Source organism: Nymphalis io, chromosome 26, assembly GCF_905147045.1.
Source record: "Nymphalis io chromosome 26, ilAglIoxx1.1, whole genome shotgun sequence".
Taxonomy (NCBI): domain Eukaryota; kingdom Metazoa; phylum Arthropoda; class Insecta; order Lepidoptera; family Nymphalidae; genus Nymphalis; species Nymphalis io.
The window spans coordinates 3569506-4722938 of NC_065913.1; the positions used below are offsets into that span (position 1 = coordinate 3569506).

The 1153433-nt window shown below is 33.3% G+C and overlaps 35 protein-coding genes and 5 long non-coding RNA genes across 100 annotated transcripts; 21 read left to right on the forward strand and 19 right to left on the reverse strand.

The window, feature by feature from the left end:
* Window positions 1-347: 347 nt before the first annotated feature.
* On the reverse strand, window positions 348-10172 carry LOC126778514 (uncharacterized). Its single transcript, XM_050502147.1, has 10 exons — window positions 9997-10172; window positions 9706-9915; window positions 8632-8715; window positions 7314-7436; window positions 4712-4922; window positions 3814-3884; window positions 3223-3342; window positions 2626-2688; window positions 2080-2245; window positions 348-536 (listed from the first exon to the last, which is right to left on the reverse strand). Exons 1-10 carry the CDS (start codon window positions 10030-10032, stop codon window positions 388-390), a joined length of 1233 nt encoding a protein of 410 aa, XP_050358104.1. The 5' UTR covers window positions 10033-10172; the 3' UTR covers window positions 348-387.
* Window positions 10173-14350: 4178 nt separating this feature from the next.
* Window positions 14351-19219, forward strand: LOC126778486 (uncharacterized). Of its 19 annotated transcripts, none has more exons than XM_050502083.1 (7): window positions 14351-14686; window positions 15735-16085; window positions 16162-16251; window positions 17123-17570; window positions 18208-18380; window positions 18417-18761; window positions 19075-19219. In XM_050502083.1, exons 1-7 carry the CDS (start codon window positions 14651-14653, stop codon window positions 19111-19113), a joined length of 1482 nt encoding a protein of 493 aa, XP_050358040.1. In that variant the 5' UTR covers window positions 14351-14650; the 3' UTR covers window positions 19114-19219. The 19 variants fall into 19 exon arrangements, with proteins under 19 accessions (XP_050358040.1, XP_050358042.1, XP_050358038.1 ...); XM_050502085.1 differs by having other exon boundaries at window positions 18435-18761; XM_050502081.1 differs by having other exon boundaries at window positions 18208-18362; window positions 18399-18761.
* Window positions 19094-30089, reverse strand: LOC126778431 (uncharacterized). The gene is made up of 11 exons (XM_050501951.1): window positions 29937-30089; window positions 29653-29859; window positions 29156-29335; window positions 26255-27659; window positions 24119-24253; window positions 22954-23052; window positions 22085-22102; window positions 21770-21876; window positions 21149-21241; window positions 20087-20312; window positions 19094-19917 (listed from the first exon to the last, which is right to left on the reverse strand). The coding sequence occupies exons 1-11, from the start codon at window positions 29967-29969 to the stop codon at window positions 19361-19363; spliced, it is 3060 nt and encodes a 1019-aa protein (XP_050357908.1). The 5' UTR covers window positions 29970-30089; the 3' UTR covers window positions 19094-19360.
* A 110-nt stretch (window positions 30090-30199) lies between these two features.
* On the forward strand, window positions 30200-61487 carry LOC126778418 (uncharacterized). 4 transcript variants are annotated; one of them, XM_050501921.1, is made up of 18 exons: window positions 30200-30421; window positions 30490-30699; window positions 31007-31240; window positions 31496-31612; window positions 32356-32475; window positions 46174-46290; window positions 46368-47100; window positions 47678-47774; window positions 47890-47995; window positions 51511-52951; window positions 53183-53242; window positions 53345-53386; window positions 57704-57841; window positions 58153-58280; window positions 59397-59489; window positions 59583-59642; window positions 59832-59997; window positions 60077-61487. In XM_050501921.1, the coding sequence occupies exons 1-18, from the start codon at window positions 30389-30391 to the stop codon at window positions 60793-60795; spliced, it is 4614 nt and encodes a 1537-aa protein (XP_050357878.1). In that variant the 5' UTR covers window positions 30200-30388; the 3' UTR covers window positions 60796-61487. The 4 variants fall into 4 exon arrangements, with proteins under 4 accessions (XP_050357878.1, XP_050357879.1, XP_050357877.1 ...); XM_050501922.1 differs by lacking the exon at window positions 53345-53386; XM_050501920.1 differs by lacking the exons at window positions 57704-57841; window positions 58153-58280; window positions 59397-59489; ... (1 more) ...; window positions 59832-59997; window positions 60077-61487 and adding an exon at window positions 53485-55015.
* On the reverse strand, window positions 61465-72189 carry LOC126778587 (dynein regulatory complex protein 8). 2 transcript variants are annotated; one of them, XM_050502265.1, is made up of 7 exons: window positions 72120-72189; window positions 71925-72038; window positions 71680-71803; window positions 71245-71371; window positions 70957-71040; window positions 61963-62098; window positions 61465-61590 (listed from the first exon to the last, which is right to left on the reverse strand). In XM_050502265.1, exons 1-6 carry the CDS (start codon window positions 72142-72144, stop codon window positions 61979-61981), a joined length of 594 nt encoding a protein of 197 aa, XP_050358222.1. In that variant the 5' UTR covers window positions 72145-72189; the 3' UTR covers window positions 61465-61590; window positions 61963-61978. The 2 variants fall into 2 exon arrangements, with proteins under 2 accessions (XP_050358222.1, XP_050358221.1); XM_050502264.1 differs by having other exon boundaries at window positions 61955-62098.
* On the forward strand, window positions 62184-68847 carry LOC126778453 (uncharacterized). Of its 2 annotated transcripts, XM_050502004.1 has the most exons (9): window positions 62184-62452; window positions 63907-63993; window positions 64847-65693; window positions 66179-66252; window positions 66645-66923; window positions 67004-67375; window positions 67588-67756; window positions 67897-68205; window positions 68245-68847. In XM_050502004.1, the coding sequence occupies exons 1-9, from the start codon at window positions 62375-62377 to the stop codon at window positions 68622-68624; spliced, it is 2595 nt and encodes an 864-aa protein (XP_050357961.1). In that variant the 5' UTR covers window positions 62184-62374; the 3' UTR covers window positions 68625-68847. The 2 variants fall into 2 exon arrangements, with proteins under 2 accessions (XP_050357961.1, XP_050357960.1); XM_050502003.1 differs by having other exon boundaries at window positions 67897-68846.
* Window positions 72190-72387: 198 nt separating the features above from the next.
* Window positions 72388-96639, forward strand: LOC126778427 (heterogeneous nuclear ribonucleoprotein U-like protein 2). Of its 3 annotated transcripts, none has more exons than XM_050501939.1 (28): window positions 72388-72648; window positions 73865-73995; window positions 74118-74422; window positions 74997-75052; window positions 75426-75562; window positions 77913-78047; window positions 78870-78977; window positions 79763-79844; window positions 80553-80689; window positions 81302-81407; window positions 82825-82937; window positions 85255-85412; window positions 86305-86494; window positions 87087-87278; window positions 87897-88014; window positions 88382-88460; window positions 88978-89098; window positions 89187-89309; window positions 90172-90300; window positions 90747-90915; window positions 90981-91220; window positions 91610-91778; window positions 92155-92405; window positions 93011-93099; window positions 93965-94076; window positions 94816-95018; window positions 95270-95347; window positions 95775-96639. In XM_050501939.1, exons 1-28 carry the CDS (start codon window positions 72519-72521, stop codon window positions 95835-95837), a joined length of 3924 nt encoding a protein of 1307 aa, XP_050357896.1. In that variant the 5' UTR covers window positions 72388-72518; the 3' UTR covers window positions 95838-96639. The 3 variants fall into 3 exon arrangements, with proteins under 3 accessions (XP_050357896.1, XP_050357897.1, XP_050357898.1); XM_050501940.1 differs by having other exon boundaries at window positions 94819-95018; XM_050501941.1 differs by lacking the exon at window positions 78870-78977.
* Window positions 96640-113167: 16528 nt separating this feature from the next.
* On the reverse strand, window positions 113168-132292 carry LOC126778564 (deubiquitinase DESI2). 4 transcript variants are annotated; one of them, XM_050502233.1, is made up of 9 exons: window positions 132088-132292; window positions 131248-131402; window positions 120678-120805; window positions 119283-119435; window positions 118900-118989; window positions 118427-118478; window positions 117722-117810; window positions 117233-117330; window positions 113168-115183 (listed from the first exon to the last, which is right to left on the reverse strand). In XM_050502233.1, the coding sequence occupies exons 2-8, from the start codon at window positions 131374-131376 to the stop codon at window positions 117237-117239; spliced, it is 735 nt and encodes a 244-aa protein (XP_050358190.1). In that variant the 5' UTR covers window positions 131377-131402; window positions 132088-132292; the 3' UTR covers window positions 113168-115183; window positions 117233-117236. The 4 variants fall into 4 exon arrangements, with proteins under 4 accessions (XP_050358190.1, XP_050358192.1, XP_050358191.1 ...); XM_050502235.1 differs by lacking the exon at window positions 131248-131402; XM_050502234.1 differs by lacking the exons at window positions 131248-131402; window positions 132088-132292 and adding an exon at window positions 130651-131208.
* Window positions 132293-132777: 485 nt separating this feature from the next.
* Window positions 132778-149496, forward strand: LOC126778484 (coatomer subunit delta). The gene is made up of 15 exons (XM_050502077.1): window positions 132778-132862; window positions 133015-133054; window positions 133135-133255; window positions 133396-133498; window positions 133889-134008; window positions 134976-135035; window positions 136166-136277; window positions 136742-136829; window positions 137464-137616; window positions 138445-138521; window positions 139134-139222; window positions 143721-143871; window positions 144442-144553; window positions 145701-145823; window positions 148685-149496. The coding sequence occupies exons 1-15, from the start codon at window positions 132860-132862 to the stop codon at window positions 148851-148853; spliced, it is 1521 nt and encodes a 506-aa protein (XP_050358034.1). The 5' UTR covers window positions 132778-132859; the 3' UTR covers window positions 148854-149496.
* Window positions 149497-149533: 37 nt separating this feature from the next.
* LOC126778382 (uncharacterized) lies at window positions 149534-152221 on the forward strand. Its single transcript, XM_050501871.1, has 4 exons — window positions 149534-149648; window positions 150110-150278; window positions 151197-151449; window positions 151811-152221. The coding sequence occupies exons 1-4, from the start codon at window positions 149534-149536 to the stop codon at window positions 152219-152221; spliced, it is 948 nt and encodes a 315-aa protein (XP_050357828.1).
* Window positions 151129-153455, reverse strand: LOC126778578 (UPF0488 protein CG14286). The gene is made up of 3 exons (XM_050502254.1): window positions 153094-153455; window positions 152873-153007; window positions 151129-152639 (listed from the first exon to the last, which is right to left on the reverse strand). Exons 1-3 carry the CDS (start codon window positions 153281-153283, stop codon window positions 152335-152337), a joined length of 630 nt encoding a protein of 209 aa, XP_050358211.1. The 5' UTR covers window positions 153284-153455; the 3' UTR covers window positions 151129-152334.
* A 353-nt stretch (window positions 153456-153808) lies between these two features.
* On the forward strand, window positions 153809-155883 carry LOC126778612 (mitochondrial import inner membrane translocase subunit Tim10). 2 transcript variants are annotated; one of them, XM_050502304.1, is made up of 4 exons: window positions 153809-154020; window positions 154229-154375; window positions 154797-154984; window positions 155340-155883. In XM_050502304.1, exons 3-4 carry the CDS (start codon window positions 154843-154845, stop codon window positions 155477-155479), a joined length of 282 nt encoding a protein of 93 aa, XP_050358261.1. In that variant the 5' UTR covers window positions 153809-154020; window positions 154229-154375; window positions 154797-154842; the 3' UTR covers window positions 155480-155883. The 2 variants fall into 2 exon arrangements, with proteins under 2 accessions (XP_050358261.1, XP_050358260.1); XM_050502303.1 differs by having other exon boundaries at window positions 153847-153963.
* LOC126778506 (GPI mannosyltransferase 1) lies at window positions 155874-157244 on the reverse strand. The gene has a single exon (XM_050502126.1). It carries the CDS (start codon window positions 157242-157244, stop codon window positions 155961-155963), a length of 1284 nt encoding a protein of 427 aa, XP_050358083.1. The 3' UTR covers window positions 155874-155960.
* Window position 157245: 1 nt separating this feature from the next.
* Window positions 157246-157446, reverse strand: LOC126778613 (uncharacterized). Its single transcript, XM_050502305.1, has one exon. The coding sequence runs from the start codon at window positions 157444-157446 to the stop codon at window positions 157246-157248; it is 201 nt and encodes a 66-aa protein (XP_050358262.1).
* A 7198-nt stretch (window positions 157447-164644) lies between these two features.
* LOC126778491 (vacuolar protein sorting-associated protein 26B) lies at window positions 164645-168612 on the reverse strand. The gene has a single exon (XM_050502104.1). It carries the CDS (start codon window positions 168454-168456, stop codon window positions 166975-166977), a length of 1482 nt encoding a protein of 493 aa, XP_050358061.1. The 5' UTR covers window positions 168457-168612; the 3' UTR covers window positions 164645-166974.
* A 706-nt stretch (window positions 168613-169318) lies between these two features.
* On the forward strand, window positions 169319-172143 carry LOC126778598 (mitochondrial import receptor subunit TOM20 homolog). Its single transcript, XM_050502282.1, has 4 exons — window positions 169319-169575; window positions 169864-169967; window positions 170799-170903; window positions 171343-172143. The coding sequence occupies exons 1-4, from the start codon at window positions 169449-169451 to the stop codon at window positions 171472-171474; spliced, it is 468 nt and encodes a 155-aa protein (XP_050358239.1). The 5' UTR covers window positions 169319-169448; the 3' UTR covers window positions 171475-172143.
* Window positions 172144-172422: 279 nt separating this feature from the next.
* LOC126778513 (porphobilinogen deaminase) lies at window positions 172423-182814 on the reverse strand. Its single transcript, XM_050502146.1, has 7 exons — window positions 182596-182814; window positions 181869-181941; window positions 180110-180296; window positions 177517-177599; window positions 176331-176515; window positions 174616-174775; window positions 172423-173068 (listed from the first exon to the last, which is right to left on the reverse strand). The coding sequence occupies exons 1-7, from the start codon at window positions 182644-182646 to the stop codon at window positions 172572-172574; spliced, it is 1236 nt and encodes a 411-aa protein (XP_050358103.1). The 5' UTR covers window positions 182647-182814; the 3' UTR covers window positions 172423-172571.
* Window positions 182815-183498: 684 nt separating this feature from the next.
* LOC126778445 (uncharacterized) lies at window positions 183499-188511 on the reverse strand. The gene is made up of 5 exons (XM_050501987.1): window positions 188313-188511; window positions 187949-188198; window positions 187334-187492; window positions 184618-186897; window positions 183499-183924 (listed from the first exon to the last, which is right to left on the reverse strand). The coding sequence occupies exons 2-5, from the start codon at window positions 188115-188117 to the stop codon at window positions 183854-183856; spliced, it is 2679 nt and encodes an 892-aa protein (XP_050357944.1). The 5' UTR covers window positions 188118-188198; window positions 188313-188511; the 3' UTR covers window positions 183499-183853.
* A 594-nt stretch (window positions 188512-189105) lies between these two features.
* On the forward strand, window positions 189106-293424 carry LOC126778413 (uncharacterized). The gene is made up of 12 exons (XM_050501912.1): window positions 189106-189211; window positions 189285-189618; window positions 260984-262267; window positions 262689-262798; window positions 280893-280987; window positions 284952-285219; window positions 285662-285778; window positions 286269-286348; window positions 286649-286754; window positions 287316-287459; window positions 287577-287658; window positions 288230-293424. The coding sequence occupies exons 2-12, from the start codon at window positions 189564-189566 to the stop codon at window positions 292858-292860; spliced, it is 6972 nt and encodes a 2323-aa protein (XP_050357869.1). The 5' UTR covers window positions 189106-189211; window positions 189285-189563; the 3' UTR covers window positions 292861-293424.
* Window positions 293425-303363: 9939 nt separating this feature from the next.
* On the reverse strand, window positions 303364-315903 carry LOC126778462 (serologically defined colon cancer antigen 8 homolog). The gene is made up of 17 exons (XM_050502033.1): window positions 315683-315903; window positions 314135-314252; window positions 313637-313832; window positions 313114-313226; window positions 312712-312888; window positions 311374-311508; window positions 311192-311286; window positions 310462-310618; window positions 309606-309767; window positions 309040-309145; window positions 308326-308459; window positions 307813-307917; window positions 307159-307252; window positions 306594-306711; window positions 304420-304744; window positions 304056-304138; window positions 303364-303623 (listed from the first exon to the last, which is right to left on the reverse strand). Exons 1-16 carry the CDS (start codon window positions 315793-315795, stop codon window positions 304064-304066), a joined length of 2223 nt encoding a protein of 740 aa, XP_050357990.1. The 5' UTR covers window positions 315796-315903; the 3' UTR covers window positions 303364-303623; window positions 304056-304063.
* Window positions 315904-318730: 2827 nt separating this feature from the next.
* Window positions 318731-322890, forward strand: LOC126778572 (uncharacterized). Its single transcript, XM_050502247.1, has 9 exons — window positions 318731-318857; window positions 320045-320071; window positions 320395-320418; window positions 321122-321541; window positions 322021-322038; window positions 322197-322217; window positions 322338-322361; window positions 322727-322744; window positions 322819-322890. The coding sequence occupies exons 1-9, from the start codon at window positions 318780-318782 to the stop codon at window positions 322858-322860; spliced, it is 672 nt and encodes a 223-aa protein (XP_050358204.1). The 5' UTR covers window positions 318731-318779; the 3' UTR covers window positions 322861-322890.
* A 546-nt stretch (window positions 322891-323436) lies between these two features.
* Window positions 323437-324644, forward strand: LOC126778611 (cysteine-rich PDZ-binding protein). Its single transcript, XM_050502301.1, has 2 exons — window positions 323437-323719; window positions 324085-324644. Exons 1-2 carry the CDS (start codon window positions 323547-323549, stop codon window positions 324212-324214), a joined length of 303 nt encoding a protein of 100 aa, XP_050358258.1. The 5' UTR covers window positions 323437-323546; the 3' UTR covers window positions 324215-324644.
* Window positions 324645-325047: 403 nt separating this feature from the next.
* On the forward strand, window positions 325048-327454 carry LOC126778623 (uncharacterized). Of its 3 annotated transcripts, none has more exons than XR_007670171.1 (3): window positions 325048-325166; window positions 325698-325877; window positions 326960-327454. It is a non-coding gene; the product is annotated as an uncharacterized LOC126778623 (long non-coding RNA). The 3 variants fall into 3 exon arrangements; XR_007670170.1 differs by having other exon boundaries at window positions 325116-325166; window positions 325728-325877; XR_007670169.1 differs by lacking the exon at window positions 325048-325166 and having other exon boundaries at window positions 325563-325877.
* Window positions 327455-328285: 831 nt separating this feature from the next.
* Window positions 328286-330887, forward strand: LOC126778575 (uncharacterized). Of its 4 annotated transcripts, none has more exons than XM_050502249.1 (3): window positions 328286-328380; window positions 328764-329015; window positions 330114-330886. In XM_050502249.1, the coding sequence occupies exons 1-3, from the start codon at window positions 328324-328326 to the stop codon at window positions 330453-330455; spliced, it is 651 nt and encodes a 216-aa protein (XP_050358206.1). In that variant the 5' UTR covers window positions 328286-328323; the 3' UTR covers window positions 330456-330886. The 4 variants fall into 4 exon arrangements, 2 of the variants coding, with proteins under 2 accessions (XP_050358206.1, XP_050358207.1); XR_007670153.1 differs by lacking the exon at window positions 328286-328380 and adding an exon at window positions 328387-328484 and having other exon boundaries at window positions 330114-330887; XR_007670152.1 differs by lacking the exon at window positions 328286-328380 and adding an exon at window positions 328491-328695 and having other exon boundaries at window positions 330114-330887.
* A 390-nt stretch (window positions 330888-331277) lies between these two features.
* On the forward strand, window positions 331278-332977 carry LOC126778621 (uncharacterized). The gene is made up of 3 exons (XR_007670167.1): window positions 331278-331510; window positions 331606-332162; window positions 332449-332977. It is a non-coding gene; the product is annotated as an uncharacterized LOC126778621 (long non-coding RNA).
* Window positions 332978-337084: 4107 nt separating this feature from the next.
* On the reverse strand, window positions 337085-406796 carry LOC126778420 (serine-rich adhesin for platelets-like). The gene is made up of 5 exons (XM_050501924.1): window positions 406407-406796; window positions 358722-358912; window positions 349115-349256; window positions 343905-344095; window positions 337085-341959 (listed from the first exon to the last, which is right to left on the reverse strand). The coding sequence occupies exons 1-5, from the start codon at window positions 406588-406590 to the stop codon at window positions 338087-338089; spliced, it is 4581 nt and encodes a 1526-aa protein (XP_050357881.1). The 5' UTR covers window positions 406591-406796; the 3' UTR covers window positions 337085-338086.
* A 4395-nt stretch (window positions 406797-411191) lies between these two features.
* On the forward strand, window positions 411192-427784 carry LOC126778489 (protein FAM98A). Of its 2 annotated transcripts, none has more exons than XM_050502101.1 (10): window positions 411192-411424; window positions 412950-413182; window positions 413568-413707; window positions 414121-414256; window positions 414476-414630; window positions 415194-415394; window positions 415872-415958; window positions 416297-416475; window positions 426498-426721; window positions 426959-427784. In XM_050502101.1, exons 1-10 carry the CDS (start codon window positions 411387-411389, stop codon window positions 427057-427059), a joined length of 1494 nt encoding a protein of 497 aa, XP_050358058.1. In that variant the 5' UTR covers window positions 411192-411386; the 3' UTR covers window positions 427060-427784. The 2 variants fall into 2 exon arrangements, with proteins under 2 accessions (XP_050358058.1, XP_050358059.1); XM_050502102.1 differs by having other exon boundaries at window positions 411194-411424; window positions 426962-427784.
* Window positions 427785-429929: 2145 nt separating this feature from the next.
* LOC126778472 (BUD13 homolog) lies at window positions 429930-435657 on the reverse strand. Its single transcript, XM_050502055.1, has 6 exons — window positions 435485-435657; window positions 434416-434599; window positions 432732-433875; window positions 432165-432258; window positions 430572-430756; window positions 429930-430164 (listed from the first exon to the last, which is right to left on the reverse strand). Exons 1-6 carry the CDS (start codon window positions 435583-435585, stop codon window positions 429992-429994), a joined length of 1881 nt encoding a protein of 626 aa, XP_050358012.1. The 5' UTR covers window positions 435586-435657; the 3' UTR covers window positions 429930-429991.
* Window positions 435658-437347: 1690 nt separating this feature from the next.
* Window positions 437348-444272, reverse strand: LOC126778600 (uncharacterized). 4 transcript variants are annotated; one of them, XM_050502284.1, is made up of 16 exons: window positions 444159-444272; window positions 443072-443089; window positions 442918-442935; window positions 442815-442841; window positions 442008-442034; window positions 441915-441932; window positions 441787-441810; window positions 441168-441203; window positions 440820-440843; window positions 440520-440540; window positions 440334-440354; window positions 439761-439781; window positions 439382-439402; window positions 438995-439012; window positions 438441-438488; window positions 437348-437471 (listed from the first exon to the last, which is right to left on the reverse strand). In XM_050502284.1, exons 1-16 carry the CDS (start codon window positions 444213-444215, stop codon window positions 437436-437438), a joined length of 435 nt encoding a protein of 144 aa, XP_050358241.1. In that variant the 5' UTR covers window positions 444216-444272; the 3' UTR covers window positions 437348-437435. The 4 variants fall into 4 exon arrangements, with proteins under 4 accessions (XP_050358241.1, XP_050358243.1, XP_050358244.1 ...); XM_050502286.1 differs by lacking the exon at window positions 442918-442935; XM_050502287.1 differs by lacking the exon at window positions 440334-440354.
* A 3337-nt stretch (window positions 444273-447609) lies between these two features.
* Window positions 447610-454043, reverse strand: LOC126778595 (probable peroxisomal membrane protein PEX13). Of its 5 annotated transcripts, XM_050502275.1 has the most exons (16): window positions 453894-454043; window positions 453606-453638; window positions 453496-453531; window positions 453391-453408; window positions 452581-452607; window positions 452372-452395; window positions 451872-451898; window positions 451779-451796; window positions 451654-451686; window positions 451375-451407; window positions 450824-450850; window positions 450277-450303; window positions 449482-449493; window positions 448848-448886; window positions 448113-448169; window positions 447610-447735 (listed from the first exon to the last, which is right to left on the reverse strand). In XM_050502275.1, exons 1-16 carry the CDS (start codon window positions 453948-453950, stop codon window positions 447700-447702), a joined length of 504 nt encoding a protein of 167 aa, XP_050358232.1. In that variant the 5' UTR covers window positions 453951-454043; the 3' UTR covers window positions 447610-447699. The 5 variants fall into 5 exon arrangements, with proteins under 5 accessions (XP_050358232.1, XP_050358234.1, XP_050358233.1 ...); XM_050502277.1 differs by lacking the exon at window positions 453391-453408; XM_050502276.1 differs by lacking the exon at window positions 449482-449493.
* An 18065-nt stretch (window positions 454044-472108) lies between these two features.
* On the forward strand, window positions 472109-651425 carry LOC126778596 (sperm surface protein Sp17). Of its 3 annotated transcripts, XR_007670159.1 has the most exons (6): window positions 472109-472201; window positions 512861-513054; window positions 583399-583590; window positions 643631-643746; window positions 650294-650805; window positions 651390-651425. XR_007670159.1 is itself a non-coding variant. In XM_050502280.1 (5 exons), the coding sequence occupies exons 2-5, from the start codon at window positions 512973-512975 to the stop codon at window positions 650399-650401; spliced, it is 498 nt and encodes a 165-aa protein (XP_050358237.1). In that variant the 5' UTR covers window positions 472109-472201; window positions 512861-512972; the 3' UTR covers window positions 650402-651148. The 3 variants fall into 3 exon arrangements, 2 of the variants coding, with proteins under 2 accessions (XP_050358237.1, XP_050358238.1); XM_050502280.1 differs by lacking the exon at window positions 651390-651425 and having other exon boundaries at window positions 650294-651148; XM_050502281.1 differs by lacking the exon at window positions 651390-651425 and having other exon boundaries at window positions 650309-651148.
* A 12660-nt stretch (window positions 651426-664085) lies between these two features.
* Window positions 664086-678974, reverse strand: LOC126778589 (uncharacterized). 4 transcript variants are annotated; one of them, XM_050502267.1, is made up of 5 exons: window positions 667978-668123; window positions 666253-666360; window positions 665422-665484; window positions 664815-664928; window positions 664086-664305 (listed from the first exon to the last, which is right to left on the reverse strand). In XM_050502267.1, the coding sequence occupies exons 1-5, from the start codon at window positions 668041-668043 to the stop codon at window positions 664102-664104; spliced, it is 555 nt and encodes a 184-aa protein (XP_050358224.1). In that variant the 5' UTR covers window positions 668044-668123; the 3' UTR covers window positions 664086-664101. The 4 variants fall into 4 exon arrangements, 3 of the variants coding, with proteins under 3 accessions (XP_050358224.1, XP_050358225.1, XP_050358226.1); XM_050502268.1 differs by lacking the exon at window positions 665422-665484 and having other exon boundaries at window positions 667978-668122; XM_050502269.1 differs by lacking the exon at window positions 664815-664928 and having other exon boundaries at window positions 667978-668121.
* A 1634-nt stretch (window positions 678975-680608) lies between these two features.
* LOC126778614 (uncharacterized) lies at window positions 680609-681689 on the forward strand. The gene is made up of 2 exons (XR_007670160.1): window positions 680609-680756; window positions 681331-681689. It is a non-coding gene; the product is annotated as an uncharacterized LOC126778614 (long non-coding RNA).
* Window positions 681690-690393: 8704 nt separating this feature from the next.
* On the forward strand, window positions 690394-690946 carry LOC126778616 (uncharacterized). Its single transcript, XR_007670162.1, has 2 exons — window positions 690394-690549; window positions 690744-690946. It is a non-coding gene; the product is annotated as an uncharacterized LOC126778616 (long non-coding RNA).
* A 9502-nt stretch (window positions 690947-700448) lies between these two features.
* Window positions 700449-703407, forward strand: LOC126778615 (uncharacterized). The gene is made up of 3 exons (XR_007670161.1): window positions 700449-700604; window positions 701045-702188; window positions 703116-703407. It is a non-coding gene; the product is annotated as an uncharacterized LOC126778615 (long non-coding RNA).
* A 1146-nt stretch (window positions 703408-704553) lies between these two features.
* Window positions 704554-711371, reverse strand: LOC126778585 (uncharacterized). Of its 6 annotated transcripts, none has more exons than XM_050502261.1 (4): window positions 711218-711371; window positions 708223-710111; window positions 706477-706594; window positions 704554-704718 (listed from the first exon to the last, which is right to left on the reverse strand). In XM_050502261.1, exons 1-2 carry the CDS (start codon window positions 711290-711292, stop codon window positions 709575-709577), a joined length of 612 nt encoding a protein of 203 aa, XP_050358218.1. In that variant the 5' UTR covers window positions 711293-711371; the 3' UTR covers window positions 704554-704718; window positions 706477-706594; window positions 708223-709574. The 6 variants fall into 6 exon arrangements, 2 of the variants coding, with proteins under 2 accessions (XP_050358218.1, XP_050358217.1); XM_050502260.1 differs by having other exon boundaries at window positions 706477-707109; XR_007670157.1 differs by lacking the exons at window positions 708223-710111; window positions 711218-711371 and adding an exon at window positions 707542-707579.
* LOC126778577 (uncharacterized) lies at window positions 707093-709380 on the forward strand. The gene is made up of 2 exons (XM_050502253.1): window positions 707093-707662; window positions 708786-709380. The coding sequence occupies exons 1-2, from the start codon at window positions 707600-707602 to the stop codon at window positions 709359-709361; spliced, it is 639 nt and encodes a 212-aa protein (XP_050358210.1). The 5' UTR covers window positions 707093-707599; the 3' UTR covers window positions 709362-709380.
* Window positions 711372-716098: 4727 nt separating the features above from the next.
* LOC126778451 (E3 ubiquitin-protein ligase CBL) lies at window positions 716099-792512 on the reverse strand. 2 transcript variants are annotated; one of them, XM_050502001.1, is made up of 13 exons: window positions 791725-792512; window positions 733279-733425; window positions 731271-731414; window positions 729758-729883; window positions 728546-728661; window positions 727856-727962; window positions 726935-727047; window positions 726077-726159; window positions 724427-724518; window positions 719324-719570; window positions 718594-718709; window positions 717586-718177; window positions 716099-716442 (listed from the first exon to the last, which is right to left on the reverse strand). In XM_050502001.1, the coding sequence occupies exons 1-13, from the start codon at window positions 792264-792266 to the stop codon at window positions 716225-716227; spliced, it is 2643 nt and encodes an 880-aa protein (XP_050357958.1). In that variant the 5' UTR covers window positions 792267-792512; the 3' UTR covers window positions 716099-716224. The 2 variants fall into 2 exon arrangements, with proteins under 2 accessions (XP_050357958.1, XP_050357959.1); XM_050502002.1 differs by lacking the exons at window positions 716099-716442; window positions 717586-718177; window positions 718594-718709; window positions 719324-719570 and adding an exon at window positions 722213-722463 and having other exon boundaries at window positions 791725-792501.
* A 622-nt stretch (window positions 792513-793134) lies between these two features.
* LOC126778534 (uncharacterized) lies at window positions 793135-798723 on the reverse strand. The gene is made up of 3 exons (XM_050502175.1): window positions 798574-798723; window positions 796566-797458; window positions 793135-793294 (listed from the first exon to the last, which is right to left on the reverse strand). Exons 1-3 carry the CDS (start codon window positions 798583-798585, stop codon window positions 793204-793206), a joined length of 996 nt encoding a protein of 331 aa, XP_050358132.1. The 5' UTR covers window positions 798586-798723; the 3' UTR covers window positions 793135-793203.
* Window positions 798724-895679: 96956 nt separating this feature from the next.
* On the forward strand, window positions 895680-977141 carry LOC126778455 (irregular chiasm C-roughest protein-like). Of its 8 annotated transcripts, none has more exons than XM_050502016.1 (21): window positions 895680-895790; window positions 936316-936583; window positions 943371-943521; window positions 953412-953492; window positions 954118-954269; window positions 957434-957525; window positions 957894-958002; window positions 960216-960389; window positions 965232-965334; window positions 966312-966445; window positions 966875-967001; window positions 967445-967590; window positions 968813-968966; window positions 969326-969558; window positions 971183-971341; window positions 971678-971772; window positions 972007-972158; window positions 972424-972531; window positions 973079-973168; window positions 973458-973508; window positions 975812-977141. In XM_050502016.1, exons 2-21 carry the CDS (start codon window positions 936389-936391, stop codon window positions 975844-975846), a joined length of 2541 nt encoding a protein of 846 aa, XP_050357973.1. In that variant the 5' UTR covers window positions 895680-895790; window positions 936316-936388; the 3' UTR covers window positions 975847-977141. The 8 variants fall into 8 exon arrangements, with proteins under 8 accessions (XP_050357973.1, XP_050357972.1, XP_050357974.1 ...); XM_050502015.1 differs by lacking the exon at window positions 895680-895790 and adding an exon at window positions 928449-928548; XM_050502017.1 differs by lacking the exon at window positions 895680-895790 and adding an exon at window positions 928449-928548 and having other exon boundaries at window positions 966878-967001.
* The last annotated feature ends 176292 nt before the right edge of the window (window positions 977142-1153433 follow it).

A 1153433-nucleotide genomic window follows, 5' to 3' on the forward strand; every position in this document is an offset into this window, starting at 1 on the left:
ACTAACCAAATCAGACCTTAGGCTGACCAGGGCTTCAATATATTATCCTAAGTTATAAGAAGAAATGATATTTTAAGTTGTTATAAAATGTTTAAGGTTGTTATAAATAAATTTCAGGACGGACCATTGAACTTGGCACCCATTTGGATCTCACTTATTTTGTCGTTGAAGTCAACAACCAAGGCATATATCATTTTTATTTATTTTTTGATAGGATTATAGTTACAAAAGGTACCATCCCATTACAATCGCGTGCGGATTACATCACAAGCGTTTTTTGTTATATATAATGCTTGTTGTTCTTCGTTAAACAAAATAGATTACTAAATAATTACAATATTTTTTTTTATAAATCATTTATTGACACTTATACAATTGTCATAAGCATTACCACTGATCGTTCCAGTCTTCCGAGTAGTCGGGCTCCAATTCCATCGCTTTCGGTTCCTTCGGCTCGCTCGCTTGTACGCTGAACGAATCCAATGCTACTTTATATTGAGGCGCATCAGCAGGTCTTATCACCAACTTAGAACCACCTGGAGTAGTAAATTAATTATAGGCTATCTAAAAGTAGTAAGTTACAGCCTGTAAATGTCCCACTGCTGGGCTAAGGCCTCCTCTCCCTTTTAGAGGAGATTTGGAGCTTATTCCACCACGCTGCTCCAATACGGGTTTGTGGAATACACATGTGGCAGAATTTCGATGAAATTATACACATGCAGGTTTCCTCACGATGTTTTCCTTCACCGAAAAGCACGAGATGAGTTATAAACAGAAATTAAGCACATGAAAATTCAGCGGTGCTTGCCCGGGTTTGAACCCACGTTCATCGGTTAAGATTCACGCGTTCTTACCACTGGGCCATCTCGGCTTTTTTTTCTATTTATCTATTTTATTAAAACATATTTGAATCCGAATGGAGACGGGTGATTTACGATCGTTTTAGTAAATTTAAACCGAGCGAAGGCACGCGCAGTTGGAGCAGGTTGTACTGCGTGCGAGTAGCGAGTGGTGCGTGCGAGTAGCGAGTGGTGCGTGCGAGTAGCGAGTGGTGCGTGCGAGTAGCGAGTGGTGCGTGCGAGTAGCGAGTGGTGCGTGCGAGTAGCGAGTGGTGCGTGCGAGTAGCGAGTGGTGCGTGCGAGTAGCGAGTGGTGCGTGCGAGTAGCGAGTGGTGCGTGCGAGTAGCGAGTGGTGCGTGCGAGTAGCGCGTAGTGCGTGCGAGTAGCGAGTGGTGCGTGCGAGTAGCGAGTGGTGCGTGCGAGTAGCGAGTGGTGCGTGCGAGTAGCGCGTAGTGCGTGCGAGTAGCGAGTGGTGCGTGCGAGTAGCGAGTGGTGCGTGCGAGTAGCGAGTGGTGCGTGCGAGTAGCGAGTGGTGCGTGCGAGTAGCGAGTGGTGCGTGCGAGTAGCGAGTGGTGCGTGCGAGTAGCGAGTGGTGCGTGCGAGTAGCGAGTGGTGCGTGCGAGTAGCGAGTGGTGCGTGCGAGTAGCGAGTGGTGCGTGCGAGTAGCGAGTGGTGCGTGCGAGTAGCGAGTGGTGCGTGCGAGTAGCGAGTGGTGCGTGCGAGTAGCGAGTGGTGCGTGCGAGTAGCGAGTGGTGCGTGCGAGTAGCGAGTGGTGCGTGCGAGTAGCGAGTGGTGCGTGCGAGTAGCGAGTGGTGCGTGCGAGTAGCGAGTGGTGCGTGCGAGTAGCGAGTGGTGCGTGCGAGTAGCGAGTGGTGCGTGCGAGTAGCGAGTGGTGCGTGCGAGTAGCGAGTGGTGCGTGCGAGTAGCGAGTGGTGCGTGCGAGTAGCGAGTGGTGCGTGCGAGTAGCGAGTGGTGCGTGCGAGTAGCGAGTGGTGCGTGCGAGTAGCGAGTGGTGCGTGCGAGTAGCGAGTGGTGCGTGCGAGTAGCGAGTGGTGCGTGCGAGTAGCGAGTGGTGCGTGCGAGTAGCGAGTGGTGCGTGCGAGTAGCGAGTGGTGCGTGCGAGTAGCGAGTGGTGCGTGCGAGTAGCGAGTGGTGCGTGCGAGTAGCGAGTGGTGCGTGCGAGTAGCGAGTGGTGCGTGCGAGTAGCGAGTGGTGCGTGCGAGTAGCGAGTGGTGCGTACCGACGAGCGTGCCGTCTGCGGCGAGCAGCGCGGCCCGCGCGTCCCGCGGCACGCGCAGGGCGAGCAGGTTGTACATGTTCTGGTCGCGAACGGACGTGACGGCGCAGTGCCGGCGCGCCCACGGGGCCATCACGTCCTTGTTCGGCAAATACGGCTCGCCGTATACCTGTCGACGAATGTTACTGTTAAGGGGGAAAAAACACAATTGTGTTTTGTTTATTATAAACTGGCATAAAGTAACAGCCTGTATAAGTCTGCTGAGCTAAAACCTGCCCTTTTGAGGAAAAATTTGGAGGTTATTCTACCACATGCAGGTTTCGTCACTGTTTTCGTTCAACGCCGGCTTTTGAAATATAAACACAAATTAAGCGAATGAATTTCAGTGGTGCTTGCATAGGTACCTGTAATCATCGATTAAGATTCACATCAGCTCAACATGTTATGCTATAAGCAAAGAAATTAAGCCCAATTGTGTCAAAAGTATTTATATTAATTGTAACATTTTTTTTTTTTTTTCAAAAACTGATATTATTTTTAAAAACTCACTCGCACTAAATGGCACTTCGGCTGATGCGGAATGAAGTACTTAGAGACAACATGTTTGATTATCTGAAATGGGGAAATTAATTAAATTAATAAATATTTCATTTATTTTAAAAATATTTCGTTTACTGTGAAAACTACATATATGGCAACATTTTAGAAATCTTTAACCATTTAAGAGACCCTGGGTTCATAAGCTTGGATTTATCCTGCAAGTAATTTTTAATATTTATTACAAAAGCGCTTCTATTAACACTTGTTAGGTTAAGGGTGTGAATTATTTTATATATATAATGTGTTCACAGTGTACCATTGGCATCCTAATCGAATAAAAATAAAAATAAAAACAGAAATAAAAAAATGTTTTATTAAAAAATAATATTTGTCAAATTAATTTAAGAACATCAAGTTATGCAAAATGGTCACGAAAACTTTCTCAAAAATAACTTGAGAAATAACAAGACTTGATATTATTTGCAGATTCTAAAATTTATGTGTGAATATATATGACAATAGCTCAGATGTTTTTTTTTTTTTTTAAAATTACCATTACTCATGAATAGGATTACCATTTTAAAAAGAAATGATTCATATACTTACATTTGGTAAATAAGGCGTCATTTTCTTAAGCTGCTCCCTGACCTTGATCCTGGCCGCTTCCTCCATGCAATCATTGTCCGGATTCACTTTTGTTTCCAGATTAGTCACGTGATCCAAAATCTTGTAGACAAATATAAGTTTAAAATTAAAACAATTAAAACTTAGTAGGACAAATGGCATTAACAGTTGAAATTTATGAAAAATTGAATAATAACAATTGTTTTTTTCTATCATTATCAATACTAAGTAATTGTTAGGTTTACATTTTATAATAATATCATAGGACATTTTTCACACACGGCCATCTGCTCCCAAATTAAGCTTGTACAGAGCTTGTACTATGGAAACCAGACAACTGATATACTACATATACTACTTTTCTTTTGTAAATACATACTTATATAGATAATTACACCCAGACTCAGGACAAACAGACATGTTCATGCACACAAATGTCTGTCCTGGGTGGGAATCGAACCCACAACCTTCGGCGTGAAAGGCAAGCATCCACCAACCACGCCAACCGGCTCGTCAAACATTACATTCGTCGTACATTACTTATAAATAAATACTAATAAAGGCCGTACATACCTTACTGGTTATTTTATCAGTATATTTATTGCAGAGCTCTTGCACTTTATCAAAGGGCATGTTGTCTACCACTGTAACAAGGATATTTATTTGTAAGAACTTAGCATAGTTGTATATGTGTCAGATGATGGTAGGTGGTCACCGCCACCACCAATATTAACTATCAATTACACCGTCAATATATCGACAAACACAGATGTTGTGTCCATTAGAACAGTAAACACACAGCAATAGTTTGCGTTGCTGGTTAGCGGTATTACTAGGTAGCTCCTATACAGACCGTAACCTGAAATCAGTACCGCCATTCAATTTTTTTTTTTTTTTTTATAGAATAGGAAGGTGGACGAGCATATGGGCCACCTGATGGTAAGTGGTCACCAAACGTCCTTAGACATTGGCATTGTAAGAAATGTCAACCATCGCTTATAGCCAATGCGCCACCAACCTTGGGAACTAAGAATAATTGATTGATTTGTATATATATATATATATATATATATATATATATATATATATATATATACAAAAAACATATATATATATATAACTAATTGATTTCGAGAATGCGTTTCTGACATCTGACAGTTGGTCACGTTGATATATCGTAAGTTATACGTTGTAACAATATCATATCAGCATAGCATCAATAAAAAAAAATATGTTTTTTGTATTATTTATTCAAATTTTATTAAGTGCAGAATCTAAAATATATTGAACTTGACATAATTTTATCGTTTTTAATGATATTATTCGTTTCTTGGGCGTATAAGCGATAATAATAATTTTGTCCTGTTAAGACAAGGAAACCTTCTCGCAACGGCGGGACATTAACAGATTTTCTATAACACTACAAGGAATAAAAACGATAAATCTTAATAGTGAAAAACATGGCACTAACTGTAAGGTGTAACCCGAATAGACGTCAGTTCGCTCTCCTGTATCTGTTCCCGGGGCTTCCCCTCAGCATTTTGCAGCTGATGCAGTGAGGACAGGATGAATTGGAAATCACCGAAGTGCGGATGTTTCTTGCGATAAAACTTGCTCAATAGGAAACATGTATCTATTGAGGGATCCGACATCATTATTTGATTGAGGCGATCATACACCACCTGAAATATAACAAATAAATTGTTCACTTCACACACAATTAGTTTTGACTTTTTTCATTCATTATCTCCAATTAAATGCACGGGCTCACAGTTGCCCAGTGCATTTTTTAATTGGCATTTCTTAACAATATTAATTATTGCTTAAAGAAGACCCAACATCGTTTTTCTTTGCCTCCGGAGCTCTCCATCCTCGATGGATTTGGTCGGATACATACATTTTTTTAAATTGAAAACTTCTTTAGGCGCGTTGCGCTGGTTCATCGTAGGGTATAGACTCGTGGCTTCGCGTCACCGACATGCTAATGATAATATATATATTTATATATATTAACTGCTTCTCCGGTACTAGACTGGCGCACGCGCAGCGGTCCGTGTATATGTTTTGTCTTGTGAGTTCACATCAACTACATGCTGTCGTGTATATTTGTAGCTATAAATGTGGCGTGATGAGAATCATCAATACTGTTGTGTTTATACACAAAGTGTCGTTTATTCATTTACTTATATAAAGATTATAAGCGTGTACTGTGTATTGTTTTTGAAATTATATTTTTGTATCATTATTATTTCAATCGTGTGTATTTAAACTATTATTTATTTAAATTAAGCTGTATTAATATTTTGTAGCGAGTTTGCGTTATACTGTGTATTTTGATGAATAAAATGCTATATATTAAAAAGGGATAGAATTATTACTTGGAGTGCCAACAGATGTAGAAATTATATAAATATATTTAACAGTTTCAAGTTTCTACTTCACTTTATATTGATTTGTATTAAATTTGAGACACATAAACTTCTACACAGCGAATCGATCAAATATACAGTTTTTTTTTTTTTTTTTTATATATTCGCCGGGAGGGCAAATGACTCTACTCCACCTGATGGTAAGTGGTAGTAGAGTCCAAACGCGACGACGGCCAGTACAGACGGGAAAAACGTTCTGCACTAGCCGCCTTCGCCTTGCCGGCCCGCAAGATGCCTCTTCACGCCTCGTTTGAAGGAACCCGGGTTGTAAGAGGAGGGGAACACGTGAGCTGGTAAGGAATTCCATTTTTTGGAAGTGCGACAAAGAAAGGAGTTGCCAAATTTCTTTGTTCGCGATGGAATTGATGTCACAGTTAGGCGGTGACAACGAGAACCAGCTCGCGTGGACTTAAGAAGGAAGGGGGAAGCAGGAATTAGAGAAAATAATTCCTCAGAGCACTCGCCGTGATACAGTCGATAGAAAGCGCTCAGTGCTGCTATCTCACGACGCAATTGTAAAGGTTCAAGGGTGTTTGTGACCTTTACGTCGCCAATAATGCGTACGGCACGTCGCTGCAACCGGTTCAAGGCCTCAAATAGGTACTCAGCGGAGCCATCCGAAAGGTGCGAGCAATTTCCACGCAAGACCGTACCTGTGTTTTGTACAGCAGGCACAGTTGTTGTGGCGTGAAAAAGCGCCGCACCTTGTTCAGAACTCCGAGTTTCCGTGAAGCTGTTTTTATAACAGCCTCGATGTAATCCCTTGGACTAAGGTCGCAGCGAACGTCAATCCCCAGCATGGCGATTTTGCTTTGCATCACCAGCGGAGTACCACAGAGGGAGGGAAGAGGGGAAAATGTTGACTTTTTCGCCGTGAGAGCGCATACCTGTGTTTTCTTGGCATAAAACTCAACAAGATTATCAGAGCCCCATTTGGCGATGAGCTCTAACGTCCTATCGAGTTCAATGACAAGATTCTCCCGCCTCTCCTCAGTTTCCGCCCGCCCATCCACTGCGCGTCCGTGGTATCCACCATGCACTGTACTATCATCTGCATAGCAATGTATGTTCCCAAGGGAGAGCATATCATTGATATGCAAAAGAAAGAGTGTGGGAGATAGCACAGATCCCTGGGGGACCCCAGCATTCACTACATAGAATTGTGAAGCGCAACCATCTACTAAAACACGAAGGCTACGCTTGTGTAGGAAGCTGGCAATCCAGGTGCATAGCTGAGCAGGCAGACCATATGCCGGTAGCTTGGAGAGAAGACTTCTGTGCCAGACCCTGTCGAAAGCCTTGGAGATATCGAGGCTGACAGCCAACGATTCTCCATGCTTGTCGATAGCTTCACCCCAGAGGTGTGTTACGTACGCTAGAAGATCACCTGTGGACCGTTTTGGTCGAAACCCGAACTGACGATCATTAATTAGACAGTGATCTTCTAGGTAATGGATCAGTTGGTTGTTTAAAATCCATTCCATCACCTTACAAAGTACTGAGGTGATAGCTATTGGCCGATAATTTGCCGGGTCAGACCGATCCCCTTTTTTGGGAACCGCTTGCACATTAGCTCTTCTCCAAGCCTCCAGTACACAAAGACAGAATGTCTGGATTGCCGTTGACAATATAAGCTGACATTACCTGGCCGATTGTATTAAGCAGTTCGTGTTCCCGTTTCGTTGATGTTTTCATGCTGAGTTCATACAGTCCCGTGTACTTTGATTGCATCTCTTGCATGATAAGACCATGGGTCAGAGATATTAACTGGAAACATATACAAATAAAAACAAAAATATTATAATGTATCGTACAGACGCTTTTAATAATATCATAACGCTTCTATTTATTTACATTGTACACAATTATTAATTATAATACATTCCAATGGCAAATTAATTAACGATAAACAAACCATAGACTTTTTTATTCTAGGGGATTTTCTAATTGTTCATATAGATTATGCACTACAAAAAGCTCTTCTTGATTAATATATTAATTCGGTTTGTCATTTGAAATTTGCATCTTAGAATTGGGGTTGATAAGGATTGTTTTTATAGAGGTTGATTGCCCCTTTAGAATGACCCCCTCACGCCACGGAGACGCGTAGTTTTTTTTATGTGGGTTTGAAGTTACATACTACGGACCATTGTTTTGCGTTCACGTGTGCCTTTTTAAAGTTCTAGAATACGAATATTTTGTTTTATTAAGATTTATTATTATTTTATAATAATTTGTTATTTCATAATAATTCATTATTATTTTATAAAATATATTTTCAATCAACCCCAAATTCTAGATTTGAATACTTATATAGTGGATATGATATTAACTTTTACTTTCAAAGTTCCGATAATAACTCCTTCGACATTCAAAACGCAAGAAATTCGTAATAAATACCACAGATTATATTCAATCTCAACCAATGACATCAATTCAAGCTCACAGTTCACAGTAGTCAGTAGTGGCGGCGACATGTAGGTTTATAACAATAAACATAACAGAATCTTTTCATTTAGATATATGGATTTATTTGTATAATTTGAAATTTTTCATATTAAGAACCTATGTCAATACAATTCGAATTTCGAATGAAAAAGTAACTACGCCCATTTGTTACTTCATCATGACATTGAGTGTCCAGTGTTGGGGATATCAAACATAAGACCTTTATTTGTATATCTATAGTGCATAACAAATTAAAATATTATATACAGTTCGCCAATTGACCTATTTGTACACGTCACTTAATAATAAAAAATTATGCGAGATGTTTATCTTTAATTTTTATAACAGACAAATTTAACTTGATAATTTCTAACTTTGTGTCCAACTAACTTATCCAATGCAGAATATCTTGGTATAAAGAGTTACGATTATGCTTCCATGTTTTTATAAAATAAATTTTGAATTATAAATAGGGTATTTGTGCAAAGTGCAGGCAGTTAAAAAATAATAATACCTGTTTTGGTGTAAATTCTGGTGGAATTCTTAATGACTTCCTCAATTTGGACGGGATTTGTTTCAATTTAGAGGCGAGCGGCAACTGTAATAACAATAAATTTATTAGTGTAACAATGCACATAGAAACGAAATGTGACAGTTAAAATTTACTACTTATATTATAACTAAACATAAGGTTGTATTTAGTTATGCAAAATGGATCCGGCCACAAAAGTTTTCTATTGAGAGAATAGGAATATGTATAAAAATACATGACAAAAGATTATTAGGTTGGATATTTATGGAGTTAAAGTGTAAATATTATTTATACAATATCTCAAAAACAGGTTTTTGAAGAGTTAATCCATTTTGTATAACATTATATAAATAGAATAAAGTGATATACTATTTATTTTTCTACTGGTGGCTTTAAGGCTTTGTGTAAATTTGTCTGGGTAGGTACCACCCGTTCATCAGATATTCTACTGTAAAACAGCAGTACTTGGTATTGTTGTGTTCCAGTTTGAAGGGTGAGTGAGCCAGTGTAACTATAGACACAAGGGACATAAAATCTTAGTTACCAAGGTTGGTGGCGCAATGGCGATATAAGAGATGATTATAATATATATATATATATATACACTATATTCATTTATATAGACACAGACAAATATGTAGGCACCTAAAGCAAAGTTTAGAATATGTCAATCTTTTAAATTTTCTTGTGCTTAATGGGTGTTTATAATTCATCTCATGTTTGACAATGATAGAAAACATTACCAGGAAAAATGCATGTGCTGGATGAGATGTGTTTTCCAATAAGCTCTCAACTTTCTCCACAGAAGCAGAGGAAAACACAGCCCAGCAAAGCCTTTGCAAAATATTGTATTAAATAAAAATGACTTACTATATTTACAAATGTATTCTAAATAAGCCAAATATATATTCTTACACAAATGACTGTTTTAGTCAAGACTTTCGATAATAAATTACGTTTATTGCATACTGTCCTGTAACTTCGCTATTTTGATTAGACAATCAATAATTAGAATCGGTTTCGTAATTATATAAAAAAATCAAATAGGTTACGCACATCTGGAACCTGGTCTGGGATGAATGCCTTTATTTTTGTGGTTCCAAGTGGTTTTGAATTTATTTTCTCGACGACTTGAAGAGGATCAAGTTTTTCAGAGAGACGTAAGTAGCAAATCTTCGTATTTTTGTTTCCCGGAGCGAAATTTAAGGCTTCGAAGTGACCCTTTATCACCGGTGCCAATAATTTCATCACTCTCACTAAATTATACTAAAAAAAACATCATATTATATTTATTCAACTATTAATTAAATCCTAAAGTTTTTGATAACCAAAAAATATATAAATTACTTTCATCGGAACTGCACCAACTGCTATTACAGACATTTTAAAAATATACTATTTAAAATGAAGCAAAATTTTATCAACTTAAATAGCTACTTAATTCAGCTTTTCTTTTAATGTAAATATTTTTAACTACAATGTTACTCGTAGACAGAGCAACTAAGTAACTTACGTAGACAGAGTGTTTCTCTGTCTACGGTAACTTAGTTTCTCTGTCTACGGCTATTACTACAAACAACAAACACTATTTATCTATGGTTCCCATATATAAAATGTAAGGGATGCTTTACATTTTATAAACAGGTTTGAGATCGAAATAACTTCAGTTTTTTCTCAAGTTGAAGACGTGCAGAAAATTTTGTGTCCAGTTGTGTCAGGTCAAAGTTAATACACTACTATTCCGTGCGAATAAAATACTTTCAAAATATTTCGAAAAATATTACAATACGCCGAAAATCCTTTAATATCAAAACAAACGTTTGTGCTCAGTTACAGCTACAAAATTCGGTTGTCACCTTTCAGAAACAATTTTTTTCGATCAGTTATTTTTCGACGAATTATTATACGATCAATTGCCTTTCCACGAATTGTCATTCAAAGAATTGTTTTCAATTAATTTTCCGGAGTACACTATAAAATAAGACTAGGAAATCAAGTCTTTCTAAACTTCCAATAATTCAAATAAAAAAAGGGATAATCACAATGTCATTCTAATTAATCAGCGTTTTACCAACAACAAGTAACAATCATCCCTTTTCTTATAACTTGGATTTGAGAGGACTATTCTATTACATTTCAACCGCCATTTTTCATTAAACGGTTAAATTTGCTATTCTTATTCTGAGAAACTAAAAGACTTCGAAATTTCGAAGTTATTGAAAAATGAAGTCAACAGTTATTAGTATAGATCATAGCGGCCTCAATTTTCTCAACTTTGGTTTAGCTATTTATACAAAGTCAAAATTCCAAAGCAAGTTTTACGTTAAATGTGCGAATGCATTTTTTTGAGTTCGTAGATTGAGTTACAGTGCTGACCAATTTGAATGGTAAAAAATACAATACTATATTTTAAACAGTGACTTAGTCCATTGCGGCCTCAAAAAAATCACATTGAAAAGCATAAAACTACTAAAAACGCTCTGAAATAGTCTTGAATTTCTCCTGAATAAATAATAATTATTAAGAAAGATTATTAAATTATTATAAAAAATTATTTAAAAAAGATTTAACTAAAAATACTTAAAAAACATAATATAACGTACTAAAATGCTACAAAATGCGATGCGTTGGGCGTTCGAATTCAGTACTGTGCGAGCGCTTCTAGAGATAGGACCAATACCTAATTTTTGATCGCAGAACCACGCCAAACGATAGAATTGTATAGTGCGTCTATTTATTGTAGATACTAGATCATTATCTTCTTTTTATCAACAGCCAATCGTTGTCCACTGCTGAACATAGGCCTCTCCCAAGGTGCGCCAAAGCTCCCTGTCCTCCGCCTTCCGCATCCAGTTGGTGCCCGCCACCTTCTTAAGGTCGTCGGTCCACCTGGCTGGAGGGCGCCCTACGCTGCGCTTGCCGATTCGCGGTCTCCACTCTAGGACTCGTCTGCTCCAACGGCCATCGGTCCTACGACATACGTGACCAGCCCACTGCCACTTCAGCCTGCTAATTTTGCAAGCTATGTCGGTGACTCTGGTTCTTTTCCGGATAATCTCATTTCTGATCTTATCCTTCAAAGATACTCCGAGCATAGCTCGCTCCATAGCACGCTGAGCGACTTTGAATTTGTGGACTAGTCCCGCAGTTAGTGTCCACGTTTCGGCACCGTATGTCATGGCAGGTAAGACGCATTGGTTGAAGACTTTCGTCTTCAAACATTGCGGTATAGACGACTTGAGGACTTGACGAAGGTTGCCAAATGCTGCCCATCCCAAGCGAATTCTTCGATCGGCTTCCTTCTCGAAGTTGTTCCTACCGACTTGTATTATCTGTCCTAGGTAGGTATATTCACTAACAACTTCGAGAGGTTTCCCCTCGACGTATATCGGTCCCGGCACGACATGCCTATTGAACATGACCTTGGTCTTGTCCAAGTTCATACCGAGACCGACACGCCGGGAAGACTCGCCTAGGCTACGCAGCATTTCGGTGAGTTGTTCCAGCGACTCTGCTATGATGACGATATCGTCGGCAAATCGAAGGTGTGAGATGTACTCACCGTTTACATTGACTCCATACCTAGTCCAATCCAGCGTTTTGAAAACGTCTTCCAACGCGTTGGTGAACAGTTTCGGGGATATTACATCCCCCTGTCTCACCCCTCTGCGCAGTTGGATCGCCTTCGTCTTACAGTCCTGGATGTGGACAGTCATTGTAGCGGCGTTGTACAGACATCTCAGTACCTCGATATATCTCCAATCGATATGACATCTCTGCAATGAGTCGAGCACTGCCCAGGTTTCGATGGAGTCGAAGGCTTTCTCGTAGTCCACAAATGCCATACACAGCGGCTGATTGTACTCTTCGGTCTTCTGCACAATCTGCCGAACAGTATGGATGTGGTCCACGGTGCTGTAGCCTGATCGAAAGCCGGCTTGCTCTGGGGGCTGGAACTCGTCAAGTCGTCTGGCGAGACGGTTCGTGACGACTCTTGAGAACAGCTTATACACGTGACTCAGGAGGGAGATTGGTCTGTAGTTTTTCAAGAGGGTTTTATCACCTTTCTTGAAAAACAGTACCACCTCACTCCCGCTCCACGTTTCCGGGGTCTTGCCATGTTGGATGACGGAATTAAAGAGGCTTGCTAGCTCTTTCAGGACCGGAGTCCCGCCTGCCTTAAGCAACTCTGTTGTGATTCCGTCATCTCCCGGAGCTTTGTTATTTTTAAGCTGTTCTAGAGCCGCCCTAATCTCTCCTTGGTCAACGACCGGGAGCTCCTCGGAGTAATGGCGCATAAGAGGGGCGCGCTGGTCATCAATACTGATTCCCACGGGTTTATCCGATCTTGAAGAGAACAACTGCCCATAAAACCTCTCTACTTCTCCGATAATCTCAGGCCTAGAGGTAACGACCCCACCATTTTCAGTTTTAAGTTTTGTCAGACGCGGCCTCCCAAACTTGCGAGCGAACACTTTCGATCCCCGATTTTGCTCAATCGCAGCCTTGATGGCACGGGTATTGGAGCGTCGGAGATCGCGTCGCATCAGCGTTTTTATTGTTCGGTTTAAGGCCTTATCTGACAAAAACGATGGTAGTTCTCGTCGTTTTCTCATGAGCTCGAGTGTCTCAGCAGAGAGTTTTGGTGCGTTGTCTCTTCTCTGTGGCGGAAAACACTTGCGGGATGTGTTTTGCAGTATTTTGACCAGCGTGTCGGTTCTCTCATCAATGCTGCTTATGGTTTCCAACGCGGTGAATTGATTTTGAAGTTCCATTTGGAACTTTTCGGAGCCTTGAAAAGCTTGGAGCATGGTAGGTCGGAGAGTAGAGACCTCATCATTCTCGATCTTTCGGCTTTTAAGTTGATATTTAGAGTGCCTCGAACCAAGCGGTGATCTTCTTTTTAATTAAGGTAAATAACTAAATATAAGCAAGCTCAATCATATGAATTAATTTTATTTAAAACACTTATCTAACAATCTTAAAAATACAAAAATATAAAATACAAAACCATATAATGGACCAATAGGCTTTCAAACCGCACACAAGTCCCAGGTTCAAACCTTGGGCTATTGTGATAATTCCCAGCACAAGGTTTATGTTTAATTGGAGAAGTAAATTACTAAAATTCCCCATATTAGTAAATTCCTTAAAATGGGGAATACTATTAGTCTAAAGAAATAATGTACACGAGGAAAGCCGCTAGTGAATAGCTACTGGCAGCAACTCGAATGCACTCAAACTCAATCACTGAACACACTCACATCACACAATGAAAAACACTGAAATTTCACCAAAAAAAGTTTTAATAGATTTTGAGATACTAATATTAGTTAATCACAGCGACAGCGCTGTGTCGTAAACTCAAGAAGCCGATCGAGCCGTCCTCGTGCGTAAATACCTAATTTTGTAAAATATTATTTTGTGATAAGCCTCTTAAACGAGACGTAAAGATGGATCTTGGGGCGGCAAGTCGGAGGCGGCTAGTGCAGATCATTCTTCCCGAATATACTGGCCGTTATCGTGCTTGGACTCTATTACCACTTACCATCAGGTGGAGTGAAGTCATTTGCCTTCTCGGAAAATATAAAAAAAAAATTAACTTATCATTACTGTACACTTTTACCTCAACGTGTACTGGAAACTTTACATTAGCTATGGTTAGAAATTTGACATAGGATGATGGTAGCTATGGCCACATAATATAGAGTGGAGTACTTGTTATAAATTAACAAAAGGAGACATCTTAGACATATGAGTAGTTAATAGTTATACTAATTTGTAAACTGTTAGTTTATTAATATCGATTAAAGTTGCGGGCGGCTAAAAATTATTAGTAAATAATAAAATTAGTTTAATTTAATATATAACTACCCCTGTTACAAATACTTAATATATGCCCGTAAATAAGGCTAGTACATAAATCTAATATCCCAAGTGGAGACAAAATATTTATAAGCGTGTAGCGAGTACTATTATTACTAATAGGAATTAATATACAATGGTCAACATAGTAATTGCTGGACTGCCTAAAAATGTAAGTAAACTAAATTCAAATAATGCATTTCGTACATAGCAGCACAGAACTAATTCGGGTTGACCTGATAATATATACACAGTTTTGGTAATTATGATAAAAACTATAATATCATTTTGTGTACTTACTAAATTTTATCTAAAGAATAAAATATTGTAATAATTCTTTCGAGTTTCGAGTTCTAACTGGAGGATAAAAAAAATTAATATGTTCTGGCTAAGTTTTTACACCTGTGTTGAATTTAATTTATACTTTATTAACAAAACTTAATTATGTATTTAGTTAGTTTTTGTAAATAATTAGAAATTACATATTTTTTACTATACAACTTGACCTTGAGATTAGGAAATTAAAAAGAACTAATAACATAATTTATTTATTTTAAAGATACACTTACAATATACATATTAAACATACACAATACTAGATAAATTTCATTAAGAGTAACCCACTCACCCTATAATAATATGTTTATCAATGACAAGCATTAACATAGCAATAATGAAAAATACATGTAAACTATATGAACAAAACAACATAAAAAATGTGTAACTTTTAATTTGAGAAATGGCTCACCCCACCTAACTCCGTGAACACTTATTGGGAAGTAAATATAAACAATCCATACTTACATGTTTCATTAGATTGCTTTCATAATATGCATTACAAACTTTAATATATCTTCTCTAAATATAAACAATCCATACTTACATGTTTCATTAGATTGCTTTCATAATATGCATTACAAACTTTAATATATCTTCTCGATCAATATGTCTTTAATTATAATACGTGTAAGAAACTACTTATATTAACTTCGATTTTTTTTTTTCCAAAGTTCAAACAATTTCTGATCAGCAAAACATAGTGTTGTAGTGTTCTGGTTGAGTGAGTGAGCTAGTGTAATTACAAGCATGAGGGACAAAACTGTCTATATTAAAAAAAAATATGTATAAAATATATGTTATAAAATTATTTTATATTTTAAAATATAATTCAACAAAATTCAAATAACTATTGCATTTATTCACTATATTTTGATTTCCAGGTAAAAGTACCTAAATTCATATCATTTCTGGAAAAAGCAATATTTGAGGATGGCGTTAAAGCAAGATTAATAAATACAACACTTATTGGATCTTTAAAGTCTATAACATTGAATATGAGATCGAACGATGCACGCAAAGCTCGCAGATATTTAGATGGCTTAGCATATCCATACGCTGGGAAAGAGTATCATCTTGAATGTTGGAGTGAAGATGTTAAAACCTATGCAAATCCGAGAGACAGAGCGCAAGGTGACAACAACAAAGCATTACCATCCAATGGAACGTACTCCCATAGCCCTGAACATGCAAAAAGTTCTTATGGGATTAAGGAAGAATTGGAAAGGATTGATGTAAGACGCATAATACTAAATGTCATTAAAAAATTAATTTTATTACTAAAATAACTTTATGTTTTTATCATTATAGCTCAGAATCGATTTACTTAAGAAACAGAGGCTATTGATGGCAGAGGAAAATAAACTGCTTCTTGAGAAAAAGAAATTAGAAATTTTGCAGGTAAGATTTATAAAATTTACCTAATAAAAATTACAAATTGTTAGTGTATAAAAAAATACATAATTATTTTCTCATATAATAGTGAGTAGCTGCCCTTCCAGACTTCAATGGGTAAATTAATTATTTTATCTTGTGCATTTTTCTTAATCAATGATATATAAACATTCACTAATCAATTTTTTCACTCATATTTTATTTTATTTATTTTAATTTTTTATTTAAATATCTCATAATATTTATAAAATTACTGGTGCAAATTGCAATTAATAACTTTAATTATATTGACACGGATTTATACTTTGTGACAGTTTAACTAAAGTACAGAATAAATATTTTATTCCTCTCTTATAACAATAGAATGATTATCTATAAAAGATAGGCATATCTTAGATTCTTTGCACACATTTAGTACATAAGAGCCTAGACCAACAATATTCTGTCGTCATATTAAAATATTAACATACTATATAGAATATTTCTAACTGTACTGCCGTGTATTTATGTCTACTTTGCTGGTGATCTAATTAAACAAATAAATATGTCCGATCGAAAACTATAGATTAAATAAATTTGTGATTAAATAAATAAGTGGCATTAGTCAATTCCTGTTTTAAAAAAATTACTAATATTTCCATTTATACCTCCAGTTTGGCATAAAGCTTGTGATAGAAGTGGGGACGACAGCAGCCCAAGGGATCGAACCTGTGACTTTTACATCGTTAGGCGACCGTAGACCTGTACTTTTGGACGTTTTACAGATATCACCCATATCATCTAGTTAACAAATTCATCAAAAACAATTAAAATAAATACAACCATTATGAAGGATTATTATTAAAAAAAAACTTTGTATTTTCATTTTGTGTTGCAGAATATTGGCCCAAAGGATTTTGAACGTTTGGCTAATTATGAAAAAGCCTGTTGCCGTAACGATCCGGCCGAAATCACTCAACTTATGGTGCATTCAATACCAAAAACAAGGAAAAAGAATACGAACAAGCTACCGAATTTTAATACACCCTGCAAGGTAATTTTGTCTGAGATGAAAGATGTGCTTAGTGAATATGTCAACGAGGAGAACCATGACATGTTGATGTCGCTAATATATTCAGCAATCAGGAAGCGAATAGTGATCGTCCTAGGAGGCAAAACATTCATGCCAGCAGCGGATATTGTACATTTGTATAGAATATGGTATCCATGCCACACGGATACAGATCTGCTCCATGAATTGACAAACACGATTAGCCAGAGCTGTTGGCCTAAACAACAATCTGAGAATGCAGAAAACAATGATGAAAGCGTTGAAGAATATGCAGGTACAGTTAATTTATGTCTATCATAATTAAGTATATAGTCTCTTTAAGTTTTAATATATTTTAGTTCCGATGGGAGAAATATGCAAAAAGAAAATTGTCTATTTCATAAATGTCTTTCTATATCTTTTAATGGTATAGTTCAGTTTCTATAAGAAAGATTGCGTGTAAGAAATTGCGGACTTTGCATTAAACTACTAAATATCCTGTGCTATGATAATGTGCTGTTGTGTTTGTGTGCAAGAAAATGTATAAATAAATATAAAGCACGAAATCGATAGTACTTTGTCTTACCAAGTAATAGTCTAAAACAGCATGTACATCTCGCGACTTCCCGGTCCCCTAGGTCCTTTACCGTTGAGACAATAAACATACAAGCACATAAAACTCAATGATATTCGTCCAGATTTCAACTTGCTATGTTGGTGGTATGTGTAAATAAAAGAAAATTAAAGTAGTAGTCGACAAAAATATTTATTTTTATAATTTTAAAATCTAATCCCCATAGAGAATAGAATCGTGTCCAGTATTTATTTTTATTTAATGTTTAGATTTCACCCAATCTAACCCAAAAAATATATTTAAAATTTAATGTAAAAAAAATTAATTTAATTATTCAACTGACCTCTTATGTGATTAGAGTATGCTGTTGAATCAGATAATGTGACAAATGAAACAAATAAAAAGATGGAAACAAATGAAGAGATGAAAGCAAATGAAGAGGTGAAAACAAATGAAGAGGTGAAAACAAATGAAGAGGTGAAAACAAATGAAGAGGTGAAAACAAATGAAGAGGTGAAAACAAATGAAGAGGTGAAAACAGATGAAGAGGTGAAAACAGATGAAGAGGTGAAAACAGATGAAGAGGTGAAAACAGATGAAGAGGTGAAAACAGATGAAGGGGTGAAAACAGATGAAGGGGTGAAAACAGATGAAGGGGTGAAAAAAAATGAAGGGGTAAAAACAAATGAAGAGGTAGAAACAAATGAAGAGGTGGAAACAAATGAAGACGTAGAAATGACTAAAGAGTCCGAAACAAAGGATGAGACAGATATAAGCAAAGGGCCGACAATAAATGAAAGTGGAGTAAACACTTCGGTCAATGAAATTCCATTAAATAAATTGACAAATATTGATGATTTTGTTGATATGGAAAATGATTTGGACGAATGGGGGGAGGAAGATAATTCGAAGGTATTTGTTTTAGATCAATTAAAATTTAGTTATAAGAAGGTTCAGGACGGAAGGACAGCAGAGATTCAATAATTATGAGCTGATGGTATGTCACCACACTATCGTAGTTACCAAGTATTAGACTCACATGGCTAAGACCTTTTTTATTATTATATTTTCATATGTTATATAAGTTATTTTTAACTTATCATCATTCATTATGTTTTGAAATAATTATGTATCAACTAGCAAAAAATTAATTATTTTTTTTTAAATATATAAAGTTCTACTTGTACTGACATTGCAATAAATTTTAACTAAATTTTAATTTCAGAAGGAAGTGGAAGAAAAAGATTTATCAGAAGTAAAATAAAAATATATTCAAATTAAACACACAACACAAAAGTGAGCTGCATACTTCAATAATATTTTGTCAAGGCAAGGTGACGTATTTGAATTAGAACAATACAAAGATTAATAATAATAGCATGTATTTTATTTTACTCCTCTTAATAATAACCTGCATTATTATATACGAGTCGCAATAAATCGTTTTGCTAAAATCTTAGTGCAATAATAAAGAAAAATCTCAAAAACAAATTATTCAAATTTGGAAATGTTTAAAAGTCTTCCAAGTCATCTTCTGCTACATCAACAGATTCCAAAATGTCTTCGTCAAATTTATTTTTAACTGATGGATTTGCATTAATTTCCTCAACATTTTTGCATTGCTGTTCATTATTAGCTTCAACGATACTCGTTGCTTGACATTCGTTATCTAAAGATGTCTTTACTTTAGTTTTATCATCGAGATTTAAATGCTCATCATTTGGACCGTTATCATTAACTTTTGATTCGACATTTGCATTTTCAGTATGTATATCTGTGTCGTCATTATTTTTATTTTCTTCATTATTATCATTAATAACTACAATATCATTTTTACTCTCCAGTACTACTACGTCTTGATCACCAATGCAAGTTTCATCATAATTGACAGCGGTATCTTCATCGCTGGCAGTATCTTCTGCTATGTCTAAAACTTCCGGTACTAATGATTCATCATTGCCATTATCTTTTGAGATAGATCGATTAGGGACCGTTTGTTGAGCTCTGTAATTTTTCTTATCCGGAGGTCCAATAAGATGCAGAGGTTTGATCGTCAGAACAGCGTTATCTGTTAAATAAGTACATGTTTAATTTACTTCCACATAGAAAAAATGAATTAATTAAGATTTAATAAACATTTAATTTTGATTTCAATTTGTTTAAAATACACACAATGATTATCCTTCGAGCCGGTTATACCACAGACTATACATAGTTTTTTTTTTCAATAAACTTACCAATCTTAGTCGATCCTAACGCCACTAATTTATCGTAGCTTTCATAACTGTCGCAAGTAGCCAGGTACATTTTATTTTTCTCCGATTTCTTCAAGGTGATAACTCCTTCACTTTTGAGGAAAGTCTCGAAGACGGCACGCTTTGTTGATTTCGGTGAAACGAATATACGCACGATCAGATTAGTTGTTATATTCAAAACGCGCCGTGTTGCATGGACTTTTATAACCTAAAAGAATTTAAATTAATTTTAGTATAAAAATTATGTACGGCCGAATAATTTTAATAAACGGCCTTAATTAAAAACGTTGTTAAGTGTATGTTTAACATATATTTAACATTCGAAAGAAGAAGAAAACATATAACTAATCAATTTATGAAATTAAATTGTACTATTATTGAGATTCAAGCGCAGGACCAATGACTACGTGTTTTTTTTTTTATAGAATAGGAAGGTGGACGAGCATGTGGGCCACCTGATGGTAAGTGGTCACCAAACGCCCTTAGACATTGGCATTGTAAGAAATGTCAACCATCGCTTATAGCCAATGCGCCACCAACCTTGGGAACTAAGATTTTATGTCCCTTGTGCCTATAATTACACTGGCTCACTCACCCTTCAAACCGGAACACAACAATATCAAGTATTGCTGTTTTGCGGTAGAATATCTGATGAGTGGGTGGTACCTACCCAGACGGGCTTGCACAAAGCCCTACCACCAGTAGACCACTACCACAGTTTTCCGAGGCATGGGAGTATAAACACTGCCAATTTCCAGAATCATTGCTGCTACTGAGAATTTCTAGACAGAAAACCACCGTCCAACGAAGCAACCAAGATTATAAAAAGATGAACTAGAGAATAATAAAAATAGAGAGTACATATGTGTTTGCATGCATACTTGTGCACTATTAGCAAGAAGTGCGCAGTTAATTAGTCGCTCTTAAGAACGTGCGTTACGACCGATAACGTTACTTTCAGCACATGCAGCGATAGAAACAGCAGCGAACGGTCGGCTGGTCGATGAGTTCGAAAAAACAAAGTCTATAGATACAAAATATTACCTTCTTAAAGTCCTTAACAATCTTCTTTTTGAGTTTTTCACGCATCGCCTCTTCATTTTTATCTGTTGACTCATCATCGCAGGCACTCACAAACTGAAACAAAAAACATAACCGACTCAAAATATATGATGAAACATTTTGAATATGTGTGCGTGTGTACACACACTGTAATAATTATAATAATATCCTGGGACATTATTCACACGCGGCCATCTGATTCTCAACTCAGCGGAGCTCGTGCTATGGAAACCAGACAACTGATATACTACATATACTACTTTTCTTTTGTAAATACATACGTATATAGATGATTACACTTAGACTCAGGACAAACAAAAACGTTCGGAATCGAACCCACAACTTGCGGCATGAAAGGCAAGTATCTACCAACCACGCCAACCGGCCCGTCCTTACATTACCCCATAATAAAACTGATAATTTCATATTGCTACTTAAACTAGAAAAAAAAACCATCTAACTTTTATAGTGTGCTGTAAAATTTTCTGCGTATTATATACTAACATTCATTATCACGTCGTTCCTGCTTTATATATTTAATGTATATAGAGGTACATAAGACATCTATCATATAGTAACAAGATATCTAGCGACATTGCTTACCGCATTACACAGTTCCTCCATTTCATGGTCGAGAGCGTTTTGCAAAACCGAGTCCATAGTGTACATATTTTCTGTTTGAAATTCCAATTTTTGAGTTTTCTTTTGATCTGGGGACATTAATATTAATAAATATAAAATATATAAAATAATACAAATGGTCGATTCTTAACAATTCTCACAAATGAACTCTTGTCTTGGAAATCCGAAATAAAATAGCCAAACAACAGCTATTTGTCATGGTATCAATATAATGAATATAAGCAAAATGCCATTATTGTGCCAATAACTTTTTTTAACACGATGAGTCCAACTTACCTTTATACTCCTGTTTATCTGAAAGAGACATAAATGAAAATTATTACAATGATACATACCATTATTTTTTAACATAAGTGTTTAAGGTTAAAAAGTGTTCGAGAAATATATTCCTGATTAAAAATAACTCTATCGAATTCAGTGACAGAATAATTAGATTGAATGGAGTAGAGATCGGGGGATTAAAGCCTTTTTATAACATAATCTGTTTATTTTTTCCAATATAGATTAATTAAACCTCAAAAATGACGTCATAACACTTCAAGTTGTTGATTAATCTTTACTCCTGCTATAGATAAATCGAATACTTCCTCAAAAATCCATAGACAACCGCTATTCTAAAAACAGGATTGGAACGTACTAATTTGTCAGAAATGTTGACTCGCAAAAAGGACTCGACCATTAATACTTTACTATAATTAACATATCATTCAAATATAGCCGAGATGGCCCAGTGGTAAGAACGCGTGAATCTTAACCGATGATCGTGGGTTCAAACCCGGGCAAGCACCACTCAATTTTCATGTGTTTAATTTGTGATTATAATTCATCTCGTGCTTCACGGTGAAGGTAAACATTGTGAGAAAACCCGCATGTGTCTAATTTCACTGAAATTCTGCCACATGTGTATTCCATCAACCCGCATTGGAGCAGCGTTGTGGAATAAGCTCCGAACATTCTCCTCAAAAAGAGGAGAGGTGGCCTTAGCCCAGCAGTGGGACATTCACAGGCTGTTACAGATTACCATTCAAATAACATATTGACGAGAAGACTGACTGAATATAGAAAACTTGATAGTTCTCGAGCAGTTGGCAAGAGGGTGAGAAATGTCTAGCTGTCTAAGAACTTTTAGCGTATATCGTACTTACTTGCATTGGGGTACTTCGGTAATTTCCCGGATGTTATCTCTTTGGGTTCATTTTCTGGTTCATAATCTACACCGATTTCTGCTTCGTAGAGATCTGGTACTGAGAATGCATCAAATTCATATTATATAAACATTAATTTAATCATTTTTTTAATAGAATAGGAAGGCGGACGAGCATATGGGCCACCTGATGGTAAGTGGTCACCAACACCCATAAACATTGGCATTGTAAGAAATGTTAACCATCGCTTACATCACCAATGCGCCACCAACTTTGGGACTAGGATGTTATGTCTCTTGTGCCTGTAATTTCACTGGCTCACTCGCCCTTCAAACTAGAACACAACAATGCCAAGTACTGCTGTTTTGCGGTAGAATATCTGATGAGTGGGTGATAACTACCCAGACGAGCTTGCACAAAGCTCTACCACCAGTAAAATTATATTATGTTAAATTCTCTTGAATCAACGTTGCTATCTCTTTCTTATTACTTCAAAATAATACATAAGTATTTTATTATCATATAATCATTTTTATTCTATTATATAAAAGAAGTTAGATGCAAATATGTTCTATTTAATAATGTGCGTAAGTACATATATTTAATAGTTTAAATCAAATAACAATAAAATTTATTTATTATATATATATATATATATATAAATATATATTATTTAAGCTTTACGCTTTCGAATTATCATTATTTTAACTCTACCATCGTTTCGGATAGTAGAAATGGTAAGAAATCTTCGTAGTTGATATTTTTAAAATAAATTAAAATTACAATTTGGTTAGTTCACAATTATTGTTCCGATCAGTCCTTAGTTGGCATTTTATTGATTAATTGTAAATAAATTAGCCGAGATGGCCCAGTGGTAAGAACGCGTGAATCTTAACCGATGATCGTGGGTTCAAACCATAGGAAAACATCGTGTGGAAACCTCCATGTGTCTAATTTCACTGAAATTCTGCCTCATGTGTATTCCACCAATCCGCATTGAAGCAGTGTGATGGAATAAGCTCCATACCTTCTCCTCAAAAAGGGACAGGAGGCCTTAGCCCAGCAGTGGGAAATTCACAGACTGTTACTGTACTGTTAAATTAAAAGTTGTAACCGGTTAAAACTACTTTTGACCAAAGACTGCTTGGTTAAGCTAATGACTTACCTTGATTCGGTTCATTAGATATAATGTTTGTACTTTTACGAAGTCTTTTTCTACTTCTTCCATTTTTACTAACAACTTTTCGTTTGACGGCTGGAGATAAATACTTTTGTGTCGAAGAACCTGGTATGGGTTCGTCTGAAAAGGAATTTATATATATATATTTTAATATAATGTCATTTAGTTTAAGTCAAACGCCAGTCAGCTGTTATGATCGAACGAACGCCGAATTTATGACGAAAAAAAAATCCGAAAGATTAAAATTAATTTATTCAAATTGGAAGCTGCATTTGTTTATGAATGGTGGTCGAATTATAGTTACTAATTAACAGTAAACAAAAACTACCAATGGTTCGGAATATGAAATAGCCTGACCTAAGAAAAATCGGCGTAAGACACTCAAAGCGTTTTGTTTTGTTTACATGTTTCAATCAGGAGGCGACCCCATTCCCAGGGTGTACCATAAGTCATGAACTCACTAATTGTGTAATAGCATTTTGCACACAAACGGTCCTTTGTAAGGAAAATATATTTCGCAGACAGAGGCTGAACGCTTTCTGGGATCGTGTTACACCGCATAACCCACAAGGGTTACCGATTTCATGCAGTCTGGTTACAGGAGTATTCAGTCGATATCCTTGACGTATCCTCGTCATTATTCTGAACGATGTATCGTCGTTCAGAATAATTGATATAATTTCTAATTATCTTGCTAACTTCGCATATGGGTATGCGAAGTTAGCAAGATATAGATATTTTGATGTACATTAAAACAACAATATTCGTTTCTCTTGATGCGTCAGAGATGGAAACACAAGCTAAGTGAACTACAACGGTAGTAGTATCTATGTTTTCATACTACAAATCGTGTATTGGACTGATAAATTTATTGTCAATAAATAAATATTTACGTTAAGTTATATTATTAATTTATTAACCCTAAAATGTCTTGTATTAATTTTGATTTGGATCGTTTTGTTTTAGGCCTATGATTTCTATGTTAACCAAATTATTTATAGCATTTATGTTTTGTCCATAATCAAACAATAATGGTTAAAATCTATCTATTTCCGACGACAACATAAATAAATCATTTTAAGTTCTCTCTTTTCATAAAAGTTCTTCATTACATAAAAGTTTTTCTAGTGAGTTCGTTTGTGACGTAGTTTTTGAGGGGTGTTTTACGTCATACGCAATATTTTCACCCTTGTATTGTATGCAAATATATAACTATAATAAAATATATAACTAAACTTTGACTTGTATTTCATCAATTGGTAAACTATTCTATAAATTTTAGGGACTAAGGTCATGAATTGCAAGAATTATATTATTATTGCTCTGATATCATAAAGGAAAATGCCGCAGGACTTAAAACATTGCCGTAATCATCAAGCGAATAAAATAATATCACCGCACATGCTGTGAGACCATAGTCAGACAATGTAAAAGCCATTGAGAGCTTTATTGCAGTACATTTGATAACAATAATTTAATTGAGCACTTATAAGATATAATGCGTTCCCATTCGAAAGTACAACTTAATCTGCAGTAGTCAAGCTTCTTTTTTTATATAAAATAGATAGGCGGACGAGCATAAGGGCCACCCGATGGTAATTGGTCACCAACGCCCATATACATTAGCCTTGTAAGAAATGTTAACCATCGCTTACATCGCCAATGCGCCACCAATCTTAGGAACTGAGATGTTATGTCCCTTGTGCCTGTAATTACACTAGTTCATTCATCCTTCAAACCGGAACACAACAATACCAAGTACTGCGGTTATGCGGTATCTGATGAGTGGGTGGTACCTACCCAGACGAGCTTGCACAAAGCCCTACCACCAGTAAAATTTCTATTACCTAAAGTTTGGATTACTCATTTTTGTAAAATAAGCAACGCTGTTATCCCCTTTCCCCAACCCTGAACTTATATAAGCATTGTTATAAATATACTATACATTATCTAAGCATTTATGTTCATAAATGCTTTGTCTGTAAAAAAAAACCTTTGTCAAATTTACCTTCGATACTCGACAGATAAATGTTATCTGATGAAGTATGAAGTTTCAACTTTAACCAAAAGGGACGAAAGCGTCCCTTTTCTGTTGATTAATATCTGAATTTAAAACGTTACCTGGTATCTGGCCTGGCCCAGCAGACTCGTCCTTATCACGTTTTATTTTCTCCAAAACAGCCTTGTAAAATCCGACATCATCGTCCACGTTGAATTTCATACGATAGCGATCAACCATTTCATTCAACGAGTTCACAACTTGGTCACCAATAATGACATCAATTCTCGACGCTATACATTTCTTTAAATTACGTACTAATTCGTTAAAGTTTTTCATTTTGCCAACATTGGCATTAGAGACAACTTCACAGGCCAGAAACTTGGCAGCGTCTCTACGCCAACTGCCATATTTCATTAGCTTTTCTTTAATCGTCAGTGGAGCGTCCACGGGAGAAGTGAACGAGTTCGTGCCAGAAAATCCGGCACCAGGGAATTCGACATTTCTTCGGTCTTTATTAAATCTCGCAAGTTTTGCAGGTGGGCCGTGAAAATTCGCATCACGTTTTTTGCCTTTCATAGCAAAACCTGCTTTAGTTGCTTTTTGACCAAAGGTATTCGATTTGCTAAAAGTAGAATTGTTTGGGTTGTTGCTGTATGTCTCGAAGCGATTAGGCTTTGATCTTTTAGAGCCAAAATTTCTTTGCCTGTTCACACCTTGTCCATTATTTCCTTCAAATTCGTCGAAATTATTATATTGTTGGTCGAAATTCTGGATTGTTCCACGATTATCAAAACTTTCATGATGCTGTTGTTCATAAAAATTATGAGGTTTGTGCGGACGATTAATCGGTTGTTCACGGCTCACACGTCTACGAAACCGATTACGTGGTGGCGATCGATTACGTGGTGGCGATCGACCACGTGGCGGTGATCGACCACGTTGTGGTGACCGACGACGTGGTGGTGACCGATTACGTGGTGGCGAACGATTACGTGGTGGCGGTGATCGATCGCGTGGCATTGGACGGTCGAAACGAGAATGTTTTGAATTATCAAAATCATTGATGCGTCGTACGTTAGGTATAGATCTATTTTCAAATCTATCATAAGTCCCAGCAAGAGATTCCTGATGTCTGTATTCGTCTTCTTGCTCCTTAAATCTCATCGAACGAAAATTTTTACCCTCCAATTTCTCATGATCTTGACCTCGGAAATCCCTGTTTTCTGTAGGTGTTCCGAATGTTTTATCAGAACGCCTGAAAACTTTTTGGGATATACCGATATTGAAGGCATCTCCTCCCACAACCCCTTTTCGATCTAGATTTTGATTATCAGTCATATTCAATGCATTATTAGCTGAGAGACCTGATTTGTCCGGATATGACGTGTTTACTTGTCCGCTCAATTGATTTTGCGCATCAGTTTGTTGATATGAATAATTCGAAATACTTTGTTGATAAAATGGAACCTGTTGAAGTGGATTCGTTGGTGGCGGTGCCTGCTTGTCGTAATTAACATGGGCAGTCTGTGGACAAATATTGTAACAGGCTACATTTATCAAAGAAGGTATTTAAGGTTGCACTAGTAATTGGTAAATGTTATCATAGTACTATGATAGAGTACTATCCTTTCATTTACCATATAACGGAAAGTTTTTTATTTTAAGAATAATGCAATGTACAGAAAATAAATCAATTAAAACAAATAAACAGTTTTTAAAAACAAAAAAATAAAATATTCGAACACTTTTCAATCGTTATATTACAACATTGAATTAAATATATAAAAAAGCCATAGCCAGCTTTTTCATAGATTAATATCATCATAATCATAGACGAATAGTATGATATATTATAAAATTTCAAGATTTTACATCTTTCATGCCTGTAAACATAAGGCCACTTACCTATTGCATCAAATAGGAGCAAAATATTGTCCTTAGATACAGGCAATTTGATGACCCAGTCGTGTCCACAAGAGCCAAACGTGCACATAAGTCGAGTCAGCACAGAAGCAATTCATTGATACCAGTTTTAAAAATCACATTTAAAACCAGGCATCATTGATGCTCTTATCATCTTGTATATTTTAAGAGATCATTTGTTTTTTTGTAATTTGAACACTCTTACATGACCAAACAAAATTATAATCAACACCAACAGAATCATCTATTAGTCACATAGTAAAAATATGACTGTTCCTTAACAGGACAACTACAACGGCCAGCACATTGCGAAAACTACCATTGTAACATGTTTATTGAAAAGACTGTGATCACTTAAAAAGATTATTCCCACGTAACTTCTTACTCAAGTTTGATCTTATACTAAAGCTGATGCAGCTTCATTACATAGATCTTGAACTTTGTAACATATTGTTAGCAGAGGATAATCAATGTTAAGCATTCAGTCATTTTCGGATAAAGCCATCTGCAAGTTCTCCACAAAGTCTGCATGGTTCCATCTCTTTGTCGAAAAATATTTATAGATTACACAACAACACATAATTTGTGTTATTTAAATCCTAAGGGCCATTATTAATTATTGGTCTTGTTTATCCCACACATATATATTATATTCTATGAGACAATGTTGTAACCCTAACTTTTATAATATAGCAAAGAAAAGAATAACAGTAGTGTTTTGTTCTACAAAGCCGGGACAATAGAAAGAAGATGGTGGCAAAACGGTCACCTGTTTATTAAATAACAGTTTTGCATAATGAATGCAAATATAGCAACACAATAATTTAAAAATATGTAGTTTCTCTACAAGTCACACTTATTTTTTTTATTGTTATCCAATGATAGATACCACCTAAGATAGTGTCAGTTGGTATGGTTATTATCATAAAGATCGTCAACTGACTTTGAGTAGAAGTAAACATACAAGTATGAAATGTCACATCTGAACATCGAAAAAGTCAGTTTCAGAAATTCCTGTAATAGTTGTAAACTATTTATCAATATTTTATACATTTATCCTGAAATTTCTAACAATAGTCTGTAATGCTGATATGTACCTGTACTGGTGACATGTAAAATGGCATACTGCTATAGGTTGGTTGCATAGGCATTATTGGTGGTGGTTGCTGTGGCACCGAGACCATTTCTCTTTGCTTCACAAATTTTGATTTCTGCTGCATGTCATTTGACTGATTTTCTTGTAATGTATTACTTTGTCTATATGGCTGATCTGCCAGCTAAGAAAAAAACCAACAATAATATTTTAGTATTAACTATATTTATATGATCTTAACCATAAATGTACTGTTCTGGTAAGATAATCATACAAAAATTATGCAATTTTACCTTTGAGTGTTTTTTGTGGTGATAAGTTAAACAACAAATAAAATCAATGATGACAGATAGAAAAATCAGTGCTTATCTAAATACGCGCAAAACATTTTTAAAAAATAATGGAAATAGCTTTTAAAAACACCTTTAATGGTTGTAATGTACCTACATAATATACCTAACTATAATCATTTTGTTAATAGAATATATGTAAATAATTTACCTTCTTTTGGCGAAGGTCTTCAACGTAGAGTTGTAGACCATTTAAAAAAAAGCCATTTAATTTTCTAACTAATAAAACGGCGTCCCCTTCATCAGCTAATCCGACTGTTACGCGCTTGGTTTTGCCTTCGTTGATGAGGTTATCCAAAATAAGCTCCTTTAAGCCGCATTTTTCTTTGATTAAACTCTTAATGTCTGAATAACCGACCTGAAAATTGTAACTCGTATAAAACAGGAGTAAACGAGATAGTTGACTGCATCAAATATCGAAAAATGTATACTTACATGAGAAGGTAAATTATGTATGGTCAAAAGCATCGTGACTCGTGGTTTTGTGCCTTTTAATTCAAACAGAACGACACACGAAGAATATTATTATTTAACATCAGAGTTCAGACTTCAGAAATGATTAAATTAAAAGAATCGAAGAATGACCACAGAGAACATAAACACTACGTTATTCACTTACGTCAAAGAATAATAGAGTATAAAACTATACGTTAAATATATAGGTACTAGTTTACTTTAAATCACCCGTGCGAGCTCGGGGTTAGATTCATAGTGGTTAAATAGTCTGTGGTAATTTTTGTTTTTCTTTTTAGCCTGCTTTGTGAATTGTGATAGTATTCCATTATTATCTTGATTGAATTAATTATTTAGATTGTAAAGTAAATAAGAAAAAAAGTTCAATATATATGACAGCCTTTTGAGATGATATTTAAATAAATATCTTTAAGATGATGATCACAATACACGGATTGCCTGTTACTGTAAGTACTCGAATAAAATCGATCATAACATTACTGAAAATTTTGGTTATAAAATTGTATTGTTTCAGACGAAGTATCAGGATTTAAAAGTACTAATAAAGCAAGAATGTAATATACATGACTTTATCCTTGATTGCTTGGTACATGTAAACGATGGGACAAAGAAAGTTCGGGTCGGGCTTGCAAATGACTCTGAAGGGAATCACATAATAAAATGCCTAAACGGCTATCGGATGTCAGGAAATACATTAAGACTTTTTCCTGTAGGGAAATCTGCTGTAAGTTGTTTCAAAACCTTATCATGTTTGTTTTTTAACCAGCTTGAAATAGTACTATTTTTATTCAATGTAGTTTTTTTTGCCAATTTGACTTAGTTATAATAATAGCCAAATGCTTGCTCTAATTTTGTAGTCGAAATAAGAGTGGAATGTTTTTTTTTTAATAAACATTAAATTATAATCACAATTTTAATACTCTTATTATAATATAAATAACTGTTTATTTTAATTAATTGATTTGAGTAAAACAATTGAAATAGATCTTATAATATTTGCTAACATTATAACATTTTGTAACTTACACCAGCCTACAACTGTTCCACAACATAACTCGTTTGAAACAAGAGATAATTACCAAGCCAGAAACGAGTATCCAAGTCAAGGGTTTAATGAGAGGAACAATAGTAAACTTGCTGAAGTTGTTCGGCCAACACCATGGGCGGCTAATAACCAATGGTCATCTAATCAGCCAGTTCAAACCCAATTACCCAGTAGTTTTAGTTATCAACAACAACCAATTCATTCTTCTTACGGACCGCAAGTAAGGGTTATGATTATAGAAAAAAAAAATACATATTGATATACTCAACTTTTTGTTAACTGGTTTGGTTGAGTAAAAATAATTTTCTTATAATTTCAGATAGTTTTAATATTTACTTATCAACATATTAAAAATTGTAATACATATTTTAGTAGTGCATAAAAGTCTTGTTATCCCTAATTCCTAACTAAATTAGTAAATTGACTTGGTTTATGACATGTTTCATTGTTTTAATTATATATTTATATTTTTCAGGTCAACCCACCATTAAAACCTCAATTTGAATCAAGAGACACAGTTCCAATCAGCCGTGGGTCCCAAGAGACTCCACCTTATGGATATAATCCTAAAAGTAACTTAATTAACCTAGGGGTAAGATAAACATTTGTTTATTGTTTAATGTGGAAATTATTTTCTATGGTTATTTACTATGGTTTTGATGTTTTTGCTTAACTTAATTTATAGTAATTTACTTATACTTTAGAGCATCATATATTTGTATCAACAATTAATATGCTTTTCCCAGGTTGCTATGGTAATATTTATTTACTTGTTATATAAAGCGTTAATGAATTTATTTGTAAACGCGCTAATAGTCCCGACATCGCATGAGTATTCAATAAGAAAAATGTATTTTGGATAGGATTTGTGCAAAATCTGTTCTTAGTAAGCATCTATGTTGGAGAAGTAACTGACACAAATTTCAAGTCAATCGAGCGGATAGCTTAGGAGATCTTGTAATGAGTTTTAATTCGGTTTTATATATATATATATATATATATATATATATATATATATATATATATATAAATATATATATATATATATATATATAAAACTTATATATATATATATATAAAACTTACTAATCTACTATATATATATATGTGAAGATTGAAAAAAAACAATTTAGTGTAATATTAACATGACTATATCTGGTTTTCAGCAATGTTTTATTACTCATTAAATGGTGGTAACAATGTCTTGTCAGTTGGACCTAGCAATTATTAAATAGTATGAATCCGATATAAATAGAATAACATCCTCATATGATGAAATCAAAAATGATATTAAAAGTTTAATTGAAATTAAAAATATATATATTTACATTACAGCCCAAGGAAACATACCAAAGGAACATTCCATCTACTTTGAAAGAAATCCCGGTGGCTAGTCGACCATTCCAGTCCAGCAGATATTCGACTCAGAACTACGAAATGCAGACGGAGAAACCGGTTAGAAAATTGATTATTACTATCAATTATTCATTTGTGGTTTGTTGAAAAAATCACGAATATTGGTTGTATTATTGAAAATCTATATAATCGAGGGATACTCAACCTTTTCTTTATAGGGGCCACAAACATGTGTTTCAAAAAATATGTAGATAATGATTTCTTAGGTTTCGGGATGTTACACATTAAACTAAACAATTATCGCGTATATTTTAACATTTTTTTTATCGTTTCAAACACTGCAGTGTCCTTGGTCATAGGCAGTAAATTCAAATTATTTAAGAATTGAAAAAAGCTCAATCAACAAATCTGATTAAAACCTAAGGGGTCGATTGCAGATGATAAAAAAATATTTAGGAGTAAACAAAAACCTTTGAAATTTAAAATAGTTGATAATAAAGTACCACTGTGTGAGCCAATCCCAAGAGTCCGGCGGGCTGTAGGTTGAGTACCGCTGATCAAATCTACGTATCACGATGTAAACTTTATAAATGTATTTACTGGTGGTAGAGCTTTGTGCAAGCTCGTCTGGGTAGGTACCACCCGCTCATCAGATATTCCACCGCAAAACAGCAGTACTTGGTATTGTTGTGTTCCGGTTTGAAGGGTGAGTGATGCAGTGTAATTACAGGTACAAGGTACATAACATCTTGGTTCCCAAGGTTGGTGGCGCATTGATGATGTAAGCGATGGTTAACATTTCTTACAATGCCAATGTCTATGGGTGTTGGTGACCACTTACCATCAGGTGGCCCATATGCTCGTCCGCCTTCCTATTCTATAAAAAAAATACATTTTTTATAGTATTTATTCCGCGGGTTACTACCATAGTCAATAGTATTACCATAAATAACTCGAAACTTTTATACTTTTCTTTATACTAATTATACAGTACAGTAACTGCCTGTGAATGTCCCATTGCTGGACTGTGGCCTCTTCTCCATTTTTGAGGAGAAGGTAAGGAGATTATTCCACCACGCTGCTCCAATGCGGGTTGGTGGAATACACATGTGACAGAATTCCAGTGAAATTAGACACATGCAGGTTACCTCACCAATGTTTTCCTTCACCGTATAGCACGAGATGAATTATTATCACAATTTAAGCACATGAAAATTCAGTGTTGCTTGCTGGGGTTTGAACTCACGATCATCGCTTAAGATTCCAGATAATAAACCAAAGTATTCTTTTGCAATAAACGACGTTAGTTCTAGCATATTCTTGTATCTAACATCAAACGTGGAAGTAGTGAATATATATAATAGGTAAACTAAAAAACTCTAAATCTGTAGGCAATGACAATATATGTACGAGCGTCCTGAAAAATGTATATATATTATAGCACCTATTCTATCGCATTTAATAAATCTCTCTTTTTCAAAAGGAACTTTTCCAGATAAATTAAAAATATCTATCATAAATCCAATATATAAAAAAGGTGATCGCAATGATATAAATTTTTGAAAATGTCATAGTACAATAGATTAACGGATTTTTTAGAACAAAATGGATTTCAAAAAAACAAATCAACGACTTTAGCAGCTTTTGCCCTTGTAAAAACTATAACAGAAAATATTAACAAAAAAGTGCCAATAGTAATAATAAATAATAATAATGTCCTCCAGACCGATTTCGACCACGGCGGCCAATCTCAAGAGAGATTAGCCAACTACGCAGGAGATATTATAGTGCACAAGTGTGCGCGCAAACACAGGTGCACTCTATATTCCCTAACTCTCATAATCCGATGGGACGGCAATCCGACACGACCGGAAAGAGTTCAGGCGCAGGACAAACGGCTTTACGTGTTTTCCGAGGCACGGGAGTGTTCACACTTGCAACTTCCAGACTCCGGCTCGTACTGAGAATTTTTCTGACAGAAAAACCCAATAACTTTTTATTGGCCCGACCTGGGAATTGAACCCAGGACCTCCGGGTCTGCGGCCTTATATCAAGCCACTAGACCAACGAGGCAGTCCAATAGTAGTCCAATAGTAGTACCAACGTATACATATTAACGATTTACCCAATGTTATAAAATATCAATGTGTTCTATTTGCCGAAGACATAGTGTTAGCTGTACCTCATACTAAAACAAAGGTCGCCTTTGAGGATGATGTAAATAAAGCTGTAGAATCAGTGTTGTCTTGGCTAGAATCTTATATATAAAATATATATAATAAAACCCGATTTGTCCATTTTTCAAATAAAACTAAAACTAAAAAAATAAAACTAAAAATTGGTTATCGTGGAATGGAACTTGAAGAAAAAAATGATGTAAAATTTCTTGATGTAATTTATTTTAATTAAATTTTCATCATTATGATTGGAAACTGCATATAAGTAATTTTACTTCTAGAATAAATAAGTTTGTATATGCTCTTCGCAAACTACAATGTACTGTTGACAAAGATGCTGCTCTCACTGCATATTATGTGTAATATTAAATTTTTATATGGGTGTACGGTTTTAAAATTGTTAAGTTAAATTTAAGATTCTAGAGGCAAATAAAATAAAAATCGGTAGAGATGGAAAAATAGAAATTAAACAAACCTCTAAAGAATAGGGCTCCGGAAGTCAGAAAAAGTACCCATATGATTACAAGATGTACCAAATGGATAGTAAATCTATTTTCTAAATTATTAATTCCAAAATGCAAAATGCTCGGGCGCCAGGATGATTATATCCGTTTAAAGTTAATATAATTAAGTTACAAAAAAAACCTTTTTTTTTTATTCTTAACAAGTGCCATAGTGAAATTTTACAAAATAAGTTTAACGAAACAATAAGTTCTTATTTAAATGAATGCAAAATTAATGTTATAAATATAAATAATATCAAAGTATAATTTTCTAAACTAAATACAAAGTTACAATATGTAATTTTTTTTTTAATCCTTTGAATGCCAACTTTTTTTTTAAATAAAACATTAAATTACAGTTTATATAAATCACACGCGGTTCCAATACAGCGGCGAAAATAATATGTAGAAATTACATACCATAGTCCAATTCTTTAAGTTACTTAATTAAAGTTTAAACCTCCTTAAAGTCTTTCCAAAGAATATCATGAAGACATCTTGAAATAAATCTTCCATGGGTAGCTTTCTTAAGAATCCAATACGAATTTTATTCCCACGAGGTGTACCAGAATAATATCAAATCCACGATTATTTAAAAAATCCAATATGAATTATAATTAATTTAACCAAAATGTGGAATATTGTTCATGAAAACAGTACTTTTAAACAATATTATAAGTTTACAAAAAATAAAAGTTACAAAAACTGCAAAAACTAATTTAGGTCACCATTACGACCTAATGACTGGAAGGAAAGTGAAGTCTTAGACAAATGTCAAAGAGCATCTCAAAGATAATAAATTAAAATTAGTTCGAAAATGCATAATGCATAAAAATTTGCATTATGACGAGACGACGGTATTTTTCAAATATTGTATAAACATAATTATAGTTGCACCTGTCAAAGTCAATTGACACATGACAACTAATGTTTTAGGTTATAAATTTTAATAAATTTGTCGTATTTATTTTAAAGCAAAGCAACCATGTAACGTACGCCAAAACTACGTTACATTACCCCCCAACCAAAAAATAAAAGAGGAGCTCGCTCTGAGAGACTCTTTTATCAGACTCTACAAAAAGAGTAGAGATCGACTCTATCGAACAAAACAATAAAGTGACATAAGCAATATGAAACTCTATTAAAGAAGATGGAAAATTGTAAACTAACTTAGCTACAAAACTATAACAAATGTTATTTCTAAGAAAAAGTAAATATATAATAAAATAGATATATATATATATATATGCTATACCAACATTCTACCTTGGAGATGAGATTTCAATATAGTTTCTCTCGAGAGAGAGCAAAAGTTGTTCAATAAAACTATTTTTAACAAGGAATTAAGTAAAAGTATTCATTAAACACCTTAACCTTGGAGATAAGGAATCAATATAGCATCACTCGAAAGTAATGAGTAGTCCAATAAAACTTGTCTTAATTTAGAGTAAATATGTCTAAAGTTTTACTTTACTCGAAAGATGGAAAATTTGATAAAATATTGGGTCTAAGGAATATATTCAAAAGTTACAGTATACCATACCACCAGATCAAAATTTGTTTTTGTTAATAAAACAAAGAAATATGACTAACGTGGCCGACGCAACACTATACGACTTTCCGAACACAGAACTGTTTTGTACTGTGACCGACTCTACACCATCAGCTTTCCGAACACAGTTAAACAAAACTACTAAAAAAAAAAATTGAGTCTGTGACCGGCCCAACATTAACAGTTTTCCGAGCACAGAACAAAATAAAACAAAATGTTTCAATAAAGATCAATAATCCAATTCTAAGTATTATTTCTAACAAAACTTTAACTAAAAATTACTTATTACTAAAATATGTAATAATGCAATTTTATTTATATAACATGGCTTCTCTTGAACTTTTGTTTTTCTTTTTTTTTACTTGTGTTTGTCTTTTCTTTTTTCGTTGTGAGTGTGCAATAATGTTATTTAATAATAATAATAATAATGTTCAACAAAACTACAAAAATGTTATTTACAATAACAAATAAACAATATGTTTACAAAAGTTTAAACAAACACAAAAATATATTGTAAAAAAAATATAACAAACAAAATATATAAGATCTTTTGAGTCAAAGAAATAAATGGAATCATTTTATTTTGAAAACCAAAATGTCCTAAGCTGAACTTTAAAAAAATATATTTGTAGAAAGATATTCAAATTGGAATCCTATCACTCAATCAACTCACAAGTTTATGGCGAACTTTCAATCATACCTCTCGCTCATTCTTCTCTAACAAAGCCATATTTATTCCAAACTTAAATATAACTACAAAATATTTTAGTTATACCAAAATTGTATTTTAATAATATCTTTAACATGATAACGACCAATAGTACATTTCTCTTAATCTTTCAAAATATAAAAAATATTAGAAATCTTCTCTATTATTTGAGATTTAATAAACTTAGGAGCAAGTTTCGCCGAAAAATATTGTGAACCATTAGACAAGACAAAATTTCTTCTCCAAACTATATCACCTGACCCATAAGAAATGACTTTGCTTCCTTTATTATATAAGAAAGCATTCTTTTTATAAGCTTTAAATAAAGATTTGGTTACTAAATCAAAAATTGAACTTACGGAATCCAAAGTTACTGCATAAGTATGTTGGTTACCAACTTCAAGCTCATTCAAATCTGTGATTGAATTACTGAAACGATGTAATGAAGCATCAATTACAACTTCACGACCAAACATTAGAAGATTAGGAGTAAATTCAGTAGCTAAATTTATACTACTGAATAAAAAATCACGTCGGGGTCACCAGTGAAGAGGATCGCAGCTTAACCACCAATTAAAAACTCCGGCAGACTTTAAGAGTTATTTATTGTGACAAGTCAACAATGTTTACATTAGAGCGTACAGTAAAAATAGTTGAAATAATTAATTTATTAAAAATAAACAACAACAACAGCGCTTATATAGGCATTCCCCTCTCACGATGACCACCACGCGTGCTTGCCACTTTTGGGACCTCCTCCTAGGCGAAAACAAAAGCGATGCATGCGGCCATCTTGCTGGGGGTGTGGTCAAGCGTGTGACGTCGCTGCGAGGACAATAGATGCGCATGCGACCATATTGCCGAAGGGGCGTATCCATACGTGTGACGACATACATCAGACCACTGCAACATCACCTGATCAATGACGTAGTTGATCAGGTGATGTTTGTGCTGCGTTTAGACGCATTGTGCACTCGCCACACTACTATTCAAAGCTAATTAAATGTCATTTAAATATTTTGACCAAGTTCAGTGGTCATCATGAACAAAACAAGCTATGCAAGTTTCTAGAGTTTTATGATAACGTTCCACAGGATTATTCTGAGGCGTATACAAAGTGTTATAAAATATTTTGGTTACATTAAAACTTTTCAAAAATTCTACAAAATGTTTTGATGTGAATTGAGTTCCATTATCACAAATTATAATATATGTACAACCAAATGTGCAAAATGTACAAAAAATCGCTGCCACCGCTCAGAAATCCGGACGGATCGCTAGCTAACAGTCCGCAGGAGAAAGCCGACCTCCCGGCTAAACTCTTTGCTGCCAACTCTGTGATCGATAATTGTAATGCGCAGCCACCAACAATACCTTCATGTGGCCACACGATGCCTGACATCAAAATCAAGCAACGTGATGTGCGTGCGGAGCTGCAATCACTTGATATACGGAAAGCTAGCGGTCCTGATGGAATACCAGCCATTGTGCTGAAGAAGTGCGCGGCGGAGCTGTCTCCTGTGTTAACGCGCCTGTTCCAACTTTTTCTCTCTTCGGGATGTGTGCCGGAGGCTTGGAGAAGAGCTAATGTGCAAGCGGTTCCCAAAAAAGGGGATCGGTCTGACCCGGCAAATTATCGACCAATAGCTATCACCTCAGTACTTTGTAAGGTGATGGAACGGATTCTAAACAACCAACTGATCCATCACCTAGAAGATCACTGTCTAATTAATGATCGTCAGTACGGGTTTTGACCAAAACGGTCCACAGGTGATCGACAAGCATGGAGAATCGTTGGCTGTCAGCCTCGATATCTCCAAGGCTTTCGACAGGGTCTGGCACAGGAGTCTTCTCTCCAAGCTACCGGCATATGGTCTGCCTGCTCAGCTATGCACCTGGATTGCCAGCTTCCTACACAAGCGTAGCCTTCATGTTTTAGTAGATGGTTGCGCTTCACAATTCTATGTAGTGAATGCTGGGGTCCTCCAGGGATCTGTGCTATCTCCCACACTCTTTCTTTTGCATATCAATGATATGCTCTCCCTTGGGAACATACATTGCTATGCAGATGATAGTACAGTGCATGGTGGATACCACGGACGCGCAGTGGCTGGGCGGGCGGAAACTTAGGAGAGGCGGGAGAATCTTGTCATTGAACTCGATAGGACGTTACAGCTCATTGCCAAATGGGGTCCTGATAATCTTGTTGAGTTTAATGCCAAGAAAACACAGGTATGCGCTCTCACAGCGAAAAAGTCACCATTTTACCCTCATACCTCCCTCTGTGGCACACCGCTGATGATACAAAGCAAAATCGCCATGCTGGGGATGGACGTTCGCTGCGACCTTAGTCCAAGGGATTACATCGAGGCTATTATAAAAACAGCTTCACGGAAACTCGGAGTTCTGAACAAGGTGCGGCGTTTTTTGACGCCACAACAACTGTGCCTGCTGTACAAAACACAGGTACGGTCTTGCGTTGAATATTGCTCGCACCTTTGGGATGGCTCCGCTAAGTACCTACTGGAGGCCTTGGACCGGTTGCAGCGACGTGCAGTACGCATTATTGGCGACGTAAAGGTCACAAACACCCTTGAACCTTTTATTGGCGACGTAAAGGTCACAAACCCCCTTGAACCTTTACAATTGCGTCGCGAGATAGCAGCACTGAGCGCTTTCTATCGACTGTATCACGGCGAGTGCTCTGAGGAATTATTCTCTCTAATTCCTGCTTCCCCCTTCCTTCTTAAGTCCACGCGAGCTGGTTCTCGATGTCACCGCCTAACTGTGACGTCAATTCCATCGCGCACAAAGAAATTTGGCAACTCCTTTCTTTGTCGCACTACCAAAAAATGGAATTCCTTACCAGCTCACGTGTTCCCCTCCTCTTACAACCCGGGTTCCTTCAAACGAGGCGTGAAGAGGCATCTTGCGGGCCGGCAAGGCGCTGACGGCTAGTACAGAACATTCTTCCCGACTGTACTGGCCGTCGTCGCGTTTGGACTCTACTATCACTTACCATCAGGTGGAGTAGAGTCATTTGCCATCCCGGACATATAAAAAAAAAAAACCAAATTTAAGAAAGATATTTTTTTCTAAGAATCTACAAATGGATTTAACCAACAATATTTAGTAAATACATCCAATACCGTAAAAATGTATCGTTGACCAGAATAAGTTTTAGGCAATGGACCAACTATATCAATAGATAGCATAAGCATAGAAACAATCTCTGGATTAGTCATTATACCAAAAGGTGGAGCATTAGAATACTCATCAATTTGAAATGTATTCTTTTACATCTTTAAACATATTAGGCCAATAATAGTGAAGTTTTAACTTATTTAAAGTTTTATAAATACCTAAATGACTTGAATCTAAGGAATCATGATTATTATGAATAGTTTCAATAACATTTTCTTTTGGAATAACTATTTTCCAAGCTAAATTATTATGTAATTGAAATTTAGGCTTACAAAATCTATAAAGAAGATTGTTTTCAACTCTAATTTTTATATCTTAAAGGATATTTTTGACAACCTACAAATATTTATGATACCAAGGATCATCAATTTCTTCATCGGGTTAAGTTATTTCCAATGGAATATCAATAGCATTAATTTGAATACGAGATAATGTATCAGGCACAACATGTAAGCTGCCTTTTTTATGAATTATATTGAAAGTAAATTGAAATATACGAGCTGCCCAACGCGCTAAGCGTCCGTTTGGATTATTTAAATGTAGTAACCATCTAAACTAGCATGATCTGTAATCACAGTAAATTCCATACCTTCAATATAGGGTCTAAAATGTTCACAGTAACAGTAACAGCCTGTAAATGTCCCACTGCTGGGCTAAGGCCTCCCTTTTTTGAGGAGAAGGTTTGGAGCTTATTCCACCACGCTGCTCCAGTGCGGGTTGGTAGAATACACATGTGGCAGAATTTTCGATGAAATTAGACACATGCAGGTTTCCTCACGATGTTTTCCTTCACCGAAAAGCAAACAACACCTTCTAAAATGTTCGATTGAATCTAATATAGCAAGAAGTTCTTTTTCAGTAGTACTGTACTTAATTTTACATTTATTAAATGTTCTAGAATAAAATGCAACCGGATGTTGGTTATCATTATCATCTTTTTGACACAATACACTACCAATAGCATAAGAGCTAAGCATCACAATGCAGAAAAAATGTTTTATTAAAATCTGGACAAGTTAATACAGGAACAGTTAGTAAAGCTTGTTTAAGTTTTATAAATGAGTTTTCACAATATGAATTCCATTCAACGGCACGTTTACTATTTCTACTACCACGAGTAAGATTAGTTAAAGGATTAGCAATATCAGCAAATTTTTCTATAAATCTACGATAACGCATACCAAGAAAACTACGTACTTGTTTTACAGTTGTAGGACGAAGAAAATTTTTTTATTACAGTCAACTTAGAAGGATCTGTATGTAAACCATTACTATCAAAAACATAGCCTAAGTAACTTAACCGTTCTTTACAAAATTCTCATTTTTTCAAATTAATAGTTAAACCAGTATCTTTTAATTTATGATAAATTATACATAAAAGACTTAAATGAGTTTGAAAATCACTAGAAATTGCTATTAAATCATCTTAATACACAAATACATTAGAATCGAATTCTACACCAAAAAGTTTATCTACCAATCTTTGTAGTTCTGCAGGAGCATTAGATAAACCGAAGGGCATACGAACAAAATCGAGCAATCCCTTTCCAGGAATTACGAAGGCAGTCTTCTCTCTGGAAGTTTCTTCTAAAGGATTTTGTAGAAAAGCTTTAGACAAATCTATTGCTGTGATAAACTGAGCACCACGCAAATTATCCAAAATTCGCGATGTGTAAGGTAAAGGATATGAATCTTTAATAGTAATAGAATTTAATTTTCTTGAATCTAAACAGTCTTATACCACCATCTTTTTTAGTGACAGCTAAAACTGGAGGATACCAAGGAGATTTAGAAGATTGAATAATACCATCTCTAAGCAAAACTTGAACTTCATCATAAAGTTCTTTTTGTTTAGCAGGACTAATAGGCCAATAGCGTTGTTTAATAGGATCACCAACAGTTGATAATTTTATGTTTTGTTAAATGTGTTGTCTTGTCCTTTCTTTTCATAAGAAATTTCTTCAAAAAGTTTTATAATATTATTAAATTGTTCTTTCTCAGAAGAAGAAAGTTGAACAGCAGAAGTTACAGAATTTATAATTATAGAATTATTGTTTATAAGTTTATTTTCAAATGTTATATTTTTAAATAATTCATAAGCTAAATTAAATGCAAGCCAAAAATCAAATCCTAGAATAATATAATTAACTTAGAAGGAACCACCATGAATTCTACAATTCGAGTTACATTGTCACAAGTAATTGGAATATCTATAGTACTCAAAACATCGTGTGAACTACCATCAGCAGTACAAGCTTTATGACAACTAGTCTCAAGTTTGAGTCCTAAATTGAGAAATAGGAAATGACTATTAGAATCTTGTACGTTCTTATTAGCACCACTATCTACTAAACCAGTAAATGATTTACCATAAACTTGAAATTTTAAAAATGGACGTGTGTCGCTATTTTTTGTAAATAAAATTGGAGCAAATTTATTCATTGAAAGAAATAGTTTTAAGTAATTACACCAATTAAATTACCTTCTCCTCAAAAAAAAAAGGGAGAGGAGGCCTTAGCCCAGCAGTGGGACATTTACAGGCTGTTACTGTGTTACACCAATTAGAAAGCATCTTTACGAATTTCAGAAGCATTAGGTTTAGAGAATTTAATTTTTGTCAAATCAACTGATTCTTCAACCTTCTCCTCAAAATGAGGAGAGGAGGCCTTTAGCCCATCAGTGGGACATTCACAGGCTGTTTCGGTTTTCGGTTCAACTGATTCTTTATTAAGAACTTGTGTTTGACAAAACTTTACTCGTTTTTTGAAAGATTACAATTTTTATAAGATTTAGTGATAACATTTAATTTACCACATTTAAAACACATACTACTTGGTATATTTTTATAGTTTTTATAAGTATGGCCAACTTCTTTACATTTTAAACATGTAAATGTTTAAACTGAATTAATATATTTCTGATTTTTTATTACATTTATTATTATTAGAAAATTCATCAATCTGCTTTGAAAGTTTAACTAAACTATCGATAGAATCCAATGAATGAGTAGTTAACTCAATTTATTTGGTAGTTCATTTGTAGGCAATATATTATGTTTCAAAATCTCTAAAATAGTATTTTCAGATAAAGGACAAGTTAATCTATTTGACATATCAACTATTTCAATAATGAAATCTGATAAGGTTTCATTTTGTTTTTGTTTTCTAATTCTTAAATTATATTCCAACTGGTAATCAAAATCATTTGATTTATCAAAACGGTTCAACAATTCTAATTTAAGATGTTTCCAAGAATTAAGTGAACTCGTAGTTCACTTCATTCATTCACAGATCTAAACCACTTAAGTGCAATGTCAGTAAGAACTTCAGTAAATGATGGCAATATTTGATCAATATAAATATCTCGACTCCAACAAATAAAATGTTAACAAAAATTCACGTATACACGTTTTACCGTTAAACTTATGTTTAAACTTAGACAAATCTGGTCTCTTATAATATTGAGGTTGTTTATGATTGCTCATAGATAAAGTGTTGTTAAAGAATTGTCTCTCGGCTTAGTCTGAGAAGTGTTTGTTTCTAAAATCTGAGAATGGTCAACGTTCATTATGATAAGGGAATTCTTATCACAAGTATCAAAAGTAGAAGGTTTTAAAGTCATGTTATCGTCTCCATCCGCCATGGTTATGTCCAAAATATTAATTATTTGTGATAATACAATTAAAACTTCAAATCAAAACTGTACAAAATATAAACTTGGCATTCAAATGACATAAATACTTAACATTAGTATTTAGTACAAAAGTGTTATATCAAAACAATTATACATAGTACAATATCAAAATCCAGGGCAAGTAATGTTTCAAGTCCCTGCTGACAGGCGACAAATTGTAATATTTTTTTTATAATTTTTAATGTGGGTGAAGGGTTTTAAAATTGTTTAGTTAAATTGAAGATTCTAAAGAGGCAAATAAAAATAAAAATCTGTAGAGATGGAAAAATAGAAATAAAAGAAACCTCTAAAGAATAGGGCTCCGGAAGTCAGAAAAAGTACCCATATTATTAAAATATAGTCGTACAAAATGGATAGTAAATCTATTTTCTAAATTATTAATTCTAAAATGCAAAATGCTCGGGCGCCATGATGATTGTATCCGTTTAAAGTTAATATAATTAAGTTACGTTACATATGGATATGTTGTTTCTTTATTAAATTATGGCTTAATTTCCATAAAATTCTACTAATTTTAATAATGCTTTTATCTGTCAGAAAAAGTGTATACGGGCTATTTTTGAAATTCAACCTTTAGATTCATGTAGACCGATTTTTAAAGTTAACAAAATCTTGACACTAGCTGGATTGTATATAATGGATGTAGTCATGTTTGTAAAAAAATATCCACATTTATTCGAAAAAGCAGGTGATAGAAGCAGGATTGGATTAAGAGATCCTACTAGGTTATTGATACCACCTTGTCATTGTGCTCTGTTCCAAATAAATTCCTACGTAATGTGCATCAAAATATTTAATAATATACCAAAAAGCTTAAATGAGTTACCATTAAGGTAACTAAGGTCTAAGCTTAAAAAATAGTTATTAAATAAAAATATTTACTATATAAATGAATATTTAAAAATTCAAGTATGTATTGAATGAATGAATAATTAATGAATTTGATGATTCATTCAACTTTAGTAAGTGGATAATTTTGGATAATATTATTTTTTTATGTTAGAAATACCAACGCTTACAAAAACTTTATCCTCAAAGTATGGTTAACAAGGGATGCTTTTAATATAAGTGAATTAATTTCCTTGTCGGTTCTCGGTAGAATCTACATTTCGAGCCGGTTTTGAACCATGACGATTTGACGGTTAAGGGTCCGTTCACACAGACCGGCTCGGAGAGCATCGGCCTGCTTTTTTCTTTTCACACAGACCGGGTCGTATACGCTTGGAATTGGCCGGAGCGGAGCCGCCAACTATTTCACATCGACCGGCTGGAAGAGATCTGAAAGCGGGTGCGAGCGAGAAAGAGCACGCAAGCGGAGCCGGTCGGCTCCTTTTATTACTTCACACGAAGCGCGTTCAGGCATTTTTAATGACAAAAAAGGTGCAAATGCAAAAATAAACTTTACTACAATCACTCAAAACACTGTTTCCAACGTGATAAAAATCTGCTCTCCTCTCCGAGCCGGTCTGTGTGAACGGACCCTAAGGGTGTCTGCCTATTTTAAATAAAGTAAATGTATATTTTATGATTTAACTATGCACTTAAATGTATAAACTTAAGTAAATCATTGAATTTAATTAATTATTGTTTATTTTAATGTACAATTAGTGTGATCTGTATTTAATATTAATTACTTGTTAACAAATATATTTGCGTGCCTATCGTGGGCGAAATGTATTAGATACTTATTTAGAAATCATAACATCTGTAAAACTATGTTTCATGCAAATAAATGATAATTATTATTATTATTATTATTCACGCGTTTTAACCACTGGGCCATCTCGGCTCTTACTAATTATAAATTACAAAATAATTTTAATTTTATAAAGTAAGGCTGTAAATGTCCTGTTGCTGGTCTAAGGCATCGGTGGTGCTTTGCCGTGTTTTAGATTCACGAGTTCCAACAACTGGACCATCTCGGCACTACTTTTTTTTAAGTAATTCTCTATTTGTCAGGTAACAATAATGAAAGACAACTTTCAAGGCCCCAGTCAGTACGATGTAGCTTCTATTCACAGCCAAGGATCTGGAAACTATCCCGTGCAGATTCAACCATCGCACTGGGGCTCACAGGTGCCTTAATGAAATAATTAATTCTCTTTATTGTAAACAATGCCTTTTAAATATTAATTATAAATTTGTATTTTCAGCAACAACAAAAGCAATTTGAAAAACCCTCAATGGTAGTTTATGATAAGAAGTTATATGATGATAGGAAGTATCCTCAAGTGAATCTAATAAAGTCAATGCCAGAAGTTCCTTCCAAATCAGAAGACCCCTACAAGGCATATGATAAGAGTAGGCAATTTTCGCCGCCACGGAGAGCTTACGGTAGAGATATGGCACATGAAAGACGAATTTCGCCTTCAGATAGAGATGTTTCGCACGCAGGCAGGAGTATATTGCCCGGTCGCAGATCTCCAGGTAGAAGGATTTCGCCTCCTGGCAGACAATCTGTTTACCCTGACAGGCGTTCGCCTGGACGAAGGGTTTCACCGGGAAGGCATAGCTCGCCACCGAATAGGACAGCGATGCTTTCTACCAGAGACATTTCGCCAAGTGAAAGGCGAATTTCACCATCCGCTAGACATATTCCTCCAAGTGGGAGGCACGTGTCACCAGGTAGGAGATTGTCACCGTCTGTGAGACGGCTTTCCCCGTCTGGTAGACCTATTATGCCCACAGAAAGACTCATCTCACCGCATGGTAGGCGATTCTCACCACCCGGCAGACAACCTGCCCAAGTCAGACAAGTGTCTCCTCCAGGCAGTAAAATGTCGCCTTTAAGGAAGCCTTCGCCATCTCATAGGAGAATCTCTCCGCAAGTTAAGCAAGAAGAGTATACGCGTGGTAGAAGAGTCTCACCCCCTACGCATTCACCGAGTAAGACATACATATAGAAATTTTGAGAATATTTAAAATATTATATATTAATATTTATGTCTAAATTTTCTTAATAGTAAATTTATATTATTCGAATTAAAATATATATTATCTTTCTAATTATATTTCTTAAGTAATTATCTTAAAAGCTAATCGTCCCGGTTTCGCACAGGTAGATAAGAAAAATGTATTTTACATAGGATTTGCTTATATATAGATAATATATAATTAAATATGCGGAAATATCTGCATATTTCTTTTTAATATTTAATAGCTGACGTATTGGTATTTTTTAACGGTTGAAATCCCTTAACTGCTCGCAAATAGCTTCATAATGCGCACAGCCATGTCGCAAACTCCTTAAAAGCAGGATTAAATCGGCATTTGATAAGTTTCCTCGCGCCATCATCGAGTACATATTGACATTACAGTCTAAATTACGGTCAAGAAAACCATAAAAAACAGTTGTATTGTTTAAGTACAAAATATTGAAAATTTCGATTAAAATATGAAAAATTATAAACTTTATTTTCTAAATAAGTACTATCACCTAATATATACGTTATCGATTAAATAGTGGACAGGCGAGTCGCAAGCTGTTCGTCTCCAAGCAGAGTCGTTCCGAGAGGGATGCCGCCTCATGGCAGACAAGATTCTCCCCGGAGACAAGGAAGGTGGGAACAACATGGCAATAATTTTGGTTAATAGGTTATTTCATACAGTATCAAAGGTCAACGATACGCCATTTCATAGAAATAAAAACTGACTCATGAATTATAATCCATGCAGGTACTCGCCACCACGCCACCACCCCGAAAACAGTCAAGAATACCAAGACGAACGTCGAGTTGCTAACATCAAGAGCGTCAGACCAGCCTACGAGCCACAATCACAAGTAAGACCGGCTAAGTTATCTCAGTTCAACTTATAACCATATGAGATTATTTATTTATAAAGCTCGATTGGGTGACGAATGTATATACGTATATATGTACGTATACATTCGGATAGATTTCCTGTAATTTATTCATTGTCATTTAGAATATTTGCGGATGAAGAATTAAACGATTAGCGTTAGTTAAATAGTTTAACCGTGATTGCAATTAATGGAGCATTTAATGCCGATATTATAATATGATTTAAATATTGTGAAAATATTCCAACTATATGTCAAGAAAAATGCTAATTTTAAAAATTTGTACAAAAAAAATTTAAGCCTTCGAAGAATACAGGGATTCTAGGTCTCTAGCGTTCTAACATGGAGTCGATAATAACATCGTTCAAGCATTTTTTATTGGTTTAAGTTTAAGGATTTTAAAAAACTCTTGATTTTTTTTTAACGCTGGAAAATCTCGTTACGCGTTGGGAACAGTAGGGAGGTATGTGGGGCTCGCCGGTGTCCAAGGCGCCGAGTGCGTCCCGAACAACGGAATACTCACTAAAAAACCTACGGCTGGTTTTTTCCCTTCCGTCATAACGAGGAGCGCCACATGATGGCTTTCGCATGCTACCGTGACGCTCTGACGGCCGGCCGGCCTATGCGGCCTCCAGGTATAAAAGACCAAGAGTAACTTATAATCGATGGAGAATCAATGTGGATTTATATAGCTTACGAATATTGTAATTATTTTAAAGGTAATATGTGATGAAGGACATGATATAAACAAAATCTTTACAAAATATATAAAGCTCAGTGAGAAAGCGCTGGTTCCGGCCTTAAAAATACATTTGATACAGATATTAAGTTGCGAATGTATGGAATACTAGAATCCATTATAATTTTTATGTAAATGAAAACCTGCAATAATGTAAATTTATTATAATATAATATCCTAATAAATACAGTTTATTCAATTAAAGGCTGTTCAAGTCTATAATTTACTTAATGAAATTTGACTTGAATGTGCAATCTCAAAAAATATCACTATATGATAAGTTTAGAGTTTAATGTACTGTAAAATGTAATTAATTGTTGTCATATACAAAATATGTTTTTTTTTTATATATATAAGTGGAGTATGAATGAAAGAATAGCACGAATTTATTAGTAAAGCAGATATTTCGGAAGATTTTAAATAATATCAAGATAATGTATTCAAAGCAAATATTGCAAGCTGAGTTCTTTATGAAAATAAAGAGACCACAAATTTTACAACAGATAAGATAAAGTAAATAAATAATCATAAAAAGTGACATGTTTAATGAAATTTCACAATTTGGGATGAGACTAAGAAATTTTTCAATTAACTATTGGCATTTCAAGACTTCGTCATAGATCGTAGTAATAGTTATAAACACATCGATTATGTCGTCACTGTTGTTACGGTGTGTCAATAATAGTGATGACGTAAATATAAAGAGAACGATCTGGAACATTCTACAGATTATCGCGCAAAAAGACGAACACCGATGGATCCACTTGTAGAAGACTCGCTGGTTGCAACTTTTTCGCTTGGACCTGAATAACTTGATCAGATTTTTCGTATATCTCGTGTATAGAAAGAAGCGAAGCCTTGACTATGATAGGCTTAAAGATAAATTGACCTAAGCGAATGACAATGGCTTTGTGAATTTATAGCTATCGTTACGTTCGGTGTTTTTGCGGCAATTTGCATCATGATACAGCTACAATATCTTCGATAAGTATGGTTATATAATGATTGTTAATGATGGCAACATTTCATAAAAATACCTTTACGTTAAAAGTTAAATGATACAATCATTAAATTTTCGTAAATGACGAGGCTTTAAGTAAATTTAATTTTAAGTAAAACTGTACTTTTGAAAATCGAATATAAAATTAATGAATTATTATAGTCAAGAGACGGACTGGATCTTTCATAAGCAATAATCAAAAAGTAAAAGGTATAATCATTCTGTTGATGAATTATAATATGTATAGCAGTTAGATGAGATGTGATCATACATGCGCCAAGGTTTCAACTACAATCAGGTTAAAACCGACTAAACAGCAAACAAACATCTAATTGAACTCCAAACACCTTAAACAAGAGTTGCGGCAAATATAGCAGGTCTTTTCGCGAGATGACCTAAATTATAAATCAAAATTAGCTGATACTATACTATAGATCGGAAGTACAGATTGCAATCCGAAAAACCGGATCCGGTATTCAGATGGCTCCGGCTGCACTAAACGTTTGCCAGATCTGGTACCAATATGCTGATTGATGCCAATTTTCGACAAAACATGAGCGCATATAGTGAAACTGTTCAAAGATCTACTAAATACGATATCTTTCTGCAAAAATATGAAATAAAGGCAAAGAGTTAAGTCTTGTTCTGGATTGTCTTACGTGTATACTGGCTAATATATAATGATGTAAGATTTCATAAGATGAAAGCGTGTGTCGATACATCTTTAATTGATATAACTTAAATGGTCGATATACTATAGTTTTGAACCATTTCAATTGACTGTAGAAGCTCTGTGAAGAAGAGATTCGACTGTTAACCGCTGAACCCACTTTTGTTTTTATTTTAGAATTGCTTACTCATGACACAGCGCTATGTACTAAATTATCTCAAGCACTGCACTCGAAAATTAAAGAACACCGCACTGTAGTAACAGGAATATTGATATAATTACAGAATCCAAAGGTATAAGAAGATACAAACCGAGCTAATAACTATGGCAAAAAAAATGTTATATTAGTAGAAATTAAAGAAATCTTAAAAAAGCTTGAGATGATAACTCAAATGAACAACGTAGATGAAATTAATAACACCGTCAAAATATTTTGATAAAGTACTTAAAATTATCAAAATTAAAGTAGATTTCATATATAATTATTATATATTACAAATTACCTACATAACACTCACTTGATAATCTCATAAACAGTCCATTTTGAATAAAAAGGTAATATTATTCCTAATCGGAAGACGGTGACCTACGCCAGACAATAGAGTTAATATTTATATTACTGATATGCCCTTGACATCATTGTCTTGAAATAGGTTTTATTCGAAACAAAAGCGTAGTATGTTAAAAGGAACGACATAGAGGAAAAGATGATTGAAAATAAATAAATGGATTAAATTTAAAGTTGGTGTTCTAGACAACAATACCCTTTGGGCTATGTCTTTTGATTGCAGTATTGTGCTGCAGAAATGAATTGAAACTTAGATACTGAATTGAAAATAAGACAACAGAACTGACCTTATAAATCAATTAGTATATAGTTTGCTTGATTTTGAGGGTTCACTGTTTTTGATAAGAATATTATTTGTAATTGATATTTTTTAAACTGAATATACGTTGTATCGTATTTATATATTTTTTTATGTCGTTGAAAGGATAAAAATAATATAATAATAATGGTATACGTATTATAAAATGTAAATTTGGACTATCTTTTTAGTGTTTGCATATTAAATTTCAATTTACAGGCGTCAGACGAAGCTATATACTCAGGTGGTTATCGTCACAACGTCCGCGAGGACGTAAAATATCCTGTATCAAGACAAGATTGGCAAGATAGGGAAAAGCCGTTTCCCCCTAACAATATCATTGAAGATAGAAGAGATGTATCGAGACTACAAAAGTTTGATGTACAACGACCTTCGGATCATCAAAGACCACTAGAACAGGAACCGAAGAGATCTAGATCCCGTACTTCTAGATCACCTAGGCGCGAAAGGTCGCCATTGCGGGATCGCTACAAACGTCATTCACCATCTCCCCGTTCTCCTCGGCGATCTTGGGCCCTTGAGAAACGACGAAGCCCTGAATCCCGGGATCCACCACCACCACCAGCTTGGCCAGCACAAGATGGAAGAGAAGACTACTCACATATAACTAGGTCGAAAAATCATGAACGTCAAATCGAAAAACATGTCCCCGTCTGGGAACCTAGAGAAAAAAAACGCGATGACTACTCAGCCGCTGACAACCGTAGGGACTTTGAAGAAGAAATAAGAATTCGAAAAGAGGCTGGAAAATGGAAACCTCTTCCTCTGTCGAGTCCTCAAGAGTCATCCTCTCGTTTAGAGGATAACGATCGCATACAAAAAGAATACACAAGAAAAGACTTTGAGGGTCACCGTGGTTTTATCTGTGAAGATGTAGTCCGTAAACCTCATTCCGACAGTGTTGATAAAGGATATCAACGGCAGGATCATGAAGATACGCGTTATAAATCCGATCATGAACGAAAACATGACATACCTCGCAAAAGGGAAGAATACTCTGGTCGTATCGAAGAGAAAAAAAAGGAAATATTAGAAAAGCAAGAGCAACTGCAAAAAGAGATCGACGAAGTTTACAAAAGAGCCGCGGATTTCAAAAAGAAAGCTGTGATGTACAAAAAAGGTGAACACAAAAAAGAAGGTTACAGTACCGACAGACATCGCGACGACGATCAGGTTCATAACGACTATGAACAACGTTATAAACAAGATTCTAACGATGAAAGACACAAAGGTAAAGAATATTCTAAGGAAGTATTTTCAAGGTCTGATGACGCGAAGAACTCAAGCGAAATTATTGCACTAAAACCGCGTTTCGAACTCGACGCCGCACAAAAAAGACACGCGCTGAGCGCAACAATCAAAGCAAAAAGAACTAGAGCAATTGATGAAATCTCTGAAAAGATTTTGTGTAAATATGCCAGCTCTTTGCCCAACGAAGTCAAGAAACGAGTTGAAAGTGAACTTAAATGGACACTTGGGCGGAAACTTTATGATCTATTTGGGGATAGGGATGTTTCGTTCATAGAAATGATAGTTAAGTTTAACGGAAAATACAATCAGAGAGAAGAACAAAACATTTTCGATGAAGTTGTATCTAGCTTGCCTAGTCAATATAGAAGTATCAAACGAGTTGCTCAAGGTAAGAAAAATAATGGTTCTGTATGTCAGATTTTATTTGTTTATTTTCTAGGTTATTGATAAATAATTCTTACATCAAAGTATTTTAAAACGTAATATAATAATATATACATTTTTAAAAGTATAATGTTAATATGATTAAGGTATCCTATCCTAAATGATTAACGTAGAAATGTAAGTCACGACTAATATAATATAATTAAAAATAATAATAAATAAAATTATTTTACAGATGACTCTGATGTTCCTGCGAAAAACTCAAGGCGATCCACGGAACCAAACTTCAATAAAGGTATGATTCTCTCTTTTATTATTATTTATCTGTATTTGCTTTGACGCGACATTAACAAAGAATATTTATGATTAAAAAAGCGTGATTCTTTGACTTTCACAGATCAACATGAGCTTAGTCCGCTTAGATTACATGGGCAACAAAGTAAGTATAATTGTTTTAATTGTATAACATTTCATTGACATCTTAAGCTTGACCCTGTCCTAAATATTGATACGTCTAGTCAAAATTTCCATTATTAGTTCCAGATTGGAATGTTGGTATGATGTCGCTTAATGTTGCAACTAATCCAGGGATTTTTATGAACTCTCCTTTTATGATGCCCGTGCCTGCGCAGTTTCAATTCGTACCAACTTACCAGGAAGTGCCTCAACCGATTTTCGAAGAGAATAAAAAGGACGGCTACAGTTTGTATTTGTGTAAAGACAATTTTCAGCCAATAGAAGAGTTCGAGACGGATAAATTAAAGGAGTTTTTAATCCAACAACTAATAAAGGTCACGGAAACTTGTGAAGGTTGGGCTCCCGACTTCACACTTAATAAACAAAACAGCACTTATCGACACGAAGTAATCACTCGCGATGAACGGTCAAGGGACTGGCTTTTAGGCTTAGATTTTAGTGATTTTAAAAAATTTAACGTTCTCGTCTATACAACTGAAGAGTTATGGTACGAGCGAGCAGCTATCTGGTTGCCAGGTCATTCCAGGTGTAGGAACATAGATCCTCTATCAAAACTTAAGCTACAAAATAAAAAGTTGGAGGGCGTCAATATAGGTAAGTGGAAGTTTGTCAAAAAGATTGTCACCGATAAAGGTACACGGGTGTACGTTGACATGCCGCCATCTTCTGCCCGTGCTTTAGAAAAACACAAGATGATGTTGAGCTACGAACTCCAGAAAGTAAACGTGTTTCTCAAAGCGGTCGCAATTGATAAAGACGCTTTTGATGCGGGTCTGAATGAAGCTTCATTAAAAGTGGTTCCTTTGTCGTCTAACTGCCCTATGCCATCGCTCGGTTATGATCCAAATATTGTTAAAATTGCGGCTAAAGGTAATAAGCCATTGTCCGTAGTAACAGCGCGAAAAATTAAAGATATCATCATATTTAAATTATTTAAGTACCATCAGTTGAATGGTAAGAGTAGGACAGATTTTGTTAAGTATGGTTTTTGTCAACCAGGATATCTTGGTATTTTACCAGAAAATGAAGAATCGAGAAAGTGGATCACTTCCATTGATTTAGGAAAGATGAACCGTCAGCTTTTAGTAATCGTAGGAGCAGACGATAATAAGACCGTATATTTTAAAATGAATGTTTTTATACCTAGAGATTATGCTGTTAACACAGCTCTTGTATACGAACGTTTGCGACACAGCAATCGAGGTGTTAAGGGCGTTAACTTCAGCATGTGGAAGAATCAAAAAATCGTTAGGAATAACGGAAAAGCTTTGTTTCAAGTTGAAATGGACTTGGAATCAGTTGAAACCATTTCTAAAATGAATTATCAATTAGACTACGTAGCCGATGGACATGACATTAAGAGTGTTACTGTTGATGCTGAATATTCTCGATCTAGAGTAGAAGAAATGATTACTAAATACAGAGCTGAAATGTCCGATACATATGACGTAGCAAATATGGAATTAGAGTCTTCCGATTCAGACGATAAAGTTATTTGTCTTGATTGATTTTTCGAATTTATAATACGTTACAGATCGAGTTTATTTCTCTGTACACAGTCCATTCCTAATTAATATTATATAATAAAGGATTTAAGTGTGAATCGTTTTGTTTTATTTTGTTTTAAAACTTCTTAATAAAAAATATGTACGTATTTATTATAATTTCAAAAAGCTGTTATCGTAGCCATTCTGCAAAAGGTATGTAAAATACAATTATTAAATTTTTAATAGATATATTTTTTTATAGAATAAGATTTGCACAATTCTAAATTTTTCAGTGCTTCGGTTGTTGGTGAGGCGAAAAGAGTTTCAGGACAAACATAATTGGACCGAAAATTTAAAATTTTCGTGTGCCCAGATGTATGAATATATACGGAGTTTTAAAGAGTTCAGTTTGGTCCTTGTATCCTCTTCAATGGTAAGAATTTTTGTAGTAACCATTTATCTTCGTTATCTTATATTGTATTCCAATACTGGAGAAAGCAGGTTTAATTCAGCGTTACGTCAATAAATTCGGTCCATCTCCTGTCAACAGATTATCTTTTTTAGTTCGAAGACAACGATATAACCTGCAGTATCCACATTATTTTCTTTGTTGTAAGTATTTGGGGGTCTTTGCAGTGTTTGATTGTTATTGTTGACTGACGTACGCTTTGTTTTATTACACAGCTTATTGAGAACGACTATCTTTCTAAAATTAGTAGTAGGTCCTGGCTCCTTCATGCTACATGCCTTTGGCTTGTTAATGATTATCTTTGCTATTTACGGGCATGGTTTATACTTATTTAAATAGAATTACACTACCCAGCAGATAATAATGCACATCGGGAAAAAAAAAAAGACAATCATCTAGTGTCGGCTTCGTAGAGCGTCGCCTCTGTCGCACGGCGCACAAACAGTCCCGTATTCAATAGGTACTGTTATAGCGTTTAAGATAAACTTCAATAAAATAATTTATTCCTTTTTGTCCAAATAAATTCTCAATTATTTACATTTTCCGTACTTAACGAGGTATTCGATTCTTTCGGTTTCTTTTACGAAATATTTAATTCTTCTGTACGTGTGACACTGAACTCATCCTAAGCGGCTGGACCGATTTTGATGAATGTTTTTGTGCGAGTTTGAGTCGGTCCCTGGATGGTTTAGATGGGACAAGGTAGGTGGCGCTACAATTGGAAAGTATTTTTTTTATTTTTATCTTACGAAGTCGTTTCGGCCAGCTGCCCGTATATTTATGTATTTATATTAACTAATATAAATATAATTTAAGAATTGTAAACAATTTAACTTGACTGACTGTTTGTGATGATATTGTACAATTTTATGTTGGGGTTTTAATAACTAAGTTGAGTGGACGTGACTGCACTCTATCGAATTTGTACAACGACTGACAAGCAAAAGCGTTTCATAATGTACTGAATGACAGAGACAGAGAAATCGATCATCTCCCTCTTTAGCTCGAAATGCATTAATTACCGTATCTGTATTCTATTGCGCTGCGAATATCTTTTATAGTCAATCATCCACAGTTTTCATTCGTTTTAAATTTAATCAGAACATTGTTTGGGCTTTGCAGTATTAACGTAATTACTGGATATGAATTTGTTCTCAATGGAGTTTCTCTCTCATCTCGTTTGCATGATTGCAGATCAATATTATTTACACGTGTCAAGTTTGTTTACGACGACGGTGGCTTCAAGCTTTTGAAATTTTCGTACAAATTATTCGACATAAGTACCAAAACTGTCTCGCGTTGTCTATTTTGAAACATTGCACTTTCGATTTTTGGATCATAAATGATTCTTATAAATGTTGTCATCGTTATCCTAACTTCTTCTCTGGATCTGAAGATAATTTTCATTATCTCGTAACTATTTATTTCTTTCGTTTCCAGGAATAAAATAATCTCATATAGGGTACGAATTCTGTGAATGTAAAAAATATCCTGCAGTTTCCGTGTGATGTACATACACATAAATTATATTTTAGGTCTTGTGTTTATTAATCAATTTCATTTCAGACATTATTTTTATTTTAAAAAAAGCATTTTTTCGTTTCAATATACGTTACTTAAGTTGTTAGTTATGGATAAGTTTTATACATGTGTTGATCAATGTTAGACAAAAAAAAGGTTTACTCTTGACTTGAGAAGGCTTAGAGCCTTATTCGACACGTTACTCCAACACTTACAATTAATATAAACGTCGCAGAATTTCATTCAACACATGCAGGTTTCCTTACTATGTTTTTTTTTTACCGGCGAGCAGTAGTAAAGACAGGAGGACTTAGTAGTGCGTACCCTGGTTGAACTCGCAATGTTCCATCAAAATTCACTCACATAAGCCTTCTCGGTTCAATTTACAGGATCACTCCGATATAGCGCTGCTTGAAAAATGCCACCTTTCGTTTTAAAGGAGTTTAATTATGTCAAAAAAAAAAACCTCTATAATTATTTTCAAATACTATAATGAAATTGTATTTCATAATACAGTTATTATCTGAGCTTTCATCCCAAATGTAATGGAATATGAATTGATGTGGTTATTTTAAATAATTACAGGCACAATGGGACGTAATATCTTAGCTCCCAAGGTTGGTGCATTGATGTTGATAGTTAACATTTCTTACAATGCCAATGTCTATGGGCGTTGGTGACCACTTACCATCAGGTGGCCCATATGCTCGTCCGCTTTCATATTCTATAAAAAGAAATTCACTTGAGTATTTACGTACGTTACATGATTAATTAAAAAATGACAATTTTTTTTTTGTTCCAGAACGTCCTGCCGGCTACCGTGAAACATTGAAAACGAAGTTGAATACAATTACTGAGAGAAAACCTTCAGTAGAAGCCACTCAAAAATCGTCTGAAACGAAACCTTTGAAACAGAAAACAACGGAAAAGGAAACGAAAGGTATGCATAATTAAAGAAAACCGACAAATAAGGTCCTGTAATATATAAATTATATATTTATTTTTAGATAATAACAATTGTTTCTTTTTGTTTTAGTACATTTATTTGTTAGATTATTGTACGTTAATGTTGGTTTGGAATTTTACTATTTATTTCTAGAAGCGAATGAAGTAATTTTAAATAAAGAACTTCTATTTTATATTAATATTTTTATAACTACCTGCAGTAGAGTATCACACTGCACCTGTCTGTGTATTTTTCGATTACTTTGTTAATATGCCGATTGTTTCAAATAAATATATTATATTTAGTATCAGAGAAGAAATCAGAATTCAACCTTGAAAACGAAATACCAGACGGACAAGATGGCGGTCAATTTGAATTGAATGGGCTGATGACAAGAGTGTTGGAAGACGAGTTGCAGACAATTATGATTGCGGTATGTGTTAAGTTACTGTGTTTACTTAGTTTACTGGTGGTAGGGCTTTGTGCAAGCTCGTCTGGGTAGGTACCACCCACTCATCAGATATTCTACCGCAAAACAGCAATACTTGATATTTTTGTGTTCCGGTTTGAAGGGTGAGTGAGCCAGTGTAATTACAGGCACAAGGGACATAAAATCTTAGTTCCCAAGGTTGGTGGCGCATTGGCTATAAGCGATGGTTGACATTTCTTACAATGCCAATGTCTAAGGGCGTTTGGTGACCACTTACCATCAGGTGGCCCATATGCTCGTCCACCTTCCTATTCTATAAAAAAAAAAAAGTTAAAAGTAAAGAACACCGATCATATAAAAGTTAATCATTAAATTGGAAGCTTCCAGAAATTTCTATCTCAGTGATGGATAATAACTATAAAATTATATGTTTCAATAATATGTTCACAATTGTGAATCGAATATACAATTTTGGTGTTTCTAAAACTAACTACAATCGTTATTTTATATAAGATATCAGTGACTTGAAATAATAATAGAATATTTGTAATACATCTAAAAATTCTGTAATATAATATAACTGTAAATATTAATTTAAATATAATTAGTTGAAGTGATATAACGATAATGCGGAAAAAGTAAATGAGATGTATTTAATATTCAATTATAATTGAATTTCATTGATAATATCATAAGTACCAAATATTTAAACAATGATAATAAATAGGTACTAAATGCTGGTAGTAGTTAGCTGATCTGTCACTTTGTACAGTCGAATGCACGCCCATTCCTGGTCCAAGGCCCCTCTCCTTTTGAGAAGAAGATTTGCAGTTTACTCCACCACGCTGCTCTAATGCAGGCTGGTGGTTACACGTGGCAGATTTTCATCCGCCACTCCCAGATTGACTCACAATGTTACTTATATACTTAATGTTACTTAATGTTACTTATATACTATACTTCATCACAAATTGACAATTATGGCAATTATTAAAATAAATTAAATATTTATATAAGTACCTAAAATAAATAAATTGCTTCAGCCTTAGAAATAAGGAAACGAAAAGACGAGTTAATTAATTTCTGGTTCTTAGTTATTTTATGTTTATTTGTTGTCAGGTCTGGCAAGCGCTGCCAGATGACCCACCAACGGAGGCAGAACGATTTGTTGCGGAAATACTCCGTCACGAAGCCAGCGACGAACTGAAAAATGTACGAGTTCTGCATTAAAAACTAATTAAAATATTTTTCATATGAATAGGTTTCTCTTATACTGTGAATTATTTAAATTTTTGTCTTTAACAGGTTCTTGGACTCAACGTCACCAAAAGGTTACTTAACGTCTATAACCCACTCCTTGTTAAGGTACGAGACATTCTGCCAACTACAAATACTTCTGAAAATATACTAGTTTATTTAATAAATATTCATATTGCTTAAATGTTATTTTCCGATTATAAAAAAAGCTTCCTCATTATGAGGTCTTATGTTTAAAAACTTGTTTTGTTTTATTATTTTTAATAGTGCAGTAATAAAAAAGAATTGTTCACACAGATTACATTTTCGTGTCGACCGGAGAGCGGTTGCTTAACGAAATTTCTGGACGCATACAACGTTAAAGGCTTCAAACGCATACATAAAGAGACCAACACATTTGCTGCGCGACTTACCACAATAACAGACTTTGATAACATCTGTTCTGCTAAAGACATCCGCTGTGGTAAGAATACGAGGATATAAGCTTATTTTTAGGTTAAATAAAAACAAAACGATTAAAAATATATTTTATATTGTTGCAGGAAGCGCTAAAATAACTGTATCGCCGTGTTATAAATTTTCACAATGCCCTGAAAAACTCAATACGATATATTCATACAAAGATGAGGAAATCGGAAAAACTGAAAAAGATATAAATGAAATAGAGGATGAGAAAGAAACGGTCACACCTAAAGAAAAAGAAAAGACACTAACTGTATCGAACACCAGCGAAGAAAAACTGTCTAATGTAGCTAAAGAGAATGAGCAACAAAATAAAACGGAAGCAAGTGAAACAAAGAAAATAACAAATACACAAAAAAATAATTTTTCAGAAAAAGTTATACAGAAAGAAAATATTATAAAAAAAAAAGCAGATGCCACAAAATCTAATATTTTCGAAAAGAGAACGAAAATAGAAGAACTCAAACCGATCAAAAGTCCTACAACAAAACCTAATACTTCTGAAAAGAAACCTAAAATCGAAGAACCAAAACAGAACAGTAATAATATCAAAAAGCCTATCGCTAAGCCTACACAAAAAAGGACTTCAAAAGAAGGTCCAAGAAACAAAATATTGAGCAAACCCAAGAAATTAATCGAATTAAAACAGAATATTATTATAAACGATGATGAAATGACTGATTCTGAAATAAATAATGATTTCGATGAATTTGGTGAAGAAATGAATGATGAAGAAATATTAGCTTTGATATCTGGTGGAGTTATTGTTGATGAATGCATTGGTTCCGATGATGAGTAACTTTCATAACATTTTAAATTCAAGTTAATGAGTTGTAAATTTGGGTTGAGGAGTATTTAAATATATTGTTCTGGGCAACAATTAATCATTACAAGATACACTTAACCTAAGAAAACTGACAAATAAGAATTAGAGTACATTTGTTTTTAAACTACATGTTGATAAATAAAATGCTATAGTAATATGTATGACTTTAGTTGTTTTGCTTTGCAAGCTTTTCTATAGTCACAAAATTATTATATCAACATACTCATTACCAATTATTCCAACATCAATCACTATTGGCTCTGGCTGACAATATCTAGTATGGTAAAGTGACCCGGGTTTCATTAAGTCTAGTCCCATAATGTTCAGTGTCTTAAAATGTCTATTTTTACACTGTCCAGTTCGTCCTTCTTCAAAAGCGGTCATTAAGTTCGAGTTAAAAAAATATTATTCACGTCACGTCATTTCGAATTTCGAATTCTCTGTCGAAAAGAAGAAGAAGAGAATTCTCTGTTGGTGTCTATTTTTTTACCAGTTAACTTAGATTTTTTATTGTTATTAGTGTGGGTAACTAGTCTTTTAGAATACTTACATTAGAATCCGAAAATGTTAACCACAATGTCATGGATAAAACCTGGTTTTATTAAATAAAATCAATATTAAAGCAGCAACAGATTTATTTTAGCCAATTGTTTAAGAGAATTAAAGGATTTATGGATAGTTCAATATTTGAGTATTTTTTACCAACTTCATATCACCATTGATTTCTTATTTTGAAGGTTCTTCAGATTCGATAACTTCGTCCTCAACCTGTAAAAAAAACTTATATATATTTTGTTTAAAATTTACTTACGATTAAATAACGCTACTAAATAAAAATAATTTAAATAATACCACAATATCATTTCGTTTATACTTATTATTAAAAGCTTTCTATTCTTACGTAATTGAACTACGTAACTTTAAAGGAGCTATTGTTATTTCAAGTTCTATTGAGATAGAATCTATTTACACATGCTTTTAACAAGCTTTACTAAAACCTTGCTTTACGTACATAATGTTGTTCAAAAATGTTAATTTGAACCAAAAATAGTAATCAAACGTAATTAAATGCTTTGATACAATTCTGAATTTCTGTATTATTCTACATACTCAAGATTCATTTCAAAGTTACATTATTACGAAAAAGGTAAGCAGTTTATATTTGTGTTGCCCTCAAAAGAGAGGATGCTCGTCTTTTCTTTGGAGCGGCGGCTTCTATTTTTTTTCTCTCAAGCTCCACTTCATCCGCTGTATTATAAACATCTCTGGGAGCAACCTAAGTATAATTTCAAGCATTAAAAATTTTTGTCTATGGCTTTGAAAACATTATCTATATCTATGAACAAATACAAATATGGCTGTCTGTCAATTAACAAGTCACTGACCGTGACGCGGCGTCATTAAATTTCCATCGATTGCAATTTGCATAGGTTGACTGTTGACAGTAACGGCTTAATTGTAGAAATAGGCCAATTCATTTTGTGGTAATAAATTTTTAAGCAAGGTCAGCTGTGACATTAAGAAAGAAATATATTCTATAATATTAAACAATATGAGACGCCACAGAGAGTTTGATAATGATCCCCGTCAACCTTCTCCCGGTGGACCTCTAATGACTAATCATCTCCGTGTAAGTATAAATTTATATTGTACAACAAAAAACGGTATGACACTTTTTGTAATGAAAACCCTGAAGCTTATACATATTTCGCGATAACATATAACCTAATATGTATAACGATAAGAGTGCTCAAATGGTCTGTTAATTTACTTAAAAAATACAATAATGTATTTCGTTAGGTAGTAAACTTATAGTCTGCAACGTATATAGTCTGATTTGATTATGATTATTAAGCTGAATGTATTCAAATAACCATCAATAGCTTCTATAAATATTAATACTTTTACATTTTTTAATTATATTACTGACTAAAGGGAATTTAACAAAGGTTTTTAATACAAAATCTGTTAGTGTTGTTGGAGAGCCAGTTTTTTAATTACCAGTAGAATTTTTTAGAAAGAATTTGTTTTATATTTTGATAGTACTTTGAATAGAAAATTTGCCAAAATATAAATTCTACATTTGTGATAAAAGCTATCTGATAATTTAATAATTGGGTCTGAAAACAATAAATATTAATAGATATGTCAAAACAAATTTAAATATAACTTAAACATAATATAAAATGACTGCTTTAAATAACTAATAGTAATATTTGAAGCTCAATTTGTGTCTAAATTCCTTAATATAAGTAAAAGCCTTGAAAATATATTTCATATACGCATGTTCATTTATATTTAAAGGAAATAGATTTGTCACCTTAAATGACTTCTTAAAAGAACATTTTTGATTATTATCATAGTTCATGCAATTAAAGTAAATTTCCTATGTATATATTTATATATATTCTGTAAAATAGTATTGTATATTCTACTAAGTATATACTTATTTATAGTATTTGTATACCGGCTTATTATTTACATATAATGAAGCTATATGCCTGATCTTAACTGTATTTTGTAATTTAGATTTTGTAACATTGCATGTGTGTAGCCCCCATTTATGTGTTAAAATAATTTTTTATTCATAAAGATAAGCATGTCTTTTAGTTAGCTTCCATAGTTTTTCTATTTTCTTTCTGGTATGAATTTTGACTTGTCAGGTTACAAAGATTAAATAAAGCTACTAAGTAAAGTAAAGTCGCTAAATTCTCTATAGCATATGACTTTGGTGAAATAATCTGTATAAATAAAAGCCACAAAAAAACTAGTATCGGTAACTATTATGACAGTCTCAAGTGTTTCAGAAATCGATTAATATATATTAACTATTACTAATAAAACTTAAATATCCTTCCTGGCAAACAATCAATAAAAAATCCATGTTTTTTTGTAATATTATAATTTAACAGACATTATTTACCTTGGCCTTAAAATGTAATGTGTAATTTTAATCAAATTATTATAGTATAAAAATATATATATTTGAAATGGAGTTAAATTCTTGCATCAAGCAGAAACTAACCCATCACTAGAAGTGTATTTATTTAATTCTTTTCATAAAATGTTGATAAAATTTCAAAGGACTTGGACATTGAATTGGAGCTATTAAAACGTAAAAGAGAGATAATTCAACAAGAACAAGATATGCTAAGCAGATTCTCAACAAAGGTAGGTTTTTGAAATATTTGTAATCCATCTTTAAAAAAAAAAAAATATTAATAAAGGAAATGATATCCTGATAATACTTAAGTCTAATCACATTATTGGCTTTCCTCCATCTAAGATAATTTAAGTGCAAAAAGTTACTGACTGTTTTAATAACACAGATGAATTATATAATTAACAAGCATATTATATAAAATAACTAAGAACTATTACTACATACCATTTGTCATTGTGTCAGATGTTAACTTATTGAGAGATGAATCTGTGTTATTTACACTAATTGCTATTTTTTGCAATTAATAAGTTCTTGGAAAATGTATAATATATCAGCTATGTGAAAATTTTATAATTTATCTGTTACGTTCGCTCTTCACAATGCTTTGAGCTTAATAGAAACTGTTCTTACTAAATTAATTTATCGTTTAAAAAAATCTAATGAATGCACATTTTATATATACTTTAGGTGCCGACCAAATTTACAACTTTTTTTTATCACAGCATGTTATAATCGTCTGTACTGTTCCTATAAACAAATTGTTGTCCGATGATAAAAAAATATTTTAGCCAACCTATCGAAGTTATGTAATTTAATTTTATCTTTTTATATTCTATAGATTAACGTAAATATAACCTTATGTTATATTTCTGTGATTTGTAATGTCACCATCACAAAGCACTGCCAAGAATATGATGTTTTATGATGCTTATTTTACTTTCACGTAGTAAGTCCATCAAAAAAATATCATAAGTTCCATGGCAGTGGCATGATGGAGGCATAAAATAGTTAATTATTTATACTTACATTAAAGTATCTCAACCATCTGTAATATAATTTGAATTTCTAATTAAATTTCAGAGGCAGTATGATTACGAGCATCGCTCTAACACATACGATCGACAAGAACCCAATAATCGTCAGTTCAATACTAATAACTTTCCCCATAGATTTGATGGTCCTAGCAATTCTGGTAATTTCACCAGAGCCCAAGGAGCTAAACGCCAAACACCCAATCAGTATTGGCAACCCCCATCTGTGCCCAAACGTTTCACAGCTCCTCAAAAAATTAATCCTTGGCAGACTTCGAACCCCCGTCAAGAATTAGGATTTCCTAATCGAAAAAACTTTCCTCCTCAACAAGGGAACATCGGGGGAGCAATCAGACCCCTTATGAGTATTCGGCCAAGCATTAGCCAAAGAATTCAAAAAAAAAATCAGATTCCACGCAAAGATTTCAAACCTAATAAGGTAACTAAACCTAAACCTCAACAAGCTCCAAATAAACTTTCCACATATTCCGTTGCGGCAACTAAGAAATTAGTTTCCCAAGTTGTAGATACAATGGATAAGAAAGTTGAATCTGATCAAATTTTGCGTGTTGATAAAACACCTACGGTCCAGATGAAGGGTCGGCTGGAGTTAGCCTTAGGTACAATCATGAAAGAGATTAAGAACGAACATTGCACCGATCCAAAGGATATTGAGTACTTTCAATCCCCATTCATACAGCGTCTGTTAAAACATGCTATTCGAACACGTATAAGGAGTGTTATGATAGATCAGGTCGTTGGCAACTTTAGTGACATTGTCTCTAAATACCGCGAGAAATTCCCGAAGGATACTGACCTTGAGTTAGTACAAATAGCCAAAGATGCCCAAACTTTAAGCTCTAAGTCAGTTGGTGTTGCACAGCTTATAGAATCAGGTGATATTATTAAATCTCTTCCAGTTTTAATTCATTATGATTTATTCAAAAGTTTAAAAGAAATGTTTAAACTTTTGCCAATAAATTATTTGTTGATTGATTAATCTCAGTCACAAACATGCTGTCTGCTAAGATAATATGTTATGTAAATCGTTATATCTTTGTGAAGTATTAAAACTAAACGATTTGTTTAGAATGCATTGCATTATAGCACAGAAAATAAACTTTATATAATTGAGTCATATTTTCAATTTGTGTGAAAAAGTTATTTTGTCAAACAAATAAGATTATTTATATTGGCAAATAAAACTATTTCACACAATTTAAAATAAACCACATTATTTTTACAAATTATTATCATTATATAATTTAACATATAAACAAAACCTTTAATATGATCATATAAACACAGCTTATGATAATTCTTTAAAAATACTGCTTAGAAATTCAACTTGATAGTTTAATTTAATATATGATTCTTTCAGATGATCCACAAGAGTTTTATAATAGAAATATGTTGAAAGCACTCTACATCAAGTTCGATGAAATTTTTGATAATGTAAGTCAAAAAGTTTTATCCCACTAATACTAATAGAATTGTTTTTTTTTTTTTTAAATCAATTTCTTCAAACAAAAAGTAAAAGTACAATAACATCCTGTGCATGACCCACTGTTGGGGTAAGGCCTTCTCTCCCTTTTAGAAGCTTTGGAGCTTATTCTATCATGCTGCTCAAAGGTTTTCACCGCCGAGTACGAGATAATTTATAAGCACATGAGCATTCAATGATCCTTGCCTAGATCAGAACCCACAATCATTGGTTAAGATTTACACATTTTAACCACAGAATCTCGGTTCATGGGTTCCTATACTAAGCGAGTATAGTTACTGCATAAAAATAATTAATGGATTGGGTTGAGTAATTTAAATACTGATTATTTACTTTATTTCAGCTGGAAAAGTTATATCAAAGTAAAGCAAAAAATTTAGATGAATATATTAAATATATGCCTGAACCAAAAAAGTTGGACAAAGATAAAACACCAAATCAAAGTAATGAAAATATTAATTCTGGTGCTGGAAAAGAAAAAATTAATTTGGAAAACCTCATTGGAGAAGGAGACACAGTCCAAGTGATTAACGAGAGGTTAACTAAAGTGAAGATTTATAGAGAGTTCATGGATGAACTCATTGAACAAAGACTGCCTAAAGTCTTACCGAAATTCAAAGATGTTCGTATTATTTGTTTATAACTAAATTATATATATGTGAATGTCATAACAATAAATATATAAATCATTTATGTTTTCAGGCAATTTTATCCATTATACTCACCGACAAAGAGTTTTTGGTCACAAAATCGGTCATAATGTCTCAATTAAAGAAAAAGATTAACAGAACCTTTGATAAAGATATAGATATAGAATTTCCTAACTCATCAACCACCAATACATCACCGAAAACAATGAGTGAAACTTCTGCAGGCTCATCCGCAGAAAAATTATCTAACACATCTACACCGAGAGATAAATCCTGTGACACAGAGAAACCTTCACAGGCATCACCTGTTGAACCATCAACAAACGCAACACCTAAAACCGTTGCAAATACTGCTCCTGCAACTTCAAACAATACGTCTTCTGAACAAAATACACCAAAGTCTGATGATTTGTTTTATGTCAAGGTAATGCAAATGCTTTCCATATTATTTAAAACGATAACTAAATTTAAATAACGATTGACAAAAAGCTATTTTTAACAACAAGTAATTTTTTTATTACGGGTTGATTTTATAAGAAAATAAGATTTTGTGTCACTTTAATTTTAATGTTATTGTTTAGATTTCATTTTTATAGTAAAAGTACTTTATTACGAATTCATTATAATTGTCTACAGCTGATCAGTCGCCCAAATCTGCCGGCCAGAGCGGTCATATATGATTTCTTGAAGCAGTTTAAACCAGCATCAATCAAGAAACACAAAAGTATCAACAATCTCTTAGTTATTGGGTTCGCTAATAAGGAAGACTATGATAAAATAATTGCAGTGAATGAAACTGTTGTTGGTAAGACTAATAAATATTTTTTCTAATTTTTATCTTTAATACTGATAAATATTTTTTCAAGTTACTTAAATAAATAATTTAATTATGATATTGTGAAACTCTTATAACATAATAAATGCATGTCAATCACTTTTTTCCAGGCAATTCTACAATCGTAATAAAAGCCAGTGAGCAGGTAACCAAAATAAAACAGTCTACACCACAAGAGGAAAATGACGAAAGTGCGAAATCTGCAAACAGTTCTTTGTTAGATGACAGTCTGCTTGGTTCAGATCTTGACAGTCAGATAACAGATTTATTGACATCTATCAGGTCAGCTAATGAATCAGATGAAGGTTCGGACGTGAATAATATCAATGATAAAATGGATAAATCAGGAACAACAGACAAAACTCAAGCCGATGCAAAGTCTACTACTGATAAGATCAATACTGATGAATCTGACAAATGTGTTGATTCAATTAAAACTGAAAAAAAGCTTGATACAGCTAACACTGATACAAATAACAAAGCTTCTGATAATGTTGAAGATGAAAAAACAACTATTGACATAATAAAAACTGAACTATCTACAGAAAACAAGGAGTTACAAGCAACAACAAAGATATCCAATATTGAAAGTGGTGTTACAAAGTCAGAGGAAGAGAAAAATGTACAAGAACTAGAAATGATTATGGAACTCGGTGAGGAGCAAAAAAATAATAATGATAAAAGCAAATTATTAGAGAAGCCAGATGGTGATAAATTAAAAGATAATTTAAAGGAATCTGGAAGGGCCACGCCCACTAGGAGCTCTTCACGCTTAGCAAGCTCTACTCCAAGCACCATAAGAACCAGGAGAGCTAGCCGACTTGCACAAAACAACTAAAATACATACCTTGTATTTATAGTGGTTTTTGACACATATATTTGTTTAATATTTGATTTAAATTAATTAATTTAAATCAGTGATAATTATGTTAATACCTTTGACACTAAATGAAATTATTGGAATATCTTAGCGATATATCCTTTTTCAAATGAAGTGATTGATAAATAATTTAGTAGAAATACTTATTTTTCAAACTTACATTATGTAAAATTTAAGACGAATAAAATTTTCCCTTTTAAATGATGTTTTAATTTTAGACCTTATTTTAACAAATATAATTAACATCGCATAATAAATGCGTAAAACATTATTAAAATGTGCAAGTCTATCAGGGAAGGTTCATCATATAAACATTTTTTATGTTGTAGTTTAGTTATCCTAGTCGATGTTTCTTTTGATTTTTTTCTAAAATCACGGTGCAAAATATGTTTTTATCAAAATCTTCCTGACGCCTTTGAGTATTTTCCTTCGTACGTATTTCGCTGGTTTTCGTAACCGTTTAGGGGGCCGAGTACTGTGACTTATCGTTCGCTAAGAAAAAGAGAAGTGGAACCCACTTGATGGTTCAGAGTGAGTAACGTCCTGAGGATGCCTCGTGCAAGAGCACACCTCTGCTTAGCCCGCCTGCATATGTCATCGGAATATAAAATGTGCTTTGCGAAGCGTTTGCGGACGTTTCGTCCGTCAACGAGATAGGAACGATGTGGTGCGGTGTCTCAGTTCTATATTGGTCTGATCTATGCTCGTAGACTCCTGTGCTATATCATATGGACTATATCATATGGACTATATCATATGGACTATATCATATGGACTATATCATATGGACTATATCATATGGACTATATCATATGGACTATATCATATGGACTATATCATATGGACTATATCATATGGACTATATCATATGGACTATATCATATGGACTATATCATATGGACTATATCATATGGACTATATCATATGGACTATATCATATGGACTATATCATATGGACTATATCATATGGACTATATCATATGGACTATATCATATGGACTATATCATATGGACTATATCATATGGACTATATCATATGGACTATATCATATGGACTATATCATATGGACTATATCATACAGGACGTACATAAGTTTACTGGACGTACATGAGTTTATTGATCTTCCATCTTTGAGAAATAACTATGTATAGGTGGTCTGAATACCACCAGAAACAGTGGTTTCGGGTGAGTAAAGCTATATCTTTGTGGTAAAATTAAAATTATAAAATGGCGATTCAAAAGTTCTTGTGATGGCTTATTTGAATAAAGTATATGTTGTTTTAGACTTTGAATGGCATCTTCATTTGTTTAGAGACCTATTCTAATCGAAAATCTTAAGAACGAACTCTTGTTTTTTTGTTGATATGTTGGCCTCAAGTGAATATGACACAAAAATATTCTTCTCCCATTGAGTGTAAGCCAAGATGGCCTAGTGGTTAGAACGCGTGATTGTTAACCGATGATCGTGGGTTCAAACCCGGCAAGCACTACTGAATTTTCATGTGCTTAATTTGTGTTATAAATTCATCTCATGCTTGACGTTGAAGGAAAACATCGTGAGGAAACCTGCATGTGTCTAATTTCACTGAAATTCTGCCACATGTGTATTCCACCAACCCGCATTGGAGTAAGGTGAACCTCGTGGATCGCTTTTTTTTTCTATCGAACTCGCTTAGTTTATATGGTCTACATTATATAGTGCGATGTCTCATGCGATCATCAGTCAGTCTATCTGTGTATGTCATTTAGTGATTATAATAAGCGTATAAATTTCATATAACTTATCGTATATTTTTTGTTTTTTAAAAATATTTTTTAGAAGGTGAAGACTTCTATGTATTTACTTATCTACCTATTGTTAAATATTTGCTATACGTATACATATAGTTCTATAATTTATATTGTAAATAAATATTTTCTGATGTGAGAAGAAAATAATATTAAATTACAGGATAACCGCAGCTAACTTAAAAAAATAGTAAAACCATTTAATAAATTATCATGAACGCACCTTTGACTTTGATTACCTTCACACAATATACATAATTTATTAAATTGTGTCATATTCAAAGTCAACGCTGTGAAATGTTTGCAAACGATTTAAATTACTTAGTTTAAAAAACATTTTTTATTTTAAAAACAACGTTTTTATATGTTCACTTTATCTGCCTTGCAGAACTTGACAAATTAATATTAGTTATAAAATACGGACATAAGTTTTTTTTATGCATAAAGAGATAAATGTTCTCTTAACCAAATAAGAGAATCACAAAAATAATGTTAACTTACCATAAGCTGATTGATATAATATTCGTAAGTAATAGTATTTGTTACTGGATCTAACGCAGTTTGCATCATTTCATCGAATTCGTCCTGTATTAAATTCTCAAATTGGTAAAAATATTAATTCTTAAAGAGGTAAAATCAAATATTATATACCAAAACAATATGGCAACCATACCATTTAATTGGAAAATAACATATTTTTTTAAATTATTGATTTGTTTTTTTTTTTTACAATGACACCTGAAATTTTATTGTAAATAGCTATTCCTATTAGAAGTAATTAATGCTAACCTGTGTAAAAGGTTCTCCTTCTTCAAGCATGAGCTGTGTAAATCTCTCCTTAGTTAGGAAACCACGTTGTTCTTTATCAAAATATCGGAATGCTGCGAGCAACATTTCGGCACTAGCTGGATAAAATCTAAAAATTGACTTAATGTAATCATTTAATGATATCCGAATAAGCTGTGTCTGGCGATAAACATATAATATAGTTACTAGAATTACATTCAAATTCGAAAAAAAGGGGAGAAATTTTATATTTTACTTATAGCATTACAAATTAACTAAAATGTTAAATGATAATTAAAAATATTTTTATATAATTAATGATTATAGGTTTCAGTAATTTCATGAATTATGAAGAAACATTTCAATTAATATAAAATTTATTTTAACTTCACTTATTTTTTACGATCATATTAGTGATGTAAATAACGTGAATCTAACCTATGTTCTATCATGGCTTTACACATGTAGGGAAGAAAGTTCACAAGTGGAATATTTCCAGTAGCTTCCTTATTTTCCGTAGCAAGAATAACTTCTTGTATTTCAGCCTCCGTAGGACAACAACCTGCAATCATATAGAAAATCGCAAATATACACATTTAATATCAATTATATAGGCATCAAATAAATTTTGGATAATTAAATGATTTTTGTTGTTAATTCAAATTTATTACCGCAAAGCCTACCTAAAGAGCGCAAGATAGTTCCAATTTCTCGCACATCGACGACTTGTTTGCCAGAATGGTCAAATACTTCAAAAGCTTCTATTATCTTTTTTTCTAAGTCATTATTCGGTTGAACTGAAAGTAAAATAAAGCTCACAAGTATTACTAAATTTTTGTTTACTTGTAAATGTAATACTTATCGTAATTTTCTTATACTTTTCGGTTCTTCTTTTCGAGCCATTATAAATATAAAATGAGATTCAAAATAATATCTAATGTAAAAAGTAATAATCTAAAACTTAATGATATTTGGCATTGTTTCTTAGCAACTTCTAATTTATTTATCCTAATGATGCATCCACACAAGTGAAAACATTTTATTTATATTATTATACTTGCTGTGGTATGAACTGGCTGAATGATGGTTTTTCTTTGCCATAAATTTAGGACTGACGTAATCTGTAGTTATTACACCGCCGCCATATTGGTTTGCTTGGCGCTCACTCCGTGATTGTTAATTTTTACGAGTAATGACTGTTTTTAAAGAATATATATGATTATATTGTGATTTATAATTAGTAGACTGTAGTGCAGTGACTATTTGTTTGAATTAAAATGGATCCAGCTAAGATGAAAGTGGTGGATCTAAGATCCGAGCTTGGCGCTCTAGGCTTGGATACTAAGGGTAACAAACCGGCTTTAGTGGAAAGGTTAAAGAAGGCTTTAGAAGCTAAAACAGGCAAAAGTAAGTACTATATATTCTTAATATCATAAAATGTTAGAAATTAGATCAGCTATAAATGGTTGTTTGGGTTTGACAATAGCACGTGTAAAGCGCCGCTTCCACCATGTTTTATTTGGCCATGTTTATACGCATGACGTATTGCATGATTTTTTTTAAATAAAAAAAAATAATTTAACGGTTTAATAGATAATTTTACGGTTAATTTGAAACGCGGCATAAATTACTACACGATTTTTTCTGTTAACATGCTCGAAGTATTTTGGTAATAACTATTTAGTTATGTCTTCGTAGAAGTTTCCAGTTTGATAAACACAAACATTTATCGAGTGCCGCATCATCGACATAAATTTAAAGAAACCTTGTATACATCGTAATGTTTCGCTTACTGTAGTTATTTTTTAAAAAAAAATATTTTAAACTTTTTTTTATCCATTTGCAATAACTGGTTAATATTTACTAATTTGCTGCATTTTTGATATTGTTAGTTTAAACTAATCTAAGACCACTTTGTAAATACACATTCTTTTGGTTTCCTGTGTTCAGTGTTCATTATTAGATTATATTTTATAAATAAATTTTAAAATAATATAAATACAATGTATTTATCTTATTTTTAGATAATTTCTATGTAATATTAAAACGCCCCATTTACCTGGACTAGATGGTTTCTGAATCATCAAAAGTCCAAATTAAATGTACTTACTATATATATAGCTAAAAAATATTTTATGTACTTTACTATAAAATATACATAATATAAAGTTTTGCTATTTTATTTTTCATAAATACTTATTTCCTTCTGCTCTGCCTTATCTAGTTTTAATAACTTTTGAAATTATGTTTAATAAGGACATAATGTATGTTTATATAAGTTTTAGTTATGCAAACTAAGAAAGGGTTTAAATAGAAAGATGTTTGTATTAACTATTTTGAATAATGTAATTAATAGGTACGTCTATGAAATCTTTTAACTTTTCAGTTAATTAGATAAATATTCTATCTTGAAATAGTTGTATAAGTTTACACTCGATAAATACTTTATATAAAGTTTCTATGGAGAAATAAAAGTTTGACACAAGTTAGGTGTTCCTTTATTAAATTATTTTATATTGAATTCTTATACATAAATTTACATACATACTTACATAATTTGCACATGTAAAAATTGTTCTATTAATAAATATACCTTAATAATTTACCTTTTGTTTATTTTCAGCATTTACTGACACATCAATTTTAGACACATCATCTGAAGAAGTAGAGGAACCGGCAACGCCGAGACGATCTGCGGCCGCTAGAACGAGCCGTAGGTCATCTTCATCTAGACTGGCTAACCCACCCGCCAAGGTGAAGTGTAATATACTATTCCCATTGTTATATTTGTTTATGGTTAAAATAAATCTTGAGTAAAAAATTAATATTACTTTTTTTTTTTATTTACTAATCCTACTTCTTAATAATCCTAACAGTTACCACGAGAAGAAATTCCTCAAATAATAGAAAAAGAACCTATAGAGGATGAAACAAAAGAGGAAGAACCAAAAGAGGAAGAACCAAAAGAAGAAGAACCAAAAAAGGAGGTACCACAAGTACCGTTAAAAGAGGAGGTACCACCACCAGAACCAGAGCCAGAGCCAGTACGAGAACCGGAGCCTTTACCTGTTCCAGAACCTGTCAAAGAACCTGAAGTACCTGAAAAAATTAAACAAACTGAACCAGAAGTGGAATCAAAGGCAGAATTAACAAAAGACGATATATACTGCATAGATGAGCCGTAAGTGTTTAACTAAAGAACATGTATTATATATGTAGTCGTATATGTAGATGATGCCTAATGACTTAATTTTAAAATCATTATGTATTGACTGTCTCTCATTGGTCATTATTTGTTCTGGAAATTTTCAGTGCTTACTCTCTCGTTGGTGCTGATATCTTTCCAGTAATATCTGAGTGAGGCAACACAGAATCCAATTGTGTTTGCTCACACACTAGTGTTCTATTATATGTCCTGCGCAGTAAACTCACTTGAGAATGGCCATTGAAGCCTAAATTAGAAAATTTACATTATTTAATTATTTAGGAAAGTTTTTGTTAACCAGTATTATCAAAATTTTACAGGACAGAGTTATTATAATAATAATACTTAAAATTTAGAATTTAAAAACTATATTAGGGTTAACCACAATAAAAATTAAAAAGTATAAGGATCCAATTTTCTTGCTAAGAATAATGAGAAAGTTATTAGTTTTACAAGAGCGTAACAGAAAATATATATTTTTCAAAGTTATGAAGATATTTAATTTAATGATGTTTTGGATTTTTTTTTTACATGTGACAATTTATTCTAGGAGTGATTCCCCTGATGAAGTCAAGCAAGATACAGCAGAAGAAGAAGAAGAGAAAGGTAAAGGATGTTTTAAAAATGTATATTTCTTTGCAACATCCATATAAAGAATAGACGTTCCTAAAAAAAGTATTTTAAGTGAATAAAATGACAAAGTTAATTGAAAATTTAAAAAAAAAACAGTAAACATTTATATTTTTGTCTTATTAAACCTCATCTCATAAATTACATTTTGTAGGTCGAAAACTAAGACAGATTATATACTAAGTATTTAAAACAAACATTAAATATCTCTCACTAAAGCCGAGGGGCTGATTACAGACATAAAAAAAAACATTTTTTTTGATGATCATTTATGAAAACATTCTGGATAAGATATTTTTTACATGTTTAAAAGATATAGAATAATAAATAAGTAATCTTATATTTATAGAACCGAATCCTCAAGAAGAATCAAATAATGAGGAAATGGATCAACAAAACGATAAGAATGATGGTGAGAAAATGGACCAAAGCGAAGAAGACCATGATGTAAAAGATAAAAGTGACAGCGGAGAAAGAGAGAGAAGTGTAAGAGATCCTTTTATTATTAATATTATTAAGTTAACACATAATGTAAAAAATATGTTCATAAGTAAGTATGTTGGGCATAAACTCTTTTCTTTTTGAGTTGAAGGTTTAAGCTGTACACATGTGCCTTGGATACATATGGCAGATTTTCATTCGGAATAGGTTTACTCGTGTTTTATTTCAAGAGTAAACTTCAGTGCTTGCCTAGTCTGAACCAATCAGTATTGGATTACGATTTAAGTGATCTAACCACTAGGGCATATAACTAAGATTATTATGCAAGAAACTACATTGGAGTAGGCTATCACACGCCAAATGAGACCGACGCTAGTCTCAGTTGCTACGAACCGATTACATCTTATGTTCAATCGCACAGCTTTCAAATAAAAAACACACGACACTTAAAACATAAAAATACCAAACACGACATTAGCAATTTTAAAATTTTTAAGTCTGGTTTTCAGATGTTCCAATCGAAAAGAAGTTGAGATAAACAAATCTTAGATTATCATATTTCATGTGATCTGCTAATTAGCTCTGTTGTATTATGAATTCCAAAAAGTTATTCATTATTAAAACCGTGACAGACTTTTGAGGAGAAGATTTGGAGCTTATTCCACCGAGCTGCTCCAATGCGGGCTGGTGGAATACACATGTGGCAGAATTTAAGTGAAATTAGACACATACATGAGATGAATTATAATCACAACTTAAGCACACGAAAATTCAGTGGTGCTTGCCCCGGTTTGAACCCACGATCATCGGTTAAGATTCACGCTTTCTTACCACTGGGCCATCTCGGCTGTTAATATATCTTTATTTTATTACACAACACTAATAACACTTTAATTTAATTTAACTACTAATATACACTTTAATTTTACTTCCAAAGTTCGGATAGCTATTTCGTCGACATTCAAAACGTCATTTTTACATTAATACATAATGAATACCATAGACTTATTTAAGATATTCAATGAAGTCATTTTCAAGGTAAATGTTGATTATTACTCTTTTTACTCATCCTGTGATTGTAATAGGCTATAAATCTTTATATGTTATTAACATGCTCATGTCGATTATTTGTTGAATAATAATAACTACAGAGTATCTTGTCGGTTATTCTTGTTAGAATCTACATTCCAAACCGTTGAAATTTGATTTGAATTTCAATTAAAATTCAAAAGTCTACTTGAATAAAGTATATACTGATTTTACATTGCCGCTTCTGCTAGAGTGACTATCATCAGGCATTCTGTCCGTACGCAATGACATACAACATGAATGATGTAAGTTTCTTGTTAGAAGTCTTACTCTATTATTGTTTGCCTGTCTTAGTGATTACTTTAAAATTGATTTGATCTATCCATATTAGATAATGTTAGATTTGGAACAGAGGAGTGGTAAAAATTGTTTGTTTTCTAATGTTTTGTTTTGTAAATTTTATTTTTGCCATAAATATAAAGATACACATCTGTCCGAATGAATTATCAGTTAAGATTACTACTACAAGATGTTTACAGGCACAAGGGACATTACATCTTAGTTCCCCCGGATGGCGGCGCATTGGTGATGTAAGTGATGGTTAACATTTCTTACAATGCCTATGTCTATGGGTGTTGGTGACCACTTACCATCAGGTGGCCCATATGCTCGTCCGCCTTAATACTCTATAAAAAATAATAATTAATGCACAGTTCAAAATAAATTAATTGCTTTGAGATGAAGATGTTATATTTGTTTTGCCTTTTTTTACTGTTTCAGGTAAATATGATATATTTTATTTTTTTCTTTTAATATATATTTTAATATTTTAGTAATGCTTCATCTAGAATGAATGTTGTAACTGTCTTTAGAATGGTATTGTATGTGTCTAGTGCATAAGCATAACATCATAATGCATGTATCTGTCAGTCCTATTAAAAAAAAAGTTCAATTACAAGAGATAAAAGTGGACAATATTTGGATTTACATATTCCATGCTATTTATGCTTATGGTAACACTACAAAACGTAGACTTGTTATAAAATTTAAATAGAAAATAATATATTAATGATGACTAAATGGCTTATGCGAGTTCATCGTAGGTCAGAAAAAATTACACGCCCATTTTGCATACAATACCAATAAGCATGCGTTATATATCCCATTTCAAATATGTGAAATAAATGCTTGAAAGTGTAGTGGCCCTTACACGATAATATGAAGCATTAAGTTTTACGGCGCGACATACAAGATATAACTTACATAGACAGTATCATAAACAAAGGTACCGATCGTAACATCCGGACGTACGCGGTAAAATAATTAAATAGAAATAAAACTATATGATAATTTTATTATATTACAGCGGAGATGGGAAATGACGGAAGAGGAAGAATGGGAGCAGCTCAACGAGAGGCTTATACAGAAAGAGCAGGAGAGACTCGAGAGGGAGAAGCAACAGGCCGAGGAAGATGCAAAGCGCTTAGAAGAAATTAGCAAAGTAAGTCAGGCATGTGGTTCACAAAGGGTCACATTCTCCTATTCTAATTAAAGAAGGAGAAAAAAAACCATAGATGCATATATTCCATGCAATTTGCTAATAGCTCTGCAATATTATCCATTTGTAGTGCACAATAATTGATTAATATATCTTTAATTATAATACAACACTAATACACTAAACTACTTAAATTCACTTTAATTATTATTATTTTTAATTCCAATAACAAAAACAACCTTGTCGACATTCAAAACATTTTTTTTTTCTGTACACAATGAATATAATAGATAAAATAAAATTTCGACCAATCCCATTGTAACAGGCTACAGGTACAATATGATTATATAACCAAACGAAAATTCATAGTACAGTTTATTACATTGGTAAATATCAATTTGTCCCATTACATAGTATTGTAGTGTGATATTATATAACATCCTTTCAATCAATCATAGGCAATGATACTTTTAAATTGATTGACTAATCAAAAGGCTAAATATTATAAAGGTTATTACTATAAATATTATAAAGGTTTAAGTTATTAATATTATAAAGGTTTATATAAAATAGTGTTTGATCTTAAAAACGGATACAGAATCAGTAAAATTATTTTGTGTTTATTTAAATAAGTTTTCGAAAGTATTTAATGGATTATGATAAATATGTAAAAAAAAAAATATTTTTTTTAAACAAGTTTTGAGAAGCCACTATATAATATAAAAGGATCAATCATATAAATATTTAAATTTAGACAATGTTCTAAAAACAGTGACATCAACTATAATAATTTGAAATTAGTATAGCTGTAATAACTTGTTTCAGGATCCAATTAAATTGCAGCGGTTGAAACGGAAACAAGAGAAAAAAGCTCGATGGAGTAACTTCTATAAGACTATAGAAGTCACCAATGAAGTGCTAGCTCCTGTTGAAGTGAATATTGCTTTTAATATATATTTAGTGACGTTTAAAGTAAATACAGATTAAATAGAATAACAAAACAAATTATAGTAATATAACGGAAGTGAGGAAAATTATGTTAAATTAAGTCGGCTGTCAAAAAATATACCTAACAAATATTAACTCATTTATATTTATCCTTATAGTCTATAGTACATTACGGTGGCAGAAGGAGTAAAAAAAAAAACCAATTCCTAGATTTACACATTCCTTGTGTGTTCGCTAAAAGCTTGCTATGTTATGCACTATAAACGGTTTATTAATATATTTTCATTATATATAATGTAATACTTTTCCACTTTAATTATATTCAATTTTAATTTTAATTTAATTATTCAAGATTCGCCCCCAATGGTTTCATGTCAATTTAAGGTCATCGTTGTTTAATTATCTTTATTCTATTATCGTTATACAATAAATATATATATGACTGCCTCGTTGATCTAGTGGCTTGATGTAAGGCCGCAGACCGGAGGTCCTGGGTTCAATTCCCAGGTCGGGCCAATAAAAAAGTTATTGGGTTTTTCTGTCAGAAAATTCTCGGTAGCAGCCCGGAGTCTGGATGCTGGAAGTGTGTACCGTGCCTCGGAAAGCACGTAAAGCCGTTGGTCCTGCGCCTGAACTCTTTCCGGTCGTGTCGGATTGCCGTCCCATCTAATCTCTCTTGAGATTGGCCGCCGTAGCCGAAATCGGTCTGGAGGACATTATTATTATTATTATATATACATATTTAAGTTAATGTTTTTTATTGTTCATAGGAGTCGAGTAAAGATAGAAAGGAGCTGACGGAGCCGAAAGCGGAGCCTGAAATAGATGATGACAAAGTCACACTTTCTTGGTGTAAGTTAAATTTAGTTGTTTTAATACTGGAGGTAGAACTTTGTTCAAGCTCGTCTGAGCCTCGTCGACCACACACTCATTAGATATTCTACCGCAAAACAGCAGTACTTGGTAGTGTTGTGTTCCGGTTTGAGGGGTGAGTGAGCCAGTGTAATTACAGGCACAAGAAACATAACATCTTAATTCCAAAGGTTGGTGGTGCATTGGTGATGTAAGCGATGGTTAACATTTCTTACAATGCCAATGTCTAGAGCGTTGGTGACCACTTACCATCAGCCCATATGCTTGTTCGCCTTCATACTTAATATTTTCAATTGGACAAAAAAAAATATAAATTAACTGACAAATATGTTGGTTTTCTAATACAATACAACGTTAGAAATACATAATAATATAAATAAATTGAATAGCTTAAAACAATCTAAATAAATTTGACGATATTACAGTTATTGAATGTTAATACATAGGCTTAGTATGTTAGAGACGTGATATCGAAAATTTTCAATATATCTGATTTAATAATGGCAATTGTATTTTTGCATTCTCGGTATTCGAAATAATATCAAATAACTATTTACTTCTTCACATAATCATTTTATTTGTTCGCCTAACGAAGAGTTCGAAGGTTTTACCTATACCAAAATAACCGCGAATAACTCATGTATGTTGATAATTGCCGATTAAAAATGTTTCTCGTTTGTGTCGCAGACGACAGTGACCTGAACCAGTACCTGGAGCAGCCGCACCTCAACTCCGTGGTGCCGCTCAGCGACGGCGCCTTCGCCCACGCGTGGGCCGGCGCGCGAGCCTCGCACGGCGCCGCCGAGGGGCGAGTCGTGTACGAGGTACTTTCGGAGCCCACACCACCACACCTTTTTTTTATTGCTGGAAAAACGCGTTACGCGTTTCCCCCACGGGTACAGTGGAGGGGTATGTGGAGTACGCCTCTCCCAACTTCCTCCAACACTGCAGTGGGACGGGACGCTTCGGAACATACTGTTAATATAGTTGCCCTGGGATGACACGGGACAGCACTCGGCCATCCCCAAATAGGAGAAGGAAGGAGATACACATGTCCGCAATCCACAAAACACATAAAACAATATTTTTCAAATATGGAATTAATGGAACATTATTTGAACATAAATTACTTTCTACAAAAATAATTTATCTTCAATTTTAGCTAGAATTATATGATTTAAAAAAAAAAAGTGTTTATGCAAATCAATATGATTTCTATATAGATCACGAGGTTTTTTTTTTAAAAAAAAACACTTTTTGCCTTTAAGATTAGGTTTACACTATTTATTAATTATACATGAATATCGAAAGTTGTCGTAATTTTATATATTTACTCTATAATAATAAAAGATAATTAAAACATACATCAGTACGGTACTGATGTATTGTGTTGGTGTCACGATCGGTATATTATATCGTATGCATTCAATCGACAGGTTCGCGTCGGCGCTGTGGTGACGACGACTGAGACCACAGAAAAAGAATCAATAGTGTCCGGCTTGAGAGTCGGCTGGTCGACGGATGATTCAACTTTGCATCTCGGTATATATACCATACCCAAACAATACACATATATTAATAATAAAACACTATTCCGTAATCCGTAACAGCCTGTGAATGTCCCCCTGCTGGCCTAAAGGCCTCTCTATTTTTTGAGGAGAAGGCGTGTTGGTGGAATACACATGTGGCAGAATTTCAGTGAAATTAGACATATGCAGGTTTCCTCGCGATGTTTTCCTTTACCGTAAAGCACGAAATGGATTATAATCACAAATTAAGCACATGAAAATTCAGTGGTGCTTGCCCGGGTTTGAACCCACGATCATCGGTTAAGATTCACACGTTCTTACCACTAGACCATCTCGGCTTAAACATTATTCGAAGGAGCTTAAAAATAATATGTTCATATGATATTTACCTTCTTGGTCTAAACTCCTACTATAATTTCGTAAAAATAATAAATAAATTATTTTCATTGCTATAAAAGGAAGAATATTTATAAACTCAAAATAAGTTTTTCTTAAGTCACCAGAATCCTGTAAAGTATTATATATGTTATTTATTATATAAATAACGGAACCTGAGCAGGTATATTAATATTTCGTATTTACTCTCGTGCGAGCAACGTTTTGTATGAGATCGCAAGCGGAATTACAATATTCTTTTAAATATAATATATTTGTAATATATTGAAATAGTTGGTAATAGGACTTTATCTGTCTGAGTAGGTACCACCCGCTAAACGCTCCAAACTTGGCTGTTACGATAATTTTTCAATTTTTTCTGTTGAAAAATTATTTATTTATTTATTTGGGAAAATTGATGCTGTATAGCATGATATAGCAAAAACTATTGATAACAAAACAAGTCTCACATAAGTCAACAAAGTTTCCACTTTAACATTGAAACATGGAGTGAACCTAACCAGAACAAGTTATTTAGCAAGTATTAAAGTATATAAAATAAAGTATTAACAAGTAATTTAAAAAGCAGAATAAGAAAAAAAAAACGATAAGAATATTAATGACAAATACAGTTTTTAAGGCTTCTAAGAACTTAAATAAATTAGTTAAAGTTTAAAATATCTACATTATCAATAACTTTACCGACCTGAGAATAGTTTGTTGGGTACACATGTGGCGGATTGGCCTCCGACACGTGCAGGTTTCCTCACGATGTCTTCCTACACGGCCTGGCCGAGATGAATTATAAATAAAAATTAAGCATGAAAATTCAGCGGTGCTCTGGATTTGAACCATCATCGGTTTGGATATAATAATATGAATAAGCTCCAAACCTTCTCCTCAAAAGGGAGAAACCTTCTCCTCAGAAGGGCTAAGGCCTCCTAGCCCAGCAGTGGGACGTTAACAGGCTGTTACTGTACGGTTTAGATTAACGTGTTCTAACCTGTTTTGGTTTTTGGTGTATATAACTTGTAATATACAATTTGATCGAATAGGTGACGGTGAACTAAGTTGGGGGTACGAGAGCACGGGTCGCATCGTTCACAATTGCGAGTTCAAGGAATACGGGAAGCAGTTTACTGAAAAGGACGTACTTGGAGTGTACTTGGTGAGTGATCTACGGCTCTATTTAATGTCCGACCGCTGAGAGAATAGTTTTTCCGACAGCTCCGTCGAATGGAAGGATGTAACATTGATTTCACGAAAAATATATAAAAATATTACTATCGTTTATTTGCCCTACTATATATAAATTGACGACTTTATCGTGGACAAATGAGGTTTATCTAATTTGTACTTTTAAAATTTATAATTTTCGATTGATTTTTATAAAAACATGGAAAAACAAATATGCCATTGACGTCCTGCTCAAAACAAAAGGGATAGCAAATATCCTTGAATGCAATCTCCTTGGTTTTATTATAACGTTTCATTTCTGCTGTCAGAAATATTTCAGTATGTCACAAATACGTAATTGTGTGAAATTTACCTAAAATGTATTGTGATAAGATTTGTTTTCATAGTGTGTTCCATATTTTTGGATACTTTGGATGCTAAAAACCACTGGCGCTTTAATTGTTACCATTTTAATGACGTTTTGATTCGATTCATATTCATATATTGGCAAAATGTATGGTTTAAATAATTCGACTGAAATGAATTTTGGTTGTATGGATATTATTGATAACTTTAGATGTTTCTATGTATTTGATATATTTTCTCATTACTGTTTCCCCTCGCTTAGTTTGAGATTAACTTTGAATAAGTTTCATATGTATGATTGTCAAGTTAGAGCAGCTTGACAACAACTTGCTTCCCTCAAGGAGGATGACCCCAACTTCTTGACTGCCTCGTTGGTCTAGTGGCTTGATGTAAGACCGCAGACCCGGAGGTCCTGGGTTCAATTCCCAGGTCGGGCCAATAAAAAGTTTTTGGGTTCTTCTGTCAAAAAATTCTTAGTAGCAGCCCGGAGTCTGAAAGTTGGAAGTGTGTTCACTCCCGTGCCTCGGAAAGCACGTAAAGCCGATTGCCGTCCCATGGGAGTTAGGCAATAGAGAGTGCACCTGTGTTTGCGCACACACTCGTGCACTATAATATCTCCTGCGTAGTTGGCTAATCCCTCTTGAGATTGGCCGCCGTGTTCGAAATCGGTCTGGAAGACATTTTTTTTTTTTTGATGTCAAATTTACTGTCACTTTAATGATTAATCTTACCTTATCGTGTGTTGAAGTTCTGTAAAAAGGTCGTTCTCAAAAATTCAAATGATGTTATGGAATATTCTTTCGTAAGTGTAATTCTTAGAATTATTTGACATTAATTTTAAATTTTCATTTATTACTGGCAACTTATAACATTAAACCGCAATGAATATTGCTTGGTGTTGTCAGGTACATTGAAATGTTTTCCTCGGTTTTAAGTTAATTTAAATGTCAAATATCAGAGTTTACTTTAAACTCTAAAGAAAAGGACTAATTCCACTAATACAGACTAAGTCAATTATGTGGATTTAATAGTTTGTTAATGAGAATCCGAATATAATGTTTTATCTGATTGAATAACAGTGCTGTGTTTCATTTCATTCACATTATTTATGAAATGGCGATGCCTTTTGTTTTGTTTTAATGTCGGCCTTATTGTTAGTAGGTGTCGTTTGAAGTGCGTAATGTAACAGAATAAAACTATTTTTGTGCTATGTAAACACAGAAAGGTTTTCTAATTTTTATATTTTCATTAATCATCGTGTCTGGTTGACCACAATAACTCAATGTCACATTTTATTATTATATAAATATATGTATATATTTTTACAAGAAACATCCTACAAAATATTATTATTGCTACTTAGTAATTTGGTATCAAGATAATTTTGTAGGTAAATAGATATTTCGTATTTACTCTTGTACATTACTTTAATGTATAGGATCGCAAGCAAAATGACAAATACTATTTTTTTTTAATCTATCTATTATATTTATCATTGTTATCAACATTATTTGTTTAGCATTATCCTATTTAAATATATATATAAATACCTTCCTACTTAATAATATATATATATATATATATATATATATATTATTATAAGTAGGAAGGCGAACGAGCATATGGGCCAACTGATGGTAAGTGGTCACCAACGCTCTAGACATTGGCATTGTAAGAAATGTTAACCATCGCTTACATCACCAATGCATATAAGGTATGCAATGCAATATATATAATTTATTTTTTCGCATATTTCCGTTCGTCTTTATATACCTAGATAATTATGTATTGATGAACTAAAAAGAATGACACCATGAGTGTCAATGTCGATTGGATGAGGTTGCACGTTGAGTGGGATCACTGCCCCCCCCCTCCCCCTTTTAAATATCAAAACGTCGTCAAATCCTTTCGAATTTACAAATTAAATAACGATGTTGTTACAGGACTTAGAATCAACGCCTTGCAAGATATCCTACACATTGAACGGAATTGAACTCGGTACAGCGTTCGAGTTTGATAAGGGAATACTTCAAGGCAAAGCGCTGTTCCCGCACGTACTCACCAAGAATGTTTGCTACAAAGTCAACTTTGGATATGACAGGTAAATGTTTTGACAAATGTATAAGTTATGAGCCGAGATGGCTATGTGGTATGAACGCGTGCATCTTAACCGATGATCGTGGGTTCAAACCCGGGCAAGCACCACTGAATTTTCATGTGCTTAATTTGTGATTATAATTGATCTCGTGCTTTACGGTGAAGGAAAACATCGTGAGGAAACCTGCATGTGTCCAATTTCACTGAAATTCTGATACATGTGTATTCCATCAACCCGCATTGGAGAAGCGTGGTGCTCCAAACCTTCTCCTCAAAAAGGGAGAGGAGGCCTTAGCCCAGCAGTGGGACATTCGTAGGGGTGTTACTTTCTTATGTATAGAGTTTAAATGGAAAGTTTTTGGGTTCTCTTAAATCAGATTAACTCTTTAAAACTGTTACCAATAATTTGACATTTGACTACTAATGGTGTACTACCATAGTAACTGAATTAATATACCGCGGGTATACCAGTGGGCAAAGGGATCTTCTCGTACAAAGCCTAATGCAGCTACTGTATATTTATATATTTTTTAATGATATGTTGACCTTGTTGAAATCCTGTAAAGTATTTAAAATGTTATTTATTGTATAAATAACAAAAACTAAGCAGGTATATTAATATTTCGTATTTACTCTCGTGCGAACAACGTTTTGTATGAGATCGCAAGCGGAATTACAACTGAAAATTAAACGAAACTATTGATAATATACAAATTTTAACTTTAAAGAATATATTTAAGTTAAAGGAAGAAAATAGAATAATTAGCTTGATTATTAATGATTATTGCAAATTATACATATTACAAGATATTATTGAAGATATATTATGTCTCCGTTTACAATATCAACTAATTTATTATTTATTCACTAATAAATACACTTCTTTTTTCCTACAGATATACAATGTTAACAAAAACAAAAATAGTACGGAAACGGTTAGAGATACCGGTTGAACAAGTTCTAGAAGAGAAACGAAAACGGGAGGAAGAAATAAAGAAACAGAAAGAGGAGGCGGCGAGAAAAGAACGCGAAAGGAGAGAAAAGGAGAAAAAAGAAAGAGAAGAGAGACAGAAAAAGAAACGAGAGGTGAGATGAGATATTTGTAATAAAAATTGACATATAAAATTTAGTTAATTTTGTAAAAAACACTTTATACGAGCTACCCGGTCCGGCTCCGCACAGCTATAATAAGGGTCTGCATAAAACATTTACATAGTACTTATGACTCTATTTTACGGGCTATTTTTTCCTGTCATTTTTTACAATCGTAATATTTCAGCTCATTTTTAACAAACAAAATAATGAATGGTTAAGCTGTATAATACTTCATTGCCTTCCTCACTCCTTTTTCCCTGCTGGAAAAACGCATTTACGCGTTTCCCCTAGAATGTGGGGCTGAAGGAGCCGCAATACCTTCTTAAAAACCGTACCGTCTTTTTGACGGGACGTCACGGGATCTCTTGCGCATCCTGCCGTATTAATCACTCCTTTGGTGACAACCGTCCGAAAATCCGTTCTGTAGTTTTGGAGTTTATCTCGTTCAGAGAGACAGATTGAAATTAATAATACGTAGTGATTGCTTATACTTAATTCAATAATTAAGAACATTCATTATTTAGGTCCTAAACTTGTATTGAATGATGTCAAAAAAATATACAATATTCTTTTTATCTTAAAGGAAAGAGAAAGACTAGAGAAAGAGCGGAAAGAGAAATCAGCTCAAGATAAGAGAGACAAAGAAAATAGTATGGAGGTTGATGAAGATAAGGAAGAAAAAGATAAACAAGAAAAAGAGAAAGACAAAGAAGAGGAATTGGATAATGATGTACAAGAAGTACCAAAAGAAGAAGAGACTACTGAAGAGCCTAAGGTGAGATCTTTTAAAAAAACTTTTTTTTTTTTCTACGATAAATATAACTGTATTTAATTGTAGCCACTTTAAATGTATACCACCAAAACGTAAGCAAGCATATAATAGCTGTAATAAACTGTTAGTCAAAAACCCCAAATTTTCCCTAAGCATACTTGAAGCTTAAGAGTGAAGACATTTTTTTTTATATATAGAATAGGAAGGCGGACGAGCATTTGGGCCAACCTGATGGTAAGTTGTCACCAACGCCCATAGACATTGGCATTGTAAGGAATGTTAACCATCGCTTACATCACCAATGCGCCACCAACCTTGGGAACTAATTGTGATGTTCCTTGTGCCTGTAATTACACTGGCTCACTCGCCCTTCAAACCGGAACATAACAATACCAAGTACTGCTGTTTTGCGGTAGAATATCTGATGAGTAGATGGTACATACCCAGACGAGCTTGCACAAAGCCCTACCACCAGTTAGACATAAACAAACTTGCGCGATAAAATGGCGTTTCAAATTTCGGCAAAGTTGTTATCAGAAGTTTTAAAGAAATATTAAAGTGAATAAAAGTGTAAGTAAATTATAATAGAACTAATTTTTTTTTATTTTATTTATTTAAAAGGAAAATGGTGAAAATCCCGACACGAAGACAGATTCTCAAGAAGTAAAAGAAGAACCGATGGAGACCGAAGAGAAACCGTCCATCGATAAGGACAGCGGTGAAGTTAAAGAGGAACCATGTAAGTATATAATAGTTTGTGATACACGTCACACCAGGAACAAACATATACTAAGCGCTCCTGTTACTCGATTGCATAGTTATAAGTAATTTGTAGGGCAATGTATACGTTTTTACAATGGTATCGCAGAAAGGGCGAATGAAAATTTAAATAATTGACAATGAACTTTTGTGTACAAAATTATCATCCAATTAGTGAGTTTATGAATGATAGCTTAAATAGGATAGGATATTGTGGAATGAAACAATCGCCCGCTGGTTATATAAAAAAAATTTGGTCTTTTAATTTGATAATTTATTTTAGGTTTAAAATAGTGCCTTTCGAAGAAAATATTTAAATTAATATTTTTAAATTTTTTTTTTTACAGCGGAGGAAGTTAAAGAAATAACAGAGGAGCAAGTCCTCACTGGACACGTATTAGACAAGAGAATAAAATTTGTTATCAGGTGAGCCCCTGTGATCGAATAATTAAATGTTGGGATTATCCGGAGATTTCAACGTGTACTCTATTAATTAGATGATTGGATAGAAAATAGGATGCTAAGTTGCTTGGATACGGGGAATCTTTATGATATACAATTCTGAGTAATATGAAATGAAATGTCTATAAAATTATATTGTTCACATAATAATAACGTTCTCCGGATAGATATCGACTACGGCGGGTAACCTTACTACTATAATAACACCAGCGAACTGCGCAGAAAATTTTTAAACACTGGTGCACTCTCTACTCCCTTACTCTCATAATCCGACGGGACGGCGATCCGACCCGACCTCGGACGAGAAAGAGCTCGGACGCAGGACCGACGGCTCCTCGTGCTCGCCGAGGCGCGGGAGTGGTAACGCAACGTAGCAGCGGAGTCACAATACCAGCGGCGGAGGAGCGCGCTGCGACTCCGATGCGATGAGTCGTGATAATAGCGGGTGGAGGAGCGCACCTGAGCGAGCGAGTGGTTGCAGGCACTGCGTGGAGGAGGAGCTGGACGGCGCGGAGGCGTGCCTGTCGCCCGGGTACGCGCTGCTGGCGGCCGCCGCGCGCGCGCCCGGCCCGCGCCGCCCGCCGCGCCTCGCCGACTGCGAGGTGAGCGCCGCCCCGCCCCCGCGCCGCCCCCGCGCCGCCCCCGCGCCGCCCCCCGCGCCGCGAGTAACCCGCACTCGCTGTGTCGCAGGTCATCCTGATGGTCGGCCTGCCCGGCTCCGGCAAGACCTTCTGGGCCAAGAAGCACTGCGCCGAGCACCCCGAGCGCCGGTACAACATCCTCTCCACCGGGGCGCTGTTCGAGCGGATGAAGGTGAGCGCGCCCCCGCACACGCGTCCTGCGTGTACGCCTCGGATACCGTACACGAACATTCTACATTATGTACTGATTTGGAGATTCAAAACTTACAATTCCGTTTCTGTCGATTTGAATGGAGCTTTAAATTATTTCGACATCATTATATTTCTTTCAAAGACTTAGTAAAAATGATGACGATGATGAACTCGTTAATTATAATTAACTGATGTATTTATTCTAAAAATGATGGACTCGGCAACTGTACAGCTTCTTAAAATCTTAAATTATTTCTTTTATTTTTAGTTACCGTAAGTATATTTTCGTTACGTTTGCGAGTTATGATTGCAGCGAATGTTATGAATGCGTCTTTTTTTTTTTAGTGTATTCCATCGAAATATTTTAAAGAAAATTTCCTATTAAAACTATCGGTATTGAGCTGTATAACTTTTGAATTCCAATAAGTACCCAGCCACACACAGTCATACATACATACATATACACGCAAAGAAAACACAAAATAATATATTTTTCTTTCAGCTATGAGGTTTGAGAACAAAAAAATATATCGAAAAGTAAAGTGTCTCAGCTCCCATCTATACAATGAATACTAATGTTAGTCTGTATTTTCAACAGGGTGAATATGAGCAACATTTGTTATCAAAGAGTTATTAAAAAAAAAAAATATCCGACCCTCGTGGTCCGTGTAATAAAAAGATACCAGTGGCTCGACGCAAGAAGAGGACGTAGATTCAAATCCTTACATCACGGATTGTCCCTGGTATCGATACGTCTGCATTATTATTAATATTAGGATAAGTTTAGAGTAAGTTAAGCTCGAAATTAGGGCACCTGTGACTGTATGCTGTGTAAATCTTAGGTGGACTGTAAGCCCTTCCGCTCCAGCTACGAGGGCAAGTGGGACGCCATGGTCTCTAAGTGCGCCAAGTGCGTCATTAAAATGTTGGAAATCGCCAAGGGAAGGCGCAGGAATTTTATACTCGATCAGGTGAGATGAAACTACTTACTTATTTATTTTTCGCTGTTTTTCTCCCCGGGCAGCGCACTTCACTCAGGACCAATCGAGATCGCTAACGATATTCGCAACTAATTTTGAACCGTAAATCATCATTTACGACGAATCACGAGGCAACGTTTGGACTCCGGAAGTTTGGCGAAGAGTGCCCGTACGTCCGCGCCACGGGGACGCACCTCGCGCCGACGTAACCGTGTCTCCATATTTTATTATTTTGTGTACACCAATCTAGGTGTCCCCGGCTCGTCCGTTCCACCGCACGTAAGTAACCCGGCCGAACCGGCCCGCGATCGCGCCACAGGCGACCGAGGCTTCGCCAAACGTAACCGCGTACGGATCTCTATTGAGCTTGTCGGAGGTGTCGGCTGCCCGGCGCGTCAGTGTATAACCGCCCGTTTTGTGCGCACGCGCACGCGCAGACCAACGTGTACCCGTCGGCGCAGCGACGCAAGCTCAGGGAGTTCGAGGGCTACCGCCGAGTGGCCGTCGTGCTGGTCGTCGACGAGAAAACGCAGCGCACCCGCGCCGCCACGCGCGAGGCCGCCGACGGCAAGGAGGTGCCCGACCCCGCCGCGCTGGACATGAAAGGTTCGCGCCCGCCTCCGCGACGGCCACCCCCCCCCGCGCGCTCTCACCCGCCGCTCTGTCCGCAGCCAACTTCAGCCTGCCCGAGCGCGGCGCGTGGCTGGACGACGTGCTGTACGCCGAGCTGGGCGAGGCCGAGGCGCGCGAGGTGGTGGAGGGCTACCACCGCGAGGCGGCCGCCGCCGGCGCCGTGCGCGACAAGGACAAGCGCTCGCGGTCCGCCTCGCGCGACGCGCCGCCCGCCAAGCGCGCGCGCTCGCCCGACCGCGAGCGCCGCGAGCGCCGCCGCGACCACACGCGCGACCGCGGTCAGTACCCGCTCACATTGCCCCGTCTGCCTACCTGCTTGAAATAAAAAAAAATAGCATGTAAACATCCCGTTGCTGCTCTAAGACCTCCCCCACCTTTTGAGGAGAAAATTTAGAAGCTTATGCCACCACGCTGCTCGAATGCAGTTTGGTGGATCCTCATTTGTGAGATTTCCATCCGATACGATGAGTTTCCTCAGGACGTTTTCCTTCACTGCCGAGCATGACGTAAATTAAAAAACATATTAAGGACATGTAAATTTAGTGGTACTCGCCCGAGCTTCAACCGCCCGTAATCATCGGTTAAGATTTCTCGTTTTCTAGTCTTTGGGCCATCTTGTCTTGCTTATGAGTTTAATTAATGTTGATTTCATTACTTTGTCCTATAGAAGACAGATGGGGCGGTGGCGGCAGTCGATGGGGTCCAGCCAGCAACCAGGGAGGAGGCCACGGGGGTTCCGGTGGACGTGGAGGTCGCCGCGGTGGTCGCGACCGAGGAGGTGGCATGGGGCAAGGTCCTACGCGCTTCGACAGGGGGTGGGCGCCGCCCCCGCCACGGTGAGCCACACTAATAATTCAAAAGTGTTCCCTTGCCGAAGGCCTCCTCTTCATAATCAAATTGATGTTGTCATTTGCAGCAGCTTAATAAATACAACACGGTAAAATAGTAGTAGATGTTCTTAGGCAATAAAATCCCATGTTGTGGAATGAAAGAAACATCCAACAATCATTTAAATATTCCAATCATCAAGGTAAAAATGATAAAGGAATTAGTTAATAATGAAGATACATGTTCTGCAAGACAACAAACATTGAAAATGATTTAAAGGGATCCCTATAGATAAACAAAATGAATATTTACCTAACATTAGGAAAGTTGGAGACTGAATTTCTTCAGAAATAACAATAAAATAACTAATTACAATTCTTTCAGAAACGAATTTGGTCGTGACAGAGACAGTTTCCGTGGAGGCCGTGGTGGTCCGGGTGGACCTCGCCAGGACCGTGGTCCCGGAGGCCCTGGAGGTCCCGGGGGCCCAGGAGGTCCAGCAGGCCCCGGTGGTCCCGGTCTAGGTGGACCTGGAGCGAGAGGCCCACCAGGAGGCGAGCGGTTTCAACGTGACAATAGAAATCAAAATAGAGGCCCACCTCATCAGAATGACAAAAGACAAGGACCTCCCCAAGGTCATTATTTATAATATATATACTTTGATTTGGTGTTCAGGCTTTCGTAATTATCAAAGCCATGAAAGGATATTTCATATAACGATAGTGCTTCAAAAACGGTGCATTGTATTTTGACGCGACCATTTTTATGGTCAATATATAGTTTGTTTTAGCAGTATTAAATTTTTGCATACCAATAACATGTACTCCGCAGGATCTCGTCGAACACCAGTTTCCACGGACACTAGAGTTTTAAGTACTTAATAGATAGGTATTTTATATCTTGTAGCTCTGATCCTGATTTCAATGCTGGGTCGGGATTATAAAAGTCATTGCGTTTTCTAGTAAAACATTAAGTAGCCTAACAGGGTAAGGAACTTGGCAATATTATACTCTCATGTCTTATGAGAGTTCATAAAGCGTTGTTCGATCGGGTCGGATTTTGAAAGAGAGGTAAGATAGCAGTGCATCTCTGTTTGCGCACACACTTGAATACAATAATATATATTCTACACAGTTAATTAGTCCTTTATATTTATCACAGTGGCCTAAATACATTGTATATTGTAATATTTAATGTGCAATCAATAAAGTAATATATGAAAATAAATTGTCATCATCAGGCGGCAACCAAGGAGGTTCCGGTTCATGGCAGCGCGGCTCGCAACAGCAGCCCCGCGGGCCGCGACCCACGCAACAAGTTAGCAGACAGGTACTGATATACCGCACAAGTACACGACATAGCTAAAATGATATATTCGTAAGGTAACAAAGAAAACTTGAAATATATAAATGTATAAAATGTATAATACATTGTTTCTGATCATTATAATTGTTAAAAATTTGATATCCGCTTTAATTACTGTAATCTCAAATCAAATATTATTAATCTTGGTAGTTTATAGGCTACAAAATTATATTATGTATTTATAGTACTGATATAATTAAGATTGTCTTGTTGGTCTAATGGCTATGTCCTAAGTTCTAGCCCCGGTTTGGATCAATAAAATTGTTGTTAGGTTTTTCTGTCGAGATATTCCTAGACTGCGGTAGATGCAAATGTGCGGTAAATCCTTGGACGACATTTAAAAGTATTGGTCCTGTGCTTGAACAGGAAGGGTTCCTGCCCCTCGGAGCGTCACGGCAGCATGCGAAAGCGATCCCGTGGCGCTCCTCGTCAAGACGGAAAGGGTACCGCTAGTTTTTTAGTGGGTATTCTGATGTTGAGGGCCCTCTCGGCGCCTAGGACACCAGCGAGCGCCACATACCCACCCCTCCACTTTCCGTGGGGGAAACGCGTAACGCGTTCTTCCAGCAAAAAAAAGAGAGAGTTCCTGCTGGTGTCGTGATTAGACAGTGTATTTGTGTACTATAGTACGTCCTGTGCAGATAGCTAGTCTCCTATAAGAATGCTTGCCGTGGCAAAAATTGGGTACAAGGACATTGAGATTACTTGACATATATAAGGCGCATTTAAAATCATGTTTTGCCAAATGTCAAAACTGAAGCTGACATATAAATTAATATATAGCTTATTATAGATGTTAACTTACATTTATTTGTATTTATATTTTTAGGATAATCAAAATCAACCTCAGAATCAAAACCAGAACCAGAATCAACAGCAAGGCTGGAACCAATGGGCTGGTGGCTGGGGAGGCTGGGGCAACTGGAACAATCAGAATCAAGGTATATTTGTGTGTTGATGCATATCATTGTTGTTGCATTGTATATCATTATTATTGTGCTAGTCCTGAAAAATTTAATTCTGTTTTTTGAAGTACTGTGGAAGTAAAAGGCATATTGATCCGTGACCATTATGTGAGTAACAGCCTACAAATATCCCACTACTGGGCTACGGCCTCCTTTGCCTTTTTAAGGAAAAGCCTTATGTCAAACCTTTATGTCGAAAAGGCATGAAAAGAATAATCTTTAATTTAAAGAATCGAACTCAACTTATTATTATTTTTGTTCTTCATTCTAAAGTAAATAAATTTAAAAGCAAAAGTTATAGCAACTATATCTGTTTGGGTTTAATTATTGAGTTCTAAAACAATAAATAGATTTTTCCATCCTCTATCTTTAAACTACATTAACAGTTTCCCAAGGAACATAAAGTTACCAAGTTATAAATAATTTACAGAGCTGTAAAAAATTTCAACCACAGTAAAAAAAAAAAAATAACAACTTGTAAGTGTTCCAATGCAGGACAAAAACCTCTTTTTAAGCAAGTGTCCACTGTTCTCTAGAGGTTTTCCTACACCGCTAAGCACAAGATGAATTATAAATATAATATATCAAGCACATAAAAATTCGCTGGATGGAAAACCCATGAACATCGATCAAACTGAATGCAGTATCCCCTGGACCATCTCCTCTGCTATTATATCATTATTATTCAAAGTAAATCACATGTAATTGTTCATAGCAGGCTGGGGCAATTGGAATAACTGGAACAACTGGGGCAACCAGCAACAGGGTGCTCAGGGCGCTGGTGGCAAGCAGCCACAGCAGCAGCAGCAACAGCAGCAAGGACAGCAGGGGCAGCAGGGACAGTGGGGTGGCTACTCGGCGCAGCAGTGGTACCAGTGGCAGCAGTGGCAGCAGCAACAACAGCAAGGCTGGCAAGGGGTTAGTGCCTATACTAATATTAACTGGTTTAGTGGAAATTACTCATATCTTTAAAAAAACTTTTGCATAATAAATTGTTCTTTTACACATTTGTTAACAGTGTGATAATGAAATGAAAAAAAAAAAACTAAAATAGTTATCTACGCGGTCACTAGGTTAGTGACTGACTTCAGTCCGTCCATCTTATATTGCGCCTACTATAGAAAATATTAGTTAATCGCATGTAAAAATGTTTGTTTACGTTGTTACAGTATCAGCAGCAGCAAGGTAATCCGCAGAGCAACACCAACGCCGCGGACGCGGCGCAAGCCTGGGCACAATTCTATCAGGTCATTACACTTTATACCATCTTTGCGTTTTGCAGTTACTACTTCTTTCGCCTTTGAAGGTCGAGTTCGCGAGCAAATTGTCCTTTCGACATGTAATAAGCTGCACGTTATTTTACAAAAGAAATATCTAGGCCGTTAATTCAAATAGTTAGCTTCATTTTGTTTGGGATTGTCCCCCGTGTAATAAATAAGAGTGCGTCTACAACAAAAGTCCAAGGGATAGGTATAGCGGTCGTATCAAACCAAACTACGACAGCACCAAATGGCTTACTGATCTTAAAAGCACCACAAATGAGAAATGTTGAGTTTGAATTGAAAGTTTGAATTGAAGAATTGAATTGAAAGTATTGTCAATATTATATATATATATATATATATATATATATATATATATATATATATATTCTGAGTATGTGTTTTGTTACAGAATTACGGCGGTGCGAATACTGGCAATACAAACGCAACAAACACGGCTATCGAAAAGAAGTGACTCGATTCAAAAGAACGGGCACACCGGTTACAGCGGACTTTACTGCGTATTCAATTGTGAAGTTCACGACGTCTGTATTACGTGAAATAGTTATGAAAGTGACTGAATTTAAAATACCCACTGTTTTTGTTGTTACAAATTATAATTTGGAATTATTTTAATTAGTTTAATATAGTGAATATTTACCCGGAGGAGGAGTACCGTTCGGTTGACGAACGTTCACTTATTGACTCGTAGGCTAAGGCGACGATATTATTCTAAATAGAATATTGTTTATAAAATAAAATGTAATAGATAATATAATATATAACGGCGACACTTGCAAAGAAATTATTTCGGTGTATATTTGTTAATACCGTGTGCCCTCGTCTCTGTAACCTCGGGTCAGGAATGTATCGTTAAGTAGCTTAGTTAGTTTGAACACGTCGTGAAAATGATAAAATCAAATTGATGAAGTATTTTTATATTGAATCTTGCACTCGCCACGATTGTACGTTTCATTGTTGAACTACAATTATAAACAAAGTTTGGTATGAAAATACAATACACTGTAAATATCACATTCTGTATCTTTTAAATATATGGAACTGTTATACAAGTTTTGTAAACTAGGTAACCTGAAGCATTTTGATCCCTAGTTAGTCGTAGTAAGGTTTAATTGTTTGCGACTGTGTTACAGCAGTAACCGCGCGAGTGAATGAAGCGAACGCTTCGAGTATGTGTGTACAAACTTTTAGTTTACTTTGGATTAGGTTGAATGTCTTAAAATGATTTAATTTTCATAAATAAATAGTAATAAGTATATAGTTATTTTATTTGAACCTAGACTAGTCTGAACGTTTTACTGCATTAACTGATCTGCTCTGGCTGTAATTCAAAGTTCTAGACATAAATCAATTGCGACAAATATCTAATTATCTACAATCATCATTATCATATAATATAAAAGTAACTTATATACATTATCCTGACATGCTTGCGTCTTTTGAGTCCCGTAATATTCACGCCATTTTAGTATCGGAATCATGGCTCAATCCCTGTTTGCCGTCAACATCGTATTCTTTGCCAGGGTTCCATCTCATTCGTAATGATCGTAACAACAGGACTGGTGGTGGTGTGGCGATCTATCTTAGATCCTACATTCCTTTTAAAATTGTAAGTTCGTCGTGTCAGCCACCTCCTGATGATTCTGCTGAACACTTACCGGTTGAAGTTTCTCTAAACCAGACAAAAATTTTGCTTGGCGTGTTTTATTGACCCTCTCTACTAACGAATTTCTTTTTCTCTTTTGAAGATCTTGTAGAAACGTTTGTCCCAAATTATAGTTACACCATATTAATGGGCGACTTCAATACATGTCTACTGAAGGATGACAATAGGGCTAATAGGCTTGTATTTATATGTGAAGCGTGTAATATGCATATTCTACCCCTTACGGCGACCCACAGATTTCCAAATTCCACCCCTTCTCTTCTTGACCTTATACTTGTGTCTTCTCCTGATCTCGTTTCCAAGCACGGTCAGTGTCCTGCCGATGCTTTTTCCTACCATGATTTAATTTTTCTTTCGTATAAATTGCGCCCTCCCAAAGTTAAACCTAAAATACTTGTGCGGCATAATTTTGCTGGAATGGATGGCGAACGACTTTGTGCTGATGCCCGCAATATTGATTGGTCAGCAGTGGAATCGGCGTCTTGTATTGAACATAAGGATGATGTTTTTTGTTCGTTGCTCACTCAGCTTTATGACGTTCATGCTCCGATTCACCCAGTCAAGTTGGAACACCTTCCTGCTCCGTGGCTAACTAAAGACATCAAAAATAGTACACACAGGAAAAACGTTGCTAAAACAAAATATAAATTAAATAACTCTGAAGAAAATCGAAGGAAGTATCATTGAGCTAGGAATCGCTGCAATACATTTTGTAGGGATGCACAACGACGCTATATTCATACATCAGTCGAGAACGGCGACTCTCACAGTTTGGAAATTTCTTGAGACTGTTGGAGTTGGTAAATCATCTGAGAACTCATCTGTTCTTAATGTAGATACAGACCTCTTAAATCAGTATTTTTCTGCTCCACCGAACTCATTTGATAGTTCAACTAAATCACGTACTCTTCACTCACTTTCTACGACTTCGACTCCTCTTTATCCTCCGTTCGCGTTAAGTCAGTTTACTGTGTGTGATGTTAAGAAGAACATTCTGTCCGTCTCATCCAATGCCATCGGCAGCGATAATGTGAGTCGTACTATGATCATTTCTTCTTTTTGATATTATCGCTCCCGTGATCACACATATTCTAAATGAATGTGTCTCTTGCTGTATATTTCCTGAAGCTTGGAAGAGCGCTAATGTTATACCTCTTCCAAAGAAAGCCAATCCTGTTTCCTTTTCTGATTTTCGTCTTATCTCTTTTTTACCTTTCCTTTCGAAAGTTCTTGAAAAACTAATTCACTTTCAATTAAATCTCTTCCTAAACAAGAACAATTTGCTCAATCCCTACCAATCTGGCTTTCGCTCTGGACATAGTACGGTTACTGCCCTTATAAAAGTTACTGATGACATTCGTTGGGGTATGGACAATAAGCAACTCACCATTATGACTTTGTTGGATTTCAGCAATGCTTTTAATAGTGTTGATCTTGATGTCCTACTAGTCTGCTGCGTTCTCTTAACGTATCTCCTGCAGTCATTGAAATTGTTTAACAGTTACCTTCGTGGTCGTCGGCAGCGTATTCGCACTGATGATACTTACTCCTCATGGCGCGATATTTCTGCTGGCGTACCGCAGGGCGGCGTGTTGTCTCCGTTACTTTTCTCTATTTTCATCAATTCGATTACTCATAACCTATCCTCTCTCTACCACATGTATGCAGACGATGTCCAGATTTACACCCAGTCGACTTTAGAGAATCTTCCGTTGGCTATCGCAAGGATGAATAACGCCCTCAATACCATTCTTGAGTGGAGTAAATCTTTTGGTCTTAATGTTAATTCTAGCAAATCTCAAGCCATAATAATTGGCAGCCGGAAACAATTATCAAAAGTTGACTGGTCTTCCTTGCCATCAATAATGTTTGACAATATTGTCATCCCTTATTGCGATTGAGTTAAAAACTTGGGAGTTTTCCTTGATAATACTCTCAGCTGGACTCGCCATGTAAATAAGATGAGCAGGAAGGTGTTTGTTGCGCTGAGGTCTTTGCGTCATCTTCTCAACTCCCTCCTATCCTTGATTATGCTGACGCAAGCTTTGTTGACTTAACCGAAGACCAATTAACTAAGCTTGAGAGACTTCAAAATACATTTATTCGGTTTATATTTCGATTACGAAAATATGACCACATTTCACAATTTCGTTCTCGTCTTAATTGGTTACCCATTCGACTTCGCCGGAATATGCACATCTTGTCTATTCTGTACTGCGTGTTGTTTTACCCTTATACTCCCCCTTACTTGAAGGAGAAATTTTTATTTTTAGGAAATCCTGGAGAAGTAGTTCGTTCTGTGAAGAGATGGATTTTAAAGGTGCCCGAACATAAATCACTATTTTATAATAATTCTTTTACAATTCAGGCTATTAAACTCTGGAACGATCTTCCTATGAATATTCGGGAGGCCAAATCTATAAATATTTTTAAAAAACTTGTGAAAGATCACTTTTTGTCTCAAATGCCTTATCATCAATAATTTCTTTTATTTCAGCATTTCTTGTATTAGTCATCTGCTTTTCTTTTTTCTTTTTTGTTATGTTTGAGGACTTATCGTTTTATTCGTTGTTGCTGTATATAGTATGTATTTATATCATATACTTATAAATTTGTATGTACTGATAATTTATTTATGGATATATGTATAGTATGTGTATTTTATATTATATATGTATGTATAATATGTGTATTTTATATTTACATTTAATAATTGGTTTTGTTTTAATTAAATGTTAATATTATTTTATTCATACGACCACCTACCCCATATCCTATCTGTAATTACTTACACTCGGTTACCTGGAAGAGATCGCTGTGTAGCGATAAGGTCGCCATAATTGTACATTTAATTAGGCAATATACATGTTTTGTATTTTTCTCTTTGTGGTGTGATGTACAATAAAGTATTAAAGTAAAGTAAGTAAGCTATCATGACAGCTCAACTTGAATTTTGATGGTCGATGTTTATTAAAATAAACGCATCGTTGTCATATTTTGTTAATTTATTTATGTTTAACAATTAATACGTATGAACAAAAAAATAAGTTTTTTTTTCTATTTTTTATGGGCTATTTATCCTTGCGGCATGTCAAACCCTAAGCTATCTATCAAATTTTATCTTATAGGTTTTATAATTACGTTACATATTGAGAAACAGACACCACACTGCATATTGCTTTGGCTACAGTAAACGTGAGATCTGATAAAGCACTTTGCATAACTCCGACATTTAACCGACATAGCTGAAATCTATTTATCAATGCTTCCCTAGGGTCTCTATATTTATTACATTCTAATAAAACATGATATACAGAGGCGGCCTTACCTATTGCGAGACTCCGGGCGGCAGGTCTTTGCGAGGCCCTTTGTCCTTCGTGAAAAGTATGTGATGCAAAAGTAGGTCTGGTTGTTTGGTTTAGGTATTTATACAAATAAATATAATTAGATTTTTATAATATTTTATATTGAAACATTTACAAAATTAACAAATACAGAGATGGTAAATTTTAAAATTGATGCAAGGCTTTTCCAAAGACAAATCTTTAATTAAAGCACAATAATCTAACGAATGAGCTACGTCATTTTCGATTGAAAGAATAGCAAGGGCTGAAAGCCGATCTTGTGTTATATAATTCCTCAAATATGTTTTAACAATTTTAAGCCTCGAAAAACTCCTTTCAGCAGACGCAACTGTAACAGGTGTGGTAGCAATAATTCTCAGGACAATTTCGATAGTGGGGTAAACTTCAGTTATTTTTTTTTCTATTATGTGTTTCAGCACCGAGATAATGTCGTCGTTTTCCTCATACACACGGATGAACATATTCAATTCTTCGTACAATTCATGTCCATCAATATCACACGATTCTCTTACTGTCATATTTGCAAGTCGCTGCATTGCTTCAAAAGTTCACTATCACTAATTTCCTTTAATCTTTTTATATTATACATGAAACCAAATATGCTTTCATGATGTTTAAGCTTGCGCGCACATTGTCTGTCGACAATAAAAATAGTTTATTTTAAAATTTTCTTCCGCATTCAATTCATGAGCTTCATTTTTTCCTTCATAATCAAAATGCCTTAATTTACGGCGTCTTCTGACTTCTTTGAACTGTCTGTCAATATTATTTTCCTCGGCAATTTCTCTCGCAAGGGATGACCGAAAACCATTCTCTCGATAATTATCGAGCCAATTTGTGAATGCATCTAGGTGTTGTATAGCCACATCTAAGTGCATGTTTTCGCATTGCCACATTTTACTTATAACATTTATCTTTGTAAGAATGTCATACCATATGACAACTACAAATTCGTAGGTAGTTATTTCCTTTTCTATAGAATGGCATGCACTGACCAACTGTCAATCTGTTGTTTTTTCTGCTAAAGCATCACATATATCGCTTAGTTGGTATTTAACGGCCTTCACCGATGCTACCCTGCAATTCCAACTATTTTACATGAGCATTTAAAATAGTCCACCTCTGACTTGAGCCGGCGAACAGAGTGTACAACCTTTGTAGCAAACCAAAAAAAGCTTTTGCTTAGACACAAGACGATGCTGCATCTTGTAGGATGAGATTCCAGCTATGACACCTAATACCTAACCTGACACCTAACCTGATAATTTCAAGAATACGTTTTTGGACACCACTTTTTTCACCACGCATATTGGCACCATTATCATATACTTGGCCTCTGCAGTTTTTCTGTCTTTTAAATTTCCTTTTTCTCACTAAAAGGCTGATTCCCGTAATTGTAATGTTTGTGATAAGATATCATATAGATATATATCATCTATCTTATCACAAACATTACAATTAAGGGAATCAGCCTTTTAGTGAGAAAAAGGAAATTGTTACAAGGATAATGACCGGAGCGAAATTTACATAATATTTTAGTATGCGACCTCTCATTTTAATATTTTCGAATCATGGAATTTGAGAAGGCTGATTTACGATTGTTTTATACCATATGGCTTTGTCTTTTGATCTTCGCTCAAAATATTCTCGCCATAAAAGCAAACTTGCATCCTTAAATGTAGGTAAAACTTCTGTAAAGCTAGGTTTAATGTGGAAAATCCTTTAACACATGCCGTATTAGCTCGTATATCAGCCTCCTCGTTACCTCGTATACCGATATGAGACGGAACCCATTGCAATCTCTTACTATCTGATAAAATTACAATTTTATTAGTATTAACTTGTGTAGAAGCGTATGTCAAAGCTTCTGAGATTGCAATGTGTTCCAATGTCATTATGGAGACATTCTCATTTATTTTAAAACAACCCTCACAATTTAAATTTGGATCATAAAATGCAGCACCTAAAAGATTATCAGTTTTGGAACAAAAAAAAAAATAAAAATTTTATACCAATCTCTATATTCCTGTTCTAAATATGAAGTAGTTATTTCTTTCAAAAAATGTCACAGTTGTTTTTTGAACCTTTAACATCATCGAGATTCATTTTATTAAGATATTTAATACTAATCTGTGAAACCCAATATTGCAAGGAGAACATTTCCAATAGATCTGACGAGTGAATATTATGACATCATTTTATTAATAAAAGTTTCTTTTTGTTTAACCAAAAATTTTTAGTTTGAAGATTACGCATGGTTTGTAAAATTTCTATTTAAATATACTTTGAGAGAGCACTTAAGGACAAATTTACGTGCTAAAAAAGCTCGTCTAACATATAAAGGTGGTAAACTTATCTCGCTTTCCATAACATGGATTGTCGTGCTTCTTAAAAATCCACCTATAATAATATAATACTAAGAGCTTGATTTTGTATTTTATCGAGTTTAGAAAGGTGTGTATTAGAAGAATTTCCTATCAAAAAACCAGTGTAATCCATTCTGCTTCTGATAATAGACAAATAAAGGCGTCGCAGATGCTTAGTGTGAATTCCCCATGAAGGACCAGCTAGAACTTTCATTATGTACAAGAAATTAGAGCACTTTTTAACAACTTCCTCTGTCTTTTCCAACGCAAACTTCTGCACAATTAGACTCCTAAATAATAAACGTTAATTGCTGAAGGTAAGGAAACATCAGTTATTTTAAGACAATGTAAAATTCTACTTACACTACCGCTCAAAAGTATAAAGGATAAGTATTTTGCGGTGTTATATAAACAATTAAAACCTAATAAATAAATTCTTTAAAATGTATCGTTTGTAACTTAAAGAAAATGCAGGTGGCTCTACTAAAGTAACAAAAGTTACTTTTATTTAATTATTTATTTATTTGGGAAACATACAGCATAATATAACACATAAACATTTGATAACTAAGTAAGTCTCACATAAGCCAACAAAGTTTCCACTTTAACATTGAAACGTGGAGTGAACCTAACCAGAACAAGTTATTTAGCAAATATTAAAGTATATAAAATAAAGTATTAACAAGTAATTTAAAAAGCAGAATAAGAAAAAATAAATACGATAAGGATATTAATGACAAATACAGTTTTTTAAGGCTTCTAAGAACTTAAATAAATTTACGTTAAACATATCTATATTAGTGTAACGTTTATTGTAATTGTCAGTTTCTCTTACAAAAAAGCGATTTTAAGCGTAGTTCATTCTACACATAGGAACATAAAAGGTATGTTTTGAACGGGCAATGGAATATGGACACTTGATATTAATATTGTTGACTAAGTACATTGAATCGACAAAATTATTTACAATTTTGTAAAGAAAAACTTGATCTTTGCATTCCCTACGTTTCTCAAGCGACAAAATATTAAGCTTATTAATAGAATTAGACCCAAACTTACGCGTTAATCTTCTAATAAATTTATTCTGTACGTTTTCAATAGCCATAATATACTTTGAGTATTGTGGATTCCAAACGGTTGAAGCGAATTCCAAATTAGATCTTACGTACGAGTTATATAGGACATTATATGTGTTGATATTTTTAAAGTCTCTTCCCTGGCGAAATATGAAACCCAACATACTCTAAGCTTTTGCGATAATTTTATTTACATGCCTGTCAAATATTAAATTAGAATGTAGGAGCTTTCTTAGGTCCCTAACCTCGGTTACCCTCTTAATTAAATGATTGGAAATTGTGTAATCAAATAAAATTGGATTTTTTTACTAGAAAATTTTATAATATAGCACTTATCAAAATTAAGATGTAGCCCGTTAGATGAACAATATTCCACTAAAATATCTAAATCATTTTGCAAATTTGAGTAGTCATCAGTTTTTTTAATGATTTTAAATAGTTTAGTATCATGAGCATATAGAAGTATGTTAGGATTTTGAAAATTTTTCAGTATATCATTAATGAAAATGTTAAACAATAGGGGACCGAGTTGAGAGCCCTGAGGAAGTCCGGATGTTATGGGGCCAAACTAGAGATGTGTCCTTTAACAGCAACCGCTTGAGTTCTGTCACGGAGATATGATGTTATCCATCTTAGCAAATCGTCATATATACCAATATATTCGAGTTTTTTAAGTAATAACGAGTGTGGAATTTTATCAAATGCTTTTGAATAATCAGTATACACAGCGTCAACCTGATGTCCTCTCTCCATAGCTAAAAGAAGAACATCGAGAAACTCAAAGAGATTAGACTCAACTGATCTTTTATTCACAAATCATGTTATTGGGTAATGAGCAGAGCTTTTATTAAAGGCAACAAAGTAACGTAAATAATCTTCTCCAATAATTTAGGTATGATTGATAATAATTGAGATTCCAGGATAATTTTATAGTCAAGTTCTTATTTGATGTATACAAAACAAAATCATCCGCATACTGTGAAATAAAAACATTTTTAATAGACTGGCATATGTGAGCTGTCGCAATATAGTAAAGGCGATAAAGAATCTCCTTGAGCTAAACCCTGCAACATCTTGTAATCGATAGATTACAAGATGTTGTAGCCGTATCTAAATTAATATTTAGAGATCCATAATTAAGAAAATTCCATAAATAATAACAAATTTTTGATCCGACCCCATAATTGTCCTTTAAAGTCAAAAGTTTAGATATCTATGTTATTATATGCTCCATCAATGTCAATGAAACAACAAGAGGTAGAATTGCCCAATCCAAATCCGTTTTGTATACATAACATAGTTTGCATAAATTGTCTAAACAAGAATTAGCTTTTCTGAAACCCGTCGTGTCCTCAGGGAAGATACTTAATCTTTCAAAATACCATTCAAGTCTTTCATTTAGGATTGAATGATTAACTTTACATCTACAGGACATTAAAGATATTCGTCTCAAAGTTGAGTGTGGATCACGTCCAGGTTTCAGAAAAGGAATAATATCAATTTCTCGCCACTGATTTTGAACTATTCCATATTTGAGAAATATGTTGAAAAGTGTCCTAAGCCAATCTTTACCACATTCATGTAAGTTTTTTATCATTGAAAATGAAATCATATCTATTCCCGGAGCGGTATCTTTAGATTTGATGGATACTTCTAATTATTTACTAGAAATTACACAACTATATAACAAATTACCATCTTATATAAAAAATGTAAGCTCAGTTAATGGGTTCAAGTCTCAACTCTCAAAATATATTTTAGAGAATACCCACTTTTGTACCGATTAAAATACACACATCTATTTTACTATATTACATTCCGTTAACTAAGTATCTATAAGGCGAATATATTTTTTGTCATCTTTACATTTATCATACTGTTCTCATGTAAGTGAATCTGTCTTTTTTGAAAATAAATTCTTAAACCTTAATTGATGATTCTAAGAGGTAGTTACTCGATCTAAAGGGAGGACAATTGACAACATAATCCGGAGCAAGAGTTTGAAGGAGAACCCTAGCGCTATCACCACCTATATAAGGTTGTTTGGAATACATTTCATTCGAAACCACATTTCATTTATTGAAGACACTTCACATATACCATTACAGAATTTTTGCCAAAATTTTGATTTTGACTGACGTAATATTTTATGAACTTCACTTACTTTTTGTAAAATACCAAGGTCATTTGGCGTTGGGTTATCTCTAAATACTACAAGTGCTAATCGGCGTTCAGCTATGGATTTCGAAACAATCATATTCCAAAATGGTTTAGGTTTAAAGGCATTGCTAGGATTTAAGCTGAATTTAATAAAAGGAATATACTTGTCTGCAATACGGTTTATAAAATCATATCGTAACCTAACTGCGCAGTAACGTGAAAGGTCATAACACGCAGTGACAAATCAATTTCAGAACGATATGATTCCCATTTGACAAATTTGAAGTTCCTCTTTTTTATGAAGTGATTAGGAGATACGTTATAATTTAGAGTTATTTTAATTATTAGACGATCACTTCCTAGGGACTCGTTTGTTACCGACCATTCACAATTTAAGACAATGTCCGATGAAAGAATGTCAGATGAAAAGATAGATCATGAGAGGATTTTTGCAAACTATTATTAACCAATTTAACACGGGTTGGTACAGTACTATTATTGAGGGTTACGTGACTACTATCTAAAACCGAATTAAAAATTTGGATTTCCCTTCTGTCTGTTTTATTAGACCAGCTATGATGTGTCCATTAAAATCACCTAATATTACAGATCTTTGCGTGCTACTTGAAAAAATTTCATCCCAATTATTTTGCGAGGTTCATGCGGATGGTGAACAATATACAGCATAAATACTTTCTAGATTATTGCAACTATGAATTTTGACATGTAAAACTTCAATATCTGAATTTGCTATATTAATTTGGCAAACCTCCGTTCTAACAGAATAATGAGTAATAATAGCGACACCTCCATAACCATCAGATCTATCCTGGCATATATCATGTTATATCCAGAGATCCTTACCTCACTAATCACTGCGATGTGAATTTTTTCACGATTTAATAAAACCTCATAGTTTCTTAGTTTGCGCTTAAAACTTTGTGCATTTCACTGCAGAATATTAAGTTTAATATAGCTTTGTATAAATTATTCATATAAAGATTCAAATATATTTTTAAATATTGGTAACTCTAAAACTTTGCTCTTGCATAAAGAAATTAGCCACTCATGGGAGTGGCTTATTTCTTAATAATTGTTAAACTTTCGCAATTACTATGGTTCTTTGTGCACTTGGGGCATATAATATTTTTTGAAGGACAATGTTTATGGGTGTGGTCAAATCTCCAACATTTGGAACATTGGGTCACCGGAAATATGTATGGTTTAACCTTTACCTTTAAGCCAAATTTAGAAATATGTGATGTGATGGCAAGGAGGAGCCTTTAAAGCAAAGGCGAATTGTCTCACTTTCAGTCCAAATAACCTTTTAACCGATATTATCTCTCTCTATATCCGACGAAATGCTCACTTGTATATCTTTTTCGGGCAGATCAAAGTCAATATTTCTAATAATGCCAAAGGAAAATCTAACTTCACTTGTTTTGTAACATTTCCAGCCTTTTTCCTGACACGCTGTAGAAGTAAACAATTTATCTACATCGCCTTCTTCTTCAAATAAAACAAAAAATTTATAAGGTGTTGCATATTGAACTCTTGTTATATTTGATATATTATGTTCTTTCAAAAACCTCGCTAGTTCTATCTGCTTAGGAATTTTTTCTTTACTAGTAATACAAACTTCTATTTTAACATCTATTTCTTCTATACTTTTTTCTGATTCATTTCTACGATACCTTCTTTTGTTATTTCTAGACACAAGTCCACATCTCTCCATCATCCTCATCACGATACCTTTTTTTTGTATATAGATTGGTATTTTCTTCGGCCTCGTCCATTCGACATAATTCTTCATTTTTATAATATTGTTCTACTTCGCTCCTATTCTCCATGCTATCTTGCACGGGCGACGTGCTATTTGCGATATTATTCATAATAAGTATAAAGCATAATATTGTTTACGCGATCGGTCCACAAGAATGCCCGATAGTGCAGAATGCACACGGCTTGCGATCAAACCGGTTTCTTATCTCAACGCTTAGTACAATAACTTATTTATTGTAAAAAACACGACCGTGCCGCAACAGGTCTTCCACGCAACTAGAATCACTTTTATCGCTCAAATTAACGAAATTGTCATCTTCACATATATTCTCTTCCATATTTTACATATGAGGGTAGATGTGAAATAAATAATATTAACCGATCGGTTGCAACAGACGAAACACGCGCGCATCGTAAACAAGCTCGCGCTGAACTGAACATAACAAGTAATTACAATACAACTAACACGTTACCACACACGCTTGTATGGGAAAAGCGTTCCGAAACACGCTATATAATGTCCATACGTGTTTATATATTTTTTGGTCATTATTCGATGTCCACTTATCCACGGATGCATAAAAATAACGAAATATAGGTCGCTGACCCCAGTTACGTCCGTGTACACGGATTTTATAAAATTACCGTGTACGCTTAACGTGACTCGTAAGTCTGCCAGTAGACATGTACGTTTAGTTTTATTGGCCAAAGACAATGAATTAGGCAAAATAATGCATACTGTGGCAGAAATATTTCGCTCTACCCTCAACCTATTGATACAATAATTATATATTATACTTGACTCATAATATGACAATCTTTACGATCACCATTTTTATCTCACGTAAGTGTTTTCTTTTTTTCTGGATATTTGTAAAATATCGGAATGTCAAAACCAATAACAGACGAAGATATAAGGTTCTGATGGTGAAGACCAGATACAGGTACAGCCTGAACTTGCACACTGATTGAATTAAGTGAAATACGCTCTTTCAGTTTTCTGAAAGAAGACCGCTAACATATGCAGAGTCATCAAGGTCATTAGGATTAGCAGAACCATCAGGATTAGCAGGACAAACATCAGGAAGACTGCCTTTTTTAAGTTCAAGTACGCCTCTAAGAAACGTACATTATTTGAAGTCTTTGGAAAAGAAAGGATTTCGTTCCATCCGAAGATGATGCGTGGGACGCTATCAAAACCTCTTTGATGAAGGTCGACTTTCTCCACGCACGGGCCAAAGTGAAAAGTGTATCAACGCAATGTAAAATTAGCAGAAAATAAAATAAATAGCAACAAATAAAAAAAGAATATGACATGTTCTTTTCATCCTTGATAACAAGTTCACAAAGAAAACACTAACTATTTTGATAAATCCATGGACTGAGGGCCCGTGGAGACACAGGGCTCGTGTGCCTCATAGGGTACACGAACTCTGCGGAACCGCAGCCTGTGTACCACATACGGTACACCGGACTGTTAACGTGTTAAACTCTGTCAATTAATATTGCTAACTACAAGATGTTCATTCTCGTCGGCATTCTTGAAGAATCCAAGTCCATACTGATGGCTAAAAATCCAGGCAATGCCGTTGGTCGTTACGTGATTATTAGTTTCTTTCATAGCGTATCGGAGTCATTCGCGATTTTTTTGACTTGTCAAAGCCAAATTCAACATTAATATACTACGGTAGAATACTCGAGCAGGAGACGGGTCAGTGGTTTTCTAGTCGCTTACAAGATAGTAGTTAAAAAAAAAAACAAATAAAATTTGCATTTTTTTATTTTTCCAAAAATTCTATTGTCAATATATATTCTTATTTGACAATATTGTGAAAAACCCTTTAAATATTCACAATTCAATGAAAGGATAACTAAACTAGTTATCCTAAATCACTAAACAGAATATTGATAATAGTAGGTAACAGTGTTTAACCTAATTTTTTTTTCTATATTATGTATTTCGTTACAACATTCTTTCAATAGTAGATATATTATTAAAAATAGAGATTTTTACCCCACACTTAGTAACATCAAAATTGAAAAATCAACACTTTCACAACATATTAAAATGTACAATTCCGTTAAGCCCTTCTTAACTGTCTTCATTTTCAAACATTTCATAGAATAAAACCAATTTGAAAAATATTTCCAACACTCATACAATGACAAATTACTTAATTTTCAATTCGAACATAATATAAAAATGCGGAATTATTCGCTAACGGTAAATAAGTACAGTGAGTGAATTCAAATAAATTTCATCAAGTATAGAAATTTTGTTTGTCTTAAATATAAATGCTTTTCATTTTCATAGACTTTTCAAAGAAGATCACAAACATAAAACCTTTTTATGTTATGGCATTACATTATTTTACATTAACAAACACATATGTCATGTTAATAAAACAATATATAAAGTGAAAAAATAAGCAATTAAATACAATTTTATTGGTCCTTAGGTACATCGCAATGAAAAGTTGAAAGAAGGTATAAGGTTTTTTTAATTTTAATATGTAATGTTTGTGAATGTTGAATTATAAACAGATAAAATAGTCAAAACCTTCTTTAAAGATTACTCGACTATAAAAAACTGATCGTGACTTACAAAATAATGCCAATATGGCGGCTATGGCGGCAAAGTCGACAGTTGTTAAACAATTTAATCACATAATTTATGCCACAGATTGCAATAAACATTAAATTAAGACACGGTGCGGATAATCTTTGGTTTACAACTGACCTACTTATGTTATCTTTATTTCATAAACATAATATAATAATTGTATTGTTTCTGTATAATTCAATATCTAAATGTACCAAACGAAGGTTATACTTTTACTGTGCTATTATAAACTAAAATTTGTATTATATTTTATCTAAAATGTACGAAACGTGGACACGGTCTAAATTATTCAGCAATTGCTATTTTATATCTTTACCGAAATATTTCCCTGATATATGCCTAGTTTGTGAGTCAATACCCTTATCTGTCGAAGGGGTCGTTTTCGCCCACATTCGAAAAAAACACCGTTTCAGAACTGGAAACTAGAAATTATTAATATAGACAATTTAAGATATATAAAAATTATTAAAATCGGTGCCATAAAAAGTGTTGGGCATATATGGCATAAACCGATATAAATAGATCAATTTACGATGACACGCCCCACTCTTATTTTCCAAAGGCTACAGTCCAAGTGTAAATGTAATATGCGCTCCGTAATAAGAGGGCGCGTCTTCGGGCAGTGAACTTAATATATTCGACCATACTATACTATAGAACGGTGGACGAATTCGAATGATTTATATTTTCAAGCAGATGAATTAATGAAATTTTAAACATTTTAAATTGATTTGTTTACACTCGTGCGTTTAACGTTAACATATTTTTGAATATTATTTTAAATTCATATTAATTAATATATCATTCCCAATCGCCCAACGATTTCATACTGTATTGCAGTTTTTATAATGAATAATTAATAAAAAAAAACCGATTATTCGATTGAAATGATCAGTAAATTACCTAAATAAACATGCACCAAGTACAGCACTACTAAGAATATATTTATCTACACTAAACAGTAAACAGTATTATTATAAAATACTATTACATTGTAACAGTGGCGAAAAGTGGCACATTATGGTTTAATTTAAAAATAAAATGGCGGGTGAAAATATTCTACATTCATTTAATATTTGATAGAAATATTAACGAAATTATTGTTAAATTACATAACACGATTCTTATTTTAAATTTAAGAAAAAAATGTCATTCGCTATTTTATTTTACAGACTATAAAATTACAATATCCGATACTTGAAACTGACGTTTTTCATCAAGAAAACACGGAAAACAATTAGTGAGGCCCTTATTTATTATATATTTATGATTTATTTTATACATTGAGTGCAATTTTATTGCTTTTTTTTTCATTTTATCTGTATACGCGATCACCTTTAGACTTGGATATATATGATAATATGTTTCTATATGTTTCTATTTGAAAAACGTCTTACAATTTTTGGCGCATTGTCAAGTTTAATAACAATACCTAATTAATCTATATACTAGTTGAACCGTTATTTTATTAAATCGGACATTAAATTGCGTATGATTTTAATATATATTATTATCTTAATAACTTTCTATTTAAAACTAAATTATACATAGATTTTATGAAAAAAGATTGTATTGAAACTAAAAAATATATAAAGGAGTATATATATAACATTATTGATGAAATATGAACTATTATAAAAAGGCGCTCATAGAGATACAAAGCTATAAAATTAGGTAAAAGGCAACTTGATAGTACAGTTGTATTGTATGCAAGGATAGACATAGATAAGTTAGATTTCTAGTTATATATGTAATATATTCGTCAATTTGTGCATCACCGACATTACAAATCTGATATAATTTTGTACTTATTTGTTTCGTTGTAATACATCAATTATCACAAATTATTTGAAACGGTCTCATGGACCGGTGAACATCGGAGTAGCCATTTTATTTTGGGGAGATATTATATTGACCTTATATGACCGTATATTTATTATATAACTCGATTGCTTAAAGTGGCGTCGTTTATTTTTTATCATAACAAAAAAAAAAAATTATTGTAACATTTTTTTTATATTCATGGTCAGCCAGAAGAGTTTTATATCACGAAACTTCACTCTTAAATTAATCCTTCAATGCTTTCTTTGGTAATTATTTTTTTCTAGATAGAGAACCCTATTTCCTGAATGGCAGTACCCCTCTGCCTGGCTAAGCATATGCTAGTGCTAATAGTCTATTGACCGTTTCATTTCTCGGACTATAAATCTTACATCAATTTGTAATGTTTTCATTTGATAATTATCTTAAATAGTAACGCATCTTTAAAACTCAAACAGATTGAATGTTACAAGGATTATGTCTACATACAGTTATACCATAGCTTCCACTACGCGAGCGCATTGTAAGGTTTGTTGAACGGCTAGATGATTACGACTGTAATAGATTATCAGTTACAGCATTTGCGCAAAGTGGCAACGCCATTCTGTACCAAATTGACTTATGAAGATGATGAAAGTTACACAAACATTAACAAAAGCTTTTCTTTTTACATTCCGGTATAATCTCCATCGATGAACTAATCCTATTTATTATTTTATGTCTATAATATAATTAATTTATAATATAAATCAACCACTACTGTCATGGCACTTCTATTTTACACAATTATACATAAGATAAAAACGTAGGTAATTATTATTTTTTATCGTCATTAAAAAGTATCATACAAGAAAATAAAATTATAAAAAACGAAAGTACAGTAGTGTGCTCTTGAATCTATGACGTCATATTTTTTTTTTAATAATTATTTTTAATTAGGAAAGGCAAAGGTATTGCGTACATAAAACTTCTAAATCAATCCTAAAAGCAGTTCCATTACGAAAAACAACTTCACGTAAAAAATTCAATAAATTTGTGGAGAATGATAGATTAAAGATTCTTACATTTTATTATTCTTTCTAGCCTCGTAAATATCGCCCACAGATAATTAAAAAAGTCCGTATATCTATTAATATTTGCACGAATACGACAATCTTATTAAGTCTAATAAAATATCGACGGACGGAACCCTAAATCTACATTTTATTTAGCCTAGATGAATGAATATGAAATGTACATATAGGATTATTGAACTGGCAAGTATGAAAAAAACGTTTTGTTTGTACCTTTGTCCACGTTTTTGATAAAAAAGTTAAGAGGCAGCCTTAGTGCAATAATAGGGAAAAAAAGATAAGAATTAAATATATATATATTTCATTAAAAATTTTTTGAAAGTTTATTAAATTGAAATAGATTATATAATTTGTTTTGAGATTTTATGTTTTATTTGAAGAAGCGAAATGCATGGATGTCGTAAAAAACTGCAAAATACTATTTAAGTCTTAGGAACTTCAAAAATCACTTTTTTGAGCAGTCATTTTTATGCCTTATAAAAACATATTTTTTTTTATATATATGGAACGATGATATGATGTTATAAATAAAAAAAATATTACCTTTTTGAAATTGCTTTTATAGCTCTATAAATTACGTTTAATGAAAGTGCTTTAAATTGATTAATTGTTTACGATTTTTTTTTTATAATTGCATCGAATGCGATGATCGATGTTTCTACGTATCAAGTTTTACTGGTGGTAGGACTTTGTGCAAGCTCGTCTGGGTAGGTACCACCCACTCATCAAATATTCTACCGCAAAACAGCAATACTTGATATTGTTGTGTTCCGGTTTGAAGGGTGAGTGAGCCAGTGTAATCACAGGCACAAGGGACATAAAATCTTAGTTCCCAAGGTAGGTGGCGCATTGGCTATAAGCGATGGTTGACATTTCTTACAATGCCAATGTCTAAGGGCGTTTGGTGACCACTTACCATAAGGTGGCCCATATGCTCGTTTTCCTATTCTATAAAAAATAATAATAATAATAATATTGTGTTGCCATATACTTTTCTGTTACACGGCGATCTTTTCAAAACTTCTTGGGATCTTTGAATTTTATATAACCGACAGTGTATTGATTTATATTGTGACAAAATTTCGACGCGAATACGTTTTGAAATTCAATCATTCATTACTCCTTTATTATTCCTCCTCCCCTCGCCTTGATGCAATAATTAATCGATTAAAAAGTTGGTACTTTTTAATCTGTTTAAATCTATGTTTTTTCTTATAATTTAAAAATGATGTTTTATAAATTACTGATATAAACCAATACATCATTCCGACGCACTTGTCACCGAGCCCTCACGTGGCCCCCACTTCTCACGTCAGTCTCGATGCAGTTGTTTGCCAGTAGACCAAAAAACAATACACAATTAAGAAAACGATCCTTTGGCGATTTAAATTTGGAACGTATTCACTTCGACTCCTTGAAACTTTGCAGTGTTGCCTTTATACAATCAGACCGGTTTTTTTTACGTGTAACTTTAGTTATGACGAAATTTTTAAAATAATTTCAACATCTCTGTAAAAGAAAAAGTAATTACATTATTTAAAATTTTAATTATTAAAGATTTTTAATATTATTTATTGCGTTATAATTTAATATAATTATATGGCATCGTGATATAACAGGCTTATTATATAAAAATGACTTATTTTTTATCATTCGAATAACTGTTCATTTTTCGCTTTAATTTTGGAAGATCAATTTATTGTTTAATTGGTGTTCGTTGTTACATATTACATTATATTCAATCTGGCAACACTTCTTACTTAAGAACTACTTTCGACAATGCGCCAAATGGAGTGTCAACTAGTATTAAATCTAAATATTACGCACAACACGTTATGTCTTGCATCTGCATCGCCGCAGATTCTCGTCTGAAGAAAAAAAAAAGAAAATATTTATTGTAATTTATCATATTATATATTAATGTATGTAAATGTGTATGTGTGTAACTTTGTAATGGAAACGGTGATAGCTACTGAGTTTCTTGCCGGTTCTTCGCGATAGAATCTACATTCCGTTTTACTGGTGGTAGGGCTTTGTGCAAGCTCGTCTGGGTAGGTATCACCCACTCATCAGATATTCTACCGCAAAACAGCAGTACTTGATATTGTTGTGTTCCGGTTTGAAGGGTGAGTGAGCCAGTGTAATTACAGGCACAAGGGACATAAAATCTTAGTTCCCAAGGTTGGTGGCGCATTGGCTATGTAAGCGATGGTTGACATTTCTTACAATGACAATGTCTAAGGGCGTTGGTAACCACTTACCATCAGGTGGCCCACATCCTCGTCCGCCTTCCTATTTTATATAAAAAAAAAATACGAACCGGTGTTCTAAAATCTTAATTGATATGCAAAATATTATAACTGGGATAAATCAGCATAAAGACGTTTTTGCGTTTGTAGTAGTGTAATACACACAGATTAAAAACTGAAATAAACCAGTTTGCGCTAGCAACCACTTGCCTCGAATTCGCATAAGTAGCGTTAGAAGTGTCATTTTGTTTCTTATTATTCTCTTATTAGTTCATAATAAATATATGCAAGAAATGAATACTTTAATGATATTAGCTGAGGAAAAATTTAAGGCGCTCTAGAATAGAGAAATGTTTGTCTACAAGTTATTTAAGAGGAAATGTATTTTCGGAGTAGAGACGACACCTTAGATACAATATAAATAAATAAATAACTACCATATATCCGTAGTTGCAAGAAATTAATTATTAAAAATTAATATCTACAATTAAGTATAAAAATGAAAAAAATATATAAAAAGTGTTCATTCATTTATCTGCTAACGGTGCTCTACTACAAACGCATATACTTACGACCTAAATTTGGTTCTTCAAGTGTAGCGTATGAGATATACATGAATATGTTAACATAGTTACCCGATTATAGAAGTTGAATGTAAGCACTAACTTGATAACGGACCATAACATTAAGATTATTAACGTTTTTAATACAAAGACGCAAAATAATTACAATATACTATGTAAGAATAACTTCAGTTGTAGTTATGTATATATAATGTATTAGTTATTCCAAATTCAAAAAGGCACGGTTTTTTTTTATAGAATCGGAAGGCGGACAAGCATATGGGCCACCTGATGGTAAGTGCTCACCAACGCCCATAGACATTGGCATTGTAAGAAATGTTAACCATCGCTTACATCACCAATGCACCACCAACGTTGAGAACTAAGATGTTATGTCCCTTGTGCCTGTAATTACACTGGCTCACTCGCCCTTCAAACCGGAACACAACAATACCAAGTACTGCTGTTTTGCGATTGAATTGCTGATGAGTGGGTGGTACCTACCCAGACGAGCTTGCACAAAGCTCAACCACCAGTGATGGCGATATAATTAAAAAAAAATAAAAACGAACTTCTATACTTCGGGCTACTAAGAATAGCTCAATGGAAAACTGCAACCAATTAAGTTTTGACGACGCGTGATTCGTGATTCTACAGCAATATGAATAAGCCACTAGACCGAGGCAGGTGTACACTCAGGCTTATACAGCATTATAAATAGCGTACGTGTGTGTGCGCTCTGCTATTTGTATGATGTAAGGCGAAAATTGCGTTTGATGTTTGCGTGTACAGGGTAAGGTGACGTTTAATGAACGTAATGTTATTGCCAAAGTCAAAATGAGTCACGAGAGCAGTTACCTACGGTGTACAGATTGTAGTGCAGTTGTAGCGTAGTGTAGTGTAATACAGTGCAGCGTGAATAGTCAAGGCTTTGTAGTATAACGCTATTGCGACTGCCGGAGGGCAACGAACGAGTATGGCGCGTAGTTTTATGTAAAGTAGTACATTTTAGCGTCATGTAGTTAACTAGTGTAGTTTTTTATTAGTGTGATGTAGTGTAGTGTAGTGTGGTGTACGGTGGTGTACAGTGGTGCGGTGTACTCACAGCGCTATTGCGGCGTGGTGGGGGAGGGCGTGGTGGGCGAGGAGGAGCGCGAGTGCGCCGCCAGCGAGTGCTGCAGCGCGGTCGGCGTCAGCCACTCCCTGGTGGCCATTACACACTCATAGTAGCACCAGCTTACTCATTTGTACACAGCCACTAAGCGGGCGGGCAATAATGCGCAGATGCGGATTTTGCTCTCTTTTATTCATTACAAACAAAAATAAAATATATACAAAATATTGACAAAGGCAATTGGAAGCAATATTTTTTTCATGAGCTTAATTTATGTTTAATAACTTGTGCTCGGTTAGTGAAAACATCGTGAGGCAACCTGCATGTGTCAGATAAAAATCTGCCACACGTGTATCCATCAACCCGCATTGAAGCGGGTTTTGGAATTAACTCCTAATCTTCTCCAAAAGTGAAGGCATCCTTTTCCCAGCAGTGGACAGCAATTGACTGGTATTTTAAGCATCTATAAATACAACTTACTTTGGCAAGCAGCGCTGAAGGAAGGGGACACAGGAGCTGACGTACGCGAGACGGTTCACCCACGCCGGGATGTCTCGGTCGCATAACGCCTGGACATATTTCAATATATAAATTACATTTAAAATTTAAAGTTAATATTTAAAAAACAATACGAAATGCAAATATCAAAACTACAAAAGTATAACCAAATTATCTAAATAATTTAATTGACAAAGAAGTTAAAACGCGGACATATTTATAATATATACATAAATAATAATGTCCTCCAGACCGATTTCGGCCACGGCGGCCAATCTCAAAAGAGATTAGCCAACTGCGCAGGAGATATTATAGTGCACAAGTGTGTGCGCAAACACAGATGTACTCTCTATTCCCTAACTCTCATAATCCGATGGGACGGCAATCCGACACGACCGGAAAGAGTTCAGGCGCAGGACCAACGGCTTTACGTGCTTTCCGAGGCACGGGAGTGAACACACTTCCAACTTTCAGACTCCGGGCTGCTACTGAGAATTTTCTGACAGAAGAACCCAATAACTTTTTATTGGCCCGACCTGGGAATTGAAAGGACGCAAAGACCGTTCCTGCGCATGATCTCTCTCTCCCGTTGTGGGATCGCTGTCCCATCGGATTTTAAAACGATATAGTCAAATTTCATCAAGGAATTACACAGCTATATGAAGAGAAAAAACACTTGCCACTCACCAAACAGAAAGCGGACGTGAAGTGGTTACAATTGTTATTCATTAAATGGTATCTGAAAAGAAATATTAAAATTTATAATTTATTAATAATTCATTCAATAAATAAATCACGGATTCCATTGTACACAATTACCGAACTAGTCTTCATTCTTTTATCAAAATTTTCAAAAATGTCTAGTATCGATAAATATTGTTAAGAGTTCGATTAATTGAACAATGCTGTCATTTTCGTTCGTATGTGAAATCACTGATGACAGAAAGAGAGAAAAAATAATGTTCAGTAACAGTTTAACATCGTTTATAAGTAAGGCCGCACGTTATGTGAAAATAATCGAACGTGCATCGAAACAGTACGAATTCGAGTAAATTAAATCGCTCAAGCGTTTTCATCGCTTCAACGGTAAAACGATATATTCTACTAGTTCAGTATGTGTTCTAATGAATCGCTACAAATACGCCAACACACACACATACCTGTCACCGCGGAATTGTTTGCCTAATTCTGTGACAAGACGTCTGACTTCCTCTTCGCTGAAATCCGTGTATCCTATGTGTACACTTTGCCTTTAATAAAATAAACAATATTTAAAATCAAAATAATTAAAAAATTACAAAATGAATTCTGATACTAATGACAGGATTTCAAAAGAAAAAAATAAGTTCCATATTGAATATAATAAACAGTATTTTATTTCAAATAAATATTGACGTTTATATATAATCTGTGACAAAAAAACAACGTTCCATATTTAAAAAGCAAAGAATATAATTTAAAAAACAATAATGGAGGACCTTACTCTAGCGTCATAGGCATCCCCATAAATCCACCAATGGTTTTGCTGCCTCAATATAAATACCTGAACCGAAATTGTTCCCCGAGCTCTCTCTCGTCCCTCGGCGTGATCTCGAACACGCCCGTGAAAGCGTACGGATGTCCTCCGTACGCCCACTCCGAGCTGTGCACTTGTACACCGCTGTGGAAGACGCCCACTCCCGCGCCCGCGGTGTACCTACACGAAAACGCGTATGTTACACGAAGGCGTACAAACAAACGTAAGATTTTACATTTTGATATTACGATCGAGTAAAATTATACTATAACAGCCCGTGAATGAGCCACTGCTGGGCTCTTCTCCCTTTGTTGAAGAGAAGGTTTGGAGTTTATTCCACCACGCTGCTCCAGTGCGGGTTGGTGGAATACACATGTGGCAGAATTTCAGTGAAATTAGACACATGCAGGTTTCCTCACGATGTTTTCCTTCACCGTTAAGCACGAGATGAATTATAATCACAAATTAAGCACATGAAAATTCAGTGGTGCTTGCCCGGGTTGAACCCACGATCATCGGTTAAGATTCACGCGTTCTTACCACTGGGCCATCTCGGCAAAATTATACATAGATATATAACGAAGTGAAACGAGTGACAAAACGAGTGACAACGAGTGAAATGAAGCAATCTTAGTAGGTATCTATGTCTTAAGTAACTGAAATGAAACTCTATCATATAATAATATTCTAGCCCTTATTCTACCCCGATTTCCGACGGATAGTATAACAATCTTCATAAAACTTTAATACCGTAAAACATATAACTCTGCTTCGACTGTTTAACGACTTTAATCGGTATTACTTTTATCAACATCTTAAAAAATCACCGTCATATTTCAGCCAATTTACTCAAAACTTTATTTAATTATATGAATAAACCTTCCTCAAGAATCTCTTTAATGCTGAACTCAGTCCACACTCCAAAACCAAAACCGTATGAAAATCCGTACAATACGGTTTTGAATAAATCTCGTTCAGACAGACAAACAGAACAACGCGATGCCTTCGTGTTGTTAATAAATAAATTTATCTCTACAAAGTCCTTTGGTCATGGTTCATTCGATTCATCATGACACCCGGAGAACGATTGCCTTTGGAATATCAGAGCCCTGGTTGTCTGTCTATCATCGATTTAAGTCATTTTTAAAAGTCAATGACCCTTAGTCCTAAATTATAGTATCCCTTTTTAACAAATTCAAAGCCATGATGGCAGACACGGACCTTAATGTTTCTTATCGTACAATTATCATTATTAAAAATGTCTGCCTCATGAGCAAATCTTATAAAAAATTTGTTTGCAAGTTCCAGTTAGATATTTCATTCATTTATTCATATTCTTTGGTTTCTCGATTGTGTGACATTGGTGACATAGTACGTCAAAAGTATCAACAATATAAAAATAATGGATGGAAAACTTCTCACCAATTCGTCCAATACATATCGTATACATTGAGAACGACCGGCGCCTGCCCCGGCCTCGGCGGCCTCGGCTCGTTCCTCCTCGGCAACAGCGACATACACGACGGAAACATCGTGCAGATGCCGCACGACTGTCGAAAACAATTATATACTTTATTACTAACATTTTAGAGTACAATTTAGATTACAAATGTTTCGTAAATTGCCACCCTTACGTCATTTCAATACGTCCTAATACACTTATCACATCTAAAATAAAACAAAGCGGTAACAAGAACAGTAGACACATGGCGTTTATAATAATCACTTCTTGCCCAGATACCATACAATAAGGAGCTAGTAGATGATTTGTCTTTCTTAAATATTCAACGGCTGGCACTATTACAACAGTCGTAAGTATAAAGGCGAAAATATGAAGCCCTATTTTATATCAATCAGTACCTTCGAAGGTCGTAAAAGACACCACTATTTTTTTTCGATATTGGACGCTTTTTGAGGAATTAAGATAAAATTTCAAAGCAAAAATTATATTATTGGTATAACATGTAATTAATTTATACAGACAGCTACCACCGTTTTCGATGGTAAAATTTACCGAAAAGAACCGACAAGAAATTAAGTATTTTTTTTAATCATTAAATTACTTAGATTAAATATATTAACTATACACTTTTAAATATTTATTTTTTATATATATAAGGCTTTAAATGTATTACTAAATGTAAAAAGAAAGTGAAACATTTTTATAATAGAGGTTCAACATCATACATTTATAATGGCAACACATACCAAACACATAAAAAAGCGTCAGTTGGTTACGACTTGAGATACACTACAAATATAAAACGATTTACTTTTGAAAGTTTGGATTTAAAAAAATATTATTTCTTATTGATTTTAAATTAAATTAAGCACAGTAGAAAATTTGTACATAACAAGTATAATTTATTATAAGTAAAGCCGAGAGCGAAAGCCAGTTATAAAGAAAGTAAAACCGAATAAGGCAATTAGCAAAAGAATAATTACAGAAATTTTACTAACGCCTATCACAAACTAAGCTTATCTACAACTTTCGCCCTTCGAAACGAAAAAAAAAGTACAATACTAAATCATAAAGAAAATTTACCTAACAATGGCTGCGATGTTTTCCTGAAAGAAACTCGTACTATAAAAAATCTTATTAACAAAAAAATAGAGTTTAAAATTGCATACCGAACGAACATGGCTTATAACACTAATGCCTAATTTACAATTAAAATATATTCCTTCATTTACATGTTCTACGCCGCGATTGTTTCTTTATTTAGTGTGATAACTTTGTTGGTAATATTTTTAGTGAAATACAAAATTGGCAAACATTTACACGATGCTAATTGCATTAACTTTTTATTGAAACTAATATCGGTCAGATGTCGAAATTAAACCATAATATTATGTAGGTACATTATGATGAGAAAGAGAATAAATATGAATTAATCCTCATACTATATATAATATGGATACTGTTATTTGTACTGCAACTGGTGGTAGGGCTTTGTGCAAGCTCGTCTGGGTAGGTACCACCCACTCATCAGATATTCTACCGCAAAACAGGAGTACTTGGTATTGTTGTGTTCCAGTTTGAAGGGAGAGTGAGCCAGCGTAATTAACGGCACAAGGGACATAACATCTTAGTTCCCAAAGTTGGTGGCGCATTGGCGATGTAAGCGATGGTTAACATTTCTTACAATGCCAATGTCTATGGGCGTTGGTGACCACTTACCATCAGGTGACCCATACGCTCGTCCGCCTTCCTAATCTATAAAAAAAAATACTTTAATAAAATTACCAATTTTTAAAAATACAATTTTGCTATCGATGCATACATTGTATGTATCCCAATTCCCAATGTACAAAAGGTTAAGAGTAAGGAATTCTATAAATACTACGTTGCAGATAGCGCAGTCATTTTAGATCAAAATTGTATGCATCGATTCAACAATGTATCCCTATATTAAGGAAAACGTGACTTAAATTATAGCCCTTATTACTATATATATTATATTTATTATCAAGATATGTGATTATATAGTTTTTGTTTTGATTTTGTAGTTTAATTGGTATTAGAAAATACTTCGGAAACATAAATCATACGTATCATCCAACGTGAAATTGATGAAATAAAATTGTAGCCTTGTTGGTTCAATTAAATGTTTTTGAACAATGAATTCAATTAACAAGCCTATACATGATAGTTACAGTAAAAACTAATACATATTCGGAGAAGAAAATACACGGATAAGCGGGCAAAGAAACGCAAGTTTTCAATTTTCCATAAAATGAAGAAATACTCAATAATTTCCTTTTATACAATTTTTGCACAATCCTGTACACAAAACCGACCTTCTAGATATGACTAAAGAAATTCAAAAGAAAATAAGGGGGAAGAGTCAGGTAGGAACGGCAACTTATTAACATAAATAGGCGTATCAATAGATAGCCAAGTTGCCATTACTTTCAAGGAAGTAACCGTGTTAATAATTTATGAAGAAAATCATGATTAATAGCTGATAACGGTATTAAAGTGTCTTGAAAGTAGGTAATTTATTCGAGTGCTGGATTATTAATATTACGTGGCCTAGTTGCTATTTCATAAACCTGCAGTTCCCTGTGTTCAAATCCCAAATTAGGCTAGTAAAAGTTAATGGATTTTATGTCGGCATTTAGAAGTTGGTATTCTCAGTAATTTATTCTTTGCTTGAGCTCTTTCAGATGAACCAAGAAAGAGTTCTAATTGTGCCAGATTTCCATCCCATACGGTTGTGAGAAACAGATTGCCCTCCTATAGAGCTATGAGAGAGAGAGAATAGAAAATATACCTACAAATATAATTGTGAACTATATATGTATGTTCTGCGCAGTTGGCTAATCTCCGTTCAGAACGAACGCCAATCCTGAAATCTGCTAATCATTAATAGTATATTATTTTGGTCAAAAAAGACATAGTTTAATTTCATTCGTTTGGTCTTCCAACTGTACATTTCATTTATCAAAATTGACATATTTATTATTCCTTATCATAATAAACGTGAAGCTGTCGAAATAAATATTCGTTCACAAAATTATTTCTCACAAAACAAAAAATCCCTCTAGGAAATTGCAGCAATTTATAAATATCTTTTTAATCAATAGTAACATTTCCGCGCGAAGCAATTACCTGTTGTGTCAATAGGAATTGATCCAATAACGATGTTATTTTATACAGTACAAGTTCTTTCCAAAGAAAAGAAATTCCTAGAATTGTACTCTTGAAATCCATTTATTTAACAACACAAGAAATTATCTAAGCATAAGTAATTACAGGCATAAGAAACATAACATCTTAATGCCCGAGATTGGTGGCGCGTTGGCAATTGGCGACGGTTAACAGTTTTTACAATGCCATAGTCTATGGGTGTTAGTTCCCACTTACCATCAGATGGCACATATGGTCGTTCGCCTACTTACACTATAAAAAAAAGCGTACATTTTGTTTTATTTAAGATATAACCTATTCTTCGATACAATCAAGTTTAATACCTAATTTCATTAATCAATGTCAATCGTTCGAACGTTATTGAATATTTAACGACCAAACACACACTAACGTTCGCATTTACAACATTAGTAAGAATACTATATGTACATAATAATATATACACCCTATTCCAATCGGAGTAGCAGTAAAGGTAAACAAATCAAAAGGTATACATATCGTCGATTTACAAATTTCATACGATTTTCCAATTGTTTTGCTGTATAACGCACTATAAACTGAATATCATAGATTATTCAAGATCTCGACCAATGATATGATATGATATAATATAATATAATAATATTATCCTGGGACATTTTTCACACACGGCCATCTGATCCCAAATTAAGCTTGTACAAAGTTTGTGCTATGGAAACCAGACAACTGATATACTACACATACTACTTTTCTTTTGTAACTACATACTTATATAGATAAGTATGTATTTACACGTCAGTTGATATCGTTGACCAATTATATCGGTGTCAACGTTATTTATTTGGGTTTACCCCTCTTGTGGTTGATCTATACATATTTTCATCATGCCCAGACCGATTTCAGTCACGAGGGCCATTATCACGGGAGACTAGCCAACTCTACAAGAAATATTACAATACACAAGTGTGTGAGCAAACAAGTTCTCTCACTTTCTTAACCCAATGGGACAGTAAGTCGACACGATCGGCAGTTCCAGCGGATTTCCGCACTGTTTCAGATACAACAGTATAAGCTTTGTCTGCTTCTAAACTGAGCTGTTACGGAATGATGATATCGATTCACAAAACCAATATTTTTTATTGGCCCGACCCTAGGTTTGAACTTCACAATTAGAAACAGAATAACATATGGAATGGAAGATGGAATAATACGAATTATCAATGCGTTATTTGTATGTTTACATTATCATCTATATAGTTTATAGTAAAAAAAAGCCGAGATGGCCCTGTGGTAAGAACGCGTGAATCTTAACCGATGATCGTGGGTTCAAACCCGGGCAAGCACCACTGAATTTTCATGTGCTTAATTTGTGATTATAATTCATCTCGTGCTTTACGGTGAAGGAAAACATCGTGAGGAAACCTGCATGTGTCTAATTTCACTGAAATTCTGCCACATGTGAATTCTACCAACCCGCATTGGAGCAGCGTGGTGGAATAAGCTCCAAACCTTCTCATCAAAAAGAGGAGAGGAGGCCTTTAGCCCAGCAGTGGGACATTCACAGGCTGTTACGGTTGCTATATAGTTTAGTAACGAAACCTAAAAGACCCGAGAGCACACGTCTACTATCAAAAACCGTTGACATCAATATCTAAATTCATCATCATCATGTTCAGATATACAGAGTATCTCTAATACCTAAAGAGTCTAAAACATGTTGGAACACATAATATAATGCCCTTCTGACCGATTTGGGTAATGGCAGCCATTTTAAAGAAGCTGCGCTGGATATAATGCACAAAGACAGGTGTACTCTCAGATCTGTCTATTTTCTCAATCTCATTATCCTTGACACGACAGGGAAGTGTTCGATGTAGAACCAAGGGCTTTTTACTCCTCTCCGACTCTCATGAGTGAATTGTTCACGAAAAAGGATTTGAACCCATGACTTTAGGATCTGCGGTCCTACAATCCAGCCAATAGGCTGAGACATTCAAAGAAATACCTAAAACCTCTCATTAGCCGAAGATATATTTCGATTAGTATATAATTCCACGGTGACATCCTAATAAAGAGACTAAGCCTTTCCCTACGATATTACAGACATTTGTCTGAACCCAAACACTATAAGCGAGTAAAACTAATGTTAGGTATAATGATAAAATTTGGTGTATCCTAAAACGCAATAATTTTTTATGGTTCATAACGAAGCACATTAACGTAATGAAATCTGCCAAGTTATAAATCTAATTACCTCTAGCTAATAAAAATTTACTTAAGCATTATCGGGTTTATTTATTGCACTTCCTAGTTAGAAATATAATAATGATTGTTTTGTAATAGCTGAAACGTCCTTTTCGGTCGACGTTAATTAGGTTTTAGTGTTGATTTTATTTATAATTTAAAAAAAATTAATAATTTAAAAATATATGATCGCTCCGCAATATAATCAAGTTATTCATAAGCTAACACGCAGAGGCACACGCACACGATCACACAGACAAACACCCACACATATATATATTTATTAATTTCAATTAATTGTCTTTCATCTTCTAGTTTTTTTTTAAAGTTGCGTAATATTTGTTTTCATTCAAAGGGTATATTAAACATACATAATAAAAATCGAGAACTAGCGGTCTTTTTCTATAATTTTTTCTAAGTTATTGTTTATATTATAAACATAAGAATCATAAGATCCGTCCAGCAGTTCAAGCGTATTTTTGTAACAAATATTCAAACAGACAAACCGCCGCATAAAAAATATATGTTATTCAAAGGCGACGAACAACCCGATTTTTAAAATTAATATGAAAAAGTGTTAATTAAATGGCAGATAAAGAAAATTCTCACACAACTGAGATGAACCTTTACAAAAGCATATTCACTCTTCGATATCATTGTTTGATGTCAACAACTTACTTTTACGTTTTACTGGTGGTAGGGCTTTGTGCAAGCTCGTCTGGGTAGGTAACACCCACTCATCAGATATTCTACCGCAAAACAACAATACTTGATATTGTTGTGTTCCGGTTTGAAGGGTGAGTGAGCCAGTGTAATTACAGGCACAAGGGACATAAAATCTTAGTTCCCAAGGTTGGCGGCGCATTGGCTATGTAAGCGATGGTTGACATTTTTACAATGCCAATGTCTAAGGGTGTTTGGTGACCACTTACCATCAGGTGGCCCATATGCTCGTCCGCCTTCCTATTCTATAAAAAAAAGTCAAAAAAAAAAAAATCGAAAAAGAAAAAAATCAAACTGTTATGGTACTTCCCTATCTTTATTCCATAGAAAAAACCACAATTGACAACTTGATGAAGAACTGAATTTAAAAAAAAAAACTTCTTACAACGGCCGTGCGAAATGGCACGTGTTTAAATCGTAGTTCGTGCTACAGTACTTGAAGGTAAATCCTTGACCTGAAGGATATTGTAATTTCTATAGAGGCGAAACATTGAATTTAATAATAGACTAATTTATGAATAATTTAGTATAAGATGTAATTATATAGATCCATTTTTCCAATACGTCGATACAATAGAGATACACTAATTAATTCAGACATAAAAAACTGATGCAGAAGAGGCGGGCTCATCCTTATTTCCCTATATCCCATCAAGTATATCAGTATATGAAGAAACAATTACATGGAGATACATACTTAACTCCTGTACCGTCTTATACGCAGGCGGAAACTAATTTCATATAATCCTGTGAAATGACGATACAAAAATACTTGTTTAAAGACTATTCCAATAAAGTATAATTATTATTTTGGTATTAATTGTAATTATTAACAAACCATGCTTGTTTCATTAAAGTGTAAGATTGTGTATCATATACCATTAATAGTAATAACATTAAATACAGATAATAAATTATTTTTATTCCTTAAGGAAGTTTAAAAAAAATCATAGTTTAGATGAATTTAAAATATTTGAGCGATATTTTCGTACTAATATATACAAAAAAAAAACGTTTCTAATCTGACAGAAAGTAAAATCTTAAATATGTTTTACCGGATATAATATTATTACTGTGAAGTGATTAGTGACCGAAAACGTGAAAAAACATATATAATCTGAGCAAATAGTATATTTTAGACACTGATTGGCCAGCCGGACGTAGTCTACACGCACGCATATTGTCGTTAATATTTATTTGTATTAACCAATACAAATAGCCTAAGCTAACCGGGAAACAGTACTTTTTATTTATTATAATACTAGTTATCACTTTTTTACTTTATCGTACACCACAAAGAGAAAAATAAAATAAAAAACATGAATACAGCCTGAATAAAAGTTGCATACATACATAATGACGAGCCGTTTGGCGTGGTTGGTAGATACTTGCCTTTTCACGCCGAAGGTTGTGGGTTCGATTCCCACCCAGGACAGACATTTGTGTGCATGAACATGTCTGTTTGTCCTGAGTCTGGGTGTAATTTTCTATATAAGTATGTATTTACAAAAGAAAAGTAGTATATGTAGTATATATTCCATAGCACAAGCTTTGTACAAGCTTAATTTGGGACGGCCGTGTGTAAAAAATGTCCCAGGATATATAAAAAAAAAAATACAATTTTCGCGACCTTATATCGCGATCGCTTCCAGACAACCAAATCACTCGTGGTTTTGTCCACGTTTTAGGTAAAAAACAGTCGCATGTCCTTTCATATTTCATCAAAATCGTTTCAGTGGTATAGCAGTGAAAGCGTAACAGACAGACAGAGTTACTATCACATTTATAATATTAATATAGATTTTGATGAGACTAATAAATACTTTCCAAAGAAACACGAACGAATAAATTAAATTAAATTATTCTACACTTTTTGTGTCAAAAATTGGTTAACTCTTTTACTAACTTAGCTTCCATTATATATTATATCCATATATATGACTGCCTCGTTGGTCTAGTGGTTTGATGTAAGGCCGCAGACCCGGAGGTCCGGGGTTCAATTCCCAGGTCGCGCCAATAAAAATTTATTGAGTTTTTCTGTCAGAAAATTTTCAGTAGCAGCCCGTAGTTTGGAAGTGTGTTCACTCCCGTGCCTCGGAAAGCAAGCAAATCCGTCAGTCCTGCGCCTGAACTCTTTCCGGTCGTGTCGGGTTGCCGTCCCATCGGGTTATGAGAGTTAGGGAATAGAGAGTACATCTGTGTTTGCGCACACACTTGTGCACTATAATATCTCCTGCCTAGTTGGCTAATCTCTCTTGAGATTGGCCGCCGTGGTCGAAATCGATCTGGAAGACATTATTATTATCATATATATTATACATTCAACCAGTTCCAGATGTAGATTCCAACTGGACGAACCTGTATGAAGCTCAGCAGTTACTCACTTTACTAATGCACGTATCGCATGACATAAATGCAATTACATATTTACATTAAAAAAATAAACGGATTATAAGGATGTCGGCTTTGCCTGAGGAACCCTAAAGAACCAATTATGAATAGGTCAGTTGTATGTCAAGTTTTCCTTATCGATTTCATATCATGCATATGTCATGACTAGGATTTTAAAGCCAATTTATGATATCGAAGGTATTTATCGAGCTAAATGTCTCCCAAAGTTCTTAACCTATCCGTAACAGCCTGTGAATGTCCCATTGCTGGGCTAAAGGCCTCCTCTCTCTTTTTGAGGAGAAGATTTGGAGCTTATTCCACCACGCTGCTCCAGTACGGGTTGGTGGAAAACACATGTGGCAGAATTTCAGTGAAATTATACACATGCAGGTTTCCTCACTATGTTTTCCCTCACCGTAAAGCACAAGATGAATTATAATCACAATTCAGTGGTGCTTGCCCGGGTTTGAACCCACGATCATCGATGAAGATTTACGCGTTCTTTCCACTGGGCCATTTAACCTATGGAACACTTTTATTTCACTAATTCCCAAAGGTCATGATCTAACCAGCTCTTCATACTTATATATATATATATATAATATAATATAATGTTATGTTATGTTTGTTAATACAAATTCGAAACCCTTAATCTAGAGATTAGATTCAAGGACTTTACCTATCTTATTCTTGTGTTATTTTGAAAATCACTATCATACATAAATAATTAAGGTAAAGAAAAAAAAAGTAAAAATATTTTAATTTATTTGAAATTAGTTCAAAAATTCTCATGAAAAACGAATAACCGATAAGCTTTCAAGATAAGAACAGGCAACCACGTTGCAATTAAAAAAGAACTATTCTATTTTTAAACATTCAATTCACTTTTAGTTCTGTAAAGACGGTAGCCAGCCTTCACATTCGAATAAAGCAATGTTTATTTATTAAAAGGAATAATAAATTTAAACGCACGCGATCGCCGTTTGCCGATTACAGGAATACAGAAATAATTGCAAAATCTTTTTTTTTTATATTAGCTAGGAGCCGTAAAAGAATTAAGACGTATTATATATGAAATTCGCAAACTGTACAACTTATAAGTCCACATTTCTGACAACAAAACAGACGTGTGTCGTTTTAACGATTTTTTTTCTGTTATTTTTTTTAACGTAGAATATTAACTATTAAAAGTTTATTATATGAAATATAATTATTTATTATAATTATAACTTTTTTTTAAAGTAAAATGTAATGTGAGTTTTGTTTCCTAGTTTATCAAACTACAGATAGAATAATAATAATAATAAAACAAAAAACTAGTTGTCAAAGTCCTGAGCTCAATCAGCCAATTGATTAATTTCAATATATTTTTACATAAATAACTATATTTTACACATGTGATACCTGTTTCGGAAGTCTGGTTATATATATTTTCTTTTTCATTGTATAACACTTAACTATGCTACTGCTAACACAGATTAAATAAGCTTTTTAAAAAAAACAACTGCACCAAAATAGACTGACACAAAACTTTATAAATAAAGGATGTTGTTAAACAAACGGAAATGTCGGACAAGAACTGAACTATCCTCTTCACACTAATGGACATAGATAAGATTGTATATTTATGGTGGTGTCAATCATTAAGCATTGTATTATCTGGATTTTTAATCTTTTTTAATCTACAAAAAGGCTCTTTTTATCAAACATGTTAATAATCTGTCCAGTCACCCATTTGTTTACTCAATCCAATATAGAGATTATATTCATTGTTTGCTTTGTGATACTGGTTGAAGGATATCAGCTTTCATTGCTTTGTATTATATGTATCAATTGTATTAAATACTGTATCTACGAATTACTTGTGCACAAAAAAGTATTATCTACACAATAAAAAAAAAACGAATAAAAATGTTGTAATAAAGAGACATGTGTAAAAAAAATTGCCGTGCACATGAAATAAAAAATGTGCTATCTACGGTAAAATGTTACAAGTCTTACTAAGTTCGGAAAATCGTGGGAATCCTCCTGCAAGATAGTAGGGGAGCTTAGAAGGGGGTCCCGGTCATCGCCAGGCCGGTCCGGAGGCCCCCGGTCTGAACGATTACGGCAGGCCTCGCATCTCTTCATTTCTATACATACTTCTCAACTTCGGACTGTGAATAAGTCCACCAGCTTTATAAACTAAATGTGGTATAATTTTGTTTATCCATAATTTTATAATCATTTTCTTGTTTCAAATAATTATAATATATTATATTATATATTCATCCAATTTGGTTAGTATATGTATAACAAGTTTAAAGTTTTCTATATACATCATTGTCGAAATTTAAATACAAAACAATATTAAAATTAAATCAACTTTATAGATAAGTTCCACTTTACCCTCAGTGATATAAAGTTGATTAATAACATAATTTAATGGAAAAAAAAAACATTTGTTCTAATAACCATGGCTCATAAAACTATTTTTATTATTAATACTTCAATAAAGTACTATAGAATTACTTAATTATCACTATCTATTGAGAATGCTTCTTCTAGAAGTGTCTTAGGTTACAACTGATATAAACTTAAAATTATATAAGGAAATATATAGATATTAAACTAACACTACTGTAGAAGTGAAATGAGTAATTATCTACGTCTATTATATTATGATGTGGTTACTAAAACGATTAAGATTTTAACTATTTTCTAAAATATCAGGCATGAAGAAACTTCGATTGTATGCAAATTAAATAACTGACCTGTAGCCGAATTAACATCGGTCTATCAATAACAATGCTACGAGCTTTAGCTGTTATAGCTAAACCGATAAAAAATTATGTTACTTACGAAAATACGTAGCACTCTGCGTAGTGTAGCTGTTTTCCATAGAATTTATACTGATTCAAATAAAGAGCTCCATCATTGGAATTACAATGGACAATTCTCTAATTATTTACTCAATTTATGTTTAACGAAATACGTGAAATATGTAATTTTTAAAATGAACACAATGTGCTTACTTTCTTACTGACAAAACTGACATTTTTTATTGCAACGCCACAGAGTGTAATCCGTCATTTTAAACAAAATGACATTTGAAAATAAATAGAAATAACCGTAATATACTAACTGTTCCTATTTTTTTTTCAAGGCATCAATGATAAATATTACTAAAATTAAAAAATGTGAGTTACATTTTACAAAATTTACAATTATTAATACAGCGGAATTAACAAAGGATACAGCAATAGATTATAATGTTACAAGCACTAGCTTACGTTATACTTTTAAAAATTTTTTTGAATAATAATGTTAACATCATCATCATCATCAACCCTTCGTCGTCCACTGCTGGACATAAGCCTTTCCAATGGCACGTCACTGAGGTCGATCCTCAGCTCTCAATTCCCATCCGCTGCGAATATCGTCACTTGTTAACATATTTCAGTATATTTTTAACGAACAATGCTTTCGGACATGTAACATTCCGAATTGTCAGTGTCAACTGTCAATTTAAATACTGTCATACATCTACACGTCACCCTGTTTGTCGTGGGTTGTCAAATGTTTAAAAGTTGAGGTGTTTTAGAAATATTAAAGCGTTTTTATAATAATTAAAATGGTAAATATATATTTTGTCGTGTTTTATGCATTTACATACATATATAAACAAATAAGTGGTTTGGAATTTTATATCCATCTTAAAATATCTAAAATATAAGCGTTATCTCCGGCTTATAGCGTTTCGCTAAATTAAAGTTTGTCATGTTTTAGGTGCTCATAGCAGCTACGGTCTGTACAAAATCAGGGAAAGGTGAATAAAATTCTTAATTGACCTTAACTTAATTGTTTATTTAATTGATATAGGAACTAACGATCCTTTGATCATTTCAGCCCTTGTTTCACGTCAATTCGTCGAAATGACGAAGGCACGTATCGAAGGACTTTTGGCAGCATTTCCGAAACTAATGACTGGCGGTCGACAACATACATTTGTGGAAACCGAATCAGTCAGGTTTGTTATATATCCATAAAAACGACTTATAAAAACAAAATACTACAACTACTAAATATGATATATAAATCTACATTTGTTTTTGTTTTTTTAATATTATTAATAAAAATGATATTAATATTCTTAATTTATTTTTCTAGATATGTATACCAACCTTTGGACAAGCTCTACATGTTGCTTATAACAACTAAAGCCAGTAACATTTTGGAGGATTTAGAGACCCTGCGACTATTTAGCAGAGTGGTAAGGTTACATTTTGCTCTATTCTACAATGTAAAGCTGAGAAGGTTGAATATTTGACTACATATGTTATATTGGCAACCGTTGTGGCCGATAAGCCGAATATTAGACCTGATAAATGCATGAATTGCTAAAAATGGCAATAATGCAAAAATGTTGATTTTTTTGCACCATTACCTGCAACATATGAACATCTGTTATTAATATTAAAACAAAACCAAATTCAATTCAATTAAAAAAATTGGCCAAATATAGAATACTAACTGAATATTTGTTGCAAAACTACAGATAATAAACGGAAAAGATTATATATAGAGCAATAACACTTAATAGGGTTTAAATATACAACAAAAGTATATGATTAAGATATATATGTATTTATTATTTTTCAAGGTGCCAGAATACTGCGCTCAACTTACAGAGGCAGATGTCTTAAATCAAGCATTCAATCTGCTGTTTGCGTTTGATGAAATTGTAGCTCTTGGATACAGGGAGAGTGTTAATCTAGCTCAGGTGAAATTTTATTACTTTTGTTGTGACTTGTTACATTTCTAGATTTATACTAAAAAATGTAAAGAACAAAATAAAATTTGTTCAAAATATAATCATTAAATTCCTGTATTTTATCTGATACATTTAAATGTCGGGGATTATGTATGTCCCGTCAAAGTACTTATTAGCAAAATATTACTGGATTTTGTATGAGAGACAGATAAAATGAAAAAATTCACAGTATTGTTGAATCTATAGTATTATATAAAGCGAAAGAGTTTGTTTGTTTGAACACACTAATCTCAGCATTTAGAAGCCGCTAAAACTTTATGGTTGAGTTTGGACAATCTAATCTAATTATTGAAAAAGGTTATATTTTTGTGTGCAATTTTATGTGACTACTAGCTAATTCTTCCCGCTTTGCATGGATAGACAAAAACCAAAAATGTATTTTGAATATTATTTGCATAAAATCCATTCTTAATGACCTACAATACTAATGGTCTTTGTTGGGAAAGGAGTAACTGTGACAAATTTCAAGTCAGTAGGCGCATAGTTTAAAAGATCTCGTAATGAGTGGTATTTTGCTTATATATATATAATAAAGATTACATAAAGTTGCAAACAAAAACTCATCATTCATTAGAATGAGTTGTATATTATTATATTTCGATCATATATTTTGTTCATTATATAATTTATGTCTCTTATATTAACATACTTCACTATGTATTTTGAACCTTTTCACGCCGAAGGTTGTGGGTTCGATTCCCACCCAGGACAGACATTTGTGTGCATGAACATGTCTGTTTGTCCTGAGTCTGGGTGTAATTATCTATATAAGTATGTATTTACAAAAGAAATGTAGTATATCAGTTGTCTGGTTTCCATAGCACAAGCTTTGTACAAGCTTAATTTGGGATCAGATGGCAGTGTGTGAAAAATGTCCCGGGATATTATTATTATATTATTATTGTAATTTCTCAAGGTACGATCATTCGTGGAGATGGATTCACATGAGGAGAAGATCTACCAAGCTGTAAGACAGGTATGACTTCTTGGTTGTTTCTTCATATCAGTAAGTTTAATATAACTTTTATATTAATGTTGCCATTTGTATCTTCTAAAAAAATAGTAAAGTTTATAAAATCATATTATTTTATTGCTTAATGTATATTTATTTTAAAAAAGTGCTTATAAGATTATAAATAATATTTGACTGAATACAGATTCATATATATATGCATAAGGAATTATAACACTACGGTACTATGTTTGAAAACCTTAGCACTTCAGACATGATACACGAAACCTAAGGGAAAGCTTGCCTCAATTTAAAGGTGTTGCCAGTTCTAATTAATCATTTCGTCTTGCCGATAGAAAATAGGAATAAGTCAAAAGTACAGACCATAATAAGAATGTAGATGACAGTTCATACTTTAGTACACTGGATTCTTTCCATTTTTATTGTTATCTGTAGCCTATTCCAACTGAAAAAAGAGTAAAGATAAACAAAACTTAGATTTATATACTCTATGCAATTTGCTAATAGCTCTGCTATATTATGCACTACACAGTTCTTGATTAATATATTTTTATATATTAAACAACACTATTCCACCTAATTACTTATATACTTTAATTTTACTTCCGAAGATCGGATAACACTTACTAGTGGTAGAGCTTTGTGCAAGCTCGTCTGGTTAGGTATCACCCACTCATCAGATATTCTACCGTAAAACAGCAGTACTTGGTATTGTTGTGTTCCGGTTTGGAGGGTGAGTGAGCCAGTGTAATTACAGGCACAAAGGACTTAAAATCTTAGTTCCCAAGGTTGGTGGCGCATTGGCTATGTAAGCGATGATTCACATTTCTTACAATGTCAATGTCTATGGGCGTTGGTGACCACTTACCATCAGGTGGCCCATATGCTCGTCCGCCTTCCTATTCTATAAAAAAAATAAAAAATCGCCGATATTCGAAATGCCATTTTTCCGCGGATCCTCAGTGAACATTATAGATTATTCAAGATCTTGACCAATGATATCGCGTCAATTCAATGTAAACGTTGTTTATTTATTTTTCCTCCTTCTGTGGTCGGAATAGGCTATAAAAACATAAGTTATTCGAAATTCAATTTTGTATTATATTTAATATGTCAGTGCTTATGTCAAACAGACACAAGAGCGTGAAGCGGCCAACCGTATGCGGGAACGCGCGAAGGAACTGCAAAGGGAGAGGTTGGAAGCTGCCAAGCGCGGTCAACCACCCCGTTCGTCGTCTGGATTCGGTAAGCGCATTCAACATTTCGAAATCATTTCTAACTTTTGACAGTTCTTTTTTTACCGGTTTTTCATGGCTTGTACAATACAACCTTTTATTTTTTTATTTTTTTTTTTTAACTCTGGAAAAACGCATTACGCATTTCACTTACCCCCAGTAAGTGGGGTTCGCTGTTGTCCAAGGCGCCGAGTGCGCCCCGAACATTGGAATACCCAATAAGAAACCAGCGGTACCCTTTCCGTCTTAACGCGGAGCGCCACGGGATCGCTTTCGCATGCTAACGTGTTGTACAATACTACCTTATTCAAGTGTTTTCCTATTTTTTTTATACTGTGAATTTGAATACATTTATTTATATTTTTATTTTATTGGTGAATGACAAAAAATACATAAAAACATTTTTTTGTCAAAAATAATTTAATTAGTCGTACGAGATTGAACAGCCAAGCTTAAAACCTCATGTTATTGTAGGAAGCGGATTTGGCAGTTCTTCCATGTCATCATCAGGTGCCTCTGAGCCCATCACTGAGAAAATTCCGACCACCCCTGTCCGGGATACGTAAGCATTAATTATACTTAGAATCTTTAAGCTGGTCTGAAATAAGATACAGGCACAGTTTCACTGGTGGTGGAACTTTGTGCAAGTTCGTCTGGGTAGGTACCACCCACTCATCAGATGTTCTACCGCAAAACAGCAGTACTTGGTATTGTTGTGTTCCGGTTTGAAGGGTGAGTCAGCCAGTGAAATTACAGGCACAAGAGACAAAACATCCTAGTCCCAAGGTTGGTGGCGCATTGGTGATGTAAGCGATGGTTAACATTTCTTACAATGCCAATGTCTATGGGCGTTCGTGACCACTTACCATCAGGTGGCCCATATGCTCGTCCGCCTTCCTATTCTATAAAAAAAAAGTTGTATAATATATAATATTGTTATATATAATGTAATGTTAATATACAATATAATGTTATTTATTCTCCGATATAATCTTAATACCAAATTAATTAATTTCTTAGTTCCTCCATTTTTTTTTAAAATCGCTACCATGACAGTTGTCCTCTTCCATAATGACAGTTAATGGCCAGATGTAATTTTATTATAAGTCATATCCGTTATAGGCAGTCAATAAAGTGCTAACAAGGTTATAAGGTCTAGATGAAGTTTATATATAATTTTGTGAATCTGTGTACAGTCGTAGTACAACACGATCGGCTATGAAGCTCGGTTCCCGCGGTACGGACGCGGAGACATTCGTGTCTCGGCTGAGGAGCGAAGGTGATGCCGCAGCATCTGTGACTGTACCAACTAAGATTGATAAGGCGCCCTCGACTACCAATAATAAGGAGTAAGTCTAGAAACAATGAATTAATTAAACTAACAATAAATTATCGGTTTCAAATGCTTTTAAAATATTATATTTTGGAATTAATCACTGTGTGACCGTACCGTCAGCAGCGCCATCGTGATTTCATTATTTGAAAATTAATTTATCGTAGACAAATTAGATGCTTATCTTTGTTTTAATTATTCTTATTGTGTGACTTAAATAGCTAATTACTATAAATCTTATATATTTATTATTATTGGTAATTGTTTATTTATTTCAACTTAGAAATGTTAATTTTCATATCGAATGTATTTAATTTTAAGCATTATCAATGAAAGTTACTATTCTATTTATAATAAAATAATTATAAAATTAATTCAACTATTTTTCTGACACTACACGTTTGCCGTTTAACGCAGTTTGAGCATGTTAGCATTCGAAACATATAATATATATAAATATGACAGCACATATTTAATCAAACCTTTGATAGTTGATATTATATAAATAATAATATATACATCTATTAATATATATATACGAGCCGGTTGGCGTGGTTGGTGGTTGCTTGCCTTTCACCCCGAGGGTTGTGGGTTCGATTCCCACCCAGGATAGATATATGTGTGCATGAACATGTCCGTTTGTTCTGAGTCTGGGTGTAATTATCTATATAAGTATGTGTTTACAAAAAGAAATGTAGTATATCAGATGTCTAGTTTCCATAGTACAATCTCTGTACAAGCTTAATTTGGGATCAGATGGTCGTGTGTGAAAAATGTCCCCGGATATTATTATTATTATATATATGTATACATTATGTACATTAACCGTGTATAATTTTTCTAGCGTTCATCTGCGATTTGAAGAAAGATTGAGTCTAACGGCGGGTCGGGATGGAGACATTCAGAGCTTCGAACTGTCTGGTAATCATTTATTATCTGTAATCTCTTACAAGTTCTATTGGCCAGATGTTCTATTGATAAATATAGTTCTTTGTTTGTTTATATAAAACAAATTTGTTAAAGTATTATTTAAATAATGATATTGTAATACAATCTACTCATAAATACAATTGTAGTGTCTGTACGTAATTTCAAAATAACTGCTTTTTTTTTTACTTAATATAGTTATTTGGAATTTTTAGTAAATAACCCCCAAACAGTCATTATTTCTATTTCTGTTTTAATCTTCAAAACGAATAATTGTATAATGATGAGCAGTATTCACTGACCGAGATGGTCCAGTGGTAAGAACGCGTGAATCTTAATCGATGATCGTGGGTTCGAACCCGGGCAAACACCACTGAATTTTCATGTGCCTTAGCCCAGCAGTGGGACATTCACAGTCTGTTACTATAGGGAGTATTCCAAGGTACCGTGTAGTGTTTATTTAAACGAAAAAGTAAAGTCTAAAAAGGTATGACATCTTAAAATTTCTGTACATATCTATTTCATATTAAGCGCGGGTAAAACCGCGGGCAATATGACCCGCTTGTATATCATTAACCTTTCATTTAAATTTTAACCTTGTTTCAGGTTTATTGACGCTGCGTATAAGTAACGAACAATTCGGTCGGATTCGTGTCCACGTAGACAACAAAGATACGAGACCATTACAGTTGCAGGTATCGTATAATAATAATTATCATTTATTTCAGACCACGGGGATCCAAATAGATCGTTATTTGATTATTTTTTACAATACTGTATTTTACTTTATATGAGAAAAAATCTAAAAATATAATTATTGAGATTGCTTAGCCAAAAAGCTTAGTTAACGTTCATAAAATAACAAAATAAATTTTAAAATTCAATTACAAAGATGAAGAAATTTTTAAAATCATATTTTTTTATATGGTGTCAAAAAATAATATTTAAAATATAAAAAATATTGGCGAAAGAATTTTTACGATATCTGCAAAAGTGAATTTTTTGCAAATTTTTAAAGTTACGAGATCTTAAATTATTTTCTGGAGCGACCGATCGACTCGTGACCTCACATCGTCCAACGCCGCTCGCTCGCCCATACAATTTCGCCTGTATTTTTGTGTTATTCTTGATTTTATTTATATTTCGATTAGTATAAAAAAACTTTTATATATTTATTATACAGTATCATAGCATACTAATTTAACAAATAGAACTCGAAAAAATATTTTTTTCCATATATATTATCAACAAAAAAAAGTAGGTATTTTCGTGACGAGCATTTTAATATGAGTACGTTAGTAATGAAATTTGTCGTATTTTTAAGTTTTTAATTTTAGGATCAAACATTTAATTTTTACGGGCTAGTTATAGGCATTCGTTTAATATAAACATAATTCAGAATGTTCGTAATACGGCCTTGATACGTTGATTGCCGATAGTGCTGTCATAAGGTTTTGTATCGAAGACAAATGCATTTCAACGTTAGACTTAAGTTTATTGCTAATCTTGGAGATTATTTGTTCATAAATATTTATTTATTTTTACTGGTGGTAGGGCTTTGTGCAAGCTCGTCTGGGTAGGTACCACCCACTCATCAGATATTCTACCGCAAAACAGCAATACTTGATATTGTTGTGTTCCGGTTTGAAGGGTGAGTGAATCAGTGTAATTACAGGCACAAGGGACATAAAATCTTAGTTCCCAAGGTTGGTGGCGCATTGGCTATAAGCGATGGTTGACATTTCTTACAATGCCAATGTCTAAGGGCGTTTGGTGACCACTTACCATCAGGTGGCCCATATGTTCGTCCACCTTCCTATTCTATAAAAAAAAAAGAACAACCCCGTATCGCCAAAGTGTAAGCTGAAAAAAACTATAATGACTGTGACCCATTGAAATTGATTTTTACCATATTATGTTTCTTTGAAAGTCAAATACGTAAATATAGTAAATATCATACAAACGAAATCAAATAATTCTTCATTCAAATAGACTATTAAGGGCACGTTTGAATCGCCATGTTACAGTTTAGAATTAAATGTAAAGCTACCACTGGTGATCTTCTAGTTTACCTGACCGGTGGGCTAAAGTAGTTGAGTCCAAGAGGCCACTTCTTGGACTCTACTACAACAAAACTAGCAGTTAGTCTGGACATAGAAATAGCCTTTGATTGGGTATGGCATAAAGCGCTTGTTTCGAAGCTTTCTTTCTATGGGCTTCCCAGGAAATAATGCAACTGGATCACCAGTTTTACCAGACCAGACATCAAGGTCGTTGTCGACGGTGCATACTTTGACTTAAAATTCGTTAATTCTAGTGTTCCACAAAGATGGATGTGATCACCCACTCTTATTCTTCAGCATTTTAATGACATGTGCAAATTAGCATCATTCAATGTTGGCAAACGAGAGCACTGTAGACGCCTTATATACCGGCCGCGCTTATATTTTTCGGGAACACGTCGATCAGTATAAACTCGTGTCTGTAATAACAAGTGTTTTTTAACCAAAGCCTGAGATTGGGGCCAACCAACTTGGTACAACTCAACCCCAATACGACACAAGTTAGCGCGATGACTTCTAAAATTCACTATGACATAACATTATGACACCTTTCGTCATAATATGGGAATCATTTTGAGAATACCGCATCGCTACCAAATCCAGTATCAGGATGATAGGTTCCGTGGTCTATTGGAAGGTAAAGGCAATTTAGCCTTGTGTGCTAAACAAGATAAGTCAGTTCTTCACGTCAGCTCTTCGCCTAAAATTCTACAAGGCGAAAATTCAGCACCTCATGGAGTACTGCTCTCATCTCTGAGCGGGAGAAATGTTATCACTCTGCATCTTTTACGGGGAAGGCTCTGAGGAACTGTTTAGATTAATCCCACGCACTGAATTTCACCACCGGACATGCTGTCTAAATTTTAAATTCATCCATACCACTTCGATGTCTGAAAATCCACTATTACAGCACTATTTTTAAAGCATTTCCTGCCTCGCACAGCCACTCTGCGGAACCATATTACCCGGCGACTTTTCCGAACCGTTATGACATAGAAACCTTCAAGAGAAGCCTAAGCCTAAGCATTCCCTTAAGACCGACAACGCACCTGCAAGCACTTCGGTGATGGTCTTTGGACGGTGGTAATCACTTTCTATCAGGACAGCCTCCTGCATGTTTGCTTGTTTTACTTAAAAAGGTTTCTTCCAGTAAGAGTTTATTTCATTAAAAGTAGGTTCCTCACTTCGCTATGTGACCAATGCCATGGTATTTGCATCCTTCACATTCGAGATTGTTAATTTTATTTACACTCTCATTAGAAACATTTACAATTTACAATAATATGCAGTGGCTTATATCGTAACCATCGCGCCCCGAACTGTGTACGTAAAATTAAAATGTAGAAAACGTATATTATATTCTTTATCGATATTATCATCTATCGAAAGCGGAAAGCTCTATTATCGACATGAAAAATACGGACTTATTGCCGATCACAGTTATGATCAATCTGCATTAACAAAAGATTAAAATAAACAATAATAATAAGCTCACTAATATATTTTGCATGATTTGTGAAGGAATCCGCAATCGACTTTCAGTAGATTATATGTTAGTAGTTGGAAAATACTGCTCTTATTTTAGTATAAAATAATGTATTAATAATCGTTCTAATATTGTTATAAGTAAAAGAACGTATTTGAGGCGTCAAATCACAAAGACGGATAAAATAAATAGGAAATTATCAACGCGAGTATCGCAAAAGAGTCGCCCGCGATAACGAATGGGCGAAGTGACGTCACAGTCAAAACCCGGACGGAACAGAAATTATACGAGAGCGCACAAATTGATTTGCTTATAAAAAAAGTTTACATGATATAATCATAATTTTTTCACACATGTATTATTATAATAATTTAAAGATTATTTAAGTATAAAAAAATATATATTTTTTAAATTTACATCTTCCTAATTAAAGGTGTTCGGTTTCGGCCATGTTATTACGTCATACGGCTGTGTAAACTAAAAAGCTTCAACTGTCAATTGATCAGAATATAGGCTACGTACTTTTATTATTGTCGTAACCAACTTAACATTTGTTAACACAGCACAATGACGTCATGACTACAGAGCAATATGGCGTCGACTGCGTCCAGCGTTTGCGTTAAATTACGCGCGAAATTTGAAAATGTAAAATTTTAATGCCACTTAACGATGTTTTTCCGTGGCTTATTACCATTATAGAATCTAATTGATATACTTTTTAAAAAAAGCGTGTAAAAAATACCCTATTACAAATAGTTTAACCCGGGGTTGAAAAAAATCACTTTAAAAAATTATAAATCAATTAGTTACTAACTTTTGTTGACTTTGTGACATTAGGGAAACTGCATCAAAAAAACTGATTTAAAACGTTATATGTAAAAACGTTCGACTTTGAAACTTCACTCTACGTACAAAGAAGTCATCAAAACGGAATCTTATTTGTAAGCATTTAATATTTGCATATTCCATACAACTACCTGTAAATGTTGTTTGGTTTGATTAGTTAAACAATACTGTGTTTTCTTATTTCGAATCAATTATGAAAGAAAGAGAGAAATCTTTGTTTAATTAACCATTCCCTTATTTAATATAATATATAATGTTTGAATTTCTTTATTTTATACTTTTGTTGTACACCACAAAAAGAAAAATACAAAACATGTATACTGCCTAAATAAACGTACAATTATGGCGACCTTATCGCTACATAGCGATCTCTTCCAGGCAACCAACAACCAAATTTCTTTTATGATTGGATTATCTAGAAGAGAGGTTTTTTAGTCATAAGGGTCTGATTTCGACACGGGTGTGTGTGACACACGAAGGGTGTGATTTCATGTTTGTTTGGTGCACTATTTTATACCGTACACTGTAGATATGTCATATTTAGCGAGGTATATTACAGCTTGTACAAAACTAAAGGCTAATCAAAGATAAAAAAATTGAGTAAGTACTATTGAATTCACGTGATTCATTTGTCTTTTTGTTCATCTCCTGCTCGGTGGTGAAGGAAAATATCATGAGCAAACTGTTAAATGTATATCGACCACACCCCAGTGGAGGGTAATAAGCCGCTAGGCTCCTCGATGGAAGAGGTGTCTGCCAGGATAGCCAACGACTAAAACGATGCTAAACTGTGTCCAGACGCACCCGAACGTGGACAAGGAAGCGTTCCGCGCGGAAGGCGTGATCCGCCTGAAGCAGGCGCAGCGGCCCTTCCCGCTGCACAGCGACGTGGGCGTGCTCAAGTGGCGCCTCGCGCACGCGCACGACGAGCGCGCCGCGCCGCTCTCCGGTAGGTTCACACAGGTTTTACTGGTGGTAGAGCTTTGTGCAAGCTCGTCTGGGTAGGTACCACCCACTCATCAGATATTCTACCGCAAAACAGCAGTACTTGGTATTGTTGTGTTCCGGTTTGAAGGGTGAGTTAGCCAGTGTAATTACAGGCACAAGGGACATAACATCTTAGTTCCCAAGGTACCGGCACACTGGTGATGTAAGCGATGGTTAACATTTCTTACATGCCAATGTCTATGGGCGTTGGTGACCACTTACCATCAGGTGGCCCATATGCTCGTCCGCCTTCTTATTCTATATATATAATATAAAAACACTGGACTGGACGCAAGCGCGGCGCCCGCATTCGACAGCGACTTGCGTTTTTGCAATTAATTCTGAAATGGTGCCTTGTCTGGTACAATAAATTAGAATATTTTATGCTGGATATGCCATATTCTATAATTTCTCTTTGATATTTTGTCTTTAGAGTTAATTTTATTCGATATGTTTTCTATTAAATAAATTGTTTTTGTATATTTTTCATTTATACGGTATTTAATATATTGAATATCATCCCTTATCACAGTGAACTGCTGGCCGTCAGAGAGTGCGAACGGCGGATGTGACGTCAACATTGAATATGAACTGGAACAAGACCATCTAGTGCTCTCCGATGTCAACATCATAATACCGCTGCCGTAAGTTTAATATTATTTAGCTGAACACGTGGGCCTTATCTAAAGGGCAAGATTGAGAATTGCCATTAAATAAACAACAGTGGCGTCGATTCAAGTCAAGTCGAGATGGCCCAGTGGTAAGAACGCGTACATCTTAACCGATGAACGTGAGTTCAAACCCGGGCAAGCACCTCTGAATATTCATGTGCTTAATTTCTGTTTATAATTCATCTCGTGCTTTTCGGTGACGGAAAACATCGTGAGGAAACCTGCATGTGTCTAATTTCATCGAAATTCTGCCACATGTGTATTCCACCAACCCGCACTGGAGCAGCGTGGCGGAATAAGCTCCAAACCTTCTCAAAAAGGGAGAGGAGGCCTTACCCCAGCCGTGGGTCATTTACAGACTGTTACTGTAAACAATAGTGGCAGATACAGGGCCGACGTAAAATAGTTTACTGAAGGTATTTCGAGTATTTGAACAGTGAAACTCCCCATCTAACGGTATTGCTTATCAATCTATTGTTTCTTTTTTTTCACAATGAAAATAAAATACATTTAGGTTAAGAAAGAGCACGGGTGCTTAGTCTTTGGAGATTAAATGAATATATAAATAATAATAACAATAATACTTCATTGTTATCCAATACATACATATTATGAAAAGTAGTCCTGACTCCTGAACTGGTGTTAACCGTGCGTCAGAAGTCAGTTCCTTCCCATACAATCATTAAAAAGTATTACAAGGGTTCTTATTACTAATTATTGTAAGTTAATCCAAACCGTGTGCGCGTGAGTGTGTAAATGCCCTAATTGTTAACGACCGTTTTAGACAGTATCGTTCAACTAATTATATAGAGGAGAATTACTTCATGAGAAAACTCAAAACAGTAGTTTATTGTATATCCGCCTACCTGCAATAAAGTAGCGACGTGGTTTCCAAATGCTTCTAACAGGAGAAGTTACCTTTCAGCAGTAGTGAAGGATTGATCAAAGTACATTACATTAAATTAGATGAGCTCGTATTTTCAAACGGATCGATAAAAAAACTTATGAATATACACAAGTGACGTCATAAACACGTCTTAAAACGTTGACAAATAACTCGTACTAACGGAGTTTGACAAAAAATACTATAACACTTTTTTTTTTGTTTTTTTTTTTTTAGTACTGGCAACCCATCAGTGGTGGTTCACCAATGGGAAGGAAGTTACACACAGAAGGGACGTAGTATCATTTGGAATATTCCAGTGATTAATAGACAACAGAAAACTGGAACTTTGGAATTTACGTGAGTAATTATTTTTATTATAGTTACGCTAATTACAAAAAAAATATATATATTAACAAAGTAGGACTAATGATCGCTGGTTGGTTTTTAATCATTAATGTTTGAGATTGTGTATTATTTTACGATTATTTGACGGGCCGGTTGGCGTGGTTGGTAGATACTTGCATTTTCACGCCGAAGGTTGTGGGTTTGATTCCCACCCAGGACAGACATTTGTGTGCATGAACATGTCTGTTTGCCCTGAGTCTGGGTGTAATTATCTATATAAGTATGTATTTACAAAAGAAAAGTAGTAGATGTAGTATATCAGTTGTCTGGTTTCCATAGCACAAGCTCTGTACAAGCTTAATTTGGGATCAGATGGCCGTGTGTGTAAAATGTCCCAGGATAATATTATTATATTATAAATAACATACCTTATATAACTATATAATAATAATAATGAAAAAAAATGTGAGCGCCAAGGTTGAATACCGAGAATTGATTTGTAAATAACAAATCTTACGCTGACGTCGTTTGACGCTCGAAAGTTACGCTCACTCGTCAGAAGCTCGAAGTATTAGTTAGTACCGTGTTTCGAGCGCTAAGATGTCTACACATCAAAAATGATAAATTAACAATTAAGTTCAAAATATAAATCGGGAAAAGTTAGGTTGACATGCATAAAATAAATAATAATACGAAATGTTTTTAGTAATTGTACAGTCAGTTTATAGTAATTATCGATAAACCATTATTTAGATATTTTGAAGTAGTAATAATAATATTATCCTTGTGTTGCATGTGCAAAACTGCATGTGTCTAATTTCATTGAAATTATGCCACATGTGTATTCTACAACCCGCATTGGAGCAGCGTGGTGGAATAAGCTCCAAACCTCAAAACCCTCAAAAGGGAGAGGAGGCTTTAGCCCAGTAGTGAGACATTAACAGGCTGTTACTGATATACTACATATGCTACTTGTCTTTTGTAAATACATACTTATATAGATAATAACACGCAGACTCGGAACAAACAGAGATGATCATACACACAAATGTCTGCCCTGAGTGGGTATCGAACCCACAACCTTCGTCGTGAAAGGCAAGTATCTACCAACCACGCCAACCGACTCGTCAAAGTCAAGCCGTCGTCAAGTAGAACATAATCATATATCATGATAAAAGTTAAATGTTAGTGTGCTCGTAATAACAAATGTAATAATAATAATGTCCTCCTGACCGATTTCGGCCACGGCGGCCAATCTCAAGAGAGAATAGCCAACTACGCAGGAGATATTATAGTGCACGAGTGTGTGCGCAAACACATGTGCACTCTCTATTCCCTAACTCTCATAATCCGATGGGACGGCAATCCGACACGACCGGAAAGAGTTCAGTCGCAGGACTAACGGCTTTACGTGCTTTCCGAGGCACGGGAGTGTACACACTTCCAACTTCCACACTCCGGGCTGCTACTGAGAATTTTCTGACAGAAAAACCCAATAACTTTTTATTGGCCCGACCTGGGAATTGAACCCAGGACCTCTGGGTCTGCGGCCTTATATCAAGCCACTAGACCAACGAGGCAGTCATAGCAAATGTATGATTATAAACTACAAAATGTATTAGGAGAGAATGAATTATATAATTTTACCGTGTCATTTTATATATATATATACATGTGGCAGAACTTCAGTGAAATAACTAATAATATTATATATTCCACCAACCCGCATTGGAGCAGCGTGGTGGAATAAGCCATACCTTCTCCTCAAAAAGGGAGGGGAGGCCTTAGCCCAGCAGTGGGACATTCAAAGGCTGTTACTAAAAAAAGAATCGAGTTATTTAATTTTTTTTGCAATATAACTTATCTAAACCTGACGGGTACTAAATAATGCCCGTTTAAATCGAGAACGCCGTCGTCGACCGTTAGAAAATAATGTCATAGGCATTCCTACTAATACGGTTGACAAAAAAAAAAAAAACATAATTGTATATTTTTTTATTGTAACCATTTTGTAATTGTATAAAATGTATTTAAATTATTTTGTGTTATATTTTAAGTTTTTAAGTTCAATTACGTAGTTTATTGTAACTCTGAACACACGAACGCTACACTTTACTGTAATAGTAAATAAACTAAATTATTAAAGCTCGTCTAGGTAGGTACCACCCACTCATCAGATATTCTAGCGCAAAACAGTAGTACTTTGTATTATTGTGTTCCGGTTTGAGTAAATGAGCCAGTGTAATTACAGGTACAAGAGACATAATATCTTAGTTCCGAAGGCTTGTGACGCATTGCCGATGTGGGGGATTGTTTATATATCTTACAATGTCTATGTCTATGGGTTTTGGTGACCACTTACTATCAGGTGGCCCATATGCTCGTCCGCCTATACCATAAAAAAACTAATGGGCTACTTGAAAAGTTCTGTTCAGTGGAACATCAATTACCACTACAGAAAAGTGGGATTTCACATACATCGGTGTCCCATTGTATTTTTTTTTTTAATTTGTGGTAATATAATTTTTTTTCAGCCGATTAGAATATAATGTTAATAAGCCGAGATGGCCCTGTGGTAAGAACGCGTGAATCTTAACCGATGATCGTGGGTTCAAACCCGGGCAAGCACCACTGAATTTTCATGTGCTTAATTTGTGATTATAATTCATCTCGTGCTTTACGGTGAAGGAAAACATCGTGAGGAAACCTGCATGTGTCTAATTTCACTGAAATTCTGCCACATGTGAATTCTACCAACCCGCATTGGAGCAGCGTGGTGGAATAAGCTCCAAACCTTCTCCTCAAAAAGAGGAGAGGAGGCCTTTAGCCCAGCAGTGGGATATTCACAGGCTGTTACGGCAATTTTTTTTCAGCGTAACTCCGGCCATCCCTAACGATTTCTTCCCTCTTAACGTATCATGGACGTCAGATACATCCTTGGCCTTGCTCGCTGCCACGAAAGTAACCCAAGCGGAGGATGGCTCAGCCGTTGATTATTCGCAAGAAATAAGTTTCCATGCAGATAAATATGAAATCGTTTGAATTTCACATTCAATTATATGTATAATTAATTATTTCAATAATTATAGTTTTATTTTTTCAAATAGCAACTTTATTTAAGGCCTTCGACAAATTTTGGTTACTCTTGTTAATTTTTTAATACAAATATAGGCCAGATATACATACATATAAAGCACGTTCTAAGGTTGCGTTTACATTATTGTATATTTATCTTGAGCATAAGGTCATAATAAATCTGATAATGGTGTAAGAGCCGTAATCGTCGAAAACTATAACAATTAACATAGGTAAAGTATTTTATAATATAATGATTAAAATAAATTATACTATGGCAACATTTTGTTTCAATTACTTTTCAAATACATACATAATAGTTTAGTTTATACAAAGTTAATACTACACTGGAGCTACAACGTGCAAAATGCGACTTGTTATATAGAACTAACATTACATAAAAGCAGTATGCCGCGGTCTATGTTATGCCGAGACAACATTTTGCTATAGATTTGAATTAATGAAATCTAAATATTTGTTTAATTTTAGCAAAATCGCAAATGAATTTTATTACTACCATTCTTCATGCCGCATTGTCGCATCTTGTTGCACCAGCGTGAACGAGGCTTAAGTATTCTGTAAAGTGGCAATAAAAAATATAAAGAAAATCGTGTTTTATTGTATAAAATACTATTGTATTCATAAATATGAGAATATTCCTAACAGTTCTCTTCAGTTTTTTTTCAGTCAATCATTGTTTCAACTCGAAATGGTATTTGCAAAGAAGAGCTGAAGAAAATGAATTATATTTGAATGAAACTTGTGAGATTTTTAATTTTTTTTTTATTTAAGTGAAGTAGTTTTATATTTTTATTACAAAATATAATTACACAATTATTATTATAATAAAGATAACTATGTCAATTTTTTTAATCAAATTTAAATTAGCCCATCCCGATTCCAACCCGACGCAAAGCTGCCCATAATGCAGGCCGCATTTCGACACTGTACGGCAATGGACAACCTCTGTGCCAAGTAGGGCCCGGAGCGACTGTCAAATCCCCTCTCTATAAGGCGACAGCCAATCTCCCTGATTAAAGTAAAGGCATCCGATGTCTCGGACGCTAGTGGCAAAAATAAAAAAAAATTACACAAGGGGCATATTTCTCCCGCTTTCTCGCTGCTGCACTCTCAGCAGCCGCCCCGGCCGTCCCTGTTGTGTGAATTTTAATTGTATTTATCAATGCAAGTTTCTAAATTTAAATAAAATATATATTTTTTAGATTTCCCAACATTGAAAAACTATCAAGTTCGTGGTCATAAGGTATCAGAATCAGAATATCCTTGGATAGCCCGCGTCGTTCACTCGCCGATTAACTTTGCTCCCCACCTCTGTACAGCAATATGCATTGACGAAAATATATTTATAACGGCAGCCAGATGTGTCTATATGTATGTTCATGTATTTTTCATAAGTAGACGTAACAACGTAATACCTAATTGTATGAAAGTTTTTTTTCCAATTGTCAAATGACCTTACCTGACTAATCACAAACTCATAATACTATGAATAAGCAAGCAGACAGAGGAATGTTGAGGTCAATATCTCTCAGAGACTTGACGTGTTTTCAGAGGCACATGAGTTCAGTAGTGACAACAGTAGTTACTGGTGGTAGGGCTTTGTGCAAGCTCGTCTGTATAGGTACCACCCACTCATCAGATATTCTACCGCAAAACAGCAGTTCTTGGTATTGTTGTGTTCCGGTTTGATGGGTGAGTGAGCTAGTGTAATTACAGGCACAAGGGACATAACATCTTAGTTCCCAAGGTCGGTGGCGCATTGACGATCTTACAATATCAATGTCTATGGGCGGTGGTGACCACTTACCATCAGGTGGTCCATATGCTCGTCCGCCTACTTCTACATATATAAATAAAAAAACATCTTAACATTTTTTTATTAAATCGATCCAAGATTTTTACCTTTTAGGACGTCGGGAATTAATTTTATAAGGCAGCAACTGCTTTATGCGCTAACGCTTATGCTTTAAGTACCTTTATGATAAATGTCCTATCATATTGATATTGTTAATAAAATAAATAATTGAGGGGGAACTAAATTGTGTTCTTCAAACCATACATACACACCAACAGTTTTTTTTTAAATGTTTTATATCTATTTTGTCATATTTCATTTCTTCAACATAGTTAACTTTTCTTACATGATATTGTGTTAAGAATTAAGCAATAATAAAAAAATACAATATTTATAGGAGAAAAGACATAATTGAAACAAGTTAAATATCAAGTTCACACTTTATTTTCAAAAGTAAAATTCTACATTAAAACTAGTATACTTATTTTATACAGCCTCAAAGTAGTTTATACATCGGTCATATACCAGAATCGAAGATTATCAGTCAAAGCATTTGTACTGCCTTCCAAGGAATCTAAGCAGTTATATGATGATATCGGTTTCATTATAGTCAACAGAGGTTTTACTGGAGATTGGAAAAGTGTTGAAACTTTTAATCAAAGACGACCAGATAAATTATTCAAGTGGTTTGAAAACATGAAATTTGATGAGTTCGATCATATAGTTGTGGGATATGCTATGGATAAGGTTTGTTTAACTTATATCTGACACAATCTTGCACTATCCAATATGTACATTAAAACATATTTGTACATTTCAAATGACCCTGTATTTGAGCTTTTTGCAAGTCCACCAGGGTAGGTATCACCCTAATATTTATTTTACCGCTAAACAGCACTATTTAATATTGTTGTTTTGGTTTGGAATGAGTAAATTACAGGCACAAAGGACATAACTTCTTAGTTCTCAGAAATGGTGGTGCATTGGTGACCACTTACCATCAGGTAGCCCATATTTACCTAGTACAAATATAAAAAAACAGACATTGTCGTGACTTTGTGAACAATCATAATCAACAACAAGAACCATTCTTTAATATTTTTAACAGGAAGCAATTTCAAACCGAGAATTCCAGTTAACGGAACTAGAAGTAGTTGTCGACATACAATTATGCCGTGAAATTTTAGCATACAATCATATTATTGTTGGTTTCAATGTACCATGTTACCATTCATGTTCTTATAACAGCTACGTGAATGAAGACGAACGATGTAATCGTTACCATGGAGTCTTAGGAGGAGCATTGATTAATGTTAAAAACAAAAAATTGTTTGGTGTTGTTACTTGGGCAGCTTATTATAGAGATTTTGAATTACCAGTGGGATTTGCTGTACCAAACTCTGATTCTTATTTCGAAGATTATGCCTGCAGCTTAAAAATACGGGATAGTCAAGAAACTAATGTGAGCGAAGGCTACTATCAAAAGCTTTGTGATAATAAAAGGAAGTATGATGATTAATGTAAAGAAAAGGATTATTTTGGTGCTGAAAAAAATTTGCAAAGTTTTTGTATTGAATTTATTACACTTAAAAAATTAACTTACACATTATACAAGTAATAAGTAATGTAGTTTTATTTGGGGCTATCTACATTAAAGTTAAATCTAAATTCAGCACCAGAGCTTGTAAACTTTAAGCTTTCTAAGTTCTGGGTTTGTTTATTTGAAGTTTTATTATCTGTGGACTCATTATCAGTTTTTGACTCAGTGTTGCCACAACTGTCATCAACAACTGGTGTATTTGTTTCTTTGATAGCATCCTGTGGTATGTTAAAATTAAATTTAAATGAGCTATCTCCGGTTGTCAAGAAAGCTGATTTTCGTAAAAATGTAGCTTTTGGCTGAGTTGGACTTTCAGAAATCTTTATTTTGCTTGCCACTGAAAAAACATCATTTTTAGTAGATAAAAACTATGCTAATTATGAGATTTTTTTTTAATCTTCATTAGTTCCTTCATAAGTATTGTTAAATTTATTTGTTTCAATGATTTATTGCTAAACACACTCAACAAAATGTGATTTAATCTTTATTTATAATAATGAACATTTCATCTTAAACTAACCTTAATGTTACTCTATTAGTTTAGTTAGCTAGGTATTATTAAACACCTACTTTTTGCTAGTTTTTTCTCTTCAGCTGCCATTTTAGCTCTATAGTCACCAAAGTGTGTTCTCATAAGTTGTCTCTTACGAATCATTGGCTGATTATTGTTCTTCAATACTGTTAAAACTTTCCAAGCTTCTTGTACTGTAAAATAAAAAATTTAATCAGAAAAAAGAGCATTTAATTATATTGCATAAATAAAGTAAGCTGTGAGTAATTGGCATCCTTACATTGTTTTTCGTTTCCTTTTTTCTCAGCTAAAGTTCTTTCCAATTGTTGAATACACCAGCATAGTTGCAATTGAAATTCTCTGATGGACTCTTCAGGGTTGGCATTGTCTGTTATATCTTTATCAGGTTTACAAGATTTCTGAATGGAATTGCTCTTACCCTTGTTGTGAAGTTTGGTTGCTTTAGGCATATTGTTATTATATTTGTACACAAGTATCGTTTACAAAAGAAAATGATTTACTTTACTAGTTTATACTATTTTATGTAATAATATAATCTTTCAGTTTGTATTTACTTTATCATTGAAATAAATCCCCACGTTATATATTTGGCTTCAGTTGTTGTCACTTCGCAAGACTCAATTGACTCAAGCTTGACTCTTGCTTACACAGATAAAAAGTAAGTTATGTATTTTAATTCTTAATACGCAAAGACCTTACACATTCAGCTTAGTTTTTCATGCCTTAATTGCAAAATATTGCTTGCTATGGGCACTGCTAGCTTTTATTTTATTTATTTCAAAACTGTAGAACTTAAAGTCAATTCAATATTGTGTATCTTATTAATTACTTTAAAAAAATGTTAAAAAAAAAACAAATTTTTATTTACACTGAATTCTTGAATTCTTGAAGGTCTTGTATATTATATTAGTGCTTTATTTTTAATGCACTCTTCATTTCAACAGTTACAACACACTTTAGTCACACACAAGTTAGTCTTTTTTCTGGCAAAAAACTCTTTCGTTTCTCATTCGTATTATTGATAAAATGGGATAACCTCAAAACGTAAGTGTCAATTGTCATCTGATTTTTAATTTTTCACAGAAAATAGTATGCCGCTTGGAAAATTTGGAAAAATTACTCTTTCTTGGTAAATACCTGCTTAATAATACCATTAAAGTCCCTGAATTGTAAAGTGCTTATGGTGGTGAGCTCTGCATGTTTTATCTTATAATTATCTAAGTTAAATTCTAGGTTAATTCAATAATGTCTGCTTTTTAATTATTGTTTTTCATTACCCTAATATTAAAAATGATAAGCCATTGTACAACGAACACCTAATAAATATATTTTTGGTTTAATAGTGTTGTTTAATAGGTATTAAAATAAAATTTAGATTTTGCTATTTTCTTCAGGTTAGCAGTTACAGTGACGAGTTTATCGCTATTTGGAGTCGCAAAGAACGCTATAAATGCCCGTCGTCTGGAGAATATGAAATCGCGTGAACGTATGCGCAGGTCTAACGAGGGTGAATATCCTGATTTATACAGGAAATTGTGAAGGTATGAAATTTTTTTTTACTCAGTGGCTTTCGCTATTTTGGAGACCGATTGTGCAGATTCTAACAGGTTAAAAAACATTAGTTAATCAATAATTCCTTTTTAAATCATTTTGCTTTATAAATTCCATTTTTGTTAGAAACTATTATCAATGCATTATGTATTGAAGCACTTAATATTTCTTTGCTCCTTTACTTCTTGTAAACTATATAAAAGATTTTGATTAAACAATATCTTTATTCTAATGTATTTGTAACACATTTCTTCTTCTGACTATGGACAGGAATTTGACAGGAATTTGATATGAATGCATAAAAAATATTTGTGAGGGCACTCCCTTAAGATGTAGGGTAAAGTAGCTTGGTAGTTTACCAGAGTTTAAGTAACATAATATGTTATATACTTACGTTTTTCTCTATTTAAGGTATATATAACAAATCTATTACAACATTAAGTGAGAAAACATTACAATGGCTGTTCCTCAATTGGATCCGGCTAAACTCCAGCTGGTGCAGGATTTGGAAATAGAGATGATGTCAGATATGTATAATCGTCTTGTCGGCGCATGCCATCGCAAATGTATTCCTGTCAAATACCACGAACCTGAGCTAGGTAAGATTACTTTTAAAATTATCATAACTGCCCTTAAATGTCCATGGCAGATATAAAAATAGTCATATATCAATATAGTCATTTAACGGGCATGGCGGCAAGAATGAGCATTTTAATGTTTAATTTTTCTATTGACTCAATTCTGAATCTTTAGGTGTGAAATGAACTAGCCCTCCTGTCACCAGTGGACGCAAATAGATCAGGTGTTGTAACCTGTATATGACGTTTTTGTATTATTCTTCCAAAGAAACGCTTGAGTTTTGTATAATATTTCCCATCTCAAAATGTATCTTGTCAAGTGATAGCCTGATTGAAATGAATGAATTAAATCATTAATTTTTAAACTGTTCTGCAGGGAAAGGTGAATCGGTTTGTCTTGATCGGTGTGTAGCCAAATACCTAGACGTCCACGAGCGCATCGGCAAGAAGCTCTCGAACATGTCACAAGGGGAAGCTGAAGACCTAACTAAAATGAACCTTCCGGACAAGAAGTAGTAATATTATTAATAGACATGCCACGAATCTTTTTTTTTTAAATTATATTTAGTTAAAAGGTAGAATTTTACCAAAAATAAAGTTATATTTTGATTTGACATTCTGATACATTTCTACACAAGTTTAAGTTACACAAATGCTTGCATTTTTTCAAAATAATACAAATGTCTACCTCAGTATATAAAAATCAATTCATAGCAAGTTTGGCTAATCAAATCTTGTGTGTATTAATGAATGCCTAATTATTTTCATATACAAATTAAGAATAATACAATAAAACTGTTCCAATTGTCTATTCACGTATCAATAACTTGGTGTATGTACGAAACTGCATTTTGTTTCAAATATATTATTATAGTGTTGAAAATTAGTATTTAGAAATAAAATAGCGAAAAATGATTTAATATTTATTTAATTTCATTAAAACCTACACACTAAATTTTTAACTATTTATTATCTACAAGAAAAAAATGTCTATGAATTAATCGTTTTTGACATCGCTCTTTTCATTTATTTGGCCAAAACCATAGTAGGGTGTGTAACTTTTTATTAGTTGCGCCAGAATAAATATATTTGCACAGAAAAATACAATGCTTTTTAGCCAAATAAATATAAAAACTTCTCTACCCTTAAACTCAAGTAAATACGCATAAAACAACCAAGCCCCTTGGGCAGACACCCACAGTATGAACAATAGAAAAGCCTTGGCGGGTTTCATTTTAAAATTATGTACAACCAACGGCAAAAGTGACAAAAACCATATAAAATACTGTGACGTCATTACACTATTGTACGTCACGAGTATAAACGGCTGGCAGAAAAGGGCGAAAGGTAGAGTCTCGGATTTAGTTCCAAACGCCAAGCTTATAACAAACAGGATAATAGCCTCGAATATTTGCAAAATTGTCTTAACCACGTCAAACGATAGATGATCCATTGTTAAGTATGAATAGTAAAAGAGAACCGAGAAATTGTGCTTAGTGTCCTTTCGGAACAAGTGGTAGATGTACGTTTCGAATAAGAACTCGTAACCGTACGAAGCATACATCGCGAGTGTTAATAGGGATAACGTGGCAACACAGGAGAGCGTCAAAATTATTTGCTTCATGTTGGGCATCAGTGAAACAATACCGGGTAACATCGGTGTGCTGCGATTTATCTTATATTCACCCAAGGACAGATACATCGGGAAGCTCAGCGCTAATGGATACAGGCGTAAATGTATCGAAACGCCGAGAAAAATACCGGACAGTACACATTTCCTCAGACCTCTAACGACATCCGTTTGTAGGAATAGTATTGACAGTATTACGAATAGGCATGGCACGGAATCAGCGTTTCCTCTGGTGGAGATGGCGATGCTCATTGGATTATATATCCAAAACAAGGCAGAATAATTTGCGATCTTCGCAGCATTTTTTTTACCTCGCAACTGACGTTCTACCAACAATTTTAAAGCGACGGCTATAAGTATATCGAAAATACAAAATAGTTTTTTACCAGCGCATCGACTAATGAATGTAGTTGGCAATAAAATGTAAGCGATGAGCGGACTGTAGCGGTACGTGTGCCTTTTGTAAGGCGAGTTACCATCGTAAACGTGTTTCGCGGCGTCAATAAATACTTTGTAATCTACATCTGTGTAAGGAACGGCAAAGTTTCGGTCGTGATAAATACCGTATATTATAAATATTAAGCGAATGAAAGCACCCAATCTTAGATGAGCTTCGAAATTCCAGTTGATAAATTTATTTAGTCTATCCATATTAAATCCTAGTTTTTAAATCTTTGGCCGCTGATGTCAAACACGCTTGAAATTCTTTGAATTCTTTCGCGCAATCGTCTTTTTTAACAGAATCTTCTCTGAGAAGAACACAACGAGCGTAGACTGACGCTTGTTTCGAGCACTTCGAAAATATTATGGGATACTTCGCAAATCTTTCTTTAGCCTTCTTTACGGCTTCCATAATCTATTCAACCGTTTTGGCTCTTGTGAGGGCGAACGTTGTCGGCGGTTCAGATATATCTGTCGGCTGTGATGTCCTAAAGAATATGTCGTATATGGGCTTTGAGAAGAAAATTCCGATACCAACGAACGTGAATGTAATTTGAAATGTTTTTGGGTAGCGGTAGATCCAACTTCTTTGTCCAAGTGGCTTGCTACGTTGGCGACGATTGTCCATAGTTAACTGAAAGAATAAAAAATAGTTTTTAAACGTCGCAAATAATTCATACTTTCATATTAACATTTACATACTAATACAGGTCTTTAGAAATTATTTTAAAGAAATCATAATTACTTTTGACAAACTATCTATAATGGACTCTACAAATAAAGTATCATACAATAATTCACATAATATTTTATTATATTATATGAAAAAGCATTTACAATGGAAGTATATAATAAATACGCCTTATTTGGACATACACTGTCGACAATAAAATCAACCACAAAACAATAAACTTATAGATAACAAAGAAATTGGTTAAATTTAAAATACACAGCAGTGTGACGTCAAAAATAGAATATCCACTTAGTTTAAATTACCAACCTAAAAGCCACATCGGGCCTTTGAGTTTAAATCCTATCACGATCGAAGGTCTAGAAGACAATTCTATGAATTTATAACGGCTGAGATACGTTCGCGATTCAATTGCAATCCAACTTTGTCTATATCTATTCGGATCAGAAACGACATTTAATCGTTGCCGTTTCTTCTTCGATTCGATTGCGATAAAGTGTCTATTTGTATGACGGGCCGGTTGGCGTGGTTGGTAGATACTTGCCTTTCACGCCGAAAATTGTGGGTTCGATTCCCACCCAGGACAGACATTTGTGTGCATGAACACGTCTGTTTGTCCTGTGTTTGGATGTAATTATCTATATAAGTATGTATTTACAAAAGAAAAGTAGTATACGTAATATATCAGTTGTCTGATTTCCATAGTACAAGCTCTGCTTAGTTTGGGATCAGATGGCCGTGTGTGAATAATGTCCCAGGATATTATTAATATTTGTTAGTAGAATTTGTCTTCAATGCCTCGAGACGATCTACGAGGCTTTATCAGGAATAATTCCTTCAATACTATTAAATACATCATTATCAGAGTAAACTCTAATATTTAAGTAAATATAATGTAGTGCATCTTTTCAAAACATTAAAAACTTTATTAAAAATATTATCGGAGAATAAATTCGAATTAAAAGACTTTTAATATATTTAGGTACCTAAGTTCATAAGAGGGCAAATAATATATCTAGATTGTTCGCGTAAATAAAATACCACGGGCAAATTTAAAAAGCGGCACTTGAAACGCAATACTATTTAGATGTATCTGTAAAATGTTTTCAGTGTAAAAAATAAAAATGTATCTATGCACAAATAGTGGTTTTTTATACATAGAATAGGTAGGTGGACGAGAATATAGGACACCTGATGGTAAATGGTCACTAACGCCCATAGACATTGGCATTGTAAGAAATGTTAATCATCGATTACATCACCAATGCGCCACCAACCTTAAACTAAAATATTATGTCCCTTGTGCCTGTAATTATACTGGCTCACTCACCCTTCAATCATGAACCCAACAATACTAAGTACTTCTGCTTTGCGGTATAATAATAATAGTGTCTGAGCAAATGTGATAAAAATTTTCATGAAAATTTTAAAACAGTTCTTCATTACAAACACAAAATTTTGCAGAGCTTTTAAATAAGAATTATACATAGGAACAATTTTAGAACAAATTTCTCCTATGTATAATTTGTGTCTTGCAAAAATAGGTCATTACATCTTAGATCTGGGTAGGTACCACCCACTCATCAGATATTCTACCGCAAAACAAAACTAGTACTTGGTGTTGTTGAGTTCCGGTTTTAAGGGTGAGTGAGCCAGTGTAATTACAGGCACAGAGACATAACATCTTAGTTCCCTAGGTTGCGGTGGCGCATTGGCGATGGTTTACATTTCTTACAATGTCAATGGGCGTTGGTGAGCACTTACTATCAGGTGGCCCATATGTGCGTCCGTTACCTATTCTAAAGAAAAAAAAGTTCGAAGTGATCGTCGATATTACCTCAACCATAGACCTAGCGAAGCAGGGCACATAAAGTGACGTAACTGTGAGTCAAGTATTAATAAATATTTTTTGTATAATTAAACCGAAGAGTTAAATATTACAATCTACATTATTAAATCATGATCGAGTACAACGTTTTTCTTTTTTATCAAATGAACATATCAGAATACAAGCGGTACGGTGCGACTATAATAATTTACGTGGAAATCAGATAGCAAAACGCAATATAATAATTACAGACACTTTTCATCATAATACAGGAAATTCTATTGTATTTCATAATAATATAAAGAAGTTATGAAAAAAACTAAAAAGAATAAATTCAAACATACATAATATAAATATAATACGAGTTTTATAAATTTCCAAATTGGTAACATAAGTATAATTGTTTAATAATTTTAGAATAATGTCGTTGAAATTAAAATTAAACTAGATGGAGTATTATGAATATCGTTATATATTTCGTAGGTTTTCATACAGGACTAGCTGACCCTTGCCCACTTCGTTGTGCGATAAACATTTTTACTTGTGGTCGATTGGCCGAATATTGTCTCGTGTATTTGATATTTTAAATTATCTCTTAAACTATGAAACCAAAAAATCTCTTTATAATATTAGTATAAATATATAAATTTTATCATATATCTATATGTACAAATAAATATAATTGAGAAATTAATTATAATTAAGAAGTATATATCTGTGATACCAAAATAATTGACACTTTTTAAGATAATATGGCTATTAAAAATATATATATATAATAATAAATAATAACTTTATTTATTCCTCCCACAGACAATAATGTTTACATTTTTTTTTATAATATATATAAATACGTGGGAGACAGGAGCCCAAACTAGGTAGCCCTGTGCTAAGGGTCTCCTGGTATATAAATATAAAACAAATATATAATTTTTATTTACTTTACGGCTGCTACGTTAAAATTGTAGATTTTGAAGCATTTTCATCACAAACTGAATACCAACCTGGCGAAGCCGCGGCTTTTGCTAGTAATTAATAGAATGATCGGTCTTATTCTTTTTTTTTTTACAATTAATAGGCCAGCGTTTGACCGTTGACTTGCCTGATGTTAAGCATCGACACGGTCTAGGATGTAGCACGCTTGCCTATAAGAAACCTGTTTACTCTGGATTTGAAGACACCAACATTTCTTAAACGTTGTTCAGTTAAGCACTGCTTTCTCTCTATCCGTTATCATTGATTTGTCATTTGATAGAAAAAGACACAGGTTTGTTTAACTAATCACCCCCTAAACTTTATTAAGTAGGTCATGTATGTAGCCGTATGCTAATTTTTAGTAATGATTAATTAATTTAAAAAAATATTTTTTTTGCTAGAATCAAATATGTACATTTTGTAAAATTTAACAGTAATTGAAGGAGGATATTCGTTTTGGATAATAGAAGACTTTTTGCCCTAGAAAATAAAAGATGACACTATCGTAAAGGGCGTTATTTTGATGTAAAACATTTATTCGCGCGCTTTGGGGGTGAGACCGACTCGTATGCTACCGCAACAGTCATTCCGCTCGCTTATGCGGTCATGGCCTCTCTCTGCTCCCTCATCTGTGTAGCTATATAAGTATTATTAAGTTAACTATTAACAAAACTTTATTAAAATATTTATTGGTTTTCTTTAATTCTTTCAACAGCTGCCGTAAGAACACAGAGCGACGGCCACATCTTTCTTATTAATTCGAGTTGGTGTTTTACTTCGATAGTTGGTATGGTGACGCTCGCACTCACCTTAAAATCTCCTTGCTCGGCCTGTCAGTTGCCGGCGAAAATACTCTCGGTTCCAAGCGATACCCCTCGCAGACTAAAGACACGGGCTTGTGCTTCAGACAGCACTGTCGCATCGTTTCAAAGGCTTGTGTGCAGCGAATTTCTTGGAAGTTATTTTCTACGAATTATAATTTTTTTTTTTATGAATAAATTTATAGTTCAATGCGTCCCATAGCCCGTCAAGCATAAGTTGCTAATAAGCAAAGGAAACACTTTAATCGGCAGAAGTAAAGATCGTAGCGCCTTACTGATTAAAAGAAAATCTTTGAATAACAAAAGAAATGTAGCATACCCAATTTTTTGGCAATGTCTTTGATGGTAATTCGAGACTTCAAATAGATTAAAATACGAGCTGAACCTTGAACACTTTTGTTATTAACTGGTTTTAGTTATCACGTATTCAACCGCCCAACGGCAATTATTCTTTGTATTTTGTAATCCGGATTGAAAGGTGAGTGCCAGAGCCAGTATAATTAGACACAAGGGATGTAATATATTCCCATTATTATTTCAGCAAGGAATAATTTATATATCTTAGAGTTTACTTGTGGTAGAGATTTGTGCAAGCTCGTCTGGGTAGGTACCACCCACTCATCAGATATTCTACCGCAAAACAGCAGTACTTGGTATTGTTGTATTCCGGTTTGAAGGGTGAGTGAGCCAGTGTAATTACAGGCACAAGGGACAAAACATCTTAGTTCCCAAGGTTGGTGTAGCATTGGTGACGTAAGCGATGGTTAACATTTCTTACAATGCCAATGTCTATGGGCATTGGTGACCACTTACCATCAGGTGGCCCATATGCTCGTCCGACTTCCTATTCTATAAAAAAAAGAGTGGAACAAATAATATTCTCTATGTATACCTTAATATTTATTTATTTTTAATTTATATATTATATTCCCATTTTAACGGTTTTATCCGCTTCAGATCTGGCAGTTAGATTATTATAAATAAGAACTGTACGCGTTATGTACATATAATAAAATGTGCAGTGGTTAAGTATTGTTTTTTTAAACCAAACCTTTATTATTATTTTTTAGATAAAAGAAAATAATTTGTTACCTATTTTTAAAGTTTTGATAAAACTAAAACATATGACCTTCGCTATTAGCAGTATTAGCATTAGCGGTTACATCACTAATACACGTAGCCGATGCCGTTTTACTTAGGGTATGATTTTAGATAAGATTTTTTTCTTTTATAAATAATATGAACATTTATATTTATATGTAATTATTTAATTTATACTCTCATTGTTACTAATTATGTTCTTATTCATTTCAATTATTTTAAACGAAAAATAAAACATTTAAATCACGAGTATATTATATTTCATCACGAGATCTCCTAAGCCATCCGCTCGATTGACTTGAAATTTGTCACAGTTAATACTTCTCTTCAGTTACTCGTTCCTACTCCTTTAGATTGGATAGGATTTTACGCAAGTCCTATCCAAAATTCCATTTTTCTTCTTATCTACCCGTGCGAAGGTGGTACTATTACGTAGTTGAAAATAAATCTGTTCTTGTTTTGCACAGTACGTGTCACATGGCCATAAGCCATAAGTGATGTGCTTCGCAAGCAACTGAGTTCAATTAAGCCGCATTAATATGTTTAGTCGTGTCCCGCAAATAGTCAACAGCCATTGCAAGATAAAAAGATTCGTTTGAACAAGATATTATTTGAATTTAAAAAGAACTAAATTAACTTAAGAACTGAGCGAAGTAAGCGGAATATCATTCCTCTTATATAGAATGGTTCGGAGCTTATTCCACTACTCTGTTCAAATGCGGTTTGGTGTGATACACGCGGCAGAATTTCAATCGACACATGCAGTTTTTCTCACGTTTTCCTATAACGCCGTGCTCGGGGTGAGTTACAAACTCAAATTATTCACATACACGGTTTTGAACCTACGTTGATCTTTTTAGATCTATGTTCTCTACACTGCAATAACAAAGTTTATATAAGATACTAAAATTTAATAACGAAACGTAATTAAGCAAAACGTAAAGTAAACTCAACGGCTTATTTTTAAAACGCTAACGAATTTTTTAAAACGTAATCTTATATATCATTACATAACTTATACTAAATGTCTACCTACGTATGTAACAATTAAATTACACTAGACCAGACCAGAACCTTATATAAGCTATAAGTAAAATAAGTTAGACAAACTTAGCCAATAATGTTGTCTTGAGAGATTTTAATTTTTAAACTTTTTAATTTTAAATATATTTAAACGACTTCTAAAACAGAGAAGGCTCTTGTTTACGAATCGATTATGCATTCAGTTCAGTATGTATTTCCGATCGTCCCAATTTGAATCGATTTCGTGATTCAAACGCTTTGGTATATGTCAGTACAAATTAAATCATATTGACGTATTGGCGAATGATTCGTTATCGTTCGATTAATATTTTTAAACGTAATAATAATGACGTAAGCCTGTTGTATGTTTCTCATCCATCCTGTTATATATACTCGAGTTAAGTCAAATAAAAACTTGATTCCGAAATTAATTATTCGTAGTTATTTTATGACTATGTGGAATGTGAAGGCTATGAATACCACATAAAATAATATTGTAATTAAATGCTAGCTTTAACGTAACCTAATAAGTTCTTAAAAACTAGTTTAAGAGTGTTATAAGAGGTTACTGCCTCGTTGATCTAGTGCAGTTGTACTGAACCTGCGGCCAGCTGCCCTTTTGTGGTTGACCCATTTGATATTTGACTTTATTTTGAACCATTTTAAATTAAAAAGGTTTCACACCTAAATAATTTAAATTAAGCAACTGCTTGTGACCACAAAAATGTTAAAATATACGCGAAAAATCCGTTCATAGTTTTTGAATTCAATCCCGAAATCTAAGCATTCATTACCTAAATATTTTTTGGTTTCCGGTGCGTGACACTATAACTAACACGTTTTTGTGGCCCCTATAAAGAAAAGGTATCGCAGATCTTAGTGGCTTAATATAATGCCGCAGACCGCAAAGTCAGGCCAGCCAAAAGTTTTCAGTAGTAGCCCGGGGTCTGGAAGTTTGTACCTCCCAAGGCACGTATTGATATTGGTCCTGCGCCTGAACTCTTTCATGTTGGATTGCCGTCCCAACGGATTATGAGAGTTCGGAAATAGAGAGTGCAATATAATATGTCCTACGCAGTTGGCTAATCTCTCTTGAGATTGGCTGCAGTGGCCGAAATCGGTCCGAAGGACATTATTATTATAAGAGGTTAAGAATAAATAAGAATCTTGGTCAGCTGTTTATACATATATTTTATTAACAATATGATATAATCGACATGCGCTTAATATCTTAGAAAAAAAAAAGTTTATACAATATGATGCTAAAAATCAATTCGAAGATATAACAAAATTTAATAACACGGATTTCTTTCTTCTAATTTAAATTAAAATAATGAATAATCATATTAATAACATAGAGCCGACTGTGGTTTCATTTATTTAATAATTCTATTTTTTAGTTTGACTTTTCCACTTCACTTTATATTTATAATTGCTTATATTTATTACCCAACTATACATAAAATCCACAGTTAACAATTTTTAAACCTAAGTAACTATTATAATTATTTAGTTACACATTTTAGTACACTTTTTACAGACAAATTGTCTTTAAGATTCATTTTATCTGAAGCCACATAATTATTTATGTATTAAATAAACTCATTTATACTGTAAATTGATATCACTATTATTGAAAATTATTTTGTTATGTATATAAAAACAATATAATTTCAAATTTAAATAAAAGTGGTCCAATATATAAAAGAAAAAAGTGCTTTCATGTTACTTTTCTAGGTTTTAAAAGCATTTATTTACATTTTTAAACATTACTATAATTGATGATCACATTTTTGCATTTAAAAATCTTATTTAAAAAAAACTGTTATTAAGTTACCAGTTATAAGATACGAATATTTTATTTCCAATAACATAGATAAAAAAGTTTTTACAATATTTGTTTCAATTTATGGTCATACTAAAAAAAAAACTGTTTATTTCATCGTATTTCCTGATAAACTCAATATGTGAATTGTCAATTGATAGTGAACAGTGAACACGTTCAATTGAAATAAATTGATCTAGCAATAGCTGTGTATATTGTAAATTCACAATAAATGAACATATTATGCAATAATATTTATATAAATAGAACGAAATAAATTAAAATACTTTGCTTAAAAGCATGTGCAATTAAACGGATACATAACATATTTAATGAAACTGAATGTTTCAATTTCGTTTAAACTTATTTTTTGTTGAACGATATGTTTAATTTTTTAGCACATCAGTAGTGCTAATAATGTTATACTTGTGGATATAATAATTATCTATACAAAGTTAAATACTATTCATTTTGTATTTTATAAAAGCAAATGGCACAAAATATTCCTTTTTTAAATATTATAGAAAATTTTGAAGTTCATACATCATAGAGAAATCAAGATTATTAAAAAAAAAATTATATAAGTTTGTATACCTAGAATAGGTCAACATGTCAACAATTTTGTAACGTAATAGTGCAACACATTGGGGCTTTAGTATGGAAATATATCAATTTTCAAATATCTCCTCCATTTATATTAAAGAAAAGTATTGTACCGGTTTTAGAAATATTGTTGTTCCATAAATACAATCATAGTAGCATGTGCTAGATTTATTAAAACAGTCAATGTATATAAAAAATGTATTCAATTCAACAGTGATATTAGATAACCTTGAATTCATGATGCACAGTTTTATAACTTTTTTTTAATATAAATTTAGTTATATTCATAAAATAATATAAAGTAACCCAGCATTAATCCCAGAAAAATAAAACATTGGCTTTAAAATTTAGTTTTTAGATTTCAATTCAGTCACTTAGTTTTACTCATAATTGTTGTTTAGGGGATGATAAATTAAATAATATAAATATAAATTCATTGTCAAATCATTGATTACAGAGAGAAATCAGTGTTTAACTAAACACGCACTGACTATTTTTATGAGTAAGGACCAAAAGGAAATTTAAGTTTTAAAAACCATTTAGGTGGAGGAAGCAATAGCTAAATGGCTTATAACACAAGGCACTATTCAGACTATCTAACTATAGTTGATAGTAGTCCATCCACACTTAGCATTCGAACATAATCGGTGTATGAGTGTATCATTTAGTGTAGCAATTAATAACCTTGAATTCTCTAATCATTAAATAAATATCATGAAGAATTTCTTTATACTAAAAGTATTATGTTATAATTGAAATTATATAAAAGCAACAAAAAATTATCTGCCTAGATACTCTTCGTAAAAAACTTGTAAACAGCATATCTATGAAACATTGTCGGCACATTTGTTCGGTTTATAGCTATAGCAACACTATACACTTACCCATAACAGTCTATGTAAGACGATTTTATTGCAATTTGCATATAAAATAATATTAAGCAAATTGCTGCAACAACTGTATTAATAGTTTCTTAATTTAAAATAGACATTTTAAACAATTGTTTTCATGTATGAAAACATACAGTTCATTTTGTCGGCTAGTGAGATATCAACCAAACCGTTACATATAGGCTATTGACTCGGAGCTGCTTCTACACTTTCAGGTCGTGACAAGACAGGCTTTTCAGCAATTATAGGCTTCTCTGCCAATTGGGGTTTTTCTGCAAGTACTGGTTTTTCCATAACAGCTATTTTTTCTGCAACAGGTTTTTCAACAACTTTTGGTTTGTTATTTATTTGTGTTTTTTCTGCTACTTGAGGTTTTTCAGCAACAGGTGGCTGATCTTGTTGCTTTACTGACTGTGGGTTATCATCCAGTGGTGGCTTATCTAGTGGTTTTTCTGAAACCTTCGGCCTTTCTACTGCTTTTTCTGCATTAGTCACATCCGGTGATTGAGGTTCACTGATATCAATGTGTGCCTTAGATAATTTATCTGGTAAAACATCAGGTTCCTCTTGTTCCATCTGTGAGGGTCCATTATGATTATCATTGGTTGGCATTGATGGAGACACAGACCTCTGCATCATATTATCTGGCATTGATGGTGAAACAGCTCTTGCAGAGTTCTCCTCACTTGATGCACTAAGCTGTCTTTGAGGAGCAATGGATGGGTGTGCTAGAGTCTGAGGGTGATGTGGATTATGTAATGGCAACCTTGATTTATCACTTTTCCTCCACAGTGTAACTTCTTGCTGCTTGAAGTAACGTCTGTCTTCTGTGTCCATAAGGACCAAGTTGAGATAATACCTCACTGAGAATTTATTATTTATATCTCTCATCGTCGGTGTTAAATCGTATCCCGCTAAAAACACTCTTATAGGAATACTCTCACCTCTGACAGGAGCCCCATCCATTATTTCATACTTAGCAACTGTTTCATTTTCTGTGAATGTATTTGGACCTGAACCAGTTGTTTCCCTTTTAATTATAGATATTTCCATGTGTTTAATCTTAATACGAACAAGAAGGAAATAAATTTTACCTACTATCACGTCTTTGAGATGATATTTCGATTTATTGTATTCAAATTCTATGTGGAGACAATCTTCGATTCCTACTTCCATTTTTATCGAATTTAGAACATCCGGATAGCTGCATAGCGTGTGAACAGCGATATCGACTTCCTTGACAACGTCGGTGAGGCGACGAATTATAGTCGCACGTAAGAAATATCTTAGCCTGACGTTAGCTCCTGTATAAACTTCGTACGGTTTCTCTACGTTAGCGAATTCGAATGGATACGATGTGTGCTGCAATAAGTCGCCAGGACGGGCTAATTCTTTAACCAACGATATAAACTCATGATGATTACCTCTATCGTAAAATAATTCGATCTGACCGATAAGCTCAACCTTGATTCCTTGATGTTCTAATTTTGATCCAGGTTTTCGAAGCGTCACATTGACTCTTCCTGACACAGTTTCACCATCGTAATAGAGTAACAATTTTTCCTTTTTTCCATCGTCAGTTTTAACTTCGGCAACCTTTCGTTTGTCAGCATCATCGAACACAATTTCGATATCCGCAGTTTGTCCAAACCCGAAAAAGCTCATTTTCACATTTAACTGTTACGCAAGCTAACATTAACTTTTTACGTTGCTTTCAAAAGAAAAAATAGTGACTTTATTGAGCAAAACATTGAAAATCGGCGATGAAACGCCCGCAAATCTGGAGGCGACTGAAAGATTGAAGCAAAGATGGCGACTACAATTATGTCGGTTGTCGGGAGTTAGGATTATAAATAAAAATAATAGCGTAAAAACTTACCGGAAAGACATTTCTGAATAGCACAGGCGAATTTCTTGCAGGGGTCGACCGGCATATATAAAATTTTAATTTATTTTTTATGGAAAAAGTAAATCTCGAATTTCAATCATGTATACATGTAACTTTTTAGGTTATGGCAATAACGTCATAAAACTGACCATTCAATTTTATAAAATATTGATGATTTCATATGAATTGTCTTAAACTTTTTTGTCTTTTTACTGGATGGTTATACACCGATTTTTATTTCTGGAATATTAAAAAGATCAAGGTATATCCTTGATTTTTTAAAATATGTCTACGATTTTTGCTATGATCCGATTATCTAATAAAACGCTTATTTCAAAATTATTATACTTATCATATATCAAATTTATAAAATGTTAACCCTAATTTTAAATTAAATTCATAAATATACATCATTCATAATATAAAAAATTATTTTAAAGTCCACTCTGTATAATTTATTTAGTATTTCTCATAAACGAATTATTTTAATATATAAAATATAAATATTATTTTCATTGTTATTATTTTTATACGCACATGTGATTATATTTATTACTAATAAGTAATACTCATTATTAGAAATTGAATTACGTGTATTTTAAGATGTAAGATTTTTAAGAAGTGGCAGCTCTAACGTTCGATGATTGAAGATAGCCAACTTTCAAGTTCGATTTTACTAATAAATGGCGGACCGCAAAATTTCCTAACAAAAGCGAGTATATATATATCTGGATATTTTATGAAAAAATAATTAAAAACTTAATTTATCATGGAGCTTAGTCGTACTACGCTTGGTATAGCTGCTGGTCTTGCAGGAACCTTATTTCTAGGGTATTGTGTTTATTTTGACCAACAACGTCGTAAGGATCCTCTATTTAAAAAGAAGTTAAGAGAACGTACGTATATATGCATATAATATTAAATTATTTACCAATTATTAAAATTAAATCGTTTACGTAGAGAAGCTTAAATAACTAATATTTAATAGACAATATTGTATAATTTTACAACCTAAAAACTTTCATGTCGTCAATTACGATTGCACATTTTAGTAATAATTTTCATTGATTAAATAATCAAGTGTATTTTAGAAAGCTACGCATTCAATTAGAAATCTTTGTATTAATAATAACTCATCATTTAAAAATTAAAACACATAATAGGAAATGTTTAAATGGTTACAGGTCGTGAAAAAGCCCAACACAATGCTACCAGATCTCGGACCCTTGGTGGTCCTTTGCCTGATATGAATGATCATGAGGCTATGCAGAGATTCTTTTTGCAACAGGTCTGTTAATTACATACTGTTAACTGCTTAAACTTCTCACTGCTACGACTTCTCTGTCGGAATAGACTTAGTGCTTATATTGCGAATAGAACAGCATGATAGGCTGTTCAGCTGGGGGTGTGTATACACATTTGTCAATTTCATATCAAGCAGGTTTTCTTAACTTCTCCATTAAGCACAATCTAAATATTACAGACAAACAATGGACTCTGGACAGTTCAATGGCACTTGCCTGAATTCATTAAAAATATTCTATTGGAACAATAATAATATTTGTTATTAATAATATTACATTAATATTTTCTAGTATCTAAATTGCAAGTGCAGCGTCTTTCTTACGTTAGTGTTGCACTATTCTTATTTAAGGTTTTAATTATACACTTAATACACATGCGGCCAAGCTTTGGTTATTTTTATTTAGTTTTTTTTTCCCAAAGTTTATTTTATTTTAAAATTAGGTACTTGTTGTTCGTGTAATTGATTGTACTTCCACATGGCTTAAACTTGTGGTAAGTTAAACACGGTTCATTATAAAGTAAAGATAAACTCTATAAAGTCATCATATAATTTTCCTTGGGTACATTATTTGATCCTTTAATAAATCCCTACAGAGATTTGTTTTAAAAAAAAAAAACAGATTATGTTAAAAATACCTTACTGATGGGCACAAGCCTCCTATTGTTAATAAGAAAAAAAATAAAAAAATTTTTAAAGCGACAGTATAAAGTGTGTATTCTATGCAAATATCTTGGAGGTCTTCAACTGCTAAGTTATTTAAGCTCTTTTGAATATATATTTATTTTGTGAGTATTAGAAGTATTTATTTTGTAGATCCAACTTGGTGAGGAGCTATTGGCTGCTGGAGACCTAGAAGCTGGTGTGGAGCACCTTGGGCAGGCTGTTACAGTTTGTGGACAAACACAACAGCTACTCAGTGTATGTATCATTTTTATATTATAAATGTGAAACTGTGTATCTACGTTACCTCATAATAATTAAACCACTGAACCGATTGTAATGAAACTTGATATAGAAGTTGAGCCTGGGATTTAGTTAATGAAATAAGAATAACAGGATTTACGGAATAATCAATGTTGACCACGACAGAGTCCAAGGAAACAGCTAGTACAATATACATATAATAACTTATCTGTATTTGTCAATGTTTTGGGTGTACTAAGCTGATAGTTAATGAAATTGAGTCACTTTTCAATGGTGAGAAAATGAGATGTTATTATTGCACAAGAAGCATAAGCATTTTTAATACTTTTGGTCATACCAAATTATAATGTGACAAAAGCAAACAAAACGAACAGCCTTGTTTTTTTACATAAAATAATTTCTATCTCTAATCAAATAAATTATCATGTTACAGGTGCTGCAACAAACAATGCCGGCATCAATCTTCCACCTTCTTTTGAAGAAGCTTCCGGAAGTCTCAGAACGTCTCCGTGCCTCCATGATAGCCAACGGTGGTACAACATTACAGGAAGAAGATGTTGAATAAGATATTTATGTGCCTCGGCCTAACAATAATTAGGTATTATTGACTTATATTTAAATGTTGAGAAGTTTGTGTGACATAAAATTGTTATATGGATAAACAGCAATATGTTTTTTTTCCAAAACTATAATAAATTTAGAAATAAGACCTAAATCTTGTTTACAAAGTACAATAAAAATATTAATAAATTTCCTTTAATACCTAATTATTTAAAGTTAGACATGACAGCATGCCCTTTTAGATAATTAGAAAACAAATGGTATAATATTTTGCTACAGTAAACAACACAATTCCTTCAGTTTTCTTCCTTAATTCTCGTTTCTGTTAAATTATAATAATTATGTTATTAAATGCTTAACTTAATATAGGTGTAGAAATATAGATAAAAAATCTTAACTCGATCTAATTATTATAAAATAAAATGATGTTTGGAGCTCAAAAGTTTTGAATCATGTTGTTTTTTTTTTCCAATGGGCTGTGAAAGTTGTAAACCCGCCAAATATTCTTCAACTTAATGGTAAAAAATTTTAACAATGTTTGTTAGTAAAATAACACTAACAAACATTGTTAAAATTTTCTCCCTAGATTCTAGTTCTAGGTTTTGTTCACATCTGATTGAGAATGCTTGAGTTTTGATTGATTTTATTATGAAATAAAAATATTGTAAAAGTTTTTTTTGTTTTTCTTGCCATCATTAATAATTATATTTAGAGTTCTATAAAGAATGATTTAAGATTAAAATTATGACATATATTACTGGAGTGACTTTTGACAATCGTAAAAACGTAAAGTATAAATATTATGACATTATGTTGCATATAAAAAGTTGTCATAAGCGGGGTTTCAAAAAGTGCTTTACATTTTACTCAAAAATATACTCTGGTTACAGCACCAGGTTATAGAATTTTAATAATAAAAAAAATCAATTCCCATGTCATATTGTATTTATTAAAAATAATAATAAGATTAACAGAATTCAACAAATACACCGCAATAAGTACAACCTACGATTTTATATGTCCCAAATAAGTACCTAACAAGAAATAACTAATCAACAATGATAATATATTTACATTTAACATAAACCATACTCGGTGTCATCAAGATGAGTTTGCAACTGAACTCCTAATGAGGTCTTGTGTAACTTTCATTACATCTAAAGCACCTTTCGATATTAAATTATTCGCTAAATCTTTACCCAATTCATCACATTTTAGTATAACGTCCAAGGGGACGTTTGTGTTCTCCGTCAATCCACAATAAACGCTTTGAGTCTTCAATTCTCCTGGCTGACTTAAATCGTCACAGTTCAAATCATGGCTGGCTTCTGATATTTTTTTATCTAGTTTCTGTAAGGGATTGCTCTTATCATCAATACTTTGTTCGTCTATTTTAAATTTCTTACTGTTGCTTTCCTCGGACGGACTAAGGTTATGTTTTTTTGTCTTTTTAATTTGTGTGAAAGTTTGCTCCATAGTTTCGTTAACTTTAGTAGTACCGTCTAAGCTCCATACTCCGCCTGTTATAGTTAATTTGAAGTTCGATTCCATCGGTTTCAGTTTTGTTGATATACCAACTGGGGCGCTGCAACCCCCACCTAAATGAGAAAAAATTACTTGATTATCTTAAGAGAAAATTTAAATATAAAATTAAGCGTTATGGCTGTTCTTGTTATCATTGCTTAGTTAACAGAGGAGCTTAAAAGATTAAGAGTGCTCACAAATGATAAGAGAAATAATGGCAAAGTTTATTTTAAGCTAGTTTCCGCCGAATGTTTCCAAAATTTTATGATGAATAGTTGAGTAGTTAAAAAGAGAAAGAGAAACAAACTCACTTCGCATTTATAATATTAGTGAGACAAGGACAGCAAACGAATACAAATTTACCTTATAGTATACTGTTATCGACCTTTAGACATTTATTTTTATTCATTCACATGTGGTGTGTTGATAATGTGAGAAATGGCCAAGTTCTTTTATAGATAAATAATTTGCTGGTAGTATTTAGCCTTTAAACTTTGTTAGTGTTAGACTTTGTAATTGTTCTAGAGTTAGTGTTTTATTGACAATGTCAGCCAATTTAAAAACGAAAACTTGGCCAAGTTTTTTACACAAAGGACGCCGAGAAACATTGTATGTTATGACAGCTCTTTATTATTAAAGTCATTAGCAATGCGTTGATAATTTCAAGATACAAATGACGTTTGTTTTCGATTGAATGAATGTGAAAAGCCGAGATGGCCCAGTGGTAAGAACGCGTGAATCTTAACTGATGATCGTGGGTTCAAACTCGGGCCAGCACCACTGAATTTTCATGTGCTTAATTTGTGATTATAATTCATCTCGAGCTTGACGGTGAAAGAAAACATCGTGAGGAAACCTGCATTTGTCTAATTTAACTGAAATTCTGCCACATGTATATTCCACCAACCCGCATTGAAGCAGCACGGTGGAATAAGCTCCAAAACTTTTCCTCAAAAAGAGAGAGAAGGATTAGTCCAGCAGTGGGACATTCACAGGCTGTTACAGAATGTGAGTCATAATTGGTATATTACAAATCGAATTTTAATTTTATATTAATTTTAAGACGCATTTTTTTAACAATAAAAATATTTATATGTTTAGTTAATATTTTCAAAAAATAGGCATTTTAAATATTCACGAAGTTTTAATTGGAACATTGGAAGACAAATTAAAATGAAGTGGAATATTGTATTATAAGTAAAAGTAAATGAATTACAAACCATTTGTCGTGCATAATACAGTAGCGCTATTAGCAAATCGTCTGGATTATGTAGATCAAAGGTTTGTTTATCTTTTTTTTATATATTTGCCGGGATGGCAAACGACTCAACTCCACCTGATGGCGAGTGGTAGTAGCCAGCAGTACACGCCTTATTTGAAGAAACCTGGGTTGTAAAGACGAGGGGAACACGTGAGCTAGTAAAGAATTCCATTTTTTGGAAGTGCGACAAAGAAATGAGTTGCCAAATTTCTTTGTGCGCGATGGAATTGATGTCACAGTTAGGCGGTGACATCGAGAACCAGCACGCGTAGACTTGTGAAGGAAGGGGGAAGATGATAAGGGAAGATACTCCTTCGATTGGTATACAGTACAGGTAGTGCTGATTTACAAGTACCTCACCTAATGTCTTAAGAAAGCTCCTTTCAGCTAACACTCTACAGTACGTCTCCGGATGGTTGAAGGGCGCCAACATGGCTAATACCTCCGCGTTATCGCTCCGACACTCCACCGCGAGCGCGCCTTGGCCAACGGCGTACATCATTTCGGAACACGGCAATATCTGAAACGAATATAGAAATGTACAGTAACAGCCTGTTAAAGTCCCACTGTTGGGCTAAGGCCCGGTTGACGAGCCGGTTGGCGTGGTTGGTAGATTTTGCCTTTTCACGCCGAAGGTTGTGGGTTCGATTCCCATCCAGGACAGACATTTGTGTGTATGAACATGTCTGTTTGTCCTGAGTCTGGGTGTAATTTTCTAAATAAGTATGTATTTACAAAAGAAAAGTAGTATATGTAGTATATCAGTTGTCTGGTTTCCATAGCACAAGCTCTGCTTAATTTGGGATCAGATGGCCGTGTGTGAAAAATGTCCCAGGATATTATTATTATTATCATTATTATTAAGGCCTCCTCTTCCTTTTGAGGAGAAGGTTTGGAGCTTATTCCATCACGCTGCTCCAATGCGGGTTGGAAGAATACACATGTGACATAATTTCAATGAAATAAGACACCTGCAGGTTTCCTCACGATGTTTTCTTTCACCGTCAAGCACGAGATGAATTAAGCACATGAAAATTCATTGGTGCTTGCCCGGGTTTGAACCCACGATCGTCGGTTAAGATTCACACGTTCTAACCACTAAACCATCATAGAGGTCCGTAGCTACTAAGTGAGTTGGTCTGCATGCCCGCCATCAGATATATTGAAGCGTAATAGAAATGTACATTCAATATAAATTCTTAATCTTTTTACATCTAATAAGGACATTTTTATGCCACTTTTTTATTTTATATAATATATTATATAACCGCCTTTTTTAAAAATTGTATTTATTTAATTGTGTATATATATATATATATATATATATACACATATATATACACATATATATATAAATATATATATATATACATATATATATTTATATACACAATTTAAAAAAAATAAAAAGTCTGTTATTTCTTTATTTTAGAAGCAAATAAAATTTATTTCTTAAACACCGATGTAAATTGTTGTGTCTAAGCTTAGAACACCCCTTTATGTATAGTGTAGTATATTCGTATCGTGTATCTGTGTGTCTCTCTGGGGCTTCGTATCTCCCAAACGAATAGACCGATTTTGATGCGGTTTTTCCTGTTCGAAACCCGATATGATCGAGATGGTTCTTAGGTGTCAATTATGAAGATCTGTTCAGGTATTTGAAGATAAAAGGGTCTTAACAGCTTTCATAGATACGACTGATTTGAAATTGCTGTACCCGACGCGACGATACTTACATTAAAATAATAATAATATCCTGGGACGTTTTTCACACACGGCCATCTAATTCCAAATTAAGCTTGTACAGACCTTGTACTATGGAAACCAGACAACGGATATACTACATGTACTATTTTTCTTTTTTAAATACATACTTATATATATAATAAGACCCTAAACATAAATATAAATAGTATTACTAGATACTTATTATAAAGTTAAAGTGCTAATAAGCCTTTGATTTTTCAATGTTTGTGCGGTTTTTATTTGGGGCGGGGGGTTATTTAATTATTTTATTATATATATATGAAAGATTTACATAGAAAGAGCCAGATATTCTTGTTAATACTAATTACCTTGGACACTCTGTCGCCCCAGCCCATTCTCTGCAGGCCGGCGTTCGCGAGCAGCAACGCCGAGTACTCCTTGGTGGGCGAGTCGAGTTTACGTAACCTCGTATTGAGATTTCCTCGCACATCCACTATCGATAGATGTGGGAACGAACCTCTTAATTGAGCCGTACGACGCAACGACGACGTACCTGTACAAATATTCGAACTTACGAAATATAAATTTCACTTCTTTTTTTTTTATAGAATAATAGGAAGGAACGCCCATAGACATTGGCATTGTAAGAAATGTCAACCATCGCTTACATCACCAATGCGCCACCAACCTTGGGAACTAAGATGTTATGTCCCTCGTGCCTGTATTACACTGGCTCACTCACCTGTTCACTGTCACTGGCTGTTTTGCGGTAGAATATCTGATGAGTTGGTGGTACCTACCCAGACGAGCTGGCACAAAGCCCTACCACCAGTAAACCTAAAAATGAAGGGTTCATTTCACTTCACCCACTCACCAGATATTCTACAGCCAAATAACAATTGTATTGTTGTGTTGTGTTTAAAGGGTGAGTGAGCCAATGTAACTACAGACACAAGGGACATAAAGTCTTAGTTTCCAAGGTGGTGCATTGGCAATGTAAAGAACGGTTAAAATTACAACGTCAATGTCTCTGGCTGGTGGTGACTTACCATCAGGTGGCCCATTTTACATAGCCCACTTATGTTATTAGACCACTGAGAATAAACACTACGAATTGCTGCTTGAAGGGTGAGTGACGCAATATCATTTCAAAGACTATATATCTTACTGCCGCGTTTGTCTAGTGGCTTGATATAAGGCCGCATTAAATCCTCATTATAATACTCTGTTTCTGAATTTATATCTGACAAAAATGCATGGAAAATGAAAAGGCATCGAATGATTGATGGATCTCGGTTTTACTAACTTTGTGTAATTTATACAAAAATTGTATTATTATAAAAAAAAAATACCGGTAACTTTACCGGTTCTTCTCGATAGAATCCACATTCCGAACCGGTGGTATCGTTTGAAGCTTTATAAGTACTTGTAACAGTCGTGTTTGAATAAAAATATTACGATTTGGTTTGATTGGTGCGTTGATAGTACGAACGTTTTTAGTGAAGTGAAAAGTAACGATTATGCAATTAAATAAACAATTACGTAAGTACTTGCCAATAACTGATCCAGCAGGTAAAGTCGCCAGAGTGCAGTCCTTGACATCCTCTCGCAGAACTAAAGCGTCCCTTGGATCCTCTCTACAAAAAGAATCGGTGGAATAAGCTGCTCCGAAACCGAACCGAAACAGCCTGTGAATGTCCCACTGCTGGGCTAAAGGCCTCCTCTCCTCATTTTAAGGAGAAGGTTTGGAACTTATTCCACCACGCTGCTCCAATGCGGGTTGGTGCGGTAAGTTGCTCACCTCAATAAAATCCCAGCAGTATCATATTTATACTCTAATAAATTATTACTCCGAACTAAAGGATACCACAATTATAAAATATCCACTGAATACTATAAAGTAAAGCCGAGATGGCCTGTACAGGTACGAACGCGTGAATCTTAACCGATGATCGTGGGTTCAAACCCGGGCAAGCACCACTGAATTTTCATGCGCTTAATTTGTGATTATAATTCATTTCGTGCTTGACGGTGAAGTAAAACCTCGTGAGGAAACCTGCATGTGTCTAATTTCACTGAAATTCTGCTACATGTGTTTTCCACCAACCCACATTGGAGCAGCGTGGTGGTATAAGCTCCAAACCTTTTTAAAAAAAGGGAGGGGAGGCCTTAGCCCAGCAGTGGGACACTCACGGGCTGTTACTGTACTATAGAGTGTAGAGGGTATAGACCAGCGATACTCAATCTTTTCTTTATAAGGGCCATGGACACGTGTTAGACATGGTGTCGCGGGCCGCAAACAAAAAATATTTAGGTAATGATTTCTTAGGTTTCGTGATTGTTACGAATTAAATTAAACAACTATGAACGGATTTATCGCGTATGTTTTTAACATTTTTTTATCATATCCTGATGTTTCAAACACTTTGCAGTCTTCGGGTGTTGTTTAATTTAAATTACTTAGATTTTAATAAAAAAACCTTTCGAATTTAAAATAGTTAAAAATAAAATAACATCAGGTGGGCCAACCACAAAAGCCCGGCTGGCAGGTTGAGTACTGCTGGTATAGACCCTATTCCAGTCGAAGGAGTAAAGGTGGAGTCGTTTGCTTTCCCGGCAAATATAAAAAAAAATCCATGCGAATTGCTAATAGCTCTGCTGTATTATGCAATTTATGCTCTACAAACAGGCCTTGATTAATTTACCTTTACTTGTAATATAACACTATCCCACTTAACTAGTAATAAAATCTTTTTTTTATATAGAATAGGAAGGCGGACGAGCATGTGAGCCACCTGATGGTAAATGGTCACCAACGCTCATAGACTTTGGCATTGTAAGAAATGTTAACTTATATCACCAATGCGCCACCGAACTTGGGAACTAAGATGTTATGTCCCTTGTGCCTGTAATTACACTGGCTTACTCGCCCTTCAAACCGAAACACAACAATACCAAGTACTGCTGTTTCGAGGTAGAATATCTAATGAGGGGCTGGTACCTACCCAGACGAGCTTGCACAAAGCTCTACTACCAGTAATAAACTCAAGTTTTACTTCCAAAGTTCTGATTATAACTTCACGGACATTCAAAACGCTATTTTTAAGGAAGCCATAATGAATATAACGGAAATTCTACCACATGAGTATCAACGCAGCGTGATCGAATAAGTTCTAAACCTTCTCCTCAAACGGAGATGCATTAGCCCTGCAGTGGGTTGTCCCATTTGGGTTAAAAACGTATCCTACGTCGTCTACTAATAACTTTAACTACGTACTCATGTACATTCGAAAATATTAACAAACAACCAGACATCTCGTTTATAATATTAGTAGGAGGAAAGATAACCTATTGTATTAAGTTTTACTACACTTTACAATATTCTAATAACGTACATTTTTTTCTTACGATAAGGGATTACGTTATGAGTGATAAGGTCGCTTCGCTTTTAAGTATATATTTTAAATTAAACGAAATTCTTTTATTATACACATTATATACTAATACGATTTATTATAATAAATCACAGTGTATACTTGTCGGTAAGGCAGCTTGTCTGGGGTATCCCGTCATCACATATTCTACTGCCAAACAATTAGTATTTTTGTATTCTGGTTTAAGAGTTAGAACCAGTGAAACTGCAGACACTATAGAAACGATATCTCGGTGCTGGACGTGGGTGGTGTTGCATTGGTGATGTAAGAGATGGTAAATATTTCTTACACTGCCAATGTATATGTGCAGTGGTGGCCAGTTACCATCATGTGGCCCATTTGCCGGGCTGTCTATTTCAAATATATATAACTGGTGGTAGGGCTTTGTGCAAGCCCGTCTGGGTAGGTACCACCCACTCATCAGATATTCTACCGCAAAACAGCAATACTTGATATTGTTGTGTTCCGGTTTGAAGGGTGAGTGAGCCAGTGTAATTACAGGCACAAGGGACATAAAATCTTAGTTCCCAAGGTTGGTGGCGCATTGGCTATAAGCGATGGTTGACATTTCTTACAATGCCAATGTCTAAGGGCGTTTGGTGACCACTTACCATCAGGTGGCCCATATGCTCGTCCACCTTCCTATTCTATAAAAAAAAAAATATATATATATTGAGGAGCTTTAAAAATAACAAACAAAAAAAAAATGTTACCTTTCAAAAACCGCACCAATAGCGAGACCGTCCGGCAGCGAAGTGGGCAGGTCCTTAAGGGAGTGTACCACAAAGTCAACGGTTTTGTTCTTCAAAGCATCTTCCAAGTCTTTAGTGAAAAGCGACTTCTCACCAATTTTCGGCAACGACACGTTTAAAATACGGTCACCCAGTGTTGTCATTGTAACTAAAAATAATTTAAAATCTTATTTTTTTTATTTATTTAATAGTAAACAAGGAACAGGCAAGCTACTCTTGATGGTTAGAAAGTACCTTTGTCTATAAATATTGGCACTGTAAGAACCAAATTGATAGTTTAAATATTATATTTGTTTTTAGAGCATTGTGCAAACCCCAGTAAGTAGGTACCATCCACTTATAAGTTATTCTATCTCTAAAAACCCATGGATTGTGGTGACCCCTTACCGTCAGCTGGCATTTCTGCTTATCTATTATATAAAAAAAATACTTATTCACTGCACTTAAAAAATAAGAACAGGTAACATATTTATATGCAATCTTATTTTTGTCTTGATAAACTTTACACTTTTATACTTTATTGTACACCACAAAGAGAAAAATACAAAAAATGTATACTGCCTAAATAAAAGTACAATTATGGCGACCAACGGTGTAAGTAATAACTGATAGGATATGAGGTAGGTGGAGGTTTATAAATAAAATAATATTAATATTTAATTAAAACAAACCATAAATAAATGTAAATATAAAATGCACATATTATATATCAATACATAAAATATACTAATTTTTTGCTGTTTATATATAACCTTATATTATAAATATATATAAAATACATGGATGCTGTAAATTTTAGTTATTTCATATTTAACTTAACAATAAAATTAGTTAGCTTTGTCAATGTGAGTTTGATAACTATATGCATAAACTTTAATATAACTTTAAAGAAGCCGAACCGATTTTGATGAAATAAAGACTAAATAGTACCATGGAATACTTCCTAAAATAATCAAAATGTTTACCTATTTTGAACATTACCATTGTTTTGCTTTTGGGAACTAGCAAATAGCCATATTAAGTTATGGAAAGCAGCTATTTTCAAATCACAGACACAATATCACTTTTATTTATGTATATATGTGTTAAACATAATAAAATTAAACTCTGAATAGTTTATGTAATTGTGTATATGTTTTAGATATATAATACAACAAATAATATTTATTTTTTATTCTAAATATATATCCATTTGTTGGTTAAGGATTAATCATCATAAGAAAACCTGCATGTATCTAATTTTATGGAAATTCTGACATGTGTATTCCATCCATGTGGTGGAATAAGCTCCATACCTTCTCCTCAATAAGGGAGAGGAGGCCGTAGCCCAGATGTGGGACATTCTTAGGCTGTTACTACTAATGAATAAACTGCTCGTGTTGTTCATCTTCGAAATTTAATTGACTTAATAATTTCGACAGCATGTACCAGTCTCTTTTATGTCATCTGTATGGTACGTGACATTGGGTATAAAATATGTACCCTATTGACGCTACTAAAAGCCATTTAACAAAGAATTTAATTAAATATTGTATGTGTAGTAATAAATTTAATAGCTACATGACTGATAAGTATATTTATTGCAACTGATACCTGTGGCCTTGATTTTTGTTACTTAGTTTAGTTTTTTGAAGTAACACAGTGATTTCTGATTTTACTGCCATTTTTATATACTCATGTGTGTAATTATTCATCAGTAATAAAGCATTTTCTAGCATACCTATTGAAAACTCTCTGTCTGGGTAGACTTTCTTTAGGCTGTCAATGACGAAATTGGTTTGAATGAGAGCCAGCTGCAAATAAATAAGAATTTGTTAAACGCACATAAATAAAAACATTCCGAGAACACCCAGTGGTTAAATTATCAATCTTAACCAAAGATCACAGGTTCAAATTCAACAGGGTAACCAATGCTGTTTCCTTGTGTTTATTTATAATTAATCTTATGTTAATGGAAAACAAAATTTCTGATCAGATCAGAGGAAACTATGTGATGCTGATGAAATAATGTGATAGACATTGTATGTCTATCACAATGTAGCAGAATAGAGAGATAAGCTCCAAACCTTTTCTTTAAGAGAGGTCTTTGCATTGTGGTGTATCGTTATAAAAATAAGCATTTTTAATTACTCAAAACATGTAATGAAGAATATCAAATAATAAATTATATAGAAAGTACTAAAATTGAAGAAGAAAACCAGTTTGTACATAACAAATATTTAGAATTCCAATTATATAAACAAGTTAAATGCTAATTGGAGCTGCAAACTCTTACATACATAACTAACTACCTGTTATTGTTATTTACATAACGTGAACATTTTTCAACAATTATGCTAAGGAAAGGAAATTTGTTAAAAAATATTTATTCGAATATAATTACAAGCTTGCAATAGTATTTATGTATTCATACATTCTTATAATGTTAATATAAAATTTATACATACCTCACTCTTCCTTGAACCAACACGAATAATATTATTTTTTTCACTATCCATTGTAAATATTTAATAAATTCAAACCCAATTTATGAAATGTAGGTTATGTTACAATAACATTATTAAACTAACCATTGAAAACTGAGTATCACTCAATCTTGTCACTAAGTTATATACAAAAGTTAATTATTTAAATCAAATATTTAATTACGACGTTATTAAAAATATAATGTCATAACCACATTGTATAGTGTGCCAAATGCCAACTACTTAATTAAACTTTGTAAAAGTTTAAACTTATCGCACTCGAGGTGAATGACATAGCTAAAATGTTGCCATCTGCACTCTACTAATAAAATAATTATTTTTACAAAAAAAATCCATATGTCTTCCTCACTGGCTGTAGACACGACCGGAACAAGTTATTTAAAAAATAACAAATACATTAGTAAGCAGTTTAATAAGTTCTTAAACCAAATGTTTAATGTTAATAAACATTTATTGGTAAGAAGTATAAATTATTTAATTTTTCACTGTCACGAGTTACCTTAATTTTGTTATAAGTTCCTACACCAAAGTTAGTAACTTACTTTAAATTAAGGAAATTTCAGTGATCATGACAACACTGGTTTGTCGGAATTTATTATTAGATTGTAACATATTTGACTATATAAACTATTTTCCAAGGTATAGAAAAATTGTTAAATTGTAATGGCAATATTTTGTATCGACTTGGAGCTAATTCTAATGCTGATTTTTTTTTGTTATCAGATACCTTTGCGCCTAAGAAGTTATTGATGGAGATATTTGGTTGAACGTAGGTAGTAAAGATAGTCTTACCCGAACAAAATTATTCTATGCAATTTGTTTACTATATTATTATAGAAGATATAGACGATAATAAAAGACAGATTGAAAACAGATGATTTATTGATCTTAAGTATTATAGGAAATCACAAAAATATATAAAAATAATGGCATTTCACAACTTCTAATAATAAATCTTGAAGGTAGAATGTATAACTTAAACAAAAAAATGGGATGAGTTGAGTGTACTTAAAACAGTCTTAAATCTGTAAAGAATAATAATTACACAATAATCATTTAAATTCCCCAAATGATTTATCTAATGTTACCAACAAAAAATATATTTCACAGATCATTTTTTAAATTTAAAAATGCAAGTTTTTTTTTAAAGCTTATTCTATTAATATTTAATCAAATTTTGAACTCTGAATAACAAGTATTATGTTCACTTCGACTTATACTACTGTTTTTTACGTATGCTGCTCCTTAATCTTCTCCTATTGTTCGGTACTAGGGTCTTTCTTGCTGTTTCTAAAATGTAAACAGACAGATTAATTTAAATAACAGATTAATCGTGTTAAAAATTGAAAAGATACATCATACATTTTTTTACATTGGAAGAAACAAAGAGTTATAGATTTTGTATTGAAGATTAGATGTACTTATGACCCATAAAATTGAACTCAAGTCCTGGGCGGTATGCTCTGTATTTCAGACACCAGTGTTGTTACCGCTTTTGGCAACTCTGTTAGCTTTAGCACCCGTGTGTCATCCAAGCAAAGTCTCAAATTAACTCTTGCAGGATGTATATAAGAGAATTTGTATGTTTGAAGTTAGGATTAGTGCATTCAACCATAATGAGCTATTCTCTTTATAATTACATTTCTTACTGACTTTATTTTGGTACACATAAGATTAAAGCAGTTTTTATATGCGGGTTTAAATTTAAATTGTAGTAGTTAGTTATACAGTGCAAAAGTGTGTTTGCATATTTGTTTGTTACATTTTCACATCTTAACTTCTCAGCCAACCATCATGAAATTTTGCTTAAACATAGGGTAATACACAATTGTCCCTACACCAGGGCATGCGGACACTCGTCTTACATAAATATAAAGTTTACAATGTTTGTTTATAAAAGAAATAGTATATCAAATTATAGCTAAAGTAAATAATAAGGTTAAAATATTATATTTATTTATTAATGAAATTAAAATGACTTACTTTTTACGACTTTAGTTGTAATTTTTGGAGTTTCTACTTGTTTTACTTCACTCGTAGAATTTCTTGTACTCTTTTTGTTTTTTTTAGTAATTTTTGGGGACTTTTGTGTTTTATTTTCAATAACATCACTTATTATTTCTTGATTGACATTTGATGTTTTTTCTTTTGATTTATTTTGTTTAGGTTTGGTTTGTTTAGCCTTATTAGCCATTGATCTAGTACATCTAATAGTAGGAATTTCTTTCTCTACATTTTGTTTTTTAACTGCCTCAAGTTTTTCTTTTGATTCTCTTTTTTCTTTCATTTTATATACTTTTATCATCGCTGGTGTGTAACCTTCAAAGGCTGGATTGGATTCTTCTAATTCTTTTGTAAATTTGCCATTTATTCTTTTCTTTAAGTTTGCTACAACTTCTTTCATAGCATACGTAGGAATTGTGTTTTGAAAATAATCTTTTTGTAATAAGAGTGACTGTGAATTAGATTCAGAGACCTCTGATGAGGCATTAGAGATTTTCCTTATTCTATATTTGCAAGTAGAATCGTCGTCGTCTTCATTGTTATCAATAGTGGTAGGATTCCGTTCCTTGCGTATTATGTGTTCTGGATTACCCGCTAATATTTCCGCCCAAGTAAATTGTCGGTCTGAGCCCATAAATTTACCAAATTTTCCGATACTGTTTCTATGTCGTCTAACGCCTTTGCGTTTTGTTATGTTCTTTTTCTTTGACCGTAAATTCTTCGGCGAAAGTTTCTTGCCGAAAATGTCATGTGGCATGAGAGATTTCTTTAAACGAGCGACTAAGTCTGCATCAGATATAAAGAAGTTTCTAGAAGAGCAAGGTTTCCGAAGTCCCTCACTAGACGTATTTAGGGTTTGTTTTAACAGTTCCAATTTTAGGTCATTTTCAAAAGAGCAAATGTTTTCCCTTTCATAAGCCTTTTTGATACCATTTCTGGCTAAAAAGTCTGTTGGAGTATTTTTCTTGGCAAATCTCTTGGCATAACACAATTTTCGACTCAACGGCGACATAGGTGGTTCAGCAAAGTTAACTGATAAATCTTTATCAAAAGGACAACCATTTTTCAACAATTCACTTCTGAATAAGCTTCTACAGTAGTCATAATCTGGTTTGTCCGTGAAATCAAGACTAGTAACATATTGCAAATATTTCTCCATAAACTGAGGATAAAATTCAGTTTTAAAGCAAGTTTTCAATAACAATTTAATGTTGCTCATGAAATTTTTCTTGAGAACATGAACTAAGTCAGGTTCTGCCAAAACTTCTGTTGTTTTCCAAGGCAGAGTACCTGTGAGCCAGTCTAATAAATTATATCCCAAAGTTTCTAAGTCAGAACGTCTAGAATGTGCACCAATGTGAGAATCTCTTGAGCTGTATTCTAAAGTACCATCATGCGCTTTCCTTGCATCCATTCCAAAGTCTTTATGGTTACCATTTGAATCAAGAAATTTTGATGCAAGACCATAGTCCAACAAATACACTTGTCCATTAGATTGAGCAAGAACTGCCTCTTTGTGAATTTCATCTAGATCTACATCATTTATTTCCTTAATATTCATTCCATTTAGCTCATGTATTTTTCTTGAGGCATAAATAATATTTTTATTACCAAAATCATCTAGAAGTTTCTGATAAGATTGGTCGGAACATACAGAGCTATTTAAATCTTCGTAGTTTACATAATTAGACAATTGTCTGAGGTTAAATGCATGATGACGATGCAAAGTCCTACTGTCTTTATCTGACAGTATTTTCCTCAATTTCTTTTTAACATTGGCCAGTCTTTTATCATTATCCTCTTGCTCTTCCCAAGATGATCTATAGTCTCGGACAATAAAGTCTTCATCGTCATAATAATTTGACGTTCTAGATTTGTTTGTTTTAGTTTTCTTATGTTTCCTTGATAATAACACAAGTTGTTTATTATCTTTCTGATAGGATGGTGGAGGTTTTGGCATTTTATTATATTTATTACCATCAAAACCAAGCATAAGATTTGAACTCTTGATGTCTGAATGTGTGTAACCTTGATTATGCAAATACTCCAAAACATCAAGTATTTGTAAAGCTATTATGAGAACATTTCTTTTATCTAAAATCTTCGTTCTTGAAATTATTTTCTGCAAATCAACTTCATAGCGAGGCAGCACTAAGAATCTGTATTTTACATTAGTATTTTCATCTGTGAATGATCCGCTCGCAATATAGAGTGGCATACCTAACCGTTTTTGTTTGTTTTGCTGACACCAGGCCTTAACTAAAAATCAAAACAATATTTCAATTTACTTATGATATAAGCATATTATACTTAACTATAATATATAATAGCTGAGATGGCATAGTGGTTAGAACGCGTGAATCTTAACTGATGATTGTGGGTTCAAGCCCAGGCAAGCACCACTGAATTTTCATGTGCTTAATTTGTGAATATAATTCATCTCGTGCTTGACGGTGAAGGAAAACATTGTGTGTCTAATCATGTCATATATGATAAAAAATACTTGGTCTTTAGCAACTTTAATAAGAAATATAATGAAAATTAAAATGAATTGTCTTTATTAAAATAAACATTCATTTTATATTTAGTCCAACTTTATAGATAGAATATATTGTAAAAGAATTATATATTTTTTATTGGATTGCTATCAAAATATCATGAATCTGTTTAGGATTCATGACAATATGAGAATTACCTTTTGAAACCTGTGCAGTTCTAATCAGACAATGTATTTCAACAAATAAAGGTCCATTGCTGTGTGGTTCTATTTTTACTACATATCGGGCATTCAATTTTGTTACTTCTTTGTCCGTCTCATCCGAAGCTAAGTATATCCTACCAAAGCTGCCTCTTCCTGAAAATAAAAGTTTCAAAATCTTACTTAATATTTATATTCTGTGTTTACTATATATGTGTGTGTGTACTAGATGTGTTGCGAATATACTAAAATACTGTAGGCATTTAAATAGTATATGAATATAAATTTTGACTTTTGTTACATCAATTGTTTCTAATACAATTAAGTTTTTACTTATTATGTTTAAAGTAAGAATGTCTTGTACTTGAAAATCTGGCATGGTATTTTAAGAATTATTTACATGTTCTAAAATTTATTTTGAATGATAATTAATTTAAATAGGCTTAAGTTAATATTCTTGTTCAACTTTATTTCAAACGTTTTATTATTCAATATGTTCAAAACACTTGTTAGGGATGCCATTTTCTTATTGTTATAATCAGCCTTGTTTCATAGAATTGAAAAACATCTAGAAATTTTACTTCTTTTTCCTTGTTATATATTATTATTTACCTATGGGCTTCCCAATACGCCACTTCTTTTGCAAGACATCCGTGAAAACAATACCCGGTGGTAAGGCTTCGTCGTCACAGAAACTGACATCCAAACTAGGTGGTTCTTCGATCACCTTCAACTTTTTTGGAGGTAATCTTACTTCAGCTTCATGAACCCGACGGGGCATTGTAAATTATCCAAAAATCCACTTAATAGTTCATTGATCTTCCTGACGTGGGTTATCGGTTATTTCTTTGCTTATTTTTTTCTAGAACAAAATAAAAATATGAAATATAACAAAACTTATTTAAGGATAACAAAATTCCACAATCTAATATATCAATTTTAGGTTTAAAATTTAATTATAGGTTCAAAAAGTTACCAAACGAGTTTTTCTTTATGGCTGCGAAGACACGTATATTTAGAAGCTACAAAATCTTTGTTTCGGGTGAAAATCAGGTCTAGATCATTCAAATTGCCTTTACAATTCACTCAACAACTTTACTTTCAGTAACAAACAAAATTCCACGACTCATAACAAATTGTGATGGTTTTAACGAATGTTCGCCATGTTGTTAGAAATCAACCGATCAATTTGATTAATTGTTGCCAAATACAAAAAATAAATAAAAGACAACTTGAAGTACCTAGTTGTAAAAATTAGAACATTATTTTAAATATTTATACAATATTCTTATTTTGTTACTAATTTTTATAATTGATTAGTGTACTTAGTTTTTCTAAATATATTTAATCCGCAATGATATATACAAAAAATTTTTTGACATCATTTCATTTGTTATAGGTACCGTGTGAATGTAAAGGATACATATACACATAAAAAAATAATAATTGAACAAATCAAGAATTCTCATGTCATAAAAAAATTTAACTTATGTATAAAATAAAAATAAAATATATTGATATCTGTCTTAGTTACAATTTAAAGATTTTTCGAAGTTTATGGTACGATTAACAATCTAAATTCATAGGATAATAGGTAAATCTTGAGAGCTGGCAATAAAAAAATTAACTAGCTTTTGTTTTTTACAAACATTTAAAGTGACTACGCGCCAAATACTAAATACTTATCAAAAATGGCAGAGGAAGAGGAGCTGAGGAATTTCAGAGTTTACAATCACTACTTCACGCTAAGCGTAAGCAATAAAATAATATTACAGTAATAAGCTTTTTTAATAACTAATTGTATAATAATTCTATTTTATGTTATAAATTGTATGCAATGTATTAGCAACCGGTATGAAATTATAATTTATTCAGGTAAGTTTTTAAAAGTGTTATTAATAATTAAATTACAATTTATCATGTAGACAGTTTAATGCAAATATTCTAGTTGGATTTTGAGGAGAGGAACGAGGAGCTCGGAATCACGACTAGCGAGTAACGAGACTTCAAAATCTAAAGTCCGTATTCACAATTTTGTTCTGTAACTTTTTCATTCAATAGTCGTCAGCCGGCGGTGCGGTCGCGTGTGTCGCTCCACGCGTACGTGTCCGATGTTCTTTTGTTTGTCAACAAATAAAATGAAGTGTAGAGTGTTAGTAATGTGATATTTTGTTTTACGTTTTATCAATTATAAAATGTTAATTAAGCGTTGCATTGTGCCTTGAAGATGGACGGTGCGAACGCTGACTCGGATCACTCTATGACTTGGGAAGACTTTTTTGGTTAGTAAAGTTTCTTGTTTGATATATTTAGTTAATTTATTTTTACAGAAAGAGTATTTTTGTTTTTTTTTTTATACTATTATAAGTAATTCGAGTTTTGTATAATATCGCTTAATGCGAAATAGGATATTTCTAAGGCTAACGCGGGAAGATACTGGTTTGAGCAATAATTCTTCGTATGGTTAGTATACAGTATGTTCAATCGGTCCATCGCTTGCTTTTCTCGGTTGCTATTTCCACCTTAAAAAAGGATTTATCAAATCCAAACCTCTGTACTAAATATTGTTAATAAAAATAATTTATGCGCCAAAATTATAGTAATTCCAATTCTTATCTATAAAAAATTGTAAATAATATATTTTTTAAAGTTCCTAATCGAAATACGACATAGCTCTGTCAAAAAAAAAAACCTTAAGCTTATGAACATAATATATAGCTATTAAAATTACAAGAACTTTAAATCCGTCAAAAAACATTTTGTATAATTAATTATATTTTAAATTGAATTAAAACGAGTTTTATTTAATTACCAGTGATAGAACGATGCATAAATAAAGAAGTATTTTCTCAATATATTAATAATTAGGTAATTTATATCGTAATCGTTTCGAAGATTTTATTAAAATATGAAAATTTTATTAAAACAAATAAGTATCCGTTTTTTAAATTAATGGTGGCATACAAAGTAATAAACATCGATTCCTTATAGTATGCATATTTAAGTTTTGAATTTGGTTACTTGATAAGGCCAAAATGTCTCAAATTCAGGATTCCAAATTTAAACTGTTCTCGGAAAAAAAGATCTACATAGTTCTGTAAAGGTTTCCAGAAAAACATAACAAAATACAGATGGTTTATCTTAGAAATGCTTAGGTACAGATAGTAAGAAGGCAATTGCGTGTTTATAAAGAAATTGTTTATCAAAAAATTATTTAAATTATACGTCTTATTTCACGTTCAGAATTTTTTTATCTGTACTTAGTGTTTTTTTCTCTTTTGCGTCACGGTATTTTTAACAAGCATTTTTTATAAATTAATTTAAACTGGGTATTATTTTATAAATAATATTTTTAAAAGATTTTCACTTATTAAAATACATTTTGATTATTAAATAATATAAATATTAAGTTCTTTGTTTATATTTAATCGTTAGTTAATAAATATTTTAATAATAAGCTATGATTTCATCATTGGTCTTTATATGGCAGGTATCATCTTCGCTACCGTGGAAAGGCTCAATAATCGTGTTTTCAATTTTAGTCCTATTGACTTTTCAAATAAAGATTATATTTCAATGAATGTATATAAATATGCTTATTAGTATTTAATACTGAACAATAGAATTAATGATGTGCGCTTCCGTAGCATAAATCTGGATGATGGTCATTTTACACTACTGTTTGTCTATCGATTGATTGACTAAGCTCACATGTCGTGGAAAATCTATATATGTTTAAATGTCAATCAAAATTTAACTATCTATCTAATTTATCTAAGTAAAGAAATTCAGCTTGCAAAATTAGCAGGCTGAAGTGGCAGTGGGCTGGTCACGTATGTCGTAGGACCGATGGCCGTTGGAGCAGACGAGTCCTAGAGTGGAGACCGCGAATCGGCAAGCGCAGCGTAGGGCGCCCTCCAGCCAGGTGGACCGACGACCTTAAGTAGGTGGCGGGCACCAACTGGATGCGGAAGGCGGAGGACAGGGAGCTTTGGCGCACCTTGGGAGAGGCCTATGTTCAGCAGTGGACAACGATTGGCTGTTGATTGATTGAAAGAAATTCAGTCAAGATTTAATAGATAAGCATTTTTCAATATAATTGAACACTGTATTCGAGATTTAAACCCAATCATAGTGTTCAATAATTGAAAAAACATTTGATTGCTTTTAAAATTATAATATAAGGTAACAAAAAAAAACAATGTATGTCGCGAAAGCTTTGAATAATATACGTGGAGTATACAAAGACCTGGAGAGTTGTGAAAAATTATTAAAAGATTAAAAAGTTTAGACTTTTTTTAGGACGTTTCTATATCGAATATAATATCTACATTAAGGTACTATAATATCCTTCACGATTTCCAGGACTAGATTTTCAAATGTTCTCTGAGATCATTAGTATGCTTTTCTAAAAAAATTGCCTTTAGAAAATTATTGGCAATTTTTATTTAAAAGATATATAATATATATACTACATATACATATGGTAGAATAGAAGGAGATAGTAGTCACCTAAGGGGCTAGGGCTGTTATTGTGAAAATGATAAAAATATCAAGTGACATAAAACGTTTGTTTTAAAAGTTCCAAAATGATTTAGTCTAGATCAAAATACGATGTCTAAACCATGTCGCATACTAATTCATCGACTTTCACCGCTTTCTTCTTATCCTTAAGACGCTTAATTGATCGTTCGTGGTTCTTGCCTGGTTTCCGTGTAAGTAGAATTTATAGATAAAATAAAAAATAATTCTCTCCCATTGTTTCGCCAGACCAATAAAAGGTTTAATTAATGTTTTGTAGGCACGTTTTTTTTTTATAATAAGAAAGTTTTGCCTTTTGCCTCTATGTTAACTAACTTTTGTGAGTCATATGATTTTTTTTTTTTTTTAAATTAATGGCCATGGAACGAATATATCATGACTTAGACTCTTTTAATTTTGCTCCACTTTTATTATTAAAGAAGTCAAAGATTATGCGGAATTCAAAGTTTAGAATTTAGAAGGGTTTACGAAATGACAATATACAATCACTTTTTCACTTGAAATTATTTCAATAAAGAAGCAATTTAAAATAATTCCTAAGAAATAACAAAGGTTACTCCAAGAGACTCTTAGTCTGAAGTGCAAGGCTTGAAAACTTTCTTACATTCGATTAATCTGCAATGAGTTTTGTTAGGCATTTCGAGAAACAAAAATTTTTCAAGGCGAACTGTTATTTTGACGGGGAACACTTTAAAAAATTTAAAAATCTTTACGTGAAATAGTTATCAATTGCAATTTAAAATTTTCAATGTTCACTTATAATAGAAAATCCGTGTATGATGTGTTTGCAACTGTGTATTTGAAATTTTAATAGTACACTTCAGATGTATATAGTCCAGCTATTAATATATTAAAAAATGTATTTGAATTAAGAAGGTTAATTTTTAGATATTATTAAAAGAGCTTAAAAAACTTAGCCCCCGATAGGATCAAAAAATCAACCTTCTCGGATCAGATACAGTTAAATACCATTATCCCCGACGAGATTACTGGATTCATTACAATTAATAAAGCATAATAATTGTAATTTTTTTCTATAATTCTGAAATATTATTACATTTTGTATGAAATATAATGGTAAAAATATTTTATCGATTTTTCAACGATATGATCTCGCGTGACTACAAGTTTTTAGTTCAAGGTGCAATACATTTTTATGTTTGAAAAGTTAACGACCTAAATAAAAAGGCAAAAAACTAAAAAAAAATTGAATATGGCAACAAATTTCGGTAACTATTCAAGTTAATTAAGATTTTCACTAATACTATTGAAGTTTATGCCTTTTATCTAAGGTTTTTGAAATGATTAAATTTGGCTAAATCAAAGTACAAAGCATAATATAAAATCGAAAAATATAAATAATCGAAAAAAAAAATATACTAGGCTTGAAAAATAGTTTTTTTTTTTTTTTTTTATAGAAAAGGAAGGCGGACGAGCATATGGGCCACCTGATGGTAAGTGGTCACCAACGCTCTTAGACATTGGCATTGTAAGAAATGTCAACCATCGCTTACATATCCAATGCGCCACCAACCTTGGGAACTAAGATTTTATGTCCCTTGTGCCTGTAATTACACTGGCTCACTCACCCTTCAAACCGGAACACAACAATATCAAGTATTGCTGTTTTGCGGTAGAATATCTGATGAGTGGGTGGTACCTACCCAGACGAGCTTGCACAAAGCCCTACCACCAGTAGTATCACTTCAGTCCCGATCCGAGTTTACTTTTGTCAATTATTTATTATTCGAGCATCTGAAACGGCCAGGACCTCTCTGGTGGTGAAGAACCATCCTACCAGTAAAATCGTCCTTCAAGAGTTACCAACCGTATTAGCTGTAACAGTCTGCGAAAGCCTTTACCATGCAGTTCACACACCGCACTGAATTTATGTATACGCTGAGTGTTGATGTTATTTTTATTATTTAATTACCTAATAGATTATTATCCCGTATGTTACATATTGACATAACCAATTTCTTATCCAATCGTATTTCGGGTTCCAAATCTAGTCAAAAATGTTTGTCTATATCCGAAGTTATTATTATATATTTTAATAAAATCTACTCCAATATGAAATCCACGGAGTTACCACAATTCTACTATTTCAATTTGATCTCTATAATCCTTTTTTCTTTTAAAAACGTCGTTCATCGTCAACTGTGATAATGTTACAAGTTAAAACAAGTTGAACGTATGTAAGGAGTTTGTTTTATTTGAACAATGCGTCTATCTTATTTTTTTTTCAAGCCTAGAATAAGAAGCTCCGCATAAGGTAAAGATTTCTGGCGCCAGTGGTTTCCTGTCAATTACGTATTGCGTTATGACTTCGCTTATGTACAAATGTAATTTAATTTTAAAAATAATAAACTTACGTAACGATTCAAATTACAGATGTAGAAAAGTATTAAAACTTTTTTAGTTATTTTGCTCTTAAAATTGATTAAAAGTAAGTCAAGGCCACTTACAATTGCTTAAAAGCGTTAAGAAATAGCGTCTTTTTTTAAGTCGATCAAGTAATACGTAACAAAACAATGTTTTATTGCGATTCAATATATAATAAACAGTTATGGTGTCGGTATGTGAAAGAGACGTAAGCAAGTGCCGTCTACCGCATGTCGCAACTCGTATCAAATTAATCGCAATGCGCACGGGTTGCCTTCTCGTGTTGCATTTGAAAAAGGAACGCTTGTGCATCATGTTTCTAAACATTTTTTTAGTCTATTAAATAATTTATAAACGTATTAATGTTTATTTAATAAATATTTATTGCTGTTATTATCTATCTAGAAATAGGCAAAAATAGATTAGTTCAGACATTTCTTAAATGCTTACTAGTTATGGTTGTGGTTGAATTTTAACCACTGGACGAACAAAAGTAATATAAAAACCACTTTATTAAAAAAATAATAATAATAAGTATTATAGTAATCATAGATATTTAATCGTCGCTATGTTGGAGACTTGTATTTTTTTAAGCTGTACTGTTACTTCAAACTTAGAGAATGGCGGTATGCTACTTTCATTAAAACTCAGCAAACTTCTAACAATGTTCAGTAACGATTTGTAAATGTAAAAGACTTACGACCTAGCTTACTCAAACCATAGTGTACAATAAAATTCAACCAGAAAGTTGCAAATTATGCACAAATTTTCCTTACACGATATTCACTCTTGAATTCTTTACAATAGAGTATATAATAGGTTGAACAATTCTATATACTTTTCAAGGTTGACTGCACTATGAACCAAAAGTCATTTACCTTCTAAACCGAATCTTATTATTTTGGTATAAAGTTCACTTTTGTTCATATAATTGTACTCGTTCAATATGGCACTTATTATCTATGCTTTAAGAACTTCATTTTGTCCTATCGATCGTGTGCAGCTGGCTTTACATTATGCAAATGAAAACTATAAAGGTAGGGTCACATTCATCAGACTGCTGAAAGAAACATTTAATTTATTAGCAAGGTAGCAAACATTAGTCTTTTAAGTTGAAAAGAACTAGCCTCTTTATAAAATATGAAGCTATTTCTCTAATTGCAATGGGTTACTGTAAATAACCGAGTCTATTTTTTCCGCGAATAAGGTATTATACAAAATATGTATGAGTTAAAATGCTTAGAAATTATCCTTGAATAAATCGATTATATATGGTACTAACGCGTGTATAATTATTTATACACTTGTCTTTCTCACAAGAGATGACACTATTCCGCTGTTTGCATTTGAACTCAGACTGGTTAGCTGATATACCTATTAAGGAAATGTATTTCTTTCAATATATTAATTATATAAAATGCGGTTATGTACCCTATAGTTATTATATATAGTTTTCTTGTGAAGCAATTACTTTGCGCACATTCCTTTTAAAAGCGAAATTTTCCTTTAGTATCCGTGCGTCTAATTGTTATATTAAATAGTAAATAGTAAGCTGAGTGTGTTATTTGAAATAGTTCATGACGTGAAAGTTAGAACTTCAAAGATTAAAAACTAAGACAACACAGCTCAGTATTTTTTCTTATTTGTTTGTCAACAGATTTCCAGCAGGAGAAATATTCATAACATGCAATTTCATGTGTTTTACCCTCAAATTTTCAATGATAATTAGATTTTTCGAGTCAATAATTTCGAGCACTTTGCGATGTATTCATATAAAGCATTATAAAGGTATATAAAACCGCCTAGCGTAGTTGTGGCGAAAGCTTTTTTTACTTCATACAAAAGTATGCGTTAAGTAAATGACTATAAAGACTTTTTTCGTACTGCTTTTAGTCTTTTTATTCGTCCTTTGTTTACCCCTTTTTAATCCCTTCGTTCAATTAATAACATAGATGGCATTTACAGTGCTCAACTCTAAAGTACAAAAAATATTTTAAATTTTATTAGTGAGGTTGTTTTGTAGGTCAACTTACCCCTAAGATTTATTTTAGGAGAAAAAGCAAAACTTAGTTCGGTAATTAATAGTGGCATTGTAATTGTCGACATGAATTAAAAAAAAAGTTTTAATCTTTTTTTATTAAGGTATGAAACAACAGAAAATAAGATAAATTCTTAACTTCAATCAATCAAGTTATTGATTGCCTTAAATGTCGGGGTAATGTATACTTTACAACCAGTTTAATTAAAAGCAAACACAAAAGCAATAAAAATAACACAACAATTGTACCATTTAGCTTACTAGCTCCTCAGGATTATAAAGTATAATAAAATACGATGGTAACATACGCTCGAGAGATATTATCTATGCCTTACTAGTTTACACATCCGACCGACTGTGTAATCCGGGTTTTATATGCTCTGTTGAACTGTCTGTGATAGTCTTTGTATACATGCTCTTATGAATAAGGCTGAATAATTAACTATCATTGCTCAATTTTGCATTTTTTAAAGTATTATATAGAAAAATAATTGTATTTATAAATCCGTTATCCTTAGGCTGATAAGTTGCAAAAATATTCTCACTCATTTAAACAAGTGGTTTATTTTATTAAAAATTGGTATTCAGGGCACCAATTTCTATTAATTGTTTTTATGTATCAATTATAAAAGTTGCCATTTTTTTTTATAATGATGTATCAGTATGTCGGATGCATGCATGCATTCAGTTCGCACGCCATGACGCCGTAATGTTCGATTAATTATGACTTAACGAGGACCACAATGCATTGCTTGTTTCTTTATTTGTTGTTTTGTTCCGAGGAGCGTGAATGGAGATGAATGGCCTGTTAGATAAATAAACTTTGATAACAACTTAAATATTTGCTCTAATAAAGCGAAATAGTTTTTCATTCAGTGATCTTGTATCATATTCAAAGGACTATAATAAATTCTCTGGTAAGTAATATTCATATAAAAATCCGTATTTGCTATACGTGTCTGTTATTATCTCCGAAATACCAAATCATTTAGAAGGGGAAAATTGCGATGTTTAGTCGACTCAACTCAATTACTTGTATGTCTTTACCGTTGAATAGATTATGATATATAATGACAAGTCCAGTATAACTAACCAGAACATATGGTCTTTACTGCTAGTCGGAAATTCGATTTCGACTCGTCTGCGCCCATCATAAAGGAAATCGTAGGCTTTTCGAAACATGTCGAGTATTCTTTAAGAGATAAGGTAAGTTGAAGTGTATTTGTTTAAATTAAATACAAATTTGATGTTAGAACTACTGAATAGTTATAAATAATAGTTACTAAATATAAAAAAAAAAAATCACACCAAATGTAAAAATATAAAGCCTATGTATTAATTAATCGAGAAGGCGATATATCTAGTAGAATCAACTGTTTTTTTTAAATTTCGGATTGAGATTTGATTAATAGATAAAAAAAAAAGACTATTTACCGATTTTGTTACGACTCGCCTGTTAAATTTTAGTTACTTTAACAGTAACTTCTTACGGAATCATACTTTAGGATAACGAAGTTGATATTCATACGATATTTTTTCTGCAGAAATCTGGTCGCGCATATAACTATACAAATAAATTTACTGTACCTTCTTAAAACATGATTTAATACTATCTACGTTCGGAAATTAATATGAGAAATTGTAATACCCGTAACATTAGTGCAGGAACTGAAACATACTTATAAGTTCAATATGACATAAAGTAATTTGTATATTAAATTTTTTAAAGTTTATTTCGTTCGTAAAACTTTAACATTAATATGAAGACGAAGAAAGCATATATCACAAGTTTAACGTCATTTAATTTAATTTGTGCCATCTAAAAATTGACGTTCGTGATTTAGGTAAAGTATAACGAAGATGGGAACGCCGGACGCTCCTTAAAGTTAAAGTTAGAATAAAAGAAGTTTGAGTGTATTCTAAAAATAACTCTGTCGATTTTTGGCAACGGCGAGGGTCAGATATTCTACGCATGCGCGGCACTGCAGACGTCTAGACGTGGTCTGGACTTTTCATTTCATGGTTTTATGTACGGTAGGCGACATAAAATAGCCTTTATTGTTATGACCATTGAGGTTAAAGCATAGACGTTGAATAGTTTTCCATATTATGATCGTAAAACGTATTCTATTGTCTATTACTACGATTAGCTGAACGTGTAAATATAGTCAAGCATTTAGCTTTATATTTATATGCTTATAATGTATATGAAACGTTTTTTTTAGTAATTATATAAGTAATTAAAATAATAAAATTATAAAATTATTTAAAAAATACCATATGAATGTTTGAATACGCGTGAGAAATTAAAATTGTACTGTATTAAATTCATAAAATAACAAGAGTACAGAGTAGTAATAACTTATAAACAGCTATCGACAGATACGAACACAGTAACATAATGACCTAGTTTTTTTTACGTTCACAGAGAATTCACAACACGAGTGCCCGTCACTCAGTGTTGCTAATTGACATTTGTTTGACATTTCCAAGCGCGGTTTTTGTGTTACCATAGACTTAACATGGATTGCGCGAGTAGTATATTATTGTAAAAAGTAGGCCTTAATAATAAAAGATAACATCTAAAATAGATTAAAAATATTTTTTTTAATTTATCTTCGAATAAAAAAAATACTGAATTAGATTTTATTTTTGGTTCTTAATATACAAAATATCGACGAAAAATATTTAATATCAGCAAACAATGACGTGCGTTACAGTGATAAATAACGTAACGTAATACACGCCATATTTATTCGTAATATATTTCGGATTATACTAAGCATTTTATTAATATTAAAGGAACATTCTCGTTGAACATAAACTCTACTGTTAAACATGGTTTTATTATTATAATGTGTTTAATTTTATAATAGGAATATATAAATCCTTTAAAAAACATACGAAGGCAGTGTTATATTATATCGATGTAATTCTTTCTTACAAGCTACAGTTCGCGATAACATTCAATCCCTTGTTGTTTCCAGGGGTTCGTTTATTATCTGGGGTGTGGAGTGATAACCAACAGGGTTGGCTGTGGTTGCTTGACAGCTTGATATAATGTTTTTTATGTATTTGAGTCGAGTGTAAGCTAAGCTTGTTTATTATAAGGATATACAAAACAATTCAAATACTGTTTCAAATAAAGAATAAATCTTGCAATTAGAATAATAATTTCAAAAATTTTGAGTACCTTGATGAATTTTGTTACCTTGGCCTTTTGATAATTAAAAAATATTTTAAATAAATATGTTTTGCCATAAGAATAATTTTAATTTCAATAGCTATCTAAATCAATGAATAATCATTTTTATCATTTTCGTTTGGCGATGTCACAGTATGGTTTAATTGGCTATGTTATTAGGTTCCTTGTCCTTTTGAGTCTTCGCACAAATTGTATGTAAATTCAGATTGATATAGCATGAATGTCGCCATTACTATTTTATAATTAATTATTATTTTATTAAATACGCTACACATATATAACATTCATCTAGCTAATCGTAGAAAAGCCGAGATGGCCTAGTGGTTAGAACACGTGAATCTTAACTGATGATCGTGGGTTCAAACCAGGCAAGCACTACTGAATTTTCATGTGCTTAATTTGGGTTTATAATAATTCATCTCGTGCTTGACGGTGAAGAAAAACATCGTGAGAAAACCTGCATGTGTCTAATTACATTGGTATTCTGCCACATGTGTATTCTACCAACCCGCATTGGAGCAGCGTGGTAGAATAAGCTCCAAACCTTTTCCTCAAAATGGAGAGGAGGTTAAGACCTCCTCCCTTAGCCCAGCTTAGCCCAGCAGTGGGACATTAGCAGGCTGTTACTGTATATAACATTAGATTCGTAATTTAGAAAAGTGCTAAAAAAATTATAATATATACTATCAAATGTATTGAGAATAAATCTCCTATCGAAGTAAAATCGAAACACAGCAGGAATAAAAATCAATTTGTAAAACTTTTTATTCTTCCTTCGTTTAAAAATGTTAATCAAAAAAATAAATACTCACTTTCGACTTCTTATTTAGAAGAACACAATGACTCAATGGATAAAAATGCAAGTTTTTTCATCAAAAAAAAAAGTTTGCACGATTTGGCGGCAAATTACAATAGAGTTTCAATTTAATCTCAGAATGGTTATATATTTAAACCTTACAATCTTACATAGGTGGTAGTACTATACTGGTGGTAGGGCTTTGTGCAAGCTCGTCTGGGTAGGTACCACCCACTCATCAGATATTCTACCGCAAAACAGCAATACTTGATATTGTTGTGTTCCGGTTTGAAGGGTGAGTGAGTCAGTGTAATTACAGGCACAAGGGACATAAAATCTTAGTTCCCAAGGTTGGTGGCGCATTGGCTATAAGCGATGGTTGACATTTCTTACAATGCCAATGTCTAAGGGCGTTTGGTGACCACTTACCATCAGGTGGCCCATATGCTCGTCCACCTTCCTATTCTATAAAAAAAAAAAAAAAAAGGTATTACGTGCAGAATACGATGTTAATACAACTTTTATTACAAATCACAAGGAAAGACTTCAAAGAATATATGTATTATGTAATCCAAAATGTACAATGACCTTAAGCCCAAGCTTATTTTTAAGGATTCTTCATAAGTATTTAGGATATTCAAAACCTATCATGTGACGTTCTGGAACATTCTTTACTATAAAATATCAGCGAAATCCATTTAATCTTGTCTGGATTAATTAATAAACCTTGTCTTTGAAATAAATGATAATTTGTAGTAAATATTTATACATTTATATAAAGAAATGTAATTTGTTTTTACCCTTTAAACTGAAAAGTCACGTCTGAACCAAACTTAATATGAAAAAGTGCACGTATAAAAATAAGGCATGTAATACTACAAACAAAAGGACATTGTGTTTTTTGGCGCCAGATCCACATTTTGATGTCATCAGACGGGTCTGTAGAGGTCCTAAACGATAAAAATGCAATAAAAATTCGCACACTCAACCTTTGGCGGTTGAATGATATTCTCAGAATTGCAGTCCGTCACGCATGGCTTCAATCTCATTTTTTATTTTAGTTAACCCATCTCGCCGCCCTTTAAATTTAAATTGTGTGTCCAGACGAATTGATGATTCTATATTTTTAAAATCATTCGTTAAATATAAGTTGACAATGATGTACGATTGAGTATAATTGATTTCGCATCTTTTTTGGGACATTATAAAATATTCAGTGCAATATTTTTGAAAATTCATAAACATATAAACTTAATAAGTTTTATGAATTTTTTCGGAACCGTAATTTTCTTTTATTTGACATTGTTGTAAAAAGGATCTAAACAAACCAGCTTCGATCAATTTTGATACATATATTTCTTTCTATATATGTTGTATCAAAATGTTTTATTGGTTAACCAAAAGATACGGTTGTGATATTTTATAATGTAATATAAGTACTACTTTGTTATCCATTTTATTGAAAAAAAAAACATTTATTTTTTAGTTCATTACATAACAATTACAAATAACTGGTAATTGTTGTGTAACGAACCACAAAATATAAATTGTCTGTAAAACATCATAATAAGATAAACTTGTAGCTATTTATAAACGTTAATTCAATAACATCGAGGCATTCGGCCAAGTGTTTTCAGAGACGACTCAACTGCAACACCGGTCTTTAATCAATACCTACCTTCTCACATTCATCTGCAACGGGACAACTGTCAAAGTGTCGAAATTCCAACTAGTACGTTTAATTGATATCTACATACTTACCTATGGTTTATTTCGATATTTGTTTTTGTTTTAGTATTAAACTAGCTTCGTCTCTTCGCATAGGTAAAATAAAGGTTTACTTAAATCGTTTTTATTGAAAGACAAGGATATAATGAAAAAACAACTTTTTTTTGGGCTACGGCCTTCGCTGATGTACGTTGAACACTTCACCATAGTTTTATCGTAATTGGATGAATAGTTCAGGAACGCATAGAAAAAATGCAAATATTAATTTTTATTTATTTAGAACAATAATAGATAATAGTACCTACATGTTTTAAATTAACTGTGCCGATCAGATTAAAATCAGTAGTAATGGCAGTCTAGCTACGCTGTTGTCCCATAATGTTTTGTTATTCATATGATGTCTATAATTTGTGGGTCGATACGAACCCTTACAGGTAACATTGATTTCAGTGTGCCCAGTGCGAGTTTTTTTTTTTACTTATTCGATAGCGTTAACGTTGATTGCGATTTGTATGGAATTCCGATTAATGTCACTAGACGGCTATTTTCATTCCATAAAAATAATAACGCAGATAACTTGAATGCTATCGATTTTTTTTTTATTATATGTACAATTTTTTAATATATGTACAGAATTATATAACAAGTAGAAACTCTTATGTTTTAATAGGCTATAGCCTAATTTTATTAATTGATAACATTTTCATAATGCACCTAGTAAAAGAGTGTCCAAATTGATAGAGTGATATAAACATAATTAAAGTCATTTTCAAAGCAAAAATATACTTGAAATTTCTTTTTATTAGTCCCTTTAACAGATCGTATAAATATATAACAAACTGCCCTCTGATGAAAGCATTCGTAGAGAATATTATGAGGAGAATGGATTAGTTTAGCGCCAAGGATTGATTTATTACTAACCACCCCTCGGAGGGTTTCCATGTTTTCTAATCACGTTTGGAATCAAGTTTTTGCTGTTCGATACTAAGTCCAAAGAATGTAATGTGTGTCACTCATAAAATTAAATTTTATTATTCAATCATAACGATGATAGATTGGAATGGCGGGTTAATCTTGTATGTAAATGTACGAAATTTAAAACATTTAAAATTCTTCAATGAAAAAAGATAAAACAAATAATTTATAACGGAAATTATAGGTCAGATGTATTTTTGTAAATAAAAACAATACTTACCCGCAATGTGGTTACTATACTCTCACCCTACGTAAACGAAATGGTTCCCGTTGTCATAGGAAACCTAAAGAGATTTGTTGTTTAAAAGGAATATTTCGATTTAACTATGAGTAGCGAAACGCGATCGTATTTTCTTCTGTGTAAAGTGCATATTTATAAGATTTTTTACGTTTGCAATTTAAAAAAAAACGTTGACCGATGCCGATTTTGTTTCAACTTTTAAAGCCCATACAAATCTTACCTGATTTCGCAATTTATTGATTCAGCATTGGAGGACCGTAGTGTTATGTACCATACCTTCTTCTCAAAAGCAGATTAGCCCAGCAGTGGGACAATTAGATGCTGTTACTATACTACTGTCCACTGTCTATTAGCATTTATTTTATTATGAAGGTTGGCCCTAAATAAATAAGCAGCTACAAATGCGGTTAGACGTAATAATGATAAGCGTATTGGAACAGCCATTGCTAGTCATAAATCGGTATTTTTGTGTGTCCCTCCCTTACTTCGTACGTCCCTGCTGTGTTAATGTAGTAAGCCAAGTCTAATGTTATAGAACGAAACGGCAATTTGGCAGTAAACTACCAAGTAACAACTTAGAACTAGACAATAACAGCAATAATAGTTAAGGTTATTATACCGTTGATTTTTTTTAAAATTCAAATGAAGAAAATACAGCGATCTATAGCTTTACAGCCGCACCTGTACAATAAAGCGATTGTGAAGCTTTTTACAGCTCATGGTGATGATGTTCTCTTGGCTATTTTTCCTACGGCCGCCATTCTCAAGGGAGGCTAGTCAGCTGCTTAGGAAAAATAGTGCACAAGCGTGTGCGTAAATATAAGTAAAATCTCCATTCTTTCACTCTCATAATCCTGACCTTAGGATTTAATACTAATTTGAGCCTAGCTAAGCTGAGATGCGTAACTATATGATAATAAAATTTTTTTTTTTATAGAATAGGAAGGTGGACGAGCATATGGGCCACCTGATGGTAAGTGGTCACCAAACGCTCTTAGACATTGGCATTGTAAGAAATGTCAACCATCGCTTATAGCCAATGCGCCACCAACCCTGGGAACTAAGATTTTATGTCCCTTGTGCCTGTAATTACACTGGCTCACTCACCCTTCAAACCGGAACACAACAATATCAAGTATTGCTGTTTTGCGGTAGAATATCTGATGAGTGGGTGGTACCTACCCAGACGAGCTTGCACAAAGCCCTACCACCAGTAGATATCTACTGATTTAGATCAAAGGAAGTATCTAAACGCCTATTAATTAATCTAATTGAATTCAAACGACTACTTAAATTGTTTTTTTTACCCGCTAGTTTATTAATGCTTTTAGCATGTCGTAAACACAACAGTATAATGTAAAGGTATAAATCGCAATTCACTTACTTATAATGAAAATACTTACGGAATACTAAAAACAGAATGGAGAATAGAAATATAGGAGGATTTTTAGGTGTCTTGCTATAATATTTCTTTTGCACATGATTCCGAACACATCAATCACAAAGTGCCAAAAATGATTTCTTAATTGATGCTTACATTAAAAAATAAACATATGATCTATCACTTTCAAAAGAATCATTCATTTTAGCTGTGCGCTAAAATCGTCAGGGCAAATGATTTTATAAGTATAAACTTGGGATTGAAATATCGTACACCCGGTCTATCGGTATCAATAACTGTTTCCCCTGCAATAATATAGGTTTTTTTAAACGTAAATTATTCATAGTAAAAGCATACAAAGTACTTGGTAAAGATTTTAAGTAGGTATATGGCCTTTCATTTAACTCTAGAACTCTCGCTAAAACACTATAAAGATCCCAATGTGTGAAAGCTCCTTCAATAAAGTGTTGCACTCATACCGTATAGTATTATAATGGCGGTCTAAAGCAAACATAAAATTTCAAACCTTATTGCCTTGACATAAAATGGAATTGGACTGCAAAATTAATTTCTTTCGATTGCGTGGGAATTATGGTCGACCCCACACGCGCTGAGGAATTATGTTTAGCAAGTTCGACATATTTTATAGTTTTTGGAATTAGTTACGTGGGGTAGGGGTCTTAATGTTTTCTGTTATTAATGTATGAACTATATGAAAGCGCTGAACAATGTTTACTTTGTTTTACTCGAATGATTTAATTATAAACAAAATTGTGTATTTTAATCTTTTTTCTATATTGTCGTAGTAGTTTTATATTAGAAAACATTATCTTTTTTGATTTCTCTATACGCGTACTAGCGCAAATAGACTGGCCACTTAAATAGTAATTAATCCACGCGTTAACCAGATAAATAACAAAAAAAAAAACTCGTCGAATCACTTTCGCCGGTAAATTTAAGGTACATTTTCGATAGTCATTAAGCGCGTGTAACGTTTTTTTTTCTTCATATTATAATTAATTATGTTTACATTTTATCGTTACTATATACTTTGGTATAATTGAAAGCCGAATTGAAAAATATGTACGAAGTAGAAGTTTTCGAGTTATCTTAATTGGTTTTGTATGTTGCGTGTCAGAATCTGGTAACGCTTGTGGTATGGTGTATAATTTGAAATGAACTTTTTTGGCATGTTAACCCGCGGCTTGACCTGAACAGCAACGGCTGCTTGTTTTATCTGTGGTAGTTTTTAGTGAAATTTTAATAAAAAAAACCTTTATTTAATACTTACTGTATGTATGATAAAATTGTTAAATGTCTATATGGACATTAAAATTTAATTTATTTAAAATTGTTTTGTCCACATTGTTATCAATAAAGAATTACAAATAGTGAACAACAATTGGTTATTTTAGAAGGAGTTTTGAGTTTATGGTATTTCATGTCTACAATTATTCGTTAAGACCGTTTCTATTTCAAAAATAAATTATTTTCCAATAAAAGATAAACTGATTAAGACTAAATTGGAATTTGAATTATAATTTAAATAATGTACGCGCTAAATAGGCTGCGTAAAAAGAAAATTAAAGGATGAAATTAACTAGCAAATAATCCGAGCTATTATCAAGGCCCACTTCAATCATGGGATAAATTGAATGTACTTATAGCAAACCTGTTTTTAATTGAAGTAAACAAAAATGTATCTTATTACGGCAATCGATTTATGGCAATTTACGTGATTGAATAATAAACATACAAACAATTTTATTATATTAGTAACATAATAGATTTATATTTATATATATGAGTAATTGATTAAATAAAATTTCTTACATTTGTTAACAAAATAAACTGTATTCAAGTAGTCATTTTAGTGGATTATATTTGATATAAACCAACTGTTCTGAATGTAGATTCTTCTAGAAGAATCGGTAAGAAACAAGTTACACTTTCCAGTATATCAATTGAAAAGTTATCTTAATCGAATACAATTAAATTTATATATATCCTGTTATACATAGGTTTAAGGCTTGTTCGTTTTTTATAATATAAAATAGGTAGGCGGACGAGCAAATGGGCTACCTGATGGTAAGTGGTCATCAACGCATGTCTATGACATTGGCACTGTAAGAAGTGTTAACAATCGCTTACATCACCAATGCGTCACCAATCTTGGGAACTAAGATGTTATGTCCCTTGTGCCTGTAATTACACTGGCTCACTCACCCTTCAAACCGGAACACAACAATACCAAATACTACTTTTTTGCGGTGGAATATCTGATGAGTGGGTGGTACCTACCCAGACGAGCTTGCACAAAGCCCTACAAGCCCCTGCCAGTAAATGTTAATATTTCGAATTCACGTAAACCGCAGTATATTTTACTACTGCAAATAATGGATCTATCTATGCTAATATTATAAATGCGAAAGTAACTGCCTATCTGTTACTCTTTCACGACTAAACCACTGAACTGAATTAGATGAAATTTAGTATGAAGCATGTTGAAACCTAAGGATATATAACACACTTGACCCCCCCCCCCCCCCCCTTCAAAACGCGAGCAAAGCCGCGGGTAGAAACTTGTAAATTATAAGTATTTGTAGTGTGTTTCCTCTCAATACTTTCGAAACGTTACATCCGCTATTATCCTCTCGCGAGATGTAAATGAATTAACATCTTATGTTTTTGTTTAGACTAGTTCGTAACTGGGAATCGACTGTCTAATATATTTTATCGAATATTCGTTGGTCGTTGAACTTCCGCGATGTATATATGTTGAAGGCATTTGTTTCTATAATATAAATCGACATATATTTTTAAATTCAGTAGAAAAAGTCCAATGACCAAAAAGTTTAACCTGCCTGTTGTTATTATATAAAATAATATTCTAAACAAATTTTATCTATGGATGAATGAATAAGAATTGAAAATATGTTTATAATCTATGGTACTAGGCGTGGCGTAATTATGATGGTAGTTCAAGTTCAATGACATATTGATTGCCGCGCCTTCGCTCCTGCGATTAGTTCTGGAATCGGGTTCCGTAGATAATATATTACTATAATATAGTATGTTATGACATTATATTAAGAGGTAAATAACAAAGAGTTAATACTTGTACACTTATTAAATTCGAATACCATGCAAAAAAAATTGTAAGATTTTTAAAATGTTTCTAATGAAAAAAAAAACATTAATGTTTACAAAAACACATCACACATCTTGATTATAAAGATAAATGTATTGTATTGTATTTTATTTATTTATGTAACCTTAAGAAGTCACAGCTATGACATATACAACAATATTTATCACATATATAAAAAAAATCATATACAAATCAAATCTTCACAAATAATTAAATCAAAAATACATAGCTGAATAATAACAAATAAAAATTAAATATTATTTAAAATACGTCAATAATAAATCACATTTTCAGAAATATTTTAGGCCGTAGCCCGTATGATCCAGTCTCCACCTACATAATCTGCACATATATTGTGTTTCTACGTTAAAGTGTGTTGCTCGAGTATACCGAGCAAAGCTGTGCGTTACTTAAAAGGCAAATTTATCACTCTTTTCATTCATTTCATTCGTTATTGTTAAGTTAGAACAAATTGCTATTGAACGAGACGAGGGGAATTAATTTCAATTCAATTAAACCGAGTTAATTATTACGCTATCAGTTATCTGTTGGAACAATAAAGCCTATTCAATTGATAAACTATTGATTTCTGAACGAAACTTAAAAGGTTTCTGATAAGCGTAATTCCTTTGCTAATTACAAAAAAATATTTAGAATGTTCTCGCCGTAGCTAAAACGCGGCTCAAAGTATTTGCGGATTACAGTGAATGTATCTTTCAATTTTTTTAATTTTTTTTATAATATAGTAAATAATACGTAAATATTATAACATAATGTAAATAAGTGGTGTAGATTAAATTAACATCAAAAAAGGCTAAGAGTAAAATAAAAAAGAAGACAAAGCTACGACGAAAATATTTACATTGTTTGTGTTTTCTTTTATTAATCATAATTAATAAACTTAAAAGTGATACCTTTCTAATACAAAATTAGTAATTGATTTTAAAGCTACGTTGTTATCAAATAACGAAATCAAAAGTTATTAATAATGATTATTATAATGGTTGAAATATTAGTTTTTTTTCATTATTACAAAAAGTATATTCTTGTTAGAATTCAAATTGTATTGATTGAAGTGATTCGGTTTTTAAAGGATAATTGGTCTTATATCTTATAGGAGTTTTTAGCTGTATGGATAAATACTGAGTTCCCTCTTTCTCTCATCATTGATATGAAATCGGAAAGACGAAGACGGCATTGTTTTGCTAATTACAGCCTAAAAACAATTATAATATAAGGAAATAAATTACAAATTTTATATAAAACCTTCATCGTATGCAAATCCAATAGAACAGAATAGAACTCGCCTTGAGAATTAAACCAATAAAACTGAAATTTACTTTCCTTTATAAATGGAAACGTAGAATATCGTGCAAGTACCATGCATTATGCAACGTACGTTTGTTATTCCACGATCTTCGCTTCCTGGTGTAAACACGAAGTGGTTTTAGTGATTGAACGACGATTTTATTGTTTTGTGACCTAAGAAAATGTTAGCCTTATAAGTATTATGCGTCGAGACCTTTTCTCAAGATATTATTAGTCTTATTAAATATTTTAAGTTAAATTGTGATTTTTTCAACTAGGTAAGACCACTTCAAAAATCACTTCCGGTAGAAATAAAAATTAAACCAAATAAAAATGTATAAATCTTGTTGGAGTTACTAAACAAAGCAGTCAGATTATGTACATAAAAAAGTACATTCAGATATTTTAGCGGTTAAACTGAATTATTGTATAAAATTGTGTATAAAATGAATAGGAGAATTTGAATATAATAAATATTGGCTGAAATTTTAATTTTATATAGTCGTCTTAAGAATTTATGTTCATTTTATTGTTTCTATAAAATTGTTTGTTGTTAAAAGTCAAGTTTTATATAAAGTGTTATATAAACCTAAAAAATAATATTTACATATATATATATAATATATTTTAATGAATTATGTTTATAATTAATACACCGTAGACATAAAGTAAGATGTACGATTAATGTAAGATATTTTTATACGTATACGTATCGCCACAAAGTCTGTCGTCTGTTAGGTAAAGATATACATATTGGTTTTTCCTTAAAAACGATCGAACGACGAACTCTAAATCATGTTCCTATAAAGGTTACCTTGTAATACGTGATAAATGTAACAAATTTATAAAATTACCGGTCTCGTTAATGTACTTAATCACGCCATGTACTACTAATAATAATTTATTTGATGTCACATACATTCCCAACCATGTCAAAGGTTTTATAATGTCTATAGATCATAGCACAGCGTGATTTTATATTACGAACTGATCAAAACATTCTCGTTTATAAAATATGATTCCTTTTATGTAATACACGTGTGATAGGCATAATCGACACGACAGATACGAAGTTAAGGTGATATCAGACACATCCACAGTGAAGAACGTTTGTTCGAGAGAATATTCGTTTCTTTGTCAATTGCCAGTAACCAACATTGTTGGATCAATTCGCTAATTAATTAACTCGTCGTTTTTATTTCTTTTTTTTTTTTTTAGACCTGTCACTTGAGTGAACGAGAAAATAGATCCGTCTGATATTAAGTCTTTAGTTATATTAAGTTGACATATATTGGAACGATCTGATACACGTTTAATGTGTCACCGTACAGCTGTCTTTGCACAAATATTGACATGATTAATAACTGACGTCTGGTTTATATTATGAATTATTTGAATTGTGATAGATGTAAAGTAATTGCTTTATTACATTCTTCCTACTATATTTGATGACGGGCCGGTTGACGTGGTTGGTAGATACTTGCCTGTCACGCCTAAGGTTGTGGGTTCGATTTCCACCCAGGACAGACATTTGTTTGCATGAACATGTCTGCTTGTCCTGGGTCTGGGTATAATTATCAATATAAGTATGTATTTACAAAATAAAAAGCAGTATATGTAGTACATCACTTGTCTGGTTTCCATAGTAGCTCTGCTAAGTTTGGGATCGGATGGCCGTGTGTGAAAAATGTCCCAGGATATTATTATTATTATTATATTTAGTGGTGCTATATGACTGAGTTTAAGTGACTTCAGAGAATTCATACGTTTACTTAAATATATTTGGTATATAAAACGAAAATCTTTATTTTATTAGTTGCGGTGTTTGATAGTCCAGTAGTGTGATTCTTTAAGAACACACTTTAAAATCCACCCGTAAAATGTTAATCGTATAACGATATACTATTTATTGCGTGTATTCTTGAAATGTTATTATTATGGTCAATGTCGCATATCACGTGCTGACATTTCACGACCGTTTTCTGCGGTGAGTTTCGAAAACTTACAGAATAGACCTTACAGAGGCTAAAGCAGCAAAGAAAATCATCTACATATAATATATTCGTAAATGACATTTTTAAATATGATATTGGATTGATATTAATGGAATCCTGAACGACAATATTCCATTACAGCTCAGGTTAAAGATTAAGACTATGTACTTATTACGCAAGCCCTTTTTACCCTTACAATAACTAACTCAATTAGAAAATTCTACCTACTGACCCATTTGAATTAGTCTGTAGGTTAGAAAACTTGAATCTTGACAAAGATTGCGATTACAATAAATGTTTTATGTGCTTAATTTGTGTTTATAATTCATCTCTTGTTCTGCGGTATAGGAAAATATTGTTATGAAAATACATATGTCGGATGAAATTCTGACACATGTGTGTCCCTCTTCATGTGAGGGGAACATGAATAGAAATATAAAAAGGAAGCACACACATACACAGTATTTACAGATTACTTCAATTTCGACAAACACTATCGAAAAATATTACTGGGCTTAATCTTGCCATCGAAAAAAATTCGCAAACAAAAACTATTCAATCATTTTATTATATGCAAAATTATTAATCAATTCCATATTAAAAACAAGACGTGAATGTGTAATTCGACACAAATATAAATAGTGTCTTACATAATGAAAGTTCATTATGTAAGGTACATAAACAATTTATACAAGGGGGTCAGTAGGCCATTAAGGGGTTAAGTTCGGTCATGCCAGTGAATCAATAAAAATTGACAAGCGACTGATGGTATTTGCAATATCAGATGTTATTAACGGAACAGAGAAAGCTAAAAAATCATTGATATATTCGATGAAGAAATATTTATATGAATAAGAAATATTCAAAAATATATTTTAAATCTTTACTTATATGCGAAGCCGAAGAGACCGCGCTAATCTCGGGATCTAGAATAGAATTTGCTTTAATGTAAACTAAAAGATTTACGGAAATATACAGTTATAAACACAAAAAATATATTAAAAAGGGTTTATACAAATGGCGGTCTAATCGCCAAGAGAGCGATCTCCTCCAGACAACCTTTGAGTAATGGACATGATAATTAATAAAGCGTACAAAAGGTGTACAGATCAAATTATTATAAAAATAAATATTTATTTTCCAAACTTATTTAATGTAAATATTCATACTGTTTTGAATCTACCAGACTGTATAATGGCAATATAAAGGGAAACTGCGGATACTAAAACGGTATAAAGCTTTTAGCAAAAGGTTTTATCACTAGCGTCAAATTCAGATACTTTATAAATCGAGAAGAAACAAAATCACGGTACTTTATTTGAATAATCTCACAAGCACTTTTCAATCGTCATAATATGACAATTAAAGTGCCTTTTCCATTCCTGTGTTGGAATGTGAATTATACCAATCAACACAGTCATAATTGCTGTGTTTTTACCGGTAGGGCTCTTTATTGTTTTAATTATTTAAAAAGTAATTAGTATTTATTTAAATAATTATATCCTATATAACCAATGTGGAAGATACTTTCATTAATTGTTAAATATTTGCTTATAAGTTCAGTAATCATATTGTAATAGTTTAATTTATTATATTATAGTTACGTACTATTCCACATCAGGTAGCCATTGCGTAAACCGTCAGTTAACGGTTAGCTCAAACTTGGGCAATGTTGACATAACTGTGCTTAATGCGCTAAAAAGATTTAATACTCTGCTACTGAATGTCAGGGGCCGTTAGACAAAGATTTGTGGATAGCGCAACTCTACTCGCGTCTTGTGGACAAACTTTCATCTTGACGAAATTTTGTGAATAGGTTTTATATCTTTTTTTTTTAAATTTCATTTTGTAACACTTTCACTTTAAATTATTTTGAATACTTTCTAAATAAGTAATTTACATTATAATTTTTTTTTGTACCATAATAATTGTTTAATTTCAAGGTAATGTCATGATTTAATTGAGTTTTTACCGGTTAATACTTCTGTTAGGATTAATTGATTTATTTTTAGAAAAGAAATATCCAGGTAGTTCTAATAATGTTGAAGATGTAAAGTTACTCATAATTCTGTATTTATATAGTATATATATTTGCAGTTTTAGAACTGTGTGTGTACCTATATTATACAGTTTTACTGATATAATTAATGTTATATCTAGAATAATAAATATATGTCAAAAGCTATTTATAAAAAAAAGACCAAAATATTACAGAACATGCACTAAAAAGTAAAAAATAACTCATTTGGGATATTAATTATAAAGGTTTTATATGTACAACTAAGCCGTCCGTAGGCGGCGCCAAGCCCATAATAATATGTACTACTATTTTTTACTTGGCAACATTAACAACTTATTTTTTAATAACGGTGTAAAAAATTATAATTAATTACATTATTAAATAATTACATTTGTAATGATGGCGACGAGTCCAGTATTAAGATTGAAATGTATAAAAAATATAAATTATATTATATAAATTTTTTTAAGATAGGGAAAAACACAAGCACCATTAATTTTTTGACGTTGATTTTTAAATATACATAAATAAAAAAATCGTTTACATTATAATAATAAGATTTGACAGATAGCTATTTAATCTTTGTTTTTCTTTAGTAACTAATGCCTGGGAACAATCTGTCTTGGATCTCTGTCACATTTGAAATTATAATTCCAACATGGCGCTAGTGGAGTGTGAGATGAGTTTTAAATTTAATTTAATGCGATTGACATACATGGTGTAATAAATTACAATATATTCATCGTTATTTATTCAATATGACATAGGTAAGTATTTTCTGTCTCTTTAAATATTAAGAAGTATAAACCGTTAAGATGGCCAAGACATGTCATTTGGAGCTTAATTCGGATAAGTTTTCAATTGAATTAAATACATCGTAAAATCTGTAAATTTTCTAATGATTTTTTGAATAGTTATTTTAATAAGAGGTATAATATTATTTAGTTAGGATAGGACACACGTCCTTGTACGTAATTGTAGATTATTAGTAAAATATGGTTTTGTAGTCTTTGTATTTTTTTTGCATTGTTTTTGCTTTTATTTTCAGAACACACGCACTTTTCAATTACAAGCGTTGATCGGTTTATTTACAAGCTAAGTTATCGTTAATTTCAAATTTTGTATTGAAAAAAAAAACACTTAAGTAATAAATGTCTGTGATACTCAGATAAAAGGAAATAAATAAGTGAAAATATAAATATTCTGATATCTTCATATGACAATATTAAAAAAAAAGAGCTTAAAGAATTTTTCACTTCAAGGATTCGGTTTTTTATTGTACTGTTGCAAATTAACAAGTATTCATGTCACGATATTTCCTCCAAAACATATAGGTTTACGATCTTTTATTTTACCGCTGAGCACGAGATGAATTGCAAATTGAAATATTGTACTTTAATTTGACTTGCTTGTTTGAATTTTATCTTTAACCCATTTTATATGCATAATAAAATTGCTCATGCAATTTTGAATAGATTAAAAATATTTTTAGACTAAAGTCTGTAAGTACATTACTAGTCTATCAGAATAAAATAACCACAAATTAATTTACATGATAAAAAAACAAGCTGAAGATCGCTCTGAGCGAATGTATTTAGTAAATGGCGCTACCAATTTTATTTCATAAAATATCGTTAATTTGCATCAAGGCTAGTTTTATAATTAGTATTATAAAGTAAATCAATTTACATGATAATTTATTCAATTAAATTCAATCTGCATAGCAAATTATATGCATGAATATTTGTTTTTTTTATTTAAATGATTAGTCATAGAATTTGTAAAAAGTGAAAATAAAATAAAAAATATACGGTAGAACAGTCTACAGAACTGTTTAAAAGTTGTTTTACATTTGTAATTGAAATTCAGCGTGTGCTGTCTCTTGAAAGAAACATTAAATTCAACTAAAACGTTTGCCAAAACGTTAAGTGCAGAATGGTTTCTTGGTTAGAAATTACAAGATTAACTTAAAAGCTGTAAATGGCGCCAAATCTTTCGAATTTCGAATACATATTCAGATGATGATATTCTTATAAACAGAAGTGATAGTCTGGATAGTACTGGATTTATTTCGTTAGATTGGAAGTTTTGCGGTTTATCTATGGTATACAGAAATGTGGTTTATATTGTAAATGTTTTTAACTTAACTATGTAAAATTGTAACGCAATTTTTCTATTAGTCTACATAAATTAATTAAAATGTTCTTTGGACCGGATTCTAAACAAAAAATAACGATATTGTACAAATATATTGTTATACTTATCAGATTATTTGACAATAAAACTGTCAAACTTTGACAGATCCAATACGTTGACATACAATGAATAATAAGCTTCTTTATCTATCGTATAACCTTTAAACGATGTTGTAGCGAAATAGCACTTGTACAATTAAGATGGACGATAAAAAAAGCCAAACAATAGCGTCGGTAACAATACCGCCCACTGAGACAGTTTATTACTTTTTGCAACGTAGTGGCAACACTTCGTGATTACAGAGCGTTAATATTTCCGTACGATGAATACATAATATATTTTTTTTAATTTATATTCTGTTGTTACTGTTTGCACTTTTTAATTTTGCAAAATAATAGAAATATTTTCTTAGAGAATCACACATTATTTCCAATTTCGCAAACGTTTTTTATGATGTTTTTTTTTTAATGTTATAAACTTTTGAAAATATAATACGGGAAGATAACTTCATCAATCAACTTTATATTTTGTGTTATATTTATTTTCGCCTCTTTAAATGTTGACATAAATTAGTGCATGCTTTTAATTTAAACTGTTTTTATTAGTTTGTTTCTGAACGTTCGAATTACTTCTTTTATTATAAGTTACGGTGCATAGTTTCAACTGCGTAGGCTTAGCCGGTTTGCCCACGGTCAAGCTGAATGGAATAAAGGTACCTGCTTCACACATGAGTACCAACTTAATGTATAGTAATATAATCTGTATTTAAATAGATCTTCACGTGGGCATCAATGTTGTGTATCATCTTTAACCATTTCATAGACTGGTTTTTTGTATTATAAAAATATTGTTCCGACTTCAAAAACAGGAAGTTCCTTTTTTTCTAGTATGTTTGCATATGCGTTTTTTAGAAACAATACGAGTTTTATAATTCTTTACCTGATGTAATATAAAATAATACATATGTGTATAATCCATTAAAAAGTATTGTATATGTGTAATTAATATTATAATTACAGTTGATAGACTTATTGAATGATGAAATTTATTAATTATGAATTATAAATAATATATAATAAGTAAATAATGTAATGGCTGCATTTGCTATTTTTTACATAAAATCCATTAACAAATCAGTGTTTATAATTTAGTTTAAAAATAAGGAACATAATATTATATATGTGAAAGAATCTGAAGATGTACTCTGTGGACCTAAATACTAATATAGGCAAATAAATTATGGTATATACATACAAATTCAATTTCAACACAGTTGGAGTTACAGGGAACAACTAGTTTAATAAAATTTTGTTTAAAACTCGGGATGGGAAAAGTTTTATTTTGATTTAAGCGGCGCGGACGTAGTTAATATTTATGTTCTGCATTCATTAGAGGTCAGGTTTAATATGGAGTCTAGACGGTAATTAAATTATTTCATTTTTAGTAATGTGTAAAAGGGAGAACGGTTTGAGCATATTTCACAACGCTGCTTCAATGCGGGTTGGTGGATGCCAGCGATCCCGTGGCGCTCCTCGTCGTCCACTCTGCGCCTTGGACACTGGCGAGCCCCACATACCCCCATACACCCCACATACACTGTTCCTGTGGGGTAAGCGCGTAATGCGTTTTCCAGCGTAGAAAACATGTTGGTGGTTTGACACATGTGGCAAACGTTGATTGGATTATCTCACAGCGTTTTCGTTCACGAGCACGAGATTAATTTTTAAACACAAATTAAAAACATGAAAAATCAGTGGTGGCTGTCTGGGTTTCAACTCGCAATCCTCAATTAAGAATCACCTTTTTAACTACTCTCCATCTCGGCTCTTCCTCTGCTCCTCTAAATGAGAGGCCAAAGCGTTTAAATAAATTAGCGCTTAAATAAATAAATAAATAAATTGTTTGGTTAAAACTTTTGGAGGTTTATGTAATTTTAATAAATATGAGATTAGTATATGGATTTATATTTCTTCCTTTGCTATAGTACCGACATAATTTCGTAAATTATTTATTAAACATTTTAAATCACTTTTCATCACGTGGTTTATTCGATTATTCCTTTGCTATATACACTAGGAACATAAGAAGTGGAAATCATGTACATCATCAATGTGTGCTGACCACGGGGTCTAAGGTGTTATGACCAACACTCTTATTATAGTTATTCTAGCTCTGTCAACACTCAACATATTGGCAGTAGCATACTCACCACCCAGACCAGCCAGTACATTCCTATCACCGTAATTTATTAGAATATTTAAAAATGTTAAGCAAACTTAACAATAACAAGGGTTAGGATAAAAAATATACTGGTTGACTTTATTTAGCGCCTTGAAAAATGAAAGTGAATTTTATGCCTTAATAATATCTTAATAACATCTTTGTTTTTTCAAAATTCCTGCATATCAAAACAACTGTATTTCAATTTTAATATTATTACTCGTTTTATTATATTACTTTAAGCTTTACATATTGAATATACTACAAATTAGTATTATTTATTGATAACGATGCCATGGGTTTCCATTTACTCATCGAACAGACGAAATATTGACTTAGTCTGTATTTAATTAATTAAATGCCACTTCTATTTATATTTAATCTATGTTTAACGTCCGTTTAATAACAAAGTACAATTATCGTTACAAAGACTTGTGTGAAACGTATCAATATATCTAATTGGACACTCGAATCGCTTTCTCTAGTTTAAATGCAACAAAGAGATACGATACGCTATTCTATTCACAATTTGTGTAAGTATTAAGTATCCTGTTTTTTTTTTATTAAAAACTACTTACAGTTTTGCCTCTTTCGATTACAATTTGGCCTCTCAAAACTGACAAGTTTTTGGTGTTGCCAATAGTAATAATACCATTATTTTTATTATTATTAAGCACCCATGTGCTTGAATTCTTTTTTGCAGGAGTAATATCTACAGATAACCATTTGATAGTAATGCAATCCTGTTTATTGATAATATTAATATGTAATAAGGAGTTGCCAGGTGTGGGACTCACCCACAGAATTAATATAATGCAAACCTCCTGGCTCCGGTTTACTAATGAGAATTACTGAGACAAAAATAATCAATAACATTCCTGACCTGACTCGATATTAACATAAATAAGTATTGTGATACACGTTACTTATTGTTAACAAGTTGATCATCTTTATTTCATCAACTAATTAATGTCATAAAGATAAGCATAAGGATTTTTTCCATAACTTATTGATGACTAAATCTATCAGAATATTTTGCGAAACTTCTCGAAAATATTTAAACTAAACGGCTTAATGTTAATGTTTTAGAAATACAGCCTAGGTAGGTCTAGTAAGTTAAATCTTATCTTGCGTTTTGAAATAAATCTCTAGTGTTAAAAGTTTTATCTTTGTATTTTTTTTTAATAATCTGTTTCCGCGGATTTTGTTCCTACTGACTTGTAGAAAAATATCCTAGTGAAATGTAGCAAATACTCCGCATTTACACTTAAATGTAAATGCGGAGTATTTTCTACATTTATTTTTTTTATTTTTCTACATTTTCTACATGTATTGTAAGTAATATAAATAATATTTAAATATCAAATATATGGTATTATATATTTCCTAAAATATACTAAAATATTTCAACAGTAGTCTAATGCTACTGCGGAACAATCAATGTATACAAATGCCTTTTTTGATTTATTTCATGTGTAACAAAAAATTGACAAGTGGAAAAGAAACAAAGATAATCGAATCGATCATCTACACATTGCGTTGACGCTCGGAATTAAAGGAAAAGCGAATTATATGATATGCGCTTTACTCGTTCTATAGTGCATGGAATCCAAATGGAAAAAGGATCGTTATGAGGTAGACAATTTATTTTATAACGGCCGATGACAAAGGAAAAAATTCGTGGTTTTCAATTCAAATTCATTCCAATCAGTGTCCTCGACGGAAGTTTGCGTTTTGTTTCTGCTCGAACACATTGTCTTGCAGGGAAAATGAATAGACAAATGATAAAGCATATAAAGATGAATATAAGCCGAGATGGCCCAGTTGTAAGAGTGCGTGAATCTTGACCGATGATCGTGGATTCAAACCCGGGCAAGCACCACTGAAATTTCATGTGCTTAATTTGTGATTATAATTCATCTCGTGCTCGACGGTGAAGGAAAACATCGTGTTTTCCACCTGCATGTGTCTAATTTCAGTGAAATTTTGCCACATGTGTATTCCATCCATCCGCATTGGAGCAGCGTGGTGGAATAAGCTCCAAAACATTCTGCTCAAAAAGGCAGAGGAGGCCTTAACCCAGCAGTGGGACATTTATCGGCTGTTACTTAAATTATCTTAGTGTGTCTTATGACACCTACTTGAGTTTTTTATTGTATATAGGTAGATAGACTGGAAAATGGACCACCTGATGTAATCTAATCCACCTTTAATATAAATTTAATATTATATATTATATAATAATTTATAGGTTAAATCTTATAACTGTACATTAAATTAGCTCTGTTTCTAGTTTGAATATAAAGACTAAAGTATCAATTATACTAGATTAACTAGACTTGTTTTAAATAAGGTGTTTTTATATCAATTTGCTTATAAATTATATTAAAATGAACTTTTAAACGAATAATAATCTCTATAATCCCTGGTGAGCATTAAGTTACAGAGTTCCGTATTCGAACACTTACGTATCAATTCGTGACGTTGACGAAATCAAGTTCAATGACAACTTATGTAATCAGTCGAATTATGGATCGTAATTTATATTATAAAGCCAGTATTCCATGTGATAAGCTGAACTATAATAGTTAAAAGCTTTTATGGAGCTAGTTAGCTAACTTGGTGTTTTTATAATGGCTATTATGTATAACTTAACGAAAATGTTTGTCGTTTGTATGTCGAAATAATTACAAATGTGTGTTAGATATTTTATATCATATTCCATTCACGAGGTTTTATTTCTGATGACGTCATTTGCTTGGTAAATCAGACTTTATATATTTTTCAAAGTGAGTTAATTTTTTTTTATCTTTAATTCTAAATCCTGGCATAATATATTTTTACATATAAGGACAATTAATGAATGAACCTCCTTGGTTGCACTATTGAGTGACAATAATAGTTTCTAATGGTTTCAGAACCTTATAAACCCATCGACAATTCTTTCTTCATATATAAATTTGGTAACAAATACGTGGACTTTCATCATCCGATTAGTGAAGTAACGCCCTATAAGCGTTCTTGATGCATCCATTTTGGTGCAACTTTCATTATAACGATATGGTAGTGACATTGACAGCTGTCAAATGATAACTTTCACTAGGGATGAGGAAATAGTAACGGAAACCGGTTAGTTTCGACATTGGCTAATTATGTATTACTTGTCAAGAAAAACAGTTCGTATTTATCATTTATATATTACATTCGATATATTAATAATTGAATGATCGATCGATAACGACCGATTTCCTAATACATAATACTTTAAAATATGCATGCAGATAATTTTTAAATAAAAAAAAAATCAAACTTTTAAATAGTTGATACACCAAAAGCTACAGATAAAAAATATAAGTAATCCTTGACAAATTAAGCAGAGAGAATCACAACAATTGATTTATCTCTTAACGAATACCGTGGCGTAAATTCTGTAAAGCCGGCGTAGGCTTTTAATCAAATTATTAAATGAACTGCACAAGGGATTTCGAAGCTTTAGGAACTAGGAAAATCTATATTTTTTTTAAATAACATTTCCTTCGTTTGTATTTTTAAAAATAAATTAGTGGGCTTAGAAAAAATACCTCGGTTTTGTCGGCACCCAAATTTAATCGTTAATTCTTGAACAGTATGTTTATAGTTGATTGTCATGTAGTGTTCACGGTTCGCTTTTAGTATAATAATTTTTACATGCATAAGCAACACACCTATAATTGTTAACTTCAAATAATTAATGTCCTCTTGACCGATTTCGATTACGGCGTAAACTTACGAAAGATTAGCCAACTGCGCAGGGCATATTGTAGGGCATAAGTGTGTGAGCAAATACAGGAGCACTCCCAATTTCCTCACTCTTATAATTCGATAGGACGCCAATCTGTCACGACAGGACACAGGAGTGGTCCACTTCCAACTTCCAGACTTCGAGCTGCTACTGATAATTTTTCGAAAAATAAGTCAATAACTTTTGTATTGGCTTGACTTGATCTGCGATTTTCATTTATATAATTACATTTATGATGATGTAATAATTAATTGGTTAATATCAAACTTACTTGCTAGAAAATCATAACGTTCTCGCTAAGGTGTAACTCTTGTCATAATGGCCTTATTTCTTATCATGTTTGCGATTTCATATTACAGATAACGAATCAGTTTTGTTTACACTTTATGTCACAAGTGCGCTTTTGTCTTCTTTTTGGTAAAACATTTTATATTATATTAGCTGCTCCACTTTACCTGCATTAAACGTTCCAATCTCAATAGACCTTAGCGTGATGATATATTACCATTTTCTATAAACGATGTGTTAAAAGATATTTTTTTTGAAAATCGATTTATTTCTACCAAAAAAAAAAGGTTTTGAACTGTTTTGCCTTTGCCTATTTATATAAAGACAACAATATAGATAAGTAATAATTTATTTATATCTTTGAAATTCAATAAGCAATAACTTTAACTATCATGAAACATCAATTGAATTATCTATATAAAAATAGTGTTAATAGTTTGTTCGTATTGCTTTGATTTGCCAATAACTTCCGTCTGCATGACGCCAGCGTTTCTTGTTCCGTTGCCGATTGGTAGATGTGCGTAACATAAAAAAAAATCCCTTAGTCGGCTCACGACACGGGTTGAAATCATGGGGTGGCTCTTGTTTACTAGGTATATGATACCGGAAAATTTAGGTTATTTGATATATTAAGAAACACATAAACACTCTTTTCTATGTTCTTTTGAATTTTTGAATTCTTAAGCTCAATCCAAATTTTTTTACTGCGTTTTAAGTATTAATACAGATAACAAAAACATATCCGATGATATTCGTACTGGATTGTGTTATTCAACGATACATGAACGTATGATGATTAAAGGAAATAAATACAGATTTTCTTGCTGGTTATTCTCATTAAAATTAACAAAACAAGACATATATCAATTTATTAATTAACGCCATTTTTGAAGAATTCAATGATGTAGCACCTATTTCGAATTTATAATAATTTATTGCTATTAAATAATAAAAAAAATGTTCCCTATTTTTCAATGCTATAGTATTTTAGTAAGTAAACGTAGACGACACAATTTATAATAAATTTATAATATACTTAAAACATATTTAGCCTTAAGTTATTTTTATTTTTTGTACGGGAGGAATATAAAGTATCACATTTTTTTTTGTAAAATATATTTAATTAATCAAAGTATGCACCGTTGTTATCTATGCACTTTTGCTATCTCATAGGTAGTTCATTGATCCCTTTACTAAAAAAACCATGGGGACGAGAATCAATAAACTTTAAAGGCGGTTTGGACTGCCGCATCGGAGTTGAATTTTTTTACCTATTGTATTATTATTTAATATTATTTAGTATCTATTGTACATATTTATATATCAAGATTTGCATTCATAACATTCTTTTATTTATTGTAAGGCATGTATTGTTTATGATTCACTTGAATTCTAGGGTTGGCTCAATACATCACCAAGCACCCCCCTCTACTACTTTGACAACATTCACCTCTGACCTTCATGACAATATTGATATATAACAACCGCTTATACTTTAATATCTCATATTGGGTATTATTCTAATAATGCGATGTTTATTAAACTTATGAAGGTATACTTCAAAATAGAAGTTAAGCACCTAACACTTTTTTTATTTAAGATGATAATCATAAAATAAAAAAAAGATTATTGATTGATTACGATTTTCTTTTAGTTTACTTTTAGAACCGTTTTGATTTCAATTTAATCTGATATGCTTAGAAAATATTTTTGTTCGGTAATACTACAAACTATTATATACTTAGCTTAAGAAGCAATACTAAAGCACCATTTAAACATTCGTAACGCTCAATTCTCAAATACCAACCTATAAGGAACAATGAATCAGTGAGCTAAACACTCTAATAAGAACTCGGCCTACTTTATAAGGCACAGTCTTCACTTTGCATTAAATATAAACATAATAGAAGGCCAGCACAATACACGTGTCTTACATAAACATTATTACATAAGTATGCAAAGGGCACATCATTTCTTCGGCGATAAAATCAGCGTAGTAATTCTCGTTCCACCCATAACAGTCGTTGTAGCCGTTGTGTTATTGTTAACTTGCAACGTTCACTTTAATTTTTATGACTGGCAACACTTTGTGTTTGCCGCGTATTTAAAATTTAAATTTTGTGACTGTGTGCCATTTCACGATGACTCGTCATTGATTTAGGACTCTTTCTGAGAAATGATATTTCATTATGAGAACTTAAAAAACCCTTGAAATTTGTTCTCAAATCTCAATAGAATATTAAACTTAAATTTTATATTCGTCCTTTGTCGTATATACATGAGATTTAAATTATTGTCTTATATAAATTGATTTGTATATTCTTTTTGTTTTGAAGTGGCTCGTCTCGCTAATGCTAAGTCAATCAATAATATTAGAATGAAGTAGCGACATTTTTTTTTAATTTAATTGATACATGGCTTCACCCATACCATAAAAAAAGCTTTTATCACACATGATTCGCTTCGCTTGGTTCTTATATTAAAAAAATTAGTAATTTTTTTTAAGACATGCCGACCTTTTTCAGAAAAGACCTATAAATATAAACAAAATATTATCATACAAAATTTGAGCCAAATCGTTAAAGCCGTTTCCGAGATGCGCGACATATAAATGCAGGATATATACAAGAATTGCTCATTTAATATTAATAGATAGATTAGTTTTCGCCCGTGGCTTCGCCGCCAGGTACCTTAAAAAAGCTTATGCTTTGCTTGGGATTCAAGCATGCTTCATACCAAATTTCATCAAAGTCGGTTCAGTGGTTTAGCCATAAAAGCGTGACAGACAGACTTGCATTTATAATAAGAGTACTTATATATTGTTTCATGATGTCATTACGACATATAAATTAAAACGATTGCAAAGATTTTATACATAATAGAAATATACTATGATATAACAAAGGCAATATAAATAAATTATTTTAATAATATCGGAAAATATGTCTTTGTTACGGCTTGATAATCCTACGACTCAAGTCAAGGAGGATATAGAACAAGAATCAATTGTAACAACATTTCAAACAAATATCTTTGGCGTTTTTGACTATTAGTATATGGCTGAGCGATTTTATAATTAAGCAAAACCCGACATTGTTCAGTCTGTGTATATATTATACAAAGTGCCCTGGCTGGATCAGGGCAGAATGAGATTCGAGTCTTCAGCGACTTTCGGTCGACGTTTTCACTTCACAAATTGCATTTTGGTTACTGTTATGTAAATAAAAATTATCATATTTATAAAAATCAAATCATGTTTATGAGGTGGAAATTGTTTTTGATATTTTCGCGCCCTTTGACACTTGGTGCCTAGAGCGATCGCTTCTCTCGGTCTAACTCAGGACCGGCGCTGATTGTACTATAATTATGGCGATGATTTGTGGCGAGTAAAAAAAGTAAATATACCTATGTCCAACTCTCCATTTATTGATTAACGATGTTCGAAGTTTATTTATCTCAAAACAGATCCATTAATAATCTGATTAATTAATTAAAAAAAAATGTTTTAAATTTAGTGTAAAAATATGTTTACAATGTTATTTCTATTACTGTAACTAATTTGTTTACTTATATATAATTTTGTCTATTGGTTTCAATAAAACAATCTTTTTTTTTCATTTAAAAGGCAGTGAGGCATTTAAAAATATATTACCTATATTGAAGATCAAGTTATCAAGTTCCCATTTGAGTCCCTTAGAAACTATATCAGTTTTAAATATTAAAAACCACTTAATCGAGGTATATGAAAATTATATGAGGCGGTACTTATGTAGTTCTCATGCGGATTCTCTGTAATTGATTTTGACTTTAAAGTTTGCATCATAATTACATTTTTTTAAATAACAGAAACGTTCTCTTGGGATTTTGTGACGTGGTTTTCCATAATTTAAATTTCGAAATCGAATCGAAAAACAACGTCCATGTACAAGGTACACCGTGTGGAGGACTTTATTGTTGCTATGAAGGCCAAAATATTTTATGAAGTAAGACTTCTTGGCGGGATGAGAGTAAAATTTAAATATCGAATTTGAAAACAACGTTTTGATCTTTGTAGGTAGCATATACAGGTTTTAATAATTTATGATGATTACGTGTTTTCATTATTACTCTTAAGTTTATAATCGGAACTTTATGAAGGTATACAAAGTAATAAAAAACGCTCCGTAATTTACGACGAGCCGTTTGGCGTGGTTGGTAGGTAGGACAGACATTTGTGTGCATGAACATGTCTGTTTGTCCTGAGTCTGGGTGTAATTATCTATATAAGTATGTATTTACAAAAGAAAAGTAGTATATGTAGTATATCAGTTGTCTGGTTTCCATGGCACAAGCTCTGCTTAATTTGGGATCAGATGGCCGTGTGTGAATAAAGTCCCATGATATTATTATTATTTTTATTAGCAAAATGTTAAATACAGTTATTGTGTTTTTTTTTAATAAGTTTTATAGCAACACAATAAAAAATAATGTTATATATTGTACAAAAAGCAGGCTTCATGTAGAAGCTTTTATTGCCAATCTTAGGTAATGTTGGAAAGATCGTTTGTGTACCATAGATATTTGATACCTAATCAAGAAGAAGTAAATACTGATACAAACAGTTATTGAAGATGTATTTATCTTTGTTTATAATACAACAATATTCCACTTAACTACTTATATCCACTTTAATTTTACTTCAAAAGTTTAGATAACAACTTCGCCAACATTTGAAACGTAACTCATAACTCCATAATGAATAAAAGTAAAAAAAAGTAAAGTAACAGCCTGTTAATATCCCACTGCTGGGCTAAGGCCTCCCCTTCCTTTTGAGAAGGTTTGGAGCTTATTCCACCACGCTGCTCCTATGCGGGTTGGTAGAATACACAAGTGGCATAATTTCAATGAAATTAGACACATGCAGGTTTCCTCACGATGCTTCCCTTCACCGTTAAGCACGAGATGAATTATAAACACAAATTAAGCGCATGAAATTCAGTGGTGCTTGCCCGGGCTTGAACCCACGATTATCGTTAAGATTCACGCTTTCTAACCACTAGGCCATCTCGGCTTACCCATAATGAATACCATAGATAATTCAAGATATCGATTACCAGTGGATATCGTCAATTCAAAGTCAAAGCTTTTATTTAATTTTGCCCGTCCTGTGGTCCAACCACAATCACATTGTTACATTTTTAGCACTATTAACTCGATGCAAATAAATTTACCGTAACGTTTTCTTAACTTTTATTCCGTCTAGATTTGATATTATTTTATGAAAATATTAATATCCGCGTCGAGATTACTAGTAAACTTCTGGTATTTAATATTATCGACAAACACGTGTACGTTTGATTGAGTTTATTTCGATCTGGAAAAACAGGAAATGCCGTTTATATGTTTGTTGAAACTTTGACGCGTATTTTTCTTGAATGAATATAAGCGTAACGTAAGAATATATTAAAGGTGTGTTGTATATCATTTTAATACTCTTTTTCATTTACTTGGTTTATAAAGATGATTAAAAAGAAAGTGGAGTTTGAATTGTTGGATGATATGTATATCAATTAACTCTTAACTTCTATATTAATATGATAAATGCGAAAGTAGCTCAATATGTCTATCTTTCATGGCTAAGCTACTAAATCGATTTCCATGAAATTTGGTATGAAATTCGAACTTCAAGAAAGGCTACTACTACTATTTTTTTATACCTAATACATATACGCCCTAAGCACTTCAAATTACTTGCCTATGATGCTTTGATATTTTTTTGTAAAATCTACATTCTAACCCGGTGACATAAATGTCAAATCAAAAATTCTCGTTAGATCAGAGTAATACTTGAATAAAATATAATTTGATTTCGTTTATGTTTAAGCGATTTAATTTTTTTCAGTATTCACTATACAGTGAATTACATAGAAAAAAATATTAGTATTAATATTTAAATTATTTTGTTCACAGGTAACACACGTGCTAATCTTTGTAAATAAGTATGATTCATCCTTATCTTGAAGATGCTAGAAGTGTGTAGATGCTAGAAGTATCTACTGGTGGTAGAGCTTTGTGCAAGCTCGTCTGGGTAGATACCACCCACTCATTAGATATTCTACTGCAAAACAGCAGTACTTGCTATTGTTGTGTTCCGGTTTGAAGGGTGAGTGAGCCAGTGTAATTACAAGCACAAGGGACATAAAATCTTAGTTCCAAAGATTGGTGGCGCAATGGTGATGTAAGCGATGGTTAACATTTCTTTCAATGCCAATGTCTATGGGCGTTGGTGACCACTGAGTATATGGGCCACCTGATACAATACATCAGGTGGCCCATATGCTCGTCCGCCTTCCTATTCTATAAAAAAAGTATGTTTTTAAGTTCCCATAAATTTCGTTCGAGTATTTAATATAGCTTAAATAGTGTGTACTATATAATAGGGTTATTCTTTAAGAACAAACTCGAGAGTCTAATCGGAAATTATTTGTGAAAAGTCAGAAAGTGTTATGCGATATTGACCATAATAATTATATTATTAAGCATCTATATAGTATATCAAAATAAGTCGGATGTCTACATTTCACGGGTGAGTTATGAAAGGAGTTCTTACAGAATAACATTGCTGTATCTATTACACTTGTTATATTACGTTTATATACTTTTAACTATTTAAATAATTCATTTTTAATGCTCGAAAACAATGCACATTAATTTACGTAATTTTTTTTAAATTTTTTAGGCCTCCTAAAGGTTGTCCTTAATTCGAATGATACTCATACTCAACTTTTTTTTATGTCAGATTATTTGAATTTAGTAAAAATGTCGAAATTAAATTTGTTCAATATAAAATTTAATATATTTTATAAGAAAAAAAAATGCAATAAGACTTGAAATCAATAAAGCAATTTAACGAGTTCCAACTTCCCAATCGTCTGCACGATTCTTCGTAATTACCAAATATACGTTTCAAGACCAACGGATCCGAATTATTTTGGACGAACCACCCGCCATTTTCTAAGTTTATCCTTCATTGGAATTCCAGTCGATCAGAGTTGGCCATAGCTGTAGTATTAACTGCAGTGTATTGTATGAAAGGGACAGAAGTATCCGTCTATTTGACAATTTCGTCTCTTTCACATTTATGCTATCCTAGTACTTCGAATTTCTATTAAGATTACGGTGACAAAAATGTGCGTGGTTTTTGACAATTTAGTTTTTTTAAATGAAAAAAATTATATCAGTTTATTTATTGTGTTGTGAGTGAATTATTTGTGCTTATGTATTTTAGTTGTGTATTTGGACATTTAGATATTTTACAGGTAAAATAATAAGTAAGAAAAAACATAGTTATTTATTTTTCTATAATAGCAATTTTGTTTTTAATATATTTATGACAAAGATCCTAATTTAATGACATTAATTGAAAATAAGATCTAATACAATGTTATATATAAAACTGATTTCAAAATTGCGAATATATGTTATATTTTGTCTGGCGATATTTTGACTTGTTGAAATAAAACTAATGTGCTCGCGACATTTTTTCGAAGCAGATCTAAAATAAAACATTAAAGAATAAATTACACATGGTACACATCGTGGCCATGCTCAGGATAAACAGATGCCTTTAAGAAAGTTAATACGATATCTTTGTTTGGTTAACCGGCCGCTTTTACACTCGCTGACATAACTAGTGATGTGCTATCGTATCGATATTTTTATATCGATGTCGGGTGTAGTGCTACTAACTACTATTTAATTTCGTTTGCTTAATAGCCATGTGCGAATTGTTTTATTATAGTATACATATTATATGTAAATAGTATACATAAGGTGATCACCTTATACATTTGTAAATTGGTGATCACCTTATGTACTGTTACTGTTAAATAATTAAGTAAACTATTCCTTATTTATTCCTAAAATTTGTTTAATGATCAATTAAAGGATTTTTTTAAGGAAATTAGTACAATGTTTTATCAACAGATATTGCTTTAAAGTACTGTATAATACCTAATTGCTTAAATTTATACAACCTTAGTACAGTGGGTTGCAGTTTTAAATAACGCACATGACAGTGATATTTAACTCCTCGCAAAAGATCGTATTTTAGCAATATAACCTACTTACGCGTACTAAATGAGAATAAAATTATATGTAACCTTATGTTATTACTGAAATATTATTCGAATCAAAAAGTAAATATTAATTCTTAATACATTTTAATAGTAATATTTTTATTTAAAAAAATAAAACTGTAAAAATAATTTATTTACAAAACAACTGCCTGCCAGCTGCCGTATTTGGTCGTTACGTGTAGTAACCGCTTTATTTACGACAAACATCTGATTATAACGAAATGCAATCGATATTTGAACTTTTAAATGTTGCCTGTTTTATTGTAAATATAAATTAAGTATTTTGGTATTTTTACAAAATAAAATATTATTGTAGGCTTTATAGTCACAGACCTTGCTTAAATGTTTTAAGAAACGCTCATATAATTTTTATAGTATTATTTTTTTTAAATTTAAAAGTTTATTGAACAGGCACCGACCAAAGTTGTAAGGATAATTTTAACGAAAAGAAACAATACATCCATTAATGTAGACTGTGGATTTTTACCTTTCGTTTTGTTTGTATAACTATATATTATTATAAAACTAAGTCCCCCCGCCGCGTCTGTCTATCTGATCGCGACAAACTCAAAAACTATCGAAAGGATTTTCACCAATGGAATGAGTGATTCATTAAGTGTACAATTAAATAAAGTTTTGTGTAAATTGACTGAGATATATAAACGGTTTATTTAAACCATTATTCAAAGCGTGCGAAGCCGGGACGGCTAGCTAGCTTATGTAAATTTGTCGCGGGATGGTTACATTATTTTATATGACAAGTTCCGTGATTACCATTCGATATATATCTTTTTGATTTGGCCAGCACTTTGTCTTATTTACGGTTGAGCTCTGATTACATCGAAATACAATCAATATAACTGTCTGACCTTTTACGATTTACAAATAACATTTTACTCGATCACGACACTCGACAGTTATTAACTCAATAACGTATTTTTTTTTGTCCCTTTCCTGGCGTGTATCTACGCTATTCCAGCGCAAAATATTCTGCCAATATATGTATATAATGTCACGTATAAAATAGATGACACATGATATGAGATTATTCGGTTTCAAATTTTGAATCATTTACTGATGATGAGTGGGAACTAGGTAATTCTACAGTAGATATCTAGAAAAATAATATAATATATAATAATAATATCCCGGGACATTATTCACACACGGCCATCTGATCCCAAATTAAGCTTGTACAGAGCTTGTACTATGGAAACCGAACAACTGATATACTACATATACTACTTTTCTTTTGTAAATACATACTTATGTAGATAATTATACCCAGACTCAGGACAAACTATAATGTAATCAAAATTTATACTAATTAACATTACACGTACGAAGTCGCATTAAAACAAACAGCACGAGATGTCAACAGTTAAATTAATATATTGTATAGTATGGCAGTGACAACACTAGCATGGTATTTCTCGTATTTTATTGTTTTTTTATTATTTATAAATCAAGAGCTTTTCGCGCGGTAATTGTTCTTGCGCATTTTTCCGCGATTAAAGGATTTATAATTTTTTCTGAAGCCTGTTTAAAATCACGTTGATTCGTTGCTCTGTTGAATGTTTGAAAAAAAAAAATCACGCCTTCACATTTATAATATTAACGGAACTTTACAAAACCTAAATATATTCTAATATTGTAACTCTGTTTGTCTGTTACGCTTTCACGGTTAAGTCACTTAACCTAACAGTAAAAGCATGTTAATATCCCACTGCTGGGCTAAGGCCTCCTCGCCCTTTTGAGGAGAAGGTTTGGAGCTTATTCCACCACGCTGCTCCAATGCGGGTTGGTAGAATACACATGTGGCAGAATTTCAATGAAATTAGACACATGCAGGTTTCCTCACGATGTTTTACCTCACCGTCAAGCACGAGATGAATGATGAATTAAAAACACAAATTAAGCTCATGAAAATTCAGTAGTGATTGCCCGAGCTTGAACCCACGATCATCGGTTAAGATTCACGCGTTCTAACCACTAGGCCATCTCAGCACTAAACCTATTATGACAAAATTTGGTATGAAACAAGCGTGAAGTAAGAACATAGCCTACTTTTTTGTAACTGACATTAGTCCACCCAACACGCGGTTGAAGCCGCGAGCGAAAACTAGTAATGTAAATTTTTGGAATTCCATAAATTTTCCGTTATTTTTTTATATGAATCTAAATTTAAATTCAGAATTAAATAGCAAAACTATTAATAATAATATAATATATTGAATTTCTATCACGTTATTTTTATATTCATATTAATATCCGAGTGTATTGTTATTAATCATGTATTGTTGCAATTACCATCTTTATTCAGCGTAAGAATCGACAATATGAATATTTTATTAGACACCACGTGTAACGGATGTCCCGGCGACTTGTTTCATTTATTATATTGTATAAACAAATTATATTTGACGCGTTCACATCGCTATAATCCATTTAATATTTACGATATATTTTTCATTTGTCTCAATATCTTACGTGTCAAAATATAGTAAAATGGTTTTCGTTCGCGGCTTCGCCCACTTGTTAGGAAGGGAAGGGGGAGGTGTTTAATATAATATAATAGCCTATGTCCTTTCTTAAGGTTCAAACTTAGTTTATACCAAGTTTCAACGAAATTTTTTATGACAAATTGAATCAGTTTCCTAAAAAATTATCTGTTTTTTTTTTTAAATAATCAATAATAATGTATAAATTTTTGTTTTTAACTTATTCTTCTTTATAAATAGATGTACCTTTTGTTTGCTTTTAATCGTATACAAAAATTTTAAATGTTCTCAGATATTTATATTTTATTCATTTTATACCAATCATGTGATAATTTTATAATAATTTAATTGTTGATATCTTTTCTATTTGTTATAAATATTTTAATTTTTAAAATATATTATTGTTGTTAACTCGTAATGTTGACATATTTCGCAACACCTATAATTTAGGAGACACTTGATTTGTATAACGTAATGCTTAGATTCAATTGTATTTATTAGCGTATTTCTTGTTGGAGTTGATATTATAATAAATAAATCTTTTCAATGGTTTAGCCGTGATTAACAGACCGATAGACTTTCGCATTTATAATATTAGTATATATTCATTATTATTTGTGTTCAAGTCATTCGATATAATAATTTCGCAAATTATACGTTAATTTATAACGTTTATTATTGTAAAATAAATTATATTAATATATTACATTATGTATTTGAATTGATAACACAATTATATTCATGATTACGACATTATATTGGCTATTCGGCTCGTCTGAGCATTACTTATTTTACCGTCAAATATAAATCTATATTTCCATAATAATATTATAAAATGGAATGCTTGTTTGTCATCAATGAACTCTAAAACGAATTTATCTAGATGTAACGTTGTCTATATTCTATTAAAGTGATAATTTGATTTCACCTTGATATAATGGTATTTGTGTATGTGCTTTTATACAATCTGTGGAGCAATTCTACTAATGTATAACGATTTCAATACGTTCCCGATTCAACTTTGACTAATCTATATTTATTCGGATCGAAACCGAATCGACATAATGTTAACGTATACCGTTACATCAAAACTAAACTTAATTGTTAACTTTTAAGCCAATAGTCGATAATTGAATTAAAAAATTGAAAAACGGAAATGCGGCAACGATCACGCTTCGATTCGATTGCGATAAATTGACAATTTGTTAGTAGAATTGACACATTGAACTTAATGCGTCTGAAGCCGCGGACTTTGCTATGTCTGCGTGTAGCCACGGCTTCGGCCATTTGCACTACCGAATTGCTTTTATGTTTATTACACTTCAGTAATTGCCACGAAGTTTATTAGTTACGTTTAGAGTTATGTGAATTAGATCCGTCCATTTGCAATTACATTTCCTTTGCATTTCATTAGCAACTAATTTTATTAGTAAAGCGTGACCTAGTACTCTATATTCACTATGGAAATATAAAAAAAAAGTTCACTAATCATTTCTATAATAGGTACGTATAAATTATACACGTATCCATAATTTATTTAAAAAAATATTCTCGGTTAAGAAACGGCAACAAGAAAACAAAAATTATAAGTTGTTGGTACGTTACTAGTTAAAAAACGTAGGTACTTCATATTTACTAGTGGTAGAGCTTTGTGCAAGCTCGTCTCGGTAGGTACCACCCACTCATCAGATATTCTACCGCAAAACAGCAATACTTATTATTGTTGTGTTCCGGTTTGAAGGTTGAGTGAGCCAGTGTAATTACAGGTACAAGGGACATAAAATCTTAGTTACCAAGGTTGGTGGCGCATTGGCTATGTAAGCGATGGTTGACATTTCTTACAATGCCAATGTCTAAGGGCGTTTGGTGACCACTTACCATCAGGTGGCCCATATGCTCGTCCGTCTTCCTATTTTAAATAAAAAAAAAATTTACATAATATATAAACAAGAAAGAATATATAATAACATTCACTTTATGTAAGTGTCGGTTACTTTGTTACATAAGCTTATCGTGGGTAAAGAAACTTACTATAACTAACAAGCGTGCGGAGCCGCGGGTGACGTATAGTTATTACCAATGACAATAAAGCAAACCCTATATTTATCAAGAGCGAGCGTTCAATAGTTAATCTGTGTTGGTTCGGATCTAGACGTTATCTAGATGACCTAGTTCCTTGAGGGCTTAAACGAGATACGCAAGTACTAAACCGCGATGTTAATCGATTATAAGCTTTATTGCTTTATTGAATAACGTACGGAATTTGTTTTATTCCAATAAGTTACTTTTTAATATTATCTGTACATTAATATTTGAATTGGAACCGCATTGGAACAGCGTGGTGGGATAAGCTCCAAACCTTCTCCTCAAAAAAAAAAGAAAGAGGAGAGGAGGCCTTTAGCCCAGCAGTGGGACATTCACAGGCTGTTGCGGATTGCGGATTAATATTTGAATATATTTATATAGAAGTTCTGTGCTGTGAGTGTTCAGAAAAAAGTTGTTGTTCTAAATATAATCGACTACTAATGTCGAGCATATGCGATACTCAATATTGATTGTTGGAATAGTGAAATTGATGAACAATTATTATGGGTATAGCTGGTAAAAAGGGCAGAAATGTGTTGATTTTGGCGACAAATACAAAAATTTTTTGTTAATCATTTTATTATCATATCATATATATAATTATATCATATATTATTATTAAAGCCGAGATGGCCTAGTGGTTAGAACGCATGAATCTTAACCGATGATCGTGGGCTCAAACCCGGGCAAGCACCACTGAACTTTCATGCTTAATTTGTGATTATAATTCATCTCGTGCTTGACGGTGAAGGAAAACATCGTGAGGAAACCTGCATGTGTCTAATTTCATTGAAATTATGTCACATGTGTATTCTACCAACCCGCATTGGAGCAGCGTGGTGGAATAAGCTCTAAACCTTCTCCTCAAAAAGGGAGAGGAGGCCTTAGCCCAGCAGTGGGACATTAACAGGCTATTACTGTATTATTATATCATATAATCCGTATACAAAACTTAGTGACAAAGTAACTACTGATAGAAAGCCAGATTTTCACTGTAGAATCTATATTCAGAAATGGTAGAAGCTTTATACTAATTATTTAATAAAATGACGATTCAAAATCGCTCATAATGATATCCTGGGACATTATTCACACACGGCCATTTGATCCCAAACTAAGCAGAGCTTGAAAACCAGACAACTGATATACTATATTTCTTTTGTAAACACATACTTATATAGATAATTACACCCAGACTCAGAACAAACAGACATGTTCATGCACACAAATGTCTATCCTGGGTGGAAATCGAACCAACAGTCTTCGGCGTGAAAGGCAAGTATCCAACCAACCACGCCAACCGGCCCGTCTAAGAAATAAACGTATGAGCCCCACAGTTTTCGAGCCGCCTGACTATGTGAAAACCTCCGGCTTTATCTACCTTGGCCGTTATCGTTTTCACATTTAACATGAGATTTAGATTTACTTGAAAGAAAAACAGCAATAATAGGAGCATTAGTAGTAATTAGAGCCGAGATGGCCCAGTGGTAAGAACATGTGAATCTTAACCGATGATCGTGGGTTCAAACCCGGGCAAGCACCACTGAATTTTCATGTGCTTAATTTGTGATTATAATTCATCTCGTGCTTGACGGTGAAGGAAAACATCGTGAGGAAACCTGCATGTGTCTAATTTCACTGAAATTCTGCCAAATGTGTATTCCACCAACCCGCATTGGAGCAGCGTGGTGGAATAAGCTCCAAACCTTCTCCTCAAAAAGAGGAGAGGAGGCCTTTAGCCCAGCAGTGGGACATTCACAGGCTGTTACGGTTACGGTAGTAGTAATTAGTTCCAGGCTTGAATGCTTAAGTAATTGTCTCTAGGAAAAGTAAAGTAAACTAGACAATAGGAGTGTGCGACCAACACCCGTCTTCTTTCTATCGGTCAAAGTTGCAGATAAATATTATCGCAATATAGCTTTGTCTCTCTCACACGTTCCCGTTTACTTAACAGCTGGATGAAGTTCATCCCTCACGACTATCGTATAAACATATCCGTTGCAATATCGCTGTGATTATATTTACATAATGCCATCCGCTGTGCTCTTTTTGGATGTTTCGTCTCGTGTATTTTTTTTAAAAGTGCAAAAATCGTTATTAATGTTATAACACCTCATCACACTGGTGACGGGGCTGGGCTGGTTCATTATTTGCACAAAGGATGGTAATTACGCTTCAACGGGCAAAACATTTACATTAACGTGTGATGAACGGAAATGTGTCATGGCTATCGGAACTTGAATCAGTTCCGATTGAAGATGGTAGGCCACGGCGACCAATCTCCAGGGAGAGCCAACTGCGCAGGACATATTATAGTGTACAAGTGTGTGCACCAACAGCTGCACTCATTATTCTTTCACTCTCATAATCCCACGGGAAGGCAAATCCGACACGACCGGAAAAGAGTTCGTGCGCTGGCCCAACGACTTTACGTGCTTTTCGAGGTACAGGAGTGTAAACACTTCCAACTACTACCGCTGATAATTTTTCGACCGAAAAACTCAATAATTTTATGCAATTGTGTGTATATAAAGCTGGAAACAAATTAAAAATTGGCAACTTTTGTGACAAATGTTTCTGCGACGTTAGTTGTCAACAATAAATCTTACAATGTTGTGCAATTCATCAATTGCAAGCAGATTATTGCCAATTGTATAAACCGCACTTTACTTAAGGGTAAATATTTATCTCCACTAGCAACACTGTCGAATCACGGGGAATGACTGGCCTTAATAAACAGTTATCATCTTTGAAGTGGAGTTGAATCTTCATTCATCTCGAGCCTCAATGGAGGCACTCGAGTCTAAATGTGGACGTTATAGGTTTTGAGTTAGCTGACGGTTATCGGCACACGTGCTGTACAGGATATTATGACTTTGCTTTTATTTTATGTACTGTTGTGTTAGTGATGTTATTATATCGATACATTCGGATAGATAAAAAATAACTTGAATGTTAATAATATTTGTATAGTTGTTTTTGTTAGGTAAAAAATATGAAATAAATAAAACAAAAGTTGTAATAATTTTAACCATAAAAGATTTTTATTTAACATTTAATACAAAATTTCTATTTCTAAATGAGAAGAAATTTAATGTATTTTCTTGTTTAGCAGAAAATGAAAACAGACTAATTAATATAAATCAGTACTTGTTGTTCAATTACGTTTCTTGTTTTTACATTCGAGGTTTCTAGTGTTATTTTTAAATGTATTTTTTCAAGCAGAACATCCAACGCTATAATTATGAACTATTTTTTCTTAACAAAGCAGGATTATGTGTTATTATAATAATTACCTTGCTTAACGCTCTTATAAATTACCATAAGTTAAATAAAATAAAAATACGTGACTAGGCAGGTACTTGTTACAATGTTAAGTTTTTGGTTCTATATTTGAAATAATTTAACACTGGCAGTTATATTTTTAAATAATCAATAAATAATATATTTTTGTTACGAAATAGTTCTCAACTATTAAAAAATATAAAATACACCACGTAAAAAAAAATAAGCAAAAATGTACTAACGCAAAGGAAACGTAAAATTAAATAATGTTAATTGTTTTATACCTATACCTAATATTTTTATGCTATCGATAATTAAGTATCGACAAACTACAACACTCTGTGCGATATGCGCTCCGGTCGTTCACCCTGCGCACACGCTACTAATGAATGCATTCGTATGTAGATAAAAAAAATATTCTTTTTAAACGCTTAGTAATATTCTATGATATATTGATATGATAATGAGAGGAACTTTTATTATTATTAAAAAGCTATCGTGCGAATGATAATGAAACTGTTGAATAAGGCTTATAATAAAATTTTTGGTACTTCATTACTTGTATGTAATTCTGACGCGTGCTTAAATTGTCTTAATACTCTTGGACTTTGTGCAAGTTTGTCTGGGTAGGTAGTAGATACATTTATCACATTTTACCACCAAACAGCAAAGAAATATGAACTTTACATTGTCTATGCGCCGCGAACTTTGGCAGCGAAGATAGATATCCTTGAGCTTCTAGTTACATTAGCTCACTCACCCTCCAAACCGGGACACAACAATACTGAGTAATGTCTACTAAGTGAGTACCTAGCCGGGTTAGCACAAAGTCCTACCACCAGCTAAACTATGAATGTGTTTTATGAAAGTGAGAATATGGAGAATGCAGGTGTGTTACCGTTCATATACACACTATATGTCTATTGTGGATATCTGCCGAGAATAGATAACGAAGTAAAAATTCGGTAGAAAGATTATTATTAAAATATGCTTACTACATTCCACGTGATTGAGACGCGATGATATTCAGATAAATTTAGTATTAAGTATCGATTATGTTTAGAAAAAAAATTATGTTATCGACATTTTTTTTAATACAAATACAGATTATATAAAATAACACCTGCGCCACACAGAGCTACACCACACATTAAACGAATATTTATTTATTAATATTTAATATCAGAAATGAATTATTATCATGACACAAATGTTAGATTCTCAAAGGTTTTGTCGTGGGAAGCATTCAATCTTGCGGCCTTCGGTATGACCTCTGTACAATTGATTACAAGTTATTAGATTTCGAAATACCTATTCGCGGTCTTTTATTTGGTATCCGTAAACTGAATGTGTCTTGCGTATCAAAATAATGTTTTACCTGATTATGGAATAAAGGTTCCTACCTGTTAATATTTATGCTCTTTATATAATATGCCATAATATACATATTACTTGGTGGTAGGGCTTTATGCAAGCCCGTCTGGATAGGAACCACACACATCAGATATTCTACAGCTAAGCAGCAATGCTTAGTGTTGTTACGTTTCGGTGTGAAGCGTGAGTAAGCCAGTGTAACTAACGTAACAAGGGACATAACATCTTCGTTCAAAAGGTTTTGGCGATGTAAGAATGATGTAATATGTGTATCGCAAACGCCTTTGGCCGGTGGTGACCACTTAACATCAGTGTGGCCCATTTGTCTGTCCGCATACATATAACATAAAATAAAATTAAAAATAAACTAGGGCGAAATTAATAGGCATCGTTTGAGTAAACGCGTTTCAAAATAGACGTCTGAGCAAGCGCATTTTATCCAAGACTTTTGGAGCGCGTTTTATGCGCACAATTAAAGTATTTTATTAAGAAAATGGCAAAACTATCTCATGAAAAAAAGGCGCTTAATTCTGAATGTTTAAAAGTTACAAAACAACGACGATCTCTTTACTATGCTTTTTTTTATATAGAATAGGAAGGTGGACGAGCATATGGGCCACCTGATGGTAAGTGGTCACCAAACGCCCTTAGACATTGGCATTGTAAGAAATGTCAACTATCGCTTATAGCCAATGCGCCACCAACCTTGGGAACTAAGATTTTATGCTGTAAAGTATTTAACTATATGTGATCAGTATTTAGTACTAATAAAGATATATATTTAATTAATCAATTATCACCGTAATGGAGATAAATTAACAAAGACAAGGAAATTTATGGTGGGCTTTACGGTTTTACATATTTATTACCCGTATTGAGTTTAACGATTAAAAGTTTCAATACGAAGGTTGATTGTCTGTAAAACTTTACTTATCTCAGCATTATATGCATTCCGTTTTAGTAATAAATATAAAGGATGAAATATTCCGAACATACATGTACACACATTCTTCTAAAACAGATAATCGGCCTCTGGGGATAACGAAACGTCTAGACTTCGGCAACCTGAACCATTACAATTTCCAAATGGAACTTCCATTATCAAGTTGTAAACCTCTTATGGGAAATAAAAGAGAATTGTTAAAAGTCTTTATAAATAAAGTTGCAAAGGTGTACTACTTTTTTTTTAAACATAGAGTCTGCTTTTATGGCTGAATTTCATTTTAGGTCTGTCATCCTTTAGGAATTTATTTTAATAAATTTAAAAAATACTTATTTTTCTGCCGTGGTCTGCATCGAGTTATTTATTACGCATATTATAATATGTATTTTGTTGCTCAAACATTCACTCAATTCTAACAAACGCCTCTTTTTAATTTATATTAGTTATGATATTAACTATCATAACTCGAGCAAGATGAATGAATTCTTTACTAGAATACTAGGAAATGTAGTAGTAAGATGTGACTCATCGCGAAGTTAGTTTTTGCCATAAAAATCAGGTCAAAACAAACAAATATGTAACGCTATAGTTATAAAGACGTAAATCGCTTGCAAAATATCAATACCATCTTAAAATATCCTGTTGTAGTGATATAATTGGTATTATTTGCCTTATTCGTGATTCATAGTTTAGTAACGCGTGTGAAGAGACGAATGACGGGTGTCCATTATGTTTTCTATTTTTTTTTAATTTGTGTCTCGCTGCGAAATAGTGAATTCAGCTTTAAAAAAGTTTTTATATGTTTTAGGCAGTGCATATGTTATTTTTCTTCTTCTTTTTAGAAAAAGTTATGTGAAAAATTAATTGTTTCGGACACTGGTACAGATTAAACAGGTGGGTTTTTATTTTTAATCATTATAATGTAAACATTGAATTATACGTAATAAATAAAACCCAAAACAAATTAGTTGTCATATACGGCAATAAAAACACAGTAATATATATTATTATTTATATATAAAGCCTTGTCGTATTTTAAGCAAAAAAAAAAAAAATTTAAAATCTGTTTTATACGTCATAGTAGTTAGGTACTAGTTGCGTTTAATTGATTGTTCTACATCTTCCTTAATTATATACAGCTGGTTATTTTCCATGACTTGGTCAAAGTGAAATCATCTCATGTCGTATATACGCTTCCACAAGCTGAGATGGCCCAGTGGTACGAACGCGTGAATCTTAACCGATGATAATGGGTTCAAATCCGGGCAAGCACCACTGAATTTTCATGTGCTTAATTTGTGATTATAATTCATCTCGTGCTATACGGTGAAGGAAAACATCGTGAGGAAACCTGCATGTGTCTAATTTCACTGAAATCTGCCACATGTGTATTCCACCAACCCGCATTGGAGCAGCGTGGTGGAATAAGCTCCAATACCTTCTCCTCAAAACGAGGAGAGGAGGCCTTTAGCCCAGCAGTGGGACATTCACAGGCTGTTACGGTTACGGTTATTTTCCAATGGAAATAACATTGTGAATTCGTCACGCGTGAAACAGCTTGGAAGTACATCATTTCCAAAATACAGAAGTTATACTTGTTGAGTATATTTTGTTTATCTATATGACGTCATCGTTAAATGTCTTCTTTTAAATACATGTAACATAAAATGAAATATTTCATTAGTTTTTGAGATAAATAAAAGAAAGTTTTCACTTTAAAATGGAAATTAAGTATAAAATTATTTTGTTTGTTGATTTAAGTATAATACGAGCCGGTTGCCGTGGATGGTAGATATTTGCCTTTCATGCCGAAGGTTGTGGGTGGTCGAACCCACAACCCAGGACAGACATTTGTGTACATGTCTGTTGGTCCTTAGCCAGACTAAATATCTATATAAGTATGTAATTACAAAAGAAAAGTAGTATATGTAGTATATCAGTTGTCTGGTTTCCATAGTACAAGCTCTGCTTAATTTGGGATCAGATGGCCGTGTGTGAATAATGTCCCAGGATATTATTATTATTATAATAAATAAAATATTTATGACTAAAATAGTATCAGGTGTGGTTATATCTTCAGACCCTTGTATTATGTACATAAAAAATACACAAAGACAGACGAATACGTAATTTGAAAAGATGTCTTGGGTAATATAGCATCTTTTTAACAACAATACCTTTAAAAATAAACAAGACATCTCTCTCATAGATTTATGAATTTTGAAACTTAGACGATGCTATTAAAATTGCACGGTCCAGTTGAGTGAAACGTTTTTGACGTAAAAACATTTTAATTCTGTCACGTTTTTTTTTAATATAAATATTATTGTCTGTTTATGTATATCTCGTTGTACAGTTTCGCTTATTGTCTGCGGTTTCGTTACAGATTCGAAGGCTCTGAACTTGAATGTTTGTATTGTGTTACAGAGTGACCTACTTGTAATATCAGTAATCAGTAACAGCCTGGTAATGTCCCACTGCTGGGCTAAGGCCTCCTCTCCCTTTTGAGGAGAAGGTTACTTGTAATAAGGATCAAAAATTTATTACACAATATTTACCAATGTTTATTAATATACGTCATTAAGCACTGTCTATAGCTTTATTTATTATTTTATTATTTTGTTATGTTTGTGTTTATATAACAATAATTGTCATAGGGTTACGAATTTATTTGGCTCTATACAAGTCTATCTGCTTTAATAAGATGAATACATGACAAGGACCTGTTTTCTGTAAATGTGACGGGTTAATTCTTATTTCTTCAATCTTATTAATTCATGCAGATTTCTTCACAACGTTTTCCTTCACCGTCATGTACGAAATGAATTAAAAACACAAATTAATCAATCAATTCAGTGGTGCTAGCTCGGGTTTGAACCCACGATCATCGGTCAAGATTCACGCGCTCTAACCACTGGGCTAACTCGGCTTAATAAACATATAACCCATAAAAAAGAAAAGAAGAATAAGCTATCATGTTCTAATAAATATATACATCTACATATATATTGATAACAAAGCGACAAACCAACGATATAATGTTTATTATTATCGTAAATAATAGATAACGTCAGCTGGTGGTAGACTTATTGGCGCGATAATTATATATTATTTGTTTATATGTAAACACATGAGATCATTTAAAATGTAAATGAGAGTTTTTCTATCTGATACGTCTTCATTCAATTTCTGAATTAGTTATAATGTAGTTTGTAATTTAGTAGTACTACGATTCCCCATAGATTGTGTTAGAGATATTTTTTTACTAAATAAGAACACAAAAATTCACGCTTGTCACGTTATAAATAGTTATAATTAAAGCGGTTGAAACTGCAAAGCTTAGGTTATATAACAATATTATATACTAAAACATCCAAAACCGCGCTGCATCTTCTGGTATATGTTATATGTATATTCGTTTAGTAATTATTTCTATTAGGCGTTACAAAAAGGCCCTTCTCATTTATAAGAATAGGTATAGAGTTAAAAACAACTTCTACACAAAGTAAATACCTACTGCTATACAGGGCTTTCTCTGCTCCTTGGGCTACCCGACATTACTACCGTTATGTCACGGAAAGCCCCAGGCTTGATTTATGCAAAACTTTGATTGCATAATGTTCTTCCACTAATATAATAATTGTTGAATTGACTTTTAAAATGTTTTCTTAGCATTGAAGAATTCTAAACAACTCATTTTGTTTATATGTCAATCGTCTGTTGTCTTTTAGGGATTGGTAGCGATAAAATTATGTTAATTAGAAAGTATTTTTGTGTGTTTATTTTCATCCGTACCTCTGCTTAAAAATATAGGCGATAGTAATAATATAGGTATATTGTAAGCATTAAGTAATTGTATGTATAAACACAAAATACTTTTATAAAATTATTAGTGCTCGACCGAACCTTCTTAGGCTTCAGCCACCTTCGGCCAAAAAAAACACCTTCAGCCAACCCTTCGGCTTCGGCCAAAATTGAACGAGTATACATTCATTCGGCCAAAATTTCTAAAAACATTCTGTTATGATTTCTGTACTGATGACACGAAGACCTACGAATTTGAAATTGAATATATGTACCTACGAAGGCTCCGTTACAGCTTTTTGTATATATCTAAACAGATAAAAAAACATATTATAAAGTTGTCAACGCTATCGTCCGATGACATCTCGCTAAACATATCTTTGTTTTAAATTAAACTTTAACAACTTCAAATATAAAGTTTAAAATCCTTTAAGCGCATAAGAACTACCTGTACCATTACAAATTAAACCGTAAAAACATTACTTTAGAGTTTAAATTTCCTCAATGTAATGTAATTTAATGTCTTAATTAATGTGTTGAATAATTGCACAGATAAACAATGGATTTGTAAAAACGAGAAATAATTAAGAAATGACGGTTGTCAGAACAGGATTGACGTTTTAATGTTAATAAGAATAAACGAACTAGTGTTGTGACTATCGTGATAATATATCGATTAAAAATTACTTACATTTTACGACTACAAAACGTGACTAAGACGGGCTCTTTTTATCGATGGGCTTACCTGGGCACTTCTTATACACCAAAACATTAATAATGTTTTCTGTGATCTGTTTACAGATATTATAGTGCAGTAGATTGTATATTTTAATCTAGATATTGAATGATTGTACGTGTCTATCTCTTATTTCTTCGTCTAAAATATTTTTGTCATTCTTGAGTGTGTGGTGCGTGCCTCTTATGAATGGTCTCTATTGACATTTTTTTGTATCTATTTCTCTGTAATGTATAATAAAGTGCGAGTGAGTATAATTACAGACGCAAAACATTAAGTGGATTCATTAAAACGAATTCGGTCGTGAAGCGAAATACCAACCATTACTCTTTACACTCACTGTGACCTTAAGGGGATGATGTCGGGTGATGGTCTTTGATCCATATCTATGATGTTCTTGATCCAAGTTTCATGTCACTTGGTCATTCGAAATAATTCTCCACCTTCAAACATGGCAACAAATATTAAGTCACTTATATTTAATCACAGAGATAAAACGAACCAGTTTGTATAAGCTATAAAGCTTACTTAGTTGCAGGAATCAATTAATTAATTCGAGATTTCAAAGCTTAGATTAACATTATATCGATGGTATCAAACGTAATTTTCTTACCATAACCTTTGACAATTAACGATATTACGTCACTAATTCAATAGGCTTTGCTTATCGACAATCGTTTATCGATAACCTATCACTAGCTGATCAGATAAGCCGACGGTTTTGCAATGTTTTATCAGAGATATATAGGATTTCCTTTAAAAAAAAAACGCGGATTGGAAAGTAGGAGGAAGCTATTTTATGTTCTTGGTACTGGCAACTGTATATCATTATATACATATTATTTAGCATGCAATGCATTCGTGTACTTTAATTAGATATTTATCAGGTAGCGTGGGGTTTCTGGGTAGAATTCAAATAGATGCTGAAGATTTTATCTTATATTACATACTTGTTATTTTGAAATGAAATAATCTAAATATTATTTAGTTACTAGTTTCCACCCTCAATTTCACCCTCACCTGAGGGGGGGAGGGGAGGTTTTAGGTATTGTTAGTTTTAATGAGAAGAACCACCAAGAAAAGGTTAACCAATATGCCAAACAGCAGTACTTAGTATTGTTGCGTTCCGGTTTGAAGGGTGAGTGAGCCAGTGTAATAATTTTTTTTTATAGGATAGGAAGGCGGACGAGCATATGGGCCACCTGATGGTAAGTGGTCACCAACGCTCATAGACATTGGCATTGTCAGAAATGTTAATGCATTTATATTCTTATCCAGGGCTACCTCGGCGTCTAATTTCATTACAATCGGCTTCGTGGTTTTATAATCAGGTAACAGACAGTTACCTTTGCATTTATAACATTACAAAAAAACATTTATAACATTAAAAAAAAAAAAAAACTATTTACCTTCGTTCTACATTGAAGTAGATAATAGAGCTGATAAGCCGTTAAACGATATTTTATGCTTATCTGTGCATAAAGAATATAATCTTTTTAATTTATTGTTTTTTTTTTATATAGTCCTGTGCTTAACGACAGTCATATCTAAATTACAATGATGAGGTCTAGGTTAGTGCGCGCTTGCCTAAAATATGCCTATTAATTTTTATTATGAAGGTCTAAATTCATAAGATAGTAAGTAAAGCTGGTGGAAAAGCTTCATTCCTTCTACTTAAGAGAAGGAGGAGATATTTGCTCAGCAATGGGATATTATTTACCAATATTGTTTTATTATTTTAAATAGTTTAGAGCTTTATTACACAATTAAGTGTTATTTGCATAGTGTCCACTGGCTCGTGAGGAGAGGCTGTGGTTGGTGAAAACAGTGGTTTTATATAGAAAGTGTAACGTAACACTTCGTGGTATATCATATGCATGAAGAAATGTTTATTTATTTTATTAGTTTTAATCGGGTTAGTGGTATTGTGTTTTTCTTATATATAGAAAGGCACTGGTTTATGTGGACATTGAAAGTATAGCCACACTCATTATAATGCTGTGAATTATAGGTGAATTAAATTATTCAGTTCAATATTGATCTTTTTTTTTATAGAATAGGAAGGCGGACGAGCATATGGTCCACCTAATGGTAAGTTGTCACCAACGCCCATAGACATTGACATTGTAAGAAATGTTAACCATCGCTTACACCACCAATGCGCCACCAACCTTGGGAACTAAGATGTTATGTCCCTTGTGCCTGTAATTACACTGGCTAATTCACCCTTCAAACCGGAATACAACAACACCAAGTATTGCTGTTTTTTGGTAGAATATTTGATGAGTGGGTGGTACCTACCCAGACTAGCTTGCACAAAGCTAGGCTAAAATCTATCCGAGGCCCAAGCTAGATTGCGTGTTCGAAAACAGCGGTGCTATTCTGTAAGAACTTACTTCATTACTCACACTTGAAATGTTGACAACTTATGGTGATATACTGTTTTGATGCGTGTATTCTTGAAATTTTATAATTATTATGGTCGAAGTCGCATATCACTTTCTGACATTTCAAGACCGTTTCTGCGGTGCGTTTCGTGTTTGTTCTTACAGAATAGTCATTCTATAATTTAATAGAATTTAAATTCGAAAAACGAACCTACGGTTAAAACGCGATTTATAAAAATAATTAATTGCCAATTTTTAGATGAGATAAACCACATGTTCGATTTTTGTAAGCGACATTCAAATATTGTTTTGTCGGCTCATTTAGTTTTGATTCTTGATTAAGTATCTGTGTGATTAAATTAAAAATAAAAACGACGAAAAATATTGTCTACAATCTACTTCATAGCACTTTCTAAACGGAACGTTTTGCATTCGTCAATTAGTTAAAGAAATTTTTCAAATATGGATACTTAATTCTTAAGCCTTCTCACAGTGCAAGCAATGTTAAGAATTTCTCAAACGGTGTCACGAACATTATTCAAGATGTCTTAGAAGTGTTTAAAATGGCGCCACGTTTAGTTGGTCGTCATTACCATAATCGACGCTAAGAATTATTAATTTGCTAGCTCATTCCTATGGTTTCTCTCAGAATGAATGGATTTACCTACATACGTTTCATTATAGCACCTACAGTATAGTGTATTTTTCAAATTCCCTATTTAAATAATCAAAACTCTCAATTATCTTACTTTTTTAAACTTTTTTTAAAGTGTTTGTGTAAGGATCCTAGATTTTGCAACTTCTGTTTTTAATGTTGCCATGATAGTAAAAGAATTAAAGATTTCAAATAAAACGGTACAATATTCAAGTAATTGACAAATAAAAGCGGTACCCAAAAAATGAGGTCAAACAGTTAAAATTTTATAACAGGTGGGCACCAGTTATAAAACTTTATTAACAGAAATTAGTATTATCTTAAATAAATTACTATTATTAAAGTAATTTCGATCAACAATATCAATGTATGCAATTATAACTGTTCCCCGTGGGTGGTAAATACTGAATCGGATATTACTCATTGGGTCATTATTTATTATCTGTGTTGTCGATATGACAGATAAAATGGCGGGAGCCGAGTGATTTATTTTAAAGTTTTTGTTTTAATTTTCTAACCTGGTTTTATAATTATTTATAAATAAAATTATAATTATACTCACTACTAATAATATTCGAGATAGTTCTACAATGTTGTTAATCAATAAACAAGGTTTTACATTACAATTTTTAATGTACGAAATATAATAATAACCGGCAAGTAACACAGTAGTCGAGTTTTTATTATTTAAATAAGATATGTAAGTACCCAATACCCCCCTTTTTAATATCTCTAGCATGTGTTCATTTTTTTTTTAATATAACATTAAAATATTTTAATTATATTTTAAATTATATATTAGCAGACTTGAAATATAATTATAAACGCCGATTGTTCAAATTGTCAATTTTAAAAACTTAACATCTTAACTCCGTTAAGGTTTTCATGCCAAAAAATGTTTCCAATAAAAAAGAAGCTTGGAATGCTGTATTCGAATTTCGAATATCATCTTGTCACTGTGGGAGACCCGCAAACACGTGTGGTTGGCGCCAGAGCACGCGCTTATAATTTACCTTTGTGTTGCTGGATAAAAAAATATTTACAACCTTCTTTTTTATTTTTGAAAGCGTATTTGTTTTTTTTTATTATAAGTTTTGTTATAATATTTTCAATTATGATAGTTTTAATTTTTTTAACATAATAACTGATTTTATTAATAACGGTTTTATGAAATATACATATTTTTTAAAAGTTTCGGTAGCTAGACGGGACGGAAATGGGCTAACAGGTGGTAAGTGGTCACCACTGCCGATACACTTGGGCATTATAATAAATATTAACAATTCCTTACATCGCCCAAAATTTGGGAATTAAGATGTTATGTCCTTTGTGCCCCTTTAACCGAAACAAAACAGTGATAAATGGTTGGTATCTAAGTAGGTACCACCTAAATCTAGGTTATACGAGGTTGCAGAAAGCCCTACCACCAAGTAATCTTATCTTTATTAGACATGACAGCTTTATTTATTGTCCAACATTTAAAATATCTAATAATAAAATCCGTTAGATTAGACTCACAAAAAATATTTAAAAACCCTTCTTAATTTATTCCTGGTTAATTGGTCCTGGTATTAGTTAAATTTAACTGATGCATTAGTATAAGCTGTACATTCTGAGGTCTAGGGTTCATCTTTAGTCAAAGCATAAAAAAGTTATTGTGCTTTTGAAAAATTCTCAGTAACAGCCCAGATTTTAATGGAAATTAGTAATGTACACACTCTCTCGCCGCGGAAAGCACGTAAAGCCTACTGAACTAATTATGTTCGTTTAGCTTTTATTGTCATCAAATTGTACACTAAAATATGGAAATTATCAATTTATGACGTCATCTTCACCAAATATCAGTCTTAACGACTACCTTTTTTAAATACACTTTCTACATCAAAAAGCTTGTAATACAATTAATCTTTTTTTTTACACACGGCAACACAGATCACTGTGAGTAGCGTAACAGTAAATATTCATGAATATTCATTAGTTATCTCTGACCGATAGCGAAGGCATGTTGTCTGAGGTACTCTGACTTATTTAAAATGAAACAAGTTTTTTCTGTTTTGAATGGTCGATCGTTACCTTCTAAATTTGTTATTGTAATACAAACTAATAAGATATCTTTGTTTGACAAAGAAATCACGCAACTATATATACAAGTAAAGGTACGGTTAAATTATTTCTGAGAAAGAATTATTTAAATCTCAATACCCATAAATGGCAGTGCATTTGAAATGAAGCCTCAATAATGCAAGGTTATACGAGCTAGCGATAATAATCATAAGCTTAATCCTGATATGCAATTATCATGTTCTTTGTTTATTAAAAGTTTCGTTTAATGCAAGTCTATTATTTTTTTTATAAATTATTGTCCCGTGAAACTATTAGTTGGTCCTTCGAGCCAGACATTGTTTGATAATAAATACGCTTTATGGCGAAACTCTATTTTCTCAAACAATTTAATTTTCCTTCGGTTGTCAGCTCGCATCGAAGTAGTTTGGTAGAATAAGCTCCAAAAGTTTTTTCTCAAGAGGAGAATAGGCTTTTGCCCAGCAGTGGGACATAAACTGGTTGTTAATTTACTTTATGTAAAAAATTTTTTTTAATCTGAATTAAATTCAATTGAGTGACAATTGAATATAAAAATTAAAACTTTTTAAACAATTAAAGTATTTTAAGAATATGAATGCATTTATTTGCTTGATAAAGAAACAGTTACAGCCAACAGCAGTATGACATATCGATTTAATGTAACTCATCGATTTTGTGTTTGATTCGATGATAATCGAGTTTAAAATTACATTCGAATAAAATATACCGTGCCGAATTGTGACAAGCATTTATTACCACAGATAATACATTTTTTATTTCACTGGTATCTTATTGCGATATAAATAAAGACTATAAAGCAATGAATTAAAAAGTTTACGATTTATTCTCAATTATACGAATGTCATCGTCGAGCCATTTATATAAAACTTGTGTTAAGGTTTATAAACTTACATAGATATACACATACATACACATTTTTGTATTTTTATTCAATGTAAGGAATTAAAAAGAAGATCTTTGATATCTTTATTATTTAAAATGATGAAAAATACTAAAATAAACTGCAGCTTAGAAACGTCTGTGTCGCAAGATTTATAAAATACATTAAAATATTTACACACTAAATTACATAAATCGTTCACAATATTGTACGATTTTACTTTGATTGTGTTACAAAGCAAGTATAATTAATAATAACTTTATGTGGAAGCATTTGTCTTATCCAATTAGACACAGCAGCATTCTGTAAGAATTCACTTCATTACTCACCCGTGAAATGTCGACAATCGACTTATGTTGATATACAATTTTGATGCGTGTATTCTTGAAATGGTCATGATTATTATGGTCAATGTCTCATATCATTTTCTGACAGTTCACGACGGTATTCTGCGATGAGTTTCAAGTTTGTTCTTACAGAACAGCTCTACAGTATATTAAGCCTTAGATACCGGTAAAGACTAAAATATATTAATCAGGCCTGCCAACAATCCTATGCTATTCTATTTCATTGTACCAACCTCAATTCGAAACGCCATAAATTAACGTGTAAAATAGTGATTTATTCATATACTAATTTACAAAAAATGTTATTTATTTATTGGTAGGGTCAACACTGTTCATAGACATTGTCACTGTAAAAAATATTTATCATACTAACCATCCCTTACATCGCCAATGCGCCACCAACCTTGGGAACTAATATCGCTCGTGCCACGACGTGTATATTTGGTAACCAAACCAGGCTAGCTTGTACAAAGCCCTACCACATATAGAAATGATAAATAATTAATAAAATTAAAAAGCATTCATAACATACAATCATGTTCTACAAATTTTAATTAAATGCCAACATTGTAAAGCTACCATATAATTGACTCTTGAGATAAACCTCTTTTCAAGTGATCGGTTAAAAAGCTAAATAACAAATGAGTGAACTAACAAGATATAACGAGATACAGGGTTAATAATGCCATTAATTATGCTAGTCTACTTAGTAACGGCTTGTAGCCTGAAGTCAGAGTAACTCGAATGAAAACTAGTTGAGGATCTTGAGCTCAGATGTTGTATCCACACTTTTTAATATAAAATTAAAAAAACAATCAAATAAAACCTCTTTAAAATATAATTTATAGTATATTATAAGCTATGGGAAAATAACTTCTTGCGTCGTTCTTATTGGAATGCTTTTATAATCTGTAAATAATTTGTGTATGTTATGTTGTTGGTTGTTAAATTATATAATTGAAGGTTATTATGAAAAAGGTGTGAATGTTTCTGAATTAAAACAATTAAAAGATGTAATTACATACACGTGCTTAATTGGTGTTGAGTATCCACCAATCTGTATTTGATTAGCATTGTGGAATAATCTCCAAACCTTTACAGATTGTTACTTCTTTAAATAATGTGAATATTTGTAAATTAAGGTAATTAAAAGTAATACACGAGGTATCTTAGCTACTCTTGATAACATGTCAGGCATGAGGAAATTGCTGTTGTCAAGACGTGACCATTCTCCATCAAATGGTTAATTTACTCGGCTACTTAAGATAAAATATATATATCGGTAGCTTATGAAATAAATATGTGTTATGAATGAAGATTGAAGTACACAAATATTTACTTTAGATGTATTATATATTTATATTTTTAATTTTATATGTAATAAGAATTCGCTTCGAGGTTTTTTTTTATTAAACCAGGAATAAAAAACCATAAAAAGGTTAATTTCGGTATCGAAAACTGTTCACTAATGCTAATAATAACACCATTTTTATAAAAAAGCTGTCTTTTTTTTTATTGATGTTTACAAACAAGAATAAATAATAATACAAAAAGTAGTTTCTTTTTTCATTTAAAATATTAGAGGAGACGAAGCTAAATGGTGAAATAACAGTGTTCTTCATTCGCTTATTATAAAATGGAATAACTTAAATATTAAAAAAATAACGGCTTACTTATAAATTTTGTTCAGCATGTGTAGTTAAACACTCATTTCTCTCCGTCTATCATCATTGATTTGACATTCGAAAGAATAAAACAACATTGTTTAATTGATCACCCGCTCAACAACAGTTATAGGTAAAGCCGTTAACCTTTTATTTTAACATTTTGAGTTGCCTAATTATAATTTGTTTAAGAGAATTAAAAATAGCTTACTTAACAACGTAATTTTAATTTATTTATGTGGCAAAGTATAGTAACCCTACGTACAGCTTTTTTAATATACATATGTAAAAGAAATAAATAATCGTTTTCACTTTTCCACGTTCGAAAGTGTCGACCACATACTAGGGTGTTGCACGGCGCCGGCGCCGGAGGCAAGGCGCCATCACGTCGCGGGAAAACTATGCCACAGATAATAATTGTTGTCAATTAAAATAAGTTTTTCATTTTTGTACTATCTGTGTCCATATATAGAAGACCAGAAAAACTAGTACCATTTTTTTTATTTTGTCCGTTTATTCCTAACTAACACACAAAGTTGTTATCAACCATCTCTGAATAACCGTTAATTCTGAGATGGATAATTAATCAAACGCGCGCCTAATAATCTAAATAGGATGATGATTGATTATTCTACAAGGAAATGGTTTTAAATATTGCATACGTATCTCAACAATTACTACACAATTAAATCTATTTTCAATAAGTAACACGGAATCATATAATGTTATTAACCCTTTAAAAAATTGAGCTTTATATTTTACGGTTATTTAAGTAAAATACCAAAATATACTGGTCGCTCCGTGCAGTTTCACTAGCATTAAGCCTCGTAGCCTAATGTTATATAGTCTATATAACCTTTAACGCAGAATATTATTTCAATTCGCACTGACATATCGTTTAGTGCGCTTATACTGTAGGAGACGGTTAATTTTGTGTTTGAATTTTTATCTTTATTAATAATTATGTTATAATTGCGATAGTAACTCTGTCTGTACGTTACGCTTTCTAGACTAAACCAGTGATTTCGATAAAAATAGTCATGAAGCAACATTGAACCCACCCTTCTTTGGGGTTTTATAGGCTACTTTTTTACCTAATACTCGCCCCTTTCCCCGTGACATTCGAGCGAAGCCGCGGACGAATATAAGTGATTAATAAGTCAAAAGTGTATTACATACATTTTATTTAATAAACAGAAATACATTATATACAAAACAGAAGGCGTAAAGAGTATTTACAGAATCTTTAGGCAAAGTAGAAAGTCTTAGTAAATAATAAGGTATGAAGTTATTACAAATTAAATCATAGGAATTAAGTGTAATCTAAGTAATGAAATGATGAAATCATTAATGAGTTTAGCTGAACTGTAAGCTGTACCCATTACTATCCATTATTACCTAGCATGTTACGAACACGATTTGTGATATTTTTTCTTTTAAGAAATTGGTTTGTTTTTTTTTTTTCATTTTTAAAATCGTCTTATAATTACTTATATAAATATATATTATTATAAAAATAGGATTAATAGTAGGATAAGCCAATAATACAAACTCTTTAGTTTACCATTACACTATAGATATAGAGACGTGATGTATGCAGAGACAATTTATCGAGAGACTTTCCCGCCACTTTCATCCCGAACTGTCATTGCATTAATGTCATAGAGCACACCTATCCATCAGGTATTGTTCCTTGAATTGCACACTTTCTCTCTAGTCTATACTTATGCAAGACCACAATTTTCCTTTTATAACGGTCATGTATGATTTGTACTGACTAGACATTCTGTTAGAAGGTCTCGTAAATGATGGTAGCAATATTAGTAACTATGTCAAATTGTTAATTGTTTTCGATAATATAAAACCTTTTGAGTTTAATTTGCCAATTGAAAACAATTTTAATATATATTTAGGAAATATACGTTATAGTAATAAATCTTTTACTTTTAAACGCATAATAAGATACAATTAAAATTAAAAAAACTAAATTTCTTGATATGTGTATCATAAACATTTTTTTTAATCGAGATATAGACAATGATTGAACGCTTTTATGCCACTGTGATGTTAATAAGGCTAAAAGGAATTACATTTTCTTTATAATGAGGTTAGATTGCTTAGACATAAAATAATAAACCTTACTTACTTACTTAACTTATAAACTTAGTAATTTACATATTATTTAAATAAATTGTCATATATCTTCATATAGGAAATTCCAGTGTCTAGCGACCACCATAAAAATTCTCCGCGTTATTTAAATCCAGCCGCATTGCAAGATGCCATATTAAATATTTGAATTAAAAATAGATTTGATTGTCAAGTGTGAGCAGCGTATATGTACGAGATACTAAAACCTTTTTATAGACTTGGTTGTAAACTAAACAAAACGAACAGATGAAATGTTGATTATTAAGACCTTCAACTATATTATATTCAGGATATATATTTCACTGGCTGATCACCGCGGTTTAACGTGCCTTCAATTTTGATTATGTACATATTTCATGCACATGAGACAGGTATTTAATTTTGTGTTATTACGTTTACATGTTTTACAAAATGGCGGGTGAATGCGATTGAAAAATTACAGTACTTAACTTCCTTTTTAAACGACTTGATAGTTTAGGCTACAATAGATACAATATCTACAATTATATTAGGTACACAGATATTTAATGGTTTCACGTGTTTCTGACTCATGTATTCAATTTGATTATTTGGTGTTTTGGTTACGCAAAATACATTTGTCATTTATCTTTGTCAAAGATTATATTCTATCTATCTATCTATCTATTTATATATCTGTGATTTTAGGCACACACGAATTTCTATTTTAATATTCCAAATATATATTATAATTTTTTTTTTACTTAATCAAAAATATGCTGTTCGCTGTCACTCTTGGCGTTGAAACATTTTCAAGGTCAACATTTTCGAATATGGAATGACATTTCTGACGTTTATATTCTGTCATGAATACTGTTTTGCGTACTTTTTTTACTAACAATGTAATGGAACACTATCTATTGGCAACAAAATTTGATAATTTTAGCTTGAATCTATACGCTTCGTATGAAATTCATTTGAAAAGTAAATTTATTTAGTCTTTATTTGAAAATTGGGTAAATATTGTCATATTTACCCACCAATGACAAATAAAGGGGCTCGTGCAGTCTCGCATGGATATTTATCGTTCAATTAAATTTATTTGCTCCGAGCATGGACGTTTATTCATCATTTTATAATTTACTTCTTTTTTTTTTAATATTGTTATTATGACGTAATTGGACTAGCTACTCGCGGTTGAACCTCTGTTCCTGCTCCACACTTGGGTCGTTGCGTGATGTCTCTTATAATATTCCTTAAGACAAATCAGTTTATCTTTTTTATATTTTTATTTATCGGACATTACTGTTAAAACTTTAATATACTAATGAATGTGCAAAAAAAGATCTTTTTAAGAAATTGGGCCACACTTCTGGTAACCCATAAGCTGGCGCCCATAAGGTCACCAGAAAGTGTAGAGTCTAGCGGTGCAGAGAGGCAATAGTGCCAGCGTCTTGGGTACAATGCCGCAGGACATTCTTTTAGACGACGTGTTTTTGGTATAAATTTGTAATATGTTTTTTTAATTTTATTTTATATGTTATAAAAATGACTGTACATAGTTTCCTTAATAAACGTATATAATTTTCAATAAAAAAAAGTTTATGTTGAATTATCAATTAATATTTAAATTGACTATGTATGTGTATATTATATAAGTGCAAAAGCCTGTGTTGTGCTTTCAGATGTATGACAGCGTGCAGCTTATTCCACCACACTGCTATAGGGTGGTTTGATAAATTTATTTTATTAATTTATTAGGTTTGCTAGCAATTTTTGCATTGGTCATTCTTAGATGCATAAAATTATAATACATCGACAGTTAATGTAAAATCATTAAAAAGTAAATGCTACATGCTAATTACAACACAATGACTATTACTTGCTACTAAAAGAAAAGCTAAATAAAAACGAAACATGAGCAAAATAGAAAATTAAAGTTTTTACATGCACACATCTTTACAATATAATATGAAGTAAATAAAAAAACCTTAAACCTTTACAGGAGAGTACATCCCTAATACAGGTTCCCTCACGATGTTTTGCTCAACTGAGCTCCAGATAAATTATAGGCACAAATAAATCACATAAAAAAACTCAATATTTATTGTAATGTGTTCAATTGACTAGATCCTGGCTATATAGAAAATCGTTATTTTTTTATTAACCTCTAACGAAGCCGGTTAGGAGTTAAACGAACTACTATTAAAAATCATTGCCAGTTAAAAATATACAAATAGGGTTATTTTGTTTTTTTTTTTTGGCTGGCAAATAATTTAAAATTAGACATAGAAATAATGAGTATTCGCAGACAGAAAATTGAGGTCCATCCGCAGAACAAATGATATGATTTGCTGTACGTCCGTTTGAAATACACTGTGCTGTTGTACGAATACCAGATCATAATAACAAATAGGTCACAGTAGTTATATTAGCATCGTCTATAATTCTACAGGCGCCGTCACATATGTACACATTGACATGATTCGTTTCGAGCGAATTCGGCGCCCTAGATTAAAAGAAAATATCGACCTATAAAACCTTTTCGAAAACAATTGCAAGTGCATTGCTAATTAAGAGCAATCGTGTTTATGATTCATCTCGTTCTCGATTGTCGTCGTGCCACATGTGTATCCACCAAGCCGCATTAGAGCAGCGTGGTGGAAAGAACTTCAAACATTCTCAAAAGGGAGAGGAGGAATAGTTCAGCAGTGGGACATTTTTAAAGACTTACTTAATTACTTTACATTTCTATTATTACTAGTAATTACATTATTAGTAAAGAAAATTTGAAAGCATATTTTAAAAGCAAATACCAATGTATATAATTCTAAGTATGTCGTCGTCTAATTCGCTTATTTGGGTAATCCTGTTCTGGTCATTTTTTGTCCAATCAAATTCGATTATGTAAATATGTTTTTGGGAGTACGGAACACGTGTTTAAAACGGGCTGTTTTTTAATACTAATAGCACTCCATTAAGTAAGACAAGTAGCAATTTCTGAGTCATTCAATAAGTCGACGTCGTAGACTCAAATGGAAACATGGATTTGTAATGAATATCGTGTTGTCAACAATAATCTTTACACTTAGATTGAAATACAGGCTGGCAATAAATCATGCGGTCACAAAAAAGAAAAAAAAAACGTTAACCAAAATTTAGAAAAAGATGCATCAAAGGCACGTACAGCACACCCGTGGAGATACAGTAATGTTTTTTTTTTTAATTCGGCGGACAAAGATCTGCGAAAGATGTGATCAGTAACTCAAAATTATACATTTCTAATAAGGTTGTATATATTACATATTGATCCTGATATTTTGAATTACGAGAGCCCCACCAAGCCAAAAATAATATTTTTGCACTCTAAATGCTGGATATTGGCTATAAATATCAAAGTGGTATTACTGGTGGTAGAGCTTTGTGCAAGCTCGTCCGGGTAGGTACCACCCACTCATCAGATATTCTACCGCAAAACAGCAGTACTTGTTATTGTTGTGTTCCGGTTTGAAGAATGAGTGAGCCAGTGTAATTACAGGCACAAGGGACATAAAATCTTAGTTCCCAAGGTTGGTGGCGCATTGGCTATGTAAGCGATGGTTGACATTTCTTACAATGCCAATGTCTAAGGGCGTTTGGTGACCACTTGCCATCAGGTGGCCCATATGCTCGTCCGCCTTCCTATTCTATAAAAAAAAAAAAGTGTCTGATTCTTTAAGTCCGGGAATAGTCCGATCTACACACCATCAATTTGTTTACTTTATTGCATAATAAGACAAAATATTCCAAAATATTTAAGTTTACAACCTGTACTATGTGATACTGTTGTGTTGTTGAGGATTTTTGTATTATAAAAAATAAGTTCAATTCCTTTAAATTAATTGTTTCGTTCTACTTAGTGTAGCGTTAGCATCTGAAGATATTTAAATATTCTCTTAATGAATTTACTTAAAAAGAACAGACCTTAAAAGTTCACTATGGGTCTTAAATATATAAATAAGTATTTAATTAAAATTAAAACATTTCTAATCAAGTATTTCTTCAAATATTCATTCCGTTTATTAGATTCGTATGAACGTATACATAAAAAAATAATTCAATTTTATAGGTAAAGGTAATTTAGGTGTTTTCACATTATTATTTTCATTATTAAATATCAATATATAATAGCTAGCATCTTACCAAGACGACCGATATTAAAAAAAATACTGTATTTAAAAAAAAAAAAACAGCCATCGCCTATCGGTTAGTCTTACCCCAGATTAATCATATTTTTGCATATTCTAAGCACTGTTCTTTAATGTTATTTTAAAGGATTTAAAAAATACAAAATATAAGAAAGAATAATGTTTTTTGCTGACGCTACATTAGTCTTGAACTCTGCCCTCGACAATCGTCCTTATCCGGTGTGCAAGATGTCTTACACCCGAATTACAATTTCGTAATGTGTAATACATAGACTAATTAGTAATTGATAGTTTTCTTTGTTATATGGAAAGCAAAGATATATTTTTTTTATATATTTTTAAATGATGAGGAATTTACTATATAGTACCAAAATAAAATGCAATAAAAGTAATTTAAGGCGATACGGAACTCATCTGTATCCGGGCATCGAACACGCACTTAAGGAGCCATAAAAATCCTATTACCATTGTTAAGTGCCTAAACAAATTCGATTAGGATAGAAGTGATGGGCCAACGAGGATAACCATTGAAAATGAATTTAAATTTGACATAGAACAGTGAGGTATAAATACGATATCAAGTTTTTTTCACAGATTAAAAAAAACAGGCGCAAACTATTCGCTGTGTATTTTTTTGTTTAAAAAAAACTTTACAGTAATTTCAATTTTAATGAAGAATGAATTACCTGCAGTACCCATAAAAGTAATTCTATATTACTTTTGTAGTATTATAAGTATGTAACTTAATAATCTGTGCCATTTTTCTGACAAAGAAATTAATTATGTAACGAATGGTATTTTGTAAATATTTTGTATTTGTCTATAACAACATTGTACTACATTTTATGATTGAATAATTATATAAGTTATACATAAATTTAGAATACTAGTTTTCAGGACAGTCGGTTGCGTGTTAACATTCAACTGAAAGATTTCAGTTAAAAGTTGAATAAAAGCCTGTAAAAACATCAACGGTTTTACTTATAAACGTTATTTTGTGAAACACTGACTCCTCTCTTTCTGTCATCATTGATTTGACATTCAAAAGAAGGAGACACAGAATTGTTTATCTATTCATCACCTAAATAAAAAATAGCAGCAAATCCTTAAATATTTTAACGGTAAATATTAACTCAAAATATTATGTTATCGTTCCGTTGCGTCAACGTTCAACAGGATTCAATTTCTTAACTAAAAGCTTCTTTGTAAAATACTCGTCGGGAATGACATAATCCTGACATCGTAGCGATAAAAATCAACGCTTTTTGTGTTCAAACGTAAAGTCACGATAATCTATTTATAGCCTTGTATGTATTGTAGTCAAGTAGGCGTTGTTATTAATGTTTTAGAAGGTAGTGTTTTGTTTTTGTAGATTTAACTCACGGCATCGTTTTGGTTCGTTTTCGGTGGATACTATCAGCTCTATGCAAACAATTACGTCGATTATATTATTCGTTATAGTGTGTGTGAAAGTCACACAAATAAACGCATTTTCGCATTAATACTATAATACATTAGGATAGTAGTGTCTATTTGTTCACAACAACAATTTCTTCATCAATTTGTACAATAAATAATTTTCTGTATATATATTTTTTTGATTTACATAGATATATTTGCTAAGATTTTTGGCTAAGAATGTCTTCTCGAATGTCTTGTGTATTACATTGAAGTGACTATAATTGTGTCGCAGATGAACCAAACTACGATATCATGATATAAACACTGCATCTGTCTTTAAATATATACTTCTTATATATTATATAATATTGAATAATTACATAATTGTTGTTTGTTATGTTTAATATTTATATAATCTCGTATTTAATTAATAAAATATTATGAGATATATAATTATGTCACGTTTCTTAGAGATTAAATTATTATTATTATCAAATCAATAAATGTTTATATTGAATTAATACAACCTACGCCCAAGAAAATCTTCCTTAAATGGTAACTAGGGTAAATATAAATAAATGACATTTAAAGGGTAAAGAGGCAAGTTGATAAGCCTCCTACGTAATCGAAAATCTTGGTCTCACCTTTCTTGTCATTTGATTGAAGTATAATTTATTTTCAACGTATTCATTTTGTTTTCTTATATAACCATTTTTAAGATTGTATTCGAAATTTAAAATTAGAAAAAATATTAAAAATATTTTACTTTAATATGGTTCGTAAGAAACTATTGTAATAATAACATTTATTTCTTTTACAGGTAGCACAACCGATCTTACACCTACACTCATCGGTATATACGACTCTCTCCTGGAACCATCGAAGAGTTTGAGACCAGAAGCAAATCGTCTCGAAACTGCCAAAGATGCCAGAAACGATCCACCAGTACAAGATAACCAAGACACCATGACAGAGGAAAAAGAAAGCGTATTACTTGCGAGCCCACCGAAAGATCCTTCTAGACTAGCTGGCAGCATTAAACTACCAATTGCAGCGATAAACAAAAGTTCTCTTTACACGTTACGAACTAAAAGTGATAATAATGGTGCTAATGAAACTAAACGCGATCTTATAACTGATACAAATAAAGATCAAGTGCAAAGAACTTTTAAAGAAACAAAACAAGATACAACGTTTGAAAATCTCTCGCCAAACGTCAAACGTATGATAACAAGTGCGGCTGAAACGACTTCATTGAAATATCAAAAGAAAACAATTACCGTTGGAAGATCATCAACCAGACGATGTAATATACCTTTAGTGGGGGCTACGTCTAAAATATCGCATTCCGGTGTTGAAATATTACCATCTATTGAAATTTATGATCAACCAGTTGGAATAAAAACTACAAGTAATGAATCGCCAGCTAAAACAATTCCACTTATAAAGCCAGAATTTAAAATAAATGATGAACCAACAACGTACGATGTCCCCATGAATAATAGACCTGCGATTTACGACGTTCCTAACCCTAATAAAACAGCTTTCGAGTCTCTTTCTCTACCATTCATCGATCAATCTATCGAACTCTCTATATCTTCAAACGATAGGGAATTCGATACAAAAGTATCATCAAAAGATAACTCACCGTTAAAACCTGAAATAAAAACTTCAACACCCGAAGTTTCTCCTGTTAAGTACCCTAAAACTGTCGCCAATGGAACGAACAGTTTGCACAGAAAAGATTTCGGTACAAAGAATGAAGGTTCTCCAAATAAACTATTGAAAACCGGACCTTATCCTGAAGCAGTAGCGTCCACTGGGAACCTTAAAATGATACAAGAGAAAGAAGTAATTAGATTGAATCCGCCAATTGAAGTAACTAGACCATTATCAATGAGCTCTATAGCCTCGTCAAGTTCAACTTCAAGCAGTGGTGTTCAAAATAAGGGTGGAGTAAATTCTGCTTATTTAGCGTCAATCGAAAGCTTGGATGATCATAGCGATGTCGATGTGGCGTCTGCCAATGGAAGCAGTAATTTCGTAAACAATGTTGGCATGTTGAAAAATAGTGTATCGGAAGAAAGTCGAAGTGAAATACCGAGTAAGTAAAACTATTCTGTTACAAAGCTACACAATATTATTTTCTTTAAATCCTGACATACGTATGCTGATCAAAGCTGTATAGAGCTATACTGTAAGCACACACTCGAAATTCACTTGTAGGACATGATTGTGAAATGTTAGAAAGTGATAGTTACGCTGGCTAACTCACCCTTCGAATCGGAACGCAACAATACTATAATAATACATAATGTGTTGCTGTTTAGCGGTAGAATATTAGATGAGTGGGTGGTACCTACCCAGACGGGCTTACACAATGCCCTATCACCAAGTAAATGATTACCCATTGACAGTCTCCAAACTGTAATCAATGTCAATTAAAATATTATTTTCAAATTTATCTTTTGGTTAAGTTTATGTAATTTTGATATGAAAATAAATAAAATTTCTATTTTTACCAGGACAAAATGCTTTCGAAGAAATGCCAGGATTGTCTCAATTGGAACGTGTCTGCGCTGAAATAGTCCAAACTGAAAACGTTTACGTTGAAGACCTGAGGCAAGTCGTTGAGGTGAGGCTTTAATGAATAAAACATTATTTTTAGAATTCATAATCATATTAACTTAACAATGTCATAGTGTATTTCTAGAATGTTCTTTTTCCAGGATAAATAGCAAAATGTCAAAAGATGAAAGTAATACGGATGATATATAAAAGCTTTATTAATTAACATCATTGTACGATTATAAACCAATCAAGATTTAAGCGTTTGCGACTTTCTTATGATTATTTAGGCACGCACTTATTATTTACGACACTTTCTCAAATCACTAACTTTCAAAGTAATGATAATACGAACTTCGTCTAACATAGTGCTGCAATATATTTTTTTAATTTTGAAGATGGATTCTTTAAATCGAAGGCAAAGATATACTAATTGTAGGCATAAAAAACCGTTTTATTTTAATGAAATAATAAATAAACGTAAATAACAGAACTAACTGTTATTGTAATATCATAAAAGTTTATAAACTGTGTTTCACATTAACTTTAAATAAAGTTCTTTGAACTTTATTTCGAACGGCTATGGGAGTTTTTTTTTATTTGTCCTCTGTTTTAAGTTCAAGGTCAAATAAACGTACAATTCTTACTAGAATTATTATTGTATGACTAATTTGATGACTCATTATGGGAAGTAATACATGCCGTGCTATTCTGTAAGAACTCAATTACCCACCCGTGTATTGTTGACAACCGACTTGGTGATATACTATTTTGATGCATGTTTTCTTGAAATGTTATGATTATTATGGTCAATGTCGTATAACACTTTTTGACACTTTACGTCCTTTTTCTGCATTAACGATAACTTTCGTGTTTGTTCATATAGAATACTGATCTTTTGGCGCATTATAAGATTAGTTTTTACATTAACGTTATATTCGAATTAATTTTACTATAGTGTTATTACAATCTGTCATGGTTCAATGGGTAGAATATGTGGATTTTAGCTGAAGATTTTACATATTTTTCATTTAAACGATGCCAAAAAAATATGTTAACAACGAAAAATATTTTAGAGCTTCATTTCATAAAAATTCAATTTATAAAAAAACCCTTACTAAAATTAAATTTATCACGCAACAGATAAAACTACATAAGGCGAGCTTATTGCCGCACGAGAGATTCCGCATTGCAGATATTTTCGTTTATCTGTATTTGAAAGTTTATATCTCTAGCAACTTTTGATGTGCCAAAATCTTTTAGGAGTTCGATCATTCTATTACTTCTGAATATCTTAAATTATCATTTTGTTAATTGTGGAATTAACATTTGGTAAAAATACTATCATAAATAAATTGTAAATGGTCGATCGGAATAAAATTAAATTACACTAATTGTAAAGTATAATTATAATATAGTTATTTTCTTATTATATACATGAATTATTAAATAAAAAATATAGCGATTTGAAAACTATGGTCTGTAACTAATCTTAACTCTACTGATGTGTACAAATTCCATTTAAATAATATTAATACAAATTTCGATATACATACGTACTAGGTACTATTTGTAAAAATAATACCGTTTCAAGATGTAGATTATACTGATATGAGAAAAACTTTAAGTAAATTAAGCAACGTATCCGTGCTTTATGTTTTTTATCTTGTAATACAGTTTTATATAAAATAATATTTCTTATTCATTAATATCTTGTTAATAATATAATGTTATAAACTAAACATATTTAAATAACAATAAAATGATTAATTCGAATTTGAAAAACAATGGTTTTCAAATGGCTGTATATATTTTTATCAAATATTCCAAATTAAGAAGCAATTAAAAAAAATGGATTGGTTTATTTTTTTTAGAGGAAAGATGCTATAACATTGCCAACGACAGAACGATACGCCTCCTATTCGTCGAAATTTAAAGTTAACATTGCTTATATGAAAAGGCCACAAACGTCCTTATTTAACAAATGTAACGATTTTTTTAATAGTTTAAACAAAATACAGTCAGTTTTTCTTCTATCATCATGCAATGAATTGCTTTTGGTGTATTCATTTTAATACGATTGGGTTTTGTTTATTTTACATTCATTTCCGCTTCGAAACGCTTTGAAACATTAGCTCCGTTCCAATTCACGTTATCCGTTGCATTTTATATTTATACCCACACCTTACGTAACAGTTTTGATGTGGTTTTAACTCTTTTAAATTATTTTATTTGTGTTGCGGGGCTAATGGTCATTATTACGAGTTTTACTACTGAATAAATGTTCATAATTAATATTATAATATTATAAATGCGAAAATAAATTTGTTTCCCTTTCACGGATAATCCACTGAACAGATTTTGATGAAATTTGGTACGAAGCAAGCGTGAACCCTAAGGATATTGGTTACTTTTTATACCGATCAATTCCCCCAACACGTGTTCTCGTCCTATCTCTTATTCGTGTACCTCAATCATTTTTCCTCCAATTGGACGTGCTTCTCTAAAATTGTGCATTTCCACGGGACGTGAGTGGTTCTGTTCTGGGGGCTAATTCTACTAACAAATTGTCACTTTACGACAATCGAATCGAAGCGTAATCGTTGCCGTTTATTCGTTTTCTTATTCTATAATCTAATTATCGACTATTGGCATAAATGTTAACAATTAAGTTTGGTTTTGACATAACGCTATATGTTAACCATCATGGCGGTTTGGTTCCGATTCGATTAAATATAAAAAGTCAAAGTTTGATCGGAAATGAATCGGGAACGTTACGTAATCGTTATAGACTTGTAGAATTCGGTCCCAGATCAGGGATCAAACCTCTACCGTATATTTATACTTTATTTACCCAAACTCTTGCTGAATACTGAAGGCAACCCGAAGAAATCTGTTCAAGGATAAAGCGTGCTTTTTATGCTTAGTTCTTTTTGACATTTTTCGTATTTACCTATTATTGGTATCTGGTATTCTAATGAATTACCTAATGCTGTTTAATGATTTAAATATTTCTTATAATATCTTCTACATGATATTAGAGTTCAAGGAACTTAAAAAATCTTATCGCAATATAAAGTTGTAGTTTTTACTAATGACAAAAATTTTCGACACCACTTCGCAATTAATGTTGTTTAGAGGAAACAGAAATATTAAATTGATTAAGAGAGCCGGTAACGCCAAGTGAATATATAATTTAATTGAATATCGAAAATGCAAATCCGGAATGTAATATCACAAAGTTATCATATACGTAATTTGTCTTATGTTATTAAAGATTTTTATCACTAATTCCGCATTTGAGCTGCACGTTGGAATAAGCGCAAAGTTTTCCCCTTGGGAGGCCTTTGCAGTCAGATATTTGTTTTAATTTATTTTACCTTATTTAATTATTAAAATTCTTAAGTTATTAGATAAACTCACAGAGTATAGTAATTTTTCCTTCGCCAACTGTTGGACGAAACGAAACAAAAAAGTTAAAGTGCTGTCAAATGTCATTTGTCACCTGTCGTTGCTGTTCAGGTTACCATAATACTGTTTAAAATAAACATCTATATTCTCATTCCTCAATTTGATCTTAATATATTTTTTTAATTTATCTTAACCATTTCTAAATGTTATTTCATAAAATTCTTTAAGTTTGAGTTATATTTTAAAACGATTTCCAGTTTTTTGTAACTAATTTAAAAAAAAGAAAAGCAAATACAATCTCACTAATTGAACCAAAAATAAATTCATTTAGTTAAAGTTTTTATGTCATTATTTAGAAAACAAAATCCTGAAATATTTACATATTAATACAAACATAAAAAAATTGTCGAAAATCATCATCAAAGTAAATAAATTTTGATCATGCACAGATAATACATATTTTATAAATTCCAATATTTTTTAACGCGTATCCTTAACATGGTAAACCTATTTGTCACCGGCCTGTCGTCACTAATTAGAAATCGCTTCACTTGACACTAACGGTTGAACAAGGGGAACAGTATAAATACTTGAAATTTTAGGAATTCCTTTTTTAAACCTTTACGGTCTGACGTACAAATGTTGCTTAGCGAGTGATTAGTTAAACAATGCTGCTTTCTTCTTTCTAATGTCAAATCAATAATGACTGAAAGAGCGAAATCTATGTTCAACTAAATTTAAATAGTTATTTTATAAAAATGCGTTTTATTTTATTCACGCAGCTTGTTCTAAAGCGGGTTAATGGATGCACATTTGGCAGAGTGTCATCAGACAAAGGCATTTCAATGTTTTCCTTCATCAACAAACACGAGATGAATTACAAATATAATATGTTTTATCTATACTGATATTATAATGAGAACATTTGATTTTTTGTATGTGTGTTTGTAATAGATAAACAAATAAACTACTAAACCGATTAAAAAAAAACTCCACCTACAGAAAGCTTCATTATCAGCGAGTAACGTAGGCTGTATTTTAATTTAAAAAAAAATAATTCTATGTGAATTGCAATAATGTAACCCAAGGTATCAAAAATTTCCCTATAAAATATCTACTAAGATGATAATTGTTCAACACGGACGAAATCGGGTTCGGGCCGCTAGTATTTAATAAACACAAATAAATTTAAAATTCCTTTTCATAAAGTAAATGAACTTACGTAAACGAAATATGACGAAATTGAAACCTGTTTAATTAAAGCAATTATAAAGATTGCGGGTCTACCTTATATATTACAGCAAGCTGGAAGTGACATCATGAAATCAATATAGTTATGTTCTATTGGCAATGGCGTTTGAATTCAAGGGTCGCCTTTTATATATAGTTAAGCAACATTTCAAAATGCCTAAAAAATTAATAATGTCAAGGAATCGCTCACCTTGTTTGACGGGTTAATATATATATAATTAATAATGTTTTACCTGATTGAATAGATTTTAACTCATTAGCTATATATATCTTTTTTCTTTTTTTTTATAGGATAGGAAGGCGGACGAGCATATGGGCCACCTGATGGTAAGTGGTCACCAACGCTCATAGACATTGGCATTGTAAGAAATGTTAACTTACATCACCAATGCGCCACCAACCTTGGGAACTAAGATGTTATGTCCCTTGTGCCTGTAATTACACTGGCTCACTCACCCTTTAAACCGGACACAACAATATCAAGTACTGCTGTTTTGCGGTAGAATATCTGATGAGTGGGTATATGTATTCTTATTGTGAATTAAAGTTCATATGTGTGGATATATAATATATATACATATGTTTGCAATATCAAGAACCGTTTATTAAATAGTGGTCAGTTACATTGTAAATATCCTAGAGCTTGCCTAAGAACTTTCATGTCAAGAGTAGCTTGTTCCACCGTGCTGCTCCTATTCAGTATGGTGGACACTCATACTTCAGAATGACATTCGATATATGCAGGTTTCCTCACGATATTATCCTTCACAGCCGAGGACATACATATAAAATCAGTAGATTTTATCGGAGTTCGAATCCGCAATATTAGATTTAGATTACTGGACCTTATCGGCTCATTATTTATAATTACTTCACAGACAAGTATCCTCTGATGCCATTTCGATGTATTTTGTTCTGAGGTCTATACAGCAATTCGGAAATAACTTCAAAGCCGTCAAACCTGTCACCATTAGCGGTATGTCATTGTTAATGAGCATCAGCGCACGACAACCACGGCAGCAGACGATTAAGAAATGTCTAATAATAAATGCCAAATAAATATCAAAGCTTTTCTTTTTTTAATATATAAATATTTTATGAATTTATAAGGCTGTAGAGTTCCTTTCGTCGGATCTTCTCTGGTCAGGGTATTTTCGGAACCGGTGGTAGTTTCTAATTTGACAATTACTTCAAAAGGATATTAACAATGCTCATTTTTTATGGATATTACTAATACTGCTAATTACATCTCCAATTAAGCGTATAGCTTGTGTTAGTGGGTACGACAATACGGGGACAGGATCGAAACTACGACTCTTACATCGCTAGTCCGAAAACCATTGCGCTATTGACGTATTATAAGATTTATTCAAATAAATTTGCTTTTACTAATATTTGACAATTAATAAGTAATTCTATGTGGAATGAAGTATTTTGATGTGGTTTGATTTGGTCCCGAGTTATGTTGGCTTGTGAAGGCGATATAACATGGTGTTAAGTCTTATAAATGTATTTTTCACTGTTTCTTTATGACGAATATATTCGTTGCTTGCGCACTTCAACAATATATGCTACGTAAGATAAGGACAAATTTAACTTATAAATAAATTGTGGACGAGCCGAAATGGTGGTCAAAACACCAATCTTTTCTCAATATTGCAGTTTCAAACCCTTGTTTTTGAATGCTACTTGTGTTTGCAATTCACCTGCAACACCTGCAATGCTTATGTCGGATGAATTTCTGACATATGTGTATCAACCAATCTGCATTGAAGCAGCATCGTGAGTAAACTCTAAACCTCTTCAAGCTGAATATTTACTTGGTGGTAGGGCTTTGTGCAAGCCCGTCTGGGTAGGTACCACCAACCCATAAAATTTTCTAAATATTTTTTTTGTGATGTTGTGTCAACTGTTGGTTGTTCTAGTAAAAATAATAAATAAATAAACCGTTAAGTGATATAAAGATAAATCCAAAGACGAGGCGAATAAACGATGTTTGTTATCTGTACGTTTGATGTTCTCCAGCCAATTATCTTGGGAAACGAAATTTCTGCACAAATGCCTTTCAACGGCGAAGAACGACTCAAAATTTTAACTTCCTATTATAGGTTTAATTATTAATATATAATATTAATTGAATATATGAATATTGTTTTATTTAAATACGTTATTTTATTTAATGAATATTTTTTTATTTTTAGTTTATTCAAGTTTTAAAATTAACACCCAAAGTCAAAGAGAAAACATGAGTTAATAATGATTTATATTAATAGAAGTTTTTTTAATGTATAATATAATTTTACATTAACAATTTAGCTAGCCGAGGAAACATTTATTATAGTATAATTGAAAAATGAACAAAACAAAATCATATTAACTAATTAGTATCACCGTTCTGATTGGCTCGCTTCTAATGTCACTCTTGCTACTGTCAAAGAGCCGACCAATCGAAACGCGAACGCCTTTTGCCACATCGCTGTGTTACTACTATTGATAATTTATATATTTTTTTTTTCAGAGAAAATGTTGTCACTGCCCTCGTGTGTTATTATTATATCCTAGTAAACATATTACCGAATTATCTATGTAATTTATATAATAAACAATCAACGCTGCCCTCAAAATTAAACAAAAAAAAAATAATACTTTAAGCTCTTGTAACAATTACATTAAATGTAAGTCTACCGATTCGCATTATAGATTCTATTGAGAAACACAGGAAATAAACTCTGTGGTATCAGAGTGTCTTGTGGCGATAGATTGTCTTTTCCCTTTGTTTGCTCAAGCTGATGAATGTAGTTCTTTATATAAAGCGGTATACAATTAATAAAAATAAGCGACATATCTCACTATATATGATCATCAGTCCTTAAACAGCATATAGAAAACTGCATCATAATATATCTTGACAAGTTGACTTGTGTAACATACGACCATTTTGAATAGACGTCCACTCTTAAACCTATATTCCTTAACAAGACACTTTGATGTTAAGTTTTTTTTAAATGGCAATACGCCTGTATTTATATCTTGGGATTGTAATTTCTAGGATAATATATTGTATCCAGGTTATTGTATATAAAAAAATGATGTCTTCTAAGATAAGTTTATAACATATATGTGCAATTTAAGTAAAAAGAGTAACAACTGATAAAAAGTGTATTTCGAACCGGAAGTTACAATCAATTTAAATTTAATTGATTTAGATTATATTCACGGCTGGATATGAAGCTACTAACGTCCTAACTTGCGTACTGAGATATGATTGGCAGAAAAAAACAATTTCTTTTACTTAATTGTCCCAATAGGGATAGATAACACAAACTCACAGCTGGACAGAGAACGCTGAACTCATTATCAAAGCCTTACCCAAATGTATACATTATATGGACAGATTCATTACAATTTTATTACATTCAGACACCATATAATTGATTTGAAAACTTTGGATCTATCTAGTCTTCTAAAACTGGTCTCATTATAGACTGGGATAATGGTTTTAAAGGAATTTAGTCTTTAATTCTAAAGGAATAAAGTTAATTCGACTCTTTTTTGTTTTGTAGGTTGTTTGTCGTCTCCTAACGGGACGTCACGGCCTAAAAGGGATGATAGTTGGATAGTACCAGTTTTTATAATCTGTATGTAATAGGAGTGAGAGGTGACTGCAAAAAGTATATACTACATGTAATTGGCCAACAAGTGATAACGGATTTGAATCTTTTTTCTATTTACTAAACATTATTTATAATTAAAGAACGTAATTCCTCTGTAGAACGTAACGAACGACATTATTTAAAAAAATACACAGATAAAACAAATCATACTATAGAGGACACATGTCAATAATAGATGATTAGTTTATTTGATGTTACCATTTATAAATAATATTTCTAACATAAAATGTTATATTATGAATAATAAAAATACAAACATGCCATTTTACAAGAATCGGTTCACATTTTGGGTCAAACGTGATACATAGTACGTAGAACTAGTTAATTACCAATATTCACCCATCAAACCGGAGCACAACAGTACCAAGTACTGCTGTTTCGGTAGAATATCTGATGAGTGGGTGGGTGGTACCTACCCAATCGAGCCTGCACAAAGCGTAGGGCACTAGTACGGGCCAGTATGTATGTACACCCTGCATATTTATGGCCTGAACAAAAATCAATAAATACTAATTTAATTAAATCTTCTAGCGATGAATGTATGGTTTTATAATAATACGATAAACCTAAATATTATAGTATTATTTTTTTCCTTATTAATAATTTATGTTCTTTGTGTTTTTTATTAATTTAACTCAGCCTTCAAACCGTAATAATACAGTATTGTTATTTGAATGTAGAATATGTTATAAATGGGCGGTACTTACATACTGAGTTATTAGAAATTATTTCTAACGTTCTTATAAAAATTGTAAAACGGTGTTTTGTTAAACACTGATGTTGTTCTTTCTTTCTTCTTTGATTTGACATTCGAAAGAAAAAGACAAAGTATTGTTTTACTTACCATCTCCTAAACAACATTTGTATCTTAAGCCGTCAGTCAAAGTTCAGCGCTCAGAAGTTCTTATTGAATATGCATTTGTAAAATAAAATTTATATTTTCATCTTAAAATGTTCTACGTTTAAAAATAGAATTCAGGAAACTTTATCTATTCACTTGTACCAACATAAAATGATTTATATTTAAATTTTATTATAACATGAAAAAAGTTATCTAACAAAAAGTTTTTATATACAAATACAAGTTGTATAAATGGAGACACGATCTCTGAATATTTAACGTCTGTATGTAATCCATTTCATTTCATAGACTAATAATATTGACAATAAAACAGAGCAAGTCGAGTCGAACTGGCGGATTGAAGGTTCCTTACCAAAATTTGGCTTTATTTCTTACAATTATTAAATCTCTGAAGTTTCTGGTCTGATGTAGTTTTTACGTTTAGCAACAGAATAATGCGTCTCATATTCCAGGATAGGTCATAGGATTAAGATATGACATAGCGTTCGTTCAGATAGACATATTACAAATTACATTATAAGTCTGAGCTTTCATCACAAATCACTCCGGTCGTTGGTGAAACCCGTATGAAAATCCGTTAGTTTTTGAGTTTATCGCGTTTAGATAGACATACTGGTGGTAAAGCTTTGCGCAAGCTCGTCTGGGTAGGTACCCATTCATCAGATATTCTACCGCAAAACAGCAGTACTTGGTATTGTTGTGTTTCGGTTTGAAGGGTGAGTGAGCCAGTGTAATAACAGGCACAAGGGACATAACATCTTAGTTCCCAAGGTTGGTGGCGCATTGGTGATGTAAGCGATGGTTAACATTTCTTACAATGCCAATGTCTATGGGCGTTGGTGGCCACTTACCATCAGGTGGCCCATATGCTCGTCCGCCTTCCTATTCTATATATAAAACGAAGCGGCGGGGATACTGTTTTATAATATGAAGTGATTATATATAATCCTTCATTGACCAATACCCATATTTGAGGTTTATTTAATCTGAGATTGATATGAGATACATATATTCAACTCCTAGGAATGGAACCCTAAAATGAATAAAATTTAACCATATTGGGATACAACACTTTACGTCGTATTCTTATAACTTCGTAGACTTAATATAACGTATCTTTTTATATCGCTCCGCGTGGGCGACACACAAATAAACATACTTTTGACAGCTTTAAGTGTTTTCGTATTCTGTTACACGACTGCTACGCAAACGAGGGTAATGCGTTTATATCTTTGAGTCGGAAGTTACTTAACTAAACTACTTTTACGTAGAATTTTCATAATTGTTGACAGTTTATTTTTTATTTATATATCTCTTATTTGCATCTCTTGATGAAACGACCTATGAAGAAATTTCGATAAATCATTCGACAAATTCCTGGGAAAGTGAAGGAATTATTTTCATGGATTACATGCCAAAAGAAAAGACAAACACAGGACCCTGTTACGAAAAAAAAGAACAGTCTTAATGTCCCACTGATTGTTCTTCTTAATGTCCCACTGCTGGGCTTAGGCCTCCTCTTCTTTGCGGAGAAGGTTTGTAGCTTATTTCAACACGCTGCGCCAATGCGGGTTGATACATATGTGGTAGAATTTCAGTGACACAGACAGATTAGACATATGCAGGTTTCCTCATGATGGTTTTCACTGCCGATCATGAGATGATTTATGAATACAAATCAAGCACATAAAAATTCATTGGTGCTTGCCATGTTTTAATACTTAGGTTTCAAATAAAATTTTCCGAGGCCCATTATAATAAACTACTTTCGCTCGCATATTATGGTGGGCGGGGAAGTGATAGATATACAAAAGTAGCCTATGTCCCTAGCTGTATATATATACAAGTAGCTTTTTTATATATAAAATAGGTAGACGGACGAGCATATGGGCCACCTGATGGTAAGTGGTCACCAACGCCCAAAGACATTGGCATTGTAAGAAAATTTAACCATCGCTTACATCGCTAATACGCCACCAGCCTTGGGAACTAAGATGTTATGTATCTTGTGCCTGTAGTTACACTCACCCTTCAAACCGGAACCGGAATACCAAGTACTGATGTTTTGCGGTAGAATATCTGATGAGGGTGGTACATACCCAGACGAGCTTGCACAAAGCCCCTACCACCAGTAAATGACTTATAACTTGAGACCAAATTTTATCAAATTCGGTTCAGAGTTAGCCGTGAAAACGTAACAGACAGACATATGTACTTCTGCATTAAAATTATTAGTAGAGATAAAAGATATTTAATACAACCTAGAATTGTGTTCCTTGATTCCTAAGCAAAGGGGGTTACGTCTAACCAAAAAAGTGCGAAGTTTTCGCTTTAGAGCAAAGAGTTGCTCTTGGATATTTAGTGTGCCAGATATTTGCGCGATAGCACTAATTAAGATATAACATACAAAAATCTTCATATGATTTAGCATCACGCTATGTTTTTTTTTATTTATTAATCTGACCAACTCTCTCTTGGCCGCTTTTTCAAACATCCGTAATAAAGGCTTCCACGTAGGCGTGTTACTGTTACTCTATAATGCTCGATGCTGCGCCCGCGCATCTATCGATCACGGTTAAGCAATGTATCACGATCGATCTTTAGATGGGTGATCGTTAGCGTATCTGGTACAGTTCCTATTGTTATGTAAGTGGGGTATTTACCATAGTTATTGAGTCTTAAGATTTAGTTGATACCTTCTGTAAATTAGAAGGTTTTTATTTATATGGTTTTTCTTGTAAACCTTTGATAAAGTGACCCTTTTAATAAGTGTTGTCAATCTGACAGTTATGCTAATATGACATTTGACGCTGCCAGTTCATAGCATTCCTTCGCAATCTAAGGTGCATTCGGTTTTGCGACAATCTTGTTCAAATGGTGGGTTTTGGATAATGTTCTGGTTCTTTTAAAGGTGGTTTTATTTTCTCCAAATGTATTCATTTTGGATTGTAAAATACACGCATGAAATTAATCTCGTATCTTTTATATGGATACTTTATATTTATAAATATTTTGAAAAATATCAAATGCAATACTAACAGTAGTCATATGACAAACAAGTTGATGTTTGTAGTTAGAGTGGAGGCCGCGGGCGGGGCACTAGTCAATATTTACGTATTGTATTCTCCCGCCTTGTTCATAGTTAAAGTTATCTTTCCTCATCATTGAACAAAGCGATATATATATATATATATATATATATATATATATATATATATATATATATATATATAATAATAATTGTACTATTATATATATATATATATATATATATATAATAATAATAATAATAATTGTACTATTTGTATATATATGGTACCACCCACTCATCAGATACATATATAAATTGAGTGGAATTTATTCGTTTGAGAATTGTTTTGATTTCGATATGTCAGACAAATCGTGAAGCCGATTGTTTGGTGTGACAGAAAACTTAAGGCTGATACAAAATATACGTCATAGCTATATATTATACTACTTTTCTTAAGTTAAGGGGGCAGGTGTTAGGTACAAGTAGTGCATGCCCTTTCTTGGAATTCAAGCTGGATTCATACCAAGAGTCATCAAAATCGTTTCAGCGGTTTAGCTGCGAACGCGTAACAGACAGAAAGAGTTACTTTCGCATATATTAATAAAGACTTTTACGCCCTTTTTGTTCTGTCTTAACTTAATTCAAATTCAAACCGATTTTTTTTTAATTTAATATTCGTTTGGAGACTAAAAGTAGTAAGTTTACGCACAGGAATATTGAAATGAAAAATATATTATTGTTGAAACGGCTTTAACTATACATGTTACTTAGGAAGAAAATGATCCGTCTTCCTCCTTCAAACTTCAAATTAATCATGAGAGAAAGAGAGAAAAAGCGTAGCTGTCATCAGTGGTCGGTGAGCCTAAAGAGTGTGACAATGACAATGGGCAAACCGGAGTCACCAAGCTATAATTGTTTGCGCACTGTGCCTCGTTCAATACTCGTGATGTGAATGATAATTAACGAAGCGTTATTATTGTTATTTTATTATAACTTATATACATACATATAATAATATTTGTATGTTATAAATTCTAATACAAATTAAATACTCTTACTTTCTCTACTATTGTCATATATTGAAAACTCGTCATGTTTCGATAATACAACGATACGATGCTGTCCATATCTTAATAAGCTAACGTATATGAAATCGAAATAATAATAAAAAATAATAAAATATAACATTGAACGATATACTAGTTACATTTTTTTAAACTCACTTTTATGCAAAAATACAGTAATCCATAAAGATCGTACTGCTGGGCTTTAAGCCTCTCGTTTTAAGAAGAATCTTATTTAACAGATTCTCATTCGCAACAGAAAGGTTTCCTTACGGTTTTACATACAAGTAAGAACGTGCTTATATTCATCGGTAACTAGGACAACGATTCGTAATCTTTGGTAAAGATTTACATTTTCTAACCACTGGCCATTTCGACTCAAAACAAAGACGAAAAGAGGTTTTATATGCACGAGTATGACTATTAAAAGAAGTGTTATTAAAGTACATAGAATACTTATGTACATGATTTCATATCCAATTGATTTTAAACAGTAATCGGACACAGTCATTGCTTCCCAATTTTCATTGTCACCTGTGGTCAATAGGAAAGGTTAAGGATGATTCATCATATCCTGGCTGATTCAGCCGTGGGAAACCGTTATTGTTTTAAAAACAGCTGTTAGACTGTCAATATTATATATAAAATATTCGATATTTGAACTCGACAATAACTGGTTTGAACCAGATTTAACTGTTTGTTATATTGTATATACTATAATAACTAGGTTCGATTTGACCCTAATGGTTGAAATTTATGACTAAAGAAAATAATTGCTATTGTGGTCCACTATATATATGTTTACACTGTGATTCCGCTCTCACTTTGACATCGGCCGTCTCTTTGATAAGTGCTGTCATTTTGACAACTGCTGTCACTTCGATATCAACCATCACTTTGACTACGTCCATCATTTTGAAAGCAGCTATCACTTTCACAATGGCTGCAAAGTTGGAAAGGAATTAAATTGCTTACGTCCAGAAACTGTAATTAGACATATACAGTTGTAATAATGTCCTCCAGATGGATTTCGGCCACGGCCGCCAATCTCAAGAGAGATTAGAACTACGCAGGAGATATTATAGTGCACAAGTGTGTGCGCAAACACGGGTGCGCTCTCTATTCCCTAACTCTCATAATCCGATGGGACGGCAATCCGACACGACCGGAAAGAGTTCAGGCGCAGGACTAACGGTTTTACGAGCTTTCCGAGGCACGGGAGTGAACACACTTCCAACTTCCAGATTCCGGAACTCTCCTCCTCTGGGTCTGCGGCCTTACATCAAGCCACTAGACCAACGAAGCAGTCGATAGTTGTAATTATATATTGATAGGTGGACTTCAGGGGATATATAAAAGAGTAATGAATATCTTGACGTTGGAATCAGTATTGGTTTCAATTTGATTCACAAGTACGTGTAATAACCAAATTGAATAAAGTATACATTACAATAACATTTAAAAAATATTGTATAAGTTACGCTTCGCAGTTTCGCAGTTTCGCTTTAAATTTTGGCTATTGACGTGGTAAGCGTGAATTTCACATTCTTGTAATGGACAAATTTTTCAAATTTGTGATTATAATTCATCTCGTGCTTTACGGTGAAGGAAAACATCGTGAGGAAACCTGCATGTGTCTAATTTCACTGAAATTCTGCCACATGTGTATTCCACCAACCCGCATTGGAGCAGCGTGGTGGAATACGCTCCAAACCTTCTCCTCAAAATGAGGAGAGGAGGCCTTTAGCCCAGCAGTGGGACATTCACAGGCTGTTTCGGTTCGGTTTCGGTAATGGACAAATAGTTGACACTGATGCCATTTATAAGTGCACAATGTAACATTTTGACGTCTGTTTCTTGCAGAAAGTTTAAAGAAAAAACATTTATGTATCTTACAATTTAACTTTAATATTTTATATACAAGTTCATTCCCATATACATGAATTACTCCAGTAAATCATAAAAAACAACATTCTAGAAGTTTCTAGAAACAATCGCGCTTAATACAAACGTAGGTTATAAAATACTGACATACGAGCGACTCGCCTGAACTAAAGCAACGTCGATTCAAACGAAGCATACGTATAATTTGATAATCTCGCCCGTCCACTTTTGATGTCATTGTTACATTTTGAACAACTTTGTTTCGGAGATATCTTATTTATCACACTTCGGTAAATAAAACCAGTTATATCTTTCATTTTGTTTCGAATAGTAAGGCACTTATTCTGATTTTTATTGTTACTTCATATATGTTACTTATAAATAAATTACATATTATAATATATAATGTTAATATAATTCTAAGCGAAGGAGTAGAGATAAACAAAACTTAGATTTTAATATTCCATGAAAGCCAATAGTCCTCCTTTATATATATATTTTTTATAGAATAGGAGGAATGTTAGGGGACATAACATCTTAGTTCCCAAGGTTGGTGGCACATTGGTGATATAAGCGATGGTTAACATTTCTTACAATGCCAATGTCTATAGGCGTTGGTGACCACTTACCATCAGGTGGCCCATATGCTCGTCCGCCTTCCTATGCAATAGAAAAAAAAAGATACACGTACAGCAGATATATAATATATACATATATGTCGTCTATAGCATTATTTAATTAAGTTCATTTTGTTCGTGACTTTGTAATGTCTAGGCGTATTAACGTTTACTTACTCATGGTAACGTATATATATCCGTCTACCTATAATATAAAAAATAAAAAATGTCAAAGTTTTTTATGTCTTTACTGATCTTGTGATTAAAAGTTATTATACATATAATTGACTGCCTCGTTGGTCTAGTGGCTTGATGTAAGGGTACCTCCGGGTCTGCGGGGACCTCCGGGTCAGCGTTCCTGCGAACGGAACGCAGACCCGGAGGTCCTGGGTTCAATTCCCAGGTCGGGCCAACAAAAAGTTACTGGGTTTTCCTGTCAGAAAATTCTCAGTAGCGGCCCGGAGTCTGGAAGTTGGAAGTATATACACTCTACAGCCATTGGTCTTGCGCCTGAACTCTTTCCGGTCGTGTCGGATTGCCGTCCACTCGGATTTAGGGAATAGAGAGTGCACCTGTGTTTGCACATACACTTGTGCACTATAATATCTCCTGCGTAGTTGGCTAATCTCACTTGAGATTGGCCGCAGTGGGCGAAATTGGTCTGAAGGATATTATTAGTATTATTATACATATAATTATATATATAATATTTTTCACATAAAATATCATAATATTTACGATAAAAACGACCACTATGATAAACATACGTACATACATATCACATATGTGAGTTTTATAAAATACATATTCAAATAACAAACGGTGTATTCAATATTTGTTTTGGTATGTAAATAATTACGCATGTTATCGCACTCACTCTAAGCCGTTTTTAGAACTGAGAGATGTTTAATCTTTATAATTATATGTCTATATTATCTATATTTGGTGGTAGGGCTTTGTGCAATCCGTGATACCACCCACGTATCAGATATTCTACCGCTGAACAGCAAGATACATTCTTACTTTTAGTTTATTATTATTAGTACTGTTTATTATTTAGTACTGTTTTTTAGTGTTTGTGTCCTGGTTTAATTGGGCAGTAAGCCAGTGTAACTATTTGTACAGGCGCAGTAATATCTTAGTTAACAAGGTTGTTGGCGCATTGGCGATGTAAGGGACGGTTATTATTTCTTAAGGCTCTAATGTGTATTGGCAATAGTGACCATTTACCATCATGGTAAGTGGTCACCATCACCACCACCACCATGGTCGCTCATTTGCCCGTCGGCCTAAATATTTCATTTAAAAAATCTTATCGGTATTGCATCCGTACTTATATGCTAATTTTATTAGACAAATAAATTTACTTTCACATTATTAGTAATATTAAGCATGTGAAGTACTTCAAAATTATATTTCCTGCTAGTTTGAAACAAGCCTTATCGCTAAAATATGTGAGAAATGAGAAATAAGTGTGAAACATTGAAACTGTTTGCAAGCTAGTTTGTAACTAGCTTTATCACTAAAATATAGGTAAATTATGTTTCCTGCAAGTTTGTAACTGGCCTTATCGTTGTAAATTTGTGCAGTTCGTTACCATGAGTAAGTAAACGTTAATATGCCTAGACATTACAAAGTCACGAACAAAATGAACTTAATTAAATAATGCTATAGACGACATATATGTATTATATATATATGACATATATATATATGATATATATATTATATATCTGCTGTACGTGTATCTTTTTTTTTCTTTCTTTTTTTGCCAATGCGTCACCAACTTTGGGAACTAAGATGTTTGTCCCTTGTGCCTGTAATCACACTCGCTCACTCACTCAAATCCGAACACAACAATACCAAGTACTACTGTTTTGCGGTAGAATATCTGATGAATGGGTGGTACCTACCCAGACGAGCTTGCACAAAGTCCTACGTTTATATTTCATTGGACTTCTAAACGGATAGAACGATTTTGATGAAACTTTTTGTGTTTAAGTTGGTTTAGATTTCCGGTAGGTGACGATGCAGCTATTAAATAAAATCGGAATAATCGCGGTTCGTTTTGTTTTACATGTTATTTATTTTACATAAATGAATCATTATTTCATAAGTACATATATTTTCAAATCTTATATCGACAGAGTCAAGATATTCTTTGGCAATGCATTCAAATCAATAATAAAATCTCTGAGTGATTTTCTAAGTGCTGTTAATAAGGCTTTTCTAAATAATTGTGTTTCCAACATTTTAAATTATTTGAAACTTCGAAATAGGCCAGTGTTTTACTTTTTACACAAATTTGTCTAGCTTTATATGTTTGCCTGATATTATTTTTAATATTTGTTTTCTCTTTCTTTTAAGGGCTATTTGCACGTGTGGAGGCGAGAGACTACGTTTTCCGACGACGAACTCAACGAACTGTTTAATAATATTGAAGATATTTACGCTTTTAACAAGTAAGTTTTGATTTATTTATTAGCATATAATACATTATTTTCAATCTGTCTTACGTTATTTATAAACGTTTTGTAAGAAATTAAACATTATATCTATAGCTTGGTGCAAAAACGGCGTAAGTTCTATACATCTTAATCAAATGTAACACATTTTGCCATAACTAAATCATTTAAAAAATAATAAATTCATTTGCGCTAAAACGGCATAACCTTAACATACTAATACACTAAAAAGTATATGTTATATAAAACGATCGCCATCTTTGTTTCTGTTATGATTACCAAAAGTAAGGGTTATTGATATTGGTCCTTTTAGCACTGAATAACAGATAGCGCGTGGTTTTGTCCGCGAAAAAAAGTTACTGCCTAAAAAGGATCGTATCTTGTTCAACCACTCTATTTCATGTGGCATCCGACACGTATGGGTTTCTCACGTGAAAACCTAATGGATTGTCTGTATTTAAGTCCACATTCTTACATAAATATTTGCAAGTTCTTTTTCTTAGTGTAATACAGCTACTAAGTAGACAGCATAATAAATATTAACCATCCCTTACATTGTTAATGCGCCACCAACTTTGGGATCTATGATTTTATCCCTTATGCCTATTACACTGGCTCACTCAGCCTTCTAACTGGATCACAATATTACTAATTACTGTTGTTAGGCGGTATATGTAATGAATGGGTGATATCTACCAAGACAGCCTTGAACAAAGCCCTATCACCAACCACCCACTACTCATACTCTACACATCCCAGTTCGGCATTTGAAAATCATCATTGAAAATAATTGAAAAATGATTTGCTGTAAAAAGTAGAAATAATTAGCTAATTGTTTGTTAAAATGTTGTAATTCAAATTACCTTCACACAAAACTATGTAAAATATTAATTTTCAGAATCGTAATCGTAGCGATAAAATATCACCCCCGACGAAAACTTTTGTCGAATATCTCGCGAGCTGTTTTACTTTTGACATATTGCAGGGGGACTATTCTTGAATCTTTTAATATGTGACATTGAGTTGTGGGATGGATTCAAAAAAAATGTTAAGCTGTGCCGTGGATAAATACATAGAATAGGAATTATAGAATAGGAAGGTGGACGAGCATATGGGCCACCTGATGGTAAGTGGTCATCAAACGCCCTTAGACATTGGCATTGTAAGAAATGTCAACCATCGCTTATAGCCAATGCGCCACCAACCTTGGGAACTAAGATTTTATGTCCCTTGTGCCTGTAATTACACTGGCTCACTCACCCTTCAAACCGGAACACAACAATATCAAGTATTGCTGTTTTGAGGTAGAATATCTGATGAGTGGATGGTACCTAACCAGACGAGCTTGCACAAAGCCCTACCACTAGTATAATACATTACCCTACCACCAGGATAAATACATTTGTTTAATATGCATTTGTATGTCGCGTTTACACATGTTTGATTAAAATAGTTTTCAGGTCATGCGATTCGGTGCTTTTAAAAATGGTCTGAATTGATTAAGTCAAATGAAGTTTGCAAATCGAACTCACTAAACTAAAATTATATATTAATCTATAAATAGTATTTTAAATTATATGAATTGTTATAAAAACAGCTTCACGGAAACTCGGAGTTCTGAACAAGGTGCGGCGCTTTTTCACGCCACAACAACTGTGCCTGCTGTACAAAACACAGGTACGGTCTTGCGTGGAATATTGCTCGCACCTTTGGGATGGCTCCGCTAAGTACCTACTTGAGGCCTTGGACCGGTTGCAGCGACGTGCCGTACGCATTATTGGCGACGTAAAGGTCACAAACACCCTTGAACCTTTACAATTGCGTCGTGAGATAGCAGCACTGAGCGCTTTCTATCGACTGTATCACGGCGAGTGCTCTGAGGAATTATTCTCTCTAATTCCCGCTTCCCCCTTCCTTCTTAAGTCCACGCGAGCTGGTTCTCGATGTCACCGCCTAACTGTGACATCAATTCCATCGCGAACAAAGAAATTTGGCAACTCCTTTCTTTGTCGCACTTCCAAAAAATGGAATTCCTTACCAGCTCACGTATTCCCCTCCTCTTACAACCCGGGTTCCTTCAAACGAGGCGTGAAGAGGCATCTTGCGGGCCGGCAAGGCGAAGGCGGCTAGTGCAGAACGTTTTTCCCGTCTGTACTGGCCGTCGTCGCGTTTGGACTCTACTACCACTTACCATCAGGTGGAGTAGAGTCATTTGCCCTCCCGGCGATATAAAAAAAAAAAAAAATTGTATGTATTTAAATAATAACTTAAATATTCTAAGCTAAAATAGCCTAACTCCGTATGTAATAAATATTTGGCTTAAATATTTCTAAATATTTCTAAATTTCTAAATATTGAATTTATAAGGAGGATTAATATGCATCCCATATAATGAAGATGAATTACGTATTTTATTTATTTCTTAAGGCACAGCGACAATGATTCAACATTTCACAATTCCGATTCTTTGCGTTAAAATATGTAATAACTAATAAGACGGTGTGTTTAAACTTCTACAATTTTATTTGCACTATCACTTCGAAAGTCCAAAATTTTCGACGATTTCATTAATATATTATTTTAATAATATTAAAATTATACGCAATTTCACCAAAGCGTGGTGGAATTATATATCGAACATAAAAATATCAAACTTTTTCCTTAGTCGGGATGAGGACTTTATTCAGCATTAGGACATTAAAAGGTCCACTAAGCTAACCTAACTTTCTAAGTTGACATGAAAGAGTCTACAAAAATAAATAGGTTTTAATATTAAAAGTAAAATAATCTTAATCCACCCCTGGCGACGAGGGTGTACGCCTATTAGGGTCGGCTCTGAATAGCGAAGGGTACGGTTATATTAAAGAAATTTGCTCGACTGTCCGTACGTTGAGCTGAGTAGGAAAATAATGTTATTATGCAAGACGTTTTGGGTAAAATAAGACTTATAATAAAAGCATATATAGATTATGTAACTCATACGAACGAGAATACAGCTCAGTAATCGTGTACTTAAGTAATCTTAAATTAATCTTTCATCTTTAGATGACCTAATTACCATTCTCTGTTTATGCTCTAGATAAGATAAAAATATCCTTAATATTACAAAATGTGTGTCATTAAAGTAACATCGTATAATAGTTAAAAATAATAATATTTTTTATAAAACAGGTTAATATCGTAGCGTCACACAACCCAAAATAATAACCAAGTATAATGATCATATAAAAGACAAAGCCTTTCGATTCCATTATTAACAAAAGCCTTCGTAGGTTCCATTCGTTTTGGAGTTATGGCCTAAACTTTTTGCCCATATAAACGAGCCCATTGTTCAAAGTTCCAACTTTACGATCTTTTCACTGCATACGTGCAAATTACGTGACTTTTTAAACAATTTAGACCTTTGTTCACACTTGACGTTTAAGTTTCCAAGGTCTTACAGTAATAAATCTTAAAGCTAGGCCTGTCGTTATGCTTCGGGTGAACATAACTTGACAAGCGCAGTAGACTTTATAGTGTTACAATATCACATGCACTTTCTATTCTACACTTACATAAGTGTAAATATAAACATCTTTGAACTTCCAAACTCCGGACATATATTGAGAATAAATTGATAATACTAATAATTGGTTTGCCTTTTAGTTATATCTTATTTTAGGCTGACCCACTAAAATAAGGTATAACTAAAATTGTAAGAAAACTGATCTTCTTTAGATCGTCCGGCTAGGTACCACCCATCATATATTCTATCGCCAAGCAGCAATGCTTAGTATTATTGTGTTCCATTAGTGAAACTATAGGCGCATAACAACCCAAGGTTGGTGTAGCAATGTCGATATAATGGATGGCTAATACTTCTAATAATGCTAAAATCTATGGGCGGCGGTGAGCACTTAACATCAGGTTGACAGTCCGCCTACTAAAAACAAAAAAATCTTCAATCGTTTCTCTTTTCCAGATCTTTATGTAGCGAGCTAAATACTTGCCAGCTAGACGCGACCTGCATAGCGCGATGCTTCGTCAACAATACCACTGGCTTCTCCGTGTATACTTCCTATTGCACTGGCTACCCGAGGACCATGGAGAGATTAGCAGCATTGGCATCTCGACCGCAGAGTGCTCGAGAGTTTAGAGAGAGACAGGTGGAGTTGAGACATCCACTGCCATTAGCATCCTACCTATTAAAACCTGTTCAGAGGATATTGAAATATCATTTGCTCTTACAGGTCAGTATTAGGCATATTATTCCAAACCTTAAGCCGATTGTATTAGATACCACGAGAAAAAAATATTGTAACACGTTTCAAATTTTTTAATCTTGTACTTGAGATAAGTCATTTTAAATATTAGCAATAAATGTCAGGAATGGTTTGTAGCACTCCCATCGGATAATTTTCTAATCTAATTATAATATTTGTATCCATAGGCTATTCTGTAAGAGTAAATTCCAAACTCACCTCAGAAATCGGTCGTCAAATGCCAGAAAGTATGAATTAATTTAACATGCTCAATCGTATTATCAAATTTTGTAGACCGAATTCTCATTTTTTCATATATCCTGTTAATACTTCTTATTATTGCTAATATTTTGATATACTAAATGCAATCTTAAGGTTAGTCTTAATTATATTTTACTCTATCAATACACAACTTCTCAATCTTCCCCAGAACGTAGTAAAGCAATGTGCATCTTGTGAGACGGAATACGCGTTGCTGAAGATGACGGGCATAGCTCACCACATCGACGATATGAAGAGACGACACGAGCATGCTGTAAGGGTTCAGGTGAGAAGAAAATCATATAATTAAGAGCAAATTAACCAAGAACCAAATATAAGTATATTTGGTTCTTGGTTAATTCTGTGATCTGGTTTTTGGGCTCAAATAAATTGAACCCAAAAACCAGATCACAGAAATACAAAATATGTATTGATATTTATGGTAGAGTAAATAACGAAAGTCAAGATGGGATAGTGGTTAGAAAGCGTGAATCTTAACCGATGATCGAGGGTAACCCGGGCAAGCACCACTGAATTTTCATGTGCTTAATTTGTGTTTATAATTCATCTCGTGCTTGACGGTGAAGGAAAACATCGTGAGGAAGCCTGCATGTGTCTAATGTCATTGAAATTATGCCACATGTGTATTCTACCAACCCGCATTGGAGCAGCGTGGTGGAATAAATTCCAAACCTACTCCTCAAAAAGGGAGAGGAGGCCTTAGTACAATTTGTAGTAAATACTAAGTCTAATTGATTTTATTTTTATATGTGCAGGAGATCCAGTCGCTTCTGTACGGATGGAATGGACCAGATCTGACGACTTACGGAGAGTTGTGTGCCGAAGGGACCTTTAGGTATTTCTACGTTTTATAATAATAATAAATGTTTATTTACAGATAAATATCCATATTATTAGTTACAAGCTTAAAAACTATATTAGTCGATATATTAACTATAATTTAGCATACATAAGGGATCTAAAACAACGAGTTGATACATGAAGTTGCCCCCAATGTTTAACAAATGGATTTTCAACTATATATTTTTTATCTGTTGATTTTAGCATGTTCTTTTATTTTGAAGATGATTGTTAGATTTTGAATTTCGAAATTGATTGAGGCTTTAATAAATAAGGCATTTTGATGGGTTTCTAGAGTGTTCGGCGCTAAGGCGATGCGACACGCCTTCCTCTTCGACAAAATGCTTCTCGTTACTAAGAACAGGGAAGATGGGATTCTCGCATATAAGTCCCATATTATGGTAAGTTTACACTTAATATGTTATCTAAGGGTAATCTTAAGTAAACAGTATAATACAATCAGTGTGGCACATGAAAACTTAATGGTACGGTTTTGTGCAAGCCCGTCTGGGTAGGCTGCACTCACCAGATATTCTACCGTCAGACAGCAATACTTAGTATTGTTGCGTTCCGGTTTGAAGGGTGAGTGAGCCAGTGTAACTACAGTCACAAGGGACAAATATCTTAGTTCCTAAAGTTGGTGACGCTTTGGTGATTTAAGAAATGCTTAATATTTCTTACGGCATTAATGTCTAAGGGCGATGTTGACCCCTTACCTTGGAGTGGGCCATAATACCGACCACCTATATTATACTGTCACAAGATATTTATTTTTAAAATTAACAAATTTTTCTCAAATAATCTCTAATTCTCTGGTTAGTATATGCTGCATGCATCTTTTCTCTTCAATAACAGTTATATGTTTAACTACGCTTAAATAATTAATTTTAATTCATAAAACATACCAATTATAACCAAAAGGTTACAATTCGGACTTACATATTACACGTTTCATTTTTCAGTGTAATAATATGATGTTGGTGGAATCTATCGCGGGGGCGCCGTTGTCCTTTCACGTCATACCCTGGGACGCGCCGCGGTCACAACTCACGCTGCAGGCGCGGTCGCCGAGACACAAGCGAGAATGGACCTTGTTGCTAAAGCGCGTAAGCTTATAATCCTTTAATCGTGTGTTATGCTGAATTGTTTTAATAATGAACTTTATTTCTTATGACGTTAGATTTATTATGCTTTGATGGGGTAAAGTTTTTTTTTTATTCAAGGTTATATTGGAAAACTACAATGCAGTTATTCCGTCTCATGCGAGGCAATTGGTGATGGAGTTGGGACAGAACAAAACTGACGGTGAGTTTATTTATTATAAAATAAGCGTACTTTAAAACACTGTTTCTGTATTAAAATTAAATAAATTGGCGTTTTATTGACGAGCCGGTTGGCGTGGTTGGTAGTTACTTGCCTTTCATGCCGAAGCTTGTGGGTTCGATTCCCAACCAGGACAGACATTTGTGTGCATGAACATGTCTGTTTGTCCTGAGTCTGGGTGTAATTATCTATATAAGTATGTATTTACAAAAGAAAAGTAGTATATGTAGTAGTATCAGTTGTCTGGTACATTGTTCCATAGTACAAGCTCTGCTTAGCTTGAGATTAGATGGCCGTGTGTGAATAATGTCCCGGGATATCCCGGACGGATTTTAAGAATAATAATAATATTTAAAGCATATTTGTTATTAATATTCATATTTATGTTATTATATCAATTAGCTTTGTTCAGGTTAGTCTGTTTGTCATCAATTATTCGAACGCCAACTCTTCTTATTATAAGCATGCTAAACGCATAAACATTTATATAAATTTGTGAATAAATAAGAATATGTTTTTAAACTACAATGTATTATTTTCTATTTCATTGCAGATGATATATTAGCAGAAAAATCTCATGGGCTCATCACTCAAGCTTCTATGCGAAAACAACTATCAGCGCCTGAATATCTAGAAAAACGAAAGCTAGAAAGAGAAAGAAGAAAATCTTTCGAAAACGGAATCAGGGGAAGACTTAAAAAAGCTAATAGAAAGTATACCATAAACAACGCGAGAGATGAAAGCCAGGAATGCGATTGTGTTCAATACTCAGCTGAAAAAGGAACAGATTATACTTGCGATAATTGTTACATCGATCTATGCTCGGATTGCGAAACAGAACTGGCTAAAGATAAAAATAAAGACGATAAGTGCTCCTGTAAAAAAGGCGCTAATGATATAAGTGAGAAATGTGCCGAATGTGACAGAGCTCTGCATTATATAGACGCTGGTAGTATAGAACAAATCGAAAGAAACAAATCGGGTTGCAAATGCTCAGACTTTAAATCATCTCAAGAGAGCTTTACAAAAGAACTTAATTGTTCTTTGAACAAAACCAGGAGCTATCATTCTTCTGACAATATTGCCAGCTACACTGAAAGTAAGAGTAAAGAAGATTTGACTGAAATTAATAATGCAGCCAATGTTAAAAATATTCAGAAAACTTGCTTAAAATGCGCTAAGATCAAAGAGAATATTCCAGTGACTGACTCAATAGGAACATTACATACTAGAAAATCTAGATGCAATGAAACAGAAAAACTCAGGACAGATACACTTAGATCTAAGTCTAAAGATGATCCGCAGAGGTCAAAATTGTCGAAAATAGGTACTTGGAGGAGAAAATCGGAACCTGGTCTACAAAATACAGCTTTAATCACAAAGAAAACAAATGAAAGTGATAGCGAAAGAACCGATAGCAAAGGGAGTGAAAAAATTGAATTTGAATGCCGAAATTGCGGATCTAATAAAATAACTAAGAAAATCAAAAGTAATGAAGGAACCATCATTTCTGATACTGAATTGGACAATAGAAAGAGAGGTACAACTAATATAACGAAACCGAATATCGAAATTAAAATGTACAATACTAAAAATATACCAAAGAAAATATCGAAGATTAAAAAAAATAGAGCGAAAGGGTTGCGACTCGGATCCGATACCACAACCCGGTTTTATACTGATTTTTCAACTGACGTCTCTACAGAGAATATATTGCACATATCTGAGTCAAATGACAGTCTCAACGTGGACAAGCCAAAGATTCAACCAACTTTAACTATCCCTGATAAAATAAGTAAAGATGAAGATATTGATGAAGAGACATACAAAAAATTGATAGAAAAAACTGACTCATTTAAAAAGAATGAATTAGAAAAGGTTAAGTACTTAAACAAACAGAAAGTTATAACAGAAGGGACTGAGATTGAAGACAAATCTCAAGGTGTTGCTGAATTGCAGGAAGAAGTTCAGGTTAGTTGCGAAGAAATCGAACAACCGTTAGAACAGATAATATCGCAATTATTGATGCAAAACAGAGAATTCCAAAAGTTACTTAAAAAACAACAACAAAGAAATACTGCTCAAAGAAGACATCAAAGACTATTAAAATCTCACTCGAATCCCGATCAAGTTATATTAGTCAAAAATGAACTAACAAAGTTAAAACCCAAGTACATCCGTCAAATGTCAGAAAATATCGAATTAAATATCAACGAACAAGATGATGCAGAACCAATTGTGCAAAGCGAAATCGATGATGCTTCTGATGAGGATCATATTTACGAAACTTTAAGAGTTGAGAACAGAGTTGACAACAGCTTACATAGTTTGTGTAATAAAAGTAAATTGATACAACATAATGTACACGTTTCTCGACCAAAACGCTTATCATCTCCGCAAAACTCTTTGGAATTAGTTAAAATCCGCGGACCGGAATCAGATTACGTTTACTTATCATTCGATCAAGTTAAACGTCATGAAAATTTAGAGGATGGTATATATGATGTTCCGGTTAAATCACCTGAAAAAGTAGCAAAAACTGAGGAAAATACTAATGATTATTACGTTACAATGGAAAATCAAGGGCCCGCAATGGCTAGTAACGATGAAAACATTTATGACAATCTCATAGAAGTCTGTCGCCGAAAAAAAGAAGTACCTAATTCACTACCCAGTGACTATTTACCAATGAGTCCAGACCAACAGAGTCCTAATACACCAGAAATATGGCTGAGCCGTCAAAAAGAACATTTTAACGTTTCTAGAGATAGAAAATCTGGTTCACTACCTAGAAGTTTTCAGGTAGTAACGAGCGGTCAAGACGACACTAATTTGACTACGTTTAAATGTAAACCAAACAGTAACAGCAAAACTTATTTGAACAGAGACGGAAAAGTCATGAGTGTAGACAGACCCTTTACAATCGCTTCAGATCAAAGCGAAATTAGCTACGATGATGTAGAAACCTATATGAGTGAAGGAGATATTTTAAAATTTAACAAAAATTCAAAATCTAAAGAAGATGATTACACACAAAACATCAGTCAATCCACTTTAGAATTGGAAGAAGAAATCGATAGATGTTACAAGAATAATTTTGAAAAAGTTGACTTAGATACAAATAAGAACGAAAATCCTTTAAATACGTCTCAACCTAATCTAAACGTATCCACCACGTCTTCTTGTGAAGCTTTGACAGTTGAGCAAAGTATAGAAAAAGCTAAGCTTGTAGAGGTTATACATCCAGAGCATAAAATATATAAGCCTACGAGTAATGTTCTATCATTGAAAAATGTCCTTAGTCGTTTTAAAAGTCGTACTCCGCCTAAGCATAATGATGACATTGAGATAAATGCTAATGAGCATACTTCAGACAACTCAAAGACTGATTTGAAAAGCCCTACAAGTGAAAAAAGATCAGCTCTAAACCCTCGGAGTTATTCGAAAAATCTATTACAAAGATTTAGAAGCATTATCGGAGATGAACAACCAGATGATAATCAAAATAAAGCAGAATCTACTAAAACTAAAAGTGAAGATTCCCATAATATATCAAAGAATGAAATAAAAGTTATAATCACATCAACTGACAACAGTCCCACTACTTCTACTATTATATACTCTATAAATACCGATGTGCTTAGCAGGAGTGTGTGTGATCATACAACTATGAGTGAAAGTCAAAAAGAGAAAAACAATTTGGATATGTTGTCACAAAGTTGTGAAAATATAAACCAAAAACCTAATTACCGTCCAAATTACGAGAAAAGCGTAAGCATGGTTACAAATGTTACGAGTTCATTGTCAAGCACACCATCACCCTCAAAATCAAATAATAGTTCGTACCAAAGTCTGAACAAATTGCCAGTATATATGCAAGGAAGTAAACACTTAGGCGCTAGAATAGCGCAATCAGATTATGTTGATCCGACGACTCTTATGAGTGAAAGGAATGCTCTCAAAAACGTCAATGTACTTATAAATAAAAACGCATTACGGCCAGATAGTCTTTTTTCTAATTCATCATTTGTAACTTCTTCTAGTGAAAGTACGTATCAAGAAAGTCAAAATAAAATAAGCACTTCTCAGAACACTTTTAATGAAAAAACATTGGCGTCAAAAGTAAATTCAGACGAGAGTTATTATGAAAAGTCATTTGAAAAAATTGAACAGTTAACAGATGTAGATATGTTTAGAGATTCCGCTGTGTATTCGGATCAAGAAGATATTGATGATGGGCCTATTGAATCAAAGAATAAAGTTTTAAATAAAGCTACGACTAGAGTTGAAAGTATTAAGCGTGAGTCGTCATTTAGAACAAAAAAGACTGTTGTAACCACAAATAATTCCGAGAAAAAATGCGTTAAATCAATAGTAACTACAACCAATAAAATAAATTATTCAGAAAGTAATCAAAATACAAGTAAGGTAGAAAAGGCTGATAATGTTGATAAAAGCGTAGTTAAAGTGAAAATAGCTCCTCCTGTGCCGGTTAAACCTAAAATGACCACTGTACCGACAGTTGCGGTTGTTCCCAGTAATACAATAATTACTAAGAATAATTTGAGTAAAGACCAATCATCGTCCTCTGAATCTGTTAATACACGGACTATTAAAAGAAATACCAATTACAAATCAACATTTGCAAGATCAGAATCTTCACCTGCTGCACCAAAAGAAAAAACAGATTTAGGCAATAAAATGATTAAATCTGATAGTCAAACAATAGAAACAAAAGAAGTAGTAGAAGATATAAATCCACAAGGAAATATAAAGCTTAAACGGTTAAGTTTCGAGAGAGCCAGTTTTGATTCAGCGACGAGAAAGACAAAAACTGTAATAGAAAACAAACGTACGTCTCTAGAACAACCATCAACATCAAAATCAGTTTTAGAAAGGCGATTGGAAATCGAACAAATGACGAAAAGTCACACAAGTAAACCGGCACAGAATAAAAAACCTGTACAATTACCGAAACCTAAATCAATTACGACCAAAGTGGCGTCATTTGAGCGAAGTGTCAGTGAAATAAGAAGTAAAGAGCGAAGTATTAACACGAATGTTGGGACTTTAAGGCCGAATATTCCTTCCAATAAAAATAGTGTTAGTGAACAAGCCCCGGATGTAATCGACAATGAATCAAAGGAGAGTTGGGTGAAACAAGTTGTCAATAAATTCCAATGAGCTTATCGAGTGATACGAGTGCATTTAAAAAAAATCCGTCTGATTTTTTACTCCAATTTTTGATACCCGCTTTCTGAAACTTAGTATTAAAATATTGTTAATTATTATAACATTGTAAATAGTGTTTGTTTTCTATCAAATCTCCACGAGCTTTGATATCTTGTGCCATAGACAAGATAAATATTTTGGCGGTATGCTGTCATCACCATGCACGAAATGTAATGAACTCGCACAATGTACATAAAGATTTGTTAATATGTTTATTTTGCTATGTATTTATCCAAAAGTGCCATCTTAAATATATAGAATAATTAGATAATCTATATGATTACAAAAATAACGTTTCTTGTGCAATCGAATATGCTAAAATTTTTAAAGTATTTATTTTTTAATATAAGTTTTTTTTTTAACTACTAACACCAAAAAGTAGAAAGGTTATTTTTTAGGTTATGATTTTTGCGATCTAAGATAAAATAAAAATAACATTATTTTTTTTTACATTCCGTATTTCAAATCTGTCTCTTGTAATTGATGAAATGATCAAGTTTTCAATTGATTTTGTTTTTTTTTGGCTTTCTAAGCCAAAAATAAACTTTTTTTTTATCTTTTTACTATTATTCAACGAAGCTAATTGAAATATTGTGATACCTTTTCGCAAAATATCACGTATTTTTTTAACAATGGAATTGATTCTATTTTTGAAATTTATAATAATGACGGTAGCATTGAAAATAAACATAATATTTATGTTAGCAATACTTTTTTTATTTAAATCGCATCTGAAGACAAGTATACTTAACTCGTTGAGACTGTTAGTTTATTAAGTATTATTTCTCATTTAATAACATGAGACTACTAATATTATTATAAAAAATAAATCTCAAAATATGCGATGCGTACTCTACTTAACTTCGATGTTTGTAAGCAATTTTAGTCATAAAACTTATTATACGGCCTGTATGAAAAATATAATCAATATTATATTTTGTAATATTTTACGAAAGGTATATCGTTTAAAAAACGGGTCTCCATTTTAACATGTCCACATAATATTTCTATGAAATAAATTTAGATCCAAGCTGTATAGCTAAGACCTTGGTCTATTATGACATCATTCATCATAGAAAATCACAAAAATCAACATTGCAATGTCTGTCAGTGAATGAATGATTATTTTACTTAAAGGAAAGTAATATTATGTGGATATGTAAACACACCTTATAAATATTCTATATAACCACGCCTTAAGTTCAAAATTAATGTGTTTTTGCGAATGTAAAAATATACTTTAACATAATATAATTTTACTCGACCTGTGAAAGTCCTACTGCTGGGCTAAGGCCTCTTCTCCCTTTTTGAGGAGAAGGCTTAGAGCTTATTCCACCACGCTGCTCCAATGCGGATTGGTGGAATATGCGGATTGGTCGATATAATTACAAAAATCAAATTACCATTCATTAATATTATATAATAAACTTGGCAGGCGTAATCGATATCGGCCATGTAAGTTTTACATAGGAAACATTAGTTAACAACGTTAAAAATCCTGTCGATAATGATCTTTCGTTTTTTTTTTAAATTAAATGTACTCTACAATCTATGATAAGGAATATTATTTATTCGCAAAGACAATAAAACATCGTACAATTGAAGTTGTGAACGAAAATAGCGCATAACGTAAAGTAACTAAGTATTTTTTATTATTAAGTATTATTAACGCATATTGCCCATATCGAAGTAGACTTTGATAATAATAAAATGATTTTCATAAAATTTACTTAGTTTTATTTAACGTCGATACTATTTTTTAAATATCACCATAGACATTTTTATTAATGCCACTGTTACTTACTGTTGTACTGTAAACTGTAAAGTTGTAAATTTCTTGTCTTAGAGATACAGACGCTTATTAAAATACTAGCTGTGCTCGCGGTTTTACCCGCGTGTATCTTAAAGAAATCACTAAGGGTAGACTTATAATATTTCAGTATATACAACATTTTTAGTTTTATTTTCGTGGGATATTCGTATTTATTGGTTTTCGCCGCACCTGGATCTAGATAGGGGAACATACATTGGGCCATGAGAAAAACAGCATTCCCTTAATGTTTTTCCCTGTGCATTATTTATCGTAACTGCAAACGATATCTTGGAAAATTACGAAAATGGTGTCCTTTTAAGGCTGATAGGTAGGCTGTGTATTTAAAAAATAAGTACTATATAGCCCGGATAGCTCAGAGCCTCAGTCGGTAGAGCATTTGAATTTTGATTATGTACTTATTATCAATTAACTGACTATGTATAAATTTAACAAGACAATGAGACAAAAAAATAAGCGGCTACGAAACGAAATATCTATGTAACCTATAAAATAACTATAACTCACAAAGCTATTTACAAATCGAAAATCAAATTTAAGTATGAGTATTTTCAGACAACCTACTCAACTACCTGTTGAAATATGTCAAAAAGCACTAAAAATTATCTAATTTTATCTCGATATTTTTTATAAGAATTAATGCCATGTTTATAAAAACGGCTTTAGAACAAATTTGATCACCACACATAAAGGTTATAGTGAGTCAACCTTAAAAGATAGACACGCTATCGTGGACTTTTTTTAGAACTTTTCAAGAGGAACGATTCCGTAGTACAAAATTGTTATGTAACTTTAACCGTTACGCAGCGCACGTAACTGAACTCTCAGAAGGAATAAATTTTCCCAGTTCATGCAACATTTTTCATTCAATGAATGACATTTCATGCTTCTTATTTAATCAGAGACTTTAATATAACATTTAAACTTCACCTATTTTACGCGCGAGCGAAGCCGCAGTAGCTAGTTAAACGCTTAGTATCGAAAAACAAAAGAAATGTCGTGTACTACATATATTGCTAAATACTCGAGTAAATGAACTGGAGCAGCATTCTCGGTCCAACAACCTAGAATTGCAATGTATTCCCGAGCACAGCAATGAAAATGTAATATCCGTCGTAAATCGCAATTGGGAAATATAATAGGTTACGAAGTTAGTGACGACAAAATCTGTAACTGCACACGGGTTGCTAAAATAAATCGTTCAAACCCCCGCCCAAGATCAATTGTAGTACAATTTAATACGCCGCTCATTAAAAATAGTTTTTTTGGCTGCAGCTATAAACTTTAATAAAATAAAAACCAATGATAGACTAAATATGGCACACTTGGGAATAGCTGGAGATAAGAAGCCTGTATATGTCATGAAGCATCTATCACTTGAAAACAAAACTCAGACCGCTGCAGCAAGGTTGAAAACTAACGAGATAAATTTATGTGGATCCGAAATGCTCGTATTTTGATGAGGAAAAATGAGAAGTCTAATTACTTAGTAGTTTTTACTGGTGGTAGGGCTTTGTGCAAGCCCGTCTGGGTAGGTACCACCCACTCATCAGATATTCTACCGCAAAACAGCAATACTTGATATTGTTGTGTTCTGGTTTGAAGGGTGTGTGAGCCAGTGTAATTACAGGCACAAGGGACATAAAATCTTAGTTCCCAAGGTTGGTGGCGCATTGGCTATAAGCGATGGTTGACATTTCTTACAATGCCAATGTCTAAGGGCGTTTGGTGACCACTTACCATCAGGTGGCCCATATGCTCGTCCACCTTCCTATTCTATAAAAAAAAAAGTTAAGAATATAGACTTTTTAAGTAAATTAAATTAGTTATAAGTTATTGGCAAGCAATGGTATTATAGTTATAATAATGATTACGTTAAAGTTATATTATCAAAATGTTAAAGGGCTCAAAACCAAAACCCATGATGTTTATTGTAATATTTCAATTAATGAATACGATATCATTATTTTAACGGAAACTTGGCTTAATGAATCAATATTTAGTAATGAATTATTTGATGTTAGGTACATTGTTTATAGAAGAGATAGACAGACTTGTAAGACTAGTGTGAAGAAGGAAGGTGGTGGAGTCTTGGTTGTTGTAAATCAAAAGATGAGTTCTAGTAGGATCATGAAACGGGAAAGTGATTGGTTAGTCATTAACGTACCTTACTTGAATAATGCTCGACAGTTTGTTCTGTGTGTTGTCTACCTTCCTTCACCCCTAGATAAAAAAAATCTCGACCACTTCTTGACCAACTGTAACTGGGTTTCTGATCAACATACTTTGATTACGTGTATATTTGGCGACTTTAATTTAAAAAGCATTAATTATAATTCACCCTTGACTCATTATTAAGATAACTCCTGCTACGCGAATATTGCTCGATTTTGTATCGGAAAATGCACTGTACTAATGTAATGAAGTGGTAAACAGCATGGGAAATATTCTTGATCTTTTACTGGTTGACTAACCTGACTGCTGTGTAAGTACTTCACACAATCCTATCAGTGAGATAGATCCACTTCATCCTCCACTCGAAATAACTTTTCATAATATTAAATTGAAAAAACTGAAGACGAATTTATCAGTCGTTCGGTATAATTTCTATAGGGCTGATTATTTATAATATTATTTAGTGTATGAGCCATATATACATTGCTGTGAATTGTTCAGCGACAAAAGTGTAAATCAAATGGTCAGTATTTTTTACGAACAACTGCACATGGTAATCTAGAAATATGTTCCACTAATAGAGGTTTTAAATGTAAATAAACATCCCCGATGGATAAATGGTGTGGTATTGCGAAGGCTACACGAGAAGCACAAAATATTAAAGCGATTTAAATTGTATATTATATATATAATATAATAATATTATCCTGGGACATTTTTCACACACGGCCATCTGATCCCAAAGTAAGCTTGTACAGAGCTTGTACTATGGAAACCAGACACCTAATATACTACTATACTTTTTTTGTATGTACATACTTATTTAGATAATTACACCCAGACTCAGGACAAACAGACATGTTCATGCACACAAATATCTGTCCTAAGTGGGAATCGAACCCACAACCTTCGGAGTGAAAGGCAAGCATCCACCGACCATGCCAACCGGCTCGTCAAATGGCTCGTCTATGGATACAGTATCGTTAAAAACTCTTAGTGAACGCTGTGATAAACTTACTGGAGAGGCCTTCAACAACTACAATAAAAAATCGAAGATCTAATTTATGACAGCCCAAACTTATTTTGGTCATTTCTTAAAACCAAAACCAATAATCAAGGTCTATAACCGGTCACCATGACGAACGGAATAGAAACCACGTCGGATTTGCAACATGTTCTTAAATTATTATTCCTCTGTGTATACTGATTGCAAGAGCGATACAAATTTTGAATTCTCTAAATTAAATGAGTGCTTAAAAGCCATATATGCCAACAGTTCTGTTAAACCTTGAAAGTTTGGATACCGCAAAAGGCGCGGGTCCGGACAATATTCCATCAATTTTTGTCAAAAATTGTGCTCTTGTGTGGCGGAGCCATTGAATCATACATTTAACTCCTCACTAAATGCGGGATATTTTCCAGGAAAGTGGAAGGAACCTAAAGTAGTGCCCATCCATAAAGGCGATGATGACTGCGTGGTGCAAAACTACAGACCTATTCCAATTCTGTCAGTTTTCACCAAAGTCTTTGAATCCATAGTCGGTACTCTCATACAAACTCATTTCAAGCCTTTTATTTCTGAACATCAGCATGGCTTTTGGCCTGGTAAATCTACAAGCTCAAATTTAGTCAGCCTTACTAATTCTCTTTTTGAAGCTCAAGATTCTCAGAAGCAAGTAGACGTAATTTACACGCACCTTAGAAAGGCTTTTGACAGAGTTCCACATACTTACAAATAAATTTATCATATACGGCTTTTCTGGTTCATTCCTGCAATGACTTTCCTCGTACCTAAAAGATCGTTTGTTTTTTGTTGTTATAAATGGATACAAATCTGAAAAGCACACAATTTTATCTGGTGTTCCTGTTATATTGTATATATAAATTGTTTTATATTATATATGTATGTATAATATGTGTATTTTATATCTACATTTAATAATTGGTTTTGTTTTAATTAAATATTAATATTATTTTATATGAATAAAACTGGTATGAACCACCACCTACCCCATATCCTATCTGTAATTACTTACACTCGGTTACCTGGAAGAGATCGCTGTGTAGCGATAAGGTCGCCATAATTGTACATTTATTTAGGCAATATACATGTTTTGTATTTTTCTTTTTGTGGTGTGATGTACAATGAAGTATTAAAGTAAAGTAAAGTGTTCCTCAGGGTTCCCATCTCGGCCCTATTCTATTTAACATTTTTGTGAATGACATAACTTTGTGCTTTATGCATTCAACTCCATTTATGTACGCAGATGATCTTAAGTTTACCCGGATTGTCTCATCTGCGCATGACTCTGCTCTTCTTCAGATGGACCTAAATAGTGTAGTTGACTGGTGGGAGGCAAATGGCATGGAGCCTAATATAAAAAAATGCTTACATATAAAATTCACACAATTAATGCAATCGCTAAAAAAGCCTCGAAATTACTGGGATTCGTTATTAGGAATACAAAGGGTTTTAAACGAGTCAGAACAAAAGTAATCATATATAATAGCCTCGTTCGTAGCCAGCTAGAATACTGAAGTGTTGTTTGGCGACCTCACTATTCTGCCCACTGTTTGACACTTGAGCGCATTCAAAAAAGATTTCTATGGTACAATTTATATCAAGCAAGAGTTCATAAGCCTCATAAAAATAGACTAAAATGCTTTTAACTTATTAGCTTAGAACAAAGAAGAGACTTAAGAGACTTCGAAATAAAATAGACTGCCCAAACTTACTGTCTAAAATAAAGTTCAGAGTGCCTTATAGATATCCTCGAAAACTTATAACGCTCTTAGTACCACCTCTCTGCAGAACTGTTTTATTTATTTATTTATTATAATATCAAGAGCAACATGAAGTACACTAATAAATACAATTGAGTCTTTAAACATTACGTTATATAAATCAAGTGTCTCCTAAATTATAGGTGTTGCGAAATATATAAACATTTCGAGTTAACAAAAAAATAATTTTAAAAATTAAAATATTTATAACAAATAGAAAAGATACTAACAATTAAATTATTATAAAATTACACTTGATTGTTATAAAATGAATAAAATATAAATATCTGAGAACATTAAATTTTTTTGAATATTAATTATTTGATTAAAAGCAAACAAAAGAAAGGTACATTTATAAAGAAAAAGAAGTGAAAAACAAAAATTTATAATTATTTTTATACATTATTTTTGAGGAAAAAAAAATAGATATTTTTTTACGAAACTGATTCAATTTGTCATTAAAAATATCAATTATAAGAGCTTCGTTTGACACTTTCTTAATGTTAAATCATATTATTGAGCGTTTTGTAGATATTATTATAATCGATGGTTAGCCTGTTAATTTTGTGCACAAAATTCACCAATACCACGATTCTGTAAACTATACAATGGGCTTAGTGGATTACTAGATATCAGTACGGACTCACCTAGCACTTTTCGTAAAGTTGCTAAAGATTGTTGCAATAATATTTAATATAAGTGTAAACTTGTAGTATTTTGTAATGTAGCATCTAAGACATTTTTGTTATTTCCGTTCTCTTTGTTTTTTGTGTATTTATTTTTTCTTTTTCTCTTCTTATCTTATCTTTGTGACATTTTTTTTGTAAATAATTTTTCCTTTTTTATATTTTTGTTATTATTACTTAATAGTCAAGCACTTTAATACTTTTATAAAATTGTAATCCGCGCAAGAACACTATGCATGCAGTGTTTGCTTTCAAATGGGTGTACATAAAATGTTCCTAGTTTAGCACACAATTTATAAAAATGTTATGTTTGTAACCTCCGCTAGCAAACCTTTAATAAATAAATAAAATTTTCTTATACCATACAACATTTATCCTTTACGTGTACTTACGCACGAGCACAGCCGCGGGCAATAGCTAATTAAACGTATAGTGTCGCAAAACAAAAGAAATGTGCATTGCATATATTGTGTTATTTTTTAATCCGTTTTTTTAATCCGTAACATGTACACATTTTTTTTTTTTATAGAATAGGAAGGTGGACGAGCATATGGGCCACCTGATGGTAAGTGGTCACCAAACGCCCTTAGACATTGGCATTGTAAGAAATGTCAACCATCGCTTATAGCCAATGCGCCACCAACCTTGGGAACTAAGATTTTATGTCCCTTGTGCCTGTAATTACACTGGCTCACTCACCCTTCAAACCGGAACACAACAATATCAAGCATTGCTGTTTTGCGGTAGAATATCTGATGAGTGGTTGGTACCTACCCAGACGAGCTTGCACAAAGCCCTACCACCAGTAAAAGTAGTTTTTAATAAGCAACTACTCTCACAAACGAATACAGACAGGTTTACCAGTTCAGCCAACTCAAGAGTTGACTGCATATAATCCTATTTAATATGATTAATCATATAGATCTGAGCTCAACTTACATTGGAAGAATCATATCTGACTCTGTCCATTTTTTAACTTTTACTAAGTTGTGCGAATTTACTATAATTGTCTATATATTATTTCATATATAAGGGATATTATTAAATTATTTTTGTCTATGCTCGCTTGTATGGCCTTAATGCTTAAAGTTTTGAAGTTTGTTTATCCAACCAGTATTTCTAAATATTTAATTTGTCACATCTATCGCCAAACGGTATTAGTTTGTTTAGTTGTGTTCCGGTTTAAAGGGTGAGTGAGCCAGCGAGATTACAGGCACAAGGGACATAACATCTTAGTTTCCAATATTTAATAATATTCTGGGACATTATTCACACACGGCCATCTGATCCCAAATAAATATATAAATATAAGCAGAGCTTGTACTATGGAAATTAGACAACTGATATACTACTTTTCTCTTGTAAATACATGCTTATATAGATAATTACACCAAGACTCAGGACAAATAGACATGTTCATGCACATAAATGTCTGTCCTGGGTGGGGATCGAACCCGCAACCTTCGGGTGAAAGGCAAGTATCTACCAACCACGCCAAACGGCTCGTCAAGATTAGCGTACGAATAGCGTAATGACGATGTAAAGTATGATTAATATGTATTACATACCAACGTAAGGCGGTGGTGATCGCATAACACCAGGTGTTCTTTTTACCAGTCCGCAAAGCCATTTGAAAGAAAAATAAATACGATATGGATTTATTGTTATACCGAAATTATTGTGCTGGCTTACTGATTTGGATGCTTCATATGGACAAGAAAGGACTAAGAAGAAAAAATAAATACGAATTTTATCGACTATAAACTTTATTGTATTTAGCAAAAACATTTGCTTTTATACAACTATATTAACTACAAACAATTGAATTGATATATTTTAGGAATATTTTATTTCGTGAAATTGTAATACGTCACTATTAATCTTTACATTATTACATAAAATAAAACTGTTATGTTTTCATATGAGAAAAGATAAGAATTAATTGCATTATATGGAACCCCTAAAAGTTGCATTATCTAAAAACATATATTCAATTCTTGCAGTCCTAACACCAAAAGCTTTGATAAACAATTTGCCTTTAATCACAAATGAACAAAAGCTAATATAACATTTATTGCACGTAAAAACAACTTATTATAATTTATGCTAACTTTGGCTAGCTAATTTTTCATTGGGCGACTTTTCATTTGTATCGGCGGTTTGTTCTGACACAGTTTCAGGATATTCCGTATCAGCTGTGTATTCTTGGTTATATGTTTGTTCGCCATAATTTTCATCTGTTGCGTAATTTTCATATTCGCCTTCATATTGGGCGTTTGGGTCGTCAAATGGTTGATTTGGGTCGGTATTTTGCTGAGTGCTTGGAGCAACGTATTGTTGAGAACTTGGATCAACGTATTGTTGAGAACTTGGATCAACGTATTGTTGAGAACTTGGATCAACGTATTGTTGAGAACTAGGATCAACGTATTGTTGAGAACTTGGATCAACGTATTGTTGAGAACTTGGATCAACGTATTGTTGAGAACTTGGATCAACGTATTGTTGGGAACTTGGATCAACGTATTGTTGAGAACTTGGATCAACAAATTGCTGAGTGTTTGGGTCAGTGTATTGTTCGGGATATTGTTCGTAATTTTCAAATTGCTCTGTATATTGTGGTTGGTCGTAATTTTGTTCGTAATTTGGATAATTTTCTTCATTATAGTTTTGTGTTTCATATTGTTCTGTTTGTTCCAATGGTTTATCATTTTCATTTGGATTCTCGACTGGTTCTGAGTAATCTTTTTCATTGTTGTTGTCTGTCGTTTCGGCAATTCTTCGATCTACATTAAATTCATCATTACTTTCAACTTTCGAAGGCATTTCTGTTTCATTTTTCATATGTTTTTCAGGTGTCATTTCTTTGGATGTTTGTTTCTTTAAGGATTTCTCGTCTCTATCGTTTGAATCGTGTGAATTTAGTTTCGTTATCTTTTTATCTATATTTGAATGTTCTTCATTAGTATCTATTACGTTGCTTACTACATCTTGTGTTATTTCTGTGCTGTAATGTTGTGCATCTTGTGTTATATTTTCATTATTAGTGTAATCTTGTATGTGTTGGTTTATATTTTTTGATTCTTCGTGGTCTCCAGCGACGTCGCCGAGATTATTTCTGATATCGTCGTTTTCTCTGAATGTGGCGTCTCTGGCGGACTCATTTCTGGAATAGTCTGATCCGGCGCCGGTTGGGGAATGTGATATTCTGTTGGTATTGGCTGCGTGCGAGGTAGGTGCTGAAAATATTTAGATTTGTCTTTAACATACTAGAAACATTACTTTGTTCGTTAATTTATCCTACAACGTCGAAGAGAAAACACTGTATGAGAATAGAGATCATTTAGAACAACAACTTACTCAAATGGCTGAATCTATCATAGATATATTAATATTATTTGCAACAAAGAAAGACACCATCGAGTTGCAGAATTTGAAAGGTATATTATATATGTTTTGACTTCGTCCTTCATTTTTCGAATATTAATTACTTACAATTTATATTATTTTTGTCTTGATGATTCTGACATCGCAATTCAAACGTTGTAATATAAGTCTAATTCTAGAATAAATAATTAAAATAAATAACAATAAGTTACCAAAAATGCAGAAATTTCTGAAATACCTACACTCATTAAATCTCTCCGTGCAATATAAATCCGAATTCATACCTTGATTATTAGGTGGGTGCGATGCAGACTGCAGGGATTGTCCCAGACGCTCTATTTGACGCTGCAGAGTTGCCAGTTCTTTCCTGTATACACACACACACGTGATAACACACACACGCTCAAGTGCAACAAATACATGCATACTCGTAACACAATACAGTCTGAATAAAAATTTGTTTGTTGAAGTCTGAAACATTTTGAGATAAATAATTCTGCAATATCCTTTGAATTTTTAAGGCTAGTAAACATCCTGGTATGTTATATAAAGCTTAGTGCGTGATATTACAGTGATATAAAGCCTGCAATAAAATATAAACTGCAAAGCAATTGCATTTAATGTATTCTTATGTGCATTATGTCTCACCTTTTGAGGATCATCATCTGAATCCCCGATTTTATCAATCGAGAGATCACTTAAATTTCTGCTCAGATTAACGATTTCATCATTCGCACTACCATTATAACTAAATCCATCGGTTCTTCTAAATCTATTTGTATATGTATAAGGCGTTGAGGTCAAATAAGTGCGATCTAAGTCACATGATGAGCTACTTGGATATCCACTTAATGGAGTGTAACTTCGATATGGTGCTATTGTGGTCGTGCAGTATTTCTTATGAGAAGACCACAGATTTCTAAGTTTTCTCATAAGTTCAGAGTTTCTGCAAAGCAACTGTGTTTTTTCCATTCTGAAATAGAGTGGTATGTGTGAACGAGTGTTAAAACTATGTCTTGATTCATGAAATTAGACAACGCCTTAAGTGCTTTTAGTCCAATCTTTTATAGTCTATTCCAAACAAAGTTGTAAAGACAAATAAATACGTTGGTCAATATTTTGAATAAATATGGTATACTTTACGGATTCGTGGCGTTTCAAATGTCAGAGAAAATGTTATCAGAACTTTGGAGGCAAAATTAAAGTGGATATAAATAGTGTCAGTGTAATGTTTTTTTTTTTTTTAATAAAAATATATTAATGAAGAACTGTTTGGGGTGCATAATATTTAAATATAAAGATTTTTTATCTGTGCTTAAGTTTCGTTTGAAGTGACGAATTTATGAGGTATTTATAAAAATGTATTAAGTTCTGTTTTTGTTGCCGAAATTTATATTAATAGCACTGTTGTACATTTTTTTTTTATTTCGTTAATAAGCTCATTTTACGTTCTTTAACAGTAACTTAATCTACTCATTCTACTTTATAACAAAATTAACTGAATGTTGTCTATATTATTTATTACAAACTATTGTTAAAATGCTATCATTACCCATTTAACATTAAAAAGCTAACATTTAACATCAAAAGATTAAGACCACGTGTCTAGTAAAACAGAAAACTTTAAACAATCATATCTTAATTAACGATGAACAAATAACAGAACAATTAATTAACAAATACAAACACATCGAAGTAATTAATTATACACGTATTGCACAAATACACACAAAGTTTATTTTAAGACAATGATTTATTTTTACGGAAAAGCGATGTGATGTATAAAGCACATGAAATTTTTGAAAAATCACAACTACTAATAAATTAATTATTATAGTTATAATATTAGTAATGTCCGTAATCACTTATTCAGTTTCATCATTGATGGGAAGTAAGTTATTTTCAGTATCTTTTGTTAAATTAACAGGTTCCGAATTACTAGTATGTTCTTGTAAATTATTATCTTCTAATGTAACGCATTCGTTCTTCACTTCTTCGTCTACTGCAGCGGTATCTTCGTCTTCTAAAACAATGGCATCTAATTCTAAAGGTTCTACGTCACTTACATTATTTTCTATTTCATTTCCCTGTTCTACATTAATTTCCTTATCTTTTTCCTCATGTTTTGTTTCACTCGGCTTATCCTCAACAACTTCTAAAGATTCGCTTAAAACGTTAATATTATTATCAGTAACTTCCATGCTTATACTATTTTTAACACCCTTATTCCTATCTGTTGAAACTAACTCCTCAATGTGTGCTTCTCGTCTCTTTCTATCTTTTTTCCTTGGTTTTGGTATTAGCTTCACACTGATGTCAACCTTGATCGGCTCCTTTTTCTCCCGTAAAAAGGGCTGTTGAATCATCAGAGGTAAATTGTATATCTTTTCACCATGAGCATTTGTGAGATCCTGATTTGTCGTTAATGGGCCAACAATTATTGGATAGTTATTCGACGAATCGGACTCTTTTACGCGGTGTCGAGTTCGGTGGTTCGTTATTGGCGAACCTCGAGATCTTGAACGGTCGCGCTGTGTTCTGATTGGTTCGTCTGCACGGCTGCGACTCTGCGCTCTGCCTGCCACCAATAAAAACACAGCACGACGTTAGGAAATTTTTGAAATTGGAAATATCATGTAAATAGAACCTACTTTAAACCAACAATTATTTTTAATAATTTAAAGTCACGTTAGTCGTAATGTTTAATTAAATTTAATGGGTAATGATGACAGTTTATTAATATTTAATGTTTTGAAAAGCATTTAAATATTAAAGAAAATTATAATTTAATTGCATGCAATTAGAGTTGAAACAGATCGTACTTGTGCCTACGATTTGTGTCGTCGAGCTTATCTGTAAGCAAACGACATTCGCTGGTGAGTTTCTCCATCAGACTGTTTTGTGAATGAATCATGGACTCCAACTCAGCCACGGTCTTAGCTGCGGAACCAAATTTATTCACTAAAATCTTTATGAATTATAATTACATATAAAATTTTAGTGAAGTCGTGTTTATTGTATGTATATATAATATTAAGTAATCCTGGACATGTTAAGGTATGATAAATCTTGATTTTACAAACAATCTGATGAATAAACTATTGAAGTTAAGAAAGAAGCCCTTTCACAACTATATGATTCATGCAAGCGGAATACTGAAAGGGGTAAAATATAAATGTTTTGAAGTGTTGAATTTGAAACCAATGAAGATGAAAAATTAGTGTCTTTCAAAACATCAATAGTTTACCCATAAAATGAAGAAATGGTTATACGTTAACGTTTCTGTTCGAAATGCGGATTGTAAGAAGATAATAAAAGTTATACCAAATGTTATAGTTAACGTAACGCGAATCACAGGCTCTAGACATATACTAGCGTGTGACATACCGTGCTTATTTTCCATCGATTCCAGCATCGTTGATAATTCTTTCTCCTTCCTGTTCTTCTCTGGCGATATTGGTGTCAAGTTTTTCAAATTTAGCTGAGAACACGCAATATTATCATCTTATTATGGGAAATAAAAATAGCATATTTAAAATAGAATCATAATGATGTGTTCCTGACCGATTTTAGCCATGGCGGTCAATCTTAAGAAGGATTAGTGAACTGCGCAGGACATATTATGGTGGACAAGTGTGTGCGGAAACTCTTAATGCCCTCAATCTCATAATGTGATTAAACAGCAATCCGACACGACAGGAAAGTTCATGTGCAGGAAAAAAGGCTTTACGTGATTTCTAAGGCACGGGCAGTATATGTACACTTTCAATTTCCAGTCTTCTGAGGCTATTGAGATTTTTCGAGAGAAAAACTCAATATCTTTTTTATTGGCCCGACTTGGGTTTCGAGCCCAGGACCTCGAAATGGGTGGCCTTTTAACTAGTCTCTAAACCAAAAAGGCAATAATTCCATATCAAATATACCATATGTGTAGTAACTACTACCATATATATGAAATAAATAATAGGTCATTTTTTTCCAAAAATTGTGAATTTCAACAACGCGCGATACTATTTATTATTAAGCATTCAATATAGATACCTCTTTTTCAAGATTGGAGATCTGTTCCGAGAGACGCAGGTTCTCGCGACGAGAGTGAACCAAATCTGCATCAGCTCTGTCTAAGCGTTGTCGAAGCGATTGAATCTTTAATATAAAAGAACATCTTAATACATATCCTTTAAATGATTCAATGAGATATCATAGTTAATTAACAGTTTTAGGAATATGCCAAAAACTATAAAAAGTACTAAATAAAATTTCTATGATCTCATCTTGATATCTTTCATAAGATAAGTATTCACAGTCCGCCTCAAGGTTGTGTGCGAGCAAGGTCTATGTCAGGTAACACAATTAATTCGTGAAGAGTATATATTTATATAATTATATAAACAAAGACTAAAGACTATTTATGACAGTAATACAAATAATGTAGCTCGGTTACATTCGAACTTCATTTTCTGGAGAAATCTTTTGATAGATTTATGGCGTTTTTTGGCTCAATTTTAATCATAAAAATAAAAGAAAATATTATTAAAATCTTACTAAACCTACTTCAGAATTTAGTCGGTTGACTTCATGCTTGGACTGTCGTTGATGTCTTTCGATAGCAAGTCTAGCGCTTGCCAGCTCTTCCTCGAGAGATGATTTTTCTGCATGAGCTTGAGCTAGATCTGCTTGAAGGGACGCTGAAACGAGTGACATATATTTGTGCGCTTTATATAATTCATAGATATATGTATTCAAATAAAAACAGCCCAGTTCATTAGAAATGTCTGTGCATTTAAGGTTTTATTTCAATAGCCAGTATTAATTGAACCGCTAAAAGCAAGTTCGAAAATTTAATTATACATAATAATTATTGCTGTTTATTTAATAAACATTCATGATTTTGAAACGAATTTAAATACATTATATAAATATATAATACACTATTAGTTATAGTTTTTTTTTTAGTAATAGCCTGTGAATATCCCACTGCTGGGCTAAGACCTCCTCTCCTCTATTTGAGGAGAAAGTTTTTGGAGCTAATTCCACCACGCTGCTTTAATGCGGGTTGGTAGAATACACACGTGATAGAATTTCAGTGAAATTTACACATACAGATTTTAAAATTCAATGGTGTTTGCCCGGATTTGAACCCACTATCATCGGTTAAGATTCACTCGTTCTTACCACTGTGCCATCTCGGCTATTATATTAGTTTATAGGTTTAGTTTAAATTTTAGTGTTTTTTTTTTAGATTTTTGAATTGTTTTAAATTTATACCACTTTTGTTCTTAAGTTCCATTTTCAATTCTTCAATTGCTGCATTCTTCATCGACAGCTCCCTCTTTAAATCATTTTCTTCACGACGCTGCCGTTCTAAGTCCAACTATTAAAAATTAAGTATCGTATATTGAATACGTTATAACGTATAAGAATAACAATTATTCTATAAAATAGAAAATAATTCTAATTGTTCGTCTTTTAAAATTGAAAAATAAATGTTAGTCAAGGAACTCAAATTTCAAATTTAGCCGGATATTAAAAGAACAAATATAGAGATATCACAATTGTTATCAAAATCAATGCTTAAATACTTTAAAAAATTGTTAAGAAACTTTTTACTAAAAACAGTGATATGTCATGGCTCTAAACAGGTTTACACTCAGTACTCTTATGTTCATATGATATGAAATCTACTTATGACTATTATATTATAGTAATATCACGATTTCGTATTATACTTACTAACGAGAACTTTCTAACAGAGGATGGTCTGAAATGAAATAGATCACAGATGCCACGCCATGATGATTGGCCCCTTGGCAGCGGTAGAGCTACCGGAATACCTGCAGCTTGGCGACGTTGTCGAACTGCGCGGCGAGGTCGTGCTGCAGCTCGTCGCAGTGCGCGAGGTAGCGCTGCTCGGCGGCGCTGCGCTCGCGCTGCGCCCGGCGCGCGCCCTCGCCCGACGCCGAGCGCACGCGCCCGCGCTCGCGCGCCAGCTCGTCCTGCGGGCCGGACGCTCGGTCTGGCGGCTTACGTGAAGCTGCGCATACATGACGCGCGGCAACCCTCGAACGCGCGAATTGGCCGCGCGCTATGGAGACGGGGTCGCGCTCGAACGTTCCGCGGGACGAACCGCTCGTTGTCGGTTTTTGAGACCGCATCAAAGGAGCTTCAGGCGACCGCGCACGCGCAAATTGGGCGGTTGTCGATTTTATAAACTGGCTTAGCGTTTGTAAATAAGAGTTCGCTCTCCTATATTTATGACGTCAGACACATTTTTATAACAATTTTCATCGTCAAACGAGACACAAAAATACATTTTGGAATGCACCTTTTTATCTTTAACTTATCTTTTCGCGCATCACTAAAAGTTACTGAGATTAATATTTTTAAAAATCCACATATTGGTAGCTTAACACGTGAAAAAATAAAAAAATATATATATTTGATATAATGATATAATATTGAGCGTGCACGAAGTATAAAAATTTCATACTACCAAATCTCGGGAGCGCGGGAAATCGTTCGCAGTTTTGCTTATTTGCTCATTACTAATAAGGGATTAAATGTATTGGTTCGTTGCGTAATCTAGAAGCGTTGGATGTCCGATCTCAAACTTGTGTTTATTTTTTAACATCGTTTAAGAAAATATAAAATATATATAACCTATGACTCAATTCCTCAACAAAACTTTACCTTAAGTCTGCTCAATTCGATTTCTAAATTATTTCTCTCTTCTCTAAGCTGTTGTTCCACATCTGAACCTCTTTTGTAGCGGGTATCCAGATCACCTTCCTTCTGTTCTAGATTTAGTTTCAGCTTAGATATCTGAGATTCCAAAGATGATTTATCTCTAAAAACATTAACATTTTTACTGGTGGTAGGGCTTTGTGCAAGCTCGTCTGGGTAGGTACCACCCACTCATCAGATATTCTACCGCAAAACAGCAATACTTGATATTGTTGTGTTCCGGTTTGAAGGGTGAGTGAGCCAGTGTAATTACAGGCACAAGGGACATAAAATCTTAGTTCCCAAGGTTGGTGGCGCATTGGATATGTAAGCGATGGTTGACATTTCTTACAATGCCAATGTCTAAGAGCGTTGGTGACCACTTACCATCAGGTGGCCCATATGCTCGTCCGCCTTCCTGTTCTATAAAAAAAAAATAACAATTGCTATTTATTTCCAAACTACAACGACATATACACACACACACACACATAATCATCAAATATAGCAATCTATTAACAATCAAAATGGATGTCCCAGAAAAAAAAAAACCTAAAATCCAAATAAAAATACTAAAACTTCTCTGTAATTTATTTTATAGATACCAACATTACTCAAGGCGTGTGCGATTAATAAATCATATCATTTTCATTAGGTATTCGAAGTTTAAAATTCAAATTCCAATAGTTCTTTTTACCTTTGTAAATTATCGATTTGTCTTTTAAAACCATCAAGACAAGTCGAATCCACGAGACCGTTGGCAAGCTTACGTTTGTTTTCATTGTTTTCATCCTGAATTAAAAATAAATTAAAATTAAATTTCGAACGTTGTAGGAACTAATTTAAATATACCAAACCTGCAATCTAAAGTCAACTCACCTGGACCTTCTTAAGATCGATTTTAGCTTGAGTCAGCTGAGCCTCTAGTTCAGCGATGCGAGATTCGAACACGATGTTTGGTCCTTCGAGTTTTACTGATCGGGATTTAGGTCTGCGTGTTTTCGATGGAGAGACCTTCCAAAGTTTTAATTTTTGCAGTAGTATTATTTATTAGGTTTCAAGTTCTTTATTTTCCATAAAAAGACAACGTCACTTAAATGGTAGCAATCAATCAACGTAAAGCTAAGTGACCGTAATCTATTACAAGTAATTTATTTTTTATTTACCCATATAATGTATTTACTTCTAAAGTGGGTAGTTTTGAATAATATTGTCCGATAGTTTAGTCTTAAATACATTAAATGAGCTCACAGGTTTTAAAGCAGACGGCAATTTATTATAAAGCTGTTCACCCTCATAGGTAAACATTTTTTTTGAGCTAGATTCTGGTTTTTGGTAAGAATAAGAGACTTGCACGTCCAGTGCGCATTGTACTTTTATTCGTTTGCTCCAACATAACGATAGGCTAATATGGAGTGAGCTGTTAAAATTTTTACGTACAAGATTAATTATTTGAATACTTAAGAAGAGATTAAATTAAAAAAATCATATTAATACATCAACGATCAGAAAGCTGATATTAATACTGTCTACAATAAGTCCTGTAAAATTTGCCTTAAAAATTGTTATCAATAATAGCAAGTATATGAATGAAAACGGCAAATTAATTCAAAACTTTGGAAACATTATCTAATATATGTTTTCAATGGGTACTGATTATATATATTGATAAACGTTCTCATCTAAATGACAACGTTCTTCTTTTTTTTATATAAAATGGTTAAACGGACAATAGGCATCGCCATTGTGAGGAATATTAATCATTATTTACAACGCTAATGCGCCACTAACCTTAGGAATTAAGATGTTGTGTCTCTTGGGGCTATAGGTATCAAACAGCAATATTTAATACTGTTATGTTCGTTTTTAAAGTTGTGAAGTGTGTAAATTTTAAAGTTTGTGAGTAAGCCACTGTAATTACAGCCACATAACATTTTAGTTCCCAAGGTTGGTGGCGCATTGGCAATGTAAGCGATGGTTAACATTTCATACAATGCCAATGTCACTTACTAAAAGGTGACCCATTAACACGACCGCCTACCTATTCTATAAAAAACTTACTCGCTCACCCTTAAAAACCGAACACAACAATACTAAATATTGCTGTTTTGTGGTAGAGTATGTAATGTGTGGGTGGTGTACAGGTCTTGTAAAAAACCGCCAAGTAACAAAAAAGACGTTCTTATTACCGAGGAAATACTCAAATTGACTAAGTACCTTATTATCGCTGTCCAGTCCAGTGCTGTCACCGACATCGTCTAAGTCATCAGTTTCAGAGCCAGCATTGTATGTGTGGAACATTCGGGAAATGAGTTTATTTTTTTGAGCCTCGTGCAAGTGTTCATTTTCAGATATAACCTCTTTTACTTTCCCGAGCAGATTGTTCAATTCATCCTAAAATGTATATATTGTTTATGGTATAGAATAATTATTGTCTATACTAATGTTATTATATTGTCTTTGTTATATATAATATTAAGATTTAATAGTAAGTCTTGGTAACGTAAATTATTTTAATCGTTGTTTTGTTTTATAATTTCTTTTTTATAATCGCTGTATACCTTGTTCTTTGTTTGTTGTTTTAAATAAATATTCATTTGCTTCTTTCTATTTACTTACCCTACAATACTGGCTTTCCTTTTCAAGTTGTTCAATGTACTCTTCTTGTTTCTGTATAAAGTTAACCACATCGGGATTGGTTCCGCCAGTCAAGTCGGCGGATGCTGGTGGCGCTACTAGCAAAAACATTATTTTCTTTTTGACATAGCTTACCTTAATATATAAAGTTAAATTTTATAATTCTCAAAATTTAAGTTCAATTTTAGTCTCACAAAATAGTAGAACTTGGACTTTATCTGTCTAATTTATCTTACTATATCTTTTTTTGACGTAGAATCCATAAGAAGAAGGTTGTACTGGTGGTAGGGCTTTGTGCAAGCTCGTCTGGATAGGTACCACTCACTCATCAGATATTCTACCGCAAAACAGCAGTACTTGGTATTGTTGTGTTCCGATTTGAAGGGTGAGTGAGCCAGTGTAATTACAGGCACAAGGGACACAACATCTTAGCTCGCAAGGTTGGTGGTAAAACTTGGCAAGAAATTCACAATATATATAAACAATAATATATTTATATTCTCACCAATATTGGTAACCGTTGGCTGAGGTGTCGTGTAGTTGTTCAGACTGTCCGCGTACAATGTAGCGTATTTAGCCGTGAGCCTTGGCCGTGGTTTGTATTCCGATAGGGTATTGAAAGATAACGAATATTTCTTATCGATTTCACCATCAGATTCGTCGAGGTTTTTAATTGATGCTGAACCTCCGTAGCTACGGACCTAATTAGACAGATAATAAATTAATTGCACTCAATTTAACACTTAGCTAATTTTTCGGGAAAATAAAAAATAAAATATTTATAGAGTTATTTTAAATAATTCAATTTAATAATATTTAATTTAATAACATAAATGTAGTGACTTAACATGTATATTATGTTTAAAACAAATAAATTGAATTGAATATAACAAATCCTATTATGCAATATTTTTAAATACAATGCGTGACAATTCTTAAATATCCCTTTTTCTAAAAGTTCCCTTGTCTTTCTCTATATAATAATAACTAAAATAATACTTACGCTCGGTGCATTATTCCCCGATAAGAAATACTTTAATTTCGACACAGCTTCTTTGTACGCCAATTCTGTATAATCCGGTATCCTCTTCATTCCATAATCATTCATCTTTACCGGGCGCCTACACGAATAGTACGGGTTAAACATTACTAAAACCTATTTTGTCACATTTTAAAATAAATTAAAAAAAAAAGAAAAATGATAAATTTAAAATTTAGTGTCGTTCCAATGACGCATTGCGTTCGAGTGGCTCTATTACTTCATGTGGTATTGATTATATGGTTACCATGGTAACGGTATTTTTAATAAACAACTCAAGTGTGAACATAGATAACTTTGTATAGAGTACCGCGATAAATTATTAATGTTTTGCTCATAAAGTGAAATAATTAAATATAAACAGTAAAAGTAGGTATGTATAATAAGGTCGTATATTAAAAGTTAATAAATTTAAACATCGAAGAATTGTTTGCATAAATTTAATTGATATCAAAATATTCTTTATGATGATTAAATTAAAACTCATTGTTCCGGAATGTAGAATCTCAAGAAGAACCGGCAAGAAAGTGAATAGGTATTGTATTCCACCATTAAAATTACATATGTAGGTATTTTAATTAAATACAATTAAATTGTTATCCTGCATAATCTCAGAATAGCAGACGAGCATATGCCACCTGATGGTAAGTGGTCACCAACGCCCATAGACATTGGCACTGTAAGAAATGTTATCCATCACTTACATCACCAATGTGCCACCAACCTCGGGAATTAAGATGTTGTGTCCCTTGTACCTGTAATTACACTGCCTCACTCACCCTTTAAACCGGAACACAACAATAAATAGAATTGTTGAAAACAGATAATAAAATTTATTTATAGCTTAAACTAAGCTTGAAGTTCGCCACATAGCTTACTTGGTCCAAAACGGATATCTTAAGATAGGGTGTCTAAATAGAAAAATCTTTTACATTTTTTTTAAATTATGTTAATATGTATGTTTATAAATAAAAACGTTCATTTTGCGTAGAAAAAATAAAGCTTTAATATTCAGGATAATTTTATTAAAAATAACGGTATGTCTTATCGATACATTACTATTAAAAGTAATAATAATAACTCTTCCAATTTTAATTGAATGTCTTTAAATTCAAAACACTATGTTAACTTTTTTAATAATTATTAAACGAAAACAAAGCAAAATAATCTAATCATTTTATATTTGATTTTTTCAATACTTATTTATATTCGTAATTTAAACTATAATAATTTTATTGTGAAATTAAAAAAAAAAAAACAAAACACTTGTATCGCTATCGATAATAGCCATTAGCTTTGCGTAAAATTAATTATGACGTTAACATTAAGTACCTGGCTACACATTAATTAAAAGTAATGTCACAAATAATGAGCGATTAAAAAAATGATTTTTTTGCAAAAGCAGGTACACCGAAACATCTTAAAAAACCATCTTTATAACTTATAATCATTTTATCAAAATAATAAATTTAAATTTTAAATAGAATTATAAGCAAATATTTAAAAACTGACCGTATTTTTGTTCTTTTTAATTTCCCGTTCATTTCCTTGTCAGAACCGCCACTGGACCCGCTCTTCGTTCTGAAACCAGACCTCGACTTGTTTAGGAAACTAGTCGAGCCCATGCCTTGCACTTGTGTACTAATAATGGAGACCACCGCCCCGTGAGCTTCTCCAATAAATACTTCTTTATCTTTGGAAATACGAACATGAAATTTTTTAACGAGAAATAAATCTCGATTTGTATATTAAAACCTCTTTGTGTAGAAAGTCTTCATACAGGTTATAAAACTATTTGGTTATTACTATGATTCAATATAAAATGTTTTCTTTTTTTTTAATTTGTCACGCGTCCACAGATTCGAATTTCAAATAAATTTGTGTCGACAACGCGGCTACAATGGTTGCATAGAAAGGAAATTTTTGAAATAAGAACAGTAGAGACTTCCTGTGTTTTGTCTCTTTTTCGCTTGGCGGGAAAATGTATTGGTTTAACGTCGCAGTTAGTTTCCTCGGGAATAAGTAGTCTAAGAGCGTTATCGTTTTATACATTGTTATAATATGTTATTAATAAATATTATACACACGTAGATTTTTTTATCTGTCTCATATTGATTTGTCTTTTAAAAGAAAATATCAAAAATACAGTATAAAGTTGTTTTTAACAAAAATTTTCCCTTGATGTAAATATTATTTATTGTCTGTTTTTACACGCAAATAAGTCTAAAATGACCTTAATAGAACTTGACGTTGTGACACTTTTTTAAACATATAAAAGGAGAAATGGAGGAGTCATATCAGAAAACAAGAGTTATCGTGAGACAGCCGGTTGTAAAGAAGTTGCTATCGCTATATATATGCATAACAATAGTATATAACAGGCACAATTAAATAAATAAACAAGCTAGGAGAGTAATTATATGGTAATAAGAAAATGAAGGAATGTTAATGGTGACTTTAATATATTATATTAAATGTGTATATAGACTTGATAAATATATATTAAATTAATTAAAGAATAGACACGTTCGCCGATCGAAGTTTACAATCATGTATTGTCCTACATTCGTCAAGTGTTTAGAGCAGTATTACTAACTCTATTGTTTTAAAAATGTACTGTTTTTACACTGATATCCCTGTTTTCTGTTCCATTCTTAATACAGTATTTTTAATTAGCGTAATATTTTATTCAGTAAATCTATAGTACCTATATTTATAGTAAATCGTTTTGAATTAACTGCTTTAATGTCTTTTCCTGTTGCTGCTTTTTACGTTCGAAGCGTTGGCAGCACTGGTGTAAAGTGTGATGAGGAACTTTGTACCAAGAGATAGATAAAGGCGCGCCATAATAGTTAATATATAAAATCCAATATCCAGAGTGTGTAATTTGATATCGATATTTGTTTGCAACATATATTTGTAACAAAAAACCGCATGCAACTCTGTAGACTGTTTAATAGTGAAACCATCTTGCTTTACACTGCGATTCACTTAACTTAATTCTTTAAAAAATGCTTTCATTACCAATAAAGTTTCACATTAATAAAATGTTTATTTTTAATCATAAAATTGTCAATGAGCTCTTACACCACGTGACAGGCAGTGTCTAGCGTGCTGAAGATCGGCCATTACAGGTTTTGGAGGGAAAATACGTTCGCCATCACGCGAAGACGTCTTTACAAGTCACGGTATATTAAAAAGAAATTATGATATTTTAAATATTTTTGTTATTAGATATTTTTGATCAAATAGTAAATCAATATTTCAGTCAGTCAATAGTTCAGTCTACTGTTTAAACATTTAAAAGTGTTTTTATGTATATAGTATATTTATAAAATACTAGCTACCTGTACTAGCTTTGCACGCTTATAAGGTTCTACATTAAAAGTTTATATTAAAAGATATACAAATTGTATTATTATTACATATGAAAGATATCGGAATGAGATCATAGACAATTTATTTATTTTTAACGATTTGACATATTCCTAACACAAACAAAGAATGATTCTTATTTTAAAAACATAGTTTCGTTAATAACATAAATATATTTATCATATTATTATATTAATGTATAGCAATGGAGTATATAGCAGATGCAGCATGCACACACATATATTTGACGCCATAAGAGAGCATCATGCCATTTACCATCACGGTATACGAGTAGGTCTTACCAACAAGGCACGCCGAAATTCCTGTAAAATAATGTATACTCAGATTAAATCATGCTATTATCAATAGAACCTTATTTTTACTAACCTCAAACAAGTGTTACCATAGACAAAAACTAGTATACCTTATGAAAACGTATACATCGATAGCCTACCATCAACCAGCGTCACGCGAGATCAGTGCTAGGCGCGGTATTGCACCAAGTAATGAAATGTCAGGATTGAAATATGAGCTATGGTGAGCATTTTGCATAAATCTAAAGCAAAGGTACCTCTACAAGAAACTAACTATATTGTAATTAAAGAAAGATAAGATTTAAACAAACCCCAACATATTCCATTCGAATTGGTATTAGCAATATCTTTTAGCTAAGATTACATTAAAAAATTATGACTCAAAATAATACCTACTTGAATAAAGTATAGTATTTCAATTTTGTATTATGGCAACCTTAATAGTATATGCGTATAATGTTCATTAAACCTGAATTACGGGTGGTAGAGCTTTGTGCAAGCTCGTCTGGGTAGGTACCACCTACTCATCAGATATTCTACTTTAAAACAGCAGTACTTGGTATTGTTGTGTTCCGGTTTGAATTGTGAGCCAGTGTAATTATAGGCACAAGGGACGTAACATCTTAGTTCCCAAGGTTCGTGGCGCATTGGCGATGTAAGCGATGGTTAACATTTCTTAAAATGCAAATGATAGACATTGGTGACCATTTACCATCAGGTGGCCCATATGCTCGTCCGCCTACCTATTCTATAAAAAAAATTAAATGCTATTTCTCAAATAATGTCAAATCTAAAACATTAAGAAATAATAAATGAGATGTGAAATATTGATTAAGGGTTTTATTAGAAAATTATTAACACATTGTCGAATTAATTAAGCGTCGAGATTGAACTGAAAGTTGACGTAAAATATTTCATTTATGAAGGAAACGTCACGAAGAATGTTTTTATTAATTATTTTATTCGCGTTAAATTTTCATAGTTCGACGAGAGCAGTGGTGAGTTTCAAAAAATAATTATTAAATAACAAAAGAGACGATTAAAGAAAAACTTAAATGTATTATATTTTGGTATAATTTGTAAGCACAGATTAGTAATTAATCCTCTAGCCATGATTCAGATATCGTTTATTTTTTGGAGAAATTAAATCGGGAACGTATCGTAACCATTATAAATTAGTATAATAATGAATCCTCAATCTTTAAAAATAAGTTACTTAATTCTTATAAAATGTATGATTCGTTTTGATTTTTTAGTATAACAATGACTTTATTTATTATTTAAATTTGACATTTTTTATTAATTACTGATGATTTTTTGTTACTTTTAATTTGAATTTGATTAGATTGAATCTGGAAGTGATGTACACTTGTAATTGACATGCATATTAGATATACTATTAAAGTTTTATAAATTATTATTTTCAATACTTTATATGTATGTTGTAAGTGCGATTACAAATAAATAAATAATAGAATTAGCCCCCAAGTAAACATGATCGACTAGGTGGAAAATACATATCAACTCACATATCAAACGATAGCCTTTAAAATTTAAAAACCCTGACAATTAAACTCCCATTTGTATGAAGAATTTCTTGCGTTTGAGTAAAATAATAACATCACTACAAACCGCATCATATGTCGACGGGAGTAATATTTTCTTGGCTGCCTTGGCTTGGCTTGACTGCCTCGTTGGTCTAGTGGCGTGATGTAAGGCCACAAACCCGGTCCTGGGTTCAATTCGCAGATCGGGCCAATAAAAAGTTATTGGGGTTTTCAGAAAATTCTCAGTAGCAGCCCGGAGTCTGGAAATTGGAAGTGTGTACACTCCCGTGTCTCGGAAAGCACGTAAAGCCGTTTTTCCTGCGCCTGAACTCTTTCCGGTCGTGTCGGATTGCCGTCCCATCGGATTATGAGTTATGGAATAGAGGGTGCACCTGTGTTTGCGCACACACTTGTGCACTATAATATGTATTGCGTAGTTGGCTAATCTCTTGAGATTGGCCGCCGTGGCCGAAATCGTTCTGGAGGACATTATTATTTCCAAGGCTAAAAAACTCTTTGTTTTAGCTATAGTAAGAAATGTAGGGGAATAAATGTCTCGACTCCAGCGAACAGATATCTAAGTTCGGTGTCTTAGCTTTCATCGTAGTTATCATATTAATTATCTATAATTCTTTTAGGAAACAACGAAATATGACACCATGGTGGTAAGTCCCTTTACAATTAACATAAGTGTATATAATTTATTTACTTTAAATAGTAAAGATCGGTTTTTATTGTTTATTTATAATTTATTTTGAAAATTATAGGATTTTTAATGTTTCTATAATCTCCCATTAAGAGTGGGTACGAAAATTTTCTCAAATGGCAAGATTGACTCTGATTATTTCTACATATATATGTAGTAAATTTAGAATTAAGATTTAATTTTATTATTTTATTGTATATTCTTTAAATTGTTCTTATTTAAATATTTATTTAATACTAATAATAGAAAATATGTATTAACAAAGTGTTTAAAAAATTGCAGGTACAGCCTTTGGCAACGATGACTGTAAGTTAAAAAAAAAAAGTTTAAAAAATAATAATTCAAGAGAAGCACTTTTTTTAAGTTTTTTAATTGATGGTCTAATTTGTTTCTTGATTATTAAATTGTAGCAAATAAGTGACAAGCGTTGAAACACGCTACTAAAATTCAAGTCAAAATATACCTTATTCAAGTTGGTTCTCACAAGCAATTTTGAATCATCATTACAATTTAAATTATAAGATTATACAAATACAAAGCAGCACTTAAGAATGTAGATTCTACCGAAAAGACACGGCAAGAAAGTCAGTAGTTAGGTACTCTTTTTAACAATCAAAAAAATGTACTTATAATAATCATAAGCAAATATATTTCTATATCCTGTATCAATATCAACATCAACGAATACTAACTCCAAGCTCTTCTATCATTAATAAACCTGTACAGTGTATAAGCCTTAAAAAAATGATACAGTGAACGGCACTTAGTGGTAGATTCCTAATTTACATGGGACCCTTAAAGCTTAACCTATTCATGAAAAGGAGATTAATTCAAAGTAATTAACAATTTGTGACGATATCATATAATATACACACAACAAATAACGAAATCCCTAATTTTACTCGTATTCCTTAGAATTTTCATATATCAATAAAATTAAAACCATTTAAAATCGATTCAAATTGGCGAACGTGGATATTCATTAATTTATTACTCAATTTATTTTTAGCCTTCAACAACCATGAATGACGTTACGACATCAAAATCAACGACGCCCGTGTATTTAAATATTGCTCAAAATACAAAATCAACTTCGAAACTCAAATACAAGAAACGTACACGTAACACCAGCGATAATGATTATAATAAATCAGAGTTACCATTTAATAAATCCGATGAACGAGATCAAATAAAAGATTATAAAATAACCGACGCCGAACTGCTTGATACCATTTACGAAATGATTCTTAAAAATAGAAATGTTGAAGATGATTTAGTAACCAGCCAGTGTCCGTACAGAACGAGTGATCATAAAACTAATAATAACATTAATTATAAAAATAAGCATAATATACATAAAGAAAACTTATATGTAAATGATTATGACGCTAATGTAAATAATGATTATCCATATCAAGGTTTTAATAAGGTAATTATAGTAGGCATCCTTTTTTATATTAAATGTATAGTAGCCGCCTGTATATGTCCCTTTGCTGGTCAAAAGCCTCTCAATTTGAGGAGAAGGTGAATTGGTGACCAGGTTTCTTTAGGTTTAAGAAATGTTCGCAACCCACAGAAACGCAAATAAAAGTTATTAAAATTTAAAAGAGAATCCCATAAAAACTTTTTTTATATAAATTTGCCGGGAAGGCAAATGACTCAACTCCACCTGATGGTAAGTGGTAGTAAAGTCCAAGCGCGACGACGGCCAGTACAGTCGGGAAGAATGTTCTGCACTAGTCGCCCCCTCCTTGCCGGCTCGCAAGATGCCTCTTCACGCCTCTTTTGAAGGAACATATATAGTTTACGTTATGCATTTTATTTTAATATATTTCAGTACATTTTTTATTCATAACTCTTGATATCTTGTTCTCTTCTTGTAACGAATGTTTATTGTTTTTTTTTAAGCACGCGAACCCAATAAAGGTACTGTATTGTTTTTATTCATAAAAATATATCTATGTTTAAATATCCAACAATAAAATCAATGCGACAAATATCATTAATGAAATAATTTGTTGAATTAATTTTTGGATTTAATTATTGTTAATGTGTCTAATAATTATATCATTTTTTTATTTTAGGTACCGTTGGAAGCAGTACAGGTAAATATTTAAATAATAATAATCTAAAAAAATAATCTTTTAATAGTTATCCTTTTAATAAAGAATTTTGCCGTGTAAAAAGTATATTTGTAAGAAAAAATGTTTTCTGTTTGTTTTCAGTCACCCGAAAATGGCGTATTGGGGGTAATTTTATTTTGTTTTCTAATGTTTTACATTATCTTGACAATTACAATTAAAAATACTTAACAAAAAAAGTAAATCGGACAGAAGTGAAAACTATTTGCGTCAGATACTCAAACGATGCATTTCTCCTTCATAATTTCATTTTAAAAAATTGCTATAATTAATTCATAGCTCTTAAAGTTACACCATTATCTCGAAAGAATACTCGAGTGTAGATTGGGGACGCAGGTGTAACGTTTATGTAAAATTTCCTAATCATCGTTTGAATAGTTAAGACGTGAAAGTGTAACCAACAAACTCACTTTCACATTTATAACAATAAAAAGTTTGATAATAATAACAACATTATATTTATCTGTTTTCAGAGAATGTACTTCCGTTTCGTAAGTTTTGTTTTCAATCAATAAATGGAGTTATATTTTCAAATATTGTGTCATGACGTTATATTCTTTTTCAGGCCCCTATCTACAATAAGAAACGTAAAAATGGACGCCTTTAAATGTCGTAAATAAATTTAAACATTATATAATTTCCGTTTTTTATTTTATTATTATATTGAAATGGCAACACCGAAAAATGATAACTTGGTAAAAATGAACAAACAACTCGCAGAATTTTAATATTAGTAAGTTTATTCTAACGTCACATCTTTTTTATGTTTTAAAAGTCACGTCACGTCTTTCATATGTTTTAACAATCAAAATATAACCTAATATAGTATACTAGTATTGGCTGTTAGGGGAGTGAGTGAGAGACTTGTGCTCGTTTTCAAACTGGTTCATATTTCTCCATATTTTCTACGAATAATAATATTGAAAATACGTCTTACCGCTTACGTTATTGTTTCTCGATAGAGTAACATTAACAAATTAATTAATAATAGTAATTATAACAGAAATTTTATAGTATTTAAAGACAGTAAATTCATATTCTTTTTGTACATTAATTATTTAAATCGTATTATATTTATAACAGATGCCTACTGTTTTGCTCTATGACGGTGACTGCTCCAAGGCAAGAACACAATATTTGCATTACCTATATTGTCTATGGTCTCCTTTCAAATTCAACTTCATGTTTGTTTGTCAACAAAATATGACATTTTAGAATATTTGCTACGGCTAAAGGTTACTAAAAATCTATTGATATTTATTTGCATTATACAACTTTATATATTAAGATAAAATGGTTTGCGATAAATGTGAAAAGAAACTCGGACGCGTCATAACACCAGATCCTTGGAAGGCGGGAGCGAGAAACACAGTAGAATCTGGAGGCAGAAAAATTGGGGAGAATAAGGCTTTAACAGCTAAGAAAGGACGATATAACCCGTATACATCGAAGTTTTATGAATGCAAGTAAGTATTAACATCAATTCGTTACAGTACAAGTCAAATACGGATTATTTTAATTTATGACATATATAATAAAAAAAAATATATTTTTTTGAATCCATTTGTAAAACGTATATTTTAAAATAAGTCATGTAACTATAGTTTTTAATTCAACCACATGTAAAATGTATCAAGTTAAATAATAATAAATTAAAAAGAAACTTTTTCATATGAAATATGGTGTTTTTTACATACAGTGATTTTATATATATTTTACAATAATTACATACTTTATAACTACATTTCTTGATAAATTATTCATTTTAATTTGTAGTAATTTTTGAGTAGAATATAGATAGTGACAATTCTATTCCAAAACTTTTTTTTAGGATATGTCGCACCAAAGTCCATCAAGTCGGTTCACACTATTGTCAAGCCTGTGCATACAAGAAAGGTATCTGTTCAATGTGCGGAAAAAAAATATTAGACACAGCAAATTACCGACAGAGTTCCACTTAGTCATAAGATTTTAAAATGGTTAATACTACATTTTTGTATAAAATTAGTATTTAGTACTAAACCCGGTCACCACAGTATAGTGAATTAAATGCATTTAAACATAATTATCTCTGTTTTTCAAATTAATTATAAACAAGTTACTCTCCATTGTCATTTTGAAAACTAACAAAAAAGAACCCAATCTCTGCTTGTATAGAAACAGTGATAAATTTAAAACATTAAACTATTTTTTACATATTAAAGTCCGACGGTAACGAAGAGTAACTTCCAAGGAAGTGTATAAATCAAACTACTTATATACATTATTCCGACTTAGAAGAGAGAAATGCTCTTATGAGCACTTTTGAATCGTCATTATAAGATTGTAATTAATACATATTTTTTAATACATGTTGTAATGTAAATATTTTAAATAAATATTTAATAAATGTATGATTGTTTCAATATAACTATTTAAAGTGAATTTTCTTCTTTTTGCTCAATATATTTTGAGCTAAAATACCTTCCAACCAAACCAAAGATTTATAAAACAATGGCAAGTTTTCTAATTTTAATTTGTGTTTATAATTCATTTGGTGTTCAGTAATGGATAATGAAGAGGATGCATGTGCATCAACCCAAGAACATAGCAAGAATCTGGTTCTCATGTTTCATTTCATAATAAAACATCACTCTCTACATATATGTTATAATGCTTAAAAATATAAACTTGATTTAAATATAATATTTACAAACAAATTATGTTACTAAGTAATAATGGTCGTCGTTCTCCTCAAATAAAATCTACAAATCATATTTAAAAAACAAAAAATCATCTATATAGCAACTATAATAAAACGAAGTAATTGAAATATCATAGTTAATTCAATTGATAAGCATTACAATGCATTTTTTTTTAATATTAACAATGATTTTGCTTTGGATAAAAGGTTTTTTAATATTTATTTTAATGGTAAGTTCAATACTCAAAGTCTAAGGATGAATGTTTTATTATTAGAATTCATTATTTATTAATGTTTGGCTAGAGAATGCCGAGATGGCCCTGTGGTAAGAACGCGTGAATCTTAACCGATGATCGTGGGTTCAAACCCGGGCAAGCACCACTGAATTTTCATGTGCTTAATTTGTGATTATAATTCATCTCGTGCTTTACGGTGAAGGAAAACATCGTGAGGAAACCTGCATGTGTCTAATTTCACTGAAATTCCGCCACATGTGAATTCTACCAACCCGCATTGGAGCAGCGTGGTGGAATAAGCTCCAAACCTTCTCCTCAAAAAGAGGAGAGGAGGCCTTTAGCCCAGCAGTGGGACATTCACAGGCTGTTACGGTTACGGTACGGTAGAGAAAGACCAAAAAACGTAATGCCTCGTATGTGTATATAACTGAAGCTAGCGACGGTTGGCACTCGTGCACTTCAAATAAATAGTATAAGGGCAAGCGGTTGAACATGATAACTTTATAATAATGTCAATTTTTTTAGTCATACAATATTTGCTTTGGCAACACACAGCCATTTGACGAATTTCAAAACAAAATTCTAAAACTGAACAACATGGATAGCAATCACATGGACTTAATAAGAACTTTAACAGAAATATTCGTTAATAATAGCGACGAAAGCTTGGATACGTGGAAAATTATCTTAATGCCTTTCATTGATGTAAGTATGAAGTGTTTAACGCTAACGTATATTAGGATATTATAATTTATATAACTTACCTAAGTATTGTGTAATATGTGTCTATATAGTACATATATTAATAAGATGGTGGTAGGGCTTTGTGCAAGCTCGTCTGGGTAGGTACCACCCACTCGTCAGATGTTCTACCGCAAAACAGCAGTACTTGGTATTGTTGTGTTCCGGTTTGAAGGGTGAGTGAGCCAGTGTAATTACAGGCACAAGGGACATAAAATCTTAGTTCCCAAGGTTGGCGGCGCATTGGATATGTAAGCGATGGTTGACATTTCTTACAATGCTAATGTCTAAGAGCGTTGGTGACCACTTACCATCAGGTGGCCCATATGCTCGTCCGCCTTCCTATTCTATAAAAAAAAAAAAAAGATGGTCTTCTGATTGATTTCGGCCACGGTTGCGTTTTTCAAAGAAATATAGTTATTTTAAATTTAGAAGATTCATTGAAAATACTATATTTAACGTTATAGAGTTAAAATATAGACCAAAACTAACAAATCATTATTTTTTTTAATTCGTCAATAAATGTCCGAATTATGCATTATTTAAGTTATATATATATATATTTTATAACTAAGTTGTTATGTCCCTTGTGCCTGTAATTACACTGGCTCACTCACCCTTCAAACCGGAACACAACAATACCAAGTACTGCTGTTTAGCGGTAGAACATCTGACGAGTGGGTGGTACCTACCCAGACGAGCTTGCACAAAGCTCTACAACCAGTGCACAAAGCTCTACCACCAGCAAGAGGGAGCAAATGAACAGGGGGCTCACCTGATGAAAAGTGACTACCACCGCCTATGATCATCTGCAACATCCGAGGACTTGCAGGTGCTTTGCCGGCCTTTGAACACATATGCTTTGTAACACATTCCATAGATCGGCAATATGCCTTCAATCTTGGGGACTAGGATGCTATGTCCCTTGTGCCTGTAGTTACACTGGCTCACTCACCCTTCACACAATACTAATTATTGCTGTTGCACAAAGACTACTAGTTACCTACCACTAACTGTACTTTCATTAATTTTCATTATTTAAACAGTCCAATCAAAAACAGATAAATAAAAATAAGCTGTACAATGTCTTAAATAAAGACAATGTATTTCGAAATCCAATATTAAAAAGGGATAGATATATATTTAATAATAAAGGAAAGAATATTTTGAAACAAAAATTACATGCAGATTCATTTTCTGATGAAAATGATAGCAGTTATGGAGAATATTATGAAATTCTTAAACGTTCTAGAGGAAAAGGAAAACAATCACCAGACAGGCAAAATAATGGAGCGAAAATTGCTTATAAAAATAGAAATGGGGTTTTAAAACTCATGAATTGTGAAGAAGGAAGAGAAATTTGTATCAAGGCTTGCAAAGAAGCGTTGAGCGAAACATGCTCAAAGGTATCTTGTACAAACATTTATGATGGAAAACATGAAAAATATTGTAGACGGGAATGTATGACACGATTTTCTTAATACAAGACATCAAATTGTACTATTAAATATTAAAATAAATAATAAAAATATTTTAATTTATTTACGTGTTATTATTTATGGATCTATGAGCAAATAGTTGGATTAGTAATACCTATCAATAAAACATTATGTCTTAATCATTGACTTTGTTTGTGTTAAAGACAAAATATATTATTTAAAAAGTTTAATAAAAATTAAAAAACTTAATGATTACTGAATTTTAACTATGATGAAAATGAAAACTACTAAAACTTCCTTAAGGAATATAATAGATTGTGATGCTGGCTGGCAATAAACAAACAGGCACACTACAATAACATTAATATAAATTAAAGATAAGGTACACCAAAGTCGCAGACACTCCGTCTGTGGAGATAGAAATAAAGAAAAAAAATGATGAGATCGAGAGTAAATCAAATCGGATTTTAATAGAACATTCTGAAAAAGTAGTTGCTTCTATTTTGTCACGTTTCCTGATATCGTATATTTTATATACCTATACCTTCATTACAGAGATTCACAAGCGATATAGGTAGAACAGATTAATATATTATACAGGTTATATTGTTTTTTGGTGGCTTGATATAAGGCCGCAGACCCGGAGTTCCTGAAGTCTGGAAGTTAGAAGTGTGTACACTCTCGTGCCTCGGAAAGTCGTGTCGGATTGTCGTCCCATCGGTGCATCGCACTATTAGCGTAGTTTGTCGTCTTAATTATTTGTATATATTTTATATAAGGTAAATAAATACCGATGGCGTTTCTGAAATCAATAAATAAATATTAACCATCTCGCGAATCCTTTACTATAAAAACTAACAGGCATCAATGCGAATGTACGAAGTTTAGAATTAATTAAAAAATCTTATTAAAATGATAAGAAAAACACGTTCCCTTTAATTAAAAATGCTTACTTTATGTGACGACACAAAATGTTTGCTAACGAAATAAAGTGCATTATTATATTTATAGTTATACCACTCACTATAGTGAGTTTTTAATCTTTATGTTGAAATCACCCTGAAATTGTGAATTCTTATAAAAGATTTTATAATATTTACATTTTATATAAAACATTTACAGTATATTTTAAGTATTGTCAACATTCATTACCATCATTTTTATTTTATTCATTATGTTATAAAGATAAACGAACAAATGAGTCAGCTGATGGTAAGTTGTTACCTTCGCCTATAGAAAACACTGTAAGGAGTGTTAACCAATTCTTACATAATAAAAAGCAAACCATGGGAACTAAAATGTAATATTTCTTGTGTTTGTTAATTATATGGGACGAGTGGCAGGTAAGCCTTACCACCAGTAAAAGTAAAAATGAATGAATTAAATTATATATTTTTTATCAATATTTTAGCTATATAGTGAGTCTTCTCGCAGCCATATAGGACTGAGTAACAAAAGTGGAAATACAGAGAAATATTATAATCATATTTTAAAATTATTAGTAGGATTAAACGAGAAACGTGTCAGAAATTTAAAGAAGCTTTATACGTTAAATAATTATAATTTTGGTAAAGAATCTTTGAGGAATTTAATTAAGAACGCAAAAGGATATGATGACCTAATAAAGAGTATAGACGTTGTTTTAAAAGAAATAAATGATAACGTAAGTATTGGTATAGCTTACCAATTTTATATTTAATTGTAAATAATCAAACTTTACAGTAACAGCCTGTTAATGTCCCACTGCTGGGCTAAGGCCTCCTCTCCCTTATGAGGAGAAGGTTTGGAGCTTAATCCACCACGCTGCTCCAATGCGGGTTGGTAGAATACACATGTGGCATAATTTCAATGAAATTAGACACATGCAGGTTTACTCACGATGTTTTTCTTCACCGTCAAGCACGAAATGAACTATAATCACAAATTAAGCACATGAAAATTCAGTGGTGCTTGCCCGGGTTCGAACCCACGATCGTCGGTTAAGATTCACGCGTTCTAACCACTTGACCATCTCGTCGTCGTCGTAAATACGTGTGATAACGTAGGTACGTCATGAGGTGAATTCGACTTTGACCAAATCAATTAAACTTTAAAACATTTAAATATGGACGTAACTCTATGCCTGTTTCATCTCGTCACGACTTATTCCTCTAAATCGTTCGTAATGAAATTGTACATAGAATAGCCTGGGACTTAGACAAGGACCACGGCCTTTTTTTATATGCACCGGGAGGGCAAATGACTCTACTCCACCTGATGGAAGTGGTAGTAGAGTCCAAACGCGACGACGGCCAGTACAGTCGGTCTAAAGGATTTACTAGAATAACGACACGAAGAGCAGCTAATTAATATAACAATTGATCTATTGTAAATTGTCATTTACAATGTCTCACTGACCCTTTAAATCTTAACCGACACAGTATTGATGTTGGGCGGTAGTACGTGACGATTGTTTGGTATCCATCCAGATCGGCAAAAGTCCTCGCTGGTTTAGTAATATCGAAATGTTTTAAAATTATACAAATTAATATATAATAATTAAAGAGGTAACGCTGCTTGCATTCTTGCCGCCATTCCATGCGGTCTCGATTTGTACAGTAACTTTTTTTTATTTTATGTGTATTTATTTAAGGCTATAATGTAAAAAAATATGTTATTATATAAAATAATTATTATATTATTATTTTGCAGTCTGAAAATTGGAGAGCCAATGTTTTGAATATAGCCTTAAAAACAATTAATTTGCTTTCAATCTTTTCAGTCATATGACGATCCAAATCACGTCCTTAATCTATATCGAACAAATAATCTAAACATTAGAAACGGAAATAATTTTAAACAAGAAGATTCAAGTTACGATGTTAGTGATAGTAAGAAAAATGAAGAAGATAATATTTCTGATAAAATGTCTATTGCTGATGGCAACATTATTAACGCATTGAGATATTACTATTTTATCTGTAGTAATTCAAGAAAGAAATGTAAGAAGGCATGTCGAAAATCGTATAAACGTTTATGTTCTCGATACGATTGTTCAAATAACTTTGAAAGTAATATGGAGGACTCATGTAGAAAGGCTTGTAGGAAACATTTTTCAGAATAAAGAAATTAATTCATATTTATAAAAACAAATGTTTTTGTTCGTATGTACACATCGCTTTGCCGATTGAGTTAAAATCGTATGATCATAGTAGCCTTGCATTAAAGTCTGGATAACTTTGTGTATGATTGTCAATAGATGTATTTTGACATAAGAGCCGAAGTATGTTGTAAGAGCCGAGATGGCCCAGTGGCTGGAACGCGTAAATCTTAACCGATGATCGTGGGTTCGAACCCGGGCAAGCATCACTGAATATTCATGTGCTTAATTTGTGTTTATAATTCATCTCGTGCTTCACTGTGAAGGAAAACGTCGTGAGGAAACCTGCATGTGTTAAATTTCACTGAAATTCTGCCACATATATATTCCAACCCGCATTGGAGCAGCGTGGCGGAATAAACTTCAAACCTCGTCAAAAAAAGGAGAGGAGGCCTTAGCCCAGCAGTGGGACATTCACAGACTGTTACTGTATTTTGTCTTCTTTATTTATTAAAAGATATACATGAAAATACAGACAATCTAGTAATTTCTAATTATTTAACTAATTCCTAACACTCTGTTAGCTTTGAGTGGCTAGTTGTACAATGATGTAATCAATGTTCGACTACATTAGCTATTTCAAATCACTTAATTATTGCTTGAAGTTTATACTATATACAATGTATATGTTTCAGCTAATTACATTTCACCAATCATTACACCCTCAACCTAATTTATATAATATAATTAATTATTGTTAACAACATAAAACATTAAGATATAGCAGTTACATCAAACTCTTGTCTTGTTTTATTTGAGAAAGTGATTCGTTTTTATCAACAAGCACTACTGACTTTCACGTGAACACGAATTAGAGTTATTCCAATTTAGATTATTATTAATAGATAAATTTGAACTCAGAGTTTTGGACTAAGAGAAATTTTCTATTGGAAAAGTTTATACAGGCACTATTTCCTTTATGTTGAGATCCCACAATACCCAAACAAGATCAGAGTAGGTTTTCTAACTCAAGCAAAGTCCTGCCGAGATAGCTAGCCTAGATGGGCCAGATAGAACACGTGAGTCTTAACCGAAGTTTACGAGTTCAAACCCGAGCAAGGAGTGATGAATTTTCATATGCTTAATTTTTGTTTATTATTCATTTCATGCTCAGCGGTGCAGAAAAAACCTGCATGGATCGGATGAATGTCTTCCAAATGTATATCCACCAGCTCGCATTGGAGCAGTGAGGTAGAATGAGCTCCAAATCTTTTCCTTTAAAAGAAAGGACGTTTACTCCATTAGTGACATATTTATATTAATTATAAGATAGCGATCTTGTGTGGTGGAGAAAGACTCTCATTAAATAACGGCATCAGGAACACGGTCTTCAGTCATGAGACTTCAGAAGAAGAAATAGTTATAAGATTTTTTTCCAAAATATTCAACTTCACTTTTAGTACTGTAATAAAAAAAATGTAGCTGAGATTTAATTAAAAAATAATTATTTTTGATTTTATTATTGAATAAACAGAAGAAACGCATACGAGTGAATGATACTTCATTTAAAAATCAAACTAGATATTTTTTTATTAGTTTTTTTTTTACTATATAAAAGATAGTTAACTGTTATCACGCCTGATGGAAAGATGATATGTATGAAATAAAAATAATATAAATAAAGCAAAGATGTTTGTTATCACTAAATATTTATTTTTATCATTACTCATGGTACGTATTGTTACGTAATTTTAATATTAATTAAAAAAGTAAATATGCTTGAATATTATAATTATGAATATATAATATTTACATATTTGTTATCTCTTAGAAAACAGCCCTGTCACTAGTTAAATAATAATCCAAGATGTTACGGAACAAACATTTAGGATAAGACACAAATAAATGCACTATTTGTGATTTTTGTGTTGCTTGTTTGTGCTTCAACAACATCAACAACAATAGACAAAAATATTTAAATATTAACATTATGAGTATAATATAAATTAAATTGCAGATTTCTGAACTGAACTGTTTAAATCAATACGAAAATTTGAATAGTTATGATTGGTTAAAAAAATTACTTAAACCGCAAAGTCAAGTTACAGCAAAGTTGTTCGTTTTGAATAAGTTAAATAACGGAAAAGGCTTCTATATAACTCTTGATGATGAAATTTCACTTAACGCTGATAACGAAAAAAGCGAAGATGTCATTGAAAATACCATAGACAAATCTATATTTTTTCGAAACAAAGATGAATTATTTGAAATCGAAAGTGAAAGCGACGAAAATGTAAAAAACTCCGCACGTATACAATCATCAGTGCAAAATAAATCTTCTGGTTTCACTTTAGTTCCACGAGGTTCGCGTGGTAAAGAAAAATGTGTCAGGGCATGTAAAGAGGTCGTCTGGAGTGTATGCCATTACTTTTCATGTGACAGAAGAACGCGTCGGAGGATTAGACGACGCTGTCGAAGGGCGTGTAGAAAGAGGTTTTAACACACAAATGTAATTAAGAAAATATTAAAACTTTCTTTAAGGTGTCTTTGATGTTGTTTCTTTTCTTTCTGCATAACCACTTGTCTGAAATAGATGATTATAATGCTATATGCTTATGTATATGAGACAAATCTAAATTTAAATATGAAATAAAACAATCAATGAGAGGTAGGATTTTTTACGAGCCCGTCTGTTTAGGTAGGTACCGCGTCACATATTCTACCGCCAAACAGCAATACCTACCAAGTCCAGTCAAAATAGTGATAAGCTTCCCATAATCGAATAAAGCTGAAAATTAATATCGGTCTTATATAACAATTTAAAAATTTCCACCGATCCTACGTTTGCTAAACAAATATTCAAGGTAAATGTTTTTTATTTCGAAAACGGTGAGTGTTATCACATAAATTGCTAGAAATAATTTGTCACTACAAAAAGGACTAAAATTTGTCTATAAAATTTCTCTTTTCTGGCGTGTATCTACGCTATTTGAGCGCAAAATATGATAAGAATGTTAACACAGTATTGATCCTCCCTCCCGATTTCAACGGAGTCCTAAGCCGAGGTCCGGCCTAGGCCGGAGGCACCCTTAGGACGCCCGTCTCTCTTGAGTCCAGTGTGGCTCCCAACATCCGGCTGAGTTCAACTCGCCCATCCCGCCCGGTGACGCTATAGAGGCCAGTAAGGCCAACAGTACTAGACAATCCGAAAAAAAAAAAAACTGTATTGACACTCATTGACACTGACACCGACAAATAGTATTTAGTCAACTATATACTATTTAACTACTTGTAATACCAATCATACACTTTTTTTTTAAATTATAATAATCTAAATTATAAAAATTAATACACATGATATACTTACTATTATATTGGATACTGTTTTTATCGATATATTTTACATTTAAAGAGGTTTTACAATTAGATCCGAAAGAAGACAGATTAAATAAAATGTATACTTGACATAAACAATATTTTTTATTCATAGAGTTAATAATTTTGAAATATATAATAATATATCATATCAAGATTTTGTTGCTTATCTTTAATAAGTAAGCAAAAAATATTATTTATTCTATTAAGTAATTAGCGAAAATTACTATAACACCTCTTCTTTCATTTATTATGTGTTAGGAAATTAAAATATGAAATAATAATTATGATATTTAAAATATAAGAAATTAATATCAATAATATATTTTAAATTTGTAAATACACTGTTTTATAAATATCCTGGAAGATTCAATTTAAATAAGTAACTATTATCTTTTTGTTCTGTTTTAACATGTTACTAGCTCGGCTTCGCACGAGTTAAATAAGAGTCTAAATAGAACATTTATATTGTTATACATAATATATCTATTGGTTTATGCGGCGCACGCCAGTAAAGCTCTCAGTCATCATGATTATATCCGCCATCTTCAACATTCATTGTTATATTTCAGCAGTATTATACAAAAAAAAAATATACAAGTAAATCTTTCTTATGGAATCATTCTGTCCATTAGTGAAATCCGTATGAAAATCTGTTTGGTAATTCCTGAGTTTATCACGTTCAGACAGAAAGATAAACAGACGCGGCGGGGGAACTTTGTTTTATAATATGTAGTGATACTAAGAAAAAAAAAACAATATTTATTATATTATTTCATTACACTCATTGACTCAAGAAATACACGAACGATCGACAAGTACATGTAAGTCACTATGACTTATATGTACTTTTCGATGGTTCGTCTATTGTTCGTGTACAACGTTAAATTTAGAAATCTATTATAAATTCCGATTGAACATAAAATTATAATTGTAATGTTAAACAAAGGCAAATAAATAATAATTAAAATTCAGATATTAGATCGCGTCATTTTAATTCAATTTTATTTTTAATACTTTTTACATATGTCGATAATCTGTTCAACATTTTTGATATTTTGTTTATATTTTCAGAAATTAGCTTTTGCAGAAATTCATCTCGAACCGAGAGATGATTTCGATATTGATGCGTTTAATTCCAACGGTTTTGTATATTTATTGATTCGTCCTGTAAGTATTTTATTAACAAATATTTTTTATTTAGTTTCAACATTCATCTTAAGAAGGTGGCGGGCACCAACTGGATGCAGAAGGCGGAGGACAGGGATCTTTGGCGCACCTTGGGAGAGGTCTATGTTCAGCAGTGGACAATGACTGGCTGTTGATATTCATCTTAAAATAGTTTAAAGCTTATTATAATTACATAACCATAAATACATAATATATTTTTTATAAATATCTATTGGATCTTTTAAATTTAGCTCAGGTAGATACGATACTTCTATCTATTTCGGTAAACCTGTTCGAAATTAAAGATAGACTAATTTCACAGAACAACCATCTAAGAACGAAATCAATGGATATACAATCTTTTGACAAGGATGAATCAATTAACCCTTTGCTCATAAAAACAGAAAAAGACGAAAAAGCAGATGAGTTATCTATGGCCGATTTAAATTTGAGCAATCAACAACAGAAGATTCTAAGGAAACGTTGGACTTATTCATGTGAAAAGAAAGCCTCAAGAATGTGCACAAAGGCTTGTAAATCCACGTTTAAAATTGTTTGTGACTCGTACAAATGTAGCCGACGCATGAAGAGAAGTTTTAAACGCGAGTGCAAAACGAATTGTAAAGCTAAGTTCGTGTCGTCGAAAACTGATAATGAGAGTGAGTAGCGTAAATTAAAAAAATAAGTAAAAATAATTGAAAAATGTTTTATTTCTTCTCGTATGTAAAAACATCAAAGTATATTTTATTCATGAGGTAAGCTCTATTGAACAGCGATTTTACAAGATTATATTAATTAGTTTCCGTCCGGTGTTAGGGTTGTTTTTATACCACAGACGTGTATGACTTGTAAGCGTAACAAAGAAATACTACCACTTTGTGGTTACCACCGTCCATAGACCAATGTTTTTTTTTTATATTTGCCGGGAGGGCAAATGACTCCAAGTAGAGTCCAAACGCGACGACGGCCAGTACAGTCGGGAAGAATGTTCTGCACTAGCCGCCTTCGCCTTGCCGGGCCGCAAGATGTCTCTTCACGCCTCGTTTGAAGGAACCCGGTTTGTAAGAGGAGGAGAACACGTGAGCTGGTTAGGAATTACATTTTTTGGAAGTGCGACAAAGAAAGGAATTGCCAAATTTCTTTATGCGCGATGGAATTGATGTCACAGTTAGGCGGTGACATCGAGAGCCAGCTCGCGTAGACTTATGAAGGAAGAGGGAAGCAGGAATTAGAGAGAATAATTCCTCAGAGCACTCGCTGTGATACAGTCGATAGAAAGCGCTCAGCGCTGCTATCTCTCGACGCAATTGTAAAGGTTCGAGGGTTTTTGACCTTTACGTCACCAATAATGCGGACCGCACGTCGCTGCTGCCGATCCAAGGCCTCCAGTAGGTACTTAGCGGAGCCATCCCAAAGGTGCGAGCAATATTCCACGCAAGATCGTAACTGTGTATTGTACAACAGGCACAGTTGTTGTGGCGTGAAAAAACGCCGCACCTTGTTCAGAACTCCGAGTTTCCGTGAAGCTGTTTTTATAACAGCATCGATGTAATCCCTTGGACTAAGGTCGCAGCGAACGTGTCTATATTTCTTACAGCGCATTAGCGCTGTAAGAATATTAACCATTCCTGACGTCACTACCAACCTTGGGAACTAAGATGTTATGTCCCTTATGCCAGTAGTTACACTGGTTCACTCGCCCTTCAAACTGGAAGATAACAATACTAAGTATTGCTGTTTGGAGGTAGAATATCTGGTGGTTGGTACTTACCCAGACGGACTCGAACAAAGCTCCTAATACCAAGCTTTTGTTTTTGTGCACACACAGAAAGGCTTACTATAAATTATTATAAATAGCTGAAAATCTACAAAAAAAATAGTTCAACAGTACAGTAACAGATAATAAACAGTAATCGATAGAGTAACAGTATATTTACTAGGTTTAAAATATAATTTCGTAGTTATATCAAATTTGACTTTTAGTGGGCGAAAGGAATTTTTATTCTAGCAACACTGACCGTGCTAGACTATCATTAGATCTTCTTTTTCTTCCCTATTTGATATATTTAAAAACAAAATAAATAAGATATAATATTAAAAAAAAGTAATAACATTAAAATTTGTCTTTATTTATATAATACATCAATAAAATACAATTTGTATAATTGTGATAATAACTTGGTAATGCGATATACACTTATAACATTTCATACAATATAATTTAAAAAAAAACATCATCACATGGATACCAGTATTACAAAATATATTTATCATAAAACATTTTATGAAAAAAAAACAGCCGACAGACGACTTTGACAATTCACCTTTATATAAAAAAGTTTGAATATTGTATCTATATATCTTTGCAGACTTTGAATCGTACATATATGCTATAATACACATTTGAAAAAATATTATCTACGTGCGAAAAAAAGAAATGGATTTGTCTTTGTCTAACATGTCGTCAACAATGCCCGCATAAAACAATTTAGCATTACAAACTATTATAATTAATTTAAGATTAAGTAAATATTAATTTAAAAAAAAATATTTCTTCCAAACTTTTTTTTTCATTATTCATTCATCCAAAATAAAAAAAGGTTGCGATTGGAAGACGTTCTACCAACATAAATATCGGTAAATTAAATTTGTATTTCGTTAATAAATATTATTCTTATTGGAATGTTATTTTCCTGTCTTAATAAAGGTATACCTAGGTTAAAAATATATATTACACGGTAATACTTTTCGGACGGAACGTTGTTGAGATAACAAAACTTTTTATTCACTCATTTTTTATCTGTACTATTTAATTTTATAATTCGAATTGTGACGCATTTTCTAAATATAATTATTTAAACACATTTTTTCACAACCCAAAACAATAATTCCGCATATTAAGGAAAATAATATTAATAAGAAATTTTAAAATTTATAAGGCACATATTTCGTTACGTAAGCAAATAATTTATAATGTTCTGGCACTTACGTGATTTAAAAATCTCAATGACTACAACTAATATCGTTAATGTATTTTAACTTACTTTAACCCCAATGATATTGTACCTAATTTATAATATATTCTTCTAAAGTTATCAATAGAACTAAATCTATAATCTTCCTCCACTTGGACTTCTTGAACTGCTTTTTATAGAAGTAATTGATATGTTGCCAGAACTACTGCTTAGTCCCGGAGGCGGAGAACGAGGTAATGAAAAATTCTTATCAGATAAATTCTCTTGACTTAGTGACTTTTGCGTTGCGAATACCGGTATTTTAGACGACACGAATCCTCCTAACGGTTTTTTGTCTAACGATTTGACGGGTATATTGCTAGGTTTCGCTGAAATGACAGGCTTCTCGCTCGATGCTGATTGGTCATTTTGTGATCGAAGTTGCATTTGGTCCAATTGGGAGAGCCGTCTGTTCTCTAAATCGGTACTAGTAACGATCGTCCCCTTTGGTGATTCGTATGTAGCTGTACGGAATTTGATGTGACTGTTTCTCGGTAAATCGAAGTCTGAGTGTCGTTTCTTTGGTTCATTTGTGGTTTGACTCGTTCGCTTTCTCATATCGGCTTGGTGTTTAGCTGAATGATATCGTTCATTCGATATGAAATCGTTCAGTAATTCCATATCGAGTTCGTAAGACAGGACTGGTTCCTCATACTTCTTAACAGCCGCCGGCGCTCTTTGTCTGCTTGATATTTTATCTTTATTTATTTCTGATTTTTCGTTAATAATTTTCTCTGTTCTCGGTGTCACCACTTGAATTTCTGTTACATGATCTTTTTGGGATTCCGAGTCTTTTGATTCGATGTTACAAATATTTTGGTCAGTGGATATCAGTGTGGGGTTTATAGAATATCTCGTTTTTGTCACTTCAACTGTATCTTGATTGGCGGTATTCTTGTCGTCTAAATCTTGAATTATTCTTATACCCATACGAGATAGTTCTTCGGATGACTTTTGTGCCATGAAACTGGGATCATTTTGCAACTTTTCCATCAATGCTTTCGCCTCTTCTTCATTCATATCTGCCGTATTCAATATTATTGTTTCAGTTCTAGTAAACGATGGTTCGGTTGTTGTAAAATGTAAGTTCGGATTTTGTCTTCTTATATCTTCAAGCACTTTCTTATCAAAATCTTTCACATTACCTTCTTCTAGCTCTGACTCATTAATTGTCCCTGCTCCTTTCATGATACCAAAAGTTAATTGTTCAATTTGCAACGGAGCCTCAATCTTAGAACTCACATATTTAGTGGATACTTTTTCTACATTCTGCGTGATAACTTTATTTCCATAATCGTCTTCAGTGACGTTAACCATGACTGTTTTCTGAACCGGTTCTTGTTTCATAGACAGAGACACGTTCGCTGGTTCCATGTATAAAGTTCTCGTCTCTTTCTCCTCGGTTCGACTCTTTGTGCCTTCAACTAAATCTGGAACGAGCCTCAAACTAGATTCGCCGATCTCAATAGATTTTGTGTATGAGTTAGTTTTACTATCCGAATTTACATTCTTATCATCAGTTGATATTGTGACAATATTGCTGCTTTGTATTTCTCTATTCTTAGATTCAGACCAATCGGTTGAAAATGTTTCTTGTGGTTTTTTGTTATGCTTTAAGCTATTATTGTTTGAGCCCACTCTGATATTACTAACAAACTCTTCATAATCTCTGTTCTTGGGTGCAGCTGATGATGTTTTTAAATCAAAGTTCACGATATCAGGTTGATGCATGGTCGATTTAAAAGAGTCCGTTAAAGCAGGTGTGTCTTTACTTGTCGATGCTTCGTACTTTTGTGCTGCTTGATCAACATGAACATTGAATATTGGGTTCTTTGCAAGAAGTTTCTTCATCATTTCTGATTTCGGTCTCTCTAAGCTGTTCACGTATGAACTACGTGAAACTTTCATATCATCAGGAATATTTGTGTCATAGGTCATCGTAAGTTTTTCTTCATATTTAATCGGCTTAGCTTCAGTTACTGTTTGTGCTGTGTGCGATTCTTGGCTGCTATCTAATGAACTGGAATTACTACCATCGGATGTTGATTTCGCAAATTCAGATACAAGTTTCAAATGAACTTTTAAGTTTTCATCCATTATCCTGCGCGCCAAATGATCAGATGTTTCATGTTCATCGCTTTCTTGAGTGGAATCTAAATTAGTTTGAGGTTTACGTAATAATATTTCCTGTGATCCGTGTTTGTTTGAATCCATCGAACTATTCGAACCTTTAACGATGGCATCTTCCAAATTGCCAAATTCTGACGCCTTTTTTAGACGATTTCTTTGGAATGTATTAAGTCCTTCCATCGCAGATGTTTTGGCGATATTAAGACTGAGTCTTGGTTCTTTTTGCTTTGACACCCCTTTATCGGAATCTATCATATCTGGTAACACATCTTCATTACCAGAATCAAAGAATGTCGTCTCAACTACAGACATCGCTTTCCTTTTCTTAGGCGATAGCGTGCTCTCTTGGATTTCAGCATCATCTGCGGAAATGTCTAAGCTCTGAGCCCTTTCTAATGTACCTGTAGATGGTTTACTAGTTTTAGCTCTCAATTCGAATCTAGACAAATCACCCAGTGAAGCAGCTTTACGTTCATTTTCGTCTAAAATTGATGTATCATCTGAAGTAGAACGTCCTGTGTCGTTTAACGGTGAACTATGTATTGTTATGTCACTGTTATTTAGTTCTATCGTAGTCGAACCTTTATCACTTTTGTCACTATTGTTCAGAGATACTACTGAATGAACATCTTGATTGGATGAAAGATTAGATTTTGAATCTTCAAAAAAATTGTTAAGCGAATCGCTTTCTCTCTTAAAAGGTTTTCCAACTATATCATCTATGTCGTCTTGACTGAAGTTTATAGATTCATCGAGGCGGGACTTTGTTTTATTTACTTTTGGAGTTGAAGTGTTATATGACGACACTGATTTGTTTGATGTGAAGGAGTCGTGCAAGAGACTTGAATGATGCTTCTCATTCTTCAAGAAGTCATGTAAGTTTTTCATTTGCTCCAATATGCTGTCGTCACTTTTATTCTTCTCTGGTTCTGGTGGCGATGGTGCTTTACCTTTAGATTTCTTGGGTTTCGGAGCTTCCTCTTTCTTATGCTCGACTTTTTCTTTCTCTTGAATAAGTTCAGCTGAACTCTTTCTATTACTCCTCGCTGCTTTTGCTGCGTCAAACATGTGCTGGGGCAACTCTTGGGGAATACCATTTTCGTCTCTTTTTATGCCACTAGAGTTAAGATCAGTTCTAGTGAATGATGACGATAGAGACGATGTTTCGGAAGTTTTCGATGTTTCATGGCTGACATTTACATCTGTTTCTGTCGTTTTCACTCTCGCATTCGGTATCGGCGGCGCGATTTTCTCTCTCCTTTTCGCGACGACCGGTTTCTTTTGCTCAGTTTCATTTTCATGTTTGATTTGTGCAACGGGCGCTGATCTTTGCGGCTCTGGCTTATCAGGTTCGTCGACTGATTTTTTCTCAAGTACAATAGCACCGTTCTCAATACTCTTCTGTTTTAGTACGCCATCATCTGGAACATTTGGTGGTAGAACTCGAATACCAAACTTCATCCCTCGCTTAGGATCATATTCTCTTTTCTGTACTTCCGCGTGCTCGAAATGCGATATTCCATTCTCAGGTTGAATTATTTGAATGTCGCTTCCAGTGGAATTTCTATTTTTGTTTCGTTCTGGCTTGTTGAAGTTTGCCGGTATGTCGGAATGTCGAGCTTTGTTTGCAAGTTTCGAATTCTTTTCGTTTTCTCGCTCTAACGTTGTAGGAGGATCTTTCTTCTCTTTCTTATTTCTTTCTAAAGTGGTAGTTATGATTTTCTCCGTGATTATCTTTTTAATACCACCCTTAGTTTGTTTAGTTTCCAGAGTCGAATTGTTTGAATGTGATGTGATAGGTGACTTCGGGGGGTGTAGGAGTTTTCCTTCTTTTTCAAGCTGTAGAAAAAAATAAAAACAATAAGTATTAAAGAACTCGTCAATATATTACATTCAAACTGTTACAGTATGATATTAATTGGACTTTCTGTGACACACATCCGTTGCAATCATGAGAGAATTGCCACTAAATTAAAAACTCATGTTAAAATTATTTTAATACATAAGACTGATCATACTTTACAGGATTATATAAACGATAGAAGATCTTGGAGTTAGTATTGGTTGACGTTCATACAATATATATAGATATAATTGCATATGATTATTTATTTGTAATTTTCTGATTGTTAAAAAGAGTAACTACTGAGTTTCTTGCCGGTTCTTATCGATAGAATCAACATTTCAAACCTGGTAGATTTATGTTAAAATAAAAATTATAATCCAACGAATCAAAGGTGCTTGCGGTTACTACTTGAATAAAGTTTTTTTTTTTTTTAGACTTTTGTCCATTTGCTACCACATGTTAGCCCCATCATATCTTAACCTATACAATACACAGATCATTCATTAAAGTATAAAGAGAGTCACTAACGAGAAGAAGCCACCAAATCATATATGGCTACCGCAGCTTCCGAAGTTGGAAAACAGAGAATACTTGGCGCAGCACCTACATTCATACAATTAACATTATATGTTGCTATTAGGGACTCCCTTTGTGATTTATTCTTACTACATTCCATAATCAAATGAAAAAAAAAATGTTTAGTTTGAATTTGATTTTGATATGCCTAACAGCGACACCAAAACTTTTACAACTAAAAAATAATAGAAATATTATACATATTCGTAACTAATTTATATGCTGTCATCGTGCAGTCGCAACCGAATAAAAATTTTATCCTATTGTCTAATCACTTGTGACTTTCTTCAATTGAATTCAAAACAATAACCACGCTACATTCCATGGCGTACGCGACATGATTGTATTCCAAACGACTTAATCATATAAAACGTCATATCTAGTAATAAAGGCCAGGCGATATACAACCTAACTTATATAACATTAAACATCAAATTACTTTAAATAAAATCATCTTTACATCATTTCAAAGGTTAATTATTATACAGCCAAATTTAATAGACCCATTATTTATTAAGAGGTATAAGCTATTAGAGATCATATTGTACTGGTGATTGAGTTTATGATTTTATATAATTTGTATGGGGAATTTCAAATTATAGCTCGTTTGGTGTTACGCATACTTTTGTTCGTGAACCGTCTATTGTTTTATTCATTTGCGATGCATAGATGTCGTGACAAGAACTGAGCCCGGAATACAATTATTGTATGAGTCGGAATAGGAGTGGCTTGCATAGTAATATATTGCATATATATACTCCACTCATCAGATATTCTACCGCAAAACAGCAGTAGTTGGTATTGTTGTGTTCCGGTTTTGAAAGGTGAGTAAAGCCAAATAATTACAGGCACAAAGGACAAACATCTCAGTTCCCAAAGTTGGTGGTTCATTGGCGTTCAATGGGCATTAGTGACCACTTACTATCAGATGGGCCACCTTGATTTGCTCGTCCGCCTACCTATACTATAAAATATATATATAATTATGTCTTGGGAAGGTGAATTAAGGTGGTATAAAGTAAAGCTGAACAAAGGAGTAGATATTGCTATTGCGTAAGTGTGCTTTGATCTAAGCCAAAAGGCCGAGAAGCGTGCTTCATGTGAATTCTACCAACCCGCATTGGAGCAGCGTGGTGGAATAAGCTCCAAAACCTTCTCCTCAAAAAGAGGAGAGGAGGCCTTTAGCTCAGCAGTGGGACATTCACAGGCTGTTACGGTAAGTCTGTTGAGTGTATTGATTCATTTCGGGCGTAACATCATGCGAAGAATTTAAATAAATAACCAACAAATCAATTAACTCACTTTATATTCAACCAAAATTATTAAGTTAATTATTTGAAAGTTATATACGATAATTCTCACCGTGTTAACATCGCCAGTCGAGCCAGCCCTTTTCATCAAAGGGTGGTGGACTCTCCAGCCCTCCCCACTGATCCTCCCGCCTTCCACAATCTCCAACTCCACCGGATAAGGAGACGCTAGGGAGAGGATAGAGACAGCGTCCTCCAGTGGTGTGCCAGTGAACTCTATTTTAATACTTTTGATTTTGTCACCTGAAATAAAAGAAAAAAAAAATATGTAAAAAATTTTTACAATTTTTTTTTAATATTAAAAATATTCTTTGAATTTATCTAATACTAGTATCCGGTCGCATGTAGGTAAGGGGTGAGATGTTGGTGTAAGGGAGGGATTGTTATAAAAAGATCAATGTCCTTCCTCAAGGTTCAAGCTTGCTACACACCAAATTTCATCAAAATCAGTTCAGTGGTGTAAGGCGTGACGTACAGAGTTACTTTCGCATTTATGATATTATTATAGATAATATTATTTATATCTCTTTTTAACTGTAAAATATTTTGATACGATTGTTATTTAAAAAAAAAAACTTAACTTGAAATAAGAGACAAACATTTTTTTTTTTATTAACACTTTTTAATAAGCTGTATAGTAATTTTATTCATATATTCTATAACTAAAAAAAAAACAAAATTCGCATTACAAATTTTAGTATTTATAAAATCGATATTTGGAATATATTATGTAAATGAACAAGTTTTCGAGCCTACAATTAATAAATCCTTCTTGCAAAAATCCACACATAGCGCGCAACCTCACATATACTGACATACTCATACAAACACACACACACGCATGCTCACATAAAATCAAATAGGTTATTTTAATACAATAGATAGCTTTTATTGGTAATTATAAAAAATATGATTTCTTTTTGTTTAGTATCATAAGGAACAATTAATTATGTAGCAAAAATCTGAGAAGGAACTGACTTTGAAAACACAGCGAAAGCTAGTTTGGAATTCAGGGCTTGTATAAGAATTATAAACAAAAGTTGTGTATACATAAAAATTAATGAATCAATGCGAAGGTATTCGTTGCATCGGTAAGATTCCACATATATTTTTATTCTTGCTTTGTTACAAATTCAAATCGAATGTTTAAAAACTCATTAATATATAAATATTTATTAAGCAACACAAGAATATATAGATAAAAAAGCTTGGAGTTTTTATTCATTGATTTCCATACAAAACACATAAATTTTTTTTTTTTTTTCATAGAATAGGAAGGTGGACGAGCATATGGGCCACCTGATGGTAAGTGGTCACCAAACGCCCTTAGACATTGGCATTCTAAGAAATGTCAACCATCGCTTATAGCCAATGCGCCACCAACCTTGGGAACTAAGATTTTATGTCCCTTGTGCCTGTAATTACACTGGCTCACTCACCCTTCAAACCGGAACACAACAATATCAAGTATTGCTGTTTTGCGGTAGAATATCTGATGAGTGGGTGGTACCTACCCAGACGAGCTTGCACAAAGCCCTACCACCAGTTGTAAATTGTAAATACTATGTTTTTAATTTGAGAAAAACTGTAACTGCGAGTCTGATTGTTCTTCTCAGAAAATCTATAAATATGTCCTGTTTTGGAATAAGGATTCAATTGAATGTAAAGCTATTGTAGCGTAATCATTTGACGTAAATATTTATAAGTTCTTACAAGAGTCGACTTGAGTTAGTATAATTTTAAATTTCAATTAAATAAAAGTAAGATAAAGTGCGAACTTTTATTTTATATTTTTAAACGAAAACTAAGGCATATGGATGATTAACGCGTGTTATTATAATTTAAAAGAATATTTAGAATAGGGAAGTACAATTAATAGTAAAAAAAATTATACAATGAAATTTATTGTAAATATGTATTGTAATTTTAAAATATTTTTTATAAACGTAATTTTTTTTAATGAATTTATATAAATATGACGTTTGCATATCATCTTATGGTTATTGTGGTGGGATGTTAACCATTGTAATATCAAAAATGTACCTACAACTTTCAATCAATCAATCAACAGCCAATCGTTGTCCACTGCTGAACATAGGCCTCTCCCAAGGTGCGCCAAAGCTCCCTGTCCTCCGCCTTCCGCATCCAGTTGGTGCCCGCCACCTTCTTAAGGTCGTCGGTCCACCTGGCTGGAGGGCGCCCTACGCTGCGCTTGCCGATTCGCGGTCTCCACTCTAGGACTCGTCTGCTCCAACGGCCATCGGTCCTACGACATACGTGACCAGCCCACTGCCACTTCAGCCTGCTAATTTTGCAAGCTATGTCGGTGACTCCGGTTCTTTTCCGGATAATCTCATTTCTGATCTTATCCTTCAAAGATACTCCGAGCATAGCTCGCTCCATAGCACGCTGAGCGACTTTGAATTTGTGGACTAGTCCCGCAGTTAGTGTCCACGTTTCGGCACCGTATGTCATGGCAGGTAAGACGCATTGGTTGAAGACTTTCGTCTTCAAACATTGCGGTATAGACGACTTGAGGACTTGACGAAGGTTGCCAAATGCTGCCCATCCCAAGCGAATTCTTCGATCGGCTTCCTTCTCGAAGTTGTTCCTACCGACTAACAACTTCGAGAGGTTTCCCCTCGACGTATATCGGTCCCGGCACGACATGCCTATTGAACATGACCTTGGTCTTGTCCAAGTTCATACCGAGACCGACACGCCGGGAAGACTCGCCTAGGCTACGCAGCATTTCGGTGAGTTGTTCCAGCGACTCTGCTATGATGACGATATCGTCGGCAAATCGAAGGTGTGAGATGTACTCGCCGTTTACATTGACTCCATACCTAGTCCAATCCAGCGTTTTGAAAACGTCTTCCAACGCGTTGGTGAACAGTTTCGGGGATATTACATCCCCCTGTCTCACCCCTCTGCGCAGTTGGATCGCCTTCGTCTTACAGTCCTGGATGTGGACAGTCATTGTAGCGGCGTTGTACAGACATCTCAGTACCTCGATATATCTCCAATCGATATGACATCTCTGCAATGAGTCGAGCACTGCCCAGGTTTCGATGGAGTCGAAGGCTTTCTCGTAGTCCACATATGCCATACACAGCGGCTGATTGTACTCTTCGGTCTTCTGCACAATCTGCCGAACAGTATGGATGTGGTCCACGGTGCTGTAGCCTGATCGAAAGCCGGCTTGCTCTGGGGGCTGGAACTCGTCAAGTCGTCTGGCGAGACGGTTCGTGACGACTCTAGAGAACAGCTTATACACGTGACTCAGGAGGGAGATTGGTCTGTAGTTTTTCAAGAGGGTTTTATCACCTTTCTTGAAAAACAGTACCACCTCACTCCCGCTCCACGTTTCCGGGGTCTTGCCATGTTGGATGACGGAATTAAAGAGGCTTGCTAGCTCTTTCAGGACCGGAGTTCCGCCTGCCTTAAGCAACTCTGTTGTGATTCCGTCATCTCCCGGAGCTTTGTTGTTTTTAAGCTGTTCTAGAGCCGCCCTAATCTCTCCTTGGTCAACGACCGGGAGCTCCTCGGAGTAATGGCGCATAAGAGGGGCGCGCTGGTCATCAATACTGATTCCCACGGGTTTATCCGATCTTGAAGAGAACAACTGCCCATAAAACCTCTCTACTTCTCCGATAATCTCAGGCCTAGAGGTAACGACCCCACCATTTTCAGTTTTAAGTTTTGTCAGACGCGGCCTCCCAAACTTGCGAGCGAACACTTTCGATCCCCGATTTTGCTCAATCGCAGCCTTGATGGCACGGGTATTGGAGCGTCGGAGATCGCGTCGCGTCAGCGTTTTTATTGTTCGGTTTAAGGCCTTATCTGACAAAAACGATGGTAGTTCTCGTCGTTTTCTCATGAGCTCGAGTGTCTCAGCAGAGAGTTTTGGTGCGTTGTCTCTTCTCTGTGGCGGAAAACACTTGCGGGATGTGTTTTGCAGTATTTTGACCAGCGTGTCGGTTCTCTCATCAATGCTGCTTATGGTTTCCAACGCGGTGAATTGATTTTGAAGTTCCATTTGGAACTTTTCGGAGCCTTGAGCAGCTTGGAGCATGGTAGGTCGGAGAGTAGACCTCATCATTCTCGATCTTTCGGCTTTTAAGTTGATATTTAGAGTGCCTCGAACCAAGCGGTGATCACTTCCGGTATTAAACCTGTTGATCACTGAAACATCTCTAAATATGTGCCTTTTATTCGAAATGATAAAGTCTATCTCGTTCCTTGTCACGTTATCGGGGCTTCGCCAGGTCCACCTCCTCTGAGGCTTCTTTTGAAAGAAAGAATTCATCAAAAAAAGCCCCTGCGCTTCGAGAAAGTTTACCAGCATTTGCCCCCTGTGATTTCTGCAGCCCAAGCCGTAAGGTCCGACTTTCGATTCACCGCTATCTTGTACTCCCACTTTAGCATTAAAGTCTCCCATAACAACATTGTAGTGGGCCTTCGAGGTGTCGTTGAGGGCCTTTGCGATGTCCTCGTACATCGCTTCGACCACATCATCAGAGTATGTCGAAGTTGGCGCATATACCTGTACGACCTTCAGGGAGTACCTGTCGGAAAGTTTTAGGACAAGGTACGCTACCCGGTTCGACACACTACTGATTTCCACAATGCTGCTAATGAGATCCTTTTTGACTAGAAAACCGACACCACCCTGGGAGAGGTTATCACCTCCGCGGAAGTAGAGTAAGTTACCGGACTCTAGAGTTATCGTGTCCTCCCCCTGTCTTCGGACTTCAGATAACCCCAGTATATGCCAGTTTATATGACTTAACTCTACTTCTAATTCGGCGAGGTGATGGTCCAGCCTCATCGAGCGTCCATTATACGTTGCCATTTTCAGTCGTTTTATACGGTAGCCTGCCGTGAACCGGTGATTCTTAGCACCCCCTGCCCTGCCGATACCGCGACTGCTACCTTGGTCGGGCCTAGCGGGCTTGCCGGTAACTGGGGGCCTTTTTTTTGGGCGCATCTGCCATTAATGGAGGGGTTTGCCCATACTCGCCGCGCTGGGCAGGCGTGTTGGCGAGCGCAGTAGGGGGGGTAAGATGTTTATGGGAGGGACGCTGCTGCCCATCCCCCCTTTTCCCCGTCCCTCAGTCGCCTCTTACGACACCCACGGGATGAGATTGGGGGAGTACTATTCTAAGCCGGTACTCCACGGCAAGCACCTACAACTTTGCAAATAAATAATTTTGAATATTGATAATAATTCAATCCATAGTTTTTATGCAGTTCTCATACCAGGTTGTATCTTTGCGGCGGCAGCGGGTCCGCTTCTTAGTATCGAGTGAACACACACTCCATCACGAGCGCCACCCCCACACGTCAGACCCAGACCTGTGAAGTCGCGCGCCCATAGCTTTACGCGGCGAACACGTGCACGCTGAAAATAAAAAAAATATATCATTTTTTCACAAGATTTTTTTTAATAATAATAATAATAAATAACTTTATTCACCAAAAAGAAACAAAAACAAAAAAATTAATGTACAAAACCATAAAAAAAGAATTAACATTATCATAATTTGGTGAAAAGGTCGTAGTCTCAGCTAGGCTCTTTTCTACGCCTTGTACATATGCTGCCAACACAAACGTTACATTCAGTGCAGTAAAAGGTAAATTTTTTAACATATAATAACATCATTCATTACTTGAGTTGATAGTAATATGTTTAAATATTTAATAAAAGTAATTTTTTTTTTTAAATAAGCGATAAGGCGTATGATTACGTATGTAAAGTATTTGTTTTCGCCCGCGGCTTCTCACGTTTAAGGGGGGATGAGGGGCAGGTTTCAGATATAAAAGCCTATGTACTTTTTTAAGCTTCAAGCTTGCTTCATACCAAATTTGATCAAAACCGGTTCAGTGGTTTAGCCGTTAAAGCGTAACAGATAGACAGAGTTACATTCGCATTTATAATAACAATAGATTATCGAGATAGACTAGACTTAGTGTGATAATAATATATTGCTTACTACATACAGCTAACTTTATTTTAGTTAAGTTATTTTAATATATATATATTGGATTGGTTGGCATGGTTGCTTAGACACTTGCCTTTCACGCCGAAAGTTGTGGATTCGATTCCCAGCAAGGACAGACATTTGCGTGCATGAATCTGTTTGTCCTTAGTCTGTGTTTATTTATCTATATAAGTATGTATTTACAAAAGAAAAGTAGTATATGTAGTATATCAGTTGTCTGGTTTCCATATTACGAGCTCTGCTTAGTTAGGGATCAGATGGCCGTGTATGAATAATGTCTCTGGATATATATTATTTATTTATTATATTACATCATCACGAAATATATTGTCTGTTACAATAAACAACGCATAGAGTATATAAACACATTTATAAATAATAATTACATATGATTATATTAAAGTACAATCAAAGCTTTGTATTAAGAACTAAGCGATTAACATAATTATATAAAAGCAGTAATAATGTGTAAGTATATGTACCGATTTCGTTTAGGTATTATCCATTGTGTGGTAATATCGTTCAATGGCATACATTAGAAAGTTATATTTTTACAATCAGTCAACTGGCTTTAGACCCGGTCTCCGTGTTATATCATATTCCTAAGCTTATTTTAATGCAACTTCGTAGTTATAGTCGAAATAAAAATCTTAATTCTATATAGAAGGGTTACACTTGCTTATTGACTGTCAAAAATCTACCACCAGTTCGGAAATAAACACCTCAGATCTGAAAGGAACCGGCGAAAGAAACTCGGCGGATTTTAGCAGATGATAAATAACGTTCGCAATAAATACCAAAAAAATATTATATCACCAATGAGCCACCAACCTTGTGCCGATACATACACTGGTTAACTCATTCTTTAAACCGGAACGCAACGATACTAAGCATAGCTATTTAGCGGTAGAATATCTGATGAATGGGTAGACCGTCTGGACGGATTTATTTATATTTGAAATATATATTTATAGTATAGGTAAGCGGACGCATGTGGGCCACCAGATGGTAAGTGGTCTCCAACGCCCATGGACATTGGATCTGTAAGAAATTTTAACCATCGCTTACATTGCCAATGCGCCACCAAACTTGGGAACTAAGTTGTTATGTCCCTTGTGCCTGTAATTACACTGGCACACTCACCTTTCAAACCGGAACACAACAATACCAAGTTAAATATTTTGCGGTAGAATATCTGATGAGTGGGTGGTACCTACCCAGGCGAGCTTTCTTAAAGCCCTACCACAAGTATCAAATAGTTTCAATTTTTTTTTTTTTTTTATAGAATAGGAAGGTGGACGAGCATATGGGCCACCTGATGGTAAGTGGTCACCAAACGCCCTTAGACATTGGCATTCTAAGAAATGTCAACCATCGCTTATAGCCAATGCGCCACCAACCTTGGGAACTAAGATTTTATGTCCCTTGTGCCTGTAATTACACTGGCTCACTCACCCTTCAAACCGGAACACAACAATATCAAGTATTGCTGTTTTGCGGTAGAATATCTGATGAGTGGGTGGTACCTACCCAGACGAGCTTGCACAAAGCCCTACCACCAGTAGAGCAATATAATATAAATTCTATAAATACAAATATTACGTAGTTGTTTTGTTATTTTACGTTGTTTTACGATTAAAGCGACTAAGCCATTACAAAATAAAACAAATAATAATACAATCTGCGTTATCGTTTAGTACATTAAAACGTATGGCCTTCAAGATGTAAAAAATAAGGAAGTTATTATAGAGTAATTTTATATAAATAACTAGTGAACTTATCATTCATGGAAGGGTTAACAGCGCAATGGTTTACGGGACGTCTAGCGATGTATGAGTTGCAGGTTCGGTGCTGATCCGTCGGGTTATTATCCTCCCCAGTCCTTTTTTTTGACACTGGAAAAACGCCTTACGCGTTTCCCCCACGGGAAGAGTGGGGGGGGATGTAAGGCTCGCCGCTGTCCAAGGCGGCGAGTGCGCCCCTAACATCGGAATACCCACTAAAAAACCAGCGGTACTCTCTCCGTCTTAACGAGGAGCGCCACGGGACCGCTTTCGCATGCTACCGTGATCCTCCCCACTCCTAACACAAGCTGTACGCTTAATTAATTGATAAAAACGAAGGGTAAATAGTAACAGCCTGTAAATGTCCCACTGCTGGGCTAAGGCCTCCTCTCCCTTTTTGAGGAGAAGGTTTGGAGCTTATTCCACCACGCTGCTCCAATGCGGGTTGATGTGGCAGAATTTCGATGAAATTAGACACGTCCAGGTTTCCTCACGATGTTTTCCTTCACCGAAAAGCACGAGATGAATTATAAACGCAAATTTAAGCACATGAAAATTCAGAGGTGCTTGCCCGGGTTTGAATCCACGTTCATCGGTTAAGATTCACGCGTTCTTACCACTGGGCCATCTCGACTTGTAAATAGGTATATCAGTAATTCCTAAAAATCGTGCAGTGCTAGAATACATATATAATCGTATATATAAAAAAATGAAATATAAGTATATATTTTTTCTTTCTATAATTATAATATTTACAGAGACAGTAGCTAGCATACACTACTCTTAACCGAAGATTACGTGAACGCCTGCGTACCACAAAACACCTCTTCATTTATTTGTACTTAAATGGTATTAATAAATACATTATTATAAAATAGTGTTCAGCGGCAAGGAAAACATCGCGAGGAAACCTACACGTGTCGAATAAATTCCTGCAAAGTGTGAATCCAAACTTTGCTCTGACATATAACCATAAAGAATACTAATATTTTTTTATTCACCGTACAAACGGATTTTATTATGATGAATAATGTGTGCAGATTAATGATTTAATTTGTTTGTTATTAAAATTACCTACGACATGCTTCACGACGCCATCATGACCTCATTCGATAATACCTTCGCTGTTACATCCGCGTCGACTAAGCTTTAAGCCGTTCGTTAATATTTGAATAAAATATATATAATTCATCTCGTGTAAATCTCGTGGTAAGGAAAACGTCGTGAAAGAAACTTTTTTTTTATAATATAGGTAGGCGGACGAGCCTATGGGCCACCTGATGGTAAGTGGTCACCAACACCCATAGACATTGGCATTATAAGAAATGTTATTCATCACTTACATCGTCAATGCACCACCAACCTTGGGAACTAAGATGTTATGTCCCTTGTGTCTGTAATTACACTGGCTCACTCACCCTTCAAACCGGAACACAACAATACCAAGTACTGCTGTTTTACGGTAGAATATATGATGAGTGGGTGGTACCTACCCAAACGAGCTTGAACAAAGCCTTACCATCAGTAAAAAACAATTATGTTCGGATGAAAATCATGCCACATGTGTATCCACTAATCTGCAATTGAGCAGCGTGGTGGAATACCTTACCTTCTCAAACGGAAATAAAGCTTAGCAGTACTTTAAAAAATATTCATCAATAAGGCACATTCTACTGTACAATTATATGTATTGTAATTTAAAAGGTTTTATTAAGGTCGGTGGCGGATGGGCGACGTAAGGAATGATTAATACTTCTTCAATGTCTTCATCGCCAATGTCTATGAGTGGGGGTGATCACTTAACATCAGGTGGCACATTTGTTCGTCCGCCTAAACGAATGATAGCATTTTAATTAAAAAAAAAAACTAAAATCAAAAATGAATGATGAAATCGACAGCCATGTTTACTGCTAGTATTTTATTATCAATATACAACAAATATCAAATTTATATAAAAAATTTTTTTTTTTTTTTCTTTGAAAATTCCATATTTCGCTTACACACTACTACTAGTAATAAAATAAAATATATTTTTAAGTTTTTTACTTATAACCGACGCGCGTTTCACGTGTAGTACATGAAAAAACAACTTCACAGTGTTTATACTTTATAGTTCTCACTACACTACACAAACGACTCATTGATGCCGTAATGGGGTTTTTGGTTCTTGGAAATATTTACGACAGCCTGTGTCCTCGGCTCTATTCGCAGATGAAATAAACAGCTAAGATACCGGCTTCATTATTATCAAACCCTTACAGTTATTGGGATGAAAATAATATAATAAATTGATTTCATAATTAAATAATTGTTTATTATTGAATTAAATATTTCGTAGATAACTATGTGATTAAGTAACTTTTTGTAACTTGACATATTTTTTCTTTATGCTTGTATTGCTTATGTATTGTAATTTAAAAGGTTTTATTAATGTGTGCTTTTTCTCTTTTAATGTGTGTTTATTATGATACTTACCATTAGGAAACTTCATTTGTTTATATATTTGTTGTATTCATTTAAGTAATTATGTTAGTATACTGTTTATTTCCTGATATACATAAAAAGAAATAATTGTAATATTTATTTAATGTTTGCTAAGTTTGCCTTCGCGCTGGCATTTAAGTTTCGATAATAGTTTATCTATGCTAATTTATATATAATTTTAAAAATTTAGAAATGACTTAAATAAATGATTTGATTTTTTATAAAAAAATATTTAGTAAAAAAAGTAATATAAAATTTGTGAATGTTTGCTAAGTTTGCCTTCGCGCTGGCATTTAAGTTTCGATAATAGTTTATCTGTGCTAATTTATATATAATTTTAAAAATTTAGAAATGACTTAAAAAAAATGATTTGATTTTTTATAAAAAAATATTTAGTAAAAAAATTAATATAACATTTGTGAAGGAATGGACGAATGGAATAATAAAAAATGTTAAAAAATATCTCGTGATTAATGGACGACCCCTTAATTGAAATGATATCTATTTGGTTGTGTGTGTTGTTAATTAATCATTAGTAAAATTATCAATTTTGTATAATATTAATATACATATATCTATTTATGCATCATATGATATACGAGGAAATGAATAAAATATTTTTTTATTCCTTCAACATTTGAAATGTTCGTAAAATGTGATGTAATATACTTTTTTATTCAATCATTTCCTCAATGTAATAATAATAATAATGTTCTCCAGACCGATTTCGGCCACGGCGGCCAATCTCAAGAGAGATTAACCAACTACGCAGGAGATATTATAGTGCACAAGTGTGTGCGCAAACACAGGTGCACCCTCTATTCCCTAACTCTCATAATCCGATGGAACGGCAATCCGACACGACTGAAAAGAGTTCTGGCGCTACCAGCCACCACCACCAAACCAACCAACCAACAGCTTTATGTGCTTTCCGAGGCACGGGAGTGTACACACATCCAACTTCCACACTCCGGACTTTTACTAAGAATTTTCTGAAAAGAAAACCCAATAACTCTTTTATTGGCCCGACCTCGGAATTGAACCCACGACCTCCGGGTCTGCGGCTTTACATCAAGCCGCTAGACCAACGAAGCAGTCAATGTAATGACGATATTAACAATAATAATGATAAAAATGTTTCACTCACAAATATTTTAAATTCAAATATCTAATTAATTATTATTGTATTGAATATAATTTTGCATCTTAGATTGCTAATTCAGTTCATGTTTTTGTAAAATTTTCAACCTGGCTAAAACGACTAAATATATATGTATATAGTATTATATATGTATCAAAGATTGAATAACTTAATTGATATTACGTTGTGTCGGCATCTACGTTCGTTGAAAAATTGATTAAAACTACAATAAATATGTAAAATAAAAGTATAAATTTCAATCGGAATAGATAACAAAAAATGTGTAACGTTTTATATATTTATTGTATAACTTTCGGCGAATATTTGCTTTGAATTCGTATAAATTTTGAATACACAAATATATAAAACCTTCTTTATTATATTTAACGGTAAAATTTACAGTTTATTTTCAGTATCTATTCTAGATATATCACTCAAATAATTACATTTAAATAATCCAAATAAAAAAATAATTGAATTCTTTTATATATTTCACGTTTTCAAAAAATATACAAATAAATTAAATTAAAATACCTGTATGTGATAGCAAAATATCTTTTTTTTTATTTAAGTCAATATTGCCATATGTTTCCGAAAAAAAAGATGTGTAAGTAAGCAAAACCGATAAAGCTAAATTTTTTATGAATTTCGGTCTGTTAGTTCGGGAACCTTCAAAGCGGGTAATCTTTACAAGTTTAAATTACATTGGATTATTCTAAGTAGAAGTTCAAGGTACCGTTCATTTTTAACAACAACGGAATCTATCAAAAGTCATAACGAATTAATGTTTACGTACAAATTTGTTTCCTACTATTTTATGTAGTAATATGATAAAAAAACATTGTTTTGTTAGTAAACTACTTAAGAAATAAGTAACAAGTTAAGTCTCGTAGTTAGTAACTATTTTTTTTGGTAACATTGGTGGCGTAAGTAATATTAACCATTCCGTACATCGCCAATGCGCGACAAATCTCGGAAACATCCTGCTAAGCGGAACACGACAATACTGAGTATTCTAATGCATAGCATATGAGATTAGTAGGTGGTACATACCCAGACGGGCTTGCACAAAGACTATCACCAAGTAACTATTGATCGGAATAACCGAAATAATTGAAGTGTGAACAATTTTTGGAAGACAGCAAATTGGCTAATTACAGTAACAGCCTGTTAATGTCCCACTGCTGGGCTAAGGCCTCCTCTCCCTTTTTTGAGGAGAAGGTTTGGAGCTTATTCCACCACGCTGCTCCAATGCGGGTTGGTGGAATACACATGTGGCAGAATTTCGATGAAATTAGACACATGCAGGTTTCCTCACGATGTTTTCCTTCACCGAAAAGCACGAGATGAATTATAACAGATATTAAGCACATGAAAATTCAGAGGTGCTTGCCCGGGTTTGAACCCACGTTCATCGGTTAAGATTCACGCGTTCTTACCACTGGGCCATCTCGACTTCTTGGCTAATTAGTGAATCAAAACTTTTGGCTCACCTCGTTTTCTTACCTATCAGTCTTACACTCAGACTTCAGACATTCAGACAGGTTGTTCCTGTCCTATACATTTGTAAAAGGAAGAGGAATCATTGTTATTACAAAACGTGGCGTATTAAGTCTGAATGGTGACCATTTGGCAGCTGTCCCATCGTTACTATTCATTAAACATCAATTTAACAGGGCTACTAGCTTTATTGTTGCATATACCGTAACCGTAACAGCCTGTGAATGTCCCACTGCTGGGCTAAAGGCCTCCTCTCCTCTTTTTGAGGAGAAGGTTTAGAGCTTATTCCACCACGCTGCTCCAATGTGGGTTGGTAGAATTCACATGTGGCGGAATTTCAGTAAAATTAGACACATGCAGGTTTCCTCACGATGTTTTCCTTCACCGTAAAGCACGAGATGAATTATAATCACAAATTAAGCACATGAAAATTCAGTGGTGCTTGCCCGGGTTTGAACCCACGATCATCGGTTAAGATTCACGCGTTCTTACCGCTAGGCCATCTCGGCTTTATATTGTTGCATATATTACTTCGATTGTCCAGTGCCATGCTCTAGTAACTTGGGGATGAGCCAATAAATACTCATTTATAGGATTTTCCGTAGAAAAATTCGTGTTTTCCAGTTGTCGAATGGTTGTCGTCTGAATTATTTTCAATTGTATCGAATTTGCAGTTCCATCATTAGGAATGATTGAATAGAGAGTGCATCTGTGTATACTAGTAGTCGAAATTCAGCCCAAACCAATACGCTACAAAAAAAGCTTACTAAACCGTTTTGTATTTTATAAATATATATTATAAGATTGCCAACCCTACACGCCTTCCATTTTAATGTAGAATCATGTGTTTTACATTCACTTGCGTATTGGCATTTCACAATATCCCGGCATAATTTCATCGCAACTAGATATGCGCTGCAAAAACAGCTAACGTAATTCCGATCACATGCCAACGCAACGCGTAGCGAATTGATCTCGGCTCGACGCGATGGAATCCGAGGGTAATATGACATTGACGTGTGACAGGCGGAATATTACAGAACTATTATAAATAGCTTATTCACTTTCTTCTAAGGTTGCAATAATACTAAATTATCGTTGTAATAAAATTTAATAACATCTAAGTACGCCGTAGAGATTCGCTTTAAAAGGACCTTTGTGTATACGCGTATGTATGCATTAATGTTTCTTTCGCGATGATGAGGAAGAAATCTTATTGAAAATCAATAACATTGATAAGTAATTATAATAATATCCTGGGATATTTTTCACACACGGCCATCTGATCCCAAATTAAGCTTGTACAGAGCTTGTACTATGAAAACCAGACAATTGATATACTACATATACTATTTTTCTTTTGTAAATACATACTTATATAGATAATTACATACTCAGGACAAACAGACAAGTTCATGCACACAAATATCTGTCCTGGGTGGGAATCGAACCCACAACCTTCGGCGTGAAAGGCAAGCATCCACCAACCACGCCAACCGGCTCGTCTGAGATTAGTAACTTTTCTATAAATAATATGAGTCAAATGGGACGCTGGTAGACGGCAAACCAAAGAAGATATATATTTTTATTTTGTTTGTTTTGTATAATCTATTTAGATTGTATTTGTAATCGTAAAGAGCTAACCTTGCATTTATACACATTTAGAATAAACCTTTTTTGAAGTTGACAACCCTAAATCAATATATATAAATTATGTAACAAGAGTATAACCATAATAAACCGTTATGAAATAATAACGGTTTTTATAAAAAAATTCTTATAAAAAAGATATGTTAACAGTACATATTTTTAATCGCGGGAAAGTTGTTTTTTTTTTCTCTTGAAAAAGGCAAAGGTATTGCACCATACAACTTTATCTGCTATTTTTAAATATAAATAATAACTCTTGTTACTAAAATAGTAAATTTTAAAACATCTGGAGTTCTCTTTCTTACCTGTAAATACGAGTCGTCTTTACATTGCTCTGGTTTTGTAAATTCAGCGTGTAAAGCATGCGTCTTGCCACCGAGAGGAAGGGTTGGAGCTTCGTGCTGCCAATTCTTTTCCTCTTGTCTGAATCCAGGGTTATCGAAGGCGAACTCATCCTTGACTGACTCAGGGTCTGTTGTGAAGACTAGATGCTTGCCTGTTGACAAAAAATTAGAATTATTTGTCTTGTTATGAAATTAAATGTTTCCTAAATTAAGATTAAAACTTTGTTGATTTATATCGTAATGTATATAAAAAGATCTATTTATAATCTTTGTGTTTTAACTTCCGCGTTTAATTTGTACTTAATACTTTTTAATTCTGTAAAATAACTTTAAAAGTTAAAGATCTTGCTTAAATAAAGGAATTTGATTTTGATTTTCTTTTACAATAAAATCTAACTACTGTATTCCATTTTGTAAGAATTTTTATAATAAACAAACTCCAGGACGCCATTTTGAATTATTTATGTCATCATAATCATTATAATATAACAATTAAATCTTTCTTTACAATAAATTGAATTATTATACATGGTAACATTAAAAAGCACTCATTATATTGCGTTAAACATATTATAACTTGACGTAAACATTATGAAGCCGAGATGGCCTAGTGGTGAGAACGCGTGATTCTTAATCGATGATCGTGGGTTCAAATCCGGGCAAGCACCACTGAATTTTAATGTGCTTAATTTGTGTTTATAATTAATCTCGTGCTTGACGGTGAAGAAAAACATCGTGAGGAAACCTGCATGTGTCTAATTTCATTTAAATTCTGCCATATGTGTATTCTACCAATCCGCATTGGAGCAGCGTGGTGGAATAAGCTTCAAACCTTCTCCACAAAAGGGAGAGGAGGCCTTTGCCCAGCAGTGGGACATTAACAGGCTGTTACTGTTACTGTATATTATAACTTATTCTAAAAATTTGAATTCAACGTTTCATAATAACGTTTTTGACACGACGTATCACTTACATCGAAAGTATTGAATGGCACGCTCATTAATTATTTTTTTACAACTAATAATTTGCGTAAAGTTAAATTAAATCCAAAACGAATTTGTGTCAGAAATTGATAAATATCTTTAGCAAAAAAAGTCGTGAAACGAAACGTGAAACACTCGTTACGTAATGTACATATGAGTGCATATAAAAACGTTATCTAACGAATTATATTTGGTTAGCTGCGTTAGAAATCGAAGGTAATTTCCTTCGCAGCACGACAGCCGGCTTTAGGTGTGATCGTCCACTGTGTTACTTATTCATCGAATACTAATATATGAAGCTGAAGCGTTTATTTATTTTCCCAGGATGTTGCGTTATGTCCGATATTAATGATTATTGAGTAAGATTCGAGTCAAGATGACCCAGTGATAAGAACGCGTTAATCTTAACCGATGAACGTGGGCTCAAACCCGGGCAAGCACCACTGAGTTTTCATGTGCTTCATTTCAGAAAAACATCGTAAGGAAACCTGCATGTGTCCAATTTCATCGAAATTCTGCCACATTTGTATTAAACCAACCCGCATTGGAGCAGCGTGGTGGAATAAGCTCTAAACCTTCTCCTCAAAAAGGGAGAGGAGGCCTTAGCCCAGCAGTGGGACATTTACAGAATGTTACTGTACTGTACTGAGTAAGATTCGCATTGATGAATAGAAAAGATTATCTTATATTATTATTATTTTTTTTTATATATTTAAAATATTATATTACAAAAGAATGACTGACTGACATATTAACGGGCAGCCCTAACTATTGGAGCTCGCACTATAAAAAAATTACATATCGTTTTTTTTTCAAAGTTGGTTAGTGAAGGAAGATTCTTTGAAAATTCATCTCTTTTTTATCTCTTATTTATGGTTTATTTCGATCGCTGAACGACCGCTAGATACTGGAAATCCAGTCTTGACATAAGCAGTTAAAAGTCTGATCTAACATTCTATGGATTTTATCTGCATGAGATATGCATATTGCATCGCGTAGCATATCCGGTAATGAATTAGCCTTAAACGGCGATAGTTAAGAGAAAGCTGATCAATAGCTTAACGATACACCGGTAATTAAGAAAAAAAAAACAGCAAATATTTATATAGTTAACTCAGTAGTTAAAATTTAGAAAGTTCGAATGTTTTTAATTGAGTTTTATTACATTTAGTTTGCTTGCTTTTTTCAGCGGTTTCGCGTCAAATTTTTACATTTATTATATACTAGTTTCTAGTATAAGAGGGGAAAGGGGAAGTATTAGGTATTATATATCCATTTATGTACCCTTGACAACGTGAATGCAAAATTTCACGATGATCAGTTAAGTAGTTAAGAAGTGAAAGCGTAACAAACAAACAAGCTCATATTCGCATTTTTAATGTCACTAAAGGTAGTGATGAATTCGTTTGTATTTTGTTTTAATGAAATAAATCTTAACTGATATGTGCGTGTATGCTTGTTTTTTCAATAAAGAATATAGCCGTATCCCTTATTTTTAAGGAATAACTAATATTTATATTCACCCCTCTAATTAAGCGGATAGCTTGTGTTAGGAGTGGGGACGACAATAGCCCGAGAGGCCGGGATAGCACCCACGATGGACTTTACATCGATATGCGACACGTAAAGCATTGCTATATTAGCCAGACCAGCCAAAAATACTATACTATTGCTCTAACCGCTTCGGATTGAGCCTCAAATGTCAAGTTCGAGTCTTTACTGCATGTATTTATATTGTTTTAAATGACTTCGTTTGACAATGAAAGACGATGATGAAATGACAATGACTTAGAAATATGAAATGAAAAACAAACCTCATTTCTAGCAAGTTTCTCGAACACTATTAATTTAATTTCGATCAATTATTTATTACTTAATATTATTTATTTAAGTCAATTCACAGACAGTTATCGCAACATAAGGCCTAGTTTTCACTCAGTGAAAAGATTAAGCCTCATTCACACGTATTGTGCTCGTTGCTATTAACAAAGCGAACTTGTAAAGATTGCGTTCATGTTATGAAGTTATTTTGTAATTATATGGAATGTGAAATTAAAAATATCATCGTTCTGACGATTGAAGTAAAATTTTGTAAAAATACATATACCAACATTACAGATTTAATGAAATATTCTACACGTGATGACGTAACGGCAAAACTGACAGATTTTCGGAGCCAATGGGGACGTCGTAGTCAAATGAAAACTTATTTTTTTTTATAGAATAATAAGGTGGACGAGCATATGGGCCACCTGATGGTAAGTGGTCACCAAACGCCCTTAGACATTGGCATTGTAAGAAATGTCAACCATCGCTTATAGCCAATGCGCCACCAACCTTGGGAACTAAGATTTTATGTCCCTTGTGCCTGTAATTACACTGGCTCACTCACCCTTCAAACCGGAACACAACAATATCAAGTATTATATTTATATTTGTGTACGAATATTTTTGTATTATATAACGTTGTTTACACCTGTAATGATTTATTCACCTAGATTTAATACCCTGTATCTAATGCTAAGAGAATGTGTTAGTGATAAGTCGATGGTGTAACTATTTCCAATAAATAAATAAATAAATAAATAAATAAATAAATAAATAAATAACATTAAAATAACGTTAATCCAATTCATAAACTAGAATGAGGAGGGGTGTCTGGTTGAGTTGGTCGATAAATGTAAGGTGTATGCGAATTTTTTTGATGATTGATTTGTTAAGACGTGAAAGCTCAACTAACAAACTAACATTGCCATTTATAATATGAGTAACGAATTTAGATCAAGGGCACGAACAACACACAAGAAAAGGCTATACTACCTCCTTAGACATAACATACATAGAACACTAAATGCTTAAAATAAAAAAAAGAAAGAAAACTTACGAAGGTTAACAAGAAGAAAAACAAGTGTCGTGAAAGTGGCCCACTTGCATTAGATCTCTATTGAAAGCAACAGTCGGTGTAGGCAGGGAGGTGATGTTGAAATAACACACGTCATTTGATACGTTGTTATTTTTGCTTTTAAGCTATCTCCACGATTGAAATTTACGATCGTGGATATAAATATAGAAATTATAATATAGTAATGTTATTATGATTAGTAATAGTGTTAAAAACCTTTCAATCATAAGTAAACTTACTGTATCACTCGTTTCTTTATTAATGTTTAGAATAATAAGCATTTACACACATACTTCCTCAATTCACTTTTATCGTACTGCTTAAAAATAACTTACATCAAACATATTATATATAAACTAAACGCTTATTTAGTGACACTCAATCGAAACTAAAAATAATATTATCAATCAATACAAATTAAATTCAAATTTGAACGATCATCCCCTGGACTATTCCAAACGTGAGAATTAACTCGCCACACTGTCATTAGCAAGCAAAACGTTTAGAAAACTATCTCTATTACGACATTATCGACTCAAGATTATTTATAATTAATACTTCATTTGCTTACCTACACTTGCATAGAAAATTACCACGCTTGCAATAATTTTATTTGTATTACATTCATAATGTATGTGTTATGTAGTTATTAGTATATATGTGTAGTAGGAATCTTTACGGTGAAGGAAAACATCGTGAGGAAACCTGCATGTGTCTAATTTCACTGAAGTTCTGCCACATGTGAATTCTACCAACCCGCATTGGAGCAGCGTGGTGGAATAAGCTCTAAACCTTCTCCTCAAAAAGAGGAGAGGAGGCCTTTAGCCCAGCAGTGGGACATTCACAGGCTGTTACGGTTACGGTTACGGTTACGGTATGTGTAGTAGTGTGTGTGTGTAGGCGAGATGGCGTAGTGGTTAGAAAACGTGAATCTTACTCGATGATTGCAGGTTTAAACCAAGCGAGACTAGAGTTTTCATGTTCATAGTGGAATATGCTCTGTGTCTTCTCAAAGTATATAGCTTTAGTCCAGCAGTGGGACTTTTACAGGCTGTTTACATATGCGTAAATGAACGCGCCAAGATTAGAAGATTAATATTTATCTTGCAAAACTCCAACTGAAGCGAACGAGTTTGTATGGTTAAAGCGTTAAATATAAATATAAATACAGCAAGTGTTTAGCCTTTGTGCTAATTCTAAATTGTTTTTTTTTTAATATTTTAATTTAATATAATATATTATAAAACCGTAAATTATGTGTTGTTTTATGAATTATTATAGAAGAATATTAAAACTTTCATATTAAATGTCTCCTCTTTTTTGAGGAAGCTGCTTGGATTTTCCTTCAAGCGTCTCCAATGCGTTCAACACGTGACAGACACGTTCATTAAATAAATAACATAACACAGCAAATGGGAAAACAGCTTTTTAGGTCTCAATAATAATAACGGTAGTATGTTAAACGGGTTAGCAAGTCGATCGTTATTTGTGTTGTGTTGTGTTGATCAACCAAAACTCATCAACTTCTAATCAGAACACATTGGTAAATTGTCAATACTTCATGGTACATAATTCGATGAGACGAAACTCTATTTAGTAGGAATTGAATTTGATTTTATTTAAAGAGCAGGTACTGGCAATTATTTATTTTAGGAATTACTAGTACAGCTTAATTTTCATGTGCTTAATTTGTGATTATAATTCATCTCGTGCTTGACGGTGAAGGAAAACATCGTGAGGAAACCTGCATGTGTCTAATTTCATTGAAATTCTGCCACATGTGTATTCTACCAACCCGCATTAGAGCAGCGTGGTGGAATAAGCTCTAAACCTTCTCCTCAAAAAGGGAGAGGAGGCCTTAGCCCAGCAGTGGGACATTAACAGGCTGTTACTGTTACTGTAATACAGCTTAGTTAATGGGTTTCCAACTAGATCCTTATTTGTGTTTCAGCCAAAAAACATCAAATCTGCTTATTAGAACACAGCGGTGAAACGTCATCAATTCTAGATGATACATAATTCAATGAGACGAAGCTCTATTACAGTAGGAATTAAAGCATTTTTTAAAAAAGTGTTACCAATGTTTTTTTATGAATTACTAATAAACTACTATATACATACATATAATACTAATTGAGTTGGGACGACAATAGCCTTAATCAGGATCGATCCTGCGGCTTCATACACTTATGCTGCTGTTATGCTGAGTTTCTTACAGATTCTAGTGGATCTAAGTAAGAACCGGTGGTGTCTTTTAATCTATTTTAATCTTGTACAATGATGATTCAAAAGTGCATGAAAGAGCTTACCCTAATGAAGTATATTTGGATTAATTGAATGAAGTCAATCGTGTGTCCGTATATCACAATAATGACATCGCATTGCGTTTACAATATAAGTTGCAATGTTTCTTTAAATGTCTGACTAATTTGCAAATAAATGAAGCGGCCATTTTGAATTGTCATATTCAATTTCGTTGTTAAGGAGGTTATTATTTTTTCATTTATTTAAAAATTTATTTATTTATTTATAATAACAAAATATTAATATTTATTTTTATTTTGGCACCCGTCAGCTATGTCAGGCTGGTTGGCTGCTATATAACGTATATGTGTAACGTTTGAGTGTAAATTTTTCTTTTAGCTGTGGTATGGGCGCGTTTATAGTTTTAAGGTCGACCGAATGACGTGACGGTATAACGCTGCCGGTCATCTTGTGTTTGCGTTGCGCGTTTACTTTATACAGTGCACCCTCAATATAACGAAATTCAAGGGAATTAAAAAATATTCATTATACCAAGTAATGTGTTACAATGAGGTTTGTTGTATAGACGTTAGGTTGGAATATGATTTGTTTTAATAAGTTAAAAAAGTTGTTTGTTAACCTCAACATTATGTAGATGCTTGTCCTGTTAAAGCGAACAATTTCTTGTGTCTGAACCTGTTGAGACATGAATTACTTTTGTAGAATTAAGTATAATTGATAGGATACGTTATGTGAAATATAGATTGAAAATTATCATTAAATAGGGGTCAAAAATACTTTCTATCTGTATTGCGTAATGATTAAAAATTAATTATCAAAAGGTTTTTGATAAATGTGTTCATAATGTAAAGTTTCTGGGGAATTATGAAAAATTCGTTAAATCGAGAAATTTGTTATGTTGAGGCTCTTTATATTAAGGTTACACTGTACATAGTTGCTATATATATTATTATAATAAGAAAAAGGCTAAAGCTTTAATATATATATAAATTTGTAATACAAAGGTGTACATTTTCAAAAAAAAAGTGTTTATTATATTATACTCTATATTTATTTATCGCTTCTCTTTAAATAAAAATCTTAAATAATCATTAGATTAGATGACCTCAATTCAAAGATTCGGAAAATTATAAGTAATTACTTGTTTACAAGTAGTTTTTTACTGGTGTTTTTTACTAGTTTTTTACTGGTGGTAGGGCTTTGTGCAAGCTCGTCTGGGTAGGTACCACCCACTCATCAGATATTCTACCGCAAAACAGCAGTACTTGATATTGTTGTGTTCCGGTTTGAAGGGTGAGTGAGCCAGTGTAATTACAGGCACAAGGGACATAAAATCTTAGTTCCCAAGATTGGTGGCGCATTGGCTATAAGTGATGGTTGACATTTCTTAGAATGCCAATGTCTAAGGGCGTTTGGTGACCACTTACCATCAGGTGGCCCATATGCTCGTCCACCTTCCTATTCTATAAAAAAAAAAAAAGTTATTACTCAAATCAAGGTAAGAAGACTTGTTACACATATATAAATATTAGTATATAAAATTCCCTTCTTTTGATTCTTCAGTTAATATCTCATTAACACATACAAGTATGGTAACATGAAAATATCCCCATCGAGCGCGACGAATTAAAATATTATGGTGATATTCTAAAATACATATAATACAATAGCCACTGGGTCATTGAGACCCTGGCCCTTTGGGCCAAAAAGGACAGACACGTCGGATAAATCTGACGGTGAGGAGAAGCCCGGGTAGAGGGGCAACCCCGAGGCTCGTACCTTGACTGGCCTAGGCCAGTCAGAAGGACCGAACTCTCTCTTCTAAAATACTTGATGGGGCTTTGTGCAAACCTGCCAGGAAAAATACCACTTACTGATCAGATATTCTATCGGCAAATAGCAATATCTAGTATTGTTATGGTATTGTATTTTGTGGTATTATATTTTGTTGTATTCACTTACCCTTCAGGGTGAGTGAATACAGTGTAACTACATCAACTACAGGCATAAGGGACATAACATCTTAGTTAGCGAGGTTGATGGGGCATTGGTGTCACGTCTATCGGCGGTGGTGACTACTTTTCATCAAGCGGCCCTTTTGTTCGTCCGCCTTTGTAAATTATATACGTACATATATATAAAAAAATACTTTGTCTATACATTTATTTGTCAATGATACATAAACAATTAATTATAACATACAAGAGATAGTATTTTAGTATTATATTATGTACGATAATTAAAATACATATAATGAATATGTGATACTTAAATAATATATATATCCTACCCTTAAAACCGATTTCGTCAACTGACACGACTTACGAGTCAACGGCCGCGTAGGCGTTAAAACCGTATGAACAGCTTAAAAATGAATTTAACTAAACATACAAAGATATTGGGAATCATAATATAAGAATAATTTATTACCGCGACAGATTATATAAAGTTAATTCTAGAACAAAATATAACCAAAGAGTTCGGATCTAAACTGCCAGTATTATTTAATAAGCGGTTAAAAATTAAAAAATTACGTTCCGTGTAATTGTTTAAACAATTATAAGGTTAATATGTAAATTAAACGTTCTAATTATGAATACACAAGTGAAAATTTTTAAAACATTATTGGCAGTGTTCCTGTGTTTAGCGAGCATACAGTTGTAATCGCAATTGTTCAAAATGATTGTAACACAGATAATATCGGAATAATTAAACTAACGGAACACAAAACTATTTTTTTTTAAATATTATAATTGGAAAAACAAGCAAATGAGTCAGCCAGTGCCTGCGAGTAAACATCACCGCCTATCGACGTCGACACTTTGAGCGATGTTAAGTATAATTTTTTTATAGAATATGAAGGCGGACGAGCATATGGACCACCTGATGGTAAGTGGTCACCAACGCCCATAGACATTGGCACTGTAAGGAATGTTAACTTTCGCTTACATCGCCAATGCGCCACCAACCTTGAGAACTAAGATGTTATGTCCCTTGTGCCTGTAATTGCACTGGCTCACTCACCCTTTAAACCGGAACACAACAATACCAAGTACTGCAGTTTTGCGGTAGAATATCTGATGAGTGGGTGGTACCTACTCAGACGAGCTTGCACAAAGCTCTACCACCAGTAGTAAGTATATATTCCTTACACTGACAATACACCATAGGATGTTGACCTACGTCCCTAGTTCCCGAAGATCATTCACAGTTCAAACAGGAACATCGTAACACAAAGTATTGCTGTTTGCCAGTAGAATAACACGACGCGGACGATACTCATCTAACCAGAAAGCGATGAACCTTTAAAAATTTATTTTATTTATTTACTAATTAAAAAATAAAACAATAATAACAGAAATCTGTTATACAATAGAGACATAGTGTTAATATTTACAACAAAATACATTTTTATTTTATATTAATAAGAATGTGTTAAGCGTATATGACACTTTTTTTTTCAAATGTTAAATTATAGCATTAACAACAACCTGTATAATTCTTAACGTTTAACGTTTATAAATAGGATTACCAGAGAATAATACAATACATATTCAAGTTACGGTTAATGAGATTAGCAATACTATTGATTGCTGTGTCGTTTTCAAGAGTATCGACGGAGACAATCGTTTATATTTAACAAATTCGTTTAATTTTTTAATATGGCAAACAAATTAAAAAAAAAATGAAATTTGTTTGTTTTTATTCTGTTTAAATGAATCTTTAGCTTAAATATATAAAAATAATTTAAACAATAATAATTTTTTTTCTTTAATTTACAATATTTATTTTAATTATAAAACCAAGTTGGCTGTAGCCTGTACCGAGTGTATACTTTTTTTTCTGTACGAGTAATTCTGAGATAATGAACATCTTCCAAACTTTTTTTTATGTTTAAGGTTTACATAAACGAATTATTTTGAAATACAAATAATGACAGTTGATTATTAACTCCGGTCAACAAAAGCACTTGAGAGGCTTTCGCTTTGACTTTTAACTTTTAATCTATAGATTCAAATTTACATTATAATACTATGCACTAATTAATATTTATATCAAAATTCAGTCATTTATTTTGTTATTTATGTTAAAGATGTTTTTTTTTGTTTTTCGTCAATTAGAGATTTTTTTATTTTGAATTTTCAGTTAGCCTGTAATTGTTATATATTTTGTTACAAAAAAATTATCCATGCAGTTTTTATTAATATTTATAAAATAAAATAAAAGTAATATTCACCATAAAAGAAATCCGACTGCAAAATAATATTTTTTACAATGTCAGAGACATGTTAATATTATAACAATTAAATGTAATAATTACTAACGTCCTCAATTATCTTATTATTATTTTAATGATGAAATTAAGTAATTATTAAGGATGGCATGAAGGCTGTTTATTCCGGGTAACAATAATTCAAGTATTTCGAAATTGTTTGATTTATTTTATACTTATTAATCTATTTATTTAATCAAGTAAAGTAATTTTATAATTTATATAAAAAAAACCTTTTTTTCATTTTAGTATAACTAATTTAATGAGAATAATGGAAAAAATAACAAGAGATTGATTACTAAGAGTAACATTATAAAATATTAGTGTAAACGGGGGTTGGGGGTGATTTGAGGCTAACGCCTTCAGGTACATACTACTTCATCATTTTCAAATGTATGCAAAATTTTACGATAATTGCTTATGTATTTAGTAGTACAGCCGCGTAAAGATTTATACATAAATAAAACTGAAGCTTTATCTCTTTTTTTTTTTAGTTTAAAATTGGCAGTGTTTCTCTACATAAAGTCCGTTCAGGTCAATTTGGTGTAGCGTTTCGTTATTACATAACTATTACAATTTTAACGAGTTTGCAATCCGTATTCACACCATGAAATTATATAATTTTCGTCAAGAAATGTCATAATGACTTTCAAGTCTTTCGTGGTTACAAAGGCCTTATGCTTTTCCAATACAATCCAATCCGTATTGAGGGCGATGACTACAATACGGGCCCATTAAGTTGCCTTATACACCAAACTTCCCCATCGTTTGGCCTAGTTGTGTCCGAGGTGTGTCAAAACCAACCTATATACATAATTAGGATTTTACAAGTACCTTCTATGTATCTAATACCATCTAATATTCAAATGGATTCTAATTTTGTCAGTTACAAAAAACAGCATGTTCTATTTTTAAAATAAGTGACTTTTTATTTTAATTGAATTAAATATTTTAAAACTGATAACATTTAAACGGTATAGTTATTAATCGTTCTTTTTTTAAAGTGCGTTTTTTTATTGGCAGTAATTATGGTAAGGCAACGAAACTTGGTTTATTTTTAATCTGCAATGCGCGGTGTTAACCAACTAAGCAGTTTAGTAAGATTTGTGCTCATTCAGCTATCATAACCGGTTGTATTGCATATCTCACGGTCGTCGCCATCTTGTTTGACAAGGAATGCAGATAATACTCATGAAAATAATTTATTATATGTTGACCTTCACCCGTTGCAAAATGACAATGATTTAAAGTATTATACCGTATGATCTCGAATCCATTTCTTATTATTTTGCATCTGTGACAACTGTTTTAAGATATAGATTAAATAACAAAATTGATAATTACACTTAATAATGATTAAAAAGTCATTGAATTTAAATTCTAGGAAATAAAAAAAGTAATATTTAGAAACGAAATATAAAAAATTTATTAAGAATTAAAGGAACTTCACACTTGCACTTCGCACACACCTTTAACACTTAACACATGTGTGTTGCTCATTTTTCTACTTAGTTTCCTTTATTTGTGTAATGCCCGGTGATAGTTCGTTAAGGAGGACGACCGCAGCCTCTATAACTGGACATTCTTGACATTAAACAGTTATTTAGCCGTTGTATTTACGAGTAAGTGTAATATCATGTTTACGACAAACCGCCGTTGCATTATATGGGAAATGTCGCGATTTAAAATAATTCTTATATATATTTGAATGAAGTCAGTGTGTATGTGTCTTATAATTGCAAGATTGATTTTATAATATATATATATATATATATATATATATATATATATATATATAACAAACAGTATATATATATATATATATATATACTGTTTGTTCAATTATTCCTTAATGTAATTATATTTATTTATACACACTTTTTATTATTTATTAGTTGTAACAATATTTTTAACTTTCTTCTTTCAGTTTAAATCTCGAGTTGAATATTTATAAAATGATAGCGTTTTATTGTTTTTAAATTTCAACTTTTATATTTTGAGCCGGTTGGCGTGGTTGGTAGATACTTGCCTTTCACGCCGATGGTTGTGGGTTCGATTCCCACCCAGGACAGACATTTGTGTGCATGAACATGTCTGTTTGTCCTTAGTCTGGGTGTAATTATCTATATAAGTATTTATTTATATAAGAAAAATAGTATATATATTATATCAGTTGTCTGGTTTAAATAGCACAAGCTTTATACAAGCTTAATTTGGGATCAGATGGCCGTGTGTGAAAAATGTACCAGGATATTATTATTATTATTATATATGTATATCAGTAATTTATGTTTTCAACACCACAAGAAAGGTAACCTTCACCGTGGAATGGGGTCGATAGCAGGCATTTAGATGACATTTTCTTTTGAAAAATTATAATAATACCATTTCATTCATGGGTTTGACGTCATAAAAATGCAAAACAAATTGAAAAAATGTCTGCCATACTTGTGTTTAAACCAATATAAATTAACAACATAAATATATAGATAAAAATAATAATCATACGGTTAAAATGCTATAAATAGCCATAATAGCGATAACCGGATTTTGGCAAGACTAGGCGAATACCATCCAGACCCACACCTATAAAGACAACTGACACCACCTCAACGAAGTCAACTGGCACACATTCCAAGTCAATAAAGTCATCTGGATTCGACGAATTAAAAAGTTTTTAATCCTGAAACGTAGATTGTGATGCTGGCTGGAAAAAAAGCATACAGTCACACTTATAAAAATTAAAGATAAGAAGCCCAAATTCACGGACACCACATCTGTGGAGATAAAAATAGAAATATATATATAAAATGCCTTCTATATTTAAAGATTTTATATGTGTTTTTTTTTGTCCAGAGGGTGGATCTACCAGTTATCTGTCCGATAGCTGGTTGGAATCACTACGGGTACGCGACCCCGGACTGCTCTAGCTACTAGTGTCACATTCCTGTATCTTCCGTGATCACAGTATCCTCACCCCTCTCCTTGATACGTTGTTTCCCAAAATTATCCCAGCGTCACGCCAAAGAAGAAGGAAAACTAATATTAAACCCGGAGCGGTGCCTCCGTTTAGGCGTAAGCCAGTCACCTGCGGCCAAACCAGCACCACACGTATTGACTCGTCATTCCTGCGGATCCTGCTGGGGAGGAGGAGAGGGTGGCATGGGTACTGGGCAAGCCCGTGTTGCCATAAAGTCGCCTGCCCAGGCGTAGCAGCATCCACGGAGAGGACACTTCGCTCACCTGTCTTGCAGGTGGAAAACAACACGGAGAGTGGCTTGCTTAAATCATCTGACAAAGATGCAGAGGCCTATATATATGTGTTTTTATTGTTTCTATTAATAATTTATACCACGATTGTAAATAAACCGAAGCACTCGTTATTTGACCCCAAAGTCATAACATTAATTGAGAGAGATTTCTTTAATAATATCCCATGGATACTTTAAGCTTTGCCAATTAACTAATTTAAATCATACCGCTTAACTTTAATAAATGGAGTAGTACTAGTATTTACTTACAGGATATACATTTAATTGTATATAATTAACATACATATATCATTTAATTGGCGAATAAGTAACAACTAGATTTATTACTGAATATACATTCCGAACGGTAAATAGTGTTACATTAAATATAATAATGTAAAATGACAATTTTTAGAGCCTATTTGAAATAAAGTATAAGTATTTTGATTCATTAGTGCATTTTACACGATAAGGCCTAGTGGACATTAGAATACGTTAATATTGAACGAAGATCACCGGTTCAAATCCGGGTTAGTACAACTGAGTTCACAGGTGTATTCCACCTAACCTCCTTGGTAGAATAAACTCCCCACAAGAAACGACAAGACCTTGGGATACTAAGAGCTGTCACATACATCATATAATTCACAATTCACTGGTGGTAGAGCTTTATGCAAGCTCGTCTGGGTAGGTATCATCCACTCATCAGATATTCTACCGCAAAACAGCAGTACTTGGTATTGTTGTGTTCCGGTCTGAATGGTGAATGAGCCAGTGTAATTACAGGCACAAGAGACATAACATCTCAGTTCCCAAGGTTGGTGGCGCATTAGTGATGTAAGCGATGGCGTTGGTGGCCACTTACCATCAGATGGCCCATATGCTCGTCTGCCTTCCTATTCTATAAAAAAAGTAAGTCGGCACATATACTATATATACTATAGGACCTATGTATGATTCAATTTTATTTTACATTCGTTGTTGACGCTTGAAGGTTTATGCTATAGTATCAACGTCTAATAATATGCGCGCGAATCGTATCGCGTTTCTATTTACAATAAGATATAATGAGGCATTGCATCGCAATCCCACGTATTTACCAGCCATTTGTATATAAACTACATAAGTGTGTAAAAACTTATACAAACATTTACAAAAAGCATAATCCAAATTCAAAATATATTAGTCTACATTCAAAAAGTTTTAACTGTTTTTTTTTTAGCATATAAGAATAAAATTAGATAACTCCGACAATACATTACAAAACTATGTATTCTAAATTTAAATGTGCTATCCTCATGATTAGCAAATGTATTACGTATTAATTAGTGTGAATATTATCTATTTTATTAAGTAATTACGTTCTTAGTAGAGTATTATGAGATTAATTAAATTTAAGTATTTGTTAATATATTTTCTTCAAAGGTGTGTTCATTTGCGTCAATTTGGCTATAGCTATTCTGTAAGAACTCACTTCGTATCTCACTTGAGAAATGTTGTAAAGAGATTTACTGTGATACGCCATTTTGTTGCTTGTGTCCTTGAAATGTTATAAGCATTATAGTCATTGTCGCATAATTCTGACACGGGTTTCGAGTATGTTCTTACAGAAGTCCGTAAAGCTAAAAATATTAAAAAGAATTTTATTTTGGAACGAGTATTAATAAAATATAATAAATAGTATTTAATAGCATCGAAATGACACTATCACTAGTGCTAGAAATTATAAAGTTATTCGTTCAAAAATAAGATTTTAAAAATTTAAAGATAACAATCAATACGTAAATTTTAGTACCATATATAAAATAAATAAAAAACGAAAATTCCAGAACGACTCATTCGTTCTAAATAAGTTAAATATTCATTTTAATTTTCGTCGGAGAAATGACGGAAAATATCTCAGGATAAAAAATGTGAAACACGAGACGGACAGCTGGGGCCCAATTCTACTGATTTATAACGATTACGTTACGTACCCGATTCGATTCCAGTCAAACTTTGATTATTCTATATTTATTCTATGATATGATGTTAACGTATACCGTTATGTAATAAACAAACTTAATTATTAACTTATGCCAATAGCCGAGATGGCCTAGTAAGAAATAATAACCATTACTTGCATCGCCAATGCTCCACCAACCTTGGAAACTGAGATGTTATATCCTTTTTGCCTATGATTACACTAGTTACACTATTTATTTACCAATGATTATTTTAAATATTGAATACAGTGTTTTAATTTGATATGGTCACAATAACAACTAAGATACTTAGACCTTGACACTTCACGCTTACTTCTCGGGGGCCGATGGGTATTAACAATTCAATCAGCGTTTAATTACGTTGATTATACAATGATTCAACATTAGATGCAGTTTTTTGTTCTTAGAACATTTTGTGAAAATTACAATTAAAGTATTCATTTAACAGTAATATATAATTTGGCTTATTTCAATTCTGAGAATCGAAATTCCTTATTTTGGTCGTAGTTTTGATTTCGATGATTGATTAAATCAAATAAAACTATGTAATTATAATTCATCTCGTGCTTTTCGGTGAAGGAAAACATCGTGAGGAAACCTACATGTGTCTAATTTCACTGAAATTCTGCCACATGTGTATTCTACCAACCCGTATTGGAGCAGCATGGTGGAATAAGCTCTAAACCTTCTCCTCCAAAAAGGGAGAAGAGGCTTTAGCCAAGCAATGGGACATTTACAACTGTTAAAATTGGACGATATTTAAGCTGAATCAAAAATATAAGTCAAAAATCATTAAAATTATTATTATGAAGCAAACTGTCGTATTATTGTTGCATAGCGCGCGTAATAAATAATTTTGCTACTCAAATGCTTTATAATCCGAATAGACCAACCTCAATAAACCGGATAGTCGGAATGCTAATTATAATTAATAATCACTACAATCGTTAAAATGAATTACAACTGTAAAATTATATTCTTTAACGAGTTTAGCAAGGATAAAAAGTTTCTTGTCAATTACAGTTAAAAATTATCGGCCGTAATATCTATCTACTCGGAAAAAATCATTTCTCGTTTCAACTTATTACTGATAAAAAGTAACGTTATCTGTGGATTTGTCGACATGCCTATTGTTTTAAAGCTGTCTACGTGAGCGTTTGTTTGCATTGTTAAGTCGAATCGATTTGTTTCGTAAAAATATATATTACATTGCTTTGATTTAATGTCATTACATTTCGCGGTACTTGATAAGACTGTCTTAAATTAAAATAACGTACTTATAATGGCTGAATATTTTATGCATATGTAAATAGAAATATAAAAAAAATTAGGAAGTATTTGATATTTTGATGATTATTTTTGTATAAATATCTAAACTGTGGTATTATCCTATTGAAAATTTAGATAAATTAAATATTATGATAACTAACATTAATAAAGCGCAAGAGAATATGCTGTTTGTTACTCTTTCACGTATTAACTACTGAACCGAACATCATGAAATTTTGCGTACACGATATCAGGGGTACAGAAAAGAAGACATAATATATCACCTCTACACAGGCAGATGAAACCGCGTTCAGATTCAAGTAACTTATAAAGGAGATGTCATTATCTTATCTAGATTAAATAGGTGATAAGCCAGATAAATAAGCACTCTGCGTCCAAGACCTGAATATGTTTTACTACTAAACGTAAGAATTGCGGCGTATTACAATGGAAACAAAATCGTTATTACTATCGTTCGGGACACGCGAAGTATATGAATGTTCATTATTATTCAATGAATGGGTGCCGATTTACACAGTCCAGTGATCATCTGACGTCGTTGTTGATTTTATTTATGTTTTGTTGCTTTTTTTCTACTTAACCTGTTTTTACAACTCGATAAATACAAAGTTTTATTAACAACTCAATGAGGCGTCAAAAGGCGTTCAATATGTATTTGTCTTTGCGTTTGAAAGAATGACACTTTGTATGGGATGTTTAGATAGTGGAATAGATAAATATAATACTCCTAGTGTAGAGAATGCAGTAAAGTAAGAGCCTGTAAATGTACCTGTTAAGACCTTCTCTCCTTTGGAGAACACGAAGTTTTATATTTTTGGAACATTTCACGATATTTTCTTTTTTTTTTTATAGAATAGGAAGGCGGACGAGCATATGGGCCACCTGATAGTAAGTGATCACAAAACGCCCATAGACATTGGCACTGAAAGAAATGTTAACCATCGCTTACATCACCATTGCGCCACCAATCTTTGGAACTAAGATTTTATGTCCCTTGTGCTTGTAATTACACTGGCTCACTCACCCTTCAAACCGGAACACAACAATAGCAAGTACTGCTGTTTTGCAGTAGAATATCTAATGAGTGGGTGGTATCTACCCAGACGAGCTTGCACAAAGCCCTACCACCAGTAAACCTTTGACAGCCGAGCACACATAAACACTTGAAAACTTAGTGGTGTGCCTAGATTTGAAGCCGCAATTTTCTGGTTAAGGTTACGTGAGTCTTTTATGCCATTGTACCATTTCGAATGTTTTGAATGCAACACCTCGTTAAAATCATAACTTCGCAATATACGAAACCTAAATCATTTCAAAAATCTTAAGGCTCTATGCCTTATACTTTAAGCTGTGTGTCAATCAGACAGGACGTTGCCCTTTATTTATGACATGGGCTACTGTGAATTTACAGCTGTTATATTTAATAATAAAAATAAATGTGACAGAATAGATTCTATTGTTATTACACACTTGATTTCTAATTAATTTCATTTCAAAGAGCGAGTAGAATTCAGAAAAGCCACCGATTAATCTGAGTTTTTCTATGTCTTTTGATTCGCTGATTACGAATATAATAAAAAAACTGCGCGCAAATATTATTTTTCAAAATGATACATCAAGTATGTAGTAGGCTCAAAAAAAGGTTTCGAATAATCATTTTACAGTTAACTTAACGTGAAGCTTACACCGGATCGGAATGTGGATTCCGTCGAGTATAATCGGCAAGAATCGTTACTGTATCCCATTTTTATGTGATGCTTTAATCATTTAAATGAGAACACTCTAGCTTCAGGCTTTTTCATCATCTGAACAATATAAAAACATTAATAGACTTTGTAGTACAACATGATTTATTTATTTAGCCGAACAATTTTTAAAGAGATTTTTTTTATAAATAGTCCATATTCTAAATTTTAAGTATGCGAAATTGCGATGCTTTACTACTTATACAACAATATTATATACTAAAATTTTCTTCGAATGTAATATATGCGCTGCATATTCGAGTATAAGTTTTATGTATATTTGCTCAATAGTCATATCAGGCAGGCAGTATAAAAATAGATTACTTATTTATTACAGTAGATAAATAAACTATAGTCTCTCACTCTGATTGTACGCAATCTGATACAGAGATTGTTCAGCGCAGGACGAGGTTTTTACGTGTTTATCGAAATACAAACCTGTACCTTCCAGAAATTATTTAATAAAAAAAAAATATCTTTCGAATTATATTTTACCATATAATGTATCACATGATTTGGATACAGTTCTTCAAGATATATTTTTGCTTATTTTTTTTTATTTACTTCTGTGTCAAATTAAAGTCTTTTCATGGAATGAATGTCGTATATTGTTTTTGCTTAGACTAAACTAAATTAAAAAAAATCTTTCCTCATTCGTTTTATTTCAGTCGTATCTATAACAATGATTGTTTAATTACAGTCCGACATTGACAAATTGTGGGTTTCAAAGTCGTTGCCAGTAATTGATTTGCTCTTGAGAATTGAGCACACTTACAACTTTTTTTTTCCTTAAATTTAGCTACATGCTTTACAGCCTTAGGCAAAACCGCTAACTGCCAGGAAAAAATACTGGCTGGAATAAACTTTTTTATCAAAACTTTAATTTGTTTCTATGTAATATAATTTTCGTATAAACGTCTAGTTTAAGAATTAAAGATGGCGCTGCATGCTATGTCATTGTATTTATCTCTTCTCGACTGATTTTGCCACGGCGGCGGACAAAAAAAACCCAATAACGCTTTATTGGTCCGACCCACGATTTGAATCCAGGACCTCGGGATCTTGATTTAGTCTATAACCTTACCAATAGATTGAACAAAATTCGTATAAATTATAAACTAACATCAATAAAACATATATCATAATATCGTTCAAATTAAAACGTTATTCAGAATATAAAAACAATTAAGAATGCCATAATACATTATAATTATTAAGTACATTAAAAAACACTAAATATTATGTTATTTGAAATGTTTAATTAGCATATTATAACACATTGCGCAACAAATAGTTTTCAAATTCGTCATTTGTTTAAGCAGGTGTTTATAAACACGATTCCAACTCTAAGCTTTATACAATAAGGACTAGAATCGATCAACAAACACTCTTTATTTAATTTTACTATTACTTATACCTTGATAATGAGATAGTTATGATAATTCGCTTTGCGTGGGCGTTTGGAATTATAAAGAAACGGTATTCAAGGTATGGCAGTTCTATTATTAATTAACTTTAACTCTACACGTGTATTACCATGTAGTAAAAATAAAAACTTTATAATGTTACCGTAATAGTTATTAATTTATAAAAAGGTTTAGTAAATATTCATTATATAGGTACATAATATAATATTAATATTTTGTTGGTAGGGCTTTGTGCAAGCCTGGGTTGGTAGCACTCATTGCATTCTGCCGCTAAACAGCAATTATCAAAATTGTTGTGTTCCCATATAGGCACAAGGGACATAGCATCTTCGATCTCAAGGTTAGTTGATGGCGACGATGATCATTTCATGGTACTGGTGGTAGGGCTTTGTGCAAGCTCGTCATGAGGTGACGTCACATTTACCCGCCCACCTCCCTGATTTATAAAAAAAAAATTAGTCATGAGAAAAAAGGTAAGATAAATTGGCTCAGTACGGGGAAATCCCGGAGTACAATGATTAATCACTTCGTTAATTATTTTATTGGTATAATCATCATTATTAAAAATTACATGCTACCTCAGGTTTTTTTAACGTTTATTTTATTTGAGTGGACGTCGGGTCGGATAGCTATATATATGAATATATGTATAAAGACGCCGATCCTTCAGAGCAATGCTGAGTTCAAACCCTGAATCAGACCAATAAAAAGTTATCGCTTTACCAGGAGTTAAGCCGTTGGTCCTACACCTTGAATTTTCAGCCCACGTCGAATTCGCATCCCCATCAGATTATGAGATTGAGGGTAATATTTACTGTATGTACTTATGTATGCACACACACTTATGCATATATCCTGCGAAATTGGCTAATCCCGCTTACGAATGACCGGCACGATCGAAATGGAAAAGGGGGACTTTTTCGTGTATATATTTTTATGTTTGTCATACTTAGCTAAATTACAGTCGACAAAAAGAGACAAACACGCTGCTACCTCATAAAATATACCAGTACGATAATTATTATACTTAGTATGACTGACTTCGCCTTGTGGTCACGTTTTTCACATCCTCAAACAATATCCAAGATCACAAATGATGTCATACTATTCTTATGGCGTACGTTACAATACTATGTGCAGACATCAATGCATAATGATATGATAATCTTAAAGAAATTACTACATAATTATAGCTTTGCCATATTTATTACTCATAGCGTTACAGTATACTGGGTGGATATTTTGAAATATAATCATAATATGAATTCGAATTTATTTATTCAATATAGAGTCAAAATATAAAGTACTTATGTTTCGGAAAAGAAAATACGAGAAGAATCAGGAGAAACTCAACAATTTTTTTTTTTCCAAATTTTTATTCCAAGAGCTGTCTAAGAAGTCAACAATTGTACATTTTGCACAAAAACCTTTATTTATTTATTTTTAATTTAGAAAAGGTGTATCAGTTTATAACACTAGCCTACCTGGAGCAAAGTATACTTCCCTTCCATAAAATACCGCAAATACTTTTACTTTTGCGAAATAATACATTGAAATATTTTATATTAACATTATTTATAAAAAAAAATATACACAAGATAAAAAGTATACGTTGATTTTCATGTAGGATAAATATACGCATCAAAATGAAATTGCTATAAATAATATAATATTTGCTTGATAAATTTGATGAAAAATAGTAAAATTATTTTCGGTTCTTATCAAGTCTTTGTTTAAGAATTAATCCCGAGAATTATCGAGGACAATATTGAGGAAACCTACCTGTGTGGGATATTATTTACGATATCCAATCCTGAGAGCAATCATTGCCCAATGATCAATAAATCGCAATATTTTAAACGTCAACAATGTAAGCCGAACTCGGTTTATTTACATTTCAAATATTAAGTTAAATTCATAAACAATTATACACTTACAATGATAGTCCAGCTTTAATCTTATATAATTATAAATAAACGCATCTGTATGTAAATATAAATATAACAGTAAAAGTGGCATTGACCTTAAAAATCAGGCTTTCTCAACTAAATGCGATAATAAAACGTAGAATGTTAAGTAAACGGCAGGTAAACATAATAAAGCGTAGGCACCAACACACGACCTTGCGGCACTCCGTGACCAATCGCGCATGCGGGCCGCGTAGTAAAAACTTAACTTCTGCCAATCACTAACAAACTCGAACCTTGGTTTATTTGATAAGTATTTACTGTTTTTTGTGGCCAATTGACTCGTCACAGACGGTAATATCAAAGGGAATGTAATTGCCAATGAGTGTTCAAGTTTTCAATCTAAACAACAGTTGGTGGTAGGGCTTTGTGCATATCTGTCTGGGTAACCACGCATTAATCATTAATCACACATTCTACCTCCATACAGCAATATTGTTGTGTTCCAGTTGGAAGGGTGAGTGAGCCAGTGTAAATACAGGCACAATACACACACAGCACATACACACACATCTTAGTTCCTAAGTCTGATGGTGTATTAGTGATGTCAGGAATGGTTAATATTTCGCGTCCTACTATCAATTTTATAAAAAAAAAATATTCAGTGTTAGACATTTAGTTTGTTTAGACATTTAAGCCCTTGTGCAGGTCAGAATCAACAGGAAAAATATGTATTTTACGACTCAATGCATCAAACGCTTCGCGTCATTCCATGAACGTGGAATTCAGATTTTTTTAAATTAAATCTTATACTTTTAAACGTGTTGTATCTCGTAACATTATATTTCACAATTAATTATATTATACTCATATTTATGAACGAAATTAAAAAAGAAACCGATAAAATTGTATTCAAAACATGAACCTTTGGATTTTCATAATACACTATTTATAATGAAATAAGATTCGAAAACAGTTGAATATAAACATGATAAATTAGAATATAAATCACGACACCACGAAATGGTGTTCAGATAATCATCGTAGGACATGGCATTGTATTCAAATTTTTCTAATCTTTACATAAAGACGTTAGAAGCATTCCCTTCTAACAACAGAAATGATTAAAGTTAAACTAAATTATTTTGGAAGGTACACACACGACAGAAATATGTTTTTTTTAAGTTACAAAAACTTCTTCAAAACAAGCTTTAATTAAAATATAGTGTGTTGTATGTACTCGTAGTACCAAAAATGTTTGTCGGCTCAATAGTTTTGTGTTGAAATGTTTAAAATTCAGCTGCAATGTAAATCTAGTCATATGAACTTATAGATTAAGTTAATGCTTGTAAAATGTTTTTAAAGAAGATAATAAATTCAATAGAATAAAATTACATTTCTCATTCCACCTACAAGTAGTTATAAGGCAAAGTATGTGTATATGTATCAAAAAATCGAAAATATAAATCGGATATACTGATCCTAGCTCTTTAATAGCCTTTATTGAAGAGATAACTCCCATTTAAGTGCAAATTATATTTATGTTATAATAAATAACATAAAAATTAAGCATATGTAAATATAAGGCTAATATTTAACATTATATAATGCATTACATAAAACAATAAAATAGATGATGACTGATGAAATGTCGTTAGCATTGTTACCCCAATTGACGCATTCATAATTTGTACACTAAAAAAGTAAAGTAAGTAACAGCCTGTGAATGTCCCAAAGCTGGGCTAAGGCCTCTTCTCCTTTTTGAGGAGAAGGTTTGGAACTTTTGCCACCACGCTGCTCCAATGCGGTTTGGTGGAATACACATGTGGCAGAATTTCAGTAAAATTAGGTTTTTGGTTAATTAGACACGTGCAGGTTTCTTTACGATGTTTTTCCTTCACCGTCAAGCACGAGATGAATTCTTTTTAAATTTGTTTGCACTTATATATCATTTTTTAAGTCAGAAAACGTCGTCTTTTAAAGTATTACCATTTTGAATGTCATTTAGTGGCACGTAACAAACGTGTCTCATAGAATGTGTTATATCGTATTATTAAAATATTAGTGCAGGTGTAAAATCCAGATGTGTTTTACTAACAAAGTAATTGTTCCATTGTAAAATTGATTGATAGTTTAATAAACAACACTGATCACACATTCTTATACAGTCAACACTGCCAGACAGGAATGTGAAGCGTGTTTATCTCTGCTATTTAATCATTGGTGTAAGTATTTTATAAACAAATAAAAAAATTGTGTTTATAATTCATCAAAATATCGTGAGGTGAGTGAAAAAAGCCGAGATGGCCCTGTGGTAAGAACGCGTGAATCTTAACCGATGATCGTGGGTTCAAACCCGGGCAAGCACCACTGAATTTTCATGTGCTTAATTTGTGATTATAATTCATCTCTTGCTTTACGGTGAAGGAAAACATCGTGAGGAAACCTGCATGTGTCTAATTTCACTGAAATTCTGCCACATGTAAATTCTACCAACCCGCATTGGAGCAGCGTGGTGGAATAAGCTCCAAACCTTCTCCTCAAAAAGAGGAGAGGAGGCCTTTAGCCCAGCAGTGGGACATTCACAGGCTGTTACGAATTACGGATCGTGAGGAAATCTGCATGTGTCTAATTTCATAGAAATTCTGCCACATGTGTATTCCAACAACCCGAATTGGAGCAGCGTGATAGAATAAGCTCAAAACCTTCTAAAAAGGGAGAGGAGGCCTTAGCCCAGCAGTGGGACATTTACAGGCTGTTACAATAGTTACAATATTTTATCCAACTATTGCTATTCTCTGAAGTTAAAATGTATACAGGTAAGTTGACTATTTACTAGGTGATAAATATTGTTAGATAATAGTTTGTCAGATAAGATTGTCAGGCAAGTACATTTTTGTTATGTACTTTTGTTTCCGTAGACGGGTTTTAGTTTATGAATTTATTTTTACATAAATATGTATTAAATAATCAATTAATATAGCAGCCCCTAAACCACTTCCAGACAGAGGTCTTATCTTCCCTAAATGAAAATGTTTAAAATTTATTCAACATTGATCTAAAACCGCTTTGCAAGTTTTTGAACAAATAAAATTACCGATATTTTATTATATAATATAGTAATTTGGAAATATTCATATTGATTTTCATCATTTTTTGTCATTCAAATATCAACACAAATTGTCCCATTTCTTTTGCTATCTTTGTATTATTGAATTTGGTAGTGATATGTGTCTGGATGTTTTTATTTCCAAACAAAATGTGATGATGACGTTCACAATGAAAATTTTAAGAATGAAATGTTTGTCTTCTTTCTTGTGCCGGTTTTGTCTTGTAATCTTACATTACACACGTTTTCTATAAATTCATTTGATATTTAAGATGCACGAATATATCACGAACGAAACACATTACAAAACCTAACTACTAACCGACATGCTCACATTCCGGTCACGTCCCAGCACCCTGTGACACACGTATTACCACGAACCCAACCACAATTCATGTATGATAATCGAGCCGAGATTTTTAAATAGCGATGGCTAAGGAGAAAATAGACTGCCAGTACTTATTACAAGTGATATATTATTATTTATATTTATTTTATGTTTGTTTTTCATTATTCAATTCCTTCCTTCCTTCAATTTTTCTTCAATTCCTTCAATTTTATTATAAGTTAAGAGTAAGTCTAAATATATTTTAGAACTTATATTTGTTATTAATTAGCGATATCAATAGCAAGTTTAAGTAAAAATCATTCTGTTGTTAAAACGCATGAAGCACAGATGATTTGGTTCCTATCATAAAATTAAAATAAACTCGAATCATTATTGTACACGTTTAAATTAAATTCAAAGATATTTATTTATTATTAATTTTAACAATTACATATTTAACAGAGAAATCATATTATTATGTGAATAGATGTTTATTTACTATGTAAAAATGATTTATCTTTTAAGAAGACGTATTTTTTTAAAACGTAACCTATTTTGAATTTTAGTTTAACTTTCATGTTTTCTTAAGACAGTACACACATTATATGTGTACAGTACATAATATATCACATATATAATGAAAATAAATACCCTTGTATTTAATTACACAACAAATATTATACTTTCTTTAAATTTAAATTAAACAAAATATTTGCTATTGCGTCACAAATTTTCCGCCAATTCATTTTCATAATGATGTAATACATCAACTTTTACTGCACCACAAACAATCTTGATACTCGTATTTGAGTGTAAACGTTTCGTGACTCAATTATCAAAATATTCATGTGTTTTTAAAACTGCTCAAACTGCTAATTACACGTTTCAAACGAATGGTAAGTGTTAATGTCGTCTTTCGTTTCGTTTTCACTTATTTTTAGTGTTTGGACTTCAATGGACATGTCGCGCTGAGAGACTTTCTCCATACTTTCTAGTGGGGACCAGAGTAAGCTTGCATTAAACGGACTGTTCTATGGTAATACATATATTTATTTTTAACTGCCTCGTTTTTGTAGTGATTAGAGTATCATCGTATACGGAGGCGGGTGGGGTAGAGGCTTATCACTAACCATTCGGACAGGGACCGTCTTGACGGTGGGACTGCAGGTTTTTTTGACTCGAAAATAGTTATAGGACACTGAAAACATCTTCAGCGAGGGTTCAAAATTCAAAAACACATCAAGAACTACCACATATATTTATTACTAGCTAATTTTCCTGACTTCGCACGGGTTAGGTGATAAGAAAAATGTATTTTGGATAGGATTTGGGTAAAATCCGTTCTTAGTGGGCGTCTACGTCAGTGAAGGTGTAACTGTGACAAATTTCAAGTCAATTGGGCGGATAGTTTAGCATAGGTTAGCATATGTAGTTTAGGATAGTTTAGCATAGGTGATGAGTGGTATTTCGCTTATATATTTTGATTCCAAATATCGTATCAAATGCGGAACACGTATGTACTTAATATTAAGATGTCAAAGAAAATGATTTGTCCGTTGAAAACGCGATTAAAAGCATATCGCTAAAAATAATGAATTTATCTATAATCCGTATAAATTATTCATCACCGAGTTTCTCGCGTTGTTCTCATTAGAACATACATTCGAAACCGGTACGTATATTTTTATGTTATTAATTAAATGCTTGTAAAAGTCTTCTTGAAGCTATATTAATATAAATAAAACTATGGCTGTCGTTTTTGTTCCAACCATTTTAAAATAACTTTTTCTCTTAACTAATATTATTAAGAAAATAACTCTGTTAAGCTTTCACGGCTAAACCACTGAACCGATTTTGATGAAATTTGGTATGAGGCAAGCTTGAATCCCAAGGACATAGGGATATATACTTTTTTACATAATACCTGGCCCGAAACTAGTATTATATATTTTGATTTTGGTATAATTAACTCAGCAATATACTCGTCCATTGCTGAATTAATTGCGAAAACTTAAGAAAAATGCAGAAAAACGATTTGTTAAACACTTATTTCAATATAAACCATGTTCTGATACACGTATTTGCTATATTCGTATTTAGCAAACGATTTTAACACGTGACTTGAATAAATTCAACTAAAGTTAAGTAACAGTTGAAATGTATGTTTGTGTATATTTATTTGTATACAATTCACATAGAATTAAGGTAAGACCTTGCCTTTATATGGTTGTAGAAAATGAGGTCATGATTTAATGGTACAAAACAAATGTTTGCGATCTCGGGTAAGTTTACATTATATACAGGGTGGACCAAAAGTCCGGTAACATTTGAATCGAGCGCTGCTTCCAATTGCGGGGGATAGGGGGGAGCGGGGCGTTACTAAGCGCGAGAGCGGCTAGTTGGAATTCAGTGCAATGGCGTCGTTCAGCGGAGCACAACGCGCGTTTTGCGTACGCGAGTACTATCGCAACAACGATTCTGCGACTGAAGAGCAACGAAAATTTTGTACACAGTACAACATACGAAATAAAAATCAAGCTCCATCAACTCGTGCAATTAAAAATTGGGTACAGAAGTTTGAGAAGACGGGTTCAACATTAAATCAACCACGATCCGGCCGACCTAAGACGTCGAGAGAGCCCGCAAACATAGAGCGCGTACGAGCATCTGTTAAAGAACAACCTGGCCTGTCTACTCGAAAGCGGTCTAGTGTTTTAAATGTGTCTAGGACATCTTTAAATCGTATTCTTCACAAGGATTTACATTTACATCCGTATAAAATTCAAATTGTACAACAATTAAGGCCAAATGACTACACTCAGAGACTGCAGTTTGCCAACGAAATGCTTGCGAGGTTTACGAGCTTCAATAACATCTTTTTCTCAGACGAGGCACATTTTCACATAAATGGGCATGTGAACAGGCAAAATTGCAGATACTGGAGTGATGCTAACCCGCAATTGAAGCACCAAAAGCCCTTACACTCGCCCAAAGTTACTGTATGGGCAGCTTTATCAGCCAGTGGAATTATCGGTCCGTATTTTTATGAGGATCAGAGAAGCCGTCCCGTTACCGTCAACACACAGCGATACATTGCCATGCTACAGAACTTTTTTGCTCCAGCATTACAGGACTACTCTGGTTTTAATCAACGGACATGGTTTCAACAAGATGGGGCCACATGTCACACCTCCAACGACTCAATAGCAGCGGTTCGTGAAATTTTTGGGCAAAAAGTCATATCCAAAAGAGGTGACATTAACTGGCCACCCCGCAGCCCGGATTTGTCACCAATGGACTTTATCCTTTAGGGATACCTCAAAAGTAAAGTTTTTAATAACAACCCTCAGTCTATTGAAGAATTAAAAGAAAATATACGCGAGGAAATTCAGAACATTTCTCCAAACACTTGTCGGGCGGTGATGGAAAATTTCCGCTCTAGATTACAGGAGTGCCAAACTAAACAAGGGACACATTTGGACGACGTTATTTTTAAAAAATAAAACCCTGATTTTTGTACTTTTAGAATAAATAAACATTTTTTCTCTCATATCTCTTTTGTATTTTTTATAACCATTCGAAATGTTACCGGACTTTTGGTCCACCCTGTATATATATATATTTATATCCATATATATATTATATCATATATATATATATATATATATATATGATATAATGCCGCAGATCTCGTGGTCCAGCGTTCAATCCCCAGGCCGGACCATTTAGCAGCCCGGAGTCTGGAAGAAGGAAGTGTTTACACACCCGTGCATCGGATAGCACATATTACCGTTGGTCCTGTGGCTGGAGTCTCTCCGGTCTTGTCGAACTGCCGTCCCATCGGATTATGAGAGTAACGGAATAGATAGTGCACCTGTGTTTGCGCACACGCTTGTGCACTATAATATGTTCTGTGCAGTTGGCTAATCTAATTGGCCGCCTTGGCCGAAATAGGACAGGAGGATATCATCAAACACACAATGTGTAACGAAGGTCACGAGAGTGTCACGAGAGTGTACACACCTTCCAAACACCTACTGTGAATTTTGGACAGAAAAACCCATTAACTTTTTATTGGCACGACCTGGGTTTGAACTTAGGAGCTCCGGATCTGCTAGCCAATAGACCACCGAGGCAGTCAAACATAGAAACATACATATATAAGTTTTTTGGACGTGCGTTTTTCTATAATTTATACGAAAGATAATTTTCATAATTGCCCCTAAATTTATGAGGCAATAGAATGTTTGTCACGTATTTCGTATCTATAGAGCATAATAATGCCAAGAGTTGTTGTATTAACCCACAAACTCGTTCAGATAATATTTACGCTCTGAATATTCTGTATCAGTTTTCTTTATGATCATAGAACGGGGATTATTTTAGAAGGGAAAACGAAAGATATCACAAAGAAATTGTAACTTTCAACTTTATAAAATAAATTCTTACTAATCTCATGTTATTATGGCTTCAAAAATATTGCAATAGATGATGGTGTACAGCTGCTGGACGAAACATTTCTTAACCCATTCTATAAAGGTTCGAACCCGTTCACAGTTATAGTTGCCTCTCTATGGTATATATTTAGGATAGGTATCCTGACGATTTTCGTAACTAAATCACGTATAATCAAGTATAAGCGGCTTGGTTGTTTTCAATCAGTTACAAGATTAAGAGAATAAATTTAATATTTTAAATAAAACAAAGCTAATACATGGTCGCCTTCAATCAATATTGATTGGTTATAAACATCACTAACGGCATTTCTAATGTAGCTTTTATCTTAGATATATCGTTACAAAAAATATGATGCTGGCCGCTTCTCCGTCCGCTTTATGTGAAACTGTTATATCGTTTTTATTATCATTTTTATTGGTTGTAAAGTACAGACACGTCTCGGCAGGTACCATTTACTTCGGTAATAAATATCAAACTATTTATTTGACGTTGTAGCGTTACGGCAAATACTCAATGTTATTTCTGGTAACAACTAACAAAAAATATGTATAATTGTCAAAATAAATACAACGGTGTGTCATGCGAGTTTTTGTACTTTTTCGATAGTGCTAATGTTAACTACAATCAATGGTCCTCCTGGCTGGCCTAGGCCAGTCTGGGTACGGGCCTCGGGGTTGCCCCCCCTACCCGGGATGGTCCTCCCCGACGGTTCGACCGTCGTGTCGATTCATTTAGGCCCATAGGGCCAGGGTCGTTGTGACCCAGTGGCTATCTTTCTTCAATGGTAATCTTGTTCACTGGTTATGTCGTCCTACCGCGTCTCCAGATCGTCGTCTTCCTCTTCACCGATGCCTGCATCGGCGCTGATGGTCGGCGACAATAGGAGCTCACGAGGTAACGGACGCCCCTCAGGTGGTCTGGTATGTTAACTACGACTTGTATAGAATTATATTCGAAGTGATTATCACTAGATGGCGCTGTTTTATTTCGAAACGCAGTTAAAGTCAACGCTATGACAAGGTAAAAAAAAAACTCGCTTAGGGTATGCCTAGCTGTAATATTTACATCAGTGTTTGTACTTTACAACCAATAAAAATCGCTTCTCAATTATAATAAAACGACACGATAATGATAAGTAAAACAACTAGGACTACGCACACAAATCTGAGAGGAAAAAACGAAATGTCAATGTGTTTCTGATAAGAGTGAGGGAATAGGAAGAGCACCGAGAGAGAGCGTTTGCGAACACACTTGATCACTATTATATGTATGTACTAAGCAGGAAGGGCGGCTACGTTGAGAATGGCTTTCAATTCCGAAATAGTTTAGAAGGACATCGTCGTAATCTGAAATGGATTCTACCATTAAAAAAGACTTATAGAACCTTTGCAAAACAAACTTTTTGCAAATACAATTAGAAAAATATATACTGTACCATTATCAGGCTTATTACAATATACATAAAGGTCAATTTAGACAATACAAGTTACCCCCTTTACCTTCCCCAAAGGTTGCCTGGAAGAACTCTCTCAGCGATTAGACCGCCATTTGTACATAGCATATATTTATTTTTGTTTATAATTGTATGTTTCCTCAAATACTTTGTTGTACAATAAAGTATATTCCTACTTATACATAGACATATTTCATATTGATATACTAGTGTGTATCCAATGACGTCGTTTTGTAACCTTAACAGAATCTTAGCGTATCTGATAAACAGATAATAAATGTAAACAGAGCATCATCATTTTCAAACAAAATTAAAAAAAAAAGTCAAAACTAAGCGATTAAAATGTGATCCTTAATCGCGTGAGATAACGGGGACACCAAAATGTAAGTAAAACAAGATAGCTTTCATGTTCGTTTGCAACGTGTATTTTTTTTTTTTTGTTGAGAATAAATTTCCTTATATTTTTACATACATATTTTAACGCTTTTATTAGTTCTTTAGTAGTGCCTTTTTTATAAAATTACAAGTAAATGGGTCACCTGATGGTAAATGGTCACTATCAGCCATAGACAATAGCATTGTAAGAAATAATAACCATTCCTTATATCGTCATCCCACCCAACCTTCAAACAGGAACGCAACAATTATAAGTATTGCTGTTAGGCATAATATGTGGTAAGTGGGTGGTACCTATCCAGACGGCTTGCAAAAGTACCTCTTGCAGTAAGTACAAAATGATTAAAAAAAAAAAAAAAAAACATTGTCAATAAGAACGCAAAAACTCATTAACTTTTATTCAAATAAATACATCGTTATAATGAGTAAGTGATGAGTAAGTCTTATCAATTAAACGGTTAGTTATCACCGTTTCGGAATGTGGATTCCGAATAATTATACAATAATTTGAAAAATTTCTTTGATAAAATAACTAGTAACCGGCTGTTACCGATTCACTCGGCGTTAATAAAACTTGTTTTTTTTTTTTTTAAATATTTAATAAAAATAGATTACATTTCCGTCTACATTTATTCATCTATACAATCGACTTCTATATACCATTTATTTAAATATTTAACCGAGAATGTCCACCTAGATGGTGTGGTGGTGCTCATAATCTATGAATAATTCTTTAGGCCGTTGGTTCCCTGGAAGATATCGCTATGTAGCGATAAGGTCGCCAAAGTTTTTTAGTCATAATTAGGTTGTATACATGTTTTGTAAAATTTTCTTCAATTTTTGTGATGTACAATTAAGTATAAAATAAATAAATCAATATCCAAATAGTCAAAGTAAGATAACCCGTCTCCTATAAAGGTGTTCAGACCTTCACTATTACGTCAGTCTAATAATAAGTTTCTCCAGATCGATTTCAGCCACGGCGGCCAATCTCAAGAGAGATTAGCAAACTGCGCAGAAAATATTATAGTGCACAATTCCCTACTCTCATAATACGAGACGCCAATCCGGCACGAGTCGAAAGAGTTCAGACGCAGGACCAACGGCTTTACGTGCTTTCCAAGGCGCGAGAGTACACACTTCCAACTTCCAGACTCCGGGCAGCTACTGAGAATTTTCTAACTGAAAAACCCAATAACTTTTTATTGGCGCGAACTGGGGATTGAACTCAGGACCTCGGGGTCTGCGGCCTTACATCAAGCCACTAGACCAACGAGGCAATCACGTTAGGCTAGCTTATACTTAACTGGGTCAAATTGTATGTTTTTTTCATGTATTAGCGGAGACATACTAAGTCTTATATACGAAATACATCCTTCAAATTGATTAGCAACAAGCTGCAATGTTTTACTTGTGTAGATTAATACTAAGGTTAGGTGCCTTTGAAAGAATATTGAAATAACCTGTCAGATGATTAATAATTATAATTTTCATTGCGTTAATGTATTCATTATCTATTATAAAATAGTATTATTGCTTAGATAAAGATATTTTAATTTAGACGATGAGTCTTAGTAAGACACAACCAAAAATTATAAACACATTTTTTTTAATACACGAACGCGATAAACTCAATAAGTGCTCAAGTGATTTTTTTTTATTTTTTCACCATTGGACGGAGACATTAGGAAGGTTTAGGTGTATAATGCGTTATTGTTTTTTGTAAATTGACTAAAATATGACGATGTTTGTTAATGATATATAGACCCATAAGGCCGGGCTAGATAGCCGATAGGCCGGGATAGATAGATAGTACATAAATACAAATCAAGTTGCGTGAATCCAATCACATGTCGATACGGAAATAGAGATACGGATGCTTTCCAATCATTCTAGATCATTCGGTCGAGCCTAGGTAAATTAATGTTTACTGGATACGAAGAAGAAAGTCTATTATGGACTTCGCAAATGACCCGCCATTATTTGTCTATGGATTGTAGAAATTAAAGATTTCTCTATTGCAATTTATACTTGAAACTGATTTCAAATAAATGTATATATTTGTTATATTGTAATTTAAAATGAAAAACTGAACATTGGACATTATTTTAATATTATATCTGAAGTTATTTTTATTTCTCATTTAGGTAGTTACCAATAATCTGTGTGTGTGAGCGAGAAAGAGAGAGTGACGTGTGTGCGTGCGCATGTAGTGTGCGGGCGCGTGTGTATATTAATGTAAATATGACAAAAACATAAATGTAAGAACGGAAGATAGATATATAAGCATTTAATGGTGCGTGAGTGAGAGGGATGTCAGAGGTGAGAAGGTTAACTTGGCTGAAAGAATTGGATCCCTTCCCTTCCGTAGCATATTATTCTGTACTTTCTTAATATACCGCAAATATATATTATTAGATTTCAAAATATACTATACATATATATAGAAATAAATTTATATTAACATATATCCGGTTTAAGCAATATATCTCATGATTTCTAGGAAGTTCGTTATTAAATTTTATTTAATTTAATTGACATTTGACAGTTATTAATTCAAAACTTAATCATATAGACAAGCCTTTATATAACGTCAAATGTTTTAACTAAGTCCACATAATAGATTCAACTAAAATATGCAACCAACAGACAATTTTGGTATGTCCTTCCTAGAATAGGACACAAGTTTACAGTAAGTTTTACAAGTTTTTTTTTTAATTAAAATGTATTCTAATATAAAATCCTAATACCTAATATTGAAGTTAAGTTAATGAAAAAAATAAACCGCAATTGTAAAACGAGTTTGCTTAACACGTGAATTCGTAGATAATAAAATTAAAAATATCGTTCGGCGAAGATGTAAACAGGATAAAAATTATACAAAAAAAAACAACGATATAATCGTAATCTCGTAATATAAACGGGTGTTCGTCTGCAGGTGGGGCCCGGCCGGTAGAACAGCATTCTTTAGTTGACCCACATAGCTATAACGCGCATTGGCCCTTTATGGCATGACTGTTTTTTTTTAATTTATGTAAACAAATACTACTTTCAATAGATATATGGATTCCTAAAAATGAATTCATAAAATTAAAATATTATTTTCTATTGCAGCTATTTTGTAACACGCTGTAAGCAAGATTTTTTATATATGATTAAACAGTACGAGTATAAAATACTAGTTCAGATTTAAAAAAAAAAAACAGTGTTCATAATTTCTTGAAAACACCGGTCTCGTCCGACCGCCTAAGTTAAGTTTTGGGTCACCGTCAAAAACCACGACACATTTGTTGCACTGAATAAAGCAGTATATACATATATATTTATATAAAATATGATATATAATCGATAAAAGTACACATGACCAATTATTGCAATATCGAATTATATGGCTGCATGGTCACAGCCTTTGCACATTTGCCAACAGGAATGATAAAAATGAAACGTGCGAAAAAAACGAGAAAGTTTAAAACAAAAAGCAAATTAAATAAATATAATACTATTATACCGACTAAGTTGAAAACAAAAATGTTATCTCTTTCTAACGCATAGTATTAAAAAGGATAGCAAGACTATCCATTTGCGAAAGAAACCACTATTGTATATTAACAGGCCAAATAAACTCGCTCCAAACTAAACCTGTACAATCAAAAGCTATGTATCTATTAGACAGGTAAAAATTTATACGTAATTTACAAAACACGTCTCCCGTGTGACCTTTGACAGAATATATCAACTAGTAACCGCCATTAATGTTTAACGATACGAATCAAACCCGTTTGTTGAAAGTAGGGTTGACGCTTCCATATTAATATTATAAAGCGAACGATTTGTTTGTAATCGATAATCTCTGAACGTGCTGAACCGATTTTAATAATACTTTCATCGTTAGAAAGCTATTTTATGCAGAAGTAAAATTGACTATTTCAGTAATAATAACGTTAGTCTGAAATAAATGTATATGTAACGCAAGCCAATTAATGCATTTATCATTCGAATTGAGTTTTAAACTATAGTAATCTGTTGTGTATGCACATAAATTCCTACACATGAGTAAATCATTTTAATAAACTTTTTTTTTAACTAGCTTGAAATTATTTTTACTTTATTGATGTAAACTATATACAGACATTTTTATAATATAAAAAAATACACTGAACAAATTTATAGCAAAAACACGCCGTCTAAAAGATTGCCCTGTGGCATTGTCCTCAAGACGCTGACACTATTGCCTCTGCACCGCCAATTAATATATTAATTGATTTATAATTTATATAATTAATATATAATAATTGATTGAAAGCGTATTCGAGCAGCGCGGTTTAATAAACTGCACTTAGAACTTACCTCACTCAACACACATGACATTGGATAGGTAAACTGTAAGTAACATTCACGTAAATTCGACCTTTTAATGTTTAAACTTATTCTAAGCAAGTCTATAAATCAATATAAGAAATCGGTTTTTTTTACTTAATAGTAAAAAACACAAAAAAAGCGTTAACTATGATTTCATTACATTTTTTTTTATTAATTAACCGAATATTTAAACCCAGACAGATGCGCGTGTTATTTCAAAACAATCTATGCTTATATTATAATTTAAAAAAAAAATGTCTATAACCTCATTACTACTAAAGCACTGAACTGATCGCATTGAAATATGGCAGTTACCCTAGATGTAGTCATAAAAATTATGAGATTTACGAGAAAAAAAGCGCCGATGAAAGTGTGAACAACAGTCGAAATGATTTTTTTCGTATTCTTCGATAAAAAAAATCGGTAAAATTTGGACGCCTGGCAACCCTAGTTGTAAGCATACTTTTATCGAGGATGTAAAAGTTTTCAACGATTTAATAACGTGTTTGTGAGACGTGAAAATTAAATGTATTTTTTTTGTATAATTCGTATGCAAAATCGTACGAAGTTTTTGAATCTTCTTTGAAATAACTACATGTTTTAAATTTTGGAATGTTTTGATATTTCTCATCATGCACATATATACCGTAACCGTAACAGCCCTTGAATGTTCCACTACTGGGCTAAAGGCCTCCTCTCCCTTTTTGAGGAGAAGGTTTGGAGCTTATTCCACCACGCTGCTCCAATGCGAGTTGGTGAAATACATTTTGATTTGAATTTCAGTGAAATTAGACACATGCAAGTTTCCTCGCGATGTTTTCCTTCAGCAAGCACGAGATGAATTATAATCACAAATTAAGCACATAAAAATTCAGTGGTGCTTGCCCGGGTTTGAACCCACGATCGTCGGTTAAGATTCACGCGTTCTTACCACTTGGCTTGGCACATATATTACGAGAATATGAAATTCACGCTTGTCACGTCAATAGTCTAAACTCTAAATTTTAAGCGGGGGAAACCGCGATGCGCAGCGAATCATACGGTAATATTTCATATAGTAAAACGAACGAAACGCGCTACATCTTATTTATTTGGATCTCCAACATAAAATACATAAAACAACTTAAAACTCAAACACAATTACAATGTTAAGATATGCTTAAAAACATTTATTAATACATAAGTCTTCTGATATAAGTTTTTATATAGAAGTTATTTAAATTAGACTTTACACTATATATATATATATATATATATATATATATATATATATATATATACCCAGTTATCAGATATTCTACCGCAAAACAGCAGTACTTGGTATTGTTGTGTTCCGGTTTGAAGGGTGAGCGAGCCAGTGTAATTACAGACACAAGGGACATAACATCTTAGTTCCCAAGGTTGGTGGCGCATTGGCGATGTAAGTGATGGTAAACATTTCTTACAATGCAAATCTATGGGCGTTGGTGACCACTTACCATCAGGTGGCCTATATGCTAGTCCACCTACCCATTCTATAAAAAAAAAAATACATATTCATCATCATCATTTACACTGCAATTATGTGTCAATATCAATTTCATTTTTGTTTCTGCTTTTCGAACACATATTCTTAACTGAAAAATCATTTTTTTATTTTATACAATAAACTTGAATATGTATAATAAATTATATGTACGTGTTTTATTTTAAGTTTATAATCACAGTAACGTATAACACACAACACGTTTGTTACATTATTATTTAGCGTTTTTAACTTTCATTATCACCTAGCTAATGACCGACATGCGTTGGAATGTCTTATTACATTTTTTTGTAAGCAATTATCTGAGGACGCGCGTTACTTATTATGCGTCGTGTAAGCATTCTCCAATCACAGGAGGAATAAAGGCAAATAATCAACTTCGAAAAATAATTGACGTGATATCATTGGTCAAAATTTTGGATAATATATGGTATTCATTGTGTATTCGTGAAAAAAATACGTCCGAGTTATGATGTCACGAAAATGGTTATAAGTAATTAATGTAGAATGTTATATTGTTAATAAAAGTATAATAATCAAGAGCTGCTTGTAGTGAATAATACAACAGAACTATTAATAAGCGTATGGAACCTGCCTGCGCACCTGCGATAGGAATAAACTATTCATGCCTTTCACGGAAGTTATATATAAGTTTTTTTTTAATAATATTTAATACCTAAACAATTTTTTTTTTAGATTTGAGTAATATATTAATTTCTATTTTATTAACATTCCTATATTTAATTTATTATTCCAGTTATTAAATATATATATATATATACTTCTAACAAAAATATGTGTATTAATGAAATTTATTTATTAAATATAAAACCTCCATAGTTTATATACAATAACAATGAGAAGTTTAAATTATTTAAAAAAAGAACCACTTAACCGCCAAGTTATCATCAATACCTGCGCGTTGACGTCACCGTCCTTCGAATGCCAAAGGTTTTTTACTCACCGAAAATAATTAGGCTCTTTGTTTTTGTTCCTGACAACATTGTTGCTACATTCCTTTGAAATTGTAGCTTTTTTGTTTGCTTTTTTAAGCAAAGGTATAGTTAACATTGATATGTATGGAGGATAGCATTCATATATATATATTTTTTCTCAAGAAACTCAAATGATATAAAAATTTAATTAAACATAAAACTACATAAAACAAATATTATATACATAATTATTTACTAATAAAATATATCGTACGAGAAAATTGTTTAAAAGGTGATGTTGTTTTATCGGTTATTGTAAGCACACTGTTATAACGAAATAGATTAAAAACTCACTATGTCGATTCCTTAGCTTCCTAGTCGGTGGTGTTGGCACATCACTATTTGACATAATAGCGAATTAACACAAGTAAAAAAAAACCTAACACAAGTGTTAGACTCAAATCATATCACAGACTGAAAATATTACCATAGATTAAGCTATCGGTTTTATAAGCGATATGTTATCGATATGAGATAATTTTTCATCGATATCACCGGTATCAAAACACGAATTTCATGTGTTTGTAAACAATACGCATTTTTTTTTATTTATTAGGGAAACGAACAGTACATTCATTCTTAAAACTATGATATTAATGTTAGCACACATACCAGTCAAGTTTCCACTTGTAACTAAAAAAAAAAAGATTATTATTAACGATAATCGTAAGTGTTTACGCAGTACGGTATACCTATTATTGGTTTTGTTGTTGAATTTTCAATGAGCTTTTAATCTTTTACTCAACTGGGCAAATGGGTCACCAGATGATAAGCGGTCTCCACCACCAACGAGCCACCTTAACGAAGATGTTATATGCCTTGTACCTGTAGTAGCACTGGCAGTCTGGCATATTGACGCTTCCGACTGGAACATAACAACATTTAGTATTGCTGTTTAGCGGTAAAATATCTACTTATCTATCTTCCGCATGAGTATAATTTTAATTTCGAGCCGGTTGGCGTGGTTAGTGGATGCTTTCACGCCGAAGGCTGTGGGTTCGATTCCCACCCAGAATAGATATTTGTGTGCATGAACATGTCTGTTTGTCCTGAATCTTGGTGTAATTATCTATATAAGTATGTATTTACAAAAGAAAAATAGTATATGTAGTATATCAGTTGTCTGGTTTCCATAGTACAAGCTCTGTACAAGCTTAATTTGGGATCAGATGGCCGTGTGTGAAAAATGTCCCAGGATATTATTATTATTGTTTATTATATTATAATTAGATGCTGTGATTGCAATAACTAGATATAATTGTTTATATTATTTTCTAAGGTGTTATCATCTACGTTTCGAAATATGAGATACGTAGGTTGAAGAATGATCTTATAACTTGTAATATGATCATTAAAAATGTTATTTCGTCTTTAACTAGGTATGTTTTTAACTACATCTTATACAGGTGTTTTAAAGCCAGTTACATTTAATGACAATCAACTTTTTTATATGGAAAAGTTGTTTTGTGCTTATGATATTCTGCCAATAGCGTTCAGAAGTGGTTCTTGGACCATATATATAAATAATTATTATTCTTTTATTTATCTGCCTCATTTTTCTGTAGTTATAACAGCTAAGTGTAGACTTCTATGTAATATGCCTATGCGTTTTCCAACCACTAGAGAAATAAACAACATTGAATTGACATAATTTTGGTCGAAATCTTTGATATTCATTATAAAAAATAGCATTTTGAATGGTGACGACATTCTTATCAGAAATTTAAATGTAAAATTTATGTGTATATAAGAAGTTATATCGTGTTGTATTATAAATGAATATAAAATAATCAAGAATTGTCTGTAGTGTAATATAGCAGAGTTATTAGCAAAAACAAAACACGTAAACCTAAGTTTTGTATATACATATTTATTCCTTATTCGATTGGAATAGGGTATAGTTTCCGTTGAGAATCAGAGAATAAAAGAAAACAATAACAAAATTTATTATCTAATTAATAATCATAATTATAGTATATAAAATTAAAATGAACATTTTGCAAAATAATTACAATATTTTATTACAAGAAACGTGTTTAACCCTCACAGCATTATAATATGTGATATATAATTATATAGTTATGAATTACAGTATAGTAACAGCCTGTTCATGTCCCACTGCTGGTGTAAGGCCTTCTCTCCCTTTTGAAGAGAAGGTTTGGACCTTATTTCACCACGCTGCTCCAATGCGGATTGGTAGAATACACATGTGGCATAATTTCAATGAAAATAGACACATGCAGGTTTTCTCACGATGATTTCTTTCTTAGGTTTGTTGTGAACTAGCCGCTCCACGTGTTTTCAATCTCTTTACAAGTGCAGGCCCCGCCCCTTTTTTTTTCGAATGGACTTTTTGCTGTTGACCCAAATGGACAGCGTCAACATGTCGGGTGAGAGTCTTTAAGATACTCAGCCCAATGTTGGGAGCCCATTTAATGGCTCAGAATTCGCGTATCCTAAGGGTGTCTCCTGTGAGCTTGAACCTCAGCATAGACACCGTCGACGTCGGGGTTGAGGCCCGCATCCGTGGGACACAGCGCGATGTTAAATGCTATTTTCCAAACACGACTGGTTTTAGAGATTAGCGCGTTTAAAAAAACTTGATATTGATACAGATACATAAATAATATTTTACCGATTTCAGATACGGTTAAATTGTTTATGATAGTTTCGCATATTTTCAGTTAAGGATTTTATATTATTAAGGTATTTAAAGATGATTTCTCTCTTTTTGCCATAACAGATATCACATTCGAAAGAAAAAGACACAAGCATTGTTAAGTTAAACAACGCTTCTATTGTAATAAGTTAGGCCGTTAGTTCCGATTTGAGACAAAACATTTCTCGAAACTGAAGTTAAGTAGGTATTACTAGCTTTACCCGGCGTCGTTCGCCTCATAATTCCGAATTGCTAAATACTAATTTCAAAAATGAAGGATTTTCATACAAACTTTCATCGTTTTATCACCTTAGTTGAGGTTAACGTAAGCAATCTGTCTGTTCAAGAAACAATTTTATAAGTTGTATAAAATTGTTAAATAAAAGTTTAAAAATATAATAAACAAGAATTAAAGTTCATAAGTAACTTAATTAAAAAGCAATAATATAAAAAGTTACTTTTAATAATCACAGATTACAAAACACAAGTGTCATGCTTGCAACACAGTCGAGTGCAAATTAACGTCGTTTACATAACAAAAGAAAGATGATCGCGGATATTGGAAAGTGAAAACATAGTGCACTATTAACGACGCCATATTTACATCGGATAAGCATTTCCTGTCATTGATCGATTGGAATGCATTTATCATGCTATGTTGATATTTCTTGAAACATAAATTTATAACTTTTTTTTTTTCATTTTTATTGCTCTTGATTTGGTTTCAGCCCACAATAATTCCGCTAATGTCAATTTTAAATTAAAAAAGTGAAATACTACTTTAAAAGAAACCGCTTGCAGCTTATTCCACCACGACGTCCTTGGCGTTGGTGGAGATACATAGAGGTCCTCACGATGTTTACCTTCACCGTATAGCACGGATGAACTATATCACAAGTGATTCGTATTTCTTGGCCGGATCTGATCCAGCAATAATCGGTAAAGATTCACGTATTCTAGCTACTGGGCCGTGTGGGCTCTTGAAGATTGAACATAAGCATACATATTAGATGCAGTATTATTTTAACCTTCAAGCCACATATAACTGTAAATTAGATTCCCTTGTATTAATGTATTTAATTAACATAAATATTATGAAAAATTCATGCAATAGGTCACTCGATACAACATTCGTAACATTTTACTCAACCGGTTAAAAAACACGACACCCACATACAATTTACAATACTAATGAGTTTTTAAGTACATTATACTTTTATTGTTAAAAAGTAATAGAAACTAATGTGATAAAAGTAAATTAAAAGAAAATTAGATAGCGATGTACCGGGTTGGAACGAAGTACCTTGCGCTATATATTATGTTTTAAAAAAAATAAAATTTGTGATTAATATATAATATATATATAAATTTTCATGTATTTCGTAAAAGGTTCTAAAGATTTGTATAAATTAATTATTTAAATAAGGTCTTGCTTCAAGTTAATCTACCTATATGGCCTTTCCGGGAAAAAAAATTTCTTAAAAAAATATAACTAATTATTTATTAGAGCCAAAAGCAACTCGTTTACCCAGATGCTCAAAAACATACAAACATAAAAAGTATAGTGACGGAAAGTTTTACACTTTTCGGCATCTCATTCACTCTCACCAAGCGTCTGGAGTTTAAGGTGTGACGAGGAACTTCGTTAACAAAAAAAAAAAAAAACTTTATATTTTACAAATGTAAATGAGTTGCTCGACGGTAAGCGTTGTGTTCACAACGCCCATAGGCACATGAATATAATAGAATACATATAGACACGAGGACGAGATGGCCTAGTGGTAAGAACGCGTGAATCTTAACCGATGATCGTGGGTTCAAACCCGGGCAAGCACCACTGAATTTTCATGTGCTTAATTTGTGTTTATAATTCATCTCGTGCTTAACGGTGAAGGAAAACATCGTGAGGAAACCTGCATGTGTCTAATTTCATTGAAATTCTGCCACATGTGTATTCTACCAACCCGCATTGGAGCAGCGTGGTGGAATAAGCTCCAAAAACCTTCTCCTCAAAAGGGAGAGGAGGCCTTAGCCCAGCAGTGGGACATTAACAGGCTGTTACTGTACATATAGACACATGTACCTACACGAAAAAGTGACAATAATATTTTATCAACGTCAACATTATACGTCCTATGTAATTAACTTCTTGTGTGTAGTCATTTTGTATTAATTTTTTGTACTATCGTTACCGTTGTTCATTACCTATATATATTATATTCCTTATATATAGTATATATATATATATATAGTATATATATATATAGTAACAGCCTGTTAATGTCCCACTGCTGGGCTAAGGCCTCCTCTCCCTTTTGAGGAGAAGGTTTGGAGCTTATTCCACCACGCTGCTCCAATGCGGTTTGGTAGAATACACATGTGGCATAATTTCAATGAAATTAGGCACATGCAGGTTTAGCAGGAATAACACTTAGTATATTCCTTATACTAAGTGCTATTCAAGATTAAAAAATATAAACGATTAAAGAGTGTTATGCTAATTAATTTATAGTGTAAAAGTTTTTATTACTAATTTTTTGTCACATGTATCATCGTCTAATTGCTTGTTGTGAAATACATTTCATCTTAATTTTACATTTATAATTAATATAAAAATATTTTAGGATCAATATCTATTAAATTAAAAATAAATCGAATGTAAATAATATTAAGAAAATATACATATAAAATTGAAACACTTAAACGAGCAATAACCTTTAAAAAAATGAAAAGATTACGTAACGTAATATTATAATAATTTAAACTTTTTTATTTCCTTGTCACGTGAAATTGCATGTTTTATGTTTATTGCGCAATTGGTAAAGAGTTTATCTTGTAGAATGCGATGTTTCACGATTTCTCTTCGGAACAAAAATTGTTGTATGTGTATTTCATTTTTAATTATTTTTTGCATTATTAATTTGATTTGATTTAAGTTGATGAAAATGTATGACGATGATGGTCCTCCTGACCGGACACAGGTGCCCTAACTTTCAATATCCGATGGAGCGGCAAACCGACACGACCGGAAATAGTCCAGGTATATGTATTAGCCGCTTTACATGCTTTCCGAGGCACGAGAGTGTACACACTTTCAACTTGCAGACTCCGGGCCGCTACAGAGAATTTTTTACAGAAACTTTTCGGCATTATTATGCATGCAATGTTTGCTTTAGTCATATGGATTATGTAAAATTGATTTACCTATATACTTTATAACATTCGCTAGCAGAATCGAATAAATAAAAAAATATTTTTTATATATCAGATGAATGCGATTAGAGATTTTACTAATTTATTATTAGTCGTCGATTGGTCGAAATTAAACTGTAATTGATTACTAATAAAAATGAGAGTTGACATTCCAAGAAGTTGAAGATACATTGATTTCAATTAATTATTAAACATTATACATTTAAATATTTGGTAAAAAATTAGAAAACATTATCTGCTGCTAATCGTTAATAGCTTTTTAATTTGTTTTCGAAGTTTATTTTCGAGATATTTGTTAAATTCTAAGAAAATGGCGATTAAAATACTTAAGGAAAAGTCAAAAATGCATTATTTTGTCCATTTGTCTGTAAATATTTAAATAAAAGAATACGAAAATGTCATATTCAGTTACTTGATAAATGACTTTAAAGCGTTTTTAAGTCTAAACATTGCAATTGTGGTTGGGAATGCTGTATTCTCCTATAAATGGTAGTACATATCTAGTTTTAAATAAATTTAAAGCATGTCTTGGTTGTGTTTTATATACAACTGTTGGAGATCAAAATAAATATATTTTTACACTCACAATCACATATGTATATTAAAAGCTTAATATTTAATGGTGACTTGAGTGTTTTAAGAGAAACTATTGCACGTATAATAATTATATTAAATTTACGTTTGTTTACGTTTATACCGCTAATATCAAACTCTTAAAAGTAAGAAAGTAAATTAACAGACTGTATATGTCCCACTGCTGGGCTAAGGTCTCCTCACCTTTTGAGGAGTAGCTTTGGAGCTTATTCCAGCGCGCTATTGAAATGCAGATTTTCATACTCACGTTTTCTTTGATTGAAATAAATATCTCAACGCTTTGATTGAAATAAATTACGCAAATGAAATATAAGTAATACTTGCTTTGAACCCGCGATCATGGATTTAGAATCACGTGCTACCGTCGAGCTACACGCTATAGTTATTATAGTTAGTATATATCTCATATCAGCGTAGAGTTATACATACATTATTCCGGTTTGAAGGGTGAGTGAGCCAGTGTAATTACAGGCACAAGGGACATAAAATCTTAGTTCCCAAGGTTGGTGGCGCATTGGTTATAAGCGATGGTTGACATTTCTTACAATGCCAATGTCTAAGGGCGTTTGATGACCACTTACCATCAGGTGGCCCATATGTTCGTCCACCTTCCTATTCTATAAAAAAATCTATAAAATAAAAAGATGAAATATTTAATCTGTGGCACACTATACTCATGTCCATTGAACTAGCTTATCTTATCGCAGATCTTAGTACTTATCTTCAGGTTAATACTGGATAGACGTAAAACATTAGCAATGTAGGTTAATATACCTACTCTGTATGCCTTTATGTATAAGGTATGTACCTATGTATATGTAAGTACTTACTACAACAGACATCAGCAATCTATCATAATATGATGATTTTACATCGTTTATAATGCTATTATTACGATAAATATTTGAGAATACATTTAATTTCACTTTTATTTATTTTTTATTTTACAATAACAACGGAGAATTTTATTCGGCCGGCATTTTTTGTTTACTTCATTTTTAATTCGTTTATTGATAAGTGGCTGAAATTGCAGTCGCGTTAAACGCACATTTTGGACTAATAAGCAAATAAAACATCACTACAAAGATATAACAGTTCATTACCTTTTTTTCATGTGTATGTGTTTTTTTTAGTGGTTATTAACTATCAATAAAAATATAATTGTAAAATAAGGTTCGAAACATGCAAATACATAGTTTCTCTCTAATTTTCTTAATAATGTTTATAGTCGAATTTAGACAACTGGGCAACCACTACTTTTAATAAAACAACAAAAAATAAGCGACTTAAAATGTAAAATTTTGAGTCATAGACAACATTGTTGATTCAACATAGAAACGTTACACTCGCTTATTTATTATCAAAATCTACGAAGTGTATATTCAATACATTTTAAACTAAACACAAGAACGTTGTTATTAATAATATATATATATATATTACTCGTTATGTATAAAGCTTACATTTCAATAATAAGCCAAAGCGATAATTGTATGAGAGAAATCATAGAAAGTTTTGCTTTATTATCTGTCGCTATCGCTAAGGTGCAAAAATATTATGTTAGCACTTCGTTTTAAACCTGATCTTACATTTAATTAATAACAAGGTAAAAACAACCTTATTGCAATGTGACAAATCTAAAAATGAAACAAAACACTACGCGTTTCATCCCTTCTAAGGAAAATATCTCGTATAACCATTTCTATAAGGTTCGAAATTAAATAAATATCAGTTGTTTTTGGTATGTGTAGTATTAACTACGTGTATGGAAGTTTTGAATGTAATCGCAGCTATAATCAACACTTATACCCGCTGGTGTAGTCTAACACTGATTTCTCTCTTTCTGTCATCATTGATTTGAGATTCGAAAGAAGAAGACACAGCACTGCTTAACTGATCAAAACAATTATAAAATATTTGTTAGAGCTTAGTTTCAAATGTTTATTAAGAGGTAAATATCGTGTGAAAAATATTATGTAAAGTATGTATTGTTATTTGATAAGGATCATAAGATATATGAATAATTGAGAGTTTTTATTCTAACTTAAAAGATAAAATATATTTATTATAAGTACATTTTATAAACACAAAATTAAAACAAAAAATTAACAATGCAAGAAAATTATTATCTCATAGTGAAATGACATCAGCTTATGCGATCAGGTATAGAAGTCGTCGTGAAGAAGTGGTCGCCTGTCAAAGTAAATGAAATATCTTAGGAGCTCTTACGGCTGTACTTTGGAGAATATTTTAAATTATAAATTAAGACTTTATAAGATTTTTTATTTTTATATAAATTAATATACATCACAGGCTAATGTTAAGACGTTTCATAAAAAAGTATAATTATTTATTAATCAGTGAATAATGATTCGCATGGATGTTTTAATATAATTGAAAAAGGTCATTGCTTCTTACGACATTTAAGTTTAAGCTACGTTGGTAAGTAGTCCCGAAGTTTGAGCGTCCGAGCCGCGGGCGTTTCGAGCAAAAAGCGGCATAATAATAACATAATAACAGACATCTTACCTTTGCGGGATTTCCAATACAATTTTCTCAAGTAATATGCTGCACCGATTAAAATAAATGCTGCTATAAAAGCACCTATCGCAGCCCCGGCTACGCTGCCCGCGCCAAAACATTCCTCTTGTGCTTGCCCGAAAACACACGGCAAAACGACCGTCACAAGAAAAAACTTTAAAAGAACACCCATTTTTTTATCTCCTTAAATAACACAGTGGAACATCACTATTATGGCACGAAGGTTTTACGAAAATTAAAAAAAAAAACAATCACATTACTAAAATTTAAACTTCGAATTTTGAAAGTTAACGACAAGTTTTAGGGGCGACAGAGTTGGTGCGTGCGCCGCGTCAGCCCGCGCGGTCGACTATGGCGCATTCGTTACGTAGTGGTTCGGTGGCTTCGTGAATTGACTGTGATTGTGGGACAGACGAGGCGTGTGTGGAAAACATGTTTGGGCTTCGGTATGGTGACCGTTGAAGCGGCAATAGGTTCTAGCAAAATAATAAATATTTTTTTAAACATTTTATTTTCAAATAGCTTGTTATCCAAACCTTTCGTAGATATTTAATTATTATGTGTAGTAGTTTTTATTGTATGTAATTTGAAATAAATAAAATAGTATTATTATTATACTTGGTAGGGCTTTGTGCAAGCCCGTCTGTGTAGATACAACCCTCTCATCACATATACACCACCAAACAGTAATACTCAGTATTTACGTGCTCCGGTTTGAAGGATGTATAACTAATGTGATGTGTGTAGTGTAACTACAGGCATTACATCTTAGTTCCCAAGGTTGGTGGAGCATTGACGTTGTAAGTAATAGTTAATATTTCTTACAACGCCAATCTATAGGCGATGGTGACCATTCAACTACAGGTGATAAAAAGAGACAGTCGCACTAAGTGACAGTCAAGTTTTTTACTTGTATATGAGTTTCTCGTCAGTTCTACTCAGAAGAATCTATATTCCAAACTTTTATCATTACATTAAAATACAATCCTGTAACATGATATTGATAAGCGCTCATAAATTCCTATTTGATGAGGAATTATTTAGATTTTTACATTTGAATCTGTTTATCAGTTTTAGTGTAATTGAGAAACAAATATACGAACAATAAAACATTCGCATACTAGTTGCCCGTCCCGACTACGTACGTGTGAATTGATGAAATACATGTATAATGGATAGGATTCGCAGAAAATTCGTTTTTATTGATCGTTTACGTTGCAAAAGTTTCGTAAGGATTGTCTCTACTAACCAGTCCAATAATAATACTAATTTTCTATATCAATGCTTAAACTTTCTTTATTCGATTTGTCGCCGAAGATATTGAATGACTAAACAGTAAAATAAAAACTTTTGTTAATTTGTTTTAAAAGGTTTTTGTTTATTTCCTCGTCCTTTGACTATGGATGTTTTTGTTTTTTTTTTTTCTTTGATTCCGGCCTTCCGTTATATCCATGGTCGTATATTGTCTCGAAATTATAAAACAAGGTTTTTTTTAGTTTATTTTCGGTCGCTTTTATCGAGAGAATAGGAGAACGAACTGTTCCGAGGAAATATTTGACGATAATTTAAAAATATATTAGTCTTATAGTGGTTTCCATTGGTTTAAAATTTGAGTTAAGTAGGTACTATTTTTTTTTACTTATTTTGAATGGTATTCATTTAAATATGTTTACATTATTTTAAAACTGTTTAAACTTATTTTTATTATAAAAGTAAGAGAATGAATAAGTGACTTATTTATATGTCGGTCTACTTTTTACATATGTATAATTATTTAATTAATTTATTCAAAATGTATTTTTAAATACATTTATATACACAGCACATTATTTAATTTAAAATATTATAAATAACATTTTGTATGTATATTGTTATACCGTTGAAACGTACACGATCACCTGTAAATGCGCGCGCGCAGGTATCTTAAACACACTCACACAGACACACATCACTACACATGTACATACATTTTCATTTTGTAACTATCCACCATGTTTGTTGTGATACCATCTACATTACGTAACATGGTTTATTTCGTTTATTTATAAACTGCCTGTATGTTCTAGGAACTTTGATATAAGACTGATTAAAACGGAGGTTGTATATTTTTTTCTGGATTCCTCGGATCCCCGGAGATAATATATGCAAAAAGTTTTTGCAATTCCATCCATAGCTTTAAATTGAATTTCCTAGAAACTCCGTAAATGTATATTAATTGACATGTAATTTATTATATATAATATGTAACCTTATACATAATATATATCGGCGTGACATTGATAGTCCGGGAAGGACTAGAACATCAGTTAAATTTAACCGTCAAATAATTATTTGTCAAAATTACCTGAAAAATGTCAAACTAAGGCCCTGTAAGGTATCACAGAACGACATTCACGTTGAGATTAAGTCGAGATGGCCCACTTTAAGAACGCGTGAATCTTAACCGATGAACGTGGGTTCAAACCCGGGCAAGCACCTCTTAATTTATTTTTATATATTTATTATTATTTCATGTTATCTAACCCGCAGTGACAAACCAACTAATCAACCAATATGTCAAAGCTATTACCTCGCGTAATCAACAATGTTCTCAGCTAGCTATATTGACTACACTCTTGTTAGAATAGTTGATACGCCAGGAGTATAGCAACATGAAGCATACAGAAATAGAAAATCCTATTTTTCTATTAATGCTCAAGTGAGTAGCATAGTTTGATAAGCTGTAAAATTATATGCAGTAGGTAGTAATTATATTAATTGCTTTACAAATAATTTCAGGCAGTGGTTGGACCTTCTGGAAAATTTATGGATGTGGCGCAGTGGCCTGAGAGCACCCATGATAGCCGCATATTTCAAATGTGCTTGCTAGAACTAGAAATATTATGAAGAGAACATTTGGGCAAGGGCAACAGAACCCTCTTGCTTAACCAGAGTGCTGGAAAATAAGCTCACTACAGTGTCCAGTATTATAGTAGCATGTGCCTTATTGTATAATATATTATACACATGGATTAAATGATAGGACACTAACAAAAGACGAAAGTCTTACGGAGGAGGCTTATGAACATGAAGGACTCCAAGACAATTATCAAAATAATATTGGGGGCTCGGTTGATGTTTTTGCAAAGCTTAAGACCAATACCCAATCTACTGCACGATTACTAATTAACCATCTATATATATATATATTTTTTTTTTTTTTTTCAGCCTTTTGCCGTCCACTGCTGGACGAAAGCCTCCCCCATAGAACGCCAACCATCCCGATCTTGGGCAGTCCGCATCCATCATTGATTTAAAAAAGTTGGCAGGTTCGGGATGGATGCGGACTATCTATATATATTTCAATTTAAATTTTACTTGTAGTAGTAAACCTTGATTAAAAATTATGTAGGCAATAATAATATTTTTTTACAATAATATTATTTAATTTAACCTTACAAATCAACAATGTCATTAAATAAATATATTATATTATAAATATTAAAAAAAAAATAAGTGCAGACTGCATGACTGGACTGAAATATCAGCGATTTTTTTTTCCTACTAAAAATACTAATATAAGAATTCACAGTGTCTTCAGTCTGTGTGCTAAATCTGTCCTGGCTTTGGCCTCTAGCTTCTCTTTTAAAATTTGTATTACTATTTGGTGGATTTCTTCCATGTACTTAACTGTAATTGCATGGATCTGATCTGCTTTCCTTTCTCTATTAATATGCTCTCTTTTTAAAATTTGTATTAATTATTTTTATTACATGAATACTCCAAATATTGTGTTTGAAAGGATGTGGCTGTGGTTAGCTAGGCTGTATTATATGAAATTCTAGATCTTGAATTGTGGTTTGTTGAGGATGGATTATTGACGATGATGTGTTCGTTTGTAAAATTACAGAAGGGCTTGCAGATTCAATAGTGGTTGGAGACAAATGCCTGGATATCTGTTAGTAGATAACAAAAAAAAATCAATCAAAGAAATTGACACTAACATATATAAAGTGAAATTTGACCTGCATGTGTCTAATTTCACTGAAATTCTGCCACATGTGTATTCCACCAACCTGCATTAGAGCAGCGTGGAGGAATAAGCTCTATACCTTCTCCTCAAAAAGGGAGAGAAGGCTTTAGCCCAGCAGTGGGACATTCACAGGCTGTTACTATTGCTACTTTTACCTTACTATAAAAAAATCAATTTATTTTAATAATATATAGTTACGGTATTAATAATCTCGGTTGGGATTATCAATACATCTGCATTTATAGACAGCACTATATTTATTTCATGTTACTCGAAAAAATCGTAATATTGTTTGCTAATATTAGTAAGTAATTAAGTTTTGCCTGTTGTGAACTTGTGATAATTTATGATAAATAGAGTTAAGTATATAAATAAGTACGGTGTTTCACTCATACTACTACTATATTAGCCTTGGGTACCTTTTATATGCCACAAGTCGCAAATTTCCTGCAATTGTGATATCGCTTCTCTTTCTCCATTATAATAAAACAGATTAATATTGCAATTTAAAAGAGTGCTTGTCAAATTCAAATGTCATAGAAAATAAAGATAGCTGCTCATAACACGACTACCAACTGCTACGACACTAAAAGATACTTTTCGATACAGGTTGGCAATACTTCTCAACCATAGATGATATTTCTCCTTAATAGAATATGAACCTTAAACTATATATAAATATGGTAATAATTACGTTGTGTAATGGCACCCCTGAATTACTCCGAAGAACTGTCGAGTGTCGACTGTCGACCCACCGGCCACTGACAACTTGACAAGTTTATGGTGGACTGGACCATTCGTCGCATTCTTCGTTTTTCCGCTGTGCGCTTACTAAAATTTGTATTAATTTAGTTTCATTTAAGAAAATTCAGTGAGATTTACATTTGTTATGAAATAGTTTATTTAGTCTACTAAGCTTAGTTTTACTGTTAACGAGCAATAACAATTGAATAATCATGGAAAACGACATCTTAGACTCACTCAATGATTTGGGGTAAGTGAAACATAAGGTTAATATTTTTAGTAATTATCACAAAATCTTGAAGCTATATTATTTTTAATTAATTAGTAATGTCTGAGTTACTGCTCCTATTAATTCTTAAAGGTTATTTTATTCACTAAATACCACTAATGACCGTCGCCGGTTTACCTGCGTGAATAATTTAGATAATTTTTTTTTTACTAAGGATTTTTATACCTATTGTTAATAAACAACTAATTTACTTTGTAATCAATCTTTAAAATATTACTAAATATATGGCGTAATTATGCTAGTTGTGTTCTAACATAAGTATTATTGTTTACTGATAAATTTAATGTCAAAAAAAGATTTACAATATGGCATACGTAATTTTACATATTTAATAATATATATTTATAATATTAAGACGTAACTAATCTTAATGTAGGGAAAAAATCAATAGATCTCAAGGCAAGAATGTATGACATGGCATTATGAAACTAATGTGCCAGTAAAAACTTTTTATTTGTGAACACTTATTATCCTAAAATAAAAAGCGATATATATTTAATATTTTAATGTAAGATATAAAGAGTAACATAAAACCAAATGGGCTCCCAGATTTATTATCATATTCAATCCTATTTTTCATTTTGTTGCTTATTTGATAAAACAGACTGGTAACAGAGTTAGTCTATAAGTTGGTACATTAGTATTCTAGATTGCAATCTTTATATTACTAGTGTTTACCTCTCATTTGGGATAAAAAGTAGCCTACGTAATATAGTTTTAAGTGATATAAGTTTGTCATAGCTTTAATTCTACCGAATCACTTACTATTTTTATCAGTATAAGATAATGATAATAGTAATGCTATTAATTCATCCACATATAGAATCTACTAATATTATAAATGCGAAAGAAACTCTTTCACGGTTAAAGTACTGAACAAAATTTAATAATATTTGGTATGAAACAAGCTTGAACGCAAAGGCCACAGGCTATTTATTTACACCTATTACCCCCTATCCCCTAATAACTAGTAATTTATATATGAATGCTTCTAATAAAGTACAGGAATAGGAATCTTTACTAAAATATACAACCCACACTAACCTAACTCTTAAAATGCATTTATAATAATATAATATTTGCATTAAATAAGTCATTATGCATGAAGAACTGGAAGTTGTTTCATCAATTAAAATATTTTTGATTGTGCTAAGATAGCAAATTAAAGAATAGATAAATCCTGAATAAAGAATTTAAATTCCTAAATGTGTAAGAACAATTTTAATATAGTTAAAATGATATCTAGGTTTTATTGATACCAAACACATACCAATCACACACACACACACACACGTAGATTAGACATTTTATTTTTTATTAATTATATTATCTACGCAGTCGATGGTGGCTCTTTAAGAGGACTCATGAATGTTTTTTAAAGACCAATTAGTTAATATGACTTTAATCAGCATTTCAGAATCTGCAGTACTGACAAAACCGAAATTATCATTTACCTTTTAACATAAAGTATTTTTTCTTTTTATAGCTACGAAGGTCCTCTCTCAGAAGAAATTGCATTCTCCAAAGCCCTAGACGGGGGAGCAAAATCTCTTGAATACACTAAACTGGTCCACATCTTAGCTGAAGAGCTTAAGAAGCTATGTAAACTAGAAGAGACAGTTAATATGATGAATAATACAGATGAATCGAGTTCTTTCTTACTTGAATTGAGTTCTTTTTTAAAGGAACTTGGTTGTCCATACAAGAAATTGGTAACAGGTGAGACTTTTAACTTTATTAAGGTACTCCTTAGTTAACTCCTTTTTTTAACAACATAGGTAGATAGATGAGCAATGGTTCACCTGAGGGTAAGTTCACTTCCGCCCATACAAATTGGTGTCGTATGAAATATTAACTATTCCTTACATCACCATTCCCCAAACTAATCTTCGGAACTAATATGTTATATTTCCCCCTCATAGTTACACTGGCTCACCCACCCTTAAACTTTAACACAACAATACTATGTATTGTTGTTTTGCTGTAGAAAAATGTGATGAGTGATGACAGCCTGTAACTACAAATTTTTATTATTATTATTTCAGTAGGAATGACAAAAACTTGACCGTGGATTGTTCACAAGGCAATTCTCTTAATTTCACAGGTCACATGTCTTCCCGTCTACAGAGTAAAGAAGATAAAATTCTACTTCTAGACTATTTAATATCAGAATTGATGGCAGCAAGGATGATCAGTGTGGACGGTCAGAAGGATAAGCCTGCTTCTGGAATGGAAATTGTTATGGTATTATACAATAATTATATTAGTTTCAAATGCCTCGTTGCCTGGGGTCCTAGGTGCAAACCCCAGGTCGAACCATAAAATTCTGTTGAAAAATTGCCTTTACAGCGGTGCCTCGGAGAGCACGTAAAGCCATTGATTCTGTGTCTGAATTCTTTCCAGTCATTCAACACGATGAACTCAAAAACTACCAAAAGGATTTTTATATCTGGGATCAGATGGCTGTGTGTGAATAATGTCCCAGGATATTATTATTATTATATGGTTTGGACACTAGTGTCCAGAGTGATTCATGAGGAAGGTTTTAAACCATTAGAGTTATATGTATCACGATATAAACATTTTATGTAGATTATGTTTCTGTCCCTGCGAAGACGGGTAGCTAGTATGTAATAATTAGTTTTATTTGTTTTCAGCAAGAATCACCAACTGCTAAGGACCTTAAAGATATCTTAATAACGTTGAAATTCAACAAGCCCCCGCCAAATATAACGCCTGAGATATTATTTTCAAAGTTAGAAGCAAAATTGAAGGACACCATACAAAAAGAAGGTATGTTATTTTTTTTTTAAATTTAAATGACTAATTAAATATAATAAAACGCCATATGTTCATTGCTTTTTTTTTAATTGAGTTCTATATATGTAGTTTTTGTATAGATTAAAAATTAGCTTGTTTCATCTGGCTCAGCTGTACTATTCTGTAAGAACTTCATTACTGACCCGTGAAATGTTGATAACTCACATACCAATTGTATAAACTTCTCTTTAGGTGATCAACTAGTCGGTAAACCATTATACAATAAGTCGATATCAGAAAATGATTGGAAACAATTAGACACAACATTCAAAGAGATGTATGAAGAATATAGATTGAGAAGAGAAACACTAATAACAAGATTGGAGTGCACTATACAAAGTTTCGAGGTAATTTTTTGTACAATATATTCCAACGGCAGAAGTAAAGATTTGTATATTATATACATTTTTCATGTCCCATGTGATTTGCTAATACCTCTGCTATGTTAATTAAAGAACGCCAATTAAAATTAACATTAACAGACATATTTTTAACTAAGAAGTATTGATTAATTAGGATTAAATGGGACTGAGTTTTATGAGTACTTGTTCTGAACTGTACTGTTTAGGTAGATTTTTCTAGTTCCTTCAGAAAAGACAAATCAAATAGTAACAATAAATGGGTAACAATTATGAAAGATGCCTAGGCTGCCCCTCCTATTATGCACTACAATATTTCTTGTATATATCTTTATTTATAATATTTATCCACTTAAATGTTACTACCAAAGTTTTATTATTTTATTAATACCATAGATAAATAATCTAGATTCTGGAAAAATCCTGTATGTCCAATTTAAGGTCAAAGTTGTTTACTTATTTTTGCTATTGGAATAGACAACAGTTTTTTTATATCTTTATTCTATTGTCATAGACAACATAAAAATTATATAATAACTTTACAATTTCAGTGGTCTGATCGTTTAAAAGCGAAGAGAGACAGCATCCAGTCAACATATAGACCGAAGAGGGAACATTTGAAAGTCAAACCTGATGTCAAGTTGTCAGACTTCCTGGCAGCGAGAACAACGCTGTTACAAGTCGAGAAGACATCCAGTGCGAGCGTCAGGAAGAACACAATGAGTGATGTTAACAAAGTTCTCATAGGAAGAGTAAGCTGTAACTTTTTATGACTTAAAAACGTACCATTTTATTATTTTACATGCTAATTTTCCATTTCACCGCATTGGAGCTGCGTGGTGGAATAAGCTCCAAACCTTCTCTTCAAAAAGGGATAGGAGGCCTTCAGCCCAGCAGTGGAACATTCACAGGCTGTTATGGTACATGCTAATTTCTGGAATATACTAATGTGTACATATACATTGTACTTGGTGGTAAGGCTTTGTCATATATACCACCACCAAACAACAATGATTTGTATTGATGTGTTCCATTTTGAAGTGTGCTGGTAAAACTAGAGGGCACTAAAGAAATAACATCTTAGTCGCCAAGGTTGATGGCTATTTGGCGATGAAAAAGATGGTTATTATTTCTTACCGTGCCAATGTCTATGAGTAGTGGTACCCACTTACAATTTGGTTTGCCCATCCGCCTACGTATTTTAATGTAATATAATTTTATATTTCTAGGTTCCTGATAGGGGAGGACGTCCCAATGAACAACAGCCTCCTCCACCGGAAATGCCTTCCTGGCAACAGAGGTCCGCGGGCCCGCAGGTATTGAACTTCTATTCTAATCGCATGTGGCTGCAATTCGCAATTTATGATTGTGCGTCTCGTGTAGTCAATTCTTTCTTTTTAACCCTGGACGCAAAAAGAGGCGTTTTATTTATATTTGTGTTCTAAGCATAATTCTTTTGGTAAGTTTCGTAAATTGTTATATGTAAATAATAACAAGTTTTAGCAATGTTTTTTTCATAAATATATAAATATGCAGTTTCATGAATCAGTCTTAAGTTATGATTGGCTTCATATTTTGATCTTTTTTCATTTAAAATTTTACTTCAAATGAAATAAAACCTATGCTGATAATATGTTTGCCTGTAATTTCCAAGCGTGGTGGTCGTGGAGGCGGAGGTGGAGCGCCGGGGGGTGTAGGTGGCGGAGATAGGGGACGCGGCGGTGGTCGCGGTGGCGGTCGTGGTGGCGACGGCCAGCAGCGCTGGGGAACTTCCCGAGGCGGTGGTCGAGGAGGACGTGTTCAAGGAGGATATAACCAATCCGGTGATCAGAGGTACAATCACCTTCCTTCGTAGCCTTGCAATTTAAAATTGACGCCAAAAAGTGACTAATTCCATAATTTCATTCAAACAATACTATATTTACGACAAATAGACAAAGTAAAGACTAATAAACAACCTGGACATTGAATTGACGTTTACATATCATTGGCCGAGATCTTGTATAATCTATGTCTTAATTATGGATTGAAACTTATCTTTTTTCTTTATATAAATACTAGCTGACCCGTGGCCACTTCGTTGGACGGTAAACATTTTTACTTGTGATGAAATTATTATTGTGGTTCGGTTAGTGCTATGATTTATTTTCTGACTGCCAAAAGTCTCGTTGGGCGAAAATTTATTAAATTTTTTTTAATTTTTCGGATTAATATATAGCCTATGACACTTACAAATAATGTGGATTTCTATCGGTAAAAGAATTTTCAGAATTGGTTCAGTAGATCCAGAGATTACCCCCTACAACCTCACAAACTTGACTTTGACGAGCCGGTTGGCGTAGTTGGTAGATACTTGCCTTTCACGCCGAAGCTTGTGGGTTCGATTCCCACCCAGGACAGACATTTGTGTTCATGAACATGTCTGTTTGTCTTGAGTCTGGGTGTAATTATCTATATAAGTATGTATTTACAAAAGAAAAGTATGTGTAGTATATCAGTTGTCTGGTTTCCATAGCACAAGCTTTGTACAAGCTTAATTTGGGATCAGATGGCCGTGTGTGAAAAATGTCCCAGGATATTATTATTATTATTTCTATTTAACTTTTAAAGTTTCTCTTCTTTCGAAGGGTTTAAACCTAAAACGCGGGCTGCAGCCAAGCGTTAAGGAGTGTTGCTTAAATTAAAAACGTTGATGATAAAGTGGATGATGATATAAACTTTCGGGTGATACGGCAGGTGTTAAGGATTACGGCTTTTTGAATTATATGGAGGACATATGTTGGCATTTGTAAGGTGTTCAGACTTTGTGTCAAGGATTTTGGCACGATACCTGTGGATGATAGTACTATTGGGACTATGTGTACTGTTTGTGCTTTCCATTGCGTTTTAATTTCTATGGCGAGATCTTGATATTTATTTAACTTTTCAGATATTGTGGTTTGTATGTTATGTGAATTAGGAACGGCTATATCGATAAGATAAACGATTCTATTGATTTTATCATGGACGGTAATATCTGGTCTATTATAACAGATAGTTTTGTCAGTTATTATTGTTCTATCCCAGTAGATTTTGTGGTTTCTGTTGTCTAATACACTTTCCGGTTTATATTTGTAATATGGATTCATTTCTGTTATAAGTTTATATTTGTATGCTAGATGTTGGTGTATGATTGCAGCCACTTGATCATGTCGATGCTTATAATCGGTCTGTGCGAGAGATTTGCAAGCCCCCGTTATGTGTTGAATAGTTTCAGAGGCTGCGTTACAGTGTCTACATAAGTCAGTAGGTTGATTATGATCCTTCATTACGTACTTTCTATAGTTACGAGTTGCTATTATTTGGTCTTGAATGGCGAGCATAAAACCTTCGGTCTCAGGGAACAGTTCACCTCGTTTGAGCCATTCGTTCGACTTCTCTTTGTCGACGTGAGGTTGGTTCAAATAGGCTCGGTGCCACCCATGCAGTGTTTTTTCAGCCCATGCCAACATTTGTTGTTGTGTACTGATGATATGTTCATTTACTTGAGTGTTTTTGTCATGTAGGTTTAATGGTGTAAGCTTTTTGTCTATTTCTGTTGCGTGTCTATGTAGAGGTGAGTGTTCGGATTTATCATGGAAGTATGCTCTGAGTGAGAGTATCTGCTTATTGTGTAAATTGTGTATGTCTATTAATCCCCTTCCTCCTTCTTTGCGTGGTAGTGTGAGCCTTTGAATACAAGATTTTGGATGATGTTTCCTATATTTAGTGAAGTGAGTGTTTATAGTACGCTGCAATTTTTTTATGTCACTTTTTGACCATTGTATTATTCCGAAAGAGTACGTAAGTAAGGGTATGGCAAATGTGTTAATAGCTTTTATTGTGTTTTTAGAGTTAAGGTGTGTCTTTAATACGAGATTTAATCGGTGCGAGAATTTTGTAAGCAGTTCTTGTTTTGTCGTAGTTTGTAGTATTTGCCTAGATTGTTTAAAACCAAGGTATTTATATGTGCTTTTTTCATCCATTGGTTCAATTTGTTCACCAGTTTCGAGTGTGTAGCTATTATTAAGGATTTTTCCTTTCGAGATTGACAGAATTTTGCACTTGTCGACACCGAATTTCATATGAATATCTTGGGAGAACTGTTCCGTAATGCTTGCTAACTCAAGCAGCGTGTTTTTGTCAGTGGAGTAAAGTTTTATATCGTCCATGTACATGAGGTGTGATAAGTTATATTGGGTGTTATTACCGTAAAGTGTGAATCCAGTATTGGTTTTATTTAACAAGAGTGAAAGAGGATTTAAGGCCAAGCAAAACCAGAGGGGGCTCAGAGCGTCTCCTTGAAAAATTCCTCGTTGGATACGAATTGGTTCAGTAGTTAGAGATTTCATGGACGATTGTTTTATTTTTAATACAGTTTGCCAGTTTTGCATCGAATTTTGAAGAAATGATATGAGGGTTGGGTTTATTTTATACAATTTTAAGACATACAATAACCAGCTATGCGGGACTGAATCAAAGGCTTTTTGATAATCAATAAACATAGTATGGATATCTGTTTTTGATTTTACCGCACTACTTAAAATGATTGCATCAAAAGTAAGCTGCTCCTTACAACCTTGGCTATTTTTTCTACACCCCTTTTGCTGTTCGGCTAATATATTATGTTTAGTTAAATGTTTGTTTATTTCTTCACTTATGCAAGCTGATAAAATTTTATATATGGTTTGTAAGCAAGTTATTGGTCGGTATTTATCTGGATTTGTGGTATCATGTTTATCTTTAGGTACTAAGTATGTGATTCAATGTGTTATATATTTCGGTAGTAAATGTGGTGATTGAATGAATGTATTTAAGTACTTATGTATGTGTGAGTGTATGCTACTAAATTTCTTGTACCAATAGTTGTGAATATTGTCTGAGCCTGGGGATTTTCAATTGTGCATTCGTTTGATGACATCTATAAATGTTTCTATTGGTATGAAGTTGAACTCCATCTCTGGAATATGTGTAGTTATTTCGTTAACCAAGTCTGCATGTTCATTATGTTCTATGGGGTTTTCCCATGTCTTAGCCCAGAATTGTCGAAATATTTCAGGGGGAGGTATTTCTAGATTTTGCTCATTATCTTTGCAGTTAGATAATAAATTTCTATAGAAGATTTTTTCATTGTTAGCAAATGTTTTGTTTTCTATTTTACGGGCAGTACACGGCAAATATCTCTTAAGTCTACTAGCTGCTGCATTGAGTTTCTGTTTTAAGGTATCTAAGAAGTGTTCTATATGCGTGTTTGTATTTTCATATTGTGCGTGTGATTGATATTGTGTCTTTATGAGTTCTACTGCAGCTACTAGTTTTCGGTTTCTATTTCTTCTAATAAATTGTGTTAACCTGCCTATATTGACTCGCAACTTCCTTATTTTATTTTCTAATCTTCTTTGCCAGCTAGGTTTTCTGTATGATTTGTTTTGATGGTTGTTTTGTGTTAAGAATGTCATTTTTGTCCCATTACATTTAGCTGCTGTCCATGCTGCACAGTAAATTATTGTCTGTAGAGTGATAAAATCAGTATCAGTGTTTACAAATTTTGTCAGTATCATTGTATCTATGTATTTCATTATTAATGAAAACTTTTTAGAAGTCCTTTGTTTAGGAATGTATGGTCTGCTAGTTGGTTCAGTATCACAAAAATGTTCTAGAGCATGAACGAATGTGTTCTCTATTTCAGTGTTTACTTCTAAGGTCATATCATGATCGTGGGTGATACTTTCTATGTTTTGTTCATCGATAGGGGTTGATGTAACGGAATCAGTGCATGTAACTGTAGTGTTTTGCATTTTCCTAGCTTGTGAGTTTGTTTCTGAATTAGATTTGATTGCATCGTAGTGTGTAATATTACTTTGTTCTGTTGTTTGTAAATGTTCATTATCTGTGTCTTCCGTTAGTGTGAGTGTATAATGTAATTCATCTGCTACTTGTTGTTTAATCAGTGTTAATCTATCTTGTTTAATATATTTATTATTTATTATTGCCCTTCGTTGATCCGCTAATCTTTGCTCTGTAATGTGTGTAAACTCTGGGTATAAGTTTATGAACTTTTTTTTTTTTTTTTTTTTTTTATTTAAGTTTACAAAACTGACTTACAACTAGTGCATACAAAATAAAATCTACGCTAAACAGAGTGTTAATAAGTTGCAGTCTTCTGGATGTAAACCTAGCATGCTTTAAAAAAACATATTTAACAAGAACAGTACTTGTGCAATTACTAACTAGTTAATTATTTAATTATTACATAAACTAATGTGATTTTGTTTTAAGTTTATTCTTAAGAGAACCAACAGATTCACTAAAGACATCTAGGTGTTGACGACTACAATTCGCAAGCGAGCAAATACGGTAAATTGGCGAATGTTGACCAAGATTTGATTTGACATCAGGTAGGCTAAATATTTTACGATTTTGTAAACGGCTACCTTGACGCGGAATGTAGAAACTAATTTTAGCAAGTAGATCAGGTGCATCAATATATCCGTGCAATAATTTGTATAAAAAAAGAAAGTCAGCAGCTTCTCTTCTATATTTAAGAGTTTGCACTTTATAATTAATTAGGCGTGCATCGTAAGAGTTAAAATTCTTAGCATTTAGATCTGTGTACGCTAAGTAATATAGAAAACGTTTTTGTACACGTTCTATTCTATCAGAGTGCACCTCATACCCAGGACTCCAAGCAACTGAACAATATTCTAGGATACTCCTTATTATACTATTGAAAACTAATATTGTCAAGCTTGGATCTTTAAAGATTTTCATTAATCTTAACACCAGACCAGATACTTGCGAGGCTTTTGATATGATGTAATCAATGTGATCTCTAAAGCTTAAGGTGTTATCTATTATCACCCCGAGATCCCTTACACTCGTTGACTCCGTAAGGGGCGTACCGTCGATGTAGTAAGTGTGTTTTAGTGGTTTTCGTTTTCTACTAAATGTAATATGAACACATTTATCCTTATTTAGAGTCATACGATTTGCAAGACACCAACAAACAAGGTTGTCGATGTCACTTTGCAGGATTTCTATATCCTCTGGTGATTTAATTTCCCTGTATATTTTTAAATCATCTGCGTATATTTGATATTTGGATTTAAGTACTTTTCCAACATCATTAATGAAAACAAGGAAAAACAAAGGTCCTAGGTGTGACCCTTGCGGTACACCAGAGGGTATATTACATTCGAGAGATTTAAAACCTTTCATGGCAACTAATTGGGATCGATTCTTTAAGTATGACTCACACCAACGTAACAAGGAACCATGAATACCCATACATTCCAATTTGGTTAAAAGAATGTCGTGGTGGACTAAGTCGAACGCTTTTTTAAAATCCAGATATATAGCATGTACCTCATTATTCTTATCCACAGCTTCAGAAATATCAGATATGTAACTAACTAGATTAGATGTTGTGGATTTATGTGGACAAAAGCCATGCTAGTATGAATCAAAGTAAGGTTTTAAATGAGAATACATCTTTTTTTGAATTAGTGACTCAAAAACTTTCCCAAAAGTAGATAGTATGGATATTGGTCTGTTATTCGTTATATTATTAATGTCTCCAGACTTATGAATTGGTGTTATATAAGCAACTTTCCATTTAGCTGGGAATATTCCCGATTGAAGTGATTTATTATATATAGTTGTAAGAGGGTTAACTAAAACTTTAGCACAATTTTTAATAAATATAGGTGGTATTAGATCGGGTCCCGCCCCTTTATTGCAATTTAAGGATAGAAGCTGTGTTTTAACCTCATGGTCTGTTACAGAACATTTGGCGTATGTGTTATTAGTACATTTAATACTAGTTAAATATTTTGGGTTGAAAGGTGGTAACTTATGTGTGGTATCATAGATCGACTGAAAATTATAGGAAAAAAGATTACATATTTCCTGTCCTCCTGTAGCTTTTCTATCATTTAATATCATTTGATTGGGAATCGACTTAGAATTGCATTTTCTGTCTTTAAAATATTTCCAAAAGTATGTAGGGTTGTTACGAATATGGTCTGATATATTTTTTTTGAAGAAATCATAGCATTCAAATATCATTTCGTTTGAGCGATCTCTTAGGAGATCATAAGTGTATTTATCCATAGGATTTTTATACTTCTTGAATACTTTATGATATTTTGATTTTTCCTTAAGAGTACGTATTAGAGAACGTGAATACCATATGGGATGCTTGCCATCACGGGGTTTGGATTTTGGGGTATTTTTGTAAATAGCATTTAGTAAAGTTTCATAAAAAACTTCTATCATTTCATCTACAGAGCCACAATTTTTCCATAAATGTGCCCAATCAATCTTTGAAAGTTCCTCAATAACAGTATTATAGTCGCAAAAAGCAAAATTATATTTAGGTTCAGTGTTACTTTTAAGATAGTGTTTTTGAGTAGAATACTGTAGGTCTATTAATAAGGCTGGGTGATGACAATCAAGCGGAACTAAGGGTTTTTCTTCAGATACCGTAAGAAAAGATGGATGTGAGCTAAGTACTAGGTCGAGAATTCTATCGTTATTATTAGAAATTGAGTTGCATTGATGTAGGTTGCAAAAAAATATTGTGTCAATAAATAAAGAATCCACATTATTGTTTGTACGTACAGGTATTAGACTACGACTGTAAGTGCTATATTCCCAGACAATATTGCTCAAATTGAAATCCCCAATCACCACGTTTATTGTGCCGTCATCTGTATTAGAGTTAATAACTTGTGCAGTATTTTTAAGAAAGTAATTAAGTTCCAACTCCTTTACTGGAGGTGGAATATAGACACCACAAATATTAATTTGAGTACTTTGACCTATTTTAAATGAAACCCAAAGATCTTCACATACAGATTCCCAAGTGATTTTTCTCAGACTCTCAAACTTTTTGTGTATGGCAATTACAACACCACCACCATCTTTCAAATAAGATGAAGTTGTACTACGATCGCGCCTAAATACTGAATATCGAGTGTCAAATAATTCATGATCAAATATTGTATCATTCAGCCAAGTTTCCGTAAGAATAATGACATCATAATCACAACAGAGAACAGATAAATAGAGGTCCTCAGTCTTGGTCCGCAGGCCCCTCACATTTTGATAAAAAAATTTAATATTGAATTTTAAAACTAAAAAACACAATAAATGCTTACTCAGGTAGAAAAAATAAACAAAAAAGAAATAAGCACAATAATATAACCAAAAAATTACTTTAGACTATTTAAAAAATCGTTATTTCTTATTAAAATTGCAGGTGAATGCTTATTTTTACGAATATAAATGCGGCTATTTCGGATCCAGACAAACTCGTATTTCTTCTCTTTTGCGACGAGTCTCGTGGCTGCATGAAGTTTCTTGTTCGTTGGGGACAAATGTTCACTGACGTATATTGATTGCTTATCACCCGCGATGCCTAAATGAGTCGAATTGAGTTTGTTGTTTTCATTCTTTTTGTTGAAAATTTTTACCGCTGCAAGTATAGTATCACGGACGCGCGGGCTGGTTAATTTGACTATGATATTGCGAGAGCGCTTCGAGTCAGAATCAACCTTAGCAACGCGATGGAATTCTTTAATATCACTATCATCTATGTCACACGAAACGACTCTAGTGAGTTGTTTCACAATAGTAAGCAGGTTTTCAGACTTATGCTCCGGAACACACTGTATTTCAATATTACAGTCTCGAGCACGTTGCTCAAGCTGTTCCATAAGGCTGGCGACTTTGCTAAGTTGCGCACGTAGAGATGTGCTTTCTGTTTTTAATTGAGAGATATCTGTTTTGTAACGATCGTTAATGAGTTGTTGTTCGTCAAAATTATCAGATAAAAACTGCACTGTATTAGTTACTTGATCTAACTCCTTTCGCATTATAGAAAATTTGGAGTTTAAATCTCGCACTTCACCGCGAATCTCACTTAATTTCGTATTGAAATCGTTTAGGCTTAATTGTTGGTATTCAAATTTTTCATTCATTTCTCTACGAAGATTTCGAATTTCTTGAAGAATAGCATCTTGGGAGTCTATGTTACTTACTAAGGAAACTGGTGAATCTATTTCAGATTCTTTAATACTCTTGCCATGATCGGAAGGAGAGCTTTTATTCCCTGTTTTTGATTTCGGCCCTTGACATATTGGGCAAACCCATTTAGCTCGGCTCGATTGTGCCTCATTGAACTTAATACAGTCCGCATGAAAATGACGGTTACATGATGTATTTGAACATTTAACTCTCTTCTGAGTTACAAGTAAATTATTGTTACATGTGTAGCACACAACCATACTTATAAAAATAAATAAATAGAAGAAAAAAAAAAAAAAAAAAGCTCGGTGTATTCAGGATTTGATCTTGGTACCCCTCGATGTCTTTGAATTACAGTCACTTTTACTACCGCGCTGCTATTTGTGCAGATGGTATGGAGGTCGAAAATGTTGATCAGTAGAGTACTTAAGCTTAGCAACAAATAATTATCAGTGCTAAGTGGGTGGTGTAAAATAACTTTGTTCCACTAGCACTTAATAACAGCAACTTAGGAGTATAGTTTTAGGTAAAAAACTGCACTTTTTGGACACGATTGATATGAATTATGGTTAAACTAATTATAGGCGCTATAGTCAATTGCAGATTTTGCACTAAAAGCTATTAGAACTATTTTATTTTATTAATTTTAATCGACACAGGTACAAACTGATGTTTACACAAGTACTACGAACGAACGAATGATAATTCATACAAACGTTTTCTATAAGCGGTCTTATTAGTCTCTAATTGTGTTATTTTGAAATAAATCCTAATAATTGCTTCATTGCATTCATTTGTCCATTTCATACGTTTTCCTGTTAGTGTGTTAAGGGATGTTTTAGGATTTGTGGCGTTTTGTTGTATCTGAGTTTGGATTACTTGCAATTCTGTTCTAACTTCATCGTAAATCTGATCAATGGTTTCTTGTGATAATAATTTCTTTTGTATAATAGCTCTACGTTGGTCACCAATTCTCTGTCTGCTTACTTCCATATGTGGATATTTATCTATAAATTTTATATGTAATGAAGAAAGATATGAATTTGTGTCTGATTCTATATTTGTAAGATATAGGTAGGTACGTAGGATGAACTTATTCATTTCCATACTCCATTTTTTACGTTTTTTTACGCCACTGGTGGTGGGCACAGGTTCACTGACAAAATTTGTCTCCTGTGCAACATCCGCCAGTTGAGCACCGGTTGATGATGAATTTGGTGAAGATGCATACAAAATTGGTGATGAAGAGGGTATTGATGGGAATAAAGATTTGGAGGATGAGTTAGAAGTCTGCGTGGACTCTTCTTCTAACGATGGCTCGTTCGCCTGTATATATTTTTTAGTTTTAGACCTAGTTATCATATTATTCCCACGAGTAGCTAGGGACATAAAAGTCAATCACAGCAGAGCCCTGCATTCACTGTGATAAGGGTAAATTAAATTAGAGGTCCCCTTGTCTCTAAAGTTCGCATACTAACGACTAAGCAGCCCCTTAGCCATGGAGCCCTCGGCGTACGCTGTTCCACCTTGGCTTGGGTTGTATCTCTCTTGGTCTGTCTTCTCATCTTAGGCCAATCCAACATGAGTAGCTCTATTGGCATAGCCCTAAGAATCATTGAAGCGCACAAGCCCCACCACGTCGGCAACGTAAAGATACGTCGGTGGGATTATTATTATTAAACTTAACGTCTTTATAATATTATTATAGATAAATTTCTTTATTTAAAATATCCTATGTTTCACATCTACTAGTCGTGTTCGCCTATTTCTTTATTCATGGTGTCTTTCACATGTTTCATTTTCTACAGACCTCAAATGAGTCCCGGAATGAACCAGACCCAGCGGAACTACCAAACATACGAAGTGCCCCCCGGCGGTTACAACCAAGGCTACCAGCAACAGTCTCACTACAACCAGGATTATAATCATGGTAACCAGAACCGGGGTTACAACCAGGGGCACGGCTTTAATCAGAACTACAATCAGGGTTATGACAGTAGTGGGGGTTATAATCAAGGTTATTCAACTCAAGGTGAGCTGATTGTTTGATCGTAATCATTATTGATAGATAGGAAAACATATATGATTTTCAATGCTTTAAACATTTTTTGTTCTATGTATGTATTTAGGTAGGTTCACTGATAAAAAATATTTAGCGGGTGATTAGTTAAACAATGCTGTGTCTTCCTTCGAATGTCAAATTAATAATGACAGAAAGGGAAGAAATCATTTACAATTTATCCTCATTTCTAACGAGATATTTGTCCAGCAGGAGGGGGTTACAACAAGGGCTACCACAGCAACCAACGCTACCAGAACGATCACGATGACCGCGATAACCGCAGAGGCGGCTACAGAGGGAGACGCTAACATTTACTCATACTTTATAACATTCAATTCTGTAAACACAATTTTATAACATTAAATTAACAACTAGATATGAACCTTCTCCTCAAAAAAGGGAGAGGAGGCCTTAGCCCAGCAGTGGGACATTTACAGGCTGTTACTGATGAACTCAGCGACATATGACATCTTATCATTATACATTAACCTAATAATTGTTAGTATTCTAAACTTTCTGTACATTAAGTCGGTGCCGGACCGCAACTTATTAGGTTGGATTTAGTAGTACAGAATGAAAACAGCGCCATCTAGCGATAATAATCGGAATTCCATACAAACCTCAGTTAATGTCAACGCTATTGAATAGAAAAACACGCATAACTGTAATCTTACCCGATATCACCTCTTCCTTTCTTACATTAAATTATTGAGTGCGACATAAACAATTTCTCATAATAAGTTATTATTTATTTATATAATAGATGGACGAGCCGTATGATCTTAAGTACCACGCCAATGCGCCACTAATTTTGAGAACTCGGATGTTATTTCTCTTATTATACTGGCTCACTCACCCTTTAAACACGATACTCAGTGTATTGCTGCTTGGCCCTGACGCACTTGAACAAAGCCCTACTATAAGTAAATTGATATTTACTTACGAAATGCACCTGTGAAGTTTGCTGGACAGGAAGGGTGAGGCCAGCGCCGGTACGTTTCCGGCTTTTTGTACAAGAAACCTAATAGTAACTGTCGATATTTTTTATTCGAGTTAAGACAGTTTTCCTATATTAACAATTTACATCTATGTTGCCTCGTTGCTAACTTCGCGTTACATTAAAATTAAATTCTATTAAATAAACTTAGTTTTATATAAACACTAAATGTCGCGGCTTCATCTGAAGAAAATTGTATGTCTATAAACTATAAAACAAAATTTCAGAAAGTACCTCTTTTTTTTAATTTTTGTCCCCTCTAAAATTTCAAGTCTATGTATGTATAGCATAAATTGTGATTAAATCAATGTGTGTCATATATAGATTTAATATCAAAACATTGCCCTAAAGTTACTGTACAATAATTCTATAGACTTAAATCATTAGGTAGTATTTTTAAAACAGTCAACTTATAAGGTCGCAGAATCTGTGGTCCTGGGTTCAAATCTTTTTTATCAGCCCAACCTATTGGCATTTTCAGTCGAAAATTTCCCAGTAACAGCTTATTAATTCTGGATATTATATAATATTTTTTGAACCGTGCAATATTGTTCATGTAACATTATGTTATAATTATATATTATTTGTATAATTCGACTGTGTATACATTATACATGCGCATAACTCCTGCATAGCTGGCTCTACTCTGTTGAGTGTGTGTTTAATTATACTTATTTATGTACATGGATCGCTTTTGAATAAAGCGCTGACTTTAAAACTATTGTATTGAAAGTTATATAATTTCCTCTTAATAGTACTATTGAGTTGTTTTTTTAAATACAAACGGTGTTCAACTATTTATAGATATTGTTTTAACATTATCATAAACTATGTCGACAGCTAGATTTTTATATATATGAGATAATCTTGTCTTAACATGTGTTTTGCTTATTTAAATAAATACTTATATCGATTGTGTTATTTTTATTTGTTCTTCAATTTTTTTTTTTTCACGATTTTTAATAGGTCTGTGTTTTGTACTACAAACAAATTGGTTGTTAAAATTCTTAACGCAATAATGTCAAATCTAGAAAATATGTAGCATATTAGACTAAATATTTTTTACCTGTTATAGCCGAATGTTAAAATTTCATAAATAAAATGATTTTGTTAAAAATAGATGTATTATTGTAGATTAGCTTTATCCCAGACGCTCACATATTAATCAAATTAATAGTAACAGTCCGTAGATGGCCTGACATCGTGCTATTTATATCGCACTAATAAACATTTCAACCCTAATTTTAATTATTACAGATAAAAATTTATATATTTATTGAAAGCTAATAATTTAAATTAAGATTTGCTTCTATCTATTCTATCTCATTTATTGATACCACCTTGCCATTGTGCTCTCTTCCAAACAAATTCCTACATAATGTGCATCAAAATATTTAATAATATACCAAAAAGCTTAAGGGAGTTACCAATAAGCGTAAAAAATGGTTAATAGATAAAAAAAAATTACTCTATAAATGAATATTTAAAAATTCAAGAATGTATTGTATGAGTGAATTTGATGATTCATTCAACTTTAGTAAATGGATAATTATGGATATATATTTTTTTTTAAGTTAGAAATATCAGCGTTTACAAAAACTTTATCCCCAAAGTATGGTTAACAAGGGATGCTTTTAATATAAGTGAATTAATTTCCTTGTCGGTTCTCGGTAGAATCTACATTTCGAACCGGTTTTTAACCATGTCGATTTGACGCTTAAGGGTGTCTACCTATTTTAAATAAAGTAAATGTATATTTTATTATTTAACTATGCACTTAAATGTATAAACTTAAGTAAATCATTGATTTTAATTATTGTTAATTTTAAAACAATTTTTATTTTCATCATTTTAATATATTTTAATATATGTAATATTAATATAATTATTTTAATGTACAATTGGTATGATCTGTATTTAATATTAATTACTTATTAACAAATATATTTGCGTGTATATCGTGGGCGAAATGTATTAGACTTATAAAGAAATTATAACATCTGTAAAACTATGTTTAATGCAAATAAATGATGATTATTATTATTATTAAAAGGAAATTTATACTTCATTTATTTTATAAAATGAATGCCCGAAGGCTTAGAAGAAAATGCGTTCAGGTCTGTTTAGATAATCTGTGCCACCGGAAAAAAGTCAATATTAAGTTAAATAAGAATGCACAGATAATATAAAATATTTTAATACCAGATTTCAATTGGGCTCGTATAAAAATATTTACAAACAATTTATAGGTCTTCTGTACTCCATTTGTAGACTTCTTCCTCTTGAGCCTTTCTCTTGCTTTGCTGATCAAAGTACTTCTTTTCGTAGCCATTAGAGCGGTCCACACCATCCCACCGGTATCCTGGTCGAATATTAAAACGATTTGGCGGGAAATTGCCTTTGTATATTGGTTTCTCTGAAAAAAAAATTACTTTAAATTACTAATAATATATTGTATATTTATAAACTACCTCGTTAGTCTACTAGCCGGTTTAAAAAACCGTAAACGAGACGAGGCAAAAATGGCTTTATTTTTATATATAAAATTGATCAAGGCATCGTTATATATATATATATATCGCGAAATACCAGACTGCCTAACGCTCTAATAGCTTCGGCTGGTGGTCTGATAGACTTGAAATTTAGTAGTTTACTACTTTCCCCCTAGACGCTCACTAAAAACGGATTTTACGAAAATTTCGTCTTTAATTATTATTAAACTCGTAAGTCAGGACGGTCTAGCCATATGTATAAAACTAACCTTCAGTTAGAATATGGCTTATTTTGAAAACGGTCGAGTAATATTTAGTTTTTTATTCTCACCGGGTCCTAATTCTCCCTTCTCTCTCTTCTTCTCTCGTATGTACTTCAGCATGGGATCCCCGGCCCGCTCGACGTCGCGCAGCTGATCTTCAAGGTCACGGTCGTCTTTGTACCGAGCTAGAGGTTTAGACGCTTCGTGTATGAAATCTTGGACCGCTGCTTGCTGATCTTCGACTTGTTTAATCCTGGTCAGTCAGAATTGTTACGAATTAATACATATATAATTACTGTACATTTTTTTTTATTAAATAAGCCCTTATAATTAAATTTTGTCTACATATCCTTGGTTATAGCCTACTTGTATTACATAGTGGCTTTGTGCGAGCTAAACTCTCTGCTACTACTACTATTATTGTTGTATTGTTATGTTATATTATGTTAGCCCGGTGTAAAGGGTGAATGAGCCTGTGTGACTACAGGCACAAGAGACGTAACATCTTAGTTCCCAATGTTGGAGAAACGGTTAATATTTTTCACAATGCCAATGTCTATGAATGGTGGTGACCACTTACGATCAGGTGGTCCATTTGAGACGTCCCCCTCAAAAGGTTAAACAGGCTACCTAGTATTTTTAAACTCGATTAAACATAAGATGATAACTGGTGGTAGGGCTTTGTGCAAGCCCGTCTGGGTAGGTACCACCCACTCATCAGATATTCTACCGCAAAACAGCAATACTTGTTGTGTTCCGGTTAGAAGGGTGAGTGAGCCAGTGTAATTACAGGCACAAGGGACATAAAATCTTAGTTCCCAAGGTTGGTGGTGCATTAGCTATAAGCGATGGTTGACATTTCTTACAATGCCAATGTCTAAGGGCGTTTGGTGACCACTTACCATCAGGTGGCCCATATGCTCGTCCACCTTCCTATTCTATATAAAAAAAAAAAAAAAAAATATGAGGACAAAATCATGGTAACCTAAAAACATTTCAAAATATAATTTTATCCATAGACAATTATATTTTACCAATATAAAAAAATATATTTTATTAGTATAATAATGCATTATATTTATTACATTTATATATAACATTACTATTTTAATAAAATGAAGTATCCAGTAGTTATACTACAATAATGGGACAAACTACCAGGCTCAATTATAACGGGAGCAGTCTAGTAATTTTAAATTATCAACATTTTATATTTTCTTACAAAACACAAAAAATAATTAAATTGAATTCAAATAGATATATATAACAGTAACAGCCTATGAATGTCCCACTGCTGGGCTAAGACATCCTCTCCCTTTTTGAGGAGAAGGTTAGGAGCTTATTCCACCACACTGCTCCAATGCAGGTTGGTGGAATACACATGTGGCAGAATTTCAGTGAAATTCGACACATGCAGGTTTCTTCATGATGTCTTCCTTCACCGTCAAGGATGAGATGAATTATAATAACAAATTTAGCACATGAAAATACAGTGATGCTTGCCCGGTTTGAACCCACGATCATCGGTTAAGATTCATGCGTTCTTACCACTAGGCAATCTCGGCTTGTATAATATATACAAATATACTTACAATAAATAAATTAATAATAATTTAAAATTACTACACTTGCATAGATAGCAATAAACAACTTCATCGTACCCTTTACTCCATTTTTTATATTTCTCATCCAGCTCTTTTTGTCTTTCCGCTTTTTCTCTTTGCATCTGTTTGTCTTGTGACGTATCTCTTTTACCTGAAATTATTATAATACTATATATTATGAGCTAATCAATATTCAAATTTTAATACGATACATTTTTGGCATAGTATTTGATATCACATGATAATAAATATTTAGTAAAAGTTTATATATAAATACATAGTGCCGAAGTTGTACAAAATTCAAAATGTAGCAACTTTTTCACAAAGTTGCACAATGCATCTAATTTTGACTCTAATTTTGTTATCACCATTTGCTTGCCCTAAACCTATTCAGTAGCAGTCGCCCTGTAAACTATAAGAAAATGCATTTAGCAGATACTTATGTCTAGCCACTATCTGATAACTCTTGAAGTTTACCACTGGGTAGGGTTTGCGCAAGCAGTAATACTCAGATTTTTGTGGTCCGGTTTGAAGTGTAAGGAAATAGCATCTAAGTTCTCAAGGTTGGCCTTTAAGTAAGTTACCTAATTTATCATACCAAATATAAAATTCTGTTTTACTTACTTTTCCGTGACACAGCTTTGGCATTTCTACCAGACATTTCATCTGTCATGTGCTTAAATGCCTCCTCTTCGCGTCTCCTGAATGCTCGGTTCTCTTCTTTCAATTGACCAGCGTCTTGCAGACCAGCTTTCTTGCCTTCTAAAGTTTTTTCCATTTTCTTATTTGATGGTGGGGGCTCATCGTTTCTATAATCTCTTCCACTATGATTCTTGCTTTTTTCTCTTCTTGGGGGTGACAAATCAGAATCACTTTCATTTCTCTCTGTCCTTCTATCTTGCCTCTGAAATTGATCTGATCTTTTATTCTTAGGTGACGCACCTCTCCGTTTATCAAAGTTTTTTCTGTCGTTATTTTTATATTTATCATACTTGTCTTCTTTCTTTCTTCTTCTAGGAGAAAGATCTGAATCCTGCGAATAAGATTTTGGTGATTGACGTCTTGATTTTCGAGGAGGTGATAAATCAGAGTCGTAATCATTACTTCTTGGTTTGTATGATGAGGTGTCAGAATTAATTTTTTTTCTATTGTTTTTGTCTGGCGTATGAGACCTGTTATTTGTTCCATTGGGTGAAGTTTCACGACTTTTAGATCGTCTTGATTGTGTATCATCAAAATTGCCCCAACGGGATGGTTTCCTTTCTCTTTTAATTTTATTATTGCTAGTTTTTCTTGGTGGAGATAATTGTGTGTCATAATTTCTATTTGCTGTAGAAGTTTTCTTTTTAGGTCTTTTTCGTGGAGGCGATTCATCTGAGTCATCATTTTTGTTCATCCAACTGGAAGAATTTCCTCTTCTTTGAGGGCTTCCCTCAATATCTCTTTGACGATTATTTCTATCTTTGTTTTGTACTGACTTTTTAGAATTTCTAGGTGGCGAGGGGTCTGAGTCGTAATTTCTATTTTTAGACTTATCGTTTCTTCGTGGTGGACTGACATCACTATCACTGTCTTGGTTGCCCTTAGAAGTACTTTTTTTCTTATTTTTCTCTGAGTTTTTTCTCGGAGGTGACGGATCGGAATCATATTTTTTATCATCCTCTGAATCGCTGTACATTTTCCCGAATACAATCTCATTTTCTTTCTCTACTTCTTTATTATCACGTTTAACTTCTTCAATTTGTAATTTACTGTTAAATCCATCATCCTGTAATAGAAATATTAATAAATTATTTTATTAATTGACCTAAATTGATATACATATATATGGCAGATTCTTATGTCTGGCCACTGTCTGATAAGTCTTGAAGAGCGCGAGTGGGTTGTAGGGTTTACGCAAGCAGTAATATTCAGATTTTTGTGGCCTGGTTTGAAGTGCAAGGGACATAACATCTAAGTTCTCAAGGTTTTATACCATTTTTATTTTTTAAACCATTGATATAAAGAATAAAAACAAATATGGAGACTTTATGGAGTTAAATTCAATATCAAAGAAGTTTCTTTACTCCCCCTTTGATTAGAAGAGGTTACAGGTGCACATAAACAAAATTGTCATTATTAATACCATATAATAATAATATATAATATAAAAAAATTAAAAATAATATATATATATATTTTTTTAATTGTGCATTGACAACCTTACCAAAACTACAAAGAATACAAAAAAGAAAATCAAATTATTATATAATTATGACTAAATATTTTTTTTTCATTATTAAGTATATTTGTAACATTTTTTTTTTACCTGATTAATTACTCTCCATTTGGAAGATGTTTTAAAATCTTCTAACTTCCTGATTTCTTCGGGTCTCTCGTCAATGATACCAACTACCTGAGGTGCATCTTCACCCTCATTCAATATGTCCAGTTCGTCACCACCTAGCGGGCGTAACTTAGTGAGATCTAAGTCATCGTCAATTATTTTAAATCTGAAAATCAATTATATGAAATAAATTATAAATTTATGTAGTGATAACATAAAAACATATAAGATACTATGTCAATTTATTTTAATAGATACACCTCGAGTTGTCAAGTCGTTTAGTTTAATTCTCCATTTTGAGGAGAAGCTTATTCCACCACACTGCTCCAATGCGGGTTGGTAGAATACACATGTGGCAGAATTTCCTCACAATGTTTTCCTTCACCGTCAAGCATGAGATGAATTATAAGCACAAATTAAGCTCATGAATATTTGAACCCACGATCATCGGTTAAGATTCACGCGTTCTAACCATTAAGCCATCTCGGCTTATAACAGAAGTAAATCTAACTTAACATTTTACAACTCCAGTAAAAAGTATTTTGAAACGATATATTAGTCATAAGTAAGTTGAGTGACCAACTAAGACATTTTTGTAAATTTGTTAATACTCTCATACAATTAAAACTTAAACAAGAACATTTGATAATATTTTTCTTTAAAACAATGGATAGAAAAATAATATTGTGAAAATTTGTTTGCTATTAGACATGTTAAAAATGGACAGTCTAAAATTATTAGTGAATTATTTATTTAACAAAAAAAAAAAATTAAATATTCTATAAAAAGTATAAGGTTTATTATGAGATAAGTTTTAATTATTTTGTTCCCATGAAGTTTTTTAATAACTCACTCAAGGTCTATTATTACAGTAATTCTTGGGCAGCTATGGTTACTTAATTAACTAATTTAAGCATTTTCTAGAATAAACGCTGGAAATTTTAGTGGAGACATAGAATTCTATAAGTTTCTACTATTTTTTATCACAAATATTACAATCAACTGTTAATAAAGATTAATACATAATTTTTAAAACATAAACAAAGTGTACCCTTTTCCTTTCACAAGCTTTTTCTTTTTTTTCTTCTTATCAGATGATCGACCTGTTAAATATTTCTGTAAGTACGCCTTTTGATTTATCGCTGTCGACATTATTTATTTATTTATTTATATTTAAAAAAATAAAACCGAGGAATAATCACGTCAATAACGCGTTTAGTAATTTCAACATGACGGAAAGAATTCACTTTTATGTTGACGTTTCTAATGATGTATCTTAAACAGATTATATATATAATTTTTGTTAGTTGAATGCGAGGTATTTAGTAGATATTTTAATTGTGTTTATTTCATCAATTTATATTTGTCTATCCAACTATTGGCACTTAAAGACTATAATTTTAAGCAACGCCAAAGAGAAAACTAATGAGGAAAAAACAAATGAATGACTGTTTTCAAAACTCAAAAGTACCAGCTAAATGAATTTATAAATTTGAATTTGGAATTCTTAACCAAAGAGGAGATATTTCAGATCAAGGTGGTCAGTACGACAAAACGCTAATTACATATGTAAGGACCTAATATTTTGTGTTATTTTTTTCCAAAACACTTCACAATTAACATATTTTTCATATATTATATAAAAAAACTATGAAAAATAATTACCAGACAAAGGTATTAAAGGTAAGGATAATATTTACTTTTTTAGTAAGTACCTATAAACATATATATTTGTGATTATAATTCATCTCGTGCTTTACGGTGAAGGAAAACATCGTGAGGAAACCTGCATGTGTCTAATTTCACTGAAGTTCTGCCACATGTGAATTCTACCAACCCGCATTGGAGCAGCGTGGTGGAATAAGCTCTAAACCTTCTCCTCAAAAAGAGGAGAGGAGGCCTTTAGCCCAGCAGTGGGATATTCACAGGCTGTTACGGTACCTATAAACTTAAATTATATAATTTATATTTGCATTACCATTTAATTACTAAGTTAAAGTAAATAGTAAAAAGATATTGGCTCAATAAATATTTTAACGAAATAAACAAATACTAATTTAATACTACTTTATTATGCGCACAGAAATATTGTGCACGTTTCTTTAATCATTAAAATGTAATGAATTATTCTTCTGCTTAATAATAATAAATTCTTATTATATTTATAAATTTAAAGTATATATAAAAGTCTTGATCGCTCCGTATTTTAGATAAATCAGTCGCTTGACCTTTAGTCCGACCAACACAAATCATGCATACTATACATGTCATTGATACGAGTGTAAAAAACCATGCCATTGATTTGTTAACATATCATTTTATTGAGACAAAAATATAAGAACATAGATAGAATAAGAAGAAATCAGCCCCTATAACACTTGAAAGGTAAAGAAGTTAGTTTTTTCATAACTGACTCAATTAATATTAACTAAATACAATACCTATCTATTCAGAGGTAACTTGCTAAAGAAAACTTCCAGAAAAGGTATTTATGGCCATATACACATAAAAAAGACTATTACTTCATATATGTTCGATAAAAACTCTATAAAACATTTCTATCGTCTAGACGGGTTTTAGAAAAGTAACTGAGCTTGCTCTTTTGTTAGAATTGACATTCAAATTTGTTAACTTTACGATTCAAAACTTGTCAAAGTCTATTTAAATTAAAATATAAGGTAAGTATTTTAATTATATTTGATTTGAGGCTCAGCTCAATATGTGTTAATAGGTATACAATAATTTAAATCGATTTAATTTTCCATACAATGAATAATTTAAAGATTTTTCTCTTGACTTTTTTAGTGATATCATTTATCAGTTAATTTTAAACATTCGATATTTTTATTTTATTGGTTCAATTATGAATTTGAGTGTTGCAAGCATTAAAATAGAGAAAAATAATAGTCATAGATTTTTGCAGCTTCGCTATTTATTAGCAATAATATTTAACATCACATTATTACATGATTCGAAGATGTATGGTAGTAGGAAGTGATAATTTAACGTTGGTTGTCATCTTCATCGTCTTGTTGTCTCTGTAAAAAAAAAGTTTTAATTAGTAGACGCTCGATATTATCATTTCTTGAGGCATTTTAATATTTTATTTTATATTTATAATAAAAATTTGAAGAGCCGGTTGGCGTGGTTGGTGGATGCTTGCCTTTCACGCTGAAGTTTGTAGGTTCGATTCCCACCCAGGACAGATATACGTCTGTTTGTCCTGAGTCTGGGTGTAATTATCTATAAACGTGTGTATTTATAAAAGAAAAATAGTATATGTAGTATATCAGTTGTCTGGTTAGTACAAGCTCTGTACAAGCTTAATTTGGGATCAGACGGCCGTGTGTGAAAAATGTCCCAGGATATTTAAAAAAAACATATTATTTTTTAATAATTTCCAATATGTTGTACTTTTATTTAAGGTATAAAGAATGGAACATATAGAACTTGTATGGCGTAGGTGTCAGATATAAAAAGCTTGCTTCATACCAAATTTCATCATAATCGGTTCAATGGTTTACCTGTGTAAGCGTAACAAACAAACAGACAGAGTTACTTTCGCATTTATAATATTAGTAGGTATAGAAATATTATTATTGAAAAGCCGAGATGCCACTGAACTTTCATGTGCTTAATTTGTGATTATAATTCATCTCGTGCTATACGGCGGAGGAAAACATCGTGAGGAAACCTGCATGTGTCTAATTTCACTGAAATTCTGCCACATGTGTATTCCACCAACCCGCATTGGAGCAGCATGGTGAAATAAGCTCCAAACCTTCTCCTTAAAAAGAGGAGAGGTCTTTAGCCTAGCCGTGGGACATTCACAGGCTGTTATGGTTACGGTATAGAAATATTATTTTTTAATTTATGTTTCTACATATTTACCACTTTATACACAATGGTAATACCGCAACAAAATAAAATAATTACAAGTAATAAATGAGTCTAATGTGATTATGGAACGAAATATTAAGATAGAAATTAAAAAAAAAAACTCTTACCAAGTAGCCAGGGTTTCTGTATTGCTTGTATGTCGTATATCCATCGGTCTATAAACAAAATCATAGCTTAGTAAAGTGGTTTATAAGATCAGATAAAATGTAAGAATATTGTTGTTAATTCAATTCTTCGTTGAACCAACTGGGTACATATTTCGAAATCCGTTCAGCCATTTTAATTTAAAGTGTTAATTGCAGATACAGATCTATCGCAAGATAAAAAATCCGCTATGTGTCTCCTATCTTATGTTACTCTCCCGTGTATAAGCAATCACGTCCATTTTGTGAAATTTTAATTTTGTTGTTTAGGTGACGTCTTGTCAATATTATGATTTAATATGTTTACGTCTAATAGTATTACATTACAACATGCACTCACTTATCGAGATATACGTAACTAATAAGCTAATTTAAATTACAATACAACACTTTGATTAACTTAAAAAAAAGGTGACAATAACTGATTTGGGTTATATATTAAAAGGTCTTCAAAATAATTAGTAAAATATATATAGTTTAAGCTTTAGTACAGACATACTATATGTAATAATATTTACCTTATCGCCGTAGTAAGTCTGAAAAATAATAAGCGTATTTATTAAACCAAAGGCATAAATATTTGAGGCGGAAATTTGTCAACAAAATATTTAAAAAAAAAATATGGATACAATATTCACAGGAAGTTTATTTAAGTCTAGTTTGGATCAGGTTTTATGTAGTAATTGCTTACGATACAGAAAAGAGTTCTTATTTTATGGCTGATATCTCTTTAGCCCATTTCACACATTATGTTCGGACTTGTGCCGCGATACTTTTTTTATGTTTCGTCAGAGTTCGACAGTTTGATCAAACGAAGAAACAGTCAACAAATAAAAGAAGAAGTATGTATTATATAAATAATGATTTTATATTGTAATATATTTAGTAAGAAGTATCTAGCTTACCCTGTCACCGTAGTAGGGGGTCTAAAAAAAACAATTGCTGAAGTTATTATAGCACAAATACAACTGAACACTCTTTTTCTCTTTTACTCCCTGACTCATATAATCTAATGAAACTGTAAGTGCACACAACCGGAAAGAAATCAAGCGCAGTACCAACGGCTATACGCGCATTCCGAACCACGGCAGTGAAACACTGTCATCTACATAACCATGGGATGCTACTGAGGATGTTGGATGTTGACGGAAAACTTAAATTGACAGAAAAACCATACCTTTTAATTTAAATTTTTGAGAGTTTGTGTCACCAATTTTTATTAAAAAATAAAATAAAATATTTACCTTTTCTAATTTAAAAATATGTTTTCATAAATTTTCTTACCTTATCACCATAATACTGGGTCTAAAAATTAAGGAATGGTCGTTTAAATTTATGAAATTATCTTTGTCTATATGATAAAGGATATATACATAGATATGTATAGTATTTTTATAGGTAGTGGAACATTTATTTACTAATTAGCAATTTTAGTTAGTTACCTTGTTACTATAATAAGGGGTTTAAAATACATAATGGGAAATTACATATATAGGTAAAAAATCTGTAATAATAATTTGCTTCATCGTCTAATATGGCTTATATATAATACAACACATATTTAACAAAATTCAACGATAAACTGTGTTAGAGTTATTATAGAATACAATTGCGCAGATACAAGTTACAACTGTACTCTCTCTCTGCATACGACTATAGAGTTCTTATAACTGGGATGCTACTGAGGACGTCTTGACAGAAAACTTAACTATTTGATATATATGAATATATTAGGAATTATGTCACCAACCAAAAATCTTAGTCGAAAATATATAAAAAAAATAGCTGCATATATTTGTTATACTGACTCAATTTATTTATCTTAGCATCTTATATCATATGTTTAAAAAATTGTACCTTGTCACCATAATACTGGGTCTGAAAATGAAAGAGGAATATTAAAAAAAAATAACGGCTATTATATTCTGCCTAAACAGTAAGTTTGTAAGCTATTTTTTAATTTAGTGTTTTTAAATTCAATAGAACTTTATTTTTCAAAATATAACAAACAATATTTTGATATATATTATTATTTATGTTTACCTTGTCACCGTAGTAAGGAGTCTAAAAAAAGAAATAAAGTATTATATAATTTAATAGTTTAAAGTTCGAACTTAGAAATGACAGAATTTTTTGATATGTTTTTGTATGTACATATTACTATTAATAATAGGCATTTTACTTAGGTTGTCAAATAAGTACGAATATGTTTTTAAATGTTGAGAACGCGAATGCGCCCAAGTTTTAAATTGTCAACATTAAAATACATTAAAAAGCGTCGTTGATATTATTATAAATAAAATAAGGATGCATAAAGAATAAAATAATAATTGTTTTTGTTACCTTGTAATAACGGTTAGTGTAGTACTGTTAAAAGAAAAATATAAAATTATACTCATTTGTATCATATTTAATTTTAGAACAAAGTAGGTTACTAAAATGATATTTTCTTTATACTATTTTTGGCATTCTTTTTATAAAACAGTGTTGTTTTTTTTTAAATAGCTCTATGTTTTTCGCCATTTCGCCATCTATTAACTGACAATCTGATGCCCATACACACTATAGCCATTTTATTTTTTTACAAAAACTGTAAAACATCGCTTGCACAATATACAATTTCGCAGTGCAACCGAGTCCGGGGTGTCGAAAAAATCAACAAAATAAGACTTAAAAAATAATTTAACTTACATTATTGTAGTAGCCGTCGCCATAACCATAATACGGCTGCAAAAATAATAATAACACAATCAATAAAAAAAAAACAAGAAATATCTGAGATAAGATAAGGTATGAAAAAAAAGCAATCATTATTAAAATTTGCGACAAATGTATATGATAAGAACATTTTTTTTGCTACTCTAACATCCAATTTTTTTTTTTTACAATACCATAACACTAAAGCTTGTCTATAGCTAGCAAACAAAAAAAAAATAGAATAATCGTCTGTTACGTCTTTGTCCATTTGATTTTTGATTGATTTGATTAGAAATTATTTTAGAATGATGCATGATTTATGAAATCATCTTTTTTTAAAATATGTGTATAAAATATTTATTTAAATATGTTCCAAATTCAAAGAACATTCTCGCATTTTTTATACTCGAAAAGTGTAGGGATTTAGAGACCAAAATCTAATGGAGAGCTTTACACGATAAAACATTAACAAGATAATATTTCACTATTAAAAGCAACTTTGAATGAGTTGCATCCTTAAAAAATACCCGTGAAATTGAACCCGTTTTTTTAACTGGTAACTGCATTTTTTCACTTAAAACTGTTTTGAGAGAAGAAAGAAATTATATCTTACCGTGTCGTAATAATAAGGCGCGTACTGTAAAAATAAAACAAATATATAAACAAAAAAAAATATTTTAAATAGTTTTTATATTATATCAAATATGTAAGATAGACTATATATTTAAAAAAATGTCTTACGTATCTGAAGCCGAGGGTCTAAAAACAAAATTAACTATTTTAATATCGTTTTAAAATTTAAAGTATAATTTAAAAAAAAAAAAAATTACGTACGCCTAGGTCGTAGGATTTTCCATAATACTATAAATAAAGATATTACAGGTTAATATTTTAAACATAAGGGTTATTTTATTGTAATATGCAACATTAGAATATTAACAGTGAATAATTGTAACACACTAGCTGCCCGTTCTGACTTCGTAATGGTGATATAAGATTTTTTTATATACTCCTATGTATTAAAAAAAAACATGGATAGGGATCACAGTCCACCTACCGTATCCAGTTTTTACTACCCAAACAAAATTACATCAAAGCATCTTTCCTCTGCGTTTTTAAGAAGGTTTAAAGGTTTAAATGGTGGGCGATATCTGGATATATATCAAGGCCTAGGTCAGCCGAGGGCTAGCCAAAAACAATACCGACAGACCAGGCGAAACGGATGCTTCTCACGGCAAGCTAGCGCAATATCTTCATGAAATCACAGGCTATCTGAAGCCAGCTTTACTCAAGCTTCGAGGCCTCGATTTTTGTCACATCGTTTTCGGATGTTTTTTTATAAAACCAGAAGAGACTTGAGCAAATAACATTTGTTTTTGTTTTAATTTAAAGCTCTGTAACGCACTAATACAGCGACTTAAGGGCGTAAATTACTTGAGCGAATACTTTTCTACTGTTAAAAGTGCTGTTCTATAAGGATTCACTTCATTATTGATTCGAAATGTTATATACTATTATGATGCGGATATTATATTATTTTTTATTCACTTTCTGACAGAACATTAATTTCGTGGAAATGCAAATGCAAATTTGTAATATATGTAAATATAGTAATTAATAAAATTTGTATTATAAACTTACCGATCTCTCGGCCGGGACTGGTTCTCTCTGTTTAAAAGATTATTAATTATAAAAAAATATAAAATTGCGCAATTACTTAGACTATACAATAATGTTAACTCACATACGATATTCTCAGGGGCTATGTAATAGAATACATAAAAAAAAAAAACATTTATAGATAGCTTTACTGAGATCTAATGTCATGTTTGTCTTAGGATTTATTAATTAGTTATGTATTAAACATAAAGTAAATAAAAAAAGGGTTTTTTGCTTACTCCCAAATTTAGATGTTTCTGTAAAATAATTAAAAAATATATCACTTTACATAAAATTTGTCGAAAGATTTTTGTTTGCAAGCCCTTCTGGGTAGGTACCACCCACTCATCTGATATTCTAAGTAAGATAACTAAGTAATGTTGCGTTCCGGTTTAAGGGGTGAGTGAGGTTATGTAACAAACAAGGGACATAACATCTTAGTTCCCAAGGTTGGTGGCGCCTTGCCGATATAAGGAATGGTTAATGTTTCTTACATCGCCAACGTCAGGTCGTTCATTTACCCGCCCGCCTAACTATGATAGAAAAAAAATTCACCGCCCGCAAATGACCCACTGCTGTCCTAGCCACCATACATTTCGACTTTTTTGCCGTTTTTGTAAATCGCTATGTAAATAAATGTAAAATCATATGTGACCGAATACCTTACATAACAAGAGTTACATTCCTTAGTTACACTTTGCAAATTGAAAGAATATGTCAAAATTCTAAATTTAAATCAGGTGAAACTGCGAAGTGCAGCTTATATAATATGCTAAAACCTTCTCCGAAACGCACTGCATCTTCTGATTTAAGTTTTATGCATATTTCGACAATAGTTTTATCAGTTAGGCATTACAAAAATCGTCTTCTTATTTATTAGGAAATTTTGCAGCTGGGAGATATTATTGATTATATTTCTGATTATATTTCTGCTCGGAGTAAGAATTCTAACTGGTGGTAGAGCTTTGTGCAAGCTCGTCTGGGTAGGTACCACCCACTCATCAGATATTCTACCGCAAAACAGCAGTACTTGGTATTGTTGTGTTCCGGTCTGAAGGGTGAGTGAGCCAGTGTAATTACAGGCACAAGGGACATAACATCTTAGTTCCCAAGGTTGGTGGGGCATTGGTGATGTAAGCAATGGTTAACATTTCTTACAATGCCAATGTCTATGGGCGTTGGTGACCACTTACCATCAGGTGGCCCAAATGCTTGTCCGCCTCCGTATTCTATAAAAAATAATAATCGTTAAATTATAATATAAGTATTTATTATCTGTGATGTACATAGTTGATAAATTAATAATAAATAAATTAAGGAACTTACTGCAGGGGTAGCTGAAGCCACGGCAAAACAAAAGCCAAGAACGACCAGAACTTTCATATTTGCTGTTTACTATCACCGAACTTACTACGAATTGTGCAAAGATATCCTTCCTTTTTATATTGATATTTTCATTCCATGGCGAATATTTTAAAATGGCGGCCTTGTTTGTTAATTAAGTGTAAAATTTTACTTGTTCACGAATTAATTTTATCGTTTGATAAATCTTAAGGTTAATTGTTAAAATGTCGTTTTCATCGGAAAATGTTTCATTAATTAAAAGTTTGTATTGTTAATTACCCCCGAGTTAATTGTTACTAGGAGCCGAGTTCATCGCGCCAATCTTAACCAATGATTGCGGGTTCAAACCCAAGGTAAGATAAGGTGAGGTACCAATGAACTTTCATGTGATTAATTTGTGAATGTAGTGGATGAAAATTTGCCACATCAAAGAAAGAGGTCTTAGCCCAGCAGTAGTAGGACATTCACAAGCTGTTCCCAGCAACAGAGTAGAATGACATAGGCTATTATCTAAACTACACCATCCAAGCTGTATTCTTATCATTTAACAAATGATCATTCTTAATGGAATAAGCTCCAAACCTTCTCCTCAAAAGGGAGAGGAGGCCTTAGCCCAGCAGTGGGACATTAACAGGCTGTTACTGTTACTGTACATTCTTAATTTTAAATTCTGGATAATTAATTATAATCGTCAAATTATGATTATTAAGAGATTAGAATCTGTAGAATCTGTGAAGTAAATAAGTAATATTTTAAAGTCTAATGCTTCATTGCGATTTTGCTGCAATTTCTCTTTTTACTATTTAGAAGAAAGTTATTAACACCAATCCAACGCATTATTTCAATTGTATTTTTATTTAAATGTATTTAAAGGCTGTACAATGAACTAATAAATAAAACTATAAACAATTTATAGAAAAAAATAATAATATTGTAACGTTCAATAATAGAAACTTGTGGAATACCCATGTTTAATTTAGTTAAAATATTGATATCTATATGCCTGTGTACAAAAACAATTTTTTTTAAAATCAAACGTTTTTTAAAATCTCTTTAGACAGAAACTTTATTATTATAAAAAATATATTTTTTTGTAATGACTAACGGACAAAATTCTTCACCAATATACCAATATAAAAAAAAAATAGTATACCACAACAGTAACAGTAAACAGTAACAGCCTGTAAATGTCCCACTGCTGGGCTAAGGCCTCCTCTCCCTTTTTGGGGAGAAGGTTTGGAGCTTATTCCACCACGCTGCTCCAATGCGGGTTGGAGGAATACACATATGGCAGAATTTCGATGAAATTAGACACATGCAGGTTTCCTCACTATGTTTTCCTTCACCGAAAAGCACGAGATGAATTATAACAGAAATTAAGCATATGAAAATTTAGAGGTGCTTGCCCGGGTTTGAACCTACGTTCATCGGTTAAGATTCACGCGTTCTTACCGCTGGGCCATCTCGACTTCTTATAGTACAAGAATAACAAGCTTTATATATAATATTATTATATAAGTAGTTACTGTTAATTAGTGGTAGAGCTTTGTTCAAGCTCGTCTGGGTAGGTATCAGTCGCTCAACAGATTTTCTACCGCTAAACAACAGTACTTGTTATTGTTGTGTTCCGGTTTGAAGAGTGAGTGAGCCAGTGTAATTCACAAGGGGCATAACATCTTAGTTCTTAAGGTTGATGGCGCATTGGTGATGTAAGCGATGGTTTACATTCTTTACAATGTCAATGTCTATGGGCGTTGGTGACCACTTACCATCAGGTGGCCCATAGGCTCGTCCGCCTACCTGAATTATTAAAAAAAACTCTGCTGGTTTACGCGGCGCGGTAAAACTCCCAGTCGGCATGATATTTTCCGACATTTTCAGCAATCATCGTCATATTTCAATTCACACAAAACCTTCATTAATTACACCTAAACCTTCCTCATGAAACGCTCCGTCCATTGGTAAAAGTGTAAATCCGTTAGAATAGTTTTGGAGTTTATCGCGTTCAGACAGACAGACCAACGCTGCTTACTTTGTTTTGAAATAATTATTGATATAACAATTTAATTCAATTACTGTTAATTGTTTCCGGCTTAAATAATAGATAATTTAATATTTGAGTGATCATATTATATTAATGAACTACATTGGCGAGTCATTTTATAATATAAATTACTTATTTATTATATTAGTTCCCAAGGTTGGTGGAGCATTGGCGATGTTATTCGCATAAGGAGTGAAAAATCATTTAAAAAAATGAAAGTGCCCGCATTCTTTCTTCTCGGGTCTGATGTTTTTTTTCCCAAACCGGTGGTAGATTTTTGACCACCAATAACTCAGTGTAATGCATATTATGAATAAAAAATTTGATATAGACTTTGGAGCAGGAAGTTGTTGGAGTGCCCGCATAGGCGGGCCGGCCGTCAGAGCGTCACGGTAGCATGCGCAGGCGATCCTGTGGCGCTCCTCGTTAAAACGGGAAGGGTACCGCTGGTTTTTTATTGGGTATTCCGATGTTCGGAGCGCCTTGGACACCGGCGAGCCCCACATACCCCCCTCCCCACTGTTCCCGTGGGGGAAACGCGTCATGCATTTTTACAGCGATAAAATAAAAGGAGGTTGTTAGAGTTATATGCAAATGTTTGATTATTATTTTAGTTTTTTTTTCTGTATGATGATGATAATAGTTTAATTTTAAGACCATAAAAGTATATAATGATGTCTAATGAAATCTCCAAAATTATTTTAATCTTAAGATAAAATAGATTTATCCAAATTCTTAAATGATTTCTAATCAACCTTCTATGCAAAAAATAAAAATATGGTACAAACTATTGTAGTGACATGTTTCATGTTGGCTAACCGGTATATGTTTATATATAACCTGAACGATCCTTTATATAATCGTAAGCAGTTTACTTCATTTAAGAAGACATTTTGAAAAAGAAAAACATGTCTTTAAAAATGGACAGATACTATATTAAAAAAAAACGATATAGTTGATAAAAAATGACAGTTTAAACTTTAATCTTTCTTATGATTTAATTGTAAATTTGAAGTCGAAATTATGATAATTTATAATGTATGTTTAGAAATACTTATTTATGTACTTCACGTAATATATTTAATAATTACATATTTCTATATAATAATAAATAAATAAAATATAATCGGTTTCAGAGCGTCATTGTTATTGCTTGGTAATAAAATTAAAAAAAAAGTTTTCCCGCGCATATATAAAAAAGAGAACTGAACGACTGTCATCGAATTAACAATATATGATATTTTGTTTTAATTAAATTGAAAATATCTCATAAGTTTATTATATTAAAGATATTAAAATTAAAAAATAATAAAGTTTATTACTTCTACTGGTGTATTTATTATGTATAATGTAATGTAATAATAATAGGGGATAAATAATAGTCATAAATAAGCTGCAGTTTTACTATTTATTTTAGAGAAAATACAGATATATTGAACGCGCGGTCTGTTGATGGGTGGTAGTCAGGACGTTGATAGCTTAACGTTGGTTGTCGTCTTCGTCATCTAGTTCTCTCTAGGAAAAAAAAAAAATAACAATTAATTAGGAAATATTAAAAAGTCATTTGTCGAAGCACTAAAAATATTAATATATTTTTATAAATCTTCTCTCTGACATCCAATATCCAGTAACATGAAATTTCGTTCAGTCTTTATTTATTAAATATTTAATTAAATTTATAGCAAGAAATAAATTAAAATTATACTTTAAATTTTGAAACCGATTGATCTCATTAATTTCTTTTACTTGTAATATTGGCAGAATTGGCGCTCAACCAGCGTAGATATACGCCAGAAGAAGAAAAAAAAAAGTTTTGACATCATAATGTATTATTTCTAATATTAGTGCTTTTTAGACAAGAAATATATTATTTTAATATTTTTTTTACTTACCAAGTAGGGTTGGTGTGCGTACCCCTGTTTGTAATAAGTATTCGTATATCCTTCACCCTGTAAAGGAGAATACATTTTAGTAAAATAGACTAAAAGTCGACCACAGCATAAATTCTCCTACGATTGCCAGTATCCAGTATTGGCTGTGAATATCCCACTGCTGGGCTAAGGTATCCTCTCCTTTTTTGAGGAGAAGGCTTGGTGCCACGCTGCTCCAATGCGAGTTGGCAGAATTCACATGTGGCAGAATGTCAGTGAAATTAGGCACATGCAGATTTCCTCACGACTTTTTCCTTTGCCATCAAGCATGAGATGAATTATAAACACAAGTAAAGCACATGAAAATTTAGTGGTGCTTGCTCCAAATTATAGCGTTTTGATATGTCGATGCCAATAAAGGAGCTATACGGTGAGAACAAATTCAAAAGTCATCGCTGACCACGATCGTGGAATGTCAGTATGTGATGTGCGATATTGACTTTAAAAAATATATGACACATTATAAAACTTAAGAAAAAAAACCGACTTAAAAAAACCTGTAAATGTATATTTAGAGGTTTAATAAGTATCCTATAAACTATTCATTGGGAGCAACATTTTTTTTATTACAGTTCTTATATTGTACTACTTATGTAGTACGAGGTATTGGTTTGTATAAAAAGATGTATAAACAAATAGCTTTTTTCTAAATTTTTAATACATTGTTTAACTAAGGTTTTGGTCTATAATACTTACATCATATCCGGTTCCATAGCCGGTTCCATAAGTCGGCGCCTATATAATATAAATGTAATTAAATAATTAGTGGTAGTATATAATGCTGAAGAGTTGTTGTGTGTAGGAAGGCGTTAATCTCAAGGCAAATGTGCCAACGAATGGTATGAATTTTGACGAGCCGTTTGGCGTGGTTAATGGATGCTTGCCTTTCACGCCGAAGGTTGTGGGTTCGATTCCCACCCGGGACAGATATTTGTGTGCATGAACATGTCTGTTTGTCTTGAGTCTGCGTGTAATTATCTATATAAGTATGTATTTACAAAAGAAAAGTAGTATATGTAGTATATCAGTTGTCTGGTTTCCATAGTACAAGGTCTGTACAAGCTTAATTTGGAATCAGATGGTTGTGTGTGAAAAATGTGCCAGGATATTATTATAATGGTAAGTGATCACCACACATAGACATAATAGGCGTCGTAAAAAATATAAACGATTCGTTACATCACCAATGTGCCACCAAAAAAGGAACTAAGATGTTATGTTACTTGTGCCTGCAGTTACTCTGGCTCACTAATCCTTACTTTCAGTCTTTTTTTTAACTGCATAAAGCCTTTCCACATTAACTTTAGTGAAACAAAAAAAAAAAACTTACTCTGTATGTTCCCTAAAATTAATAAATAAAGAGGCTTATTTAGTCAATCATTCTGATTATAATTAATTAATTATTATATAATAAAAAATAAGACTGATTTAAAATTATGTTTTTCGTTTTTTTCTTAATATAATTAACTGATATGACCCAAACGTTATATTTGTGCCATTTTTCATGATTATCGGTCAAACATTGTTGAAATCTATTCATTTCAAGCATATATTATAAGCATTAATTTTATACATATATACAAGCATTAATTTTATACATATATCTATATCAATAAAATGGTGTTGGTTATATAATGATACATTTAATAAAATAATAATACATTTTTTCCAAGGGTTTTTTTTTTTTTTTTTTTCTATTGAAACTTAGGTCGTGACTCATAATGCGCATAATCAAGGTCCATCTTTCAGTGATTCAATGGAAGGCAAATGTTGTTTTAATAATATTGGAATGTGGATGAGCAAATGGGCGACCTGATGGTAGGCGGTCACCAACGCCCATAGACAGTGGCATTGTAAGAAATGTTAACGATCACTTACATCGCCAATGCGCTACCAACCTTGGGAATTAAGATGTTATATTACTTGTGCCTGTAGTTACTCTGGCTCACTCACCCTTCAAACCGGAATACAACAATACCAAGTAGTGCTGTTTTGCAGTTGAATATCTGATGAGTGGGTGGTACCTACCTAGACGAGCTTGCACATATTGCCCTACCACCAGTAAAGTAATGCCGGATTATCCATAACTTACTGGACAACCTGTATATTTACATTATTACTTTACCTTGTCACCACCATATGTGCCATAGCCCTGGTTGAAAGAAAAAAAAGTTAATAATATATTCATTTAAAAAAACAACAGCTTAAATGAACTAATCATGATATTTGAAAGCTTTAACAAATTCTAAATAGTTTGGGAGATTCTACGAAAAAAAATTCAAGCATAGAAAAGAGTTTATAATAATTCCTATAAAAAGGTTTGCTTGTTTTGATATTTGGGGCGAGTCTTAATATACTCAGTCTGAAATTGGGAATCCACTTAAGGGCTCAGAAAACGTGCCTCGTATCTTGGTTTGGACGCCGAAGGAAGACATAGTGGGCTGTTTATTACTTCGTCATAACGGACGGGTTGAAATGAACACGGGACCTCGATCCCGATGCCGCACGGATACAGTGTCTGTTTACTCTGTACCCTTATAAGTTAATGTTGCCAGGTGTAATTTTATCGTCGGGGTCATTGAGGGTGTCTTTAGGACGCCTATGGTTTGAATTGGTGTGTGTGTGTAGTGTGGCTGTGTGAAGGTATATATTGTAATAGGAATTTTGGTTACCTTGTAATAGCGGTTGTTGTCATAATACTGTTAAGAAAAAAAAATACAACATTTTATTTGTTTTTATTACATTCGAAATTTAAAAGTGAATAACTGAAAGAAATATTATCAAAGGACCAACACATCTTGTAACGTTCTGCCAAATTAACTGGAGTATTTTTTGATAAAATTTCAGATTTGAACCACGGCTCGTGTTCTGCTGCTTCGCAAGTTACCCTAACTATGTAACTCGACCTATGCGAGGCTGGTAGCGATCATATTATAACTATATCGATATAATATAGACACCACCAATCTGCAATACTTAGTATTGCTACATTCAAGTTTTAAGGATGAGTGAGCCAGTGTAACTACAGGCACATGGGGCATAACATCTTAGGTCACAAGGCTGGTAGCGCATTAATGATGCAACGACCGATATTAACCACGGTTAATATATGTAACAGTGCCGTTGACGATGGGAGGTGATCACTAACCATGAGGTAGCCCATTTGCCAGTCTGCCTAAATATTTTAAATAAAAAACAACTTCGAAATAAGAAATTATAATACCTTGTTGTAGTAGTCACCAGTGTCATAATATGGCTGCAGAATAAAAAGAAAATTTGTAATTTTTTTAAACAGATTGAATAATTATTACGAAACGCTTTAATCGAAAATATTTTATTAGAAACAAATGAAATTCGCAAACAAATGTAACAATGACAAAAAAAGTATTTTTCACAAGCAAATCTATGGTTTCTATGTCCACTTATGGCTGTACATGCTTTACTGGAAATAATTAAAAAGCTTTAAATCTAAACAGTAGAATGAAAATGAGATCTATCTTACCGGTCTGTAGGTGCCGTAATAATAGGGCGAGTACTGAAAAGAATATTAATCATGAAATTAAATAAAAAATACACATTAATTTATTTATTTGAAATAATTAAAGCAATTATGATGATAATTCTTACGTATCTGAAGCTGAGGCTCTGAAAAAAAAAGAAAAAATTACTATTGGTTCTAAATTTAAAGAAAACTAATTGTAAGATAATATGTATACTTACGCCTAAGTCATAGGATTGTCCATAGTACTATAAAAAAAACAGAGAATTGTTCTAAATGTCACAAATATTAACGGCCTTATAAACGTTGTTCAGTGGGTGTTTAGTAAAACTACTTTTATCCCTTTCTATCATCATTGATTCATTATATGAAAGAAGAAACACAGCATTGTTTAAATATCAACCTCTAATCAACATTTATAGGTAAAGCCGTAAAGTTTTTAATATTATATTAAAATTAATGACGTAATTGGAATGTATATATATTTTATTACTTATATATTTATTTTGTATAAGTTTTTTGTGTTGGTCTTATCAAATTCTTTTTAATTTTTACTTATATTGTTAATCTTGATACTTAGAATAACCAAAAATATCTTTGTCTACATTTCATATGAATGTTGTTTTATACAGTTAATTAGTTTTAATAGTTTCTTATTGTATTTATTATTGGCTGGTTAATTAATTTGGAACATTAATATAGTATGTATGAAAAAACTTACAGATCTCTGGGCAGCATTAGGGTTCTATTAAAAAAAAAAAAAGTTTAGTCACTTTGAATAATTATTGTGTAAGTTGATACGAAAATCACGGGGACGAATTGAAAATAAAATTTAATTAAAACGGTATCAAGTTTTACTCTGTTATTGTCAAGTTTGTCTACGATTCTAATTCTTTAATAAAAAAAAATATAAAATATGTTTTATCTTACTGAGTGGCCGAGTTGGGTTGTATGTTTCTGAAAAGATTAATTGTAGAATTAAGATAAACTTCTGTAATAAATATGTTTTAATATAGAAGAATGCATAAATTAAGATATTCATAAACTGATATTACTATCGTTCAAATTCAAGAATCAATTTTTTTCAAAAAAAAAAAATCGATATCACGACGTTCGATTTTATGAATTCCAATTTTAAAATATTAATAATATTGGACAATTACAACAGAGAAAAATCACATTTTTAAGCGTCAGTATTTCATAGACAGTTTTTTTTTTGCTTTAGGTACTGCAGTTTTAGTCCGCAATAATTCCAACGTCTATTTGAAAGAAGATTCAAAATTGTCTTTTGGTTAAATAATAATCATTATGTAGTTATAAAATTAATTTATCCTCAATCCAGTACATAATATTATTGATAATAATTACATAAAGATTAAATGTATATTGATTGATATGACATATAAAAAAAGACGGTATCTTAGAAAGTATTGGATTAAGGACAAATTGAAATTAAAAAAGGCAGTTTGATATTATTTTTCAAATTATTTTTGCTTGATTCTGTACTATGATTGCAATTCACAAAAATTTAATTATAAAAAAAATAAAAGACATGTCATGGGTACGATTGTGTTTTTTAAGTTTATATTACACGTTCTATTTTGTTTTTTTTTTTAAATAATATGTTAAGTTTTCATTTTAAGTGAAAAAATAAATTATTTAAAATTAGAAAAACGAATCTTTGAAAAATAAATCAAAATCCATCTTATTAAGCAAAAAGACATAAATAAAAATATTTACTTTATCATTGTCGACTAGCTAAAGATAAAAAATAAAAAATATATATTGTAGTAACTATTTTAATATACTTCTTAATCCTTTTTACTACTATTTTTTTTTACTTACTTGTAAGCGGACACTGTTTAATTTTCTTCGGGCTAGCTGTAAAGCAAAAATCCAATGATTTTATTATTGGTTGTCATAATATATATTAATTATTAAAAATAATTACGAACCTGTTCTTGTTCCTGATCATCCGGCTGGTCTGGCTAGAGTAATAGAAAGTTAAAAATTAACCACAGATAAAAATATCTTTGATAGTTACTAAAATGAATATAAAAAATTTTTAAACGGTAAATCTGTTATTACTGAGTTTTAATAAAGTAAATTAATCTATCTTTTTGTCATAAGTCTTTTTATATATTAACAATATTTTACAAACAATAATTATTCTATTTTAGCATAAAAAACAACGTGGTGATCATCTTCGCTTATGAATTTTAATGTATTAAAAAAAAACTTACTGCAGGTAAAGCCAAGGCCACGGCCAAGCAAAAACCGAGAACGATTAGAAATTTCATGTTGACCGTTTTGTATCACCAACTCAATACTAATGCTACCAAAAAGCCTAGGCTTTATATATTGCTTTTTTTTCTCTGTGACGAATATTTCAAAATGGCACCCGTGTTGATTAATTAAGTATGAAATTTGACTTGTCGACAAATTAACGTTATCATTTGATAATGGTAAAATTTATCGCTCTATGAAAGTGTGAAAATTAACTTTTCTATTATAGTTCAATAATTAATATATTTTTAATGACATGTATATTTTGAAGTTTTATTAGCTGCTTATATAATTTACATTTAACGAAGTACTTTCAAAATAATATTTAATTAACTTTATCTTTATATTTTTTGATTATTTAGCTTATTTGAAAGAGCACAAATTTATACTAATGTTATAAATGCTCTCTAACTCTGTAACTATGTCTATCTGTTAAATTATATATAATAAGTTTGGTGTGAAGCAAGCTTGAACCCCAAGGAGGGACATAGGCTAGGCCATTTTTATACCTAAACTCCCCCTTAAATATGAGCAAAGCCTTGGACGATCCATAGAGCTATACAATAGCATCAAAAGCGATGTAAGTATTATTTTTATTCGGCAGTCGTTCTTAAGGATGAGGGGTAATCTAAATTTTCTCCGCCATTTGATAGCAATTTTACGCTTACGGCATATGTTATCTTGCAGATAATTTAATTATATGATCGATTTTTATATTTAAACTAGTTCTGTATCTACAATGAAAGTTAAAAGACATCAATCAACACCCAATCGTTGTCCACTGCTGAACATAGGCCTCTCCCAAGGTGCGCCAAAGCTCCCTGTCCTCCGCCTTCCGCATGCAGTTGGTGCCCGCCACCTTCTTAAGGTCGTCGGTCCACCTGGCTGGAGGGCGCCCTACTAAAGACATTTTAAAAGAGGAGAATGAGCTATTTTCCTAGTTAATAAACCTCTAAATCTAAATGTCCATAGCAGAGAAGGGAGATAGACTATTTCACATTTTGTTGAGATGACTTTGACTTATTAGATTAGAAGATACACATACATATTATCATCAGAAAAATTCAGTTTTCCTCGCGATGTTGTAGAATTACAAATTGAGTACATGCAAATTTTGAAAAGTTGAACCGAATTTGAACCCGCTATATTGAGTTAAGATTCGCGTGTTCTAACTTTGACATTTCAGCTTAAATGGAAAAGTCTATAAATTCAATTATTTCTTAATTAAGTCAACAGTCAACTCCCTATTGGAGCAGCGTGGTGGGTACAATTATCTTACGTTTCCTTCAAGCTGGGTTAAGATCTTTCATCTCAGCCCAGCTGTGGGACATTTACTAGTTCTTTTTACTTTTTTGGTATAGTAAATAAATATATATTGTCCAGAGTTATGACAACTGTTTCAGAGGCACAAATTCTATAGACAAATTGTCACTTTATCGCAATCATTTCCGATTAACCGTTTTCCTATTCAAATAACGCAACGCTGTGGTTCGATCGATGTTTTTTTTTTTTTTTTTATAGAAAAGGAAGGCGGACGAGCATATGGGCCACCTGATGGTAAGTGGTCACCAACGCTCTTAGACATTGGCATTGTAAGAAATGTCAACCATCGCTTACATATCCAATGCGCCACCAACCTTGGGAACTAAGATTTTATGTCCCTTGTGCCTGTAATTACACTGGCTCACTCACCCTTCAAACCGGAACACAACAATATCAAGTATTGCTGTTTTGCGGTAGAATATCTGATGAGTGGGTGGTACCTACCCAGACGAGCTTGCACAAAGCTCTACCACCAGTAAACCATGTTGAATCGGTAAAGAATTGCGAGAGTATTATAACCGTTATAAACTATTAGAATTATTAATCAGTAGTTACGATTCAACTTAGGTTTATTTTCGTAAGGAATAGAATCGGAAACGTATTATAAAAAATATATAAGTAACAGCCTGTGAATGTCCCACTGCTGGGCTAAGGCCTCCTCTCCCTTTTGAGGAGAAGGTTTGGAGCTTATTCCATCACGCTGCTCCAATCCGGTTTAGTGGAATACACATGTGGCAGAATTTCAGAGAAATTGGACACCTGTAGGTTGTTTTCGACGTTTTCCTTCACCGTAAAGCACGAGATGAATTATAATCACAAATTAAGCAAATGAAAGCTCAGTGGTGCTTGCCCACTTGGGTTTGAACCCACGATCATCGGTTAAGATTCACGCGATCTTACTACACGATCATCTCGGGCATACGTATTATAACCGTTATGAACTAGTAGCATTGTCCCCAGATCTACCTATATATCATTCAACTAGTTATCGTAAACACATAAGTCCAATGCCGTGGTGGTGAGACTAGCCAATTGCGCAGGTCATATTATAGTGCACAAGTATATGCACACATTTGTGCCTCTACTCCCATTCTCTAATAATCTGATGACACGACGAAGCTGACACGAACGGAAAGCGTTAGAGTAGACAGATTGAAAACACTGTCAAATTTTTAACTCTGGGCAGTTACTAAGAATTTACGAAAACCCAATTACTTTTATGGGCTCGAACCAGGGTTTCAACTCGGGAATATGTTATAGAAGTCCAATCAGCCCGCACGGAGAGATGTGGAACAGCTTACCAGCTTCTATGTTTCATGACCTGAGTACCTACAAAAGAACCTAGACTTTATAATTGTCTTTAAACATGATTATCTAGCGGCGGCTTCTTAATTAATAATATATAATATAATAAAATGTTATTTATATATTGCATATTCGATTATTTTAGTAACATTTATGGCTTTACGTCGATAAACTTTAATAAAATGAGGAAAAGTATATTTCCTTTAGTGACACAATCTTATGTTTTTATTTTATACTAATTTATTGCTTTTCTTTATAACACCTATCAATAATTTCAATTTTCAATAACTTTCTATAGGTAGGTAGGTAGGTAGGGCTTTGTGCAAGCCCGTCTGGGTAGGTATCACCCATTCATCGGATATTCTACTGCTAAGCAGCAATACTTATTATTGTTGCGTTCCGGTATGAAGAATGAGTCAGTGTAACTACAGGCCTAAGGGAAAGAACATCTTCGTTCCCAAGGTTGTTTGCGCATTGGCGATGTAAGAAATGGTTAATACTTCGAAAATGTCTATGGGCGGTGGTGACCACTTAACACCATATGGCCCCTTTACCCATCCGCCTACCTATAACATAAAAAAAGAACTCAGGGCATCTGGTATCGGATGAATTTTTATTTTTATAGTAATCCTTGTAGAAGTTAATTGCATAAATAACAAATCACAACTCCTTTTAAATATTAAAGCGTAAAGAATTCCGTATTAGCCACCATGTTTAAGATAAACCGATTAAATTCTTGTTTATAATTCTTTTCCCCTTTTGATAAGATTTACGAGAAAGCATTTAAAAACTCTTTCGTTACGGATATTAATGATTTCCTTAAACAAAATACGGAATAGAAGATCAGTATCTTGTAAGAAAAAAAACGGCACCATAGGGTTCGTGAAGGGTAGATGGCAAAAACTCGATTTGTAACTGTAAATTATTAACCAACAAATATATAAGGTACTATGTCATAACTGTTTGTCTTCCTAAGATTAAATAAATAAATAAACATTAAACTCATCTCGTGATGAGTGATGATTTGCTTATGTACACACATATATAATATATGTGTGTATATAAGCCATATTACTCAATACATGGTTATATAAATGATAAAAAAGCGTTATTTATTTGTTGATTTCCGAGCAGGAAATAATTTGAATTTGATTTGATTGAATGTAATTAAAACGATGAAAAATAGTAACTGCTGATTTTCTTGCCGGTTCTTCTTGGTAGAATCTACATTCCAAACTAGTGGTCCCTCCCGATTTCAACGGAGTCCTAAGCCGAGGTCCGGCCTCACAGGAGGCACTCTTAGGACGCCCGTCTCTCTTGAGCCCAGTGTGGCTCCCAACATCCGGCTGAGTTCAACTCGCCCATCCCGCCCGGTGACGCTGTAGAGGCCAGTAAGGCCAACAGTACTAGACAATCCGAAAAAAAAAAACTAGTGGTATCTTTACATTTATATTTCAATATAACATGACAATTCAAATGTGTCCTTAATCCTACTTGAATAAAGAATTATTTTGTTTGATAACATACCATATCTTATAGGGCTTTGTACAAGCCCCTCTGGGTTGGTACCATCCACTCATCAGATATTCTACCGCAAAACAGCAGTACTTAATTTTGTTGTATTTCGGTTTGAAGGATGTGTGAGCCAGTGTAACTATAGGCACAAGGGACATAACATTTTCGTTTCCAAGGTTGGTGGCACATTGGTGATGTAAGTGGTTAACATTTCTAACAATGCCAATGTCTATGGGCGTTGGTGACCACTTACCATCAGGTGGCCCATTTGCCCGTCCGCCTACATATAACATATAAATAAACAAATCATATTAAAAAATATTACTATGAATTTTGTTTAGCGGGTGATTAGTTAAACAATGCGTCTTCTTCTTTCTAATGTCAAATCGATAATGACAGAAAGAGAGAAATCAGTGTTTAACTAAACATCCAATAAGTAACGTTCATAAGTAAAACAGCGTATCTATAAGTGTGACGTGTAGAAACATATGACGTTTCAAAATTAAGTGTATCGGTCCTAAATAGGAGAGAAAATAGGATTATCTTCTGTGAAATGAACGGAATCGTACGTGATCTATTTTAATTTATTTATTTTTCACCCTTAGGGATAACGAAGGGTATTTAGGAATTATTTTGTATCAGAAAGGGGAGATGAATACACAATTGTTGTTTGATTTATTGAGTCGAGAAGAACCGGGTAGAATATTATATAACTTGTGATAGCATACAAGAGACATAAAATTTGTTACTTAAATGTGAAATTTAATTTAATAAATTGAATTCAAAAACAAAAGGACGTATGACAATTTGCAAGATTAAGATAAAGCAAATAAAAATTAGATAAAGTTCGTTTACAGTCTACATTCTCTATTCTCTCCGAGTCTACGATTCGGTCTAGTCTTAGAATGTTACAAGTTCAACCTTAAACGTTACTTAGGTCAGGTGACAAAAGTAAAATAAATCAAGCTGAAATCAGGACTACTTCCAAAAACTATAATGGATAGAACGAAAATAGACCTTCATTGTATAACAATAGGAAACAATATCGCATACATAATATCTATAAATTCAGTGATATAGTCATTCGTACGAGTGTAAATACGTACAACAATTCGCGTTGATGGTAATTCATAGGTTGCTTCGAACGATCGTAGGTTGCTTAGCAACGGTTGCTAGGCTACCATACAGGGTAATTATTGTAGAGAACACATAATATGTATTGTCATAGAATTTTATATTTGAGAATTAAGAGTGGTGATGGTCTCGGTTAAAATACGTTATTTTAATTGAATGAAGGTACAAATTTGACCACCGAATTTGCATGTGATTAATTTATATTAATAATAATTCAACTCGGGAAACTGTATAAATCGAGCTGAAATTTATCACATGTTTATCCATCAAGCTGCATTGGAGTAGCGTAGTGGAAAAAGCTTCAAATCTTCTCAATAAAAGGAGAGGAAGCTTCGCCCATCAGTAGGTTTACAGGCTACAATATATATTAAAAGTTCGTCAAGTCACAATAATTAGCTTAATTACAAAAACGAAATAGGCATTTTATCTTATTAAATAAACATGAAAATACCAATGAATTGTATTTAGATTAAGTAAAAATTAGAAAGAAACGTGGCATTAGAATTACGATATACTTAATGATCATCATTATCATATTCAGTCCACATTAATCCACTGCTGGACAAAGGCCTCCTCACAGGCGCGCCAATTTTCCCGGTCCTATATTTTTCCCGGTGCTAGTCGCATCCATTGAGCACCCGCCATTTTCCTAAAATCGTCAGCTAATGATCAGTGAACAAAAAAATATTTGAATGCCTTACCTAGGCATTCAAATATTTTTTTACTCACGAGAATTGATGCGTAAACATGTACTGATCTGACGCACACATTAACGCATTTGCAATAACAAATCTTACAGTAACAGTACAGTAACAGCCTGTTAATGTCCCACTGCTGGCCTAAGGCCTCCTCTCCCTTTTGAGGAGAAGATTTGGAGCTTATTCCACCACGCTGCTCCAATGCGGGTTGGTAGAATACACATGTGGCAGAATTTCAATGAAATTAGACACATGCAGGTTTCCTCACGATGTTTTCCTTCACCGTTAAGTACGAGATGAATTATAAACACAAATTAAGCACGTGAAAATTCAGTGGTGCTTGCCCGGGTTTGAACCCGCGATCATCGGTTAAGATTCACGCGTTCTTACCACTAGGCCATCTCGCTCGCTCAAATCTTACGCTGACTCTGAACTCTAAATTAGACTTCACCGGGCGTTTACATTAAAATTACTTATAACAAACAATATCGATATATATGAAAAAAAAAAATCCAAAATGTTAATATTTGACATGCATGTTTGACATTAAGCAATAGTAATCACAATCTACCGGACATTACAGAAATTTTATAAATCATTTTGTATTCGAATTTTCAATTACTCATTCATTCTCCGTAACAAGGAAGACTTAAATCCACAGTAAACACAACTTTAAAAGTAAAACAACTAAAAAATATCGATACTTATTGTCTTACGATATTTTGCTTTGTGGTAGCGCTACCAATATTTTTCTATGAAATCTTCTGTCTGGAGTATTTATAAGCTCGGAGCTCCGGGCATCCTTTGAAATGATTTTAGCAAACTATGTGAAAGGATACTTATACGATATACAAATAATTTATTCATACTTATTATTTACTATAAAACTACTGTTATATACAGTATGTAGGTGGTGGTAGGGCTTTGTGCAAGCTCGTCTGGGTAGGTACCACCCACTCATCAGATATTCTACCGCAAAACAGCAATGCTTGATATTGTTGTGTTCCAGTTTGAAGGGTGAGTGAGCCAGTGTAATTACAGGCACAAGGGACATAAAATCTTGGTTCCCAAGGTTGGTGGCGCATTGGATATGTAAGCGATGGTTGACATTTCTTACAATGCTAATGTCTAAGAGCGTTGGTGACCACTTACCATCAGGTGGCCCATATGCTCGTCCGCCTTCCTATTCTATAAAAAAAAAAAAAAATGTATGTATGTACAACTATATTTGCCACCATAGACTATTTCTTATGATATAATGCGCCAAGATGAAGCGTAATTTCACAATGAATAACAAGACTACCTTAAGGTATTAAGACAAGAAAAGTAAATAAAATTAAATGGAAATTTTTCTGTTGTAAAAATAGTTTCTCTATATTCTAAGTACGCTGTATACTCGGCAGACATCACGTCGCCAAAGTGCGAATACGCTTCCAGCCTTTTCAGCGTAGAATCAATGGAGAAAGATATTTAAAAAAAAAAATTAAGTCGATTTGTCTACGTCGGTACTGCTCAGTTCCTTTTGTAATCGATAATTTAAAAATGTATGAATTTGGAATTTGAATTTAGAATTTCGAATGTAGGAAATATTCGAAATTCGTAAATATCAAACGAATTTTTTATAGATTACAAATACCGTGTTGCTTCGTTTAAATTAATGTTCGTTTTTCGAACAAATTTCATTTCAAATTAATGTAGTATTATCCATATCTATATTAAAAAAGTGAAAGTAACTGCCTGTTTGTAAAAGTTTTCACGACTAGAACATTGAACTGATTTTGATGAAATTAGCTACGAAGCAAGCTTGAACCTTGAACCCCTCCCATATCTCCCTTACCTAATTTGTAGGTAAAACCACGGGCAAACACTAGTCTTCTATATTATCAAGAAGTAAAGCTTATAAGTTTGGTTGTGGCAGATAATCTCCGAAACTAGTTGCCCGTAGTAGTCCGTAAAGCACGAGATGAATTATAATCTCAAATTAAGCACATGAAAATTCAGTGATGCTTGCCCGGGTTTGAACCCACGATCATCGGTTAAGATTCGCGCGTTCTTCACTGGGCCATCTCAGCTCTTTTTACAGCTTAGCATTTGATATTAATTTTAATATATTACAAAGGCAAGATAACGTCTCTTAGGTTTTGTTATTAATTATAATGAAAAGGAAATTTTCATGTAATCTCTCTAATAAAGTATTTATTTATTATTTATTAATTTTTTAACACAGACATCTAATTTCTATACTGACACTCTGTCGCAGTAAAATCGATTGAAATACTTGCAGCATTTGAATGCAATGCTTTAAATTTCTTTCCAATGAAACATTCGTTTCTTTACAATAGAGATGCAGCATTTCTTTATGTATTTATTTATAAATAACCAACGCAATATATCATGATTCATACACAAATACCGTAACAGCCTGTGAATGTCCCACTGCTGGGCTAAAGGCCTCCTCTCCTCTTTTTTGAGGAGAAGGTTTGGAGCTTATTCCACCACGCTGCTCCAATGCGGGTTGGTAGAATTCACATGTGGCAGAACTTCAGTGAAATTAGACACATGCAGGTTTCCTCACGATGTTTTCCTTCACCGTAAAGCACGAGATGAATTATAATCACAAATTATATACACAAATAGTATTAAAAAAAAGGTCTCCCATGAGACGGCCTGTGGATGTGAAACATTAAAATTAATTAAAATAATGTATGTATATTTAAAGATATTTATGGTATAAATATGGAGTAAAATTAATAAAACATAGTTTATTTAAGTAAATAATTATATATTATAATAATAATATACTGGGACATTTTTCACACACGGCCAGATATCTGATCCCAAATTAAGATTGTGCATATACTATTTTTCTTTTGTAAATACATACTTATACAGATAATTACACCCAGACTCAGGACAAACAGACATGTTCATGCACACAAATATCTGTCCTGGGTGGGATTCGAACTCACAAACTTCGGCGTGAAAGGCAAGTATCCACAAACCACGCGAACCGGCTGGCGAACTGGCTGGCGCTATATCAGTTGTCTGGTTTCCATAGTACAAGCTCTGTACAAGCTTAATCTGGGATCAGATGGTCGTGTGTGATAAATGTCCCAGGATATTATTATTAATTATTTCTTTCTGATCTCCACCGACGTGTCCGTGTCTTTGGTGTTTCTTTATATTTATTTAACATTTCAGGATTAGAAATTTTGTTTGTCTGGTTTTATTTTAACGCTTGCATTATGATTTTGTACAATCTGTATAATAGAAACTGTCAGGAAATATATCTTGAGTCACATTCAGATGTGAGAGATGTTTTTTTTTTATATTTTACCTGATGGTAATTGGTAGTAGAGTCCAAACGCGACGACGGCCAGTACAGTACAGAGCCAGCTCGCGTAGATTTGTGAAGGAATACTTATGAAGGAAGTGAGTGATAGTGTAGTGGTTGTGTGCACACCATGATATCTCGTGTGCTGTTGGTTAGTTCTCGAGATTAGCTTGGCGAAAAATTTTCAGGTCAACGAGGTTGTCGATTAAGTTCAGAATGGAAGTCAGGTATGTGATAAGGATTCTTGTTTTAATTAATTTACGCATTATAAAATGGACGACTAATTAATAAAGCTGGATAAGCTAAATAATAAAGCTGGATTATTTTTGATTGTACATATATATGCAGCCCGGAGTCTAGAAGCTGTAAGTGTGTACACTCTCGTGCCTCCGAAAGCACGTAAAGCTGTTGGTTCTGCGTCTGAACTCTTTCCGGTCGTGTTGGATTGTCGTCCCATCGGATTATGAGAGTTAAGGAATAGAGAGTGCAGCTGAGTGTTACGCAAACACTTGTACACTATAATATCTCCTGTGTAGTTGGCTAATCTCTCTTGAGATTGGCCGCCGTGGCCGAAATAGGTCTGAAGGACATTATTACTCAACCGATCATCATGAAAATTTGGGTCAGATACAAAAAAGGATATAGGACATATTTGACACACGCGGACAAATCCATGGGCGGATACTAGTGTATAATAAATATGTATAAACAATATTTAATAAGTAGAGAACTATGTACATTATTAAAAGATATTTCAAGAATACGCTATTACGTATACGATTATTATATTAATTTCCATTCGCAGTAAACTACATAACAGATCCTATATCTTAATTAAAATACAGAGCAATATGAAGCAGAGAATTCTCATATATAGCGTTAATAATTTTATTTGAGTCGAGTCAGAGATTAAAACATACGATCGTATTATCGCAGACAAACGCGGCGTTTATTCGTATTTTAAAAAATATTAAAAAAATTACCAATAACAAATTTATGTAATGCGTCAATTCAGTAACACAAGCATGTCTACGAATATATATTTAATTTTATGTATGTTAACAGATTGGCAAATGTAACATCTGATGGTAAGTTGATTGACCATCCCTTAAAACGCCAATGTGCCTGTAGTTACACTGGCTCACTCACCCTTCAAGCCGGAACATACTACAAAGTATTATTAAAATACACAATAATACAAAGTATTGATGAGTGATTGAATATATGATGAGTGGATGATACCTAGACGGATTTCTGCATTTCATCAGATGCCGTAGTGAACGGACGTGTTGCATACACAGTAACGAAAAGAAGTTATTTGTTGTTCCATTTTATTCAAACCATTACTGATTATTATGGAAAACGTAAGACATCTGACGGCACCACATTACTAGAATGCATCAATGCACGGCACTGACATTACCAGAATGCATCCCTTATCCAAACCTTCTCTTCAAAAGGGAGAGGGGTATTAGCCTAGTAGGATATTTATTTACTTCTACATTTCTTTTATTTACCAAAATATTTATTACATTAGAGAAACAAAATATTATTGAGTTGTAGGTACATACTATTCTACAAAAACTAAAACTTTTTATTTTCGACGTAATTGTAGGAAATCTTTGTAATTTTGTAAACTATTGAAAACAATGAAACGCGAATCGTAGCGGCCATGACGGAACACCGCGTCGTAAGTTTTTATCGTCAGACGTTTTATATTGACAAAGACCAGCTGCGTCTCGCGACTTCGTTTGTATTTTGAATTTAGTTTTAATGTATCGAGCTTTAGTGTTAACAACAAAAATGGCAAATATGAGTGAAAAAACATGCAAATTAATTATGTAAGCATATAAGGAACTATTTCAGAACGTACAATAGTAACTTCTGAGTAGCTCAGCGGTTCTTCTTTTGACTACTCAAAATTTATACGAAGAATGGTTTGGATTAAATGAATTCGGATATTGAAAACGTCAGAACTGCTATTACGAATGAAACTTGACACTATGAGCTCCAAAGAACATCTCCTGGAATAAGATATAGAGATAGATAAATATATAAAATATACTTTATTGTACAAAACAAAGATTAAAAAATTACATAACACATGGATACAACCTAATTGTCATACAATTTATTTAATTAAAAAAAAATGTATTACGACAATTGTAAAAATAAGCCGTCCACGACGAGTTTTATCGAAATCGGACTAGGTACACAACAGAGAGCCAAATAGACAATTTGTAACCATCTAACAGTATTTATAAACATTTAACTGTAATTATATATTCAAATATATATGTACGTATACTTTTCAGTGAATTTTATATATACATAAAGTGTGAACATGGTTGTTATTGCTGCCTTTATAATTTATTATTCGAATTTTAAAATGTTTTACGACGGCCTTTCGTGTCATTTTCTATCATGTTATTTATGTTGGCTTAATCACGATACGTTCCCGTAGAAGCTGCTTTATATTAGTTATAACTAGTTTTAATCGGTTACAAGCGGATTAGAGCTGAATGTGAATGGGTTCACTAGCCCTAAATGTCGCACCTATGAACTATTATACCCTCAAACGTTAACTTAACCCTTAACGCTCGAGAATTAGGCAATCAAATGTATTAAGAATTTTTCAAATCTGACTGGTTATAGAGATTATCGCGTTAAGACCAACTAAGTCTTAAGATTTATTATATTAATATATATTTAATGTATATATTACATAGGCCAAGAGAACGAGAAATTGTGGGTTCAAACCAATGAATTCTCATATGCTTAATTATTTTTTCAATCGTTTTAATCTCTTCAATTAAATAATAAAAATTTCTAAAACACGAGATTTTCTTATCGTTGGTTGAATTCCAATTCAAAATCTTTACATAATGTTGAAGTATTCAGTTTACTTGTTGATTGTCAAAAACCTGCCTGTTTACAATGATAATTATATATCATATATCCTACTGTCCGTAACAGCCTGTGAATGTCCCACTGCTGGGCTAAAGGCTTCCTCTCCCTTTTTTGGAGAAGGTTTGGAGCTTATTTCACCACGCTGCTCCAGTGCGGGTTGGTGGAATACACATGTGGCAGAATTTCAGTGAAATTATACACGGTTTCCTCACGATGTTTTCCTTCACCGTAAAGCACGAGATGAATTATAATCACAAATTAAGCACATGAAAATTCAGTGGTGCTTGCCCGGGTTTGAACACACGATCATCGTTTAAGATTTACACGTTCTTACCACTGGGCCATCTCGGTTTACATATATACATTTGTATCGATAATAATTGTTGATTTATATAATATAACCGTTTTATGATATGAAATTAATTTATACATTTTAATACAATTATATTGTTAAGTCTCATTTGAATAGTCTGTATTGATATTGTATTATGATTAAATTTGCTTTTCATTTATTTATGATTAAATTAATTTTGATCAAATACAAGCGTAATTTAATTATTTTAAAACAGATTTATTATTGCTCTATTTTTGAAATGTTATTATATTTCAAAATTTCAATAAATATTACTTAGTACCACTTGTTTTAATATCATACGAAGGTTTGCTAGCATTTGTTTTGTTCACTTTTTTTTAAAGTATATTTAATAATAATTAAAAAGAAAGATTGCTACCATTTTTCCTCTTCGTGATCTGAATCACCTTATTTAAGAAGAATCTGTTTTTAATGGAGTCATTGTATTATGACTCAGTCCGGACAGTATTACTTACTCAACAAAATACATATTAACTTCCTATTTGGAAATCTATTTTACTAGCTTCCGCCCGCGGCTACGCTCGCACGGGAGGCAGGTGTTAGGCAGTCTGTGTGTTAAGTTTATAAGCTATCTTTATTCCAAAATTTAATTCAAATCCGTTCAGCAGTTTTCACTTGAAAGAGTAACAAAAATTCATCCAACTCAACAAACTTTGCGTTTATAATATTAGTAGCACTTGTTCGTTCCGATTTCTTTGTATAAGCTTCCACCCAAAAACTTGAAATTTCCAAAAACCTCTCTTAACTGATGCTTATACTATAAGATAAGTCTATGTTCCAAATGCTTTCTAGACTCAGTGTGCTCAGCTGGCTGTGAGTTTGTCAGGACAATCTATTCTATAAGTTTCATCCTCTTTTAATTTGAATTAAACATGACTGTTTCATACACTTGATATACACCTCTCACTCATCAGATATTCTACCGCAAAACAGCAGTACTTAATATTGTTGTGTTCCAGTTTGAAGGGTGAATGAGCCAGTGTAATTACAGGCACAAGGGATATAAAATCTTAGTTCCAAAGGTCGGTGGTGCATTGGCTATGTAAGCGATGGTTAACATTTCTTAGAATGCCAATGTCTAAGGGCGTTGGTGACCACTTACCATCAGGTGGCCCATATGCTCGTCCACCTTCCTATTGTCTAAAAAAAAATATAGCGAATCACTCACGGCTGAATATGGTCTTATATTGTATAAGCAAAACCAGACAGACGTTGTTCTGCCTGGGCATACATATATGTCAATTTTAATAGCGATGGGTTGTATAATATACAATTCGTTGATCAGCGCCATCTATAAGGGAGTTACAACAAAGTGGATAGAGATAATTATAAAAACATATTCCATGTTAATATATACATATGTAAGTATGGGAGTTGGCCTAATGATCAGAGTTCTTAATGACAAGCAAAGTAAGATGAAGATCAAAAAAATTAATACAAAAACATGCAACCCAAAAATGTTGATGAGTCTGGTCAAAAAAAAAAAACTCTTAACTGATACAAAGATACTAAGCAGTAGCAGTAGAAGAACTAAGCAGTTTGTGAAGACTACAAATATAGACTCGCTATAAGTATTATACAGATCTTAAACTTATTTTTTTTATTTCATGACCTATGAATTACGGTGAATTTAAGAATTTCATTAAATATAATTAAGAGAGGCAGCTGATATGCATTTTTAAAGCAGTTTGCATCATATTTTTAAGAAGAGATATTTGATAAAGCTTATAAAATATTTCATAATTATACTTTATATATCGTTTTATAAAAACTGAAATAGCATTGCTTTAATAATTCTGTGGTAATGTACTGTATTTATATTATTTATGTAATGTATGTATGTTGTGCACGCCTGTCTGGGTAGGTACCGTCCACACATCTGATGTTCTACCGCTAAACAGCAACACTTATTGCTAAGTGTTGCATTCCGGTTTGATGAGTAAGTGAGCCAGTGTAACTATAGACACAAGGGACACAACATCTTCGTTCCCAAGGTTGGTGGCGCATTGGCGATATGGTTAATATTGTTTACATCGCCAGTGTTTATGGGCGATTGTGACCATTTAACAACATTTGCCTATTTTACCTATAACATAAAAAAGACAGACAGACGCGGCGGGGGACCGACTCTGTTTTATAATACCTACCTATTATTTTGTATATATATATATATAATATATATATAATATATATATATATATATATATATATATTATATCTCAAAAGATATTTTATGTCAATTTCAAGTTGTTATTATTCAACAGAAAATTTTACAAAAGCTTTTGTATTGTAAAGCGCTTTCTACAGTTCCGAATGTCCACTGTACCGTAATCGACAAGAATTTCATTAAATGCTCTTTGATGAAATAACAATAAATATAAATTTTGTATAAATTATAAAGCCGTTTAAATCATCGATGACAAAGATTAACGGCCTTTAAGGCGTAACGCGTAACGGGTGGAGCTCGCCGGTGTCGAGAGCACCAAGTGCACTGGTGGTAGAGCTTTGCGCAAGCTCATCTGGATAGGAACCACCAACTCGTCAGATATTCTACCCACTAAGAAACCAGCGGTACCTTTTCCGTCTTAACAAGGAGCGCCACGGGATCGCTTGCAAATGCTACCGTGACGCTTTCACTGGATAATATGTTGCCCTCAAGTGACGTCCAGATGTGAAAAATCAAAAATGATTGTTATTAAGAGAATTTATAATTAAAGAAGATAAATAAATAATATATAAACATTTTTTTTAAATAATATAAACAAACAAAATAAAAAGCATACGACACATATTCTTGGTCGAGTTTACATCACGAACCGTTAGTATGTTTAAATATAGTTGATTAATGGACTGATGATTCAAAAGAGCTCGTAAGAGTCTATGTTTTGGATTTCATAATAGAATACATTCGCTGTATGTATGAACACCAAGATGGCCTAGTGGTGAGAACGCGTGAATCTTAACCGATGATCGTGGGTTGAAACCCGCGCAAGCACCACTGACTTTTCATGTACCTAATTTGTGTTTATAATTCATCTCGTGTTTGACGGTGAAGGAAAACATAGTGAGGAAACCTGCATGTGCCTAATATCATTGCAATTATGCCACATGTGTATTCTACCAATCCGCATTGAAGCAGCTAGGTGGAATAAGCTCCAAACCTTCTCCTCAAAAGTGAGAGGAGGCCTTAGCCCAGCAGTGGGACATTAACAGACTGTTACTGTATGTATTCGTTGTATGTTGGAAATATGAACAACGAATCTTCGTTACTAGTTTTTTCGGCCCCAATGCAAATACTAAAACTCTTTGCATATTATAAAAACAAATGTAAACCGAGCGATGGACGAGTAGTCTTGAGAAGAGCTAGTTGCCATTAGAAACCTAAAAGTTTTATTTAGTACAAATAAAAACTGAAATTTCAATTATAATCATAAATTTTATAGTTTACACATGACACTATCACAATATAGTGACTGTGGTAGTGACAGAAAAACTTGAGCGTATTGGATCATATGATAATATACCTCGTTGTTCCTAAAAAAAAGCTTAAGTTACGTGAGCCGAATTCACTTACCTTCATGACACTTTTTGTTGCAGTTTATCATTGAAAAAAGGTCTAAAGCAAAATGCTTAAAATAAAATAATCGTTTGTCTTGCTGGAGCCCCTCTTGTAAAAGGGACCACGTGTAACTGCATTTGTTGCATTAAAAATTAATCATTTTATCTATAAACTAAAACATTTTTTTATGGTATTTAGTAGGTAGGCTTTCAAACGGGCCACCTGGTGGTAAGTGGTTAGCACCGCTAGACATTGGCATTGTAAATTAACCATCCTTTACTGTTTGTCAATGCACCAAACTTGGGAATTAAGATATTATGTTCCATGTGCCCCATATATAAAACCCTGACGAGTTTGTTGATTTAAACGCATTAAACTCAGGATCTAACAGTCCAATTTTATATTTTATTAGATAAAACAGTTGATATAAATTTGAGAAGCGTTACAGCATATATAACACGATCGACCAACAAGGGCAAAGCCCTATAACGAGCCCTAAAACCGCGAGCTTGTTGAAAATTTAGCCAGAAGTTTAAAGAGATGACATACACATTTTGCACGATTCGTTTAAAATTTTTCTCACGAACTTCGAGCCCGCAACCCTTGACACCGAAGACTGGCATTCGTATTAGACGTGAGGCTCGGTTGGATTTTAGATACGTTTATGAATATGAATGGTGACATATTTCGTGTTTTGTTTTTGTATGAAGTTCAAAACTTATCTATTTAATGTATGTGTGGAGATGGCTCAGTGATTACAATACATAAATCTTACGTCAAATCTTGACGTGCAAGAGCCAAGACGGCTCAGTGGTTATGAAATTTCTTAACCGATAATTATGGGTTCAAGCCCCGCGTGAGCATCACTGAATTTTCATGTTCTTAATTTTTGTTTAAAATTCACCTCTTGCAGGGCCGGAGGAAAACATCGGGAGGAAGATTACATGTGTCTAATTTTATTGAAATTCTGTATTGTATATACTAAGCGTGGTGGAATACGTTCTTAGCCATCTCCTCAAAAAGGTATCTTAACTATTACAGAAAGGAAGGTCACTCGGCATCTGTTGATCACGCTGGCATCTCTTGCGACGACCCCCAATGTTCAATTATTATTAATACCATTTTCAAAGGAATTACTGATAGTTTTATTTACTCCTCCAATTCAGAGAACAGCTTGCGTTTGGAGCGGGTACGACAATAGTCCAAGGAATCAGGATCGAACTTGCGATTTTTACATCGCTACACGGCCACTAAGCCATTGCGCTTTTGACGCTGACAGCTTTAAATAAAGCCTTTATGATAAATATCGTGACAAATATAAATATCTAGATATGAAACTATAAAGCTAAATTTCTAATATGGTATGTAGACTTAAGGGTTGAAATTCTTTAAATTCCACGCCAATGGAATTTTTGAAAATATTCTTACACAAACATATATATCAAGTAAGGTACTATAATTTGTATACTATTTGTCATACCATTTGTGTCATGTCATAAAATCATAACAATTACAATCATAGCTTATATATATATGTTGTTATATGTTATAAATATCCTGGGATATTATTCACACACGGCCATCTGATCCCAAACTAAGCAGAGCTTGTGCTATGGAAACCAGAACCCACAACCTTCGGTGTGAAAGGCAAGTATCTAACAACCACGCTAACCGGCCCGCCATACTATATATATATATATATTATTTCAAAAACAAATAAACACCAATTTCAAAAAGCCTTGATGTTTTTTGTTTTAATAATAAAATTAACAAGGAACTATGGCGAAGCTATTCTGAAGTCAATTCGAAAATATTCTTTATAATCGATTCTATACTGAACTTGCATACATACATACAAAACGATAAAATAATAAAAAGCAGTAATAAACAGATCAATTAATAAAAAAAACCCTTAAATTATTCTCCAAATACAATTCCAGAGAATTGCGTGATTTAAGAATTTCTAGTAACCTCTCGATGAAGGGTCCTGCCCTCCTGAGCGATCCTGTCTCAGTTTGCTCAAGTCCTCCGTGGAAAGCGGACGTGTTTTGTAAAATCAATATAATTTACCGCGCTGTGTATTGTGTATCAAATTGGATTATTATTAAATTGTTGTAAGTATTATTTTAAATGCTTTAATCTATTTTAATGTTGTATGTAAGGAATGTTTTTAAATCACTATGCGAGGGAATTAAGTTGCTGTATTTACGATTAAATGGGTATATATGTCGGTTTTATTTTAGAAAATTATTAATATATAATAATAATTACATATGGTAAGTTCGTTGAACTAATTACTTGATAACTAGGAATGCATAATTATGTTATGTACAGTACGGGATTCATAAATTTTGTTCAGAGTACTATTGTTTATTTTATCATCTTATAAGAGTTGTTTAATATTTTTAAAATAGTGGACAGACTAGAAGTAATATTTTATAATAATTTTATTATAAGCATTTACGTAAATTTATCTTTATTATATATCGGCTTAAAATTTTAAGCCAGTTATAATAACAAATTGAGTTGATATTTTTAATACTAATAAATCTTATGTACAAAGATCGAAAACAGGTTTGTTTTTAAATCAAATCAAAATATACTTTATTCAAATAGGCATAACAAGCACTTATGAATCGTCATTTTAAAGAATTATATTAATGTAAAGTTACCATGTAGTTTTTATATTACCTGTAACACAAAATACACTGAGTAATTTTTCTCGCAAAACTTCTAAAAAATAAAAATAATTTTCCCCCTTACAAAAAACACATTTACAGTTTGAATAATTTTTGTACTTAGGTTTGAATATAGTTATCAGATTATTGTAATGTTCATATATGGCAGGAGACGAGATAGCCCAGTGGTGAGATTGTGATTTTTAACCGATGATTGCGGGTTCAAACCCAGGTAAGCACCACTGAATTTTCAAGTCTGTAATGCGCACGGATGAAGTAATGTCATCGTGAAAAAACCTGCATGAGTCAGGTGAATATCAACCAACCCGCATTGGAGGAGTGCGGTTGAATAAGCTCCAAAACTTTTCCTTAAAAGGATGGGAGGCATAGCCCATAAGTAAGATATTTAAAGGCTGTTACCTTATTAACAAGTACTTTTATAAAATTATTTTTATATATAATTGAAAATTTAGTAAATCTTCCAGTTAATAGATAGTGCCAATAAATTGCCAACCAGGTGAGGTAGGAGTGTAATTGATAAATACTCACAATATTTTTGAATCATAGTAAAATGTGGATTACTATATTATTTTTATGAAACGAATCGTCTTCATAATAATATACAGGAATATTATAACCACAAGTCTAGAGTGAGACATAATTTTTGTATAATAAACTGATTGCGTCGTTGGTTTAGTTGCTATCTTATGAGGCTGTCGTTCCTGAAGCTCTGGGTCCAAATATTATAGAAAGTGCATCTGTGTTGTTCATATACTTTTGTTCTATAATAAATACCTCTTATATCGTTGGCTCTTTTTTGATAATTATAATAATAATAAAATAGAATATCCCATTAATTAACTAACTGATATAAAACGTTCGTGAGTATAAAAAAATGCTCAAATAAAACCATACGAGTGTACAAAGCCTGTTAATTATCATTGCCAATTCGGAGACAATCCTGTGATCCAAATTGCCATTTAATTACTAAACAGACGTCTTGTTTGAGCACACCCGACGAGGAGACAGGTTGAAGTATAAATAAGGACAATAAATAATGTAATTAAAAATACAATGGAATGTTCCCTATTTAATTTGTAAAGTTAATTATGAGGTTTTATTTAATGGCGCTTGTTAACCTCCTTTGTCTTATCAATTAGAAGATACAGAACATTGATCGTTTTTTGTTTATATACAACTTTATAATTAAACGGTTAAGTGACTAATAGGGTCTGGGAAATCTCGACATCCCAGTCTCGTGACTTCGAGACTTTTCTAAATATAAAGAAAATTATTAATTATTGGTAAATTACTTTTTACTGGTTTTGTATATCAAAAAGATAACCGTTTTTTCAACAGTTTTTATCATTTATTTTAACAAATTATCAAGCAAATGGTATGTTGTAATTCTGTAATTCCTAAATTTAAATCCAAACCGGTGGCAGTTTCTAATTTGGCAATTTGAAAAATATAACTGGCTTAAATAATGCTTCTATATATACAAATATGTATATATATATATAAAGTTTGTTGGTTTTAGTTTGGTGTTCCGTATTTCCAAATCTGGTTTAGGTGTATGCAATTTTTTTTGTGTTGGACCGCCGAAACAGGTCGCGCAGTTTTATTCACACTCGAAGTAAAAAACCCGTATTGGTTTTTACAGCCTCAGTGACAGAATAGAGAAATAAAAAAGCGAGCTAATAAAACTTATTATGATTTTTTTTTGTATATAAATAACCATAACACAATTTTTACAAGCAAGTCAATTGAGTCTCGACTTGAAAATTCTAGAATACAAGATAGGAGACGTCCCGCGATCCCAAGCCATGCGACTAATTGTGTGTATTAATCTATATACTTTTCGATTTATAGATATATTAATAAATTCCTTTTTATAAGCAGGCTGTTATTAATCTGTATAAAAATATCGTGTCCTGAGAAATCTAAGATAGTAAACAAGTGACACGAAAATCTTAATCAAACATATATTTTCATATTCTTAAATTTTGCTACTGTTAGTTTATTAAAATTTAGATTTTCATAATTCGAATTACGTTTTTTTTAAATTTTCAAAAAATCTTAAGGTGCTCTATAAAAGATCGAGAAGCACTTAATCCGCAAAGGTTTTACTTTGAGAATTTGTTGAATGTAATATAATAAAATTTAAGCCTTACATAAAATCGATAGGTTTTTTTTATATTCTTAAATTAATAAATACGAATTGTACCCGAGAGACAGCAGACAACGTGATCGCCTTGTCATGACATATATTCGTTGTAACCGTCATTATAGCAAAAGTACGTCTTCCATGTACATTTTTATATATATATAATAAATTACCCCTCACTGTCTGATATATGGGTAAATATATAAAAGTTTATTTGTTTTTGTAATAATATGTTGACTTTTGTTTGTAATTTAATTATATTGGGATTTGAGACCATTGTATAAATATTTCTATGCTCTAGTATGCTGGATTGTGGCGCTTATTTTTATGTTTGTAACACCTATTTATATCTACGATCATAAAAAATGCAATATAATTTTTATTATAATTTATTGTCATTATAATTTTTATTATATTGCATTTTTTTATTTTGTGTATTATAAAAATGTCTGTACATACAAATCAAATAAATAAATATCAAAATATAATTTTTTAATTCAATTATTTGTCAATATATTTTTAATTAAATAAAAATTTGTCAAGAAATTTTAGAGCCAGTAATTAGCTTAAAGATAAAAATGACAGTCATGCTAAAAGTTATTTGTGTCATGTCGTTTTAGATTAATATATGATTAAAAAAATGAGTAAAACCTAGAGACATTCTGTAATATACCTACACACTCAACAGTTTGATTTGAAAAAGGGTTTAAGCACACGAGACATATATCAGAGACTATTAACTGTCAATGTCAGAATCTCGGTCATCGGCAAATCCATCAAATTGTCAATCTGTTTGCGTTCTCGTTATCCAAGAAAATCTGAATCTTCGCTGTACATAATAGGTTTAATCAAAATTGAAAAACAATTGTCAACCTGATCAATACACAATGAAGGTTAAAGCGAAACTTTGCCACGGATTTATTGGTGGATATCACGCGATATACAGACATTTATTGTTTCCGAAACGTCGAACTATGTCGCCATGTTTGCGAAAATAAACTTGTCAGAAAAATGGGACATGTTTGTACCAGATTATGAATTTGTAATTAAATTTATTTTTATGTTGTAATATTGAGGCTTTTGCAATGATTAGGACCTAGGTATTATAGGAAATGGAAATCTAGTGTGATGGATTAACAAGCTTGAAACTCTCAGCAGAAAACGATCTCCAAATGTCAGAAAGTGATATGCAAAATTAATTATAATAATTAAAACATTCGAAGGATATACGCATCACTAATAAAAGCATTTGGACATTTCAAGAATGAGATAGGAAGGCAGATAGAATAACATTGCTGTAGTTTATAATTTAGATATAATGTTATAGTAATTAGTAACAACCTGTTAATGTCCCACTGCTGGACTAAGGTCTCCTCTCCCTTTTAAGGAGAAGGTTTTATATCTTAGTCGAATTACAAATGCATTAAATTTGATGGATAAATTATCCAATTGGATTCTACTCATTAAATGATGAAATATCCGGCTTTGGGATATATAAAGCAGTTCTAATAGGCCGATAATATTATAATAAACGGCAAACTATAAACTGCTGCATACATAAATATTATATGGATTTTCATATTAAGTCTCAAGTGCTGCCCAAGTTTGCAATTCAGAAACTTGGAGATCGAATCGACAGCTTCGATATTACAAATTTAATAAGCACTGCAATGTTATCAATTGGTACAGACTTAAATGTATTAAGTTCTAATACTATTATATATACATATATAATAACTAGCCTTTTTTATCGTCTAAAATGTTGGAAATCAAGAGCTATGGTTAATTATCTATAATGCCAAATATTACACAATATATTTTCTTTACTTTCAAGAAATTTTTAGTTTCATAAAATTGTGGCGTACAACTAATTATATAAATGAAATTGGATAAAAAAAATCACTCTGAATTTTCTTAGTCGTTGCTCACTGTTTTTTTTTTGTTGCAAATCTGTGCTGACGAAGGAAGCTGGTATTCTATGCCGAATGTTTTTAATTTTTTTTGTAAGGCAGATTATCAGTTGTGCCAAGTTCACCAAAAGACACACAACAATTAATGCGTCACCAACCACTTAATACCTTCCACTCTGTTAACCATTATATAACATGAGATAAAATTATCCTCTATACGTCCAATAATAGTTTCATAAAAACCCATCTATCATCCTTGTATCGATGGCCGCGACAATTAATCTTATCTGAAATACATTTCATGTTCCAGGCCTAACTGCAGTTTAGTTATCTTTATGTATAATAATATTATGTATTCTAAATCCTTAATTCATATAGACTTGATGATATGTTTTACAAGAATTTTCGTCACAAATTGAATTCCATTCTGACAAAGTTGGTTTTGCTACAAGATTTCGCATTGTTTTTTGAAGCAAGGGTTTGAGGTTGTTTTTGTTCATTTTACATTCAAATGCAGCTTCCCTGAAAAAGTGGCTCGTATTTGTTAACATTTGACCTTGAGGTGTCATATTTACTAGTGAAGATTGTGGAGTAGGATCACTCTTTTTCTTCAAGAGCTCTGTCAAGCCACAAATGGAACACGAGCATCACGACACGAGCATTAGATACTTAAATGATCTCAGGGCACGGAGCTTGGATCCATGTCGACGATTTCCTTTAATGGGCTTGAGGAAGTGGTACCTGCCCAGATTGAATACAGAACATACCGTCAAAAAATCAATTTTTTTTTTTCAGCCTTTTGCCGTCCACTGCTGGACGAAAGCCTCCCCCATAGAACGCCAACCATCCAGATCTTGGGCAGTCCGCATCCATCCCGAACCTGCCACCTTTTTTAAATCGTCGGCCCATCTTGTCACAGGGCGTCCTACACTACGTTTGCCTAAGCGTGGTCTCCACTCCAACACGTGTCGGCTCCATCGGCCATCAATGCGCCTGGAGACATGACCAGCCCACCTCCACTTCAGCAAGCTAATTCTAAGCGCGATGTCGGTGACTTTAGTTCTGACATCAAATCAATATATATAAATAATTTAAAATGGTATTTTAACCTTATATTATGTCAGCATGAAGACGTTACATGATTCATAACAGCATATCTTACTTAATTGTTGGTGAATCAACAGACTATTAATATTTTAATTGAGAGTAATCTCTAACCTAATACTGCATCGCCTTGTGTTCATTAACTCCGCTTATATCTCGACGCCATATTGCTTATGATCTATATATAAATTGTATAAATATAATATATAATATTACCTTGATTTTATTTTATATTTTCTATATTTGAATTTATACATAAAATTGTATTCAATTTACATAAATATTTGGTTTTTTATGTTCATACAGATGTTTTTTTTTGTTTCGCTTTTTTCTGTATGTCTAAGGAAACTTTATAATATCAGTTAAAGTTTTGATCATTTTGAAAAAACTATTTTAAAAATAAAACATATGGAAGTTATTTTTATTTTATTTTATTTATTTAAGATTCACCAGTGGTAAATACATCAACACGTACAAAGGTATACAATTTTAATACAACTTAAAACTAAATGCATTACCTATTAAGGTGAATACCACTTGCAAAGATAAAGTTGGAGATGACAAACTTATAAATAATTAATTGTTAGTAAATCAAGGTTAAAAATGACAAGAATTAACAATAATAGTAAAATAATAAAATACAAATATAAACAAAATAAATTAGTTAGCTGACAATTTTGACAATATTTTTTTGTGAAACTTGTTTGATGAGTCTCCAAAAGGGTCTAAAACAGCACTGTGCTCATTCAAAATTCCACATATGCGAGATACAGGTGAATTGCTTCCTAAAACATTACATATTACATTATAAGTTATATTTTTTTTTCTTATATATTTCTCGTAAATTCTACATCACAAGAAAACAACTAAAATTCTGGAAATGATATTACAAATCTGGTTGAAACTGGTTTAATGCGGTTATATAGCAGTAGTAAAAAATAATACTATCAATATTAAAAGGACGAAAGTCCCAATTTTTTTTTATTTTTTTTTTTTTTTATATTCGCCGGGAGGGCAAATGACTCTACTCCACCTGATGGTAAGTGGTAGTAGAGTCCAAACGCGACGACGGCCAGTACAGACGGGAAAAACGTTCTGCACTAGCCGCCTTCGCCTTGCCGGCCCGCAAGATGCCTCTTCACGCCTCGTTTGAAGGAACCCGGGTTGTAAGAGGAGGGGAACACGTGAGCTGGTAAGGAATTCCATTTTTTGGAAGTGCGACAAAGAAAGGAGTTGCCAAATTTCTTTGTTCGCGATGGAATTGATGTCACAGTTAGGCGGTGACATCGAGAACCAGCTCGCGTGGACTTAAGAACGAAGGGGGAAGCAGGAATTAGAGACAATAATTCCTCAGAGCACTCGCCGTGATACAGTCGATAGAAAGCGCTCAGTGCTGCTATCTCACGACGCAATTGTAAAGGTTCAAGGGTGTTTGTGACCTTTACGTCGCCAATAATGCGTACGGCACGTCGCTGCAACCGGTCCAAGGCCTCCAGTAGGTACTTAGCGGAGCCATCCCAAAGGTGCGAGCAATATTCGACGCAAGACCGTACCTGTGTTTTGTACAGCAGGCACAGTTGTTGTGGCGTGAAAAAACGCCGCAACAACTGTTGCGACTTGTTCAGAACTCCGAGTTTCCGTGAAGCTGTTTTTATAACAGCCTCGATGTAATCCCTTGGACTAAGGTCGCAGCGAACGTCAATCCCCAGCATGGCGATTTTGCTTTGCATCACCAGCGGAGTACCACAGAGGGAGGGAAGAGGGGAAAATGTTGACTTTTTCGCCGTGAGAGCGCATACCTGTGTTTTCTTGGCATTAAACTCAACAAGATTATCAGAGCCCCATTTGGCGATGAGCTCTAACGTCCTATCGAGTTCAATGACAAGATTCTTCCGCCTCTCCTCAGTTTCCACCCGCCCAGCCACTGCGCGTCCATGGTATCCACCATGCACTGTACTATCATCTGCATAGCAATGTATGTTCCCAAGGGAGAGCATATCATTGATATGCAAAAGAAAGAGTGTGGGAGATAGCACAGATCCCTGGGGGACCCCAGCATTCACTACATAGAATTGTGAAGCGCAACCATCTACTAAAACACGAAGGCTACGCTTGTGTAGGAAGCTGGAAATCCAGGTGCATAGCTGAGCAGGCAGACCATATGCCGGTAGCTTGGAGAGAAGACTTCTGTGCCAGACCCTGTCGAAAGCCTTGGAGATATCGAGGCTGACAGCCAACGATTCTCCATGCTTGTCGATAGCTTCACCCCAGAGGTGTGTTACGTACGCTAGAAGATCACCTGTGGACCGTTTTGGTCGAAACCCGTATTGACGATCATTAATTAAACAGTGATCTTCTAGGTAATGGATCAGTTGGTTGTTTAAAATCCGTTCCATCACCTTACAAAGTACTGAGGTGATAGCTATTGGCCGATAATTTGCCGGGTCAGACCGATCCCCTTTTTTGGGCACCGCTTGCACATTAGCTCTTCTCCAAGCCTCCGGCACACATTCCGAAGAGAGAGAAAGTTGGAACAGGCGAGTTAACACAGGAGACAGCTCCGCTGCGCACTTCTTCAGCACTATGGCTGGTATTCAATCGGGACCGCTAGCTTTCCGTACATCAAGTGATTACAGCTCCGCACGCACATCACGTTGCCTGATTTTAATGTCAGGCATCGTATGGCCACATGAAGGTATTGTAGGTGGCAGCGCACTACAATCATCGATGACGGAATTGTCGGCAAAGAGTTTAGCCAGGAGATCAGCTTGCTCTTGCGGACTGTGAGCTAGCGATCCGTCCGGATTTCTGAGCGGTAGCAGCGAAGGTTGGCAGAAATTGCTTTGCACAGACTTGGTCAGATGCCAGAAGCTACGGAAGCCCCTAGGATGCGAAACAAGGTCATGACCAATCTGTACAATGCTCCGCTCCGCAATACAATCCGCTCTCATGTATGCCTTTCTACAGGACTTGGAATTTTTATTGTAGTTTGCTTTCAGTCAGTCAATGTTAGATGCCCCGCTAATGCAGCCGTTGATCCACTTGCGATATGCCGCCTGCTTAGATGATACTGCATCGGTACATTCACGAGTGAACCAACGGTTACGCGTACCCCTACTGACGAGATCTGAGGATCTAGGAATGTAGTATTCCATTCCCAACATGATCTCGTCATCAACAGCAGCGGCACTAGCTGTCGGGTCATTCCCACTGAAGCAACGTTCCTTCCAAGGGACCGACGCATAATAATCGCGCATATCGTCCCAATCTGCTGACTTATAGTGCCAAACGCGACGTTTGCATACCGCTAGTGGCGGCAGCTTGGCCTGTGGCACTCTGGTAGATATAAGGCTGTGATCCGAAGAGCCAAGAGGAGCCTGAACCACAACCTGATATTCCACCGGGTGAGAAGTCAGCAGAAGGTCCAGTAGAGAAGGTTGCCCATCAATATCTGGGATCCTGGTGGGCTGATCAACCAGTTGGGTCAAGTCATGTGTGAGAGCAAAAGCATGAGCAGTCCTTCCAGCATGGTCAGTTTTGAGGGATTTCAACCAGGATTCGTGGTGAGCATTAAAATCCCCCCAAAACACCAATTCCGCGTTAGGAAATTGCTCTTGCGCAGCATCTGCTACCCGACTAAGATGGTCAAATAATCGGCTTGTCTCCAAGTCAAAATTGTGGGATCTGTAGAGGCACACGTAGACTCGGCTCTGACGAACCAGGTCCACACGTACCACCAACATGGAGAAGGAGGGGTCCTCCAAGCAGCGCAGTCGGTGACAGCAAACATCCGTCCTGACGAACAAGCATACTCCGGCTTTCGCTTTGAAGGATTCTTCAAGCGTGTAGCCGGGATAATTAAGGTAGCTGGTATCGGCAGGACGGAGTATTTGTGTCTCCGTGAGAAACAACATTGCTAGCCGTGCTGTCTCGAGATGGTGGTGGACAGCGTTGAGGTTAGCGTGGAGTCTACGGATGTTAGAGAACTCGACCTCAAACAGCGAGGGTATGGTGGGGATGTGCACCGCTGTACGACCGTTATTTCTGTTTTGTTGCGCTACCATTTGAGAAAAAAAGAATGGAAAAGAGACGTGAAGCGAGCGACGTATTGCCACGATAGGGATGGGCAAAGTGTGGAGGCGTGTTTCCCCTAGTGGTTGTCAAAGGAAAAATACACTGACCCGCCGGACGGAAGGGCCCCCGAACCCCCCCGGAAGTGGCCGCCGGGACCCCACCTCCCGGTCAACAACCGGCACGACGGTCCACCCCGAGATTATGCGTGGCCTGGTGGGGCAGCCTCGCGAGCTGGTTAGGCACGCTCGGGCCCCTGTACTATGCCACGGGTGGCCAGCGGAACAGCCGTTTCTTCGGGTCTCCCTGTCCGGCAGGTCAATACAGTTTCCCCCGGCATTGGTTCAACAACCGTCTCTATTGGACCAACACCCATCGCGGCAATACTCGCTCGGGCACTGGCTGTACGCTGGCTGACCTCGAAACGCGGCTGCAAGCCACTTCACGAGTTTTTCACTATGCGTACGGTGGTAACAAGCCAGGCGGATGTTTAACATCCTACCACCAGATAAATGTAATCTAAATATACATTCGAAATTATTCAAAAAGGTTTTCGCTAATCATTAATAATTAGCATGAAAACTATAAAAATTCTGAACAAAATAACCTCAGTTGGCGTGGTTTTTCCCGCATTGTGGGAGACCGGACGCCGTGACATGTGACACGTGTGAAGACACGTTTACATCGAGTTCTTTGTTCTATTTGATTAGATTTTGAATTGCGTAGCGTTAGTTGTGAAGAAAAATAATGTAACTAGGTTTAATGGCATTTATCTCAATAAGACACATTACAGTCACTTACTTAAGAACAGAGGCTACATAATGTGTACAACTGAATTCGAGATTCGGGAAATGCCGGTCGGTGGAATATCAGTGAAATTAGACACATGCAGGTTTCCTCACGATGTTTTCCATTACCGTCAAGCACGAGATGAATTATAAACAGAAATTAAGCACATGAAAATTCGGTGGTGCTCACCCGGGCTTGAACCCACTATCATCGGTTAAGATTCACGCGTTCTAACCACTAGGCCATCTCGGCTTTTGTTAATTAAGGTTAAGTTAAATAATAATGAAAAAGTTTTCGATGATTATTCATGTTTATACATATGTATATCCTTATATTGGGAATTAAATAACAGTTTTTACCCAACCTAACTCATTGTATTGTCAAAATATAATTAGCTAGTTTTATTTTAAAATAGGTAAGTGAGTTTACATTTTTTATAAGTGAGGGTATCTTATTGTACAATTGTAAACCTTCAAAATTTATACTTTTTTGCCGTAATTAGTTTTAGTTTTGGGCAAAACTAGAAGACTCGCACGACGGCGACGTATGGTGCAAGTAGTTGATTCTTTCAATTTTTTAAAGGATATCATTATGTATAGCTTTCTTTAAGTTTTTTTTTAATATTAGTACATGTATTATAAATATATAATTGTTTGATTGTTATAATTGTTCTTTCTTTCATAAAGTTTATGTGTAGGTGTTAAAACGAATAGTTAAAAATCATTTTTATAATTTTATTTTGAGCAATTTAATTTTTTATGTCTGATAATTTGTTTTCGTAGCACCGCCCCAGATCTTAATTCAATACAATAAATTGTAATTGTATGATGTAATACATCTGACTATGTTACGAAGTACAGTCCATGTTAAAATACTATCTATTTTCAGGCCAAGATAACCTTCACTGGTTTTTTGCTGTAAAGGAATATCATTAATCGTAAGAGGATCAAACTACGGAATTATTTTGTTTTTAACTTTAAATATTATATTACATGTTTCAGAAATATTAATTGTTGATAAATTATATCGAAACCATGAAAATATCTTGTTTAAATCCCGTTTAGCTTGTGAGATAATGTCGTGTATGGAGTGTCCAAAATAATATAAACAGGCATCGTCCGTGTAGAGGGTTAGATGTCCTAGTAGTCCTATTTCCTGTATGTTATTAATATAGATTAAGAACAGTAAAGGGCCTAAAATAGATCCTTGTGGTACTTTACAAGTTACAGGTACGGCAGTACTTTGATAATTATTATTCATTTCTACAACTTGAAATCTGTAATTTAAATAAGATTTAAACATTTTTAAGGCGTTTCCGGTAACATTTATAGTTTTTAATTTTTTTAATAATAATTATGACTTACGGTGTCGAACGTCTTTTTTAAATCAATAAACGTACCTTTTTTTTCTTATATATAGCGTTGATGTTAAATGAGCTTGGTATGGTATTCCGTTTATTGATATTGTAACCATCTTAGCGCTCGTTACACGGTAGGGGTTCGAGCGAAAGGTTTCGAGCGTCAGATGACGTCAACGTAGGATTTGTTATTGTAAGTGCGTTTATGTGTGTGAGATCGACACACAGTAGGGGCTATGTTTACGCGGTAATCGTTCTAGCGCGATTGCCGTCCTTGGACATTCTGGCGGATATGGACATAAGGTTCTATAAACAGACCCGCATCCTTCGTCAGAGTAGTAAAAGTGCGCCCCCTCCGAGTGCGCTCGAGGCGTTGAAGCGGGAACACTGCAGGGCTCTGGCGACGTGGTGCGACCGTCTCTGACGAACCTGCCAGCCTTCGAAGCCTGGATGAGACGAAAGGGACGAGTCACCTTCCGACTTACATAGGTCACGGAGAATACCTGAAGAATACCTGTGTAAGATCGGACGCGAATAGACGACGATGTGCCACCACTGTGGCGCAGACCGGGATACCGCTCAGCATACGTTGGGAATCAGCGTGGAGGGCCGTAGCCTCTTTCTGTGAGACCATTATGGTCAAGAAGGAGACGGCGGAGCGGGAACGGGAAAGGACCGATCCTTCTCGGCGAAAATGAAAGTGGCGTCGTCCCTCCCACAGTTCTGACACCTGGGCTTAAAAGACAGGGCGTAATCCTGGGGCCGTGGATGCGTGAGGTGGCGGCCTCGCGTGTCTTATTTTATTATTCAGACGGCCCTGAAGAGGACGGTAGTCGGGATGGCCTCACGCTGCCTTACACATTAGCGAGGAATGCGGGGGGGTGAGATTACCTTCGCCCCCTGAGGAGAGCTCCACTGAGCCACGAACGGAGCACAGCACGTTAGGGGCCGCTGATGCGTTATATCAACGCGATCCTGATGAAGCCTTTCCAATGCGTGCCGAGGACGGCCATCGCGGTGGTTTTAGTGGGTAAGAATACCACATAACCCGATTCCCCTTCATGGGTGGGCTATCTTTAAAAAAAGGGGCTATGTTTACACATCAATTCTCGTGAGTACCGTGGCACTCACATAATTTTTTTGTCATTAGACGACGCTATTTTTATTCCATAGAAATTTCAGTTAACGTCAACGCTATCGAATTAGTAAAAAAAACTCATTCGAAACATTAACATTTCACGCGCGAGATACGAAGTGAGTTTTAATAGAAGCACATCAATGCTGAATCAAAAAATAATTCCAAGTAACTGTTACAAAAATATCAAGAATGAAATCAAATAAACTCCAAAACATTTTTCTCAAAAAAGGAGAAGAATCCTTAGCCCAGCAGCAATAAAAAAAAATAAAAAAATCTTACCAATTTTATTGTACGATAAAATCGAGAAAAGAAATTTATAAAAAACACAAAGGCGATTCTATCGCTAAGAAAAAAATCCCTCAGACCTTCCGGTAAAATACATTGTTTAATAAATTAAAGCACATTTATATAAAAAAAATAATAGCTATAAAATAAGCCCGTCTGGCTAGGTAACACTCATCAAAAATTCTACCGCTAGAGGCACAAGGGAAATTTCCTCCTTTCCCAAGGTTGTTGGCGTATTGGCGATGTAAGGAATGGTTAATATTTCTTACATCACCAATGTCGGTGCCGGTGCCGGTGGTGACCACATAGCATTTGTCCGCCCATACATACTTACAACCTCTCGTATATGCTAGTGGTAAATGCAGAAGCGTTCAACGAAGCCTTTGTGAAATTTCATTTTGCATTAAAATTAAGAAATAAATCAAAAATTGTGAATTCAATCGAAACAATTTGAACACGCAAACTGTAAAATGGTCGTAATATTATTATAATAAATACATGTATAATGTATATGTACATGGGCATAGATATATAATATTGCACGAAAATAAAATGGAGTCTTCATTTAGAAATAAGTATAAAACCGAGCGATACCTGTTTTTTTATTGAATAAACTACAATGGAAGACATCTATTGTAGTGTATTAAGCTAGGATTATACGGCGATTGTATGCAAGTTAACATCGAGCTATTATAGTCTTTATTACTAACGTAGCTAGTGTCAAAATGACATGCATTTCATGAAAGGTATAAGACGACAAAATAAAATAGTACTGGATGTTTCACGAAAAAATTGTAAAGATACTTCGACTTGTTTGATTTTTCGATATTGTTCGTTCATTTTAACGAACCGGCTTTTCGCTATCGGGCGTGAAAGTCTAGCCTATGATCTAGTACTTGTTGGATGGTTTTATGCAAAACGGAAACAGTTCGATTTTTAAATAGTATTTAAAGCTTGTATAAATATTCAAATATAGAATCGGAATATCCAAAAATCCAAAATCCATATGCGATATGACAAACGGGCTTTTTGTTCCAATTATATGCTAGAAGCTTAATTACGGACCAAGTAACAAAAGTAACTACAAGTTTTAGCCTTATACAGATAAACGATGAGTGTTGAGTGTGATGAGTGCGTTATCTGTGTGTCTGCGATATCATATTTATTTGCAAACTTTAAAAATAACTGTTTTCAATTCTAAGGGCGCGTTATGATGTGCATTTACAAGAATTATCTACAATTTAAATAAATGCTGCAGTTTTATTTTAGAAGCCTAATGATGTTTATTTGCAAGCCTAAATAATACATTAAACACGCAATTAAAAAAATGTACTTAGTAATGTCTTCTCAAGCCTCGAGGTTATTGTAATGTGACATAGCTTCTAACCATACCTCATTTGTCAAGTCATGTTAAGTGGCTTAGAAGATATGTGAGAACAGACGAACATACCAACATATATTTATATATCGCATACCCTTTATAGTCAGGTAAAACTGACTCATTTCATTCTATAGGCGCGTCATAATGAATTTAATTATAAGTTATGCTAACAGCGTTACGTAATTCTATTTTATTCTAAAGCTGCTTTATATCTACACTTGCAAGCTTTACGTTAAAATAATTTTGGAAGTCTACCTGCCTAAGGGTGCGTTCTAATGTATATTTACGCACATAAATGCACCGTTACGGGTGAATTTGGTACTTAAATAATAAATTACGCTGCGGTGAGGACGTTTTACGGTCGCGGTAAAAACGTACACACGCGTCTCCGTGACATATTTGAGTGCAAATGAAATTGTAAATATTAAGTTATATCATTTTGGATATTATTTCAAACAGAAGTTTTTTTTAGCAACGCTATTAATGTGATATAATTGTTGGTAACCAATAATGATTACATGTAACTATCGAGTCGATTTTAAATTTTGCAAATTGCAATTATAGTAACCGTAACAGCCTGTGAATGTCCCACTGCTGGGCTAAAGGCCTCCTCTCCTCGTTTTGAGGAGAAGGTATTGGAGCTTATTCCACCACGCTGCTCCAATGCGGGTTGGTGGAATACACATGTGGCAGATTTCAGTGAAATTAGACACATGCAGATTTCCTCACGATGTTTTCCTTCACCGTATAGCACGAGATGAATTATAATCACAAATTAAGCACATGAAAATTCAGTGGTGCTTGCCCGGGTTTGAACCCATTATCATCGGTTAAGATTCACGCGTTCGTACCACTGGGCATCTCAGCTTATAATTATAGTAATCGAATATAATATTTATACAGTGCTTTCTCTATATTGGGTAAATCACCATTAAAAACCAGTGGACAGCATTGCTATTTATGTTAGTGGATACCATTTCAACCGTCCACCGGTTTACTGTAAACCATTTTCATACTTTTCATACACTATCAAAATATCCAAAATAATACAATTTTTCTTTATATATAAATTCGGTTTCTGTGTAAAGTAAAATGCTTAAGCGCAACTGAAGTTTACGTTTTTCATAATGGTTATCGTATACGTTTTTCATAATCCATGACATATTTTTTTAGGATTAAAATGCTTTACATGATTACTCGCTTAATAAATAGTTAAGGTAACAGAACAAAACGAAATATAACTACTAAGTTAAATATAATTTGAGCCGGTTGGCGTGGTTGGTGGATGCTTGCCTTTCACGCCGAAGGTTGTGGGTTCGATTCCCACCCAAGACAGATATTTGTGTGCACGAACATGTCTGTTTGTACTGAGTCTGGGTGTAATTATCTATATAAGTATGTACACAACAAAAATAAATAATATATGTAAAAGAAAAATAGTATATGTGAAAAATGTCCCAGGATATTATTATTATAAGTTAAAGATGTATTATTTAACACAATTATAGTATATATTTTATTTAAATCCATACACGAAAAGGCAAAATAAATTTTAATGGTTTTTGTAGTGCCATAATTTAATTGCTATTTGGTTATTTATATTTTTAAATAAATAAATATGGTATATTTCTTATACTGACTGAATCAAACAAGATAACAACATTTATTAAGAAGACATTTATTTGTAAATTATAATAAAAAATGTAATTTGAATAATAAAAAAAAGAAACAAATTTCCGGTTCCTCTTGGTAAAATCTATATTCTTGGTTTCATTTTTATATTTCTTTAAATTGCGATTCTAAAGTGATTAAGTGGATTTTATTTTTGATTATCGGGTCGACATTATCATTATTAATTATTATTATTAAGAGTATAAAACCTCGTCTTATTGCCTCTACTGGTATAGGCCTGGTTCATCTTTTGCACAATGGATCCGAATTGCGATTTAAAGGGGAAATGCTGCTAGCATTCTTGTCACCATTCCACGCGGTCACGATTTATACAATAGCTGTTTTAATTTTTATTTGTATATACTTAATGCCTTAATGTAAATAATTTGTATGTAAATTCATGAAAATATTATAAATGCGAAAGTCTGTTATTCTTTCGCGGTTAAACCACTGAATTTTGATGAAATTTTCTATGAAACTAGCTTATTAGGGAATAAAGTACATAGGCTACTCTTTTATACCTAACAACACTCGATTCCCTAAATTAAAACATATAATCAAAATAAATAACATATTAACTTTAAGCGTTTTATGTAAATAAAAACGACTTTTTCACTTGGAAATTTGAACCCTGCTGAAATAATATAAATAAACGCTTAGAAAAATAAGCGAAGCGCGTTGTAAGATGCATTAGCGTAGAGTAAGCGAATGTTTATATCTCAAAAATAAAACGGGATTAATATTAAGGCCTTATTTTACCCGGGCGAAGTCGGAACGGGTAACAAGTTATATATATATATATAAACACATATATAATCGATATAACACTCATCACGTGATCTAAACTATCCGCTCGATTGACTTGAAATTTGTTACTCTATCTCCGACGTAGACGCTCACTAAGAACGGATTTTACGCAAATCTTATCCAAAATAAATCTTTGTATCTTATGTACCCGCGCGAAGCCGAAGGCTGAATGGCTAATTTATAATAACGATAAGTACTTTAGAGTTTTTATTTCTAAATCCTGGTATTGTGTACATCTCGTGTATAACGAAGGACCGTGAAGAAAATCTCTAAAGCTTATCTAGATTAGTGTAACCAAGGGATTTTAAAGCGTCGTTTCTTTGTATTTTATATTAAGCTCATACCGGCTTCGCACGTATACAATTTCAGACCGATAGACTAACAGAAAAACGCGGTGGGTTCTTTGTTTTATAATATGTAGTATACAGTAACAGCCTGTGAATGTCCCACTGCTCGGCTAAAGCCTCCTCTCCCTTTTGAGGAGAAGGTTTTGGAGCTTATTCCACCACGCTGCTCTAATGCGTGTTGGTGGAAAACGCATGTTACAGAATTTCAGTTAAATTAGACACAAGCAGGTTTCCTTACGATGTTTTCCTTCACCGCCAAGCATGAGATGAATTATAAACAGAAATTAAGCACATGAAAATTCAGTGGTGCTCACCCGGGCTTGAACCCACGATTATCGGTTAAGATTTACGCGTTCTTACCCCTAGGTCATTTCTTTTGTTGTAGTATGTAAAATTAAATAAAAAAGTAAATTTTAATATATCATGACACGGTAGCCGATGATTCACACGGGAAATTAAGTCAATAGGGGTCAGTGAACTATCGTATTTTAAGCCGAAAACGTTTGTAAATGACGTCGTTTAGTTCAATTCTCACTCTAAATTTTGTTATTTACATATACATTTCATATATAATTAAAATATTATTCTCACATCACACAATCATTACCTATTTTATTAAACATTAGTTGTAGTTACATAACGGTTGGAAGGGTAAGTGAGCCAGAGTCTACAGGTACAAAGGACGTATTTAAGTTCCCAATGCTAGTGGTTCATGATTGGCGATAATATTTTTATAATCGCTGTGGGTGGTGGTGATCCCTTACCAGCAGATGACCCGTTTACCAGTCCGTCTACCAATTTTCAACAAAAAAGGAAACTACAAAAACACATATATAATATGTGAAACAAAACAGTTATACGTGAAAATGTACATAATGAATTTATATACAAATGTTATATAACATATGTGGAATTATTTGACGGCGAAATTTTAATTCAACAATTAACCTAATTATCGTCAGTTCGTAATTAACTGGGTGATGAGCGTACAGGAAATGTTTTTTAAACGAAATATATTTCATGTTATATTTTTAGGTTATAAATAAGTTGTACGTAATGAACCGTGATGGTTTAATGGATAGAACACGCAAATTTTAACCGAATATTAGGTGTTCAATCAGTGGTACAGCGTGGGATCGTCAAAATCCTTCTTATTTTTTGTTCTGTAACAAGTTATTCATTTTGTCTTTCCTCAGATATGAAAAAGTTTTCCGTTTTTGTGGACACTTGGTGGTAGTCTCCTTAATCCAAAGACTCTGGCAATATAAGAAGTATGAACAATGCCATTACGCCGGCAAAGTTATGTCCCTTGTGATAAATTTATGTCAGAAGTATATTTATTTATATAAAATAAATTCTATACATAAATATAACATTTAGGCTAATTTAGTTTCCACTTATATCTATTACAAATACGAGGCAGTAAAAAATCATAAAAACAATGAACAATATAAACCTAAATTTAAAAAAAAGCTGATATTTAAATAATTAAATAATCAATTAATAAAAACAGGTGATAATACATATATATGTAAAGAAGTCGAGATGGCCCAGTGGTAAGAACGCGTGAATCTTAACCCCGGGCTTAAACCCAGGCAAGTACCTCTGAATTTTCATGTGCTTAATTTCTGTTTATAATTCATATCGTGCTTTTCGGTGAAGGAAAACATCGTGAGGAAACCTGCATGTGTCTAATTTCATCGAAATTCTGCCACATGTGTATTCCACCAACCCGCATTGGAGCAGCGTGGTGGAATAAGCTCCAAATCTTCTCCTCAAAACGGAGAGGAGGCCTTAGCCCAGCAGTGGGACATTTACAGGCTGTTACTAAGTAAAAAAGTCAACTTAACAAATACAATTAAAAAAAACTCGGATTATAAGGTCCATATGTACTATTTGGCCCGTATCAGCTCTCAGATCGTATTTATTTTCGTTTTTTGGAGCACTATGTATAATCCTTAAAGAAAGAGACGGTGTGTCAGGACAGTGATTGACGGCGGTCGTCTAACAAAATGTATTTAAATTCCACAGCGTAATACATCACACTCCTCCTCAGAGTATTTTCCTCAGGTTTTCTTTAAGGAGATAAATTATTATACTCACAAAAATATTATTCCTAAAAACGTTTCGTTTTGCTTAATCAGAAGCTACCGTCGATTGGTTATTTACGGGTTAGGACGTTTTGAATAACGGATAGTAGGGTATATGTATGAATACTGTATGACCACTGATTTATTTCATAAGCATAAAGTCAAGTAGTTTGTTCAATTGTTTTTGTTCTTAAGTCATTATGACCTAAATATAACCATATGAACTTTTTTTTTAAAGAATAGGAAGGCGGACGAACATATGGGCCACCTGATGGTAAGTGGTCACCAACGCCCATAGACATTGGCATGTAAGAAATGTTAACCATCGCTTACATCTCCAATGCGCCACCTACCTTAGGAACTAAGATGTTATGTCCCTTGTGCCTGTAATTACACTGGCTCACTCACCCTTCAAACCGGAACACTATAATGGTGGGTGATGGTGGGTACTGCTGTTTTGCGGTAGAATATCTGATGAGTGGGTGGTACCTATCCAGACAAGCTTGCACAAAGCTCTACCACCAGTGGAGTTACCTTTATACCAAAGTGGGAATGTGAAAGTTTTTATAGCCTAAAACTTAAAAGAGGATAAACGTTACTCGAGAAAATGTGAGAAACTTTTGGCAAAACTAAATCAAGATAAAACTATAAGTGAAGATTTTTGAAGTTGGGTTTTTATGACTAGATAAAGTTTGTATTTCTTTAAAAGAACAAAAAAATAACGAATAAAGAACTAGACAGTTTCACGACATGGCGTCGGCTTCTGTGACGTCTCTTAATTTTCTTGGATTTTTTAAGGTTGAATTATAAAAAAAAAACATTTTTCGTTTAAGTATTTTTGAATGGAACAAATGCCCAAACACATGTCACACAATATTGTGTCACTTATATATAACCTTAATTTTTTACTTCCTTCCCCAAGAAGTTGTAGAGGTCTACAAGATATGGATCTTTTAAAGGAACCTAGCTAAGATTGATTTTCATAAAATCTTTGTGCTTATAAAAAGAAAAAAATAACACAAGCTCCCTTCATAAGAATGTAATAAAGTACGTAACATAATTTAAATTCTGAACAATTAAAACAATTCTGGACATTTTAAAGGATTAAAAGTACTTAAAAAAATTATAGCAAACTAGCTATCAGGCCTCGATTTTCAAGGTTAGAATAAACGTCTGCTCGTACAGAAAACGATAAAGGTTTCTATTGAAAGACAAACAGACAAAAAAAATTGTAGTTATTTAGGTCTTCTTAGGCATACGTTGATCATACCATCATTTCATCGTCCACAATCTCTCATTAAATGAATAGGTAAGAAATGCATTGACAACGAAAATACAAACAATCATTTTTATTTAAGATAAGCACAAGTGGTTTCACCTGCGCATTAGGAGAAAGGGGTCAGGTGTTAGATAAAAAGTAGCCTATGTCCTTCCTTGAGGTTTAAGCTTGCTTCACACCAAATTTCATGAAAATCAGTTCAGTGGCATAACCGTGAAGGCATTTTAGACAGACAGAGTTACTTTCGCATTTATAATATTAGTAAGTAAGGAAAATATCGTGAGGAAACCTGCATGTGTCATTTTTTCATTGAAATTCTTACACATGTGTATTCTACCAACCCGCATTGGAGCAACGTGGTGGAATAAGCTCCAAACCTTCTGCTCAAAAGGGAGAGGAGGCCTTAGCCCAGCAGTGGGACATTAACAGGCTGATACTACTACTATGTACGAGGCTCACGTCTGTGAAGTTCCCATTCGGTATGATTTTTTCCGATATCTTCAGCAATCATCGTCATATTTTAGCCAATTATCACAACACATCTAAACCATTGATGAAAATCGTATGAAAACCCCTTTGTTAGATTTTGAGTACGTACAGAAAGACGCGGTGTACTTTGTTTTATAATGTGTAGTGAAGGTATGGAGAACAGTTCACAGTGAGTAACAAACTTTATTACCATTTCTCATCACGCGTAACACAGCTTTACCTATGTTTTCAAAAGCCTTGGATAGTAAGTTACGGAGTTTGGCCTACTTTACTTAATTCTCATAAGGCTATGTGATGTCCGGTATACATAAACTTTATATCTACTTATTCAGTGTTGAATTTTTTAAGCTACTGAATTTTCATGTGCTTAATTTTTGTTTATAATTCGTCTCGTCCTTGGTGAAGGATAATACCGCGAAATCTGTATTAGTCGGATTACACATGTGTATTATAAAAAAAATTGAAAGTGAATTATAAAAAAACTTTCACACTTTCTTAAAAGTAGAGCCTTAGCCCCGCTGTGCGTCAGACTGTTTAAGCAAAAATTCATACAATGTATTTGCAGATGAATTTACCCATTGATGACAGATTCCATATTTGAATTTCTAATATATACCTATTGACTATTATAATTAAAGAAACCTAGTAAACAAACATTAAACCGTATAATGTCTCATTTACTTATTGAACTATAAACATAGGTATATACGCTTGCCATTATATGTTTATATATTATTTGTATAACCTAAGGATATATGTTTTTTTTAAATGTCATGTTTATTTCAACGGTTCTTCTTTAATGAACCGGTGACAGTTCTTACATTGACTATAAATAATTTAGTTGAATATTTCTACATTGAATAAATTAATTTGACTGGCGAGTTTGCTGTTTGAGTAATAAGACCGCCTTCTATACTTATTTTTTCATGCATTCCTAATTGAAAATTATTTATGATTTCTAAACAAGTGCAAATGAATGCAAATTAAAGGGATTATAAAATCGTTATAACTTAAGCGATATATAAATTTTAACGATTATTAGAGTTTAGAATCGATAATAAGTCATACTTTTTGTATTGCCTCGCTTAGAGTTCGACTATCGATTTTATTTCAAGCCCAGCCGTATACCCAAGTAAGTTTGTGTGTTGGCTCCAGTTGTCTCCTTGGTACTTTTTTATTTTCTTCGATTGAAGTATCAAATGCCTTGTCGAAAGATATACGTTATTAAAGTGCCAAGTTTCATTAAATCGATTCACTGATTTTCTTGTTATACTTTCAGAAAAATATAGATAATATTTTTATAAAAGGTAATTCGTTTTCTCATTGTTTGATTCAAAATATATAATAAAAAATCAGTCAGTCAACTTCAAATGTAACAGAAAATGTATACATGATTATAAATAAATCGTTTTTAATAAAATTTAATATGTACTTGTACTATTAAAAAATTCAGAGCAATCATCTTTAGTCACTTTTCTTTAAATAAAAAGTGGTGTAGTCACATGATTACATTTCTATGACCAATATCACGTCAAATCCATCTTCTACGAGCACAAAGGATTGATTTTAAGCTTATTAGAAGAAATATCTATTTGTATATTTTTAGGTTTTTTTATATGGTCATTGGCAATGTAAGAAATATTAAACAATTCTTAAAACTAAGATATTTTGCCGCTTGTACCTTTAGTTGCATTGGTTCACTCGCCTTTCAAACCGGAACCTAACAATACGTATTTTTTTTTGCGATAGAATATCTTATGAATTTGTGGTACCTACCTAGACGGGCGTGCACATGACTCTACCTGGTGACGGTATGCATATCATCATTGGTTTGCTGTTATATCGTGTTTTTCTTCTCATATTCATTTCAATCTCTCGTCATACCTTCAGTATTTTCTCGCACATTCCACCGTTCTTCTAGAAGTTGTTATTGCTGGCCATCGAGAGATGGTCAACATGGTTCAATGGCTAGATCACGTAAATATGCGTAGGACATTAAGATGTGTGTTCACCAAATATCATTAAAGCAACGAGATGTAGCTTTTTTAAAAAAATAAAGAAGGCCTTAGCTCAACAGGGACACATTTACAGTTTCTAAGTAAATCAAGAAAATATATTAGTATTTAAAAGCAAGTAAATTGAAAAAAACAATATCCAAAAAACGATCCTCTTAGCACAAAATTTACTTCATTCCTCAAAGCATTAAATGAAGCCACATTTTTCAGTAACTTTTTATTTTTCACCGTCAGTTAATGAGGTCGATCTTGGTACATGTGTTTTTAAGTGAATTCCTTTTGAAATGAGTTCAAAGTTTTTTCCTAATTTAGCATAAGTTAAGCAATTTAGCAAAGCTGAGCTCTTGATTTATTACAGAGTATCCGTAGCCTTGTTTTGTTGGTTGAGCTGGCTTATAATCGGTGCAGTTACCATGCTGCAGCTTAATGCAGCATAAGAGTATGGATTTGTTTATCTCTATTAGGATATTCTAAGTACTACTACCGTTCTCATTCAGCAAGACCTGGTTTTGGTGGTTGACAATGCATTACCTCCTGTACCTTGAAATTGAAGTAACTACCAGTCATCATTCATATTTATAGGCCGATAAAAAGATTTTGGGTTTTTCTGTCAAAAAATTCTCAGAGGCTGGAAGTTGGAAGTGTTTGTACTCCCAGGCCCTGTAAAGCACGTGAAGCCGTTGGTCCTGTGCCTGAACTTTTTCCGTTCGTGTCGAATGTCTGTGCTGTTTCATAAGATCGGTCAGGCGGACATTCTTGTCATCACCAACAATGATTCTTATACCGGTTAATAATTTTAAAATCTATATTCCTAACCAAAAATACCTTTAAAAATAAATAAATCTTGTGAATACAATGCGTGAAGAGAATATTTATATAGGTTTTGTTTTGTTTTATTTTGACGGAACATTTGATACTAACATGACATAACATTTGAAATTGAGTGATTTATAGAAAGGGCAAGGCTTCAGAAATTATTATGGCGTAGGAGAAGACAAGAAAGAGATTGATTACTTGTTATTGCTCTTAGCGCTGGATGAAATGACTTTGTCCTCAATATACTATGCGAGGTGAAAGAAAATTCTCGAACATGCTATCACCAAGGATATATTTTTGCGTTATTATATAATACTAAGGCCCTCAACTTTTTCGGGTTGAACAATTATCTGTTTTAGTAGATATTTTATATATTTGCATAAACGATTTTTCTTTTTTTTTTGTTACATTTGACCAGATTTAGTGTTATTAAATAAAATTACAAAGTAGAAATAAAAAAAAGGTCAACCACGCAAATTGAAATTGCCGAATTTCGACTACTGGGCGAACATTTAACATTCAATTAAAACATTAATAAGATCGTAACCCTATTTTTCGATTTTATTGAGTAGATACATAAAAGCCATTTTCGTTTGATTTTATTATTTCGTTTGATAATCCAATCAATTTTCGTCAAGTAATGAGTGTTGTGTCTTTTCATTGTTTTAATTGTTAGCTAGTGGTTATTCGTTGATAGTTTGTTGATATTTGTTTTGTTCATACACCTAGTTTTCGCCCGCAGCTTTGTCTGCGTCTAAGGGGAGAGGGGGTGTTAGGTATTATATATCCATTTCAGTAGCCTTGACAACACGTATACTAAATTCATTGACGACGATCGGTTAAGTAGTTAAAGCGAAACAAATAAACAATAAATAAACAAACTATAAATTTATAATAATAGCAAGAATAATAAGTAAGGTAATAGCCCGCAAGCTTTCCACTGTTGAGTAAAGTACTCTTTGCCTTGCTCGACGAAGACTTGGAACGCCCAACCAAAATACTACAATGCAGGTGGCTGGTAAGTAGACGTGGTAGAATCTCATTATTTATCATATAAAATCTCCATCATTCTGCTTTAGACCAGCGTGGTGGTTCTCCTTTAAAGGTAAAGGAGGCTTAAGTAGCAATGGATACGTTCCTTACTTTGTTTCTAAAATAAAAAAAATACAGCAAACACCCTACACAAGACATTAAGTTCTATCCTAATTAATTAATAAGTTAATTAATGAATTAGCCCATTAGCCGGTTGCCAATGCTATTATAAATAAAAAAATAACTTCCCTATAATATATGAACAAAGTCATAATAAAAAAAAAACTTAATTTATATATTTAATATCTGTTTAAACAAAGCAAGCATCAAAGCATTGTTGGTAGATCAAATAATAAATTCCTGTTTCCATTTGTCCATAAATTGCTTTTCATCACGCAATAATAACGCCATATTTATACCTTCGTTCAAAGCTCTGATTAATGCTTCGTGGTAATTAAATAACTTACTATCTAAATATAGCTACGGTTAGTGAGTAGTCTGTCTGACATGACCTATTTCATAGCATTTTATACAATTAAATTATAAAAAGGCAAAGAAAAATAAAGGCAATTGAATGGTCTATTGCTGGGCTAAGATTTCTTAGTTTAAGGCCAAGAGCAATTATAGTTGCATATGGTTAATTTGTGATAATAATTAATCTCGTGATCGTGTGGAAAACACTGTTACTTGTATTTTACTGGTGGTAGTACTTTGTGCAAGTTCATCTGTGTAGGTAGCACCCACTCATCAGACATTCTACCGCAAAACAGCAGTATTGTTGTGTTTTCGTTTGAAGGATTAGTGAGCCAGCGTAATTACAGGAACATGGGACGTATCATCTTAGTTCCCAAGGTTGGTGGTACATTGGCTATGTAAGCGATGGTTAACATTTCTTACAATGCCAATGACTATGGGCGTTGGTGACCATTTATCATCAGGTGGTCCATATGTTCGTCCGCCTACCTATTCTATATAAAACAAACTGTCTTCCAAACTATTGGGCTGTTACTGAGTTTTTTCTAATAGAAAGACTCGGCGCTTAAACCCATGATCACGGCACATGTAGCCTTATAAGGCCACGAGATCAACGACCAGAAAGCACTCAATTACAATGAAAATATGAATGTTTTTTTCATAAGAACTCGTCTCGCCAACTTCAGTCTCGTCTATTATAAACTTAGTCATGAGAATCGTTAAAAGAATTTGTCAAGTTTTTATTATTCAAAGTAAAACTTTTTCTTGAATATTATTCACGCTTAGTAGATTATTATTTTTTATAAATAAAAAAATAATGTTTGTCTATTTTTTCTCTTTGTATGCCTAAAGCTAAATTGTCAAGAAAATTTGGTAGGTTACATTACACATACATTCCCCAATTAACCTTCCCCTCAAAAAGGGAGAGGAGGCCTTAGCCCAGCAGTGGGACATTTACAGGCCGTTACGTTACCATGGTAGTGAGTGTATTTACCCAAGGGAGAGATAATGTTAGTTTCCAAGTTTGGGCGCATTGACAATGTGATCACATGGTTAATATTTCTTACAGTGCCAATAGGCGATTGTGACGCATTTGACAGCTGATATAAAAACACATTCATTCATTCTTATTCACCTCGGTTCTCATTAGAAAAATAAGTCTACATTAAATATTTTGAAGAGTGTTGTGTCTGTTTGCCTCTTTGGTCTCGTGGTTATTTTATATGTCCACAGATTTCGAGCTCCTGGGTTCGGGCCAATTAAAATGTTCTTTGCTGAATGTTTATGAGTTAAGACATATTATAAAACTAATGACTTCTTAGATGATAACACACCTTGCGTATGAAAAGATCGCCTCAACAACAATCGTCGTACAAAACAATTTTTAGAAAAAAAAGAAAGATCCCTCTGAGTGTCTTTCGCTGGTCCTTCTCATGTCTGAGGTGTTTCTTTTCGAATCGGTGGTAGTAGCATAGGTGGTTGTGGCAGTTTTGTCTACCGACACTCTGTTTTTCCACGATACCGTTGAGCATGAGATGAATTATAAACATAAATAAAACACATTAAAATTTGGTGGTGCTTACTTGGTTTTGAACCTGTAATCATCCGTCAAGATTTAATTGTTCTTACCACTGTGCAGATAGCACAGTATTAGTATATAAAGATTTGTATATTGAGCCTTATTATAAATAAAACATTACAAAATACAAGATATTTTATTTAAAGATGTTGTAACAATATGCCTCAAAGTTCATTTTCCTTTGAGATCGCATTCATTCGACTACAACATCTTGAATAGTATGGAAAATGTCTCGTCCAATACAATACTTATTTCTCTATTCCATATTCAAAAGAATTTTATTTTAACAAAGAGTCCGTAGTATTTATATATATTTTTAATCTGTCATCTCTAAGGCGAATGCGCTTTGACCCACACGTCCTTATGTCTACTTACATTTTATATATATTTTTGTTTTATTTGATCTTAATACTGATATTACAATATACGATGTCAGTCTGTAATTGATTTTATTTTGATTGTTATTATTTATTTAATTCTAAGGCACTCGGAGATGACCTGTAAGAGACTTGTAGAATGTTTAGAAAAGAAAGTTCAGAACTTATTCCAGCACGCTGTTCCAGTGCGAATTGGTGGAAACATGCAGATTTCCTCACAAGACTTATAAGTTATAACCACAATCTTCTGTTATGATGAGTTCTAGCCATTGGGCGATAACCATTAGGCGACAAGTTAATTATTATAAGCTTTTGTATTTAATTAGAATCTATAGCTGCAGAGTTTTATGGATGATGCAAATCTAACACGAAACACTAAGGCGTTGAACTTACCTAATATTTATTATTTTTGCCACTTATAATATTTTTCATGAGATAATGGATTGGCATTTTCTAGACACGCCTAGCCTAGACATGACACGTCTATAACAAAGAACTAGTGAAATTAGTCTTGTGAAAATCTTTGCCGTACATATTTCGAGTTAAAAAAACACTAACTTCGTTTGACTCAAAAACTTTGCGACTTTTACATCAATTATTTAATCGGATTCATAGTTACTCGTATTTACTTAATATGTGCTTAAACAATGTGTGTGTGAATGTATGATCACGCGCGGAAAGAGCAAAATATATATTTTTTTAAGTTTAAATGAATTGTCCGAGTTAGATAATTAAGATTAATAACTTCTCCCATAACGTTGGTTTATAAAGTTTTAAATTGATTTGCATATTAAAGGGAAGTGGTTTTGATAAATTATTTTATTCCCATTTCACTGCAAATTTAATTTTAACAATTTCGCTGGACGAATTTATATCAATAGTTAGGATAGTCAGTTTTGTTTGTTACAGTATTAAAAACTAATAAAAAGTTAAAAAAAATAAGTGAAATCGTTTTGCTTTTGAAGCGTTTCACTCAAACACAAAGAAACGTTGCGCTCGACGAAACAAAATAGGTGATTTTGATTAAAGGCCGATAATTTACTTCAGGCTATCCGTTATTTCTTGGTTTCTAAACAATAATTCAAAAACGTTCGTACTTGCGTCATACTGTGATATACTTATATACCCAGCTAAGTAAGTACAAACCCGTGTACGACATATCGATCAAACATAATCTAGGTCTCAGCACACCGTGATTAAATTTAACTTTCAAATGGCCTTGTAAAACTATATAAAATATATATTAAATATTATAATCATTTTATAATTAGTAGTATTTTTTGTTACATTTATATGTACTAGCCACCCGTTCTGGCTTCGAACGGGTAGAATAAGGGATGCATGCAGCTTTTATATTGAACAAATATACAAAAAAAAATTTTTCAACCATTGTTCTAGAGCGTACCCAAAGCGCCATATCAAACTGTCATCATATTCGTATAAATAGTTTAGAAACGCATTACGAGCAATTTTTTTTTAATTTTTTTTTTATTAAGAAGCTCAAAGTGTAACATATGTGAACTTGAATATAAACCTGGCTGTACACGTATTGACCTTTGTCGTAATTCGCAGGTTTAAAATGGCTATGCGTCATCAAATCAATATAAATGGGGTTTTCAAATTATATATTATTGCGAGCGATAACTCATCCTACGCCTTTTGAAGAAATATATTGTAAGAAAGCCAACTTTTACATAATTCTAAGGTTTTTTTATGCGTTATATAATTGATATTTTGTAATGTTTTAATAATATAGTTATTACTATCTACCTAATATCAGTTTTAAAATATTATAACGCAAAGGTAGAAATCGCCGAATAGCGCTTAAACCGCTTTATATACTGTATCTCAAGTCTCTATATACCTTCGTTAATTATAATTACATTTTGTGAAATAGAAAAATAAGGAAAAAATACAGTGTTTTCCACGGCCTTTTATGTTTGAAATATCGAAAAACAAAAAAAAGTTATTGTGCATTAAATCCATGAAACGACTTTAAATGTTTAAAATTAGAACACAGAATTTTCACATACGGCTTTTTACACAAACATATAACGATTATGTCGACTGTATTTTTTGTAACGAGCTAGCTAATGCCTGGTATGTTTTCAAATGTTTCTTTAATAGTATACAGTAGAGCTATTTCGTAAGAAAAAACTCACACTGCAGAAACCGGTTATGAAATGCTATATGATATGCGACATTGACATTAATAATTAAAGCATTTAAGGGATTCACGTATCAAAATAGCTTATCAACGTAAGTGGATTTCAAGTGAGATACAAAGTGAGGTTTCTTTCGACGGTGATTTCGTTGACTTTGATGTGACGTCACAAAATGGTGCTATTTGCATTGAGTAAATAGTATAAATTAATTACAATGTATTTTATACTTAGTCAGCGCCTGCTTATTATTATCATCATAGTATTTAATATAATGTAAAGGTTTATTCTTTAAATTTATTTAAGCTACAATGCAACGCAACGGACACAAGATTTCTCGGCAACTTAGCGTGATCCTGATTGGACATCTAGATTTCAATACATATTTTTTATCATTTTTTATGCTATTGGTAGGTGGACGAGCAAATTGACATAGACATTGTCGAGGTAAGAAATAATTACCAATCCTTCCATAGCCAATGCGTCACCAACCTTAGGAACTGAGATGTTATATCCCTTGTGCCTGTAGTTACACTGGCTCACTAGTCCTTCAAACCAATAAATGAATTAATTAATTTTGCTAACCAAGCGAATGTTTGTTATTGTTTATTCTATTTACATAAAAGTTTATATTATCTGTAGGATTATTTGTATGTAAAGGAGGGGGATATTCCCGTAAACTTTTTTAAAATCTTATATCTTGTATAATAAGAAGTTTTGGTATACCTATTTTAGTTTAGCGTTAAGCTAGCTTTCGTCTGAAAAACGTCAATCAATCTATTATAATATATTTGTATAGTTCTTAATACGTACAAATATAAAATATATATCAATTTAAGCTGTATGATAAACATTCAATGTTCTGCGTGAATCTAAAAAAAAAAAACAAATATATTTTTCAAGTTCAATGACCTAGACGTGATTGTCAAGTTATTTGGCATTATGTTCAACCCAGACGGACGCCAAGAATGTCTTTAAAGACTTTTTATAATATACTATGTGACAATATATGGATTCAATTGACATACTTTTATAATTTAACTGGTTCAGTTTCTTCTGAATAGAATGTACATTTCAAGTTTTTAAGGCCTATTTGAACTTATTTGATTTGTGGAGCTGATTTATATGCTATTTATTTGTTAAATACGAATAAAAATATAATTAAAAAAAAAATGAAAATGTAAGCAGAATAAGATGCACTCGGTATTTAATTTATGTATCGTTTTGCAATTGAATCAAAGCTAAAGTCATTTTTTATTAAAAATATTATAACTTCACAGTTAGTATTAATTATTATACATTCAACATGTGTTATTCTAAGCACCCTGTCGAAATAACATAAATGCCTTTTCTTTATTTTTAAATGAAGGGGACGCTTGGAACTTAAAAATAAAACAACTGCAATGATTGTGTCCTCATTCTAGCACATGCCTTTCATTGTTATATTCTTTAATGATGGACAAACACTATATACGCATGATATATACTTATATATATATATATATATATATATATATATATATATATATATATATATATATAAGTATAATATATATAAGTCTTGCCCGAGGTGACAAAGCTTTACTTGGTCGTAGGGCTTTGTGCAAGCCCGTCTGTGTAAATACCACCTACTCATTAAATTTTCTACCGCCAAACAGCAATATTTAGTACAGTTATGTTCCAGTCGAAAGGTTGAGTGAGCCAGTGTACAAGGGACATCACATCCAAGTTTCAAACGTTGATTCCATATTGGAAATGTAAGGAATGGTAAATATTTCTTACGGAGCCAATATTTAAGAGCGGTGTTGGCTATTTATTATCAGGCCCTATTTGCTCTTACGTATATTAAACTAAAAAAAGCTCAAGGGTTTTGACGTCCTCTTCCTCTGTCAATAACATCGTGTCCTTCATTTAATCAATAGGTTAGGTTTAGATATAATATACATAGTATAGTTTTGTTTTCCCTCTGAGCATACCAAAATCTAGTGAATGTCATTACGCACAAAAGTAGCCAGGATACATCAAAGACTAATTATATAATATAATTTTCATTTATATAATCTAAAATCATATTTCGAAGAAAACCGCAGTAACTGTTAACTGTTGTGTGAGATCGCATTTTATAAAGTCTTTTTTTTATTTTAATTTTCATTCATATAATGTGATACATCATAAGCAGTATACATGAAATCGTATCATTTATAATACGGGATAACATTTCACTTTAACTTATACAATATTTCAAGAAACCACTCAACTTTAGTTAATTCGAAATAATCCTGAATGCAACCACAGATTCACAAGAAAACTAAATTAATACGTGTCTAGACTGATGTCTGCGCTACACACATACTGATGCCAATTGTCCCGGGATCGATTTCAGTGGCGGGTCTAGTAATAAAAAATTGTGTCTAGCTTTCTGTAAAACAAAAGAACATTTACTCGCAGACATTCAAATTAAATTAATTCGACCTTGCGATATTTGTGTTTGGAGTTTGTAAATCGACATGAAAGGCAAATAATGGACTGTGGATGATTACCAGGCCTAACCTTGGAGGAGGTTTGGAGCCTATTCCAACACGCTGCTCTAATACGTTGGTGTTCACACATGTTCTCAATGATGAGGTGAATTGTAAACGCATTAAACAAACACAACCCGCAATCCACGGTCAAACCTCACACACAAATACACATATACAGACATACTTACACACACACGTGCGTGCTCGCATAAAATGAAATAGGTTATTTTAATATAGTTTTCATTAGTAATTATAAAAATTGGGCTTTATTTTTTTTTGTTTATTATCATAAGGAACAATTATTGTAACAAAAATCTGAGAAGGAACTGACTTCCAAAACACAACGAAAAGCTAGTTTGGAATTCAGGGCTTGTATAAGAAATGTAAACAAAAGTTGTGAATAAATAAATATATGAAATTTTAAATTAAGAATAATCGATATAAAAATCCGAGATGGCCCAGTGGTAAGAACGCGTGAATCTTAACCGATGATTGTGGGTTCAAACCCGGGCAAGCACCACTGAATTTTCATATGCTTAATTTGTGATTATAATTCATCTCGTGCTTTACGGTGAAGGAAAACATCGTGAGGAAACCTGCATGTGTCTAATTTCACTGAAATTCTGCCACATGTGAATTCTACCAACCCGCATTGGAGCAGCGTGGTGGAATAAGCTCCAAACCTTCTCCTCAAAAAGAGGAGAGGAGGCCTTTAGCCCAGCAGTGGGACATTCACAGGCTGTTACGGGATATAAAAATGTTCAACATTGTGCCGTCTCGGATTTTTTAGAAAGGTTATGACGTCATCGTTTCATGTCTGTCTGTCAAATGTATAAAAATACTTTCAAACTTCCATTGATTTGTTTTGAATACGAAATTATATTAAAATATATTATTAGAGTTATATCGTTGGTTGTTCGTTGGCTTTGTTCGAACCAGTCTGGGGCTTGCATTGATATGTTGCGTGAGCCAGTGTAATGAACAATGAAGTAAGTAAGTTAAGTTCCCATGGTTGGCGGCGTATTACCGATGCAAATAGTGGTTTTTGGTATCTTACAGTGCCGGTGAAAATTATGACAAAGTATAAAGCCCAGTTTCTCGTTCGCCTTGCTAAAATAAATAAAAAAGTCATTTTATACGACTACATGATTAATTAACATCAGGTAAGATTCTGGACATGGTAAGCAGTCAGTAGAAATATATAAATGATTATTATATACATAAATGATTGTTAGTCATAAGTGTTGAAGGTCTGTTTAGTTCCACCCGTAACTTTCACGGTCATAATTATAAAGTTTACTAAAAATCTATAATAATATTTATAAAATATGAAAACTTTTTGTTCAACATCTTTAATAAAAAAAAGCATAGATATTTATGAAAACTTTAATTGTCTTTATATTTTTTTAATCTATAAATGGACAAAGACAAAACAGTTCAATAGCTTTTTCTTCTTCGTTTTTTTTTGTTTGGTTTATTGTTATAAATGTGTAAAAGACTATGGTTGAATATGACCACGTATTAATCCTTCGCATGCCGGAGCGCATATATGCGAACAATCAGCGACGACGAAATACACGTCGCAAATTCGCGCGCCAACATCATTTTTTTGGAATGCTCGCGGCCATATTTGTGAAAATTTCTTAAATTGCAAAAATGTTTTTCGAATATAATTAACAACAGTAAAGTGATTTTATTCATGTTAACAAAGGTAAGCGTAGTATTTGTATATTCTATATATAAAATAACTTTTTGTACTTCTTCCGCAAAGATTTTAGTTTACCCTAAATAAAACTAATGTTATTATTTTTTTTAAACTGCAATTACAATATTCATAATTTATTTTAATTATTTAAATAAAGTTATCATATTCAACAATCTTTTTAAAAACATTTTTGTATCAATAAGATTCAGGTCTCAGTTTCAGGTTGTGTTCGTCTCTTACTATTTGTGAATTCATTTTACAACTTCAATGTTTCATATACAAGAAAATGAATAAAATACACAATAATTTTCATAGACACACTATAGCGAGATTTAAAAATACTTTTCATTTTTAACTGATTTTGTTGTTTTAACTTAATAGCCATTTTTTTAATTTACACATTAATTACATATTAATTTCACTAATAATATAAGATAAATACTTATAGGTAAGATGGTGCTGTTAATTACGAAACAAAGATTTATTGTTTGGATGGAATTGAATAGATTGATATCTATGATAATATTTTAGACATTGCCTTTTTCAGAATCACCTAGAGAAATGTTGCATATCATACAAAACATTAATCAGGTCACGTGCAAAGATCTGAAACCGACAGCCTACAGTCTTAAGTTTTTTTTTAAACTAACAACGAAATCAGACTAGATTCATCCAAGAGACTCTATTGTAAGTATTGGTAATAGGTACTTGAAATTGTAGATATAATAATCTTATTAACATTAGTTAGTAATTTATAACACCTTTTAAAGTACACTTTTTATGAATAAAAAAATACCTCTTATTTAAACATATTCAATTGAATTAATATTTTAAGTTAATAAATTCTAAAAATAGAAAAAAAAATATTTTATTTTATTTTTCATTTGAATGTTAAGTTAGCCTATAATTGATATATATTTTGTTACACTATTTTTATATAAGCAATTAAAAAATGTTTTTCTTACTATATAATGGCTTCCTAATTAACAAAAAAACGGTATGAGGGCAACGTAACAGACATGCCAAGTAATCTCATTATTTTACAACCGTCTCGTAATGTTCACTCGTAACATATATATTCGTAACAGATATATTCGAACCAGATCTTCATAGGAATTTACAGGGAGGAAGCTGAAGCTTCGGACTGAGAAAACCTTATATGAACAGATATATTTTTAACATTTTATGGTAAAAAGAAAACCTATTTACCCAATTTTATACAAATACAAAAGAGTAGAGACATTTGAAATATTTTTTGCAACGTGGGATGAAAGCATGCCATTTGGTTGGCAAATTCACCATGAAATGGATTCACTTTCTGCGAAATCAAGTTAAGGATTAGCAACTTTGCTCTTAATTAAGATAATTTAGCATAGGTTTAAGGACAATTTTTGGCGAGGCTGCTGTATATACAAGTACCTTATCTGATGACGTTATCTTGTTCTTGTCAATATTTTGCGTTTACATATGTAATAAAAAATACTATTTCAGCTTCAAGGAAGTTCATAAGCTTTCATACCAAAGTGGTAGATATATGGAGCAAATGCAAGATTTAAATACAAGAGTTAAACGAAGTATTGTTTTATATATATATAGAAGGATTTTTAACAATTATACGTTCATAGTCGAGAATAATCCGAAAAAAAATTCCAGTCTGCGATAACATAATCCCATACAATATTTTTTTACGTCATTAACCCTATTCGTAAAATATAGATTGTGGTTCTATGGTATTTTCACTTGGTGTTAAATCTAATACAATTAACGTAATTAAAATTGTGTTGTAAAAAAGTAAGAACAATCATAATAAATGAGTACAACAGTGAGACTTTTATTCAACAAATATTTTAAAAGGATATGAGAGCTAGTAATAAAAAAGAGTATACAAAAACTTTCGATAATATTGTCCAAATAAAGTTTACGCCTGGCTATACCAAATCATAGCGTGCGACCTATGAAAGAGACAGAAAAAATCTATCTCTTTCTTAGGTATGTTCTTTCTCTTTCACCCGATAAAGCGGCGGCAGATACAGCATTTCTCATGGTGTGTGATGCGGCATACGAAGGGTTAATAAACTGTATAACTCAACCATTAAACTATTATTGTACTTAAACTTCAATGAATGATACCCTTGCTAGTTTTAAGAAAAAAAAAATATATTTAACTTATACAAATTAAATATTAATGGTATATATATTTTATATTATTCTATTTTTTTATTGTTTAATTTATTTTTGTAATAATTTAAATTTAATTAATCTTAAAATTTCTATTTATTTCCTATTTAAACCGGACAAACGCAATGCTATGTAAACCTGTAATGGATTATAGAACTAGACCATATTTAATATTAAAAAAAAATGAATGTACAATATATCTGAAGTACAACAAAGAAAAAAATGAAAGCAAAGCTTTTCAAAACTAGTAGTGCTACGTGAAATACACATATGCGTTCATATCTTCAGTCTTTTTCAAACTCAACGTAAACTTTTTCATTACGCAAATGTGTAAAGCAGTTAGTTTTGAGTTGTTCAGTTTAGTCACTTTACGGGAAACGGTTTTTAATTGACAAAGTTTTAAGCCGTCCAATACGTGACCAAAATTTCTAACAATAAATATTATGTACTTTGAATATGTTGTTGAAATAGAATATTTTTTTATTATTTATCTGTGTTACAACGCCGCTTAAAAATAGTTTGTATATACATTTAAGTTAGCGCTCAAGACACATTTGAGTAGTAGTAACAGCCTGTTCCACTGCTGGGCTAAGGGCTCTCACTTTTTGACGAGAAGCTTATTCCACCAGCTCCAATGCTGGTTTGTGGATATACATATACATGTGGCAGAATTTCAGTGTAATTAGACACATGCAGGTAAACCACGAGATGAATTATAATCACAAATTAAGCACATGAAAATTACTCATTCGAGCGAGTAGCATTAATAAGTAGTATAGTAGCTAGTTTGTAGAGTATCGTTAGTTGCAGATCGTGAGGTCTACGTTAGACTTTTATCAGTTATAATAATTGTAGGGGTTCTGATAAGAAAATTTTAATAGAAACCCTAAGTTAGGTGGTAGTCTCGGAGAGTTCGTTAATTTAGTGGCTTTACGCCTGATATCTATAAAAAATGACACGTACATTGACAATTACCGTATACACACAACACACAACACAAAAATTTACTAAAAAGATAACTTAAATTTTGAGGACTTTAAAATGTGAAAATAAAATTGCAAGAAAATTACTGTAAGACATGCTGTCGATGCTACGAAGGTTTTCAATAGTATATAGTCACTGTAGTAAGTGGCAGAAAGTAGAAATTAAGATTATATATATTATTCAAAACACAGTTATGTTATTCGCGTCATTTACAATTTCGATATATCAATTCGGATTTTTAAAATTTTGGTTAGGTTATACGTCCTATTAAACTAGAGAAAAAGTAAAGCAACCTCCAAGCTTACAAATTGCATCCTCCGATCAAACCACCCCAGCAACCCTCCCCAAAATTTAACGCGCCCTTCGCTCTCAATTAGAGATTAATATCGTATTGTCTGGTGCCCTTACCGACCCCTCTGAATGCATATTGAATACACGTAAAATATGTATACAATAGACCGTCTGTTGCAACGGGCAATGACTCCATGGGTTGATAACCGATTATGTAGTTCAAATAGTATCAAAATAAATATCAAAGGCAAAAATGTTTTTTAAATATTTAAACATTTCTTTTTTAAAATAAAATTGGTAAGGAGACCAGCAAACGGGCCACCTGATGGTAAATGATCACCCATAGCCATCGGCACTATAATAAATATTAACTATCCTTTACAATGGATCACCAAACTTAGGAACTAAGATGTTATGTCACTCGTGTCTGTAGTAACACTGGCTCACTCACCCTTCAAGCCGGAACGTAAAAATACTAAATACCTTTACGACGGGTTTACACAAAGCCATAACACCAAGTAAATATTTTCATATTACATTAACTATTTGCTTATTGATGGTCAACAACCCACCACTTTGACGAGCCGGTTGGCGTGGTTGATAGATACTTGCCTTTTCACGCCGAAGGTTGTGGGTTCGATTTCCACCCAGGACAGACATATGTGTGCATAAACATGTCTGTTTGTCCTGAGTCTGGGTGTAATTATCTATATAAGTATGTATTTACAAAAGAAAAGTAGTATATGTAGTATCAGTTGTCTGGTTTCCATAGCACAAGCTTTGTACGAGCTTAATTTGGGATCAGATGGCCGTGTGTGAAAAAATGTCCCAGGATATTATTATTATTATTATTATTATTATTACTGATTTGGAAAGACAAATATCTGATCTAAGATAACACGCACTAACTCATTTGATTATACCTTTATAGCATTTCTTATTTAAAATGATCTGGACGCGATTGCTTTGTGGTGGTGTGGTTGCATAGTGGGTAGGACGTGAACGTTTCCTGTGATATATTCATCAAAAGACATACTAAACATGTAACAGAAGTAACCAAGGGGATTTAGCAAAGGGCATTTGGGGTTACAGATATGGCCTCCACAAGAAAGTGTTAAAAAAAAGTTTCTGACGCGTAAACAATTTTTCCTTTTACATTCTATTTTCAAATCTGAAAATCATAATAAATAGGCTTTGAGTTATAATAGGACAAACTGCGTATCAAAGCTATCTCTATTGTAATTCCTATATCTAGTAATAATTGTTAATAATAATTGATTTATATTTATTTAGTAAGTGATCGTTTTTGTAAAATTTCTGTTTCAAAGTTTGTTCAAAGGTTACGCTGTAGTTATCAAGTAATTTTAATATATTCATATATGCATGTAATGTGCACATTGAGAAGTCTTCTAAATATTTCGGTAACATACATTTAATGTTATTGTTGATTGTATTATAGTAGCCAGTTTTGTAGATTAAATGATAAAAAAAAAATGTTTCGTTGTCAATAGTAGTAGTAGGTATTCGACAATGTAATCTTGTAACAAAGTATCTAGCGTCATTTCAAACGCATCAATAGTTTCTAGTAGATTAGTTAATCGTTTTGTCACTAGATGGAGCTAGTTGTATTTTGAATCGCGCTAACGAATAGCATCTGCATAATAGTACTTCCACACATAGCCTGCTGGGACATAAATTGAATGCTTCTAAGTGATCCTTTCTAGCTACGATTGCTAACTGCTACTTCCATCTGGTGGGGTAGTTTGCTGGCGTCGTATATAGAGGTTTGTTCGCTTACTTGTAATTGTAACCGTGTGTGTTTACGTTACTAAAATAAACCGTACAACGCGGACATTTGTGTTGTTTTTCTCATCGAGGGTCTCCACTACAAATCTTCACACTACAATCTTTAATTGTTTTAGTTTCGTAATTGATAATTATCCGAGTCATATTCTTATTCAGTTACTTAAGAAATATTTGCAGTGATGTCTTGAATAACAAAGAATTAAAAAATAAGAATAAATATCGTACAAATCATAACCGCTGGGATATATCTTAGTCACTTGGATATATATACTTACAAAATTGTTAATCCTGACTATACGGGATAAATGGCTCGACGAAATAAAACAGGCGAATTTGGATAAACTTAAAAACGTGTATTAACTCGTTGCCGGTAAAAATGCTAATCATCATCAAACGGTGACGGTGAATGGTACTTATAAGTAAGTTGACGGTACACAAGAGCGCTGCTTGTTCCTTCAATTAATGTTCAGGCGCTCTAACACTGACAGACTATAAACGCACAACAAAAATGACTGATTCTAGGAAGCTGTAATTTGTGAAATACATTTAGGTTTATTTATTTTAAAACTTAAGCACCCGCTAAGATTATTATGTAAATGTACCCATATACGATGTTTTCCTTCACCGTAAAGCACGAGATGAATTATAATCACAATTTAAGCACATGAAATTGTGAGGAAACCTGCATGTGTCGAATTTCACTGAATTTCTGTCACATGTGTATTCCACCAACCCGCACTGGAGCAGCTTGGTGGAATAAGCTCCAAACCTTCTCCTCAAAAAAAGGGAGAGGAAGCCTTTAGCCCAGCAGTAGGACATTCACAGGCTGTAACTTTACTTTTTACTTAACTTTTCCCATATGAAGTGGGGACTGAGAGTTATTTTAATATATTGAAACAGAAGGTGAGTCAGGATAGCGAAAGAAGTGTTGTGTTGTTTTAAATAATATTCATTAAAGAGGCAGAGTAACCACCCTGTTCAAGTTCAACAATAATTATCATCGTTCATTGTAAATACATGGCTTTTTATACAAAAGTTAAATCATTATAATGTCGGTAGTTGTAAAAATCATATCACGAAGTTAAATAACAATAAAACAAAATTTATAATCAAATTAACTTCAATAAATATTAGGTTATTCTAAATTATATACGAGTTGGTCGTAGCGTTGAGTTTAACAATATGTATGGAAACGAAATGATTGAAAAACTCGTTGTTACACTTTTTCATATACTAAATATATATGTAATATGTTTCTTTTTGTTTCAGGTATACGCGAAATCGTTCCTTAAAGCCAATTATGTTATAGTTCTAAGTGACGAGCAGTTATACGGAAGTGCTGTGTTATAAATCGTGATTAAGTTAGTCAATAAGTGTCAAAATGGGTTGCAATACGAGTTCAGATGCTAAGTCAACAAAAGAAGAGAAAGACTCTCAGGAAAATCAAGAAAACACAAATACAGGTATGTGTAGATTATAGACGTATAATAAAAGGAAAAGTATCATGTGTATGGTTGGAATGAAGTTCCTTTCGCTATATATAATGTTTTAAAACAACAAAATTAAATAAATTAAAAACGTTTAACGAGCAATGATATAAAAATTAAAAATGATAATAAAATTGTAATGAATCTTTACTTAATATTATAAATGCGTCTTAATTACTCAATCGATCATGAAATTTTGCATACAAATTCAAAACTAGTATAATATGTATTTTTTAAAGCTATGAAAATAATGCTAACACAAGCTAAAGCAAAATCCATTCCACTACCCTATGTACTATTAAGCTACTATTACTCCTACTCCGGATTGGAGTTTGACTCGCTACGCTCATCCACTACATCCAAATTCCATCCGACTCAAGCAAGCTCACGATGTATTCCATCACAAACAAGGGATGAATTATAAACACAAATTACAGTTCAAACAATATTGGTAATATAATCATTACTTAATATTACGGTATTAGGTAACTATTGTACTCATTTATTTAGACAAACATTTAAAAACCTATACATATTAAGTGCGATATCAGCTATTAATTTGACAAAGTACCCGAACAATACATATTCTGTATAAAAGTTTCTTTGTCAAATTATATACTTTAACTTTCGTAATACATTGGAATCTTTTAGAAGGGATGGAGTGTTTAAGTTAAGTCACGTTTTTGCATCAATTTTGATTGGAAATTGTATGAAGTACTTTTTTTATCTGACCTCATTATCGCTATGTATTATTTACGAGTTAGATACGTTATCTACTGTCGGAAAGTCGAAAAAAAAAAACAAAAAAAAACTTTAAGATAAAAATTTTACAAAATTACAGTTATATTTCTAATCTAAAATAGAAATGTGATTTACTCGATGTAAGTTTTATCAACAATTAGAATCGAAATTAAACGAATATTATAAATATGGAAGTGAATTTCTGTGTTTTTAACGCTTTCACGGTTTAACTGTTCAATCAATCATCATGGAATTGTGCTTACACGTCAAGGGCACTGAAATGGACATATGGTATCCAACACCTGCCCCCTCACACGCGGGCGAAACCATAGACAGAAACTTATATTATAATTACAGTACAGTACAGTAACAGCCTGTTAATGTCCCACTGCTGGGCTAAGGCCTCCTCTTCCTTTTGAGGAGAAGGTTTGGAGCTTATTCCACCACGCTGCTCCAATGCGGGTTGGTAGAATACACATGTGGCAGAATTTCAATGAAATTAGACACATGCAGGTTTCCTCACGATGTTTTCCTTCACCGTTAAGCACGAGATGAATTATAAACACAAATTAAGCACATGAAAATTCAGTGGTGCTTGCCCGGGTTTGAACCCACGATCATCGGTTAAGATTCACGCGTTCTTACCACTAGGCCATCTCGGCTTTTATAATTACAAAACATAATTCACAAATTGCAATTCTACATTTCTGTTTCTATGAAGTCAATTTTTGGGGTAATTTCTATATCAGAAATCCTCTCGGAGAACGTGTGTAGAAGTAATTAGTTTCATAATTGAGTTTCAAAATCAAAATTAAGTAAAGGCACTCCCATATAACTTTTGTTAAGTACTAATACATAGAACTAAATTAAAAGCTTAAAAAAACATATTTGATGAAAAACATTTACACACATTTTGATGTCAAATATTTTTTATTTCAAGAAATATAAAAGTGCTTCGACAGGTAAAAGTAATAGCATTATACGCCCATGCGGGAGATATTCCTTGAGAATATCCCTTTATATAAAAAAAAAAAATTAATATTTTATATTGAACTTTTCCCTATCGGATTCATCGCGGCAATGAACAGACTAATCAAAGCCGTCTGTGACCTTAGATGTCCTAGAAGACGTTGCCTTATTATATTATGATTTTTAAATAGAAATTCAAATGCTTAGAATTTAGATTATTTATTAATAGAAATATATAAAAAAGATTTTCAAATACTTGTTCACTTAAAGGTCAAAGATATTAAATATAAGATAGAAAATTATAGCCAGTTAATTATTTTTTGGTACTGTCATCAGAATCCTATTTTAGGTTTTATTTTATTTCTTTACGTCCGTTTGAAGCGTGTAAAATCGATCAATAAATCAAAAATAAGTTGGACTCAAATACACTTTTGCTTCGTATGGCAGTAAATGTAAAACATATTATTATCATCATCATCATCATCCTTTTGTCGTCCTTAGCTGGACATAGACTCCCCAATGGCACGCCACTGAGCTCGAATTTCAGGTCTCAAGTTCCATCCGCTGCCAGCCACATTGCGTATATCGTCACTCCACCTAGCTGGAGGGCGTCCTACGCTACGTTTGCTAAGGCGTGGTCTCCACTCCAGAACACGTCTACTCTAGCGGATGCGGTTCTGCGACATATGTGTCCAGCCCATTGCCACTTCAGCTTACTAATCCTTTAAAACATATTAACAGATTTAATTTTTTTTATATTTGCCGGGAAGGCTTATGACTACTCCACCTGATATTATATAAAGCAACATCTTACAAAAGTGTAATGAACGCATAACCTCTAAGAAAACACCACTGTGACGGTATACACACTTTCTGCCTTACTTATAAACTTTTAGAGGGTGAGATTAAGCGTAAGATTTGTTGTTTACTCATCAATTCACGTGAGTGCCTTGGCACTCACATGCGTTGGACGATCCTGTTTTGCAATTTGCTTCCTCATTTCTGATACGCACCGCTAAGGTGAAATACCTTCCTGACTTCCGTTTTCCCCAACACCTACAATATGGGTAACTTCAAGTCAAGAGTGAATAGGCATCTTCTAGGAAATAACCCTCCACTTTAGGACTGTATTATCACTTCCCATCAGGTGTGATAACAGTCAAGCGCTAGCTCATATAATTAAAAAAAAGGGGAGAAAAATTAGTGCACTTGGGTCTTAGCACATACTTGTGCATCATAATACATTATTCATAGCGAGATGGTCCAGTGACTGAAACGCTTGAATCTTAATCGATGATTCTGGGTTCAAACACAGGCAAGCGTACTGAATTTTCACGTGCTTAATTCGAGTTTATAATTCAACAAATTTATATTTTGCCCAGCGACGAAAAAAAACATCGTTAGGAAACCTGCATGTGCATTCATTACCCTATTGGAGCATCGTGGAATAAATGTTTTTTCGGAGGTAGGAGGAATTAGCCCAGTTGTGGGACATTTATAAACCGTTTTGTTATTTTACCTTACCTTACATCATCATCGTAAATGCTTATATTGTCAAATTACTTAACTATAATAAGTAAAATATGTAATTGTGTTCATAGTTAACTTTGCAAAGTAACTTACCTTGGGTAAGTTGTTTTTCGTGAAAACGTCTACCAGTCTCTACCAGTCTCAGTCAGAGGCTTATCTAAGTCAGATTAAGTACACAACTTATATAATTTACGGATTTACTTAAAGCTTTAAGAAGTTCCTAAGGATATTTACATATTTAAAAGCATTTATTTGTGAAAGTGTTAAAGAAACTGAAGTATAATACGAAAATTAACTCTCTTAATGAATCCCGAATTAAATCTGATGTATCATATTATAACGGTTTGTGTTTTAAATTACGATCATTATTAACGTTTATCTTTTGTTTAAAGTACTACAATAAGCTGTGATTGCGCAGTGGTCGGAATACATGAATATTAATATAAGATTGCGGACCAAACCCTTTCGGCCTTTTGACGAAGAGAAATATTTGTAAACTTGATCGCTCTGGAATTGTGAAAATTATTATTCTATTATACGTTTAATGTATTATTTTGTTCTGCTTTGATGTTCTAGTGGCTACATATAAGGCCATAAATTCCGAGGTCCTGAGTTGAAATCCTAATCCCGATAAATAATTACTAGTTTTTTGTTGAAGAGTCTCAGTTGGAGCCTGGAGTCAGTACAGTGCCTCGGGAAACACGTAAAGCCATTATTCCTGTACCTTAATTTTTGCGGTCGTGTGGGATTGCTGTCCCATCAAATGATGAGAGAGAGGGAATTACACTTGTAACTGTTGACTATAATATGCCCTGCGTAGTTATATTATCTCATATGAGATTGGCCGCCGTGAAAGACGTCATCGTCAATATATTACTATTTTATGTTTAGGAAATTTGAAAATGGAATTGTTTAGCTTAAGACTCCCTCAGGGGGTGTTTCGGAAGTTTGAAACATGAATAATCACTACATGTATCTAGCGGAGTAAGTCGAAAACTTCCTGCTTAGTAAGAAACACTATTATATTTACAGATTAAGCGCTTAATTTGTTTTCAATACTTAATTATTATTCATCTACTCAACAGCTTTAAATTTAATATATTTTATTGAATTGGTGGTAATAAAAATTACAATTAAAAAGTACATGTAATAATTATATACAATAATTTTGAAAAATGCAAATCAACTTGAATAATGAATTAGATCCGCTTCGACTTGTCTTACAGATCTGAATTTTTATAATTATCTTGGTTTAATTTCGATGACAATGCACTTTAAAGGTAAGCATTTATTCCTTAAGGAAATGAAAATGGGATAGAGATCATAAATATGGATATTCGTCTTTAGGCGTCTGTTGTATGAGTAAAATTTATAGCGTTTTTATATATTCACCCCTTAAGAGGGTGAATTTGTGGATAAATAAGAAGAAATATTTGCCCGGAAGCTAGACATCAGCCAAGGAAATTTAAGGCTTAAGGGATAATCTACATTTATTCCCATGGACTGATAATATTTAATTATATTTAATCATCCATTGACTGGCTGCTGAAACAATTGAAATAAATATTTAATAATTTAAACAGAATAATTAATATTGTTAATGTGAAAGTTTCAATACTTTTCATTTATGCAAAAACAGTTTGATATATTTCGATGAAATTCGATAGGGATAGCTTATACCCTCACTTAACACATAGACTGCCTAACACGTGATTCTCGCACCAATGGATGACGCCACGGAAGCTAATAAAATATATATTACAGTGCCATCTACTGGCATCACGTACCTCACGTGATACAAGACAAAACGTCTATTCTCTTTTTCGTGTTTAACGCCATCTAGTAGTTATGTTAGGAAACTTTGCCTGACTCATCTTTTCTGTTGTGAAACAAAGTAGTTTCTAAAGTTGCCGACAGATGGTGCTGTTACTAATCTACTATTTTAGATTTTATTTTATTTCAATACGTCAGTTAATGTTTTTTTTTTTTTTTCAGCCTTTTGCCGTCCACTGCTGGACGAAAGCCTCCCCCATAGAACGCCAACCATCCCGATCAGTTTGTGTTTAAAGGGTGTATAATCGATCAATAAATCAAAAAGAAGTTGTACTCAAATACACTTTTACTTCGTATGGCATGTTCATGTGTCTTAATAGTATTGTTAGGAATGACAAAACAATTTTTCATATTATTAGTTAGATACATAATGAGTAAAACTTTGTTAAATATAAAAATATATATATATATATATATATATATATATATATATATATATATATAAAACAACATCTTATAATGAACGAATAACCTCTCCAAGGAAGTACCAGGGTGACGATATACATATATACTTTCGGCCTTCCTAATAAACGGTGCATAGCGGATGATTTACTAAACAATGCTGATTTTTCTTTTTAAAGTCAATAATGACAGGATTCAAGCCGAGATGGCCCAGTGGTAAGTACGCGTGAATCTTAATCGATGATCGTAGGTTCAAACCCGGGCAAGCACCACTGAATTTTTATGTGCTTAATTTGTGATTATAATTCATCTCGTGCTTTACGGTGACGGAAAACATCGTGAGGAAATCTGCATGTGTATAATTTCACTGAAATTCTGCCAAATGTGTATTCTACCCACCCGCACTGGAGCAGCGTGGTGGAATAAGCTCCAAACCTTCTTCTCAAAAAGGGAGAGGAAGCCTTTAGCCCAGCAGTGGTACATTCACAGGCTGTTACTATAGGTGTTCAAGTACCTCTGAATAATAAATAGAAAAAAAAAATAGAAGAGCGAAATCTGTGTTTGACTGAACAGTCGCTAAACAACGTTTATTATACGTAAGGTTTATTTCTCGTTACAATTAGTTATTCTAAAGATACATAGAGTACCCACAAATCTACGCTTATAATTTCAACCAGAAAGTCGATTATCCTTCCGGTCTCGAAACCCGCCATTTTTTCAAGCCCGCCATTTTTTTTTTAATTCAAGTAAAAAATCAGATAGGCGAAGGAAAAAAAAATATAACAATTTAATTATTTAAATATATATTTCTTTCTATTTTGTACGATTAGTAAATCCTCCAAGCGTTGAAAATTGAAGCATCGGAGATTTTCTATTTTTCAGGGCACCTCGCGATCTCATGCGAGGCAGTACTCGTCATGTTCCCTTTACTGAGGTCACCCTGAAGAACTGGAACAATGAATGACACTTTCATTCTTGTGAGATATTTTGAGGCCGATTTTTAATTAGTACGTCTACTTCTTTGTATGTTATTTATTATTTTTAATAATTAAAGCGTATTTCTTTTCTCATTCTTAATTTAAATATTAAGATGCTTTTTTATATTTTGCATTTTACGGAAAAGTTATTGGGTTATTTATATTTTATCTGTTGTACTTGTACGTTTTTGAATAGGGTTTGATGAAAATAAATATACAGAATAGGGATGAGAGGAGTCAATGGATTGAACCAGAAACGATTTAAAGGTCTGAAGGGCAATAAAGGCTTCCCATTCATATTCCAAATTATATACACAAATTATTTAATTAGTGCGTTTTATTTGTTGCGAACAAATTAAATTATTTCGACAGTCACAATTGTGTAGAAATAATTAAACTCGTATTTTCTTATATTTACATATCATATTAAAGTTGCATACTTTTCAAAAAGTTGTGTTTTTTTTTAAATTTCTATTGTACGTGCTATAGTTCTCTCGTAGAAGCCTCTAACTGTGGCCCCGGATCCCTAAATGCGACCCTGGCGGCGCCATTTTAGTTGTGTTATATTTTAGGCCAAATCAAGGCTAGAAGAATGTATATAATATGTACATATGAACGACGACAGTGAGTTATGATTTTATTTAGTCTTATATTATTAAATAATATAATATAAAAAGCCAAGATGGCCCAGTGTTCGAACGCGTGAATCTTAACCGATGATCGTGGGTTCAAACCCGGGCAAGCACCACTGAATTTTCATGTGCTTAATTTGTGTTTATAATTCATCTCGTGCTTGACGGTGAAGGAAAACGTCGTGAGGAAACCGGCATGTGTCTAATTTTATTGAAATCCTGCCACATGTGTATTCTAATAACCCGCATTGGAGCAGCGTGGTGGAATAAGCTCCAAACCTTCTCCTCAAAAGGGAGAGGAGGGCTTAGCCCAGCAGTGGGACATTAACAGGCTGTTACTGTTACTGTATATTATTAAAATTATTTTTTGATATATATATGATGAACTCATATTTTAAGTGATAACTTACCTAGTTTTTACTAAATACGCTAATAATACTGACAGTTAATGCTAGGAGCTGGATAATAGGAGCTGAATATACTATTAGTATATTCGTTTACAATATGCCTTTGTCTTGCACTGGTCCATTAACAGGCTATTGCTTTGGGATATGTTGCTTAATTTTCATACTAGCTGCCCGTTCCGAATTCGTATGGGTAAAATAAGGATTTTATCCCGGGTATTTTTTAATTAATGAGATACAACATTCGCTAATTGAACTATTCGCCCATATTTTTTTTTGCATATATATTATTAAATGCTCTTATATAATATAAACCTTTCTCGTTTAATGCCCTTTCGAATGTGAAAACTTTATTCCAGAGTGTTATAAATATTTTTAAGTAAAATTTAATCGTAATTTTGTATAGATAGTTTAGTCGTTTAGTCGTGAAAATACAACAAACATCCAGACAGCGTTAATGTCTTTATTTACTCGTAAATATGGTTATTATGTTGCCCTGGATCGAAACTGGGACGCGAAGCACGTAAGATAGGTATTACGAGTTAAGTAACGCTTCATATGCCTAGCGTGCATATTAACTAGAATTAATATTACAAAGAGAAAAGTTTTCTCTGTATCTGCGTTTCGGATTAACTTCTAACTTCTCAAATAAGCGTATAACTTTCATATGAGTATAGTTCGAATAGAAAGTCTAATTTGATGCTTAGCATTTGCGAGATAAAATTGCTCACAACGTACGAAAATGATATCATGAAAAAAACTCAATACAAATCCTCATTTATATAAACAATAACAAAAGTTACCGCTTGTTATGTCCAACAGCTGGACAAAGTTTTGGACAGGATTTCCTCTAGCAAATGCAGGTTTCCTTCACCATCGAGCTCGATAAGATTTATGGTCAATATTTTTTACGCGCTAATATATGATGGGTGGCGGTGACCGCTCACCTTTAGGGGGCTCATTTGGCATATTAATCATTCAATCACATAATTATTTATTCAAGAAGGCTCATAAAGGCTCTATTGATTCGTCATGTAACAATATTGAATTAAATGTAAAGATTTTAAACGCAGTTTCGTAATGTAGCTTCTATTTATTTATTTATTTATTTATTGGAAATAGTTACACCATCGACTTATCACTAACACATTCACTTAGCATTAGATACAGGGTATTAAATCTAGGTGAATAAATCATTACAGGTGTAAACAACATTGAACACGTTCTATCGAAGAGAACCGACAAGAAACTCAGTTGGTAACTAGTCTTTCTTTTTCAAAATAACCACACATTAAGCCCATGAAAATGGGCTTGAACCCGCAATCGTGAATGAATCGTGGGCTACGATTCACATGTTTTACCCACTAAACGTTTGCGGATCATAACGATAATAATAATTTTATCTAGCATTTAATTGATATCACGTATTTTTTAGCATATATATATATAGAATAGGAAGGTGGACGAGCATATGGACCACCTGATGGTAAGTGGTCACCAAACGCCCTAAGACATTGGCATTGTAAGAAATGTTAACCATCGCTTACATCACCAATGCGCCACCAACCTTGGGAACTAAGATGTTATGTCCCTTGTGTCTGTAATTACACTGGCTCACTCACCCTTTAAACCGGAACACAACAATACCAAGTACTGCTGTTTTGCGGTAGAATATCTGATGAGTAAATGGTACCTACCCAGACGAGCTTGCACAAAGCTCTACCACCAGTATATAATATATATATAACACAATATATATTTTCGTAATTATGTATTAACGTATGTTTGAGAAAAAGAAATGTTCATAAAGATTAAGTCCATTAGTCGAGAATGGTTTCAATTTTTTTCAACACTGGAACATTTTTCCAAAGCACTAAACCGGATACAGTACAGCGCTCACGATCGGTACTAAAACGTACTTGCCACTTTCAAGTGATTGAGATGCAATAGTGCGAACCCGCCAAGAATTACGATGGCTTCCGTAACTCTTCGAGTGCTTGCAATTAAATTCTCTTGAACTTTTGCGTGAATTATAGAAAGCAATTTCTGCTATGAAAAGGAATTTATAAGTATTTATTAGTAATAACTCTTTTATAAATGCGAAAGCGAGTTGTCATGAAATTTTGAATAAACATAGTCACGGGTACTGAAAACAATATAAGGTACCTAACATGTTCCACCTCACAAGTGGGCTTAAATTAGTATGACTATAATATTATAAATACGAACGTTAGATTGTTACGCTTTCCCATCTTTCCTACTTTACCTATCTTGAATCTATCTTATATTTTCTTCGAAATAATATTAGAAATCAGATACTTAAAATCGTGGCAAAAGCTTGCCAGGCACTTTTAAGCTAATACTCAGCTGGTACTTTTTTATTTAATAAAAAAAAGTAACAGCTCAGTCTGCTATTGAGAAATTCTCGATAAAACTTTTTAATAACGAGGATTGCTGTCTTATAATCTAGACTAGCGAGATAGCCATAACAAATAGTTATGGTTATCAAGTTGCACCTCAACACTATCTAAAACTATACATACTTAACACTAGTCCTTAAAGTAAAACTTCTTAAGTTGAAGAGCGCAGAACTAAACGGTTTAAGCGCTGAGTTCATATTGTAACGTATAAGGAAACAATTCCGACGTAAATATGTTTTACATATATCTGTACCATTTATTGAGTGGAGACTTAAAGTTATTTAGTGGTTAAGTGAATTCATAAATAGATTGAATAAAAATGTTTTGTTTTAAAATAACAATGATTATAATACTGTCCGTTTAATAACAAAGTAATGGTTCGTGTATTGATTTCACTCGCGTTATGTTTGTTATTGCGTGTGTGCAGATGTGATGTATTGAAATTGATGGATTTTAAAAGTGAAATAAACAAAAACAATAGAGTTTCATTACTTATCTTTATGTAATATAATTTGTCATCGTAGGTTATTACTATAGGTGGACACGTAAGGCAACTTTCGCATAATATAACAAATCATCTAAATTCATAACGTTTGTCTATTATTATTATTGAATGAGTTGTTCTCGTGTCAGTTGTTTTGCCGACATGATATTTTCTTCTTCATATATCCTCGTAATAGTTTTTATTTCTTTGTCATCAATTATATATAGTTCAAATATTATTTTTTCAAGTAAGCTCAAAAAAGCACTTTTGAATCGACATGTAACAGTATGTTGAATCAAATGTAAATTTACCACCGGCTCGGAAAGTAGATGCCGAGAATAAATTATTACATGTATAATAAAGCATAGGTATTCTTACTGTAATATTAACAAAACCTTTTCTAAAACCAGTATTCATAGTGCAATGTAAATTTGATCAACGTGGACTACGTAATTTGGAATTGTTCGTAGCACAATGCTACGACGTAGATAGTTCCGTAGCATCGTAGTACTACATTAGAATCTTGTCGAAATGACTAATTATAATTTATAATGAACGCTTGTTTTCATCCTAAAATATTCTAGATATATTGAATAGTCTGTATTACGTAGGTTATGAGATAGAACGATTCTTTCTTACACCCTACTCTACTATTTATATTATTAAATTAATATAACTTTAAAGATCAGTGATCAGAGTACAAATGGTGACAATGGCGAACGAATAAATGATTTAAATATTCGTCTGCAATTCTAAATCGAACTAGTAGTTGAAGTGTAGTAAATATAGTGTAAATATTTTTTTTAAACTTGTTTTAATGGATTTACGAATATTTCTATTTTTGTCTTTTTTAATAGAAGCTTATTATAATGGTAGCCCAGAATAATACAGACAGGATCGAATCTGCTAATCTCACATCCCTACGCACATGCTATTAAACTATTGTGAATTTACTTGTTAATGGGGTTCAATCTTGCTCTATACCAAATTTTACCAAATTCGGTTCAACAGGTTAGCTTAACAGATACAGAGTAACTTTCGCTTTTATAATACGAGTATAAACAATATGGTAATATAAAACTTACCAATTTATAATACTTGTGTGGGTGTATGCTTAAAACCAAATGCGGTTACGTTACAAATCCCTCTAAGGCTTTTCTTTAATATTAAGGGTAATCTGAATGTGTTCAGATTATAATCTTTTATTGTGTAGGAGTGTGTAATTGTGTATCTTTTGAGTTACAAAAATACAAATATAGAATGTAAAAGTATAAGGTTTCTTTCATCATACCTTAAGCTATCATAATATGCTATCACATCAATCGGATTAGTATTGTTGATAGTGAATAGTTTCTATATAATATTAATTACGGGAAAACAATTGAATGAACGTTTAAATGAAATGTTTAGGCTTATATTATATAGAATAGGAAGGCAGACAAGCATATGGGCCACCTGATGGTAAGTGGTCACCAACGCCCATAGACATTAGCTTTGTAAGAAATGTTAACCATCGCTTACATCACCAATGCGCCACCAACCTTGGGAACTAAGATGTCCGGTCCTTCAAACCGGAACACAACAATACCAAGTACTGCTCTTTTGCGGTAGAATATCTGATGAGTGGGTGGTACCTACCCAGACGAGCTTGCACCAAGTCTTACCACCAGTAGAATGTTATATTTTTATTCAATTCTTAGTGATAGTGGTATTTCTTCTTCCTTGATATATTCATGGTCATAAAATAGAAATAATAAAAAATATTTAAAATCTATGAAAGTTATCCATTCGATAGATATTGATTATATCCGATATATAATCGATTTGACCGGGAAGCGATCGGGCACAGAGCCAACAGCTAAAGTATTTTAAAGCTCAGGAGTCTGGCATCACTGCCATCTTTCTGACTCTTGAGAATGACTTACCGAAAAATCCAATAACATGTATTGGACCTATTTGACCCAAGATTAAAACAGGCTTAGTCTTGTAATATAACCACTTATTTATTTTTTAATTATTGGAATAAAATGAACCAATCAAGATAGAGAGATCAATGAATAGAAACGGGTAGATTATAACCGAATGTTCTCTCCAACCTTTTTTATCATATCTTAAAACATTCTTTATTCAAAATTTGTATTCTGTTTTTATATATTTTCAGTTTTCTATATGTGTCATCATTCAATTTTGCCCCTTTTATCTTTTATTTGCGGTTTCATACTTAACGGTGGATGAAAGAATCGTGAGGGTTTCACACGTCGCCTGTCGAAAAATATTCAGAGTCATATTAAAGTATAAAAAGTTTCAAATCCTTCTTTTTATCAAGACAGAGTGGCCTTAAACCCGCTGCCAAATAACGCGTTGTCATTTTATTTTTTAAATAAAACATTAGCTGTTTTAACCTACAAAATATAATGTAAGGGAATATCATTAACCTAATTAAGCGAAACAGCGATTAAAGCAGGTCGATAAGTACTTTAAACGCTAATCCCTTCTGCCGTCATAATTTTTACTCCTTTATAATTCAATCGAAGTATTCCAATTTATTCATGATGGACTATTATATTTATGTTACAAGTGCAAATTCAATAACATTACTTAGGAAATTTAAGAAGATCAGCAAGAAAATCAGTAGTTATAATTTTTCTCAAAGAAAAACATAGCCTTCATCAACATAGTCTTTATACTATTTTCGGTTTTGTCGGATTGCCGTCCCATCGGATTATGAAAGGAATAGTGAATGCATCTGTGCTGCGCACACACTTGCGCACTATATTATCTCTCATGAGATTGACCGCAATATTCGAAATCAAGAAGATCCTTTACTCATTATGCGTTAATGTTTTGTTAATCTGTTTTATGCTCAGGTAAATATTATAAAGTTACCCAGATATGTTAAACAATTGGCGCTTCCTAATCAGTTTAACGAAAACATTATAAATTTACTGGCGTTTTACAACCAGCGATCACGATCCCTTTTCTTTAATACGATCCTACACCCCTGCCGTCAAGTTTGTGTGATATGTTTATTATTTGGATAATAACTTATAGTTGTTGATTGTATATGCGCGTGTTTGTTCGTCCTGAGTCTAGGTGTAATTATCTATATAAGTATGTATTTACATAAGAAAAGTAGTATATCAATTGTCAGGTTTCCAAAGTACAAGCTCTGCTTAGTTTGGGATCTGATGGCCGTGTGTGTATAATGTACCAGAATATTATTTATTATTTCTATGTAATAATATATAAATAATATTGATATATGAAAGGTTAAATCAATACTTAATTGTTAGCTAATTATTGCTTGGATTTATTACTATAGAGATTATGAGGATCATCCTTGTATTAGGAGAATAAATAATAATTCATTGAGCCGTATATTTGTCTATTTTCATATTATACAGATTACCCTCACACAATATAATCGCACTATAGTAAGACAATATAACAGCCATACAATAATATTACACAATAAAAAAATTATACCTTAGTAACAATCGCCGCTTGCCAGGGAACATCTGAACTTCTACACTTGTTCCCACTCTTTTATATTGAATGACGGATGAGTCAAATTTGTGTTTTATTAATATTATCTAATGCACATAGTTTATAAATTTATATGTAACGTTATTGTATATTTGAGTTTATTTAATATATTTAACATTATAATGTAATTAACATATTTATTAAGTTAACTAAATTAATACATCTATTGTTATATTTATCTATCGATAACGCGCAATTTTGAGACAAATACAAAGATATTTAATGTTAACATGGTAGTTATTCATGCAGGTTTCCTTACGATGTTCTCCTGCAATGCTGCTCATGATATGAACTATAAACACAAATTAAGCACATGAAAATTCAGCGGGACTTGCCTGGGTTTGAACCCGCAATCATTGATTAAAATCCACGCATTCTATATACTCAATAATGGCAATTATCCGATAATACATATCCGATAGTACATCTAGAAACTGCCATATCACTAAACCAGCTACCCGTCCCAGGCAATCTGTAGATAAAGGAACAATTATATAAAGAAATAACACCCTACTAATATCCTACTTTCCCTTTTTCATGGTGATACTTATAGATGGGTACCATAGACAGGTTTTCAGTTCTGTGGGATTCTTACCAATAGAAATTCCTGCAATGTTCTGTTGTTTTCCGCTCGTTGCTTGTCAGAGGGGGTGAAAGGTGATCTCGTCTCCCCGCACACCTTACTGATACGTAAGACAGCGTGAGGCTATCCCAGCTGCCGTTCTCCATAGGTGGTCTGAAACAAGAAACGCGAAGCTCCCACGTCAAATTGCTCAAACAATTGGGCCATCTTAGCATTTATTTATTTAAATGATCACGATAATGGATCACGACTAACTTGTATCGAGTCAGTCAGACGCAATGAACACCGAGACAAGTATCGCTTTAATAGATTTATACCACGGTCCCAAAAAATAAATACGTATAATTACTTAATAATGGAATACATCAAAGCTCTTTAACCGTGTCTCTATTAGCTTGCGCAAATTTACATCAGTAGAATATATAGATTAAAAATATATATTACATTTCAATGTGAAGCAACTCATCATGACTGAACGTTAAATTATACCGCGTTACACATCAGAGGGTAAAATAATATTATTTTTTTTAGTTCAATGAAATATACACCCATAACAAATGTAAAGTAAAAGTAACTAAAGCTTTACTTGCGTCATAATTCAGGATTGCTAAGTAATAATTTCTATAGCTCAAAATTTTCATACAAATTAATGTTTCAACAAACAAACAATTTTTCATGCTCAACTTATTTTGAAAAATATAATTTAAAATGTTTGTATTCAATGTATCAAAAACATGTAACAAAATAAATTCAAATATAAATAAATAAATAAGATGGATATTACAGATAAATTACAAAAGAAATACTTCCTTCATTTATCAACTTGTGTCACTTGCTGTTCATATATCGCCTCCGCAATGTACCTTGGAACATATAAACAATTTTAAGCCTTATTACTTGGATAACAAAGGCCAGTTTGTCACACAAAATACACTTGTACCTGGTGTCCAAAGTACAACGAAAACCTACATAGAATTCCATCACTAAGCACATTGTGAATAAAGATGAAAATACTATATGCAAATAAAATATCTTCCTGGTCCGCAGCACAAAGAAAAATACACCCACGCCATTGTAATCCTTAATAACATCTCATAAAGACTATTATACTTTGATGACCTATTCAGTCCAGCAATTACACGATACACCTATAATAAACGTATAATAAGAAATAGGAACATCGTACTTAATTTATTCGCCTTAAGGCACATCTTCCTATAAAGGCTTTTTTACTAGTGAGTGAGCTATCGTATATGCTACCCTTTTCCCGCGCGGCGTACGTCATAGTCGCCGCGATCTCCGTGCAGTAAAGACGTACCAACTATTACGACAACGCCACCCAAGACGGTGGCAAAACGCGGGTACTTTAAAAAGTTAAAGTGGATTTATTCAGGAAATATTTGAAGATAGTCGAGGAGCGATTTTTCCCGGGTAAGTCTTTTAAATGTGATGTAAATTTAAATTTCGAACACATTCTAGATATCGAAATATTTTTTGTTATATTTATCGACATTAAGAAAAATTTTATTAAAATATAAAGGATTTTTTTTATTAATCATTTAAATTGAAAAAAAATGTATATTTTGAAACAGTTCGAAATTTATAAAAAAACATCAAAAAATGTATAATTAAAATCGAAAAATTTCTTTTCGAGAGAATAGCATAACACACATTTATATACTTTTTTAATTAAAACAAAGGCAGGACACGTTCAGATGTGGGCCGAGATTAATTAGGTTAGAAATAATTAACCAGAGGGTTAAAATTATATTTATATTACACCTGCCAAGGGTGGAGACTATTCTCGATGTTGTTAGGGGTAGCGTGATTCTATAAACGTAGTTGTTTCCATGTAACCTTTAAGTGCTATACTGGAACATTCATTTAAACATTTAATCGTATTACTTAAACATTTTGTTTTTTATTTATTATGACTGGTGGTAGAGCTTTGTGCAAGCTCATCTGAGTGGGTACCACCCACTCATCAGATATTCTACCGCATAACAGCAGTACTTGGTATTGTTGTGTTCCGGTTTGAAGGGTGAGTGAGCCAGTGTAATTACAGGCACAAGGGCCATAACATCATAGTTCCCAAGGTTGGTGGTGCATTGGTGAAGTAAGCGATGGTTAACATTTCTTAGAATGCCAATGTCTATGGGCGTTGGTGACCCCTTACCATCAGGTGGCTCATATGCTCGTCCACCTTCCTATTCTATAAAAAAATTATTAAAGCGACTAAATGTTATAATTAATTCAAACAAGATTTCTGAAAACGTTATGTTTTATACATTAATTTCAGTATCAATCCTCCGTTCAAAAATAAACTAGGATATTACCAGTCCTGGTTATATATATATATATATATGTAAGATTAATAATTTATTGCCATATATGACCTGAGTTCCTTCATACCTGAGTGTTTTTTTTGCGCTCCAACTTCGACCTCTTCATATATACATTATTATCGTCAAGCCTAAGACTATTGGTCGGTAAAAAAAAGATGGCGGACAGTGGTAAATACTTTGTCAGTGGTAAATTTGAGGCAATTTTTTTGAAAAAAAATTGACATTATATTGCCTTTTGAAAGTAAATGAGTATGATGTCTGTCTTTTAGACGATTTTGGCCACGGCGGCCATTCTCAATGAAGACTAGCTCAGAATTGAATCAAAATTGCTCAGGTCATTTTTTCAGATTGCGGGCCACTGAGAATTATTTAAAAAAAATATATTGACCTGAACCACTTCTGGACTGTTCTGGTTGAAAAATAATGAAGTAAAATAATACCATAAGACATGGTTGTAAATATTTTTAAGGAAAATTCAGCATGATAGTGTTTTTAATTTTTTTTTATTATTAAGTCTATAATACCGTGCGTGAAAAATGACACTAATCATATTTATTCGAGAGACGATTTATTATAGTCAAAAATATATTATCGGTTAAACCGGTGATTTCGTTCCGATTTCGAACCAAATTGTTCATATCTCAGAATTAAAGAAACGTGGCCTATTTATTATCTTTGAATTATACAATTAATTGTGTAATTAATCTCATTATTATTTTAACATACAAGAGTTAAGAATAAAAGAAATTATTTATGAAAGTTTTAATAATAAAATAACCCATCAGAAGCGATATATACGTTGCATATTTCAACCTAATATTGTAATGTAACGTTTGTGTTTATAATTCATCTCGTGCTTGACGGTGAAGGTAAACATCGTGAGGAAACCTGCATGTGTTTGATTTCATTGACATTTTGCCACATGTGTATTCCACCAACCCGCATTGGAGCAGCGTGGTGGAATAAGCTCCAAGCCTTCTCCTCAAAAAGGGAGAGGAGGCCTTAGCCCAGCAGTGGGACATTAACAGGCTACTACTAATGGCGTCCAAAGAACCTTTACGAACATAAAATAATAGATCTTGTTAACATCTCTAAGAAGCACGGATAAGGGAATTGATAAGTGACAGAATTGGGAATCTAATAAATCGTGTGTCAAAACCCATTGAGGCCATCTAAGTGGTCCTTTCATAGATGGCCTAAACGCCTTTTAAATGTCAAGTAAAAGAGAAAATAAATTTATTTCATGTGTAGCCATGATAACTCAGTTAGAAGACAAGATCTTAATCAAGATCTTTAAGACAGAATCTTATAACGATGATGATTTCCTGTTCTAGCTCGGATAAGAAGTAATGAAATTTCATGTGCTGTGTTTATATTAATTTCTTCTTCGTGTCCGCATTGGAGCAGCATGGTTGAGCAAGCTCAAGACATTCTCTTCAAAAAGGAGAGGAAGCTTTGGCCCGACAGTGGGATATTTTTAGACTGTGTTACTTTTAATTTTTATTTAAGAAAAAGAGAGGCATACAACATGGAAAAGCGCATATATAGTGTTATATTTTGATTTTCACAATTCTACTTGCACGAATTAATTTTAAATTAACAATTATTCTGTCAAAAGTACAACACGATGCGATTTACGATTACACCCAAAGCGCCAATAGATGATACACAGATACAATGCAATTAAGTCAATGGTCTTAGTCTGTAGAGATTAAATAAAAACATACAAAGAAGCCCCATCACAGATAATCCTTTACAATAACAACAAACTGCTAACTAAAACATCTTTAGTGACGTCGCCCTTAATTGGTGATCAATTTTCCTTGGTATTATTTTCAAGGGGAAATAGATTAATTACTGGGGTAGAATTCTACTAATCTATAACGATTACGATACGTTCCCCATTCAATTCCGATCCAAATTTGATTAATCTATATTTATTCGAATCGGAACCGAACCGATAATATGTCAACATATTATACGTTATGTCAAAACCTAAGCAAATTGTCAACTTTTATGCGATACGATAATTAAATTAAAGAACCCTATTCTCAACGGTGGCAGTGGGCTGGTCACGTATGTCGTAGGACCGATGGCCGTTGGAGCAGATGAGTCCTAGAGTGGAGACCGCGGATCGGCAAACTCAGTGTAGGGCGCCCTCCAGCCAGGTGGACCGATGACCTTAAGATGGAGGGCACCAACTGGATGCGGAAGGCGGAGGACAGGGAGCTTTGGCGCACCTTGGGAGAGGCCTATGTTCAGCAGTGGACAATGATTGGCTGTTGATGATGATGATTCTTAACGGATAAACGGCAAGGATCACGCTTCTCACGATAATGACAATTTGTTAGTAGAATTGGACCTGAAGTCGTTTCTCAACCGATGTCAAGCTATATATTATACCATAGGGATAAATGAAGAGCAAGAGTAATTATATGTTTTGATTTCATAAACGCCTTGAATTAATATCAGATTGAGATGGGCAATTATCTAATAAATGTTGTTTAGGGGGTAATTAGCTTAATAATGCTGTCCCCTTCTTTCGAATTTTAAATTGACGATGATAAAAAGAGAACAATAATGTTGATCTATACACTTGTCTAATCAAGGTTGGTCGAATATGATTAATTTTAGTTTGCTATGTATTTAAATAACACTGTTAAGTCAAACAGTTTTAAAACTAATATATGAATATATATAGCAAATCTTATTAATTAATATATATATTAATTAAGAATACATAGACGAAAATAAAAATAATAACCATTAAAGTCACAATCGCGTGCAACAGCGGCCAGAGTGCCTTCTTTGCCTATTCCATACCTTTCTGTCACAATAAATTTAAATATTAAGAAAGACAGCAATTCTTATTCCTTTTGCTTTGAACAAGGTTATTAACCTTAATAGGAAATTTTGTGGTGGGTTAAGAAACACGTGCGATACAAACAACCCACCATGACAAGCAAATATCATGGGATCGAATTTCTAATTTAAGCGCTAAACTTATTTCCCACAACATGACACGTTTGTTTTTAAAACATTCTCGATTAAATCGTTCATAATCTACGTAAACTCTGCACAAATCTATACATAAAATCTTTTATATTATATATAAGGAACACATAATATATACAGGAAACATTAAAACAAATATAATATAATATATATTAAGTAACATTTCGTTATAATGATAAACAAAGAATGCCTCAAAAAACATTCCTTTTATTTCTACCTATAAACGAAAAAACAACCCTATAAAAAATTCAACATAATTCGCGTTAGGGTTGAACATCCCTTCTTCATTATAAATGAAAATGAAATTCAATTTTGTCACGGTAAAATGAATTCTATCGTTATTATGTTAAGGTGTAAGGTTAAATAAATTAAGGCTCAGTTACAGTTGTTTTAGCTTCATTAGGTCGTGTCCATCAGAGTTTGGGTTTATTTTACTTCACTGTTCGAAGTTTAAAATCATTATCCAATATTGTTTATCTATTATCACATGGATCATATATATATTTGACTACTTTGTTGGTCTAGAGCCTTGATGTAAGGTCGCAGACCCGGAGGTCCTTGGTTCAATTCCCAGGTCGGGCTAATAAAAAGTTATTGGGTTGTCAGAAAATTCTCAGTAACAGCCCGGAGTCTGGAAGTTGGAATTGTGTACACTCCCGTGCCTCGGAAACCATGTAAAGCCGTTGGTCCTGCGCCTGAACTCTTTCCGGTCGTGTCGGATTGCCGTCCCATCGGATTATGAGAGTTAGAAAACAGCGGGTGCACCTGTGTTTGCGCACACACTTGTGCACTATAATATCTCCTGCGTAGTTGGCTAATCTCTCTTGAGATTGGTCGCCGTGGCTGAAATTGGTCTGGAGGACATTATTATTGTTATATATATATTTACTTACTTATGTAATAAATTAAACATTGTCTTAAATTTTTACGTAGCATACGAATTAAGAGTATATATTCGACCGTTCTTAAGGGAGACTAGTCAAGATGTCCTAGTGAACAAGTTTGCACGCAAATATAAGTTCACTCTCTATTCCTACACTCTTATAATCCAATGGACCGTGCCCGATGTGAATGGAAAGATTTCTGGCGTAGAAACGTTCTTTCCTGCTATCGCGTGCAAATTCCAAAATCCGGACAATTGAACACAAGACACAGTGATATACTTAAAAAAAAACAAGGAAACCTCTTTTTAATATTATTAATGGTTATAAATAATAATAGCTTAATAAATGATAATAATCTTGTATCCTGTATCGAATTGACGGTTTTAAATTATATTGTAATTCCGTTTGATATAATCTAGCATCCTCATGTTAGACGCTAATGAATGCCTTATATAACATATGTCGACATTAGTCTTAGTGTAATCTGTGACGCAATAATGGATACACAGTTTGTCTCTATTCAATTTGAGAGACATATGCTAATAAATGATATATAAGCAGCTCAAAGCTTATATTAATTTAACTATAGGCTTCATTGATAAATTAACTTGAAATTTATATATTATTTATATATGCATTGAGGATTTTTTTTAATTTTAATTTTATGTTTTATAAAAATGACTGTACATAGCTTAAAATAAACGATATATGAGTATTTAAATATAAATAAGAATTAAAAAATATTTTTTTATGTTATAGGACGGGTAAATGGGTCACCTGATGTTAAATGGTCACTACTGCCCATGGACATTGGCGATGTAAGAATTATTAAAAATTCCTTACATCGCCAGTGCACCACCAACCTTGGAAAAGAAGATGTTATGTCCCTTGTGCCTGTAGTTACACTGTCTCACTTATTATTCAAACCAGAACGAACCATAATAAGAAAAATAATTTGATTTTTCTACTTTCTAAGTTTCTTTTTATTTATTTCAATCACCATCAATTGCGATGTGTCACTTCTGGCATACGTTCCGTGACGGCCATTTTTATATTCAAATATAATTTCTTTTATTGTTTCGACCTGGAGTTTGAACCAAGGACCTTGGGCCTAGCATTAGACCAATGAAATATCCAAACTGATAATAATACGCTACCAAATCTTACATTTTAATTTAAAACTTAAAAGAGATTCCCACTGTCTGAAGTTTAATTTCTTCTTTTATAGACCTCTCATTCAATTATTGGGATCAAAAAGAGTGATTTGAAATAGCTGATAATTTTCTTTTAAATACCACCGTGACCTGAATTTGCATGAAAATATTCAAACAATTTCTTGACCTAAAAAACTTCGTAAGGCGACTTCTGATATAAATCGTTAGAGAATCACCGTGTTCCCTAATAGGATTACGATTACATAACGACGTTTGCGCCGTCGGTAATATTTAACGGTGATACGTGTTGTGCTGATTTTACACCGGATTTATGGCTTTGCATAGCTCTACACAACGATATTTGAAGTTGAAAATTAATTTAAGGATATAATACAATTTTTTTTTATCTCTTTTCTAGCGTCCACATGCAAAAACATCTAGATCAACGATTTTCTCTCTTCTCTTTCTCAATTTTTAAAGAATATATACATGTTATGGAGCAGCTTGGTGGAAGAAGCTCCAAGTCTCCTCAAAGGAGAGGGGTTATTAGCCCAGCAGAGCGATTTTTAGAGCCTGTTACATTATTTTTTTTATATATTATATAGATGTCTGACCTAAATGTAGAAACTATATACAAACCAATATAATGTACACATTTATATTATTAGATATTAACAATGAATAATATTGTTCGATTCCAAAAATATAAAATATATTTTTTTAAATCTTATGATAATATAAGCACGACTTGTATATAAATTTATTTTATGTATCAAATTTTGTGTTTTGTTAAAGTTTCGTTAAGTTTATCTAAACAGCTGTGTATTTTCTGAGGATTTATCACAAAATTCATAAAAATAAAACCCGAGCGTAGCTCGGTAGCTCTAGTACTTTTTGTTTTCAAATGGTAACTCATTTGCCAATCTGTCGCCGGCAGATACCATTTGATAGATATTGGTTCTGTAAGAAAAAATAACCAACAAATCGTCAATGCGTCACCAATCTTGGAAACTAAGATGTTAATATGTCCATTCAAATCGGAACACAATAATACTATCTATTGCTGTTCGCCTGTACAATATTTAATCATTGGATTACACGTACCCAGACCGGTTGCTCAAAGCCCTGCTACCAAGGATGAATTTAATGTTAATAAAATATCGCTTCAAGTTCAGTGAATAGTCACCCTTAAAATAAATAAGCTCACAAAACCAACTGACACTCTAATAAACACGTAACACGTCAATTTGTTTATTACTTCAGTGAATTTAGATATTAATTGAATTTGTAATCTATATAATGTGTTACCGGCGTGTTATGTGCCTACGAGAGCGTTAATCTCATTGATATTTTACGGTGAATTTATTATCATTTAATTGGATTTGTATATCATTATATATTACGAAACAGTCACTATACACAGCCACGTCTGTCTGTCTGTGTGGACGCGATAAACTCAAAAACTACTGAACGAATTTTCATACGGTTTTCATTAATGGACGGAGTAATTCATGAGGAAGGTTAAGGTGTATAATTAATTAAGGTTTTTCGAAAATTCAGATGAAATATGACGATAAATGTTGAAAATGAAAATGTCGGATAAAATAATGTGAAATGGGAGCTTTAATGACGTGTGCCGCGTGAACCATTAGAGTCATATATAAACGTTTTATGCCCATTATTCTACCCGTGCGAAGCCAGAACGTGTAGCTAGTTAAGTTAAAAATAAACTTATAATCATGTTTATATCGATTTAGTTCTTTGCAGTCATAATCCATTTATATTTATAAATGGTCTATTTTTGATAGTTATTGTATTGAAATGAACCGTTATAGCCACTGGGTTAGAACACATTGATAAGAAAATTGTGGGTTTAAGCCCGGGAAAGTACTACTGAGCTTACATGAGTAAATCTAAGTCTAAATTCTTCCACATTTGTATACACCAACCCAAGTTAGAGCAGCATGGTGGAAAAAATCCAAACCATCTAATCAAGGCTTTTGCCCAACAGTGGGCTACTAATATTTGGAAATATATGATGCTTGTAATAATTATGTAATAATTAAAATCAAAAATTTATGAATTGCCCTAGATCATATAATAGGAATTAAAAAAGAAAAAAAATCTCTTTTAATTAGTTTCTTAATAAAGAGTAACCCTAAAGTTCCTTCCGGCGGAAATTAAGCCTTAGTAATGATAAAATTTTCATTTAACAAAGACCTTAAGCTATAATAAGCACTATCTTAATTAATTACATTAATTTTAAACATTCTAAAGGTTAATATTTTATTTTTATTTCTTATGATTTTAATTCGTAACTGTATGTATGTATGTTTCCTAAGAACCTAAAACTCACATATAAAGCATAATTCCATAACTTACAAACAGACTTATATTCTTAGCTTCATTTAAAGTGTTAGTTTATTTCTTTATTTACTATATATATATATATATATATATATATATATATATATATATGTATATATATATATATATCTAATAGTTAGTAGTTACCAAAATCCATAGGTATTCGTGGTATACGAAATATTACATTCATTACAAGGCTAATGCACAACACCACACTTGGTACCTGTGATTACGTTGGTTCACTAACTGGTGATATACTAATTATTGCTATTTAGCGGTTGATAATTGATGTGTCGATACCTTTTTTTTGCTGGTAAAACGTATTTACGCGTTCAAAGTGGGTGAGCGGGTATGTGGGATTCACTGGTGAGTGCGCCGGAATACCTACTAAAAAACTAGCGGGACCCACAACATCTCTTTGAGAGGGGGTCGTGGGCTTCACGCAATTGCTTGCGCATACTGTGACGTTCTGATGGGTGGCTTATGCGGTACCTCTATTCCTAGGGAGGTCCTCCTAGGCCCAGAAATTCTTAAGGCTGAAGAGGAGAGGTCTCTACCGACTATCGCAGCCAGGGAATGCTTCCGGGGCCTGCACATCCACGCAGCACACGTCATCAGTTTGTAATACGCCGTGTCCAGTGGCACGCCACACTCGCAGAATGCCTTCCGCCTTCAGACAGCAAGTCAGCCTTAGGTCAACATACACCTCATTAATAGTTTTCTAGTCGACTAAAATATAAATATCATGCGTGTTTGTTAACAAAGAATCTATTTATATTCCAAGATAATCCATCTTTCTTTTCAATATTGTATGGGTTTAATGAATAAATTATTTATGAAAACGAACCGCTATCAATATCTAATACTTTTTAGAAAGTCGAGTGTGACGTGTTGATGAGACATTGGGACAAAATGAACGCGTAATAAGTAATGATTTGTTACATTTTTCATAACTAGTTATCGTGTACGACTTGCCTTCGGATTTCAAAACGCTGATTAATATCTGCTATTGGTCGATCGATGGCAGCTGATGACGTAATAGGCGACTAATGAGCTTTCGTAACTTAGTTAGGCTTGTAAAATCTTTGAAGACTTAGTAAGTAACAGTAATAGTACAGTCAGCAAAATATAACAAGATTTATAGTCCAATCGAAATTGTACATATTTTTTTTTTTATATTATAGGTAGGCGGACGAGCATTTGGGCCACCTGATGGTAAGTGATCACCAACGCCCATAGACATTGGCATTGTAAGAAATGTTAACTATCCCTTACATCGCCAATGCACCTCTGTCTTTTGTGCCTGTAATTACACTGGCTCACTCACCCTCAAACCGGAACACAACAATACCAAGTACTGCTGTTTTGATGTAGAATATTATCTAAGTATTTGATGAGTGGTACCTACCCATACGAGCTTGCAAAAAGCCCTACCACCAGTAAATACATGTACATAGTCATCAGTAATTATAATATTTCGAATACAATGATGTGTGAAAATAGAAAAGGCGCATTATGAAAAATAAAGAGAAAGAGAGGAAATTAGCTTAAAGTAGGCATAACGCTTTTTCGTTACGTGACGTTTCTGCCATTTCACTCTACCGTAAGCCGTAAAAGAACTTCGTTCCAATAAACGTGAGTTTCATTGACGCCCGGCAGTCGTGTTACATCGAAATAAATGATTATTAGAAGTATATATAATTTATTTTTCTTATTATTATAATAACATATAAAGATATATAATATATACACCATTCACACATAAGGAATTAGCGAGCGACGGCGAAACCCCACAAATTACACAGATAATAAAACAGAATGATCAAAAGTCGTCCAAATATCCACCTAACGAGTTCAGTCCAAATATCCACCTATGTTGACTTACAGTCCAATAAACAGAGAGTAAATTTTAGTACCAGTAACAGCCTGTGAATATCCCACTGCTGGGCTAAGGCCTCCTCTGCCTTTTTGAGTAGAAGGTTTTGGAGTTTACTCCACCACTCTTCTCCAATCCGGGTTGGTGGAATACACAAGTGGCTGAACTTCAGTGAAATTAGACACATGCAGGTTTCCTCACGATGTTTTCTTTCACCGTCAAGCACAAGATGAATTATAATCACAAATTAAACACGTGAAATTTCAGTGGTGCTTGTCCGGGTTTGAACCCACGATCATCGGTTAAGATTCACGCGCTCATACCACTGGGTATGAGACAAAAAAAAAATAAGCTGTCAGTAAAAAGTTATGACTATATGAAAAATAATATTAGTTTACCTTTGCGTCATTATTTATTTGAAACAATTTTTATTGAAGGTAACACTATTTTTATCCCTTTCGCACTCAAACCTGGCTTTTATCTGAGTGCTTAGAGTAGTACCAGGTACTTGAAACACGCGTTGAGTTTTCTTTTTTTTTTGGGCCTTCGATCAAAATCTTTTTCAGCGAAAACCTAACACGGGATACCGAGCGACATGGCATTTTTTTATTTTCGTAATGACTTGTTGCTGTTGGCCCAATTGGCTTCGACAGCATCACCGGGCGGGCGGCACGACATAAGATGTGTAAATGCGTATATATTAACGGTATTTTTCGCATGAAAAGGTAAAAATACATGACTTTTTATTCAGTTATAACATTTTACTGACTGCTTATTTTGTTTTGCGGACTGGTTATAAAGAATGATTCACTATTTAGTAAACTATTTTATGACATAGATCTCGTCAGTCTCATTAGTATTTGGACCAAGATCCGATATTTTTGGGCATTCTCCTTTTTTAAGTATTTAATTTTATAAAAAATAAATCTCAGATAATACTTTATTTGCGCAGTATGATGAAATACCAATGTATAGCTGCCATATTATTTTAAAAGTAAATTATACTTAGCTATATGTAACAGTAAAAGTAACTATAGTATAGTAAATATAGTAGCTATATGTAACAGTAACAGCCTGTAAATGTCCCACTGCTGGGCTAAGGCCTCCTCTCCCTTTTTTGAGGAGAAGGTTTGGAGCTTATTCCACCACGCTGCTCCAGTGCGGGTTGGTAGAATACACATGTGGCAGAATTTCGATGAAATTAGACACATGCAGGTTTCCTCACGATGTTTTCCTTCACCGAAAAGCACGAGATGAATTATAAACAGAAATTAAGCACATGTAAATTCAGAGGTGCTTGCCCGGGTTTGAACCCACGTTCATCGGTTAAGATTCACGCGTTCTTACCACTTAATATGTAATTATAATAATTTAAGAGAGTGTGTAAGGGTCGCGCGGAAGAAATACAAAATTTTGATATCTTGAGCCGTCGATACAGATCGTTAAAATATTGGAAATTAACGAACGCATTATATAATTACATTATTTATTCTTATTTATTTCTTCTCTTACTTTTTACACATATTTCAACTTAAAAATTATAAATACTAGACAATTATTTATTTTTTTCAATTTCTATTCATTTATTAATTTAAAGTCTTAAATAAATAAAAATTTAAAATTGTTACTGAAAGAATAACGCCACCTTTTATACAATTAATTATATAAAATTATAATAAAAGTATATATCAAATTGAAATTCGTCTACAATGAAATATGCTGAGGCTTTGCAGGCAAAGTGCCAAAAACAACTATGAAAAGTCACTCAATTCATTCTGGCAACGTTATAAAGTTTTCGCTTGTGAAATTTTAAGCCTACTTTTTTCTTTTTTCGTTGTGTGCAGTATTGTTTTAACAACAATGCAAGTCGGTATGAGTAAGCCCTTATATATTATCGTTATAAGTAACGACTCTTATATATTACATAGACAGTATTGCCTATTCAACTTAATATAGTAATATTGCATATTATAAGAGTAATACATAATATAATGATTGCTTTGTAAAAGCGTCTATATAGCAATCACTCACCCATCATATTTTATTCGCCCGCTTAACAACAATACTTGGTATTGTTGTGTTCTGGTTTGAAGTAAGGAATAGTTAATATTTCTTACAGTATCTATGGATAATGGTGATCACTCATACGTTTCATGTAGTTTTATAAAATGTTTGTTATCGTATCTAACTTATACTTTATTTGTCTTAAGTTCAACGAAAATCCACTCCTTATATTCTTGATAAAGGAATTTCATCTGTAAACAGACAGCCAGCCTGCCCGTTATCCTAGATAAAACTTTGCTCATTACCGACAAAAACAATGGAAGCCAACGACAATGAATGAACCAAAAGATTTACTCGCACAGAAATAACTTCAGACTAATATTATAATGCGAAAGTAATAAAAATATATGTTCTTTCTTTCTTCGATTCGAAAAATATGCGATGTTTCAAATATTAAGCATAAAAAAAATCAAGTATATTGTATTAAAATGCATTATTAATCTCTTTTATGGAATAATGAAACTATCACGAACCCCAAAATATTTTTATAATTCTTAATTCAAATAATTAATAATCTTGCGCACAATGTCGAGACGGGTATCTAGTACATATATAAATTTTAATTAATCACCTTCCTTATATTAATATTTTAACGAAGCTTACAACGGAATACTTTTCGCGCGTTGTTTTGTTTAATTATGACAAAATTAGTTTTACGTAGAAATTCTTTTCAAAGAGAAATTACTGTTAAAAGACGAAATTTATCGCGTGAAAGTAATGTGAATCAAAGTTTTTGAACGAAAACAGCAAGTCATCGAATGTTTTAGTAAATTATCTGTAAACAAAAAAGGTTAACGGTCTGCTCGGTTCGGGTGAATTCAACCTTCAGTACCGAGGTGTTATTTTAGAACTAAGGTGACTTCTGGTCGACTGCAAGTCTAAGACTAAAATATAATCATATAAATTGCGAGGATTGCCCCAAAGTCTGAGCTTTTATATTGATATTTTGTTGTCTATATAACCGTTAAGGAGTTTCGTCGTCTGGAGCCAATTTTAGCTGTAGAATCAGGCAGGATAAAAATGCATTACTATTGGAGCTAAACCTAGGATAAAAGAAACTGGGCCTGATGGTAAGTTACTGCCTATAGACATTGGCGATTTCAGAAATATTACCCATTCTGTACATCGTCAATGCGCCACCAACCTTTGGAATGAAGATGTCCCTTGTGCCTGTGGTTACACTGGCTGTCTCAACCTTCAAACCAGAACACAACTGTACGAAATATTGCTGTTGTGACCACAATAGTTCTAAATATTGTGCTAGTAATATCTGATGAGTGGGTTACCACCCAGACGAGTTTGCACAATGCCCTATAATAATGTAAATCTTGCAATATTTGCCCTAAACAAATTAACAAATATTTCAAGTTAAATAAAAGCTTGTTAAAAGTTATTATTCTTTGTATATATAAATTAAAACTTTGTTTAGATCCGATAATAATCTGCACAGTTCCATAATGAACACTAAATTATTGATGAAAAACCTATTCTACAAGTCTTTTCATACAAAATATAGTTATGATATTTTTATGATAAAATAGCATATCAAAAATCACTCCTTGAAAAATACTCATATATAATATATAATTAGCAGCTGAATGATTTTTTTTATATAATATATTTTGTGCAAAGTATGTTTAGATAAATAAATTTAATTTTTACACCGAAATTATTTATAATAAATAAATAATTTCGGTGTAATATTTGGGAAACAAACATTACAGTTACATAGTAATAATAAATAACAATAAAATAACACATAAACCAATCAAGTTTCCACTAATATCTAATACAAATAAGAAGCAGAAAGTAATTAGGGAGACAAAAATGATTAAAATTTGAACTTTGAACAATTATGTACAAAATCAACAGGTTACAACACTAACTAAAAAATAAATATAAAAATTATAATAAAAAAACAATTATTACGTAAGACAAATTGACATTTACTGATTCAATAATTCATTAATTTTATTTTTAAAACATAAACATGAAAGTATATCAATGGTATTATTATTAAATTTCATTTAAAACTGTTTATTGTTCGACGCAATCAAATGCTTTTGTCAAATCACAATACATTCTCTCATATGCTTTCAACTATAGTAAGTATGTAGTATGTGATGACTTCGCTATTTGCATACACTATCACACTGCTCACATCGTTACATAGATGTACCAAGCATTACCCAAATGGGCTGCACTAAATGTCACCACCATCAAAAACACATTTCACACAGTACTAAGATCTTATGTTGAAATTTATTTATTAATATTCGAAAGCAAGTCTGTGAATCATGTTGTCTCTTTTTGTATTAATAACTTAGTCTGTGTTTGACAGTGACAAACTATTATACTGATAAATATAGAGTCAGTTTCTATTATATGATTTTAATGTTTGAATTCGATTTAAAATCAATTTAAAATTTCGAATGACGATGGACAAAAATGAAAGTAGAATAAATTTATGAATATTTTCAGGAGAACATCGCGTCAAAATTTTAATTGTTTTAACTTTTGATTAGAGCGGATTGAAATACTTAAGAAGTGATGGGATTTCCAAGAAAAGTTTACAAACTTTTCCTGGAAATATAGGGATAAATTATTACAATATTTTACGGCTGAGAGAAAGAGTTTAATAGGGAAGAATAAAAATCTAATAAATTATATTTTTTTCTTGATTGAATCGCATTTGTTAGTTTATATTTATTCTTTAATTACTAGACTAGTTTTGATTTCACTATTTACTTCTTACGGGTTAGTTTTGATGAAGAATTAACTGTCCATTTATTATCAGATAACACTGGTTTAAATGTTAAATAGTTATAAATAAAATAAAAACTGTATACCAAAAAAAATACATAATAGTTATGTAAATTTGTAATTAATGTGTTTAAAAAAAAAGCAATCATGTTTTCAGAGAATATCTGATAAATCTATTCTCTCATCTAGTTAAGCTTAAATAAGCTAGGAGGTGTACCAATGTAACCTTGTGGGATACAAGGTCAGTATCATAATTGCAATTTTCACTTTACAATGCAAATTGTAAGGTGGATCGTATACAGTTTAACTATTATAGATCTTAAAGCTTTATCAGTAAAAAACCTATAATTCAACTTTTAATAAAGAATTTTAAATTTTTTATAATTGAGATGGCAATATTTTAAGATTTAACAAATTGGTTTGAGTGAAAAGGCACAATATAGAAATCTTAAACTGTTTGCGTAAAGCAAAGTGCACAAAAGATGTCATGTGTGTGCAAAGACATGCACTATCTCTTTCCTAGCTCTCATAATTCGATTGGTAGGTAAACCATCGTGACAGGAGAATAAACAGGTCTAGGAAAAATGTAGCAAAAATGCTGTTTCAGGCTCCGAGTTACTGAGAATTTCATGAGAGAGATATCAAATAAGATTATATGGGCCTTATTATTACCCTATTAACATTAAAAATGCGAGAACATTTTATAAGTTTGTTCTTTGTAAAAACGAAGCAATCGCTTGTAAATTTTTGCATGGACCAGTGCCATTAATTTGTCAAAACGAAGCCGCGAATAAGACCAAGTATAACACACGTCATAAGAAGCATTTTTTACTTACTTCTTTATGAGGTTAAATAATAAAATTTCATATTTGACGTTGAAAGGAATTGAGAATGGAATATATGAATAGGATAACCTTTTGTTGAGGAAATATGAAGAGAAAATAAAGGAGTGGAGCTTTCTTTATGCTAGTATAAAATTTTTGAACATACAACACTGTATTGTAATTTTATAAAATGTAATACAAATGTTTATTTAGGTTTATTTAGGGATATCTACTTAAAATATGTATATGATATACATACATAGAATAGATGCTTATTAGCATTTAAGCTTTATTTAAATATTCAGCTTAAGCTATGGTATGTGAAAGTCTATGTACACTGCAAAGGAGGTTTTATTGCTTCCAGCAAAATCTGCAAGACAGCCTAGAGATATAAAATTATTAAATAAAAATTAAATTTTATTAATATAACTTACATTTAATACAAAATGTTTTTAGTAGACATTCTTTTAACTAATTATAATATTAAAAAACGCTCTTGAATTATATTGTTGAAAATATATTTCTTTTAATAACATTTCTATAATACAGTGTAAATTCATAAGATTTAAAAAATGGATTTTTGAATTTGGAAACAAAGAAATTCAGTGTCTTGATTTGAAATTGTAATTTAAAGTCAATATTTTCGTTTTTGTAACCACATAACTATCTCATATAACTAATTCATACTTTAAATAATATGAAAAAATTATTGTGATTTATTTATGAGAAATATATTTAGACATATTATTAATACCAACTAAATAATATACATCCAATTTTAAAATTAATAATTTGATAATAATAATAATAATAATAATAATATCCTGGGACATTTTTCACACACGGCCATCTGATCCCAAATTAAGCTTGTACAAAGCTTGTGCTATGGAAAGCAGACAACTGATATACTACATATACTACTTTTCTTTTGTAAATACATACTTATATAGATAATTACACCCAGACTCAGGACAAACAGACATGTTCATGCACACAAATGCCTGTCCTGGGTGGGAATCGAACCCACAACTTTCGGCGTGAAAGGCAAGTGTCTACCAACCACGCCAACCGGCTCGTCAAATTAATGACTATTTTTTAAATCAAATTAAAATTATTATAATATTAAAAATGCGAAAGTAACTGTCTGTATGTTACGCTTTCAATGCTAAATCAATGAACCGATTTTGATCAAATTTAGTATGAAGCAAGAACCTCAAGGATGAGCTAGGCTACTTTTTTACCTAAAACCCGCCCCTCTGCTATCATGAGGGCGATTACTAGTAATATATGTTTCAAAAATATATTGATGTAATATTTTTTTGAATCACATAAATAATGCGATACAATGATTCTATAAAACATATTTTATGGTCTTCGAATAGTTGGTGACGTAACATCATTATCAGTTTTGATTGTTTTTTGTTATTTCATACATAAAAAATTTTTCGTTTTTCGTTTTGAATGAACTGAAGTGTTAAGTCAATGATTGAACAATACATTAAAGATACGTGAGTTCATTCATCTAGAACAACCGGTGTTTCGTACCTAAAGTGCCGTGTTGAGTTATAGCTGACGTCACAACATAACCTTCACACATACGTGTGAAGAAAAAACAACGTTATTGCTTATAAATCAGAACGATTTTTCTGTCTTTTTCACTTTTTCACGGTTCGTTTGTATTTTTATATCTGAAAAATATGTAAGTTACTTGATAAATACGTTGTAGTAAGCATTTGTGTGTATTTTTATAATATTTATAATAATAGGCTTAATTACAGGGGGTAATAAGTTAACCTTAAGTTGCAGCAGATTTTGAGTTTAAGATTCTAATTGGTTATTTTTAGAAAAAGTAAAAAAAAAACATCTAAAATAAGTATTGACGAAATAAAATTGACAAAAAATTCAGCTTAGCGGTATTAGCTCCTTAAACTTATCCTTAAGAAGATTGGAATTATACTTTTAAAGTTTATCTATACTTGAAAAAATTTTTGTCGAGTTTAACTATCAACGCACACAAACCAAAACCACCGAGTCAAGAAAGCTCAAATTTGGAACACAGGTTTGTTTTATATCTTTACCATCCGCTAATGAAGGAAATATCCTATTTAAAGGAATTTCGCCTTTAAGAGTAACTTTTTATGAATTTTACACCAACGAATAGCTAGTATTTATAATCTTTACAAGCATATATATGTTAAAATTTAGTTATAAAACCATTTATTAAGCCAACAACATAGTGTCTACTTTGGCCTTCAACGAGTCAAATAGAGTCAAACAATCAAATCGATTTTAAATTACCATTTAAATGAAACCAATCGATGTTTGCGAAATCGATTGACGCCGCACGTGTTCAAACGAATCGAATCGTGTAAATGGGAGCTACAAATCAATGAATCTGACGTGATTCGTCCAACAATAGCGTGTATTTGAATCATGAAAGGCAGTCATGCTATCAATAGGCTTATTTCGTAATAAAGTTAACATTGTTATACGCTTATCAAATACTGACAACTCGTCCCCGCTTAGCACGGATTAATGTTGAAGTGTTGTTCTGTTTCCAGTATTCGCTTTATAATAGAAACATTTTAATATAATTAAAAGTAACATTTTAAATTTTTTGTTAATGAACAGCTCCCCTGACTTCGTACGAGTAATTAAAATTTTATACGAATTGACTGCCTCGTTGGTCTAGTTGGCTTGATGTAATGCCGTTGACCCGGAGGGCTTCGGTTCAATTCCCAGGTCAGGCCAATAATAAGTTATTGAGTTTTTCTATCAGAAAATTCTCAGTAGCAGCCAGGAGTCTGGAAGTTGGAAGTGTGTACAATCCCGTGCCTCGGAAAGCGCGTAAAGCCGTTACACCTGAACTCTTTCTGGTCGTGTCGGATTGCCGTCCCATCGGATTATAAGAGTTAGGGAATAGAGAGTGCACCTGTCTTTGCGCACACACTTGTGCACTATAATATCTCCTGCGTAGTTGGTTAATCTCTCTTGAGATTGGCCGCCTTGGCCGAAATCGGTCGAGAGGACATTATTATTATTATTATTTTATAGGAAAAATTTCGATACCTTGTGTTACATTGTTGCAATTTTCTTAGGTATCTCTAATTTTTTTTTGAAAATAAAATACAGATTATGTTACTCGCTCATAATGAAGCTTTCTGTAGGAGAAAGTTTTTTTTTAAGATTAAGAATATAGATCTAATATAGAATCTAAGGAATATGAATATAAGTATATATCTAGGAACCAAAGAGTATTTATATAGCTAAGATTCGAACTTGGATATCTATGGGAAGGTTTCCGAAACAGGATAGTTATATTGTTAATTGACGAGATAATCTTGGAAAATAATAAACAATAATTTGTAGATTTTGATTTGTTTGGCTTCATAATTGTTAAATATGTAGAGGATGTATTATGTTCCTACATATATTTTAAGTTGTCAATACTGTTTTGTTTTTGTTTCTGTCGCTCAATTACTAATATATATGATATCTATGAATTACTTTTTCTCTGACATATGACTCACGACTCACATGTAACGATCAATTAAAATAAAACAGCTTGATTAAAAGGAAATCCGTGTATTTTATTAAAAATAACTTCAACTTCTTCTTCATCTTCTCACATAGAATGTTTTCCAAGTCTTTGTTAAATATGAAAAATAATCCTAGTTGAAATTCCCATTGCATGTAGAAAAATGAATGATTACGTATTCAACATTTTTTCTTAGCGTAATCGCTTACACGCAAACAACTTGTTAACGTCACAAACATCCCAATGAATGTCATCTATCTGTACGTAATCGATACAATGTTTCCAATAAAAATATAATCACGTTTTATATAGTCACGTGGGTAAGTACCGGTTATATCTGGTTAGAACGAGTTATCTATCTTTCATTATAAATGCGAAAGTGAGTTTGTTTGTTGATTTGTTACGCTTTTACATCTTAACTACTCGACCGATCAGCGCGAGATTTTGCACATACATTGTCAGAGTACAGAAAGGATATAGGATACCTAACACCAGCTCATCCCACGCACATGCGGACGAAGCCAGGCGCGAAAACTAGTATCTTATATATAATTCTCCGTTTTGCTCTTTTCCATTATTAAGGATAAGTGAGCTGATGTGATTTTCAATTTCAATAATTTGGAGAGTATTTGTTATGACATTGCTAATTTCGTAATGGCTGTAATGGCAATACTATGTTATGTACCGAGACGGGACAGGGGCGTGATATTATATGCTTAATTTGTAAGGAAACCTATATGTGTCAGATGAAAATGTGTCCACCAACCCGCTTTAGAGTATCATTGGGGAATAAACTCCAAACCATCTTCTAAAAGGAGAGCCTTATCTCTTTAGTAAAGAGTAAGGGAGTGTAAAAATTTATCAAAAACATTATACTATTGTACTAGAATGTTCCTGTACATAAGGGTTAAAATTGCTGTCATTACAACCCCATCTCAGATTCTCCCTTTGTTTATTTATGAACGTAATTACATTTTCTTTTTCCATTAAATGTTGCCATGTAATTACAGTAATTGCTGTGACATTTATTTCAACGGCGTAGGTCTGAGTGGCCAGTGTCAATGTTTGTTACATTTCAAGTCTTATGAGAATAAATAAAAGCTTTGTTGATGTTTTATGGATACTAGGTGCCCGCTCTGACTTCGTACGTTAAAATTCATACAACATGAAATTTCCGAAAAGCGGATAGAAGTGAATGTTTCTTTGTAAGACAAAACTATAATATGTTCAAAGCTTTCTACACTAAGTAATTTGGCTATGTGTTATAATACTTATAATATTAAGTTGATGGATTAAATTATATGTTGCTTATTTTATATAATGTACTTTATTACGTCAATATAGTCAGAGATCAGCTTTCAACCATGTTTGTTGGAAAGCCGATAAAGCTATGAGTTTTGTATGAGTGTTTTTTATCTATAGTAATATTATAAATGCGAAAGTAGCTCTATATGTAATGCTGTCTAAGCCAGTTTTGATGAAATTTGTTATGAAACAAGCTTAAGTACCAAGGAAGGACATAGTCTCCTTTTTTATACATAATACCAGCTCCTCCCCCTAATACGTGGGCGAAGTCGTGGGTAAACACTAGTTCAAAAGAAATAAATATTAAACGATATACGAAATATGTACTATGTATATATGTATAATATGTGTATATGTGTAATTGGATAATCACTCAGGCCAGCCAGTACAACGCTCGTACACCGAAAATGGCCGAAAGCCGAGATGGCCTAGTGGTTAGAACGCGTGAATCTTAACCGATGATCGTGGGTTCAAACCCGGGTAAGCACCACTGAATTTTCATGTGCTTAATTTGTAATTAAAATTCATCTCGTGCTTGACGGTGAAGGAAAACATCGTGAGGAAACCTGCATGTGTCTAATTTCATTGAAATTATGTCACATGTGTATTCTACCAACCCGCATTGGAGCAGCGTGGTGGAATAAGCTCTAAAACCTTCTCCTCAAAAAGGGAGAGGAGGCCTTAGCCCAGCAGTGGGACATTAACAGGCTGTTACTGTACACCGAAAAAGCTTGCTTACAATTGCTACACCAAAAATATAATATCATAAGCCTTCCATCTATTGTTAAACTTAACTATAAGGAACATTTACTGGCCGCTCCTATCCCTACCATAACACCTCACTTTACGCAGACCCTGGATTATTGTTAGTGTGAAATCAACCGGAACATCAAAGCATTTAGTAGCCTTTGAAAGTCGGAAGAAATTTATCTAATATAACTTATCGTAACAATTTGTCAGTTTTCATAAGATATTCTACCGCGAAATAGCAGTACTTGGTATTGTTGTGTTCCGATTTGAAGAGTGAGTGAGCCAGTGTAATTACAGGCACAAGAGACATATCATCTTAGTTCCCAAGGTTGGTGGCGCATTGGCGATGTAAGCGATGGTTAACATTAATTACATTGCCAATGTCTATGGGAGTTGGTGACCACTTACCATCAGCTGGCCCATATGCTCGTCCGTCTTGCTATTTTATATAAAAAAATATAAGTAATAATACGTAAGTTTATGTGCAGCACTTCAACTTCTATCCCGTTATACATACTAATATTCATTTATATATCCAACACTTGACTAAGCAAATAACAGATTGGTATCTCTTGTGAATACCACCGCTCATTAGATATTCTACGGCCAATTAGCAATAATTAGTGTATTCTAGTTTTATGGGAGAGTTCCCAAGATTTACGGCGCATTGGTGATACAAGGGCTGATTAATATTTCTTACGGCGCCAATGTCAATGGCCAGTGGGGACCATTTACCATCAGGTGATCACCAAACGATTTAAATAAAAAAAAAACTATTATTCGGTTGTACAGTAATCATTTATTTTTATTTTATTTATTTATATACAAAAAGATAATATCTGTCGGGTTTTTTACTATGAAAATAAATTATCTATAAAGATTTGATGTTGAAAAGTATTTTATAGAATTTTATCTATTTTTTAGATTGGTAGGTACTTCTTCAAGAACATTTTATTCAAAATTCACCCATTTAAAAAAATTGCAGAAAATGCACTTAAAGTGTATTTTCCAGCATTTCTTTTTATTAAAAGGTTTAATTACGCTTAAATCGACTGTTGAATATTAAGAATAATATATATACATAGGAAAATATAATTATAAAATCTAAAGAGTTTTTGGTTTGTCGGAATTTGAAGCCGGGGCTTCGAGATCTACAGCCGTATAAGCCAGCCACTATACTACCGAGATAGATGAAATACATAGCAGATACGTTATATGAAATAAGTGTACATAATGTATATATATTTATATATAAGCGAGGATTAGTTACCTTATTAAATAATAAAACCACGTTTAGCTCTTAAGCCGTGCTCAACCAAAACCACATTTTATATGCTGCTATCGTGTTTAGAGTTAGGAGTCCGTAGCTACATACGAACCCTTAAAACATTACTAGTGCTTTACCCGCGGTTTCACTCGGGTTATAATTCAGAATTGCTAAATAACAATTCCCATAGCTCTTCCTTTAACGTTACAGCCTGTGAATATCCCACTGCTTGGCTGAAGGCCTCCTCTTCCATTTTTGAGGAGAAGGTTAAGAGCTTATTCCACCACGCTGCTCCAGTGCAGGTTGGTGGAATACACATGTGGCAGAATTTCAGTGAAATTATACACATGCAGGTTTCCTCACGTTTTACTTCATTGTAAAGCACGAGATGAAATATAATCACAAATTATGCACATGAAAATTCAGTGGTGCTTGCCCGGGCTTGAACCCACGATCATCGGTTAAGATTCACGCGTTCTTACCACTGGGCCATCTCGGCTTTTTTTTCCTCTTCCTTTAAAAATGCAAATATTCATAGTGCTGGCCCCAGCAGCTTGGGCTGTGCGTTGATATGACAGACAGGCAGTTATTATTTTATGTATATAGATAATGTTACGGCATACACTCATAGTATAAATTGGGTATCTTTTGGCACTACCTAATGTTTGAAAGACGCAATAAGAATGAATTTGCATGCAACGTTTACATATGCGACGTTTGAAACGAACGTTTTTGACGCAGTGTTTAACTGCAGTGATGTAGCAACTCGGCAGATTTGCTTTTTTCGTACCGTATTATTTGTATTATAGCAACATTATTCTATTTGAGTTAGTGAATATATAAAGATACTATAAGGTGTAGGGGTAGTGAGTAGTGAGTAGGGGTAGTCTTTCATATGTTATGTAAGCTATATGTTAAGTCAGGGTACAGGCTATCTCCATTCCAAATGTCATCCAAATCGGTTCAGCCATTTCTCGTAATTGAGTAACAAACATCCAATCATACAAACGTTTACATTTCTAATATTAGTAGAATTTATTAAGAAAATAGTTTTAAAAAACAAAACTAATATTTTCTTACAAAGCTGACATTTTTTTATTTGAAGACGGGTTTCTTAGCAATGATTAAAGTTCGGGAGTGCGCGTAAATTTAGACATTTTAAAGTGTCTGTCGTTAAGCTGATGCGCCGAGACGGAACACGTAACGAATATTAAGCAGCGAAATTCATTATTCCTTAAAAAAATTTACATTTGCAAAAAGAAGATAAACTACAGACTAATTTCTTCATTTTTTTATGTATATTACAAGCGAATTATGGGTCTGTGTATGTCCCACTGCTGTGCTAGGGCCTTTTTACCTTTTGAGGAGAAGGTTTGAAGATTATTTACCCACATTGCTCCAATGGCGGTTGGCACACATGTGGCAGAATTTCAGTGAAATTAAACACATGTAGGTATCCTTACGTTGTTTTACTTCACTAAACATGAAATTAATTAATAACACAAATTAAGCACATGAAAATTTAGTTGTGCTTGCCTGGATTCACGCGTTCTAACCACTGAACCATATCGTCGTGTTGTGTTCTCGTAGCATTAAGTCATAATGTAATAATATTATTCTTAAGTAGTCCTTTTAGCACTAATGATGTTGTTTTAATGCTAAATGCCTCAAGACTGCCTTAAATACTCAGTATACTCTTATTAATATTTTATGTACTTATTTATTTATATTTTATGCAACGGTTGGACGAGTAAGTAAGCCACTTGGTGGTAAGTGGTCATCAACGTCCAAAAACATTGGAACTGTAAGAAATATTAACCATTACTTTAATCGCAAATGTTCGGTGGCAGATTGGCGATTGGCCGTAGGAAGGCTAACAAAAAGAAAAAAAAAAACAAAATCAATTGATCATTTAGTATAAATTTTACTTAAGTTGTTTATATTAGCGATAAAAATGAAGATAAAAAAATTTATATTAAACTTATTTTTAAAGGAATTATTTCAGCGTTTAAAGATACTCAAACAAATTAAAGAGCTTTCTACAAGAGTGATCCTTCTGTTATTTAAGAGAGTTAAGCTTTGTATAACTTAATTTATAATTTTCATTTAAACGCTTTACCTTTTAGAGAATTTAATATATGGCGCTTACAATCATTGTAACCTAATTAACCTAGTAGAACAAAAATGTTTAATTTATATTTTAAGAATTTCATGCATCTAATTTTGTTTAATTTTTTACCTTCGTATTTAATATGTTCGTCAGTGAAAAATTAATTCCATAGTTATAAATTTATGAGCATCTTACTTCCGGTTTGTTGCTGAGACAAAAAATATAACAAGGAGCATTATAAAATTAATTTTTTTTTTAACTGGAAAATAGATAAATTAAAAAGCTGACAAATATAAAACGTTATTTTCACTAAACTGATTCCTCTCTTTCTTTCATCATTGATTTGACATTCGAAAAAAGAAGACAGCATTGTTTAAGTAATCACCCCAATACAAAAAAAATATAGTTCAAGCTGTATGTATCTATATATAGCCGTAATATTGATCACAACGATTTAACGCTACATAAAAATTGTCAATAAATTGGCTACCACTTACTTCATTGTTGAGGATGATACCACAACGCTGGTTTTCAATGGCCAATTGTCAGAAGTTTATAAAAAAGACAGTAATGTCCCATTATATTAAAAGTTTTATTGATGATGTAAGAATTGGCTTGAGGTACTCCTTGTATGGCACGTGCTTTGGCAAAGAAGTAACGCTCAAGTTGTCAAGATATAACGTCTTAATTCCCAGGATTGGAGGCGCCTTGGCTATGTAAGAGATGGTTAGTATTTCTTACAATGCAAATGTCTTCGGACGTTGGTGACCACTTAACATCACATTATAATCTGCGTACTTAATACAGTAAAAAAAAATATAGCCTATAATTCAAACGTCTGCATTCGTTTAAATATTTTTTTTTTTTTTTTTTATAGAATAGGAAGGTGGACGAGCATATGGGCCACCTGATGGTAAGTGGTCACCAAACGCCCTTAGACATTGGCATTGTAAGAAATGTCAACCATCGCTTATAGCCAATGCGCCACCAACCTTGGGAACTAAGATTTTATGTCCCTTGTGCCTGTAATTACACTGGCTCACTCACCCTTCAAACCGGAACACAACAATATCAAGTATTGCTGTTTTGCGGTAGAATATCTGATGAGTGGGTGGTACCTACCCAGACGGGCTTGCACAAAGCCCTACCACCAGTAAATAACCAATATATATGATATTATCAATATTTTTGTGTTTACAATTCCAGATGAATTGTAGTCATAATGTTAATATTATTAAATAGAATCCTTTTAACAGGAATAGATATTTAAATCCATAAAATTTGATTGGATTCGTTATCTATTTTACGCAGTGTGTATAAGTAAGTAAATAATATTTAAACTTATATTTTTCTTTGTGTGCTGCCAAATTTTGAAATCGTTAAAAGTGTGCCGCAACAAGAAATAAGTTGAGAATCACTGTTCTAGAATAAGTTACAAACTTGAACCCATCGGGACATTCAACTCACTGATGTGTAAATGTAAACACGTGTGAATATATATATATATATATATATATATGTATTTGTGTATGTTAATGTATGTATATATGTATATGTGCAACTACATTTTACTTTATTTTTATTCATAAAATTACTTTACGTTCTCGTTTAACTTTTAAATGTTCGTATTATAAGTTGACCGGGTTAACTTGTACTTTAATAATAGTTGAATAAAAACTCTGTGTTTATTAAAAATACCAACGCTTAGGGAGATCAGTAATACACTTTTATATTATGTTTGTAATTTTTATTTTTTTATAGTATAGGAAGGCGGATGACTGTATGGGCCACCTGATGGTAAGTGGTCACTAACGCCCAAATACATTGGCTTTGTAAGAAATGTTTAACCATCGCTTACGTCACCAATGCGCCACCAACCTTGGGAACTAAGATATTATGTCCCTTGTGCCTGTAATTACAGTGGCTCACTCATCCTTCAAACCAGAATACAACAATAGCAAGTACTGCTGTTTTGCGGTAGAATATCTGATGAGTGGGTAGTATCTACCCAGACGAGCTTGCACAAAGCTCTACCACCAGTAAAGCTCTACCACCAGTAAAGCTCTACCACCAGTAAAGCTCTACCACTAGTAAAGCTCTACCACAAGTAAAAAATACTTATGATAGAGCTTTACTGGTGGTAATTCACAATTCATAATTATAAAAACATAATTTTACCGCATATTATTAAGACAGCTCAACGATAGCGCGATTTAAAATACAATTAACGTCATCTATTGGTGAAATATTCTAAATGAATGAATAATAAATATTTTTAAGAATAAATAAATTAACAAATATACAGCAAAAAATATATTGTGGCATTGACAGGAGCTCGTCTGGTTATTTTTAAGCTTTTCAGCTATTGATTTTATTATGAAATAGGTAGGTGGACTGGCAAATGAGCCACTTTTAAAAGGGAATGTGGGTTTATTTCATCACTGGTATAAAGGGCGTTGGACGTCTATGTAATCAAATTTCATCCCACTTATACAATGACTTCGCCTAAAAGGATATAAATTATATAAAAATATGTAAATTACTTATATATAAACAACGCCCGTGAGTCTCACACATTTTATTGTTAATCTTGTTTTTGTGGAGTAAATTGAATGGAGTAAATTTTAATATTAATCTCCCAAGTTACGGTTTTAAAAATACAGCGAACATATGATGTTGTGGGCTATATGATTTCAGCCTTTGTGTATTGAAACCGAGAAATCTTGTTTGTTTTATCATATGAAGATAAATGCTATAAATATTCTAAAAAATATCGTCTACGTGTTCCGAATGTAATATCACCTCGACAACGACGTTATACGGTTAAATTTAAAAGTATGATCTTATATTCTCTTCGCCAGTTCTGAATATGAAATGAGAGTAAGTTATTGAGCTCTTTTACGTAACATCTTAATACCGTAATTTGTAACAAACAAAGGCTCTCGATGCTTACTCTTATCTCCAGTTATTATCCAATTAGGTTCCACTTGGAAAACAATCAAACTTGCATTTCATGAAAGAAATCTTGAAATGTAAAAACCTGTACAGAATCCATTAAAAAAAATCACGAACGATATTTGAACGTCCGTCAGTGTGAAAAGTAATTTAGGTTGAAAACTGTTACAAAGCAGTTTGTTATAACTCGATGGAGTAACAATGGCAACCTGAAATAGCCTGCCCTTTCAGTGTGTTTGCGGATTTTTAAATGCAATGCTGTAATCTTGACCTATTTCATACCCTGACTACCTACCTGATGCCTTGAAATTGATTTGTCGAAAATTCTTATAATCATAGTTGTTATTGATCTTAATTTAAATTATTTTGACGAGAATATTAATAGACATGATTATTAGATTATTTATGGAATGAAATTAATATATATTTATGGTATACACATACATACTACATATAAATAAGCATTGCTTATAATAAATTATAATCGTATTTCGAATCGCAACTATCTTTTTTCTTTTTTTTATAATATACGTAGGTGGACGAGCATATGGACCACCTGATGCTAAGTGGACACCAGCGCCCATTGACATTGGCATTGTAAGAAATGTTAACCATCGCCTACATCGCCAATGCGTCTCCAACCTTGGGAACTAAGAGTTTATGTCCCTTGTGCCTGTAATTACACTGGCTCACTCATCCTTCAAACCGGAACACAACAATAACAAGTACTGCTGTTTTGCGGTAGAATATCTGATGAGTGGGTGGTACCTACCCAGACGAGCTTGCACAATACTCTACCACCAGTAAATATGAAATGAAAAGTAGTATATGATATACTACATATACTACTTTTCTTTTGTAAATACATACTTATATAGATAATGACACTCAGACTCAGGACAAACAGACATGTTCATGCACACAAATGTCTGTTCTGGGTGGGAATCGAACCCACAATCTTCGGCGTGAAAGGCAAGTATTTACCAACCACGCCAACCGGCCCGTCAAATTGTACTTACTGTTAAAATATATTGTATATAATAAATAAAATACACTTTATTGCTTCGAAAATAAGCTATGTATTTGCATACACGAGTTTATCGTCGTTTTGCGTACATAATAAATGATATCTTAATGACTTCAAGTTTCAATTAAAGACGGCTGTGGGAAATGGCGCCCTTATTTCATCATTACTATAATAAAACAATTTCCTTCGATATGCCATAAAGTACAGGTGCATAGTGAAATTTACAATAACGATATTAAACTAAAAAGCCGAGATGACCCAGTGGTAAGAACGCGTGAATCTTAACCGATGATCGTGGGTTCAAACCCGGGCAAGCACCACTGAATTTTCATGTGCTTAATTTGTGATTATAATTCATCTCGTGCTTTACGGTGAAGGAAAACATCGTGAGGAAACCTGCATGTGTCTAATTTCACTGAAATTCTGCCACATGTGAATTCTACCAACCCGCATTGGAGCAGCGTGGTGGAATAAGCTCCAAACCTTCTCATCAAAAAGAGGAGAGGAGGCCTTTATCCCAGCAGTGGGACATTCACAGGCTGTTACGGTATAATAAACTAGTAAGGCACGACGACTTTGAAACCGTAAATAATTTTAGAGGTATTGTAATGCAGCTTCTCGAATATTCTTTTTAATGATGATTTTTAAAATGAATGCGATTATTTCATCTTTTTAAATTATGTTTTATTAGCTATCCTGATGTCACACGGCTTGAATGATTTAATAAAACGTATCGTCATTGAATGTTTGGTGCAAATGCACACACAATCCAGAAACATATAAATGAATGAAACTTACGGGGACAGACCATTTTTGTAACAAAACAGAAATATTTGTGTTGTTGAGGCAAATCGAAATGATTAACAATGTAACACAAAGAACGTATCGATCAAGTGCGACCTACTACATCAAATTGCCATAGCAAAATAGCCATATCCGATTGATAACAATAGATTAGTACTTAGTCTCTCATGGGATTGTTGACCCCACGAAAAAAAAAAACAATTTCACTGAATACTACAAGTCACTATTAGTGACCTAGTCTTTAATAAATATATCATGTGAAAATTATTGAAACGGTACAAAAAAGTTCTGAGCATTTATCGGTTAAAGGCTAAGAATTGAACTTACGACGTTTACATTATGACCAGTAAAGAAAGAAAACCTAAGTTACGCTATAGAAACATGAAACAATGTTATGTATTATCGAGACAAAATGACTGTAAGTATTGCAGGGCTAATTGCACGCAAGCAAAACCACAACACAGACAGCGGGAGACTAGGGACGGTTGAATAGAGGCTGAATGACTTGCTCTCAATAACGTACATCTGCATAACTAATGAGCACTTCGAGTAACGTTAGCCGTGACCAAGTTTAGTTGCTCGTTTCAGTGCAAAGAAAATGTTTATAATGGCGTATGTTACTTTTTGGTAGCGATAGATGGCGTTGATTGAAACTGTCAAATTCCTGAATCGCGCTGTCTAGATTCGCTACTGAATATATGTATGTATAGTATGTAGGAAGTGAATATCTTAAAGTGATCAAATAAATTTTATTTATGTAATCTGTGGAAAGCTCTTTACTTAGTTTTATTTACCGTTTAATCCCCCGATATTAGTTCGGTCATCGTTGTAAACAAAATAAAGCCATATTTAAGTTTTATAAACTTGTGTTTAAGTATATATTTTTTAGATTGAAATCCTAATATTTACAAATGCGAAAGTGAGTTTGTTTGTTACGCTTTCACATTTTAACTACTCAACCGGTCATTCAATTTTGCATAAACGTTAGGGATGCAGAAAATATCTAGCACCTGCTCCTGCTTACCCTCGTATATATATATAAGAGGGTAAGCCATGGGTGGAATCTAGTTAATTATAAAGAAACAAAATTAAAATTTACTTCATCTTCATTTAATACTTACGATATCATTACAATTAACTTATGTCTGCTGACGAAACAAAACTTGGGGATTATTTTTATTTTATTTTATTGTAAAAGGTAGGTATACTTGTAAGTGGGCCAGCTAAAGCTAAGTGTTCACCACCTCCTGTGGAGATTGAAATTATAAGAAATATTAAACAATCATTACACCTCCAATGCGCCACTTATATTCGAAGCTAAGCAGTTACGTTTTTTTTTATAATTATACGTCCTTTGTGCCTATATATACATACATTACATGATACATTGGCTCACCCTTCAACCTTACTTGTAATAAGTATATAAGACAAGTTTTGCTAGAAACTCCAACTAGACAACTACTGGACATATATTGCTAATAAAGTTGTATTTGCGACTCCATTAGCCCGTCCCTCCGGACCTTTGCGAAGATCGGACGTGACAAGACAAACATTTTAATTATAATAGTAATTTTAACCTCCGTCCAATCGATACTTGACGTTGAACTAATTAATATTTCACCGAATTGACCACTTCGTTAATGAAAATTTGAGGAAAACATATTTATTTTATTGCCAATACTGAAGTTGGTCAATAATAACCAAACAAAAAAAAAATAGAAAATAAATTGAAAGAAGGACTGAATGGTTTTGTGTTTGCTTATATATATATATATATATATATATATATATATATATATATATATATATATATATATATATATACATATATATACATGTATATTAAGCCGAGATGGCTTAATATACACATTGGCATGCTGTGGTAAGAACGCGTGAATCTTAACCGATGATCGTGGGTTCAAACCCGGGCAAGCACCACTGAATTTTCATGTGCTTAATTTGTGATTATAATTTATCTCGTGCTTAACGGTGAAGGAAAACATCGTGAGGAAACCTGCATGTGTCTAATTTCACTGAAATTCTGCCACATGTGAATTCTACCAACCCGCATTGGAGCAGCGTGGTGGAATAAGCTCCAAACCTTCTCCTCAAAAAGAGGAGAGGAGGCCTATAGCCCAGCAGTGGGACATTCACAGGCTGTTACGGTTACGGTTACGGTATATTAAGTTCTATATGAAGTAATCCTGTCTTATAATACATAAACATCTATTAAAAAAAGATACAAATTACATTTTCATAAGTGGCGTACAGCTCAGTACGGCTTAATACCAATAGCACTTTATCAAAGTAATCTCTACAGCGCTGTAAGCGGCTATTAATATTGTAGGCTGAACAATAGCGCTGCAAACGCTACACAAAGTCCCATATTCAAGCGTAAACATTTACTTTATGTTTAGGAGCCAAGCACACGAAACTATTACTCATAAATAATGTTTATAAGCTTTTGTAATAATACTTACATTTCATGTGTTTTCTAGATTTTAGTTAAATTTTTTAATTTAGTTTAAATTAACCTGAAACTAATTTATTACTCGGTTAAAATATTATAAGTGCGTGTACAGACACGCACGCTTTAAACTTTTTTATAAGCGAAATATTTTATATTTAATTAGCCGACTTTAAAAATAAGTTTGTTATCAATTCGGCCATATTTTTTTGCTGAAGCACGGTATCTCTGAATATGAACAGTGAATCCAAAAATAATACAGTAGCTATATTGTAATATGGTAAATTATATTTTAATAAGGACAATTTTTGAAATCTGTTTTTAATTTTCTATTATTTAATTTCAGCAGAAGAGTAAACAGACATTTGATTATTAATTAATTAAACGTCTGGGTAGGTTTCACTTATCAGATAACCTACCTCCAAAAATAAATATTTTTTACTTCTGGGTCCCATTTCAAATGGACATTTCAATGGAAATGAGAAGCATCCGCGTAGGAAGTAACTTATGTATATTTCTAACAGTGCAAATGTCTATAGATGGTGATCACTTCACCTAAGATGTTCATTTATTTTTTCTAAATAAAAATGTATGTCGTTCCATTTTAAATATTCTACCGCAAAACAGCAATACTTGATATTGTTGTGTTCCGGTTTGAAGGGTGAGTGAGCCAGTGTAAACACAGGCACAAGGGACATAAAATCTTAGTTCCCAAGGTTGGTGGCGCATTGGCTATAAGCGATGGTTGACATTTCTTACAATGCCAATGTCTAAGGGCGTTTGGTGACCACTTACCATCAGGTGGACCATATGCTCGTTCACGTTCCTATTCTATAAAAAAAAAAATTCGCTTTCCGTCAGTAAGTTATCATCATTTGGTACATACACCTTTTATCTAATGTAAGTCATCCATATGTTACATCGAAGACGGTTACGACGTGGCGAACACTGATGAAGATAACGTTGATATTATCATATATAAGTAAATTCTAGACTACACTTCGATGGCAGCAAAGTAGATACGGACATCTGCATTTTTGTAAAAGTGCTTTTTTTACAAAAATAAGATATATAATATTTTTAAATATATTTTTAAATATTATATATCATATTTTTTTTGTAAAAAAAGCACTTTTACAAAAATGCAGATGTCCGTATCTACTTTGCTGCCATCGACTTACTACTTATTGTTCCGTTTCGTAATTAAGATGAAACTATAATGGACAGACTGGCTGCATCCCATCCAGACCAACCTACGCATTTAGAATCCCATTAAACTCAAATAAAGAATGTAAAAACAAAGATTGTTATCCTTAATTTGATTGAAAACACGATGAAATAACAGATACACCAAAGAACAAAACGTCTGTAGACATTAGAAAGACTGAATAAAAAAATCATGTTATATCAAACGATTTCAAAGTATGTTTTTCTTTAAATATAATAGTGTGTTTAGGCCTTAAAAGAGCTTACTTACAGTTAACACAGTTACCGGCTTTGTATAAACCGTTTCTTTGCTGAAGAACCCTTTTGTGCTTTGCAACTGAGAATTCTTTTCATAAAAGAAACTGTATTATTATTTTTCTGTGGAATAAAACTTTGCGATAAATTTATTATATTAAATGGATGGTTAGTATCAAATATTTTTGTTATATGAATCCGGAATGTTAAGGTGAATTTTGATCGACGATTGCGAGTTCAAATCTTAAAACCCAATAGTAAATTTTCCATCTACCAGTGAAGGAAAATATCGTGAGGAAACCTACGTGTCGGATGATATCAAATCACATGTGACCACCAACCCGCATTGTAGCATTATAGCCCAGCTGTGGGACATTCACAGCTGTTATTTTTTCTTATTTATGTACAATTATTAGACTAAAAATTAACAGTATCCAGTAGTAACATATATAAAAATGGATGTCAGTATATTTATTAGATTAATTGAGACTGCCTCGTTGTTCTAGTAACTTGATGTAAGGCCGAAGACTCGGAGGTCCAGGGTTCAATTCCCAAGTCGGGCCAATAAAAAGTCATTGAGTTTTTCTGTCAGAAAATTCTTAGTAGCATCCCGGAGTCTGGAAATTGGAAGTATGTACTCTCCCGTACCTCGGAAAGCACGTAAAGCCATTGGGTGCCTGAACACATTCCGGTCGTGTCGGATTGCCGTCCCATCGGATTATGAGAGTGAGTGCACCTGTATTTGCGCACACACTTGTTCACTATAATATCGCCTGCGCAGTTGGCTAGTCTTTCTTGAGATTGGTCACCCTGGCTGAAATCGGTCTGGAGGACGTTGTTATTATTAGATTAATTGACTTCCACACCGTTTGATTGATCGCCATGTATCATGGCAAATATATGTATATATTTTCTTGGAAAAGGTTTTTATACTATCCACTAATCATACAAATTTCTATCGCCGACGGGATTGCCATGACAACGTATATACATATACTTATTTGGATTTTTGGTCCTTCCTAGATCAAATCGACAAAAAAGTCTAATTTGATTAATATTAAAGTAAATTGTAACTCATGTACGCCGTCCATTTTACACATTACACCGTCACGGTAAGATGCGCAACCGATCCCGTGGTGCTCCTCGTTAAGACGGAAAGGGTACCGCTGGTTTTTTAGTGGATATTTCGATGTTTAGGGCGCACTCGGCGCCTAGGACACCGGCGAGGCCCACATACCCCCCACTGTTCCCGTGGGGGAAACAAGTAATGCGTTCTTCCGACGAAAAAAAAAATCATTACATATATTTTTAAACACACATACTATAGTGAAACTCTAGATGTTTGAACTGCAGTAATACGGATGATCTTAAATTAATATGTACAAAGCTTAAAAATATATTTAAACCTCTTATTTTAACCCTTATTTAATACAATAAGAACAATTAACACTAAACATTTTAATCAAGGAAATGCCAACACAAACTAAGAAAATATAAGTCAAGCCCCTGGCATTAGCAATGTAACAGAATTGCTATGCGCTACGGCGTAGCATTGTGCTACGTGAGAGGTCTACGAATGAGTTTCAACACTTTCTGTATTCATTATGCTTGGCAAGCAAACGAATCGCTTGTTTAGGTTTCGGAAGAAATTCGGAAAACTTCTTAAAAACATTTCAATTTTTTTTGATTATTTAATCGTGCGTGGTCGTTTTGAGGAAGACTCCAACAACAACGTTTCTTTATATCATATGTGGTGGCCATGATAGTAAGTGGCTGCTTATATCGCCAATGCGCCACTAACCTTGGAAACTAAAATATTACGTCCTTTGTGTCTGTAATTACATCAACTTTCTCACGCTTTCAACTGGGTACTTTACGGAGTATAAAATATATGAATTTATAGTGATAATGAATTATTATTGTAGTTATATAATTAAGATGATTTAATAGTTATTTTAACTGCTTATTTAAATTTTGCAAGATGAAGATGAAACATAACTCAAAAAATAATTTGTATATTGCCTAAAAAATGTAACAATGAAATTATTTCCTGTGAAATTCTTTCAAGTAAATATGATAGTAAAGTATAGGCTGCTTAAAACTTATTTGAATAAACCAAACCTAATTTTTAGGAAAAAGATTTTTTTGAAAACTATAATAATGTTACTAGAACAATAATAATGTTATAATTACTTTTATTAAATCTTTATATGACTGTTTATATACATTAACAATTATATAAAAATTACATATGCGTTGGCAATTTATATGTTCGACTTTGTAATATGAATAGACTTAACTCATAAAGTGCCGGCGAAGTTGATTTAACTAGAGAGACAGCGAGAGATTCATTAGCTTATCTTTAAATTAAATACTTAAATACTGGCTTCGTAACTACTTGCTATTTATAAAAAAGAAGGGTTTTATGTTTTCGGCTTATTTTATATATGCGCAATTTGTTTTAAAACTACAAGAACATTTTATGAGTTGATTAATTGAATCTGTATTAATGGGAATAAACTATGAGTATATAAAATATTAATTCATATAAGGTCCTCCAGACCGATTTCGGCAACGGTGCCAATCTTAAGAGAAATTAGCCAACTGCGTAGGACATATTATAGAGCACAAGTGTATGCGCAAACACAGGTTCACTCTCTATTTCCTAACTCTAATAATCCGATGGGGAGGTAATCTGACACTGGAAAGAATTCAGGCGCAGGACCAACGGCTTTACGTGCCTTCCGAGGCACGGGAGTGTACACACTTCCAACTTCCTGACCCCAGGCTGCTTCTAAGAATTTTCTGACAGAAAAACCCAGTAACTGTTTATTGGTCCAACCTGGGAATTGAACCCAGCACCTCCGGGTCAGTAGCTTTATATCTAGCCACTTTTTTTTCTTTTTTTCACGCACTGGAAACCTTCAGGTACCCAGCTTCCATGGGGGGGGGGGGGAACTGGGTTATGTGGGATTCTTACCTACTAAAATCACTACGATGACCGTCCTCGGCACGGATCGGTATCTCGCTATTTCAATTTAGCTTAGATGGAAATCTTTTATGAACCAATATATATATATATATATATATATTATATATAGGCATTGACGCTTCATTGTTGCTACCCTGGCTGACTCAATCTTCAAACCGGAACGCAGCAATAATAAGTACTGCTAAAGAAAAAAACAAGCTAGTAAGTGAATGGAAAATGCAAATTAAAGTTGGTTTTATTTTCGTTCTACTATGAAGAAGTAAAAAGTACTTTATTGTGATTCATAAAAAGTTGAAAAGCGCTTAGAGATTAAGGTAAAAGTAATCTAAGATTATACAGAGAACCTTAGCTATATTTAAGACTTTCACAAAGAGAATAATTATTTTCTAGCAGAACATTAATTACACCTTGATCCCACTAAGACTAAGGAACTAGTACGTAGTCGTACGTGGCGCTTCTTTGGGGTGCAATTGGGTTGTTCCAAGTGTGAAGTTACTATTTATTCTTTAAGAAATAGTTCTTTGAATTCTCTAGACTTTATAGATAAAAAAACTTTTTTATACAAATATTACAGTTAAAATTAAATTAGATACAATATGAATTCAAGCATAAAATTAATATGGGGTTTCCCCACATTTTACGTTATGGCTACACTCTCATTGGTCGCAATGTTTGCTGAGTGGCCAAAAATCAGAATTATATTTTGATGTTTGTCCTTTAATATAAACGTTTTTTGTATACTCTTACTCTACCAGAGAGTAAAATTGGCGGATAGCTAGTATTATATAATAATAACTATATAACCTTTTTCTATTAATGGCCAGCCTGACGTAAAAATGTACTTTCAAATCAACCCAACAAAGAAACAAACATTTCACCCTTATAACTTCAGTATTATTGTTATTCGTTCTCAACCCTGTTTCGCAAGATTAAGTTCAAAAATATTTTTAGAAATGTACACAATAGAAAATAGTGTCAATAATATTTGACGAATGAATAATATAGAACGATATCAGTGATATTTCTTTGTGTTTTGTCTGGGTAGGTACCGCCCACTCATCCGATATTCTACCGCAAAACAGCAGTACTCCTTTTTGAAGGGTGAGTTGAGGTGAGAAGTGTAATTACAGGTACATGAAACTTAACATCATAGTTCCCAAGTTTGGTGGTGAATTCGCGATTTAAGCAATGGTTAAAAAATCTTACAATGCCAAAGTCTGAGGCGTTGGTGACCACTTACCATCAGGTGGCCCATTTGTTCGTCTGCCTACCTATTGTATAAAAAAAATATCATGAAAACATAACACCGTATATACGTAAAGTAATTTATACCATTAATAAAAAATGGTTGAGTAACAAAAAACTCTAAAATATTTAGCTGTAACAAGCACTTACAAGCGTGGGTCGTAATTTTCTTTATTTAAGTGTTTTATGGTAATAAATCGAGGCCTTTGTTATTTCATAGAACTAAGAAACCTTTATCTGTATCATTTTTTATTTTATTTTGTAAAGGTTATTGTTGATTCGTCCTTGTTGTTCGTTTGTATTTATTGAGGTAAAATCTCTGTCGAAATTTCTGTATTTGTATCAATCCCACGAGTGCTCCGAGTTTCTAATAATCTTTCAGGAATACCTACAGTTAGCAAAAGTCGTAAGTGCGTTTATTTTTTAAATTTAGAATAGATTGGCCAACTGGCAAATGAAACCTGGTAAGTGGTCACCACCAATAGACATTGAAACTGTATGAGATATTACCAACCGTAAAAACTAAAATGTTATGTGCCGCCTGTTACTATACTGGCTCAATTAGCCTTTAAAATGAAAGACAATAATAATAAGTAGTATTGTTTGGAAGGATATGGGAACATGATCTATCAGGGGTTCTTACCCAGGCGAACACATACTCTACAACAAAATGAAAGAAACATACAAGTCTATGTAACTGTTACACCATTAGCCCACTAAACATTCTAACACAAATTCTTTAATAGATTATTAAAACAGATCATAATTTACTTCGAAAACAAAGAAATCTTTGAGTACCTTTGTATTCATAGTAGCAGTATTAATGTCCCACTGGGCTCGGAGCTCTTAAGGAGAAAGTATTCATACCGTTTTGTTTAATAACAGCTCCGGTTTCACTTACATAATTTATCAAGATATGACGGGAAGACTAAGACATTTTTGTTGAGCGGTTTCGTTGTATATCAAAGACGCAAAAGTTTTTCATAAGAAAATTTAAAATGCGCTGTTATCAATATCGAGAATAAAGGCATTTTGCGTTTATTTTCATGTTATTTTCGATATTCATTATGTTCCAATTTCAACCAATAGGCGAACAGTATTTTAAAGCTTTAATATATTTATAAAAAAGCAATTATTTTTGTACAGAATTTCATATAAAACTGACATCAGGAGATTAAAAATAAATTACTTTTACGGTTGGAAGAATACAATAAATAAAAAAAAGTTTCGAATAAATTTACACTCCTGCCGTATATTACGTTGAAAAAATAAAAAAATATGTATTGCAAAATTGTAACTTTATTAATTTCTTTGTTTTACGACGAAAAAGCTACATTGAAAAAATATAACAAACGGCGGCCTCATCGTTAAATAATGATTTCTTCCAGGCACCCCAGGTCTAGTGGCGATACAAAATACTACCATAATAGACGGTTGTTTAGATAAAATATAATATAACACATACATACATATTTAAATACACATAGTTTGTATATAAATGTGTTTTTGCATTGTGTGGAGTAAGTACGTGTCTCGGAATAACTTTGTAAAACCTCGGCCTAAATTTTTCCCTCATTACGCTGTCAGTACGGGTTTACACGTTATTATAATAATGATTGAAATTTCAACTCTAGTACAAAGCGACAAAGTTAATATTACAATGAAATGTATTTTTGATATTTCATAATTACTAGAAAGTTTCATATGATCTTTATTACCAAAGCTTAAGAGTCATATTTTAAACTTAGTATTTAGTATTTAGTATTCGATGTATATTTTTCTTGAGCGTATAATTATTTTGATTATAGTGTTTTGTAGATTTTTAATTCAAGTATTCAAAGTAGTTTGTTTCATAAAGACGGAAATTGATAGCACATTTCTTTGAAAAAGTATATAAAATTTAATTACTAAACGAATTAATTTTATGTTACTATGTATAACACCGTTTATATACATAATAATCATTAATCAAAATATTCTTTATTCCAGTATGCACAAGCACTTTTGACTCGTCATATTAATGGAATATTAAGTTACCAAAATTGGTTTGAAATGTTTATTCTTATATTAATGAGGTTTTTTTTTAACTCACAAAATGAAAGTACTTTAAAACTATACACTTATATAAATAACACTTATAGCTAGAAATCCAGCGCGTTTTCGAAGATATTACTATATAATGTCATTATATAAGTAAAATTGCTTCGCAGTATCATCTGCTTTAAATTTAGACTATTGACGTGATATGAAAAAAGTCGAGATGGCCCAACGGTAAGAACGCGTGAATCTTAACCGATGATCGTGGGTTCAAACCCGGGCAAGCACCACTGAATTTTCATGTGCTTAATTTGTGATTATAATTCATCTCGTGCTTTACGGTGAAGGAAAACATCGTGAGGAAACCTGCATGTGTCTAATTTCACTGAAATTCTGCCACATGTGTATTCCACCAACCCGCATTGGAGCAGCGTGGTGGAATAAGCTCCAAACCTTCTCCTCAAAATGAGGAGAGGAGGCCTTTAGCCCAGCAGTGGGACATTCACAGGCTGTTTCGGTTCGATTCGGTTCGGACGTGATATGACACGATATGACAATACATGTATTATATTCAATTAGATATCTACTGTAGTATTACATAGTTTCTACTCATTATCATTAAACTTTTTAAAATTTGAAATCGATGGTTCTAAAAGGCGTCGTCTCTTTTATACGTGACATTGGCAGCATATTTTGCGTTCAAGCTTAGATACACGCCAGAAAAAGAAAAAAATATATTCAATTTAAGAATATTGTCACAGTTAATAAATAAACAAAATATATTTGAATTGTACGCGTAAATAAATTTCCATTTAATGAAACAAGGTTCTAAAATAATATCGCAACCAAATATTGGAACGCCATTTTGATAAGCGATATCACCTTAGGGAAATAAGCAAACCAAACTAAATTATACTTGTAATAAATGATATAAATTATTATGACAAATGTGTTTAAGACGAGTAGAATATTATGTTATTTTTATAAGGTCTTATAAGCCGCTTATGTAACTTATGTCTTTGTTTTTTGTTGCTGATTTATTTTGAATCTTATATAAAAATAACCTAACGCAATAGATGGGCTTGTATATTAGAGTACAATGTTCTCTTTCGAACCCCAATCGAATTTAGTTTTGTTACGTTATACAAACTCTCAAAAGTAGTTACATTTTAATACATACACACAATTAATTTTTTTTTATAGAATAGAAAGGTGGACGAGCATATAGGCCAACTGGTGGTAGTGGTCGCCAACGCTCACAGACATTGGCATTGTAAGAAATGTTAACCATCACTTACATCACCAATGCACCACCAACCTTGAGAACTAAGATGTTATGTCCTTTGTGCCTGTAATTACACTGGCTCACTCACCCTTCAAACTGGAATACAACAATACCAAGTACTGCTATTTTGCGGTACAGTATCTGATGAGTGGGTGGTACCTACCTAGACAAGCTTGCACAAAGCTCTACCACCAGTATTCAAACCAATCCGGAACTATCATGAGAACAAAAATTAACCTTTACTTCGATTGCTCTATGTATTATAGTAATTAAAATATAAAAAGTAGTGATATTCTGTAAAAACAAATTCGAAGCTCACCGCAAAATACGGTCGTGAAATGTCAAAATATGATATGCGAAATTGACCATAATAATTATAACATTTCAAGAATAAACGCATCGAAATTGTATATCACCATAAGTCAGTTGTCAATATTTCAGTGATGAGAATTGCGAAAACGAAATTCTGTAAAATTGTTAAAGAGCAACAAAAAACATTCTACTAAATTATAAATGTAATTCTACTAAATTATAAACGATACGTTCCCGATTCTTTTAATCACAAAATTAAATATCAGTTGAATTGTAACTGAGAGCCAATTCTACTAATTTATAACGGCTACAACCGAACCGCAACTTGATTTTTGTTTTAGTGGAATAGGAAAACGGTAAAACGGCAACGATAACATTTCGATTCGATTGCGATAAAGTAAAAATTTTTTTATAGTATTGGGCTCCCAGTTCAATACAGTCCACCGATTAAATTATTTGCATTTCCTAAGCCTCGATTTGCTAATACATGAACTAATAAATTCAGTCTAATGTGGTTTTCGCAGAAATGATTATGTCTCGATTAAATTAAATTATAGAAATTTGAATCATAACGAATTAACGTTGACAATAAATTCACACTTACAACCCAATTCGATTCGATAGTTGCTTTTTGAACAATGGATTGAAAATTCACACGTGACAAAACACGTTAAATAGATAACGAACAAAATTAAGCTAAGTAGAACGTGAACGGTAATAATGATTTCCAGCAATTGAATTTAAACTGAAAATAGGTAGGCAGGGTTATGAAATCGTGTGGCCAATTGAGATTATCTCAAAATTCAAAATCATGGTAGAGTAAGGTCCACAAGTTATCCTTAAAAGAAGAGCTTCTAGAAGGACTTTACTGGTGGTAGGGCTTTGTGCAAGCTCGTCTGGGTAGGTACCACCCACTCATCAGATATTCTACCGCAAAACAGCAATACTTGATATTGTTGTGTTCCGGTTTGAAGGGTGAGTGAGCCAGTGTAATTACAGGCACAAGGGACATAAAATCTTAGTTCCCAAGGTTGGTGGCGCATTGGATATGTAAGCGATGGTTGACATTTCTTACAATGCCAATGTCTAAGAGCGTTGGTGACCACTTACCATCAGGTGGCCCATATGCTCGTCCGCCTTCCTTTACTATAAAAAAAAAAAAGGACATATAGTAGTACATGTATAGAGAGACACCAATTTATATATTAACAGTGTAAAAAATATCACTACCACATCGCCAATCTGCCACCAACATTGGCAACTAATTTATATCTGTTGTGCTTGTAGTTACACTGGTCCACGCACACTTTAAATCGGATAAAAACAATACTAAATCAAAAAATTTCGAGGGGCGTCACGGTAGTATGCGCAAGCGATCCCGTGACGCCCCTTGAAAAGGCGGTGTGAGTACCGCTGGTTTTTTAGTGGGTATTCGGCGCCGGCGAGTCCCACATACCCCCCCATTTCATGTGGGGGAAACGCGTAAACGCGTTTTTCCAGCGAGAAAAAAAAAGGTGAACCGACGATTTGAAAAAGGTGGCAGGTACGGGATGGATGCGGGCTGCCCAAGATCGGCATGGAGGAGGCTTTCGTCCAGCAGTGGACAGCGATAAGCTGATATATATACATTATGTGATGTACATTTTCTGCAATCCTTTTAACGATTGAGTGTTAGTTTGATATACTACATATGCTGAGGTACTGGAGTAAAACTCAGTATCGGAGTCGAAATTTTCTGTCAAGAATTTTACAGTAGCTGATCGGAATTTAAAATTTTGCAGTGATTTCTCTCTCTGAAAGCACATAAGCCCATTATCCGTATTCCTGAACTTTTTGCGGCTTATTTTTAAGCCCATCGGATTATGAAAGGGAATAGAGAGTGCACTTATGTTTGTGCAAACACTTGTGCCCTTTATTATGTACTGTACTGGTCAGTGAATTCTCGAAGGAACTCCCTCCCTTCTGTCAGTATAATGTAACTATAATGTATGATCTTAATCAAACCATTATTTCAAAGCTTTTTCAATTCTAATTGTTTGTATAGTTGTTAGTTAGTTAGTTCTTCAACTAAATAACAAATCAAATCAAATTTGGACAATTGCTTAGCGCTGGTAACGATTAATTGAACAATAATGATATTAATTTAATAAAAACATAATGTTTCTTAACGAAAAATATTTTTTGTTGTAACAAATATTTTTTTTGTTATTATTAAAGTAATATGTAGCAATTACGCGCTACGCAAACACAAGTAGTATGCCGTGGAGGAGAGCGTCATATACCGTTTGCCGTGACGGCGTACGAATCGGTCTTACTCCTAAGGCGCGACAATATACCTTCACATCATAATAAGGTATATTTCAACTGGTATATACAAAAAATAACAACACTGAAGTTATATTAAAGATAACGAGGTCTATTAAAGTTTATTCAAGGACTGCCTCACAAAGTTAGCGGCCAAGTGCATAAAAGAGACTATTTTTACATTTTTAATAACTAAATAACAAACCAAATCAAATTTGGACAAACGCTTGACGCTGGTAACGATTAAATCTAGTCTATTAAGTTTCATTCGTTTAAGTAGATCGGTTAAGCAAAAGATCGTTTCGAAGGAGGTCTTTTTTAACTCGATTACTTAATATTACGTAACACGCTCTTGTTCTTTGTAAGCATCCATTACTCTTGTGATGTTTATATATAAAATTCTGGTGTATGTTTAATTCTATGTCCCAACAGTTTGACCAATATTGATTTATTATATTATACTTGGATCCAATGTGGAACTTATGAAACTAGCTTTTGTCGGCGGTTCCGAATTGATATGACATAGAAACCTTCAAGACAACGAGCCAAAGACCTTTCTTAAAGGCCAGCAACGCACCTGCAACCCCTCTAGCGTTGTAGATGTGATAATCAATTTCCATTATGTGTACCCACTACCCGTTTACTCTTATATTAAAAAAATAATCTGGTGATGCTGTTGTCGAAATCCAGTGTAACCACAGACACAAGGAACATCATAGTTAAAGATTAGTAGCGTATTGACTAGGTAATAGTCCGAATTTCTTACAGCGCCGATGTCTATGAAGGCTGATGACTATTTACAGTCATATGGGCGATTTGGCAGTCTGCCTACCCATTCAAATAAAAAAGAGCAAATGCGATAACATCAGCTCAAACCTTAAAAACATATTTGACCTTAATTTCATAACATTTAATACCAGTGTTATATTAGGAAATTAAATTAATTAAGCATGCATAAAGGGTGATGTTGATAAAGATGAAAGATTAGAGACTTTCTAATGACATTCAATATAAAATATAAATATGATCACACTAAATTCCTTCTAGACTTTATAGCTTAGTAGAAAAACTGAGTCAATTAATGTACAACAATAAACATTACCAAGAACACTCGTTTGTGAAAATTGGAGAACATTTGTTAACGTTATAAAACGGGTTAGAGGCTTTACCCTCAGTAGACGATTCGTAATCGGAAATTAAAACAAATCAACATTAACTTGAAAATCGCGTGATGAGTTCTACTAATTCAGAATAGAAACAAGTACTAAATCGACTTAAGGATTGATGAAAACTTGATTTCCTTACATTTCTACTAATTAAATTAAACATTCTTCATAAAAAAGAAGTGTGAGCATTATCTATTGGTTTGGCGTTTATTAGCTCATATATATATATATATATATATATATATATATATTGGTTTTTATTGTGACGTTATATAATCTTTTTTTAAAGAATAGGTATGCGGACGGGTGAATAGTACACCTGATGCCAAGTGGATATCAAAGCCGATAGAGTTTGGAATTTGAAGAAATATTAACCATCCCTTACATCACCAATGCGCCTCTAACTTTCTTTTTCGTGTTCTCGTGTGTTTCGTGTTCTCTACTTACACTGGCTTTTTAAAATGACTCGTTACTAAACATCGAAATTGATGGTTAACAAAACCAGTCAATACAAATGATATAAATTTAATAAAAACATAATGTTTTTTAACAAAATATATATTTGTTGTAGTAACATTTTTTTTTTGTTATTATTAAAATAATATATAGCAATACCGCGCTACGCAAACACAAGTAGTATGCCGTGGAGGAGAGCGTCATATACCGTTTGCCGTGACGGCGTACGAATCGGTCGTACCCCTAAGGCGTGACAATATACTTATAATACATCAAAATAAGGTATATTTCAACTGTTATATACAAAAAATAACAACACTGAAGTTATATTAAGAATAACGAGGTCTATAAAAGTTTATACAAGGACTGCCTCACAAAGTTAGCGGCCAAGTGCATAAAAGAGACTCTTTACATTTTTAATAACTTGTTAAAGCAAATCATCCCATGTTGACTCATCTACATTGCGACCTTGTTCTTCTCGATTGAAATACTTGATGCTTTTAAAACATAATCTGGTTCAAATCGACACCGAGGGAGTAGTTTTTAATTTTTATAATCATACCAGAAAGTAGATTTTAGTTTTTTAGTGAATTAAGAAAATTAGTAGAACATGTGAATTTTCAACAAAGATTGTGGGCTCAACCCATGTAAGAATTTTCATGTGATTAATTTATATTTTTAATTATTCTCGAGCTCGAACAAAAAAAATATGATTTATTTATAAAAGTACACTTCTGTACTAATCCACGTTGAATAAGTGTAGTGAAATGCGCTCTATATCTTTTCCTCAAGAATAGAAGAATCCTATTCACAACAATGGGAAATTTAATTTATAAAATAAAATAGTTTTGAGATAATAAACTTAAAAACTGTTGCGTATAGGACACACAAATATATATAAAATACTGAACGTATTTTATATATATTTGTGTGAAAACTTAAAAAAAAAGGAAATACGGACTTGGCTTATAATAATGAAAAACCATTATGTTATGTACCCAATAGTTAAAAAGAATGCCTTAATCAAGAATTATGTAAAGAAACTTAATTTTTTTAAAGTAATTAATGTTATAAACATTAATTAATAAAACTTATAAAAGAATTATTATATTATCGTTAATGACCTAACATGCTATTTATTTATTTATTTGGATCTCCAACAGTTGTACATAACACACATTCAAAACACTTTTTACATTATCTTAAAACTAACTATACACAACCGATTACAGGAGAACAAACCATTCACAAGCACAATTACAAAATATACAAATAAAAAAATAATAATAATAATATTTAAATAAACAACAAAAACGAAAACAGAAACAAAAGGTAACTAATTAAATTTTTAAACAAATAAACAGTTTATACTAAAAGAAATATCACATTTTTTCATTTTGTGTAAACGTTGGCAAATTTTTTGTCTCTCTCTGTAAATAATTTATATTTTATTCATGTCGGCTCCTCTACAAGAATATTAGCAAAGAAAAACATTTAAAAAAAAAACTTTATAATATTTTTTTTAATTCATTTCATTCGTAAAGTTTTTCAGTAAATCTCTCAAATACAATTGTAGTTGCTTCTTTTAACAAGCATTTCTTTCACTTCTAAAACGCCATAAGTGTTTCAATGATTTATTTTACTTATGAACTATAATACAATATAATAGAATATATTTTACCTTACCGTAGCCATTGTTTTTGGAACAAATTCAACGTAGAATTTGAATGTATGCCACGCTTTACTCCTAGTGCTTCTTCAATTTTGGCAACTCTTCAAAATTCCCATTCCGCTGATTGTAGTTTCGCATCGGTTGCTTTTGTAACGTCCTGCATATTTTAATCGTCTTTTGTTTTCGCTAAATGTTAAATTTTATTACAATGAAGTTTAATGTGGAATTGTTTTCTCTAAATTATTTTCATTAATAATAATTTATATTAACGGTATATTAATTTATTTATAGTTTTACTGGTGATAGGGCTTTTTGGAAGCTCGCTTGGCCCACTCGTCAGATATTCAAAGCAAAACAGCAGTACTTGGTATTGTTGTGTTCCAGTTTGAAGGGTGAATGAGCCAGTGTAATTACAGGTACGAGGGACACAACATTAGTTCCAAGGTTGGTGGCGCATTGGCAATGTAAAAGATGGCTAATATTTCTTACAATGCCAATGTCTATGGGCGTTAGTGAACACGTACCATCAGGTGGCCCATTTGCTCTTCCGCCTACCTACACTATAAAAAACATACATAGTCATATACCCTCACACGCATGTATGCATACATACAACTCCATAGGTTTCTTAACGCAAATTTAATGACGAATAAATTGAGTTCACTATACATAAAGTTAAAACTATATGACTTTGTGTATAAACTTGCTTTTATAACACCATCCTAATGTGACTTTACAACCAAACGGAACAGGGTTTGACCTCGTTCAGCTTAACATGCACGTTATGTCTATACATTTAATGTCACGTCAGGAACATCATTATTTTGTGGTACCACTGAGTTATGATGTCGACTAGCCTCAACGGAGACAGGAGATGTCTCAAAAGTTTTTTAGTTAGTAATAATAATAATAATAATATCCTGGGGCATTATTCACACACGGCTGATCCCAAATTAAGCAAAACTCGTACTATGAAAACCAGATAACTGATACACATATACTACTTTTCATTTGTAAATACATACTTATATAGATAATTACACCCAGTTTTAGAACAAACAGACATGTTCATGCACAGAAATGTCTCTCCTGGGTGGGAATCGAGTCCACAACTTTCGGCGTGAAAGGCAAGTATCTACGAACCATGCCAACCGGCGCGTCAATGTCTGCAATAAACACAACTCCCATTTTCCCTTCGGATAGCTATGCTATTTGACCTATAAGAGTTCAGGCGCAATAGCTTATTAGCTCCAGGCGATAGTTGCAAGTTATTTCACAGTACTCAAGGGATTCGAAGCTAAGAGCTCATGATGTACAGCTTAACATTATTCACAAAACCAATGAAACAGTTGTACCAGATAGTGTATATTGAAAGTTATCGCTTGTCAGACGCGGTTGGTCATATTGACTACTCCTGGATAAAGGCAAATTTAAAAAAAAAAACACCTTCTCGTGTGTTTTGTAGTTATCTAGACATGTAAATATATACAAATATGATATCTTCTGCTCTGTTATACGGATAGATAACAATAAAAGATATACATTGTCTGAGAAGTTTGAAGATTTTCTATTCTGAAAACAAGATAAAGTGTGAACATAAATTCAACGCTTCTATATATAATGGAACTCGTCTTCTTCTTCTTCGTCGTGACACTCTTGTCAGAGTCGTCGTGGTCGCCATGAAATATTATGAATTGTTCGGCGCAGATGTTATTCGCCTCACGAGCCTTCGCCATATGTCTCTGTTAGTGGTAAGCCTCGTGCATTCATGCAAAGGACCGCCAACAGTTGTTTTTTTTTGGTCGGTCCATCGCATGGGCGTCCTTCCACGTGGTTTGGTGCCATCCACCTTGCCTTGAATGACAAGGCGCTCTATGGAGTTATTTCCTTGTCGGGAGACGTGACGGGAACTCGTCTTGAATTCCAAATTAATACAGACGTTCAATCCTTTAGAAAACATATGTTAATATTTGTTTGCATTTAATTAAAAAGGTAAGTTACAGCTAGAAATATTGCCACACACGCCTTTATGCCTTATCATCACACATGCCCTTCAAAAGGTGATGGCGGCGAGGTGATCTCGACGCGTTCGATTCATAACAATTTAAACCGTCATCTTCGTGACAATTGGCAATTATTCCTCAATAAATAACGCAAGTGATTGAAGTGACGTGAGTGAGTGAATTGAATTTATAGTCCAACTCCTGGGCTATGAACTCCTTGTTTCATTAAGTTAGGTCAAAACTGTATATGTATATGTGTATATAACACATGTTGCTGATTTTTATCCCGCATATGCAGGTTTACTCACGACGTTTTCTTTCAGCACCGACCATAAGATGAAGTATAAAAAAAAAATTTAAGCACATGGTTCACAGGTGCTGGGCCAGGTTTAAGCCTGCGATCTTCAATTAAAATTCACCTGTTCGACCCGGCCATAGAATAGTTAATTATAATAAAATTATGAACATATATATACAACCTTTTTTAAAACTTTAACGGATTAGTAGCATAAAGTATGATAATAGAAATCAGTTATCTAAAATCTAGCTTTTTAGCTTATACGTCGTACGTGTTCCGTATCTAAACTGAGCAAATTTCCTAGCTTTTACGGCCGTATTACCGAAACTTATTCTAAAACTAAAGCGATTTAGCGAATTTGGCAGAGTTTCCGGCTTAAAGGTCTGGACCGGTATAATTACAGAGCTATAAGACATCTTCGAGTTTAACAGTTGGTAGTATTGTTATTATTGTGTAGATTAAGTTGGTATTTCTTGAAATGAATAAATATCAAGAGTAAGAAAAAATTAAAATATTTGTGGCTTTTCCTACTTAAAGTCAACAACTCATATATTCTAAGGTGAAAACTGCCATGAACTCAATATGGATTCGAATTGCCATATAACATAAAACATAGCCTGTAAATGTCCCATTGCTGGGCTGAGGCCTCCTCTCCCTTTTTGAGGAGAAGCTTTGAAGCTTATTTCACCACGCTGCTCCAATGTGGATTGGTGGAATACAGATGTGGCAGAATTTGATGCAGATTGTTGCAGATGTGGTGAAATTAGACACGTGCAAGTTTCATCTCGATATTTTCCTTCACCGTAAAGCATGAGATGAATTATAATTACAAATTAAGTACATAAAAATTCAGTGGTGCTTGCCCGGGGTAGAACTCACGATCATCGGTTAAGATTTAAGATTCACGCGTTCTTACTACAATATATATTCATTTCTTACGAATAAATATTTATTGGTCATAACATGCAGTCTCAGTTGGCATTATTGCCAATGGACTAGCGAATTTGGCACTGTCATGTATAAAGAGGAATTGTAAGCATGCCAAGAAGATATCTCAATCTTGGCAATCAATAACAAAAGCTCAAACACTTCTGGCAATGCTAAGATAGTTTAGACTTTAGACAAATTAGAAATTATATATTATACTGGCAAAACCGGCGGCTTCGTCAGCGTGGTATTCATTTTTGGACACTTTCGTCCTTCAAATACTTCATTTTAATGTACACAATGCCCATTCGCATTATACTTATAAAACACTTAAAACATTAGGTAAAAAGAAAATGGTTATTTTTGGTAATATAAACTTAAAAATACTGACTGACTTTATAATAATGTATAGGTAATGTAAACCAAAAAAGAGGCAGCTATATTTAAATCATAAAAACATATTTTATTAATTTATATAAATTATAAACACAAGTATATTGTGTATGAAGACATAAAATAAAATATCCGATGGATGCCATTTTGGTCATTAGGTCCTGTTTATATACCTAATGTAATATTTAAAATTTCATTTGTGGTTGAATTTTTAATGATATTATATAAACGTAGATGAAACAGCATTTTACCGGTAAATGTAAGAAAATTTAAATTGGGTTGTAATAAATTTTCTGTAAATTTTTCAAAAGAAAAGAATAAATCTTGTACCAAGATAAATCTTTTTCTTTTAAGCGCAGCATTTTCCAGAATTTTCCAGAAGTCGTTACCCTAAAAACGCTTTTAGAGAAATAACTACAAATATCATGAAATTAAGACGGAATAACACATTATTTTTATATAATTGATGTTGTATGTCAAATATATTTGCGCATTTTATTGAATCATGCGAGAATAGAAAATTTGTTTATAAATATTTAAATTAGAAATGAGATGGCCAACCATTTTACGTTCGTTTCTAATTTAAATAAGAAACGAGGCAAAGTTATATAAGTTAGTTTTTTTTAAGCTTTTTATCATTAATGTTTTAAACTTTCAACAATTTGTTCAACGTTGAATATTTTAAGAATGAACTGCCTCGTTGGTTTAGTGGCTAGACAAAAGGCAGTAGACCCCGAGGTTCTGTGGTGGGGCCAGTAAAAATGTATTGGGTTTTTCTGTCGAAAATTCTCAGTATCAATCGAGCCTTAGCGTGCTAACATGGCTCATGTATATCGATGGATCGATTTTAATAACGAAGTTAATCTGCGTTCTTTTACATTGCACAACATTTCACCCACATTTTAAATTAATCTTATTAAAATTGTTAGTTATTTACTTTCATTCATTAATATTTTCAAAATATTTTTAGCTCTCTTATTTAAAAAATTAAGCTAAAAATATTCTTAGATGTTTTAATAAATGAGACGTCATCATAATGGTAAATATTTAAATCGAATTGGACGTAACTTAAACGTAAACATAATCATCAACTGTTTGATATTATATTTCAAAGCATTGAAAATATTTATTTTATGAGTATAAACTGAGGCACGAGGTAGCCTAGTGGCGAGAATATATTAATCTTAACCGAAGCTTACAAATATAAACCAAGGGCAAGCTGTTCAGTTTTCATGTGCTTAATTTGTGTGTATTATACATCTCATGCTCGGCGTTGAAGGAAAACATCATTAGGAAATCTGACACACGAACACCAACCTGTAATGGAGCTGCGTGATGGAAACAGCTCCAAATCTCAAGAGCAGAAGGCAAGAACAAGCCTTTTCCGTGTGACAATAAATAGTGGTTATTTTATATAATTTTTGGGCTCCTTTCTTTGCATATAATTCTACTTCTATGATCGCTTTAAAAACGCTGCGTCATCTCGTCTCAAGCTAAGCGTGTAATAAACGATGATTGATTAAGATGATGGTACACAAATATACATATTTTTTTTCATCATTCATCAATATTCATCAAACGAGATGCAGATGTACAAATGAGCCTCTTTAGGCTGAACGATACAGTTCATAGAATATTAAAAAATTAATTTGCGTCCGCTATTTTCGTATGTATAACAAACTCACTTTCGCATAAATATATAATATTCTAATGTAAATATTCAAGAATCATCAAAATCGGTTTATAGATTCATTAAATAAAATGATGGAAAAAATATGCTTTGAAAATTTGGCGAAAAGCAATCACCAATGGGTCAAGGATTGTACATAAAGAATAAAGGTATACTATTAGACGATCGTGTAAGGCGTTGTAGAAGAATCTGTTTTTTTCATCTAACACATTTATAACTGTAAAAAAATAACAACCTGTATACTTAACATAGCTTTTTTATGGTATAAATAGGCTGACGAGCATATCCATCTCCTCCTGATGGTAAGTGGTCACCAATAGTCATTGCCATTTTTAGAAATGTTAACCATCGCATACATCGCCAATACGTTACCAACTTTGGTAACCAAGATGTTATGTCCCTTGTTCCTGTTATTACACTGGCTCACTCGCCCTTCAAACCAAAACACAACAATACCAAGTACTGCTGTTTTGCGGTAGAATATCTGATGAGTGTTTTGTACCTTACCGACGAGCTTGCAAAAAGCTAAATCCTTCTTTCCTTAAGAAAGTTTGTAGTACAAAGTGTACTCCACTGGATTGGATAATAGATGCACAATACACGTGTGTCAGATTATCGTTCAACCCAGGCAGGTTTCAAGAACTAAATTATAAGCACAAATTAAGGGGATATAACGCAAAATTGCTAATCTTTTATTTAATTTTATATAAGTAAAACCAGTTCAACGTTAAAATTGAAATATTATATATTTAAGAACTGTGTCTGATAAAATCATGATATATCTTATAATCGTTACATCATTCTCATACACTTGTAATATTATAGGTTAATAAGGCCAAATATGTGTAATTAATTATATTTACATAATATAATCGACGGCTGTTACTTTGTTTTTTTTTTTGTAAAACCCTTTTGCTTTATTTTCATAACGATACAAAGCTTTTTGTGTTTATTTCATTTTCTTTCCGCGAAAAAGCATCTGTCGCATATCACCTATAGAACAAACATATTATTGTCCCTTTCAGTTCAGTTATCACACTCATCGTAAGTTGACACTTACGAAAATATTATATCTAATCAAATAAAATCTGTCTTTGCCCGGATATGAACCCGCGATCGGCGGTATATTGTTTCAGTATATCAATAGGTCAGACTAATCGATAACTATGTGTATTTTTTTAAATGTAACTCATATGTATTATATAAATAAAGCAAAAGTTGATATTGCAAAATGTTTCTTTAAATCATTTTAGTACAAGTCTACTTGGCCTAATTAAGCTTGTAAAATGTAATCTAGCGCCAAAAGTTCGTTTTAAAATGGAATCCATTTTTCCTTTGAATTCAACGTCTTGATGACAACGCTTTTATGCCTCATGCATTTCATTTACTAAAATGGGTCTTTTTGCAAGCCGAGAAAATGCGTTCTGTAAAAGGTTTTTTTTGCTGCACTTGAGTGGCAAGCTTTGAAACATTTGATATAAGCAGTGTACGTGACTTTGTTTATTTAAAAATTTGACGCGGCGAGTAATTTTTTTATGAATCTGAAATACTGAACTCACCCCTGAAGTATATGTTATATTGACTCTAATAATCATAACATTTAAAGGAAATAAGCGTCAAAATAGCGTATCACCGTAATTAGAGTTTCATTTCTCGAGAGATGTGAAGCGAGTTATTAAGAGTATAGTACTACTGGTTCAGACTTTTATAACTTTCACTTAATGATGTTAAGGTATTTATATAATTATAGTGATCTCATTATATAAACATGTATAATATGATTATAGGGTTGTTTTTTTAGTAAGTACTTGTATCACAACAGAATGTTATGCCATCTTTGATTATTATTATTTGACGAGCCGGTTGGCGTGATTGGTAGATACTTGCCTTTCACGCCGATGGTTGTGACACCCCGATCTTCATAAGAAGTGCAACATAGAGGACTAAAAAAATTTAAAAAACCACTTAAGACACATACAAAAGACAACGAGTATTTCTGTAAATTCTTCCATCCATTAATGATTATCATGAATTTGTCCACAGAAGAGAAACAAAAAGAACCCGCGGAGGAGTGCAACGGCTCAGAGGCAGAGGCTGCGACGAAGATCCAGGCGGCGTTCCGGGGTCACCAGACGAGAAAGTCTATAAGTATGAAGGCGAATAAACCGAATCAAGAACCAGAGCCGGAGCCGACGAAGTCAGAGCTCGAGGCCGAATTTCGAGCTGATGATAAAGGTTAGTTTTCATTTGAAAATTAATTTAGGTAAATAGAAAGAAGGTAATTAGAAGGTAAATAGAATAGAAATTCTTCAAGACAAGTAGGTCTCGGAATGAACATTGCAAAAACCAAAATTATAGCAAACCAACATGTATCACTGAGACCAGTGGTCGTAAATAACTCTCCACTTGCAGTTGTGCAGGAATACTTCTATCTGGGCCAAAGTAGACAACTTGGCCGGCACAATTTTGAGAAGGAGGCTAAAAAAAGAATACGTTTGGGCTGGGTGGCATTCGGGAGGTTGCGTCATATTTTTAAATCGTCGATCCCACAGTCGCTTAAGACTAGAGTCTTTAATCAGTGCGACCTACCTGTAATGACTTAGGGTGCCGAAACGTGGACACTTACCGTAGGACTGGTTCACAAATTTAAGGTCGCTCAGCGAGCAATTGCACGCGCGATGCTTGGGGTTTCTTTGGCAGATAGGATCCGAATGAATGAATCCGTGCGTAGAATAAGCTCGCTGAAGGGGAAGTGGCCTGGTCATGTCTCCAGGCGCTTGGCCGATGGAACCGATACGTGTTAGAGTGGAGACCACGCTTAGGCAAACATAGTGTAGGACGCCCTGTGGCAAGGTGGACCAACAATTTAAAAAAGGGTGGCGGGTACGAGATGGATGCGGACTGCCCAAGATCGGAAAGTTTGGCGTTCTATAGGGGAGGCTTTTGTCCAGTAGTGAACGAAAGCCTCCCCCATAACAAAACTCCTCCATGACAAAAGGCTGAAAAAAATAATAATTTAAAAACGTCCTTTCACAAAGCGTTATGTCCTTATGTTTAATTTCATCACCAATTTAGTGATGAATCATAATATTACTTTTAAAATGAAGGATGAGGATGATTTAGGATGAAAATTTAATTGCTTGTCATTCGTTTATTCGTATGCCTTCATATATCTAAGTAATTGGGAAGATTTTTTTTAGAGAAACCTTCAGAAATATCCCCGGACTTCTGTCACTTGGCTATGAGGGATTCTGATCCACTAAAATCCACGCGATGACCGTTTTCGATACGGAGACGACAATCGCATTGGATCTCCATTATTACTCCGTGGGCCCCATTTATCTCTTCTCAGAGAGGCTATTTAGGAACCTATTCCAAAGACACAACTATTAATTAAAACGTGTTTAAAACTACTATTTCATTCATGATAAATGTATTTTTTGCATTGATTGAATGCAACATGCACATTATTATAAAAGACTTAAAAAAAAACCTGACAGAAAGAAAACTATTTTTATTATTAGGAGCGCTTCAAATTCGACCTTAAATCTCTTACCAGTTATTCCAAAACAAAATGGCACCAACTTATTTATCGTTTTAAAAAGTGAGTTAGTATCCGATTCTTGACAGATATCTAGCTTGGTAATCTAATCTAATGGTTTGACAGTTGAATTTCGTTATTTAAATGTCATTGAAGGTGTCTATTATAAGATCGACTCGTTCATATCTTGACTCGACTTAATATTCGGATTATAAGTATAATATTAATTTCCCACTTGAAAGAATTTGAAAGAAATATGTGTTAACATTTTAGGTTTTAGTTTAATCAAAATTCAGGCGAAAATTATTCAAACTTTAGCGTGATTTATTGTATAACTGCCACACCTTAGGGATATAACCGACTTGCATGAGGTGACGGCAAACGGCATGACGTTCTTGTATACGGTCATGCCCCCTCTCCGTCGCCGTATTATAGTTCATTGTGTGTGCGTGACGCAAACACTGATATTTGTTGCTATTATAAAAAATTAAAAATATTTTTATTGTTTTTTTACTCGATATTTATTTATCAGTTTTCTTTAATTATAAATTATGTTAATTTAAATAACCATTATTTTCGAAGTGGCCGGGCGTGACACTTAACGGCAAATTTTTTGTTACATTCCTTTAGTTCATAAATAAAGAGGCGAACAAAACGTACGTCTGCAAATATTTTTAAATACATAAGTTAGAGAATGAACTGTTAATAACTTATTCTGTTTTATTCTTATATCTCTTAATTTAAATAACTTAATATTATAAAGACACTCAAGGTACAAATTATTTTCTCGTAAATAAATGTTTCTTATAATTTTCTTTCTAGAAATGGTTGTTTTGCGCTAGTAAAGATACGCAATGCGGTAACAGGCTGAATATTTTATAAATTTTCTTTGAGCTACAAATAAGTTTGCATAACGGCTTTATCCTTCTAGTGGCACAGACTGGATTGGAAGGAATTTGTAGAGTTAAAGTTCTGAATAATGTTAATATAATTTAAAGCAAAAACTACATTGTTAGTTTAAAACTACAAACGTACATATATTTTAATGATATAAGAATGTTATCGGCGTATTCATAAAAAATTACGTCACTAGTGAGTTAGTACAGTGTGATGCGCCATGATAAGCATTTACAACAATATATACATATAATAAATTAGTGAGCCGTTATTTATATTAAGAATTTTTTGTAGTATCTTATTCTATTTTTTATCGTTATCGATAGTTACATCTTGACTAAGGCAGAATCCTTCTGAGGAGGCTCGGAGCTAATTACATCACGCTGCTTCACTGCGTGTTACATTTCATTCGAGTCATGCAGGAGCAGGTCGTTGAACATGAATCATAAATATAAATTATGCAAAGGAAAATTCAGAGAAGTACGCCCGGGTTTGGACCCAAGATTTTTTGTTAAGATTCACATGTTTACAATTTCTTACAAATATACAATTTTTTATATTTTTTCGTTCTGTCGCTTGCGGATTTTAATGAAATTTCATATAATGATAACTGATTTGAAAAAAGTACCTAAGTCCTTCGTTGGGATTCAAGCTTTTTTTTTTTTTTATAAAATAGGAAGGTGGACGAGCATATGGGCCACCTGATGGTAAGTGGTCACCAAACGCCCTTAGACGTTGGCATTGTAAGAAATGTCAACCATCGCTTATAGCCAATGCGCCACCAACCTTGGGAACTAAGATTTTATGTCCCTTGTGCCTGTAATTACACTGGCTCACTCACCCTTCAAACCGGAACACAACAATATCAAGTATTGCTGTTTTGCGGTAGAATATCTGATGAGTGGGTGGTACCTACCCAGACGAGCTTGCACAAAGCCCTACCACCAGTAATAGCTTGCTCCATACCAAATTTTAACAGACTAATTTACATTCGCATTTACTATACTAGCATATATTTAGTGTGGGATAAATTTTCAATCTCAACAGAAAATATAAAAACTATTCCGAGTAATCTCACTAAATTTATAAAAATATTTTTTATTAATTGTTTTAAAATCTTTTTCATATAACACAGTTACAGTGGCGTTTGATTAATTCAATTTCATGCGTGTTTTATTCTGAAACAATTTAAATGGGAGATATAGGGAATGAAGCCGAATTTACAGGTAAATGAAAGACCTGTTTTAATTTGCATTTTTTAATTTTTTCGTTTAACTACACAGTAGGGCTGTTCTGTGAGAACAAACTCGCAGAAAACAGCCATCGAATGTCAGAAAGTATTATGCGACGTTATAACATTTCAAGAATACACGCATCATAAAAGTATATCACCATAAGTTGGTTGTCAATATTTCACGGGTGAGTAATGAAGTGAGCTCTTGCAGAATAGCACTGCTGTTTTTAAGTCTATGTAATAAGTTTATTACAGTAACAGCCTGTTAATGTCCCACTGCTCGGCTAAGGCCTCCTCTCCCTTTTTGAGGAGATTGTTTGGTGCTTATTCTACCACGCTGCTCCAATGCGGGTTGGTAGAATACACACGTGGTGTAAATTCAATAAAATCAACACATGCAGGTTTCCTCACGATGTTTTCCTTCGCCGTCAAGCACGAGATGAATTATAAACACAAATTAAGCACATGAAAATTCAGCGGTGCTTGCCCGGGCTTGAAACTACAATCGTCGGTTAAGATGCACGCGTTCTAACCACTACGACATCTCGGAGTTAGATGTTTATTACGTGATGCATGAATTTGAACAGTTGTATTTTCGATGGACGATATAATTACACTCGATGAATGACGTCACCGTATAATTTGTTATTGTCAGTACGTTAATGTGTGCGTAAGATCGTTACATGGTAAATGAGACTGAGAGATTAGCTTTTTTTTAATATCGTTATAATTAACATTAATAATAATAAGTTTTATTTAAGCTTTTTGAGAAGCAATCATTTAATAGACACAATAGAAAATAAAAAGTAAAGAATATATTTTTTTCTCTGAAGATTATTATGTATATATTAATACTATGAAGACATAGAAAAAATTTCAACATTTTTAGTAAATTATGTATTCCGGTTAAATTTGTAAATAGACATTGACGGCCTTACTTAGTTAAGCACTTTTGTCTCCCTTTCTATCATTATTAATTTGACATTCGAAAGAAGAAGACACAGCATTTTTTAAACTAAACTACGTTTTTAAGTAAGGAAGATATTGATATGCATTGTTTTTAAATATCCTTTTTATATTTGTTTTAATGAATGCATTCTTAGTGTATTATTATAAGACATAGTTAAAACAAACAAGAATGTCGCTAAGATTCTTACACTCGCTTTTCCTAGGCTTGAGGTTAAGTTACAGAAAGTGGGTGAACTTAACAAGATAAGTATCTGTAATGCTTCTAAAGTAGATAAAGGTTTCAACTCAATTTTATTTACAACCTAATAATCAGTTTTGACGTAGCTTAGTCGACACGAAGATCAGTTGTTGAACCGTTGAGACTGAGTTGAACCGTTGAAACTGTTGATTTGTGAATACATTTCAATAAACTAACTAACATAGTTTATTTTATGTATAATATTTTTTCCTAGTTAAAGTTCAATATAATTTTATTTTTGTTTGCATTTACAGAATATTTATATTTTTTTTTATTTACAATTTTTATATAAGCAATAAGACGCTGTTCTTCTTAAAATATAACTTTGGCTTGCTATTTCATATAAGAAAATAAAAATGTGAAAAGTAAAAAGAACAGTGTCTTATTGCTTATATAAAAATTGTAACAAAATATTTTGCAAGTGCACGTTAACTTAACATTCAAATAAAAAATTCTCCAATTGATGAAAAGCAAAAAAAAAATACAACTTTAACTTAAATAACAAAATAAATAATTATAATGTGTGTGCTTTTGAATCTAAAGATCAAAAGTTTAAAAAAAGATAAATATTTTGTAAATGCAAACAAAAAATAAAATAAAATAAAACTTTTAAAATTTATTATACATGAAATAAACTAACTAACATTTCATTAAAACGTATTCATAAAACATTCCCTCAACTATCGATGATTTTAACAAGTGTATAAGTTATAATAATAATAATCTTTATTTGAAAATATAAGCATTACAGTATTTACACCAAGTCGCTTATATCTACACTAATTACTAAACATTTTTTAATTATTCATACTAATTTAACATAACATACTACAAGGATAAATAAAATAAAATTTAGTAAAACAAAAATAGAATTAAAATTTATAAACAAAATAAGCTTAAATCTATTTAGGAACCACAAAATTAATTTTTAAAATTCTGAAATATATAAATTTGTTTGAACATAGTATAAAAGGGATCATAAAATATGTCTACATCTCGACAACGTACGAAGTCATTTAAAAGTTTAACAGCCCTAGCAGTGGGGCTGTTGCTAGCTTGGGGAGAATGCCACATAGGTGGATAGCAAAACAATCTATGTTGCCGTCGTCCAACACCACGCATATATTTGTCGGGAACATATAAATATATTGATTCGCGTACAGCAGTGCTATCCACCCTATGCACTAGAATTAAATAGTAAAATTTTATAAGTGCGGCTTCCCGTCTAAGCTGAAGTGAATCTAGACCAACCATACCTGACACAAACATTGAAGGATAGAGAAAAGGGTAATATCCATATTTACGTTTAAATAAATATCTACAGAATTTTCGTTGAATTTTTTCTAACATTATACTATACATTGCCTCAAGCGGACTCCAAACTATTGCATTATATTCTAATTTACTACGGACATAGGCATTATACAATTGTTCTATTACTTGGGTATTCTTAAATTGCGATGATATTCTAATAATGAAACCAAGGCATTTATTAGCATCTTTGCATGTTTTAAGTATATGGTCATGAAAATTTAGTTTTCTATCCATTATAACATCTAAATCCCTGATTTTGGGTACATGTTCCATTGGTGTGTCAGACAGATTATATATATTTTTAATAAGTTTACGAGATCTAGAAAAAGTGATAGTTTTACATTTTGAATTATTAAATGATAATTTGTTTCTTATAGTCCAGTCAACTACGGCATCGATATCACGTTGTAGCGCTACACAGTCTTTAGTCTCGGTTACAGATAGGTACAGTTTCAAATCATCAGCAAACATAAGGCATTTGGCATTAGAGATAACACTAGGTAAATCATTTATCATCATCAAAAATTGCATAGGACCCAAGGTACTACCTTGACTAACCCCTGATCGTGTATAATACTCTTCCGATTTATACCCGTCTAGCTTAACAAACTGTCTTCGATTTTTTAAATAGTGAGCCATCAATTCTAAGAGCGAAGTTGAAAATCCTAATAAAGCAAATTTGTTTAAAAGTACATCATTATCTACAAGATCGAAGGCTTTTTTGAAATCAAAGTAGGCGGCATCTACTTGACAACCAGACTTAACTTTAGTACTTATATAATCTACAAATTCTGTATGATTAGTCAATGTGGAGCGTCCAGGACGAAACCCATGCTGGCAATCACTTAATTGCCCCTTTATTTGTATATAAATGATGTTATTAAGAATCGATTCAAATATCTTTCCAAATACACAAAGAACAGCGATTGGTCTATAATTTGTTATATCCGTGGACGAGCCCGATTTTGGAATAGGTGTTACTCGGGACACTTTCCACTTGCTAGGGTATAAACATTGTTTAATTGAAAGATTATATATATGAAGTAACGGCACTTCCAAAGCTGACAAGCAATCTTTTACTAGAAAGGGAGGTATGTTGTCAGGACCAAAAGCAGTTGAAGCTTTTAGTCGCCGTATTGCAAATCTGAGTTCAGCAACTGTCACTTTTTCGATGGTTACCGTAGATTGGCAACCAAAGCGATTAGCCTCTGCCTCAGCTATCTTTACGTCTAACAGAGGAGAAGAATCATGAAACACAGAACTGAAATATTTAGCAAATGAATCAATAGCTTTCTGCCCTTCTACAGCTTTATTCTTATAAGTATATGTTTTTATCTGCTGCCTAGTTTTACGTTTTTCCTTTACAAATTGCCAAAAACTTGATGGTTCTATATATATATTGTTTTCAACCCTAGATATAAAATTTTTAAATTCTATATTTATAAGATCCTTGACTTTAGTTCTATAGTATTTAAAAAGTTCCCTATTAAACTCCAAATCATAACACTTAAACTTTTTTAGATTAAAATATTTTAATTTTATATAATATATTATTTCTTTGGTATACCATTTTGGGTAATTATATTTATTACTTTTGACTATTGTTCTTGTAGGAACGTGTGTACTAATAACACTATTAAGTTTATTATATAGCATATCTACGGCTAAGTCTAAATTTAAATGATGTTTTTCAAGTAAGTCGGTCCAGTCAATATTAGCAATATCAACGTACAAGCTATGGAGATCTGCTTGCCGAAAGTTCCACTCCGTGATTAAATATTCTCTTGGTGTCGGAGACGTTGGATTTTGTTTTGTTCTAGGAAGTGTGAGCAATATCTCTAGGGGCGGGTGGTATGCATCCATGGGAACTAGATGTTCCGTATCGGATGATATTTTAATATTATTATGATCTAGAGTAGTTAGTACTAAATCTAAGATACATCCATATTTATTGCTAATATTATTACATTGTTGTAACTTACTATATTCCATAAAATTATTAAATTGAGATCTAACACTATTATTGCACGAATTTAAATTGAAATCACCAACTATCATAAATGGATATTCAGTATACATATTTATAGCATTTTCTATACATGTTAAAACATCAAGATATTGCTTACTGCTGTAACTGGGTGGTAAATATACTACACATATCATTAACTTAATATGTTTCCAGGTAATAATAGCAAACAATAATTCTTTATCATCAGTTAAGTTATCTACATTTGTAATTCTTTTTATATTATAACAATTTTTAGCTGCCAATAGAACCCCGCCCCACCCGACGTCGCCGGGCCGGTCTTTCCGTAGGACACAGTATTCAGGTGGAAAAAGTTCAGCGTCATTGACAGAGCTATTGAGGAAGGTTTCTGTAAGGATGACAATATCGCTAGTTATTGTTCTAATATTATTATAAAACATAGTAGTTTTCGTTCGGAGACCTCTTACATTTTGGTAATATAACAATATTTTCTTTGAACGTGTAATTTTAGTACAAATATTTTTAATCTTTTGTTTATTACCTTTCTTTGAATATTTAAAAGTACATCTGCTATAATGATTACGCGAGAAAAAGCAGAGGACTCGTATCCTCTATATCTGAAGTTTTAGGCCTCGGTAGTAAATACCCATAATACTTGTAATCAGCCAATATTTTACATACTATATCATTGTAGACATGTTTTAATCCCGAATTAGTCAACTTCCCAGTTTTTAACGAGAACATATCAATAGCAACCGTGGCATTGGAATCATAGAAATATGCATAAGTGTTATTTCTAAGTTCTAAATATAAAAGATTATTAATTAATTCTATTTTGCAATTGTATATAGGGGCGCCACACACATACGTAGGTGTACATATAATTATGTTTGTATTCGAAACATATTGTATAGCTTCCCTTAAATACACAATCAAATCTGCATAATCAGTACAAGATGCCTCAGAATCTGTTTCTCCCAACATTATAATACAATAGTCTATCATACTATAATTACGTAATTTGTAGTCTAAGTTCTGAAGAAGAAGTTTTATGTTACAATTTGGTGATACATAACGAATATAATCAAATTGGTTGAATGTTGCATCAACAGTTTGTATTGTACCGCAAGCACTATTAGTTAAAATACATATTTTTGGTTTTCTGCCTTGTTCTTTATTATAATGTGATGCTTGAATGCTGTTTGGATGATTATTTCGTGCAGTGTCAGTTACTGGATCTTTACTTTTCACGGCTTCCGTCGTACTATGGTTGGAACAGTCAGTGTCACTTGAAGGGTAATATGTATTATTTAATAATAATTGATCGCTTCGGTTCTTAGATTCGCTAAGAGATGGCGTTACTTGAACTATTTCTCCAATGGATTTTGTTTTGCTCATAACTTTATTTTCAGTATCAGAATAATCTAACTTATGCTTTCTTATATGTGTAAGTTGCTGAATTTTCAATTCATAGTCACAAATTAACTTTACCTGCTTATTATTTTCGAGCAGTAGATTTTTAATCTCGTTTTCCGCGCTTAATAACTTTTCCTGAAGTGCAAACAATTTATTCCTCATACAGTTCATATCTTCAGTTACTTTTGAGCTAGAAGTAGTAATACTTCCATTTAGCGGACGGGATGGGGTCGAGCTCATGATAGAGAAATTATTTTCATTTTCATCTGAGTCCACCTCCGTTAGGCTTTCAAAAGAGTTATCTGTTGGAATGTTGGTTATGCATTTTCGAATTGTTATATTGTTTCTTTCTGTCTCAGGAGTAATAGAACCTGATTTTGTCACAGGCGTACCGTGTTGTGTAACAAACTGATCCGTTTTTCTGGTTACTTTCTTGCTTAAGTACGACATCATTTTCGAAAATTTTTATATGTATATATCGAAACAATAAAAAATAAGTATGTGTTTTATTTAATATTTTAAATCGTTTTTTCTAACAAAGACATCTATTTTTCAATAGCAGTAACTCAATTGTTATTCGATATATTAGTTGCTAATAATAGGTTTATTCACCTTAAGATGGCGTTAGTGAGCAAAAATTTTGAATAAAAAACGGATTTCGTATGGTCTATTATTTGACATGAGGCTGCATTTAATATTTATTCCATTGTTTTTACATAAAACTAAGAAACACTTTGTTGTTACTGTTTTTAAATTATGTTTTAATTATTAGTCAAGCACTATACTCACTGGTTCAATTGAAATAGTCTTATATAAGGTGTTTGTAATCATAGATCTTTATTTTCGTTTTAACTCCACTACTACTGCACTAGTATGTTGTCCCACAATATCACTTATAGAATCTAAGTTTGTTATCACTTTTATACACAAACAACAACACTTAACGACATTTAAATATTTTTATGAATTAAAAAAAGATAGAATACGACATTAGACGGCAACCGTGGCGCCATTTTTTTTTGAAAAAAAAAAAATTATTGATTATGGCTTATGGAGCGACGCAGAAGACAGGCAGCCGAGCTTCAGAATTGCTTCAAAATTAATATTGTAGATGCGAAGATAAATTGTATTCCATGTTATGTAATTGAACCCTTGCCTTAAACAAATGTTTTTATTTGTAAGATAAATAGAGGTTAGGTTTTTAGTAAGGAAAACTAGATTTACGAGTTTGTAATAGATTTTTTAGAATATATTCAGCAGTTTTATTAGTTAAAAAAAGTTAAAGCTCTATAGTAATAAAAATATTTCCGTCAAGCAGCTAGACAGTATTATCACCTTATTATATATTAGTTAGATATAATAGTACAAAACGAAATGGCCTAGTGGTTAGAACGCGTGAATCTTAAACGATGATCGTGGGTTCAAACCAGGGCAAGAACCACTGAATTTTCATGTGCTTAATTTGTGTTTATAATTCATCTCGTGCTTGACGGTGAAGGAAAACATCGTGAGGAAACCTGCATGTGTCTAATTTCATTAAAATTATGTCACATGTGTATTCTACCGATCCGCATTGGAGCCGCGTGGTGGAATAAGCTCTAAATCTTCTCCTCAAAAAGGGAGAGGAGGCCTTAGCCCAGCAGTGGGACATTAACAGGCTGTTACTATTACTGTATATATTAGATATCTTATCAGTATTGTTCTTTTTTTTTTATAGAATAGGAAGGTGGACGAGCATATGGGCCACCTGATGGTAAGTGGTCACTAAACGCCCTTAGACATTGGCATTGCAAGAAATGTCAACCATCGCTTATAGCCAATGCGCCACCAACCTTGGGAACTAAGATTTTATGTCCATTGTGCCTGTAATTACACTGGCTCACTCACCCTTCAAACCGGAACACAACAATATCAAGTATTGCTGTTTTGCGGTAGAATATCTGATGAGTGGGTGGTACCTACCCAGACGGGCTTGCACAAAGCCCTACCACCAGTAAATGTTCGTATCTAATTGGTACATATATCAGATATTTGTTACTTAAATATGTTACTAAGTTTAAAAGTGTTTAATATATGTACTATAGATGTACCTTTTCAAGTAAATAAATAAACTAGATACGCTATATCCAAAACGAATATACCTACAATCCGGTATTGATATCGATCTGGAGCGAAGGACTAGAGACTTTTACTATAAAGATGATGATGATGATTTTGGAAAAAAAATTTAATAGTGTGTATCAGCTTTATTTTAATTCTGCACTGGTTTTTCCTTCGGAGTGTCGTTTATTTATTAACAGCACTTCAGCAAGTCGAGCCTTTTAAATATTTACGCCGGGAAGTAAAGCTGACTTTGGCCAGAAAATATTCAGAGTGAAATTGGATTATCATGTTATTTAATATTTAAATAACTTAAACATATACACTTTATATCTTATATTTATTTTGGAAGATAAAAATAAATCTTGCCTTGGTTGTAACAATATACTCAAGAATAAGGTTTGAAAATTTTAGGGGCCGAGATGGCTCAGTGGTAAGAACGCGTGAATCTTAACCGATGATTGTGGGTTCAAACCCGGGCAAGCACCACTGAAATTTCATGTGCTTAATTTGTGATTATAATTCATCTCGTGCTTTACGGCGAAGGAAAACATCGTGAGTAAACCTGCATGTGTCTAATTTCACTGAAATTCTGCCACACGTGTATTCTACCAACCTGCACTGGAGCAGCGTGGTGGAATAAGCTCCAAACCTTCTCCTCAAAAAAGGGAGAGGAGGCCTTTAGCCCAGCAGTGGGACAGTCACAGGCTGTTACGGTTACGGCACGGTACGGTATTTAAGAGCAGGTGAGCTTTTACTTGATAGTAGGGCTTTGTGCAAGTCTAGGTAGGTATCACCCACTCATCAGATATTCTACCGTTATACAGCCATACTTAGTATTGTAGCGGTCCAGTTTGTAGAGTGTAATCTAGTGTACGGGTACAATGGACATAACATCTTAGTTCCCAAGGTTGGTGGCGCAAAGTCTACTAAGGGTAATCTTGGGAACTAAGATGTTGGTAGAATATATGTTGTGTGGTTGGTGCCAACAAAATCAGGTAAAAAGCCAACAAGTAAGAGACTTGTAGAGAATAAAAAACTCCACGCTCATAATTTATACAAGCAATGAAATAAGAAACCAATCGAGTTAAAAAATGCAATTTCAGAGACATAATTGAATTTGATTAATTTACAATCGCCTGAATATTTTAATAGATTTAACTAGGGATGTGCCGATGAGAATGATCGATTATCGATAGTCTATAATTATTTATTGATGTAAACATACTATATTTGATAATATTATCAGTGACGTAATATAGATAATGTATTTGAATTATTGAATCGAAGTGTGTTAAGATAATAATCGTAATTTATCAAAACTATTTTGGAAGGGAGATGTTTAAGTGAGTTTACTGTATTTTACTGTGAGTGATTGCTTATAAATGTACTATACTGCGCTGAGCAAAGGTCTTCCTTTATTATTATCTCTATCTACTATCTTTTCTCTTCTTTCTTATGCGAGTGAATGCGTAATACATATGTGGCAGATTACCATCACACAACTTACGATGTTTTCATATTTTGCCGACCACGATATGAAACAAATACTCATTGACGTGAAAACTCAGTCTTAGAAGTCTTACAAGATACATGCGTCCTAAAATGTATGACTTGATTTATTAAAAAACATACAATAATATTTAAGGAACTGTTATTTATTATTTCACTCATAATGTTATTAATGTTAAAATTATGTTTCTTACTATATTAATATCGATGTTTTCTTATTATTAATATAGGACATCACTTGATCAGATTTTGAATAAAAATTCAATAATCCAAACGGGATCCAAACGGATCCAATTTTAATAAAAGTTTTTAAGCTCTCGTACTTGTATCTTGGAGTAATTTTAATTGGTAATAATTATTGATATAAATTAATTACTAAGTAAGGGACTACTTATTCTTATTCTGACGCATATCATCTTTTAAAGACTTTAGTGTAACCAGTAAGATTTCTACTACTGGGCAAAAACCTATTTTTTTATTGTTGCTTATTTTAATGCTGGCTGGTATATCACGCAAGGGAAAATTATAATCGGTAAGTTACACCTTGGGAATAAAACGATCACTTCCAGGCCTTTACGACCTACAAATGTATATGTAAATTGTAATAAATAATGAATAAAACGAAGGGATTATTCCACTGTGTTTCAAAAAATACTTAAATACAAACGAAATATCGGGACGAGTTTTCCTTATAAGAAAATATGGAGACATTGACATATAAATAAAATTGTTTAGTTTTCTCGTGTTGGAGTTCTGCCAAGTGGAAAGCTTCCGCGTGATAAATCTTTTTATTCGTATTAACATTGATATGAACAATTATTTAAACTTGACAAGGTTTAAGCAAGAGCTTTACTTAGGTACTGATAAAATTTTATATATATTCGTTTTGATCCGCAATTCGCTCATGTGGTTTAGGCGCTAGGTATAATAAAAGAGGGGTTCAAGCTTGTTTTTTGCAATTTGGTATGCCAAATTTCATCAAAATCGGTTCAGCAGTTTAACCGTTAAAGCATTACAAACAGACAGTTACTTTATCATTTATAATCTATATTTAATATAGATTATATATTCATAATTTATGTATAATATCTGATAATATATAACCACTCATAACGAGATCTTCTAAAATATCTGCCCGATTGACTTGAAATTTGTCCACCAAGTATTGCTGTTTTGCGGCAGAATATCTGATGAGTGGGTGTTACCTACGCAGACGAGCTTACGCAAAGCCCTACCACCAGTACACTACTTACTTTATTATTATTAATTAAAATGTTACATAAAAACAAAAATGGCGGCTGATAAATTTTAATGGAATTCTTTCTACTTAATTCGTAAGTACCAGGGTCGCAAAAGTCTCGAGGACGCTTGATACATCCTTGACAATGGTATTCGTTCTTAGGACCTCATACTTAGGAGACTCTCGATTGCTTTAAAAAGGCTGCCGGGGCTACTCACTTTATAGACAAGGGCTTTTGATCGTTACATTTTGATATAAATACAAATATTGAAGTATTTTTATCAATATTGCTTATTATTTTTTAATTACAACACGGTATTGGTTATTTATGCTTCTTCAACAAACTTTATAATTAAAATATAATTTATTTAAATACAAAACCAGAAGACGCTTTAACATGACTTTTAAACTTTGTGAAGCTACTCGTATAGTTTTAAAATTGATTTTTTTTTTATTTAAGTTTATAAATTTGTACATTTCATTAATGAATTTGTCTATGAAACTTATCTTGAGGAAACCTGCATGTGTCTAATTTCATTGATATTGTGCCACATGTGTATTCTACCAACCCGCATTGGAATAGTGTGGTGGAATAAGCTCCAAACCTTCTCCTCAAAAGGGAGAGGAGGCCTTAGCTCAGCAGTGGAACATTAACAGGCTGTTACTGTACTATATAAAATGCTGTGACTACATTAATGTAATATTACACGTGAGTATTTATGTTTCGTTTGTATATTGTTCCCTGCACGCTAACGCACTTGAGAGTCACTATCCGAACTTCGCCTCTAATGCACGTGTAATCTTTAGATCGTTATTAAAATAGTACATATTTATATATTATGAAGCAACTGTAAGTGTTTATTTGTTAAACATACTCGACGCGCCAACGAAAACGAAATATGTTTACTAATATTATAAAGAGATATGTAAGATTTAATTTTTGTATCTATAAAACCTTATTATTAGCCAGTAACAGGCTGGTTAGACTGCATTTTATTTTTTTAAAAAATTAGAGATCGTTATAAAAATTTCAATAACGTAGCTCAGATTTTTTTTATAAAATATCTTCTAAGATAATTGTTCCACCCGGACGAAGTCAGGCTAGTATTTTATATTATTATAGTGTATATGAAAACACATATTATGATAAAACATGCAACTTGCAATTTACACTGTCTATATTTCACGTGAAATTTATTCCCAACACGATAGTTCGTATTTCTTAACAACACATTTCGTGTGCAATAACGCAGGGAAAGACTGATAAATATTTATTGTATTTAAGTTCTTATGTCTTATTACTTATGGTCTATTTTTAAATGTCTACTTCGAGTGATATAGTATTCTTGTTATAGTTTTCGTTTAAAATATACGAAGTCGAATCGGGACTTGTAATATCAGATAATAAATTTCAAGAATTTCAATATTCTTTAAGTTTATTTACGTACGTATACTTCCCCCGCGTGTGAGAGAGAGGGCAGGTGTTCGGTTATATATATGTGTGTTTTTCTTGATCCCTTGGAACGTATATGCAAAATTTCATAATAATCAGTTGATTACTTGGTTGTATGGCTTTGACACTTATCACATATTCTACCGCAAAACAGGATTGCTTATTATTGTCGTGTTCTGGATTGAAGAGTAAGTGAGCCAGTGTTACTACAGACCCAAGATTAGTTGCGCTTTGACGATGTACCGTACCGTACCGTAACAGCCTGTGAATGTCCCACTGCTGGGCTAAAGGCCTCCTCTCCTCTTTTTGAGGAGAAGGTTTGGAGCTTATTCCACCACGCTGCTCCAATGCGGGTTGGTAGAATTCACATGTGGCAGAACTTCAGTGAAATTAGACACAGCAGGTTTCCTCACGATGTTTTCCTTCACCGTAAAGCACGAGATGAATTATAATCACAAATTAAGCACATGAAAATTCAGTGGTGCTTGCCCGGGTTTGAACCGGGTTTGACGATGTACGGAATGGTTAATATTTCTTACAGCGCCAATGTTTATCGGCGATGCTGACCGTTTAAAGAGCTATTGAGAACCGAGATGGCCCAGTGGTTAGAACGTGTGAATCTTAACCGATGATCGTTGGTTCAAGCCTGGGCAAGCAACACTGAATTTTCATGTGCTTAATTTGTATTTATAATTCATTATTTCGTGATCGGCTGTAAAAGAAAATATCATGAGAAAACCTGCATGTGTCTCATTTCTCTGACATTCTGCCACATATGTATTCTACTAACTCTCATTAAAGCAGTATGGTGGAATAAGCTCTAAACCTTCTGCTTAAAAAAGGCGAGGAGGCCTTAGCCTAAGACATATATATTGACAAGTTGTTTCTGCTATTAAAGAAATGCTGAATAAATGAAATTGTATATCAATTTATAATCTTTGCTTGTTCACGGTGCGGTTAGCTGGGACCGTGTCGGGCGGGAATGATAGTATCCGATATGATACAGGTTGCGAAGATACCGGATATATCGTAATATCCGACTCGTCCGCATCTCTTGATTGTATTCTACAAAGTATTACCGCAAATATATTTGTATGGCTTCCTTATGATTCTTCGGTATGGAGTTTTTTATGTTATCTCTTTATATAGATATTTATAAATTAACTATATAAGGCCGTTCTTTTACAATGATAGTAAATTAAAATCACTTTCGGTCCAATGAGCTATTCGGGTTATATTAGCCAAATGGTTCGTGTAATGAGCAACGAAGTTGAAAATACAATAACGATATTTTCACTGAATTGTTATATTAAATATTTAACATTCATTATCTATTTTAATATTACAATGTGACTCTGTTTGTATGTCCATTACGTTTTCATTTCTCAATCATTGAACCGATTTTGATGAAATACGTTATCAAACTTGAACTTCAAGGACATACGTAAGCTTTTTTATTGATAACACATCTAGCCTCCCTCTAAGTGCGGATAAAACTAGTACAAAATGAAAGTGAAAGTTGTCATGAAAGTATGACAACTTTAATTTTTTTAATTGGCCATAGCCTATAAACTGCTTCTATAAATGAACTGTCTAACGTAAATATAATTCAAATAAGATTTGTAGTTCCTGAAATTAGCGCTTTCAAACAAATTATATTAAATTATATATTGATATATACAATTAATATACTGTTATATATCAATATAGACAAAGGTGTCGTGGAAATATTTTCATGGTGTCTTTTTACTGTGTACTTTGTGGAGTTTTTTACTAATTAAAATAAGCATCAAAAAGATAATTTAAAATTGTTAAGAATTTGGCTTGTTCCTAATACCGCGTTAGTTCGTGTTATATACCAGTAAATGCCTTAAGTGTTTAAGACATAAGAATGTATGTGTGCACTTTGTACACCGATCACGTCGTCCCCTTGTCGCCGTAGAGAATTATTGGCTGGCTTTTGGCAAAATATCAAAGTGAATCGCAACGGGCGGAGATAATGGGGAGTCGAACGAGTTTTTATTACATTTTATTCATAGAATTCATACCTATAATGGATCAAGACTGCAAGCATGGGAGTTATAACGGTTTTTCTTATATAATTACTAGATGTCCCGAATTCGAGCGGGTTAAATACAGATTTTATCCCAAAAACATTAGTAAATAAATATGAGAGAAATATTGAGTTACTTAATAAAAAACATTAAAGATGCTGGAAAGAAAAATAACGATTATAATTATGTTATTCTATGTGAGAAATCTGAAAGAAATGGAAGTCACCAACAACGCGATATCAGATTCAACTATATCTAAGAACTATCCAGATAATTGGACAAATACAAAAATCTTCAAGCCGTTTAAGTTGGGATGAATTACGAACATATACACATCGCTATTATATAAAATAAGGCTGAACCAAAATGTGATTAGAAAGTTAAATTATACGCATTTAGTGTGGGTACCACCTACCACTAATATATATGAAAACCTTGTAATGTTATTTTGCGGGTCATAATGTGAGTCAGCGTATTTAATGGATTAGATTCCATCTTTTGAGGTTAATTTATAGTAAGGTGTGGTTACTTTATCATTTTCTATGGTAGAAGTTACCACGTACTGAGTGGTGAAATGGAATAATTTCCAAGCCTCTTCTGTTGGAGAAGAGGCCTAAACCCGGCAGTGGGGTTCACATGATGTCACTTAACTTTTATAAATATAAAGTTCAGAGTGATTTCTTACTTCAAAAACTGAAAAGGTCTTTCTAAATTGAAGGTTGAAATCATTTTTCAAATTTTAAGGTTATCTCCAATGTAGACTGTATATTTATTTTGACGTTCTAAAGGCATTTTAATAGCTTTTAATAAATAAAAATTTCTAGTATTGTACATAACACGAAATTCTCCTGAACGAATTTCGGAAGTTATTCTTAAGTGCTGGCTAACAAAGCAGGAGATTTAGTGCAAAAGTTAGCTTAGTTTTACAGTAACCGCCTATGAATGTCCCACGGTTCCTCCGTAAGGCCTCCTCTTCTTTTGAGGAGAAGGGAGCTTTTTTTGTACTTATTTCATTACGCTGCTCCAATGCGTGCTCCAAAAATTGGTGCTTGGCCGGGTTTAATCCCACGATCATCGGTTCAGATTCACTCTTTCTTGCCACTGGGCCATCTCGGCTTAAAACCGAGTTTTACAAGAAGAAAAGTAATTTTAAAAATGTAAATCGAATCTAAATCAAATTAACACATTGACGAATCCCAAGATTCTCAATAGCCGACTTAAAAAAACAGTGCATGTTGGTGTGTTTGTACCGCGTAATATTTTTTTTTTCATTTTTTGAATAGATTACAAACAGAATGTATTCTTATTTAAATTACTATTTTTTCCTGATAGTTACAATGTTGGTGTCTTTAAATCCAGGGTATACGGGTTTCTTCTGGGCAGGCGCGCTACATCCTAGACCGTTACTATGATTAAGATCAGGCAAGTCAACGGTCAAGCGCTTGTCTAATATATGTAAAAAAAAAAATTAAAAAAACTACTTCTTGCAATGGATTAAAGGAAAACCAAGAATTTTGTTATATATGTTACTCGATATCTTCGTCGATGATATTGAATGCGCGTTTCTTTTTTGTCAACTGCTTACATGAGCGCTTCTAATCGCTTTTTTTAAATCTATTTATATGCACACTATCATACTTATTACTAGTTAACTAAAAAAAAAATGACTAATAACTTCCTCAATTATTAGAACTACAGAATTACAATAATAGAAATACTCTAAAAAATCACTGCGTATATCTCTAGTAAAACGATAATAACCGACTTACAATGATACGCTATTTTGATACTTATATCATTTAAATTTTATCATTATTATAATCAATGTCGCATGCCACTTTCTGACATTTCACGGTCATGCTCTGCGGTATGTTTCAAGTTTTTTCTTACATAATAAATCTACAATGCTAGTTATTTATGAATATGCCTTAAGAAATTATCTATTAAATTGCAATACAAGCCATCCGGTGTTGCGGGTATCCGTATCTATGGGCGGTTATACACAATGACCATTTTCAGTAGCAAAATATTTTTTTTATATTTGCTACTGAAAAAATATGAATAAATATGATATGTTTTTTGATATTATTTTTTAATAATTCTTTTAATTAGCAAATTTTATTTACAATGTTTTATAACTTAATAATGAATTCATCCAGGCATACACGCGGTTGTGTGTAATCCTGGTGTATAGGAATACGCCTAGGGGCAGTATCGCGGTGAACGAATACTCGTTTAGGTCGGAATTTCCTAGCGGTTAGAACAAAAATGTAATTTATGTTTATTAGTTTCATTTTTAACTTCCGTCTTTTCCATTAAATTGGACATTTTATTTTATTAAAAAAGACATAAGAAAAGTGTGTAATTTTCTCAAACGAGAATTGAACCCACGCTATTAGTTAAAATAATCTGAATATAATGCTAGAAATAGATATATCGTGTATTTAAAAGTATTATAACAAAACTCTTACGTTCATATATATGTATATCACACACATTGGTATGTTTATCATATCAAATGTTCACACATAGAAAAGTAAATACCTATTATGTATAAGGGTATATGTCGTCGGTGTAGCGCTAAGTGTCCAATAAATTCAATTTAGTCCACTCGGCGAGAAAAATTTGACATCGCCATTGGACACGCGACGCTAAACGAATCGCTTGTGAAATGGGTTTAATTTGATTTCTATTTGTCTCGGAACCATGAATCTTACTTTTGCTATTTAAAGATATTATATGAAATTATCATTGTATATAATATTAACAAATGTTTCTATAATAATGAAAACTTCTTATTCTTCATCATCATCATCATCACCCTTTTCGCGTCCACTGCTGGACATAGGTCTCTCCAATGGCACGCCACTGAGCTCGATTTTCAGCTGTTAATCTCCAACCGCTGCCAGCCACCTTGCGTATATCGTCACTCCACCTAGCTGGAGGGCGTCCTACGGTACGTTTGCCAAGGCGTGGTCTCCACTCCAGAACGAGTCTACTCCAGTCTATTATATGTCGCAGAACCGACGACCGTTGGAGTAGACGCGTTCTTATTCTTCGATTTCATATAAATAAATCCTTACTAATATTATAAATGCGTAATAGAGTTTGTTTGGATTTTTTTTTGTTACGTTTTCATGTCTAAACTCAACTTATCATCATAAATTATGTATAAACATCATACGTAGGAGTACATAGGGTCGGGTTAATAAATGTAATATTTGTTTTGTCCTGGGTTTTATTACCAGGTCGGGCCGATAAAAAGTTATTGGGTTCTCTCAGAAAATTTTCAGTAGCAGCCGTGAGTTTGGAAGTTGGAAGTGTGTACATTTCCGTGCCTCGGAAAGCACGTAAAGCCGTTGGTCCTGCGCCTGAACTCTTTCTGGTCGTGTCGGATTACCGTCCCATCGGATTATGAAAGTTAGGGAGTAGAGAGTGCACCTGTTTTTGCGTACACACTTGTGCCCTATAATGTCTCCAACTTAGCTAGCTAAACTCTCTTGAGATTAGCCGCTATGGCCGAAATCGGTCTGGAGGACATTATTATTATTATAATAAGATATTTTAAATCTTTAGATGTTAAAAAAACGACCGAACTGTCTTTTAAGGTAATCAATTCAATAATTGGTGGGATTGACCTCCATACCCAGACAGCTTACACAAATCTATACACCAAGATTGCTAATTGTTATATTAAAAATAAATATATTTAATAAAAATGCTCCATATTGTTAGGATTCCATAGTTGGTATTGTTGTGTGAATAGTGTGAATTTGACGGGCCGGTTGGCGTGTTTGGTAGATACTTTCACGCTGAAGGTTGTGGGTTCGATTCCCACCCAGGAAAGACATTTGTGTGCATAAAAATTTCTGTTCGTCCTGAGTCTGGGTGTATTTATCTATATAAGTATGTATTTACAAAAGAAATAATAGTATATATAGTATATTAGTTGTCTGGTTTCCATAGTACAAGCTCTGCTTAGTTTGGGATCAGATGGCCGTCTGTGAATATTATTATTATTTCAGACAGTGCCTTTAAAATTAAAATTGCAGATTTACTCAAACGAGGCTCAAAAAAAATTTAAAAATAGAACACATTTATAAATAAACCATTCCAATTTCATTTTTAATTCCTCTATCAAACGAATTCATGTGTGTCTATTGAATGACACATGTATTGTTCCGAACTAAGCCTTTTGCCTCTTTGGAATCCCATTGACTTTGATTCATTCAAAATTTGGTTCTGATCCTCTTTTTTATTGACCGTAATAGAATTGCCTTAACGAATTTTTCTTCATGTACTCACAAAGGGTACAATAGGGCTTGACGAATACAATTTCATCGTTTTCTTTTATCTACCGAACTGGTTTTGTTTGAAAGATAAATAAATAATACTTTTATTATTAATCTTCAAATGTTTTAGCAGTTAATGAAAGGTTCCAAATTAATATTTTTATATTTCTATATACTTTTTGAATAAAATATATTTATTGTAAACAAATGAATTCATTTTGTACCCTTCCAACACAATATATACGAGAATCAATTAAAATACATTCTTGTATATTAAAATTTAATTACTTTTTGTTATTAATATTATTCATAATTTTTGAATTCACACAAAATTACTAATCAAATTGATATGGTACTTTTATGTTATGATAATATATAGTTTCGGGACATAATCGCGATATAAACGTGAGTTTTGAGATAAACGGGTAGCGTTTTACGTCAATATAGTCTGAAAGAAAATTGATGATCTACGACGAGCCTACAGCCTCTTCATCTTTTTAGATTGGTGCCACACATGTGGTAGACTTCCACTCGACACATATGCAGGTTGAAACCTGTGAAATAAATTAAAGGCATGAAAATTCAGAGGTATTCTCTATATTTCGGTTCCTTATATTAATGATAACTTACAAACTTATAATAAATAAATGATATTCTTATTGCCAATATCACAATTTACACAAAACAAATTACTTATTTTAACGATTTTTTCGTAATATAATCAAAGTTCTGTTATGTACACTCCACACATGGTAGAAGGTGATTGTGAATATGTAAATATGTATGTCCTTTTTTGTTATTTTAAACAATGTATTGCTACAAAACGAACTTGAAAACGATTAATGACCCTGTTTTGTTTCGTTTCAAATCGACAAAAGTTCAACGAACTCTGTGCACCCATTTCTAACACAATTTTAAGGTTTGTTGAAAAGGAAAATATTTTATATTAATATACAGTCTTTCATGAAAATTAAAAAGTGTAATTTATTTAAGTAAACTCTTATAATATTTTTCGATGTCATTTTTGACATAAGCTAGCTATCTATTGTCACCCGCTTTAAATGTTACTGTTTTCCCCCAGAGGGTTGTAGCGTGATGTTTTGTCATACCGAAAGTCCTATCTCCACGGATACGACTGTTGTCAGTACATTTGGTGTAACTTTTCCACGACTTATATTATTATTATTTTTTAAATATTAATAGTAGATTGAGGTAAGTGGTCACCACTGTCAATAAATAATGGCGCTGTAAGAAATATTTACTACCCCTTACATCGTCAATGCGCCACTAACTTTAGGAACTAAGATGTTATGTACTGTGGTTACACTATCTTACTCACATACGACATTAACACCGTCGATAAAAACCTATGTTTGCGCATACACTTGTTCTCTATAATAAATTCTGCGTTGACTAGACTCTCTCGAAAATGGCCGCCGTTAACGACAATTTTTTAATAGAATTAAATATAAATTAAAATTTTTAAATGCAAGCATAGATTAAACAATACACTGCTTTGAGTCTTATTAAATATTTATAGTCACCCCTATCGTTACAAATTTGACCCAGTAGCATAAATTCAGCGTAAAATACTCCGCAATCTTGTTAATTTGTCATGGCGTACCGCTATGCGGATATTTTGGTCTAAGCAAGAGCATTCTGTTCGGTTCACGTGTATGCAAATATTCAAATATGCCGTGTGGTAATAATTCATTAAAGTTATTATGGCAACTGATTAATGACTCCTGCAATTTTTAAAATTTAATTATAAAATTATTATGAGAAATTTAAATAATTTGTACTAGCCTTTTATAAATCTGAAATACATATCACAAAAGGCGGGTTTACTTTGGCTTAAAAGTACTATTTAGCTGCTTTAAAGTTAATTATATGGTTGTAATTATCTATATAAGTATGTATTTACAAACGAAAATTATTATATGTAGTATATCAGTTGTCTGGTTTCCATAGTACAAGCTGTACAAGCTTAATTTGGGATCAGATGGCCGTGTGTGAAAAATGTCCAAGGATATTATTATATTATTATTATAAAACTATATTAGCTGTCCAAATAAAGGAAAGGTCGTTAGTATATTTGCAAACAGTGGAACAAAAAAAACTCACACTAGAACACAAGAAAACATATATTAATTCAGAAAAAAAATTTTAAATGAAAACAGTCAAAATTTCGAATTAGTGAACTGGTGGTAGGGTTTTGCAAGCTCTTCTGGGTAGGTACCACCCACTCATCTGATATTCTACCCCAAAACAGCAGCACTTAGAACTTTGAAGAGTGAGTGAGTCAGTGTAATTACAGGCACAAGGGACATAACATCTTAGTTCCCAAGGTTGGTGGCGCAGTGGTGATGTAAGCGATAATTAACATTTCTTACAATGCCAATGTCTATGGGCGTTGGTGACCACTTACCATCAGGTGACCCAGATACTCGTCCGCCTTCCTATTCTATAAAACAACACAGTTTCCATAATTAAATAAAAAATTGGCTTAATTTAATAGCTCTTATCTGATCAACCATCAGGTGGCCCATATTCTCGTCCGCCTACCTAACTGTATTATAAAAATACACAAATTCAATAGTTCATGAGGCAAAGCAATGAACTATTTCGCAAATACATTTGTTTTATAAACTTTTGTACTTGCGTAACTTATAATATCGTCTAGATTTAACGTTAATTATTCTGAAGTAAAAACGTATGTTATTATCCGGTCAATTAACTGTCTCTATGCAAAAATCACCTCCATTGGATTTCTTGTTGCGTTGTCAACAATCACTTTCGTAGTTAGAAAATTAGTTGTGATGAAACTATGTATAACTTTCTTCTACGAAATACATTTTTTAAAATGGGTACCTCTAATTTAAAACATTGAGTGTTTTCATTAATTCCTATATCCTTCTGATTGGCCCGTTGGCGTTTCGGGTTCGACTTTCGTGACAAATCTTGGCTTATTATGTATAAAAGTGTATTTTGATATAAAATTTTATTATATATAAAATATGTATATCATTCGTCTGTTACCTAACTAGTGCCCTAAGTCAAGGTAAGGTAAGGACCGTGTGTAAAAAAATATATGATTTTTATATTATATATTCTATAAAGTCAAAATAAATGAACTAGAGTGTATTTTATAGTATACAGTAACAGGCTGTTAATGTCCCACCGCTGGGCTAAAACCTCTTCTCCCTTTTTGAGGAGAAGGTTTGGAGCTTATTCCATCACGCTGCTCCAGTGCGGGTTGGCGAAATACACATGTGGCAGAATTTCAGTGAAATTATGTAAAAATTTAATTTAAGAAATACTTTCAAGTTTCAATTTTACTTTTAACAAGGAATGTTCACGACGAGTTTTACATTTATTTATATTTTTCAAACAAAGTTTTGAAGAACAAATCTAAGAAGTATAATAATCCACTTATTTATAGTATCCTGGGATTAAGTCCCGAACAAAACTCTGAAAAATAAATTATGAATTCCCCGCAATGCCATCCTGATCCCGGGCGAGTTGTCGGTGAAAATAAAATAAATTTTTAAAACGAAAAATGGAGGCTCTCTTGATGGTTGTAATGAAATTTTTTCATGGATGTGTGTTTTTTATGGCTTTCGAAAGTGAGAAATTAACGTTAGCTGTTAGTTGTGTTAGTTTTTCTATTTCTTAGTAAAGTGTTTTATTTTAGAAAACATGAGTTTTTTTTTAAATTAGTAGTACATAAGTGCTCGAAGTATTTTTAGTATTGCTAAAACGTTATAAAAATTATAACAATATAAAAAATCGATCTAATATAATTCCAAAATACGAAATTTACATCTTTAAAAATGGGATACGCATAGCAAAACGCAACTGGCCGCGTCCAATGAAAATAGAAATATATTGAAACAGAAGGTGAGCCAGGATAGCGTAAGAAGTGTTGTGTTGTTATAAACAATATTCATTAAAGAGGCAGAGTAACCATCCTGTTCAAGTTCAACAATAATTATGATCGTTCATTGTAAATACATCGCTTTTTATACAAAAGTTAAATCATTATAATGTCGGTTGTTGTAAAAATCATATCACGAAGTTAAATAACATTTAAACAAAATTTAAAATCAAATTAACTTCAATAAATATTAGGTTATACTAAATTATATATGCGTTGGTCGTAGCGTTGAGTTTAACAATATAAAAAGCTCACCTAAAACTTTTATCACGTTGCTGCTAGCTCGTATACATACAGTAAAAAAAAAATACATACTAAAAAGCATAAATTATTTATATAACCATAATATGTTTACACGTGTATTTATCGTGCGAAACTAACGTAACAGAAATAGTTGAAATCAGACAAGCGTTGAACAAACCAAGGTACCAACTAACTTGAATAGTTTCTAACTTTTCATTGTTTAGCTTGTCATGTTATATATTATATACATTAAACTGTAACATAATTTGTGTTTTTATATGTTTTCTTTTGTTTAAATATAACCTGTTGCCTGAACATGATTTGTCCATTACCATTTTTAGTATATTATTGCTTGCTTGACTGCCTCGTTGGTCTAGTGGCTTGATATTAGGCCGCTGTCTAACCCAACCTGGGAATTGAACCCAGGACGGGTTCAATTCCCAGGTCGGGCCAATAAAAAAATATTGGGTTTTTTTCGCAGAAAATTCTCAATAGCAGCCTGTAAGTTGGAAGTGTGTACATTCCCGTGCCTCAGAAACCACGTAAACCGTTGGTCCTGTGCCTGAACTCTTTCCGGTCGTGTCGAATTGCCGTCCCATCAGATTATGAGAGTTAGGGAAGAGAGAGTGCACCTGTGGTTGCGCATACACTTGTGCACTATAATATCTCCTGCGTAGTCGGCTAATCTCTCGTAAAATTGGCCGCCGTGGCCGAAATCGGTCTGGAGGACATTATTATTATTATTATATTATTGCTTATATCATTCCCTTTGACTGTCTCTTATTTTAATGGCTTGCACATAAGATTGTATATAACGTGATCCTGCGATCAAATCTCAGATTGGGTATCTAAAACGTTATTGAGTATTTCACTAAAAAAAAATATTTAATAGTCCGGATTTACGGAGTTATATGCATATGACCAGCTCAATGCAAAAAACACCTTGTGACATCTATCGTCCAATAAATTTACTACATTTTTTTTATTCAGTAACTCTTCCGGTAAAGTAAAATAAGAGCATAACTTCTGGTACGGATATTAAGGAATCGTTCCAACTTTTAAAAAGTCAAACGAGAACCTTTGAAATGAACGTTTACCTTTTCGCGAATAGCTTGGAGCATTTTTTCTGACGTTCTATTTTAGGATTAACGCTTCAGTGACGGCACTATTGAGGAAGTGCTGAATTATTAAACTGATATCCAACCTCATTGGATATGCTCGAGTATCGATCCTTAATTTTATGGATTAAAAACGCCCATCGGTTGTCCATTAATTCCCAAACATTCATTGGACAAAAAGTTGGGGTATTATTATTTACTTTTGTTAATAAAAAGCTTAGCATGATAAAAGTCATAATCATTAATACAGTCATTAAACTTTTTAATGATAGTTTTTTATAGTAGTAATAAAAAAATGGCCATCAAGTGACGTTTGAAAAATATGAAACATCGAAATTTATGATTATTGAAATAATTCATTTTAATTAAAAAAAAATTCCACCAACCCGCACTGGAGCAGCGTGGTGGAATAAGCTCCAAACCTTCTCCTCAAAAAAAAAAAAGGGAGAGGAGGCCTTAGCCCAGCAGTGGGACATTTACAGGCTGTTACTGTACTGTAAAAAAAAATAAGTAAAACAAATAATAACACAGTTTCGTTGATCTAATCATTTTTTTATTATTATTATAATATATAGCAACGAAGTATATAATACATGCACCACGCTTACACAAGGTTACGAAGAGCCTAATGTCGAGTAGATCTTACCTTCAAGACGCGCAATAGATGTTACACATAAAACAATGTGATTTTTGCGTAAAGCTACCACAATAATTCAAGATTATCAAGCTTAATGCGGATTACAGATTACTACACAATATAGATAAAACAAAAATTATGATCGAGCTATGAAAACGGTTTATATTCAAACAACATATTATCATCAAAACCATTCTAAGTCACCGATATTTTTGCTTAAATTTTCTTGGACATAATTAAATATATTATGGATGGAATTTTCTCAATAATCTTATCATCCAGATTTACTTAATGAACATGAAAAATAGACGTACTTGAAACTTCAGATCGAAACCATTCCATTAAACAGCAGTCCAGTAATAAGCTTATTTGATTATAAAGGTAATATACATTAAACTTGGGCACGTCCATATATCCAATATTATTGGAGTACGAACATCTATCGGACCACTAGCAATAAAGTATATAAAGTATGCTTCACCCATTTCCCGCTGACCTTTTCCAATGCAATGGCTTTCAATGTATTGAATTTGTACCTTATCTAAATTGCGTTACTCCGAAAATAAAACGAATAAGACAACATTTCGCTCGTCTCGTAATCCTTTTCAAGATCGTGAAATCGACGACATCTAGTATTTCATACATTATTATTTTTATAGGAACATTTTTCGAATGTTACTTACACTTGTATTGTTAAATGTTTCTTATTATTGCGCGTTTTTATCTTTATCATAAAACTGGGATACTGAACTGTTATATCAGCGATGTGAACGAATGGTTAATATCAGATTTAGAGAAACTTTATATAAAAATTTACAAAGTACTATACGTAATAGGGATTTTAGCTGAAATATTACTTAATACCATTTGTCTGTATGCTATATATTAGTCATCTATCATCCGAGTTCATATCTAATCCCAGTTGTCAGTAATTGGAGGATTCCATGAAATAACCTTAATTACTATCGCCGAATGGCTGAGCGAAAAGACCAAACTGTATAATTGAAAATAAACACACTAATTACAATATTCATAAACATGTTTTGTTACTAATACTCCTGACTTATTTGATGGTTTAAAATAGTATTGCATGTTATACATGTTTTTTTACCTTATAAATCAAATTCGATTTCTGGTTATTGCTGGAAGAGCAAGTTAAGTAAAAGGTGGATGATCATAAATAACTTCTTTGGTGGTAGAGTTTTGTGCCCGTCTTGGTAGTTATAACCCACTCATCAGATAGTTAAACAGTTCCCAAGGTTTTTGCGTCAATTTGTTCCGTAGTTTTACAAAATTACCTACAAACTTAATGTGGATTACCTCACTGAGACACTGAAATAAGAAGAGTATTTGCAATGATGATCCTTCAGATAGAGAAAAATGCCAAGTATACATTGACAAGATTTCCCGTAAAAATTGGAACATGATATTATAAGTGCACAGGCGAGGCATTTTTCCAATAAAATTGGTAATTTAATCGAAAATTTTATACAAACAAAGCTAAGTAAATATCGTTGATATTTATATTAATATTTTAATGAAATAACGAACTCATGGTTATTAAATTTCAATTGAAAATCAATTTTATCTTGCGATAATAAAGTCGGTCACATGAGAATGTGCGTTTTGGCGTGGCACTTAATGTAATGGCGTTGGACACGCTATTTGTGATTGTGAAATGCTAGTTTGTATAATTTTTGGTTATTAGAATTAAGCTGTTAGTCTGTGTTTTTTATATTAAAAGTCTGACTACACGCAACCCATTATGAATCATCAAAGTAAGTGAGCAAGTGTTATTACAGGCACAAGGGACATAACATCTTAGTTCCCAACGTTGCTGGCGCATTGGCGATGTAAGCGATGGTTAACATTTCTTACAATGGCAAATTCTATGGGCGTTGGTGACCACTAACACCATCAGGTGACCTATATGCTTGTCCTACGTATACTATAAAAAAAACTCCACTGATGAAGGTTTCGGAACTTCTTCGTACTTAATAATAAGGCTGTATGGAATCCTTTCTGGTTATCATATACTGTACTGCTAAGCAGCACTTAGTATTATTGTGTTCAAGACCGAGACAGTGTTATTACAGGCCACACACACTTCTAAGTTTCCCAGATTGGTTGCGCATTTGGTATAAGGAATAGAATATTTCTTACGTCTATTGGCGCACTGTCAGGTGGCCTATTTGCCAGTCCAACTATCTATATATAATTTAAAAAAAAAAACTTTTGCTCATAATTAAATGATTCCGTAATTAATCAGTATAAAAAAAAACAATTTAATTAATGTTATACATTAGTTAAACTTTCAAAGTACTAAGTTGTTTTTCTTAGATTTTTCTATTAACGATACTTAGCTATTGGTTCATCTCGTACTACGCAGCTGGCCTACGCGCGTGTGCAATCAAATCGGAACAGTATACAAAGCTATTAGCTAAATGAAGGCGAACAAGAAAGCTCAGATAATTCCCACTATATTAATTAAAGACGCATGTAAATCTCATCGCTGAGCTTAGGACTCCTCCCCTTTTTTGAGAAGAAGGTTTGAGCTCATTCTATAAACCTTTTCTAGAAACACGTGGAAGTTACATCACTGTTACATGTAGGATATAACAACAAGTTAAGTTTTACTAGTGGTAGAGCTTTGTGCAAGCTCGTCTGGGCTGGTACCACCCACTCATCAGATATTCTACAAAAAACAGCAGTATTTGGTATTGTTGTATTCCGGTTTGAAGGGTGGGTGAGCAAGTGTAATTACAGGCACAAGGGACATAACATCTTAGTTCCCAAGGTTGGTCTCGCTTTGGTGATGTAAGCGATGGTTAACATTTAAAATTTCTTACAATGCGTCTATGGGCGTTAGTGACCACTTATCATTAGGTGGCCTATATACTCGTCCGCCTACCTATTCAATAAAAGAAAAGTAACATCCGTAAATGACTGACTGGACTTATCTTTTTCTGCGGGCCTCATCTCTACGTATCGAGAAACAATCGTTTTTAAATAATCAAAGCAATTGTCAGTTATTAACAATGACATATTCAATTTACCTACATTTCAATATTGACACTGTTTTATTCAACATTTACTAAAATCCACTTTCGTGAATTCGTGCTGCATATTTCCGCAGACATCAAATCGTCAGTTGACAGCACATTTTAGTCATACCTGAATGCAACTGGTATTGATGTGGTCAATAATTCAAAATGGTACCGTGAAATATTAAATTCCGCTGGGAAAATTGCAGTGACGTTACGTTATGTGTACTCGAATATTGTCTGTCTGTTGACTTTTTAGTTGTTATCAGACAAGAAAATAGCACTTGTGTCTATACAAATAAATAAAATTGAAGTGTCTATGATTTCAAAATAACAGTTTTTTTAAAACCAAAATAACCATTTTTTACGCTTTTAATTTAAATATTTTATATATGTATAACAAAATAGACATTAAAATGCCAGATTTTAAAGGATTTTCGTCACAAACTGAATTCGACGCTAGCGAAGCCGCCGTTTTGCTAGTGGATTAAAAAAATCCTTATAATGTTTATTTATTTTTTAAATATATAAAGGGTTCTATTTTTTTGAGAACCGTGATAGTAAGTGTATATAATACGTCATTCATAACTGAAGAATGCGAGTTTAAGCGCGGGCAAGCACCATATTTATATCCTATAAATATTGGAACAGCGTGGTGAAATGAGCTCCAAACATTCTCCGAATTTGGAAGGAACCTTGTCCAGCAGTAGGACATTACAGGCAGTTATTCAGCTCATCTTCTTTGTCATAAAAATAGTACTTATCAAAATAAATGGCTACGTTAGTTGAAATTTACGAGACGACGATTTTTGGAGACTACTGGATGTTTGAAAACACATGAGAAAAAATATGAGGCACACACGTATTACATATAAGCTATGATAATTGAAGACAATTGTTTTGTGTTGTTATCTATACATATAACTTGGTACCTTAATTATATCCGAGTGATATTGACGCGGGCATTCTATAATAATAATTAATTTATACAACATAAGAACGTTTTCGTTCATAATTTTTCATCTAAAATGATTTATTGTTGAGTTATTTTTATTGATGACGGTAATAAAAACGACAATTCTCGTTAATTAACCCATGGCTAAAGTGTAATAATACTGCGCCTATGAATTTTAAGAAATTGAATTTGTGATTATATCTGTTTTATAGGAATACCTCTATTATTTAGAAATAAAATTTTAGAACTTATTGCGATAAAATATACTATATTTACTTTATTTTATATTGTATATTCTATATCCCGATCCCGTTGAAAAGCTGACTGGTTAACATCTCTTACAATGCCAATGTCTATGGGTGTTGGTGACTATATACCATCAGGTGGCTCAAAAAATCGATTATTATCAACAAAAAAATACATATAAATTAATTAACAAAATCAGCTCATGTGTGTACTACATTTATATCGATACCTATTGATCTCGCCGATACCAATTTATGTAAACTATCTAATTTTCTTTAACGACTCAGGAGTCCATTAAAAGTAATTCTACTTTGGAATAAGTAAACAACGAAGTTTTTATATTCTGGTAAAGTAATTTTTCATTCTACCCCTTTTATTTAGGGCAATTAATTACTCGAATTTTGTACTATGCCCAAATAGAATTTTGTTAATTGTATAACAAATAATGTCCTCCAGATCGATTTCGGCCACGGCGGCCAATCTCAAGAGAGATTAGTCAACTACGCAGGGGATGTTATCGTGCATAAGTGTGTGCGCAAACACAGGTGTACTCTCTATTCCCTAACTCTCATAATCCGATGGGACGGCAATTTGACACGACCGGAAAGAGTTCAGGTGCAGGACCAATGACTTTACGTGCTTTGAGGTACGGGAGTGTACACACTTCCAACTTCCAGATTCCAGGCTGCTACTGAGAATTTTCTGACAGAAAAACCCAATAACTTTCTATTGGCCCGACCTGGGAATTGAACCCAGACCTCCGGGTCTGCGGCCTTATATCAAGCCAAAGCCATAGACCAACGAGGCAGTCTAAATATAACATCATAATGAATAAATAATAACCAAATATATGGTTTCCAATTAAACGAAAATATTTGGAATTTTTAAGGACTTAAATTTCGCAGAACACAACAAGCGAAGCAAGCGTAGCAGTGAAACGTTGCCAAAGATATTAAAAGCTGTTCCTCATGAGATCTGATCTGTGTATGATTAATTAAAAATGAAAAATAACAGACCTGGCAAAGGCTGCTTTTAAATTTAAAAGCGAAACATTATATTTTCATAATAATGCTTCTATCTTCAAGTAATATAAACAAGGCAAGATGAGACGCTCACTGATATTTGATTTTGAAATTTATCACAAGGAAATTGGGGATGTTTTTGATTGATGCCTGCTAAGGCTGTAGATTATACCGGTAATTGAATCGACGACAGTTCCGATCCGGGCTTTGAAGGCAGTGATAACATTATGTAGGTAAGTAAAGCCCGTGAATTTGCAACTGTACATAGGTCTAAATATAGAACTGCTATATAGGAGAATATTCATTACATAACGTATATCAGCTCATTTAACTGTCGAATACAGTTATATCTATTTGTTTGATTATGCCGAGATGGCCCAGTGGTAAGAATGCGTGAATCTTAACCGATGATCGTGGGTTCAAACCCGGGCAAGCACCACTGAATTTTCATGTGTTTAATTTGTGATTATAATTCATCTCGTGCTTTACGGTGAAGGAAAACATCGTGAGGAAACCTGCATGTGTCTAATTTCACTGAAATTCTGCCACATGTGAATTCTACCAACCCGCATTGGAGCAGCGTGGTGGAATAAGCTCCAAACCTTCTCCTCAAAAAGAGGAGAGGAGGCCTTTAGCCCAGCAGTGGGACATTCACAGGCTGTTACGGTACGGTTTGATTATTAACTCGCCTTTATTTTTATTTATTTATACAAGACAACAGCGTTACTGTATAATAATAGTTACTACTACTAATTTAATTTAACTTACATAGCTAAATTTAATAAATAAAAACAAGAATGAAAGCAGGCAAACAATAAAACAAACAAAGAAAAACAATACAGTAAGATGGTCTATAGAGCGACAAAATTAAACTAAAACATAATCATGATTTTTTTTTCGAAATTGTTAAGACTTTCATGGGAAATTCCAATATGGGTCTTACGTTCATCATAGCAAACATACGATGAGACGGTGTAATGGTTTTTTTAGACCCTAGATTAGTCCTTGATCGGGCAACAATGTTTATTTTAAATTTGTCTGAGAAAAGAGGTAAAAATTTAATAGGTTCACTTGGTGAAAATTGGTTTGCTGTTATCGAATCCATACTATTTCAATACTTAATTATTTGCTCCTTAACTATATAAATAGTAATACGAATACGGATTTTATATGATTTAGTAGTCACACATGTAGTATACACACGCGGTATCAGGTTGTTAGAACTTTTTTTTATAGAATAGGAAGGCAGACGAGCATATGGGCCACCTGATGGTAAGTGGTCATCAACGCCCTTAGACATTGGCAACGTAAGAAATGTTGACAATCGCTTACATTGCCAATGCGCCACCAACCTTGGAACCTAAGATTTTATGTCCTCTGTAATTACACTGGCTCACTCACCTCTCAAACCGGAACACAACAATACCAAGTACTACTGTTTTACGGTAGAATATCTGATGAGCGGGTGGTACCTACCCAGACGAGCTACGAGACGAGAGACACAAAGCTCTACCACCAGTAATAGGTAGTTCAGTGGAAAATGGGTCATCTGATGGTAAATGGTCATCACTGCTCATATATATTAGTGCTGTAAGAAATATTAACCATTCTATATATCATTAAAACACCAGTAACCTTCGTAACTATAAATGATTGCCTGTAATTGTCTGGCTCACTCACCCTTCACACCGGAAACTAACAATACTGCGTACTGCTGTTTAGTGACAATATATTTAGTCAAGTAATACGACTAATCCATGCGAATATCTTACAGTAAAAAACAATTTTAACTAATCCATAGCAACGTAATTGCCAAATAATTTATAACTCGACTAAATACGAAAGTAGTACCACGAACTTGATAATAGCTTTGTTTGCGCTTTTTTTATTTCATTCGAATTGGCTTACCAAATCCATAACTACTTGATTGTTTAATTGTCTACTACTCGCCTTAATACTAAAGCTGCGCAAACATCGCTTTCTAGCATCGAATTATACAAAACATTTTTATTTTAAAGCGCTTTATTATTCGCGGTTCATAAAATTCAAATATTTCGAATATAGGCGAGGGTAAACGACCTTTGTGATTTACAGGATTTGCCCTAGTTTATCGTATAGGGTGTGCCCATGCGGTCGGTTCGAAGTCGTTCCGAAATCTAAACTGTTCATTTTATTGCCACCGGTCATTTCATTACGGGGATGACATTGAACATGGAACGTACATTTAAATTCAAAAATAGAATAGACGCTGTTCGAATTGACATTTAAAAATTTGATTTGACATTTGACAACTCTGAAATGTCATTTCTATGTTACCTTCGACTGGGTTTGGTTTAAAATCAAGTCACTCTTTTTAAACATTTTAATTCATTCAAGTTTAAATACTATGCGAATATATTAAAGTACATTAAAGCAACAAATTGAAGTACTTATTATGTATAATTAGGTTTAAACACTTTCGGCCTTACGTATACGTTATATAGAGAGTGTTAATTAAACACTAATTTCTCTGATAAAATACTACGCAGCATTACTTAACAAATAACCCCATTAACAAAATTTAAACAGACATTTTTCCGTAACATAAATTTTTAATTATGTTCCAAAAACAAAATATATATTTACAAAAATACTTATTCGATTTGACCACATTTCTGTATTTTGAGCTAGACGTACATAAATTTTATTTATCTAAGAAAATGACATATCTTTGAAAACCATAGACATCGTAAAACGTAGATATAAATGTGAAATCGGCTTTAGCAAATTGTTGCAACAGAAATAGTTGTTAATTTTCTATGTTTGCCAACTGTTTACATTATTCTGAACGCTACCGACAATTATATAACAAGACTTAAGTCATGAACACGTGTTGACAAAAAAAAATGTCAATTGTACTTTGGTTGAAACACAGATTCTTAAGTATGGCAGACTATATGACGTCATCAAAAATTTCGAATAGTAAGTTTTGACATATTTTATTTTCATCGGGTGATACTTTAAAAAAACAGAACGCGATCAATTATTTATTAAAAAAACTCAAACATTTTTTTCATGAAATCCAAAATTAAAATTCTATGCAAGGTGATAACACACTGCAGTACTTTTCTGTAAGAACTCACTTCATAACTCACTCGTGAAATGTTGACAACCGACTTATGGTGATATACTATTTTGATGTGTGTTGTACGGGTTATTATTATAGTCAATGTGGCATATCATTTTCTGTCATTTCACGACCGTTTTCGTGTATGTCTTACATTACTTACTGTTATGACGACAACATTAGACAAAATAAATAAGCATGGATCAATAAATTGCCTATAAAAGTAAGTCAGTTTTATTTCGTACTATTACAATTTTAAATTTGTTAGCGTTATTTCAATGGCTTTACGGATTTATCTCGAAAGTTTAATCAGTTAAAATAGTTCTATTGAAATCGGAAATTAAATCAGTCTAAAGTTATAATTGTTATTCGTAGAATAATTTTGAAACGTTTTCTTTGTAAAGTTTAGTTATATAACTGTGGTATTTAGTGATTTCAAAATTGTAATTTCTCAAAGATTATATAAAATCAGCAAAACGGGAAAGCAGAAGTGACCGAAAATAGTACAGACAGCGTTACTTGCTCTCTGAGGCATGAATATAATGCTTTCAACTCCGAGCTGCTACTGAAAATTTCTTGACAGAAACACTCGACCACTTTTTACTTACTTGATCTGGAGTTTGAACCTAGTACCTCAAGGTATGTCATATAAGCTTATTCAGGATAGCCACAAACATTCACACATATAACATCAACCAACAGCACACACGTATCAAGGATACACATAAAATCAAATATTGATTTTTACCGACTTTTTAGTTTAGTTTTTCTATAAAAATATTTATGAAGTAAAATTTTTATATATCACAACCAAATGCTGAACGCATTGAATTTTCTATTCCTCATTTTTATTTGAATTCGAGCGAATTGAACCAAAAACGAACGAGCAAGAATGAACCTGGCGCAAATACAAACGCTTCTATTTTTATTCAACGTGTTGACATTAGGTAGTTTCCCTGCAAAAATTTTATTATATTTCACATGATTGTGATTGGTCAAACTGGTATGAAATTAAACTTATTTATAATGATATTGATGGTACAAGGAACTTTCCATTTGAAGGAAATAGCATTAACGGTAAAGATTTTTTTTAAACAAGTGTTTTTATTAATTTATAATAATTATTAACGGAAATATAAATATAGGGAAAGATTAAGTATACTTTGTTTACTGTCTCTTTCATAAATAAAATTATACATTTTATTTAACGCAAACTATAAAGAGACTTCATCTCATTGAGGATATTACAAAGTGAAGTCTACACGGATGACTGTTTGCGAAGTAATTTCCTGTAGAATAAAAATACTCTCATATACTCAAGTAAAAAAAATATATTTTAAATATAATTAAAATTAATTATAAAAGTGAGTTTGTTTGTTTACGTGATGCTTGTCACGTCTTAATTACTCAACTGATGAAATTTTGCATACACGTTTTTGAGAGCACGGTTAGGACAGCGTACCCGATCTGCTATTCATACGCGAGAGAAGTCGTGGGGGGTAACTAATTATTTATAAGTTACTAAGTATCTTTATAGCCGAGATGGCCTAGTGGTTAGAACGCGTGAATTTTAACCGATGATCGTGCCTTCAAACCCGGTAAGCACCACTGATATTTCATGTGCTTAATGTGTGTTTATAATTAATCTCGTGTTGACGGCAAAGGAAAACATGGTGAGGAACCTTGCACGAGTCTAATTTCACTGAAATTCTGCCACATGTGTATTCCACCAATTCGCATTGGAACAGCGTGGTAGAATAAACTCCAAACCTTCTCCTCAAGAAGGAGGTCTTAACCCAGCTGTGGGACATTCACAGGCTGTTGCTTAAAGTATTATTGTTCAAATTTTCTTTTGATATTTGTATATAACTACTTTATATATAGCAAAGTGTTAAATATTTTATTTAACATAATAAAGAGTCGCCCTGACGTCGACATTTTATCTGCCATAGTAATATTGAGATGTAATAAAAATGTTACATAATACTATAATAATATATATTTAACCTAAATTTCACATATTTTAAAATATATAGTATAGACCTAGCAGTGGGATTTTAACAGTCTGTTAAAGTTCCACTGTTGGGCCAAGGCCTCATGTTGAAGGCATAGACTTTATTTAATCAAGCCGCTCCAGTGAACTTTCATTGTGGATACGGAATTCTATCCAACAGACATACTATGTACGTATGTACATAGGCTACCTCATGATTTTTCCTTCACCGCGGAGCACGAGAGTAATTTAAAACACATAAAAATTGGTTTTTATTTGGGCTTGAATTCGAGAAAAGTTAAGTTTATATTTATATAAATTCGATTTTTTTATTATAAATTAGTTAAGATGTTTAAACTGGCTACTTGATGGGAAGTTGTCACCACTGCCTAGAGACATTACTATCAACCAACCAGGAACTAAGATGTTATGACCCTTGTGCCTGTAATTACATTGGCTCACTCACCCTTCAAACCGGAATACAACAATACCAAGTACTGCTGTTTTGCGGTAGAATATCTGATGAGTGGGTGGTATCTACCCAGACGAGATTGCACAAAACCCTACCACCAGTACAAAAAAAAGTTACATTGACTCACTCGCGATTCAAACTGGACATGACTACTAAGTATTGCTGTTTGGCAGGAGAATATATGATGAGTAGTGATATCTACTCTTATGGGCTTATACGTGGCTCTACCAAATATATGTTTCAATGGCTTATAGTTTAGACTTTGATTTTTATCTACTTTGATATATACGCTAAAACAATGGTACAAACATCAGCTTTTTAGACTCAGGAGTATTGGCTGTGCGGTGATATTGGAGACACGGTCACATTCAAATCAATGCATTTCAAATCTATGTTGCTGGAATTTCATAATGAAGCTTATATATCAAAGGACGCACGCTTTGACGCAGGTAAGCTTTGTGTTACTGGATGCCAGAACGACGGAATGAAGTGCATCTCTCGTCTGAACCGAACGCACCGTTTCCATTCGATCGAATCGATTTATTAAAAGCCACATCATCAACCATTATTAGATTACAATGAGAGACAATGGCATGGGGGGTAAATTGTTTGATGAATACGCACCATGCGCATCAGGTACAAGTGTGTATATTTTCTATGAAATGATAATATAGTACACACAAACACACGTGCACATTGTTTATGATAATGTAAATATCGATTATTCGAATCGTCTGAAATTAATTCGAAACGAATATTGATTTTGCTCGAGTGTTTTTTTTAAATCAGTGTATTAATTAGCAATTTCCTTTAGCTATAGCTGAAGGCGATAATACAATGGAACTCACATTATCACAGTAATGTAAATGAGTAGAAGAAACGAGCCCGTGAGCTCTTTCAAATTGATTTTGTACTATATTTTCTCTAGTAATTTATACAAAATATTGTCAACTGACAGGCATAATAAATAATAATAAAATCGAAGGATCACCTAGTTTTTTGATGTTTAAGGAATCGATTGAATGAAAATAAACAATGATTATTCTCGTCATTTATTATCAGTCATTTTCGGAATACGTGACGCGTGTCATTTACATATATTTTCATAACATTTGAAACGCAATTTTGCCATAATTGTCTAGATTCGCTTCTGTTAGTAAATATATTTATAATAAGATTAAACAAGTAATTCTATAAAAAAATAATTTACTTAAATATGGCGAGACTTACCGTATATTTTACTGGGAATGGCGATTAAACTATATTTTTATAGACATAAAGTGCCCATTATATTAGCATAAAATCGCGATACAAAATATTTTGTAAAAGTTTCGAAGTTACAAAGTGTAAGTCGACAGTTGTACAACATACTTCAACTGCTACTTAAAATGATACGCACGAATTGCTACAGGGGCTTTATTGTATTGATCATTGCCACGTGATTTGTTGCTACTGCACAAATTCCACAAAATTTTAGTAAAGACTTTTTTTTATTACACTATAGACTTTTTTTTTATATTCGCCGGGAGGGCTAATGACTCTACTCCACCTGATGGTAAGTGGTAGTAGAGTCCAGACTTGACCTTGACGACAATCATGTCTAGAAGACAATGGTCTAGGTTGGAGCGCGCTTGATTGCGTCTGTTCATTCTTATTTTGAAGGTTTTTGATGTAAATCGGCGCCCCTGGGGGAGTACAACTTGTATGCAGTGACGGCAAATGACGTGACGCTCTCTTAGGTGCTTACATTTACTTACTTACTTAGGTCATTACATTTACATTTGCGTGGCGCGTGTACTATATACTTCATTATTATAAGTATATTATTTATACTACTATGTGTGTCCAAAAAAGGTGTTTAATGCTTTCAAGGTACTAGAATGTTATTTTGTTTATCGCACCATAACTTTGAAATGCCTTAATAGATTTACGTCCTTACATCATTCCGAATGATGGCAGCTATTAACTTGTTTGTACCCGTGTTATTAATTTTTAACCTTTTTTTATATTATTACAAATTCCTACTATAAAGATCGACTTCCATGATTCACATCTGCCGGGCACCCTGTGACGGCTACATTTTCTTCACCTTCATCTTACAATGATAGCTAACACAAAGTAAGAGCTACGCTTTATATTACGAGTTAATGGCCGGTATGGGTTGTATAATCTTTTAATTTATAGTAATTATAAATTGGATATGAATTAGAATTTATTTTTTAAACAAGATGTCACTATACAATAATTAAATTTGCGTTTTTATAAATAAAACTTAGAATAAAAAATAAGAATAGCAAGTGCGATCGTTGCGATTTCATGTAAACGGGTCAATTCTATTGCTTTGTACATTTAGCTGCAGATATTTCAGCCGTAACTGATCAATAATGTGCGCTATAGCTTATATTTGCTTCAGTACATCCGTCAATGTTTTACATTGAAATTCTACATTTTAGACTAACTATAACGCAAATTTTGATTACCATTTTCCTACTAAAACAAAGATTAATGAAAACAAGATGGCTCAGGGCAGACAACTGGATCTGTGCTTATATTCATTTATTCAAGTTGAAATATACTACATTAAAGTATACTTTATTAGCTTCCACACTCGGCTTAGTTCACGTGTGTGGGTCATACAAACAAATAAACACACTTCACATTTATAATAGTAGTAAGTATTTAAAGTAGGCACTTTTAAATTATACAAACCCTTTATTTATCAAGGTATACCTATATATTAAATATTTTACTGTAATCGGTTTGGAATATGTTTGAATATTAGCCAGTTATATTAACAAAATACGCATTAATACATACATAAAAGCATACGAGACAACAACGGTTGTCTCTAGAGATTCGACCTTTGCGAATGAATAGTGTGATGTTATGAGTGAGTGAGTTTTGTTATAAGAATTAATCTTATATATTTTCCCCCTTAGGGTGTAAAATTCTAAGCCTTCGAAACAACTGACTTTTATTCAAAAATAGAAGCCTGAATTAACAAATTTCTAAGTTTAAGACTTCCATAAAAAACATCACATATTTAACCCCTTTAGAGAATATATTTACAGAAATTCTTCCCCCTTAGCTAATAAGCTTTAGAATAATAATTCTAAAATCAAAAAACTCTTACGCAAAATTTCTATACTTCTATATCGACCTTTAGGTTTAGGCTGTACATTATGTATCATACAGTCAGTCTGAATTATTCCGGAAATGTCCCACTGCTGGGAAGAAAGGCTCTGGAGCTTCTTTCGCTGAGCTATTTCACTGCGAGTTAGTGAATTCACATGTCTCAGAATATGACACATGGCGTGTTTCTCACGAAGTTTCCGTTTCCGACTCCACAAAGTTAATTATACGTTTCTGGGACAAGGTATTCGATTCTACGATAAAATTTCGTATTGCCAATTAATATTTTTAAATTTTTGTTAACAAAATTAAGGTTTATATCATAAATGATAAAAACCGTCTAGTTAGTATTTGTTGATTTTCATTTGGAATATATTTATTTTATTAAGATTAAATTTAATTGGTGGAAAAAAGTAACGACTGAAATTCTTGCCGGTACTTCTCTGTAGAATCTAAATTCCGATAAATTATTAAAAAGGGCTTGTACAAGCCAACTTGAATAAAGTATATTTTGATTTGATTATAAAAAATACAAATTAATAGGTGCAATACTCTATTCTTAATACAGTCAATGTCGCATCACTTAGAGACATTTCACTATCATGTTCTCTTTTATGTGTCGAATTTACTCTAACAAAATATATAAGCTCTATATATTATGTGGTATCATCGAGAGTCATAGTGATTCTTTTAAACAAATAAACATTGATTAAAACATTAGGTACAAGTATATAAGAGATAAATAACGTAATTTTCAAAATACCAAACTATCCATGTATTTATATAAAAGGTCATGAACGTTGCTATTAAGCCTCCACTACACGTTTGAACTGGTGACATTTATGAAAACATACCGCACACACGTGTTCAATATTATCCTACCTTACGTAGGTGTGACGTAACTATTAGTAATTATATTTAATCAATTAATGTTATTCCTCAAATTTATTTCATTTAATATTAACTTTTACAACAATTATTAAGTAAAAATAAAAACATAGGTAGAATTTCGTTTGTAAATTTTCTTATAATATATAGCTACGAATTTTATAGTATATAGAGTAAAGAGCGGTGGCGGAGAGGAGAGGCTTATTGCCCAATAAAGCATAAAAGCGTCACGCCGTTTGCCGTCCCGGCTTACGAGCCGGTTTTACCCCCGAAGCGCGACAATTGACGTTTCATATCGAAAGGTTCTTAAAGGCCTTCTTAGGCTTAATTATTTTGTATTTTACTTCACTGTTACAACATTAATAAAAAGAGACCACCCGGTTTATTATTATACGTTATATTACCCGTACGCTCTTATGTTATTGGCGTAGGTATTAGGTATAAAGGCCTTTGTTATGCCTTGGGGTTCAAGCATGCTTCATATCAAATTTCATCAAAATCAGCTCAGTGGTTTAGCCGAGAAGTCATAACAAACAAACAGAGCTACTTTCGCATTTACAATATTAGTAAAGATAATTAAATATGACAATATGAACCAGAAACCCATTTACAGTTTAAATTAAATAACTCTAAAAATACTATAGAGAAAATAGAAAATGGTGGAACATTTAAGAAAATTTATTAGATTATTAACAGTCTATAAATGCCTATTTCAAACGGTCGTAAATGAATCTGAAGATGCTTTCATTCAAGTATTTAAATAACATCACCGTTGTTCTAAATTCAATTAACATTGCTCGAAATAGCCTGTACCTTCCCAAGACACGCTAAAGCGAATCGATCGACAAATTACTCGCTCAGTCTATCGAGCCTCCTTTCAAGGTCGAAAGTATTAATACTTCTTTATTGGTCCTTTACGAACGATTGGTAGCTTAGTTACGTAATGGAGATCGCGTAAAAAAAAACTAAGCATATATATATGTATGTGATGTATTAAAAAAAAGGAATTATGCTTGTTTTTCTGTAATTATTAATCTTTTCTTCTCCTAGTTAAGCATAAAGTTTCTGTTTTAAGTGGTAATAGAAACATGATCGGGCTCGAACCTGCGACTACAACATCACAAGGTGACCTCTAGCGTTGAACTATTGATAAATCTTTCAACTCAAGTTTTACCCATTTTCTAATAATTCAACGTGTATTAATTATATTACAATACAATATTAAAAAAAATATACTCATAACTAAAATTAGCTTAAAAAAAACTAATTAAAATCAATCTAACTCTGCCAGTGTCTATTCGAAAGTGAGTTTGTTTGTTTGTTACACTTTCACACCTTAACTACTCAAAAAAGGACAGAATCTCAGTACCGTTGCCCCCCATACGCGGTCGGAAACTTGTGTTAGATATTGTTGCATCGAAATTACTCATATTTGTAATAACGCTTTCTTTAATTTAAAAAAATATTGTTAGAAAATCTGGACATGTTGTGTGTGCTGTGTGAGTGAAACCGTGAGGTGCCGATAGTTTTATAAAATCACAAAAGTAAACAGAAACATTTTTTGTTAGAAATAAATCCTAAGAAAAGCCCGATTTAACATTCAATAACTTGAAATCGGAGACAGGAAATAAATAAGGCTTTGTATACACTTTAAGCGTCCAGATTTATTTTTAGTAAAGGAACGTTTAGTATTTCTGAATAATTTGCAAATAATCTTGTACAATGTCTGATTGTTTTATTTGTTTATTTTAAAGGTGGTTTTTTGTATGATTTCATCTTTATTCTCAGGATGGATTGGACCTCGATCTGATAAGGGCCTTTAGTAAAAACATCCATTGACATAAGAGACATATTAGTCATGCGCCGCTAACCCTTTGACTAGTAAAGGGTAAATAAAACTTGCCATTCTCAAGGAAAAATTGCTATATATAACTACGTAAGACATATTATAGTGCAAACGTGTGTGCACAAACATAACACTCTTTATTACTCACAATTCAATGGGAGGGGAAATCCGACACGACCGGAAAGAGTTCAGGCGCAGGATCAGACATTGTTATCGACCCGATCTGGGATTAAACCCAGGACCTCGGAATCTGCGATCTTATATCTAGCCACTAACCATCGAAGTAGTGACAGAAAGTTGTTACAGGTATAATATCCACTAGAGATGTCCACTGACCACCATAATCATGACCAAGTGGCCACTTTGCCTATCTGCTTAGACTATTTTAGTAGTATAATTTTACTTGAGTAGAAAAAGGGCAAGTTTCTTAAACCCTTGTATTATTACTGGTGGTAGAGTTTTGTGCAAGCTCGTCTAGGTAGGTACCACCCACTCATCAGATATTCTACCGCAAAACAGCAGTGTTTAGTATTGTTGTGTTCCGGTTTGAAGGATGAGTAAGCCAGTGTAATTACTGGCACAAACGACATAACATCTTAGTTCCGAAGGTTGGTGGCGCATTGGTGATGTAAGCGATGATTAACATTTCTTACAATGCCAATGTCTAAGGGCGTTGGTGACCACTTACCATCAGATGGCCCATATGCTGGTCCGCCTTCCTATTATATAAAAAAACATTATTAATTAAGCCGTAAATTAGATTGTATTATATTTTTGTAGTCTTTGTTAAGTAGTATTAAATCGTGACGTCATTATGTTGTGAGGTTATGTCATGTGTATACATGATTATAGGAACATTTTATATAACAATATTTGAAATCCAACAATGATATATAATGAAGTCCTACATATGTAAATCAAAATTAAAAATAGCTTCTGTACATATCATGACCATGTGGGAGGTTAGATTATTAACAGCGTTTTTTATTAATGTAAAACAATATTCATTTATACAAATAACAGTATTGATAATAAAAACCGAGATAGCCCAGTGGTTAGAACGTGAGAATCTTAACCGATGACTGCAGGTTCAAACCCCGGCAAGCACTGAATGTTCAATTTGTGTTTGATGATATGAGATGATATTTTATCTCGTGCTCGACGGCAATAAAACAGTGAGAAACCCTGCATGTGTGTAATTTTACTATAATTCAGCGGCATGTGTATCCACTAACCCTCATTGGAGAAGTATGGTGAAATAAACTCTCGGCATTCTAATTAAAGGGAGAGGGGTCCTTAACCCAGCAACTGGACATTCACTTTACTTTTTTTAAATTAATTTACATTGAATTTATTATTTGTTTCAAAATAATACAATTTATAAACATAACTAATACCAAAGAGAATAACATTTATTATATAAGCGAAATTTATTGCTATAGAAGTTAAAACAGAACCTGATTTAATATATCGATAACACATAACGCTTCTAAGCAATAAATTTTAAAATAATGTTTTATTTTATTGTTTCATATTATTAGGATGTGACTTATGAACATTATTGTTAATATTTATTGCATTTAATTATAAATTTTATATATAATGTCACTTTATATTGTTATAAATAAAATATTAAAGATTTATCTATTAGACGTGACTTACTTTGATTTACCAAAAAATTATATATCAAATAATAAATTTTATGTCATTTTAATAAGAGCTGAGATAGTCATATTTAAAATATATATTTGTTCAAGATCAAATGACATCATGCCAAATATTATTTATTTTATTTTTTCACCAAATAGATGGCGTTAGATGTATTTTACATCGCACTATAACAATGTTTTTTTGGAAGTACTTAATAAGTTTTTGTTAATTTATATTGAGAGACCAATTACACCGTCTGACCAGCAGTACATATTCGGTGGTTTTACTTTAAAGTTTAAATACTAACTATATAATTTTTGATGTATTTAAAGTTGTAACATCAAATATTAAATTTATTGAGACGAGACCAATAGAATTAAATATTAAAAAGTCATAGTTAAAAAATTATTATATATTTCTCGCATAATTTCCGATATAATATTCTCTATATCTGTTTAAAATTGTGAATTTGTCAAGTGGGCACGGTCTTACAAATCTGCCAAAATGCTAATTTAAAAAATAAGGCCCTCCAGACCGATTTCGGCCACGACGGCCAATCTCAAGAGAGATTAGCCAACTGCGTAGGAGATATTATACACATACATACGTGTGTGCATAAACACTGGGGCACTCTCTATTCCCTAACTCTCATAATCTAATGGGACGGCAATCCGACATGACCGGAAAGATTTCAGGCTTTACGTGCTTTCCGAGGCACGGGAGTGTACACATTTCCAACTTCCAGACCCCTGGCTGCTACTGAGAATTTTCTGACAGAAAAATCCAATAACTTTTTATTGGCCCGACCTGGAAATTGAACCAGGAGCTCCGGGTCAGCGGCCTTATATCTAGCCACTAGACCAACGAGGCAGTAATTTAAACAGTACCTTAAAATGCATCAATTAAACCAGTTCATTTGAAAAAAAATTGAAATCAAAACTATAAAAACTAAAACTTGAATTAATCTAAGCACTAAATGCAATGTTTAATTGTAAATTTTCGCAATGGAAATTCACTTGATTTGTATTAGTGGTCACCCAAAGGCACATTCCACTTTGTGACATTAGCGTGTGCTTCCAACCGAGTGAGCTATTGTTATGTCTTGTGCCTGTAATTATATTGTTTCAAACAGTTGACTACAGTACAGTAAAGTACAACTGCAGTACATAATTGGCAAGTATAAACAATATTTTTTCTCATTTACGTATTCTTATCAAATTATAAATTGAAAATCTTATGTCAGTCACTAGCCCTGTTCTGATCGCTTCTGTTTGTAATATCGATTTTATATAAAACTTATTCAATCAGTTAAACGATATTTTTAAGACACATTTTTATTTAATTACTACGATATCCAAAGTTAAAATTACCAAAAAAATATTTAAAAAAACATAGCTTATATGAAAATCCATAACGTTATACCCTCATTTCCGATTTAAATGAAAGGTTTGAAAGATTACCAGAAGTTGTGACAGAGAAGTCGGTCAAAAAGTCGGTCAAAAGAGAAGTTGAAAGATAAGGCCCGGAACATTCTTGTTTTCGAATCATAGCGACACAATGGTAACTTTTTCTTTTGAAGTTGCTTTGTGTCTTTTTAAAAAAAGAACACGTTCTAAATATTTGTTCCTTAAAAATATGCCTACATATTAATAATAATAATCAAAATTAAAAAGTCATTTACCCCATCTCATATCAACTAATTTCACTTTAATCTGAATTGTAATATCGCTGTCTATGACGTAATAGGCGACTAATAAGCGCGCAGTATTTAGTCTGTGTATTTCAGAAAACGAAAGTCAATTTTTTCTTTGTGTAATGTAAAATAATCAATTGTTTCACAAATTTGGGTGTTCAAAACAATTAGTAATTATTTTTTTAATACAGTTTGCGATATTGGCTGACGTTTATGGTTATTGTTACGCTTCTTAGGGTCGTATCGTAAAGTCATAGAGCTTTATAACCTTCCTTATTAAACGGTCTTTCTAACGCCAAGAATTATTCAATTCGAACTGGAAGTTTCCAAGATTAGTGTTCAACCCCTAATCTCGAGCCTTAATAAATGAATTATATTTAGATTCGAGATGGCTCATGTGCTAGAACACGTAAATCTTAGCTAAGTTTCATTTGCTTTATTTGTGTTTATAATTCCTCCTTACCTCTTCTTACTTGGAAATGAAGATATTATTATTACCGACCATTGTGGGAAGCATTATCTTTATCTTTGACCTCGTTGGAGTGATCTTTGCCCATAAAAACTGCCAATATAACAAGTGTAAGCCACCTTGTGCCCTGTCGTAATACGCTGTAAATAATACGATCTAAGCTATAATGTTCTTTGTTACTGTAATTACACTAGCTCAAGGTTTTTTTTTTCAAATTAAGAACATTACCAAATTTGACTTTGAGAGTTTATTCTACATTTAAAAATAAAGCTATAAAATTAAGCCTAATTATTGGTGATGAAATAACCAATGCTTGCTTCCAATATTAGAGTTAAGCCACTAAATTTGAACAAATATTTGTTTTACATTTATCATAAATATATGTGAAGGTATAATTTATAAAATGTTTGGCATTTGTTGAATGTGTTGCAAATCTATACGGAATGTTGGCAAGGATGTGGATTACGTAGCAAACGAAACGCAATGCAGATTCTATGTGAATCCGTGCCAATTCTTCAATGAGAGTTGATGCGATCGTTTTTTATACATTATTTAAAGTAGAAGATAAATTTGCGCCATTTTCTTATTTTCTCGTGAAATACTAATACCTACCTTATGGATATTACTTTGAGCAAACCTCGGAGGTCAGACGCAGACGTCCAATGCCGTCTTATCAAGCCGTCCAATGTCGTCCATCACCACAACCGCTTAATGGGCATTTTTGTCTGTGTGTTGTGTTTTTAAGATTGTTTATGTATTGAAGCGCAAATACACAATCTTATCTCACTCAATATACTACTGTTATGTTCTGGTTTAGGCTGTAAGTGAGTATAAAACATTATATAACTAATTGGCGCCGGTAACTTACAAAAGGATGAATATTTGTCGTCAAAAAACTACAAATTAGTGGATGACCCAGTGGATAGAGGTGATTCGAACCAATATATAGGCCTCTGCATCTTTGACAGATGATTTAAGCGGCATCGCGAAGGCACTTGCGTTCATGACTGAAAAGACCAATGCGAGAGACCGTGTTGTTTTCCACCTGCAAGACAGGTGAGCGAAGTGTCCTCTCCGTGGATGCTGCTACGCCTGGGCCAGGCGACTTTATGGCAACACGGGCTTGCCCAGTACCCATGCCACCCTCTCCTCCTCCCCAGCAGGATCCGCAGGAATGACGAGTCAATACGTGTGGTGCTGATTTGGCCGCAGGTGACTGGCTTACGCCTAAACGGAGGCACCGCTCCGGGTTTAATATTAGTTTTCCTTCTTCTTTGGCGTGACGCTGGGATAATTTTGGGAAACAACGTATCAAGGAGAGGGGGGAGGATACTGTGACCACGGAAGATACAGGAATGTGACACTAGTAGCTAGAGCAGTCCGGGGTCGCGTACCCGTAGTGATTCCAACCAGCTATCGGACAGATAACTGGTAGATCCACCCTCTGGACAAGTATATTATAGTCAATTATCTATTTATTTTTAAAATAATTCTTGTAGTAAAATCTCGTGGATAAACCTGCATATATCGTATTGAAATTCGTCAAATCTGAATTCACTAACCCACTCTCGACCAGCGTAGCAGAATAGTGGAGTATTTGTGAGTGCAACATTGCTTTATATAACAAATATTATTTAGAGGTATTTTGGTTAGGATAAATATAAACATAAGTGGAAATCTACCGCAATTAGCTTACGGTACTTAATAACAAATTAAATTGAAAATTATCGGCCAATTAATTCGTGAGTGCACTTACAAAACGCACTTTAGTTTCACATTTTAATCATATTGATTTATTTAATGCGCGTTATACGTTTCACGGTAACTAAGAACAATGTATACACACTAAAATACATAAGAGTTTTTGAAATAAGTCTGTAAGCCGAGATGGCTCAGTGGATAAAACTTAACTGCATATCTCGAAGTCAAATTAGCTTAAAAATAAGTGACCTTTCATGTGAGTCTATAATAAATTTCTTATTTGGTGGCAGTGGGTAATATAGTGAAGAATTGCGCATATGTTGGATAACATTTTTTAACGTATATCCACCAACACGCTGTTAATTAGCGTGGCGAAATGTGCTCCAATCCTGCTAAATTCAGCTTTTTTCAGTACCGAGAATAACTTTAATCCTTGTACATAGTTATAAAGTAAAATAGAGCTTGAAAGTAAATAATTCGTACATACGTTTCACTTATCAGAATACAAAACATTTTGTCTTTATATAGTGCCCTCCATGTAACGCTTTGGGTGTATTTTTTTCCCTCGCTATCAACAGCTGTCACTAAAATTGTCTCTGAAAGTCAAGTTGAGATTTTTCCCAACATTTTTCATTTTAGGCATTCAGTCTGGATTTATAGGATTCCAACTGTTTTAAAAGGAAATATTACTAGCAGTATATAACAGCTTAGAGAATATGATTAAAGCATTTCTTTTTACAATAATCTTAAACAAAAAGAAATTTTTAACATTATAAGAATGAATTTGAATAAATACAATATTTTACATTTTATTTCTTTATCTATCTATGTAATATATATCTCTCGTTTTATTTTTATTGGTTTAAAAATATCTAGAAGCCTTTAGTTTTGAATTATTTTAAAATTTATGCTTTATATAATTATCTGATCTAATATTATAAAGTTAAGAGACACAGTCTGCTAAGTTATCATCGAGCTGCGCATTCACTAAGTAAGCACATATGAACTTATTATTTAACTTAGTAAGATATTGTTGCTAGCAACTTTTTGGTATATGCGCAGTTGGTTAACATTACTTGAGAAAAGTCGTCATAACCAAAATAGAATATCATAATTTTATTTATTACTCCAATTTTATTTTCTTTTTAATAAAAAAATACTTTAAAATTAAAACAATGCTAGAATTATTTTTTACAATTATTCACTAAGGAAATGTAAGTCTTGTATTTTAGTCGTTGGTCGTAATTTCTTATCTTTTGAATTGAATAATTGAATCTTCAATGCACTGACTTTTCCACGAGCTTAAATCCAAAGATGAATAATAAAAGTGGATATAGCAAGAAAACTTTTCCGTTAAAGCTCTCTTAAAATACACAGCATACTTTAATACGAATTTTCTCATGAACTGAATTTGACTCAGTTGATTGAAAGTTGGTCTGACTGTATTTATAAACTTAAAATATAATTAAACTAGTAAAAAATCGTATACATTTTAATTAATTGAACTGTCATTAGCGGGAATGACACGGTGATTAGAGCACGCCAATCTTAACATAGGATAGCGTGTTAAGCCCTAAAGGTTTGCAATACTGAGTTTTCATTTTCATATTAACTTTAAATGCCAATGCACCACCAGCCTTGGGAACTAAGATTTTATGTCTCTTGTGCCTGACACACAAAAACACTAGCTCACTCACCCTTCAAACCGGAACATACCAAATAGTGCTGTTTTGTGTCAGAATATATGATGAGCTGATGGTACCTACCCAGACGGGTGTGCACAAAACACAAATAATTCAAATCTGTTATAAATAAATAAAAAGACATAACGGTGTTAATGGCGGTCCTGTATACTGTATAAACCGATTTCATCCGGTTTTATTCGGTGTTCAAGCAAATTAGTTTAAACCAACCAACCGTAAATTGAGTGTAGCAACACACTGTTGACTTAACTTTTCCTTAATTCAGTTTCATTTCTATATTGCTTGCTTGAATTGTTGTTGTTAGTGGAAATATATATTTATTCTTCATTTAAACTTATATTTCCTGAGATTTTATCGTGTCGTTATTATTTATACAAATGTTTATCGAGTTATTTATTTTGCTTCAATTAATGCGTTCATAAGTAATTCACATACATTGAGTTATTTGCTTGCACAAACAAAATTAGACACATGCAGGTTTCCTCACGAAATCCAACCTCTAATTTCACATGACGTGAAAATTCTGCCACATGTGTATTCCACCAAACCGCATTGGAGTAGCGTGGTGGAATAAGCTTCTTATATAGCCTTCTTTTCAAAAAGGGAGAGGAGGCTTTAGCCCAGATGTGGGACACACACAGGTTGTTACTATTACTGTACATACAAAATGCTGTTATTACTGGAAATTACTGGATATAATTTACTGGATTTTCCCCGTGGTATTACCCGCTTTATTAACATTTGTATTTTTTTATATCTAAGCACAATACAAACGCAAGACAAAAAATACTGGTTGCTTTAGTTTTAAGGCAGTTATTTTGAAACACAAATATATACTTTAATTTTATTTATCAAGTTTTACGACTAATTTTTTCAAGTCTTATTTCGAGATACTTTACGATAGGGCTTTTCGAAAAACAGAAATTTTTAGTATAGTTGTGTACCGGTTTAAAGAGTGAGTGAGCCCGTGTAAGTACAGGCACTTATTGCCTACGTCTATGGGTGGTGACCACTTACGAGCAGGTGACCCATTTGCAAGATTGCGTACCAATAGGTAGCATGGAAAATCACAAAAAATTAAAATTGATTTGCTTTGATATTTATGTAATGTAAAAAAACCAAAATAGTCTTTGCCAATGAAGGTATTTTAACAGATCGAAAGCAGGTCACATAGACGGTAGACTTTAATTGACTTGGATGTAAGTTTGAGCGTTTTATAATTTATTTTTTGTCCTCAACAAAACATGGTACGAACTCGCTCTGAATTTTCAAGAATAAAGTTATATTTAGAAAAAAGATCTTTTTTTTCTTGGTTTACGTTATTTACTTAGGAAATTTAACGGTTGAATAAAAACGCTTGTACAAATATATTTTTAAATCTATATGTAATAGGTTTTATAGAAGAACATAACACGCTTATTAAAATAATTATCTCCTTAAAAAACAAAAACATCTTCAAACAAAAATCGAGCCCATAAAAAAATTCAAGCCTTATTTTTCAACCTTCTAACTATACTAAACGGGAAGCATACCCTCCGAAAGGAAAAAAGGATTTTCCAAATATGAACCGATTAATGAAGTTCTAAGGTAACAAATAGAACCTCCTTTTTTATCGTCGATTAAAAAACAAGAAATAATAGTATCATAATCGCACCTTAACTATACTGCTAACGAAAACTAACTTGTTAAAAAAATACCATAAGGCACAATAACAAATGAAAACAGTTATTATAAAAAAACTGTAATGATAATAATTCACACAAATGCGCACACTTACATAAAACACAACAATTTAAGCACTCTCACACATAGACAAACATTACATTTACTTAATTATTATGTAATTCAAGATCATCCTAGAGTTTATTTAAAGAACTATTTTTAGTAGCTTTTGTCGTCGTCTTGGTGGAAGGGATATTATATTAAACATTTTTATATAATATATATTATTGTATAGAGCAATACAGTATACCTTTATTTTTAACGAAGAGGAAATATTTAGGTACTAGTAAACAAAAACATCCCACCCCCTGAAGGGGAACCGGGTCATGTGGGATTTTTACCCTCTGAGACCCCTACAGTAGCCGTTCTCGACACAAATTCGAAGGGGTGGTCTGCGTCCACTGCCCCGCTGGGCCCCTCCCATGCCATGCTACGCTTTTGATCGGTTTAATTTCATTTCACAGCAATGAGAGAGAACGACTTAACGCAATTGTCATTTCTGTCAAAGGAAACACGAAACAAACCAAAAATTATTAATTGAACATAAAAATGATAATAATAGAACATACAATAAAATATTTAATACAATAATTACAAGTAAAATCTTAATACAGGATATCACCGCAAATTCAGGGATTTGGTATATTTGATAAATAGTTGAGAAAATTATAAAATATAAAAAACATTACTAGGAATAATAATTTATAGTTCCTATTTTTTTTATTGAGTAACACTATGTAACATTTATTTTATTTTATTTCTGTTTCGTCGTTATTTTTATGCTCGCTGTGGTCTCCTCTAATTGAAGGAGCACACATATTTTAACATTAATATTTTCCACGATATAATGTACTCGTAAGTGTATATCCTTTGTTGGAGATCAATAATAAATAAATAAATAACGAAACAATGCTAAATTTAATAAATTATACAATATCGAAATTTGGGAAAGCGTTCATGAAGTTCATTTAATTCAATATAACATTTTTTTTTAAATTTCATTCAGGTCAATTGGTGTATTATTCACGTTGTATCCGCCATATTGGATTTTATGTCATTACATGACACACTGCACTCTGAAAGAAGTTATGGTTAACCAGCTTAGGCCCGCGGCTTCGCCCACGTGACAGGGTGTAATGATTAGATATAAAAATGTCTTTTCTTGGGGTTCAAACTAGTTTTGGCTTAGCCGTGAAAACGCAACAGGCAGACAGAGGTTTTTTTTTTGCGTTTATAATATTAAGAAGGAGCTTAGGAACTACATTGGAACTGATGAACATTCATACAGAGCTAAAATCATAACCCTCCTTGTGATATGATACGCCTCAGTTAAGGCTTAAAACGAACAATGCTTTTTCGTAATTAATTTTCATATTTACTTATAAAATGCAATAATATAAACTTCTGCTTGAAATAACGTTAATAAAAGAAAGTTTTTTAATATCAAAGCCTCAAAGCACTCAGCGCCCCCCTCTTATTCCTACGCAAAAGTTATAAGGAGTGAAATGTATACGGAAATAACATATTTTGACGTAAAAAAATATTTTTCCATTCTAAGCAATGGAAAATAAGCTTTATGTTGTAATACCTTATGACCAAATTGCCTGAGTAAGTGAAAGTCGTTGTTTTTTTACCCAATCACGGGTTTTCTCTCTGATAAGTAATACTCAATTACTAATTATTTATTAACTATGAGGAAATAATAATAACATTTCAAGTATACACGCATAAAAATAGTATATCACCAACGGCTGTCAACGTTTCACGGGTGAGTAATGAAGTGAATTCTTACAGAATCGCACTAAAGGTGTTCTGTTACAAACAAAATTAACATTATGACGTCACATCGTTTGAGAATCATTGTAGCGTCTTCATTTTAATTATTTCATAAAAAGGTTTTAATAATTATGACAAAAAGAAATTTTTTAAAATTGGAATTTAAAAAAAAATATATATCTGATAGTTTATTCTGAAAATACACATTTTATAATGTATGCACTGATGAATTTAATAAAGGCAGCCTGTAAGATGCATAGCTATATAATGGTGACCCTTCATATGCTCTCAGTAGCTTACAGATGAGAGCGATCGACCTACTTTTTAGATGAACTTAGAATTTTCACGGACGTTGTAAAATATTTTTTTTAATTCATCAAGCATGTAAACTGATAAATCTCTGCTTGAAATCGACAGATATTCATATACATAAAGTCACTTGAGTTTCAAGTTTTAAATTGTGGCTATAGAACGAAAATTTACATATTTCTTATATAAATATATAAATTAATTATTAATTTTATTTTATTGGTTTTGAACTAAATAAACGAATCGAAAAGATGCCTTAAAAGTTGTTTAAGCAGTTATATATAGTTAAGTGAAAACAATAGTATCTTGAAATGCAAAATCGTTGTGTAATTAGTTTTAAGTGAAGCTTCTCTTTAAAAGTAGTACCTTTAGAACCGCCCATAGACATTGGCATTGTAAGAAATATTAACTATCCCTTACATCTTCAATGCGCCACCAATCTTGGGAACTAAGATGTTATGTCTATTATGCCTGGTATACTGGCTCACTTACCTTTCAAACCGGGCAATACTAAGTATTTCTGGTTAGCGGTAGAATATATAATGTGTGGGTGATACCCACCTAGACGTGCTTGCAAAAAGCCCTTCCACCATGCAAGATTAATTAATTTTTACAACTGTTTTTTTTTTAGTTTATTATTAATACGCACATTACTTTTATCATACAAAAGAAAAAATAATTTATTAACATAATAATCACAAAAGCAAAGTCTTCTATAAAAAATCGTCTATGTTATTCACAAGTTATTCATAAACTCGACTTCTATTAAAACGACGTAAATCCTTATTTTAACCACAAAATATATTACGTCATATTACAAAAGACGACAAGAGAAGTCCCAACCAAATATCTGAATATTTTACGACACCGCACTTCCTCATATACTGCTTTTATATGGCAACAATTTTACCGCAAAATAGTGGGCTTGGTATGCTTTGTTATACTTATACTTTTATTGTAATATATCTGTAGTCAGCTGTTTTAACTCGTGGTAGGGCTTTATTCAAGCTCGTCTGGGTAGGTACCAGCCACTCATCAGATATTCTACCGCAAAAGCAGCAATACTTGGTATAGTTGTGTTCCGATTTGAAGGGTGAGTGAGTTAGTGTAATTACAGGCACAAGATACATAACATCTTAATTCCCAAGCATCGTATAGGCGATGTAAGCGATGGCTAATGTTTCTTACAATGCCAATGTCTGTAGGCATTGGTGACCACTTACCATCTATCCAGGTGGCTTATATGCCACCCACTCTATATATAAAATAAACTGTGACTTTAAAAAAAAGAATATCAGCAATTTTCATCGGGTCAGCGCGATGAAATGGAGATCTGTGTTTGCTCTTGGCCTTAACTGAAATATATATATATATATATATATATATATATATATATATATATATATATATATATCTATATATATATATATATCTGTGTGTATTTATATTTATATATATTCGGGTATAACTTTTACATTAATAAACCGATTCTGATGTTTTATTGTGTTTGGCTCTGTATAGCTCTAACGCGGTCTCAAATCAATTTTACTAATATTCGATTTTGTAGTCTTTGTTTGAAGCGTTATAATATTAATATGTTATTATAATATTTGGTTATCATTTTTTATTTAATTACCAATTATTATAAAAAACAATTAAAAGTTTTTCTTAAGCTTAAAAAAATACGAAATAAACTCAATTCATACTAAAAAAATACTATAGATATGCTCTTTAAATAAAAGCATGTTCATTATTTTCATTGTATCTTTTTCATCAATTTGCCGCACCTATTATGTTACCTGCAAACTATTCATCAGCCTTATCGCAACTCGTCGTCTTTTCAGTAAATCCGAAAAAAGTTCAATTCATCTAAAAAGGCAAAAAGCGAAAGAACTACCTTTTCATTCTACGACATACATTACAATGATAAATGGTGCCTTCCGTGCCAGATGGCTGAACACAAAGAATATTCAACCATATTCAATCGTTAATAAGATTCATTTAACAATAGCTCGCAATTTATTCAGTAAGTAAAAGTTTGTGGTGATCTATGGTCAAGATTTTTATTGTCTAGTCACTTTATAACAGGGTTTATTGTATTTTATCAGTGATATAAACACGAATGCCATTTTTGTTTGCTATGGTAAGTCCAAATGAACTGACTAACGCCATACACTTACTCAAGACCTAGAAAAAGTCTTCTATCGATCAACAACAAGCTGTCACCATACTTTGATTAAATCCCTCCAATGTTTCATAAGATATCTATTGACAAAACAAAGACGATATTCCTAAGATTAAAAGTAAATATTTCTGCTGGACAAAGGCCTTCTCTCCCCTTTTCGCATCCTTTTTTGAAGGTTCTTAGTTTAATCCACTATGCTCCAATGCAGGTTTGTGGATACACATGTCGTAGAATTTTATTCAATACATATCTTCTTTACCACCACGTATTAAACTAATTATAAGCACAAATTAGGAACATGAAAACTTAGTGACTTAGCTTCTTAATTTTCGATTCACGAGTTCCATCTACAGAGCTCTGACTAATAAATTTCAAAATATTTAATACATGTTTTATTATACGTACTTATTTCACGAAAATATATTTGTAGAAGAAATTGCTTGACAAATCACACCCAACTTCACTCACGGCAAATAAGATAGTGAAAGGGGTTTGGAATTCGAAGTAATCAGTCCCACGTCAGATCGGATTACGTCATGTCGCAGACTCCACCTGGAACTGATGAATTAAACCAGCGCAGGACGTTTTTGTGTGCGATATCTACACAATTGTATAGATGTTTGATTGTAATCTCAGAAGGCTTGTGACGTAGATGGATTATAGGACATTCGTATTTCTTGAATACCGTATGACGATAATAGATGAAAGAGAACTGACATATTTGGTACCGGAAACGAGCATTTGCCTAAGAGAATTACAAATAAATAACGGTCTTCTAGTCTTCGAAAATTTAAAGTAACTTTACACTTTATGGACAGAAAATATAATTTACTAAATGTTTTAATGATAAAAGCAGATGTAGAAAACACGTTTAATGCAGAAGAGAAGAATCATAGAGATAAAGTCTGCAATAAAACACGGTCTTTAAATTCATTTTTTACTTTATCGAAAAAACAAATCGCCTAAATGAATATACGCTGCAAGCCTCCTACCTAATATTATAAATGTGAAATTGAATTCGTTTATTTTTTTGTCTGTTACGCTTTCTCATCTTAACTACTTAACCGATCATTATGAAATTTTGCACATATGTTTTCAAGGGTACAAAAAGACCCCCTCTAACTCACTATAATTGCCTATGTGGATGCAGCTGTTACCCTAGCAGATCAAGTAAGTGCTTTTATCAGGGTCTATTCTTCATGTATTGTCATTCTATGGTGTATTTTCTTATAACAATTATTTTCCCTTCAATAATTAATTAGTTTTTTGTTTCGGTTTAAAAGGTAAGGGTCCAGTGTAACTTCAGTTACAAGGGACGTAACATCTTAGTTCGCAAGAGTGGTGCTTTGACGATTTAATATTTCTTATGGTTAATATTTCTTACTTAATATTAATATTTCTTACGGTGCCAATGTCTGAAGCGGTGGTGATCATTTACCCTAGGTAACCCCTTTGCCAGTTACCTACTTTAAATAAATATGAAAAAATAAATAACAAGGATGAAATCTAAAATATAACCTTTGTGAGAAATATAAATACGCCCGTAATATTTATCACTCTAGATCAATGCATATATACTATATTTACCACTCTACCAAGCCGTCTGACCTCTGCATCTAATTAAGCTTTAACGATAGACATAAACCAGCCGCCCCGTAAAAATCGCCCGGCCTTTGAATTTACATATCAACGCATTATACTTTTCTTAAAAACCTTTAACTTATAGCTTAGTGAATATTTGTAGCTCACCTCAAAAAATGGTAAATCTGTCTGGAATTTCGTTGACCAATTGCATATGTTACGGGTTTTCGGTCAATAATTTTTTTGAAGATATTTATTTCGAATGTGTGCGTGTCTCATTAACAAGCGTACACATGTTCGCGTGATCATAAGCCGAAACATTAATATTGTTTTAATTAATTACTTCTAATAATGTGTAAGTAATAAAATAATTTATTGCTATTGTATTTTTATTACCTTATAAATTTTGATCACTGCTCATCCCTAAGGTAATTAAATTTATATACTACCTGCCAAAAGAATTGAATTAATTATCAAGTCCTATTATATATTGATAAAAAATGTTAATAAAATTATTATGTGTTAGTTATAAGAACATATATAAAATAAATGAATTTATCCATAACAAAAACCTAACTTCTGTTTTTTTTTTTGTTACAGAATTATGCAATGCGGCAACCAAGATTCAGGCCTCATTCCGTGGCCATCAGGCCCGTAAGCAGACTCAGGTAGAGACCAAGACCAAGGAGCAACAGGATAAGGAGCAACAGGATAAGGTAATATTTATTTAAAATTTTACTAAAATATTTAAATATTTTTAAGATTAAAAGATCTTTTACTAGGAACACCAACTCATTCGACATTGTACTCTTTATCAACTTAATCATGTTTAAGTAATAAATAAGGTATTTATTTATATAATGCTTCATAATTTACTTCTCCATACTATTATATGTCTATTTATATTTGACTGTTTCGTTAGAATCTAGAATTCAGATGTAAACGTTACCAGTTGTCGAATTTACGGTCAGGATTTTATGAAGTGGGCTTACACACTACTCTGCTTAGAGAAGTAAGTGAAACCAATAACCCTTCGCTTAAGATTTTTCTGACCGTACTGGATAACTATATTATCGTTTTATCAGAGGAAATAGAGAATGAACTTGTTTGAGTACATTTCTGCACAATAATGTCTCACGCAATTAGATATTTTTTGCGAAAGGTTTACTAATGTACATGTTTCTAGTATTGTTTTTTGTATTAATAAATGGTTTGATTAATTAATACGGTTGTGTATAGTTTTGAAGATAAGTGATTTCTTATGTTGGCTTCTTGAAACTATTCCCATCAATTTTCTTCTACTTCAAACCCGTTCAGAAATCCGTATTATGATATCAGATCACCGTCTATTTCTTTTACTCATTTATATTTAGTTCACTATCTCACGGCTACGTTGAATAGTGAGGATTAGTACGATAAAATCTTAAATCTAGCTTTGCTTCCAATGTATGTTGGAATGTTCACGTGATATTCACGTCACTTCTACTTCAATCTAGAATTCAGATGTAAACGTTACCAGTTGTCGAATTTACGGTCAGGATTTTATGAAGTGGGCTTACACACTACTCTGCTTAGAGAAGTAAGTGAAACCAATAACCCTTCGCTTAAGATTTTTCTGACCGTACTGGATAACTATATTATCGTTTTATCAGAGGAAATAGAGAATGAACTTGTTTGAGTACATTTCTGCACAATAATGTCTCACGCAATTAGATATTTTTTGCGAAAGGTTTACTAATGTACATGTTTCTAGTATTGTTTGTTGTATTAATAAATGGTTTGATTAATTAATACGGTTGTGTATAGTTTTGAAGATAAGTGATTTCTTATGTTGGCTTCTTGAAACTATTCCCATCAATTTTCTTCTACTTCAAACCCGTTCAGAAATCCGTATTATGATATCAGGTCACCGTCTATTTCTTTTACTCATTTATATTTAGTTCACTATCTCACGGCTATGTTGAAGATTAGTACGATAAAATCTTAAATCTAGCTTTGCTTCCAATGTATGTTGGAATGTTCACGTGATATTCACGTCACTTCTACTTCAGAATAAATACTCTTTACTATTTATAGAGGAAACAAGTCTTTAATCTTGAAGAAAGCCGCCGTTTTAAAAACTTAAACATCTCGCGTCTAAGCTTAATTGCACTTTAATACTACGCATTAGAAACCGGAGTATGTTATTTGTCAACCGTGAGTGCGAAAGAGCCATAGGGCTGTCGCTTATATAAAAATATAATACTAATATTTCTTGTTTACATCAAAATCATACATTGTTTCGCTTTATGTATCTAACGTCGGAGATATTTTTTCGGCAATATATTAGTTTTTTTTAATGTATTGTGTAGATATGAAAGGATATAGATAACATATGGAAAAAATAAATATTTTTTGCCAAAATAACGAGACAGAGCAGTTTCTTCACAATACCTATTTCGAATGTGCCAACCCTGATGATTTTGCTCTGTCGCCGCCTCGAGCTGTAGATTACAAAACCTATGAAATGACAGGAACCTGTCTCTACTCAAAAACGTGGTGCTATAAAAATATTAAACATTCTATACCCAATCAAGGCTGCCAACTATAGGAACTACGAAGGGACGTATGTAATCGCTTCCGTCTTGTATACTTATTGCTGAGCTAGTCTATGAATCATTGAGTAGTCAAATAGCTTTGTATTCCTTCCTAAGCTAAAGACATAAAAATAAGAAAAAGTGAACTAAAAAATCCTGTGTTACTATTATTTATAGCTTATAAACTCTTACAAATAAGATCAATACAATAACATATCATAAAATTAAACATCGATCTTATTTTCGATAAAGAATCCTGGTTTATATTTCACAGAGGATTGAAATTGTGGTTTACCGTGGAAACTTCGATTATTTTGATCACTATTACAAATGTTCGTAATTTATCCAGATATTTTTGTAATTTTGACCTCTATGTATACTGTATTAAGGCTCAAATTCTAAGTTGATATTAATGACAAGATAATTAATCGGATTTATTTGCAATACGTCGGATAAAGTAAATTTTATAGATTATGATAAATTATATTTTTTACCAGATTTTTGTAATTGTTACTAAAAAAAAAAACTGTATTTTATTTTTATTCGTAATAATAAGCGTCCCAGTTGCTTCAACTTTCCATTGTCGCTCACCGACCTTTATTTATTTTCCAATAACCTGGAACATTTAAATATAAAATATAAATAAAACTGAAATTTACAAATATAAATTGTCAGAAAAGGTTTGTTCTAATGTAATATTTAGTATCTCCTCTTTCATATTTAAATACCTGTTCTGCGATAAGTCCGCCTTTGCGCAGCATTTGTTGTTTGATTTATTGTTTTTTGTTACTGTTATATCATCTGTTATTTATACGTTATGCAATGAAGTATTAGATAAATTAAAAAAAAATGATACACCAGGGTGAAGCTGTTACAAGCGGGTGTATCCCCACGGAACAGCTAGTCTCACATTATAAAGCTGATAAGTCTGTGTAGTTAAAGACGCTAATCTCAGGAAATACTAGGAAGATTTAAAGATTATATTTATTATAATTTATAATAATAAATATTTTTGCCATAGATAGCCTTATTTGGGAGAATTATAAGCTATATGACTTCTCGCTACGACACCTAGGTGTTGAACAGTATCCAAAAAATCCACCAATCCAGCTGCACAGCTTAGTTATATAGCACAGCTATGAATAATCTACATGGGGAAAACCACAGAAAACAGCTAGCTTGCACGTTAACTCGAATTATACCAACTTTTATGTAACTGTACGTCTGTTTTATTTTCTTTAGAATACGACGTAATTTAAAATTCTTGTTTCCTGAAAACAGTGATTGCAATTCCACTTACATGAAACAAGATGACGGTCACAGAAGATGAAATTATAATAAACTTCCTAAAAATTTTAAATAAAAGTTTAACTTCTCTCATTTAGGAATAAAAAGCTTTTTATAGCGACCGACTTTTTATTAAGTTAACATAATGTTATCAACTTACGGTCTTACTATTAAAATTTATGTAATGAGTGATTAGTTAAACAATGCTGTGTCCTCTTCTTTCGAACGTCGAATCAATAATGATAGAAAGAGATAAATCACTGTTTAACTAAACAGCCACTTAACAACGTTTATTATAAGTAAATCCGTAAAGCCTAAATACCTATTTTGTCCTGAATAAAAAAAGAATATCTTATATTTTCTTTACTTTATGTCTTTTTGCAAGCCGAGATGGCCCTGTGGTAAGAACGCGTGAATCTTAACCGATGATCGTGGGTTCAAACCCGGGCAAGCACCACTGAATTTTCATGTGCTTAATTTGTGATTATAATTCATCTCGTGCTTTACGGTGAAGGAAAACATCGTGAGGAAACCTGCATGTGTCTAATTTCACTGAAGTTCTGCCACATGTGAATTCTACTAACCCGCATTGGAGCAGCGTGGTGGAATAAGCTCCAAACCTTCTCCTCAAAAAGAGGAGAGGAGGCCTTTAGCCCAGCAGTGGGACATTCACAGGCTGTTACGGTTACGGATGTCTTTTTAGGTCTAGACTGTATGTATTGTATAAATAATGTATTATAAAAATGACAGCCTTGTTGGTCTAGTGGCTAGATGTAAGGCCGCAGACCCGGAGGTGCTGGGTTCAAATCCAAGGTCAAGCGAGTTTGAAAGTTGGAAGTGTGTACAATCCCGTGCCTTGAAAAGCATGTAAATCCGTTGGTCCTGCAAATTCTTTCCGGTCGTGTCGGATTGCCGTCCCATTGGATTATGAGAATTAGGGAATAGAGAGTGCACCTGTGTTTGCACACACACTTGTGCACTATAATATATCCTGTGCAGTTGGCTAATCTCTCTTGAGATTGGCCGCCGTGGCTGAAATCGGTCTGGAGAACTTTATATAAAAAATACAAAAACCACTCAGTTATACGAGAATATAAACTTATTTTATATAATTGTCATAAAATCATATTTTTTTGTTCAACATTTGTTCAATTTTAAATCGATTACTTATACATAATGATTAATTATCAATTATTTATTTCATGTTGAGATTCAAACCGTAGAACGAGCTTACATTTTAATATCGGGTATATTGTAAAATATTTTTGCTCCTTCTTCCCAATGTATGTACTTTAAGTTGCTAAGTATCTAAAACTTCTAAAATCAAAATGATTTTATGAGTTCACGCATTTTAATCGTCATTTTACGATTTAAATTAAATATAAAAGTCCACTGTTTTATTAATCTTACGAAACAAATGTGGTACCAAAAAGAGTCATCCAATGTCAAAAATACTGAGTTTTAAAAAAAGATTATCGTGTTAAAATCAAATAAATAAAAAGTTATTAAAAATGCTTTCAGAAACTACTATAAAGGATTCGTTTGTGAAAAACTCGAGCTAATTTTAAATTCATTTTGAGCTCGTATTTTTAAAGCAACGCGACAACTGACAGCTCCGAGCTATAATAACTTGCAGATTATATGAGAATAGATTTATAATATTTTACTTTGAAGGAAAATTTAAAGATAATAAAAAAAAGTTTATTAAAATTTTACTCGCTTTTGTGCAAGCTTTTCTGATAACACTGCCACTTTAGTTAGAGTTTTTCTATCTTCAAACATAGAAAAAACATACAGCGAATAGTTCGTGTAATGATTGCGAACTCATTTAAATCATTCCATATTAGCCATGCCGTTGCGCTGCAACTCATTTTAGAAGCCATGGGAGACGCTTCGTGTCAATGGTGCCGAAACTAAGACAGTACCTGTTCGCAAATTTGACTTCTTTGATTATTTTACAACAGAAAACACCTCTATAGGTTTCATTAGAGTGTTATTTCCATAGTTATAGATGCCTTGATGTATTTCTGATTAGCCCAAATGTTTGGCCAATCTTTTGTACCAATACACTATTTAATCAATAAATAAATTGGTTACTTCAAGTTTCATATACCCATCGTGTTTTACGTTCGCTACCTTGATCGCACCATTGTTTGATGAAAAAAGTAACGACAGTTTTTTTGTTCTGCTTATTTTTGGTAATTATTCTTTTAAGCTGATGTCATCAGTTAATGCCGAGATGGCCTAGTGGTAAGAACGCGTGAATCTTAACCGATGATCGTGGGTTCAAACCCGGGCAAGCACCACTGAATTTTCATGTGCTTAATTTGTGTTTATAATTCATCTCGTGCTTAACGGTGAAGGAAAACATCGTGAGGAAACCTGCATGTGTCTAATTTCATTGAAATTCTGCCACATGTGTATTCTACCAACCCGCATTGGAGCAGCGTGGTGGAATAAGCTCCAAACCTTCTCCTCAAAAGGGAGACGAGGCCTTAGCCCAGCAGTGGGACATTAACAGGCTGTTACTGTTACTGTACATCAGTTAATAATACTGCCCTATTTAACTGTTACGATTCATTAAAATTGCGGTTTACACGCGTCGATGACGGTTTTTACGTACACGGCATACGGGTATAGATAATTCTAACGCCGATGTAACAGTAAACTGTGTTGCCTGTAAAAAATACTTTCGACAGAAAAAACATTCTGTACCTTTCTTTCTTTCTTCTATGCCTAGTGAGTTTTTTAGACGGCGTTGTTTTCATCTCATATAAATCGCCGTTAACATCAACGCTATCGAATAAATAAAATTACTCACACTAAACAAACAAACCATTCACATTTTGCCATCCAAGAAATACATATGTATATAACAGTAACAGCCTGTAAATGTCCCACTGCTGGGCTAAAGCCTCCTCTCCCTTTTTTTTTTTTTTTTTGAGGAGAAAGTTTGGAGCTTATTCCACCACGCTGCTCCAGTGCGGGTTGGTTGAATATATATGTATATAACGTAATATTTATTTTGTATCCCTTTAAGCTTAATTCAAGTGACAAATATCTTACTTGCAAAAATTTCGTTTTATAAAAGATAATAATGATAAAAATACAATTCAAAAACGTTCCATCCTGTAATTTCAATGTATATGTTTTGATGTATTCATAACTAAACTAATAACTAAATAATAATTTAACTGGTTTATATTTCCATCGGAGACAAAAGTATTTGTGCCATGTGTTGGTTTACCAATCATTGGTCAAATTAACTATTTATAGAACCATTTGTTTGTAAAAATATAACAATGTGATTCATAATTTTGACAAATTATGTTTTCATATTGTCAACTGGCAGGGCTCTATAAGCAGCTATTTTATTAAATTATCTTTTTTTCTTTCGCAGGAAGACATAGAGAAGATCGATCTGGCAGATCCTGATCTCAACAAAGCTGCTACCAAGATCCAAGCTTCGTTCCGAGGTCACAAAGTGCGCAAAGACACCACCAATTAGGGTGACAATGCATTCTTCTCATTACAGGATAATCCTTTGTATGTATGCACTTGAAAATGGACCGATTAGATGCATTCCATTTATAAATAATTTCTTAAAACATATTGCACTTTAAGATTTTAACACGTATTATGTTTACATTTAAAATATTCTTTGAATCCACTGCCAATTATTTCTCGACATACATACAATGGATGATAAATATATCGTTCATTAGTAATGATAAATAAGTACTCATAAATGATATGTCAATTGTCTACGAAATACATAACAAAATAATGATACTTTTTTTCTGATGATTATCAAAAGTAGTCAATTGACGTGTAAAATGATTACAGAAACGTAGAGAAGATGAGAATTGAATTAATAATAATTATATTAAAATTGTAATAATTATTACGTAGGTAACTATCCCATTTTTTCTATATCGATTAGTGGTCAACTTACTTCATGCAAAAATATAATTTTGTTCGTATATTTGACAGCTTAATATAATCTCATTTACCAAAGATATTTATTTAAGTTTATAATATAATAATTTATTTTAATGTAGTTCTAAGATTATTCGTAGTTTAGAAGTTATCGCTGATGCTTACTGTTTATTGATATTTATTAACGAAATTATTTAATTACATTCCATGTTATTTATTAAACTTTTCGATGCAACAAAAAATATGTGAAAATTCGCCATTTTTTCGTGTAAATTGCCGTTACTTAAGAATTATATTGAATCAAATATATTATTCGCCTACATTAAAATGTGTTTCATTTTACATTTAATCTTCAAACCTCGATATTAATAAACATTTATAGAACTTTAGAATTGAAATACTTAATAGAAATAACTATCATGCACCTATATGATATAAATATAATACAAGGGTTATCAAAAGTAGTCAATTAACGTGTAAAATGATTACAGAAACGTGGACAAAATGAGAATTTAAAGTATATTAATTATATTAAAATTTTAATAATTATTATATAGGTAACTGTCCCATTTTTTCTATTTCGATTAGTGATCATACTTACTTCATAGCAAAAGGAAACGCTTATAACCTGTTAATCCCAGTCATCTGGTAGTTTTCCTGGAAAGTTTTCAGGTAGTTTGGATAACGCATGACGCCGACGCATTTTACAACATCTATAATTATATATGTAATTAATGAAACTATAGAAACATATAAGAACTCATTTTTAATTAATTAAATTTTGGGCGCCATTTTTCCAATATGGCGACGATAGAAAACAAACGAGGTGTCATAGTGATTCAAATTTAATGAAATTCCAAATTACGAAAGTCTCGGAAAACTTACCAACTCTCGTTTTAACGACAATAATAATTATTCTTTCTGATATCCTAAATAATTTACTTTATTTATTTACTAATCCTTTATTTTTATTGCACACACTTTACAAACATTTAGTAAAAGTAATAGCCAATAGAACATATAGATTGCAAAGGCGCCCTTATCACTTATGGTGATCTCTTCCAGGCAACCTCTGTAAAGAGAAATGTTTATGTGTTTTTTAACCAGGATTACTAATCGGGCATAGCTTGCGAACAACTTATACTTAAAATTTATTAAGCTTAATACAAATATGTAATATACCAACCCACATACATATATGTGTATATATACATATACTTATACATACATACATATAAACTTATATAAGAAATAAATAACTATATACATACAATAATACAAAATGCTATAGTTATATTGATAAATAATAATTATCCAAACGACTCTTAAAGATATGTACGGATTCAGCTTGACGAATTTCTCGAAGCAGGGAACTCCATAGTTGTTTGTTTGTTACGTTTTTACGTCTTAACTACCAAAAAGATTACGATGACATTTTGCAAACACGTTGTCAGCACAAGGGTTATAGGAACCTTACTAGTGCCCGAGAAGGGAAAAGGCTTAGATGTCGGCAAAGCCGCGAGCTCACACTTGTATTAGTGAAAAGAAAAACAAACCAACTTTGAATATGAAAACTGATTCTGATAATAATAATAATCGTAACGAGAAATCGAGTTTCCCAGTTGACAACAACAATGACGACGACCAAAGTTGGACTTTGTTTTTGTTGACGAATATTATAGCAGGCCTTTGATGTGCCTTTGTGAAGGTTTGACGTACATGGTTATATATAATAGATATTTATTTTGAATTCATGATGTGATGGAAAATATGTTTTTTTTTTATTATTATAGATTTTAATAAATGATTTCGCGTTAATCACCTCCTCCAAAATAAGAATTCTCATCCAAGTCTATTTAAATAGTATTCTTATTTTGAATATATTTTTTTCTTTTTTAAAACTCAATAGGAATGAGTTTGATTTTTATTTTAATTCTGCTTATTATTCATTTCAGACAATACAGGTAACTTTGCAATATATACCTTGCTATAAATAGACCAACAAGAATAATATTGGAAAAACACATTTAAAGAGTACATGTTTACATTGAAATGTTTTACGTTTGTAAAATAAAATTTATACATTTCTAAGAGAATCACATTACAATTACTTCAACTGTCAATTTTACAAAAATATAGCACTAGGTTAATAAAAATTGTCATATTACACCGAGAGACATAGATATATAAATGTTGTTTTTTACTATTAAACACAAAACTATGTAACTAATGTATATGAAACTATGTATTTATGTATTTTTTAAGAAAAATTTTTAACAAATTATCATATGTCCTATTCTTTTTTTTATTTAAGGATGCAATCGACTTATATAACATCTCGAATTTAATTAGAATATTTGTCTGAATAAAACATTTTTATAAAGTAACAGCCTGATAATGTCCTAATGCAGGGCTTCGCTATTTTGAGAAGATTCGCTGCTCTAATTTATAATGCTTGGATACACATGTGGCAAATTTTCATTCGACTGATGCAGATTTAATCGTGTGTTCCTCCACGCACGAGATAAATGATAAATTCAAATGAAGAACATGAAAATTCAGTGGTACGTGACTGTGTTTGAACTCACAATCTTCGATTAAGATTCACGGTTCATTGGCATTTATAGTAATAGTAATATTTTACAATTATAATAGCGGACTTAGATTTATGTGATGAGCCGGTTGGCGTGGTTGGTAGATACTTGCCTTTCACGCCGAAGGTTGTGGGTTCGATTCCCACCCAGGACAGACATTTGTGTGGATGAATAAGTATGTATTTACAAAAGAAAAGTAGTATATGTAGTATATCAGTTGTTTGTTTCCATAGTACAAGCTCTGCTTAATTTGGGATCAGATGGCCGTGTGTGAATGATGCCCCAAGATATTATTTTTTATTTATTTGATGAACATTTATTACAACAATGAAAAAAATATATTTATTTAACTATAGATGTAAGATGATAGCTTAAATATTAAAATACAGACGATTCAATCGTTTTTGATGTAGCAGCCGTTCAAATCGACTCACGTGAAATAATTTTTAAGAACGTTTAGTTATTCGCAAAATATTAAAAGATTAACATAAATACATAATGAAGTAATTCAAATTCTAAAGATACTTCGAGCCTCTGTTTTGCGAGTTATTGTATCAACCCTTATCAACGTCAGGAATCAACTCGCTCATCCTTTAGATATATACCCAAATCTCATCCATCGAGATGAATTTATAAGCAAAATGGACTACATTAATTTGTAAAATATTGATATTTATTATGAAATAATTTACAGTCACACGTTGCAAATATTCGTCTCTTATAACCAATTATGTACTTGATCCGTATATAAATACATAAATAATATTATATAAATGGATATATATAAAGATTTATGTAAAATTCTAATATAAAATAAAATATAAAAGTGAATAGTTTATCGGTTTAAACTTCAAGTGCGATCGATATGTGATAGTTTATAGCTAATAGTGGCTCTTCCCTCTCGGACCGAGACTACTTACTTACTGAGTGCGTGTGTTTATTTATTATGGCTTGTTTGTGATTTGTTTGTTAAAGTTACAATTAAAAACAATAAATCCGTGCTATAAAATAGGAGTGCATAACCAATAAGAAGGAATACGTTCATTGCAGCGCCTGGTACTTTGCGCCTAGTACAATCCGCTTCGTGGCTACGATTTATAAGGCCCCGCCTACCTCTAGCGAAATCCTGCTGCCCTGGTACTTTAAATACGATCACTTTTAATTATGTATTAAAAATAAAGTTTGGGTTGACACTTTGTCAAAGGCATATATAGAAAAATGCCAATTGAACACTCCCCTCCGAAAACACCTACTCCTATATTACAGCATTCTCAATCATCTCCGGATATAACCGGAGATTTCAATGTAACCATGAGGTCACAGAGACTAAAGCGTAAACAGGGAGATGACTTGGAATATTTTCTGAGCAAATTTGAAAATATGTTCACTACATGGACAGCCGCACAGGACACGAAGTATGAATCACTACTAAGTACCTTCAACACAATCAGAGATCAGAACTCACAAATTTCATCGTCAATTGAGTTCATGAGTAACAAATACGAAGAGCTGAAAATTAAATACGACACACTTACAAGAGAATCTAGAAGACAAAGCACAAATTAGAAATTTGGAGGAAAAAATAGAAATACTAGAAAGAAGAAGTCGTGCTACTTGTATAGAAATTAGAAATATTCCGAGTGCGAAAACCGAAAAAACGCAGGAATTACAAGATATTGTTAAATCACTTGGTGATGTGCTCAAAGTCGAGATTGACCCTTATGAAATACGAAACATCCACAGGGGATTTTCAAAAAATGAGAAATCTAAACCATTAATTGTGGAATTTTCGTCGGTATTCATTAAGGACAAAAATATTGAGCTCGGCAAAACGTTTCACTAAGGACAATAATGGTGACAGACTGAACACCAAGCACCTGAGCCTCGATGGACCTCAAAAACAGTTTATGTGTTGGACTTCCTTACACCAAGCATGAAAAGACTCTATTTCCTTGCAAGAGATTTAGTAGAGTAAGAAAGAAAATGAGCCCTCAATTCGGTTAAAAAACGAACAAGACCTCAAGCGCTTGGAAACTACATAAGCGACTCGGGCTTATTATTACTGTATTCTTTTCTCTTAGTTCTTAATCTATTGTTTGTATACACATTGCACACTCACACATATACATCACAAACTCAGTACTCATTTTTCTTTTTTAACTCAATTATAAGAAGCACTCAATCAATTATAAAACTTCATAGTATAATAAATGTTTATATAGCGAATTTACTAATGCTCATACCTACCTCACTTAATCTTATGCAACGAAAGCAAGAAAAGTATGAGACTAATTTAACATTTTTTATAAGTCCTCCATACTGCATTTCTAAGATTCGATTTTAATATAATGGCAGAATTAAATAATATAAATAACATTGATAACTTTGAATTAACAGACTTAAAATGTTGTGATCCGGAATATTGTAATACCATAATTTTGAACCCTAATGCTTATCTTAAAATATTGCAACAGAACATCAGAAGCGTAAATAAAAACTTTGACAGCTTAAATGTCCTACTATCGAGATTCAATTTCAACATTGACATAATTATTTTATCTGAATGCTGGCTTTCTAACGTCATTAATCTCCCCAACGTTCCGGGATACACATGTTTTAGCACTTCAGTAAACTACAATCAAAACGGTGGGGTCATTGTTATTTTGAATAATAATATAGATTTTAAAGTAGAAGAACCTAACATGCAGGAGGCTAATTGCCTCACAATAAAAATAAATAAAGACACGGTGATAATTGCCATATACAGACCTCATAGTTTCCGCGTCTTAAATAATTTCATTGAATCTCTCCACAACTTGCTCGTGCAGCTCTCATCATACAAAAACATAATATTAATGGGAGACATCAACATTAATATTGCTGACTTAAATCAGGATACTTCGAATTATCTTGAAGTCCTGTCATTTTTTGGTTTAATCCCGGCATATTACACACCTACTAGAGCCAATAGTTGATTAGACCATATAATCTTTAAAACAAAACTATCATCTTTTACCTTCATCTTAAAAACAGCAATAACAGATCACGAACCAATTCTTTTATGTATGAATAAAAATACCAATAGTATGTATAAAAAATTAAAATACTCATATAAATTAAATTTTGACAAATTAAAAGATTATTGTAAAAATTTAGATTTTAGTGAGATATATAATATAAATAACAATCCAGATCAGTGCATGAACATATTTATTAACCATATACAAAACATTATTTTGAAAAACACAATTACCAATAGACTTCCTCGAAGTAAAATAATTAAAAAACCCTGGATCACCATAGGTTTGCTGAAATGCATAAGAACTAGGGATAGAATGCACTACAAATTAAAGAAAGAGGTAAATAATGAGACTCTAAGAATTACATACAAACGTTACAGGAATTTTTGTAATCAAATTTTAAAAAACTGTAAGAGGGACTACGAAAGAAATGAAATTAAAGCCGCTGGAAATAATAACAAAAAAATATGGAACGTAATAAAAAATATTAATAACTTAAAACTACAAACCAACCTTTTGAACTACTTAATATAAATAAAACGCCCCTGGAATCAGTAAACTCAGTAAACAAATACTTTGCAAGCATAGGTGCTGATCTGGCCTCAAAAATAACCTCAAACCTACCAACCACCTCCACTAATACCTTTAGAATATCATCTATACAAAACTCATTCGTTCTCTTAAGCACTACAAAAGATGAAATATGTAGACTTATAATCGACCTAAAATCAAACTGTAGTCCTGGCTGGGATGGCATAACGTCCAAGGTACTCAAGTGTCTAATTGAATTTATTGTGACTCCGCTCACCTACATTTTTAATAGATGTTTATCCGAAGGTATATTTCCTGTTTCTCTCAAGAAATCCATAGTTATACCCATCTTTAAAGCCGGTGACAGAAACCTTGTATCAAATTACCGTCCAATCTCGATATTATCATCCCTCTCGAAAACACTTGAAAAAATTATGAATAATAGTATAGTAATAGACGTTAAATATTTGGAAGATAAAAATTTAATCGCAGATACACAATATGGCTTTAGGAAAGGAAAATTAACCTCGGATGCAGTTCATTCTCTTGCGGATTTCATAGTAGGCAAATTAGACAATAAAGAAAAATGCCCAACTATTTTTATTGATCTTCAAAAGGCATTCGATACAGTCTCTTTGAATAAAATGATCGAGAAGCTAGACAGTTTAAGCATTAGAGATAGACAACTACAACTTTTACAAAATTATCTGCTAGGTCACTCCCAGCAGGTTAAAATAGGTGACGTTATCAGCAATGAGAGATTTGTCACTTATGGAATTCCGCAGGGTAGCATTTTAGGCCCAACTCTATTTCTTTGCTATATAAATGAACTTTGTAACCTAAAGCTAAGAAAGTGTAAAATAATATCATATGCAGATGATACCACACTTACATTTCACGGTAAAACATGGAATGAAGTATTTGAATTTGCACAAGAAGGTTTTAATACGGTTAATCACTGGATGGCTTATAATACCCTCACTCTGAATCCAAGTAAAACTCAATACATAGTTTTTTCAATACGCAACACACCTAATAATACAACATCACATCAATTAGTAGCTCATTCGTGTAATCTAGCAGATCATACCAAATGTACCTGTCCCGTTATTAATAAAATAGATCAAACTAAATACTTAGGTATAACAATTGATAAAAATCTTAATTTTAAAGGACATCTAAAACAACTAAGTCAAAAACTCACATATTTTTTTAAAAATATGAGGCATATCGCTGACTGGACCCTCATCAGTAACAGCCTGTAAATGTCCCACTGCTGGGCTAAGGCCTCCTCTCCCTTTTTTTTTTTTTTTTTGAGGAGAAGGTTTGGAGCTTATTCCACCACGCTGCTCCAGTGCGGGTTGGAATTTCAATGAAATTAGGCACATGCAGGTTTTCTCACGATGTTTTCCTTCACCGTAAAGCACGAGATGAATTATAATTACAAATTAAGCACATGAAAAGTCAGTGGTGCTTGCCCGGGCTTGAACCCACGATCATCGGTTAAGATTCACGCGTTCTTACCACTGGGCCATCTCGGCTATGGACCCTCATCAGGACTGTTTATATATCATTATGTCAATCTTTAATAGCATACTGTATAACTGTATGGGGTGGTTCTAACAAAACGCACATAATTGAAGTTGAAAGAGCTCAAAGAATGACACGTAAAGTAGCTCTCTCTAAGCCACGCATATTTCCTACTGTAGACCTATATAGGGAAGCAAATGTTCTAGCAGTCAGAAAACTTTACATTTTGAACATCATTTTAAAAAAACACTCCAGGATTAAGGCCTCACTGATTGATATAGCTGACTCTAGAAGATCTTATGAAGTATGTAAATCTGTAATGGTCAAAACATTTTTTGCCCAAAAATTCTTTGATTTTAAAGCAGCCAGGCTTTACAATAAATTAAATAAACTCTCTATTTCAAATTTACTAAAATTCGCATGTAAGAGGAAATTAACTGACTGGCTTTTATAACTGGACTATGAAGAAAAAGAAAAATTATTAATTTAATACATTAATAATAAACAAGCAATTGTAGCAAAAAAAATAATCTACACACCATATATACACACACATACAAGACACACAGGCACAAACACACACACACACACACACACACACACACACACCCATACACATGCGCTCACACGCACATATTCACAAGTATACATTATCTTTTTATTTCTATTAGCATAAGTATAACTTATTACTAGATAATATATTGTAAAAGCTTTAGTGTTTCTCCTGTTTTCTATAAAATTAAACAAATAAATAGTTCCTTACTCAAGAGGGGGAGCCAGGAGACCCTTAGCACAGGGCAACCTAGTTTGGGCTCCTGTATCCCACATATAACTGTATTTATATATATTATAAAAAAAGAAAATGTAAACATTATTGTCTGTGGGAGAGAATAAAAAATAAATTTATTTATTTATTTAATAGTTTAATTGACACAAAAAATTAATCCTTATCAAAATAGGTAAAATATTAATTTTAAATGTTTACATTTAAGCATGATGTTTCTCCTGTTGACAAAAATTGGGAGAAACTCGATTGTTGTTTCCAATCTTGGTATTAAAAGTTAATGACATATTGCAAAAATCAATCTAAGCCTGTAAAGTATCATGTCCTATAAAATAGTGATTTAAATACTTACGACTGTTTACAAGATAAATTAAAATCTACCGCATGTCGAATGTACGCCTTTCTGCGGAAACCGCAGTGTCATAGTGATAAAAGCGACACGCGGTTACTGTACGGTGTCGTGGAAAGCGGTGATACTTCTCACGGGCGATCCGCCCTGGGAACTCCAAGCGGAGGTGCTTGCCGAAGTGTATGGAACACATCCGGGAGGAAACCAGAGCGAGCGATTATCCAGAGCACACGTTGGACCTGGAGTTCCCATCAGCAGATCTGGTGCCAATGGAGGGATTTCGCCCCCACTTGATTCGTTGGGTAGCGAGAATAGGTGGCATAATTAAGTACAGGCTGACGTAAGTGCTTACCAGACATGGCTGTTTTGGTAAGTACCTGCACGGGATATCAAGGCAGGATATATCACCCTCCTGCTACGAGTGTGGTGAGTAACTACCGAAATTCCCTAGCGGTAATAGTCCGCGGAGATCTCATGCTCTCCAAGCTTGGCGTTAATTACGCTCGACAGAAAGAGGCGTCGGAGGTAGATGGCCTCTTTCTTTTTTTAACAATACAATACATAATATAGTAAATATATATCAGTACTAACTCTAAGCTCTTTTATTATCAATAATATAAATTATGTATATACAAGATTATATAGATTCTATTTTTTTTATAAAATAGAATGAAAAGGAATGGCGGAGGCCTTTGCCATGTGGCAAACAGATTAAGTTGTCGATGTCAATTCACCAGAGTGATAATTTTAGTAATGTGTAAAATGTAGCAAAAATGTGTCTGAATAAAGGCTTATTTATTTATTTTTAGATTCTATATAAATTTGTACAAAATAAAACAGCTTATATTTGTTAATATTTTTATAACATAAGGGTGTAATTTCTTAGTTGAAAAATGTAAAACGATCAGCTAGATTTTATTACAGAATCGAATACACAGGATGAAGGTATTGTACTCGGATGAACGATTTATAAACGACAGAATACCAACAAAAACAAACATTACTCAGGTAAAGATATAGCGAATGATACATTATATATATATAGCGATAGATAGATATAGCGAATGATATATATATATATATATATATATATCTCATTCCTAATAATATAGTAATAATTCGTAGTAATATATATATATATATATATATATATTATATATATATTACTACGCCTTTAAAGGTATCTGGAAATCTAATCTAGGGTGCAATGAATAGTCGAGGAATCGCTGACTCTGATAATACAATTTATATTAGTTTCGGAGTCGGAGGTCCACCACCAGTGTTGCTAATGTAAATAAAAACCCTAGATATAGATAATACTGCGAACAAATTGTGTATATGATTCTTTTGGGTGTTAATAAAAAAATATTATTATTATTATTATTTTTTTAGCTATAATTTTGTTACAATTTGACATCATAATATATTGTGTCTTTATAAATTTAGAAAAAAAAAATTAAGAAAAAAGTTCTTATTAGATGTATAACTACGTTCTGTTATTACAAATACATAAAATGTTGTTTCAATAAAATTATTGAATCATGTTTATTTGACATTTATTTTTATTTGCATAACTTCTGATAGAAGTACTGTGTTTGATCTTGAATGATAACGTACACCCAATGTTTGTCATTGTTATACAAATACTTCTATATAGTTTGATCCAGTTATAAGTTGGAAGATCGTAGGAGCAATTTATTGTGACCTTTCTTATCTTAATTCTTTATTTTATCTGAAGTTCAAGAAAAAGTTATTTTATATCACATCTATTCGCATGAATGTAACTATGTGTAGACTCCATCACGACTATATATTCGTAGTTACGACAAATTCATTGTTTATGGCCTCCTGGTACACGAGACACTCGCTTCAATAACGAAGACTAGAGAGTCCTTCGTGTTCGGTGAGACCTTCTCACTGTTTATGCCCTCTTACATGAAAGACATGAAAGACTCGCTCCATAACCATGATTGGAGCTATCCCCGTTCGGGTTTAACGTTTAGTATCGAAAATCAAAAGAAATGTATTATTACATACATAAATTGTTATTTTTTGTTATCTGTAATATTTACAGTTTTTTTAATACGTCACTACGTTAACAAAATATATACAAATATATTATTACAAGCAAATACAGACAGAGGTTTACCAGGTCCCTGTTGTACTAGTGAGTGCCAAGCTTCTCCAACATATCTGCGTTCGCTATATATAACTCAATATATAACAGCGCGGCAGTCGGCCCGCTTTACATATACGGGTGGGCACGTTTAACCAACGGATGTCCAGCATAAGCTGAACCCTATTTATTATGATTGATCATATAGATCAGAGCTTAACTTTCATTGGAAGGTTCTAAATCTCTGACTCTGTTCTTTTTTAACATTGTTTTGTTCCTGTAAGCTTTCAATCATCATAAGTTTGTCCGTCTGTCACTGTTTAAGTGAAGTTTACCACAATGTATTAGTAAAAACGGTATATCAGTTAAGCGATTTCTAAGATTAGCGAGCACAAACGCACAGACAAACAGACAAAAATTGTAACGATCATTGTTTTGGGTTCTATTGCGTTGATAAAGGTCCCCGATAATAGTTTTCCTTATATATCTTCCTTATGTATACACAGCGACCAGTTACATTTTTATTATATATATTGATAATGTAAAGAAAATATAGATGAGAGCGTTATTCTAGAGGAGAATCGGGGTGACAAGCTCAGTGGAATTTTTTTTCATAGATTTTATTTGCTATACAATAAAATAAATAACTTATTTTCACTTCAAAAAGCCTGAAATCGAACACCTAATTTGAAAGATGTAACACACCTTTGGTCACGTAAACATCACAAGTTTTTAATGTAATTTAGCAAACACTATAACTTTAGGGTTTGTTTTATTATATATAAGATATTAATCCCGTTATTGATCATGAATAACCAAGTATAAAAACATACTTATGTATACAAGTAATAAAAACCCTCATTAATGTGGTACTCCATCGAAGCATATAAGAAAATATATATCACAAATGTCAGTAGAATATCAAAGTAGGACAAAGTTCGTAAAATAAGGAAGGGAAGATTTCAGAGATATTTCAATATTGATACTTCAAAAGTGTTGTTTTTTTGTGTTTGAGGGTTTGCCCATACTCGCCGCGCTGGGCAGGCGTGTTGGCGAGCGCAGTAGTGTGGTAACTTCTATAATTTTTTTTATTTAGTTTTTTTTAAATGTAAAGTTTTAGCATAATCTACTTCAATATGCGAAATGGAAAAAAGGTTCCCACACATCCAGAGGTTGCAATACATAAATTATTATTGAAATAGTTAATTCTTCCCTAAATAATAAACCCGTTTGGTTTGAAGAGCGAATGTGCCCGTATAATTACAACTGGAGCAAAGGACATGTCTGAAATGGTTGGCAGCGCATTGACGGTGGTAGCGAAGTACAAAATTGCGTCGGTGTGGTGACATTTCAAAGTCTAAGGGTGACCACTCACAATCCAGTGGACAATTCACTCGTTTGCCGATTATAAAGTTAAAAAAAATACCATAAAGTAGAGTTAATGATATAATTATATTCTTTTTTTTTTCAAAGTTACTTGTCAAAAGTTTAATGTTCAATGAATATATATATTTCAATTAATTAAAATAAATTTATTATATTTGTAAGGAAACTATGTACAGTCATTTTTATAATAAATAAATAAAAAAAAAAACAAAATACACATTGAAAATTTATGGCAAAAAGACGCCGTCTAAAAGATTGTCCTGTGGCATAGTACCCATGACGCTAAAATGAATGAATTAATATTCTAAAATTAATTGCCTAAAATTGCTCATCAGCTAAATTCACTTTTTTTAGCGATTTTTATATAAAATGCTGTGATAAATATTTATGTAATGGTTCATCTTGTATACGAGCCATATATACGTCAAAGTAATTATAGACAATTGTAACTTCTCAAATGTTTTAGATGTTCTCAAAATATGTTCTAAGCTGAAATTAGTTTCCTGTCTAAGTTTCATGATTTATCACAACTTGAAGATAGTCCTTTCGACGTGGATCGTTAGATAATATTTTATTTCTTATTTTCTATACACATTAAAAATTGTACAATTGTCTTGTCTTTACGGAGATTTATTTTTATTTTAAATAGAATGGCGGATTAGTTTATCAGCCATCTGATGGTAAGAACTGTTAAATTCTGAATTTAATAATTATTGAATTGGTTTTCATTATTAACAAAATAAATAAACATTAATATGATAACAAACATAATGAACAGCAAAAGGAACTTTGTTCTAACCATGAATCTATCTCGTTTAATTTTAATTAAGACCTACATCTAACAGTCAATAATGATAGGAATATCACTGACGTCGATGGTGATGATGTCTTATTGAAAAATTGTATGTACAGCGAAGTGCGTTAGTTGGATACAAATAAAATATATTAACTAAAAGTTTTTAATATTGATTAAAACTAATAAACTCATCAATCGTTTTATACATGTGCTGTACAAAAGGATAAAATTCTACAATAGCAGAGAACAGCAAAGTGATAAGGGTCACAACTCGGCTCACAGCACGAACTAAATCCAGCTTGGTGGTGAGGGGCAGCGACTTCCTTAACGATTTACCATCGTAAAGCGTGTCTTTAGGTGGTGTTACCTGGAAAAATGTTCAAAGGTACCATAACAATTATTTAATCCGTATAAATTATATTGGATCATCTATTTGAATGAATAGACTTCGTCGCCGTTTGACTAATCATCATGAAAATTGACACATATATTATGTATTTTATTATGAACTTTGTTGAACGCAAATACACAGACAACATATATCGGGTTTTGCTAGTGTATGATAAGCACGTTTGTTTGTGCATACGACTATATGATATCATCAATTTTATGTATAGCTAACCAGCAATAGAATGTATTGTTATATTCCGATTTGAAGGGTAAAAATCAAATCAAATTTGAGCCAGTGTAATAACAGAGACAAGGGAATAATATCTGAGATCTAATTGTTGACGTCACATTGGTGGTATAAGGAGCAGCTTATATTTCTTCCCAGCCCAGAAGATGGAGATAATATTTTATCATCAGCTCATTCACTCGTTTGCTTTGCTGAATGATTGAAAATATATCTCGAAATTTTAATATTAAATATCTTACTTTGACGAGCCGGTTGGCGTGGTTGGATACCTGCCTTTCACGCTGAAGGTTGCGGGTTCGATTCCCACGCAGGGTAGACATTTGTGTGCATGAACATGTCTGTTTGTCCTGAGTCTGCGTGTAATTATCTATATAAGTATGCATTTACAAAAGAAATAAAGTATATGTAGTATATCAGTTGTCTGGTTTCCATAGCACAAACTTTTCTTAGTTTGGGATCAGATGGCCGTGTGTGAATAATGTCTCAAGATATTATTATTACTATGCATTTGTATTAGTATAGTTATAAGAAGGTAGGTTATAGATATTCATGTTAAAGTTATAGATATCGAAACTATGAGCCTAGGTCCTCGACAAAATAACAGTATTGATTTTAATAGAAAGCTATCAATTTATTTTATAGAAAAGACCAAAATGTATGTAAATGAAAAAAATTATTTGTTTCAGCACACCATGGAAAACGTGGTCTTGTAATTAAATAAAATTAAATAGATAAAAGTAAATTAGACGAAATTGAAGAAATCAAAATCGCAAATCTAGTTTGAATAAAACCTGCTTTAATACCTGCCTTAGGTGGCGAAATAATATAAAATTTTGTAAATCCTACCTGAAAAACTACCCCTGGCTCAATATTAGATGGGAAATTTCCTACATATGTTTTCGGGCACGGCTGTAAATATGTAATTAACACTAAATACACAACTTAGGGTCATTGTATTAAATTATACATTCAACTATAAAAGGACTATTGAAATCTATATTTTAAATGACTTTGTAGTAAATGATAATAGCGTTCGTAAATATAGATATTAAATAAATATCCAACAAGAAATTAAATTATGCCGTACAGATAAAACTGCAAGGCAAAGTCTTACATTTTAAGGAAAAACTTGGAGCTTATTCATATATAGAATAGGCAGGCGGACGAGCATATGGGTCATCTGATGGTAAGTGGTCACCTAAGCTCATAGACATTGGCATTTGAAAAAATGTTAACCATCGTTTACATCGCCAATGCGCCAACAATCTCAGGAACTTAAATGTTATGTCCCTTGTGCCTGTAATTACACTGGCTCACTCACCCTTCAAACCGGAATACATCAATACCAAGTACTGCTGTTTCGCGGAAATACATATGATGAGAGGGTGCTACCAACCCAGACGAGCTTGCACAAAGCCCAACCAACAGTAAACAAAGCCCCACCACCAGTAATGAATATGGATGATTCATAAATGTTTCAAAGTCATGTAGGTTTTCTCAAGAGGTTTTTCACAGACACGAGGTTATTATATTTTTGAGATTTCCTAAATTTGAAACATGACATTGATTATATAAACCGAAAGATTCACAAGTTCCTTACACCTGGCCATCTAACTCATCCAGCAATATATTCAAATGGGTCTGATTATCCAGTTTAAGAGGTGTTAATGACCTTACCTTATCAGCTTGACCGGTGTTATCATCCTTCACGTCGGCATGTATAGCTGGAGCATGATTCGTAACGATGTTCAGAGCCCCTGCTGATTCTCGTTTGTATCTGGATAACTGGACATTTAAAAAATATATGGTAACTGACTTAATGATTGGCATAAATTTCTCTCGTCGTCACGTCAATAATCTAAATGTATAGCGGGTGAAACAGCGGATCGAAATAACACAATAATATTATCTACTAAAACTACAAAACTGCTGAATCTTCTAGTATAAATAAATAATTAAATACATAAATATCCTGGGACATTATTCACACACGGCCATTTGATCCCAAATTAAGCATAGCTTGTACTATGGAAACCAGACAAGTGATATACTACATATACTACTTTTCTTTTGTACCCAAATTCAGGACAAACAGACATGTTCATGCACACAAATGTATGTACACTGGGTGGGAATCGAACCACCGGCGTGAAAGACAAGTATCTACCAACCACGCTAACCAGCTCGTCAATGTGTGCAATAAACACAACTCCCATTAACTAACATGATTACATATATCATTTATATAAATGGTTATAACATCTTAATATCATTATTATGATGCTAAATGCAAGTTCGTGCAATTGCATTAAGTCAACTTTAATTAAAGTCATTAAACGTATAAAAAAGGGGCGCGGTTTTTTAAATGAGACGAGATACCATATTTCATTGAAAATTAAAGTCCTATTTGTTATTAATTTATAATACTAAAAGAACTGCTAAAATAACTATCTTTAACCTTACAAAAATTCGTTATAAGACAAATAAGTTTAAATAACGAAACGTGATATATGAAAATAAAGTTATTCGTTGCGTGGATATATTTACGAAATACTTGATGTATTCTCAAACAAGTCTAAAGAAAATAATACGATAGATTGTATTATCATAATGTTTTTCAATTGTAACCTTCAAGGTCACGTATTGGGGACCGTTCCGTCTCCGAACCTTTTTGTTTCAAGGACGTTCAACCATCGTAAATACATATGTATGAAATCGAACGCCACGTAGGGCTTGTTAGCTTATAAGATTGCAAATACCTCGTTCCTTAATTCAAACATCGAGTCGGGCCATTATAACGTTAATACGTTTTACAGTCAAGTAATATTCAATAGAAGCCCAGAGTACGGAAGTCGGCAGTATACTCCCTTGGAAAGCACGTAAAGGCTGAACTCTTTCTGGTCAGATTCGCCGTTCCATCGGATTATTAGAGTGGAGTAACAGAGAGTGCACTTCTTTGCTTATATTCTGGTGCAGTGCAGTGCAGTGTGCTTATGTCCTGCATAGTTGTTTAGTCTCCATTGATTATGGCCACCGTAGATAAAATCGGTCAGAAAGACATCATTCATTCATATGTAAAGTTAAGTAAAATAACATTCTGTAGATATCCCACGGTTGGGCTAAGGCCTTTCTTTTGGATTACAGGGTATGAAGCTATTCCATTACGCTGCTGGACATGGCACATGCAACTTTACGATGTTTTCTTTAACCGCTGACTACAAAATGAATCTTAAATTAAGCACATGAAAGTTCAATCTTAATTGCCCTGATTTGAACAGACAATCGTCTGTCATTCGTCTTTTTAGCCTTAGGTATTCTGTTGCGAAAATACATACATGTATATAATACGTATGTAACATCTATATAATATATAACTAAATAGTTCACTCAAAATATACTTACAATTCCATTGTTCTGTGTAGAAACTTTATATATTAATAAAATAACGAAAATAAATATTATTTTCATGTTTAATTTATAACATTTCTACATATATTATGTCGAAATTTCTATTTCAACTTCGACAATAAAATTTACATAAGTAATAACTTTTAAAGTATGAAATTTAACTCCGTGACATAAAAAATAAATTACGTTTTGTCACACATTTAAGTTATATAGGTTTGGGAAAATGTTAAAAATTTTCTCCTTACTCGTGTTTTTTGTTATAGTCCAGGGGCATAATGGTGTAAGTAATCTAATTATTGGTACAATTGTAAGACTTACATACATTATTTACAAAGAGAAAACTTTCCAAAACAATGTTACTATAAAGTCCTAAAATACAAATTTATAAATGAAAATTGATAACACTATCATAACATCTTAAATACTAATCAACATCTAATGTAAATCTAAATTAATTTTAACTTTGGTTCTTATCGATTTGCCGTCCCATTGCTTTCTAAGAGTACTCAAATTGAAAGTGTGCCATTTTCTTTTATCATTATTTTCGCATCCACACCCTACTAACTTGATTAGCTCCAACACGAACGAGCCAAATTAAAGCCCTAATGGCGTACGGGCCGTCTATCAAAGTGAAAGTTGCTGTTTGCCGTCACGGCATCCGATTTAGTATTATCAACATGTGAATAGATGCTTCAACAATCATTCAACATAAAAAAATACATTAAAAAGAGCTTCAACAATTTTAGATTTGTTAGAAAGAAAAATTAACAGTTTCTATGATCTTGTGATATGATCACAATAAAACATTACGAGAACATTAAAAGACGATTTCACTATTGAAGTACTGCAGTGTCAGTAAGAACTCACTTCATTAACCCGTAAAACCCGAAAAATGTTGACAACCGACTTATGCTTATGTATAGTACATTTGATGCATGTTTTCTTAAATTGGTATGATTATTACGGTCAATGTCGCATATTACGTTCTGACATTTCACGATCGCTTTCAACGGTGTGTTTTCGAGTTTGTTCTCACAAAATGCCCTGACCCTACTAAAGTTAAAAGCTTCACACCCCACGTAAAGACACTTCTCGGAGACAGATCGGTTATTTGTTCATCAGCGTTTTGTACGCTGATGAACAAATAACCGACTTACTTGGTTAGGCCAGTCGTGTAAGGGATCCCGTCTCACTACAACTAAAACCTTTTAGATTTTTACACTACAGTAACAGCCTGTGAATATCCCACTGCTGGGCTAAGGCCTTCTCTGCCTTTTGAGGAGAAGATTTGGAGCTTATTTCACCACACTGCTCCAATGTTGGTGGAATACACATGTGGCAGACTTTCAGTGAAATTAGATACATGCAGGTTTCCTCACGATGTTTTCCTTCACCGTTTTAGATTTTCAGTGACTAATATAGCAATTGATCAGACCCACATGCCTAGTCACTCTTTAATATAAAAGACGCGTAAATACATTTTCGCGTGTTCAGTGAATGTAGTTGAGTCGTAACAATGTTCACATTACAATGCGGTACCTTAACGTTAACAATAATTCTTCAGTAACGACGGTGCCTTTTTATGCGTTCTGGTTTAGAGTTACCTTTTGTGGGACTTGTTAAAATTATCTTAGTTTGAAAATATTATATATAACAACCGTCAATGTTCGTAATATTATTCTTATCGACTTCGGAGTTGATCTAGTGTTTAGCTTATAGGCTACAAGATTCTAAGTTTTTTTGAGAAGTACCAACTGAAAACCAGCGGTACATAATCCATCTCTGAGGGGTCCGAGATCGCTTGCGCATACTACTGTGACACCCTGACAGGCTTCCAATAGAGAAACCCCTAGCTCTGGCGACGCTTAGTACAGAAAATGATGCGCATAGCGCCTGCACAGTTGCACCCAAGCAATGGACCAGCAATAATTAAATAATTGGAAATGCACCGAGTGTTGCAGCAAACAGTCGAAAGTTGGCAACACACAAACACCCGTTAGGTCAGTTGGCACAGTTCAATCTTGCAGCATAACTTCTAACGAAGAATTTTCTGCGGCCCACGTCACTATACGAAAAAAAAGTTCCACGTCACCAACACACACATCATCGACTAGCAACGATAGGACCAGCTTGTTAAGCGGAAACAACTTGCGTGGCATTATTAAACAAGAGCTTTCCTCAGCGATACAAAAGCATATTACGGCACAACTGAATACAATTAATGAACAAATAGCGGGATTTTTTGAGTCCATGATATTTATAAACTCACAAATTGAAGAAATCAAAGCTGCAGTGGAAGAAAAATCTGCTATTATCAACAACTTAAGAAAAGAAAACATTCATCTTCAAGAATTTGTTAAAGACTTTACAACTAGGCTTAATATAGTTGAATCGCACATGAGAGAATGTAATGTTGAAGTTAGCGGTATTCCTTAATATAAATCAGAAAACTTGGTCAAAACCATAGTACAACTAAGTCAAGCAGTTAAAAACCCACTGTCAGAAGATGAAATTCATTACGTCACTCGAGTTGCTAAGCTTAATAAAAGTGCTGTAAAACCGCGGAGACGCTCTTCAAGTGGCACTAGCTCAATTCAACAAAAGAAATCCTGAACACAAATTGAGCTCTCAACATCTGGGAATTGGAAGATCTCGAGTACCTATCTACGTATCTGAGCATCTAACTCCAACCAACAAATCCCTACATGCTGCTACGCGTATCAAGGCTAAGGAAATGAAATACCGCTTCACATGGATCAGAAATGGCAAAATCTATGTTCGTAAAGACGAATTTAGTCAAGCCCTAGTCATTAAAAATGAGTCTTAAGCTTATAATCTAATTTCGTTACAGCTGCCATCTAACTCCCAATTGGGACTCCCAGTTGGGACTGCTGTTGTTTTTGGCTTATAAAAATAACATCACTAAAGTTATAAAAAAATGTTCATGTTCGTAATTTGCTGATGACTTAAAAATACATAAAACAGTAAAATCTGTTGAAGACATTAAGTTAATACAGGATGACCTTAATAATATTACTAACTGGTGTAAAGTCAATAGTATGACTCTTAATACTAACAAGTGCTTCCATATAAAATACACAAGAAAGAAAAAACCGCTTGTCTCCAGTTATTTTATTGATAATGTGACCCTAAAAGGGTTATCAGAGATAAGAGACTTAGGAGTTACTATTGACAAAAAGTAAAATTTCAACTCACACAAACAATATTGTTGACAAAACTGCAAAGTTCTTGTGACTCATTAAACGCAATTCAAAGGGTTTTTCTTCCAGGACTAAAATTCTTCTATATAACGCTTTCGTAAGAAGCCATCTTGAATTATTTTTACAGCTCAAACTCTCAACGTGTTGAAGGAATACAACGTGCTTTTACTAGAAATTTGGCCTTCCTAGCCAGTGGTTTCTCACACAGGCAGCCATACAATCAGCGACTAGCTGAATATAAATTAATGTATCTTCGCAATAGGCAGGATATTCTTGATCAATGTTTTTTGCATAAAATTATTCACAATAAGGTTAAGTGCAGCGACCAACTTCATCGAATATCCTTTACGCAAACATCCCCGAAGTTTCATAACTAAAATACTCCATACCCTTATCACGAAAACTCGTCTTGGAAAGCTGGCTCCGATAGTGCGCATATGCGCTCGACATAATGAATTAACAAAAGTTATACATGGCATTGACATTTTTCATGACAGCTTAATTACTTTAAAAATAAAGCTCATGGATTACTTTTTGTAAGCGAGTTCATCATCAGAATAGTGCGTTGATATCCTGTTTTTTTGTTTGTTGTATTTTGTATTTTTTTGTTGTATTTATGTTAATAAAGAAAGCGTAGGTCAATAATTATTATTTTTTACTTTATTTTATGATGACGCGATACTTTGTGTATGTTTGTACACTTATAATCGATATATTTATCAGAAAATGATTTTTTCTCTTTGGATGTTATGTATGTGACATACATTTAATATGCATATTGTTAGTGCTCATATTAAATAAATAAATAACCCTGCAGTTGGAATCTAAAAAATAATTGTGAATACTTGTTTTGGTAAGACCTACATACCTGTCATTATATATAATTACCCACAAATACATATGTATGTATAATAGAGTACACATTATTAAAAAGGGGCTGTGATAATACTGTTATTTTATGTTATTTGATATTCATGTACGGTACAAATTGGATTGTCCACACTACAAATACTTACCACTTAGATTTTACCACCCTTTAATGACACCCTTACAATAATCACTGCCTATTTACAATTTTTTTATTACAAAAGTATTAAATTTAATATCTTTTTCCTGTCTATTATGGCTATAAAAAAACTAATTGTCTATTTGTTCGTGACCCACAAATTACCTGATTGATTTCGATAATCCTTTTACAATCCTAAATTTAGACCAGCCGTGGAGTACCGGCTTAGAATAGTACTCCCCCAATCTCATCCCGTGGGTGTCGTAAGAGGCGACTGAGGGACGGGGAAAAGGGGGGGTTGGGCAGCATCCCCCCCCCCACAAACATCTTACCCCCCTACTGCGCTCGCCAACACGCCTGCCCAGCGCGGCGAGTATGGGCAAACCCTCCTTAATGGCAGATGCGCCCAAAAACACTACAATGTTGTTATGGGAGACTTTAAAGCTAAAGTGAGAGTACAAGATAGCGGTGGTAGCTGGTAAACTTTCTCGAAGCGCAGGGGCTCTTTTTGATGAATTCTTTCTTTCAAAAGAAGCCTCAGAGGAGGTGGACCTGGCAAAGCCCCGATAACGTGACAAGGAACGAAATAGACTATCATTTCGAATAAAAGGCACATATTTAGAGATGTTTCAGTGATCAACAGGTTTAATACCGGAAGTGATCACCGCTTGGTTTGAGGCACTCTAAATATCGACTTCAATGCCGAAAGATCGAGAATGGTGAGGTCTACTCTCCAACCTACCATGCTCCAAGCTGCTCAGGGCTCCGAAAAGTTCCAATGGAACTTTAAAATCAATTCACCGCGTTGGAAACTGTAAGCAGCAATGATGAGAAAACGGACATGCTGGTCAAAATATTGCAGAACACATCCCGCAAGTGTTTTCCGCCACAGAGAAGAGATAACGCACCAAAACTCTCTGCTGAGACACTCGAGCTCATGAGAAAACGACGAGAACTACCATCGTTTTTGTCAGATAAGGCCTTAAACCGAACAATAAAAACGCTGACGCGACGCGATCTCCGACGCTCCAATACCCGTGCCATCAAGGCTGTGATTGAGCAAAATCGGGGATTGAAAGTGTTCACTCGCAAGTTTGGGTGGCCGCGTCTGACAAAACTTAAAACTGAAAATGGTGGGGTCGTTACCTCTAGACCTGAGATTGTCGAAGAAGTAGAGAGGTTTTATGGGCAGTTGTTCTCTTCAAGATCGGATAAACCCGTGGGAATCAGTATTGATGACCAGCGCGCCCCTCTTATGCGCCATTACTCCGAGGAGCTCCCGGTCGTTGACCAAGGCGAGATCAGGGCGGCTCTAGAACAGCTTAAAAACAACAAAGTTCCGGGAGATGACGGAATCACAACAGAGTTGCTTAAGGCAGGCGGGACTCCGGTCCTGAAAGAGCTAGCAAGCCTCTTTAATTCCCTCATCAAACATGGCAAGACCCCGGAAACGTGAAGCGGGAGTGAGTTGGTACTGTTTTTCAAGAAAGGTGATAAAACCCTCTTGAAAAACTACAGACCAATCTCCCTCCTGAGTCACGTGTATAAGCTGTCCTCAAGAGTCGTCACAAACCGTCTCACCAGACGACTTGACGAGTTCCAGCCCCCAGAGCAAGCCGGCTTTCGATCAGGCTACAGCACCGTGGACCACATCCATAATGTTCAGCAGATTGTGCAGAAAACCGAAGAGTACAATCAGCCGCTGTGTATGGCATTTGTGGAGAAAGCCTTCGACTCCATCGAAACCTGGGCAGTGCTCGACTCATTGCAGAGATGTCATATCAACTGGAGATATATGGAGGTACTGAGATGTCTGTACAACGCCGCTACAATGACTGTCCACATCCAGGACTGTAAGACGAAGGCGATCCAACTGCGCAGAGGGGTGAGACAGGGGGATGTAATATCCCCGAAACTGTTCACCAACGCGTTGGAAGACGTTTTCAAGACGCTGGATTGGACTGGGTATGGATTCAATGTAAACGGCGAGTACATCTCACACCTTCGATTTGCTGACGATATCGTCATCATAGCAGAGTCGCTGGAACAACTCACCGAAATGCTGCGTAGCCTAGGCGAGTCTTCCCGGTGTGTCGGTCTCAGTATGAACTTGGATAAGACCAAGGTCATGTTCAATAGGCATGTCGTGCGGGGACCGATATACGTCGAGGGGAAACCTCTCGAAGTTGTTAGTGAATATACCTACCTAGGACAGATAATACAAGTCGGTAGGAACAACTTCGAGAAGGAAGCCAATCGAAGAATTCGCTTGGGATGGGCAGCATTTGGCAACTTTCGTCAAGTCCTCAAGTCGTCTATACCGCAATGTTTGAAGACGAAAGTCTTCAACCAATGCGTCTTACCTGCCATGACATACGATGCCGAAACGTGGACACTAACTGCGGGACTAGTCCACAAATTCAAAGTCGCTCAGCGTGCTATGGAGCGAGCTATGCTCGGAGTATCTTTGAAGGATAAGATCAGAAATGAGATTATCCGGAAAAGAACCGGAGTCACCGACATAGCTTGCAAAATTAGCAGGCTGAAGTGGCAGTGGGCTGGTCACGTATGTCGTAGGACCGATGGCCATTGGAGCAGACGAGTCCTAGAGTGGAGACCGCGAATCGGCAAGCGCAGCGTAGGGCGCCCTCCAGCCAGGTGGACCGACGACCTTAAGAAGGTGGCGGGCGGGTGGAAAGGCGGAGGACAGGGAGCTTTGGCGCACCTTGGGAGAGGCCTATGTTCAGCGGACAAGGATTGGCTGTTGATCGATTGATTGAAATTTAGACTTACAAATTCATAAATAGTACCTCGTAATGATGAGCGGAGATTGAATCGTAAAAATTTTACTACTAATTTAAAGAATATATTAATTTTAATGGGAGTCAGTTTTGAATGAAATAAAATGATATTAATATACACATTATAGTGATAGTGCCCGATAGGGCAGAATTTTTCTATTAAGTAAATAAAAAACAAGTGCAGAAAGAGTCGTTCTTCCTGTATCACAAATTTGCGAGTGGGTGTGTATCGGTGTGCACTCGTGCACGCGCATCCGTTTGTATGTATATGTGTGTAACAGTTATTATTATTTTTTAATAGAATTATGTTATTCAGATGATTCTTGCAAGTTTCAATATTGAATTGTTGGTTATTTAAGCTGCGGAATAATATAGATTATTTTTTATAGAGTAAAAAAGTGCAAAGTCGCGGATAAATTATTATATGGATAAAATATTATATGATATATCATATTAATAGAAACCTTAGTAATTTTATTCAGTATATGACAATTATCATGACTTATACTTAATAAATACATACATACATAGATACACACACACACACACACACATATTTGAGATTTGTCAAAATACGAATTACCAATAAAATTTATTTTCAAAGCAAATCTTTCAATGCTTATCTTCGCATCGATAAAAACTTTTTATCATTTGTCTGTTCAGAAAATACAAAACGATGCGGATATTCAATCGGCTCTGATGCCACAGGAATTGAACCCAGAGTTCAATCCCGATAAGGTAAATATTTATTGATACTACGACATTTTATCTTGGACGGCTTATATCGAAAAAACATTTTAAGGTAAGATGATCTATTTCATTTAGTCGTATTCGATCTATAATTTACACGCAATTAAAATAATTTGTGGTGGCAGATTTTTTTTGCTCATATTATTTTATATAACTTTATAGTGATGTCATATCAAATACAGGAATGATCAGCTCACCCAATGACGTCACCAGGACTTACGACAGAATAGACTGTTAGAAATTTATTATAATTTACGGAAAGATTTACTGGTGGTAGGGTGGTATGTGCAAGCTCGTCTGGGTAGGTACCACCCACTCATCAGATATTCTACCACAGTACTTGGCATTGTTGTGTTCCGGTTTGAAGGGTGAGTGCGCCAGTGTAATTACAGCCACAAGGGACATAACATCTTAGTTCCCAAGGTTGGTGGCGCATTGGTGATGTAAGCGATGGTTAACATTTCTTTCAATGCCAATGTCTATGGGCGGCGGTGACCACTTGCCATCAGGTGGCCCATTTGCTCGTCCGCCTACCTATTTTATAAAAAAAACGTGTATAATATTATTATATGTGTCTTTATATATAATATGACTGTCTTGTATAATTTCGTACGTAAATTAAAGTTTCTCTGTAGGTTATATATATAATAATTACGTATAAAAATAATTATATATATATAATATACTAATTCGTGTTATGTATTATTTTGTAAGTTTTAAAAAACAGGTATGCGTAAATAAGTAATTCAATTATTCCGGACTTAACATTTGGATTTTATATATTATTTTATGTATATGTTATATTTAATTACATATTTTATATGTCGAATCTGTTCCAGGATTCTCCATGGAAAGCCATCATACCAATAAGACATAAACGCGACATCGAACCCGATTCGAATCTTGTCAAATTCAAAACATACAGCCGGGTGGTGGCGTGCGCCGTGCTGACAATATCAGCGATTATAGAAATTGTTGTGTATTTCATTGAAATGTATTCTATGTAATAATAATACTGGATATTTTAAATGAAAAATTGATCTCTATATTAATAATAATGTCCTCCAGACCGATTTCGGCCACGGCGACCAATCTCAAGAGAGATTAGCCAACTACGCAGGAGATATTATAGTGCACAAGTGTGCGCAAACACAGGTGCATTATCTATTCCCTAACTCTCATAATCCGATGGGACGGCAATCCGACACGACCGGAAAGAGTTCAGGCGCTGGACCAACAGCTTTACGTGCTTTCCGAGGCACGGGAATGCACACACTTCCAACTTCCAAACTGCGAGCTGCTACTGAGAATTTTCCGACAGAAAAACCCAATAACTTTTTTATTGGCCCGACCGATATATAGATGACTGGGTTTAATTCCCAGAATTAAACCCAGTCATCTATATATTATCCTTATTACATACATACACGCCGAGATGGCCTAGTGGTTAGAACGCGTGAATCTTAACCGATGATCGTGGGTTCAAACCTGGGTAAGCACCACTGAATTTTCACGTGTTTAATTTGTGATTATAATTCATCTTGTGCTTGACGGTGAAAGAAAACAACCTGCATGTGTCTAATTTCACTGAAAATCAGCCACTTGTGTATTCCACCAACCCGGATTGGAGAAGCGTGGTGGAGTAAACTCCAAAACCTTCTACTCAAAAAGGCAGAGGAGGCCTTAGCCCAGCAGTGGGATATTCACCGGCTGTTACTTACTTTTTACTTAAATACATACACATTACCTTTTAAAATAGTCTCGTCTTTGACTTTAAGTACCATATTCTCATCAGTTCGACCATGAGACAGCAATATTTTGCACTGCATTGAAAGCTACTGGCTTGAAGGGCCAGTGTAATTGCAGGCACAAAGGATATATCATCCGATGAAATACAGAGTTAGAAGTTTATACTCTTTGAAGTGTCCTTATATATCGATGTTCCTTCAGGAATATAACAAAATTTTATTCTAATATGGAAATTTAAACTCGATTTATATATTATTTATTTATTTAGGTTTGTGTACCTAAATAAATAAATAAATAACAGTATATATTGAGGAGACTCATTAAAATTACGAATTTAAGCAATTTTAAGCAAGATGACACTTCAAAACTTGTGTACACGGCATGCTCATAAAAATAATATAATACAATAATTAATTTAATTTAATTTTTATTGGTGGTAGGGCTTTGTGCAAGCTCGTCTGGGTAGGTACCACCCACTTATCAGATATTCTACCGCAAAACAGCAGTACTTGGTATTGTTGTGTACCCGTTTGAAGGGCGAGTGAGCCAGTGTATTTACTGGCACAAGGGACATAACATCTTCGTTCCCAAGGTTGGTGGCGCGTTGGTGATGTAAGCGATGGCATTTTTAACAATGCTTTAAGATTAACATTTTTTACAATGCTAATGTCTATGGGCATTGGTGACCACTTACCATCAGGTGGCTCATTTGCTCGTCCACCTATCTATACTATAGAAAAAAGTTACGAAATTGAGGTAATATAATAAATTAAATTATAATAATAATGATTTACGCGCCCTATAGAGTCAATATTACTATTTGAACTTCGGTACAATGTTCAATTTAATCGTTTAAGGCCTTGTTCAAGCTCGGCTGGGTTGATACCACCCTATCGCCAGATATTCTACAGAAAAGCAGCAATACTTAGTATTGTTGTGTTCCAGTTTGAAGAGTGAGTAGGATACTCATCTATTTACAAACTAATATATATCGCTTGCATATTACAAAGGACGGGTGATAGGTAAAAAGTAGCCAAATTTCAACAAAATTGGTTCAATGGTTTTGCCGTAAAAGCGTAACAGACTGACATAGATGAAAGCATTTATAATATTAGTATAGATAAGCTACTAGTAGAATGTGAGGAAGATGTAATGTCCTTTTCTGTACCACTGACAACGTGTAAGCAATCATTCATGATGATTTCGAAAAACTTTAAAACATATTTTAAATAAACACACTAATTTTCTAATTTATAATATTAGTAAGTAAGTAAGAATACATACATTGGCATCGAGGTTTGCTATGTTAGCTACTAGAGCTAAAAGGGAGTATGTAAGTATTAACTATAGTCACGACTAAATCGGATAAAATTTTAACAGCTCTGTTTTTCTTGTAAGCACTAAATCACATTTCATTTTATAACTGTACCGTGTTAAAATTACATTAAAGTATGGAATCTGATTATGTATATTACACTAGCCACGTCTTTCAACTTCGCACGGTTAATATTAAGATTCAATATAAATCTTATGCAGGTCATTAATCTCTACGAGGTGGTCATGGTTGTTAAGTACTTTCCGAAGTGCTGACCAACCATACTGAACGACAGAAATATAATAGAAGAATTCCTCAAAATATCTACAAATAAACTGCGATCTATATTTTACAGATAACTCACAATAACAGCCTGTGAATGGGACATTCACTGCTGGGCTAAAGGCTTCCTCTTCCTTTCTGAGGAAAAGGTTTTGAGCTTGTTGCACCACGCTGCTCCAATGCGGTTTGGTGGAATACACATGTGGCAGAATTTGAGTGAAATTAGACTCATGCAGATTTCCTCACGATGTTTTCCTTCGCCGTTAAGCACGAGATGAATCATAATCACAAATTAAGCACATGAATATTCAGTGGTGCTTTCCCGGATTTGAACCCACGATCATTTTACAAATTGTTAAAATTCACATATACAACAGCTTCATTCACATTCACAATAGCTCACACTTAACAGTAATTATGGGAAAAAATAACAAACAATAACAACTTGATTAATTTAACTGACATAAAGTCAAAATAAATAAAGGTAACATATTAAAGGTTTTATGTAAATAAATACTGAATTTTACGATTCGATTCACTAGCTAAAGAAAAATGTAACGAAACATTAAAATAAACCCGTGACAAAATACACAAGGCACGTTAATAATTTTTACAAATTAATTTAAAAAAAATCCTCCTCCAAAATAATTGTAATGCCTTGAGTGTATACAACAAATAAGAATGAATCTGAAATTGATCCTTGTTTCAATTCATTTTTTAATGCTTTATATAAATATACTAACGCAAGTAACCGCGCAACAAGTAACGAAAAATGAACAGCATCGTTCATTTTGAAATTTAAACTATTTTTTGAAATGATGAACTCGTGGCTTGCGTCACCGACATGCTAATGTTAATATAATGAAAGATTGAGTTAATAAATTTCATTCCTCCTGTAACGATAAGTCTAAAGGTCTGAAATACTACGTTTATTCGATTGGACCGAGTTTGAATCCACCTGGCATGGCTGTTAAATATTGTTTATTAATATGATCATAATACTAATTATAGTTAACTAGCCAATTAGCTTTATAGTTCAGGTCTTGCGTTTCTGTCTTAGCCCAGGACAATAAAAAATATTAGGTTTTTCTGTCAAAAAATATCCAGTAGTAACCCGGAGTTTAGTAGTGTTTACACTTCCGTGCCTCAAATAACGCGTAAAGCCATAGATTCTGTGAGAGAGTAGGTTTAAACAATCATTTGTCTCCTATCATTTCTCTGCCATACTGACCAAGCCAAGTAGGCTTGGTCTCTATTGTCATTAACTGTCGTGGCTCAAATTATTAATCAATCATTCAAGAGGACATCAGCTGTTAATCCCAACAAAGGTAATTAATTTGATCATATCGACAAACTGTCTATAGATTATAAAAATTAACAAATACTAAAATTTATATTATTCCCAAAATAAGTTTTGTTTTAATATTTCTAATGAGCAGCTCTATAATAATTTGAGCGTAAGTAAAAGGGCGTCACATCGATTATTGTAACAAGCGTTAGTATTAATCGAACACAAGAATTACTGTACAGTCATGGTAAATTATCTGCCCTATAAAAGTATTGGCTGATATTGTAACGATATCATTGGCTACAGAATGAGGTTCTTGGTACTACTTTCTGCGCTCTTTGCGCTCCTGTGCGCCGTAATGGTAAGCGTTTTAAATAATACTATGTGATTTTAAATAATATATTATATCAACTCCATGTTTAGTAATAAAAACCATTATATTAAAAATACATTATTTGTTAATTTGTGTTAATCATACATCTAGTGTGAGGTCATGTTTAGTGGTGAAAGCACATCCTTAATAAATGATAACGGGCCCAAACATGGACAAAAGCCACTTTAAGTTTCATGTGCTTAATTTGTTTTTATAACATCGTGAAGAAACCTGCGTGTATCTGACAAATGTCATGTCAGTCACATGTGTCTCAATCCATCAATTGTATTAGAGCAGTGTGGTGAGAATTACTCTAAGCCTTCTCTTCAAAAGGAGGCTCAAGGCCAGCATTGGGACATTTGCAGGTTATTTTACTATTTAACCTAGTGTTCGTCTGTAAAGTAAAAATTGAAAAACGCTTAATTATCTGATGAAAATCTAACGTTGTTGTCAATTTCTTTTTATCTACCAACTCACAAATCTTCTTGAGAATAAATGATACCTTATTGTTATAGTTGGGTATTATTCGATGTTAATTTTAAAATAAACTTTTATCTTTCAGGGTGATTTCGAAGATCGTAAAAGTCACCTCGACTTTACAGCGAAATATGCCGAACTTGCTTCTCCACTCCCAGCCCATGTCAACGTCGACGAATTGGTTGCTTCTCTTCGAGCAGCCAGCAACTTACATTAGCTACAATTAAACAAATATTTAACTCATTTTTAATGGACCAACTATTTAACTCAAAATGAAGTATGTATGACTTCAAATTATAACAAGCCGAGTTTGATAAATTTGATTGTAGATTGTAGATGTTGCAATAGCCCATATATCCCACTAATTAATATTAATTTATGTTCAACAATTAAAAGTAACTATATTTTATAATAAAGTAATAAAGCGTGCTTTTATCTAAAAAATTTTTTTGTTTTAATTTATCTGTAACGAAAATGTCGTTAATATATAATGAGTATTAATTAACTCGATCATAAAATAAAATTAAGCAAGCACTATACACTACACTGCTTGAAGTTCAGGCATACAGGCAGGACATGAGCTCGGTATATGTCAGACTTATGTATTTAATTGGGAATAGTCAGAATCTTATAAGTCCAAAAGATTTAAATGAGAGACATTTACTTCTATGATTTGAGTCCATGATATTTTTGGCTTTCCTAAAACCAGTTCTTATTTTCTGTTAACTCCTTGATACTGTAAATTTATATTTAAGTCATCTCTTCAACTTCATATTCATTTTCTTGTACCTAAGCATTCATAATGATTGTGTACATGTAATCAGGCGTGTATACAGCTCTATTTCTATTGACGTTCGATATTGAAATGCGTGGAATCCTCCGCCCGCGGCCTGTGGCCCGTCTGCGCCCGCGTACCTGGTGGTACCGGGGGTAAAAAGCATCTAGCTTTTTCTGTACTCCTGACGTATGTGCAAAATTTTATAATGATCGGTTGAGTAGTTATGGTGCGAAATCGTGACAATCAAACATCCAAACAAACTCACATTCACATTTATAATATTATTTAGGAAGTTAGAATATATACATGGACGTATATAGTCAATAACAAAACCTTGTGCGGTCGGGGGACCTAGGTCAGAAAAGAAGTTCTTTGCGATTTTTTTAATTCAAAGCGTGTTTAAAATTATTGATTATATTACTGTATTTTTATCACACCAAAAAGCGCCTCAACCTCCTTTATTCTAACTCTCTCTAATGTGTTATTTCATTGCAAAATTGTTAAGTAAAGATTTAAATTAATAAATTTAACTTGAAATTTTAGGAAAAAAGTAACTTATTCAAAATTATATATAAAATAGCGAATTATAAGTTATAATTTATAGAGTTAATTATTAATAAATTTTATCATAGTAATTATTGGCTTATGGTAACTATATTAAGATCAAATCTTACGCGACCCGTTAACGGAAGTGCAAGTGCTCAGACAGTACAAATCGAGTTATCAACGTTTTTTTTTTCAATACTACCTACCAATATAAAATATGATGAAATGTAATGAAAATAATAAATCAGTGCGGAATGGTGATAGTAGTGATGCTGATAATACTTCTGAGAGTAAGTTAAATCAATGGTCTGAGCAGGAAAATTCTGAGATGATTCAAGAGAATTAGAATTCGAAAAGAAAAGTAAGAGAGGAAGAGACTGGTAGCAGTGGAGAGATATTTATTACAATTACAAGGACAAAATCAAAACGAGTGCATAGAAGTGATTCAACAGTGCAAAATAGTATGTGGCTTGAAAATGAGATCGATATTAATTAAAAAATTAAAACTACCGGATTATCGTGAAATTTGTTTGACATCTGTTACAGAGTTGCCAAAGCAAATGGCTATGGCTAAGTTTATGAGGGAGGTAAATATTAAGAATATTATGAGAATAAGATACAAATCATCGTACCGTGTATTCGTACAATTTGAGACTCTAGAAGATGTAGAAAAATTACTAGTGTACCAGATTTCAAGAAATAGACTTTCGATGTAAAAAGACCTATGAGACAACGAAGTCATATGGTATTATTAAGGGCGTTGACTTGGATTTGTCCGCAGAAGAAGTATTTACGAAGAAAAGTATTAGAAAGTGATTCAAAAATATTGTCTGTTAAACGGCTTAAGCATATGAATACTGATGGAAAATGGGTAGACTGTGAAACTATAAGAATTTGTTTTGAAAACTCATCACAACCACCTTACGTCTATGTATATGGATGCAGATTTAAGGTGGAACCCTTCATCTTTCCAGTTTCTCAATGTTTGGGTTGTTGGAGATTTGGACATTTTATAAAATTTTGCCCAACAAGAAGAAGTTTATGCCCCAAGTGTGGAAGTACTGAACTTGTGAATTGTGAAATTAAAGACTTTTAATGTCTTAATTGCAAGGGTGTCCAGTGTATTTAAAAGAGAAAGATATTCGGGTTACAATGAGTAAGGAAAACAAGACATACAAAAAGGCTTTACAAGTAATCTTAAGCAAAAATAATAAAGTAAATTCTAATACAAAAATTGGAGAAACAAGTAAATACACAGAAAGGGGCGTGGTACCGGATCCCATGGTAGTAAACACAGAAACATATAGCAACATAGTGAAAAAAAAGAAAGTTAGTTGTGATATAATCAATGACTCTGACGAGGAAGAATTTAAATTTAAAGAAGTTACTGCTAATAAAAAATCGAGAAAGGAAAAACAAAAACAAAACCAAAGTGAGGAATGTGTAATCGAGCCTGGGGAAGATAGAGAAGAGGATAGGAGGATATCACATAAGGAGGATAAACGATAAAGTAATAGGAAATTTAATATCAGGTATTTTCTATCCACAATTAAGATGATAATTGTATCCCAGCAATCAATTGAGGAAAGAATTTTAGATGTTATTAATACCCATTTTCGAAGAATCTAAAAGGTTTATAATGAGTTTTTTTATGAAAGAAGAGATACTTATAAGTATTATGGATTATTTAAGTAACAAATACGGATAACGACTAAAGGAAAAAAATGATTCTAAAATGTTTTAAATGTAATTGACAAAGTATTAAGCCGAAATTATTAAGTTTTGAAGAACTTTTAATTCAGGAAAAGATTCATATGCTCTTATAAGTGAAACGTGGCTGAATTCTGATGAAAGTATACGCATTCGTGATTACAATATTTACATAAAGAACCGAAGGGATGGTTATAGAGGCGTGGCAATTGTAGTGCACAAGTCTGTAAGTAGTTCTGTAAGTCAATTAATTTAAAACAATAGGGATATAGAAGTTATTAGCATTAAAGTACATAACTGTATGCAATTAGAAAATATAGTATCAATATACTGTCCATCATCGCTTAGGACGTCACCTTCCAATTGGGAAAATTTATTCGATTCGTTTCCAAGTAAACAATGATAGGAAGTGACTTTAATGCACATCATTGCAACTGGTCGTATAAGACTGATACGAGAGGTGTTCATTTAAATGGTGCTGCTCTCAATAATGGGTTCATTTCTTTAAATGATGGTTCAATTAATAATGGGTTTCAATTAATAATTATAATTAATAATGGCGAGCTAGACTGGTCAACAGTAATTTACAACAATCGTCACCGGATGTTACATTTGTTTCTTGTGATATATCTGTTAATTTTGATTGGACTGTTTTTAATGAAAATTTAGAAAGCGATCAATTTATAATTAGGTTAAGACAAGTGTTCGCTGTGATATTGAAATGTGTAAAAAACGCAATTACAAAAAGATTGATTAGGACACCTTTATAAATAATCTAAATGATGCCTTCACCGAAGTAGAAAGACTGACATTTAATAGCAATGTGTAATTGACGTATAATTTTCTCATATAGAAAATAAATAATTCTGCTGATGCCTAGCATCGGCATAGCGTTTTATAAAAATTGTGTAACCCAGAGTCTAACTTTAAACCTAGAGAATATTGGTATCAATCTTTATCCTTGTCAGTCGCACAACGTAGGCTGGTACTTAAAAATTTCCGTTGCAATCCAACCACAGACAATCTAAATCAACTGGAGAAAAAGTCATCTGATGCATATAATATAATTCGCAGAGCAAAGTTTAATAGTCGTCAAAAAATTTATGATTCAATTGTCTAACATATAACATCTTCAGAAATGTGGCACCGAATGCAATAGGCCAAGGGAACAAGACCATACAAATATTTTATACCACTAGATAAACAAGTAGAAATGCTGGATTCGCTAAAGCCTGATTCTGTTCTTAATTATGCTCCAAAATTTTTATCTAACATTGAATTATTAGAGTCGGAATTTTCGTTTATTGAACGTAAACATTGTTTAAAAAAAAAGACACAGCACCTGGAGAAGATGGCATCACATATTCAATGATATATAATTTATCCACTAAGGCCAAATCGTTCCTATTAAATTTGTACATAGTATTTATAGTTCGGGTGATGTACCATTTCAGTGGCGAGAAATCAAAGTTCTACCTATACCTAAAATTAATAGTTCATCGTCGACGGAGGTAAAACTTAGACCATATTATTAATATCTTGTCTATGTAAAATTTTTCATTTAATAATTTCGAAGCGCCTGGAATGATATATTGAAAAAGAAAAGGTTTTTTCTCCTTACACAGTGGATTTAGAAAAGCTCAATCATGTTCAGATTCTTTAGTAAGATTAGTTACCTATATCCAATTTGGTTTATCTAAAAATATTCCTACTTTAGCTTGTTTTTTAGAAATTAATTTATACAATAATGTTTTAATTGAAAAGGTTACATCTATTTTAGACGATTTAAAGTAGGTTCAAAAATATGTAAATATTTGTGGTCTTTCTTAAGTAAAAGGCATCTAAAAGTTAGATCTGATTGTGATAATTTAACTATTACAAGACACACGAATAGAGCTCGGGGTGACCCTCTATCCCCCATTCTTTTTAATATCGCAACAAATCAAATCTGCAAAATAGTACATAGAAAAGTGGTACAAATTTCTAAATATGCCGACGATTTTGTAGTATACTTCAGGAATAGAGACTTACAAATGTGCGAATCGCGTGTACAAGAATCACTGAACTCGATTGTTTTAATCTTGGATGAACTTGGATTAGAACTATCAACAAGCAAAACTAATTTTGTTCTATACAGTAGTAGAGGAGGTAGTAGAGGTCGAAGAAGAAATGTACCTACGTTAGTCGTTAATGGTGAATTATTATCCTGCGTAGAATATACTAAATATTTAAAACTACTCAAGGTTCTATCTGGTCCATCTTGGGGGGTACATCCTAAGCACATGAGACGTTTATACACATGGCTGATTAGAAGCAGGTTAGATTATGCATGTATCCTATGTGATAACAGTGCGAAAACAAATATTGTTAAATTAGACAAAGTTCAGAATCAGGCGTTAAGAATAATTGGTGGATTTATTAAAACTTCTCCTATTCACGTAATGGAAAGTGAACTATGCTTATCACCTTTAATTTTTAGAAGGTTATATCTTGCTCACAAATACTGTTTAAAAGCTCTCACGTGATCCAACAATGAAACTATAGATTTCTTATCACAACTGAGTACTTTATGCACAAGTAGATACTGGACTTAAAAAAAGCCCCTTTTAGTTAAGGCATATGAAGAGACAAAGGACATCAGGATTTATTCAACATCGATTTTAGATATGTTTAGTTTGACAACTTGAACGTCGAAAATAGATATCCAAAATTAATTTTTACATATTTGGATTCTGTTAATTTTTTTAAAGACAACTATGAAATTAATTGTCTAAAATCAGAAGTCGTTAAAGAATGAAAAAGATGAAAAATATGATAATACTTGGCACAATTTTTTTTCGGATGGGTCGAAATGTGGTAAAAAGCGAGGTGCTTCGTTTTATGATCTCAGTCGGGCAGAGTCCGAAACCTTTAAAATTAAATATAATATGTCTATAATGTCGTTGGAACTCATTGCAATTTCAGAAGCTCTAATCTATGCAATAGCGAATAAGTTAACTGTTGTATTAGTACTTTCCGATAGCAAGAGTGCGCTTCAACACCTGGCTCGATGGGCCACTGGTTTCAAACGTGTATCGATAGCCTACACCGTTCTCCAAAATTTTGATGATTTTATCCAGTACGGTAAGGTGTTAAAATTACAATGGGTTCCATCACACATTGATCTAAAAGGTAATGAAAAAGCAGACAGACTTGCTAAAATGGCCAGTATAACGGGTAAAGATATTAGTATTCTTCCTAATTATTCAGAAAAGCTTTCAGAATTTAAATATTTGGGGTTCTTACATTGGAAAAAATACTTTGATGATCGATCTAAAATGAAAGGGTTCTGGTATAAAACTATGCAATCTGAGTCTTCGAATTCCTTGGTTTGAAGATTCAAAATTAAAAAGGAAATATGTTAAATTAGCAGTAAGGATTCGATCGGGACACTAACCAAGCAACAAGTTTGCATATTTAATGAAAAAAACTGATTCACCAAATTGCGATGGCTGTAATGTGTTAGAAGATGTATATCATTTGATTATGGAATGTAGTAAGAATAAAGCACAAAGGGAGACGCTAATAGCAACATATAATGTTAATTGTATGAATGTAGGTGCTGCGCAAAGTATTCTCTGTTTTCCAAATTCGGAAGCTGCGGTAGCCATATATTTTTTGGTAGCTTCTTCTCGTTAGTAACACTCTTTATACTTTAATGAATAATCTGTGTATTGTTTAGGTAAAGATATGATGGGGCTAACATGTTCAAATGGACAAAAGTCTCAAAAAAATGAAGATTAAAAAAAAACTATATTAAGATACATATATTCCATTTTATCAAAATATTTCAAGAAAACGGCATCAACAATTGTACGTTATTAATACTCAAACTAAATCAAATGTACCTGTTTTTTTCTTTGTTATTGAAGTTCACGTTTGAGTCTCCAGCCAATAATTCCAGTGATGCAACCGCGTCTTTTTCTTGCCTTCCATTTTATTCAGAATAATGATAGTAATTCTAATGGATTTTATTTTGAATATTGTTAAAATAAATTTAATACTTTAGCAATAAATTAAACATCAAAAATATCTTTAAAAGTTTTAAACAATTAAAACAGAGTCTACTAAAAAGAAATATTAATCGCTTGATAAATAATTGATCATTATTGCCGATAGATGGCGATATGTGCCCATATAAAATATACATATTCATCATACCTGACATTATTTAAGTTTTCATTTTGTTGTTCTTTTTCATTTTGATTCTGTCGGAATTTTCGTTGAAGTTGAACGTTTGTTTCTGTTTTTTTTTTCGCACTGTGAAATTGATTCGTTGCACTTCGATAGATTTTGACGCTGGACTTTTCATTTGGACATGACTTCAGTATTATTTCTCTGTAATGCATGTAAATAGTAATCACTCGAATCATTTGTGTATTGAATGTACGTTATAAGTAAATATTTATATTAAGTGATATGACTTATTATTATTTTTAAAACTAAGCACTACAATGTTTACGTATTGAGGCATAAAAGCACACTGATTGGCTGACAATATTTGTCACTCAAGTCTTCTATCGGAAACATTTAAGAGAATGTGCTCAGGAATTACACGAACTGATTCCTGCCGCCCCCTCTTACTATCGAACGGCCAGGCAAATGCGACCAAAAAGCCATACATACACAGTGGAAATTCCCCGCCTACGTACGAAGCGCTTTGAATCTGCATTCATCGTTCGCACTGCGAAACTGTGGAATGCTTTGCCTGAGTCTGTATTTTCTAAACGGTACAACGTTGGTGTTTTCAAATCCAGAGTGAACAGGTTTTTTTCTAGGCAAGCGTGCTACATCCTAGACCGTGATGATCGATGCTTAACATCAGGCAAGACAATGGTCAAACGCTAGCCTATTAAAAGTAAAAAAAAAAGAATTTGTATGTGACATTTCAATTGCGATTACGTAAAAATCTATGTGAGGAAAGAGGATGATGATATATCTTACTATTCAAAACTATCAAAGTCGGCTTACTAACACATTTAACATGAAGCGACTGAATGGTTTAGAACGATAATAAAATGATAGCAGCATTTATAATTATCTAATCGATATTTTTTTACTAGAAAAAAATTCTATGACATTTTGATAATATTATATTAATCGTCGTAATTTAAAGACTATGCAGAGATTATTATTCTTTATTAGTAAGCTATGTACAGTCATTTTTATAATACATTAAATAAAAAAAAAAAACAAAATACACATCACAAATTTATAGCAAAAACACGCCATCTAAAAGATTGTCCTGTGGCATTGTACCCAAGACGCTGGCACTATTTCCTCTGCAGCACTAGACTCAGCCTTTGGGCTATGCTAAATATTTGAATACTATTGTAACATTTTTGTAATAAAAAAAAGTTTAATAATAGGAAAAAGTTTCAGCAATGCCTTAGCACAGATTTCAAAAATTACATAACATTAATAATATCATTTTGTTCTCCAGGGAAGGCGAATCCTAACAGTACAATTACTATCTATCTAGTAATTATATAGTATTTTAAACTAAAATTGATGTTTTTCCGAAATATGCCTTCCGTCAATATTAGTAATTATCACCTCTATTACAATCAAGCGTCAATAAGTTATATAATGGGGGTCACATCAATCGTAATTATAAGTTTAAGTTTATAGAAATTTATTCTCAAAAAAGACATGCCACTTATATGATAATACGCATATATAGTAATATAAGATTCATATTTGTTTTTATTAGTAACCCATTTAACAGTAACACTGCTGGGCAAGGGCCTCGTCTTCCTTTTGAGGAGAAGGTTTGGAGCTTATTCCATAACGCTGCTCCAAAGCGGGTTGGTAGAATACACATGTGGCAGAATTTCAATGAAATTTGACACATGCAGGTTTCCTCACGATGTTTTCGACGAGATGAATTATAAACACAAATTAAGTGCATGAAAATTCAGTGGTGCTTGCCCGGATTCCCCACGATCATCGGTTAAGATTCACGCGTTCTAACGACTAGGCCACCTAGGTCATTTAACGCATTGCTTATTTCATTTTTATTATTTTTATTTATTTGTTTACTCGTATCTATATTATAATTAAATATATCATAATAGGCGTTAATAACGAATCGATCGCAATAACTGCACAGCCACGGTAAATTACCTAGCCTATAAAAATATTGACTGACATTGTATCAATATCATTACCTACAGAATGAGGTTCTTGGTGCTACTTTCTGTGCTCATCGGGCTCTTGTGCGCCGCAATGGTAAGCGTTTTTAATAATAATATATGTTTATAAATATAGTTTTTTTTATTATAATACTTATCTGATGAAAACTTGTGGTAGGTTTTCCACGTCCATTTATCTGCCAACTCGCATTTTTTTTAGAGAAATGGTACCTTACGGATGTTGAGGGGTATTATGGGCTTCTAATTGTAATACATGTTTAAATATTTCAGGGTAAGCTCGACGATCGTAAAAAAGGTGACTTCACAGCGAAATATGCCGAACTAGCTTCTCCACTTCCACTCCATGTCAACGTCAATGAATTGGTTGCTTCTCTTCGAGCAGCCAGCAACTTACATTACCTATAGTTAAAGAAATCAAGTCATTTTTATTAACTATTCAACTTAAAATAAAGATTTTATTACTTCAAATTATAGCAAGCTGACTTTGATAAATTTAATTGTAGATTGTAGTTGCAATTGCCCATATAAAGTTTAGATAGAGGAGTTCAGAAAGTTAAAATTTTTGAAAAATATGCATTACAAATACCTTAAATTAATAAAATAAAATATTACTCACACTACAACACACACATACCAATTACACATACGTATACACCATCCATCCATCCGTTCGGTAATGGTTATAGTCTGGTCAACTGAAAACAGATCATATTGATTATTTGATCATGTAATATATATATACGTATAATATATATATTGTACAAATTTAATAGGAACAACTTGACCTTAGTGGGTAAATTATATATTATTGAATTATTGATGCCATCTTCTCCAGGTGCTGTGTCTTTTTTTAAACAATGTTCACGTTCAATAAACGTAAATTCCGACTCTAATAATTCAATTTTAGATAAAAATTTTGGAGCATAATTAAGAACAGAATCAGGCTTTAGCGAATCCAGCATTTCTACTTGTTTATCTAGTGGTATAAAATATTTATATGGTCATGTTCCCTTGGCCTATTGCATTCGGTGCCACATTTCTGAAGACATTATATGTTCGACAATTGAATCATAAAATTTTAGACAATTAATTTCATAGTTGTCTTTAAAAAAATTAACAGAATCCAAATATGTAAAAAATAATTTTGAATATCTATTTTCGACGTTCAAGTTGTCAAACCAAACATATCTAAAATCGATGTTGAATAAATCCTGATGTCCTTTGTCTCTTCATATGCCTTAACGAAAAGGGGCTTTTTTTAAGTCCAGTATCTACTTGTGCATAAAGTACTCAGTTGTGATAAGAAATCTATAGTTTCATTGTTGGATCACGTGAGAGCTTTTAAACAGTATTTGTGAGCAAGATATAACCTTCTAAAAATTAAAGGTGATAAGCATAGTTCACTTTCCATTACGTGAATAGGAGAACTTTTAATAAATCCACCAATTATTCTTAACGCCTGATTCTGAACTTTGTCTAATTTAACAATATTTGTTTTCGCACTGTTATCACATAGGATACATGCATAATCTAACCTGCTTCTAATCAGCCATGTGTATAAACGTCTCATGTGCTTAGGATGTACCCCCCAAGATGGACCAGATAGAACCTTGAGTAGTTTTAAATATTTAGTATATTCTACGCAGGATAATAATTCACCATTAACGACTAACGTAGGTACATTTCTTCTTCGACCTCTACTACCTCCTCTACTACTGTATAGAACAAAATTAGTTTTGCTTGTTGATAGTTCTAATCCAAGTTCATCCAAGATTAAAACAATCGAGTTCAGTGATTCTTGTACACGCGATTCGCACATTTGTAAGTCTCTATTCCTGAAGTATACTACAAAATCGTCGGCATATTTAGAAATTTGTACCACTTTTCTATGTACTATTTTGCAGATTTGATTTGTTGCGATATTAAAAAGAATGGGGGATAGAGGGTCACCCCGAGCTCTAGTCGTGTATCTTGTAATAGTTAAATTATTACAATCAGATCTAACTTTTAAATGCCTCTCACTTAAGAAAGACCACTAATATTTACATATTTTTGAACCTACTTTAAATCGTCTAAAATAGATGTAACCTTTTCAATTAAAACATTATTGTATAAATTAATTTCTAAAAAACAAGCTAATGTAGGAATATTTTCAGATAAACCAGAATTGGGTATAGGTAACTAATCTGACTAAAGAATCTGAACATGATTGAGCTTTTCTAAATCCACTGTGTAAGGAGAAAAAACCTTTTCTTTTTCAATATAGCATTCCAGGCGCTTCGAAATTATTAAATGAAAAATTTTACATAGACAAGATATTAATAATATGGTCTAAGTTTTACCTCCGTCGACGATGAACTATTAATTTTAGGTATAGGTAGAACTTTGATTTCTCGCCACTGAAATGGTACACCACCCGAACTATAAATACTATGTACAAAATTAATAGGAACGATTTGGCCTTAGTGGATAAATTATATATCATTGAATATGTGATGCCATCTTCTCCAGGTGCTGTGTCTTTTTTTTTAAACAATGTTTACGTTCAATAAACGAAAATTCCGACTCTAATAATTCAATGTTAGATAAAAATTTTGGAGCATAATTAAGAACAGAATCAGGCTTTAGCGAATCCAGCATTTCTACTTGTTTATCTAGTGGTATAAAATATTTGTATGGTCTTGTTCCCTTGGCCTATTGCATTCGGTGCCACATTTCTGAAGACGTTATATGTTAGACAATTGAATCATAAATTTTTTGACGACTATTAAACTTTGCTCTGCGAATTATATTATATGCATCAGATGACTTTTTCTCCAGTTGATTTCGATTGTCTGTGGTTGGATTGCAACGGAAATTTTTAAGTACCAGCCTACGTTGTGCGACTGACAAGGATAAAGATTGATACCAATATTCTCTAGGTTTAAAGTTAGACTCTGGGTTTGTATTAATTTTTATAAAATTTTATGTTATAATTATTCTTATAAAATTTCTGTACGAGAAAATTATACGTCAACTGCACGTTGCTATTAAATGTCAGTCTTTCTACTTCGGTGAAGGCATAATTTAGATTATTCATAAAGGTGTCCCAATCAATCTTTTTGTAATTGCGTTTTTTACACATTTCAATATCACAGCGAACACTTGTCTTTACCTTAATTATAAATTGATCGCTTTCTAAATTTTCATTAAAAACAGTCCAATCAAAATTAACAGATATATCACAAGAAACAAATGTAACTTCCGGCGACGATTGTTGTAAATTACTATTGACCAGTCTAGCTCGCGTAATTGAACCATCATTTAATATATAATAAAGTATAATAAAGTCACTTCCTATCATTGTTTACTTGGAAACGAATCGAATAAATTTTCCCAATTGGAAGGTGACGTCCTAAGCGATGATGGACAGTATATTGATACTATATTTTCTAATTGCATACAGTTATGTACTTTAATGCTAATAACTTCTATATCCCTATTGTTTTAAATTAATTGACTTACAGAACTACTTACAGACTTGTGCACTACAATTGCCACGCCTCTATAACCATCCCTTCGGTTCTTTCTGTAAATATTGTAATCACGAATGCGTATACTTTCATCAGAATTCAGCCACGTTTCAATTATAAGAGCATATGAATCTTTTCCTGAATTAAAAGTTCCTCAAAACTTAATAATTTCGGCTTAATACTTTGTCAATTACATTCAAAAATTTTTAGAATCATTTTTTTCCTTTAGTCGTTATCCGTATTTGTTACTTAAATAATCCATTATACTTATAAGTATCTCTTCTTTCATAAAAAAACTCATTATAAACCTTTTAGGTTCTTCGAAAATGGGTATTAATAACATCTAAAATTATTTCCTCAATTGATTGCTTGGATACAATTATCATCTTAATTGTAGATAGAAAATACCTGATATTAAATTTCCTATTACTTTATCGTTTATCCTCCTTATGTGATATCCTCCTATCCTCTTCTCTATCTTCCCCAGGCTCGATTACACATTCCTCACTTTGGTTTTGTTTTTGTTTTTCCTTTCTCGATTTTTTATTAGCAGTAACTTCTTTAACTTTAAATTCTTCCTCGTCAGAGTCATTGATTATATCACAACTAACTTTCTTTTTTTTCACTATGTTGCTATATGTTTCTGTGTTTACTACCATGGGATCCGGTACCACGCCCCTTTCTGTGTATTTACTTGTTTCTCCAATTTTTGTATTAGAATTTACTTTATTATTTTTGCTTAAGATTACTTGTAAAGCCTTTTTGTATGTCATGTTTTCCTTACTCATTGTAACCCGAATATCTTTCTCTTTTAAATACACTGGACACCCTTGCAATTAAGACATTTAAAGTCTTTAATTTCACAATTAACATGTTCAGTACTTCCACACTTGGGGCATAAACTTCTTCTTGTTGGGCAAAATTTTATAAAATGTCCAAATCTCCAACAACCCAAACATTGAGAAACTGGAAAGATGAAGGGTTCCACCTTAAATCTGCATCCATATACATAGACGTAAGGTGGTTGTGATGAGTTTTCAAAACAAATTCTTATAGTTTCACAGTCTACCCATTTTCCATCAGTATTCATATGCTTAAGCCGTTTAACAGACAATATTTTTGAATCACTTTCTAATACTTTTCTTCGTAAATACTTCTTCTGCGGACATATCCAAGTCAACGCCCTTAATAATATCATATGACTTCGTTGTCTCATAGGTCTTTTTACATCGAAAGTCCATTTCTTGAAATCTGGTACACTAGTAATTTTTCTACATCTTCTAGCGTCTCAAATTGTACGAATACACGGTATGATGATTTGTATCTTATTCTCATTATATTCTTAATATTTACCACCCTCATAAACTTAGCCATAGCCATTTGCTTTGGCAACTCTGTAACAGATGTCAAACAAATTTCACGATAATCCGGTAGTTTTAATTTTTTATTAATGTCGATCTCATTTTCAAGCCACATACTATTTTGCACTGTTGAATCACTTCTATGCACTCGTTTTGATTTTGTCCTTGTAATTGTAATAAATATCTCTTCACTGCTACCAGTCTCTTCCTCTCTTACTTTTCTTTTCGAATTCTAATTCTCTTGAATCATCTCATTTTCCTGCTCAGACCATTGATTTAACTTACTCTCAGAAGTATTATCAGCATCACTACTATCACCATTCCGCATTGATTTATTATTTTCATCACATTCCATCATATTTTACATTGGTGGGTAGTACTGAAAAAAAAACGTTGATAACTCGATTTGTACTGTCTCAGCACTTGCACTTCCGTTGACGGGTCGCGTAAGATTTGATCTTAATATAGTTACCATAAGCCAATAATTACTATGCTAAAATAATAAATAATTTTATCTCTATAAATTATAACTTATAATTCGCTATTTTATATATAATTTTGAATAAGTTACTTTTTTCCTAAAATGTCAAATTAAATTTATTAATTTAAATCTTAACAATTTTGCAATGAAAAAACACATTAGAGATACTAGAATAAAGGAGGTTGAGGCGCTTTTTGGTGTGATAAAAATACAATAATATAATCAATAATTTTAAACACGTTTTGAATTAAAAAAATCGCAAAGAACTTCTTTTCTGACCTAGGTCCCCCTTACCGCACAAGCTAAATACAAACTTCTTTTTTTTTAAATCATATGTTATTAGAAATGAGTAATATCTGTAGTGTAAACACATCTACAATAATGTATTAATTAGTGTTTTATAATAAGTACCGGAGCGGTAGAATAGAATAAAATAGAATATTGGGAGATTCCTTGATCCATACAACAGCATTATTAAAAAAAAATGCGCGCTAATTTAAAACCGCCATTTTGTTAATGGATAAAAAGGTACAGTAATTAATGCATTATTGGCGCGACTTGTGATTTGTTGAATGTGTTTAAATGTGTTTGGATTTTTAAAAGTAATTGAGTGAGTTTTTTACATCAATTTATATGACTTCGTGTTCTATTTTTAAAAAGACCAATTCGAGATTTTTGTAAAATCAGTTTCATTTTTGATGCTAAATATATATAAATATATTTATATATTGGAATTGGCGCAAACTGAATACGGTGTGTGTACAGAGAGCTTGGGGACAGTTCTACTTCTAATCTATAACAATTACGATACGTGCCGATTCAATTCAACTTTGAATATTCTATATTGATTTTTTCGAATCAGAACCAAATCGTTATGATGGTAACATATAACGATAGATTAAAATCAAATTTAAGTGTTAACTTTTATACTAATAATAAAAGTCCTCCAGACCGATTTAAGCGACGGCGGCCAATCTCAAGATAGTAGCCAACAGCGCAAGACACATAGTATAAAAGTGTATACGCAAACACAGGTGCACTCTCTATTCCCTCTCATAATCCGATTGGACGGCAAGGGTTGAACCGCAGGACCAACGGCTTTACGTGCTTTCCTAGGCATGGGAGTGTACACACTTTCAACTTCCAGACTCCAGACTGCTACTGAATCTTCGCTATTATTAGAATTTTCGAGAGAAAAAGTCAATAATTTTATTGGCCCGACCTGGGATTTGAACCCAGGATGCACTAAACTATAGATACACTGCACTGGCCGTCCTTGGCACGGATCGGAGAGGCTGCGGGATCGTGTCGATATAACGCATCCACGGTCTCTCCCGTGCTTTGCTTAGCGGAGCTGGAGCTCCTGACGAGAATCTGATGAACAAATGGATTAGAGAATGGGTAATCCATTTACGGAAAATCAAAATCTATTTGAATTTTGTGGCAATCCAGGATTAAAAGTACATCTCGGAAATGAACCAACCAATGACTATTTCAGAGCAACAATGTCGATGAGTTTTCTAGAAACACTTCTGAAATGCTCAAATGATTACGGGAATTAATTAAAACGTCAATCTAATCCACAAGCAAGAGCGGCGACATGGAAAGAACTTGACATGCAAGAGCTATTATTGTTTCTCGGGCTTCTTTTCCATATGGGATTTATTAATATAAACAGACTCATTGATTACTGGAAAAAATATATATTTTTTAACTAACGTATATTCACAACAAAAATGCCAAGAAACCGATTTATTCAAATTTTAAGAGTGATCAAGGTGCAAAATGTAACAAGTAATGTGAACTATGATAAGGTAAATACATCATTGAATTTATAAATAAAAGAATGCTTGAAATATATTATCCGACTGAACACTTTGCTGTAGATGAATCCACGATGCTCTGGAGAGGTCGCTTGAAGTTCAGGCAATATTTATAAAAGCGACATCAACAAGGACTAAAATTTTACGTATTTGTCGATCAATTAGGAGTAGCAGCACAGATCTTTTATATGCAGGTGCTGCTGATACGGTAGTTGGAGGTACAAAACAGGTAAATAAAGTTGCCTATATACAGATAGTTTTTATACGAGCGTAGGGTTAACAGAAGAATTATTAAATCTAAAGATATACAGCACAGGAACATTAAATTTAAATAGAAAAGGCACATCATTACAAATTAAACAAGAATAATAAAGGAAAATTGGCTATCATGAATAAGAATGGACTTTGTGTAATTGCTTGGAAAGACGAAAGACAAATACTGGAGTTTGTTACAGGATCGGAGCGAGTTCCGCGTGATGCCCTGGAACACCTAGGAGGGAGGCTTCGGGAACTGTTCGATGAGTGTCTTTCTAGTGGGCAGTTTCCGAAGCTGTGGAAGAAAAGAAAGTTGGTCCTGTTGCCGAAGGAGGGGCGCTCACTAAGCTCTTGCTCGGCATACAGGCCAATTGTGCTGCTGAATGAGACGGGCAAACTCTTCGAGAAGATTGTCGCTGCCCGTCTTGTTCAGCACCTTGAGGAGGTGGGACCGGGTCTTTCAGAGGCTCAGTTCGGTTTAGGGCGGGTCGATCAACTACCGACGCCCTGAACACCCTGAAGACCCGGACCATGAAGGCGGTGACCCTAGGGGACGTGGTCCTGGCGGTATCGCTGGACGTGGCGAACGCCTTCAATAGTCTTCCTTTCTATAGGGTTTATTATGTTTATTAGGGTTAATTTATGGTCTAGTGGCCAACGAGGCAGTACAATAAACTATACATAATATGTGTACCAAAATTCAACCAAATCCCTTCAGTAATTTTTGCGTGATTGAGTAACAAATATTTAAGCATCCAAACATAACTATAAAGTCACTGACTCACTCATGTTTTTATGAGTCTGCGGCGTGAAGGCAACATTGGTGCGTAATATGCCCGGCTATTCTCGTCGAGTCTGCTTGTCTATATCATCTCCATCTCTTTCCGTTTCATGATGTGTGATGGAGACATCCATCACGGAGCGAGGGTCCATATGTGTCAATGTGCTCGACTGGGTGTTGAAATAGTTCCCCAGTCAGGCGGCCGGTGAAACGAGTGTCTGACTGGGGAATGGGCTCGGCCCATTAGAAGCTTCTCTAATTATTGGCCCGTCTTATCACCAGGTACCACTTTTACAACTGCCTATAAGCCACCAATAGCCAAAATTATTAAAAACAACCAGGCACCAAGCGATCTCCTTCGTTCAGCTCGCCCAATCATTGATGCCATTTTGTTTTCTGCTCAAACCATATGAAATATAATATTATTCTGCAGAGACGCGACTCTAAAAGTGTTTCTGAATGTATTCTATGCGACAAAACTGTTGCTTATTATCAATATAATTAAAACTACACAAATATTCAAAACATTTTTAATGAACTCTTCAGTTCAAAATGAATTTTATTCATTCAAATTATAACGATCGGAGTTATTTTAATTCTAGGCAAATTATTTTCCAACTACACTTATATTCCACAAATTAATATTAATTAATTTTCAATAATTAAAGTTAACGATGTATATTTTATATAAGTGTGCTTTTATTTGATATTGTTTTTTTTTATTAATATAACATGAAAATGTCGTTAAGGTCAATGACAATTAATTTACCGCGCCTACCATAAAATAGTTGCACTGGTTTGTTAATGCTTAAATATACAACTACCTATATAATGGAATTTCTTCAGCTATGCAGATTTTATCACGAACAGTATCGCCAACCCTTCGAAAGTAAAGAGCAACATATCACATATAAATATAGAATTACGGCCATTGAAAAAAAATGGTCAAACGCAATTTTTTTTATTTTTTCAAACGGAGAAATGACTGCAACTATGGTAAACCTGTCCTTCTACATAAATATATAACAGTACAGTTGATAACTCTTCATCATTCAAAACGATGCTGCAGATGCAGATAGCCCCACTGACCATGATCCTACCACTGGACAATAGGTTCCATTATTTAAAACACTAAAATAACAAATAAACTTTCATTGTAAATATTATTTATTTTTTTATATATTGCACCTTATAATATTCAATGCGGAATTCCTATATATTTATACAGTGTATCGGTAACAACTTCCACCTCGCGAATTGAAGAATTGTTAGAAGTCATCCTCGTCTCCGCCTGTGCAAATGAAAAAGTCTAAATGTGTTTTGTCGAAGATATCGAAAACCGGTAAACAAACCCCAAATTCGTGATAAGCCATCAAATCACATAATCGTCGCAATAGTCAACACAACCTCGCTCGACGACGTCCGAATGCCGAATCTAAAATGATGGATCCCTTAAATATATCTTAATTCGAAATATAAATTTTATTTTTTGTGTGAGTGTGACCCACACACATGAACACACCCATACGCGTGTTGTCTTTATATTAGTTTAAGAGTTTGGTATAATAGTTTGATGTTCCTGCATTGTTTTTATTGCAGCATTACAAACAAAAGTTTTGTATTGGTCAGCTTGTCCGTGATAGATCATCTCTATATTTGATTGTCGTCCAATATAAAATAATTCTATAATAATAAAATTAAAGTATCAACAAGTAAAAGGGCGTCACACTTATATATATATAATAACCACAGGCGTTAATAACGAACCGATCACAAGAACTGTACAGCCATGGTAAATTAGCTGCCGTATAAAAGTATTGGCTGATATTGTAACGATATCATTGCCTACAGAATGAAATTCTTGGTGCTATTTTGTGTGCTCTTTGCGCTATTGGGCGTGGCTGTGGTAAGGGCGTGGGTATGTACGAATGTAACTGAGTTAAAATTCGATGATATTAATGTATAAATTTAATTATAAATAGATTATTAAATATCCAAAATATTTATGAAAAAGAGTCAGGTACTCTTCGGATTATTAAATTTAATTTATCTTCCAAAATTACGATTGAAAGGGTTTCGAAAGAGGATACTTGTATAAACTTTATTTACTTTGATTTTGAAAAGATTTTAGTTTAATATTTGCGTATTTTTTAATTAAAAACAACTATACTTAATACATTTCGGTTCGAAGGGTGAGTGATACCATCACAGTTGATGTAAATGATGATGAAGTTTTGCAGTGATATACAGTGACAATGATTATTTAAGTTAGTGGCTAATTACTACCAGGTGATTCTTTTGTCAGACCGCCCTACTACATAGAAATAAATCCTAAAAATATATTTTGAAATTTTTCAGGGTGACATCGATCGAAACAGTGTCAGTAAGAAACATGCCGCGCTTGCTTCTCACTTACCAGCCGATGTTAACGTCCGAGATGTGCTCACTTCTCTTCGAGTAACATCCCTCTTACATTAATTACAATCAAACAAATATTCAGCACATTTTTGATGAACCAACTTATTACTTAAAATAATAACTGAGTTTAATAATATTAATAAATGGAAATATAAATAAAATTAATATTGATGTTCAATAATTGAAACTAAATTGTTCAATATTTCATTTAAAATTAATAAATCGTGCTATTATTTGATAATGTTTTTTTTTTATCATTCATGCCGTTAAGTTAAATGACCACTAGTCTACCGTGCCTACCGTTAAATAATTGCATTGGTTTGCTAATGCTTAAATATATATGTAACGGAATTTGTTTTGGCCATTCAGATTTTATCACGACTAGGATTGCCAACCCTTCGAAAGTAAAAAACAGCATATTACATAATTATATGTATATAGTTTTACGATAAAAAAGTGTAGTAGTTGAATTGGTCTTCCTGTCTATGTTGGAATCATCCCTTTTTTTACGCTTTTCCCCCGCGTGAAAAAACCAGCACTACCCTTTCCGTCTAAACGAGGAGCACCACGGGATCGTTTGCGCATGCTACTCTGGCGCTCTGACGGATGGGCCTATGCGGGCCTCTATTATCTAGGGGTACTGAGAACCACCCTAGTCCCAGCGACACCTACTACAGTGGGAGGAGAAGGTGCGCATAGCGCCTCTTTTTTCCCTCGGTTTTCTTCGGCGGAGCGGGTCTGCAGCGGCGTCCGCATCCCGCTTCCACTCCGCGGCCTCCTTCTGTCACATCACACTTTCACAAAAGGAGACCATTTCGTCCAATCGTCCAATATTTATTTCTATAATAATATAATTAAATCATCAACAGGTAACAGGGCGTCACATCGATTAGAATTATTATATATATTATACCAGGCGTGATTAACGCCTTTTATGTTGATAACCGATCACAAGAACTGTACAGCCATGGTAAATTAGCAGTCCTATAAAAGTATTGGCTGATATTGTAACGATATCATTGTCTACAGAATGAAGTTCTTGGTGCTATTTTGTGTGCTCTTTGCGCTCTTGGGCGTGGGCATGGTAAGCGTTCTAATTTTTTTTTTTATAAATTTGATTAGTTTATTAGAAAGTATGTATGTGTAAATAATAGTAGCAGAGTTATATCGTTGATATTCATACAGGACGCAAAATCAACATTTATATTTCCAGGACGAAGTGTACTGTCAATAAATATCTGAATGCTACATTATGTAATAATCTTTAAATATATACTATAACATAAAGTTGCAGCTTTTGTTTTTTTATCTTTATTTAATAAAAAAAATAGAATTACTCAATTATTATAAAGATTAACATATTTTATGTCGATAGTTTATTAAATGAATAATTTCATTTGAGATTATAATATATGGATTCATATTGTTAAGTAAAAACAATAAATTATTATTATACATTATACATTGATTATCACATATATGTATAATATTTGATTTTCTTTGATTTTGAAAAGATTTTAATTTAAACGTTTAGGGTGAGTGAGTTAAACTAACTGTAGGTTTTTTTTTATAGAATAAGAAGGCGGACGAGCATATGGGCCACCTGATGGTAAGTGGTCACCAACGTCATTAGATATTGGCATTGTAAGAAATGTCAACTATCGCTTACATAACGAATGCGCCACCAACATTGGGAACTAAGATTTTATGTCCCTTGTGCCTGTAATTACACTGGCTCACTCACGCTTCAAACTAGAACACAACAATACAAAGTACTGCTGTTTTGCGGTAGAATATCTGATGAATGGGTGGTACCTACCCATACGAGCTTGCTCAAAGCTCTACCACCAGTAAAACACACAAGCGATGTTAGTGATGATGAAGCTTTCATACAGTTCCAATGATTATTTGAGGTAGTGGCTAATTACTACCAGGCGACTCATTTGCCAGACCGCCCTACTACATAGAAATAAGTAATATAATCCTAAAAATATATTTTGAAAATTTTCAGGGTGAAATCGAGCGAAACAGTATCAGTAAGAAACATGCCGCGCTTGTTTCTCACTTACCAGCCCATGTTAACGTCCGAGATGTGCTCTCTTCACTTCGAGCAACATCCCTCTTACATTAATTACAATCAAACAAATATTCAGCACATTTTTGATGAACCAACTTATTACTTCAAATAAGAACTGAGTGTAATAATATTAATAAATATAAATAAAATTAATATTGATGTTCAATAATTGAAACTAAATTGTTCAATATTTCATTTAAAATTAATAAATCGTGCTATTATTTGATATTGTTTTTTAATTTTATTTCTTCTAAACATTCATATCGTTAAGGTCAATCATGTATGCCACGACCTACCATAAAATTATTGTAAGCTGGCTTGTGTTGATAAACAAAATAAATAAATAAATAATATGCTGGGACATTATTCACACACGGCCATCAGATCCCAACCAGACAACTTATATACGTATACTACTTTTATTTTGTAAATACAAACTTATATTGATAATTACACCCAGACTCAGGACAAACAAACATGTTCATGCACACAAATTTCTGTCCTGGGTGGAATTCGAACCCACAACCTTCGGCGTGAAAGGCAAGTTTTTTAATAAATCTATCAACCACGCCAACCGGCCCGTCAAACAAATATATGTAACGGAATTTCTTCCGACGCGTGCAGGTTTTATCACATTTCCCTTCATTGCTCGAAACGAGGTGTGGATCCGCATGCTTCTATCACAGGGGATTTTTTTATACTGTCTTGTAATCGCCACAGAGGTGTTGTTTTTTTATAGAATAGGAAGGCGGACAAACATATGGCCCACCTGATGGTAAGTGGTCACCAACGCCCATAGACATTAGCATTGTAAGAAATGTTAACCATCGCTTACATCACCAATGCGCCATCAACCTTGGGAACTAAGACGTTATGTCCCTTGTGCCTGTAATTACACCGGCTCATTCACCCTTCAAACCGGAACACAACAACACCAAGTACTGCTATTTCACGGTAGAATATCTGATGAGTGGGTGGTATCTACCCAGACGAGCTTGCACAAAGCTTTACTACCAGTACGGTGTCCGCTTGTGGTATCTTTCTATGAATTTAGAGTCGGCTAGTATCATGTGCGTTCATGTATTTATTACCAGACAGAATCACATTCAAAATTTTTGGACTGAATTTTTTTTTTGTTTTCTCTTAATCTTGTTTCCTATCAGTTGTTTTCCTTGTTGTTCTCAAATGATTAAAACACTAACGGCCTGACTTATGAACCGAGCGACTGTTTAATTAAACACTGATTTCTCTCTTTCTGTCACAATTGATTTGATATTAGAAAGAAGAAGACAAGCAAAAAGCAACAAAGAAGCATCAGTTAACAAATCACTCACTTAACGACGTTTATAAGGCCGTTATTTAATAAAAACACTTTCATTGTGAATATAATTTATTTAATTATATTACATTATAATTAATCACTGTATCTGCGGCGTGATGGGAACAGGCGTTCGTAATAAAGATTAATGTCAGATGGATGAGCGCCCGGCCATTCGCGTCGAGCCTGCCTGCCTATAGGTATGTAATCGTATGGTACCTGCAACAATATAAAGCTATAAATAATATATACCGAGATGGTCCAGTAGTAAGAACTCATGAATCTTAACCGATGATCGTGGATTCATATCCAGGTAAGCACCACTGAATTTTCATGTGCTTAATTTGTGATTATAATTCATCTCGTGCTTTACGGTAAAGGAAAACATCGTGAGGAAAACTGCATGTGTCTAATTTCACTTTAAATTCTGACACGTATTTGACGAGCCGGTTGGCGTGGTTGGCCTTTCACGCCGAAGGTTGTGTGTTCGATTCCCACCATGGACAGACATTTGTGTGCATGAACATGTCTGTTTGTCCTAAGTCTGGGTGTAATTATCTATATAAGTATGTATTTACAAAAGAAAAGTAGTATGTGTAGTATATCAGTTGTCTGGTTTCCATAGCACAAGCTTTGTACAAGCTTAATTTGGGATCAGATTGGGAGCCGTGTGTGAAAAATGTCCCAGGATATTATTATTATTATTTTTATTACATGTATATTCCACCAACCCGCATTAGAGCAGCATAGTGGAATAAAGTTCCTCCTCAAAAAAGTGGCCTTAACCCAGCAGTGGGACATTCACAGGCGTTTACGATATATTATTTCGTAACAGTATTGTGTGTATATTGGAGTTTATTGTGGTTGAGCGCAATATTCTGAGAGTCCTCGGATGTATCATATTTTTCTACATAATATCCATAAAATTTGAATGATGGTTGAGTCAAGAACTTACGTATGCTATACTGTCCTGGTAGGTACAATTACATATATATACGGCATTACTTATAACCTACTTACAAAACATTGTTTATAATTAAGGTTTTTTAGAAAGGTCTTTAATTCATTAAGATTATATAAAGTTAGTAAATTTAATTACACTGTGATTGCCAAAAAAATAAATAAATCATAGATTATAAGTCTATATATATATATATATATATATATAAGTTAACTAATTGACATATCAACGCATAACCCAAATTTATTAAATAATAATATCCTCCAGACCGATTTCGGCCACGGCGGCGAATCTCAAGAGAGATTAGTCAGCTACGCAAGAGATATTATAGTGCACAAGTGTGTGCGCAAACACAAGTGCACTCTCTATTCCCTAACTCTCATAATCCGATGGGACGGCAATCCAACACGACCGGAAGGAGTTCAGGCGTAGGACCAACGGCTTTACGTGCTTTACGAGGCACGGGATTGTACACACTTCCAACTTCCAGACTCCGAGCTGCTACTGAGAATTTTCTGACAGAAAAATCCAATTTTTTTTTGTTGGCCCGACCTGGGACTTGAACCCAGGACCTCCGGGTCTGTGGCCTTACATCAAGCCACTAAGCCACTAGACCAACGAGGCAGTCGAATTACTGGGGCTAGCAACATAAAAATTTGCATTCGTTTCTTTTCCACAGCAGGTTAGCACTAAGGTAAGATTTTTCATAATTTAACATAACCCTAAGATTTGTATAAAAATCATTTATGTTTAAAAAAAGAGCAATGGGAATTAGTATTTAGCAAGACTGAATTGTTAGGCGAGCGAAGCCTTTTTTTATAGAATAGGAAGGTGGACAAGCATATGGACCACCCTGATGGTAAGTGGTCATCAAACGCCCTTAGACATTAACATTGTAAGAAATGTCAAACATCGCTTTCATAGCCAATGCGCCACCAACCTTGGGAACCAAGATTTTATGGCCCTTGTGCCTGTAATACTGCCGCGGTCAAAACCATAAACAAGCAGTAACTCACCTGTGCGACTACATTCGTTATTAAAACGAAAACCGATAGGGCAATGAGTAAAATATCCATTGTAACTCGATATGTCCGGAGATCATACACGAATATTTATATTATTACTTTTTCGTGGCTGGAACGCAATAATTTCAAATTAAAATCACGTTATCGACGCTTACGCGACTAATCTTGTTTAATTGTTTTTTTTTAATGGATAATGAATCTCTGAAAAACGTGTATTTCTGAAAGCATTAGATGTTTTTTTTAAATTTCATTTTAAAACTGTATCATGACTCTGACCAATAGAGCACTTTTTTATAATAGAAAGCATACGAGTTTATGGGTAACATGATAACAGACCACGTGGTCAGTGAACGCTCAAGAGCGGTCAAAAATGTAACACGATGTTTTTAATTGGCGATGAGTTTAATTTAAGCTTCACATAGTTACATCCCTGAGTAATCTGCAACCAAGGTTAGCAGGGATGACGTCAGCAGGCGTGACTGTTCTCCTGAGTGACGTCACAAGTTAAAGGAAACGTGATAGTGGTGAAGATATGCAGTACTCCTATACTCAAACTTGTAATGATGACATTCATATAGTACTGCTGTTTGGCAGTGTGATTGCCGCTGCCACCTTGAGTGGTACCTTAAAAATGCATGAAAACCTACTGTCGGAAATGTTTTTTTTATTTAATCTAAGGTAGGCAGAGTAACAAATGGGTAACCTGATGGTAAGTGGTCACAAACTTTCATAGATATTGTAATTGTCTTAATCCAATGTTCTCTTCCTTGTACCCGTAGTTACACAGACGCACTCACCATTCAAACCGGATCACAACAATACAAAGTATTGCTGTTTAGCGGTAGAATATATGATGAGTGGTACCTTTGTGTAACCTACGTAGAATACTTACATGAAGCCCTACCACCAAGTAAAGTTTGTATAAATCACAAATAGGCTTAACTCATAAATTACTTTTCAATATTATAATAAACAATTTATGTAAATAAAAATATATGTTTAGATTTATTTGAAATAAAATATACGTATTTTAAACGTAAAATGTTTTATACTCACTAAAGTTGTAAAATATAATTTTATGAACGAGTTACAAAAACTTTTGTTGAAATAAAACATGTTTTTTCGTTTGGTTAAGACTTCATTTATATTCAACTGCATATATTTAATTGTAGCAATAGTAAGTTTTATTTGTAATTGTTTTTAATATACTATGCAAATACTTAGTAAAAATTCTATATTATACTTTTTCGGCAAAACTGTCTATAATAAAGATATTATTGTGTATGTATTATCTACTTTTTATTTATCTATTTCTTTTGGGTAACCCGGACAAAATCTTCTACGGCTTTTCTGATCGTATTTATTAATCCATTTTATTTAGAGTACGTATGAATTGTCTTGTTATTAATTCATACTTACATTGTATACTTCATATTATAGTAAATATAAATCTTTGACGTATATTTGTAAGAATTTTAAGTATTAAAAAAAGTATTAGTGTTTTTTTTGCTGTCTCTTTTACTCTTAGAACCAGTAGCTTATCATCTATCTCTTGTAGCTTCTCCTTTAACTATATTTTAAAATGTAATGCAACGGTGATCATTTGAATCTTAAATAATTTTATTTTGGTATTCGATTGTAACTTAATAAATAAAAAAATACATACACTTCAAAAATATCTGTACTATGTATATTATTAAATAAATAATGGTGAAATGTAAGTACCAAGGAACTTACGAGAATTGATGTGTAAACATGTGCTCAGGTAACGATCTCACGCACACATTAACATGCTAACAATAACAAATCTTACGCTGACGTCATCTGACGCTCGAAACCTCAGTAAGATCAAGAATCTCTCGGTAGGGAGTACCGTGTACCGAGCGCTAATATGTTTACGCATCAATAAACCTCTGATGAATACAAACAACAACAACAATAACAGCCTGTTAATGTCCCACTGCTGGGCTAAGGCCTCCAAACGGGTTGGTAGAATACACATGTGGCAGAATTTCAATGAAATTAGACACATGCAGGTATCCTCACGATATTTTCCTTCGCCGTCAAGCACGAGATGAATTATAAACACAAATTAGCACATGAAATTTCAGTGGTGCCTGCCCGGGTTTGAGCCCATGATTATCGGTTGAGATTCACGCGTTCTAACTACTAGGCAATCTCGGCTTTTTATATAGAATACAATATACGCAAAATTGTTTTTTATTTCACAAAAATAAGTTATATAAATATTATGACAACTTCACACTATTTGTTGAAACTAAACTATAAAATCTTTACAGCCTCAACCAGACGGTTTTAACCCAGAAATAAATGACCAATTCGAAAAAACAACAACAATAGACGATAAACCTTATAAATTCTTAAACTCTAATGTTATTGATGAAAATATAGAAATACCAGACAAAGAGATCGAATCCCCTAGAAAAAATAACTCAGAACTATCCAATGTTCAAAATAACGTCATACTGAACTTTTATAATAAAATAACGTTCTCCATAAAAACATTTTTTAATACACCGAAAATAAAAACTGTTCTCACAAATATTGGAACATGTATTGTCAATGGGGTGATGGAAATCGTTTCCTTCTATTTACCTGCACCATTAATACCGCTTTTAGCAAGCGCAGCTGGTATGATAATACCATTCGAACCGGTAGTGACGTTGAGAAGACAAATGCCAGTAACGAGTTATAGGAGAGCTTTAAAAACAGCTGTGAATGGTTTTCTAAATACATTCAATGTTTATAAATTCGATAACGAAGACGAAGACCCGTATATGACCAGGCGATTCAATAGGAGATTTATGGATGGTCCTAAAGAAGACGTCAATATAAGCAAACCTTTTGATGAATAAAGTACATAATAAGCCTTAACTGTAATTTAAAAAATGTAGAGTTTTTAAATACTAAACTTACAATATTTTATCTATGAATATAATGAAACTGTTTGTGTTTGCACGCCGTATTAAAAATAAATGATTTATTCTGATCAAATGAGAAATAATTACAATACTTATGCATCAAAATTGTTATAAATATGTCTTATATTATTGTACTTAATACTATGATTATTTAATGTCTTGCAATGTCTGTGAGTCATCAAAATGTTTATCAACATTAGTAGACATTGTAATGACACCAAAGAATGGACAGAAAAATGTAGTTTTCACAACCGTTGATTTACCCCTTAAGGTTTGTTTGGCTGGAATCAAAATATCAGCTTCGATTTTCTTCTTTCTTTTTGGTTTATCTTTCATTTTGACGTTTGTATCATTTTTATTGGTGTCTGTGGCAGTAGGTATTTGTTTGTTATTGTGTTTAAGTTGTATAATTTCTTTATCAGTATTTAATGCTATGGCTTTACGTAAGCTTTTAGGTCTAGGAAACTCCATGCCTTCCCAGAAATGTCGAAACCCATTTTTATCTAAAAATACTCGTTCTGTTGGGAAATTTACGCTGTTTCTTTTTTGTATGAACTCTTTGAAATGATCTTGTATAACATGTACTGTTGGTTTAAGAACATTGAATTTTTCATTTCTAAACATTACTTCAGATATTTTCTGCAAGTCTATGTGTTCTTGGAATTGGCCAGATGTATGATAGAACTATAAAAAATGAAAGTTAAATAAAATAAAAGAACATAAATATTATACTCATAATTTATAAACAAAATAGAACAATAAAAAAATAACACACAAAATTAATTCGTATGAATTTGTAACGAAACGGCCAATTACTAAAAATTTATATTTAATTTAACAAAAAGTCTGCATAAAGAAATGGCGAGCACAGCAGGACGGCCAGTTAATATCGTTTATCAGTCTTACTATCATAATTAAAAATATTTAGAATTATGTCATTCGTAAATTGTATACGATTCATGCTTAGTCCATTTTATGTTGCTGGAAAACGCCTGATGACCTGACCTCTAGGTATATGTCCACGGAAGGCTGACCAGCTTCTGCAGTCCTCCTTCGCTTCGAAGATATCTCAGGGTACTGAGAAGCGGTTTAGTTTATGGCCTCCTTCAGTGCGACTCTCTCACAGCAGGCGGATACAGACCAACCCTTCTCACTACCGAATATGCGCTACTATAATGGTCAGCGAGAGGACTCAGCCTACTGTCGCTAACAGAGCAGGGCACTGAGGCCCTTGTATGGCATACGTCAACAGAGTGTTATACGCCGTGGTTATGATCGCAACACATTCGTGACAAGCAGGTGACTCCGCCCACTGATATTGGTATCTGAGTACCTACATTCATCGAAAAAACATTTCCGGCAAGTACCAGTGCCAGCCTAAATGAGCCTTTTGACCCAGTGCTTGAGGTGGGGCTGAATCAATTCCACCATCACAAGGCTATTGATATAAGACGTTAGATCCTCTTTCTACCTTCGGATCAAAACTCGTTAGGCGAGAGTTCTGATATTCTGAGCCCGGATACACCCCGAGCATCCCTCGGGGATATATATACCTTACATGCTTAATTGTAATTAATATATATTTTGTTACAAATATGATATAACAAATATTATAAATCAAAATTCAGGACCAATCTATTTTTTCTTTGCAAACAATTAGATAAAAATCTTATTGAAAATTGTAAGTGGCTTCCAAAAGATATTTTATATACGAAAATAATTCGTAAGGTCTTATGAAAAAAACCTTGCTAAATCATTAACCTTTTATAATCTAATTTAATATAACTTACCGCTATACATAAAGATATTAAGTACTTGAAATCGACCATAGCGAAATATTCTGCGGATGAATAATTGAATTTCATACGCAGAAATGTAATTATGATTTAGAACATTAACTTTTCACGCTTATAATACTTTTTTTCATTATCTGATTTTTAATATATTTTTTATGTCTTATTCATTTTTTAAAGTGAAGTGTGGGGATGAATTTATAATCTTCTGAATGTACTTTAATTATTAATGACGTAACCGACCATATGTCACAGTTAACTTGGTTTTTTAATGTTTTAAGTATTACGTTTCAAATAATAGTCTGCCTATTAAATACATATAAGGGGACCTTCGTTACAAAAAGTCAAATAGAGTTCAAATTTGTTAGATTAGTATATGATTCCAATTTTGTAACCTTGAGAAACTTAAATTTCTTTTCTATATATTACGCTGACTTATTGACTGCCTCGTTAGTCTGGTGGTAGATATAAAGTCGCGGATCCCGAGGTCCTGGATTGACACCCCAGGTTGGGCCAATAAAAAGTTATTGGGTTTTTGTCGAAACGTCTCAGTAGCATCCCGATGTGTGGAGGTTGGAAGTAAGTACATTCCCGTGCTCCGCCTGAACTATTTCCAGTCGTGTCGGGTTGTCGTCCCATCGGATTTTGAGAGGCATCGCCCTTGGGATTAACCGCTTAGGGCCGAAATCGGCCAGGACTTCATTACGCTGGTCTCAGAAACGACTATGGAATTTTTTTATCTGATCCAGATATCAGCAATTAATATATATACTACATTTTAAGAATATTTAGGTGTATAATTTGTAAATATTTTATAAGTCGTGCATCCTATGCACCTTACATAGCATTCACCCAGCTGTTGCCTAGGGGCCCAGACAACCAAAAATCTCTAATACAGAGTGCCTAGGGGCCTAGATAGTTGAAAACAATGGGGGGTTGATTTATTTCACACCCGTTTAAAAAATCCACGATACTATGTCGTTATCTATAAAAATAATAGGTTCAAATAAAATTCATAAGTAATTTTGCTTAATTATATTTGGAAATATACTTCGATGAAAGCGTAAACAATACCTAGCCTCGCCAAAACATACCTCTCCTTTAAGCCGAAACAAATAAAAATTGCTCCTATATTGCAAGGTAGAAATCACAATTGAATATTAAAACAAGTATATTACAAAAGATCATTGACGTTTTCAATTTATACAAATCCACCATAAATGAAGATAAAAAAAAATAAAAACAAATGTTGCCATCTTCATGTTTTTGATAAATTTCCACTAAACTTGTTACAATATACGAATATACGGCACTACTTATGAACGTTACTTACCGGGTGATTAGTTGAACAATCTGTCTTCTTCTTTCAAATGTTAAATCAATATTGAAAGAAAGAGAGAAATCAATGTTTAACTAAACAGCCTTTAAGCAACGTTTGTAAGTAATATATTACAACCAGTACACAAATGTTTGATTACATAAATTAAAACAATAAAAAAATAAATTTACGGAGAAAATATTTTACAAATAATTACGGAATATCATTTATGTTTATCGGTGAAATGTAGGACATTGAAGGTACCAATTTCTCGACAGCCATTTTAACTTTAAACACTGTGATTGTATTCGTATGTCCAATGATTTGTGAGTGACAAATATAACTTGCTAACAATTAAAAAATTAAAAAAAAACCACCACTAAGCCAAAGCTATGTTTTAATAATTAACATAAAAAATTTAAATTCAAAAATAGTTATTAAAATAAAAGAGCTGCCAAGTAAACAAAAAAAAAATCATGTTTAGAGGAAATTCATCAAAGTATATACGCTCCGAAACTGCCATTAGAATTGTAATCAACAACTAACATTAGTAAAAGTGCATGTTAAACGTGTAAATATTGTCGAATGATATGATACTACATTTAATTGTTCATCCATACAATCACGGCCACTTTTAAATTTGGTACCGTAATAATCACAATGTTGCCAATCAAAAAAATTAAATTAAATAAGATAAAGATAGCTGTTGAATAAATCAAACGGTAGGTTTTTTTAGAAATTTGACATGAGAATTTTCTATTTCGATATATTTAAATAAGCAAATAAATAATGCTACTAATTATAAATAACGCACTTTATGAAAATTAAAAAAAAATATTGCTACAGATAATAAAAATTAAATGTCATAAAATATGAAAAATATAATATGGAATATGTTTATTTATTTTTTTAAATTAATCAAGTATATATCAAGTATTAGTGCTATTAAAGTAGTATAAAAATTACAATAATTATTATGATAATAAAAGCCTCAGAGATTATTTTAAATTTACAAACTTTCAACGCCATATTAAAATTCCAATCTCGAAAGTATTATGATAAAATCACGTTATTCTGGTTATCATACTGCGTTATCACTTTTAAAATTACGTTTAGAATATTATGTAGGAAGTACCTAAAGATATAGTTAATTTCTATATATTTTTTTACAAAATATCAACAAAGAAACAATTATTAAAAAATATCGTGAATTTTTTTTTTTTTTTTTTATTAAAACTTTTTTGAACGCGATTTAAAATCAAGAACGAATTTAAATCAACGGCTCAGAACATGTCGTATCTTCTATCACGTTTTCTAATTATTATTTATTTGTAAAAAAAAATGCAGAAATAATTTAAATCTTGGTATAAATGTAATGGATAAGAACTACTGAATATTTATCCCGTCCATTTTTATACTAATTTTATTGAAATAAATTGTTACATAGTGTACGAAATTATCTCAAAAGGCATTTGAAATATCGCAGTAATAGTTCTTTACAATTATTATGAGCCCAAAGTATACAATTCAATTGACTAACAAACTTATCTGGGCTCGTGATTGCCGCTGACATCGATTTCAGTGTTGCTATTAAAAATATGCGAAATAGAATAAAAATATTCCGCATTAATGCAACAATATTTCATTCTTTTTTTTGAAAAGAAAAAAAATCTTGATATTTGTGTAACGTTTGATGAGAATAATGTCAGTCTGAGTGACGTTTCAAGATGGCGTCGTCAGTTTACCAGGCCAGATAAATTTGTAGCATTTTAGATTGGTAACCTATTTAATAGACATAGAGAATGACCTAGAGTTCCCTGTCAAGTAAATCGGGGCGGATAAGTGTGACGGAGATGGAACGATTATTTGGCAAGTATTACAGATCTCCGGAGGTGAAATGTATTGGCCGCTCAGTCGCATTTTATCTCAAGCATTGTCAATTTTATGATGCTAATCTTCAATCCATTCTCTATGTCTAGACTTACTATTAATAAGAATTTTATTTCCTTATCTGACATTTTACATTTGACGTAAATATTGCTATTTTTAATTAGGTTTTGACAAAAAATATATTAAAAACCAACCTACCCAAAGACAAACGATTTGTTACAATTTTAGATAAAAGTAGTCTATCCTTCTCTTATGCCATAGTAATCTTAAGGTTGACAGCATACCTTATAGACTCGATATAACTATGAATTCGAAAAGGACAAAATACTAGAGAAGTATGCATCTCAATTAGGCCTACAGGTTATTATGTATATGGACTTTTTGTCCGTTAGTTTGACTAGTTATTGGTGGATATGTACTCATATGCTAGAGGCTCGTGGGTAATAACTACAATTCTATAGATATTACTTAGACTTGGGCAAAATGTAATCACATTAATGATTAACGATTACAATTACAATGTGTAATCATCGATGTTGATTACAGATTAACTTTAATAGATCCTGAACAAGGGGCCCTGGGGCACATACTTGACTTACTCACTCACTTAATTTTTGATTGCTTTTGTTATGCTGTAATTGTGATTGATGATTACACTTCGTAATCATTAATCTGATTAAATATCGCCTTTTTTGCCAAGTCTGATATTACTATTGTAATATTAAAATTACAGGCAATTACAAATCATAATCATATTAGACTTTAAAAGAAACAGCGACATTAAGACTAGTCGAAATTTTAACCTAAGTTTCAGTCAATTCATTCATCATTCACAATCGATAAAAACGAACGATTCGATTTTTTTATTAATTTGATTTTTTTTATTAATAACAATATTATTAATTATTTAGAAAAATATCAAGAAGATCGAATATAAAAAATGATTGTCGTATTTTTGTTGTTCATGATTTAAGCTCATCGGTAAATAAATTTAATTTTGTCCGTTTGTGAACCGAATGCTTGATGTGTATTATATTTACATAAACGATATTTAAAAACGATTCTAAATTATTGCGAATATCATAAGTCGAAGTGTCGAATTACATATTTTAATTATGAAAAAATATATATATATATATATATTTATGTAATTTTTAAGTATTTTTTTAAGACAGCGTTTTTATAAGAAAATATAGAAATATATCTTTATATACAAAGCTAGTGATGTTAAAAAATATAGCGAGAATCAAATACTGATTAGAAAAACACTGGAAAAAATTAAAATGTATTTAAACTATATAAATCGCAAATAAATACAACATTTTAAAGTATCTTTTAAGCTAAAAGTATTTTTTTTAAATCTATAATACTATCGGTTGTATCAATCATTTGTGCTTTACATCTATTGTTGCCATATGAAAATCTGGCATTTTTTACAATTTGCCTAACAAGTCCGTAACAATTGAAAAAATTTAAAACGCGTTTATTTACAATATATTCTTTTTTTTTTTTAATTCATAGACGAAAACGCTAATAGATTCAACACGCTAAACCGCCATATAACCGCGTCATCGCTTATTTAATAATTATATAAAATTTATGAAACGTTCTATTTAATTAGATTTAAATTTAAACCTAATATTTATCACGGAATAATTTTATTCAAAAAAAAAAAAAAAAACAATTAATTGTGAAAAAATCAAAGCGTGCAACACCAAAAGATTACCACATTGCCATTTTAACACCACAGACTAAAAAATTTCAAAAATTAGTGCCACTAAATTTAAAACAATTTTTTAACACTTATGCTGTATTTTAGAACCGAATTCGTGTAATATATCGCAAGCCATTTCTAGATCATTCCTCGTGATACCTAACGCTCTCACTACAATGTCTTTTGGATAACCCTCTCCAACTAAACGAGCAATGTAGTCTAAATTTATATTTTCGTACGATACATTATCACCGTACTTCCTGCCGTGCTTGTCGTGGGTCAGCGGGTTGATTTTTTTGGCTGTAACAAAGAAAAATATAGTTTAAGTGTTGCTATGTAGAATTTATTATAACAATAAAAAAATATATCTATATTGCCGGTTTGTTGTTGTTATCAAGTAGTTTCGATATGTAGAGCGAGTCGTATAATAACAAGCGTAAGGGACATAACATCTTAGAGGCCATGATTGGCAGTACATCAGAATGATTTAATAAATATAGTCTCATGGACTCCAGAAAATGCAACGACAAATTAAAAATGCTCTTAATTTTAAACATTTCAATATACACTCATCAGATATTCTAACGCAAAACAGCAATACTTGATATTGTTGTGTTCCGGTTTGAAGGGTGAGTGAGCCAGCGTAATTACAGGCACAAGGGATATAAAATCTTAGTTCATAAGGTTGGTGGCGCATTGGCTATAAGCGATGGTTGACATTTCTTACAATGCCAACGTCTAAGGGCGTTTGGTGACCACTTACCATTAGGTGGCCCATATGCTCGTCCACCTTCCTATTCTATAAACACTTATGTTAGAATCTCCGCAGACGCGTTGTCCGTGCCTTTGATGTGTCTTATCCTTCACTTCCTTTAATGTGCTTGCATATTTATTACCAGGCAACATCACAATTTAAGTTCAATTTTTTTAATTTTACGAATGTTTAAAAAATATATTTTTAACGTTCTGTTAAGCCTCGTTATTATAATATGATGGTTGTTTAATATATATTATGTTATTATGTCATCACAACTAAATGATGGATTAATTTAGTATACAGATAGTTAATGTCATGGATAATTCTTTTTGTAAACAGTAACAGCCTGTGAATGTCCCACTGCTGGGCTAAGGCCTTCTCTCCCTTTTTGAGAAGGTATGGAGCTTATTCCACCGCGCTGCTCCAATGCGAGTTGGTGGAATACACAAGTGGCAGAATTTCAGTAAAATTAGACACATGCACGTTTCCTCACGATGTTTTCCTTCACCGTTTAGCACGAGATGAATTATAATCACAAATTAAGCACATGAAAATTCAGTGGTGCTTGTCCGGGTTTGAACCCACGATCATCGGTTAAGATTCACGCGTTCTAACCACCGGGTCATCTCGATGTTTATAAACAAAAAGTATATATGTAATTTATTTGAAATAATAAATTGACTTACGCGCAACCGCTAATTCATTTTTCTCCACCGCAACATTTTCATACGGCGGATCCTTAATATCTTCAGAAGGGAATTTCGGCATGGTCGTCGACTTCGTCGGCTGATTGTCCAAGCTCCCACTGGTAGTGGACGGTAATGACCTTTGTCTTGGCGGTGCTCGATTTTCCACCCTCGTATCTCGGTCAAAACTCGATCGATCACTTTGTCTGTCTGGTTTATCTGGCCTTTCTGGTGGACTTCGGAAGTCTATATGCCTCTCTTGCATATATCTCTCCGTATGCCTGTCCAAGATTCTATTCTCCGAGTTCGATCTATCCGTTCTATTATCTGTGACGTTTCTATTTTCTAACCGTTCTGACGATCTATCATGTCGTTCCTTGTCTATGAGTCGATCGTTTAAGTGTCTGGTGTCGGATTGACGGTCCGTTGCGTGGCGTTCAGCTCGGTTGTCAGTAGATTTTTCTGGTTTAGGGTCGGATGGTGTTCTGTCCAATGGTTGTCTTTCTGGAGGCGGAGCGGGTAAAGGTCTACTGTTTGATTGGGGGGTGCAAGCTCGTCTCGGTTTTTCGAATGCTCTCGGATCAGGTGGTATCTGAAGATAATTATATACAATCTTATGTTATATACAGTACAGGTATCTTAAGTTCGAGGGTCATACTGAATTCGCGTATTAGAAAACTAAAATTGTTTTTGATCTTACTGTTACCATTTCGTTGTTTAACTGCTGATTACTTTACAATAACTGTTTAATAAATTAATCAACTAATTCGTATTACAGAAGACATAGGCTTGACAGTTGCTGTTATTCTTTTTCATTGAACAAATAATACCTACCTAGGGTAGATACTCCATAGCTATTGGATGGTATGTAGTGGTTTCGTGGTGCTTTCACCCTATACAGAGTACTATTTTTGGGCTTGTAATGTCCCGTGGTTAAAAATACTGCTTGTATAAGAATTATGGGAAAAAAAACCATAATAAATAGATAAATATTCAAAACTGTATTACCTCGTGATTTCTAGTATCGATAAGGCCCGTGATTGTTTCAGTTGATCCTGTGATCACGGAGGTGAGGCGATGTCTGGAGTCTGGTTCAGGTTCCAGGGAGGAGCGGCGACGCGGTTCTAAGATTATTATAAATCTTATTGTAGAGGTTATTAAAGCTTGTCTTAAATTTCCCTTATATTTTTTCTTTAACAGACATAAATTTTTTGATAGGCTAAAAGGATAGGATAAAAATATAGATGATGCTAATGATTTGTGATAGAACATCTGGCAAACGGTGGTTTTGACTGAAATCCAATAAAATCAAAATATACATTTTTCAAGTAAGTTTAATATTTTTATTAAAGATTATCACCGCTTCGAAACGTAGATCCGGGAAGAGCCGGCATCTGAATCAGGAGGTACTATTTCTCATGTAATAATTATCAATATGTACGTATCCTGTACATGAATACACAGAACGTTGACGAGCCGGTTGGCGTGGTTGGTAGATACTTGCCTTTCAAGCCAAAGATTGTGGGTTCGATTCCCACCCAGGACAGACATTTGTGTGCATAAACATGTCTGTTTGTCCTGAGTCTGGGTGTAATTATCTATATAAGTATGTTTTTAAAAAAGAAAAGTAATATGTAGTATATCAGTTGTCTGGTTTCCATAGTAAAAGCTCTGTACAAGCTTAATTTGGGATCAGATTTGGGCCGTGTGTGAAAAAAAAAATGTCCCAGGAACGTACCCATGATGGTAGCGGAGGCGATGTCCTGCACGCTGGAGGCGGCGGCGATGGTATCGGCCGGCGACAGGCTCTTCCGGGGCGGCAGCGGCGGCGCGCGCAGCTCCCCGTACGCGTTCTCAGCGGGCGCGTCCCCGCGCCACCCGCGGCGGGCGGCGCGCGGCGAGTGGCGCGGGGACGCGCCCGCCGAGCGCACGCCGGGCCGCAGCGCGTCGATCGTCGACGTGGCCGCGTTGAACTCGGCCCAGTCCTGGGTGGGGCGGGGTGGCGGCTTTGTAGTATTCACGGTAACGCCGCTATTTTTTTACATTTAAAAATCGTATTACGAGATAAGTATGCCTTATCTCGCAAACACGTGCTACGGAGCGGAGATGATCCGCTTGTGAATCTTAACCAAAGATCGGATTCAAAACCAATAAGTGCCATTGCATTATCATGCGCTCAAAATTATGGCGATTATTAAAGCAAACTTAATGAGAAAATCTATATATTTCGGATTTAACTCACATTTATCCTATTCTTTTACCATTCTTCATCTACACGAATGGTAGACTTATCAAAAGAAGCGGGTAACGGTAACGGTTGCCCCTGAAACCTTTTGGTCTAACCAAGAGTGAAATCATTAAAAACTTATTACAATTAACATAATTATATAGAAAGAAATAAATTCCAACAAAATTTACATTTAACTACTTACAAATATTAGCTATTAAAATAAGAAAGGTAATTCAGATAACCTGAATATTTTATTTAACAAAATTTCTTCATAATTGCCATATTTTATTGCATAAACTGTTTTCTCTTACGTCATATTCTGATTTTGCCGTATGACGTAGTTCCCTTCTCGTATGGATCGTGGAGACATGTGAGTCATATGTGTGTGTGTGTTTTAAAGCCGACTAGTGTTATAAATTATTATCCTTCTCCTATCCTACTGTGCCACAATTGCCTCGTTGGCTAGTAGTAGAATCACATCCCGGATTGGACCAATAAAAAGTTGTTGAAATTTTATCTAAAAAGAATTCTCAGTAACAACCCAAAGCCTAACAGTTGGAAGTACAAAGCCGTTCCGTTGGTGCTGCACTTGAACGCATTCCGGACATGTCGGATTTATGAAACTATGGGCACAGAGTGCATCTGTGTTTGCGCACACATTTGTGTACTATAATAAGTCGCACAGATGGCTTCCCTTAAGAATGGCCGCACTCCATCAGGGAATCATCATCATAAATATTAGAATTATCATATTATTAGAACCATTCTCCTGAACGTGTGAAGACCAAGGAATCGCTCTCAAGAATAATATGAAACCCCAATTTTTTGATAACTTTTTTATTAATCTAAATAGTCCACTGAACCTAATTTTTCTGGTCAAAACAATCTGAGATGTAATAATCTAATTTGCAGATTAAACAAACACTTTTATGAGCAAGTTGTGAAGAAATTCAATAAATCATGCTCCATGCATTCATGCTATAATAACATCTTATTAATATATCGAATTTAAAAAAAAATCCTCTTAAAAAAAACTATAAAATTTTTGTATGGTAGGATAATGATAGGACATAGGACAAGCGACAAGGAAGCAAACGCAAAGAAAAACACAAAAAGCACATCCATTCAAGCGTATATTGTCAACATTTAAATTATACTTATAAATAAATAATTCATGACATCATAAAAATAAAAACTACAAACTAAAAATAATATGCAAATAAAAAAAAATACTTATGACTACAATCCATAATTTATGGACATGCATAACCGAATGTCTTATATGTATAGCTGCCTTTTCATACTATCGGTATTCGTGACGTCATTTGCCCAGTGTTGCCATTTATGTCTTAAAATATTACCACACGATACAGGTTGTAATTTTTTAATAATTCAATTCAATTCTCAAACGCAGCTATACACATAGAAACAATTAACTTATCTTGCACCATGCCATTAAAAAATCAATAATTTAAACACGTATTATATATAATACTTCCATCCTAACTTATAATGTATATCATTATAGAAATTAAAATTAATATAAAAATTATTAATACAAACTCAATTACGCCACTGGGAAAAATAAAAAACGGTGCGAAAAAGGCGGCCATTTTGTGATATTAATTATTCGAAAAATTACATTAATCTGTTCAGTCAAATAAGCAGTATTTCTTTTTAGATATAAAACATTATATTATAAATATAATTAATTCATTCAAACTGCAAACATTCATTACATAGTATATAATATCCGATCATTAAACTTTATGACAATATTTCATGTCAAATCGAAACTTAAAATTGTATATTTTAAAAATTACGTACAATCGTTAGAAAAAGTAAATACAAATTCATATGTAAAATAATCTATTTTTCATATGACTGTACGTTTAACTAAAGATAAACATGAATTAATATTTATATTCGGACTTCAATTTAATATTGTAATATTATAATATATAATAAAGGCGGATCATTTAATTTCTATAATACAAAATAATAATGCAAAAAGTACAAACTTAATTCGAAATTCAAATGAAATGCATCTTTTTAATTTTTCTTTGATATGTATTTAGGGTATATTGGAGCTTTTTTTTTTAATTTTCTCTTTTTTTTTGTAGCTATAATTGATTAAAACTAAACATAAGTTAATTATTGTATATAATAATTCAAAGTTTATAATGTATTTTGAATGATTTCATGCAATAATCTGAGTATTGTTAAATGAAAAGTATCATAAACATCATTTATGATTTTACTACATTTATATCCCATAAATCTACATATTTATATATTTATTTAAATAACCAAAAAAATTGAATGTATATTATGAATCTGACGATTTTAATTAAAAAAAAAAAACTTCACTAAAAATACAAAACAATACAGATTAAGCAAAACAAGATATTACACTATAGTACAGATTAAACCAAAGTCCGAATACAAATAAAGAAATAAAACAAGCGCGTGCAAAAAAGCACACGTGTATGAAGTGAAACGTTTTTACATCTGTAACGTTACACATACAAACGTTACACTATAAAAATCGAATCGAAACGTTTCACATCAACGATGTATAATAATAATAATGGAATGTTATTGTAGTTATTGTCCGCGAACTAAACATGCTGTGACTTGGTCCGTCTCTGCGAAACAAACGACATACTTTGACTTTGCTTACATGCGACGTATGAAACTTGAGTGCATTGAAAAATGAACTTTACAATTCATACAATAAAGTTAAATTTTATATTCATTATAGTTGAACAGGCATTTTTCTATATATATATTTTAATTACGGTTTATAATGTGAAATCTTAATATTAATATCTTTATCTTAATATATATGATCAGTTGTTTTGTATAATAATATAACTCAACGGGATGCAATATCAAATCAATAAAAAAATTGACAAATATGCTCTCTAATCACAAATATTTATGAATATAAAAAAAATCATATTCAATGCAATAAAGTTTCAAGTATACAAATAAAAAAAAAAACAAAGTCTATGATGATATAGATGACAAAACACTAAGCATTATATAAACCCACATACACACATGCGGACTGACATAACAAAAATGCATGAACCGTGCACAAATATTTTATATTCAATAGCAGACAAGTTATTATGAATTTCCTTATGATTTACTATTTACTACATAATAAAATATAGTATATAAATATTTTAGACGGGTTTTAGTTTATATTATTAACTAGATTTTTTTTATCTACCACAAACTATTCCAATCGAAGGAGTAAATATTTAAAAAAAAATAGATTTACATATTCCATGCGATTTTCTGATAGAACTGTTATATTATGTACTACAAATATAGAAAGATCTGAATTTATAATAAATATGTATATATATTATTAAAAAATAATATCCTGGGACATTTTTCACACACGGCCATCTGATCCCAAATTAAGCTTGTACAGAACTTGTACTATGGAAACCAGACAACTGATATACTACGTATACTATTTTTGTTTTGTAAATACATACTTATATAGATAATTACACCCAGACTCAGGACAAACAGACATGTTCATGTACACAAATATCTGTCCTGGGTGGGAATTGAACCCACAACCTTCGGCGTGAAAGGCAAGCAACCAACCACGCCAACCGGCTTGTCAATATATATATTAAATATAGGTAGGCGGACGGACAAACTTTATGTAACTTGTACCTTTTGTTCGCTGTCTCACTAACACTTTAAATCGAAACACAACAATATATGTTTGGTGGTAGAACACGTTATGAATGGGTGGTACCTCTCTAGAGGGATTTGCACAAGGTTCTACCATCAAGTATCTTTTTATAAAACAAACCTATTCCACTAAAGTATTTATATTCAATTTAATACTGAACATCATAGACTATTCTAGACCTCGACCAATGATATCGCGTCAGTTAAAAGACAAACTTGTTTATTTGTCTTCAGTCGCCCTGTGGTTAGAATAGACGAAGATACGGACCATATTTTACGAAACATGAGTAATATTTGTCTTTTGTCTACAGGAACAGAATGTTAATGTCCCATTGCTGGGCTAAGACCTCCTTTCCCTTTTGAGGAGAAAATTTGGAGCTTGTTCCACCACGCTGGTTCAATGCGGATTGGTAGAATATACATGTGGCAGAATTTCAATGAAATTAGATGCATGCAGGTTTCATTCACCGTCAAGCACGAGATGAATTATAAACACAAATTAAGCACATGAAAATTCAATGGTGCTTGCGCGGGTTTGAACCCACGATCATCGGTTTAGATTCAATTCTAACCACTAGGCCATCGCGGTTATACTTCTACTGTCTAGTATCAAAAAATACTGCCTCAATTATGTTAAAATAAAATAACATGCTTCGCTAATAACAAACTCAAAAGATGATATTTAATATTCTTGTAAAATTACACTGGCCCACTCGACCTTACTAACATAAATCGTATATAATATACACTAAAACCCGTTTAAAATAGCTCGTAATATATTTATTCATTTATAATGTAAGCAAATGTAAACACTAATATATATACTAATATTTATATTTCGAAATTTTTATTTATATATGTAGTTAAATAGTATATAATGTTATTTACCTCGGAATCGTCAATATCGTCCGTCAATCCGTTAAACGTCGCGTTCCTCGACGACCAACCGTTCGAACTACTCGATACTGTTACTTCGGAACCTGGAAAATTATTAAATTAATAATGAATATATTGTGATTTGAGTATATTCTTGTGTCGTGTATAGCCGAGATGGCCTAGTGTTAACCGATGATCGTGGGTTCAAACCCGGACAAGCACCACTGAATTTTCATGTGTTTAATTTGTGATTATAATTCATCTCGTGCTTGACGGGGAAGGAAAACATCGTGAGGAAACCTGCATATATAATTTCACTAAAATTCTGCCACATGTGTATTCCACCAACCCGCATTGGAGCAGCGTGGTGAAATATGCTCAATACCTTCTCCTCAAAAAGGGAGAGGGGCGTTAGCCCAACAGTGGGACATTCACAGGCTGTTTCTTTACTGTACTGTACATATTCTTGTATCGCTTGTAAACGTTTAAAAAGTATTACATAAAAAAAAATTCAATTGTTAATTTCTCTAAATTAAAAATAAAATTATTGTTTATGAATATATGTATATACGTGAAAAAAATTTATAGATCAAATAATAAAATTATATTTGAATTCTGACGACATATAAATTATATTCGATTATTCAATCTAGTCCAGTCAATAGTGGAATCAAGACCATCTTGATAAGCTTAATTAGTTTGCTATAATTCGGTTCAGCGGTAAAAAAAATCGTGCGGAGAATAGTAAGAGCTCATTAGATGGTCTGGCCTATGCAATGCGCATACGCACATTTACCAACTGTTTATTCTCGACATATGTATTTAAATTTAATGAATACTTGAACGTTATAAATTATCGCAGAATTATTACTAAAATGAAATTGTATGAACATAAATAAAAAAAAATATATTCACAATTTATAAATAAAATAAACGATTATATGTCAAATCACGAGGAAAAGATCAGCATCCTTGATACATAGGATCAGAGACAGTTCCAATAGTATCCTAAAGATTATTGCGAATTATATGAACGGTTATATGATGAAGCGGATGAAAAAGAAGTCTGTGTAATATTCTGGTTTTTTGTGCTTCATACAATATTCATACAATTTAATTTTTAATCTCATCATGTATGTGTTATTTGCTCTTTTTTATGTCATTAATTGGTTCATTATTATTTCTTATATATTTTAATTATTAGTTTTGTGATTGTAATTCTAATTATATTTTTTTTATAGAATAGGTAGGTGGACGAGCATATGGGCCACCTGATTGTAAGTGGTCACCAACGCCCATAGACATTGGCATTGTAAGAAATGTTAACCATCGCTTACATCACCACTGCTCCACCAACGTTGGCAACTAAGATGTTACGTCCCTTGTGCCTGTAATTACACTGGCTCACTCACCCTTCAAACCGAAATACAACAATATCAAATACTTCTGTTTTGCGGTAGAATATCTGATGAGTGGGTGGTACCTACCCAGACGAGCTTGCACAAAGCTCTACCACCAGTAAACATAAGTTATTAATGTATATTATTTACTGTTATGTGTATTAATCATGTACCAAAATTATGGGCCTTGATGCCTGAAGAATAAAGATATTATTATTATTAAAAATTTTAATTCACGTTAATAATATTATATAATACTAACTTGAGCCATTACAACCGGATGAGCCGGATGAGCCAGACGAATTCGACGATACAGGTTTAACAGCAGTCTTCGTATTCGCCACTCTGGAAATAATTGATAAATGTTAATGATTAAGTAAACAATATATAAATCTGTGTTCATTATTAAAAATTTCATGAAGAAAACATAAGTAAAAATACTACTAAAAAAACAAAATCGTTTGACAAACAGACAAAAATTTCTTTATCTTTGCCCGTTTATATAATTAGATTATTACTAGATTCTAAGCAAACTTTGAGGTATACGAAGTTATAAAAAATAAAATGTTTTTTTTTTTTATTTTTATTTGCTCATACTTTTATTATGTACTATGTTTATACTTATATTCCTCACGATGTTTTCCTTCACCGTAAAGCACGAGACGAATTATAAACAAAAACTAAGCACATTAAAATTCAGTGGTGCTTGCCATTAAAATAAAGACTTAACGATAGCCTTGGATAATCCATGTAATAAACGTAACTTTTTAATAATGTAATTTTTAGCCGTTTTGAAGATTACCCTTGACAAACAGACAGAGAAAATCAAAAAATCAAATGTTGTTTTGGTATCTCGCAAATATTTCCCATATTAACTTAAAGAGGCAGTTATTTCAAAATCACAAATATACACCCCCTCTTTTTTATATGTCTCTACTCCACCTGATGGTAAGTGGTAGTAGAGTCCAAACGCGACGACGGCCAGTACAGTCGGGAAGAATGTTCTGCACTAGCCGCCCCCGCCTTGTCGGCCCGCAAGATGCCTCTTTACGCCTCGTTTGAAGGAAAGCCTCATTTAATAACCTGATACATATTAATTAATAAAAAAATATTTACTTACTTGGCTTCATTCGTCGTGTTAGGCGGTCTCGGTGGAACGAAAGCGTCGACGACGACCTGTTCGGTCCCCTTGATTTCAGCTCGACAGAAAGGGCATCCCTGACCTTCGGAATCCTGAAAATTTTAAATTAAACATTAACTTCAGCCCCAAGAACCACCCACTTCAGATGAACTTCAGATTCCAATAGTAAGAGAGTTAGATTAACACATTCCATGCTATTTGAAAATATCTCTGCTATATTATTCACTTAAAACGGTTCTTGATTAATATATATGTCTTTATAATACAACACTGAGCCGAGATGGCCCAGTGGTAAGAACGCGTGAATCTTAACCGATGATCGTGGGTTCAAACCCGGGCAAGCACCACTGAATTTTCATGTGCTTAATTTGTGATTATAATTCATCTCGTGCTTTACGGTGAAGGAAAACATCGTGAGGAAACCTGCATGTGTCTAATTTCACTGAAATTCTGCCACATGTGTATTCCACCAACCCGCATTGGAGCAGCGTGGTGGAATAAGCTCCAAACCTTCTCCTCAAAAAGAGGAGAGGAGGCCTTTAGCCCAGCAGTGGGACATTCACAGGCTGTTACGGTAATACAACACTATCCCATTTAACTACTTAATATTACCATTTTAATTTTAATTTTCTTGATACAATAACCTCCAAACCCAGGCTCAGATTTCCAGAAAATACAAGGATTCCGAAGCGGAATAGGGTCGTCTAAGTGTAGTGGGCGTACAGTAAGGTTATATTATTTTCAGCTGAGTGGTCGCCCCTAGGTCAGTGCATTGTAGACCTAGGTATAAAGTGTGTGTATAAAGTTGTGCAAACCTTCTACTCATATTTCCAATGAGACGAAGCTTTTGCCCAGTAGTGGGACGTTAAATAACGTATGTAAATAGCTGGTAATACTCACTATCTGCCATGCTGTAAGGCAAGGAGTACACAGTAAATGTCCGCACGGTTCTATTCTAATATCTTTGTCGTTTTCAGCACAAATCTTGCACAATTGGAATGTGCTACCTGCAATAATGCAAACGAAAACAAATTAAAAAATATACTTCATTAAAATAATCGGACTTAAAAAGCCTCATTACATCTTATTTTTAAGTTATTTTCTTAATTGAGTTAATTGTAAGTGATGTTTGTGTATAAATAATTGTGTGTATTATAATTCATCTCGTGCTTGACGGTGAAGGAAAACATCGTGAGGAAACCTGCATGTGTCTAATTTTAATTAAATTTTGCCACACGTGTATTCCACCGACCCGCGTTGGAGCAGCGTGGTGGAATAAGCTCCAAAACCTTCTCTTATTCCAGCAGTGGGATATTCACAGGCTGTTACTGTGTATTATGTAACAATAAAGACTTAATAAATACACAAAAATAGTGGTACTGAGAATTCCTTATAAGAAGAACCCAATAATTGTTTTATTGAACGGTCCAAAGTATATTAGCTAGCTACTAGACCAACGAAGTAGTTAATAGCATATTGCTATCTTTGTCTCACGTATGAGATTAAAAAGTATAACTATATATATATCTTTACATTTTACAATATGACTCAGTCCTAACCTCAAGTTCCCCAATAAGTACTAAGACTTACCCATTTCACAGTACAACTCGTACTGCTCCTGTGTTACTGTTATGTGGTCTTCTGCGGGTGATATGATCGCACTGCTCAAATCCGGATTCACATCACGGCCGTTTGGATACAGATAGCTAAAAAAAAATAACTCGTGTATTAAAAAAAAAAAAAAAAAACGAGGAAAAAAAGGTACTGAACGGTTGCGTCTAGTCTTAAAGTTTTATATAATAGAATATGCTTTATTGTACACCAAAAGAGTTACAAAAAAAACTAATAATGTACAAAAGGCGGTCTTAGCTAGAAGAGCTATCTCTAGCGATATATCAAATTCTTTAGGTGCAATAAAAGATAAATGGAATGTTCAACTTCTGCAAAGGAAAGATTCGGTTTTATTTGGTTGAAATGTGTACAATGTTGAATGCGTTTAATTTTAGCTGCAAAAAATTTAATTGAAATATTAATTTTCAACCACAACTGCGGAAGGCCCAAGTAAATTTAATTTACATAAAGCAACGACATTTTTATATAATATATAAAGACTGAAACAAATCAAGATAAACCTACTTGTTGTGTTTTTAACGCGTCAAAATAAAAGACATATGATATTGTTTTTATAATTTTCGTAACCAATTTATAAAATGGAACTAAAAATATAACCTTGAGGGATACCAGTTTTATTTAACAAAGTCTATGATATGAAGATTTGATATTATATTTATTATTTTTTATGTTATAATTATAAAATACTATTCAAACGAGAAAATATAGTACAATAACAGTTAACAATACAAATTAAATACTATGCAGAACTTGTCAAAGGCTTTTGATAAAACTGAAATTTTATAATTACTTTAGGAATCAAAAACTATTAAAAATGAGGATTATTTTTTTTGTTTTCATTATGTAAATGGATACTGGTGGAAGGGCTTTGGGTAAACTCGCCTGGGTAGTTACCACCCACTCATCAGATATTCTACCACGAAACAGCTGTACTTGGTATTGTTGTGTTCCGGTTCGAATGGTGAGTGAACCAGTGTAATTACAGGCACAAGGGACATAACATCTTAGTTTCCGTGGTCGGTGGCGCATCAGCGATGTGGGCGAGGGTTGACATTTCTTACAATGTCTATGGGCGTTGGTGACCATTTACCATCAGGTGGCCCATATGCTCGTCCGCTTTTCTATACTATTAAAAAATACATAAAGCTTTAAAGTAATAATAAAACTCACAATCCCTCTCTATAACCATCCAATAGCGCCTGCACTAAACTCTTGTTCTGTGGTATTGTTTGTAATATTTCACCATCGACTGTGACGTAGCCGATAGCCCACTGACCGAGCCGCGTACAAGACAATCTGGAAAGAAAACAATAGGATTTTCAATTTTATGTTAAACACAATAAGGTTCATTTCATATTATGTATAAGAAACGGTTTTATGTTAAGGTTTCGTAGTGTTCGCCTGATTCTTTAATAATTTTGGAATATTTTAGAAAGCTAGTATTTTTATAAAGCTTATGACAATTTAAGTGGGAGTTTATTTATGGATTTCGATTGATTAATTAAGAGTAACAAAATGATCATTCATTTTCACATTAAAAATAACTAACGTCAAAGTCAGCTAAAAAAGACGAGATCAATGAACTTTATTTACTTTTTATAAGGACCTTTGAAAGGACCATTGAAGATTTATTAAATTTAGTACATTTTGGACTATTTTTTTTCTTTTATCAAAACATATAATTATTAATAACCTTAAACAATTTTTTTTTAATAATAGCAAAGGCATTATAACAATACAACTTTTGAGTTTATTATTGACGATAAATTATACTACTACTAGGTAGGTCCAACTTCGAGAAAGAGGTCAATCGTCGAATTCAACTCGGCTGGGCAGCGTTCGGGAAGCTACACGATATCTTCTCATCCCAAATACCGCAGTGTCTCAAGTCGAAAGTCTTCGACCAGTGTGTGTTGCCAGTGATGACTTATGGATCAGAGACGTGGTCGCTCACAATGGGCCTCATAAGAAGGCTCAAGGTCACTCAAAGGGCAATGGAGAGAACTATGGCCGGAGTTTCTCTGCGAGATCGAATCAGAAATGATGAAATCCGCAGGCGAACCTAAGTAACCGACATAGCCCGAAGAATTGCTAAATTGAAGTGGCAGTGGGCGGGGCACATTGCTCGCAGAACCGACGGCCGCTGGGGCAGAAAGGTTCTCGACTGGCGACCACGAACCGGAAGACGCAGCGTGGGCAGGCCCCCTACAAGGTGGACCGACGACTTAGAACGAGTCGCGGGAAGCCGTTGGATGCGGGCAGCGCAAGATCGGCCAACGTGGAAATCCTTGGGGGAGGCCTTTGTCCAGCAGTGGACGTCTTTCGGCTGGTGATGATAAATTATAAGAATTATCTAATAATCACAATAAACATAATGATTCGTCTTTTCGACGGAACGCCTAACCGTCCAAATTTGACAGCTGTGACGTAATGCCGGGTAATTACGTTTCGTTCACAATGGCAACCTGATTGACTTTTACTTTAAATTTATTATAATAGAAGAAACAAATCGTTACGTATAACGCTATAGCAAATTTAACAAGATAGATATTTACTTGTTTTTTTTATGTTCTAATTGAAGTGAGATATTCAGCAAAATTATTTACTTCGAATATCAAAACCTATTGTAATCATTTATTTAATTATATAAGCAGTTGATATGTTGATAATTTTGATATTCTACCTGAACACGTAGCTTCCAGCCTTGTGTATACACTTCTGAAGCCTCGCCTTCACCTCATCATATGTGAGAAATGCGACATAGCCAGGATGAGTGACAGCTAATAATTGCCAATTGCGAAGTAATGTGCTCCAGGGCTGGAATAATCTGTAAAAAAAAAAAACAAAAGATATATCTATTAGTATAGAATAGAAGTGGTGAAATGAAAATGATGAAATGATGAAGTACTATATTTTGTTAAAAGATAGGCGGATTGGTTTTTCATTTAAAATAAGCAATGAGTAAGTTGTACCTAACCATCTGGGCTTGCACGAAGCGTAAGTGGGCTTTGACGAGCTGGTTGGCGTAGTTGGTAGATACTTGCCTTTCACGCCGAAGGTTATGGCTTCGATTCCCACCCAGGACAGACATTTGTGTGCATGAACATGTCTGTTTGTCCTGAGTCTGGGTGTAATTATCTATATAAGTATGTATTTACAAAAGAAAAGTAGTATACGTAGTATATCAGTTGTCTGGTTTCCATAGTACAAGCTTTGTATAAGCTTAATTTGGGATCAGATAGCCGTGTGTGAAAAATGTCCCAGGATATTATTATTATTATTATAAGTAAATAATACTACTGATACGACCAAAGTATTTTTTAAACCTATTTCACTCATCGCTTTCCTGTTGCCTTTTTTATCGGTATTCTAATCTATTATGGTTATTATTATTTTTAATGTGTACTAAATATCCTAATTATCACCATTATCATCTGATATTTGATAAAATTGATTTTTAATTATCACTATCTGAATTTGATAATTTTGAAGCATTTTCTATGACATAATTCGCTTTCCGGATAATATAACGTAATTTAGAATAAGAGAATGCAAATTCAAAATTGTATGCAGACTTATTCCTTTGTTATGAACAATTTAAAATAGCTGCGTCGTTTTGATAAGGGATTTGAATGGGTTGTAAGCACGCCGAAACGACTCCGAAGATTATCCTGCTCCGGGGCTCGGGGAAAACAACAATACGACCAGACCGTAAAAATTATTTGCTCTACGCATATTAAAAACAAAAGTACAGGTTTTTTTTTTTATAACCGAGACGATACTGAAAAAAGAGTTTTTTCCCGTTAACAAATCGAGTTATAAACAATATATTGAATATACCAATCCATATCTGAGTTATTATAAAAATGAGAATTATTTCCACTGAGCTATAAAGGTATATAATAATTTATTATTTCACATGTACATATAAAATACATATTCATTATTCCGACTGATAGGCGGCAAAATCAAATCTCATATAATAATAAGCTTTCCTTTGTAAAACATTTCATGTTTATATTTAATATTTTAAGAACATGATCGGTACTTAAATGAATAAATAATAAACGTACAATACACGGGGATTTCAATAAAGATCAATGAACTTTATTTACTTATACACACTTAAACATTATAGACACACCAAATTTACCTAGTGGTACGGCTGAGTTAGTCAGTGTGTCTACAGGCACAGGGGGCATAACACTTTAGTTCCTGAAGTTGATGGCGCATTGACTATATAAAGGAATGTTTAATCTATCTCATAGTGCTAATATATAGGCGATGCTAAACACATAACATCACATATCCCATTTACCAATAAGTACATAACAGTACAGTAACAGCCTATTAATATCCCACGGCTGGGCTAAGGCCTCCTCTCCCTTTTGAGGAGAAGTTTTGGAGCTTATTCCACCACGCTGCTCCAACGCGGGTTGGTAGAATAAACATGTGGCAGAATTTCAATGAAATCAGACACATGCAGGTTTCCTCGCGATGTTTTCCTTCAGCGTCAAGCACGAGATGAATTATAAACAAAAATTAAGCACATGAAAATACAGTGGTGCTCGCCCGGGTTTGAAACCACGATCATCGGTTAAGATTCACGCATTCTTAGCACTGGGCCATCTCGACTTTTTAATAGTACATAAGAATATATATATATCAGTTATAGAATTATATAAACTTACCTCGTAAATACATCGAACTCAAAGTTAGATATGAAGTCGTTGCAAGTGAGATCTATTGTAGTTTTAAGCGCCATTGTTTCCAGCCCTGAAGATATCGGGTGCACATTGTTCAACTCCTCACGGAAATGCTTCCACGGCACCAATGTACTGCAACAAATACAATTAGTATTATAAAATAATTCGTCTGGACAATATCGCTTATATTATTGCGAAACAATGATATCACTTAAAAATAAATTACATAAATTTTATAATTAAAATAATTACAATTTTCATTTAATTTGAAAATTTGGAAGCAAATGAAACACTTTTTTTTTTTATAGAATAGGAAAGCGGACGAGCATATGGACCACCTGATAGTAAGTGGTCACCAACGCCCTTAGACATTGGCATTGTAAGAAATGTCAACCATCGCTTACATATTCAATGCGCCACCAATCTTGGGAACTAAGATTTTATGTCCCTTGTGCCTGTAATTACACTGGCTCACTCACCCTTCAAACCGGAACACTACAATATCAAGTACTGCTGTTTTGCGGTAGAATATCTGATGAGTATTAATGATGAATATTATGTATATAGCTATCTACTATGCATTGTTTGCAATAATAGTTCGAGTAGGCGCATGAATGCACTTTTCAATAAGTATATAATAATATATATGTTTTTTTAGTGATTTTCTCAAACTGAATTAGTCTTATTTTTGAGCTTTTTTTGATTTAATTTATTGAGATGGGGCCGACATATAGGTTGCCTATACAAAATATAAAAATACCAGATAAAAGAAGTATATAACTATCTGTTTTGAATGTACTTACTATCGAGGAGAAACGACCAAAAACTCAGTAGTTACTCTTTACAATTTGTCGAGTTTTTAGCTCACACAAAGTTATTGAAAATATAAAAGTTAAAGATAGATAAGAAAAGATAAAAAGATTCCCGTCGCAGCGGCCATTGAATATACCTAGTTACAATTCATTTAAGGCGTACAAGTAAATGGAAGGGTTCACACCCACGCAAAATGTGTAAGTGCTCATACGAACTCGATTATAACGATATTGTTATCGAGCGATGCTGATGCGATTGTGGTAGGTTTCCTATAATTCGTGAATATATAAATTATATAACATCATGGACATGAAACACTCTTGAACTCTTTTAAGATTTGCAGGTTATTCAACCATGCGGATTGTAGGCAGATTTCCATCCAACGCATGCATTTTCTCACGACATTTCCCTTCACCCCCGATCACGACATGAATTACAAGCACAAATTAAGTACATGAAAATTTAATGGAGCTTGCCTGAGTTTGAACCCGTGATCTTCGGTTGAGATTCACGTGTTCTTCACCACTGAGCCATATCTATTCTCAAGGATAATTGTATGTAAAGCATTACAATAATGATACACAAATATTTTATTAGTGATTTTCAAAATTTACATCAGTATATCGGTCAGTATGTCTGTTACGCTGTGATTGCTAAAGCACTGAACCGATTTTGATAAATTTTGCTGTAGAGTAAGCTTGAACCCCAAGAAAATACGCTATTTTATCATACCTAACACATGTCATAACATGCGAAAACTAGTACATATTTTTTATATATTGTTAATTTATAAACGCTATTTTTTACATAATAAGCCAAGATGGCCCAGTGGTAAGACGCGTGAATCTCAATCGATGATCGTGGGTTCAAACCCGGGCAAGCACCACTGAATTTTCATGTGCTTAATTTGTGATTATAATTCATCTCATGCTTTAACGGTGAAGTAAAACATCGCGAGGAAACCTGCATGTGTCTAATTTCACTGAAATTCTGCCACATGTGTATTCCATCAACCCGCATTGGAGCAGCGTGGTGGAATAAGCTCCAAACCTTCTCCTCAAAAAGTGGAGAGGAGGCCTTTAGCCCAGCAGTGGGACATTCACAGGCTGTTACGGTTACGAATTTTTTACATATTTATCTCTTGTTATCGTTAAATATTTAGAGACAAATTCGCAAATGCGGTTTAAGAATGGCGAATAAGAACAATTCGAAATACTAAAGTTCGCTCGAATAGTCTTTTATTACGAACCACAGTCTGACATTGAGATATTAACGTTTATTCGCGACGTCACGATTTAAATAACTCTTAATGAATAACTGACAATTAAATCACGCCAGAGTAATTAAAAGGAAATTTTGTATAACAAATGTTTAATTGCTTGATTTAAATGATACCGGAGAGAAAAAACTTATAGGACTTTTTGAAATATTTCATCAAAATATACTTTATTCTACTTTCTTCATATTAACAGTATTAACGCCTCGTTGGTCTAGTGCAGCGATAATCAACTTTTTCTTTATAGGAACCACAAACACGCGCTAGACATGGTGTCGCGGGCCGCCAACAAAAAATTATTTAGGTAATGATTAACTCTTACACAGGTAAGCCCACTACCGCCTAACCAGCTAACCTCACTAAGCCGATTTCGATGAAATTTGGTATGATGCGTGCTTTTCTTTACTTTTTTATAGAATAGGAAGGCGGACGAGCATATGGGCCACCTGATGGTAAGTGGTCACCAACGCCCATAGACATTGGCATAGTAAGAAATGTTAACCATCGCTTACATCACCAATGCGCCACCAACCTTGGGAACTAAGATGTTATGTCCCTTGTGCCTGTAATTACACTGGCTCACTCACCCTTCAAACCGGAACACAACTACCAAGTACTGCGGTTTTGCGGTAGAATATCTGAAACTTTGATACCTAAAGAGTGGGGGCAGATTTTCCAACAGGAGGTCGAAAACTAGTTTTAAATAAATGTATAAATACATAATACATCCCGACTCGAGGCGGGAATCGAAGACGCAGCCCCGTTGCGAAAGCCAGTACCACTGTCAAATTTATAAAGCAATTTAGATAAATATAATCTTCGTAGTATAAATGAATGAAACGATACCATTGAGGATAACGTAACATATGAATGAAACTATAAACGTTCATATAACGATATATAGAGAGATATCTGTAAATAATTATCGCCCTTGAAATAAACAAAACGGAAACAGATTTCCGCTGTTCATATTTGTTTATCAATAGATATGGTGCACCTGAATTGTGATAAATTGCCATGACTCATATCCTTTATCGTTCGCGTAATAAAAGCGTAACGCCCACTCGATTAGCTGTTAAATATATTTTCTTTAGTTACGAATATATCTCTTCATACATACATCTATCATAAGAATGTTAAAAATAATGTTTTTTTTTTTTTTATATGCCCCGGGATGGCAAATGACTCTACTCCACCTGATGGTAAGTGGTAGTAGAGTCCAAACGCGACGACGGCCAGTACAGTCGGGAAGAATGTTCTGTACTAGCCGTCCCCGCCTTGCCGGCCCGCAAGATGCCTCTTCACGCCTCGTTTGAAGGAACCCGGGTTGTAAGAGGAGGGGAACACGTGAGCTGGTAAGGAATTTCATTTTTTGGTAGTGCGACAAAGAAAGGAGTTGCCAAATTTCTTTGTGCGCGATAGAATTGATGTCACAGTTAGGCGGTGACATCGAGAACCAGCTCGCGTGGACTTAAGAAGGAAGGGGGAAGCAGGAATTAGAGAGAATAATTCCTCAGAGCACTCGCCGTGATACAGACGATAGAAAGCGCTCAGTGCTGCTATCTCGCGACGCAATTGTAAAGGTTCAAGGGTGTTTGTGACCTTTACGTCGCCAATAATGCATACTGCACGTCGCTGCAACCGGTCCAAGGCCTCCATTAGGTACTTAGCGGAGCCATCCCAAAGGTGCGAGCAATATTCAACGCAAGACCGTACCTGTGTTTTGTATAACAGGCACAGTTGTTGTGGCGTGAAAAAACGCCGCACCTTGTTCAGAACTCCGAGTTTTCGTGAAGCTGTTTTTATAATAGCCTCGATGTAATCCCTTGGACTAAGGTCGAAGCGAACGTCCATCCCCAGCATGGCGATTTTGCTTTGTATCATCAGCGGTGTGCCACAGAGGGAGGGATGAGGGTAAAATGGTGACTTTTTCGCTGTGAGAGCGCATACCTGTGTTTTCTTGGCATTGGTTTTGAACAGCAATGAAGCTTAGATGGCCCAGTGGTAAGAACGCGTGAATCTTAACCAATGATCGTGGATTCAAACCCGGACAAGCACCACTGAATTTGCATGTGCTTAATTTGAGATTATAATTCATCTCGTGTTTGACGGTGAAGGAAAACATCATGAGGAAACCTGCATGTGTCTAGCTTCACTGAAATTCTGCCACATGTGTATTCCACCAACCCGCATTGGAGCAGCGCGGTGGAATAAACTTCAATCCTTATCCTCAAAAAGGGAGAGGAGGCCTTAGCCCAGCAATGGGACATTCACAGGCTGTTACTGGACAGTTTATCAGTAACGATATACTGTTGCTTATTTTATTTTCATTTAGCACAATCGTTTATACTATACACGAACAATGCATTTAGAGAAAAAACAACAAATCAATTATTTATTCAATGTACCGTACCGTACCGTAACAGCCTGTGAATGTCCCACTGCTGGGCTAAAGGCCTCCTCTCCTCTTTTTGAGGAGAAGGTTTGGAGCTTATTCCACCACGCTGCTCCAATGCGGGTTGGTAGAATTCACATGTGGCAGAATTTCAGTGAAATTAGACACATGCAGGTTTCCTCACGATGTTTTCCTTCACCGTAAAGCACGAGATGAATTATAATCACAAATTAAGCACATGAAAATTCAGTGGTGCTTGCCCGGGTTTGAACCCACGATCATCGGTTAAGATTCACGCGTTCTTACCACTGGGCCATCTCGGCTGGTTTATTCAATGTAACAAATAGTAAAATAATTATCATATTACATTGAATCAATACAATAAATGCATCACATTCTATAAAAAAATATATAACTTCATCTATATAGTATTCAGTATATTCAGATATTTTGGAGGACATGAGGTATTTTGTAATACTCCCTATAATAATCCAATCATTTACATTTATCATCACAATCACCATCACCAGTTGTCTTGAAAATAACACTGATGAAATTAACTGATGAAATTAAAAATAATGGTTGTTCTTTTAATATAAAACCTCAAGGTTGGTGGCGCATTGGCGATGTAAGGAATGGTTAAAATTTCTTACATCGCCAATGTCAATGGTATTGGTAGGCAGAAGAGCATATGGCCGACCTGATGGTAAGTGGTAACCAAGACCCATAGACATTGGCATTATAAGAAATGCTATCCATCGCTTACATCGCCAATGCGCCACTAACTTCTGGAACTAAGATGTTATGTCCCTTGTGTGGCACCACTCATCAGATATTCTACCAATATCTGATGAGTGGGTGGTACCTACCTAGCGGAGCTTGCACAAAGCATCACCACCAGTAATAACTTGCAAAAAGCATATATTTTGAATTGAAAACACCAATTTTATTCTTTGGGATATATATCATTTTTCGTCTAGTTAAATGCTTTGATTACATTTATACTATCGGATGTTTATCTTAACACTTGTAACAATGAAGCCGTAGTCATACGACGCGAATGGCTTCACGAATACTGTTGCAATGTTTGATTATGTATCGACAAACTGTTCAAATATCCTGTAAGTTTCATATGGTACACCTATTACTATGTTACATCGAAGTACGCTTCCAATAAATAATTAACATTGTCAATCAATGCCGATGAAATTGAGACTGAACAACTTCAGATTAATATTAAACACAATTATCCAGCGCAAAAAGTAAGACAACAAATAAGTTACACTCGTAAATATATATAGGAGTATATACAATGCGAGTTTGTGGTGGTATATACCAATATACGAATTATAATCCTTATTTTTTGAAGTCGATTAAAACTTGGTGGGCTTGGTGCATTGTCTGAGTGCCACACACTCCACACACTCATGAGATATTCCACCGCTAAACAGCAATAATACGTATTGTCGAGTTCCAGTTTGAGGGGTAGCCCAGTGTAACAGGCACAAGGGACTTAGTTTCCAAGGTCGGTGGCACATTGGTGATGTAAGAAATGGTTAATATTTGTCACTGCGCCAATGGACAGTTACGACCACTTACCGTGGGATAGGCGGTTCATGAGTCCTATAGATGGGCCTATATTAAAAAAAAATACATTATCAAATTCAAAATATCGTCGTACCGAAGATAAAATTAGATGACATTTAACACTAACCGCTACAATACATATGTATTCCATACAAACAATATAAAGCTTTCAATGGTTTAGTACAGCGTAATAGAAAATAGGTTTATTGGAAACCGCAGTGGATTGCAGTAAATCCTATTACTGTACGCTTTGACACCTCCATTAAATTATGAGTGCCTCGTTGGTCTAATGGCTAGGTGTAAAGCCGCAGATCCGGAGGTCCTGGGTTCAAATCCCAGTTTGTTTTTAAATTAAAATGAATAAATAAATTGATGAGCATTTGTCACACATTAATGAATAGTATCTGGAGCTGATATTTATATTAAAAAATAGCGTGAGTGCCAGGGTATTTACGAGCATCGATGTGTAAATAACATATCTTACGCTGACGTCATCTGATGCTCGAAATCTGGATCCTCGTCTGACGGTTGAAGTCTCAGAACCCCTACCGTGTACCGTCAGTTTTGAACGAGCTAGCGTTGATCCTCATTCGTAGAATCTTACACACGTTAAGGGCACTCTACATAGAGATAGTACTTACGTTTAAGTATTTCGATATCGATTGATACGAGGGTGACGCTGCAATTGACAGAGTAGAGGCACTTGAGCGTGAAACAAAGCGGTCACTTATTGATGACAACGGCGACAAGCACACATAACTGTACTGGGTTGCCATGTAGTTACTTTACTACATATTCTTTTTTTTCTTTTGAAAAAGAATTTTATGAAAGTTTTTCTTCGTTTTATTTGTAAATTGATACTATATTCTAGGGACGAAAAAAAATCGTAACTTGCAACAGTAGTAGTAGTAATCCATGTAGTATCAGAAAAAATATTTCGATTCGAATAATTTATTTCGTGTAAATATAAATTGTTTTTCATGAAAAGTTTAAAAAAATATTTAACAGAAGTAAACACAGATGCTTATTTTATGATTGTACAAAACAAAATGCTTCTCAAAAATTACTCGGGCATAATTTTTAATACAAATAAATATAAATTGTCTGTTGTCAGTATAAACTTTTTCCGCAACTTAACTTAAAACAAATCAAAATCGGAAATATAATTTATTCTTGTACGTAATATGATAAACAATTTTTAATCGTCAATTTTTGTAAAAAAGTAAACGTGACTGATTTGTCAAGTACATTCAACCGAAAACAACAACACCAGCAGAAAACGCAGAAATTATAGAAATATTAAATTTCTATAATTTCTATTTTATATTATACACAATATATTGTGTGTGTTTGTGTGTGTATATAAGCCGAGATGGCCTAGTGGTTAGAACGCGTGAATCTTAACCGACGATCGTGGGTTCGAACCCGGGCAAGCACCACTGAATTATCATGTGCTTAATTTGTGATTATAATTCATCTCGTGCTTGACGTTGAAGGAAAACATCGTGAGGAAATCTGCATGTGGCATAATTTCAGTGAAATTAGACATGTGTATTCCACCAACCCGCAGTGGAGCAGCGTGGTGGAATAAGCTCCTAACCTTCTCCTCAAAAGGGAGAGGAGGCCTTAGCTCAGCAGTGGGACATTCACAGGCTGTTGCTGTTACTGTTACTGTACTGTGTGTGTGTATTATACCTGAGTATAATGAATTATACACAAACAGGTATTTACACGTGCGCGTTAAAATCTTGATAGTTATCTACAAATTTATATACTTTCGGTTTTCTTTCATATATGTATGTATATATAATTAATATATAGTATCAGACTTGCACGAGAGGATATATAATTATATTTTTAGCTCCTTTTGCAACTAAATTATTAGTGTAATATTTTAACGTCATTTCCGTTTCACTGTAAAAATTTTACTCTCAAGAAAATACTTCAAAAATTAAAAATCAATTTCAACAGACGAACACCGTCGAGTTATTAAGATTATCAAATCGCGAACGCCTTCTCAAAGTTACTTATAAACCGTAACAACGTTAAGTACAGCACTTAACGGTACATACACACTCACTTAACATCTTGACGTTTGCTTACAAATTAGCTGCTACTCAAATACGCAAACAAACCTTTGCAGGGCAAACAATGTGTATCGTTAACCCACATTGCTCATGTCGTGGACGTTCGGTTAAGTACTCGTGACATTTGCGGTAATTAGAAAAAATATGTATTTTAATTTCGCTGCGAGTTCTATTTGATACGTAAATTTTTATATTGCTCTTTTTTTAACCGCGTCATACCTTACCGCTCCGTCGCCGTGGATCGTAGCGTAATGTTATTTAATAAATACCTATCTGCTACTCGTTGAAGCTGAGTTTAGCGCTTTCGTGTAAACTCTTCAGCTATATAATAATATTATTCATTAATATATATAAAGAAATAATTAAACTAATTAATATTTGAGTTCAGAAATAACAATCATATACTTTTAACATAAAAAGAAAACAGAAAGAAATTAGGATTGTACGTTCACAAAACCTTAGACTCTTTATAAAAGATAAGAAATCTCTTGGGACCGCAAAACTTGGAGATCGATCAAAATTTGAACATCCGCAAAATTGGAAGTTTATATAACTTAAATATGAAAGTTGAATGTATACAAATAGCAAATATTGATGATTTAGTGATATTTGGTTAGTTATTATTCCCAAAAAATCAATTATTGGTACTGAAAAACAAAAAGTAATAAAAACATTGTTATGAAACGATGTATTTCGTTGTAATATTATAAATAAACATAAGTAGTAACATTCAGTGGGCAAAAATCCCACTACTGGGTAAAGACCTCATCGCCTGTAGACATATGTGGCGGAGTTAGATCCGACACGTGCAGGTTGTCTTATGATGATTTCCTTTACAGCCAGCACGATTTTATTATAAATACAAATCAAGCACGTGAAAAGTTACTTATACTTGGCAGGGTTCTGTATTATCTTTCTTTTAAAGTTGTCCTAATTCACTTTGGGTCAGTGTATCCCCCTTTATTTCCCATTTCTCATAGTGTTTACAGATTTGACAACATTTTACAATCGACCGCTTGCCAAATCCTCCTTGAGAACGCTATTGGTTAAAAAAAACCGTGAGTGTAAATGCTCATATCAGGGCGACTCAATTTTTAGGTTACCATTTAATAAGTTTGAACCAATAAAAAAGTACAGAAAAATTAATTTATTTAATGATAGAACCTAGATACCTCGAATGTCCTTAATGGGTTTAGAATTTCTCCCACGCAAATAAAAAAAGAGTAATTTTGCATCTTTATTGCTAAAGTAATTAAAGAAAGAAATAAAACTTATATGGCTACTTAAAACGAAGGGTATAAAGTAAGTAATAAATCTAATGAGCGTTTTTTCTACTTACCCGTAAATCCTTAGCGGAAAATCTTTTGCAGAATAATTGATTTCTCATGTTTTTTTAAGTCATAGCATTTGGTAGTTTTGTGCAAGTCCCAAGTCAGAAACACAATTTACTGATGTGTTCCAATTAGAAGGATGAATAAGCAAGTTTAATTACATATACGATACAATTATCATGATCGGCGAAGTATAAGGAATGGTCAATAATATTTAGCAAAAAAATGATTTAAAGCTCATGTTAAAATAAATAAGTAATATATACTACAATATTGCATACATATATAAGAAAGATTGAAGTTAGTATTCGTTAATTTGCATACAGGATTAATAAAACTATATGACGGATAAAAAAATATAGCTACTGAGTTTTTCTTCAACATTGACAGCTGTACAATCAATTTAATCTTTTAAAATGACTATTAAAAACTTTTTGTATATTTGATTTTCAATGTGTACTAATGTAGCTAATGTTCACATAATCTTAATGATTTATAAATATAAACTTTATATATAAATAGCTCCGTTCTATGGTGAAAAACGTTTGAAAATCGGTTCGGTAGTTTTTGAGTTTATCGTGTTCGTACAGACAGACAGAAAGACGCGGCGGGGGATTTGGTTTTATAGTATGAAGCGATTAACTCTCTTAACTGTACCACTACTGTGCTACGGCTTCCTCTTCTTTTAAAGAAGGTTTAAATCACATTCCATCACGCTTTTCTAACGCGGTATGGAATAAGTGGTCAGGCTTTTCAGCGCTGAGCGCAATATGTAAACATAAATTAAGCACATGGAAATTAAGTGGGCTTTGCCCATTTGTTAAGTTAGTATGATAATTTTCTAAGTACTAATTTTAGGTTATATATGTCAGTTACTAAAAATTCTCAAAACTTTTCTATAACAATAGTGCAGATAAATAACATGAGATCCACAAAAGGCTTGGCTTGAATTCTAAAACGTGACCTACTTACATTCTGTAACGCCACGCTCGAGCAGCGCAGACACTGTTAATTCTCTTTATGGTCGAACTTTTACTGAGATTGGAACAATACTTTCCAATTTTCAGTATTCAATTAATTTAAATGTAATAAATGGTTTTAAGCTCTACCATTATTAGAACATCGGTATATTGGTCAAGGAATCTGAGTCTCTGAATTTTGCAATGATAGTTGAAAACACATGTGTCAGATTTTTATCCGAAACATGCAAGTTTCTCAATCGAACACGAGATGAATTTTATATACAAACTAGCGCTTTACACACCGCTTCGCTTGCGTCATCATTCAGAATTGCTGAATGCATATTACCAAAGCTTTTTCTTCCAAATTGGATTTTCAAACTTTTATCCCCAATATCAATTATTACCTTAGGAGTTAAATTTTCAAAAAGCCTTCGTTAGTGCTAGGGCTAACCTACCGTGTAAAAAAAATCCATATGGAAATGTTCATGGTGCCCAAGCAGTTTGGGCTGTGCGTTCAGTCAGTCAGTAAATTTTTTGAATGTTTAGATCAAGCATATGAAAATTCAGTGGTGGTTGTCTAGTTTTGAACACTCATCTCAATCTTCACTAGGCCATATGGTCTCTTAAGAAATACTTTCCATACTATTAATGATATGTCGTCTATGCGTAAATTAATATTGTTTAGCACATCCACAATGCGAGTAACTTTGGTCTACCGTTGTCTCACATTATTTGATTGTTTAACTTTAATAGTATTCTCACGCCCATTGTTCGGTTTGCGCAACGCTTTGTTTCTTGTATACATATATGGCTTTGTATGAGTTTCTATCACGCTTCTAGTACGTTTAAGGTGGCAAGTTTCAAATTGCATTGAAAGGCGAATGAGTCATTTGAATGGGGTTGTGAACTATTCGATATGTTATGTATACATCTTGTAATATAAGATATGCTTTGGTAATTAATAATGGAAGACGCATTCCGCACTAATGTTACATATTAGATATCTACCTACTATATATATATGTATATATATATATATATATATATACGTTGATATTATTCGTAGAAAAGTTTAAGTTAGTCATTTTTAAGTTAATATAGATATTTTCAAGTTACCAACGATACATTTTTTTTTGTTCAGGATATACTTGAACTACAAATGTTAGTTAAATTGTGAACGTTAAGTTTTTATTTCATCAAAATCTTGTTGAATAACCAATAATCAATTAAAGTTTACATACATATTTATTTATCCCTCTTTACTTTCTAAATATACTTAATATTTATAAGCAAGTTATTCTTCCGGACTATCATATAAAACGTTGTTTTGCTTCCGTAAGTATTGTTTGGGATTAGGATTATTTATTATTCTATATAATCCAAATTCGACACGGGTTAATTCGAAGGGCACAGCTTGTATATATAAAATGCAAAACCAAATGCCATGAAATGAATAAAAAAAGTTACAAATAATACTCCAGAATCGATCAAAACGATATAAATTTATCAATCACAATAACGACACAGCATCGGACTTAGATGAAGTGTATCTTTTAATGTTGAATGAAGGAAATTGGATGAATCCATTCGATTTACGACGCCATAAAATGAATGAATAATATCAGAACGAGACACGAAATTTGTTTACTTGGGCCTTTACGATTTTATCTCGATCTCGTGATGGGAACACATCTGATTGCTTTTCACTTGACTTATCGACGAACTGATGAATTTGTCACATTATTATCATTTCAGTTATTTTGGGAAATGGAATGTATGAATGTATTTGCAATTGAAATCGGTTACTATTACCACTAGAGTATAAAGTAATTGTTCTCTATGTATTTAAATAAGGAACGTGATATTTCAAATTTTATAATTAAATTATCTTTCACCATGTGAGCCGAAATGTAAACATTTAAGTCTATATTTTATTTATTTAAATTACGCAAACAGACTAACAAACGGGGCACCTGATGGTGACAACCACCGATAGACATAGCACTGCAAGAAACATTAACTATCCCGTACATCACCAATTATGCGCCACAAACCTTGGAAACTAAGATTAGTTGCAGTCGTTACTGGCTCACTCGCTCTTCAAAGCCGAATATGACAATACTAAGGTATTGCTGCATGGTGGTAGAATGTGTGTATTGAGTGTAATATTTGACGAGCCGGTTGGCGTGGTTGGTAGACACTTGCCTTTCACGCCGAAGGTTGTGGGTTCGATTCCCACCCAGGACAGACATTTGTGTGCATGAACATGTCTGTTTGTCCTGAGTCTGGGTGTTATTATCTATATAAGTATGTATTTACAGAAGAAAAGTAGTATATGTAGTATATCAGTTGTCTGGTTTCCATAGTACAAGCTCTGTACAAGCTTAATTTGGGATCAGATGGCCGTGTGTGAAAAATGTCCCAGGATATTATTATTATATTATTATATTTGAATTCCAAGCCTTGCAACACCAGCATACATACAACAATTTATTTTTTATCTGTTCTATGTCATTATAGTGACTATATATTATAGGTATATTTTGTAAAAGCTTCTAAATAGAAATAAAGTTAGTTTTAAGTAATTTTGGTCATAATTTGCTCAAAAACAACAGCGTGACGAGTGGGTGGTTGTATCCAGATGGGCTTACACAGAACTCTACCACAAATAATTATAATTAAATTGCTCTCAGATTGAGAGCTGGTTCCGAATTGATTTTTAGAAGCCGCCAGACGAATATAAGAGTAAAACGGAACTTGGTAATTATAAGTACTACCCTGATGGAATCAGAAGGTTATGTGTCATAACTTAAAATACTCCAGCAGCAAGAGGCTATACTTATGTCACTGCTGGGCTATTGACGTAACTACTTAAAATATTCACCATATTCCATTTATCGCAATATAGATCTAAATAGAATATAATGATAATTTATATCATTAATATAATTATATACAATAGAATACATTTCTATTTATTAAAATAGAACATAATGATGTATTCATAGTTAGCATGAAAAGATTTAACGACATATGAAGCCTTTAGATTGAATGTTCAATAGAGCGTATATTGTAATTCCTATTATGACTCAAGTCTCCGTAACGATGCATACGTATTCAATTTCTTTACTTTTCCAAACGTATTTATATCCAAATTTAGACCAAATTGAAACGAACTTCTTAAAATTGCATCATAAAATTTTAGATGTTATGTCTATGAAACGTAAAAATTTAATTATTGCAATATTTACTTATGTTACTGGGTTTTTTTGTAAAACCCTTTTGTTTTATTTTTATAACGATAAAAAGCTGGCGTTTATGACGTTACTACATTTTCTTTCCGCAAAAACTACATCTCTCTCTCTCAATCATTTGTGTCTTAAATAAGTCGCTTTGGCGCCGTTAAACTAGACTAGACTACGAAAAAAAAAGTCAGTGAATTGTATTAATTAACGTATTATAGTTAAAATATATATACTATTGTGTGCAATGCGAAGAAAAAAAAAATTAAATCGTTGCAGATAAAAAATGGGCAAACAAAATTAATCATGTGGCAAAATTGGATGCAACTTACATATGTCCGATGAAATTATAACATATATTATACATCTAATATATTACCATCGACCCAATAGCAATCGATCTGTTTAAAATAGTAAACCGTCAGACAAACTCCTACAGTAAAGTGGTACGGCGAACTAGAATATCGTTTTATTTAAGATGCAAGGCGACTCTGTCAGACGAATACATTACTGCTAATGGAAGTAATATCCGTATTCTGAAGCTTCATGATATTCGAAGCGGATTTAATGATCTCCGAGCTTAATATTATATTAACGACGATCATGTATACGATATACACATAACAGATGGTAATAATATTAGTTATATACTGGATACATAAATTGGTAATCAAATGTTTGATATTAGAAGACATCATCATCAGATATTCTACCGCAAAACAGCAGTACTTGTTATTGTTGTGTTGTGTTCTAGTTTGAAGGTTGAGTGAGCCGGTGTAATTACAGGCGCAAGGGACATAAAATCTTAGTTCACAAGGTTGGTGGCGCATTGGCTATGTAAGCGATGGTTGACATTTCTTACAATGCCAAAGTCTAAGGGCGTTTGGTGACCACTTACCATCAGGTGGCCCATATGCTCGTCCGCCTTCCTATTCTATAAAAAAAAAAATTAAAAAAAATATCAATAAAGTATTTCTTATCATCTGTACAAAATTATATAGATAAAAAAAAAAATGTTGTTAATAGTTTTTTTTTTCGGATATAGAATATATAGATACGACTAGTTTTAGCCCGCGTATTAGAGAAAGAGTAGCCCAAGAGTAGCCAAGAGGCTTGCTTATGGCTTATATAGCTTGAACCCATAGATTCGTTAATTGGGGGTTCAAGCTTGCTTAATACCCAAATTCATCAAAGTCGTTTCAGTAATAGCCGTGAAAGCGTAACAGACAATTACTTTCGCATGTGTAATATATGTATTAAGGAATATATATAGTAAGGTTTATAAATAGAAAATAGCATAATCTTGAATGTAGGTACAAAAAGATCTTGTAAAATCATAACTCAAGTGTGATGACCTAAATTGTAATCAACTTCTTCATTAACCTAAAACATCACGAGTACTGTAACTTCCGAGATGCAACCGCGTGACTTGATTAAGTAAACACCCATCGAAACTACGGTCATATTTACCGACTTCATGATTATATAGAGCTCGGTAATATTCATTTCTTTATATTATTAAATTCAAGCACTGCCTTTTAAATAAAATATATTTTTTTATTATATATTTATATAATAATTATCAATAAAAAAATTCATACAAATAGTTTTTTTTAGCGACTACGAAATGGAGACGTGTATTCCTCCGCAGTGTGGTGGAATACGCTTCAAACGATTTCAAAACGCTTCAAAAGAAGAGACCTAAGCGTCAGCAATGGGACGTACTTTTATTTCGCATACATTTTAGCTGCATGAATGAATTCAGGCATTAATATACCTTTTGTACCAACTACACAATTTTTACTGACGATTGCCGCAGTGGTCCAGTGTTAGCTTATAAGAGATTTCGAGGTCCTGGGTTCAAATCCCGAATCAAAACCTAACATTAATTTAATGTAATTATATATATAATTTGATGAAATTGGTTTAAATAATTAATTTTTCTGTTGAGAAAATCACAATACTCTTGCGTGGTTGGATATTTTTAACAATCGAGAGGATACAGGTAGATTAAAACATAAGATACAAGGAAATTACATATATTTATCGGATAACACACACACACGTAAAAATACATCATAATCAACATTCAATCAATCCGCTTCAATTTATTTTACAAACGTATTTTCTTAACGAGAATGAGTATATAGTAATATACTTATTCCATGCAATATGGCACAACCAAACAAATTATAATATCATTATGGTGAAACAAAGTGTGTAGTCACTATCATAAAGTATATAAACAATACCTATGTGCTACAATGGGATGCAAGGAACTTTAGGTATATAGAATTCCTAGCAACCATACTTTACCTATATCTGAAATGCATATATGCGTCTCGCGTACGTGCGGAGATTGATATTGCGGATTCAGTTTTAGATCAATTTTAATTGGTCAGATTTTTAGAAGGCTAAGATTTGATTAATCACTAGGTTTGTATCCAGAGTTCGTTCGTGTTTCTTTGAATAAAATTATATACAATACATAATCAAAAGGCACAGATAATCAAAATATCAATAAAAGTAATGATATTCGAACGATGCATTTACAAGCAGACTGACAGTTAAAAAAGCACGTACAACTCAGTAGACTTACTTTTTTTTTTTTTTATAGAATAGGAAGGCGGACGAGCATATGGGCCACCTGATGGTAAGTGGTCACCAACGCTCTTAGACATTGGCATTATAAGAAATGTCAACCATCGCTTATAGCCAATGCGCCACCAACCTTGGGAACTAAGATTTTATGTCCCTTGTGCCTGTAATTACACTGGCTCACTCACCCTTCAAACCGGAACACAACAATATCAAGTATTGCTGTTTTGCGGTAGAATATCTGATGAGTGGGTGGTACCTACCCAGACGAGCTTGCACAAAGCCCTACCACCAGTAAAAATATACTACTTGATAGTAGTAAAACATTTTTAGATCAAAAACGTGATACTTTGATATTACATATAGAAACATTGCAATACATTAAAAGTTAATTAACTTTATTTTTAGCTAATAACCATTTATAAGTGAAACTAAGAAAATTATATAAAAACTCCTTGTTTCCATTATTTATTGTATTACACATATATAATATATTTAATAGTCGTATATTGTACTTACTGCGTATATTGTTAATTGTTAGACCATAATTGCGAACAGGACAATCTTATTCACATTGTCAAGACAATTCCATGACTAATCGTTAAATTATCAGTCATGTCATTGTTTTAATTATTTTCGGTGAATTGAATTATAAAACGTCATCAGGCGGTCGATGACCTGCATGGTTACAGAGTTGCAATACAAAAACGCGACATGATTAAAAAAGGTGATATTAACAACATTTTTGACAAGAGACTTTTATCTTGACTCTATATACACATTGAGTTATAATATATAAGATTTTTATTCAATAAAATTTTCACATATCAGTGTAACATCAATAACAATTTCAATAGAAAATTTATATTATATAATTATTATATATAAGCCTTAATTAATAAATAATTTGATTAATATTATACACATATTCCATTGGAAAGAGTATTTAGATTACCAAAACCTATTTATTTATATAATAATAATAATAATGTTATCCAGAGCGATTCCGGCCACGGCGGCCAATCTCAAGAGTGATTAGCCAACTACGCAGGAGATATTATAGTTCACTAGTGTGTGCGCAAACACAGGTGAACTCTCTATTCCCTAACTCTCATAACCCGAATTGCCGTCCCAATCCGACACGATCGGAAAGAGTTCAGGCGCAGGACCAACGGCTTTACGTACTTTCCGAGGCACGGGAGTTTACACACTTCCAACTTCCAGACTCCGGGCTGCTACTGAGAATTTTCTAACAGAAAATCAAAAAACTTTTTATTGGCCCGACCTAGGAATTGAACCCAAGACCTCCGGATCTGGGCCTTACATCAAGCCACTAGACCAACGAGGCAGTCAAAATTATTATATTATTTATATATAGTATAAACCAACCTCGGGAACTGAGATGTTATATTCCTTGTGCCTGGCCGGCTAACTCACCCTTCGAACCGGAACACAACAACACCAAGTACTCCTGTTTTGCGGTAAAATATTTGACGAGCGGTTGGTACCTACCCAGACGAGCTCGCACAAAGCTCTACCAACAGTAAAAAACCTTTGATTTACAAACTCTATGCAATTTCCTAATCTATGCTATTTATAAATACAACACGAGTTCACTTAACCCCGTATATCCACTTTAATTTTACTTCTATGTTCCGATAACTAGTTAGATTAAAATTCGAAACGCCATCTTGATTCTATAATTAATACCACAGATCATATAGATCTCGACCAAAGTCATCATATCAATACAAAGTTATTTATTTGTCTTTACTCCTGTGTTTTGTATAGGCTATATTTTAAATTATTTGAAGGTATATTAGAAGAAGGTACTTTGAATATGAATAATTAATATAGGTACAGTCGACATCGCTTTTTATACGTCCTTTGAGGAAACAGGTGTATTAATATTATAAGTATTCTTTTCACATATATTTGCATATTTTTATTTAAAAGCTCAACGACCTTATAACTTTAAATAACGATATTAATCTGTATCCTGTTCATTATGTTAAATGTAATAATAATTTTTTTTTAAAAATGTTTAACAACTTTACTAACACTAATATTGTAACTATTAAGCCGAGATGGCCCAGTAGTAAGAACGCGTGAATTTTAACCGATAATCGTGGGTTCAAACCCGGGCAAGCACCACTGAATTTTCATGTGCTTAATTTGTGATTATAATTCATCTCGTGCTTGACCGTGAAGGAAAACATCTTGAGGAAACCTGCATGTGTCTAATTTTACTTTTTACCGAAATTCTGCCATATGTGTATTCCACCAACCCGTATTGGAGCATCGTGGTGGAATAAGCTTCAAACCGTCTCCTCAAAAAGGGAGAGGAGGCCTTAGCCCAGCAGACATTAACAGGCTGTTACTATTATATTGCAATAAATTAATAATCAGTTTTAGTAAAATAAATAGATCATTTAAACTAATACCAGCCAGACATACACATTTTGTTTGGATTCATGTCTTTTGAGCCGAGATAGCTCAGTGTCTGAAACACGTGAAAATTGACTGAAGATTTTGGTTTCAATCTCGGGCAAACACGACTAAGATTTCTGTTTATAATTCATCTCGTGCTCGCCGTTGAAGGTACACATCGAGAGGCAATCTGCATTTGTAGAACAACTGTCACAAGTGAATCCATCAATCCGCAATCGAGCAGCGTGGTGAAATAGGCTCCAAAACTTCTACTCAAGAAGGATAGGAGGCCATAACCCAGAATTTTGTCCATAAATAAATGCAATTCGTATTCGTAAACATATGCAATTAAAATGTCTATTTTGATCGGTCTAAATGGCAATTTTAATTATTATTTTTTATTCACAGTTGAATGTTTCAACGGATCGTAATTGAAATCGACGTATAAATCGATAACGCGATGTAAGTGGACACGGGGTTCCTTTATAAGACTATATTTTAATAAATATTCCTAGCAAAGCGAACAGGTAGTAATAAATAATAGATAGCCGTTGATAAAAATCTACAGTTTCCTGAATTATTAAAATAATAATGATGATAAAATTTTAATTAAATAAATTTATTCAACAATTACTTTAGAATTTTTTTCACTTAGTATAAGCATAAGTAAAAAAAATCCCTACTGATAATAAAATCGGTATCTTACTACATATTGTAAAATGCAATTATATTGAATATTGAGTATATTGAATATCTTAATCATTAATATGTTCTCATATTTAACGAAACGTTATGGTACATATGTAACCAATCGTTTTGATTTACAACTAACAAACCCTCAAGTTCGTTCTATACGACACACACAATGCAACTTCAAAGCTTACGAAATTATTCAATTTATTAATCACGCCTCGTAAAGAATTCTACGAAATATTTCTCGAGCATAGTAAGTCGGGCATACATATGTCGTCAGACAATATTTTCAACCTCCCTAATGAGTTAACATGAGGAAAATAAAAAAAGACCATACCAACAAAATCTTACGTATCTCTATGAAAAAGTATGTATACTATTGTTAGCTTGATAAAATAATCATGTTTTAATTTCAAATAAGTGTTGAGCATTTTGTAAAGAATAGCATTGCCTATTAAAATAAGTCTGCGGTATGAAAATAATGTAATAAATTATAATTTGTATTATTGTTATATTTACTACAAAACATGTGAATTTTGCTGGTATTTTTATATAATATTTTTGAATATTTCGTATTTTTGTTAGCTCTATTTTGACTACCGGTTTCGGTGAATATTATATTATTATTGGTCAGTTGAGCACTTGCTATAATTTTTCATTTTTGTGTTTTAAAAGTAAGAACGGCAATCATCATAGAGCTGTGAAACAAACTGGTTGTTAACACTGTTGATATCATATTGAGTTGTATTAAAATAATAAAATCTTTAAGACGAAGAAGACTGTTTGAATTTTAATACCTGCAAAATGAAAATTTTTAACACCATCGTACCTCGTATGAAAAAGAAATGAAAAAAGAAAAAACGGTTGAAGAATTATTCAGTTTCTTCTATATCATCAATGAATTAATATGTTACCGAGTAAATACTGACGTGGGCCATACCACGAATTTGCTGTCACGGTTGCATGTTGAACGAATAAATATGTCCTACGCAATTCCTATGCGTGAGTAACATAACAAAAATTCATCATTACCTATTAACCTAGAAATAAGGAATACACTAAATTAGAGTTAGTATAGGAAATAAATATATATATATATATTTTTTAGCGTATAGCGTTTTAAGTACTAAAATATTTACCTATATAAATGTTGTTTATTTGATAATTTAAGTAATGCTGTTTTATTCTTTCGATTGTCAAATCAATGATGAGAGAAAGAGAGGGAATCAGTTACCAACTAAACACCACATTAAATCACTATTAATACAAAACAATTTGGAAACATATCCGAGATGGCCCAGTGGTAAGAACGTGTGAATCTTAACCGATATATGTATGGGTTCAAACCCGGGCTAGCACCACTGAATTTTCATGTGCTTAATTTGTGATTATAATTCATCTCGTGCTTTTTACAGTAAAGGAATACATCGTGAGGAAACCTGCATGTGTCTAATCTAACTAAAATTCTGCTGCATGTGTATTCCACCAACCCACATTGCAGCGTGGTGGAATAATCTCCATACCTTCTCCTCAAAAAGGGAGAGGAGGCCTTAGCCCAGCAGTGGGACATTCACAGGCTCTTACTACTACTACACTAATTTGGAAAAAACAACTGAAAACTTTTTTAACGAGATCATAATTCAATTATAATTCTAAAACAATCAAATCTTACGTACACACCTCACAATATCATCGTAGCAGTTTGCACAGAACGCAAATATAAAACAAAGAAGAAAAATATAAAACAATGTTGAAAATTTCGTTTTCATTATCGAAGTCGTAAACAGAGCGATCGATCATAACGCCAAACTATGTTTAGGTGTATCTGACCCGTGTTTTAATTCTTGACAGTATTCTATACGATAGAACTAATATTGCGTCAGAGCAGACACCCCGCTACAATATTAATATAAAATACAATCCAATAATAACGTTAATCAAAATTCTTACGTCGTCGATTGAAAGGCAAAAATTTTAATAAGTTTATATTAAAAATAGTTTTAAAATAGGAAGAAGTTAACATTAAGTTATTTAAAAATTTCACCAACACAAAATGAATTCATGTTAAAGTAGTAAAGAGGACTAACACGAATTACAAGTGTCTACTTTTATTTATTTTCTAGTTACAGTTCCGGTTTCGGACGAGTAGAATAAGGTTCTAATAAAAATTTTATATTGAAGGACAGACAGAAAGAAAAAAATATGTTATTTATTGGCCTGGTGTACCCTACGCAAAACACATGATCAAAATTTAATCACAATCGGACGGATTAATTGAGAACGCGTAGAAGACATACATACATAGATTTTCATTAGATACGAAGAAGGAAACACAGCTATTGTATTTTTTTTCTTACTTTGCGTGATAGCTTTTCGAGCCGACGCAAAGCATCGCAAAATATTTAATTACAACTAAAGACACAGAGCCGAACAGACGTGGCCAGCTGGAATCGTCATTTTTATACTGTAACAGCAGTAGTTAAAATATACACAACTTGTAACTGTTGCACTCCAAACTAATATAACTACGTATTGCACTATAACTGTCCTAACTGGGACGGTATTCGGTAAAACATAAATTTGTGACAATCCTAAATCCTTATCAAGACATACACCTGTCACAGAAATCAAATCAAGTTTCTTACACAAAGTATCGACAGACCTACGTCTTTTATAAACATCAGAAAGTTAGAAATAAGGCGCACAAATCAAAAACTTTAAAAATAACACTCTTTGCACTCTCTTGAGATTATTCTACTCGATTCACCGACGTCCAGGTAAAAGATCGATATTCCATCAACAAATCCACCCACGAGAGACTTTCGTACTTTGAAGTTTAAAAATCCTATCTAGGTAGCAACGTGACCTACTTTTTCATTAGCAATTGCTCAAAGAAACATTATTGAGCTCAATAGAATCCTGTGAAGATCAAGAGAAAAAAACACGTGACGGAAATTTTCATTCCTTAAAAAAGTATTTATAAAATTTTTATGTCATAATTATGCATAAATTTTTTGCTATTACATTAATAATTACAAGAAATTCTTGGAAAACACATTCAGAACCCAAGCAAAAACATCGAGGCGTTAAATACGGCATTTTGGAATAGTGAACTGAATAATTGTTATTAAAATAAAGTCCTCACAGCGACCAATGCGTCAAATCGATCGTCGGCAATGGAATGCAGATGAATATATATCACATACTAGACACAATGAAATTACGCATCAAATATTTCAGTTAATAAACTTCATTACGATAACAATCTATTTAATATACATGGGCGTCTGTAAATCTGAATATTAAACAACTTAGACAAAGTAACTCTCTAATTAATGCGCGTTTAATTACAATCACTGTCGAAATTGAGGTCGACCGCGCGTCAAAGGCGACACACGTCAAGATTTAACTCAGCTTCAGGACTTCTTAATAGAATGATGAGTATTCCAATTTAATTAATCGTATTTTCAAATGAAACTATTTCATGAAGACGTTTCTACTATGTATATAAAGAAAAATATCAATAAAGACCTTAATCTAATTTTTTTTTTATAGAATAGGAAGGCGGACGAGCATATGGGCCACGTGATGGTAAGTGGTCACCAAACGCCCTTAGACATTGGCATTGTAAGCAATGTTAACCATCGCTTACATCACCAATGCGCCATCAACCTTGGGAACTAAGATATTATGTCCCTTGTACCTGTAATTACACTGGCTCACTCACCCTTCAAACCGGAACACAACAATACCAAGTACTGCTGTAAATAAAATAATTTTAATACATTAAAACATATATAATTAATTATTCATTAAATCAAATTGCTTAGTTTTAAATTCTAGGATAATATATCGCTAGGAAACGTGGACCAAAAATATTTTTCAAAGTTATAATTGACAAATTTTTATTCATCAGTAATCCAAAACTTTAGACAGTGATGCCTCCATGGAACTGATGGAACGATTTTTTATAAACGTGCAGACAGATGTTAAATTACGTATATCAAAACAATAGCAAAAGATACACCAAAGTAACCGACAACACGTCTGTGGAGATTTGATTATTTGAAAGAGAGAAAAAAAAACAAATTCTCAGAATCTAGAAATTCTAGCTTTTCTATTTCTTACAATTTTTACAAAATCTTATTTAGATAATTTTCTACATCCATCATTATTAGATATTTGAATGTTCTATTGTTATTTTTATGTTTTTCGGTAATTCATTTGTACCTTCAAACAATGTTATATTTAGTCTTAAAAACTTTTGTACAAAACCCACCGTGGGTTGTTTCTTGTTTCTGAAGAAATTATAAGATCGAAATAAATTTTATATAATTATAAACCTAAAATATAAATTAATTCATTAGTGTATTGTGTGTATTTAGAATATACAAAATGCACTTGCAAAGTGTAATGACCAAAAAAGTCTATAATGTATTCAAAATGTATTTATAGACACTTTTGAATCGTCAAAAATGTAAATAATTATAGATGCTGACTAATTAAAATACATAGTTAATAAAATACAATTATATTATTATTTATCCTACATTTTATTTTACAGCCCATAAATGTCTCACTGTTGAGCTAAAGTCCCCTCCTCATGGCGCTCCTCCAATGGGGGTAAGTGTATACATTTGCGGCGGAATTTCACAGACACATGCAGATTTCCTATGTTATCCATCACCGCCGAGCACGAGGTAAATAAACAAAAATTAAGCACATGAAAATTTGATGTTGATTGCCCGGGTTTCAATTTTCAGTTAAGATTCACGTGTCCCAACCAATTGGTCATATCGTCGATCCTTGAAAACTTCAAATAAATTATAAAAGTATATTGAGGAAAGACATATTGCAAATCTCTGAACTAAGAATACTATACAACTTAGATCTGTCCATTTAACGGAGGTATTTAAATTTTTCTTTTGATACGCCCACTTATGATCTTAAACAGATTGAGCTTGACTAATTAAATTACTGAATGAAATACGAATAGGAAGGAATAGTAACTAATGTGTAAAATAAATGGAACGACATTTCAACTTACGTACATACATCAATTACATAAGTCAATAACATCATCACCATAAGGTCGAGAAATATTTGATTCGAGATAACTTCTTTTTATTTATTTATTTACTTGAAAAGGCACATCTACAGTGCATATGTTAAGCACTTTTGAAGTTAATAGCATAATTTAGTGATATCTAGTTGCTTGACAGAAATGTTTTTATTAACATAAAATTTTAACTTTTTTTAACTAAAAATCTTTTTCTTCATATACCGATGTTTCTTCTTTTAAATCACTGAAAATAACATTGAAATGTTGAAGCTTATATGACACGGATTCACCGTTCGAAATGCGAGGTCCTATTTCATTCAATACCCATGAGTGAATCGATTTGCTGGAACTTTTCAATATGTTGGAGAGAAAGAGTGAACTCTTCCAGAATACTTCACTCGACGGCTCAATAAACGCACGCTTTCAATATAATACCGAGAAGTTTGTTCTCGTAAACTATTTTTTTGTTTTCTATTTTAATACTAATTTCTAAGAGTTCTTGTTAGTCTTATTTTTGAGAATCGCTTGATGGGAAATTTATTATCTTTATATATTTTTATAATTTTTCTGTACGTGTTTTTTCTTTCAAACGAGACGTGTAGAGGCATCTTGCGGGCCGGCAAGCATATATAAGAAAAAGTGTGTATTTCACTTAATTCCTTCTAAGCTGAATGACCGGTTTAGATGGTTTTTTGTATGTGTTTGTTTGAGCTGATTGGTATTAGGTAAGTGGCAGAAATTTTACTTATTTCGCCTTAAAGGAGGCCGGAAAGTATAGCAATTTTATCCAATAGTACACGAACTGTCTTTATCTTAAAATCGTGTCTTATTGTATTTGAACCTTAAACTTGTTATTAATTTGATTTTTCAACAAGTTATTGAGCATCGTTGGCAAGTCTTGTTATCGTTATAATTATGCTGCCCCAGTTTTAAACAAAAAGGCACAAATTATGTATCTTTGCGTTGCTTTTTAAAAAGGCTCTTTAAACATGAAAACCGCCATTATGCTTACTAATGTAGGATAATAAACATTTTTCGATTCAAGAAAATTAAAAAGTAAATATTTTAAGGACTTAATAAATATTGTCTCTTATTATGTAAAATAAACATAATAGGAGACATGTTTATTTAAATGTATTAAATAATTTGTCTAAATACCTATTAACTAAAACAAATAATTTTCAAGTGGATCCTATTTAATAAACAAATATTACTGTATTGCACTTCTTTACAAGAATACGAAGAGAAACAGAATGAGACTCAAAATACGTTTCGGGAGTCGTAAGGTGGAGGAGAAAGCTATATTGTCAACATGTAAAAAACTGACCTGATTGCTCCCAGTGAACTAGGGCTCAGGAACTTTTACTGTAATTCATGTCGAAGTGGCAAATAGAACTGGCAGTAGCCTGTGAGCCTTATTACAACATCCCTACTTCTACTTTACTGAACACAATGACTATCTCAATTGAAGCAGTACAGGGTCCTCATTTCTTCATTATAGACGCGTCGATATTAACAGTAATACGTAAAGAGAATATGCAGTATACAGGACCAGATTTTACCACACAAACCAGCTTGCAAACCAGCGTGGTAATAATACCTTGCAAGCCTTCTCTATAATCGAAATTATGGAACAATTATGAGCTTTAACTATAAAAAATTAAGTAATTTATTTTAAAACGAAATCTACGAAATACAAATGAAGAGTAAATACGTACTCCTGACATCATAAGTGGTGACGTTATAATAAAAATTAATCACTTTAAATATAAAAGGTAAAATTTTGACAGATTCAAGAAAAGAACTTTTGGAATAAAATCGACACATACTTAAAAAGCATGACTATGTGAAAACATTACAAATATTATAATTAAAACACAAACATGAGACGAGAATATACGACAGTCCTAGTAACGAATACCGTTACTCGAGCCAGATCAATTAATGGCATAAAGTATAAACCGTTAGCGCAAGCGCATCTTAGATCTTCGACTGTCGGCTGCATACAACTAAGTGCCGGTTTATCTACATTTGAATAAATTACGTGTTAACGAACAGGTGTATCGAATATTTGTATAGAATCACTACATTTTTATAATTTTATCTATAAAACATGTAAAGAGGGTTAATTTATTTGCTTATGGTTCTAAATAATTCACATTAATACGATCTTAATATACTTTAATCGAAACGCAATAACGAATTATTACATAACAAATATTACATTTTTTGTTTCAGATTAAAAATCTCATATTTTTAATAGAACTAAAATTATCAAAGATTTGTATTAATCCAAGTCATATAGAACATTTCATATACTTCGAATTACGTTAAGAACAAATAATATTAAATAACTCGACCATTGACCCCTGCAGGTTGAACACAAGAAAACGCTTAAGCCGTCATACACTGAATTATTACATATTTCCTTAAGAAAAATCTTTACTATTTTGTTACTAAAATACATTGAATCATAATATTATTATAATTTCTACTTGAAATAGTTTCAATCAAGCCTCAATGTATTAATAATTGAAATGGAATTCTTCAACCATTTATTAAACAGTTTTTAAGAAACATAATAAAGTTGTATTCAATTTTATATTATCCATATATTATATAAATTTTTATTAGTATCGTAAATGGTACGTGTAGGCTTTGGGAAAAATGACCGTCGTGTTTGTACGTGAACTATGCACAGCAGTGCTGTTTATTCAAGAACATCATACATCTCTCTGATCGTGATACGCTATTTTAATGTGTATATCCTTTAAATGTTATAACTGTTATAGTCAATTTCGCATACCAATTTCTTACATTGCGATGTGTTTAAGGTTTTATCATAGAATATCTTACAATTCTCAGCCAGAAACATTTTTGTTGTTTGAACGTACATCCTTAGTAATATTATAAATGTGAAAGGGAAAATATTTTTTTTTACGCTTTCACGTCTTAATTACTCGACCGATCATCATAAAATTTACATACAAGGTGTTAGGGGTACAGAAAAGGACATTAGAGTACATAACACATAACACCTGCCCCCTTTTTACACGTAGACACAGCCACAGGCGGAAACAAGTGATTAATATACACGAAAACCTATTAAAATCATACAAAACCGTTTTTAGATTTATAAAGAAATTTTTAACGGTAGAATCGATAAAAATTTAAAGTGACATAAAATATTGTGATAAAATTTCGCTTTAAAATATAACGGTATTATTGAACACAGTTAGGTTTTATATACGAGAACTCGTATCGCAAGTTAAATCGCGAATTATTTTTTCTTTATGTACATTATTACATTGTTGTAAAACGATAAAAATATAATTGTGATTCGGACAATATAAATATGTTTGTTTGTGTATCTGTTTACTGGTGGTAGAGCTTTGTGCAAGCTCGTCCGGGTAGGTACCACCTACTCATCAGATATTCTACTTTAAAACAGCAGTACTTGGTATTGTTGTGTTCCGGTTTGAAGGGTTAGTGAGCCAGTGTAATTACAGGCACAAGGGACATAACATCTTAGTTCCCAAGGTCGGTGGCGCATTGGTGATGTAAGCGATGGTTAACATTTCTTACAATGCCAATGTCTATGGGTGTTGGTGGTATTCTATTTAAAAAAAAGATGACTTCGAAACCGTTTCAACAATCACTGTCAATGTTGGCGCATATATGTATTCTATCATGGAGTACTTGTTCATAAATACTATACTTATAAAATTAAAACATTATGTTTTATTTTATTCTTAAATAAATTCGAAATAGTAATACACGAATAGTTAAAAAATATATTAAACACCAAAAGATAATTAAAGTAAAATGACAGAAGTTATATAAAATTAGAAATCAGATAGAATTTAAACTAGAGTGACGAGAATCTAATGTGTGCATGCGTGCGTCATGCGTATTTGTTTGTGTGTTGAAATTTATATATATATATATATATATATATATATATAAGGCAAATTAACGCAATGCCGCAATTTGATAGAATTAATAATAATTACATTTAGATGTATGAGAAATTTCATCTTCCATTAGTGGAAGATGAAATTTCTCATTCTCAGCATAAGTAAAATCGCTAAAAGACAAAATTAAATCTTTTGGAATTTTAAATAACATAATGTTATTATGATGAATGGGAAAGCTTAATTCAAATAATTTACAAAGATCAACATAATTTTTGACTAATTTGCTAAACTTAAAAAAGATAATGATAAATATTTAATAAGCAATTGAAAAAAAAAAGGAAATTATACGAGACATTTTTATGTCGTCTTTGCTTCGGTAATTTCACTAGTGAATATTAAAGAGCATACCGGGAGCAATCAGAGCGGCATACCTTGTAATTTAAACGTAAGCGTAGTGAATTTCTTTTCCAAATCAGAATCCATTCACAGCCTTGAAAAAATCAACGAATAATTTCGTTAACCAACTTCAAATCATAGTCGTCGAAGTAAATATTCTAGAAAATAGATAACTAAGCTAGGCTTATATTTAAATTGCATTTGCAAAAACTAGCAAAAGAGCAAGTAAAAAACCTTACAGCCTGTTAAGAGTAGGTATAAGGCAGAACTGGTAATATTTTATGTATAAATATAATACATTATATTTTCAAGTGTCAGATTAAAAATACAAAAGGATTAAATTTTTGTAAAGTGAGGGAATAAAGAGTGCACCTGTGATTGTCCTAACACTTGTACTACAATATGTCCTGTGTAGTTGGTTATGCCAGGAGTACAACATCATCAGAGCGTCACGGTAGCATGTTAAAGTTATGTTAAAGTTAAGGGATCCCGTGGCGCTCTTCGTTGAGACAGAAAGGGTACAGCTGGTAATTTAGTGGGTATTTCGATGTTCGGGACGCACTCTGCGCCTTGGACACCGGCGAGCCCCACATAACCGCCCCCCCTCCCCCCACACTGTTCCCGTGGGGGAAACGCGTAATGCGTTTTTCCAGCGAAAAAAAAGGAGGACAACATCATCATCATGAATTTGTACAAAGATTTTATTTGTTAATTGAAAATTTGAGTATATTATCAATTAACAGGACACCCAATAAACTATTTAGACGTGTTCGAGACAAAGCAATTCAAATAAAATCGACTAGAAACCGCTTGATTAATACTAATCTCTTTTAATTTCCATTTAATGGGAAACAACGGCCTTAATGTGTCCTTTGCGACAAACATCTGCAATTAAACTATTACTCACTAGCGGTTGCGCCTTTGCGGGGATACGAGGCAATTTATTTCATAGAAACTAATATAATCTTCAAGTTAGATTGGGTCTTCAGTGGCAATTTTCGCGTAAATCTCTTTATAATTTCTCATTTGCGGTAAACACCAATTACTTTATCATGGGTAGATATTAAACTGAGTTACTAGAAAGAAAAAAAAATCTTTTTTCTTTTATGCTTTTCTTTGAAATACATAACATTTTTCGGTCAAACGGTATCAAAGTATATTACTTTCAAACAGATACACCAATTTTTCATCAAGTTTCCTCTTGCGGTTACGTCCGCATGTGAAAGTGAGAGAGAGGTGTTAGTAAGGATGGATAAGGATTATATAGTAACCTGAGCCACTCTATTAAAATTTAAGTTGCAATCGAACGTTTAAATTTACTGAAACGAAATCGTAAAAGCATAAAACAAATTATTGCACTCAAGCAAATAAAAAAAAAAAAAAAAAATTATCGTCTTAGAAACGAGAATGTTTAACGGAAAATTATATACATTTGGGGTATTGTTACGAAACGTTAAGCTCCTTGAAATGTTATTTATTTATTATATACTAGCTGTACATACACTTATTATGTACTAGCTGTGACCGCGGACTGAGAGCAGACTTATTATATTTCAGTGTATACAACATTTTTAGTTTTATTTATTCGATTTATGCCGCACCCGCATCTAGATAGGACGTGTAATTGGAATCATACATGAGAAAATTCATTCCCTTAAATCTATCTAACCCTGTGCTTTATTTATTGTGACTGCAAACGGTACCTTCACAGGAAATTGTGTCCTTTTAAAATTAAAACGATAATATGTTTTTTTAATAAGTTCTTATTGTCAAGTAACCGACTAACTTTGTTCATTTTTCGCCTAGAGAATCGGAAATGCGATTCAAAGGGGAAATGCTGCTAACATTCTTGTCACCATTCCACGCGCTCACGATTTTTACTATTTTTAACAATTTTTATTTGTATATATTTACGGATTCACTCTCCGAGTTTAACTTACATTGGAAGAACAGCATATTTTATAGCATTTTTAACAAATAAATGTTCGACGTGATTCTTTAAATTGACAATACTTTATTATTTATAAGCCGATTAAAATAAAACAAATACTAAATTTTAAGTGAAGTTAGCCACGATGCATTAGTGAAAACCGCACTCAAATCCGTTAGGCAGTTTCTAAGATTAGCGTGCACAAACGCACGGACAAACAAATAAACAGATAACAATTCTAACAATCATTGTTTTGGGTTCTATTGCGTTGGTAAAAGCCCCCGTTAGGAGTTTTACTCATCTTCCATGTACAGACAGCGACCAGTTATACATTTGTTAAATATGTATAGACAATAAAACATGAGTACAATTTTTATAAGGGAGCAGAAACAAAGCGAACTTCGAAACAATGAATTAACTTAGATATTATATTATGTACATAAAGTTTAATAACATTATTATTACATAAATAAATAAATTCGGGATTGTGTTATAAAATAATGCACTGTTTTTATTTTCTTTCAATGTTTACATATATGTGCCGTGATGGCCTAGTAGTTAGCGTGAATCTTAACCGATGATCGTGGGTTCAAAACCAGGAAAGCACCACTGAATTTTCATGTGCTTAATTTGTAATTATAATTCATCTCGTGCTTTACGGTGAAGGAAAACATCGTGAGGAAACCTGCATGTGTCTAATTTCACTGAAATTCTGCCACATGTGTATTCCACTAATCCGCATTGGAGCAGCGTGGTGGAATAAGCTCTAAACCTTCTCCTCAAAAGGGAGAGGAGACCTCAGCCCAGCAGTGGGACATTAACAGGCTGTTACTGTAACTGTTTAACAATATTTTTATTTTTATTTAATTTTTATATTATATTATATATATATATTTTTATTATAATTAATCGAATGTTATAGAGTTCGGAGGATTTAAGGATTATGTTTTAGTCTGTTGGATACTTTAATAACTTGTTTCCATGCGGTTTTGCCCGTGTGAGGGGGAGAAGGGGAGGTGTTAAGTACCTTATATATTTTTCTTTATCATTTACAACATGTTTGCAAAACTTCATGAGGATCGGTTAAGTAGTTAAGTCGTGAATGCGTTACAAACAAACAAGCGCACTAATAAGTAAAAATTTTATTAAATAACAGATAAATAAGGCATTTTAATTGACCACGGATGGGTTAAGGTTTCCTTACCTTTTCAAGGTTCGGAGCTTTCGATAATTGGACCATCTTGACTCTTTGTATGGTTGGTACAATTTTTTATTTTTTTTTAAATAGTGATAATTGAAATTAAATCATGTTTTTAGGGTACAAAACAATATTAAAAGATTAAAAACAACTAGTGAGTCTGTCATTTTTTCCTGTTAAATTTTGTCATTTTGTTCTCGACAAATTGGATGAAAAGATCAAAAGATTTCCACATGGACGTGACGACAAAATGAAAACAACTTCACCTCAACGATTTTAATTATATTCGTTAGCTCCGTATTTTCTTGCTATTTCGTTGTTCTGAATTTGTTCGTTAAAACGACTTTGTTATAATCAAAGTTTTTTTTTAATTTATAATATGTCGATGAAATTATTAAAATAAATTATAATTTAAAAGAAAAAGGGAGAGGAGGCCTTAGCCCAGCGGTGGGACATTTACAGGCTGTTACGGTACGGTACGGTAGAGCTTTTTGCAAGCCCGTCTGTGTGTGTACCACCCACTCATCATATATTCTACCGCCAAACAGCAATGCTTAGTATTTAATGTCATGACAAGGGATTCGGACCCAAGTTTTAAGCTCAGAACCTTGAGATTCTCCAACGATATAGTTGTAAAGGAATAAAAACGTAAGTTTTTTTTATTATTGTTCTAGGTAGACAAAAGAGTGAGTCATTTTGGCTATTCATTTTGAATGTCGACAAAACCGGGGGATGAGTTTTTTTCGATGTCCTCCAATTTTTTTTAGAGCTTACTACAAACGAAAAATAATTTACTACAATCAACTACGTACGAATATCTATAAGAATCAAAAAGAAAAAAATCGATTTTCAAAAGTCGGGTGCCAAGTTCACATAGCCCAATTACTTCAGGTAATATCGATTACAAACACGTACAAACTGTTTACGGGCAATAGTTGCCATTGCCTAAGTGTATTGTTCATTTATATTATATTATCTTAAACATCGATTGCGCATGCGTTAATGAATTTGAAATTTACGACCGTGTAACGCTTAAGGCGATTCGCTTAGTTCGTTCAAAGTTCAGGATCGTATTACGTAAATAAATATAAACTGGATTATGTATATAATATCCCGTATACATTATTATTTACATATCCTGTATTTTATTTAAATTAGCAGTTTAAAAAAAACATCATAATTTTTTATATTGTTTTATACAATTAGGAAATTACCTAACAACAAGAAGGAATTCACTGTTACCATAATTATTTTCAATAAGAGCATGTATACTCGTTTGCTAGTTAAGCTACTATAGTCCAATAACCATAGAGACACAGACAAATCAAAGACAATCGTATCAGAGCCAATAATATCATTCGGGCAATCTTTTGTACCACAATTTGTATTCAAAAAACGCTTTTTTTAATTTTATATCGGTAGGGCGGAAAAATCACCCTTCGGGACTTCGGTCTTCGGGGCCATTGTCAGGAGAGAGCTAACATGTTATATGTGTATTACCATAAGCCGATATAATATGATTAACGTCTTTACGTGCTTCTGTTTAGGGAGAATTTCTGAACAAAAAACGCATTAACTTCTTAATTGCACGACCTGATTTTGAACCCAGGACTTTGGGACCTGCGGACCTTATAAGCTAACCGCCAGATCGACGAGGCGGATAATGAACAATTATATTGAATGAAATCGATAAATACTCGCAATAATGTTACACGCCTATAAGCGTTACCCACGTATAATAACAAAATTGTACAATTTATATGTTGTTGCGTAAATGCCAATAAATATTAATATGATTACCATATACTGAAGTAAATTTTTCGTGCAATTCCATGGGGTCGTTTTATTACCTGAAACAAATCAAATAAAACAATAAATAATAAGCTTAAAAGGAACTATACACACTACAAAACGTATCGCACACGTGATAAAGGATATGCAGGTTTGTATGAAAATCTTTTATTTTCGAAGAAAGAGCTATGGGTAACTACTTTGCAATTATGAATTATGACGCGAGCGAAGCCTCGGATAAAGCGCTAATAATTACATATATAAACCACGAACGCATCAAAATAGCGTAACAATCGAGTGACAAATGACATAAGTTCTTACAGAACAAGATATGTCTGTATCGCTACAAATATATTCTAAATTTAAAATAACTGCACATCAATAAACTATCATTATAATTAGCATATAAGCCGAGATGGCCTAGTGGTTAGAACGCGTGAATATTAACCGATGATCGTGGGTTCAAACCCGGGCAAGCACCACTGAATTTTCATTTGCTTAATTTGTGTTTATAATTCATCTCGTGCTTGACGGTGAAGGAAAACATCATGAGGAAACCTGCATGTGTCTAATTTCACTGAAATTCTGCCACATGTGTATTCCACCAACCCACATTGGAGCAGCGTGGTGGAATAAGCTCCATACCTTCTCCTCAAAAAGGGAGAGAAAGCCTTTAGCCCAGCAGTGGGACATTAACAGGCTGTTACTGTATAATTAGTATACTACATAGTTGAGAAGACAATTATGTTTATAAAAATACGAACAATAGTGCAAATTATTACATAAAAACTTGAGTCCATTTTAAGTCCTGTGGGAACCATTAGTAACGACTATTGACCGTTTCGTCTTAAAACGTTAAACAGTAAAGAAAAAAAAAAGAAAATTAATAAACAACACAAATGAATCATTAAACAGATACGGTAGGGAGAACTTGATTGATTAGAGACCGGTAACATCGTTATGTTTAACAAGAAACTTACTTTTACTGGGAACATAATATACCGACCCTTACATTCACATAAATTAAATTAAAAATGCATCTTTTTTAGTAACATATATAATTAACTTTACAAAGCCGAGATGGCTCACTGGATGAAACAAAGTAATTTAACCAATGGTCACAGGATCCGATCCATTCAAGGGCTATTTATTTTTCATTTATTTATAATTCATCTTGTAATCTACGATGATGAAAACTGAATCTGTCAGGTGAAATTCTGATAATTACGCATACAGCGCTGAATTCACCACGTCCAGTTCCACAAGAGAAGAGGCTTTAGCCCAGCAGTGGGAAATTAACTTGTTATTTTATACTATATTAGACGAGCCTGTTGGCGTGGTTAGTAGATACTTGTCTTTCACGCCGAAGGTTGTGGGTTCAATTCCCACCCAGGATAGATATTTGTGTGCATGAACATGTCCGTTTGTCCTGAGTCTGGGTGTAATTATCTATATATGTATGTATTTACAAAAGAAAAGTAGTATACGTAATATATCAATTGTTTGGTTTCCATAGTACATTCTCTGCTTAGTTTGGGATCAGATGGCCGTGTGTGAATAATGTCCCAGGATATTATTATTATACAGTTCTACCGAATGAAATTCAATTATATTATACCAGAGGTCAAGCCCCTACCAAATTTTCAATTGCTCAAGTGCTTTTAACTATTCATATCGTACTCAAAGGGCACCTTCCTGAATGAAACTTAATTGAAACTTCATGAAATTGGCTAAAATTTATCTTATAACATCAAAGGTTTATGCAACGAGTAAATACTATTTTATGTATGATTATAACACTTGCTTATTGATAGTCAGACCAGAAGTTACCACCGGTTCGGAAAAGAAACACCCATCCCTGAGAAGAACCGGCGAAAGAAACTCAGCGGGTTTTTTTTACATGTATCACGTTTCATTTACAAAAAAAAAAAGAAAAATAACCATGCGGCGATCGTTTCGTTCCCAAGGTGTGCTATCATCCATAAATTCATTAATTACATAATCATATATTATTAGATTATTAAGAGCAGGATTTACTTAGGAGCAAAGATTACTAAGAGCAGGTACTATTTCAAGTATGAAAGACAAATCATGTTAACTTGATGTTCTATTTGTAAATGATTTCGCATATACACGTACCTGTGTCGGGTTAATCAAATTAGACTGGTTTATTAAATTTATCATAATTAACACAACATAATGATAATAAGCCGTACCGTATTTTGTTTTAATTGTGTAGTTAAAAAGTGAAATGGTAACAAACAAACTGTATACCTCCTTAATATCATCATGCTATGGTACGGCACATCCGATACAGCCGGCATGAGTTCAGGCGCATGAAAATATTCCAAGTTATCAGGGCCGAACCTGCTACTTAACCTACTACTACGTATACCATTGCTCTTTTTACGCTTTACATACTGTAATAAAACACAAAACAAACGGGGAATGGTTTCTCGTTCCAAAATCACGTTGATCGCTACCGTAATTATGATAAATATTAACGCAAATGAAGAGAAAAATTTAGCATTATTACATTACAGATAACAATAAAATATAATACGCGATACAGATAACACAAAACGTTCAATTTATTAAATCGTAAATATAGTTCAACGTTATTTTACAACATTAACGTAGTACTGCCATTTATTACAGGATTATTTGCGAATAAAATCTTTCAATGTCATCACCTGACGTCGGTTATAAAATAATATTATAACACCATTAACACACGTTAACAGATGGCCCTGCGATTAGAACACATAGATTCTCAAAGGAAGATTACAGGTTCAAACCCAGGCTCAAAGAAAAAATACATGGTGATTATTGAGATGCTGACCGGATGAGATAATGTATAAAGTTACCTAGCGCGTATCCAAGACTGTCAACAATAAGACTTTTTTTTTTATAGTACACTAAATAAAAATCAATGTTTTAAATGTAATAATATAATATGTAGTTTTATATATATAATATATATATATACGTAATTATAATATAATAAGAATATAATGTATTAGAAACAGATTAATAACGGAGCTACAAATAAAAAAGAAAAAAAAAACATTCGTGAAATGGCGCGGAACAAAGAGTCTCTGGAATATAAATAAACGAAATAATAAAACCACTGAATTTTTAAGTGCTTAATCATTTTTGAGTAAACGGTGAACATTTTAAAAACAAATGCGCATCTATTAAAAACAGTTTTAAAACTATCTTACACGTAAATACGACGTAATACTAGCTACAATAGATTTTAAAACATTGAAAAAAAAAGTGAAAGAAAATCCATTTAAGATAATTTCCATGAGATCCGATAAAAGGTGGATAAACTTTACAAATCATTGCACTTTAAGTAAAATAAGAAAAAAAAACAACCTCAGATAGTTACCGAGCTGTAAATCTATAGGTCGAAACGGAAACTGTCAGTGCCCACTACCCACATGGCCGGCTAGCAGATGACGCCCGAACGGCCATTACCGGTCCATGTCTTTTTGCTTTTGCGGCGGGAAACGCGTCCCGTTGACTTCTCATTCGCAGACTACATTCACATTCATGATGTTGTATGGTAGTTCGAAGTTACAAAGTTTATTTATCGAATAAAACTATATACGAGGTTACTATATTTTGACGAGCCGGTTGGCATGGTTGGTGGATGCTTGCCTTTCACGCCGAAGGTTGTGGGTTCCCACCCAGTACAGATATTTGTGTGCATGAACATGTCTTTTTGCCCCGAGTCTGGGTGTAATTATCTACATAAGTATGTATTTACACAAGAAAAATAGTATATGTAGTATATCAGTTGTCTGGTTTCCATAGTACAAGTTTTGTACAAGCTTAATTTGGAATCAGATGGCCGTGTATGAAAAATGTCCCAGGATATTATTATTATTATTTTACCCTAAATTATGTATTTTTCTTAAGAGTTTATTTCTTAAATATATTACTACTATTAACGATATAAACACTAATAGAAACATATTTATATTATTAACTAATTATATAGCAATTTTGATGATTCACGAAGCTTTTGAGTGTGTGATTATCTTTTGAAAAAATGATAATATTGTTAGCATGAGTGAACGTTTTAAAATTTACCGCGTAAGTTGCGAATTGTTTTTATTTTTAGTATTGGCGAGATTGCATGTCTCACGCAGCTATGAAAACTCTATTGATCTGCTGTTGTCTGACTTATCACCTTTGGGTCACGGATATGTAATTATTCGTTATGGTATGTTCGGCACTCCGTAAATGTTTAGTTCGAATAGCTTTGAGTCGTTCTAGATATTGGGTATAATGGGGATTGCATAATTTTAATATATATTAATTTACATGTAGCTGTTATAATAAGAAACGCAGTGGTTGAAATAGTCTTCATTTAAATTTTTTTTTTTTATTTTGGACAAGAAATCTTCGTTCAAAAGCGTTCAGAATAGCTTCGCGTTTCATCACGATCGGCTTTAGAATGTATAGAGGACAAACATTCATTTGTATAGTTTCTTGACAGTTATTATCGGTGTTATATGTGTTTTTATGTGTCTATTTGACATGGTACTAACACATCCCTCTCTAACACGCGGGTGACGCTGCGGGCGGTAACTAGTGCACTATATATACTAGCTAAGACCCACGGGGGCGGAGCAGTAACGTTCGAAACGGTGCGTAGAAGCTAATAAGGATACTTTGATTTTGTTTGATAACAGTGTTATCAGTAAGACTTTTCATGTGTACAAATTTCATTGTTATCTATAAAATCGATTGTCCTCACTGACTATCAAAGCATAAAAGTACTGATTCAAATATGGAACAAAGGTTGGTTTTTAAACGTAATTCACCCGTCAAGAAAGATTCATCGGAAATTTCAACTTTAAGGGGCTACTGGGAAGTTTGAAGTAAATTCTAATCCTTATTATACTGGTACGAAGTCGATACGGGTAGTTAGTTGAATATATGGTATAATAATAATAATAATATCCTGGGACATTTTTCATACACGGCCATCTGATTCCAAATTAAGCTTGTACAGAACTTGTACTATGGAAACCAGACAACTGATCAATAGAGTTTTCATAGCTGCGTGAGACATGCAATCTCGCCAATACTAAAAATAAAAACAATTCGCAACTTACGCGGTAAATTTTAAAACGTTCACTCATGCTAACAATATTATCATTTTTTCAAAAGATAATCACACACTCAAAAGCTTCGTGAATCATCAAAATTGCAATATAATTAGTTAATAATATAAATATGTTTCTATTAGTGTTTATATCGTTAATAGTAGTAATATATTTAAGAAATAAACTCTTAAGAAAAATACATAATTTAGGGTAAAATAATAATAATAATATCCTGGGACATTTTTCACACACGGCCATCTGATCCCAAATTAAGCTTGTACAAAGCTTGTGCTATGGAAACCAGACAACTGATATACTACATATACTATTTTTTTTTTGTAAATACACACTTATATAGATAATAAAATTATAAAAATATATTTACCACTCAGATATATCTTGGAACGTTTTACTTTTAAGGTATAATTCAAGTTCTAGTTAAGCTACTATATAAATTTTCTAGACGTCAATCAAGTTTCTAAATATGGTAGGTAGTATTTACAGAGCACAGTATTTGTAGAAAGATTATATAAGGTTAAAAAATACTTAATTATCTCATGAGACGTCAACACATCAAAGTGAACGCTATAAAATACACACATTTATCATTGCACTAAATGATTATTTCAGTAAGGCCTTAATATAATCTCCTATTAACGATGTGGGTTCCGGTCATTCAGAAGAGACTAGCAGGTACGTCTCTATTCCCTCATTTATAACCCAATGTAACTACATTTTCGAGTCAAAAACAGTTCAAGCGTAGAACCAACTTCTTAATAAACGCTGCGAACAGCTACTGACAATTTCTTGTCCGAAATATTCAATAACTTTAAGACCCGACCAGTGAACTCTTTAAGCCCAGGACCTCGAAATCAGCAGCCTTACAATATCACCAAACTGATAAAGCAGTCATGTTTACACGTCGTGAGAACGGATTCGATCCTTTTACTGTCGTCCGTGACATTTATACATCCGTCTAACTTGTTTCCAAAGGTTATAACGAACTCTGGTTAGCTAGTTTAATAACCCAATGAACTCTAATTAGTATCCTATTGGCACATCATACAAGGATGTCGGATCAAAACATACGGATTGGCTTGTATAATTGGCTTCGAGCCATTCACGATTTTCATTCATATTTCCACGACATTGATCTATTTGCTAGTTATGTCGTATATAATATTAGTTAATATGTAATTGGGTGACCAATTTAATGATAGTTTGAGAATAACAGTCAAATATTTTTTTTTATTGATTGTAGTAATTCTTTTTAAGAGATATTTTTATGATATCAAAGGTTTTGTTTAATAAATGCCGTTAAACATTGGAACCGTAAGAAATAACCAATCTTCATATCGCCAATGCGCCACCTAGGTACCTCGGGAACAAACAACTTATTTCCCTTGTGCCTGTAGTTACTCTAGCTCACTCAACTTTCCAATGGGCACACAACAATAAGTGTTAATGTTTGGCGGTATATTATAGGATGATTAACGGTGGTACTTACCAATTCGGGCTTGCAGAATGATTTACCGCTAAGTAAAATGTTAGATGCCAGCTAACCAATTAACAGTTATATATTCTAGAATCTACTTAAGAGAAGGAGACTTGGAGATACGTACCAAGTAATAACTATCAGCTAAAATTAAAAAACAACGTACATCCACTAAAGAAGCCATTGAAAACGAATGGTTTATTCCATTCATTCATTCAATGGGAAATTCTAACTAAATAAATGGACGCCGTCGTTTACGCCTACGCAACTAATAATTGTACAAAGTGAGCGCCACATTCAAAAGATTCAATTACTTCGCTATTATTTGTGATTTTATATTATATTAACGAAATATTTATTTATTTTAAATTTCGAAATCTATGTCAGCACGTTTTGGACTCGTCTGGATGTGGAAGTTGGAGAACCGAGAGCGTTGGTTGGTCTTCGTCTTGCCTTATAACCTGACACTTCTTTTAATAAATATTTACCAATTAATATATTTAATGAGTAATATTATTCAGTACTAGATTCTATTGCTAATATATTAAATTTAATAAGGAATATATATATATATATATATATATATATAAAAATATAATTGTATAAGATTAAGTTTCATGCCAATGGTACCTTGATTAATTTTTTCTAATCTGTTTTGGCGTACGCAAATACATGATTACTATTTTTCAGCCTTTTGCCGTCCACTGCTGGACGAAAGCCTCCCCCATAGAACGCCAACCATCCCGATCTTGGGCAGTCCGCATCCATCCCGAACCTGCCACCTTTTTTAAATCGTCGGCCCATCTTGTCACAGGGCGTCCTACACTACGTTTGCCTAAGCGTGGTGACTAAGGCAAAAACCCCCCTATGAGCGACGACAAAATACATGATTACTAACGTATGTATAATACTGACTATGATGATGATTATTATTATTATCATTATCTATAATAGTAACTAAATCGTGGTGTGATGAAATAAGGTACCGTCTGTGAGTAGAGATAAAGCCATTGATATACCAAGTCAAGTGTTAACATTTGCTGCTATGTGGAATAAGGTACACATAAGCTAAACCTAAGCTTTAATTTAAATCCATCAAAAGTAAATCCTACAGAGTAAGAACCTGAATAAGTTAAGTTTCTCCATAAGCCTCGTAACTTAGACGTGTAATAACCGCATATCATATAAACTTATGAAGTCTTATATATAAGTTATCCGCACATAAACTGTAATTAATTTCAAAATTTAGCTAATATTACGTTCATATTTGTGGTTTTGATATATGATTATAGGCATTGGCCCTGTTAGAAATAATAACGAAACGAAAGAATAATGCGTATGTGTATGTATGTGTGTGGTTATTCGCTTTATTTTTTTACGATGAATCTCTATTCAATTGCATTTTGGATAAGTGAAAAAAGTCAAGTTAAAAATGTCATTTTCCTAAAGGCTTTATAGCGTTATCCAATTATGAGCGATTGCATCGAAAGCATTTCGATTGTTAAATGAAAATGCAAATATTAACAAGCCATTATTTTATTTACTCGTATAGGACAGGTGAAATTTGCCTCACGATTGACGTCATGATCCTGGGCAATCATAAATTCAAATCAACGATGCGAAATCATTTCCGTTTTAGTACTAGACAATTATATTTTGGGTACAGTCCATTAAAATACGAGTGCGATCCTTTTTTTAATGCAAACGAAATTTTCAAAAGAAGTGTACGAATCAATGAATAAATGATTATATAAAAGTAAGGAATTCCCGCAATATATCAAAGCGGAAATGGATTATCTGATACGGCGATAAAGTCGTGAAATAATATTGCCGATATTGGTATCACGTTAATAACTGATAACTTTGTAGGCCTTGTTTTAACAACTACTATAAATATTAAAAATATATATATTTTATTTCATTCGATATAAACATACTTTTGATGCAATCAATCATAATAATAATAAACACTGACAAAAACTGATATTCTGTAAGCAGTTAAATAAAATTTGGCAGAAGAAAAAATCGGGATCCTTTCTAGTTGATTTTGGACAATCAAAAAGCAAGTGGAATTCTATAATAAATAAAGATTTTTTTGATTACCTTCAACAATTACTTTCAGTGATGGCATTAAAGACTTGATCATGAATTCGTTCGTCATGTTTGTACAGTAGATCAAAATTAAAAAATATTTACATCAGTCGTATTTGCCAAAATTTAGATGTAAAAAAAGACCAGAGTAGGTAAGCATCCTTAATCTAAAACCGGTAGAGGTGATTGACTGATTAAGATAATTATAATCTAATTTATTTCTACATATATTATATTCCAAAAAAAAATACATATATTATATTCCAATAAAAAGCCGAGATGGCCTAGTGGTTAGAACGCGTGAATCTTAACCGATGATCGTGGGTTCAAACCTGGGTAAGCACCACTGAATTTTCATGTGCTTAATTTGTGATTAAAATTCATTTCGTGCTTGACGGTGAAGGAAAACATCGTGAGGAAACCTGCATGTGTCTAATTTCATTGAAATTATGTCACATGTGTATTCTACCAACCCGCATTGGAGCAGCGTGGTGGAATAAGCTCTAAAACCTTCTCCTCAAAAAGGGAGAGGAGGCCTTAGCCCAGCAGTGGGACATTAACAGGCTGTTACTGTTACTGTACTGTATATTATATATGAATACCTAATATTACACACATAATGATATTATAGATACCTTTATTAGAAACGGAAGTCATCCATTACGTAATACTACATAATCGGATGACGAAAAAATTAATTTATTTGGAATAAAATATTCAAATACTCAAATTCTCTAAATCTCACAGTAATAGAGTAATCAAATTAAATAATCAAAGTAATCAAAGTAATATTCTCTAAATCTCACAGTAATAGAGTAATCAAATCAAATCGAATTATGATATCACCAATAAAGGAAAATAATAAAATACCAGACAAAAAATAAGAAAGCAAGCTTTCCAAAGAAGGCAGCTACTTATCAAAATCAAAAATCTTTATTCAATATAGAAGCGTTACACTTACTTATTGACTGTCATAAATCTACCACCGGTTCGGAAATAAACACCTCATACCTGAGAAGAACCTCAGCGGCGAAGGAAACTCAGCGGAATTTATTATTTAGGTCATCCTTTACAATTCTTATATTATCATCTAAAACTACTCAATGCATTAGAAAAATATTTTAATTACGAGGAAAGAAGCACAGTTTTCCTTAAGACAAGCCAAGTAGATCAGTCTACTTAAATCTTCATCTATCGAACACGATATGTATATATAAATAAATATGAAACAATTGACAATACCATGAGGGTCAAACTAAATTGGAGTCACTTAAGAATATAATATAATTTCTTGTCGGTTCTTTTGGATAGTCGGCATTCCGAACTCCAAACTTCCGAACTCGTTTGCTTTACATTAATATTATATATACATTGTAAGGACGATTCAAAAGTGCCTTTAGAAGCCTCGAATAATCTTTACATTAATTTGATATATTCTTATAAACAGAATATTTACTGGTGGTAGAGCTTTGTGCAAGCTCGTCTGGATAGGTACCACCCACTCATGAGATATTCTACCGCAAAACAGAAGTATTTGGTATTGTTGTGTTTCGGTTTGAAGGGTGAGTGAGCCAGTGTAATTACAGGCACAAGGGACGTAACATCTTAGTTCCCAAGGTCGGTGGCGCATTGGTGATGTAAGCGATGGTTAACATTTCTTACAATGCCAATGTCTAAGGGCGTTTGGTGACCACTTACCATCAGATGGCCCATATGCTCGTCCGCCTTCCTATTCTATAAAAAAAAAAAAAACAGATCCTTGAAGAGATAACTCCTTAAGCGATTTTGATGATATTTCGCTTGACATATAAATTACATTACCAATAGCGATTATACTTTTAGCGTCACCGATAATTTAAGTTCATCGTGTTGTGGTTAACATGAGTTACGTTTATATCCAACTATTATAAAAAAATGATAACATGAGTTACGATTTGTTCTTGCGGTTGAAACTAAACACTATATTTCATGTTACGTTGTGTGGGATAATTTTAGACGAATCGAATTGACATGCCCAAAATTAATAACAATTTAGTTATATATATTAATATTCGCCATAAAACAATTCACGCATCAGTGGATTTATCGGTAGACAAATGCATTCGATTCGAATTAAAGCGATTTCTATCGATCTCCCTGTATGTCTTGACCACGTGACATACCAAATATATTATTTCTATACATTGTTTTAATCGTCAGAAAAGGAGATGATACTCCATTCTATATATACACATATATAGGCAAATGTTTTAATGTATAACTTTAATGTTTATGAACCCATTTTGATAAGTTTTTTTACGTTGAGTTCAGCACTGCCTCAAATTTTCCCATATTAATCGTGGTATTGGTCTGTAGAATAATATAAATTTTGTTTTAGGATTTTATTTATTTTTTCTAAACACGAAGTCAATCGACTTGTAACTTGTCCAAAAACGCAGATATTTTGTCGCCAAGCAACCATTGCTCTGAATTGTTGCATTTTAATACCGAAGATTAATGGGTCGAGGTAAAAAAAGGTCTGTACAATTGGATCTCATGGTTGAAGCACATTGGCTTTGAAGGTCGAAAGTCAATGTATCCAGTGTTATTGACCATGAGACTATCGAAACATGTGCATGCTGTTCAGTTTTAGTGCAAACGTGTATTTTCTCATACTAATGAATATAAACAAAATTGTATTCTGCATACGTTATATTATTACAGGAGTTCGGTATTTTCGATATTTTAAACAAAAACAATCAAAGATACAAGACAATTTTCAGTGATTCTGTGAGTGAGTTTTAATAATAAAGACTTCCATATTCAAAGTAAAATGACAGCCAGTAACTATCCCATAGCTGAGCTGAGTCTTCTACTCCTCTTGATTTTTTTATGTAAGAGGGAGGCAAACGGGCATTAGTTTCACCTGATGAAAAGTGACTTCCATCGCCCATGGACACCTGCATGACCGGAGGGCTTGCAGGTGCGGTGACGGCCTCTAAGAAATGAGTACGCTTTTATCTTGATATTGATAGATAAAAAGAGGTTCAGAGCTTTTCTACAACTCTGCTCAAGTATTCATAGCACACATGTCGCAGAATTTCATCCTACACATTCAAGCTTCCTCATGATGCCATCACAGCTGATAAGGGGATGAATATAAATAAAAATGAACACATGATAACTCTTAACTGCTTGGTCTGGTTTTAAGCCGTGACATTCGATTAAGATCTTTGTGTTCTAGACAGTAGGGAACAGCTTAAAAAAAATATAACGTTTATACCCTTCTAAGAATAATAATAAAAATCAATTTGAAAAAAAAAACAGGTTACGGCTAACAATGTTCCTATGAAATAAGAGCAGACGGGTCGTATGCTATCAAGGGGTCACCTCTGCTCATGGATATAAGCTTTATAAAGGATAAATATTAAACTTCAGTCGCTTTTCCAATTTGTTATAGTCCTTGGAGACTGAATTAATACATACATACTAAATTACCAGATATATCCAGTATTTCCGCACAGTAGGTTTTGCTATCCATGACGCAAATTTGTATATGTTCCAGCTCTGGGCTAAGACCTCATCTCCTTTTGAAGAGAAGGTTAGGAGCTTTTATACACTGGAACTTGGAACTTTTATACATTTGGAAGATTTTTATACGACACATGCAGATTTATTTGATGCGGTGCTTGCTTGAGATTGCTCAATCTTCGGTTAAGATTAACATGTTCTAACCATTGAGCCATTAGGGCCAACCAAAATGACCTCATTGACAATAATATCTGAAAAAAAACGCCATATTTAAAATATACAGCCCCTAGACATCGTACAAAGAGTAAGAACTAACTGCACAAGGCAAAGGTCGTTCGAGAATATTTATATCAGTCCAATTCTATATTGACTACAAACATTTTTCACGCCGTGGACGACGTCCAATACGAGCTATAAATACGTAAGGCACGCCCCAATCGCATCGTATCTATGAAACTGCGTACCATTCATAAATTAAAGCGTGCGTACAACACGAATGTCGCTTCAAGGGCATAAGATAGAGTCATCACATCCTGTGTCTGATTATTTATAAGTATTTATTTATGCATTTTTAATATATGAAATTAAAACAAAATATAATAATTTTCACAAAATGATAAAAGTATGATCGTCTTTTAAAATAATTGCTTCTGATTTGTTTGAAATTACTTAATCGTTCTTAAATTATTAAGATTATATAATAAAACAATTTTTAACAGATCAGTTATTTATGTTACATTTTAAACGAATAAGGCTAAAACACGTTTATCTAAGAAGAGAGATCAAATCCAGGCAAGCTTCATTTGTGTTACAATTCATATCGTGCTCGAGGGTGAACGAAAGCCGGCATGTGTTGAATTGAATTTTACCATATACATGCACGCATCGGAGATCGTGATAGAATAACCTCCAAGACTTCTCCTAAAGAGACATAGCCCAGCACTGGGCAATTAACATACTTTTCACTCTTAAAGTCTTATAAAACAATAAAATACGACCGAGTACAATTTAACTATTCTTGGCACATCTTCACAAGGAGACATTAGAGACAAAAAGATACGACAAAATTGTATCATTGTTGAATAACCAAAATCCCTTGGCACATATCCAGCATTGAACATGTGAAATTACCCACAAAGGGAACAAAAATAAATCCATTCAAGAAAACGAAACGTTAAATAAGGTTGGATGTGAATTGTTGCGTTCCTCTGAAAATAAACCTTAAAGCAATAAACACAAGGACTGTTTTCAAAGAACATGATATTGACTGGAATTTCCATTCAGTAATATTGTACGCGAAAAAGAAATATAAGTTACATTCAACAAAGTTGATATTTGAGCGATAGAAGTGAAGTGAGAATGGAGTCAATGAAGATACGTACGAGAGGTCAAGTTCGGGGCTAAGGCAATTGCTTTATATTGGGTAATAAATAAGTGATATATTCGCTGATAATATTCATTAAGTGGGCACAGTTTTATTGACAATAACTCTGCTATTGCTAAGTGCCTCATATGTAAACTAATAAAAATAAAAACCTTGGCCAATATCTTGAGCTTGGAAGTCTCGTCGGGAACGAAAATTATTATATTGTACATTTATATAAGTGCTATATAAATGTACGTCTATAAATAAAACAGTATCAAGCGTTGATACTAAAAAAGTAAAACGTATCAATGGATTTTCCTAAAATTTTAGGACCCACCTTAAAATCAATTGAATATTCTTAAATTTAAATTTATGAACGCACAAGTTTTTTTTTATCTTCACTCCACTGATATTTCAATTAATTACAACTGTGATATTACAATTTATCTTGATTTAACTTACAAATAGACACATAAACCGTTCTCGTCCATCCATTTTATCCATATATATTCCATCCAATTTTAGTCGTTATTTTAAGATTGCTTTTGAGGAGATAACGTTTAAGTGCTTTAGATATACTAAGAACCTGAATGTATATCATTCTCATTAGTGAAATATAAATTACAAAAACGATGATATCCTTTACATCTATAAAGTTAATAACAAAAAAGATAATTAAGACATCATTTATTACCCAAAAAAATATATATATATTGACTTAAATTTTCGATATAATCAAATTTAATTTGGTTTATTAATAAGGCTATAATGAAGTTACGACAGGAAACGAGCCTCATTCCGTCAAAATTTATATTGATGGCATGAAAAATCCTTTCGGTATATCAACTCGTGCAACGTATTCACCTTGAGAGTTTATTGATCTTAGAGATTATGTGAAGTACCTGCCGTGTCCTTTTATTGACAGCGTGGAACGCGTCTGAACATTTCAACAGCGCTTATATTACATTCTATATAAATGCAGTGAAAACCTTCAGCAAATAAAATACAAATTGACACAATAAAACAAAATTGAAAAAACCATTGCTTTTATAGATAATTTATATAATTGTTCATATAAAGTTAAAAGTAAAATAACAGCAAGTTAATGTACCACAGCTGAGCTGGATTTGGGAACTAATTCCACCATGCTGCTTCAATGTGTATTCGCACACATGTGGCACATTTTCAACCGGCACATGCAGTTTTCCTTACGATATTTGTGTTTGTAACCGCGCCAGAGGAATTATAAAAAACAAAAAAAAAATTACGCATACAAAAATCCACTTTTCCGATTTTCCGGATTCGAACCCGAATCTTCGGTTTAAACTCACAAGCCATTATTAAGCTAGTTACGTTTTATAAAACTGTAAGGTCGTTTTATTTAAACCGGATATAATAACTTGACAAAAACGCCTCATGTCAGGCAGCAAAATAAATTTAAATTCTCCAATCCAAGCCAATCTTTATTAGCATTAACGAGATTTCGATAAAGCAAAAAAAAAAACTTACATATCTACTTTTTTCTTATTTAAATCGAACAAGGTATATAAATATATACAAAATCTTGAAAGGATCAATTAGATCAAAAATCACAATATTTTTTACAAGTACTTATGAACCTTAAAGCGCTACCAAATAAATATATCATAAGTCAAAGTGTATTTGTATAGATGACAAAAAAACTCTAATGATTAAAAATTCAAATATTCCTTCTTTACCCGCTACCTTATTCATATTCCGTTCGACTGGACGCTCGATTCAAATGTCAGATGCACGTGACATTTAACCGATCACGAAGCGTAAAGCAAATACTTTATGGCAAACTGGTTTTTATTCTGAAGATTGAGAACGTAGCGCATTCGATGCATTATACGTTCCGATTTTAAATTTATATATGCGACTATATCGAGTCTTTAGCTACCTTTGTCACAACTTGACAATCACACACACACACACGCGCGCACACGCGCCCGCACACACATATACACACACACACACAAACACAATTATAACAGTAAATATTCTACTGCTGTCCACACTTCCTTTCATCTAGGAAAGGTTTAAACTCTATTCCAGCCGTTTTCTTCACGATCGAACACGAGAATAATTATCGAGTAAATTAAAACTAATTTTCACTTAACATCAGGTGCCCGACTTGTCAGCTTACTTACCTAATGCAATAAAAAAAAAACAGACATCACGAGTAAATATTTACTGTTTGTAAAAATATTACTGCAAAGTGGATTTATCGAACCGTGGACATTCCGAATGTAATGGTATATGAATGAAAAATAATCAGTAACTCGCTGATCGAATAAACACGTGGAAAATTATATATGAAATTAGTTTTCACCTGCGGCTTCGCCCACGTCAAGAGGAGGTCTAGTGAAAGGTTTAAGCTTGCTTCCTACCAAATTTCATCAAAATCGATTCACTGGTTTAACCATGAAAGCGTGATACTTTCACAGACAGAGTTACTTTCACACATACATATACATATAATATTGGTATACACTAGTATACATAGTCGATATTCCGCGGTTTCATCTGAGTTAAATTGTTACTATTTCGTCCTGCTATGCGTATATATATATATACCAAATATATATATATATATTTGGTAATCAACAAAATAATCACAAGTATAAACTACTGACGCACTTATGTCGCTTAGAATCTTAAAAATATGTGATATTGACATTCAAACGAGACAGACAACAACAACTATAAGATAATAACTTTTATTGTTGTCAATAATCTTAGAATCAAAATATACTTTACAAGCACTTTTGAATCGTAATTTCACAGGATTGACCACTGCTCTGGAATGAAGGGTCTACCCAGAAAATTTCGAAATATATTAGCTATATAACCTAAAATATTTTTTTTCAATAGGAGTGGTAGACCTAGGTTCAAATAATAATAATAATAATAATATCTTGGGACATTTTTCACACACGGCCATCTGATTTCAAATTAAGCTTGTACAAAGCTTGTGCTATGGAAACCAGACAACTGATATACTACATATACTACTTTTCTTTTGTAAATACATACTTATATAGATAATTACACCCAGACTCAGGACAAACAGACATGTTCATGCAAACAAATGTCAGTCCTGGGTGGGAATCGAACCCACAACCTACGGCGTGAAAGGCAAGTGTTCTACCAACACAAATACAAATTAACTAACTCTATTATTCTATACACGTTTATTTGCATATTTAAATGATATGAAATATTTAATATAGAACGGATTACAGTTATAACTGATAGGAACATACATTTATGATTTCATAAACTGCACTTCCGTTACAAGAAATGCGCTTACAACCCTATCAAGTTATAGGAAATACTATTTCAGTCCCGTTCGGTTAACGGATACAGTTATGAATTCTAAAATCAATTTATGATCAACGTAATAACGACTAATAATATTTTAAAGGTTTTTTTTGTTCTGCAATTCCGTAAAAGATCAAGTTTGAAATGTAAATTATATATTATATATCGTTATGATATCAATACAAAACTTAATTACCGCCAAGTGAAGGATACGTCAACCTCTAACGCTGCCAAAAATACGAATCATCGATAGCACTAGTGGGATAAAAAAAATGTACTTACATGAGTAAATTAAAATTAAAAACATATAAATACTTATTTATTATACCATTTCATGAATCTCAATAGAAAAACATGGAACATAATATATCTGTCGATAACAAGCAGACATAATAAACAACAAAGTCATCTAAAAACGACTGTCCCGACTATCGGGAACTCCATCCGCCGCTCAAAACATCCGGCAGACATAACGACCCCATATGTACTGACGTCATTCCGACGTATTGTAACGTTAATAAAACGTTACACATATGCGCTGAATTGGCGGAAAAGGATTAGGTGGTTCAATGTTTTCTCTTAGAATGTTTACAAAATTCTCACTTTTCCGAGTCGTTTTAACGTAACCAAAAGGTTTATGTAAATTTTCAACTAACTAAAGAGGATTATTTGTGTATTGTATTTTTATCGCCCGAAATCTTTGCTTAACGTTAACATTCCCCGTCTGCCAAAAGTTCGTCGACATGCTTTTAAGAGAAGCCTTTGACGGTAACAATTCCTGCGAGATCGCTATCATCAAAGGCTAATGACGTCGCTGATGAACCTTGTGTAAGCTACTTACTGCGCTCATCGTTCATGGTGTATGTTGTATTATTGACATTAAATTGGCATTTTGACTTAGATAATATAAATCTCATCTATTTTTGTTTAGTTTTGATTGATAAGCAAATAAAAACTTGATAGTTAAATTTGAAGATGTTTAGTATTTTAGAAAATGTTTGCTTTTGTGTAAAACATTAAATGAACCATAAACAAAATTCATTTGAAAGATATATTAATTGCGTTTGACTATAAACTCGTTTATAAATTTTTAATCTTTCATTATAATTGGTTGCCGTGTAGGATTTTCGAAATCAACTACACGGAATATTAATAAAAGGCTTAATATTCCGTAAGATTTTTCCAACGATAGATTCGAGATAAAACTGAGCGACATTAAATTATTTTTAATAAACTATTAACAAAATTATAAGACGATCGATAGAATTTCGTATAACTATTTTTATTAATAATCTTATAATTTTTTTCATAAAATAAAAATCTCAAAGAAAATTTCTTCATTCAAATCATTTCGTTAACCACCCAAAAAACAACATATTATTCGACTATGTTGTCTCAAGGACAGTGTTTTGCGTGGGAAATTTTTGGTCACATTATTTATACTATAGCATAAAATTCCGATTGTATGCGAATGATTTTAAAAGGAAGAAAACCGTTAAAACCGTGGAATTTCTTTTACAAACGAGAGAAATAAACTACAACACCAAATAATATCGAAACAAATGTAACTTCTACGAGATCAAACAAAATATTCCTTTTGGAGACATTAATAACTCAACGTAAGTCAGATTTATGTACCGTTTGTCATTTTACTAAACGCTCAACTCGCTCCCTTTATAAAGTCCATCTGTCATACTATTCAATAACAGGAAGGAAACTAACATGTGTATGAGCTCGTTTTAATTTGCATCCGTCATGATTCATACGTGAACGCGTGTTACATATATACAAATGGTACCAATATAATACTAAACGAAAATTATATGTAAATATTTTATTCTAGTCATATTTTTCTATCATACTAGCTACCAGTCTCGGTTTCGCACCTCTCGAATTTTCTACATAGAACATTTATATTGAACAATCATACTTTTGGAGTGTTGTTATCTTTTTCGATATATTGCTAACATGAGAATTATTGATTCGGATATTTGACTGAGATGTTTCTGATTATTTCTATTTTACTTCATAGTTTAAAAAATAAGTAAGTATTTATATTTTAACATGAACAAAGATTTCTGAATTTCGTTGGAATGCATTCGGTTTATGAACGACGACTTTGGGGGTTCTTCATTTATCCCATACAATTATTCATATTTAGAAATATTGCGTACATTATATTATAATATATATACCGTAACAGCCTGTGAATGTCCCACTGCTGGGCTAAAGGCCTCCTCTCCTCTTTTTGAGGAGAAGGTTTGGAGCTTATTCCACCACGCTGCTCCAATGCGGGTTGGTAGAATTCACATGTGGCAGAACTTCAGTGAAATTAGATGCAGGTTTCCTCACGATGTTTTCCTTCACCGTAAAGCACGAGATGAATTATAATCACAAATTAAGCACATGAAAATTCAGTGGTGCTTGCCCGGGTTTGAACCCACGATCATCGATTAAGATTCACGCGTTCTTACCACAGGGCCATCTCGGCTTTTTTTAAATTAACTTGGACATATATATATATATATATATATATATAATATATATATATATATATATATATATATATATCCAAGTTAATTTATATATAGATAGATAGATTCCATATCTAGAATGACTATTATATAGTTAATACGTCTTACGCCAAAACTCTTTTTTTTTACGCTTATTTTCTACTTTAAGATATTTTTAAGCTTACTCTAATATGACACATTTTTTTCGGTGATAAATTTACACATATTTCTTAATATACTAAAATATATATTCTTTAAACTTGATTTATGCTACAAACTACAAATACACGAGCCAACGATTTGCCATCTAAATCAATCACTATGACAAAACTTACTACATTTTATGTTTAACAAGAACAAACATTGACAAGCTTGACAAGTTCAGATAGACAAACTAAAAAAAATAATTCCTTCTTATAATATTACAGATTCGATATCATACCGTAATTGAAAACTTTACAACGTAAATTCAAAAAAAACCTCATTAAACTTACTCGAAAATTACATCTTTGATAACGTCACGCATTATAATTATATAATAAGTAAGACGGAAATGAAAAATTACGTTAAATTGAAAAATGATTTACCGGTTTAGCGTTTTAGAGCAATCATTCAAGTGAATTATGGAACTGTACATCAATCTATTGAATTGGAAATACGAGCGCATACTGTTCGCTCCGTTGGACAAACTAATTGTAATGCTTTGGTTTTCCTCTACCATCGTTTATTACTTCCATTTACAGGATCACATGATTGATTGACAGCTGACTGTATCTTAAACGATTATGTTGTGTTCGTTTAAATCTATCTTAAGCCGAGACGGCCCTGTGGTAAGAACACGTGAATCTTAACCGATGATCGTGGGTTCAAACCCGGGCAAGCACCACTGAATTTTCATGTGCTTAATTTGTGATTATAATTCATCTCGTGCTTTACAGTGAAGGAAAACATCGTGAGGAAACCTGCATGTGTCTAATTTCACTAAAGTTCTGCCACATGTGAATTCTACCAACCCGCATTGGAGCAGCGTGGTGGAATAAGCTCCAAACCTTCTCCTCAAAAAGAGGAGAGGAGGCCTTTAGCCCAGCAGTGGGACATTCACAGGCTGTTACGGTATCTTCTTCTGTTTATTTTTTTTTTTAAAGAATAGGAAGGCGGACTAGTATATGGGCCACCTAATGGTGGTCTAATAGTGGTCACCAACGCCCTTAGACATTGGCATTGTAAGAAATGTCAACCATCGCTTACATAGCCAATGTGGCGACCAACCTTGGGAACTAAGATGTTATGTCCCTTGTGCCTGTAATTACACTGGCTCACTCACCCTTCAAACCGGAACACAGCAATATCAGGTACTGCTGTTTTGCGGTAGAATATCTGATGAGTGGGTGGTACCTACCCAGCCGAGCTTGCACAAAGCCCTACCACTTGTAAATTTATTGTTGATGTAAGTTATAAAAAACATCGATATTAATATATATATTTCTAAACAATATAAATTTTCAATGATAAAAACAAAAAAAATCTATAAAAAAAAAATATAGGTATGTAGTTATAATGTACCGGACTTTGATAAAACTAAAGCTTCAACGATTATACTTGTCAACGGAAACAGTAGGTCCTAATCTCTTCATTCAGTACGATAATAACTATATCAGTACGATAATAAGATACCTATGTCATAAGAAGCATATATCATACTCATTCATAACTATCCGTATCTTTATAAATGACGCAAATATCAAACAGTCATATAGTTAATCCGGCTTCCATTCATGCCATAGCATATTCCAATCACAGGAGTAAATGCTAATAAAACTTTGACATTTAAATAAGATTACGATATAATTGGTCGAGTTCTTTAATAATGTATGGTAATGTCGGCGAAATTGCTATCGGAAGTTAAAAATTAAAATATATTAGGATATATGTATTTTGTTGTTAAGTGCAAAGTTGTCGTTTTATAAATTTATATAACTTTAATAAACGAGTACTGTTTGTAGTGAACAATATAGCATAGCTGTTAACAAATCGCATGGAATGTGTAATCTTGTTTGTCTGTACTCCTGCGATTAGTATTGACAATAGGCTGGGTTGCCCCTTTCTTAACCTTCTCCTCAAAAGGGAGAGAGGGGGCCTTGGCCCAGCAGTGGGATATTAACAGGCTGTTACTACTTACTACTGCCCCTTTCTTAGATAATCCAATTAAATTAAATTCAAACAATTGATTAATTTCAATCCAAGCACACGAGCATTTATCAAAATATCTTATCTTACTATTTGATATATATTCAGCTTACGCATAGGTGTTACTCAAATACGTACAACTTGATTTTAATGAAATTTAGGGTGTACTTTCGAAAAGTCATAACCAAATTTCAAGCAGAAATTTTACACACAGCTTCATTTATATGTAGCAAGACTCACATCCATAGGTTTTTTGATCCATTTGATTATTTTTCGAGATATCAGATGTATTGTGTTTGTCTTCTCGTGAGTGAAATGCAGATATCAGACCCGAGCGGGAAACAATACTATACAAGCTTTGCGAAAAAAGTTTGATCGAAAAATATTAAAACGCATCAAAATTTTTTGTCAGCAAATCCTGGCAAATGAAATTGAATAAAATTATTCTTTTAATAAAAAATAGAGTTAGATGTTGCATTGGCGTGCCTCGGAAAGCACGTTCACGATATTGCTTTGGGTCTCCAGTCATATTAGATTACCAATGGTATAGAAACTGAGACCGAGGAAATCGGGCCCTCTTATGTTTATCACACACATACACTATCATATCTGATAAACTTAGTTAGCCTTCTTGTAAGTATAATAATTTAAGATTAATTTTTGCAATTGTTTGCTTTAACTTCTGAAATTGGTGCATTAAAATTGAAATATCATTCGAAATGTAATTTCCTTATCATATACTCGTATAGATCATTTACATAATATCGTCGAGTAGTTATGTGCTATATAGTGTATATAAAACAAAAAAAAGGTTGTTTTTACATCATTTGCATATGCTTGCCAAAAAAAAATTATAAAACTTGAATTATTGATATATTTTATTGAATATTCGACTCTACATTCTAAACTGGTAGCTTACATTTAATTAACCTGTGTTTTAAGCTGACGATTCAAAATTGTTTTTTTCAGACAGATCGAATAAAGTTTGAAGTTAAGAATTTAATTCGATTTGATATTTAAAAAATTACTGTTACATATGAGCTTTCCTTCCTCGAGGCATATAGTTTAGTATATTTGGTTTGATCACATCATTAGACAATGAGGCTTTTACATTCGGAACCACTATTGTTGAGACAAAGCTATAATAATAATGAGCTTTCCTAGTTTTCTCTTACTATGCAAGTAAGTGGTCACCGCTGTCCATAGACATTTGCACTATAAGAAATATTAACCATCCTCAACACCGCTGACGCACGACCAACATTTGAAACTAAAATGTTATGTCCCTTTTGCCTGCATTTACACTAGTTCCTAAGACCCTATGTTGTTGGCACCTTGGCAATGTAAGGAACGATTAATATATCTCACTACATATAATTCACAAATTTTGAAACATATAATTTATATATTTAGTTTTTAAAGCTTATGAAAGATTACATATTAATTGTATACAAATACTTTTATAAAAAAAGGTGTTTTTATCTATAATTGGAAGTAAATGTTGTGTTGGAAATAATACATATATGTTTAGACGTAAAATTGCTATTATTATTTTCTAAGCTATGAATACATATAGGAAGTACTTTATATAACTTTTTTACCTATTACTAGATAACAAACCTGCATTCAATCACTTCCTGGCATTCAAACATTTTCCCATGTCTGTTTGTGTAAATAAATAAAAAAAGATTTCACTTGGTGAAGTTAGAAATGTGGGAAATGATTGAATCAATTGTAATTAAAAGAAAATATCATAGGTGAAGGTTTTTTTAAAAGAGAAAAGATGATAAACGGAATATAATCAAATAGACATATGTATGTTTTTGCAAAGATCATCCAACATCAAGTAGTTATCAACATCGTATAAAATCGCATAAAATTAGTTAACAAATACATATTCATTATTTTTAATACTTTAAATTCCACAATAATTCAAAGTTTCGGAACAAAGATTAACTTTAAGCATGTCATAGTTTTTCTTTAGTTGGTAGTTGGACTTTGTGCAAGTGCAACTTTTGGGTAGGTATTTGATACAAGCTACCATCATATATCCACTACCAAACAACTTCCAATAAATGACTGAATAAATAACAATTGTTCAAAAACAAGGAATTTTTTTTCTTTTTATGTCTCTTTCACTGTTATGTATTAAGTACAGACAGTAATTACTTCTAGACAAATATAACTTAATTAACTAGAAGCTGAGTTGGCCTAGTGATTTGAACTGTATATTTACCACTATGATCGTGGGTTTAAGCCCGGGCAAGCACCACTGAATTTTCATGTGCTTAATTTGTGATTATAATTCATCTCGTGCTTGGCGGTGCAGGAAAACATTGTGAAGAGACCTGCATGTGTCGAATTTCACTGAAATTCTACCACATGTGTATTCCGCCAACCGGCATTGGAGCAGTGTGATGGAATAAGCTCCAAACCTTCTCTTCAAAAAGGGAGAGGAGGCTGTTACTGTACTGTACTGTAAATATAACTTTCCGACCAGCAGAATTGATTAATAATACTTTTGAAAATGGCATAGGTTATGATTGATTTATTCTTGTTTCTAAGTTGAGTGAGCTAGTATTACTACACCAGTTCACTCACCTGACTTAACACTTTACTTTCCAAAATTGTTGGTATGCTGACATAAGGGATGGTTAATATTTAAGTGTCATGTCTATAGACAGTGGTGACCACTTACCATCTTGTGGCCCATTTACCAGTCTGGTTATTTTTTTAAATTAGATTAATAAAAAATATGTCTCTTTGGTGTGTTTACATGTATATCTTATTGACTGAATTGTTCTTAATGAAAAACATTTTTTTATAATTATTCGAAAGTTTCTGTTTAAGGGTAATAGTGCCAAAGTTGGTGTTTCATTAAGTACTATTACAATTAGTAAGTTTATATACAATAAAAGTAACCTAACATAGTATAGATCACTATATACATACTAAATATATTGGTACCTAGATACTATATATGTTGTAAGACCTTTATGCGAATGAATAATACATACTTTACCTGCAATTAAAAAATGCTACTGTATTTAATGACAACAAATTGAACGAGAACATACGTTTATATAACCTTACCTGTTTCCGAAGTTAGTTCTCCAGAATTCGGCAGCATCACTTTTCGTTATACGAAACTGGTCGCCCGCGAACGTTCCATTAGGAAACATGGCCTTTAATTCGCTCAACATATGACTGAACACTAAGCTAAGCTTCGTCAAATTACGTCTGTAATGAGAATTCTCATCAAACATTTTTTCTTTACCGTCTTTAAACAACTTAATAGCCTGCTTACACTTTCTAATCAAATTTATAATAAATATGTTAAAATGTTCATTATTATTCAACTCCTGCATGTTATCCTCATATTTCGAGTATATTATACGCAACCTCTGATATGTATCGGGCAAAATATCAAGAATAAACGGCGGACTATTTTTTAAGTTCATTTTATGATGCTGACATAATTTAACAACTTTGTCCATTAATTTCCAAGTCTTATCGAGAGTCCGTTTGTCCGTCGCCAGTTTAGTGGGACAGACTGCATCCGAGAAAGCACCATGCAACTTCGAAAATATCGAAGAAATATTTTTCTGTTGTGATTTGTGACGGGGAGCCGCCATATTGAAGAGTCCGATGACATACAAAAGAAAATAACTTTTTTATTAAGACACTAAACTCAAAACACTCTTATCACTTTATAATTAAGTAATCTATTACGTGTTTTTTCATGATCACACAAACGCACCACATTTACGATACAAATATTATACACCAAGCGGCTAACGTTCGCTCACTGACACATTCCCAACGCGTATGACAACTTTGTTTGACAATTTTACTGAATGACAAGTTGTAGGAATCTCCGGACTTCGAGCTTGGGATTCGTTCGACGTACTCTTGTGTTGCCTTGTTTACTCGTGGTGTTGCTAGTGCAATAAGGAGTACAAAATAAAATCATAGATTAATATTTTTTTAATATAAAAATTTAATTCACTTGAAAGCAGTCAATAATCGATAAATATGATACTAAAAATGTAATGGGTATTAAGATTTTGAAAATAATTTATTTTAAAAAAAATATTTTCAATAACAGTGTTACACATTTTGACCAAATTGATATAAATGTTTAAAATGTATGCTATATAAAAAATCCACACAGTTTTTATTTGTGATTTTAGTTGTGATGGAGCTTAAAATAGATTTATTTAATTCTATATTTTTTACTTTAATATTTTCAAATGTAATCTGTCTTTTATTATATAATAATTACATTAATTTTATATATTATAATTATTATTAGGTTTTTTTGGTTTAAATAACGGAATAAAAAGTATTTTTAGTTTTAATATAACGTACATTGCAATCTGTTGAAAATTTTTTCTCTCTAAAATACTATTAAGTTCATAATTTTCATACAAGATGGCATTGAAGAAGGTAGTAATTTACATTGAAGCTCGTATAAATATAACTAGATGGCGTTGTTTTCAAATCAAAAATATTTTTTTAATTCTCAGATTTTATTTTTATGTTGCATTAAATTGAAAGTATTTCAACATTTCATTCGTCGTATTCTTCATTTTCTTCAGTAGTAGTCGTTGTACGTCTATGTTTACGCCTTCTACTGTGTCGTTTTCCAATTTTATTAAACCTATTAAAAATGTCAAAATATAATATATAATAATAATGTTTAACATTTACCTATTTACTTATAGATATGTGAAAAGACAATGAAACCGATACGTAATACAATCTTTGTATTTATATAAGTTATTTATTTGGTAAAAGTAAGTAGTAGGTACCAATTTTCATCAAAATCGGTTCAGTTTCTTAGCCGTGAAAGCGAAGCAGACAGACAGTAGCTCTCATTTATTATATTAGTATAAATAGGTTTTCAACCGCGGCTTCACCAGAATGCGCGTGGAGTCAAGTGTTGAGTGTTCGCCAAATTTGTCAGCGAATAAAACTATAAATACGTATTTCTACAAAATGAAGTAAATAAAAACCCTAGAGTTAGATAATACTGCAAACAAATTCTGTACATGTATCTTTTGGGTGTGTAAATAAATTATTACCGTAACCGTAACCGTAACAGCCTGTGAATGTCCCACTGCTGGGCTAAAGGCCTCCTCTCCTCTTTTTGAGGAGAAGGTTTGGAGCTTATTCCACCACGCTGCTCCAATGCGGGTTGGTGGAATACACCAACATATAATTAAACATATAAAACAAATAAATTATTATTATTATTATTATATTATTGACTGATTACGCTTTTTTTTTAATTTACTCGACTTAAAACACGCAATTGAACGTGACTATTACCTTAGTTATTATATTAAATATAGACAATTTTATAGTCAGTTTTCAAATTACTGTTTTTAAGCCTTATTTTTTTGTGTCTATGTATTGTGTTGGTTAATTAAGGTTATGGATTAAGCCATCTTAAAGCCGCAGTGTATTAGTTCAGTTTCTAGCCCAATAAGGACTTATGCCGCTATTACGTGTTAATGATAATAACAAGATGCCATCGCCAGCTTAATAACCTCATCGGATTATTATCCTATATAAATAGTCAAATGCATTATATTCAAGTTTTACAGTACGTAATAACATGCTTCTACTCGTTAAAAGAACTTTAACAGGCTCTGGAAATGCTTTTGAAGCTTACGATTAACCAATGGGTAAGATAGTAATAACGTTTCTACAAATAACGTTACAAAATAAACGTTTCTCACGCATAACATTTTTAAATATTTTTAACATCAGTGAAAAATAAATTTGTAGTGCTAATTATATTAATAGACTATTAAGGTGTCGCTCATGGTTTCCTTGCTCTAGTATTTTTAGGCCTTTGTAATATAGTAGAAAAGTTCCATAAAATCCTTCTATTAGGTACTTTTGTATATCATAAAACCGACTTTGAAAATTGAAACAAATAAAGCTGGTGGTAGAGCTTTGTGCATGCTCGTCTGGATAGGTACCACCCACTCATCAGATATTCTACCGCAAATCAGCACTACTTGGTATTGTTGTGTTCCGGTTTGAAGGGTGAGTGAGCCAGTATAATTACAGGTACAAGGGACATAACATCTTAGTTCCTAAGGTTGGTAACGCATTGGTGATGTAAGTCATGGTTAACATTTCTTAAAATAGACGTTGGGCCTATGGGCGTTGGCATTGTAAGAAATGACCATTACCATCAGGTGGCCGATATGCTCGTCCGCTTTCCTATTCTTTAAAAAAAAACTTATATAGTAAATATGAAACATTTTTATATAACACCCAATTAAGCTATGAATAAATTATTTTTTTAGGGGATTTTCTGTAATTTGAGGTCAGTTTAGAAGCGAGTAGTATCAATGGTTGCCTAAGTTGTTTTACCAGTAAATTAATTTAAGTGCGGTATCAATAAAGCAAGCAGTTAAGTTAGCTTTTTTAAATTAATTTTGGGTTAAGTTTATATAGAGTGAACACATTAAACGTCATTGCAATTTGTACATAACAACTAAGCTTTTCATTTAACCGAGTATTTAAAATCTTTATTAATAAATGTATATATTAAGCCGAAGAAGACAGTAAATGATTTAATATTTTAATTTTAATATAGGTTTGTACGGTGTGATGAATAACTTGACCTAAAGGGGGAAGTGGGACAACTTTAGTGTTACCACTTTTTTTTTCGCTAGAAAACCCGCGATTACGCGTTTTCCCGGTCTTCTTCGTTCAGAGTGTGGCACGCTGTGTCCGAAGGCTCACCACACTCATGGAAGGAGCTATCCGGTGCAGGTACTTACCGAAACAACCGTGTCCGGTAAGTACCTGCGTCAGCCTAAATGTGAGTGTGCCGTGACACCGTTCCACCCAGCGACTCAATTGGGGGCGGACCGCCTCCAATGTCGCTAGGCCTGCCGAGGGGGACCTCTAGTCCTCCTCCCACCTGTGAATCAAAGCTCGCTGGGCTGGGGCAATGACTCGCTCTACTCCGCCGACCCTGGACGGACGCCGTTAGTGTTACCACTAACTATTAATATTAGATGCATTATTTTACAAGTAAGAAACTATTGAACCAAAATCGATATAAGAAATATAAGATTTGGTCGATGAATTAAATCACAAATTAAGCACATGAAAATTCAGTGGTGCTTGCCTGGGTTTGAACACACGATTATTGGTTAAGATTCACGCGTTCTTACCACTGGGCCATATAAGCTTGTGAACCGGTCAACATATAGTCCTATTTTGAAGTTCAGTTTTTCGATTAATTTAGTATAATACAATAATTTTATAAGAACCTAATATCGGTAAAAACGTTCATGATTTTCACTAGATAATAATCTTATTAAAGAAAAATTGGAAGCTAGCCCCTGGAGAGGCTTAAAAAACATGAGCTTAAAAGAAAACCTAGACAAAATATAAAGAGAAGTTAATTTATAAGCAACATACCTTCGTGATTACATTTTTTTTTATAGAATAGGAAGGCGGACGAGCATATGGGCCACCTGATGCTAAGTGGTCACCAAACGCCCTTAGACATTGGCATTGTAAGAAATGTTAACCATCGCTTACATCACCAATGCGCCACCAACCTTGGGAACTAAGATGTTATGTCCCTTGTGCCTGTAATTACACTGGCTCACTCACTCTTCAAAGCGGAACACAACAATACCATGTACTGCTGTTTTGCGGTAGAATATCTGATGAGTGGGTGGTACCTACCAAGACGAGCTTGCACAAAGCTCTACCACCAGTACATAAGTTAATTAAGCATTTTAGATTTAATAAAATAATTATTACTTGTAAAAATAAGAAAATAATAGGTAAATTAATGTTAGAACAACATATACTTATAAATATACATTTAATTATTAGTGATAGGTAAATTTTTATTAGTAGTTTGAATAATTTTAAATAAAGTCATTTACTTTTCATAATCACTGCAAGGATTTTTCTCATAAGCTAAAAACTTCAAAATTCCATTTTTCACACCGATGAGTACATTATCAGCAGAATCGAGAGCAAACGTGTTAACACCGGACACGTTGAAATTACCCAAATGTTTCGCGCTTGCGTTTTCAGCATCAATACTGTAAAGGTTACTGTTTTCATCCATAGCAAATATTTCATCTGAACGACTAACGAAGACACCGGTCATTCGTTCACTTGGCAAACCTTTTATTTTAATAGGCACGCTTTGATCTGCTTTTAAAATATAAGAAGTCTTAGTTGCTGAGAAAAATATATTATTTCTTGTATCTATCGTTAAGCCGTGACCGTTTGGTATTGGTGGGAATGTTTCTTGCTTTTGTCCATCATTTGTTATTTTATGTACACGATTCTGAGGCCATGTGGCTATGTACATAGTATTACCATCATTCGATACTGTTATATACATAACGTCTTCCCCCAAAGCCGTGTACAGTTCGATTGAGCCATCATCTTTGTATTTATAAATACCATTATCAGTAGCAAGATATACAATATCGTTAAGGTTATCGACGGTCGTTGATTGACCTAAACCAGCTACTTTTATTGTCTCGGTATCGCCGCTGGGATGTAAGACTTGCAGGCTCATTTTCATTTCGTCGCTTATTAGCGTGTAGAATACTTTACCAGTCTTCCAATGGACGGTCATATCAGCTGGTATTCCAGTTATGTTCTTCGGTTCATCCATTGAGTAATAAAAGTCATTGAAGTTTATTAAATTTGCGCAGAACACATGTCTATGTGCTTGTTTGAAAAGGTCTTGTCGTGTAATCACTGGGCTGGAAAGTGCATATTTTGTACTTAAGCAGATAAATAACACAATTAGTCGCATCTGAAACAATGAATGATGTAATAATTATTTATTATATTTATAATTTATTTATTTAGGATCACCAACATGACATACAGTAATAATTCCAAATTAAAAGTTTACAAACTAATAGGTCTATTGATAAAAGTTACCATGCTCATAGGTAACCTCGACATACAAAAATGACACTAAGCATCTAAAATAATAATGAAAGAAAAGAAAAATAAAATAAAAATAAATTTACCGCAATTTGGAAGTACAATATGAAATATAAGTTGTATTAATATTACAATACCACTAGAAACTATATAATAATAAAATTAAGACAAATGAAACAGAGATCAGTTTTATGGGCCAACAAGAACACCTTAAAAAGTCGTAAATTTTACGAGCTTATTTGAATATATATCGACATCTGACTTAGTTTTACAATTTATAGTTAACGATCATCCAGAACAGTATGTACTATGGTCTTATTCTAATATACTCAACTGGCAATCAGACGTTAAAACCTAATTGAACAAACATACACATTTAATACATAAATAAGATTTAAGAGGCTATATCCGTATTATTGTAATCATTTCAAAGTACAAATGTCAATAATATCAGATTTAATCTCAACACTAACCAATTGAATGATATACTGATAACGGACTTGTAGTTAAATTTTAATGAATAGCAAATAAGAACAATTAACTAGAAGCTTCACATATTATAACTACAGGCACATGGGACATAACATCTTAGTTACCAAGGTTGGTGGCGCATTGACGATGTTAATATTTCTTACAGCTACAATATCTATGTGGTTAATTTGCCTACATGTTTGATGAAAAACAAAATGTACTATTGGTTTCCTTATTAAGTAAAGAATTTTATCTCCTATTTGCATTATATATAAATAAGTAATTAAAGAAAATCCCGTCTTTCGAATAATCTAGAACTCTTTAACAATAAAAGTAAAAAAAATTATATTTTTCGATCATTAATACTTTACTAATTTTAATTTTCTACCATTACTATTAATAAGATTTTTGTTAATATCAATAATGCTATATATGATTAAATGTGATAAATTGGGTTTTTAAATGATTGAAACAATGATTAATAAATCGCTTAACACAAAAACCAACCTTTTTTCTCATTCACTTTATGCTTTAAAGTATTTAATTACAGTAATAACTCGACACAGACGTTTGCCAAATTAAAATATACTTTCTTAAAATTTCATAATGCGCACTTATCACTCGAAGATTTCCTAATGACTGACTTTATTATTATATATCATTTAAATACCCAGAATGGTGTACAACGAGTAACAATTTCAATGTCTTAAAAACACCTCTACAGTCAACGGAATAAGGTTCAATTCGGATATGTCGCTAGGTGTACCAAGTCTATTTGTTGCAATTGTCCACACATTATTTACAAGAACCGGAGACAGTAAACATAAACAGAAGATTTAACAATAAACATGCTCATTACTGATTCACTGGAATTCAATGATTAATTAGATTGTTGTTATACAATGTTTGATTGGCTATTTTTTTAACACACAAATATAATACCGTCAAAGATGTAACACGTGAGTCCTGTACTTATTTCGGACATATCTAATTAGTAGATACAGTTATATAATTATTATATATATTTTTATTAATAATTTATTTTTTGTTAACCCGTATATGTTATGTAATACTAAAAAGTTTTTATGTTTGTTATTTTATTTATTTCTTACTGTAGTGTTTTGTTTTTTTTAGATGCCTCTCATTTCAAAGTTCGGGCCCGATCGCTGTGTGTCCACATAATATCAGGAATGCGATTGGCCTGTAGTCATTCTAATATATTAAAAACAAAACTGGTAGAAGGCAATCTCTTATATGTACACTTTTAGACAAAACTTAATTAAAAATTGTATTACCTGATGTTTGGGTATTTAGGATAAAAACTGTTTTCATATTTATCCAACCTGTGCTATCAATATTAATAATATAAATGAAAGTAATTCTTTCTGTCTGTTAGGCTTTCAAGGCTAAACTATTGAATCGATTTTGATAAAATTTTGGATAAAGCAAGCTAAAACCCCAAGGACGGACTTCTTTTTATACCTAATACCCTTTTAAGTTAAAGACATGTCAGTATATTATACATCTAAAATTTATGAACGCACTCTTTATTTTATTTTCATAGTATTGGTAGGCCAATGAGCATATGGACCACCCGATGGTTAGTGGTCACCAACGCCCATAGACATAGGCATTGTAAGAAATGTTAACCATCGCTTAAATTGCCTATTCGCCAACAACCTTGGAAACTAGGAAGTTATGTCCCTTGTGTCTGTAATTACACTGGCTCACTCACCCTAACACAACAATACCAAGCACTGAGTGGGTGGTATCTACCCAGACTCAAATTTGAGCGAAACTGGACTTAAAGCTGATTCCCAGTATCACAAATGACGCGACCTTGAATTTCGAATGTATTTAATAACAATACAATTTATTATTAATTTTATTCTCATTTTTTTTAAATTCAACTGTCATTACGTCACAAAATTTTTGAGAGCAAATTGTTTATACATATGAAATTATCATATATTTAAAACATATGTAATAGAATGTAACAAATTTTGCCTTTGTTGTAATCGAGTAAAAATATTTCATTAAAATATAGATCACTTTAGAGATTTCAAATAGCGATTCAATTTACACTTTAATAGAAAACTTTATATGACTTCGACAAGTATAAAAATGTTATATGCTCGTAGAAAGTATATTACCTATGTCGTAAATTTTCTCGCCTTCATAAGAATCTATTACGTAACCCGGAAAAAATCATAAATTTCAGATTTAGTACGTGACGGCTTCAATTAAACGCTTTATAAGTGAATTTAATTTAATTTTAATATTAATAGACAAGCACTCAACAGAGAAACACAATAACCTTTTTTATGGTCGGACCTGGGGTTGAACCCAGGGCCTCGGAATCTACAGCCTATCTCGCCACTATACCTATGAGTCAGTCAATTATATATTCAATTAAATATAATTGTATATCTCTATTAATCCTAGGACAGTATAACTCGTTTACTATATCCAAAAACGAATCGTTTTGCTTACGCCTAGTACAGAAATTAACATTACATACAGTTGTGCTTGCCCGTGCTCGAACCCGCAAACTTTGATTAAGACTCAAATATTACCTCTGGGTCACCTCGGCTTTCACAACAGCTATACAGATAAATAAAATTGAAGCGTAAGTCTGTGATTTCAAAGCAACTGTCTCTTTCTATGTTAATATGTTTAATTGCGAGTTACCAAAACTTACTACCTAAATTACTACTAAATTACTACCTAACCATTTAAGTGTTATATATGTATAATTCAAACAAGCATAAATACGTTATAATGGCAGATTTTAAAAATGTTTTCCTCATAAATTGAATTCTAGCTGGCGAAGCCGCGGGTTAAGCTAGTGTAAAAGTAAATCAGTTTGAATTTGAATATCTATTTATTTTCTTCTATGATTTAATTTTTTTTCATCTTCATAATCACATCGAAATATAATAATTATTTATTCTGAGTAAAGATACATTTACTCAGATTACACTACAGATACAATTTCTTCTTTCAAGTTCGATTGATCGAAAAGTTATCAAAGTTACTTTTTGTTCTTGGTTTAATTCAAATTGTGTTAGCATATTGTGTGTATATAAAGACTAGCTTACATAATGTTTATTTTATAACGTGTTGTTTTACTACGTTTGCTGGGTAAGGTATCTTCTCTTGTGAGAAGGCTTGGAGCTTCGTAACCTTCACCGCCTATGTACTGTCAGATCTACTAACTAATATCGTAATAACATTAACTCACTCAATTCAAATTGGAACACAAAACTTACTGAGGCTGTTTGACGTTTGAATAATTGATAAGTAAGTGGTGCTCTTAGCAACAAGTAAATTTATTAATTCAAATAAGATACTATTTCAGATTGCTCTTCTAAATAATTCCATAAATTATTTTCATAACTTATAATTACAATAAACTTACTAAGAAAATGTCTAAATTGAAATTCCAAGAATTATATAAAAATGAAATTACATTATTGAATAATAACGATAATAAAATTTTTTTATTTGTATCTGCACATACTTGGTGTTGTGCATTTGGTTGCCTTGGATTTGGATCTTTAATTTGTTTTTAAAGTGCATGTTTATTTTTTTATTGCATTAGGTAGGCAGACTGGCAAAGGGGCCTGATGTATAGTGGTCACTACCGTCCATAGTCTATGGCTTTTTTTTATAGAATAGGAAGGCGGACGAGCATATGGGCCACCTGATGGCAAGTGGTCATCAAACGCCCTTAGACATTGGCATTGTAAGAAATGTCAAACATCGCTTATATAGCCAATGCGCCACCAACCTTGCGAACTAAGATTTTATATCCCTTGTGCCTGTAATTACACTGGCTCACTCACACTTCAAACCGGAACACAACAATAACAAGTACTGCTGTTTTGCGGTAGAATATCTGATGAGTGGGTGGTACCTACCCAGACGAGCTTGCACAAAGCTCTACCACCAGTGGCATTGTAAGAAATATTAATCCCTTACATCGCCAACGCACCACTTGGAAACTAAGATGTTATGTATATGTGCCTGTAGTTACGTTGGCTCTCTCATGAGTGTGTGGTACCTACCAAATAATTTTCACTAAGCAACATTACAATCTAAGTTTTAGGATTAAAAATTCAGTAGGTATGTGGTATTTATGTACTTTAACAGCTTGCTAGTTACAAGTTATATGAATGTACATAAAACGTTTTAAATATTTTACGTCGACTTCGAATAGTTCAGTTATCCATTCTAATAAAAACACAATTGGATGTTCGCTGCGACCTTAGTCCAAGGGATTACATCGAGGCTATTATAAAAACAGCTTCACGGAAACTCGGAGTTCTGAATAAGGTGCGGCATTTTTTCACGCCACAACAACTGTCCCTGTTATACAAAACACAGGTACGGTCTTGCGTTGAATATTGCTCGCACCTTTGGGATGGCTCCGCTAAGTACCTACTGGAGGCCTTGGACCGGTTGCAGCGACGTGTAGTACGCATTATTGGCGACGTAAAGGTCACAAACACCCTTGAACCTTTACAATTGCGTCGCGAGATAGCAGCACTGAGCGCCTTCTATCGACTGTATCACGGCGAGTGCTCTGAGGAATTATTCTCTCTAATTCCTGCTTCCCTCTTCCTTCTTATGTCCACGCGAGCTGGTTCTCGATGTCACCGCCTAACTATGACATCAATTCCATCGCGCACAAAGAAATTTGGCAACTCTTTTCTTTGTCGCACTACCAAAAAATGGAATTCCTTACCAGCTCACGTGTTCCCCTCCTCTTACAACCCGGATTCCTTCAAACGAGGCGTGAAGAGGCATCTTGCGGGCCGGCAAGGCGGGGACGGCTAGTACAGAACATTCTTCCCGACTGTACTGGCCGTCGTCGCGTTTGGACTCTAATACCACTTACCATGAGGTGGAGTAGAGTCATTTGCCATTCCGGCGCAAATAAAAAAAAAAATTGAGTTTATACTAACTTTTTATTTAATTTTCTGTTGTTGCTTTAATTTATTTTTAATTAAATTTTTCTATTTTTTATGTAAACATAGCAGTAATTCTTAGTGACTACGAAAGCTGATTTATCCAAGGAACCATAGAGATGAATGAATTCTGAATGAGTATATTTTTCAAAATAGAGTATATGATACGCAGTTATTATTAGAAAATATTTAAACGGTAATATATAATGTCTAATTAAAAATCACGAAAATCCTTAGAAAACAATAAAAGAAAGTTACAATAAAAAGCGGCCGTATTATAATAGGTTGTTATGCAACGTCACGTGACATATATATTTATTCAGTTATCTATGTAGTTTGAGTGAGGTTGAAAGACATCATTTTTCACAGACCTGCGTCATGCCTTATAATGAATGAAACCGCCGTATCCCTTAAACTTAAATTTCACCTTCAAAAATGCAATGAACGACCTTAAACCATTGTAATAAGGACCATTTTAAAACTCACCCGTATGTAAAATTAATGTTGTTAAATCCATAAAATGTCTAAATTAAGTAGAGCTGTCTTATGGATTTAAAAGTGGTCTGGTTATAGGCGTGCGAGAGTTCCAGCTATGGTGGTCTGGTTAATTTCACTATTATGGAAATTTCTTCCTGATACGACAAAGCGGTTGAAGGATAGTTTAGCGGTTTTACCGCTTTAAAGCGATTTTAATCCTATTCTTTTAAAATGGCTTAATAATTTGTAGACTTGAGTTTCGGATTTTAAGTATTATGTAAAAATTGCAAATGGTATAATGCACTTGTATAATAAGACCAGATTTTAATTTAATGAATACTTTATATTTTTACTATCTTAAGTTGATTTTCAAATAGCTCACGACTGTTAGATTTCAAGCAAATTTGATTTTCATCAAAACCAAAGGCTTAGTCGTAAAAATAATAAAAAAGTTCATTAGCAGCCTATAAGTGTTCAACTGCTGGGTTAAGTCCTCCTCTTCTTTTTGAACAGGAGTATAGAGTAGGCTTCGAGGTTGGAATACGTGAATCTGGACCGATAGTTATGGATTCAAACCCAAACAAATACAGAGTTTTATATATTTAATTTGTGTTTGTTATTTCGGTGCCGTGGAGTACCGGCTTAGAATAGTACTCCCCCAATCTCATCCCGTGGGTGTCGTAAGAGGCGACTGAGGGACGGGGAAAAGGGGGGATGGGCAGCAGCGTCCCCCCCCATAAACATCTCACCCCCCTACTGCGCTCGCCAACACGCCTGCCCAGCGCGGCGAGTATGGGCAAACCCTCCTAAATGGCAGATGCGCCCAAAAAAAGGCCTCCAGTTACCGGCAAGCCCGCTAGGCCCGACCAAGGTTGCGGTCGCGGTATCGGCAGGGCAGGGGGTGCTAAGAATCACCGGTTCACGGCAGGCTACCATATAAGACGACTTCACATGGCAACGTACAATGGACGCTCGATGAGGCTGGACCATCACCTCGCCGAATTAGAAGTAGAGTTAAGTCATATAAACTGACATATACTGGGGTTATCTGAAGTCCGAAGACAGGGAGAGGACACGATAACTCTAGAGTCCGGTAACTTACTCTACTTCCGCGAAGGTGATAACCTCTCCCAGGGTGGTGTCGGTTTTCTAGTCAAAAAGGATCTCATTAGCAGCATTGTGGAAATCAGTAGTGTGTCGAACCGGGTAGCGTACCTTGTCCTAAAACTTTCCGACAGGTACTCCCTGAAGGTCGTACAGGTATATGCGCCAACTTCGACATACTCTGATGATGTGGTCGAAGCGATGTACGAGGACATCGCAAAGGCCCTCAACGACTCCTCGAAGGCCCACTACAATGTTGTTATGGGAGACTTTAATGCTAAAGTGGGAGTACAAGATAGCGGTGAATCTAAAGTCGGACCTTACGGCTTGGGCTGCAGAAATCACAGGGGGCAAATGCTGGTAAACTTTCTCGAAGCGCGGGGGCTCTTTTTGATGAATTCTTTCTTTCAAAAGATGCCTCAGAGGAGGTGGACCTGGCAAAGCCCCGATAATGTGACAAGGAACGAGATAGACTTTATCATTTCGAATAAAAGGCACATATTTAGAGATGTTACAGTGATCAACAGGTTTAATACCGGAAGTGATCACCGCTTGGTTCGAGGCACTCTAAATATCGACTTCAAAGCCGAAAGATCGAGAATGATGAGGTCTCCGACCTACCATTCTCCAAGCTGCTCAAGGCTCCGAAAAGTTCCAAATGGAACTTCAAAATCAATTCACCGCGTTGGAAACCGTAAGCAGCATTGATGAGAAAACTGACACGCTAGTCAAAATACTGCAAAACACATCCCGCAAGTGTTTTCCGCAACAGAGAAGAGACAACGCACCAAAACTCTCTGCTGAGACACTCGAGCGCGTAAGAAAACGACGAGAACTACCATCGTTTTTGTCAGATAAGGCCTTAAACCGAACAATAAAAACGCGAAACGCTGACGCGACGCGATCTCCGACGCTTCAATACCCGTGCCATCAAGGCTGCGATTGAGCAAAATCGAGGATCGAAAGTGTTCGCTCGCAAGTTTGGGAGGCCGCGTCTGACAAAACTTAAAACTGAAAATGGTGGGGTCGTTACCTCTAGGCCTGAGATTGTCGGAGAAGTAGAGAGGTTTTATGGGTAGTTGTTCTCTTCAAGATCGGATAAACCCGTGAGAATCAGTATTGATGACCAGCGCACCCCTCTTATGTGCCATTTCTCCGAGGAGCTCCCGGTCGTTGACCAAGGCGAGATTAGGGCGGCTCTAGAACAGCTTAAAAATAAAAAGGCCCCGGGAGATGACGGAATCACAACAGAGACCAATCTCCCTCCTGAGTCACGTGTATAAGCTGTTCTCAAGAGTCGTCACGAACCGTCTCGCCAGACGACTTGACGAGTTCCAGCCCCCAGAGCAAGCCGGCTTTCGATCAGGCTACAGCACCGTGGACCACATCCATACTGTTCGGCAGATTGTACAGAAGACAGAAGAGTACAATCAGCCGCTGTGTATGGTATTTGTGGACCACGAGAAAGCCTTCGACTCCATCGAAACTTGGGCAGTGCTCGACTCATTGCAGAGATGTCATATCGACTGGAGATATATCGAGGTACTGAGATGTCTGTACAACGCCACTACAATGACTGTCCACATCCAGGACTGTAAGACGAAGGCAATCCAACTGCGCAGAGGGGTGAGACAGGGGGATGTAATAGCCCCGAAACTGTTCACCAACGCGTTGGAAGACGTTTTCAAGACGCTGGATTGGACTGAGTATGGAGTCAATGTAAACGGCGAGTACATCTCACACCTTCGATTTGCCGACAATATCGTCATCATAGCAGAGTCGCTGGAACAACTCACCGAAATGCTGCGTAGCCTAGGCGAGTCTTCCCGGTGTGTCGGTCTCGGTATAAACTTGGACAAGACCAAGGTCATGTTCAATAGGCATGTCGTGCCGGGACCGATATACGTCGAGGGGAAACCTCTCGAAGTTGTTAGTGAATATACCTACCTAGGACAGATAATACAAGTCGGTAGGAACAACTTCGAGAAGGAAGCTGATCGAAGAATTCGCTTGGGATGGGCAGCATTTGGCAACCTTCGTCAAGTCTTCCAGTCGTCTATACCGCAATGTTTGAAGATGAAAGTCTTCAACCAATGCGTCTTACCTGCCATGACATACGGTGCCGAAACGTGGACACTAACTGCGGGACTAGTCCACAAATTCAAAGTCGCTCAGCGTGCTATGGAGCGAGCTATGCTCGGAGTATCTTTGAAGGATAAGATCAGAAATGAGATTATCCGGAAAAGAACCGGAGTCACCGACATAGCTTGCAAAATTAGCAGGCTGAAGTGGCAGTGGGCTGGTCACGTATGTCGTAGGACCGATGGCCGTATGGGCAGACGAGTCCTAGAGTGGAGACCGCGAATCGGCAAGCGCAGCATAGGGCGCCCTCCAGCCAGGTGGACCGACGACCTTAAGAAGGTGGCGGGCACCAACTGGATGCGGAAGGCGGAGGACAGGGAGCTTTGGCGCACCTTGGGAGAGGCCTATGTTCAGCAGTGGACAACGATTGGCTGTTGATTGATTGATTGATTGATTGTTATTTCGTGCACAGCGAAGTTGAATATTTTTTTTTTATTTTTTTTATTTTAAAAAACCCACGGAATATCTTACAGACTATGTTTTACAATTATTTTAAACGTCTTAAGTTGATTTGGATTTATTTTATTTAACCATAGCTTAATTAGTTAATTAATTGAAAACTGAAAAATAATACAATTGAAACCTATTGAAACCTACAAGGGAATACTGCAATCTTCATTGGAGCTGCGTAATGGAATAAGCTCCAAATCTTATCCTAACTAAGATGATATTAAGTTTTTACAATATACTTTATTGTACACCACAAAGAAAACAACTACAGACAACAAATACAGAACGTGGATACAACCTAAAAATTCGTAGCATACACCTTTGGCGACCTTATCTCTACATAGCGATCTCTTCCAGGTAACCAACGGTGTAAGTAATAACTCATAGGATATGAGGTAGCTGTTGCTGTAATAAGAAATAAAATAACATGAATCTATGACAAGTAAGTAAGTAACAGCCTGTAAATGTCCCACTGCTGGGCTAAGGCCTCCTCTCCCTATTTGAGGAGAAGGTTTGGAGCTTATTCCACCACGCTGCTCCAATGCGGGTTGGTGGAATACACATGTGGCAGAATTTCGATGAAATTAGACACATGCAGGTTTCCTCACGATGTTTTCCTTCACCGAAAAGCACGAGATGAATTATAAACAGAAATTAAGCACATGAAAACACGTTCATCGGTTAAGATTCACGCGTTCTTACCACTGGACCATCTCGACTCTGGTTTCCCTTCAAAACGTATAAATCTTTCGCCTATGACAAGAACAAACGAATAAATAAATGTCAATATAAAATACAAATACATCAATAAACAAATCATATTATCAATACAAATTAAAATTATAAGTTTATAATATAAATACAATATACAATAAAAACGATTAGTCCTCAAACAAATATAAAAATAAAATAATTTATTTATTTTATGTATTAATTAAATATATTTTTTTATTTATTTTTATAATATCTCTTGATATTGGAAATAAAACGAGTCCGTTATTATTAATTAATATCCATTGTTTTATAACAAAACTACTCGAAGTTATAACTAATAATAACGTAAAATCGAGAGTGAAAAAAGTTTTTTAATAAAAGGTCTCGAGTCTGAACGGTAAACTAGAATAATTTGCAATTGTAAATGCCTTCCGATCATTCGACGGTTTTTTGTTTTTTTTTTTCGAACTTGTTGAAGTAAGAACTCCTTTTACGAACTATTCGACAGCATCTAAAGTCCAGCGAAATGAAGAAAGTTTGGTTTTAACTTGGGATAAACTATAAAATGGCGGAAATGAAGATTTTTGATCACAAATACTTTGTAATTAGGTCAATCGTATGGGTACAGATTTCTTGCTCAGTAACTCTATAAGAGACTGTGAACTCCTGACCTAAATAATATTATACATAAGGTTTATTTATGTTTCTTGTTTACATTGTGTTTCCTGTTCCGTTGACCAGCGAAGCTAGATTTACGGGAAGCTTGGTCCGGTTAGGGACGTCGAAGATTTGTGTTTGAAAATCAGCGCAGTTGTGGTGTGTTTAATAGAACAGTACAGTAACAGCCTGTTAATGTCCCACTGCTGGGCTAAGGCTTCCTCTCCCTTTTGAGGAGAAGGTTTTGGAGATTATTCCACCACGCTGCTCCATTGCGGGTTGGTAGAATACACATGTGGCATAATTTCAATGAAATTAGACACATGCAGGTTTCCTCACGATGTTTTCCTTCGCCGTCAAGCGCTAGATGAATGATAATCACAAATTAAGCACATGAAAATAATCTAATCTAATAGTAAAGTATATAAAATAATTATTCTAATTTTAACTTAAGTAGCTCTTCAAAATACATAATATAAGCCAGAAATTGTACTCTGAATCGCACTGAAATTGTCAAAGCTAATTTTTAAAGTTAATTTTATCATCAAGTAAAGTGTGTTTAAGTTTAACAAAACGCGTAGGGGTATGAGCTTGGTTTTTTATCTGTGTCCATTTTGTGTCTAAAACATTTTATTTAATTATTTATATTTCTTCATGTGTAACATTGCAGTGGGTATGGCTAACGTTTAACTATAAACAATGATACACGTAATCAAAACACTTCTTTAAGTAGGCTCTTATGAGCACTTTTTATCTGGGTGAGCTTCCCTTTTTAATTTCGCTGACCCCGTCACCAGCAAACCCTTCCATAATACAGCCTTTGTCCGTATGTCCATTTTGTTTGTATATCCTTATGTGTGTTGAAAAAAACCAGTTAAGTTTCTTTCAATGTTCGTTCTTCGTATCTGAGGAAGTTCATTCTAACTCAATTAAAGATTTTTGGCCTTATATGTAGACTTTGCTTAGCGGCTGATTAGTTAAACAATGTTGCGTCTTATTCTTTCGAATGTCAAATCAATGATGACAGAAAGAGAGAAATCAGTCGGTTTGTTTGATTTTAACTTGTGTTCAGTACGTTTTATTCCTTGTTAATAAATAACTAAGCGGTCGCTATATATACTAGGTCCTTACATGTGAAATTAGCATTTTGTCGTACTGACCACTTTGATCTAAAATATCTCCTCTTTGGTTAAGAATTCCAAATTCAAGTTTATAAATTCATTTTTGAGTTTTGAAAACAGTCATTCATTTTTTTTCCTCGTTATTTTTTCTTTGGCGTCGCTTATTACCGCACAATGGAAAACATGAAATATCCCTATATTTACAAGTACGAGTTCTACCGTGCCACCAGTGCTGCAGAAACAGCTCGAAGGATTGATGATGTGTACGGCGCTGGTGTCGCAAAACAAAGCACGGTTCGTTTTTGGTTTCAACGTTTTCGTTCTGGAAATTTCGACCTTCAGAAACAACCCCGGGGACGGCCGGAGACCAAAGTGGAAAATGAAGAATTAAAGGCTATTGTGGAAGCGGATCCATCGCAAAGCACTTCAGAGATAGCTGCAGGCTTCGGGGTAAGTGATAAAACTGTATTAATCCACTTGAAGCAAATAGGGAAAGTAAAAAAACTTGAACGATGATGGGTACCTCATGAATTGCAAACACGCGTCGACTGCTGTGTTACTTTGCTCAACCGACACAATAATGAAGGGATATTAAATTGTATCATTACTTGTGATGAAAAGTGGATACTGTACGGTAATTGGAAGCGCTCGTCGCAATGGCTGAACCCTCTAGACCCAGCCAAAGCCAGCCCTAAACGAAAATTAACTCAGAAAAAGTTACTTGTGAGTGTTTGGCGGACTAGCGCTGGTGTCGTTCACTACAGCTTTCTAAAATCTGGCCAAACATTTACGTCAGATATCAGTTGTCAGCAATTGCAAATCATGAAGGAAGAACTAGCTGCTAAGCAACCGAGATTGGTCAATCACTCCAGGCCACTGCTGCTTCACGACAACGTAAGACCACACACTGCACAACAAACTACCACTAAGTTAGATGAGCTACAATTGGAATTTCTGCGACATCCACCGTACTCCCCGGACCTTGCTCCACCAGATTACCATTTTTTCGGGAATTTGGACCACTTCTTACAAAGAAAAAAATTCAACTCCGATGCGGCAGTCCAAACCGCCTTCAAAGAGTTTATTGATTCTCGCCCCCATGGTTTTTTTAGTCAAGGGATCAATGAACTACCTATGAGATGGCAAAAGTAGATAACAACGATGCATACTTTGATTAATTAAATATGTTTTACAAAAAAAAAAAAAAAATTGACTTTACATTCCTCCCGTACAAAACGCCAAGTTCATATGTAAGGACCTAATATGTATATGTACAATTGCTTAAATTTAGTTTCTTAATTTGAAAGGCAAGTAACACTTAAAGACCACTGGCTACGATTTTGTCGCTTAAAACATACGAGTACACTTAAGGTGTGTAAAGACTTGAGTGTTTACTTGTAACGGAACAACCGCTCCAATGTATTACCGTTTCACGAGTCGTATTCTAATATAACTCTTCAAGATAAACGTACGCACTTGCAAGTCCAATATTTCGACGGAGAATAAACGCATGATATTAAATATTATACAGGTAAACGCTTGCCGAGAGCATTACGTCGAACTGCATTCGTAGCAATATTCGAACATTCGCAGGAACTTAACATTACATCGAATATTCTATAAAATACTGTAGTATATACATATACCTACCTTTACACATAATTTATTTATACAAATATATTAAGCTATGTAGCTTAACGGTATATTCGCAAACTGGTCAGGCGACTCGTTGGCGCCTGCGCTACCCGAATTGACAGCCATAATATGGATATGCCGATATATACAGATAGATAATAATATTATATACATGCAAGTAAAATAAAGCCGAGTAAAAAAAAGCCGAGATGGCCTAGTGGTTAGAACGCGTGAATCTTAATCGATGATCGTGGGTTCAAACCCGGGCAAGCACCTCTGAATTTTCATGTGATTAATTTGTGTTTATAATTCATCTCGAGTTTGACGATGAAATAAAATATCGCGATCAAACCTGAATGTGTCTGATTTCATTGAAATTCTGCCACATGTGTATACCACGAAGCATGGTGGAATAAGCTTCAAACCTTCTCCTCAAAAGGAAAAGGAGGCCTTAGCCCAGCAGTGGGACATTAACATGCTGTTACTGTAAGTAAAATTAACAAAGCGTCTGTAAAGTAAATTAATTTACATTAACTTAATATATATTCATTATTGTACATACTTTTATATTAATTACATAATTTGGTTAGATACATACGTACAATGTACATATCGGAACACTGATATAACAGGAGAGAGATTGGGCGCAAAAATATATAAAAAAGATTCAGTTTAATTCTATTTCTTTATAATAATAATGTCCACCAGACTTTCGGCCAGGTGCACTCTCTATTCCCTAACTCTCATAATCTGATGGGACGGCAATCCGACACGACCGGAAAGAGTTTAGGCGCAGGACCAACGGCTGTACGTGCTTTCCGTGGCACGGGCGTATAAACACTTCTAACTTCCAGACTCCGGACTGCAACTGAAAATTTTTCAGTCAGAACAACCCAATAACTTTTTATTGGCCCGACCTGGGAATTAACCCAGGACCTCCGGTTCTGCGGCCTTACATCGAGCCACTAGACCAACGAGGCAGTTTATTTCTTTATATTCATAGATTAAAATATAAGATGTTAGATTATGGATATATACTTTACTATTTTCGTTAATTGGTAAATACAATTCTTAATCTTAATATTTTAGCTAAATAAAATTTAGAAATAATATATCTTATTTATAATTATTATAAAAATAAAAAACATGACAAGGACAACACGTTTATGGAGATACAATAATAAAAAAATAAAAATAAATGTTACAACATAAAATTTAAACATTATATCACGGAATAATCGTATATAATTCGAGTAAATAAATTTAATCTGTATCAGGGATGACATTCACAAAAAGGATAACTGACCTGAATGGAAGATACATAAGTCGATCAAATAAATTACATAATGATAAAATAATAATTAATTATCATATGTATTATCCACATTATGTCTAAACTGCATCTAAATTGAAGAATCTGCGTAGGAGTCACCAAATACGGTCATGGCACTCGCTTGCAGGAAAGCTCGAAGCTGTTCAAATAAATAATATATATTATGTTGTAAAAATACCTTGAATATCAGAAAGTTGATATTAATAACAGATTTATATGAAGTTGATTGATTTCAAATAGACTTCTTAATTTGATTGGCTTTTTATAAGTAATGGTCACTCAAAATATTATTATAAAACTCGTTTAGATTTGGGTATATTTAATTAGTCTTATCTCAGATAACTATGGATCAATCGAAGTTGTTTGACGATAGTGTCGATAGATTGTATATGTACCGGCCACCTGATGGTAAGTTTACCGCCGTACATAGATATTGGAATTGTAAGAAATATCGACCATTTCTTATACCGTCAATGAGCAATTTCAAAATAAACTGCACCCTTCTGTAAAAAAATATTTTATTTGTAATGTTGTTTTTTATTATAAACTTTACCATAATGTATTAGGGAATAATGTGCCGTGGAGTACCGGCTTAGAATAGTACTCCCCCAATCTCATCCCGTGGGTGTCGTAAGAGGCGACTGAGGGACGGGGAAAAGGGGGGATGGGCAGCAGCGTCCCCCCTCCCATAAACATCTTACCCCCTACTGCGCTCGCCAACACGCCTGCCCAGCGCGGCGAGTATGGGCAAACCCCTCCCTTAATGGCAGATGCGCCCAAAAAAAGGCCCCCAGTTACCGGCAAGCCCGCTAGGCCCGACCAAGGTAGCGGTCGCGGTATCGGCAGGGCAGGGGGTGCTAAGAATCACCGGTTCACGGCAGGCTACCGTAAAAAACGACTGAAAATGGCAACGTATAATGGACGCTCGATGAGGCTGGACCATCACCTCGCCGAATTAGAAGTAGAGTTAAGTCATATAAACTGGCATATACTGGGGTTATCTGAAGTCCGAAGACAGGGGGAGGACACGATAACTCTAGAGTCCGGTAACTTACTCTACTTCCGCGAAGGTGATAACCTCTCCCAGGGTGGTGTCGGTTTTCTAGTCAAAAAGGATCTCATTAGCAGCATTGTGGAAATCAGTAGTGTGTCGAACCGGGTAGCGTACCTTGTCCTAAAACTTTCCGACAGGTACTCCCTGAAGGTTGTACAGGTATATGCGCCAACTTCGACATACTCTGATGATGTGGTCGAAGCGATGTACGAGGACATCGCAAAGGCCCTCAACGACACCTCGAGGGCCCACTACAATGTTGTTATGGGAGACTTTAATGCTAAAGTGGGAGTACAAGATAGCGGTGAATCGAAAGTCGGACCTTACGGCTTGGGCTGCAGAAATCACAGGGGGCAAATGCTGGTAAACTTTCTCGAAGCGCAGGGGCTTTTTTTGATGAATTCTTTCTTTCAAAAAAAGCCTCAGAGGAGGTGGACCTGGCGAAGCCCCGATAACGTGACAAGGAACGAGATAGACTTTATCATTTCGAATAAAAGGCACATATTTAGAGATGTTTCAGTGATCAACAAGTTTAATACCGGAAGTGATCACCGCTTGGTTCGAGGCACTCTAAATATCAACTTAAAAGCCGAAAGATCGAGAATGATGAGGTCTACTCTCCGACCTACCATGCTCCAAGCTGCTCAAGGCTCCGAAAAGTTCCAAATGGAACTTCAAAATCAATTCACCGCGTTGGAAACCATAAGCAGCATTGATGAGAGAACCGACACGCTGGTCAAAATACTGCAAAACACATCCCGCAAGTGTTTTCCGCCACAGAGAAGAGACAACGCACCAAAACTCTCTGCTGAGACACTCGAGCTCATGAGAAAACGACGAGAACTACCATCGTTTTTGTCAGATAAGGCCTTAAACCGAACAATAAAAACGCTGACTCGACGCGATCTCCGACGCTCCAATACCCGTGCCATCAAGGCTGCGATTGAGCAAAATCGGGGATCGAAAGTGTTCGCTCGCAAGTTTGGGAGGCCGCGTCTGACAAAACTTAAAACTGAAAATGGTGGGGTCGTTACCTCTAGGCCTGAGATTATCGGAGAAGTAGAGAGGTTTTATGGGCAGTTGTTCTCTTCAAGATCGGATAAACCCGTGGGAATCAGTATTGATGACCAGCGCGCCCCTCTTATGCGCCATTACTCCGAGGAGCTCCCGGTCGTTGACCAAGGAGAGATTAGGGCGGCTCTAGAACAGCTTAAAAACAACAAAGCTCCGGGAGATGACGGAATCACAACAGAGTTGCTTAAGGCAGGCGGGACTCCGGTCCTGAAAGAGCTAGCAAGCCTCTTTAATTCCGTCATCCAACATGGCAAGACCCCGGAAACGTGGAGCGGGAGTGAGGTGGTACTGTTTTTCAAGAAAGGTGATAAAACCCTCTTGAAAAACTACAGACCAATCTCCCTCCTGAGTCACGTGTATAAGCTGTTCTCAAGAGTCGTCACGAACCGTCTCGCCAGACGACTTGACGAGTTCCAGCCCCCAGAGCAAGCCGGCTTTCAATCAGGCTACAGCACCGTGGACCACATCCATACTGTTCGGCAGATTGTGCAGAAGACCGAAGAGTACAATCAGCCGCTGTGTATGGCATTTGTGGACTACGAGAAAGCCTTCGACTCCATCGAAACCTGGGCAGTGCTCGACTCATTGCAGAGATGTCATATCGATTGGAGATAAATCGAGGTACTGAGATGTCTGTACAACGCCGCTACAATGACTGTCCACATCCAGGACTGTAAGACGAAGGCAATCCAACTGCGCAGAGGGGTGAGACAGGGGGATGTAATATCCCCGAAACTGTTCACCAACGCGTTGGAAGACGTTTTCAAAACGCCGGATTGGACTAGGTATGGAGTCAATGTAAACGGCGAGTACATCTCACACCTTCGATTTGCCGACGATATCGTCATCATAGCAGAGTCGCTGGAACAACTCACCGAAATGCTGCGTAGCCTAGGCGAGTCTTCCCGGTGTGTCGGTCTCGGTATGAACTTGGACAAGACCAAGGTCATGTTCAATAGGCATGTCGTGCCGGGACCGATATACGTCGAGGGGAAACCTCTCGAAGTTGTTAGTGAATATACCTACCTAGGACAGATAATACAAGTCGGTAGGAACAACTTCGAGAAGGAAGCCGATCGAAGAATTCGCTTGGGATGGGCAGCATTTGGCAACCTTCGTCAAGTCCTCAAGTCGTCTATACCGCAATGTTTGAAGACGAAAGTCTTCAACCAATGCGTCTTACCTGCCATGACATACGGTGCCGAAACGTGGACACTAACTGCGGGACTAGTCCACAAATTCAAAGTCGCTCAGCGTGCTATGGAGCGAGCTATGCTCGGAGTATCTTTGAAGGATAAGATCAGAAATGAGATTATCCGGAAAAGAACCGGAGTCACCGACATAGCTTGCAAAATTAGCAGGCTGAAGTGGCAGTGGGCTGGTCACGTATGTCGTAGGACCGATGGCCGTTGGAGCAGACGAGTCCTAGAGTGGAGACCGCGAATCGGCAAGCGCAGCGTAGGGCGCCCTCCAGCCAGGTGGACCGACGACCTTAAGAAGGTGGCGGGCACCAACTGGATGCGGAAGGCGGAGGACAGGGAGCTTTGGCGCACCTTGGGAGAGGCCTATGTTCAGCAGTGGACAACGATTGGCTGTTGATTGATTAGGGAATAAAGTTTTTGATGCACCATAATTTTAGAAACTAACCTCTTTTTTATTTTTTTAAGCATAGCAACATACATACAAAGCTTTGAAAAGATTAATTTATAAAACAATAATAGTATATCTAATATGCATGTCAATTACAAGTGTACATAGCACTTTTAGATTAATCTAATCAAATTCAAATCAAAAGTAACAAAAAATCATTAACAGTTTTTTAAAATGTCAAAATTACCTTACTTATAAATGCTGCTTAGCGGATGTTTGGTTAAAATGTACCGCTCTCTCTGACCTTATGGTTTTGACATTAGACAAAAGTAGACAGCATTATTATACTAATCACTCGCTAAAGAACGATTATAAGTAAAGCCGTAAGATGTTATGTCCCTTGTGTTTTAGTTACACTGGTTTCATCCTTCAAACCGAAGCACAACAAAAGTATTACTGTTTGGTGAAAGAATATTAGTTAAGTTGGTATTTATATTTTATTGTATTTTACTTTTATTACTATTTATTGCCTAACTTACATGCCCTCCTGTCCTGTTTTATATTTTATTAATTATGTTATAATTCAGAACCCCCTAGGTAGTCACTATAATATAATTTACAGTAACAGCCTGTGAATGTCCCACTGCTGGGCTGAGGCCTCCTCTCCTTTTTGAGGAGAAAGTTTTGGAGCTTATTGCACCACGCTGCTCCATTGCGGGTTGGTGAAATACACATATGGCAGAATTTCAGTGAAATTAGACACATGCTGGTTTCCTTACGATGTTTTCCTTCAACATAAAGCACGAGATGGATTAGAATCACAAATTAAGCACATGAAAATCAGTGGTGCTTGCCCGGTTTAAACCCACGATCATCGGTTAAGATTCCCGAGTTCTATAACCACTGGTCCATCTCGGCTGTAAATGTGAGCTGCAAGGGCAGATTTAAAGAGAGGTGAGCCGAATATAATTTAGTTGCATTATAATAGAAATTGAATATATTATGTAATTGATTAATAAAAAAAGTAACCATGGAGTTTTTGCTTGCTCTTAGTAAAACGAATATTCATTCCAATATGGTGGTAGTTTTACATTAACTTAACTCTTGTATAAAGTGTGTGTAAGATTCTACCTTAATAAAGTATGATTTAACTTTTGTATTAATAATTCAACGTATAGTATGAATTTCATTTGAGGATATATATTTAACATTGGGGAGAAGTGAAACTAATTTTATAAAAAAAATTATATATATGTATATACTACGAATATAATACCATATCATATAAATTGATGTATATAATTTACTAAATTACTCTTAAAAATCCAAATAACATATTTGAACACATTCAATAAATCACAATTCGCGCCAATAATGAATTAATTACTTTACTTTTCTGTTAACCAACAAAATGGCGGTTTCAAATTAGCGTGCATCCTTTTTTAACAACGCTGTTGTATGGATCAAAGTTAATGGAGTCTTCCAACTATATAATGATATCTAGTGAACAGTCATAGGATGGATCTACTGGTGGTATTGCTGTATTTCGGTTTGAAGGGTAAGCCATTACAGGCACAAGAGACATAATATCTTAGTTCCGAAGGTCGGTGGCGGATTGGCGATGTAAGCGATGGTTAACATTTCTTACAATGCCAATGTCTATGGGCGTTGGTGACCACTTAGCATCAGGTGGCCCATATACTCGTCCGCCTACTTAAACTATAAAAAAAGGGTCTATTAAAAGGTCGGGTCGCGTTTCGAACCATTATCTCTGTTTTCCACGTGAACATAAGCTAGGGTAACACTTAGTAAATTAAAATAGTATATTATTATGATAATTTCATATTAATGAGAACGGACTTACTGACGTTCATAGCGGTACGGCGCTTTAGTTTTGTGGGCAATTATATTAGTTTAAGTATGCGATAGGGTTGCCAGATATTTTTTTAATATATAAATAATACATTTTTTTTTATTTCATACGAAAGTTTCTAGGTGGTTTCTTTGTGCAAGCACGCACTACAGGTACAAGGGACAACATCTTCTTTCCCAAGGTTGGTGGCGCATCGGTGATGCAAGGAATGGTTAATACTCCTTAATTTGCCGATGTCTATGGGCGGTAGTGACCAATTGACATCAGGTGGCCCATTTGCCCATCTGCCTACCTATAAGATGAAAAATAAATTACAAGTTCAGAGCTAGACAAGCAAAACTGAATTTTCATGCACTTAATTTGTGTTTATTATTCATTTCGTGCTCGACGGCGAAGGAAAACATATGGAATGAAAATCTTCTATATTTTTATCAAGCCGTTTGGACCAGTACGATCGAATACGCCACAAGGCTTCTCCTCGAGGAGAGGAAGCCTTTGATCAGCAGGTGGATAGTTACAGGTTGATACTGTACTTTTGTACCTCCTTAAGAGAAGAGGACTTATTTAACTTACTTACTTACTTGTTTAATTTTTTACTATGGATGTATTAAGTACGAACGTATAATTAAATAATGTTAATACTTCAGTTAAATTACAAATTAACCAGAGTATATTGCTTTCATAAAGTTATTTAAAGTTTTATGGAGAACATTAATGGCGGGGTAGGTAGGTAGAAATTGTTGTTTGTGTATTATCCTACGAATTGAGAAGTATTTAGTTGAGAGTAAGGTCGCTTTTGGAAATGATGGATAAGACGGTGTTTTTGAGAGAAATTTTGTTTAGTTAGTTCAACAAGTCTGGAGAGTCTAATTTGTTTGTTTTTGTTTCTTTGGTTGTTTTTACATGAGTCTAATTTATTAAATACAACACAAAGAAGGCCTCCATATTATTTTAGATGATAGTTCTTTTCTTGTTGAATTTGTTTTAGCTTGGACTTGAAGCCCGTCTGGTAGGTACCACCCATTACTTATTTTACCGCATAACAGCACTATTTAGTATTGTTGTGTTCCAGTTTCTAGTATGAGGAGAGGTGTTACATTCACAAGGGGCATATATATATATATATATATATTAGGTAAATTGTCCGAAGGTAATTTAACATCGCGTGGCACTTGAACGTATGTCTTGCTCAACTCACTAACATTAATATTTTATTATTTTGCGGACAAGACTCGTCAACGTTAACTTCAGTATTTGTATACCTATATGTCGATACAATACATATATTTTATAGTTAAAATCAGAATTATACATGTGGGAATTCAAATGGCATTGTTAGTGTTTAGATATTTGTAATGAATTGAATCGGCAACCCTCATTAGAAGCCAATTCGGTTAATTGATGAATGTTTCGCCAATAACAGGGGATTTAATATTTCGAGCTCATTTTAGTTATGACTATTAGCTCGGTTGGTTTATTTGAATGTATTTATTTGTTAAATTGATTGCCAACACCGTGGTTTGTGAGTTTTGATTATTAGGTTAATTTCGTTGTTTGCATAAGTAATTTTGCCGGTTATTATGATTTAGATAGCTAAATAGATAGATAGCTTATGTATATGACTGTGTAACTCTTTAGCTTAGTAGCTTATTGTAATGCTGTAGACTCTGAGTCTTGGGTCAGAGCCAATTCATTATAAGGGTGTTTATTTATCAGTTGAAGCCTGGAATTTGGAAATGAACAGGGTTCTTAAACTCCCGTGCCTCGAAGACCTGTTGGCCTTGCACTTGAACTGTTCCGGTGTTTTTGGATTCTTCTCCGGTCTTATCAGATTACGAAAGTGCGGGAATAGAAAGTGTACCTGTGTTCATGTACAGTCGTGTGGTGTAATATTTCGATATTATTGGCTGTAAATAGTATACTGCAAAAGACAAGAGAGTCAAGTCAATTGTGCAGAAAATATAATATTGCACACTAATCACTGTCAACTTCCGGACTCCAGACTGCTACTCAGATTTTTTTTATATAACAAACGCCCTTAGACATTGGCATTGTAAGAAATGTCAACCATCGCTTCCAAAGCCAATGCGCCACTAACCTTGGGAACTAAGATGTTATGTCCCTTGTGGACAATTTATTAATTATGTAGATAATTAAGCCGGAACACAGCAATACCAAGTACTGCTGTTTTGCGGTAGAATATCTGATGAGTGGGTGGTACCTACTCAGACGAGCTTGCACAAAGCTCTACCACCAGTAAGGTCAAAAAACTTTTTATTGTTTCAACCTGAGATTTGAACCTACAATCGAGATATTTACCTTTATAAACCAGAGAGTTTTCGGGATGAATATTAATAAAAGTCCCCCTCACTCGGTAATTAATAAAAGGCATAATTGAACGGAATACTTCATTACTCGCATGAAAGATTCGATTTTAATAAATTAATTGCATTAATTTTACATACATCGTATTCACATGAGTTTATTACCGATTAACAAAAATATTATTCATCGATATTCCATTCCACTTTCCTTGGAACGTAATAAATTTGATTCGTATTATTTCTTATAAGGTTTATAGCATTACAACTGGACTATTAGTTTCAACTTCTATAAGCAAAAACTCGCATAACTTAATTTTATAATTGAACGTAAGTGTAAGTGTACGGACTAATGGGCCATCTGATCGTAAGTGATCATCACCGCCCATAGACATTGGCGCTCTTAGATAAATCCACCATTCCTTACATCAATGCGCCACCAACCTATGGAACTAAGATGTCATGTCCCTTGTTCACAAGGCACAAGTTACACTGGCTCCCTTACTCTTTAAACCGAAACACAATAATACAAAATATCGCTGTTTAACGATAGAATAGTATTGCACAAAGCCCTACAACCATGTAAGTAAGTGCATTTTAGTATTATTTTATGCACTAACAATGTTGTTTCTCACGGAGACGCAAATACTCCGCCCTGCCGACACCAGCTACCTTAACTATCCCGGCTACATGCTTGAAGAATCTTTTAAAGCGAAAGCCGGAGTATGCTTGTTCGTCAGGGCGGATGTTTGTTGTCACCGATTGCGCTGCTTGGAGGACCCCTCCTTCTCCATGTTGGTGGTACGTGTGGACCTGGTTCGTCAGAGTCGAGTCTACGTGTGCCTCTACAGATCCCACAATGGTGACTTGGAGACAAGCCGATTATTCGACCATCTTAGTCGGGTGGCAGATGCTGCGCAAGAGCAGTTTCCTAACGCGGAATTGGTGTTTTTGGGGGATTTTAATGCTCACCATGAATCATGGTTGAAATCCCTCAAAACTGACCATGCTGGAAGAACTGCTCATGCTTTTGCTCTCACACACGACTTGACCCAACTGGTTGATCAGCCCACCAGGATCCCAGACATTGATGGGCAAGCGCCTTCTCTACTGGATCTTCTGCTGACTTCTCACCCGGTGGAATATCAGGTTGTGGTTCAAGCTCCACTTGGTTCTTCGGATCACGGCCTTATATCTACCAAAGTGCCACAGGCCAAGCTGCCGCCATCAGCGGTATGCAAACGTCGCGTTTGGCACTATAAGTCGGCAGATTGGGACGGTATGCGCGATTACTATGCGTCAGTCCCTTGGAAGGAACGTTGCTTCAGTGGGAATGACCCGACAGCTAGTGCCGCTGCCGTTGCTGATGAGATCATGTTAGGAATGGAATACTACATTCCTAGCTCAGACCTCATCAATAGGGGTACGCGTAACCGTTGGTTCACGCGTGAATGTGCCGACGCTGTATCATCTAAGCAGGCGGCATATCGCGCGTGGATCAACGGCTGCATTAGCGGGGCATCTAACATTGACTCACTGAAAGCAAACTACAATAAAAATTCCAAGTCCTGTAGGAAGGCATACACGAGAGCGGATGCACAGCGCATTGTACAGATTGGTTATGACCTTATTTCGCATCCTAGGGGCTCCCGTAGCTTCTGGCGTCTGACCAAGTCTGTGCAAAACAATTTCTGCCAACCTTCGCTGCTACCACTCAGAAATCCGGACGGATCGCTAGCTCACAGTCCGCAGGAGAAAGCCGACCTCCTGGCTAAACTCTTTGCCGACAATTCTGTGATCGATGATTGTAGTGCGCAGCCACCAACAATACCTTCATGTGGCCACACGATGCCTGACATCAAAATCAGGCAACGTGATGTGCGTGCGGAGCTGCAATCACTCGATATACGGAAAGCTAGCGGCCCCGATGGAATACCAGCCATTGTGCTGAAGAAGTGCGCGGCGGAGCTGTCTCCTGTGTTAACGCGCCTGTTCCAACTTTCTCTCTCTTCGGGATGTGTGCCGGAGGCTTGGAGAAGAGCAAATGTGCAAGCGGTTCCCAAAAAAGGGGATCGGTCTGACCCGGCAAATTATCGGCCAATAGCTATCACCTCAGTACTTTGTAAGGTGATGGAACGGATTTTAAACAACCAACTGATCCATTACCTAGAAGATCATTGTCTAATTAATGATCGTCAGTACGGGTTTCGACCAAAACGGTCCACAGGTGATCTTCTAGCGTACGTAACGCACCTCTGGGGTGAAGCTATCGACAAGCATGGAGAATCGTTGGCTGTCAGCCTCGATATATCCAAGGCTTTCGACAAGGTCTGGCACAGAAGTCTTCTCTCCAAGCTACCGGCATATGGTCTGCCTGCTCATCTATGCACCTGGATTGCCAGCTTCCTACACAAGCGTAGCCTTCGTGTTTTAGTAGATGGTTGCGCTTCACAATTCTATGTAGTGAATGCTGGCGTCCCCCAGGGATCTGTGCTATCTCCCACACTCTTTCTTTTGCATATCAATGATATGCTCTCTCTTGGGAACATACATTGCTATGCAGATGATAGTACAGTGCATGGTGGATACCACGGACGCGCAGTGGCTGGGCGGGCGGAAACTGAGGAGAGGCGGGAGAATCTTGTTATTGAACTCGATAGGACATTAGAGCTCATCGCCAAATGGGGTTCTGATAATCTTGTTGACTTTAATGCCAAGAAAACACAGGTGTGCGCTCTCACAGCGAAAAAGTCACCATTTTACCCTCATCCCTCCCTCTGTGGCACACCGCTGATGATACAAAGCAAAATCGCCATGCTGGGGATGGACGTTCGCTGCGACCTTAGTCCAAGGGATTACATCGAGGCTATTATAAAAACAGCTTCACGGAAACTCCGAGTTCTGAATAAGGTGCGGCGTTTTTTCACGCCACAACAACTGTGCCTGTTATACAAAACACAGGTACGGTCTTGCGTTGAATATTGCTCGCACCTTTGGGATGGCTCCGCTAAGTACCTACTGGAGGCCTTGGACCGGTTGCAGCGACGTGCAGTACGCATTATTGGCGACGTAAAAGTCACAAACACCCTTGAACCTTTACAATTGCGTCGCGAGATAGCAGCACTGAGCGCTTTCTATGGACTGTAACACGGCGAGTGCTCTGAGGAATTATTCTCTCTAATTCCTGCTTCCCCCTTCCTTCTTAAGTCCACGCGAGCTGGTTCTCGATGTCACCGCCTAATTGTGACATCAATTCCATCGCGCACAAAGAAATTTGGCAACTCCTTTCTTTGTCGCACTACTAAAAAATGGAATTCCTTACCAGATCACGTGTTCCCCTCCTCTTACAACCCGGGTTCCTTCAAACGAGGCGTGAAGAGGCATCTTGCGGGCCGGCAAGGCGGGGACGGCTAGTACAGAACATTCTTCCCGACTGTACTGGCCGTCGTCGCGTTTGGACTCTACTACCACTTACCATCAGGTGGAGTAGAGTCATTTGCCATCCCGGGGCATATAAAAAAAAAAAAATATCGCCTAGACGTGTCCTTAGTGTATCATTTCTATGAATTGGATTTAAATTCTTTTTATGTACTTAATGTGTTATAATAGTAATTCTTTTGTTTCTAAGCATTACTATCTAAATTTTAGGATTATCGTTCGATGACTATACCAATTATAAATGAAAATAACCACTATGTTGTGTGCATAGTTATCTTCCTTGAAGGGATGTTATTGATCTTTGATTTTCACCCTTATAATCAATTTATAATGTTTATAAAAAATTACACCTATGAGCTATTTTTTCAACGACAAGATTAACATATAAAAGTAAATTACAATCTCATATTTACCGTACATACATCGCCTATCATTTGGTAACTTGAAATTTCGTTGAATAATTCAAACCGGACGGGCCTCTACGGAACCTTTCATTTTTGACTCGGTTTTTTATCGCTCTACTGTTTTTTAAACCGAGCCCTGTAATTAGGGATACACATGGATTTCCTTTGATGTATGGATTAAGACTATTGATTTTAAACGAAAAGTTTTTGATTTCGTTTATAAAATTATTGTAATTTTTAAACAGATTAGGTTGATGCCTGGATTTTAATGAATTAATCTGTAAATGCTGGCCTGAATGTCTCCACTCCTTTAGAATGGAAGGTTGGCAGAATATCCCACCACAAAACTCCCGAGCGGGTTATTGGATATGCATGTGACAAATCAAATGAAAAACACTTTATCAAACATAGTAACAGCCTGTGAATGTCCCACTGCTGGGCTAAGGCCTCTTCTACCTTTTTGAGGAGAAGGTTTTAGAGCTTATTCCACCACGCTGCTCTAATGCCGGTTGGTGGAATACAAATGTGGCAGAATTTCAGTGAAATTAGACACAAGCAAACAGAAGCATAAAACTTATTTATTGATAGTCAAATTAGAAACTAATACCGGTTCGGAAAACTAACAAACAAAAACAGACTTTCATTCGACACATGGGCATCACCACTGAACACAAAATAACCACTAATTAACATATGAAAATTCATTGCTTGTCTGAGGTCATGTTTATTTTAATTAACCGCATTGTATTTACAATAAATTTGAATTTAGTTGAAGGAACTACGTGTATTACTAATTTACCATTTATTCTTGCTTGATTTGAGAAGATCCATTTTTATTTATTCTTTTATAAAATATTGTACATAATAATTATAGCACAGGATATATAAAAGCGAGCAAAGCGGACTTATTGCTACAGTGAATTCTAAGTTACCCTTTTTAACAGAAACTAAACTAATTAAATAAATAAAAGGTAGGTCAATTCCCCTTTTTGGGTATATATCTTATTCAAGAATTTACTTATTACCTTATAAACGTGGATTGCTTTTGATCTATGGATTGATTATAATTATATTAACAACAACAAAGGTTGAACAAAGGTTTGTCGCTTGTATTATTTTTTAAAAAAGCTACATATATAATTGATACGTGGATTTTAATTGATATTTACAGGAAATGTGTGTGATTATATTGGATTTAATTGAAGGAAAACTAGATAGATAGAATATACATTAGTGTAAATAACAAAAAAAAAAAAAATTACATAATACGTGAATTAATAATTATTATACAACTTTGGCGGCCTTATAGCTAGCTATCTTTACCTTTTTTAGGCAACTTACGGTATAAGGAAGATGTTCCTTAAGATCCCATAGGATATGAGGTAGGTGTGAATTTATTAACAATAAATAAAATAATATAAATCTAAAACAAATAAAAAAATATATATATAATGTTATATGTAGGCAGATAGGCCAGCTGATGCTACGTGGTCACCACCATTGGACATTGGCCAAGTAAGAAACATTAACCATCCCTTACATCGTTAATGCACCATTAATCTTGGTAACGAAATTTAAAGATCGAAATTAAGATTAAACGAATTTATATTAAAAAAATAAAATTTGAACTATTTGTTTTGCTGACAGTATCAATTATTTAATACTATCTGCAAATTTGAGATTATAGTCTACTTGACTCAATTCAATTTCGGCCATGTTTGTCCATCTCAAAGATACGTAAGACCAATTACGTAAGAGATTTATAAAAATTCACAAGCCTATATACAACCACAGAAATACTATCTATTCTCTCGCTCTCAAAGACCGATGGGACGACCGGATCCGATTAGGCGTAGGAAAGATGTTTTTGCCTGCTTTTCGAAACATCTAAGCGTAACACCGCTAGCTACCTAAATGAAGCTGCTACTGAGGATTTACGGACATAAAAAGAAAATAACTACTACTAAACCTAAAATAAATAAATAATAAGTTTTATTACAAAGAATGTACTTTTTTTCTATGCATGTTAAGTTAGCCTATAAGTGAGGTAAGCAATTTTTTATATTTAAGTTATTTAAGATTGTAGTCTAGAATAAGAAACAAAATTTTATACAGCGTTGGCTTCCTATTTAATAAAATTAAAAAAAAATACCTTAGATTGCTTCAAACCAACGAATAAGTAAAATAACTTAGGGCGTTTTTTATATAGTAACGAGTTAAAACTATATGTTCGTATATTGATATCATAAATTTTATCAGAATAACAATTTATGTTAAAAATTGTATGTAATTTAGAAGCATTTAATAAAATATATTATAATAAAGTTTTTGTTATTTGTGTAGAAAAAAAAATTAATTCCGTCTACTTCTTGGTAGGACCTCGTGTAAGTCCGTCTGGGTACCTAACACTCCTCAGATATTCTACCGCCAAACAGCAATTCTTGGTATAGTTGCGTTCCGGTTTGAATGGTGAATCAGCCAGTGTAACTACAGGAACTAGCGACATAACATTTTCCTAAGGTTGGTGACACGTTGGCAATATAAGGAATGGTTAACATGTCTTACAGCGCGAATTTCAATATGCAGTTGAACACTTATCATCAGCTGACCTATTTGTAAGTCCGCCTACCTATTTAATAAAAAAAGAATGTTAATAGTTTTCACAATCTTAGGAATACTTTTAAATACTGAACCAATGTTTTACAAATATACAATACAGAAGCCCCTTCCATAGTTATATACCACGTACGTGACGACTCAAGATTCGGCACAGCATCCGGCGATTAGATTCATCTGCCGCTAACAAATACGAATCTCTGTGAAGCAATTGTCTCTATTATGTAACGCGGTATATGTATTGACATTTAAATATAATAGGAGAATCGTTTTAAGCGCAATTGGTAATAGTACATTTAAAATTATGTAAATTTATATTCAAATGATGACTATTTTCACGTCATTACAATTTGGAGTGTAAGTTTCTATACAGTATTGTCTAGTGGCTATGGTTCGAGGTTCTGGGTTCGAACCCCAGATCGAGCCAGTACAAAGCTATTAATCTTTGCTGTTAAGAATTTCTCAGTAGCAATCCGAAAATTTTGTAGATAAAACAATTATTGTTTTTTTTTTATCGGTTTGTCTGTGTTAAAAAAAGAATAAATATTTCTATCAACACCGAGCAAAAGATGAATTGTACACAAATGAACACATGAAAATTCAATGGCGTTGCCCGGGATTGAATCTGTAATCTTCTGTAAGATTAAATATAATGATTAATTGGCAATATTTCCGTACATTGAATAACATCCTTGCCAAAAAATCATCTTCGACAAAGTAACGAACAAGATCGTACTTCAAAAATTTAATTCGTACGAAAAACTCAATGCCCATAAGTATTGATAGTACAACGCTCTTCATTTCAGCGTACATCAAAATTTACGAGAGCGAGTGCCTGACTCTGTTCCTATTACTACACGTTCATATTAAGACGATAAGGTTCTTACCAATTGACTTAGCTGTTTTTATGTTTTGGGTTCGATTCAACGTTATATTTGTTACCTTGGAAGCCGATATAATAAATAGTTCAACAAAATAATAGTGAAAGATTCCGCATCTTCAATTTTAAAACTTTGGATAATAATCCACTACATAGCAAATTGAATATGTCTATGTAAATAAATTCTTATGTAAATTTACATACAACACACTGCCTAGTCTAACAACTTAGGAACTTAGTTGAGCACTAAGAAAGGATTTTTCAAATAACATTTTCTGAAGGGGTGAATCTGAGGGTGAAAGTTTGTATGGAAACACGTCATTCCTGATGTTAGAAATTTCAAAATCTGTATTTAGTCTTATTTTAATGAGTTAAAGAAAGTTGTTTTGAAAATTCATCACTTAAGAGGAAACCTTGTATGGACATTCGTAATTTTTGAATGTTAGAAATATTTTCATCAGTGTTTAAGGTTCAGTTTGTGAGTAAAATATAGCTATTGCAGCGCTTTTGAAAATTCATCACCCAAGTGGGTGGAATTGGGGATGAAAGTTTATATAGAATTTCACCTTTTTTCAATGTTTGAAATTCGGCGGGTTCCAGAATAATGGGATATCCCACGGGTAAACGGCTAGTATTCTAAAATATTATGTAAGCAGTTTACAAAAGTAAATAAACGTTTGAAAAACATTTAAATCTATTGTTTTAATATATATAATATATTTAATTATATTATAAATAAACTAATTTGAAATTCGAGTGAAGATTACGCTAATAATCGTGGTATAAAGTTTTAGTATAACGTCGAGTTTAGCAGGATCATCTTAGTTTTAAGTGGATTAAAGGATCTTTGTGAATTTTCTTTGTTTATAATACAGAAAATTGAATTCGTTGTATATTAAAATAGTTTACATACGTGAATGCACCGTTAGTCAATCGATTCTTCTAAGCTTGCAGTTCCCGAGGGTTCAACATTTGACTCAATTTTTATAGCAGTCTGAGGTTTAGTATTTGGCTGTGTTTACTCCCGGAAAGCACATTAAGCTGGGTCCGATAGCCGTTCTATTGACGCATATACTAGTGCACTATTAAATAAACTGCGCAGTTGGCTAGTATTCTTGAGCTAGTTGAATCCAACGAAAAAAAATACAAGTTTTATTTAACTCAATTTATTATTAATATTTTGTACACATTTTTAGTGTTCAAAGACTATCAGTAACAAATACACTGAAAATATTTTCAATTGAATTAATAATATACATACTCGTATCACAAATTAAGCACATTGGAATTCAGTGGTGCTTGCCCGGATTTATACCCACGATCATCGGTTAAGATTCACGCGTTCTAACCATTAGGCCATCCCACCGCTCAAGATGTACATTATATGCTAATGGTTTATATTATATAACAATTGATATTTAAACTTTCAATTGACCTTAAAAATACTTGATTTGGTTAAATAGTTAATTATTAATTATCGATTTTATATTTTTTAACAGCATGATATTTTTTTAAGGGACGTTTTTTTAAATATATTATTAAATTAAACAAATTATGATTTAAAAATGTTTTTTTAAATTAATATCTAGTATCATAGTATGTAAGATCATCAGTGGATGGGTATAGAAATATGGTCTGCAGTTAAAAGTGGAAACAAACATTGTTCCACGAGCTCACCGAGTTACGTATTATGGGTTCCGTCGTATTTCTTATTATTTGCACCTGCACGTACCATCACGATCATGTTTTGTTTGTAACGACTTTATAGTAAATTGTTTTAATCTATGATGTTATATAAAATATTGTTTATAGTTTATATTTTATTTATAATAACAGCCTGTGAATGGCCCACAGCTGGGCTAAGGACTCCTCCTCAAAGGGTTTTGAGGAGAAGGTTTAGAGCTTATTCCATCATGCTCCTCCAATGCGGGTTGGTAGAAAACACATGGGGCAGAATTTCAATGAAATTAGACACATGCAGGTTTTCTTACGATGTTTTCCTTCACCGTCAAGCGCTAGATGAATTATAAACACAAATTAAGCACATGAAAATTCAGTGGTGCTTGCCCGGGGTTGAACCCACGATCATCGGTTAAGATTCGCGCGTTCCAGCCACCAGGCCATCTTGGCTATTTATTTATTATTAGGAATACAAACAGTTACAAAATACACAAAATATTATCACATTAAAAATTAAACCAAGCAATTCTTCACAAATAAGTAAATAAAAATCATTACGTACCAGATTGTTGAGACGGTAACAATTAAAATAATATAATTTATAAGAAATATTAATTAAAATTAAAATTATAGATTAATTACAATTTCATGAAATATAACCAAATTAATAAAGAATCCTGTTAAAAATCATTAACAATTTGATATTTGAGGTAAAAATTTATTTTATTTATTAATTTTTGTCGATTATGACTTCATGAGAGAAGGAGGAAGTGTAGGTCGGTGGATACACATGCGACAAAAATGTATTGGACATTTAGATTTTTTTACCATACCACTATATATACCACTCTGAACCTTCGTTTCAAATCCTTATATTATATTTATTCTAATCATATCAACTTATAATGTATATATTTTACTATAGGTAGGCGGACGAGCATATGGGCCACCTGATGGTAAGTGGTCACCAACGCCCATAGACATTGGCATTGTAAGAAATATTACCCATCGCTTACATCGCCAATGCGCCACCAACCTTGGGAACTAAGATGTTATGTCCCTTGTTTCTATAATTACACTGGCTCATTCAAACCTTCAAATCGGAACACAACAATACCAAGTACTGCTGTTTTACGGTAGAATATCTGATGATTGGGTGATACCTACCCAGACGAGACTTGCACAAAGCCCTACCACCAGTAAAATACATTACATTAGTTACGTAATAAATACTAAATATATTTTGTAGGCAAGAAGTGAAATATCAATTAAATGGAGTAATTAATCATAAAATTACAAATTTAAAAACATTTTATTATGACGAAAGGAATGATTCAAATTAATAAATTATGTTTTAAATATCATTGAGAGGTCACATCGATAGATAACAGTTGCCACGGTAACCGGGCGTTAAAGAATAATAAAAAAAAAAACAAAACAAGTCCGTGACAGCTACGACGTGTATGCTGCCAGGATTACTGTCCACAGATAATCGCTAACAATATATACGTAACTCACGTATTTTATTTTTCGGTAAATTTGTTAGAATTAACTTCAGTAGTGCGAAGGACATTTCCGTTACTTTCTTATATTATTTACATATTATTATTATTATATATGATTGCCTCGTTGGTCTAGTGGCTTGATGTAACGCAGACCCGGAGGTCCTGGGTTCAATTCCCAGGTCGGACCAGTAAAAAGTTATTGGGTTTTTCTGTCAAAAAATTCTCAGTAGCAACCTGGAGTCTGGAAGTTGGAAGTGTGTACACCCCGTGCCTTGGAAAGCACGTAAAGCTGTTGGTCCTGCGCCTGAACTCTTTCCGGTCGTGTTAGATTGCCGTCCCATCGGATTATGAGAGTTAGGGAATAGAAAGTGCACCTGTGTTTGCGCACACACTTGTGCACTATAATATCTCCTGCATAGTTGGGTAATCTCTCTTGAGATTGGCCGCCGTGGACGAAATCGGTATGGAGAACATAATTATTATTTTTTTCAGCCTTTGGCCATCCATTGCTGGACGAAAGCCTCTACCATAGACGCCAACCATTCCGATCTTAAACCATCGCACCGTTACCATGTCTGGTACCGTGGCCAAGAATAATGCGATTACTGGGCATTGGGGTCGCCGCTCATAGGGGGGTATTTGCCTTAATCACCACGCTTGGAAGGCGGGTTGGTGACCGCAATGACTGGATTTCACTAATAGCGCTGCTGCCCGCTATCACGATTTGCATTTTTGGATTCCAGCATTTGTGTAGTTATACCGCCACGATGCACCACGAGCAGGTGAGGTTAACGGTAGGGAGCCTAAGGTCTTTGTCGACGTCATTGTCCCTTTGCATCCCTTATATTTTAATTTAGGAAATTATAATTATTATGTAATATGATATCAAGATGTCTCAAATAATAAATAATTGTATACTTTTTTATAATGTTACTGAATTTCGCTTTAATAATTAGTTATTTATTACCGTAACCGTAACAGCCTGTGAATGTCCCACTGCTGGGCTAAAGGCCTCCTCTCCTCTTTTTGAGGAGAAGGTTTGGAGCTTATTCCACCACGCTGCTCCAATGCGAGTTGGTGGAATACACATGTGGCAGAATTTCAGTAAAATTAGACACATGCAGGTTTCCTCACGATGTTTTCCTTCACCGTAAAGCACGAGATGAATTATAATCACAAATTAAGCACATGAAAATTCAGTGGTGCTTGCCCGGGTTTGAACCCACGATCATCGGTTAAGATTCACACGTTCTTACAACTCGGCCATCTCGGCTTTATTTATTAAAGGTTTTTTTTTCAGAAATGACACCTATATAGATAAACTTAAAAGCGAAACCTTATGTAAATACAAAATTTTAGCCAAATTGTTCGAGCCATTTCCAATACATATATACGTACATATGTACAAGAATTGTTAATTTAATATCATAATATGAAAATACATATACGCTTATGTTTGTCGAAAATAATAACAAATGATTTGAAGCGATGCTATTTATTTGTCGTTGTTGTATGTATCAATATTTATTTATTATATTTACATTAGGTATTTCAAAATAAACAGGTTTTCAATAATTTTATTTTATTAGGCACAGTGACAGAGTACAGAACAAACAATTTTATATATCATTTCAAAATAAATTATACTAAAACTGTGTACCAATAACAACTGTACACAATATTCTCATAATATAACACCACTAAAGCATTAATTAGAAAATTTATATAACATGTAATTTAGATAACATATGTAATTAAAGTATAATAATTATCATTATTAAAATAAAATTTAACACCAAAAGTTAGGAAATAATATCTATATATATATATACTAGATACATAATGGCACACTATGATTGTATTGAAATTTTTTTTTTTTAATTTTATGAAAAAATATATCCTGTCGAGAACTTAACCTGTTATAATATTGAGATATTTTATAATAATTTTCAAACACTCAATAAATTACAATAATATTAATAATAATATCCTGGGACATTTTTCACACACTGCCACCTGATCCTAAATTAAGCAGAGCTCGTACTATGGAAACCAGACAACTGACAATGCATATACTACTTTTCTTTTGTAAATACATACTTATATGGATAATTACACCCAGACTCAGGACAAACAGACATGGATATGTACACAAATGTCTGTCCTGGGTGGGAATCGAACCCACAACCTTCGACGTGAAAGGCAAGCGTCTGTCAACCACGCCAACCAGCTTGTCAAATATTTATATTAATAATATTCAATAGGTAACAAACAGACAGACGCTAAAATCGACTATAAATTGTTATTTCATATTAAAATATATGTTAATAATTTCCCGAAAAGCGACCAGTTTTCAACAATAGGGTGCTTTAGCCAATCGGCTCTCAATAGATTTAAAGAGATAAATTTGAACAATCAATCTGTTTGAATGGAAATACTACATTGATGTATATAGAGTATGGTGATCCGACCGGATATAATTGGATTCCTGTGTTTGGGTTTCCGATGCCGTTTGGTGGCTTTTATTTCGACGGTTAATAAAGAGATACATCATAAATGGTTTTTACATTTTTATTTGGATTTTATGTTTAAAATAGTGATTGAAATTCTAAACCCTTGATGTGTATGCAGTTTCATGATAATCGGTTGCGTAGTTAACACGTGAAAGCGTAACAAAGAAACAAAACTTTTTATAACATTTGTTAGGATTTTAGTCATGATATACTCCTGACAGTTTTCGCCCCGGTGGTCAGTCTCAAGAGAGATTAGGCATTTTCCAACAGATAAATCCGATAACTTCGGGCCGACTTCGGGTTTGAACCCAGGACTTCGGGTTCTGCGGCGTTATATTTAGCTAATAAATTGACGAGGCAGTCGATGATATATCCTACTGACAGCTAAGAACTATCATTAATAGTAAACGCACGGAAAAAGTAGGAAAAACAAAAGGTGTCCGTGGTTGTCCTCAACATCACGTGGTTCATCTCTGACATCCTACGCTAATGTATATGTATGTATACATGTACCTATATATATTATTACATAAATAATCAAAAATGTAAATTAAAAAAATATAAGACCACATTAATAATAGAAATATGCATAAAATTCGCAGACATCCGGTTTGTAAAAGAAAATAAATCAATTTGTGTAAACTCAAATAAAGACTTCTTATTCTCAAAGGTCTGCGAAGGTCTTACAAAGATAAGTTTATTCACAAAATCCTTAATATTGTATTTGTGTTTACGAATATTGTGTTTTTTTTAATCTAAATAAAAGCTTCTTTATAGAGATTTCATCGCGTAAAGAGATTATACGACCTTTATTATGGGCATAAAGTAATAATTTGTAAAAGATTGAATTGAAATAACCTTGTTGTTAACACATGAAGATTTTAATCTATATTAACGGGATCATATCTGGGCATTCGCATTTTTTTAATGAATTAATTTGTACTTCGATTTTTTTCGTTAGTTCGTCGTTCTTGGTAGGTATAATATTAATCTCGTTGTGAGTATAAACAAAAAAAAATATTTAAAAATATTATGTACATAACATAATATGTTTTTAAAAGTAATGTTGTGCTAATTTGAATTTGATTATATACATTGAGTTTAAATCTTTGAGGCACATGTCCTTCATAAAGTCTATTACTCTTCTTCTTCTTCCTGCCCTTATCCCACTACACGGGGTTGGCACAACATGTTTTTTTCTTCCACTTCTCTCTGTTACTCGTCATCTCAGCACCCCCTTCATACACATTACCCCTTTCATACACAAATCCTTCCTTAAGCAATACATTTTGTTCGGCCTCCCAGTCCCCTATATCCATCAACATTCATACTCATCACCCTTTTGGTGACATGCCTTTCATCCTTCCTCATATATATACATACCAAGCTCTATAACTCTTCAACTTTTCAACTATTGGTGCTAGTCTCAGTCAGTAAAGTCTATTACTATATTACTAAATATATGTCTTACAAAAATTCGTGGATTGAATGATTGCTGGATCTCGCGCAGAACTTAATGTATGTCATTTATAAAAAATTGTAATAAAAAAAAGAGTAATTAGTGAGCTTCTTGCCGGTTCTTCTCGGTAGAATCCACATTCCGATACCACATACCGGTGGTTGCGCTTGACGATTCATAAGTACTTGTAAAACTTTATTTGAATAAAAATATATTGATATAGATTGTTGATTTCGTTTACCGCATCCATACGTAACATTATTTTGTCAGATTCGTGTAAATATATTCCGATCACGTTCTTGACTAGTCCCGAGCCAAACATAAGCCGACTGTCTCTTCTTATTTCAATCGATGGCTACTTTATTTGTCTTGTGTTTATCGATAAAAGTCCTTCCCTACCCCTTATCACTAAATTGAATTGGTACGGGACAAAAGGCCTCGAACCGCCGAAAATATAGGGTTGTCACATAAATATATTTGTTTATTATAAAGGTTTTTTTGGGGTAAATCCTTCTTAACCGGGCCATTGGAAGTCAACCGGGTTATGTGGTATTTTTACTCACTTAAATGCCTAGCATAATGGGATCGTTTTGTATTCGCGAGCCCTCTCGTGCTGCGCTCCGCTCGTGTTTCATTTGAGCTCTCCTCATGGGATGAAAAGATATTGTAGCGAGAAGGCATTCCAGCTGTTTTCGATTACAATAGATACATGAGTCAACTTTATTAATAATAACATTTAATATATTATATTTTGTAACATAAATAAAAGAAACTAAAATTGACAGCCCTAGCCGCTTATCTAGCGCATGATTAAACTCTCGTGCAACTTCTTGCAGAAAATACAGGAAAGCTCCCACTTTTCTTTCTGCACTACTTTTTTATTCCATATTACTGTCGGTACGGTCAGCAGCATTATTATTCTCAATATATAGATATTCTGATAATATATAAGACAAGTAAAGCCACATCAAACCTTTGGTCGAGCCAATCAAAATTGATTGGGTTTTCTGTAGAGTAATTCTTAGTAACAGAGTCTCGAAGTTGGCAGTGTTCTCATTTCCGTGCCTCAAAAAGCACGTAAGGCTGTACCTAAACTCTTTCCGGTCATAATGAGAGTCAGTCTTTGCTGTTCCGCTACTGTTACATTATTATAATCTTTATTATTATACAATAAATAGGCTATATAGCACAAAAAAAAAAACTTTCCAGTTTTACAAACGAGTTTACTTGTAGCCTTCCAATTACAATAAACTTTATATTAAAATTCAGCACTACGGTCTCGAATTTTCAAGTGATAGAAACAAAATTATTTCCTTGTTTTTAAATCAGAAAGATGAAAGGCTCTCACTTTGCTTAATTATAGGATATGTAGAGTTCCTTTTGCCTGTAATTACACTGGCTCATTCTAGGCGTAGGCGAAAGGTCAGTGAACCTGTCTAGCCGTAACATTGCGATATAGTCATTGCTGCAATATCCTATAACGTTCCTAACGCCGGATGAATTATGAAGTATGTTTCGACTATTATATACATACTATATATTATATACATAATATATATGCCAGTGGGCAGACCGCTCGACATCGGTCGACGGTCAGACGATTTTAGAAAAATGGCGGGCGCTCAATGGATGCGATTAACACAGGTCCGGGAGAATTGGCGCGCCTGTGAGGAGGCCTATGTCCAGCAGTGGATTAATGTGGGCTAAATATGATGATGATGATATATGTAATTTTCTGCTCTATTCAATAAATAGATTGAATTTGACTAATTGTCATTAAAAGAATATGATCTAAAGATCTAAGAATATGAAGAAATCACGCTTGTCTACTAGTCTCGTTTTAAAGCGGGTGAAGCTTATATTATATAATAAAACTTTCCCAGAAACGCGCTGCATGTTTTTGTATAAGTTTTATGTATATTGGTATACTACATGTATATTGGTATTCTTTCAGTTAGGCATTACAAAATAATCTTGTATTAAAAAATATATATTTTTCTGGCATCAGTACTTACCACAATTTGAGGGCAGGGATATAGCGCGCGCCTAGATAGGCGTTCCATTACAATAGCTCGATTCTTAAACCACCTGCATGGACGAAATTTTATTCAATATGCCGTCAAGATTCAAACAAAGCCGGGAGAAGATAGCTGGGACTTCCATTAGGGTTTTAATGAGTAACCCACTTTAAATGTTTAATATATATTATAATATACATCTAACTTAGCTAACATGCCTAGACCATGTGAATCATATTCGGGGAAGCATTTCTGGTTTTTTATGTACTTTATTTGTGTTTATAATTCATGTGTGTACCAACATACATTGGAGCAGCGTGATGAAATATGCTATTAATCTTCTTCTTAACAAGAGACAAGGCCTCAGCCCAGCTCTGGGATATCTACAGGTTATTGCTTTTGAGTGAGTGGGCAAATACAGTTATTCTCACTCTCGTGTCCGTCAAGACTAATCCGACAAGACAAGATAGATAACGCGCAGTACCAAAGGCTTTACGAACTTCAAGAGGCATGGTAGTGTTAACAATGCCAATTCCTACAATATTCTACTACAGCTATTCTACTACAGACGTTCTTGACGGAAAATCCCTTTACTCGTTTTAGGGTTATTCTGTAAGGATAAACACGAAACCCATCGCAGACAACGGTCATGGAGTGTAAGAACGTGACATACGAAATTTACCATAATAATTTCAAGAATGCACGCATCAAAATAGTATTTCTCCTTAAGTCGGTTGTCAACATTTCATGTGTGAGTAACGAAGTGAGTTCTCACAGAATATCACTGCAGACCCGATTAAAACCTAAGTCTGACTATCAGGACCTGAAGCATTATATGCTAACGAAGCAGTGCTAAAAGTAAACTTTTTTTGTAACATGTAGGTGGTCTGGCAAAAAAGCCACTTGACGGTAAGTGGTCACCACTAGCTATAGACATTGGTGCCGTAAAAATATTAATCATTCTCTACAAGTCCATGCGCCACCAACCTGTAAAACTAAGAAGTTTCACTGGGTCTTATTAGAGATAAAAAACGTGATCAGTGGATGTTATCTATCCAGATGGGCTTACACAAAGCCTACCACCAAGTAAATATACTATACTAATTCTTTGTCAAATAATGTTTCACATAGTTATATATGCAATATATCACTATGTATTAACAGGTGGTGACCACATAGAATTTTACTAAACAGTTGTTACTCTAAAATATTAATTAATGAGATGGAAACGTGATCTCTAGTTTATGTAATGAGAATTTCATATATTCTCATATGACATAAAAAAATTTCAATTCTTAACAATACATGTAACTTTGCCGCTCATTACAATCAAAAAACCACCACCAACGTTTCAATCAAGAAGGAATTGATTACATAACAACAGTAATATAATATAATAATCTATACACAATAACATATAATGTAGTAGCCAATGATTTCGATATATCGGATACAATATTAGACAAAGTAATTGGCTGGCCAGTACAAGATAGGATTATTAACCATTGATATCCGTTCAATATGATCCATGCTTGTCAGAATTAGGGGACGCTTAAGTGATGAGAATGAGCGATTACTATTTAAGGATCCCTAATACTTAAATAATTGTAGAAATTAGTGACGTATTTCTTCTAGAATAAGAGGTAAGTTTCTTTCATTTTTTATGTCATAATATCTCTTTATTGTCTAAATTAATTAATAAATACTCAGAAGTTATTTCTGGAGCCGATTTTAATAATATTAGAAAACCATATTTTTTGGTCTAATTATAAGTCAACCTCCTAACTAACAGAGTTATATATATACATATATATAGCAGCTAGCATATGTGGCCAATGGAATGATGACACATTAAATTTGAATGTTGAAAAGAAAAAAAAAACAATAAATTTAAACAATGTTTTGTTTTTTTTTAGTACCCGCTAATATCTGGAACTAAGTGTCGGATTGGAAACATTCTTTTTGAATTTGACAAACAATATACAATCATGACTGTTTAATATTATGCAAAAAGATGGCTGTTTAATATTATGCAGCACAATCGGGTGAAACCACACGGTGCAGCTATTTTCAAATGTGTCTCTAATATCCAAACGCTATTACCTTGCATCATACAAGTTAACTTTAATAATCCCCTTGACTAGTTATAGTCTTTTCATTCGAAACGGATAGTTATTTTTTCAATGCTTATTCAAAAGCCAAATTGAAAAGGCAATTTATTAGTTGTGTAATCCCGTAAAAAGACTAGTAAGTGCGGCTTTGGCATTTGTATATTGTTAAGGCTTAAGTGAGTAATTTCATTAATTGCAACAGTATATATATTTTTTAAATTTCTGTCTTTGTTTATCAATATAATGAGTTTGTTTTTTATTTTTTTATCACTGTTTACTGACTTTGATTTTTCTTATACTGCCAATCAATGTCTATAGGCAGTAACCACTTACCGATAAGTAGCCGATTTGCCTGTCCATTTCGTACATTTAAATAAACGCTTATTTTTATATTTTCTAATGAATAGTTTGAATATTTGTATAATAGTATATTTAAGTATAATAGAAATATAAAAATTTTACAATTAATATTCATTTCGAATTAGAATCTTTTAGATAATCTTTTTTAAGATAAATGTAATTTATATAATTAATATGTTTAATATATTACATAAACTCTTTAGACTTTAATATAAGCAAAAATTGTTCAACATATAGTGTCACTTATCCTATATACCATGTACATAAGCCCAGGATTAACCTGGACGTTCGCCAACCTTCCATTACTATACCTAGACCATTCTAGATCGTTTAGGTTACGACTTAGGTCATGGGATCAAGTTAGTTTGAATTCGAGTAGTGTGAATATATTTTATACACTTATATGTATATCGTCATTATTTGAAGTATTATTTGGAAAAAAATTATGTAGTATATGTTCATATATTTAATTCGGTAATAGCCTGTTAAAGCCCCACTGCTGGGCAAAGCCTTCTTCTCCTGTTTTGAATAAACTTTTTTATATTTTATTCCACCCCGCTGCTCCAATGCGGTGAAATATACATGTGACAGAAATTTTGTGAAATTAGACACATGCAGATTTCTGGCCTCTAGGCCGGTGCCTTTTAGGCCTAGGCTATTCTGAGGCTGATGAATAGCCAAACTATGATTTGGAAACCATTACAAAACAAAGCATTCATTACTTAAATGCTTTTCACTTCCGTAATCCGTAACAGCCTGTGAATGTCCCACTGCTGGTATAAAGGCCTCCTCTCCTCTTTTTGGGGAGAAGGTTTGGAGCTTATTCCACCACGCTGCTCCAATGCGGGTTGGTAGAATTCACATGTGGCAGAATTTCAGTGAAATTAGACACATGCAGGTTTCCTCACGATGTTTTCCTTCACCGTAAAGCACGAGATGAATTATAATCACAAATTAAGCACATGAAAATTCAGTGGTGCTTGCCCGGGTTTTGAACCCACGATCATCGGTTAAGATTCACGCGTTCTTACCACAGGGCCATCTCGTCTTTTCACTTACTTTGTCTTAACATAAGTTACACTATGTAAGCGCAAATACTATTGTGGTTTCCAATAGTCGAAAATTAGTAAGATCCAGCTAGGAAGACCTCGGTCAATACAATCCGACATTATAGTTAAACTTGTTCTGTTAAGTTTGAGTTACAAAGTGTAGATTAAACTAACATTTAAACTGGTGTCTGACCGATAAAGATGAGATAGTATTTCAACATGACGTCATTACTTTGGTTACATTTGTAATCTGTTAAATTAAATAATCTCGCAACCTAAAATAACTGACAAATCAATGCATAGGCCACACTTGGGTTAGCGCCATGAAATTTGGCATAAGTGTTCCTTTTACATAGTAGATTAGATCTAAGGAAGGATTTCTGAAATAAAAATATAGTTTCGTCAAATATATATATATATATATATATATATATATATATATATATATATATATATATATATATATATATATATATCTTTTTATATGTAAGAAATGTTAAACATCGCTTACATCGTCAATGCACCACCAACCTTGGGAACTAAGATGTTATGTCCCTTGTGCCTGTAATTACACTGGCTCACACATCCTTAAAAACGGAACACAACAATATCAAGTACTGCTGTTTTCAGGAAAATATCTGATAAGTGGGTGGTACCTACCCAGACAAGCTTACTCAAAGTGCCCCGCCATCAGTAGAGAGCGGCGGCAGAGGGGAGGCAAGACGGTATAAAAGAGCGTCATGCCGTTGACCGTCACGGCCTACGAGTCGGTCTTACTCCCAAAGCGTGCCAATAAATGTTTCAAGCCAAAAATAACCTTCTTATTGTATTAAAGCCGATTGAAATGTACTTTTATATAAATGGTAGTAATATAAATCGAGCCGGTTGGCGTGGTTGGTAGATACTTGCTTTTCACGCCGATGGTTGTGGTTTCGATTCCCACCCAGGACAGACATTTGTGTGCATGAACATGTCTGTTTGTCCTGAGTCTGGGTGTAATTATCTATATAAGTATGTATTTATAAGCTTGATTTGGGATCAGATGGCCGTGTGTGAAAAATGTCCCAGGATATTATTAATAGCATTAATCATTCAAAAATATTAAGACCTCGTCACTAATACATCAACTTTGTAATGGAGCATTTTTAAATAATATATTTTTTCCTTTTAATTAATATAGAAGTCATATATTTATATTACCGCTCACTAACAGCAGACAGCTTTATTCCTGGGCAACTCAGTTGGGAAATTCACGCAAAAGCAAATTACACCAAAATACTTTTAAAACTAAAAGGGACGCTTTAATTTATGTTTACTGGACGGCCATTTTGAAAATTAGTAGGTCTTTTAGTTCCGTTATAGATATTTACTGCGTAGTTTTAATGTTTAAAAGTATAATAGAGATTATTTCATATTATGCAACCCGTAAGGAACACCTAGATGGCTTAATGGATAAGAGTACTTTGATCTTAATAAAGATTCTAGTTCAAGCCGGTTAGTGTAAACTGAAATAGCACTCTGCTTTATATAAGGCATTTTCTGTTAAGTTGAAGGATTTATGCTTGAGGTTGGTGACGGAAGTGTATTTACCATTTTTCACTTATCACCTCATATAAGCAAAGATAGCCTAGTGGTTTTGAAGACGTGAATCTTTATCGTAGATTGCGGGTTCAAACTCGGAAAAGTGCCACTGAACTTCAATGTGCTTAATTTGTGCTCATAATTCAACTCGTACTCGGCGGTGAAACATCATGAAGTAGAAAACTTGGATGTTCAAGAAATCTGCCATATGTGTATCCGCCATCCCGCAATGGACCAGTGTGGTTGGTGTGTTCCTGTCAAAGAAAGAGAAGACTTTTGTCCACCAGTGGGATATTTAAAGGTGGGTACTTTATTTATCATCATATAAATATGCTGGGTGTAATTATCTATATAAGTATGTATTTACAAGAGAAAAGTAGTGTATGTAGTAAATCAGTTGTCTGGTTTCCATAGTACAAGCTCTGCTTAGTTTGGGATCAGATGGCCGTATGTGAATAACGTCCCAGGATATTAATATTATCAAACAGACAGTTACTTATTTAAAACAAATATTGCATACATCAAAATAATTATAACGAAGTGCACTCCTGTGCCTCGTAAATTCCTTGGCGCTGCGCCTGTACTCTTTCCAGTCGTGTCTGATTGCCGTCCCATCGGAGTATGGGTGTAAGGGAATAGAGGGTTCATCTGTGTTTGCTCACACACTTGAGCACTATAATATGTTGGCTAATCTCTCTTGAACCAATCGGTCAAGAGGACATCACCTAATACGCTCATATAAGCACTTTTGTCGTCATTTAAAATCAATCAATTGAAAGCTTATAAAAAACTGGCACGAATTTAAGGAATAAACTTAGTATTTATTATATTACATCAACATATAGGTCTATATATGTAATTTTAATAGTATATAGTTTAACGTTATAATTGTATAAATTTTTATTTTGTAAAAAACACAGTAACACTGGACATTGGTTGTGGCGGGCTCTCATCGTTCATGATAAAATGTGATGTTGCTTTTAGTATAAACCGTTAATTTGTTTAAAATTTATTTAGTTACTACCTTTTGTTTCTATTTTGGTTTTTGTTCCTTATTTAAATTAAAAATATTTCTATTTTTTGTTTTTATTTTATTTTTGATTTTTATATTTAGTAATTGTGTTTGAAAATGGTGTGATCTCCTGTAATCGGTTGTGCATAGTTAGTTTTAAGTTAATGTAAAAACTGTTTTGAATGTGTTTTATGTACAACTGTTGGAGATAAAATAAATAAATATTAACCGCCTTACTTACAAACGTTAATATTGATTATATTGACAGAAAGAGAGAAATCAGTGTTTATTCAAACAGTCGATAAACAACGTTTATAAGTAAGTAAGAAATTAAGCTTTTAATGAAATATTTTAAAGTGATGGGATAATCTGCGCTCGACGAAGCAAAGCCGTGAAAACCACCCAAGCTTGATGAACAAATTGATTATGAATTAGCTCCAAAAATATCACGGTACTTAAATTTCATTTTAATTGTTTGTTAAATGTTTTTAAAATAATTTACATAAATAATTCGATGATTAAAGTATATTTCAATTACATTATTGGTTTTAGTACTATAATGATGCATGTAATGCTGCAAAACTTGTATGCCTGCATGGCTGATGTATTTGTATGTATCAGAAGCATTATTGAATAAATTCGAAATTATCTTAGCCCAGCAGTGGGTTTTACATCTGTTACTTTAAAATATATAATGTATTTATTTATTTAACACTTTTTGCACAACATATACATAAAATGAGAGAAGTAGGAAACAATCAAAGAAAAAGAAAATAAAAATGGTGCGCAAAGGCGGTCTTATCGCTTATAGCGATCTCTAACAGACAACCTTTGGTGAAAGAATTTTGTAATGTATATAAAGGTTTATAAATAAAATATGCGTTTTAAAACTTCGAGACGTTGGTTATCATTTACATTATTTGTTTTTTTTTTTAAATATTTTTGTTAAAGTGGAGTTTACCTTTAAGGCACAGGTATAAGCTGTTGCAAAACCACTGCACTATTGCAGGGAATTTATAAAAAAAACGATAGCTGCTAGAATTAACCTGAAAAATGCCTTTTGTTTCCGCTGTCCCTTGCAGCATGAAAACGGACCGGAGAGGCGAAAACACAACTCGAAATCTTCACTTCTACTACAATCAACTTCAAATTTCACACAATAATCTTAGTATGTTATAGATTAATATATAAAAAAACCTATACTCATACCTAACTACCCTCTCAAGTAGTTACACTGTTAAAATATATATGAAAATATACCTTGTATATATGAATTAGTGTAAGCAATTGCTTGAGAACTTAAACAAATAAAAATAAAAATAAATTAATCGTGTTTCGTTACATTGCTATGATAAAGGGATGCCGCTATGAGATAAATAACTCTGTTGCAACGAAATTTTGGGTGAAAAGTTTGTATTGTAGATTGCAACGATGACACAACATCTTGCACAGACGATAATGTATGCACCTCAAAATAATTAATTAACTGCAAATAATATTAATCAGTCTTTGGGAATAAACAGGAAAAACAACAATGGCTAGGCGAGATCAGCTCCTTAGTAACAAACAGCAAAACAAAAATCGTTGGCAAGTTGGAACAGAAATACATAATAGCAAGATGAAAAAATACGTAAACACAAACTATTTTATATATATATATATAAAATAGTTATATATATATATATATATATATATATATATATATATATATATATATATATATATATATATATATATATATATATGCAACTGCTATAGTTGAAATAGCGATAGGACAGAATCTTGCATCGTCATTTGTAACTGTCATTCGGGGAATCCCCGATTACTCATGAACATTTGTACTTGCTCGCACGTCGTTTTTAAACTGTACTTTAGATACATTAAGACGTGTATAGAATATTCAAATAATATCTGTTAATAAAGTCTTCCAGAATGATTCCGTTTTTCATGGTAGCCAATCTCAAGAAAGATTAGCCAACTGCGCAGGACATATTATAGTGCACAAGTGTGTGATGGGATGGCAATCCGACATGACCGGAAAGAGTTCAGGCGCAGGACCTGCTTTACGTGCTTTCCGAGACACGGAACTGTACACACTACCAACTCCCAGACTCCGGGCTGCTATTAAGAATTTTCGACAGAGAAAACCAATAACTTTTTATTGGCTGGGATTGGAACGCACCCAGACCTCCGGGTCTGCGGCGTTACACCTAGCCACTAGACCAACGAGACAGTCATCTGTTAATAATATGTATGTGTATTATAATAAAGGTGAAATCGAGTTTGTTTATTTAACGTCTTCCGCTCAACTAATCACGACATTTTGCATACATTTTCGTCACGGGTACAGAAAAGAGAATGTTCCTAATAAATGTCAACTCTTTCAGCAAAAAGCGGCTTGAGTAATATCTTAATATTACCGTTAATAACTCAAAAATGCTAATTAAAGTAGAAGTTTCAATATCATATTCACAAGATATTATTTTTAACAAGACAAATACGACATTTTTTCAAATATTACGTATTCAAGTCAAAATGATTACTTTTTTGCCATGTATGTACCAATTGCCTGCGCCAGTTTTTCATTTCGCTCGCGTTATATGTGTATGGATAGAAAAAAAGTTTTTTTTTTAATCTCTAAATTTTTTTTAATGCACTTGAATAAATAGTGATTGAAGTATTCTATACATACTTGGTGCTAGAGCTTTCTGTAAGCTCGTATGGGAAGGTATAGCCCACTCATCATACAGGTATATTATACTAAAAAGGATGGTTAATATTTCTTACAGATCCAATGTCTATGGTGGGGTCCACTTACAATTTTCAAACAGAGGACTATACTCTATTTACCCCTCTCATAGTCTCGATGGTTCGGCAATCCGACACGAAGATCAAAGGCAAAAGTGTGGCAATGTTGTTAGCTTAGGGCTGTTACTGAAAAAATATTTCCTTATTTGAAATATTAAATGTAAACTAAAAAAAATATATAAATTAGTTGAGAGCATAGACGAAAAAAGAACCGAATATATGTTATTGGCCCGACTCGTATCGTATCGTCGTAGCTCTTTTTGACGGTGTAGACACCTATAGTATTTTTGTTTATAATGGCACTTTATTCGTCTATTTTATTATTTTCCTTAATCTATGTCATCTGATTCCTTTAATACTTTTTCATGTTTTCTCTATCCGACAATAATCTGTAGCCACTTGATATGTTTACGGATTCTGAAGGTTTGAGCGTGTGTGTGTTTTAAGCAGTGTTCTCTGCAACTACTTCTTGTTAATGACAAATATTTGTATAGGTCATTCTGGTGTTGTTTTGATTCAGAAGTTTGTGTTCGTATTGGTGTTACTGGAATCTCGTAAAGACAAACTAAAAGGGACACGAAGTGTTTTTTACAGATTAAAAAAATTTTTCTTTGATTTAGGGGTAATATTTAAATTTAATAAACATTCAAAGATAATTGATTTGTTAGCAGTTTATTAGAGTCTAAGATAAAAGCATCTATTTAGAGAGGAGCGTTATTTGGTTGGTTGGTTAATTTAATTTTTCTTGCATCGAAACACACAGAATTTAACAGATTACAGAATACACTTCGAAATAAAACCTGACAGCTAGCGTGAAATAACAGCTTGCGTGCAAAATGAAGCAAAATTTAAAAATAACTTTCGGAAGGTTTTTTTTTGCTGTCTGTACCCCATTTCGCGTGCCTAGCTACGGCTAGAGTACCTAGGCATTCAGCATAACAAGTGACGTGCCACAAATTGCGTTCTTAAGTTTATTCACTTACCATCTGTTACTAGAATAAAGATAGATATATTTGTTCATATCTATTAGTTTATTTAATGAATTACATAATAATTTAATTTATTTACCGTTCATAATACCTTCTCCTCAAAAAGAAGAGGCCTTTAGCCCAACAGCGCGACATTCACAGACTGTTACGGTAACGTTCATAATAAATTTATATGCGGGTGCATATAGAATTTGTTATTATAGTTATTAATATTATCAGCGTATAGTTAAAGAGTCAACCAGTTAAATAAATTAATGGTCAAATAAAATCTTTATATTTATAAGCGAAATACCATTAATCACTAGATCTCCTAAACCATCCGTCCAATTGACTTGAAATTGTTCACAGTCACTCGTTACTCGACGGAGATGCTCATTCAGAACGGATTAAGCAAGACTCGTGCGAAGCAGGGATGATTAACTAGTAGTATTTATAACGCCAGCCAGATGTTTTTTTGTGTATGTGTGTGTACATAAACTATCAGTCATGGATCCTGGTTGAATAGTAGAGTAATCTGTTGCAACGCCATTTATTTTTATATTATATTATGTAAGTCGATCCATTCATTTTTGTCTGTAATGTAAAAACAAATATTAAAGGGACAATTTTACTAGAAAGCTCGAACACTAATATTGGGCTTTCCGTATTTTTCTTTGAGATATTTTTAAATTATTATACATATTTAGTAAATACGATAGTGCCTTAAATATGTCTAGTTTGCTAAAAACTTGCTGCTTATCTTTGAATAATGAATATTGTCATGTTTTGTCCGAAGCGTTAATCAATCGTTTGTCATACTTCAGTCTACATAGAACTAGATAGAATTATGTATATTATAGTTTTTTTCTTATTAAATAGATTAGCAGACTGGCAAATGGGCCACCTGATGGTAAGTGGTCACCAACACCGATAGACATTAGCACTGTAAGAAATATTAACCCTACCTTACATCGCCAATGTGAGCCAAGAAAACTTGAGAACTAACGGCCTTACTTTTAAACTTAGCGTATCTTTTTTTAAACACTGATTTTTCTCTTTCTGTCATTAATAATTTGACATTAGAAAGAAGAAGACAGCATTGTTTTTTTTTATAGAATAGGAAGGCGGACGAACATAAGGGCCACCATCAGGTGGACCTTTGGCGTTGTAAGAAATGTTAACCATCGCTTACATCACCAATGCGCCACCAACCTTGGGAACAAAGATGTAATGTCCCTTGTGCCTGTAATTACACCGGCTCACTCAACCTTCAAACCGGAACACAACAATACCAAATACTGCTGTTTTGCGGTAGAATATCTGATGAGTGGGTGGTACCTACCCAGATAAGCTTGTACAAAGCTCTACCACCAGTTACCCCTTAAACTATGTTTATACACAAAGCCATATGATTAAGTCCTTTGTGCTTGTAGTCATAAAACTCATTCAATCATAAAACCGAAACACAACAATGCAGTAATACAGTTTGGGGGTAGAATATTTAGTTGGGCCCGTCTGGGTACCAATCCAGATGGGCTTGAACAAAGCCCTACCACTAAGTGAATTTATTTAGTTATGATAATTTAATAAATGAAAATGTAATAAGTCCTAAGAGTAACTTTATCTCTAACATTAAAAAAATAGTACAATGTTGACACTATGAAAGTCAGATGTGTTCTCTGGAACAATAGCATAACAGATCGTTACCAGGAAGGCCTAATATACTTAAGTAAATGGCCCATAAGCAGGAATAAACAGCTAGCACCAGCATTACACTCGAGGCCGAGAAAATAACAAACATTTATGTTTCAACAAAAATGAATAGAAATAAGTTTATCAATATTAAATTCGGTTTGCTTATACGCTGGATTTTGAGTGACCACGAAATTAGTTAGTAAAATTCGTGTAGTTTCATTATACTTGTTGTATGTCGTTTGAAAGTACGTGCAATATCATACTGAAGTCATTCGTATGAATATGGTAAAAGAATACTGGTTTTGGATTTGGGTTAAAGCTGAGATGGTTCAGTGGTTAGAACACATGAATCTTAATCGAATATAGTGAGTTCAAACCTGGGTATAAATTATTGAATTTTCCTCGAAAACTGCATTGGTCGCATAAAAATCTACCACATATTTATCCACCGACCTGCATTAGAGTAGCTTCGTGGAATAAGTTCCAAACTTTCTCCTCATGTATATAGTATTATATAGCTTAGGGGAAGATTTTATATATATACCAAAAAGTCATAAATTATAAATTTCAGTCATTTAACTCAATTTCATAAATTCACAAACATAATATCCATTACAAAGCAAGAATTGATTTTAAGGGATGCACTCTACTGTTTTTAATTGAATTAGTCTCCTATACCACGTGTATTCAATGTAGCATATAATATTAAAAAATAAAAGTTTAGAATAATAATTATAATTTATAAATTAACATAATGTTTTTAATTTTACCGAAAGAACTCTTAACCTTTGAATACATTCGTATAGTATAAACGACATACCTAAGTTGCACACTTAATTTTGAACATTAAACAATAATGAGGGGTATATATAATATGTCCTGTAATGTACTCTAGCCTAGTGTTATAGTTATTGGTAGCCATGTACAGGTCGCATAAAAGACTATGGTCCCCAAGTGCACAATAGCCTGGCCGGTACAATCACGGTTATACTCCTTAAGAATTCTCTCCTACTAAGTTATGAACGTCTGGTACCATTTGAGAGGCAAGTTAATTTCATGTGACTTTCTGCGCAATATTCCTTTTTTATCCTAATAAAATATTGATTCTCTCCTACTAAACTATGAACTCCTGGTACTATTTAAGAGGCGAGTTATTTTTTTTTGGTTTCAGAATCAGGCTCCTAATTGATGTTTCTTTCGGCTTATTTATTCGTTATTCTAAATATTGATTATCTCCTATTAAGTTATTATCGCCTGGTACTATTTGAGAATCGAGTTACACAGGCTGTTGTTACTTTTTTATATGTACACACACATACACAATACAAAACCACACAATTACATTTACTAGAAAATTGTCTGAAGGCAGTGCCAAAGCATTAAAGGTTTTTTTAAATATATGAACCAAAACGGTCCACAGGTGATCTACTAGCGTACGTAACACACCTCTGGGGTGAAGCTATCGACAAGCATGGAGAATCGTTGGCTGTCAGCCTCGATATCTCCAAGGCTTTCGACAGGGTCTGGCACAGAAGTCTTCTCTCCAAGCTACCGGCATATGGTCTGCCTGCTCAGCTATGCACCTGGATTGCCAGCTTCCTACACAAGCGTAGCCTTCGTGTTTTAGTAGATGGTTGCGCTTCACAATTCTATGTAGTGAATGCTGGGGTCCCCCAGGGATCTGTGCTATCTCCCACACTCTTTCTTTTGCATATCAATGATATGCTCTCCCTTGGGAACATACATTGCTATGCAGATGATAGTACAGTGCATGGTGGATACCACGGACGCGCAGTGGCTGGGCGGGCGGAAACTGAGGAGAGGCGGGAGAATCTTGTCATTGAACTCGATAGGACGTTAGATCTCATCGCCAAATGGGGCTCTGATAATCTTGTTGAGTTTAATGCCAAGAAAACACAGGTATGCGCTCTCACGGCGAAAAAGTCAACATTTTCCCCTCTTCCCTCCCTCTGTGGTACTCCGCTGGTGATGCAAAGCAAAATCGCCATGCTGGGGATTGACGTTCGCTGCGACCTTAGTCCAAGGGATTACATCGAGGCTGTTATAAAAACAGCAGTGCGGCGCTTTTTCACGCCACAACAACTGTGCCTGCTGTACAAAACACAGGTACGGTCTTGCGTGGAATATTGCTCGCACCTTTGGGATGGCTCCGCTAAGTACCTACTTGAGGCCTTGGACCGGTTGCAGCGACGTGCCGTACGCATTATTGGCGACGTAAAGGTCACAAACACCCTTGAACCTTTACAATTGCGTCGTGAGATAGCAGCACTGAGCGCTTTCTATCGACTGTATCACGGCGAGTGCTCTGAGGAATTATTCTCTCTAATTCCTGCTTCCCCCTTCCTTCTTAAGTCCACGCGAGCTGGTTCTCGATGTCACCGCCTAATTGTGACATCAATTCCATCGCGAACAAAGAAATTTGGCAACTCCTTTCTTTGTCGCACTTCCAAAAAATGGAATTCCTTACCAGCTCACGTGTTCCCCTCCTCTTACAACCCGGGTTCCTTCAAACGAGGCGTGAAGAGGCATCTTGCGGGCCGGCAAGGCGAAGGCGGCTAGTGCAGAACGTTTTTCCCGTCTGTACTGGCCGTCGTCGCGTTTGGACTCTACTACCACTTACCATCAGGTGGAGTAGAGTCATTTGCCCTCCCGGCGATATAAAAAAAAAAAAAATATAAGCAAAATGTTTATTTCGATGAAGGATTACAGATAAGTAAACTTAAGGGTGCTCTGTACACAAATAAACGACATTAAAAGTTTATTATTCCACATATCCTTCACAAATCCTTATTACTTTTTTTTTTACAAATAATTAGATATTTAAAAACTTCAAATCTTTTTTTAAACGTCGTTTCTATTTTTTTTAAATTATTACATAAAAATTATTACCAAAACTTAAATGCCAGTATCAAGGCAAACTTAGCAAACATTAAAGAAATATTACAATTATTTCTTTACATATATTGGCAGGCTAGGCGTATTTGAACAAATGTAAACATAAATAACAAGAAACTCATTGAACCATTAAAAATATAAATAAAATAAAACGTAAAATCCACCTTTTTAATAAAAGTTTAATACAAATACAAACAAAATGAATTATAATACGAATTCTTAAATTAAAAATGTTTTCCTTTTTTTAAATGAATTTATTTTTCTTTTTTTATTTTATAGGTAGGCGGACGGGCAAATGGGCCACTGTCACACTGGCTCATTAACCCCTCAAATCGAAACGCAACAATACTAAGCATTGCTGTTTAGCTGTAGACTATCTGATGGGGGGGTGTGAGTACATACCCACACGGGCTTGGACAAAGCCCTACCACTAAGATACTAAACTAAAATGTTATGTAAAGTACGTTATAGTAAGTAAACGCGACTAAGCTATTAAACTTAAAGCCATTAATTATTATTACTAAACTAAATGTTACGTCTGCATACGAAGTTCAACTAATTATTTTCAATCGAGGAACATAATCGCTAAGTCAATGGTATAATCTCAGAATCTATTTACTGGCGTATTATCTATCTTAGTTACTGATTAGAGAGGACTCATTATATATGTTACGGTTAATATGTCGATTTTGGACAATATTTGACGAGCCGGTTGGCGTGGTTGGTATACTTGCCTTTCACGCCGAAGGTTGTTGGTTCGATTCCCACCCAGGACAGACATTTGTGTGCATGAACATGTCTGTTTGTCCTGAGTCTGGGTGTAATTATGTAAGTATGTATTTACAAAAGAAAAGTAGTATATGTGGTGCATCAGTTGTCTGGTTTCCATAGCACAAGCTTTGTACAAGCTTAATTTGGGATCAGATGGCCGTGTATGAAAAATGTCCTAGGATGTTATTATTTTTTTTTTTGATTGTCAGCATATGTTCTTAAATTATATTCTATTTTCGTACTATCTCTATCTTATATCGAAATAGGCTTTTAATTAAGCCGCCATTTTTTTTTTATATATGCCACTTAATTTAATGCTAGTTTCACCCAAACGCCTGATCTGGAAGTATGCTCACATTGTTGGTACTGATGGGAATAAAAACGAAATTATATTTCTTTTAGTACAAATATTTAATATAAGTGGTGGTTGAGTTTTGTAAGCCATTCTGGATACATACAGCTCATTACTTATTCTACCGCTAAACAGGACTTCTTAGTTTCCAAGGTTGATGTTGCGTAGGTAATGAAAGAAATGGTTAACATTTATAACAGCGATACTGTATGTATCAGCAGGTGGCTCATTTGGTCTGGCTACTTCTATTAGAAAAAAAAGATTTTTTTTAATGTCAACTAATTCTAACTTGCACAGCAACACATAACCTGTGGTTGAAGCATTTGATGTATTCACAGAGCAAATCGATCCAAGCTAATGACGATAATGATTGATACAGTTCACTAGTGGTTCTATTCACACTGCGTGTATCGAATTACTTGCCTCGTTGGTCTATAAGGCCGCATATACCAAGTCTATGGTAAGGGAGTAAAGAGTGCATCTGTATTTGCGCATACACTTGTGCATTATAATAAGTTATGCGCAGTTGGCTAATCTACCTTGTGATTGAACGTTGGTTAAAATTTTTTGTCTCAAAAAAAAATTATTACCTCGGATCTAAGCCTAAGACTTCAGGAAGCCTTATAATCCAGCTCCTATGTTAACAGTGACACAAGGAAAAAGAATAGTCACATTTCTAAGTGTCTATGAAGTTTCGTTGATTGATGTAAGGTTTAAAGATATTTGTTTTCTAAAAGAATATAACTCACTTAATATTTGGAAAATTAAATAATAAAAATATATGTAACTACCTACTAACCCGCATTGGAGCAGCGTGATGGAATAAGCTCCAAAACTTCTCCTCAAAAAGAGGAGAGGAGGCCTTTAGCCCAGCAGTGGGACATTCACAGGCTGTTACGATACGGTACTACTGTCTGCTGGTACACAAGTATCCGAGTCTGAAAAACCAGATACCATGGTTACTGGTGGTAGGGTTTTGTGCAAGCTCGTCTAGGTACCTACCTAGACGAGCTTGCACAAAACCCCACTACCACCACCACTCATCAGATATTCTACCGCTAAACAGCAGTACTTGGTATTGTTGTGTTTCGGATTGAAGGGTGAGTGAGCCAGTGTAATGACAGGCATTACGGACATATCATCTTAGTTCCCAAGGTTGGTGGCGCATTGGCGATGTAAGCGATGGTTAACATTTCTTACAATGCCAATGTCTGTGGGCGTTGGTGACCACTTATCATCAGGTGGCCCATATGCTCCTCCGCCTACCTATAATATATAAAAATAGGACTTCGTTTTCATTGCTACTGTTTGATGGTACACAAGTATTGGAGCCTGAAAATAAACCAGATACTTACCTTGATTTGCACAAAGTTTTATAATATTTTGCAATAAACAAAACATTTTAATAACATCTGAGGACCTTTTGACAAATATTTCTTACGCTTTTTCACATAGATAGTGTCAATTAACTAATTAGCTTATTTACCTGCTCACAAAAAATATAACCGCCCCACATAAAAATATAACGCTCGGCGGATGTGAAACATCAAAATTGTTGTTTATAATTAAATAAATAAGTGGTGCAAAATAAATAAAAACACAATAAATGTATTATTATTATAATATAACACACACGCATAAGGGAGTAGATAGCGGTGGCAATAAGGTTTTAAGAGAACGTCATGCCGTTTCCCTAAGTAAAGTGAAGTATACTTCACATCAAAAATTACGTTTATCAATCGGAATTCAATTTGGTACAAATATATTATAAATTAAAAAAAAATATCTTCAAACTAAACTCCAATTTCGTAATGTCCGAATAATATACGAAAACATTACTACCATTTGGGAATAGTATTGGAAGTTCGTAATTGATAACAAATGTATTCAAACGACAATGGCCTTTATGTTAATGCATTTTCATTACATTATCCCGTGAATTTAGTTGTTGTAATAAATTTGTATCAGTGTAGAATCCAACGCTATTCCATTGCACATTTTGGTCTAGAAGTATTTCCGTCCAATCTATTAAATGGTAGTCGATTAGAATTTACTTTTTCTCGAGTTGTGGAGTTATTGACGCCGTTGAACAATATTGACTAGGAAAATAAATTCTCTTGCAATATTAACGTTAGTTTCACTATCCGACTACGTCTTATTAACGGTTGATGCGTTTGCTTTTAACTGCTGGGTTAAGGCATCCTCTCCTTTTTGAGGATAAGGTTTGGAGCTTATTACACCACGCTACACACTATACACAGTGGGAGAATTTCAGTGTAATAAGACACATGCAGGTTTCCTCACATCAAAATTCAGTGGTGCTTGCTCGGGTTTGAACCAACGATCATCGGTTAAGATTCACGCGTTCTAACCACTGGGCCATCTTGCCTCGGGTGAAAACTAGTAAGTAAAAATTCAATATAATTTCGTACAAATTTCAAACGCTTTTATTCTCACGTATTATTATTACCTTAAGCGCTTTGTAACATTTTATTTTCTATTTGTTGCAGTTGCTCTGTCTAGGAGTGCACGATATATTATTGTTGTAGCTTTAATTCAGTACACTCACAATGTACATACTATTTTGTAATGTAAGATGTTCTGTAGTCGGAATGGTTCTGTGGTAAAAATTTTCCGAAGATTCTAGTTTCAAATCCGGGCACACGAGATTCATTAATTTGTGTTAATTCATCTCGTGTTTGAAATACACATGCATCGTGAGTTACAATACTGATTTTTTTAGTAAGCTTTGTAATGGTTAGGTATATATAAATGTTCATATACACAACGTGGTTAATTTGTGGAGATAAGTGGCATATGTCTGTCAATGCATGGAATAATAACTTATGAACCGTCCAAGGTTCAAAGCTAGTTAATTGGGAAGACAGCGGAGTGACAGATCAATATATCATGAATGGGAGATTCGATGTCACCAAGCAAGCAAAACGGAATTAGCAGAGGAAATTAACTCGTCATGTCATGTCGTATAATTATTTTTGTGCATATTTATAACTTTTTTTTATTATTATTACTCTTATTTTTTCACCACATAAACAATGGCGATGTAAGAAATATTAAGCATTGCTTACATCGCCAATGCCACCATTACCTTGGGAATTAAGATGGTATGTTCCTTGTGTCGTAGTTACACTAATTCACTAACACTTCAAATCGGAATGCAACTATATTAAGTACTAGCTGTGCCCGCGTTTTCACCTTTTTTTAACGCTGGTAAAACGCATTACGCCTTTTTCCCTACAGGATCAGTGTGGTGGGTGGGTATGTGAGACTCGCCGGTGACCAAACCAGCGAGTGAGCCACGAACATCAGAGTACCCACTAAAAAACCAGCAGTACCCATTCCATCTTAACGAGGAGTGCTACGGGATCGCTTGCGCATGCTACCGTGACGCTCCAATCCGCGGTTTCATCTACGCATAACTTAAAGAATCCCTGCCCAATCTAGATCCGGTTGCGACAAAAACCAATAGATAATAATATCCCACGAAAACAATATTAAAAATGTTGTGTATACTGAAAAATTATAAGTCTGCTCTTAGTGATTCTTTAAATTATACGCGGGTGAAACCGCGGGTACAGCTAGTTATGAATATAAAAAGGAAGTTTATGTACATACAGTACATTGTATACTAGTGCTAATCTCAGAAACAACTCTAAAGATTTTTATTTTGTTTTCACCGACAGAATTCAATTTTTCGAAAATTCAGTTGTGTGATATCCTTGCTTATTAAATAACATGCTCATATATATAATGTAAAGAATTATATTACTTTATATAACCTTCAAATAATTCTTAAATTGTGTGTAAAAATTGATGCTTCCCAAAAACAAATGTTGATGGAAAACTCAAAGAGGTGAAAGGACCGTGGAAAATTCAATTTGGCCTCACGAAGCTGACTCCATTATGTAAGGGTCAAATTTGACAAAGAATAAAGAAACTTTTGTCTTTATTTTTCTACATACTTAAGTCATAGTCAATTCCGGAAACGGGCAAAAGGGTACAATAAAATATATCATGAAATGATACGATGCAATTATTTTTTATTATTTCAAATAGGTAAGCAGACTGGCCAATGGGCGCCTTAATGGCCACTATAAGAAGTTTTAAGCATACCTAACATACCCAATGTACCCCCAACCTTAAAACTGAGATATTATGTCCGTTGTGCTTATAGATACACTGCATCTTCCTTCTTTAAATCAGAACACAACAATATGATCATGTTATGAGTGGGTGGTACTTACCGGGCTTGCTTAAGACACTACCATAAAAAAAAAAACAAATGTATTTTTTTTCATATTACAATGTTTCTAGATGAACACAGATAATAATATTTTGTTATTGTTTTAAAATGATATGTCATTCAATTCATTGTTGAATTATTAATATTTAAGTGTTACGTATTAAAAATATGATAAAGAAATACCCCATCGATATTGATACGAAATAATTCTTCGTGTCAGCTTTTATCTTATTTATAAAATTGTTTGACCTGTCTGACTTAGTCTGAGCCTGAGCCTAAAGAGATAACTTTGTAACATAATTTTAAGCATCCGCTAAGGAAATGCTATGTTAAATGCTATAATATTATGTATTTATTTCGACTAACGCAGGTCATAATTTATTCCACGGTAGCATGCGAAAGCGATCCCGTGGCGCTCCTCGTTAATACAGAGGTACCGCTGGTTTTTTAGTGGATATTTCGATGTTCGGGGCGCGCTCGGCGCCTTGGACACAGGCGACTGACGCTTAATGTGTTTTTACAGCGTTAAAAAAAGGTTATCATTTATGAACACATTAGCATACAGTATACAGCATAATTTCCAATAAAATCGTTATGATCATACTACATGTTAAAAATAATAATTGAATTGAATTTTATGGAGTTCATTTATTAAATTAAATAAATGAATTAAGTCAAATTAAATCTTACTTATTAGTTATATATTATTATATTATATAATTCAATTGCAAAATTATGTATATATACATAATTTTGCAATTAAAGTCCTTGACAAGTTTTTTTTTATAATAAATCAAATCAATTAAATTACGTGTCGTAATATCACACGTAATACTATTAAAACTTGAATTATTTCTAGTACTTGCACAATCCCGGTTTCTTATATTAATCTTATGATATAGGTTGCTTGTAAGAGATTGCTTAAAGCAATAAGACCGTCTTTGTACACTCTTACTCCAATAAATTTACTCGTACTGTTTTTTTGTGTTCAATAGACTTTGTTATTCCTTTCTTGTTTGTATATGACACAACTACCTACCCATCCCGGCTTTACACGGATAGAATATGGTTCTACATAAAACGCTTATATCACATACATAGATATATTACATGTATATTATTATTACTCTATTGGTTTATGCAGAGTATCCCAGTAAAGTTCCCAGTCGGCATGATTTTTTCCGCATCTTCAACATCGTTATATATCAGCCAATCTACACAAAATCTTGATGAATTATACACCTAAGCCTTCCTAATGAAAAAAACGTCTATTGATGAAAACCATAAATAAATCTGTTCATTAGTTTTAAAGTTTATCGCGGTCAAACAGACGCAACGATGGGTTTTGTGTTATAATACATTGATTAACTAAATTTAATGAACAGTCAGAACTCAAATTTTATTTATAGCTATAATTACTAGAGCTTAAATTTAAACTTACCTATTATAAATGCGTGAGTGTATTTGTTTGTTACGCTTTCACGCCTAAACTGTCGCTATATCACCATAAAATTTTGAATAGACGTCAGGAGTACAGAAAAGGACATTTGTTTTCCCGGCATAGCACGTGGTTAAGCCCGCGCGCGTTATTTTTATAAGATTAACTCGTTTAATTCCGTATATTCTTCAAAAACTATCTAATAAACTTAAACATGGTTTTCGGATGTCACGCGAACAGAAAGCTAAAGGAAAGCATTCACGGTCGGCTGCTGGACCCGAATCAAATCAACTATGTCTTGATAAGGGTTGGATCTGATGTGAAATTTAATTCCAACACGTGGTTCCCACTTGAAACTAAATTGGTTGAATTTTTGCACAAATATCGTTGATGATTTTTATTTTAAGTATGATTTTGACTGACTCCTAGACCAGCTTGTGCAAATCCGTTCCGTTATTACAAAAGAAAATTAGTTAGAATCTCACTGTGGTTTTAACCTCACAATCGATGATGGAGTAAATATCTTCAGGAAACCAGGAAACCAGAAGTTAGCTTGTCATCATCATCATCTCGTCCTCGCTGGACATAGGCCTCTCCAGTGGCGCCCCACAGAATTCGATCTACATTTTTAAATTGGTGCAGTTTTACGGAATGTGTTCCAATGGGTTTCCCTTAACCAGATGAGATTACAGATAATTTAAGGCTGTTACTGTTTCACTCATAACTGCAGTTAATAGTCTGTAATTAAATAATTACGGAGAATTTCCGAATACAGACAGACCAGCCCATTTCGTTTAATACTTCGATTCGATACAGTTAACGAGAAAATGTTATTAAAAATATTCGAAAATGCATACGCCCTAACATTTAACGTGACAGTATTGCATTGTGGTTAGCGGTACAACATACAGTTATAAATGTGGGTGGACGGGTGGTACCGCCCAACCGCCCGTAACGTGATTTTTCGCTATACACGTACACAATTCCTGTGGTTAGTTGCTTTTATCAGGATTCTGCGATCCTTTACAAATACTTTTTCGTTCGAACAGAGAACGTTATTGTTAAAATTCTTTGATAGAAAACTTTTTCTAATTGCTTCTGTTCGTTTGTTCTTTTTAAAATTTTAGCTACGATACTATTTATTTTAAAACTAAAAAAAAGGTAAATTGGTCATCGCTACATTCTTCGGTTATTTTATATAACCAAAGCTTGTAAGTGACCTACTGCTAAGCTAAGATTTCTTCTTCTTTTGAAGGAAAAGTTTTCTTCACCACGCTGCTCTTTTCTTTATTATTTGTGTGACGTATTGAAAGATTTGACTCTGTTTTGGTATCGAGTTGGCTTTCAAACTCAGGTATGTTCTTAGTTAAAACCTGAATGTAATATATTACGGTTTAGATAATCTTTGTTTATATTACAATATTTTAGATGCAAATATGAAACAGAACAGCACTGGGACCAAGATTCATAAATCTTATCTCCTACAGATGCTAATTATTGCTCCGTGTATCGTTAAGGAAACTCGGAAACTCTCAAGATATATGCTTTAATTCATTAAATAAACAATCAAAGTATTTAAGCGCTTAAATAGTACGTGTTAAGAGAGAATTTACTTTGTTAAATTATTTGTATTTCTTTGCAGTATCCTGTTTACGTGTTACTGTATTTTTGAACTTGTCATTGTTCCATTAAGCGTATTTATTTTATTAAACTCATAAATAATTATTCTTATTAAAAATTGTGTATTTTTAAAGGTAAATTGAGAATTTTACCAGTATTATAGTCCGAGTCGATATGGCTCACCACTGAATATTCACGTTCTTCATTTGTAGGTGGTGAAGGAAAACATCCAATACCATCCACATCAAGCAAGATTAGAGCGACGTGGTACCAATACCAATAATAAAAAAACAGTTATATTATATTTTCCTTTAACATAAAACAAATCTAATCTATATTTTATAGAACTTGCATATCAACTTACGTGTTACCAAATAAAAGCTTTTAACTGAAACTTCTTTACTCCTACAATATTTCAAGGTCAAGCCTCTTTAAAGTAAGTAAGAATCTTTTAGTGTAAGACGGAGAAAGGGGATGCAAAGTGTTACATCTCTTTTACTTATTTTAAACGTAGTTTGTGTGTGTGTGTGTGTACTCATTTTAAGCGTATGTGTAGTGGAGCAACAGTACTATGTCCAGTACTCCTTATGTTACCTTACTGATAGACTGACTGTGTTAAACGTAAGACTCTATGATTGAACTTATATATTGCTAGTAATTATAATATAATAACAATAATCCTTTATTTGCTGGAAAGATTAAACATTTACATGGTGGTAGGCTTGTTTGCAAGTCTGTCCGTGTGGACTGTTGGGGTGGAGTGGGTTGAAACAGCAATACTGGACACGATTCATAAATAGCTGATGTGCAAATATAAAAAAGTTAAAATTAAATTTAATCAACATATTATACATTCAAATAATAAATTCATTAACCGTTTCAATACCCATATAGCTCAATTTAAATTAAAACAGTAATAGTTAGTATCAAAATGGTATCATTATAGCCTGGGGGGAAATTCTATTAACAAATTGTCATTTTATCGCAGTCGAATCGGAAAGCAATCGTTGATACTGACATTTATCTACTAGTTATAAAAAAGTTAACAGTTTAGTTTTGACATTAAGGCATATGTTTCTTTTAATTCTATGTAAGAGGAGGGCAGGAGGCTCACCTGATGGAGAGTGACTATCACCACCCATGGACCCCTTACAAATGCGTTGCTGGTCTTTAAGGAATAAGGGTTCCTATGTCATAATGCTTCAATAATAATTGTGGATTTCCAGACATCGAGGTGGTAAGGATGGAATTTAGAATTCTGACGCGTTGTCATATTGATATAGCAGAGTAAAAGTTAGATCGGCATAGAATCGGAAATGTATCGAAACCGTTACGAAATAGTAAAATCGGTCCCTTTACTTAACAAAAATTGCTGCGAACTCCTTATTTGTCACGTTTTTCTTATTATTCAAATAGAGGTCCCAAATTCCATGAACGCTGTAATAAAGTAATTTGAAGATAAGGCTTAATCGCAAATAGCTATTGAACAAAATAGCGATCTGTTTGATGAGGGTGACCATACGTATAATATATAAAGGACGAGTCGCATATTTTCATGGCTGGACATTTAAACACTCGCTCACAAAAATAAGTGTCTTGTCTGTTAAAAAAACTCAAGGGAATGTTTTTTTTTTTACAAATTATATATGAATAAGTTTTTAATAAACTTTATTCAATAAAAGTGGAAAGTGTGGAAGGATGCAGACATTTATTGAAGGTATTTTAATTGAAAGACTGTTGATACAGTTCTATTTAAATCCGCCACTATAGGTATTTCTTACCTTATTTCCAGACGATTTAAAATATAATTAAAATAAATGATTAAACTTAAAAAATTATGTTTTAGTGTTTGTAAAGAGCCCATAATAAATGAAATATTAAATATCACACCGTTGGGCAAAGGCCTCCACTTTATTCCAAACCTTTTTTTTTTGTTCTCCTTGAAAAACACACATTTACCGAGTCAGCGGCTGTGCGCCAATATTCACTAAATAACCAGGAGTACCCACTCTATCTCTTTATTTGCTTGCGCATCTGATGCCCATCACGTTGGCATGCATAAGCAGTTGGCCCGCCTAATTTGGGCCTACAATTCCCAGTGCGGTTTCCGGGATACGGATCAAACCCCTATCCCAACAAATAGCGCCGCTACAGACCACCCAGCACTAAGTTTTGATTACATAGTTTTGGCAATTTCATCTGACTCATGCAGTTTTCCTCTTAATGTTTTCCGTCACCGTGATAAGATATTTACAGATATTAATGAACTCTAATGAAGAACACACAGAACACTATGGTCCTCGACTTGAAACCACAATATTCGTTTAAGATTATTTATTTATTTCGTTATGCGAAGGCGGACGGCAATGGACGAACGGCAAATGGACCGCTTGATGTTAAGTGCCCACCGCCCATAGAAATTGGCAATATAAGAAGTATTAACTATTCCTTACATCGCCACTTCGCCACCATTCTTGGAAACGAAGATGTTATGTCCTTTGTACCTGTAGTTACACTAGCTCACTCATCCTTCAAACCGGAACGCAAAAATTCTAAAGATTGTGAAAGTGGGTCGTACCTTCCCAGACGGGCTTACACAAAGCCCTTCCACCTAGTAAACACACACATTCAATTATTCTTGTAAATATTTATATTTTCTATGTATGTCTATACTACGTACGTATATCTATTCAGGTAAGTCCTAATTTTAATGTATATTTTATTATAATGAAAAGTCTCTTAATAAGATTAATTTATGGTAAGCATTAGAGATTTTAAGGATATCCTAATTTGAGGAAACGTAGGTTTAAATTTCAAATCTCTCTTTTGGGGTGCGAAATGCGAAGGGTGACAGAAATTGTTTCATGTATAATATATAGTCATTTCGATGAAAGACACTAAGAAGGTTTATTTGAAGTATTTTACATATATTTAGGATGATAATTATTTGTAATTATTTAACATATAATCATATATAATTTTACATATATATGATTGATTAAAATGATAACTCAAAAGTAAATAAGCTTGTAAGAGCCTACTTGAATAAAACAAATTTTAATTTTTTTAATTGAACTTATGTCGTATTATGAGAATTTTACTTGTTTTTATTTAAATTTATTTTAGGGAGGTAGACGATAAAATAAATGGGGATTAAGCCTGATAAGTCACCATCAACTCTGCCCATAGACACTGCTACTTGAAAATAAAAATATCACTTTTTACACAGCCAATGCGCTACTAAGTAATAAAGATCTAATATGCTATATCCCATATGTCTTTACATTACATAACACTGACTCTATCACCATTTTAACTGGAAAAATACAAATGTTACTGTTTGGCGTAGAATAACTAGCCCGTTCGTGGACACTGTAAGACCCATTTGACAAATATTCTGTCAGACAGCTTGCTACCTCATCATGATTGAGCCGAACACGAGCCTGGGTCTTAGATACAGAAAAAGTAAAGTAACAGCCTGTGAATGTCCCACTGCTGGGCTACGGCCTCCTCTCCCTTTTTGAGGAGAAGGCGTGGAGCTTATTCCAACAAGCTGCTCCAATGCAGGTTGGTGGAATACACATGTGGCACGATTTCAGTGAAATTAGACACATGCAGGTTTCCTCAAGATGTTTTCCTTCACCGTATAGCACGTGATGAATTATAATCACAAATTAAGCACATGAAAAATTCAGTGGTGCTTGCCCGAGTTTGAACCCACACATTTTTACACAGATTCACACATTCTTACCGCTGGGCCATTTCATCTTACAGCATAGACTTATAAATACAGATTCACTTTTTCACGTTAAAATAAATATATATATAACATTTGACATTGGTGTCACGGGGAACGAAAATTCAAATCTTATGCTTGATTATAGAAACAGGGAATTCACGCTTGTCACTTCGATAATTTAAAGAGGGTGAAACTGCGAAGCGCAGCTACTTTTATTAATATTGTATACTTAAAATTTCTCCGAATCGCACTGAATCTTCTTGTATCTATATTTATTTATTTATTTATTGGAAATAGTTACACCATCGACTTATCACTAACACATTCACTTAGCATTAGATACAGGGTATTAAATCTAGGTGAATAAATCATTACAGGTGTAAACAACATTGACCTTAAGATAAGACTATACTAACCTAATTATGTCTTAACTAAAAATTAAAAAAGATAAATAAATTATAGATAATTAAACAAAACATAAAATAAAATTTAAATACAACAACAAAAATCTACAAGGGTTGAAATAATTAATTTATGAATAAAATGGTTTTTAAGTTATACTATGAGATCTTTACAGAGCTTTACAAAAGTTGGCTTGCTTTGGGCAAAGATGTCGATATTGCCGTTAGAAGAATATTCATTATAAGAATTAATTATTCTGTTGAGGGGTGTATGTTTACCTAAATTTGTTTTAAAAGCTGTAGTTCTAAAAGGTTTTTTTATTAAGTGTCTAGGAATTTTGCGGGGAACAACTAAATTGATTTGCTGAAGTAGTTCGGATGACATTATTTGACCATGGACAGTTTGTGTAGGGTCAAAACATCGCTGATTTCACGGCGACTTTTAAGTGATATCATTTTAAAATGTTTTAGCCTATTGTTGTAGTTAGCGCGATAAGGACAACTAGTATCCTTGTATGCAAGAAAACGGGTAAAATTTTGTTGTATTCGCTCTAGTCTTTCGATATGAGTGTTATAAAAAGGGTTCCATATATTTGATGCATACTCTAAATTGGAACGTACAAGAGAATTATAAATGCAGAGCAATGAGCGAGTATTCTTAAAATCCTTGCATGTTCGTTTTACAAATCCTAACATTTTCCAAGCTTTTGATATTATTTTGTCTAGATGATTAATAAAATTTAAATTGCTATCGATAAGTACACCTAAGTCTCGAATGGAATTAACCTCGGATAAAGGATCGCCAGATATAGAGTATTTAGATAATATCGGTTTTCTGCGTCTTGTAAACTTTATATGAAGACATTTTTTAACATTTAATTCCATGTTATTTTTATTGCACCAGCTAGCGAGAGCGTCTATATCTGCTTGGAGAAGGTCAGAATCGGATAACGTTTTTATAGGTCTGTAGATTTTGAGATCGTCGGCGAATATTAAGCATTTGCTAAATTTAATGCTGTCTACTATATCATTAATAAAAACTAAAAAAAGAATTGGACCTAAATGGGATCCTTGGGGTACCCCGGATGTGGGAACAAATGCAAAAGATGAATAGCCGTGAGTAATCACCCGTTGAGATCGTATGTATTTACAAAAGAAAAATAGTATATGTAGTATATCAGTTGCCTGGTTTCCATAATACTAACTCTGTACAAGCTCAATTTGGGATCAGATGGCCGTGTGTGAAAAATGACCCAGGATATTATTATTATTATATTACAAGGTTAATGTATATTGGTTTGGTTTTTTCAGTTACGCAATAAAAATAAATACGTTATACATTTATTAGTACAGATTGTTTTAAAACATTTTATAATTTAAGTTTATGTAATAACTTGAGAAAAAAGTGTACTAACTATTATATAAATTAGTTTATCGTTGTAAAGTAATATAAATTTAAACTTTGCTAAAAATGTTAAAAGCGAGCTCAATTTAAACTTTAGCTGCTAAAATCGTGGAGAGGTCACACGTTGAAATTCGCACGGCAGCTATTTCAAGCACGGCATTCTACGAATAATGCCCCGTCACACTTACCTACTAAACGTGTTTAGGTAGGTAGTGTTATTAGGTTATTTAATTTTTACTATTAAGCTAGACTTAGCTAATATACATTTATATGTGAATCTTAGTCGATGATTCAGTTAAAATCCGGGTAAAAATATATATTTTTTAAAAACTTTTAGATTCTACTTTTATTTTATTTGGTTTTAATTAATTATATTTTTTTCGATATAAATTTTGATGTTGTACTTTTTTTTTGTATTTGCCGGGAAGGCAAATGGCTTTACTTCACCTGATGGTAAGTGGTAGTAGAGTCTAAACGCGACGACGGCCAGTACCTTGACTGTACTGACTGTAAGTCTATGTCTGTAAGCTGAAATGGCCCAACGGTAAGAATGTGTGAATCTGTGTAAAAATGTGTGAGTTCAAACCCGGAGGGACTAGGGGGGGGGTCACAGTACCCTGGGAACCCTCCCTAGAGAATGGAGGCCCGTAGGCGGGCCGGCCGTCAGAGCGCCACGGTAGCATGCGAAAGCAATCCCGTGGCGCTCCTCGTTAAGACGGAAAGGGTACCGCTGGTTTTTTAGTGGGTATTCCGATGTTCGGGGCAAACTCAGCGCCTTGAACACCGGCGAGTCCCACATACCCCCCACTGTTCCCGTGGGGGAAACGCGTAATGCGTTTCTCCAGCGTTAAAAAAAAAGGGTTCAAACCCGGACAAGCACCACTGAATTTTCATGTTTTATATTTTATTATATTGATTTTCTTAGTAATAAAGCGTGCAATAGCATATTGTTTCATACGAGGTTGTAAGCATTAAAGCTTGAAACGAAGTTATTGATTAATGATTATGTATAGCCAACAAAGTAAAAAAGAATATCTTAATCGCTTATACATACTTAAATTATTTTCACTAAGCAGTTAAAACACACTTGTTCAACCAACATACACGCCACATCGTTGCTTGCACGCCATCTTATTAATATTGACACACAAATATATAAGAATTTGTTTTGCTTAGAAAGCACAATTTTCTTCTTTATATTTTCTAACCAATGTAAGTGTTAACAAATATCTATATAAAAACTTTTAAAAACGTCCAATACTAGTAGAATATAATAATCCTATATTTTGTTTCGTATGTACATATGTGTGTTTTACGAATATTGTTTACCTAAGTCTTAGTATGTTTTTAACAAAGGAGAAGTATACTTGTCAATATTCTCATTTATCTGTCAGTCTTTTTGACGTAAAATACACTGAGTCATCAGAAAAAAAGCCCCATTTTTCTTGTCACACCGAAACGCACTTTTAAAATAAGATCAGCGTTTATTTTAAGGGCGGGCCTTTGGAGGGTCAACATAACAATATGTATTTATATTTTTATTAAGTTGTTAGTTTTTTTTTGTGGAGAAGGCTTGGAGCTTATGCCATCACGCTGCTTCAATGCGGGTCGGTGGTATACAGATGTAGCAGAATTTCAGTGAAATTAGAGGTTTCCTCACGATGTTTTCCTTCACTGTCAAGCACGAGATGAATTATAAAAAAAAATAAACACATGATAATTCAGTGGTGCTTGTCCAGGTTTGAATCCAAGATCATCGGTTAAGATTTATGCGTTCTAACCACTGGACCATCTCAGTTTATTAATGTTTCGGTATATTGACATTTTTTGGCAATGCTCTAGCAAAATCAAGGTCGAATATATCTGGCGTTTACTTACCGTCACATTATTTTGCTGACCGTACAAAGGTGAGAGCTATTTTAATATGCTAATGGTCTAAAATAAATTTGGCATAGGCATTTTTTGTGATTGAGGGCTGAATTCAATTTTCATATCGCTATCTTTACTTTGTGACGTCTCGAATTTGACAGTTACAATATTATTTTAAATATTTGTAATCTGTTTTAAGAGTTCAATCGTTGTTTCTCACTCGTAATAAATATATAAGAAAAGGATAGTCTTCATGTATTGTGATTGTTTTGTTTTATACTAGTATAAAATAAATTTATAATTACTATATATAAGCCGAGATGGCCCAGTGGTTCGAACGCGTGAATCTTAACCGATGAACGTGGGTTCGAACCCGGGCAAGCACCTCTGAATTTTCATGTACTTAATTTCTGTTTATAATTCATCTCGTGCTTTTCGGTGAAGGAAAACATCGTGAGGAAACCTGCATGTGTCTAATTTCATCGAAATTCTGCCACATGTGTATTCCACCAACCCGCATTGGAGCAGCGTGGTGGAATAAGCTCCAAACCTTCTCCTCAAATAGGGAGAGGAGGCCTTAGCCCAGCAGTGGGACATTTACAGGCTGTTACTATACTATACTATAATTACTAAATACTTTCAAATAGAAAACTATATAATATTGGCTTCTCTTCAGATCTTAATTTTTTATTTATTGGTATTTAACATAAGAAATTTTACTAAAAATATAAAAGTAAATAGTGTTTGTAATTAGTAAAGTAATTATATTGATAAAAATAAATACTGCGGGCACGTGACGCCCGGTAGTTGTGTAACGTCGAAATTGAAAAACTAATATATGAAGCTATAGAAATAAAAAGTTTCGTTAGTAAAATAAATAATAAATATGTTTTTCTTACTATTATTATGATATATACTTGTGATTGCGCACACCCTCGAGCACTATAATGTTTCCTGCGTAGTTGGGTGTGTCTTCAACGCCATTTTATCGCCACTCATTCACTTACCCTTAAAACTGATACAAAACAATACTCTTTTTTTTATTTGACTGTAGAATATTAGATGAGTTGTTTGTTTAATAAAGCCTTACCAAGTGTATCTCTATTTACTCACCTTGTTAGCAATCTTATGTTCTCACGTACTTAGCCCGATTGATAAACTGCAAAAGCGTAAAACTATTTAACAAATAGAGTAAGGCAACTTTCAGTCGAGTTAGTTAATCTCAGAACTGTTCTCTTCACAGTCGGTTGCGACATGCATTGTTCTAGTACGAACTTTGACGTCGCCTAACAGGTTAACGTCCATAAAGTTAGCGTTGTACGCTCACATTTACGCTACGAAATGTACGGTCGAGCGTTTTGTAACGAAACGCGGCGATTAGTTAGTCGATGATAATGTATTCCTGATTTAGGCCATGACATCATTCTCATTGGGAAACTAGCCTTTTTTTTATCGCTGGAAAAACACATTTACGCGTTTCCTCCACATAAGGTGGGGGGAGTCCCACAACACGCCCCGGTGTTGTGGGACTCGTCGGCACTGAAAGCGCCAGAAGACCCACTAAAAAACCAGCGGTACCCACTCCGTCTTTTCGGGGATCGCTTGCGCATGCTACCGTGACATTGGGTAACTAGCCTGTCTTATACAATGGGTTATTTATTCTTTCGTTCCCGTGTTATGTTTCCATGATCAATTACACTCTTTGGTACCTAAAATATATATACGTAGAATTTCATAACGATCGGTTTGTCTGTTACTATATAATAAGTTTTAGCAAACCTTCTCCATAATCTTAAGAGGCCTTAAATCAATTTTGGATGAGTGGCGGAGTGGGGATTCATATTTATTTTTTAATTATAGACAAATTGTTTTACAATATAAGTTTATGTGTATATAACTTAAAAAATATTATGTCAAAATTCAGTTATATATTTTGTTGTTTAAGTTAAAGATTTTTTACTTAAAAAAATTTATTTCTTAATATATAACGTTGGCTTCCTAATAAATAAATATCTATTTAATGTGACGCTAGTTAAATATGTAACTGAGCATATTAATCGGTCAATATAAGACGTTCCTTTAGAGAACGTGATACCGTATGTCGCTTGCAAGTTTTACTTGGGTACTTAGTGCAAGTTAGAGCACTACAGAACACTCATTTAAGACTATGAACATTTTCATGTTGAAATAATAATTTTCCTCATAATCTCGTAAGCTCTAGTCCTTTTACGTGTTGAAGATGCGCATAAGATGTCATTACGCTAGATATTATTTTTATTATTGCAATGTTTCTGTTAGATTTTTCAGATTTGTCTTGTCTGTTTTAAATTGGAAGTAACGATTTGTCTCTTGTATCGAGTTTTTCCCGATTTTTATTACAGCACTGCTATATGCTTTTAATACTTTAGTGCATTTTGTTTCAATTAATTTCAAGGTCTTTAATAAATACTAAATTTGTAAAAACACATCATAAAAAGCTGCCCATTGAAATCTTAATTGAAGATGGTTCAATCCTGAGCAAACACAAACACACAAAACTGAATTTTCATTTATTTAACTCATACTTATAGTTCATCTGGCCGGTAAAGAAAAATATCGCGAGGAAATCTGAGTGTATCGTATGAAATTCGAAACATATATTTATTTTAATAGACCCGTCTGTATGAATCAATCAGTAAAGGAACAGTGTGATGGAGTAAGTTATAACTTGTATTATTGTGTATTGTACTTGGTGGTAGGGCTTTGTACAAGTCTGAGTAGTTACCAACCACATATCACATATTCTACGGCTAAACTACAATTCTTAGTTTTTTTGTATTCAGGTTAGAAGGGTGAGTGAGCCAGAGTAACTACAAACTTGAAGCTGGCCGCTGTCAATGTTTTTATCAGATGTGCTGTCCGTATTATATATTAACTATATATAGGTTTATTTTATTTTAACATGCATGCATGTTTTTGTTGTTTATCTTAATTTTTGGATTGCAAGCTTATAACAACATAGTGTTTTTTTATAGAATAGGAAGGCGGACGAGCATATGGGCCACCTGATGATAAGTGGTCACCAAACGCTCTTAGACATTGGCATGTTGGATGTCAACCACCGCTTACATAGTCAATGCGCCACCAACCTTGGAAACTAAGATTTTATGTCCCTTGTGCCTGTAGTTACACTGGCTCACTCACCCTTCAAACCGGAACACAACAATATCAAGTACTGCTGTTTTGCGGTAGAATATCTGATGAGTGGGTGGTACCTACCCAGACGAGCTTGCACAAATCCCTACCACCAGTAAATGTTTATTTATATGCTAATAATATTAAAGTTTGCATAGGACTCTACGACGGCGATTTCTTCGTCGACTCGTAACGTGTGTCAGTTGTCTTCCTTAGTGTTTTTGGTCTTCATGGCCTTCTAGTCGGTCATCATTCAATAATCGGGTCATCTTTATTACGGGTCCTCATTTTTAGGTTGTAATCCAGAATCTCTTCAGAAGAGGCCATTCGTCCTTCACCAGTGTCGTCAGCGCGTCTCAGCTGTTGTCGGTTTAAAATATGAAGTTTTTCATGAAACCTTGCAAAAGAGTAATCTCATTGCAGAATACCAAGTCCAAAATCGACCACGAAGATAACATGATCCTCATATTGTCACACTTTCGGTTGAAATATTATTTTTAAATTAAGCCAAACAATGTCGCGAGTCCAGACACCCGTTCCATAATATTATCTTCTATGGAATATTGCTTGTCATACGCCAACATTTTCTATCGAGTCATGTCTTTATAATTTCCTGTGCGCTTAAGGGGAGAAGAATTTTCCTATAAGCTAATGCCAACTTGACATATATTTACGAGCTTCGAGCCTGAGACATCTCTGTTATTAATATCAGCTTTCTAATGCTTGAAGAATTTAGTGAAAATGTTTGTCCTTGAAAGATTATTAGTTATTGTATAATTTACAACATTTATTAATGCAAATATTTACATTTTTCTCTTATTAAAGATAAAAAACGGAAATGGCTACCATGTGACATCTTATGTTCGTTAACTCTGGTATTATGTGCTTTAAAGCTCTGATATTTGCGTAAACAAAGCTATTCTTTGAATCGCTCTATTTATATATTTTTCTTGTGCATCTTTTATGAATTACAAATTTTAAGATACAAACACACAGGCAGATAAAAAACGTATCCATTATACTTGGTTCAAATCGAAAAGCTTTTAAAACGTATTTTGTATGCAAGAAGGAAATCTACATACTTGCGTTTATTACTCAATTCAGGTTCAGTTTTAAAACAATATTTTATTTTTTTATCTAATCATTATTGACAACTACAAAAAATAATAATATAATCCTGTATTAAACATGCCGAGATGGCCTAGTGGTTAGAACGCGTGAATCTTAACCGATGATTACGGGTTCAAACCCGGGCAAACACCACTGAATTTTCATGTCCTTAATTTGTGTTTATAATTCATCTCGTGCTTGACGGTGAAGGAAAACATCGTGAGGAAACCTGCATGTGTCTAATTGCCACATGTGTATTCTACCAACCCGCATTGGAGCAGCGTGGTGGAATAAGTTCCAAACCTTATCCTCAAAATGGAGAGGAGGCCTTAGCGCAGCAGTGGGACATTAACAGGCTGTTACTGTATTAAACATCAATCAATTTCATTTGAGAACGAAATATTTTCGTTTTAAATACTAATATTTACCGACCAAATGGGAACTGTGTCTCATACGTATGATGGTCTCATCAATTTCATCTGATTCTTAGTAACTATACATATAACTAAACTATGTATATAGCTGATACCTGATAGATAGATCTGATACCAATCATTAATAAAAGCAAGATATTGTTATGGTTTAATTCAATTTCATGCTTGGATTCATTCTTGTATATAATTATTACCATATAGCAATATCTATATATTATTGCAAGATATAGATCGTAGACGTTGCGTTTTCTTATGTATAATCCATTCAAAACCGACTTCAAAAAAGGGCTTATAATTAATTTCGTACGGGTAAGATAGGGTTTTACATAAAAAGTTTATATTAAAGGCCAAATATACAATCATTTATATATATAATATTATGTTTAACGGTTGATTTTTTAATAAATTTTAATTAAACTTATATAACATCCTTTAATGCCTGCCGGGCTATCGCTCGCTCTTCTTTTGAAAAGAAGGCTTAATGCTTTTTTTTATAGGATAGGTAGGCGGACGAGCATTTGGGCCACCTGATAGTAAGTGGTCACTAACGCCCTTAGACATTGGCATTGTAAGAAATGTTAACCATCGCTTACATCACCAATGCGCCACCAACCTTGGGAACTAAGATGTTATGTCCCTTGTGCCGGTAATTACACTGGCTCACTCACCCTTCAAACCGGAACACAACAATACCAGGTACTGCTGTTTTGCGGTAGAATATATGATGAGTGGGTGGTACCTACCCAGACGAGCTTGCACAAAGCTCTACCACCACCATACCATCACGCAGCTTAATACGGGTTTTATACACGTGACAGAATCATCATCATTCACCATTCATCCAACACGTTTCCTCACGAGGCTTTCCTTCCAAATAAAGCATTTCAGAAGTCAGTGGTGCTTCCTCAGGTTTTAACCTGTAATCATGCATTAGGCTAAATCGGCTATTTCGGTGGCAAAACTATAGCGTAGAAAATGTCATTACAAAATGTTAAAGATACAAACAATCGACAGCATATTTTTTAATTATTTTTTTATGAATTAAAATATTTTTAAGTACAGAAGACAATCGTTAGTCTGTAGTTATCTTTATTTTTGTGACGTAAAACGCAAGCATTAGATTTAAATACGGATCAATCGGATTTAAAAATAAATATATTGAGTTCAATTTTACCAATGCGATAACTCACATGCGATTCATAATACTATGTTCTGATTTATTGACATATGAAATATTTACATTTGACGCCGTAAAAAGTATTAACCATTCCTTGCAATGCCAATGCAAGAACAACTTTTACTTTTCACATTAGCCTACCAAGGCATTGTGCAATTCCATCTGTGTAGATACTACCCACTCCTCCTGATGCTATGTCCCTTGTGCCTGTAGATGTAGTAGCTCACTAACCTTTTCAAAGTGCTGCTTGGCAGTAAAGTATGTGGAAATTGACTGCGTGGAATGGTAGCAGCATTTCTCCGTTGCATCGAATTTCAGATTATCTAGGTAAAAAATGAACTCACTAGAGGGTTATGTTTTGATTAAATTAAGAAAATGCGCGAATTGGACCATATAGTAAGGGAACAATATCAACTAAAGGGTCCAATCTTAAGTACAAGCCAGCCTCGAATTGTTTGAAAATTTGCACCGAAGTCTATCTATGTAACGTAGTACTTCATTATTTCGATGGTCATTGGTATAGACACGGTGCTTCCAACATTTGAACATTATTTGAGGCGTATTCTGCATACAAGTGAGGTTCAAATCGGCATGCGATTGGCGTACTATGCTTTGACGTGCGATGAAGTAGCCATGAGGTATTTTAAAAATAAACGTTTTGTTTCCAACTTTACACTCATGTTGAGCGATGAGATAAAATTAATCGCCATTGAGGAGAGCATCGCTGAGCTATGATAGGAACAGAGCTCGGTAAATGGAGCGGAGTAATCCTTAACAGTACATACATCTTTGTTATATATACAACACATAAACATTGTGATGATATCTGAATTGATGAAAATCTGGCACATGTTTCCATTTATCTGCATTGTTTACACAAGTTGACAAATAACAGGAATAAAAATATTCGAATAATATTATAATTGAAAGGTAGTTTTCTTGTAAAATTTTCACATCTTAAACAATTGGAACGATCATTATGATACGCGCACGCAACGCATACGCGCTATCAACGATATAGGAATATAAATAATGTAGCTAGCTCCTAACTCCTAAGGTGTGAAAATTGGCAGGTATTGCGGTACAAAAATAGCTTAATTTTTTTTTTTTTTTATCGCAGTACACTTTTCTGTATAAATTTTAATGATCTACAAAAGTTTGATACTAAGTTTACGTGAATCGGTTACTGTTTTGTCTCGAAACGACAATTTTCCTTCCGACTACATGTTTTATAATAACATTTTTACACATTAACTTGTTATATCTATTTTTCTTATTATAAAGTAATATTTTCATTGCAAGTGGAGTAGTAAAAAACTTTAAACAGTACTTTATAAAATATAAAAACTTGCTCTACATATAAAATATTATCTAGAGCGTGCTTAGTTAAACAATGCTGTCTTTTTTTTTCAAATGTCAAATCAATGATGAAAGAAAAAGACAAATCATTGTTTAACTCAAAGTAAGGCATATTATATAATGGCAAAAGGTCATATATGCTTAATAGTAGTCTATAAAGTGTGGTCACAGGACACATTAGCGCTGGTTAGTGGGATCGAGTGCGCGGATTGAAGCCGGCCGGTTAACGTAATTATTGCATAGTGATGTACTTGAGTGTTAAAATTTAAATGTATCGATGGGCGTCGATGATTAACTCTAATGCGTTCTAAATTCAAAATCGCTAAACGGTGATGGAGTAAGAGAGACGAAAAATGTGTAATCAATATATACATGAAGACCACAATGACATAAATGAAAATATAACTCAACTTTTAGGATTAAGATAATATTACATTAATTCATTGACATTCTTTGTATTTGATATGGATTTAAATAGTTATTCAATATTAGTTATTCAATAATTTGCTTATACTTTATATGTAATCAAGATGTTGGCAGTTTGAAATTCTAGAATTGATAAAAAATTACCATCACGCTACATATTTTCTATTCAGGACGTCAGGCAATTGTTAAACATCGAAATTGATGGTCATTGTAAGACATTTCAAATAAAGAAAATCTCTTTGGTTTTAAATAAAAACATGAAGTTTATTTATTATATTATGAATGAATAAAACAAATATATTATTTCTTATTTTTAAAATATAGCAACAAAGTATATAGCATACCCGCCATGCACACACCAGCGTCTAAAGAGCGTCATTCCATTTGCCGTCACGGCATACGTGGTTCGACAATAGAAGTTTCACATCAAAATTACGTTATTTTCAAAATATACATCAATCAATCAATCAACAGCCAATCGTTGTCCACTGCTGAACATAGGCCTCTCCCAAGGTGCGCCAAAGCTCCCTGTCCTCCGCCTTCCGCATCCAGTTGGTGCCCGCCACCTTTTTAAGGTCGTCGGTCCACCTGGCTGGAGGGCGCCCTACGCTGCGCTTGCCGATTCGCGGCCTCCACTCTAGGACTCGTCTGCTCCAACGGCCATCGGTCCTACGACATACGTGACCAGCCCACTGCCACTTCAGCCTGCTAATTTTGCAAGCTATGTCGGTGACTCCGGTTCTTTTCCGGATAATCTCATTTCTGATCTTATCCTTCAAAGATACTCCGAGCATAGCTCGCTCCATAGCACCCTGAGCGACTTTGAATTTGTGGACTAGTCCCGCAGTTAGTGTCCACGTACATAATCAACCGGTCCAAAATATACATAATCAACCGGTAAAAAAAATCTGTATAGAAAATAATCTGCTGCCATCTAGTGGTGACATACAACAAAGTATATATATATATATATATATATATATATATATTATACTATTATTGTACGCACTTTGTATATATATTTCGTGGTGACCTCCTCGTTGGTAGTGGCTTGATATAAGGCCGCAGACCCGGGGGTACTGGGTTCAATTCCCAGGTCGGGCCAATAAAAAGTTATTGGGCTTTGGGGAATAGTGAGTGCACCTGTGTTTGCGCACACACTTGTGTACTATAATTGCTCCTGCGTTGGTTAATCTCTCTTGAGATTGGCCGCCGTAAATGAAATCGGTCTGGAGGACATTATATATATAGGGGCTTATTACACCATGCTGCTTGAATGCTCGTTGGCGGAATACACATGTGGCAGAAATTAGAAACATACAGATTTCCTCACGATGTTTTCTTTTGCGAGATGAATTATAAACACAATTTCAATAGTTATCTATTTCTTTTATTTTACTTTTTAATAATTGAAATCGATTTCAATATCGATAATATGAACATCACTAATCACAAAGATTTATAAAGCGGCATTCAATGGTAACGCTTTAACCTTTGCTCGCATTAGCAGTATATCGATCAGTTGCACAACACTATTCTACTTCGTTATGAATAGAACTGAGAGAAAAGAATAATTGCTCAATCAAAATATAGTTTATATATATATTTATATTACGTGAATAGGCAAATTTAAATAGTTTATACTTTCTTGTATTTTATTTTTTAGTTATTAAAACGCTTTTATGTTATAAATAAAATAATTTTGGTAACACAAGTAAAAAAAAAAATCCTGCTGATTTTCATCTACCAGCATGGTTCCTCATGAAGTTTTCCTTCACGACCTAAACACAAATTGAGTTATCTTCTAACTACAAGGTCTCTAAGCGTCGCCGGGGTTAGGGTGCAGCTAATGTGGTTATCATCACCCATAGACCAACTAGCACTACCAACCTTGTTAACTAAGATGGTATGTCCCTTATGTTTGTAGATACACTGGCTCACTCACCCTTGAAACCGGAACACAACATAAGTATTACTGTTTGGCGGTAAAATTTATGATGAGTTGGAGGTATCTACCTAGACGGGTTTTCATAAAGTCACTGGCAAGTTAAGTTTGTTGCAGATACAAGTGTTTGCACGGATAGAACATTAGTTACCATTGATTGGCCCAATTGAATGACTACCAATCTACAATTAATAAAAACTGGCGACAAAACAGTACATTTCTGAACTCACTCGCTAAATGTTATAAATCAATATACGATACGGTATTTTGATGCGTGTGTCATTTCAATGTCATAGTTGTTATATTCAATGTCGCGTATCACTTTCTGTCATTGACGATCGCGTTCTGCGGTGATTTGTTCTTACGGAACAACTCTAGAATCATATATTTTTTCTTAGGCTGTGATACAATATGTTGATTTGATAAAGGCCTATCAAGTATATCTGCGCAGGAGTTATTATAGAACACATGTGCGTGCAAATACAGATGTATGTGTATGTGAGGTTGTGTGTGTATATAATATCATAGTCTCAATTAAGAATCGGAGAGAGATCATAGGACGACCAAAGAAATTTGAGCCTTAAATAAACAAACCATTCGTTACTCGTTACACCGTCATTCCACCAACTATAGAATGCCTGAAAATTCGCACTAGTTTACTAAAACTAAGCCTCATTACTTATAAAATATTCTGATAACAATTCCTTTAAGGCGTATCAGTAATATTTTCTTTTGTATATAACACACACACTTAAAAAACTAATTACATACAATTTAATCGACGATATTCGTTCAACAGTGAACGCTTTTAAATGTTTTTTTTTCTCTTAACGGTAAATTACACACGTGCATGTGTTTCGTGTCGTGTCGTGGGAAATACATACAATGTTGCCAACATAATTACGTCACTTTTTACATCTGTATATATAAAAATGTAACGGTACGTTGCCTGACAATATAATATACATCTATGCATATATAAATAAATAAAATTGAAGTGTTTGTCTGTGACTATTTGCGAGTAATAATAATGTCCTCCAGTCCGATTTCGGCCATGGCGGCCAAATTAGAAGGCGAAGAGAGATTAGCCAACAACGCAGGAGATATTATAGTGCACAAGTGTGTGCGCAAACACAGGTGCTCTCTCTATTCTCTAACTTTCATAATCCGGTGGGATGTCAATCCGACACGATCGGAAAGAGTTCAGGCGCAGGACCAACGGCTTTACGTGCTTTCCGAGGCAGTGTACATACTTCCAACTGCAGACTCCGAGCTGCTACTGAGAATTTATCAGATAGAAAAACCCAATAACTTTTTATTGGCCCGACCTGGCAATTGAACCCAGAATCTCCGGGTCTGCGGCCTTACATCAAGCCACTTGACCAACGAGGCAGTCAATTATTATTATTATTTGCGAGTATATATTGCAGTCGTATTGATTAAATCATATGATTTATGTAAGTCTTCTGTACGTGTGTTTGTTACCTAACTCCTCCTAAACGGCTGGACTAATTTGGATGAAATTTTGTCGGACGGGCAAATGGGCCACCTGATGGTCAGTGATCACCACCGCTAATAGATATAGTTGATGTAAGAAATATTAACTATTCCTTACACCGCCAATTACTCCACAAACATTTTGAAGTAATTTGTTATGCCCCTCGTGCCAATAGTTATCTAATGAAAGCGTGGCATCTAATCAGACTAGATGGCATTTGTGATTTTTTGTTTACACTGGAAAAGCGCATTACGCGTTTCCCCCATGGGAACAGTGAGGAGGTATGTGGGACTCGTCGGTGTCCAAGGCGTCGAGTGCGCCTCGAACATCGGAATACTCACTAATAAACCAGCGGTACCCTTTCCTTCTTAACGAGGAGCGCCTCGGGGTCCCTTGCGCATGCTACCGTGACGCTCTATATCTAGGGACGGTACCTAGGGTACTGCAAACCCCCCTAGACCCGGCGGCGCCAATTGCGACGGGAATGTCCTACCACCTGTCGTAACTTATTTAGTTATTAATTTGTTAAGTTTAATTATAAATACTTTCAATAACTATCAAATTCGATATTTCACTGCCGTCCTTTGACGTACACATTTTTTTAATCATTTTATTTCATCAGACTCATTACAATATAAATATTAGATGATTACTCCACCTTTTAGTCCCGTGTCAGTTAAAATGTACATAAAGAAAATTGCAATGCATTTGAAATAATGAGCTGACGGTATCATTAATTTAAATGATTGTGTGTTTATTAAATGTTATTGTATATATACTATGTATATGTACTTGTGTGACGAAGATAAAGATATTGTTTATCTCTATCCATGGAATCGTTTGCGCAGGTTATGCTATATTTAACTTATATTATTTTAATTTTTGATAACACCAGTTAATTCTTATTATTTACTATATGTTTTAACTTTTTTAAGCTTGGGATTTCGAATATTAAATGTTAATTTATTATTCTAAAAAAAAATTAACAAGAAAATTTTTCAATGGCTATGAATAGTATTGATGGACGAATTCATTTATTGAAAAAAACAAAAAATATAATAATAACGTAAGTAATAATAATAATAATATCCTGGGACATTTTTCACACACGGCCAACTGATCCTCAATTAAGCTTGTACAAAGCTTGTGCTATAGAAACCAGACATACTACTTTCCTTTTGTAAATACATACTTATATAGATAATTACACCCAGACTCAGGACAAACATACATGTTCATGCCCACAAATGTCTGTCCTGGGTGGGAATCGAACCCACAACCTTCGGCTTGAAAGGCAAGTATCTACCAACCACGCCAACTGGCTCGTCTTAAAGTAAATAGTATATAATAAAAAGCCGAGATGGCCAAGTGGTAAGAAGAAGCCGAGATGGTCCAGTGGTAAGAACGCGTGAATCTTAACCGATGATCGTGGGTTAAAATACGGGCAAGCACCACAGAATTTTCATGTGCTTAATTTGTGTTTATAATTCATCTCGTGCTTGACGGTACAAGAAAACATCGATTTCAGTAAATTCAGACATCCTGACGAAGGTTTCGTCAAGATGTCTAAATTCACTGAAATTCTATCACATATGTATTCCACCAATCCGCATTAAAGCATCTCGGCTTTTTTTCATGTTTACTTTGGTTCTCGGGTTCGGCGGTACAGGAAAACATGCATGTTTTGCATGCGTTGGGTGAAAAATTTACTATATATATAGTATACTGCCTAAATAAATCTACAATTATGGCGACCTTTATCGCTACATAGCGATTTCTTCCAGGCAACCAACTGTGTGAGTAATTACAGATAGGATATGAGGTAGGTGGTGGCATGAATAAAATAATATTAATATTTAATTAAAACAAAACCAATAAACAAATGTAAATATAAAATACACATATTATATATCAATTAATAAATTATATTATCAGTACATACAAAATTACAAGTATATGATATAAATACATACTATATACAGCAGCAACGAATAGAACGATAAGTCCTCAAACATAAGAAGAAAGAAAAAAAAACAAATGAATAATACAAAAAATACTGAATTAAAAGAAATTATTGGTGATAAGGCATTTGAGACTTTGAGAGTTTAATAGCTGAATTGTGAAAGAATTATTATAAAAAGATGACTTATGTTCGGGCACCCTTACAATCCATCTCTTCACAGAACGAAGTACTTCTCCAGGATTTCCTTAAAATAAAAATTTCTCCTTCAGGTAAGGGGGAGTATGAGAGTGAAACAACACGCAGTACAGAATAGACAGGATGTGCATATTCCGACGAAGTCGAATGGGTAACCAATTAAGTCGAGAACGAAATTGTGATATGTGGTCATATTTGCGTAATCCAAATATAAACCGAATAAATGTATTTTGAAGTCTCTCAAGCTTATTTAATTGCATACGTGGTAAATATAAAATTTACCACATATGTATCCCCTAACTATCGTTGGACCTTCTCCTCAAATGGAAAGGAGGCCTTAACCCAGCAGTGAGACATTTAACTGTAACTTTAATTAGTAAACATAATGTTTGTACATCGAATATTAATTTAAAACATTGAATTACATACTAAATAACATAAGGTTCAAAATCGCTTACAAAGTTTAAATACAAACGATAAATTTATTATATGTAAAAATAATAACATATGAAAAAAAAACACTATGTAAATAAATATAAAAGTAAATTTAATAACACTAGCATTTTTGGAATGCTCTCTAAAAATAAAATTAAAAAAAAAATCTATATTAAAACAACATGAATTCCGGACCAAAGTTATTTCCGTTGACACGAAAAATAATCCAATATACCAAAAAAAAATCTACACTAGGTAAACGAGTAAATAAATTTAATAAACATTGTTACGCTCGTCCCAACAAAAGAGTTCCGATCAAACAAACACACAAGTAAACTCGAATATCGGAATTCACGACACAATATCACATCGTTTAGAAGTACTGTCAGAAGCAACATTGTGTAAATTTTTTTATTATATACCAAAAATAATACTGACTAAATTAAAATATGATTCTATTTACTTGTCAATTGTTTTTTCATAAGATTATGTTACCTCTGGTTCGAAATTTAGGTGTAGTGGGTGATTTGTAAAACAATGCAGTTCTTTTTGAACTTTAAAATCTCAAATTAATAATGACAGAAAGAGAGAAATTAGTGTTTAAATAAGCAGTCGCTTAGCAACGTTTATAAGTCAAGTCAAGTTAAATAATAACTTGTAAGTAACAAATTATTATTGATGTAAAAAGTGTTGTGAACAAAATTTAATATAATAATATCTAAGTTTGGATGTTTTCACTGCTGACCGTACCTCGGGCCCCATGTGTGTAGTTGTCATGATTTGTAATATTGCGCAGCACTACGTTTATTTTCTTAATAAACTATTCCTGTTCACTGTAAATATACACCTGTTGGCTGAAAATTGTACATTTTGTTATCAAACAAATGTCAAATAGACTTCGCTTTGTGTGATTATAAATTAATTAGTGTTTTTATTTTTATTTTACAGAAAATGTATCGAATTGTATATTTGGCTTTTGGCTCACAAATATTATATACAAATCTTATTCGTATAGTTGGATTCTTACATTAAAAAGACGGCTTTACGTGGTTTCTGAAGTACGGGAGTGAACACACTACCAACTTCCAGACCTCGGACTTGAACTCAGGACCTTGGAATCTGCGGTTAACCCGACTGCTAACCGAACGAGAACGTCAAATTCAATAATATGCGATAGGAACGACAGTTTCCGATTCATATATATCTTTTATTCTTTTCTTAAGCTTACTTATACTTCATGAGATATCGTGTAAGCAAAGATTACATAAGAATAAGAGAAAACATAACTGACACTGACAACCTTTGGTGAAAGATATTGGAAAGAGTAACATATTAAAAAACAAAGAATTTCATTTACAAAATAAATACATTTTTCTTGTTATTATAATCATGTATAGCAACAAAGTATATATATATATATATACTTTGTTGCATGTAAATATATTATAATGTAAATATATTACATATATATATATATATATATGTAAATATATTACATATATATATATATATATATATATATATATAGTACATGGGAGTCGAAAGCATAAGAGAGCGTTGAGCCGTATACCGTCACGGCATACGAGTCGGTATTATCCCCAAAGCTATACATATATATTGTTGATTTCACGGATTCTGCGAATGATCCAAGCAAACCTAATCCTTCATAATCTTGGATCAGTGCGAGTTGCGTGTTGAGAATAATTTCCATATATTTGTGAGCCGGTATTGTATTTAACCGATGTAAGCCTACTATAGTGCGCGATGGGTCAGAATGTTAGGCTCGAGACCTACATACTGTCTATTTCTATCGAATATGTAACTGAAATTTGAAATGCATTGCATGATCTCCTTTATGAGTATATGTCTTCTTTATGGTACGACATAGTATCATGCAATTTGTGAGATGAAAAACCCACGGATTGAAAAAGGTGGAGATAAAAAGAAAAGACACCAGACTGACAACCAATAAGCTCGTATAACGCCTTGTTCTTTTAGATCAAGAACACACACGACAAGTATGCCTGCCTTAAATAAATACTTAAATAAGGAGGTGCGGAATGTTTTTTAGACGTTTATTTGATGATCTGGGTATAATAATAATAATATTTGGTAGTAGAGGTTTGTGCAGGCTCGTCGGGGTAGGTACCACCCACTTATCAGATATTCTACCGCAAAACAGCAGTACTTGGTATTGTTGTGTTCGGTTTAAAGGGTGAGTGAGCCAGTGTACAGGCACCATAGAGATAACACCTTAGTGCCTAAGTTTGGTAACACATTGGCGATATAGGAATGGTTATTATTTCCTAAAGTGCCAATGTCTATATGATGGTGACCACTTACCATCGGGAAGTCCTATTTACCTATTTACATTAAAAATATAACATACTTTTTGCCATAATATTATGAAATGCTGATTAACGGCTTAAACTTTTCGCAATGCTTGCAAATCTTACCTATGCTATTAAAATTTAAATCCAACTATCTCGTCTCCACGAACATGAAGTTTACAGATATATTTTGAAACCAATCTGGTTTCAGTGTGTCACGAGCTTAACTAATTTCAGTTTTAATCCCTCCATGGAGAGGCTTAGCCATATTTACGGTGAAGTTTCGATTCCCCTGAATCGCCTTGTATGTACTTTACCGAGGTCTATACATGGATTTATTTAAAACATTATAAACATAGTTTGTTCCGTGATAATAGAAAGTGTGTATCTTAAAATAAGAAATCGGCGGAAGCTGTTATGGTAGGATAGTATTTGCTAATAGGCCACCTCATGGTATGTGGTCACCAGCGCCTATATACATTGGCACTGTACAAAGTATTAACCATTTCTCACATCGCCACCAATCTTGGGAACTAAGATGTTATGTTTACATTGACCTTACGTTTTTGTGGTATCATTACAGTCGTGAAACCATTCCGAGTGACACTGGCAAATAAATCATTTATTTATTAATTCAGATTAATCATGTCTTGTAATTTTTGTAGTATATAATTTTTTTTTAATAATAGCAATACAACAGTACATTTTATAATAGTGTACCTCAAAATTTAGTATGTTCATGTTTGAGCCTGCAATTTTTGGATCATCTCGGCTCATTCTTCGAAGATCTATGTAGGGATTCGATTACAATTACCAACTTTTATTAAATGATCATTTTGTCAAATCGATGTATAAACATACAATTCGAAAGTTGAAGTATTGTAACTCGCGAACATCGTAAATAGATAGCGTCTTCCCACGCCGTAACCAACAATAATCTTTGTGTAGACGATTATGTCCCTCATTTAGCTTCCTTTATGAGCTATTCCATAAGTCAATCGGGTTGTTTTTCTCCCATTGTATTTTAACTCCATTTGTTCTTTAATCATCTTAGGGTAGAAATGAAAGACTTTTTGACATTTTGAATGCGCTTTTTTGTCAACTGACCATAAACTGTGTCGGCTAAACTTATATAAAAAAATCTAGGGAAACTACTACCTTTCTTGTCGGTTCCTCTAAGTAGAATCTACACTGCAAGAATTCATTAATATTACTTGTAACAAATTATTATATTAATTAAAACACATTTATGAATAACAAATAAAATAAAAGTCAAATTTAATAAATCGTTCAATTAATCAAAATACATTTATGTAGATATATATTATTACTGACAGAATTAATGAAGGTCGCCGATGTATTACACGGTTATTATATAATGTTCATAAATTTATAACAACTTATATAATAACATCTGTTTTCTTTAATTTAACTTCATTACTTTAAACTAAATACGCGTTGTTGTGTGCGGTAAACCTTTGATATTTTTTTTTGTTTAATGTCAATGTCTTAAGCTTGTAGGGTACGAGTTTAAAAGTAAGGTTTGACATTGATATAATTAAGTAGCTGCTATGGTTATAGAGCCGTGATTGCCCATTCGTTAATACGTAAATCTTAACCGAAGATTGCGGGTTCGAGTACGAACAAGCACCGTTGTTATCATGCGCTTAATTTGTGTTTATAATTTTATCTCGTGCTCCGTGGTGACGAAAAACAGTGTAAGCACGCCCGTATGTGTTAGATTATAATCTGTTACAAGGTGTGTAATAAGCTCCAAAGCTTCTAAAATGAAGAGGTGGCTTTAGCCCAGCTGTGGGACATTAACGGGTTGTTACTTTACTATTATTATAGCAGATAAAAGACAGAATAAAGAAATTTGAAAAAGTTGTACACTGATTGAAATAATTAAGATGCACTGTACTATTTTTTACATTGTGCAAGCCTGTTTGGTTAGGTACTTTCTCATCACATATAAATTCTACTGCCTAAAGGGCGAGTGGATATATCATGCCCATGGTTGGTGTATATGGTGATGTATGCAGATGCTTAATATTTCATTGCCAATGTATATTGGATGAATGATGATAATATTATTTAAATAAATAAATAAAAAAAATAACAAATCTCAGTATTGAAGTTCATTGACTTCGATTTTGTGATGATTGTGTGTGTTTGTACTTTCATACACACACTAGCGTTCCTTTTAAAACTAAATGATATCGACTCGAAGGCAATTCAATCAGACGCGTAATAGCATAATGAATACACGATTGAGTTTTCATTAAATTCGAACTGAATGGAGTACCGGCTAGACTCAAGTTGTTCTATTGCTCAAGTGATGGTTAAAATATCGTTAAATGTAAGTAATACAATTAAAACAAAAACAGATAAAAAAATCGTAAGGCATGTATAATTAGGTAAATTATGTCAAGCATTCGGTATTTTTGGCTATTCTTTAATACAATAAGTCTTTATTTAATTCTAATCTATTAAAACATTAATCTTTGTTACAGAAATATATACTATTTTAAAATAAAAATAATAATAATAAAAATATTTATTACGTAATTTTAAATAACGAAAAATTGCTTCCAACAATAATTGTTTAAATTTATCGATTCAAATTTTAAATTCAAACTTTTTGACTTTAACCTTAAGTAAAAATCCCGCCAATAATTTTAACATTACCGGCCAGTATCGAACGCGCAAAAACTTTGAATCTTTGACTTCAGAGAATCGATCATATAAAAACGCATCGAAATTCCATATTCAAAGTTGCCATCTGGCACCCAAACAGTATCGCCGGCGGCCATCTTTAAAAAGAAAACTGGTCAAAGAATGTACCTCGGTCAGCCGAGTTTTGCACCTGTCACTTCTGCTCCCAACTAGTTCTTAGCGGATGTGCCGAGCATTCACCCAGAAGAAACGAGATAGATATATAAGCGTGCCGAACGAGTGAGACGAAAATATAATTATTAGATTAGCTAAAAAGAGACATGTAGCGTCGCGTGGCGCTAGAGTGGTTCGGACGATAAGTAATCCTGCTTTGCTTGTTTTATTTAATAATCCAGTTATAATAAGAAAGCGTAGTTGAGAGGTTTCTGAAGGAGTTCGTCGTTATTGCATTGTAATAAGGGTTGTTTTTAGAATGCTGTAAACAATGCGATGATAACCCTAATATGGAGTAAAGTTGAACTGTAAAGTAAACAAGCGACGGAGCAAATGTTAGTATTTATTTTTTAAATTTAAAAATGTGTGATTAGTTGCTTGTAGTAATTTATGTCTACGTATGTGTGACGTCATTCGTCAAGATTTTGGACAGTGGTGGATCTATATAGATGCTGCAGCATCAGGACCCCGATATATGACCTTCTAATCCGTATTAATTATTTTATAAAATTAAGTTATGTGTATATATGTTATATAATAGTATTTAAAATAATTTATTATATAAATTTAAATGACGTTATTAAGTATTGCATTTAGTATAAAGCAATCGCTCTTTGCGTTTGAACCGAGATGGCCGAATGGTTAGAACATATGAATAACTTAACTTATTGGGTATACCTACCCAGTAAGTTAAGGTGGTACCCCACCTAATCATCATAATATATTCTACGACTAAACAGCAATAATTAGTATAATTGTGTTCCGGTTTGAAGGGTGAGTGAGCCAGTGTAATTACAGGCACAATACATATTTTCTTAGTTCCCGATTGTTGGTTAATTGGTGGTGCATACAACGTCAATTTCTACGGGCGATTGTGAACACTTACCATTAAGTGACCCATTTCCTCGTTCGCGACCTATTTTATATATATATATATATATATATATATATATATAAATACATATACAAATATTGTGCATTTATGTATTTTTAAGGCAAAATTCAGCACATAATGCTTGATCGTATTTCGACCACGGGAGTGAATTTCTAAGACAAATAACTGCGAAGGTAAATAGAAGCGACCGGAGTGAGCCTGCGCCTATTGCGCAGGTGCAACGCCTACACACACAGACAAATTAATTCTCTTTGCTGCTACTGAGAATTACTTAATAAATGATTTTATTGGTTGGATGTGACTCAGCAACTCGAGAACTGCATAGCCTCCCTCTACAAGACCAAGCCTTTCTTAAGTTTATTCATTACTTACACGTATTTTAAATATGTCAGTGACGTATATATTATTACGTGTAGTAGACGACTAGTATTAATTTTCTTTGTCAAAGAATTAGCTTCGCATTTAAAATAAATTGTTGCCAGCCTGAACGCGTGGATGCTGAATATCTGTTTTATACTATATTATAAAATATTACATGCGTGCCTGATTTTTTAGTCTGTCTGGCAAGTCTTAAAATATCCATCATAAAAATCATAACTTTTTGTAAATGAATTTTGAAGTAAGCGTATTTAATAACAAAAATATTTATTATAAGAAAAAATATAGCAATATTTTTAGAGTCGCAATTGATAAAGATTTGAAATTAAACAAAATGTTTAATTTCAGGACATAGCTATAGCCTACTGTTTGATATTTGTCTGAGCCTATTAATAAAAAAAATATATAAGCGGCCATGTTACAGTAGCTGTCAAAAAACATTAATTCATAATGTCATTCCCGTTTCAAGTCATGTGCGAAACGAGTGTCGTGTACGTGTTCTTTATGATTTAAAATTTTAAATTTGGAATGTATAAAAAATGATTGACATCTCGTTAAGATTTATTATCTGTTCTATAAAAGTTGATTGTTATTTAAGTTACAATGTACTGTTCTCTTTTTTAATATAACATATTTATATACTAATCTAAATACATTTTTATATATTGAAAAATAAAAGTATTTAAATAATTTCTTAATTATACATTTTTATAGGACCCATTACGTGTCTGTATTCATGACGTCATTGGTAAACAAAAATAAAAAAGGTAAGTAACAGTCTGTAAATTTCTCATTGCAGGTCGAATCTTCCTTTTTTAAGGTCGTGTGTAGGTTTTTCCACCATGCTGATGAAATATTAATGTCGTACTATACACGTGGATACACATGTAACTGAATATCATCAGTCACATGTAGGTTTTCTCACGATGTCTTCCATCGATCGCGAGATGAATTATAAACACAGGTGCTTGCCCGAGTTTGAACTCACGGGCTTCGTTTAAGATTCACGTGTTCAAAAACTGCGCCGATACGGCTTTTTTAAATTACATTGCATTAATTTGTAATGTACTTCGAAGCTACCTACGTGCTACATGTTTTAAAAATGGTAGAATTCAATGAACATTGAAAATCATTTTATACTATCATCAATTATTCTTGAAATTTTATATTTCTATATCAATTGACGAGCCAACTCAGGGCATACAGACAGAACATGTTTGTTTGTCCTAAGTCTGGGTGTAATTATCTATATAAGTATGTATTTACTAAACAGAAGAAGTATATCAGTTGTCTGGTTTCCATAGTACAAGCTCTGCTTACTTTGGGATCAGATGGCCGTGTGTGAATAATGTCCCAGGATATTATTATTATTATATAAGTACATAGTAGATAGACCGTATTTACAAGGCGAATGTCTATGTCATGTCTGGTCAGGATATTTGTTTTCCGAACCGATGGTAGTATCTAATTTGAAAATCATTATGTAAGTTTAATGCTTCTATTGAATAAAGTATTAGATTTGATTTGATTTTGGTAATGTTCATCTACCGTCTTCTTCATCAGAACACGTATAAATAACAAAATTCTAGTTCTAACAACTCAATTAATCAGATTATGTCTATTCTTTGTGTCATATAACGGGTGATGTTGCTATTATTTAATATTTCAAATGATTTTGAATCTTATTGTATGTGAATAGCGTTCAATATTGAATTGTTGATATTATGATAACATGTAATACAAACATTATTTACGCATTTGCTTGAGAAGCTAAAGCTATGTTATTATGAAAGAAAGTAGGATGTGAATATAGGTGTGGAACAGAGTTTGTGAGACTTTGGATAGCTTATCAATTGCTTTATGGTTATTTTATTTATTTGTTTGTTTTCAAAGTTTGTAGATTTGTGGTTATGAATGAATATTATTATGGATTCATTCCTCAATATCGTTGTCTTTCATTATAACTGGGTTGGTATATAAGTTTTAGTCAAAATTTAATTGATTACAGAAAAAAGTTAAAGTGAAAATATGCAAAATATTTTCTTTTAAACAAAATATGAATATTATTTTTTACGAAAGGTTGATAGCGATTGTTATATAGTATTAAAGTTAGAAAAAACGCCGCCTATCTTACGTGTACGAGATCTAAGATACGTCCAATATTTTTATTCACATGCTGTGTTTGCCCGCGGCTTCGCTTGCCTTTTAGCTGAGGTGCTGGTGTTTGGGGAAGGTTATATAGAACCCCATTAAAATCACTTCATAGTATCAGCCTTGAAAGCGTAACAGAGAAACAGAATTACTTTCGCTTTTTTATTTATATTATTAATATAAATAAAAAAACCACGTGAGGTTTCATCATACTATCATTAAATATATTGTGACGTTGCGTCTATATTTAATATAATATTGATGAAAATTTTAAAGTTATATTTATTTACATTTTATATACAGACATTTTTATAAAATACAAAATTAAAATAAAAAGAACAAAATATAAATTGATTATTTGAAATTTGGCCATATTAGTGATTGAAAAATTGAAAATGAATTGTATATATGAATTTGCAACTTTCAAACAATTTTATATCTACTCTTATATCAATGAATTTTTTACTGTTGACGTTTAAGTTCCTTCGTTGCTATAGAAAATAATACGTACGTAGCTTTCGTCTTTGCCTATTTATTTGTAAACATAATCACAAACCTGTTATCACACGTAGGTCTAGTCGCTGCCTTATAAAGCTACGAAACTGATACCCGTTGAATATGTTGACGCACACACTAGTCGAAAGTCATAACTCCTGCGCTGGTGTATGAGATTGTCTATGAGATCCGTAGCTGAAATTAAACGTTTATTGGGGGGGGGGGGGTTCTAGTTTAGGTAAATCGAGTGAGACAGCTTAATTATTAATAATAATAAGTTTTATCGTTTATTTCTTATATTATATTGTACAAGGTTAAGAAACTCCTATTACGTTATAAAAACTTGTATCATAAGGCCTGTAGGGCTATTCCATAACAAACTCAAAACTCACAGAAGAAAACTTTTTCTAGAGCTCAATCATATATCTCTCATCGTTAAGGCAGTGTTCGTAAGAAACCTTTTCGTTCGAACGTTTTTTCCCCGACTTACTTTGTAAATCCGACTATCACGAAAAAGTCTTTTCATTTTTCGATTTAATATAATATGACACTTAAAAATAATGTGGCTTTCTATCGGTACAAGAATTTTCAAAATCGGTTCAGTACATCCAGAGATTACCCCCTACAACCTCTCAAACTTTAGCTCTTTATAATATTAGTGTAAATCAAGATTACACGCATTGTATATAACGATAAGTCGGTCGTTTTTTCATTTCACGAGTTAGTAACGAAGATCTTACAAAATAGCATTGCTGGCCATAAAATCTGTCTCATGTTTATCCACCATCCCGCATTGGACCAGTATCGTAGAAAAAGCTATCTACACTGGCTCACTCACCCTTCAAACCGGAACACAACAATACCAAGTACTGCTGTTTTGCGGTAGAATATCTGATGAGTGGGTGTTACCTACCAAGACGAGCTTGCACAAAGCTCTACCAACAGTATGTTTATTGATGATGATGAGGCCAATCTCAAGGGAGACTAGCCAACTGCGCAGAGCATATTATAGTGCAAGTGTGTGCGCAAATACAGGTACACTCTAATTCCTCACTCTCATAATCAGATGGGACGGCAATCAGACACGACGAGATAATTTAGTCAACCAGACAGACCAACGGCTTTACGAGTTTTCCAAAGCACGAGAGTGTACTCATTTCCATCTACCAGACTCCGGGCTGTTGTTGAGAATTTTTGAAAGAAAAATCCGAATATTTTTTATTGGCCCGACCTGGGGTTCGAACCCAGTAAGCTTCGGGATCTACGGCCTCATCTAGCTTCTAGACCAACGAGGCAATGATGTCTATTATTCCACGTGGGAATAGTTTTTTAACTTCATACATAGAATTTCAATTTTACGACAATTAGATTTTATTGCTCTGAAATTATACGTAAAGGTCTATGTGGTCTTTAAATAAATTACACTATTTCTTCCGCCAACTAGTAATTTAGTTGCTTGACGAGATCTAGTACTGTGACGGGTCTAAGAGAAAACCCCATCATTCTCGAGATAAACGCATCGTCTATAATTGTTTAAGGGTCCACGGCTGTCAATTGCAAAATCATTAGAAAACGAGAATAAAAATGGTATTTGTATGTAGATATATATGTAAATGTTTCTTTCACTATGTAATATTCGAAATTAAAGGCCACAACTGAGTATATCTGTATGTATGTTCGTGCTAATTCCATAAAGTACTCAGGGGGATGTTTATTCTATTTTTACCAAGATTGATTTATGAGATTCAGGTATATAATCTATAAATATTCTATTGAAATACGCTTATGTACAAAAAATGTGCCTCCTGAGAGCTTCTATGGCGCTGTGTGAATCGGTAAACTTGTAAATAATATAGTGTGAATTATTCCACTCTAACAAATCTAAAGAAAATTTCGCGACGTAATACATGTACCTACTTAATCTTACCAGTGCGATGGGTATATAAGTAGAGAATATTTCGAGATAGCGCAGTGGTTTGAATACGTGAAACTTAGCCAAAGACTTCGGGTTCAAATCTAAGTAAGAAAGAACCGTCGAATTTTCATGTGCTTAATTTGTATTTAAAATTCGTTTGAATGTGAAGGAAGACATCGTTAGGAAGTCTGCATCTGTTCTGTCATATTGGTACCCATCAAACCACATTCAAGCAACTTGATGGATTTATCTCCAAAACTGATTGAGGAGAACCTCAATAGGAGAAGAGAAGTCTTCTCTCTCGCTCTAGCTCACCAGTAAGGCATTGAGAGTCTGTTACTTTTCTAACGCACTCTAGCTATGATAAAGTGTTCAAAAAATACTAGCGGTTATCATAATATTAATATAAGATGAACTTTGTATTCAATACCCTTCCCTTAACGTGGCACACGTGTTTTGTGCGTGCCTTGCACGTGTGCTTTCAAAGCTTGCATGCAAGCGATTAGATTACGATAGTATCACAGTTTTTAATTATGCATATTCTAATTGTTATTAGAAACTTGGTTGATTGTTGCAATTCACCATTAAAACTATTTTTTTTAAGTAATGTAATAATTTATATTGTATGCATTCAGCAAGAAGGTCCATTGGTCCGCTCTATTTTGATTCGGCAAGTATAACCTGCTTCTTGAATTCTTAATTTAAAAAATGTATTTACAGAAATCAACTCGAACTCGGTCAGACTTGATCGCTACTTTTAAATAAAACTCGTCCCTCTAAATTTCCTATCGAGCCGTTCACATCGACTTCCTCGTACTTCATGAATAAAATAAATGAATGGAAAGGTTCCAAACTTCGATTGAGACCGACAAAGGCCGATCTGTTTGCGAGACATGTCGTCAGTTAGGATGTCACCCTCACAAGAAGTATAGCTTTAATATATAGAGCTATATATTGTACAAACCGCCTCTGATATCGTTTGTTTTGAATGATCCGCGACTGACTAGATAACAATAATAATAACCTAACACGAAAAAAAAGAATAGAGATAGAACACTTTGAAACTACTCCTACTGCGAATTCTAGTTTATGATATTCCTATAATGATGAATATTTTTTTAAATGATATAGATAAGCGGACGTATATATAAGCCGACTGATGGTAAGCACAACATATACATTGGCCATGTCAGAAATTTTAACCATCGCCATCGCCAATGTACAACCAACCTTGGAACTAAGATGTTATGTCCCTTACTGCACTGGCTCACTCACGCTTAAAAATAAAAATGCAACAATACTAAGTATTGCTATTTAGCGATGAGTGATGAGTGGGGGATATCAACCCAGAGTTTGCACAAAGCCCTACCACCTAGTATATATAAGACATATAATTTGACGAGCCGGTTGGCGTGGTTGGTAGATAGCTGCCTTTCACGCCGAAGGTTATGGGTTCGATTCCCACCCAGGATAGACATTTGTGTGCATGAACATGTCTTTTGTGCTGAGTCTGGGTGTAATTATCTGTATAAGTATGCATTTACAAAAGAAAAGTAGTATATCAGTTGTCTGGTTTCCATAGCACAAGCTCTGCTTAGCTTGGGATCAGATGGCCGTTAAGCGTGTGTAAATAATGTCCCAGGATATTTTTATTATTATTATAAGAAATTGGAAGAAAAATTTGCGTGTGTTTGTGAAATAAATCCCACAATTATTGTAGTAAGGAGTTTAATTGAGACCACACAAGTATTATGTCTACCAACAAACCACAGTTAATTAGCGTGGTGCCACGCTTTATTAATAAAAAGGCATCTTTCCGTTATGACCCTAAAATATTAATTACGTTTTCTTTGTATATAATATTGTACGTTATATAGCGCTATATTTTTTATGGAACGTCACCTTTACTATCTCTGGGAAATGCTTGAATTGCATTCCCATAGATACCGAAATTGCCATAACAATAATTTATTTATATGTTATGGCCATACTTGCTGATGATGTGATAAAAATTTTCGCACGACGTTATTTGTTTTAAACTTGATCAATCAAGTTGAAGAAAGTAACGTGAGCTTAAGAAACAAGTTCTATAATGTTTCAATCCACGGCATTGACACATGTATATTAAGTAAATGAGAAATTATTGTATTTGAAATTTTATGTGTCACGGAAACTGCTCTAATAATTTGACCCAAATATTGTATTTAGATAAGAACAGAACATTGTATGCGATAAAAGGATCACAATTTCAAAATAGACAATTAATTATATTTATAAAATAAATGAATAATAAGCTAAGATGGCCGAGTGGTTAGAACGCGTGAATCGTAACCGATTATCGTGGGTTCAAACCCGGGCAAGCACCACTGAATTTTCATGTGCTTAATTTGTGTTTATAATCCATCTCGTGCTTGACGCTGAAGGAAAACATCGTGAGGAAACCTGCATGTGTCTGATTTCATTGAAATTCTGCCACATGTGTATTCTATCAACCCGCATTGAAGCAGCGTGGTGGAATAAGATCCAAACCTTCTCAAAAGGGAGAGGAGGCCTTAGCCCAGCAGTGGGACATTAACAGGCTGTTACTGTACTGATAAAATAAATAAAAAATCGATATTAATTATAGATACAAAAATAATCGTTGACCGATTTATTTTAAATAAATAAACGTCTTTTTATTTTTAATCTGTATTAGAATTTTGTGTCAGTTATAAATTCTAATGTCAGAAAAATGGGAACACTTGTGCTTAACAACTTAGTATTTTTTTATAATTACCTAAAATTGTCAAGAAAAACTGTTACGATGTCGTTTAGGTAATTATTTTCAGCAGCAGCCTGCAAGCTGGGACCTCATGATCTACAGCCTTAGAAGTTAGTTATAAGGCTAACGAGGTACTTGAACTTTTCAAATAATATTAATGCATGTATGTCAGATCTTATTCTTAACTTTTCGTTTTAACGGATAGTTAAAAAAACTGTGGTAGAGCTTCGTCCCCATCTAGGTAGCTACCACTTACCATTTTATTCTACCGCCATACCATGTATGGTGAGTTACCTAATATCAACCGGCTCTGAGATGAAGCTTATCTTTAACAAGCACCCAGTGGCTATCAGCAATGGTCACCACGTTTCATTCGTTTCCCATTTCCATCCAACACAAAATACTTTTTAAACAAAAATTATTCCCAAAAGTAAATAATAAACATATGACACGTAAAAATTAAATGTATCAGAAACGTTTCATTCGAGCGTTACACATAAAGGCACACACATTCGAATATAATTTGTTTTCTCTACGAAAATTCGAATCAATTACATACAACTGTTAATCTATTTTACTTGTATGTTGTTTTTCTGACTTATAGCGTCTAACTTTTCGCGCCATCACAGATCCAGAAGCTTATCATAGCTGCAGCGTCCGTCGGAGGGTCGAAGCAAGTCAGACGTTAGTACGGTATCAAAGAGCAACAACGCAAGTCGTGTCGTTAGTGCAGTGTGTAATATACGTGTCGTGTTTAGTGTACGGATTCTAGTTTCTCGGATGTGTTTGGATTACATTTATTTGGTAAGTTGTTTGTTAATGCTTCGTTTTAGTGTTTTTGTTTTTTTTTTTTTAAGAATGCGTTCTATTTACGAAAATTTTAGTTTGTTATTGTTTTTGTTTTAAGCGAATCAATGATATATAATATACAGATATGTTATATTGTTGGTGTTCAAGAGAATTTAAATGAAATGAGTTGAAAAAATACGATTTATTGAAACGCTTACCTGTATGTGAATAAGTAAATTACGTAAAAAATAACTAGTATATATTTAAAATTCATTGAGAGATAGGTAATAATATATAAATATTTTTAATAAATATAATTTATAATATATAAAACATACAATAAAGTAAGAAACGACGTAAAATATTCATTTGCAATAAAAAAAAAAATCTTTTTTTATGTTTAATTTTAGTAAAAGTAGTTTACAATATATGTTATATTATATAAAAGTTTTCAAAATATATAATATACTTAATTAAGAAAAGTAGCACTTACCACACACAATTTTAAAATGCACTAATTTTCAAGTAAGTAGTACGAAATTATATAAAAATAATAAAAATAAAAAGATTGGAAACCTTATAAGACCACATAATTCCAAGGGTATCTCAAACCTTAAACAAACCCATAAAAAACTATATTAACAAGTAGTTGCAACAAAAAGTTGATTTACCTCGAGATGAGTATGGGCACAAAACTTTGCAGTTATCTCATTGAAAACCGTTGAAAAATCAACTTTATTGCATTCATATTAAAGTCGTCACATGTACTTTATCAATACAATATATAAAATTGGTAATACACAAAGCTCTTTGCGGTTGATTAAATGAATTTTTATAGAAAATTGAACCTTATTGTACCGCATGAAGAGTTATATATAATATTATTTACCGTTTGCTACGTGCGAATAAAATTCATGGTTTTTGTATAACAGGTTACGTTTTCCTACGTAATTAGGGCAGGTGTTCTGTATCAAGATATTTTTTTTTTATTTATCTCGTTTATTTTTGATCCCTCGATTTTTTGTCTGAGATTTTTTTTTTACTGACTAATGTAGTAAAGTGTCAGTATGTGACAGACCTCGACACTTTATCTGTCAGCTTCATATTCGAACAATTGATTCGATAATTTTTGTCATTATAATTTTTTTAATTGATATGGATCGCTTATCATCGGATATCGATCGATCGGCCCATATATATATATATGGGCCAGTAGTAAGAACGCGTGAATCTTAACCGATGATCGTGGCTTCAAACCAAGCACCAAGTAAGTGAGGAAATCTGCATGTGTCTAAATTCACCGAAATTCTGCCACATGTGTATTCCACCAAACCGCAATGGAGCAGTTTGATGGAATAAGCTAAAGGCCTCTTCTCCCTTTGTTGAGAGGTTGAGAGGAGGTCCTTAGCCCAGCAGTGGGACATTCACAGGCTATTTATGGGCCAATCGATCGATATATATAAGGTGGACGGACAAGTCTGCTAAAAATTTTATAGGTATTAAAACATAACAGCATATTAGTAAAGTATAATTTGTTAAGAAGTATATGAAAAAGGATCGTAGAATTGATATTAGTTAAATATGATAATGAACATATCATATGTATTTGTAAATATGGTACCTAATTAATATAGGTAGTAGATAAATAGTAATAAATAAAATTTCCCTTTTCGTTAAAAAAGCAACACCAGACATTATGAACATGTCTTAATAATAATAATAATATCCTGGGACATTTTTCACACACGGCCATCTGATCCCAAATTAAACTTGTACAAAGCTTGTGCTATGGAAACCAGACAACTGATATACTACATATACTAATATTTTTTTTGTAAATACATACTTATATAGATAATTACACCCAGACTCAGGACAAACATACATGTTCATGCACACAAATGTCTGTCCTGGGTGGGAATCGAACCCACAACCTTCGGCGTGAAAGGCAAGTGTTCTAGCAACCACACCAACCGGCTTGTCAAAATGTCTTGAAATTATAATTTTTCGGTTTTTGGGACTCGCCGATGTTCAAGGCACCGAGTGCGCCCCGAACATCGGAATACACAATAAAAAACCAGCGGTACCCTTTCCGGCTTAACGAGGAGCGTCACGGAATCGCTTGCGCATGCTACCGTGTCGCTCTGACTGATTACTTACACCCCGACTTAACAAATATACTAACCTAACCTAGCCTTATATTTGCCCCCCCCCCCCACGCGAAAGGAAGCCAGATTAAAATAACCTTATGACAAAACTTAGACCAACACATCTCAGATATAGCTCTCGATGTATACGTCATAACGGTCAAGCTATATATGCTAGCATATAGTGCCTTTATCTATTTATAATGAACCAGTTTACGAAATATGGAAAAGGCGATGATTAAATAAATAATTTTAATATTGTGGATTAAATCGTCACTAATTAATGTTGTCTCGCTCAGATCCGGCTCGATACATTTAAAAAACATATATTTTATGTAAGGCAGAATTGTAGCCTTAAAATTGTATTAATAAGCTATTTTTTTAAGTTTAAGAAATGATTTCGGTTATTTTTATATAAATCTCATTATGCCATGACGGATTGAAAATTTAATGGTTGTAGAACGCCTACACGAATCCTAAGTGTCTATTGTGGAAACGCAAAAAATACATACAATTAGACCAATTTTTTGAGACCTCCAGCGTTTTTATATTATCCGCGCAAAAATTCTTATACACGGATCATTATTACTGGTAATTGTTAGTACTGTATTATTAAAGTATTGAAAGCTTGAGCACCCATCAATGAGGTTTATATTGTATATTTTTTTATAACAAGAGTGCCCTGATTTCGCTAAATTGTTATAGGAATGAGTAGATAGAGACAAAGCATTTGTCGAACATTGACGAACTTTTGCGTCATTAATAAGTGTGATTTTTTTTAAGAACTCGCTTCATATATTGCTCGTGTGATATTGAAAACCGACTTACGGCGGCATTCTATTTTATTATGGGTACGGGGACGAGTATATGAGCCATGGATCACCACCTTACATCACTAACTATCCTGACCTTGGGAACTAATATGTAACCTGTAGTTGTACTGGCTCACTCACCCTTCGAATCGGAACACAATACTATTGCTGTTAGACGGTAAAATATCTGACGAGTGGGTGGTACCTACTTTAATAAGAAGTTTACTCTTACTTAGTCTTGAAACCCGTATGCAGATAAGCACAGAAATAGCCTGTGAATGTCCCACTGCTGGGCTAACGCCTCCTCTCCCTTTTTGAGGAGAAGGTTTGGAGCTTATTCCACCACGCTGCTCCAATGCGGGTTGGTGGGATATAGGTGTCCAGCTCACCTCGGTAAAAACGTAAATTATTACGTCATGAGGTGAAATCGACTTTGAACAACTCATGTACGCAGATTATCTTCAACCAATAAGGAGCTACACTACATATACAAACACACCATTACTTATATTTTCAATGCGTTTCCACCAATCATATTATAAAACCATATGCATACAATGTTTTACAATACTAATGGAATAGTCAATAGTCTAGTGATAGTCAGAATTGTGATAATTATAACGTCATCATTAAAATTGTGTATGATCTCTCTTTCTCTCTAGCTTAAATAGTATATTGCTATCCTTTTCACTCTAAACGTTATCGATTATGCCTATAAATCGAGTGTGGTTCATAATTCTTCATCATATATGACGTTCGATAATTCTGAATAATGATGCGAAGCTAGACATCGTAATTAAATGGCTATGAAGTCTCTGTAACTCTGTAAATATTGAATGCGCAATTCTCTGCATCGACTTTTGGTCAAAGGAGTCCGAATAATAGTTTTTTTTAAAATTATTTATCTGTTTCAAAGGTGTCTTTCAGTAACAGATAAAAAAATAATATTTTTTTATATTTGTGAATTGTAATAGTAATGTTTGGCAAATAAAGGTTGAAATAGTTTTATTATTATTTTGGTTACGAAGATTTTTTTTAAGCAAGGCCGAAATATGTATATTTATGCAAGACTTCATTCGTCACAAAACTTTTGGTATCTTTTAATAATAATAAATTAAAAAAAAAATGTATAAGAAAATGTTACCTTTTTTATTACTCTTAAATGTTAATAATTTCATAATGCTTGTTGTATTATAAATATTATATTGCGAAAAGAACTTCATTCGAATCGGGTGTCCCACGACACTTCCCACGTTTTTTATATATAAGGGAGAATCCCACGGGCAATCTTTCATGAGTTATTGTGTACATCCAAACTAGTTTAATTAATAAAAATATTATTATAAAGTAAGTTTAAATAATCAGATCATGCTTACTATAAAAATAGATTGTCTACGTAATTTAACTGATATGTAAATAACTCCGTTTGATAAAACGAAGTCCTAATTCAGCTTGCAAGATTAAAGGTCAGAAGACCAAAACAAACAAATGAACATTTCAACTTACTTTATACAAAAAAACATTAAAATGCCCCACATTTTAAAAGAGTTTTCAAGACCCTAAAGTATTTGCATTTGTTTTGATATTGTTTTTAAGAGTTTCATTTAATTTAGTGACTAATATTTTACATTTATATTCGATTATTGTATAATATGTTATGGGACTGTATTTTTCAAATTAATAATTTGTAAATTAGCTACAGGCAATAATATCAATTGCTATCTAATTGCTATAACATAGACGATACGTAATATTGTATATTGGTTTTGTCATATCTGCATTTAAGTTAAATTAAGAAATAAAGCCGTGGTGGCCTAGCGGTAAGAACGCGTGAATTTTATCCGATGATCATGGGCTCGTGCTTGACGGTGATGGAAAACATTATGAGGAAACCTGCATGTGTCGAATTTCATTGAAATTCTGCCACATGTGTATTCCAGCGACCCGCATTGGAGTAGCGTGGTGGAATAAGTTCCAAACTTTTCCCTCAAAAAGGAAGAGGAGGCCTTCGCCCAGCAGTGGGACATTCACAGGCTGTTACTGTTGTTACTGTAAAAAATAAATTCTTAAACCATAACTTAAAGTTCCAAAAATTTACAATAAAGATTTTCAAACCGAAGAACTTAACATGTGTGTGTTAATATATTATGAGTTATTTAACTTTTTTTTATATTTCTTTCTTTGAGACGTAGGTATTAATGACGTAGTCAGCTTGTTAGATAGCGAATTCGATTTTGACAAACTATTTTTTTATCATACATTTTGTACCGGATACATTCGGATTAGAATATGTTAATTCGAATTTTTTATTTAAAAAACGGGAAATCCTTTTTAACTTTTTTTTATTGTTATTGTCAATTGAGTGCAATGACTTAAATCAACGTAAAAATTATACGACCAAGTTTTATTTCAAGACCAGTTGAAGCATTTATAGATGAATACAAGTTTTTATTCTATATTAAACTGCTTCTATTTATATATAGTTTGATGTTCTTAAACCAAATTCTTTTAACATTTTATTCAATATCTCTGGTGCACGCGGTTTTCTATGCGATTTGTATAATACATGGAATAATGAAAAATCTTAAATGCTCACAATATCAAGCAAAATAATGCATTTTTCTTTACGGAGGGTTTTCGATATACCCTAGAAAATTGTTTTTAGGGTTACCAAATAAATCCCTAAAATTGTGGTAAATAAATATATACGTAAACTTAAAGTAAATAGGTTCAATTGATTTATATGAAATAAATAGGCGATATTTAGTAATACTCGTTACAAATTGACTTGTTTGAATGGCTACCGCCATGGATGGAAGGTAGAATGGTTAAATGGTTGTACAAACAAATAGGTATATTAATTAAATAAACATCAAATTTAAAAAAGTCAGATAAATAAATAAATAATATCCTGGGGCATTATTCACACACGGCTATCTGATCCAAAGCTAAGCAGAGCTGGTGCTATGGAAACCAGACAACTGATATTCTACATATAATACTTTTCTTTTGTAAATACATACTTATATAGATAATTACACCCAGACTCAGGATAGACATGTTCATGCACACAAATGTCTATCCTGAGTGGGAATCAAAGCCACAACCTTCGGCGTGAAAGGCAAGTATCTGCCAACCATTCCAACCGACCCGTCAAACACATCATAGACAATATATAGATATATATATATATCAGAGACAGACGCTGCAATTTTATTTATATGTGATGATGAAGTGAGTACTGTTTATGTTAGGGTGGGGTTTTTATGGGCCCTTTTGTTCTCAAAGGTTTTTTGAAAATGGAAATATATTCATTTGGAAGTGATTTAGAATTATTCATGTTTGAAGTCCCATTTGTTTAAGCTACACTTTATCGGCGGTTATATTTTTTTTTTTTTTTTATAGAATAGGAAGGCGGACGAGCATATGGGCCACCTGATGGTAAGTGGTCACCAACGCTCTTAGACATTGGCATTGTAAGAAATGTCAACCATCGCTTAATATCATACCATATCCAATGCGCCACCAACCTTGGGAACTAAGATTTTATGTCCCTTGTGCCTGTAATTACACTGGCTCACTCACCCTTCAAACCGGAACACAACAATATCAAGTATTGCTGTTTTGCGGTAGAATATCTGATGAGTGGGTGGTACCTACCCAGAAGAGCTTGCACAAAGCCCTACCACCAGTAAATAGTTTAATGTTAATGTTATAGATAAAAGTAAGTAAAAAGTTTCGGTCGGCAACTATTTTACTTGGGAAGTTTTGACTTTATGACAAAATTAATTTTATTATCTTATGCTTAAGGTTCATAGTGCAATATTTTTTTTCTAAGACAAACTATATAATGCTTTTTGTTTTAAATGTAGTATTATAATTCCTTTATTTAAGGTATTACTAACAATCCTATTTTCCCTCACATTTGCATAAGAATTTTTTAAGAAGTGTGCAGAGTATGCAAGAAGGATCAGGATCGAACCGGTTTTCTCCAAATCCTGTTAAAACTGGTTAGGCTACAACACACTATTCGTTATTTTCCGGATTATCGGAATTTGCAGATTATTTACGCTTTATAATTTCAATATTTTAAGATAAAGGCATAAGTTGTGATAACCTGGTACGTTATTTAAATATATCTTATAAATATAAACAGATTACTCAGTGGGAGATATTTGTGCAAGCCCGTGGGTACATAGTTTTACATAATATCTTAGTTCCCAAGGTTGGTGGCGCATTGTCATTGTAAGGAACGTTTATTATGTCTTACTGTTTCAATATCTATGGGCGGTGGCACCTATCAGGTGACCGCTCAACCGCTCGTCTACCTATTTTGTAAAAAAAAAAAATGTTGCAAAATTTAACTCATTCACTCGCCGCTGAATTTAAATGAAAACATTGTTTTTTGCACGGTGTCGATATACTCGTATTAGCAATAAGTGACAGTTATTTATCGTACAGTGTATAAACAGTAAATAATGATTATGTAATATATATATACTGTATCAAAAAAAACATATCAAAATATTTACGAACAAAAATAAATGCTGTACAAAATCGTAACCGCCTGGAATGTCGGCTAGAATGTTATAAGCTCAATTTAGTTGGTTGGCATTTTAGGAAAACTTCTAGTATTTCTAAATGAGTTTTTTTACATAACTTATAAACGCTGCTCGGAGGCGGTTTATTTAAACACTGATTTCTCTCTTTCCGTCATCACTGGTTTCATATTAGCAAGACGAAGACGTAGTATTATTTAACTAGTCTTCCGCTAAACACCTTTTTTAAGTAAGGCAGCTAGATCGCGTGAACCTCATGGCTAAGGGTCGTATTGAAAATTAGCAAATGTAAAATACCTTTAAATAAAAATAATGATAGCATAAGTAAAGATAAACATAAATTAAAGTTTAGGCTGTACATTGAAAGTCATTGCCTTTTATACTTCTTTGTCCTTTTCAATTTAAAAAAGAACTTATTAATTTAATACGTGTACACGCATAACACAGCTCTGCATACAGCTAAGTGTAATTTTAATAACAAATTAACGTCATTGTTGAGTGAAGCGTATGAAACATTTTAATAAATTGTAATTAACAGTTTCCTTATACCGCGTTTGGTGTACGTTATTTGACAACATGTAGAGTTAAACATTTGATAGAAGTGATTCTATTTATTTAAATTTTTATACTGCGCCCCTGGCAGATGATTTAGGAACCTTATTCATACAAATATCTCGATAACCGTGAAAACAACTGGTGATAGGGCTTTGTGCAAGCTCGTCTGGTTAGGTACCACCCACTCATCAGATATTCTACTGAAAAACAGCAGTACTTGGTATTGTTGTGTTCTGATTTGAAGGGTGAGTGAGACAGTGTAATTACAAGCACATGGGATATAACATCTTAGTTCACAAGGATGGTGGCGCATTAGCGGTGTAAGCAATCGTTAATATTTTTTACAATGCTAATGGGTCTTGGTGATCACTTACCATCAGTTGGCACATATGCTCGTCCGCTTACCTATACTATATAAAAAAAGAGTAAAATAGGTACGTAAATTTATATAAAAATCGTAAATAATTTTTTAATTGCAAAATTTACTTTGTTCATTTGTTTATAATGTTCTTTCACATCTTAACTACTAAACTAATCATGAATTTGTCTAGGGTACAGAAAGCACATAGATTACGTAACGTCTGACCGGAAACTACTTATTTATAAAGTTATTACTTTAACACACATTCTAAGAGACATATCTATCATGCATACGGCGTGTGCATTTTAATTTTTTGTTTTAACATTATTTTTTTTATAATACTTAAGACTTTATAAACTTTAATTTATATTATATAAGACTTTTGATTGATGGAAACTAGGTTGCTTCGTATCACGAGCGTCCGTTAAAAATAATCAACTTAACTATCAGAGCTTCGCTAATAGGTATTTAATTACTAATCTTGCGTGAAACTATTTAAAACAATCGCTTAAACCGTGACGTGAAGTGTTCCGTGGATGAGTTAACAAACACGATTTTAAGTGTTTTATTTTATTGATATTAATTAAAATAGCCCGTTAATACAAGTGTTAAATTTATATTTGTGTAATAAATAAATTCCTTTGCATAATAATTTCTATGAATATATATATAATAGGCTATTTTTATTTAACGAATTACAGGCTGGCTATCAATGTGACGTCACAGGTTCAATGCATACCCTACTTTTATGATCCCCGTTCTTACAAACTTTGGTCAAGTCAAACGGAGCTATCGACATAGCTTGTATTAGCATTAACGTGGTAATTGGCTGGTAAAATGTGTGCAAGCATAGAATGCTGCATCATCTGTCAATAATGGCGATAACGGATCGGCAAACGCAGCGTAACTGGAGAAGGTGGCAGGACCTGATGGGATTCGTAAGGCTGAGAGCCGGGAAAGCATATTTCCAGCAGTAGATGGTGATTGGCTGAATGATAATGATGATAGTTCGCTGGAGTTATAAGAATTGACGATGAAATTAGATCTCATGGTGGGGGGTGTATTAACAATATATGGTAAGGCTTACATTTCTTACAGTATTAACGGAAAAGGGTAGAAGTGATCATTTAACCTCTAGGTATCCCATGGTTGTCTGATTGAATTTAAGGTTAACATGCAAATGGGAGTATAGAAATATTAGTAATGTAATGTTATGATTGTATAATTATGTAATAAAGCTTGATTTAAAATCTCATTTTGTTGAGCAGTTTTAAAATAAGAAACAGAACACAAAAGTTTAAACGTAAACCAATATATTATAAAACATTTCTTTAATTATAAAATAAACACTTCAAAATAAAAAATTTTTTAATCGATATAAAAACACAAAAATAAATAGTTTATTGCATAATACCTTCCCCGTAACTCACTCGATAATAGACGTAATTGCCTTATCATGTTCAGACGCATGCTGAACGACGATTACATAGACTTAGGGCATGTTCACACTGTGATCAATCAATCGTAATATGAGTTTTGGAAGAAATATAACTGGCACATTTACATGTGTAATTCCGTAACTTAAATAATAAAAAAAATATAATTCACATATCAACTTCCTCGATTCTTTATTTAAATAAAACACCGTTGAATTTTACTGGATGCTAAATATACATATGCCCAGTGGTTAACCGAAGATTAAGGTTTCAAGCCTAGGCAGTAATAACTGATCTTCAACTGTTTTATTTTTGTTTCTAATTAAAACGTGCATTTGTCAACCATCAACTCGCTTTGGAGCAGCTTTGTGAAAAGCTGCTCCAAAGCTTTTTCTTGAAAGGAGAACTTTTACTTGGCGGTAGAGCTTTGTGTAAGCCCGTCTGGGTAAGTACCACCCACTCATTAGATATTCTACCGCAAAACGCAAACGCTGTTCTGGTTTGAAGGGTGAGCGAGACAATATAACTACAGGCACAAGGGCCATCTTCGTTCCCAATCTTGGTGGCACATTCTTAAAGCGCCAATGCGAGCGGTGGTAAGCACTTACCATCAGTAGACGCATAGCAGTGGGACATTTACATATATTACTTATCGGATGACATCGCTTTTGGAATCTATAACACCATTTATACTAAACAAGTGTCATCATCATCTTTAAAACAAAGGATACAAAATGGAACAATCGAATTACGAACAATTGTCGCAATTCCAAAAAATGGAATTCCTTACCAGCTCACGTGTTCCCCTCCTCTTACAACCCGGGTTCCTTCAAACGAGGCGTGAAGAGGCATCTTGCGGGCCGGCAAGGCGAAGGCGGCTAGTGCAGAACGTTTTTCCCGTCTGTACTGGCCGTCGTCGCGTTTGGACTCTCTACCACTTACCATCAGGTGGAGTAGAGTCATTTGCCCTCCCGGCGAATATAAAAAATATATATATATATATATATAAATATAATAATACACAGAAGTAAATCGTTTAAAACGTTGAAGTTAGGAACGTTTACGATTAGTCGTTACATATGGAAACGTTACAAACATTGACCTTGAAATTTAACTATCATCCAGAGTAAGTGTACTAGTGAAAATGTTTGTATTAACAAACTAAGGACTTTCAATACTTAGAAAGACAATCACATAGATCTGGCATGTATCATTAAACAAGTTCATTAACCTTGTTATCGTAATGTTGCCACAACTAGTATGATAATTGATGTTAATAAATTGCCTTCAAATATTTTAAATCTTGAACTTAATTAATTTATCCTTTTTCGTACGACACTTTTAGGAACATTTGTTATCTATATTCAATGCTTCGTTTTAGTGTCACATGTATTTTTAAATACATATATATATTTATGATTCTCAGGAATGCGGTTATATTAAAATATTATATCATAATTATGTTGCTCAGATAAAATATGCTAGGTTGATCGAGATAAAATTATAGTGTTTTCTTATCTTTAAGTCTCTAAAGTCATAAAATAAAGTTTAATATACCTTGAATGTGATAATAATCAAAAATAGAATTGATTTTTATATACATATTTCTATGTCGCTGGTATATCGATTTCATACTCATATTATAGTTTTTCAAGTAATAAAACATGCATAAATTATTGTTAATACCAACATTAATTACAGTTAAAATCTATACATATAATGTAAAGTAATAGCCTGTGAATGTCCAACTGCTGGGCTAAGGCCTCCAATGCGGGTTGGTGGAATACACATGTGGCAGAATTTCAGTGAAATCAGACACATGTAAGTTTTCTCACGATGTTTTCCTTCACCGTATAGCACGAGATAAATTATAATCACAAATTAAGCACATGAAAATTCAGTGGTGTATGCCCGGGTTTGAACCTACGATTATCGGTTAAGATTCACACATTCTTACCACTGGGCCATCTCGGGTTATATATATATGTATAGAAATGACAAAAAGTACTTGATATGTCACGTGATCGAAAATTGACGTCATTGCATCGATATGATTTTAATGCATTCGTGTAAACTCGAGATGAACTTTGAAAACATACCTACACATTGTGTCTATAGGCACATATTATTTCTATTCTATTCTTATGTTGTCAAAACGTGTCACAGCTGTGTCTAAGTTATAAAGCTGACTTGGTATGGCTAATTACTTTCTGCTTTACATTTATTGAATGAGGTTATATATTATATCGTTAGCGATTATCTGTGGACAATAGCACTGGTACGATGTGTGGTCATCGTAGCTGTCACGGGATTCTTTTGTTTTCGCTATTCTTTTACGCGCGAATTGTTATTTGTCAGTGTAAGATATCGATATGACCGGTAAATGATTTTTATCGCATATAAATTCGCAATTTCATAATTGATTACTTCTTTTTAATTTATATTTCCATTCCGTTCTAAGCGTTTCACACTACGACATTGTTCATTGAATTAGTAAATATAAGCATAAAAATATGATGATAAATATGAAATAGGCTTGACAATAACCTTAGAGTAAGTAAAAGTTTAAACTACTTTGTATCAGAATTTATATAACGCTGACAAAAATGTGTTGGATCTGTTATCGATATTAAGTAATTGCTTAATTTGTCTAGTGACTAGCTATAAGGCAGATCACAGGTCCCGGGTTCTAATCGGAGGTCGGGCCGATAAAAGGTATTGAGTTTTTTTTGTCGAAATTTTCTCAGCAGCTCAGAGTCTTGAAGTTGGAAGCATGTTTACTCAGAAAGCACGGTAAGCTCTTGGTCCTGCACCTAAATTCTCTCCAGTCGTGTCAAATTGCCGTACCATTAATTATGAGAATTATGAGAGTGCAGATATAGAGACTGCACATGTGATCGTGCACACACTTGTGCACTATATGTCCTGGGCAGTTGGCTAGCCTCCCTAAAGACTGTCAAAAGGACATCAGATATTAAACCTATATATATATATATATGTTTATTTTCAAATTTTTATTTTTAAACAAAGAATGGCTACTGAGTTTCTTGTTTGAAAATATATTAAATCATCTATTTAAAAATATGTATTTTGATTTGATTTGCCAAATATAAGCAGAGCGCGTGCGGTCGTGAAAGCTTTCAAAATAAATTCTATAACGCGCAGTGTGACGCTGCCTTCGTCCGGTATTGTTTCCCACGGACGTACAAATCGATTACTTGTTTAACAGTTGTCTTACTCGCTTCACGGTCAACATTTTTAATTATGTTAAAGTATTTTAATAAAATTCGTGGTATTCTTCGCGAATTTTATGTCTTTGTAATTTGTTTAAATTAAATTAGCAAATAGACTTTTCATTGAGATTTCAAAACAAATAATTTGAATTGCTTTTAATATAAACTTTATGAAGCGGAACATATTTTGTTCGCTTTTGAATAATAGGGATTCGTATAATCCAGTCAAATCGCAAACCTTATGTTCTATAATTTTTATAATAGATGCTTACATCATTGGAGGAATCGAAACCGATGTGATCGCGAAAAACTGATTTTTTTACTCTTGAAATTGAGGAACTTACGACGCAGAGACGATATTTTATGAGACTTTTGAGACAACATTCAGAACGCCAAAATTAAGATTTATACGAAAATTCTCATTCCTTTTTTATGCTAAAGTAACTGGACTAGTATGCCGTGACGGCGAACGACATTACATGCTCTTATGCCGGCACGCCTTCTCACCGCCACCGCTCTGTATACTATATACTAAGTTGCTATATATTAATAAAATAATAAGAAAATTATATGCATTTCATTAACGAAACTCGATGCGTTTTTTTATTTTCCATAACCAATGAATGAAAATGTTTTTTTTTTTATAATTCTTTCAATAAACATCGATTTCGATATATCATAACTTTCACGTCTGCCATAACTTTTAATTTGTAAGGCTTTGATCCCTATACCCAGATTTTAACTTCCGAGTCAAGTCGATAGTGAGCTGTTGAGCTTCTGTCGAGGTATTCTCAGTGCGGTGCTAAAAGTTGGCAGCGTTCGACTTGTGTTTCAGATAGGATTTAAAGCTTGATCCAGTGCTTGATCTGTCTCCAATTTTGTCTGATTGACAAACTATGGAATTATGAGAGTTTGGAAAGAGATATTTACTTAATGCTTTAACAATTATATGCAAATAAAAGTTGTTGCTCACTTAGGTATACTCTAATTGATGAATAAAAATCTTTAAGAGTGTGTGTTGTAAATGATTTTTTTTACTTAATTAAGATTCAATTTTTTTGGTAAATGAGAAAGCGTTTGCTTGCGCATACACTTGTGTTATGTGTTACTATGATTTGATAATATGATATCACAGGCTATAATATATAAGTTGGCAAGTCTATGAATATATAAAAAAGTATATATAAAAGTCCTATATTTTTAAAAGCCTATCGTTATAGGTGGTTAAAAGTTACTGCTGCGGTCCATTGGACCGTAACGCCCATATTATATAGTCTATATTACTCAATAAATGACCTACCTAAAATTTTTTTTTTTCATTCGTACTCCAGCTAAGCGTGTTACAAGCATATTTTTAATGTTTTGTAGTTTAGATTTAAATAATATAGATAAAAAGCTTGGGGGAATCCCCAATGGATAGTTATATCTGAACTATGACTATCATCAGTGAGTTAGTTTACTCGAACAGCACAAAAATCCATCAAAGGTCTTCAGGTCATCTTATTCATAGACTCGAGTTATAATTCAGAATTGCTAAACCCCAATTTCCAAAGTTTAAGATTAAAAAAGTAAGCAGTTTCATACAAATTTTCATCCCCTTCAGCACTAATACATAGTAACGGCCTGTGAATGTCCCACTGCTGGGCTAAGGCCTCTTCTCCCTTTTGAGGAGAAGGTTTAGAGCTTGTTCCACCATGCTGCACCAATGCGGGTTGGTAGAATACAAATGTGGTGAAATTTCAATGAAATTAATTCACGAGTTCTAACCACTACGCCATCTCGGCTATTATTTATCACTAATATAAGAGTTAAATTTTCAAAAATATGTATATTATGAAGTCGAATATGACTTAAATTTTACTGACCATATTTTTGTATGAATATAATTATAAAAACATTTTAAGCAAAATAAAACTAAACAATATCCAATAGCAGTGAAATTATGATGAGAATTACATTAAACCCGACAGAAAAAAACATCTTTAAATTCATCGTTTCGTAAGTAAAAAGATATATCGAAAAATGCCCACATTTATATACAAATGGTATGATAAACTCTTTTTTTTTAAATCGGTTAATGAAAATACATAACAAAGTACATATTTTATTATAACATAAAGAAATCCTCTTGGAACTAATTTATCTGATAGCCACGTTGAAGCCTTTTTATTAAAATCTTATTAGTTCAAAAGAAGTACGACGAAGCCGTATGAGTGTTCTTTTTTCGCTGAGTCGGGTAATTTTATTCCTTGTAAGAATTAATTGTTTGAAACCAATCCAATTTGTTTAGGTATTTGCAACGATAATCTATTTAAACTGTTTGGAAATGGCAAGTCATCTATTGTTAATTATATATTTATTTGTTAGCTAACTATCCTGCTTTTGCATGGATAGGATGTCGTTTATATAAAAGAACAAACATAGTTCTGTAAGAAGGGACTTCATTACTCACCGGTAAAATGTTCACAACCGACTTATGTTGATATAATATTTTGATGTGTGTATTCTTGAAACATTATAATTATTAAGGTCAATGTCGCATATCACTTTCATATATTTTATGACAGTTTTCTGCGGAGAGTTTCGAGTTTGTTCTTACATAATAGGGCTACTGATACCTCTGCGGGCGTGCGGAGTATGTATTCAAAAACTCGGCTTATGGAATACGCTCAAAACCGTCTTCTTAAGATCAGTATATGTCTTTGCTCAGCTATATTTTATTTAAACGTGCACTTAAATCCTTGCCACCATTCTATTTGGTTTTGAATTGTGTGTAAAATTAATTTAAAAATATTTATTTTTCTAATAAACTTAAGTAATTATTATAATAATTTAACTAGTGGTAGAGTTTTTTGGTGGCTGCACCGATATTAAAGAATATTCAAGGCTATATAAATGAGTGTAGTGACAGGTATGAGAAACATAACCTCGTAAGATATCGTTAATGTCTTACTTTGTCAATGTTTATGTGGAAGTTCACCACTTGCCATTAAATGATAATTGTTGCAACTTTGTAAAGAAAATTTTTAAATACTTATATTATTTTACAGTACCGTGAATCAATAATCGTGAAAGGTTGTCTTAAGAGTAAACTAAATTCGTTCACGATACTCTAAGAATTAGAATAATGGATAAATTTCAGGTCAAACCTTTAAATTGTACAAATAAACAAAGCGTTTATGTATGTATGCGTGTTATAATAAAACATGACGAGTACACTTTAGACGGGCGTTGATTGTGTATTCGATATTATTGACAGATTGGACTGTAAAGGTATTGGATACAATACAAAATCAAAATCTAAATACTTTATTAACGTTTAAGCATTACATTTGCTTATTGATTCTCACGATCAATATAAAATAAAATATATTTATACTATATTTTTTCATTTTTTTATATATATTCGCCGGGAGGGCAAATGGCTCTACTCCACCTGATGGTAAGTGGTAGTAGAGTCCAAACGCGACGACGGCCAGTACAGACGGGAAAAACGTTCTGCACTAGCCGCCTCCGCCTTGCCGGCCCGCAAGATGCCTCTTCACGCCTCGTTTGAAGGAACCCGGGTTGTAAGAGGAGGAGAACATTTATAATATAGAAAGACAAAACACGTTATTTTTATTTTATAGTTAGGCAGACGGGCATTTGATGGTAAGCGGTCACCATCGCCCATAGATATCAGCGATATAAGAAATATTAACCATTACTTGCATAGCCAATGTGCCATCAACCTTAGAAACTAAGATGTTGTATCCCTTGTGCCTGTAGTTAGACTGACTTACTCACCCTTCAAACCGGAATGCAATAATAAAGTATTGCTGCTTAGCGGTAGAATAATGAGTTGATAGTACCTGCCCCGGCATGCTTGCACAAAGCCCTATTACCAACTAAGTGACCGCAATCCGTCCAATTTACAGTGCTAATGTATAAATATTATGTAGTATATTCCAATAAATTGAGACCACTGGCTCACATCAAGCCTCAAGCATAAAAAATCAAGTGCAAAAATATAAGTTAGTTCAATGTTTGCATTAATCAACAAGGTTTGTCTAAAACACAACCACAAATAAAGCGAAAACATCATAAAGCGAAAACTTTTTGTTTGTAATAAAAATGGAAATAAAACGTACCCTTAATTTCTTATTAACGATGAAAACATATAACGCCCGAAAGCCCATCAAAGATGTTCTACTTAAGCATTTTCCTTGAGGCGTTTCAGAACGAAATATCAAAGTGAATTGCTTAATTTTTTTTCTAGCTTGCTTTTTAGTCGCAGGCTTGTTTTGGTGTAAAAACAAAATGGAGCGGCGGCGGTCTTTGTAATATAATTTGCATAGATACGTACCGTCGGGCTTGAAGAAAAACATTATTCAACATACGCGGAGGGAATTTGCAGAGCGGAGTTTTTTTTCTTCGCTCCTTTGGTAAATTTATGACACTTAGTGCTTAATTAGGCAAAGGAAGCTTTGTATAAGCTTAATAAGAAATTATTCTGATATTTAAACATAATTTGTTATAGACAAGCATTTAGGTATATTTATTTATCTATGTGCAACATTTGTGTTTATAATTCATCTAGTGCTGAAGAAATATATCGTGAGGAAACCTGCAATGGAACAGCTTCGTGGAATAAGATCCTAACTTTCTTCTTGAGAGAACCTCTGCCCACCAGTCGGCAAAAACAACATCTCATTTTACCGACTGGTGCAATGCAACATAATTTTTTATATTGCAAAAAAATATAATCTTTATAAACAATTGATTTAATGAGAATATTTTCAACATTTTTTATTGATTATATTTCAAAAATATATAATATATATTTTCATAATCGGTAAGTGGTTACTTCCCACGCATAAGGCATAAAGGCTTACATACTAACATGCTTTCACATTAACAATATTAATACGATTACTTGACGCAATTTCGTCCCGTATATTTCACTCACGACATAGTATTTGCTTTTCTCATTCTCATATAACGTGTAAAGTGCTACACACGTACACAATTTACGTTTTCGTAATATGTTTGAGCAATATCCATGGAAACGTGTCTTGACGACTCTTAAAGAATTGTAATGTTTGCCCCAATTATTTATTTATTGAAAAAACGTATGTTTGACATTCGCTGAAAATGTGTGATTTTCTTTTTTTTTTTGAATATTTTATGTAATGCTGAGGTTGTTTACCTTTGGTCTTTGGTTGGTTTTTTATTTAAATGTTTTTACATTGCCTGTTCTGCAGTTATTATTTTACTTTTTTAATAGAATAGGAAAGCAGACGAGCATAAGGGCCATCTGATTACCAAGTGGTCACCAATGTCCATAGACATTAGCATTGTAAGAAACGTTAACCATCGCTTACATCACCAATGCGCCACTAATCTTGGAAACTAAGATGTTATGTCCCTTGTGGTTGTAATTACACTGGCTCACTCACCCTTCACAACTACAACCACAACAATACCAAGTACTGCTGTTTTGCGGTAGAATATCTGATGAGTGGTTGGTACCTACCCAGACGAGCTTGCACAAAGCTCTACCAACAGTGAATGTTAACCGATCGAATAAAGTGTTATGAAGCATTTAGTTTTTTTTTTATATATAATATAGAAATTATTCAATATATCAAATAAGAAATATAGTATTAGTACGGAAGAATCTTAGTGGTCTAAAATAATTATTTAGTTGGTCGGTTTGCTCGTACAGTATTTTCTTAGGTTTTTGGAAAAGCCTGTATATAGTGAACTTATTACGCATACTATAAACACTTTTTTCATATGTTTATTAATATTAACACGTCCGGCTGCTTTGCAAATTTTTACTACAAGTCATATTAAAATTTACTACGCCTTATGAATATTTATGTTTTATTAATTTATTTGAACGACATAAAATAGATTGGAAAGGAATGGAGGAGGCCATTGCCAAATGTTGCTAACAGACTAAGTTGTTGATGTCAATTCACCAGTGATAATTTTAGTAATATGTAAAATGTAGCAAAAATGTGTCTGAATAAATATTTATTTATTTAATAATTTATTTCGTTAATTAATTATATATAAGTAAACGACATTAATTAAGAATGTTCCGTCTAAATAATATATCTGAAGTTAAATAAGTCGAAGTCGAGATTTATCAGAAACCTACAAGATCCAAGACGATTGATCACAGACTAAAAATTACTTGATGGTTGATTGGCTTTGTAAAGACTCGTCTTGGTGAGTACCAGACGGTCATCACCTATTTTACCTTCAATTAACAGTACTTAGTAATCTTGTGTTCCCGGTTTACAGGGTGAGTGAGACAGTGTAACTATAGGAACAAGGAACAGGTTGGACAGGTAGGGTGGTTGTGAGGGCTGGTTAATATTTCTTACAGTATAAATTCGAATTTGACCTTATAAAAATAAGAACTATAACAAAAATATTATAACATAATTTTAAGTTTAATTAAAAATAGAAAATAGAGGTTATCTCATTTTAATCAATAATTATTATGTACATATATTATATTTAAAAAAAACCTATACATAATGGTTAGCTTTTTTACTCATCAAGTGATTAACTTAGTTCTCCAAAAGCCGTATCTCACTCGCGTTTAAAAACCGTTTTACGGTGCTACGCTATTTTGATACGTATATCCTTGAAACGCAATAATTATCGTGATCAATATCGCTTTCACTATTTGACATTCTTGTCCTACATGAGTTTCGAGCTTCTTTTACAGAATATCACTCAAACTAGTTAATATTAATAAACAAAGTTTGATCGGATTCCTTAAACTTGTTATATATTTAGCTACAAGTTTTGAAGTATTAAGAATTTGCTACAATATAATAAATCTAATTTGTTATTTATAATTTATAATCAAATGAGAATCTGATCGAAGATTGATTTTATTTCTACTCTAGAATTTTATAATTTGCAATAAAAAAACGATCCTTGATAAAATTATAATTACTATACCAGTTATAGTAATTATAATTTTATATTTAATTTTGCAATGACATGATCTTAAGTAATATATTACACACATATACATATATATTATAAAGATTTATATAAGACAAGATAACTTAAATAAAATAGATAGATAGCTTAAATGTTCTACGCGAGATATATTTAAAAAAGCCGAGATGGCCCAGTGGTAAGAACGCGTGAATCTTGACCGATGATCGTGAGTTCAAACTCGGGCACCACTGAATTTTCATATGCTTAATTTGTGGTTATAATTCACCTCGTGCTTGATGGTGAAGGAAAACATCGTGAGGAAACCTGCAATTAGAAAGGAAAGGAAAGGAAATTAGACAGATGTCTAAATTCACTGAAATTCTGCCACGTGTATTCCACCAAATAGCATTGGAGCAGCGTGGTGGAATAAGTTCTAAACCTTTTCCTCAAAAAAAGGGAGAGGTGGTCTTAGCCCAGCGGGACAATCCCAGGCTGTTACTGAACTTAAATAAGATATACTTATATAAGATATTGTGTGTACAGCTTAGATATTTTTTGTATTTAGTGGCCCATTATTGATACGAGTATATTATATATTATCATGCTACCCACAGAGGTGAAGTAGTGATGTTTAAGGGGGCAATCAGAGCGTATCAGCTAGTGTATAATAATATAAAAAATATATTATATATTTAAAAAACATATGTTCTGTTATCAGTGCAATGCTTCTCGGAAGGAGGCTTTTACCCACTAGTGTACAGATGTATTATGCAAGTCATATAAGCTATGTTAAACTTAATATAACATCACATAGCATATTCTACGCGAGATTCTAAGAGGAAGCTTACGATATTTGATTTGTAAAAATATGAGAAGTAATATAGGAAATAGACGTGTAACGGTAATATAACAGTATCATGTCTTTTGCTTCATTGTAGTAAAAGTTTCTTTAGTTTGACCAAATTAACATGAAATTTGACACATAGATGGGTTTTCTCATAAATAAACTTGCACTCACCGCTTGGTAGGGACAGCACAGTCATTTCTAGAACAACGGATTGTCAAGATAATTGATATTTTATACATTTGCCATATTTTGCTATCTTGATATGTATTAAGAATAATTAATAAATCAATCTTGGTCAAATTTGGGTAATTAGCTGAAAGTCCGATTGTTATTACTCTGTTTAAGACTTAACCAGCTTCGCCTGAGTGCAGGCAAGGCACTTGTGTGTTTTGACAATATGTAACTATAAAAAAAATCATTAAATCTATAAATGAAACGTACAGTTCTGGGCATTTTCAATTTACAGTACAGTTTTGGAAATGAAATGAAATTATGACAAAACAAAGAAGCCTGAATATTTTCTTCAGGCAACACTTCTTAGTACAAGACATACATCCAAACAAAAATATTAACGTTTATAATATTATGAGGATTAAGTCTTTTGCTAATACGATGTATATATCTAATATTATATTTGAAAAAAAGCAACATAAGGCTAAGAAATGCCAGTCTACAGTTGCGAATACCGATTTAGATGGCACATTCTTCAGATCTAAAAGGATACTAAGTTCATTGCTCTTCCAGACGTTTCCACTCAATCCAGACATAAATTCCTAAGTAACTCATCACTAAATGTTGTTACACCCAAAAAATTGTATTATTCTTTTATTAAAATATTGGTGCAAATAACAAACACCTTTGATTGAAATATGTGTGCAAATTCTACGCAGTCTATATCTGGCTCGATTTCTAATTTAGTGGTTTTATCTTCTTTAGTTCCTGAGTTAACTGAGATTGAGCCAATAAAAGTTAACAGTCCATAAATTCTTAAATTGACAATATCACACTGTCATTTTTCTTCTGTCATGTTGGATTTCTGGCTATAAAAGTGGGTGAGTAGGAAGTGTTAGCGTACAGGCTTGCACGTATCATAACATCTTCTGCACAGAAGACTAGTCTTTTACATTGATTGCCGTGGTCCAAATTCGATAGGATTACTGTAAACTTTTAATAAAAGCGTTAACAACATTACTATTTATTTCTTATGTATAGTTAAAAAGTAAAGCATATTTCAGTCGAATCTGTTTTTAAAAATATATAAATTTAACAAATAATTTTTCTATCTTACCAATAAAAATAAAAAAGTTTTTATATTGGCTATTTATGAGAAATATTTACAATATGAGCAAGACTAGAGTTTTTTTGATGAATATTTTTTATTGACTTTTGTAAAGATAGTGATGGGACTTGGCTTGTCCGTTCCTAATATTTTGGGTGATAAGGGTTATTACTATTAAAGTCCAGATAGAAAGTTCAATGACCTTAAATAAAGACTGTTATTTGAAGAACAGATAAAGTTGTCACTTTATTATTAGCGAAGCCAACAGGTTTACGGAGTTGGCTCAGCAAGGTAGAACGTCTTATTTATTACTGCTAATAGTCGATAATCAGCCTTATAATTATTCTAAGAGCGTACAACCACCAAGTTGGGTAATTCATCGGTGGTCAGGTTTGTTGTTATGGATTGTTTTTTATTGAAACACTATATCTGTATTTATTACTGTCGCAATTAAACTGGTTAAAATATTTATATCTATTTATAGTCTTCATTTGTTTTATTTATAATTCATTTTGTTCTGGGCGGTGAAAAAAACCATCGTTTTGGATTGAATGTAGGTTATAAAAGAGCAGCGTTTTGGAAAAAGCTCTAAGTTTTTTTTCACAAAGGGAGTAAATGGAATATTTAGATTTATACAAGACATCTTTGGAAAAAAGGACAACATTAATGGTTAATGAATTAAATAAAAAGTAATGTAATAATAATGTCCTCCAGACCGACTTTGGCAACGGCGACTAATATCAAGAGACATAAGACAACTGTACAGGACATATTATAGTGCACAGGTGTATGCGCAAACATAGGTGCACACACTATTTCCTAACTCTCATAGGATTATGGGATAGCAATCCGACACGATCGGAAATAGTTCAGGCGCAGGACCAACGGTTTTACGTGCTTTCTGAGGCACATGAGTGTACACTTTTCCAACTTACAGACTCTGAACTGCTACTGAGAATTTTGGACAAAAAAAAACATTAACTTTTTATTAGCCCGATCTAGGATTTGAGCACAGGACATCCGGGTCTGCGGCTTTACATCTAGCCGCTAGATCAACAAGACAGTCAATAATATAATATATTGTATATATAGCGGGAAACCATTCGATTCAGAAAACAGAAATGGTAGAAGTTGGGCCAATTAAGGCAGATCTATCTCCAACAGTAGACAGTGAACTTTAAGAATGGATGAAATAATACAAACACTTAACGACCCTTGTTAAATTGTCACGAATCAAGGAACCCATTGAATACGAACGCAATGTCTCAGAACACGACACCCATCTCAACTAAAGACGTTTTTCACAATCTAGCATCTCAGAGACATCAATGACTTAAATTTTATATTATTTTCTCAATTATAGATTTTAAGTGAGATCCACAAAGACGGTGTGTCTTCGAAGTGGTTTTGTTCATTATATTTAAGTGGATTCAAACAAATTTCTATACATACCGTTGAGTGGCTTTTGAATCCTATTAAATAAATTCGAGAAAGTTTGTTCATTAAAATCTGCGTTTCGAAAATTTTGATTCTGATATATTACAAATTGAATTAGAATGCTTTCAAACAATGTAATGTAAGGTTGTTATGAGTCTTTTGCAAATGTGATAAATGTAAACTATAGTGTAGTAAAAACCGGTGAATGTCCCACTGCTGGGCAAAGGTCTCATTTTTAGGAGAGTTTAGAGCTTCTTCCACCACAATTCTCCGATGCAAATACACATATGAAAGGTTTTTACCTTTACCGCAGATTACAAGTTTTTTTTTTTTTATAGAATAGGAAGGTGGACGAGCATATGGGCCACCTGATGGTAAGTGGTCACCAAACGCCCTTAGACATTGGCATTGTAAGAAATGTCAACCATCGCTTATAGCCAATGCGCCACCAACCTTGGGAACTAAGATTTTATGTCCCTTGTGCCTGTAATTACACTGGCTCACTTCCCTTCAAACCGGAACACAACAATATCAAGTATTGCTGTTTTGCGGTAGAATATCTGAAGAGTGGGTGGTACCTACCCAGACGAGCTTGCACAAAGCTCTACCACCAGATTGATGATTTATAAACACAAATTAATAACATGAAAATTCAGTCATATTTGTCTGAGTTTGAATAGGAAATTTTCACGTTAAAACTCACGTGATTCAGTGGCTAGCCTGATCCATCTCGGCTACTTACAATGGAAATTATGTCAAAACGCTTTATAATAGTTATTATGTTTTACAGTTTTAAAATAAAGAAAAATATAGTCGTTAAATTCAGTAGTACAACATAAGGTGGAAATAATTATGTATAATTATATGATATGATCAAAAATAACTGTTAATTTTTACTCATATCCTGACATATGAGTTATATTTTCCTCTTTGCGTGTTTAAAGTGGTTGGTTCTCTTGCAAACGACTCGAAAACCTAATGATTAACCTCACGAAAGGATAATAACAGCTTCGTATACGAAAGATTTTTGCTACTTCTTAAAACATTCTGACAATGTTTAATTGTATGATTTCGTTTACTTGACTCGTTTAAAATGTTTTTGATATTTATAATTCTCATGTGAAGTGTTAACTGCTAAGTTCGACACGTCAATGTAATGAGACTTAATATTAAGTTATACAGCAAAACTGCTCGTGTAACAGTGTTGCTTTCACATCAGATATCTTATAACAATATAGTGCTTATTATACGACCTTACTTAAACGAAAACGACAAAATGCTATAAAATAGTGCTATAATAAAGTTTAGTTAAACATCTCTCTTTCTGTCATCTTTGATTTGACATAAGAAAGAAGAAAACACAGCATTGTTCAACTATTCCCTAAACAGCATTTATAAGTGCAGACTTTTTTTTGCTTTTTAAATAAGTTGTTAAAATTATTATATTTATAATATTAATAGCTTAGTAGGTAGTTTATATGGCTGCTAAACATGAGGTCCCGTGTAGAATTTCCAGGTCAGGCCCAGTGAAAATATTGGGTTACTCCTCGTCAGTATAAGCAGTATAATCGTATCATTTTACAACAATGGTTTGGTAATAGATTGAGAATATAGAATTCAAGCTGTTTCTCAGATCAAAGAATACATTTTTAACCTTACTAAGAATCTGATAACTTTATAAAAGGTTATTGTAAAATATTTTCCATGGTCAATATATCAACCCAAAGCTTCGAAGTTGGCATTGTTTGCAAGCCCGTGCCTCAGAAAACTCGAAAGTCGTGTACTTGAACTCATTCCATTCATATCGGATTTGCGGTCCCATTGAATTATAAGAATCAAAAAATAGATGTGTTTGAAAAAATACTCGAGTTTGCGTCCATTCGCAATAATAAATGACCGTCATGGCCGAAATCAGTCAGAATTCCATCATCAAACTTTACTTCATCACGTCTCTCTAAATTCGTATATTTTTTGCCGCTTCTATAGGAATCCAGTCGGTTTCCTGTGAGACGTGTTATACGAGTTTTATTGTTTCGAGATGATAAGAAAGATTATTTTTAAGATAATAATTCCATGTACAGTCTCCACCAAAATATGTTAATTTTACAATTAATTGATGACTAATTCGTGTTGTGGTTACAATTGTATGGTTTTGATTTCCGGTTATTACGTATGTGTGTGTAGGTATGTGTATTATGGATTAGGAATGTGTTGTGTTTCGATGATAAACACAGTACGCTAATATCGTTGTGTGCGGGTATGTGTGATAGTTTATTTGATCTATTATTAACTTTAAATACAAACGTACATAATTAAAACAAGACATATTTTAATTATTTGTTTAGAATTTAGTTATTAAAAACAATTGCTTGCAATCTGTTTAAAGTCATGTATAAAGTTATGTAGATGTTTTGTATTTTATTAGAAAAAATATATTATAATAAACATTTTTTGCATTTTCATACCACTTTTTGAGGCTAACTAAACATTTAAAAATTATTGGTATATACTATTTATATATTATTATTGTAGGATACAATATTTCTTTTATCGATATTTTAAAAAATGTAACATCAACTAGGTTTTTTTTTATCTAAAATATTTTTTATAAAGTACTTAGATGCCTTATAATATGTATGATGCCTTCCTGACCCATTTCAAGGGAATCTCAAGGGAAACTAGCCATCTGCTCAGGATATGTTATAGTGTACTAGTGTGTGTGCACTCTCTATTTCCTCATTCTCATAATCCGATAGGACGGCAAATCCGACACAACCGGAAAGAGTTCAGACTCAGGATCAACGGCTTTTGCTTTCTGATGCACGATAATGTACACACTTCCAACTTACAGACTCCGCGCTGCTTATGACAATTTTTCGACAGAAAAAGCTAACTATTTATCGATCGACGTTAAACGGGTGTTGTTGAAATAACAACTTAAAAAAAGTGCTCAAACGCATACAGATCTTAATCTGTTGCCTTTAATTAATATCCTCTTTTAATATCCATCGAAACACCTGGGCTTAATAAAAATATAATGTTAAAAATATTCTTCTAACTTAATGCGCAGTAAATAATATTTAAATCAGTTATTTAATCTTAACCCATTAAAAAACCTACTGATTAATTTTAATCAACATTATAAAAAACCCAATGCTTATAAAATATAATTGTTAATTATACCCTAATATCACAATAAATCTAAATTAGATTGTGATAACATTTAAGTATAATATAAATTATACAAAAATGTCATCTAACATTTGTTCATGGTGCATAATTGGAGTGCATTGAGCATGTCGAATTAATCTTTTGTGTAATAAAAATAAAGATCACATTTGCTTGATAATTTTCGAATCATTAGTGTATGGTGATAAATATTTTTTAAAACTGTAATAGATTATTTGTCATCGTGTTGTTTTTTGATAATGAAAGCTTAACTATGATTTTTATCTCCTTATTTCGAAAGCATTACCTTTCGTTTTGAAATATCTTGTTTGAACTGGAAAGTACCTGTATATTGAATTTTAATATAATCTATTATTGTGATGCTTGGTTAAGATCTTTGCTTATTCTTTGTTATAAATTTGTCTGAACAAAGTTGAAAAAGCATAAATTTATTTGTAGTAATCATAATGAATAGAGAAAAGTCTCCTTGCAAGGCATAATCGACTTTTATCTTTTTCAAAAAAATATTCTGTGTTGGTTAATATTTTAAAAATGTCTAACAACAGAAATGTGTGGTGGAATAAGGTTCTAATGTTCTCTTCAAAAGGAGCCCTAAGCCCATCGATGGAACATTTATTTTAACACCACAATTTAATTTTTAAATATTATATTTAAATTAAGTAAATAATTTAATTATATTCAAGTGTAACACAAAAATATTTTTCAAGACGTAATTGATAAAATATATGTTTAAATATTTCACACTTAATTCTTGTTACTTGTAAAACGTTTCGTCTATTTCTGGTCCCCTCTCTTAGCCTAAGGCAGCTGTTCAAATACATATCTTTGAAATAATTAGTGCTTGCTATAAATATGTTAAATGGCTCAGTCGCAAGATTATGTTTAAAGGTTGCAGGATCGAATCTCGGTAAGCTATGGCATTTATTTAAGAACAAATTGATTGTTATGGTTAGATTAATAAGCTACCATCCTACTTTACAGCGAGATGGCCTAGTGGTAAGAACGCGTGAATCTTAATCGATGATTGTGGGTTCAAACCCGGGCAAGCGCCACTGAATTTTCATGTGCTTAATTTGTGATCATAATTCATCTCGTGTTTGACGATGAAGGAAAACATAGTAAGGAAACCTGCATGCACATATGTATTCCACCAACCCGCATTGGAGCAGCGTGGTGGAATAAGCTCCGAACCTTCTCCTCAAAAAGGGAGACGAGGCCTTAGCCTAACAGTGGGACATTCGCAGGCTGTTACTGGCTACTTTACACTAGCATTATGGGTCAATTTTGAAATTAAGTAAAAATTAACGCTAATATTAATACTGTACTGTTGTATTTCGGAAAAGTGAAAAGTGAGCGAGTCATTGTATAGTAATTAAACTTTGACAAAAAGACCGCATATTTTGGTTTAAAAATATTATGTTCAAAACTTTGTGTTAATGCTTTTGACCGTCCTTATAAATGATGATAAAGTTTTATTGGCCCAAACAGGGGTTTGAACCCAGTACCTCGAGATCTGCTGGCTTATCGAGCTATCAATCTAATAATACATTAAGCTACAGATTACATACAACTAAAACAGACCTAAAACAAATAAATCGGCGACAAATTTAGACTTTCAGACCAGACATAGAATTAAATGCATCACGTACTTACATCTAAACGGATAAAGAACTTTATTTAGATATATTACGTAAGTGATTATGAAAAATGTACCTTTTTATCTACCACATAGAGTTTAGTTTCCATAAAACACATTCAAATAAATTAATTTTGCGCCGTATTGTCAGTTTATAAAGTCAGCTTTTCAGTAGAACCTCAGCGCGAAATAAAAAAAAATACTCTATAGCAGTGCGGGCAAATTTAGCGACAGACGAAAGTATGCAAAAAGTAAGGGCAGAAGTAATACGCTGGTATTTAAATCTAACAGCACATTGTTGATTTCAACACTACAAAGTTTATTTTTATTGATTAAATTCTGGAGAATATTTTATTTGTTTGATATTCAGGACTATTATGATAGTCTGGTATATCTGTACCCAACAATCCGCATTGAGTTTTAGCTCCAGGCCTTTTCAATTAGAAGTTAACTTTTTTTTTTTTTTTTCACGAAGTCGATTGTGGGAGAGGATCCCAATGCCCCCCCCCATTCGAGTCGAGTTATGTGGGATTCTTACCCACTAAAATCACTGCGATGACTGTCCTCGGCACGGATCGTAGACGCTGGGGGATCGTGTTGTTATAACACATCCGCGGCTCCGTGCTATGTTCCGCTCACAGTTTCGCAAAAGAAACGTATAGATTTAAAAATATATATATTTAGAATAATTAGCACGAACATGTGAAATATTGTATCTATTTTATTTATATTTCTCATACCAAACACATTAAAAGAATAACTGACTGAAATATCAACGCACGCTATGGAAATTGCTTATTAAGCCATTCTGAATCGTGGCGCGAGCGAAGCCGTTAGTTTTGTTAAAAAGTATCTAATGAACGGCAATATTCACATTTTTTAATGTATGAGAAATTAAAATACATAGAATGTATTTAGCACTGTGATACATATTTCTAAAAGACATAGTAAGTAAAAGGGTTGCGTTTTAGTTTTTACATTTTAAAAGCTTTAGTTTGCATGTGAACATTATTTAAAAGTAAAGGAACCCAGGAAAGTAACTTTCCTGTTACGCTTTCACGGCTAAACCACTTAACCGATATTGATGATATTCCTTAATGAAAGGACATAGGTTACCTTTTTTTAATCTAATACCTGCTCTCCTAACAGGAGAATAAAGGCGCTTGCGAAATCTTGTATAATATAAATGTTAAAGTTAGGTGGTAGGGCTTTGTTTTTTTAGTAGAGCCGTATGTTTTTTTTTATAGAATAGGAAGGCGCACGAGCACATGGGCCACCTGATGGTAAGTAGTCACCAATGGCCTTAGACATTGGCATTGTAAGAAATGTTAACCATCGCTTACATCACCAATGCGATACCAACCTTGAAAACTAAGATGTTATGTCCCTTGTGCCTGTAATTACACTGGCTCACTCACCCTTCAAACCGGAACACAACAATATAAAGTATTGCTGTTTTGCGGTAGAACATCTGATGAGTGGGTGGTATCTACCCAGACGAGCTTGCACAAAGCTTTAACACCAGTAAAGCATGTATGTACGTATGAACTTTTAAAGCTATTAGAACAGACTCGAAAGCTATTGAACCGCTGTTTAGGCTTAAAATAACCTCCACAGCGAAACATCGGTAGATGAGATTGCGGGAAGACTGCGATTTATCATACCGCTAAACAGTTTTGTAAATATATATTTACATATAATATTAACGAGCTAGAGTAATATAGCACAGGGATCAACAACGAATAGATTTGGATTGTGGTGTCTATAATTATTTCCCTTCAATTTAATTCTATAAAATGGTGTTTCAACAGTTAGAAGTCATTTGATGGTATATGCTCATAGACACTGACCATCGTTAATAGATAATTTGCTGACTCAACGGTACCCAAGATGGACTTTTTTAATGTTACGTTAAATACTCATACTTAACTCAATAACGAACCAGTGTGCGATTAACATGCGAAGAGAAAAGAATCAATTATTATGTTTATATAATTTGACAGAATAATCCTAGTGATTTCTCGCGATATTTTATCTCCACACTCCAACAATATTATTTTTTTCAATCTCTACACATGCTCTGTAAAATAACCTATCCTAACATCAAATGCGCTACCCAAACTTGGGAATGATGCTTTCGCTACTTTAAACCGGAACCTAATGATACTAAGTATTACTGTTTAACGGTAAAATAAGCGATGAGTGGGCGGTACTCAGGAATGCACAAAGCTCAAGAAATTGTTATTTGAATAACGCATATTTTGATTAAATTTCATGAAACATTACGTAATAATTAAATTTCAATACAACAGAGAAATGCAGCTAGCATTGTTCTCATTCCACGTAGTTATGATTTGTACAATAATTGTATTTAATTTTGACTTCTATATATTTCATTAGTCTTCAATACAAATTGTTTGAATATTATAATAATAATTTATGTACACACCCAAAAGATACATGTACACATTTACATTAGCAGCACTCTTGGTGGATCTCCGACTCCGAAACTAATATAAATTGTACTATCAGTCATTGCACACTAGATTCCTAGATACCTTTAAAGACGTAGTAATATATATATATATATATATGTGAAAGAAAACAAGAAGGAATATAAAACAATTAATAATAGTATGTTATTACGCGTGTTTTTGTATGTATATGAGCCTGTGTGTGTGTGTGTGTGTGTGTGTGTGTGTGTGTACGTGTGAGTGCGCGTGTGTGTGCATGTACCGTACCGTAACAGCCTGTGAATGTCCCACTGCTGGGCTAAAGGCCTCCTCTCCTCTTTTTGAGGAGAAGGTTTGGAGCTTATTCCACCACGCTGCTCCAATGCGGGTTGGTAGAATTCACATGTGGCAGAACTTCAGTGAAATTAGACACATGCAGGTTTCCTCACGATGTTTTCCTTCACCGTAAAGCACGAGATGAATTATAATCACAAATTAAGCACATGAAAATTCAGTGGTGCTTGCCCGGGTTTGAACCAACGATCATCGGTTAAGATTCACGCGTTCTTACCACAGGGCCATCTCGGGTGTGCATGTGTGCATTTATAATTGTACTCAGCATGCCCATATTATTGCATAATATTGCGTAAAACAAATGAGTAATTAGTTGAAATTTTTCATTTATGAGTCATTGTCTATGCGAGCGTGTATGTAAATTAATTACAGTATCCCGTTTACATATCGTCGTGTCGTAAATTATTCTGGACATTTAATGTATTTAGTACTTATGTTTTGTATCTTGTGTGTTTTCCTTTGATATGTGTAAAATCTTATATATAAAATGAATAATAGTATGATTGTTTGAATATTCATCACTGTTTAAACGATAACCGAATAAGTTCAACTATAGTAATTTATATTTGTATTGTACGTATATTTTTCATTAATTTCTTTTTCAGTTTAGTTTGATAGTTTTATGTGCATACGACATATATACGTGTTTTTGTATCCATTGCTTTTTTTTTTAACTGGCCTGTCCGTGATTTATGTTATGTATCGCCATTGTAATGTATATTAATAATAAATATTATATATTAAAAAAAATATCTTCTATTATTATATTTTATATTATTATTCCTTTTTTATAATACATATAAATGCATGATCTTTAACAAATATGTTTGTAACGTTCCATTTCATACACATGGGTCGAATTCCATGCGACACATGCAGCAGCTATGCTTCTTGATTCCGTCATAAATGGACAATGAATTACAAAACCCTGATCAATAAGATGAGCACTGAATGAATGTTTTCCAAGATTCATAATTTCAATTTTGGGCGACGATTCACACCATTCACTGGTAGTTGGCGCTGTGAGATAGGTGACCACTTCACACGTCACGTATTTAGTATTTTTGGGTTCCGGTTTGTAGAGTGAGTGAGTCAGTGTCACTACAGGCACAAGAGATCTCAGTTTCCAAAGTTAGCAGCGCATTGGTGATGTATGGCATGGGTATATTTCTTACAGCGCCAATGTCTATGGGTGGTGGTGACTTATCTTTGTGGTTACTCAATAGCCCCTCCGGGAGTTTTGTTATCTTTATCTATATTTAGTTAATATCTTTTGGCGCTAATACTATTTATAATCAATCGTTTACCCTTAACGGAAACCACGTGGATAACCCTCAATTCCTATGAACTTTACGTGCAGGGGGCGTATTCTAAAAATACATGATACAGAATTTATCTGAATGTACGTCCAGTCGAGTCAGTAACGTCGCGACGCCGGCCCGTGCCTAAATCCTTTTGTTATCTGAAATATTCATTGGATAAAATCTTTGTGCGTTATTTTTTAACGTGTGGTGACAGAATAAGGTGAGTTTCGAAATTCAAAATACTACAATGCTCTACTTTTTTTTAATTTGATTTTTTAAAAGACTTCGCTTCACATGAATTGGGTCGAATTATTTTTTATTATTTTAGTCAAATATTTTATGTTTATCTGTGATTCATTGCTCACGTCATAGAACTTGTGTGGTAGCTCTTAATCCATAAAACGTGGGATTTAAAAACATCGCTGACTCAAAAATCGAAAATAACACAAACTACACGTTTGTTTGTATTCTTGTTCTGATTTTTCGTATCTTCAATCTCTTTATAAAAGAGTTCTTAAAATTACATATGTTTTAGTCTTTAAAATTATACATTATCTTAAAAAGCAAGCTTTTTTAAAACAAATTATAATTTTTTTGCAATCTATTTTTTATAATATATATGATTAATTTTATATACTTTGATGTATTTATGGATATAGCTAGCATACCCAGATCTTACATTCAAATTTATTTTTATTGGGTGGCCTGAAAAATAAGGCTAATTAGCCATAAATACGCCCATTGAACTAAATATTTTGTTATTATTATAGCTACTCACTTTTCTGTACTCTACGTTATATACAGTTAAGTATATAATTATTTTATGTATCTTACAGACAATAATTATATGCTTCACTTATTGTTTCAATGATCGGTTAATATCCAGTAACATAATCTCAAAAGCAATAATATGTCTATCCGCTTACATAATAATAATTATATATATATATATATATTTCGAACTAAAGCGTATTGTATTACGCGCTTAGATTTTATCATTTGTTTGCTATTATCCTATTTATTAGGAGCAGAGCAGAGCACTCAAATGAAATTGTTTAGCAATATTTGTAAAATCTTCGAAAGGTATATATACCTAGCTGTACAAGTAATTATTCATCCGAAGACATTAATGCATGTGGCTTAAGTCGTATCTTAAAAGAGTGGCAGTGACTGTTTTGACGTTTATAATTGTATAAGATAATATCGAATAAATTTTTTAACTTTGACAATGTCTAAACGCTGCTAATCATGGGATCTGAGTTAAATACACACACAAATATAAAAATATATATATGCATTGTATATATATTGTATATATATATATATATACAATATCCTGGGACATTATTTACACACGGTCATCTGATCATAACCTAAGCAGAGCTTATACTATGGAAACCAGACAACTGATATACTACATATACTACTTTACCAACCACGTATTCATACCATACATATGTGTATGAACCCACAGTGCGTTTACTTCAATATCCAAGTCTTCAATCCACTAAGACATGACTCTATTATATCTGAGTTAAATACACACACACACACATATATATATATATATATATATATATATATGTATATATATATATATATATATATATATATGTATATATATATCCTGGGACATTATTCATAACGAATCTCAATTTAAATTACAATTGTATCTACAAATAATTATAGCGCCACTCGCTCGTATAACATTTGTTTCCGTTTAAGAAAATTAACCAATATCGAACGTACTTGTACAAACACACACTTCCTAAAACAAATATGTCGGTCTGTTCACAGCTAAGTTTATTTCACTTGCCTTGGGATAACAGCAGTATACTTATCAAATACTTCGTTGGTCCAGTGGATAAGGCCGCAGATCCCGAGGTCAGCCCAATAAAAAATTTAGGATTTTTCTGTCGAAGGTTCTCCGTAGCGGCCCGTAGTCCGTATGTTGGAAGTGAGTACTCTAAGCCTCGGAAAGCACGTAAGCTCGTTTGTCCTGCGCCTGAAGTCTTTTCGGTTGTGTCGGATTTGCCTTCTACCAAATTATTAGAGTGGGGGAATAGAGAGTGCATCTCTGTTTGTGCACACACTGGTTCACTATAATATTTTCTGCACCGTTATAGCCAACTTTTAAGAAACTAGAAATACTAGAGAGGGATGAGCATCTTTCTTGGGTCAGGGGACTTCATCATCACATATTCAAATTCTGAACTCGAAATTGTCTGGAATTTTTGGTCGAGAATTTATTTTAGCGCGCTATGTTTGTGTTTGACTTAATGCTTTATCTCCTGAATTCAACGCTAGTCTGGTTTAGACCCAACTTTGGATATTTCACCAGCCCATGTTAATCACTTGGACTTGCGACATTGCGACACTTTTGCTGAGTAATCTTCTGCAGTCTTTACTTCGTGGTATAAATAGACCAGCAGTGCTATTCTTTAAGAACTCACTTCATTACTCAACTGACTTATGTGGTATATTGTTTTTTTTTGTATATAGTACACAACTTTTCTAAGCAGTGACATATTTGCTTATAGTATGGTCATTTATTATTTATTTCTTATGTTCTGCTCTATTATTTCTTATATCTATGGAGATTCAAGAGACGATAGAACACTATGAACTAATTGGAAAACTATTTTGAACATAGATTTTCGGGCTTAAATCAGGCAAGTTTTCACGTGTTTGTGTGGTGTCAGAAAATATGAAGAAACCAGCTCAGCTGATGTAAATCAGCTCAAACATTCCAAAAGAAATGAGGAATCTTATCTCCACCAGTGGGACATTTATGGACTATTGCTTGTATATATACGACTGGCACAAAAATTTCCAAGTTGGTGAATTTACTTACAAAATACCAATGTATTTTGAAAGTAAATAACTCGAAAATGAATTCAAAACGATTGCTCTCTGAAATCATTTTCAAGAAAATACTTTAAAACATTCCTGTTTTATCTTATCTCCCAGTTCAAGTAATATATTACTTATACAAAAAACAAAGAGTTCGGAACAAAATTGATTAGGAAAATTATATAATTCATGAAACCGAGATGGCCCGGTGGTTAGAACGTGTGAATCTTAACCGATGATCGTGGGTTCAAAGCCGGGCAAGCACTAATGAATTTTCATGTGCTTAATTATTTATATTCATATCATGCTTGACGGTGAAGGAAAACATCGTGAGAAAACCTGCGTGTGTCTTTATTCACTGAAATTCTGCCACATGTGTATTCCACCAACCCGCATTAGAAGAGCGTGGTGGAACAAGATCCAAAACCTTTAAAAAAAAGGAGAGGAGGCCTTAGCCCAGCAGTGGGACATTCACAGGCAGTTACTTAAAATATAATTATTAATGCCAAGGAAGATATTCACAAGAATCCAAATAATTGACACGGGTACGAAAATTTCCAATAGTTGAACATAATGAAAAAATTTCAAGAACGCATGTGGTCCGTTTCAAATATAAGATTGAGTTCAACGATCTTACAAATATAGAAGAGAATGGGAAACAAAATTAAAACGAAACATGAATACCGGCGCCCATTCTCTAAGTCACTCCCTAATGTCTTCAGAACATTTGAATGCATTGACGAAAGTAACTTCTTAAATGAGATTTTAGGTTAAAATTAATTAATATAAAGCCTTTGTTGTTTAGCAATGCTTGTTTGAAGATATTGCTAATATTCCTATTTAATATATAATTAAGTGTAAAGCTTGAACTCAGAGTGACCACAATAGCCCAAGGTATCAGGACCGTACCTGCGACTTTTACATCTCTCGAGGCAGTCTTAAGCCATTGCGCGATTAACACACACACACATACACATATGCATGTATATTTATATACGAATATATATACGACCTTTTTCGGAGGTGAGTTTCGAATTTGATTATGACACATACAATAGCTTATGTGTGTGTGTGTTTTATTTAAATACACTTCAATGTTGTTAATGTATTTCATTGAACGTGTTATATAATATATTGCAATGGAACTTCGATTCGACATATATATATAGAGGGAAGGTCATTGAAATTTCTAAGTATGTAAAGAAAACTAGTTTTCTTTATCTAGCTATATAATTATGAGAAAAAATTTAAAGCTCATGGTTAAAATATTGTTGACAAATTGGCGACATGAGGTATGTTAAGTTTAAGCATATGTGATACCACCAAGTGGTCACACTTATCAACTTCCGAGCATTCGTAAAAAAATCAAAAAGTATTTTTTTAATATATTTTTAAAAGATTTCATTCGATTCCACTGATGGATAAAGCCATATCTGTGCTTTTAAGCATCGGTTCTTACGTTAGCAGTATATTGCCTAGGACAGAAGTCTGCTAATATTTAAGCTATTCTGTGTTTAATTCATTAATATATCGTGTAAATTGGCTGAAATTAACGATGTTTTTGAAAATGTCGGAGTAAATAATTCCGACTAGGAATTTTATTGGTGTGCGCTATATATACCAATAGAGTTATTTATTTATTTTATTTTAACTCAAATATACAAAATAAATAAATTTATAATAAAATAATTATATTTATTATATTAGTATATACACTCTTATTCAACCCGTGCGAAGTCGGTGGCAAGTGTTATATTAAAATATAATAATAATAATATTATATAATACAGTTCTACAAATTCCTTTCAATAGATTGTCACAAACACATATTTTTTACTGGGTCACGTGTTTATCGTGCAGCTTACAAATGGGTCGAAGTTACTCGATACTTTTTTTTTTGTGATAGGACCACACAGATCCATATTCAAAAATAATATGTGGGCGTCGTGCGATAAATTTGCGAGCGATGACGAAATAGTTTCACTTAAGACCACTTTTTGAATTTCGAATTTTAAAAGAATACAAATTCATATATCTAGTATATCATTTTGAGTGTGAGATTTTAATTGTTGACTTTGAAGCTTCTAAGTTACGTTTTATGATGAAACGTTACATGCCGAAACATTATATATAATGTTTAGTTTTTTTATCTATAATGAAATTTTACATGTCAAATACACAAGATACAAATATTCAGCTTAAAAATGTACCAAAAATATCGTAATTTTTTACAAGTTTTTTCACGCAAGTTCAATGTTCCTATTATATTATGGTATGCCAAAACATCAATAAACATCCCATCCTGACTTCACAAAATCGATATAAAACCATAAGTTCATGGGAAACCGTCGCCATCTTGTGCGCAGACCGCGATAATTAACTAAAGTACACAATTATAAAAAAAAATAAATAAATAAAAAGTAGGCGTTAAAATAATATTTGTCTCACCACATGGATTGGTAGGTTAGAGATACTGGAAGTGACTTGTGCGTAGTTAATTTTTTAAAGGATTAATTTTTTATTATAAATTAACTAACAACATTGTATTTTTTGAAATAGACAAGCCATTTGTATTCAAAATCCTTTTGTGCTTTTGTTTTATTGTGATCCTAAAATGCTTTTTTTAAGGAATACGTTATTATTAAATCATATAATCAAGTCATTTTAATTTCATACTTGATTTTGTTCTCGTCTCTACATACCTACCTTATACCGGTATGTCAAAAGTTATTTTAATATCAAAAATTTAACGTACCAATATATTCAATATTGGTCTTAACGACTGTCTGACTACACATTTCACGACCTTCACAATCATACATGTACATCTATCATACAGAAAACCAAAAACATATCCTTAATATATAAAACTTAATATAAAATAATCTTCAAAAGCTAATCTTTAAAAGCCAACGACGTCATAAAGTAAAGGAAATGAAATTATTTTTATTTTTTTATTGTCACATCTAGATAGATATACTTCCGGCGTATTAAACCACATGGCTGAGGCATGTGCGCGACACATTATTGCGGGCAACCGATATGTAAAGTATGGTGATAATGAACTTAGATAATCTAAATTATATATATATATATATATATATATATATATATATATATATATATATATATATATATATATATATATAACACATACTCATTAAACAATAATCTAAGCGATTTTTTTTTTTACACTTAATAGGCCAGCGTTTGACCGTTGTCTTGCCTGATCTTAAGCATCGACACGGTCTAGGATGAAGCACGCTTGCCTATAAGAAACCTGTTCTGGATTTGAATACACCAACGTTGTCAAAAAACATTATGATGACTTTGTTGCGTGTCATTGTGTCCACCAATCCGACGTTTTAAGGCGTGATGCATTAAGATCCGAATGTATATGAATTATAATAATTTCCTCCAGACCGAATTCGGCCACGGCGGCAGATCTCAAGAGAGATTAGCCAACTACGCAGGAGATATTATAGAGCACAAGTGTGTGCGCAAACACAGGTGCACACTCTTTTCTCTAGCTCTTATAATCCGATGGGACGGCAATCCGACACGATCGGAAATAGTTCAGACGCAGGACCAACGGCTTTACGTGCTTTCCGAGGCACGGGAGTGTACACACTTCCAACTTCCAGACTTCTACTGAGAATTTTCTTACTTCTTATTAGTCCGACCTGGGAATTGAACCCAGGACCTCCGGGTCTACGGCCTTACATCAAGCCACTAGCCCGATGAGGCAGTTCAGGCAGAATCATATATAAATTACAACTCAGATAATTATATATTATATAAATGAATTCAAATGTATATTTATTTAACTATTTTTGTAATTTAAATGATAAAAAGGAGTAACTAAGTTCTTACTGGTTCTTTATAGTAGAATCTATATTCCGAAGGAAACATTTAATGTACAGTACAGTAACAGCCTGTTAATGTCCCACTGCTGGGCTAAGGCCTCCTCTCCCTTTTGAGGAGAAGGTTTAGAGCTTATTCCACCACGCTGTTCCAATGCGGGTTGGTAGAATACACATGTGACATAATTTCAATGAAATTAGACACATGCAGGTTTCAGGTGTTTTCCTTCACCGTCAAGCACGAGATGAATTATAATCACAAATTAAGCACATGAAAATTCAGTGGTGCTTACCCGGGTTTGAACCCACGATGCTCGGTTAAGATTCACGCGTTCTAACCACTAGGCCATCTCGGCTTTTTGTATTTAATGTAGTCCTAAAAAATTAAGATCGTAAAGGCTTGTAAAATCAAATTCGAATAAGGTATAGTAATTTGAGTTTTAATTTTAATTTGGCGTTAAATTATATTCTAAAAGAAGTTGGTAAGTCGATCTGCTAAGTTCACAGGCTATGTTAGGACATACGACCTGTATGACATTCGGCAAAACTAAAATCTTTTCAAATACTTTGTGTGTAGAAAGCATATAATGACATAGAAACTTGTATTCTACGTGAGGTCGTAAAGCGATAATTATTATAATTAATATGAAATTAAAGTTGAGAAGTTATTCAGAAGTAATAAATAATAAATCCTAAAAAATATAAACAGTGACGAAAATTATCATAATTATATTTAATGTTAAAACAAAACTAGAAATATTACTTCTAATGTGGTACCACCTGTGGGGACAATTTGTTTAAAAGCAATTAAATGTAATTTATATATTGTAAATTCATTTAATATAACATTAATGGGTGTAACCTTAAAAAAAATTTGCGCTCAAGTGCTATTTCGCGCTTACTCGCTTAAACCAGTTTTGCACAGTTAGGCGCAAATGGTTCAAAAAAACAGTATCTCGCTTAAGTCCAATCCAATAGTGTGTGCCAATTGCTTGTGTGTTCGTTGGAATTTAAATTATTTTCAATATATAGCTTATAGCCCGGTTATATGTATAGTTTTTGTTTTACACTTCTTTGTACAAAGTTTGCGCATAAAACGCGTCAGTGTGAACAGGTTTAATTTTAAAAGTCAATACAACTAAAAGTCAATATTGTTTTATTATTTATCTTTATATAGTTAAAAACATCATATGTATGTAATTCATGACGTCATAGTATGTTACATAAAAAACTTTGAATCAAGTAAAAAACATACCTTTCTTTATTTACAGATTACATACGCTAGATGAGAAATCGAAGCAAATGTATAAAATTGACGACCATGCAACGAACATATGAGCCGAAATGGCGGCTGAATTTAAACGAACGTTAAAGCTGCGCGGGCGCAGGGATGATTCGGAATTCGAAAATAGAATAACGCGCAGGAAGCTGGGATGGGCCGGGCCGGATGTGTGCATTTGGATCCTGCTGTCTGCGACCTTTTTTGTCGGCTGTCATGGTTACCAGGAGCAGAGATTTGCAATGGAGCCGCAGGATCAGGTTAGTTTATTTTTGTATAACATTTATATTTGTAAGGTCATATTATATTACTATCATTAGAAGGCCGTGTTTATAAATAGATTAATTTTTAAAAGAAGCGCGTTGAGCGTTATTCTTATAGCGTAAAAGTAAATGGGCGTATGTGCCATGTTATAGTATAATGAATTCCGCGCATAAATATTTCGATTGAGAGAAATACATATATTCTACTAGTTTTCGTTGAGGTTAGGTATTACATAAAAAAATACCTTCCTTGGTACTCAAGCTTGCTCCATACCAAATTTCATCAAAATCAATTCAGTGGATTAGCTGTAAAAGCGTAACGAAAAAGTTACTTTGGCATTTATAATATTAGTAATGATTATATCTTATGTCATAAAATATTTTGTACCATAAAATATTGTATTATAGTATTATATGTATATTATATATATATTATTATATAAAGTGCATAATTATAAGATAATTATGAACTTCCACAATGTTCCTTCAGTGCGGATTGGTGAAACGTGTGACAAAAATTCCTACATATTCACGAATCCGTTTTCCTCACAATGTTTACATAGACCGAAGCACGAGATGAATAATAAACAAATTAAGCTTGAAAAATCTGTGGTGTTTGCTTTGAGTTCGTGAACTTCAGATAATAATCACGTCCATTGGACCATCAACTCTTGAAGAACATTTATTGAAAGCTACGCCTAAAACTATCTTACTAAACCATTTCACTAAATTTTCTAAAAGCATGAATAAAAAGTTTTTGATAGCTTTTATTTTTTGTCAGTTTAGAAGATTGGAGTTCTTTGATCTTATAATAGCAAGTAAGTGCCTTAGTAATATTAGTCATATTTCCGAAATTCCATTCCAAAGATTCATCCCAGTCATTCTAATTATTGTAAACTAAATATAGTAATAATAACCTACCTAATACCTTCTATATGATAAAAACCTACATACTACCTTCTATTATAATAAAAATAATTATAAGATTAAACAATTAAAAATATATATAAATTCAAACTGATTTTCCTTCGCCTTTATTATGTTTAGTTTCTCTTTCAGAGTCGATGTCTCTTTCTAATTTATAGATTATTCGCTCAATCCATATTTAAATTTAGAACACCTTAAAGCTTAATCTCGGTCTTGGTATTGTATATTCTTTCTCTTTTTAATTCCTTAAATATTGACAGTCATGCAATTTTTTGGCTGTTCACAAAAAAACAAATGACGTCTAAACTCACTTCAACGTCTCTATAATATATTTAATTTGATAGATTGTAGATTGGAAAATATTTACATAAACACATAATTCTTTTAACACATTAAAAAATACTTCGAATTTCAAACGATTCGCATTTTTTTTTTTATAATTTTCTATTATTCAATATTCTCACTGATTTGTTAATAAACGTTTAATTATAACAGTAAATTAAAATTCCTCGTTATAAACTTAAGTTTTACGGTGCTTTAACGACCTTTATCAATTTCGGTATATATTTATAAGGTCATTAACCTTATTTAATATTTTCGAAGTGTCTCTGTGTGTGTAATTGAAAATTAATCGTAAAGATGTACAAGTTTTTTATTTGTGTGCTTTTATTGTGAATCAAGAGCTTGTTACTTTAATTACCCGACTACGTAGGGTTCGTAATTCTTTTCAAAGATAATGTATAAGTTTTCACAATATAACCGTACCGTACCGTAACAGCCTGTGAATGTCCCACTGCTGGGCTAAAGGCCTCCTCTCCTCTTTTTGAGGAGAAGGTTTGGAGCTTATTCCACCACGCTGCTCCAATGCGGGTTGGTAGAATTCACATGTGGCAGAATTTCAGTGAAATTAGACACATGCAGGTTTCCTCACGATGTTTTCCTTCACCGTAAAGCACGAGATGAATTATAATCACAAATTAAGCACATGAAAATTCAGTGGTGCTTGCCCGGGTTTGAACCCACGATCATCGGTTAAGATTCACGCGTTCTTACCACAGGGCCAACTCGGCTTTTTTTTTCACAATATGGCCGTCGACAAAATAAAAAAAAATCCAAGTGTAAAATTTTACACGGTGTAATTCGTGCAAGCCCGTCTGGGTAGGTACGGCAGGAACAGCAATAGTATTGCTGTGTTCCGGTATGAAGAGTGTGTGTGCCAGAATAACTAAGACAAACTACAGATCGATGGTGCATTCGCGTTGTAATGGTTAAAATATTTTACTGTGTCAATGTCTATGGGCGGTGGTGACCACTTACCATTTCTATGAAAAAACTAATTTACAGATACATCATTATATTGTCCATGTTTCTACTATTTTGGTAATTAATATAAAATAAAAAACGAGCCAAAACTTAGGGAAATCTTTATAAATTAAATTTCTAATATCTAGATTTAAATTTAAACTAAAACGCATGAATATGACATATTCGAATATATTATATAACAATATATACATAATCGAAAATTCTAAAATTAAATTTAAATATTTCGTTCGTGGAGAACAATATTGTATTTAATTATAAATTCAGATATTTTATGCTTTTAAGATAACACCCAAATAAGATACGTGCTGTGGTTACGTAAGAATCTCGAAAGTCGACGTAGAACACTAACGTAAGACGCCGATATGCGTCCTAGGCTAGTAACTATAATATTTAAAGGATACACGCATGAAAGCGTATGCTGTTTTCCAGTCTTCAATATTTCAAGTCGTTACGAAATATCTCAAGATGAAGTAAAAGCCTGTGAATATGCCACTACTGATCTAGGATATGATATCCTCCCCTTTGAGGATTGGAGCTTATTCTACATGCTGATTGGTGGATACATATGTGGTAGAATTTCTATTAAACTAGACACATGCAGGATCACGATGAATTTCTTCACGAGCACGACATGAGTTAAAAAACCTAAAAATTAAATAAATAGGCACATGAAAATCAGCGGTGCTGCCTGGGATTGAACCCGCTTTCCAACCGCTAGGCCACTGGGTCGCAACATTAATGAACCATATTATAACTAACATAAATCTAAATAAAAATAGCGAATGAATTTCATTTGAAAGAATTCGAAATATTCATATATATATACAAAAGTTTTATCATAAATTATCATATATTAAACTGTGATAATTAAAATATGAATATGTATATATTACACAGATCTAGATGGAATATATTATTCCACTATTACTACAATAAAGCGACCTCGTGTTTTACTTTGTAAACAGAAATTTATTGTGTAGTCCAAGTCATGAGTCTGTTACTTTTTTTTTAATTTTTATCGCACATTCACAGCGAAATGTTAAGTAATTAAATAGTGACGTTTGCACCCTACCGGTTTACTTGGTGGTAAGGCTTTGTGTCAGCTCGTCTGGGTAGGTATCACCAACACATCAGATATTCTGTTCGGGTTTGAAGGGTAAGTGAGACAGTGTAATTTCAGGCACAAGAGACATAACATTATGGTCCCCAATGTTGGTGGCGAACTGGCGATGTAAGCGATGATTAATAAATCTTAGATTTTATATTTATTTAAGCTTTATATGTATATATATTTAAAAATATAACAATATTCACAAGTCGATATTTATAATATGGCTTTTAATATTTTGCATTTATAAGACATTATAATGTCAAAATTCCTCGGGCATTCTCTTTTTAAATTTATGTCCTGGAATTAAAAATTTAAATAGAAGAAATCACATTATTAAGTCTATAAATATATAAACTTTTTGAATATAATTAATTTCTTAACTTTCATTTTATATTGAGATTTTATTATCTCATTTTAATCGAAATACATAATTGATGTTTTTGTAAGAATATGCTAAATGTAAGAACAATTCTTATATTCATAGCTGTAAGGCTTATATTCGTATGTAATACAAAAGTGAGAGCCTGTAAATTCCAGCTGTTTGGCAAAGAGGAGAGAGAGCTTCCTCACGAGAGGAATATATATGAAATTCATCATTATTTCTTTCTCAAGATAAGATGACGTTTTTGTCAAACAGTATGACAGTTACTATCAGTTACTGGTGGTAGAGCTTTGTGCAAGCTCGTCTGGGTAGGTACCACCCACTCATTAGATATTCTACCGCAAAACAGTAGTACTTGGTATTGTTGTGTTCCGGTTTGAAGGGTGAGTGAGCCAGTGTAATTACAGGCATAACGGACATAACATCTTAGTTCTCAAGGTTGGTGGCGCATTGGTGATGTAAGCGATGGTTAACATTTCTTACAATGCCAATGTCTAAGGGCATTGGTGACTACTTACCATCAGGTGGCCCATGTGCTCGTGCGCCTTCCTATTTTATAAAAAAAAAAATAATCCTCAAACAGAACTAAAAACTAACCACTGCACTAATTAATGGTGTTATTAATGATAAATCAAATATTATAAAAATGCGAAAGTAATTCTGTCTAGTAACGATTTCACGGTTAAATCTCTGAACCGATTTTGATAAATTTTGTTATAGAGTAAGCTAAGCCAAAGAAGCTCATAGGCTCCTTTCCACCACGCCAACTCCCTACACTGCGGGCAAAGCCGTGGGCGAAAACTAGTCTATAAAATCGCTTTCTGTCTGTAAATTAATATACTCGATGGAAATGTTTTAATTTGAATTAATTAATTATTTTCATTAACATAGCTATTTGTTCACCTGTAAGGTATATTTATAATATCCTCGTATATGAATAACTTTTTAATTATTAAATCTTACTTTACTTTTACTGGTGGTTAGGCTATGTGCAAGCTATGGGTAGGTACCACCCACTGATCAGATATTCTACCGCAAAACAGCAGTACTTGGTATTGTTGTGTTCCGGTTTGAAGGGTGAGTGAGCCAGTGTAATTAGAGGCACAAGGGACATAACATCTTAGTTCCCAAGGTTGGTGGCACATTGGCGATGTAAGCGATGGTATGTTAACCATTCTTACAATGTAAATGACTATGCGCGTTGGTGACCACTTACTATTATGCATGTGGTGGCATATATGCTCGTCCGCTAACTTATAAAAAAATACTTGCTCGCTTTGTAAATGCTCGTCTGGGTAGGTACCACCAACATCACATATTCAACCGCCAAAAAGATGCTTAGTATTGTAGTGTTCGGGTTGGTGAGTGAGTGAGCCAGTGAAACTTCAGACACAATGGACATAATATTATCATTGTTCCCAAATGCATTTGCGATGTAAGGAATTGTTTATATTTCTCACGACGCCAGTGTCTAAGGATTGTGTTGACCATTTACCATTATATTAAAAAGAAAATTTTACTTAGAACTATTGAATGGAATATGTTTCGAGTATTTAAGAGAAATGACACGTTTTTCCAAGGGACATGCAGCTTATTTATATATTACCATACAAATCAGGTACATTTTGTCCTGTCTATATATACCAATTGTTATGGCAGTTGGTTGAAGCGTATAGAAGATAAAGCACAGAACCGCCGTCTAGTGGCGAATTGCAACAAAGTGGATAGCATAAAATATATGCTCTAACCATTTATATAAATATAAAAGATTACGAACTAACTATACGCCGAGATGGCCCAGTGGTAAGAACGCGTGAATCTTAACCGATAATCGTGGGTTCGACCCGGGCAAGCACCACGGAATTTTCATGTGCTTAATTTGTTATTATAATTCATCTCGTATTTGCGGTGAAGGAAAACATCGTGAGGAAACCAGCATGTGTCTAATTTCACTGAAATTTTGCCACATGTGTATACTACCAACCCGCACTGGAGCAGCGTGGTGGAATAAGCTCCAAACCTTCTCCTAAAAAAAGGGAGGGGAGCTTTAGCCCAGCAGTGGGACATTCACAGGCTGTTACGGTTATGAACTAAGTTGTGTAACTAACGGCTGCTAAGACGTAAAGGTTCTCCAGTGGCAATCACCGACGATCTTTGTGAGGGTCTGATGATGGTAGCATAAGACAGGCCGTCTTAGAGATCTGTGAGGAAGCCCTTTGTCCAGAAATTGGCGTCTTCCACTTGAGTTCATGATGAACTAATTAAATTCCATTTAAGTTATGAATTAGTAATTATGTGATGTAACCGTAGTCTTTATAAATACGTCGAACATTTCTTGATAAATTAAAATATTTAACCGAAATTGTTAATAATAATATTATAAAACTTACGGTTCATTTAGTAGTAAGATTAAAAGGCTCTTAACAGAAATTTAAGTTACTCTTCGGGTGTAATGAAAGGCCGGTGCTACTTTCTCGATTACTAAGGGCGTGATAATTGTTTATTAATATAGGTTTTCAATCTATTTTCAAGTAATTGGCTTTTATTGATTACGGGTCTAATTCGGAAGATATCTTTAACAGTATTCCCTTAATTTAAATTATAAAACAGCACTTTATTACTTGATTTTTAATGTGTTGGATGACATATTGAATATATTTATATGTATATGTATATGTATTAGACTACTTGAGTTAAGATAAAGCTTCAAAAATATCAAATAACTGTATGTATTATCAACGTAATATTAATACGATAACGCCCTGAGACCTTGGTATCGAACCCCGGGTCCGGCCACTAGAAAAAATATTGTTTTTTTTTAAGAAATTTTCATTCTTAGCCCGAAGATCGTCTGGTAGTGTTAAGACAATGTGTGTCACTATGATAATGATGTCCATTGGTCCGTCTGGTTCGAAATCGCTCCAAATCGAAATCGAAAGGACAATGAGTGGGTACGCTGATGAGCTTTGCCCTACACTCCAGTAAACGCTCACGGCTCATATAGTATTCAAATGACTTAAAATTGATTTTTTTTACAGAGTGCAGTCGTGGGCTCCCGTGTGACGTTACCGTGTCGCGTCGAACACAAAGTCGGCAGTCTACAGTGGACGAAAGACGATTTCGGTCTCGGCACACATCGGAACCTGAGTGGTTACGAACGATACTCCATGATAGGGAGCGACGAGGAAGGTAAGAATTCCTACCTGTAATTTTATAGTCCTAATATCAAGGCAAGTGGTCTAAAATATTAATTTAGACTTCATCGTTTTAATAAATCGGTATTATTTGAAGTTATTTGCTTAAAAAAAAAAAATTGAACTGATAATAATAGGATCTGTGACATATAGTCACATGTTAAATTTACACTAGCTCATTCATACATGTAAGTGAGCAAATGTTAAGAACTAAGGAACCATTACAACATAAATTTCACATAAAATGTTGTTCTGCGAAAGGAGCTTAGTATAGTTGTTCCAAAACATCAGTAGATGCCAGCTCGTCCTTTTAACTAAGTCTGCGCAATTTAATATGCAAGTAATAACAGATAAAAAAATGAGTATTTTCATATGAAATTATTATTAAATTTATTTATGATTACAAAAAAATGAAGAAGAGAAAAAAATTAAAGTGAAATTCACAATGAATCCACAATGTTATAAGTAGGACGGGCGAATGGGCCACCTGATAACTGGTCACCACCACAAAGATATTGGTGATGTAAGAAATATAACCTACGGAACTAAGATGCTATGTCCATTGTGCCTGTAGTTATATTGACAACCGAAGGCCTTTGAAATAAATAAAGTATCTGTCTGTATACGGATGAATCTCAGGAAGTAGAAATCTCGTTTGAGTGCTTCCAGCGTAAGTCCTTTTTATTAAGAAACCTGTTATGCCTATAACTTCGACGATGTTAAAAAGTTGTGCAATAATAATAAATTTAGTACAATATAAAACAGATATCCTTATTGCTAGTGAAATACTATAATATAGTTACTACTAAAGGTATTCTTTTAGTAAAACTACTGAGTTTCTTGCCGGTTCTTATCGGTAGAATTTACGTTCCGAACTGTTGGTAGCTTTAAATTAAATTTATTCTTCTATTCTATGCTAATATAATAAATTCGAAAGTAACTCAGCCTGTATGTCTGTTACGCTTTCACGGCTAAACCACTGATTCAATTTTGATAAAATTTTGTATGAAGCTAGTTTGAACTCCAAGGAAAGAGTAATTTTTATACCTAACACCTCACCCCTCCCCCCGAATTCACGGGCGATGCCGTTGTCAAAAACTGTTTTGATAAAATAATATTATTACTAAAGTAAAAAGTTAAGTAGTACTTACTTACCTTCTAACATTTGTTACAATATTTAAAAAAAAAAGAAATAGAATGACTGTCAGTTACAAATCATCTTGTGTCGTTGATTGTAATATTTTTCTTATAAATACAATCTAAGTTTTTATTACATGAATAAGTTTTTAGAAGGTATTGACAAAAGACTTACGTGACAAAATAATAAAAATGTTATTCGGTTTAGGAAAAAATAACGCGTCACTTCAATCGATTTTTTTATCCTTGCAATGTTTAAAGCGTAGATTGTCTTCGTAGCCGTGAAATGAATATAAAATAAATTACAATGAATATGGCTAGCATTCATTCTATTCGCTTAAAATAAATATGTAAAAAAAACATGTTTTCGTGTTAGTTTTGCGAGAATTGATTACTTTTTTGAGAAAGCATTAAAAAAAAACATTAAAAAAATATGAAGAAAAATATATGTAATAAACAGTTTCGTTTATAAAATTAATATATATTTCTGCAAAACACTTACATAGAGAAGAAGCGAAGTATACAATAATATACACGCACACATTAGAGAGTAGCGAGCGGCAGAGGCATAAGAGCATAAGAAAGCGCCATTTCGTTCACCGTCACGGCACACGAGTCGACCTCATGCTCAAGGCATGTAGACGTTTCACACATACACAAGTAAAAAAAGCTTAAAACACACTTAACATTGCAATCGTAAATAAGTCTCATTTCATAGTAATTAAATATCATATTTAATGGAAACATTAAAAATACAATAATAGTTCGTGTAGTTTTAAAACCGCTCGCACTAAATTTCCTAGCGTTTCTTCATACGCTATATACACAAGATCTTTCATGTTACGTAATGTTCCCCCTCGTCCTACACGTCTAGCAAACAGTTTTTTACATCCATAGCCTTCATTACGCCATGTTTATCATGGTGGTGAAAGATAAAAACAGAATGAAACCGTAATACACGATGAAAATAAAATACGCATTCCCAAACGCTATTTACCTAAATATTTCGATACGATGTTACGAATATATCGTTCGAAGTAAAAACGTCTACGTTTTTGTTTAATTATTCTCTTCGTATGCCCCTTTCGTTTTTAATTAAATTGTCAATAAACTGCTTGACCTATAAACGTTGTCTAATGAGTGATTTGTTAAACAGTGATGTATTCTTCTTTCGTATATCAAATATTGACATCCATGTTGAGAAAGAGAGATAAATATGTGTTTTATTGAAAAGGCACTTAATACAGTTTTTAAATAAAGCCGAAATGTTTATATTGACGATTATATCAACCTTATTTTTTTTTAAGTTTAAAAACTTAAACCTACGTATACAATCGCGCTCTAAGCACGGTGGAAAAATATTTATTAAGAAAAGACATAATATTCCTGTCCGACATTCTTATGTACAAGCAATTATGTATTTATCATCGTGACTGCCTCGTTGTTTTAGTGGCTAGATATAAGGGGGCAGACTCCGAGGTCCTGGGTTCAAATCCCAGGTCGGGCCAATAAAAAATTATTGGGTTTTTCTGTCTAAAAATTCTCAGTCGCTACCCGAAGTCTGCAAGTTGAAAATGTGTATACTCTCGTGTCTTGGAAAGCACGTAAAGCCGTTAGTCTTGCGCCTGAGCTCTTTCCGGTCGTATTGGATTGCCGTCTCATCCGATTATGAGAGTTAGGGAGTAGAGAGTGCACCTGTGTTTGCGCACACACTTCTGCACTATAATAAGTCTTGCGCAGTTGGCTAATGTCTCTTGAGATTGGCCACCGTGGCCGAAATTGGTCACGGAGACATCATTATATATGTATGTTTAATTTCTATATAAAAATAGTAAGTTAAAACCTGTACACACATATATAACAATATTATATTGTAATACGCATATTTAATGTAACTTTTAAAAGTACCTTCTGTACTTTAATTTTTGAATATTCTCTATTTTAGTATAATAATATTTAAAATAAAAGTTTTCTTAATAATATAAAACAAATATGTCTTTACACCCTACTACTTGTCCCAGAGTATTGAGTTCTTTAGAAAAGTTTTTTTTTCTCATTGTATTTGTCTAGACAACCTTTCTATATCTATATTTCTTTGCCTATTCTAATCTTTCATATCTCCCCTTTTTTACCTGTTCAACAAAATGGCAACACGCGACGCGTCGATGCTTAGAGTTATTACAAAAATATCAACACTGTACGACATCAATTACGGTTATTTTTTCTATGTTAATATATCTTTAAATATAACTATTCTCTAAAATGTAAATGTAATATAAACAGCGATGTAGTTATATAAATTTCAAACCTTATTACTATGATAATAAGTTTCATAATGCATAATTTCTTGTAATGTTATGAATAGTTTTATATTTTGATTACGTTCATATGAACAGGGATATATTATTAGAATATACGCAATGGGTCATTGCTCTTTGAATTTGGCTTGTGAAACAGTAATGATTGTTTGACGCATCCAGTATTTTAAATGTTGGCTCAAGGTTAAATTATTTTTGGCAGATAAAAAATTTAACTAGACCATAGTTAGGAAGGTAAGGTTTAATTGCTTGAAAAGTAATTGTAAATCTGTGGGATATAACAGTTTTATCCTAGCGGCTGGGATAAAGCTTGCTGCGCTTGAGGAAAAGTTTTGGAGTTTATTCCACCTACGCTGTCGTAATGCGGATCGATACACATATTATATCAGATGAATTATAAACACAAATTAAACACATGGGAATTTAGTGGTGCGTGGGTTTAAAGCCATGGTCATCGTTTTACATCGCTTGTTCTATCTACTGCGTCATTTCCATCTCGAGCTTTTATAATTCTTTGTGTTTTATGAATCATTTCCAGTTAGCGTTGCTTAAAATCGAAAAACTAGGACAGTTCTTTTGAGAAACACGCTAAGCTCACGTGGCATAAATTCATGACATTTGTGTTAAAAAAATCACAGGAGAATTTCTACCAAATGATAGTTTTATAAATGTTATGATATTTCGAGAGTGTTTCATATCATAATAACATTCATACCTCAGTAAGATTACTTGAAAAAGGCCATACACTACACTCCTCGAATTCGGTTGGTGGACCAACACAAGGTCAATTTAAAGCAAGCGTGCTTCCTCCTAGACCGTGTCGATGCTTAACATTAGGCGAGTCTACAGCCAAAATGCTGGCCTGTTAAGTGTAAAAAAAAAATTACACCCAGCTCATGCGATGAGATGAGTTATAAGGTTAAAAGATTAGTTCACCATCTGTTCCAATTTGTATATTTAAAAATGCATGTGGCAGATTTTCATCCAATACGTGCAGGTTACGATGTCCTTTACTGTGAAGCACGAAACGAAATTACAGACATAGTTTTTATTAAGCACGTGAACATTCAGTTATGCTTCCAAGCGTTTAAATTGATTACATTCACGCATTCTAACTGCTGTGTCATTTTGACTTTTATTATTTATATTAATATAATATATTATATACTGTAACGGCTTATTCATTACATTTAAAACCACAAGATGGAATGTTGATTCTACTGTATACAAAAAAAACTCAATTGCTACTTTTTATTTAAATGCGTATGGGTATGGTTGACTTGCGTCTTTATTTCGTTCTATTTGTCATTCAACAGGTATAAAGCTTATAATGAATAACAATAATAACAACGTGCTCCAGACCGATTTCGACCACGGCGGCCAATCTCAAGAGAAATTAGTCAACTGCACAGGAGATATTATAGTGCACAAGCGTGTGCGCAGTACAGGTGCACTGTCTATTTCCCAACTCTCATAATACGATGGTACGGCAATCCGAAACGACCGGAAAGATTTCAGGCGCAGGACCTATGGCTTTACGAGCTTTCCGAGGCACGGAATTGTACACACTTCCAACTTCCAGACTCCTAGCTTCTACTGAGAATTTTCGAGAGAAAAACTCAAAAAACAGAATTTTTTAGTGGAACAACTTGGGATTAAAACCCAGAACTTCCGGATCTGCAGCCTTACATGTAACCATTAGACCAACGAGGTAGTCAGCATATAATAAATAACATTATTATACAAAGCATAGTATTTATCAATAGGTTGCCTGGTTGATCACTAGATTGATTATAGGGAGTATTAGCTAAAGTCTAGTGGTTAGCTTATATGGCCGCAGATCCCGAGTTGCCTAGGTTAAGCTCCAGGTCGGCCTTTTAAAAAGTTAAATATAGATAAAATATATATTTCAAACCGTGTTGGTAAGAAAACACTATAGTCAATTGGTTATTGTGGTTTTTTTTTTTTTAATTTGATTTTGATTTTATTTTGAAAACTTAGAACTATTTATGAATTATACTATCACAATACTCTCATTAGCCGAGATGGCCTAGTGGTTAGAACACGTGAATCTTAACCGACGATCGTGGGTTCAAGCCCGGGCAAGCACCACTGAATTTTCATGTGCTTAATTTGTGATTATAATTCATCTCGTGCTTGATGGTGAAGGAAAACATTGTGTGGAAACCAGCATGTGTCTAATTTCATTGAAATCATGCCACATGTGTATTCTACCAACCCGCATTGGAGCAGCGTGGTGGAATAAGCTCTAAACCTTCTCCTCAAAAGGGAGAAGAGGCCTTAGCCTAGCAGTGGGACATTAACAGTCTGTTACCTACTAGAATACTCTCATTTCGTTCTAAGTAACAAATCTCAGTTAATTAATGTATGCCCCGGACATTACTTTACTTGGATACTGGCAATATTGTTAAATTCAAAACTACTTAAAACTTTTATTAAGTTAAAAACTCTCAGTATCAATATGACAATTCGAATATCGAAGGCGAGCGTTCCTCTTTTAAGCTTTAATATTATTAATTTTAAATATAAAAAATTACATAAAAACATAAACTATTTAAAGACGGTGCAAAGAGAGCGCTGTTATAAGATTGGATTATAAGTTTGAAGAAATGTAATAGCTTAACGCAGTTTTATATATAAACTGGTTTAATCTGGATAAATCTGGATATATTTTGAAAAATCAAACTTTTATTCGGTTGTCTGTCCGTTAAACGTTTGGGTTAATATACTTTAAAGGAAATTTGCCCTTATTTTATCAAAATCTCTTGAAACTATAAAACATAATCGTATATATTAAATCGTATGTATCAAATCAATTTTTGAACTACGGTCGTCAAATGTCAGACGTGATACGCGAAATGCACTCTATTGAACATTTGAATGATCACGCATCAAAATATCATATCACCGTAAGTTTTCAACATTCCACAATTGAGATATTAAGTGTATTATAACAGAAAAGCACTGCACTAAAATATAAAACAATTTGTAAATCGTGAAAAGCTTGCATTAGCGATTCGTTGGCAGATCGCATTTGTTCCTTTGTGTGCGATTATTAAAAACATACGTGATGAAATATGTTTACGTTATTTATTTTAATAATTTATACTGTCAATATAAATCGTTATTTCTTTTTTACTTGCGTTAAAGTACACGCATTAATCACTTTTGCTCATAGACATTCTCACTTATATACAAATCTTTTTACAATGTCACTACGCTGGCGGCTACGAGATCTAATATGTTATATGTCACTTCCCTTCAATTACAACGGCCTACTAATAATTCAAACTGTAACACAATACTACAAAGTAATTCTATTTGTTAGAATAACGGGTGATTAAGCGGGTAAGCTTTGCATAAAGCTTTATTTAGAATTGTAGTTTTAATAAGTAACTAACAGTACAGTAACAGTAACAGCCTGTTAATGTCCCACTGCTGGGCTAAGGCCTCCTCTCCCTTTTGAGGAGAAGGTTTGGAGCTTATTCCACCACGCTGCTCCAATGCGGGTTGGTAGAATACACATGTGGCTATAACTAACTAATAACAATAAATAATAAAAATAAGTAACTAAGTAATAACTAACTGAAAAGCTACACGTTATTAGTTACAGATTAGCTTTTGTAGGTTTTTTCTAACTTAATTATATTACATCTGCAATAAAAATGAAAGTATAATTAACATCAAATAAATAATGCTAAGCATCCTCCGTTTTGATTTTTGGCAAAATTTACACCACAAATACATATATTTCATAGTATAAGCGGACGGGATAATGGGCCACCTGATGGTAAGTGGTAACTATTGTCATTGTCACTGTACCAGTACCAGTCTGTTAATGTCCCACTGCTGGGCTAAGACCTCCTCTCCCTTTTGAGGAGAAGGCTTGGAGCTTATTCCACCACGCTGCTCCAATGCGGTTTGGTAGAATACACATGTGGCAGAATTTCAATAAAATTAGACACATGCAGGTTTCCTCACGATGTTTTCCTTCACCGTCAAGCATGAGATGAATTATAAATACAAATTAAGCACATGAAAATTCAGCGGTGCTTGCCCAGGTTTGAAACGACGATCATCGGTTAATATTCACGCGTTCTAACCACTAAGCAATCTCGGCTTTTTGTTGCTGTAAGATTTATAAACTATTCCTCACATCATCAATGTGCTATCAACTTTGGAACTAAAATGGTATATCCTTTGTGTCTGTAATTACACTGGCTCATTCACACTTCAAACAGAAACACAACAACACTAATGTTGCTATTTGGCGTTAGAATATATGATGAGTGGTTCTTTTCAGATGAGCACAAAGCCCTTCTATTAAGTGTGGTAATATCCTTAGTATTAGCCAGTTAATATTCAACTGGGCAATCGTATTATATTGTTTTGTAAATTAGGCTTCATGTTAAAATTTTCTTTATTTTATTAGACTATTACCTCTGATGACCATAAATAACTTATTATAATATATACTGTTCGTTTGACCTTAATATTACCGCTCGCTCTTATACGGTAGCTGAGGTCAGACAGTCTGTTTCAAAATTAGCTTCCATCGGTGATTCATGGCGTATTCTAGTATATTAGCTTTGAAATTGAATTTAAGTTGATTTGTTTCGTATTAATATAAAAAATAATTATTAATATATCCGACGATTTTATATTTTCAACATAATATTTACTTTTTAATTATTGAACATTAAGGGCGCAAATCTTTTGTAATTACAGAGTATTTCTCACTATTAATTAATAAAGAAATATAAAGAACGATTTGATGCGCGGAATCGTTTTTGCGCACACATACGCGTTTATCAGCGCTACCTAACTATAAAAGCACTAACAATAAGTCGCGCTTTCGCACGTTTTATTGTGTATACGAAGGCTCGAGCGCGCAAAGATTCTGAGGTCACAACTGGCTTTTAATTTATAATATCATATATTATTCGCTAATTAAAAAATAAAATAGAATAACTTTCCTCTATACCAAAAGTATATATAATTATAATAATTATTTTAAAAGCAGAATATATATTTATATTTTTAAAACATATATTTTGTTAATATAATTCAAAAGATATATCTAATTAGGTGATTGGTTCCTTTATATCGCAATAAAAGAATGGATCCTATCAAAAGGATCATGTTCCTTCGATAAAGTAATTATATAAGTTCTTAGTGATTTTGTTTAGCTTCATTTGATTAAAATTTGCTTCTTTTATCTTTATATTAACCGACTTGAATAGAAGTCGGAGATTTAATTTTCCACGGGTATGTTTTTATGTATTATTTTCGACTTCGAGAATAATAGAAAATGCTCTAAAATTAGAAAAACTATATTTTAATGTATGTTAATTACTGAAGTGTACACACATCTACAATAATGTATTTATTAGTATTTATTAATTGGTATTGGTGCAAAATAAAGACGGTGTGTGTGCGTAGCGAGCTAATATATAAATATAATATGTATAATTTAATTTGTAATACCGATATTACGACTTGATTTAAAGCACGGTTTAAGGGTGAACATTACATTAACAATAACCATAGTGGACTAAGAAGTAAATATTGCTTAATTGATATTATTGATTATAAATATATGAGGATTGTGCATGTCTCGGGTGAAATTCTGTTACGTTTGTCAAAACACGTATTGGAACCGCGTGGTTTCTATTTCTACGTTGAATCAAATTCAAATTTCTGAGCAAAATTCATCAGTTTCCGGTCCCAACTAGAGGCAATAAAATAGGTTATATTTGACGGACTTACTTATAAAAATTGTTTAGTGGGTATCTAGTTAAACAATTCTATGTCTTCTTCTTTCAAATATCAAATCTATAATGTCAGAAAGAGTAAAAGCAGTTGCTTAGCGGCTGTTTAGTTAAACACAGATTTATCTCTTTCTGTCTTTGTTGATTTGACAATCGAAAAAAAGAGACAACATTTTGGCATTTTTTTTACTTTTTGTCCTAACTTCTAAGAAAGTCAAATTCGAATAATTTAAAGAGGAATTTACTTGTACAAACTTTTCTATAAAGCTATTGCAATTGCATAAGGATTAGTACCATATACTAATGAAATCGTTCGTTTCAACCTGTGTATTGAACAATTTGAACGAAAAGCATTTATTGTGCCTTAACAATAATAGTCAGATATTTAACCTGCCAAACTTTTTTTTAGGTAATAAAATATTATAAATATCTAGTATATTATTTTAAGTATCTCCAATAGTTTTCGCAGTGCACGCCAAATAATTACTTTTAAAAACAGTTTTTAAGGTTATTCATTACACAAACTCACATTTTACCTCTTTATAATATTAGTGTAGACATATTATTACGTGCGAATGAAGCCGCGGGCAACAGCTAGCTTAGTATATAATTGATTTTAATATGTATTTTTGTTGCAGGCGATTACTCATTAGATATAAAAGACGTCTCCCTGGAAGATGATGGCGTATACCAGTGTCAAGTTAGTTCCGGCCTCAATGGTGAGTTCAGTATCAAATAATTTGAAAATACAAATACCTAAATCAGCTGTATAATATATATAAATAAATATAATTGAAGTGTCCGTCTGTGATCTCAAAATAACTGCCCTTTTCAAGTTAACATGGCTACTTGCCAAGCCAAAAACAACCATTATTCATAATTATTGATTGTCTTTCTCTTTGTACGGGGTAATCTTTATAAAACGAGTAAAAATTTAATTTTTTTTTATAAATACATGAAATTTGCATACATATTTATATGCCGCTATTTTATACGAGCACATAAAAACTGTATTCAATATATTTTGTTAATTGTGTTATCCCGGATAGAGAAACCGTTGTTTTGGCTTAATTAATATTGTAAGGCTTAGAATTTGTTAATTGGTTGATACAAAAATACGGATCAAACTACGGGTCACAGATGTCAATAAAATTAGAATTTAATCAATTAATGTAAAACTTTGGTTATGTAGAGAACCGTTAATATTAATAACATTAATTATGATCTCAATATATTCTATATATATATATATATTATTATCTCAGCTTGATTCTATATGTTTATATTTTTTATTATCTTGATATAATGGTTATTGGAATTTATGATTAATTTTTTTTTAATTAGGTGAGCCGGCTATACGATCGAGATACGCAAAAGTTACAGTTCTGGTCGCACCAGAGCCGCCTCGTATATTACAAGGGGCATTTATTGATGCGATTGAAGAACAACCTGTTGATATTGAATGTGTATCAGAAGGTGGAAAACCAGCATCAGAAGTAAGTAAAGAATCTTGGTTCCTTTTTTAAATAGTTTTGAGAAAAAAAAATCACAAATAAGTTTAAACAAAGAACGTTCAGACAAAATCAAAATATTTATTCAAAGGCTCTTAAAAGCTCTTAAAAAATAACTTTAGAAGGTTAAATTTAATGTAAAACTACCACCGTTTCGGAATGTATTTTCAACCGTGAAGAACCGGTAAGAAATCTAACAGTTACTGTTATTCATTAATCGTAAAATATACAATCTAATTTGTTAAATATGTATGAAAATTAACAAATATGAATTGGTTAGTTCTTCAAGAGACATGCCTTATTTTTTTAGTATGAGTTTGAAGTGTATTTATCGTTAAGTGTTATAAACATAATATACCATGCTGCTCCTGACCGATTTCGGCCACGGTAAGGAATCTCAAGAGACATTAGTCAACTGCGCAGGAGATATTATAGTGCACAAGTGTGTGCGCAAACACAGGTGCTCTCTATTTCCTCACTCTCATAATCTGAAGGGACGGTAACCCGACACCGGAAAGAGTTCAGGCGCAGAACCAACGGCTTGACGTACTTTCCGAGGCATGGGTACACACTTAAAGACTCCGGGCTTGTACTGAGAATCGACAGAAACAACTTAATAACCTTTTACTAGCCCGACATGGGATTTGAACCCAGGACGTCGGGATCTCCAGCCTTATGTCTAGCCGCTAGACCAACGAGGCAATCAATTTCTATTTAAGAATAATATAATAATATACTGGTACATATTATTTCGATAGTTTATACGAATAAATAACACAGACGTTTAATAAATTAGATGAAGGTGTACAAAATGTTTTTAATAGATTACAACGAGATAAAACAAGGAAATTAGGTTTGTGTGGCGCCTAAAGTCGATTAAAATGTTAGCGCTTCAAAATAATGTGTCTAAAGATTTAAATATATAAGACAACAAAACAAACTTGAAAAACCGCCTTTGTTATAATTTATGTTTTCTAGATTTTAAAGAATTTAATGCAATATAATCTTGATAGATTACATTCAAGTGGGTGGTATTGAGTTATATATGAATCGATGCAAATACATTTATAATGTTTCTGGATCACGTGATTGTTTTAGAATATTTATTTAATCTAAATAGATTCGTCTATAAACAAGTGTATTAATTTATCTATACAAATAAAGAAAATTGAAGTGTCTGTCTGTGATTTCAAAATTACCGCCTGTTTGTTAATGTGGCTATTTGAAAGATACCAAAACTGAAATTTATGTGGGTAATATTCTAAATAGTTAAAAATTGCTTAAGTATGAAAAAGGCTTGAATGTTATTCCATCGGATTGGTAGATACACATGTGGCAGATTTTCATCCAACCCACACATGTTGTAGTTCACCGTCGAGAACGAGATGAATTTTAAACACACATATAAATTAAGTGTTCCATCTTCGGGATGAACCGACAAACTTCAGTTAACAGTTCAGTTAACCACTGCGCCATTTCTCCTTACATACACATATATTCTCGGCACACTTCATACAATAATAACACGCTAAATAACTAACATATTATCATAATTTTATTTCTTATAAAATAATTCAAAATTAAGAAACAATCATTAATGTTATGTGTCTATTGAAATAGTTGGCGAGAGTCGAACTTTTTGGTGATATTAATAATTGTATTGACTTTAATAATTAATCCTGAAAATTATTAACTAACAACTGAATGCAGACATTGCCTAGTAGTTAAAATACGTGAATCAAAACTGATGCTTGCAAATCCGGGCAAACACCACTGAACTGTTTTGCTAATTTGTGTTTATAATATAACGTGCATGTGTCGGATGTATAAATCTTTGACATGTGTATAGCATAGGAGCGTTGAATAAATTCCAAGCAGTGGAACGTGGACTATTACTTTATACTAACAACCAAAATAGCTGTTGTAAAAAAATAATACATTACATTTTAACAGTATTATCGCGAACCAATTTGCGAAGATTTGATTTATTAATCATATTAATGAGCTCAATCGTTAAGCTGATTGTTAAATAAATCACCCGTTTCATAATAACATGGCTCTTTGATGTGTTTTTTAAAGTTAATCGCATCATACTTTATTTGATTTGGATCAAATGTACCGTTGCTTTACATTATATAAAAGATTATATATAATATAATGTTTAATAGTCATCTCTATGTATATTGTAATTTTTATTTGGTTGTTCTATAATATAATAAATATATAATAGTAAAAGAATTATGTCTCGTGGTAAGCATACACGGTTGCAAATCTCGAGGATTTGGGTTCAAATAACGTGTCAAAAAATTTATTGAATGAACTATAAAGCAATCAACGGTCTGGAATGTAGATTCTACCGAGAACAGTAAGCAAATGGTACGCGGTAGATAAGTAGTGGTTTCTCCTCTATACGACTTATAGATTAATTAATTATTTGTACCTTTAGTATATTCTGCATGAAAATTAAGAAATAATAACATGTTTTTTTTATCAAATAATTTTTTTTTTTTTTTTTTATAGAATAGGAAGGTGGACGAGCATATGGGCCACCTGATGGTAAGTGGTCACCAAACGCCCTTAGACATTGGCATTGTAAGAAATGTCAACCATCGCTTATAGCCAATGCGCCACCAACCTTGGGAACTAAGATTTTATGTCCCTTGTGCTTGTAATTACACTGGCTCACTCACCCTTCAAACCGGAACACAACAATACCAAGTACTGCTGTTTTGCGGTAGAATATCTGATGATTATTGATATTTCAACTACAGTGTCAATTATATATTCCGCTGTAATTTGTTTATACAATATAAACTTGTCTAGTAAGTAATCAGGATGATAGACTTTGGGTATTCAATTATTCTCCAAGAAGTCTTCTAAGAGTGTATTTAATTTCCGTGCCTCGAAAGGCACGTAAATCCGTTTCTCATGCGCCGGAATTCAATAGGATTTGCCAACGGATTTTGAAATTAAAGGAATAGAGAGTGCACCTGTGTTTGCGCACATACTTTTACATTATAATTATATATTCAGTGCAGTATCCCTTGAGATAGGCCGACATCATCGTCATCATTTAAATAAGACTTAGTAGGATTTTGAATTGAGTCCAATTATACTAGAAACATCAATAACTTAAATCTTTTTTACAGATAACTTGGGTAGATGGAAATCAGAATGTTATCAAGAATAATATTGAAAGCAGAGTCGAAATACTACCAGACGAACAAAGATATAGAACAAGGTATGTATTCTTAGTTAAATACGTTTTTACGTGTTTTATTAACCTACGTTATGTACACTTGACCATTCTCAAGAAAGACCAACTGATATCATTTTATAGATATATATGGTGGTAGGGCTTTGTGCAAGCTCGTCTGGTTAGGTACACACTCATCAGATATTCTACCGCAAAACATCAGAACTAAAAAAAAAACAAAATACATAGTTATCTATATATGTACAATTACAATAATAACAAGTTGAAGGGATAGGAAATAAAATGTCAATCAAACTCGGCATCATTTACAGCGATTCGAGGTTCGTCCTGAAACCGATAATATATTCAACGATTTTGGTAATATCATTAATTACATAGATACGTTATTACAGATCGGTTTTGCGGTTGATACCTAACAAGCTACACCACAACCAGACAATAACGTGTCAAGCGCAGAACACAGCGGACAGAGCGTTCAGGATGGCAACAGTACATATTGAGGTTTGTGTACCTTGAATTATTATTATTAATCAAAATAATATTCGAACATTACGAATATTGATCACCGTTTCAGAATGATATATCTCGAATAACAAGCAGGAAACACGGTTACTCTTTTCTAATAATTAAATAAAATCATTACATACCACATATATTCAATGGCTAAACAACAATATTTAGTATTGTTGTGTTCCGGTTACCTTCAGAAAGGTACTCTGGTCCTATGGGGGTGGAACCGGGTTATGTGGGATTTTTACCCACTAAAATCACTGCGATGGCCGCATTGATATAACGCATCCGCGGCCTCTCCCATGCATTGCTCCACTCGTGGCTCGCGGAGCTCTCATCAGGGGGTGAACTTCGCCCCCACCCCGCACTTCTCGCTAGTGCGTACGGCAGCGCGAGGCCATCACGGCTGCCATCCTCCACAGGGCCATCTGAAATAGGACACGTGAGGCCCCCACCTCACGCATCCACGGCCCCAGGGTTACGCCCTATCTTTTAAGCCCCGGGCGTCTGGGCTATGGGAGGGCCGAGATGACGCCGTCGTCGTCTCCACCGAGCAGGATCGGCCCTTTCCCGTTCCCGCTCCGCCGTCTCCTTGTGAACCATGACAGTCTCACAGAAGGAGGCTACGGCCCTCCATGCCGATTCCCTGCGAAGCATCGCCGACACGATTGCTCGCAGGGACAGATCTTGTCCGACTTCACGGACCAGGATCTCCGTCTCCGCACTCCACGCGGGGCACACCTCCAACGTATGCTGAGCGTTGTCCCGGTCCGCGCCACAGTGGTATCTTACAAAGCCTATGCCTATGGGTGACCACTTAACATCGGGTGATCCATCTGCCTGCCCATGTACCTAAAAATTCTATAATTTTTTTAAACTAAGTATCATATATAAATATCGGAGAATACGATGAAGAGTACTTACTGAGTTTCTTGGCGGTTCTTCTCGGTGATTCTCAAAAATATTTTCTGCTTCAGATTTAATAACATATTTTTGTGGATGATTTTTTAATTATTTAATATTCTTCTAAATTTCGCTTCTCTTTCTACTTATATATCTTTTCAAATTATTACCAACTACCATTTATCATTAACTAACCCAGATTAGATGTAAGCAATTAAATATTATTGATTAATGTATATTGATACGGTAATGGAAATCACTGCTATGTAACCGCTTCAAACCGGTTTTAAGTGAAACAAGTTAAAGCGATTTTAAAAGCTTTTATTTAGCTTTTTATGTGTGAGTTAAGCCTTGTAGCTAATTTATAATCTCATTTTAAATCAGCTCCACTGATTGATCCAAAATTATGCACACATATTTGGTTTTTCTGACACCAATTTTCTATATATATAGTTCTAAGTTAATTTTTATAACTTCTATATGAGTTTTGCAGTTATTTTGAAAGCATCTTATTTAAAAACAATCTGCTATGTATTACAACAATCAACTAAATGAATTAACGTTTCAATCAACATTTTCATAGTTTTAAAACACTTACAATGTCACTGGTTACAAAATATGTATGTACAGTACAACATATTGTCTATATATGTACGGATATCGAGTATATTTGGGGGTAAGGCTTGTGCAAGTCGAATGCTAATACTATTGTTGTGTTCCAGTTTGAAAGGTGAGAATGCCAGTGTAACTATAGGCATAAGGGACATAACATCTTAGTTCCGAAGGTTGGAGGCGACGGTGATGTAAGGGATGGTTAATATTTCTTATGGCGAATGTTTATGGCCGGTGGTGACCACTTACGATCAGGCCCATTTACCAGTATAAATAATTTAAAAAAAAAACGTTTCCTATGAACCTGTTTTTATATTGCATTGGTTTCAGTATAGAACCAAAGTGGTCATATCTCAAGTTAATTGATTTTATACATTGTTAAGTTTGCATTTAAAGTGTGCGGCTCTAGATATTTTTCATATACAAAGTTATTTAATTATCATTAAATAAAGTCTGCATTACTTAGTTAAGTTAAGATAGTTCAATGTCTACAAACAATTTTCATAGCTATAATGCTAATGTAATTATCGTTCCTGCTCCGCGCTATCATTAGTTAATTTTGTTTGCTTTTGATTTTTATAAAATTATTCATTAAGTCTTTTTAACATTTTCAAATTCAATTAGCGTTTAATTATGTTAATGAAGACTCAAAAATGTTTTCAGCTTTTGATAATTTTAATTTTTTCTAGGTTAAATACGCTCCGAAGATAAATGTGTCGATTGTATCCGGTGCTGTAAATAAGAGAATACCGGAAGGCAGTGAAGCACGGCTTCTGTGTTCGGTTGATGCAAATCCTCCCGCGCAAATGTACCGGTGGTATTTGAACAATAACCCAATTGTTGGAGACTACGAAGAAGAGTTGGTGAGTTCGCTAGAAATGTTGTAAACTTAGTCTAATTGGTCTCTGAGAATTAATTATTGACGTCGTCTGGGATATGTGATAAATATTTAAACTATTTCATGTATTTCTTCTTCGTTATATGATTATTTTTTATGTATATTATATTAATCAATGAAAGTGTCGTTAATTAAGGCCGCAGATCCCGAGGTCCTGGATTCAAGCCCCAGGTCGGGCCAATAGAAAGTTATTGAGTTTTTTGTCGAAGAATCTCAGTAGCAGACCGGAGTTAAGAGTGTGTACATGTGCCTCAGAAAGCACGTAAAGCCGTTGGTCCTACGCCTGAACTCTTTCCGTTTATGTTGGATTGCCGTTCCAGCGGATTACGAAAGATTACAGGGGAAATCGACATAGCAGTCGATTATGACGTAAATGACTTGTACAATATGTCACTAATATTACCTATTCTATTACGAGCTTTTTTCACCACGCTGCTCCAATGCGGGTTGGTGGAATACACATGTGGCAGAATTGCAGTGAACTAGGCACATGCAGGTTTCCTCACGATGTTTTCCTTCACAATCAAGCATGAGATGAATTATAAAAACAAATTAAGCACATGGAAGCAATTCAGTGGTACTTGCCTGGGCTTGAACCCACGATCATCGGTTAAGATTCACGCGTTCTAACCACTGGGCCGTCTCGGCTTTTTGTTGAACTGCGCCAACTATCGGCAGTCCTTATTAAATATTTTTATGTTAGCTTATTTTTTGAGAAAGGTTATAAGTTATACACTGCGGTACGATCCATGGGGGTGGAGCGGTATCATTAGAGGTGAAACAGCGCAAAGCAGCAATTCACTAATGTTTTTAAATATAGTTCAAGATACAGGCACGTGATCTGTTCTATATTTTATATTATTAGTTTTCAGCCGTATAATAAAATTTGATAATAAAAAACGCACTTTAAAGTAAAAAAATAGTACAACCATTTTTTATATAAAATTTTACATGTACAAAAATATATAAGGTCGGTGCTAAGCTTAAAATTTAATATTATGTATTTCTGTTTCGAAAAATAGTTTTTAAAATAAGAACGTTTAAAAAAGTAAACATTAGTCATTCTTGCATATTTGCATCTTAGATACAATTTTTACAATTAAAAATGTCATTGAACTTTAATTATAAGTAATATGATATTTAATTTCGAACACTGCCTGATTTTTGAAATAAGAACACTTTAAAAAAGCGAATTTAATTATTTCTTAAACGCTTTTAAAATTTATAAGTGCAAGCTACGAGTTATAGTATATGCATGAGGCGAGATGAAACTCATGATAATAATTGCTAACTTTACGTTTATTGTACCGTGTCGGAAAATTAAACGCGTTAATATTTTGTTGAAACTGCCCCTGTGTTCTCGAAAATAGCAAAATTATATTTCATGTATTAACTGGGCGTGTATGTTTGTAATTGTAACGTGTCCTTTTAATAGCTCTCAATTGATTAATATAATATTTTAAAAATTATGAATGGTCAAATTGTACCAAGGCAGCCATAATATTAATTATTATATATATATATATAATAATTAGTAAAGTATATATATATAATAAGTAGTAAATGGGGATTTGACAGTCGCTCCGGGTCCCACTTGGCACAAAGGTTGTCCATTGCCATACAACGCGGAAATGCGGCCTGCATTATGGGCAGCTTTGCGTCGGGTGGGAATCGGGAGGGACTATTTTAAAATTTGACTAAAATAATAAAAATTAATAATGAAAATTTAAATGAAATCCTATGTAATGATCATGATTATATGTACATATTATTTGTAATTACAATATATTAATATAATATCTAATAATATTATTATAATGATAAGAATAAAGTATTTATTAGTAATCGCGATGGTCATGGATAATATATGATTATGTATATTTCACTATATACTTGATCATTATAATTGGTAGTTAGACAAACAAAGCGCTGCCGCCGGAACTAAGATGTTATGTCGTTTATGCTTGTAGTTACACTGACTCACTTCTTCAAACCGGAAGACAACAATACTAATAACCGCTGTTTAGTGATTGAATATATAATGAGTATTTTGTTTGTACCCAGGCAGGTTTACTCACAGCTAAACCACCAAGTAAAGAAAAGTATCGTTAAGTTCACGAAATATATAACTAGTAATAGGCTACGGAGTTCTAAGACGTATGTCATCATTGAGTCGTTTCATATTTAACTGCGGTACTTTACCGTGCGATGTAAGGCTTTCATACCACTGTTTGATATTAATATTAAAAATAGTTAAAAAAAAAACCAGACGTTACACAAAACAGTCTAAATGCTAGAAAATGATGTCTTGCAAACATGACGCTAGGTCATCAAAATTACCAAAGGTATAGCTGAGCGAATTTTATATTATATTCTATCTTAATAAATAAAAATATATATTTGTATGTTCGTCCTCTATGCGTTGCTAAACTATTCAATCGATTGCAATTAAACTTCGTCGAGATGTTTTACGTACGCCAGCGAAGGTTCCGACAGAAAAAAAACAGTATTTTTTCTTTATACATTTCACGTACAATATAAACTTTTTATAGATCGACAGTTTTTGTAGACCTTTATTATACCCGTCCAAAGGGTAGCTAATAAATATATAATGTTATAATATAATTTATAAAATTAACGTTATTATTATTAACTGAATCATAATTTACTTTATTACACTGTATAACAGTTTCGTAGTTACTGTGTAACAGACGTTAAAGAAATAGAACAGTTGCAAAGCGTCAACATTAATACGAAATGTAGGCGAGGGGGGTCTGTTTGAATGAGACCGAGAATACGATGAGAGTGGTGTTTGTATTATACCGCATGTATGGACGTTTTATAGCTGTGATATTATGAAAGAAATATTAAAGTTTAACATAAGAATTATTTACTATATAATAATATTAAAAGTGGGGATAGATGTTTAAATGCTCTTATATCAATCAAATCAAAGTACTCTCGTAGTAGTCTCGTTACTCGACTGCATAGAGTCAGTAGTTCTTTTGTGAGACAAAGGTTCTACAACAGGATCCCAGAAAGCGTTCAAAATACCTCAGTTGCTAAATTTAAGAAATCTGTAGAGGAACGCTTGTGTGCCAAAATTTATTATACAATTAAAGAATTTATGAATCTTGGATGGACTCTTGGGAATGAGACGATCGCCGCATGGATAGTTCTCTATTTTTTTGTAAACGAAATCTGATGTATAAAAAAAACCCGCTGTGTTTCTTTCGCCTATTCTTCTCAAGGCTGAAAGTTTTTTCAAACCGGTGGTAGTTTCTGGCTTGAGTATGAATAAGCAAGTGTAATGCTTTAATTTTGAATAAAGTTTTTTGATTTTGAGTTTTCCATAAATGTTTTTACATTTGTTATTAGTTATTTTACTGAAAAGTAATATTCATTATGACTATGTAAATAATAATTTATATATGTTACTATCGCTTACATATAGTTGAATAGTTCTTAAATATATTTGACAGTATTAATTTAATGTAGACGTAGCGTTGACGCCTATAAATGTTACACTGCTGCGCTAAGGAATTTCCTGTCGAGGAGACGACTTGCAGCTTATTATATATTATATTATATAATATACATCTGGTAGAATTTCATTCGCCATATGCAGGTTTTCTCACGAAATTATCCTTCGCCGTCGAGCACGTGATGAATTAAGTACAATATAACGAGAACACAAATTGACATTATGAAAATGCTATGTTGCCTGTTGAATTTTAACACACAATTCGCGGTTAAGATTCGCGTATTCTAATCTCTGAACCATTTTGGCTTAATTTTTCTGTTGGTATATTTTTTGTCATCGCTTCTTATAAAGATAGATGGTAAACTGATCTATAAAATTTACTTGTGGTAGGGTGTGCAAGCCCGTCATAGTAGGTACCACCCACTAAGCACATATAAGCATAAAGGACATAACATCTTAGTTTTTTTTTTAAGTTGAAATTTGGAAGGGTTCAGCGAACCCATTACAATAATTATCAGGAACATTTCATAATCAACCTCTACATTACAAAATGAAAATATTTTTCAAATTTCAAGTCAAGTAATTTCAAATTTTAGTTTCGTATTTTCACTTAAAACATTGTCACCCTTACTTAATGTGAAAGAGTCGCTGTCTTTGCGATAAGATCGCCATCACACATCTTTAGAGTATATACTCTGTATTCAGTTGCGTCGGTATAAATTTAAAAAAGAGTATATGTATTGCATTTAAATTAAAAAAAAAATTACAGTAGGATTCATAAGCACGGTGAACTCTGCTACTAGGTAAAAATACCAGCAGTAGAGCTATTCTGTAAGAACAAACCCTAACTCGTGAAAACGGTCGAGAAATGTCAGAAAGTGATATGCGACATTGACCGTAATAAATTTAACATTGCAAAATAGTATATCACCATAAGTAGGTTGTCGACATTTCTCGGGTGATTAATGAAGTGAGTTCTTACAGAATATCGCAGTTCATTGTTGAAGTGCTATTCCGATTCTAATATATATATATATATATATATATATATATATATATATATATATATATATATATATATATATATATGTATATATATAATTTCGTCGTCGACGTCTTTCAATGATGACTTGTATCGTCAGCCATATTAGTTTCACAATGACGTCACATTTTGTCACATTTTTTTTGTTGTCAACAAAAAAAAAAAGTGACAAAATGAATTACCTATCACAAAACACTGAAGCGTATAGTTTCGAAACAAATTTAGTTTCAATTTATTCGAGCTACAATTATAAGTATTGTTTAATACTGGCTTTGTTACAGGTTATTTTCAATGTCACCCGCAAACACAATAAGGCAATAGTGAAGTGTGAAGTTAGCAATACCGCTGGGAAGAGCGAATCTACTCTTGCTCTGAATGTAACTTGTAAGTTTTAGTGCCTAATAAATTTACGAAGTTTTCAAAACGTTGAATATATTGAATAGAAAGAACGACAAAACTCGAGTTTCACGAAGTTACCTTAAAACTTACCTTTTGTCCTTATCTTCTGTATTGCCAGAAAGTTAGTTGAATATAGTTTATTATTTTGTTTCTATTTGAACTTATCATTTTATTTTTATTAAATACATTTTCCTAGAAATATAATTGCAACTTATAGACAGTTATTTCAATAATGTAAAATACTGAAAGACAAAACTTACAATTTACAAAAAGCTATTTAAAAAAAAAAGATACCGTCCCGAAATTTAAGATACAACGATACACGCTTACATAAAGCCTGTAAATTTCCCACTACTTGGCTAAGGTAAGGTCCCCACCTTTTGAGGAGAATGTGAATGTAGCACGATGCTCCATTGCGGGTTGTTGGACACACGTCGCAGATTTCCATCTGACACAAGCTGGTTTCCTCACGATGTTTTCCGCTGCCTAGTACTAGATGAATTATGAACACAAATTAACTTTAAAAAGCAGCGGTGTTTCCGTATGCATGAACCCACAATTTTCAGTTAAGATTAATTTTATTACACTGCTCCAATTAATGCTTGTGGAGACGTATTACGTGAATTTTACCGACACACGTTTTCAGTGTTTTCCTGCATCGATTATATTTTAATTACGAATAAACAAATTCCACGTTTTCTATCCACTAAGACCATTTGGTTTTCAATTTAATCTTCCATAGCTAAACAAAATATAACCTAGAAGCTTACAATGCTTATAAACTTTAAGTGTAAATATCAATTTACTTATTATACTAAACTTTTAAATATTGTGATGTTTTATTTTCATCATTATAAAAATCGGTTAATCGGAATTCATTATAGATATTTAAAATAGTTTTAAGAATTATAATATAGATACAATTACTCACAGTATATAAAGCAACACCATTAATTCACTAGATCCGCCATCATTCCGAACTCATCCACAAAACGTGGAGGCAGCGGTTGGCGTGAGTGTTACTTTGAGTTGTGACGTCGACGGTCAACCGCAGCCTGAAATACGTTGGCTATTCCATGAACCGGGAAGAATAGGGGTAAGTGACTACCATGATAGTGAAATAAAAAAATACTTGAATAATTTAGATACTGATTGGTAAATATGGTAATAATTATGTATATTTAATTCTAATGGCTTATTGTTTCTCTTTAATATTGATTAAAAGGTAAGTTTGACTTACAGGTAATCGTAATTTATATTACAATTAAAAATCTTCTTTTTTTTATATATATATTCAAAGCATTTTATAAATTTCAAGCTTATATACATACATACTACAAATGAGTCTAAAATTTAATTAAAAACTTTGATCACAGTTAAAAAGAAAACCCGCATGAAAATTCTGTTCGTCGATTTCTACAGGAAGCGTAATTGTATGAAACCTTTTCCAAGCGAAACTAAGCCTCACAAATAATAGGTAAAAATACCTGTGTGACATTTTTACCTGAACGTTCAATACTTCCAGCAGGTCAAAGGGAAGGCACCGAACCTCAAAGTGTACGTGGACGAGCGTACAGCCGGACGATATATCTGTAAAGCTTCTGTTAGTGGATATCCTGAAATTGAAAGTGAAGCTACAATATTTATTAAAGGTATGTATTAATATTCTTAATAAAACTTACCTCTTATTTCAACTTTCCTGAGATGTCGAAAATAAATAATGTAACAATTAATTTTTTTTTTGTTGGATAACAAAAGAGTGTGAAATTTGCTCAAAGGACTTATTATTTTTAAAAGAAATAAAGATTAAGAGTTCACTCTGTTTTACTACGAATTGATAACGTTAATATTATTAATTATAATTATGCATGATTCCTCGTGATTTATTTACTATCGTGTCCATTTTAAATAATCAACATACATTTAGCACATAAATAACTCTGAAGCCTTATCAATTGGAAAATATTCGCGTATTTTTTACTATCCACCTTAACTAGATAAATATAACCTAAAAAAAATCCAGGGGTTATTCAAGAACCGTATCTGTGTATACTTGGAATGTAGCTCATAATTTTCTTTCATTCTGTTCAACCAGGTGTACCCAAGATTATTTCAAACAGAACTCAAGTAGGTTCTGAAGGTGATAAGGTGACGGTGGAATGTGAAGCTCTCTCAGTACCAAGACCTGATGACATCAGGTGGTACTTTGAAGGGAAAGAGATCAGCGTTATACAGGATCCAGTAAGTTTTAGTAAATGGTTTAATTCTGACAATAGTATTTGAATCGTCTAAGAATGTGAAAGTCAATCATTCGCTTCTGATCTCATAAGTTAATATCGTACCAACAATTAAGTTGCGGCATAAATGACGGATGTTTTTAATACGTTTCCTAGTTTAAATATTTTTATAAATAAATATTTATTTCGTTTAATATTTCATGAACAAGTTTTGAAGTGTTCAATTTTGAAAACCATACCAATGATTGGGACGCAGCGAAACTTGAAACTCTCTAAGGGTGCTTTGCCAATTAGTGTATGCGTCCGGGTAACTGCAGCGTGGAAATGTTTAATAAGATGCAATCTATTCTGTCTAGAGGTGTCGTTACTTTAAATAGAATTATTAAATGTATTTAATTGATGTGTGAATTTAAACGACGTATTTAATATAATAAATATATAATAATTAAAATATAACCTTTGGTTATTTTTTAGTGGATTTAGAATTTCATTTGACAATTTGGAAAAAGAAATATTAATGCGATGAGTTATATTATTCTTTTTTAAAGTTGTCGTCTGTGTTCTTAATATGTTTTTGTTCAATGTAAATTGTTTTTATTAACATTATTCATACATAGAACACAAAAATTAATTTAAATGAAGAAATTTTAATGAGCTCTTACGGCATGTGTCTTCTTTTGAATTTGTAATCAGTAATGACAGAAAGTGAGAAATCAGTGTTTTTGTAACCGCTAAGCAAGTTAATAAGTAAGAACGTTAGTCATTATTTAAATATAACTTAAATGACTGCGAATTGTTGTTATATTTGTATATAATAACAAAAATGATCACTCTTCTTAAGATCTATTTTATTTAAAAATATCTGTTTTTTTTTAAGTATGCCTTTTATTTGTCTTATTATTATTCCTTGGTGGTAATTATTTGTCTAATCCCGTCTGGGTTTCATCGCCCACTTATCACATATTCTACCGCTAAATAGCAATATTTAGTTTCATTGTGTTCCGGTTTGAAGAGTGAGTGCGCCAGTGTAAGTACAGGCATAAGGGCCATAACATCTAGTTCCCAATGTTGATGGTGCATTGGCTACGGCTAATATTTTTTATTACCTGTAAGCAGGAGTTGGTCTGCCAACCCATTTCCAATTAAATATAAGATATCGTGTAAATAATGTTTTGATATAAATAAAGGTTAATGTATTTAAGATTTAAAAGAATATATATTTCCAGGATTATGCGACGTTGGAAGAAATATTACCAAATGGTATTGTGAAGTCGAGTCTCGTGATCCGAGATAGTCAATCTAAACACTACGGTGTATACAATTGTAGTGTTACTAATGAGTATGGAAACGCTAATGTTGCTATTACATTGAAACCATTAAGTAAGTTTAATTTATAATTAGGTAAACAATACTTACCTTTCAAATAAGTTACATTTTTATTACCATCAAAGGTATTAAATTAAAATAAGAAAAAAAAACTTCCATTTATGTTTTCTATTAGATATTTCTATTATTTGAGTTAGGTAATACTTAACTATTAATTGTTTTAAAGTAAACAAAAAAATACAAAGCGATTTAAATTTTTGTTGTAAACGCGATCGTCTACTTTTTATTATGTCCGGACTTTTCAACCAAGTTGCAATTCTCAAGGATTTATTTAAGTAAAAGAAGGAATTGATTTCTTAATTAATGATAAACTTTTTTTTTTATCTCGTCACTAAAGTCCACAATCTTTTCAGAAACATTACCACTCTTCATAATTCTAATAGGCGTGACGTCTGGAATTATAATATTCTCATCGTTCGTGATACTCGTCGTAGTATGTCACAGGAGAAGGAGAAATAAGCAGAAGATAAACGAGAAACCGGACGTGACGGTCACTTCCGGTGATATGTATAAAGAGAGTGATAGGAGTTCGAACATAAGTGACTTGAAGTTACAGTTACCACAAACCGACGAAAGTTACGATTTGGTAAGTTTAAATTATTATTATTTTTCTCTTGAAAATATTTTTCTTTTTATTTAGTGTTTGTCGATAAGTGTATGCATTAAGTATAAGTAAGTGGACTATTATACGGCTTTTTTATGAACCTCAGGATGGTGGTATTTTATGGTTATAGCCTGGATCGACATATTATGTACTTTTTTATCACGATAAATATGAGAGGTTCATGGATCGTTTTGCTAAATTTTACCAACCTGTTGAGTTTTTATACTCCTAAATATTTTTCGAATTTCATATTTTTTTCTTTATATAATTTTTCTCGAATAAAAATTATTAAATACAAATTGTATAAACTAGCTAAATATATAGCTTGTTGGTTAGCATGGAGGTAACCTGAGGTTGCAAATATAAATCTGAATAAGTGTTTTTATATTTTAAATCTATATTTTAATCCTTTATGAGCAATGAAGAAAAATATCGCTACACATATCAGTATACCACCCACCAAATTACTATATATTATAACATAAAGTGTCCCGTTTGTCTGAACTCAATAATCTTAAAACTACAATATAATTTTTCATACTTTAATTTATTAATGAAGGTTTAGATGTATAAATAATTAATGTTTTGTGTAAATTGACTGAAATGTTTTTGAAAATCGGAAACAAAAATCATGCCGACTGACAGCTTTACTGGCGTGCACCACTTAAGCGATAGAGTTGTATGTATAATATTACGATACAAACGTTTTATAAAGATCTTCCTTATAGAACGGGTAGCTAGTTATAAAAAATATTTATAACCTTATTATAAAATAGTCAAATAGATTATTCAGGTATAATTAATTAAAACATTATTTAAAAATTGACACTTAAAACTTACAAATTTAATGATATTATAATGCATTAAATTTATAAGTTTTAATGGGCCACCAAATACACGTTACAATGGAGTATCGAATTAAACAACAAAATTAATACTGTTATCATGTCAAGCAGTTTGGGAACATTGATTAAATTTTCCGTCTAATTACTGTTAACGAATGACATATGTTCGAATTAAATTTCACACAAATGAATATGAAGTATTATTATATATAAAAACTTTAATAACTAGAAATAACAATAAATTTTAAATGAATGTTAAAAAACGGATAGATATATACGAGTACTATATATAGATATATATGAGTATTATAATATATAAAAAAGCCTTAATTAATACGAGTTGGTTTACATGCATGATGAATAATAATTTTAATTGTATTTAATTACCACATGTGTGAAATGAGTAACTATTCATTTTTTCGACGCTACTTAACGGTTCAATCGACATTCCCGTGCGGCGGTAGCTTTACACTTAATTTAATATTGTAACAAAATTGTATAAAAGTGATTTTTGAACTTACTGAGTAATAAATAATAAAATGAAAATTTTGATTTTATCAGATTTTATAAAAAAAAAAAATTTAAATTTACCATATTCCATTATGCATTTGTTTTTCAAAATTGCTTTTATATACTTTTTTAAATACATACACACATATACAAATATATAGACAGTAAATGTAGCTAAGGGCTATATATCATTTGATCAGCATATACTGTCTATATATCATAATGTTAATGTGTCAATTGTTAATTACCAGGAGTATACAAGTTCTGATCGCTCGGATACAAAGAACCCTGCAGGTCTCCCTCTTGCGGGACCGGTCCCGTTACCAAATATACGCCACGACGATCCGATGCTACAATTTAGATATAGCAACGATTATTCAGATCCTACATACGCGGATTCTTATTTTAAGGTAAGTTTCATTTACTAAGGTAAGTTTTACTTACTTTACCGATGGGTTTTGTCCAGGCTTTCCTGGATATCCACCATTCATCGATACCATTCATTCTATTGTCCTACTGTTCTTTATTCAAGATCTCGACCAATGATAGCGTCAATTCGATGTCATGTCTTTAATTCCCCTGTTGTTGCAATAGGTTATATGCTGAAATATTAAAATATAAAACAATATTTATCACAATGTTTTTATTAATTGACTAACAATAGCTTAAAGTTAAGGACTTTCGATATTTTTTTTTATTTTTATGAAAGAGAAATTACCGTTATTTATCCTCTTACTTTTGTCTAGAACCCAGCCGCTTACGTGTACGACTACCCACAAGGGTACGTGCCTCCCCCACACTTGAGGGTTCAATCTCCGACACTTGAAGTACCAACTAGCAGGTAAGGAAATATTGAAAGGTTTTATTTCATTACGTCTAAATTAATTATTGGGTATATGAGAAAAATCTATTGCGTACTATAATTTAAATAACTTATATTCTATTTGTAAGATAAATTAGAGGAATCTAATCATTTATTACAATTTCACAGACAGTTTTAAAATATCTGCAATATCGTCCTTTAGTTTAAATAGATTAAAACGCGCCTTACTGTAATATGTTATTCTTTCAATAGGTCCCTTCAGGGTTCATTGACGCGTAGCATAGACACGTCGTCAACGCTTCCGTTGTCAGCTGGTAACGGATCGCAGAACAATTCATTGCAACGAACGAAACCGGACGAAACAGATGCTATTAATAATTTAGGCTTACCTGTTGGCGGCGAAGGTAAATTTAGTTAATGAAACATTTTTAAAACAACATCAATAGATTATATTATTTTTTAAGTAAAATTAGTATTAAAATAAGTTGTTTCACACTGTCATGACAGACAATCAATACTATTATTAAACCGTTTTAATATATACTCTTTTTTATATAAAATGTATGGTAATATCAATTTCTAAATATAAAAACTGTTTTTAAAGTTTATTTTATAATACGAAGTTTATATCCGTATCAAAATGTATCATTTTTAAATATTTGTTATTAGCCCCACAAGTGCCTGTATATACGCAGTCTGGGGGTAAAAACCAAAGCGGCGTCGACTTGAGATACGCAGCGACGTATGGAAATCCGTACCTTAGAAACGGTACAATGGGTAAGTTACATTTAAAAATATATGTTTCTCATGCGTCCGTTTTTTTCTACAGGCTTTGTTTAAACATTTTTAACTTAGTTTTAAGCAAGTTCATTAATTTATATTTATTTGTTAATAAATAAAGTATATTATATTGAATTAATATCAGACATTGTTTTTATTAAATAATTATATATTTTTTCTGAAATAATAATATAAAAAACCTGGAAACTTAACATAAGTTTATATTTTTAGAAGTAATAAAATATAAGCTATCTATTTACCAGATATTAAAAAATGTACATATAAGAAAATTCATAATATTTTTTAAAAATTGTCTGTTACTTCGCGATAAGATTCAAATTCCTTTAGGAAACGTTTGCTTTACATATTGTCTAGATACTTGTACATAGATCACAAAATAGGTTATCATCCCGAGAAATGATAAATTCCCTAGTTATGGAATAAAGATATGACTACTTCTAAGTTCAGGCTGTAAATACCAACAGAGCTGTTCATCATTAAATTGTTTGGGTAAGTTAATCCATATTTACCTAACTTATCTCAGGTTATACAAATCAAGTACATACCGCGAAGCCGGCATCTACGCCCGCTCCGCCGCCTTATTCCGCAGTGCGAAGCTCGGTTCATCTCCCAGGTTAGCACCGACTGCTTAGGTAAATGACCCTTTATAGATAGCACGGCTTGGGGTTATGTGTTTTTACGATTCTGTTGCATGTATTATTAGGTAAGTTTAAAAATTGCATGAAATATTAAATATAAGAAAGAAATTTATTTGATAAGTATGTTTTTATGTTTCTATTTATTTTTTACATAAGCTTAGTTATAATTGTCTGTTAGTTTTTGAGTATTAGAATAATTTGAGTATTAAGCGCTTTTGATAACTTTTAGTTGTATCTTACAATTATAATTTTACCTTTCCACAGCTTCAAGCTTACCTTATAGGATAACAACTTTAGTAATACTTAAAAATAACTGTAAGTTTTATTTAATATTGCACATTTAAAAGTTTTATAAGGTAAAACACTGAGTAGTTTGGTGTTTGGAAATATGTACGTGCATGTATTTGTTTTTTTTTTTATAGTTTTTAATGTTAATATTGATATAAGAAGCTAAGATCATAAAATCGTATCATAGACTTTATCCAAAACTGGGAAATTGAAATATCAAGTGATAAACGTCGTTTCTTTGAAAAAAAAAATGACATATATAGTCCACATTAATTGAGTTGAATGCTGAATGAGGCTTTAGAACTCCTGGTTTTCATGGAATTTGTGCATAGTAGTTAACTTTGGACATTTTTTGAAAGAATTCTTGTTTATTTCCGATTTCTTTATTTCATTCTTTCGGCTCAACGCCTTAGCCTTGAAAACTTAATTGACAAATAGAGTTGCTTTCACATTTGATTCATGAGTACTTTATTTAACTACAACTAGCAAATGGCCATAAAATACACCGCGATGTTTGAGGAGCTGACCAAATCTCTGGTTGCTTCAATCCATCTTACTAAGTTTATGCTTCATGGTTTCATTATAAAAGCAAGAACGTGTTTAATACATTTTTTTTAATACTATAATTTAATTGGACTATAAAAGATCAAAATTTATAATAATTAAAAATTAGAATTCAATAAAACACATTTAACTTATGAAGTTTATCTATGGTTTACATAATTTGCTTTAGTTTCAGATTATTAGAAATTACATTCTCTGTTATAAACTGCTAGTTGGTTAAAGTTATTTCTTAGCATGGTAGTTTGCATATAGTAGCATAAAATGAATAATGTACTATTTTCTATTGTGTGTGCATGTATAAGCTACTTATTGTATTGTATCCAGTTATGATGACAAAAGCAAAAGTATTTTTACAGCAATATTATTTCAGTACATTAGATCGTTTCCATTTTTAAACGTTAATATTAATAGCTGGCTAATATTAAATAAACGAATCATTTTGCTTTTTGATAGCGGAATTTCTCAAAACGCGTACACAATTAAATATTCATCTACTATTGCTATTTTATGGTACTGGACTGATCACGGGGCCATTTGTACTAATTTATAACGGTTACGATACGTTCCAGATTCTATTCCGATCCAACTACGACTGAACAACAACTGGACGTTGTGTAATTACAAAACCGCAACGATAATGTTTCGATTCGATTGCGATAAATGACAATTTGTTAGTAGAATTGTTCACCAGTATGCTTCGAATAATTGATAGTAGGGTTATATATAATGTATAAATATTAAAAATAAATAAAACTGAGTGTTTCAATAAATAAAAATGAAGTTGTTATGGATTGCTTTTCTTGTTAGTTTAATTTGTTGACTGATTTCAACTTACAAAAATTTTATTAAAGTAGTTTTCGTTTGAATTTTTTTGGTTGTTTGGAACAAATAAATTTGTTTAATTAAAATAATTATGATTTAAATTTATGTAATGTTCAATGTCTCTCCTTACTTATTATATAAAAATAGAAAGTTTTAAATATTAATTAGTTTCATATTTTTTCAAGAGATGAATAAGTTACAGGCCAGTCCTTATGTCAAAGGAAAAATATTAAAAAAAACAATGTGGCAATTTCACAATTTTATTTACTCTGTGGTAAAAATTGTAAAACACTAGTGTGTGACGTATAGAAATAACGATTTATTATGAACATAATTACTGAAAACAATTACGAAATATCAAATTCGAATGTCATATAATTAATGTTAACAAATAATTTCATTTGTCCAAAAAAAAATGACGTCTTGCCGCCATGATGGCTTTTTGTTGTGTTACAATTTTTGATATCTTTCGTATATCCCCGAAACGGCTCTAAAAATTTGGCTAACGATTTGAATTGAAAAAACAAAAAAAGTTGAATATCTCACATGTTTTGTGAGATATTCAACTTTTTTTGTTAAACATTTTTTTTTATAGTCAAGTGAAGTTCATAGTATATCTATGTGTTTAGGTTATCGAACTTCGCTCGACTATAAATAAATTGTTTATTTTACAAATACATATGACGTAAAAATATGATATGAAATACATCTACATTTTTTTTAAATGTTTACTCGATGGTAGTATTATATATTTTTATAACGATACCTACCATTTAGGAAAATCAATATGACAGAGCAGTTCCTCCTTGTTATATGTTTATTTTATTACACTCTTTTATTTAAGGAGATGTGTCATACGTTTTTATACTCAACCATAATGTTAGCTATAAACATAAAAATGTATATGTCAATTAATAATACATTAATAAAAATCTCTTTCACAGGTAGTACACCGACGACGCTAGCTACGCATGTATAGCATATACAAAAGTACGTAATACGACTTGTATAAAATGGAGTCGTTTCTACGACAGTGTGAAATGAAACAATTGTAATATATAATGTTCCTAAATAAATATTACGACTGAAATGTAAATAAAATACTAGGTTAGATGTAAAAAAAGTTTAATAAGGGCTGTTATATGCGAGCGACAGTTTTTTTTTTTTTTTTTGTAATAGCTTTTGTCGAGTTCGTATTAATATTGATGTTATGCTTATGCATGAATCATTTACCACCGTTTCTTTTTTCAAATACAATAAAAACTTTTTTGTAAAACAATTTTTTTTTTATATTTTATAGTATTGCTCAAAATCGTTGCAATAGTTTATGTATAAGACGCTAGTGGAATAATTTAAATATTTAATGGCCAGATCGAATGTCATTATGTTACTAGCCAATTGTTAGCTTAAACATACTTCTATAATTATCTGTAATGCTAGTATAAATTTGTACAAAATATTAACATAATTGTACAGCCAAATATAAAATACTCTCATATAGTACTGTAATTTTTATCTTAAAGCCTAGCCAACATTTGCTTATTGATTTTAAAAATCTACCATTATTTTGTAAAGAAAATACTCGGACGTGTAGTGCTATTCTGTAAGAACTTCGTTAAATAACTCGATGAATTTATGAACTTGTTGATAATATATGGTTGTTGATCTTAACAGTCAAGTAATACGCTGTTTAGATTACAATAGTTTCATTTAACTCTAATTAATGATGTCACATATGACATTGACAGTTGAGTAATTTTTGACATTTCACGATCGTTTTCTGTGGTGAGTTTTGAGTTTGTTCTAACAGAATAGTTCGACTGAGAGAGACGAAAGAAGCTAGTTTAATTTAGTTCTTTTTATTTTTTATTTCTGGTAACACTGTATAAAATCATGTTTGATCATTTTCAATATCTAAATTCAATGACTGAAATTAAAATGAATTTAAAATTTCTATAAATACACGTATTGTCAAAATTGTATAAGAATTTTTAGAGAAAAAAAATATAAAATTTTAGATAGATAATTAATAATTAGTAAATGGTCACTTTTATAGAAAAACCTGTGATAATTTAAATAGTGACGAATCGTTAAAAATGCCTTTTATTATCTTCAAGAATTTTCTTATTAAAATATAGTTTTGAGTTTTTTTTTCTTTACTACGAATGATTTATAGTCTGTATGAACCGCCATTTTGTATTTAAAATGTATAGAAATATTTGCATGATAGTGTTTTCGTTTGCATGCGAATATTATTTGCCATTTTTTATTGTTCTCAAAATAAATATGTAATAAAATAATCATTATGTGTTTTATTGAAAAAAAAATTATATTTATTATGTTATTTATTATACATATCTTGTATTATGAAGAATAATAAATTCTATGCCTATGTTAGCAAAGGCAATATTGTATATGTAAATTTATATAAATATACCATTATATACCTTTGCTAACACCTGCATGTCTTTTTTTATTTATTAATTATGGATATTCACCACGGTTTACGAACTAATATTTAATACAGAATACAAGCCTAAATATTCAAATTATTTTCCCGCGAGTATTAGAAACAAAATGTTTTACATAATATTAAAATACAATTTTTGCTTGAAAAACATATAGCGTTACGATTATGAATCAAAGAAATGTAAAGCTTAGAGGACATTTCGTGAGTTTTTTCTGTCAAGAAAATTGTAGTTTTTTGTTTTTAATAACCTTACATAACTCTTAATAATATAATCAATATAGAAGTACAATTCTTTTTTTAACTTTGAACTAGTTTCCCTTAACAAAATCAATTAGAATATTACCAATTTTGCCTTATACCCTAGTAACTAGCGCCATAAAACAAAAAAAAAATATTTTCGAAAAAAGGCATTGAATTGTCATATTACCAGATTCAATTGAATTCATGTAAAGCTCATTTCAGAATGAAAATTATATGGAGAAAAACCATCATGATGATGATTAATATTTGCATTAATATAATTATATATATTTTCTAATTAAATACCCTTAAATTATTACACATTCTGCATGAAAATCAATGAAAATTAACCCAACGCTTTTTGTCATCTATATAATCTTTTATTTATTAATTAGCCTTATTTATCAATGTTACTTCAACACGATGCTTAAATTTATTAATAATAAAGCTTAAGTAATTACGTGTTATATAAACAAATAACGTTTCCCAAGAAATACATCCTGTATTGACTTTGTGAAGTCAGAAAATTGGTGTTATCCATAACTCTGTATATTGGCTTTGGTTTGCAAGCTATCGCTCGCTCAGCCGATACTGGATCTAAAACTGAGAGCGGTTTTACAATTCATTATCAACGGAACACAAAAAAGAAACGCTTGTTTTCATACCACTTGCCAAATGTAGGAATTTTTAAAAACAATCACTGAAATTCAAAAAAATATCTTTTGTGACATTTTTCGGTTGTTTTAAAACGCTTGCGGCTTATAGCAGTGCCTGCTAACCCTATGCAATGATTGCCGCTATTTCTTACACATGGTCTGGGGTTAAATAAAAATACATCATTCAGCTCAGACAGCATAATGATTAAGACATCAAGTTATAATATTGTTTTTGCGATTACAATATAAATGTCGCGTCTGTAATACTAATGATTCTTGAAATGACAATTTTTATATCTAGTTTTCATTTATTTGAAATGATATAGTAAAAAAATATTAATCAGAAACCTACATCGTCGATTGATATAAAATTGTTATTTGTAGTTTGTTTTATCTATATAATCGTGTATTTTATGTAGGTTATATAAAAAATTGCATTAAAATATTCTCTATTTAATTATTTATTATGAAAGACAAACAGATTATATTTGTTTATAAAAAAAACACATTCGCATAACACACAAAATTAGTGTCGAATGAAAAAAAATATTTTGTTATTGAGGAGTTTTTTATATTTGAATGAGATCACTTTCGAAATATATTCTATGCAATAAAAAATAATTAAAGTAAAGTGACGTTTATTTATTGGCGATATTAGAGAGAAAAGAATACGGTCGATCTGGTCAGCTCGTCTCGTGGCTCGGCGGAGCTCTCCTTGTTCTGCGCTACCCTGTCAGCAGTTCAGGGGGTTGAGAATTATACGCCTTTCTCCTTCTTAAGCCTGGTTCAGATAGTGTGAGCTGCAGACTCGATAGTTGACAGTTGCTGTATTTTTATGTAAAAAAGTTGGTGCTGCACCGCAGCTACTGCCTAGGCTCCCATTGTGTAAGCCAGACATTACGCCATATTTCTCAAAGAAAATACAATTCACTTAATATGAGAAATACAGGTTAATCACAAAACTATATAACTACCTACCTACACCGTCATTCATATGAATAATGCTGTAGGCACTAGTGAACAAATAATATAATTTGTAACAATCAGAATTTCAACAACAATATTTAGTGTACTACTTGTCGTTAGAAGGCGAGTCATCTCGAATGCACGTGAGGCACCACACGGGAAGAGCTAGATATGTGTTATGTCAAAATGATTGCGAAGCCCCTCGGCTTCGTGCAAAAGGCGGCCATTAGCAAGTATTTTAGTCAAAATTACACATAATTTCAAATTCACCCTGAAGAACCTCTTTTCTTTTCAAGGTTTCCCTGCACTATAAAAGAAAAGCAAAACCGTCGAAGGTTTAGGTATAATCAATCAGAGCGACAAAATATAGGTAAATAATCATTATATACTATTGAAATTTATTTTGCTATTAAATATTAAATAAGTTCACCTAAGTAATATAAACTCATATCAATCGAATTTAACCCTTATAGCAATAACAATAAGAGCGAATATAACCTGCATTTATCAACATAATAAGAGGATTATTTCCAATTGGCCTTGTTAAGCGAAATTGAACTTTAACTTAATATATATAAGAGAGTTTAGTGTTTGAATTTTTTAATAGACAATTGGAAACCAGTCAATCAACATTGCTGAGTACGAACAGATAACCGCAATAGAGTCCTGTGGTCATGGACTACCATTTTTAAAACTGTGAAAAGCTTGAGGTTAGAATGAAACAAGATGATGGAATGTAACATTATAAATCAATTGGTTTTAACTTATAAATTAATGAATAACAAATAATTAAATGCAAATGTAATTCGTTATTTATATATGTATTTACTAGCTGCCGACCACGGGAGGGACAGGCGGTAGGTAACGTGTCGCGGTAGCATGCGCAAGCGATCCCGTGACGTTCCTGGTTTTATAGTGGGTATTCCGATGTTCGAGGTGCACTCGGCGCCAAGAACATCGATCGGCGAGCCCCACATACCCCCCACTGTTCCCATGGGGGAAACGCGTAATGCGTTTATCCAGCGTAAAAAAGGCGGTAGTTAACGTATTTTGACTGTATGACTTAACGTCAGGATATAAGCTATCTTTATTTCAAATTTCATTAAAATCTATTCAGTAGTTTTCCCGTGAAAGAGTATAAAAATTAATCTTGATAAACTCTCGCGTTTATATTATTAGTCATTTTATTTTCTCCTAAGCTTTTTGTACGCTAAATCGTTTTTTTTTAATATAAAATAGGAAGGCAGACGAGCATATGGGCCACCTGATGGTAAGTGGTCACCATCGCCCATAGTCATTGGGAATTGTAAGAAATGTTAACCATCGCTTACGTCACCAATGCGCCACCAACCTTGGGAACTAAGATGTTATGTCCCTTGTGCCTGTAATTACACTGGCTCATTCACCCTTCAAACCGGAACACAACAATACCAAGTACTGCTGTTTTGCGGTACAATATCTGATGAGTGGGTGTTACTTACCCAGACGAACTTGCACAAAGCCCTACCACCAGTAAGTGTTACATAGTATTTGCAATATGTTCATTATCTTGTTAGTCTAGAGACTTGCAAGCCTTCTCCTGAGGTCTAGGACTTGAAGTTACATTGACCATCACAATATTTATCTATCTTATCAATTTATTACAAATATTTTTTGATAATTCGGACAAGCAACCCTTAAGATAATATTTATATAAAATAGTAATCCGTTCTCTATTAACATTATCACGTTTCTCTTATATTTTAGCGAGAAAATAAACATCGTTCGTTTAATATTCAATGTTGCAATTTTAATTATGGATGATTTTACGTTGTATTATTTCTTTAAATAGTTTTGAAAAATCACTTTTGTTTGCCCCTAAGCTTCTCACTGCTGAACAACACCTATTTTCCTTGTGAACTTATTGCCATCACGCTGCTTCACTGCCTGTTGGTGTATAATGTTATTTAGAGGAATTGCTTACGACATATGCAGGTATCTCTATGACGTCACCGAGCTAGAAAATTAAATTTCGTGAAATTTTGAAAAGTGATTCACGTTGATACGCTAATTTGAAACGTGAATCATTTAAATGTTTTAATTATTAAAGTCAATGCTGCATTTCACTTCTTGAAATTTTGAGACTTTATTCTATGGTGACTTTCGAGTTTGTTCCTACAGAATAATAATATTTAACTTAGGATATATAGGACATTTATATGTATAAATGAGAGCTCATATTTTAGATGAAAATCCCTTGACTTCTACTCATGTTAGGGTAAAGAATATTTCTTACAAATTTTCCTAATAAATAAAATCATGAAATATTCCAGTTGAAAAAAATATTTCTGTACTTAATAACACAAGATGGCCGAGCCATTAACAAATATTTGTATGAAAAGGCCCTTTTATGACAGTCATTCGGTATTATTTTACCAACCTACAAATATCCTTAGAACAACGAGTAAAATGAATATCTATGCAACTCATATAAATACATATACGTATATACACAAATTGACAAGATATATAAATAATACATAGCTTTGATATACATACATTCAATAATAATTATAAATAAATATTTACTCTTCACAAAAGCCGATATACCGAGATGGCCTAGTGGTAAGAACACGGGAATCTTAACCGATGATCGTGGGTTCAACCCGGGTAAGCACCGCTGAATATTCATGTGCTTAATTTGTGATTATAATTCATTTCGTGCTACACGGTAAAGGAAAACATCGTAAGTAAACCTGCCTGTGTCTAATTTCACTGAAATTCTGCCACACGTGTATTCCATCAACCCGCATTGGAGCAGCGTGGTGGAATAAGCTCCATACCTTCTCCTCAAAAAAAGGAGAGGAGGCCTTAGCCCAGCAGTGGGACATTCACAGCCTGTTACTACACAAAAGATAGAATTAATGTTAAAATATAAATTCTAAATTAAATAAATAATTAATTTACAATCAAGTGCTGCCCGGAGTTGGTCTATATTGGCTTACACATGTTATGTAAATCACTACTTCTTAATCCATAGAATCACGTGTAACATATTATAACTTAAAAGAGAATCATGTGTGCAAAAAAAAAAAACAAATACATCAACTATACATACGGAAACTAAAAGATTCGGTTATATATGGTTATAGTACAATCTTTGAAATTGATGTAAGGAAAACATTCATACCAAGTTTGTATTAGAGTAAAAAGTATGTAGTGAAGTGTATATAATCATCAAAGATATTATAATCTTTAAGGTTTCATTTTTACGATGCCATCTCCGAATATGTTTGTTCTGTGAGTGAGTTTTGTGGGACATCAAACGTGTACGCAGTGTGTCATAAAGTGTAGAAAAATATTGACGTGTCGTAAACGTTAGGTCGGTGTAAAAGTAAGTACGATACACCGTTATTAATGCTAAAGTGGTTTTGAAAATGTGACCGACACTTTTAATTTTGTTAATTAATTAACTAAATTGGGTTAGGTGTTTCAAATTCTGTGGCGTGGACCGAGATACCGAGCAGCATACGTTGGAAGCGTGCTTCACGTGGAGCGCGGAGAAACAGATTCTGGTCCGTGGCCTTCTGTGAGATCGTCATGGTCCAGGAGAAGATAGCAAAACGGGAGAGGATCTATTCCGCTCGTTAGAGACGATGTCTGCGTAGTCTCCGCCCTCCTGCCCCGAACTCTCTGAAGGTTTCCACTATGTGAGAAAAGGGTGTATCAAAATGCCTGTCGATATAGCTGGATATTACAAACGCCTTCAAAAGTCTTCCATTCGAGACTATAAGGAAGGCATTCTGCTACCACGGGGTGCATTTCTATCCAAGTGAGCCTTTAGGGATCAACATTCTGCGAAGACCGCAGCTTGCGCAAAGCTCTACCACTAAGAGATACAATTACATATAATAATAATAGGGAATACATAATTCAATGCCTTCTTATTTGATGTCTGCACGTGTTTAAAACTATTTTAAAAAACCTGATAACTTATGAGATTTATTCGAGTTAGCCATAAGACAGATATTTTAAACACGTCTTAATTCGGGTTCATACAATAAACTAAGAAGTAAGGACGTACAACTATGTTAAATATAGTAAAATAAATATTATACATATGTAGAGAAAGGATTAGAACATAAGTGCTGGGTTTCTGATATCCAATACCCATAAGACAAAGATAAATATACTGAAACTTTGTAGTGACATTCGCCCAAATCACAAATGCTTAAGAGGGTGTATAAAGCAAAACTCCTAATCTTTTATTTGATTCAAAGATAAAAACAGAATATTGTATGTAAAGTTAATTATATTTTAAAGAGTTTTGTTTAATCGAAGACATCACAAAACATCACAAATTGTCCTCTTATCTGTAAATTTTATTTATACTCGTTTTGATATAGCTTTTTCAGACAAAAATTGTATTTATATCAACAAATAATCTAAGGCTGCTTTAATGGATTGTTTGTAAAACCATTTCGTTTTATTCTTATAAGGATAAAAACCTTTTTGCTTGGCTTACTTTGGCGCTTACTACATTTTCTTTTCGCGGCAAACCACATCTGTCACATATCACCCATACATAACTTTACTTATTTGTTTTCTCAAATCAGTCGCTGCGGTGCTGAACGGACGAGAGACTTCGGAAAAAGAATTGACAGAGTTTTATATTCATTATCGTATTATATTATTTTCACTGTTTGTATAGCTTTGTGCAAGCTCGTCTGGGTAGGTACCAACTTATTGTTGTTGTGTTCCGGTTTGAAGAGTGAGGGAGCCGGTGTAATTACAGGCACAAGCGACATAACATCTTAGGTCCCAAAATTGGTGGCGCATTGGCGATGTAAGCGATGATTATCATTTCTTACAATGCCAATGTCTATGAATGTTGGCATCGTGTATATATATATATATATATATATACACGATGTATTTTTCTATTAATATACTGTATATATATATATATATATATATACGATATTTTTCAGAACAATTTGTGAAAAAAGTGCTACACAAAACAAAACCCAAAAAGAATATTGCCGGTCGTTGTAGATAGAAGGAGTATAGAATAAATAAAAACCTGTATAGAAATCAGACCGTGGTCCAAGAGGGGCGTGTAATGGACGCTCGAGTGAAATCTGAAATTCGGCTAGCTTTAGGTCGCTCTTAAATATTGTATAACTTTCTAAACTAGGCATTAATTGAATGAAACATTTAAAAGCACAGATACTATGAGTTAAAGAGGACCTAAATAAGCTAAAGATAAGAGGTTTGAGGAGAATGTTTTCGAACTTATTTCAATACGCTGCTCCTATATGTTATCCTTCGCCTTCGAGCAAGTGATGAACTGTTAGCAAAAATTAGCCAAAATATGAAAACTCAATAGTATTCGCACATATAGCACACACATAGCAACTATATAATGTATAATGATAATACGAAAGCTTTTTTGAGTACGGTAGTAATACCCATTAAGGAAATTACTAACATTTTTATACCTTCCAATTGAACGCCTGTCTTAGGAATTGGGAAAATAGCCCAAGGAGACAGGATCGAACTTGCGACTATTTACATCGTACATCGTGATTGCAATATATTTTATTATACATAACGTTGTCGCCACTTCGATTAACCTCAAGTATTCCTTCCATTAAGTGTGACGCACGAACTTGCTAATAGAATCCACCACTTCCCAGCAGTAGGGCATTATAGGGCTAGTTTACTATAATGTCTTCAATTGATACAATATTCACATCATCTTCATAGATAATAAATTGTAATGGATTCCTATACAGATCTTCCAAGGGATTATTATTAGAGGAAATTATATTCATGCTATTTTATTGTAATGTATTCCCCAAAATATCAATATGGGTCAATAAGGCCCTACAGATAACCACCACCGTTAATAGAAATTAGGGCTGTAAGCGTTTAACACGTACTTTTTAAGACGATAGGTCTTTAAGTCTGTACTTTGCTGAAAAGAATTGAACTTTAAATGACGATTGGCATTTGATAATTAAGATCTTAAGACAAATTATTACCTTAGTATTTTTTTATGAAATATATGTTTTTAGTATACTTATTGTATATAACAAAGCGAGGGTGCACTCCAAGTTGTAAGTATCAGTTTTATAGTTTCAGAGGTGCGTTTATGCCTTTAAAAATATCTGTTAATAAAATTAAACACGAATGATAAAATAAACTGTAAAGTATAAAAATATTATATAGCTTACAAAATATATTTAAAGTATACAAAGATCTATCCTCTAGTATCTAATTCTTAAATTAGACACTCGCTACAAATAAGACGTATGTAATTATTTTGTTTTTTATTTTAATTTGCCATGAGCCGAGTTAGCCCAGTGGTAAGAACGCGTGAATCATAACAGATGATCGTGGGTTGAAACCATTGAATTTTCATGTGCTTAATTTGTGATTATAATTCATCTCGTACTTTACGGTGAAGAAAAACTGAGGTGAGGGAACCTGCATGTGTCTAATTTCACTGAAATTCTGCAACATGTGTATTCCACCAACCCGCATTGGAGCAGCGTGATGGAATAAGATCAAAACCTACTCCTCAATAAAAAAAGGAGATGAGGCCTTCATCCCAGCAGTGAGACATTCACAAGCTGTTACGGAATTATTTTGTTTTTTATTTTAATTTTAGTTATAGAATATATGAATAAAAATGTCGTTTAACATTAAAACATCGTTTAAAAATAAAATATTAAACATATAAAAAATACAAAAAAGTATGTTTGTATGTATGTGTCGAGGTGCGAATGATGTCACGGATATGACTAGTGTAGCTAACATAATAAGACTGACCACGCAATCTATGTGGCATGCTTTGGTCATTATTTGACGCAATACAGTGTATAGGGTGTTATGGGACGACACGCCCTAGAACACAACAATGGACATATTAATTTGTCACACCGAGTTAATTGTGAGAGTGTTGTGTGGTAAGGAACCAAATATATTCAGGATAGAATGCGTTTAAGATATTATTTTAAGAATTAATGTTTTCTAATTTCTAATTTAATAAATAATGATAATGACATCAAAATATTTCCTTTTCAAACTAAATTCAAATTTGCGGTATTATATAAGTTAGTATATATATACATATATATATATATATTTTATTTCAAGGTAGACGAACTAACCACCTACAGACATTGATGCACTATGAAATATTAAACATTCCTTACATTATCCATATGTCACCAATCTTGGGAACTAAGATATAACATCTTTTGTACATGTTACACTGATTCATTCTTAAAATCGGAACACAACAGAACTACATATTTCTGAGGGTACCTTTAGTTTCTCATTAATATATATTTATTCATTACAATATTTAAATACTAATATGTGAATCGAGAAATAATAGTATTAATATAATAAATTATTCTATTCATGTGAGCCGAGATGGCCTAGTGCTTAGAACGCGTGAATCTTAACCGATGATCGTGGGTTCAAACCGGGCAAGCATCACTGAATTTTCATTTGCTTAATTTCTGTTTATAATTCATCTCATGCTTGACGGTGTAGGAAAACATCGTGAGAAAACCTGCATGTGTCTAATTTCATGGAAATTCTGCCACATGTGTATTCTACCAACCCGCATTGGAGCAGCGTTGTGGAATAAGCTCGAATCTTCTCTTCAAAAAGGGAGAGGACGCCTTAGCCCAGCAGTGGGACATTAACAGGCTGTTACTGTTACTGTACTGTTATTCTATTCATTTCATTTTACTGGTGGTAGGGTTTTGTGCAAGCTCATCTGGGTAGGTACCACCCACTCATCAGATATTCTACCGCAAAACAGCAGTACTTGGTATTGTTGTGTTCCGGTTTGAAGGGTGACTGAGCCAGTGTAATTACAGGCACAAGGGTCATAAAGTCTTAGTTCTGAAGGTTGGTGGCGCATTGGATATGTAAGCGATGGTTGACATTTCTTACAATGCCAATGTCTAAGGGCGTTGGTGACCACTTACCATCGGGTGGTCCATATGCTCGTCCGCCTTCCTATTCTATAAAAAAAAAATCATAGAAATTTCAACCAGTTGCTTTCGATCACAATAATGTGATATAATAATTATTTCTAAACATGAAGTCAACAAACAAATAATTGTAGTGTTTTTGATTATTCGAATTCGCGACCTCCGTTTGAATTCCACTACTTTAATTATTTTGTAAGTTAATCTATGTAATATTTTTCTTCTATCAATGAAATTAATTCAACGAATCGGATCTTTGAAGCTTTTCAATTTCTTATTCGTTATGTCAATAATAATATTAGTTTTTATATCTTCTATAAGTGTATATAAATCGACTTAAAGAAATTTAATTAAATTAACATTGTTGATATAGCTTGAACCCATCTAGTAGACAAAAACATTCTATTAGACAATTTCAAAGTGAAAATAATTGGACTATTATATAGTTACTGGATTGATTCAAAAAGTTTATTTAAATAAAATAGGAAACGAAATCACGTTTTACTGGTGGTGGTATTATATTTTACGTTGGATCAAATTCAAATTTCTGAGCAAAAATCATCGGTTTCCGGTCCCAACTAGAGGCAATAATCATCATTTAGCGGCTGTTTAGTTAAACACAGATTTATCTCTTTCTGACATTATTGATTTGACAATCGAACGAGAAAGAGACAGCACTGTTTAACTAATCACTAGCCAAACAACGTTTATAAGTAAGGCTGTAAATGTTGTACAAGTTAATTGCACTATTTAGTATATAATTTACTGGTGGTGGGTTGGTTGTGCAAGCTCGTCTCCATTCATCAGATATTCCACCGCAAAACAGTAGTACTTGATATTGTTGTGTTCCAGTTTGAAGGGTGAGTGAGCCAGTGTAATTACAGGCACAAGGTACATAAAATCTTATTTCCCAAGGTTGGTGGCGCATTGGCTATGTAAGCGATGGTTGACATTTCTTACAATGCCAATGTCTAAGGGCGTTGGGGACCACTTAGCATCAGGTAGCCCATATGCTCGTTCGCCTTCCTAAAAAAACACGTTGCTTTTTACCGTCTATAATAATAAGTAACATATATTTACACTGTTAATAACTTACCATTCGCTTAATTGTTATTCCATACTTTCTCCTCAAAGGAACATGATACTCCAGCCCGGCAATGGAACATATATAGGTTATTGCTCAAAAACTTGTCACTCAACTTTTCAAGGCAACAAATTTACCACCAAAACGACATTTCACTATAATATAGTTATTAGTTACTTTAGTAACTATAAAGAATATTGAAAACAATTAAAAAAAAACAAAAACCGCCCCAAGTCTCGAGTAATATTCCGAAAAATATTTTTAATAATTTCATAACAGCATTGTTGCATGAAACAGTCCCTGTCGGTATGTTAATTGGAGTGACGCACGGACTCCATTTCCTTGTAAATTATTTATATTATGTATTTTATCCGAAAGTAAATTCATTATTTATGAAAATTTAATTTTTTACAACAATTTCGAAACTCAATTAAAAACGCAAGATTATCATCAAATATGTCGATGTGTGCGTGACTAATAAATAGCAAAACTTGTTATTTTTTCAAATCAAATCAATATAATTATGAAACACAAGTACAGTCAATTTTATAACAATAAAATAAACTTAAATAAGTTAAAAATCGATCACATTTTTAACAATACTATTAAAGTCCTTTTTTTTTTTAGAGGAGGAAAGGCATTTACGCCTCTCGCCCGGACACGACCGGGACGGGTATGTGAGACTCACGGGGCAGAAGGCCACCGTCCTACCCACTAAAACCTCCTCGTTTCCGTCTCACCGCATGGTGGCGGGGTTACAGGAACGTGTTAGCTCACCAAGCAAGCAATGCTCACAAGCAATCCGGAAATACATCGGATTGGTGGTCGACCCCGTTGCCCAGGGTGCACCACGTGGAGGTGACTGACATGCACCCCAATACTATTATAGTCCTAACTTGACTATAATCTTCAGTCTTTCACCCCAAACACCCCAAGAGTGGAAGACAATTATACAAGTATGTGTATTACTATTGTCATTATTTTATGTATATAAAAAAAAAATGTAGCTTCATATAATAATCATTCTTGAATAGAGTGGAATTACAGGTATAAGATGTATTATACCTTAGATACTTTTTAAAGTAAAAACCTGTTTACTGTGTGGTAGGGCTTTAGAGACATAAGGGATTTAACATTGTTTCAAAGTCGGTGGCGCATTGGTGATGTACGGAACGGTTAATATTTCTGACATCGTTTATGTCTATGGACATTTATACATTCACCATTAGGTAGCAGTCTGCCTACCTTTTTCATAAAAATATATATTTCAGTGGATGGGACGGCCGCATTACTTCCTTACCAGGAATTCGGAATTCCACTAATACCAATAGCAGCCCAGTAAGAACGCGTGAATCTTAACCGATGAACGTGGGTTCAAACCCGGGCAAGCACCTCTGAATTTTCATGTGCTTAATTTCTGTTTATAATTCATCTCGTGCTTTTCGGTGAAGGAAAACATCGTGAGGAAACCTGCATGTGTCTAATTTCATCGAAATTATTTTTTGCCACATGTGTATTCCACCAACCCGCATTTGAGCAGCGTGGTGGAATAAGCTCTAAATCTTCTCCTCAAAAAGGGAGAGGAGGCCTAAGCCCAGCAGCCCACTGCTAAATGTCCCAACATTTACAGGCTGTTACTACTACTAAATCACGTCTGTTGAGATTTGATAGTTTAAATAAAAAATTATATAAGTATAGCACTGTTTCGCTAAGGACTGCTTGTAACGAAAGTCTTAAAGGTCAACGCCAAGGCGGATTAGATTACTAGAACCCATGGTTGACAGCGTATGTATGGTGTGACGGGTGGTTTGTACCACTTACAGTAGCATTGTGTATGGTCGAAGGTGAGTAATATAGTATAGGGGTATGAAGTTATTACTTAAGTAGTTGATATACTAATAATTAATTCAGGTTTAGAAAATAGAATGAGTGTGATATTAAAAAATAATAGAAGTCCTGGAATCTATTATCTTTTTGGCGAACTGTGATTTGGAAAAAGAAATAATTTTAACAAATTGTGTATGCTTGGTTAAGCTTTTTAATTTTTTTTATCATTTTGTAAATAATAATAATATCTAATAGGTTTTATGTGGGATTACTTGTAGGTGTACAGGCATTAAGAGTTATTGTAATACGAGAGGCTATTAACCTATACAGGCTGATGAAATTGTTATTTTATTTATTAAATAAAATGATAAAGCTAAGCTATGTGTGTATTCTGATTACAGATAAAAAAAGTTTTACACCGACCAATTACTTTGGACATTTTTATTTCATTTATAACGAACGTTATGAAAATGTTTTGCGAAGCACTACATTTAGTTTTATTTATTAATATATATAAATTATATTTTATTAACGTAAGAAATGGTTAATATTATTTAAGCGCCAATATCTATGAGTGATGGTAACGACTTACCATCTGGTGGGCCAATGGTCCAGTCCGCCTATTTGTTTTAAATAAAAATCATAAATATTATAAATCGATAACGAAACATCATAGTTACCACCATTCACAGACCCTTGAATACTGTAAAACATGGCTAATAGTAGGCATATTTTCAAAAGTAATTGACAGACAATTTTTGCTCTTATTTGTATAAAAGTAATATATAATTTCCATTGAAACAGAACAGCCTATATATTACTTGTCGGCAGGTAATCTTAATTTGAGGATTTGAACCTGGACCCCGTCCAACAGCCATCGTTACCGAGATTAATATAATAACCGACGTCCTACGGTTTAGCTCTGTTATGTAGCCTAATAGTGTTATATCAAAATATATGTTCATATAACTTATTTAGACGCACATTTGTTTAAATTTAAATACATACTCTACATAGCTCAGTGTTTGACAAAATTCTATTTTCTTCTGGAGAAATATTCGAACTTATTCCGCAACGCTTAATCGGCTTGGTCAAACATTTATTGTATGTCTCTTAAATATTGCTTCAGAAAATTTCCCTACACACGCCCTGCACACTATTATACCGACGCATTGTCATGTATACCAAAATAATTTATAATTGAAAAAATTAAAAATAAATGTGGAGTAAAATAAATGAAAAATAGAGTTTTACCTAAAATTAAAACTTACCTATTATTTTTTAATCAATATCCAGAATTCACCTTGAGTCAAGCTCTGGTCTTTCAGCTTCAATCAGAGTTTCTTGTTTCCTCTTCGTTAGTGGCGCTCCCTTATTATGGTTTAAATCTTTGTTACCTTGGTTTCGCACCGGCTGACGTTTGTCATTATAGCGTCGATTTTTCACGTCGTCATAAATCAGCTTCTTAAAATGTATTTTAGTAAAATAAATATTAAATAAATAAATAGCCTTCAAAGTTATATTAAGCCTTTTCGTTAAAATAGAAAATGAAAATTTAGTATTAGTGTGTCATCGAAGATTCTACATCTCGAAAACGGTTACGTTCCTAAACTGATTCAGACAGCGAGAAAAAAAAATCAGCCTTATTTATAAACGTTGTTTAGAGGTGATTAGTGCTCAATGCTCTGCAATGTCTTCTTCTTTCGAATGTAAAACCAATAACGACAGAAAGAGAGAAATTATCTAAACAGTGATTTATAAGGATGATGGTTTCGTTAAAAAAATAAATATTTTTTTCTTATTATTACAATAATACATAGCAATGACGAATAGTTTACACATATATACCTCGTACACATAAGAGAATAGAAAGCATGTCATGTTTGCCGTCACGGCGTACGAGTCGTTCTTATCCCCTAAGAGCGTCAATACATGTTTCTTTAAAAATATATTAAATATTAAAATAAAACTAAGAACGTGTTATGTAATTTATAAAACTCGTTATCGTGATAAACTTTAATCGTTAGATTTTAATTAGTCGCTAGATTGAAACGACTTAGTTTTCTTTTGTTGCGGTCTACCAAGAACTTCTTGTCTAGACAGTTTTGATATTAAATAATTATAATCTATAATGGCGTAGCTTAATAGCGGCTATCATTAATTATCCATATTTTGATAGCTTTGAATTTAATATAATAATTTTAAGTATTTTTATTTTATTTATATTTAAAGTTGTACTCTCTATTCCCTAACTCTTATAATCCGATGGGCCGGCAATCCGACGCGACCGGAAAGAGTTCAGGCGCAGGACCAACAGCTTTATGTGCTTTATGAGGCAAGGGAGTGTACACACTTCCAACTTCCAGAGCCCGGGCTGCTACTGAGAATTTTCTGACAGAAAATCCCAATAACTTTTCTATTGGCCCGACCTGGGAATTGAACACAGGACCGCCGGGTCTGCGGCCTTACATCAAACCAATAGACCAACGAGGCAGTCAAGTATTTTTATAATCAAGCTAAAGATTCTTTAACATAACTTTATGGTAAGGTGTAGAGAAATATTTATTGTTTTTATTGCTTGTTTTGTAGTTTAGTTTGATCGTAATTTTGTATATCACCTGGTAGATATGTTTCATTTCGTTAGATGCATTTTGGTGTTTCTGTAATATCAAAACAACTTCAAAGGTCACATTATACATGTTCCCAGTCGAATAATAAATCTCACTCGTAAAATGTTGTAACAAAACGGACGGTGATACGCTATTTGGATACGTATGTTATAATATTAAAGAAGCAATTTTTGTAAATATATATATTTTTTGTGTATATTAGAAACGGCTCAAATGAATTGGCTGAAATTTTGATAAAGTTTTACGTTTTACTGGTGATAGAGCTTTGTGCAAGTTCGTATGGGTAGGCACCATCCACTCATCAGATATTCTACCGCAAAACAGCAGTACTAGATATTGTTGTGTTCCAGTTTGAAGGGTGCGTGAGCCAGTGTAATTGGTGACCACTTACCATCAGGTGGCCCATATGCTCGTCCGCCTTCCTATTCTATGAAAAAAAAAGTTTGTTTTTTTTTGGAATCGAACAAAGCTCGTTCGTCCGTGTATTTTTCTATCAATTTTATAATCATTGTGGTCAATATGGCATATCACTTTCTCTAGTTTCACAATCATATTTTAAGGTGAGTATCGGGTTTATTCTTATAGTATAATAGCTCTTCAACAAAATTTTAACTAGCTGTATTAAAAATCGGTTCATTGTGTCTTTACAATTTAGGATTTTGAGTAAATTGTCTACAAGTTAGAAAACTTAATAATAAGATAAAATATGTTTAGTCGTCTCCTTTTTAAGATGTAAGGACTGCATTACCTATTGGCGTGCCTTGGAGTCTTATGCCACCATGCTCTCTCTCCTCGGCCGGTATCTACTGTCTTGTGTATGTATGTGTGGCGCATATACTGTAAATTATATGTTCCTTTCGGATATATGCCTCCTCCAATTCTTTTTTCTTTTTGTATTTTAATCTCTTGTAAACTATATTTATCTTGGATGTAACAATGGCTTAAATAAATAAATAAATATGTTCCTTGATATATATTATTATAATAAGAAAATTATGACTAACAAAACTCTGTTTCTATTATTTAAAGACGAGCCAGTTGGCGTGGTTGGTGGGTGCTTGCCTTTCATGCCGAAGGTTGTGGGTTCGATTCCCACCCAGGACAGATATTTGTCTGCATGAACATGTCTGTTTATCCTGAGTCTGGGTGTAATTATCTATATATACTATTAACAAAAAGAAAAATAGTATATGTAGTATATCAGTTGTTCGGTTTCCATAGTATAAGCTCTGTATAAGCTTAATTTGGGATCAGATGGCCGTGTGTGAAAAATGTCCCAGGATATTATTATTATTATTATTTATGTAACTATATAATTTATTAAATGTGACCCAATAATCTATATTAATATGCATGTGTGTTCCATTACTTACATATAACAAAACAACTTACACACATACGCAACCAAACAAATTCAAAGCGACATGAACTTTACAACAGCATTTTTATAAGCAACGCACACAACAACAAAGAATAAACAAGTCACAATAAAACTTAAACTCACACAAGTGAAGTTATACAGCGCACAGATAATATAAAATCTAGAATAAACATAAAGCCGCTTCCACAAAGCGCAACTGAAAACATACAATGCATCAATCGTTCATAATCCACACAAAGGGGACAAACAAGTATTAGTTCTACTGCAGAGAGTTGGACGTGAAAAATCGCCGGCAAGTGCTACATTTTTCACCTTTCATACAGAGACTTCGCGAAACGTAACCTTGATGTACAAACTCTGGATATGACATACAGTTATGTATGCATTTATTCTAAAATATTTATAATTATTGTATTTAACATCATGCCAATTTTATGATTATTTTATAACATTAACACATTGTGATAAGATGTTGCATTTATTTTCGCGAAAAAAGATAAATATATAACTGAAAATGTTATTAAATATATTATTGCAACGAAGCTCCTTTTAATAATATCTTTAATTAAATTTTCTCTCCTCTCTACGATCCGAGCCAAAGACGACCATCGCAGTGGTTTAAGTGGGTAAGAATCCCACATAACACGGTTCCTCACGAATGGAGCCGGGTTATGTGGGACCTTTTGAAGGTTTCCACTGCGTGAAAAAAAAAAAAGAATTGTTTAACCTTGTTGGTAATAAAAAAGACGACGTCTGACGAAACCATTCTTTATGTTATATTAAAAATATTAATGACAATTTTATTACCATGCCTTTATATTCTTTAATAAACAACGTTTGACTTAAATTATTTTATTGTGCTTGTTATTTAACACACAATATATAGAAATTCTCTCGTTTTTTTTTTAAATATTGTAACGAAAATGAGTAAATTAAAATGCTTTTGGGTTAAATATTATCTATTATGAAATAAATATCAATAGCAACATATTATTTTAAATATATGTTACTATTTAGATATATTATACATTTAAGTGAACAAAATGTAAAGGCGAATTAGAAATTAGATTTCCATACAAAAAAAACACACGAGGTGTAATTGTCAGTATGTCTTTTCCAAATCTTTATATCCGCGTAACGTATCGTGATTTATGAAACTAACGCCCGAAACATTTCAATTAGAAAGCCGACGAGTGACTCAATACTGTATTGATTTATTCCGCTTTCGCTTATCGGCTAATAACTCAGATTATTCGTGGAACTCGAAACGCCATTAGGATATTTTTGAAAGCTGTAAGAAATGTTTCCTTGAAAGAAATATGGAAGAAAACTGAAATAGTAAATACATTGGAATATGTTCATGATTAATGTTATTTTTTAGATTTCTTATCGTAAATTCGCTAAAAATTCACTCTTCGTGCTCTAGACGCGTGTGAAGTGAAACGTTAAGGTCGGCTTTATGTTTTAAGTGCGATATTAAATACTTAACTCAGAAATCAAACATCAACTTCGACAATTTTTGTAACTGTAAACCGGTATATACTAGAATTTTAATCAAATCTCCACAGTGTCTGGCTGGTTTATACACAAAGAATATTAACATGGGCCACGTAGTGGTCACTACCGTCTCGGGACGTCACGGTATGCAAGCGATCCCGTGGCGTCCCCCGACAAGACGGTGTGGGTACCGCTGGTTTTTTAGTGGGTATTCCGGCGCTTTCAGCGTCGGCGAGCTCCATTTACCCCCTTCATGTGGGGAAACGCGTAAATGCGTTTTTTCAACGAAAAGAAAAAAATGTGGTCTTGTTCATAGAAATATTAAGCATTCCTTACATCAACCTTGAAATTTATGTTATGTCTCGGAACAAAATAATTTATACCAATTATGAGAAAATGTAATGATTAAATACAAATAAAAATTGAAAATAGTTACTGTACAAATTGTGACTGCGTGGAATGGTGACATGAATACCAGCAGCATTTCCCCTTTGAATCGAAATTCCAATTCTCTGGGCGGAAAATGAACCAGCCATGTCACCAGTAGAGGCAATAAGACGGGGTGTAATATTTTTGATGAAATTTCTTACACTATTACTACGAGTTCCAAGCGTTTCAACTGCAAACGGAACAAAATATAAAAATAAATTTGCAATGAGTTGGTGGCACCTACCAAGACGGGTTTGCGAGAAATCCTACCACCAAGAATTATATAACTGAAACAAACTAAAGTTCAAACAATAAACTGTCCTGCCGTAATTTTTTCTAAAAATATTGAATTATGTTACGAGGGCGATGTTACGTACGTTTATAAATAATTCAATAATCCTATGACGTCTTTCTTAAAGGTTAAATTGTAACTTTGATAGGAAACCTTACCACATTTTGAAGTATGAAGGGTTTCTTTGACGTAAATAATATATAAATAGATCAATTATATGGTCGCTATGTAATAATCTTTGGACTTGCTGTTTATATTAAAGCAGTTTGATTATAATGTTCGATATAAAAACGGATATTTGTAAGTCTGTGTGTCTTTAGTAAGCTTCAAAAACTTTTGACTGATCGTTATAAAACTTAGCTCATATATTACGTATTTTTTCTGCGAAGGATTTTATGTTGTCTATATTTTTCCTAATATTTAAGAATAGTTTACTTAGAAGAGTACACTTCTAGCAAACATAAATTCTATAATTTAAAAGGTACATTCCAACTGAATATGTTGTAACCTAGGTGAAAGTTATATCAATGGTCCTCCTGACTGGCCTAGGCCAGTCTGGGTACGGGCCTCGGGGTTGCCCCCCCTACCCGGGCTGCTCCTCCCCGACGGTTCATCCGTCGTGTCACTATGTTTTGGCCCAAAGGGCTAGGGTCATTGTGACCCAGTGGCTGTTTGTCCTGGTTGGTTTTTCTATGAATAAGGGTGTTGTCGTCCTATCGTGTCTCCAGATCGTCGTCGTCCTCTTCACCGATGCCCGCATCGGAGCAGATGGTCGGTGACAGTAGGAGCTCATGAGGTAGAGGACGCCCCTCAGGTGGTCTGGCATGAAGCGGTGCTATACCGTGGAGGTGTACGTTCGCACTGCTATCCGCCTTTGCGAATAGCGAGCGAGCGAGCTTGCGGACGAACTCCTCCACGGTGGGCGTCCTGGTAAGGTGAAAGTTAAAGAATAAACACATTTTTTAACTACAACTCATCACTAGATGGCGCTGTAACACATCAACTTCAGTCCCATTTCTGATAAACCTTCAACCGATCACCACAACTAACTCAGTATTTACTAGTACATCTACTATTATATACGTATTTACCCGTGTATTTATTTAATTTATTTTCGGACAACCAACAGTAGATACATAAGATAGACAGTTAAATAGAGGCTGAAAAGATTTTTTGACAAATGTTCTGCTAATTATAGGTTATCACATCATTCGTAAAAGCATCGCATTATACGTAGTCATTGAATAAAGTTAATAGTTAACAAGTCCATAAAAATACAACTAAATTAACATCGTTAAAATTATTAAAAATATTTTGAAATTATTATTAAATTTACGATTGAATATTTATATAAACTTACATATTAATTTAGAGAAAAAAAAATAGAAAACAAAAGAAAATATCATAATTCTATATAAGTTAGTGAATAATAAGTCAAATTGGGTCGATTGCAAGACAGTTCAACGAGGGCGACTGTTTAGGTAATTCAAATTGCTGCGTTTGAATTGAGACAGGCTATTATAGAAAATATCCAGATCAGCTACTAGTTTTGAAATGCTATTTTATAAATTTTACTGGTGGTAGAGCTTTGTGCAAGCTAGTTTGGGTAAGTACCACCCACTCATCAGATATTCTACCGCAAAACAGCAGTATTTGGTATTGTTGTGTTCAAGTTTAAAGGGTGAGTGAGTCAGTGTAATTACAGGGACAAGGGACATAACATCTTAGTTCCCAAGGTTGGTGGCGTATTGGTGATGCAAGCGATGGTTAACATTCCTTACAATGCCAATGTCTATGGGCGTTGGTGACCACTTACCATCAGGTAGCCCATATGGCCCGTCCGCCTTCCTATTCTATAAAATAATCTGATAAACGGGGTATCAGTGTTTTTTTTTTCCTAATTGCGTCCTGTATGTTCCTGCGTGTAAATGATTACCTTTTCGTCTTGTATTGCTACGAGGTAAATTAAATGTCAATGTGATCAATAACTCGGTAATATCAATATTATTATTTAAAATATTGTATAAATTAGTATTATAATTGTTGTATAGAATTATATGCAAACTGTCATATTAATTTTAATTAATTTCCTTTTTAAAACGAAATACACAAATGGTCGTCCCTCGATAATAAACAAAATGGAAGCCGGTTTAATAATAATATTATTTAACAATTACAGTACTTTGCATAAGAAAAATATTTTAATGAATATGACGGCAGGGCTTTGGTCGGACCCCCGTTGGAAGGTACTACCCACTCACGTATACAAATGAATGGCCATCGAACTAGGCCGAAGAGAGTTCAGGCAAAAGGTCTGGCTTTTTGTGCTTTTCAAGACACGTAACGTAAGTTACTCTCATTACGACTCTCGTAACGACTCATTTACTTTATTGACCCGATCCAGGTAGAACTCAGGACTTTAGGGTCTGCAGCTTTATAAAGTTTAATTTATAACCATAGTTAGCATTGTTAAAATTTTTAGTTTTGTTATATTATACACATTTCTATGTAAAAAGTTTTATCTAATAACATTGAGAACATGACGAGTATATACCGCCAACGCAAGATATATTTTCGTAACAAGAGATGAAAACAAAATTTTCACATCAAAGAGACGCTCTTGTTAGCGGGCTTAAATTTCAGACAAGACCGAAGTTTTGCTGACAATTTCAAGTACCATGTACGTGTGTATACGTTTGTTTGTTCTGACTTAACTGCTTAACCAATCAAGAGTTTTGGAAGTTAATAAATATACAAATCTGTATATATGCATAAAAGTAAAATGTATATATTCCTCTACTGGACAAGGCCTTCACTCCTACGGAACTTGCAGGTTCCTCGCGGTATTTGTCATCGTTGAAAACTCAGTATCGCTGTGCTTGTTTGAATCCGCCACCTTCAATTAACATAAACAGTTAACAATTCACAGTTCTAACCACTGGGCCATCTCAAAGTTGTATAATTACTTTAAAACCGGGAACCACTCTTGATTTCCCTCTCTACGTAACGAATGTCTATGAATTTTTAATGGGAATTCGTTATAGGGATGTCATGAAAATTGGAAAGCGTTGCTATGGTTTTTAAACGAAAATTTCACAAGTTCACGCGACCAAACTAATTTTCTGGAACATCTAGTATATTATATAAAGGAAAAGATAATACGTAAGACGATGTTATTACACACTTGTTACCTATGTAATATTTAACATGTTATGTAAACGGGTATACATTAAGTATAGTAGGATATACTTGTGGTACCAGCACATTATATTCTACTGTCAACAACACTTTATTATTTAGTTACTTAGTAATGCTGTGTTATTTGAACGGTGAGTTCACTGGTGGTAACTATGGGCAAAATGGACGTACATACTATCTTAATCACCAAGGTTGTCAGCACACTGACGATGTAAATGACAGTAAGATATAAGGGACTTATGGTGTCACTTCTTAAGTATGCATGAGGTGGGCCATTTGTCTCTCTGTTTACATATTTTAAATTAAAAAAAAATATATATACATGTGTGTGTGCACGGCTGTGTCCACCACTGCAGCTAATATAGTAATTCGGACAATAAGGCAATGCTGACTAGTGACAGTTTACCGCTGTTATTCATGCTCGAATATCGAACAGTGGTGACGAGGTCAGTCGAGTTAGTCATATCCTAGTCCTCGACTTTGATTTAAAACTGTCGGATATATAATCTCCTTGTTTTTCTTCTTAGGGGGGCGAAATTTATTTTTGCCCAATATAGTCACATTAAAGAAAAGTGTACCAAGTCTTACAATACTGAAACATTATACTTTTTATAACTTTATATTAAGGTGGTTTTTTTACATTGAGCTTGTTTTTCAATAAAATTATAACAAAAATGTTATCCATATCTGTATATTGATGATGACCTAGTAGACGGGACACGTGAATCTTTACCAATAATTTGCGGGTCCAAGCCCAGGCGCATAACTTAATATGTGTTTATAATTCATATCGTGATCGCGGCGAAGAAAAATATCGTGTGGAAACCTGCACGTTTGCGATAATATTGCACAAGAGAATTAACCAATTCTCATTGGAGCAATATTGTGGATTTAGCTCCTAACTCAAACGGCGAGAAAGCCTTAATCCAACAGTTGAACATATAATTACCGTCAAAGTCATTAAGCTATCTTTGCATTACATCTTCTAGGATCCTTCGACTGATTACGACGTTTTTCTAAGAAACAAAAGAATCTTCGGTTTATATTGTCGTTTTTCGTCCAAATACAATTTTCCTATCCACGATAACAGTAACCATTAAAAAAAATTAGTTAATTAATCAACACACACCAAATATAAAATATTAATTTGTAAGCGCAAAATTATTTGGTGCTCGAATTAAAAGGAAAAAATCATGGCATATATATATTTAATTCTAAAAAAAATCGCCAGCGTGATTAAACACACACGTTCCTGAAAGATCGTTACTTGAAACCGGGATATTCAACCGTTTCAACATTTTTTACAAATCCATCCGCCTCGTGTTTATTTTTTATTTGCTTTTAGGGTACCGTAATGTGCCTGGTATGTTGGAAATTATATATACAGCCTTTTGAAGACCCGTTGGACCCCACTTATAGCTTAGTAGATGGAATACATCATCTTAACCGAAGATCGTAAGTTCAAACATGGGCAAGATTCGCTAATTTTGTGGCTTAATTAGTATTTACGTATTTCTCAGTAGGAGAGGATTATATTGTGTATAACAATACTTACACTTTGAGAATGAGCTCTAAGTATACTTCTTGAAAATAAATTTGCTATTTGAGTTGAGTTGAGTTTGTATGTGTTGTGTTCAAAGCCTATTCTATGCAGTCTTTTAATCTATTCAGTTAATATACGTTAACCTATTGAAATAGCATTACAATTTTATTTATTTTTATAGAATAGGAAGGCGGATGGGCATTTGGGCCACCTGATGGTAAGTGGTCACCAATGCCTATAGACATTGGCATTGTAAGAAATGTTAACCATCGCTTACATCACCAATGCGCCACCAACCTTGGGAACTAAGATGTTATGTCCCTGGTGCTTGTAATACTCTGGCTTACTCATCCTTCAAACCGGAATACAACAATACCAAGTACTGCTGTTTTGCGGTAGAATATCTGATGAGTGGGTGGTACCTACCCAGACGAGCTTGCACAAAGCTCTACCACCAGTACTGTACTTGTTTTTTTTTAAGTATTTTACATTGGTAGCCAATTTACAGGCTGAAATCCTAATAATGTTTAATTTTATTTTAGATATGCACCTATAAAAAGAATAACGCTTAGTCATTTTTTTTTTTTTCAGCCTTTTGCCGTCCACTGCTGGGCGAAAGCCTCCCCCATAGAACGCCAACCATCCCGATCTTGGGCAGTCCGCATCCATCCCGAACCTGCCACCTTTTTTAAATCGTTGGCCCATCTTGTCACAGGGCGTCCTACACTACGTTTGCCTAAGCGTGGTCTCCACTCCAACACGTGTCGGCTCCATCGGCCATCAATGCGCCTGGAGACATGACCAGCCCACTTCCACTTCAGCGAATGTGGTCATTTCGGATTCTATCTGCCAGAGAAACCCCAAGCATCGCGCGTTCCATTGCTCGCTGAGCGACCCTAAATTGGTGGACCAGTCCTACGGTAAGTGTCCACGTTTCGGCACCGTAAGTCATTACAGGTAGGACGCACTATTGAAGACCCTGGTCTTAAGCGACTGTGGGATCGACGATTCAAAAATATGACGTAACCTCCCGAATGCCGCCCAGCCCAAACGTATTCTTCTTTTAGCCTCCTTCTCAAAGTTGTGCCGGCCAAGTTGTATAGTTTGGCCCAGGTAGATATATTCCTGCACAACTTCAAGTGGAGAGCCATTTACGACCACTGGTCTCGGGGATACATGACGGTTTGCCATAATTTTGGTCTTTTCAATGTTCATCCCGAGACCTACTTGTCTTGAAGAATCGCTCAGGCTGTTTAGCATCTCTTCCAAATCCTGTAGAGTCTCCGCCATGATGACAATGTCGTCGGCAAATCGCAGATGTGTAATGTGTTGGTCATTTATATTAATGCCACGTCCGTTCCAATCGAGCGTCTTGAAGACGTCCTCCAATGCATTGGTAAAGAGTTTCGGTGATATTACATCTTCCTGTCTTACCCCGCGATGCAATTGGATTGGTCTTGTGCTCTGATCTTGTACTTGGACGGTCATGGTTGCGGCTTCGTACAAACACTTCACCACCTGGACATACCGACAGTCAATTAGGCATCTCTGCATGGATTCCAGAACAGCCCAGGTCTCGATGGTATCGAAGGCTTTTTCGTAGTCCACAAACGCTAGGTATAGAGGCTGATTATATTCCTCGGTCTTCTGTATTATTTGCCTTAGTGTGTGTATGTGGTCTACGGTACTGAAGCCTTTTCGAAACCCAGCCTGTTCCACGGGTTGGAAGTCATCGAATTTTCGGGCAAGACGATTCGTGATTACCCTCGAAAACAATTTGTAAACATGGCTTAAAAGTGAAATTGGGCGGTAGTTTTTCAGAAGAGCTTTATCGCCCTTCTTGAAAAACAGCACCACCACACTTCTGCTCCATGTCTTCGGTGTTATACCATTGTGGAGGACGGAATTAAAGATGTTAGCCAGCTCTCTCAGAACTGGTGTGACTCCTGCTTTGAGAAGCTCTGAGGTAATTCCGTCATCTCCTGGAGCCTTGTTGTTTCCAAGTTGCCCGAGAGCAATCCTAATCTCGCCCAAATCGATGTCGGGAAGATCGTCTGATAGATGGCGTGTTAGTCTGGCTCGTGGGTCATCCGCACTGTGGGACTCAGGTGGAGGTACTCGTGATGAGTATAAATCGCCATAGTACTTTTCGACTTCAGCTAGAATCTCTGGTTTTGAGGTGATGGTTGTGCCTTGTATGGTTCTGAGTTTTGTCAGGTGACAACAGGAGGTATGTGACTTTACAAGCTGTACTTTGAGCCCCTATTGAGTGCTATAGCATCTTCAGTATTCCGGGTATTCGCTCGTCTTGTGTCACGTCTTTTTAGTTTTTTAACCTTCCTGTTAAGTGCCTGACACTCAGATGGCGTCATGTTCTGCTGTTCTCGTCTCCTCGTCATCTCGTTCAGAGTTTCGCCTGAGAGCTTCGACTTACGTCCATTGCTCTTTTGTCGAAAGTAATTTTGGCCTACCTCGCGGATGACACGCACCAGACCATTGGTGGCGTCGTCAATGCCCTGCCTGGTTTCCAACATAGCAAATCGGTTCTGTAGTTCCAGCTGGAAGCTTTCGCAACCAGCTTCGACCTGAGGCAGAGTTGGTCTAAGTGTCGACTTCATTAACCGCGATCGTTCTATTTTAGTGTTAATATTCAGGGTGCCTCTTACTAGGCGGTTATCACTTCCAGTGTTTACCCTGTTGATCACGGAGACATCCCTAAATATTTGGCGCTTATCTCATTCATCGCTATGTTATCGGGGCTTCGCCAGGTCCACTTCCTTTGGGGCTTTTTCTGGAAAAATGAATTCATCAGAAATAATCGCTGAGCCTCGAGGAAGTTTACCAGCATTTGTCCCCGATGATTTCTGCGCCCATATCCGAATTTTCCTACCCTCGATTCACCATCTTCTTGTACTCCCACTTTGGCATTGAAGTCACCCATAACAATTGTGTAGAAGGTATTGGTACGAGACATAGCTTTCACTATGTCTTCGTACATGGCTTCGACCTCTTCGTCAGTGTATGTAGACGTTGGGGCATACACTTGTATAACCTTCAAGGCATACCTCTCGGTTATCTTTAAGACAAGGTATGCCACCCCCGCCGACACACTGCCAACCTCCACGACATTGCATCTGAGTGACTTGTGGATCAAAAAGCCGACGCCACCTTGGGATGGTTGGTGTCCTTCTCGGAAGTAGAGTAAGTGACCGGCATCTAGTGTCATCGTGTCCTCGCCCTGTCTTCGGACTTCTGATAGACTTACTATATCCCAATTAATACGACTTAACTCTACTTCCAATTCTGTCAGATGTTCGTCCAGCCGCAGAGAGCGTCCATTATACGTGGCCAGAAACAGCCGCCGTTTGTAGTACCCTGCCGTAGCCCGGGGATTCTTAGCACCCCCCATCGCATCGCTGTTACCATGGCTACTACCGTGGCCAGGAATAGTGTGATTACCGGGAATTGGGGGCCGTGAATTTTTGTCGTCGCTCATACGGGGGTTTTTGCCTTAGTCACCACGCTAGGCAGGCGGGTCGGTGACCGCAGTGGCTGGAAATCTTTCACTAATAGCGCTGCTGCCCGCTATCAGGATTTGCATTTTCGGATTCCAGCATTTGTGTGGTTATACCGCCACAATTTCGGTCGCCAGAGCCTCGTTCGTTGATTAGCACGATGTACCACGAGCAGGTAAGGTTGACGGTAGAGAGCCTAGGTTGTTATCGGCTCCCCTTAAATCCCAAATTAGTAAAATTGTAACTTTCAAATTAATAATAATTATTATGACTGTTTTATCATTAAAAACTTATATTAAAAAAAGACTTTTAATTTTAAACATTGTTATTTGTATCTTTGACTAATTTCTGATTGAAATAAAAGCCACATATGCGAACCACAATTACACGCATCCAGAGCTGTCTAAATAAATATATATTTTTTTTAATTAAAATCGTATACAGAACCAAGGTATTGCAATAATTACGACCATGGCGGGTATTTCGAAAACATGTGGCCTTACATCGGATAGACCAATCGGCCTGAATTAGCATTTAAAACGAACTAATGAATAAACGAATGAAAAAATATCCATAGACGAAGATGAAAAAATATTCGTAAACTTTATTTATCGTAAAAGCTTATTTATAGGTTTCTTTAAAATAACTGGTTCTTTACCAATGACTTTCAACGTCATACCCGGCAAAATAGTCTACTCAAACACAATTATCGGCCTTGTCTCTTCTACTATTACAAACAAGATCCTCATGACCTTAAAAACCTATACAAAAAATATCTATGAATCGGACACGCAGAGATAGAGCGGAGCTGGAGTCGATTCAACCTCATTTGAGTCGATGAAGTGGAGTCGCGGCACAATCACGTTTAGCTTGACGCAGGTGCTTATCTGCACGAGCTAGCGAGGCGAGAGCTACTTGCCACAAATGTGGGACGCTACTGGACACGACATACCACACCCTGACGAAGTGTGCTGCGTGGATGCACCAAGGTATCACTTATGGCCATTATAAGTGGATACCTCTCGCTGCCAAGCGTTATCTACGCTATACTCGAGAGGTGGAAAATGGTCTATTTATATGCAGACCTGCTCCGCCAAAGATGAACGCAGAGAAGATCGCAAGAAGAAGGCGGTAAGCGCATTATCTGCCCCCCATCGCAATAGACGCCATTAGTGTTATGGGGTCTCTGTATTCCAGAAATCTTCCTAGGAATTAGAGACATGGCTCCTTAGTGAGTATTTCTCACATGCCGCCCTCACTTCATGTAAGGGAAACGCGTAAATATGTTATTCGAGCAATTTATAAAAATGTCCAGTTGTGCTATTCTCAACAAAACTTAAATTTTATTGCAAAGCATAATTGTGAATTTATAATTGCGAAAAGTAACATGCGGTATAGTAATCGAAATCGGGTCATAAACGTCGAAACTATCGAGAAACTTACACACAAATAACCGACTTTAGTAGTAGACTTTAGTTAATATAAAAGAATTTTTAAATAAAAGATAAAAAAAAGTTGTAAACATAAAAATTTAATTCGCTTAATAATTTATCATTCCTTTTATCAGTCAAAAAGAAATAAAACTTTGATACACTTTAGAATTGAAGAAAATTCAGTTTTTTAAACAAACTGCTGTCGCTGTCTCACTCTGGCCTCCAAATTAGGTCACACGCAATTTTAGGGATTTATATCGAGATGTATTTACTTTTAAACATATTATTTCTAGCCGCTTATACTGGATATATTCTACGTTTCATTTTGGTTGTATATTTTAACTCTTTACGTACTTTTTTTTTAGACTGGGAAAGTGAACGAGAATATAGGCCACCTGATGGTAAGTGTCACCAATGCCCATGGACATTGACTTTGTAAGAAATGTTAACTATCGCTTACATCACCAATATGCCACCAACCTTGGGAAGTAAGATGTTATGTCCCTTTTGTCTGTATTTACACTGGGTCACTCACCCTTCAAACCGGAACACAACAATACCAAGTACTGGTGTTTTGCGGTAGAATATCTGATGAGTGGGTGGTACCTACCCAGACGAGCTTGCACAAAGCTCTACCACCAGAGCCTTCAGGGAATAAGAATCAAAGGTTAACCTTAATTTTTTTTCATAAATAATTGAATTTAAAAGCGAATTAATTCACCTTTTGTATTATAATTTAAATATTACTATAGTTTTTAATAAAATTATTGAATCTATTGTTCCCATTTAGAAATGTATAATATAAATTATTAAGTTAACTATATATATTAGTAATATCGTTTTCAATTGTTAAATTTTATGTAGAACCTAATATATAAATTGTGAACTAATATCGTGTAAATTATTTGCATTTACTTAGATAATTATTAATTTTCAATCATCATTACACGTAATTGATTGAGACGTATCGTTGTAACAGCTCCGTATAATTATTTCGAATAAAATCAAAAATTCGCCTCTCTCAATTACGTATTTCTCGAAAAGTGCGCAGATGGGCAAAGAAACAGAATAATTTAATTCCCAGCCTCTGACCCGAGGGCTCGTCCGTTCAATGATTTATTAACAGGTGAAAATTAAATATAAAACTCTTTTATTGCAGAAACTTAGACAAAGTCTGGTAAGTGTCATGTTAACATTGTGGTTACAAATTAAATGATGAAAAAAACGACTTCGTCAAAAAAATATTACGTTAACTTTAAGCGAACCACATGGATCGGTTAGTTCAGATATCGCTTAATATGCTTTCAGGGAAAAGAAATCGTCGGTCCAGTACAGTACAGTACAGTAACAGCCTGTAAATGTCCCACTGCTGGGCTAAGGCCTCCTCTCCCTTTTTTTTTTTTTTTTGAGGAGAAGGTTTGGAGCTTATTCCACCACGCTGCTCCAGTGCGGGTTAAACTAAAATAGAACAAAAACTTTGTATCTGATATTTTTAAGTGAAATGTCTACAGAAACTTCAGAGACAACAGATCTCAGATCAGAATCAATCAATCAGATCAAAATTTTCTTAACAAAATTGAATAATAAATCGAAACCTTTAGCAGAATTTAATAACATAATAATTAAAAAAATAAATTCTATATAATAAATATTACCTTTTACTCTTTACAAGTCTCGGTAGTTTTACAAATATTACGGTTATCGGTTTGCGGATTAAATATTTACACATATCTCATTAGTTAAAATATACCTCTAGATTAAATACTCGTTACGCCCGTGCGAAGCACTGAGGTAGCTGGACCAGTTAGAGGTAGCTTCAGGTAGTTTATTATGTTAGTAAGATAATTATAATATTATAATAATAAATACCAGCCTGTGAATGTACCACTGCTAGGCTAAGGCCTCCTCTCCCTTTTTGAGGGGAAGGTTTGGTGATTATTTTACCACGCTGCTCCAGGGGGGTTGGTGGAATACACATGTGGCAGAATTTCAGTGAAATTATACACATGCAGGTTTCCTCATGATGTTTTCCTTCACCGTAAAGTACGAGATGAATATTAATCACAAATTAAGCACATGAAAATTCAGTGTTGCTTGCCCGGGTTTGAACCCACGATCATCGCTTAAGATTTACGCGTTCTTACCACTGGGCCATCTCGGCTTTTTAACCTTAATACTTTAAAATGTAACAGCTCTGTGGATCTGTCTAGACAATGTGGTGCAAATTTGCAAGAGCTTAAATAGGCAGCTTGCAATTCTTGTTTTAATTTCTATGGCGGGATAAAAGTGAGTATATATTAACCTCCTCTATGAAAAAAATACACAGATGTGTCAACTTCCATGGTGCCAATCATCATCGATCGAACGGTATACATATTTTAAATTTAATTATATATATTTTAATTTAAAATTAATATAATTTTACGATTTTTCTATAATATAATAACAATTTCTAAGTTAACTTTATTTATTGGTTCATACATGTATGTATTATATTTCCATTAATTATTATCTATTATAGAAGAACCTATTCATATTTATTCGTATCCAGTCTATATATGTTATATTCAAGTTTTTAATATTGCTCTGATTTAGTAAACATCGACTCCGCATATTATGTCGTTTTAAATTAAAATTTATTAGTTTTTAACAGTTTAAGTTGCATTACTTTTTTAATAACATCTCAAACAATGTGTGTTATCGTTATTGTTGGTTACACTTCATTAATTTCGTGGTAAAAGAACAATTAAAGTGAATATAGACGACAGTAAGATTATGTGGTAACTAAAGTTAAGTTAAACTTTAATTAAAGTGCTAAGGATTTAAATGTGAACTGTGGATTTAATTATTATTACAAAGCAATATTCAAAGAACTCAGTTTTAGTGCATTACAGGAAATTAAATGTGTATCGAACTAAATTAATTAGTGAGTGAACATTTTATAAGTGCGGGTGAACTTATTATTACATGGCCGGTAACTTAATAACAAAGTTATGTCGATTTCATCTATCGACAAACTGTTGAAACGTATCTGTAATTTGGTGTCACTCACGTAAGTAAAGATTGGTCTAATGGTACCTATGGCCGCCTCAAGCTATACTAAGACGACTGATCAGGGTTCTAATCCTTACCAAATCTGAACTGAATAAATTTTTATAAAATTTGTATCTTTCTTGAATACATTAAAAGAAACTTCTAAACTTTAAAATAATGTCTTCTAAAATTAAATTTGAATGTTGTTTACGAAATCCCAATTCAGTAGAAATAGTCAAATGTCAGATATGTCTAAGGAAATATCATTATGCTTGTGTTAGTACCACTAAAACATCGTATGCTGAACAGACAGAGCATTCCAAAATCTCCTGGCTCTGTCCGACTTGCTCGAGACCTAAGAGCGATAATACAAATACGCCAGTGAGACAACCGGCGAGCAATATCTCACCACAAGAATCAAATAATATTACGGTTAGGCGCATACAAACAAGCAACGCTAGCAATGTATTAAGTGATGAGACATTAAATTAAATACGAAGCATCTTTCGAGAAGAACTTAAATGTATAATCGATGCATTGAAAGTAAATATTATGAATGAAATAAATGGAAAGATCAATGAGGTACTCGAAAACATGTCTAGCATAACATCGTCTATTACTTTCATGGAAAAAGAATTTGAAGAAGTAAAGCAGGAAATGAACAGTAAAACACAAATTATGAAGTCTCTTGAGAATGAAAATAAGTTGTTACGTTCTGACATTTCAAATCTTCATTCTAGACTCGCATTACTTGAACAACAATCTAGGGCATATAATCTAGAAATACAATGCATCCCAGAATTCAGGTCAGAAAATCTTGTAACTACTGTAAAACAAATAGCTAACACTGTGAAATGTAACTTAAACGATAATGACATACAAACTTGTACGAGGATTATGAAAATCAATAAGGATAGCCCACGCCCAAGATCGGTTCTGGTGAAATTTAGTACAATAAGAACTAGAGATAGTTTTTTGGCGGCTGTCATATCATTTAATAAAAAAGCGGGCAATAACAAAGAAAAACTGAATACGAGTCACCTAGGAATTAGCGGGGACAAAAAACCTGTTTATGTATGTGAACATCTTCCTCCTGACATAAAAGCCCTGCATGCTGAAGCACTTTTAAAGTCAAAACAAATTGGATACCGCTATGTATGGGTGAAGAATGGACGAGTATATATGCGCAAAACTGAAAATACGGAATACGTTTATGTAAAAAATTTTGATATTCTTATGAATTTATCGTAATATTAATTTTGTATGTTTTCTTAATTAAAAGAGTTGGTTATAATTTGTAAAATACGATTCGTTATTATGTTATTATCAGAATGTTAGGGATATAAATACTACCTTGCAAGATGTAAATCGCGAAGTATTAAGTAATAATTATGATGTTATTATTTTAACCGAAACATGGCTTAACAGCAATGTCTCTGATAATGAAATATTTGATGATAGATATTTTATTTATAGGCGTGACAGAGAAACATGCAAGTACTCTCATAAGAAAACTGGTGGTGGTGTCCTTATAGCAATCTCAAAAAGCTTTCCATCGCGTCGGTGTTTTGAGCTGGAGACCGATTGTGAGGATCTCTGGGTCTCTATAGAAATCTATTCTGGGAATGACTTAACAAATTACACTTATGTGCTGTGTATTTTCCTCCTCCCTTAAACCAAAGCTTTTTAGAAGTATTTATTGACAAGGCAAGTAATATAATAACTAATAATTATGGCGACCACAGCGCTACGGTAATTATTGGAGACTTTAATTTACCCGGATTAGCATGGAATGAACCAAATACTGTGCTGATCCCTGACACTCATTCAAATGCCTCATCGCTTAAAAATATATTTAAAGAATTTCTTGACTTTAATTCGCTATATCAGTTTAACAACGTAAAAAATATTAAACACAATTTGCTGGACTATGTTCTCTGTGACCGGGACATGATGAGTGTAAATAAGAGCTTATCTCCAATACGTAAAATCGATACATTCCATCCTCCTCTAGATGTAATTATAAAAATACCTTCGAAATCTCCCTCTTCAAAAAATAATTCAAAAAACAAATATCAATTCTTTAAAGCCGATTATGACATCATATTGGCATCTCTTAACAATGTTGATTGGCTTCAAGAATTCAAGGATTGTCTCGATAATGTTAATGAAATGGTAGATAGGTTTTATACCATACTATATACAACTATTAATAAATACGTCCCGAAAAAACCTGTGTCACTAAAGTCTTATCCATCTTGGTTTACACCCACCTTAATAAAATGCCTAAAAAGAAAATATAAGCTCCATATTAAATTAAAACAGTATAACAACCCATTGGATAAAATAGAATTTCAATACCTAAGAAAAGACTGTAACAAATTGATCAAACATTGTTATGACAATTACATAACGATGATTGAAAATGCAATCTCGAAGAATCCTCGGTATTTTTGGACGCATTTCAAAAACAAGCGTAAAAATTCTAGCGCCTACCCTGCATCGATGGTCTATGGAAATGTCGAAGCAAAAAATAAACAATATGTTTCGAATCTTTTTGCAGCGTATTTTTCCTCCGTCTATGTAAATGACAACACATCAAACTACTGTGCACCTGATCCCAAAACTTACGTTGGTAATATATACCTATCACAAGGAGACATCGAAAAAAAATTAAAGAGGCTTGATCATAATAAAGGCGCAGGACCAGATAACATGTCTCCCTACTTCCTTTCAATGTGTGCGTCTACTTTATCTTTTCCATTGTATCTCATTTTTAATACATCTTTAAATACAGGAATATTTCCACAAGTTTGGAAGGAGGCGAGAATTGTACCTGTGTTTAAAAGCAATGATCCCGCTTCCGTCGAAAATTATCGTCCGATATCAATCTTGTCAGCTGTGGCAAAGGTCTTCGAAAGTCTTGTACATTATAATTTAGCAGATTATCTTAAATCCCATATAAATAGTAATCAGCACGGATTCGTATCAGGAAGATCTACTAATACCAACCTTGTCACCTTTGTTGCAGAAACAGTTAGAGCTGTAGATGAGGGTGAACAAATTGATGCAATTTATACAGATTTTTCGAAGGCTTTTGATACGGTTAATCACTCTATATTGTTGGAGAGATTGAGATCGTTCGGTATAACTGACACCTTACTAAAGTGGTGCACCTCTTATTTTAACGCACGCCCATCTACAGTAGTTATTGATGGATATCAGTCAGTTCCATACATTGCACATTCAGGAGTACCACAGGGATCAAATCTAGGTCCAATATTTTTTAATATATTTATAAACGAGTTACCCTTAATATTTAAACACGTTAGAGCCTACTTGTATGCTGATGATTTAAAAATAACAAAGACTATTAAAACTCACAATGACGTGACAATAGTACAGGAAGATATTGATCGCCTTGAAAACTGGTGCAAATTACATAAAATGAAATTAAACATCAAGAAGTGCTACCATATTCAGTTTACACGAAAAAGAAACACTATAGAAAGTGCGTACAATATATCTGGTATTACTATAAACAAGGTGCAAACTATTCGAGATTTAGGAGTTATTTTGGACTCGAAGCTTCAATTTAATACTCACGTCGAACACATTACAACATCCGCATTCAAGTCTTTGGGATTCATTTCGAGATACTCTAAGGAGCTACATAAGTCATATACAATCATAACTCTTTACAACTCCTTGGTTAGAAGTAAACTGGAATACTGTTCTGTTGTCTGGAGCCCTCAATATAAAATTCATATTGATACAAACGAGAGAGTGCAAAAGAAGTTTTTAAAATTCTTACATTATAGATTTAATAACTTGAGGGGCGAACAGTACCAGGACCGACTTAATAACTACCACTTACTGTCCTTGAATTGTCGAAGAAAACTATTAGATCTAACGTTTCTACACAAATTATTAAATAATAAAATTGATTGCCCACAAATCCTCTCTATGATTGGTTTTAACGTGCCTTTCAGAATACCTAGATACAAGTCACCGTTATTTGTAACAACTAAACAAAAAACCAACCTAGGAAAAAATTCACCAATAAACAGACTAGCTAGGACGTATAACGAGCTATCGACTGGTATCAATGAACTAGACATCTTGCATGATAGTAACTACTCCTTTAAAAATAAAATTGCCTCACATCTAAAACACTTTGCATAGAATATAAATAAATAGTTATGATGTTATGTTATCTGCTTTTTTCTGTGTTTTTTTTTATATGTTTTTTTTTTATATCGTGAATTTTTTTTTAAATACTTGTGTACAATTTTTTGACACCATTACTTTGTTACTTTGATTATTCAATGGAATTCTTATATAGTTTTATTAGCTTTTTTTCCTTTTTTACAATTTTTATTTTTTCACATAAATTAAGATAAATCCTGTATTTTGTAAGCATGTTTTTTTACGCAATTGAATATCTATTATTTTTATTAATGTAACTCTGTTAGTCGATGATTGCCTATAACAAATTGCATGCTGTAATTACCTGTAAGTAAAAGAACAATTGAAATGTATTACTAAAAATTACTGCTGTACACGAATTATTGTATCTTTTGTTGGTAGTTCTAAAAAAATAAAATAAAAAAAATAAAAATATTAACCTATGAAATTGGTGTTTTGTACGGAAGGAATATAAAGTAATTTTTTTTTTGTAAAATATATTTAATTAATCAAAGTATGCACCGTTGTTATCTATGCACTTTTGCCATATCATAAATAGTTCATTGATCCCTTTACAAAAAAAATCATGGGGGCGAGAATCAATAAACTCTTTTAAGGCGGTTTGGACTCCCGCATCGGAGTTGATTTTTTTTCCTTGTAAGAAGTTGTACAAATTCCGGAAAAAATGGTAATCTGTTGGAGAAAGTTCCGGGGAGTACGGTGGATGTCGCAGACATTCCAATTGTAGCTCAACTAACTTAGTAGTTGTTTTTTGTGCAGTGTGTGGTCTTGCGTTGACGTGAAGCAGCAGGGGCCTAGAGCGATTGACCAATCTCGGTTGTTTAGCAGCTAGTTCTTCCTTAATGGTTTGCAGTTGCTGACAATAGATATCTGCCGTAATCGTTTGGCCAAATCTTAGAAAGCTATAGTGAACGACACCAGCGCCAGTCCACCAAACACTCACAAGTTACTTTTTCCGAGTAAATTTTCGATTAGGGCAGAATTTGGCTGAGTCTCCAGGGTTCAGCCATTGCGACGAGCGCTTCCGATTATCATATACAGTATCCACTTTTCACCACAAGTAATAATTCTATTTAAAATCCCTTCATTATTGTGTCGGTTAAGCAAAGTAATTCAGCAGTCGACGCGTGTTTGCAAGTTCGATTCACTCGATGGATGAGGTACCCATCGTTCAATTTTTTTTTACTTTCCCGATTTGCTTCAAGTGGATTAATACAGTTTTATCACTTACCCCGAAGTCTGCAGCAATCTCTGAAGTGCTTTGTGATCTTCATTTTCTACTTTGGTCTCCGGTCGTCGACAGGGTTGGTTATGAAGGTCGAAATTCCCAGAACGAAAACGTTGAAACCAAAAATGTACCGTGCTTTCTTTTGCGACACCAGCGCCGTACACATCATTAATACTTCGAGCTGTTTATGCACCACTGGTGCCACGGTATAACTCGTACTCGTAACTATACCGATATTTCATGTTTTCCATTGTGCGGTAATAAGCGACGCCAAAGAAAAAAATTATGAGGAAAAAACAAATGAATGACTGTTTTCAAAACTCAAATGTACCAGCTAAATGAATTTAAAAACTTGAATTTGGAATTCTTAACCAAAGAGGAGATATTTCAGATCAAAGTGGTCAGTACGACAAAACACTAAATTCATATGTAAGGACCTATTATATTTATAGGATAAAACTCAAAGTCTTTATTTGATTGTTTGTCTGATCGCATTAAGCTCAAGATCAACCTTTTTTTTCTCGCTGGAAAAACACATTTAAGTGTGTATATAAGGTGGGTTGGTATGTGTGACTCGCCGGTACTAAAGGCGCCGGAATACCCACTAAAAAACCAGCGGTACCCACTCCGTCTTGTCGGGGGACGTTACCGGATTGCATACTACCGTGCCGTCCCGAAGCTCAAGATCTACCTGTTCGATTTGAAATAATCTTTTTATGTTAGCCTGTTTGTCGAGAAAGTTTATGTACAATATGACATTACGCTATGACCCCAGGGCAGTATCAGTAACGTTTAACGCGGGCGAAACAGCACGCATTATGTAGTATATGTATATATTAATTTCGCACTTTTTATTTACACAAAAGTTGTCCTTGTTGCTCGCGTCAGAATTAGTAATGGGCTCAATCTTTTGTCCTCTTTTATCACTGTCCACCTCGTAAACTGGGCTCAGTCATTACTCATAATTACCGCTTAATGGTAGACATTCTACTCAGCTTTGTTAAACTGAAAGAGCTCATGTACCAAGCGGTAGCGATTATATATATTATATATATATATCTGTTTGTAATGTAACTGTAACAGCCTTTGAACGTCCCACTGCTGGGCTAAGGCCTCCTCCCCCTTTTCGAGGAGGTTTGGAACTTATTCCACCACGCTGCTCCAATGTGGGTTGGTGGAATACACATGTGGCAGAATTTCAGTGAAATTAGACGCATGCAGTTTTTCTCATGATATTTTCCTCTACCGTCAAGCACGAGATGAATTATAAACACAAATTAAGCACATGAAAATTCAGTAGTGCTTACCCGGGTTGAAGCCACGATCATCGGTTAAGATTCACGCGTTCTAACCACTGGGCCACATCAGAGTTTCGTAGTTGTGCAATTTACGAAACAAAGTTATATTTGCAATCATTTGTATGTATTTTATTTGGACGTAACTCGAAAACTGGGTGTACTATATCTTCTATACGACTCCAAGTTCTGTAAATGAGCCATTTAGTTAAGAAATTTCACGAAATTATGATTGTGTGCATATTCGTATTTATTTTAATTGGATTTAAGAAAATTAAGATTTGTTTAAAGTTTGATATATAATATGTAAGTCATGAGGGGAAATAAAGAGAGAAGACTAAAATATTTGAATAGTAGGTAGTACGAATGTCACCAATTTGACAGACACTAAAAAAAGTTGAAATAGTAATAATTAGTAATGAACAAATAAACTTCTATAAAAAAGTTGCAAGTAACGCATAATTTACATATATATATATATATATATATATATATATATATATATATATATATATATATATATATATATATATATAAAATATACAAAATAGAAAAAAAACGTTATTCGCTTTTTTATTTAGTTTTTATTTTTAAGGGGCCTCTATAGGCAGCCTATATGTCGGCCCCATCGTTAGACGCTAAATTAAATAAAAAAAGGTTGTTCGCTTTGGACAAAGGGATAAAAAATACATGTAAAAAACTATTTTCTTCAACAGTAGATAATATAGGTATATTAAGATTATTATTTACATTCTAAACCGGTGGTAGCTTTATATTTAACTCAATACTGTGATATGACGATTCATGTGCTTAATTTGTGTTTATCATTCTTATCTTGCTCGGTGGTGAAGGACAACATCGTGAGGGAACCTGCAGGTGTAAATGTTATTGGAACGAAGTTCTTTTACGCGGCTTACAGTAGAGTGAAATGATAGGAAATGTCGCATAACGAAATAGGGTTTAAATGCCTACCACTAAATGATTACAAAATGCGATGAATTGGGCGTTCGAATTCAGTACTGTGCGAGCGCTCCTGGAGGTAGGACCTATGCCGAATTTTTGAGCGCCAACGACAGGGCACCTATCTATTGCAGTTTTTTTTTTTAATTTTGTTAATTAATTAAATATGAGCAAACAATCAAAATTATATATTTTATTTAAAATACTTACCTAAAGTTCTTAAAAACACCGAAACAAAAATAGAAAGGTGATACAAAACCAAATAAGGACCAATAGCGCTACGGCTTACGAGCGGCACGCAAGTCCCAGGTTCGAACCTTGGGCTATTGTCACAATTCCCAACATGAACTTTGTTTAATTGGAGGGGTAAATTACTAAAATTTCTAATTTTAGCAAATTCCTTAAAACGGGGATTGCTATTATTATAAAAAAATGTTAATTGAATTTAAATTTAAATCGTTTCTTAATCTTTGATTAGAGAGAGTTGCGTAAATGAGGTTAAGGCGTTTTTTGATTTGACGGAAGTAAAGTAACATAATCAACAAAACAAATACTTGGAATTCTGAACAAGGTGCGGCGTTTTTTCACGCCACAACAACTGTGCCTGTTATACAAAACACAGGTAAGGTCTTGCGTTGAATATTGTTCGCACCTTTGGGATGGCTCCACTAAATACCTACTGGAGGCCTTGGATCGGTTGCAGTCTGCATTATTGGCGACGTAAAGGTCACAAACACCCTCGACAATCGCCATCGCCATCGCCTTTACAATTGCGTCGAGAGATAGCAGCGTGGAGCGCTTTCTATCGACTGTATCACGGCGAGTGCTCTGAGGAATTATTCTCTCTAATTCCTGCTTCCCCCTTCCAATTCTACGCGTGCTGGCTCTCGATGTCACTGCCTCACTGTGACATCAATTCCATCGCGCACAAAGAAATTTGGCAACTCATTTCTTTGTCGCACTTCCAAAAAATGGAATTCCTTACCAGCTCACGTGTTCCCCTCCTCTTACAACCCGGGTTATTTCAAACGAGGCGTGAAGAGGCATCTTGCGGGCCGGCAAGGCGGGGACGGCTAGTACAGAACATTCTTCCCGACTGTACTGGCCGTCATCTCGTTTGGACTCCTACCACTTACCATCAGGTGGAGTAGTCAATTGCATCCCGGCGCATATAAAAAAAAAATACGTTTCGAAAAAACATCGCAAAGAACTTCGTTCCCCCGACCGCACAATTTTTGTAATTCTGCTACGTTTCCATCAAGCGTTGTCCTCAAAAGTAAGAGAAGGCTTAAGCCCAGCCGTGGGTCATTTACTGGCTTTTAATTTACTTTTTTAAATTTTTGCTTGAAACCAATCAGCAAAAGTTAGTTGGCGAATAAAATTCTGTTTCAAATTTTTTTCGGAGGCAAAGTTAGACTTTTTTGCTTCCGCTTATGAATATGTCCGAAGTCGAAAGAGTCTGTATTATTAAAACGCCACGTTTTGATTCCAACAGTGATTTGCTTTTAAAAATGTACCGTGATATTTTCTTTTGAAGTTTATTTGGGGATTCAATGACTATTAAAAGCATTTTCTGATTAAAAACCTCAAAATATCGGTGATATTTCCAATGATGATTTATTTTTTGTTATGATATAAATCATTTTTTTATTTAAAATATTAATAATTTTAATGTATTTATAATTTCTACGAAATTATTTTGTAGTAAAACCAAGAGCAAAACATTTTTGAGTCAAACGTTTCAAATTAAACCTTGAAATTTTTCCACATTTTTGGAATATCCCACGAAGCCTTTTCTTTAACCAATATGCATAAATAAAACTAAGGCTCTCCTTTTGAGGAGAAAATTTGGAGTTCACTCCACCAAGCGTGGTGGCTCTGGTGCTAGCTCGTCCGGGTAGATACCACACACTCATCAGATATTTTACCAAAAAACAGCTCGTCTGGGTAGGTACCACCCACTCATCAGATATTCTACCGCAAAACAGCAGTACTTGGAATTGTTGTGTTCCGGTTTAAAGGGTGAGTGAGCCAATGTAATTACAGGCACAAGGGACATAACATCTTAGTTTCCAAGGTTGGTGGCGCATTGGAGAAGTAAGCGATGGTTAACATTTCTTACAATGCCAATGTCTATGGGCATTGGTGACCACATACTATCAGGTGGCCCATGTGCTCATCCGCCTACCCATTCTACAATAAAAGAAACCTTGCAGGTTTTCCTTCACTGCTGAGCACGATATGAATTATAAACAATTATGCACTTCAAAAGTAAGTGGTGCTTGCTCGGGCTTGAATTCGGAATCATCAGTTAAGAATTGAAGATTCACGTCTTCTAACCACAAAAGCTATCACGTCTCGATATAAATACCAGTATATGTATTCTGTAAATGTATCTTCATAGTCGCTGCCTAGGAAAAGCTGCTCACAGAATCCATTACCGCGGTAATCGAAGTTTACACTCTCTAAAATAGCTGCTACACTGATACATTAACCCGACTCCGTTCCTTCAGAATTCAATTTGTAAGCCATCATCCCTATACACCTTTGAATTTCTCCGCATTTGCATATTAAAATGAGTTCCTCATTCTTAGCACGGGTTATTTGAGTAAGACGTGCTAAATTTGAATTTTATGTTATGTACTATATAAGGATGTGCTTTTGATTTTGTTTTTCATATAAATTATGACTATGAGCGATTGGCGCTTGGGTCATGATAACGCTTGTTATATATGGATACTTATATGAGATATTGTACATTTTCATGCTAAGTGTTAATCATAGACCATATTTTTATTTTTTTGCAATTGCGTAAGTTGTTGGTAAATGCATATTAATTCGTTAAAATTTGAGTATCATGAGTGACAATTTCTTTCATTATGTTATGAAATGGTCCAGTGGCTAGAACATCTGAATTTCAACCAATGATTGTGGGTTCAATCCCGGAGAAGCATCACTTAATTTTCATGTGCGTTTTTATTTATTAATATATATGATGAATTTTAGTTTATACACGTCGTGCTACATCATCATGATGAAAGCTGCATACGATTGATGGAAATCTGCCACATGCTTATCCACCAATCAGCATCCGTAATAATAATTTCTGCAATTATTATTAAGGGATTATAAGCTACCATATTATTAACATTAGAAGTATGTATTTACTCTTATTATCTCAAGCTGAATTCACAGTCACAGTCAAAGCTCCCAGGATATTATTATTATTATAAATAATAATAATAATAATTTATAATAATAATTATAATAATAATAATATCCTGGGACATTATTGACACACGGCCATCTGATCCCAAATTAAGCAGAGCTTGTACTATGGAAACCATACAACTGATATACAAAACATACTACTTTTCTTTTGTAAATACATACTTATATAGATGTAAGTGTGTGTGTAATTTACACTCAGGACAAACAGACATGTTCATGCACACAAATGCCTGTGCTGGGTGGGAATCGAACCCACAACCTTTGGCGTGAAAGGTAAGTATCTATCAACCGACCCTAATAATAATACCTAATAAATATACTATAAGTAGTAACAGCCATTTTTTATTTCGTTAAATATATTGCTTAGTATGTGAATATATTCCTTAAGCTATAAGTTCAAGGCTCATATATGGGTTCATTACTTTAAAGCAGAATGCTCTAGTATAATATATTATTATTATTCCGTTTTTCCTCTCAATTCCTTATTAATTTTCTTACTAAATAATTATTTTTTTCAAACATCAAATATTTTGTTGAATGTAATTTCTAACTTTTTTTATTATTTATTATTTATTAACTATGAATGTAAGGAACTGAAAATACCAAGCGTGCAGCAATATCAGTAAATAATCTTTTTTAACTGCAAATGATGCTGAGCTGAGTCTACTCGCCAATGCATTTATTCTGCCAAGAAATTTATTAGATTCTGGATTTATCACCACCCAATGGATAAGTACAGCTTCTACAGATTTTATATTTGGTACAATATATTTAAATATATATATATATATATATATATATATATATATATATATATATATATATATATATTTCTATTTAAGCTAAATTTTTATTATTATTTTAATATTATTTATTATTTTATTATCTTAAGGATTAGAAATAAATAAACTTGAGGTTGATTTGTATCCAAAGAATGACATTTAAAGTTTATTATTCCGTTTTTTCTCTCAATTCCTTATTACTTTTCTTACTAAATAAATATTTTTTTCAAACATCAAATATTTTGTTAAATGTAATTTCTAACTTTTTTTATTATCATATATAAACTATTACACAAAACTTAAAGGCACACTTATGCAAACTTATCAAACATTAAAGAAATATAAATACATTTATTTCTTTACATATATATTTTTATATATTTAACATTGATACGATTACCTTACGATTTCAGGCACGGCGGCGATTCAAGAGAGACTAGCTAATTTCGAAGCATATAGTGCACTCTCTATTCCTTCACGCTCATAATGCTATGGGATGGCAAATCTGACACGACTAGAAAGAGTTTAGGCGCAGAACGGATTTACGTGCCCACACTTCTAATTTCCAGACTCCGGCTGCGAATTTTTCGACATAAGATCTCAATAACTTTTTATCGCCCACACTGAGGTTTGAACCTAGGACCTCGAGATCTGCGACCTTAAATGTATTTTTTTATGTTAGAGGGTGCAAACGAGCAGGAGGCTCACCAGATGGAAAGTGACTACCACCGCCCATGGACATCTGCAATACCCGAGGGTTTGCAGGTGCGTTGCTGGTCTTTGAGAAAAATCTAACCACTAGAACCACAAGGTAGTTGATTATTTACACTAAATCAATGCTATGTCATAGATAACATTACTTACGTAGTCAATACTATATCTGTTTTATTTTTGATGAGATCGAAATTCAAACAAAGAAGTCAAAGTTTCTTAGATAGTCAACTTCACAAAAACAAATATTTAAATCAGTAAACATAATTGATAAGCCAACAAAATATGATAAAAACGAAATACCGGAAATACTTCCAAGAAGGCTCTGTTTGCTCTTTAAATAACATATCCATTGAATTAATTAGCCTCACTTACATTTTACTACAGACGCTAAACTATTAAAGTATTTATTACCGACGGAATAAGCCAAATTTACCCTCTACGATACATTAAACAGAGCTAATTTCCTGTAACATTAAAGTTGTTGGATTACAAGGGAAAACTATTTATTACAATGTAAGAAGTTAGAAAAAGTTATGGCCGTATCTAATTGGCTGTTATTTTTCGTGTAACAAGGAGTTTTTTTTATTTGATGCCATTTTCGTGGTTATTATTTTGTCGTGTTCGATTTTCAAATTACGATTTCGAATGAAATAATATTTTTTTGATTTTTTGATGCGTTGAGTTAGCTCGGAGGCGAGATTACATTGCACGTATATAAAGACAAAAAAATATTTAAACATTTTATAATACAACTGAAAATCAATACTCTTGTATTTAGTTTTTGTTCTAAGTAAAACATCAATTTAAAAACCTCACAACCTTAACACCTTCTTCCACACATAACACGTGGGCGAAGTCGCAGGTGAAAAATAGTATTTTATATACTAAAACTATCATTCATATTTCATAAGTAAAAAGATTATTTTAGTAAAATTATCATAGCATGACACTAACAATTAAAAAAAAAATTACTTTTTTTATTCAGTTTGAAAATGGAGTGTAATAGAAATAATGATGATTTTCGAAGTCTTGCTTCGGACTGCATCTAATTTCTTTATATTTTTTAATTTGAATAAAACACTCGTTCACTGTTAATGGCTTAGTAATTCAAAACATATATTTTCCATCCAAAACATTAATAATTGTATTTATTTAACAAACAAACTTTTATATATTTTATAAGAGTTAGTGGTTAGAACGCGTGAATCTTAACCAATGATCGTGAGTTCAAACCCGGGCAAGCACCACTGAATTTTCATATGCTTAATTTGTGTTTATAATTCATCTCGTGCTTGACGGTGAGGGAAAACATCGTGAGGAAACCCGCATGTGTCTGATTTTATTGAAATTCTGCAATATGTGTATTTTACCAACCCTCATTGGAGCAGCGTGGTGGCAAAAGCTCTAAACCTTCTCTTCAAAAAAGGGAGACGAGCCTTAGCCCAGCAGTGGGACATTAACAGGCCGTTACTGTATAGACGTAGATGATCAGTGAATTTAACATAAAGAATCTTTATGGTTATAGATTACCACTGCAATTTACAATTTGCAATAAATTTTGTAGTGAATTCGAATAAAACCAGGACGAAAACGGGTATACGTTCACTGCATCGCAGGATAGCTGCTAATATCTCACTGCCGGACTGACATAGCCATTTTTCAGCTGTTTATCCGTTTGTCGTACGATTTTCGAAAAATAACGACCGTATAAAGAATATATTGAACATATTTTTATAATTGTGCGCAATTGCAACAGATATACCGTTGAGGATTCTTCTGTTAAACGAGTTGATAGGATTGGCGAGTGATAAAAATATATCGAATACATATAATTTTTTTGTTCGATTTTTTTTTAATGATTTTACCTTCGTACGTTAATGAAATTTTTTATTTCCTAGTTAATAAACATAAGGATAAATTACTGTAATGGTGCGATGCCCTCCGAAAATAATTCAAAAATAAATAATTCAAAGCGATAGAAAATATATACCAGATATAGATCAAATTATTAAGTTAACAATAATTTCGTCATCAATATTCATTAATCAACTTGTATTGGGACTATTAATAACTATCTGCCCGCCCCAACTTTGTACGGGTAAAAAAATAATTATACATACGTTAGTGAGCGTAGTAGCCCATCACGTCACGAAAGGAGTAACTATGCTGAACATCACAAACAGACCCATAATTTCGGAGATCTCGTGATGAGTGTTATTTCGTTTGTACATACATATGTATAAAAGATTAACGAGGTAGCCTTCTAACATCAATTATCTGTATTTCTAAGTTCTGAGTTGAAGAACGAGTGTTATAAACGAGACAAGGGTGCCAATTTTTATCGAAGAAAGTGACCACTTTGCAACAGACCTTTTAATATGTCTGCCTAGCTACCACCATCCTATAATATATATGATTGGATAAACTAAATTGTTCCCAGATAAATTTTTAATTATATTTTATATTTGAAAAGAGCAAAGTTACACTCTAGTCTCGAATCCAGCGGTTACAGAAGCAAGTTTTTAAACATACATCGGAATCGCTGGAAACGGAGTTTTTAATTTCCTGAAGCTTCTGGGGTCTGCAACTGTTTACACAGAGCTAAGATAAAGCTTCAGATAAAAGAGATTACATACAGACATAATCTCATTGGGGCAAATGTTAATCAAAGCTGTTAGATAATATGAGTATTGCGTAACTATCCTTTGTATTGGTAAACTATTTATTCATTTATTATATATATTATACATGTAAGTTTTATTTAATTTTTAATATAGTTGAACTGGTTAGTTGTAATGTAACATATTTCATATATCTTTATTATAATACGATATATAATTGCAAAAAAGCCGAGATGGCCTAGTGGTCAGAACGCATGAATCTTAACCAATGTGCTTTTTTATGTGCTTAATTTATGATTATAATTCATCTCGTGCTTTACGGAAGGAAAACATCGTGAGGAAACCTGCATGTGTCTAATTTCATTGAAATTATGTCACATGTGTATTCTACCAACCCGCATTGGAGCAGCGTGGTGGATTAATCTCTAAACCTTCTCCTCAAAAAGGGAGAGGAGGCCTTAGCCCAGCAGTGGGACATTAACAGGCTGTTACTCGTACTCGTATATAATTGCATGTTTATTATGGATATAAATATTATAAAAGCAAAAGTAATTCTCTTTATCTGTTACGCGTTCACGGCTAAACCACTAAACCAAAGTTTTGATGATATTTGATATGGACCTAAGAAAGGATATACACCGTTTTTTTTAAACATCCGACACCGCAAGCGGACAAATTATCGGGCTAGAACTCTAAATATAAAATTACATGTACATGTCTTTGATTTATAAAACGTAGAAAATACCTAAGTTTCTTGTTGATTCTTCTCTAAAAAACCTTCTTAAATTAAGCTTCATGAGTGTTTGTAAGTATTTGAATAAAGTATGTTACTTAAATAAAATATATTTTATAAAAACAGTTAAAATTCTATCAACTATTTACAGTTGAAATGTACTCTGCATAAAAATTAATGAATATTAAAAGCTTTTTATGCTTCTAGGTGGTTGGGTTTTGTACACGCCCACTCTGTGTAGGTCCCCCTTTTCAGATATTCTACCTTTAAACAGCAATTTTAGTTTCCAAGGTTGGTGGTGGATTAGCGATGATAAGAATGGTTAATCTTTCTTGCATAGCCAATGTCTAAGGGCGGTGGTGACCACTTAACATCCGGCAAATCTACACGTCTGCCTATATAAAACATAAAAAAATGTATATAATCTTCTGTTGAGTAAAATCTTACTAATATCTAATTTATACATACTATAACATCAATTGACAGATGGCCGTAGCAGACGAGGTCTTGAAAGATCTGTAAACGCAAAGTAAGGCCCTACACCCAGCACCGATGACTTGAAAGAGCTGGCGGGGCTGAATTGCTGCTGAAGAAGAAGAAATCGGAGCCTTGACGCCTTCGGTTACCTATGTGATGAAGTGTTTTACGATTGGTTTAATGTTGAAATTATTGTCGTATTAAGAGTCTAACGTTATTGATATGCATATTACAAAATATTGACGTGTAAACATCTCGGCACTCGGTAGGCGAGTTAGCGTAAGATTTCAAGCGTCAGATGACGTCAGCGTAAGAATTTGTATTTACACATAAATTCTCGTGAGTAGCACTTATACCATTTTCATTAGAATTAATTTATGAAAATGTGAATTTATTTATTAACGTTCATATCTTAATTATTCGACCGATTATCATAAAATTTTACAACGTTTATCATATTATATAAATGTTGTTCTTGTAGATTTTGCATGTACAAATTTCTTATTTCTTCCATCTCTTTTCATTTACTTTATCGACTTTTTTATTTTATATTAAATAGATTTTCTACGAACCCATCCTTTTCATTAATCTTAAAAACGTTTTTTTTTCCAAAACGTTTGATGTTGAATTTAAGAGTAAACTCTTAACGCGTTTACGTGAGTTTAAATTCTTTTTGAACCCTTTTTCTTCGAATTCCCTTAGATCATGGAATTGAGTTACAAAAAAAATGTCATTCACTAAAAATTGCTTAATCGTTTATTTATAGAAAGAAAGTAGCTTATTTATGTATATATATTTAATAAAAAAATTTATACATCATTTAGTTGATTTAAGAAATAAAAAAGGATTTTATTAGTTTTTTTTTCTATTTATTTTGACGCAATTTTGATGATTCTAATCTTATTGGGTGGTCTCGTACGAATGTAATAAATAGAACTATCTATAAGAGCGAAATACGAGTCGAAGTGCGTAATTAACTACCTTAATAAAATCGACTAGTAAATATTTATTAAATATTTTTGCTTAAGTGGAAGAAGCTCCGCTCAACTCTGTTGTGCTCTTAGTAATAATGCATATTGCTCATTTCCACATAAACAATCAAATACAAAACAGTCGAAATATATCATATTAATTCAGTTTTACACAAATATACACGGTACGTTATATTGTGTTATATTTCATGCATTATCTACCGACGAATACAATAGTCGATATAATGTAATAGTTACTAAATCAAGTTCAAACAACAACGACAATGCGGTGCGCAATGATTGTTGCAATTCATCTTGAGATGTAAATTCTATTGTTGTAAGTTATGATACGGCTACTATGAACCAGGGTTTGTCAACATTTTGTGATTTGAGTCTATTGTGTGTAATAAGTGTGGGGTTTGTTTTTTTATACAAATAGTTTTCTTTTTCTTAAGTTACATTATTTGGACCAAAATATATGATCATCTTTGCACAGCATGATCATGTCATGTATTATATTGTATTATAATGTTTTAAATTTATTTTTCGGAAGCCTATTATTCCACTGAAAATATTGATTTAAAAAAAAATATTGGAGAAAATCACAATACACTATATTTATATAAACATTTTATTTATATAATTTAACTACTAAGTAATTTTTAAACTTTTCCTTTTGCCGCCTACACGTAGCTTTAGTCACAAAACATTTGCAATAAGGATCATTACATTTAGAGACACAATAATAAGAAAAAAGGGCTTACGGATATAATGAGTACAACCTGTTGAGACCTCTTCACTTGACATTGACTGAATTAACTAAATAATATTTGTAATTAAGTCTCATATAAAATATCATGGAAAAACCTTAACTGCGACGTAGTCTTGAAGGTAATATTAAATAGCTTTAAAGTTTATCACGACTCCATAATGTGTGCTATCAATTAAATCCTATTTTTACAAACTTTCCTTAAATTTGTTATATTTACATACTACACATCATATTATACTGACACTCAAATTATAGGTCTTAAATTAAAATATTAAAAGATGACTTACATTTGACAAAAACAAAATTTGCACCTTTTAAATGACTAAATTGTGTTTTTTATTCAATATGTATTACAAAGCTGTCCAAAATTGGTGTCATTGATACGTATTTTTTCAGATTTTTTAAATAATGATGTCCTACAGACTGATTTCGGCCACGGCGGAATATTTCAAGAAAGATTAGCCAAGTACGCAAGAGATATTATAGTACACAAGTGTGTGCGCACACAGGTGCACTCTCTATTTCCTAATGACGGCGTCCGACACAACCAGAAAGAGTTCAGGCGCAGGACCAACGACTTTATGTGCTTTCCGAGGTGCGGGAGTGAACACAATTCCAACTTCCAGACTCCGGGCTACTATTGAGAATTTTCTGTCAGAAAAACCCTATAACTTTTTATTGGTCCGACCTAGGAATTGAACCCAGGACCTCCGAGTCTGTGACCAACGAGGAAGTCATGTTAGTTTTAAATAATAAAGTAACTTTGTATATCAAAAGAAAAATGTACTGGTAAACATAAAATACTAACACATTTAAGATATTACCACGATGGAAGTCAAAATCAATTTATCCATATATCCAAACGCCGAATAGTCCAAACATCAATTGGATAGTTCCAAAACTCCAAACGCCTATAGTGTAAACGGTCCAAATATCTAAACATCCTAATTTTCAAACGTCAAAACGTCCAAATAACTAGCTATCCAGAATTCCAAAAGTCTAACAATCTAAACGGTCTAACGGTCCAATAGTCTAAATGACCAAACGTCCAAAAGTCCACACGACAAAACCAAAACCAAGTCGGTTTTATTATAGAGGTTTGTATGTAACTTCGCATTAAATTCAGGGTCTAAAGGGTTATATCAAAAAGGCCTTTAATTGAACACATTATTGCGTTAAACTTGCGAAATTTCACAGAACCCTAATCTTATCTTGGGCCACGTTAAGCCGATACGTAATCGACTCTTAGCACGCGAACTTGACGCTATATCCCAAAAACATTCACCCTAGGGACTCTGTTATTAACGTTTGAGCAATTTGAAATCTATTACCTGCTTAACACGTTATTTATCGACCGTTACCTTAATATTAATGTAACTTAATTTAATAAAAACCTTCGTTTTGCTGTATTATTGCTAATATTTAACGAACTTGCTGAATATATTGTGCAATAATTCAATGATAAATATCTAACAAATATTTATGGATACAAAATAACTTCTTTTTTATACCTTTTTTATGGTACCTTGTATTGGCATGGGAGCCGGGTAACTTTCTGAAGGTTTCCACTGCGAGAAAAAAAAGTTTACATTTTTACTAAATAACCATGCATCACCAGGCGTCATAACTATTTTAGCCGATTAGCCTATTGTTTATTATTTTATTTAGGTGGCAGACTAGTAAATGGGCTACCTGATAGTAAACTTGTGGTAGGGCTTTGTGTATGCTGCTCATCTGGGTATGTACCACCCACTCATCAGATATTCTACCGCAAAACTGGATGCTTGGTTTTGTTGTGTTTTTGTAATTACAGGCACAAAGGACATATAACACCTTAGTTCCCAAGGTTGGTGGCGTATTGGCGATGGTTAACATTTCTTACAATGTCAATGTCTAAGGGCGTTGGTGACCATCAGTTATCACCACAGCGCAGACATTGGTACTCTAAGAAATAGTAATAGTGTGCACATCCACTTTCTAGATTCAGAAAATCTCTGCCTTCTAGAAAAACACTACGAATAGTAATTTCTAATTTCTATTTAAAATAGATCTTGCGATTGACGGAGACTGAAGTATCTTCAACATCAAAAAAGTTGCTTAAAATATTATGTCATTTTGAAAGCTTTGGCTCCATTAGACCGTGCGACTGTTTTTTAAACAACCATTGAAAATTGAAAAGGTTAATGAGACCCTGGGAAATTGGAATTAAAAAAGGCAAAAGAATTCGGGAGTACCGAAGCAACGTAAAGAGCCTTTGATTAAGAGTTGTCACTTAACTGTTAACAACTTAATTTTCGAAGCACGAATTTTCATAGATGCAAAACCCGAATTAACCCGAAGGCTGTCGGGCTAAAGAGGTCATTTTAAGAATAAATAATGAGATACCCAGGATCACAGGAGTTGCCTCAATTAACGTGGAGTTTAAATTAATTTATTCAAACCGGAGTATTTCGGCTTAAAAAGATAGGGTAACGAAAAAATTGTAACGAGTTGATGATGATGATTACGTTATGTTTTTTTTTACTTTTTGGTCATCTAGCGACTGCCATGTTCCGCATACATCACCTAACTTAATAAGAATAAAATCAATATGTGTTACATCAATCAAAACACTTGGAATTTGATATCACCGTTTTTTTTAATGTGAAACTGGTGAATTTGGTTTGCTTTTAAGGGCCGACTCGTATGCCGTGACGGCGAACGGAATGATGTTTCCTATGCCTTCTTGCCCTACTTCGCCATCAGTTATGTGTGCGTAACTAAAATTTATTATTATAATAACGAGAAAAAAGTATTTATTTTACTAATGAAACAATCGGCGTTACTAATAAACTTTGCTTAGCGACTGCTTAGATAAACACAATTTCTCTCTTTCTGTCATTATTGGTTTGGCATTCGAAAGAATAAGACATTGCAAAGCATTGTTAAACAAATCACCCCCTAAACAACGTATAAATAATTTGATTTAATTTATTTTACTTCATATTTACTTATTGATTTTCTTCAATTATAAATTATTTTATTAACCATGACTTCTGATTGCCTGACGTCACGCGACTGTCACTATTTTTCAGTAGACTTTTAAATTTGTATAGCAATATACAGCTTAACGATTCAAAATGACTCGTAAAAGACTCTTTTATTATTTATGAAGGAAATGCAGAGTTAACAATTTACTACCACAGAGACCATTAACTTTGTGTATAAAAATAAATATTTTAATAGTAATTAAACATTTTATGCAGACCCTCCTACGTAAGATCGTATTATAACTTATGTTTATCTTGCAATGAGTAAGCCAGTGTAACTAAAAGCATATATACAACATTCTAGATTCCAAGGTTAGTTTGCATGGATCATCAGTGATAAGAATGTTAGCAAGATATTTCCAACAAATAGCAATTCCTACAAAGGCAAAAATAATTCAACCCTCTTGTTGCACGTGTTCACATCGATATATTGACTTAAATATTTTAATTATTTACGTTCTTATTTATAAACGTATCGGGTGACTAAGCAAGCAATGTGTCTACTTCTATCAAATGTCAAATTAATAATAATAGAAAGAGATAAATCAGTGTTTATCTGAACAGTTGCTAAGCGAACGTATATAAGTATCAAATGGACTTACATTTGATTATTGTGCAATAATTACTCCAGAACTATAAGTGTGTTATTTGAGAGTAACTACTGACTTTCTTGCCGGTTCTTCTTGAAGTAATTTATATATGTAGTTTATTCCTGTAACAAAACGATTCTAAAGAGATTCGCAATGCGTTTGATTACTTACGAATAAATTAAATAATTATTAAAAATAATGAGTTGAGAGTAAAAAAATAAATGATTACTTATTAAGTACTTAATTTGAATCATACGAATTGTCTAAGAACATCTTGTTTATTTGAACTACTTAGATAATATACAAGAAATTTGAAAATTAATGCGAAATAAATGTAACGTTTAATTTTTTATTCATTGACAAAGTTTTAACGTAGCAAGCATGACTGATTCATAATTTAGTTGTTAAGGCGGATTATTTTGAAGGCACTCTCGGAAACGTAATAATTAATGAGCCGATATTGAGTGATAAAGAGATGTTATGAAATTGATTGAGTAGACTTTTCAATGTCCTTGTAATAGTCTTGCTAAAAAAACTGCTTTATATTTTTCACCACCATGTTGGTGTATTTTCATATGACACATGCAATTCTCCTAACGATATTTTCCTACAACGCCGAGATCATTTTTATCAGAATTTAAGCACTCACTATATATGGTTAAGATTTAAGTTTTTTAATATGGGTGATATTGAGCTCTTATAATGTAGAGTGATGGGCCGTTGTAGACGTAAAAGGTCACAGGTTCAATCCTGACCCCGTCTGAGCTATAGTCGTCCCCACTTAAGGTGCACGTAACAGCATTAAATATGTAGTTTATTCGAAATAATATCCAAACGTTTTCAAATAAAAAACTATTACAGGTTGGATAATGGATAATAATAATAATAACAAATATATTACTTTGTTATTATTCCAATTTCTAGTACAGTAATAAATATATTATTAACTAAGTATTAAGCATTTTATTAGCTAAGAATTATTTTTATTTAAGAACATTGTGATGAACAAATTCAACTTTAAAAATTTGTGTATATTATGTACAATTATGTATATGTATATTTATCTTTGCTATCGCGCGAGTAATCGGAGTGTAAATAGAAATATTACTATCCGTTAAAAATATTTCTAGTATTTAATTTAATATTAAAAGACAGAGAATACCATTGTAAGTAAGAGCCTGTGTGTGTCCCACTGCTGGGCTAAGGCCTCTCCCTTTTTGAGGAGAGGGTTTGGAGCTTATTCTACCACGCTGCTCCAATGCGGGTGGAATACACATGTGGCAGAATTTCCGAGAAATTAGACACATTTATGTTTCCTCACGATTTTCCTTGACCGTCAAGCACGAGATGAGTTATAAACACTAATTAAGCAAATGAAAATTCAGTGGTGCTTACCTGGGTTTGAATCCACGATCTTCGGATAAGATTCACGCGTTCTTACCACTGGGCCATTTCAGCTTTAACAAAACAACATAATTGTATACTTATATATTTATATTTCTTTTACCAAACACATAGTTCTCTTTCTGTTAAATATTGAATTGTTTATCGAAACTACTTGAAAATAAATGGTCGTATATTTATGACTTCTTCTTAACTATGCTTTTTATTAGTATAGTCAGGATCAATACTTTATAATTACGATTCGGTTCTCTGCTGTAACAAAAGCACCTAATAATTTCGTCGAGTCAATGTTTACGGCTTTCTGCGCTTGGTACACAAGCTTTAGTTGCATGGCTCGCAGCAGATTTGCAATTAATGGCTCAGCTTGACTCTCCTAATATGATAATATTTTCTTACAGAAATGTTTCCACAATAAATAATTTTTCCCTAATCATTTTTCTAATCTGTTTTTTTAATTGTACGGCAACTTTGATTTCGTGAATTACTCATATGATATCATAGTTTTTAATTAGTTATTGAGAACTTTTGATTCAGCTGTAAGTATATATCATCATCATATCAACCGAAAGACGTCCACTGCTAGACAAAGGCCTCCCTCCCCCTCCCTCAAGGATTTCAGATTCAAGGAAGTACAAATATGTAAATGTACATATATATATATATATATATATATATATATATATATTTACATAATTGTACTTGTGGCTTTTGTATGAAACGGTCCATCTGATAGAGGGCTCTATATATCCAAATAATATTGTCTGTCAGTGTGTTCCTATGAAATCACTTCTTGTGGTTGTGGATTTAATTCTTCCATCTGGATTACAACTTTTACGTTCCAAATACAAAATCCAAGTTCAAATAGCATTTTTACTAATTAAATCATTCGAAAAATCTCCATGACATAATACCAGAAAACTTTTGATTGCTTTCAAATATAGATTTGAATTATTATCACATAAATGTCACACAATTTCGTAATGAATAAAGAAATTCTGAAATCTTATTAATGTAAAAGTTTTTTTTGATATCTAGATTCTTATTAAAGCAACGTAAAGATATAGTAAAAGTTATTGTTTCGTGAAACTTCCCGAGACAAAGGGGACTAGTAAGTTGGCTCATGACATTTTTATTTTCCTAAGAACAATATTCTACATAGGATAAAAAGCACTTACAAAAGATTCTTTTGTCTGTCTTTCAACAAATCCTAGGGAGAGAAATACTTTAGGTGACAATATAAAAAGTATCGTTTTTTTTATTTGTTAATTATTAGGCATTCTAAAGAAATACCTTAACGTTGAAAATAATTTAGGTGGGTAGAAAAAGTATGATTTAAGTATAATTTAGGAATTCTGCTATGATTTTTTTTTTTTTTATATGTGACAGCTAATTCAGGTTTTTTTATGTCAAAATTTCTGTTTAATACTTTTGAGAACTTGGGTAGATCATAGAAAATACCATTTTTTTTAAATTTAAAGTAGGGTGGCAGTATTTTAATGGGTATGTTAAGTATTCACCACCATCCGTAGACTGTACACTGTAAGAAATATTAATAAACTCTTACTTAGCTAATGCGTCTTACTTAACTACTCTGTACTTATCGAAGTGATGTAAGATAATTTAGAAGATCATACAAAATTAATTACTTTATATGCAAACGAAATTCTAAAATACATTAAGTGAAATTCGTAATTGAGACATTTAATTATTATTTTTTTGTTCAAGTGAATATAATATTTCTTTAGTATTAGAAGAGACAAAATAAGAAACGAGTATATCAGAGGAAGAATGAGAGTAGCTCCAAGAGATGAAAAGTTAGAGTAAAAGATTAGCGTGGTATGGACATGTGACGAGGAGTGATGAAAAGCATGTTACTAGAAGGGTGATAAGTATAAATGTTGATGGATATAGGGGACGGGGGCTTGGGCAAAGGAAGTGTGGATGGATTGCGTAAGAAAGGATATGTGTATCAAAGGGTTAAGTAGTAGTTACTGGTGGTAGAGCTTTGTGCAAGCTCGTCTGGGTAGGTACCACCCACTCATCAGATATTCTACAGCAAAACAGCAGTACTTGGTATTGTTGTGTTGCGGTTTGAAGGGTGAGTGAGCCAGTGTAATAGGCACAAGGGACATAACATCTTAGTTCCCAAGGTTGGTGGCGCATTGGCGATGTAAGCGATGTTTAACATTTCTTATAATGCCAATGTTTATGGGCGTTGGTGACCACTTACCATCAGGTGGCCCATATGCTCGCTCGCCTTCCTATTCAATAAAAAAAAAATAATAAGATGACGAGTGAAAGAAAGCAGTGGAAGGAAAATACATGCTGTGCCGACTCCACGTATGGATACCAAGATATATAAAACTAATTTCTCTTCCTGTTCTTATTCGAACATTACCGAAGAAGAAGAATATTGCTTTAGTATTAATTTCAATTGGAATAAGAAAAAGCTGTTTAAGCAAATGTTGAATTATAAGTTTCTAATATCTGGACATCCATATCATATATTTATATTTCAACTTGCTCATCTGCTATTAAGGAAGTTAATTTGTATTTTACGTGTTATTAAAATGTGTCATCTTCTAAGGTTTCTTCTGAAACGGTGCTTGCACAGATTTGAACCCGTGATATTCGGTTCCGAACATGCAACATTCTTACATTTAAACTGGGCGTATAATGAACGCCGGGCGGCGTACAATTTAATCGTTATTGATCGTTCCCGCAACAATATTAATTATTTAAAACAGATTTTCGACAAAATGCGAATTTGTTGTGAACATCACTAATACTGTTATACAAATGGATTCTGTTATCTAGAACGTCACTATTAATGACGTAGTCATAAATGATACTGGCGATGTGGCTTGTTTGATAATTATAACATTAAAATTTAGAATTAAAAAAACATTTGATATATAGTGCGTAAGAAATTCTTGTTGTTCCAATGATGGACAAAAGTTTTCAATCATTTTTAATTAATATCAAATCAATGACAGAAATAGCGAACACACAGAGCACAGCGTTTAACTAAGTGATAGACTTTTGTTAGTAAAATTATTTTTTTTTCATGTTACAATTAAAATTAAATTAATATAAAGCAGTGGTGAGGGGCAGCGGGGAGAGGACACGAGAAAGCTATGAATCCACGTGAGTCGGATTCTCACTTTTTTTATTCTGTTACACAAAAAGAAAATATAAGGAATCGCATTATATTTAAAAATAATATTTATATAAATAAAATAATTTGTATGCATATAAGTGATTGTATAATTGCGTATATTACTACTCGGTAGCGATAGATGGCGTTGATTGAATCATTCATATTCCTGAATCGCGCTGTCTAGATTATTTACTGAGTATATATATTGTAGGAGGTGGTTATCTTAAAATGATCAAATAAATTACAATTGTGTGAACAGTAGGAAGCTCTTTCTTCGTTTCATTTACCGTTTGATCCCCAGAATTTAGCTCGGCGTAAACAGTGAAAATAATGTCTCCGGACCGATTTCGGCCACGGAAGGCTCAATCTCTAATGTCAAGAGAAATTAGCCAACTGCGCAGGACATATTATAGTAAACTGCGAGCGCAAATACTGGTGCTCTCTGTTCCTTTACTCTCGGAAAGAGTTCAGGCGCAGGACCAATGGCTTTACGTGCTTTCCGAGGCACGGGAGTGTACACACTTCCAACTTTCAAACTTCGGTTACTGAAAATCTTGGACAGAAAAGCCTGGGATTTGAACTCAGGACCTCCGGGTCTGTGGCCTTACTTCTAACCACTAGACCAATGAGGCAGCGATAATGCTCTTACTAAGCCTTAAACGTTCACCTCCAAGTTTCGGACGTTAAGTATAATAATCCCAGAATATGTTTCACACTAAATCAAAACTCCTAATATCGACATAATAAAACAAAGTCGTAACATGGTAAAATATGTTCGTACCCTCCAAATAAAGGCCATTAAGAGGGGAAGTAGGTTCGATTTCCTTTATTGCCACCCATAAAGGTGTTAAGCTATTGATTGTAATAATAAACGGGGCGTTAAGGTAACGTGCTATAGATTTAGGGAATAATTTTTTATGTATTACAGTACAACATTGATATGCGCTAAATGGTAAAATAACTAGTTCTTTATAGTTAGTTTTTTAGTCTTTATCGCACACAATATGCTTAATAATACATTGATATGGTTTAAATTTGTCCTGTCTTCAATGTAAGCTGATTATAAAAGTTTACACGTTATTTAATATGATGAAAAAACTTATATAATTAATATATGGATTTTAGTTGTAAAATATATCTATCTTTCTTTTATTTTTATCTTTTATGAATTTATGATCTATCTTTAATATATTTATTGCTAAATTAAATAGATATATTGATTTATTTGTAGCATATCACACTAAAATATTATTGTGAAAACATTAAACAGCTGCTTATATCATTTTGCATTCGTTCATTGCTCAACAGAAAAGCCTGTCATTTCCATTCGTTTTTGTACTTTCAATGAACAAATTCTCAATCAATTTTTGATTGTTATAATATAAACGTATTAATATTATATCTTATAAATTAACTCTCCAAGCGATTATCTAATTTTAATGCGATCCAAAATATATTATGTAGTTTTTTTTTTCTATTTAATACAGCACGTAAAACTTAACTTAGCAGGTCCAAACTCGGACAAGCACTATTGATTTTTTATTTTTATTTGTGTTAATGAGATGCATTAGGAATCGTCCAATAAGATCGGCACAGCGTAGTGGATTAATTTCCAAGCCTTCTCCTGATTAGATGAGAGAGACGAGATGAAATCATTTTTTTATCGTTTATTGGTAGTAGGGCTTTGTGCAAGCTCGTCTGGGTAGGTACCACCCACTCATCAGATATTCTACCGCAAAACAGCAATACTTGATATTGTCGCATTGGCTATAAGCGATGGTTGACATTTCTTACAATGCCAATGTCTAAGGGCGTTTGGTGACCACTTACCATCAGGTGGCCCATATGCTCGTCCACCTTCCTATTCTATAAAAAAAAAAAATTGCACACAATTTGCAAATATATAAAAGACCAAGTAGTACAAATAGTATGCAAAGGCCTTATCCAGTTATCACTACAGCTATCTCCTCCAGGCAACTTCTATAAAAAAAATTATTTTTTATATTCCTGATATTAATCAGACGTTGTATGCGAACAACTTAGCCCAGTAACGGGACCGTAACAGGCTTTTTTTTAATAATTAACAAAATCTAACACCGAACAAATTGGTTGTCAGACAATGCAGAAAATTTCCATTAATTATAAAATAGTTAAACACCAAGAAAAAATTTTACAAAAACTCAACAGAGCCCCAAAAAAAATCAACCTACTAAGAAAGCGCGCTCCACCTTAGACTGTATCATCACTTTCCATCAGGTGTGATAACAGTCAAGCGCTAGCCTATATATTAAAAAAAAACCTACTCCGTTTGGGAGACGTGTAAGGTTCAGAATCAGTGATTTTGAGCACATACACAGGAACCGAAATATAACACGGCCAACATTCGAACTACCAATACTTCGCATAAAGAAAAATAACTTACATTGAGTCTACGGCATCATCAGATAACCACTAGACCAGCGAGACAGCCAACGTCTATACATATTACTTGTTACAATACGCAATTACTTTCGTAATTTCACATTATATAATACAGTCGTGACATTTTAATACCCAAAGTCTATTTGTTTAAATCCCGAGACACCTAGTAACATCGCTTTATCAGACCCTACTCAAAGCAGCATCTGTCAGAAAGATTAATATGTTTTACGATATCTGTGCTACCGTTTAAATAACACTTTACATTATTTTAATTTGAATTAAATTCTACGTCTTCTCTCTCTTTCTCACTTCACATTCTTACTCTCACTCTATTTCTCTTATTTTCAACTGCTATTATTGCTTTGTCATATTAAATGAACCATGTGCTACCAATGACAATATACTATGTACCTTTAGAATTAAACGTTGGCCTCCTAGCCATTTCAAACAATAAAATGTATTTCTATTATTGTATAATGCATATAATTGCAAAATATTATATTTAAAAAAATCCCGCTGAGTTTCTTTCGCCGGTTCTTCTCAGGTCCGAGGTGTTTATTTCCGAACCGGTGGTAGATTTATGATAATCAATAACTAAGTGTAACTCTTCTTTATTGAATTACGATTTTTCACTTTCGCTACATCTATACTGCTGCCCCTTCCTTCATAAGTTTACGCGTGCTGGCTCTCGATGTCACCGCCTAAGTGTGACATCAATTCCGTCGCGCACAAAGAATTTTGGCAACTCATTTCTTTGTCGCACTTCCAAAAAATGGAATTCCTTACCAGCTCACGTGTTCCCCTCCTCTAACAACCCGGGTTCCTTCAAACGAGGCGTGAAGAGGCATCTTGCGGGCCGGCCGAGACGGATATAAAAAAAAATACACTCGAGTCATTCGAGTCTTTCATATTTAAAGAAAAACATCAGATCCGATATTCTACTACGGTTAATATTTCTTAAAGCGTCGATGTGATGTCGGTAATCACTTACAGGTGGCCCAATTGCCCGTCAGCCTACATAATAGAAAACTTTATTAAACTACAAAATAAGCATAATCTTATCTAAAAATAAAACATTTCAATAATTTTCTTTGTATTTTATTTGGTACTATTGATGTGTTTTAGTAATTCATATTTTTTTTTTAAAAAGAATAGAATAACAATAGAAAAAACAAACACGTTCGAAATATGAAAATTCATATACGTTTTTATCAAATTTTCAATGATGATTGAATAGTATATAAAACAGAAATAATATACAAACAAATTTAACAAATACAAAAATAAAAGAACAAATTCAATAAGTTATATATCAAAACTCAATAATTAATTCCAGTCTTGTTTTGAGAACTGAAAAGTTAGTTTATTGTGACCTTCTTAAGAGCGAATGTGCGGGAAATACTAATTAGATTCAATCGAAGTATCAGTTATTTTGAAAATAGAACGCTATATTTCTTGAAAAATAGTTCCATACTCGTAATGTTTTCCAATAGAATTTCTCTTTTGTATTCACACTAGCTTTCAGAATTAATTTAATTTACGTCAGCTATCGAATTAAAGGATTCCTATTCCAGTCCGACCTATTCCAGTAATCAAACGAATAGGTTATGAAGAAGCAAAGACTGATTTTAGGCTTAAGCCTCACGGTAAATATTTATATCTCCACTGATGTGTTGATGTGCCTTTGGTGTTTCTTATCTTTAATTTATATAAACGTTATTTTATATGTTATTTGAATGTGTATCAGTTGACTTCCTTGAAGTGGTATTAGTTGTATTCGTGGGGTTCTGCAACCCTCTAGTCTATTGAGTATTCGGCCATTTTTACCATAATCTGATTTTTTTTATTGAATAGGAAGGTGGACGAGCATATGGGCCACCTAATGGTATGCGGTCAACAAACGCCCTTAGACATTGGCATTGTAAGAAATGTCAACCATCGCTTACATAGCCAATGCGCCGCCAACCTTGGGAATTAAGATTTTATGTCCCTTGTGCCTGTAATTACACTGGATCACTCACCCTTCAAACCGGAACACAACAATACCAAGTACTGCTGTTTTGCGGTAGAATATCTGATGAGTGGGTGGTACCTACCCAGACGAGCTTGCACAAAGCTCTACCACTAATGATATCTATTATAGATCGCCATTTTTTAGGCTGTAATCCAAAATTTTCTTGTTATAGTCGCCACACTCTTTTCACCAGTGTTCCTAACCTGTCTTCGCGATTACAGACATTTTGCTTACCAGCTCTTAAGATATTAGAACAGATATTTTAAGTCTAGATTTTATAAATAGATTAAGTTACAAAAGATTATGCAATATTTTATATATACGTCTTCACATTATTGTCCATCAACACGCTTTGAATCGTGGTGGACAAAACTACAATAAATATTTTTCTCGACAGGATCGAATACCTTTACCTAGCAGTGGGACAAAAATAATAGAAAATTTACACACCTTGAGATATAAGTAAGGGCTTCAAACATTTTTAACATTTTTAGTTGTATATAAAGTACTTAAATAATAATGTACATGGGATAATCTTATTAGATTATGGACTAATTAATTAACTTGGGGCTTCAATTTCTTGAAGGTTTCCTTTTGTAGACAAAACAAACCTTTAAACCTTTTAAAGTTACCTTTTTCCTATAGATTCGAAATTAATTAGAAAATACTGCTAGCATCCTTGCCGCCTTGATATGCTCAGTATTTCTAATATTCTGAAAATTTTGCGATCTTGTAATTTATATTAAGTTATCGATACTGATTATATATTTTGTGTCGTTTTATATATAAAGAGTTTTAATTATATTTGAATTTAATTAATTATAAGGTCAAAGGACACTATAAAGTCAAATTATAACTTTTAAAGATTACTAATAAGTCATTCTCATTAAATATACAACTAATATTTAATGAAAATTATTTTAACCTTTTTATTAGCAACACATACTATATACTTCAGCCAATCGCTATTCACTGCTAAGCTGGTCTCTCCCAAGGTGATCCTCCCAAGGTGGTCTTCCGCTTCCATTCAGATTCCGCCACCTGCTTCAGGGCATTGGCAGGAGGGCGCGTCCACTAGGTTTGTGGTCTCAACTGCAGGACTCGTCTGCTCCAACGGCCATCGGTCCTTCGAAATATATAACTTTACATATAAGCGCATAGAAATGAATACATAAATTCATTCAGCTCACTAGAACTTCTTTGTATTTAATAACGAAATATTCTTAAAAAATTGTATCGGTGAATTATATACTTTATCCGAAAGAATGTGAACCCTATCAAAAGTTACCGAATAAATTCTAAGCAAACGTATATATTTTAGTCTTTACACACATTTATCCGTATTTCTCCCACGAAATCCCCGAAAACTATAAAACAAATCCCACGTAAATTCGAAATAGGGTTAAAATAAATAAATATTAAATACAATGTCATGAATATTTTCGCACAACCTATGTGTTACGTTACGTAGAAAAAAATACAATTGAATACTGAAAACGGTGATATTATTTGGCGAATGTAAATAATTCATATTGTATTAGGAAACACAGGGAGATGTGACATCTGACGAAATATGATGTAATGTTAAGAGAAAACTGAAATGGCTCAGTGATTAGAGCATGTGAATCTTAAAAGGATGATCGTCATGATGATTCGCATAACTGAGTTTTCATGTGCTTAAATGTGTTGATAAATAATGAAGGAAATCATCGTGAGGAAACCTGTTTATGTCATATACAATTTTGCAACATGTATATTCAGTCGACAGCATTTGAGGGCATGGTGAAATAAGCTCTATAACCTACAAGAGAAAATAAGGACTTTGCTCACTTTTCAGCCAGTAATTAATTAAAAGGTATAAAAAAGGAGGCTGCAAATTTTGGACCCTCCTCCAATAGCTACATGTTATACATCGTTGGATAGGTATTTTTAAGCTGAACAAAAGTTACTTTAGCGCTAAGCTCAAAATCTTATTTTCTTAGAGTTATGCATCACTTAACACATCAGATTAACAATTGGCAAAAATAATAATGTATACACGTCACTATTGGAGGTGGGACCTGTAAGGACGGGACTAGGTAAATAAAGTAGATGTTTAAGGTTTGAAGATAAATTTATTACTGCTCCTCAATACCATGTGTCAGCTGCTTATATACTACACTACATGCCCTACCAAACAAAAAAAAAAAATGTTGGATACATTAACATTTTTTTTAATCAAAATACAATATGAAAAAGTAAAATAAAATTGAATATAATAATAATTAAACAAAATAAAACAAATATGTAAACAAAGGTATAATAATGCAGTGCTGAAATTTAATATCAAATATCATAATAGGTACAGTCATAATCACAAGTCTTAATAAACAATATGTTTAATGATCATTCAACATAAAGTCTTGTCCTATTTTTATGAACAGTTTTTTCTTTACCATTGACTAAAATTACAACATTCGGTGATAAATCTTTAACAACTGTATATGGGCCTAAATATAATGGATCAAGTTTGCTAATATTTTCATTTTTAATCAATACTAAGTCTCCTTGTTTATACTCCACTGGGTTTATACTTCTATCATATTTTATTTTTCTTAAAGTTTTACAATTTATGAGGTTTGTTTTAGCATCATTTTGTGACTTTTGTAACCGGTATTTTAGTTCTATTGCATAATCATCAAAATTGTAAATTGGATCTATTGTCGACCTAAGATTACTTGGTAAGTTACATTGTTTGCCAAACACTAATTCGTATGGAGTAAATTTTGTACTCGAGTGTACAGAAGTGTTATACGAAAAACACCAGTAAGGAATCCATGAACTCCATTCCTGACTATGACTGTTAACTTGCATTCTTAAATAAAATGTTAAATGTTTATGACTATTTTCAAGTGATCCTAAGGTCTGATGGTGGAAGGCTGTAGACTGTAATTGACTTATATTTAAAATTTTACAAACCTCTTCCATTGTAGAATTTATAAATTCAGTTCCTCTATCGGTCACGATCTGCCGAGGGATGCCATATCTAAGTATAAAATTATTTACTAGAGTTGTAGCTACTGTGCGCGCATCCTTACCTGCTATCGGATATGCCTCGACATATTTGGTGAGGTCGCATTGGAGCGTTAAAATGTAATTATAATTATTATCTCTTGTCAATGGACCTACCAAATCTAAATAAATCTTATCAAAAGCTGAATTTCCACAGTCCGTTATGGTCATAGGTTCTTTTATGGTATTTAAATATTTATAACGTTGACATTTACTACATTTTTTTACAAAAAGCTTAACATCATGCTCTAATCCTGGCCAAAAATATTTTTTACGAATGTTATTTAACATACGTCTTATTCCTGCGTGTCCGCTAGTGGGCAGGATATGATAATCGTTTAATATAACTCTTTTCGTATCGTCGTCTATAATTTTTGTAACTCCTTTAATTACGCATAAACGGGGTCCGGACCACTTACGCATTTTATTAATAACCTGAGCTAGCTCTTTAATTATTTGAAAATTATTCTCATCTTTTATTATATATAACGTATTTATTTTTAAATCGATACAAAATGATTCCATTTCCCTCACAGAGACAGCTCGTGTACACTGGGATTGGGTAAACAGTTTCACAAAAATTGTACGATTTGACGACGAGTATGCATAATCACCACGCTCTAATGATACGCATTTTTTAAACTTTCTCCATTCTTCTTCATTCACAAATACCAACTCCGTGTAATACTTCGGTAGTTTTAACATCTCTACAACTCTTGGGTGATCAGTCCAATCGTCAGAAGAAATATTAGAAACCGAAGTAGAATTACAAGGTTTTTCATCAAGCTTCTTCTTTTGTGCCCTTGTAAGTACTGACATAATATGATCATTCATCGCCTTTAATTCTTCACTACTAATTTCTATGCGTGACAATGCATCTGCAGCTACATTATCACACCCTTTCACATAAGTAACCTTAAAATCATACTCTTCAAGTATTAGCCGAAATTTTAACAATCTACTGGAAGGATCTGTCATATTGTATAAAAATATTAAGGGTCTATGATCCGTTTCTATAATGAACTTTCGTCCATAGAGATACGGTCTAAAATATTTAACAGACCAAACAATCGCTAAAAGCTCTTTCTCAATCGTTGGATACCTACGTTCAGCTTTATTTAAACTACGACTGGCGTAAGCTATTGGTCTACGATCAGCATTACATAAAATCGAACCTATTGCATACCCTGAGGCGTCTGTCTGTAGTATAAATGTGTTATTATAATCGAAAATAGGATATTGTAATATTGGAGGGCTCATTAACATTTCTTTTAAAGTACTAAATGATTTTTGACAGTTTTTATCCCAATTAAATATTACATTTTTACGACATAAATCATTTAATGGAATACAGATTTGGGCGAAATTCGGAATAAACTTTCGATAATAGTTCGCAAAGGCTACAAATCGTTTGAGCTCGTCTACGTTTTTAGGAACCGGATAATTAATTAACGCCTTAATTTTTTCTGGATCTGGTTTAATGCCGTCCGCTGATACCACGTGTCCGAGGTATAAAATTTCTTTTCGAAGAAAATCGCACTTATCAGGATTTAATTTTAAATTAACTTTTCTAAGCCTTGTTAAAATATCTAACAAATTTTTATTATGACTATCTAAATTTCTTCCGAAACAAATTAAATTATCCAAATATACAAAACATTTATCGTAATTAAGTCCCGACATTGCTACTGTCATTAAGCGTGAAAATGAACCAGGACTGGTTTTCAAACCCATAGGCATACGGGTCATTTGATACTGGCCAGACGGTGTTGTGAATGCGGTATATTTCCTACTGTCAGCATTTAGCTTCGTTTGATAATAAGCTTGTGTTAAATCTAATTGAGAAAAATAAATAGCTCCTGAAAGTGAGTCTAATATATCACTTATATTCGGAAGGGGAAATTTGTCATGCATTATACAATCATTTAATTTCCGAAAATCTATCACTAAACGCCAGCTTTTATTATTATCTTCTGATTTTTTAGGTACTAATAGTACTGGGCTAGACCATTTGCTGTTAGCGGGTTCGATAATATCATTGGCCAACATTTTTTGAACTTGTTTTTCTATTTCATCACGTTGAGAAAACGGTAATCTATATTGTTTAGTATAGACCGGATTCGTATTAGCTTTTAGCTGTATATTTTGTTCGTAAAGATTACACGTACCTAACTTGTCTCCTGGCAAGAAAAATACGTCAGCATATTTCGCGCAAATACTTTGTATACTAATGCTTTCTTCTTTGTTCAAATGATTCAATTTAATTAATGATAATAATTTCCGAACTCTTTTTCCGTCCAAATTTTCTTTGTTAAACGAACAAATATTATAATTCGATAATAAATCAATTTCAGGCCTAAAATAACTAAGATTAATTTCTGTTTCGCGAGTATTTAAAATTTGAATAAATATTTTTCCCTCTTTCGGTTGACAGATACTTCCAGCGATAAATACACCTTCACACAATTCTCTGGGAAATATAACACACGATTCATTCAAATAAGAATCAACTTGAAAAAACTTTTCACACCTCGGAGGTACCTTTATAAATGTATTTTTACCTAATTTTCCTAAACCTAAGGAGAGCGTAATTGGTTTGTCGAAGCTATTTAAAGTAAATGTATTATTTTCGTAATTTAATACACAATTATAATTAGTTAAAAATTCTTGTCCGATTAAACCATCTTGAATACAAGGCAAATTCTTTAAGACATAAAACTTATGTTTGAATTCTATTCCATATAAGGTAAACGGTATGTAAACATAGCCCTCGGTGTACGAGGTGCCACCAATACCATTTACGGCTACGCGTTTTGGATGTATTGGAATATTCCTATCTCTTATTACATCGTATTTAATCACTGACATCGAGGCGCCCGTGTCAACTAGCATTCTATATTTGGTACCTAATATTGTAAACTCTACGAAATTATTATATGTATTGCATGCTAGAATAAAGTTAGGATCGAAAAATCTCTAAGTTTTGGTTATTTTCCGAAGTAGTAACCTGTATATCGTTTTGGGATTGATTCATAAGATACCCATGCTGTTTTCTACCGTTATTATTTCTACCTCGCGATACTGCACGTTCAAAATTATGTCCGCGTCCTCGAGAATTACTTGTGGATCCTCTATTGTTTCCTCGGTGGTATAAACTAGATGTTTGATTCGGCATCGGCCTAAATGAACTATTTGGCGTGTAATGTTGGCGTGCGTTGTTTAATACTCGACCTCTACTATGCCCCCTATAAGATGGTTGGTACTTACCTCGATGTTGAGTCGTGAAAATCGTTCCATCTGATGTAAAAGAGCCTTGACGCGACAGTTCCTCGTCTTTGGCTGCTCTTATAACATCTTTCAGCTCTGAGTAGTTGCGGGCCGCTAAAATAGTGCTTAATCGACTGTTCCTCAAACCTTCGGTGAATCGCTGTATTGCTAATTTTTCGTTTACGGGTCTCAATATTTTAAACGCGTTATCGTCACCGTTAGCTTGGGAAATAGTCAATTCAACAAATAAATCCTCAAGTTTCTTACCAAATTCCTCAATACTCTGCGAACCTTGTCTAGATTTTAACATTTCTATTTGTAGTGCCGTGGCTGACTGCTTAGTCAACAGATTATTTTTCATGTCGGCAATAAGTTCTGTGGAAGATTCATAGTTAGATAACAAACGTAATTTGGCATTTTTAGTTAAACGAGTTTTAAGGACAAAAGAAATAAGTAACTGTTCATGTTCTTTCCTAATGGTTTGGCTATAGAATTCGATACAATCTATTAATTTTTTAGTAACTTCTTCATCTCCTGTCATAATAGGTAGAAGAGAAGTAGCAGTTTTCATGTCAAAGTCAGTCATGGTGCTAAAATCTTGGTCACTAACTAAACAAGTTGTTTGAATTTTTTGATAAAACGATTCAATTTCTTCGCAAGCAACTAATAAGTAATTTATCTATTCCTTTTTTATATACCCTTTAGATGCATTAAAGTTTAACTCGTCACGATATTTTATATATTCGTCATATAAACTTTTTGCCTCTAAATATTTCTGTTCTAACAACTTTAAGAAACATAATATAATATTTAGTACCGAAAAATAACAAAAAATGGCTTAAAAATATACACTTAAAAATAATGATAAAATATGAATAAATCTATTGTCTATAATACCATAACACCTTTGCTGATGACACTATTTCACTTCTCCTTTTATATATTTTTCACACTTTTACACTCCTATTTTTTTTATAAGCATCTATTGATGCGTCTCCAGGCTAAACGACACGTTCCTGATTTATTTCTCCAGTCTCTGGTCCACGCCTCGAACGTCTGAAAGCGCTCCTGGCCATCTCCTGACGCATCCAGTTTATGTGGCAGCGTTTATATAATTTATATATGGCAAACTTTGCCCCCAAAATTAAAAGTAAAAGAAAAATACCCAAAATTATATTTGTCACTTTCTGATTTTGGTGTATTAGTTCCACGTCGGCCGAATTCACGCCTCCTGCGGCATTTTGTGCAATCACAATTTGTTCTTTACTTTGTTCTTTGCCCATTTTGTATTATGACGCTACTAACGTTCGAACAATTAAATACACGAATGTCCAATATTACACAGAGCGACATTATATTGTTATACTGCACTTCGTTAGAACCCGAAACCAAACCTTAAATGGCAGGGTCGCCATGTAAGGACGGGACTAGGTAAATAAAGTAGATGTTTAAGGTTTGAAGATAAATTTATTACTGCTCCTCAATACCATGTGTCAGCTGCTTATATACTACACTACAGACCAGAGTTCATACAAATCCTGGAGTCATCCTTTGATCTTGAAATTTTATGTTTACGCTCAACAAAGTTTCACTTTATAAATAATTCTTGTTACCTTTGTGGGCGAGAATTTTCATTTCATTTTCATTGTTTAGTGTTATAAATTTATTTCAGTTTCACGATGCACGTCCTACATAGCGCACTCTACGTCATCATCCCCTTCATGTATCGGAGATCACGTTTAGTATTCAATCCTATTTGGACACTTCATCCCTTACATATATCAACCTTATGTTATGTTTTGGACGTGGGATTTATTATATATGTGGTGAGACGAGAATTATATCCTGTCGTAAAAAGGAAGCTATATACGTATGTAAATACAGTATAGTATAGTAAAATTCAAATACCGACGAACACAAAAGAAGCTTCCAAAATAAAAATCAAGTGTGTTTGTTAGCCCTTTCACTTTATTATGAGTACAAGGTTTATAAAGAAATGAGCTGATAACTTTCAAACACCTGAACAGGTCTTCATATTTAATAGCTAAGAAGCGTCTTATTATAATTCCAATCGCTACAGGGCAAGTGTGTGATTTAAGCGTCTTCGTGGATGAACTTATTATAGCATTTCAGTAAAAAATAAACATACAGTATTCTTAGTGGGAGTTTTATTACTAATTCGATAGCCGTTAAATGTGATTTGTATAGAATGAAAACAGCGCCATCTAGTGACAATAATCATAATTCCGTACAAATCGCAGCTAACGTCAAGTTTATGGAGTAAGTTAAAAAAAAAATGGTGTGAGTACTGATGAAAAGACTAATGAGAACATTGATGTGTAAACATGTGGGCTATCAGTCTCTGTTGGACCGTGTACCTATCTCACGTACAGATAGACGCACTCACAATTTAAATAACAATACTTACGCTTATATCATCTGACGCTCGAAATCATACGCTGACGTCATCTGATGCTCGAAATCAAATAAAATAAATACTCGTTCGATGCTTGAAGTCTCAGTTAGCCCCTACCGAGTGCTAAGTGTATCGAGCGCTATGATTATTAAAATATTTACACATCAAAAACTCATACTAGGCACATACATATATTCACGATTTTAATACATGTTATTTATCGAATGTTACGCGTTTAAAAAGTACAAAGAGAAACATAAAAGTAATTTAAAATATCTTTCAGCATATTTAAATTTTCGCGACTAATGTTCCTTCTTTAGAAAATTGCGTCCACCCTTCATTATGGCTCGTAAGTTTAAACCGTTAAGAGCTATAAGTATTTCCACCTCAATGTACATTTTGTACATTTGATTATGAATTCTAATGTTTAAATTATAAAGTTCAATTTTCTTTGTATGTTGCTAAGCACAATCAAGTCATTTGCGGTTGCCTGATAAGTAGGTAAGTAGTGAGCTCGAATCGAAGTTGAACACTGAGTTTAATTGTATTCCTAATTACAAAACCTAGGTCGGTAACGGAGCCGTTTTATTTTCTAGAGGAAATAAAACCAGACAGACATATTATGCAAGCTCGTTTGCTGTTTCTCTTAAATGGTTTAAACTAGCTATTTCTTAGATATAATTATATTTTATAATTAAGCTAACATGATTAATACGAATGATTTGAAAGTTTTCCGTCAAACATAAAATTAAAATCATTTTAAATATAAGTCATAGTAAATATCCCACTGCTGGGTTCTGACTTGTTCCACCGCACTCCTCAAAAGCAAGTTAGTATATCATTATACATGATGTGTTATAATTTTATCCTACACGTGCAGGTTTTCTAACGATGTTATTCTTTATCACCTAGTACTTAAATTAGTGGAACTTGGTTGGATTTGAGCCCCCGATCATCAGCTAACATTCGCATTGAACCATTGCATGACCTGTGAGTACGGTAAGAACGGTTTTGTGTAGCTAACGTAGGTACTATCTGGTTATCAATCGTTCTACCGCCAATTTAGTATTTGAATGGTGAGTAAGCTAATATAATAACGGATACATGGAATATAATATCGTGGGTTCTAAAATTGACGGCGCGGTGTAAGGATTGGTAATATTTATTTCAGGGGCAATATAATATATGGGCGGTAAAGATCATAAGATGGCGCATTTGCTCGTCTGCCCTCCAATAAATCAATTAAAAAATACTAAGTTTATGTAATTTAAGCCTTGAATACCTGGTGGTCGGGCTTTGTGCAGGTTCTTCTGGGTGGGTACCACCCACTCATCAGATATTCTGCCGTTAAACATAAATACTTAGTATTGTCGTTCCGGTTTGAAGGGTGAGTGCTATTATAAATATAGGCACAAGGGACATAACATCTTAGTTCTCAAAGTTGGTGGCGCATTGGCAATGTAAGGAATGGTTATTATATCTTACATCGCTAATGTTTATAAGACTCGTACCACTTGTACGTTGTGGTGGTAAAGACTTACCATCACTATCCTTACTATCAGATTTCCCATTTGCTCGTCCGCCTGCCTATAACACATAAAAAAAACAGCTAATATTTATATGTATTTAGTTCTACGTTTAATATTTACCCATTTCATAGTTGGTAAATTGCTATCTTTAACGTGGGTTATTTAAATAACCCATGAAGGATAGTGAGGTTTCGTTATCTTATAAAATAAAAGGAATATTTAGTTGGTACTTTTTAAATAATGCTACGTATAATGTCAGTACATAAGCTCAACTGTTTGTAATCCATGTATAAAATTATGCTTATGTTTGTGTTTTTAAATAAATTATTATATTATATTCATAGGATTATACAAAACCTTCACTTTAAAACACTCTAATATTTCGCGGTTTGTGGTTTAGATAGTGTACAGATTCAAGATGATGTAAGAATTTTTTGATCAAACTGTCAATCGATTGTAACAATAAAGAGAAACGACAACACGAGAAGAAATCAAAACAAAGACTCGCTTATTTACTTACACGGATAACAAATCCGGATAAACGATATGATTGCGTTATAACGATAACACTACGATATTTAAATTTTTAACATCGAACGAATATTTTTTCCGAATTGAAAGTCTTGCATCATGGTAATATTTCAAGGTCATTATCAAGTAATCTTACTAATATTATATATGTGAAATGAGTTTATTTCTTTGTTATTCTTTCAGGTCTTAACTGCTCAACCAATCATTGTGAATTATTGCAGAGTAGCCAGGGGCTCAGAAAAGGCCATCGGGTACTTATCACTTCTCTCCTCAAATGCGGATGAAATCGCGGGCGAAAACTAGCGTGTCCATATAATTATGTGACGCTCATATAATGTTAAAATGGTTTTTCTATTGTGAGCCAGTTACAACGAATAAGACGAAATAAATTTAATTTATTTTATATATAATCAAATAACAGAATGCTTACTGATTTTGTACTTCTAAAGTTTTGTTTGTTATGAGTGTAATTACAGGCACAAGGGACATAACATCTTAGTTCCCAAGGTTGGTGGGGCATTGGTAATGTAAGCGATGGTTAACATTTCTTACAATGCCAATATCTATGTATGTGCGTTGGTCACCACTTACCATCATGTGGCCTATATGCTCGTCCGCCTTCCTAATCTAAAAAAAAAGAATTTCAAGGCTTCACTACTCAACTGATCATTGTGAAATTTTGCATACTAGTTTTCAGGGTTTCAGAAAAGTATACGAGGCCTCACACAAAGGTGAAGTCGCGGCCAAACACTAGTATAAAATAAATGTATTTTATGTGTCGGTATTGTAAAAAAATTACACAGCAGTGTTTAACACCATATGTAAGCCACTGATAAATAGTTTTACGAAGTACTAGTTATCCCATCAAAAACATAAATGTGAAATCATGGCCAAGTTCAATATTATGTTATATGCCACGGTTGTTGACTTCAACGACAAAAGAAGTGTGATCTTAATGGGTGCCAAGTTCAATGGTCAGTCCTGAAATTTATTTATAACAACATTAAATATTTTATAACAATTTAAAATATCATTTCTTCTTATAACTTAGGATAATATATTGAAGCCTAAGGTTTGACTTGGCTAGTTCTCATATACAAATTATTATTAAGTATCTATTAAAACAGTCACGGAAGAGCCCTATGTTCGATGGCTAGTTTCTACTAGCAAACCAAATTTTCGGAAGAATAAAATAAGAACTTACTTTACAACTTGTCTATAAATAAAATTCATAACGTAATAAATACAAAAGTTGTCTGTACTCTTAATTGTAAGTAGTTATAAGTACTAAAACTAATATGTTTGGACTAAAAAAATAAAAGTGGTATGCCACTCATTATTATATTCACGTGAAGACCTTAAAATCCACATAAAGACCGGCTGTCATCAATTTGGATCGATGATTCTTCTATTACAGGCACTATAAGTGTTTCTAATAGAATCAACTAATTGAAAAATTATAAAAAAATGATAAAATTTACTAGTTTCTAACGTATTCCTTTGTATTCACCCAACTACTTCTCTGGATACTTAATTTGAACTTTCTAGGTCATCTGGAGCTGGGTAAGAGTTTTGATCTATAGGTCAGTCAGTGATACAAATGACGATTTTTGGACACTAATATCTAAATAATCGTTTGAGTTGAATTAATAAAATTTGGAGCACATAATATGTATCATGCAAGTTTCAATATATAAGCCAAATTTGACATGTTTGTGTAAAATACTTTTTGAGTTATGAGGGGGTCAAAAGTGGTTCCAAATAGATCGTGCAATATTACACACGGTGCTGCTCGCCTCTTCTGTTAGCTTGAACTTGGCTTGACACGCTACCGCGTTTCTAGATTAATATTACCGTATCACAAGAAATCTGACGTTAATTGACACATGGTTACGGCGATTCAATAATGAAGGTCGATTGATAACAGAATTAGCTGTCAAAGCTCGTGTGACAAAACCGGTGTTGGCCAGTGTAATTAAACATCCTATGAGTTCGTATAATATGCTGCTGATATCACTGCCTCTATTTTAGTATATTGACTAAGTATTATTTTTTTAAACAATTATTTATGCTATTTGTGAGTTACCTACACGAAAAGATATTATACCATTTGTATTTTATTATTTCCGCTGTATAATTTATAGACTACCGCTGCTACGTAATAATTTTATATTCTTTATGTATATTTCGAATAGGCGTTATATACGTTATGGTAGATTTTGGGAGATCGATCACAAATCGTATTGTACGCAGGCGAATATGGGGGTTTTGTTAGTTGTGCAGTAAGAGTCATTATAATTAATGAAATCACTTCCATCACTTTTTCTGCTTTAAGGGCGCGTATCCGTTCGTTTTTATAACAGTTTAATAGAATATTTTTATAGTGAAATAATATTTTAATGTATATGCAAGATGGCCTAGTGATTCAAACGCGTGAATCTTAACCGATGATCGTTGGTTTAAACCCAGGCAAACACCATTGAATTTTCATGCGCTTAATTTGTGTTTATAATTCATCTCGTGCTTGACGGTGAAGAAAAATATCGTGAGGAAACCTGTGTCTAATTTCATTGAAATTCTGGCACATGTGTATTCTACCAACTCGTATTGGAGCAGCGTGGTGGAATAAGCTCCAAATCTTTTCCTCAAAAGGGAGAGGAGGCCTTAGTCAAGCAGTCGTTACTATATATGCAAAATATATTATATAATTCATATTAATACTATCAAAAAAATTATCTCCACGTAAAAATAGGACGAATTTAAAGAACTAATTCAATTATATATAATATGAAGAATTTTATCGTTTATCGAAATAGCCCCCTTTTTAAGGTGAAGGAGAATGTTTGCGCGAGTAAATGGAGCAAAAGCAAACGAGTTCCCGAAGGCTGTTGAAAAGTATTGAAATCTAAGAAATACTAACACGCTAGCTATCCACAGCAGACATAGCTTTCATAGAGCGCTATAAGAGCCAGAGAGAGTAAGACATATAACTTACTCTCTCTGGCTCGTAAGACTTGATTTTTCTATTGTTTGCGTTTGACTAGAAAATATAGCGCTGTCTATATATATATATATCAATCGTATTCCCGTTGCTTGTACGTTATATTTTCTTATTCACTTGTATTATTTTTTAGAAACATGTATTCCCCAAATACACACACATACATACAGATATACAGACAAACGCAACCTTTTCATATTCATAGTCTTTTGCGTGTTCTTCTATTGTTTGTGTGTCCAAAAGAGATATATAATATAATTCTTATAAACTTTATAAACTATGGATGACTGTGTGTGTATTGAATGAAAATATATGAAAAATCTAATAAATGCGAATAAAAGGGTACTACTTTTTATTATATATCACTTATTTAAAAAATAAAGCCCCCCGTCGCATCTGTCTGTTTGTACGTGATAAACTCAAAAAACTTGAAGCGGATTTTCATACGGTTTTCACCAATGGATGGAGTGAATCATGAGGAAGGCTTCGTTGTATAATACATAAAGGTTTTTTGCTAAATTGGCTAAAGTATGACCGATATGGACGGCTTCGACAAATGAAGATATAGTAGTATATAAAATAAACACTGCCTGCCTTGTTGATCCAGTGGCTAGATGTGAAGCCGCAGACTCGGAGGTGCTAGGTTAAATTTCCAGATAATAAAAAGTTATTGGGATTTTCTGTCAGAAAATTCTCAGTAACAGCCTGAAGTCTGGAAGTTGGAAGTGAAAGCACGTAATCCGTTGGTCCTGCGTCTGAACTCTTTCCGGTCGGGTCGGATTGCACCTGTGTTTGCGTACACACTTATACTAGCGTACTATAATATTTCCTGCGCAGTTGGCTAATCAGTCTTGAGATTGGCCGCCGTGACCGAAATCGGTCTGGAAGACATTATTATCGTTATTGTTATAAAATAAACATAAATGATTATAGCATCAAATCGCACTATGAAAATAGTTTGCAATGGATAACGAGTTTAAACACCCGTCTGGAGTTTTAACACTGAATAAAATGTGTTAGAGGATCATAATAAAGTTGATTTTTTTATTTGTACTTCTTGTTAATGCTTAAGAATGTGAGTCCAGACCTAAAGATTAGAAATATAAATATGAAATGTAAGTTATTAAAAGATATATATTTAATAATATATTATAATAATTGGAGATAAATAAAAAATATCAATTTTGCCCACTAATACATACAAACAGCCAGAGATGGCCCAATGGTAAGAACGCGTGAATCTTATAACCGATGATCGTGGGTTCAAACCCGGGCAAGCTCTACTGAATTTTCATGTGCTTAATTTGTGAGTATAATTTATCTCGTGCTTTACAGTGAAGGAAAACATCGTGAGGAAACCTGCATGTGTCTAATTTCACTGAAATTCTGCCACATGTGTATTCCAGCAACCCGCACTGGATCAGCGTGGTGGAATAAGCTCCGAACCATCTCCTCAAAAAAGGGAGAGGAGGCCTTTAGCCCAGCAGGGGACATTCATAGGCTGTTACGGTACATACAAAACAATCATGCACAATTTTAATATATAGAACAAAATAAACTTATTCTAAAAATATTCTGTTATTTTATATAAAGTTATTTAAATATGCATGTGAACGTGAGCCTGTGTTTTTTTTATTTTAATTAAGTAATGACAACGTTGCTTTAGTATTTATACTTTTTTTATTGTAATTGAGAACATGAGAACTAATATTTCTATCTCTTTTTGTTTTCTATTATGTAAGTACGAAATTTTTCATTTCGATATGCACTTGACCGGTTTTTGTTAACCTGTCAGCGTTGTGTTGAACTTAGTGTGGGGCTTGCGTTGTTAATAATTAAACGACTTTGGTAGGAATTGAGTTAAATTAAATTAGAGTTATTTATTATTTAAAAAAGTTTGATACAATGTTGCCAGCAGTCAACGTAATTAGGCTTTTGTTTAATTTGTTACTATAACAAAAAATCTCTAGTAAATTAATAAAGTAATTTCAGAGATGGACTTGGCAGGCTTGCACAAAGTCTGGTTGTCAATCACTTATCATATTTTTTTTTTATAGTATAGGTAGGCGGATGAGCATTTGAGCCACATTGGCATTGTAAGAAATTTTAACCATTGCTTACATCGCCAATGCGTCACCAACCTTTTTAAGATGTTATGTCCCTTGTGTGTGTTATTACACCGGCTCACTCACCCTTCAAACCGGAACACAACAATACCAAGTACTGCTGTTTTACGGTAGAATATCTGATGAGTGAGTGGTACCTACCTAGATGAGCTTGCACAAAGCCCTATCACCAGTAATTCTATCCTCTAACTGCAATATCTTATAATTTGTATCAAAATTTAATTCAATTTGAATGGCGAGTGATCTAGTAAGTACTAGTATATGTACTGGCAACTTACAGAGTAAGTGCTATATTTTTATCGTGATGGTAGCGAATAGTGAAGGTCACGCTGAGACCTCTCACTTACCATATTTGTAAAAAAAAATTCAGGACCAGCAATGACGAGCCACTGGCGTATTACAAGCTTTCTTTTATAATATCGGTAGATGGACGAGTTATTGAGCTACCTGATGATTCACGGTAGCATGCGCAAGCGATCCCGTGGTGCTCCTCGTTAAGACGGAAAGGGTTTACTGGTTTTTTATTGGGTATTCCGATTTTCGGGGCGCCCTCGGTGCCTTGGACACCGGCGAGCCTCACATACCCCCCCACTGTTCCCGTGGGGGAAACGCGTAATATGTTTTTAAAGCGTTAAAAAAAAGTTACCTGATGGCAAGTGATACCCTATTAAGATGTTTCTGTAGGAATATTATACAAAATTTAAATCAACTTCATTTTGATTTAATATATATTTTACAGCTAACGAAGCTATTAAAAAATTCAAACGTCTCGAATTATTCACTTAAATGTCTTTTGAAACTAATTAAAAGAGAATCGTAAGAAGTTGATCATTAAAACACATCTCACTAACTAACAAGTCACATTAATTCCTAACTTTTTGTCGCAGGCCGATTCGAATGATTTAGTAAAACTATGGAGTCCGATTTGAACTTTCCTTTGTGCAAGTTCATGTTTTATAACTGGTGTCATGACGGCTAATTATAATATAAAAATATAATAATATACTGGGACATTATTCACATACGGCCATCTGATCACAAACTAAGAAGAGCCTGTATTATGGAAACCATACAATTGATAGTATATGTAAATAATATATACTTTCATATAAGGATAGAAAAGTAGTACATGTAGGTACTACTTTTCTTTTGTAAATACATACTTATATAGATAATTACACTCAGACTCGGGACAAACAGACATGTTCATGCACACAAATCTCTGTCCTGGGTGGGAATCGAACCTTCGGCGTGAAAGGCAAGTATCTACCAACGCCAACCGGCCCGTCAAATATCTTTATGAAATAAATATTTAATTATTAAAATAAGTTTGTAAAGCTTTATTGACCGAACGATCCGCCGCGACTTTGTCCGGGTTGAAGTATCTATCTTAGTAAATATTTTATAGGAAAAAATGTTATACCTTAGGTTACATTATTAAAATTTTAGTCTCTATTTTTTTAATAAAATGCAGCTTATGTTACTCGTTTATAATAAGAGCTTACTGTTGGTGAAAAAATATTACATCGAAACTGACTGTCTCGTTGGTCTAATGGCTAGATGTAAGGCCGCAGACCTGGAGGTCTTGAGTTCAATACCTAGCTCGGGCCAATAAAAAGTTATTGGGTTTTTCTATTTTAGCAGCCCGAAATCTGGAAAATTGAAGTGCGTGTACACACTTCTATTGCCCGTGCCTCGGAAAGCATGTCAAGCCGTTAGTCCTGCGCCTGAACTCTTTCCGGTCGTGTCAGATTGCCGTCCCATCGGGTTATGAGAGCTAGGGAATAGAGAGTATATGTTTTCGCACACACTTGTGCTCTATAATATCTCCTGCACAGTTGGCTAATCTCTCTTGAGATTTGCCGCCGTGGTCGAAATCGGTCTGGTGGACATTATTACATCGAAAAACGACAAATATCACATCGATAGTAGTGTTTATTATTCGGACATATTTTAGTTAATTAATCGCATTTATAATAAATATATATTATGGAAACAACGGATTTATTTATTGTATGCCAATTAACAACAATCCTGAATGCAAATAATTATAATTTACTTTAAATTTGTAGTGTAAATTGTTATCTATTTTTCATATCAATTAGCTAACTCCATTATTGTTTATTAAAAGATTACAAATCCATTATAGTCTTACATAAATTTCAGTACATTAAATTTTGATAATAATATGTATATAATAATATACATACATGTATTTTTACTTTATTTTAATGTGTGTATATATTACAAGCGTGTGCCGGCGGCTTTATGAAGGAATGGAGCAGGGGCCAAATTCTACTAATATATAACGATACGTCCCCGATTCAATTCTAAACCAACTTTGACTACTCTATATTTATTCGGATCGGAATTGAACCGATATTATATTAACATATATCGTATAAACAAATCTTAATTGTTGACTTTTACGCCAATAACCGAAAATAAAATTAAACAATAGATAAATGGATAAACGGCAACGATCACGCTTCGAATCGATTGCGATAAAGTGACAATTTGTTTGTAGACTTATCCCGTTAATAAGTTAAAAAGGTAACCAAAATGATCTAAAAAAATATAATGACGTCATCCAGTTACACCAATAACTAAGCTCACAGAGCTGACGTCATCCAGCCTCGTTCAGTAACAAACGCTTATTATATAACCAATTATTCAGCACATCTCTACCGACACTCCGAAAACGTAAAAACAATATTTGTCAATCTCTCGTAGGGAAATGTTGCTTTTCCGTTATTTTTTCACGCAGCTATCTAGCGGTGGCAATTTCTATTTGAGATATTTTAAAATCGTATGTGCAGACTCGAGACAGACTTAAGGCAGTCGTAGCATTTTATTCTATTAATTCATACTTTATAGTTAAAGATTAGTTATGTGTATTGAGGGTATGTACATTACTTACATCAATACATAAGGACATTTTTGGCCAAAGAGGGCAATGACCAAATGGGCTACCTGTACCTTTAAGAACAAGCTCACTCACCGCAGAAAACGGTCGTGAAATGTCAGTAAGTGATATGCAACATTGACCCTTATAAAAATAACATTTCAAGCCTTTCTGCCTCGTTGATCTAGTGGCTTGATAGAAAGCCTCAGACCCGGAGTTCCTGGATTTATATCCAGGTCGGGACAATAAAAAGTTATTGGGTTTTTCTATCAGAAAATTCTCAGTAGCAGCCCGGAGTCTGGAAGTTGGAAGTGTGTACAATCCCGTGCCTCGGAAAACACATAAATCCCTTGGTCCTGCGCCTGAACTCGTGTCAGATTGCCGTCCCATCGGATTATAAGAGCTATGGAAAAGTGTTTGCGCGCACTTGTGCACTATAATATCTCCTGCATAGTCGGTTAATCTCTCGTGAGATTGGCCGCCGTGGCCGAAAGTGGTCTGGAGGACATTATTATTAACATTTCAAGAGTACACGCATCAAATTAATATATCACCATAATACGGTTGTCAACATTTTGTGAATTAATGAAGTGAGCTGTTAGTAAGAGTACACATAGATACTAATACGTTTAAGATGATAGTTATGGCTTCACCAACAACTCTAATCATAAAATTCAATTGTAGTAAAGGAATACAAATAATCGTTTTTATTATTATCTATTAAGATCTAACTCATCTATGAGTTATCATCTAAGTCTGCGCTGGTTCAGCGCTTGTAATATTGATTCGAATTCCATGCACTTTACCTAGATTTTTCAAGAGACTAAAATTTTCCGCAGTGACAAGAATTTTACATGTAAAAATTTTTTTTTTTTTTCGTATTCAGCTTCGTGCTTTCAGTTATGTATATGACTATTTTAGTTTTATTTGACTTATAAAAAGCTCTTCGTTACATACTATTATTAATATGCATATGTATATTAAGCATTAGCACGTACGTAGCAAGCACATAATTTGCTTACATAATGAGAAAAGAAAATCGCCATCTCCAAGGTTCAAACAATTAATATAGGAAGAAAATCTCGAGTTTTCTTATAACTATATTAAAATAAATAAAACAACATTAAATAATTTATAAAAAAATTCATTTAATACGCATTTTTGAAGATGAAGTTTGGAGATATGTCACTGTAACAGTAAAACAGTAACAGCCTGTTAATGTCCCACTGCTAGGCTAAGGCCTCCTCTCCCTTTTGAGGAGAAGGTTTGGAGCTTATTCCACCACGTTGCTTCAATGCGGGTTGGTAGAATAGACATGTGGCAGAATTTCAATGAAATTATACACATGCAGGTTTCCTCACGATGTTTTCCTTCACCGTTAAGCAGGAGATGAATTATAAACACAAATTAAGCACATGAAAATTCAGTGGTGCTTGCCCGGGCTTGAACCCACGATCATCGGTTAAGATTCACGCGTTCTTACCAATAGGCCATCTCGGCTTGGCCATATATTTAAATACAGTGACATATATTGGCATATGTCACTGTATTTAAAAAAAATATAATATCTTTCTATATATACTAATTAAACGCGTGCAAAACAGCAATCATTAACTAGTATTTAAAATCTAGTTCATCAGTAATGTATCAAAAAAGTAAATATTTAAAAATCATTACATCACAGTGCTAACTTAAATACATACACAGAAATCTAAAATCTAGGTTGACCGATTTACTCCCATGCTTTCAAAGCTACTAAAACGTCATCAAGTATGACCGACAAAGGCCGACAAAGGCCGACAAAACCCGAGAGCTATATAGCCACTCTAGTATGAGTGTGAAAAATCATTTCCAATCTTGGCTTCCCACCAAAAGGGCCAAGTGGTACAAGCTATAACTCATACCATTCGATATTCAATTTTCGTTCTATTTGTTGGCGAATGTATTACATTGACTAATGATAATTATAGGAGTGACTACTTTTTAATTGTATATTGGATATGCGTTTTTAAGCGTTCGGATACTTTCACAGAATTATTTAGAATTCGAAATTTGAATAAAAGTAAGTCGTTATTGTAAAAGAAAAAATATTTATCTTTCCTTATATTCGACATAATTATAATAGATATATCACGTGTGAACAGAGCTTTAAAAACGTTTAGATTGATTTATTTGAAACGTTCGATGTTGTCAAAATATATGAATAATATACTTATAGCTGAATGAAACCTTAAAAGCCAAATCAAAGTTGGAGTTTACATTTAGTATACTTTTAAAGTATTTGTAAGTGATTCTATTTTTTAAATGTCAGTTTTAATCTTTGTGTATTGGCTTTCATTTAAAGACAATTCGCATGTATAGTTAATATAATGACATTAAAAAAATCTATATTCTATTTTATAAAAATAGCCACTGTAAAACTCATGACTGCATTTTTTTATTTTTTTTTATAGTATAGGAAGGCGGACGGGCATATGGGCCACCTGATGGTAAGTGGTCACCAAACGCCCTTAGACATTGGCATTGTAAGAAATGTCAACCATTGCTTACATATCCAATGCGCCACCAACCTTGGGAACTAAGATTTTATGTCCCTTGTGCCTGTAATTACACTGGCTTACTCACCCTTAAAACCGGAATATAACAATATCAAGTAATGCTGTTTTGCGGTAGAATATCTGATGAGTGGGTGGTACCTACCCAGACGAGCTTGCACAAAGCCCTACCACTAGCATGGGATGTTAGCAAGAGAAATGAATATATTATATATGTTAATAGAAAACCATCGACGACATTTCATCGACGATTCCGTCACGAGCGTTTAGACGCTTAGATGCTTGAATATACAATCCTAATAAAAATGATAACATTATAAACTCCAAACTACCTTGTTACCCTACTTTCAACACGGACCATTCGTTGGCATTTGATTAAGTATTGCTACTAACCGCTACCACTTTATACTGAACTGTATACCATTATATATAAGGTATATAATCGAAGTTTATTATTTAGTATCACAGTCTGAACGTAATCTGCACTAATGAATGCCCTATAACTTCAAGTTTAAACTAAGCTGCCGATTTGGGTATAAATTGGATTATATAAATAGTTTATTGATGATACTAAGCAATAGATGGCTAGCCTTGTGAATATCAATACATATAATAATACTACATGCTTGGATTATAATAAATTTCTTTTTTGATTATTTTATAAGGAAATATGTATATTTCCTATCAAATTTGGGAACTTAATCCACCATCGTGGTCTACTGCGGATTAGTGGATATAAAATTTCTTAAGAATATTTTGCCGCTGACGAAATGAAAAAAAAAGCATGTGAAAATTCAGTGATGTTTGTTCGGATTTCAAATTTGAGTTCTATCCTTTTTTTACGCACGGTTTCGAAAAGCTTTTCAGGTCACGGATGTAAGAGATCCAGTTTATGTAGGATCCTCACCTTGTAAAACACCAGCGATGACCGTCTTCAGCACCGATCAGAAAGAATGTAGAATTGTTTCAATGTTATGTATACCTGTCGGGAACTGTCCTAAGTATAATTATCCTAATTTTTTAAAATCCATCTCAATTCTCCATGGCGCTGTCTGAAACAGGATAGGCGAGCCCTCCATCTTTAATATATCCACTACCCAATGAAATGCTCTATATTTTAAGCCTCGAGAATTAGTGAGATATTCCGCATCCCGTCTTTCTTCAAACGGGTCAAATTCGCTTCCTTCCATACTTTGGGGAACGTGGCGGTACGCAGGCAGCCATCGAACATTTGCCTTAGCTCCCTTGGGAAGCTAACACCAAAGCCCGTACGGAATACCATTTGGGCCACGCGGTGTTACAAAACCGATTCTATTCACAGGACCTCTACAAGGTTAAAGTAGTAATATATGATTCATAAATACTAAATCGATTCGATATAAAAAATATCATATTTTGACATATCTCCACGTTATTTCATAAATTCAATTGTATATAACATAAACAAAATATCATTTTAATATAGAAAAGGAGAATCAAGTTCTCTTAGTGGCTAAAACAAATAACCTTTACCGAAGATTACGGGTTCAAACAACGTCAAACACTAATGTGTTTTCATTTGTTTTTATAATTATTCTCGTTTTTCGGTGAAGAATAATCATTTTGAGGAAACAGTGGAACATAAAGGCTACTAAACAACTTCAGGTATTACTTAGTAAAATGTTAATATGTAATTTTACTTTTTATCTCGTAAATAAAACGCGACATAAGTAAACGTTATAAATAATACATGAATTTTTTTATACCGGCTTTATTAAAAATAGCCGGCGAACAAGATTCTGTTATAAATACGTCGAAATTATTTTTCGCTTATTTCTATGCAAATTTCTCTTATCGGAAGCCCGCAATTTTTTATGACCTCATGTAAGTTTTTAGGGTTCTTTGTTTTCAAACCAAAAATTTCTTCATAGCTGTTGATTTATACTTATTAGGTACTTTACTTGACTTTTATATACTAAGGACTACAACCAGATAGGGACTAGAACCAGAGAAACCAGACAACTGATATACTACATATACTATTTTTCTTTTGTAAATACATACTTATTTAGATAACTACATCCAGAATCAGGACAAACAGACATGATCATGCATACAAATGTCTGTCCTAGGTGGGAATCGGACCAACAACCTTCAGCGTGAAAGGCAAGTATCTAGCAACCACGCCAACCGGCCTGTCAATGTACCTAGCTACTGTGTCCCGGTATGTAAATATCGTTTTTGTGTCAACTGAAGACTTTTTGTACTTCAACGAATTATGCGTAAAGTTATAATAATAAAAAATGTAAAGTATCTTTTATTACTTTATAAATATTTCGAAAGATACTTAGGGAAATGCGTTATGTGGTCTACACATAAACGCCTTCGATAGCCGTCCTCGTCCTCTTCGCTTCCCATGCGGGGCAAATCGTGGCAACTGTGGTTACGTCCCGGTCTACGCCACAACTGTGTCACATCCTCTTCAACGAAACATTAAAAAGCTATTTGTAATATCATTTTTATCAAAGTATCACCAATAATAAATACTTAAGCTATCTCGAAAAAGGTAAACTATATAATCTCGTAAATATGCTTACGTTTATTAGCAATATAATATTTTAATATACGAGGTAAATCCCCAGCGTCAATATTAGGAAATATTATATCAGGAAATATTTTTAATCAGTTTACATTTAAACTTAATAATTTATTTATATTTGACAAAAAATTAACAATTAAATTAAAAATAAAATCATCGTATTTCATTCCCATTAATTAAACATATAGTTAATGATACTCTTTAGTAAAGACAGCGATATGACATCATTGCTCTGTAAAATTTCGTTCCATACAAATCTTTTATAAATAGTTTTTGGCTCTCGGTAATAATTTGGACATCGTCCGAACTGTCAATTTTATCCCAGTACGTTGACATAATGACCTATATCTCAAAATAATTACATCACACAAACACACTATATAATCTACGTCACTCCTAAATTATGAGCTAAATTAATATACAAATAATTAATCGGATTTGAAATCGTTTTTGCGTGAAACCGAAAACCCTACTTTATAGTATTACTGGCTTCCACGCGCGGCTTTGTCTACGTTTTTGTAGGTATTAGGTACCCTTTGTCCTTTTCTGTAAAACTGACGACGTGTATACAAAGTTTCATTATAATCGGTTTAGTATTTTAGACGTAAGAAATAAATAAACAAACTAACTTTTGCATTTCTAATATTACAATTATTGAGCGTCAATCTCAAAATTCAAAGAGGTATAATCCACTCCTAGCGCATGCATTCCGAAAGAAAAAGTGCATTGCATTTTCAGTTCAGAAAAAGTGGTGAAAAAATTTCGTTTTCACGTTTTTCAATCCAATGCGTACAGTCGAGTGAAGACGGAATACCTAAATACGCCCAATCCTATGTGGTCTTAGTCAACTCACGACATGGAAAACATTTTATTTGAAATTATAAAAATCTATATTTTAGACAAAATTGGAATCACAGAAACAAACTATTAACTGAATAATCAATGTACAAGTCAACAAAAAAAAAAAATATTTCGATCTCCAACAGTTGTAGAGAACATACATCCAACACATGCTTGACATTTACTTAAAATTGGTTATGTACAACCAATTACAGGAGAACACATAATTCCCAACCACAATTACAAAAAGAGGTAGTCGGTACGTACGTAAGTACGGAGTCTGAAAGTTGGAAGTGTGTACACTCCCGTGCCTCGGAAAGCACGTAAAGCCGTTGGCCCTGCGCCTGAACTCTTTCCGGTCGTGTCGGAATGTCGTTCCATCGGATTATGAAAGTTAGGGAATAGAGAGTGCACCTGTGTTTGCGCATACACTTGTGCACTATAATATCTCCTGCGCAGTTGGCTAATCTCTCTTGAGATTGGCCGCCATGGCCAAAATCGGTCTGGAGGACATTATTATTATTATTTTGAATTGGACACAACCGCACTCTACCGCACTTGAATAATGACTGAAAAACGTCACATAGGTAGTGTGCGACACAGATAACGCTCTACGAAGCAGAAATTAGCTAATTGTCTCTTTTCAAAGGTCGATGTGCAATATTTATCGCCGGTTACTATAACAAATTTATGACAAATAAAAATAACTACCAGAAACAAAAATTAGACACTAATTAAGTTTTAAAACGAATTAACTTTTTAAATTAATTAGTTTTATATAATATTATTTTATAAAAATACTTTCGTATTGTCAAATGCAATTTCTGTTTCTAAGATACATGACAAATACTTTTATTTTATTAATATTGGTTTGAATTTGACGCAGATCAATATTTAAGAATTGCCTTCCGTAATAGCCTGTGCTAACCACAGTTGGGCCTCCTCTTCCTTTGAGGAGAAGGTTTGGTGCTTATTCCACCACTCTGCTCCAATTCGGGTTAGTTGCAAAATTTTAGTGATATTAGATACATGCAGGTTTCTTCACTATATTTTTCTTTAATGGCGAGCATGGGATGAATTATAAATACAAATTAAGCAAATGAAAGTTCAAAGGCTTATCTGGGTTTGAACACACAATCACAACACACTAATTAATACGTTCTAACCAGCGGCTATAACTTATGTTTTAACCGAAAATATCAATTTAAATTCAAATCCAGATAAACACTACTGAATTTTTGTGTGCTTAATGTGCGCTTATAATTTATTTAAATATCGCGAATAGACCAGCACGGGTCGGATGAAAATCTTTCACATGTGTATTCGCAAACCACGAAGCAGTGTGGTAAACAAAGCCTAGTCTCAGGAGGAGTGCCTTAGCTTAGCAATAGGACACTTAGGCAGCCAATTTCCTTTTTCAATATAAATATAAAAATAAACCTATAATCTAACCAAGAATTGAGTTCTTAAATTGTATAATTTTGGTAGCATTCAACATCATTAGTGGTTAACACCTGTGTTTGCTTAAAAATTATTTTGAAATTTGTAAGACGGCATACAAACCCGCAGTTCCTCGGTTGCCGTGGTTTTGATGCTCTGTCATTAAGTCATATGCTTGTTTGTTAACACAGTTAAATTTGTGCTGCACGAGATAGCAAATTGTCTTTCCAGCTTATTTGTTTCGACAAGCATATTGTGTACTGTATTGTGTGACTGATAAATCTGACAACTGATTTTAAACCAGCTTATATCAGCGTTCTAAATTAAAGCGTGGTTTCTTTTTTTTATTTATTTAAATATTACGCTTCCTAGCGATTTTTACACTGGTCGTTCTTAAAATACGCATAATTATAATACGTCCACAGGGAATTTTTAAAATAAACACTGCATGTTTATTAAATTTACAATTACTATAAAAATAAAAGCTAAAAACAACAACAAAACATGAGCGAAATAGAAAAATAAAGCTTGCGTTCACACTTCTTTACAATATAAATATGAAAAGTATCCAAACTTAAACCTTTTTTTCTTTTTAATAAAAAATGCCGTAAAATTAAAATAATAAAAATTAGTTTTGATTTAAATACTTTTTTTTAATTGTCGGTAATAACGATATTTAAATTGATTCTATTGTTTTTGATTGAATTTAGTTTTCAAACCAGTGGTAGCTTTGCATTAACTTAATCATAAAACCATAATTCAAGATATAACGTCTTATTGTCTTCACTCGTGACAAGACGTTCATTTTTTGTCACAAATTCGTATTTACAATACAGCAAGTAAATTAACCATGCTATTTTAAAGTTTGATTGATATATACATATTTAAGTCATTTATAGAAATAATTAAAAATAATTATGAAATATAAATATAAAAAGTATTATGTTTGTCTTGAGTAAAATATGAATAATAAATGAGGATTCAACTCTTACTCAGATCGTGATAGTGGAAGTTGTAACTCTGTTGTGACGTCAATTAAAATAGAGCATACGAACATGTTCAGAACTCGAGCTTTGTTTTAAGAAGATGCAACATCTTCAAACTTTATTAAAATATTACCAACATGATACTCATCTTTGCACTACACGATCTTGTAACTAAAATATCTTAGGAATTAATTCATGTCACTAAAACAGTCACTCCAGTACTGAAGATAGTATACCTAACTGAATATAAGCACCACTCGTGGTCTTGCTTTCCGATTGGAACGACATAGAAAATGGACAGTGTGAAAATTGAAAAAGTCATATTACTCACACAGAGTATATAAAATTAATAATGCTAAATGCTCAACGAAATGCTTTATTGTTGAAGTCACTTGGTCATAAAGTTTTAGATACCGGGTATCGAATTCAAATCGCGGATTGAGCCGATAAAACAAATATTCAAAGTCTTAAGCAGAACAATGAAAAAATACGTCTTGTTTATTATTCAAAAATAATAAGGTATAAAATCGTTTTATTGAAAATATCAATAAATTTCTAAATTGCGTATTTAACATGGTATAATTATGAAATTATTAAAAAGCGAATGAGAATAAGGCCAAAAATTTCACAAGCGTCGTATACATTTTGAGCCATCGTATCACACAATCGGACAGTCGAGCTGAAGAGGGCGAAACAAAGGGTGGAAAATGGAATTTTCAAGTACTGTCTCGGTTGTGTCTAGTTTTACTCAGTCTGCTACAGGTGTTCCTACTTGTAATAATGATACTTATTCATTTGTCTTCGTATACAGGGTGCTTACTGCTAGCTTTTGTAGGTGTATTTTATGAACTGTAGTACTAATGTTGACATATATTTTAAGTATTTGACGTTTTTTGAATTGAATTGAATTGAAGAAAAGAGTCGAAGTAGTCTAGTGGTTGAACGTGAAAAATTTCGGGCTTAAGGTCGGACAAACATCATGCAATTTTTATTTTATCATGTGTCGAATAAAATTGGACCACATGTGTATTCACCAATACGTATTAGAGTATTGTGATGGAAAAAGCGCTAAGCCTTTCATCTCAAGTGGAGAAGACGTCGGACGGCCTATAGGCATCTAAGGCTGTACCTTTTTTATAAATATACTGATAGTATAGTTATACAATTTGCCAACAAATTCTCATGATGAATGAAGATATCATGAAGCCTATTATGGTATACATTTTATTGTAAATTATATTATATTTATTAAAATTATACATTATTACGCGAATAATTAATTGTCATGTAAATTAATATTATTAATTTGTAATGATTTGCATATTGTTTTAGTAATTAAATATACAATAAATTATTTCACATGTCAATTTAGATAGGCATTTATATCATAGATATGTACTTCGGAAATGGTATGTATATACTGATAACATCTCTAGGCAGACGTAGCTTATCATCTGGTAACCAATTGCCACTTTAACCTTTTTATTATGAATAACAAACAATGATCGAATTAATTGAAAATTGAAGAACTAGGAAGGGACTTACATTGCGCAAGCCTGTCTAGGTGAGTACCACCCGCTCGTCAGATATCCTTTTTTTTAGTACCAACGCCACCACCCTTGGAAACTAAAATGTTATATCCCTTGTGGCCGTAATACACTGGCTCACTCACCCTTCAAACCGGAACACAACAATAACAAGTACTGCTGTTTTGCGGTAGAATATCTGATGAGTGGGTGGTACCTACCCAGACGAGCTTGCACAAAGCTCTACCACAAGTAATTCTACTGATAAACAGCAATACTTAGTATTGTTGCGTTCCCATTTGAACGGTGAGTGACCACTGGCTCACGTGGCAAAACTTTGCTCTATTATTGAACATTTGGAGGAAAATATACATCTAAACATATTTATTTTTTCTTTTTTATATTAAAGGTAGGTGGTCAGACAGAGGGCCTCTTTGGAAGAAACCTTCACTTGATACTGGGACTGTAAGAAATATAAATTATTTCTTACACCGACAATTCACCGTCAGCCTACGACGTTATGTCACTCGTGTCTATTGATTATGATGATGTCCTCCTGACTACCCTCAGCCACAGCAGCCCTTCGTGAGAGACTTTTTTACGCTGAGAAAACCTCTATGAAAAAGGCTTGATGGGGAAACAGACTTCTGTGGGTTTCTTACCTACTGAAATAGCTACGGAATCATGTTGATATAACGCATACACGGCGTCTCCGCTGCTGTGCTCTACTCGTGGCTCGGCGAAGTTCTTCTCAAGGGGTAAAGATGAACTCACCCCTTTGCACTCCTCGATAGTGCATTTGGTAGTACAATCCCGGCTGCTGTCAGAACTGGAAAGGCTTTACGTGCTTTCCGAGGCATGGGCGTATAAACCAGCCATTAGATCAACGACTAAACTCTTACAACCTTTTAAATCTACACACAAAATACACAAAGAATTACTGTTTATTTCAATTTCTTGGAAACTAGTATTGCCAGCTTTCTTTAAAAACATATGATAAAAATTTTATTAACTTATATACTAAAACAAAATGGTTATACAACCTGAATCCAGAAACCAGCGATATGAATTATTTATATCAAAATAGCGTAAATTGAGAGTGTTGTATTATGTTAATACGTCGACCCAGGCAATAATTTCATTTTGCGAATTATTGTTCGTACCACGTTCCAGATAAAGGGGGTAATGGTGGGGCGAAATTAAAGCAATGCCTTGTTGTTTACTTTTATTACTGACGTTTTATTAGTATGGAGTAGTTTGTAGTTCGGTTAGGGAGAGTAGTTCGGTTTGAAAGTGTTGTTTTATTTATTTAAAAAGAATAAAAATTCACGTTTTTCACGTCAATAGTCTAAATTTTAGGCGGGTTTAATTAAAACAGCTTTATTATATAATAAAACCTTCTCCAAAACGCGTTATTTGCCTTAATATTACTTTTAAATACCATTTTTTTAATGATTATGTTTTCATTTTTTAAATTAAATATTATAAGTAATATTTGCAGCTTATCTGAGGAAAGCTCAGCTGAGCCACGAAGCTAGAACGGCTTCAGAGGGATAGCGGATGCGTATGTTGAAACGCTAATAACAATCCCATATAACCCGGTTCTCCCAAATCACCGTTATATTTCTAAGATTTTCTCATACATTAAGCACATGAAAATTCAGTGATGCTTGTATGGGTTTGAACCCGCAACCACTGGGCCATCTTTTTTTATAAATATATTAGATTTATTTTAAGAATTTCAATAAACATTTAATTAATAACGAATAATAAAATAAATCTTATTACCTATCTTGTGATACCATTATCTATTGTTCAAGCTCACTGTATAAGTCATGTTTATTTTGACGATAAACATTTCCACTTCATGCTTAGCACGGAGCCGTATTCCGTCAACATTTGTCAAGCGGTAGGTTTTACCGTAATTATACGGATTAGTGTATGCATGCTACATGTATCATTTTGTTTGCTTATATGCATGTTGGAATACAATATATAATACTGACTGCCTCGTTGGTCTAGTGGTTTGATGTAAGGTCACAGACCTGGAGGTCCTGGGTACAATTCCCAGGTTGGGTCAATAAAAAGTTATTGGGTTTACCTGTCAGAAAATTCACACTAGCAGCCCGGAATCTGGAAATATATACTCCGTGCCTCGGAAAGCACGTAAAGCCGTTGTTCCTGCGCTTGAACTCTTTCCGGTCGTGTCAGATTGCCGTCCCATCAGATTATGAGAGCTAGGGAATAGAGAGTGCACCTGTGTTTGCGCACACACTTGTGCAGTATAATATGTCCTAAGCAGTTAGTTGGCTAATCTATCTTGAGATTGACCGCAGTGGCCAAAATCGGTTTGGAGGACCTTATGATACAAGTATTATAATGTTTAAATTAATTCGCTTATCGTCGTATCGTCGTCGTAACAGCCTGTGAATGTCCCACTGCTGGACTAAAGGCCTCCTCTCCTCTTTTTGAGGAGAAGGTTTGGAGCTTATTCCACCACGCTGCTCCAATGCGGGTTGGTAGAATTCACATGTGGCAGAATTTCAGAGAAATTAGACACATGCAGGTTTCCTCACGATGTTTTCCTTCACCGTAAAGCACGAGATGAATTATAATCATAAATTAAGCACATGAAAATTCAGTGGTGCTTGCCCGGGTTTGAACCCACGATCATCGGTTAAGATTCACGCGTTCTTACCACAGGGCCATCTCGGTGCGCTTATATTTTATTTTAATTCGATTCAGACCGTTTTTCTTCGAATTTGAATTCTTTGAATGAATTTTACATTGTTTTACTGTGTTATGTTTATTTCTAATCGATTGGAATAATCATTGACGTCAGTTATATTGATTTTCTTGCCAACTGTGGTGAATATATTATTTAAAATATAACGTTTTTTTATTCATAACATTACAATTCAACGATCTATTTTAGGCATGACGTTCGTTTTGAATTATCATTACATGTGTATCGCAAATCTTATAACTATTATTATAGACTATGCGATACACACACCGAGTTAAACACATTTAACTCGGCGTGTGTATACATTTCAGTTGACCAAGCGTGCCTTTCGTGGCTAGAGAGTGTTAACACTGCTAAATTCCAGACTCCTGGCTTCCACTGAGAATTTCTTAACAGAAAATCTCAATAGGTAAATCTTATTTGTTTACCTGGCCTAGGAGTTGAAACCAGGGCCTCGGGGTCTGTAGCCTTTAAACGTAACAATAGCCCAGTTTTAGTTGGTTTTATAGTTCATTTTGCTTATAGTACTTTTGTTGCATTAATATGAAAATTGTTGAAAATTGTCTATTCAACAGTCAAAACGAAATGTGCTGCAATGTTGGATAGAAGTATTTGTAAAAATATTTTCATATAGAACTTTATATAATAATTATTATCTTCTCTCTTATATTTAAATGTACACCTGGGGCGAGGTGGCCTAGTGGTTAGAATGCGTGAATCTTAACCGATGAGGTGGGTTCATACCCGAGCAAGAACCACTGAATTTTTATTAGCTTAATTTGTGTTTATATATCTTATATTTATATATGCTTTCGTTCAACAGTGGATGGCAAAAGGCTGAAAAAAAAACATCTCGTGCTTAACGGTGAAGGAAAACATTGTGAGAGAACCTGCATGTGTCTAACTTCACTTAAATTCTGACACATGTGTATTCCACAAACCTGCATTGGCGAAACGTGGTGGGATAAGCTCCAAACCTTCTCCTTAAAAAAAAAGGGAGAGGAGGCTAATGCCTCATCAATGGGCTAATGCCCAGCAATGGAACATTCACTGGTTGCTACTAACATTTATTTAATTTGACGAGCCGGTTGGTGTAGTTGGTAGATACTTGCCTTTCACTCGGTAGTGGGTTCGATTCCCAACCAGGATAGACATTTGAGTACATGAATATGTTTGTCCTGAGTCTGGGTGTAATTATCTATATAAGTATGTATTTACAAAAGAAAAGTAGTATATGTAGTATATCAGTTGTCTGGTTCCTATAGCACAAGCTCGGCTTAATTTTGGATCAGATGGTCCTGTGTGAATAATGTCCCAATATATTATTATATTTATATATATGTTCTCTGTCTTTTAATAATACTAGAAATGTTTAACGGATAGTAATATTTTTATTTACCACTTCGATTACTCGTGTGATATAAATAATTATATATAATATATACAAATTTTTACAGTTGAATTTGTTCAACACAATGTTTTTAAATAAAAATAATTCTCTCTCGTACCTCACGACATCGGCTTGCCGCGGGTTCTAGGGCCTTCGAAAACAAAGTCCAGACATCGGCTTCCGACAAAGTAATATCTATATTATCAATTGTAAATCTGTAATAGTTTTTTTATTTGAAACGTTTTGATGAGTCACGCTAGTCTGTTCGACACAATAAATGTGAGTGGTTCGGCCGGCAAAGGACTCACTCTCTGTCCAACTGACCAGTGCGGAGCTCCGTTCTTGACAAATACTTGTATAAACTATGTTCACCCTAGTTAAGTATATAATTTTTATGATTCTTATTATGTTAGAGTAACATATGTATAGAGATAAATATATAAGTAATAAATTATCTGTAATTATAAAAACTCTTTTTTTTATTCGTAACAGCATGTGAATATCCCACTGCTGGGCTAAAGGCCTCCTCTCCCTTTTTGAGGACAAGGTTTGGAGCTTATTCCACCACGCTGCTCCATTGCGGGTTGGTGGAATACACATGTGGCAGAATTTCAGTGAAATTAGACACATGCAGATTACCTCACGTTGTTTTCCTTCACCGTAAAGCACGAGATGAATTATAAACACAAATTAAGTACATGAAAATTCAGTGGTGCTTGCCCGGGTGAACCCACGATCATTAAAATATTATAGCAGCAGTGAGAGTGCAGCAACTATAAGATTCTCATCTTGCTGCTCTAGCAGCAGTGAGATGTTCACAAGATGTTACTGTTATAAGAACGTTATATAATAGTTATCTCCTCTCTCATATTTAAATGCACTTACCTGTTCTCCTACAAACCGTCTTTCACCATATGTCGTTTGTGAGCGATCGCTACCAGCGATAATACCTTTGCGCATACCCTTTGTTGATTGATCAATTGTCGTACGTCACTCTTATATGTTATTTATTGTTAAGTATTAAATAAATAAATAAATAACATAAGCAAGATAATAAAATACAATTATATTTATTTATAGAGTATTGTAACTCGATCTAGATTTCAAACTGGGATTCCACATAAGAGATCAAGACACGTACGACATAAGAGTGATCCGCAGCTTAGTTAAGGTAAGAATAGCATATATATTTATTTATTTCATTCGCAAAACTGGACACAATAAATTAGGTATATACATAGTCACGATAAATAAGATAAAAATAATCAATTGTATCTTATTAAATGTAAACAAAACTTGAAAAAATATAAATGTAATTTTAAATAACTAGGTGAACAGGATGACATAGAATAATATAGTTTTTACAGTTTTGTAATTTTGTATAATACTTGTAGTGTACACAGATGTACAATAATGTTTTAATTAGTATTTTATTATCTGTGTATATCAATATTTATTATCTGTGTATCTATCCAACTGTCACTTCGGATGACACAAATCGCGGAGCGCGGGAAAATAGAATGTGGGTATTGGCGCGAAGTGAAGACGGTGTGTGTGCATAGCGAACTGATATATAAATATAATATGTATTATTTTATTTGTAATACCGATATTACGACTTGAGTTAAAACACGAATAAAGGGTGAACATTACAATACTCATAAAAGGCGTGGATGAAAATATATTTGAAAAAGTAAGATATCTCATGATTTTGCAAAATGTGATTTGAGTCATTATATTAATGAGGCGACAGAACTAGAATAGAATAAAACTTTGATAAATATAAAGTATTAATATTATTTTGAAAAGAGAATACTAATATTTGTTATTCCGAAGCAATACATAATATTCATCTCGTTGCGAACCTAAAGATTGTTCTAGAAGAACAAAAATAGCCCAAGGGCTCAGGATAGAATCTATTTCCGTACCGTACCGTAACAGCCTGTGAATGTCCCACTGCTGTGCTAAAGGCCTCCTCTCCCTTTTTGAGGAGAAGTTTTTGGGTATTCCACTATGCTGCTTCAATGCGGGTTGGTGGAATACACTTGTGACAGAATTTCAGTGAAATTAGACAAATGCCGGTTTTCTCACGATGTTTTCCTTCACCGTAAAGCACGAGATGAATTATAATTACAAATTGAGCACATGAAAATTCAGTGATGCTTGCCGGGATTTGAACCCACCTCATCGGATGAATCTTATCACGCGCTCTTACTACTGGGCCATCTTGGCTTTTTTTTGGAATCTATTTGAGCCTTTCATATGTCTACAAACACAAATTTGGAAGTACGGGAATGGCTTGGATTTATATTATTGCTATGACAAAGATACATAATACTATTATTATTCTTTTTCCTGTTTTATACCGAAAGCAGTGCTTATTTTTTTATAGAATAAGTAGACGTACGTCCCATTTGCCCACCTATTTTATAAAAAAAATATCGGATCCGAAAACGCATGCTGCGAATGTTAAACTTATTATAGTCAACTAATATTAGCAGCAGCTTCCCACAAAAGAAGTAATATTACTTTAAGTATATTGAACGCAAAGATGTTTTAATGAAATTAATTGTTTATAATACAATCTATATTAATATTATTATTGTCTGTCTGTTCCGCTTTCACGGTTATAATACTGAACCTATTTTGATAAAATTTGGTATGAAGCAAGTTTGAACCTCTAGGAAGGTCATAAGCTACTTTTTTTTTCCTAACACCTACCCTCCTCTTAACATGCGGGTGAAGCTGCGCGCGAAAACTAGTAAATATATATATTTAAAGTACCGTAACTAATGCGTAATCGGGGTGGCGCGACATCGCTAACAAATGTGTGCGCATATATTACACTCTTTATACTAAGATGCTTAGATGGGTCTAAGCTGTTTCAAAAAAATAACGCGAATATTCTAATTACATCTGTATCTGTTTGTTCGAGAATCGTGCAAAGACAACATTTAAAAGTTTGGCTTAAAAGTTCATGATTATTATTAAACATTGGTATATTAATAATTGGGCATGAATATATAAAAATTAAATCACAGAAAAACTATGATAAAATGGGCGACACCCCGGGCTTGAACTAGTTTTGCATAATAGGTTAAATAGAAACCGTTCTTACAGTCAATTTATAAAATGTTGACCACTTACCGTCAGGTGGTTCTCCTACCAGTCTGCTTACCAAATTTAAACTAAAAAATGTCAAAACTATAAAAACAATGATTTTTATTTGTATAAAATATCAAAGTGCATGAATTTCAAGCAGCAACATTTTAGCCGTCCTCATCTCTTAGGGGTTCTCGCTTAACACCTCAAAACTCCAACCATTATTAATAATCCTTGTTTTGATTTTAGTGATATTATAATTGAATTTAAATTTTTTTTAGTATAGATAGCCGCACGAGCATATAGGCCACCTGATGGTAAGTGGTCACCAACGCCCATAGACACTGGCGTTGTAGGAAATGTTAACCATCGCTTTCATCGCCAATGCACCACCAACCTCGGGTACCAAGATGTTATGTCCCTAGTACCTTACACTGTTTACACTGTTACCTAGTTATTACACTGACTCACTCACCCTTCAAACCGTAACACAACAATATCAAGTACTGCTGTTTTGCGGTAGAATATCTGATGAGTAGATGGTACCTACCCAGGCGAGCTTGCACAAAGCCCTACCACCAGAAAAAAAGTCATTGTGAGAGAATAATAAATCATCTTTGACTTAAATTATATTTGAGACCGCGAATCAGCAAGCGCAGCATAGGGCGCCCTCCAGCCAGGTGGACCGACGACCTTAAGAATGTGGCGGGCACCAACTGGATGCGGAAGGCGGATGACAGGGAGCTTCGGCGCACCTTGGGAGAGGCCTATGTTCAGCAGTGGACAACGATTGGCTGTTGATTGATTGATTGATTGATTTGACTTAAAGTTATTATTTGTTTTTTTTTTAATATTTATTGTCCCATATTAATAAGAAAATAATATATTCACAATAAATATAATAAAAATACTTCCTCTTTAAATTATTAACTAATCTGCTGAGATACAGATTACAAGGTGTCGGGTTCGAATTCGAGATTTGCCGCCGTGGTTGTAATGCGATCAGAATTCCTATTAACCATCATAAATAATTATCACATGATATGAGCAAACTGAAATACATCCATATAATAATTTGTTTACCTATATTATATTTGCTATAGTAACTATGTTAAAATATTTCAAAAATATAATATATACAATATATGTATGAGAAATGTGTATACAGCACTGTAAAAGTAAATTAAAAATAAAACAATACAAAAGTCACTAACCTCTCAATTAACCCCAAATCAATAGCCTTTATAATGGAGTCCCAAAAATATTACCAACCTGTATATGACATAATCCAGCTTCCTAGAAAACAAAATGCTGAACAAAAACCGATAAATCATCCGACCCTTTCAAAAATCGTTTTCATTGTCAGTTTAAACAAAAGAACGATAAATTAATTGCGGTACCCAATACATAATTCACCAAAGGAAATTCGTTTAAAAACAGCTTTTTATATCATCGCAAATATTATTCGTTGTTATTAAATTTGTTTCCTACTGATTGTGCCAATTATGTTAAGCAAGCAATGTAAAGGCATTTTTCATATTAATAACGTTTATTTTTTAACGATATTTTTTGTTGAAATATTTCCTTATTTAATGTTATTCGTTATCACAAGTTTCTTGTTGGTACTTCTGGCTAGAATATGAATTCTGAACCTGTGGTGGATTTAATTTATCTTCTAAAATTATAATTTCACATTGCTTATAAAAAACCTACGTATATAAATCCTATTTTTGATAATAAACTAAGCTAATTTTGGTGTTGATTACTCTGTTTAGTAAGAGTAAACTAACAGTGTATATATCCCCAGCTGAGCTAATGCCTCCTCTCCTTGAGATTTGTAGCTAATTCCATCATGCTGCTCCAGTGCAGGTTTGTGGAAACACAATAATGTTACAGACTTCTATTCAAAACGACATTAATTATAAACACCAAACGAGTACGTGTAAATAATATTCAAGTATTCTGACGACTTCTTTTGTTATTGGTCATGTTCTTTTTTACATTACAAAATTTAAGAAGGCGTTATATGCATGAATGTAATTAATGTATTCCTGATATGAAAAAATTATCACCGTATGTATTCTTTATCATTTGCTAGTCTATCTACCTATTTTTAATTAAAATATAAAAAAATTAAAATGATGCGTGTATTGGATCAAATTGAAATTTAATATAATTAGCATAATGAATTCAATTCATAAGTACTTTTATCATGAAATATAAATCATTTAATGTAGTATTTTTAAAATCCATACACACAAAGCTACTTATATCGTACAAGCAATAAAACGCTATGAACAAAACCAGTCCAATCTTGAGAGCGCAATAACACATTACCAAATGTTAGGACAACCATTCTTTCAGGTTAACTTAGACTTGTCTTGCTTTTTAAGAAGGTCGAAGGAAGGACAGAGTTTTCTATAAATTTCGATTGCATAGAAAGTGATTTATGTTATTAGTATGTTCGTACTTCAGTATATAGTAAGGTTAGAAGAATAGTATGTAGTAGTCTAGTAATATCATGAAATTTTTCAATTTATTTTTTGAAAGATAAGTTTTAACAATATTTCATCTATTCTATATGGAGGTTGTTGGATGTACTCGTACATTTCATTCGACACATAGAGATTTTCGCACTATATTTTTCTTACACGAAATAAATAATAACTACAAATTAGACGGACAAACAAATTTAATTTAATTTCATTTTAAATTAAGCTAAAATAGTTAAGTGTTAGTATAAGTAAGTGTTCTCACGCGTGGGATAAAATAGTCGCGTCTTTTAATAAAAAGCAAAATTATTCGTAACGAGGTTATAAGTATGGTACAATATTCAGCAATATTCACCGATATTTCGTTCTAGCTCCAAAATTTTAATAATCTTATACTTTGTCCTTATTCAATGAATTTATAGATGGCAGCCCTACCAATACAGATTAAGTTAGAAGTGCTGTTCCAAGCGTAAGATATGATCGAAAGTTCCAACTTTCTGGAACATTTCGAGCGCTGGAGTCCAGCCAAGATCGGGCTGAGAGAAAAAGCTAATGGATTAACATGTGCCGCCAATTGACTGTAAAGATTAGGATGCTATTGATTTCTATTATATTAAAACTATCACTTGTAAAATTATTATAATAATAATGTAACACTAAATTATGTACTTTGACTGCCTCGTTGGTCTAGTAGCTATTTGCAGACCCGGAGGTCCTGGGTTTAAATCGCAGGACGGGCCAATAAAAGTTATTGGGTTTTTCTGTCGAAAATTCTCAGTAGCAGCCCGGAGTCTGAAAGTTGGAAGTGTATACACTCCCATGCCTTGGAAGGCTCGTAAAGCGCGTGAACTGTTTCTGGCCGTGTCGGATTGCCGTCCAATCGGATTATGAGAGTTAGGGAATAGAGATTGCACCTGTGTTTGCGCACACACTTGTGCATTATAATATGTCTTGCGCAGTTGGCTAGTCTCTCTCAAGATTGGCCGCCGTGGCCGAAATCGGTCTGGAAGACCTTACGTTGTATACTGAATAAAACAAACAAAAATTAAAGCTGAGCTAAAATTATAAATATTAATATATAAAAAATATATTTTTTTTATTAAATTATTCAATATATAATCCTGACAAAGGATTATCGAACAATCATATTTTATTCAAATCCTTTTAGCCGTTTAAATATAATTGAGCAACAATTATCTAAGCTTTCGTATCTGTAATATGAAGAGTAATTATGTGCTATTTAGTTTAATAAATAATTCCTCCATAACAAGGGTAAATTGTGGAAATATTTGAGGGCCATTAGAGGAGCTATTCGCAGTAAATTTGACTAAAGTTGGTAAAAGCCGCTAATTCAACAAAAGTAGTTTTAGAGCTGGCTCGCGTTGTGTCAAAAAGTTGCTTCGGTAATCCTGGAACTAGTGACAATGGTACAATTTATAGAAACTTTTTGGTTTTATGCATTTATTTATTAATGGTTTAAAATACGTGAAATAAATTTAGAATCATTTAAGTATACAAGTGACTGGACATCAAAATCAAGTTTTCTGATATTGTCAATGCTATGATCATACACGACTACGTTACGTTACGAAGCTTCCATCTCGAAAAAGAGAAGAAAGATTTAGTTTATATGCTAGTGAGAACGGGATAGGAAAGTTTAATTTCCTTCACGAATTTTGGGTTCACAGCTTATAATTTGACTTAACTCTAAAGTAACTTCACTTAATTTCTTAACAAAATTACATGTACATATTTTTTACTCTACAGTTTTGTACAGTTTTGGGCGAGTTAGACGCACTTGATTCAATGCACTATTTTTATTTATTTGTGAATTTATCATGTGTTTTCTTCTATTTAATATTACTATGATTTAAAAATGTTGTTATTAATATTGTACAAAACATAAGCGGATTGTAATTTATCTATGTATAATACAATAAAGAACAACCACTTGGAATATTAGGACTAATGCTAGCAGCATATTTCCGTCTGTCTGTATCGTGATTCTGACTCTGAAAGCAAAATGAATTAATTGAATTTACTGATATCTCAAAGACGATGTAACAAAAGACAAGAAATTCAACTCAAGGATCAAGTATTTCGTATAAATAAATAAAGTAAGAGTCTGTAATTACTCTTCCGGACAAAGACCAGTTCTTTTTAAGTTTAGGCTGCTGCTGGCTGATTGATTTTTTTCAATATGAGATTAATTATTATTAATAACACTAATTTTGTATTTGATAGCTTAATGGTTGCTTAGAAATAAATTCATACAAATTAGGTTAGCAGCCACTTCGCCACTTCTATTTATTTAAGGATTATTTGTTAATAAATTTCATAGGAGATCTACCGCCTCGTCTTCTGGCCTCATCGAGTGGCGCCCGAAAAATGAAAATTATATTTCACAAATGCTATTATCGTTCCCGTCATAATTCTAGAATGTCATGTAAATATTTCATTAATTTAAAATATTAATTTGTATGGAATAATGTTATCGTTATTTATAAATGATAATTCAAAAATGCCTAATGAAAAACCGATCTTTATATGATAAGGCTCCTATCGCTATGTCTCTTTTCTGATGACAAATATTTTTGTCTATGATAAAGAAATGAGAAGTTCACATGGAATGATAATCAATATTATTATAACACAATATGATAAAAAAAAACATTAAAAAAACACTGGAGTAGCCGAGTATAATATAGCTATTGACGTATAATATTTCTTTGCAAAGGTCTGACGCTGGGTCTCAGAATAGTACTTAAGTAAAGTACTATTCTGAGACCCTTTTATTTCAGATTCGGGATAATGTTCCAGAAATGGACACTTATCCTCGACTTTTGTACGACACAAAGGGAGATGACGATGGTGTGTTTTTTATAATATAGTACTTGAATTTTGCGGCTTTGTCTCCAATTAGGGCTTATATAGACTGCTGATAACGCGCGTTCGAAATACCCACGAGAAAGTTAAAAGTTTTGCTCTAACTTTGACATAAATGTTGATTACAGCTATTAAGACATATCACTTCGTAAGAGCATCTGTTTTAGTTGTTAATTTTATGTCTTTAGTGATAAGTTAATGGTGTAACTATCAATAAATAAAATAAATCGATGGTCCTACGTAACAAATAGTAAATTTCCTACTGCAGGGCAAATTTGGCTTGAAATGTGCGCTTTAAATATATAAAACCCTTAAGGATACCACGTACATAAATTTGTCACTAAATCCTTCACCCTTCAAAAGTTATCTTGCATCTCCTACGATTTGCTTGAAAAGGGCAATCGAGAAACAAAATGGCGTAGATTGTATCGCGTTCCTCTCATTTATAATTCAGTTTCTATCAGAACTTTTTCTTCACCTGCGATTAGAGGTGAATTCAGTGGAAATACAGAGGCGTGACATCACTTGAACAAGAGTTCTTGGAAAAACCTCAGTTTCGTTTTTAACTTGTCGATATCTATAGTTCTAATTGAAATAAATAGGGATTCATATGGGAAACTTTTTTTTTTTTTTATAAAATAGGAAGGTGGACGAGCATATGGGCCACCTGATGGTAAGTGGTCACCAAACGCCCTTAGACATTGGCATTGTAAGAAATGTCAACCATCGCTTATAGCCAATGCGCCACCAACCTTGGGAACTAAGATTTTATGTCCCTTGTGCCTGTAATTACACTGGCTCACTCACCCTTCAAACCGGAACACAACAATATCAAGTATTGCTGTTTTGCGGTAGAATATCTGATGAGTGGGTGGTACCTACCCAGACGAGCTTGTACAAAGCCCTACCACCAGTAAAAACTTATGGGATTGAAAATACGCAAAAATACTTCAGTAAAATAAGGATGTTTTGTGATGTGAAAAGGTCAAAGTTTCAAGGTCAAAGTTAAAGAAAATATTATTTTTAATACGTCTAATTTTTCTATACCATAAATCCACACCATGGAAAATATTATTAAAAATATTCAATACACCTGACATTCAGAACACGTGATATAAGTAAAACTTTGTTTCGGAGCCATTCAATATGAAGTTAATATTCACGTTAAACTTTGCCAATTAATAAATACTAATCATAATATGTAAGAAAAACATTAATAAATAAGGCTAATAACTAATAGTTATATTTATATGTATGTATATATTTTTGATTATTAATTGCTGCCTTCACGGATTTCTGCTTAGCCTAAGGTTGACTGGCAGAGAATTCCTTCAGGCATTAAGTCAACCTTTTGTTCCTATACACAATACACAATGTGGTGGTCAAAAAACTTTTTAAATAAATAAATCGATGGCTGCAAAGTAGATACGGACATCTAGAAAAATAGAAATTTTTCAGGAGAGCACATTAATTTAACAAAACAATGGGAAGAAATAAATAATAATATATATAAAAATCTACGAAAATAATGGATTATTTTAGAACTAATTTGATTACCATAAAAAAAGATTATAGTAAGTCATCCTTAAATGATACACATATTATATCGTGGACGCTTTTTTATCTTTTAAGAAAAACAATTCTGGCATACGTGATTGTTGATTAACTTTAACCGTTTAGGCAGCGCACGCAAGGGAAGCTCTCAAAAAGAATACATTTCCTCCGTTTCTGCAACATTTTTTATTGATGCTTAGCTCCTATTGGTTGTAGCTTGATGTTAAATATACTAATAGCCTTTGATAAAGGGGCTATTCAACACTAACATAATTTTCAATTTCAACCGGTATTTTTTGAGATTAGCGCATTCAACCAAACAAACTCTTTAGCTTTATAATATTACTGAAGATTAGCTACCGAATATAAAATTTAAATCTTATAACTAAACAATTATTATAACTTTCAAACTACTTCTAATGGAAAAAAGAGATCAAAACGTTAACGATGAGTTGCGAATAAACTAAGTTATTATTTAAATTCTGCGTCGTCAACTGCTGTTGATTCTCCTACGCCACTGTGTTAGATATTTTTTGTAAAAATTATGGTAGGTATCTTGATAAAAACTAATATTTTAAGGATACATAAATGTAGAGTGTACTCGCGTAACCACGTATGCGCCAGAGTGTGATAAGTGACATGTCTTTGTTTGCGGTTCAATCATCTGTGGATACTCCGAAGTAAAGGCGGACAAATTCAAATGTCCGTTTCTACGGCGGCGTTTTTTAAAATTGTAGTGTAGATGTATTCATTCACGTACCAGATAATTGTACTAAGAAAAATAAAAATCTTTAATACAGACTTGTAGATAAGGTTAATATAAGCTTATTTTCGTACAAAAAGCATTTTCACAAAAATGCAGATGTCCATATCTACTTTGCTGCCATCGAAATGAGCTTATTAATATGAAAAAAAAAAAACTTTTAAATATTCTAGTTAAACTGATTAGAAAGTCGATACACAAATTAGAACTTTTAACAATTTTTTCGAATTCGATAATCAAAGTATCGTAACGAAAATAAATGAAATTTCAATTATTTTGTATTAAAAATTCAAACAATGTAATGGTAATTCAACGCGGGCTTAAATCAAAATGTTGAATGCCTTTCAAAACCTGCGTCAGTTATGTCATGACATCAAATCGGAGCTGTCAGCGGATACAAATTTTACACAAATCTTTTGTTTGCTAACGAAAATTTATTGCAAAACAAATGGTATGAAGTTTTGAATATTCTGTAACGTCATAGACGATAAATGTCAATTTTTATGTTGAATTAAAACTGATCATTAAAAAGTTAGAACGTAAGGATCTTTACTTGGTGGTAGGCTTTTTGTATGTTGTGTGCCCCTCTGGGTAGGTATAAACATTTCATCAGATATTCTACCGCAAAACAGCAATACTCAGTATTGTTACTCAATGTGAATTATGTTTAATGTACCTTGTTTAATTATGCCATGACCATTTGCCATTTAATTCCGTATTTAATCATTGGATGGACGAATATACGAATAAGGACAAACGTTTTTATAAAAATCCTTCATTTTTAAAGAAAGAAATTTAAAACGGTAAAGCGCTAGTTATAATATATAAGCAACGAGTATAAAGTAACAAAATATATAATAGACGCGCTACGGACAATATAAGGCATATTATTTTTATTAATATTATGATACAACGAAATAATTCAAGTAGTTAGTTGATCGTAAATACTTGATAGATTAATTATTATATGGGTTTTCATCAACAATTTAGGATATTATCGAATTTCAACCTACAACACCGCAGGTACTGGCGAAAAATACATTTCATTAAATCTATCACACATTCAACAAAACCGCAATGTAATCAATGACCAACATTAAATTAAAAAATATTTGATTATAATTAAAAATCTCGACCGCAACACCGTTGATGTTATTAATATAATATTTTACAACATAAAAAAAATTAGAACTAATTTTATTTTTAAATTTTCCTCGGACGCGCCGTTAATAAGCATGAACAAGTTTCACCTGTCATATTAATTTGACAGAAATTAATGTTCGCCATTTTTAAAACTGGCCCAGGGGTTGGCTTGATAATAAAATACTATTATTGTTATAATAATTTAAAAAATGTTACGTTTCGCTGCAGGCTACGTTTAAATACGAGTTATTCGGTTGTTTGTTTAAAGAAACTAGAAGTAAATTTATAAAATGATAAAACATTTAATTGTAGAACAAAACAATTTATAGAAACAAATATGTATTATTTATTTCAAGGGTAAAACATGATATATTATCGCCTTAGGCCACTGTTGAGCAAAAGTCTCATTCTAAGAAGAACTGGTTTATTCTATCATTTTTTTTTACAATACACGCAGCATTTCCCAAGATTTCTACCGAAAACGAGGTGAACTATACACATAACAAGCACATGAATATTCAGCCGTGCTGGCTTGAATTAAACACACACTAATCGTTAAAAATTATGTGTTCTCACTGTACCATCTCTATTCTCAATTATTTACTAGTTATAACAATATTAAAAATAAAAAGTGCTAGTTGAACCATGTCTACCCCCACAAACATAATTTATTCTTACCAGGTATAAAAAAAGATTCACTTAATCTTCTATACTTTATTTTTGATATATTTAACTAATTTTTATTACCTGTTCGTTCTAAGATCTAAGAGGAATGTGCAATTTTGGAACTAATGCCTAGTTTAAGGGTATCGAGCAACAAACATATGATTAAACAATATATAAATTAACAATATATGATTAAACAAAAAAAGATCCCGTTATATCCAGGAAGTCAACAAAATGAACGATGAACGAGATGCGTATTGGCGAATTTTAATTTCCTGTGCTGAACAAAACGTTAATCGACACTATCTTTAAATTGATCTACTCCATATGTTACAGTTTTTTTGTAATTAATTTTGATCAAAACTTTTCATTTAAAAATATAAAATACTTTGTTTTATTTTTTAAGTAACTTTGGTGAGTTTTTCCTTAAGCACTAATATAGTATATTTGAACAGAACGGTTTGAAGGGTGAGTGAGCCAGTGTAATTAACAGGCACAAGGGACATAACATCTTAGTTCCCAAAGTTGTGCAGTGGCGATGTGAGCGATGGTTAACATTTCATATCCAATGTCTATGGACGTTGGTGACCACTTAAAATCAGGTGGCCCATATGCTCGTCCGTCTACCTATTCCATAAAAAAAAGAGATTGGTCGCCGTGTCCAAAACCGGTCAGGACATCTTGTAAGTTCAAGCGAGAGGGCATAATTTATAGTATTCTTACTTTTTTTCTATATTATCTAGTTTGAATAAGAAGTATTTTTAAAATAGTTTGAAAATTAGCGTACCAATCATTTTATGTGATTAATCTCTTCTCAATTAAAACCAATACTGGCTTATAAGTGAATTGAAGATTGGTCGAAAGACTTAATCCATGATAAATGATGCCTTAGTCTAAAGTTTCAAGAGTTGAGAGTGCCATTTATACCCTTCTAACAAGTTCGTAAGAATTTCCATGGCGTCGATATGTTACCATATAAATTGTATGCAATTTCTCTTCTTAACCGAGAAATATTTATGCTGTTGAATATGATATTTATGAGTTTTTATTTATAACATCTTGTGAGAAATGATAGTATAGTTTTGGCGATGATAATTGAGGGTAATAAGCTTTAAATGCTTTGTCATAAGTTTTATAATCATTATAATACTACACAATAAAACACAAGAAGTAATACAAAATTTCTTGGTCGTAGGACTTTCTTCAAGCCCTTCTGGATTTACCAGGAAACAGCAATACTTAGTATTATTGTGTTCCCGTTTGAAAGGTGACTGAGTCAGTGTCATTACAAACATAAGAGACATAACATCGTAGTTCCCAAGGATGGTGTATTGGCAATATAAGAAATGGTTAATATTTCTTACAGTGCTTATGCTTACAGATAATCGTTACCACTGCCACTTGCCTGTGTCTATGTTTCTTGATAGGTCAAACGTTGGTGTCTTCAAATCCAGGGTAAACAGGTTTCTTCTAGGCAAGCTACATCCTACACCGTGCCGATGCTTAACATCAAGCAAGGCAACGGTCAATCGCTGGCCTATTAAGTGTATGAAAAAACACTTACTATCAGGTAGTATATTTGCCTATTTATAAAAAAAAGACTTGAAATGTGAAATGACACACCAATATCACTAACGTTCATGTGAGAATACAGTTAGTAGTTTTTAATGATTTCATTTACATTTAATAGGTTTTAAAAAAGACGAAAACTAAAACACCATATTTATTTATTCTTGTTCGAATATCAACCATTGATAATCGCATATTACGGTTGACAAATCATAATTTTCGGAATGAAATTATAAAAAAAAAACGAATTTATTATATAAGTAAATACGGTAATTTCATCTGGTGACCAAGATATCATATGACGCAAATGCAATAAGACTATCCATGGATATAAAGTAATGTATATGATTTTATAATAGGTCTCGCTTCGCTGTGGTTTCACGACGATTAATAACTTGCAATGCGTTGCAGTATTTTGACAGATGTCCGTATTGTTCCGGCCACAGTGTTGCAGTTTCTGGATTTATTGTATTTCAGTCTATCAATCCGTTTATCTATTAAATAGTTTTTATATTAAATCAATATACATTAAAGTGTAGCTCTCTCCGAAAGTACCATCGTCATCTGCGATGAAGAATCGTGAGAAGACCGAAGTGCTCACGAACTTATTATGTGATGGTTATAACATAAAATACTTAAAACTGATGATGTTTTAATGATTTAAATATAAATATATATTATTATAGCGATGGTAACACGCGAATCTTAAACTAAGATTATGCGACAAACTCAGACACGCACCGCTGTATCTTTATATCTGCCGGGAAGGCTAATTACACTACTATACCTGGTATGTGGTAAGTGGTAGTAGAGTCCAAACGCGACGACGGCCAGCACAGTCGAGAAGAATGTTATGCACTAGCCGCGGGGGCCTTATCAACCTGATTTTTCACGCCTCGTTTGAAGGAAAATTTCAAATGTTTATTTAATTTTATTTAAACAGAGATTTAATACGCCAAGAGGAGCGTGTAAGGGACGAGCGGTTGAAATCTTAAATATTGCTGCACTGGTTGCTCACGAAAGTGAAAAGAAGCAGTTCTTCGTTTATAGTATCAGTTAGGATCAGTACTATCAACAAAAGCGTATGAGAAACACTATGCGAAGACAAATTACGAGTATCATTAGTACACGTAATCACCGGTAACAAACGAACTTGTAAAATAATTTTCTCCGTCTTTTGTAGTTTTTCTAAAACATTTTTTTTCGTCACTGCTACGCGAATTGAATTATAAATATTAAGTGAAAAATGACGTGATGGCACAGTGGTTAGGACGAGAATTGCACCGATGATCCGAGTTCAAACCCGGCAATGAAATTTTCATGTGCCTAATTTGTGCTTATAATATATCTCGTGCTAAAAACATCATGAAAAAACTTGTGTAACTTTTTTTTTACTTTAAGTAAAGAACCTGCAAACTTCTGTTAAGAGCCTCGTGTTCATCTACTGGGCTATTTCGGCTCATGAATCTCATTGCACATTCGCATAGATTATATAATTAGTAATTAACAAATTACCATTTTAGTGGTTATTATTTAGTGTTCAGTTTTAATTTGATTTAAATCCTCCTAATTGGCTAATTTGGAGGCGGAAGTGGACCAATTATTTTGATCGTATTATTTATTAGTGTAACAGTTTGATCAATGTATAAGCAATTTTTATTTGTAACTGTTATTATGATGTCATTTTTAGGAGTCAGTTAAAGAATTTTCTAGAATATGATGCGTCTTTACTCACTTTTATTGCAATCATTATGTTTGGAATAAAGTTGAAATTTCAAAAAGTGATATAACATTAACTATAATTAATTATGTCATTAAATCGCTTTACAAAATTTCATGAGTGTGATACGAAGCGATACAAAATAGAACTGCTAATGTGCTGTAGTTCTCAGTGAGAATTCGTTTATATTTATGTAATAAATCTGGAAAGTTTTTGTTTTGCCTTGTTGGTCTAGTGGCTTTTAAGGACGTATAATTCAGATCCTGGGTTCGAGCCCCGAGTTGGGCCTATAAAAAATATTTGGGCTTTAGCTTAGGACTCTTCTCATACACGGGCACGTAAGTCAATGTTTAATTGTATAATCCAAATTTGATTATGTTAAAACCACAAGCAGCTTCATCTTTTTTATATATTTAGACGTACAATTTTTTTTTCTTGGCACCCATAAGCCTCGTCAGTTTGTGTAGGTAAAAAACAAAGACAAACAAACATATATAATAAAAACACACAAAATGTACAACAAAATATGTATTATTTTGTGGCGAGCTCTCAATAAACATGTGTCATGATATACTTTTTTTTATAGGCAAAAAGTATATTTTAGTTATCTTTTTAATTATGTACAGACATTTTTATAAAATACAAAATTAAAATTAAAAAAAAAAAACAAAATACACATTACAAATTTAAAGCAAAAACACGCCATCTAAAAGATTGTCCTGTGGCATTGTACCCAAGACGCTAGCACTATTGCCTCTTTGCAACGCTAGACAGCCTTTGGGCTAAATAAGCGCCACCTCTTAGGTCACCAGAAGCGTGGACCAGTTTCTTAGACATATCTTTTATGATTTTTTTGTATCGGATGACTATGAACCCAATGTTTCAAAGACCAGCCCTACAAATTCATATCCGTTAGATAAAAGTGAATATTTGCGGCGCTTGAGTATTTGAGCAACTTCAGCGGCTGCACTGGCTTTACGGGACGTAAACTTGATAAGTATCTACTGCCAGCGTATCTACTTACAATATTAAATATTATTACTATTAAATATTGTCACTAAAGTATTAGGTAATTAGTGATAACTAATATATAGACTATATGATTTCATTGGTGGAAACCAGTAAATACTAAGTTTCTTGCCGGCTCGTTTTGATAGAATCAGTTGATTATCTGCACTGTGGGTCAGTAATATTTTTATATTTTTGTTCATCAAAACTATTTTCACACCTACCAAACGTATGATTGCCACACAACAGTCATGTCAGAGATAAGTATATAATTAAAATTTAATAGCTAATATTTTGAAATGAAAAGATCAGATTCAGAGATCGTTTAAAATAAAAATTTCCTTTGCCGCATAGAGGGTTGTAGACAAAAGACAAAGTAGTATCACTTGAGGGCACTTTGCGGGTGCGGGCTTTGAGAACACACTCGGCTAGATACACCACACTGTGTGGTTTAAAAAAAATTACATTTTTTTTAACTGAAAATACTATAATATCTGATTATGGTCTATTGTTATTTATGTTATGTAATTTTGTTGACTCGTTCTACGTAAAAAGATTAACTTCAATTTAATTAGTCATTCTTTTGACTTAAAATTAATTTCGTTATAATATTAAGTTAGTTATTAATATGACTTAACTTTGATTAATTATTATTTTAAAGTAGCCCTAATTAATTGATTTTTGAATGTAATTTCACTAAAGTCTATACGTTGTTTATATATTGTGTTATTAATATTTTACGCAGTATATAATTCGATACATTTTTGTTTTAAATAAAAACACAGAAGTATTCATTATATAGCCCTGCAGCTTTACTGATTTTACTTGTCCAATGCGCGGTTTTTTTAACTTCAGACTTCAAGGTTGGACATGGGCGGCCACTTAACGCCACAAATGCTGATTCTTTAAAATATATTATTAAATATTTTTAACTTAGGCTAAAGATTAGGCACGTTTTAGTGAAATACAACGTCTTCTATCTTAGATGTTATTTTCGTCATAAGGATATATAATTTTTCTATGTATCCGTAAGTTTTCCTGTTAATTTTTTTAATTATAATTTAAATAACTGGCATTAGCAAGTAATATTTGTCTTTTAGATTTATTTATTTATTTATTAGAGATATCCAACAAACACACTTACGATTATACTACATCGTGGAATAATGTTTTAAAATATGTGTGTTCCTTCAATTAAAGGAGACCACAGCAAGCACATAAGTAATGACTAAACAAAAATTAAAAAATATATAAAAATAAATGTTACGTAGTGGTACTCAAAAAAATAAATAAATACAGCAACTATAAAAAGGTAAACAATGGTTAAATTAAGACTAACGCCCCACTTAGTTTTATTTATTCATTCAAAATAAGTACTAAAAATAAAAAATAAATAACGAATAATAATAAAACTTAAAAATAAAAAATAAAACTTTTTAAAAGTAAAAAAATCTAAAAATCAAAACAAAACATTATGTATTGAGAAACAATTTTTTAAGATATTTTTTAAATTTAGATTATTCGCATGTATGAATATATTTACAGTTTATTGGATAGAAAATATTCCGACATATAGAAGAAATGTTCCTTGCGTTTTTTTTTAATAAAATCGTCTATTAGCTTATTTTTCCTATAAAAGTCCTTTAAAGATGGTCACATTACTCGTTTTATACATAGAGTACTCTATACTCCATATTTACAACATATTGTGCAGATAAGGTACCATAAGAGTGTTCTTATAGAACGTGTGAATATAATAATGAAAATAATATTCAAATAATAACATTTGTAAACATTACGATAGTGACATCTTTATATATAATAATTTATATGTAATAATTCGTACGTCTTTGTCAGTTTTGATATATTAGAACAAAAAATAAAACAAATTAATATGTAATAAATTAATTGAAGCTAAATATATTTACTTTTTCTATCTAAGAAACAACAGACAAAGAACTTAGGAAATAAAAATAATAAACACAAAGTGTGGCAAAAACTTTTAATCTCAACCCTCGTGTCCAATCAAAGATACAATTACTTACGTTTTTCTCGAACGTACCTGTAACACAAACGAATTGAATTGTAGAAGAATTCACTGTATTTTCTTCCATCGGTCACCGTATTGTAACAGCCTGTGAATGTCCCACTGCTGGGCTAAAGGCCTCCTCTCCCATTTTTGAGGAGAAAACTTGGAGCTTATTCCACTACGCTGCTCCAGTGTAGGTTTGTGGAATACACATGTGGCAGAACTTCAGTGAAATTAGACACATGCAGGTTTCCTCACGATGTTTTCCTTGACCGTAAAGCATGAGATGAATTATAATCACAAAGTAAGCACATTAAAATTCAGTGGTGGTTGCACGGATTTGAACTCACGATCATCGGTTAAGATTCACGCGTTCTTACCACTGGGTCATCGGTCATACGCACACATAACAGCCACATTTTTATGTTATGTCTCACAGCTGGGCTCCAATGCAAAATAAATTATAAACTTAATTAAAAACAAGAAAAATCAAGTGTCTGTCAATCAAGGATTTATTATTATATCCGTAGTCTTAAGTTATGATTCTTGGTCTTGTTGGCGCTTAATAAAAGAAAAAAATACCAAAGACAAGAAAGGAGATGCCAAATTTCTTTGTGCGCGATGGAATTGATGTCACAGTTAGGCGGTGACATCGAGAACCAGTTCGCGTGGACTTAAGAAGGAAGGGGGAAGCAGGAATTAGAGAAAATAATTCCTCAGAGCACTCGCCGTGATACAGTCGATAGAAAGCGCTCAGTGCTGCTATCTCGCGACGCAATTGTAAAGGTTCAAGGGTGTTTGTGACCTTTACGTCGCCCATAATGCGTACTGCACGTCGCTGCAACCGGTCCAAGGCCTCCAGTAGGTACTTAGCGGAGCCATCCCAAAGGTGCGAGCAATATTCAACGCAAGACCGTGCCTGTGTTTTGTATAACAGGCACAGTTGTTGTGGCGTGAATAAACACCGCACCTTGTTCAGAACTCCGAGTTTCCGTGAGGCTGTTTTTATAATAGCCTCGATGTAATCCCTTGGACTAAGATCGCAGCGAACGTCCATCCCCAGCATGGTGATTTTGCTTTCTATCATCAGCGGTGTGCCACAGAGGGAAGGAAGATGGGAAAATGGTGACTTTTTCGCTGTGAGAACGCATACCTGTGTTTTCTTGGCATTAAACTCAACAAGATTATCAGAACCCCATTTGGCGATGAGTTCTAAAGTCCTATCGAGTTAAATGACAAGATTCTCCCGCCTCTCCTCAGTTTCCGGCCGCCCAGCCACTGCGCGTCCGTGGTATCCACCATATATATATTTCTAATAACGTATTTTAGACTAGTACTCTTGCTGCTAATATTTGAAATAAGCTATGTTCTTCTATCTATTCTAAGAGCATATGTATCTTCGTCCGTAACAGCGCGTAAATGTCCCACTGCTGGACTAAATGCCTCTTCTCCCTTTTTGGAGAATATTTTGAGCTTATTCCACCACGCCGCTCTAGTGCGGGTAGGTTTCCTTCACCATAAAGCACGATATGAATTATAACCACAAATCACAAGTTAAGCACATGAAAATTCAGTGGCGCTTGCCCGGGTTCTATCTGACGATCATCGGTTAAGATTCACGCGTTATAAATCGTAAATATAGTGACTAAACATATATATTATGCTTAAAGCAAATAAATCGAATTGAAAACAAACGATTTTTTCTTCTTAAAGAGGTCTTAAAGAGGTAAATTTTAATGGCACATGTTTTATTGGTTGTACTCTCATGATCCAAAAAATCACTTCCTTAGTTCCAGTTGAAACTTGTGACACTACGCCGTAATTGCAATAAAACAAGACGTTCCAAAATTGCCAACACTGTTTTTGAAAACTTGAGACCTATATACGAGTGAAACAAACGTTAGCGTGATTCAGAAATTAGGTATTTCATACAAAATATTACATTTTTTTAGGCATTTCTTATGTTATAGGTAAGTGGACGAGCAACTGGGACACTTGAAGGTAAATAGTCACCACTACCTATATACATTAATGATGTAAGAAATAATAAACATTCCTTACATCGCCAATGCGCCACCAACCTTGGAAACTGACATGTCATGTCCCTTGTGCCTTTAGTTATACTGGCTTACTCACCTTCTAAGCCGCAACGCCACAATACTAAGTACTGCTGCTTAGTGGCAAAATATCTGATGAGTGGGTGGTACCCACCTAGACGGGCCTGTACAAAGCCTTATCACCAGGATATGGAATGTAAAATTTTCAATAAAACTTATTATAATATTATAATACGTTAAAGAATATCTTACAAGTCAACGTGAAAAATAGGAGTACGATAATAATAAGACTCGTTATGAAGCGACAAGCGATTTATGTTACAGAAAACTAAAATTTATCTATACATATTAAATTCAAGTTTAATTATTTGTATTGTTTTGGATGCAATAAGGATGGATGATGTTTTTTTATAAGGTTAAGATCAGTATATAAAGGGTTCTAAGGCCCATTTTAATTTCATCGATACTGAACGCTGTTACATTTTTTTAGCGTATATTACTGTCGTTTTACAATGTGATTTAAAATTAACTAAAAATTGATATGTTAAATCATCGTATATAAAATTTCTCTTTTTTAAAGCATTTCGGTATATAAAGTGTTTGAAGTATTTTAAGGAGAAGGCTTAAAGTTTAATCCACCACACTTCAGGCTGAGTTGGTGGCAGAATTTATCTTCTCCATGTAGATTTATGAAAAATTAGTTTACATGTAACCTCAGCAATGCTTCCTCAGATTTGAACTCTTGACATTTATTTAATATGCACGTGATCTAACCACTAAGCCAAATCAGCTTTTATTTCATAAAAAATATTAATTTCTAGTTTCTTATAACTTATACCATAACCTTTTTATGTAGGTTGCCTATCAATCATTCTTGCAGGTGACAATAACGTACAAAGACACACCCGCATAGGCTTCGCGAAATTGTCAATTGCGGTACTGTCACTTTTATAAGGAATATTTTGCCCAGAATAATGAATTATTCTCGCCCTTATTGAATTTTGTCAACGGCCTATGATGTGCGAGTGAAGCCAGACGATAATGAGTGTTAATGTTTCACCGACTTTAGCCAAATGTGGTGCTGTGCTTTTAAGTTTTTAAAATTTTTCTTTAGTGGCACGTGGAACCTACCACCTGTAGACATTGGCGTTGAATGAAATATTAACCATTCGTAATATCGCCAATAAGCCATCAATTTCTAGTTCTAATAAGTTATTATTTACTTGGCGGACGGACTAATTAGCCACCTGACGGTAAATGGTCACCACTGCCCATAAATATTGCCACTGTAAATAACTTACATTGACAATGAGCTGCCAACCTTGGGAACCCAGATGTTATGTTCCTAGTGCCTCTAAACACTGAATAACTCACCCTTCAAACCAGAACACAACAATACTAATTATTAAATCAGGCATTAGAATATCAGATAAGTGGTTGGTAACCACCCACAAGAAAGGCTTGCAAAAAGCCCACCATCAAGTTAACTTAAAATAAATGCAAATACAATTCAGGCTTTAATAATATACAAAGACATCATTCTTACATTGTAGTGAAGTTTCTAACATGATAACTAAATAAGTTCTTCGTTTAAGTTGGGTAGTACGTGTGAACCTCCACAATTGACAACAATATATTTACGGGTAGTACAGCTTCTCTAAGCTTAGTTAAATTATTTTAAAGAAAATTTCATTAATTGGTTTAAAGAGTGAATAAGTCAGTATAATTACAGGCACAAGGGACATATCACCTTAGTTCCCGAGGTTGGTGGTGCTTTGGTGATGTAAGCGATGGTTAACATTTGTTACAATGCCAATGTCTATTAGCCATTGGGACTACTAACCATCAGGTGGCCCATATGCTCGTCCGCCTTCCTATTCTTTATAAAAAAACGGTGTGGTGTATCAGGACATTGTCAATATCTATGGACGATGTTGACCAATTTCCATCAGACGGCTTAATTGCCCATCTGCCTCCACCTACTTAAAATATAAAATAAAAAAACTATATCGTTCATGTAATTTGACATTAATCTGAAGATTGTAATAATACTATAGTTTGAATCAAATCATTTATATTTAAATAGCAAAGCCCTATATCCTTTCTGTATATTGTGTTGTTCGTATTGTTGTTCGTGCCTTTGTTGTATCTGCGTATCGGTTTATAACGGTGTTCTAAATAATAGGCCATCTCGATTTCGTTGTCGGAATCGTAGTTTTTGCTTGAATATAATATTAGAAGATTTTGTCTCACATAGATAACAAACTTAATAACTGATCAACGCTCAACTTATATTAATAACACATGAATTCTTCTGAAAGAGAACTTCGTCTCGGTATGTTGTGAAACTTATAAAGAATCTTATGAAATTTTAAATTTAGGGGAGCACCTCTTCAATCTCATATTTCATCCAATCAACCATCACATACCAAAACAAATAGAATCTACATTCCAAACCGGTGGTAAAGCTACCATTTAATTCTATTTGATAATAATTGTTACAAACGCATTAATATATTTTTCTTACTGAGAGTCAAGAACAGACTGATGTAATATATTTTGAAAGTATTTGAAAATGTCCTTTTTCTGGAAAAAGATCTTTTCTTCTGTCTGGAAAAATGCTTATATTTAAAGCGGAAAGTCAGACGAGAAAAGTATCGACGTGATGGTAAGTGATTGCCTCATTGCCTATTGGTGTTGTAAGAATTATAAACTATATTGTTAAATATTTGGACTAAGCTAGCTCACTCTCTGCAAATAGAACACGGCAATACGAAGTATTAATGTGTCGCAGTAGAATAACTGATAAGGTGACCCAGAATAAACTCCAGTAAAATAATTAAGGGAGACCCAATGCTTACATTTAGAGTTTTGCTTAAATATGTTTGTTTAGGTTGTTCTACTTTTGTTTTTGCTTAAAATTGTTTTCTAAAAGTTTTTCATATAGGCAATATTTTATAGTATAGCAACTGTAGGGCTATTCTGTAAGAACAGCCGTACAGTTGCAGTCGCAGAAATCAGCCGTGAAACGTCAGAAAGTGACATGCGATATTGAACATAACAATTATAATATTTCGAAAAAACACGCATCAAAGTAGTATATCACAAGTCGATTGTCACCTTTTCACAGATGATTAATTTAGTAAAAGCTTATTACAGAATCGCACTATTGTTTCAACAGTTAATTTCAATAAATTAAAAAGCTTATAAAATGTTACATTTCTTTTTGTCAAAGAAATCTTAGTATGAAATAGCAGCTGAACGCTTAACTACTTAATTTGAACCGATTTAATGACAATAGCTTACGAAATAAATACAGATAATTCAGAATTAAAATGTCACATTGAATTGAGAATAAACATTCAAGAATATTAAAAAGAAATACAAACGTCATACTTTCGAATAGACACGTCAAATGTCAAATTATTAAGGCGTATGTTTATAAAAAAAAATGTAACAAAAATTAATTTTAAATGGATAAATCCAGATAAATATTAACGCACATAATGTACCTGAGCTAAAACGCTTACATACTTCTTGAATTGCAACCATCAGAACGCCAATGGGTTTGACAAGCAGCAGGGAAATGATAGCACGTCGAAAAATCGACGAAGCTACAAGTAATTCCAGGTAATTATCACAATTTTCCCATTATGACGTGCATAATGCAGTCGATTAAGATGCCTATCTTTAATGTATCTATCTTTTTTATATCTATATGTAATCATAGAGGTACGATAAAGCCTTATCTTCTATACGAATAAAGAACTGACTGATTGACATATCAACGTACATCCCAAACAGTGGGGGTAGCCGTGAAAATTTGCATACGGGTTCCTTTTACACATTTTTATAAAAATAACTCCTAATTGATAAAAGGGAAAGCTTATATGAAAATCAATAATTTTTGAAGAGAAAAACGATTTCAAATATGTAGGTAATAAAATATTTCAAATAAAATTACCCTAATTATTGTTATATTATATGCTTATTATAATTTCTATCTTATATAGACTACAGGTTTTACTCATGTGTGTGTTAGTGTAGAAATTATGATTTAAAGTCAGTGAATTTTTCTACTGTTTCTAACACAGCTTGTGCTTAGTAGTTATTTATTAAGCTATATTTTACACGCTATGTAAGTTACTCATATACATTAAAGGTTTTTAATGCATTCGATGAACAATATAAAAGATTTTGATATAAATTGAGTAATCGAAATAGTATACTTTGAAGAAATAATAATAAATTAATTTTAATAAATATTCACCTATAGTATATCCTATATTGAGTCATTATCGGAATCTGACCCAGGTTAAGGTAAACTCTATTTGAGTCTCATGTGACTGATTTCCCAACCCGCATTGGAGCAGCATGGTGGAATAAGCTCCAAACATTCTCCTCAAGAAGTGGAGAGGAGGCCTTTAGCCCAGCAGTGGGACATTCACAGACTGTTACGGAAAATATCCTATATAATAGACTTGAAACGAGAAACATTTGATATTAATGGCATTCGTAGAATTAATAATAAATTTGCACCAAAATAACATTGTTAAATTATTATTATTAATATACCAGTCTAAGTAACACATTATTGCTGTGAAACGAAAGGCAATAAATACCGCTTAGAAACTAAGAGCGTGGAATGTAGATAAGTACAAACAGGATGAAATGAGCTTGAATTAATATAATAATAATATTATGTTACCAGTAGCTGCTTAGCGTTAAGGATTCTTGACTTACAATATATAGGAATAGGAATTTATTATATAACATAAATACAACGAGGGGAGTATACCTCTAAATACAACGCCAGCAAACAATCCCACCGGGCAGTTAGCAATCGCATATTAAGGGATTAGTTTCCTTAGAAGGATTCAAATAATTCAGTGGTGCTTGCCCGGGCTTGAACCCACGATCATCAGTTAAGATTCAAGCGCTCTTACCACTGGGCCATCTCGGCTTTTCTTGTTTTTTTTTAAGCCTTAATTTGTGATTATAATTCATCTCGTGCTTGACGGTGAAAGAAAATATCGTGAGGAAACCTGCATTTGTCTAATTTCACTGAAATTCAACCACGTATATTCCACCAACCCGCATTAGAGCAGCGTGGTGGAATAAGCTCCAAATCCTTCTCCTCAAAAAGGGAGAGGAGGCCTTAGCCCAGTGGTGGGACATTCACGGACTGTTACTGGTTACTGGTAAGTGTGGAAGCTTTATTATGCAAAAGGTCCCTAAGAATTGATACCATAACACTTGCTTCAATGATATCTAAATAATTTACAATAACACTTCGTTAGCGCGATTCAAAATACAACTAGCGCCATCTAGTGACAAAAGTATTAACTAATATCTACAAGGAACTATTAATGATTTTTGAAGTGGTGCCAAATTTTAGCTATAATCGTTTTTAAAGTACATATTTTTTTCAGCTTATCTAACCTGCGCTACATAATACCTACAGATAAGTCGAAATGGAAAATATTCAGGAAAAAGGAGTAAGTGTCATATCTCTATATTTTGTGATTGTATCACTATTTAATATATTTATTTATCTATTGTCATTGTTGAGTTTAACCACGACCTCACTAACCATTCAGCTTCACAATAGCCCAGATAGTTATAGCCCAGATTATATATGTATATCTAGATGATTTATTTATAATAGGAAGGGAAGGAAGGTAGACTGGCAAATTTACCACATGATGGTAAGGTATCAATACCTTCGATAACCATTGACGATGTTAGAAGTATTAACGATCCCTGCCATCGCATGACACTCACACAACCATGTATTTTAATATAAATTGCGCTTAAAATAAACCGGTAGTTATCTATAATAACCCTTTTTTTTTTAATGCAACTCTAAGTTTGTTTATTTATTTATTTCTTAATCTTTCACGTGCTAATTACTCAACCGATCATCATGAGATTTTGCTTACACGTTGTCAGGCTTACAAAAATGTACAAACGTTAATCTTACCCCACCCCCTCCCCCTTACACGCTGTCGGAGCGGGTTGAAGCTAGTAAATATAAAAAAAGCAATGAGAAATGACAGTAAGCATACCACAGCGTCAGCTTGTCTTGATTACTCGTAAATCTCATAATTGGAAAAAGTGTTATAAAATAACAGCTGTACCCCACGAGCCATAACAAAGTTATTGCTAATAAGAAAATACAGCGTGTTGTGTCTAAAGTTAGTCTAGAACTAATAGGAAACTACTGCTATTTTACAATTAAATATATCTATATATCATAACACAGCTGCTTGCACTGACTTTGTGTTACTAAATATATAATATAGTCCAACCGTCCGGACTTCGTACGAGTATATTACATTTGTTTATTGTTGGAAGCCGATTGCAGCTCCATCTAGTGATTCTTAATTAAACAATTCAGGAACCCACTCAAACACTCACAAGAGAAGAAGAAAAATGATATAAGGCTGTTAATACGTGAACATCGAAATTTTCGTATAGTAAGATAAATGTTCTAAAAACGGTTTTGGAACAAAAACAGAATTTCAATTAACGCGACAGCAGTATTTATTAATTTATATTATATACTCTTATAGGATTTAGAATAATTAATGACTTTAGTTCGAATGATCATTGATAGATGGCTGTTGATGATGCTATTAGCGACCAATGAGCGCTCAGTATTTAATCAGATTAGTAAATCTGACTTTGCTCATCATTAAATTCAGAACGGGATAATAATTATGACATAGAGATATAATAGTTATGAATTATTTAGTACACATTTAAATATCCGTATAAAGCATTTATATTTTGAAATTAGATTACATTTATCGATATATAATATTTTTAATGAAAATTTTCTTGCTATTTTTTGTTAATTACAAAACTGGAAAGCGCCAACGTACAGTGCACCGGATGGTACGTCATCTTCACCCGTTACAGCATTGCTATTCTGCAAGAACTCATTTTGTATCTCACTCTTACAGTGATACGTCATTTTGATAAGTATTTCCTTAAAATTATTTTAGTTTGTTTCGCATAACACTTTTTGATGTTATATATATTTTAACACCGGTCACCACCATACACATCTGCGATGTAAGAAATAATAACCATACCTTACATTGCCAATGCACCACCAACCTTGGGTACTGAGATGTTATGTTCCTTGTGCCTGTAGTTACACTGGCTCACTAACCTTTCTAGCCGAAACGCAACAATACTAAGTATTGCTGCTTAGCGGCAGAATATCTGATGAGTGATGAGATCATCATCATTATTAGAATTAAGATACATTAGTTTACGTTTCATCGTTTTAAATGTAAAAAAAAAAACTATTTAAATATATATGGTGGCTTATCTTTGTTTATAAATACATTACCTTCTCTGAGGAGAATGGAGGGCAGGCCTTAGCTTAGCAGTGAGACATTTAGAAGCTGTTATTTTACTATTAAATCTTTGAACTGTAGGTATAGTTTCTTTTAAATGGGTTGTCATTATTTTGGTGTAAAATGTGTGTCAGTGTTAAGTGTATAAGAGTTTCCGAGCTTAATTAAATCAAAATCATGGGGCGTCATTAATGGTATTACATCTCAGGTCATCGCTTACGTTAAACATTGAACTTCGAAATTTGGCAAATCCTTTCTTTGTCGCATTTCCAAAAAATGGAATTCATTACCAGCTCACGTGTTTCCATCCTCTTACAACCCGGGTTCTTTCAAACGAGGCGTGAAGAGGCATCTTGCGGGCCGGCAAGGCGGTGGCGGCTAGTGCAGAACATTCTTCCCAACTGTACTAGCTATCATCGCGTTTGGACTCTACTACCACTTACCATCAGGTGGAGTAGTCATTTGCCATCCCAAATATAAAAAAAAAACTTAAAAGATACGTAGCTGCTAAGTACAAAGCTTAATACTTTAGACTTAGTAAAAATAGTAATTAAATATTTAATAATTGCTGTACTTATAATTCTTTAGACTCGCTCCGATACCGCTTTATCCGGCTTCGCTGAAGCCAATGAAAGGCTGCCCGTGCGGGAACGACGGGCCATGTAAGCAAAAAATCACACCCAAGGGAGTAACTATACATTATCCACAAAAGTTTGTATTTTATCATTTTATTTTTATATTACTTTGTTTTAATTTAAGTTCTATTTAATATATACGTTTATTAGAATTTGGGTGCAATTAATTTGATTTTGTTTATCTAAAATATATTACGTGAAAAGACGGACTTTCTCCTTGGATTTAGATTCACCCACTTACGCACTTAGTGTTTTTCTGCGCAAATGGCTTGTAGCCTGGTATCCGGTCATGAAGGCATTGTTATTATGACGTAATTTCCATATTTTAATGTAAATTATATGAGAAACTTGGATATGGCTTAGTAAAAGGAAAACCGTTATTTGCAGAAAGAAGAAATTTACATTCGGCGGAAGCAAACGATATTTACCGCCGAATCGAGAGTTGCCGTTTGTCAATAGGTTTGTTTTGTATTTAACTTTATTAATTATTATTATTGTTAATTCATCAAACAGAAAGAACATTCAATGTAACAAGTACAATGGTAAGCCTTATTCAATTAATAAATAAAATAAAAGAAGAATTACGTATTGTTTACAAAACAGGCAAATGTTTATATATTTGCTTAATATAGTTTGTTTATTAGAAAACGTTTTATGCTTTATAATTTGATGTTACAGTCTAAAGGAGTAGAGCAATAACTATAAATATCTATTAATATGGCAACCTGTATTAAACAGGCATACACTAATAATAATCTAAATAGCTCCAGCGAAACCTCAAAGCACAGCTGCCCTATATTTATACCATAAAGCTAGAATATTATTACAACATAAAGTTGTGTAGTAGAATGCACCGATCACATAAAATCAAAATAAATCCCACCAACCACCAACCCACAATGGAGTAGCGGATTAGAACCCAAACCTTCTTATGAAAAGATAACCTTTTTGGGATAAAGCCAGTTGGATATTCACGGAAGTCACTTTACTTCTACATCCTACTCTTGTATTTATATATCCTTGGTTACAATAAATGTCTTCAAGGAAACTTAACTTACCTTAGGTAACTTTGTAAAGGCGGGAATACACATGCTTGGAGCTTGCACAGTTGCATGCCAGTTACAGCCAAATCAACTTGGAGACGTTCTTGCGTTGCGTTTGCGTTTTGCGAGCACCGTCCGCAGATACATTAAGAAATAACTTATATTTTATTATTTTTATAGGTACTTAATATTGTTTCTATTAAACGTAAGTTTTAATCAATTCGTAATGATATTATATCTAAGGCTTCTCTACCCTGTAGTTAATTTTTATTTTCATTGTCAATTAGACAAACATTTAACCATACCTCTACGGTTATAGTTTAATTTTCCCCAGCTAATGTCATTTTATAGCATTCATATTTATTTTGATGTAAGCTTTTACCTTCCTCTATATATTTTATTATGAATGTATTAGGAACAAAAGTATAATAATCAAAATGACACTCCTAACAGTACTTATGCGAAAGTAAGTAGTTTACATAGTATTATAAGAAAGTAGTAGCGAGGCACGTGTTAGCTAGCCCAAGCTGGTTTAATTCAGTTTTAGTCACTACAGTATCAACCTGTTAATATCCCACTGCTGGGATAAAGCCTCCTCTCCCTTTTGAGGAGAAGGCTTGGAGCTTATTCCACCACGCTGCTCCAATGCGGGTTGGTAGAATACACATGTGGCAGAATTTCAATGAAATTAGACATATGCAGGTTACCTCACGATGTTTTCCTTCACCGTCAAGCACGACATGAATTATAAACACAAATTAATCACATGAAAATTCAGTGGTGCTTGCCCGGGTTTGAACCCACGATCATAAGTTAAGATTCACGCGTTCTAACCACTTAATAGCATGCAATATGGGTATGTGGTGGCATGCTAATAGCTGACCAGTTGTCATCGTTGGTGCATGTTTATCGTTTTTTGATTTTGTTTTCGTCATTAGTTTTTATCATTATGTCACGATGGGTCAGCATATCAGTTACTTGCTCTCGCCCTTGGCACACAAGCTACTGCTCCGTTTTTCAGGCACGTGTATCGCCGCCTTAACGTGTGTCCATTCATCCGCAATGAACCGAGGCTGGTTAATCAAGTCATTTTCCTTAAGATAAAAGAAAATAGCTCATAGTTTAATCAACATTGAATTATTTATAAGCAGTTAATTATAAGCCTAATCTCATATAGGCATCATCGCATCTTGTTATACATTTAACAAGAAATAATTAATATCTTGTGTAGATTGTATATTTGATTGAAAAATGGTTCATGCCAGTGGTAGCTTTACGATAGCTTATAAATATCAAAATATATTACATCTAAAAACGGATATTAGAATATTTGTTAATTAACCTCTGATATCGCTTGGCTGATTACCTTTAGTGCTGCAATTATACGTAACTTTTCAGGGATAAGGTTTTTACACACAATCAATCAATCAATCAACAGCCAATCGTTGTCCACTGCTGAACATAAGCCTCTCCCAAGGTTAAGGTTCTCTTAAGAAGGTGGCGGGCACCAACTGGATGCGGAAGGCGGAGGACAGGGAGCTTTGGCGCACCTTGGGAGAGGCCTTTACACACATTGTTGTGATAAATTATATATAAATAATTTTAGGTATAATACATTAATGAGACATTATTGTTATTAAGAGCTTTGTTTCAGGCACAAGGTCAAAGTGATCCGACAGAGGAAATTTCCTTGGTGATAAGAAGAAATGTGGTAAGTTGAAATTAACATTCCTTCATTATTATGGGGAAAACAGAACTCATCATCTGTGTGAGTTAACCGGAAATAATTATGATTATAATATCATATCCGTAACCCGTAACAGCCTGTGAATGTCCCACTACTGGGAGGCCTCCTCTCCTCTTTTTGAGGAGAAGGTTTTGGAACTTATTCCACCACACTGCTCAAATGCGGGTTGGTGGAATACACATGTGGCAGATTTTCAGTGAAATTAGACACATGTAGGTTACCTCGCGATGTTTTCCTTCACCGTAAAGCACGAAATGAATTATAATCACAAATTAAGCTCATGAAAATTCAGTTTGCCCGGGTTTGAAACCACGATCATCAGTTAAGATTCACGCGTTCTTACCACTGGGCCATCTCAGCTCATTAATATCATATGCAAAATTTAATTAACACAATATGCGGCGCGGTCTTAGTTGGCCGGTCAGAAATAAATCACGAGTGGTTAAGAAATTATAATTTTTAATAGTTTCCGTCCTCGGTTTCGGCCGCGTTTATGCATTGATTTGCGTTGGAGCAGCGTGGTGAAATATGCTCCAAACCATTCCCTTCAAAGGAGAGATTTTATTTACTCTTTATGATATATTAATTATAGGTATTTGACAACAAGAATGATCTGATGCCATATGATGAACAGTCTTCGTCAACCCTTGTTCATATATAAATCATCATTTGTTAAGCAATCATATTCTTATTATAAGTATACTACTTTGGAAAATATTTTTACGCCTTCATATTGATAGTCGGCTTCACTTGCTAAAGTTGAATTGCAATAAAATTGATTGAACCGATAAAATAACTAGTGGGTGGTAATAGCTATCTAGACTTGGGTTCTAAAATTAGTATTGAGTCCGACCAGCTCAATTTTTTTTCCTAAAAATATCAACAGCAACACACCTTTTAATGAGTTACTAATATTCCTATTAATGCCCTGTAATCAAGAGTATTTTGCTAGGATTGTGAATAATGATAATAATATCCTGGGACATTATTCACGCACGTCCATCTGATCCCAAATTAAGCAGATAACTGATGTGCTACATATACTACTTTTTTTTTGTAAGTGGATACTTATAATACCATACCGAGACTCAGGACTAACAGACATGTTCATGCACATAAATGTATGTCCTGAGTGGGAATCGAACTCTTAACCTTCGCCATAAAAGGCAAGTACCTACCAACCACGCCAACCGGCTCGTCCATAGTAGTCCAAATAATAAGAATTGAACCTACAGCTTTCTCATACCTAGGCGAACCGTGATCCGCTGCGCTATTTGCGCTCCCTGTCATAATTAAGACCTTTTGTCCCGTTATTAGATGATATCATTAGACTATAATTAATCGTCACCGTATTAACACAGCCTTTGTCTTCGACATTGTCATAATTTGCATTTGAGGTACGAGTAGATCGGAACTATGTAATTATGCCAGTAACGAAAGAGCTTATGGTTTTCTAGTTTACCTGCAGCTTAGGTAAGTTTGCTTAACCAAACTTACGAAGGCTAAACGTTCCAACGTCAAATATTCTGACGGTAAGGTTGAAGACCAATCCAGGAAAGTACTACCTACCAACCAAATAGTATACAGAATCAAATTGAAGGAGTAAGTCTTCTAGAACGTATTCATTGGTTCGGTGGTGAAGGAAAATTTTGCGAGGAAGCATGTGTTACCTTTTCATAAGGAGTACTAAGTAGAGCAATGGATATTTTACAAGCTGTTAATTTACCTTAACTTTAACGAGGAAAAGTACTTACCTCATAATGCACTTTTTAAGTATGTAAAGTAATTTTACTTATTAAACCAATGCAAACATAATACTTCCAGAATTTTTGGTTCCAGGAAGTTTAACGTTATCAAAAATTGTTCTGTTTCAAAGCGGCCTCGATATATAATTCTATGTATTATAATAACAGTATTTCACTAAAATTTCGTTGTTTCAGAAACACAGTCGTGAAAGTTTCTCACCTGGAGATTATACAAGATCTAGTGAAGTATACTTCACTTTGTAACTTCGCATCCCTGTGATTATAGGGGTGGAAGTTTAAACTTTGGGAGCCTAGGTGGAAATTGCTTTGAACATTATATTGTGTATTCATATATACATTTGTAATATTCAATTGTTAAATGTTTATAAATATATTTAGTTTGTTTTATTAGTATTATTTAGTGGTAGGGCCTCGTGCATGTCCTTCTGGTGTTTTATTATTATAATATATGTGTATCCGTTATTTAAATTAAATTAGGTATCGTAATAATAATTTTATGGATGTCCCGTTTTAAAGTTACAAAAATTAAGCCCTTTTAATTAGAGTCCATTAATCGTGTACTGTACTGCTCAAAAGAAATAGTCTATGCTAAAGTGTTTCGTTCCAATCGAAATGATAGTGATAGAGCAACTGCACGTGACGTTTTTGGGTTATGAAACATGTCTTTATCATTCATCACCGTTGATGATGATATCCGATTTCAAAACGAAACTTGCAAACTGCACAGTACAAATTATATTAAACAAGTGTTTTCTCAATCGCAAGTGCACTTTTAATCCTCTCACTCTTACGATTCGCTGATAATTAAAATCCGACAGTCGTGTGAGAAAGAGCTCAAGCAAAGGACTGATGACTTTACTAGCTTTTATTCACTAGCCCAACGTTTAACTTAAATTTGATAATTAAAAAAACCTTGCATATTTCTGACTACAATACTTTTAACTGTGATTGGTATAGATTTAGATATATTCAAACATTAATTTGAATTGGTTTTAATCAACAAAATTGGTTCATAATGTCGAAGTCATCGTTTGTATTTCGGTGTACAATAAAATAAATTGGAACACGTAGTGGTTTTAGCATCCTTTTCACGACCATCATAAACAGAAGCCTTTTAGTGGTCGCAGTTACTAGCAGAATAATTTAGTCAGTCCCTTTTCTGTGAGTAAAATATATGCAAATAAATAATAAAAATATTGTAACCAAATGTCGGTCATGACAGCATTTTAAGGACTAGCCAACTTTGCAACTCCAGACAGCTACTGAGAATTCCTTTACCAAAAAAAATACCGGTTTGCTGGTCTGACTTCTGATTTGAACGTGAATTCTGAGAATGAACTTCCATATCCACAATCCACAGTGAGGAGTGTGGTGGAAGGCAGGGACTTAAAGAACAAAAATTACCACTTAAATTGATTCTGGCTTCACAAAAAAAAAAATGATATGCACACGCATATTGCGCTGTTACAGTTAGAGCGTCTTCTTGAGTATAATTGGCATCTAATTTACATTCAACTTAGTTTGCGCATTTTTTAAGCTACAAAGACTCAATCATAGTGTCATATTAAATTTGTAATAGTGGCTTATTTATAATTATCATCAGAACACTGCCGTTAAAAACATTGCTGATTGGCAGTATATTAACTCATGATTATGTTGTGCTCAGCTTGATGACATGGGACATTAAATAGAAGTGTGGTAAGATAGATACTCTTTTATTGTACACCATAAATTTGAAAAGAAATAACGAAGTACTTATTACAAAATACATATTTTTACAATAATACGGGCTTATAGTTTAGTAACGATTCCTTCCTGATAATCTTAGGGTTAGAAATACGAAGTAAAACATGTGATCAGGTTGTGCAATAAAAATAATAATATGTACGATTTAAAAATATCTTCAAAATAGTGCGAACCATTTACGAAAACATATAATTTATGAATACATATACGTAAGATATATGAATATTTATGTAGCGGTTACAACATGACTATTATTTGCAATTTCTCTTTTAATATTTTGTACACTTATTTTTTTATATTCAAAACATAAGCCACGCATTAATTACATATTTTTATAGAATATATAGGGCTGATAATTAATGGCCCATCTGATGGTACGGCGTCGCCACTGCCCAAAGTTCTTGGAGTTATAAGAAATATTAACTAACCAGTGCGTCAACAATCTTGAGAATTAAGGTGTTATGTCTCTCGTGCCTGTAGTTACACTGGCTCATTTACCCTTCAAAATACAACAATTTTGTTCATTTGCGGTAAAATATCTGATGAGTGGGTGGTATCTACGAAGACGAGCTTGCACAAAGCCACCACCAAGAACAATGAAACGCTTCGTTATTTATTCAAATATAACCATTTTATCTAAAGTCTCACTTCCTAGTTAAAATATAGTTGAATAAGTTTCCTTTACAAACGTCGTCTTGAAGAGATTGCTATAAGCGATAAAGCTGCTTCTTTTCTAAAATATAAAGCCTTTTCTATTCGATGTTTATATTTAAGAGATATAAAGTTCAAAAATAAATTGTTTTATAGAAATGAATCAATATTTATCAGTACCATCAGCAAAACAATTTCTATACAAAGAAAGAAAAATATTATAAATGTATTTATAGCTTTAAAAAAAATTAATGCTTATTTTATAGCTTTGTGAGCTTAACTTCATTTCCAGCTCTTTAAAAGATAAAACCGTTGTCCACCAAATCAAAGCTTTCTTTGCTTCTCTTTAATTTTGTTCAGCTAGATAACATGAATAGCTCAATATATAATCTTATTATGTACGAACACATGTTCTCTCACTCTCAAATACAATACGGAGAGAAATTAGGCGTGGAAGCAATAATGATGTATGGTTTAAGCCAAAACAGAAATACTTGTATTGTGATGACTCAAGATATGAAGCAGCACCTCGTGATTTGCAGCTTTATATTAATTAGTTTATATTAGTTATTAAAATTCGACAATAAACACTATAGAAGATTCATATACCGAAAACATTTGAATTTCTATGTTTCAAAAATTTATGTCCAAAATATTTTTGTTGATAACACATAAGTTTTTCAAAACCGAAGAAAAAAGAGTAAATTGGTTGACAAATAGAAGAGATAACGGTACTGAAATGTCTAGTCATGGCATAATTATTTATATGTATGTACGTAATGAACTTTGTCAGTGATATTAAATAGTATATATAAAAACTTATATATTATAAATACAATATAAACTTCACAATGCTATCAAATTCGACGTACATTCGACGTTATTTCCCATAAAAGATCTGACTACTGCATGACACATAAACCTCTTGTTATTTTTACATTGTACCCAGTTTTAATTTTAGTACCAAACAATAAAAAGCAACTTTTCAGAGTTCACGACATTTTCAACTGCCAATTTCACGCTTGCCATACGCGGTAATGAATGTACATAAATTTGTACATACAAATACACCCGAACAAAATGTTTGTGTGATGGGAAGTTTTTTATAGAGTTAATATTTTTTTTTAGTACCTTTTCGTTTTTCATTGTAGATTCAACAGATATTTAAATGATAGCAATTTATTGCTATTTATTATGTATTTATATTGATCATATTGTTCATCGTCTGACTTCGTGACTGTTCGCTATTTTAATTTTCTCTTGAAGGGTTTTTTTGTTTAAGGCGGACGAGCATATGGGCCACCTGGTGGTAAGTGGTCACCAACGCCCATAGACATTGGTATTGTAAGAAATGTTAACCATCGCTTACATCACCGATGCGCCACCAACCTTGAGAACAAAGATGTTATGTCCCTTGTGCCTGTAATTACACTGGCTCACTCACCCTACAAACCGGAACACAACAATACCAAGTACTGCTGTTTTTCGGTAGAATATCTGATGAGTGGGTGGTACCTACCCAGACGAGTTTGCACAAAGCTCTACCACCCGTAAAGGTGGGAAGATACATATGTAGCAAAATCTTCTAGCCAGTCACCTTCGGTTCAGAAACACGTATCGGCATTCTTTGTAAGTAGAAACGCCAAATAATATGACAAACTAAAGACGAAATAAAAACGAAAGACTTAACATGTATGAACGTTGCATATATATTTGTTTAAAGCTAATGAAAAACCAAATATTATATTTATAAATGTGTTGATAATTCTTTATAATATGATTGTTATCTATGAAATTAAAAAAATTAAAAAATTAATGTTTGTATGTCCTCTATGCGCTTCTAAGCCATTGATCTAATTGTAATTTTAAAAAAATCGGATTCTTCCGCGAGCATTTCTAACCTAAAAACGATATTTTTTTGTGTGTTTTCTTTTCTTTCAGTATAAACATTTTATTCTTCTACCCGCGCAAAGTCAGGACGGGTAGCTAGTATTTGAATAAAAATTAAAGCACAAGAACAATGTTGTCAATAAAAAATGAAGATTCAAGAAATAATGTTTCTTGATATTAAAAGTGATAGGTACAAATACAGAGCAATTTGCCACATAATCTGGAACAAAAGATAAAAGTCTCATATTGACTACGCTCGTCTGACAAGGGTCAGCGACGATAGAAAATCTAATAAGAAATGATTTATTGAAGAAATGACAAGGTTTATTTGTAACACCTCATAATTTAACTTCCTTTTCAACACATCGACGCTGTTATGACGTATAAAAAAAGATCAAGCTACATGAAATGCCTGTCCGATAAAAAAAAATGTTTAAATCTCTTAAACAAATATTAGATATTTTCATAGATTTAATACATGATAAAAGAATTATATTAAATATAGATTATAAAAATATGTACACGTAGATCATACAGAATTTTTAATTGTATAAGGCTGATTGTGTATTTCGTTTGAGAAAAAGCGTAAATGCTAATCGTGTTACATAACAAGACAAAAATTCTTATAAGTTTATTTGAATAAAGAATATTTTTTATTTCATTTGATTTGATTTGTCAATAAAAAGCTACTAAATGTTTAAGATTATTTTTGTAAACAAAAATATTAAATTTGCCATTAAAAAATTTCAAGAAAAATTCATTATTAAACAACTCATTCGATCGTTTGCATCACCAGCTCAACTCTAATAACAAAGACTTTTGACAAATAACTTGAAAAAAAGCCGAGATGGTCTAGTAGTTAGAACTCGTGAATCTTAACCGATTATCGTAGGTTCAAGCCCGCGCAAGCACCACTGAACATTCGTATTCTTAATTTGTGTTTATAATTCATCTTGTACTTGACCGTGAAAATTCTACCACAAGTGTATTCTAGCAACCCGCATTAGAGCAGCGTGGTGGAATAAGCTCCACAACCTTCCCCTAAAAATTGAGAGGAGGCTTTAGCCCAACTGTGGGATATTAACAGGCTGTTGCTGAACTGTAGTTAAAAAACCTCAATATGCTTTACGAAACTCACAAATCACGTACGATTGCTGACATTTAGTGTATAAATCCTGTAAGCGGTATGACGTGTCGAATGAAAAAATCTCTCATTGACAACTCGGATTTGTTTCCAATATGACAGTGGGTTTGAAAGGTGTTAAACAATACATGGACGGTTTTTGCTTAATGCAAATGGTTTTTATATTTTTATTAAAACGAAGTGTATGTCGTTTTAAGTTATTTGAATTAGACTTTAAAATAAATGTTTACGTTTTGTTCTATTCTATTTTGTACTTTAGAAGATTTTCTGTTTTTGTATGTTTGTATGTATGCAAGTTGTCTGTGAATATTTTGTTCTCCTTGCGTATTTTGTACACAAATTACTGTTATGATAAAATCTTTATTACTCTCACTTACATAGCCGACAATTACCAAAGGATCTAAGATTCTGTATATCTTGATTCTGTAACTACACATTCTATTGACTCACTCATCGTTCAAATTGGAACACATAAAAATATTACGTGGTGATAGGGTCTTATGCAAGCACGTTTGATTCGTGGCGCATTAGCGATATAAGGTATAGTTAATAATTCTTACTGTGACAGTGTCTATGGGCGGTGGTGACAACTTACCATCACGCCAATTTGCGCGTCCGTTTATATTATATAAAAAGAAATCGTGATTGTGATGATAATCGTGAATGTCAGAAGGTGGTATGCGACGTTTTCTAAAATAATCACAACGTTTAAAGGACACACGCATCAAAATAGCGTATCAGATTTCAGACACAGACAGTCGGATTTGAGTATTTCATGAGCTATATACGAAGTGAGTTTGACAGAATAAAATTGCTGATGCGATAGAATATTTTATGTGATGTTTCCTGACATCCGTCCAATTATAGCTATAGCCAAGTTAAATACAACCTTAAATCCAAAGCCTCATAATGGGGACAGAGAAAGTGTTATGCGAAATCCGATACAGTTCATTTGTAAAGTAATTTAAACTTACTCATTAGTACACGGAAATTCTTAAACTTATTTGTTTTCGATCAGCCGAAGTGTTTCAAGTTTAAATTACTTTAAGGTAAATAAGTTTGTTTTCTCGTTTCGTTGAATTTAATGGATTTCGATAGTGTTGCGTAAATTTATAATAAATTTTACGGACAGATTGACACGACAGGTTAATACGACCGGAATTCTATATATTGGGTTATTATTAACGTTAACCTTAACTTTGTATCTTCAAGCTATTTGGATAAATATTTTTTTCAGGTAATTTGATTTGAATAATGACGTAACGCATGTGAATACCTTATGGGAAGCATGCAGTAAGATTTATTATAATCACAATATTCCAGCACTGTTCCACTAATCACAACAACATTCATACGTGAATCTTTCAAAATCCACATCCATTTTCATTTCTATACAAACCAATATTTTTATTCAAACTTTCTCAGTAGTAAGGATGGAGTTGAAGATAATTGACTGATCCTACAACTGCTCGGGATACAGCAAAAACCGGTAATTAATCCCTTGACACCAACTGAATCGTTGTTCGCGACGTTAAAATAGAAAAAAAAAGAATTAGAAAAAACTGCACCGCCCTCAAGTCGTTAACTTGGCTAAGTTTTTAGGGACCCGCTGTAAAAACTCTTATCTGACAGTTACAGTATTCTTCCGGTTTTTGAACATTAATTAATTTAATGGAAAAATTGTTTCATGGAAACTTTTAATCGGTGTTTTGTACATCGAAGACAATTTGTGCATTGGAAATTGTTTTAATGAATAATATTATTCTGTATCTAAGTGATATAGCCGAAATGGCATAGTGGTTAGAACACGTGAAGCTAAATCGAAGATAGTGGGTTCAAGTCAGACAAGTACAATTGAATTTTCATGTCCTTGCATTTCGTTCGCCGGTGAAGGAACATACGTAGTCTAAACTGATGCAACGCTCTTACCGAAAAGATCCTTGATCACCATAATGATATCTCCTAATCTCCTAGCGGTGATGTTTATTACTCCATACATGAACAGACTTGAGCTTGATATAATGACTATATGTGTGAAGTAAGCTTCACCTTATGCTTAATGCTTAGGGCGCCAAGAATTGATCGATTAAATAGAGTTACCAATGAGTTTCTTGCCGGTTCTTTTCGGGACAATCTACTTTATCCAATATGGTAGTAGCTTTAAGTTAAATTTATCTCCTTAAGTGACTATATCCTTAACAGCCCGTAAAACCCACTGCTGGGCTAAGGCCTCCTCTCTCTTTTTGAGGAGAAGGTTTTTGAGCTTATTCCACCACGCTTCTCCAATGCGGGTTGGTATAATACACATGCGGCAGAATTTCAGTGACTTTAAACATATGCAGACTTCCTCACGATATTTTCCTTCACCGTCAAGCACGAGATGAATTATAATCACAAATTAAGCATATGAAAATTCAGTGGTGCTTGCCCAGGTTTGACCCACGATCATCGGTTAAGATTCACGCGCTCTTACCACTGGGCTATATCGGCTTCAAACTATATAAATTAAATATTAATATATGTATGTATTCCTTACACAAATTAATATGATTATGTGAAATGAATTTTAAGTGCCTTTATATTTCATAAAAATACAAACAATTACAGTTGACATCTTGTGGAAATCATTATTTAAAATTACGATTTCATTTCTGACCTCTCATTTGCATCATACCAAAACACACGGGTTTCAATCACGTTAACGGTCAGCGGATAACTATACGAAATTCAAAGGGGAAATGCTACTAACATTCTTGCCACCATTCCATGCGGTCACGATTTGTACAGTAACAATTTTTAATTTTTATTTGAATTTATTTATGATTTAAATGCTTACAACTTATGTAAATTAATATTATACATTGATAAGTATTATATTAGAAGTCATTGATGGAAATAATCCTTTTATACTGGAGTTGTTTACACGTGCGATAATTCAGGTAAATGCTTTAAGCGGCTTTGTTTTGTTATGCACCTGAAAAGCGTTTACTTTCTGACTTTGAACTTGTAAATAGAATCTTCTATTAACTTAAGTTTGAGCATTTTTTACTTAAGTCTTCGAGAACTTTGTTAAATATAGACTATATAAAATGTATCTTGCACCAATATGTAGTTGGATTATTTAGTTGTTCTATTTTTAAATATAAAAAACGATACGGAAGAATATAAAATAAAAACGGTTTTTTATTTAAATGTTTTTACATTTTTTTATCGAATAGAAAGGCAGACGAGCATAAGGGCCATCTGATAGTAAGTGGTCACCAACGCCCATAGTCATTGGGAATTGTAAGAAATGTTAACCATCGCTTACGTCACCAATGAGTCACCAACCTTGGGAACTAAAATGTTATATCCTTGTGCCTGTAATTACACTGGCTCACTCACCCTTCAAACCGAAACACAACAATACCAAGTACTGCTGTTTTGCAGTAGAATATCTGATGAGTGGGTGGTACCTACCCAGACGAGCTTACACCAGTAAAAGCATATATATTTGATTATTCAATTTAAAATAATTAACATTTCATGTCAATGAACAAAATCAGACATCCAAAAAACTTAACTCTTAATAATATTATAATTACTTTTTTTAAAGGAAAACGCTTTTGGTTATTATATATACCCGTGTATTACATAATTCCTTTATATAATACAACACGACAAAAATCAATCTATCAGCCGGTGTCACGGTCAACGACTAGATTTTATATTCTAATTTACTTTATTAAAATAGAAACATTTGTTTTTAGTTTTAGTATTTATTTTTAGAAGATTTCACATAATGATAAATATTTGTATCGTATATAAGGACCACGTTAGTTTATTTATATAAAAAAGATCTATTAAACTGCTTACAGCATTTTCATATTTTTACTATCATTAAGTAAACCAAAACTACTATTTCATTCAATATATATAATAAACATACTTGTAATATAAAAGTATTTTCATTGCAATCTGTAAACAAAGTAGTAGAAGAAAACTATTATTTTTATTATAAAATATTATTTATTTATTTAGTTATTTATTGAATACTTATTGCACAACATATAAATTATATATGAGAAATAGGAAACAATCAAAGAAAAAGAAATAATATTATATTAGTTTTCATAATATATACAGACATTTTTATAAAATACAAAATTAATAACAAGAACAAAATACACATTACAAATTTAAAGCAGAAACACGCCGTCCAAAAGATTGTCCTGTGGCATTGTAGCCAAGACGCTGGCACTATTGCATCTCTGCACCGCTAAACTCAGCCTTTGGGCTAAATAAGCGCCAGCTCTTGGGTCACCAGAAGTGTGGACCAGTTTCTTAGAAATATTCTTTATGATTCTTTTTGTATCGGACGACCATGGACCCGATGTTTGAAAACCCAGCCCCGCAAATTCATATTCGTAATAATAATAATTAATTATATATATTAAGTAATTGTTTTCATAAGGATTTGTATGGTATGTTGAATAATTTGAACTAAAGTTATCAAGATAAATTAATAAAATATAACTTGAATCCTATGAAATTACTTATGTAAACAAAATTGAGCAAGTTTCGATAATGACACAAAGTTTAAATAATTTAAATTGGTTGCCACGTTATTGAGAAATAAAACAGAATTCGTAAAAAATTAAGATTTTCTGAAAAAACAGTTTGTTATGTTGGAAGTAACAAAAAGGGTCACATTAAAAAATGGTATGAAGAAAAAAACAGGTATATTGGCTTATTTTATAAAATAGGTAGGCGAATGAGCAATTGGGTCTTCAAGGTGTAAGTGGGCACCTCCACTGAGCTTTGCCGTAAGACATATTAACCATTCCTTACGTCGTCAATGCGCCACAAGCTTAGGAACTAAGGTGTTATGTTTCTGTGTTTGTAGTTACACTGGCTTTACCCTTCAAACCGGAACACAACAATGCTAAGTAATACTGTTTAGCGATAGAATATCTGTTGAGTTGGTGGTACCAACGCAGACGGACGTACCGTTATTATGATTTTCATTTCAGTTCATAAGACGTGCTTATATTAAAGCAAAACTTGCGTATTGCTATTTAGCGGTAGAATATCTGATAAGTGAGCGATATTTACCCAGACGGACTTTCATAAAGTCCTGCCACCAAGCTTATATACTAAAACATATAAACATATCAAGTTAATAATAATTATAATAAAAGTTTACTTAGAACCATCATACGATCATAAACAAATGTAAACGATAAAAACTGCAATAGTATAAAACTGTGACGCAGTTACTAATGTCCGTCAACAAAGCGACATTTCTCTATTATTACAAAACATTTTTAATTCCACAAATTTAAATAAAAAAAAGAAAGAAAAATACACGATACGATAGAATTAATTAAATTAACAAATTACAAAATTAAAATAATTTTAAACAGCTGTTTCCGAGGATTACATCGAAAACGACGGTAAACATACTTTAAAAAAAAAACACGTGACTCAACGACCTTCTCTTTGTTTCAGGACTCAATTTCATTTTAATAGAAAAAATCAATGTTATTCTATTTTTAAATTTAATTCTTTTCATATATGAAAATATGTTTTAGTAAAAAATACATATCACGGTAACATCAACGGAACGGGATACAACAAATGTTCCGAACGTCTGAGAACTCACCCTATTGTAGTAACTTGTAAAAGTCGAAGCTGACAAATGTAACTACATTTGTCGTCACATGTCAATACCTTATGTAACAGCCCTATTGACGTACTCGCTTTAAGGCAAGCGTGTTCAACCTTACAATAAATAACAGCCGAGATAGCCCAGCGGCTAGAACGCGTGAATCTTAACTGATGATCGTGGTTCCAGACCCGGGCAAGCACCACTGAATTTTCATGTGCTTAATTTGTGTTTATAATTCATCTCGTGCTTGGCGGTGAAGGAAAACATCGTGAAAAAACCTGCATGTGTCTAATTTCACTGAAATTCTGCCACATGTGTATTCCGCCAACCCGCATTGGAGCAGTGTGGTAGAATAAGCTCCAAACCTTATAATCAATAAGGAGAAGAGGCCTTAGCCCAGCAGTGGGATATTGACAGGCTGTTTCTATTTTTATTTCTATTCTTATATTTTTAGATATATACCACCGCCAAGTATTAAATATTATTATTGGATTGTTCAGGTTTTTAGGTTTTTAAGCACATAATGACATATTCAAGAGACATAACATCCTTGGTACCATCGTCAACTACCCTCTGCTTACTTACTAAAAAGATGATATACAAAATAATTGAAGTAATATGCAAATGTCAAATAATATTCTTTGTTTAAGTAGGCTTATAAGCAATATTGTATCTCGCTCGGAATGTAAAAGAACAACGGCAAGAAATTCAATTATTTTCCACAGATAAAATACATAAATTAAATATGATTGTTAAAGGGAAAATAATGAAAAAGATTCATTCAATAAATCGTGCCATTTGTTTTCTTTTGTTACAACACAATACGTTATCCACATTTTTATTTTTTTGTAATATTTTTAAAGAATATTTTAATACGATGGACGTAATGGGAATGCCATGACGCGGCCTAAACCCAAGGGTGCTCTCAATATTGTCAGTGTTTCAAAACCTTGAGATTCCGTGTCGTGCTATCGAGTCACGAAATATACGTCTCTAAGGATATCGGAGATATGATTCGTTTACATCGTGATATTGTTCTTATTTTGAATATTTCTTAAAAGATTAATAGATTCAAATATAAAAAATAGGATTTTTTAAGAGGTGCTATGACACGTAAATCTAAGCCAAAAGTTTTGGATTCAAATACTTCTCATTTATTTCCTTAATTCATCTCGATCCAATTCATTTCGTGTTTGGCAGTGACCATTATTATGATGAAATCTACATGTGTCGGATGAAAATATTCTTATTAGTTGTGTTTAAATAAAGATTACTGATGGTCTCAGGCCTCTTCTACGGCACGCCTCTGAACACGATCTTCAGTTTTTATTTTCCGATCCCCACCAGATATTTTTCGTTTATCCTCAGACCACCTCGCGAAGAGACACAGTATTGACAGACACACATTCTACTCCATTAAATAGCCTAAAAATTGTAAAGATAATAATTTTCTTACATATCTAATATGCCATATAGTGCCTGCCTGACTACATATTTAAATCATTAAAGTCCTTGGTATACTTCTATAATAATATAATTTATATTCTTTTAGGTTTTATGGGCAGTTGTTCTCTTCAAGATCGGATAAACCCGTGGGAATCAGTATTGATGACCAGCGCGCCCCTCTTATGCGCCATTACTCCGAGGAGCTCCCGGTCGTTGACCAAGGAGAGATTAGGGCGGCTCTAGAACAGCTTAAAAACAACAAAGCTCCGGGAGATGACGGAATCACAACAGAGTTGCTTAAGGCAGGTGGGACTCCGGTCCTGAAAGAGCTAGCAAGCCTCTTTAATTCCGTCATCCAACATGGCAAGACCCCGGAAACGTAGAGCGGGAGTGAGGTGGTACTGTTTTTCAAGAAAGGTGATAAAACCCTCTTGAAAAACTACAGACCAATCTCCCTCCTGAGTCACGTGTATAAGCTGTTCTCAAGAGTCGTCACGAACCGTCTCGCCAGACGACTTGACGAGTTCCAGCCCCCAGAGCAAGCCGGCTTTCGATCAGGCTACAGCACCGTGGACCACATCCATACTGTTCGGCAGATTGTGCAGAAGACCGAAGAGTACAATCAGCCGCTGTGTATGGCATTTGTGGACTACGAGAAAGCCTTCGACTCCATCGAAACCTGGGCAGTGCTCGACTCATTGCAGAGATGTCATATCGATTGGAGATATATCGAGGTACTGAGATGTCTGTACAACGCCGCTACAATGACTGTCCACATCCAGGACTGTAAGACGAAGGCGATCCAACTGCGCAGAGGGGTGAGACAGGGGGATGTAATATCCCCGAAACTGTTCACCAACGCGTTGGAAGACGTTTTCAAAACGCTGGATTGGACTAGGTATGGAGTCAATGTAAACGGCGAGTACATCTCACACCTTCGATTGCCGACGATATCGTCATCATAGCAGAGTCGCTGGAACAACTCACCGAAATGCTGCGTAGCCTAGGCGAGTCTTCCCGGTGTGTCGATCTCGGTATAAACTTGGACAAGACCAAGGTCATATTCAATAGGCATGTCGTGCCGGGACCGATATACGTCGAGGGGAAACCTCTCGAAGTTGTTAGTGAATATACCTACCTAGGACAGATAATACAAGTCGGTAGGAACAACTTCGAGAAGGAAGCCGATCGAAGAATTCGCTTGGGATGGGCAGCATTTGGCAACCTTCGTCAAGTCCTCAAGTCGTCTATACCGCAATGTTTGAAGACGAAAGTCTTCAACCAATGCGTCTTACCTGCCATGACATACGGTGCCGAAACGTGGACACTAACTGCGGGACTAGTCCACAAATTCAAAGTTGCTCAGCGTGCTATGGAGCGAGCTATGCTCGGAGTATCTTTGAAGGATAAGATCAGAAATGAGATTATCCGGAAAAGAACCGGAGTCACCGACATAGCTTGCAAAATTAGCAGGCTGAAGTGGCAGTGGGCTGGTCACGTATGTCGTAGGACCGATGGCCGTTGGAGCAGACGAGTCCTAGAGTGGAGACCGCGAATCGGCAAGCGCAGCGTAGGGTGCCCTCCAGCCATGTGGACCGACGACCTTAAGAAGGTGGCGGGCACCAACTGGATGCGGAAAGCGGAGGACAGGGAGCTTTGGCGCACCTTGGGAGAGGCCTATGTTCAGCAGTGGACAACGATTGGCTGTTGATTGATATTCTTAATTTTCCTCATTTTGCAAAAAAAAAAACAAATCAACTTTATTTATTTGCATAAGTTATATAAGATTATTAAATCACATAGCGTAAAGAAATCAGTATCTTATATTCTATGGAAGCAAAATGCATTTACGCTAACAATAATTTAATTAAAAGAGTTTTTAATCCAAGGTATGAATTTCTTGCTTCGTTTAAACGCATACTACAATTTGATCGGATAATAAAATTAAATTTTTTCAATGAAAAATAAACCTTATTTCAAAGAGATAAAAGTTCATTTCACACTGATTTTCAAATGTAACTCGCTAGTTTGAAATGATTAATTGCTCCTAAGCATTACAACTTGCATTTTACATGGAAAGTTGTAAATCAAAACAAAATATACGTTATTTAAATTTAATTATTAATTTACATACATTATTTAAAATATCTAAGTGCGTTGAATTAAGCTGATTTTATGGTGCTGGAATATATTCGTATAATTAACATGCTTAAAGACCTCATAACAATTACTTAACTATTGCGTCTAGTATATTGACCCTCTTAACAAATAAGACCAAGGATTCTTATTCAAGGTCGAGTAAGTGAACAAGAACACTTTTCTTGGTTTTGGTAAGTCTTAATGTAATCCCGTCTGAGTAGGTACCACACACTTATCATATATTCTACCGCCAAACAGCAATACGTAGTATTGGAATGTTGAAAAGATGATTTAGCTATATTTTGAAAAAATCTTCTTTATTGCTTATCTTTTGTGTAAAAGGAACCGTATACCAACCTTCATGGTTTGTATGGGCTGTGTGTTGATATGTCAGCCAGTCAGTTACTCTTTTAAGTATATAAATAAATACCTCGGAATAATAAGTGCCTTGGAATAATAAGTGCCTCGGAAAGCACGTAAAGCCGTTGGTCCTGCGCCGGAACTCTTTCCGGTCGTGTAAGTTTGGTGGCGCATTGGCGATGTATTGTTGATACTAAATGTTGCTGCTTTTAAGATTATTTAAATCTATTTAATTAAGAAACAGACATAAATAACATAAGTGCATGAAAGGGGTAGCTACTATTTTTTTAACTAAAGTAAATGTCTCACAGCTGAGACCTCCTCTCTATTTGAGGAGATTGTTTTGTACAACAGACACAGTTGTTGTGGCGTGAAAAAAGTCCGCACCTTGTTCAGAACTCCGAGTTTCCATGAAGCTGTTTTTATAACAGCCTCGATGTAATGCCTCGGAAAGCACGTAAAGCCGTTGGTCCTGCGCCGGAACTCTTTCCGGTCGCGTCGGATTGCCGTCCCATCGGATTATGAGAGTAAAGGAATAGATTGCACTTGTGTTTGCGCACACATTTTCATTATAATATCTACTGCGTAGTTGCCAAATCTCTCTTGAGATTGGCCGCCGTGGCTGAAATCGGTCTGGAGGATATTATTATTATTATAAATAAATATAGTCACAATAACATTCAATTCACGCTTGTCACGTCAATAGCCTTAATTGAAATCAATTTATATACCTCTAAAACACGCTGCATCATCAAGCAAAAAATTTATGTTGGTTTAGAAGTTTTTTCACTTAGGCGTAATAGTAAAACGTCTTCTCATTTATTACTATAGGTAAATATACGCCATACATAATTTATTTTAGAGCGACAGTTCAATTGATTTGCTATGATATCTGAAATGTTATCTAACATATTGCGTCATATAAAAACATTAAATACAATAAACATAGAACGCGAAATGCAATCTCTCAAGAGTGAATCCTAATCCTTTGAAGCTCGGCCGCTTGTCAGAGTTATCTTCGCACAGAATCCGACTTAAATCCTATTTGTGTTTACCGTCGAGTTTGATATTTCATAGTGTATAAAATATTATTTGATGTATTGAAAATATATTGTGATGAAATATATTTGTTTATAAATATGTGATGCTAGGAGCTAGGCTTTGGTTAGATCATGTTTTTAACCGAAGATTACGTAACCAAAAGTACATCTTTTTTATGTAATAGGTAGGCGGATGGGCAAATTGGCCACATGATGGTAAGTGGTCACAACCACCCATAGGCATTGGCGATGTAAGAAATATTAACCATTCCTTACATCGCCAATGCACCACCAACCTTAGGAACTAAGCTGTTAAGTCCCTTGTGCCTGTAGTTATACTTGCTCACTCACCCTTCAAACTGGAACGCAACAATACTAAGTAATACTGTTTAGCGATAGAATATCTGTTGAGTGGGTGGTACCAACGCAGACGGACGTAGCGTTATTATGATTTTCATTTTAGTTCATAAGACGTGTTTATATTAAAAGAAAACTGCGTATTTTGTCAAATGTAATTCGGTTCGCATTGAAGCCGCGCGGTGGATTATACCCCTTACGTGTCAATTCATCTCATCCTTAACGGGGTAGGAAATCATCATGAGGAAACCTGCTTGTGATGTAATTATGTCACATTAATTTGTACTCATAAACCCGCAGAGTGGTGGAATAAGGTCCAAAACTTCTTCTCAAGGGTATAGAAGACCTAAGACCAGCATTACTTTTCGCACACCTCACATCTTTCTCCATAAGAAAAGAAAAATCAATTTACCATTAACGCGATATATATAGCTGCGATTTGATAAACAATTCTAGATTGGCCTCTTTTCAAAAAACGAAGCGCTTATAATAATTATAGTAAGAAAAAAATAGCTATAATACAGCTTTTGTTTGTTTTATTTATTTGTAACGATATCTATCAATAAATAGAAACGACGAAAAGATTTTAAAACTATATAATAGATCTCACCGTTAGAAAACTTTTGGAAGTGGCCACTTTAACGGCTTAAGACATAAGCGGAAAACAATATTCAGTATTATTAATACAAAATATTGCTAATATGAGTACATAATGAAATCAAACGAAACACGTGAAAGCCGCTTGGTGATAGGACTTTGTGTAAGCCCGTTTAGGGTTGGTACTATCCACTCATCAGATATTCTACCGCTAAACAGCAGTTATTAGTATTTGTGCATTCCGGTTTGAAGGATGAGTGAGCCAGTGTAACTGCAGGCAACCTTAGTTCCCAAGGTTGGTGGCGCATTGGCGATGTATTGTTGATACTAAATGTTGCTGCTTTTAAGATTATTTAAATCTATTTAATTAAGAAACAGACATAAATAACATAATTACATGAAAGGTGTAGCTACTATTTTTTTAACTAAAGTAAATTTCCCACAGCTGAGACCTCCTCTCTATTTGAGGAGATTGTTTAAAGCTAACTACTCCACGCTCCAATGAAGATTGGTTGATATTTGTTGTAATTTTTTTTAACTATCGTACCTGTGTTTTGTACAACAGGCACAGTTGTTGTGGCGTGAAAAAAGTCCGCACCTTGTTCAGAACTCCGAGTTCCCGTGAAGCTGTTTTTATAACAGCCTCGATGTAATCCCTTGGACTAAGGTCGCAGCGAACGTCAAACCCCAGCATGGTGATTTTGCTTTGTATCACCAGCGGAGCACCACAGAGGGAGGGAAGAGGGGAAAATGGTGACTTTTTCGCTGTTTTTTATCTGTCTCATGCAACCGTGATACAGCACGTGATGGTTTAATTCACAGCCGAGCACAAGATAAATTATAAACACAAATTAATAACACTTATAGTGTTGCTTATCCGATTTTAACCACGGCCTTCTACATCATACAAGGAAAATCTTAGTTGGCTTAGTTTATCTTAATATCCGTACTATCTTATAACTTGGACCTTTTTAAAGAAATGGGTCAAGTTGGCAGAAAAGGTTTAAACGTAGATTTAGCCTCGCGAAGTCTGGAAAATGGTAGTTGAGTGTTGGTGAGAATATTTCAGCTCAGCCGCCTTGAATGGGGACTAAATTTAGCATTTAAAAATGTGAGACATTTTTTACACTTTATATTTTACAAGCAGTTTTGATATCTTCAAATAAAGAGCAATGAAACGAAAATCAAACTTAATTTGTCAAGTTTCAGATTTAAATATTTCGAAAAATTAAATATGTTTTTATTTTATCTTTAATTTAAATTTATAGTGTCATATAAATAGATTTGATAATTATGACTAAACAACTTCTCTTAGCTTGGAAATTAGAGAATAACCAGCAAAGTAATTAGGATCTTCTCTTTTTATCAATATTAAGAATACTAGCTTCCACCCGCAGCTACATAGGATAGGCTATTATTATTATTAAATTTCATCTAAACCGGTTCAGTAGTTTTTGCGAGAAAGTGAAAGAAAAATCCATCTATAATATTTCATATATTGCTAAATACTTGATCAGTGAGTGGTACCTACCCGAACGCCCAACCATCAAGTTATGACACTAGAAACTTCGGTTCTGGTACAAATAAAATAAACTCCTAATCACACAATACCGTAAACCGTAACAGCCTGTGAATGTCTCACTGCTGGGCTAAAGGCCTCCTGTCCCTTTTTGAGGAGAAGGTTTGGATTACTCAATGTTATTCATTAATTCAATATATATTATTTAGTAATTATATATATGTATATATAATGTACAAAAATATTTATTTTGTGTATTTAAAATGTATTTTGATTTATATGTTTTAAATGTATTTGATATATGTGTACACTGTCTGGGAAAGCACGTATAGCCGTTGGTCCTGCGCCTGAACTCTTTCCGGTCGTGTTGGATTGCCGTCCCATCAGATTATGAGAGTTAGGGAATAGAGAGTGCACCTGTGTTTGCGCACACACTTCTGCACTATAATATCTCCTGCGAAGTTGGCTAATCTCTCTTGAGATTGGCCACCGTGGCCGAAGTCGGTCTGGAGAATATTATTTTTATTTATATATTCTTTATTATACCTTGCAATTCTGTCTGTAATATTCCTCGTTTTGTTTAAAATCAATTTTAGACTAGATTTCGAGGTTATTAATGGACTTTATTACCGATAAAAAAATTATATTAAACTTATGTTACGGGTGTGTATGGCAGCTTGCATTATATATTGTATGATGCGAAGACAAATGCTTACCTCGATATCACCAAAGGTTATTAGACATTAAAAAATGTAATAATTGTATGTTCAAGGTTCGAGGAAATTTTTAACTTACGTAAAATTATTTTATGTATATTTTTATGTTTATATATTATTTCAGTATTTACTTAAAAATGTTACAAACCAAAACGTATGCTACGTATTTTCAATGATAATAAATAATTTAGTTTATATTCAAATTTTTCGAAGCTAGTTATAACAAATAAGCAAACAAACAAACTTTCGCATGTATAATATTGCAATAACAAAGTTCTTTTGAATTGGCACTGTTTTCATATAAATGAATAGTTTTGTCAGTTTTTAAACTAAATATAAGCTGTTAGTATGACGTTTTTAAATTAAGCACTAAAGTTTACGTTGAGAAAAGAACTGATATGCGCTAGTAGAATATCAGATTTTATCCTTTGAATTGTTCCGAGCAAATTTCTTTCGATAGCAAGTTACGCCACCTTGAATAAAATTCAAACACAAGAATAAGTTACCACCTAATAAGAAGTAAAATCTTCGTAAGGTGTATCGGTGTGAGCATCGCAATCATTTTTCGTTAGTGAAAACGAAATCAAGGTTAATTCTATACTACGCGAGGAATGAACATCAAGGCAAATTATGCTCTACATACACATACATACAACCAAACACGCGCTTAAACTACGCGAGGCACGCATACCGAGGAACCTTAGAACGCGATCAAAAACCGACAGCCGATGGATACGATACGCTAAGTTAGCAATAAATACCTACAATTATCAACAATTTACTACAATTAACCTGTTATTTATTTTGATAAGGGTTAATACTGTGTGACAAATAGATTGTACTAGATAGAGAAGTAGAAAAATATGAGTGAGTGGTAATGTGAGCTGCAATTATATTTAATAAACAGAACAGTGATATAATTACATGATTATATTTGAATTTTCGAATCAACCTTGTTTTTATGGCCTAGTGGTTAGAACGCGTGAATTTTAACCGATGATCGAGGATTGCAACCCGGGCAAGATCACTTAATGTTTATGTGCTTAATTCTTCCTCTACGTACCGTACCGTAACAGCCTGTGAATGTCCCACTGCTGGGCTAAAGGCCTCCTCTCCTCTTTTTGAGGAGAAAGTTTGGAGCTTATTCCACCACGCTTCTCCAATGCGGGTTGGTGGAATACACATATGGCAAAATTTCAGAGAAATTAGACATATGCAGGTTTCATCACGATGTTTTCCTTCACCGTAACGCACGAGATGAATTATAATCACAAATTGAGCACATGACAATTCAGTGGTGCTTGCCCGATTTGAACCCACGATCATCAGTTAAGATTCACGCATTCTTACTGGAACGCCAATCAAACACAGGAGCAAGATGGTGACTGATTTATTGCGAATATAAAAATACCTACATACAGTTATAATATAAAACCGTCCATTTTCCCCCTTTTTAAATTACTTAAACAATTAAAGTATAGCTATAACAGTAAAGTTTATATTCTTATTAATTAACAAACAGTATTTAAACAATATTCAACGGTATAAAAACTACATCTAGGTTCTAGGTACATATATACGTATGTATGTATATACAATTATACATGTATTATAATATATATATACTTAAACTAACTAAACAAACAAACACCTCTTAAAATTACGTTTAACAATGTTTTTTTATTCTGCGGTTATAAGCGCGCAAATCTCTAGCAGTAGCATTCGGAGGGGGAGGCGTCGGGGGACGCGGTCCAGGTGACAATGAACGTGTCTCCGGGCCACTGTCCTCGGCTTCCCCTGCCGCGTCCTCAAACCTCTCCTCCTCAGCCTCACTATCAGCCGACCCCGACCCGTTAACATTTTCGATCTCATTTTTCCCTTTGTTAATTACCGAGCCGTGCTGATTAGTCCGCGATAAAGAAAACCGATCTATTTTTGTTTCGCGACTAATATCTTTAAAATTAATGGGTAAGTTATCGTCTATTATATTGATATAACTTAACGGCGCAGGCGATGATGATCGGTGTTCGCACGGCAGGGGTAAGCGGGATAACGCATCGGCCGGACTGTTCTCGCACGAACGCACAAATTCTACCGAAAATTCGTAAGCCGATAACCGCGCCGCCCAGCGCTGCAAGCGACTTGCAGCCGTTTGAGGGATACCGCATTTTGGACTAAAAATGTAACTTAACGGTTGATGATCCGTTCGTAGTACAAATCGTCTACCGAAAAGATATTGATGATGTTTAATAATCCCAAAAAAGATAGCTAACGCTTCTTTATCAAGTTGGCTATAATTAATTTCTGCACTATTAAGCGTGCGCGACACACAGCTCACGGGGCGCTCGCTGCCGTCCGGGTAGCGGTGCGCGAGAACGGCGCCCAGCCCGTACGCGCTGCTATCCACCGACAACACCAACGGCCGGCCCTCTTCGTAGTGTGCCAGCACCTTATCCCCTGTCAATACACTCTTAGCCTTAGAAAAAGCCGCTTCACAATCCGCGTTCCAATTCCATTCAACATTTTTTTTTAGTAAACTATGTAAGGGATGTAAAATTATACTAAGATTTTGAATGAATTTACCATAATAGTTTAGCATTCCTAAAAAACTCTTTAACTGAGTAACATTTTCCGGTCGTGGCGCATCGCATATAGCTGATATTTTTTTATTATCGGGGTGCAAGCCTAATCTATCTATAATAAAGCCTAAATATTTGACGTTAAATTTCAAGAAACTACATTTGTTTAATTTTACCGTGAAACCCATAGACCGTAACCGTTCCAGCACAGCTCGTAAATTACTCATATGTATTTGTCTATTAGAACCTGTCACACATATATCATCTAAAAACACTACCGTACCGGGAACCCCTCGGAGCGTCTCTTCCATAATTTTTTGAAATTTTTCCGGTATACATGATAACCCGAAAGGTGTGCGGCGATATACGAAGGTGCCGATATGAGTAGTGATCGCGGTATAAGGTTGAGATTCCTCTGATAAAAGGACTTGTTGATATGAGTGTTTCAAGTCAATTTTTGAAAACTCCTCACCCCCACTCAATGCTGCAAACAATTCCTCTATACGAGGCAAAGGGTAATAATCACGTTTTAATTTCGGGTTTATCGTAATTTTATAGTCCCCGCAAATACGTATTTCGCCGCATTCCTTCACCACGGGGACGATCGGAGTTCCGTACTCCGAGTGGTCCACGCGGTAGGTATAACCCTCGCGCTCGAGGCGCTCGAGCTCATTCTCGACGCGGCCGCGCAGCGCGAGCGACCGGCGCGGCCCGGCGCGGCGGCCCTCGGCTGATGCAGGGCTTCTGCGCCCTCGCCGCCTGCACACGAGGCCGTAGTCGGGACCGACGTCGCCCCGCTCACCTCCGCGTGCTTCTCTGCAGCCTCCAGCGCCAGAGCCAACTCCACCGCCTCCTTAAATTTGATATTTCTCTCCGCGAATATTCTAGACCGCATCACTTCATTGACCAATCCAGACACAAATTGATCTCGTAGGTTTTCTTCCAGCGTACTCCCAAAATTACATGTTGTTGCCAGGTGTTTAAGGTTGTGAAGATAATCCATGAGAGGCTCGCCGGGGCGTTGTCTACGTAACCGAAACACGTGGCGTTCGGCTATTTCTGAGCGTTGTGGTTCTAGGTGATTGGATAATAGTTTTACCAATTGATCGAAGTTTTTCGTTTCGGGAAGTGCGAACATAGATCGCACATTAATGCATAGGTAGCCTCTCCTACAACCGTTATTAATAACGGTACATGCAGTTCCTCTTTAATCTCATTTAGCACAATGTATTGTTTTACTCTTCTAATATACGCCGGCCACTGCTTAGAATTCACATCGAATGGTTCTAATTTTCCAATAGGCATTATTGAAACACTAATTTGTAACTTTTTAAATAAACGCGTGGTATGTAACCGACTCGTCGCCAGTGGAACGTCAATCAAACACAGGAGCAAGATGGTGACTGATTTATTGCGAATATAAAAATACCTACATACAGTTATAATATAAAACCGTCCACTTACCACTGGGCCATCTCGGTAGGGGGTCCTGGTCTCCTCGGTAAGTCGTAAATACGTATAACGACGTAGGTACGACATGAGATGAATTCATGCTTCTACGTACTTAATGACAATTCGTAACAGAAAAATAACGATCAAATTTTACCCTTTTATCCACACCCTGGCTTTGAACCTAGAACTCGTCTTAATCAGAAGCGTTTTAAAGCTACTAGAGCGAAGAGTTTCAATTTCAGTTCCAACATATTATCGAACCGATAAATATAAAGTTACAATCGCAAGATCGACTCGATAAGTAAAAAAAACATTTGTTGTTACCGATCCAACGATAAATCTTAATTCGATTTAGAATCCTTACCGCCTTGATTTAATATCGTTAATACGATTTCGACTTTTGTTACATATTAAGCGTTTGTGATGAAATCATTTGATGACTAATTTCGGATTATTTTGATGATTCAAATTATATTCTATGTGATACAGATGTGTGATTGTAGATACTTTTTATTAGTAGAAATGTCTTTGATAGTCGCTGTTATTCTTCTGTTTGTATGCATGTACCTAAACAAATAAATAAAATGGCGTATCAAAAAATTTATGGTGTGACTGCTAAGGTACTCACGAGAATTGATGAGTGAGTAAGAAATCATACGCTGACGTCATCTGACGCTTGAAATCTTATTCTTACTCGTCTGACGCTCGAAGTGTCAGTTATCATGTGCTGAGTGAGTGAGTGCTTACACACCAAAAAAGGGGAGGCAGATGGGCAATTAAGCCGTCAGATGGAAATTGGTCAACAACGTCCATAGATATTGGCAATGTTCTGATATACCACACCGTTTTTTTATAAAGAATAGGAAGGCGGACGAGCATATGGGCTACCTGAAGTAAGTGGTCACCAATGCCCATAGACATTGGCATTGTAAGAAGTGTTAAGCATCGCTTACATCGCCAATGCGCCACCAACCTTGGGAACTAAGATGTTCTGTCCTTTGTGCCTGCACAACAACACTGTTTAGCGGTAGAATATCTGATAAGTGGATGGTACCTACCCATACGAGCTTGCTAAAGCCCTACCAACAGTAAAATATACCACATGCCTATAGTTGCACTGGAAAACTTACCTTTTACACTGAACACAGTAATTTGTATTAATTGTTCATGGTAAATTAACTAAAAAGTGGCGGGTGGTACCAAAAACACTTGGGTTTGCATAAAGCCCTACCATTAATAGTTGAGGCTTGTTAAATGATATTTTTATTATAACTAATAAAATATATATTTTTTTAATTCGATTTTACAATACTTACTCTCTGAAATTAACGAAACCCTTAAAAATATAGCCTTTATTAAAATAAGAAAGGCTTTTTAATAATACCGTTTTTAAAGCAATAATAAAAAAAAATATTCAACATAAATAACGTTATCTTATTAAGTAATAACATTTTTTATAAAAAAGAATAATACCGTGATGTTTTTTGGTTATTTCAGTAATATTTAAGAGAAATAAATTATTTTTATATAGATTATATTACTTTATTAGTCAAGACTCATTGTTGGATCACCATTACCAGCTCTATTACCAACAAAATAATACATTATCATCTGTATAATAAATAATATAATTTTTTGTCCTATTATGTCACTGAACTTTTTCGAAACGGCTGGACCGATTTTTATCTTTCTTTTTTTATGTGTTACAGTGTTACGCTACGATGGGGTTCCAGGATATTTTCGAACAAAAAATAAATAAATAAGAACCTTATTTCACCCGTACGAAATCCCGCCGGCTAGTATCATTAAATTAATAGAAAAAATTGAATAGCATAGGCTTAGAGTACACAGTATTTACAGACATTTGAAAAGGCATACAAGCGTTTTAAACTTTTTTTTTAAATGCGATCTTACATTCGTTGTCTTTGTTAAAATGAAAAAAAAAATCAATTCAATTAAACATAAAATTCGAATTAATAAATTTTGAATATAGAATAGAGTCCATAAATATTGATTGTTCGAAAACAAATAGATTTATTTGATAGTCATTAAAAACCCATGCATTCGATGGTTCCGGCCTATGCCAAACCTTTCGTAAGACCATAATATATATGGCCTCAGTTTGTTTAACAGGACGTATTAGAATGTAAGCATACGGGCGAGTAATTATTCAGACTCTATAATTCTAAAATTCTTTTTTTTTATCTTGTAGAATTTTAATTATAAATAGTATTAATTTTATAGAGAATAATTTTTTAATTATTGCATTTAAAGAAAATATTTTTTATAGTTTTGTAATAATGTTTTTTTTTTAAGTTACTATTGAGTTCTTTGTACCACCATGAAAACAGAACTCATATTCATCAGCATTGGGAGCGGTAATTTTATTTGACACAATTGAAAATAAGGATTTTATACTGCTCATGTGTCGTATTAAAATTTATAATTATTTGATTTGATTAATTTTCATGTTTTATTAATTTTAAGAGATAATTGCGATGTATTAATGCTTAATATTTTCTATGTTTTCATTTTATCAGGCTGCTACTGTGAATTTTTTGGCGGTAAATACCCAAATAAATTTATATTGCCCCCCCCACCTTTGTTTGTAATTCATTTATCATGCAGCAATGTCATCTAAATATACTTATAAAAATAGACTAACAAACAAATTTGAATTACAACCACAAGAAATTATAATGCGACAAAGACACGACAGTCTGAAGCAATAGCCGAATGTATGTCCCCTGCATTAGGACGAGAGATATATGGATGATGAGATTCAATTTATTTTTGAGCATTTTCCCATCAAATTGATATATGGGGTTAAGTGGTTTCCGATCGATTTGACCATGGATAGCCCAGGATATAAATAGAACGATGCCATTACTTGTGATAAATTAAACAGCTGAATGTTCAATATGCCTAAAAATAATTTTTATTTTAAATGGAAAATGATGTAAAAATAACATTAATTGTTCAATTAAATAATATAAATACATTGATTTAATAATGTCTGAACGAGTTATTTGGTTTTTTTTTCTTTCTAATATAATAATATGAATATATGCAGGAAACATAATTATAAACTCATTATATACTGGCCATCTATTAAAGCTTATGTAATTTAAAAATAAATAAAATTGAGTGCCTTTTATGCCTGCGTTAAACTTATTTTTTTTTAATTGACATTCATTAACTTAACTTGTAATTAAACAAAAGAAATAAACAAATAAAAGCATAGTTCCGTTAATAAAATAAATATATTTTTCTTATATATTATAACAATATGCAATAACGAAATATATAGTTTACGCGCTACGCAAACATAATGGAGTGGAGAGCGGCGGCGGATAGGGGGCATGAAGGCATAAGAGTTTCATGTCGTATGACGTCACTCCATACGAGGCAGTCTCACCCCAAGACACGCCAACTATTTTCTTATAAACAAAATAACACACATTACATAAGTCACAGGAAAGAAAACCTTATTCTAATGGAATATGTACCATAATGTTATCAGTAACACGTATCGTCTCAAATGACACTCAGAGAATGTGTGAGATAACTCTCTATTTGGGAATTGTTCAAATCATAACAGAGATATTGTGACATTGACAAACGTTACGTCTCAAGAGGGCGTTGTAGTGTAATATATAGGAAAGAGCGGTTTCAAAATAACGAGAGATTGTTCGAAATTCGAAACATTTTTTTTTAATTTTCTTTGCGTAGTTCGATTTTTTGAGCCTAATTATTTGTAGAATGTTGACGTATAGAGGTTAGACTTCGAATGTGTTTTTAGAACAATTTCCTTGTGTCAGTGTATGTTTTGGGGGAGGATACCCAAACAATTTTTGAAGAAAACTCAATTGATATATTGCAGAAGCGTGTGTGCAAACAAATATGCCCTCTCAATTTTTCGAAAACCAGGAGAATAATATTATATTTGAATTCAGAACCTCCGGTTCAGCAATCTTATAAGGCTATCCAATACTCAAGCAAGGACAGTTATATAATAGTGTGTAATTTACGTGTCAATTATTATCTTTCGAACAACAACTGAGGTTTTTTTATTTACACCTCAGGTATAAATACTATCCACATAAACTTTTGAACATTTACAATAATTTGCAATTAAGTTAGAAATAAACAAATAGAATAGTCGATGTTTATAAAGTGATACGTAGCAAAGAGGTCTTAGTCGAGTTTTTTTTATTATCTAAATACGATAACCTACACTTTCGAATAACGAATTTAGCGTGCATCAGAATGACTGTACAAAGTGACAGATCAGTTTTAAAATACTACCAGCATTTAGTACATATTTAGTATAACAAAAAAAAAACTGGCCGGTCATTCTGACTTCAAGATGACTAAAAATGATTATAATTTCCGCAGAAAAACTCTTTATTTTGGAATTGTTTTTATATAATCATTAAGTGGCTATTTGGTAAACATACGTTTTTATTAGATAACTAACTCAAAAAATTAAGATTATATTAGCGAAATCAAAAAAATATTAAAATGCATACATAATGCGACAAAACAATACAATATACTGAATTAAATGAATATTCGCACGAATTTGAGAAACAAAGTAATAGGTTTGATTTTGAAATTGAATTGCTGTAGTTTTTAGAATATAAACATTCTAAAAAGTGTTTGTTTTGTTTTTACAAATAACATAAATTTTTAACAGGATTGTTTGGATATAAAAATTTTATTGTATATTTTTTATTGTTTCTTTTATATTATATATAATTGTGATTGCAAAATGCTATCGAATAGCATTAATGTAACATGTGGCCCATTGGCCCGTCCGCCTATACGGGCAAATGGGCCACATGATGGTAAGTAGTAACAACCGCCAACAGACATTGTCACCGTCATAAATATAATCCATTCCTTATACACAGTAAATGGTTGAGTGGAATGGTTAATTTCTTTGTATGGACCATTATAGGTCCATTTCATCATATATTAAGCAAATTTTAATATAGTTACCGATACAAACGTACGGTGAAAATTGACTTTAAAATTAATTTAATACAAGCGATAAACTCGAACAAATCTTCAGACGCGCTTAGTTTCAATACTATAGAGTTGGAAAGCAAAATTCTAATCACAAATGAAATACTGACACAAGCAGATGCAGTAATGAGTCCAATTTTGCTGAAATCACGAACGATGTCGGGAGTTTGAAATTCAATTGCTGATCTCGCGAAATGTCTAACTAACTGATTTAGTGTATTCTAAATATTCTAAAGCTGACATTCATTCATATTTTCTATTTCGTTGCGTTCGTAATTGAATTTCAAAATAACGTTGAAATATTTTATGATATTTTCCAAATGAAGGCGGAAAAATGCATATATTAGTTACATGAGGATGTTCGCTTTGATGTTATGTTGATGAAATCCTTTCATTTTTCTTAATTAAGATCTCTCAGTTACTAGAACACGACTATATATAGACATATTATATAATCTAAGCCTTTGTTTAGTTTAACCATATATATAATTAGTATATAAGCATATCTTCGTTCTATTTAGTTAATTTTACTACAAACGCACGTTTTTTATTCAAAAACCCTTTCTTCAAAGAGATTATTGAAAACAATAAAACTGTATTTTTAAGATGAATTTATACAAAAATAAATTTAATTTATATGCAATAAATCTCCTCTATTATATTATATAGAAAACGACCATACCTGAGGGTGAATGGTTGTTGATGAATAGAATAAATTCAATCGTTAGTGGTCAATCGATCACAATTCAACTGTCGTTGAATTCAACTGTCTGTGGCCACCAGGCCATTTAGGAGATGAATTGTGTCATGAATGAAAGTGTGATAAGTTTGGAATTTGTTTTCTCTCAATATCAATGAAGTCGTAAAAATATTTTTAAGCCAGCAATTTTATGTACTTATTTTTTTTTTGATCGTATAATTACAACAATTTGATTTAGTAGCTAGCTCGAAAGACTATAGTATTCGAAGACCTGGGTTCAAATGCGGCCTTGTAAAAGGTTATTGAGTTTTTCAGACAATAAATTTTCAGCAACAGCCTGAAGTTTATAGTATTACCAAACTCGTGCCTCGGAAAGCAAGTAAGTTGGTCCCGCGCCTGAACTTTCTCCAGTAGTGTCGTAGAAGTACATCTGTGTTTGCGAAATGCTCAAGCTCAATATCTCCTGTGAAGTTGGGTATTCTCCGATAGGAACCGATGACCGAAGTCGGTCAGGAGGATGTAATCATTACAGTATGAATTCATTATTATGTATCATATATACATTCTAGATATATTACAGAATCCATAAAAGTATAATAAATCAGAAAAAAATTCTCAGAATTTCTCCCGACATTTGCAAGTTCCTCGTGACGTTTACCACCGTGAGTGTGTGAAATGAAAAAGAACCGAGACGATATAAGCTCATACAAGCACTAATTAGTTTTGTTACCTCTTAATATGTATAAAGTACTTTGGATAAGATTCTTCCGGTTTGAAGGATGAGTACGAACCAGCGTAATTAGAGGCACAACAGCCATAATATCTTAGATCCTTTAGTTGGTTGCGTTTGAAGGTTTAAAAAATAAATTATTATTCTATAGTGTATAGTATATTTTTGTATATCTTTTGTTAAAAAGGATTTTTAACAAAGTGCATTATTCTCATACTTTTTGCTGTGCTTGTACTTACATTAAAAATCCAGGTAGGATCTTGCATAATACTATTAGGCTACCAAATCAAATTGTATTACCACAAAAAAGAACAACGAAGAATTTTACGGCTATTTAAACTCATATTGACATAAGTTGTTGTAATGAGTTCAATTTTCTCGGAAACACGAGCGAAATGTCTACAGTTTCAAAATTCAATTGCTGATCTTGCGTAACGTCCAACAAAATGATTTAGTGCTCTCTAAATATTCTAAAACTGACGTTATGTTAAATTTTCCATTTCAAGACTCTGAATTGCGAGTGTGAAGTTATTACTGGTGACATTATCAGGTTCTTCGTTTTATAAATTGTATTTGTCACCTATTTTAATAAATTTATAATTTATTACATGTTAAATATGAGCTGGTGTCTGACTTCTTATGTGTTTTTGGATGTAAAATTATGTCTTTGTTATTGAGATTTGATAAGAACAGTCATTTTTATTCACTTAATCATACAATTTAACGCAGCGCATTCATGCCGTCCGTAATGGATTACAAGACACATAGAAAATATAAGTGTGTGTTTATATACTCTTCAGTAGTTACTTGCTTATATGTACTTACTACTCAACAGCTATATAAAATAAAATAAATGTTTAACATTATCAAACAATTCACTATAAAATAATTATCGTCGCATATAATAAAGTCGTCCATTTGCGCTTATTCTGTCAACCTGAGTATATATTTTTTAATCCTAGCATCGACTTGTTAATGGTCAGTGATTTGCGATATACCCAACAATAAGTTGGCTACATGGCATTACGCTTTAGCAAATTTAATTTATCGAATAAGTGAATTGTAATTTTATTTTAAGAAATAAATGATCTTAAGACTCATGTACCAATTAACCTTTAAATAACCTAAAAAAATAAGAAAAACATATCTATTATTTTCCTTATTTTCAAACTGATATCTATCTATATTAATGTTGGTTTATTTATCTGTTTGAGAATACACTTTGACACGCTTTTGATCGATCACCCTGAAAATTGGCACATATGTTTTTTATCATCAAGGTTTTTGTACTATCCACTTAAGTGTAATGACGCGTGGACGTAGTGGTAAGAACGCGTGAATTTTAACTAATGATCGTGGGTTCAAACCCGGGCAAGCACCACTGAATTTTCATGTGCTTAATTTGTGATTATAATTCATCTCGTGCTTGACAGTGAAGTTTTATTTTATTCCACTCAACTTTAATTGTTTACTATCACTGGGCACCTCAACAAACAATAAGTGTAGGAAATTAACTAAAATTCCACCCAAAATTTAAACATAGAATATACAAAGGCAGGACAAAATCTGTTAATTTGGCTTTAAGCTTATAATAATTGAAGTCGAAAAATGTTGATAACAAAAGCTAAATAAGTTTTATGATTAATAATAATCAAATTTGAATACAATAAGATAACAATCTTTATTCTTAAAATTTTCTCTCGTTCATTTTACGCAAACAACCTAATGAAGTAGCTATTATGTAAATTGCGATCGCTTCTTTACGAATGCGACAATTTTGATGTTTGTCGTCCCCATCACTGGATATAGTCCCAATCGAATGGATTGTTGATTCGGTGGATTAGATAGCACTCTGTGGACTGTTGCTGATGAAATTGTGTTTTTTTTGGATTACGTTGTTATTGAGAGCTTTGTTATTAAGGTTTCTCTTAGCAATTTTTAATGTTGTTGTGGTAATCATGAAAATATTAGATAAGACATTTTCTTGGGACATAATATCTTGGGACATTTTTCACACACGGCCATCTGATCCCAAATTAAGCTTGTACAAAGCTTGTGCTATGGGAACCAGACAACTTATATACTACATATACTACTTTTCTTTTGTAAATACATAATTATATAGAAAACAAAACATTAGCATGTTTTCATTAGCAGGTAAGACGTAAATGCGTTTATCCTGCGTAATAAAGCAATTTATGTAACAATGTTTTAATTTTTTGAATTCAAAATGTTCTTTTTTAAATTAAACAATTATAAGATATTTTAGTGAATGGAATGTTCTGTATGGAAATCAACGAATACGAACTCGGTTTTTTATCATCTATAATATATCATTGTATTGCTATTCGTTCATAGCTAGTGATGTTTTTGTCAATGAACTGTAAACGACATGCTGTAATCTGACTGATCTCGTCTCAATTTGTTGTCTATAAAAAAGTTAAGCTTACGATAATGGTATTCTTTATGAACAACAATATTGATTATTTAATAGAATCAGCGATAATCTGCCTGAACACGGGAAGTAAAGATAAGCTTATAACTCCAAGTTTCCGACTTCACAAAGTTAATAAATCCATCCTGGGAAAGTTCTCGTTTTACCAATTTTACCAATTAATAATTTAAATCATTTGTTAAGAAATATTAACAAATAAGGTATAGTATAAGCCGAGATGGCCCTGTGGTAAGAACGCGTGAATCTTAACCGATGATCGTGGGTTCAAACCCGGGCAAGCACCACTGAATTTTCATGTGCTTAATTTGTGATTATAATTCATCTCGTGCTTTACGGTGAAGGAAAACATCGTGAGGAAACCTGCATGTGTCTAATTTCACTGAAATTCTGCCACATGTGAATTCTACCAACCTGCATTGGAGCAGCGTGGTGGAATAAGCTCCAAACCCTCTCCTCAAAAAGAGGAGAGGAGGCCTTTAGCCCAGCAGTTGGACATTCACAGGCTGTTACGGAATTACGGAAGGTATATTTCTTGAAATAAGATTTATATACATGAAAAAAAAGTTAGTACTTGTTGACTTGCAGGCAATATATATACTATGAGAACTACTCTTCTTGATAGAATTAACATTAAAAACCAGTGGTAAGCCTACATTTAATATAATGTAAAATGACGATTCGAAAGTGCTTGTAAAAGCCTACTTATTGATTTGAACTAAGTTGAAACTCACCGCCCTGAGATACAATATTGACAATAACATCAGTTATACCATTTAAAGGTTACACGCATGTGAAGTGAGTTCTTATAGAAGAACACTTTTTTTTTTGTTTGTTACATGTCTTTTAAAATAGATAGATTAACAACTGTTTGTGTTGGTGATAGCCAAAGTTTAAAAGAAGAATAAGAAAAAGCTTAGCACAGCATTGTGGTTGAACCCAAACAAAACCATTTCAGTTATTCTAAAAGAACAAACCAACATATATTCTAAATCCCGCGTTCGGAACTCTTGCGTTTCGCTTTATACGGTGAATTCAGCCGGGTGAATTTGTTAGAGGTTGTCCGGCTATAATCCAGGTGGATAGGTCGGGAGGCAGACGTAAAATGTTTCATCTTATTTTTTTAATAAAACAATTTGTGTCGAGTGTTTTTTCGTCACAATCAGTTACTTAGAATTTTTATATTTCTTAGTAATTATAATTAAATTATATAATATTTTATTACATTACAATGATTGTCTTATATTATATATAATGTTATTGATTTTTATACATGACTAGTTAAAAGCTATAACAGAATTTCTGTAACAATTAAAAGGCATAATATATACAAAGTAACTTCGGTTGGCAGTACGAACTTCTAGACAGAATAATTCCTGCACTATACCTTGTATGGGTTTATAAGCTATTGTTCCTCAATACACAAACAAAAACATATTTAACCTCAGCAAAAAACATACGGAATTTTTCAATCGACTCCTGGTCTAAGCATGAAAGATTCCAGTATATTCTACAGGTGGTGCTTTAAGCTATAATACCGGCTTTGCTCGGACCACTGGATCTTTAAAATAATTTATTGAGATAAAAAATAAACGACACCGCAAAATGTTATTTCTTTTTTGTACAATCATATTTTAGAAATGTATTTTGTCAGTTTCATGTTTCATATAAATTATGATAAGACTAATAATTTTAAGATTTTTATTTTTTGCGGATCCACGCCTACTTAGTGGCTTCGTGCAAGCGCATTATAAGGGTAGGTAACACTTATCACGTAAAGAGAAATACGCAGTATTGTAGTGTGTGCGTGTGAACGCACTCTTTTAACCTGATCTAACTAAAGGTACGTAGGGACTTATTAGTTTCCAGTGTTATCAAAAAATAACAATTAAAGGATTGGGATGTACGCGTCGCGGGGGGAGGGGGTTTGTCTGTCTCGATTATGTAAAAGTTAACTTTATAATTCGTAACATGTAAACTGCCTCATCTTATTTAATCATCATATTTCTTACATACATATTTTTTTACAAAAATTAAGATAATTGTCGTGTATAATAAATATAATTATATTCTATGACACAAAGTGTTGGAAGTATTTGTTTAAATTTATTTAATATTATTAATTAATCGAAAATAATCATTTTATACATAGGAAAAACTATGCACCCATTCAAATGGCTATAAAATACCTAAATATTAAAAAACGAAAATAATCTTTTAATTGTGAGTTTTGCACATTGACAATAAACAACCAAATAAATATTCACTAGTTTTATAAGAATATTTATTTAAGCAAAGTAAGTAAAGTAAGATATATACTTTTATTATTCGGCGTCATCCGACATGGTAACGATTATTTGCCTTAAATCATAACGATCGGTTCTTACTCTCTTATTAAAACCCAATCCGATGCATACTATGCGTATACTCAAATTTTGATCATATTTGCTATGTACATATTGTTATAAATAGCTGTAGTAAGGCTCTGAACGATATCAAGGGTAAGGCTTAACGACACAATAAATATTCGCGAGTCATTTGGATTTGAAACCGACCAAGGGTGTAAGACTATGCGTATATATATTTTCCATCGACAACTATAACATAACCACGAACACTTTTGTACCTCATCACAAGGGCTTTGTAGAGTATCAGTGTTACAGCCTTTGAAAAATTTGTACTAAGTATATTATTTTAATTTAAACTTTAATGTATCTTAATAAGGTTAAATTTGCAATAAACTTCTGTAACATATAAATCGTAAGTCGTCTGCCAAAGTCGTGGCGCGTGTAGAGAAATTGATTTATTTCACTCCATACAAGTATCTATTTTGAGATCTGCTTCTTGGGCACTTGCTAAATGAGTTCATTTAAAATTCTAGGATTTATTTTATTAATGCATTCAATAAAAACTTTATTCTAGACATTTTGTTAAAATAATTTTACTTCTGCTAAATCATTAAAATGTTTCATTTTCACAGTAATAAAATGTTTTCTAAGAAACGGTAAAAATGTTTAAGAGAAAAATTAATGAGGATCCATGGATCTACTGAACATGGCTCCCTCTGCTAATGGCTAAGTGCAAGCGTACCTGAATCTATCAATTGCAACTCATTCTTCAATTATTTGTTGGAATAAAATGAAATCTTTCCTCAGAATTTAATATTTTATTCACGTAATTTCACAATCAATACCGATAAAATAATAATCATTTTTTAACCAGATGATCGGAATTGCGATTCAAAGGGAAAATGTTGCTTACAATCTTGCCACCACTCGAAGTTTTCAAGGTTTTTTAGTAGCTTTTTTTATTGTTTAATTTCTATATATTTGGCGGTTGGAGCCGGTTGGCGTGGTTGGTAGATACTTGCCTTATCACGCCGAAGGTTGTGGTATCGATTCCCACCCAGGAACGACATTTGTGTGCATGAACATGTCTGTTTGTCGTGAGTCTGGGTGTAATTATCTATATAAGTATGTATTTACAAAAGAAAAGTAGTATATGTAGTATATCAGTTGCCTGGTTTCCATAGCACAAGCTCTGTACAAGCTTAATTTGGGATCAGATGGCCGTGTGTGAAAAAAAAAGAAAAGTCCCAGTATATATTATATTATATATTTAAATCTTTAATGTAAATAATTATTTTTACTTAATCCTTGCATTTCAAGTATAAACGAAATATTTATATTGACTAATAGTAATAATAAATGTTCTGTAACTTCTCCTCGACTTCAGTTTAGCTTTATCCGGTTTTGAGCAAATTTAAGTTACAAATTTGATTAGACAAAACTGGATGTATGTATTATGTTATTGAAATTAAATCAATTTTACTAATAATATTTTTACAAATATAAAAAAATTGGAATAGAAACAAAACAAGTAATCACATTAAAATGAATATGCTAACAGTTAACGTATTATTCACTAAATAGCAGCAATGTGTATGTAGAAAAGTTATATATAGATACAATAAATCTTAAAAAACATATTTCATACAAAATAACTTTTGGAAAACTTTTAATTTACATCTATGTTATAACACATTACTTTTTTCCCTAGGCTTTTAATCATAAAGTTTTAAGGAGTAGTTATGTATACACGAAAATATATTTTTATCTGTTTCGATACAAAATAAATCGGATAATAAACTTTGTGATAAAATAACAAGCCACATAAAAAAGAAAGTCGTAACCAAACAGTATCCCGTATGCGTTTTTTATTCACAACATTTTCGCAAACTTTACCGCTCCGATCAATCGCCATTGTGTCCAGTATGTTAGTGAAATAATCTCGCTTGACACATCTTAGGCTTTTATATTTTTGAAAACAAATAAAGCGGATTTGTTATAGCAAGTTATATTTTATATGTATAGAAACCGCGATACGAAATGCGCAAAATATACAAACGTATAAAGTGACAAATATTATTGTAATATCGGCTGCTGTCGGAAGCCGCAAGCATATTACCTTTCGCATTTTATTTGGAAATGAAATAATATGAGGAGGTATGGGATAGCATTTTGTAACTTATATTTGGCGAATACTGTGTTTACAGTTGTTTTTTTTATATTTTAATATTTAAAAAAAAGAAAATGTGTAAGTATTTATGTATGTAAGATGGCGAGAATCTTAATCGACGATCGTGGGTTCATACCCGGCCAAGCACCAATGAGTTTTCATGTGCTTAATTTGTATTTATAATTCATCTCAGAGAAATTATAGTGCTTCTCTAGCTCTCATAATCCGATGAGACAGTAATCCGACACGACCAGAAAGAGTTCATGTAAAGGACCAACGGCTTTACGTGCTTTCCTTATTGGCCCGACCTGGAAATTGAACCCAGAACTTCTGGGTCTGCGGCCTTACATTATAGTATAGTTACCAGTAGGATTAAAGTTGTTTAATTATTTTAATGGTTTCAATAAAACGGAGTCCTGAAATAATTAATGCTATTAATAATAATGATATAACATTAACTTATTGTCTATGTTATAATATGTTTTAAGTAATATCAATAATTATATATATATAATTATATGTACATATATAGTAGCTTGAAAATGCATGTTGTTGCCGTCTTGAAGAGTCGCGCTTTTTATTATTACATGTGTGACTTTTAATAAATAAATAAAATTTATGACTCTTGTTTATGATTTTAACCGTAACACCGTAACAGCCTTTGAATGTCCCACTGCTGGGCTAAAGGCCTCCTCTCCTCTTTTTGAGGAGAAGGTTTGGAGTTTATTCCACCACACTGCTCCAATGCGGGTTGGTGGAATACACATGTGGCAGAATATCAGTGAAATTAGAATCATGCAGGTTTCCTCACGATGTTTTCCTTCGCCGTAAAGCACGAGATGAATTATAATCACAAATTAAGCACATGAAAATTCAGTGGTGCTTGCCCGGGTTTGAACCCACGATCATCGGTTAAGATTCACGCGTTCTTACCACTGGGCCATCTCGGCTCAATTTAATTTATGATTTTATAAAATGCTAATTGATATTAAGAGTTTTTTTACAGTTAATGATTATTCATTTGTATTGATTTTGTATCATCCACTTATCATATATTCTATTGTCAAGCTGCAATACTTAGTATTGTTGTGTTCCAGTTTAAAGAATGAATGAGTCAGTATAACTAAAGGCACGAGGAATATAACATCTTAGTTCTCAAGGTTGGTGGCGCATTTAAGGAATGTTCAATATTCCATACCGCTTGCAAAACCAATTTCCAAGTCAGGTGTTCAATGCTCATTGCATCGAATGGAATTGCTTTATTCCAATTTGAAGGCTGAATCAGCCAATGTTATTTAAGGCTATTATCCTGAATCCCATGGCAGTGCGTTGGTTGTGTAAATATCGACTTATAATTTAAGCAGTGCAAGGTAACCTTTACTTAAGTACAGTAACAGTTACCTGTTAATGTCCAACTGCTGGGTGCCTTTTGAGGAGAAGGTTTGGAGCTTATTCCACCACAATGCTCCAATGCGAATTGGTAGAAACTTAAGTAGCCAATATTCTGCATTAAAATTAACGAATATAAATTTATATTTATAACGTTGTATAGTTTAAAAGGCTTTACTAATTGAAAACGTGATGATCTTTGTTATTAAGTCGATTTAAGCCGATTATCTTATAGAGTATTCTCTGTAAAGAATGATTAAATCATAATCATAATATATAATAAAAAATGTATCATTATAAATAGCCGAGATGGCTCAGTGGTTATGGCATGTGAATCTTTATTATAGATTGCGGTTTCAAACCGAGGAAACCATACGTATTTTCATGTGTTAAATATGTGCTCGTGCTCGCCGTCGGTTGGATTTGGATGAAAATATATTACATTACCCATCAATCTGCATTGAAACAATGTGGTGGACTACGCTCCAAACTTTCTCAATAAAATTTGTATAATTGACGTTTCATGATAATAAATGCCAACATTGTCAGAGTATCTATATCTAACTATTGCTTAGATCATGTTTTAGGAATTTTTGGGACAAATATGGATTTTCATATTATTATCTTAAGTTGAAATTCTAGGTGAATTTAGTCTTAAATATAATTTTTTAAGTAAGCCCGTCTAGGTAAACAGCAATACTTAGTATTGTCGCTTTCCGGTTGAAGTGAGAGAGCCAGTGTAGCTAAAGGCACAAGGGATGTAACATCATCGTTCCCAAGGTAGCGCATTGCCGATGTAAGGAATGGCTTATATATTTGTCACATCGCCAATGTCTATGGACGCTGGTGACCACGTATTATCAGGTGGCCCATTCGCACGTCCGTACCCCTACAACATTAAAAAAAATCTTAAAACATTCAATTTCCGTTACTGTTAGTCCTATTTTTACAAAAAATAATTTTAAACGAACAAATAGCGCTTAAAATGTTTGCATGGTATTACCCTTACAAAATACGACTCTCCGTGAGTTAACGTGTTATAAAACAAAAATATGAAGTCTAATCTATTGTAAGCGTATTCAGTACGCTTTTAATGTATTTATTTTACAAAAAGAACGAAAACATTTTTAATTAGTCTGGTTTAAATATCTTATTTTATTCATCGTTTTTATATAATTCTTTGTAACATTAATAAGTGATATTATTAATGTAAAAATGTCATTTTCATAATTATCTTTTCATTTCTCTTTTTTTAGAAGATTGAAGAGTTCAATTATATTTAAATCAAATGTGTAAGAACAATGGAGTTGTAGAAGATATGAAACAATAGGTAGATATGTTAGGAAGAATAATTGCACTGACTAAATAAATGGGGGATGTCGGAATAATCTTAAAGACATGATTAGCTATATAAATAGAAGATAAAATTATACTATCGGATATAACGTGAATAGCCAGACTATCTCATAACAGGGCACACACACATACATATGTATAAATACATAGTATATGCACCCTCGTCATGCTATTAATATATTATATACAATATGCAAAAGTATGTGATAAATACATAAAATATAACACTCATACAAACTTTTAAATGTACATTAATATTTTTTCCAACACAAACATTAAAAATTAACATATGATAAGTTTTACTCATTGAACGTAATCGGCTATTATTTTGTATGTAGAAAATAAAATATTCATTTCATTAAGCAATGAACAAAAGCTTTCATGATTATTTTAATATATAAAGCGTTAGCGCATTAGTTTTAAACCCCACACACTGAATCCCATTAAAATATATTGAAATAATAAAAAAAAAATGCCGTCCATTTCTCATGAAAACGAAAAACAAATTTTCAATTTAAATGGAAATCATTTGGAACGCGTGAAATCTATTTTTCCATAAAAATACATTCAATTAGCGGCTTTGTTGTTAAAATTACTATTGTTTTTGTTTTACAGAAATAGATTTTAGGGAAAAATGCGTAAAAGGCTAACTTGAACGCGCCTGTAATTAAAAGCTATTGTTTATTTTATTGATAACTAACTTCCACCCTGGCTTCACACGTTTATAATAAGAGTCTACAAATGACAGATACACATACCCTATATCCTTTTTTGTACGTCCTGACAACTTTTATGCGAAAGTTCATGCTAATCGGCTTAATAGTTAAAACGTGAAAGCATAAATAAGTCTCACTTTTACATTTATAATGTAAGTTTCTATGGTTTTGACAGCGAGCAAATGCTTTATTTTGCCGCTTTTAGAATTGCATCTATTATTTTCAAAAGAGATCTCTGGTATAAATAAACTTTCATGAATTATCGTCCCCATATGTAATTCAAGGTCATTGCTCGCATGGTGCAAGAGAGATAACTATCAATAAGCCCAAGTCACATTTTTTTTATATGCGCCAGGAAGGCAAATGACTATACTCCACCTGATGGTAAGTGGTAGTAGAGTCCAAACGCGACGACGGCCAGTACAGTCGGGAAAAATGTTCTGCATTAGCCGCCCCCACCTTGCCGGCCCGCAAGATACCTCTTCACGCCTCGTTTTGAAGGAACCCGGGTTGTAAGAGGAGGGGAACACGTGAGCTGCTAAGGAATTCCATTTTTTGGAAGTGCGACAAAGAAAGGAGTTGCCAAATTTCTTTGTGTGCGATGGAATTGATGCCACAGTTAGGCGGTGACATCGAGAGCCAGCACGCGTAGACTTATGGAAGGAAGGGGGAAGCAGGAATTAGAGAGAATAATTTCTCAGAGCACTCGCCGTTATACAGTCTATAGAAAGCGCCCAGCGCTGCTATCTCTCGACGCAATTGTAAAGACTCACTCGAGGATGTTTTTGACTTTTACGTCGCCAATAATGCGGACCGCACGTCGCTGCAACTGATCCAAGGTCTCCAGTAGGTACTTAGTGGAGCCATCCCAAAGGTGCGAGCAATATTCAACGCAAGACCGTACCTGTGTTTTGTACAACAGGCAAAGTTGTTGTAGCGTGAAAAAACGCCGCACCTTGTTTAGAACTCCGAGTTTCCGTGAAGCTGTTTTTATAACAGCCTCGATGTAATCCCTTGGACTAAAGTTGCAGCGAACGTCCATCCCCAGCATGGCGATTTTGCTATGTATCACCAGCGGAGTACCACAGAGGGAGGGAAGAGGGGAAAATGGCGACTTTTTCGCTGTGAGTGCGCATACCTGTGTTTTCTTGGCATTAAACTCAACAAGATTATCAGAACCCCATTTGGCGATGAGTTCTAGCGTCCTATCGAGTTCAACGACAAGATACACCCGCCTCTCCTCAATTTCCGCTCGCCCAGCCACAGCGCGTCCGTGGTATCCACCATGCACTGTACTATCGTCTGCATAGCAATGTATGTTCCCAAGAGAGAGCATATCATTGATATGCAAAAAAAAGAGTTAAAGAGATATATATAGAGGAAAAGACTGGGGATTTTTTTAAATTCGGGTTGGGGTAGTATAGAATCGTAATAAATGCTACCTTATGTCTTTTAAACACGCTTAAACTATTATATTGTACAAATAGGATTGAATATATAATTTCAGTTTATTTTTTGTTTTTAGTCTAATTTTTAATTTAATAAAAAAAAAAAATTTAAGTCGTTTTTGAATGTATATACTTATAAATGTTGCTTAAGGACTGTTTAGTTAAACAGTGACTTATCTCTTTCTGTCATTATTGATTTGACACTCAAAAAAGAAGATGCAGCATTATTTCACTTATTACCCGCTAAACAACTATAAAATTGGAACAAACATTTTATACTCGTACAAATTAATAAACCAAATACAACTCAAGGCACGGACACACACATGCCTGTGGAGAAATTTTAATTGAAAAATAAACGACTCAGCCAATAGACTAAATGAAATGTTTCTAGAAATAGCGTTTAAGAAAGTCTAGAAAATTCAAGGCAATAGATTTATTAACTTCAACTTAAATCAAGATCTTACCTTTAACGTAAATCAGGACTGTCACTTTAAAGTTCGATTGCTTTTCCTCGTACTGAAAACTGTTTGAAATTATAGTTGGAAGAAACCGTTGTGTGTATGTGTGTATATTGTATACGAGTCTTTGGTCTAGTGTCTATATATGACCACAGATCCTGAGATCCTGAATTCAAAGCCTAGGTCGGGTCAGATTTTTCTGTCAAAAATTTTCAGTAGCAGCCCCGAGTTTTTAAGTTGGAAGTCTGTACACTCCTGATGAGACCCAAGACAAGACACCAATGACGAGATGGCCTAGTGGTTAGAACGCGTGAATCTTAACCGATGATTGTGGGTTCAAACCCCGGCAAGCACCACTGAATTTTCATGTGCTTAATTTGTGTTTACAATCGTGCTTGACGGTGAAGGAAAATGTCGTGAGGAAACCTGCATGTGTCTAATTTCTATGAAATTCTGCCACATGAGTATTCTACCAAACCGCATTGGAGCAGCGTGGTGGAATAAGCTCCAAACCTTCTCCTCAAAAGGGAGAGGAGGCGTTAGCCCAGCAGTGGGACATTAACAGGCTGTTACTGTTACTACACTCCCAGTGCCTAAACTATCTCTGGTCGTGTCAGATTACCGTTCCATCTGATTATGAGAGTGAGGGAATAGAGACTGCATCTGTATGCGCGCACACATTTGTGCACTATAGTATCTCCTGCGCAGTTGGCTAATCTTTCTTGAGATTGGCCGCCGTGGCTACTGAAATCGGTCAAGAGGATATCATATTGTATATGTATATATAATTTAAGTGATAAAAATATGTGTAAAAGTTGATTATTATTTTTAACTTTTAATTTACACATCTTCTAACAACCTTTCTTATAAGTGTAATCTGACCGAATATGCAGTAGCACGGGTTTTATGTGATTTTATTTTAAAGAAAAAATAAAGTAAATAAAAAATAAAAACTTGATTTATTGTAAATATTCCATTTCCGGGCAAAAAAGCTCCTCCTACTTATTTATGGAATATCTGTATTAACTTAAATGGCCCAGTGGTAAAAATATGTGAATCTTAACCAACGATCGCGGTTTCAAACCTTTTATAATACTTTTATAATTCTTTGCGTCGGAAGAATGTTTGTCACACGTGTATCCACTAACCCCCATTGGAGTAGCGTGATTGAATAAACTACAAAACTTCGCCATGCTATGAAAAGCTGTTACTTCATTTTTCTATATACATATATTCTATATACATAATATAAGAATACCATTTATTATTTATTACTCCAGTGTTCCATTTGTATTACGTTCGTTTTTTACTCGATCCTGTTTGCATGTTACTTGGATTTTTCGCCCACAAACAACGTGGCAATGACTCTCCTCGACATGGATTTAGAGGGGCTGCGGAAATGTTTTTGCATAATGCATCCGGAAGGACTTTCCTTTGGTGGCGTGCTGACTTCGTGGTATGAACATTATAAAGTTAGAGAAAGAGATGGACATAGCTAGCGATTTCTAGTTCTCAATCTATCGTAAATATTTTCGCGGCTATTGATTAGTTGAGCCTTAAGAACAGCACTCCACAGTTATGATACAAAATAATAAATTATAGTATTAAATATAAATTTTGTGGCATTAGAAGTCGCGGCTTTACTCACGGAAGATAAAAAAATACACGCGTTTAATAAAGTGCAGTTTATTACTTGCTTATATACCTTTATAAAACCATAATAAAAATGCTATTCTCCAAATTTCAAGTTCATAATTACGCTTTATATTTTTAACAGTACGCAATTAAATAGTCTGGTCATTGCCTTATATTTATAAATATCATGAAAGAGCTTATCTTTAAAATAGGAGAAAAAAACAAATAACAAATTTATTTGCAATAAAATTATAATAAAATAAAACCTAATTTTCGTCGTAACGTTTTTTTCCATAACATTAAGGTAACTGGCTTAATCGCAAAACAAGCTTTTCCAAAAGAATTCCTTTTTTTTGTTCAACGTCTTGGGAGATAAAGGAAATTTATTGCCGAGATTAAAGCGGGCTCCGATTGTTTGGAACAGTGTCAATCTGCGCCGAGGAAACGCGGGAATGTCGTCTGAGAGCTTGTATTAGTAGAAAACATACTTGACCGTTTATACGGTTTAACCGCGGCGTTTTTTTTAACATTATTTTGTAATCGTTTTTACAAGTTACATTAAAACCTCTATATAAGTTAAAAATTAAAACAATATTTTATTTTATATATGAAACAACTAGATAAGAGAGATATACTTTTCTGGAACCCTTTATATTAATCACAATAGAGTGGTAGGCATATACCACTGTATATAATACACAATTCTTAATTTATTGACTAACGTTATTGACAAGATTAGCATCTGAGTATACAAAATAATCCTTAACAACCGATAGTATAATATCATACCTTATATTTTTATTACTTTAGTAGCTTCTGCCCACGTCTTAGAGGGAAGAGTGGTGTTAGGTACATCTTTTCTGTATCCCTGATAAGGTGTATGCAAAATTTTATGATACAACAACAATAACAAATAAATAAACAAACTCACTTTCGCGCTTATAATAATAGTAAGGAAGTAATGATTTTATTAAAGTACCATCAACTTATAACATAACATAAGAATTCTAACAGCAAAGTTTGTCCTGTCAAGCCAGTGAATAGTAAAATCTCACAACCTAATATTTGAATGGGAATATGTTCCTAAAAACCCGTACCGTATATATACAGTGTAATTACAGACACAAGGGACATAAAATCTTATTTCCCAAGGTTGGTGGCGCATTGGCTATAAGCGATGGTTGACATTTCTTGCAATGCCAATGTCTAAGGGCGTTTGGTGACCACTTACCATCAGGTGGCCCATATGCTCGTCCCCCTTCCTATTCTATAAAAAAAATACTATATGTATATTTTTATTGAAATAAGAAACTGAATTGTTTTTTACCGAACGTTTAAAGGTGCAATCTAATATCGTATGTTTCGTCAATAAGGGTTACGTTACGGCACTGAAATGGCAAGGAGGTACTTGTTCTCTGTTCGCCTCTTGTGCGTTTTTCACGATGAATTTAATTTGTTATTGAGTCATCTAATTCATCGGTTATAATAAGAATTTAACTGGAAGAGATTTGTAATAACTAATCGAACTATTGTATCCATAGTTTGGAGTCCTTATTTTTTTTTGTTAATTATATATATATTTATAAAATTAGGTGATGTTCTCTTGACTAATTTTTTGAACGATGAGTAGGTAACTTTTACGACTTTGCGTGCAATACGTGAGTGAAACACAGCCAACTACCAAACGTTGGGTCGCTTTTAAGAATTTCTCTACAGGAAAACCCGAAAAAAATTGAAATCATCCAGTATTTTGACCGGACTGACCCTAGGAAGCCTTATAAACTGGACTTGAATCTGTTGACCTTGGACTTGGAACTGATACTTTATTAGTTCAATGGCAAATCTAATAATTAATACCAGTCATTAAAGCAGGTCCATACAATATTTAATAATTAATCCCAGCACTATTTTTTATGTATGAAACGTTTTGTAATGTTAGAAGAAACAGCTCATAGAATCTCAGAGCCAAGACGTTAGATCACATTCCCGTTGAATGTATTTTTGCTTACGCCTGCTTTACGAGAGTTGAATAAATCTTAGAAGGACGTTCATACTATGAGACTTATTTATTTACTTCAGTATAATCTTGATTGAGTAGACCGCAAATGACATAAATGTGGGGACACCGTATGATATCTTCAGCACCTTCTCGCAGAACTTTACGAATTTCTTAAGGACATGTGGGTCAAGTACATCCATCTCCAACAGAGTATGTGATTGGGATCTACAAATTCAAAAAGGAAAATGCTTCCACGAACCCGTTTTTGCCAAAAAAAAGAAAAGTGCCTGGTATATATCGTCCATATCGATGCGTTTGTTCAGGTTCAGGCCTATATGGCCACCTGATGGTAAGTGGTCACCAACGCCCATAGACATAGGCATTGTAAGAAATGTTAATCATCGCTTACATGGCCAATGCGCCACCAACCTTGGGAACTATACATACCAAATACTGCTGTTTTGTGGTAGAATATAAGGTGAGTGGGTGGTCCCTACCCAGGCGAACTTGCACAAAGTCTTACCACCAGAAGTCTTTCTATATTTATGGTATAAAAGAAGAAAATACAATATAAGCCAGGTGATAGGGCCTTGTGCAAGCCCAAGATTAGGTACCACCCATTTATCAGATATTCTACCGCCAAACAGTAATAAGTATTGTTTTGCTCCAGTTTGAAGAGTGTGTAAACCAATGTAACCATGGACACAGGGGATATAACATCTTAGTGCCAGGTTGGTGGCGCATTGGCGATGTGAGGAGTGGTTAAAATTTTCTAAATCACCAATGCCTATGGGCGGTGGTGACCAAATTTTATCTTCAAGTGGCTCATTTGTCAGTCCACCTTTCTATATTATAAAAAAATGTTAAATTCTTAATTTACTAGTGAACTTTTTAACCAGGACGTGCCGACGCAGTCGATTTGCAATGCAATGGCAATCAACTGACTCGTTTCTTTTTAATTGATTTCATTGTTGATTTTTTACATTTCAATGTTCATTACTTACAGTGGGAATTTAATGAAAACAAATAATACTTTAAATGGTATTTTAATTGTTTTTTTTTTTGTGATATTCACTCTTCGCTATCTCTCCTTTTCTATTATTCATTTATCGTATTAGATAATTAATTGTGATCGTCAGTAGGTTAAATTTTGTTTTTAGGAATACAGTTCAGCAAATGGTCTACTTGTTGATAAGTGGTCATCTAATGGTGAATTGAATTCAAATTCAGTTTAATAATGTTTTCGAATCAAATGAATCCGACACGAAAAAATATTACACAAAGCGGAGAAGCATGATGTAATTTGCAAGCAGAGGTACATAAATCTTTAATTATTATAAATGCAATTAATAATCATTAGAGTAATTATTTTCTCCTCTATGTTATTAATAGATTACTAAGCTGTACAAAGTTGAATGTATATACATAAACGTACACAAATACAATTAAAAATTCCTCTAAGATATATATATATATATATATATATATATATATATATATATATATATTGTTGCAAGATTTGCCTGATTCCTAAAATTTAACTTGAAATCTGAAATACAATGTAGAAAAAAATAATGATGATAAAAAAAGTTCACAAATAAACATTAAT

Excerpts from the sequence above, each read along its gene's own strand:
- LOC126778420 (XM_050501924.1), bottom strand. The coding sequence starts at position 406,590 with ATGGGTGTTCTTTTAAAGTTTTTTCTTGTGACGGTCGTTTTGCCGTGT. Across the intron at positions 358,913-406,406 it reads GTATTGGAAATCCCGCAAAG|GCAAGCATCTAGTCTTCACA; the intron begins GTAAGATGTCTG and ends TTTTGTCAACAG. Across the intron at positions 341,960-343,904 it reads CGACTGGCGATGTTAACACG|CTTGAAAAAGAAGGAAAACT; the intron begins GTGAGAATTATC and ends TTTTTTCTACAG.
- LOC126778427 (XM_050501939.1), top strand. The coding sequence starts at position 72,519 with ATGGATCCAGCTAAGATGAAAGTGGTGGATCTAAGATCCGAGCTTGGC. Across the intron at positions 75,053-75,425 it reads AGAAGAAGAAGAAGAGAAAG|AACCGAATCCTCAAGAAGAA; the intron begins GTAAAGGATGTT and ends TTATATTTATAG. Across the intron at positions 89,099-89,186 it reads CGCGCCTCGCCGACTGCGAG|GTCATCCTGATGGTCGGCCT; the intron begins GTGAGCGCCGCC and ends GCTGTGTCGCAG.
- LOC126778418 (XM_050501920.1), top strand. The coding sequence starts at position 30,389 with ATGATGATCACAATACACGGATTGCCTGTTACT. Across the intron at positions 30,422-30,489 it reads TACACGGATTGCCTGTTACT|ACGAAGTATCAGGATTTAAA; the intron begins GTAAGTACTCGA and ends GTATTGTTTCAG. Across the intron at positions 46,291-46,367 it reads CATCGCACTGGGGCTCACAG|CAACAACAAAAGCAATTTGA; the intron begins GTGCCTTAATGA and ends TTGTATTTTCAG.
- LOC126778455 (XM_050502016.1), top strand. The coding sequence starts at position 936,389 with ATGGCGGCTGAATTTAAACGAACGTTAAAGCTGCGCGGGCGCAGGGAT. Across the intron at positions 967,591-968,812 it reads TCAGCGTTATACAGGATCCA|GATTATGCGACGTTGGAAGA; the intron begins GTAAGTTTTAGT and ends ATATATTTCCAG. Across the intron at positions 969,559-971,182 it reads CCGACGAAAGTTACGATTTG|GAGTATACAAGTTCTGATCG; the intron begins GTAAGTTTAAAT and ends GTTAATTACCAG.
- LOC126778612 (XM_050502304.1), top strand. The coding sequence starts at position 154,843 with ATGGCTGTTCCTCAATTGGATCCGGCTAAACTCCAGCTGGTGCAGGAT. Across the intron at positions 154,985-155,339 it reads ATACCACGAACCTGAGCTAG|GGAAAGGTGAATCGGTTTGT; the intron begins GTAAGATTACTT and ends ACTGTTCTGCAG.
- LOC126778596 (XM_050502280.1), top strand. The coding sequence starts at position 512,973 with ATGGGTTGCAATACGAGTTCAGATGCTAAGTCAACAAAAGAAGAGAAA. Across the intron at positions 513,055-583,398 it reads TCAAGAAAACACAAATACAG|AAGAGAAACAAAAAGAACCC; the intron begins GTATGTGTAGAT and ends ATTTGTCCACAG. Across the intron at positions 643,747-650,293 it reads ATAAGGAGCAACAGGATAAG|GAAGACATAGAGAAGATCGA; the intron begins GTAATATTTATT and ends TTTCTTTCGCAG.
- LOC126778598 (XM_050502282.1), top strand. The coding sequence starts at position 169,449 with ATGGAGCTTAGTCGTACTACGCTTGGTATAGCTGCTGGTCTTGCAGGA. Across the intron at positions 169,968-170,798 it reads AGAGATTCTTTTTGCAACAG|ATCCAACTTGGTGAGGAGCT; the intron begins GTCTGTTAATTA and ends TTTATTTTGTAG. Across the intron at positions 170,904-171,342 it reads AAACACAACAGCTACTCAGT|GTGCTGCAACAAACAATGCC; the intron begins GTATGTATCATT and ends ATCATGTTACAG.
- LOC126778564 (XM_050502233.1), bottom strand. The coding sequence starts at position 131,376 with ATGAAGAGATGCGAGGCCTGCCGTAATCGTTCAGACCGGGGGCCTCCG. Across the intron at positions 120,806-131,247 it reads CCCACGATTTTCCGAACTTA|TCGTGCGGCATCTGCACGAT; the intron begins GTAAGACTTGTA and ends TGTTTTCGACAG. Across the intron at positions 118,479-118,899 it reads AAACAATTCCGCGGTGACAG|ATACCATTTAATGAATAACA; the intron begins GTATGTGTGTGT and ends ATTTCTTTTCAG.
- LOC126778587 (XM_050502265.1), bottom strand. The coding sequence starts at position 72,144 with ATGGCTCGAAAAGAAGAACCGAAAA. Across the intron at positions 72,039-72,119 it reads TCGAAAAGAAGAACCGAAAA|TTCAACCGAATAATGACTTA; the intron begins GTATAAGAAAAT and ends TTTTACTTTCAG. Across the intron at positions 71,041-71,244 it reads AAGGAGAACCTTTTACACAG|GACGAATTCGATGAAATGAT; the intron begins GTTAGCATTAAT and ends AATTTAATACAG.
- LOC126778600 (XM_050502284.1), bottom strand. The coding sequence starts at position 444,215 with ATGAAAGTTCTGGTCGTTCTTGGCTTTTGTTTTGCCGTGGCTTCAGCT. Across the intron at positions 442,035-442,814 it reads CAGTCCCGGCCGAGAGATCG|TATTATGGAAAATCCTACGA; the intron begins GTAAGTTTATAA and ends CTTTATTTATAG. Across the intron at positions 440,541-440,819 it reads ACACTAACCGTTATTACAAG|ACTCCTTACTACGGTGACAA; the intron begins GTAACAAAAACA and ends TTCTTTTTTTAG.
- LOC126778491 (XM_050502104.1), bottom strand. The coding sequence starts at position 168,456 with ATGAGCTTTTTCGGGTTTGGACAAACTGCGGATATCGAAATTGTGTTC.
- LOC126778534 (XM_050502175.1), bottom strand. Across the intron at positions 793,295-796,565 it reads CCTTGCAGTGATTATGAAAA|GTTTAATAAAATTGGAAAAC; the intron begins GTAAATGACTTT and ends CATTTTTAATAG.
- LOC126778506 (XM_050502126.1), bottom strand. The coding sequence starts at position 157,244 with ATGGATAGACTAAATAAATTTATCAACTGGAATTTCGAAGCTCATCTA.
- LOC126778413 (XM_050501912.1), top strand. The coding sequence starts at position 189,564 with ATGGACGGTGCGAACGCTGACTCGGATCACTCTATGACTTGGGAAGAC. Across the intron at positions 262,799-280,892 it reads ACCTGAGGCAAGTCGTTGAG|GGCTATTTGCACGTGTGGAG; the intron begins GTGAGGCTTTAA and ends CTTTCTTTTAAG. Across the intron at positions 286,755-287,315 it reads CATATAAGTCCCATATTATG|TGTAATAATATGATGTTGGT; the intron begins GTAAGTTTACAC and ends TTCATTTTTCAG.
- LOC126778489 (XM_050502101.1), top strand. The coding sequence starts at position 411,387 with ATGGAAAACGACATCTTAGACTCACTCAATGATTTGGG. Across the intron at positions 411,425-412,949 it reads GACTCACTCAATGATTTGGG|CTACGAAGGTCCTCTCTCAG; the intron begins GTAAGTGAAACA and ends TTCTTTTTATAG. Across the intron at positions 415,959-416,296 it reads AGAGGTCCGCGGGCCCGCAG|CGTGGTGGTCGTGGAGGCGG; the intron begins GTATTGAACTTC and ends GTAATTTCCAAG.
- LOC126778484 (XM_050502077.1), top strand. Across the intron at positions 136,278-136,741 it reads CCGTTCGTCGTCTGGATTCG|GAAGCGGATTTGGCAGTTCT; the intron begins GTAAGCGCATTC and ends ATGTTATTGTAG. Across the intron at positions 139,223-143,720 it reads CGAGACCATTACAGTTGCAG|ACGCACCCGAACGTGGACAA; the intron begins GTATCGTATAAT and ends AACTGTGTCCAG.
- LOC126778585 (XM_050502261.1), bottom strand. The coding sequence starts at position 711,292 with ATGAAATTCAATTATTCATCCGCAGAATATTTCGCTATGGTCGATTTC. Across the intron at positions 710,112-711,217 it reads TAATATCTTTATGTATAGCG|TTCTATCATACATCTGGCCA; the intron begins GTAAGTTATATT and ends CATTTTTTATAG.
- LOC126778462 (XM_050502033.1), bottom strand. The coding sequence starts at position 315,795 with ATGGGCTCGACTAGTTTCCTAAACAAGTCGAGGTCTGGTTTCAGAACG. Across the intron at positions 313,227-313,636 it reads GCCAACGGTTACCAATATTG|CGCCACCAGCATCCGCCGAC; the intron begins GTGAGAATATAA and ends TTTTGCTAGTAG. Across the intron at positions 304,139-304,419 it reads CAGATGATGATCCTCAAAAG|GAAAGAACTGGCAACTCTGC; the intron begins GTGAGACATAAT and ends GTGTGTATACAG.
- LOC126778382 (XM_050501871.1), top strand. The coding sequence starts at position 149,534 with ATGAGAATATTCCTAACAGTTCTCTTCAGTTTTTTTTCAGTCAATCAT. Across the intron at positions 150,279-151,196 it reads GCAGCCAGATGTGTCTATAT|CCTCAAAGTAGTTTATACAT; the intron begins GTATGTTCATGT and ends TATTTTATACAG. Across the intron at positions 151,450-151,810 it reads TGGGATATGCTATGGATAAG|GAAGCAATTTCAAACCGAGA; the intron begins GTTTGTTTAACT and ends TATTTTTAACAG.
- LOC126778472 (XM_050502055.1), bottom strand. The coding sequence starts at position 435,585 with ATGTCGACAGCGATAAATCAAAAGGCGTACTTACAGAAATATTTAACA. Across the intron at positions 434,600-435,484 it reads AAGCTTGTGAAAGGAAAAGG|ATTTAAAATAATTGACGATG; the intron begins GTACACTTTGTT and ends ATTGATTTTCAG. Across the intron at positions 432,259-432,731 it reads CAAAGCTGTGTCACGGAAAA|GTAAAAGAGATACGTCACAA; the intron begins GTAAGTAAAACA and ends TAATAATTTCAG.
- LOC126778572 (XM_050502247.1), top strand. The coding sequence starts at position 318,780 with ATGAAGGAAACGTCACGAAGAATGTTTTTATTAATTATTTTATTCGCG. Across the intron at positions 320,072-320,394 it reads CGAAATATGACACCATGGTG|GTACAGCCTTTGGCAACGAT; the intron begins GTAAGTCCCTTT and ends AAAAAATTGCAG. Across the intron at positions 320,419-321,121 it reads AGCCTTTGGCAACGATGACT|CCTTCAACAACCATGAATGA; the intron begins GTAAGTTAAAAA and ends ATTTATTTTTAG.
- LOC126778595 (XM_050502275.1), bottom strand. The coding sequence starts at position 453,950 with ATGAAATTTCTAATCGTTCTCGGTTTTTGCTTGGCCGTGGCCTTGGCT. Across the intron at positions 452,396-452,580 it reads CAACCCAACTCGGCCACTCA|AACCCTAATGCTGCCCAGAG; the intron begins GTAAGATAAAAC and ends TTTTTTTAATAG. Across the intron at positions 450,304-450,823 it reads ACAACAACCGCTATTACAAG|GGCTATGGCACATATGGTGG; the intron begins GTAACCAAAATT and ends TCTTTCAACCAG.
- LOC126778514 (XM_050502147.1), bottom strand. The coding sequence starts at position 10,032 with ATGTCTGTAATAGCAGTTGGTGCAGTTCCGATGAAA. Across the intron at positions 3,343-3,813 it reads CTGATAAAATAACCAGTAAG|ATTTTGGATCACGTGACTAA; the intron begins GTATGTACGGCC and ends TTTGTCTACAAG. Across the intron at positions 537-2,079 it reads CGCAGACGGCACGCTCGTCG|GTGGTTCTAAGTTGGTGATA; the intron begins GTACGCACCACT and ends TTACTACTCCAG.
- LOC126778578 (XM_050502254.1), bottom strand. The coding sequence starts at position 153,283 with ATGCCTAAAGCAACCAAACTTCACAACAAGGGTAAGAGCAATTCCATT. Across the intron at positions 153,008-153,093 it reads AAAAGGAAACGAAAAACAAT|TACAAGAAGCTTGGAAAGTT; the intron begins GTAAGGATGCCA and ends TTTATTTTACAG. Across the intron at positions 152,640-152,872 it reads AGAGAAAAAACTAGCAAAAA|TGGCAAGCAAAATAAAGATT; the intron begins GTAGGTGTTTAA and ends ATGTTTTTTCAG.
- LOC126778611 (XM_050502301.1), top strand. The coding sequence starts at position 323,547 with ATGGTTTGCGATAAATGTGAAAAGAAACTCGGACGCGTCATAACACCA. Across the intron at positions 323,720-324,084 it reads TCGAAGTTTTATGAATGCAA|GATATGTCGCACCAAAGTCC; the intron begins GTAAGTATTAAC and ends ACTTTTTTTTAG.
- LOC126778513 (XM_050502146.1), bottom strand. The coding sequence starts at position 182,646 with ATGGATAGTGAAAAAAATAATATTATTCGTGTTGGTTCAAGGAAGAGT. Across the intron at positions 176,516-177,516 it reads ACCTGCTGGATCAGTTATTG|GTACGTCGTCGTTGCGTCGT; the intron begins GCAAGTACTTAC and ends ATATTTGTACAG. Across the intron at positions 173,069-174,615 it reads GAGCTTTCTTAAGACATTAG|GTGGGGGTTGCAGCGCCCCA; the intron begins GTGAGGTACTTG and ends TTTCTCATTTAG.
- LOC126778431 (XM_050501951.1), bottom strand. The coding sequence starts at position 29,969 with ATGCTTTTGACCATACATAATTTACCTTCTCAT. Across the intron at positions 29,336-29,652 it reads AAGACCTTCGCCAAAAGAAG|CTGGCAGATCAGCCATATAG; the intron begins GTAAATTATTTA and ends TTTTTTTCTTAG. Across the intron at positions 27,660-29,155 it reads TTTACATGTCACCAGTACAG|ACTGCCCATGTTAATTACGA; the intron begins GTACATATCAGC and ends ATTTGTCCACAG.
- LOC126778589 (XM_050502267.1), bottom strand. The coding sequence starts at position 668,043 with ATGAAAATAATATTTATTTTCGTTATTTTATTAATATATAAAGTTTCT. Across the intron at positions 665,485-666,252 it reads ACACCGGTCAAGCTGATAAG|CCGTGCCCGAAAACATATGT; the intron begins GTAAGGTCATTA and ends ACATATTTACAG. Across the intron at positions 664,929-665,421 it reads AGCCAGGGGTAGTTTTTCAG|ACTCAGGACAAACAGACATG; the intron begins GTAGGATTTACA and ends AATTACACGCAG.
- LOC126778486 (XM_050502078.1), top strand. The coding sequence starts at position 14,651 with ATGGTCAACATAGTAATTGCTGGACTGCCTAAAAAT. Across the intron at positions 17,571-18,207 it reads AAGCGTTGAAGAATATGCAG|AGTATGCTGTTGAATCAGAT; the intron begins GTACAGTTAATT and ends TTATGTGATTAG. Across the intron at positions 18,762-19,074 it reads GGGAGGAAGATAATTCGAAG|AAGGAAGTGGAAGAAAAAGA; the intron begins GTATTTGTTTTA and ends TTTTAATTTCAG.
- LOC126778575 (XM_050502249.1), top strand. The coding sequence starts at position 328,324 with ATGTTTGCTAACGAAATAAAGTGCATTATTATATTTATAGTTATACCA. Across the intron at positions 328,381-328,763 it reads TAGTTATACCACTCACTATA|CTATATAGTGAGTCTTCTCG; the intron begins GTGAGTTTTTAA and ends TCAATATTTTAG. Across the intron at positions 329,016-330,113 it reads TAAAAGAAATAAATGATAAC|TCATATGACGATCCAAATCA; the intron begins GTAAGTATTGGT and ends CAATCTTTTCAG.
- LOC126778613 (XM_050502305.1), bottom strand. The coding sequence starts at position 157,446 with ATGGAAGCCGTAAAGAAGGCTAAAGAAAGATTTGCGAAGTATCCCATA.
- LOC126778453 (XM_050502003.1), top strand. The coding sequence starts at position 62,375 with ATGAGACGCCACAGAGAGTTTGATAATGATCCCCGTCAACCTTCTCCC. Across the intron at positions 62,453-63,906 it reads TAATGACTAATCATCTCCGT|GACTTGGACATTGAATTGGA; the intron begins GTAAGTATAAAT and ends AAAATTTCAAAG. Across the intron at positions 66,924-67,003 it reads TCTTACCGAAATTCAAAGAT|GCAATTTTATCCATTATACT; the intron begins GTTCGTATTATT and ends TTATGTTTTCAG.
- LOC126778451 (XM_050502001.1), bottom strand. The coding sequence starts at position 792,266 with ATGGCGGCTCCCCGTCACAAATCACAACAGAAAAATATTTCTTCGATA. Across the intron at positions 733,426-791,724 it reads AGAACTAACTTCGGAAACAG|TACATTGGTGCCGTGGAAGC; the intron begins GTAAGGTTATAT and ends TATTTGTTGCAG. Across the intron at positions 727,048-727,855 it reads GCCTTACAGCATGGCAGATA|GATTCCGAAGGTCAGGGATG; the intron begins GTGAGTATTACC and ends TAAAATTTTCAG.
- LOC126778577 (XM_050502253.1), top strand. The coding sequence starts at position 707,600 with ATGTTTTTTCGTTTGGTTAAGACTTCATTTATATTCAACTGCATATAT. Across the intron at positions 707,663-708,785 it reads TATATTTAATTGTAGCAATA|CCTCAACCAGACGGTTTTAA; the intron begins GTAAGTTTTATT and ends AAATCTTTACAG.
- LOC126778445 (XM_050501987.1), bottom strand. The coding sequence starts at position 188,117 with ATGCCCCGTCGGGTTCATGAAGCTGAAGTAAGATTACCTCCAAAAAAG. Across the intron at positions 187,493-187,948 it reads GCGTATTGGGAAGCCCATAG|GAAGAGGCAGCTTTGGTAGG; the intron begins GTAAATAATAAT and ends TTTTATTTTCAG. Across the intron at positions 186,898-187,333 it reads AACTGCACAGGTTTCAAAAG|TTAAGGCCTGGTGTCAGCAA; the intron begins GTAATTCTCATA and ends TTTGATTTTTAG.